Genomic DNA, 1,150,085 nt, shown 5'->3' with positions numbered 1-1,150,085 from the left:
GGTATGGTTAAGCACAAATTTAAATTATGGTGATCTGTGAATCAGATAAAGGGCATGATTTTTCTTTCAAACGAACTCTAGTGGCAATACCAGGCCAGCAGAATACCCTTACACAAAGGAATTTCCCAATAATGTGGCAGGTTCCCAAAGTGCAACTTCCAGCATACTGCATGGTAGGATATCCCCACGGCCTCCACAACTCTTTCTTTCACTATCTCCAATATATTTCTTTTTAAAAAAACATGTAAACATAACGCAATACGGTTAGAATGCTTATAACGCAAATTCAGTGAGAGCGAATTTTATTCCATTCCTTTCTATCCCGGGCAGTGAGTTGTAAATTCCGGAAAGGCGACTATCAGTTGCACAGAATGCGTGAAAGTGAGGATAACCTGTACACTATTTTTTTCTCCATAATTCTACATCGCTACGCTTACACTGCTATCATACAGCCTCTCGGTCGATGTCAGATAAAGCAAAGAGCTACAGAAGGAAGAAATCCGGATCCATGACCCAACCCTCATTAGGGGATCGGAGGAAGAGGGGGTCAATAACTTGGCGTCATCATATCGGAGAATCAGTTGTGGGGCCAGCATTTCACTGCCGTCACAAAGCAGGCACGGCAGCGTTCTACTTTATTTTAAGTTTGCGCAGATTTGGCATGCCTTCTAAAACTTCCACAAATATCTATGGAGGCAAGGTGGAGAGCATACTGAATGGTTGCATCACGGCCTGGTTTGGAAGCACCAACGGCCGAGAGCGGAAAAGCCTACAAAGTAGTGGATACAGTCCAGTCCATCACGGGAGAAGCTCTCCACACCATTGAGCACATCTATATGGATCACAGTCAAGGCAGCATCCATCATCAAAGACCCCCACCATCCAGGCCATGCTCTCCTCTCACTGCTGCCGTTGGGAGGGAGGCACTAGTGTCCCACACCACCAGGTCCAGGAACTCTTCAACCATCAGGCTCTTGAACCAGTGAGAGACTATCCTTACTTACCTCAGCACTGAACTAATTCCACAACCTATGCACTCACTTTCAAGGACACTACTATTGATGGTCTCAGTGTCATATGTTATGTTTTTATGTGTTTATTTATTTATTTATTTATTTAAAGTTTGTCTTTTGCACCTTGGTTACTTGTCAGTCTGTGGTTGTGTGCAGTTTATTTTCCTTTTGATTCTATTGCACTTCTTTGTTCTACTGTGAATGCCTGCAAAAAATAACATCTTCAATAATAAGTTTACTTTGAACCTAAGAGTCCCCACATCAGGCATTATTATCTGGTTTAGTGGTACAGTAAACTACAGCTGAAAAGTTGATTGGGTTGCTGTCTGCCATCACTGCAGGGCTTGTATGTGTCCAGGACAAAGAAGCGGGCAGGAAAAATCATTGCAAACACTGCCCACTCAGCAAACTGCCATTTCCAAAAGATCTCTTCCAGACAGCACTATGCGCTTATCAAAACAAAAACTTCACGTCATCTTAAAAGTTTTTTCCTGCCGGATATTAGTCTGATCAACTATCCTACTTAGCTCCATACCCCCCCCCCCATTTATTGCCTCTGTCACTGAACTGCACTATAAACACTTTAAACCACCTTTTATAATGGTGCAAACAACAGGAATTCTGCAGATGCTGGAAATTCAAGCAACACACATCAAAGTTGCTGGTGAACGCAGCAGGCCAGGCAGCATCTCTAGGAAGAGGTGCAGTCGACGTTTCAGGCCGAGACCCTTCGTCAGGGCCTGCTGCGTTCACCAGCAACTTTTATGTGTGTTGCTTTTATAATGGTGCTTACATTGCTGGTATCCATGTACACTTGATTCCACATCTGTACTTCTAACCTTTTAATAGAATTCTTTTTTCTGTATAATTGTTGAATATAATCATTTTTGATGCCCGTCTTACCAAGACACCAACAGTTATTTCCTAATATATACAGTGAATAAAGTTGATCTTTGAGTTGATCCTTGATTACTTCTAGCAGTATTCATCAGAATGATCCTAATTTATGAATAATTCTGGGCAATCCTGATCTCAGCAACGATAGGGAAAGGGGTATAAAGAAACTACCCCAGCAATGTCCAGATTTGTGAACCTTGGTACAGCACTGATCTTCCAGTTTCCACATAACCAAAGATAATATTTTTGACTCCCCTTCACCACCCTCTGACTGATAAGGGCAAAGCATATCAGTGGATAAACTGATGGCCCATTCAATCCAAAACATCTGTGGTCTATTGTTGCCAAGAGAATGGTGATTGTCCATTTAGTTTAAGTCGGAATGGTGTTGAGCAACAGAAATGGTTTTCGTGCCACACCATGTTCTTTTGTGTCTACAATCACAGCAGAACCTCTATTAGAAAAATAGAGGGCTATGTGCTAGGGAAATTCTAGGCAGTCTCCAGAGTAGGTTACATGGTTGGCACAACATTGTGGGCCGAAGGGCCTGTAATGTGCTGTAAATGTCTATTTTCTGTGTTCTAGAACCATGTGGCTGCATGGGCAGGGATAAAGTGAAGGTTTTGTATTGTCCAAAGAGGCAACATGAACAGCATTAACACTTTGTAAAATATTATATTGATTTAAAGAATGAATGCAGAAAAGGGTATACTGATTATATTTCCTGTATATATTGTGAATAAAGTATATTTTTGAAATAAAAATAGTCCAATTCTATTACATATGTCACCATTGCAGGTGCTATATCTGTCTGTCTGGTAATCTAAACTCTAAAAATAATTTGTATAATCATTGCTTCATAAGTTAAACAGGTAGAGTCACTATTCAGAAAGTCAATCAAGCATTCTAATCTACCAAGGTGACTCATGTTCACCCCCATCCCCCCCACACCCCCCATCTACAGATAGATGGTACAAAGCATCATGCGTACACTATGAACTTATCTTAGTGACACACTGATATCCCATTATGTTTAGATTTTAGATTAACAAGCAACCTCCTGGAAGAACTCAACAGGTCAAACTTGCTGTACCAAGGTTCACGAATCTGTTGGGGGTGGGGTGGAGGATGTTGAAGGCAAAAAGTTTCGTGCCCTGAAATTCTGAAGGGGCTCTCAACCTAAATTGCCACAATTCCTCTGCGTGCCCTATCCCATCCACGGATGTTGCTGAACTATGTTCCTCCAATAGATTATTTGTTACTGGAGATTCCAACATCTGCAATGTATCATCTCTCCAGCTTTAGATTTTATTCCACGTTATGAAAGCCATTCTAAAAGTTAATTAACGCAACATACATCAAAGTTGCTGGTGAACGCAGCAGGCCAGGCAGCATCTATAGGAAGAGGTGCAGTCGACGTTTCAGGCCGAGACCCTTCGTCAGGACTAACTGAAGGAAGAGTGAGTAAGGGATTACTTTATACAACCTTGAGATTCATCTCCTTACAGTCAGCCACCAATTCCTACACTGATTCCCTTTTTTAAAAAATTCACCCCACATTCTAATCAATTTACAACCTCCTCACGTTGCACACAATGGACAATATACCAACCAACCCGCACATCTGTGGGATATATGTTCTAAAATTGAAAATTGTTTTTACTGTAATTAAAGAAATTGTGTTTGTAGCTGTAAATAGATCTGAATATTTTTTGCAAATATTTGCCTCTGTTTTGCATTTGCAGGTCCTATTTTCTTTCACTGTGCATTGTAATCAGGGATGTGGTTTGGAAGCCGAGGGTGTGGTAACCCAATAAAAGTTTGGGAACCACTGGTGTAAGACATGAAAATCATGCAGGAGGTTCTTCTATGTAGGATCTTCAATTCATTACCTGTAAAGATGACAGAAGCAATTCAGTTGTCAGTGAAGTTGGATAAATATTTAAATATGGCATTGTTCTTCTGTTGGGGTGGAATAGCATGGCAGTGGGACTTGTTAGATTGTTATTACAGAGACCTGGCATGGCTTCAATCTGCCAAGAGCCTACTACTGTTGTTTTGCCCATAATACATGGGAGCAGATTTAGACCATTCAGACCATTGACTCTGCTTTGCCATTTGATTGTGGCAAATGTCATCCTTGCATGTATTGGCAGAAATCAAGGTAATTTCCCACATTGTCCATTGCCACGGCCTTTGGGTTAAGAATCCAGTGGAAAGTTTACAGCCACGATATAGCATTAATGCAGGTCTTGAGCTAGCCTAAGGAATGTACCAGTCTAATGTAGAATGCTGTCATGAACCTATTTGTTGTTGGGGAAAGATAATTGAGGGCTAATAATTAGTATATTGGGATGTGGATTGTACTAATTGTAACAGGGAAACCACAGACAAGGTCTAGAAGAGAGAGATGGAATGCACAGTGACGACATCAAGTTTCAGAACTTTCATTAATTATGTTATAACATGCAGCAATTGCTGTATTAGAAAATTGGCTTTGCCATTGGACCTGTGGATAATCATACTGCAATCAGGATGTAAGTGCAGTTACGAAGAAAGCACGGCAGGGCCTGTACTTTAGAAGTTAGCAAAGATTCGGCATGACAACCAAGGTTTTGACAAACTTCTGTAGATGTGTGGTGGAGAGTATACTGACAGGCTGCATTACAGCCTGGTATGGAAACACCACTGTCCTTGAACAGAAAATCCCACAAAAAGTAGTGGATATGGCCCCATCCATCATGGGTAGGACCCTCCCCACTATTGAGCACGGCCTCTCAGATCATTGTCTCAGGAAAGCAGCACCCATCAACAGGGACCTGCTCCACTCAGACTCTTCTCACTGCTGTCAATAGGAAGAAGGTACAGGAGCCTCAGAACTCACACCACCATCAGCTTCAGGAACAGCAATTACCCCTTAATCATCAGGCTCTTGAAGCAGAGAGGATCACCTCACTTGTCCAATCATTGAGATGTTCTCTCAACTGACAGTCTCACTTTCAAGGACTCTTCATCTCATGTTCTCATGAAGTAATAATAATTTTTTTTTGTTTTGTATTTACACAGTTTGTTGTGTTTTGCACGATGGTTGTCTGTCCTGTTGGGTATGGCCTTCCACTGATTCTGTTACGGATGTTGGATTTACTGAGTATGCCCACAAGGAAAACGAATCTCAGGGTTATATATGGTGGCATATGCACTTTTTAGTCCAAAGTAAATTTATTATTAGTCTGTTACTTAATTGAGTTTCTGTAGCCACCATTCTCTTTTCAAAATGTAGTTTTACTAGGAATCTCATTAACTGAGAATGTAAAAGCTGTATCAAATTCATGCTCGGGTAGATCAGCTTTGACTTGTCTCCTGTTTTTTTTTTAAATACATTGCCAATTATTTCAAGCACCAATTCTGTTTGGCCTTTTATTTTGCTCCTACAACTATAATGATCTATGGTTTGTGGATTGAAAGGGGCATCGGTGCTGCGCAGGATGATATCAGGAATATGGTCAGGAGGGACACGAAGTGTCATATGGAATTCAGATTGGAGCAATGGGAGGCAGTGTGCTTGGAAAGAGGATACCAACCAAAGGACTGGAGAATAGGAAAGAAAGTTACTCAAGTTGTGTTGAAATCGTTTTGCCACACAAGAACTACGTAAACCACAATGTGGATCAAAGCTGAAGTACAGTGTACAGAGCATCACTCCATGGGAAGAAAGCAGTACGGAGATTTGCAAAGTGGTTGCCAGAGCTATGAAGGTTTAAGAGGGGAGGTTGGCAAGGCTGTGCTTGTTTTATTAGAACTGGTGCAATTTGAGGGTATAGATATCAAGTCAGTATCAGGGAGGATGGGTTTGAGTGGAAATCAAATGATTCTATAGAATTGACATTATTTATTTAAAACAATGTTCTTTAGTGGCAGTTAGTTGACCAGATGTTATGTTGCAAGTTGAACTCTGTCCTTGGTTAGAAAAATGGCCTTTGGAGAACTGCTTGCAATACTTCAAATGGCATTGCTAAAGAACAAAGATGTTAATGCAAACAACAGGAATTCTGCAGATGCTGGAAATTCAAGCAACACACATCAAAGTTGCTGGTGAACGCAGCAGGCCAAGCAGCATCTATAGGAAGAGGCGCAGTCGACGTTTCAGGCCGAGACCCTTCGTCAGGACTAACTGAAGGGAGAGTGAGTAAGGGATTTGAAAGTTGGAGGGGGAGGGGGAGATGCAAAATGATAGGAGAAGACAGGAGGGGGAGGGATGGAGCCGAGAGCTGGACAGGTGATAGGCAAAAGGGGATACGAGAGGATCATGGGACAGGAGGCCTAGGGAGAAAGACGGGGGGGGGGTGACCCAGAGGATGGGCAAGAGGTATATTCAGAGGGACAGAGGGAGAAAAAGGAGAGTGAGAGAAAGAATGTGTGCATAAAAAGGAGTAACAGCTGGGGTACGAGGGGGAGGTGGGGCCTAGCAGAAGTTAGAGAAGTCAATGTTCATGCCATCAGGTTGGAGGCTACCCAGACGGAATATAAGGTGTTGTTCCTCCAACCTGAGTGTGGCTTCATCTTTACAGTAGAGGAGGCCGTGGACAGACATGTCAGAATGGGAATGGGACGCGGAATTAAAATGTGTGGCCACTGGGAGATCCTGCTTTCTCTGGCGGACAGAGCGTAGATGTTCAGCAAAGCGGTCTCCCAGTCTGCGTCGGGTCTCACCAATATATAAAAGGCCACATCGGGAGCACCGGACGCAGTATATCACCCCAGTTGACTCACAGGTGAAGTGATGCCTCACCTGGAAGGACTGTTTGGGGCCCTGAATGGTGGTAAGGGAGGAAGTGTAAGGGCATGTGTAGCACTTGTTCCGCTTACACGGATAAGTGCCGGGAGGGAGATCAGTGGGGAGGGATGGGGGGGACGAATGGACAAGAGAGTTGTGTAGGGAGCGATCTCTGCGGAATGCAGAGAGAGCGGGGGAGGGAAAGATGTGCTTAGTGGTGGGATCCCGTTGGAGGTGGCGGAAGTTACGGAGAAGAATATGTTGGACCCGGAGGCTGGTGGGGTGGTAGGTGAGGACCAGGGGAACCCTATTCCTAGTGGGGTGGTGGGAGGATGGAGTGAGAGCAGATGTACGTGAAATGGAGGAGATGCGTTTAAGAGCAGAGTTGATAGTGGAGGAAGGGAAGCCTTCTCTAACTTCCGCTAGGCCCCACCTCCCCCTCGTACCCCAGCTGTTACTCATTTTTATGCACACATTCTTTCTCTCACTCTCCTTTTTCTCCCTCTGTCCCTCTGAATATACCTCTTGCCCATCCTCTGGGTCACCCCCCTCCCCGTCTTTCTCCCTAGGCCTCCTGTCCCATGATCCTCTCGTATCCCCTTTTGCCTATCACCTGTCCAGCTCTCGGCTCTATCCCTCCCCCTCCTGTCTTCTCCTATCATTTTGCATCTCCCCCTCCCCCTCCAGCTTTCAAATCCCTTACTCACTCTTCCTTCAGTTAGTCCTGACGAAGGGTCTCGGCCTGAAACGTCGACTGCACCTCTTCCTACAGATGCTGCTTGGCCTGCTGCGTTCACCAGCAACTTTGATGTATGTTGCTAAAAGTTAATTGTTTTTTAAACAGAGTATTTCATGTTCCACCACTTCTGTTTGGGAAAGAAAATCTCCCAACTTTCGATACTGGGTGCTGATTTAAGGGGTTTTTTTCCGACCTCATTGAAAATCCCTGAAAATTATGAACTGTGGTTCATTTTCCTATTCCCTCCACACATCATAAAACATTTCCATCAGTGAAAGTGAAGTGGTTGCAACCAGTAAAAGTCTAAGAACTTACAACCCTCAGCAGCTAGCTGTGTTGGTTCTGATCTGAAAGGGGGATCAAGATAATTGAAACATGTTAAAATTTAGATTGAAATAGATCAGGGGTTCCCTACCTTTTTTATGCTTTGGACCAATGCCGTTAAGCAAAGGGTCCATTGACACCAGATTTAGGAACCCCGGAACTAGATAGATCCTTCATGGTTCACCCTATGACACTGCCCTGAGAAACTCTTGCTGAGAAAGATGTTTGGATGATCGATTTCCAATACCACAATCATCTTCTATCGTACAGGGTATAAATTCTAAACTTTGGAGAGTTAATCCCTAGGTACTGTACCCATCAATTTCAGTTCTACCATGGCAGAAGCATCTACAGCTATGGTCAGGAGGAATTGTCACTGCATAATCCTTCTCAGCTCCCTCTTGCGATCCCCCTCAGCAGTCGACAGGCATTTACTCCCATGTCATATTTACATCACTCCCACTGTAAACAGCAAATGCTATGGCGTCATACAATATCCAGCACTTCAGAACTGGTTACAACTTTGGTTGAGTGTTTTCAGTACAATCCCAACAATGGCATCTACCCAATCAAAAGCAAAATTGCCCAGATACATCCTTTACAGAGAAAGCAGGTCAATCCAATTAATCTATAGTTGGCCATAATTAAAACCGCCCACTGTTGGTCTGACCAATCGGCCTCCATGCTGCAGGACTGCTTCGATAAAGTCGACTGGAATGTCTTCCATGATGAGGATGTCTCCGAGTTCACTGATGGAGTCACGTGCTTCGTCCAGAAGTGCATCGACGATGTTGTCCCCCAGAAGTTGGTCATGGTCTTCCCGAACCAGAAACCCTGGATCAATAGTTCTGTGCGACCAGCACTTACAGCACGACATCGAACTTACATTGCTGGAGCTCAAAAAGAGCTCAAGGAAAGTAGCTATGATCTGCACAAAGCTATCAAGACTGCGAAACAACAATTTGGGGAGAAGATTGAGTCAAGATTCAGAAGGAATAGCACACGTGACTTGTGGCGAGGGCTGCATACCATCGCAGACTTCAAAGCCAAACGTTGTGGTGCTGCCAACATCATGGCCTCTCTCCCAGATGAGCTCAATTGCTTTTACGCTCGGTTCGATGTCGCTAACTCTCAGCCTCCGAGGAAAGCCATCACTACAACCTGCAACCTGGTCATCTCTGAGGCTGAGGTACGCAGATGTTTCCAACGAGTGGACAGTCACAAGGCTACGGGACCAGATGGCATCCCAGGGCAAGTACTCAGGATGTGCACAGCACAACTAGCAAATGTGCTTACAGACTTTTTTTAATCTCTCCTTCTCCCAGTGTAGAGTACCCTGCTGTTTCAAATTATCCACCATTGTCCCTGTACCAAAAAAGACCAAGGTAACGTGCCTGAACGACTGCCGTCCTGTCGCACTCACCTCAATAATAAGCAAATGCTTTGAGAGGCTGGTCAAGGATTACATCTGCAGCTTGTTACCACCCAGACTGGACCCCCTACCATTCGCCTACCAACATAACCAATCAACAGATGACGCAATAGCCACTGCTATACCTACCGTCCTCATACAACTGGAGAAGAAGGATGCTTATGTGAGAATGCTGTTCTTGGATTACAGGTCAGCATTCAACACCATAGTTTCATCTAGGCTCAACAGGAAGCTCAGAGACCCCGGCCCTGGCCCTGCCTTGTGCAGCTGGATCCTGGACTTCCTGTCAGATTGCCAGCAGGCTATAAGAGTGGGCTCCCTCACCTCCAACCCTCTGACTCTCAATACAAGAGCCCCTCAGGGCTGCGTACTGAGTCCCCTCCTTTAGAAACATAGAAAATAGGTGCAGGAGTAGGCCATTCGGCCCTTCGAGCCTGCACCACCATTTATTATGATCATGGCTGATCATCCAACTCAGAACCCTGCACCAGCCTTCCCTCCATACCCCCTGATCCCTGTAGCCACAAGGGCCATATCTAACTCCCTCTTAAATATAGCAAATGAACTGGCCTCAACTGTTTCCTGTGGCAGAGAATTCCATAGATTCACCACTCTCTGTGTGAAGAAGTTTTTCCTCATCTCGGTCCTAAAAGGCTTCCCCTTTATCCGTAAACTGTGAATCCCGTTCTGGACTTCCCCAACATCGGGAACAATCTTCCTGCGTCTAGCCTGTCCAATCCCTTTAGGATTTTATACGTTTCAATCAGATCCCCCCTCAATCTTCTAAATTCCGAGTACAAGCCTAGTTCATCCAGTCTTTCTTCATTTGAAAGTCCTGCCATCCCAGGAATCAATCTGGTGAACCTTCTTTGTACTCCCTCTATGGCAAGGATGTCTTTCCTCAGATTAGGGGACCAAAACTGCACACAATACTCCAGGTGTGGTCTCACCAAGGCCTTGTACAACTGCAGTAGTACCTCCCTGCTCCTGTACTCGAATCCTCTCACTATAAATGCCAGCATACCATTCGCCTTTTTCACTGCCTGCTGTACCTGCATGCCCACTTTCAATGACTGGTGTATAATGACACCCAGGTCTCGTTGCACCTCCCCTTTTCCTAATCAGCCACCATTCAGATAATAATCTGTTTTCCTATTTTTGCCACCAAAGTGGATAACTTCACATTTATCCACATTAAATTGCATCTGCCATGAATTTGCCCACTCACCCAACCTATCCAAGTCACCCTGCATCCTCTTAGCATCCTCCTCACAGCTAACACTGCCGCCCAGCTTCGTGTCATCCGCAAACTTGGAGATGCTGCATTTAATTCCCTCATCCAAGTCATTAATATATATTGTAAACAACTGGGGTCCCAGCACTGAGCCTTGTGGTACCCCACTAGTCACTGCCTGCCATTCTGAAAAGGTCCCGTTTATTCCCACTCTTTGCTTCCTGTCTGCCAACCAATTCTCTATCCACATCAATACCTTACCCCCAATACCGTGCGCTTTAAGTTTGCACACTAATCTCCTGTGTGGGACCTTGTCAAAAGCCTTTTGAAAATCCAAATATACCACATCCACTGGTTCTCCCCTATCCACTCTACTAGTTACATCCTCAAAAAATTCTATGAGAATTACTCCTTGTATACCCATGATCGTATCGCCACCCACAGCTCCAATCTGCTAATTAAATTTGCCGATGACACTACATCGATTGGTCTTATCTCAAACAATAATGAGGCAGCCTACAGGGAAGAAGTCATCTCTCGGACACAGTGGTGTCAAGAAAACAACCTCTCCCTCAATGTCACAAAAACAAAGGAGCTGGTTGTGGATTACAGTAGGAGTGGAGACGGGCTAACCCCTATTGACATCAATAGATCTAGGGTTGAGAGGGTAAACAGCTTCAAGTTCCTCGGCATGCACATCACCATGTTCTGTACACGCCAGCTATGTGATGAAAAAGGCACAACAGTGCCTCTTTACCCTCAGACAGCTGAGGAAGTTTGGTATGGGCCCCCAGATGCTAAGAACTTTCTATAGGGGCACAAATGAGAGCATCCTGACTGGCTGCATCATTGCCTGGTATGGGAACTGTACCTCCCATAATCACAGGACTCTGCAGAGAGTGGTACAGACAGCCCAGCGCATCTGCAGTTGTGAACTTCCCACGATTCAGGACATTTACAAGGACAGATGTGTAAAAAGGGCCCATAGGGTCATTGGGGACACAGGCCATCCCAACCACAATCTATTCCAGCTGCTACCATCCGGGAAGCGGTACCGCAGCATAAAAACCAGGACTAACAGGCTCTGGGACAGCTTCTTCCACCAGGCCATCAGACTGATGGATCACACTGATTTGAGTGTACTCTTCAATACATTGGCTGTTCTATTTATCATAAATTATTTTAAATTACTATGATTGCACATTGCACATTTAGATGGAGACGTAACGTAAAGATTTTTACCCCTCATGTATGTGAAGAATGTAAGAAATAAAGTCAATTCAATTCAACCTACACATAATCATCGACTGATGGAAGATGTTGCCAACAATGCCATTAGGCAGCTCTTACTCACCAGTGTCCAGATGGTGTTTTGCCAGGATGACTTGTCCCCAGACCTCATTGCAATCTAGGTCCAAACATGTCCTAATTCCAGAGGCAAGGTGAGAATGACATCAATACCAAATCTGACTGAACATGGCTTCCTGGGCATCCAGGGATAACATGCTAATTTTTTGCTTCACACAAAGAAATGTCAATCATCCTAGCCCTGAGATATTACTCCAGAGGTTCCTCAAGGCAGTAGTTCAATAATGTTTCTTCCTCCTTAACATGACAAATGGGAATGTCTGCTGATGATTCTGCCATCTTCAATTCTATGTGCATCTCTTTAACAAATAAACTAGATCTATGCTTTCTCATGGGCTGACAAATGGCATGTAACATTGACACTACCAAAATATCAGACAATAACCATTTCCAACAGGGGAGAGCACCAATCTGCTGGAGGAATTCTGCAGGTTGAACAGCATCTATAAAGTTCGGGGGTGTAAAAGAGTTAGGAATTGATCACATTTTTGATCAAAACCCTGTAATAGGATGAAGAAACTGAGAGAGATGGCGGGGGGGGGGCGTGGTTTAGAGATAGGCAGTATAAGGAGGAAAGAGGTAGCGGAATCCGAGGTGATTGATGGACTGAGGAGAGCTGACGTGTGAGAAGCCAGTCTCATCTACTGCCTTAAAATTTGTAGCAACTTTCTATCAAAGTCTACTCTTTAAAATGAAAGTAATCTTCATGTACATACCTGCACTGTATTTTCTCTGTAATTGTAACACCTCAGTGTATTAATATATGAAATGATGGCACGTAAATAAAAGCTTTTCACTGTTCACCCGTTCACGTGCCAATAATGTACAATTACCAATGATCTAACCATAGCTATTTGAATATAAACATCCTGATTCCGCACAATTAATTTTGCCAAGAGCGTTTTAATGACAGAAATATAATTAAGCTTCACTGTATTGAACAATAACTCGGTGGTATCAAAACTAGATCATTTAGATGTAATACAAGGTTCACTATAATTGATAAACAAAGCATTCACTGTACATATCATGGTGTATTTAATGCATCACTGACATCTGGTGGATTTGAAAGAAAATACTTCATCACAAAAGCAATGCATTATAAATACTCTTTTGTAGGTGAGCTTGAACTCAGTTCAAATAAATCTAATAGATTTTCTTTTCAGTAACCTGTAATTGATGTTTTCTTTTAGTTACCAATACAGAGGAATGGGATATCATTGCGATTTTCAGCAATTGGCTGCTGTTTGCCCCAATATATCTCATCCTGATAGCCCATTTCCAGTAAGATAGCAGCAAATTCAAATGCAGCTATTTCCTTGGGGTCGATCAAAGGTGTTATTGTCTTTTTTTTTAATGGACTTTTTACAATCGCAAGACCCTGCTGGACATTAAGAACTTGAAAGGTCTACCCATCAGGGAGTTGCTCGTTGGTGGAGAAACTTAAGAAGCTGGACTTGGTGCGGACCATGATGCCGCCTGTGACAAAAGCATCCGTACGCAAAGGAGGTGTGCAGTCCAACAGCGAGCGATCAGCTTGGTACCTTGTCTTGCAATCGCAGAACCCTGTTAGATATTGGTGGCGCGGAATGCAGCAAATCCAGTTCATTGGCTTATTGGCGAACGGCCAGGAGCAGAAGGCAGGGAGGCTGCATGGCTTCGGTCGCGGCAAGGTCTAGGCTTCAAGCCGCAGTGTCACCTGTTTGCAGCAGCCCAGGAGGAGGTGAAGGAGTCGGACGCTCCACCGTAATGCCAGAGACAGTGGGGCGCCGCGTCTATGCTAGAGTTGATGCTGCACCCACTCCCCCCCCCCCAAGTAGTCTCGCAGCAGAAGGTAAGATGCATTGCGTTCGACTGCAGACTACTGCAACATTCATGGAGTCAGGATCTTAGACAATACTTCTTTTGTGTTACTGACATCTTACTATTTGTGCCTTTCTCTGTGTATGACTGTTGGAACTATGTTTTACGCCTTGGCCAAGGAGTAATGCTGTTTCATTTGGCTATATTCATGGGCATTCATGCATGGTTGAATGACAATTAAACTTAACTTTAAACATCAAATGTTGCTAGCTCATTTCTCTGAACTATTGATAATACTTGAATGGATTTACACATTTAAAGCTATAATGAATTTTGATTAAAATGGCTGTTTTAAAAGCTGTTACTTCCCACAATGCCAATTGATAAATTAATTACACACAACGTAGAGCAGTACAGAACAGGCCCATTGGCTCAAGGTGTTGTGTCCATCCTTTAACCAAGATCAATCTAAACCCTTCCCTCTCATTTTAATTGTGCCCAACTAAAAGTCTCTTAAATATTCCTAATGTATCTGACTCTACCACTGCCCCCTGCAGTGTGCTCCATGCACCTACCACTCGCTGTGTGAAAAAAACGGTCTCTGCCATCCCCCCCTATACTTTCCTCTCAACACCTTAAAGTTATGCCCCCTTGGAATAGTCATTTCCACCTTGGGAAAAAGTCTAAAAGGCAGCAATGAGACAGTATTGGTATCTACAGTAGATGCAATCTGTCTGAGATTTTAGAAAAATATGGACTAAATGTTTGGGGGGAATTTTAACCTATCACTTCCGAAATCTATTTAATGTGTTGGAATACAAACATTCAACATGTTCAAGGAAAGATCATTTTTAGGAAAAGTAATTTTAGACATACCAGGCTGCCAGTTTTTGTTGGATATTTCCCCAAATTGAGTGAAGCAAGGGATCCTAAATGGTCCCTGCTTATCTAAACAGTCAGGCATCCGGATATTTTTGTAATAGGTAAAAGTGTCCCCATAATATCAAGCAATATTCATTTTAATATCCAGATATTTTTCCACAGGGTTACTCACACAAGAGTTCAGAAGATTATTTTTTTTAATGACTCTAGCATCACAGGCACAGAACATATAAGCAGCATTCACAAGAAAAACATAAAACATAAATCATGCACAATTTTTAAAGTAAGAACACGAAAAACGATCTAGTGCTTTCCCAGCATACATGATGAATAAACTCTTCTTGGGCTTCCAGCCGGGTATGAGTATCAATTATAACCAACGTTTCAATTACAAACTCTGCCAGCTCCATCAGGGATCATGCCTCGGCACGTCTAGTCTGGTGGTATTTATACTCCCTGTAGTCCGTCCCTCCTGATTGGTTAGTCCTCATTCAATCTGGTTTCCCCTCTTCCACTATGTTTACAATCAAATTCCAGTTCTTACTTAGAGTGAGACTTTTGCCTTTGTTAAATTTCTTTTCCTCTAGTCTTATTTCAATGGCAAAGTGCATTCATCCCACCATTGGGCACAGAAAGGATAGTCATCAACGAGTTGCATTGACAAGGCAACTAGATCAGACTTTGTCAAGGGGCTAAACTTTACTCTAGTCCCCAGAGCTATACCTTATCAGAATTACACTGGCAGAGTAGAGCAAGCAATCCGAAAACCACCACCAGATACCATGGAGGAGGTAACGACAGAGGTCTGCATGACCCTCAAAAGGGCTCTTTTGCCGAAACTGAACATTACCAAAGGAGAGTGACTGACCCTCCAGGCACTATGGCAAAACTCAGCCATCATGATTTTACCAGCAGACAAAGGAAATGCAGTGGTCCTGATGTCCTCTGAGGAAGATCACAGGAAAGTCCAACAGATCCTGGATAATCCCGCCCTCAGAATTCTACAGCACGATCCCACAGATTCAACTGTGAGGATGACCTCTGCTTTACTGAAAAAATCCAGGCTGCCAGCATACATCGGCAAGACACTTCTGCCTCAGGTGTCAGTACCACCAAGACCTTATCATCTTCTTAAGATACACAAGGAAGGTTCTCTCCCAAGGCCTATCATCAGTGGGATAGATTCTCTGATTTACTACCTTGCTGAGCACTTAACAACTATGCTGTCTCCCTTTGTTGGGTGCTGTGAGAATCACATTATGAATTCGACCGACTTCATTAAAAGAATAACCAACATCCAGGTGAACCCAGGGGACATAATGGTCCGTTTTGACGTGGTGTCCCTGCTCATGAGAGTTCCCATTAAGGACAGCTTGGTCCTCCTGCGGTCAAGGTTTGATAAGGGGTGACCTTTGTGAACCCACCCTTACATCGATGTACTTCCCTTATAAGGGGAACTACTATGAACAAACGGCAGCGTGGTCATGGATCACTCTTGTCACCGGCTATTGCTACTTTCTACATGGAGACTTTGAGGAGAGGGCTCTGAGTTCATCGTCCATATGCCCCAAATGCTTCTTCAGGTACGTCAATGACACCTTTGTAGTGTGGCCTCATGAACTCCAGGCACTCCAACAGTTCCACAACCATCTGAACAGTATACATCCAAACATTCAATTTATGGTGGAGATGGAGAAGAATGGTTGCATCCCATTCCTGGACATTCTAATATGATGGAAACTGGATGGTAGCCTCGGACATGGGGTCTATTAGAAATCCACTCACACGGGCTTATACCTCAACAATAACAGCCACCATCATGCCTCCCAATGTACAGTGATTCTTTTTACTTTGATTAACTGTGTGAAAACTATTTCGGGCCCAATGAATCCTCCTGATGAAATAAGATGATTATGCACAACATCCCCACAGAATGGTTACAAGGTGAAAGAAATCAATCCTTAAAAGGGCTGACGGAAAACCTAGGAAACCTAACAACAAGAAAGAACATGTCGTTACCACCTGTCTTCCCTATATTTCCAAACAGTTTCTTGAAGGATTGCCAAGATCCTGAAGAAATACCAGATTAATACCATCCACATACCCATTAGAGATTGATGGGTATCTAATTAGTCAGGGTATCAAGGGATATGGGGAAAAAGCTGGAAATTGGAACCAGATGGGTGAATAGTTTAGCTCATGGTGGAGTGGCGGAGCAGATTCGATGGGCCGAATGGCCTACTTCTGCTCCTTTGTCTTGTGATCTTGTGATAAGGAAGCTCAATTCACAGTCTATGCAGGTCAAAGATGATCTGGGACTCAGAACGCCTGGCGTTTTCAGGACTACCTGTGAATCCAGAGCAGCGTATATCGGCCAGACGGGGTGCACAATGGAAACCCACATCAAGGAGTACAGGAGGTGTATCCATTTGGGTTACACAGAGAAATCGGTAGTAGCAGAACACTGCATTCACAATGGCCACAGGATTGACTTTGACGGCACAAAACTACAGTGCCATGCCAGTGGCTTTTGGGATTGCCTGGTGAAGGAAGCTATTGAAATGAAACTAGAGGAAAAAAATGTTAACAAAGACAAATGTCTCACTCCGAGTAAAAACTAGAATTTGATTGTAAACAAGGTGGGAGAGCGGAAACCTGATTGGATGAGGACGAACCAATCAGGAGGGACAGACTATGGGGGATATAAATACCACTGGACTAGACATGCTCAGGCATCATCCCTAATGAAGATGGCAGTGTTTGTCATCGAAACGTCGGTTACAATCCATACTTGCACCAGCTGGAAGCCCGAGAAGAGTTTATTCCTAAGAAAGAACACAATTAGAAGGAAGTCTATCTTTGTACAAAGTGTTGCTACACTGCAGCGATTAGGGTTTTACCGAATGGTTAAAGGGAAGTAGCTGTTCTTAAGTGTGGTGATTTAAGACCTTAGGCTTCTGTATTTGCTACCCAATGGTAGTTGCAAGAAGACCACATGGCCCAAATAGTAGGGATCTCTGACAATGGATTTTGACTTCTTGAAGTAGTGCCTCCAGTAGATATTACCAAAGGTGGAGAGGGATGTACCAATGTTGTTTTGGACAGAGGCCACTACTCCTACAGCTTCTTGTAGTGTACTTGGTAGTGTGGAGGAGCAGAGGGATCTCGGGGTACATGTCCACAGATCCCTGAAAGTTGCCTCACAGGTGGATAGGGTAGTTAAGAAAGCTTATGGGGTGTTAGCTTTCATAAGTCGAGGGATAGAGTTTAAGAGTCGCGACGTAATGATGCAGCTCTATAAAACTCTGGTTAGGCCACACTTGGAGTACTGTGTCCAGTTCTGGTCACCTCACTATAGGAAGAATGTGGAAGCATCGGAAAGGGTACAGAGGAGATTTACCAGGATGCTGCCTGGTTTAGAAAGTATGCATTATGATCAGAGATTAAGGGAGCTACGGCTTTACTCTTTGGAGAGAAGGAGGATGAGAGGAGATGATAGAGGTGTACAAGATAATAAGAGGAATAGATAGAGTGGATAGCCAGCGCCTCTTCCCCAGGGCACCACTGCTCAATACAAGAGGACATGGCTTTAAGGTAAGGGGTGGGAAGTTCAAGGGGAATATTAGAGTAAGGTTTTTTACTCAGAGAGTGGTTGGTGCGTGGAATGCACTGCCTGAGTCAGTGGTGGAGGCAGATACACTAGTGAAGTTTAAGAGACTACTAGACAGGTATATGGAGGAATCTAAGGTGGGGGCTTATATGGGAGGCAGGGTTTAAGGGTCGGCACAACATTGTGGGCTGAAGAGCCTGTACTGTGCTGTACTATTCTATGTTGTATGTTTGTGCATTCGAAATGCTGTGGCTGTACCAGATCATGATGCAACCAGTCAGGATACTTCCAACCGTAGATCTGTACAAGTTTGCTAAAGTATTCAGTAACAAGCCAAACCTCTTTAACCTCCTTAACCTCCTAAGAAAGTAAAGCTGCTGACCCTGCTTTTCTGTATCTCTATCTATGGGACTGTATCTACGTGCTTTACCTAGGACAGGTCGTCCCAGATGCTGTCATAACACCTAGGACTGGGTTTTATGACTCAGGTAACCCACCCTGTCAATCATTGCTCTCCCAATGTAGATTGGCAAATGTTCACCCTCCTTCCCTTTCCTGAAGTCAACAATCAGTTCTTTGGCTTCGCTGACACTGAGCCGCTCAACCAGATGTCCTATCACTCCTGTACACTGACTCATCGGCACTTCTGATTTGTCCAACAACAGTATTGTAGCTAGTGAAATGGAACTCTGCATAGCTGCACAATCGTGTGTATATACTGTGGAGACTAGAATAAGTGGCTATGCACGCAGCCTTGAGGTGCACCTATTTGATGGTCAGTGAGGAAGAGATGTTGTTCCCAATCCTGACTGACTGAGGTCTGTCAATGAGGAAGTCGAGTATTCGGATGCAGAGAGAAGCACGGATGCCCAGATCTTAAAGCTTGATGAAGAAATTGAATGGGATAGGTGTGTTGTAGTTGATAAACAGTAGCCTGATGTACGAGTTCCTGCTGTCTAGAGCAGAGTGAAGAGCCAAAGAAATTACATCTGCTAGTGACCTGTTGCGGTAGTAGACAAATTCAAGTGGATCCAGGCCATCTCTGAGGCAGGAGTTAATCTGCATCATAACCAGCCCCTCACAGCACTTCATTACGGCTGATGTGAGTGCGACCAGACAGTAGTCATTACAAGTCACCGGAACAACTGATGGATTTTGAAGCAGGTAGGAACCTCAGACTGCAGAAGAAAGAGATTGAATATGTCTGTAAATACTCCAGATAGTTGGTCCACACAGGTCTTTCATTCTCAGCCGGTTAAGGCACCTTGACCAGATGCCTTTCATGGATTCATCCTCTTGAAGCATGTCCAGACATTGGCCTCAGAAACAGAAACTACAGGGTCAACTGGAGATATGAGAGCTCATGTGGGTGAATCATAGCTTTCCCTATCACAGTGTGCATGTAAGGCTTTGAGCTCATCATTAACCACATTGATGTTATTTAAAGGATTCTTTCAATAAACATTATGAACTTGTATTTACAGTGGGTCATATTTTGTGGACTTTTCCCATTTCGCTGACTTAACAACACAGGCACAATTGTGTATTCTTAACCAGACTTTCTTTACCCTACTTTCAACACAGAGACTTTACGAGCTCAGAATACACAAGCCAAATACTGAAGACTTCTGGGAAACACATTTTCATAGTTCCACAATAATCTTGCAAACTTGAAAGCAGCTAATGTCATTTTATTCCAAATTCTGGAAAGAGTGGTCAGTTTAAATGCAGAACAGATTTAAATTCAATTTCACTGTTAATTATCTTGGGTGACAGGTGAAGTTTAGTAATCCTATTTCAGTATCGTCGCAAGTATTTCTGGAACATTTGTAACTTTATAAATACACAGCAAATTTTGATATTTCCCAAATTACAACAAAGAGAACATGACACAAGGGAAAAGGAAATGCTGAAAGCACTCAGTAGATCATTAGCATTTGTGGAAAGAGAAACAGTTATACTCAGGTTGAAACTCTTCATCAGAACTGGAAAAGAGAGAAGAAAAAATTAGTTTCAAGTTGAAAAGAAGTTGTTGGGTGGGAAGGTGGGGGTTGGAAGAGATGGATAGGACATATTGCAAATTGCAGGTTACTGTGTGCTAATAGAGAGAGAAGAAAGTAAACTAATATCACAGACAAATAACTCACAGTAGAAATGTCAGGTTCTGAAATAGATTTTAAAAAATTATTGGAAGTTGTATAACTGAGTCCGAACATGCTACAACTTCCTCAAGCTTGTGTTGTCCCTCTCTACAGACAGAACATTTTGTTTATATAGAAATTAATAATAAAACCAAATATTGGTGGAAATACTCTAAGGGCTTTAGCTCTGAGAAGGAATAAATGAAATCAACATTTTAGTTTAGTAATCTTTTCATCATAATTGGAATTAATAAGACTTTATAAAGCACTGGTGAGGCCTCACTTGGAGTATTATGAACGGTTTTGGGCCCCTTATCTTAGAAATGATGTGCTGAAATTGGAGAGGGTTCAAAGGAGGTTCACAAAAATGACTCCAGGTCTGAATACCCTGTTATATGAAGAGCATTTGATGGCTCTGGACCTGATTCACTGAAATTCAGTAGAATGAGGGGTGACCTCATTGAAACCTATCAAATGCTGAAAGGCCTTGATAGAGTGGATGTGGAGAGGATGTTTCCTATGGTTGAGAGTCTAAGACCAGACGACACTATCTCAGAATAGAGGGGTGACCTTCTAGAATGGAGATGAGGAGGAATTTATTTAGCCAGAGAGTGGTGAACCTGTGGAATTCATTGCTCAGGCAGCAGTGGAAGCCAAGTCTTTCTGCATATTTAAGGCAGAGGTTGACAGATTCTTAATTGGTCAGGGCATGAAGGGATACAGGGAGAAGGCAGGAAATTGGGGCTGACAGGAAAAATGGATCAGTCATGATGAAATGATGGAGCAGACTCGATGGGCCAAGGATGTGATACTGACACTTTTTAAGGCACTGGTGAGGCTTCACCTTGAATATTATGAACAGTTTTGGGCCCCTCATCTTAGAAAAGATGTGCTGGCATTAGAGAGGATCCAGAGGATGATTCCAGGAATGAAAGGGTTGGTTATCATACAAGGAACGTTTGATGGCTCTGGGTCTGTACTCGCTGGAATTCAGAAGGATGATAAGGGATCTCACTGAAAACTTTCAAATTTTGAAGGCCTGGACAGAGTAGATGTGGAAAGGACGTTTCCCATGGTGGGAGAATCTAGGACAAGAGGGTACAGCCTCAGGATAGAGGGGCGCCTTTCAAAACAGAGATGCGGAGAAATTTCTTTAGCCAAAGGATGGTGAATTTGTGGAATTTGTTGCCACATGCAGCTGTGGAGGCCAGGTTGTTGGGTGTATTTAAGGCAGAGATTGATAGGTTATTGAATGGACATGGCATCAAAGGTTACGGGGAGAAGACCAGGAACAGGGATTGAAGAAGAGATAGAAAAAAGGATCAGCCATGATTGAATGGCGAAGCAGGATCAATGGACCTTTGGCCTAATTCTGCTGCTTTAGGAAAGGAGCCTAATTCTGCTCCTTTGTCTTATGGTCCTAATCAGTTACAGAGGTGGGAAGGGAGAAGAAAAATCCATGATGCAAAAGAAAACATGAGAAATAAAATGACAAAATTAACCTCAAAATGTACCAACTCCTTAGTAGGGTTAAATACAAGATACAGAAAGAACATTTCTCCTGACAGAGGAGTCCAAGACCTGGGATATAGTTTGTGTGTGTGGGGTGGTCCATTTACGATTGAGATGAGCATATTTTCTGCAGACAGGGTGCTGAATGTTTGGAATTTTTTAAATTCTTGGACAACTGTGGAAGCAGAATTGCGATATTCATTCAAAACAGGGATTAATGCATTTCTGGAATTAAAGGAATCAGGAATGGTGCTGGAAAAAGCCAGTGAGGTAGAAATCAGCCATTATCACAATGAATGGTGGAGCAGGCTCAAAGGATCATATGCCGAGAAGGCAGGTGTATGGAGTTGAGTGGGATCCGGAATCAGCCATGATGGATTGGCGGAGCAGACTCAATGGGCTGAATGGCCTAATTCTGCTCCTATGTCTTATGGTCACTCTTCAGCTCTTTTTTCAATGAGACATGATACAAAGGATAGCTGTACAGAAAATGTAAATTCATTACAAAAAGCCGTTCCTTGAAAGAATGAGAAAAGTCATTACTATTTGATATTGGACAACTAATTTTTAAGCAACACACATAAAAGTTGCTGGTGAATGCAGCAGGCCAGGCAGCATCTCTAGGAAGAGGTGCAGTCGACGTTTCAGGCCGAGACCCTTCGTCAGGACTAACTGAAGGAAGAGTGAGTAAGGGATTTGAAAGTTGGAGGGGGTGGGGGAGATCCAAAATGATAGGAGAAGACAGGAGGGGGAGGGATGGAGCCAAGAGCTGGACAGGTGATAGGCAAAAGGGGATACGAGAGGATCATGGGACAGGAGGTCCGGGAAGAAAGACGGGGGCGGGGGGGCCCAGAGGATGGGCAAGGGGTATATTCAGAGGGACAGAGGGAGAAAAAGGAGAGTGAGAGAAAGAATGTGTGTATAAAAATAAGTAACAGATGGGGTACAAGGGGGAGGTGGGGCCTGGCGGAAGTTAGAGAAGTCAATGTTCATGCCATCAGGTTGGAGGCTACCCAGACGGAATATAAGGTGTTGTGTGAGGAACAAGACCTTATATTCCGTCTGGGTAGTCTCCAACCTGATGGCATGAACACTGACTTCTCTAACTTCCGCTAATGCCCCACCTCCCCCTTGTACCCCATCTGTTACTTATCTGTTACTTATTTTTATACACACATTCTTTCTCTCACTCTCCTTTTTCTCCCTCTGTCCCTCTGAATATACCCCTTGCCCATCCTCTGGGTCCCCCCCCCCCATCTTTCTTCCCGGACCTCCTGTCCCATGATCCTCTCGTATCCCCTTCTGCCTATCACCTGTCCAGCTCTTGGCTCCATCCCTCCCCCTCCTGTCTTCTCCTATCATTTTGGATCTCCCCTCCCCCTCCAACTTTCAAATCCCTTACTCACTCTTCCTTCAGTTAGTCCTGACGAAGGGTCTCGGCCTGAAACGTCGACTGCACCTCTTCCTAGAGATGCTGCCTGGCCTGCTGCGTTCACCAGCAACTTTTATGTGTGTTGCTTGAATTTCCAGCATCTGCAGAATTCCTGTTGTTTGCGTTAACTAATTTTTAAGTTTGTAAGGTAATAATTTATTCAAAATATTAAGCGATGCTCTTGCTTGTTGAGGTTTAAAATAAAAGACTAACACATGTCGCAAAGGCAGTAAAATCATAGCTGAAATAGGCAACGAGGAGCGAAAAGCTACAGTGAAAAGACCAACCGATCTGCAAGTGGAAAGAACAGCATCTGCTGGAACAAACTGCTGCATACTCAGCATCTGAGGAGTAGAGAAATATCAAATCTTTGACCTTTCATCAGGTCTGGAAATGTGGGGGGAAAAAAAACACATTTTCTGTTGTTGGAAGGCTGTGGGAAAGAGAGAGAAAGTGAAGTTTTACTTATACTTCTGAAGATTAGCTGTTATTAACAAACATTTATCATACTCTTGTAAACAGCATCAACATATCAGCTGGACAATCAGTCTCCATGCTTTCCCTATTTCTTTCAACTCAAAACTTAGAACATAGAAGAGTACAGCACACAATGTTGTGCCATCCTTTTAACCTTCTCTTAAGATCAATGTAGCCCATCCTTCGAACATAACCCTCCATTTTCTGTTATCCACATGCCTATCCAAGAGTTTTGTTCAAATGCCGCTGATGTATCTTCCCCTACCATTGCCCCTGGCAGGGTGTCCCATGTACCCACCACTCTGTGTGTAAAGAACTTAGCTCTGACATCCCCCCAAACTTTCCACCAACCTCCTTAAAATTGTGCCCCTCATGAATTAGCTATTACTGCCCTGGGGAAAAGTCTCTGGCTAAGCATTCTATCTATGCTACTCATAATCTTGTGCACCTCTAACAAGTCACCCTCATCCTCCTTCATTCCAAAGAGAAAAGCCCTAGCTCACTCAAACTATCTTCACAAGACATGCCCTCTAGTCTGGGAATCTCCTCTGCACACTCTCTAAAGCTTCCACATCCTTCCTGTAAAGAGGCAACTAGAAGTGAACACAATAATCCAAGTGTGGTCTAACCCAATATTAACAGAGCTGCAACATACTCTCTTTTCCAGTTCTGATGAAAGGAACTTGGCCTGAAGCATTAACTGCTTCCTCTGTCCTGCTGAATAACTCAAACACTCTTCAATTGCTCTGCCTAATCCACAAAACACTATCTGTATTGTATGGGAAATTGCTAATTCCCAGTGGGGTGAGGCTGTTCGGAATCTCCAGATCCAAATTTTTTTTGTTACTTGGTCCATTATTATCCCTATCTGTGTTGCAACATTCCTGCTTCTTGTCATAGTTTGCCCTGCCTCACACCTTATCACTGCCTATGTATTCCTTCCACTGGCCATTTCGTTCTTTAAAATCTAGAGCACCTTTTAGCATTTTTCAGTTTTTAAGTTCTTGCTCCACAGGCACTCTCTGATTTGCTGTGCATTTTCAGCAGCTTATGTTTCCAACTTCAATTCCCAGAATAAAACATATATTAACCTGAAAGTGAAAAAAAACTGCAGATGCAGGAAATCTGGTGCTAAATGAGGCCAAAATCATAGACTTGACCGATTCCTGCAAAGACAGCACAAACTCCATATAGCATCAGACGTCAAGGTTGAATCCAGATCGCTGGGGCTGCAAGCATGCAGTGTAATAGAACATAGAATCATACAGCACATTACAGGCCCTTCGGCCCACAATGTTGTGTCGACCCTCAAACTCTGCCTCCCATATAAACCCCCACCTTAAATTCCTCCATATACCTGTCTAGTAGTCTCTTAAACTTCACCAGTGTATCTGCCTCCACCACTGACTCAGGCAGTGCATTCCACGCACCAACCACTCTCTGAGTAAAAAACCTTCCTCTAATAACCCCCTTGAACTTCCCACCCCTTACCTTAAAACCATGTCCTCTTGTATTGAGCAGTGGTGCCCTGGGGAAGAGGCGCTGGCTATCCACTCTATCTATTCCTCTTATTATCTTGTACACCTCTATCATGCCTCCTCTCATCCTCCTTCTCTCCAAAGAGTAAAGCCCTAGCTCCCTTAATCTCTGATCATAATACCTAAACATAGTTCATGGTTGTTTAATTGTTTAAAATACTTTATTCATACAAATGCACACAGCAAAAAAAATGTTTTTCTTTACATTCATTGTGACATTAAACTAAAGAAAGTAGTAATGCCACTTGCATTTTTCCTAAAGCAATACACTCACCAAGGGTTTGGAGAGGTTGCAATTAAGGAGCCAGCCCCTCGATGTGCAGTAACGTCGGACCATGGACCTTCCCAACAAAGTCGTTTCAGAGGATGCACCGAGATCCAGAGCACGGCTAGGTACATACTCCTGCGCCATGCAACATGCCGGTCACTTACGGACATCCCAAGACACTGTACGACCAGAAAGTTTCGGGCAAACCCAAGTACCTAGCTCATGTTTCATTGGAGTTAAACCATTGGACTACAACATAACCAAGGGAAAGGCTGCAGATACTGGAAATCCAAAGCAACAGGCACAAAATACCAGAAGAATTCAGCAGGTCAGGCAGCATCCAAGGAAATGAATAAACAGTAGACGTTTCGGCGGAGACCCTTCTTCGGGACAACAACATGGCCAAAATGATTCTGCTGCCAACAGGCATGGTAATCTTGGAACTCCCACTGAGTGTCAGTGATACCGGTCTTTCTTCAGTCCTCCCACCACCGGGGGCGGTGATGTCGGTCCTCCCAGCAGTAGGGGCGGTCGCGCGACCGGCGGTGAGCGTACGGGTGTCGGGGTCGCGCTGTGTCGGGTCTCGGGGTGCAGGCGGACGGGAGGCCGCCCCGGAGCGATGGCGCTACGCGAGTTCGAGCGACACCTAGACTCACTGAGCTCGGAGCTGGGCAGCGAGGCGGGTCGGGCGGCGGGACCGGCGGGCGGTTCGACTGGGGAGGCCGAGGAGCTGCATTACATCCCTGTGCGGGTACTGGGCCGCGGCGCCTTCGGCGAGGCCACGCTGTACCGGCGGACCGAGGTAGGCACGGCAGGATCCCAACCGGGGGCGCTCGCTCAGCTGTCAGGGCGCTCATCCCCGGGCCCTCCTTCACTGTCAAGGACGCTTCTTCAACTCTTGAGGAGCTCATCCCCTGGGGCGCTCCGTCACGTATGAGGAAGCTCATCCCTGCTGCGCTTAGCCCGTGTGCTCCCTCACCCGGGGGCTTCTTCCTCAGTAACGCCCCTCCCTCACTGCCAGCCCTGGACATGTTTGAGGACAAGAGCTGCGGATGGACGGAGGGTGGGGTGTGGTGTGGTTGGGGGGGGGGGTGTGTCCGCAGTGTCGAATAATGATCAGGAGCCTCTGCCTCCCCCTCCCACTGTGTAGGGGGTTTGGTTCTGTCCCATTCTACCCCGCCCCCCCCACTTACAGGGGGTCTGGGTTCTGTTGATTCCCCACTCCCCCTCACTGTATAGATGGGCCATTTCTATCCCAGTGGTTCAGTTTACCAATCCATCATCCCAGGAGCCCATGGTAAGCCCCAGAACCAGGTAACCTCATTACCCTGGGTGGCATGTGTGTTCACGGATGCCATCGTCCAAGCGTTCATGGGTTGTGGAACAGTTCACACAGACCGGGAGCAACAGGTCCTCCGGCTATGGAGCAGGCAGCTGCTGAAATCTGCATCAGAATCAGGTTTATTATCACGGACATATGTTGTGAAATTTGTTATTTTGTGGCAGCAGTACAATTCAATACATAAAGATATTATAAGTTCCAATAAGAAATATATTTTAAAAATAAAGTGCAAAAAGAGAGCAAAATAATGCAGTATTTATGTTTCATGGTCCATTCAGAAATCTGAGGTTGGAGGGGCAAGAAGCTGTTTCTGAAAGGTAGTGTGTGTCTTCACATTCCTGGATGTCCTCTCTGATGGTAGTACTGAGAAGAGGGCATTTCCTGGGTGATGGGGGTCCTTATTGATGGATGCTGCCTTCTTGAGGCATCACCTTTTGATGATGTCCTTGATGATGGGGAGGACAGCACCTATGATGGAGCCGGCTGATTCTAGAACCCCTTGCAGCATTTTCCAATCCTGTGCATTGACATTCCATACCAGGTGATGCAGCCAGTTCAAATGCTCTCCACAGTGTATAGGTAAAGATTTGCTAGAGTCTTTGGTGACGTGCCAGATCCCCTCAAACTCCTAATGAAACATAGCTGCTAGGATATCTTCAATGTAATTGCATCAATATGTTAGGCCCAGACTAGATCTTCAGAGATACTAACGCCCAGAAAGTTGCAGTTGCTGACTCCTCGATGAGGACCTGTGTGTGTTCCCTCAAATTCCCCTTCTTGAAGTCTGCAGTCGATTCTTTGGTATTACTGATGTTGAGTGTGAGATAGTTGTCACTCAACCAGCTGATCCATCTCAGTTCTGGATTCTTCCTTGTCACCATCTGAGATTCTGCCAACAACAGTGTGTCATTGATGAATTTATAGAAATCAAAATACTTATACTTCATTGTCGCCAAATAATTGATACTAGAATGTACAATCATCACAGCGATACTTGATTCTGCGCTTCGCACTCCCTGGAGTACAAATCGATAGTCAATAATAAAAATTTAAATTATAAATCATAAATAGAAAAGGGAAAGTAAGGTAGTGCAAAAAAAAACCCGAGAGGCAGGTCCAGATATTTGGAGGGTATGGTCCAGATCTGGGTCAGGATCCGTTCAGCAGTCTTATCACAGTTGGAAAGAAGCTGTTCCCAAATCTGGCCGTACGAGTCTTCAAGCTCCTGAGCCTTCTCCCGGAGGGAAGAGGGACGAAAAGTGTGTTGGCTGGGTGCGTCCTGTCCTTTATTATTCTGGCAGCACTGCTCCGACAGCGTGCGGTGTGAAGTGAATCCAAGGACAGAAGATTGGTTTGTGTGATGTGCTGGGCTCTGTTCACGATCTTCTGCAGCTTCTTCCGGTCTTGGACAGGACAACTTCCATACCAGGTTGTGATGCACCCTAGAAGAATGCTTTCTGTGGTGCTTCTATAAAAATTAGTGAGGGTTTTAGGGGACAGGCCAAATTTCCTTAGCTTTCTCAGGAAGTAAAGGCGCTGGTGGGCCTCCTTGGCAGAGGACTGTGCTTGGTTGGACCAAGTCAGGTCATTTGTGATATTGACCCCGAGGAACAGCTTTTGACCTGTTCCACTTGCGCATCACCGATGTAAGTTGGGTCGTGCGGTCCGCTACTCCTTCTGAAGTTATCAACCAATTCCTTCGTCTTGCTGACGTTGAGGGATAGGTTGTTGTCTTCGCACCATGCCACCAGGTTCTTAATTTCCTCTGTGTACTCAAACTCATCATTACCCTAGATATGGCCTACAATTGTGGTGTCATCAGCAAACTTATATATTGAGTTCGATGGAAACTTGGCTACATAATCATGGGTGTACAGTGAGTACAGCAGGGGACTGAGTACACAGCCTTGTGGGGCACCGGTGCTCAGAGCTCAAATTCATAATATCAGTGAATTTATAGACTGTTTTTGGAGCAGGCAGATGAAAGGGCTTTTAGAAAGTTGGCAGGACAAGGTCGGACATGGATACCCAAAAGGGAAATCATGTTGGACTAATGCATTGGGAAGTTTTTGGGGTTGTAACATGGAGAGTGGATCAGAGTGAACCAGTGTGTGATGGATTTGGACTTGCAGAGGCCTTCGATAGCTCCCACAAGTAAGACAGAATCATTGTTCACAATTAATTGTTGAAGCATGTAGAAAGTTTGTGACAGCACAATTCTGTTCGACATGTCCTTTGTAGGGCATGTTGGAGAGTTTTGTTCCTTCTAGAATGTAGAACAATACAGCACAGGGACAGGTTCTTCAACCCACAATGTTTTGCCAAACTAATTAAATGAGTAATTAAAACCCTACTAAACAACGCAAACATGAGGAAATCTGCAGATGCTGGAAATTCAAGCAACACACACAAAATGCTGGTGGAATGCAGCAGGCCAGGCTGCATCTATAGGAAGAGGTACAGTCGACGATTCGGGGGATGACAGAGGGTCTCGGCCCGAAACGTCGACTGTATCTCTTCCTATAGATGTTGCCTGGCCTGCTGCATTCCACCAGCATTTTGTGTGTGTTGTTCTATTAAACAAGTCCATTCTGCCAACTCAATGTCCATATCCCTCCAGATTTAAAACACAAGAAATTCTACAGAAGCTGGAATTTTTTTTATCAAGCCTGATGAAGGATATCGGCTTGTAACGTCCACTCTTTATTCCTCTCCGTAGAAACTGCCTGACCCTGCTGAGTCCCTCCACCAAATTACATGTGTTAGTCCATGCTCTATCATTCTCTGCACATTCATGTGACTATCTAACAGCGTCCTGAAGGCCGCTATTGTAACTGTTCTACTACTACCACCACCGGTCTGCACATTCCAGACACCCACCACTCTGTGTGGAAAAAACGATACTTGCCCCCGCCCCCACATCTCCTTTGAACTTATCCCATCTCACCTTAAATGCATGCCCTCGACATTTCAATCCTGGGAAAAAAGATACTGGCTGTCTATGCCTCTCATAACTTTATAAACCTCTTTCAGATCTCCCCTCGGCCACTGCCACTCCAGTTTAGAGTCATAGAGCACTACAGCACAAAAACGTTCTCCCCAGTCCCATCCACCTGCTTGTGGATTATATCCCTCCGTACCCCTCCCATCCATGTACTTGGAAACATAACATAGAAAGCCTACAGCACAATACGGGCCCTTCGGCCCACAATGCTGTGCTGAACATGTCCTTGCTTGAGAAATTACCTAGGGTTACTCATAGCCCTCTATTTTTCAGAGCTGCATATACCTGCCCAGGAGTCTCTTAAAAGACCGTATTGTATCCGCCTCCCACCATCGCCGGCAGCCCAATCCACACACTCACCACTCTCTGCATATAACACTTACCCCTGATATCTCCTCTGTACCTACTTCCAAGCAGCTTAAAACTATGCCCTCTCGTGCTAGCCATTTCAGCCCTGGGAAAAAGCCTCTGACTATCCACACAATCAATGCCTCTCATCATCTTATATACCTCCATCAGATCACCTCTCATCCTCCGTCACTCCAAGGAGAAAAGGCTGAGTTCACTCAACCTATTCTCATAAGGTATGCTCCTCAATCCAGGCAACATCCTTGTAAATCTCCTATGCACCCTTTCTATGGTTTCCACATCCTTCCTATAGTGAGGCTACCAGAACTGAGCAAAGTACTCCAAGTGGGGTCTGACCAGGGTCCTATATAGCTGCAACATTACCTCTCGGCTCTTGAACTCAATCCCACAATTGATCAAGGCCATTGCACAGTATGCCTTCTTAACCACAGTCAACCTGCGCAGCAGCCTTGAGTGTCCTATGGACTCGGATCCCAAGATCCCTCTGATCCTCCACACTGCCAAGAGTCTTACCATTAATACTATATTCTGCCATGGTGTTTGACCTACCAAAATGAACCACCTTACACTTACCTGGGTTGAACTCCATCTGCCACTTCTCAGCCCATTTTTGCTTCCGATCAATGACCCGCAGTAACCTCTGACAGCCCTCCACACCATCCACAACATCTCTAAACTTGTCATCAGCAAATTTACTAACCTGCCCCTCCACTTCTTCATCCAGGTCATTTATAAAAATCACAAAGAGTAGGGGTCCCAGAACAGATCCCTGAGGCACACCACTGGTGACCGACCTCCATACAGAATATGACCCATCTACAACCACTCTTTTGCCTTCTGTGGGCAAGACATTTCTGGATCTGCAAAGCAATGTCCCCTTGGATCCCATGCCTCCTTACTTTCTTAATAAGCCTTGCATGGAGTACCTTGTCAAATGCCTTGCTGAAATCCATATGCACTACATGTACTGCTCTACCATCATCAATGTGTTTAGTACTCCAAACTTCTCTTAAACGTTGAAATCAAACCAGAATTCACTACTACTGCTGACAGCTCGTTTTACACTCTTACAAACCCTCTGAGTGACGAGGTTCACCCTCAGGTTCCCCCTAAACATTTCACCTTTCATCCTTAACCTAACATCTCTAGTTCTAATATCATTGAAACTTAGTGGGGGAAAGCCTGTTATTATTTACCCTATCTATACCCCTTATAATTTTGTATACTTCTATCAAATCTCCCCTCATTCTCCTACGCTCCAGGGAATAAAATCCCTAGCTACTCAACCTATCCCTAAAACTCAGGGCCTCAAGACCTGGCAACATCTTGTATATTTTCTCTGTACTCTCAATCTCTTGTATAACTTCAACATAACATCCCAATTCCTGTCCTCAGTACTTTGATTTATGAAGGCCAATGTGCCAAAAGCTTTCTTTACGACCCTCTCTATCTGTGATGATGTGGTTTTTAGATTGACACCGTGGTCAGCAGAGACATGATGGGCTAAAGCCTGTCCTATTTTGTCTACTCTTCTATGTTCTGACCCATTGATGGTGGAGCCACCCTCAGTTCAGCCTCTGTGGGGGGGGGGGTGGAAACCAGAAGGAAATAGGCTGACTGTTAGGTTACTGAAAGGAGAGTGATGGAGAGGCTAGTGGAGAGTGGAGGAGGCAGAGGGAGGTGGAAGGACAGGGATGGGGTGCGGTAGGGGAGACAGGATGGGACAGGGTAATGAGGATGCAAGAGATGGAGAGAAGGGGCAGGAATCAGTGAGCAGAGTGCAAGCATTCAGATGGGACATGAGAACTGGAAAGAGGAGTCTGCCATCTGGCCCATCAAGCCTGCTCCACCGTTCAATAAGATCATGACTGATCTGACCATGGACTCAGTGCCACCTACCTGCCTTTTCCCCATAACCATTAATTACCCTGCTATGAAAAAATCTATACAACTGTCTCAAATGTATTTACTGAGGTAGCCTCTACTGTTTTCCTAGGCAAAGAAGCTTCTCCTCATTTCTGTCCGAAATCTATTCCCCCGAATCTGGAGCCTATGTCTCCTAGTTCTAGTCTCACCTACCAGTGGAAACAACTTTCCTGCCTCTATCTCATTTACCCTTACATAATTCTAAATTTCTATAGGAGGCTTCTGAATTCCAGCAACTATAGTCCCAGCTGACTCTATCTCCCCTTTTAAGATACTCCCTCATCTCCGGAATCAACCTGGTGAACCTTCTCCACATTAACTTCAAAGCCTGTATATCTTTCCTCAAGCGAGGAGACCAGAACTGCATGTAGTACTCAGGTGTGGCCTCAGCGGCACCCCGTACAGTTGAAATTTAACCTCCCTACTCTTGAATTTAATCCCTCTAGCAATGAAGGCTGACATTCCATTTGCCATCTTGATAACGGGTTGCATCTGCAAGCCAACTTTTCACAATTCATGCACAAGCACTCCCGAGACCTGCACAACACCATGCTGCAATCTTTCCACCATCAAAATAGCAATTGTATCTTCAACTTTTCTTTCCAAATTGGATGTTCTCACATTTAGCAACATTGTACTCTTATCTGCCAGACCCTTACTCACTCTCTTGACATATCTATAGCTCTCTGCAGACTCTCAGCATCCTCTTCACAACTTGCTTTCCTACTCAATTTAGGGTCACCAGCAAACTTAGATACACTACAGTCCGCTCTTCCAAAATTCCAAATTGTTAATGTATAACGTGAACAGTTGTGGGTCCAGCCCCGACCCCTGTGGCACTCCACACACCACTGACTACTAACCAGAGAAACACCCATTTATCCCAACTCTCTGCTTTCTGTTGGTTAACCAATCCTCTGTCCATGCATCCATTTTTTATGGCTAAGTGTTTTAATATGGCACCTTACTGAACATCTTCCAGAAATCCAAGTATACAATGTACTTCTATTTCCCTCTATCCACTGTGCTCATTATATCCTCAAAAGATCTCCAGTAATGTTGTCAAACAGGATTTGTTCTGAAGAGCTTCTTTACACGAAGAATGATGTGTGCCTGGAATGTACTGGCAGAGGCAAATGCAATGGACAAATTTAAGAGTTTGTTGGAAGGCACATAGATGTAAGAAAATTGGACTTCTATTGCCTGTGTAGGAGGAAAGGATTAGATTAATCATGGAGTAGGTTAATATAAATTGGCACAACATCGTTAGCGGAAGGCGGTACCGATATTATACTGTCTTCTATGTTTTATTAATCCATGCTGTGCCTGCCTGTTTGAACCACTTCTGTCTAGATGTCTCGCTATTTCTTTCATTTTCCTGACGACAGAAATTAAGTCAACAGGCCTATTTACCTACCTTATGCCTCCATCCTTTAATAAACAGTGATGTGACATTCGCTGTCATCCAGTCTGCCAGGACCTGCCCAAAGTCCAGAGAACTTTGCTCAGTTATCACAAACTCATGTACATGGTGTTTGTGGTGGGTGGATGCTGATGCAGCACCATTGCCCAGGCCCTCTCACTCTTCCGCCTCCCTCTCACCTCCCACCCCTTGCCCACCCCCCACACTCCCTTTTGCTGCGCCACCTGACAGTGTGCCCCCGCAGGATGACTCGCTGGTGGTGTGGAAGGAGATTGACCTGGCGAGGCTGTCGGAGCGAGAGCGGCAGGACACACAGAACGAGATCCTGATCCTGTCCGTGCTGCAGCACCATAACATCATCGCCTACTACAACCACTTCCTAGACAACAGCCGGCTGCTCATCGAGGTCGAGTACTGCAATGGTGAGGAGGGGTGGGGACGGGATGGGGCAGGGAGGCATGGAATGGATGGAAGGATAGGGGACGAGGAAAGGAGGGGTGAGGGCCATTGGAGGTTTGGATGAGAGGTGGGTGATGGGCTTTCTGTGAGGTGGGGGGGGAAGTGGTGATGGGAATAAAGAGTGGACTGCTGCTGTGCTTGTCATTAACAGGATGGTGTAGTGAGAAATGATGGATGGGGTGTGTGCAGGCGGGGGCGGGGGGGGAAACGAAGTGGGTCCGGGGTTGATGGGTTCAAGAGGTGGTGCCCCGGTTGGGCTGACAGGAGGGAGGAGGTGGTGGTAATGGGGCAGTGAGGGGCGATGGTTGGGGGGACGGTATGAGAGTAGGTGGTGTGCATGTCGAGGATAGGGATGATGGGAGTTGCCCTGGCTGGGGTGGCACTGTAACCTGCCATTGGAGAAGACGGAGACGGGGGTGGGGGGGTGGTTAAAGGTGGTTGGGGTTTAGAGGGGTGATGTGCAGCTGTGCTGACATTGTGTCTGCCATTGACAGGAGGGAACCTGTATGACAAAATCCTGCAGCAGGGAGACAAGCTCTTCCCCGAGGAGGTAGGTGGGCGGTGGTTGTTGTGGGGGAGGCTGTGGGCGAAGGTGTGTGAAGATGGAGACGAATGGATGAGGGAGGAGTTGAAGATTGGGGGAGAGGATAGGAGAAGGGGAATGGAATGTTGGTGTGGGAAGAGAGGTCGAAGGGTGGGGAGAGGTTGAGGGGAGAGGGGAGAGAGAGGGGGTGGGTGATGGGGTTGAGGGGAGGTGACAGTGCCAACCCTGTAACACTCACCCTGCCCTGTGTGACCTTGTACTATCACTCTCCCCACAGACAGTGGTGTGGTATCTATACCAGATCGTCTCTGCGGTCGCACACATCCACAGCTATGGCATCCTGCACCGGTCAGTCAGGGGTGGTGAAGAACATGTGGGGAGGGGGAGCATCGCAGACCAGGGGACCGAGCGGGGTTGAGGGGTGTGGGTGGTAGGGACCTTGTAATGGAGCGCCATGTTACACCCCTGTTGTCTCTCCCTTCATCTCTCCCACATTCTCAACCTCCTCTTCTTACCCACCACCCCAAACTCCTCCCTGACACCTCCGTCCATCACCCTCCCCCCCATCCTCCCTCCTCAACTTTCCCTCTCCCCTGTACTCCACTCCTCCTTTGATCTCCAGCCCTCTCTCATTCCCCCTCCATCACTGTCCACCCTCTGCCCCATGCCCCCAACCCTCTCCCCTACTGTCCTTCCCACCTCCCTCCTCCCCTTCTTCCCCCTCCCTCGCTGACATTTCTCTCTCCACAGAGACATTAAGACACTGAACATCTTCCTCACCAAGTCCGACCTGATCAAGCTTGGCGACTATGGACTGGCCAAGCGGCTCAACTCTCCTCACTCCATGGCTGAAACGGTACGTCCGGACTAACAGGTCTGTGGGGAGGTCACAGCACAGATACAGACCCTTTGGCCCATCTGTCTATGCTGACTGTGGCACCCACACAGCTAGTCTCAGTTTCTTGTATTTGGCTCATATCACTCCAAGCTCTACCCCTCCACATATTGTCTAAGTGCTTTTTAAATGATGCTGTTGTACCATTTATATGAAGTTGTACAACACATCGGTGAGGTCTAATTTGGAGTATTGTGTGCAATTCTAGCCACCTACCTACAGAAAAAATATTAATACGATTGAAAGAATACCGAGTAAGTTTACAAGGATATTGCCAGGATATTCCCAGGATCTAGGGTATAGGAAATGGTTGAATAGGTTAGAACTTTATTTCCTGGAGAATAGGAGAACGAGGAAAGATCTGATAGATGCATACAAAATTATGAGGGGTGTAGATACGGTAAATACAAGCAGGCTTTTTCCACTGAGGTTGGGTGAGAGTAGAACAAGAGGCCATGGGTTAAGGGTGAAATGTGAAATGTTTAAGGGGAGCATAAGGGGGAACTTCTTCACTGAGAGGGTGGTGAGAATGTGGAACAAGCTGCCACCAGAAGTGGTGCATGCGAGTTCAACTTCAACATTTCTGAAAAGTTTGGATAAGTACATAGCTTTGAGAGTTATAGTCCGGGTGCAGGTAGTTGGGACTAGAATAATAGATCAGCACGGACTAGATGGGCCAAAGAGCCTGTTTCTGTGCAGCAGAGTTCTATGACTACATGCTTCAAGTGACTGGACTTGCTGTGGAACAACTTAGGAGTATAGCTCGGCTACAGTGTGGACATTCTGGTGACACGGCATTGTGTCAGGGCGGTGAATATGCTGTGAAGCTGCTGTAACCCCACTAGTGAATGGAATCCCCTCTCATGTTACTCCCTGTAGTTCAGGAGGTCTTGGTGGGCTGAGAGGAGGGAAAGGAGGTGTGTCTCCTACTGCAGGGTATTAGACCTCCTGCAGCGCAGAAACAGGCTAGTTGGTCTACATGGACCATGCCAATCTGATCTTCTATTTGGTTCCATCTACCTGAACTAGACCTTAGACCTCCCTACCCCTCCCATCCATGTTCTTGTCTGAATTTCTCTTCAATGTTACAATTGAACCTGCATCCACCACTTCTGCTGGAACTCCATGAGAAACCTAACCTTCCCTCTCACCCAGCCCTCCATTTTTCTATCATCCACGTGCCTATCTTAAGTCTCTTAAATGCCCCTAATGTGTCTGTCTCTACCACCATCTCAGGCAGGGCGTTCCACAGGTAGAAATACCTATCTCTGACAACCCCCTATACTTTCCTCCAATCACCTTAAAATTATATCCCCTGGTATTAGCCTTTACCACCCTGGGGAAAGGTCTCTGGCTGTCCACTGTTATCTGTGCTTCTTGTGATCTTGTACACCTCTATCAAATCATCACTCGTCCTCCTTTTCTCCAAAGAGAAAAACCTTTCATCATAAGACATGCCCACTTGTCCATGCTGCATCTATGCACCTCTCTAAAGCTTCCACATTCCTCCTACAGTAAGACAACCAGACTGAGCACAATACTCCAACAATGGTCGAATAGAGGTTTTATGGAGGCTGAAGGGTGACCAGAAAGGTGTATAATATGGAGGGGCACAAGGTAGATGCTCAGATTTTTTTCCTCTGGATAAGAATGTAAAGCTAGAGATGATAGGTTTAAGCTGAGAGAGAGGGTGAACAGGTGAAAGGTAAGGGTGGTGTGTGTTCCCCAGTGCCGTTGGGCGTTGTGTTCCCTCGTGCCGGCAGACAGTGCTGGGGTGGGAGTAGTGATGTGTGTTCCCCAGTGCAGTCGGTGTGTGTTCCCTGGGACTGATGAGCGGTGTGTTCCCCGGGGCTAGTGAACTGTGCTGGTGACATGTTCCGTGTGTTCCCCACAGTGTGTCGGTACTCCCTACTACATGTCCCCAGAGCTGTGCCAGGGGGAGCGCTACAACTTCAAGTCGGACATCTGGGCAGTGGGCTGTGTGCTCTGCGAGCTGCTCACCCTCAAACGCACCTTCGATGCCACCGTAAGGAGTTGAGAGACTGTCCTCCCCTCTCCGACTGTCTCCCCACCACCCACCCCTCTGCTGTCCCCACCCCCTTCTCCCCACCTCCTCTCCTCTCAAACACACCTTCATTACCATGGTAAGGAGCTGAGAGATTACCCACCCACTCTCCTCTCCCCTCTTCCCACCACCATCCCCTCCCTACTCCCTAACACTATCCCTTCCTTATTTCCCACCACCATTTCTTTCCCTCTCCCACCCCACCCTCCTTCCCACAACCCACCTCCCCACCACCATTGCCTCCATTACCGCTCCTCCCTCCCCTCTTTACCTCCCCCTCTTCCCCCCTCTCTCCCCCTCCCCTGCTCCCACTGAGCTGGTGTCCCTGCCGCTCTCTGCAGAACCCACTGAACCTGTGTGTGAAGATTGTGAAGGGGACACGTACGATGGAGGTGGACGCCAGTGTGTACAGCGAGGATGCCCGTTCCATTGTACTGGAGTGTTTGGATACGGTGCGTGCTTTTACCCTCCGGCCGGTCATCTTTCCAGGCTAATGACGTTTACCCCAATCTCCAGCATCTTTCCGTCGAACATTTCAGGCTGTTCACATTATGCCTTCTTGTTCCCTCCCTACCTGCTTTGTAAATACTTAGATTGTACAGCGCACATCACAGAAATAAGCCCTTCAGCGTTACTGGTCCATACCGATGTTGGATCCATTCTCAGGTCGTCCCATTTGTCCACTTTTGGCTCAAATCCCGCTAAAGCTTTCCAATCCATGTACCTGTCCAAGTATCTCTTAAATGTCATTATTGTACCTGCCTCAAACACTTCCTCTGGCAACTCATTGCATATACTCACCACACTCAAGATGAAAGAGCTGCCCTTCCTGTCTCTGTTAAATCTTTCCCCTCTCACCCTAAACCTATGCCCTCTAGTTCTTGATTCCCCTTTCTTGGGGAGTTAGCAACACCCGAACTTCGAGCTGTTCAATTTCTCTAACCCAGAAATTTCTACCCCTTCTTTCTTTTTGCACTGCTCAATCTGGTTCTCTCCTCCTCTCCTCACCTGCCCATCACCTTCCTCTGAATCCTTTACTTCTTCCCTTTCTTCCACAACCCACTCTGCTCCTCTGTCAGATTTCTTCTTCTTCAGCCCTTTACCTCTTCTACCTATCATCTCCCAGCTTCTCATTTCATCCTCCTTTCTCCACCCACCCATGTTCCCCCTCACCTGGTCTCACTTATCACTTGCAGCTTGTACTCCTCCCCCTCCCCCCACTTCCTTGTGCTGGCTTCTCCCTCCTTCCTTTTCAGTCCCGATAAAGAGTCTCAGCCTGAAACATCAACTGTTTATTCCCCTCCATAGATGCTGCCTGACTGGCTGAGTTCCTCCAGGATTTTGTATGTGATGTTCTAGGATCTCAGGAATGCTGGAAAATGAAGATGAATACATCATCTATATCCAGGGTCCCCTCTAGAATCCCACTAGCAGGCCTTGGGATTTTTCAGTGTTTGATCCCTTCAATTTCCCTAACTCCATTTGTTCTGAGAACAAATTTCCTTTGTTTATTTATTTAAAAATTCAGCACAGTAACAGGCTCTTCTGGCTTGGACTAGCCCATGCTGCCCAGTTACATCCATGCAGACATCCCACCTCTCCTGGAAGTTCCGGGAGTCTCCCGCATATCGATAGTGGCTCCCTGATGCCCGCAAATTATATACAATGTCCCGGAAATTGATTTTTTTGAGAACGAGCGTGAGAGAACGCGGGAGAAAGAGCAAGAGAGCGAGCACAAGAGCAAGAAAGCAAGCGCGAGACAGTGAGCGCGCGAGAGAGAAAGCGAGAGCAAGAAAGCAAGCACGAGTGAGAGCGACCACGAAAGAGAGAGAGCGAGAGCAAGAAAGTAAGCAAGAGCGAGAAAGTAAGCGCGCGAGAGAGAGAGCGAGAGCAAGAGTGAGAAAGCAAGCGTGCGCGAGAGAGAGCAAGAGCGAGAAAGCAAGCGCAAGAGAGAGCAACCACGAGCGAGAGAGCAAGAGCGAGAGTGTTCCAAAAAAAGAAAATATGAAACGTACGTTACCCCAGACTACACTAAAGTGTACCCCTGCCTAATAGGGGTCAAAAATAATGACGGTGCTTGCTGCACTGTTTGCAACAGTGACTTTTCTATTGCTCATGGTGGGTTAAGACTATAATAGACATGTTGAGGTGAGTTTAACAGGTGTCATTCGTTCATTAGCATAGCTAACGTTATTTAAACTAGCTGGCTAGCTGCTAAGGAGCTACTGTATTGCAGACATCTCACCTCTCCTGGAAGTCTCCCACAAATTGATGGTGCTACCTCCCTGAAATGAGTTTTTTCAGGGTGGGATGTCTGTCCATGTGACCAACTAACGTACTAACCCCACACATCTTTTGGAATGTGGGAGGAAACCGGAGCACCCGGAAGAAACCTACACAGTTATAGGGAGAATGTACAAACTCCTTACAGACAGGAGCAGAAATTGAACCCGGGTCTCTGGCATAGTCATAGCATTATGCTAACCACTACAGTACTGTGCCCTACTGTTCTAGGGTTCCAGGAAAGATATTCTGAGTACATGTTTCCATTAGTTTTCCTCTCTCACTAAACCCTGTGTTCCTACTATTCCTGTGATGTTGCTTGTGTCCTGTGTGAGGGTCAAGCCTGAGTTTAATGTGTCTTCTGCTTTGTACTCATTAACTTCCCCATTCCTGACTTTGAGAGACCAGCACTGTCTTCACAAATCTGCTCAATCCCACCCCACCAGCCTCCGGGTCCAACATATTATTCTCTGTAACTTCCGCCACCTCCAACGGAATCCCACCACTAAGCACATCTTTCCCTCCCTCCCTCTCTGCTTTCCGCAGGGATCGCTCCCTACGCGACTCCCTTGTCCATTCGTTCCCCCCCCATCCCTCCCCACTAATCTCCCTCCTGGCACTTATCCGTGTAAGCGGAACAAGTGCTACACATGCCCTTACACTTCCTCCCTTACCACCATTCAGGGCCCCAGACAGTCCTTCCAGGTGAGGCGACATTTCACCTGTGAGTTGGCTGGGGTGATATACTGTGTCCGGTGCTCCCGATGTGGCCTTCTATATATTGGCGAGACCCAGTGAAGTCCTGACGAAGGGTCTCGGCCTGAAACGTCGACTGTACCTCTTCCTAGAGATGCTGCCTGGCCTGCTGCGTTCACCAGCAACTTTGATGTGTGTTTCTTAAATTTACAGGGTGGTTTAATGTTCTGTGCAAGTTTACTCACATGTCTTCCCCTTTCCTTTCCTAATCCATCCTTTGCTGAATTCTAAGTCGCTCCCAGTCCTTGCTTGTTTTACATTCCTCTGCCAGATGGAATTGATCTAATGAATTCCTGGTCTCTGCCTTTTAACCGATCTTCACCTGGTGTTGCTCCACCACCCCCCTGCCCCACCGACCCCAAAAACCACAGTTCTGATTTTACCCTAGAAGTGCACACAGACAGATAACCGCGTGGTTCCAAGCTGACCTGATATCCTGTTGCACTTGTTTATTAACCTGCCATTGCCTGTGCTAATGGCATGGTGACAGTAACCTGCCTGTTTTCCAGGACCCCGACAAGAGGCCAACGGCTGAGGAGATCCTGAGCCGACCTGTCATCAGCACCCGGAGAACGTGAGTTCCCCTCACCACTGCATGGACTCTTATACAATCGCAACCCCCCCCCCCCCGAACCTGTCATCAGCACCTGGAGAGCGTGAGTTCCCCTCACCACTGCATGGACTCTTACACAATCGCCCCCCCCCCAAACCTGTCGTCAGCACCTGGAGAGCGTGGGTTCCCCTCACCACTGCATGGACTCTTACACAATTGCGCCCCCCCCCCCGAACCTGTCATCAGCACCCGGAGAACGTGAGTTCCCCTGGACTCTTACACAATCGCCCCCCCCCGCCCGAACCCGTCATCAGCACCCGGAGAACGTGAGTTCCCCTCACCACTGCATGGACTCTTACACAATCGCCCCCCCCCCCGAACCTGTCATCAGCACCCGGAGAATGTGAGTTCTCCTGGACTCTTACATAATCGCCCCCCCCCCCGAACCTGTCATCAGCACCTGGAGAACGTGAGTTCCCCTGGACTCTTACACAATCGCCCCCCCCCCCCGCCCGAACCCGTCATCAGCACCCGGAGCACGTGAGTTCCCCTCACCACTGCATGGACTCTTACACAATCGCCCCCCCCCCCGAACCTGTCATCAGCACCCGGAGAACGTGAGTTCCCCTGGACTCTTACACAATCGCCCCCCCCCCCCCGAACCTATCAGCACCCGGAGAACGTGAGTTCCCCTCACAACTGCATGGACTCTTACACAATCGCCCCCCCCCCCCCCCCCGCCCGAACCCGTCATCAGCACCCGGAGAACGTGAGTTCCCCTCACCACTGCATGGACTCTTACACAATCGCCCCCCCCCCCCGAACCTGTCATCAGCATCCGGAGAACGTGAGTTCCCCTGGACTCTTACACAATCGCGCCCCCCCCCCCCGAACCTGTCATCAGCATCCGGAGAACGTGAGTTCCCCTGGACTCTTACACAATGCCCCCCCCCCCCGAACCTGTCATCAGCAACCAGAGAGCGTGAGTTCCCCTCACCACTGCATGGACTCTTACACAATCGCACCCCCCCCCCCCGAACCTGTCATCAGCACCCGGAGAACGTGAGTTCCCCTGGACTCTTACACAATCGCCCCCCCTCCCCCCGAACCTGTCATCAGCACCCGGAGAACGTGAGTTCCCCTGGACTCTTACACAATGGCCCCCCCCCTCCCCGAACCTGTCATCAGCACCTGGAGAATGTGAGTTCCCCTGGACTCTTACACAATCCCCCCCCCCCCCGAACCTATCAGCACCCGGAGAACGTGAGTTCCCCTGGACTCTGACACAATCGTCCCCCTGTTCCCCCTCCCCTCCCCGAACCTGTCATCAGCACCCGGAGAGCGTGAGTTCCCCTCACCATTGCACTGACTCCCCAATGCTCTGCACTATATTCCCCCTACACACTTACCCCCACGGGACCCCTTTCCCCTCTCCAACCTGTCATCAACACCCACAGAGCATGACTTCCCTCACCTCTGCACAGACGCTTCCCTCCCACCATCAGCACTCCCTCACACTTCCCCGCCCCGCCATTCTGCCCACCAGTAGTCCTCCTACACCACACACTCTTCACTCCATAATTCCCCCTGAAATTCCCCTCTCTTCTGTCCCCAACCCTCCCTTTTCCCCTTCTCCCTTCCCCTCACACTTGTTTCCTCCATTCTTCCCACTCCCTGCACCCTTCCTCCCTCCCTCCCTTAGTGCCTTTGGACTCCCTCTCCTCATCCTCTCCTTCCCTACTACCCCTCCTACAGAAACTGTGTGCTGACTCTGTGCCTACTCCCCACCTCTCATCATGCCTCTCCCACCTACCACCACAGCCCCACTCTTTAATCTTATCCCCTTCCTTTCTCTCACCCTCCTGCTTCATTTACCCTTTCTCTTTCTCCCCCCTCCCCTCACCTCCTCCCTTCCCTTCCCCTTTCCCTCACCCTGATCCAGCATTGCTACCATGAGACGGTTTATTATATCTGATTCTGTTCCAGGCTGATGGAGGACAGAGTCACTCAGCTCAATGCTCCTGCCCGGAAAACAAGGTGGGTCACATCTCACCCCCCCCCACCCAAGGGTGCTGACACTTCGGGGGAATGAGTCGGGAGTCAGGAAGGGGCTGGGTCATCAAGAGGTCAGTGTGGTTTGGGTTGGGGTTGTGGGTGATTGGGTCAGGGAAGGTTAGATGGTTTGAGTCAGTGATCAGAGAGGGATGGGATCAGGAGTGAGGGAGGAGCCAGCTGGTGGTTCAGGGATGGGTTAGATCAGGAATGGATAAGGTCAGGGAGGGTAGGTGATTGGAGGGGAGGCCATGTATATTGTTTTTCTTTGTTCCCATGCAGACTGAATGCCCCTGCCGACCCATCCATTGCTGTGGTGACCAGCCGGTTCAGTGACGTGTATTTCTGGGGAGGGGGCAAGGCCACCCCCCAGAAGCTAGACCTGTTCAAGAGTGGCCGCAGTGCCCAGCAAGTCTGTGCCAGCAACACCCACTTCGCCGTAGTGTCTGTCGAGAAGGAGCTGTACACCTGGGCGGTGAGTGGGGTGTGGTGTGGGGGGGGTGGGGAGCTGGCCGTGTGTTGTTGGTGTATTGCTGTGGAGTAGTGTCCATGTCTTGCTGCTACAATGTCATGTCTGTGGTGCAACAGCGCGTGGTTGCCCTTTGTACTTTCTCAGCATTGAGTTGTTGACCACGCTGTCCCTCAGAATGACCTCCAAGACCCATGTCTGCTCCTGAGTGGGTAGATTGGGAGAGAGGCCAGGGTGCAGGAGTGGTGCCTTGGCTGTGAGGGGGTCTTCAGTGAGCACTCCAGGACCTGGTCCACAAACAGCCAAAGCCTCAGACCACAGGTCCCTCACTCTGGATCAGCGCATTCCTATGTCCCAAGCATTGGTGCAAGTTTGCAACGCCTGCGAGGCTTTGGCTGAGATTTGCTTCTTGCTGTGCAGAGGTTAGATGTTGTGTGGTGAGTGTGATTGTGGGGTGGCAGGAGGCAGTAAGGGGCCCGAACAGGTGTGAGCCTCTCTCTGTCTTTGCAGAATGTGCAGGGGGGCAGGAAGATGGTGGGTCAGCTGGGCCATGGGGACCGAGCCTCCTACCGCCAGCCTAAGTGGGTGGAGAAGCTACAAGGAAAGGCCATCCACCAGGCAGCCTGTGGTGACGAATTCACTGTCTGTATCACCGGTGAGTCGGTGGGGGGGGGGGGTGGGGGGGAGAGGCTGGGACATAGACTGCAGTCACAGTCCACTTGATTCTACACAGTCACAGCCCACGGGATTATACACTGTCACAGCCTGTGGGGTTCCACACCCCCACAGCCTGCAGGATTCCACTCCATCACAACCTGCGGGATTGTACGCTGTCATACATAGTCACAGTACTGTACACAGTCACAGCCCAGGGCATCATGTACAGCACCATCATACACTTTCACCACTGCACTGTCAGGCAAAATCATAGACTGCAGTGCTGTATAGAGCACCATCACACACTGCAACTCATCATTCTGACCCCAGGACAGTGTGATGGGACAGTGCAAAGGGAGCTTCACTCTGTGTCTGACCCTGGGAGGGTGATGGGACTATATTGGAGGGAGCTTCACTCTGTGTGGGAGCCCGAGGGTGTAGGATGGGATGATGTGCAGAGAGAGGGTGTAGATGGTCAGTACTGTGGGGATGATGCTCCTTGTGCCCACCCCCTGAGCTCTAATCTGCCCTCTAATCTGTGATAGATGAGGGACACCTGTATGCCTTTGGTTCCGATTACTACGGCTGCATTGGGTGTGATGGTCAGTATGGTCAGGAGGTGCTGGAGCCAGTGCTGGTGGAGTTCTCCCTCGATCATGCCGTTCAGCAGGTATCCTGCGGCGATAATCACGTGGTGGCACTGACACGGAACAAAGAGGTCTTCGCCTGGGGCTGTGGTGAGCATGGTGAGTACCCCAGGGGTCAGGGTACAGAGAGCATGTTACTCTTCCCTGTTGCAGAAGGCAGGGTCAGGGTGCAGAGGGCAGCTCACTCTACCCTGGGTTAGAGGTCAAAGGGCATACCTAATTCTGGATCCATCAACTCAGACTTCTCTCTCAGCAGGTGGCCTTCAGATCACCCAGCAACGTGAACTCTTGACCCAACTCAGTCAACAAATCGAGTCGAAGCAACTCAAGATCATTATTCAACCCAGTATTACTGGGAACATCTGCACCCCTCCACAGATGGGAGGGTCAGTCCAGGGTGTCTGGCTAAGGCAACAGGCCACTCTGCCAGTGTGCCAAACACTTTCTTCACTACCCTACCATCTATACTGCCACATTCTGGGAACTATGTACCTGCACCCCTCGGTCTCTCTTTTCCACTACACTCCCATGGCTCTGTCATTCACTGCATACGTACTGCTCTGGTTTAGCAGCCCAAAGTATGGGGCGGGGGCATGATTTTAAGGTGGTTGGAGGAAGGTATAGAGGGGGGTGTCAGAGGTAAGTTTTTTTTAACATAGCGCATGGAACGAGCTGCCGGGGTAGTGGTCAAGGCCGATACATTAGACAGACATTTAAGAGGTGTGGATGAGAGAGAAATGGAGGGACATGTGGGAGGATAGGATCATCTTGATCTGAGAGTAGATTAAAAGGTTGGCACAACATTGTGGGCTGAAGAGCCTGTGCTGTATTGTTCTATGTTCTAAAATGCATCTCTTTGCATTTGAGTAGCAGATACAGAATGCTGGTGGAACTCGCAAGTCAGACTCTGTCCCATTCCTTTCCCGTTCTGATGAAGGGTCTTAGCCTGAAACATCAACTGTTCATTTCCCTCCATAGATGCTGCCTGACTTGCTGAGTTTCTCTAGCATTTTGTGTATGTTGCTTAATATTTCTAGCAGCTGCAGAGCCTCGTGTGTTTATCTTTTTTGCACTTGTGTGAATTAAGTTCCCTCGGCCATTCCTTGCCCGCTTCCTGAATTGATTTCAGTCCTGTTGTAACCTTGGGCAACCTTCTACAATCACCAAAGGGCCTGTTCCTGTGCTGTGTGACTTTATAACTCTATGATTTAATGCAGGCAAGTGGGATTAATTGGAATCAGATTTATCATCACTCTCTTAGGTGAAATTTGTTGTTTTGTGGCAGCAGTACAGTGCAAAGAAATAAATTACTATAAATTACAGTGGATCCTGGGACACATTAGGACCAGTACATTTTGGCCCAATTAGCCGAAGTTTCATGGAAATGTTAAAAAGGTATAAAAAAGATGAGCTACCATTTAACTGTATAACAAGTTATGTATTTAAATGAAATACAGAATGAATAGAACACTAACAATACTAGCACAGTACTATAAAACTATATTAGTTCCTAATAGTTAATGACAGAGAAATTCATCCAGTGTACATTGCTGTGTTCTTTTGATTTTCTAAATAGACAAAATCAGTGCAGATGATGGACTGCCTGCAATATACATAGGAACATAATTAGGCCATTCAGGACATTGTGTCTGTTCCACCATTGATCTCGCTGATTATTGTTCCCCCTCTCAATATTATTCTCATGCTTTTTCCTAAATCTATCCAAGTCCTTCTGCAGACTCTCTGCTTCCTCAACACTACTTGCCCCTCCTCCTATCTTTGTATTGTCTGCAATACAATACAATGCTTTTGACCATTGCATCTTCCAAATTTTCATTTTCGTTGTAACATTCAAGGTGATTGTCGATACTGTCAAATTCTCCATAGTTCCTAACTTGTTGAAGTCGTGAAATTATTTCATTTTCACTCATGGTTGTTTCTGGGCTTGAATGCTTGAAACTACAGTGAGCAAAACAGATTTGAATTGTCTTACTGTTTATTTCTCACCAACTATCCATGACGAAAACCACTGCTTTCTGAACACAAGCACATGCAACTACTGTCAAGATGAAGCCGCACTCAGGTTGAAGGAACAACAGCTTATATTCCGTCTGGGTAGCCTCCAACCTGATGGCATGAACATTGACTTCTCTAACTTCTGCTAATGCCCCACTCCCCCTCGTACCCCATCCGTTATTTATTTATATACGCACATTCTTTCTCTCTCTCTCTCTCCTTTTTCTCCCTCTGTCTATACCCCTCGCCCATCCGCTGGGGTTTTTCCCCCCACTCCCCCTTTTCCTTCTCCCTTGGCCTTCTGTCCCATGATCCTCTCATATCCCTTTTGCTAATCACCTGTCCGGCTCTTGGCTCCATCCCTCCCCCTCCTGTCTTCTCGAATCATTTTGGATCTCCCCCTCCCCCTCCCACTTTCAAATCTCTTACTAGCTCTTCTTTCAGTTAGTCCTGATGAAGGGTCTTGGCCCGAAACGTCGACTGTACCTCTTCCTAGAGATGCTGCCTGGCCTGCTGCATTCACCAGCAACTTTGATGTGTGTTGTTTGAATTTCCAGCATCTGCAGAATTCCTCGTGTTTGCACATGCAACTGATGCTATTTAAAAACTCTTTATTCTTAGCATGGTGTAGTATCTAACAGCCACACAAGTGCACTGACCGACGCTAGTTAGAAACTGTTTGGCAACAGTCTTCTATCCCAATTAAGCGGCATAGTGTCTGAGATAAATGAAGGGAGTCCCAGCTATTTTCTCAATTAGTTTTTGTTCTTTAAGGGCCACCCCGATTAACCAATTACCAATTAAACAGAATCTACTGTAAATAAATGGTTCAGGAGAAGGGAATAATGAGGGAATGTTTGTGGATTTATGATGGTTGGGATGGGCTGAAGAGCCTGTTTCTATGCTTCCCAACTCTGTGACTCTGGATCCAATGAGAAGGCAGGTAGCATATTGATTGTGCATTGTGAAGGGGTTGGGGTTTAAGGCCAGCAAGGTTGTGCAGGGTGTACAGGGACTCACCTGGAATAATGTGTGCGGTTCTGGCTCCCTTTACCTAACGCGGGATATGGTCCAAAGGGGAGTCACTAATTCCTGCATGAGAGGATTGTCCTATCAAGAGAGACAGGACAGTCTAGGACTGTATTCCCTGGAGATTAGAGGAATATGGGGTGACCTTATTCAGGTGTATGTGATCTTAAAGGAGCCTGATAGGGCCGATGTTGGGTTGTTTTCACTGTGAAGAGTCACCAACAAGGGGACAAAATAATGAGTGGGTCATTTAAACTGAGGTAGATTAAATTAGCTTTATTTGTTGCACGTACATTGAAACATACAATTGTTTATGCAAACAACCTACACAGTCCTAAAGATGTGCCAGGGGCAGCCCACAAGTGTCACCACTCTTCCGGCACCAACATAGCATGCCCACAACTTACTGGCTGTAACCTGTACGTCTTTGGAATGTGGGAGGAAACCGAGAACCTGCAGCCATGGGAAAAACGTACAGCCTCCTTACAGACAGTGGCGGAATTGAAGCCTGAGCACTGGTGTTGTAAAGCACTTGTGTATTTCTTCGTTATTCGTGAATCATAGAACACAACACTACAGACCCTATGGCACACAGTGTAGTGTCAACTTTGTAACCTACTTTAAGATCAGTCTAATTCTTCCCTTACACGTAGCCCTCCATTTTTCTTTCATCCATGTGCCTATCTTCAATTGACTTACTTAAATGTCCATAATATATCTGCCTCTACTACCACCCCGGCCTCGCTTTCCATGTACCCACTACTCTCTGTGTAAAAAAAAACAACTTTCATTTGACGGGACGTGATAGGGGACCTATATCTTTCTCCAATACCCCTTCGCATTAGCTATTTCCATCCTGGGAAAATGTTTCTGGCTATCCTTTTAATCTATACCTTTTACCATCTTGTCAAGTCACTTCTCATACTCCTTCACTACAAAGAGAAAAGCCCCAACTCGCTCAACCTATCCTCATATGACATGCTCTTCTAATCCAGGCAGCATCCTGGTAAGTCTCTGAATCCTGTCTAAGACTTCCACATCCTTCCTTTAATGATGCAACCAGAAGTGAACACAAAATTCGAAGTGTGGTCTAACCAGAAAATCTCTGGAATTCTCTGCCTCCTGAGGCCAGATCATTGAATATTTTTAAGATGGAGGTAGACAAGTATTTGAGTGGTGAAGAAATTGAGAGTTCTGGGGAATAGGCATAGAAGAGCCCAATATAGACCAGACCTGATCAGACTGAGTGGTGGGCTAGGTCTGAGGGGCCGAATAGTCTACTGTACTGCTATTCTCTGGTGTTGAGGGCTGGGAAAAGTTAAGACTGGGATTGGAAGGTTTCGGTTTGGAGGCTGGGGGGGGGCACTGAAAAGGTGGTGATTGAGAATTGTGGTGGATGCTGTGTCCTGTGGATTTTGCTGGGTGGCTGTGCCCCAATTTTGCTGGAACTCAGTGCCCGTTGTTGATTACAGGGCGCCTCGGGCTGGATTCAGAGGAGGATTACCCGTACCCAGAAAGGGTGAGTGCACTTAGACCCCATGTTCCCAGTTGTTTAAACATAAACTCTGTGTACTCTCTATACCGCACTGTACACATTCAAATGGCAAATTCCACCTCCGGAGGTGGGGGCAAATGTCGGAGGGGGTGTGGTAGGAATTTTGGGGAGGATTTGGGATGTGACTGGTTGATTGGGGAGGAATTGTGTGCGGTAAGTTGACGAGGATGTGGGAGGTTTGGGGAGATTTGTGAGGTTCAGGGAGCAGTGAGGGTGAGAGGATGAGGGAGGGTTTTGGGTGGAATTGATAGATGTGGGAGGAGCTGTATCGGGATGAAGATATGGGAGGGGTTGTATTGGGGGTGAAGATGTGGGAGGATTGGTATGGGAGTGGGGGAATATTTGTAGTAGGATTGGTTGATCTGGCGGGGGTGGGTCAGGGTGGAGGTTGATTGTGGAAGGTTTGGGAAGTTTTTTTTTTATTTACTGAGAGGCAGTGTGGAATAGGCCCTTCCAGTCCTTTGAGCCACACTGCCCAACAACCCGTGAATTGACCCTTGCTCAGTCACAGGAGAATTTATAGTAACCAACTAACCCATCAACTCACAGGAGGGTTGTGTGAGGGTGGTGGATGTGAGGATAAGGGAGGCTTAGGGAGATGTGGGAGAGGTGTGGGCCTGGGAGGCCTGGAGGTGAAATCTGTTGATCGGGGAGGGGCTGTGTGGGTCTGGGAGTCTGAGGGGGGGGTGAGATCCGTTGATTGGGGAGGGGCTGGGGGTCTGGGAGTGGGATCCGTTGCTCAGCGAGGGGGTGGGTGGGGGTGAGATCCGTTGATTTGGGAGGGACAGTGTGGGTGTGGGTGTGGGATCCATTAATTTGGGAGGGACTGCGTGGGAGTGGGATCAATTGATTTAGGTGGGACTGTGTGGGGGTGGAATCCATTGATTTGGGAGGGACTGTGTAGGGGTGGGTGGGGGTGGGATCAACTGATTTGGGTGGGACTATGTGATGGTGGGTAGGAGCTGGGATCCGTCAATTGGGAGGGACTGTGTGGGGGTGGGATCCATTGATCGGGGAGGGACTGGGGGTGAGATCCATTGATGGGGGCGGGACTGTGTGGGAGCGGAATCCATTGATTTGGGAGGGACAATGTGGGGGTGGGTAGGGGGCGGAATCCATTGATCGGGGTGGGGGTGGGATCAATTGATTTGGGTGGGACTGTGTGATGGTGGGTAGGAGCTGGGATCTGTCAAATTGGGAGGGACTGTGTGGGGATGGGTAGGGGTGGGATCCATTGATCAGGGAGGGGGTGGGATCCATTGATTTGGGAGGGACTATGTGGGGGTGGGTAGGGGGTGGGATCCATTGATTTGGGTGGGACTGTGTGATGGTGGGTAGAAGCTGGGATCCATCGATTTGGGAGGGACTGTGTGGGGCTGGGCAGGGGTTCCAAAGATGTGGGAGGGATGGGATAGATGTATGCAGTCTGGTTCTGGATCTAGGGTAAGGGAAGAGGTAACCGGGAGCCCCTGTAGCTGATGCTGTGCGGGGGTGAGGTGTGAGAGTTGGAGGAGAGGCGGTCTCTCTGATCTTTACGTGGGCTGTTGATATCCAGAAAGGTGAAGCAGACTAACAGAGATGTACAGTATCAGGATTCAATGTGTTCCAGTGATTCAGGGAGGGTTAGTGAATGAACAGGAGGAGCAGGTGTGAAAGGGCAGGATATTACCCCACCCCCACCCTACAGTACAGTCTCTGGGAGGAGACACCAGGGTCAGGGCAGGAGGCAGTGGCTATGATAGTGTAGGAGGAGGTCAGTAGTGAGAGGGAAACGGTCCAGAGACTGATGGGTTGGGGCCAAGAGCACCGGAAGGAGTGCAGGTAGGAGGGATGGGACTTAGGGGAAAGGGAGGGGGAGGGAGCACAGGGGTGTGAGTGAGAGGTGTGCTTTCCCTGCTGGGAGTTGTCTTGAATGTCTGGGGCCATACTGATGGGACGGGCACTGGTGACTCTGCTCTGTAAGAGAACCAGTCTCTGACCAAATGGCCAGCACTCCCGGCAGTGTCACTGGGTGTGTTGCACCCCTGTGTGCAGCTTGTCCCAGCACTCATTCACTGGTTAACACCTGGGCTCGTGGTTATCACTGTACATATGACTGATTAACAGGGGATGTGCGTATCAGTGTAATTGGTTAACAGAGACTGTGGTTACCACAGCCAGTGTAACTGGTTAATGAAACAACACACATCAAAGTTGCTGGTGAACGCAGCAGGCCAGGCAGCATCTCTAGGAAGAGGTACAGTCGACGTTTCAGGCCGAGACCCTTCGTCAGGACTAACTGAAGGAAGAGTTCGTAAGAGATTTGAAAGTGGGAGGGGGAGGGGGGGAACCAAAATGATAGGAGAAGACAGGCGGGGGAGGGATGGAGCCAAGAGCTGGACAGATGATTGGCAAAGGGGATATGAGAGGATCATGGGACAGTAGGCCCAGGGAGAAAGACAAGTGGGGGGGGGGAACCCAGAGGATGGGCAAGGGGTATAGTCAGAGGGACAGAGGGAGAAAAAGGAGAGTGAGAGAAAGAATGTATGTATAAAAATAAATAACGGATGGGGTATGAGGGGGAGGGGGGGCATTAGCGGAAGTTAGAGAAGTCAATGTTCATCAGGTTGGAGGCTACCCAGACGGAATATAAGGTGTTGTTCCTCCAACCTGAGTGTGGCTTCATCTTTACAGTAGAGGAGGCAGTGGATAGACATGTCAGAATGGGAATGGGATGTGGAATTAAAATGTGTGGTCACTGGGAGATCCTGCTTTCTCTGACAGAGCGTAGGTGTTCAGCAAAGCGGTCTCCCAATCTGCGTCGGGTCTCACCAATATATAGAAGGCCACATCGGGAGCACCGGACGCAGTATATCACCCCAGCCGACTCACAGGTGAAGTGTCGCCTCACCTGGAAGGACTGTCTGGGGCCCTGAATGGTGGTAAGGGAGGAAGTGTAAGGGCATGTGTAGCACTTGTTCCGCTTACAAGGATAAGTGTCAGGAGGGAGATCAGTGGGGAGGGATGGGGGGGAGACAAATGGACAAGGGAGTCGCGTAGGGAGCGATCCCTGCGGAAAGCGGGGGGGCGGGGAGGGAAAGATGTGCTTAGTGGTGGGATCCCGTTGGAGGTGGCGGAAGTTACGGAGAATAATATGTTGGACCCGGAGGCTGGTGGGGTGGTAGGTGAGGACCAGGGGAACCCTATTCCTAGTGGGGTGGCAGGAGGATGGAGTGAGAGCAAATGTGGTAATGGGGGAGATGCATTTGAGAGCAGAGTTGATGGTGGAAGAAGGGAAGCCCCTTTCTTTAAAAAAGGAGGACATCACCCTCGTCCTGGAATGAAAAGTCTCATCCTGAGAGCAGATGCGGCGGAGACGGAGGAATTACGAGAAGGGGATGGCATTTTTGCAGGAGACAGGGTGAGAAGTGGAATAGTCCAGAGAGCTGTGAGAGTCAGTAGTCTTATAGTAGACATCAGTGGATAAGCTGTCTCCAGAGACAGAGACAGAAAGATCTAGAAAGGGGAGGGAGGTGTCGGAAATGGACCAGGTAAATTTGAGGGCAGGGTGAAAGTTGGAGGCAAAGTTAATAAAGTCAACGAGCTCAGCATGCGTGCAGGAAGCAGCGCCAATGCAGTCGTCGATGTAGCAAAGGAAAAGTGGGGGACAGATACCACAATAGGTATGGAACATAGGTTGTTCCACAAAGCCAACAAAAAGGCAGGCATAGCTAGGACCCATACGGGTGCCCATAGCTACACCTTTAGTTTGGAGGAGGTGGGAGGAGCCAAAGGAGAAATTATTGAGAGTAAGGACTAATTCCGCTAGACGGAGCAGAGTGGTGGTAGAGGGGAACTGATTAGGTCTGGAATCCAAAAAGAAGCGGAGAGCTTTGAGACCTTCCTGATGGGGGATGGAAGTATATAGGGACTGGACATACATGGTGAAAATAAAGCAGTGGGGGCCAGGGAACTTAAAATCATTGAAAAGTTTAAGAGCGGGAGAAGTGTCACGGACATAGGTAGGAAGGGATTGAACAAGGGGGGATAGAACCGTTTCGAGGTATGCAGAAACGAGTTCAGTGGGGCAGGAGCAAACTGAGACAGTAGGTCTGCCAGGACAGGCAGGTTTGTGGATCTTGGGTAGGAGGTAGAAACGGGAAGTGCGAGGTGTGGGAACTATAAGGTTGGTAGCAGTGGATGGGAGATCCCCTGAGCGGATAAAGTCGGTGATGGTGTGGGAGACAATGGCCTGGTGCTCCTTAGTGGGGTCACGATCGAGGGATAAATAAGAGGAGGTATCCGCGAGTTGTCGCTGTGCCTTGGCAAGGTAGAGGTCAGTCTGCCAGACTACAACAGCACCCTCCCTTATCAGCGGGTTTAATAGTAAGGTTAGGATTAGTGCGGAGGGAGTGGAGAGCAGAGCATTCGGAAGGAGTGAGGTTGGAATGGGAACAAGATGCGGCAAAGTCGAGACGGTTGATGTCCCGTCGGCAGTTAGCGATAAAGAGATCCAGAGCAGGCAGAAGACCAGAGCGGGGTGTCCATGAAGAAGAGGAGGGTTGAAGACGGGAGAAGGGGTCATTGGTGGGGGTGGAAGAGTCCTTGCCGAAGAAGTAGGCTCGGAGACGGAGACGGCGGAAGAAGAGTTCCGCATCATGGCGAACACGGAACTCGCTGAGGTGTGGGCGAAGGGGGACAAAGGTGAGGCCTTTAATGATGTTCTGGTTAATGATGTTCTTCTGCCATAGGTGGACGTGCCAGTGAGCCTGAGTGTGGTGTCGGTGCAGTGTGGGTCTGATGGCACTTTCTTCGTCACCCAGAGTGGGAAGGTGCTGGCCTGTGGCAACAACGAGTACAACAAGCTCGGCCTCAACCACTACATGAGAGGTCTCAGGACCCAGCACAGCAAGGTGAGGGTGGGCTCAGCCCAGCCCATATCACCCCTCCGCTATAACCCCTCCCTGATACATGCACCTTCCCCTCCGTTTCCCTGATACCTCCTTCCACCCCGAAATACCACCTTCCCTGTCACCCTACCCTTGACGCATCACCCCTCCCCGACACGTGCTGACATTGTAATTTCGGCTGTTTACACTGCGGGGGGTGATATGGGTGATAATGAAGAGGAGGTCATGGTGGGAAACCTCCCTTTTCCCCTGTGCCTTCTAGTATAAGCCCACGGCAAGGGCTGGGTTTTCAAGTGACGGGTGGGATATCTCTGCCATGCGCTCTGCGTCCCGGAAGGTAGGGACAGCGAGCAGGTTGGAGGTGCAGTGGTGACCCCAGGGGAGGGGGTTAGTGAGCAGGTCAGAGCCAGCAGTGGTGACCCAACTACTCAGCTGCATTGTTCACTCTACAGCCTGACCAGGAGGTGCCCTACATGACAACACTGACCTTATCCAAGCAGCTGGCCATCTACAGGGTGAAGACCATCGCTGCAGGCAAGACCCACACCGCAGCCATTGACGGTGAGCAAGTGGGAGAACGATGGGTGAAATGATCAGATCACAAGGAGATCCATGTAAAACCACATGGAGGTCCGTGTATCCCTCAGTCCAATGGGAATAGTGACAAACAAGGGGAACGTGAGGGGAAACTTCTTCACTCAGAGAGTGCGAGTGTGGAAGTGATGGATGAGGATTCGATTGTAACATTTAAGAGTTACTTGGATAAGTACATGGATGAGAGATATGGAGGACTATGGTTTGGGTTTGGGTCAGTGGGACTAATCAGATTAGGCCAGCACAGACTAAATGGGTTGAAGGGTCTGTTTCTTTGTTGTAGTGCTCTATGACCCGAACAGCAGAAATAAAAACTGAATATGTTAGAAGCACTGAGTGGATCAGGCAACATCTGTTGATCCTGGAAATAAAATTCAGGAGGTCCTTGCAGCTGTATAAAGTTTTAGTACGACCATATTTGCAGTATTGTGTCCGGTTCCGGTCACCCCTCTATAAGAAGGATGTAAAGGCTTTGGAGAGGGTGCAGAAGAGCTTCACCAGGATGCTGCTTGGATTAGAGGGCATGAGCTTATCAGGAGAGGTTAGATGAACTTGGGTTGCTTTCTGTGGAGCAGCAGAGACTTGGGGGAGAACTAACTTGTATAAAATTATGAGAGGTACTGGTAGAGCAGACAGCTAGTCTTCTCCAGGGTGGAAATGTCAAACACTAGTGGACACAGCTTTAGGTGTGGGGGAGAGTTCAAATGGGGTTTATGAAGCAAGTATTTCACACAGAGAGTAATGGGTGGCTGGATTGTGCTGCTAAGGATAGTGGATGAGGCTGATAGGATAGAGAATTAAAAGGCTCTTAAGCACATGAACTAACCTGGGTGGGGGAATGTTATTTTAATTTGGCATCAAAGTCAGAACGGATCATTGCTTAGAATTGTGACGAAGGTTTCTTCCTCGCCCATCACCGTACCTCATTCTGTCTCCATAGACACTGCCTAACCGGACGGCTGTTTTCAGCACTACACCCACGCATGGCCTCCTACGCCAACCGACCCATGGAAGAAATCGTTAGGAAACTGGGGTGGGACAGGATCAACGTTACCCAGTGGTTCAGGGGTCAGTTGGGGCACACAGTTAACATCATCCTTGAATCAGGGCTGGGGAAGGGCACAGTCAACATTACCCCTGGGTCCAGGATCGGGGTGGGACAAGGGGTGATTTAATGTGTCTGTGTCTGTTACATAGAACGAGGGCGCCTGTTGACGTTCGGCTGTAACAAGTACGGGCAGCTGGGTGTAGGAGACTACAGGAAACGAGATGGCATCAACGTTCTGGTGGGGGCCCTTGGAGGGAAGCAGGTGACCAGAGTGTCGTGTGGAGACGGGTTCACCATCGCATCCACTGATGGTACGTTAGGGAAAGTCGGATTTAGCCTACTCCTACATATGCACGTGCACGCACACATCTCACACACCCACACACAGCATCACAAGTGTGTGCCTGCATACACAACATCATGCATGAGGTTTCTGTGCTCCAATCCATGATCCCGTCTGGCGTCTGTGCCCCGATCTTCGGGCTGCCTCCATCGCACTCCCCCCGCCCCCAGTGTTGTGTCAGTGCTGACGGCTCTGAATGTTTGGCAGATAACCAGATCTTCGCCTGGGGTAACGGAGGGAATGGTCGGCTTGGAATGACAGTCAACGAAAAAGGGTTCGGCTCAGAGATCTGCACCTCATGGCCGCGGCCCATCTTCGGTTCACTGCACAACGTATCAGACTTGTCCTGTAGGGGCTGGCATACCATCCTCATAGCTGGTGAGTGCCTGCAGCTGGCCGATACCGTCTCCCCCTGGTCGCCCCGCCCCCAACAGTCCAAGGCTCCTGCCCCTCCCACCATGTGATACTCCCTCAGTACTGCTCCCTACCGCAATGTGACCCTTCCTCAGTACCACCCCCCCCCCACAGTGGGATGCTCCCTCAGTACCACCCCCCAGGTAGTCTACATTCCCAGTGTAGGATGGAGTCTTTCCCTGCTGTCTGGTCTGGATTGGTGGCACTGACAGATGGGTGCCTGTATTCCTGCCAGTTAGTGCTCAGGATGTGCAGAGTATGGTTCACCTGTACCGCTAGCAGTCCCAGTGAGGTCTGCGGGTGTGGGTGAGATCCCGTCTCCCGTCTCAAGGGCACCCGGTACTCTGCAGGGTGGGCATGATGCATGGAACAGTCTCCAGAAACCCACTCCCTGGTCTTGCCATTCCAGAAATCGTGTTTGTGTCCAAAACCATTCGCTCCAACAGCAGTGGGCTCTCCATTGGAGCTGGTGAGTACCGCATGGCATCGCTGAACCCAGCAGGCACTGTCAGTGTTGGTGTGCGACTGACCTGTCATGTGGAACGAGTGTCGTACTGTGTGTGCTACAGTCAGTGTGCACCGTCACGTGATAGGGTGAATGTGTGTTAGTGGCACTTAACTTAAAATGTGTGATCACGGAGAAGAACAAGATATGTTGTGTATAACATTGTGTTTAATACTGTGTGTGTGTGAGATACTGGGTGTAATATATGTAGGGGAGTGAACTACAATCAGTGAATGGGTGTAATTGTCATGTGTGTACTGTGTGTGTATGTATTCACTGTCCAGGGTTTGGGGTGAGGGTGGTCAGTGTCCAGTGGCTCTTCCCTTAAGATCAGTGGATGGGGCTTTAGGAGGTTGTAACTGGTTTCCTGATCCTTCCCTTCACCCTGGATACCTCTCTCATCCCTCCCTCCCTTGCCCTGCCCCTGAGACCCTCCCTCACTCACCCTTCCCCTGAGACCCTCCCTCACTCACTCGCTTTCCCTTCCCTGGGCTGACCCTGTGGTGTGCCCAGTTACACAGGGCTCTCTGCCAGAGGATGACACCGTCTCTGAGTGTGAGCGGCAAAACCGGATGAAACGAACGGCTGAGGACAGACGAGGCGTCGGCCTCTTCAACCGGCTCACCACCTCCAGCCAGCTGACCGACACCTCCTGCCCCCAGTGGCTACTACAGGTAGGGTGGAGCCTGGGGGCGGGGGGGGGGGTCCACACATGCATGGGAGTGGGTGTGGGGTGGGGGTGGATAGCTCATCTGGAGAAGATTGACTCTCCGTTTCCCCCAGAATGACTGCCCCACACTCCCTCTCCACATAGACTGACCTTCCTCTCTGGGCATATGTGTCTGTGGTGTGCATGTCTGGGACATAGGTGTGTGGGTGCACACCTGGGTGTATTCGAGTTGAGAAGTTGGTTTAACGCCTGCGCCCTATCATTCTGCAGGAACTGGAGAATGCCGAGTTCATCCCAATTCCAGAGAGCCCAGCTGAAGCACCTAGGCAGCCATCCAGATCAGAGGCGGACACCCTTCCTTATGGGCAGCTGAGGGCGATGAAGGACAAGGAGGGTCAGCTGCTAGAGACAGATGTTTACTCTTCAACCCAGCATCTCTCGGTGTGTGTGTGTCCCTCTCCCCTCTCCTGTCTCCCCTCTCCCACTCCGGAGCACCTCTTGGTATGTGTCTCTCTCTCTTTGAACAATGTCTCTCAGTGTTCTGCATGTGTGTCCACTGTCTCTTGCTCTGTGTATCAGATCTCATGTTTCCCTCACTCTGTCCTGGTGAGTGTTGCTCAGTGTGTCCATGTGTGCCCGGTGTGTATGTCGAGGGACCAAAGGTGGGGTGGGTGTGTGTTTGTGTGTGTCCACGTATCCATGGGGTGTGTGCATGTATGTGTCCAGGTATCCATAGGGTGTGTTGTGTGTGTATCCGTCCACAGGTGTGTGCGTACACATCTGCGGCTGAGCCTGCCCAGTGTGCTTCCATGTGGTTGTCTACCTGTGTGTTCATGCTGTGCGTCAACCTGTACAAAACAGTTTCTGCACACCCCGCGTACACCTCGGTCATAGAATCACACAGCATAGAAAAAGGCCCTTCAGCCAACTCATCCAGGCCATTACCCATGTAAGTCAGTTCCATTTGCCGGCATTTGGACCAGATCCCTCTAACCTTTTGTGTCCATGTATGTGTCCAAGTGCCAAGTCCAAACTGTAGTTTCATCTCCCTCCATCACCCTCTGTGTGGAAAAACTTGACCCTTAGTTTCCCTTTAGATCTTTCCCCTTTCATCTTAAACCTGTGCCTCTTGGTTTAGAGCAAAACACACTAAGTGCTGGAGGAACTTAGCAGGTCAGGCAGCATCTGTGGAAAAGGAAAAATGTCGACCTTTCGGGCTGAGACCCTTCTTCAGGACTGGAAAGTAAGAGGGAAGAAGCCAGAATAAGACGGTTGGGGTGAGTGGAAGAAGGACAAGCTAGAAGGCGATAGGTGAAGCCAGCTGGGGCAGGGAGGGTGGATGAAGTAAGAAGCTGGGAGGTGATAGGTGAAAAAGGTAAAGAGCTGGAGAAGAAGGTATGTGAAAGGAGAGGAGAGGAGACTATGGGAGAAAGGGAAGGAAGAGGGACATCACTCTAGATTTAGACACTCTTTGCCTGACACCTCAGCTTCCTTCACCCCAGGGAAAACATTTCCAGTCTATTCAGGATGCTGCCTGGTTTACAGAGCACGTCTTATGAGGAGAGGTTGAGCAACCTGGGTCTTTTCTCTTTCGAGCAAAGGAGGATGAGAGGTGACTTGATAGAGGTGTATAAGATGCTAAGAGGCACAGATTGAGTGGATAGCCAGAGAATTTTTGCAAGGAAGGAGATGGCTAATACAAGAGGGCATAATTTTAAGGTGATTGGAGGAAAGTATAGGGGAGATGTCAGAGGTAAGTTCTTTACACAAAGCGGTGGATGCATGGACCACGCTGCCAGGGTGGTGGTAGTGGTAGTGGCAGATACATTAGGACATTTAAGAAACTCATAGATAAGCACATGGTTGATAGAAAACTGTAGGGCTATGTGGGAGGGAAGTGTTCGATTGATCTTAGAGTAGGTTAAAGGGTCAACACAACATTGTGCTGTAATGTTCTATGCTGGGCTCAGTGCCCTGACTGATAGAGGCAATTGGACTGACACCTCCTTTATCTCCCCCACCTCAACTGTCTCCCGTGTCCATGCAGACTGCATGTGTATCTGGGTATGTGTGTACATGTCACTCTGTGTTTCTGGGGCTCATGGGTTTTGCTGCATACTGTGTGCGAATTGAGAAACCAGTTTAACATCTGCGTCCTGTCACTCCGCAGGAACTGGAGAACACCGAGTTCATCGCAGTCCCAGAGAGCCCAGTGGAAGCAGCTAAGCCGCCATCTCGATCGAAAGCAGAAACCCTTCCCTATGGGCAGCCAAGGGCAATGGAGGAGAGGGGTCAGGCAGCGGGCTCGGCTGATGTGCCAGCAGTGGTAAGGAAAGATGCGCTGTGCTTGAGTCTGTCAATAGACAGGGGTTAGGGCTCAGGACTTTGTATGGAGAATGGGGGGGTGGGTTCCTCAGTTTGTGGGCCCATGTCACTATAGGTGGGGCGGCTGGGCAGGGCGCTGGGTTAGAGCAGCTACATTTTGTCCTCTGTACTGAGAGCTGCACAACCACCCTATGTCACAGGTCCAGGTCAGGAGCAGGGAGCACTCACTGCAGCAGAACCATGACAAGCAGGGAGAGATGGGAGCTGGGACCTGCGCCGTACATAGGGATCAGTTTTGGTACCTGATGAGCCCCTTATCTAAGAAAGGATGTGCTGACGTCAGAAAGGGTCCAGAGGAGGTTCACAGGTGACACAGTAGCCATTGGATGTGCTGATGATGAGAGACAGGATAGGCTGGGTCTGTTCTCCTGGTACTGAGGATGGGGGGGGGTTGGTATTACAAGAGGGTGAATGACTTGAGTGGTGAGATGTGTTTCTAGATGGCAGGGATATTTAATATCAGAGGAATGGACACAGATCTGGTATGAGGGAGGGCTGTTGTTATGAGGGAGTAGATCAGCTGGATGGTGAGAGATATTTCTACATGAAGAGCTGTCTGATGTCAGAGAGACATGGGTCTGATTTGTGAGGGAAGAGCCCGGAGGAGCTCTAGAGATTTTCAGCCGAAAGGTGGAGGGTGTCTGACTGTGCTCCCCGAGGTGGTGTGGAGGCAGAGACTCCCAACCAATATAGGGGAGGTAACAGGAGCAGTTATGTATTGAAACATCTAGTGGGACCACACCCAAGAACTGCCCTAAAAGGGTGGGGTGGGGGGGGTAGTGGACGCAGTTACTAATGGGGAGTGGAGAGGAGATGGTGGGGGTGATGGTGTAGCGTGAGGTGGTTGTCATCAGAGGGTGGAGGGGTTTTGAACCATGATCCACTAAGTTCCTCTGATGACAGCAATCCCACAGACCATTGAGGGGAAGGGAGGTTGGGTTACAGCAGGTGGCTAACACACTCACCAATAGGGATGGGCATACATCTGGTTAACGGGGTTTCCTGTGGGTAGGGGATCTGGTTACCTGGTCCCTGGTCACCGGTGATGGGGACGGGGAGAGGAGGGGTGAGATGACTGGAGCTGGGAGGGATGCCTGGTGCAATTGATTGAATGTGTTCCCCCCTGCACCCCCGGTGTCTCTCCCCACCACCCCCCCATGCAGGTGAATGGAGCAAACTCAGGGGACGGTTCCACATTTCCCGGGCAACGGTGTGTGTGTAGTGAAGTACAGGCAGAGCTTGGACAGCTGGAGCAACGACTGACAGAGTGCCTCAGGCGGCAGCAGGCATTGGAAGAGGAGAACCGGCACTCTGGGGCCGAGATCCACCGCCTGAGCGAGGTGCTGGAGTTACTTTCCCGGGTAAATGTGCGTTTGCTATCACCAACCCCCTTCCCTATACGAACCGCCCCACAGCCTCATCCCTAGCACAACAGGACTGAGAGAGAGATGCAGGGTCACTAGGCTCTCTCCAGCCTACGCTGCTACCTGCAACGCACGGAACTTCCACCCCACTCCCTGCACTCCATGCTGCCTCACTCCCTACACCCACATCCTGTTCCCTCCAGCCCACCCCATTCTGCCTCATTTCCTCCAGCCCGCCCCACGCCCTGCACCCCATTCTGCCTCACTCCCTACAGCTCCGTCCTGCTGCCTCCAGCCCACCCCACTCCCTGCACCCTATCCCATTCCCTACCCCTCAGCTCACTCTGATGTTCTCCACTGAAACCCCTTGTCTGTTCTGTTATGACAGATGGAACAGAGGCTGAAGGTTAATGAGGAGACGGTGAATCGTTTGGAACAGCAGGTCAGTGGACACCTCCCCCCACCACTAACCCCAGGGTGCGGGACCGTGTTCCCCAGGGCTTTTAATGGAGTCTCTTCCGTGCTTGGGTTCTGTCAGAATGCTGTGCCAGTGGCATGGGTTTGAGTCCCAGTTTGCATGTACAGTTCTGTATGTCCACTGTCCACCTGTACTCTGTGTTAAGTGATGGTGCTCCCTGTCTCCTGTTCTGTCTGTACTCGCATTGGGTGGTGATGCCCTCTGTCCTCTTGTCCCTCTGCATTCTGCAGTGGGTGCCCTTTGTCCACTTGTCCATCTGTACTCTGTACTGAGTGACGATGCTCCCTGCCTATTAGTCCACATACTCTTGCATTGGGTGACTGTGTTCACTGTCCGCCTGTACTTTGTGCTTGGTGACGATGCCATTTGCCTACTGGTCAGCCTGTACTTTGCACTGGGTGACTAGTTTGCCTGTATTCTGTGCTGGGTGACAATGTCCTTTACCCACTAATCTGCCTGTACTCCGCGCTGTGACGATGCCCTTTGTCTACAGGTGCAGAGTCAGGAGGAGGAGAATCGTCGGCTGTGGGCTGCTGTGCGTGCCCTGGGAGAGCAACGAACGGGTAGCAGTGGGGAGAGGGTGACAGAGGCTGAAGCAGGACCTTCCCAGCCCCCCAGTCCTGCCTCACCCCCAGGCTCCGGCTCCTTCTGCCACATCGAGTAGTGTGGGCTATCTGCCTGCCCTTACTTCCTCTGCCTCCATCCAAGCTGACACAGGACACTTCCCTGAGTGTGTCAGTGTCATGCAGCCTTCTGTGTGGCTCCCTCTCTCTCACACATACACACACACATACACACACTCACTCTCACGCACTCTCTCGCTCGCACACACACTCACTCACACTCTCCCGCTTGCACACACTCATTCGCTTGCACTCTCGCTCGCACACTCGCATACCCTTTCACTCACCCTCTCACTCTCACATTCTCTCTCTCTCTCTCTCACACACACACAGACACACACTCTCTCTCTCACATACACTCACACTCACACACACACTCTCTCTCGCTCTTTCTCACACACACACACACACACTCTCACATACACTCACACTCTCTCTCTCACACACACACAAACTCTCTCTCTCTCTCTCTCACACACACACACACATATACATCCACCCCGCAGGAAAGAGCCCGGGATTATGAGAAAACCCATACTACAGCAGGCTGCCACTGGCCATTGAAATGTTTAGCACCCAGGGGTGAGGCAGTGTGATGGTGTGTTATGTATGCGGGTGTCGACGCTGACTGGGAATGGTGTTGGAACATTTACCTGTTCACTCCTCACGCTGTACATGGTGAGTTTGCTTCAGTGTATATCTTTCCCAGAGGTGATCCAAGCCCACTATTTGTAGATTACGGCTTGGGTCACTTTTAAGTTCGGTGCCTTAAAGTAGTTCAGATCCACCCCGCGCTCAGCGCACTCCTGTGCCTTAGAACCGAACACCCTCAGTGAGTTTACAGTGTTGAGCAGCGCTTTGCACAGATGCCTGGGTTCGGCAGGAGAAGGGTTGGGGCTTCTCCCTGCTTCACCCCCTCTTCCCCAGCGCTGTGGGAAAAAGCAGCTAGTCGATGGAGCAGAGTGATGGAGCAAAGGTGCAAGGAAGCCACAAATCTTCAGGCACCTTGCTAGCTGTGTGTGGGATCTCATGAACTTATGCCATCTCCGCTGCCAGTGCACCTGGTGTTCCTGTGTCTGGCTCAGGGCCCCAGGGAGGGTCAGTGTGACCAGGAACAGCCCAGTGATCAGTATGAGGCATGCTGCTCCCTCCTGTTCCATCAATCCCTATGCTCTTTTTCCCACTTCACTGCGTGTCCTGGGAATATTCCCGGCTGCTGACTCATGGGGGCCAGGAATGTTTGGAGCTGCCTCCCTCCCCTCCGTTCCCGGGTTCACATACACTCCACAGCCCGGTGAGCTGAGACCTCAGACGCTAAAAGTTTGAACACTAATTTTTTTTTATGCTCATTGTTACTTTGAGAAAGGGTGTAATCAGAATTAAACAGTTTGAAATCTGCCATACTCCACCAAGCTTGTGTGACTCGGTGAATTAAAGGTGTCTTGAGTAGATGAAACTCAGTGAGGGCTGTTCGCAACAATGAAGACATTCAGCCCATTGAGAATCCTCCACCACTCCATCATAGCTGATTTATTATCCCTTTCAACCCTACCCTTCTGCCTTCTCCCCATAACCTTTGATACCCTTACTAATCAAGAACCTCTCAACCCCCACTTTAAATATACCCAATGACTTGGCCTCCACAGCTGTCCATGGCAATGAATTCCACACACTCTGCACCCTCCAGCTATAGAAATTCCTCCTCATCTCTGTTCTAAAGGGGTCTCCTTGTATTCTGAGGCTACCCTCTGGTTCTAGACTCTCCCAGCTTTGGAAACGTTCTGTCCACCAGATGAGGACTCGTTCCTACTGGGGCAGGTGAGGGAGTGTGTGCAGCATTGACGGACGGGGGGAGGGAGAGGGTGGGGAAGGGCGGCTGCACTCTGTGCCCTCACTCCTCGGAGCTGGATCCAGGGTGACGTGGCATTCTTACAGAACACTGCCAGGCTCAGCATACACCTAGGGGACAACAGGCACTGGCGTCAGGCAAGTAGGTTGAAGCCAGAGAATAGACTGTGAGGTAGAGGTGCAGAGGTTTCTCTGGGAGCAAGAAGGTTCCCTGTGTTCCGAAAGTACAAACAGTTCATGCAGGTAAGAACAGTTGTTGGCTTCACCGGTACTGGGACAGAGAGAAAACATTGGGGTTAAGTTTGAAAGTGAGTGCGAGAGAGATGGATAGGACAGAGTGAGTCTGTGATGGGGAAAGATGAGATTGCTCAGATAATCCCAGGGCTCTGGAGCAAGGTCCATGAGGGGCAGAGAAGTCTTTCATTGCCATAAGTGGGGTAATAGATAACTAGATAGCCAATAAAGGGCACCTGGGATACGGCAGGTAATTCCCGTCCTATGAATCCAAACTTAGTGGGAGCAGCTTGCTGGGCAACATGGTCAGCATAGATGAGTTGGGCCAAAGGGCTGTTTCCATGCTGTAGGACTCCAATAAAAAATGCTCTGAGGCAAACTATCTACTGGTAGGGGTTGATTGGGATAGTCAGCCTGGCTCTGCTGGTGCGTGGCTGTGTTAATTTGCTTAGAGATAGTGAAGATCCCCATCTACTGCCCTGCAGTCATCAATATACTAATAATTCCACACAAAAAAGTAGTCCAATTCATCACACCAGGTCGGCCCTTGACGCTATTCTGCTGTCAGTCTCTGATCATTCCCTATTGAAGCAGTGTTTAATACTACAGAATATATCCCAATAACTTCCCTATTCTGACATTAGGCTCAAAGCCTTGTAATTGTCGGGCTCTATAGTAGTGACAGTACTCTACTCTACTATAGTGTTCCTGACTGTGATGGATCTCTGAAGGACTGACACAGTTGAGACGCTGTTCCTTTACGGCTACTGCCATTTGATAATTCTATTTCTTTATTTAAATAAATGAAGTGATACAATTTGATAAATCTCTCCTTTTGCTGGGGCTGGTGTTTTCAGCCTGGGAACAGCTCCCTCCTCCCCGCTCCCTGCTTGGTCCACTGCCCAGGGCTGGGTGAGTGGTTGAGCTACCTCTTGGAAGGGCCAGGCCAGCTGCGCAGACTCATGCACTTGGAGATGTGTCCCTCAGCAATGCTGTGCTCAAAGCGGCGGCTGCAGGAAGGGCACTGCATGAAGTCCGGGCGGTTTGCGCCCGCTGGTGCTGTTTGAGCCGCCTTCCTGCGGCGGTACACCTCCAACTCGGCCTGCTGGGCAGCGTGCAGCATCCGGATAAAGGAATCGTGCTTCTTCTTCCAGTTGACTTTCTGTGCCAAGGATGAATGGGAAAAGATCTATTTCAGTACCCTCCACAGTGAGCCAAGACCACCCGTCCCCACACACACAGGCAGCAGTTTACAACATCATGTGTCTATCCTGTCAACCAAGACTGTCCTGAAGGACGGGTCTGGACAACACTCCAATACAGAGTGTAGAGAATACTGGGATCAGTACTGGTGGAGACGTGCCTGTCACTGTATAACACCAGGTTACAGTATCAGTGGGTCATGAACAGAAACAAATCTGCAGATACTGGTGGAGGTCTTGAGCAGCACACACAAAATGCTGGAGGAATTCAGCAGGTCAGGCAGCATCTATGGAGGGATATGAACAGTTGACATTTTGGGCCGAGACCCTTCACCTGGATTGGAAAGGAAGGGGGCAGAAGCCAGAATAAGAGGATTTTGATAGGAGAGAACAGTGGACCATGGGAGAAAGAGAACAGACACCAGAGGGGGGTGATGGACAGGTAACGAGAAGGGGTGAGAGGGTAACCAGAATGGAGAATGGGAAAAGAGAAGTGGGAGAGGAGAGGAAATCGATGTTCATGCCGTCAGTTAAGACAGAATATGAGGTGTAGCTCCTGAAACCTGAGAACGACCTCATTGTTGCATTAGAAGCCGTGGACAGACTTTGTCAGAATGGGAATATGAAGTGAGTTACCGTCGGAAAATTCTACCTTGTATAGCGGACAAAGTAAAGGTGCTTGACGAAGAGGTGCCAGAAACTACATCAGGTCGTAACGATGTAGAGGAGGCCACACTGGGAACAGCAGGTACAGTAGATAACCTCAATAAACTTGCAGGCGAAATGTTGCATCACCTGAAAAGATTATTCGGGACCCAGAATAGTAGCGAAGGAGGAGGTGAATAGAGGGCCGTTCTTCTGGTTGGCTGCTGGTGGCCAGTGGTGTTCTGCAGGAGTCTGTATTGGGACAGCTTCTCTTCGCAATATAGGTCAACGATTTGGAAGATGGAATTGATGGCTGTGTGGCCAAGTTTGCAGACGATACAAAGATGGGGCAGGTGGTGTTGAGCAAGCAGAAAGTCTACAGGAAGACTGATTATGAGAATGGGCAAAGAAGTGGCTGATGGAATATAGAGTAGGAAAGTGTATGGTCATGCTCTTGATAGAAGGAATAGAGGCATAGGCTCTTCTAAACGGGGCAAATTCAGAAATCGAGCGATCTCTGCGGAAAGTGAAATGCGTGTGCGGGGGAGTGGGGGTTGCTGTGGAAGATGAACTTGCTGGCAGGATCCCGTTGGAGATGGCGGAAGTTAGGGAGAATATTGTGCTACTCCGGCTTCTGCCCCCCCCCACCCCCTTTCTAGGCCTGATAAAGGGGCTCAGCCCTAAACGTCGACTATTCATTACTCTCTATAGATGCCACCTGACCTGCTGAGTTCTTCCAACATTTTGTGTGCGTTCCACGGTGTCGTTGGGACCGGGCCTATCTCTATAACACCAGGGCATAGTACCGGCGGGGATGGCTTGTCTCTATGACACCGGGGCATAGTACCGGTGGAGATGGCTTGTCTCTATGACACCGGGGCATAGTGCCGGTGGAGATGGCTTGTCTCTATGACACCGGGGCATAGTACCGGTGGAGATGGCTTGTCTCTATGACACCGGGGCATAGTACCGGTGGAGATGGCTTGTCTCTATGAAATCGGGTATAGTGCCGGTGGAGACGGCATGTCTCTATGACACCGGGTATAGTACCGGTGGAGACGGCATGTCTCTATGACACCAGGGCATAGTACCGGTGGAGATGGCTTGTCGCTATGACACCGGGGCATAGTACCGGTGGAGATGGCTTGTCTCTATGACACCGGGGCATAGTACCGGTGGAGATGGCTTGTCTCTATGAAATCGGGTATAGTGCCGGTGGAGACGGCATGTCTCTATGACACCGGGTATAGTACCGGTGGAGATGGCATGTCTCTATGACACCGGGGCATAGTGCCGGTGGAGACGGCATGTCTGTATGACACCAGGGCATAGTACCGGTGGAGACGGCATGTCTCTATGACATCGGGTATAGTACCGGTGGAGATGGCTTATCTCTATGACACCGGGTAAAGTACCGGTGGAGACGGCATGTCTCTATGACACCGGGTATAGTACCGGTGGAGACGGCATGTCTCTATGACACCGGGACATAGTGCCGGTGGAGATGGCATGTCTCTATGACACCGGGGCATAGTGCCGGTGGAGACGGCATGTCTCTATAACACCGGGGCATAGTGCCGGTGGAGATGGCATGTCTCTATGACACCGGGTATAGTACCGGTGGAGACGGCATGTCTCTATGACACCGGGTATAGTACCGGTGGAGACGGCATGTCTCTATGACACCGGGTATAGTGCCGGTGGAGACGGCATGTCTCTATGACACCAGGGCATAGTGCCGGTGGAGACGGCTTGTCTCTATGACACCGGGACATAGTGCCGGTGGAGACGGCATGTCTCTATGACACCGGGACATAGTACCGGTGGAGACGGCATGTCTCTATGACACCGGGTATAGTACCGGTGGAGACGGCATGTCTCTATGACACCGGGACATAGTGCCGGTGGAGACGGCATGTCTCTATGACACCGGGACATAGTACCGGTGGAGACGGCATGTCTCTATGACACCGGGACATAGTGCCGGTGGAAACGGCATGTCTCTATGACACCGGGACATAGTACCGGTGGAGAAGGCATGTCTCTATGACATCGGGTATAGTACCGGTGGAGATGGCTTATCTCTATGACATCGGGACATAGTGCCGGTGGAGACGGCATGTCTCTATGACATCAGGGCATAGTACCGGTGGAGATGGCTTGTCTCTATGACATCGGGTATAGTGCCGGTGAAGACGGCATGTCTCTATGACACCGGGTATAGTACCGGTGGAGACGGCATGTCTCTATGACATCGGGTATAGTACCGGTGGAGATGGCTTATCTCTATGACATCGGGACATAGTGCCGGTGGAGATGGCATGTCTCTATGATATCGGGTAAAGTACCGGTGGAGACGGCATGTCTCTATGACACCGGGTATAGTGCCGGTGGAGACGGCCTGCCACTGTATAACACTGGGGTACGGTACCCCAGTGCATTTTTTTAACCAGCCCTTTGAAACTTGATTCAAGAGCTTGTGAGAGTATTTCTGAGACCCGCTCCCAACACACTCCTGTGCCATCCTTTGGGTGGAAACTGGTTAGTTTGGCACAATGAGAGGGTGGAACAGCGTGTATCCTCTCTTACATTCACTTCTGCCCTCAGTTCTTGTTCTAAGCCTCTGCATTTCGGGTTTCTAACAACCCCAGAGTTCCATAATTTTTGCAATTCCCACAGAGAGATGAGAGACAGCCTGAGAACTGAAACACTCCATGCCAGACTCCTTTGTACCCTGTCCAGCCACTGGACAGAGATCTTCGCCTGTGGTCTAGCCAATGTTTACCAACATGTTTACTCGGACATTTTCTGCTCTGGCTCACACACAAAATGCTGGAGGAACTCAGCAGGTCAAACAGCAGCTATCGAAAGTTGACGTTACCGGCCGAGACTGATGAAGGTCTGACCGGCTGATTTTCTCCAGCTTTTTTTTTGTGTGTTTTACTCTGGATTTCCACCAACTGCAGAATCTCTTATGTTTATGACTCTGCTCTGACTCATTAAGCAAGTCTTCTTCACCTTTAGAGTACTCTCTGGGGCCCAACACCAGTGAGACTTTCCAAAGTGCAAAACCTCCCACAAGTTGAGGCCCTTCCGTCCCGTGCTGACCTGTTACCCTGCCTAGTCCCATCGATCCGTACTTGGACCATGCCCCTCCCATCCACGTACCTATCCAAACTTCTCATCAATGTTGAAACCGAACCCGCATTTACCACTTCCGCTGGCAGTCCTTCCACACTCTGACCACCTTCGGAGTAAAGATCCCCTTCATCTTCCCCTTAAATATTTAACCTTTCACTCTTAACCCCACTACCTCGAGTTCTAGTCTCACCCAAGCTCAGTGGGAAAAGCCTGCTTGCGTTTAACCTATCTATACCCCACCTAATTTTATATACCTCTATCAAATCTCCCTTCATTCTCCAACCCTCCAGAGAACAAAGTCTTAACCTATTCAACCTTTCCTTGTCATCTCGGGTCCTCAAGTCCTGGTAAAATCCTTGTAATTTTTCTCTATACTCTTTCAATCTTATTGACATCTTTCCTGTAAGTACGTGCCCAGAACTGCACACAATGTTTTCTTTCGCCAAATTTGGAGTATTGTGTGCAATAATATTCCACGCTGTATATACCCCACCTACATCCAAGTCGCTAATATGAATCACAAACCAGAAGGGCCCCAGCCGCGATCTGTGCGGTGTACCACTGGTCACAGACTTCCGGTCAGCGAGATGTCCATCCATCGCCACCACGCCGCCTCCGGTTACCGAGGCCGTGTTGTGTCCATTTAACCAGCATGCCCACCCACTACAGTATACGGCTTCAGCAGGTGGGGTAAACCAGGTGAGGGTAGCCGGCGGGCCCCATACCCCTGTGAGATGGGGACATTTTTGCCCTAGCATGTGATGTCAGCTCCGGCGCCGTGGACGAATGAGATCCACCGGCCAGGAAAGCGGTTCTGCAACGCTTCGTTGAAAGCGAAGCGCCTGACAAGGCACAGAAGTCATGATCTTCCACTGCAATCAAGGAAGCCCCCAATTGTGACTATTACTCGTACCACTGGACCCAGACCTCTGAGGTCGAGAGAGAATTGTCCTAATGCAATGGCGTTTCCATTTCAGAAGGACTCTCCCGCGCAGGTTTCAAAAACTGTCGGACAATCAATCACTCTTAGGCAATGGACTCCTGGACAGGTTTGTTGTGTCACATCCTCCCGTCCCCCTGTACCCCTTCTGGGGAAGCCCCTTTCCTCACCGGTATCGGAACAATCTTGTGGCTGCATTGATAGTTCTCCAGATCCGTCCCCTTGGCCCTCTTTTGCGCAGAGTCGTATATTTTCCGTTTCCGCTTGTACACCTTCTTACAGATCTCCATGTGTGTGTCGAGTCGATCCAGAACGAATCGGCGGCCGCAGTACGAGCAGTGAGACTTCTCCTCGGGGGAGTAGTGTCCGTCCCAGCCCACATCCCCGCTCTGCACGCCGTCTCCGCGCTCTGTCTCATCAACTTCCGTGTTCCGTGAGTTCTGCTTCACTTCGGCTGGACTCTCGGTGTAACCTGCAAATGGGTTTGAGTGGTCGCAGTCGTCTTCTGCGACCTGCGGGCTCTCGTCTCTGACTGCTGCCCCTCTGTCTCTCCCTCCTTCCCTCCTGTCACTCTCTCCTCCCGCCCAGTGGCCATTTGCACTCTCCCAGTTTCCGCCACCCACTCGACTGTCTCCCCTCACCCTCACTCTATCCCTCAGCCTCACTTCTCTATCTATTTCACCCAGCCTTTCTTTCTCCGACCTCTCCCACTTCTCCCTTTTGATCCTCTCCCTCGCCCTTCCTCTCTCTTCCCTCTCACTCCCTATTTCTCTTTTCGCTCGCTCGCCCTCCGACCAATGCCTCCCTGAGCTTTCCCCTTCTGATCTTTTTGACCTGTCCCCTGTTCTTCTTGACCTTTGCCTCTCTGATCGCCTTCTCTCTGACCTCTCCCTATCCCCTTCTGACCCCTCTCTCTCTGACCTCTCCCCCTCTGAACTTCCCCCTTCTGACCTCTCCCCCTCCGACCTGTGCTTCCCCAAACTGTCCCTCCTCTCCCTCTGCCACCCCCTCTCCCTCTCCCACTCCCTCTCCATCCTCATTATCTCGACGCCTTCTGCCCCCTCTTCGTCCTCCTCAGCCTCCCGCTGCCTCTGGATGCCCCTCAGCTCCGCCTCGATCCTCCTCAGCTGCTGCTCGATGACGTTCTCCCTGCTGCGTCCCTGGTCTGCCAGTGAGCAAGGCTGGGGCCGCTGCCCTGCCCGACCTCGGTGGCGAGGTCGCGGCGGCTCGAGCTCCGTCTCCCTGGCCCTGTCGCTGGGGGCTTTGTGCGGAGAGGGACGGTAGGTGACGCCAGGCCATGGCGGGGCTTCCTGTCGCAGGAGCCTCTGCCAGTCCGATCCAGGGCCCCCTGGGCTGACGTCGCTGCAGGGTCCGGCTGTTCTGTCGATGGGCTTCAGGGGCTGGGACCTGTCGATTCCCGGGCACCGCTTGGACCCAGGTAACCAACTGGGCTGTTGCTCTTCGGCGCGGTAAGGCTGTGGCGGGCGGGGAGCCTGGGGGAGGCAGGTGGCCCGTAGTCGGAGCAGAGCCTGGTGGTACTGCTGTCGGTATATGGCCGTCAGTTTCGCCTGTCTCTCCTTCTCCAGCCTCTGCTGCAGCCGCTCCCTCAGCACATCCAGTTTGGAAAAGCTGGGGGTTTCAGAGCTGATGGGGGGCAGCTTGCTGGAGCCCCTCCCCCTGCCGATGGGGGAGAGTGGGTCGATCTGTAGATAGGGGCCCATGGGCCAAACGGCCATTAACTGGCCCAGTGATCTGTGAGGGTAAGGAGAGCGAGATTATTGTTGGGTGGAGAGGGGATGGGAGGTGGAGGAGCCAGGGCAGAGGAAGTGGGACGGGGAGATAAGACAAGGGCGGGGGCTGCGAGGAAGGGGAGACCTGACAGAAGAACCTTCATTCACAACCCCCTGCCCAACGAGGTCAGCCATAGTGTCTGTGTGGAAACAATCTCCAGAAACCCTTGGGATCCATGGCACATTGGTATCTAAGAAGAGTCGCACTGTGGGAAAAGCAGCACTGCGGCTTACACTGAGGGAGGGGTGGTAATGAGGGAGCGTCGGTACAAATGGGGGATCACACTGCGGGAGAAGCAATGCTGAGGGAGCGCCGCACTCTAGAAGTAATCAGTACTTAGAGAGGACCACACTGTGGCTGGGACGGTAATGAGGTTGCGTCGTTTGTTCAGCGGGTCGGTAGTGAGGGAGTTTACGACAATGCCAGAGCACACGGGGGAAGTTAAGGTACTCAGGTAACCCACTGCCCTTCCACCTTGCTAACGTTGGCGACGTCTGTCCCTCCAATTCACTTTGACCATTGACTGTATAACCCGGCGCAGAGATCCGTTCTGCTTCTGTAGCCTCATTGGAAGATCCCTGCATTCCCCCTCCCCCCGTGAATCTCTATATTCAGAGCTGTGACTCCCGCTCCTGACTTAAATCCTCCACGTCACACCTGAAACTTGTACAGCTCGGAACTTTAAGCTCCCAACCCTCTAAAACACCATCGTAGGGATCAGCTGACGTCTCCGACAGCCTCCCTCATCACCCTGGTCCCGAACCGAACTCTCTGCCCTGCCCATTCGACCATTTGTCCTTTAGATCTGGCTCAGTCTCCCCACCTGCGGCCCAATGCTCCAGTCGCCATCGACTCCTGTATACTGTATATCCATTCCCCAAGTCTAACTGATATGCGGAGAAATTTCTTTAGCCAGAGGGTGGTGAATTTGTGGAATCTGTTACCACAGGCAGCTGTGGGGGCCAGGTCGTTTGGGTGTATTTAAGGCATCAAAGGTTACGGGGAGTGGGGCTGAGGAGAGGGAAAAAGGGAACAGCCATGATTGAAAGTCGGAGCAGAATCGATGGTCCAAATGGCCTATTTCTGCTCCTATGTCTTATGATATAACTGCTCACCAGTTACTTGGTGAATGCCGTCCTCAATTTGAAACCCCGGGCAAAGTCATTCCTTTCTGGCGGGGGGGGGGGGGGGGGAGGTGGCGGGGAGGTTGGAGTGAATGGAGAAGATCAACTGTTGTTAGTGCCCTGGGGGCATCTGGGCCCAGCGCGTTATCCACTTTTTCACGTGCTGAACTTCCGCATCTCCCGACCTCCTCCCAAAATAGACAACACCTCTTTAATATCCCCAATTGACTACTAATTTCACTTCCCTCACCCCCATCCCTTCTCTCCCCCATTCCACCCCTTCCCTCTCTCCATCGCACCCCCCATCCCTCTCTCCAACGCTCACTCCCCCAAGGAAATTTTTCTCGGAAAGTAGTTTTTACAGACCTGGGACCTGTTCCTTCTGCAGCTACATCGGGTCTGGATACCGATCCGGTTTCTCTCAGATTCCCCGTGTCTCTGATCTGGTTACACCCATATACTTTTTCCCTAACCCTGTTTCTCTCTCCGATCCGGTTTATGTGCTTCTGTTTCTGTGATCAGGTTACACTCCGATACTGTTTCCTTGACCCGGTTTCTCTTTCCGATCCGATTACACTCTGAATCGGTTACACTCCGATCCAGTTACACGCAGATACTCTTTCTCTGACCCTCCGATCTAGTTACTCGGGTCTCTGTCAGTTTCCTGTTGTTTACACCGGTTGCCGGGATACTGCATGATGTCACCTGACCTGTTGCTGCTTTCCGAAGCAACGGAAAGAAGCGGCAAAGATGCGTACCGAACGATACATCCCATAATGATTTTCAGAAGGCTGTTGACAAGGTGCAGCATATGAGGCTGCTAAATAAGACATTATATGGTAATACAGGAAAGATACTATCGTGAATTGAAGATTGGCAAAAGGGAAAGAGTGGGGAAAATGGAGCCTTTTCTAATTGGCTGCCGGTGACGAGTGGTGCTCCGTGGGGGGATCTGAGTTGGGACCGTTTCCTTTCACATTAAATGCCAATGATTTGGATGACGGAACTGATGCCTTTGTTGTCAAGTTTGCGGACGATACGTAGATAGGTGAAGGGGCAGGTAGGGTTGAGGAACTGGGGAGTGTGCGGAAGGACTTAGGTTAAGAGAATGGACCAAGAAGTGGCAGACGGAATACAGTGTAGATGAAGCACTTTGGTAGATTTTCTAAACGGGGAAAAATTTCAGAAATTAGAGGTGCAATATTCCCTAAGGGTTAACTGCAGTTGGAAGGTAAGTGCAATGTTTCCATTCATTTCGAGAAGACAAATATGAACGCAGGGATGTAATGCTGAACGATTGGTCATACCCCACGGAGTATTGTGAGCAGATTTGGGCTCCTCATTTAAGAAAAGATGATCTGCATTGGTCCAGAGGAGGTTCAGGAGAATAATCCCAAGAATGAAAAGGTTAACGTATGAGGCGCGATTAGTGGCCTGTACTCGTTGGAGTTTAGATCAATGAGCGAGGATCTCATTGAAGCCTATTGAATATTGAAAGTCATGGATACATGGTCGGAGAGAGGATGTTCCCTATACTCAGGGAGTCTAGAAGCAGAGGGCACAGTATGAAAGTCATCCCTTTAGAACAGAGATGAGGAAGTTCGTTTAGCCAGAGGGTGGTGAATCTGTGGAATTCATTGTCAATTTAAGCGGGTTTTAATTGGTTCTTTATTAGTCAGGGTGCCAAAGGTTACGGGGAGAAGACAGGAGAATGGAGTAGAGAAGGATACTAAAGCCATGATAGAATGGCGGAGCAGATTCGGTGGGCCAAATGGCCTAAATGGCTCCCGTATCTTATTGTCTTTTAATATCAGAGCGAGCCCTACACCAAACCCGGGGGCGTCCGCGCTTTGAGGCGTGGAGGGATTATTACCCCAGTGAGGGTCAGCACTCTGGGGCAGAGATGAACCCGTCCTTCAGTAAGGAACATCTCCCTGGGGTGGCGACAAGATCTTTGCGAAATGGGTTTAGTTTTGTTTACCCCATAATGACAGTTCCGGCCCACCCCGGACGTTCTCTCTTCTCCCATGGGGGCAGAAGATACAATCGTCTGAAAAGATGTACCACCAGACCCAAGGACAGCTTTCTACCCTGCTGTTGTCAGACTAGTAAACAGCTCCCTTGTACGATAAGTTTGACTCTTATCCCCATTATCTATCCCTTTGTGATCCTGCACGTTATAATTTACCTGCACTTTTTCTGATAGTTTTACACTATATTCTGCTTTGTTATTGTTTTCCCTCAGTGCCTTGTATGCCAAGACAAGCTTTTCACTGTATCTCGATAGATGCTACAATAATAAATCAATTCAAGTTCCTCTGAAATGTGGACTGAGTTGCAGGCGTGTTGCAATGGTGCTTAGCGGCCAGTAGTTTTGTGGATGAACCTAACACAGGCGGTATGGTGGGCGGTACAGACGGGTGTCTAAGATCACCGCAGCAGCCAGGTGAAGTGGGAGCCGGATGAGGAATAGCTGGTGGAGTGTGAGAGGCTGAGCGGCGAATGCACCGTCTCATTCTGACACTGATGCAGACCCTGTTCCTCCACCTGGAGCTGCATATCCGGTCTTTCTTCGGTCTCGAACCCCTTTCAACCATTGTCCACTGGTTTGTGTTTTTTTTTAAATTTTTTAAAATAAGTTTTGATCAAAAAGTCACACAACGTGGAAACGGGACCTTCGGCCCAACCCATCCATGCTAACCAAAATGTCTATCTGAGCTAGTATTATTTGCCCACATTGCTGCACACTGCGAACAAACCTGCCATTAGCCCAGTATTCTGCCTTCGAATTCGACCTTCCAACGTGAATCACTTCACGCTTTTCCGGGTTGAACTCCATCTGCCTCTTGTATGCCCAGCTCTGCATCCTGTCAATGTCCCGCTGTTCCCTACAACTTGAGGGCCCAAGTTATAGAGAAAGGACTTTATTCACTGGAGCGCAGGAGAATGAGAGGAGATTTGATAGGGGTATACAACATTATGATGAGGAGTGTGGATAAAGTAACCAGTCTTTTTCCACTGAGGTCGGGTAAGACGAGAATTAGAGATCATGGGTTAAGGATGAAAGGTTAAATGTTTAAGAGGGATCTCTTCACTCAGGGTGTGGAACAAGCTGCCACCGGAAGTGGTGGATACAGGTTCGATTTCAACATTGAAATATGAATAAATACAAAGATGGAAAGGGGTATGGAGGGAACTATGGTCTATGGGACTAGACTGAACAATTGTTCTGCGTGGACTAGATAGGCGGTATCTCCTACTTCTGCATTGTACTTCTCTACGACAATCCTCTGCACAACTCCACCAAGCTTCGTGTATCTGCAAACTTGTTGCCATGTTGATTCCCAAGAGGACCTACTCTCTCCCTAATTATTCTTTTGCTTTCGATATACCTGTGGAATTTCTTAGGGATTCTCTTCTTGTCTTCTTTTTGCCTTCCTGGTATTCCCCGTCGGTACCATTACAGTTATAATTCTACAGAGATCCACTTAATCCCAGCTGCCCGTAGAGTCAGAAAGCACACCTGATCTAGTCTGGGCCGAACTGTTATTTTGCCTGGTGCCAGCTCCTGGATTCGGTTCCCGTCAGGTGAAGGTTTGTCCAGATCAGACCCACTTGCAGCCGTTTCTCCCAACGCTCCATGCGATCCATGTCCCGTTGCATCTTTAACGTGCCTCCTTCAACTGCTGGGTCGGCTGCAGAATCGATGATCGCACCTGCCCACATTCCCAAACTCGTTCCCGACTCCGGAGTTGTTGGGACTCACGTTGTCGCTGTACAAGAGGTTGGTGACACGGACTTGGGGGTATTGTGTGTGGTTCTGGTCACAAAGATGTTACCCGGACTGCAGGGCTTGAGCTTTCAGTGGAGACTGGACAGACAGGCCGGGACTATTTTCCCACTGAGTGAAGGAGGCTGAGGGGTGACCTTATAGAGGTTTAAAAAATCATGAGGTGCGGAGGAAAGGACGGCCATTGTTTTCTGCGGGAGCGGGAATTTAAAACTAGAGGGCACAGAATTAAGATAAGAGGGGAAAGATTAAAGCAGAGATTGATAGATTCTTTAATAATAAGGGTTCAAAGGTTACAGGGAGAAGGCAGGAGAAAGGGGCTGAGAGGGGTAATAAATCAGCCATGGTGGAATGACGGAGCAGACTTGATGGGGCCGAATGGCCTAATTCTAGTCCTGTGTCTTATGGTCTTATTTAAAGGGGAACAGAAAAACATTTTTTTTTCCACGCAGAACGTGGCGGGTGTGTGGAACGAACTGCCGGAAAAGGCACAATTGCTACGATTAAAATACACTTGGACAGGTACATGAATTGGCAAGGGTTAGAGTGGATATGGGCAAATGTGGGAAATGGGGCAGAGAAAGAAAGAAATGAGCTTTATTTGTCCAATACTTCGAAACATCAAAACACACCGTGAAATGCGTAGTTTGCGGCAATGACCAACACAATCCGAGCATGTGCCGGGGGTAACCCACAAGTATCGCCATACTTCTGGCGCCAACATAGCAAGCCCAGAACCTAACCTGTAGGTCTTTGAAACGTGGGAGGGAACCCACTCGGTCACGGGGAGAACGTACGAACTCCTTACGGACAGCAGCAGGAATCGAACCCATACAGTATCTATAATCCGTGGTGCTGTCAAGCGATTACACAACCCTGCGCTATCACGCCTTCCCCGACAATAAGATTTCATTGTGGGCATCATTTCTGTGACATTATGTCAAGGAAATCGGGCAAAGGCAATACAGTTTGTGAAAGAAGGTGTTTGTTCAACTCATGCGGGGCGGTGGGGAGGGGGGGGGTGTTTCTGCTATGCTCCGGATAAGAGGACAGTGTTCTATACCAGAAGGCATATGATAAGGTACCACATCAAAGGCGATTGTAGAAAACGTACTCATGGTGTAGGAGGGAACAGGTAATACTATCTGGGTAACAGAGTAACACATAATATTTTGGAGGAATTGAGCAGGGGAGGGCTAACGGGAAACAGAGGGTGGCCATACGCAGGTTTGGAATAACTAGAACATGAGGAAAATGTGAAATTGTCAGTTTAGGGCGGAGAATTCGGGCTGGTGAAAGATGGTCAGACAGATATGGGTATCCTTGTGCGTGACCTACAGAGGTGAGTGTGCAAAGCAACTCACTGATCTAAATTCGATTCTGACCGAAGTCTGCAAGGAGTTTGTGCATTCTTCCCGTGACAGGGTGGGTTTCCTCCAGGTGCTCCAGTTTCTTCCCATATCCCAAAGATTTACGGGTCAGGATTAGTAAATTCTGGGCATGCTGTGCTTGCGCCGGAAGTATGGCGACACTTTCGGACCGCCCCCGGCGCATCCTCGGACTGTTGGCTGTTCACACGAGCGTTCCATTAAGAACGTTACCGGGACGTTCCGTTTACTGTAGGACTGTTGTACAGGGCCTTGGTGAGACCACCGGCGGAGTGTGGTTTATAGTATCGGCCTGTTCATTTATCTGAATGGTCATGGTGGGGAGAAGGGGGGCGGGGAGCTGGGCTTGGAGGAGAGAGAGAGAGAGAGAGAGAGGCGACAACTCAAACAACCCGAGGAACGTAAGTGCGGAGAGGGAGAAAGTGGAACCAGCTATCATAGAACATAGAAATCTACAGCAAATTACAGACCCTTCGGCCCACAATGTAACCTACTCTAGAAACTGCCTAAAATTTCCCTACCGCATACCCCTCTATTTTTCTAAGCTCCATGTACCTATCTAAAAGGCTCTTAAAAGACCCGATTGTATCCGCCTCTACCACTGTCGCTGGCAGTGCAGTCCACGCACCCACCACTCTCTGAGTGAAAAACTTACCCCTGACATCTCCCTTGTACCTAATTCCAAGCACCTTAAAACTATGCCCCCTCGTGTTAGCCATTTCAGCTCTGGGGAAAAAAAGCCTCTGCTAATCACACGATCAATGCCTCTCATCATCTTATACACCTCTGTCAGGTCATATCACCTCCTCCGTCGCTCCAAGGAGAAAAGGCCAAGTTCACTCAACCTATTCTCGTAAGGCGCGCTCTCCAATCCAGGCAACATCCTCGTAAATCTCCTCTACACTCTCTCTATAGTATCCACATCCTTCCTGTAGTGAGGTTACCAGAACTGAACACAGTACTCCAAGTGGGGTCTAACCCAGGTCTTATATAGCTGTAACATTATCTCAGGGCTCTTGAACTCAATCCCACGGTGGATGAAGGCCAACACACCATACGCATTCTTAACAACACTGTCGACCTGCGTAGCAGCTTTGAGTGTCCTGTGGACACGGACTGCAAGATCTCTCTGATCCTCCAAACTGCCAAGAGTGTTACCATTAATATTATATTCTGTCTTCAAATTTGACCTCCCAAAGTTAACTACTCCACACTTATCTGGGTTGAACTCCATCTGCCATTTCTCAGCCCAGTTTTGCATCCTATCTGTAATCTCTGACAATTCTCCAGACTATCCGCAACACCCCCAACGTTTGTGTCATCAGAAAACTTACTAACCCATCCCTCCACTTCCTCATCCAGGTCATTTATAAAAATCATAAAGACGAGGAGTACCACAACAGATCCCTGAGGCACACCACTGGTCACCGACCTCCATGCAGAATATGACCCATCTACAACTACTCTTTGCCTTCTGTGGGCAAGCCAGTTCTGGATCCATAAAGCAAGGTCTCCTTGAATCCCACACCTCCTTACTTTCTGAATGAGCCTTGCATGGGGAACATGATCAATTGCTTTACTGAAATCCATATACACTACATCCACTGTTCTACCTTCAATGTAATTTGTTATATCCTCAAATAATTCAATCAGGCTCGTAAGGCATGACCTGCCCTTGACAAAGCCATGCTGACTATCCCTAACCAGATTATGTCTTTCCAAATGCTCATAAATCCTGCCTTTCAGGATCTTCTCCAATAACTTGCCCACTACTGAAGTAAGACTCATTGGTCTATAATTTCCTGGGTTATCTCTACTCACTTTCTTGAACAGGGAACAACATTTGCAACCCTCCACTCCTCTAGTTCTTCTCCTGTCCCTATTGATGATGCAAAGATCATCGTCAGAGGCTCAGCAATCTCCCCCCTCGCTTACCACAGTAGTCTGGGATATATCTCGTCTGGACCCAGCAACTTATCTAAATGCTTTTCAAATTATCCAGCACACCCTCTGTCTTAATAAGCGTTTCAGTCCGCTGTAACTCTCCACAATTGCCAAAGTCCTTTTCATCGGTGAATACTGAAGCAAATTACCCATTGAGTACCTCCGCTACCTCCTCCGACTCCATGCACATGTTTCCACTATAGCACCTGATTGGTCCTATTCTCACATGGCTCATCCTGTTGCTCTTCACATACTTGTAGAATGCCTTGGGGTTTTCCTTAATCCTTCTCGCCAAGGCATTTTCATGGCCCCTTCTGACTCTCCCAATTTCATTCTTAAGCTCTTTCCTGGCAACTTTGTAATTTTCTAGAGCTCTAACAGTACCCAGTTTCTTAAACCTTTCTTAAGCTTTTCTTCTTAACTAGATTTTCTACATCCTTTGTGCACCATGGTTCTTTTACCCTGCCATCCTTTCCCTGCCTCAATGGAACATACCTATGCAGAATGCCATGCAAATATTCTCTGAATATTTGCCACATTTCTGCCGTGCATTTCCCTGAGAACATCTGCTCCCAATTTATGATCCCAAGTTTTTGCCTGAGAGCATCATATTTCCCCCTACCCCAATTAATTTTTTTCCCCAAATAGTTTGCTCCTATCCCTCTCCAGCGCTATGGTAAAGGAGACAGAGTTGTGATCACTGCCTCCAAAATGCCCTCCGTCTGAGAAATCTGACACCTGACCGGATTCATTTCCCAATACCAGATCAGTACAGCCTCTCCTCTAGTTGGTATGTGTGTGTGTGTGTATATATATATATATATATAGATTGATTGATTGATTGATTGATTGCGTCAGGAAACCTTCCTGAACATACCTAACAAACTTCACCCCATCTAAACCCCTTGCTCAAAGGAGGTGCCAGTCAATATTAGGAAAGTTAAAATCACCCATCAGAACAACCCTTTTATTATTGCATCCTTCCAGAATCTGCCTCCCTATCTGATTCTCGATGTCTCTATTACTATTAGGGGGTCTATAAAACATCCAGTAAAGTTATTGTGCTATCTTACCATGCCACGCCGCCACCTCTCACTCCACCGCCGCCCCCCACCCACCCGTCTTTTCTGAAACACCTAAAGCCTGACACAGTCAGCAGCCATTCCTGCCCCTGAGACATCCAAGTCTCGGTAATGGCCATATTGTCATAGTTCCACGTATTGATCCACACTCTAAATTCATCCGCCTTGTTCATGATACTCCTTGCATTAAAATAGACACATCTTAAACCATCTGGCTGAGTGCACCTTTGCTCTATCATCTGCTTGTCCATCCTCACAAACTCTCTACAAGCTGTCTCTACATGTGTGCGAACCGCCCCGTCCTCTGACTCTTCACTTCGGTTCCCAAACCCCTGAAAATCTAGTCTAAACCCGCCCCAATAGCAATAGCAAACCTCCCTCCCAGGAGATTGGTTTCCCTTGTACAGGTCACCCCCTTCCCCAGAAAAGGCTCCAAGGATCCAAGAACTTGAAACCTTGCCCTCTGCGCCATCTCCTCGGCCATTTATTCGTCTGCGCTATCTTCCTGCTTTGACCTTCCCTAGCTCATTGCACCGGGAGTATGCGGAGGTCCTTCTCTTCAGTCTCCTTCCTATCTCCCAAAACTGACTGCGTAGGACCTCTACCCCTCTCCTGCCTATGTCATTGGTACCACCATGTACCAAACCTCCGGCTGCTCACCGTCCCCTTCAAGAATATTCTGGACCTTAGCACCCGGGAGGCAACACACTATCCTGGCATCTCTACTGCAGAATCTCTTATCTGTTCCCCTAACCATCGAGCCCCCCATGACTATTGCTCCGCCTGACCTCTGAGACTCAGAGTCGACCAAAGTGCTATTGGTCTGGCTGCTGCTGCCTTGCCCAGATAGGTCATCCCTGATCAAAGACAAAGACTTTTTTTTTCTCTTGAGGGTTGTGAAGATTTAGAATTCGCTCTCTCAAAAGTTGGTGGGGACGGAGAGTGTGAGTTTATGTAGGACCATAGAGCGCTCACTACGGCACAAAAACAAGTCCTTCAACCCATCTAGTCCATACTGACCTGGTTAGGTAGCGGCAAGTAGGCCCTCAGTGAATGGAGGGTATTGGAACTCCCAGTGCTGTCTGTGCTACGGAGCTTCGAAGGGGAGAAATCCTTTCTCATCTCAGCCGGTGTCTCTGGTTCCGAAGCTTCCCGTGAACCGATTTATCCTGCCCACAAACACTCTCCGGATCATCTCTCCTTTTAAACAGTGAGAGAAGCGCAATGTTTTCAACTTCCCGCTCAGGACAACCCTTCTGCAATCATCCCGCTTAACTGTCTCCAGTGGAATCATATTCCTGATTCGAGCGGAGGGGAATGAGGGGCGATCTCATGGAAGTTTATAAAATCATGAAAGGTATAGATAAGGCGGACGGTCATAATATTCTCCTCAGGTTTAGGGAGTCCAAGATAAGAAGCTACAGATAGAAGATTAGAGTGGAGGGATTTATAAGAGTCCTGAGAGGTAACTTCTTTACACAGAAGGTAGTGAGTCCTGGAGTGAGGTGCCAGATGAAGTGGTTGAGGCACGTACCTGCAAAATTTAAGAGGCATTTGGATAGGTACACGGAGATTAGGGTTTGGGAGGTTATGGGCCGAACGCCGGCAACTAGGACTAGCAGGGAGGATGCTGTGGTCGGCATAGACCATTTGGGCCGAATGGCCTGTTTCAGTGTTGTATGACTATGACGACGGGCCTAACCCTGTTTGTGGTGGTCTCACTAGAGTCTGGACAGTCACCTTGACACCTCCCTCCCTGAAGGAAGGCGGACATCTCATGAACCTTCCCCTATTGTGTATCTGCTTCTCAGCAGGACCCCCACTCACTCTGTGCCGTGGCTTCCTGTAGCGATCTTCGTTTCAGTCACACATTGTTCTCTGTAACACTGTTCTGATGTAGGTTCTCTTCCGAAACATCAACTGTCTCTTCCAGCCACTGTTAGGAGACTTGGTATGTCATCAAAGACTTGCAGATTTCTACAGACGTACTGTGGAGAGCATTCTGACTGGTTGCATCGCCGCCTGGTGTGGAGGTTCCAAGGCACCGGGTCGGAAGTTGCAGAGCAATGAGACTCAGCCAGCTAAATCAGGATCAGAATCAGGTTTATCATCACCGGCATGTGACGTGAAATTTGTTAACTTAGCAGCAGCAGTTCAATGCAATATATAATGTAGCAGAAAAAATAAATAATATAATAATAATAAATAGACAAGTAAATCAATTACGTATAATGAATAGATTTTTAAAAACGTGCAAAAACAGAACTATTGTATATTTTTAAAAAGTGAGATAGTGACCAAAGATTCAAAGTCCATTTAGGAATCGGATGGCAGAGGGGAAGAAGATTTTCCTGAATCACTGAGTGTGTGCCTTCAGGCTTCTGTACCTCCTACCTGATGGTAACAGTGAGAAAAGGGCATGCCCTGGGTGATGGGGGTCCTTAATAATGGACACTGGCTTTCTGAGACACCGCTTCCTAAAGATGTCCTGGATACTTTGTAGGCTAGTGCACAAGATGGAGCTGACTAAATTTACAACCTTCTGCAGCTTCTTTCGGTCCTGTGCAGTAGCCCCTCCATACCAGACAGTGATGCAGCCTGTCAGAATGCTCTCCACGGTACAACTATAGAAGTTTTTGAGTGTATTTGTGGACATGCCAAATCTCTTCAAACTGCTAATAAAGTATAGCTGCTGTCTTGCCTTTTTATGACTACATCAATATGTTGGGACCAGGTTAGATCCTTAGAGATCTTGACACCCAGGAACTTGAAGCTGCTCCCTCTCTGCATTTCTGATCCCTCTATGAGGATTGGTATGTGTTCCTTCGTCTTACCCTTCCTGAAGTCCACAATCAGCTCTTTCGTCTTACTGTTGTTGAGTGCCAGGTTGTTGCTGCGACACCATTCCACTAGTTGGAATATCTCACTCCTGTATGCCCTCTCGTCACCACCTGAGATTCTGCCAACAATGGTTGTATCGTCAGCAAATTTATAGATGGTATTTGAGCTATGCCTAGCCACACAGTTAGTCCGTGAGCCAGTCGGGTTGGTCGGTACCATCTGAGGGGAATAACGCTCATAGTGATCTTTGGTAAGGTATACAGTACATCTCTAGAGTTAGAAAATATGTGACTGCATTGCACCAGTGGTAGCTTTAATACTTCAAATAAGTAATCACTTTTTGTATATATTCTATATTAACATTACAGCAGAAAATGTTACCCCCTCCCAAAAAAAGGTAAAAAAAAACTCTTTTGGAGAATCGTAGTGCAAGATTCTGTAAAGAATCCTTGCTTGTTGGGTCGTTATAAGAAAGGCAAATGCAATGTTGTCATTAATTTCAAGAGGACTAGGACACAAAAGCAAGGACGAAATGCTGAGGCGTTATAAGGCACTGGGCAACGGTCAGACCACACGGAGTATTGTGAGCAGTTTTGGCCACTTTTCTAGGAAAGGATGTGTTGGCATTGGAGAGAGTGTGAGGGAGGTTCACGAGAATGATCCGGGAATGAAAGTGATCGTTTGATGATTCTTGGCCTGTACTAACTGGAGTGATAAGAATGCGGGGGGGGGGGGGGGCGGGGATCTCCCGGGAACCTACCGAATATTGGAAGTCATACATAGAGTGGTTGTGCAGAGGATGTTTCCTGTAGTGTGGGAGTCTAGGACCAGAGAGCACAGCCTCGGAATAGAAACAGGTCTCCTCAAAATAGAGATCAGGAGGAATTTCTTTAGCCTGAGTGCGGCGAATCTGTGGACTTCATTGCCACAGACAACTGTGGAGGCCAAGTCACTGATTGTATTTAAAGCAGAGTTTGGTAGGAGAAGGCAGCAGAATTGGATTGATAGGGAAAATAAATCAACTATAATGGAATGGCGGAGCAGATTCGATGGGTTCAATGGTTCAATTCCACACCTACTACGTTAGGGACCTTTCAGAGACACTTAGATATGTACATGGATGATCGAAAATGGAGGTTTATATGGGAGGGAAATGTTAGATTCATCTTCGATTCGGCTAGAAGGTCAGCACAACATAGGTAGTTGCATTAACGAGCTAGTGTACTTAATAACGTGGCTACTCCTCCCACCCCGCCTCCTGTAAGGAAGTTAGTTCTTTTTTCTCCATTCTCACTACATCTGTTCTCAATGTGATGCTCACTCTCCGCAACGTACTGAAATGTCTCCGGGATTACCCCATCTTCCCGCAAGCCACTTCTGCTGTAGCCGATGGCTCGCCGACGCGGATTCCTTCTCTTCACCGGACACACGACAGTCCCCGTATCCTCACCTCCCATCCACCAACATTCACATCTGCAGAAAATCCACCAATTCGCAACCCAACCCCCTACCCTGCTCTTCGGGGGGAGGTCCGGAATCAGGCAATGACCGGTGTGGCCGGTGACAGATGTCCGGGTGAGGAGTGATCCCTCTGCACTGACCCCGGTTGGTCGGAACTGCTCGTCGGACCCGGACCCACAGAACGCTAGTTTTGTCGGCCTTCTCTACCGTTCCTCCCCTCACGGAAGTGGTTTAGTACGGGCTTTCCCTGCACACTCTCCACGTCCTCGACTGTGACGGTCCGGTCTTCCGTATGGCGGGGGGAGAGGGAGGTGGGGTTCTCGTCGACCGGGCCTTTCCCCTGACAGCGGTAGAAGCGCTGCACCTAGCGGTATGTGTAAATGCTTCCCGGACTCCCAGGTTCCTGACCACCTTGTGCGGAGGTGGGGGGTGGGAGGGGGGTGATGATTCGGTCCAGGGAACCTCCTCGTCGGTCTGTTTCCAAGGGGTGAAGGTGTGTGACCTCCATCTTGCCTCCTCCGGTAGTTACAGGGAGGACGATCCAGCGCTGGGAACGGCGGCGCTCGAAGCCCGGGGCTCCGATCCACATCCGAGCGTCGCCGGTACTTCTGTCGGTCTCCCCGTACACGATCCAGTCGCACTCCTGGGAGAAGGGAGAAGGGAAGGGGGAGATGGGGAGGAGGAGAGAAGAAGTGTGTAAGGCGGCAGAAGAGGAATGATGGGTGGAAAATGGTAGAAGAAATGTCGATTGAGGGGGAGGAGAGGAAGGGAGTAGGAGAGGGAGTGTATGGGAGAGAGGGTGGGGTAGGTGAGGGAGGGTGGGAAAGGAGAGGAAGGAAGGTCGATGAGGAGAGGTGAGAAAAGTAGGGAGGGGTAGGAGGTTCGTTGGAGCGGTTGACCATTGGGAGGGAAGGTAGAGGGAGGGCGGGAGAAGGTGGAAGGGCAGGAGATTGGGGAGATCATGAGGGAGGGCAGGAGAGTCAGTGGGAAGGGGAATGGGGAATGATCAGAGCATGGAGAAAGGAGGTGATGTGACGGAGTTACACAAAGAGAGGCGGGTGCAGAGATTGTGAGGGAGAGGGCAGGGAGTGAGAGGGCATGGAGAGAGGAAGGGGGTCGGGTGCAAGAGGCGTGAGAAGGGTTGGGGAGAGGATTAAGAGGGAGAGAGGGGTGAGTGGGAGAAAAGGATATAAGGGGAGAGAGGAGGGGGAAGGAGTTAATTTTGCTGTTCACTCCTCTATTTTGAAACAATAACAATCATTGGGCTTATATTCCAGTGACTCTGTCCTTCCTCCCCAGATACTTGCTCAGATTTGGGTTCACTCTGACCCAGGGAGTGTGTGGTGTAGAGGGAGCTTCACTCTGTGTTTGACCCTGGGAGTGAGTGATGGGACAGTGTGGAGGAAGCTTCACTCTGTGTTTGACTCTGGGAGTGAGTGATGGGACAGTGTGGAGGGAGCTTCACTCTGTGTCTGACCCTGGGAGTGAGTGATGGGACAGTGTGGAGGGAGTTTCACTCGGTATTTGACCTCAGGAATGTGTGATTAGGCAACATGGAGAGACAGTGTGGGAAGAGTGTGCTGAGAAGGTGTAGGGGGAATGTATCTTGGGATGGTGTGGGAGGAGTCTGTGGTGGATAGTGTGAGCAGTCTGTGGTGGGCTGAGTGTATGCTGGAATGGCATAGGGGAAAATGCGTGATGCGGCAGAGGTGGGGAATAGTGTGGGGTGAGTGTATGGTTGGACGGGTGTGTGGTCTCCCTGTCCATACCTTCTCTCAGCATTCCCACCTTCAGGCACTTCACAAATCGACAGGCCTGGCAGGACTTGTGCCGCGGTTTGGCGATGTCACACGTCTGGCTAGCGGGACAGCTGTACTCAATGTTGCCTGCACCAAAACACAACAGCTGTTACCATCACCAAGTCCAGGGGAAACGGAGTTTCAGTTGGATGGTCTGTGGAGATGTGGTGAAGCTCCCCCCACATGTTCCATCACACACCCCTGGGGTCACACAGAGTGAAGCTCCCTCCAACTTCACTGTCCCATCACACACCCTTGGTGTCACACAGAGTGAAGCTCCCTCCACACTGTTCCATCACACACCCCTGGGGTCACACAGAGTGAAGCTCCCTCCACACTGTTCCATCACACACCCCTGGGGTCACACAGAGTGAAGCTCCCTCCACATGTTCCATCACACACCTCTGGGGTCACACAGAGTGAAGCTCCCTCCACACTGTTCCATCACACACCCCTGGGGTCACACAGAGTGAAGCTCCCTCCACATGTTCCATCACACACCCCTGGGGTCACACAGAGTGAAGCTCCCTCCACATGTTCCATCACACACCCCTGGGGTCACACAGAGTGAAGCTCCCTCCACATGTTCCATCACACACCCCTGGGGTCACACAGAGTGAAGCTCCCTCCACACTGTTCCATCACACACGCCTGGGGTCGCACAGAGTGAAGCTCCCTCCACATGTTCCATCACACACCCCTGGGGTCACACAGAGTGAAGCTCCCTCCACACTGTTCCATCACACACCCCTGGGGTCGCACAGAGTGAAGCTCGCTCCACACTGTTCCATCACACACCCCTGGGGTCACACAGAGTGAAGCTCCCTCCACACTGTTCCATCACACACCCCTGGGGTCGCACAGAGTGAAGCTCGCTCCACACTGTTCCATCACACACCCCTGGGGTCACACAGAGTGAAGCTCCCTCCACATGTTCCATCACACACCCCTGGGGTCACACAGAGTGAAGCTCCCTCCACACTGTTCCATCACACACCCCTGGGGTCACACAGAGTGAAGCTCCCTCCACACTGTTCCATCACACACCCCTGGGGTCACACAGAGTGAAGCTCCCTCCACATGTTCCATCACACACCCCTGGGGTCACACAGAGTGAAGCTCCCTCCACACTGTTCCATCACACACCCCTGGGGTCGCACAGAGTGAAGCTCGCTCCACACTGTTCCATCACACACCCCTGGGGTCACACAGAGTGAAGCTCCCTCCACACTGTTCCATCACACACCCCTGGGGTCGCACAGAGTGAAGCTCGCTCCACACTGTTCCATCACACACCCCTGGGGTCGCACAGAGTGAAGCTCCCTCCACACTGTTCCATCACACACCCCTGGGGTCGCACAGAGTGAAGCTCGCTCCACACTGTTCCATCACACACCCCTGGGGTCACACAGAGTGAAGCTCCCTCCACACTGTTCCATCACACACCCCTGGGGTCGCACAGAGTGAAGCTCGCTCCACACTGTTCCATCACACACCCCTGGGGTCACACAGAGTGAAGCTCCCTCCACACTGTTCCATCACACACCCCTGGGGTCACACAGAGTGAAGCTCCCTCCACATGTTCCATCACACACCCCTGGGGTCACACAGAGTGAAGCTCCCTCCACATGTTCCATCACACACCCCTGGGGTCACACAGAGTGAAGCTCCCTCCACATGTTCCATCACACACCCCTGGGGTCGCACAGAGTGAAGCTCGCTCCACACTGTTCCATCACACACCCCTGGGGTCACACAGAGTGAAGCTCCCTCCACACTGTCCCGTCACACACCCCCAGGGTCTTTGCACCATCCTTATCCACAGACAAGATACCAGAAGGTGAAGGTGCTGATATTGTTTATATAAGAATATTAGAACACTATAGTACAGTACAGGCCCTTCAGCCTACAATATTGTGCCAACCTTTTAACCCACTCCATGATCAAACTCTTCCCGCTCACATACAATACTGAGCAAACATCTTCAGCACCTGGTGCCCAAGCTCTTGCAGAGTACTGTAGTCATTTTATGTATTGCACTGTAGTGCTGTGGCAAAAAGAAAACAAAACAAATGTCATGAGACAGTATGTGAGTGATGATAAACCTGATTCTGTTCTCTTTTGTGGGCTGAGATTGGAAATGGGGCAGGGAGAGTGGAATCATAGTTGGGAACAGGGGAGAAGGGAGGGAGTAGGTAACATGTTTCTAAACTAGAGAAGGGCCGATTTTGATGGTATCAGAAAAGATCGGGCAAGTGTGGATTGGAACAAGTTTTCTGGCAAATGTGTACTTGGTAAGTGGGAGGCCTTCTAAAGTAGAATTTTGAGAGTACAGAGTTTGTGTATTCATGTCAGAATAAAAGACAAGGCTAACAGGTTTAGAGAAACTTGTTTTGTGAGGGATATTAATGCTCTGGTTAAGACGGGGGGGGGCATAGCAGGTATGGGCAACAAGGAACAAAAGAGGTGCTTGAGGAATATATGAAATGTAAGAGAACACTAAAGGGGGCTAAAACAAAAGACATAAGGTTGCTCTAGCAGACAAGATGAAGGATAATCTCAAGAGCTTCTACAGAAATATTAACAACAAAAGAATAGCAAAGGATAAAGTTAGTTCACTTTAAGATCAGTGTGGTTATCTATACACGGAGGCGAAAGAGATGGGGAGATTACTTCCATCTGTATTTACTAGGGGGATGTACACAGAGTCTATAGAAGTGAGGCAGAACACTAGTCAGGTCATGGATCATACTTTATTGTCGCCAAATAATTAGTATTAGAACGTACAATCATCACAGCGATATTTGATTCTGCGCTTCACACTCCCTGGATTACAAATAATAAATATTAAAAATAGTTAAAATTAGTAAATATTAAAAATTTAAATTATAAATCATAAATAGAAAATACATTTGTAGAAAAATGGGAAGTAAGGTAGTGCAAAAAAACCGAGAGGCAGGTCCGGATATTTGGAGGGTACGGCCCAGATCCGGGTCAGGATCCGTTCAGCAGTCTTACACAGTTGGAAAGAAGCTGTTCCCAAATCTGGCTGTATGAGTCTTCAAGCTCCTGAACCTTTTCCTGGAGGGAAGAGGGACGAAAAGTCTGTTGGCTGGGTGGGTCGTGTCCTTGATTATCCTGGCAGCACTGCTCCGACAGCGTGTGGTGTAAAGTGAATCCATGGACGGAAGATTGGTTTGTGTGATGTGCTGCGCCGTGTTCACGATCTTCTGCAGCTTCTTTCGGTCTTGGACAGGACAACTTCCATACCAGGTTGTGATGCACCCAAGAAGAATGCTTTCTATGAAAATTAGGGTTTTAGGGGACAGGCCAAATTTCTTTAGTTTTCTCAGGAAGTAAAGGCACTGGTGGGCCTTCTTGGCAGTGAACTCTGCTTGGTTGGACCAAGTCAGGTCATTTGTGATATTGACCCCGAGGAACTTAAAGCTTTTGACCTGTTCCACTTGCGCACCACCGATGTAAATTGGGTTGTGCGGTTCGCTACTCCTTCTGAAGTCAACAACCAATTCCTTCGTCTTGCTGATGTTGAGGGATAGGTTATTGTCTTCGCACCATGCCTCCAGGTTCTTAATTTCCTCTCTGTACTCAAAATCATCATTACCCAAGATACGGCCTACGATTGTTGTGTCATCAGCAAACTTATATATTGAATTTGATGGAAACTTGGCTACACAATCATGGGTATACAGTGAGTACAGCAGGGGCCTGAGTACACAGCCTTGTGGGGCACCAGTGCTCAGAGTGTTTGTAGAGGAGAGCTTGTCCCCTATTTTTACAGCCTGGGTCCTGTCTGTGAGGAAGTTGAAGATGCAGATCTGAGTGCTAAGGTCCAGGTTCCGGAGCTTAGGAATCAGTTTATTTGGAATGATGGTATTAAAGGCAGAGCTGTAGTCAATAAAAAGGAGCCTTACGTATGCATCTTTATTCTCCAGGTGTTCTAAGGAGGAATGTAGGGCCAGAGAGATGGCATCTGCCAATGACCTGTTGCTCTGGTAGGCGAATTGCAAAGCGTCGAGGTTGACCAGTAGGCTGTGGTTGATGTGTGCCATAACCAATCTCTCGAAGCACTTCATATCAATTGATGTACGGATTACAGAGGAGGAGGAGTTTTCTGTCCTTGGGGGTCATGGTAGTGTAGCAGTTTAGGAGTTTAATTCCAGAGCCATTCTGTAAGGAGTCTCTGTACGTCCTCCCCTTGGACTGGGTGGGTTTTCTCCAGGTCCTCCGGTTTCCTCCCACAGTCGAGAGATGTACCGGGTAGATAAATTGGTAATTGTAAGTTGCCCGGTGATTAGGTAGGATTAATCGGGTTAGTCTGGGGTTGCTGGGGTGCCATGGAAGGGCCTAGTCCGCATTGTATTGCTAAATAAATGAATAAAGCAAATGAGGGTGGATAAGTCCCCAGTGCCTAATAAGGTGTTCCCTTGGAGCTTGTGGGAGGCAAAATCAGCAATTACAGGGGTCCTGGCAGAGGTAAAATGTCATTAGCAATGGATGAGGTGCTGGAGGATTGTCAGATAGTTAATGTTGTTCTGTTGTTTAAGAAAGACTCTTAGATCAAGCCAGGAAATTATATGACAGTGATCCTGACATCTGTTGTGGGTAAGTTATCGGAAGCTATCCTAAAGGACCTAACTCAATCTCCGTGCCAGTGTCCTGCGTTTGGTTTTGCCCCGTTCCCTGCAACACTTGGGGTGGTATGGCAGTGTAGTGGTTGGCACACTTTATAGTACCAGTGACCCGGGTTCAATTCCCATCGCTGTTTGTAATCATGTTCTCCCCGTAATTGCATGGGTTTCCTCTGAGTGCTCTGGTTTCCTCCCACAGTCCAAAGACGTACCAGGTGATAAGTTAATTGGTTGTTAAATTGCCCCATGATTAGGATAGGGTTAAATAGGGGTTTCTGGGTAGTGCGGCTAGAAGGGCCAAAAGGGCCTATTCTGCACTGTATCTCAATAAATAAATGAATGACACCCCCACATGCCAACACACACCCCACAAACTGACGATGACAACCCCCTGCACACAGCAACCCACCCACACCCCCACAAACCCACAACAACCCCCTATACAGTAACCCATCCACACCCCCACACATATACAACAGCCCTCCACCCACCCACATCCCACATAATTCCGCCCAACACACACACATCCCTCCCCAAACCCTTCACACAGCATACAAACAGGTCCTTCAGCAGTACACTCGCACACCCCCAAACCCTCCCAGTGATTCACTGGTTCCAATTGCCTGTACCTGACCTATGCCGACTCCTTTTTCCTGATCAGAGCCTCAATATCCCTCACCGTCCAGGGTTACCTAACCCCGCCAGCCTCCCCCTTCACCCTGGCAGCAACAGGCAGACTTTCAACTCTCTCTATCCACCCGATTCCCATGACCTGAAACAACTAACTCAACTTTTGCAAGTGACTGTCTAATACTCTGAAAATTTCCCTGACCGCAATTTGGACCAGATCTGTCCATTTCCATAACTAATTGAAAACTAATAGGACTCTTATTAGTGTGTGGTCTGCTCTGGTGTAACTGACCAAAATGCATCATTTTGCACTAGTCTGAATTATGTCCCATCAGCCATTCCCTGGCCTTGGGCCACTTTCCCAGTTGATATCGATTCTGTTGTGATTGCAGATATCCTTCTTCAACATCCACCACACGAGTAACTTTAGTGACATCTGCCAACTTAGTAACTACATCAGCTACATTCACATCCAGATTGTTATTATAGATGATAAACAGCAGTGGTCCCAGAACAGAAAATGCCTTGGGATTTTCCTTCCCATTGTCTGCCAGTGACATTTCGCGGCTCACTTTTTATCCTCATTTTGTTTGTATTATACTCTCAAAACATAGAACAGTACAGTACAGCACAGTACAGGCCCCGGGACCCTCAACATTGTGCTGACTCTTTGTCCTATTGTAAGATCGATCTAACCCTTCCCTCCCACACAGGATCTATTTTTCTATCTATGTGCCCAAGTGCCTCTTAACTGTCCCTAATGTGTTTATATCCATCACCACCCAGGCAACACATTCCATGCACTTACCTCTCTCCATGTAGAAACCTACCTTTGAAATCCCCCCCGTACTTTTCTCCAATCACCTCACATTTCCACCCATGGAAATAGTCTCTCGCTGTCCACTCTAACTATGCCTCTGATCTTGTACACATCCATCAAGCCTCCCCTCTTCCTCTTTCACTCCAAAGAGAAAAAGCCCCAGCTCACTCAAACTTCCCTCATAAGAAATGCTCTCTAAACCAGGCAGCCTCCTGGTAAATCTCCTCTGCATCCTCTCTAAAGCTTCCACACCCTTCCTGTGATGGGAGGAGGGAGGAGAGGGGAGAGGGGGTGGGGAAGGGAGGAGAAGGGAGGTGTTGGGGATTTTTCCACAGGACTCTCCAATGACAGGCTGATTTGGGGAAACAGAATTCCAGAAAACCTCTGTGCGAGGGGTGGGGTGGGTGGAGGAAGGCATGAAAGGGTTGGGTAGATGGGGAGAATAGGGACAGAGAGAGAGATGGCAAAGGGGAGCTAGGGCAACGAGATACAGATTGGCAGAGAGAAGGAGAGTGGAGAGTGAAAGTGGGGGAGCGACAGCTGGAGGTGTTGGAGTGACTGGGGAGAGGGGCATTGGCTGCAGAGAAGGAACGAGTGTCTGAGAGAAAGAGAGAGGGGCCAAGGGGGAGAGAGAGAGAGAGAGAGAGAGAGAGAGAGAGAGAGAGAGAGAGAGAGAGAGACCTAGGTAGAAAGGGAGGGGAGGGAGTGAAGTCGCAAGAGAGTAAGGGGGTGGGGGAGAGGAGTAAAAGGGAAGAGAAGGAAGGAAGGACAGGAATAGCGAGGGAGTGAAAGGTGACAGGGAGTGGGTCAAAACCCGGACGACCCGGAGCGGGAGAGGTAAATTCCCGACACCAGTACAAGGCCGGGGAAAATGCCCGGGGGGAGGATGTTGAAGCTGGAGGTGAGGGAGAGACGGGGGCGGTGTGGGGGTGAGAGCAAGAGGGAGGGAGAGCTGCGGTGGGCGATGGGATTTAGATCGTGATTGGAAGAGCAGCAGAAGCACGAGGACGGGAGCAACGGGGTTCCCACCGCTGAGCGTAGGACACGGGAGATAGTCGAACGGGACCGAGAGCGGCGGAGGTCCCCGACCATCAGTGTCCGCCCGGAGGCTGCATCGGAAACTCCTTAACCTTGTTCCTCAGAGTCCGAGAGAGGGAGGGGTAGAGAGGATGGAAGAAGGGAGAAGAGGCAGTGGGAGAGAGAGAGAGAAAGGGGGAGAATGGACGAAAGAGCGATAGACAGAAGGTGGAGAAGGAAATGAATCGAAGGAGGGAGGAAAGATGGAGAAGACAGGAGGATGGGTTTGAGAGGTCTCATAAATAAACCGTTTTGGGATGGCGGAGTAGACTCGATGGGTCACGGCCTAAGTGAGGGAGTGAGGGAAGGAAGGAGAAGGGTGTGAGGGAGGGAGGGAGGGAAACAGGGAGTGCAAGGAAGAGAGAGAGGGAGGGAGGAACGGAAGGAGGAAGATATGGGGAAAGAAGGAGGGAGAGAGAGGACGAGGGGGAGAGGAATGGACGGGAGGGTGGGAAACGGAGGGAGGGAGAAGGAAGGATGGATGGAGGTAGAGGGCGGAATGCAAGGCCGGTTTAGGGAAAGGAAGGAGGGATGACAGGAGGTGAGGGGGGGGGGGAAAGGGAGGGAGAGGGAGATCGACGAGACGGACGGACAAAGACCGGGAGCTCAGTGGCTTTGCGGCGCAAACCTACACCGTGATCGCACAGCTCCACGCCGATCCGACAGGCGATCAGAGGCTGCCCCCTTGCTCCTGTCCACGAGAGGGTCGGATTCACCCCACACACGGGGAGGAGGGAGAGCCACCCACAGATGGGGGGAGGACCGCCCCCTCTCCGGAGGTCTGCTCATCCCCTCCCTCACCCCCTACCCACTCACTCACCCGTGACAACCTTCTCCTTTACCGACGCACCATGCCCTCCCTCACAAACTCCTCACTTCCCCTGCCTATCTCACCCCCTTTCTCATAGCACCACCACTCCCACTTTCACTCCCACCCGCTTCCTCACGCCCCATTTCAGCCGCAACCCTCTCCAACCGCACACTCTCCCTCAACCCCTCATCCCCTCACCCTTTCCCCATTCGCATCCCCACTCTCCACCGCTCAGTTCTCTGCTTCCCTGGATGGTGACCAGTGAGAGTCTGGTGACCTACACACCCAGCCCGACCGGGGATAGTGGAGAACGTGGTGGGAGGTGGGGAGGGAGGCGCCTGGGTGAGGCGCTGGGCATCGATCATCGGTCTGAAACATCATTCCTCTCCATAAATGCTGCCTGACCTGCTGAGTTCCTCCAGCAGTTCATATGTGTTCTTCAAGATTTACAGCATTTGCAGAATCATTCGTGTATCCTGGTGAATCTCGTCTACAATATCTCCAGCACAACCACACTCTTCCTACAGAGTGATGATCACAAATGCACATAGTAGTCCAAGTACTTTTGAAAAGTTACAACATCTCATGTCAACATCACTGAAGATCTATCCTGCTCCCAATATATTGATGCAATTATGAAGAAGGCACACCAGTGCTATATTTCATTAGGAGTTTGAAGAGATTTGGTATGTCACCAAAGCTTATAGCAAATATCTACATACTGTGTATACCATGGAGAACATTCTAACTGGTTGTATCACTGTCTGACATGGAGTGGTCAATGTACAGGATTGGAAAAGCTGCAGAGGGATGTAAACTCTGCCATTTCCACACTAGCCTCACAGAGCAACATCCATCATGAAGGAACCTTGTTATAACCATCAGGGAGAAAGTACAGGAGCCTGAAGACCCACACTCCAAATTTTAGGATCAGCCATCAGAACTCCAAATGGTCCATGTACCCAAGAAGGTGGCATCATTATTTTTGCCCTCATATATATTTCTGATTGTAATTTATAGTATTTTATGTCTTGCACTGCACTGCTGTCACAAAACAACAAATTTCACAACATATGCCAGAGATAATAATTCTGATTCTGACATGATGTCCCAACTCACATCCTGTGCCCTGAGCTGTGGGGATATATACCTTCCCCACCCTTCTCTCTGTGTCACCACTTCCAGGAGCCTATGGATCTCTCCATCAACATTCCTCAGTGCCTTACTTTAAAATGTATCACCTTGTACCAGCCGCATCTCCACCTATGTACCTTTCCAGCTGGTCCATATACTGCTGTACCCATGGGCAACCTTCCTCACCATCCACACCACCAGCAAGTGCAGTGGGATGAAGCATCGCAATGTGGAAGGTCAAATGTAAGAGGAAACAAAAAATATCAGGTCACAAAGGAGCATTGATGTACAGAGGGATCTGAAGTGGCTGTGTAGATGAATAGGGTGGTAAAGAAAGGTATATGGGATGCTTTCCTTCATTGGTCAGGGCACTGAGAATCAGGAAGTATAAAATTTTGGTTAGACTATACTTGGAGTATTGTGAGAGTTTTGGTTACCCCAATACAGGAGGAATGTGGAGGTTTTAGAGAGGGTGCAGCAGGTTCGCCATGATGCTACCTGGATTAGCGAGCATGTGCTATAAGGAGAGGTTGGGCAGACTTGGGTTGTTTCTCTGCAGTGTTGAATGCTGAAGGGAGATCTAACAGAGGTTTATGAACTTATGAGATGTACAGTTAGACATAGAACATACAGATGAACAGAACAGCACAGGAACATGCCCTTCAGCTCACACTGTTGTGTCACAACAATTAAATTAGCAATCAAATGGCCAACTAAACTAATCCCTTCTGCCTACACAATGTTCATATGCTTCCATTTCCCTCACATTTATTTGTCTATCTGAATGTCTCTCAAAAATATCCAATACTGGAGTTCTCAACCACTTTGTATGCCGTGGAGACTTACCATTAACTGAGGGGTCAGTGTACCTCAGGCTGGGACCCCTGCAACGTATCTGCCTCTACCACCACCCGAAACAGCATATTCCAGGCACCCACCACTCTCTGTGCAAAAGTCTTGCCCCACATATCTCCTTTGAACTCCCTTCTTCTCACCTTACATGCATTAGACTGGTTTCAGACAATCCAACCCTGGAAAAAAGATGTCTACCCTATTGATGCCTTTCCTAATCTCCCCCACTCCGGAGAAAACAACCCATTTGTAGAACCTCTTGTTATAGCCCAGGACTGATTTATTATCCCTCTCAACTCCATTCCCCACCCTTCTCCTCAACCTCCGCCTTAAGTATACGCAGTGAGATGACCTGCACTGCTGACTGTGACAATGAATTTCACAGATTCACCACCCTCTGGCTAAAGAAATTTTTCCTCATCTCTTTTATAAGTAGATGTCCCTCTATTCTGAGGCTGTCCCTCTGGTCCTAGACTTACCCACAATCAAAAACATCCCCTTCACATACACTCTAGACCTTTCAATATACAATAGGTGTCAATGAGATCCCCCCCCCCATTCTTCTAAACTCCAGTGAGTACTGGTCTAGAACCATCAAACACTCCTCATATGTTAACCCTTTAGTTCCTGGAAACAATCTCATGAACCTCTTCTGGACCCTCTCCAATGCCAGTACATCTTTTCTTAGATAAGCAGTCTAAAACTGCTCACAATATTCCAAGTGCTGTCTGACCAATACCTTATAAAATCCCAAAATTACATCCTTGCTTTTGTATTCTAGTCCTCTCGAAATTATTGTAAACATTGCATTTGCCTTCCTTACCACCAACTCAACCTGCAAGTTAACCTTTAGGGAATCCTGCATGAGGACTCCGAAATCCTTTTGCACCTCGGAGTTTTTAATTTTCTCCCCATTTAGAAAATAGTCCATGCCTTTATTACTTTGCCAAAGTGCATGACCATGCACTTCTCTACACAAAATTCCATTTGCCACTTCTTTACCCATTCTCTGAATCTGTTTAAGCCCCTATGCAGATACCCCGCTTCCTCAACACTACCTGGCTCTCCACTTATCTTCGTATGTCCGCAAACTTGGCCACAAAGTAATCAATTTCTTCATCCAAATCATCAACATATTGTGTGAAAAGGAACAGTCCCAACACTGACCCCTGTGGAGCACCAATAGTCGCTGGCAACCAACTAGACAAGACTCCCTTTATTCTCACTTTTTGCTTCCTGCCAGTTATCCAGTCTTCTATCCATGCTAATATCTTCCTGTGATACCATGTGCTCTTATCTTGTTAAAGACCTTCTGAAAATTCAAATAAAGAACGTCCACTGACTATCCTGTCTATCCTGCCTGTTATTTTCTCAAATAATTCCAATAGGTTTGTTAGGCAAGATTTCCCCTTAAGTTCAAAGTTCATTTACTATAAAAGTATGTTTACATTATACAACCATGCTGACTTTGGCCTTTTTTGTCATGTGTTCTAAGTACCCTGAAACCTCATCCTTAATAATAGACTCCAACATCATTCCAATCAGTGAAGTCAGGTTACTATAATTTCCTTTCTTCAGCCTCCCTCCCTTCTTAAAGAGAGGAGTGACTTTTGCAAATTTTTAGTCCTCAGGAACCATTCTAAAATCTAGTGACTCTTGGAAGATCATTACTATTGCCTCCACAATCTCTTCAGATAGTCCTTTCAAAAACACAGGGGCATAGTCCATCTGGTCTTGGTGACTAATCTACTTAAGACTTTTTAGCTTCCAAGCACCTTCTCCTTAGTAATAGCAACAACACACACTTCTGTTCCCTGACACTGTTGCATTTCTGGCATTCTGCTAGTGATTTCCACTGTGAAGACTGGTGTAAAATACTTATTAAGTCTATCTGCAGTTTCTTTGGTGCCCTTCTCCAGCATAATTTTCCAAAGGTCCAATATCCACTTTCATCTCTCTTTTATTCTTTATACATCTGAGAAAACTTTTTGTGTACTCTTTTATATTATTGGCTTCTCCCAAGTTGCAGTTCTTTTGCAGATGCATCAGGTTTCCTCCAGGATTTCCCTGTACTTTGCTGCATTCGTTTTACCCTCTACCTTCATAAGCCTTCCAGGACCTGTTGAAGTGAAGCAATCCCACAGCATGATGCAGTCACCACCATGCTTCATGGTAGGGATGGTGCGTTTTTGACGTTGTGTGGTGTATAGCTTACACCAAACATAGCATTTAGTCTGATGGCCAAAAAAAGCTCAATTTTGCTTTCATCAGACCATAGAACCTTCTTCCAGCTGACTTCAGCATCTCCAACTTACCTTCAGGTAAACTGTAGATGAGCTTTCATGTGAGTTTATTTCAACAGTGGCTTTCTCTTTGCCACTGTCCCATAAAGCTGCAACTGGTGAAGTACCTGGGCAACAGCTGTTGTATGTGCAGTCTCTCCCATCTCAGCTTCTGAAGCTTGTATCTCCTCCAGAGTTGTCATAGGTCTCTTGGTGGTCTCACTCACTAGTCCCCTTCTTGCATGGTCACTCAGTTTTTTAGGATAGCCTGCTCTAGGCAGATTTACAGCTGTACAATATTCTTTCCATCTCTTGATTGACATAACTGTACTTCAAGGGATACTCAGTGACTTGGAGATTTCCTTGTATCCATCTCCTGACTTGTGCTTTTCAATAACCTTTTTGTGGAGTTGCTTGGAGTGTTCCTTTGTCTTCATGGTGTAGTTTTTGCCAGGATACTGACTCACCAGCAGTTGGACCTTCCAGATACAGGTGAAGCACCTTGAAACACCTTGACTGCACACAGGTGATCTCCATTTAACCAATTATGTCACTTCTAAAACCTTGAAACACCTTGACTGCACACGGGTCTCCGAAAATGGATCTCCATTTAACTAATTATGTGATTTCTAAAACTAACTGTCTGCGCCAGTGATGACTTGGTGTGTCATATTAAAGGAGGTGAATACTTATGCAATCAATTATCTTGTGTTTTATATTTGTAATTAATTTAGATCGCTTTGTAGAGATCTGTTTTCACTTTGACACGAAGGAGTCTTTTTCTGTTGATCAGTATCAAAAAAAAACCAAATTAAATCCACTGTGATTCAATGTTGTAAAACAATAAAACTCGAAAACTTCCAAGGGGGTGAATACTTTTTATAGGCACTGTATGCTCTATGTAATCACAGAGAATATCACTGGGCAAGTGGTTGCAGTGTCTGTGGAGCAGTGTTTTGGAGATAACCACAACTCTGTAGGCTGCAAGGAAGGTATGGAAAGGAATAAGGTTGGAAAATTAAGGCTGTGAATTGCAGGATGAAGAGAGATCACAATATCATTCAAGAGAACATGATAAAGGTAGTGTGGTAGGTAGTCTGACATTGGATAAGTGGGAAATTCAGGGCCAGTGTGCTCATACAGGGATGTCAGGGAAGGGACAGAAAGTGTGTGGCAGGTCCAAAGGCAACCCACTGAAGTCCCTCCATTAAAAAAGCAGTTTCAATATGCCAATCTTGACGCCATCAAACCTGTTAAGACAGCATTGCATTGAACCACTTTTGAGAATCTCAGTGTGTACTGCTGTGTTAGGAGTTTTTAAAATGTGGGTTTTATTATTTAAATTTGTTCCAAATATCAATTCTGTGTTTCCTGGGACTTGGTGAGAAGAGAATGGCAAAAATATGGCAAGAAAGGGTCAAATGAACTGAGTACAAATGTCCTGCCCATTTGTGTGAATATCATTTTAAACACTTTGAAGATTTGAATGTTTGATCAGCATTTTGAATCTCAAATCAATTAGATCAGAACAGATGCTGCTTCCATGTGTTGCTCTGGATCTGGAGATGAAGACCAAAGTGACCACCGACAGCAGCAGCGATTGGAGCAGCTGGAATACGGGAGGAAACTGGATCATCTGGGGGAAATCTACACAGTCATGGGGAAAACATTCATACTCCTTACAGAAAGCAGCAGGAATTGAACCCAATCACTGGCACTGTAAAACATTAAGCTGACTACCACACTACTGTACCATCCATTGTCCTGCCTCTCGGGTTTCTTCCAAAAACTTGCCGTTCACTGATGTTTGGATCGTGTCAAAGATAGGAGAGAGAAGTACAGAGGAAAGGGAGTCAGAACAGAGCAAAGGGGAGAAGAATGGCAGAGGGGGGAGGGGAAAGGGGAGTAATGCAGAAAGGGAGAGAGTGGGAAGGAGAGAGAGGGGAAAGAGGGAGAAAGGTGGGAGAGATTCAAAATTCAGGATTGTTTAATGTCATTTCGAGTACACATGTGTAAATGAGAACAAAATAATTTTTATTATGCATCCATTGCAGCCCAAAAAATACACCATAAAATAAAGAACACAATAATCACTTTAAAAACACAATCTAAATACATAATTTAGCTTATATACATAGATTGATTTTATGTTCATAAAGTGATGCTGTGTACAGGAGTGCCTGTACTCAGTTCATTTGGCCCCTTTTCACCATATTTTAGCCATTCTGACTGACAGGAAATGATAAAGTAGTGGTGACTGGGGTGTGGAAGGATTGGTTAGTGGTGGAGGTGTTGATCAGCCTTACTGCTTGGGGAAAGGAACTTCTTGATTCTGGTGATCTTGGTGCAGATATTATGTAATCTCTTTCCCAATGGGAGTGGGACAAACAGTCCATGAACAGGATGGGTTACTGCCCCTTTTCCAGCACCTTTCTGTACATATGTCCTTGACATATGAGGGGAGAGAGAAGGAGATGGGAGATGGGGAAAGAAGGAAGGGGAGGAGATAGAGAGAGAGGGGAGGGGTGGAAGAAAGGAGAAAGGCAGGAGAGGGTGGAGAGGGGAGTGGAGGGAAGTATAAAAGGTCATATGTTCTGCCCTGATTCATTGTTGGAAAATCTGTAATGTGGAGCATAAATTCTGGTCTGATCTAAGGTAATTTCGGTTATATGGACGAACAGTTTTCAATCAGAAAGATATTCAGAATGATATATTGCGAGATAATTGCGCCCAACCCATCCAGGTATTCAGAATGATATATTGCGAGATAATTGCGCCCAACCCATCCGGGTAAAGATGGTATCGTTGTATTAATCTAGGAGAAAGCCTGTCACTTGGTGATCAATCAGCATCAGGGTAAAAGATGAATCTTTGTAAATACCCGCGAGCCGGCGGCAGCTGCCCCAACCCTTGGGCTCAGCACAGGCAGTCAGGCGCTCATTAACACACCGAGACCAAACACTTTAATGACATTAGCCGGCCGATAGACCAATGATGCAAGCTTGTTGAATCCAGTTAGGAACTTAATGGGGACATGATTATATCGGAGACCAGAAAGTAGTAGTACTGATACCCCTGTTCACAATAGAGTAGTAACAGGGAAAACAGCAGGGGACGGATGGACGGACGGATGGACGGACGGACAGATCGATCGGATTGGGGAGCTGAGCACCAGGGCTCCGCTCCGGGTGCGCGCACCCTGCCCTCCCTGAGGACTGATTATGGCTGTATATGTGTTGGGGACCGGAGGTGTGGGTGTGGGAGGTGAGTAATAAGGATCCTGCGCCCGTGTCCTGTGAGTACACTGTTTTCTCGACACCTTCCATCGGCACCAGCTCCGCCCGGCGTCTCATCATCCATCACCGATGGTGGGGATGGTCCGTTCTGTCTGTTACTCTCAAGGATCTGTCGCTCCCTCCATCCACAGGAAAGTGCTCAGAGGCTGCAGCTTGCTGCAAACAGCATCTGTGCCCACCCTAGGGTGCCCTTGCCTCCCCCATCCCAACGCCCCAGGATGCTGAGCCTCACTGGTTCAGGTCCATCTTGGTGAGTGTTGTAGAACAGAGAGACCTTGGAGTACAAATACATAGTTCCCTAAAAGTGGAGCCAAAGGTGGACAGGGTGTTTGACACACTGAGTAGAACATAGAAAACTACAGCGCAGTATAGGCCCTACGGCCCGCGTTGTAGTGCCGATCTTTTAACCTAACCTAGTCTCCCCTCCCACATAACCTTTCATTTTTCTATCTATGTGTCTATCCAAGAGTTTCTTAAATGCTGGTAATGTATCTGTCCTGCCACCATCCCTGGCAGAGCGTTCCACACACACGCCACTGCGTTTAAAACCCTGCCTCGGACATCTCTATACTTTCCTCCAATTACCTTAAAATTCAGCCCCTCGAATGAGCCATTTCAGCCCTGGGAAAAAGTCTCTGGCTATTCAATCTGCCTCCTGTCATCTTGTACACCTCCGTCAAGTCACTTCGCTCCAAAGGGAAAAGCCCTAAAAGACACAGCCATCAGATTTCTGAACACTTCCTCACTATTTTTGAACTACGCATTTAATTTTAAAAGTTTATTATGTGTTTCTTATTGTAATATAGTAATTTTATACAGTCCACTGTCGCAAACAACTTTCACGACATGTCATTGATGCATGGTCTCCATCCAGACTGGATTCCGGAGTAACTCATTGAGGACCGTAGCGGTTGTACAGGACGCTAGGGAGGGGAGACATATGTACGTACAAAACTCACCGCAGTTACTTACCCAGGCTACTCCGTCAGCCCCTTCCACACCCCAACTCGCCCTCCCTGACGGACGTGGGCATTGGCGCAGGGAACACCACCACCTTCAGGTCACCCCTCTCCCCCCACCCCCACCACAATCTCACGCCATCCTGTCTTGGGGTACAAACCTGGGAAACTCCCTCCCCACCAGCGCCGTGGGCGTCTCTTCACCAGAAGGATTACGGTGCTCCAAGGGGAGCTCCAGCTTCTCAGAGGCAGTCAGGGATGGGTGATCAGGAGTGAAACTTGTGTCAGAGGGAACCCTCACCGTCCGGGTCTTCCAAAACCACCACACCAGCATCAGACGGAAGCTAATTCGGCAGAGGTGTGGGAACTGGGTGATCATGCTGAGGACAGAGCAGTTGGTTTACACAGAGAGGCAGTGCGTAGTGAGACTGCTAGCAAGGAGAGGCTGATGATAGGGCAAAATTGTAGTCAACGGGATGAGTTGCAATGTAAAGGGCGGACAAAATCGAAAGGGGTGATGAATACAGGACTGAAAGTGTAACGTTTGAATGCTCGCAGCATACGGAATAAGTTAGAGCACGGTTACGGATTGCCATGAATGATGTAGTGAGCGTCACTGAATCGTGGCTGAAAGATTATAGCTGGGAGCTTAACGTCCAAGGATACACATTGCATCGTAAGGACAGGGAGGTAGGCAGAGGTGGTGGGGTGGATCTGATGGTAAAAAAAAAATGAAATCAAATCATTAGAAAGAAGTGAAATAGGATCGGAAGGTGTAGAATCGTTGTGGGTAGAGCTAGGGAAATGCAAAGGTAAAAAGACCCTAATGGGAGTTATATACAGACCTCTGAGCAGTAGTACAGATATGGTCTACAAAGTACAGCGATATATAGAAAATTGATGTCAAAAGAGTAATGTTACAATAGACATAGGGAATTTCAATATTCAGGTATTGGGAAAATCAGGTTGCTACAGGATCTCAAGAGGGGGAATTTCTAGAATGCCTATGAAAAGGCTTTTTAGAGCAACTTGTGGTAGAGTCTAGGGGATTGGCCATTGTGGATTGGGTGTTGTGCAATAAACCAGAATTGATTAGAGACCTTACGGTAAACCCTTAGGGCCAGTGATCATAATATGATAGAATTTACCCTGCAGTTTGAGGAGAAGTTAATGTCAGATATATCAGTATTACAGTGAAGTAAAGTGAATTAGAGGCATGAGAGAGGAGCTGGCTGAAGTTGATTGGAAGGGAACTCAAGTGGGAATGACAGCAGAGCAACAATGGCCGGACTTTCTGGGAGCAATTCAGAAGGTGCAGGACGGCTACATCCAAAAGAAGTATTCTAAAGGCAGGATGATACAATTGTGGCTGACACGGGACATCAAAGCCAACATAAAAGCCAAGGATGGTTTGTTACCTCCCGGGTGCTAGGGTCAAGGATGTCTCTGATCGATTGCATGACATTCTGAAGTGGGAGGGTGATCAGCCAGATGTCGTGGTGCACATCGGTACCAATGACATAGCAAGGAAGAGTGAGGAGGTCCTGGAGAGTGAGTATAGAGAGCTTAGTAGAAAGTTGAAAAGCAGGACCTCGAGGGTGGTAACCTCAGGATTGCTACCTGTGCTACGTGCCAGTGAGGGTAGGAATAGGATGCTCTGGAGGATGAACAAGTGGCTGAGGAACTGGTGCAGGGGGCAGGGTTTCAGATTTCAGGATAATTGGGACCTCTTCTGGGGCAGGTGGGACCTGTACAAGAGAGACGGGTTACACTTGAACTACAGGGGAACCAATATCCTTTCAGGGAGGTTTGTTAATGCTATTGGGGGGGCTTTAAACTAGATTTGCAGGGGGATGGGAACCACAGTACCAGAGTGAAAGTGTGGCTGGGGTGAAAATAAATGATGTTAAAAGTTCAAGCAAATCCACTAATAGAAAGGTTGTGAGTGGTGGTAAAAATCTTCTGAGGTGTATATATTTCAATGCTAGGAGTATTGTGGGGAAGGCGAATGAGTTGAGGGCGTGGATTGACATGTGGCATTATGACATTATAGCAATTAGTGAAACTTGGCTACAGGAGTGGCAGGACTGGCAGCTTAATATTCCAGGGTTCCGATGTTTCAGATGTGATCGAGGCAGAGGAATGAAAGGTGGGGGAGTAGCATTGCTTGTTAGGGAAAATATTACAGCAGTGCTCAGGCAGGACAGATTAGAGGGCTTGTCTACTGAGGCCTTATGGGTGGAGCTGAGAAACAGGAAAGGTATGGCCACATTAGTGGGATTGTATTACAGACCACCCAATAGTCAACGAGAATTGGAAGAGCAAATCTGCGAGAGATAGCAGGCAACTGCAGGAAACATAAAGTTGTGGTGGTAGGGGATTTTAATTTTCCATACATTGATTGGGTCTCCCATACTGTTAGGGGTCTAGATGGTTTAGAGTTTGTAAAATATGTTCAGGAAAGTTTTCTAAATCAATATATAGAGGGACCAACTAGAGGGGATGCAATATTGGATCTCCTGTTAGGAAACGAGTTAGGACAAGTGACGGAAGTCTGTGTAGGGGAGCACTTTGGTTCCAGTGATCATAACACTATTAGTTTTAATTTGATCATGGACAAGGATAGATCTGGTCCTAGGGTTGAGGTTCTTAACTGGAAGAAGGCCAAATCTGAAGAAATGAGAAAGGATCTAAAAAGCGTGGATTGGGACAGGTTGTTCTCTGGCAAGGATGTGATCGGTAGGTGGGAAGCCTTCAAAGCAGAAATTTTGAGAGTGCAGAATTTGTATGTTCCTGTCAGGATTAAAGGCAAAGTGAATAGGAATAAGGAACCTTGGTTCTCAAGGGATATTGCAACTCTGATAAAGAGGAAGAGGGAGTTATATGACATGTGTAGGAAGCAGGGAGTAAATAAGGTGCTTGAGGAGTATAAGAAGTGCAAGAAAATACTTAAGAAAGAAATCAGGAGGGCTAAAAGAGGACATGAGGTTGCCTTGGCAGTCAAAGTGAAGGATAATCCAAAGAGCTTTTACAGGTATATTAAGAGCAAAAGGATTGTAAGGGATAAAATTGGTCCTCTTGAAGATCAGAGTGGTCGGCTATGTGCGGAACCAAAGGAAATGGGGGAGATCTTAAATAGGTTTTTTGCGTCTGTGTTTACTAAGGAAACTGGCATGAAGTCTATGGAATTAAGGGAAACAGGTAGTGAGATCATGGAAACTGTACAGATCGAAAAAGAGGAGGTCCTTGCTGTCTTGAGGAAAATTAAAGTGGATAAATCCCCGGGACCTGACAGGGTGTTCCCTCGGACCTTGAAGGAGACTAGTGTTGAAATTGCAGGGGCCCTGGCAGCAATATTTAAAATGTCGCTGTCTACAGGTGAGGTGCCGGAGGATTGGAGAGTGGTTCATGTTGTTCCGTTGTTTAAAAAAGGATCGAAAAGTAATCTGGACAATTATAGGCCAGTAAGTTTAACGTCGGTAGTAGGTAAGTTATTGGAGGGAGTACTAAGAGACAGAATCTACAAGCATTTGGATAGACAGGGACTTATTAGGGAGAGTCAACATGGCTTTGTGCGTGGTAGGTCATGTTTGACCAATCTATTGGAGTTTTTCGAGGAGGATACCAAGAAAGTGGATGAAGGGAAGGCAGTGAGTATTGTCTACATGGACTTCAGTAAGGCCTTTGACAAGGTCCCGCATGGGAGATTAGTTAGGAAAATTCATTCGCTAGGTATACATGGAGAGGTGGTAAATTGGATTAGACATTGGCTCAATGGAAGAAGCCAAAGAGTGGTAGTAGAGAATTGCTTCTCCAAGTGGAGGCCTGTGACTAGTGGTGTGCCACAGGGATCAGTGCTGGGTCCATTGTTATTTGTCATCTATATCAATGATCTGGATGATAATGTGGTAAATTGGATCAGCAAATTTGCTGATGATACAAAGATTGGAGGTGTAGTAGACAGTGAGGAAGGTTTTCACAGCCTGCAGAGGGACTTGGACCAGCTGGAAAAATGGGCTGAAAAATGGCAGATGGAGTTAAATACAGACAAGTGTGAGGTATTGCACGTTGGAAGGACAAACCAAGGTAGAACATACAGATTTAATGGTAAGGCACTGAGGAGTACAGTGGAACAGAGGGATCTGGGAAAACAGATACAAAATTCCCTAAAAGTAGCATCACAGGTAGATAGGGTTGTAAAGAGAGCTTTTGTTACATTGGCCTTTATTAATCGAAGTATTGAGTATAAGAGCTGGAAGGTTATGATAAGGTTGTATAAGGCATTGGTGAGGCCGAATCTGGAGTATTGTGTTCAGTTTTGGTCACCAAATTACAGGAAGGATATTAATAAGGTTGAAAGAGTGCAGAGAAGGTTTACAAGGATGTTGCTGGGACTTGAGAAACTCAGTTACAGAGAAAGGTTGAATAGGTTAGGACTTTATTCCCTGGAGCGTAGAAGAATGAGGGGAGATTTGATAGAGGTATATAAAATTATGATGGGTATAGATAGAGTGAATGCAAGCAGGCTTTTTCCACTGAGGCAAGGGGAGAAAAAAACCAGAGGACATGGGTTAAGGGTGAGGGGGGAAAAGTTTAAAGGGAACATTGGGGGGGGGCTTCTTCACACAGAGAGTGGTGGGAGTATGGAATGAGCTGCCAGACGAGGTGGTAAATGCGGGTTCTTTTTTAACATTTAAGAATAAATTGGACAGATACATGGATGGGAGGTGTATGGAGGGATATGGTCCGTGTGCAGGTCAGTGGGACTAGGCAGAAAATGGTTCGGCACAGCCAAGAAGGGCCAAAAGGCCTGTTTCTGTGCTGTAGTTTCTATGGTTTCTATGGAGAAGGCATAGAATAGAGCAAAAATTAGTGGGAAGTTAGAGGACTGGGAAGCTTCTAAAAACCAGCAGGAGGCAACTGAAAAGACATAAAGAAGAAAAAGATGGAATTCAAGGGTAAATTAGCTAAAAATATTAAAGAGGACACCAAAAGTTTCTTGAGATATGTAAAGTGTAAGAGTGGAGAGTAGATATTGGACCACTGGAAAATGGTGCTGGAGAGGTAGTAATGGGGAATGGCAATAGTAATAGTAAATGGCAGATGAAGTGAATCAGTATTTTGCATCAGTCTTTGCTGTGGAAGGCATTAGCAGTATGCCAGAAGTGGGTGAAGTTGTCATTACTAGGGAGAAGGTTCTTGGGAAACTGAAAACTGTGAAGGTAGACAAGTCACCTGGATAGATGGACTATACCACAGTGGTGACCATTCATCAACGAAACTCACTATACAATGTTTAATTAATCAAAGCTCGAACTTTATTGTCTCTGCACAAACAACATAACTATGTTGTCCCCAGGTCAACAACTTAAAACCTTAATTCTTCTGATTCCTCTGTACCAATACTCACTCAGACCATTTTCCTAATTTATAACACCAAAGTAGGGGAACTCCGCAGGCCAGACGATTGACCCTTTCTTCTCCCAGTTCCTGGCGTGGGGATCCTTCCTTGCAATGGTGGGTCTCTTGAGAGTTACTGCTGATAGCACACTTAAAGCATCTGCTTTTATCAAGTATCACCTTTCAGTGTCATTGGCACCTTAAACATATTTTTATTGGCTCTAATCCAAAAGTGACAACTGGTAATTTATGGCACTCTTTAGTAACCAGCTCCAATCACTCCAGTCAGGCACAGTCCCCAATATTCTGAAACTTGCAAGTTATATTATATCAAAGAACACCTCACAGATAGCTTATTTGGAATTTTTCTTTAGTCCAACAGATAACCTGAAGCATCATTGTGTCTACTTTAAAACACAGATAGCCAAGCAACTTCACCTCACAAAATGGCAGACGTAAAACAGTTTCACTGAATGGCTGCCTCCATCTCCAAACACATGGCAGAAACAAAGACAATTGATCTGTCTGCTTCCACTGTCCTTGACCCATTTGAGTTTGACATTATCTTCCATATTTTAAATACATCATGGCCAACAGCAGGGCACTGAAAGAAGTGGTTGAAGAGATTATGGAGGCATTAATAATGATCTTTTATTATTCCGATTCAATTCAGAATCAATTGTTCTGAAGTAGTGGAAAATTGCAAATGTCACTCCACTCTTCAAAAAGGGAGAGGCAGAAGAAAAGTAATTATAAGCCAGTTCGTCTGACCTCAGTGGTTGGGAAAATGCCGGAGTTAATTGTTAAAATGTGGTTTCAGGGTACTTGGAGGCACATAATAAAACAGGTCATAGTCAGCATGGTTATCTTAAAGGAAAATCTTGCCCGACAAATCTGTTGGAATTCTTTGAAGAAATAACAAGCAGGATAGACAAAAGAGAAATGGGTGGATATTGTGTACTTGGATTTTCAGAAGGTCTTTGACAAGGTGCCACCCAAGGCTGCTTAACAAGTTAAGAGCCCATGGTGTGACAGGAAAGATACTAGCATGGATAGGTCATTAGTTGATTGGCAGGAGGCAAAGAGTGGGAATAAAGGGAGGTTTTTCTAATTGGCAGCCGGTGACTAGTGATGTTCCACAGGGGTCTGTGCTGGAACCACTTTTTTTTAAAAAAAAATTATATCCCAGTGATTTGAATGACAGAATTGATTGTTTTGTGGTCAAGTTTGCAGACAATACGAAGACAGGTGGAGGGACAGGTAGTTTTGAGGAAGCAGATGCTAAATAAGGACTTAGATTAGGAGAATGGGCAAAGAAGTAGCAGATAGAATACAGTGTCAGGAAGTGTATGGTCATGCACTTCGGTAGAAGAAATAAAAGGGTAGACTATTTTCTAAATGGAGAGAAAATTCACGAATCTGAGGTGCAAAGAGACTTGGGAGTCCTCATGCAGGATTCCCTAAAGGTTCATTTGCAGGTTGAGTCGATGGTGCGGAAAGGCAAATGTGGTGTTAGTGTTCATTTTAGGGGACTAGAATATAAAAGAAAACATGTAATGTTGAGACTTTATAAGGCACTGGAGAGGTCTCACATGGAGTATTGTGAGCAGTTTTGGGATGTGCTGACATTGGAAAGAGTTCAAAGGAGGTTCACAAAAATGTTTCTGGGATTAAAAGGCTTGTCACATGAGGAGCATCTGATGGCTCTGGGCCTGTACTCACTGGAATGAGGGGTGACTTCACTGAAACCTATTGAATGTTGAAAGGCCTGGATAGAATGGATGTGGGGAGGATGTTTCCTATGATGGGGGAGCCCAAGACCAGAGGACACAGCCTCAGAATAAAGGGGTGCCCTTTTGGAACAGAGATGAGGAGGTGTTTCTTTAGACTGAGAATAGTGAATCTGTGGAATTCATTGCCAAAGGTGGCTGTGGAGGCCAAGTCATTGGGTATATTTAAGGGAGAGGTAGATAGGTTCTTGGTTAGTCAGGGCATGAAGGGATATGGAAAGAAGGCAAGAGATTGGGGCTGAGAGGGAAAATGGATCAGCCATGATGAAATGGTGGAGTAGACTCGATGGGCTAAATGGCCCAATTCTGCTCCTATACCTTATGCGCAGAGTCTTGTCATCTTCAGAAGTTTTCGGATGACTCTGCCATAGTTGAATGTATCAGCAAGGGAGATGAGGTTGAGTACAGGGCTACAGTAGGAAACTTTGTCACATGGTGTGAGCAGAATTATCTGCAGTTTAATGTGAAAAAGACTAAGGAACTGATGGTAGACCTGAGGAGAGCTAAGGTACCGGTGACCCTTGTTTCCATCCAGGGGGTCAATGTGGACATGGTGGAGGATTACAAATACCTGGGGATACATAGAAACATAGAAACATAGAAAATAGGTGCAGGAGTAGGCCATTCGGCCCTTCGAGCCTGCACCGCCATTTATTATGATCATGGCTGATCATCCAACTCAGAACCCAGCCTTCCCTCCATACCCCCTGACCCCTGTAGCCACAAGGGCCATATCTAACTTCCTTTTAAACATAGCTAATGAACTGGCCTCAACAGTTTGCTGTGGCAGAGAATTCCACAGATTCACCACTCTCTGTGTGAAGAAGTTTTTCCTAACCTCGGTCCTAAAAGGCTTCCCCTCTATCCTCAAACTGTGACCCCTCGTTCTAGACCTCCCCAACATCGGGAACAATCTTCCTGCATCTAGCCTGTCCAATCCCTTTAGGATCTTATACGTTTCAATCAGATCCCCCCTCAATCTTCTAAATTCCAACGAGTACAAGCCCAGTTCATCCAGTCTTTCTTCATATGAAAGACCTGCCATCCCAGGAATCAATCTGGTGAACCTTCTTTGTACTCCCTCTATGGCAAAGATGTCTTTCCTCAGATTAGGGGACCAAAACTGCACACAATACTCCAGGTGTGGTCTCACCAAGGCCTTGTACAACTGCAGTAGTACCTCCCTGCTCCTGTACTCGAATCCTCTCGCTATAAATGCCAGCATACCGTTCGCCTTTTTCACCGCCTGCTGTACCTGCATGCCCACTTTCAATGACTGGTGTATAATGACACCCAGGTCTCGTTGCACCTCCCCTTTTCCTAATCGGCCACCATTCAGATAATAATCTGTTTTCCTATTTTTGCCACCAAAGTGGATAACTTCACATTTATCCACATTAAATTGCATCTGCCATGAGTTTGCCCACTCACCCAACCTATCCAAGTCACCCTGCATCCTCTTAGCATCCTCCTCACTGCTAACACTGCCACCCAGCTTCGTGTCATCCGCAAACTTGGAGATGCTGCATTTAATTCCCTCATCCAAGTCATTAATATATATTGTAAACAACTGGGGTCCCAGCACTGAGCCTTGCGGTACCCCACTAGTCACCGCCTGCCATTCTGAAAAGGTCCCGTTTATTCCCACTCTTTGCTTCCTGTCTGCTAACCAATTCTCCACCCACACCAATACCTTACCCCCAATACCGTGTGCTTTAAGTTTGCACACTAATCTCCTATGTGGGACCTTGTCAAAAGCCTTTTGAAAATCCAAATATACCACATCCACTGGTTCTCCCCTATCCACTCTACTAGTTACATCCTCAAAAAATTCTATGAGATTCGTCAGACATGATTTTCCTTTCACAAATCCATGCTGACTTTGTCCGATCATTTCACCGCTTTCCAAATGTGCTGTTATCACATCCTTGATAACTGACTCCAGCAGTTTCCCCACCACCGACGTTAGGCTAACCGGCCTATAATTCCCCGGTTTCTCTCTCCCTCCTTTTTTAAAAAGTGGGGTTACATTAGCCACCCTCCAATCCTCAGGAACTAGTCCAGAATCTAACGAGTTTTGAAAAATTATCACTAATGCATCCACTATTTCTTGGGCCACTTCCTTAAGCACTCTGGGATGCAGACCATCTGGCCCTGGGGATTTATCTGCCTTCAATCCCTTCAATTTACCTAACACCACTTCCCTACTAACATGTATTTCGCTCAGTTCCTCCATCTCACTGGACCCTCTGTCCCTTACTATTTCTGGAAGATTATTTATGTCCTCCTTAGTGAAGACAGAACCAAAGTAATTATTCAATTGGTCTGCCATGTCCTTGCTCCCCATAATCAATTCACCTACGAATACGAATACGAATTGACAATAAACTGGACTGGTCAAAGAACACTTAGGCTGTCTACAAGAAGGGTCAGAGACGTCTCTACTTCCTGAGGAGACTGAGGTCCTTTAACATCTGCCGGACGATGCTGAGGATGTTCTACGAGTCTGTGGTGGCTAGTGCTATCATTTTTGCTGTTGTGTGCTGGGGCAGCAGGCTGAGGGTAGCAGACACCAACAGAATCAACAAACTCATTCGTAAGGCCAGTGATGTTGTGAGGATGGAACTGGACTCTCTCACGGTGGTGTCTGAAAAGAGGATGCTGTCCAAGTTGCATGCCATCTTGGTCAATGTCTCCCATCCACTACGTAATGTACTGGTTGGGCACAGGAGTACATTCAGCCAGAGACTCATCCCACCGAGATGCAGCACTGAGCGTCATAGGAAGTCATTCCCGCCTGTGGCCATCAAACTTTACAACTCCTCCTTTGGAGGGTCAGACACCCTGAGCCAATAGGCTGGTCCTGGACTTATTTCATAATTTATTGGCATAATTTACATATTACTATTTAACTATTTATGGTTCTATTACTATTTATTATTTATGGAGCAACTGTAATGAAAACCAATTTCCCCCGGGATTAATAAAGTATGACTATGACTATGGTCTTACGGAGCTGTAGCCAAGCCTGAGTTTACAAGGACAGAATGTGGTCAAAGTATGAAGGGCTGTCATAGATGGTGCAACTGTCCAAGGGGGTGTAGGACCACCAGTTCGAAGAAATGTCACACTGTGCAAGGCGCTAGCCTTCAGTGAGAGCCCAGCTCTTGTCACTGGGTGAAGAGATCCCACAGGCACTACAACTGGATACACTCACAGCTACAGGGATGTGTGTGGGGGGGGGAGCACCAGGAAGGTGGGAGTGGGGGGGGGGGACTCATTGAGCAGCAGAAATGTGCGAAGGAGGGAGCAGTAGGGGTGGGTGCTGATGGCGGAGCAGCCACCAGTTTATGGAATGATTGCTATCTGCCAAGAGGATGTTTTAATCCTATGAAAGGCAGGTATGGTGACCCAGTTGGACAGCATAAATCCAGGCCCTTTGGCTCACCCTGTCCATTCAGTAACCATCTATACTAATCCCATCGACCAGCACTTTCTTGCAGCCCTCCAAGCTTGGTCCAGATACTTCAATGTGACACACTCTGCTTGCAATACCCCCTCAGGGAGCAGGTCCCCCATGTCCAATGAAAACCCAACAACCCCTTGTAACTGGAGTTCAGCAACCTGGTGACCCCCAAACTTCCCCACCCTCGCCAGCACATTCGCATGCTGCCCATTGTGCGAAGACCACAACTGTGCACACTGCTCCAGCCAACATTGTACTACCTGTGCCCTGCTCTGATTTTCTGTATTCTGCCCAGTGAGGGGCACTTCACCACCTCACTAACACGTCTGCCCCCTCCAGGCAGCACGGTAGTGTCGGTTAGCATTAGCATGACACTGCTACAGCACCAGCAGCTCAGGCTCAATTCCACTGCTGTCCCCGTGACTGTGTGGGTTCATTCCGGTGCTCTGGTCTCCTCTGACATTGCAAGGACATACAGGTTAGAGTCAGTAAGTTGTGGGCATGCTATGTTGGCATCAAAAGGATGGCGACACTTGAGGGCTGCCTCCCCCACTAGCCCATCCACAGATGCAAATGATGTATTTCACTGTATTTCAATGTACCTGAGACAAATTAGGCTGATCTTTCTTTGGATGTGTCCACTAAGGTTCCTCTGTTCAATGCCCCCTGCAGACCGTTACTCATTGTGCGTCACACCTCAGTTAAACCCCCCAAAGGGCATCACCTCATACTGATGAGCTAAATTCTACTATTCTGCCTAACTTACATTTCTATTGCTGACCGTACCCTCGTCACCTTTCTCAGTCACATCTACCTGGTCTGCAAAACATTCAGTCAATGCCAGCTCCCAGCGTGCTAGCACTCCATAGGGATATTCAGGGACAAAAGAATGACCCCACGAGATGTGTCCTGGGATTAAGGGTATGTTCATACTCCCATTACAGCCAGCATTTGAGTGACACATCACACCATATCCACTTCCTTCCCAGTCCTGATGAATGGTCTCTGGCTGAAACATTGATTGTTTATTCCCCTCCACAGATGCTGCCTGGCTTGCTGAGTGTCTTCAGCGTTTTGTGAGAGTTGCTCAGGATTTCCAGTCTCTGCTCAATGAGACACACCAGGAGAAACACTTTGGAAACTACTCAAAGACACATTCCAAAGGAGTTGGGAAATATCAAAATATTTTAATTTAAAATTTTCTTTCTAAAACGTTACTCGGGACATTAGAAATTCCAGAGACTGTGGAACAAATGGCATCTCGACTGCCTTCCTGAAAGCACCAAGAAATTTTGGAGGGGCAGGTAATATTGCAAGTCAGAGGAATAGACCAAACAATAAAACACAGTACAAATAGCGTACAGATTTCACACTGGAACAGTGGGACGTAGAACATCTGAATTGAGATATTCACCACACACTTGCAACAGATTGAGTTGAGAACATCAGTACATTTATATTAATAATGGGTCTAACACCCTTGTGATGTATGAGACAATCATATGAGTGGGTGTAACTTCCTGTATGCACTGCAACACCCTCTGTGTATTGTATTTTATAATACAACCTAGGTTGCTGGTAGAACCCTCCAGTATGTTATATCACCAGTGCAGGGCTGGGTATAACGTGTGCTGTTTGTAGCACAACGTGTTATTAGGTATGATGGTCAGTGTCTCGCTGGAGTACACGATGTAACACTGAGGTAACTGAGCCTTCAAATGGGATCCTGACTGGGCCAGGGTGCCCACAGCTCAGCAAGATCCCACAGGATGGAGCAGGCATGTCTCTGTCCTTACGGAGTCTGAGTGTCTGACAGCCAGGCAGCAGTCGGTACATGGGGACCAGACAGGGCAATGCATGTCCTCACTGACGCTGCCAGAGGTCGCTCTGCTGGGGTCCGGCCGTCTCGTCACAGCTGGGCAGACACTACGGGGGGCAGAGACACCAGGGAATTCACACACTTGCCAGCGCCTGGGCTCTCTGCTCCCGGTCCAGCTCTGGTCTCGCCCTCAGCCCACTCCATGCAGGCAGACGCCTTGTTCCCAGCCCCCTCTGGGCTGCCCCCTTCACCCTCACCGTGGGGACACGAGGTGGCTGTGAAAGAGAGAGAAAGAGAGAGAGAGAGAGAGAGATGGGACTGAATAGAGCCATACTGCGTCCACAACAGTCTGGTACTCAATACACTGTACGCCCACAGAGTGCAGTTCACCACCCACCCACGGAACACTATTCTCCATGCTCTATACACCCACAGAACACCATACACTGTACAACCACAGTACACCACTCACCATACACTGTACAACCACAATACACTACTCACCAGAGTAGACACACCTTACACCATTCAATGTAAAAAGTACATCAACACATCATAAACTGTAAACAATACACTAAACTATTCATCTACAGTATACCTACTGTACTATGTACAGTACACCCAAAGAACACCATTCAATATACACTGTTCACTGCATGCTGCACATCCACTCTACACCTTAACTCACTCCACCCTGCCAGGCACCAGGACTAACTGCCATGCAGCACAAGATCCCACCTACAGGCTGCGAGTCCCTCCCACAGCCATTTTTCAATCCCAAACTAATCCCACTGCTCCGCTCTCTCCCCATAGCCCTGCATCAATCCCCAAAATGATCCCACAGACCCACTCTCCCCATAGCCCAGTGTCAGTCCCCAAACTGATCCCACAGACCCACTCTCCCCCACAGCCCTGCGTCAGTCCCACACTAATCCCACTGACCCTGTCTCTCCCTACAGCATTTTGTTAGTCCTCAAACTAATCCCACTAACCCTCTCTCTCCCCCCACCGTCCAGTGTCAGTCCCCACACTATTTCCATTGCCCCACTCTCTCCTCACAGCCCAGTATCGATGTACCACTGTCCCGTTCAGTGGGGGGCGGGGGGGAGGGGAGAACTATAGCTGTGATTTGTGGGGTGAGGGGCTATCTCTCAGCACAATACCTGCACTAGGACTGGATGTGGTTGCTGTTTTCCGTCTCCGCTTCACGTCACCGGTACACAGGGAGCCCAGGTGGACACTCGTCTGCCTGGGGAGAGGTAATAGGTACAGTCAGTGGCCACAGGAACACAGCAGCACGCTGGGCAGCGTCCACAGGGCAAAACGCAGCAGGACTTCACGGCAAAGGGAGCCTGACCGGGCACACTGCTCAGGTCAGGGTTCGGGAGCAGAGTCCCAAGCTGACCACACTCTGACCCAGGGGTCAGGAGCTGACCCTGATTTGGGGTAGTGAGGTGCAGGTGAGGGGAGAGTCTCAGGAAATGGTATAGACACTATCCAGGGGAGATCCGGTGCCAGGCAGTGGGGGGGAGGGGGGAGGGGAGAAGGGAGACCCAGGGCAGATCATGGTTTGGAGGGAAAGGTGAGAGGAGATCCTGTGCCAGTAGAGGGGTGGGGAACTCACCGTGCCTTGGTCTGCAGGTTGGAGCACTTCCTGTGGGAGCCATCAGTCAGCACCGCCAGTGGGCACAGGGGCATCAAAGGGTTAAACTGCAAATGCAGGAGTAGGAGTCAGTGAAGGAAGCGAGAAGGACAGGGGCGATCTCTGACCTAACCACAGCCCAATCTGTAAACCCCCCCCCACCCCTTAGCACTGCCTTCACTGCGCCACTCCACACCCCCTCCCCAGCCCAGCAGTGGCCAGTGAAGATCAGTGGGCGTTCGAACCACTGACCGCCTTCCTCCCCGTCACTTCAAAACACGTCTCTGACTGTAGTGTCCCAACATGCAACGCAGATCCTTCCACCCTCCCCACAGAGAGACACACACACCCCCCACTCCACACGCACAACCCCCAGCCACGTATCAGCGGGAGTTTACTTACCCCGAGGCGCAGGGGCTGTAGCATGCTCCACTCACGGTACTGACCCCTCACACACACGTCCCGACGTAGCCTGCAGTAAGAGCAGGTCACACACTGACCAGTAACCCCACCATCCTAGTCCCCCCTCTCCCCCCAGCCCAGTGTGACCAACCCTCCCTTCCCACTCCTCACTGACACCCTCCACCCTCACGCGACGTAACCTGCCGTAAGAGAGGGTCACACACCGACTGTACCCTCACCGTCCAAAAACCCCAACAACCCTCTCCCTCCCCGTCACTCCTGGCCCCCACTGTTACCCTTCCCCAACATCATGCTCCTCACAGCCCACCCCCACTCCTCAGTGCCACCCTCCCCCCTCACACGACATAACCTGCCGTAAGAGAGGGTCACACACCGACTGTACTCTCACCGTCCAACCACCCCCAACAATCCTCTCCCGCCCCATCACCCCCTACTCCCAATGTTACCCTTCCCCAACATCATGCTCCTCACAGCCCACCCCCACTGCTCGGGGTCACCTGCCCCCCCTCCCCACCCCTGGGTCACCCAGTGAAGAGGATCCCACTGACTCCCATACTCCACACGCCTTACCTTCCCTGACCCGAGGTCTCCAATCCCCATGCCACTACCAAATGCAACCCCCCCCGCCCCCCGAGGTTTATCCAGTGTTGTGTGTGAGTAGGGGGAGATTTCGCTGTTATCAGTACTTACTCCCTGCGGTAAGGGTCCTGCCCAAAGTGATTCACCCTCTCGCTGGGGACGACTCCCACCGGCCCCTCCTGTTGGCACACACAGACATGTTGGGGGGGGGGCCAGAGAGAAGAGGGGGTTACTACAGTATCATGGTGCCAAAGGCCACTCAGCCCATTGTCACATGCTGGTTCGGTGCCACATCACTCAGTCAGCCAGCTGCTCACCCAGTAAAATTTCCCCTACCACAGGCCATCCCACCCAGGGACGCCTCCTGAGTTGGAGACCTCAGGGGCTACCCCGGACAGTGACTCTCGGATTCCGTCCCTTCCCTCCCCCCACTGACCCATCCCTCCACCAAACCCCCCCTCCCCCTCCAACAACCCTCCCACCCATCATCCGCTGCTCTATCCATCCCCCACCCCAGCCAGATGTGTCACCCTGGGACAGCAGCTGTGGGCCTGAGATCAATGACCAGATTGGGGGGGGGGAGGGGGGAGGGGGCGATGACAAAGGGTGATGGGTCTGGAGCATGCGGCCACACAGGGTAGGGGACAGATATCCCCACACTCAAACCTGACAGGGTGTGAATGTGGAACGGTGATCCTGTGACGTGGTGTGGGTAAGGATTCAGCTGGGGGAAGGGGGGTCACACAAACTGGTAGGGCTAAATGGCCTTTGATGTGGTGAATTTCTTCACTGAGGACTATCCTGGGCCAGGGAGGGTTAAACCGGGGTGGGGGGGGGACACAGCAGTTACCGATCCCACTGCACTGCCAGGGTGGGTGTGATTGCACACCAAGCTGCTGACCCCTGGGACTGCACCCCGTCACCGGCAGCACAACCGGGGCAACCGTCATCACTGGGGATGTGCAGGGAGGGTCTCACCACAGGGTCAGGGCAGATGGAATGGCGTTGAGCCCAGAGGGAAGAGGCAGGGTCAGGTGCAGAGAGGGAGGGCTGAGGATGGGAGGGGGGAGGGAAGAGGAGGGGTGGACATAAGGCTAGGCGTGGGACATTGATCAGAGGAGTGGTGGGTACAGATCCCACACTCCAGCACAGCCCCTGACCCAGTTCTGGGACCTGTGTAAACCCACTGCCCTCCCTATACTGGACCATTTACCCATTCTCCCCACCCCCTTGACCTGTCCCCCACCCCAACCTATCACCCTCCTGACTGCTGACCTTTCCCACCAGCCTCCGACGACCTTTCCGGATGCAGCGCGCGGCGATTCCGGGAAAACGGTTGAGCCGGGCATGGTAGCCTGTGGGAGAGGGGAAGAGACGGACAGGTCAGGGGCAGCGCGATGACGTGTGGAGAACTCAGGGAAACGCATCGACAGTGCAGGACGTGCACACGGAGGGCATTGCATACACGCCAGATGGCACGGTGGCATAGCAGTCAGTGCAATGCCAGAGACCTGGGTTCAATCCCTGGCACTGTCTGTACGCTCTCCCCACGACCACGAGGGTTTCCTCCAGGTGCTCTGGTTCCACAGGGATGCACGGGTTACCAGGTTAATCGGTGATACAGACAGTGTGGTGTACACAGACCAGCCCCACTCTCACCTCTCTGTGCGGGCCGTGTCGGCAGGAGGAAGGCGGGAGAGGGGTATGTACCCACCCCCTGGTCCCCATCGGCCAGCGGAGCCTTCAGGCCGTCCCAGTGCGGCAGGAGCTTGGGCACGCGGAACCCCTGCTCGCAGTCTCCCTCGTAGAACCAGTCGCTCTGCTCGTCGTCACCTGGGGATGGAGGCAGCAGTCAGTGTCCACCCCGTCCATCGAACACCCACGTCACGCCAAACCCTCTGCCTCGCCCCGCCCCATCCACTCACCAACCCCGCCACCCCACACCTGGGCATGGAGGCAGCAGTCAGTGTCCATAGTACCATCAGCCCCAGCCCTACCCTGTCCACCTCAGCCCATTCACCCACTGACCCTACCCACCCTTCCACACCTGGGCACAGAGGCAGCAGCAAGTGTCCACAGTGGCACCACCCCTTGCCCCATCCCACCCGTCTCTCCCTCCGTATCCCCCTCCACCCGCCTCTCCCTCCGTATCCGCCTCCACCCGCCTCTCCCTCCGTATCCCCCTCCACCCGCCTCTCCCTCCGTATCCGCCTCCACCCGCCTCTCCCTCCGTATCCCCTCCACCCGTCTCTCCCTCCGTATCCCCCTCCACCCGCCTCTCCCTCCGTATCCGCCTCCACCCGCCTCTCCCTCCGTATCCCCTCCACCCGTCTCTCCCTCCGTATCCCCCTCCACCCGCCTCTCCCTCCGTATCCCCCTCCACCCATCTCTCCCTCCATATCCCCCCACCCACCTCTCCCTCCATATTCTCCCCCCACCCACCTCTCCCTCCATATCCTCCTCCCCCCCCACCCGCTTCTCTGAGATCCACACTGGGGAAGAGACAGTCAGCTGATTGGGACCAGTGAGACTGGATCCACCCTGGCCTCAGGGAAGGCACAGCCGTGTCTTCCGCCCACCCCCTACCCGGCTGCTGAGAACCAGGGAGGGAGTGGGAAGGAGGGAGTGCTGCAGTCTCACAGGTCAGAGACCTAGATAGATCCCGACCTGTGTCTGTGGAGTCTGCATGCTCCCCGTAACCTCGCGGGGCACCCTAGGGTGGGTTAGCTGGTTAAGGGGCCACTTGTAGAGGTATGGGAGTCGAAGGGGAGCAGGGGTGAGAGAATAAGCAGGGTAAGTGTAAGTGGGTGGTCTACCGCTGAGACACAATGGGCCGAGGATCTCCCATGTGACCCCAGGGCCAGAGCCACCAACTGAACTGAGGGTTTCAGACAACCCCAGCAATGCAGGGAACAAGGCTAGTTCCACACCTACACCACGGCCTGGGTGTCCGTGGAATGTCACAGGTGCTGCTTAAATCCAAGTCGATCCCCATTCCTGACCCTCACTCCCAACACAGCCCGTCACTCGTACCCTCATGGCGTCACTCACCCCTTCAGTCCCACCACCTGGCCTGCCACTCACCGCTCACACACAGTGTTCTGACAACTGTTCAATTGTTGCCTTTTGCTGAGCCAATGTGATGAGAAAACATTTTACTCCCGATCAACTCAAACTGGCCCGGTCACAGGAGACACGGCTCCACAACAGCTCAAACGTGCCCCGACACACCACACTGCCGGAGCTAGCCCAGGTCACAGGCACAGGGGCACACAGCCCCACCCTCCACAATCACAGCAGACTGAAGTGCACGTGGGGGACACCCCGGGGAACCAGCTGAAAGGAGAGTGACACACCGAGTGTTCCTTCTGCACTGCACCATCCCACACGCCATCCCGTCACGCGCTCCCACCCTCCCACACTGTACTGTCATGCGCTCTCGCACCCCCCCCATCACACACACACCATCCCGTCTCGTGTGATCCAGGACATTTCCAGCGACTGGGGCAGGGAGCCATGACTGCTTACACTTTCACGCCCTCCCATAACCCATGCATCCATACCTTGTCGTCCCTCGTCGTTGGTGAAGAGTCCATCACTGCTGCACACGCTGCTGGCGTCACTGGGAACAGAGCAGAGAGTCAATGAGCTCCACCCGTACAGCACCCCAAACCCACCCGAGCACGAGAGATCAACCCCACCCACTGAGCTCCGGGTCTACCCCAAGACCAGTCCATCACTGCTGCACACGCTGCTGGCGTCACTGGGAACAGAGCAGAGAGTCAATGAGCCCCGTCTGAACACCATCTACCCAACCCCAACCAGCCTGCACAATGAGTGACGCTCCCTCCACACCATCCCATCACACGCTGCAGGGTCAGGGGTTTGAGGGGGGTAGGGGATGGAATGGGATGAGGGGCGAGTCAGGGACCAGACTGAGGGTGTAGTGCTCTGGGAACCAACCTCACTCCCCCCACCCTGCTGCCCAGCAGTCACCTGTCGGTCATGTTTTCGTCTGATGCCTTGTGTTCCTGGCTGCAGTCCATGCCTTCACCGGGGGTGGCAGGGGGCCGGGAGCCGCGCTGGCTGCCCCCTCCCTCAGGCAGCCGCTGCTTCTTGTGTTGGCAAGGCCCGGAAGGGCTCCAGGGGCAGGGAGGGGCCGCCGGCTCAGACACCTTCAGTTTCTTCTGCAGGGAGGAGGTGACATCGGCGGGGGGCTTGGCCCGGCGCCTCCTGCGGCCCTGCCCTGGGCCCTGACCTCCCTCCGCCGGACCGTCGCCCTCACCCCAGGCTGACTGCCTGCCCTTCAGTGTCACATTGAGGGAGGAGAGGCGCTGAACGACCGCCCGATCGTCGTCCGAGTCACTGGGAGCTCCCGCCGCGGCGCCCCCTCCGGCCGCCGTCTCCTCCTGGCTGGAACCAGACGCCTCGCTAAAACAGCGGCCATAGTCGAGCGGCCGGTTCGAGATGGAGCGCCGTTTCCGGCCCCGGCGCTTGCGGGTCTGCCGTCGCTGGGGCTGGCGGGGGCTGGGGCACGGCCCCTCCCACCCCTCCTCGTCCAGACGGTTCTGCTCAGATGTCTCGTCCAGCGCAGACGCCAGGTCATGGGCCAGCTCATCCATCATCGGAGGGGTGGGTGGGGTGCGTACCTGGGAAACAGAAATGAAGGGTGGGCAGGAGTTAGACGGGCAGGAGACTGGAACTCCACAGACTCTGTCTGAGTTCCAACGAAAGCTCTCAGCCCAAACAGTGACTGTTTATTCCCCTCCACAGATGCTGCCTGACCTGCTGGTTTCCTCCAGCATTTTGTGCGTTGGTTCTTGCTGCCTCAGTAGAGGAGGCAAAAGAAATTCATGTCCTTGTTGACTCTTACCGATTTATAATAATGTGCTACAGAAAGCACCCTATCCGATGCATCATGGCTTGGCATGGTGACTGCTCTGCCTGTGACTGCAAGAAACTGCAGAGTTGTGGACACAGCTCAGCACATCACAGAAACCAGCCTCCCCTCCACTGACTGTCTAGATTTCTCACTGCCGCAGTTACGCAGTGCAATCAAAACCCCACCCCCCCAATCTCTCCCCCCACCCCCCACTTCCATCAGGCAGAAGATACAAAAGTCAGAAAGCACAAAACACCAGGCTCAAGGACAGCTTCTATCCTGCTGTTATAAGACTATTGAATGGTCCCTTACTACAATAAGGAGGATTCTTTGCTTCACAATCGACCTTGTTATTACCTTGCACCTTATTGTCGGCCGCCACTGCACTTTCTCTGTAGTTTTCTGCATTCTGTTACTGTTCTCCCTTGTACGGGCTCAATGCACCATGTAATGAAATGATCTGCATGAATTGTATGTAAGACAAGCTTTTCACTGTATCTCAGTACAGGTGACAATAATAAACCAGCCACACAAATCCCAAACCACAACTGAGGAACAGCATCCACCCCCACCCCCACCCAACCAGCCATTCACAGCCCCCCCGACTCACCCTCCTGAGATAACCAGCCCACCCAGCCCTGTGCTGGAGCAGCTGGTTCCGCTGATGGGGACTTATCCTGTCCCAGTCTCGGAGACAGACAAGGTCTCCGATGCTGGAGTCCTGGACCAAACACAGACTGCTTCAGGGACGAGCAGGTGGAAGATGAAGATCCTAACTGTGCCTTTCTCTGCACAGAGGCTGCCTGACCCACTGCGCTTCTCCAGCAGCTGATCTTCCTCCTGGAACATTAACCCTGTCTCTCATCCCACGGATGCTGCCCAGTGTGCTGGGTATTTCCAGCACTTTTTCACTTCAGACTTCCAGCAATTGCTCACTCTCCCCAGTACAGCCCCAGCTCCCACTCTCCCCTCATGTCATCCATTTTCTCTGGTGCTCCACTCTTTTAGCTCTGTGCAAATGATGGGTTTGGATTTCATCCTTGATCTGATGAAAGGCTCTCTGTTGCAGCCCCCACAGCTGCTGCCTGACCCTCAGCATTTGATGGGACAACTGGTTTACATTCCACTCCAGATTCGCAGCAGACAACCTTGACCCACTGCAATAGGTCTAAGGCAGACGCCAGTTTCGTCACCCAGCACTCATCTCTGGAACATCTAACCTGCGAGATTAACTAGCAGGTCGAGTTGATGGTCAGGAAGGAAAATGCAATATTAACACTCATTTCGAGAGGACTAAGATATATAAAGGCAAGGATGTAATGCTGCGGCTTTATAAGCCATTGGTCAGACTGCACTCGGAATATTGTGAGCAGTTTTGGGCGTCCGCACTTTACGTTAACGTGTCTTCAGGCCATGCCACGCAGGGTCTTGTGCTAATATTATTTTGAGACTGCATGTGCTGGACCATAACTACATGTGCTGTGTGTGACTATATGAACTGTGTTTTGCACCTTAGCCTCAGAGGAATGTTGTTTTGTTTAGCTGTATACAGGTTTCCCCCGCCATCCGAAGGTAGAGCGTTCCTATGAAACGGTTCGTAAGCCGAAATGCCGTACAGCAAAGAAGCAATTACCATTTATTTATATGGGAAAATTTTGTGAGCGTTCACAGACCCAAAAAATAACCTACCAAATCATGTCAAACAACACATAAAATCTAAAATAACAGTAACATATAGTAAAAGCAGGAATGATATGATAAATACACAGCCTATATAAAGTAGAAATACTTCTCTACAACGATTGCCTGCACAGATCTCCGTAGCGAAAATCTCACGCAAGCGCTCTTGGCAGAAAATCTCACGCAAGCGCTGTTGGCATAAACGCGCTCTCCAGTAACCTTTAAACTATGAAGCTGCCAAATCTACCAAATAACACGTAAAAATACACAGCCTATATAAAGTAGAAATAATGTATGTACAGTGTAGTATCACTTACCGGAATTGGGAAAACAGCGCCGAGCACACTGATGATGGTGTGTTAGACTGAGTCGTCACAGGCTGGGTGGTGCAGTGGCCTCCACCCTCCGGGCCGTCGACCCGATACATTGCTGCGCAGAACGCAGCAGTAGCCGGGAGGCACACAGCACATCATTAAGAAAAAAGCCGAAATAAACACGCTAATTAATTAGGTGCTGCCCAGCATGTAAATGTCGGCACAGATCAGAGCCGATTGCATCGCCTCTGATCTGGGCGGACAATTACATGTCGGCGGCACCTAATTAATTAGCATGTTCATTTAGGCTTTTTTCTTAAAGATGTGCTGTGTGCCTCCTGGCTACCGCTACGTTCTTCGCAAATCAGTACAGTATCTGTCCGGGGCCCGGGTGTTGGGGTGGTGGGACATGGGGGTGTCATCTCATCGTCGATCAGGGCAGGCAGCTCATCTTCTCCTATGACTGCCCGCCTCGATGTCGAAGGTCGAGGTTCGTCGTCGGCTGTGGCTGCTGTGGAAGGCTTGCTTGACTGCTGAGCTTCGCGCATTTTTCTGTCATACAGTTGTTTGTAAGCACTCAAACCATCCTGCAAATATCCCCCAAACCTACGTACCCTTTCAAAATTAAAGTCGTACTTTACCATTGCAGCGAAAATCTCACGCAGTTGCTTCACTTTCTGCATTCAGTTTCGATTGTTATCCTTTCCTCTTCCAATTGCATCAGCTCTTCATCTATCAATTCTTGGTCATGGGATGCCAAAACCTCTTCAACATCATCTTCATCAACTTCCACAAGCCAAACTCACTTTGTCCTTGCTTCGTTCACCACGATCGAAACGCTTAATTATGTCTAGTTTTACGCTAAGTTTAACACCCTTACTCTTTCAGGCTTTTCCGACACCTTAGAACTCATCTTGCTAACGGCTGCTCAATGCAACGTGTTTCAGCAATGCCGTTCCGAATTCGGGCTCGGGGCGCGCGCTGCCTTTTATCGCGCGCTGATTTTTTATCGCACGCTACCTTTCTTCGTAACAGTGAAAACACCTTCTGAAAGTGAAAACAGGGTACTAATGTAGGTCTTTCGTAACAGTGAGGTTTCGTAAAGCGAACGTTCGAAAAACGGGGGACACCTGTACATATGTATGGTTGAGTGATAATAAACTTGAATGTGAACTTATTTATGAAAGGATGTGCTGGCATTGGAGAGGATCCTGAGGAGGTTTAACATACGATGAGTGGCTGATGGTCCTGGGCCTGTACTTGCTGGAGCTTAGAAGAATGAGGGGTCATCTCACTGAAACCTAGCGAATACTGAAAAGCCAAGATAGAATGGAAATGGAGAGGATGTTTCCTACAGTGGGAACAGCCTCAGAATAGAAGGAGGTCACTTTAAAAAGAGAGATGGGGATTTTCTTTAGGCAGAGAGTGAAGAATCTGTGGAATTCATTACATTTAAAGCAGAGGTTGGTAAGTTCCTGATTAGTAATGACGTCAAGGATTACAGTGAGAAGGTAGAAGAATGGGGTTGAGAGGCGTAATAAATCAGGTATGATGGAATGGCACAACAGACTGGGTGGGCCAAATGGCTTAACACTGCTATGACTTATGAAATGTAGACACCAACATCTTTCTGGCTATTCTTACCTGCTCCTTTACTCCAGCTCAGTCCGACCCCGGGTTCAAGGCCCCTCACATTCACGCTGTTTCTATGCCTGCTGACGAGACCAATGTTGGAGTCACGGGTGGGCAGGAGGTGCCTGAAGGATGAGCAATTCAGTGGGAAGACAGAGAACTGAAGCCCCATTGTCACACAGCATGGAAACAGGCATTTCAACCCAACTCACCCTTGCCGGTCAAACAGTCTACCTGAGCTCGCTCTAAACCCTTCGCATGTATATATGTGTGTATCTGTCCAAGTGCATTGTCAGCGTTGTTGATGTACTCTCATCTACCACTTTCTCTGGTAGCTCATTCCCTATGTTCATATCAGAATCAGATTTATTGTTGCTGACATATAACATGAAATTTGTTCAGTAGCAGCAAAACCTTTGGTATCCTCTTTTATATTATTGGCTAGCTTATCTTCATATTTAATCCTTTCTCTCCTCATGGCTTTTTCAGTTCCCTACTGATGGCTTTTAAATACATCTCAATCCTCTATCTTCCCACTTTTTTTAATGTAATACTCCTTCTCTCGCTTTCATGCAGCCTTTGAGTTCCCTCGTCAGCCACTGGTGCATCATCCTCCCTTTAAAACACTTCTTCATCTTCGGGATGTATCTCTCCTGCGTCTTCCAAACTGCTCCCTGAAACTCCAGCTATTGTTGTTCTGCCGTCATCCCTGCTAGAGTCCCCTTTCAATCATCTTAGACCAGGTAATCTCTCATGCCTCTGTAATGTCCTTTACTCCACTGAAATGCTGATACGTTATCTACTCCTTTTTAAACCTCAGGGTGAATTCCATGCCTTTTCTATCTCCCTTTGTAATTTGTACCCCTCATTCTGGCTACTATTCAGAGGTTGTATACAATTCCCATCAGGGTCCTTTTACCCTTGCAGTGTCTTACCTCTATCCACAAGGATTCTACATCTTCCGACCCCATGTCACCTCTTTCTAAGGATTTGATTTCATTTTATCAAGAGTCACCCCACCCTCTCTGCCTACCCATCTGTCCTTTTGATACAAATGCGTTTCCTTGGATATTAAGCCTCCAGCTATGATCTTTCAGCCAAGATTCAGTGATGCCTAGAAGTTATACCTGCCAATCTCTAACTGCACTACAGATCACCTACCTTATTCCATATACGGCATGCATTCAAACGTAACACCTTCAGTCCTGTATTCATCAACCTTTACAATTTTGCTCCATGTTACACTTCAACTGATCCCACTGACTGCAATTTTGTGCTATCATCTGCCTGTCCTTCCTGCATCTATTTGTATACCAACTGTCCCATCCTCCACCCTATCACTCCAACGCCCTTCACCTCCTGCTAAATATGTTTGGCCCAGGATATATATATAGGCAAGACCATGGATTTGATTTGCACCTTGGAAGGTTTCCAGGGTCTCCCCTCTCCATGCCACCGATGTTGTCCAAGGGAAGGGCACTCGGACCGATACAGCTTGGCACCAGTGTCGTCACAGAGCAATGTGTGGTTAAGTGCCATGCTCAAGGACACAACACGCTGCCTCAGCTGAGGCTCGAACTAGCGGCCTTCAGATCACTAGACCAACACCTTAACCACTTGGCCCAGGACAGATCCTCTGAGATGTTGATGCCTAGGAACTTGAAGCTGCTTACTTTTTGCATTGCTGACCCCTCTTATATGGTCCTCTGGTCTCATTAAAACCTTTCCCCTCTCTCCTTAAACTTCTATACTCCCTCACCCTTGGAAAAAGACTGCGATGCCCGTCATGATTTTATCAACCTCTATCAGGTTACCTGTCAGCCCCCTTCACCTCACCCCCACAGACCCCTTGCCTTATGGTATTGGCCCATGGCATATAAAAGATTGGGAATCCCCACTTTAGAACACAGCACAGTGCAGGCCCTTCGGCCCACAAGGTTGTGCCAACCCTTTAACCCACCCCAAGATCAATCTCACCCTTTCCTCCTACATAGCCCTCTATTTTTCTTTCATCCATGTGCTTTCTAAAAGTCTCTTAAATCTCCCAAAGTACCTGCCTCTACCACCACCCCTGGCAGTGTGTTCCACACACTCTCCACTGTGTAAAAAAGACACTACACTGATATCTCCCCTATTTACCATCAATCACATAAGAATTATGCCCCTTTGTATTAGCCATTTCTGCCGAGATAAAGTCTCTGTCTATCCAATCGTTCTATGCTTATTATCTTGTATAGCTCTATCAAGTCCCCTTTCATCCTCCTTCACTCCAAGGGAAAAGCCCTAGCTCACTTAACCTATCCTCGTAAGAAATATCCTTTAATCCGGGCAACATCCTGGTAAATCTCCTCTGCACCCTCTCTTAAAGCCTACACATCCTACCTCTAACGAGGCGACTAAACCCGAACACAATATTCCAAGCATGGTCCAGCCAGGGCTTTATAGGGCTGTGGCGTTACCTTGTGGCTCTTTAACTCAATTCCCCCCTCTAATGAAGACCAACACACCATACGCCCTCTTAACCACCCTATCCATTTGCAGGGCAACTTGTGCAGAATAATCCCTTAAGGCTGTTCTATCACTGAAGAAGTTTGATCAAATCCTTTACAGTTCAGACGAATGAGGAGAGATCTGACTGAAACTTACAGGTGCTGAGGGAGCTTGACAGGGTAAATGTGAGGTGTTTCCAATAGACAGAGAGTCAGCCAGTGGGGAGGCACAGATACAAGATAAGGGGAGGTTATTTAAAACTGAGGTGTATAGAGATTTGTTCTCAGAGGCTGGAGAGTTTCTAAATTCTCTGCTGCAAGGGGAGAGTACGCTACAGCATTTATGATTACAGAAGTGAACAAGTATCAAAAGGCTGGACAAAGTGAGACTCAGGGATCCACAGGAGGAGCCAAGCCTGGCACAGATCTTTCACAGCTTCCTCGTATTATCTTGCATACTCCGGCATTTGTATTAGTCCGATATTGCTTGTCCCAACCCTGCTTTTTCCCCTCCACCCAACCAATCCTCAACATCAACCTCCCAATCCTATCATGCCCCAACTCCATCATACCCCCATCCCAACCTTCCCATCCTTCTAACTCTTCACCATCTCACATCCAAACCCTTCCACACTATCAACACCACCCCACCCAATGACTCCCCACAGACCTACTACAAACTCCCCTCCCAAATTGTCCCAAACATCCTCATCAGCAATATTCTCCTCAGTCTGAATCCTCACCACAACAATTCCAACCCACATGCCAGCCATTCCCCCTTCCTCCTAAACCTTCAACATCACCCACAAACCCACATCATCCACATCCCAACCCTCTCCTCTGCATATCTGACTCAACCTCCACAACCCACAAATTACAACCATCTTCTCCCATCCCAACCTTCAACAGACCCCAAACCCCACAACAGGTTACCCATCCACCAGCTTCTCATCTCCTCCACCTAACACACCTCTCTCCCTCAGCCCAAACCCAAACATTCCACACAAACTACCCCTCCCTCCCCTCAGCCCAAATATTCCACTCAATCTCCCCCTCCCCTTCACACTCACACCTCCCTCCCCTCAGCCAGACCCACACATCCCATCCCACCCCACCCAGTTCACCAACCTCTCCTCATCTCTCTCCCCTCAGCCCACAACCCACCAACACCCACCTCCTCCTCCATCAAATCCACCCGCTCGTCACCTTCCTCACCTCCCCCTCCTCTTTCCCCTCACGGATACTCCTCCCTCCCCTTCAGTCCCTAAACCCCACTCTACACTTCTCCCCGCCCTCCACTACCAACTCCCTCACTCACCCAGAGCTCCGGCCGCCCTGCAGCAGCGCAATGGCGTCACTTCCGACCCGCTGGGGACTCCACGGAGAACGCTTCCGCCCCACTCAATCGTCATTTCCGCTCTCCGCCGTGTCGCCAGAGCAGGAGTCTCCCGTTATAGATTCCGAGCCGCAGAAACCGGCCCTTCGGCCCCATGGACTATTACTCTCCCTAGTCCCGTCCAAATACGCATATATCCGGTCCCTTAGAATAACTGCCAATAACTTACCTACTAGTAATCACACAAAATGCTGGAGGAACTCGACAGGTCAGACAGTATCTATGGAAATGAATAAACAGTCGACGCTTTTGGGCCGAGACCCTTCTTCAGGACTGAAAAGGAAGAAGCCAGAATAAAAAAGATGGGGAAGTGGAAGGAGGATAGGCAGAAGGTGATAGGTGAACCCAAGTGGATAGGAAAGGTAAAGGGCTGGAGAAGAAGGAATCTGACAGGAGAGGAGAGTGGACCATTTGGAGAAAGGGAATGAGGAGGGGACCCAAGGGAAGTGATAGGCAGGTGAGAAAAGGTAAGGGGTCGGAGTGATGAATAGATGAAGGGGGAGGGGAGGGATTTTTTTTTTACCAGAAGAAGAAATTGATATTCATGCCATCAGGTTGGAGGCTACCCAGACAGAATATCAGATGTTGCTCCTCCCTTGGGGTGGCCCCATCATGAAGAGACCATGACCATATGTGGGGATGGCAATGACAATGGGGCCGGGAAGTTCTGCTTTTGGCAGATAGAGTGGAGGTGCTCGACGAAGCGGTCCCCCAATTTACAACGGGGTTTCACCAATGTAGAGGAGGCTGCATCGAGAGCACCGAACACGATAGAAGACCCCAGCAGACTCGCAGGGGAAATATTGGCTCACCTGGAAGAACTGTTTGGGGCCCTGAATGGAGATGAAGGAGGAGGTGTATGGGCAGATGTAGCACTTGGGCCGTTTGCAAGGATAATTGGCCGGTGGGGGGACATTAGTTGGGTGGGATGAATGGACAAGGGAATCACAGAGGAAGCGATCACTGCGGAAGGTGGAGAGGGGGAGAGGTAAAGATAAATTTGTGGTAGGATCCCTTTGGAGATGGCAGAAGTTGCGGGGAATGATGTGTAGGATGCGGAGGCTCGTGGGGTGGTAGTGAGGACAAGAGGAACTCTATCACTGTTAAGGTGGCGGGAAGATGGTGTGACCTGGCTGCTCGAGAAATGGAGGAGATGTAGGTGAGGGCAGCATCAATGGTGGAGGAAGGAAAACCCTGTTCTCTGAAGAAAGAGGATATCTCTGATGTCCTGGAAAAGAAGATGGGAACAGATGCGATGGAGACGAAGGAACTGAGAAAAGGGAATAGCACTTTAATAGGAGACAGGATAGGCAGAGGTATAGTCAAGATAACCATGGGATTCAGTAGGTCTGTCTCAACAGATGGAGACAGAGGGATCGAGAAAGGGGAGGGTGGTGTCAGAAATGGACCAAGTGAATTTAAGGGCAGGGTGGAAGTTGGAGGCAAAGTTAAGGAAGTTGACGAGCTCAGCATGGGTGTATGCAGCAGTACCAATGTAGTGTTGGAAGAGTTGGGGAGCATTACTGGGGAAGGCTTGGAACATGGACTGTCCTAGGTAGCCAACAAGTGACGTCAGGCTCACCAGCCTACAATTTCCCGGCTTATTCTTACAGCCTTTCTTAAACAAAGGAACATTAGCTATCCTCCGACACCTCACCTGGGGCTAAGGACATTTTAAATATATCTGCTATGGCCGCTGCAATTTTTGATCGCACCTCCCACAAGGTCCGAGGGAATATCTTGTCAGGCTCTAGGGACATACCCCCTAATTTACCTGAAGACAGCAAACACCTACACCTCTGTAATCTATACATGGTCCATTATCTCACTGCTGCTTTGCATCATTTACTTCAGTAAATACAGATGCAAAGAAGATCCATTTAAATCTCCCCTATCTTTTTTTGGCTCCATGCATAAACTCTGAAATTCCAGAAGACCAATTCTCTCTCTCACTACCCTTTTGCTCTGTATATATCTGTAGGAGCCCTTGAGATTCTCCTTCACTTGGTCTGCTAAAGCAACCTCATGCCTTCTTTTAGCCCTCCTGATTTCTTTCTTAAGTGCTTTCTTGCATTTCTTCTACTCCTCAAGTACCTCATTTGTTCCTACTTGCCTATCCCTGCTATGCACCTCCTATTTTTTCTTAACAAGGGCCTCAACATTTTACAACCTCCTACTTACCAAGTACACCTTTGACAGAAAACAGCCTGTCCCAATCCACACTTGCCAAATCTTTTGTGATACCATCAAAATTGGTCTTTCTCCAGTTTAGAATCTCAACCCAAAGACCAGAACTATACTTCTCCATAATTACATTGGAACTAATGGAATTATGATCACTAGATCCAAAGTGCTCCCCTACACAAACTTCTGTCACCTATCCTGGTGTGAGCAACATCTCACACTTGCCTGCATTAAATCCATCCACCATTTTAAGCCCATTTTTCCAGCTGGACAAGATCCTTCTGCAAGCTTTGATAACCTTCCTAGCTGGCCACTACACCCCCAAACTTGGTACCTTCTACAGTCTAGGTCCAGGTCTTCACACAATCCACACTCCAGGGCTCTTTTTGAGACCAGTGGGCAATGTTGGGGCCGATCTGCATCCAAGGTACGGAGAACGATATTTTAAATAACATTTTTTGTTGATGTTTCAATAAATTTCTTTTGAACCAAGAATCAATTAATTTATTTTGATTCATAAAACAAACAAGGAAACAGTAGTGGGTACGCTATCACTGTCTGGCATTTGATTGCTCTGCTGCCACAGTCCAGGTCAATTACAATATCCGATCCAGGTGCCCGGGCTTTCCACGGTGCCAGTCAGTCCTGAGCTGCCCGCTGATGATAAAGAAAGCGGTATCCGTCAAGGTCATGGCTCAGAGTTAGTTAATTTTAAGGTTTGTAGGGATGGTTTAGGGACAGGGATGTGGGAGATTTGAGGTCAGGCTGTAGCCTAAGCTTCCTTGATGTACGTGTGATAAATAAATCTGAATCTTGAATCTCGAAAGCTGAGAACTGCTGAAGCAAGTGTGAGCGCAGAAAGCCAGGGGAAGATTTGGATCATTAGTTACATACTTCCCCAGTGTCTTACAGAAGCATACAATATAACCTGTCCGATGGTGCTTTTATCAGAGTGAAATACCTCAAGGCACTTCACACAGTTCATACTCCAGTTTCCTCCAATATTGTAAAGGCGTACAGATTAGGGTTAGTAAACTGTGGGCATGCTATCTTGGTCCTGGGAGAATGGTGTTACTTGCGGGCTGCCCTCAGTGCATCCTCAGGCTGTGTTGGTTGTTGACATAAACGACGCATTTCACTGTATGTTTCAATGTACATATAACAAATAAAACTAGTCTAATCTACCCAGTGCTCTCTTTACTTTCACTCCACCCAGCTTCATACCTTCCGAGTACTTTGCACTGTGTGCACAAGATTCAGGTTGTCAATGCACGAACTTCCCAAGAGAGTTATAGAGCCATGGAATACAGTACTGCAGCAGAGAAACAGGCCCTTCAGCCCATCTAGTCAATGCCAAAGTATTAATCTGCCTACTCCCATCTACCTGTGCCCAGACCATAGCTCTCCATATCCCTCCCATCCACGTACCTGTTCAAGTGTCTCTTAAATGTTGAAATCAGACCAGAACCCACCACTTTGCTGGCAGTTCATTCCACACTCTCATCATCCTCTGTGAAGAAATACCACTCATGATCCCCTTAAACAGTTCACCTTACACCCTTAACCCATGACCTCGTTCTAGTATCACCCAACCTCAGTGGAAAAAGCCTGCTTGCATTTACCCTTTCTATACTCCTCAAAATTTTGTATACCTCTTTCAAATCCCCCCTCATTCTCCTAGACTCTAGGGAATAAAGTCATCACTTATTCAACCTTTCTGTATAACTCAGGTCCTGACAACAGTCTTGTAAATTTTCCCTGCACTCTTCCAATCTCATTGATATCTTTCCTTTAGGTATGTGCAGAAGAGCACACAATACTCCAAATTATGCCTCACCATCGTCTTAATACCAACTTTAATATAACATCCCAACTCCTGTACTCAATTATAGTTAATTTGATTTCTGAAGGTAAATGTGCCAAAAGCTTTCTTCATGACCTTATCTACTTGTGACACCACTTTCAAGGATTTATGAATTCCCAGACCCCACTCTTCTGCCACGCTCCTCAGCGCCTTATGCTTACTGATTAAGTTTTACCCTTGTTTGTCCTCCTAAAGTGTAACACTTCATTCTTGTCTGCACTAAATCCATCTGCCATTTTCAGCCCATTTTTCCATCTTGTCCAGATCCCACTAAGTTTTGATAGCTGTCCCAGCTGTCCACTACGCCCCGTCTTGGTGTCAGCTTCAAGTTTGCTGATCCAGATCATTGATGTAGATGGTCTGTTGCCTCCCCAGAGCCAAGGTCCGCGATATCTCGGATCGAGTTCTCAGTATTCTCAAGAGGGAGGGTGAGCAGCTAGATGTCGTGGTCCATGTAGGGACCAATGATGTGTGTAGGAAGAGTGAGGAGGTACTGAAAGGTGCGTTTAGGGAGTTAGGTGCCAAGTTAAAGGACAGGACCTCCAGGATAGCAATCTCAGGATTGCTACCAGTGCCACGTGCGGATGGGTTTAGAAATAGTAAGACAGCACAGATCAACACGTGGCTGAAGACATGGTGCAGGAGGGAGGGCTTCAGATTTATAGATAATTGGGCAGTTTTCCAGGGACCTGTTCTGGCAGGACGGTTTACATCTGAACTGGAGGGGGAAAAATATTTTTGCAGGTAGGTTTGCTAGAGAGGCTCCAGTGGATTTAAACTAGATACAAGGGGGGAGGGGAACCAGAGTGTAGGAACAGATGTAGGGGAGAAGGAAGAAAAAGAAAATAATAAAGTTGTTTGCACCATTAGTGATAAACAGAAAGTAAGAGGTGGAAAATTTCTTAAATGCATTTATTTTAATGCGAGGAGAATTATAAGAAAGGTGAATGAGCTTAGAGCATGGATTGATACCTGGAAGTACGATGTGGTAGCTATTCGTCAAACATGGTTGCAGGAGGGGTGTGATTGGCAACTAAATATTCCTGGATTTCATTGTTTCAGGTGTGACAGAATCGGAGGGACAAGAGGGGGATGTGTTGCATTGCTTGTCAGAGAAAATATTACAGCGGTGCTCTGGCAGGGTAGATTAGAGGGCTTGTCTAGGGAGGCTATTTGGGTGGAGTTGAGGAATGGGATAGGTGTAGTAACACTTATAGGGGTGTATAATAGACCACCTAATGGGGAGCGAGAAGTGGAGGAGCAAATTTGTAAGGAGGTAGCAGATATTTGTAGTAAGCACAAGGTTATGATTGTGGAAGATTTTAATTTTCCACACATAGACTGGGAAGCCCATACTGTAAAAGGGCTGGATGGTTTGGAGTTTGTAAAATGTGTGCAGGATAGTTTTTTTGCAGCAATACATAGAGGTACCAACTAGAGAAGGGGCAGTGTTGGATCTCCTGTTGGAGAATGAGATAGGTCAGGTGATGGAGGTTTGTGTTGGGGAGCACTTCAGGTCCAGTGATCACAATGCCATTAGTTTCAATATAATTATGGAGAAGGATAGGTCTGGACCCAGGGTTGAGATCTTTGATCGGAGAAAGGCTAACTTTGAGGAGATGCGTAAGGAGTTAGAAGGAGTGGATTGGGACAAATTGTTTTATGGGAAGGATGTAATAGAGAAATGGACGTCATTTAAAGGTGAAATTTTGAGGGTACAGAATCTTTATGTTCTTGTTAGGTTGAAGGGAAAGGTTAAAAGTTTGAGAGATCCATGGTTTTCAAGGGATATTAGAAACTTGGTTCGGAAAAAGAGAGATATCTACAATAAATATAGGCAGCATGGAGTAAATGAGGTGCTTTTAGCTCGAAGAATATAAAGAATGTAAAAGGAATCTTAAGAAAGAGATTAGAAAAGCTAAAAGAAGATATGAGTAAGGTGAAAATAAATCCAAAGGGTTTCTACAGTTATATTAATAGCAAAAAGATAGTGAGGGATAAAATTGGTCCCTTAGAGAATCAGAGTGGACAGTTATGTGTGGAACCAAAAGAGATGGAGGAGATTTTGAACAATTTCTTTTCTTTGGTATTCACTAAGGAGAAGAATATTGAATTGTGTAAGGTAAGGGAAATAGGTAGGGAAATTATGGAAACTGTGATGGTAAAGAAGAGGAAGTACTGGCGCTTTTAAGGAATATAAAAGTGGATAAGTCTCTGGGTCCTGACTGGATATTCCCTAGGACCTTGAGGAAAATTAGTGTGGAAATAGCAGGGGCTCTGACAGAAATATTTCAAATGTCGTTAGAAACGGGGATGGTGCCGGAGGATTGGCGTATTGCTCATGTGGTTCCATTGTTTAAAAAGGGTTCTAAGAGTAAACCTAGCAAGTATCCACCTGTGAGTCTGACGTCAGTGGTGGGTAAATTGATGGAAAGTATTCTCAGAGATGGCATATATAATCATCTGATTAGGAACAGTCAACATGGATTTGTGCGTAGAAGGTCACGTTTGACAAATCTTATTGAATTTTTTGAAGAGGTTACTAGGAAAGTTGACGAGGGTAAAGTGGTGGATGTTGTCTATATGGACTTCAGTAAGGCTTTTGACAAGGTTCCACATGGAAGGTTAGTTAGGAAGGTTCAATCGTTAGGTATTAATATTGAAGTAGTAAAATGGATTCAGCAGTGGCTGGATGGGAGATGCCAAAGAGTAGTGGTGGATAACTGTTTATCAGATTGGAGGCTGGTGTCTAGTGATGTGCATCAGGGATCTGTACTGGGTCCAATGTTGTTTGTCATATACATTAATGATCTGGATGATGGGGTGGTACATTGGATTAGTAAGTATGCAGGTGATACTAAGATAGGTGGAGTTCGGGATAATGAAGTAGGTTTTCAAACCTTGCAGGGAGATTTATGCCAGTTAGAAGAGTGGGCTGAAAGACGGCAGATGGAGTCTAATGCCGATAAATGTGATTTTGGTAGGACTAATCAAAATAGGACATACATGGTAAATGGTAGGGCATTGAAGAATGCAGTAGAACAGAGGGATCCAGGAATAATGGTGCATAGTTCCCTGAAGGTGGGATCTCATGTGGATAGGGTGGTGAAGAAAGCTTTTGGTATGCTGGCCTTTATAAATCAGAGCATTGACTATAGGAGTTGGGATGTAATGTTAAAATTGTACAAGGGATTGGTAAGGCCAAATTTGGAGTATTGTGTACAGTTCTGATCACCAAATTATAGGAAAGATGTCAACAAAATAGAGAGAGTACAGAGAAGATTTACTAGAATGTTACCTGGATTTCAGCACCTAAGTTACAGAGAAAGGTTGAACAAGTTGGGTCTTTATTCTTTGGAACGTAGAAAGTTGAGGGGGGACTGAATAGAGATATTTAAAATTATGAGGGGGATAGATAGAGTTGATGTGGATAGGCTTTTTCCATTGAGAGTAGTGGAGATTCAAACAAGAGGACATGAGTTGAGAGTTAGGGGGCAAAAGTTTAGGGGTAACACGAGGGGGAACTTCTTTACTCAGAGGGTGGTAGCTGTGTGGAACGAGCTCCCAGCAGAAGTGGTAGAGGCAGGTTCGATATTGTCATTTAAAGTAAAATTGGATAGCTATATGGACAAGAAAGGAATGGAGAGTTATGGGCTGAGTGCAGGTCGGTGGGACTAGGTGAGAGTAAGTGTTTGGCACGGACTAGAAGGGCTGAGATGGCCTGTTTCTGTGCTGTAATTGTTATATGGTTATATGGACAAACAAGACTGGACCCAGCAAAGATCTCTGTGACACACCACTAGTCACAGGCCTCCAGTTAGAGAGGCAACCATCTACTTCCACTCTCTGGCTTCTCCCTTGAAGCCAATGTCTAATCCAGATTATTACCTGATCTTGAATGGCAAGGCACTGAACTTTCTTGAGTAACCTCCCATGAAGGACCTTGTCAAAAGCCTTGCTAAAGTCCATGTAGACAACATCCACTGCCTTGCCCTCATCAACTTTCCTATAAGATTGATTAGACACGATCGACCACACACAAAGCCACATTGAATATCCCCAAGCAGTCCCTGTCTATCAAAATATTTATTTCTCCGCTCCCTTAGAATACCTTCCAATAACTTTCCCACAACTGATGTCAGAATTACTGGCCTATAATTTCTTGGCTTATTCTTAGAGCCTTTCTAAAGCACAGGACAACATTAACTATCTTCCAATCCTCCAGCACCTCATCTGTTGCTAAGGCATTTTAAATTTCTCTGCTGGGGCTACTGTAATTTCTGCCCTAGCCTCCCAAAAGGTCTGAGGGAACATCTTGTTAAGCCCTGGGGATTTATCCACCCTAATTTGCCTCAAGACAGCAAACACCTCCTCTGTAATACACATACAGTCTACAACCTCACTGCTGGTCTGCCCCACTTCTATAGTCCTGTGTCCAGCTCCTGAGTAAATACAGATGCAAAAAAATCAATTTAAGAAACCCCCATCTCTTTTGCCTCCATGCACTTCACTGTATGGGAGTCCCAGTCAATATGTGGAAAGTTAAAATCACCTACTATCATAAATTTATGTTCCTTGTAACAATCTGCAACTCCACAAATCTGCTTCTCTAAATCCCGCTGACAATTGGGTGGTCTATGATGTCATCCCATTAATGTGATCATCACTTTTCTTACTCCTCAGTTCTACCTGTACAACCTCAGTAAACGAGCTCACCAATCTGTCCTGTCTGAGTATTACCGTGACATTTTCCCTGACTAGTAATGCCATCTCTCCCCCTTTAACCACCCAACACCCTGCTCTAACATGTCTAAAGCAACAGAACCCTGACACACTGAGCTGACAGTCCTGCCCTTCCTTGCAACCAAGTCCAAACCTAATGGCTACAATGTCATAATTCCACGTGTTGGGCCATGGTCTAAGCTCATCCACCTTTCCTACGATACTCCTTGTATTACAGTATAGAACATAGAAAACCTACAGCACAATACAGGCCCTTTGGCCCACATTGCTGTGTCGAACATGTACTTACTTTAGAAATTACCTAAGGTTACCCATAGCCCTCTATTTTTCTGAGCTCTATGTACCTATCCAGGAGTCTCTTAAAAGACCCTATTGTATCTGCCTCCACCACCATCACTGGCAGACCATTCCACGCACTCACCACTCTCTGTGTAAAAAACTTACCCCTGACATCTCCTCTGTACCTACTTCCAAGCACCTTAAACCTGTGCCCTCTCGTGCTAGCCATTTCAGCCCTGGGGAAAAGCCTCTGACTATCCACACGATCAATGCCTCTCATCTGAGTAAACATAACTCAGAACATTATTCCCACCACGCTCAACCTTTCAATTCCTTTCTTTGTATGCAGTGAGACAACATCCTTTCCCACTATCAGTCCACTATCTGCTCTGACTTTCTGGTTTCCATCCCCCTGCAGCTCTAGTTTAAAGCTCCCCCCGTGCAGCACTAGAAAACCTTCCCGCAAGGATATTAGTCCCATTCCAGTTCAGGTGCAAACCGTGGTCCTACCTTCCTTGGAAGAGAGCCCAATAATCCAAAAATCTGAAACCCTTCGTCCTGCACCATTTTCTCAGCCATGTGTTGTCCATCTGCAGTCTGTGGTTCCACCCACAGACTGACTCCACGCACCGTGCACTGTTCCCCAGTACTGCCTCTCCCACAGTATGACCCGCCCGCAGTAAAGCCAAAGGCTTTAATGAAGTTACAGTCATAGAGCAATACAGCACAGAACGAGGTCCGAAGACCCATCTAATCCTTCTGAAACTGTTGCTCTACCTAATTCCATCGACCCACACCTGGACCATAACTCTATATACCCCTCCCGTCCATGTACCTATCCAAACTTCTCTTAGATGTTGCAATTGAACCTGCATCCACCACTTCTGCTGGGAACTTGTTCCACGCTCTGACCACTCTCCTAGTGAAGAAGTTCCCCCTCAGGTTCTCCTTAAATATTTGATGAATATGCTGATGAAGGGTTCCGGCCCGAAACGTTGACTGATCTTTTCCATGGATGCTGCCCGACCTGCTGAGTTCCTCCAGCTTGTTGTGAGTGTTGCTTTGACCCCAGCATCCGCAGAATATTTTGTGTCCCCTTAAATATTTCATCTTTCACCCTTAACCCATGACCTCGAGTTTTAGTCTCACCCAACCTCTGTGAAGGTAGCCTGCTTGCATTAACCCCTCGTCATTTTGTACACCTTTATCAAATCTCCCCCTATTCTCCTATGCTCCAGGGAGTAAAATGCTAAATCATTGCAACTTTTCCCTATAACTAAGGTTCTCAAGTCCTGACAATATCCTTGTCAATTTTCTCTGTACCCTTTCAATCTTATTGATATCTGTTCTGTAGGTAGGTGACCAGAACTGCACACTCACCATACTCCAAATTTGTCCTTCCTAACGTCTTATACAACTTCAACATAACATTCCAACTCCTGTACTTAATAGTCTGCTTTATGAAGGCCAATGTGGCAAGAGCTCTCTTTACAACCCTATATACCCGTGACACCACTTTCAAGGAATTATGGATCTGTACTCCCAGATCCCTCTATTCTACAGTATTTCTCAGTGTCCTGTTGTTCACTGTGAAAGTCCAACACTGGTTTTCCCTCCCAAAATGCAACACCTCACTCTTGTCTGCATTAAGTTCCATCCGCCACCTAGCAGCCCATTTTTCCAGCTGGTCCGGATCCTGCTGCAAACTTTGATAGCCTTCCTCACTTTTCAGCCAATCTTGCTGTCTTCCAAATACCTTCTCCCTCCTGCCTTGCCCCCCTCCCCACCCCTTCCTGCTGGGTCTGAGGGCAACAGGGCGGTGACAACTGACTTCCTCCCCACTGGGACTCTCTTCACTCCCCTCCATCTGTCCCTGTCTCATCAGAACAACTCGCTTCCACTCACTGCCTCCCCATTCCAGTGTTCTCCACCTACTTACAAACATCCCCACTGGAGTCATAGATACAGCAGCAAAACAGGCCATTCAGCCCATTAGGTCTGTGCTGAGCATCCACTTCCCATTTACACTCATCCCACTTTATTCTACCCACATTTCCATCCAGATTCTACCCCTCACTCATCTCTCCCTCCCTTCCTCTCCCTCTCTCCCTCCGTTCGTGTATCGCTATGCTGGGCTTTCCACGTCCCCGCTGATTGAATGGCTTCATCAGAGAGCAGTCATACAACTCACTTCCAATTTGCCTTGTGTCATCCCAGGGTCTTGGGCGAAATATTACAGCGCCCAACCTGGATAATAATTAACTCGCCCAACTTTCTCCCCAGCCGCCACCGAGAGGGTGGGATGTTGGTGAAGATGTTCCTGCTGACCCTGGACCCTGCCGCACCACCCCCCTACTCACACATACTGCACACCAATAAATCCACACCCCCCATGTACTCCTGCGTGGCAGCACGGGTCTGCTGAATGTTTGAGTGACTCCCACAACTCCCTCATTATTTTGCTCACTTTTTACACTATATAATTATAGGAATTATGCATGTATTTCCTATTGCAACTTACAGTAATTTTTATGTCTTGCTTTGTACTAGTGCCACAAAACAACAAATTTCAGGGTATATGTCAGTGTTAATACACCTGATTCTGACCCCAGAGCAGAGGAACAGACCCATTGTGTGTGCGTGTGTGTGTGTGTGTGTGTGTGTGTGTGCTGGAGGAGGGACAGAAAGAGAACTCACTCCTACCCACACAACTGCACAACAGGCCCTTCGACCCACAGCTCTGTGCTGACCATGATGCCAAATAAAACTATCGCTTCTGCCTGCACCTAGTCTATATCCCTCCCTGACCTGCTTGGTCATTGATATTATACCTGTTTCTATGACCTCCCCTGGCAGCACGTCCCACCACTCTCTGGGGATGAAACTTACTTCATACACCTTCTTTAAACCTTCCCCCTCTCACCTTAAATATATAGTATTTGATTGGTTCTCAAGGTCGTTATTGCCGGGGGTGGTAATGGGGACAAGGTCCCATTACCTAATAAAGCTGCCAATGGTGTGTACCTCAAATAGACCCTGACAACCAAGACCAGCTCCTGGCCTTCACGTGTGGCTTAAATACTAAGCCCGGTGGAACCGTTTCTACTGACCGGAGAAGGGGCAAAGGCGGGTTACTGGCGCCTTAAAACCTGTCGCTTCAGGCAGATAGGGCTCCTCAGCTGAGGTTGGCAGCTCTTCTAGGGGAAGGAAAACTCTGATCTCAAACCTCCGCTGCCTTGTGGCTATACCCGCTCATGGGGAAGGCTTTGGGAGTAAACCCTTAGAGAAAAATCCAGACCTGGAGTCTCTAAGGCAGTCTTACGTTGAGTTCAATGTAGACTGGCAACTCCTGCGACGCTGCCGGTGCCAAACTGTATCAGTCTCTGCCGTTCCTTTGGGTACATCAGATGCGTGGAGAGGGGGAGCTTGCTACATGGGCAGCAGCTTGCTCTCCATATCGTACTGCCCAGGCTTGTGTATCTAGACAGTTAGGATGCACCATTCATGGTAAACTCTGACCGATGGAGGCCTCAACCCCAGCATCAAGTATTTGATATCTCGGTCCTGGGGAAAAGACTCTATCTCATCATCATCACCATTTTATACTCTTCTATCAGGTCTCCCCTCAGCCACTGACACTCCAGAGAAAACAACCCAAGTCTGTCTGACCTCCCTTATAGCTCATACTCCTGAAATGAGGCAACATCTTAGTGTACCTCTTCTGCACCCCTTCTAAAGCCCCTACGTCCTTCCCGTGATGGAGGGACCAGAAATGAATGCAATATTTCATGTGTGATCTAACAAGAGTTTTACACAGATGCAGTATGACTTCCTGACTCTTATAATCAGCACCCTCATCAATAAAGACAAGCATGCCGCACAACTGTTTACCACCTTTCAACCGTTGTGCCACTTTCAGGGGGCTGTGGACCTGCACCCCAAGATCCCTCTGGTCAATGGTCTGAAGGGTCCTGACTGTCTACTCTTGTGGGGGTGAGGAGAGGGGGAGAGAAAGGGAGAGAGATGGGAAGAAGAGTAAAGAGAGGGAAGGGAGGTGTGGGGGAGGGGGAAAGGAGGAGAGAGATGAGAAGAGGCATCAAGAGGGGAGAGAAAGGGAGAGAGAGGAGGCGGGGAGGGGGAGGGGTTGGAGAAGGGGAGATGGAGGGAAGGAGATGGGGTAAGGGAGAGAGAGTCCACATCGGGAGCACCGGACGCAGTATATCACCCCAGCCGACTCACAGGTGAAGTGTCACCTCACCTGGAAGGACTGTCTGGGGCCCTGAATAGTGATGTGGCCTTCTATATATTGGCGAGACCCGACGCAGACTGGGAGATCATTTCACTGACCACCTACGCTCTGTCCGCCAGAGAAAGCAGCATCTCCCAGTGGCCACACATTTTAATTCCACATCCCATTCCCATTCTGATATGTCAGTCCATGGCCTCCTCTACTGTAAAGATGAAGCCACACTCAGGTTGGAAGAACAACACCTTATATTCTGTCTGATGGCATGAACATTGACTTCTCAAACTTCCACTAATGCCCCACCTCCCCCTCGTACCCCATCCGTTATTTATTTATATACACACACACATTCTTTTACTCTCTCTCTCCTTTTTCTCCCTCTGTCCCTCTGACTATACCCCTTGCCCATCCTCTGGGTTTTCCCCCCCCTCCCCCTTTTCTTTCTCCCTAGGCCTCCTGTCCCATAATCCTCTCGTATCCCTTTTGCCAATCAACAGTTCAGCTCTTGGCTCCATCCCTCCCCCTCCTGTCTTCTCCTATCATTTTGGATCTCCCCCTCCCCCTCCTACTTTCAAATCTCTTACTAGCTCTTCTTTCTGTTAGTCCTGACGAAGGGTCTCGGCCCGAAACGTCGACTGTACCTCTTCCTAGAGATGCTGCCTGGCCTGCTGCGTTCACCAGAAACTTTGATGTGTGTTTCAGGAGATCTACTCTGGCCCAACATAGTGATACAATCACAATCTGATGGCAGCTGAACTAAGTAAGTAGTTTGCGTCAATCTTCACTGTGGAAGACACTAGCATTGTGCCAGATGTTGAAGTGGGTGAGGGAAGAGAAGTGAGTACAGTTACTATAAAAAGGGAGAAAATGCTCAAAAATCTGAAAGACTTAAGGATACATAAGTCACCTGGGCTAGATGAACTGCAGCCTAGGGTTCTGAAAGAGTTAGCAGTAGAGATTGTGGCGGTATTAGTAATGATCTTTCAAAAATCATTGGACTCTGACATAGTGCCAGAGGATTGGAAAATTACAAATGTCACTCTTTAAGAAAGGAGGAAGGCAGCAGAAAGGAAATTATAGACCAGTTAGCCTGATCTCAGTGGTCGGGAAGATGTTGGAGTCAATTGTTAAGGATGAAGTTATGGAATACTTGATGACACAAGACAAGACAGGACAAAGTCAGCATGGTTTCCTTCAGGGAAAATCTTGCCTGATGAACCTGTTGGAATTCTTTGAGGAGATTACAAGCAGCATAGATAAAGGGGATGCAGTGGATGTTGTATATTTGGACTTTCAGAAGGCCTTTGACAAGGTGCCACACATGAGGCTGCTTACCAAGTTAAGAGCCCATGGTATTACAGGGAAGTTACTAGCAAGGTTAGAGCATTGGCTGATTGGTAGGGGACAGTGAGTGGGAATAAAAGGATCCTTTTCTGGTTGGCTGCCAGTGACTACTGGTGTCCGCAGGAGCCGGTGTTGGGACTGCTTCTATTTATGCTGTATTATGCTGCATATATATGCTGTAGATCAATGATTTAGATGATGGAATAGATGGCTTTGTTGCCAAGTTTGCAGATGATACAAAGATTGGTGGAAGGGGTAGTGTTGAGGAAACAGGTAGGCTGCAGAAGGACAGACATTTTAGGAGAATGGGAAAGAAAGTGGCAAATGAAATACAGTATTGGAAAATGCATGGTCATGCACTTTGGTAGAAGAAATAAATGTGCAGACTATTTTCTAAATCATGAGGAGAAAATCCAAAAATCTGACATGCAAAGTGTTTTGGGAGTCCTTGTGCAGAACACCCTAAAGGTTAACTTGCAGGTAGAGTTGGTGGTGAAGAAGCAAATGCAATGTTTGCATTCATTTCAAGAGGTCTAGAATACAAGGGCAGGGTGCTGAGGCTTTATGAGGCTCTGGTGAGGCCTCACTTAGAGTATTGTGAACAGTTTTGGGCTCTTCATCTAAAAAAAGATGTGCTGGCATTGGAGAGGGTTCAGAGGAGGTTCACAAGGATGGTTCTGGAAATGAAAGGGTTATCATATGAGAAACGTTTGATAGCTCTGGGCCTGTACTTGCTGGAATTTAGAAGGATGATAGGGGATCTCATTGAAACCTTCCAAACGTTGAAAGGCATGGTAGATGTGGAAAGGATGTTTCCCATGGTGGGGGAGTCTAGGACAAGAGGGCACAGCCTCTGGATAGAGGAACATCCATTTAAAACAGAGATGCCGAGAAATACCTTTGGCCGAAGGATGGTGAATTTGTGGAATTTATTGCCACAGGAAGTTGTGAGGTCAGGTCGTTAGGTGTATATAAGGCAGGGCTTGATAGGTTCTTGACTGGACATGGCATCAAGGGTTATGGAGAGAAGGCTGGGGAAAAAATGGACAACCATGATTGAAAGGCAGAGCAGACTTGATGGGCCAAATGGCCTAATTCTGCTCCTATGGTTTACAGTCTCTCAATCCCTCTCTTTCTGGGGGTGGGGTGGGGAGAGATCGGTACACTGACAGGTGTCTTTCAGTCCCTCTCTCTCAAGGGTAGTGATAGACCGGTGGGGGGAGCTCTTTACACTAAACAGGTGTATCTCAGCCCCACTCTTTCAAGAGGAGAACAGTGCACTGACTCTGTCCCTCCCTCCCTCTTGATCTGTACACTGACCAGTGTCTCGCAGTTCCACTCTCCAGGCGGAGTATCTGTTCTGTAACTTCATAAACACCAAACCAGAGGAAGTACAAATGTGAATCAATTGTGTAAATGATCTTATTTCATAATGTTAATTAGTATGATTTCCTAAATCATTAATGAATTGTTTGTGTTATAATCTCTATAATTCAATTGAAGAGACATTAATGAGATGCAATGCTCACATGAGCGGTTTACTAATTGAGTATTTGTAACAATTGCATGTTCTATGGACTATTAACAGAGCCCCTCTGCAGTGACCCATCACACACTTCCCCACACTGTCTCCAGTCAAACAGCCCCACATTGTCTCCTGTCAAACAGCCCCACACTGTCCCATGCCTAACACCTCCACACTGTCCCACGTCAAACACCCCCACACTGTCCCATGTCAAACATCCCCACACTGTCTCATGTCAAACACCCCCACACTGTCCCATGTCAAACACCCCCACACTGTCCCATGTCAGACACCCCCCACACTGTCTCCTGTCAAACACCCCCACACTGTCCCATGTCAGACACCCCCCACACTGTCTCCTGTCAAACACCCCCACACTGTCTCCTGTCAAACAGCCCCACACTGTCCCATGTCAAACAGCCCCACACTGTCTCCTGTCAAACACCCCCACACTGTCTCCTGTCAAACACCCCCCACACTGTCCCATGTCAAACACCCCCACACTGTCTCCTGTCAAACAGCCCCACACTGTCCCATGTCAAACACCCCCACACTGTCTCCTGTCAAACAGCCCCCACACTGTCCCATGTCAAACACCCCCACACTGTCCCATGTCAAACAGCCCCACACTGTCTCCTGTCAAACACGCCCCACACTGTCTCCTGTCAAACACCCCCCACACTGTCCCATGTCAAACACCCCCACACTGTCTCCTGTCAAACAGCCCCACACTGTCCCATGTCAAACACCCCCACACTGTCCCATGTCAAACAGCCCCACACTGTCTCCTGTCAAACACGCCCCACACTGTCTCCTGTCAAACACCCCCCACACTGTCCCATGTCAAACACCCCCACACTGTCTCCTGTCAAACACGCCCCACACTGTCTCCTGTCAAACACCCCCCACACTGTCCCATGTCAAACACCCCCACACTGTCTCCTGTAAAACAGCCCCACACTGTCCCATGTCAAACACCCCCACACTGTCTCCTGTCAAACACCCCCCACACTGTCCCATGTCAAACACCCCCACACTGTCTCCTGTCAAACACCCCCACACTGTCTCCTGTCAAACACCCCCACACTGTCCCATGTCTCCTTTTTCAACTTCAGATTGTCCTCAACCTGTTCAGCCAGTTAGGGATAGACTGTCATTTAAATGGCTTCCATTCCTCAATAGAACAGAACGGACCATCCTCCAGAAAAGAGAATGAACAGTCTCAGAAAGCACTGGGCTGCTCTCCACATTGCAGGGTGAGGTTTATATTGAAATGGTGAGGGAGCCATGAGAGAAAGTACGTGCATGTGTATGTTAAGACAATACGCACACACACACAATGTAACACTGTGTAGTGGCGCATTATGAGTGTGTCTCTGTCTGAGAGGGTAGATACACAGACTGGTTGTGTTAGCAACAATATGCACACACACACTCAGCATAACAGTGTATAGTGTTGTACAGTAGATATGAAAGCACAAGACCATATGATACAGGAGCAGAATTAGGCCATTTGACTCATTGTTTGCTCCACCATCCAATCATGTCTGATTTATTATCCCTCTCAACCCCATTCTGCTTCCTTCTCCCCATAATCTTTGATGCCCCTACTAATCAAGAACCTATTAACCCCTGCTTTAAATACATCCAATGACTTGGCCTCTACAGCTGTCTGAGGCAAAGAATTCCACAGATCCTCCACTCTCTGCCTAAAGAAATCCCTCCTCATTTCTGTTCTAAAGGGAAGTCCTTCTATTCTGAGGCTGTGCCCTCTGGTCTGAGATTCCTCCCACATCCACTCTAGGCCTTTCAATATTCAATAAGTTTCAATAAGATCCACAACCCCCCCCCCCCCGCTTACATTCTTACAAAATCCAATGAGATAAGGCCCAGAGCCATCAAATGCTTCTCATGCATTAAATTAACCTTTTCATTCCCAGGATCATTCCTATGAACCTCCTCTGGACCCTCTCCAATGCCAGCACATCTTTTCTTAGGTAAGGGGCCCAAAACTGCTCACAATACTCCAGGTGCAATCTGACCAATGCCTTATAAAACCTCAGCATGACATCCCTGCTTTTATATTCTAGTCTTCTTGAAGTGAATGCTAGCATTGCATTTGCCTTTCTTACCACCAATTCAAACTGCTAGTTAATCCTGCACGAGGACTCCCAAGTTCCTTTGCACATCTGATTTCTGAATGTTCTCCCCATTTAGAAAATAGTCTATTTCTTTATTCCTTCTACCAAAGTGCATGACCATACACTTCCCAACACTATATTTCACCTGCCACTTCTTTGCCCATTGTCCCAATCTGTCTAAGTCCTTCTGCAGACTCTCTGCTTCCTAAGCACCACCTGCCCCTTCACCTAGCTTTGTATCATCAGCAAACTTGGCCATAAAGACATCAATTCTTCATCCAAATCACTGACCTATAATGTGAAAAGTGGTCCCCACACCAACCCTTGTGGAACACCACTAGTCACTGGCAGCCAACTAGAAAGCCCCCTTTTGTTCCCACTCTCTGCCTCTTGCCAATCAGCCAGTCTTCTATCCATGGTAGCATCTTTTCTGCAATACCATGGGCCCTTATCTTGTTCAGCAGCCTAATGTATGGCACCTTGTTAAAGACCTTCTGAAAATCCAAGTAAACAATGTAAGGTTAGGGGCCAGGTCAGGGTCGGGAGCTGAGCGCTGGGGGTCAGGGACGGGGAGCAGGTTAGGGTGAAGTATGAGTCAGCATTTAGTGTTAGTGTGAGTTAGGTCAGCTGTGGGTCAGATGGTATTTAGAGTTAGGGATTAGGATAGTTTAACAAGTTACGGCTCTGATCAGAGAAAGGGTTCATGCTTGGGAATTGGGGTGATGGTTACAAGTTGTCATAGGTTAAGGGGGAGGGAGGGAATGTCGACTCAGGCATTTTCATGTCTTACAAGACGTAGATTGGAAGTCTGTGTGGGGCGCCACTCTTCGCACAGACACTAGAGCAATGTGTGGTTAAGTGCCTCGCTCAAGGACACAAACACGCTGCCACAGCTGAGGCTCGAACTAGCGACCTTCAGATCACTAGACGAATGCCTTAACCACGTGGCCACGTGCCCAACACCAACACAGATTAAGAACAAAGGTTTATGTGCCAGGAACACACATCAAAGTTGCTGGTGAACGCAGCAGGCCAGGCAGCATCTGTAGGAAGAGGTACAGTCGACGTTTCAGGCCGAGACCCTTCGTCAGGACCGACGAAGGGTCTCGGCCTGAAACGTCGATTGCACCCCTTCTTACAGATGCTGCCTGGCCTGCTGCGTTCACCAGCAACTTTGATGTGTGTTGCTTGAATTTCCAGCATCTGCAGAATTCCTGTTGTTTATGTGCCAGGAATTTGTTAATTATGACTTGAGATTTGGGTCAGAAAGAGTGGGTGCTGGATCTGTCCTTTTGCTTTTACCCTGCGGTATCAGATTGTCTGATCTTCAGTCTCATTCTTTGCAACTTCACTGTGTTGCAAATGTGTTCCTGTACTACATTTTGATCATTAAAGAAAATGCTTTTCTTTCTGCAAATCCCAAATTTGGAAGTGTTGCCTCAAAATTGCCCGTCTCTGAATTCTTCTCTTTCTCTGCCTGTCTCTCCCCCTCTCTATATTTCTCACATAAAAGTGTTTCGTTTCAGGTAGTTTGGTTCTGAGAGCATCTGACTTCTGTGTGCACAGCAAGTATTCAAACTGTTAATCATTCTCAATACAAAATAGTTAATTGAGAGCATTGCACTTGATTTACAGCTGTGATAACAGTATTTAACTATATGTGGTGCCAATTAATTAGGATTTTTTGCAACATGATGTCTGTAAATTACACAGTAAATGGCAAATATGGTAGGCACAACTTTTTTCAAGAAAGTAATGATCCCATGGTAGCATCCTGTCATTGATGGTGCCCCATCCATTGCCCAAGTATGTTGCTGAGTGGCATGTCCTTCTCCTTGAAAAGTTGCTCAACAACCCAAAGTATTGACTCCCCCTTTGTATGTTTCTAGTCCCCTTGCAAATAACAACTTTTGAACCACGCTTTCATCTCTTATGTGGTGAATGTAACCAAAAAGCAAAGATTCATCACCTGGCAAAACTGTCTCATCCAATTGCAGAGCAAATTCTGTTGGCCTAAGTATGTTGCACAATGTGTCTTTCACATTCTCAGGCATTTCATCTATTTGTCTTTGAACAGAGTTGTCACTGAGTGGAATTGCTTTAATTATTTGGTCTGGTGAGTTATGGAAAACTGTACCCAGAACTACCCTTACTGCTGCCAGAATCAGTTTTCCATCAATTTAATGGGGCTTTTCAGATTTAACAATGAGCAATGAAGTGTTGTATGAAGGACACAAACCATCCCTGTTCTGTTGTGCCAGTAAACATGTTTTGAAGTGTTTTCCCTTTCTGAAAGCTTTCATGAAGTGACTGAAAATAAGCCAAGTAGTTGTTTGCATTATCAGAGTGTATTCTCTTCAAATGTTCAAGGAGTCCGGATGGTTTCGTTGCCTCGGTTGAAAAATCTTTTTCACACAACAGACACATTGACTGCTGTTGTTTGCTTGGTGGTGGTATAAATCCATATTTCAGATACCCCACATTACACTGACTACACTTCTTTTTTCATTTGGTCTGCTTCTGCCATTTTCATTATGGATTGATGATCATGATAATTGCCTATTCTTTACTCCAACCTCAAGCGCTGCGATCAACAAGGGGGAAAGTTATGACGTCATCATAGCTCAGGCAAAACCCAACTAGGTGCCTGAAGGTATATAAAGTGGGGCAGCGGTATCTCAGTTGGACTGTGGGCGAGAGAAGTGTGGTCAAGACCTTTAAAAGGGCAGATTCTGATCTTTACCCCATCGAATTGCATCACTGCATGATTAGATTACAGGAAATGTACTAGCTAACACCGTACTAGAGTACTGAACGGGAAAAATGCACAGGCTGGGCCTGGAAATAGCATGATTTCTTCAGTTCAGATAACTGACAATATGCCAATACAGAAGTGTTACATTGCTTTTCAATAATGAGCTTTGAGCAAAGTCTAAGAGAACAGTGGGTTAGTAAGATTTGAGTTGATTACATGATCATTGTAATTATCAGGCATGGAGGATCAGATACTTATAATAAATAATTCATTTAAAAAATTAAGCCTATAATCCCCCAGTTGCCCCCCGGCTGCCCCCTTAGAAACTCCAACTGCCTCTATGGGGGGGGGGGGGAGTGATAGCACTTACTTTGGGAACCACTGGTCTGAGTCCTTTTGCAGACTCCCTGCTTCCTCAAAACTACCTGCCCCTCCACCTATCTTCATATTGTCCGCAGTCTTAATAACAAAGCCATCATTGATGTAGTGTGAAAACAAGTGATCCCAATACCATCCCTTGCAGAACACCACTAGTCACTGGCTACCAACTAGAAAAGGCCCCTTTTATTCCCACTCCGCTTCTTGATGGTCAGCCAATCTTCAATCCATGCTAGTATCTTTCCTGCAATACCATCTTGTTCAGCAACTGCATATGCGGCACCTTGTCAAAGGCCTTCTGAAAATCCAAGTAAAACAAGGTCAGTCAGGGTCAGGAGTTGAGTATTGGGTCATGACAGAGCTTGGGCTAGTGATGAAGGTTCATGTTATAAACTGAGGTAGGAGTCAGGATTTAGTGTTAGGGGTGAGTTAGTTGCACAGGTCAGATATGGGTCAGCAACAATGTTCCCTCTAAGGAGGGTGCGTGCACACATCTCTTGCTACTGGTGCACAAAGAAATTTAAACTGCACACAAAAGGTTGTCACCTTCTACCTTGTTGGAGTGTTAAGTATATTTCAGGATCATACACAAACACATTTCCTTTTCTGGTTTCTGAAATAGATGTTGTTGACGACATGGAGTTTGTGATGTAAAAGTTGCCGGAGAATTTGCAAGTGGAGTGATATTTGGAAACTTGACTTTTTAAAGTGTTATTTAGCAAACAAATCACATACGGCTGGAGTGAAAAAGCTCCAGCAAGAAAATCCTTCATTACCCACTACAGGCGTGCCACGTATGTTTTGTGAGAGTGCAGGTGGACGGGAGGAACAATGATCAAGCCCAGAGGACATCAAAGTTCTTATTGATAGTGTTTTGCCAACTGTTAAAGTGAATAACTCTATATATAAATTTCAGTGCGCCCATGTTGTTGTCACTGGACAAAATATTGTACAGCACAAGATTTTTGTGCAAACTGGTCACTACAAATTAGAGGGAGCATTGCTACCAAGGCAGGGAACATTGGCCAGCAATGCTATTTGGTGTGAGCGATTAGGGGTAATTTAACAAGTAACGGCTCTGACTAATTGAGACAGCTGCTTAATTGGGCCAAAATGTTATTGGACCCAATGTGTTCCAATTAAAAGGAATCCTCTGTATATTTATAGCAGCATGAGAAATTTATTCAACCAATGTATTACATTCCACTTAAACTGATAGATTACAAGCTACAAAAGCCCAAATCTTCTGAGGGTGAGATACAGGAAAGTCAGGACCAGCATGAGATTCAGGCAGAGGCTGTTGTTTCCAGGAATATGGTGCTTGGAGTTAGAAAGATGGAGTTTCCCAGCAAACAGGTTGAAAGTAATGTCTCGTTGCTAGCACTGCACTGGAGGACAACAGGGAGGATGGCAGCCCACTATTGGCCAAGTTGCCAGGACTTGCGCTAAGTGCTGCAGTGGAGATCCCAACTAGTCCTGGAAGAGCAGTGGTATGAGATAGGTATCAGATGCAGAAAGTGAGGATGTTTCCTCCATTGCTCCCTGCTAGGCTGACAAAACCTATCAAAGAGTAGCTAGTACCTTACACAGGAGACTTTTCAATTAAGTCCATCCCCCAAGACACTTTGCGATCAGTAAATTGAGGAAAGGGGCAGCATCCAAGATAGATCTTCTAGCTATCGTGGCTTTCTTTCAACGCACCTTATAGCGTTTTAAAACATGGAAGAAAGGCTTCCGAAAGCCACTGCAATGACAGCCAACAAAGGACCTTAAGCTTTCAGACTCTTCAAGCTGACTTACTGTAAATAATTATTAATGTATCACCATACTAAATAATTTCAATATTCTGGTGGTGTGCTTGGATACAATGCCCTCTATGGGTCCAAACAAAGGTGCAATTGTTTGCCCTTTATGTCTTTTTTACCATCAGAAGACAGTGCTGGATATTAACAACATTGAGTACAGCAGGCCTACCTCACTAGGGAATTTCTGGATAGTGGTGGAACTGGACCTGTTGTATATCCTGTTGCGCCCTGCTTTAGGTACCCAGGCAGCACACGGTCCAACAAATGGTGGAAATGATTGGGTTTGTCGTTTTCCCTGTGGTCGCAAGAAAGACCCTGTTGTACCTTGATAATGTAGAACGCTTGTGAACCTTATTCACTGGTTGGTGAAAGCGACAGCAAGGAAGCTGCGTTTCCTCAGTTGTTGCGCAGACAAGGCCTTGTGGCCTGGGGTTGCCAGCGAAGGAGATGCCGGAGCAAGTTTTGTGCTACTGGATTCTGTACTAGGCACCTCCTGATGGTGCTGCCCTCTAGTGTCTGCTCCTGGGAAGACAAGCATCAATCTACAGGCCACAACACTCAGGGAATTGGGCTATGTTGCTATTCTATTATATTTTTTGTAACTCTGTTTCTGCTATCATAATTATATGTGCTATATGCAATGTGTGTGACTGTTGGGACTGTGTTTTACACCTTGGTATCAGAGGACCGCTGCTTTGCTTGGCCTGTTCCTGTGCATGGTTGAATGGCAACTTGAATTTGAATATGAAACATATGTAAAGTAATTGCCCTTTTGTCGAAGGGATAAACTGATATACGTTTGTGAGTGTTGTTTTGTCATTGTCATGTGTACTGAGATACAATATAAAGCTTTTGTTTTTGATCAATCTGTGCATAAATAGATTAGATTCAACTTTTTTTGTCATTGTGCCGAGTACAAAGCCAATAAAATGCATTTAGCATCTGACCAGAAATGCAAAGAATCGTGATATTTACAAAATAACTGCGAATAAAAAGTAAGTGCTACAGCACACAAATATAAAAGTACTGAGACAGTACAATATGGGTGCAATACTGCTTAGCGCTGTGATGAGAGGTTCAGCAGTGTCACAGCCTCAGGGAAGAAGCTCTTCCTGTGCCTGCTGGTGCAGGAACGGAGGCTCCTGTAGTGCCTACCGGATGGGAGGAGAGTAAAAAGTCCATGGTTAGGGTGAGATGCATCCCTGATAATGCTTTTCGCCCTGCCCAGGCAGCGTTTATGGTAGATGTCCTCAATGGTGGGCAATTGGGTGCCAATAATCCGCTGGGCAGTTTTCACCACACGCTGGAGTGCTTTGCGGTCCAATACGGGACAATTGCCATACCACACTGAGATGCAGTTGGTGAGTATGCTCTCAATGGTACAGCGGTAAAAGTCTGTCAGTATCCATCAAGGCAGTAAAAAGAAAACAAAATGCAGAGAAATGCAGTACACTGCAGGTTGATAAACAAGGTGTAAGGGCCATAACAAGGTATATTGGGAGATCAAAATAAATCTTTTAATGTACGAAAGGTGCATTCAAGAGTTCGATAACAGTGAATTTGAAGCGGTCCTCAAGTCTGGTGATATGTGCTCTTAAGCTTTCATAAACTTCTGCCGGATGGGAGGGCGGGGAGAGAAGAAAGACTGATTAGGCTGGGAGTGGTCCTTGGCTGCTTCCCTGAGACACTAGGAAGTGCAGACAGAGACGGTGGAAGGGAAGCTGGACTGGGTTCTTAATTCTCTGCAACGCCTACAGGTTTGGTCATACCGAGCCATGATACATCTGCACAGGAAGCTTTCAATAGCGCATCTCTGAAAATTGGTTAGAGTAATCAGGGATACACTGAATGTCCTTGGCCTTCAGAGAAGTAGAAGCATACGTGCATCTTCTTGGCTGCGGCATCACATGGCTGGACCAGCAGAAAGTGTTGGTCATCTTACACCTAGGAACTTAAGGCCTCAGCTAGCTCTCACCTCTTTACAAAATATCAGGGGCATAGACAGGGTGCATAGCACAAAATTTTTCCCGGGAATGAGAAACATCTAAAATGTTTTAAGAGTGAAGCACCTTCAATGACTCCAAAAGACTGAGGTTTGGTAAAATACTGAAAGGCTTTTATTCGCTGTACAATACCACCTCCACAGTGAGTGTCTGCCCCCGGACTGAGGGGGAGGGGCAAGGCAAACACCTTTATACAGGACTCTGTGGGAGGAGCCACAGGGGCAGTCAGCAGAGGGGCGTGTCCAGACAGGTAACCGAGTTACAACATATATACATGGTTTACCACAAAGAGTTAGGTAGAATCTGAGGAAAAGAGTTTTCATGCAGAGGGTGGTTGTAGTCTGGAAGCTGTTGTCTGCGTCGGTGGTGGGGATAAGTACGTCATGTTTATAACCTAGTGGAGCTCTTGGATGGCCAAGTCACAGAAGGTTACACACCAAGTTTGGTAAATGGGATTAGTGGCAAGGGTTACTTGACTGTTCACATGGTCAAGGTTTGCAAAGTGCCTGTTTTTGTGCTGTTTGAGTGACTCTGAAATATGGGAAACAATATCCTTTTATGTCAGTTTATAATCATCTCATGTTCAAAGTTTAAATTGGGCCCTGTCCTTAAAGCAGCAAATACAGAACAAAAACAGAAAATGCTGAAAATACACTGTGATAAGACCATAAGACATAGGAGCAGAATTAGGTCATTCAGCCCATCGAGTCATGGCTGATCCCAGATCTCACTCAACCCTATACACCTGCCTTCTTGCCATACCCCTTGATGCCCTAACCGATCAGGAAACGATCACTTCCGCCTTAGATATACCCACGGACTTGGCCCCCACTGCAGTCTGTGGTAGAGCCTTCTACATATTCACTAATCTCTGGCTAAAAAAAATTCCTCCTTACCTCTGTTCTAAAAGGTCACCCCTCAATTTGGAGGCTGTGCCCTCTAGTTCTGGACACCCCCACCATAGGAAATATCTCCACATCCACCCTTTCTAGTCCTTTCAACATTCGGTAGGTTTCAATGAGATCCCCCCGCATTCTTCTGAACTCCAGTGAGTATAGGCCCAAAGCTGCAAAATGCTCCATGTTAACTCCTTCATTCCCAGAATCATCCTCGTGAACCTCCTCTGGATTCTCTTCAATAACAACATGACCTTTCCGAGATTTGGGGCCCAAAACCGTTGACAACACACCCATGTGCAGTCTGACTAGTGTCTTAAAAAGGTTCAGCATTATCTCCTTGCTTTTATATTCTACTCCTCTTGAAATAAATGCAAACATTGCATTTGTCTTCTTTACCACAGACTCAATGGGTAAATTAACCTTCTGGGAGCTCTGCATGAAGACTCCGCACCTCTGATGTTTGAACCTTCTCCCAATTTAGATAATAGTCCGCACTATTGTTCCTTTGATCAAAATACATTATCATACATTTCCTAACAGTGTATTCCATCTGCCATTTTTTTGTCCATTCTTCCAATTTGTTTAAATCCTGCTGTAATCGTATTGCTTCCTCAGCACTACCTACCCCTCCACCTATCTTCGTATCATCTGCAAACTTTGCCACAAAGCCATCAATTCCATTATCCAAATCATTGACAAACAATGGTAAAAGTGACCCCTGAGGAATGCCAGTCACTGGCAGCCAACCAGAAAAGGCCCCTTTTATTCCCACTCACTACCTCCTGCATGTCAGCCATTCTGCTATCCATGCCAGTATCTTTCGTGTAACATCATAGGATTTTATTGTTAAATAGCCTCATGTGTGGCACCTTATAAAACGCCTTCTGAAAATCCAAGTGACGTCCACTGTCAGTCCTTTGTCCACCCTATTTGTTACTTCCTGAAAGAATTCTAACAGATTTGTCAGGCAAGATTTCCCTTCACAGAAACCATGCTGACTTCAACTTATTTTATTATTAGTCTCCAAGTACCCCGAAACCTCATTCTTAATAATAGACTCCAGCACTTTCCCAACCACTGAGGTTAGGCTAACTGGCCTATAATTTCCTTTCTTTTACTTTCCTCCCTTTTTAAAGAGTGGAGTAACATTTGCAGATTTCCACTCCTCCAGGACCACGCCAGAATGAAGTGATTCTTGAAAGATCATGACCAATGCATCTGTTATCTCTTCAGCAATCTCTCTTAGGAATCTGGGATGTAGTCCATCTGGTCCAGGTGACTTATCAACCTTAAGACATTTGAGTTTGCCGAGCACTTTTTCCTTTGCAATAGCAATGGCACTCACTTCTGCTCACAGACCTCTGGCACACTAATAGTGTCTTCCACAGTGAAAATTGAAGCAAAGTACCCATTATGTTAATCTGCCATTTCTCATTTTAAATCTTTTTAATTATTATTAAAAATCAACAGAGAAAAATACATCAAAATAATCAAGACAACATATCCATATGTAGAATAAGAGTTAAACTATCAACCAAACTGAACAGTATATCAATAATAATAAAAAAAACCAAAATGTTAAAGCTTTTTTTTATGGAAAAAAAGGAAGAAAAAAGAACCCCTACTAACTAAAACAAAAAAAAACCCTACTAACAAAAAAACGGGAAAAAAACCCATTTGGAGCACAAACCTGGAGCTACATGCCATACAAACTTCCATAAAAAAAAGACATCATTCCGCCAACCAAATCCATATACCCAAGCATCAGAAAAGGACCATCTTTATTAACTCAAATCAAATGATAATAATGGGCAAAAAACCCCCACCTTTTCTCGAAGTCAAATCTAGGATCAAAAGTTCGACTTCTAATTTTTTCCAAACTAAGACATAACATCACCTGAGAGAACCATTGTATCAAAGTGGGAGCATCTTTCCATTTTAATAAAATAGCCATTCTAGCCAATAATTTGACAAATGCAAGATCTGCCATTTCTTTGTCCCCCATTACTACCTCACCAACATCATTTTCCAGTGGTCCAATATCAACTCTCACCTCCCTTTTACTCTTTATATAACTGAAAAAAATGTTGATGTCCTGCTTTATATTTTTGGCTAGTCTGCCCTCACGTTTCATGTTCTGGTCAACCCATTATAGGAAGGTTGTGAAGGTTTTGGAAGGGATACTGAAGAGATTCACCAATATGCTGCCTAGAGTAAAGAGTATTAAATATAAGGAGAGGCCAGACACAGTTGAATTACCTGAACTGTCACAGACTGAGGGGAGAACCGATTAGAGGTTTATAAAATTGTATGAGACATAGGTAGGGTTGATAGTCTCTTTCCCCTTAGATAGAAATGTCAAAACCACAGGTCTCTTCCTAAATTCCTGTGTCAGTCCTCAAATACTTCCCATTCCCACTCTCTCCCCACGGCCGTATCAGATGACAAACAGCCCCTTGCCCTGCGCTATTCCGGCAGTGGGATGAGTATGGAGACTGACACAGCTCTGGAGAGAGAGGAGAGTGGATGTACTTTGGGAACTGACACAGCTCTGGAGAGAGAGGAGAGTGGGTGTACTTTGAGGACTGACACAGCTCTGGAGAGAGAGGAGAGTGGGTGTACTTTGGGGACTGACACAGCTCTGGAGAGAGAGGAGAGTGGGTGTACTTTGGGAACTGACACAGCTCTGGAGAGAGAGGAGAGTGGGTGTACTTTGGGAACTGACACAGCTCTGGAGAGAGAGGAGAGTGGGTGTACTTTGGGGACTGACAGCTCTGGAGAGAGAGGAGAGTGGGTGTACTTTGGGGACTGACAGCTCTGGAGAGAGAGGTGGGTGTACTTTGGGGACTGACACAGCTCCGGAGAGAGAGGAGAGTGGGTGTACTTTGGGGACTGACACAGCTCTGGAGAGAGAGGAGAGTGGGTGTACTTTGGGGACTGACACAGCCCTGGAGAGAGAGTGGGTGTACTTTGGGGACTGACACAGCCCTGGAGAGAGAGTGGGTGTACTTTGGGGACTGACACAGCTCTGGGGCGAGAGAGGAGAGTGGGTGTACTTTGGGGACTGACAGCTCTGGAGAGAGAGGAGAGTGGGTGTACTTTGGCGACTGACACAGCTCCACAGCTCTGGAGAGAGAGGAGAGTGGGTGTAATTTGGGGACTGACACAGGGATGTGGGGAGAATGTGAGTGTTGGAATATTTTGGGGAGTAACACAATGGTGTGGGGTGAGAATGAGACACTGGAAATAGTTGGGTGGATTTGGAAAAATCATTGAAAATATGAACTTGGATTGTGTGGGATACTGTCAATATTTAGGGACCGAGACAGGGTTGCGTTGACAGAACTGGGCAGCAGGATTAGTTTGGTTTCGAACACAGGGCTCCAGAGAGAGTATGGGCAGTCAGATTAGCTTGGGGACAGACGGGTCTGTACGGACTTGGTGGGGCAAGTGGGTTAGTTTTGGGTCCAACACTAGGTTGTGGAGAGAGAATGGGGGTGTGGCATTAGTCTGAATACAACCACAGTGCTGTGGGAGGAGAGTGTAGGGTGGTAGGATTAGTTTGGGAACTGGAGTGGGGCACAGTCATTATTTAGACACCAACACAGTGCTGTGAGGAAAGAGCTGGGCTATGGCATGTGTCTGAGTTTTGAAAATGTGTTGCCTGGAGAGGGAAGGTCTTGTGGTATCAGTTTGGGGACTGACACAAGGCTATAGGTAGAGAGCAGGGCTGTGGGATTAGTTTGGGGACTGACACAGGGCTGTAGGATAGAAAGCATGTCAGTGGTATTAGATTGGGGACCAACAGGTGGCTGTAGGTCAACAGTGGGACAGAGAGATTAGTTTGGGGACTGACACGAGACTGTGGGTAGAGAGCTAGGCAGTGGGATTAGTTTGGGGATCAAAAGGGGGCTCTAGGTAGAGAGCGGAACAGGACTGTCATTTTGGAAAGGATTGTGCAAGGTGAAATTTCTCGCAGTGTGGAAGAGGGAACCATGAGATAAGTACATGCATGTGTGTGAGAGACAATAAACACAGAAACACTCAGTGTACCCGTGTGTAGCAGAGTAGATAAGGGAACATAAGCCCATAAGACACAAGAGCAAAATTAGGCCATTTGGCCCATCGAGTTTACTCTGCCATTCAATAAGTGATTTATTATCTCTCTCAACCGCATTATCCTGCCTTCTCCCATAATCTTTGGTGCCTTTACTAATCAATAACCTGTCAACCTCCATTTTAAATATATCCATTGACTTGGCCTCCACAACCGTCTGTGGTAATGAAATTCCACAAATACTCCACCCTCTGACTAAAGAAGTTCTTCATCTTGGTTCTAAAGGGACACCCCTTTATTCTGAGGTTGTGCACTCCGGTCCTAGTCTCCTTCACTATGGGAAACATCCTATCCCCACATCCACTCTATATAGGGCTTTGAATATTCAATATGTTTCAATGAGATCCCACTCATTCTTATAAAATCCAATGAGTATAGGCCCAGAACCATCAAATGCTACTCATATGTTAACCCTTTCAATTCTGGAAACACCTCTGGACCTTCTCCAATGCCAGCACATGCTTTCTTTGATAAGAGGCCCAAAATTGCTCACAATACTTACTGCAAATGCGGTCTGAACAATGCCTTATAAAACCTCAACACTACATCCCCATTTTTATATTCTAATCCTCTCAAAATGAATGCTAACATTGCATTTGCCTTCCTCACCACAGACTCAACCTGCAAGTTATTCTTTAACCTTCTGAATTTTCTGTCAGTTTAGAAAATAGTCTATGCTTTTATTGCTTTGACCAAAGTGCTTGACCATACATTTCCCTACACTATATTCCATTTAACCCCTATTTACCACTCTCCCAATCTAACTGCTTCAGTAGACTCCCTGCTTCCTCAACACTACCTGCTTCTCCACCTACCTTTGAATCATCCACAAATTTGGCCACAGAGCAATCAATTCTGTCATCCAAGTCACCGACAATGTGCAGCACTTTGTCAAGGCATTTTGAAAATCCAAGTCAACAACATCCACTGACTCCCCTTTATCTATCCTGACTGTTCTCTCCAAAAGAATTCCAATAGATCTGTCAGACAAGAATTTTTCTTTAGAAAATCATGTGACTTTTGGACCACTTTACCATGTGTCTCAAATACACTGAAAACTCCTCCTTTATAATCGACTCCAACATCTTCCCAACCACTTCAGTCAGGCTAACTGGCCTATAAATTGCTGTCTTTTGCTTCCCTCCCTTCTTAAAGAGTGGAGTGATATTTGCAATTTTCCAGAATGTAGTGATTCTTTAAAGATGATTACTGATGTCTCCACAATTTCTTCAACTGCCATTTTCAGAGCCCTGGGGTGTAGACCATCTGGTCCAGGTGACTTATCAACTGCATTTTGTATTTGCTATTACTCGTAAGAAGGTCCTTAGGAAGCTGAAAGTTCTGAAGCTAGATAAGTGTCCCCTGACACTTCTGAAATTCTGACATACTGCTAGTGTCTTCCACAGCAAAGACTGGTGCAAAATACTTAGAGTTTGTCCGCCATTTCTTTGTTCCCCCATGACCACGTCTCCAGCGTAATTTTCTAGTGGTCCAATATCCACTTTTGACACTTTTACTCTTTACATATCTGTAAAAAAACTTTTGGTATTCTCTTTTATACCACTGGAAGAAGAAGCACTTCATATTTAATCTTTTCTCTTTTTACTGCTTTTTTAGTTGCCATCTGTTGGTTTTCAAAAGCTTCCAAATCCTTTGGTTAATTTTTGCTATATCATTTGCCCTCTCTTTGGTTTTTATGCTGTCTTTGACTTGCATTGTTGGCTGTGGCTTTGTCATCCTCTCTTTACAATACTTCTTCATCTTTGGGATGTATCTATCCTGCTCCAAGAAACTCTAGCCATTATTGCTCTGCCATCACCCCTGCTAGTGTTGTCTTCCAATGAGCTTTGGCCAGGTCCTCTCTCATGCCGCAGTAATTCTCTTTACTCCACTGTAATACTGATACATCTGATTTTAGCCCTTTCCTTTCAAGCTAAAGGGTGAATTCTATCATATTATGATCACTGTCTTCTAAAGATCCCTTTACCTTAAGCTCCCAAATCAAATTTGGTTCATTACACAACATCCATCCTGAATTGCCTTTTCCCTGGTGGGTTTAACAACAAGATGCTCTAAAAAGTCATCTTGTAGGCATTCTACAAATTCCTTCTCTTGGGATCCAGCACCAACCTGATTTTCCCAATCTACCTGCATATCGAAGTTCCTCAAAGATATTGTAACTTTGCCCTTTTGAACATGCCTTTTCTATCTACTGTTGTAATTTGTACCCTACATTCTGGCTCCTGTTCGGAGGCCTGTAAATAGCTCCCATCAAGGTATGTTTACTCCTGCAGTTTCTTAACACACACATTCAGTGTAATTATGCTTAGTGGTGTCGATGAGAATGTGTCTGTGTGAGAGGCTGGTTACACAGTGCAATTAGTGAATACACTGTGATAGACACCAAGCCAGCCCTTCACTAACCACAACACAAGCAAAGAAGCAGATCGGTAGAAGAAGATAAGAGGTATAAAAGCAAATTCTTATTTTACAGCTTTAGAACATGAAGTCAGAGGCAAGCCCCAAACACAGAGGAAGCCACAGAAGACAGGCCTGCGTGATCTCCTGGTCAGGAGTGAGCTGTCAGCAGCCTCAGATCCTCCTCGTCCTGCCCACTGCGCTCTTCGCGTTCCGTCAGTAGTTCTGAGGATACTTCTGTAAAGAGTTGGTCCCAGCTCCAGCATTCATCCTCCTGGACAAGGGCACAACAGATTCAGATTTATCACATGTACATTGAAACATCCAGTGAAATGCATCATTAACATTAACAACCAACACACCCAAGGATGTGCTGGAAGCACCCAGCAAGTGTCACCACACATTTCATCTCCACTATAGTACGTACACAGTACTCAGCAGAACAAGACAGAACAGAACAGAATATAACAAAACAGAACAGATCAAACAACAAAGCAGCAACAGCTAAACACCCCCCAGTCCTCCCTCCCTCTTAAGTACTCATCCACACACAAACACAATCTTGTAATGACAAGACCAGCTATCTTTGGTATCCAGGGAACTGATGGACTCACAGCAAGATAACACACAGAGCGAAGAGTGATGCACACACAGAGGTATGGGACGGAAGACACACACATACACAGGGTGAGGGGTCCACACACACAGGGCGAAGGGTGATGCACACACAGAGGTATGGGACAGAAGACACACACATACACAGGGTGAGGGGTCCACACACACAGGGCGAAGGGTGATGCACACACAGAGGTATGGGACGGAAGACACACACGTACACAGGGTGAGGGGTCCACACACACAGGGCGAAGGGTGATGCACACACAGAGGTATGGGACGGAAGACACACACGTACACAGGGTGAGGGGTCCACACACACAGGGCGAAGGGTGATGCACACACAGAGGTATGGGACGGAAGACACACACGTACACAGGGTGAGGGGTCCACACACACAGGGCGAACTGTGACACACACAGAGGTATGGGATGGAAGACACCCACGTACACAGGGTGAGGGGTCCACACACACAGGGCGAAGAGTGACACACATAGAGCAAGGTATTACATACACAAAGAACAATGAGTGACACACACAGTGACAAAGGTCACACACTGCGACAGATAACACACACACAGACACGGAAGGCGCACACAGAGAGCAACGGGAGACAAACTCACAGAGCGACAGGTGACACGCACAAGGCGAGGGGCCCAAAGCAACGGGCACAAGGCAATGGATGACACGCACAGGGTGATAGGTAAAACACACAGAACAATGGGTGACACACACACACTAACTGGTATCAGGGCTGGAGATCGGAGACATGCAGGTGGTCCTGGAGAGTTTCAGGCCATTCAGTGGCCACATCACTGCCTCCTCTGTACTGCAGACCAAAACCAGGCCAGGTGAGACCTGTGGTCAGTACACGGCTTGGGGTCTGACCCCGAGCCCTGTGCAGACACTGTAATCCTCTGTCTGACTCCACAGACACAGCCATTCTTCATCTGTCCACACACCACAGGGCACCTCCCTCTCATTCTGATCTCGGCAATTTCCATCCATTTATCCCTGAACTGTGGTACACCCAGAACGTAAACTGTTCCTCTCTGCAGTCACTGCCAGAGCCTGTGGGCAATTCCACCTTTCTCTGGGCTTATTACCCCATCCTTGAGAAACTCATAGCTCCAATATCATTTCCCTTGTCTGTTCCTCACTCCCTCCACTTCCCTTCTTCTCCATCAGCACTCTGCTAACTAGCCTTCAACCTCTTCCACCACCACCACCCCCTCCCATTCACCTCCACCACCAACCACTAACCCCCTCCACCCTGACACCATGGTAGCATAGTGGTTAGAATGATGCTATTACAGCTAGAGGCATTCTGCAGTTCTATTTCAGCGCTATCCGTAAGGAGTTTGTATATTCTCCCTGTGAATTGTGTGGGTTTCCTCCAGTTTTCTCCCTCAGTTCAAAGACATACCAGATTGTAGGTTAATAGGTCACTGTAAATTGTCCTTTTGATTAGGCTGGTGTTAAATAGGCAGATTGCTGGGAGGCTGAGCACATTAGGCTGGAAGGGTCTGTTCTGTGCTGTATCCCAAAATAAAACCTCCACCACACCCTCCCAACCCCTTCTACCAATCCCCACTACCATCCCTTCACTACCCATCCACCAACCCCTCTCCCATCCACCCAGCCACATCTCTTCTCATCCCTTCTATCACCACTCTCGCCACACCCCTCTCTCCCACCCCCAAGTGAGGTGATCACAGCCAAGCGCTCAAGCTTTCTTTTCTCACTTTTTTTTCCTTCTCTCTCATTCTCCTCTCTCATCTTCTCTCTTTTGCTCTCTCTCATTCACTTTCATTTTCTCTCCCTCATACTCTCTCATTATATTTTTCCTCTCTCTCTTTTTGTCCCTTCATTCATGTTATCTGTATCCCTCTTATTCATTCTCTCTTTCTCATTTGTTTTCTCTCTCAGATGCTAAAAGCCTGGTCACACAGTTACCACCCCTGGCGGTTGCCAGGTGCTTAGGATCCCTCACCTCTCGGACATCCTGTTCCGCCGACAGCATCTGACTCAGCAGCTTCAGGTCAATGTCTCCATCCTGTAAAAGCAGCACATCATACTGCGCTTTAACACAGGCATTTGACAATAGTTCACCACCCAAAAACCCTTCCCAGACAAAACTGGACAGCTGGCCATGTGTGGGGCTGGATATTGGCCAAACACTTGGATAGATACGGTGAATATTGGAGAGTTACAATGCTTGATAACCTTAAGCCCACGGAGACTAGTGAGTACAGGGCGATGGACAGCCATAGCAGAAGTTTGGGTACAGCTGTTCCCTGTACACTGTGTCCAGAACTTGACCACTCCCACTGTTGGGACCAGTTTCCCCTGGGACCAACCATCCCCCAGTGTTGGGAATTGCCTCCCCTGGGACTAACCCACCCCCAGAGTTGGGAATTGTCTCCCCTGGGACTAACCAATTCCCAGTGTCAAGAACAGCCACTTCTGGGTATAACCCATTCCCAGTGTTGGGAATAGTCTCTCCCAGGAATAACTCACTTCCAATGTCAGGAACGGTCTCTCTCGGGACTAACCTACTCCTTGTGTCAGGAATAGTCTCTCCAGGAACTATCCCTTTTCCAGCGTCTGGAGCAGTCTCTCCTGGGACTAACTCATTCCTAGTGTCAGGAATGGTCTCTCCAGGGACTAACCCATTCCTGGTGTCAGGAATGGTCTCTCCCGGGACTAACCCACGCCTGGTGTCAGGAATGGTCTCTCGCGGGACTAGCCCACTCCTAATGTGAGGAACAGTCTTTCCCAAGAATAGCCCACTCCCTGTGTCAGGAACACTCTTTCCCAGGACTAATCCACTCCAATGCCAGGAACGGTCTCTCCTGGGACTAAACCACTCCTGGTGTCGGGAACGATCTCTCTGGACCAACCCACTCCCGGTGTCAGAACTGATATTTCCTGGATCTAATCCACTCCCAGTGTTGGAAATGGTCTCTCCTGGCACTAACCCACTCTGGTGTCAGGTATGGGCTCGCCCAGGAATAACGCACTCACCAGGGTCTGGAATGCTCCGTACTTTATTAAATCATTATCCAAGTCACGGTATGTCATCACCCGGTTCACCTGGACACTGAGAGAATCGGCAGGTTAATTTTGGTGTTCCTCGGCGAGCGGTATTGCCCACATCGATGTACCTGGGCTTGGGAACATTTGTCCTTGGTGAGCTGTGCACAGAGCACCTCCCTCCTCAGTGACCCGTGCACTGGGTACCTCCCTCTTTAGTGATCCTGTGTGCAGGGCACCTCCCTGCTCGGAAATTCATACACAGGGTACCTCCCTCCTTATTGACCCTGTGCACAGAGTATCTCCCTCCTCAGCGACTCATGCACTGGGTACCTCCCTCCTCAGTGACCCAGTACACTGGGTATTTCTCTCCTCAGTGACTCATGCACTGGATACCTCCCTCCTCAGTGACTCATGCACAGGTTATTTCCCTCCTCAGTCACTCAGGCACTGGGTACCTCCCTCCTCAGTGACCCTGTGTACTGGGTACCTTCCCTCCTCAGTGACCCATTCACTGGGTACTTTCCCTCCTCAGTGACCCTGTGCACAGAGTACTCCCTCCACAGTGAACCACGCACTGAGTACCTCTCTCCTCAGTGACCCATGCACTGAGTACCTCCCTCCACAGTGATCCTGTGCACGGGGTACCTCTCTCCACAGTGACCCGGCCGTTGGATACTTCCCACCGTGACAGCTTATCTAATATTAGTGCAGGTTTCCTAATAGCAGGAAGGGGTGGAGGGAGCTTTCCACTTTCCCTTCCTCATTATAATCCATGCGTTTCCCTGTCTCAGTCCCCACCCTCTACACACCAGCTGAATCCAGACATCCCACTCTGAATAATTAGGCCTGCAAATTCTACTGATTGAACTTCTCAAAGGTTCAATATGGGGGTATGAAATGTGAGATATCAGGAGAGACTGGACAGCCCTGAAGTGTAGGAATCTGAAGGACGACCTCAGAGAGGTTTATAATATCATAAGGTATAAGATGGATAGTCAATGTCTTTTTTCCAGGGTAGGGTAGTCTATTAGAGAACACAGGTTTAAACTGAAATTAGAGGTTTAAAAGGGGTGTAGGTTATAAGTGCAGGTTACAGTTGTGGGCTACAGGTGTAGGTAATAAGTGGCATGCAAAAGTTTGGGCACCCTGGTCAAACTTTCTGATTGTGAATAGCTAAGTGAGTAAATGATGAACTGATTTCCAAAAGGCATAAGGTTAAAGATGACAGATTTCTTTAATATTTTAAACAAGAAAACTTTTTTATTTCCATCTTTTACAGTTTCAAAATAACAAAAAAGGAAAAGGGCCCAAAGCAAAAGTCTGGGCACCCTACATGGTCAGTACTTAGAAACACCCCCTTTGGCAAGTATCACAGCTTGTAAACACTTTCTGTAGCCAGCTAAGAGTCTTTCAATTCTTGTTTGGGGGATTTTCACCCATTCTTCCTTGCAAAGGGCTTTAATTCTGTGAGATTCTTGGCCGTCTTGCATGCACTGCTCTTTTGAGGTCTATCTTAACTTCATCATTCCACAGGACCTGTTTCCAAAATGCATCAGGCTTGTTTCGATGTTCCTTTGAACCTTTTGAATAGAACTTTTTAGCTGCAATGAGCAAAGGTATATTTGGAGAAAAAAGGGTGCAGAATTTCATGAAAAGAATACTCCAACTGTTAAGCACGGGAATGGATCGATCATGCTTTGGGCTTGTGTTGCAGCCAGTGGCATGGGGAACATTTACTGGTAGAGGGAAGAATGAATTCAATTAAGTACCAGCAAATTCTGGAAGCAAATGTCACACCATCTGTAAAAAAAAGCCGAAGATGAAAAGAGGATGGCTTCTACAACAGGATAATGATTCTAAACACACCTCAAAATCCACAATGGACTACCTCAAGAGGTGCAAGCTGAAGGTTTTGCCATGGCCTTCACAGTCCCCTGATCTAAACATCATCGAGAATCTGTGGATAGACCTCAAAAGAGCATTTTATGCAAGGCAGCCCAAGAATCTTACAGAACTAGAAGGCTTTTGCAAGGAAGAATGGACAAAAATCTCCCAAACAAGAATTGAAAGACTCTTAGCTGGCTACAAGAAGCGTTTACAAGCTGTGATACTTGCCAAAGGGGGTGTTACTAAGTACTGCTATGCAGGGTGCCCAAACTTTTGCTTCAGGCATTTTTCCTTTTTTGTCATTTTGAAACTGTAAAAGATGGAAATAAAAAAGTTTTCTTGCTTAAAATATTAAAGAAATCTGTCATCTTTAACTTTATGCCTTTTGGAAATCAGTTCATCTTTTACTCAATTAGCTATTCACAGTACAGAAATTTTGACCAGGAGTGGCCAAACTTTTGCATGCCACTGTAAGTGTGGGTTATAGGGTATAAGTGCAGATTACAAGTGTGGACTACAGGTGTAGATTATGTGTAGGTTACAGGTGTAGGCTATATAAGTGCAAGTTACAGGGGTGGACTACAGGTGCCAGTTATCACCATGGGTTACAGGTGCGGGCTACAGGTTTGTGTTAGAGGCATAATCCTAGTTAATAAACAGAGGGTTCCAGGCGCAATCCAGGTCTGTGAACAATGTTACAGCTGTGGGTGAAACACAGGCTGCAGTGATAGACAGCTAGAGTGGGAAGGAGACATGAGGTCCGGTGCTGAGCCCAGGCTGCAGTCAGGTCATTCACTACGCAGCAGGAGGGTGGGGTAGGGAGCATGCGGGAAGACTGGTGTTCACTGCACCTACCTGGGAGGGGCAGCCACCTGCATGGCCAGGTCCTCCTCTTGTACCTCCTCCAGGTCCGGAATGACAGGGATGTCTGCAGAGGAGTACAGGTGCAGTCAGAGTCACAGGAAGAACACGGTACTGGGGCTGTGGTAGGAATCAGATTCCAGCTGTGGGGAATGATGTAAGAATTATCTGTCACCCACCCCACTCCTCTGAAGCCTGTCCATCAACACACTATGTGAATAGGAATTTGGCAAGTTTTGTTGGACCAAATGGCCTGTTCTTGTCAAAAAGTTTCTAATGTTCTTCCGGTCTCTTCCAACACTGAACCTGCCTCCTGAGGGTGACTGTTCACCATCATGTCACCTCCAGATCCTTGACACCGACAAGTCACCCCTGAATCGTCCTTGTTCCAGGAGATGACACTGAAAGGCAGTGATCCACTGGGGCCCAGATGAGGTGACAGGTACAGGGTACAAGGGAGTCACTCAGTACTGGGATCAACAGAGACACCTTCACTCACAGCATGGTGGAGCGGAGTAATTCGACAGCAGAGTTGGTGGAGGAGGTCTTTGGTGATACCTGAGGAGGCAGGGCGATTTCTTGACAGAAAGGCATCATCGTTCTGTTGGTGGGTATTCACATGGAGTAGAGCATTGACAAGAAGATGAGGGGAACTAGTGACCCATTCCTGCTCCTGGTACTAAAATTTCACTTAGAGGGACATTATGTCCCATCACCAACTTCAGGAATACTTATAGAACATACAACACTACAGCACAGTTTCAGCCCTTTGGCCCACGATGTTGTGCTGACATTTTAACCTACTCCAAAAGCAATCTAACTCTTCCCTTCCACATAGCCTCTTTTTCTTTCACCCACATGCCTATCTGAGTCTCTTAAATCTCACAAATGTATCTGCCTCCATCACCACCCCGACAGTGTGTTCTAAGCACCCACCACTCTGTGTAAAAAGAAACTTACTTTTAACGTCCACCACCCCCCACACATTCCTTCTGTTACTTTAAAATTATGCCGCCTCGTATCAGCCATTTCCGTCCTGGGAAAAGTTCTCTGACTGTCCACTCGATCTATGCCTCTTATCATGTTGTACATCAAGCTATGTCTCATCCTCCTTTGTTCCAAAGAGAAAAGCCCAAGCTTAATCCAGGCTGCATTCTGGTGAATCTTCTCTGCGCCCTCTCCAAAGCTTCCATATCCTTCCAAAATAAGGTGACCAGAACTGAACGCAATATTGCAAGTGTAGTCTCACCAGGATTTTATAGAGCTGCAGCATTATCTCACGGCTCTTGAACTCAATCCTCTGACTAACGAAGGGGCCAACACACCTCACACCTTCTTCACCACCCTATCAATTTCCTCAGCAACTTTGTGGGATTGATGGATGTGGACCCCAAGATCCCGCTTCTGTTCCTCCATGCTAAGAATCCTGTCACTAACTCTGTATTCTGCCTTCAAATTCAACTTTCAAAAATGAATAATTTCACACTTTTCTGGATTGAACTCCATCTGCCACATATTAGCCCAGGTCTGCATCCTGTCAATGCTCCACTGCAACCTCCATCAACCTTTTACCCGATCCACAACACCACCAACCATCACGTCAATTGCACACCTACGAACACACTCTTCCATTTCCTCATCCAAATTACAAAGAGCAGGAGCCCAGAACAGATACCTGCAGAACACCACCGGTCACTGACCTCCAGGCACATAATGCTCCATCAACAATCAAACCCCATTAGCAAGCCAATTCTGAATCCACACTGCCGTGTTTCCCTGAATCCCATGTCTCCAAACATTCTTAATAAGCATACCATGGGGAACGCTTATCAAATGCCTCCCTCCCTCACTCTGTCCACACATTCTTTCTCCCTCCCTCCCTCTGTTCACACCCTCTCTCTCTCCCCTACCTCCACTAACACTCTCTCACTCCCTCCCTCCACTCACCCTCTCCCTCCCTTTCTCAGCTCACTCTTTCCCTCTCTCTGCTTACCCTCTCTTCCTCCGCTCACCCTCTTTCCCACTCACTCACACTCTCACCCTCCCTCCATCCTTCTGCTCACTCTCTCCATCCCTCCGCTCACCCTCTCACTCCTCCCTCTGCTCACCCTCTCTCACTCCTCCCGCCGCTCACTCTCCCTCCATCCTTCTGCTCACTCTCCCTCCCTCTGCTCACACTCACTCATTCTCCCTCCTTCCACTCACTCTCCATCCCTCCATTCACCATCTCTCACTCCTTCCTCCGCTCACCCTCTCCATCCCTCCGCTCACCCTCTCACTCCTCCCTCTGCTCACCCTCTCTCAATCCTCCCGCCGCTCACTCTCTCTCCATCTCTCCGTTCACTCTCTCTCCGTCCCTCCGCTCACTCTCTCTCCATCTCTTCACTCACCCTCTCACTCCTCCCTCCGTTCACCCTCTCTCTCTCCATCTCTCCGCTCACCCTCTCCATCTCTTCACTCACCCTCACTCCTCCCTCCGTTCACCCTCTCTCTCCATCTCTTCACTCACTCTCTCTCCATCTCTCCGCTCACTCACTCTCCATCCCTCCGTTCTCTCACTCCATCCCTCCGCTCACACTCTCTCACTCCTCCGCTCACTCTCACTACTCCCTCCGTTCACCCTCTCTCTCCATCTCTCCGCTCACTCTCTCTCCATCCCTCCGCTCACTCTCTCTCCATCCCTCCGTTTTCTCTCTCTCCATCCTTCCCTCACTCTCTCTCCATCTCTCCGTTTTCTCTCTCTCCATCTCTTCACTCACTCTCTCTCCATCCCTCCATTTTCTCTCTCTCCACCTCTTCACTCACTCTCACTCCATCCCTCCGCTCTCTCTCCATCCCTCCGCTCACTCTCACTCTATCCCTCCGTTCTCTCTCTCCATCCCTCCGCTCACACTCTCTCACTCCTCCGCTCACTCTCTCTCCATCCCTCCACTCACTCTCTCTCCATCCCTCCGCTCACTCTCTCCATCCCTCCGCTCACACTCACTCCATCCCTCCGTTCTCTCTCTCCATCCCTCCACTCACTCTCTCTCCATCCCTCCACTCACTCTCACTCCATCTCTCCGCTCACTCTCACTCCATCTCTCCACTCACTCTCACTCCATCCCTCTGCTCACACTCTCTCAATCCTCCGCTCACTCTCACTCCATCCCTCCGCTCACACTCTCTCACTCCTCCGCTCACACTCTCTCACTCCTCCGCTCACTCTCTCTCCATCCCTCCGCTCACTCTCACTCCATCCCTCCGCTCACTCTCACTCCATCCCTCCGCTCACTCTCTCCAACCCTCCACTCACACTCTCTCCATCTCTCCACTCACTCTCACTCCATCCCTCCGCTCACTCTCTCAATCCTCGGCTCACACTCACTCACTCCTCCACTCACTCTCTCTCCATCCCTCCGCTCACTCTCTCTCCATCCCTCCGCTCACACTCTCTCACTCCTCCGCTCACTCTCTCCATCCCTCCACTCACTCTCACTCCATCCCTCCGCTCACTCTCACTCCATCCCTCCACTCACTCTCACTCCATCACTCCGTTCTCTCATTCCATCCCTCCGCTCTCTCTCTCTATCTCTCCGCTCACTCTCACTCCATCCCTCCGCTCTCTCACTCCATCCCTCCGCTCACACTCTCTCACTCCTCCGCTCACTCTCTCTCCATCCCTCCGCTCACTCTCACTCCATCCCTCCACTCACTCTCTCCATCTCTTCACTCACTCTCACTCCATCCCTCCGTTCTCTCACTCCATCCCTCCGCTCACACTCTCTCAATCCTCCGCTCATTCTCACTCCATCCCTCTGCTCACTCTCACTCCATCCCTCCGCTCACACTCTCTCACTCCTCCGCTCACTCTCTCCATCTCTTCACTCACTCTCACTCCATCCCTCCGTTCTCTCACTCCATCCTTCCGCTCACACTCTCTCAATCCTCCGCTCACTCTCACTCCATTCCTCCGCTCACTCTCTCAATCCTCTGCTCACACTCTCTCACTCCTCCACTCACACTCTCTCCATCCCTCCGCTCTCTCTCCATCCCTCCACTCACATTCTCTCCATCTCTCCACTCACTCTCACTCCATCCCTCCGCTCACTCTCTCAATCCTCGGCTCACACTCACTCACTCCTCCACTCACTCTCTCTCCATCCCTCCGCTCACTCTCTCTCCATCCCTCCGCTCACACTCTCTCACTCCGCTCACTCTCTCCATCCCTCCACTCACTCTCACTCCATCCCTCCACTCACTCTCACTCCATCACTCCGTTCTCTCATTCCATCCCTCCGCTCTCTCTCTCTATCTCTCCGCTCACTCTCACTCCATCCCTCCGCTCTCTCACTCCATCCCTCCGCTCACACTCTCTCACTCCTCCGCTCACTCTCTCGCCATCCCTCCGCTCACTCTCACTCCATCCCTCCGCTCACTCTCACTCCATCCCTCCACTCACTCTCTCCATCTCTTCACTCACTCTCACTCCATCCCTCCGTTCTCTCACTCCATCCCTCCGCTCACACTCTCTCAATCCTCCGCTCATTCTCACTCCATCCCTCTGCTCACTCTCACTCCATCCCTCCGCTCACACTCTATCACTCCTCCGCTCACTCTCTCCATCTCTTCACTCACTCTCACTCCATCCCTCCGTTCTCTCACTCCATCCTTCCGCTCACACTCTCTCAATCCTCCGCTCACTCTCACTCCATTCCTCCGCTCACTCTCACTCCATTCCTCCGCTCACTCTCACTCCATTCCTCCGCTCACTCTCTCAATCCTCTGCTCACACTCTCTCACTCCTCCACTCACTCTCTCTCCATCCCTCCACACTCTCTCTCCATCCCTCCGTTCTCTCACTCCATCCCTCCGCTCACTCTCACTCCATCCCTCCGTTCACTCTCTCCATCCCTCCGCTCACTCTCACTCCATCCCTCCGTTCACTCTCTCCGTCCCTCCGCTCACTCTCTCTCCATCTCTTCACTCACCCTCTCACTCCTCCGCTCACTCTCACTCCATCCCTCCACTCACTCTCTCCATCCCTCCGTTCTCTCTCTCCATCCCTCCACTCACTCTCTCTCCATCCCTCCGTTCTCTCACTCCATCCCTCTGCTCACTCTCACTCCTTCGCTCACCCTCTCCATCCCTCCGCTCACCCTCTCACTCCTCCCTCTGCTCACCCTCTCTCAATCCTCCGGCCGCTCACTCTGTCTCCATCCCTCCGTTCACTCTCTCTCCGTCCCTCCGCTCACTCGCTCTCCATCTCTTCACTCACCCTCTCACTCCTCCCTCCGTTCACCCTCTCTCTCTCCATCTCTTCACTCACTCTCACTCCATCCCTCCGCTCACTCTCTCTCCATCCCTCCACTCACTCTCTCTCCATCCCTCCACTCACTCTCTCTCCATCCCTCCGCTCACTCTCACTCCATCCCTCCGTTCTCTCTCTCCATCCCTCCGTTCTCTCACTCCATCCCTCCGCTCACACTCACTCCATCCCTCCGTTCCCTCACTCCATCCCTCCGCTCACACTCTCTCACTCCTCCGCTCACTCTCACTCCATCCCTCCGCTCACTCTCACTCCATCCCTCCGCTCACTCTCACTCCATCCCTCCACTCACTCACTCTCCATCCCTCCGCTCACTCTCACTCCTCCGCTCACTCTCACTCCATCACTCCGCTCACACTCTCTCCATCCCTCCGTTCTCTCACTCCATCCCTCCACTCACACTCTCTCTCCTCCGCTCACTCTCACTCCATCCCTCCGCTCACTCTCTCTCCATCCCTCCGCTCACTCTCACTCCATCTCTCCGCTCACTCTCACTCCATCTCTCCGCTCACACTCTCTCACTCCTCTGCTCACTCTCACTCCATCCCTCCGCTCATTCTCACTCCATCCCTCCACTCACTCTCACTCCATCCCTCCGCTCACACTCTCTCACTCCTCCGCTCACTCTCTCTCCATCCCTCCGCTCACTCTCACTCCATCCCTCCGCTCACTCTCTCAATCCTCTGCTCACACTCTCTCACTCCTCCACTCACACTCTCTCCATCCCTCCGCTCTCTCTCCATCCCTCCACTCACTCTCTCCATCCCTCCACTCACACTCTCTCCATCTCTCCACTCACTCTCACTCCATCCCTCCGCTCACTCTCTATCCATCCCTCCGTTCTCTCTCTCCATCCCTCCGCTCACTCTCTCTCCATCCCTCCGCTCACTCTCTCTCCATCCCTCCACTCTCTCTCTCCATCCTCCACTCACTCTCTCTCCATCCCTCCGCTCACTCTCTCTCCATCCCTCCACTCACACTCTCTCACTCCTCCGCTCACTCTCACTCCATCCCTCCGCTCACTCTCACTCGATCCCACCACTCACTCACTCTCCATCCCTCCGCTCACTCTCTCTCACTCCTCCGCTCACTCTCACTCCATCCCTCCGCTCACACTCTCTCCGTCCCTCCGTTCTCTCACTCCATCCCTCCGCTCACACTCTCTCTCCTCCGCTCACTCTCACTCCATCCCTCCGCTCACTCTCTCTCCATCCCTCCGCTCACACTCACTCACTCCTCCGCTCACTCTCACTCCATCCCTCCGCTCACTCTCTCTCCATCCCTCCGTTCACTCTCACTCCATCTCTCTGCTCACTCTCACTCCATCTCTCCGCTCACACTCTCTCACTCCTCTGCTCACTCTCACTCCATCCCTCCGCTCATTCTCACTCCATCCCTCTGCTCACTCTCACTCCATCCCTCCGCTCACTCTCTCAATCCTCTGCTCACACTCTCTCACTCCTCCACTCACACTCTCTCCATCCCTCCGCTCTCTCTCCATCCCTCCACTCACACTCTCCATCCCTCCACTCACATTCTCTCCATCTCTCCACTCACTCTCACTCCATCCCTCCGCTCACTCTCTCTCCATCCCTCCGTTCTCTCTCTCCATCCCTCCGCTCACTCTCTCTCCATCCCTCCACTCACTCTCACTCCATCCCTCCACTCACTCTCTCTCCATCCCTCCACTCACTCTCTCTCCATCCCTCCACTCACTCTCTCAACATCCCTCCACTCAGACTCACTCACTCCTCCGCTCACTCTCACTCCATCCCTCCACTCACTCTCTCTCCATCCCTCCGCTCACTCTCACTCCATCCCTCCGCTCACACTCTCTCACTCCTCCGCTCACTCTCACTCCATCCCTCCACTCACTCTCTCCATCCCTCCGTTCTCTCTCTCCATCCCTCCACTCACTCTCTCTCCATCCCTCCACTCACTCTCTCTCCATCCCTCCGTTCTCTCACTCCATCCCTCCGCTCACTCTCACTCCATCCCTCCGCTCACTCTCTCCATCCCTCCGCTCACTCTCACTCCATCCCTCCGTTCACTCTCTCCGTCCCTCCGCTCACTCTCTCTCCATCTCTGCACTCACCCTCTCACTCCTCCGCTCACTCTCACTCCATCCCTCCACTCACTCTCTCCATCCCTCCGTTCTCTCTCTCCATCCCTCCACTCACTCTCTCTCCATCCCTCCGTTCTCTCACTCCATCCCTCCGCTCACTCTCACTCCTTCCTCCGCTCACCCTCTCCATCCCTCCGCTCACTCTCACTCCTCCCTCTGCTCACCCTCTCTCAATCCTCCCGCCGCTCACTCTCTCTCCATCCCTCCGTTCACTCTCTCTTCGTCCCTCCGCTCACTCGCTCTCCATCTCTTCACTCACCCTCTCACTCCTCCCTCCGTTCACCCTCTCTCTCTCCATCTCTTCACTCACTCTCTCTCCATCTCTCCGCTCACTCTCTCTCCATCCCTCCGTTCTCTCACTCCATCCCTCCGCTCACACTCTCTCACTCCTCCGCTCACTCTCACTCCTCCCTCCGTTCACCCTCTCTCTCTCCATCTCTCCGCTCTCTCTCTCTCCATCTCTCCGCTGACTCTCTCTCCATCCCTCCACTCACTCTCTCTCCATCCCTCCGCTCTCTCTCCATCCCTCCGCTCACTCTCACTCCATCTCTCCGCTCACACTCTCACTCCTCCGCTCACTCTCACTCCATCCCTCCGCTCATTCTCACTCCATCCCTCCGCTCACTCTCACTCCATCCCTCCGCTCACACTCTCACTCCTCCGCTCACTCTCACTCCATCCTTCCACTCACTCTCTCCATCCCTCCGCTCACTCTCACTCCATCCCTCCGCTCACTCTCTCTCCATCTTTTCACTCACTCTCACTCCATCCCTCCGTTCTCTCACTCCATCCCTCCGCTCACACTCTCTCAATCTTCCGCTCACTCTCACTCCATCCCTCCGTTCACACTCTCTCACTCCTCCGCTCACTCTCACTCCATCCCTCCGCTCACACTCTCTCACTCCTCCGCTCACTCTCTCTCCATCCCTCCGCTCACTCTCACTCCATCCCTCCACTCACTCTCTCAATCCTCTGCTCACACTCACTCCTCCACTCACACTCTCTCCATCCCTCCGCTCACTCTCTCCATCCCTCCACTCACACTCTCTTCATCTCTCCACTCACACTCTCTCCATCTCTCCACTCACTCTCACTCCATCCCTCCGCTCACTCTCTCAATCCGCAGCTCACACTCACTCACTCCTCCACTCACTCTCTCTCCATCCCTCCGCTCACTTGCTCTCCATCTCTTCACTCACCCTCTCACTCCTCCCTCCGTTCACCCTCTCTCTCTCCATCTCTTCACTCACTCTCTCCATCTCTCCGCTCACTCTCTCTCCATCCCTCCGTTCTCTCACTCCATCCCTCCGCTCACACTCTCTCACTCCTCCGCTCACTCTCACTCCTCCCTCCGTTCACCCTCTCTCTCTCCATCTCTCTGCTCTCTCTCTCCATCTCTCCGCTCACTCTCTCTCCATCCCTCCACTCACTCTCTCTCCATCCCTCCGCTCTCTCTCTCCATCCCTCCGCTCACTCTCACTCCATCTCTCCGCTCACACTCACTCCTCCGCTCACTCTCACTCCATCCCTCCGCTCATTTTCACTCCATCCCTCCGCTCACTCTCTCAATCCTCTGCTCACACTCACTCCTCCACTCACACTCTCTCCATCCCTCCGCTCACTCTCTCCATCCCTCCACTCACACTCTCTTCATCTCTCCACTCACACTCTCTCCATCTCTCCACTCACTCTCACTCCATCCCTCCGCTCACTCTCTCAATCCGCAGCTCACTCACTCACTCCTCCACTCACTCTCTCTCCATCCCTCCGCTCACTTGCTCTCCATCTCTTCACTCACCCTCTCACTCCTCCCTCCGTTCACCCTCTCTCTCTCCATCTCTTCACTCACTCTCTCCATCTCTCCGCTCACTCTCTCTCCATCCCTCCGTTCTCTCACTCCATCCCTCCGCTCACACTCTCTCACTCCTCCGCTCACTCTCACTCCTCCCTCCGTTCACCCTCTCTCTCTCCATCTCTCTGCTCTCTCTCTCCATCTCTCCGCTCACTCTCTCTCCATCCCTCCACTCACTCTCTCTCCATCCCTCCGCTCTCTCTCTCCATCCCTCCGCTCACTCTCACTCCATCTCTCCGCTCACACTCACTCCTCCGCTCACTCTCACTCCATCCCTCCGCTCATTTTCACTCCATCCCTCCGCTCACTCTCTCTCCATCTTTTCACTCACTCTCACTCCATCCCTCCGTTCTCTCACTCCATCCCTCCGCTCACACTCTCTCAATCTTCCGCTCACTCTCACTCCATCCCTCCGTTCACACTCTCTCACTCCTCCGCTCACTCTCACTCCATCCCTCCGCTCACACTCTCTCACTCCTCCGCTCACTCTCTCTCCATCCCTCCGCTCACTCTCACTCCATCCCTCCACTCACTCTCTCAATCCTCTGCTCACACTCACTCCTCCACTCACACTCTCTCCATCCCTCCGCTCACTCTCTCCATCCCTCCACTCACACTCTCTTCATCTCTCCACTCACACTCTCTCCATCTCTCCACTCACTCTCACTCCATCCCTCCGCTCACTCTCTCAATCCGCAGCTCACACTCACTCACTCCTCCACTCACTCTCTCTCCATCCCTCCGCTCACTTGCTCTCCATCTCTTCACTCACCCTCTCACTCCTCCCTCCGTTCACCCTCTCTCTCTCCATCTCTTCACTCACTCTCTCCATCTCTCCGCTCACTCTCTCTCCATCCCTCCGTTCTCTCACTCCATCCCTCCGCTCACACTCTCTCACTCCTCCGCTCACTCTCACTCCTCCCTCCGTTCACCCTCTCTCTCTCCATCTCTCTGCTCTCTCTCTCCATCTCTCCGCTCACTCTCTCTCCATCCCTCCACTCACTCTCTCTCCATCCCTCCGCTCTCTCTCTCCATCCCTCCGCTCACTCTCACTCCATCTCTCCGCTCACACTCACTCCTCCGCTCACTCTCACTCCATCCCTCCGCTCATTTTCACTCCATCCCTCCGCTCACTCTCTCAATCCTCTGCTCACACTCACTCCTCCACTCACACTCTCTCCATCCCTCCGCTCACTCTCTCCATCCCTCCACTCACACTCTCTTCATCTCTCCACTCACACTCTCTCCATCTCTCCACTCACTCTCACTCCATCCCTCCGCTCACTCTCTCAATCCGCAGCTCACTCACTCACTCCTCCACTCACTCTCTCTCCATCCCTCCGCTCACTTGCTCTCCATCTCTTCACTCACCCTCTCACTCCTCCCTCCGTTCACCCTCTCTCTCTCCATCTCTTCACTCACTCTCTCCATCTCTCCGCTCACTCTCTCTCCATCCCTCCGTTCTCTCACTCCATCCCTCCGCTCACACTCTCTCACTCCTCCGCTCACTCTCACTCCTCCCTCCGTTCACCCTCTCTCTCTCCATCTCTCTGCTCTCTCTCTCCATCTCTCCGCTCACTCTCTCTCCATCCCTCCACTCACTCTCTCTCCATCCCTCCGCTCTCTCTCTCCATCCCTCCGCTCACTCTCACTCCATCTCTCCGCTCACACTCACTCCTCCGCTCACTCTCACTCCATCCCTCCGCTCATTTTCACTCCATCCCTCCGCTCACTCTCTCTCCATCTTTTCACTCACTCTCACTCCATCCCTCCGTTCTCTCACTCCATCCCTCCGCTCACACTCTCTCAATCTTCCGCTCACTCTCACTCCATCCCTCCGTTCACACTCTCTCACTCCTCCGCTCACTCTCACTCCATCCCTCCGCTCACACTCTCTCACTCCTCCGCTCACTCTCTCTCCATCCCTCCGCTCACTCTCACTCCATCCCTCCACTCACTCTCTCAATCCTCTGCTCACACTCACTCCTCCACTCACACTCTCTCCATCCCTCCGCTCACTCTCTCAATCCCTCCACTCACACTCTCTTCATCTCTCCACTCACACTCTCTCCATCTCTCCACTCACTCTCACTCCATCCCTCCGCTCACTCTCTCAATCCGCAGCTCACACTCACTCACTCCTCCACTCACTCTCCATCCCTCCGCTCACTTGCTCTCCATCTCTTCACTCACCCTCTCACTCCTCCCTCTGTTCACCCTCTCTCTCTCCATCTCTTCACTCACTCTCTCTCCATCTCTCCGCTCACTCTCTCTCCATCCCTCCGTTCTCTCACTCCATCCCTCCGCTCACACTCTCTCACTCCTCCGCTCACTCTCACTCCTCCCTCCGTTCACCCTCTCTCTCTCCATCTCTCTGCTCTCTCTCTCCATCTCTCCGCTCACTCTCTCTCCATCCCTCCACTCACTCTCTCTCCATCCCTCCGCTCTCTCTCTCCATCCCTCCGCTCACTCTCACTCCATCTCTCCGCTCACACTCACTCCTCCGCTCACTCTCACTCCATCCCTCCGCTCATTCTCACTCCATCCCTCTGCTCACTCACTCCATCCCTCCGCTCACACTCACTCCATCCCTCCGCTCACTCTCACTCCATCCCTCCACTCACTCTCTCTCCATCTCTCTGCTCACTCTCTCTCCATCTTTTCACTCACTCTCTCTCCATCCCTCCACTCACTCTCTCTCCATCCCTCCGCTCTCTCTCTCCATCCCTCCGCTCTCTCTCTCCATCCCTCCGCTCACTCTCACTCCATCCCTCCGCTCACACTCTCTCACTCCTCCGCTCACTCTCACTCCATCCTTCCACTCACTCTCTCCATCCCTCCGCTCACTCTCACTCCATCCCTCTGCTCACTCTCACTCCATCTCTCCGCTCACTCTCTCTCCATCTTTTCACTCACTCTCACTCCATCCCTCCGTTCTCTCACTCCATCCCTCCGCTCACACTCTCTCAATCTTCCGCTCACTCTCACTCCATCCCTCCGTTCACACTCTCTCACTCCTCCGTTCACTCTCACTCCATCCCTCCGCTCACACTCTCTCACTCCTCCGCTCACTCTCTCTCCATCCCTCCGCTCACTCTCACTCCATCCCTCCACTCACTCTCTCAATCCTCTGCTCACACTCTCTCACTCCTCCACTCACACTCTCTCCATCCCTCCGCTCACACTCTCTCCATCTCTCCACTCACACTCTCTCCATCTCTCCACTCACTCTCACTCCATCCCTCCGTTCACTCTCTCAATCCTCAGCTCACACTCACTCACTCCTCCACTCACTCTCTCTCCATCCCTCCGCTCACTTGCTCTCCATCTCTTCACTCACCCTCTCACTCCTCCCTCCGTTCACCCTCTCTCTCTCCATCTCTTCACTCACTCTCTCTCCATCTCTCCACTCACTCTCTCTCCATCCCTCCGTTCTCTCACTCCATCCCTCCGCTCACACTCTCTCACTCCTCCGCTCACTCTCACTCCTCCCTCCGTTCACCCTCTCTCTCTCCATCTCTCTGCTCTCTCTCTCTCCATCTCTCCACTCACTCTCTCTCCATCCCTCCACTCTCTCTCTCCATCCCTCCGCTCACTCTCACTCCATCTCTCCGCTCACACTCATTCCTCGCTCACTCTCACTCCATCCCTCCGCTCATTCTCACTCCATCCCTCCGCTCACTCTCACTCCATCCCTCCGCTCACACTCTCTCACTCCTCCGCTCAGTCTCACTCCATCCTTCCACTCACTCTCTCCATCCCTCCGCTCACTCTCACTCCATCCCTCCGCTCACTCTCACTCCATCCCTCCGCTCACTCTCTCTCCATCTCTCTGCTCACTCTCTCTCCATCTTTTCACTCACTCTCACTCCATCCCTCCGCTCACACTCTCTCAATCTTCCGCTCACTCTCACTCCATCCCTCCGCTCACACTCTCTCACTCCTCCGCTCACTCTCACTCCATCCCTCCGCTCACACTCTCTCACTCCGCTCACTCTCTCTCCATCCCTCCGCTCACTCTCACTCCATCCCTCCACTCACTCTCTCAATCATCTGCTCACACTCTCTCACTCCTCCACTCACACTCTCTCCATCCCTCCGCTCACTCTCTCCATCCCTCTACTCACACTCTCTCCATCTCTCCACTCACACTCTCTCCATCTCTCCACTCACTCTCACTCCATCCCTCCGCTCACTCTCTCAATCAGCTCACACTCACTCACTCCTCCACTCACTCTCTCTCCATCCCTCCGCTCACTCTCTCTCCATCCCTCCGTTCTCTCTCTCCATCCCTCCGCTCACTCTCGCTCCATCCCTCTGCTCACTCTCTCTCCATCCCTCCACTCACTCTCTCTCCATCCCTCCGTTCTCTCACTCCATCCCTCCGCTCACTCTCACTCCATCCCTCCGCTCACACTCTCTCACTTCTCTGCTCACTCTCTCTCCATCCCTCCGCTCACACTCTCTCACTCCTCTGCTGACTCTCACTCCATCCCTCCGCTCACACTCTCTCTCCATCCCTCCGCTCACTCTCTCTCCCTACCTCCCTTGCTCAGGTGATCAGCAGAGACAGCCGAGGTGATGGGTTCTTTGCCGAGACGGGAGTCTGGAAACCGGTTGGAGAGCTGGGCACAGTGGGCATTGGTCGGCGAGTTAATGTGTGCAGGGATATGTGGTGACAAGTGTGAGAGGGTAGGCAAGGGCCTGACCAGTGTACAGCACACTCAGTAATGGAAAACGCATTCTAGAAAATGGAAAAAATCAACTGCTCATCTGCGGTAAATGCTGTCATTTATACCATGATATCTGCAAGAGAATCAGTTGATACTGAGACACAAAACAGTCTGACAGATTTGACCAGTAAATAATCCTCCACACCGTTAGGTCACACACTCCCGGGATCAAATACAGAGTGAAGCTCCCACCACACTGTCCCATCACACACTCCCAGGTTCGTAGAGTTATAGAAAACTACAGCACAGAACCAGGCCCTTTGGCCCATCTAATCTATGCTGAACCATTTAAAATGCTTACTCCCATCGACCTGCACCCGGGCCACAGCCCTCCATACCCCTACCATCCACGTCCGTATCCAAACTTCCCTTAAACGTCGAAATTGAGCACGCATGCAAAAATTGCTGGCAGTTCGTTCCACAAGTTCATACGCAGACTGAAGCTCCCTCTACACAATCCTATCAAACACTCCTGGGGTCCGACAGAGTGAAGCCCCCTCCACACTCCCAGGGTTAGACACAGAGTCAAGCTCCCTCAACACCATCACAACAGACACTGTCAGGGTGGAAGGAGTCAGACAGAATAAAGCTTCTTCCACATCATCTCAGCCTACACTCCTGAGTCAGATACAGAGGGAAATTCCCTTGACACTGTCCCAGCACGCATTCCCAGGGACAGGCACAGAGAGAAGCTCCCGTCACACCATCCCATCAGACCCTCCCAGGTCAGCCACAGAGTGAAGCTCCCTCTACACTCGCCCATCACACACTCCCGGGGTCAGTCAAAGAGTGAAGCCTCCCCCACACTGTCCCATCACACACTCCTGGGGTCAGACAAGGAGTGAAGCCTCCTCCACACTGTCCCATCACACAGTCCCAGGATCGGACATAGAGTCAAGGCCCCTCTACACCATCCCATACACACTCACAGGGCCAAAGACAGAGTGAAGCTCCCTCGACATTGCCTCATCACACACTCCTGGGATAGGACACACGGTCAAGGTCCCTCTACACCATGCCATCCACACTCTCAGAGTCAGATACAGAGTGAAGCTCCCTCTATACCATCTCATCTGACATTTCCAGGATAGGGGTCAAAGGTTGAAACTCCTTCTGCACTGTCTCATCACACACTCCTGGGATTAGACACAGAGCAAAACTCCCTCAACACTCCCCAGTACACACTCCTGCTGTCAGACACAGAGTCAAGCTCCCTCTACACACTGTCCCTTTTAACCTTTCCCTGCTTCGATCTGTGGCTCCCAGCTGGTTCAGAATACCACTATCATCCTGGTGCCAATGAAAATTGTTAATATATCTCAACACCTACTTGCCAGTGGCTCTGACATTTATCATTGTGAAGTGCTTCAAGAGACTGGTCATGGCATGATCGACTCCAGCTTTCTAGATAATCTTGACCCACTGCAATTCTACTGCTGAAACAGATCTAAGCAGACATCCTCTCACTGGTCCTGCACTCATCCTGTAAAGACAGTTATGTTAGACAATTGTTTGTTAACTACATCTCCATCTTTACTACTCTAATTTCAAGCAAACGTCACCAACTCCAGACCCTGGGAGTCTCCCTTGACTTCCTGAACAACAGACTGCAATCAGCAAGTAATTGCCACAATTATTCTAAACTCTGGTGCTCCACAAGGTTGCGCCCTAAGCCCTCTACTCCTTGTACATTCATGACCACATGGCCAGGTTCTGCTTAACAGCACCTACGTTTGCAGATGATACCATGTAGTGGGCCGCATTGCAAATAAGAAAACAGAACCATGATGTTGTGCCAAACTTTTAACCCTACCCCATGATCAATCTAACCTTTCCACCCTACAGTTCCCATAACCCTCCATTTTACTTTCATCCATGTGCCTATCCAATACATAACAATGAGTTGGAGTACAAGAACAAGATAGAGAGCCTAGTGACATGGTGTCATGACAACAATCTTTCCCTCAGCATCAGCAAAATAGGAGAGCCACTCTTTGACTTCAGAAAGGGGTGGTGCACATGCCCGTCTACAGCAATGGTGTTGAGGCTGAGAAGATTGAGAGCTTCAAGTTCCTAGGAGTGAATATAACCAGTAGTCGGTCCTGGTCCAATCATATAGATACCATGGCCAAGAAATCTCATTAACACCTCTACTTCCTTAGGCGGCAAAACGAATTTGGCTTGTACCCACTGGCCCTTACAACTTTTATCAATGTACCATAGAAAGCATTCCATCCAGATGCATGACAGCTTGGTACGGCAACTGCTCTGCACATGACCACAAGAAACTGCAGTGAGCTGTGGACACGGTTCAGCACATCTGTGAAACCCTCTAAGACTGGTTGTACATCTCACTACCTCAGTAAAGCAGACAGCATAATCCTAGACCTGGACTGTTCTTCCTCCTCCTCCCCTCAGGCCTAAAAGCATGTACCACCAGCCTCAAGGACTGCTGCGTTCACCAGCAACTTTTATGTGTGTTGCTCAAGGACAGCGTCTGGTTCTCTAGTACAATAAGATAGATTCTGGACCTCATTATCTAAATTATGATTTTGCAACTTGTTGTCTACCTGCACTACATCTTCTCTATCGCTATTATACTTTATTCTGCATTCCATTATTGTTTTACCTTGTACAACCTCAATGCATTGTGTAATGATTTGTATGAACAGTATGAAATCCAAGCAACACACGCAAAGTGCTGAGGAACTCAGATGGAAAAGAGTACAGTCAACGTTTCAGGCCAAGACCCTTCGTCAGGTCTCGGATCCTGATTTCCAGCATCTGCAGATTTTCTATTGTTTGAGTATGAAAGGCAATCTTTTCACTGTACCTTACGACATATGATAATGAACTAATTCCAATTCTCTTCACACTTTTCCAGGGTCAGACACAGACTGAAGGTTTCTGCACTGTCTCATCACACACTCCAGTGGTCAGACACAGACCACTGTCTCATTACACACTTCTGAGAACAGACACAGAATGAAGCTCCCTCTACACTGTCCCATTGCACTCCTGGGGATAGGCATAGAGCGAAGCTCCTTCTACACCATCTATCACACACTCTCAGGGTAAGACACAGAGTGAAACTCCCTCCACGCTGTCTCATCGTACACTCCCAGGCTCAGACATAGACTGAAGGTTCCCACACTGTCTTATCATATACTCCTGGGATCACACAGAGTGAAACTCCCTCCACACTATCCCATCACACACTCCCGGGGTCAGACACAAAGTGAAGTTCCGTCTACACTGTCCCATCATACACTCCCAGGGTCAAGCACAGAGTGAAGTTCCGTCTACACTGTCCCATCATACACTCCCAGGGTCAAGCACAAAGTGAAGTTCCGTCTACACTGTCCCATCACACACTCCCGGGGTTTGACACAGAGTGAGGGTTTCCACACTGTGTCAGCTGCTGGGCTGCTAGCATTCTCTGATGAACGGACCTTTCTCACACCCGGCAGCAACAGGTTGCAGCTGCATCCTGGCCGGTATCGAGTGCCTGATCTCATCAAACCCCTTCATCACGGAAACTAAGTACTTCAGTACCACCCTCAACACAGAAGACAGATGGCTTGCATTAGGCGCCAGCTATTTTACATTAGGTTGCAAATTCTAATCTCATTTCGAGCCACTTTATGAAAAGCTCTTTTTTATTCGACACATGATTGTGCAATATATTCACAGTCACAGTCCCAGCCTCAGCCTAACAGCTAAGAATGAGAGAGCAAGCACAGCGGCTTAAACAAAGGCAAAAATTCCATTTCACAACCAATTGATGATATACAGCAGAACCTCATCAGTAAACAGGCGGCAGAGTGAAGTGTGCTCTTGATCCTAATGTGTTACTTAGAGGATACATTCAGCTCTTATAACTTATTTTGCCCTTTGGATTCAGACAGAAAATTGAACAACTACCATGGTGGGGGAGGTATGTGGCTGTACAGTTTATTCTGTGGTTGTTGATGAGGATATCCTAGTTCAGTGTTGACCCAGCACCACCCCACACCCCCCCCCCGATCCACAGCACCTCCACACTCACCTCCATCATCATCTGAGTCCTCAGGGCTCTGGGGCCTCAATCGGTTGCTGGAGAGGACAAACTAGGATTAGGATCATACATACAGTCCGGAATGGTGCCCGGGCACAGTTTGAATGAACCCTTTCACGGAAAAGTTAATTAAAGCCGTGTGCAGCAAGCAACCACCAAACCAACACCCCCTCCCTTCTCGACAAACCTTCTCCACCCAGTGCACATCACTAGTGTACAAAACAGTACAGGTTCACATTCACAGTGTACACATCTCACCTGTCACAGCATTACACACAAACACCTGGCATCTCGCTCTCACACACAACATTAAGAACATCATCACAGCACGGTATTTGATGTTGTGCCAACATTATAACCTATTTTAAGATCAATCTAACCCTTCCCTCCTACATAGCCCTCCATTTTTCTATCAACCGTGTGTCTATTGAAGAGTTTCTTAAATGTCCCTAATACATCTACCTCTACCACCACCCCTGGCAGCAAGTTTCACGTACCCACCACTCTCTTTGGGAAGGACTACCCCAAACATCCTCTTTATACTTCCCTCCAGTCTTCCTAAAATCATGACCCCTCGTATTAGTCATTTCAGTGCTGGGAAAAAGTATCTGGCGATTCACTTGATCAATGCCTCTTTATCATCTTATGCACTTCTATTAAGTCATCTCTCAACTTCCTTCGCTCCAAAGAGAAAAGCCCTAGTTCATTAACCTATCTTGATAAGACATGCCCTCCAGTCCAGGCAGCATCCTGGTAAATCCCCGTAACACCCTCTCTAAAGCTTTCACACTCACACCTGGCATCTCACACCCACCCCCCCCATCACACACACACACACAAATCCCCTCACTTGGCAGGAGGATTGGCAGCTGGAGGAGGAGGGGACAGAGGGTGGTGAGGAGAAGGTTGGGGGAAAGACAGAGGGGAAAGCAGGTGGTTGAGGGTGATGGAGATATGGGGGAGTGGGGGAAGGGGATAATAGCACAGGGTGAGAAGGGGTGGTGAACGAGGAGGGTGGTGGGAATAGGGAATGATGGTATTCAGATACTCAAGGTGAGGGCTGGGGGGTGTCATGGACAGCCACAGTCAATCGGAAGTAACACCCATCCTGACTTCCACTTGCCGCCTTCTGGAAGATTAGACAAAGGGGGCCCCACAGCGTGGTTGGGCAGGGTTTCATAAGGTACTTACTCCTCGAGTTCATCCGACACCTTTCGACCAGATCTGAAAATAAAAGAGTGAGCGCAGTCACATCAGCACTCAATAACATTGAGATTTTACTCAGTCAAGTTGTTACAACCCAAAGAAACTCATGGCATCACTGTCACAGCTGTTTGTGAAGGAATGGTGTGGAGGGAACCTCATTGTGTCTATCCCAGACAGTGTGATGGTACGGTGCGGAGGGAGTGCGTGATGGGACAGGGGGAGAGAGGGTCAGGGCGAGGTGGGGGAAAGAGGGAGAGGGGAAGGGGCAGGGAGGGTGAGGGGGGAGAGGGAGGGGAAGGTGAGAGGTGGAGGGTAGAGGGGGAGGGAAAGGAGAGTGAGTTGGAGAGAGAGGGGGGTGGGGGGGAGGGGAGGGGGAGGGGGAGAGGGAAGGGGAGGGGAAGGGGAGGAGGGAGGGGGAAGGGGAGGAGGGAGGGGGAAGGGGAGGAGGGAGGGGGAAGGAATGGGGGATGGGGAAGGGATGGGGATGGGGATGGGGAAGGGATGGGGATGGGGATGGGGAAGGGATGGGGGATGGGGATGGGGAAGGGATGGGGGATGGGGATGGGGAAGGGATGCGGGATGGGGAGGGGATAAGGGGGAGGCGAAGGGGAGGGGTGAGGAGAGAGGGAGGGGAAGGAGGGGGAATGGGGCAAGGTGGGGAGGAGGTGAGGAAGGGGGAGGGAGGTGAGGAAGGGAAGAAATGGGGAGGGCGAGGGGAAGGGGAAGGGATGGGGTATGGGGAGGGGATAAGGGGAGGGGGAGGGGATAAGGGGGAGGAGGGGAGGGGATAAGGGGAGGAGGAGGGGAGGGGTGAGAGGAGAGGGAGGGCGAAGGAGGGAGGGGGGATGGGGGAAGGTGGGGAGGAAGGAGGGGAGGAGGTGAGGAAGGCGGAGGGAGGGGAGGAAGGGGGAAGGAGGGGAGGAAGGGGGAGGGGAGAGGGAGGAGCGAGGGATGGTGTGGAGGGGGACTGTGAGGAGGGTGGGAGCGAGTAGTAGTGAGGTGGTGAGGGAGAGTTAGTAGATAGGGAAGAGTTAGCTCGATTGAAGGTGAGACTGGATCAGGATCTCTACCCCACCTCAGTGTGTTGCTGACAAACATCTTGTCTATTCAACCACAGGCTGGTGCTGAGGCAATGCCGCCCTCTGCTGTTAATGTCAGCGCTGGCAACTCTCCACAGTCTCACCCCACTCTTCACTGCTGCTGACTACTCTTCACAGCTGTTCCCTGCTCCCCAGTTGCTGGCAATGTGCTGGGGAGGCCAGCAGAGGGGCCCGACACATCAGATCCCTCTGGGACCAGAGGGCACAGCCTCAGAAAAACATAGAAACATAGAAAATAGGTGCAGGAGTAGGCCATTCGGCCCTTCGAGCCTGCATCGCCATTCAGTATGATCATGGCTGATCATCCAACTCAGAACCCTGTACCTGCCTTCCCTCCATAGCCCGGATCCCTTTAGCCACAAGGGCCATATCTAACTCCCTCTTAAATATAGCAAATGAACTGGCCTCAACTGTTTCCTGTGGCAGAGAATTCCACAGATTCACCACTCTCTGTGTGAAGAAGTTTTTCCTCATCTCGGTCCTAAAAGGCTTCCCCTTTATCCGTAAACTGTGAACCCCGTCCTGGACTTCCCCAACATCGGGAACAATCTTCCTGCATCTAGCCTGTCCAATTCCTTTAGGATTTTATACGTTTCAATAAGATCCCTTCTCAATCTTCTAAATTCCAGCGAGTATAAGCCTAGTCGATCCAGTCTTTCATCATATGAAAGTCCTGCCATCCCAGGAATTAATCTGGTGAACCTTCTTTGTACTCCCTCTATGGCAAGAATGTCTTTCCTCAGATTAGGGGACCAAAACTGCACACAATACTCCAGGTGTGGTCTCACCAAGGCCTTGTACAACTGCAGTAGTACCTCCCTGCTCCTGTACTCGAATCCTCTTGCTATGAATGCCAGCATACCATTCGCCTTTTTCACCACCTGCTGTACCTGCATGCCCACTTTCAATGACTGGTGTATAATGACACCCAGGTCTCGTTGCACCTCCCCTTTTCCTAATCGGCCACCATTCAGACAATAATCTGTTTTTCTGTGTTTGCCACCAAAGTGGATAACCTCACATTTATCCACATTAAATTGCATCTGCCATGAATTTGCCCACTCACCTAACCTATCCAAGTCACCCTGCATCCTCTTAGCATCCTCCTCACAGCTAACACTGCCGCCCAGCTTCGTGTCATCCACAAACTTGGAGATGCTGCATTTAATTCCCTCATCCAAGTCATTAATACATATTGTAAACAACTGGCAACAAAAGAGCAACGTCACTTTAGAACAGGATGAGGAGGAATTTCTTTAACGAGAGAGCAGTAAATCTGTGGAATTTATTGCCACAGGAGGCCAAGGAGTTCAAGTCAATGGGCGTATTTAAGGTGGAAGTTAATAGGTCGTTGATTAGTCAGGGCATAAAAGGTTACAGGGAGATAGGGTTGAGAGGGAAATGGATCAGCCATGGTGAAATGGTGCAGCAGACTTGATGGCTGAATGGCCTAACTCAGTTCCTATATCTTATGGTCCACACACCCAATAACCACGCCCAATTGCACCTGAAACTCCTGGGGCACTGAAGGAAGAGACGAGCAGCTCAGTGACAGGGATCTACATAGTCCATTATAGGACAGTACAGGCGCTTTGGCCCCCAGTATTGGGCTGACCTTTAAACCTACTCTAAGATTGAGCTAAACCTTCCCTCCTACATTGCCCTCCATTTTACTTTCATCCAGCAGTCCAAATATGTACTGGCGGCAGTTCGCAACGTTGTCATGCTTCTGGTGCCAACATGGCATGCCTACAACTTACTCATCCTAACCTGCATGTCTTTGAGATACAAGAAGAAACCAGAGCACCCAGAGGAAGCCTGAGTAGTCATGGGGAGAGCATACAAAATCTTATAGAGAGCAGTGGGAATTGAATCCCGATTGCTCATCACAGGTGCTGCAACAGAGTTACACTAACTGCGTCACTACTGTGCCATCACTTCCTCTGCTGAGGGAAGTGGTTTCCTGCAATCTCCCCTATCTACAGCGCTCAATCTGATACACCTCACTCACGATCCCTTTCACCTCCTCCACCCCAGGGAGACACAGGGTGAAGGCATCTCAGCTGACTGCTGCAGACGGTCAGGCTGAATTGGGCGAGGTTGGCAGTGATCGCAAGCGTTCGGCACTCACTTGGAGAGGCGGGGGGTGTCATCTGCCCATCCTCCCTGTCGACGGGTGGGTTTGCTTGGGGGGCCCTGAAACAAAGGCAAATAGGTTAGATCATGCAAGTGCACGGCAACAAAAGCCAGTGGCACGGAGAGTGGAACCTGTAGAGAGGTAGCAGATATGTACGATCAACTTCCCACAAAGAACAGCTAGACCCATTGTGCCATAACTTGCATGCCAGTGTCAGGAACATGGTGAGTACAGGAGTTGGGATGTTATGTTGAGGTTGTATAAGACATTGGTGAAGTCTAACCTGGAGTATTGTGTGCAATTCAGGTCACCTACCTACAGGAACAATATCAATATGACTGAAGGAGTATAGGGAAAATTTACAAGGATGTTGCTGGGACTTGAGGACCCGAGTTATAGGAAAAGGTTGAACAGGTTAGGATTTTATTCCCTGGAGCGTAGGAGAAGGAGGAGCGATTTGACAGAGGTTTACAAAATTATGAAGATTATAGATAGGGTAAACGCAGACAGACTTTTTCCACTGAGGTTAGGTAAGACTAGAACTAGACGTAATAGAAAAGGTGAGATAAAATATTTAAGGGGAACATGAGGAAGAATCACTCAAAGGGTGGTACGAGTGTGAAATCAGAAGTTTTCGGATGACTCTGCCATAGTTGGATGCATCAGCAAGGGAGATGAGGTTGAGTACAGGGCTACTGTAGGAAACTTTGTCACATGGTGTGAGCAGAATTATCTGCAGCTTAATGTGAAAAAGACTAAGGAGCTGGTGGTAGACCTGAGGAGAGCTAAGGTACCGGTGACCCCTGTTTCCATCCAGGGGGTCAGTGTGGACATGGTGGAGGATTACAAATACCTGGGGATACAAATTGACAAAAAACTGGACTGGTCTATGACAATAAACTGGACTGGTCTAAGAACACTGAGGCTGTCTACAAGAAGGGTCAGAGCCGTCTCTATTTCCTGAGGAGACTGAGGTCCTTTAACATCTGCCGGAAGATGCTGAGGATGTTCTACGAGTCTGTGGTGGCCAGTGCTATCATGTTTGCTGTTGTGTGCTGGGGCAGCAGGCTGAGGGTAGCAGACACCAACAGAATCAACAAACTCATTCGTAAGGCCAGTGATGTTGTGGGGATGGAACTGGAATCTCTCACGGTGGTGTCTGAAAAGAGGATGCTGTCTAAGTTGCATGCCATCTTGGTCAATGTCTCCCATCCACTACATAATGTACTGGGTGGGCACAGGAATACATTCAGCCAGAGACTCATTCCTCCGAGATGCAGCACAGAGCGTCATAGGAAGTCATTCCTGCCTGTGGCCATCAAACTTTACAACTCCTCCATTGGAGGGTCAGACACCCTGAGCCGATAGGCTGGTCCTGGACTTATTTCATAATTTACTGGCATAATTTACATGTTACTATTTAACTATTTATGGTGCTATTACTATTTATTATTTATGGTGCAACTGTAACGAAAACCAGTTTCCCAGTTTCCTCCGGGATCAATAAGGTATGACTATGACTATGACTAAATAAGCTTCAAGCAGAAGTGGTGGGTGCGGATTTGATTGCAACATTTAAGAGAAGTTTGGATAATTTCTTGGATAGGAGAGGTATGGAGGGCTAGGGTCAGGTGTGGGGTCATGGGACTAGGTAGAGTTACAGTTCAGGACAGACTAGATAGGCCAAAGGGCCTGTTTCTGAGCAGTGGTGCTCTTTGGTCCAAGTGTGAGAAACAGTGAGGCAGCGAAGATATGGGGCTGCTTTGTGTTCAAAATACACAGAATTAAATGAACAAATAAGATTAATTAAATTAAATCAAAGACAAAGTCAAAGTTAAGTTTATAATCATGGGCACAAGTACACATGTGCACAGATATTGGTTTATTAATGTCACATGTATGAAGATTCAGTGAAAAGCTTGTCTTGAATACTGTTCATAAAGATCAAATCATTGTACAGCAATGAAAAACTCACTTGCATCAGCATTGCAGGTACATACCAGCAGAAACGCAGCATTCACAAAAAACGAATTTAGCAATTTTTACAAGGAAGAATGTAATTAGAACAGAAAAAACAAAGTTCATTTTAATGGTCATTGTGTTGCTAAACAATAGTGATTAGGGTTATGTGAATTGATTTAAGATCCAAATGTTGAAGTAGCTGTTGGTGAACCTGGTGGTGTGGGACTTCAGCCTTCTTACCTCCTGCCCGATGGTGGCTGTGAAAAGATAGCATGGCCTGGGTTGTGGAGATCTTTGAGGAAAGATGTTTCCTCCTTGAGGCAGCGCTTCCTGTAGATGCTACCGATGGTGGGGAGGGATGTGTCCATGATATACTGGGTTGGGTCAACTCTACAATTTCTTATATTCCTGTGTATTTGAATTGTACCAGACCATGATGCAACCGGTCAGCATACTTTCAACAGTACATCTGTAGAAGCTTGTCCGAGCGTTCAGTGACAAGCATACTTCCAAGAAAGTAAAAAAAAACTGGCACGCTTTCCTCATGTGCTGGGCCCAGGACAGGTCATCCGATATGCCAATGCTCAGGAATTTAAAGTTACTGACTCACTCCATCACCGATTCCCCAGTGTAGACGGGTGCATGGAAGGGGAGAGAAGAGAGAATGGTACCTTTTGAGTAAGATGGTTGCTTTACCGAAGCAGTGGGAAATGTAGACTTGGAGGAGAGGCTGCGACAACAACTCTCTGCAGTCTTTTGTGATCTCAGACAGAGTAGTTGCCATACTAAGCCATGATGCATTTGGATAGGATGCTTTCTTCAGTGCATCAATAAAAATTGGAGAGGTTCAAAGGGGACATGTTGAATTTCTTTAACAAAGAGGAGCATTTGTGAGCTTTTTTGGTGGCTGTGGTGTCAATGTCTTTGGACCAGAACTGGCTGTTGGTAAAATCTCAGATGGCAATGAGGAGGCATACAGCAGTGAGATAGAGCAGCTGGCTGAGTGGTGTCACAACTTCACACTCAACAACAGTAAGACCAAAGAATTGATTGTGGACTTCAGGGAAAGTCAGGAGAACGCACACCAGTCCTTATCGAGGGGTCAGTGATGGAAGGAGTGAGCAGCTTCAAAATCCTAGGTGTCAACACCTCACAGAGGATCAATCCCAGACCCAACACATTGATGCTGTCATGAAGAAGGCATGTCAGTGGCTTCATTACTTCATTAGGAGTCTGAGGAGATTTAGTATGTCACCAGAACCCTTGCACATTTCTGTAAAGGTACAGTGACTGTATATAGTTACAGTTGGTGTACAACTGTTCCCCCCCATTACAAGCGGTGTGGGACAGTCCCACAAGTAGTCAGTGGGCGGCCATCCTACAATTACAGTCAGAGTGACACAGTCACCCATGCTGGTGTCAGTGTGGTGCTGGCCTACAATTACAGACAGAGTGGGACTGTTCCCCATTATAGTCAACATGGGGCTGTCCTACAGTTCATCGGTCTGGGGCCATCACTCCCAGTTGCAGGCAACCTGAGGCTGTTACCCTAGTTATAAGTGGTGTGGGACTGCCCCACAGCTACAGATGTGCTGCTGTCCTTCCCCCCCACCCCCGAGTTGTAGCCAGTATAGGGCTGTTCCCCCCTCACTACAGTTGGCAAATTTTATCCTACTTTTACAGTGTGCATGAAATCCTTACTCCATGGGTCATTGCTTTCAGTTGACACAGGAGTAAATAAACGAAGAAAGGATTGAATACTTTGTATTCGCAGAAGGACTCTCTCAATTCAATAAACTCTTTGATATTCTTCTTAATTTTCAAAAATAAACTGCTTAGGAATGCTGAGAAGTCATGTTGCCTAAAATAAGAGATGACTAATGAAGTGTGGGAAAAAGGCTGAAGGGAGGACGAGGACATATTCTCTTCCCGGGAATCTGGGACCTGGCACAGATACAGCTACAGCTCTCCCATCCTGTCCAAGTCCGCCGTAGACTCCCTGCCTCCACTACACTAATTGCCCTCCTACTGTCTTGGTATCATCAGCAAACTTGGCCACAATGCCCCAGTTCCTTCATTCAGATCATTAATGTATAAAGTGAAAAATTGCAGTCCCATCACTGACCCCTAAGGAACATCACTCGTCACTGGCAACAATTTGAAAAGGACTCCTTTATTGTCAGTCTCTGACCTTTGTCAGCCAGCCAATCATGTATCTATGCTGGTATCCTCCTTCCTACACCATGGGCTCTTAACTTGTTTAGCAGCCTTGTTTGCACCACCTTGGCAAAGGTCTTCTGAAAATCCACTACTGTACTCTCGTTCGTTACGACCTTGCACCTTGTCGTCTACCTGCACTGCATTTTCTCTGGAACTGTTATACTTTATTCTACATTCTGTTATTGCTTTACCTGGTTCTACCTCAGTGCACTGTGTAATGATCTGATCTATATGAATAGATTGCAAGACAGGCTTTTCACTTAACCTTGGTACATGTGAGATTAATAAACCAATTCCAATGACAAGAACGTTATCAGGACTGGAGGCTCGAGTTACAAGTCGAGACTGGATAGGCTGGGGCTGCTTCCCATGGAGCACAGGAGGCTGAGGGGGATGACCTTATCAAGGTTTATAAAATCATGAGTGACATGGCTAAGGTCACAGACGAAATTTTCCCCAGGGTTGGAGAGTCTGAACCTAGACATACAGCTTTAAGATGAGAGGAAAGATTTACAGAGGTTGGTGGGTGTGGGGAATGAGCTGCCTGATGAAGTGGTTGAAGCAGGTACAATTACAATGTACCATGGACAGGTATATGGATGAGAAAGTTTTAGAAGGATATGGGTCAGATGTAGGCAAATGGGACAAGCACAGATCAGCAACCTGGTCTGTAGAGATACATTGGGCCGAAGGGCCTGTTTTTGTGCTGTATATTTTCTATAACTCCCTTTCAATGACAGATGTAAAAGATAGCACAGCAGTATTTCTGAGTGCAGCCCTCTGATTGCGACCAACTCTAATCCCTCAGATGTCATCAGTACAGGCAGAATCTGGTCACTTCTCTCACTGCTCCTTTGGGTAGTTTTCTGCACCCCAACTGGCTGTGTCACTGTGACACACACTGCAGAGTGTGGCCACAACTTGAAGAGCTGAGTGGTATTGGAACTCCGAGGGTTAAATTGCAAGAAGATTACACAAACCAGCATCGTAATCCTTGGAATCCGAAAGCTGATGTGATTTATACATTCAAGATATTATGAGGAGCTAATAGGGTGGTTATTTCTGCTAGCTGAGAATCCAGGGCAAGGGGGCGGTCCGAGCTTTCATGACAAGACAGGAAACTGTGAGCAAACACACATGAGGAGCAGAGACTGAGTGTTTCAGCACTGACTGTGGTGTGTGTAACAGGGACTGTGACCCACTACTAACTTGGGGGGGGGGTGTGAGTGGGAGAGAGAAACAGAGACCATACATGTGTAACATGGACTGCATGTGTGCAACAGGGACCACGTGCATGTAACATAGATCACATCCAAGCATTCACCACTTATGTAACAGGGACTGGGTCCCAGCACTGACCGTGTTTCTAAGAGACCAGGTGTGTAACAGGAACTGTGTGCGCAACAGGGATTATGTCTCAGCACTGACTGTGTGCATAACACGGATTGTGTGAGCAACAGACACTATGTCCCACCACTAGAACTTCAAGCAACCCTTTTACAACCACAGGAGGTGCCACCTTACTGGAGGACTGGAAAGTTGTTAGGGTCCAAAGGAGAGCAGGTGTTTAAATGAAGGAATGGCAAACAATGGCAGCAGCAAACCCATCACAACATAAACCAACTTCCCGTTAGCGCAGGGTCCTTTCAACACCAACACTAACCAATCACTTTCCAGTTAACAAACAGTATATCCCCATGCTATGATTTTAGAAAACTGCCTGCATCGTGATATCCTGTAATATGAATCTTTCACAAAAATTGACAGAACTTGCTTCAATGGCATATTATGTTTAATTGTTTTTTCTCTTCACATAAACTCTGTAAAAATCAATTCTTAATCCATACCTCAAGCTTTTCTGGTAGCAATTTGGAATTCAACAGGATGAATATCAGTTAGCCAAAATGTTGTAATGTCCTGAGTTTCTCCATTACATGTCTAGAGGAGGTTCAGGAGAATGACCCAGGGAATGAAAGGGTTAATGAATGAGGAGCATTTGATGGCTGTGGGCCTATACTCGCTGGATTGGGTGTTGTGCAATAAGTCTGATTTGATTTGGGAGCCTAAGGTAAAGGAACGCTTAGGTGATAGTGATCATAATATGATCACTGGCATTATACAGACAGTTCAATGATCAGATGTGATCATAATATACCATATCTGGCATACATGTGGAGAGAATAAACTGTGATTAATGTAGGTTGGCTGATGTCCATCATGGTCTCGATGGCTGGAGGGCCTCTTGCCCTGCTGTATCTCCCTGAGACACAGTGTCCTCCAAGAGCAGGAGGTTTTTAATAAAACATGGAAGTAATCTCAAAGGCATACAATCCATGAAATAGTTGGAATTACATCCTCCCACCACTGTGGAGAATTCCTTGCATGCATTGTCCAGGCTAAATGTTATTCAATCTCCCCAAGCCACTTCATAACAACGAGGCACGTTTTCACACAGCTCCATACTTGGAATCAGTGAAAAATAGTTGGGATGCCAAATCCTATTCCTATCTTCCTTTTCCATGAGTTTCTCTGGACTATCCTGCTCCTTCTGACTGTACAGAAACACTAAACCTCAGAGGCAGATGAGTTAAACATCAGAGGAATTCCATGAGCTCATTCCCAAGTCCAGTTTCCAAGTGAAGGTTAAGGTCCTCATAATTATTGCATGACACTTGTTGAATGCCACTAACTTCTGAGTTCATGCTCTGTGCAGTGGATGCTATAAAAACCATTCCCACTGTGGCTTTCTGCCATCCAATGTTCCGGAGCGTCACCTGTAGTTAATCTCTGTCCTAATACTCTGACCCATTGTCCTTCTCCTTTACGGCTGCAAACCACCTCAGGATGACCGGGGCCTTTTTGCTCACCTTTACTGTGACTCATATCCCCTGGGAAAGGGCAGTTCTTAGCCTGGGTTGCATTCCATCTCTACCAGATCAAATCCATTTATCTCTATTTACACTATTAATTCATCTGTCTTGTTCTGAACACTTTGTGCTTCAGATGGTGCACCTCCAGTTTTAACTCATTACTTACTTTCCCTGATGGCAGTCTAGTTCTGGTTTAAGTCTCTGTCTTTTCCTTGCCATTCTGGCTGTTTCCCTCCACAGATGCTGCCTGACCCACTGATTTCCCCCAGTGCTCTGTGTGTTGGTTTGAACTGGCTGAAGCTTTGATGAGCTGGTGGGGTGCAAAGTTCACACCTCCAGCTGATCTCCACACTAGGACAATGGAAGATTATGGTCATTATTGTTTTCACTCTTACTTTCCTCAGTGACTTCACACACAGCTGATCCAGGTCTAGTGATTTTTATACTTCACAGTTGAGTGTTCTGATTATGAATTTTCTTTTTCTTCATTTTTCAGGATCAAATCAGAATCAGGTTTATTATCACTGGCATGTGACGTGAAATGTGTCAACTTAGCAGCAGCAGTTCAATGCAATACATAATCTAGCAGAGAGAATGAAAAAAATAATAAATAAAACATAATAATAATAAACAAGTAAATCAATTACATTATGTTGAATAGTTTTTTAAAATGTGCAAGAACAGAAATACTGTACATAAAAAAAAGAGAAGTAGTGTCCAAAGCTTCAATGTCCATTCAGGAATCAGATGGCAGAGGGGAAGAAGTTGTTCCTGAATCGCTGAGTGTGTGCCTTCAGGCTTCTGTACCTCCTGCCTGAAAAAAGGGCATGCCCTGGGTGCTGGAGGTCCTTAATAATGGACGCTGCCTTTCTGAGATACTGCTCCCTGAAGATGTCCTGGGTACTTCGTGTGTTAGTGCCCAAGATGGAGCTGACTAGATTTACAACCTTCTTTCAGTCCTGTGCAGTAGCATCTCCATACCAGACAGTGATGCAGTCAGTCAGAATGCTCTCCACAGGACAACTATAGAAGTTTTTGAGTGTATTTGTTGACATGCCAAATCTCTTCAAACTCCGAGTAAAGTATAGCCGCTGTCTTGACTTCTTTATAACTACATTGATAAGTTGGGACCAGGTTAGATCCTCAGAGATCTTGACACCCAGGAACTTGAAGCTGCTCACTCTCTCTACTTCTGAACCCTCCATGAGGATTGGTATGTGTTCCTTCATCTTACCCTTCCTGAAGTTCACAATCAGCTTTTTCATCTTACTGACGTTGAGTGCCAAGCTGTTACTGCGGTACCATTCCTCTAGTTGGCATATCTCACTCCTGCACGCCCTCTTGTCACCACTTGAGATTCTACCAACAATGGTTGTATTGTCAGCAAATTTATAGATGGTATTTGAGCTATGCCTAGCCACATCAAGGTATCTGTGGTATGGCCCACCCCTCAGTGCCCTCGAGGAGGTGGTGGTAAGCCATACCTGCTGAATCTCTCCTGCTCCCTTGTACATTGCTCCTAATTGTGTCAACATTGTTGATCAGCCGTCATGATTTTTTTCCCTTCAGACACCAACTTACCCTCCACCCCAAACTAATGTTCTGGAGCCCTATATCCCAACCTAAATCCGTATCAGTCCCAACTCACTGTGGAATATGTACCTAAGTAGTAAAGGAGGAACTTGCATCTCATATTAATCAATAAAAAGATTTTTCTCTTTGGCTCACTATGGACAATGTTGGCAAGGCTATAGAACATAAAACAATATAGCACAATACAGGCCCTTTAGTTTACCATGATGTAGTTATCTTTTAACCTACTCAAAGATCACTTTAACCCTTTCCTCCCTCATAGCCCTCCAGTTTTCTTTCATCCATGTGCCTATCTACATTTCTTAAATGTCCCCAATGTATCTACCTCTACCACTAACACAGGCAGTACCCACTGCACTCTGTATAAAAGAACCTACCTTGGACTTCCTGCTATACTTTCCTCCAATCACCTTAGAGTTATGTCCCCTCATATTCGCCATCTCCATCCTGGGAAAAAGTCTCTGGCTGTCCACTCGATCTGTGCCTCTTATCATTGTATATCAGTTGGAGATACAGGCAGAGAAATGGCCTGTGGAATTTAATCTGAACTAGATGGTGGTCTTGCTTTTTTGGGAAGTCAAATGCAAGGGGAAAATATACACTACATGGCAGGACCCTCAGGAGAACTGGTGTACAGTGGATCTTGGGGTGCAAGTCCACTGACCTCTGAAGGTAGCATCACAAAAAGATAGGATGGTAAAGAAAGTGTTTGACATTCTTGCTTTCATCGGACAGGGTGTTCAGTATAAAAGTCGGGAAGTCATGTTGCAGCTGTATAAAACTTTGGAGAGGCCACGTTTGTAACATTGCATTCAGTTCTGCTCATCACACTACAGGCTTGAGAGAGGGTGCAGAAGAGGGTCAACAGGATGCTGCCACGATTAGAAAGCATGAGCTATCAGGGAAGGTTGGATGAACTTTGATAGTTTTCTCTGGAGTATCAGAGGCTGAGAGTATAAAATGATGAGAGGCATAGATCGGGGAGATAATCATTTTTGCGGGGTAGAAATACAAGATAATAAAATAAGAGTGCACCTAGCTCTAAGGTGAGGGGGGAAGTTTTTTTTTAAAGAAATTTATTTATACACAGCGATATCTGGGTGTTTGGAACATGCTGCTAGGAGAGGAGGTGGAAGCAGATTTGATAGCAATGTTTAAGAACCATTCAGACAAACATATAAAAAGCAGGGAAAGGAGGGATATATGCCATCCAACCCCATTTAAACCTGATGGGATAAGTTTAAATTGCATCACAGTCTTAGCAGGCACTGAGGCCGAAGGGCCTGTTCCTGTGTTGTACTGTTCTATGTTCTAAGGTCTGATCAATTCCCATAACAGCCTGCTTTTGTGTTCAGTGTCCCGACTAATGACAGCCAGTGTCCCATTGGCTCTTAACAAAATTATCTATCTGTGCTGCCTTTTGATGTCTCTGTTCATCCAATCTCTATGAATTCAAACTCCAAAACATACTGCCTGTCCGAATTTACAGCATCTCATGTACCCATCATCTCTCAATTTATAAGCCCAGCTATCTAACACTTTGATTAGACCATTTTAAAACACTCATCCATATTTTAAAATCTCCCCATGTCTGACTACTCCTAACCTCTGTAATTAATTCCAGAACAGCAAACTCCAAGATTTCTGCACTCAGCAGGGTCCTGCTTTCTGTGAACAAAGCCCCAAGTCACAGAACCTCCTCTTGCCTTGAAGGATCCTCTTGGAGCCCATTGCTTTAAGGCAACTTTTGACCAGCTCCTCATGTGGCTCAGAGCTCCCTTTGTCGATATGAATTAAACTGTTGTCATTTTAACAGCTTGCCAACATTCACCTCACCTTCAATCAGAAGCTGTGACTGGATCTGCCCTATTACTCAGTAAATCCCTCTCCGATAACAACCCCCTGCATTGTCTCCAATGTTGTGCCATCCTCTCTGAACCCGGGGTGGAACGTGCCCTTTAACAGCCCACTTAATTTTATCTGTAAACTTCAAAGGTGGAGCTCCTGGTTGTCAGGAATTTTAATTCCCTTTTCCATTCCCATACATTGGCCTCCTTCACTGTCAGGGTGAAATGAAACACAAACTAGAGCAGGCTTTCCCAACCTGGGGTCTAAGGACCCCTTGCTTAATGGCATAAAAAAGGTTGGGAACCCCTGAACTAGAGGAACAGAGGCCTGCAGGCAGCCTGTCCTGGGGTTGGAGGCCAGCCTGTGTGTCGGAAAGGGGCTTATTTTGCTGCTGCTAAATGTGGTGGGCATGTTCCGTTGGCACCAGAATGTGTGGCGACACTTGCGGGCTGCATTAAGCACATTCTCTGGTGTGTTGGTTGTTTACACAAATGATACCTTTCACTACATGTTTCATCGTGTGTGTTAAATAAACTTATATCTGAATGTTCCCACTGGGTGGTCTACAACGGAACAGCATGAACATTGAATTCTCTAATTTCAAGTAATCTACTCCCCTTTTCTCTGTCCTCCTGATCTACCCAGTTTTTCTCACTCACACACTCTTCTTCCTAACCTATCGCTCAGTTCCCCACCCCAATTTGCTCCATCTGCCTTTCAAACACACACACACCCCTTCCTCTTCTTACTGCCCTTTTCACCTCCCACCTCTGGTCCCATTTTCCACCTTTCACTCCCACCATCTGCAGCCCTTTGTCACGGCCATTCATCACCTCCCAGCCTCTGTCGCTACCTCCACCTCCATCTGCTAATCAACCCCTCCTCACCAGGCTCAATCTATCACCTGCCAGCTCCTGCCCCACCACTCCCCTCTCTATTCTCAGTCCCAATGAAGGATCTCAGCCCAAACCAGCGACTGTCCATTTCCCTCCACAGATGCTGCCTGGCCTGCTTTTTGCACCAGAATGTACAGTCTCTTGTGTCTGCTGTACACACATCTCAGTCCATTTTATCCCTATACCCTGCAGACACCAGCCTCTCTGGCCCTTTGTCCCTGGCAACCTGGCAGTTCTTTGACAGTCTGACCAATTTCTCAGTGTTTTGCATGTTTCAACTGCTCTAGAACCGCACGCTGGGTTTTGTAAAGCTGATTTAATAAGACCCACCTCCCCTCTGGGAACACCAAGGCTTATTGCAGTCAATCCTGACTTTTCCAGCAGACTGCAAGGTCTGTCCATAGTTAGCCTGAGAGAGATGATTTGTGTCCTCAACAACACACTGACACCGTTACAGAACAATTCAACAATGCCTCCCTAATGATGGAAATATGTTTTATTTGGAGGTAGGGTCAATGGGGCCTTGAGATTCCCTGCCTTTAGCCGGACACTTGGCCTAATTTGGCATCGTGAGCCCTGCAACATATCTGACATTCTTCTGGAGCCATTGAATGCAGTCAACTCACCAGAGACCAGCTCTTCAGCAAGTTACACTTATTTGGTTATTTAAAGCAACAACATATCCATTTTTACCCTGTACATGTTGCAAGACAGAGAAATAAGAACATGACTGTTCCTGATAAGGTGTCTGATCGATTCGTCAGTATACAGATCAGTCTCTCCGGAGGGTGTGACAGGAATATGCACACTGGGGTGAGGAGGCGTTAGGGATAAGTCCATACTGTGGAGCGAGGAGGGAACAGAAGAGAGTTCACAAACTAGGAACCTGGAGGTGGAACCAGAGTCTGAAAGACAGTCTGTACATTGTGGGGAGAGGGACCTGCCCCCTAGTGAGGGCAACACCCTGAAGGGGAGGGACCCATCTCCCACTGCATTCTGTAGTATTGTTGACCATCACCCTGTTGACTGTTTATGGAAAGGCAGGGGTGATGGGGAAGTACCTGCACATCCACACACTCACCTCCGCGCCTACGGTGTCCTGGGACTGCCGCGCTCGACGGCCAGTCTTTGCAACCTACAGGGAGAGAAAGATGGGTTAGTCCAAGTTCTGCAATAAATGCGCACGAGTCCCACATCAGACACCTCGCACACTCATCTCTCGGCAGCTGCAACACAGTTTTCCTAATGCCTCTTCTTCTCTGCAACACTTCCAACGTAAATGACACTTGTTACAGCACCACCACCTGCCCAGGACCCAACCATTGCCTTCCCTCTCCACCCCCACAAATAGCAAAGAAGAGAACGTGTCACTTGATGATGCATGGGATACAGGGGTAAAATGTAAGTTTAAATTCAGATCTGAATTACTCGTGCAGGACAGACAGTAGTGGTAGCTGGAGGTCCATGACTAGCGATGTTCTGCAGAGACTGGTGGATTAACAGAAGAGATTCTGCAGGTGCTGGACATCTTCAGCAACACATACAAAGTGCTCGAGGAGCTCAGCAGGTCAGACAGTATCTACAGAGGGGAATAAACTGCTGACATTTCGGGATAAGTTACTTCATCAGGACTGAAAAGGAAGGGGGCAAAAGCCAAAATAAGGTGGATGGAAGGGGAGGAGTACAAGCTGGCAGGTGATAGACGAGACCAGGTGAGGGGGGAGGGAGGTGGGAGGTAAAGCAAGAAGTTGGGAGATAATAGGTGTAAGATATAAAGGGCTGAAGAAAAAGAAATCTGACATTAGAGGGCAGTGGACCTTGGAAGAAAGGGCAAGAAGCGGGGAACTAGAGGGAGATATTGGGCAAGGGAGGAGAGAAGGGGTGAGAGGGGAGCCAGAATGGGAATGGAAAAAGAGAGGAGGGGGATGAGGGGGGGGAAATTACCATAAACTGGAGAAATTGATGTTCATGCCATCAGGTTGGAAGCTACACAGACAGAATATGAGTTGTTGCTACTCAAACCTGAAAGTGGCCTCCTCATGGCAATGGAGCAGGCCATGGCCAGGCATGGCAGAATGTGTACGGGAAGTCAAATTGAAATAGGTGGATTAGCTAGTTTGTGGATAAAACCAATATTGGTGGAGTTGTGACCAGTGTAAAGGACTATCAAAGAATACAACAGGGTAGAGATCAGTTACAGATATATACATTTAGATTTATTAATCATATGTGCATTGAAACATACAGTGAATTGCAAATTAGACTGACAGAGCATGAATTGATACCTTGCAGCCCAACCAGTCCATGCTGACCACGGTGCTCACCCAACTAGTTGCAATTTCCTGTGTTTGGCCCATATCACCCCCCTCCCCACAAAATTCTCCCCTCCATATACCTGTTCAAGTGCTTCTTAAATGAAACTATTGTACCTGCCTCCATGAGCTTCCTCATTCCATATACACCACCCTCGGTGTAATAACGTTATCCCTGAGTTCCATTCTAAGTCTTCACCCTCTTACTCTAAACCTATGCCCCCAAGTTAAGAACCCTCTACCCCAGGAAAAAGACTTGCTGTTCACCTTATCTATGCCTCTCATAATTTTAAACATTTCTATCAGGTTGCCCAGTATTCTCCTACTTTCTGAGGAATAGGACTTACCTTGGCTAGCCTCTTCTTCTATCTCAGGCCTTCTAGTCCTGACAACATTCTTGTAAAACTTTTCAGCACTCTTTCCTGTTTAACAATGTTTTTCCGACAACATGGTGACCAAAGCTATACACAGTACTCCAAGTGCAGTCTCACCAATGACTTGTACAACTAAAACATAATGTCCCAATTCCTATATTCAATGCTCTAACTGCTGAAAGCCTTTTTTCACCACCTGTTCTTTGTTCTATCTGTGAAGAACAGAGAATGAGAAAAAAAAATTCTTCGCCCAGAGGCTGAATCTTCAGAATTCTCTACAGGCAAGGCTAGGGAAGCCAATGATGAAAATATTTAAGACAGACCGCCAGAAGAAGCAGGATCTCCCAGTGGCCACCCATTTTAATTCCACTTCCCATTCCCATTCCAATGTCTACCGTCTCCTCCTCTACTGTCACGATGAAGCCATACTCAGGTTGGAGGAACAAGACCTTATATTCTGTCTGGGTAGCCTCCAACCTGATGGCATGAACATCGATTTCCCAAACTTCCCGTAACGCCCACCCCCCCCTCACCATACCCCATCCCCTTTTCCCTCTGTCACCTTGCCTCATTGCCTGTCCATCTTCTCCCTCTGATGCTCCTCCCCCCTTTTATTTCTTCTATGGCCTTTTGTCCTCTCTGATTAGACTCCCCCTTCTCCAGCCCTGTACCCCTCTCAGCAATCAATTTCCCAGGTCTTTACTTCATCCCTCCCTCATCACCTCGTGTTTGTCTCTCCCCTCTCCCCACCTTTTAAATCTACTCCTCAGCTTTTTTCTTTCCTCCAGTTCTGCTGAAGGGTCTCAGCCCGAAACGTCAACTGTACTTTTTTCCATAGATGCTGCCTGACCTGCTGAGTTCCTCGAGCATTTTGTGTGTGTTGCCAAGACAGACATTGATAGATGGACATTACAGGAATTGGGATTAGAGTTAGTGTAGTAAAGTGGTACAAAGGTAGATCAGACAACTTTAGGATGGCACATTGGCAGAGTGGGTAGAGCTGCTGCCTCACTCACAGCCTCACGGACTGGGGGTTCAATCCCAACCACTGGCACTACCTGCATGGTGCCTGAACCAAGAGTATTTCCCCTGGGTGTTCTGGTTCCCTCCACATCCCAACAATGTGCATGGTCAGGGGATTGACTGGACACTGTGAAATGTCCCCAGTGTGTGGGGGATGGGAGGAAATGGTACTGATGTTATTTCTCTGAGAGCTGGCATAGTTCAGATAGGGTTCTCCATCTGTAGTGAGAAACTGCACCACCCCGTAATCTCACCTCAGCATTCAGCCACACCTCAAACCCCTCAACAATCCTCCCACACCCCTCCAATACCCCTTCGCCCCCCCGTTCCAATGCCCCTCCTCAATCCCTCCTTCCAACGCCCCACTCTCCTCGCCCCAAATCACCCCTTGCCCCTCCGCTCCAGCGCCCTCCCCTCATCCCCTCCGCTCCAGCGGCCTCCCCTTGTCCCCTCCGCTCCAGCGCCCTCCCCACGTCCCCTCCGCTCCAGAGCCCTCCCCACGCCCCCTCCGCTCCAGCGGCCTCCCCTCGTCCCCTCCGCCCCAGCGCCCTCCCCACGCCCCCTCCACCCCAGCGCCCTCCCCACGCCCCCTCCGCCCCAGCGCCCTCCACACACCCCTGCACTCCAGCACCCTCCCCACGCCCCTGCACTCCAGCACCCTCCCCACGCTCCTGCACTCCAGAGCTCTCCCCTCGCCCCCTCCGCTCCAGCGACCTCCCCACGCCCCTCCGCTCCAGCGACCTCCCCACGCCCCTCCGCTCCAGAGCCCTCCCCTCATCCCCTCCCTCCAGAGCCCTCCCCTCGTGCCCTCCGCTCCAGAGCCCTCCCCAAGCCCCCTCCGCTCCAGCGACCTCCCCACGCCCCCTCCGCCCCAGCGGCCTACCCACGCCCCTCCGCCCCAGCGGCCTCCCCACGCCCCCTCTGCCCCAGCGGCCTCCCCACGCCCCCTCCGCCCCAGCGCCCTACCCTTGTCCCCTCCGCTCCAGAGCCCTCCCCTCGTCCCCTCCGTTCCAGCGCCCTCCCCACACCCCTGCACTCCAGCACCCTCCCCACGCCCCTGCACTCCAGAGCTCTCCCCTCGCCCCCTCCACTCCAGCGACCTCCTCACGCCCCTCCGCTCCAGAGCCCTCCCCACGCCCCACCCGCACCAGCGCCCTCCCCACGCCCCCTCTGCCCCAGCGGCCTCCCCACGCCCCCTCCGCCCCAGCGACCTCCCCACGCCCCCTCCACCCCAGCGCCCTCCCCATGCCCCCTCCGCTCCAGCGCCCTCCCCACACCCTTGCACTCCAGCACCCTCCCCACGCCCCTGCACTCCAGCACCCGCCCCACGCCCCTGCACTCGAGCTCTCCCCTCGCCCACTCCGCTCCAGCGACCTCCCCACGCCCCTCCGCTCCAGAGCCCTCCCCTCATCCCCTCCCTCCAGAGCCCTCCCCTCGTGCCCTCCGCTCCAGAGCCCTCCCCAAGCCCCCTCCGCTCCAGCGACCTCCCCACGCCCCCTCCGCCCCAGCGGCCTCCCCACGCCCCTCCGCCCCAGCGGCCTCCCCACGCCCCCTCCGCCCCAGCGCCCTACCCTCGTCCCCTCCGCTCCAGAGCCCTCCCCTCGTCCCCTCCGTTCCAGCGCCCTCCCCACACCCTTGCACTCCAGCACCCTCCCCACGCCCCTGCACTCCAGAGCTCTCCCCTCGCCCCCTCCGCTCCAGCGACCTCCTCACGCCCCTCCGCTCCAGAGTCCTCCTCTCATCCCCTCCCTCCAGAGCCCTCCCCTCGTGCCCTCTGCTCCAGAGCCCTCCCCAAGCCCCCTCTGCTCCAGAGCCCTCCCCACGCCCCACCCGCACCAGCGCCCTCCCCACGCCCCCTCCGCTCCAGCTCCCTCCCCTCGTCCCTTCCGCTCCAGAGCTCTCCCCACGCCCCTGCGCTCCAGAGCCCTCCCCACGCCCCTGCGTTCCAGAGCCCTCCCCTCACCCCCTCCGCTCCAGCGCCCTCCCCACGCTCCTCCGCTCCAGCGCCCTCTCTCGTCCCCTCCGCTCCAGAGCCCTCCCTTCGTCCCCTCCGCTCCAGCGCCCTCTCCTCGTCCCCTCCGCTCCAGCGCCCTCCCCTCGTCCCCTCCGCTCCAGCGCCTTCCCCACGTCCCGCCGCCCCAGAGCCCTCCCCACGCCCCTCCGCCCCAGAGCCCTCCCCTCATCCCCTCCGCCCGAGCCCTCCCCTTGTCCGCTCCGCTCCAGAGCCCTCCGCTCGTCCCCTCCGCTCCAGCGCCCTCCCTCGTCCCCTCCGCTCCAGAGCCCTCCCCACGTCCCAGCCCTCCTCTCGTCCCCTCCGCTCCAGAGCCCTTCCCTCGTCCCCTCCGCTCCAGAGCCCTCCCCACGCCGCTCCACTCCAGAGCCCTCCCCACGCCCCCTCCGCTGCAGAGCCCTCCTCTCGTCCCCTCCGCTGCAGAGTCCTCCCCACGCCGCTCCGCTCCAGAGCCCTCCCCTCGTCCCCTCCGCTCCAGAGCCCTCCCCTCGTCCCCTCCGCTCCAGAGCCCTCCCCTCGTCCCAGCCCTCCTCTCGTCCCCTCTGCTCCAGAGCCCTCCCCTCGTCCCCTCCGCTCCAGAGCCCTCCCCTCGTCCCCTCCGCTCCAGCGCCCTCCCCTCGTCCCAGCCCTCCTCTCGTCCCCTCCGCCCGAGCCCTCCCCTCATCCCCTCCGCTCCAGAGCCCTCCCCTCGTCCCCTCCGCTCCAGCGCCCTCCCTCGTCCCCTCCGCTCCAGAGCCCTCCCCACGTCCCGCCGCCCCAGAGCCCTCCCCACGCCGCTCCGCCCCAGAGCCCTCCTCTCATCCCCTCCGCTCCAGAGCCCTCCCCTCATCCCCTCCGCTCCAGAGCCCTCCTCTCGTCCCCTCCGCTGCAGAGCCCTCCCCACGCCGCTCCGCTCCAGAGCCCTCCCCTCGTCCCAGCCCTCCTCTCGTCCCCTCCGCTCCAGAGCCCTCCCCTCGTCCCCTCCGCTCCAGAGCACTCCCCACGTCGCTCCACCCCAGAGCCCTCCTCTCGTCTCCTCCGCTCCAGCGCCCTCCCCTCATCCCCTCCGCTCCAGAGCCCTCCTCTCGTTCCCTCCGCTGCAGAGCCCTCCCCACGCCGCTCCGCTCCAGAGCCCTCCCCTCGTCCCCTCCGCTCCAGCGCCCTCCCCTCGTCCCAGCCCTCCTCTCGTCCCCTCCGCTCCAGAGCCCTCCCCTCGTCCCCTCCGCTCCAGAGCACTCCCCACGTCGCTCCACCCCAGAGCCCTCCTCTCGTCTCCTCCGCTCCAGCGCCCTCCCCTCGTCCCCTCCGCTTCAGAGCTCTCCCCACGCCCCCTCCGCTCCAGAGCCCTCCCCACGCTGCCTCGGCCTCCCCCCACCGCTCTCCAACCCACATCCACCCCTCTACCCCAACCACCTTTTCCTCAACACCCTCACCCCTCCCTGGACACTCACTCCCGGACCCTGCCTGGGACTCTCCATCCTTCCTCACTCCCCCCGAGAAATCCATCCTCGATCCCTCTCCCACCTACACACTCACCCTCACCCAACCCTGGTCCCTCCGTGTCTGGGATTCGCGCCCCCCTCCCCACCCGTCCTCAAGCCTGCAACAACCCACACTCCCACCCAGCCACCAGAGTGAAGGCTGCAGTCGGGGTCGGGTCTCCGTTGAGGCGCCAGCCTCGGGTAGTTCCTCACCCGTTGGGTCTCCGTATCCAACGCATCCTCCATCGCAGGCCCGGTCCCGCCGCGCACGCGCAGTAGTCTCCAGGCAACAGCGTCCTAGGCAACCGCTTCCGGTGTGAGCGCTTGCCCTTCTATCGCTCCATTCCTCCTTCTCTCCCCATGCCTCCTCCTTTCACTCCAACATCTACTCCTCACCCTCAGTCATCCTCACAAAAGCCATCCCCTACGCTCCCGGCCCGGATCTCCCTCACTCCTCCGACATCACCCTGCAGTGGTACAGGAAGCTCAGCAATATATGCAAGGCAGGTATTATGGCTTCTTACATATCTACAAAGTTTCAGGTGACTATTAAGAAGAGATTATCAGACAAGGTTATCAGTATTCACGTCTGAGATGGTTGCTATTATCAACGGGTCGAAGAAGTACGGACTGATTATTACCTCGATGCTCTGATTCGTTCTCAGTTTTGACATCTATTAAAACAGGTATTTCAAATTGTAGACCAAATATTCTTCTTGAGGTTGGACAACATCTGCTGAGGCTGCAGGGTGTCGGCCTGTGTATATATTTCTTCCCTGCCATTGGGGCTGAAGGAAAAGAGGTGGCAGACATTCTTGTCAAGCAATCACTTAAAATTAAGGACGTAAATGTAGTGGTGCCTTTGCATAAAGGGGAGGTGAAAGCCATAATTAAAAAGTCTATGCAATCACTGTGACAACAATGTTGAGATAATGAAAAGAAAGGATGGTATTTATATAAAATTCAGAAGATGGTGGGAACTCAACTGAGAGATGCGTATAAAAGGAGGGAAGAAATTATACTTACCATATAACATATAACAATTACAGCACGGAAACCGGCCATCTCCGCCCTTCTAGTCCGTGCCAAACTCTTACTCTCACCTAGTCCCACCCACCTGCACTCAGCCCATAACCCTCCATTCCTTTCCTGTCCATATACCTATCCAACTTAACTTTAAACGACATCATCGAACCTGCCTCAACCACTTCTTCTGGAAGCTCGTTCCACACAGCTACCACTCTCTGAGTAAAGAAGTTCCCCCTCATGTTACCCCTAAACTTTTGCCCTTTAACTCTCAACTCATGTCCTCTTGTTTGAATCCCCCCCACTCTCAATGGAAAAAGCCTATCCACATCAACTCTGTCTATCCCCCTCATAATTTTAAATACCTCTATCAAGTCCCCCCTCAACCTTCTACGCTCCAAAGAATAAAGACCTAACTTGTTCAACCTTTCTCTGTAACTTAGGAGATGAAACCCAGGCAACATTCTAGTAAACCTCCTCTGTAAGCTCTCAATTTTATTGACATCTTTCCTATAATTCAGTGACCAGAACTGTGCACAATTCTCCAAATTTGGCCTTACCAATGCCTTATACAATTTCAACATTACATCCCAACTGCTATACTCAATGCTCCGATTTATAACGGCCAGCGTACCAAAAGCTTTCTTCAACACCCTATCCACATGAAATTCCACCTTCAGGGAACTATGCACCATTATTCCTAGATCCCTCTGTTCTACAGAATTCTTCAATGCCCTACCATTTACCATGTATGTCCTATTTTGATTAGTCCTACCAAAATGTAGCACCTCACATTTATCAGCATTAAACTCCATCTGCCATCTTTCAGCCCACTCTTCTAACTGGCATAAATCTCTCTACAAGCTTTGAAAACCTACTTCATCATCCACAACACCACCTATCTTAGTATCACCTGCATACTTACTAATCCAATTTACCACCCATCATCCAGATCATTAATATATATGACAAACAACATTGGACCCAGTACAGATCCCTGAGGCACACCGCTACACACCATCCTCCAATCTGACACACAGTTATCCACCACTACTCTCTGGCATCTCCCATCTAGCCACTGCTGAATCCATTTTACTACTTCAATATTAATGCCTAACGATTGAACCTTCCTAACTAACCTTCCATGTGGAACCTTGTCAAAGGCCTTACTGAAGTCCATATAGACAACATCCACCGCTTTACCCTTGTCAACTTTCTTGGTAACCTCATCAACAAATTCAATAAGATTTGTCAAACATGACCTTCCACGCACAAATCCATGTTGACTGTTCCTAATCAGACCCTGTCTATCCAGATAATTATATATACCATGTCAAAGAATACTTTCCATCAATTTACCCACCACTGATGTCAAACTCACAGGCCGATAATTGCCAGGTTTACTCTTTTTAAACAATGGAACCACATGAGCAATACGCCAATCCTCCGGCACCATCCCCGTTTCTAATGACATTTGAAATATTTCTCTCAGAGCCCCTGCTATTTCCACACTAACTTCCCTCAAGGTCCTAGGGAATACCTTGTCTGGACCCGGAGATTGATCCACTTTTATATTCCTTAAAAGTGCCAGTACTTCCTCTTCTTTAATTGTCATACTTTCCATAACTACCCTTCTTGTTTCCTTTACCTTACACAATTCAATATCCTTCTCCTTAGTGAATACTGAAGAAAAGAAATTGGTCAAAATCTCCCCCATCTCTTTTGGCTCTGCACATACATATTTATGTATTGGACATCACAAACAAGAGAAAATCTGCAGATGCTGGAACTCAAAGTAATACATACAAAATGCTGGAGGAGCACATGGTTGAAGAATCAGAGGGCAGCAGTGAGAGAGGATTTCACTGAACTACTGTCGAAGGGAAGATTTGAACTTCTTCAGGGTAGGCATCGCTGGAAGAGACTTTGCAGTGTAGTAGTCAAATCACGAACAAGAGAAAAATTTGACCTTGTGTGCCCTCTGACTCTTCGACCATGTGCCCATTCAGACCCATTAACCTGGTAGTTGTTCCCCCGCCCCAACCTTCTCCTTCACCATTCCCCATTCCCATTTCCCTCTCTTTCCTTATCTTCCTACCTGCCAAATCTTGCTCTGGAGCTCCTCCCTCTTCTCTTTCTTCCATGGTCTTCTGTCCTCTCCACTTCTCCAGCCCTGTATCAACTTCCCAGCTCTTTACTTCATCCCTCCCCTGTCCTGATTTCACCTATCACCCTCTACCTTGTACTTCTCTCTCTCCTCCCCGCACCTTCTTACTCTGAGTTCCAATGTCTCTTTTTCCAGTCCTGATGACGGGTCTCTGCTCAAATCATCGACTGTTTACTCTTTTCCATAGACCTGCTGAGTTCCCTTAACATTTTGTGAGACTTACATATTGGACATACAAGGTTGAATAATTCCTTGTTCAGAATTAATAAGCTTGATATGGGCATTTGTAACGAGTGCACTTATAAAGAAATGGTTCAGCATATATTGTTTGAATGCATTTCGTATGAGGTGCAAAGGAATCATTTAATTGCTAAACTGAAGTCTTCAGGACACACACAGTTTAACATGGAAAGTTTATTCGGATTTTACTGCCATTGCAATGACTGGAGGTATGTATCTTAAACATGTGAAACCCGCAATAAAGATCTGGCTGGAGGGTGCTGACTCTGCTCTTCAGCACCAATTCCAGCACACAGACTGGAGCGCGTTTGCTGCCCATGCCACCACAGACTCTCAGATTAACATTGACTTATATACCAACTCTGTCCTTGAGTACATCAACAAGTGTGTAGATAGAGTGACATCACTAAAACAAATAAAAGTTTTCCCCAATCAGAAACCATGGATGAACAGAGAAGTTCGCCTCCTGCTCAAAGCCAAAGATTCAGCCTTCAGATCTGGAGACCGGGAGGCTTACAGCTCTGCCAGGGCCAACCTGAGGAGGGGAATCTCTCAGGCTAAACACATATGCAAACAGAGAATCAAGGAGCATTTCAATTCCTCGGATCCCCAGCACATGTGGCATGGCATACAGGTCATTACTGACTTCAAACCACCTAGTACTGTGCCCCCTTCCAGCTCTGCTTCCCTCCCTGATGAGCTCAATTAGTTCTACGCTCACTTTGGCCGAGAGAACAAGGAAGCCACCCTCAAAGCGGATCTCCCACCTGCTGAACTGCCTCTCTCACTTTCCACCTCCGATGTTTGCGCCACCCTGAGCAGGGTGAATGTACGGAAGGCAGCTGGTCCTGATGGAATACCTGGCCGTGTGCTCAGAGTCTGTGCAGGGCAGTTGGCCAGGGTCTTCACGGACATTTTCAATCTGTCCCTGGCCCAGGCAATTGTCCCCACAAGATTCAAGATCGCCACCATCGTGCCAGTGCCAAAGCATTCCACTGCCACGGGCCTGAGTGACTTCCGTCCAGTTGCACTCACCCCCATCATTGCAAAGTGCTTTGACAGACTGGTCCTATCACATCTGAAATCCTGTCTGCCCACTACCCTGGACCCCCATCAATTTGCCCATTGCACCAACAGGTCAACAGAGGACGCCATCTCCACAGCACTTCACTCTGCCTTGACCCACCTGGACAGCCCCAACTCTTACATCAGAATGCGGTTCATTGACTTTATTTCCGCATTCAATACTGTGATCCCCTACAAGCTGATCGCCAAACTTCGCCAGCTTGGTATCAGCTCATCCCTCTGCAATTGGACCTTGGACTTTCTGACTAACAGACCCCAATCAGTTAAGTTAGACAACCTCTCCTCCTTCACTCTCACCCTGCACACCGGCGTGCCTCAAGGCTGTGTGCTGAGCCCTCTTCTGTACTCCCTTTTCACCTATGACTGCGTTCCTGTTCATGGTTCTAACTCCATAATCAAGTTCGCAGACGACACCATGGTGGTTGGCCTGATCAGAGGGGATGACGAGACGGCCTATAGGGACGAGGTCCAGCACCTGGCCGTGTGGTGTGCCGACAACAACCTGGCCCTTAACACCCAGAAGACCAAGGAGATCATTGTGGACTTTAGGCATGCTGGGAGCCACACTCATGTCCTCATCTACATCAACGGAGCTGTAGTGGAGCGTGTATCAAGCCTCACATTCCTTGGTGTCCACATTTCCGAGGATCTCACCAGGTCCCTGAACTCCTCCATCCTGATCAAAAAGGCACAACAGCACCTTTATTTCCTGCAGAGCATCAAGAAAGCTCACCTCTGTCCCAGGATACTGACGGACTTTTACCACTGTATCATTGAGAACATACTCACCAACTGCATCTCAGTGTGGTATAGTGATTGTCCTGTATCGGACCGCAAAGCACTCCAGCGGTTGGTGAAAACTGCCCAGCGGATTATCAGCACCCAGTTCCCACCATTGAGAACATCTACCATAAATGCTGCCTGGGCAGGGCGAAAAGCATTATCAAGAATGCTTCTCACCCTAACCATGGACTTTTTACTCTCCTCCCATCCGGTAGGTGCTACAGGAGCCTCCGTTCCCGCACCAGCAGGCACAGGAAGAACTTCTTCCCTTAGGCTGTGACCCTGTTGAACCTCTCATCACAGGGCTAAGCAATATTGCACCCATATTGGACTGTCTCAGTATTTTTATATTTGTGTGCTGTAGTACTTACTTTTTATTGCAGTTATTTTTTAAATAATACTGTTCTTTGCATTCCTGGTCAGATGCTAACTGCATTTCATTGGCTTTGTATCTGTACTCGGCACAATGACAATAAAAGTTTAATCTAATCTAATCTAATCTGACCTGAAAAGCATGAGACTTTTAGATATTGTTTCAGATTTGTTTCGGGGGAATTTAGTGGGTATACTTCCTGTCTCTTTGCTCCACACTCCAGCTCAGTAAGTGTCAGTAATGCACCTTATGTTGGTCTGACAGTCGCCATTAAATTTACAAGAAAAAGAAGAAAACATCACTTTCCTCTACCACTCCTCCGAGGTAGCTTCCTCTCACTACCACCCATACTTCCTCCAACATCCCTCCCTCCCATAACTCACTCACCACTTCTCCACCCCTTCACCCACCCGCAACACCTCTCTTGTCCCATATCTCCCTCACCACTCCTGCAACAGCTCCTCTGAATCACCCCTCCAACACCCTCCCTCACCCTTCCCCAGTACACTTCTGATCTTCCTCTTCTTCACACTTTCCCTTTACCCCTCCCTCACCTACACAACTCTCTCACCACCCACCCTCCATCCTCACTTCCCTCCTCCCTCACCCTTAACACAGTTCAAACCTCCCCTTACTTCTTCCCTCTTACCTCATCCTCTGTCCTTTGTTTTTATCCATCCCTCAAGTTCTTCACCCAACACCTCCCTCACTAACCTACTCATCCTCCAACACACTTTTGTCCTTCCTCAACACACTCTTAACCTCAATTAGCCTCCCTCACCCCATTGCCTCTCACTCACCGAGAGGGCCTGTGAGCTCCTAGTTCATTCTCAGTACAACCACACACCTTGGAGTGGTGAACTCTGTTGGGGTAAGAATCACGGCTCCCAGTAAGTGTGCAGCAAGATTCCACAGAAAGAGGCAGCAGTTTCGAGGGTCACACTGAGTGAGGGGCAGTTCTGAGCGAGGCTCACACTGTGGGAGGGGCAGCACCAAGTGAGGGTCATAATGGGGGTGCAGTACTGAGGGAGGGTCACACTGGGAGGGCGGTTTTGAGGGAGCAGTGTATGTCTTTCTCTGTTTCAGAATCAGAATTAGATTTATTATCTGACATGTTGTAAGATGTGTTGTTTTGCTGCAGCAGTACAGTGCAATATATAAAAATTATTATAAGTTATAATAAGAAATATACCAAAAAATTTAGTGCAAAATAAGAGAGATCAAAAAGCGACATAATGTTCACCAGAAATCTGATGGCAGGGGAGAAGAAGCTGGTCCTAAAACATTGGGAGTAGGTTTTCAGGCTCCTGTACCTCCTCCCTGATGGTAGTAATGAGAAGAGGACATGTCTTGGATGGCAAGGGTCCTTAATGATGGATGCTGCTTTCTTGAGACAACCACATATTGAAGATTGCCTCAGTAGTGGGAGGCTAGTGCCCATGATGGAGCTGGTTGAATCTACAACCCTCTGCATTGTTAAGCTCTGGTGTCTCCATACCGGACCCTGATGCAACCAGTCAGAATGATCTCCACAGTATATCTAGAGAAATTTGCTTAAGTCTTTGGTGACCTACTCAAACTCCTAATGAAGTATAGTCGCTGGTGTGCCTTCTTTGTAATTGCATTAGTATCAGACCAGGATAGATATTCAGAGATGTTGGCACCCAGGAACTTGTAGATGCTCACTCTTTCCACTGCTGACCCCTCAATGAGGATAGTGTGTGTTCCCTCAACTTCCCCTTCCTGAAGTTCACAATCAATTCTTTGGTCTTACTGATGTTGAGAGTGAGGCTTTTGCAACACCACTCAACCAGCTGCTCTATCTCACTTCTTTACACCTTCTCGTCACGATTGTGAGGAGATCCTGGAGTACTCCTATTAACTGTGCTTTTGAAGAGAGAGAGAGAAAGAGTTATTTACTACCGATATGTTGCTTTTGAAGAGAGAGAGAGAGACGAAGATTAATAGATGGACTGTCACTTTAAGGCATTGGAAGTAACTTTGGATTTTTACTGAGTTTGGAGTTGGAGACAGCACCACGCAGCTCGAAAGTTGCTATGGTGACCAAAGGCAGGTTGTTGATATTATTTTCAAGGACAGTTCGCTTGCTTGTGCATTTCTTCACAGACAAAGGAAGGAGAGACTCTTTGAATGACAGGTGATGCTCAGCACAGAGAAATAAATAGGAGGTCAGATGATACAGACCTCAAACACACGAACTGGACACTGAATGAGCATTGTTGTGCCCGCAGAGAAAGTAGGTTTTGGAGGATTGATCAGGCGGATCGATCTAAATTGCTATTCCAACGGTGAAGAAGGGGTTGACTGGTGGGGAGTTATCTATGTGTCCACCTTTGCTGGGGTGATAGCTCCACCACAGGAAAACTGGTCCCCCGGTTAAAGTCACAGTCGGTGACTTGTAAAGGATTTCGGAGGATGATGAGAAGATCGACAGCATCAGCTCACCTGAAGACTCGACTCACTCTCTCTCTCTCTCCCTCTCCATCACTACTCAACTAATTACCACAAACTGAACTGAACTGAACTTTACTCAACATTGTAAGACTGTATCTTTTTACCCCTAGACTTAAAGAAGCTTGGTTTTCATACATATATTTCCACACTTACTGATTTACGTACTTATATATATAATCATTGCTAACCTGTGTGATTTATTTACTTTTATATTACTGTATTGCATAGTTACTAATAAATATTATTAGTTTATAGTAGTACTGGACTCCAAAGTGTTTTCTATTTCTGCTGGTTCTTTATTCCCGTCACGGGGTATGTGACACAATCTGCAATTCAACAACAATTGTGTTATTGGCAAACTTTCTGAAGACATAGCTTAACCATTATTGGTCAACTGGTTAGCTGTTGGTTGACTAGTTAGCCATTCATCGACTGGTGAACCATTGAATGATAGGTTAGCCATTGGTTGACTAGTTTGGAATTGAATGATAGGTTAGCCATTAGGATAATTATGGTGGTTGAGCAGCTAGTTAGCCATTAGTCATTGGTTATCCATTCCAACTGGAGCACGCTGAAGTAAAGTGGGAATAGTAAGAAGTTATGTGAATATCGGGATTGGTGATGATAAATTCCCGGGATCTGATGCTTCCTTGTCTCTTATGGTAATGGCTGTCTCCATCCCTTTCCTCTTGACCATCACTGGGGAGTTTCTGATGTCTTCTGCCATGCTATACAACATTTCTTCCTGGTTTTCAGTCCCTATTCTCACCCACGAAGACAGCAACATTTCATTCATGGAATTAGTGAACATAAATCCATTAGTTTTAAGATACATCAGTCTACAGGATAGGATTCTAAAACGGAGCAGGGTTAATTTTGTCACAATTAGACAGGATCTAGCAGAGGTCGATGGGGTGATCTTATATGAAGGGAAAGGAGTGAATGGGTAGTGGAAGCTATCACAGATATGATATCAAGAGTCCTGGAGTAGCATGTTTCTGTAAGGGTGAAGGGTAAATCTGGCAAGTTTAGGGAACCCCAGCTGATGTGAGATATTGGGTTTCTGCTCAGGTAAAAGAAGTCAGGATGGAGTAAATCCTTTGATGATCATAAAGGGATTTAAAATATACTTAAGATGGTAATCAGTTGGGCAAAACGAAGGTATGAGATGGATGTAGCTGGTTAAGGAAAACCCCAAGAGGTTCCATAGCTGTATAAAGAGTAAAATGGTGGCGAAGGAGGGAATAACTTGCTTTGAGATTGGCAGGGCTATCCGCATCTTGAGCGACAGGAGATAGGTGGAATTTTTAATGACTATTTCTCCTCTGTGACTACTGAGAAGAAAATCGTGTTTGCACAAGAGATGAAGGAAACAAGCTGAGATCATTTGGAGGACATCCATATTATCAGGGAGGAAGTATTTGCATCCTTACAGCACATGAAGGCAGACAAGTCCCCATGCCCTCATAAAGTACATCCTCAGACTTTGTGGGAGGCTAGAGAGGAAAAGATAGCCAAAATGGTAGATGAAGGCAGGGTAGTGGATATTGTCCGTCTGGACTTTAGCAAGGTTGTACATGGTTGACAGGTCTGGAATTCAGGGAGAGTTCCTTGGGTGTATTCAAAATTAATTCAGAAATAGGAAGCAGAGAGTGGTGATTGAAGGTTATTTCTCAGAATGGAGGTTGGTGACTTGTGATGTGCCACAGAGGTCGGTGTTGGGACTGTATATATAATCATTATTGCTTATTTAGATAAGTGGGATTTGGATGTGGATGCACAAGGCTTGATTGGTAAATTTGAAGATGACATAAAATAAGGAGGTGTTGTTGATAGTGAAAGAGGTTATGAGGATTACAAGGGAATCTTGATCAGTTAGTGAAATGGGCTGAGGAATGGCAAATGGATTTCAGTACAGATAAGTTTGAGTGTTTGGGGCTTATACCATGAATGGTAGAGAACTAGGGAGTATAATGGAACGGAGAGATCTAGGACCACAAATGCGTAGTTCAGTAAAAGCAACACCACAGGCAGACAGGGTGGAGAAGAAGGCACAACTGGCCTTCATCAGTCAGGGCACTGAGTATAGAAGTCGGGACCTTATGTTGCAGTTGTACAAGCTCTGGTCCAGGTGGGGAGGGATTTCCCATGGCAAGGTCAAGTGTGTGTCGCCGTGATTTGTGTATCTGTAATGTGTGTGTCACTGTGATGTTTTCCTGTTGTGAGTGTGTGTGTGCGTGTCTGTGTAGATGTGATGTATCCCAGTAGTGTATATGTGTGTATGCCACTGTGATGCCTCCTATATGTGTATGTGTAAGTGTGTCTTGTGTACGTGTAGCATCTGTGTAGTGTATTTGTGTGTGGCTGCGCTGTATCCCTGTATTGTGTGTGTGTGCGCATTTGTGTTGCCTAGATGTGTGTATTTGTGTTTTTTGCTGTGTTTTCCCTGTAGTGTGTGCGGCTGTGATGCGTGTATCTGTGTAGAATGTGCATTCGTGCGTATTCTGTAACGTGTATTAATGTCTGTCAGTGTATATAAACTTCTGCGGGCGTCTCTGCCTGCTTGGGCCTCTGCTGCCGGAACGGCTGCTGTTGTTCCCCAGCTCCTGGCTGCCCTGTTGCTGATGACGCCGTGCCCACGGCCGGGCTCGATGATCCGGCCCTTCCGGAACGTCACCGCGGCGAGTATAAAAGGCTGGAAGTGGGAGGCATCGAGCTAGACTGCGGAGGGCGAGAGACAGCGAGTGGGATCGACCCTTTGTGCGGCGCTGGGTGTCGGAGGAGCTTGGTCCTGGGACAAGCGCAGACGGGAGCCAGCCGACCGTCATCGCTGGCCAGAGCTCGCACCACATCTGGGACGTGGGCGAAATTTGCGAAGTTGCTGGAAAGTCTGCGAAATTGCTGGAAAGTTTGTGAAGTTGCTGGAAAGTTTGCGAAAGTAGTGTAAGGTTGTTGGAAAGTTCGCGGAGTTGTGGAAACTCTGTGCGCGGGTGCGCGCCGCGCTCCCGGGACGATCATGTGTGTGCGGAGGCTGCTGCTGCTGTTGACCGCTTTGGACCTGGTGGCCGTGAGCCGACCGCTCTCCACCTGCTCCACGGTGGACACTGAACACGTGAAGAAGAAGCGTGTGGAGGCCATCCGCGGGCAGATCCTGAGCAAGCTGCGGTTCACCAGCCCCCCCGAGGAGCCGGGGCCCGCCGAGGTGCCGCCACAGGTCCTGGCCATGTATAACAGCACCCGGGAGCTGCTGCAAGAGCTGGGCAGGGACCGCGAACAGAGCTGTTTGACTCATAACACCGATTTCGAGTACTACGCCAAGGAGGTGTACAAGTTTGACATGATTCCCGGCCCAACCGTCGACAGTAAGTGAGGGTGGCAAATGCGAGTTCTAAACCCACCACCCCCTCCTCTCCACCTCTGGGTGGGCCGAGGGGGGCGTTCCGACGCCTGGCACCTGGCTGGGCTCTCAGTGCACACCCTCCCACACCTGATCACACAGCAGTGATCTGGGTAGGGAGGGTTTGAGACCGAGGCAGGGAACCCCAGCTGGTCACCTCCCACCTCCCTCCCCTCCCCTCTGCCTCTGGGACCGGCCGAAAGGGCGTCACCACACCTGGCTCACGTTGGTACACACCCTGTCACACAACGGTGTCGGGGTAGGGAGGGTTTGAGACTGAGGCTGGGACTCCCAACTGGTCACCTACCCCCCCCTCCCCTCCTTCCCCCCTCCCCCCTCCCCATTGCCCGCTGTCAGAGCTGCCAGTGTCTGGTCTGCTGCCAGCAGCAGGTGGGGCGCAAATGGAGGCAGGACAGTCCCAGCATTCCCAGGGATAGTGAAAGGCCTCTATCAAGAGCATAGGCCAGGGCTAGGCAGGGGAAGTGGGGACGGGCGCAAGTGTGCCCGGAGGTCAGTATCACCTCTGGTGTTGGGTCTATTGTCGGGATAGAGAGGAGCTTGGTATAGACTACACACCGAGTGACGCACCTGTCAGGCACTGAAGTGGATCTGTCCTGATGAGCAGATGTGCAGATCTGTAGCAAGCGGCATATGCTAATATTTGGCAACATCTGGTATAAGTGTACAAAATGTCTACGAATTCACTCCAGGGGTAAAACGCGGTGTGAAGTTCTCTCTACAGTGCCCATCCACGCACTCAGACACAGAATGATATTTCCTCCGCGCCGTTCCAATACACACTCAAAGTAAAGTTCCCTCTGCACCGTCCCATCACACACTCCCAGGGGTCAGACACAGGGTGAAGCTTCCTTTGCATCATCTTATTACACACCCTGGGTATAATATACAGTACACTGACTGCACACTTTCCCAGGATAGAGTGAAGACAAAGATTGAACGGTGGCTCTGTCCCTTTTCTCAGTGTGTTGGGCCGTATGATCTGTATCCCACACTCTGCCTGGGTGAATTAAAGTTTGCTTCACTGTGTGTGGCAGCTGTAGCAGTACTGGAGTTGTGTGTTGTTGGTAACAATCTGTGCAGTCTGTAGTACGAAAAGTTCACAGCTAGTTCCCTGGACAGATTTGACGTAGAACTCGGTACGTGAACAGCCGTTGCATAACCGCGGGCTGGCGGCGACCCCCTCCCGGAGCTGGGCTCTCGCCCCTCAGGCTGGCGGCGACCCCCTCCCGGAGCTGGGCTCTCGCCCCGCAGGCTGGTGGCCAGCAGAGGGAGCAGGCTGCTATCCGGAAGGAGGGCAGTATGTCAGCCAGGGATTCTTGTAGCCTCGGGTACGCGGCGGAGGGGCGTGTGCGCCCTAAACCCAGGCAGGGGACATTGGCACTTTGAGCGGACAGTGAGGGGGGCAGCGAGCGGACTCGGGTGAGAGCGAGGTCTCGCAGTGTCGTGATCTCTCTGACCTAATGGTAATTGACCAGGATGAATTGACAGTGTCGTCTACGAGGCAGCCGACTTCGCTGCGGTTCTCGGTACCGAGGTGCGTACCCACTGGTTATGGGGTTACACGGGAGCCCGCCGCATGCGTGATCCCACCCATGTGTGTATCTACACACCGGTGCAACCCTGCAGGTACCAGGACACATCTGAAAATCGCTGGCGGCTGTGCGCACCGCACATAATGTTGGAAGAGCACCGGGTCAGCCTCCCCTAGGGTTGGACTCACCGATCCAAATACCAGCAGCTGCTGCAGAGGGGTTGCGATTCACTTCCCTCCGAGATCCGCTGGCATGTTCACTACAGCCGTGTCGGCACCTCCCGAAGACAACGTGCCGCACTTACTTTTGAATCTATTGAAGTTTTCCAACTTATAGTAACTGTATCTGATCAGCGCAGATAGCAGTCCTACAATCGTACCGCGTGGGAGCAGACTCTTCAGGCCAACCGTTTGTCCAGGGAGCTGGATCCATCTGCCCGCGTTTGGCCCGTAGCCCTTTAATCTCTCATGTCCGTCTATTTACCTAAATAGCTTTTAAACATTGCTAGAGTTATGTGACTTTGGAACAGAGATGAGGAGGAATTTCTTTAGCCAGAGAGTGCTGAATCTGTGGAATTCATTGGCACAGATGACTTTAGAGGTCAAGTCACTGGGTGTATTTTAGCGGCGATTGATAGGTTCAGGGCATCAGGGTTATAGGAAAAAGGCAGGAGAATAGGATCAAGGGGGATAGTATATCACCCATGATGGAATGGTAGAGCAGACTTGATGGACCGAGTTCTGCTCCAATGTCTTATGGTCTAATGTGTCCACATCAACCAATATTTCAAATACACTCCACCCTTTGTGTGAAAAGCTGCCTCTGATGTCCCTTTTAAAATTCTTACCTCTGATTCTTAAAAACCTACACCTTATTGTTTTATCACCCCCTCACTGGGGGGAAAAGACTGTGTTTTCAAACTGTCTATGCTCCTTATGATCTTGTATACCTCTATCAGATCACCCCTTAATCTGTCACATTCCAGGGAATAAAGTTCTAGTCTACTCAACCATTCCTTGTAACTCAAGTCCCCAAGTCCTGGCAGCATCCTGGTAAAACAAGATACTCTGCAGATGCTGGAAATCTAGAGTAACACACAAGATGCTGGAGCCACTTAGCAGGTCAGGCAGCATCAATGGAAAGGAATAAGGAGTCAACGATTTGGGGCAAGACCCTTTATTAGAAATGTCAACTCATTAGTCCTTTCCAAAGATGCTGCCTGATCTGCTGAGTTCCTCCAGCATTTTGTGTGTGTAACATCCTGGTAACTTTTTTTCTGGTAACCCTTTCTAGTTTCATAGCATCTTTCCTGTAACAGGGTGACCAAAACTGTACACAGTAGTACAAATGCCGCCTCACCAATGTCTTTTATAACTACAAGATACTAAATGCCCTGACTGATGAAGACCAGTGTGCCAAATACCTTTTTTTTAAACCACCTGACCTATTTGTGACACCACATTCAGTGAACTATGCATTGCATACATAGGTCACTCCCCAGGGCCCTACCATTCACTGTATAAGGCCTATCCTGGTTTGATCTCTCAAATGCAATCCCTCATAGAACAGTACAGCACAGTACAGGCCCTTCAGCCCACAATATTGGGCCAAACTTTTAACATACTCCAAGATCAATCTAACCTTTCCATTCTTTATATAGCCCACCATTTGTCTTTCATCCATGTGGCTATCTAAGTCTTAAATGTCCCTGAAGTATCTGCCTCTACCACCACCTCCAGCAGTGCATTCCAGGCACCCAATACTCATTTTGTATAGGAAAAAAACTACTTGTAACATCTCTGCTAAACTTTCCTCGACTCACCTTAACCAAATATCCTCTGGTTTTAGCCATTTTCAATCTCTAGCTACCCACTCAATCTAGGCCTCTTAACAATCTTTTACTCTTCCATCAAGTCACCTCTCTGGCAAGTTCCCTCTGCACCTCCTCGAAAGCTTCTTCATCCTTCCTATAACGAGGCAATCAGAACTAAACACAATATTCCAAGAGTGGTCTAATCAGAGTTTTATAGAGCTGTAGTTCACATTTATGTGGATTGAAAGCCATTTGCCAATCCTCTGCCACATACCTATTCATCATGTCTCCTTGTGATTTTTCAAATCTAATGTGTTCTTGGTAATACGAGGGGCTATAATTTTAATGTGATTGGAGGAAAGTATGGGGGGGATGTCAGAGGTAGTTTTTTTACAGAGTGGTGGGTGCATGGAATGCACTGCCAGTGTTGGCAGATGCATTAGGGACTTTTAAGAGACACTCAGATAGGTACTTAGATCAGAATCAGGTTTAATATCACTGGTATATGTTGTAAGATTTTTGTGGCAGCAGTGTAGTGCAGTGCATGATAAAACAAACTACAAATTACAATAAGAAAAAAGATATATAAATTAAATAAGTAGTGCAAAAGAAAGCAAAAAAAAAGTGAGTGGAAAAATCTGTTCCTAAAACATCGAAGGTACATCTTCAGGTTCTTGTACCTCATCCCTGATGAGAGATTGGGGTCCTTATGATGGATGTAACCTTTTGAAGATGTCCTCAATGTTGAGGAGGCTAGTGCCCATGATGGAACTGGCTCTGCAACTTTTTCCAGTCCTGTGCATTGGAGCCTCCATACCAGGTGTTGATGCAATGAGTCAGAATGCTCTCCACAGTACATCTGTAGAAATTTACTGGGGTTTTTGGTGACATATGAATCTCTGAAAACTCCTAATAAATATAGCTGCTAATGTGCCTACTTTATAATTGCATTAATATGTTGGGCCCAGAATAGATCTTCAGAGATGTTGACTCCCAGGAACTTGAAGCTGCTGATCCCTCAATAAGGACTGGCAGGTGTTCTCCCAACTTGCCCTTTCTGAAGTCCACAGTCAATTCCTTGGACTTACTGATGTTGAGCGCAAGGTTGTTGTTGTGACACCACTCAACCAGCTGATCTGTATGCCTCATCTTCATGGTTGCAATCAACAGTTGTGTCAAATAATAAATTTATAGATAGGGTTTGAGCTGTGCCTAGTGATACAGTGATAAGTGTAGAGAGAGTGGAACAATGGACTAAGCACACATCCTTGAGGTGCACCTGTGCTGATTGTCAGTGAGGGGGAGAAGTTATTTCTGATCAGCACTGACCATCTTCTAATTTGGAAGTCAAGGGTCCAATTGGAGAGGGAGCAACAGAGGCCCAAGTTTTGAAGCATATTGATTAGTACTGAGGGGTTGCTGGTCTTGAATGCTGAGCTGTAATCAATGAACAGCAGCCTGACGTAGGCATTGCTATTGTCCAGGTGGTCCAAGGCCCAGTGGAGAGCCAGTGAGATTGCATTTGCTGTAGGCCTGTTGTGGCCGTAGGCACATTGCAGCAGTTCCAGATCAATGGGAGCTGGGCAGAGACGACTTCAGGCAAGCCTGGTTGAGGTGCCCAGCGATGATGAAGAAGCTGTTGGGGTGTGCTGTTTCATGGCTGTGGTTATGGCACCCAGTTCCTCAAGTGGCAGCTTGATGTGTACATGAGATGAGCTGGAGACTGCGGTCAGGAAGGTAGTGGAGCATCCTGTGAAGGGTAGAGCAGTCTGTACGGCATTGCTGGCGGTTCCAGGTTGGGGTGGCGGGGAGAGGTCGTGCAGGAATGAGACAGGACTTCCACATTTGTCCAAAATGACCTTGCCATAAAGCTGCTGTTGCTGCCTTTTCCCTTATCCAAGTACTGCCATCTGGATAACACAGGAAGACAATCCCTTGGGAAGAGTCCACAGCAGTCCCACAACTCTCTCTGATAAAGCAACTAAACCATGAAGCCTGCTGTCTGCTTTTCCAGTAATTGTACCTAGCCCAGGAGAATTTGAGGGAGTGCGGTTCATTCTCCCAGCACTTCAGTCTTTACTGGTCTTCCCGGCAACTACTATTTTTGTCACAGTAGAGCCCGCCCAACCCTTCCAGGTGCTGTACTTGTGTTTGGGATCAGGTCCATCGACTTTGTTGACTGTAGGATCACTCATGCTTTTCAACAGCCCGTTCTATTTCTGTTGTACTTCTGGCTGTGGGCTTAAAGATCAAAACATGAACTTATAAGCATTCTCCTGTATGCTGTCTGCAAAGTCTCACCTTTGTCTGGCAGTGTTCTTAGAAGTTCTATAATAACAACAGTATAGGAGGCACGATAGTGTAGTGCTTTACACCGCCAATGATCAGCAATAGGGGTTCAATTCCTGCTGCTGTTTGTAAGTAGCTTGTATGTGACTGCATGGGTTTTCTTCATTTGCTCTGGTTTCCTCTCACATTCCAAAGAGTTACAGTTATGGTTAGTGAGTTGTGGACGTGCTATGTTGGTGAGTTGTGGACGTGCTATGTTGGTGAGTTGTGGACGCGCTATGTTGGTGCCAGAAGTGTGGCGACACTTGCCTCAACCAATCCTTGCTGATTTGATTTGACAGAAATGAAGCATTTCATTATATGTAAACTGGATCAGCAAATTTTCAAATGACTTCAAGATCGGAAGTATAGTGGACTGCAAGGAATGCTGTCAAAATTTGCAGTAGTTTCTGGACCAGCAGGAAGAATGGCAGATGGAATTTGATGCAGACCAGTGTGAAGTGTGGAACTTTGGTAGGACAAACCATGGTAAGATTTAGACAGTGAATGGTAGGGCATTGAGGAATGTAGTAGAACAGAGGGATTTAGCACTACAGATCCATAATTCCTTGAAAGTGGCATCACAGCTAGATAGGGTCATAAAGAGAACTTTTGGCTAATTTGCCTTCATAAATCAAAGTGTTGGGTTCAGGAGTTGGGGGGTGTTATATTGAAATTGAATAAGATGTTGCTGAGGCCAAATTTGGAGTATTGTTTGCAGTACCGGTCACCAACCTGCATGAAAGATATTAATAAATTTGAAAGAGTAGAGAAAATTTACAAGAATTTTGCTGAGTCTGTTAGACCTGAGTTATAGGGAAAGGCTAGTATTTTATTCTCTGGAGTGTAGGAGAATGAGAGGAAATTTGATAGAGGTATACAAAATTACAAGGGATATTGATAGGGTAAATGCAAGCAGGCTTTCTCCATTGAAGTTGGGTGAGACTAGAACTAGAGGTCATGGGTTAAGGGATAAAGGTGAAACATTTAAGAGGGAATCTGAGAGGGAACTTCTTCACTCAGGGTTGTGTGAGTGTGGAATGAGCAGCTAGTGCAAATGCTGGATACAACCTTGACTGCAACATTTAAGACAAGGTTAGATAAGCACATGGATGGCAGGGTTATGGAGGGCTATGGTGCATGGGACTAGGCAGAATAATCGTTTGGCACAGACTAGATGGGCTGAAGGGCCTGTTTCTGTGCTGTGGTGCACTGACACCGTCTCTATATTTCAATGTACACGTGATAAATAATCTTGAATCTTAAGTGTGGGTTGTCGTGTTTGGCAGATATGGGGAGGAGAGGCTTTCCTGCTCTGTTTTATGTTCTATGTAAAATGAGAGTGGCTTCATTACTGTGACACTTCAAAGGGAAGTCACTGCATCTTCACTCACAACTTTGAACATTTTCCTTTCACCTATTTCACTTAACACCTGCTGGTTTGTACTCTGTTCCTCTCCCCCACATTCTTATTCTGGCTTCTGCCCCCTTCCTTTCTAGTCCTGATGAACAGTCTTGGCCTCAAATATCAACTCCTTACTCCCCTCTATAGATGCTGCCTGACTTGCTGAGATCCTACAGAATTTTATATGGTATTCTGGGTTTCCAGCATCTGCAAAATCTTTTGTGTTTAACACTTTCCCTCTGTCAAGGGGTTTGGCTGGGCTCTGAATCATTTCCCGTTCTCCTTTCCCTCAAAGTCAGAATATTTATGACTCTCCAATCCTGTGAACTTTCCTTATGCAGTGAATTTTGGAAAAATAAAATCCAAGGCATTAACCATGGCATTGGGCTCATCACTTAAACTCCTTGGATGAAGTTGTTGTGGAGCCAGACACCTGTCAGTTCACAGTTCACTCAGTCCCATAGCCCTGGTGATGTCCCCTACTTCCCACTGCCAGACTAACCATAGTATCGGGGATGCTACTGTGGCCTCTGTAGTGAAGTCTGCTACTGAATCTTTGTTTAATCCATTGGCTCTCTACTTGGTTTTCATTATTAATCCATCACATTCATTGTATTGAGCACAGAAACAGGCCATTCAGTCCAACAGGTCTGTGCTGACCACCTTGACTATTTATACTAATCCCACTTAGAACAGTACAGCATAGAAACAGGCCATTCATCTCAACAGGTCCGTGCCAACCAAGGTGCCCCATTCAAGCTAGTCTCATTTGCCAGCGTTAGGTCCATAACCTTCTAAACCTTTCCCAATCCATTTACTTGTCCAACTGTCTTTTTCATGTTGTTAATCTACCTGCTCCAACGTTTCCTCCGGCAGCTCATTCAATAAAACCTATTAGTTGATTTATTATTATTATTGTCACATGTACTAAGATACAGTGAAAAGCTTGTCTTGCACACTGTTTATTACACAGTGCATTGAAATAGTACAAGGTAAAACAGTAACAGAATGCAGAATAAAGTGTAACAACTACAGAGAAAGTACAGGTGAATGTGAACAATAAGATGCAAGATCATAACAGGGTGGATTGTGAGGTCAAGAGTTGATCTTACTGTACAAGGGACTTATTCAATAACTGTGGCAAAAGCTGTCTTTGAGCTTGTTGGTACATGTTTTCAGACTTTTGTATCTTCTGCTCAATGGGAAAGGAGAGAAGAGAGGATGCCCAGGATGGGTGGGGACTTTGACTATGTTGGCTGCTTTACTGAAGTTTAAACTATCCATGGAGGGGAGGCTGGTTTCCATGATGTGTTGAGCTGTGTCCAAAATTCTCGCCACTTTCTTGTGATTACGGACAGAGCAGTTGTGTTCCAAACTGTGATGCATCAGATCTTTCTTTAAAAATCGGTGAGAGTTGCTGGGGCTATGCTGAATTTCTTCAGCCTCTTGAGGGGGAGTAGAGGTTGTTGGTGAGCCTTTTCGGCCATGGCATCTATGTGGTTGGACCAGGACAAGATATCAGTGATGTTCACTCCTAGGAACTTGAAGCTCTCGACCTTTTTGACCTCAGGATCATTGATGAGCATGTGAACCGCCCACTTTTTTGTTTTGCTGATGTTGAGGGAAAGGTTGCTGTTATGACACGATATCACTAGGGTCTCTATCTCCTCCCTGTACTCAAGCCTCATCGTTATCTGAAATACAGCCCACTGTATTTCAGTGGTATTATCTGCAAACATGTAGCTGGAGTTAGCGCAGAATTTGGCTATGCAGTCATGAGTGTACAGGGAATAGAGAAGAGGGCCGAAGTTGCAGCCTTGTGGAGCACCTGTGTTGCGAATAATTGTGGTTTGTTGGTCAGGAGGTTGAGGATCCAGTTTCAGAGGGAACTCTGTGGTTCATGTTACGTGTGTTTCTGCTTTTTCTTTTCTTTTAAATTGTTATTTTGTGCGATTTTGATCAGGGTGCTTCGCCCTGGACTGTCTCTGCAGCCTGCAGTCAATAACCAACACAGTGCTAAGTTGAACTGAAACTGAACATTCCTAGACTATTTCAAAGCCTCTCTGGTTTGATGTTTAATATTCTGAGTGTTATTCACTTGTTTTTTTGCCTTTTGCTCGATTTGTTCTTTTTTCCATGCGTTGGATGTTTTATGTTTTCTTTGAACGGTGGTTTATTTATTTTGTGGCAGCTTGCAGGAGGACAAACTCAGAGTGGTATACTGCAAACATGCTTTGATAATAAAAGTACCTTGAATCTTTGGACTCCCAGATCTCACAGTTTGATGACAAGTTTATTTGGAATTATAATATTGAAAGCCAAGCTGTAGTCAGTATAGTCTAATGTAGGTATATATCTGAACTTCTAGGTCCCTCTGTTCCACATCACTCCCAAGGGCACTACTATTTACTATAAAACTATTTCTCAGCCCACTTACCTAGCTGATCAAGATTCCTCTGGTGTCTGTCCAGAAGGTTCCTGTCACCACCATCTCCTCTGGCAGCTCATTCCAAATACCAACTACTCAGTGTGAAAATGTTATCCCTTGGATCCCCTTTGAACCTCCTCACTCACGCCTCAAACCTATGCACTCTTACTTTAGACGCCCTATCCTGTATCATTATATTACAGGATTTCGTAAGGTCACTCCTTAACCTCTGAGTCTGCAAGGAAGACAGTCACAACCTGCCCAGTCTTCCCTTGTAACAGGAGCCCTCTAGTCCCAGTAACACCCTTGTGATTCTTTCCTGTGGCTAATCACCCCATTCCTACTGTGTGACAACAAAGCAGCACACAAGTGCAGCCTAACCAAGGCGTCATTCAGCTACAATGTGAGATCCCAATTCTTGTACACAGTACCTCAGGCAACAGTGTTATATTCCTTCCTCAGCCAACCTTCTACATCAACCCCCCGAGCTCCTGGATTAGAACCCAGCCTGTAACCCACTCCTGGGGATCTGTTACTGGGCATATAAAACCCCAACTCAAACCCTGGGTTTGATCCCAGCCATTATTGTGGACTGGGTATCTATTACTCTATAGATTCCCACTCCTGTAACCTATTGTTCTGACCCTGAGCTGTACTGTAACATGGACCCAATGTGTTTTCCAGATGATGTCAGTTCGTGTCGTGGCATTACTTCCAAAGTTTTCCGTTTCAATGTGTCTTCCATGGAGAAGAATGTTTCCAATCTCTTCCGGGCAGAATTCCGTGCGCTGCGTGTGCCAAACATCAGTGCCAAACGGAGCGAGCAGAGGATTGAAGTCTATCAGGTACAGACTGTGTTGGTTGGAGCCACACACCCTGTCTCCCCTCACCCTCTGTCACCTCCCCCCCCCATCTGCACCTTCTCCCTTCTCGTCTCTCCCTCCATCTGTACCTGCTTCTTCTTACTCCCTCAATGTACATCTTCCCTCTCTCCTTCTGTCTCTCTCCACCTCCAAATTCCTCCTCCCTTCATCTGTACCTTCTCCACTACACCCCCCACCTTCACCTAAACCTGACCCCTCTCCCCTCTCTCCCCAGAGTGGGAGGATCCCGCTGCTTGCTGCCTGTCCCATTCCATGCCTGGGGAGGGGTCTGGGACTGGTGCTGGGCAGAGGGATGGATTAACTCTGGTTATGGAACTGGGTTATAGGGGTAAGGTGATCTGACATGGGGTGCGCAGTATGGGTCAGATGGAGAGTCCTGTGTGGGGTGTATGAACTGTGCACAGGGTATGAACCATGTGTGAGGCGTAGGGACTGTGTGTGGGGCATACGTACGAACAGGTCAGTTACACTTGTTCCCCGTCAGATCCTCAAGCCAGACGACCACATCACCAAGCAGCGGTACATCGCAGGGAAGGTGGTCCTTACCAAGGGCTTTAGCGAATGGGTCTCCTTTGATGTCACCGAGAGCGTGAAGGAATGGCTTATCAACAGAGGTGAGGATCACATCGGAGCTACACCTGTCAAACTTCGGGACGGGGCCGAGCACAGTGACCAGTGGAGAGGGAAGGGGTGTAGGGAGAGAGATGTGGGTGGGGTGTGGGAGAGGGGCTGAGGGGGGAGGCATGCGGGGGAGAGGGGATGAGAAGTGTTGAGAGTTGGGGATGGGGAAAAGGGGCTGAGGGGGTGGGAGATGTTGAAAATTTGTTAGGGGATGGGAGTGGTGTCAGGGAGAGAGGTTGGGGTGTGTGGAGAGGGGGAGTGGGGAGAAGGTGAGGCAGATAGAGTAAGGGGTATGTGTGGGGTGAGGGGTAAAGGTAGGCTAGGTTGGGGAGGAGGATGTGGGGGACAGTTGTGGGGAGAGAGTGTGGGAAACAGATGATGTGACCCATTACTATTTGGGGAAATGGTGAGCACTGAAAGCTGAACCCATCAGATGGTCAGCAAGGAGAGCAGGGAGCTGCAGGCAATGGTCAGTGTGGGGATGATGTTGCTGCTCACAGCAGCTTGGGGTCACCTGGTGCTCTGAGCACAGGGACCTGCAGCGCAATTGGCCATTGTCCAGTTTGTCTGTTATGGGGACCACCTTGTGAACCAAGGTTTGGAATCAATGACACTGATGATTTGTGTGTTATCTTTGCATTATCCTTGGTCTGTGTTTGTTGGCTGTGGTTCAGTGGCCTTAGTTTGAGGTTTACGTTGTATTGTGTTGCATTTCCGCAATGTGGAAAGGTGAAGTTGGATGATGGTGGGTTCTCCTGGACCCACATTGTATGGGAGATGTGTTGAGTTTGAATTGCGAGTGGAACTTGATGGAAGCCAATGGTTTCTATTGTGGTCTCTCAGTGTCCATGTGTAATGCGAAGCCTTCAACTGTGTTCAATGATGCTGCATCCATGTGACTTCTGTTTGGACAATGTTAGATATCAGTTGGCTTGATGGGATTGCACTGTGAATTTGTCAGATTATTTGAATTTGTCATGGATTGTGGAAAATTTTTGTGTTCAACTGTATACGAAGTCATAGCACAGAAACAGGCCACTTGATTCAAGTGGCCCATTTCAACCACACCATCCTCCCTGCTAGTCCCACTTGCCCACATTTGGCCCACAACCCTCCAAATCCCTCTCCTCCATATACCCATCCAAATGCCTCTTAAATGTTGCGATTGTATCTGCCTCAACTACTTTCTCTGGAAGCTCATTCCAGGTACTCTCCTGTGTAAGGAAGTTACCTCTCAGGTCGCTTTCCTCTTACCCTGTATATGTGCCCTATAGTTTTGGACTCCCCAATCCTGGAGAAAACATACTCCTCACAATTTTATAAACTTCTATGTTACCCTTCATTCTTCTGCACTACAGGGAATGAATATCCATCGTGGCCAATCTCTCCCTGTAGCTCACACCCTCTAGTCCAGGCAGCATCCTCGTAAGTCTCTCCTGCACCCTCTCCAGTTTGATATCTTGTCTATACAGGGTGACAAAATCAGTACAAAATACTTCAAATGCAGGCTTATCAGCAGCTTGTATAACCGCAACATAATGTCCCTACTCCTAAGCTTGAGGCCCTGACCGATGAAGGCCAGCATGCTAAAAGCCTTCTTCACCTTTCTGTCTACTTGCATGGCTGCTTTCAGTGAATTGTGTGCTTGAACTTCCCATTCCCCATTCCACAGTGCTTGTCAATGCCATGCCATGATTGTATACTCTACTTTGAACATCCAAAATGCATCACCTCATATTTACCCAAGTTGAAATCCATTTGCTATTCCTCAGTCCATTTCACTAACTGATCAACATCTCTTTGTAATACATTGTAACCTGCTTCACTATCAACAAGACCCCCTAATTTAGAATCATCAGCAAACTTGTGCATTCACGTCCAAGTTATTTATATAAATAATGAATAGCAGACACCCCACAAGTCACAGGCCTCCAGTCGGAGAATTGAGCTTCAACTATCACCCTCCGCTTCCTACTGTCCAGCCAATTCTGAATCCACCTTGCTAGCTCCCCCAGATCCCGTATGACCTAACCTTCCAGATCAGCCTGTCACGTTGTTCCATGGCCTCCTCTTACTGCCACAATAAGGCCACTCTCAGGCTGGGGGAGCAACACCTCATATGTCGTCTAGATAGCCTCCATTCTGATGGAATAATTCATTTATTCCAACTTCTGGATTTTTTCCCACCTTCCCCCTTTCCTCTTCTTCAATTTCCCACTCTGGTTCCCCTCTTACCTCTTCTCTTCTCCTCACCTCACCTGTCTATCACCTCTGCCTAGTGCCCTTTCTCCCATTGTCCACTCTCCTGCTCCCAGCAGTTTCCTTCTTTTTCAGCCCTTTACCTTTTCCACCTAGCACCTCCCAGCTTCTCACTTCATTTACCTGCCAGCTTCTTCCCTTCCCCACACCTTCTTATTCTGGCTTCTTCCCCCTTCCTTTCCAGTCCTGATGAAGGGTCTTGGCCTGAAACGTTGACTGTTTATTCGTTTCCATAGATGCTGCCTGACCTGCTGAGTTCCTCTGGCATTTTGTGCGTGTTCCGCCAGCACTTACAGCATCTGTGGAATCTCTTGTGTTTATGATTTGCTATCCCCTTAGTTACCTCTTTGGAAATACTCTAAAATATATTCATCAGGCATGACCTCCCACACACAAAACCATGCTGACTATTCCTGATCAGGCCTTGACTATCCAAGTGATGGTAGATTTTGTCCCTCAGAATTCCCTCCAGTAACTTCCTTAGAACTGAAGTCAGGTAACAATGGAACATTAGCCACCCTCCTCCAGTCTTCTGCAACTTCAGCAGTGAGTAATGACAAAACAAATAACTCTACAAGGGTCTCCGCGATTTCGTCTTTGGCCTCTCATAAGGTCCAGGGTTACACTTTGTCAGGCTCTGATTTGCCCAGCTTAATGCACTACAAGACTGCAAAAACCTCCTTCCTTGTAATAGGCATATGATCCAAAAACTGACCACTCGTTACCCTCATTTCTTTGGCATCTGTGATATTCTACTTAGTAAACACTAAGGAGAAAAGTACATTAAAAATCACAGCCCTCTCCTGCAACTTTACACATAAATGGCCCTGATGGTCTTTAAGAAAACTTCGTGTCTCCCTAGTTACCCTTTTACTGTTAATATAACTGAAGGATCTCTTGGGATTATTTTTAATCTTGCTTGTCAAATCCATCTCGTTCTCTCTTTTTGCCTTCCTGACTTCCCTCTGAAGCCTGTTTATAATATTTTTATTTTCGTTGAAGGATTCATTTGTACCCAGCTGCCTAAAAGTGATGATCTAAAAAAGGTATTAAGGCTTGTCTTTTTCTGACTAGAGCCTTGATATCTCTTTATCAGCCAGCGTTCCCTGAAATTCATATGTCTACCCTTCACCTTAACAGGAATATGCTGCCCTAGATGCTTGATCTGACTCTTTTAAAAATTGTCAGCTGTTCCTTTGCCTTTATAAAGAGTCACCCAGTCAACAACCTAATGCCCTCAAAGTTGGCTCTGATCCAGTTCAATTCTTTGCCCTCTGGACCTGTTCTGTCTTGTTTCCTTAGCTATTTAAAAACTAATAGAACTATGGTCACTGGACCCAAATTTCACTAACTGCCCCTTGAGCTACTAGTCTATATTTGATGTTGTTCAGGCAGCGTTGGGTTTGTGTTGCTGCTTTGTTAGCCTATGGAGTTTGGTTGGATAATGTAGATACGAGAGACTACAGATGCTGGAATCCGGAACAACAGATGCAGAGTCTGGATGCAGGGGCTCAACCCGAAATGTGGACAATTCCTTTCCTCCCACAGAAGCAGCTCTGCCCACTGAGATCGACCAGCAGATTGTATGCTGGCTGAATTATGTTGCATGTGTTAGCTTTAGTTGGATCTGCGGAACATTTTGTTAGGGGGCATTTTGTGTTTGTGGTGGGCTGTGTTGGAGGGTGTTGGTTTCATTGTGTAGTAATGGGCTATTATTCAATGTATCCATGGGACATGGTGAGATCGTGTGTTACCTGTGTTGGACTGGACTGGGTCAGTTGTTGGTGATTTTCTGTCTTCGTTGGGATCTAACTAGCTTGTGTTTTGCAGACACGAATCTTGGTCTGGAAATTAGCGTTCATTGTCCTTGCCATACATTCCATGCCAATGGTGTCATCTCTGCAGAAGGGGAAGTTCTGGATGTGAAATTTAAGGGTAGGAACTGAATAATGTTTTTCTCTTGGACTGGTTTCCTCCCTCCCCAACCTCGCAACCCGACTGCTTTCCCTCAAAGTCTCACTCTCTCCCCTGTTCCCTCCTATCCTTTGGTCCCACTCCCAACATCCCCCTTCCCTTCTTCCACCCTCTGATTAGGTGTAAACTCATGAACTGCCTATGTTGGTGGTGCTGTTTGGGGGTTATTGTTGGGATAAGACAATGTCACACTAATGGAACTGGTGAAGCTGCCCCTGGGGGCTGTGTAGGACTTGGATGTGGAGGCACGGGCATGCATAAGTGATCAACTTCAGTAAACTGCGGATGCTGGAAACCGGAGATAAACATAGGACAGTACAGACCTTTGACCCAGAACGTTGTTCTGACCTTTTAACATACTTCAAGATCAATCCAACCCTTCCATCCCCACTACTCTGTTTTTAAAAAAAATCTTCCTTTCACATCCCAAATATACTTTCCTGCAATCACCTTAAAATTATGTCCCCCTAGTATTAGCTCTTTCTGCCCAGGAAAGAAGCCTCTGGCTATCCACTGTATCTGTGCCTCTTATAATCTCATACAACCTCTCAACCTCCTTCACTCCAAAGAGAAAAACAGTAGCTCACTCAACTTTTTCTCATAAGACATGCCCTCTAATCCAGGCACCATCCTGGTAAATCTTCTTTGCAAATTCTCTAAAGTCTCCACATCCTTCCTATAATAAGGTGACCAGAATTGAAAACAATACTGCAAGTAAGGCCTAACTAGAGTTTAATAGAGCAGCAACCTGTTCAAGTTTAATTGCCATTCATCCATACATGAATATAGCCAAATAAAACAGTGATACTCCAGGGCCAACATTCAAAACACAGTATCAACAGTCACACACAACTTATAAAGATATAACATCTATATAGTCCAAGACCCTGAGTCCATGAATATTGCAGCAGTCTGCAGCTGAACAAAATACAGCTTGTCTTCTGCCAAGTGAGCACCTGGGGGCAGTACTGACCCCAGCTTGGATGCTGCGCCATACCACCTCCGGTGGAGCGCCCCAGTACTGACACCTCTCTCCTCGGCAGCTTGAGGCCTAGTCCTCACTATGATTGAGGCCATGAAGCTCCCCTGGCATGGGCCAATAAATCAGTGAATCAGACTTGCAGAACTCCACATCAACAATGTCCAGCAGGCTCTCGTGATCACAAGAAAAGTGACTAAGACAACCACTTGCTGTTAGACTGCACACTGCCTTTGCGTACCGATCCCTCCACCTCACTGATGCAGGTAGTAGCACAATCCACATCAAGTCCAGCTCCTTCAGTTTCTCCACCAATGTGCAACTCACTGATGGGGTAGACTTGCAGTACTTCCTTAATGTCCAGCAGGGTCTTGCAATAGTAAAAAAAAACATTTATAAAAGACATAACACCTCTGGATGACCCCATAGAAGCTGCAGCAATTGAACGCACCGCCATCTTGAAAGATATAATCCAAATGGGGCCATAAAAACAGAAAAACTCAGCAGACTGAGCAGCATCCGTGGGAAGAGAAAATGAATATATGTTTTGGATCAGATAACTGGGAATGGGATAACAAAAGGTCGTTAAGCCCACGTGACGGATGTCTCTGCTGGGATTTTTCCCTTGTCCTTTACTCTCTGGAAGTGGACATTGTACCCAGCCTGACTTACAGGCCATGTCCTCCTACTGTGCATTTCACAACTCCTACATCCTTTAGTCCACATTCTCCCTCTTCCACTCAATGACCAAAGAAACTTTGTTTACGGCTGATGCCATGGTCATCCTGAGACATTTCCCCATCCACACCCTCTCTGTTCACAGACCTGTACCTCACTGGGGAGTGAAGGTCCCCAAGAAGGGTGATGAGCAGAGGACTGGAATGGATGCGAGGACAGAGGACGGCAGTGTCTACCCACAGAGATTTCCTAGGATGCATTGTCTGAAGGTGCAGTAGATGTGATGGGAGGTTCTGAGAGGCATGGGATGTAGAGGAGGAGGTGAGGGTGAGGGTGCACTGTGGAGAGTGGAGGGGGTAGATGGATGGGCTGGTGCAGTGCATTGAGGGTCAGTGACAGAGTGCAGTTCTCTCCTCTCGGCCACAGGAATCGATGACTACGAATACACAGAGCGGGGGGACCAGGGCCGTCTCCAGAAACGCAAGGAACAGAAGCTACTGAGCCGGGGTCCCACCAACCCCCACCTCATTCTCATGGTGCTACCTCCCCACCGGCTGGACAATCAGCAGCAGCGACAGAGGAAAAAACGAGCACTGGACACAACGTACTGCTTCAGGTATGGCCCCCAGTCCATGCCTCCCATTCACCCCCTCACTCTCTTTCATCTTAAACCTGTAAACCTCACTCCTCCTCCCTCCCCACTCCCAAATCTGTGACCCCCATTCCACCCTAATGCCCCTCACTTGAATCTGTAACCCCAACTGTTCACCTCTACTCCCAAATCATTAAACTGCACTCCCTACTCACACTCCTCCATTTCTGAATCCCTGACCTCCACTGTTGATCTCACCCCACTCCGAAATTTATAACCTCACTCGCCCCTCCACTTACCCATCTGAACCCATTCACTCCAGACATCTCCCAGGCTGATTTGAGTCTGTATTGACTGCTTACACCAATTCAACACTAATCCCACATTATTCTCCTCACATTCTACCCCTCACCTACACAATGGGGGTATTTACATTGGCCAATTATCTCCAGGCCTTGGAAGGGGATTGGAGAGCTCAGGTGCAGGCTCTCTCCTGAGGATGTGGTTATGGCTGGGGCAGCTGTGGTCACAGGGTGGATGGGGTTGACTGGGGAGATGGGAGGATAGTGGAGATTTGAAAACATTGGTGAGAACTTTAAAGTTCATTGTTCAATAGAAGAAAATCAGGGCAGGCAAAGGCCACTAGGCTGCTTGAGCCAGCCCCACCTTTCGGTGCCTTCACAGGTTCCTCATTGTCCTCGATTCCTGACCCTTCACTCCTGTGGTCTATTGCCTGCTACCCCTCCTCATTCTTCCATTCTCTCCCACCGTAGAATCATCTTCAGGTTTCTCCACCGCAGCCCCCTCATGATAGTCTGTGGTCTCGTGTGTTGACCTCATAGACTGTAGAGTGGAAGTGAAGGCAGAGTCTGGCGGATTCGCTCAATGTGCTAACATTTCTTTGCAGGCATTATGAGGATAACTGCTGCGTGCGCTCCCTGTACATCGACTTTCGACAGGATCTTGGCTGGAAGTGGATCCACGAGCCCAAGGGGTACTATGCAAACTTCTGCGCTGGGCCATGCCCCTACCTGCGTAGCACCGATACGCAACACAGCACGGTGAGCCCTACAGCATGGAAACAGGTCCTTCAGCTCAGCTAGGCTATGCCGACCAATATACCTTGCCTGTGATTGATCCATCTCCCTCTAAATCTTTCTACCGATGTAGCTGTCCAAATACCTCTTAGATGTTATTCATGTACCTGCCTCAATTGTTTCTTCTGGCAGCTCATTCAATATACTGATTACTCTCTGGATGAAAAAGATTTACTTATTTATTTTACTTCTTTAGAGGTACCTCATGTAACAGGCCCTTCAGCCCAATGAATCTGTGCTGCCCAATTACATCCATGTGGCCAATGAGCTGACTAACCCATACATCTTTGGAATGAGGGGAAAAACGGAACACGCAGAGGAAGCCATGTGGTCATGGGGAGAACGTACAAACTCCTTACTGACAACAGTGGGAAATGAGTCTCTTCCTTCTCTTTCAAACCTTTGCCTTCTAGTTCTTTATTCCCCAACCATGGGGAAAAGATTGAGTGTATTTATCCTATCTATGCCCCTCGTTATTTAACACATCTCTATAAGATCATCCGTCAGTTTCCTATAATTGTCCAACTTCTCCCAACAATTCCGTCTCTTGAATCCTGGCAATACCCCTGTAAATCTCCATAAGACCTATAGGAGCAGAATTAGGCCATTCAGTCCATAAAGTCTGCTCGCCATGGCTGTTCTATTTTCCTTCTCAATCCTATTCTCCTGCCTTTTCCACATAATTTTTCACACCCTGACTAATCAAGAACCTATCAATCTCTGCCTTAAATACTCCCAGCGTCTTGCCCTCGACAACTACCTGTAGCAACAAGTTCTATAGATTCACTGCCCTCTGGTTAAAGAAATTCCTCCTCATCTCCGTTCTAAATTGATGTCCCTCTATTCTGAGGCTGTGCCCTCTGGTCCTACACTCCTCCACTTGGAAACATCCTCTCCACATCCACTCTATCTACACATTTCAAAATTTGATAGGTTTCAATGAGATTCTGCCCCTCCTCATTCTTCTAAATTCCAGCAAGTACATGCCCAAGTCCATCACACACTCCTCATATGATTTCATCCGTGGATTGATTCTCATAAACGTTCACTGAACCCTCTCCACTTCTCCACTGTCAGCACATCATTTCTTAGATAAGGGGCCCATAACTGCTCACCATTCTCCAAGTGAAACCTCACCAGTGCCTGATAAAGCCTCAACATTACATCCTTTTATATTTCAATCTTCTCAAAATGGATCCTAACATTGCATGCCCTTTCCTCACCAGCGATTCAACCTGCAAGTTAACCATTAGGGAATCCTGCATGAGGACTCCCAAGTAATATTGTACCTTGGATTTTTGAATTTTCTGCCTGTTTAGAAAATGGTCTATGCTTTTATTCCTTCTACCAAAGTGCATGACCATGCACTTCCTGACACTGTATTCTATCTACCACTTCTTTGTCCGTTCGCCCAATCTGTCTAAGTCCTTCCGCAGCTTAACTGATTTCTTAACACTATCTGCCCCTCCACCTGTCTTTGTATCGTCTGAAAACTTGGCTACAAAGCCATCAATTCCATGATCCTAATCATTGACATATAATGTAAAAAGAAGCGGTCCCAACACAGACCCTTGTGGAACACCACTAGTCACTGGCAGCCAATCAGAAAAGGCTGCCTGTATTCTCACTCTTTGCATCCTGCCAATCAGCCAATAGTCTATCCATGCTCATATCTTTCCTTTATTAACATGGGCTCTTAACTTGTTAAGCAGCCTCACATGCGGCACCTTGTCAAAGGCCTTCTGAAAATCCAAAACACAGCATCCACCGATTCTCCCTTGTCTATCCTACTTGTTATTTCCTTAAATAATTCCAACAGATTTGTCAGGCAAGATTTTCTCTTAAGGAAGCCAGCTGACTATTTTATCATGTGCCTCCCAACTACCCTTAGATCTCATCCTTAAAAACAGACTCCAGCCTCTTCCCAACCACCGAAGTCAGGTTTACTGGCCTATAATTCCCTTTCTTCTGCCTCCCTCCTTTCTAGAAGAGTGGCGTGACATTTGCAATTTTCCTGTCCTCTGAAATCATGCCAGAATCTAGAGATTTTTGAAAGGTTATATTTAATGCCTCCACAATCCCTTCAGCTACCTCTTTCAGACCCCTGGGTCTAGCCTGTCTAGTCCAGGTGATTTATCTGCCTTCAGACCTTTCAGATTCCCAAGCACCTTCTCCCTAGTAATGGCAATTGCACTTACTTCTGCCTCTTAACACTCTTGAAATTCCAGCATACAGCTAATGTCTTCCACAGTGAAGACTGATGCAAAATCCTTATTTAGTTCTATTACTACGTCTCCAGCATTATTTTCCAGTGGTCTGTTATGTATTCTAACCTCTCTTACTCTTTATATATCTGGAAAAAAAGCTTTTGGCATCCTTTTTTATATTATTGGCTAACTTATCTCCATATTTCATCTTTTTCCTCCTTATGGCTTTTTTAGTTGTCTTCTGTTGGTTTTAAAAAGCTTTCCAATCCTCTAACTTCCCACTAATCTTTGCTTTGTTATATGCCCTCTCTTTTGCTTTCATGTTGTTTTCGACTTCCTTTGTTAGCCATGATTGCATCATCCTGCTTTTAGAATACTACTTCATCTTTGGGATGTATCTATCCTGCACCTTCGGAATTGTTCCCAGAAACTCCAATCCCCTATCAATCAACTTTGGCTAGCTCCTCTTTCATGCTGCTGTGATTCCCTTTACTCCACTGTAATGCTATCCACCCGACTTTAGCTTCTTCCTCTCAAAATGCATGGTTGAATACTATCATATTATGATCACTGCCTCCTAAGGGTTCACTTACCCTAAGCTCACTAATCAAATCCGAATCATTACACAACATCCAATCCAGAATAGCCTTTCCCTTTCCCCTCATGGGCTTAACCACAAGCTGCTCTTAAAAAGCCATCTTGTAGGCCTCCTACAAATTCTCTGTTGGGATCCAGCACCAACCTGATTTTTCTGACCTACCAGCATATTAAAATCTCCCATAACTATTTGTAACTATATGTAACATTACCCTTTTGACGTGTTTTTTTTCTCTCTCTCCTGTTGTAATTTGCAGCCACAACCTGTCTACTATTCGGAGGCCTGTATATAACTCCCATCAGGGTGTTTTACCCTTGCAGTTTCTTAACTCTACCCATAAGGATTCTACATCTTCTGATCCTATGTCACTTCTTCCTAAGGATTTGATTTCATTTTTTGCCAAGAGAGCCACCCACCCCCTCTGCCTACCTGCCTGTCCTTTCGATACAAGGTGTATTCTTGGATGTTAAGCTCACAACTGTGATCTTCTTTCAGCCGCGACTCAGTGATGCCCACAAATTCATACCTACCAAACTCTAACTGTGCTACAAGATTACCTACCTTATTCCATATACTATGTGCATTCAAATATAACACCTTCAATCCAGTATTTGCCACCCTTTTTGATTTTGTCATCATACTACACTGCATTTCATTCCACTGATGGAAATTTTGTCTCGTCCTTCTGACAGTCTCACTGCACACTGCATCTAATCGGATGCAAACTTTCCCATCCTCAGCCCTATTACTCTGGTTCCCATTCCCTTGCCAGATTAGTTTAAACCCTCCCAACAGCTCTAGTAAACATGCCCACAAGAATATTGGTCCCCTTGGGTTCAGGTATAACTGTCCCTTTTGTACAAGTCATACCTTCCCCAGAAGAGATCCCAGTGATTCAGAAATCTGAAGCCCTGCTTCCTGCACCAGTTCCTCAACCAGATCATCCTATTCTTGTCCATAGTGGTGCGTGGCACAGGCAGCAATCCTGGAGCTCCTGCTTTTCAGCTTACCACCTAACTACATTTTCCTACCGATGTCATTGGTGCCAATATGTACCAAGACACTCTTCACCCTCCTCCTTTAGAATGCCTTGGACCCAATCCAAGACATCCCTGATCCTGGCACCTGGAAGGCAATGTACTATCCGGGTGTCTCTTTCACATCGATCGAATCTTGTGTCTACTCCTCTAACTATGGAATTGCCTTTCACTACAGCCTTCCTCTTTTCCCCCATTCCCTTCCGAGCCACTGTGCTAGACTCAGTGCCAGAGATCCAGTTGCCACAGCTCCACCCTGATAGGTCATTCCCCCAATAGTATCCAAAGTGGTATTCTTATTACTGAGGGAAACAGCCACTCTGCTCTGTCTGCCCATTTCCATTCCCTCTCTGCTATCTATCATCTCCTCCTCTGTTTCCCATATGAGCCGAGGGTCATCGAGTTGTAGCTCCATTTCCTTGACACGTTCTCTGAGGAGCTGCAACTCGGTGCACCTAGTGCAGGTGTGGTTATCCGGGAGGCTGGAGGTCTCCCAGAGTTCCTACATCTTACACAAAGAACACAACACATCCCCGGAGCATTCTCATTGCACTAACTAAGGAAGAATGAAGAAGAAACTTACCAGAAACGTACCTTGTCTGTTGTTGCCGAAGCCTGCTGAGGCAAAAATTCCCCACTCTAAAAGTGGTCCACTTGCACAACGGTCGCTCCGCTTATCCCTGCCTTATTATTTGCCCTTGGTAATGAATCGTGTTTTGACTGAGCTGATGGAAAAAGCCAAAAGCCCATTGAATAGGGTCTTGAGGAAGTTCTTGAATATAATCCTGGGAATGAAAGGGTTAATGTATGAGGAGCGTTTGATGACCCTGTGCTTGCTGGAATTTAGAAGAATGAAGAAGGATCTCAGAGAAACCCATTGAATATTGAGAGGATAATCCTATAGTGTGGGAGTTTAGGACTGGGGGCACAGCCTCCAAATAGGATGTCCCTTTAGAACTGAGATGAGGAATTTCTTAAGCCGGAGGGTGGTGGACGCCAGGTTGTTGGGTATATTTAAAGCAGTGGTTGATAAATTCTTAATTAGGTGTCAAAGGTTATGGGGAGAAGGCAGGAGAATGGTGTTGAGAGGGATGGGGTTGATCAGCCATGATGGAATTGCAGAGCAGATTCAAATGGGGCACTCAGCCCTCTCAGTGAGTTTAGGTTTTAGCTGCTGGGTGAGGTGGTGTGTGGGGTGTTATTGTGGAGAGATAAATGATCTAGTGAGCTGTTCTCCCTTTGTTGACAGGTGCTGGGACTGTACAACACGCTGAATCCAGAGGCCTCAGCATCACCTTGCTGTGCCCCCCAGGATCTGGAGCCCCTCACCATCCTGTACTATGTGGGGCGAACCCCCAAGGTGGAACAGCTATCTAATATGATCGTCAAGTCCTGTAAATGTAGCTGAGGTTCCCCAGATTGCCCGTGTTTGTATGCATGCGTGTGGGGTCTGTATGTACATATGTGAGGTCTGTGTGTTGGAGTGCACATATCTGTATAGGAGGTATATGTTGGAGTACATGTGCATGGGTGCTGTTGGAGTACACGTGTGTGGGTGGCTGCGTGCTGGCGTGCATTTGTGGGTTCATGTTGGGGTACATGTATGTATGGGTGTGTCTTAAGAGTATATGTGTGGGTGTGTGTTGGAGTACATGTGTCCAAGTATGTGAGAGGGACAGGCTTCAAGACCCAAGCGGCAGACACCAGGAGGCTAACGAAGGGCCTGGTGCGTTTGCTCATTGCTGCCTGATGGAAGAAGCTGGCAAGACAGGAGTCACAAAGATTCACAAGTCCAAACTCTGCACCAGAAGTAAAGGATCGGTGAAGTTGTGATGTAGCGAGTGTGGTGGCGACAAGACATGGGAGATGATGCTGAATATCTCTGCACTGTAGCCAGAGGAAGGCAGAGAGCGACATCAGGTTTTAACATGAGTAACATTGACCAGTGGGCCATTGGCTCCTCAAACGGCCCCATGTACCAGACATACAGAGAACAGGGGTTCAAAGGACTGCAGCTGACCCCCTGCTCCAGCCTCAAGAACTCTTTGTATGTGAGCAGACCAGAGTGAGGAGCTTCCGGCCGGAGAATGTGCAGCGATGCATGAAATATGTCCTATAGGACGAGCGTGATCCTGGCCTTTACTGAGCACCAATGTTGGCTGGTGGCTGCCAAGTAAGAGCTCCACCCCCAACCCCCCAATCATCCCGCTGTGTGTTGTTCACAGACTGTGACATGTGAAGCCGAAGAGGAGTGTCTAGCATGGCAGAATTCCCACAGCAGACGCTCCGGTCAAAACCTGAATGATATACTGACCCAGAGAGATGCCCTCGCCCGTCAGTGTCACCCAGAGAAACCCCCTGTCACCCCCACCCAGACAGTTACATTTACTATTGGTCAATTTCTCAGTGAGGGTCTCCACGGGTCAGTCTTGGTGATATTCTCTGTGGGTCATTAACTCGGTGATGGTCACCATCAGTCTTTCGGTGACAGTCAGTGTGGCTCAGTCTCACAGTGACAGTCTCCGTTGGCTGGTCTCTTGGTGACAGTCAGTGGGGCATTCATTGTGTGTGCTGTCTGCGTTGCCCCTCTGCAGAGGTGTCTGGGTGGGATGAGCTCCCCAGTGACCTGTAGGGAGGTGTGGACACACAGGGAGACTGCTTCTCTCCGATTTACATTGACATTTGCACTGCGGTATGTTTTCATTATATTTAATTTATAATTCCCATTTTTTAATTTATTGACTGATCTATGGAGATGTCTCTGCATACCCTGAGCCCCTTCCTCCTGTCTTCCCCACAGCCAGTCCCTCTGGGATCCCCTTCCCAACCCCCACCACGCATCCTTGCTTCCTACCTCAGCTCCAGAGCCAGCGTCTTTGCGGTTGTCTCGCTGTGGACTCCGCGGCACACTGCAACTTGGGAGGAACAGTTCCCTCCATCCTCTACTGGCCATGGTGTTGTGCCAGGGTCTGAGCCAGCAAGGCGTAACAAGAGTTGCCATGAGTCTCACAGAGGAAGTAAGCAGGATGGGGGCCAAACCTTTGTCAAGGATCCACTGTTTGAGTAGGAAGGCTTTGAAGGAAATCCAACCTTGCTTTTCTCTTGGCATATCATAGTAGGCTTTGATCAGGGGTCTATACCTCCCAGAGTGCGAGGCTGGCTTCTGTTCAGAGTGGGTTATGTCTCGGTATCTGTGATACCCATTGCTGGGGCAGGGATTCCATTGTTTGCTAACCTGGTGCACACAGACCCAGACCAGACTAGACAGCAGGAGTGCTGGTATGCTTCCTGATCTGTGTAAAAATCCTCTTGGACAGGAGGCGAGTTTGGAAAGGTCCTGAAATCCAGCAGATGCCCCAGTTGGGACAGAGTATGATTTCCAATAGAAAAAACTGAGGGAACCAGGCCTCTAGTAACTTCCATTGTGCCACCCCCCCAACCCGACGCCTGCTCATTAGGAACACATTTGGTGTGTTCTCAGAAGATAGACAGCGAAGCAGGCAGTTAGTGGACGCAAGCTCTCAGAACTGCCAATAGGACAAGTGCGTGGGGAGGTTGATGAGGAATAATTCCTAGTCAGTACGGCCATTCATCCTCTCTCCTCTCTCACAGTGGGAGTGTGGGACCTTCCACTAATGTACAAAGGGACCAGTGAGGGCTTGGTTCCCTAATGTCACCATCTCCAATAATCCACTTCGATACATGAATTAATGTTTCACAAGCCATGAAGGAAACCCATCTGAGGGACGGCTTTGAAAGTTAGTAACCAGACCGAGTGAAATACTCAACTATCTCCTTACATATAAAAGTAGATGAAAACTACACTGCGGCTTGATAGGTTGTCCATACTAGGACATGGTTTTTCATACAGTGGAAGGTGTCGCATCACACTGTTAGAACACAACAGTGTGTCTCACATCAACAAATCAGTTGGAAGTGGAATCACTATTGTTCACTGAGCAATTGGATTTGTTTTGGTTGAAGGGAAGGAGCTTTAACTTTGAAGATTCTGAAGGATTCTCCAACTTATGAGGGAATTCATCACCTTGGCTGTGGCTGCCGTTTCCAGGTTGGATACTAGAATGGGGTCAGGTCCCGGGTTGGGGCAGAGGGCTACTAACCCAGCTAGAACAGGAGAGAAATGCATCCAATGGTAGAAGTGAAAACATTAGGAGGGGTTAAAGTCGGGGATTTTATTGGCAAATAAACAGCCCATAAATTCACAGTACATGGATCATAGGAAATTGGCTGTTCGAGAACAAATGGTTCTTGAGAACAGAGATGAAGAGGAATTTCTTTAGCCAGAGGGTGGAGAATCTGTGGAAGTTATTGGGTATATTGGTACATTTATGATTAGAAACATTGTCAGAGGATCTCAGGGGTGAAGGCTAGAAAATGGGGCTGAGACGGAAAATATATCAGCCATGATGGAATGGCAGAGCAGACTCTAGGCTGAATAGCCTAATTCTGTTTCTATATCTTATGGTCTTGATTCAGTAACTGGTGACGGGCATCTTTCACCTTTGTGCCCTTGACAAAGTCTTTCTGAGCCCTTGCGGTGCTCCTGCTATGCTGCTGGAGGAAGCTCCAGAATGATGCAGGATGGTGTGAGCCTCAGGGGGGGTCTCCAGTACCTGCTGGTGTTTCCTCCTCATTGACTGGCTTGTTGATGGTGAGGCTTTGGGAGGGAGAATGGGAGTGTGGTGCAGCTCTGTGAATGAGTAACTGTATTCTGTAAACATGTCTGTACAGTGGTAATAAATCTGCAGGGTTTACTCGTACTGACAACAGGTAGACCAGGACTCCAGTGCCACCCCTACTTGTGACGGCAACGGGAAGTCCCGCATGGCCATCTCAAGCCGGTCACACAGGGGCAACAGTTCTGTGGAAAGTTGCACATCCCACCTGCTAATTTATTTTGTAGTACGTTTTCCCATTAATGAATAAACCTTTTTTTAAAGAAAAGCGAATAAGGTTGTTGAATGCAACTTAGTTGAGATTAAAGTGTAGCTTGGATGAATTTTCTTTGCCTCTGTTGATTGGGGAGATCCTGCCATTTACACCAAGATGTTGTTCAAGGGCAAAGGAATAGGGTGAGGGTAAAGAGCCTGGACAGTGGTCAGCTGGAGAGAATGATACCAAGCACATACCATGGAACCAGGCCCAAACACAGGACCTGAGCTCGACCCCTTTCCACATTGTCACCTTCCCTCAGCACTGCCTTGGAATGGATGCTTTATATTTTTGGCTGAAGTCTCCAGACTGGAATTTGAACCCCAGCCTGCTGCGATGGGTAGAGAAGATTCCTCTCCTGTGTGCTGAGGACCCTGCCTCACTTCTGTGTCCAGATCTCTGAATCCCGTGTTGAGTGGATGGGACTTGGAATGATCTATGGAAGTTCTCACCTGATCTTCTGGTTACACTGATTCATGGTGCTGACTCTGGTTAAAGCATGGTTGCTGAGAGTAAGAGAATGGGAGCTGGATTAGGAGACCACATGACTTCTGAATACCCACCTTGGAGGCACTAGTGGTCATATATAGCGTTAAACACTCAGGGTACTGCGTCACCATGTACCACCCTGCCCCTGGTGGGGCAGGATGAGCTATGTGGGGTCTGGCAGTGCAAAGTGTGGGGACACCAGGGTAATGTATGGACAGGAAGAGTGTGTGTAGAGGGTCAAGGAGGGAAGATGTGTGGAGGAACTAAGCAAATAATAGAGGGGGGAAGGATTGGGGATCTGATTGATGAGCTGGGGTTGATCGGTAACACTAGCTGGTGGAAACAGGAGTGGAGGTAGTGGGATGCATGACAGAAAGGTTTAGCTGTCTAAGGGAGCACTGCTCACAGAGCGGCTGATGGGCTGTTTGTCCACAGCCTAGTGACACTGCATGTGCCAAGCAGCCTCCAGCACATGTCCATGTTCCATCAATTAACACAATTAAAGTGGGTGCAGGTCATGGTGGTGCTAATGTTTTTGCTTGGGACAAAAGTGAAGCACAATCATGTCCTCTCTGTCCTGGCAGAGGGACTCTACAACATACCCTCTGCAGCTACCCAAAAGCTCTGGGAGAAGGCTGCTACTGCCGGCACCATGATCAGGTATGGAAGGCAGTGGTAGAAGGAATCTTCTCGGCCGTTAATAATTGTAGGCACCTCCGCCAACTCAGAAAGCCCATAGCCTTTGTCAAAGCTAGAGACCAACCACAGCCTCAGCCCAGATCACCAGCAGGCTTGCTCGCCACAGCATCCGACTTGCAACTGAAAGTTGATCTTGGTAAGCAATTGAAGTTCCCTGACTTCATTTTTTCATCATTCCTGATGCCTGACATGGTCCTTCTGTCAGAAACCACAATTCAGGTGGTCATGGTAGAACTGACAGTTCCTTGGGAAGACTGGATTGAGGAGGTGTTTGAGCGTAAGAAAGCCAAATACCAGGAGCTGGTAGAGCAGTGCCAGAGATGGGTGGAGGGCATGATGCAAGCCTATAGAAGCAGGGTGTAGAAGTTTTGCTGGGCTGCTTGCCGTGCAGAACCTGCTCTCTCCTTGGCATTATGAGGATTGCAAAGAAAAGTCATCAGGACCATCATAGAGGCTGCTGAGTGAGCTCCAGATGGCTATGGATCAAGAGATGTGACCCGTAGATCAATGCTGCTGGGACACAAACCTGGGTCTGATCAACCGTGGCTGGGTTGACTAGGCAAGAGTATCTAACGTTGAAAGACCCGAAACACACGATGACCTCAGTTTACATCACAGATGATGTGTCCCAGCATATCCTAGGATGTATCTCAATATCATTATATCTCTATAAAACCATGGTTAGACCACTCGGAGTACTGTGTTTAGTTTTGGTCACCTCATTAGGGTACAGAGGAGACTCACCAGGATACTGCCTGGACTAGAGAGCATGTCTTATGAGGATAGGATGAGCAAGCTGGAGCTTTTCTCTTTGGAGTGAAGGAGGATGAGAGGTGACTTAATACAGCATTCAAGATGATAAGAAGCACAGATTGAGTGGACAGCCAGAGACTTTTTTCCAGGGCAGAGATGGCTAATTTTAAGAGGCATAATCTTCTCCCAGAGCTTTTGGACAGCTGCTGAGGGTACTGTATGCTCCAGTGTCCCTCTGCTAAAGCAGAGGACATGATCATGCCCCACTTTTACTCCAATGGAAGGGAGGGATGGCAGAGGTAACTTTTTTATACACTACAGTGGGTGTGTGGAACATGCTACCAGGGGTTACGACAGAGGCAGATACATTAAGGACATGTAAGAAACTCTTAGATAAGCACATGAATATTAGAAAAATGAAGGGCTGTGTGGGAGGAAGGGTTATATTGATCTTAGAGTAGGTTAAAAGGTTGGCACAACATTGTGGGCCAAAAGGCCTGTATTGTGCTGTAATGTTCTATATTCTACCTTCATCCACTCAGCAGCCTCCAGCACATCCCCAAACTCTATCAATGATAAACACAATTCAAACAGGGGTGCAGTTCCAAATGGTGCCTAATGAGTAAATGGTGAGTATGACACTGCCCTTGGACAAGTGAACGATGCCTATACCCTCACTCCTACTCCAACAATACCTTCCCCCAGGGTCAGCCAGCAGCTGCAGTACGGGCCCCCCATGGGCATCCTGTTGACCCTGGCCAGCCTGAGCCAAAACCCTAGTTTGGGTACAATCTCCCAGAATCTGCCTGACCCTAGATGAGGGTAGTGCAGTGGATGTGATCTATATGGATTTTAGTAAGGCATTTGACAAGGTTCCACACGGTAGGCTTATTCAGAAAGTTAGAAGGCATGGGATCCAGGGAAGTTTGGCCAGGTGGATTCAGAATTGGCTTGCCTGCAGAAGGCAGAGGGTGGTGGTGGAGGGAGTACATTCAGATTGGAGGGTTGTGACTAGTGGTGTCCCACAAGGATCTGTTCTGGGACCTCTACTTTTCGTGATTTTTAATAATGACCTGGATGTGGAGGTAGAAGGGTGGGTTGGCAAGTTTGCAGACGACACAAAGGTTGGTGGTGTTGTAGATAGTGTAGAGGATTGTCAAAGATTTCAGAGAGACATTGATAGGATGCAGGAGTGGGCTGAGAAGTGGCAGATGGAGTTCAACCCGGAGAAGTGTGAGGTGGTACACTTTGGAAGGACAAACTCGAAGGCAGAGTACAAAGTAAATGGCAGGATACTTGGTAGTGTGGAGGAGCAGAGGGATCTGGGGGTACGTCCACAGATCCCTGAAAGTTGCCTCACAGGTGGATAGGGTAGTTAAGAAAGCTTATGGGGTGTTAGCTTTCACAAGTCGAGGGATAGAGTTTAAGAGTTGCGATGTAATGATGTAGCTCTATAAAACTCTGGTTAGGCCACACTTGGAGTACTGTGTCCAGTTCTGGTCACTTCACTATAGGAAGGATGTGGAAGCATTGGAAAGGGTACAGAGGAGATTTACCAGGATGCTGCCTGGTTTAGAAAGTATGCATTATGATCAGAGATTAAGGGAGCTAGGGCTTTACTCTTTGGAGAGAAGGAGGATGAGAGGAGACATGATAGAGGTGTGCAAGATAATAAGAGGAATAGATAGAGTGGATAGCCAGCGACTCTTCCCCGGGACACCGCTGCTCAATACAAGAGGACATGGCTTTAAGGTAAGGGGTGGGAAGTTCAAGGGGGAATATTAGAGGAAGGTTTTTTACTCAGAGAGTGGTTGGTGCGTGGAATGCATGGCCTGAGTCAGTGGTGGCGGCAGATACATTAGTGAAGTTTAAGAGACTACTGGACAGGTATATGGAGGAATTTAAGGTGGGGGCTTATATGGGAGGCAGGGTTTGAGGGTTGGCACAACATTGTGGGCCGAAGGGCCTGTACTGTGCTGTACTATTCTATGTTCTATTTCCCTCTTGGGAGGACATGCAATGTAATTTGTCCACCCATTTCCCCCCTTATTAACATAGGTCTCTGCAGTGCACCTTCAGACAAAGACTACTTGATACAAGCCTTACATCTCAAAATATTAATAAATGTTTTATAATTTTAGCTGTAAATGTCTCCCTGAAACAGAACAATCAGTTGCTGCTATAGTCCTTCCCACATCATTCTAGAATAAAACATACAATTCTCCAAGCAGCCCACCCCACTCTATGTACAGAGTGAAATAATTTGCCAGTAGTATGCAAAATGCATCCCAACGGTCCGCATCCCCAAGCAGCTGTTACCTCTCACCCCAACCACCTCTCCTGATGTTACTCAGCCAGCACTGGAATATCTCTCCACAGCTTAGTGAGAACCCTAGGCAGCCTCATCACACTGGGGTTCACCCATCCCATCCTGTACCCATTCTTGCATCCCTCCAGGTGAGGTATCTCACCTCCCCTGGTTGGGGAGTGTTAAGGAGGGTGGGCAATGAGGATAGGGACTCATTCATTTGGAAGGCCCTGAAGGTGGTCAGGGCAGGACAGGGAGAGAGGAGGTGTGTGAGGGAGGCTGGGAAGTGTTCTGAGGATGGGGGAGAGTCCTCGGTCACCTTCTACAGCCTCAGGGCCCCAGCGGTGATTTCCCTTTGGTCCCTTTGCATCGATTCCCAGCAGAACAGTGGCTACAGGAGAAGGGATCCCAACTTCCGACACATGCCATCCTGACCTGGAAATCAATCCTTGGCCTGTCACTCCCTCTGGGTCCAAATCACAGCACTCCCTCCCTTCTCTCCAACAGCAGTCACTGGGTGGGTGGTGGGTGAGGGAGGATCAGACACACTCCCCCAGGACAACAAGTGGACAGGACTGAGGGCACCAGCACACATCTGACTGTGACTGAAGACATTGATGTCTGCATTCCAGGCCCCAGGCTGGGCCGTCCCAAGCACTGTGTAGTCCAGAGTGGCATTCTAGCACTGAAGACCCTGTGCTTCTGCCATTGGCTTGAGGGAGTCAGTGCTGCCTGTCCTGAGTCCTGGAACTGACCGCAGGCCATCCTGAGTCCTGGAGCTGACCATTGGCAGTCTGGCAAACTGGAGCTGACCGTGGGCTGTGTCAGGTCCATGTGGTGAAGGTTTCCAGCGAAGTCCCATTATCAGATGGAGCGATATTTGTCGTGGTTCTGGTTAAACCCCATCGGCACTGAGTCCACAGCACAACTCCATGTAACACCACAGCAATGGGATGTGTGAAATGATTCCCACAGATTCAGGTCCACACTCCTCTGATAGTCCAATCCGTGGCGGTTTAAGGAGTTTGACCTGTCCGTAGAGATCAGTGCAATCTGTCCATAGGGGTCAGTGGGTCTGTCTGGTAGGGTTTCTAGGACAGGTGAGTGAAATGGATCAGTGAGATTGGTCAAAGGGATCGGTCAGTGGGAAGGGTCAGAGGAATCGGTCAGTGAGACTGGTCAGTGGGAGGGTCAGTAGGACCGGTCAGAGGAATTGGTCAGTGGGATGAGTCAGAGGCATTAGTTGTCCACTCACGCAGATTTCCCTGCTGGGTTTGCTGAGGTCTCTGCTGTAATAGATAAACAGAAAACATCCTTAGGGAGGTGAAGCTGCATGCCAGAGGAGAGTGTCAGGAGTCTGTGCCCTGCTGTGGGAACTTGATTAAAGTGGGAGCCAAACTATAGTCCACCAGGCCCACCCTCCTCAGGAGGTGTTGCTGTGCCCCAGATCGGAGGTTAATCATGCTGAGATAGTGGCACCTGGCCAGCTCCCACAGGTGGATGGTGTCCAGGACAGACTTTATTATAAAGACAACGATTAATTTTATTTGTAACATGTATATCAAAACACTGAAACATCCAATGAAATGCATTATTTCTGTCAACGACCAGCGTAGTCCAAGGTTATGCTGGGAGCAACCCACAAGCGGTGGCACTATGCTTCTGGTGCCAACATAACATGTCCACAACTTACTAACCTGGAAATGTATGCGGTGACAGGAAGAACACTCAAACTCTTTACAGGCAGTGGCAGAAATTGAATTAATTTTATTTCTTACATCCTTCACGTACATGAGGAGTAAAACTCTTTACATTACGTCTCCGTCTAAATGTGCAATGTGCAATTTATAGTAATTTGTAATAAATAGTATGTACAACAGGTCAGTCAATATAGCATAGAAATACAATGTGAATTAATCAGTCTGATGGCTTGGTGGAAGAAGCTGTCCCAGGGTCTGTTGGTCCCTGATCACTGGCATTGTGAAGAGTTACGTTAACTACTACGCTGCCATACTGTTCAGAAGCAGTTTGCTACTTCTTTACTTTCTAGCCAATGTTGACCCTTTTGCAAAGCTGACCTGGTGTGGGATCTTACTGTGCTGACAGGGACCATCGCTCGTCACTGAATGGCTGTCAGAAATGATGATGTAAATCCCTCTGACCTCACGTGTGGCTGCTAAACCCACAATGGCGATTTCAGCCAAGATGTGGCCACAAGGTACGTGAGATCCTAGTGCCATAGACCTCTGTTCCTGTGGGACCATTCCAGCTATGGCCACACAGCAGCCAACCACCTCCCCATCATCAAGGACGTCTTCAAAAGGCAATACCTCAGGTATCCATCATGGTGGATCCCCACCATTTGGGACATGCCCTCTTCTCATTCCTGCCATCAGGGAGGAGGTCACAGGAGGCTGAAGACACACATTCAACATTTTGGGAACACCTTCCTCCTCTCCCATCAGATTTCTGAAGTCTGGAACACTCCCACAAGGTTTTGCTCTCATTTGCATGGTGCTGTTGCCACAAAACAACAAATTTCATGACACAAGTCGGTGATAATAAACCTGATTTTGATTCTGATCCTGATGATTCAGAAACCTGCGAGATGTTCCATACATGGTACCAAGTCACCACAGGCAGGAGCAGAAGTTGGCACTCAGTTCTTTCGCTGCTCACTTTGAATTGTTGCCTCAGTTTCCCAGGCCAGGAGTTGTAGCTACAGGTTGAAGAGTTTGTCTAGGAAAAAGTTCCATAGCTCCTCTCCCTTGGTGTGTTGGTTCCTACCGATCTTGCCCATTGACGGACAGGTTCCCATTTTACAAATTCTTGTTAGGGACTCACATCTCAGAACATTCACCCCAACAAATTCCCTCATTGTCTCAAACTCCTCCACTGCATCAATGTTTAATCCCGTTCACACAGGAAGAGCAATAACTTTCACACACCGTCCTTTCTGCAGCACAACAAGCTGATCAGTGCCCAGACTCAACAGTTGTTCTGGTTGCGGCTAACAAAGGCCTCGGTATCTGGCAGCAGCATGGTAGAATAGCAGTTAGCGTAATGCTATTACAGCAAACATATGCTCCCAAACCTGACCCTGTCCCTTCCAGAATTACCAGGCATGACTTTAACATCCTTTAAACAAACTGATATTTAGGGGTGGGAAAGTAACGTAGCAGTTAGTGTAATATTTTTCAGCATCAGTGACCCAGGTTCAATTCCAAAATTGTTTGTAAGGAGCTCTCTCTGTGACTGCGTGGGTTTCCTCTGAGTGCTCCAGTTTCCTCCCACATTCCAAAGATATATGGGTTAATTAGTCTGATGGGTGTAATTGGATGGAGCGGACCCACTGGACCGGAAGGCCTGTTACCACGCTGTACCCCTTAGTAAATAATTGAAAGATACCTATTACAGCTCCTGCACTGGGTCATGTGGGCTTCAGAGTTCAAGTAAATCCGTTGTTAAAGTACGTTATGTCACCATAGACAACCCTGAGATTAATTTTTTTGCGGGCATATTCAATAAGTCCAGAATACAATAATAATAACAGAATCAATAAAAGACCAACTTGGGTGTTCAACCAGTATGCAAAAGCTAACCAGCTCTGCAAATACAAAAGAAAGAAATAATAATAATATAAAATAAATAAGCAATAAACATCGAGAACACGAGATGAAGAGTCTTCGAAAGTGGATCCTTTGGTTGTGGAAACATTTCAATAATGGGGCAGGTAAAGTTGAGCGAAGTTATCCCCTCTGGTCCAAGAGCCCGATGGTTGAGGGGTAATAACCGTTCCTGAACCTGGTGGTGTGAGTCTTGAGGCTCCCATACCTTCATTCTGATGACAGCAGCGCGAAGAAAGCATGTCCTGGGTAGCGGAGGTCCTCGATGATAGATGTCGTGTTCCTGGGACAGTGTTTTGTGTAGATGGTGTCAATGGTGGGGAGGGCTTTACCCGTGATGGACTGGGCCGTATCCACTGCTTTTTGTAGGATTTTCCATTCAAAGGAATTGGCATTTCCAAATCAGGCTGTGATGCAGCCAGTCAATATACTCTCCACCACACACCTATAGAAGTTTGTCAAAGTTTTAGATGTCAGATCAAATCTTCGCAAACTTCTAAGAAAGTTGAGGCACTGCTGTGCTTTTTTCTGAAATGATAACCATAGAGGAATTTAAAGTTTCCGACCCTCTCCACCTTCTGCTCCCCTGATGAGAACTGGCTCTGGCTTCCTCTTCCTGAAGTCAATAATAGCAACTTGGTCTTGCTGATATTGAGTAAGAGGTTGTTGTTGTGACATCACTCAGCCAGATTTTCAATCTCCCTCCTATTTGTCACCACCTTTGTTACCATTTGTCACCACCTTTGATTCAGCCTACAACAGTGGTGTTGTCAGCAAACTTAAATCTGGCATTGCAGCGTAGCCACAGAGTCGTATGTGTAAAGTGAGTAGAGCAGGGGGCTAAGCACACAGCCTTGTGGTGCACCTGCACTAATGGAGATTGTGGCGGAGATGTTGTTGCCAATTGAACTGAGTGGTGTCTACAAGTGAGGAAATTGAGGATCCAATTGCACAAGGAGGTATTGAGGCTAAGGTCTAGAAGCTTATTGATTAATAATAGTCTGAGGAGATGGTAGTATTGAATGTAGTCGATAAGGAACATCCTGATATATGCACCTTTAATGTCCAGATGACTGGCTTAGTTTCATGTGCTAAAACTGAAGCTGGTGTTTGGTGACACAAAATGCCCTGTAGTCACTTGCCCAGATTAGACCTAGAGCATGTTGCAAGACCGCCAACCTTACCGCAGACAACAAGGACACCAGGTTCTCCTCTCCAGGTTGCACACTGTTCCTCTTTCTCAACAGTGTGATGAGCTGGGAGCTCTTTCCAACAACACCTTCACCTGAAGGACTGCAATGGTTCTGGAACAGCTTACTACCTCCTTGTCGAGGGCAGTAAACACGAGTTTGCAAGTTAGGTGGTAAGGGGTTGGAGTTCTGTCTGTGTGTGTGATGAGGCTGCATGACTGGGAAAAGAATTTGCTTGATGTTGTTGTCTTGTTCTATTGTTGTTACTGCTGTTTGTGTTCTGCTGAACATTGTTGGCAGAATCAGAACAAGATTTAATATCACCAGCATTGGTCATGAAATTGTTTTTTTATGGCAGCAGTACATTGCCACACATAGTAATAAAAATGATATATTACAATAACTATATCAAAAAAATAATTTAAGTAAGTAGTGCTAAAAGAAAGAGAATAACATAATGAGGAAGTGTTCATGGGTTCATTGTCCATTCAGAAATCTAATGTTGGAGGGGAAGAAGTAGTTCCTGAAACTTTGAGTGTGTGTCTTCAGGTTCCTGTACCTCCTCCTTGATGGTAGCAATGAGAAGAGGGCGTGTCCTGGGTGAAGGGGGCCCTTAATCATGGATGATACCTTTTTGAGGCATTGCCTTTGAAGGAGTCCTGGATACTGAAGAGGCTAGTGCCCATGACGCAGCCGGTTGAGCTTACAGCTTTTTCCTATCCTGTGCAGTGGCCCCTCCATACCAGATGATGATGCAACCAGTTACAATGCTCTCAATGGTACATTCGTAGAAATTTGTCAGTGTCTTCGCTGACATACCGATTCGTCTCAAACTCATAATGAAATATAGCTACTGTCAAGCCTTCTTTGTAATTGCACCAATATGTTAGGCCCAGGATAGATGCTCAGGGATGTTGACATGCAGGAACTTAAAACTGCTCACACTTTCCACTTCTAATGCCTCAATGAGGACTGGTGTGTGTTCCCTCAACTTACCCTTCCTAAAGTCCACAATCAATTCTTTCGTTGTACTGATATTTGAGTGTGAGGTTGTTGTTGTGACACCACTCAACCAGCTGATCTATCTTGTTCCTATATGCCTCCTTGTCACTATCTGAAATTCTGCCAACAACAGTTGTGTTATTGATAAATTTATAGATAGCATTTGAGTTGTGCCTACCCACACAGTCATGAGTGTAGAGAGAGTAGAACAGCGGGCTAAGAATACATCATTGAGGTGCGCCAGTGATGATTGCAACCACTGTAGAGTTATTGTGGCGATAGGCAAATTGCAGCAGGTCCAGGTCCTTGCTTAGGCAGGAATTGACTCTAGCCATGATCAACCTCTCAAAGCACTTCATCACTGTGGATGTGAATGCCACTGGGTGGTAGTCACTGAGGCAGCTCACCCTGCTCTTCTTGGGCATTGTGGCCCTTTTGAAGCAGGTGGGAACTTCTGACTGCAGCAGTGAGAGATTGAAGATGTCCTTGAACATTCCCATTGGTTGGCACAGGTTTTCAGTGCCCTACCAGGTACACCATTAGGGCCTAATGCCTTGCGAGAGTTCACCCTCTTGAAAGATGTGCTGATGTTGGCTTCCAAATCAGAGCTGACAGGGTCATTGGATGCTATAGGGACTCACATAGCTATAGTTTTATTCTCTTTTTCAAAGTATGCATAAGAGGCATTGAGCTCGTCTGGGAGGGAAGCATGACTTCCAATCATGCTGTTAGGTTTCACTTTGTAGGAAGTAATGGCCTGCAAACCCTACCAGAGCTTAAGATAGCCTTCTTTAAGTCATACCTGGACTTCTTGTACAATTCTAGATCACTGGTCTTGAATGCCACAGATCTATCCCTCAGCAGACTACCCATCTCCTGGTTCATTCATGGCTTTTGATTTAGATATGTTCAGTATGTTTTCAAAGGCACTGACTCATCCACACAGATTTTGATTAAGTCAGTGACAACTGTGGTGTTTTCATTCAGACTCGAAGATTAATCCCTGAATCACTGTGTATTTTGATGTAAATACATCTGAATCTGGTGACCTTGCCTGCTCTGACCAAAGAGGCGATGATGGAGAGTGGGCAGATGATGAAGCCTCTCCCTCCTGTACACAGGGGCATTTTCTCTAATCATTGCTGACTCTATTCCTGAATGTGTCACTCTGCTTGGAGGACTTAACGGGGATCTGTGTCTTTGTGGAATTCATCGAATGCTCCCTGCTCACTGAGACGTTACCAGCTGTTGGATGAGATCTCAGTGCAGTTCTGCTCTACTTCCACTCACTGAGTGTAGAAACATACCCTGTGGCAGCAAGTTTAGCAGCCTTGCTCCAAGCGGCATTTACAATCAGACACCTGATCTCAACGGTTCCTTTAGCAGCTGCTCCCCAGCCATTTGATACCCAGCTCCCTTGTCTGGGCACAGAGCCAGTGACCCCTTCAATATCTGCGAAATTCCTGACACACTCAACACAGAGACGGATAGAACGGGAGATAGATTGTTTTTGCTGTAACACTGGTCTATGCTCCTCCCACCCCTGCTGAATGGAGGGAAGAGAGAGCAGAGACCGCAGCAGGGAAAGGGCCTTCACTGTCTGAACCTCTCCCCAACTCCGTCCTACCCTCACAAAATGCTGGAGGAACTCAGCAGGCTAGGCTGCATCTGTGGAGGGGAATAAACAGTTAACATCTCGGACAAAGACTTTTCATTGTCTCAATGACTTGGCCTCTGTAGCTGTATGTGGCAATGAATTCAACAGATTCACCACCCTCTGGCTAAAGAAATTTCTTCTCATCTCAGGTCTAAAGGAACGTACCTCTATTCTGAGGCCATGCTCTCTAGTCCTAGGCTCCCCCAATTTCTCAGTGGAGCCCCACAATTTCTAGGTCAAGTTGGGGGCAGTGCTTGCCTCTCTTGTCCCTCTGGATGGGAGAGTCTGTATGTTTGGCAGCTGCCGTTGGTGTACCCTGTGGTAATAGTGGCAGTGTTACATTCCCCTGACCTTTGCACCAGGGATTTCCCCTCTACCCGAGGCATTCGGCAGTCTTAAACCACCTGTCGGTGTAACAGTGTCACCCAGTGCTTCAAGTACACATGGCAGCGCAGCACGGCTTATATCGACTGATGATTTTTCCATAACCCTGGAACACTGCGGGAATTAAGCACATGGAGAGAAGTGGTCCAGAGCAGAAGGAAACACCAAAGACCCATCACTACCCCGCAGCTCTCGAAAGCAATTGAACTAAAGGGTCAGGATATCAAATGAGCAACATGTCAGAATCACAAGAGATTCTGCAGATGCTGGAAATCTTGAACAACACACACAAAACGTTGGAGGGACTCAGCAGGTCAGGCAGCGTCGATGGAAGGGAACAAACAGTCAACGTTTCAGACCGAGACCCTTCATCAGGACTGGAAAGGAAGAGAGAAGAAGCCAGATTAAGAAGGTGGGGGAAAGGTAAGTGGGTGGGTGAGAGGAAATGAAGTGATCAGCTGGGAGGTGATAGGGGGAGAAGCTGAAGCATAAGGAATCTGCTAGGAGAGGAGAGTGGAGTATAGGAGAAAGGGGAGGAGGAGGGGAACCAGAGAGAGGTAATGGACATCTGAGGAGAAGATGTGAACGGGTAACCAGAATGGGGAATGGAAATAGGGAAATTGGGAGGAGGGAAAAATTACAGTAAATTAGAGAAATCAGTTTTCACGCTATCGGGTTAGAGGCTACCCATGCAGAATATGAGGTGGAATACTCTCCCCTAACCCAAGACAGGCCTCACCATGATAGTCAACGATGCCATGGACAGACATGTCTGAATGGAAATACAAAATTGAACTGAAATGGTTGCACCACCTATGACACACAGTGAAGCCCTTCATTATCAGAGCATGAACTTACAACACCCTTGTTAATCCAATCATGTTTCCACTGTGTAATAAAGAGTTATTCACACAGGGCCTCCTTCAACTGCCTATCCATCTCACGGCAAACACTGGGCTGCTAAACCTACAGAGCGCTGAAGATTAATCTACAGGCCCTCAGTTGATATAAGCCCTGGTCACCCATAGGCACGTGAACACTGAGATTGTTTGGGATGCTGGGGGATCGACAGTGGACAAAAGCAGGTTTCCTTTTGCTGCGGGACTGAAAATATTCACACCCAATACATAGTGGCAGTGGCAGCCTGACCATTTACCCCCTCACCCTCTTCAGTGCCTGACATGGTGCATCAGACACTCTCAAACCCCCACTCATGTCCCAAGGGATAGTCCCTCACCAGCTCCCTTCCCACTAATATCCCATTAGGCCCCTCATTGAATGCTGTTCTCATCCACTGATGTCCCATTGAATGTAGAACATTGAACAGTACATTACAGTACAGGCCTTTTGGCCCATTATGTTGTGCCAACCTTTTAAGCTACTCTAAGATCAATCTAACTTTTCCCTCACACATAGCCCTCCACTTTTCTTTCTAATAGTCTCTTAAGTATCCCTAATGTACTTGCCTCTACCACCACCAACAACAGGGTGTTTCATGTACCCGCCTCTCTCTAACATCCCCCCTTATGCTTTCCTCTAATCACCTTAAAACTATGCCCTCTCATTTAAGCTATTTCTCTTAGCTAAAAAGTCTCTGACTATCCACTCTATCTGTGCCTCTTACATCTTGTACATCTCTATCAAGTCACCTTTCATCCTCCTTCACTCCAAATGCAAAAGCCCTAGCTTGCTTAACCTTTTTTCTGAAGGCATGCCTTCTGGTCCAAGCAGCATCCTGGTAAATCTTCTCTGTACCCTCTCTAAACTTTCCATATCCCTCCTATAATAAGGCAATCAGAACTGAACATAATACTCTAGGTGTGATCTATCCACTGTTTAGAGAGATGCAACATTACCTTGGGGCTCTTGAACTTAATCCCCTGACAAATGATGGCCAACACACCATACACATTCTTAACCACTCTATCAACTTGCAAGGCAACCTTGAGGGATCTATAGATGTGGACTCCTCTGTTCCTCCACATTACCAAGAATCCTACCATTAACTTTGTATTCTGCCTTCAAATTTGGCATTCCAAAGTGAATCACTTCACACTTTTCCAGATTGAACACCATCTCAGCACAGCTCTACATCCTGTCAATGTCCTGTTGTAATCCATGACAACCAGAACTATCCACAACTCCACCAACCTTTGTGCCATCTATATACTTACTAACCCATCCTTCCATTTCCTCAGCCAAGTGATTTATAAGAATCATGAAGAGCAGGAGTCCCATATAGAATATGCTCCATCTGCGACAACTCTTCGCCTATTCCTCTGATGTTTGCCCAGCAGTTCTGGGGCAGACCATCCTGGTAAAGTCAAAACCCACTGGCATCACTGCCTGTCACTAACTGCCCACACACGCACTCCCACGGCTGAGTGGAATGGATGGCTCCCAACCTCAGGGACAGACTTTAGACCTTGTCTCCATCCCATTGGTCAGAACAGTCATCTCACTGGCTATTTCTACAGCTCTCAGCCCAGCCCCATGTGCCCGGGGCTGGGGTCCGACCGTAGGGCACAGTCAGAGCTGGCACAGGTGAAAGTGCACAGCCTCCCTCTTGCACTGTCCCATACATGGTTCAATGATTCTCACTTCTGAACATTTTCTTTTAGTGGTTGTAGATAGAAAAAAACCTGCTCCCATTTCATCCAATCAGCTGCTCAGTGGGGCAGTTGTTGAGGTGGGCATGCTGGAATCTCGTGAATATACTATCCAGTAGCACAAGCTAACACTCTTCTCTGTAGCTTGCATCATCCTCCTTTTCTACCTTTGCTTCACTGCTCCCAATTGCAGGGCCACTGTACAGATGCACAGCTGTTCCCTTCATTCAGTTCTTGAACCTGGCCAATGTCACCCATCTTACTCTAAACTCCTCATGATAAAGAGTTTCTATACTTTCCTGATGAGTGGTAAGTTGTATTCTCTAAAGTGAATGGTAAACTGTAAGAACATGGTCAAACCAAACCAACTTCGGGAAGGAAGCCCATAGTTTTCCCCTGTCTCACCTCTCCTCTGTCTCATCCTCCCTCCCTCAAACCCTCACTTTCTCTCTGCATCTCACTACACTTCCCTCCATGCCACCTCCCTATCCTTCTGGAATCCCCCTCTCTCTCTTGTTACAACCATTTTACCCTGTCAATTACTCTCTCCTCGCCCTTTGCTCTTCCTGACTGTCAATCTCCCCTCTAATGCCAAAGGGTGAGATGGTAGCATGGCAGCCAGCACAACACTCTACAGCACGGGCATTCAGGGCTCAGTTCCTGCTGCTGTCTGTAAGGAGTTTTCATGTTCTTCCTGTGATCACATGGTTTTCCTCTGGGTGCTTCCGCATGGGCTTGTTCTCACATTCCAAAGACGTTCTGTACAGGTTAGGGTTACTAAGTTGTCGTCATACCATGTTAATGCCGGAAGCATGGCAACACTTGCGGGCTGCCCCCAGCACATCCTTGGACCATGTTGGTTGTTGATGCAAATAACACATTTCACAATATCTTTTGATTTTCGATGTACACATGACAAATAAAGATAATCTTTAATCTTTAATGTGACATTAATAATGCTGTTCCTTTGGCTCTGGTGCTCCAACTGAGGACACAGCTGAATCTCCAGACCTGAAGCATTAACTATGTATCTGCCCATGGACGCTGTCTGACCTGCTGAGTGTTTTCAGATTCTCAGTGTTTGCAGTATTTGGGGTTCTCACTTACAACAAGTGTCTCACCTGTATTGCTGGGGAGGGTCAACTCGGCTGAGTACATCCGTGGAGCCCCTGACTGACGGCCATCAAAGGCAGTCACCCTGAAAGAAAAGAACAAGCAGCTTCACTTCATGCCCACCTCCACATACATAAAAGGTAGGCACAACATCATGAGCTGAAGGGCCAGTACCGTACAGCAATATTCTATGTTACATAGAACACATGGAACATAGAACATTACAGCACAATACAGGCCCTTCAGCCCACGATGTAGTGCCAACCTTGTAACCTACTCTAAGATCAAACTAACCCTTCCCTCCCACATAGCCCTCTATTTTTCTATCATCCAAGAAACTTCTACCACTCATGGTAGTGTATTCTATGCACTTACCGCTCTGTGTGTAAAAAAAAACTTACTTCTGACACCCCCCCCCGCCCATACTTTCCTCCAATCATCTTAAATGTATGACCCCTTGTACTGGCCATTACTGACCTAGTTAAAAGTCTCTAGCTGTCCACATGTTCCATGCCTCTTATCATCTTGTATACCTCTATCAATTCACCTCTCATCCTCCTTTGCTACAAACAGAAAAATCCTAGCTTGCTCAACTATCCTGTTTGATGAAGATTCTTGGCTTGAAGCATCAACTGTTTATTCCCATCCATAGATGCTGCCTGACCTGCTGAGTTCCTCCAGCATTTTGTATATGTTACACGCTCTCTAATCCAGGCAGCATCCTGGTAAATCTTCTCTGCACCCTGCCTAAAGCTTCCACACCCTTCTTGTTATGTATGCGCAGAGCTACAGTGACCTCTCCGAAACAAAGACATGTGCACTTGAAAGCCAGCACCCAAAAGTGAGAGACTCCCGCACATGGGAAGCCCAATCGATTTACTGTATCATCAAATGGTCACGTGCACAACTGCCACATCCCCGCAATCGATCTGATATACACTTCTTATAATGAGGTGACCAGAACTGAGCACAATATTTGTTTTAAGTGTGAACACAAAAACAAGCAGGCATGTGAAGGAAGATGTGAGAGAAAGCCCACTATCGCAGCCTGTGTGACAGGGCCCAGCAAGCAGCTGGATGTTAAATATATTTTACAGGGAGGGTGCAGTAATTCCAGTTCAGGAGTGCAATCTGGAGAAGGAGATGGTTCCCCTGGGCTTTGCTCTACTATTTTCAGGCTTAGTAATGTGAATTAATGTGTTACTTGAAGACTTATTCTGAACTTTGCGCTGGTCTGTGCCCATCCAATGTGCAGCTCCTGTCACAGTCAGTCTCTGCATTCTCTCTCACCTTCCCACTGAAACAGACAAGGGAAGCCTTTCTTCTGCTGGTCTGGGACCAGAAACACCAGTCCCATTTATGTTTCATTCAGCTCAGAAGCAACATGAAAGGAGAGACTGGGACTTAGAAATACTCTCTCATCACACGTTTTGTTGGATTCAGGTGTAGAATTGTCAATTTCCTTGTAGTTTTACTTTCATATGCTTGCTTATATGTTTATATAATCACCTATATATGTTCGGCAAATTTTCTAGTAATTGTGGTATAGCTGCTTCTGTATTTTTCTAGAAGCTTCTTAGATGTTATTTCTTCAGCAGGTATCATACTACTTGAAGCTGTCTATTCTAGATTAATTGTTATCACTGGAATGTTAACATTTCAGTCACAGCTGGTTTTCCAGAGCACGACCATGAATTCTTTGTCCTCAACTCTTTCTGTTTGTTCTTTATATTAGATTGTTCTTGGAGTAGGTTAAAGGGACGGCACAACATTGTGGGCCAAAGGCCTGTGCTGTGTTGTTCTATGTTCTTGCATCACTTAATGAGACAGCCATAAGCAACAAGTTTTATGCCTTATTCTTGACTTCCAAACCTCTGCATCGCAAAACCATTAAAAGATATACCTCTGGAAAGGAGTAAAAGAGGAAGCCCATTTTATGCTGCCTGATCCCACCAACAGAAGGAACTTGCCTGCCAATGCAGGGTTTTATGGTGCTGCTGGCTGAGCAACAAATAACGGCCCAGGATTGCGTAGGCACTCCAAAGCTCTGTGGGGTCTTTAACGGTAACCTGGATAGGCAGGCGGACCTCGCCATGTACCCGGGGAACTACACACCAGACAGTGCAACAATAATGACAGGGAAAATGACGGAATCCCAAGGGAAGAAGAGCATCCGGAAATGGACATTATACCCATAAACAGCCAGAATGTAATTTGAAAGGAAAACCTTGTTTGAGCAACCTTACTCGTGGTGTTATAGGTATGGTCTTTAAACTCATTATCTTTCCTCTCCAAGCTCCCAGTTCTTCCAGCTCTGTCAAAAAGCCTCAGATTGAAGCAATGTGGGTGTCCTTCTACACGAACCATTGGAGCTTATAATGCTGATTCAGGAAGGCAAACCTATTGGACATTATTACAAGGTGATCTAAGTAGAAGATCAGACACATCGTGTTATAAATCAATAGAACTTTGGAAACATATTTGGAATTCTGGGTATAATCTTGATTCCCTGTATAAGGAAAGATATACTTGACAAAAGTACAGTGAAACTTTCCCCGTCTGACTCCTGGAATGGTAACTTTGTCCTCTGAGGACAGATTAAGCTGATTGGAGAACATACCAGAAGTGGAGGCTCTGGCTGCCTGAGGGAACGGCTGAGGAAGGTGCAATAGGTATATTTAAGAACAGTGTGGATAGGTGTGTGGATGACAAGAGTTTAGAGGGATATGGGCCGAGTGTTGGGAAATGGGATTAGCTTCAATATACACCTTGGTCAGCACGGACACAAATGGGCCTTTTTCTGAGTTGTACAACTCTAACTCAGAGGGTCTGGGAGATCTGTGGACAGAGAAGTATTTGTTGTTTGTTGTTGTTCAGTCGAGTCCGATCCTTCATGACCTCATGGACCATAGAGTCTATAGGGTTTTCATGGCAAGATAAGGAAGTAGACTACCGAGCCTATTCCGCACAGATACTGCTGCTGCCCAGGTTGGGACCTGGCTGGGTTTGTAGTCAGGATCATCTACTTGAAATCCAGTGCTGATGCCACTACACCTCCAGCCGACAGAGAAGTATAGCTGATATTTAAGATCAAGACCCTTCATCAGGACTGATCCAGTCACCCACACAGTCACTGAAAGCTAAGCCACTGCTCAATAGAGGACTCGGGTAACTTTGTCACACCTCAGTACAAGTCATTCTCACCCCTCGATGCAGTCGTAACCCCGTTTCTCCCCATTCTCTTAAATAATGTCACTCTCACCTCAGGATCAGAGATACCAGCCCCCATCCTCCACACCTTCTATACATGACACTCTCGCCCCAGGATTCAGCAACATCACCGTCACCTTCTGAGACGTCCTTCATTCCCACACCCTCACTGCATGTCACTGTCACCCCAAGATCTAGGGACAACATGGTCACTCTCTGGGACTTTTCCCATTCTTATACCGCTGTAAACATCATTCTCACCCCAAGATCCAGGGATATCATCCCATCCCCCCATCCTCCCACATCCTCAATACACATCACTCTCACACCAGGACCCCAGGGACGCAGGCAATCATCATAAAGCCTTCAAGACCCCCAACATCTTCAGTGGGCATCAGTGAGTGGCAGGAACCTGAGGGGGGTCTGAGCAGTCTGTGGAACATTTCCCTAAATTCCTGCAACACACATACACACACACAATGCTGGAGGAACTCAGCAGGTCAGGCAGTATCTATTGAGGGGAATAAACAGTCAACGTTTTGGGCCAAGATCCTTCATCAGGAATTCCTCCAGCATTTTCTGTGTGTTGCTCAAGATTTCCAGCATCTGCAGGATTTCTTGTGTTTGTAATTTGCTGCCTTGTTCCCCCATGCTGAATCCAAGGGTGGCTGGCCGGTCTGCATCCCTCCATCAACTCTGAAACAAGCAGATGTAAGAACTTTCCTAGATTTTGGTTGGAAAACCACAGTCCACCAGTATATTTACTAAACTCTTTTACGTAAAAAAAAACAAATAACAGTGGTATGTTATCCTATTAAATCCAGTGCTGAGTTAAACACACACTCAATTCCCTGGGAAGTCTGGATAAGTACATGAGTCAACACAGTCTGAGGATGTGCTGGGGGCAGCCCGTAACTGTTGCCAGACTTTTGGCACCAACATAACATGCCCACAACTTACTACCCTAACATGTATGTCTTTGGAATGTGGGAGGAAACCAGAGTACCTGAAAGAAACTCACATGGTCACAGGGGGAACGTACAAACTCCTGACAGATAGTGGAGGGATTTGCTGGCACTGTAAAGTGTTATGCTACTGTGCAGTCCTATGAATATAGAGGGGTTGATGTAGAGAATATAGCTGTATCGGAGGGATAAAGCGCAGGAGCGTTGATATATGAGGTAAATCTAACAGAGGGTTAATGTGCGGGTCGATTAGTGCATGTTAATGTTTAGGGAGTTAACTGTCAGGACCGCTGCTCGCTAGCTGGCCCTGGCACACTGAGTGTTTATTCAGTAGAACTGGAATCAAATTTCTATTGAGTGCTTAAACTTCTCCGCATTTTTGTGGTTTTGTCAGTGTGGCTGGGCCCGAGTGTGGGAAAAAGAGAAACATCAGCAGAAAACCTGGAGCAAAACAAAGTGAAACAGGAGGGGGAGATTCCTTGGGAGCCTTAGACAAACGGTGCCGGCAGTTATGGGTGTGGGTGCCCCTGTGTCAGGCTCTGTAGGAGGGAGGGGAAGGTGGGTCTACCAGCTCAGGGAATGGATGTTCAGGATCCACAGGCGGAAGTACTGTTTGCCCTCTGTGGATTGGTTCACAGGGCCCGAGAGACAAAGGAGTACAAAAGACCTAAGGCTAAATTGGACAGTATAACCACCCACGAACCCCTGCTTTCCTCCGCCAAATCTCAGCAGCTGAGGCAGAGATCCCCTCCCCTTGAAATAGACGCCAATAAACAGCAATAAACAAGCTCGAGCACCACACAGTTAGATGGCTCAGATACCAAACACTCTGGAGGGACCCAGCTGTGATGGCCTACAAGTTACATCCTCTTCCTTTGGTACTAACCTCCTCCTCAGTCTAACTCCCTCCAAAAAATGTAACATTTTATCTTTAAGGATCAGTTCCCTGGAGATCTGCCAATCTTCCACTGTGATTGACCACTGTTCCAGGGTCCCCATTTCATCACCTTTACCCTGAGGGAAGGAAGCACCCTTGCTGTATGCTGCAGTGTTATAAACTATCAGTACAGTACAAGAGATTCTGCAGATGCTGGAAATCCAGAGCAACACACTCACAACACCTGAGGAATTCAGCAGGTCAGGCAACATCTATGGAGGGGAATGAACAGTCAAGGTTTTGGGTTGAGAGCCTCCCTCAGGACTGAAAGAAAGGGGGCAAAAATCAGACTAGGAAGGTGGGGGAGATGCAAGGAGTAGGAGGGAAGGAGGAGAAATTATTAGAGGTTAGAGAAATCTATGTTCGTGCTAGAAGGTTGGAGGCTATCCAGATGGAATATGAGGTGCTGCTCCTTCAGCCTGAGAGTGGCCTTATTGTGACAGTAGATGATGCACTGGACCGACATGTTGGAATGGGAATGGGAAGTTGAATTGAAATGGGCAGTGGCCACTGGGAAAAACTTCCTCTTTTGGTGGACAGAGCGAAGGCACTTGACAAAGTGATCTCCCAATCTACATTAGATCTCACCAATATAAATGATTACTAAGTTTTTGTTCTCCCTCACCCCCAAACAGAGTTCTGTCCAAAGCTGTAGAGGAGACCACACACCAGCCCCCACAGGCTCGCAGTTGAAGTATCAGCTCACCTGGAAGGACTGTTCAGGGCCCTGAATGGTAGTGATGCAGGAGGTGAGAAAGCAGGGAGGATAGACAAAGGGGAGTCAGTGGATGTTGTTTAATTTGGATTTTCAGGAGGCCTTTGACAAGGTGATGCACATGAGTCTGTTAAACAAGATAAGAGCCCATGGTATTACAGGAAAGATACGAGCATGGATAGAGCATTTGGCAGGAGGCAAAGAGTGGGAATAGGGTGGGCTTTTCCGCTTGGCTGCGGGTGAAGAGTGGTGATCCACAGGGGTTGGTGTTGGGACTACTTTTTCACGTAATATGTCAATGATTTGGGTGAAGGAATTGATGACTTTACGGCCAAGTTTGCGTACGATACAAAGACAGGTGGAGGAGCAGGTAGTGTTGAGGAAGCAGACTGTCTGCAGAAGAACTTAGACAAATTGGGCAAAGAAATGCCAGATGGAACATCGTGCAAAGAAGTGCATGGTCTTGCACTTTGGTAGAAGGAATAACTGTGTGGACTATTTTCTAAATGGGGAGAAAATTCAAAATTCAGTGTTGCAAAGGGACATGGGAGTCCTCGTGCAGGATTCCCTAAAGGTTAACATGCAGTTTGAGTCAGTAGTAAGGAAGGCAAATACAATGTTAGAATTCATTTTGTGATGACTAGAATACAAAGGCAAGGCTGAAGCTTTATAAGGCATGGGCCAGACAGCACCTTAGGGTTTAGAACACAGAGCTTAGAAGAATGAGGATAGATTTCTTTGAAACCTATTGAAAATTGGGAAGGCCTACACAGAGTGCATATGGAGAGGATGTTTCCTATAGTGCAGGAGCTTAGGAACAGAGGGCGCAGCCTCAGAATTGAGGGAAGTCCATTTAGAACAGAGATGAGGAAAAATTTCTTTAGCTAGAGGGTGGTGAATCTGTGGAATTCATTGCCGCAGATGGCTGTGCAGTCATTGGGTATATTTAAGGCAAAGATCGATAGGTTCTTGATTAATCAGGCCGTCAAAGGTTACGGGGAGAAGGCAGGAGAATGGAGTTGAGTGGGTTAATAAATCAGCCATCATGGAATGGTGAAGCAGACTCAATGGGCCGATTGGCCTAATTCTGCTCCTATGTCTTATGGTGTAGGGGCAGGTGTAGCACTTGTCCTGCTTGCAGGAGTAACTTACAGAGTGCTCTGTTTACTATTGGTGAAATGGCATCCACCTATCCATCACAGTTGGCCTGTTTACACCTCGGTACGCACATGCTCTCTGGGTGAAGGACTCCCATGGGTGTTTTGTTATGAGAACCGCACAGCTATGCAGTCACTTTTACCAATGTGCAGTAAGCACACAGTCATTTGGCTGCCTTATGAGAAATATAAATTGGTAAATTAGTTTATCATCACATGTACTGAGGTACTGTGAAAACTTGTCTTGCACATTGTTCATGTAGATCAATTCATTACAACAGTGCATTGAGGGTAAGCAATAACAGAATGCAGAATAAAATGAAGCAGCTATAGAGAAAGTGCATTGCAGGTAGACAATAAAGTGCAAGGTCAACCCCATTCTCCTCCTCCTCACTATAATCTTAAGGCACCTTTACTGATCAAGAACCTATCAACCTCTGCTTTAAATATACCCAATGACTTGTCCTCCACAACTGACTACGGCAATGTATTCCATAGATTCACTGCCCTCTAGCTAATGAAATTTCTCCTTATCCCTGTCTAAACTCTAAAGGGACACCCTTGTATTCTGAGCGTGTGCCTTCTGGTCCAACACTGTCCCACTATTGGAAACATCCTTTCCATATGCCTTCATGTACAACTAGGTGTCAGTAAAGATACCACAAATGATGCCTCTATTTCACAGCACTGGCACCTGGTGTGTATTGTATCAAGGGTATTGGGCCATGTCATAGCGCAGAAACAGGCTCTTTGGCTCACCTAGTCTGTGCTGAACCATTTAAGCTGTCTACTCCCATCAACCTGTACCATGGTATTAGCCCTCCATACCCCTATGATCCATGTACCTTTCCAAACTTCTCTGAAACATTGAAATTGAAATCATATCCTACACTTGCGCAGATAGCTCATTCCACCCTCACCATCCTCTGAAGTTTCCGCTCATTTTTCGCTTAAACATTTAACCTTTCACTCTTAACCTACGATCTGTAGTTGTAGTCCTATCCAGTCTCATTGGGAAAAAGCCTGCTTGCATTTACCCTATCTATAACTGCTCAAAATGTTGTATACCTCTATCAATTCAGATCGTCCAGTCCAAGCAATGTCCTTATAAATTTTCTCTATACCATTTCAACCTTACTTACATCTTTTCTTTAGGTAGGTGACCAAAACTGCACCCAATTAGGCCTCACCAGTGTCTTAGACAACTGCAACATAATATTCAATCCCCATGTACTCAATACTTTGATTAATAAAGACCAATGTGGCAAAAGCTTTCTTTACGACCCTATCTACCTGTGACACCACTTCAATGAATTATAGACCTGTATTCCCAGATCCCTTTGTTCTACCACACTCCTCAGTGCTCTACCATTAACTGTGTGAGACTAATTCTGGCTGGTCCTACTGAAGTGCAACACCTTGCACTTCTTTGCATTAAATTCCATCTGCCATTTTTCAGCTGGTCTAGATGCGGTGCAAGCTCTGATAGTCTTCCTTGCTGTCCATTGCACTCCCAATCATGGTGTCCTCTACAAATTTGCTGATCCAGTTAACCAGATTATCATCCAGATTGTTGATATAAATGACAAACAGACCTGGCACCAATCCCTGCAGCACTCCACTGGTCATATGCCTCCTGTCAGAGAGGCAACCATTTACTTTTCTCACAAAGCCAATGTCTAATCCAATTTACTACCTCATCTGAAATACCAACTGACTGAACCTTCTTGACCAACATCCCATGCAGGACCTTGTCAAATGCCTTGCTGAAGTCCATATATACAATATCAACTGCCTTGCCTTCATCAACTTTCCTGGTAACTTCCTCGAAAAACTCTTTAAGATTGGTTAGACACAACCTACTATGCCAGAATGTAGTGATCCTTAAAAGTTCTTACCAATACCTCCTCAATCTCTTCGATTACCTCTTTTAGAACCCTGCAGTGTAGTCCGTCTGGTCCTGGTGATGTATGTATCTTCAAGCCTTTCAGTTTCCCAAGTACCTTCTCCTTAGTAATAGCAACTGCACTCACTTCTGCTCCCGACACTCTCGAACTTCCAGCATATTGTTAGTCTTCCACAGTGAAGATAGATGCAACACACTTATTCGATACAACACACTTATTCAATGCATTCGCTGTTTCCTTGTCCCCTGTTACTACCTCTCCAGTTTCATTTCCCAGTGGTCTAATATCTACTTTTGCCTATCTTTTATTCTTTTTTTTTGTAATTTATTTTTTATTGAAGTTCATCATCAAACAAACATTTCCATAAGATGTATTTCAGATACTGTACATATATATCTTATAATCATATTTGTCACAAATCTCCACATAATATTTATCTGAGGTATACACTTATAGAAAGGAGAGGAAAGCAAGAACAATCAAAAGAAGAAAACTATGTACAAAGTAGGGAGTGATTTTTTTTATAACATATGCATTGACTTGTGAGAATAAAAATCAGGCCTATGAGGTGTTATGTAGTTAAATCATTTTTCCCAGTATGAATCAAATTGTTCCAACTTATGATTAACAGATGCTGTTATCTTCTCCATTTTGTAAATGTCCATTACAATTTCCATCCATACATTTAAAGTTGGGCTCTCCTGTGATAACCATTTCCTGGTGAGGGTCTTTTTACCAGCCACTAGCAGTATATTCATTAAATATTTATCTCTTTTCAACTATTCTTAAGGTATATACCCAAAATATATGGTCTTACTCTCTACGGGTATTACACATTTAAAGATGTCTTGTAGGGTATTATGTATCCCCCTCCAATAGTCTTTGATAACAGGGCATTTGCATTTTGATTTCCACAATTTCTCCAGCAAACAGGGAGGTTACTGTCATAATGGGATTTCTGAGAGGGTGTAATAAAATATCTTACCAAGTTTTTCCATCCGAACTCCCTCCATTTCTGTGAACTGGTACACTTCCATCGATACCTCCATGTTATTGTCCATTCTTCCTCAGATATTATTATCCCTCCTTCCTTCTCCCATTTTGTTTTAATGTATGAAGTCGAATGTGTTTTAAGATTTGACAAACCCTTATACAAGCTTGAAATGATTCTACTACCGTTGTCTGAAATCTTTTATTCTTTATATATCAGAAAAAAAGATTGGTGTCCTTTTTTGATATTATTGGCTAGCTTACCTTCATATTTCATCTTTTCCTTCTTAAGATATTTTTATTTATCATCTGCTGATTTTTAAAAATATCCCAATCCTTTAACTTCCCACTACTTTTTGCTCTATTATATGCCCTTTCTTTTGCTTTTATGTTGTCTTTGACTTCCCTTGTCAGCCACAGTTGCGTCATGCTGCCTTTAGAATACTTCTTCTTTGGATGTACCTATACTGCGCCTTCCGAGTTGCTCCCAACAACTCCAGCCATTGGTGTTCTGCCCCCTTCTAATCAACTTTGGCTAGCTCCTCTCTCATACCTCTGTAATTCCTTTTACTCCACTGTAATGCTGATACATCTGACTTCAGCTTCTCCCTCTCAAATTGAGGATGATTTCTATATATTATGATCATTGTCTCCAATGGATTCCTTTACCTTAAGCTCCCTAATCATATCCAGCTTATTTCACAACGCCCAATCCAAAACAACTGATCCCCTCGTGGGCTCAATCACAAGCTGTTCTAAAAAGCCATCACGTAGGCATTCTACAAGTTCTCTCTCTTGGGATCCAGCACCAACCTGATTTTCCCATACAGGCTGAGGGGTGTGTGAGGTTAGCCTGAGTCTCAGTCTGAGATTGAATAGACAAGGCAGTGTAAACATGGATCCCAGACGGAGCAATGGGTGTGTGCTGAGCGTCTTACCTGGGCACTCTCTGGATGCCTGTTTTTCTGGTCGTCCCCTGTTTGCTTGTCGGCGGTGGTCTTGGGAGAAGCAGAGGGCTGCCCTGAGATGCTTCCGGCTTCTGCTGCCGTGCTGGTCGCTGGGTGCTGTTCAGTGATGTTGGGCTGCAGGGAGCGAGCAGAGCTGGCCACTGGCTGCTGGCATCCATGTTTTGAAGGTGGTTCTCCGCAAATATGGCCTGTCACAACAAAATTAACCTTTCACTTAATGTCAACAAATCAAAGAGTTGATTATTGACTGTAGGAAGAAGCCAGAGGTCCATGAGCCAGTCCTCTTAGGGGATCGGAGGTGAAGAGGGTCAGTAGTTTAAATTTCTTGGTATTAATATATCAAAGGATCTATTCTGGGATCAGCATGTAAATTCCATTACAAAGAAGATTCGACAGCACCACTACTTTCTTAGAAGTTTGTGTAGATTTGGGACGTCACCAAAGCATTAACAAACCTCTAAAGATGGACAGTGGAGATTATCCTAATTGGTTGCATCATGGCCTGCTATGGAAACATCAATGCCCAGGAACGGAAAAGTCTACAGAAGGTGGTTGATATAGTACAGTCCATCAAAGACAAAGCTCTCCCGACCATCTATGATATTTACATGGAACTTTGCCACAAGAAAGCAGCATCTATCATCAAGGTTATTTTCTCTTCTCGGTACTTCCATCAGACAAGAAATAACAGTCAGCATAGACAACGGAGCCAGCTGATGTTGTTTATTTGGATTTTCATAAGGCCTTTCACAAGGTGACACACATGAGGCTGCTAAACAAGATAAGAGCCCATGGTGTTACAGGAAAGATACTGGCATGGATAGAAGATTGGCTGACTGGTAGGAGTCAAGAAGTGGAAATAAAGGGACCTTTTCTAGATGGCTGCTGGTGATTAGTGGTGATCCTCAGAGGTCGGAATTTGGACCACTTTTTTCATGTAATATGTTAGTGATGGATGATGGAATTTATGGCTTTGTGGTCAAGTTTGCAGACAATATGAAGATAGGTGGAGGGGCAGGTAGTGTTGAAGAAACAGTCTTCAGAAAGGTTTTTTTAAACGCAAACAACAGGAATTCTGCAGATGCTGGAAATTCAAGCAACACACATCAAAGTTGCTGGTGAATGCAGCAGGCCAGGCAGCATCTGTAGGAAGAGGTGCAGTCGACGTTTCAGGCCAAGACCCTTCGTCAGGACTAACGAGTTAGTCCTGATGAAGGGTCTCGGCCTGAAACGTCGACTGCACCTCTTCCTACAGATGCTGCCTGGCCTGCTGCATTCACCAGCAACTTTGATGTGTGTTGTTTCAGAAAGGTTTAGACAGTTTAGGAAAATAGGCAAAGAAGTGATAGATGGAATATAGTGTATGGAAGTGTATGGTCATGCATTTTGTAGAAGGAATAAAAGCATAGACCATTTTCTAAATGGGGAAAAAAATTCAAAAATCCTCGGTGTAAAGGGACTTAGGAGTGGGCTTGGCATTGGAAAGAGTTCCAAGGAGGTTCACTGGAATGATTCTGAGAATGAAAGGGTTAACCTATGAACAGCGTTTGATGGCTTGGGGCTGTATTTGCTGGAGTTCAGCAGAATGGCGGGGAGGGGGTGTGGATCTCATTGAAACCTATTGAATATTGGAGGGGATGTGGAGAGGTAGTTTCCTATAGTAGGGGAGTCTGGAACCAGAAGACAAGCCTCAGAATAGTCCTTTAGAACAGAGGTGGGGAAGAATTTCTTCAGCCAGAAGATGGTGAATATGTGGACTTTATTGCCACAGATTGCTGTGGAGGCCAAGTCATTAGGTATATTTAAACTGAAGGTTGACTTGTTCTTGGGTAGTAAGGACGTCAAAGTTTATGGGGAGAAGACAAGAGAAAGGGGTTGAGAGGGATGGTGGATCAGCCGTTATGGAATGGTGGAGCAAACTTGATGGGTTGAATGGCCCACTTCTGTTCCTGTGTCTTATGGTCTAAAGCTCCAATGTCCATGACTCCAATGCCCAGGAATGGAAAAGTCTACAAAAATTGGTGTATACAACCTTTTCATCACAGGAAAAACCCTCCCCACCATTGAGTACATTTACAAAGAAAACTGTCACAAGAAAGCAGGATCCATCATAAGGACCCCCACCATATAAGTAATGCTCTTTATTGCCATTGGGAAGGAGGTTCAGAAGCCTTAGGTTACACACCACCAAGTTCAAGAACAGCTATTACCCTTCATCATCAGGCTCCTGAACCGGCGTGTATAACTTCACTCACCACAACTCTGAACTTATTCTACAACCTACAGACTCAGGTTATTAGTATTATTTTTTATTTGCATAATTTTTCTTGTTTTGCACATCGGTTGTTTGTCAGTTGTTATTTATGTCTAGTTTTTGTAAATTCTTTTGTATTTCTTTATTTTCCTGAAAATGCCTGCAAGAAAGTGAATCTCACGGTAGTGTATGGTAACATATATGTATTTTGATAGTAAATTTCCTTTGAACCTTGGATAGTGAATTGATATACCAGTTATTATGACATAGAAGGAGGCATTCAGCCCATCATCTCTAAGCCCCATTTTCATCAGGGTCATCTCTACTTCCTTATTTCCCTCTTGTAGGGTCTTAGAAACGTTGACTGTTTATTCATTTCCATGGATGCTGCTTGACCTGCTGGGTTCCTCCAGCTTTTTGAATATGTTGCTTTGGATTTCCAGTATCTGCAGAATTTCTTGTGTTTATACTCCTTATTTGCTCATCAAGCACTCTTTGGTTTCTTGGTTATTTACCAACATTACAGTGGTCAGTTCACTGACCCGCTGTCATTGGGACGTGAGAGGGAACTGCAGCACCCCGACGAACCACACTGTCAGAGTGAGAACATACAAACTCCACACGGAAAGCTTGAAGTTAGAATTGAAGCCGGCTACCTGAAATGGTGTTATTCCGACTGGAGGTCTATGACCAGCACTGGGACCTATTGTTTGTAACATACACTCAGTGGCCACTTTATTAGGTACACCAGTACATCTGCTCGTTAATGCAAATATCTAATCAGCCAATCATGAAGCAGCAACTCAATGCATAAAGCACGCAGAATAGTTAAGAGGTTCAGTTGTTTTTCAGACCAAACATTAGAGTGGGGAAGAAATGGAGGGCAGAGCAAAGTCAAGATGGCGCTAAATGGCCACTCCTTTGCTTGCATCTTTGGAAACTGCTCTAATTTTATCTTTGATGTCTCTATTTTTCATTTTCAAGGTTCCTTAAAAGACCCTGACCTGGAGTTACACTCTGACTTTGGTTCTTTACGGGAATGGGACCCGCTATCAGGGTCTCACATCCAGCCGCTTTTTGGTATCCCAAGGATGCGGCCCGGAAGACTAGCATGCCTTCAGGGTGCCGGATTTTCATGGCTCTGGAGATGTGCTGGTTCAAGGCCAGTGCCCCTGACTGAGGCATCGCAGAGGAACACAGAACATTGGGAGCAGCAGGTTAGCTGTTGGCTGTATGTCCAGAGACCTGAGCTCTCTGAGCGCAGAGCTCGGAAAAAGCAACGCAACATACATTAAACATCATAAATCAGTGAGTTGTTTGATATGCTTTGAAACAGGGACACCTCTTTTTACCTTATTAGGGAGAGAGTGATATGTCAAATTACTGAGTGAACAAGCAGTCTTTGGGGAACTGCAAGTCTGTGTCTTTATTGATGCTTTGCTGCACGCTTGAGTGCTCGGTGGAGGGTGCCAATGCATTTTTGCTGGTGGAGGTGGGGGCCATTGCCTTGCTGCTGCTTGTGTGTGTGTGAGGGGGAGCTGGGAGGGAGGCTTTGGGGTTCTAACCTTTTAACTGTCATTCATTCTTTGGGGCACTCCTTTGTTTTCATGGATGTTTGCAAAGAAAAAGAATTTCAGGATGTATATTGTATACATTTCTCTGACATTAAAAGTACCTATTGAACCTATTGAAATGTGATCTAAGTGATTATGACTGGAATAATTGTTGGTGCCAGATGGAATAGTTTGAGTATCTCAGAAACTGCTGAACTCCTGGGATTTTCAGGCACAACAGTCTCTAGAATCTACAGTCTCTAGAGTTCAGTGAGAAAAATAAACTCAGTGGGCGACAGTTCTGTGAGTGAAAATGCCTTGTTAATGAGAAAGGTCAGAGGAGAATGGACAGATTGGTTCAAGCTGGCAGTAACTTAACCACGCATTACAACTGTGCAGTAGAGTTTTTGTGAATGCACATGTTGAACTTTGGATTGGATGTGCTACAGCAGCTGAAGACCACAAATATACACTCAGTGTGCACTTTATTAGGTACAGAAGGTACCCAATAAAGTGGCACTGAATGCATATAAATGACTTGGACAGCAATCTAGTTGGGTGAATTAGTAAATTATGGATAGGGAAGAAGGTTGTCAAAAAATTCAGCAGAATATAGAAGAGTTGGAAATTTGAGCAGGGGAGTGCATATGGAGTTTAAAGCTTTTCCAGATAAGTGTGAGGTATTGCACTTTGGAAGGTCAAATGTAAAAGGGAAGTACACAGTATACAGCAGGACCCACAGGAGCAGTGACGTACAGAGGGATCTTAGGCTTCAAGTTCATAGCTCCCTGAAAGTGGCAACAGGATGGTAAAGGTGCTTGACTTCATCAGTCATGATATTGAGTATAAAAGTTGAGAAGTCATGTTGCAGCTGTATAAAACTTTGATTAGGCTACGTTTGGAGTATAGTGTGCAGTTCTGGTCATTCCATTACAGAAAGGATGAGGAGGCTTTGGAGAGGGTGCTAAAGAGTTTTACCAGGATACTGCCTTGATTAGAGGGCATGTGGTGATAAGCAGAAGCTGAATAAACTGGGGCTGTTTTCTCTGGAGTGTCGGAGGCTTCCAGTGGCATCATAGCATGCTCACAACTCGCTTAACCTAACCAGTACGGCTTTGGAATGTGGGAGGAAATCCACATAGTCACAGGGAGAATGTACAAATTCCTTAAAGACAGTGATGTGAATCAACCTCAATCTTACAGCTGGCACAGTAAAGCTATGTGCTATCCATGGGGGAGAAACACCCAGTGGTCATGATCCATGTTGGTACCAAGAGCACCTGAAGATCAATGAAAGAAGTTTTGTTGCAGGAGTGTGAGCAGCCAGAGTCCCAGTTATAAAGTCGAACCACTGAGCTAATGATCTGCAGATCACAACCTGAGCCAATTTAAACTGGCATTAGGTCAAGAAGGTGCAGCTCAAAGATTAGTGTAGGAGAAGTGGATGTGAATTCTTGGGACACTGCCATCAGGGAGAGGAGAAACTGTTCTGTTGAGCTGAGCTCTGGCAAGCCTGGTAAATGCAATAATTAGAGCTACAGAAAGGACTTCAAACAAAATAATGTTGGGGCAAGGTTCAGGGAGAGCGGAAATATAAAAAGTTGAAGAGAAAGGTCAAGGTGCAGGTGTTGCTCAGAATGGAGGCTAGTGACTAGTGGTGTGCTGCAGGGCTCATTGTTGTGACCCTTGCTTTTTGTTATTTATAGTAATGATTTGGATGCAAGTACACAAGCATTGATCAGTAAGTTTGTAAATAACAAAATTAGAAGGTGTTGCTGGTAGTGAAGAAGATTACAGGGGGACCTTGATTAGTTAGGGAAGTGGGCTGAGGAGTGGCAAATGAATTTCAATACAGATATATACGAGGGGTGATTGATCATGGCCTAAGGAGTCAATTTTAGAAAACCTAGCACATTTATTTCCCCCCCCCTTGTCTTTCTTCCCGGACCTCCTGTCCCATGATCCTCTCGTATCCCCTTTTGCCTATCACCTGTCCAGCTCTTGGCTCTATCCCTCCCCCTCCTGTCTTGTCCTATCATTTTGGATCTCCCCCTCCCCCTCCAACTTTCAAATCCCTTACTCACTCTTCCTTCAGTTAGTCCTGACGAAGGGTCTCGTCCTGAAACGTCGACTGCACCTCTTCCTACAGATGCTGCCTGGCCTGCTGCGTTCACCAGCAACTTTGATGTGTGTTGCTTGAATTTCCAGCATCTGCAGAATTCCTGTTGTTTACATTTATTTTTCAACAGTTTAACTGCAGTTCAACTCTTTGAGTGATTATGCAGAAAGTTTGAAGTTAATAACTTACCTCCTTCTACCTTAGGCCACAAACTTATCAATCACCCCGATGAGTTATTAACCTCAAACTTTCTGCATAATCACTCAAAGTTGAACTGCATGTGCATGTAACGAGAGCTGTATAACTCATCTTCTTCTGCCTTAGGCCACAAACTTATCAATCACCCCTGCTGTGGGCACTTCCTGGAGGTCCAAGATCCGTATGCTCCATGACCGCTGGACTAAGTGTGTAAATGTAGGAGGGGATTATGTTGAAAAATAAATGTGCTAGGTTTTTTAAAATTGACTCCTTCTCCCTCAGGCCACAAACTTATCAATCACCCCTCATATCTAAGGTGACGCATATTGGAAAGTCAAATCAGTATAGGACTTGTATTATAAATGGGAGAGCACCAGGGAATATAATGGAACAGAGGAAGCTATGATACAAGTGCATAGTTTGTTGAAAGTGGCATCACAGACAATGCTGTGGAAAAGGTATTTAGCACACTTGCCTTGGTCAGTCAGGGCATTCCAGAGAAGATCTAGCAGTTTTTTCCCAATATGACAAGATTGAGACCATAAGACCATAAGATAAAGGAGCAGAAGTCGGCTATTCGGCCCATCGAGTCTGCTCCGCCATTTTATCATGAGCTGATCCATTCTCCCATTTAGTCCCACTCCCCTGCCATAACCTTTGATGCCCTGGCTACTCAGATACCTATCAATCTCTGCCTTAAATACACCGAATGACTTGGCTTCCACTGCTGCCTGTGGCAACAAATTCCATAGATTCACCACCCTCTGACTAAAAAAATTTCTTCGCATATCTGTTCTGAATGGGCACCCTTCAATCCTTAAGTCATGCCCTCTCGTACTAGACTCCTCCACCATGGGAAACAATTTTGCCACATCCACTCTGTCCATGCCTTTCAACATTCGAAATGTTTCTGAGGTCTCCCCTCATTCTTCTAAACTCCAAGGAATACAGTCCAAGAGCAGACAAACTTTCCTCATATATTAACCCTCTCAGTCCCGGAATCATTCCAGTGAATCTTCTCTGTACCCTCTCCAACGTCAGCACATCCTTTCTTAAATAAGGAGACCAAAACTGCCCCCAGTACTCCAAGTGGGGTCTCACCAGCGCCTTATAGAGTCTCAACGTCACATCCCTGCTCCTATACTCTATTCCTCTAGAAATGAATGCCAACATTGCATTCGCCTTCTTCACCACCGACTCAGCCTGGAGGTTAACCTTAAGGGTATCCTGTACGAGGACTCCCAATTCCCGTTGCGTCTCAGAACTTTGAATTTTTTCCCCATTTAAATAATAGTCTGCCCGTTTATTTCTTCTGCCAAAGTGCATAACCATACACTTTCCAAAATTGAGGGCCAATGTTCCCTCTAATTTTTTTTTACAGCTGCACAAAACAACCATTGCTTTGAGCAGCATACATCAAAGTTGCTGGTGAACGCAGCAGGCCAAGCAGCATCTATAGGAAGAGGCGCAGTCGACGTTTCAGGCCGAGACCCTTCGTCAGGACTAACTGAAGGAAGAGTGAGTAAGGGATTTGAAAGCTGGAGGGGGAGGGGGAGATGCAAAATGATAGGAGAAGACAGGAGGGGGAGGGATAGAGCCGAGAGCTGGACAGGTGATAGGCAAAAGGGGATACGAGAGGATCATGGGACAGGAGGCCTAGGGAGAAAGACAGGGGGGGGGGTGACCCAGAGGATGGGCAAGAGGTATATTCAGAGGGACAGAGGGAGAAAAAGGAGAGTGAGAGAAAGAATGTGTGCATAAAAATGAGTAACAGCTGGGGTACGAGGGGGAGGTGGGGCCTAGCGGAAGTTAGAGAAGTCAATGTTCATGCCATCAGGTTGGAGGCTACCCAGACGGAATATAAGGTGTTGTTCCTCCAACCTGAGTGTGGCTTCATCTTTACAGTAGAGGAGGCCGTGGATAGACATGTCAGAATGGGAATGGGATGTGGAATTAAAATGTGTGGCCACTGGGAGATCCTGCTTTCTCTGGCGGACAGAGCGTAGATGTTCAGCAAAGCGGTCTCCCAGTCTGCGTTGGGTCTCACCAATATATAAAAGGCCACATCGGGAGCACCGGACGCAGTATATCACCCCAGTCGACTCACAGGTGAAGTGATGCCTCACCTGGAAGGACTGTTTGGGGCCCTGAATGGTGGTAAGGGAGGAAGTGTAAGGGCATGTGTAGCACTTGTTCCGCTTACATATATATGATATACTGCGTCCAGTGCTCCCGATGTGGCCTTTTATATATTGGTGAGACCCGACGCAGACTGGGAGACCGCTTTGCTGAACATCTACGCTCTGTCCGCCAGAGAAAGCAGGATCTCCCAGTGGCCACACATTTTAATTCCACATCCCATTCCCATTCTGACATGTCTATCCACGGCCTCCTCTACTGTAAAGATGAAGCCACACTCAGGTTGGAGGAACAACACCTTATATTCCGTCTGGGTAGCCTCCAACCTGATGGCATGAACATTGACTTCTCTAACTTCCGCTAGGCCCCACCTCCCCCTCGTACCCCAGCTGTTACTCATTTTTATGCACACATTCTTTCTCTCACTCTCCTTTTTCTCCCTCTGTCCCTCTGAATATACCTCTTGCCCATCCTCTGGGTCACCCCCCCCCCTGTCTTCCTCCCTAGGCCTCCTGTCCCATGATCCTCTCGTATCCCCTTTTGCCTATCACCTGTCCAGCTCTCGGCTCTATCCCTCCCCCTCCTGTCTTCTCCTATCATTTTGCATCTCCCCCTCCCCCTCCAGCTTTCAAATCCCTTACTCACTCTTCCTTCAGTTAGTCCTGACGAAGGGTCTCGGCCTGAAACGTCGACTGCGCCTCTTCCTATAGATGCTGCTTGGCCTGCTGCGTTCACCAGCAACTTTGATGTATGTTGCTTGAATTTCCAGCATCTGCAGAATTCCTGTTGATTGCTTTGAGCAGGGTATTTTTACACGGCCTGAAAATTGTATGGCACTTTAAATGTTTTCTTTCGTAATATGCATACGCTGAATGTTTAGATTAAATACCTGTGCAGCAACAAAGGCTATGTGTGCTGGAGCATTTTAGTTACTGTGCGGATATGCATCCACGCAGCTCAGAGGGAACAGTATTGAGGATGGAGTTTTACAGTGTGGAAAAAGCCCTTCGGCCCATACATGGCCATGCTGATCAAGGTGCACGTTCAAGCTAATCCCATTTCCCGGCACTTGGCCTATATCCCTTAGGTGATCCATATACCTATCCACATACTTCTTCAGTGTATCTAATGCACCTACCTCAGAGACTGGGCCAACGTTTGTTGCAGTTTAGAGGAATAAGACATATTTCCATGAAAATGTACAGGACTGTGAGGTTAGATGCTGAGATGGCTCCCCTTGAGGGGGAAGCCTAGACCTTGGACACAGTGTTAGAATGAAGATCTATCCACTTAGGAACAACTACTCTCATAGGGCTATCAATGTTTGGAATTTTCTGCACCAGAGGCCAAGTTTCAGGTGTACAAGATAAGAGGCATATTGCAGATACGTTAGGGACATTTAAAAGATTTTTAGATAGGCACATGGATGATAGAACAGTGGAGGGCTATGTGGGAGGGATGTGCTAGACTGAGCTTGGATGGAGTAGGTTATGTCAGCACAACATCGTGGTACGAAGGGCTTGTACTGTGTTGTAATGTTCTATGTTCTATGTTAAGTCATTGAATACATTTCCAGTGAAAAGATTGCTGGTCTACTCTAACGTAGGAAGGTAGTTGAGGTTAAAATGGGATCAATTCTGATCTTACTGAATGGCGGAACAAGTCTTCAAGGATTGCATGGTTAGACTGGGTGGGACACTAAATGTCACTGAGAGAGGGGTACTAAAGAACCCCCAAGACTAGGCTGGGTACAGTAAAGGGTCGAAAGTCTAACTCCTTGCTGGAACATTTCACAATTCTGAACTGCTGTAAGGTAACCAGAGCACATTTTGTAAAGATACAAAGCTGCCACAATAGATTATGACAAAGAATTCGAGCTTGTGGAAGACTGGTTAATCAAGCTCAGTACTGTACGAGAGCAAAATCAGAATCAAAATCAAGTTTATAATCACGGACATATGTCATGAAATTTGTTGCTTTGTGGCAGAAATACAGAATAGAACATAACATATACCATAAATCGGAGGCATAGAAAGTGAGCAAAAATAGTGAGATAATTTTCATGGACTGTTCAGAAATCTGATTGTGGAAGGGTAGAAGCTGTTCCTATAACATTGAGTGTGGGTCTTTGGGCTCCTGTACCTCCTCCAGGCAGGCTAAGTGCAGATATCTGGTCCAGGAGAGCTGCCGGCAGTGGGCCTTCCCAACGTGACAGTAGTAAGGAGCAGACAATCAGGCTCAGAAGTGGAGTGGAGCAGGCAAGGTAAGTGCACAGATATCTGTTGCACGGACTCTGCCAACAGTTATTGGCTGTGCTGCATCTGCCAGTCTGGCTTTGTTTTAGACTGCAGATGTTTGGGCACACACTGACCACAGCATCTGGAGCCTGATACAAAGCACATTCTGTGAAGGCATGGTAGTGAGCACTGAACGAAAAACAGATCCCGCTACTGTAAAAACAAAGGTGAAGCCAGCCTACAGTCAAAGCCCATGGACATTCTCACTGCTTTTCCTTCAAGATGTGCGAGTGTCAGAGTTTCAAAGTATGTTTATTATCAAATTACACATGTTACCATTATCTACTTTGTGATTCATTTTCTTGCCTGCATTTAAAGGAAAATAAAGCAATACAACAGAATTTATGAAGAACACTACACATAAACAAAGACTGACAAATAAAAGTAATTCCAGTAAGATGGCAGTATGCTCGGATGAAGTGGCCTCTCTGCAGTCAACCAAAGGTTTTATCCCCCCTTGTTCAATCCCTTCCTACCTATGTTCGTGACACTTCTCACACTCTGAATTTTTTCGATGATTTTTTCCATGGCCCCCACTGCTTTATTTTCACCATGGATGTCCAGTCCCTATATACTTTCATCCCCCATCAGGAAGGTCTCAAAGCTCTCCGCTTCTTTTTGGATTCCAGACCTAACCAGTGCCCCTCTACCACCACTGTCCTCCGTCTAGCGGAATTGGTCCTTACTGTTAATAATTTTTCCTTTGGCTCCTCCCACTTCCTCCAAACTAAAGGTGTAGCTATGGGCACCTTGTATGGGTCCTAGCTATGCCTGCCTTTTTGTTGGCTTTGTGGAACAATCCATGTTCCAAGCCTATACTGGTATCTGTCCCCCACTTTTCCTTCGCTACATCGATGACTGCATTGGCGCTGCTTCCTGCACACATACTGAGCTCGTTGACTTCATTAACTTTGCCTCCAACTTTCACCCTGCCCTCAAGTTTACCTGGTCCATTTCCGACACCTCCCTCCCCTTTCTTGATCTTTCTGTCTCTGTCTCTGGAGACAGCTTATCCACTGATGTCTACTATAAGCCTACGGACTCTCACAGCTACCTGGACTATTCCTCTTCTCACCCTGTCTCTTGCAAAAATGCCATCCCCTTCTCGCAATTCCTCCGTCTCTGCCGTATCTGCTCTCAGGATGAGGCTTTTCATTTCAGGACGAAGGAGATGTCCTCCTTTTTTAAAGAAAGGGGCTTCCCTTCCTCCACCATCAACTCTGCTCTCAAACGCATCTCTCCCATTTCACGCACATCTGCTCTCACCTCATCCTCCCGCCACCCCACTAGGAATAGAGTTCCCCTTGTCCTCACCTACCACCCCACCAGCCTCCGGGTCCAACATATAATCCTCCGTAACTTCCGCCACCTCCAACGGGATCCCACCACTAAGCACATCTTTCCCTCCCCCCCCACCCTGATTTCCGCAGGGATCGCTCCCTACGCGACTCCCTTGCCCATTCATCCTCCCCCCCCATCCCTTCCCACCGATCTCCCTCCCGGCACTTATCTTTGTAAGCGGAACAAGTGCTACACATGCCCTTACACTTCCTCCCTCACCACCATTCAGGGCCTCAAACAGTCCTTCTAGGTGAGGCGACACTTCACCTGTGAGTCGGCTGGGGTGATATAATGCATCCAGTGCTCCCGATGTGGCCTTCTATATATTGGCAAGACTGGACACAGGCTGGGAGACCGTTTTGCTGAACACCTATGCTCTGTCCGCCAGAGAAAGCAGGATCTCCCAGTGGCCACACATTTTAATTCCACGTCCCATTCTCATTCTGAAGTGTCTATCCACGGCCTCCTCTACTGTCAAGATGAAGCCACACTCAGGTTGGATGAACAACACCTTATATTCCGTCTGGGTAGCCTCCAACCTGATGGCATGAACATTGACTTCTCCAACTTCCGCTAATGCCCCACCTCCCCTTTGTACCCCATCCGTTATTCATTTATTTATTTATTATTAATTTTTTTTCCTCTCTCTCCTTTTTCTCCCTCTGTCCCTCTCACTATACTCCTTGTCCATCCTCGGGGCTTCCTCCCCCCGCTTTCTTTCTCCCTAGGCCTCCCATCCCATGATTCTCTCATATCCCTTTTGCCAATCAACTGTCCAGCTCTTGGCTCCATCCCTCCCCCTCCTGTCTTCTTCTATCATTTTGGATCTCCCCCTCCCCCTTTCAAATCTCTTACTAGCTCTTCTTTCAGTTAGTCCTGACGAAGGGTCTCGGCCGGAAACGTCGACTGTACCTCTTCCTAGAGATGCTGCCTGGCCTGCCGCGTTCACCAGCAATGTTTATGTGTGTTGCTTGTAACCAAAGATGTTATTGTCTTTTTTTAAATCACAAGGCATGGCTAGACATTAAAAACTTCAGGTACTGTAGGTATACACAGTCAGTGAGTTGCTTAAATGCAGAGAAGCTGTCTGTTACAGAAAGGTGTTGGAATCAGTGCACAAAGGCAGCGTGTAGTCTAACAGTGAACGAATGTCTTGGACGTTTTTCTTGTGATCACAAGACTCAAATTGATATAGAATACTGCAAGTCCGGTTCACTGATTTTATTGGTGAGATTGACGGCGAGGGAACTTTGTGGCCTCATTTGTAGCACGGATAGGGCCTCCCGTCACAGGCTTGCCTGTTACACCCTCCCAGGAGAGGAGATACCAGAGGCGCTATGGCACAGTGTCCATGCTGGATTGGGGAGGGGAGGCCCCTCTCGATAATGTTGCCCTCCGGGTTTCACTCGATGGAAGACAAGGTGGATTGCATGCATGTGTGCATGCGAACGTTCGTCTGCGGTTGCAAAGGGCTAGTTCTTGCTGACAAACATACATGCATCATCAATCTGCAGGACTTATCACTCAGGGACTGGGGCTATATTATATATTTTTTGTGTGACTCTATGCTTGCTGGTTTCTTATATGTGGTATATATGCCTTGCGCTGTGTATGACTACTGGTACTATGTTTTGCACATTGGTCCCAAAGTAATGCTGTTTCATTTAGCTGTTTTCATGGGTATTCAAACAGAATATGGTTGAATAATAATTAAAGTTGAACTTGAAAAGTATACACTCACAAAAGCCCAGTACACAACTCCTGATGCATTTGTTCAGACTTCTAAACCTTACATTTCAGTGGTCAGAACAGATCTGTGTCCATGACTTTATGATTCTATTTATCTTTGGGAATGGTTACACTATAGAAGTGTGGTACTGAGGGAGGGTCACACCTTGGGAAGGGCAGGGAAGTACTGTACTAAAGAACATAAGTATTAGGAGGAGGAGTTGACCTGTTGGGTTTGCTCTGCTATTCAATAAGAAAATGGCTGACTTGGCTGCAGACTCAGATCCACCTTTTCCCCATCACCCTTAATTCCCCTGCTATGCATAAATCTATTTAACTGTGTCTTAAATATACTTAATGAGGTATCCTCTACTGCTCTCCTGGGTAAGAAATTTCAGATTCACTACTCTCTGGAGAAAGCATTTTTTCCTAATCTCTGTCCTAAATCTATTCCCCTGAATCTTGGGACCATTTCCTCCGGTTCTAGTCTCACTTACCAATGGCAATAACTTTCCTGCCTCTGTCTTACCTATCCCTTTCATAATTTGATATGTTTCTGTAGGATCCCGTCTCATCCTTCTAAATTTCAGAGTGTATAGTTCCAGGCAACTCTAAATCTCCTGATAGGCTAACCCCCCATCAACTCCAGAATCAACCTGATGAACCTCCTCTGCACCACCTCCAAAGCCAGTATATTTTGGCTTAAGTGAGCAAACCAGAACTGCCCACAGTACTCCAGGTGTGGCTTCATCAGTACCCTGTGCAGTCGCAGCATTACCTCCCTTTGCCTTCTTGATAATCAGTTGTACCTACAAACCAACCTTTTCTGATTCATGCACAAGCAATCCCAAGTACCTCTGCACAATTGCATGCTGAATTCTTTCACTATTTAGATAACAATATGATCTTCTATTTTCCTTTCCAAAGTGGATGACCTTGCATTTACCAGTTTTATACTCCATCTGCCAGACCATTGCCCACTCGCTTAACCTATCTATATCTCTCTAGAGAGTCTCTGCATCCTAGGGACACTGGGAGTCTTAGAGCACTACATCACAGAATCAGGCCCATCAGCCCATATAGTCTGTGCTGGCCTTAGCTTCTGCCTAGTTCCATCTCTCTGCACCCAGGCAATAGCCCTTCATTCCTCCTTCATTCATGTATCTATTCAATCTTCTCTTAAATGTTACAATTGAATCCATATCCACCAATTCTGCTAGCAGGTCATTCCACATTCATACCCTCTGAGTGAAGAAATGCCCCCGCAGATTCCCCTTAAATATTTTACCCTTCAGCCTTAACCTATGACATCTAGTTTTAGTCTCATCCAACATCAGTGGAAAAAGCCAGATTGCATTGCCATTTTGAGATTAGTGGACACTGATGCAGCTGAGCTGCATCCAAGACAAGAAGAATGATATTTTAAATAATGTTATTTTGTTGATGTTTTACTAAATTTATTTTGATTCAAAAATCAAACAAGAAGACAGTTGTGAGCGCACTATCAACGTCTGGCACTTGATTGCTCTGCTGCCATAGTCCAGATCAATTATATTGTCAGATCCAGGTACTTGCAAGTTCCAAGGTGCTAGTCCTTGGGTTGTTTACTAGTGATAAGGAAAGGATAGGAAAGTGGTATCCATTGAAGTCAAGGCTCAGATTTAGTTTTTTTTTAGGTTCGTAGTGATGGTTTTGGGGACAGAGAGAGTAGGTAGGGGTCAGATTCGGGTTTAGGGATAGGGATGTGGGGAATTTGAGGTCAGGCCGGAATCTAAGCCGCTTTGATATACAACTGATAAATAAATCTGAATCTTAAATCTTGAAATATGTGAACTGCTCAAGCAAGTGTGAGCACTGAAAGCCAGGGGAAGATTTGGCAAAGACTGCATAAACTGAATGGGATGAAGAATTTACAGCATCCAGTTACATACCTCCCACAGAGGCTGAGCAGACAAGGATCCCCAGTGTTTAACAGAGCTATACAATATAACCTGTCCTATGGTGCTTTTATCCTAGTGAAATACTTCAAGGCACTTCACACGAGTCCATACACAACACCATGTACGTAACACTTTTAAAAGCCGTCCTATCTCATTCTGACACAATCAGAAATGTATGCATGTACACCGACAGCACTTTTACTTTCCTGCACTTCAAAAATTCTACAACTTAAACTATCTTTTTCAATTGTTCTAATAGAGCAATGCATTTTGAGAAGTCAATTAGTTAGACATATACAGTAAATGACAGGGCACTGATGAATGCTAGAACAGAGAGACTTGGGATCTAAGGGTATAGTTTCCAGAACACAGATGGTTAGGGCAGTGAAGTAAGTACATGGCTTGCTTACCTTTATAGGTCAGGGCACAGAACATCACAGGCAAAACTCTCCCCATCAATGAGCACTTTGACAGGGAGTGCTTGCACAAGAAAGCAGCATCCATCATCAACGACCCACATCATTCAGGCCACGCTCTCTTCTCGCTACAAGCATCATGCTAGCCTTTGGTCCCACACCACCAGCTTTAGGAACAGTTACTACCCTAAAATCATCAGGCTCCTGAACCAGCGTGGATAATTTCACTCACCTAAACTCCCAACTGATTCTGCGAGCAACAGACTCACTCTCAAGGACTCTTTATAACTAATATTGTCAGCATTTTAAAAAGTTTGCACAATTTGTGCACTTGCACATTTGTTTGTTGTCAGTCTTTGTTTATGGGTCATTTTTCATACATTCTATTCTATTGTTTTGTTTTTCCTAAAAAAACAAATTTCAAGGCAGTATATAGTTACATATATGTACTTTAATAATAAATTTTACTTCGAAACTTTGAACTTGAATATAGGAGCAACTAACAATTTGCTGGAGGAACTCAGTAGGTTGGGCAGCATCTGTGGGGGTGGGTGCAGGAAAGGAGTTGTGAACATTTTGAGTCGAAACCTTGCATCAGAACTGGACTGAGCAGATATTGAGTTCATCCAGCAGATTGTTTGTTGTTTAACAAGAGCCAGAGATGATCAGAATACTTTGTCCCATGGTAGGGTATAAAAAACAAGGGCATAGGTTTAAGGTAAAAGAAAGGAGGTTTCAAGGGGATTTGAGGGGAAAGTTTTTACACAGAGTGTGGTTGATATCTGGATTATGCTGCCAGAAGAGGTAGTGGAGTCAGATAAAATTATTCTTAAGAGACATTTAGAGAGGTACTAAAGCAGACAAGGCACAGAAGGAATCAGTTTTAATACACGCTACCAGGATTAGTGTAGATGGACAAAAATGCTGGCATGGATCTGGCTAGCTGAAGTGCCAACTGCACAGACTACCAGCACAAGAGTACTACTTGACATTTCTCAGCATTAGAATTGATCTGCCTAGCTCTCTAGTTCTGTGCGATACAATAGTGTAGTAGTCAGTGCAGGGTTTCTCAGCCAGGGTTCCGCGAGAGATCATGATTAAAAAGAAATATACTTTGTCTTCTGAACTTGGTGCAATGCACGATGCGAGCACTTGCAGTGGTGAGCAGTGACTGAGCAGCCCCGTTAGCAATCTCATTACAGGTCTCTCAGCTCAGTGTGGCAGTGCACAGCAGGACCATGTTTATTTGGGATTGAGACCACTCTCAGTTTTTGATGCGAGGTAGGGGAGGCCATTGATAATTGGTGAGCGCTGTATTGCACAGAAGGGAGGACGGTAGGCTGATAATTCGTGAGGCTGTATTGCAAGGAAGGGAGGACGGTAGGCTGATAATTAGTGAGTGCTGTATTGCACAGAGGGGAGGACGGTAGGCTGATAATTGGTGAGCACTGTATTGCACAGAGAGAAGGATGGTAGGATGATGATTAGTGAGTGCTGTATTGTATGGAGGGGAGGACGGTAGGCTGATAATTCGTGAGTGCTGTATTGTATGGAGGGGAGGACGGTAGGCTGATAGTTCGTGAGGCTGTATTGCATAGAGGGAGAACGATAGGCTGATAATTAGTGAGCACTGTATTGCACAGAGGCAGGACAATAGGCTGATAATTGGTAAGCATTGTATTGCATAGAGGGAGAATGACAGGCTGATAATTGGTGAGCACTGTATTGCATAGAGGGAGGACGACAGGCTGATAATTGGTGAGTGCTGTATTGCATAGATGGAGGATGGTAAACTGATAATTAGTGAGTGCTGTATTGCATGGAGGGGAGGACAGTAGGCTGATGAGGAGCGTGAAGTGCGTTTTCCGGGAATCGAATGGACTTGCCCAATTTGGGTTGTGACGTCAGCTTCTCCCTCCTGAATTACCTCCCCAAACTTCCCCTTATGCGCTACCAACTGACTTATGGGAGTGAACAAACTCTACTGGTGTAGTAGAAAATTGGTAGGAAATTTTCATTCTCAGGAAGGAATTTTTACGCACTGTGACTCAGCTGCTGGACTGCCGCTTTGCTGTTGTTGTAAATGTTATAAAAAGGTGGATCGTGTAGGTCAGAAGTGAATTGTGTTGTGAAGTTTTCATATTTTTTTCCCATTTTCTTGCTTAGTTATTTATTATGCTGTTCTTTTTTATGTTTTATTAACCCTGTGTTAAGACAAGATGCAGTATGAGAAATTGAAATAGTTTCACTCTCAAACAGTATGAAAAGTCGACACATTGATGACATGTCACATGATGCTGAAGAGGTTTTGTGTGATAAACTGAAAAACAACAACTTCTCTATCCAGGTTGTTGAGTCAACAGATTTCACCAATAAATGTCAAGTTGTATCCTTTGTAAAATTTGTAAATGATGGTGAAATTCAAGAAAACCTTTTCTGTAGCAAAGAGCTGCCAGAAACAAGCAAGGGCCAAGATTTATTTAGTTTTGTCTTCATATCTGGAAACAAAAGGTCGGTCTTGGAGGAACTGTGTTGGCATCTGTACTGATAGTGCCCCATCAATGGTTAGCTCTATGAAAGGTTTCGTTTATCTTATAAAAAAAAGAAAATCCTGACATTGTCACAACACTCTGCTTTCTGCACAGAGAAGTGTAGAAATGAGATGAAATGAAAAAAGTTCTGGATGAAGCTACAAAAATGGTTAACTTTATTAAACAAAGACCAGTTCACTCGAGGTTGTTTAAAAAACTGTGAACACCTGGACAAAGAGCACACCAATCTCCTGCTACATACAGAAATCTGGTGGCTTAGCAGAGGAAGAATTTCAAAATAGTGTTTGAGATGAAAGGTGAATTGCAGGAGTACTTTCAGGAAAATAGTAGGTCAGATTTTGCTGAGTGCTTTGACGATGAAGAATGGCTGCAGAAACTAGCCTACTTAGCACACATTTTTCATCATATGAACCATTTGAACAAGTCTCTGCAAGGCCCTGGAGAAAATGTTTTGACTTCAAGTGACAAGATTCTTGGATTTAAAAGGAAACTGAATATTTGGAAAAATCATGTTGCAAAAGGAAATCTTGAAATGTTTCCACTGCTGGTTGGGCTTGAGAGTGAGGAAGGGTATCAGAAAGTCTTAAGTCTTATTGAAAACAGAAATTTATTGTTTGCCTTATGAGTTTTTAAAATTTATGACAGGGAAAGAAAGAGATTAATTTCAAGAAAGGTAAGCTAATCTTAACTACCTGTTTTTTTACAAGAAAGGTTGGCTAAAAATTCATTCTCTACTCAAAAAAGCATTGACAATTATTTTTGGATTATTGTATCTACAATTGACTGATCATGCTAACATACCGTGAGCTGTAGATCTAATAATTGTTATGCAGGGTTCCCTGAGACCTGAAAATAATTTCAAGGGTTCTTCCAGGACAAAAAAGGTTGAGAAAGGCTGAGCTAGCGTAATGTTTTGCAGCGCCAGTGATCGGGATTCAATTCCGACACCATCTGTAAGGAATTTGTACATTCTCTGTGTGATCCCGCGGGTCTCCTCTGGGTGTTCCAGTCTCCTCCTACTTTCCAAAGATGTACGTTAGTAAGTTGTGGGTATGCTATGCTGGTACCAAACGTGTGGCATCACTGCCCCCAGCAGTTCCTCGGGACTGTGCTTGTCATTGATGCAAATGACACATTTCATTGTATGTTTGGATGTACACGTGACAAATAAAGATAATCAAATCTAACCTGTGTCCTCTCTACCATCACTCCTCCCCACATTCCCATTGTTGTATCTTCTGTGCACTTTGCAATGTGTGCAAAAGATTCAGGTTGTCAATGCATGTTAAAATCAAAGTCAAAGCAAGTTTATTATCAAAGTACATATATGACACCATATACTACCTTGAGGTTCATTTTCTTGAAGGCATTCACAGTAAATACAAAGAAACACAAAAGGATCAATGGAAAATCACACACAAAGATCAACAAATAACCAATGTGCAACAGACAACAAACTTCAATACAAAAAAAGAAAAAAAAACAAAATAATAGTAATAAATAAATAGGCAATAAATATTGAGAACATAAAAGTTGTAGAGTTTTTGAAAGTGACTCCATAGGTTGTGGGAACAGTTCAGTATTGTGGTGAGGGAAGTTATCCCTTTTGCTTCAAAAGCCTGATGACTGAGGGGTAATAACTGTTCCTGAACCTGGTGGTGTGGGACCTAAGGCTTCTGTACCTCCTGCCCAATGATAGCAGCAAGAGAGCATGTATGCCTGGATGGTGGTGGTTCTTGATGATGGATGCCGCTTTCCTGTAGATATGCTTAATGGTGGAGAGGGCTTTACCCGTGATGCACTGGGCTGCATCCACTACTCCTTGTAGGCTTTTCCATTCAAGGGCATTGGTGTTTCCATACCAGGCTGTGATGCAACCAGTCAGTATACGCACACTGTGCATCTACAGACATCTGTCAAAATTTTAGTTGGCATGCCTTATCTCTGCAAGCTTCTAAGGAAGTGAGAAGCTGGTGTGCTTTCTTTGTAATGCCAGCTACATGTGGACTCAGGACAGATCCTCTGAAATGATAACACCAAGAAATTTAAAGAATTTAAAATTGCTGACCATCTCTGCCTTTGATTTCCTGATGGGGACTGGCTCATGGACCTCCAATTTCCTCCTCCTGTAGTTGAGAAACAGCTCGTTGGTTTTGCTGATATTGAGTGAGATGTTCACACCATTCAGACAGATTTTCTATCTTCCTCCTACATGCTGATTTGTCACCACCTTTGATTCAGCCCTCAACAGTCACCAGTAAATTTGAATATGGCTTTGGAAATGTGCTTAGCCTCACAGTCATTAGCATAAAGCGAGTGGAGCAGGGGGCTAAGCACATAGCCTTGTGGTGCACCTGTGCTGATGGTCATAGTGCATGTTCACAAAGTGCAGACCTGCCAATTTCTACCTTGGTGAACACAGCTGTGAACTTCCCAGTGTTCACCATTACTCTCTGCCTTGGCCAATTTAAAGATGAAGATTAGCTTTATTTGTCACATGTACATCAGAACACACAGTGAAATGAATTGTTTACATCAATGACCAACATAGTCCAAGGATATGCAGGGGGCAGCCTGCAAGTGTCGCCATACTTCCGGCGCCAACACTGCATGCCCTCAGTTTACTAACCCTGATCTGTATGTCTTTGGAATGTGGGAGTAAACCAGAGCACCTGGAGGAAACTCACACAATAACAGAGAGAATGTACAAACTCCTTATAGACAGCAATAGGAATTGTACCCTGATCTTACAGTGATGCACTGTAATGTACTGTGCTAACTGCTACACTTACACGTGGGTATGAACGTTAACAAAGACATGTATAAGTAATGTTATTGAAACTGCCTTCCAATAGTTCATCTGCCCCACATTAACTTTCATACTGTCATCAAGGCTCTGAGATCTGACTGAACTATTTAAATAAGTTTGCCAGACACGGTTTGCATCAAGCCTCTGCCGCTATCATCTGAAGGAAAATTACCAACAATGGCAAATTATTACCAGATGCACACAGATAAAAGGGATCCCTTTAAAGAGAGTAATCAGATAATTGTGTTGGAGGATTCAGCCACTCTTTGAAAGTACGGAGAGATAGTGGTTGATCCCCGTATCAAGGTATTGCTCAACCACCAGGAAACTGACTTAAGTCAAGGAAACCTTTCTGGTCAGGTTGGCTTCAACTTTCACCATGCTGTCTGGATGCTGGGTCTGTGTGGGGCCTGGACCGCAGCAACTGTGCCTAACAAGAGTTGAGGACGATGACCAGTGATCCCCATGTTCAATGACCGAGGTTGACAGGCCCCATGGATGAGGGCAGGTGAACCCTCAGTTTGGCGAGTCCCCCCAAGCCGGTGGGTCCTCCAGGTTGCAGGCAGGAGGCACGAAGGCTCGTGACCCCCTCAGGTTGGCATGTCCTGCGGTTGATACCAAAGGTCAAAGCCCAAAGATCAACGGCAAGTCTGGAAGTTGAGGCCCATTGGTCAAAGCCCTTGGGTCAGTGTGTCCAGATGTCAGAGGTCTGATACCTACGTGTCAGGGCCAGAGACTTTGATTCTCACGGACACTCCAGGTCACCCATGTATTGAAACCTCTACATCATGGAGGCACTGAAGCAACCAGCTATCAGATCAAGCAGAGACTATCTGAGATATTAAATGTGGGGAAGTGGGAGCAGTGAGCAAATGGGTGTGGAATTAGAATGGCTCAGTTCTATAACTGTTCAGAGCAAGAGGAGGCAGTGGAATTAACCAGGCAGGCACTCAAAGTGTGTAGGGAGAGAAGGAAGAAGGTGATCAGACTGGGTGTGACATTAAACCGTATGGAATATGAAATGATTGGGGTTTAAGACCATGAGATATAGGAGTAGAATAAGGCCGTTCAGCTCAATCAGTCATTTGCCATTCCATCATGGTGACTTATTATCTATCTCAACCCCATTCTCCTGCCTTCTTCCCATAATCTTTGGCACCCTTACTACTCAAAATCCTATCAACCTCCACTTTAAATATACCCAATGACTTGCAATGAATTCCACAGATTCACCACCCTCCAGCTAAAGAAATTCCTTCTTATTTCTGTTCTAAAAGGACATCTTTCTATTCTGAGGCTGTGTCTTCTGGTCCTAGACTCTCCCACTATTGGAATTATCCACTTTACATCCACTATATCTGGCTTTTCAATATGCGGTAGGTTTCAATAGGATTTCCACCTTATTCTCTTAAACTCCAGCAAGTACAGACTCAGAGCCATCAAATGCTTCACATATGTTAACCTTTTAATTCCCAGGATCACTCTCGTGAACCTCCTCCAGACCCTCTCCAATGCCAACACATTCTTTGTTGGATTTGGGATTTGAGGGGAGAGTGGGATACTATAGGGATCTGAAAGTAAGGGAAACAGAGGAGAATGTGGCTTTTCATGTTGTGGGGTATACTGGTAAATAGCGAATTTTTGTTTAATTTCATGTATCAAGTTACAAACTGCTTCAGTGAGAACAGCAAGAGCTCCCACCATGAAGCAGCACTGCTCGAACTGAATGATTAACAATTTTGACCTTCCTGCTGCCCTCTTCCTCCAACCGTGAACTAGCAAAATAACAATACTGTGTCCATGCTCGAAGTTGGGGCAGACCATAAAGTTGTTCGATTTTCACCTCCAAGCAAAACATTTTGATACATACAATCCACTTCAAAAAGATCTTCTACAATAAAATACATTCTCCCTCTGAGTGCATACATACGTGTGCCAGATGGACTAGAGCCATGTGTTGAAAGATGATCAGCGCACACTCCAAGATGAAAGAACAATGGGAAATCTGGCACACCATGATGACAGGGCAAGCTCCACAATGCACTCAATTTTTTCCATTGCAAGATTTTCCCTGTTTCCACTCTGTCCCCATCGGTAATGCTGTCCAATACCTGGGGCTAGACTTATTGGAAGGTGCACTCCAGTTCTGTACCAGAGAGTGAGAGAGGCAGCAGGGAAGGTCGAGAAGGCCACTGCTTTCTAAAGAGATTATCTTTATTTGTCACATGTACATCAAAGCATCAAAACATACAGTGAAATGTGTCATTTGATCAATGATGAACCCGTATGTCTTTGTAAATCATGCGTGCTATAGGCAGCCCATGCTTCCGGCACCAACATAGTGTACCTACAACTGAATAACCCTAACCCGTTTGTCTTTGGAATGTAGGAGGAAACCAGAGCACCTAGAGAAAATCCCTATGTTCATAGGGAGATTCTATGCTCTCCTTACAGATAGTGGTGGGAATTGGTCCCAGGCTGGTGCTGTAAAGCTTTATGCTAATTGTTACACTACTGTGTGGGAGCCAGGGTTCTAACCTGGAACAGAGACTTGGTTTTCTAAAGGGGCAAGTAGTCAGTCTAGCGGTGGCTGCCACACATTCAGCCCTGGAGCTCCTCATGCCAACAGCATGAGCTACTCAAACTGCAGTTTGAGGGCAGTATGGTAGTGTAACAGTTACCGTAATCCCTTTACAGCATCAGCAATCAGCAACAGAGGCTTGATTCTCACTGTTGTCTGTAAGGAGTTTGTATGTTCTTACCATGACTGCGTGGGTTTCTTCTGGCTGCTCCAGTTAGGGTTAGTCAGTTGTGGGCATGCTATGTTGGCACCGAAAGTGGGGCAACACTTGTGGCTAACCCCAGAACATCCTTGGACTACGTTAGTCATTGATGCAAGCATCACATTTCACTATATGTTTTTGATACTTCAATGTATGTGACAAATAAAGCTGATCTAATTAATCTTTTAATCAGCGGAGTAATCAGCAGATTCCTCTGATCCCTCATCCTCCCCAACCCCCCTCCCTCCTGATACCTCTCACTCTTTACCCTCCTCTGACCCAGCCATCGCCGTGTCTTCACCATCCCCTCTGACCTTCCCCTCTCTGAGGCAGAACGTTCTGTCCTGAGCAAGGGCCTCACTTTTGTCCCCCTCCGTCCACACCTCAGAGAGTTCCGTGCCCGCCACGACGCTGAACTCTTCTTCCGTCGCCTACGTCTCCGAGCCTACTTCTTAGGCAAGGATTCCCCTCTCCCTACTGATGACCCCTTCTCCCGTCTCTAACCCTCCTCCTCCTCCTGGACATCCCGCCCAGGCCTTCTACCTGCACTTGATCTTTTCATCTTTTCATCTCCAACTTCACCACTCCTCTCTCCTGTTCCAACTTCACTCCCTCTGAACGCACTGCCCTCCACTCTCTCCACACTAATTCCAACCTCACCATCAAACCCGCAGACAAAGGTGGTGCTGTAGTAGTCTGGCGGACGGACCTCTACCTCACTGAGGCCAAACGGCAGCTCTCTGACACCGCCTCTTACTTACCCCTGGAACAGGATCCCTCCAAAAAATATCAAACCGTTGTCTCCCATACCATCACCATCCTTATCAACACCAGAGACCTTCCATCCTCAGCCATAAAACTCATAATTCCCACACTCCGCACTGCTCGGTTTTACCTTCTCCCCAAGATCCACAAGCCTGATTGTCCCAATAGACCCATAGTTTCTGCCTGCTCCTGCCCCCCTGAACTTGTATCTGCCTACCTGGACTCCATTTTGTCACCCATAGTTCAGTCCCTCCCCATCTACATCCGGGATACATCCCATGCCCTCCACCTCTTCAATAACTTCCAGTTCCCTGGTCCCGACTGCTTCATTTTCACTATGGATGTCCAATCCTTATACAATACACCTCCATTCCCCATCAAGAAAGCCTCAAAGCCCTCCGCTACTTTCTGGATGATAGACCTCACCAGTTCCCCACCACCACCACCCTCCTCCAGTTGGTGGAACTGGCACTCACACTTATTAACTTCTCTTTTGGCTCTTCCCACTTTCTTCAGACCAAGCGTGTAGCTATGGGAACTCGCATGGGACCCAGCTATGCCTGCCTCTTTGTTGGTTGTGTGGAATAATCTATGCTCCAAACCATGCTGAGCTCCTCAATTTCATCGACTTTGCTTCTAACTTCCACCCAGCCCTCAAATTCGCTTGGTCCATCTTGGACATTTCTCTCCCCTTTCTCGATCTCTCGGTCTCCATCTCTGGAGACAGACTGTCTACTGACATCTTCTATAAGCCCACTAACTCTCATAACTGCCTCGACTATACCTCTTCCCGCCCTGCCACATGCAAAAATGCTATTCCCTATTCCCAGTTCCTCTGTCCCCGCTGCATCTGCTCCCAGGATGAGGCTTTCCATTCCAGGACATCTCAAATGTCCTCTTTCTTTAAGGATCATGGTTTCCCTTCTGTCATCATCAATGATGCCCTCACCCACATCTCCTCCATTTCCCACACTTCGGCCCTCATCCCATCCTCCCGTCACCACAACAGGGACAGAGTTCACCTTGTCCTCACCTACCACCCCACCAGCTTCCGGATCCAGCACATTATCCTCCGCAACTTCTGCCACCTTCAACAGGACCCCACCACTAAGCACATCTTTCCCTCTCTACCTCTCTCTGCTTTCCACAGGGATCGGTCCCTCCACGTCCACACATCCCTCCCCACGGATCTCCCACCCGGCACTTATCCCTGCAAGGGTAAGTGCTACACCTGTCCCTACACCTCCTCTCTCACCACCATTCAGGGCCCCAAACAGTCCTTCCAGGTGTGGCAACAATTCACTTGTGAGTCCGTTGGGATCACCTATTGCATCCGGTGCTCCTGGTGCGGCCTCCTCTATGTCGGTGAGACCTGATGCAGTTTGGGGGGGCCACTTCATCGAGCACCTCTGCTCTGTCTGCCACAATAGACAGGATCTCCCGGTTGCCACCCACTTCAACTCTCTTTCACATTCCCATTCGGATATGTCCATACATGGCCTCCTTTACTGCCATGATGAGGCCAAACACCTCATATACCATCTGGGTATTCTCCAGCCCCTGGGCATGAGCATCAAATTCTCCAACTTCCGGTAATTCCTTCCCCCTCCCTTCCTCCATCCCAGTTTCACTCTGCCCCCTCCTCCAGCTGCCTATCACCTCCCTCTTGGTTCCGCCTCCTTCTACTACCCATTCTGTTTTCCCCTATTCCTTCTTCACCTTTCCTGCCTATCCCCTCCCTGCTTTCCCTCCCCCACCCCTTTATCTTTCCCCTTACTGGTTTTTCACCTGGAACCTACCAGCCTTCTCCTTCCCACCCTCCCCCCACCTTCTTTATAGGGCCTCTGCCCCCTCCCTCTTCAGTCCTGATGAAGGGTTCCGGCCCAAAACGCTGACTGTTCGTTTCCATGGACGCTGCCCGACCTGCTGAGTTCCTGTAGTGTGTTGTGCAGGTAATCTGTTAATCAGTCATCTGAGTGGGGCTGGTGGTCCACCTGTCCTATCCCACAGGGCAATGAGCTGAGAAAGGGACCGTTGCCTCTCTTCTGTTTCTGTTCCCTCGACAGCGAGGAGGCAGGGCTGACCTTACAGGCACCGAGCAAGTGAAAGGGCTCTGTTAAATCTAGATCCACAACCCAGCACTCCATGAGGAGGTGTGTCCCCCAGCAAACACCAGATCACTGCCTTCAAATGGAAAATTATGAGAGCATTGGGCCAAGAAGAACCCAGAGTGCTTACTGTTCTGAACAGGAATGCCTCTGTAGTCATGTAGATTCTGATCCCTGGGGGACCAGGAAAGAATGTATTTTTATTGAATCATATAATTGAATAAAAGCATGGCAAGTCAATCATAGACTGCTAATGCTTAGAAATCCAAGCACAATTCCAAATGAACAAAATGATGTCTTAGGACATAGGACATAGGACATAGAACAGTGCAGCATAGTACAGGCCATTCAGCCCACATTGTTGTGCCAACCCTTTAACTTAATCTAAGATCAGTCTAGCCCTTCCGTCCTAGATAGCCTTCCAGTTTTCTTTTATCCATGCTCCTATTAGAAGTCTCCTAAACATCTTAAAGTATCTAATGTACCGTGGGGAGCATTATAACTGGTTGCACCATCTGGTAGGGAGGAGTCACTGCACAGGATTGGGAAACGCTGCAGGGGTTTGTAAACTCAGCCAGCTCCATCATGGGCACTAGCCTCCCCACCATTAACCAACTTCAAAGATGATGCTTCAAGGAATGGCATCCATCATTAAGGATCCCCATCCCTTAGGACATGGCCTCTTGTAATTTAAAGTATTTTTATGTATTGCACTGTACTATAGCCACAAAACAAGAAGTTTCATGACATATGTTAGTGATAATAGACCTAACTCTGATTCTGATTCTGCCTCCACTACCACCCCTGGCAGAGCATTCTACACACCCACCACCCTCTGTGCAAAAAACATACAGTACCTCTGGCATTCCCCTTATACTTTCTTCCAATCACCTCAAAATTATGCCCCCTTGAATTAGCCATTTCCTCCTTGGGAAAAAGTCTCTGGCTGTCCACCTTATATATGTCTCTTAACATCTTGTACACCTCTGTTAAGTTACCTCTTATCCTCTTTCACTCCAAAGAGAAAAGCCCTAGTTTGCTCAACCTGTCCTCATAATCCAGGCAGCATCCTGGTAAATCTCCTCTGCACCCTTTCTAAAACTTCCACATCTCTCCTATAATGAGGCGTGCAGAACTGAACACAATACTCCATGTGTGGATGAACCCGAATTTTATAGAGCTGCAAAATTGCCTCACAGCTCTTGAACTCAATCCCCTGACAAAACAGGCCAACACAGCATACACTATCTTAACCACCCTAACAACCTGCACAGTAGCTTTATCTTCTTCCTTGTTCCTTTGCTCAGTAAATATTTCATTCCAACTGTGCATTCACATACTTGTGAACCTGACAATACACTTGATCTTGACTTCTTTTCTTTGTCCTATTGTTTGTTAACATGAGGTGTGAGGTGGAGGTGTCCTCTGGGCTCTTCCAATACATAAAGGTGGTCATGGCCAAAGCACTTGGTGCCATTTCGTTGTGATCAGTGAAATGTGTTGCTCATCTCCTCCTGAACATAAGGCTATCTGCCCAGTGGACAGAGAGTGTGAGCACTTGTCTAGGGTCCTGGCTGGGCTCCAGGGCATGTGAGGTTATGCTGTTGCTGTCATTAACCATGAACATGTACACTACTCCCTGGCCCTGCGGCAGCCACACATGGTTTCTGTAATCCTCAAATTAAAACAAAAGCTTGCATTGAGTGATGCGTCTCTACAGCTGCCGCTAAGTGCCTTCACCAACACATGTCCCAGTTGTTTGAAATAAGGGGCATGGATCATTAACTGATACCATCAAACCCAGCTGGGATGCCTCTGAAGGAAAGCAGATTACAAACAGAAAGTCACGCTGAGCATTACTTAACACAAACTGCTGATCCTTTAGACAAATCAAAATCAGAATCGGGTTTATTATCACTGACATATGTTGTGAAATTTGCTGTTTTGTGGCAGCAGTGCAGTACAAGTCATAAAAATCACTATAAGTTACAGAAATAAATAAATAGTGCAAAAGATGAATAACAAGGTAGCGTTCATGGACCATTCAGAAATGTGATGGCAGAAAGAAAGAAGCTGTTCATGGATCATTGATTCTGGTGCTTCAGGCCTCCTCCCTGATGGTAGTAATGAGAAGAGGGCATGTCCTGGACAGTGAGGGAGTTTAATTATGGATGCCAGCTTCTGAGTTACCGCTTCTTGAAGATGTCCTTTGGTAGGGAGCATTCTGCCCATAAAGGAACTGGCTTAAAGTTTGTCTTAAATATTTTTCTTCTGAATGAAAGACTCTGGCCATTGGTAATATAAAATACTGTAAGTCCAGTTCATTGATTCATTGGCAGCACCAACAGCGTGGAAGCTGTGTGGCCTCGGGTTGTTACACGGACCAGGCCCTCATGCCGTGGCATCATCATCATTACAGTCAACTGAGGGAGGAAGTGCTGAAGGTGGTGTGGGAGAGAGTAGAGACGCGGCAGTCATGCTGGGTTGGAGGCTGGCCCCTGCAGACTGGCTCTCCTGTCGGCACAGCTCTCCAGTGTTTTCTCCCTAGAAGACAAGCTGGATTGATTATCTTCATAAGCAAGAGAAAAAATGCAGATGCTGGAAATCCAAGCAACACAAACAAAATGATGGAGGAGCTCAGCAAGCCAGGAGGGCCTAAGCCTGAAACATCGACCATACTATTTTCCATAGATGCTGCCTAGTCTGCTGAGTTCCTCCAGCATTTTGTGTCTGTTGCTTGATTACCTTCATTTTCAGCTGACCTAACATGAGATGAGAAACTGCTGCGTGCTTGTTCTTGAAAAAATGTGGCTCCAGACAACATCCCATGCACCATCAACCTTCATGTCATGCCACTCATGGACTTGTACTAATATTATTTTGTGCTTTCGTAACTATACGTGCTCTGTGCTGTATGTACTTTGATTTATACTTGGTCCCAGAGGAATGATGTTTCGTTTAGCTGTATACATGTGTATGGTTGAATAACAATTGAACTTAATCTACAATCCTCTGCAACCACATGATCCTCTGGAAGGGAGCCTCAATTCTAGATAGTGCTGCAACCAGTCACAATGCTCTCCAATGTACATCTATAGAAATTTGTTAGAATCTTTAGTAACATATCAAATATCCTCAAACTCCTAAGGAAGTAGAGCTGCTGGTGTGCCTTCTTCATGATTGCATCAATGTGTTGGATCCAAGATAGATCCCTTAAGATATTGATGCCCAGGAACTTGTAGCTGCTCACCCCTTCCACTGCTGATCTCTCAATGCGGACTGATGTGTGTTCTGCCAAAGAGTCTTGGCCCAAAACGCTGACTGTACTATTTTCCACAGATGCTACCTGGGCCACTGAGTTCCTCCAGCATTTTGTGTCTGTTGTTTGGATTTCCAGCATCTGAAGATTTTCTCTTGTTTCAGATGTGTGTTCTCCTGACTTCCCCTTCCTGAAGTCCATAATCAATTCTTTAGTCTTGTCAACAGTGAATGTGAGTTTGTTGTTGCGACACCACTCAACCAGTTGATCTAACTCACTTCTGTAGGCCTCCTTTTTGTCATCTGAAATTCTGCCAACAATAGCTAATTTATAGATGGTGTTTGTCCTGAGCCCAGCTACACAGTCAAAGCTACACAAAAACTTGCCATGATGGACAGAAAGATACTTCAGGCGAGTACATCAACAGCACTTATAGTCACAAGAGTAAAACTACACAGAAAAATGTCCTTTGGTCCAAATGGTCCAAGCTGACCACAGCATCCACCCTGCTAATCCCAGTTGCCTTCATCAGGTCATAACCCTACAAACCATTGCCCTCCATGTACCTATCCAAATGCCTCTTAAATGTTGGAATTGCCTTTAAAAGACATTGTTCAGGACATGGATTATAAAGGTTTAGACGGATAGGGGCGAAAGATGGGAAATTGGGACCAGCTGAGATGAGAATTTTGGTTGGCATGGACCAGTAGGGCCAAAGGGCCTCTTTCACAATGTTGATTTCAAAATCAGACCGGTCGCAGTCTTGAGATCATCACTATTGTAGGAAGAGGAAAACTACAGAGGAGGTCATGACTTGGACTCAGATCCATTCTCTCCCCATAGATTGACTCACGTTCAATCTAACTACCTCCTGCCTCTCACCTAAATATTTATGCTGACTGCTCCTTTTGCTCCTTCAAACCCTAATCCATGTGAACTGGGTGACTCTGAATTCTGAAAGTACATACCCTAGATCTAGGTGCCCCTCTCAACATCTTCTTCCAATACCTCACCTCAGAGACCAATACACCTCAATAAGTCACTAAGTCATGGTCCAAGCTGCTAAATCACTTATCATGCAGGACCTCTGTAATCTAGCTAAACATCCCCGGGCACATCCCCATGGGGCTGCCAGTGACTTCCTGTCCATATACTTGTTTCAATACAAAGTGGCAACTGGCCAGTCGCAGACCAGAAGAATTAATCTTTTTCAGGAAACAGGAGTATGAATCTAAAATGCCAAAGAAGGAAGTACTGGCAAGTAATATCACAACAAGCAGTGAGACTATGGATATATAAAGAGGAAATGGGCAGCTGGGATAAGGGTGGAACAGCTGGAGAACAGGACCAGTGAATTAATGATCTTTGCTTTAAATACACTTTAACAACACTGTGATCACTACACTTTGGACATCTTATTGTTCTAATTGTGTTCTTTCTTGTTAAAATTGTGTATAATTTAGGTTAAATGTATATTTTTTTCTTTTGAAGCTATTTATTTGATGCTATGTGCTTGTGACGCTGCAACAATTACACCCATTGGCCACTTTATTAGGTACACCTGTACACCTGCTCATTAATGCACATATCTAATCAACCAATCATGTGGCAACAACTCAGTGAATAAAAGCATGCAGGCATGGTCAAGAGGTTCAGTTGTTGCTCACATCAGAATGGGGAAGAAATGTGATCTAATTGACTTTGACCGTGGAATAATTATTGGTACCTAATGGGGTGGTTTGATTATCTTAGAAACTACTGATCTCCTGAGATTTTCATGCACACCAGTGTCTAGAGTTTACAGAGAATGGTGCGAAAATCAAAACAACAAAAAACATCCAGTGAGTGGCAGTTCTGTTGTCAATAAGAGATCAGAGAAAAATGGCCAGATTGTCCAGATTGATTCATGTTGGCAGGAAGGCAACAGTAGTTCAAATAACCATGCGTTACAACAGTGCAGAGAGCATCTCTGAACGCACAACACATTGAACCTTGATGTGGATGGGCTACAGCAGGAGAAAACTTACATGCAGTGGCCACTTTATTAGATACAGGAGGTTAGTGTTAATGTTCAGAGAGGGGAACTCTGCAAATATCCCAAAGGTGGAAATGTTTCCCAAGAGCATGAAGAACTTGCAACAATTTCCATCATGAGGGAGAGGGTATTAGGAACATTAGTGGGACTAAAGATGAGTAAGTCACCACGACCAGATGTACTTCACACACAGATATTTATTTATTTATTTAGCAAACAATGCGTAGTAGTCCCTTCTGGCCCTTCAAGCCACGCCACCCCAGCAACCCGACAACCCCGCAAGGGTCTGTCTGTCCATCTATCTATCTATCTATTGAGATACTGCACCAAATAGGTCCTTCCAGTCCTTCGAGCTGCGCCACCCAGAAACCCCTGACTTAACCCTAGCCGAATCATGGGACAACTTACAATGACCTATTGACTGACCAACCAGCACTCCTTTGCACTGTGGGAGGAAACCAGAGTACCTAGGGAAAACCCATTTAATCCAGGGAAAACGGTATTGGCTATCCACTCTATTGATGCCTCTTATCATCTTATGTATCTCTATCAAGTCAGCTGTCATCCTCCTTCACTCCAAAGCCCTAGCTCGCTCAGTCTACCCTCATAAGGCATGCTCTCTAATCCAGGTAGCGTTGTGGTAAATCTCCTCTGTCCCCTCTCTAGAGCTACCACATCCTTCTGATAATGAGGTGACCAGATCTAAACACAATACCCCAAATGTGATTTAACCAGGGTTTTATAGAGCTGTAGCATTACCTCATCGCTCTTGAACTCAATCCCCCAGTGAATGCCAACACACATACAACTTCTTAACCACCCACTAATTTTTTTGAGGATGTAGATAATGTATTTGGATTTGCAAAAGGCTCTTACAAGGCTGGGCACAAGATAAGAGTTTATAGCATTTAGGAAAATGCGTTAACATGGTTTAAAAATTGATTATCATATTGAAGATAGTGTTGGAATAATTGGTCTTTTTTAGGGTGAAAGTTTATAATTAGGGTTCGGGGTTTAAGGTATAACAATTATGGAGGACATGTTGCGATGGAGGCCTATGACTAGTGGTGTGTCTCAGGGGTTAGTGTCAAGATGCCTAGTTCATTACTTATGTAAACAATTTGAATGTGAATGTACAAAGTGTGATTAGCAAATTTGCTGATGATATAAAATCAGGGGGCCTTGTTGATAGTGAGGCGGGTTAGAATGAATTACAAAGTTAGGAAGATGGGCTAAGGAATGGCAAATGGATTTCAGTTTAGATGCGTGTGAGGTTAGGAGTTGGTTAGATCATCCTCATGCAGAACCATGAACTATTTCTGAAGATTTACTATTTTATAAGATTTCCTTAAGATTTGCCACGGGTTATTGAATCATAGAGCATTACAGCACAGAAAGAGACCACTTGGCCCATCTAGTCCATGCTGGACTGTTATTCTGTCTAGTCCTATAGGCACTCGGACCATAGCCCTGCATACCTCCAATATATGTACTTATCCAAACTTCTCCTAAATGCTGATATCAAACCTGCATTCACCACTCCCGCTGGCAACCTCATTCTCACACTCGCTCAACTCTCATCACCCTCCAAGTGAAGAAGTTCCCCCTCGGATTCCCCTTAAATATTTCACCTTTCACCCTTAAGCTATAACCTGTAGTTCTGGTCTCACCCAACCACAGTGGAAAACACCTGCTTGCATTTACCCTATCTATATCCCTCATATTTTTGTATGCATCTATCAAATCTCCCCTCATTTTTCTGTGCTTCAGGGAAGAAAGTGCTAATCTATGCTACATGTGCGCAAAGGCCTCTTTATGACCTGATCTACCTTTGATGCCACTTTCAAGGAATTATGGGGCGAGATTCCCAGATCCCTCTGTTCTAAGGCACTTCTCAGTGTCCAACCGTGGTTTTTCCTGCTGAAGTGCAACACCATTTAACACCATTTAATCTACCATTTTTCAGTTCATTTATCTACTGCCTCATGTTTTACTATATATTCTCAGTTCAGCTCTGTTAACTCTGCCTTTGTAGCTTTGTAATTGCTTTTATTTAAGCCTAAAAAAGTGTGTTCTGACCCAGTTTCCCACAACCAAACAGAACAAGGAATTGTGTTTGGCAGCTCTATGGCGTCAGTACAAAGTGGCTGCACCCTGTGCCACCTTGAACCGCTGGGCAGCCACGCTTCCTAGTAATCTCTGCCACAGAGGAGGACCAGGAAAAAAAATCTCCTGGAAGCATCACTACCTTCAAGTTCCCTCCCAAGCCACATGTTGTCCTGACTTCAATAATCATTTGACTCTCCTTTATACTTGTGTACTGAAGAATTGTCATTGTTCAGTACCTAAGTGCAAAGGAGAGCAAAATGATTTTACTCCGGATCTGATGCAGTATAAAAAAACACAATAAGCATAAAAAACACAGTAAAAACACAATAAATATAAATACATAAGATTAGCTTATATACATAGACTGATTGTGCATAAAGTGACGCTAGGAAAATCATTTATCATTCCTGGGACCAAGTTCAGAAACATGTTGTAGCACAGGACCTTTCAAAGCGCAAACTCCATAGTTCAACATTTCCTTCTCCAGGAGAAACTAGGACTCAGATTCAGATTCAGTTAATCATTTTATGTACAGTATGATACCAACATTGAAATATACAGTTAAATGCATCATTTGCTGAAACAACCAACACATCCAAGGATGTGCTGGGGGCAGCCCACAAGTGTCATCACACATTCCAGCACAAACATGACATACCCACAATCTTTAACAAAACAACACAAGCAGCCTCTTGGGCATCAAGACCCACATCCTACAGAATGTTAAATTTGATACACACATTCTACCCCGTACAGTGATTGGACAAGTGGAGTTACTTGATGCTGAAGCGAACCTGACTCTTTGCAAGAGGCAGTCGATAGGAAACAGGCTTCCTCCCGCCCCTCCCCCACTAATTTCCAGTGGAGTTTCCAGGAATGCCTCCACACACACTCTCCTGGCCTGTACCCAACGTAATATTGGTGTAATACTTTAACTCAGTTAAGGAAAAGCAATCCTGTGGGTTATTTAATAATAAAACTGTGCAGGCCAAAGGGGAACACTGTTGTATAAACGCAGTTAATGAATTCCAACTGGCATCGCACCTGCAACCACTAACCCAAGCCAGATCACCCGTATGCGATGTCTGCTGCTGGCAATAACGCAGCATCGCAGATATACGGAGAGCTCTTGCAGTGAGAGTGGCTGAGAGTTTCCATTGCCACTGCCCAGAGGTACTGAGGTCAAACACGTTAACCCCAACACTGTATAGGCTATTGCACCTGGGAAGAGCTTGGATTTTCCCTGGGCAATCTCTTGGATTCGAGAATACAGAGGAGCATACAGAAATACATTGCAGTTGTATAGGGGTGTATAAAATTGTGAGGGGAATAGGAAGGGTGAATGAACTCAGTCTTTTTCTTAAAGTTGGGAAATCAAGCACTACAGGGCACAGGTTTAAGGTGAGGGGAGAAGGACTTAATAGGAACCTGAGGGGCAAATTTTACATGCGGAGGTAGGTGGGTATATGTAACGAACTGCCATAGGAAGTAGTTGAGGCAGGCACATAACAACATTTAAGACACTTGAATAGGTACATGGATAGGAATGGTTTAGAGGGCTATGAACCAAACACCGGCAAATGGGACTTGGTCATAGATGGGAATCTTGGTCAGTATGGATCAGTTGGGCTGATGGGCCTACTTCCATGCTGCATGACTCCATGACTCAAAGGATGGCTTGTTTCCACTGCAGGTTTGTGAAGTGAGTAATGAGAGTTGTTGGGGATCTGTAAGCTCTGCTACAGTAGGGCAGCTGTCACTGGATAGATCTCACACACCGACATATGCAGGGGCATAGCTTGGAGGGATATGGGCTGAATGCAGGAAATTGGGACTAACTGGGTGGGCGCCGCAGGTGGGCCAAAGGGGCTGTACTATGCTGTATTGTCTATGACTCTATGACAACATCTGCTCGTGATGTTTGCCAACTCCTGTGCTTCATCTCCTTGCCACAGAGCCAAAAAGGTGGGGGGGTCTAGGTGCACACATTCCCACTGAAAATCAATTGAATAGGTAACAAGTTTATTTATTTATTTAGTTTTATTTTCTATTTAGAGATAGATTGTTGATAGGCCCTTCCTGCCCTTTGAGCTACAGCACCCAGCAACTCCTGATTTAACCTCAGACTCAACATGGGACAATTTACAATGACCGATTAACCTACTAACCAGTACGTCTTTGGAACGTGGGAGGAAACCAGATGACCACAGAAAACCCATGCATTCCATGGGGTGGATGTACAGGTTCCTGACAGATGACGCCGGAATTGACTCCGCATTCGGATGGCCTGAGCTGCAATAGTGTTGTGCTAATCACCATGCTACTGTGGTGCCCCCATTGTAATTGTGTAATCTTCCATTGCTGTTTTACAGAGAACATAGAACACTATAGCACAGTACAAACCCTTCGCCAACGATGCTGTGCTGACCTTTTAACCTACTCCAAGATCAATCTAATCCTTCCTTTTCACATAGCTTTCCATTTTCCTATCATCCATGTGCCTATTTAAGAGTTTCTTAAATGTCTCTAACGTATCTCCATTGTGTTCCATGCACCCACAACACTCGGTGTAAAATTTTTACCTCTGACATCCCCCTTTATACTTACCTCCAATCACCTTAATATTATGTCCTCTGGTATTAGTCATTTCTGGCCTGGGGAAAAGTCTCTGGCTGACCACTTGATTTAAAGTCATAAAGTCATAGAAAACTACAGCACAGAAATAGACTCTTTGGCCCAACTAGTCCATGCTGAACCATTTAAACTGCTTAATCCCATCGACCTGCGCCTGGACCATAGCCCTCCATAATCCTCCCATCCATATACCCATCCAAACTGTTCTTAAACTTTGAAATTGAAATTGCATCCAACACTTGCACTGGAAGCTCATTCCACACTCTCTCCACCCTTTGAGTGAAGAAGTTTCCCCTCATGTTCCCTCTTAAACATTTCACCTTTCACACTTAACCCATGATGTTGTAGTCTCACCCAACCTCAGTAGAAAAAGCCTGCTTGCATTTACTCTATCTATACTCCTCATAATTTTGTATACCTCCATCAAATCTCCTCTCAACCTTCTATGTTCTAGGGAATGAAGTTCTGACCTCTTCAACCTTTCCTTATAACTCAGGTCCTCCAGTCCTGGCAACATCCTTGTAAATTTTCTCTGTACTCTTTCAACCTTATTTACATCTTCTCTGTAGGGAGGTGACTAAAATTGCACGCAATACTCCAAATTAGGCCTCACTAATGTCTTACTCAACTCAGAATCAGAATCAGAATCAGGTTTATCACCAGCATGTGATGTGAAATTTGTTAACTTAGCAGCAGCAGTTTAGTGCAATACATAATCTAGCAGAGAAAGAAAACAATAATAAAATAAAAAAAAATAATAATCAATAAACAAGTAAATCAATTACATATATTGAATAGATGAAAAAACATGCAAAAACAGAAATACTGTATTTTAAAAAATGAGTTAGTGTCCATAGGTTCAATGTCCATTTAGGAATTGGATGGCAGAGGGGAAGAAACTATTCCTGAATCGCTGAGTGTGTGCCTTCAGGCTTCTGTACCTCCTACCTGATGGTAACAGTGAGAAAAGGGCATGCCCTGGGTGCTGGAGGTCCTTAATAATGGACACTGCCTTTCTGAGCATACCGCTCCCTAAAGATGTCCTGGGTACTTTGTAGGCTAGTGCCCAAGATGGAGCTGACTAGATTTACAACCTTCTACAGCTTCTTTCGGTCCTGTGCAGTAGCCCTTCCATACCAGACAGTGATACAGCCTGTCAGAATGCTCTCCATGGTACAACTGTAGACACTTTTGAGTGTATTTGTTGACATGCCAAATCTCTTCAAACTCCTTATTAAGTATAGCCACTGCCTTGCCTTCTTTATAACTACATTGATATGTTGGGACCAGGTTAGATCCTCAGAGATCTTGACACCCAGGAACTTGAAGCTGCTCACTCTTTCCACTTCTGATCCCTCTATGAGGATTGGTATGTGTTCCTTTGTCTTACCCTTCCTGAAGTCCACAATCAGCTCTTTTGTCTTACTGTTGTTGAGTGCCAGGTTGTTGCTGCGGCACCATTCCACTAGTTGGCATATCTCACTCCTGTATGCCCTCTCGTCACCACCTGAGACTCTACCAACAATGGTTGTATCGTCAGTATACTTATAGATGGTATTTGAGCTACGCCTAGCCACACAGTCATGTGTATATAGAGAGTAGAGCGGTGGGCTAAGCACACACCCCTGAGATGCACCAGTGTTGATAGTCACCGAGGAGGAGATATTATCACCAATCCGCACAGATTGTGGTCTTCCTGGTTAGGAAGTCGAGGATCCAATTGCAGAGGGAGGTACAGAGGCCCAGGTTTTGCAACTTCTCAATCAGGATTGTGGGAATGATGGTATTTAATGCTGAGCTATAGTCGATGAACAGCATCCTGACGTAGGTGTTTGTGTTGTCCAGGTTGTCTAAAACCGTGTGAAGAGCCATTGAGATTGTGTCTGTTGTTGACCTATGGTGGCGATAGACAAATTGCAATGGGTCCAGGTCCTTGCTGAGGCACAAGTTCAGTCTAGTCATGACCAACCTCTCAAAACATTTGTCAATGTGAGTGCTACCGGGCGATAGTCATTAAGGCAGCCCACATTATTCTTCTTAGACACTGATATAACTGTTGCCTTTTTGAAGCAAGTGGAAACTTCCACCCATAGCACTGAGAGGTTGAAGATGTCCTTGAATACTCCCACTAGTTGGTTGGCACAGGTTTTCAGAGCCCTACCTTACGCCTTTAACATAATATCCCACCTCCTATACTCTGTACTTTGATTTATGGCGTTCAATGTGCCAAAAGCTTTCTTGATGACATTTTATACCTGTGCCACCCCTTCCAATGAAGTTTTCCCAGATCCCTTTGTTTTCCCACAATCCTCAGTGCCCTAATGTTTACTGTGTACGACTTACCCTGGCGGGTCCTACCAAAGTGAAATACCTTGCACTTCTGTCCATCAAATTCCATCAGTACTTTTTCAGCTGGTCCAGTTAATCACATTATCATCCAGAACATTGATACAGATGACAAACAGCAACATATCCAGCACCAATCCCTACAGAACTCCACTAGTCACATGCCTCCATTTAGAGACCCAACCATCTACGACCAATCCCTGGCTTTTCTCACAACGTCAATGTCAAATCCAATTTCATGCCAAGTGTCCAAACCTTGTTGAACAACCTCCTATGTGGGACCATGTCAAATGCCTTGCTAAAGTCTATGTAGACAACATCTACCGCCTTGCCTTCATCAACTTTCTTCGTAACTTCCTCTAAAATTCTATAAGATTGGTTAGACACAACCTACCATGCACAAAGCCATGCTGACTAACCCTAATCAGTCCATGTCAATCCAGTCTGGGTCAGGTCACAGATCTCTCAGTGGGTGAGCATCTGGGGGACAGTGACCACCACTTCCTGACCTTCAGCATTATCATGGAAAAGGATAGATTCAGAGAGGACAGGAACATTTTTAATTGGGGAAGGGCCAATTATGAGGCTATAAGGCTAGAACTTGCGGGTGTGAATTGACCTAATGTTTTTGCAGGGAAATGTACTATGGACATGTGGTCAATGTTTAGAGATCTCTTGCAGGATGGTAGGGATAAACTTGTCCCAGTAAGGAAGATAAAGACTGGTAGGGTGAAGGAACCATGGGTGACTAGTGAGGTGGAAAATCTAGTCAGGTGGAAGAAGGCAGCATACATGAGGTTTAGGAAGCAAGGATCAGATGGGTCTATTGAGGAATATAGGGTAGCAAGAAAGTAGTATAAGAAAGGGCTGAGAAGAGCAAGAAGGGGGCATGAGAAGGCCTTGGTGAATAGGGTAAAGGAAAACCCCAAGGCATTCTTCAATTATGTGAAGAACGAAAGGATGACAGGAGTGAAGGTAGGACTGATTAGCGATAAGGGTGGGAAGATGAGTCTGGAGGCTGTGGAAGTGAGCGAGGTCCTCAATGAATACTTCTCTTTGGTATTCACCAATGAGAGGGAACTTGATGACGATGAGGACAATATGAGTGAGGTTGATGTTCTGGAGCATGTTGATATTAAGGCAGAGGAGGTGTTGGAGTTATTAAAATACATTAGGACGGATAAGTCCCTGGGGCCTGACGGAATATTCCCCAGGCTGCTCCACGAGGCAAGAGAAGAGATTGCTGAGCCTCTGGCTAGGATCTTTATGTCCTCGTTGTCCACGGGAATGGTACCAAAGGATTGGAGGGAGGCGAATGTTGTCCCCTTGTTCAAAAAAGGTAGTAAGGGTAATCCGGGTAATTATAGACCAGTGAGCCTTACGTCTGTGGTGGGAAAGCTGTTGGAAAAGATTCTTAGAGATAGGATCTATGGGCATTTAGAGAATCATGGTATGATCAGGTATAGTCAGCATGGCTTTGTGAAGGGCAGATCGTGTCTACAAGCCTGATAGAGTTCCTTGAGGAGGTGACCAGGCATATAGATAAGGGTAGAGCAGTGGATGTGATCGATATGGATTCTAATAAGGCATTTGACAAGGTTCCACACCGTAGGCTTATTCAGAAAGTTAGAAGGCATGGGATCCAGGGAAGTTTGGCCAGGTGGATTCAGAATTGGCTTGCCTACAGAAGGCACTGGGTCATGGTGGAGGGAGTACATTCAGATTGGAGGGTTGTGACTAGTGGTGTCCCACAAGGATCGGTTCTGGGACCTCTACTTTTCGTGATTTTTATTAGCGACCTGGATGTGGGGGTAGAAGGGTGGGTTGGAAAGTTTGCAGACGACACAAAGGTTGGTGGTGTTGTAGATAGTGCAGAGGATTGTCAAAGATTGCAGTGAGACATTGATGGGTTGCAGAAGTGGGCTGAGAAATGGCAGATGGAGTTCAACCCGGAGACGTGTGAGGTGGTACACTTTGGAAGGACAAACTCCAAGGCAGAGTACAAAGTAAATGGCAGGATACTTGGTAGTGTGGAGGAGCAGAGGGATCTGGGGGTACATGTCCACAGATCCCCGAAAGTTGCCTCACAGGTAGATAGGGTAGTTAAGAAAGCTTATGGGGCGTTAGCTTTCATAAGTCGAGGGATAGAGTTTAAGAGTCGCAAGGTAATGATGCAGCTCTATGACACAACTCCCTTGTCCATTCATCCCCCCCATCCCTCCCCACTGATCTCCCTCCTGGCACTTATCCGTGTAAGCTGAACAAGTGCTACACATGCCCTTACACTTCTTCCCTTACCACCATTCAGGGCCCCAAACAGTCCTTCCAGGTGAGTCAACACTTCACCTGTGAGTCGACTGGGGTGATATACTGTGTCCGGTGCTCCTGATGTGGCCTTTTATATATTGGCGAGACCCGATGCAGACTGGGAGACCGCTGTGCTGAACATCTACGCTCTGTCCACCAGAGAAAGCAGGATCTCCCAGTAGCCACACATTTTAATTCCACATCCCATTCCCATTCTGACATGTCTATCCACGGCCTCCTCTACTGTAAAGATGAAGCTACACTCAGGTTGGAGGAACAACACCTTGTATTCCGTCTGGGTAGCCTCCAACCTGATGGCATGAACATCGACTTCTCTAACTTCCGCTAGGCCCCATCTCCCCCTCGTACCCCATCTGTTACTTATTTTTATGCACACATTCTTTCTCTCACTCTCCTTTTTCTCCCTCTGTCCCTCTGAATATACCTCTTGCCCATCCTCTGGGTCCCCACCTGCCTTGTCTTTCTTCCCGGACCTCCTGTCCCATGATCCTCTTGTATCCCCTTTTGCCTATCACCTGTCCAGCTCTTGGCTCTATCCCACCCCCTTCTGTCTTCTCCTATCATTTTGGATCTCCCCCTCCCCCTCCAACTTTCAAATCCCTTACTCACTCTTCCTTCAGTTAGTCCTGACGAAGGGTCTCGGCCTGAAACGTCGACTGCACCTCTTCCTACAGATGCTGCCTGGCCTGCTGCGTTCACCAGCAACTTTGATGTGTGCAGCTCTATAAAATTCTGGTTAGGCCACACTTGGAGTACTGTGTCCAGTTCTGGTCGCCTCACTATAGGAAGGATGTGGAAGCATTGGAAAGGGTACAGAGGAGATTTACCAGGATGCTGCCTGGTTTAGAGAGTATGCATTATGATCAGAGATTAAGGGAGCGAGGGCTTTACTCTTTGGAGAGAAGGAGGATGAGAGGAGACATAATAGAGGTATACAAGATATTAAGAGGAACAGATAGAGTGGATAGCCAGCGCCTCTTCCCCAGGGCACACTGCTCAATACAAGAGGACATGGCTTTAAGGTAAGGGGTGGGAAGTTCAAGGGGGATATTAGAGGAAGGCTTTTTTACTCAGAGAGTGGTTGATGTGTGGAATATACTGCCTGAGTCAGTGGTGGAGGCAGATACACTTGTGAAATTTAAGAGACTACTAGACAGGTATATGGAGGAATTTAAGGTGGGTGGTTATAAGGCAGGCAGGGTTAGAAGGTTGGCACAACAATGTGGGCCGAAGGGCCTGTACTGTGCTGTACTATTCTATGTTCTATGTTCTATGTTCAAATACTCATATATCCAGTTCCTTAGAATACCTTAGAATATCTTCCAATAACTTTCCCACTAATGATCTAATGATCTCAGGATCACAGGATCACAGACCTATAATTTTCTGGTTTATTCTTCAAGACCTTCTTAAACAGCAGAACAATATTAGCTATCCTCCATTCTGCCAGTACCTCAACTGTCACTAACAATGATTTAAATATCTCTGCTAGGGCCCCTGCACTTTCTGCACTTGCTTCCCACAGTGTCCATCTTGTCAGGCCCTGATTTGCCTCAAGACAACAAACATCTCCTCTTTTGTAATCCGTATAGAGTCCATGACTTCACTGCTGTTTTGCCTCACTTCTATAGACTCTGTCTCCGTCTCCTGGGTAAATACAAATGCAAAAAAAAATCCATTTAAGATCTCCCCAATCATTTTTGGCTCCATGCATAGATTACCATTCTGATCTTCCAGAGGACTAATTTTGTCCCTGTTGCTCTTAACATATCTGTAGAAGCTCCTTCACCTTGTCCACTTGAGCAACCTCATGTCTTCTTTAGCCCCCTGATTTCTTTGTTAAGTGTTCTCTTGCATTTCTGATACTCCTAAAGTACCTCATTTGTTCCTATGTGATTATATTTACCATGCACTCCTTTTTTTCTTAACTAGGTCCTCAATATGTCTTGAAAATCATGGCTTCCTAAACCCGTTATTCTTGCCTTTTATTCTGAAAGCTCATACAAGCTTTGTACTATCAACATTTCATTTTTGAATGCTCCCACTTACCAAGTACACCTTGGCCAGGAAACAGCCTGTCGCAGCCTGCACTTGCGAGATCCTTTCTGATACCATCAAAATTGGCCTTTCTCCAATTTAGAATCTCTACCCAAGGACTAGACCTATCCTTTTCCATAATTACCTTGAAACTAATGGCATTATGATCACTAGATGCAAAGTGTTCCCTTACACAAATGTCTGTCAACTGCCCTGTCTCATTTTCCAATAGGAAATCAAATATTACACACTCTGTCACTGGGACTTCTATGTACTGATTAAGGGAAGTTTTTTGAACATACCTGACAAACTCTATCCCATTTACTCCTTTTACAGTATGGGATTCCCAGTCAATATGTGGAAAGTTAAAATCACCTACTATAACAACCTCATGTTTCTTGCAACAGTATGTAATCTCTCTACAGATTAGTTCCTCTAAATCCCACGCACTGTTGGGTGGTCTATAATATAGCCATATAACATGCAGTATAATATAACATGGTCATACCTTTCTTATTCCACAGTTCCACCTGTAAACCCTCACTAGGTGGGTTCTCCAGTCTGTCCTGACTGACAACTCCCGTGACATTTTCCCTAACTAGTAAGGCTACCCGCCCCCCCAACCCTGTTAATGCCTTCTGCTCTATCTTGTCTAAATCAACTGAACCCCAGAATACTGAGCTGCCAGTCCTGCTCTTGCTGCAACCAAGTCTCACTAATTGCTGCAATATCATAATTCCATTTGCTGATCCATGCCCTGAGCTCATCTGCCTTTCCCACAATATTTCTTGCATTGAGATACATGCAACTCAGTACATTAATTCCACCACGCTCAACATTTTGATTCCTGACTTTGTCTGAGGTCTTACCAACATTTTTCCCCACAACCACTACACTACCTGTTCTGTCACTCTGGTTCCCTTTACCCTGCAACTCTTGTTTAAATGCCCCCATGTAGTACCAGCAAACCTTCCCATGAGGATATTTCTCCCGCTCCAGCTTAGGAGCAAACCATTTTTTCTGTACACACACACACAAAATAGAACATAGAACATAGAATAGTACAGCACAGTACAGGCCCTTCAGCCCACAATGTTGTGCTGACCCTCAACCCTGCCTCCCATATAAGCCCCCACCTTAAAATCCTCCATATACCTGTCTAGTAGTCTCTTAAGCTTCACTAGTGTATCTGCCTCCACCACTGACTCAGGCAGTGCATTCCACACACCAACCACTCTCTGAGTAAGAAACCTTCCTCTAATATCCCCCTTGAACTTCCCACCCCTTACCTTAAAGCCATGTCCTCTTGTACTGAGCAGTGGTGCCCTAGGGAAGAGTCACTGGCTATCCACTCTATCTATTCCTCTTATTATCTTGTACACCTCTATCATGTCTCCTCTCATCCTCCTTCTCTCCAAAGAGTAAAGCCCTAGCTCCCTTAATCTCTGATCATAATGCATACTTTCTAAACCAGGCAGCATCCTGGTAAATCTCCTCTGTACCCTTTCCAATGCTTCCACATCCTTCCTATAGTGAGGTGACCAGAACTGGACACAGTACTCCAAGTGTGCCCTAACCAGAGCTTTATAGAGCTGCATCATTACATCACGACTCTTAAACTCTATCCCTCGACTTATGAAAGCTAACACCCTATAAGCTTTCTTAACTACCCTATCCACCTGTGAGGCAACTTTCAGGGATCTGTGGACATATACCCCGAGATCCCTCTGCTCCTCCACACTACCAAGTATCCTGCCATCTACTTTCTACTCTGCCTTGGAGTTTGTCCTTCCAAAATGTACCACCTCACACATCTCTGGGTTGAACTCCATCTGCCACTTCTCAGCCCACTTCTGCATCCTATCAATGTCTCTCTGCAATCTTTGACAATCCTCTACACTATCTACAACACCTCCAACCTTTGTGTCGTCTGCAAACTTGCCAACCCACCCTTCTACTAGTCACAATCCTCCAATCCTCCAATCTGAATGTACTCCCTCCACCACCACCTGCAGGCAAGCCAATTCTGAATCCACCTGGCCAAACTTCCCTGGATCCCATGCCTTCTAACTTTCTGAATAAGCCTACGGTGTGGAACCTTGTCAAATGCCTTATTAGAATCCATATCGATCACATCCACTGCTCTACCCTTATCTATATGCCTGGTCACCTCCTCAAAGAACTCTATCAGGCTTGTAGACACGATCTGCCCTTCACAAAGCCATGCTGACTGTCCCTGATCAGATCATGATTCTGTAAATGCCCATAGATCCTATCTCTAAGAATCGTTTCCAACAGCTTTCCCACCACAGACGTAAGGCTCACTGGTCTGTAATTACCTGGACTGTCCCTACTACCTTTTTTGAACAAGGGGACAACATTCGCCTCCCTCCAATCCTCCGGTACCATTCCTATGGACAATGAGGACATAAAGATCCTAGCCAGAGGATCAGCAATCTCTTCCCTCGCCTCGTGGAGCAGCCTGGGGAATATTTCGTCAGGCCCCATGGACTTATCTGTCCTAATGTATTTTAACAACTCCAACACCTCCTCTCCCTTAATATCAACATGCTCCAGAACATCAACCTCACTCATATTGTCCTCACCATCATCAAGTTCCCTCTCATTGGTGAATACCGAAGAGAAGTATTCATTGAGGACCTCGCTCACTTCCATAGCCTCCAGGCACATCTTCCCATCTTTATCTCTAATTGGTCCTACCTTCACTCCTGTCATCCTTTTTTTTCTTCACATAATTGAAGAATGCCTTGGGGTTTTCCTTTACCCTACTCGCCAAGGCCTTCTCATGCCCCCTTCTTGCTCTTCTCAGCCCCTTCTTAAGCTCCTTTCTTGCTTCCCTATATTCCTCAATAGACCCATCTGATCCTTGCTTCCTAAACCTCATGTATGCTGCCTTCTTCCACCTGTCTAGATTTTCCACCTCACTTGTCACCCATGGTTCCTTCACCCTACCATTCTTTATCTTCCTCACCGGGACAAATTTATCCCTAACATCCCGCAAGAGATCTCTAAACATTGACCACATGTCCATAGTACATTTCCCTGCAGAAACATCATCCCAATTCACACCCGCAAGTTCTAGCCTTATAGCCTCATAATTTGCCTTTCCCCAATTAAAAATTTTCCTGTCCTCTCTGATTCTCTCCTCTTCCATGATAATGCTAAAAGCCAGGGAGCAGTGGTCACTGTCTCCCAGGTACTCACCCATTGAGAGATCTGTGACCTGACCTGGTTCGTTACCTAATACTAGATCTAGTATGGCATTCCCCCTAGTCGGTCTGTCCACATACTGTGACAGGAATCCGTCCTGGACACACTTAACAAACTTTGCCCCATCTAAGCCCTTGGAACTAATCAGGTGCCAATCAATATTAGGGAAGTTAAAGTCACCCATGATAACAACCCTGTTATTTTTGCACCTTTCCAAAATCTGCCTCCCAATCTGCTCCTCTGTATCTCTGCTGCTACCAGGGGGCCTATAGAATATCCCCAATAGAGTAACTGCTCCCTTCCTGTTCCTGACTTCCACCCATATTGATTCAAAAGAGGATCCTGCTACATTACCCACCCTTTCTATAGCTGTAATAGTATCCCTGACCAGTAATGCCACCCCTCCTCCCCCTTTCCCCCCCTCTATCCCTTTTAAAGCACTGAAATCCAGGAATATTGAGAATCCATTCCTGCCCTGGTGCCAGCCAAGTCTCTGTAATGGCCACTACATCATAATTCCATGTATGTATCCAAGCTCTCAGTTCATCACCTTTGTTCCTGATGCTTCTTGCATTGAAGTACACACATTTCAGCCCTTCTACCTTACTGTCTTTACACCGTTTATTCTGCTTCTCTTTCCTCAAAGCCTCTCTGTATGTTAGATCTGGCTTTAGTCCATGCACTTCTCTCACTGCTCTATTGCTCTGGGTCCCATCCCCCTCGCAAATTAGTTTAAACCCTCCCGGACCATGCTAGCAAACCTACCTGCAAGGATATTGCTCCCCCCTCGAGTTCAGGTGCAACCCATCCAATCTGTACAGGTCCCACCTTCCCCAGAAGAGATCCCAATGATCTAAAAATCTAAAACCCTGCTCCCTGCACCAACTCCCCAGCAACGCATTTAACTGCCTCCAATTCTTACCATCACTGTCACGTAGCACTGGCAGCAATCCTGAGAACGGCACCTTTGAGGTCCTGTTCTTCAGCCTTCTGCCTAATTCCCAAAACTCACACTTCAGGATCTCATCCCTCTTCCTGCCTATGTCGTTGGTCCCAACATGTATCATGACTTCTGGTTGCTTTCCCTCTCGTACCAGGATGTCGTGCACCCTGTCAGAGACATCCCGGACTCTGGCACCCGGGAGGCAACAAACCATGCGGGTGTCCTTCTCACATCCACAAAATCTCCTGTCTGCTCCCCTGACTATAGAGTCTCCAATGACGACAGCTCTCCTCTTCTCCGTCCCACCCTTCTGCACCACCGGGTCAGACTCAGTGCCGGAGGCCCTGCCACCGTGGCTCACACCTGGTCGGTTGTCCCCGCCAACAGTATCCAGGACGGTAAACTTATTATTCAGGGGAATGGCTACAGGGGTGCTCTGCACTACCTGTCTACTCACCTTCACTTCCCCCCTCTGACTGTCACCCAACGACCTGCTTCCGACAGCCTGGTGTGACTACCTCCCTGCAGCTCTCATCTATGACTGCCTCATTCTCCCTTACGAGTCGAAGGTCATCCAGTTGCTGCTCCAGATTCCTTACACGGTCTTCCAGATCGCCCAGCCGTATGTACTTCTGGCAGATGTGACTCTGTGGGAGAGGGGAGTTCCCCCAAGACTGCCACATCTCACATGAGAGGCACATCACCGTCTCAGGAGACATTGTAAAAACTAACTGCGAGCTAGCTTGTCGTCCGCCTCTTCTCGTCGAAGCCGCTCGAGTCCAAGCCTCAAAGCTCCACTCCTTCACTGGCCCACTCACGCACAATATTTTGGAATAGCTTTTTTCCCTCTGCCATCAGATGTCTAAACAAACACTACCTCACTCTTTTTGCTCTCTTTTTGCACTATTTATTTATTATTCTGTATATTCTTATTGTAACTTACAGTAATTTTTATGTATTGCACTTTCTGCTGCTAAAAACATCAAGCTTCATGAGATCTGTCAGTTTTACATAGAAACATAGAAAACCTTCAGCACAATACAAGTCCTTCAGCCCACAAAGCTGTGCTGAACATGTCTTTACCTTAGAACTACCTAGGCTTACCAATAGTACTCTATTTTTCTAAGCTCCATGTATCCATTCAGGGATCTCCTAAAAGACCCTATTGTTTCCGCCTCTACCACCTCTCATCCTCCGCTGCTCCAAGGAGAAAAGGCAGAGTTCACTCAACCTATTCTCAAAGGCATGCTCCCCAATCCAGGCAATATCCTTGTAAATCTCCTCTGCACCCTTTCTGTGGTTTTCATGTCCTTCCTGTAGTGAGGCAACCAAAACTAAGCACAGTACTCCAAGCGGGGTCTGACCAGGGTCCTATATAGCTGGAACATTACCTCTTAGCTCTTAAACTCAATGCCATGATTGATGAAGGCCAATGCACCATATGCACCAGTCAACCTGTGTAGCAGCTTTGAGTGTCCTATGGACTTGGACCCCAAGATCCCTCTGATCCTCCACGCTGCCAAGACTCTTGCCATTAATACTATATTCTACCATCATATTTGACCTACCAAAATGAACCACCTCAAACTTATCTGGGTTGAACTCCACCTGCATTTTAATAAACCTTATTTTGATCAAACATAGCAAGATGGTTCACCAACACCCAGACCTCGTCACATAAGAAGATATTATGGGAGGTGATCAAAGGTTTGTGTGAAGAGGTAGGTTTTACAGTGGATCTTAAAAAAAACAGGAAGGGAGGGAATTCCAGAATTTAGGAACCAGGCAGCTGAAGATGCAGGTGATGGGTCTTGACTCAAAACATCAACTGTCCATATGCCTCCACAGATGCTGCCTGACACACTGAGTTCATGCAGTATCTTGTCTTTTGCTAGCTGATGGCAGGGCCAATATCAGAATCAGAGGAGCCTAAATGAGAATATAAATTAAGCCTATTGTTGGGAGAGGTGCCTTGGTAGGTCAGTATTCACAGAGGTGGTTGGTTAGGATACATGACAGCATGGCCACAGGGAGTGAAGCAACGGAAGCAACAATAACCAAATCTTCAGGTTAACAGAGGCAGTTTAATAATGTCAGCTGCAGGCGAGCTGACGCAGAGAACACTAAGGTAATGAATCTTCTAAGTTTCTGTGGATGAATTGTGGAGAGCATTCTGACTGGTTACATCACAGCCCGATATACAGGCTCCAATGCACAGGATTACAAGAGGTTACAGAGCGTTGTAGATTTAGCCAGCTCCATCATAGGCAAACCCCTCCTCACCATCAAAGATATCTTCAAGAGGAGGTGTCTCAAGAAAGCAGCATCCATCATGGTGCCCTCACCACCCAGGACATACCTTCTTCTCATTACTACCATCAGGGAGGAGATACAGGAGCCTGAAGACCCAAACTCAACAATTCAAGAAATGCTTCTTCCCCTCTGCCATCAGATTTTTGAATGGCCCACGTATTTCTCATTATTCCTTTATTTTGCACTATTTACTTATTTTGCGAGTTATGACATCTTTGCACAGTACACCTGTTGCAAAATAACAAATTTTACATCATATAAGACAGTAAATTTGATTCTGATTCTGAATAAATTGGCTTGGTCTCATACAGGCACCATGGACAGTCACTGACTGAGAGACAGTGCACGTGGCAACATCAGTAACAACCAGTGTGGAATGCAGTACATACTCTGTGTGGATTAGACAACCTCTTGCTGTAGTTCACTGGGTCTGGTTCTGTGTCAGAATTTTTAGGTCCCCGATTCAGCATCAGTGCTCATCATGCAGGGATGAAAACTTTAAAGCCTACCAAGTTCTTGCTGATCTGTAGTCATAGCTATAAAATGGATGAAAAAGACCCACTGAGCTAAACTGGCCCTGGCATGAGGAAATCTGCAGATGCTGGAAATTCAAGCAACACACATCAAAGTTGCTGGTGAACGCAGCAGGCCAGGCAGCATCTCTAGGAAGAGGTACAGTCGACGTTTCGGGCCGAAACCCTTCGTCAGGACTAACTGAAAGAAGAGCTAGTAAGAGATTTGAAAGTGGGAGGGGGAGATCCGATATGATAGGAGAAGACAGGAGGGGGAGGGATGGAGCCAAGAGCTGGACAGTTGATTGGCAAAAGGGATATGAGAGGATCATGGGACAGGAGGCCCAGGGAGAAAGAAAAGGGGGAGGTCTGTCCGCCAGAGAAAGCAGGATCTCCTAGTGGCCACACATTTTAATTCCACGTCCCATTCTCATTCTGACATGTCTATCCATGGCCTCCTCTACTGTAAAGATGAAGCCACACTCAGGTTGGAGGAACAATACCTTATATTCCGTCTGGGTAGCCTCCAACCTGATGGCATGAACATTGACTTCTCTAACTTCCGCTAATGCCCCACATCCCCCTCGTACCCCATCCGTTATTTATTTATATATACACATTCTTTTTCTCTCTCTCCTTTTTCTCCCTCTGTCCCTCTGACTATGCCCCTTGCCCATCCTCTGGGGTTTCCCCCCTCCCCCTTTTCTTTCTCCCTAGGCCTCCTGTCCCATGATCCTCTCATATCCCCTTTGCCAATCACCTATCCAGCTCTTGGCTCCATCCCTCCCCCTCCTGTCTTCTCCTATCATTTCAGATCTCCTCCTCCCCCTTTCAAATCTCTTACTAGCTCTTCCTTCAGTTAGTCCTGACGAAGGGTCTCGGCCCAAAACGTTGACTGTACCTCTTCCTAGAGATGCTGCCTGGCCTGCTGCATTAAACTGGCCCTGGTGCATTTCTGTAGTGTTGTGGATGCCAGCAGATGACAGGGTCACTGCAGTCGCTTGCACTAACCCATCAGAGGGAGAACAGCCAGGCCTGAGTTCCTAGGGGGTGCCAATGGCTGGGGAACACAGAACATAGAACAGTGCAGGCCCTTCCGCTCACTCTTCCTATAATGAAGCAATCAGAACTGAACACTGTACTATATGTGTAGTTTAATCAGTTTTATAGAGCTGCAACATTACCTTATGCCTCTTGAGTTCAATCCAACTAATTAAGGTCAATACACTATATGCTTTCTTAATCACCCTATCAACTTGCGCAGCAGCTTTGAGGGATCTATGGGCCTTAGACTCAAAGATCCCTCTGTTCCTCCCAATTGTTAAGCCTCCTGTATAGAGTCATTAAGCCATAGAAAAGTACAACACAGAAACAAGCCCTTTGGTCCACCTAAGCTGCCATTTAAACTGCCTATTCTCATTGACCTGCACAGGGACCATAGCCCTCCATACTGCTACCATCTATGTACCTATTCAAACTTCTCTTAAATGTTGAAATCGAGCTCACATTCACGACTTGCGCTGGCTGCTCATTCCACACTGTCATCATCCTCTGAGTGAAGAAGATCTTCTTAAAGTTTTCACCTTCCACCCTTAACACATGACCTCTTGTTGTAGTCCCGCCAACCTCAGTGGAAAAAGCCAGCTTGCATTTACCAATCTATAACGCTCATAATTTTGTATTCCTCTATCGAATCTCCCCTCATACTTCTACATTCCAAGGAATAAAGTCCTAACCTATTCAATCTTCCCTTATAACTCAGGTTCTCCAGTCCCGGCAAAATCCTTGTAAATTTACTCTGTACTAACATTCTTATTTACATCTTTCCTGAAGGTAGGTGACCAAAATGCACACAAAACTCCAAATTAGGCCTCACCAACATCTTATACAACTTTAACATAACATCCCATCTCATGTACTCAATACTTGATTTATGAAAGCCAATGTGTCAAAAGCTTTCCTTATGACCCTATCTACCTGTGACATCACTTTCAGTGAATTATGGACTGATATTCCCAGATCCGTTTGTTCTTCACACTCCTCAGTGCTCTATGCTCGCTTTAACCATCAAGACATGGAGGAACCATCATGAACTCCCACAGCTCCCAATGATCCTGTGATAATCGGACTCTCAGGCTGTCATGCAAGCAGCCTTCAGGAGTGTGAATCATAAAACGCATCTGGCCCAGAAGGGATACCTGGCTAAATACCTGTGCTGATCAGCTGGCTGGAGCGTTCACTGAAATCTTTAATCTTTTGCTTTGGTAGTCAATTATATTGATGCCTAAGAAGAACGTGGTAACTTGCCACAATGACTATCATCCAGTAGCACTTACATCCACAGTGATAAAGTGTTTTGAGAGGTTGGTAATAAAACATATCAGCTCCTGCCTGAGTAGTGACTTGGATCTGCTCCAGTTGGCTTACCAGAGCAACAGGTCCATAGCAGATACCATCTCACTGGCTCTTCACTCAACCCTGGAACATCCGGACAGCAAAGAAGTATACATGCTCTTTATTGACTACAACTCAGTATTCAATACTATCATCCCCTCAAAACTAATCAGGACCTCAATGCCTCCTTGTGCAATAGGATCCTTACTTACAGACATAGGTCAGTTTGGATTAGCAACAAAATTTCCTTCAAGATCTCCATCAGCACAAGTGCACAACAAGGCTGTGTGTGTGTGCTTAGCCCTCTGCTCTACTCTCTTCGCACTTATGACTGTGTGAATAAGCACAGCCCCAATGCCATATTCAGATTTGCTGATGACACCACTGTCGTAGGCCAGATCAAAGGCGGTGATAAATCAGCATTTGGGAGGGAGATTGAAAATCTCACCGCATGGTGCCATAACAATAACCTTTTGCTCAATGTCAGCGAGAGCAAGGAGCTGATTATTGACTTCAGGAGGAGGAAACCAGAGGTACATGAGCCAGCCCTCATTGGAGGATCAGAGGTGGAGAGGGTTAGCAACTTTAAATTCCTCTATGCTATCATTTTGATGGACCCAGCACGCAAGTACAATTACAAAGAAAGCACGACAGTGCCTCTACTTCAGAGTCAGAGTAGATCTGGCATGACATCTAAAACTTTGACAAACTTTGGAAGATGTGTAGTGGAGAGTATATTGCCCGGTTTCATCACAGTCTGGTATGGAAAGCCTAGTGCCCTTGAATAGAAAATCCTACCAAAAGTAGTGGATACAGCATGGTCCATTACAGGTAAAGCCCTCCCCACTATTGAGCACACCTACATGAAGCACTGTCCCAAGAAAGGAGCATCGATCATCAGGGACTCCCACCAGCCAGGACATGCTCTCTTCTTGCTACTGCCATCCGGAAGAAGGTACAGCAGCCTTAGGACTTACACAGCCAGGTTTGGGAACAGTTATTATTCCTCAGCTATCAGTCTTTTGAACCAAGGGGGATAATTTCACACAACTTCACTTGCCCCATCATTGAGATGTTCCCACAAGCTATAGACTCACTTTCAGGGATTCTTCTTCTCATGTTCTTGATATTTATTTATTATTATTCTTTCTTTCTTTTTTGTATTTGTAGCGTTTGTGTCTTTTGCAGATTGGTTGAATGCCCAAGTTGGTGCAGTCTTTCATTATTTCTATTATGGTTATTATTGTATTATGGATTTATTGAGTACACCCGCAAGAAAATGAATCTCAGGGTTGTATATGGTGACATATATATATACACTTTAATAATAAATTTACTTTGAACTTTTGAGCTTTTGCACTAAGGAGGTGCCAATCAATACCAGGGAAGTTGAAATCACCCGATTATTTTTGTACCTTTCCAAAATCTGCTTCCCGAACTGTTCCTCGGTATCTTTGCGCTATTGGCAGGGAGGGGTGGTGTCTATAAAATACTCCATTAGAATGAACGCTCCATTCCTGTTTATGACTTCCACCTACATTGACTCAATTGATGAAACCTCCCTTCATGCAGCTGTTCCTCCTTCCTTGTCCCAGTTGTACATCTAAACCCCAGAACATCCAACAGCCATTCATGCTCTTGTAGCATTTAAGTCTTGTAATGGCCACAACTTACACAGAAAGAGCCAGCAACTTCAATGAGATTAATCAAAAACATTCAGATATTGAATTTAATTAGGACAGATTTCTGGTAACCTTCTGTAATGCCCTGGTTCATATTTTTACTGCTATACTGTATGTAAGGTGCTAAAATCACTGTATGTACTGCTACCTTATAGTGCTCTTGAGTATTGGGAAAAGTTTTCATGTCTGAACAGTTAAGTAAGTCAATAGATTAATTAATTGCATGAAACACTTGCAGATGACTCAGTGAGGTAGTGCTGCACACATACAACAGTCCCATTTGGTTGCTGACTACAGTCTGAGAGATGTTAAAGCACCTGTCTATACATCATTTCAGGAGTTCAGACAGGGATGGTGGGACAGGTTTTCTGTCCTTTTAAGACAGGTCATGCCAAAGCAACCTCACCCCTCCCGCCATCCCAATCATTCAGTTTACAATGGACCCAGTGTGCATTTTCCACAGCTACTGGTAACCACTCCCAGTATTGGTGGTTGTTAGACTGTGTTGAGCCGATGATGCCCTGTGTGGACAGTGGTTTGTTGTCAAGTGTGAACATTGGTGTAGCATCCAGTGTGGGCATTGATGCAGTATCCAATGTGGGCATTAGTGCGGTGTTCCAAGTGGCCAGTATGGGCATTGGTGTGTATCTAGTGTTTCGTTCCCTGATCAGGTGATAGCTCCACCTCCCTCTACCCGGGCACACACTGGACTCACTGGTCTTTACCTGGTGCCGTGCTTGGCTGGCATCCAGCAGCTGGCGGCTGTGCTGATGTTGCTGCTGCAGCTGTTGCAGTGTGCACTGGAATGGCATCTCACTGGCACCGAACTGGTGTCTGTGCTCTGGGTACCTGACGTCCATTGGATCACTGCAGGAAGGGACAGATAGAGGCGGTTCAGAGGCAGACAGGACTGAAAGGACAAAACACATCTCACCAACTGGTCCCTTCACTTCCTGGCATGCATACGAGACACGTCACCATGATCAGCATCAAATACCAAAAGTCCCACACACTTTGTGGAACTCATCTCATTGGGTGAGAAGCTGGGGTTGACAGAATGACATAGAACCCCCTCCTGCCATGTTGCCTAGAGAAGAGACCAAGAGAAGTAATCCAGAAGCAACATGAAAATGATGCCAAACCACTGAACAAAGTGTGCGAGCTACACTTAGCACTCATAGCCACACTCTTCTGCAGCCAATGAAACAGGTCAGCCTCACAAACCTGCCGTGTCGCGTTATAAATAGTGGTGAACGAGAAGAGAAGACAACCTTCCACCCTCAATGAAGGCAGAAGCCAGCTTATGGATTTATTGAGCATGCCTGCAAGAAAATGAACTCTGAGTTTTATATGGTGACACATATATACTTCAATAATAAATTTACTTTGAACTTTGTATATGGTGACATATATATACTTTGATAATAAATTTATTTTGAACTGAAGTCATTGTCAGCCAGAAACTCTGCACAGTGAACTATCTCTCAACTTCCCACCATCATATAAACCAGTCAATTCACTTCATAATATGTGATTTCAAGAAATGGTTGAGACCACTAGAGACAGAAGCCATGAGCCTCATTCTGCTCTAGCTCCATCTAAAATTATTACCACTGAGGTTAGCCGTATCCCAAATAACAATGAGTCATGAGTAAATGACAAAAACAGAAGAACTGGTCATTGACTTCAGGAAGGGGATACTGCACATGCTCCTATTTATATCAATGGTGCTGAGGTTCAGAGGGTTCAGAGGCTCAAGTTCCTAGGAGTGAACATTCTGGGTCAACAACATAGACACGATGGCCAAAAAAATTCCACCAGCATCGCTATTTCTCAGGAGGCTAAAGAAATTTGGTATGCCCCCGTCAACTTTTACCAATTTTATTGAAGTATCCTAACAGTGTTGATGTGCAGAGGGATCTTGGAGTCTAAGTCCACGGCTTCTTTAAAGTGGCTATATGGGTTGATATTGCGGTAAAGAAGATGTACCTTTATTACCCAAGAAACTGAGTTCAAGAGTCCAAGAAGTAATGTTACAGCTTTATAAAACTCAAGTGAAGCCACATCTGGAGTGCTGCATTCAGTTCGAGTCACCCATTTAGATTCAGATTGAGATTATAGGAAGGATGCAGAGGCTATGGAAAGGGTGCAGAAGAGGTTCACCAGGATGCTGCCTAGATTAGAGGATATTGTTATAAGCAGAGGTTGGACAAACTTGGGTTGTTTTCTTTGGAATTGTGAAGACTGATGGGAGAACTGATGGAGGTTTATAAGATGTGAGAGGCATAGATTGAGTAGACAGCTAGTAGCTTTTTTTTCCCCAGAGTTGCTATGTCTAGTAACAGAGGGCATGCAGTTAAAGTGAAAGGGGGTAAGTTCAAAGGAGGTGTGCAGGACAGGATTTTTACACAGAAAGTGGTAGGTGCCTGAAATGTGTGTCCTAGGGGGGTGGTGGAAGGGTGTTCACAAGGCTCTTAAATAGGCACATGAATGTGCACAAAATGGAAGAATCTGGACATTGCGTAGGCAGAAGGGATTAGTTTAGAAGGGTCTGTTCCTGTGCTTTAAGCAAAGGGAAAGAAAAGGCATTATATATTTTAACAGAGCGCATGCTTAGACTGGGAAAAATATTCTGAGGGGATGAACCTATGTTTCTAATGCCAAACATACTGAAATGGTTTACAGGCTGGCATATAGACCATGGGATGTTCCCTTCAAAGTTTCAAAGAATACGGGTGTTGTTTGAAGTTGCTGGACTCTCTGGCAGGTATGCTGTGTCAGCAACCATGAATAAAACTTCTGCGCCTTCCTGTTCACTTGTTGGGACTCTACAGTTGGGAGGAGAGAGGAGGAGGGAGGCAGGGGAAAGCAGTGCAAGCAGGAAAGCAAGAGGTTAGAGGAAGGGAGGGGACAGTGAGGAATAAAATGCAGGGAGGGAGAGGAGGAGGGATGAGAAGGGTGGGGGTTGGGGAGGAGTGGGGAGAAGGGAAGGGGTTAAGAAAGGAGATTGGAGATGGGAGGAGGTGTATGATTGGATTGGAGGGGGATTGAAAGAGCTGGCGCGTGATCAGGTTGAGTGGAATATAAGCTGACTGCATGAAGGAGCTTGGCAGAGGGCCAGAGCTGCTGTCAGTTAGTGAAAGGGATGGAATGCAGTAAGGGTTTTTTATACTCTTTCTGTTTTTATAACAAATGGGCGTTTGAGGCCAAAGTTAACACAGAGAAGAGCGACAGCAGCCAAAGCCCAGAACAAACTAATTATGAGGTGATTCATTCTTTATGACTTTAACAGACCCCCTGTTTCCTTTCTCTATTTCAAAAAAAGCTGCTAATTCTGTGTGTAAACTCTTTAGTGGAGTAGCACACAGAGAAAGGGACAGATATTCTTCCCCCTTTGCTGTATCCTCAGTGGCTGACCGTACCGTCTGTTCATCCAGTCCCGTCCGAGCCACCCTGAAGACTATCTGTGTTTATTTTGGGTGTGGAGACCCTGGATTGGCTGGCTAAGCAAGAGGCTCCATGCAAAAGGACAGATGGGACTTTTTTTCTTTAATTGTTTAATGTCTTTCCTTTTCAAAAAAAAAATCCTAAATGAAAACCTGATGTGGGATTCTTGGGTCAATAACTTCGTCTGTTTGAAAAGAAAGAGAAAAGTTGCAACAGATAATGGAAAGTTGTCAGTAATGTAATATTAAATTGCCTTAGATATAAACTGCTCTGTTTCCAATTACCTCCCTCGTTGATAATTACTGTTTTCTGGTAAATTAGACAGGCCTAAATAAGTCCTAGTCGTGTGCGGAAATGTTCAGCATAATCACAATGTGATGACTTCTGTGATGTGCTGGAAATCTAATCAACCATTACCATCAACGTTCAGATTCATAGAACATAGAACACAGTACAACACAGCACAGCAAAGCACAATGTCGTGTCAAACCAATTAAATTAGAAATCAAATGGCCAACTAAACTTACCATTTCCCTCACATTTATGTGCCTATCTAAATGCCTCTTAAAAGTATCTAATGTACAGATCTGCCTCTACCCCCACCCCAGGCAGCACATTCCAGGCACCCACCACTCTCTGTGTAAAAAAATTGCCTCATATGTCTCCTTTGAAATGATCCCTTCTCACCTTAAATGCATGCTCTCTGATAGTAGACATTTCAGCCCTACGAAATAGATACTGTCTGTCTACTCCATTTATGTCTCTCGTAATCTTATAGACCTTTATCAGGTCTCCCGTCAGCCTCCGCCGCTCCAGATAAAACAACCCAAGTTTGTCCATCCCTTCGCTATAGCACATGCCTTCTAATCCAAGCAGCATCCCAGTAAACCTCTTCTGCACCCTTTCCAAAGCCTCGGCATTCTTCCTATCAGGGGGAGACCAAAACTGTATGTGATACTCCAGCTGCAACATAACTTCTTGACTTTTGAACTGAATGTCTAATAATAAAGGCAAGCATGCCATATGATCTGTTAGCCACCCATCAACCTGTGTAGCCATTTTCAAGGAGCTATGAACTTGGTCCCCAAGATCTCTCTGCTCATCAACATTGCCAAGGTTTTGCTCTTAACGGTGTACAGTCTCTTAACAGCTCACCTTCATAGAGTCATATAGCACAGGAACAGACCATTCAACCCACCGTGTCCATGTTGACCTTATTGGACATCAACACTAATCCCATTTGTAAATATTGGGTCCATATCCTTCTCTGACTTGCCTTTTTAATTGTCTGTCTAAATCTCCTCTAATGATAGAGAATAGTGGTGGAAGAGTATTAATCTGACCGGAGGTCTGTGACCAGAGGGTTCTGCAGGGATCATTGCTGGGACCTCTGCTGTTAGTGATATACATGATCTGGACAAAAATGTAATCCTACCACCCCATCGGCCTCTGTATCCAACACATCAGCCTCTGCAACTTCTGCCATCTCCAAAGGGATCCTACCATTAAGCATTTATTTACCTCTTCCAATTCCACAAGGATCGCTCCCTTCGTGATTCCCTTGACCATTTGTTCCTCCTCACTAATCTCCCTTCTGGCAAGTGGTCTAACAGCAACACCTGCCCATATACTCTGTTCAGGGCCCCAAACAGTCCTTCCAGGTGAAGCAACACTTCGCCTGCCAATCTGCTGGGGTTGGCTATTGTGTCTGGTGCTTCCTCTACACTCTACATGTTGCCTCCTCTACACTGGTGAGACCTGCATTAACTGGGGAATGGCTTTGTTAAGCACCTCTGCTCCAGCTGCCACAAGTGGAACTTCCCGGTGGCCAAACATTTTAATTCAGACCGCCATTCCCATTCTAACATATCACTCCCTGGCCTCTTGTGGCAAGATGAGGCCACCCTCAGGATGAAGGAGCAACACCTTATATCCCATCTGGTTGCCTCCAACCTGATGGCATGAATATTGATTTCTTCTTCTAGTAAAAAACACACCCTCCCTGCTCCCGTCTTCCTCTATTCCCACTCTGGCCTCTTACCTGTTCTCACCTGTCCATTACTTCCCCCTGGGTCCCCTCCTCCTTCCCTTTATACCATGGTCTACTCTTCTTTCCTGTCAGATTCCTTCTTCTTCTCCAGCTCTTGAGCTTTCCCACACATCTGGCTGCACCTATCACCTTCTAGTCAGACTCTTTCCCCTCCCCTACCTTTTGATTCTAGCATCTTCCCCTTTCTTTTCTAGTCCTGTAGAAGGGTCTTGACCCAAAATGTCGACATTTCCATAGATGCTGCCTGATCTGCTGAGCTCCTCCAGTATTTTGTGTGTGTTGCAGTAGGCTCATTAGTAAGCTTGCAGGTGACATAAAAATTGGCAGAGTTGTGGATATTGAGTGAGGTTACCAAAGGATTCAGCTGGAGATGCATCATTTGGGAATGTGGGCAGAGAAAAGGCAGATGGAGTTCAAATAGGACACCTAGGTGGCATGGAAGCATAACAGCTAGCATAACACTTTGCAGCTGGAATGATTGGGGTTTGATTCCCACCATGTCTATAAACAGTTTGCATGTTCTCACTGTGACCGAGTGGGTTTCCTCCGGGTGCCCTGATTTCCTCCCACGTTCCAAAGATGTACGGTTTGGATTAGTAAGTTGTGGGTATACTATGTTGACACTAGAAGCATGACAATATTTGTGGACTACGCCCAGCACATCCTTGGTCTGTGCTAGTCATTGACACAAACAATGCACTTCACTGTATGTTTCAATGTTTTGGTGTACATGTGACAAATAAAGCTAATTTTTATCTTTAAGTATAAGGTGTTAAACTTTGGAAGGTCAAATAGAACATTATGCAATGGCAGAGTAGACTCAATGGGCTGAATGGCCTAAGTCTGCTGCTATGTCTTATGGAACATAGAACACAGAAAAATATCTACATGTACAAGAACAACAAGAATTCTGCAGATGCTGGAAATTCAAGCAACACACATCAAAGTTGCTGGTGAATGCAGCAGGCCAGGCAGCATCTCTAGGAAGAGGTACAGTCGACGTTTCAGGCCGAGACCCCTCGTCAGGACTGACTGAAGGAAGAGTTAGTAAGAGATTTGAAAGTGGGAGGGGGAGGGGAGATCCAAAATGATAGGAGAAGACAGGAGGGGGAGGGATGGAACCAAGAGCTGGACAGGTGATTGGCAAAAGGGATACGAGAGGATCATGGGACAGGAACAAGTGCTACACATGCCCTTACACTTCCTCCCTTACCACCATTCAGGGCCCCAAACAGTCCTTCCAGGTGAGGCGACACTTCACCTGTGAGTCGGCTGGGGTGATATACTGCGTCCGGTACTCCTGATGTGGCCTTCTATATATTGGCGAGACCCGACGCAGACTGGGAGACCGCTTTGCTGAACACCTACGCTCTGTCCGCCAGAGAAAGCAGGATCTCCCAGTGGCCACACATTTTAATTCCACATCCCATTCCCATTCTGACATGTAATCCACTGCCTCCTCTACTGTAAAGATGAAGCCACACTCAGGTTGGAGGAACAACACCTTATATTCCGTCTGGGTAGCCTCCAACCTGATGGCATGAACATCGACTTCTCTAACTTCCGCTAATGCCCCACCTCCCCCGCGTACCTCATCTGTTATTTATTTTTATACACATAATCTTTCTCTCACTCTCCTTTTTCTCCCTCTGTCCCTCTGACTATACCCCTTGCCCATCCTCTAGGTCCCCCCCCCCTGTCTTTCTTCCCGGACCTCCTGTCCCATGATCCTCTCATATCCCCTTTTGCCTATCACCTGTCCAGCTCTCGGCTCCATCCCTCCCCCTCCTGTCTTCTCCTATCATTTTGGATCTCCCCCTCCCCCTCACACTTTCAAATCTCTACTAACTCTTCCTTCAGTTAGTCCTGACGAGGGCTCTCGGCCTGAAACGTCGACTGTACCTCTTCCTAGAGATGCTGCCGGCCTGCTGCGTTCACCAGCAACTTTGATGTGTGTTGCATGTACAAGATCCATATCCTTCCATTTCCTGCCTGTTCGTGTGTCTAACAGCTTTTTAAATGCCACTATCAGTACCCCTGGCAGCCAGCTCCACACCCCCACCACTCTGTGTAAAAGACACACCCTGCAGGTAGGAGGAAGGCACACAGTAAGTGGTAGCACTCCTAAGAGCACTGAAGTACAGAGGGATCTTGGTGTTCAAGTCCACTACTCCCTGAAAGTGGCAACATAGATAGATGAGATGGTGAAGTAGGAATATGACATGGCCTGCTTTCATTGGGGTAGTGGCGTTGAATGTAAAAATAGTGAAGTCATGTTGCAGCTGTATAAAAGGCACAAACTTGGGAGTTTTGAGTGAAGTTCTGGTCACCCCATTACAGGAAGGATGTGGAGGCTTTAGAGAGAGTGCAGAGAGGTTTACTAGGATGTTGCCTGGACTAAAGAGCATGTGTGATCAGGAGAGGCTGGCTAAACTTGGACTGTGTTCACTGGACTGTCAAAGGCTGGGGGGGAGACCTGGCCAAAATATATGAAATTCTGAGAGGCACAGATAGACTATAACTGTCTACCCATTCTCTCAGGGTTGAAATATCAAATATTATAGGTCAAACTTTAAGGTGAGAAGGGAAAGTTTAAAACAGATTCACAAGGCAAAATTTTTTTAGAGAGTGGTAGGTGCCTGAAACGCGCTTAGAAGTGATTGAGCTAATGCTTTGAAAGTGTCGTTGGCACAGATATTGTGGGCTGAAGGGACTGCTCTGGTGTTGTCCTGTTCCATGTTCTATGTAGTGATTGTACAGCATCTGACTTGAGCATCTCCTCTGGCAGTGAGTTCTAGATATCAACCATTCCCTGTGTGTATAAAAAACATTCCCCTTACTTCAACGAGGAATAGTGAGCTAGTGTTCATGATTTCTGAACGGTCCATGAACTCATGAACACTACCTCACTATTCCTATTTTCCTTTATTTATTTTAGTTTTTATTGTAACTTACAGCAATTATTTCTATGTATTACACTGCACGGCTGCCACACAACATGTCTCATGACACATGTCAGTAATCTGATTCTGATTTTGCTTCTGAAAAACAAGAGGGCATAGGTTTTAAAGTGAGAGGAAGGCGTTTTAAAGGGAATTTTGTACAGCGCCAGGAAGACTTAATAAACTCAGTGCCAACCAGGACTAAATAATCTGCCTGTCAACAACCGAGCCACAGCTCTAAAAGCTCATTTCCTACCACTATGGCTGCTGGATATCATTCACAAAGTATGATGCAGCAGCTGACTAAGACTTCTTTATTGCCATCCTTCAAATCCATCATCTGCCATCCCAACAGCTTTGTGGGATAACAGTTCAGAAAGATGATGCAAGACCATCAGCCCAAGCATTAGGGATGGAGAATCGGTGCTGCCCATGTCATAAACAATTCTGGTCTAAGACAGCGCTGGTGAATCTCAGTGACTTCTGGCTGGTGGCCAATAAAACAAAGACAACAACTAAATAATTTGTTAGTCACTCTTTCTGGTAAGCGATCTTCGCAAACAGTAGCCTGTAACCTCCCTTTGGACTTGGAGGTAATTCTTTTTGGGAGAACCGAGGTGAGGCGAGGCAGTGAGCCTGTTGCCAAGAGTGAAAAAGACCTGAGGTTTGATCGATTTAAGCACCAGGCCAAATTGGAAAGATTGGGTACAGGGCGAATTGAGGCAGTGGGATCCAAGCCCTAGAGGTGTATCGAAGCGACTGAATCTGATGTTTGGATGATGTTTTAAGCACTAGGTCAGATTGAAAAGGACTTAGGCATCAGGGCCTGAGGCACAGGACAGGCCAGTTCAGCTTACTGCTCGGCTTGCACTGAACTAAGGGTCTGTAGATGACTCTCTTTGTGGACTTCAGTTCAGAAAGCTATTTGCTCGTGTCTATTGTTTGCATGATTTGTACTTTTTTCTCTCTGCATATTGGGTATTTGACTGCCTTCTTATTTTTAATAGGTTCTTTTGGGTTTTTTTGTTTTGTGGTTGCCTGTTGGGAGACAAATCACAAGGTTGAATAATGTATACATACTTAGATAATCAATGCACTTTGAAACTTGTACTATGAAACAATCTCAGAATTAAGATCAAACTGTATCCTGCTTGTCTTTACTCTTAAGGATTCAATGAACCTTTTCTGTCCTTTCTCCCTGGATCCCAGCTATCTCCCCAGGTAACTTGGGGACCTAACCTATGTTGTGAAAACAAGCTGGATATTTGTGCAAGAGACAGGAGTTTACAGAAAAGTCATATTGTAGTTGGAAGATCTCCGGAAGCGATGAGGTCTATGGAGACTGTGGCAGGGTTCTGGTCCAGGGTTTGGTGTGAGGAGGTGTCTAAAGTTGCCATCTGCCCTTTACATGGAGGAGGTTAGACTGCCAGACCCCAACAGGCCAACCGTGCTATGGGTTTGATGGTGAGGTTGCGATTAATGCCGAGAAAGTGGAGAGCAGTGCATTCTCTGCACATTGAGTGAGGGGAGTGAAGAAATCAAGATAACTATGAGTTAGTGGCCTTCTGTGTGTGTGTGTGTATGTATATGTGTACCTATACCTATGTATGTGGGATTGTCCCTGCAGCACAATCTGTATCCGGCTCTGTCCTGTGCCAGCGCAAGAGCTGCCCAGCATTGGACCTAGTGGCAGAAGCTCGGAGCTTTACACCAGCTGAACTTTCAACCTTGTGCTGCTTCTGTGAGCCAGATTTTTTCCCAGCTTTCAGCCATGTTCCCAAAAAACCAATTCGTGGAAACATAATGCTTTTGTTTTCTGGAATTTCCTGACAGCCTTTCCAAAAACTGCTCTCCATTTGCTCTCTGGAAACTCTGCAATTGAAGCAATTTTCCTGAACGTCTTTTCCTTGCAGACTTTAGCAAACAGAGACTGCGACTCGCACCCCCGCTTTGACATAGCCTGTCAGACTGTAACAGCCTCGAGCTTATTTTCCTGGACCTCACCTTCCTTCTGCTCTCCTCTCTTCACGAGCACCCTTGCCTCGCTCTGTGTGAGGCTGGCCAGTGAATGGGATTGGGCTGCAGATGAAACTTCTGTGAACTCTGTGCTTGAGTGCTGCTTGTTTCTACATAGTGGCTCCACTGACCCCATGCTCTTGGTCAACAACACTTTGAAACTCCTTGAAGTTCTTGCTGCTGCTTTCTCAACCTCAGAACCCCGGGATGACCTAAACTCCCCACCTTCAGCAGCATGCAGCTGGATTGAGAAAATCCACCATTGTGGGCTATGCTCACATTGTATATCACCACCACAGCAGGCAGTACAGGGCTCTGAGCAAACAACACCCTTCAGCGCAAATACAGGGAACAACATGTCCCGTTATATCAGCATCACTCAATTCATACCACCACGCAAAATTCCATCCAGTGACCACTAACTGACTCACAACCCTTGTTCCATACAGAGTGACCACAATCCCTGCTCACTACAGAGTGACCACAACTAGTGCACTACAGACATGGTCAGTGTGGCACCTGTGCATGTGGCAGAGCCTAAGATGGTCAGTGTTGGACCCATTATTTTTATTGATGGAACATCTAGAGTTCAGCCCATTCTTGGGACCAGGGTCTCTCCACCCCACTACAGCGAAAGAACATCAATGGTCCAATAAATGGATGCAAACGCACATGCCAGCATAGGTGTTTAAAGTTGCAGCAGGAACTATGTGAACACACTGAAAATTACCAGCCCTCAGTTCTGCTAACAGACAGCATAGAAATGTCAACAAGATCATGGCTGATGTGCCTCATACAACTTCTGTGCACGAACAATGTACTCTTTGATCCATGATATATAAAAACAATCGAGCTCTGTTCTGACTTTATCCATTGAGTGAACATCACAGCCTTGGGTAGAGAATTTCACAGATTCACTGGGCTAAAGGTATTTCTTTCATCTCCATATAGAATGGTCAGGCCTTATGCTAGGGCTGTCACTCCTGATTGTAGACAATTTGGCCAGTTGGAACACTTTGTGCAGTGAGCTTGCTAAGAACTGTGTACATTTCAGTGAGGTCACCACTCATGCTGATACACACCTGAGATACAGACTTCATCTGCCGAATGTTTCCTTGCCCTCCGAGCAGTCTCAGCATGAGAAGCTGCAACACACAAACTGCCGAAGGAACTTAGCAGGTCGATCACATCTTAATACAGCATCACAACCTGACCCGTTGACTGCCCTTCTCCCTCCGTGAATGTGGCCTCACCCCTGAGTTCCTCCAGCAATTTCTTATTTCAGGAACTAGTCCTGTGTCCATCCATCACAAGTATATCGTTCCTTAGGTAGGGAGACTGGATCTCTACACAGTATTCCAAATACAGTCTCGCCAGAGCTTGGAGCACTTCTGTAATTATATCATAGAGCTATACAGCATGGAAACAAGCATTTCTGTCCACCTCCTTCATGCTGACAAAGTGCCTACCTGGAAACTGAAAACCGCCAGTTCACCTTTTCACGAGGCAATCTGCAGATGCTGGAAATTCAAGCAACACAAGCTAAATGCTGGTGGAACGCAGCAGGCCAGACAGCATCCATAGGAAGAAGCACAGTTGACGTTTCAGGCCCAGACCCTTCGAAGGGTCTCGGCCTGAAACATCAACTGTGCTTCTTCCTATGGATGCTGTCCGGCCTGCTGCGTTCATCTTTTCCCTGTGTTCTGCCTACCTTTGATCCATGCCAGGATAGATTGAGTAAGCTTCCACCTCCTATCCTAACTGTGTTCCAGACACCCAGCAATTGCTGTGCAAAAATAAACTTCATTAAAAAAGAACTTTCACATCTCACCTTAGAGCCAGGCTCTCTAGCATTTTATTATCTTGTATTTCCACCCTGCAAAAATGATTGTCTACCCGATCTACGCCTCTCATAATTTTATACTCTTCTATCAGGTCTCCCCCGAGCCTCTGATACTCCAGAGAAAACAATCTAAGTTCATCCAAGCTTCCCTGATAGCTCATGCTTTCTAATCGTGGCAGCATCCTGGTGACCCTCTTCTGCACCCTCTCTCAAGCCTGTAGTGCGATGAGCAGAACTGAATGCAATTTACAAACGTGGCCTCTCCAAAGTTTTATACAGCTGCAACATGACTTCCCGACTTTTATACTCAACACCCTGTCCAATGAAGGCAAGTACGTCATACCATTAGCCATTTCTCTGCCTGTACAGTATCTTCAACTGATGTTATATGCGATTTAAGAGGCATCAATCGACTGGATAGCCAGAGACTTTTTCCCAGGGTGGAAATGGCTAATACAAGGGGGTATAACTTTAAGGCAATTTGAGGACAGTACAGAGGGGATGTCAGAGGTTTTTTCACACAGAGAGTGGCACATGCATGGAATGCCCTGCCAGGAGTGGCAGTAGAGGCAGATACATTAGGGGCATTTAAGAAACTCTTAGATGGGCACATGGCTGACAGAAAAACGGAAAGTTATACAGGAGGAAAGGGTTAGATTGATTGTTGACTAAGTTAAAAGATTGGGACAGCACCATTGGCTGGCCTGCCTACACTGTACTGTAGTGTTCTAAGAGTTACAATATACACGTGGACTAAGATGTTAACTGTCCTGTGCTATCACCAGTGGGATCATCAGTTGATCTGCCACCTGTCTTCAGGAGTTTCGGCCCGCTTATGATCAAGACTTCCTCGAGGTGGTGGGCCAGCAGTGCTAAAGCACCACCTCCCACTGGTGAGCTTAAAAACTTGGCATCTGCCTCTATCAGAGTTGTTGGTCGCTTCCATCCAACAGATAGTCTACTCTTCAGGTGTCTATGCAACTACTGAAGGGTTTGCAAGATATGTATACACTGTCTGACTATCTGCCCCTCAGGACATACTTGGTCCACACCCATGCTGATCCTTTCTCTGCTGCCTCAGCTACAGCCCTGCTGGTTGACTTGATCCCTCTTCTAGTGAAGCCAAGGTCACGCAGCCACTTCTGGAGAGTGAACGCAATAAACCCACGGCAGCCTACTTCAAATGGATAGCATGAGACCTTCCACCCTCTGTCTCTGCACTCTGATCTTAACTCTGCATACTTGGTTAACTTGCGTTCATGGGCTTCATCGATGTTGTCTTCCCAGAGGACTGTGAGTTCACCACTGGTGTCTCTACTGGTGTCAGACCATACGATTACATCTGGTATTTTCCAACATCATAAATCATATCGCCCATCACTTCCAACTTTCTCTTTGATGTTCCCCTGAGAGTGTTCTCCAACATCATACTGATATCCTCATCAAATACACGCCAAGCCTTCTCATCTGCCATTGCTGGCCACTTGACCTTCCTCTTCTTCTCTACCTCCTCACCACCGCCATCATGCGAAGAATCTACCTGGGTACTGTGGTCTGAAACCTGACCTGGGTTATCTCTCGTCTGACCTGGAGTACGATGACGCTCTCCAGAGCGAATCTATAATGTATGTTAAAAGCCCAGGGTTCTGGTCCTCAGATCCTGAAGATTTATCACTTTACAGTCTTATTAAATTGGTAAATGGGTTTTGTTTTGTCATGTGTCCTGAGGCATGGTTGAAAACTTGTCTTGCATACCCTCCATACTGATCAATGCATTACACAATGCACTGAGGAGTACAAGGTAAAACAACAAAAGAGTGCAGAATATGTGTAACAGTTACAGGAAAAGTGCAGTGTAGGAAGACAATAAGGAGCAAAGTCATAAAGTCAAGACCATAGTTATTTCAGTACTAGTTCTCTATTGATGCCAATTTTTGAGTTCCTTATTCATTGCAGACTTGTTGATCTCCACTCTTTCCCAGAGGCTTTCTGCAAATTCTCCCATGAAGATGAAAATGAATATTGGATCTTTATTGCTTTGTGTAGTTTCTCTTATACCTCATTGTAACGGATCCATGTTAACTTTTGCTAATCTTTACTATTTACATACCTAACAAAACTCTTATGGTTTGTTTTTTATGTTTCTCATGACCCTTCTCTTACATTTTACTTTTTCCCTTCCTTATCAGTGTTGTGGCCCTCCTCTGCTGAATTGTGAAACATTTCCAACCCTAAGCTTACTGCTTTTTTTGGCAGCGTATAAGCCTACTATGAACATTGACTTCTCTTGATGGCCAAGGATGAACCATGTTTCCTGTTGGGTTGTTTTTTTGGCCTCAAAGAGATATTTAATCGAATGCTTACTGACCTTACATTAAAAGGGCCAGGGGACAGTTGCACCAGTGATTTAAACAAACACAAATTCTACTTCAATAACTAAAAAACAAGATGCTGCAGGAACTCAGGAGGTCAGGCAGTACAAGACCATAAGAAACAGGAGCAGAATTAGGCCATTTGGTCCATCAAGTCTGCTCTGCCATTCCATCATGGCTGATTTATTATCTCTCAATCCCACTTTCCCGTCTTCTTCCGGCAACCTTTGATGTTCTTACTAATCAAGAACCCATCAAACTCCTCTTTAAATATACCCAATGACTTTGTCCCCACAGCCATTCGTGCCAATCAATTCCACAGATTCACCACCCTCTGGCTAAAGAAACTCCTCCTCATCTCTATTCTAAAGGAACATCCTTCTATTCTGAGGCTGTGGCCTCTGGTCCTAGTCTCCTCCATTTTAAGAAACATCCTTTCCACATCTACTCTATCGAGGCTTTTGAATATTCGATAGATTTCAATGAGATCCCCACTCATTCTTCTAAACTCCAGTGAGTACAGGCCCAGGGCCATCAAACATTTACCATAAGTTAATCCCTTCATTTCCATTATCTGTTGGAGGGAAATGCTGAGTTAATATTTGATAAAAAAAAAACTGGAGAGCTATGTAAGAGGGACAAGTTAGATTATTCCTGGAGTAGGTTGTAAGGCTGGAATAACATTGTGGACCAAAGGGCAATAAAGTTCTATGATCTATTTCGGTCAAGACCCTTTATCAGGACAACAACAGCTGAAGGTGGGCAGCCAGTATAAAGAGGTGAGGGAATGGGATGGAGAAAGAGCTGGCAAGTGAACATAGAACATAGAATAGTACAGCAATACAGGCCCTTCGGCCCACAATGTTGTGCCGACCCTCAAACCCTGCCTCCCATATAACCCCCCACCTTAAAATCCTCCACATACCTGTCTCTTTAAGTCTCTTAAACTTCACTAGTGTATCTGCCTTCACCACTGACTCAGGCAGTGCATTCCACACACCAACCACTCTCTGAGTAAAAAACCTTCCTCTAATATCCCCCTTGAACTTCCCACCCCTTACCTTAAAGCCATGTCCTCTTGTATTGAGCAGTGGTGCCCTGGGGAAGAGGCGCTGGCTATCCACTCTATCTATTCCTCTTATTATCTTGTACACCTCTATCATGTCTCCTCTCATCCTCCTTCTCTCCAAAGAGTAAAGCCCTAGCTCCCTTAATCTCTGATCATAATGCATACTCTCTAAACCAGGCAGCATCCTGGTAAATCTCCTCTGTACCCTTTCCAATGCTTCCACATCCTTCCTATAGTGAGGTGATCAGAACTGGACACAGTACTCCAAGTGTGGCCTAACCAGAGTTTTATAGAGCTGCATCATTACATCGCGGCTCTTAAACTCTATCCCTTGACTTATGAAAGCTAACATCCCATAAGCTTTCTTAACTACCCTATCTACCTGTGAGACAACTTTCAGGGATCTGTGGACATGTACCCCCAGATCCCTCTGCTCCTCCACACTACCAAGTATCCTGCCATTTATTTTGTACTCTGCCTTGGAGTTTGTCCTTCCAAAACGTACCACCTCACACTTCTCCGGGTTGAACTCCATCTGCCACTTCTCAGCCCACTTCTGCATCCTATCAATGTCTCTCTGCAATCTTCGACAATCCTCTACACTATCCACAACACCACCAACCATTGTGTCGTCTGCAAACTTGCCAACCCACCCTTCTACCCCACATCCAGGTCATTAATAAAAATCACGAAAAGTAGAGGTCTCAGAACCAATCCTTGTGGGACTCCACTAGTCACCCTCCAATCTGAATGTACTCCCTCCACCACAACCCTCTGCCTTCTGCAGGTAAGCCAATTCTGAATCCACCTGGCCAAACTTCCCTGGATCCCATGCTTTCTGACTTTCTCAATAAGCCTACCGTGTGGAACCTTGTCAAATGCCTTACTAAAATCCATGCAGATCACATCCACTGCACTACCCTCATCTATATGCCTGGTCACCTCCTCAAAGAACTCTATCAGGCTTTTAGACACGATCTGCCCTTCACAAAGCCATGCTGACTGTCCCTGATCAGACCATGATTCTCTAAATGCCCATAGATCCTATCTCTAAGAATCTTTTCCAACAGCTTTCCCACCACAGACGTAAGGCTCACTGGTCTATAATTACCCGGACTATCCCTACTACCTTTTTTGAACAAGGCGACAACACTCGCCTCCCTCTAATCCTCCGGTACCATTCCCGTGGACAATGGGGACATAAAGATCCTAGCCAGAGGCTCAGCAATCTCTTCCCTCGCCTTGTGGAGCAGCCTGGGGAATATTCCGTCAGGCCCCCGGGATTTATCCATCCTAATGTATTTTAACAACTCCAACACCTCCTCTCACTTAATATCAACATGCTCCAGAACATCAACCTCATTCATACTGTCCTCACTGTCATCAAGTTCCCTCTCATTGGTGAATATCGAAGAGAAGTATTCATTGAGGACCACGTTCACTTCCACAGCCTCCAGGCACATCTTCCCACCTTTATCTCTATTCGGTCCTACCTTCACTCCTGCCATCCTTTTGTTCTTCACATAATTGAAGAATGCCTTGGGTTTTCCTTTACCCTACTCGTGAAGAGTGAATCCATGTCAGGAGGGGCGAAAAGGCAGATAGAGAATAAAAAATCTAAATCTATAATACTAAAAACTCAAGTTCTCAGTATAATTTTTAAAAATTAGCTGCATGATGTCTCTTCTTTTACACACTAATTGTTTGTCAATCTTTGTTTCTGTAAAGTTTTCACAAATTGTATTGTATTTCTTCATTTTCCTGTTAACGCTCGCAAGAAAATGAATTTCAAGGAAGTATATAGTGACATACTGTATATATTATTTAAGAACTGATGTTGACTTTGAAATTCTACTTCCATTTGTTACATGTAGCTCAGTCTGTAGATGTTTTAACAGGCTTATGTGTATGTCAAGCACTGTGATGAATCAGGACAGCCTCCAGGTTGGATACAGGAATGAAGATAATGTGAATGAAGAGGAAGTAACCAGCTGCCAGCAAGCTCGAGAGTGTTGAGGTGAGAGAGAAATGGGAGGAGTAATGGGAATCTGTGACTAAAAAGTGAATTAAAATTGCAGTCTGCGAGATTGCAGGGGAGTATTTATGAGCATATTGCCAGGACTAGAAGGCCTGAGTTATAGGGACCTATCAGACTAGATCCTTCTTCTTTGAAATTTAGGAGAATGAGGAACAACATTACAGATGTTTAAAAGTATGAGAGAATAGATTAGGAAGATGGTAACAGTTCTTCCCCAGGATAAGGGAGTCCAAAAGTAGGAGGCATAGATTTAGGGTTGAAGAGAAAGATTTAAAAGGGACCTGAGGGACATTTTTTTCCACGCAGAGGGTGGTGAATATACAGACTGAGCTGCCAGAAGAAGTAGTTGAGGCTGGTACAATAGTATGATTTAAAAATGCCTTGATTGATATATGGAGGAGCGGGGCTTAGATGGATATGGGTTGAATGCAAGAAATTGGGACTAGCTGAGTGGGCACCATGTTTGGCATGGACTGGGTTGGGCCAAAGCCCCTGTGTCCTGCTGCATTGCGGACTCAACGTGCTGAGTCTTGATTCAAACATATTGCCAGTAATGAGATGACCCGATTAAAAGCCAAATGTACTTAATGATAATGATTATTATTATCATTATATATTATATGATAATGATTTTATTAGATGAGTTAATTGAATGAAGCACACTTTACTTGTTCTAAATCAGCTGGTATTCCTGGCAGAAAAGGAGACATCACAGACTGGCTACTCAATAAACTCCTTACTGCCCAGCTAAGGGCTGACTGACTGAAATGGGTTGAATGAGGAACTACAGTTACTTGGAAAGTGCTAAAACACCTTTCCTGCACATCTTGACAACGTGCAATGTTTAGAAAAAGACGCCTACAGTATCACTCACCTAATCTCAGTGAATGCTGCTTTTGGAGATATAGTTAGGGAGGTAGAACAGGAATGCCACACATTCTCTGACAGTTCCATACATGGGAAGGGCTGCTTGTCAAAACACAGATCCTGAGACTGTGCCAATCTTTTGAGGGCTGTCTATCAAGTTCCCACAATGCTCAGTTTCTCTTCTCCATACAACATCTTTAATTCGCAATGTTTACAGCAATATCTGTATACTGTTTTGTAGTGAGTGAAAGAGGAATGGAGAGGGAGCTCAGAGAGAGTGATAGGCAGCATAGAGTCCATAAAACCATAAGACTTAGGAGCAGAATTAGGCTATTTGGTCCATCATGTCTGCTCTGCAATTCCACCAGGGCTGCTTTATTATCCCTCTCAACATTTTTCTGTTTTCTCCCCAGAACCTTTGACAAGCATACTAATCAAGATCTATCAACCTCTGCTTTAAATATAACCAATGATTTGGCTTCCATAACCATCTGATGTAATGAATTCCACAGATTCATCACTCTCTGGTTAAAGAAATTCCTCTTCATCTCTGTTCTAAGGGGAAGTCCCTCTATTCTGTGACTGTACTCTCTGGTCCTAGACTCCCCAACCATAGATTTTATATATATATATACACACACAGTATGACCTTCTTTGGTGTATCATGGCTGGGTATGTCTGCACCAGCATCAAACAACCCCCCCCCCCCCACCGACCTGCCCCTGGCACTCCTTCTCTGCCATCTATCCCAACCCCTCCCACGGTATTCTATACTCACCATTCCCAACAGCCGTTGCTCCTACCAGATTTACAAACTCACTCTCTGCTCCAAGTTGACAAATACAGTACTGTGCAAAAGTCTTAGACACCCTAGCTATATATGTGCTTAAGACCTCTGCACAAAACTGTGTATATATACTGTGTTCACCTAATGTGAACGGCACAGTAGCATAGCGGTGAGAGTAACGCTTTACAGTGCTAGCAATGAGCAATCAGGATTCAATTGCTCCTACTGTCTGTAAGGAGTGTATCCATTCTCCCCGTGACCATGTGAGTTTCCTCCAAGTGCTCCAGTTTTCTCCTACATTTCAAGGACATACAGGTTAGGGTTAATGAGCGGTGGCCATGCTATGTTCGTGCTGAAAGCATGTGACACTTCTGGGCTGCTCTCAGTGGATCCTTGGACAAAAATGCACTTCACTGTATGTTTCCATGTTTTGATATACATGTGCCAAATAAGGCTAATGAATCAATCAATGCACTGTCTGTGTTGTTCACACTGTATGTTTGCACAGTGCAGTCTGCAGGTGGCACAGGGATACAGCTGCTGCCTCACAGCTCCTGTCATCATGGCTCATTCACGACTTTGAGTCGCACTGGTATGGAGTTGACACATCTTCCTGGGTTTCCCCCGGTTTCCTCGCACATCCCGAAGATGTGCAGTCTGGTAGGTTAATTGAATGATGTACCCTGCCCCTACTGTATTGTGGGAGATAGAATTGATGTGATTATGTGGCAAATAGATTACAGATAAAATTAGTGGAGGTATGGCTGTAAGCCAGTTTAGTTTCATTGGGCCTGAATGGCCTCCTTCTTCTACAGGCCCTTTAGCCCACGATGTTGTGCCAACCTTTTAACCTACTGTTAAGATTAATCTAACGCTTCCACATAGTTCTCCATTTTTATCACCTATGTGCCTATCTCAGGGTCTCTTAAATGCCCTTAATACATCTGCCTCTACCAAAACCCTTGGCAGGGTGTTCTATGCACTTGCCACTCTCTGTGTAAGATACCCACCTCTGTCTTTCATTCAAACACCTCAAAATTATTCCCCCTTTTCTTAGCCATTTCTGCCCTGGGGAAAAGATCTCTGGCTAGCCACTCGATCTATGCCTCTTATCATCCTGTACACCTCTATCAAGTCTCCTCTCATCCCCCTTCGCTTCAAAAAACCCTAGCTCACTCAACCTATCTTTATAAGATATGCCTTTTAAGGTCTGGCAGCATCGTGGTAAATCTCCTTTGCACCCTTTCTAAAGCTTCCACATCTTTCCTATAATCAAGCAATCAGAGTTTTAAAGAGCAGCAACATTACCCAGTGGCTCTTGGACTCAATCCAACAACAAGTGAAACCAACACACCATATACCCTCTTAACAATTCTATCAACTTGAGTGGCAACTTTGAAAAATCTTTGGTCATGGACTCTAAGATCCCTCTGTTCCTCCACACTGCTAAGAATCTGCTATTCGCCATGTATTATTCTGCCTTCAAATTCACCTTCCAAATTGAATCCACACTTCTCTGGATTGAACGCCATCTGCCATTTCTTAGCCCAACTCTGCATCTTCTCAATGTCCCATTGTCATCTACAACAACCTTCTACACTATCGACAACTCCACCAACTTTGTGTCATCTGTAAATTAACTAACCTACCCATCCACTTCCTCATCCAAATCATTTATAGAAATCACAAAGAGCAGGGCTTGCAGTACACCACTGGTCACCGACTTCCACGCAGAATATGCTCCATCTACAACCATACTCTGGCCTTCTAAGGGCAAGTCAATTCTGTATTAACACAGTCAGGTTTCCCTGTATCCCATGCCTCCTAGCTTTCTGAATGAGCCTGCCATGGGAAACTCTATCAAGTGCCTTACCATAATCCAAATACACCACATTCACTGCTCTACCTTCATCAATGTGCTCTGTTACATTCTCAGAGAATTTTAATCAGGATCGTGAGGCATGATCTGCCTCTCACAGAACCATGCTGACTGTCCCTAATCAAAGTATGCCTCTGCAAATGCTCTAAGAATCATCCCTAATAATTTGTCACCACTGAAGTAAGACTCCCACATAGTATATTGTAGTCTGTTATAATGCATGTCTAGAAGCAATTGGTGACATAGTGAGCAGTCTGCGTGTGTTTTACTGGACACACACGGTATGTGCGTGTACAGTTGCACAATTGACATGCTGCATGTGCACCAACATGTATTGTAGTCTTGCCTGTGTGTCTATGTGTATTTGCATAGGTATCTGGGTGTGTGATAGTAGTACTAAAGCCAAGGTCTGTGTTTCGCCACACTGACAGACCTTGGCTTTAGCAACTATCCTCCAATTATTATTTCAGTAACGACTTTTCCAAAGTTAAAAGTCAAGTTGCTGTTTATGCCTGTGGTTTTTCCTGCACTGTTATAAGATAATAAACTTTGTTCACAGAAAAATAAATGTCAAGGCATATCAGATCGAAGTAAACCTGTGACCAACGCTGCAGGAATTTGCCTTCCTGAGCTCCCTGCTTCCATTAAAGATTGAAAGCACACCACAAAAATTTCAATTGCTCTACATCTGGAATGCAGAATGCCCGGTAGCCTCTGCTTCAAGGCTCCATGTATACACTGGCTACAGACCGGTAGCCCATTCTGGCGGAGGTGGAAACTGCCCAATGTTACTGATTAGTTTTAACAAAAGGTTGACAGTAGGAGTGAAAGGTTAGTAAAAGAAACAGTTGCTGGTTCAAAGCTAATTGTAGGAAGGCTGCTGGAATCTCTCATCAGGGACACAGTGATTGAGGTCTGGAACACAGTTAACCAGGCAGCACACAAGTGTTTGCTGATGGGTGGTCGCTTAGGTGCTTGAGCTGATTTATTTTTAAGCAGAATGCTAATGTGGCAGGAGCAGGAGTCTCAATTGAAGATGTCTATATGGACTTCCAGAGCTACTCACTCTAGTTCCACACAAAGGGGTATTAGCAACAATGGCAACAACAAAACAATTACACCATCTTAAATTCCCACCCTCAGGCAGCTAATCTGATTGACTGTTCTAGTTAGTCCTCCCCAACCACCTCTGTCTATTATCTCCAATACTGCACTGAAAACATATTAAACCACACTGTAAATACATGATGGTATTTTTGTATTATGCACATTTTATTCCATAGCTGCACTTTAATCTCTAAATCTTTATTCTTTACAATTGTTGAATACTGTTGTTTTTGTCTGCATGTCACACTCTGACCAACATACCAAGCTAATTCCTAATTAATGTACATGTATATGGTGAAAAACTATGATCGTTGATCCTCAATGGGAAAACAGGGAGTTTTGGGAGGTCTTACTGTCTGGCCTGATAATTGTTAGAGTCAGGGGACACTGCAGATTCACTAGAATAACTGAGGAATTTTACAATTAAGTTATAAAGGCAGATTATACAACAATAGTTTACACTTCTTTGAAATGATCTAATTAAGATTTTTAAAACAATATAAAGATTTGAAAGGCATGTTGAAAGGTACAGAGAGAGAAACATTATCAACTGACAGGAAAAAAGGCCAATGGTGACATGTTGTCAGTAGAAATCTGAATCCAAGGACTGAAGAGATGGAAAGAAAGTGTGTTTGATTCCTCAGTCCTTCTCTGCCATCCAGTGCCATTCTACTTTCCTGACGAGTCTCCTGTTCCCCTTACACCATAAGACATTGGAGCAGAATTATGCCATTTGGCCCATTGAGTCAGCTCCGGCATTTGATCATGGCCGAACCATTTTCCTCTCAACCCCATTCTCCTGCCTTCTCCCCATAACCTTTCACACCCTGAAATTAAAAATCTATCAACTTCCACTTTAAATACATTCAATGACCTGGCCTCCACAGCTGCCAGTGGCAACAAATTCCACAGATTCACCACTCTGGCTAAAGAAATTCCTCCTCATCTCTGTTCTAAATGTATGTCCCTCTATTCTGAGATTCTACCCTCTGGCCCTAGACTCCTTCACGAAAGGAAACATCCTCTCCACATCCACTTTATCTGGGCCTTTCAACATTCGATAGGTTTCAATGAGATTCCATCTCATTCTTCTAAATTCCAATGAATACAGGTCCAGTGCCATCAAATTCTTCTCATATGATAAGCCTTTCATGAACCTCCTTTGAATCCTCTCTAATGTCAGCACATACTTTCATAGATAAAGGGTGCAAAACTGCTCACAATATTCCAAATGAAGCCTCCCCAATGTCTTATAAAGCCTCAGCATTACAGCTTTGTTTTGTATTCTTGTCCTCTTGAAATGAATGCTAAGAGTACATTTGCTTTCCTCACCATTGGCTCAACCTGGAATCTAGCATCAGGAATCCCAAACCCTTTAGCATCTTAGATTTTTGAATTTTCTCCTTGTTTAGAAAAGAGTCCAAGCTTTTATTCCTTCTAAACTGAAAAACTTTTGGTATCCTCTTTGATAGTCTTGGCTAACTTACCTTCGCATTTCATCTTTTTCCTCCTTATGGCTTTTTACTTGTTTTCTGTTGGTTTTTAAAACGTTCCCAATCCTCTAACTTCCCACTAATTTTTGCTCTATTAAATGCCCTCTCTTTGGCTTTTATGTTGGCTTTGATTTCCCTTGTCAGCCATTCTTCCTTAAGGATACCTCTTCTTCTTTGGGATGTATCTATCCTGTGCCTTCTAAATTGCTCCCAGAAACTCCAATCATTGCTGCTCTGCTGTCATTCCTGATAGTGTCCCCTTCCAATCAACTTTGGCCAGCTTCTGTAATTCCCTTTACTCCACTGTAATATTGATACATCTGACTTTAGCTTCTCCTTCTCAGAGTGCATAGTGAATTCTATCATATTATGATCACTGGGCCCTAAGAGATCCTTTACCTTAAGCTCCCTAATCAAATCTAGTTCATTACACAACAACCAATCCAGAATAGCTGATCCTGTCATGGGCTCAACCACAAGCTGCTCTAAAAAACCATCTCATAGGCATTCTACAAACTCCCTCTCTTGGAATCCAGAATCAGCACCGGCCTGAATTTCCCAATCTACCTGCATAGTGAAATCCCCCAAGATTGTCAGAACATTGCCCTTTTCACATTTTCTGTCTCCCATTATAATTTGTAGCCCACATCCTGGCTACTGTTTGGTGCTGTCTCTATATAACTCCCATCAGGGTCTTTGTACCCTTACAGTTCCTTAACTCTACCCACAAGGATTCTACAGCTTCTGATCCCATGTCACCTCTTTCTAAGGATTTGATTTCATTTATTACCAACAGAGCAATGCCACCCCCTTCTATCCTTCTGATACAATGTACATCCTTGGATGTTAAGCTCCCAACTATAATCTTTTTTAGCCATGACTCAGTGATGCCCACAACGTCATACCTGTCAATCTCTAACTGTGCTATAAGATCATCTACCTTCTGTTCCAAAATCTATCATACAGTCTTGAGTTTGCTCAGTAATGGAACACCGATGGCCCTGAATCCCAAACATTCACAATCTTCATGCAAAGCAGAGTCATAGAGTTGTACAAGCTCTTTGTCCCACATCATCCATGCTTACATTACAGTGACACACATTATTGGTGTCTATCAACACCAATCCCATCTGCCCTTGTCCTTCTACTCTTTTTCTATCCAAGTACCGACCAAATGATTGTAAAACATAGTAATTGCATATGCCACCACCATCAGTTCATTTCTTTTCCCAATGTACATCACCAATAGTAAGGATGTGCAAACAGGCCTTTTGGAAAATCATAATGGGATTACACAATCTCTCCAAGGTTTCATTAGAGGAAAATCTAATCATGTTTGTTGAGGATTGAACTAGCAGGGGAGAACTACTGGACGCCATTCACCTCGTCTTAACAGAGGCATTTGATAAGTAGCACTCAAAAGGTTGTTAGAATAAAATAGATGATTGGGTTGATGTAAAAAATTAGAATAATGTCTGTTTCAAGAAGGAGGAAATGCAGGAAACATTAGAGCACACTAGGTTCACTAGAAAGATCCTGGGAATGAAAGAGTCAAGGAATGAGGAGCATCTGAGCCTGCATTCACTGGTTTAGATGAATGAGGGAGAATCTCATTGAAACCTATCAAACACTGAAAGGCCTAGAAAGATTGGATGCGGAGAGGACCAGAAGGCACAGCCTCAGAATACAAGGACATCCCTTTAGAACAGAGATGAGAAGGAATTTCTTTAGCCAAAGGGCGGCAAATTTATGGAATTCATTGTCACAAACAGCTGTGCAGCTGTGGAGGCCAAGCAGAGGTTAATAGGTTTTTGATTAGTAAGGATATCAAAGTTTATGTGTAGAAGGCAGGAGAATGGGGATGAGAGGGATGATAAAACAGCTGTGGCAGAACAGACTCAAAGGGCTGAATGGCCAAATTCTCCTCCATATGTCACACTAGGGTGGAAAATTCCGTAGGATCTGACAGCATCTATCCCAGGACACTAATGGAATAAATTGCTGGGACAATGACACAGATTTTTGCATCATTAGCCACAGGGAGAAGGACCAGTGGACTAGAGGATAACTCATGTGGACAATAGGGATAAACTTAGAAAGTACAGGATATTTATGCTATAATCAAGCTGGAAATAATGACTTCGTTTCCTTCTTCTTATGTTGCCTGATATAAAGTCAGAGACAGAAGGTACCATTGTGCAGAAACAGGCCCTTCGGCCTATCTAGTCTATGCTGAACAGTTATACAGCCTGCTGAAAATTGGCAGCAAGTTTTTGTTTTATCTTATCCTTTCTCCTCTTTGTCTCTAAGCAGAGCTACATTTCAGTCTTTTGCACTGCTTCTCTTTTATACAGTTGTAGAAACTCTTGCAATTTTTAAAATTACCTTGTAATTTATCTCACAGTCTATGTCTTTGTTCTATCAATCTTTCAGAAATCAATCACTCTGTGTTAAACCCCTCCTTCAGGCACACTATTCTTAGCAACATTCTTTTGCTCCAATAATAACTCTAATTTCCATAGTTAGACCCGGATGGATCACTTTTCCCTAAGAGATTTTATTTCTCAATGGAATGTCCATTCATTGACACTGAGGAAAATTACTTTGAACGTCTGCCGCTGTTTATCTACTGGCAAGTTTTTCAATCCAATTTCTCAATGTACCTTAGCCAACACACCCTTTTGCCACTGGCTTTAAGTTCTAAAACTCAAATTCACAAGAAATTCAATGATAGTCACTTTTATTAAGAAGATCCCTCGTACAAGTTTACGAATGAACCCCGTCTCATTATTGTAGTCATGCTCTAACTGGCCTCTGTCCCTGTTGATATCAGCATTGCTGCAGGAATCGATCCTGAGAGCACGTCCAGAACTCATTCTCTGAGATACTTCCACTGGGGGATTTATCTGGCCTAAGACAACAGAGTACGGTGCTGGTGCGGCGATTAAATTCCCAGATTTGTAACCTAGAGACTCGGCTAACCATTCAGAGACAGAAGCTTGCAATGTGCCATGCCAGCTGTGAAATTTAAAGCAAGTTAATAATGTGGAATTTGTACAGCTGGTTTTAGTAAAGATGACTATAATAGCCACAAGATAGCTTTGATTAATTATTGTATCTAAAGCACAGGAATGGGCCCATTCACCCCACCTCGTTCATGCTGACCGCCATGCCTGTCTATGCTAATTCTCTTTGCCCCCTTCCTAATTAAGCACTTGTCCAAATGCCTTTTACACATTTTAGCTGTATCTGCCTCTGCAGTGATTAGCAGTTCATTGCAGATGCCTACCACCCTCTCTATGAAAAACTCTGATAGAATCATAGAGCACTACAGCACAGATAAAGGCCCTTCAGTCCATCTAGTCTGTGCTAGCCTGGTCTTTTGCCTAGTTTCATCTACCTGCACCTTGTCTATAACTCTCCATAACCCTCCCTTCCATATACCTATCCATCACAAATACCATCTACAAATTTGCTGACGATACAACCATCGTTGGTTAGAATCTCAGGTGGTGATGAGAGGGCATACAGGAGTGAGATATGCCAACTAGTGGAGTGGTGCCGCAGCAACAACCTGGCACTCAACAACAGTAAGACAAAAGAGCTGATTGTGGACTTCAGGAAGGGTAAGACAAAGGAACACGTACCAATCCTCATAGAGGGCTCAGAAGTGGAAAGAGTGAGCAACCTCAAGTTCCTTGGTGTCAATGTCTCTGAGGATCAAACCTGGTTCCAACATATCGATGTAGTTATAAAGAAGGCAAGACAGCAGCTGTACTTTATTCGGAGATTGAAGAGATTTGGCATGTCAACAAATACACTCAAAAACTTCTATAGTTATACCGTGGAGAGCATTCTGACAGGCTGTATCACTGTCTGGTATGGAAGGGCTGCTGCACATGACCAAAAGAAGCTGTAGAAGGTTGTAAATCTAGTCAGCTCCATCTTGGGCACTAGCCTACAAAGTACCCAGGACATCTTTAGGGAGTGATGTCTCAGAAAGGCAGCGTCCATTATTAAGGGCCTCCAGCACCCAGGGCATGCCCTTTTCTCACTGTTACCATCAAGTAGGAGATACAGAAGCCTGAAGGCACACACTCAACGATTCAGGAACAGCTTCTTCCCCTCTGCCATCGAATTCCTAAATGGACATTGAAGCTTTGGACACCACCTCACTTTTTTTAATATACAGTATTTCTGTTTTTGCACATATTTTTAAAAATCTATTCAATATACATAATTGATTTACTTGTTTATTTATTATTATGTTTTATTTTATTTTTTTCTCTCTGCTAGATTATGTATTGCATTGAACTGCTGCTGCTAAGTTAACAAAATTCACGTCATATGCCGGTGATAATAAACCTGATACTGATTCTGATTTCTCTTAAATGTTGCAAACAATCACATATCCATCACTTCTGCTGGCAGCTCATTCCACAGTCTCACTACCCTCTGTGAAGAAGCTCCCCCTCAGATTCCCCTTAAATATTCCACCTTTCACCCTTAACCTTTGACTTCTAGTTCTAATTTCATCCTACTTCAGTGGATGCAGCTTAATGTGAAAAAGACTAAGGAGCTGGTGGTAGACCTGAGGAGAGCTAAGGTACCGGTGACCCCTGTTTCCATCCAGGGAGTCAGTGTGGACATGGTGGAGGATTACAAATACCTGGGGATACAAAAATTGACAATAAACTGGACTGGTCAAAGAACACTGAGGCTGTCTACAAGAAGGGTCAGATCCGTGTCTATTTCCTGAGGAGACTGAGGTCCTTTAACATCTGTCGGACGATACTGAGGATGTTCTACGAGTCTGTGGTGGCTAGTGCTATCATGTTTGCTGTTGTATGCTGGGGCAGCAGGTTGAGGGTAGCAGACACCAACAGAATCAACAAACTCATTCGTAAGGCCAGTGATGTTGTGGAGATGGAACTGGACTCTCTCACTGTGGTGTCTGAAAAGAGGATGCTGTCCAAGTTGCATGCCATCTTGGACAATGTCTCCCATCCACTACATAATGTACTGGTTGGGCACAGGAGTACATTCAGCCAGAGACTCATTCCACCGAGATGCAACACTGAGTGTCATAGGAAGTCATTCCTGCCTGTGGCCATCAAACTTTACAACTCCTCCCTTGGAGGGTCAAACACCCCGAGCCAATAGGCTGGTCCTGGACTTATTTCCATCTGGCATAAATTACATATTATTATTTAATTATTTATGGTTTTATATTGCTATATTTATACTCTATTCTTGGTTGGTGCAACTGTAACAAAACCCAACTTCCCTCGGGATCAATAAAGTATGACTATGACTATGGATAAAGCCTGCTTTACCCTATCTATAACAGCTATTTTGAATTTCGAACAAATATTCATTCTCAGCTCCCTGAATCAGGAAAGTCCTCAACACACTGCACCAGAAATGAGTTGGGGATTGTTGGAAGGAAAACCTCTGCTTACAGCTGCCCGCAAGACTCACAAGACTAATTAACACCAGCTTTGCTGTTACCAAGAAACACGTTCTTCACCATAATCATTTCTCTGCTCACTACCAAGTTTATAGCTCCCAAGACTAAAGAGCTGGACACAACTCACATAGCGTCAGAACTGAGTGAGCTGTCAAAGGTTCTATTTGTAATCTCCTTCCCCCCTTCCCAAAAGGCACTGACTTCTGATTTCATATCAGCACTAACTCCCCCAACATCCACCTCTGTAGTCACCCCATGGTGCTGAAAACCATGCAAGAGGGCTGAGGGAGCTTGCAGAGACAAACAGGTGATGAGAGGGTCAAGGAGTATAATGTGGAAAATTGTGAGGTTATTCACTTTGGAAAAACAGAATGAAAGTATGAATTATTACCAAAATTGAACAAGGCTGCAAAATATTCTTGTACAAAGTCTCGAAGCAACTTTACATGACACTGCCCATGATCGTAAGGAACTGCAGAGAGTAGTGGATACACCTCCGCACATCATGGAAACTACTTTCCCCTCCAGGGACTCTGTCTAAACTTCTTGCTGCCTCAGTAAAGCAGTTAGCATAATCATAAACCCCACCCACACCACACATTCTCTTTTCGCAAACAACAGGAATTCTGCAGATGCTGGAAATTCAAGCAACATACATCAAAGTTGCTGGTGAACGCAGCAGGCCAAGCAGCATCTGTAGGAAGAGGTGCAGTCGACGTTTCAGGCCGAGACCCTTCGTCAGGACTAACTGAAGGAAGAGTGAGTAAGGAATTTGAAAGTTGGAGGGGGAGGGGGAGATCCAAAATGATAGGAGAAGACAGGAGGGGGAGGGATAAAGCCGAGAGCTGGACAGGTGATAGGCAAAAGGGGATACGAGAGGATCATGGGACAGGAGGTCTGGGAAGAAAGACAAGGAGGGGACGGGGTGACCCAGAGGATGGGCAAGAGGTATATTCAGAGGGACAGAGGGAGACTTTTCTCTCCTTTCCCCTCTCCCATTGCACTGAAAATACAAAAGCCTGAAAACTCGTACTACCAGGTTCAAGTACAGCTTCTATCCTGCTGTTATGAAACTATTGAACGATCACTTCATATAAGAGTCCTTGAAAGTGAGTCTGTAGGAGTCGTATAATCAGTTCAGAGTACTGGTGATTAAAGTTATCCACACTGGTTCAGGATTCACTGTATCAATGCCCTTCATGATTTTATGAAGACTGAGTACCAAATGCTAAAGTTCTTTCTTGTACTGGCTTCTTAAGCGTGCATACTCTGCTCAGGTAGTGTAGCACATGTGCTGTCAGCACATGGAGGATGGCTGCATCCCAAAAGACATCCTCTACGATGAGCTGGCTTCAGGGAAGAGTACCACTGGCTGCCTGCAACTGCGCTACAAGGATGTCTGCAAGCGGGACATGAGGCGCTGGACATCAACATTGAGTCCTGGGAGGAACCTGCACCGGATGGAGAAGCACCCTGAAACAATACCTTAAGTCAGTTGAGGAAAACGTCCTGAGAGTGGCAGAAGACAAACAGGCCCATAGAAAGGGATGCTACAGCTCCAGAAGAGCTGAGACCACTTATAAATGCGACCTCTACAACAGAGACTGGCACTCTGGTTTCGTCAGCCACATAGAACAAAGATAGCTTGGGCGCAACATCCATAGTCGGCCTCGACCAGTGGAGGGTGACAACACCACAGAATGGCTAAAGAAATTCCTCCTCCAAGTAAACAACCTTCACTGACCCACGTCTGTCTATCCTGCCTGTTATTTCCTCAAAGAATTTCAACAGATTTGTCAGGCAGGCAAGGTTTCCCCTTAAGGAATTTTGGCCGATTGCTGATTTTGGCCGATGTTTTCAAGTGCCTCCAAGTACCCTGAAACTCCATCCTTAACAATGTATTCCAACATCTTCCCAACCACTGAACTCAGGCTAACCAGCCTAAAATTTCCTTTCTTTTGACCCCCTTCCTTCTTAAAGAGTGGAGACACATTTTTAATTTCCCAGTCCTCCATAACTATTCCAGAATCTAATGATTCTTGAATGATCGCTACTAATGCTTCCACAATCTCTTCAATTACCTCTTTCTGAATCCGGAGATGCAGTCCATCTGGTCTAGGTACTTAATTACCTTCAGACCTTTGAACTTCCCAAACATCTTCTCCATAGTAATAGCAACTATACTCACGTCTGTGCCCTGATACTCTTGATTCTCTCACTATAACTCAGTCTCTTAAGTCTGGCAAACTAAACTAGATTCAAAGTGCATTTATTATCAAAGAATGTATAAGTTATACAACCTGAAATTCAGAGTCCTGCCGAAGGGTCTTGGCCCAAAACGTCGACTGTACTCTTTTCCATAGATACTCCCTGGCCTGCGGAGTTCCTCCAGCATTTTGTGTGTGGAACTTGAAACTTGTTTGCTTCCAGGCAGTAGCAGAGCAAGGAACCCGAAAAAACCCATTTAAAATATAAAAAGACCAAGCCCCTGTGCCCACAGAGAAAGAGAAAAAAATTACAAAACAAATCATGCAAACAATAGAAGTGAGAACAAGAAGAGCATTCCAAACCACATTGATCCAGATCCCTGGAGCAGCCCAAAGCCTCGGTATTCAGTTCATCATGTTAGCGGGGCAAATTGCCGCAGTGTTCGCAGACATGAAGCACAGCAGCCAGGGCAGTCTCACAGCCTTAGCATCATGGAGAGAGGAGCCCCCAGGCTATCTGGACCAGTGTTTAAATTGACCAAACCTCACACTAGGACCCAGTCCTGCTGCGGCGAATCAGTCTGGGCCTAGATTTCGCTGCCGGAGAAGCTGTTCTCGACCTGTCCAAATCGACTTGGTGCTCAGAGCAACCCAACCTCACCCAGCACCCTGCATTCCAGTCTATCTGGGCCAGCACTTAGATTGTTCAAACAGCGTATTGTACCTCGCAACACACATAAAAGTTGCTGGGGAACGCAGCAGGCCAGGCAGCATCTCTAGGAAGAGGTACAGTCAACGTTTCGGGCTGAGACCCTTTGTCAGGACTAACTGAAAGAAAAGCTAGTAAGAGATTTGAAAGTAGGAGGGGGAGAGGGAGATCCAAAATGATAGGAGAAGACAGGAGGGGGAGGGATGCAGCCAAGAGCTGGACAGTTGATTGGCAAAAGGGACACGAACGGATCATGGGACGGAAGGCCTGGGGAGAAAGAAAGGAGGAGGGGGGAAGCCCAGAGGCAAGGAGTATAGTGAGAGGGTGAGAGGGAGAGAGAGAGAAAAAGAATACACACACACACACACACACACACACACATATATATATATAAAATAACGGATGGGGTACGAGGGGGAGATGGGGCATTAACGGAAGTTAGAGAAGTCAATGTTCATGCCATCAGGTTGGAGGCTACCCGGACAGAATATAAGGTGTTGTTCCTCCAACTTGAGTGTGGCTTCATCTTTACAGTAGAGGAGGCCGTGGATAAACATATCAGAATGGGAATGGGACGTCCTCGCGTTTGGACCCAGGCATCACCGTGGTGGACTAGTAATCAAATGTCCACTAAACTAATCCCTGTCTATATCCTTCCATTTCCTGCACACTCACGTTTATTTGCCAATCTTTGTTTATGTACAGTTTTTCATAAAATCTATTGTACTTCTTTATCTTCCCATAAATGTCTGCAAGAAAATGAACCTCAAGGTTGTATATGGCAACATATACATACTTTGATATTAAATTGACTTTGAACTTAGAGAAGAAGGCTGATGGAAAGCAGAGGTACTAAGCCTTACACCATCTCATCTGTAGTTCGCGGAGATGACCATACCCATGTGGGGCTCCTGAGCCAAACCTAACATCCTCCAGCATGGAACTGACTACCAGTGTGCAAACCATCACCTTGTGAGATGGATGACTGCCAATTTTGGCTTTAGAATATATAAAGACGTTCTGAGTCCATGAAAGGTGTTCTGAAAATCAAGTTTTTCTTTCACCTGAATGTTATTCTTTTATCAGTATTGGAGCACAAATCAATATATGACAAAAGCAATCTCTTATGAGAAAAAATTTGGACAGCTTAGACTTATACCTTTTGGCTTTTGGAAGAATGAGAGGACTGACAGAGAGAATACACATAAGAGATTCTGCAAGTGTTGGAAATCCAGAGGAACACACACAAAATGCTGGAGGAACTCAGTAGGTCAGGCAGCATCTATGAAAATCAATGAACAGTTAGAACATAGAAGATAGAACATAGAAACTTACAGCACATTGCAGGCCCTTCAGCCCACATGTTGTGCCGACTATGTAGCCTACTCTAGAGACTGCCTAGAGTTTCCCTAGCGCATAGCCCTTGATTTTTCTAAGCTCCACGTACCTATAAGATGCTCCTAAAAGACCCTGTTGTATTTGCTTCCACCAACGTCGCCAGCAGTGCATTCCATGCACCCACCACTCTCTGTGTGAAAAACTTACCCCTGATATCCTCTCGATACCTACTTCCAAGCACCTTAAAACTATGCCCCCTCGTGTTAGGCATTTCAGCCCTGGAAAAAAACCTCTGGCTATCCACACAATCAATGCCCCTCATCATCTTATACACTCTATCAGGTCACCTTAAATCCTCTGTCGCTCCAAGGAGAAAAGGCCAAGTACACTCAACCTATTTTCATAAGGTATGCCCTCCAATCTAGGCAACATCCTTGTAAATCTCCTCTGCACTCTCTCTATAGTATCTACATCCTTCCTGTAGTGAGGTGATCAGAACTGTTGACATTTCAGGCCAAGACCCTTCATCCAGTATAGAAAGGAAAGGGGAAAGAAGCCACAATAAGAAGGTGGGGAGAGGGTAAGTAGTACTTTATGACTCCCGTTTTACCACTTTTCTTCACCTGCCTATGACCTTCCTCTGGTGCTCCTCCTCCTCTTTCTTCCATGGTCTACTGTCATTTCCTATCAGATTTTTCTTCTTCAGCCCTTTACCTTTCTCACCTATCTCATTCCAGCTTCTTTTTTCACCACCTCCCCCACCTACACACCTTCCCCCTCATCTTCCAATTTGTATCCTCCTCCCCCTCCCACCTTCTTATTCTGGACAGTCCTGGTGAAAGGTCTCAGCCCAAAATGTCACCTATTTTTTTCCCCTGCTGAGTTTCTCCAGCATTTTGTGTGTTGATGGGGTGATACCTATTGTGGAAAAATCTAGAATTTGGGGTCATGGATGTTGTGGACTCTGGGTGGTGGCTGAGGGGAGTGGACAGGAGTGTTCATAGAGATGAGGTGACATGTTGGCTGGGACATAGAGAGATAGGGATATGCTTGTGTGATTTGTGAAGGGTTGTAAATCTTTGGAACTCCACCCCTCCCCTTAGGGTAGAGGAAACAGAGTCTCTGAATATTTCTGAGACCACTGTAGATGAGTTTGTAATACACTAACAAAGAGTTGAGATTCTGATCAGATCAACCTTGATCTTGTTGAATGGCAGAGTGGAGTTGAGGGAGGTGTGCTGACTTCTGCGTCTACATCGTATCTTCCAACATAACAATGCATGTCAAATAGGATGACTGTAAGGCAAAAGAAGGTGGACAGGCTTTTCTCTGTATCTTGGTACACGTGACAATAATAAACAAATTCCAATACGAGAGAAGTGAGAGAACAAAAGGTGGGTTCAGAGATAGTGACGCTGCTAACATGAGATTTATTGCCAGCAGCTGGTGTCTAACAAAAACTGGGAAAATCGTTATGATGTGTAATTGTTGAACTTGTTGACTCTAGAAGACTTATATTGAGCTGGAAGAATTGTCCCCCACCTTCTAACTAGGCAATTTACCACTTCGTCACTAGGCCTGGGAGGGCAACTGCTTTGTCTGTGACCACTAGAAATTGTAGAGAGTTATGGAGAGTTATGTTATGTGCTCAGCACATCACATAAATTACCTCCCCTCCATGAATTCTGCCGATACTGCTCACTGCCTCAGTAAAGAAGCCAACATAATCAAAGACCCCTCCCACCAAACAGGCAGAAGGCACAAAAGTCTGAAAGCACGTACCACCAGGCTCAAGGACAGTTTCTACCCTGCAGTTATCAGTCTCTTCAACAGGCATCAACACAATAAGATGGACTCTTGACCTCACAATCTAGCCAGTTAAGATCTTGCATTTTATTATTTACCTGTGCTGCACTTTTTCAGTAGCTTTTAAATTTTATTCTGCATTGTTGTTATACCTCATTCTATCACAATGTGGGTGTAATGATTTGATCTGTATGAACAGTACGCAAGACAAGCCTTTCACTGTATCTTCATACATATGACAATAATAAACCAATACCAATACCTTTAAATCTTTCCTCTCTCACCTTAAACCTCTCTTATACTGGAAAAAACTCTCTTATAAGAGAGTTTAAGACTCTCTTATATTGGAAAAATACTGTAATTTTTTACCCTATCTATGAACTCCAAACTTTATAAGCCTCTGTAAGTACATCCCTTGGTCTCCTCTGCTCCAGAGAAAACAGTCCCAGCTTATTCAGTCTCTCTTTATAACTAAAGCCCTCCAGACGAGACAATAATTCTATGAATGATTTCCCCATCCTCTCCAGGTTAATGCCATCCTTCCTGTAGCTGTGCAACCAGAACTGCACACACCACACCAAGTGCAATCACACCAATGATTTCCACATGATGCCCCAACTCCTACACTTAATGCCTTAGCTGATGAAGCCAAGGATGATGTGGCCTTCCTCAACATCTCGTCTCCCTGTGTTACCACTTTCAAGGAACAATGTACCTGTACCCCAAGTCCCGGATCAATAACAATTATCACAGCCTTGCCATTCACTGTATATGACCTGGTCAGTCTCAACTTCCCAAAGTGAATTGCTCTGCACTTGTTGAAGATAAATTTCATCTCTTATTACCTTCTCCACTTTCCAAGTTGATCCTTCTTAGACAACCTTCTTTCCTGTCCACTATACCAACAATTTTGGTTTTAGACTCATAGAATCACACAGCACATAAAAAGGCCTTTCAGCCCAATTCATCCATGCTGTGGGCAACTGTGTTGCCCAGCGAGCTAGTCCTATCCGTCCATGTTGGACCCCTAGCTACCTCAACCTCTCTTATCCATGTACTTCTCTAGGTGGTTTTTAAATGTGGCTAATGTGCCCACCTCAACCACAATTCTGGGCAACTCATTCCAAATATGCACCACCTGTTAAATCAAAATCAGAATCAGGTTTAATATCTCTGACATATGTTGTGATCTTTGTTTTTTAATTTTGCAGCTGCAGTAGAGTGCAATACATTAAGAAACTAAATTACAAGAGAGAGAAGGGGGAGAGAGAGGGGAGAGAGAGGGGGAGAGAGGGGGAGAGAGGGGGAAAGGGGGAGAGAGAGAGAGGAAGAGAAAGGAGAGCGCGAGAGAGAAGGGGGGGAGGGAAAGGGGGAGGGGAAGGGGAGAGGGAGAGAGAAAAAAATAAAATATTTGAGAATGCCACCTTCTTAAGGAAAATACCCCTGAACAGTCCTGCCAGCAGTTGGCACAGGTTTTCAATGCCCTATCAAGTACACCACCAGGGCCTGATGACCTGTGAGGGTTCACTCTCTTGAAAAGTGTTTTGAGGTCAGCGTCTAAATCAGTGAAGACAGGGTCACCAGATGCTGCAAGGATTTGCAAAGGTGCAGCTTTATTCTCCCTTTCAAAGTGTACATAAAAGACATCGAGCTCATCTGGAAGTGAAGTTTTACAACCATTCATGATAAAGAATCTAGTGCTTTCCTGGCGTATATGACAAATAAACTCTTCTCGGGCTTCCAAACATGTAAACTTCCAAACATCCAACTTGTAAGCAAGGTGGGAAAGCAGAAACCTGATTGGGCAAGGACTAACCAATCGGGAGGGACGGTCTACAGGGGTTTCAATACCACTGGACTAGACCTGCCCAGGCATCATCCCTGATAAAGATGGCAGAGTTTGTCATTGAAATGTCAGTTATAATTGATACCTGTACCCAGCTGGAAACCTGAGAAGAGTTTATTAACAATTTATGATGTTAGGTTTCACCTGCAGACCTTGCCTGAGCTGATATGCATCCAATTACATCTATAAATTCAATTGGAATTATAACTTCAACTGTGGCATATTCATTCAGATCTGAAGAAGAATCCTTGAATATTGTCCAGTCCACTGATTCAAAGCAGCCTTGTAAGTGTTCCTTCACCTCAATTGACCATGGTATTCACCGCTGGTGCTGTAGACTACAGTCTCCACCTGTTCGCCCAGAGTAGAAGTATAGCCATGCGATTGGTCTTGCCAAAGTACAGGTGTGGGATAGCATAGTAAGCATTTTTGATGGCGGTCTAACAGTGGTCAAATACGTTGGCTCCTCCAATTTCACAGGTAATATGTTGATGGTAGTTGGTCAGAGACTTCTTCAAGCTGCCCTGGTTGAAATCCCCTGAAATGATTGGGAAAGCATCAGGGTATGCTGTTTGTGGTTAGTGATCATGGTGCTCAGATCCTCTAGTGCCTGCCTAACATTGGCCAGCTGCGGAAAGTACACCACTACCAGGATGATGGCGGTAAACTCATTCGGCAGATAAAATGGTCATCACTTTGCTGCTAGATGATCCAGCTCAGGTCAGCAGGACTGAGACAGAACTGCTTGTCTGTGCACCAAGTTAAGTTAATCATGAAGCAAATGCTGCTGGCTCTACCTTTAAGAGACTCTGCTGTCTTGTCCAATATATATCTAGAAGGCTGGAGGTGAGCCATGTTAATGTAAAGAAGCTGTCCCCAATGCCCCTTTTAAATCTGATCTTAATCATTTGCCCTCTTGTTTTTAGCACTGTCTATGCCTCACATGGTGTTATATATCTTCATCAGGTTATCCATTAATCTCCTACATTCCAAGGAATAAAGTCCTAATCTATGCAACCTCTCCTAATTCAGACTCTCAAGTCCAGGCATCACCCTAGTAAATCTTCTCCACACTCTTTCTAGTTTAATAACAGCTCTACAAAAACAGGGTGATCAAACTGTAGTACACAATTCTCCATGTGTGGTCTCACCAACATCTGCTGGAACTGCAGTATAACAACCCAACTCCTATACTCAATGCTCTGACTGATGAAGGCCAGCGTGTCAAACACTATTTCACCATCCTGTCAACCTGTGATGCCACTTTAAGTGAACACAGTACTTGTAGTCCAAGGCCTTTCTGTCCCATAACTCTCCCCAGGACCCTACCATTCACAGTATAAATTCGATCTTGGTTTGATCTCCTAGAACACAATAATCATCACATCATGGTGCACAGGCAGATTTGATTTTTATGATTCCTCAGTCAAAAAGACCATAAGACATTGAAGCAGAATTAGGCTATTTGGCCTATTAAGCCTGCTTTGCCATTCCATCATGGCTGATTTATTTTTCCTCTCAACTCCATACTCCTGCCTTCTCCTCGTAACCTTTGACACTCTTACTAATCAAGAAAATATCAACCTCCACTTTAAATATACCCAATGACTTGGCCCTCACAGCCTTCTGTGACAATAAATTCTACAGATTCACCATTCTCTAGCTAAAGAAATTCCTCCTCATCTCTGTTGTAAATGGTCGTCCTACTACTCAGAGGCTGTGCCCTTTGATTCTAGGTTTTCCCACTATAGGAAACACCCTCACCATATCCACTCTATCCAGGCCTTTCAATATTCAATAGATTTCAGTGAGATTCCCCTTATTCTAAACTCCAGCCCAGAACCATCAAATGCTCCTCACTTATTAACCTTTTCATTCCTGGGTAATTCTTGTCGACCTCCACTGGACCCTGTCCAATGCCAGCATATCCTTTCTTAGAGAAGGGGGACGAAAATGCTCTCAATACTCCAAGTGCTGTCTCACAAATGCCTTATGAAGCCTCAGCATTACACCTTGGTTTTCACTTTCTTGTCCCCAATCTACTTCAGAAACATTTTCCTTCTATGTAGTGAATCTCAGTCAGTTATATAATGTGTGTGTGAACCCTCCAAAGGCAGTGGTACTGAGGAAGCTGTGACTCAGGTGCCTTGTTGGCGAATTGTTACTCGCTCTCACAACAACACAGCAGAAAATTATTGGCAAATTACCCTTGGACAGCTACCATTCTCTTTCTAGATACATGTATTAACTATTTGACTGGATTCATGCAACAGGTCTTGGTACACCTTCCAGCAGTCCTTTCCACTGAAATGCATCTTTGCAACCTGTGCACATTCTTCTATGGCCAAATCTCTATCTCTGTGATCTCTTCCAGTTCTAGCCTCCTTTGAGATCTCTGACTTCCTCTGATTTTGGCTTCCTGCCCATCACTGATTTTGATCATTTCACTACTGGCAGCTGTACCTCTGATTTCCACAGAGCTGAGCTCAGGCATTCCCTCCTGTACCTCACAGCCTCTCTTGCCTCCTTTTAGATTCTCTGTAAAAACTGTCTCCACCCCCTACCTTCTTATTCTGCCTTCTTTTCCCTTCCTTTCCAGTCCTGATGAGGGGCCTCAGCCTGAAATATTGACCCCTTATTCCTCTCTATAGATGCTGTCTGACCTGCTGAGTTCCTCCAGCATTTTGTGTGTGCTGTTCTGTAAAACCTCTTTAGGCTTTGGTGACCTATATCTTTTGCTGAGTTTTGCTATCATGTTTCATTTGACAACATTCCCGTAAGGCACTTTGGAATAGTTTACTGTTATAAATATGCTGGAAAAATGCAAGCTGCTGTTGTATGTGGTCATTCTGAAGGACGTGCCCAGGTTAGTGCAGGAACAGGACCAGGACCAGTACAGCACAGGAATAGGCCCTTTGGCCTAGCATGTTATGCCAAACCAATTCAAAGTTATTATCAAAAAACCATACCCATTACCAAATGCTACTTTGTAGGCATTTACACGGAAAAATACAATAGAATTTTATGAAAAATTATACATATAGAGACTGACAAACACTAATGTGCAAAATAAGACTGTGCAAACAAAAATAATACTGAGAATATAAGTCGTAAAGAGTTCTTGAAATTGAGTTTGTAGATCATAGAATTAATTAAACTAATACTGAACACAGAAACCTACTCTCATCCAGACAGGGGAACAAAGATTTCATGTCATTAATATAAAGATTAGGAAGGAGCTGAGGAATGAATCTTCATCTACAGAGTGGTGGAGGTGGAAAGCCTCACTGTACTTATGAAGTATGAGCAAGTGATACATCCAACAAGACTCCAGATCATGAGGAACCTGGGCTCAGGTTAAACAATTATCTTTTGTTCTTCAACACTGAGAAGTTCTGTGATTCTGTCTCTACACTCCACACTTGTGTCAATGCAGCTGCAGATAAATTAGGTAGAGACTAGCTGTTGATAAATTAGTGGGGAGGAACAAAAGGAGCAGCATAACAGATGGTCCCAGGAGAAACTCTCCACAGACCCTGGGTTGAAGCAGGCCAGTGAACCAGCAGAGACAGTCGTCAGTCAGCAAAGGAATGCATGAACCAGAGAGAGAACCATTTAGTTCTTTGGACTTCTGCCATTCGATGATCCACAGCTGTCCCCTGCCTTTTCCCACATCCCCACAGAACAAAGGTTACCCATCCCAAACTTAAAATCAACAATTGACACTGGATTTATTGCTATTAATCCCAAACTGCAGCAATCTTTATGCATACAGTGCCTTGTAAAAGTATTCAGCCCCTAACCCAGGGATTTTGATCAATTTGTGAATCTCATTTTCTTTTTCCACAGTAGAGCCCAAAAAACAAGGAAAACTGAAAAGTGTGAAAAACTAAAAATTCAAAAATTGAAATGTCAGCAGTTCAAAAGTATTCATCCTCTTTTGTTCAGTACTTCGTTGAACTACTTTTTACAGCTAGTCATCTTTTTGGATAAGTCTCTCTTAGCTTTGCACAATGTAATGGAGCAAGCTTTTCCCATTCCTCCTTGCAAAATTGCTCAAGCTGTGCCAGGTTACTTGCAGTGTGGTGGTGGACAGCAACCTTGAGTTCTTGCCAGAGATGTTCGGATGGGTTCAGGTCAGGCCTCTTACTGGGCTACTTTAGCAAGAAAGAGCATGGCCTGGATAGTAGGGCATTCCTTTTTTTCTCTGTTTCTGTCTCTCTTCCACTTACATTTCCATTCTGTTTGTTTTGAGTTTGCAGTAATCTGATGTTCAGGGAGCAACACCATCAATGCTTTACAGTAGCAGCAACTCAGGTTCATTTCCCGCCGTTGCCTGTACCGAGCTTATATGTTCTCACTGTGATCATGTGGGCTTCCTCCAGATGCTCTGGTTTCCTTCCACAGTCCAAAGATGTACAAGTTGGTAGGTAAATTATTTCGTGACTAGGATTAAATCGAGGGATTGCTGGGCGGTGCACCTCAAAGGGCCAGAGGGGCTTATTTCATACTGTATCTCAATAAATAAATTACAGAAAAGATTTTTGGATGGGTGGTGTAATGTGAGAGTGAGGGCAGGTCATGAAAGTGTCTGAAAGATTTAGCAGTTAACTGGCACTTTGAATTGCAAATAATAAAAAGCACTCAAGCTGCACAAATATGCTCAGTGGAACATGGGGTGACCCTCAGGTGGGAAGTGGCCTTGTACTCGGTCTCACAAACTGACAAAACCCTCCATTCAAATAATGAAGTTGATAGGGAGAAATTTTGTCCAAGGTCATTGCTCCCTGCTTAAAGCAGCTTGGCACTCTGGTTTGAAAAAACAGAACAGAGAAACCTGCATTGGAGGGAACCTGAAACTATACATGGTGGAACTGCCTGTGCACATAGAGCAAGTTAGAGCTTACACTGAATAACAAAAGCTTTGATAGGATTGACACAGACATCATCTACCCAGTCAGCAAAACACCATCCATCACTCAAACATTCATTTCTTTGTCTAATTTCTCTGACGATATATTATCACTCACTGTGGAAAACTAATTGACAGTGCTGATGGGCTGCTGCTCCTCAGGCAGCATGTAGCGTAGCAGTTAGCACATAACACTTTACGCTGCCAGAGATCGGGGTCCGCCAACGTCTGTAAATAGCTTGCACCTTCTTCTGTGATCACGTGGGTTTCCTCTGGGTGCACTGATTTCCTCCCGGATTCCAAAGATGTACAGGTTAGGATTAGTAAACTGTGGGCATGTTATGCTGGCATTGGAAATGTGGCAACATTTTCAGGCTGCTCCTGAGCACATAAGCTGACTGTGTTGGTCGTTGATGCAAATGATGCTTTCTACTGTACGTTTCGATGTATGTGTGACAAATAGAGCTAATACTTAATTCTTAGTCCTCCTCCTTGTATAAAGTTAGAGGGTAGGTAATGTGGCCATATATTTAGTGGGGGGGGGGGGGATTGTAAACTGGAGCTTAGACCAAAGCTTCTTGCATCCATGAAGAATCAATCAACAAAGTAGAAGTAAGGCCAGTTACACAGCTGAATCAACAGTGACCAGGCCAAGGCTGAGCTGTACTTTGAAATGCACAACCCATCCCTAATATACCACACTCACAACACGCTGGAGGAACTCAGCAGGTCGGGCAGCACCAGTGGAAAAGATCAGGACTGACGAAGGGTTCTGGCCCGAAACGTCGATCAATCTTTTCCACTGATGCTGCCCGACCTGCTGAGCTCCTCCAGCGTGTTGTGAGTGTTGCTTTGACCCCAGCATCTGAAGATTATTTTGTGTTCCTAATATACCACCTCAAGTCTGGTAGAAGAGACAATAGTCAGGTCCAATCAGAAAGCAGCTCAGGATTGAAGCAATTAGGAGGCAGAAATATAATTGACAGGCCAGGGAGTTTATATATAGAATGCGGGGCCAGGAATGTGTCACAGATTATCATGCAGAACATACAAATTGAGTATAAGATATTGCTGGAAATCTACAGCAATATACACAAAATGCTGGAGGAGCTCAGCAGGTCAGGCAGCATCTATGGATGGGAATAAACAGCTGACGTTTTGGGCTGAGACTCTTCCTCAGAATTAAGGGTCTTTGCCCAAAACATCTACTGTTTATTCCCATCCACAGACGCTGCCTGACCTGCTGAGCTCCTCTAGCGCATTGTGTACAGTATATTACATTGGAAATTCGTAGTTGCAACAATGGATATCCAAAGTTCAAAGTAAATATCTTATTGAAGTACATACAGTGTATGTCACCATATACCATTCAGAGATTCATTTTCTTGCAGATATTCTCAGTAGAATAAATTCAATAGAATCATTGAAAAACTACACACAAAGAGCGACAACCAGTGTGCAAAAGACAAACTGTGCAGACACAAGAAAATATTAATGAATAATAAATAAATAAATACTGAGACTATGAGTTGTAGATTACTTGAAAGTGAGTTCATGGGTTGTGGAATCAGTTCAGAGATGATGTGAGTGAAGTTATCCACACTGGTTCATGAGCTTGATGATTGAAGGGTAATAACCATTCCTGAATCTGGTGGTGTCGGATCGACAGCTCATGTAGCTCCTTCCTGGTGGCAGCAATGAAAAGAAAGCATGGCTTGGATGTTGGGGTCCTTGATACTCCTGGAATGAGCTACAGGCTGCAGTGTAATCATAATGTTAAAGTAACTGGAGAGTAAGATCATTACCAATCTATGACTGAAGGAACGTTCCAATATAGCCACATGGAGCTATGCAAATGCACACTCCAATCACCCTCTCCACAACCACAACAATCTGCGTGGCTTATGGCTGCCTCCAGCACTCACTTGTTATTCCATTTTTAAATAACTTCACTTGCAGACAGTTTAATCACCCAGTAAATCTCTCCTCTCTGGAAATAAGTGAACTCTGCTTACATGCATCGACTACAGACAGTGAAGGGCAAAATCTTTAGATCTAGAAAAACAACTGATTCAACTACCCATGTAAACATAGAAACATAGAAAACCTGCAGCACAATACAGGCCCTTCGGCCCACAAAGCTGTGCCGAACATGTCCCTACCTTAGAACTACCTAGGCTTTATCCATAGCCCTCTATTTTTCTAAGCTCCATGTAGCCATCCAGGAGTCCCTTAAAAGACACCATCGCTTCCACCTCTGCCGCCGGCAGCCCATTCTACATACTCACCACTCTCTGTGTAATAAACTTACCCCTGGCGTCTCCTCTGTACCTGCTTCCAAGCACCTTAAAACTATGCCTCCTCGTGCTAGCCACTTTAGCCCTGGGGAAAAGCCTCTGACTATCCACACGATCAATGCCTCTCATTATCTTGTACACCTCTATCAGGTCACCTCTCATCCTCCGTCGCTCCAAGGAGAAAAGGCCGAGTTCACTCTACCTATTCTCATAAGGCATACTTCCCAATCCAGGCAACATCCTTGTAAATCTCCTCTGCACCCTTTCTATGGTTTCCACGTCCTTCCTGTAGTGAGGCAAACAGAACTGAGCACAGTAATCCAAGTGGGGTCTCACCATGGTCCTATATAGCTGCAACATTACCTCTCAGCTCTTAAACTCAGTGCCATGATTGATGAAGGCCAATGCACCGTATGTCTTCTTAACCACAGAGTCAACCTGTGTAGCAGCTTTGAGTGTTCTGTGGACTCAAACCCCAAGATCCCTCTGATCCTCCACATTGCCAAGAGTCTTACCATTAATGCTATATTCTGCCATCATATTTGACCTACCAAAATGAACCACCACACACATCTGGGTTGAACTCCATCTGCCACGTCTCAGTCCAATCTTGCATCCTATCAATGTCCCGCTGTAACCTCTGACAGCCCTCCACACTATCCACAACACCCCCAACCTTTGTGTCATCAGCACATTTACTAACCCATCCCTCCACTTCCTCATCCAGGTCATAGACATATAAAAATCACAAAGAGTAGGGGTCCCAGAACAGATCCCTGAGGCACACCATTGGTCACTGGCCTCCATGCAGAATATGACCTGTCTACAACCACTCTTTGCCTTCTGTGGGCAAGCCAGTTCTGGATCCACAATGCAATGTCCCCTTGGATCTCATGCCTCCTTACTTTCTCAATAAGCCTTGCATGGGGTACCATATCAAATGCCTTGCTGAAATCCATATACGCTACATCTACGGCTCTACCTTCATCAATGTGTTTGGTCACATCTTCAAAAAATTCAATCAGTCTTGTAAGGCACGACCTGCCTTTGACAAAGCCATGCTGACTATTCCTAATCATATTATGCCTCTCCAAAAGTTCATAATTCTTGCCTCTCAGGATCTTCTCCATCAACTTACCAACCACTGAAGTAAGACTCACTGACATATAATTTCCTGGGCTGTACCTACTCCCTTTCTTGAATAAGGGAACAACATCTGCAACAGAACCTCTCCCGTTCTCATTGATGATGCAAAGATCATTGCCAGAGGCTCAGCAATCTCCTCCCTTGCTTCCCACAGTAGCCTGGGGTACATCCCGTTCGATCCCAGCGACTTATCCAACTTGATGCTTTCAAAAAGCTCCAGCACACCCTCTTCCTTAATATCTACATGCTCAAGCTTTTCAGTCATCCCTACAATCGCCAAAATCCTTTTCCATAGTGAATACTGAAGCAAAGTATTCATTAAGTTCCTCTGCTATTTCCTCCGGTTCCACACACACTATTCTACTGTCACACTTGATTTGTCCAATTCTCTCACATCTTATCCTCTTGCTCTTCACATACTTGTAGAATGCCTTGGGGTTTTCCTTAATCCTGTCCGCCAAGGCCTTCTCATGGCCCCTTCTGGCTCTCGTAATTTCATTCTTAAGCTCCTTCCTGCTAGACTTATAATCTTCTAGATCTCTATCATTACCTAGTTTTTTGAACTTTTCATAAGCTCTTCTTTTCTTCTTGATTAGATTTACAACAGCCTTTGTACACCATGGATCTTGAACCCTACCATTCTTTCCATGTCTCACTGGAACGTACCTACTCAGAAACCACGCAAATATCCCCTGAACATTTGCCACATTTCTTCCGTACGTTTCCCTGAGAATATGTTTCCAATCTATGCTTCCAAGTTCCTGCCTGATAGCCTCACATTTCCCCTTACTCCATTTAAATGTTTCCCTAACTTGTCTGTTCCTATCCCTCTCCAATGCTATGATAAAGGAAATAGAATTGTGATCACTATCTCCAAAATGTTCTCCCACTGAAAGACCTGACACCTGACCAGGTTCATTTCCCAATACTAGATCAAGTACAGCCTCTCCTCGTGTAGGCTCATCTACATACTGTGTCAAGAACACACCTAACAAACTCCACCCCATCTAAACCCCTTTGTCCAGGGAGATGCCAATCAGGGTTGTTGTGGTGGGAAATAAAAATCTCCCAACACAACAACCCTGTTATTATTATACCTTTGCACAATCTGTCTTCCTATCTGCTCCCCAATGTCCCTATTACTATTGGGTGGTCTATAAAGATCATCCAGTAGAGATATTGACCCCTTCCTATTCCTAACTTCCACCCACAGAGACTCCATAGACAACCCCTTCATGCCTTCCTCCTTTTCTGCAGCCGTGACATTATCTTTGATCAACAGTGCCACACCCCCACCTCTTTTGCCTCCCTCCCTATCCTTTCTGGAACATCTAAAGCCTGGCACTCGAAGTAACCATTCCTGCCCCTGCACCATCTAAGTCTCTGTAATGGCCACAATATGATAGATCCAAGTGCTGATCCACGCTCTAAGCTCATCCACTTTATTCATAATACTCCTCGCATTAAAATAGGTACATCTCAAACCATCGGTCTGAGTGCGTCCTTTCTCTGTCACCTGTCTATCCTACCTTTCGCACTGTCTCCAAGCTTTCTCTATTTGTGAGCCAACCTCCCTTTCCTCCGTCACTTCAGTTCCATTCCCACCCCCCAGCAATTCTAGTTTAAAATCTCCCCAATAGCCTTAGCAAACTTTCCCGCCAGGATATTGGTGCCCCTCAGATTCAAGTGCAACCCGTCCACTTTGTACAGGTCACACCTGCCCCAGAAGATGTCCCAATGATCCAGAAATCTGAATCCCTGCCCCCTGCTCCAATCCCTCAGCCATGCATTTATCCTCCGCCTCATTCTATTCCTATACTCACTGTTACGTGGCATAGGCAGTAATCCTGAGATTACTACCTTTGAGGTCCTGCTTCTCAGCTTCTTTCCTAACTCCCTGTAGTCTGTTTTCAGGACCTCCTCCCTTTTCCTACCTATGGCATTGGTACCAATATGTACCACGATCTCTGGCTGTTCTCCTTCCCACATCAAGGTATCGTGGACGCAATCAGAAACATCCTGGACCCTGGCACCTGGGAGGCAAACTACCATCCGCGTTTCTTTCTTGCATCCACAGAATTGCCTATCTGACCCCCTAACTTATAGAGTCCCCTATCACTGCTGCCATCCTCTTCCTTTTCCTACCCTTCTGAGCCACAGGGCCAGACCCTGTGCCAGAGACATGACTACTATTGCTTCCCCCAGGTAAGCCGTCCCAACAGTACTCAAGCAGGAGCTCTTATTGTTAAGGGGGACAGCCACAGGGGTACTCTCCAGCATCTGACTCCTGCCCTTCCCTCTCCTGACTGTTACCCACTTATCTGTCTCCTGTGGTCCCGGGGTGACTACCTGCCTATAGCTCCTCTCTATCACCTCTTCACTCTCCCTGGCCAGACGAAGGTCATCGAGCTGCAGCTCCAGTTCTAACGCGGTCTCTCAGGAGTGATCACATGGGCAGAGCAAATAAGCAACAGCATCTACACTCATCTAAAAGGTAGGAAGCAGGGGCTGGTAACTAGTGATGTGCCGCAGGACCTTTACTATTCATTATTTATATAAATGGGATTTTGCAAATGCACAAGACTTGATCAGTAAGTTTGCAGATGCCACAAAATTAGAAGGTGTTGCTGATAGTAAAGAAGGTTATTGTAGATTACAGGGGTATCCTGATTAGTTAGAGAAGTGGACTGAGGAGTGGCAAATGGATTTCAATACAGTTAAATTTGAGGTGGTACATTTTGGTGGTGCATTTCCTAACCAGAAGACCACAATCTGTGCGGATTGGTGATAACATATCCTCCTTACTGACAATCAACACCTCAGGGATGTGTGCTTAGCCCACTGCTTTACTCTTTATATACAGATGACTGTGTGGCTAGGCATGGCTCAAATACCATCTATAAATTTGTTGACGATACAACCATTGTTGGTAGAATCTCAGGTGGTGACGAGGGGGCATACAGGAGTGAGATATGCCAGCAACACACACAAAATGCTGGTGGAAAGCAGCAGGCCAGGCAGCATCTGTAGGAAGAAGTACAGTCAATGTTTCGGGCCAAGACCCTTCGTCAGGACTAACTGAAAGAAGAGATAGTATAAGATTTTAAAGTGGGAGGGGAGGGGGAGATCCGAAATGACAGGAGGGGGAGGGAAGAAGCTAAGAGCTGGAAAGTTGATTGGTAAAAGGGATACAGAATTGGAGAAGGGGGAGGATCATGGGACAGGTGGCCTACGGAGAAAGAAAGGGGGAGGGGAGCCTAGAGGAAGATGGAGAGCAGGAAGGAGTAACTGTGAGAGGGACAGAGAGAGAAGGAAAATAAAAGGGGGGGAAATAAAAATAAATAAGGAATGGGGTGAGAAGGGGAGGAGGGGCATTAACGGAAGTTAGAGAAATCAATGTTCATGCCATCAGGTTGAAGGCTACCCAGATGGAATATAAGGTGTTGTTCCTCCAACCTGAGTGTGGCTTCATCTTGACAGTAGAGGAGGCCGTGGACTGACATATCAGAATGGGAATGGGACGTGGAATTAAAATGTGTGGCCACTGGGAGATCCTGCTTTCTCTGGTGGATAGAGAGCAGGTGTTCAGCAAAACGCTCTCCCAGTCTGTGTCGAGTCTCACCAATATATAGAAGGCCACACCGGGCGCACTGGACACAGTATATCACACCAGCTGACTCACAGGTGAAGTGTCGCTCACCTGGAAGGACTGTTTGGGGCCCTGAATGGTGATGAGGGAGGAAGTGTAAGGGCAGGAGTAGCACTTGTTCCACTTAACAGGTTAAGTGCTGGGAGGGAGATTGGTGGGAAGGGATGGCGGGGGGGAATGAATGGACAAGGGAGTCGTGTAGGGAGCAATCCCTGCGGAAAGCAGAAAGGGGGGGAGGGAAAGATGTGCTTGGTGGTGGGATCCCGTTGGAGGGTGGAAGTTACGGAGAACTATATGTTGGACCTGGAGGCTGGTGGGGTGGTCGGTAAGGACAAGGGGAACCCTATCCCAAGTGGGGTGGTGGGAGGATGGGGTGAAAGCAGATGTGCGTGAAATGGGAGAGGTGCGTTTGAGAGCAGAGTTGATTGTGGAGGAAGGGAAGCCCCTTTCTTTAAAAAAGGAGGACATCTCCCTCGCCCTGGAATGAAAAGCCTCATCCTGAGAGCAGATGCAGCAGAGATGGAGGAATTGCGAAAAGGGGATGGCATTTTTGCAAGAGACAGGGTGAGAAGAGGAATAGTCCAGGTAGCTGTGAGAGTCAGGAGGCTTATAGTAGACATCAGTAGATAAGCTGTCTCCAGAAATAGAGACAGAAAAATCAAGAAAGGGGAGGGAGGTGTCGGAAATGGACCAGGTAAACTTGAGGGCAGGGTGAAAGTTGGAGGCAAAGTTAATGATGTCAACGAGCTCAACATGCGTGCAGGAAGCAGCACCAATGCAATCGTCGATGTAGCGAAGGAAAAGTGGGGGACAGATACCAGAATAGGTTTGGAACATAGATTGTTCCACAAACCCAACAAAAAGGCAGGCATAGCTAGGACCCATACAAGGTGCCCATAGCTACACCTTTAGTTTGGAGGAAGTGGGAGGAGCCAAAGGAAAAATTATTAAGAGTAAGGACCAATTCCGCTAGATGGAGGACAGTGGTGGTAGAGGGGAACTGGTTAGGTCTGGAATCCAAAAAGCGGAGAGCTTTGAGATCTTCCTGGTGGGGGATGGAGGTATATAGGGACTGGACATCCATGGTGAAAATAAGGCGGTGGGAGCCAGGGACCTTAAAATCATCGAAAAAATTCAGAGTGTGAGAAGTGTCACGAACATAGGTGGGAAGGAATTGAACAAGGGGGGATAAAACAGTGTTGAGGTATGCAGAAATGAGTTCGGTGGGGCAGGAGCAAGCTGAGACAACGTGTCTACCTGGACAGGCAGGTTTGTGGATCGTGGGTAGGAGGTAGAAACGGGAAGTGTGAGGTGTGGGAACTATGAGGTTGGTGGCAGTGGATGGGAGATCCCCAGAGCTGATAAGGTTGGTGATGGTGTGGGAGACAATAGCCTGGTGCTTCTTAGTGGGGTCATGATTGAATGGTAAATAAGAGGAGGTACCAGCAAGCTGTCACTGTGCCTCGGCAAGGTAGAGGTCAGTACGCCAGACAACAACAGCACCCCCCTTATCAGCAGGTTTTATAGTAAGGTTAGGATTGGTGCAGAGGGAGTAGAGAGCAGAGCGTTCGGAAGGAGTGAGGTTGGAATTGCAACAAGGTGTGGTGAAGTCACACATCTGCTCTCATCCCATTCTCCCGCCACCCCACTTGGGATAGGGTTCTCCATGTCCTCACCTACCACCCCATCAGCCTCCGAGTCCAACATATAATTCTCCGTAACTTCCACCACCTCCAACGGGATCCCACCACCAAGCACATCTTTCCTCCCCCACTCTTTCTGCTTTCTGCAGGGATCGCTCCCTATCCGACTTCCTTGTTCATTCGTCCCCCCGATCCCTCCCCACTGATCTCCCTCCTGGCACTTATCCTTGTAAGCAGAACAAGTGCTACACATGCCCTTACACTTCCTCCCTCACCACCATTCAGGGCCCCAGACAGTCCTTCCAGGTGAGGCAACACTTCACCTGTGAGTCGGCTGGTGTGATATACTGCGTCCAATGTGGGTTTCTATATATTGGTGAGACCCGACGCAGACTGGGAGACAGTTTCGCTGAACACCTACGCTCTGTCCGCCAGAGAAAGCAGAATCTCCCAGTGGCCACACATTTTAATTCCATGTCCCATTCCCATTCTGATATGTCAGTCCATGGCCTCCTCTACTGTCAAGATGAAGCCACACTCAGGTTGGAGGAACAACACCTTATATTCCATCTGGGTAGCCTCCAACCTGATGGTGTGAACATTGATTTCTCTAACTTCCGTTAATGCCCCTCCTCCCCTTCTTACCCCATCCCTTATTGATTTTTATTCCCCCCCTTTTTTTCCTCTCTCTGTCCCTCTCACAATCACTCCCTGCCTACTCTCCATCTTCCTCTGGGCTCCCCTCTCCCTTTCTTTCTCCTTAGGCCACCTGTCCCATGATCCTCCCCCTTCTCCAACTCTGTATCTCTTTTGCCAATCAACTTTCCAGCTCTGACCTTCTTCCCTCCCTCTCCTGTCTTCTCCTATCATTTCGGATCTCCCCCTCCCCTCCCACTTTCAAATCTCTTACTATCTCTTCTTTCAGTTAGTCCTGACGAAAGGTGTCGGCCCGAAACTTTGACTGTACTTCTTCCTATAGATGCTGCCTTGCCTGCAGCGTTCCACCAGCATTTTGTGTGTGTTGCTTGAATTTCCAGCATCTGCAGATTTTCTCGTGTTTGAGTGAGATATGCCAACTAGTGGAATGGTGCCGCAGCAACAACCTGGCACTCAACGTCAGTAAGACCAATGAGCTGATTGTGGACTTCAGGAAGGGTAAGACGAAGGAACACATACCAATCCTCATAGAGGGTTCAGAAGTGGAGAGCGTGAGCAGTTTCAAGTTCCTGGGTGTCAAGATCTCTGAGGATCTAACCTGGTCCCAACATATCGATGTAGTTATAACGAAGGCAAAACAATGGCTATACTTTATTAGGAATTTGAAGAGATTTGGCATGCCAACAAATACACTCATGAACTTCTACAGTTGTACCATGGGCAGCATTCTGACAGGCTGCATCACTGTCTGGTATGGAGGGGCTACTGCACAAGTCTGAAAGTAGCTGCAAAAGGTTGTAGATCTAGTCAGCTCCATTTTGGGCACTAGCCTACAAAGTATTCAGGACATCCTCAGGGAGTGATGTCTTAGCAAGGCAGCGTCCATTATTAAGGATGTCCAGCACCCAGGGCATGCCCTTTTCTCACTGTTACCGTCAGGTAGGAGGTACAGAAGCCTGAAGGCACACACTCAGCGATTCAGGAACAGCTTCTTCCCCTCTGCCACCTAATTCCTGAATAGACATCGAATTTTTGGACACTACCTCACTTTTTTTAATATACAGTATTTTTGATTTTGCATGTTTTTTAATCTATTCAATATGTGTACTGTATACTGTAATTGAATTACTTGTTTATTTATTATTGTTATTTTTTTTTTCTCTGCTAGACTATATATTGCACTGAACTGCTGCTACTAAGTTAACAAATTTCACTTCACATGCCGGTGATAATAAACCTGATTCTGATTCTGAAAGTCCATCCAGCGCAGCACTTGTATTATGAATGGTACAGTACTTAGTGAGCTGTAATGGAACAGTGGGTCCTAGGAGTACAAATGCATATTTCATTTAAGAGTGGCTTTGCAGGTAGGCAGGGTGGTGAAAAAAACATTTTGCACACTGGCCTTCATTAGTCAGGGCACAGAGTATAAGAGTTGGGTTATTATGTTGGATACAGTTGTGTACGTTATTGGTGGGACTGCACATGGAGTATTGTGAACAGCTTTGGTCATTCTGTTACAGGAAAAATGTTTTTTAAACTGGAAAGAGTGCAGAAAAGTTATACGAGAATGTTGCCAGGATTAGAGGGCCTCAGATATAGGGAGAGGTTGGCTAGCCCAGGTCTTTATTCCTTGGAACATAAGAGGAAGAGGGGTGACCTTATAAAAATGATTAAATTAATGAGAAAAATACATAGATTGATGTTAACAGTCTTTTCCCCAAGGTACGGGAGTCCAAAATTACGGGGCAAAAGTTTAAGCTGAGAGCAGAAAGATTTAAAAGGGTCCTGAAGGGTAACTTTTTCTGTCATGAGCTCTTAGTCGTGTGCACCCGTAGTTGTTAGTCGTTGTCTTATCTAGAGTTGTTAAGCCATAGTGCTTTCTGTTTAATCTTCTCAAGTTTATTTGGACTGGCACAGGTCTTCTGCATATTGTGATTATTTAAAGTGGACCCCCGATTAACACTTATCATGGGGTCCTTGTGTTTTGAGAATGATTCGTCTTACGGTGTTGCTCAGCCGAACCACCGAGGTTCTATTGGAATTCCCATGAATGAACTTCTTTCTGTCTCTACATGGGAGTCTGTCATTCCTTCGTACCCACGTTCAGTTGTCTGTCAGTGCACACCTTGACATTTACATGCAGAGGGTGGTGAGTATATGGAATGGGCTGCCAGAGAAACAGATTGAGGCAGCTACGATAGTATCATTTAGGAAGCACTTGGACAGCTTCATGGAGGGGTGAGGCCTAATGCAGGAAATTGGAACTTAGTGGGTGGGCTTCATGATTGGCATAGACTTGAAAGGCCTGTATTCATACTGTATTGCTCTGACTCTAATGGTACCAGCCTACAAAATTCACTACGTGACTGCTCTAAACACTCAAATAATAATAAAATGGCACCATCATCCTGAGGTTGAGAGGAGAGATTCCCGATCACTAGCTTTAATATTACTTGCTAATATCTCACTCTCCTCAATAGTGGAAGCTGACATGATAGCAAAATTTACGAGGCCTTTGGGTGTAATCAGAAACAGGCAGGGAATGGAAGGATAAGGATCATATGCAGGCAGATAAGACCATAAGACGTAAGAGCAAAATTAGGTCATTTGGTCAATTGAGCATGCTGTGCTATTCGATCATGACTGATTTATTATTCCTCTCAAACCCATTCTTCTGCCTTCTCATCATAGCCTTTAACCCCCCCCCCACTAATCAACAACATATCACCCTCCACTTTAAATACACTGCCTACAAAAAGCATTCACCCCACCCCCTTTGAAGTTTTCATGATTTTTTGTTCTGCAACATTGGATCACAGTGTATTTAATTTGACTTTTTTGACATTGATCAACAGAAAAAGACTTCTGTCAAAGTGAAAACAGATCTCTACAAAGTGCTCTAAGTGAATTACAAATATAGAACACAAAATAATTGATTGCATTAGTACTGTATTTACCCCTTTCAAGTCAGTATTTAATAGATGCACTTTTGGCAGCAGTTATAGCCTTGAGTCTGTGTGGATAGGTCTCTATCAGCTTTGCACATCTGGACACTGCAATTTTTCCCCATTCTTCTTTACAAAACTGCTCAAGCTCTGTCAGATTGCATGGTGATCATGAGTGAACAGCCCTTTTCAAATCCAGCCACAAATTCTCAATTGGATTGAAGTCTGGACTCTGATTTGGCCTCTCCAGGACGTTAATTTGGTTATTTTAAAGTCATTCCCATGTAGCTTTGGCTTTATGCTTGGGGTCATTGTCTTGCTGGAAACAAATCTCCCAAGTTGCAATTCTCTTGCAGACTGCATCAGGTTTTCCTCCAGAATTCGTCTGTATTTTGTTGCATTCATTTTACCCTCTACCTTCACAAGCCTTCCAGGGCCTTCAGCAGTGAAGCATCCCCAGAGCATGATGCAGCCACCACCATGCTTCACGGTAGGGATGGTGTGTTTTTGATGATGCGTGGTGTTTGGCTTCTGCCAAACATAGCATTAGTCTGATGGCCAAAAAGCTCAATTTTGGTTTCATCAGACAATAGAACATTCTTCCAACTGACTTCAGAGCCTCCCACATGCTTCTGACAAACTCTAGCCAAAATTCATGTGTTTTTTTCAACAGTGGCTTTCTCTTTGCCATTCTCCCATAGAGTTGCAACTGGTGAAGCACCCGGACAACAACAGCTGTTGTACACACAGCTTTGCTCATCTCAGCCATTGAAGCTTGTAACTCCTCCAGAGTTGTCATAGGTCTCTTGGTGGCTTCACTCATCAGTCTTCTTCTTGCACGGTCACTCAGTTTTTGAGGACAGTCTGCTCTAGGCAGATTTACAGCTGTGCTATGCTCTTTCCATTTCTTGATGATTGACAACTGTATTCCAAGAGATATTCACTGACTTGGAAATTTTCTTGCATCCATCTCCTGATATGTGCTTTTCTATAGTCTTTTTGCGGAGTTGCTTGGAGTGTTATTTTGTCTTCATGATGTAGTTTTTGCCAGGATACTGAATCATCAGCAGTTGGATCTTGCAGATACCCATGTATTTTTACTACAATCAATTGAAAACCCTTAACTACACACAGGTCTCCAAAAACAGATCTCCACTTAAGTAATTATGTGACTTCTAAAACCCATTGGCTGCACCATCCATTCTGATATGTCCATCCACGGCTTCCTCTACTGTCAAAATGAAGCCACACTCAGGTTGGAGGAACAACACCTTATATTCCGTCTCGGTAGCCTCCACCCTGATGGCATGAATATTGACTTTTCTAACTTCCGTTAATGCCCCTTCTTCCCTTCACACCCCATCCCTTATTTATTTAATATATTTTTAATATATTTTTTATTTCCCCCTTTTTCTCTCTCTCTTTTTTCTCCCTCTGTCCCTCTCACTATAACTTCTTGTCTGCTCTCCACCCTCCGGGCTCCCCTCCCCCCTTCTCTTTCTCCCCAGGCTTCCCGTCCCATGATGCTCTCCCTTCTCCAGCTCTTAGATCCACCCCCCCCTCCTGTCATCTCCTATCATTTCAGATCTCCCCCTCCCCCTCCCACTTTTAAATCTCTTACTATCTCTTCTTTCAATTAGTCCTGACAAAGGGTCCCGGCCCGAAATGTCGACTGTACCTCTTCCTATAGATGCTGCCTGGCCTGCTGCGTTCACCAGCATTTTTTGTGTATGTTGTTTGAATTTCCAGCATCTGCAGATTTCCTCGTGGCTGCACCAGTGAGTATTATTAAAGGGTGGTGAATACTTATGCAATCAATTATCTTGTGTTTTAAATGCAAACAACAGGAATTCTGCAGATGCTGGAAATTCAAGCAACACACATCAAAGTTGCTGGTGAACGCGGCAGGCCAGGCAGCATCTCCAGGAAGAGGTGCAGTCGACGTTTCAGGCCGAGACCCTTCGTCAGGACTAGTCATTTTGACACAAGAGAGGCTTTTTTTTGTTGATCAGCGTCAAAAAAGTCAAATTAAATCCACTGTGATTCAATGTTGTAAAATAATAAATCATGAAAACTTCCAAGGGGGTGAATAGTTTTTATAGGCACTGTATACCCAATGACTTGGCTTCCACAGCTGTCTGTGGCAATGAATTAAAGAGATTCATCACTCCGGCTACAGAAATTCCTCCTGATTTCTGTTCTAAAGGGACATCCTTCTTTTCTGAGGCTGTGCCTTCTGATCCTAGACTCCCTCACTATTGGTAACATCTTCTCCATCCCCAAATTAGTTTAGATTGACATCACGGTTGGCACAGACATAATGGGACACTGTAACTATGCTGTATTGTTCTCTGTTGTGTTGCTTCAGAAAGACTAGTGATATTGTCAAGGCACTTGCTGCCCTGGCCATTTCCTTAACTCTCCTCTAACCTCTGGGGGAAGACATAGGAGGCTTGAAAGCCCAGATGACCAAACTCAAGAACAGCTTCTCCCCCACCGGCTGCAGACTTCTGAACCAGTCACTTCTTTCAATGGTGCTGCCTCATTCTCATACTCTGAATTCTCCCTCCCTTGGTTACTCTGCTATTGTCACTTTGGAATTGTTTTGTTGTTCTACTGCAGATTGAATTACAATTTTTGCACCAATCTGCTGTTTTCTTAAGTTTTCGCTGCATTTATTATTACCAGATGCACTGTTTACTCTGTGAGCTTTATGAGAACAGGAAATTTCATTGCACCCTAGTGTAACTGATGATAAACTAATCTTATGCTCGAATGATTTGGAAAATAAAGAAGTCTCCTGCTATACAGACCACATGTACAACGCCTTGAACAAATGACTGCCTCATAGGGCAATGTGAACAACTTTAATCACCCCCCACACCAACACCCCCCCCCCCACCACCACCACCAAGCTAAAAAGAGGCAATTGGCCACAGTCCTAGTACTATCATCATCCTGACCATTGAGGACATCTTCAACAGGCATGCCTCAAGAAGGCAGCATCCATCATGAAGGACGCTCACCAACTAGGACATGTCCTCTTCTCCCTGCAACCATAAGGGAGGTTGTACAGGGGTCTGAAGACACACAGTTAACGTTTTAGAATCAGCTTTTCCCCCTCCACCATCAGCTTTCTGAATAGACCATGAACCAATCTCAGTTTTTGCACTACATATTTATTCTTTTATATTTCTTATACTAATCTATAGCATTGTTTAATATATTCCACTGCACTCCTGCTGCAAAACAAGACATTTTATGATAGATTTGGGGAAGAATAAACCTGATTCTGCTTCTGATCCACAAGGAAGTGTGGGCTCAACCAGCATAGGCAGCACTGGCTTCAGCAACTAGTCCTCTACAGTCAACAGCCTGCCAGCAAAGACATGAGGGGTGGACCAACCCTACAGAGCTATCAGAATCTATCTCCTTTACACAATTGATAGGTGTGTTAGTGGTGGTAACAGAGTAGGTCTATGGGAGCTGAGGAGTATTAATGTAGTGGACGTTGTTGAACTTGGAAGGAACAAACATTCTTTCCGGATGTTGGCAATAACCTGAGTCCAGACTTATAACCAGACTACCCCCTCCCCTTTTAACATCTATTTATATCCAAGGGAGCCTCTGAGCTGTTAGGATCTAGTATTTTTGTATACGACCCTTGCAGCACCCCATCTGTCTCTCACTAATTTCTTGCCTGACTTCATAGCAAGGCAGAAGTCACTGAGATTAGGGGAAGCTTTTGATCTGGTGGTATTTTTGCACAGTAACTTAACTCCTGCTGCTATTTGCCATAGAGCCGAGACACATTGGTAGGCAGTGCACGATTGATCAGTCAGCCCAGATGGCAGTCTATGCTCTAACACAAAAAACCCAGTATCAGGATCCAAGGGACCCTCTTTCCTTCTTTATTCAAAAAAATAGGATAAGATACAAAAGGTCATGAGTTAAGACCAAAAGACATAGGAGCTGAATTAGGCCATTTGGCCCCATCGAGTCTACCCCACCATTTGATCATAGCTTATCCATTTTCCTCAACCCCATTCTTCTGCCTTCTCGCGATAACCTTTCACACCCTGACTTATCAAGAATCTATCAATCTCCGCTTTGAATACACCCAATCACTTGGCCTCCACAGCCACCTGTGGCAATGAATTCCACAGATTCCCCATGCTCTGGCTAAAGAAATTCCACCTCATCTCCGTTCTAAATGGATGGCCCGCCTGTTCTGAGTTTGTGCCCTCTGGTCCTAGACTCCTTCACTATGGGAAATATCCTCTCCACATCCACTGTATCTAGGCCTTTCGCCATTCAGTAGGTTTGAATGAGATCTCCCTTCGTTCTTCTATATTCTAAAGGCCCAAACCCATCAAACGTTTCTCATTTGATAAGCCTTTCATTCCGGGAATCAGTTTCATGAAACTCCTTTGAACCCCCTCCAACATTAGCACATCCTTTCTTAGATAAAGGGCTCAATACTCCAAGTGAGACCTCACCAGTGCTTTATAAAACCTCAGCATCCATCCTTGCTTTTATATTCTAGTCCTCTTGAAATGAATGCTAACATTACATTTTCCTTCCTCACCACTGACTCAACCTGCAAGTTACCCTTTAGAGAATTCTTCATGAGAACTCCTAACTTCCTTTGCACATCAGATTTTTGAATTTTTTCCCCATTTAGAAAATTGTCTTTGCTTTTATTCTTTCTTCCAAAGTGCATGACCAGACGCTCTTGACACCGTATTGCATCTGCCACTTCTTTGTCCATTCTCCTAATCTATCTAAGTCTGAGGGTTAAGGGTCAGAGGGTTAAGGGTCAAAGGTTTAAGGGGAACATAAGGGGGAACTTCTTCACTTTGAGGATGGTGAAACTGTAGAATGAGCTGCCAGTGGAAGTGGTGGATGAGGGTTTGATTTCAACATTTAAGAGAAATGTGGATAGGTACATGGATGGGAGGAGCATGGAGGACTATAGTCCTGATACAGATCAATTAGATTTATTAGCGTAATAGTTCAGCATGTACTAGATGGGCCAAACGGCCTGTTTCTGTGCTTTAGTATTCTATGAATCTATTACTCTTTATGAATTACAGAACCTCCTACCCAAGGGCACCTCTTAGCTTCTGTGTCAATGGATGACAGTGAAGTTCGGTGTTAATGTTGATGAAGTGTCACTGACTGGTAACATTAATTCAGGTTCTCTCCACATACTGCTTTTACTTCAGACTGTAACATCCTTAAATAACATTGCTCTTTCATGGGAATTTACACCTGGTTTGGAGACCATCAATCCTCGAGGTCGGGAGGCCCTGTGGATGAGGACTGATGACCACCCCTTCTAGGTTGGTGAGTCCTGAGGTCGAGGCCTGTGTGAGTTCAGAGGATGAGGCCTAGAGGTCAAAGTCCCATGGTCAGCAAGTCCCAAGGTCAATACTTAGAGTTGGGCAGGCAAAGTTCACAATTTCTTCAGTCGCAGTACTGAATATATGCAGTGAAAGAGGATCCACAACCCTCCAGGTGAGAAAATTCCAACATTTCATAATTGAATCTCAGACTGAGCCTTAGCCTCTGGATCAAAGGGTCAGCATCCTAGCAGTGAGTCTTGAGTTTTATACACCTTGTATTTTAAAGTAATTGAGGTAGAGTACTGTAGTTAGCACAACATACAACCTTCTTGGCCTACCAGATTCCAGGCTGTTCACCAGGCAAGGACAACTTCTATCTCACTGAAACACACACAATTGCTGGAAGAACTCAGTAGGTCAGGCAGCATCTATGTGGATGAATAACCATTCAACATTTAGGGTCAAGATCTTTCATCAGGACTGGAAAGGAAGGGAGGGGGCAGAAGTCAGAAGCAAAAATTGGTAAGAGGGGAAGAAGTTCAAAAATTGGGAAGAGGGGCAGGTGAGACCAGGTGAGGGGGAAGGTGGGTGGGTGTGAGAGGGAGGACGAAGTGAGAAGCTGGGAAGTAATATGTAGAAAAGGTAAAGGGCTGAAGAAGTAGGAAAGGAGATTCTACCAAGGGAAGGAGGAGCATGCCAGAGAGAGGTGATGGACGCATGAGGAGAAGGGGTGAGAGGAGAATCAGAATGGAGAATGGAAAAAGAGAGAAGGTGGAGGAGGGACCAGTTAACCAGAAGTTTGAGAAATTAATGTTCATGCCCTTAGGTTGGAGGCTACTCAGACAAAATATAAGGTGTTACTCCTCCAACCTGACAGTGACCTCATCATGGCAATAGTGGAGTCCATGGACTGACATGTTGAAATGGGAATTGGAATTAGAATTAAAATTAGTGGCCACTGGAAAAATCTGCCTTCTGTGACGTACAGTTCTATCTCACTGTTAAGACTCTTCAATAGACCCCCAATATAACAAAATGGACTCTTGACCTCACAATCTTGCACTTTATGGTTTTCCTGCACTGCACTTTCTCTGCAGCTTTACACTTTTATTCTGCATTGTTCAGGCTGATTTATACTTGTGTGTCAAATCCGTGAATCCTACGCTGTACTTTACGCAAACCCTACGCCGTAGCCTAACGCGCACCTCTCCCAAAATGTAACTACGCGTTGCGGCAACGCAGACCGAAACAACTGCAATTGGTCCGCTTGGTAGCAACTCTGGCTGCAATGCTTTCCATAAAGCTTCACAGACCTCCGCAATTATGGAGGACACATTTCGCTTTTATGAAAGACCCACATTAGTATCTGTTTTCATTAACCGAAAGAGGATTTTCACTTTTACGGAAAAAGACGGTTGCTTTAAACTTGTTTACCCTGAGAAAGACTACCATGACCATGAAGCCTTGCACGGGTAGGTGTGAGTGCATGTGTGTACGTGACGATATTTTTCGACAAATCGATTTTGGCTCAAAATTCTCGATTCTGTTAAGTGACACTACACTGTACATACAGAAAATTCACCCTCCTTCAGTTTCAGTCGCTATTGTTTGAAATTTCTTCAACACAAAGAAACTCAACACAGTGGCATAGAAACCCCACCGCCAACTAGCGTTTTGGCGGTGAATTGCAGAGCGACGCAGACACACCAACGCACAAGTATAAATGCTCACAACAGCGTAGCCCACTTGCGTAGGCTACGGCGTAAGCTGGTACGCACAAGTATAAATCAGCCTTTACTGTTTTACCTTGTTCTACCTCAGTTCACTGTGTAATGATTTGATCTGTATGAACACCATGCAAAGACAAGCTTTACACTGTATCTAGGTACAGTACATGTGACAATAATAAACCAATATCAGTGCAATGAAGGAACTCAGCATGCCGAGCAGCATCTATTGCTTGTGGGGGGATGGTGAAGGAATTGTTGATATTTTGACATTGTTGAATGTTGATATCCTGTCCCCGCACCAGTTCCTCAGCCACTCATTCACTTACTCAGCCTCAGGTGGAACTCTCCAAGGCTGCCTACCTGTGCCTATGAATAGCCCAGGAGCAGACAGATGAGGAGGTCCCCAGAATGACTTACACCTCATACCCCTCCCCAATACCCATAACTTCACTCTGAATCTCTTTCAAAAATCAAGCACATGGGGCTGAAGTGTAATCTAGACTTGAGGAACTTCAGATACACAAGAGAGGCTGCAACATCTCACTCTCTGTACGTATATGAAACACAGTCCTGAGGGTGGAGAAGGGACAACTGCTGGGGAATTCATGAACCTCTTATACCTCAATTGCTCTGTACAGTGTTCTGCACCCTGGGTTTTCCTCATGCCTGGAAGGCAAAATCTATGCTCTTATTTGTCCTGGAAGTGTTAGAGGGGATTGGGGATGTACTCCAACACATGCATTCCCAGCCTTGGTAGCAATGTAACCTCTAACTTGTAATGACCAGTATGCACAAAAATCTTGTGCTGTGCAATTTTTTGCCTAGTGACAACAACATGGGTGCACTGAATTTTATATATAGAGGTATTCATTTTAACATCAGCAAAACACTATCAATAAGAACTTTGATCTCCTCTGGGTTTGAATGTTTCTGCTCTTGTTCATCTGCACTCTCACAAAACATAAGAGGCACACTTGTAATGGGTAATGAAGGATTTTTTTGCGGAGCTTTTGCAACTGTCCATATGTAATTTGCTTGCTAAATGATGCTTTAAAAAGTCAAGTTTCCAATTATCACTCCACTTCTTGCCACTTGCAAATTCTCCGGCAACTTTTGCATCGCGACAATACACGCAAGTAACACCAATTTCTGTATTGTACATAAATATTTCTCGTAGCTGCATGTTCCTGACCTCATGAGCTTTCAGTGCAACAGTTTCTACCGTTTCATTAAGCCATTCTGCTTTAAATGAACTAGCAGTTCTTTTGTGCTTCACACCCTTTGCTTCTTTGGAATTTGACATAGTTAATCAATACTTCCTACAATAAAACAGTATAAATAAGCTATTTCTAAAACTTGCAGACAAATCATCGCAAACTCCCCCTTGTCAACACAATCTGCATCAGAAACTGGAAAAAGAAATGTGATTGTGTACGATCGTGAAATATACTTAACATGCTAACGAGGTAGAAGATGACAACCTTTTGTGCGCAGTTTAAATTCCTTTGTCCACTAGTAGCAAAAGATGTGTGTGTGTGTGTACCTTAGAGAGAACATTGCTTGGTAGTGTGGGAAGATACACTGTTGAACTTTTACTCAATATCTAACCTATACTGTCTCAGCTCTAGAAGAGTTTGAGGTACAGTATTCAGGATTTACTCAGTATCTGATCCATACTGTCCTTGTCCATGGAGTGTGTGAAAGTACACTGTTGGACATTTACTCAATACCTAACTTATACTGTCCCTGCCCTGATAGTGTAGGTAGGTACAAACTAACATTTAATTCTGTATCTAACCCATGCTGCCCCTGTCCTGGGAGTGTGTGAAGGTAGTGTTGGACACTTGCTCAGTATCTAACCCATACTGTCTTTGCCATGGGAGTGTGGGTAAGTATAGTATTTAATATTTACTTGGTATCTAACGCATACCGTCCCTGCTTTAGGTATGTGTGAAGGTACAGTGTTAACATTTACTCCGTATCTTTCCCATACTATCCCTACTCTGAGAATGTCTGAAGGTACAATATTGGACATTTAATTGATATCTAATCCATACTGTCCCTGCATTGGGAGTTTCAGAATAAAACCACTTTTCTGTGCCATACTCTGAAGAAAGTTGATGATCCAACACTTTTACATTTTAGACCATCCCCCACCACAAAATCCTGCCTTTCCCTGTGCTAGAGGAGGACTGTTCCATTACGATGAGTGTTGGTGATAACTCTGCTGTTTAATTTAAAATAACACATCCTTATGTTTCCACAAAAATACCACACATAGCAGGTCCATGAAATCTTGGGGAAACCTGATAGACATTTCCTGCCAAATATCCTTCTCAATCCACAGGGAGTTCATGTATGCTGTTTCATACCTCTCGGCCAAGCTGAGACAAACCTGCCGCCAAACAATGTGTCTCACTATTTCCACACAAGCAGCAGAGTGAGGCAGGCACAACATGGAACTGCACACTTTTCAAAGCTACGCAAAGATATTAATTGACATTCAGATCTTTTTAGAACTCAACTTATAAGTCAGTCTAAAAAGGACACAATCTGTCTGACCCCTCGTATCGTCATAGCCGTGAGTAGATGGTGGGGTGATACAGTCATGAAACATAGCAGTCTGCATGGTGAAGGTACTGTGGAGCAGGGGCTCCAGGTTTGGAACTAAGTGACAGAGAAGGATATCTCCATGTTAGCCTCAACTGTTTCCTGGAATTACCTGTGGGTCCTGACCTTGTCCTAATTGAAAAAGTTACAGGTTTATGAAATATTGCACAGGAATTTGATGCAAAAATGAGGTTAATCTATGCATGAGGATTGGGAAACACACCAACCTGACCATTCTGAGTAATGTTTATTGAGAACCCCAAATAGAAGGCATGGTGAGAAACTTAGGTTAGATTAGCTTTATTTGTTACATGAACATAGAAATATCCAAACATACAGTGAAATGTGCCATTTGTGTCAATAATCAACACAATCCAAGAATGTGTTGGGGCAGCCTGCGTATGTTGCCATGCTTCTGATGCCAACATAACATGCCCACAATTTACTAACCGTACATCATTGAAATGTCGAGGAAACCCTCATGGTCATGGGGAGAACATACGCATTACCTCCTTACACACAGTGTGGCGATTGAACCCCAACTGCTGCTTGTCCCTACACCACCGTGCTGCCCATCATTCAGCTTCTGCTGAGCAGACTATAGGAATTGCTCTATTACACATCACTGCTACCTGAGCTGCTGAGTTCTTCCGCTATTTAGTGTGAAGACCTAGTTTGTGTTGTAGTACTGTCCTCAGATTGTTTGCCCACTTGAGGGATTAATCAAGAGCCTGGTTTAACAGCCCCATACTAAAGACAAAGCCTTCAACATACAGAACCCCAAAGTGTGGCATTGCCTGTAGGATGCTCTCTGCAGTGCAGCATTGTTGATGCAATACCAGTCTGACAGGGTGATGCTCTCCCAGAACCATCCCTCTAACAGTAAGATGCTTGGTCAAGTACTAGCCCTCCTGACAATGTCATACACCTGAGTATTGCTTCTCCAACAGGATAATGTGCCCCAGAATGGGTGCACACTCAGCAGTTGTCAGCACCTAGGAGGAAGTTGAAACTTTGACATTTTAACTTGAAGTCTTCAGACAAAAGCCACTCCAAGTCGTGGAGGGTGCCTCCCATTCCTATACACTAAAACACAGTACAGTACAGGAACAGGCCCTTCGGCCCACAATGTCTTTGCCAAGCGTGATGCCAAACTAAAACTCATCCCTTCCATGGACTAGAAGGTCTGAGCATAGACAGTACAGGCCCTTTGGCTTATGATGTTGTGCCGACCTTTTCACCTCCTCTATGATTAATCTTACCCTTCCCTCCCACAGAGCCCTCCATTTATCAATCATCCATATGCCTAGCTAAGAGTTCTAAAAATGCCCCTAATGCATTTGCCTCAATCATCACCTCGGCAGGACATTCCAAGATCCCTCGATTCTGCCACACTTCTAAGAACCCTGCCATTACCCCCATTCTCTGTCTTCCAGAATGAATCACTTTGCAATTTTGCAGGTTGATCTCCATCTGCCATTTCCCAGCCCAGCTCTGCATCCTTTCAGTGTCCCCACTTCAAGCAAAAAAGAGGTTAAAGGGCCTGCTTCTGTGCTGTAGTGCTCTATATTTCTATGCCTGTATGAGTCCAAGACTGGCCACACTGGCTGGGCTCCAATGCGCGTCTGTTGCTCTAAGGCTCCCACTGTGTACACGTTTGATTTACAGGTTGGGTTCCTGCATGAGATCAGCTCACTATCAGGTTTCACAGAACTGGAGAATGGCAGCCAGAGAAGCACCGACCCTTGTGGGCTGTTGGGGAAGGTGGGGGGGGGCAGTGTACTGGGGCCATAAGCACCATCTGCATCAAAACTACAGCCCAGGACACAATCTGCACCAGAAATGCCCAGGGTCATGATGCATTTGAAAGGCGTGCCTTCCCCACTGGCACACAATGTGCATTCCACTGGCGTCAATGACCATGGCCTGCTCCAGCCCCATTATCTAATAACTGCTCTACATTGCTCACATTCCATCAAACCCCGTCAAAGGAGGATCAGTGTTTGCTTTGGCAGCCAGTGCTGGAGTCAAACACGGCAGCGGCAGATCACAGTCTGCAGACACTTCCCTCACTAATGCCTCACCAAGATGGCTTCTTAACCCAGCTGGATAGGAGCTGGGGGCGAAGGTACTGCAGAGTGACATCTAATAGGTCACATATCTTCAGCTCATTGAGATTAAAGATTTACAGAACTGTCTGGGCAATTGGACTGTCACTCAGCAACAATCTCACTATTTGCCCCATCCTGCTCCATAAGGTTTCACTCCTGAGAGCGGTGAATACAAGCGCTGCTCTGGGACAGACATGCAGGAGAAAAAGACCCTGAAAATATTCAGTACACAGCAAGGAGAGGGGAAGACCTGGGGCAGAGCAGAAAGAGGAGGCAGAGAGGGGTCGGGGGCCGAGAGGGTGGTGGGAAGAAACAAAAGAGGCAGGGTGGAATGTGAAAGGAGGAAAGTAGGGATGGGGTGAGGTAGGTATCATGGGATACAGACAGGAATAAGGTGTGGGAGTAAGGAGCACCGATACACTGCAGGATGATGCCAAATTAAAACTGATCCATTCCCTGGACTAGAAGGGCTGATCATAGAAGAATACAATATAGTACAGGCCATTCGACCTACAAGGGATGATCACATGGGGGGGGGGACGGGAGGGAGGCAACGAGGAAGGGAAGGAGGAGGCAAAGAGGGATAGGGCAAGGAGTGGACAAGGAGCAGAAGGGAGGGGAGTAGGGAGGGAAGGGCTGGAACTGAGGAGTGGTCAGGAGGGAGTGGGTGAGGAGGGAAGTGAAGGAGGGGGTGAGGTGGGGAAGGCAGAGTGGAAGAAGAGGTGAGGAGGGGAGGGAATGGGGAGAAGGTAAGGGGAGGGAGGAGCAGGGAAAGGCAATGAACAGAGAATGTGAGGGGGGGAGTGGGGAGAAGGTAATGCTACAAGAGGGCATGGTGGGGAAGGAGGTGAAAGGAGGGAGGAGGCAAGTATCACAGTTAAACCACAGATCCACAGCCTTGTGGGCAAGGCAATAAATCATGAATTCCAGCAGTAAGACCTCACCCCACCCCCCCCCCCACCAGTGCATGCCGTGGGCTGAGGTACTGCAGCAAGGCGCCAATAAATACCGCCTGCCAATGGATTTGAGTGTGATTAGCACTGTAACTACAATCAGCTCCCACACATAGCGTTTGGCATGTATGTGCCAGGCAAATTGACAGCTACTTTTCATCCTGCTACCAAAGTCATAGAGTAAAAGAGGGAGATCGAGCAACAGTTTCTTAGTCGGAGTCTGTGCTAACCATAAACACTTAATGACACTTATACTATGCTAATCCCATTTCATTCTCCCCACATTTACATCACCTTCCCCCAGATTCGATCAGCGCATTCACATACACGAGAAGCAATATATACTGGACAATTGACATAACAACGCACATATCTGTGGAATGTGGAGAGAAGCCACACAATCACAAAAGGAGAGCATACAAACAGCACCGTGGCAGGGTCTCTGGAGCTATGAGGCAGCAGCTGAGCTCACTGTGCCACTGTGCGAGGTGATCCTGCTGTTCATTCTGCATCCTCTGAAGAGGAGTGTGAATGTAACTGGGGCTGCAGTCTCCTAGACCACTACCTCCAGCAGAGCACACAGCACATGCTGACGTAGGAGACTTCTGGCACTGGAATCTGGAAGAAGACACTATCTGCTGAAGGAACTCGTCGAGTCGAAATGCATCTGTGGGGCAAAGGAATTGTCAAACAATTGTCAATCCCCAAGCACTTCACCTAAAAGTATGTTGGGGTCATCTACTGTATCTGATGCTCCTGGTGCAGTCTCTTCTACATCAGTGAGACCCAACACAGACTTCATTGAGCACCTTTGCTCCACCCGCCATTACAGGAAGGGTTTCCCGGTGGCCACACCCTTCTTAATTGTGCTTTCCATTCTCATTCTGACGAGTTGGTCCATGGCCTCCTCTCCTGCCATGATGAGGCCTCTCACAGGTTGGAGGAGCAACACTTCATAGTCTGTCTGGGTAGCTTTCAACATCAGTTTCTCTAACTTCTGAACATTTCTCCACCTCCCTCTTTTCCATTCCCCATTTTGCTTCCCCTCTTACCCCTTCTCTTCTCCTCACCTGCCCACCTCTTCCCTCTAGTTCCCCACCTCCTTCTGTTTCTCCCAGTCCATTTTCCAATCCTTAGATTCCTTCTTCTTCAGTTGTTTACCTCTTCTACCTATCACCTTCCAGCTTCTTACTTCACTCCCTCTCTCCCACCCACCCACTTTCCTGCTCACCTTGTCTCACCTATAACCTAACAGCTTGTATTCCTTATTCCTTCCCCCACCCCCCCAACAACCTTTCTGCCCCTTTCCTTTCCAGTCCCAATGAAATATCTTAGCCCAAAATCCTGTTTATTCCCCTCCATTGAAGCTGTCTGACCTGCTGAGTTCCTCCAGCATTTGTGTTGCCAAGGAATTGTTGGTGTTAGGGGCTGAGACCCTGTACCAGGACTGAAAGTGCTGGTTGAATCTGTCCTTGTACAGTCTGGTTTATTGCAAGGGGCTCTTGCAGGCCCACCTGTCAAGTCAAAGACCTACCAGGCAAGTTGCCGCAAGTTCTAGTTCATATGATAGGCAGCACAGCAGCAGTGGGCCTAGCCTGTGTTTGGCCCACGTCCTTCTAAACCACGTATGTTGCTGTCCAAGTGCCTTTTAAATGTTGTTAATGGCATCACCACTTAATCTAGCACCTCAGTCCCTCTCAGATTCTCAAGATTCAAGATTCAAGTACATTTATTATCAAAGAGTGTATAAATTGTGCAACCCTGATATTTGTTCGTTCAGAGGTAGCCACAAAGCAAGAAACCTGAAAGAACCCAATTAAACATAACAGTGGTTGGCTTTATCAAGAACGATGATGAGACAGAGTACAGAGAGGAAGTGAAGCGGCAGGTGGATTGGTGTTAGAAGAACCACCTAAGCCTGAATGTGGAGAAGACAAAGGAAATTATTGTGGACTTCAGGAAGGTGCAGACAATCCATCCCCTTCTGCAAATATATGGCTCCTCTGTTGACAGAGTTAAGTGCACCAAGCTCCTGGGAGTTCACATCACAGGTGATCTTACCTGGTCCCTTAATATCACCTCCTTGAACGAGAAGGCACAGCAGTGCCTCTTCTTCCTAAGAAGACAGAGGCAAGCAAGGCTCCCACCTCCCATCTTAACTGTGTTTTACAGGAGCACCACTGAGAGCATCCTGACAAGTTGCATTTCCATCTAGAATGGGAGCAGTTGAGCATCGGACTATTGCACCAAAGGGCTGTGAGAACAGCTGAGAGGATCATAGGGATCTCCCTACCATCCATCATGGTATTTATCAGGAGCGCTGCATTTGCAGGGCCCATAGTATTATTAAGGATCCCACCTATCCATCAAGCATCCTCTTTGACTATCTACCATCAGGCTGGAGACGACGATGCATAAAAACAAGAATAATCAGGATGAGAAACATTTATTACCCCAGGCCATTAGGCTTCTGAACTCCCAGCCACATCGTATTTGAAGTGCCACTGGTTAATCTGTTCCATACCTTACAATATTTAATATTAATGCACTTTAGTTTGTTATTTATATGTGATTCAACTGTAGATTTTATCCTTAACTTCATAAGTTATTGTGTGTTATGTGTTTTATACTCTGGCTGAAAGAAACGTCTTGTTTCTATATACATTATATACATGTATGTAGTTAAATGACAATAAACTTCACTTGACTTAAAGAAAAAAGAGAATAAAATTGAAAATAAAAGACCAACAGTCAATGCACAAGAGAATGAAGAAAAAAAAATCATGCAAACAATTGAAACAAACAACAGCACTCCGAACCAAAACTCCGAGTCCTCTGATCTGCACCCCAAAGCAGTCCTGAGTAGGCCCAAAACCTAGCTCATCAGTTCATCATATTAGTGGGCATAGAGCACAACAGTTGGGGCAGCCTTCAGCATCTCAGCACCATGGAGAGAGGAGTGACCATCGTGGAGAACAAGCAAAGTCGGCTCTTGCCTCGGATCCTGACACCCTGTCTTTTCAGTCTATCTGGGCTGGTGTTTAAATTGACTAAACAACCAACAGCAAAAGACTCTGGCGCCCTGGAGAGAGGAGTGACCATCGTGGAGAGCAAGTGAAATTTGGCTCTCACCTCTAACCAGTGCCAATGTTTAAATGCTTTAAACAGCGAATCATACCTTGCAGTAGGACTTGGGCATTGCTGCTGTGAAAGGCTCCGGGCTGCCCAACAATATTCTCTGGGTCCAGATTTCGTTGCTCAGCCCGAAGCCATTCTCAAGCTCTTCAAATCAGCTTAGCGCCCAGAGCGACCCAACCTCGCACCCGGGCCATTTGTACATGCACCAAATCTCCTCTGCTTAATCCTGATTAAATCTCTCCCCTTTCACTTTAAACCTAGCCCTCAATCCTAAATTCTCCAGTCCAGAGAAAAAGACTTCGGTGCATTCACACTATCATTGCACCTAATGATTTTATACACCTCTGTAAGTTCACCTCTCAGGCTCCTAAAATCTAATAAACATAGTCCCAATTTCAAGGACAGCTTCAGCTTCTACTCCACTGTTATCAGACTCTTAAATAGACCTTCTGTACAATAAGATAGAGTCTTGGATTCACAATCTATCTTGTTGTGATCTTGTGCTTTATGCACTGCACTTATTGCACTTTATCCTGCATTACAATCGTTCTACCTTATTCTACCTCAATGCACTGTGTAATGATTTGATCAGTACAAAAACAATGCAAGACAAGCTTTTCACTGTATCTTGTGGCATGTGACAGCAATAGATAGATTTCAAAGGTCAAAAGTTTAAAGTTCAAAGTAAATTTATTATCAAAGTATATATACTGCATGTCACCATATACAAACATAAGATTCATTTTCTTTGGGGCATAAAAAGTAAATGCAAGAAATACAAAAGACAGCACCGACAGGGCAGACAACAAGTGTGCAAAAAACAACTGTGCAAACACAAGAGAAAGAAAAAAAGTAATAATAATAATAAAATAAGCAATAAATATCGAGAAAATGAGATGAAGAGTCCTCGGAAGTCCATAGGTTGTGGGAATAGTTCATGATGGGGCAAGTGATGATGAGTGAAGTTATCCCCACTGGTTCAAAAGCCTGATGGCTGAGGAGCAATTACTGTTCTTGAAAGGGCTGCTGTGCGTCCTGAGGCTTCTATACCTTCTTTCTGATGGCAGCAGCAATAACAGAGCATGACCTGGAGGGCTGCAGCCCCTGATGATGGATTCTACTTTCCTGTGGCAGCACTCTGTGTACATATGCTCAATGGTAGGGAAGGCTTTACCCGTGATAGACCGGCCTGTATCCACTCCTTTCTGTAGGATTTTTCATTAAAGAGCATTGGTGTTTCCATACCAGGCATCCAGTCAATATATTCTCCACCACACACTTATAGAAGTTTGTCAAAGTTTTAGATGTCATAACGAGTCTTCACAAACTTCTAAGGAAGTAGATGCTACCATGCTTTCTTCATAATGCTGGACCCAGGACAAATCCACTGAAATGATAAAACCGAGAATTTAAAGTTGCTGACCCTTTGATTCCCCCGATGAGGACTGGCCCATGGATCTTCGGTTTCCTCCTCCTGAACTCAATAATCAGTTTTTTGGTCTTGCTGACATTTATTGTTGTGGCACCACTCAGCCAGATTTTCAATCTCAACCCTTGTATGCTGATTCATCACCACCTTTGATTCGGCCAACGACAGTGGTATTGTCATAGAAACATAGAAAACCAACAGCACAATACAGGCCCTTAGGCCACAATGATGTGCCCAACATGTACTTACTTTAGAAATTACCTAGGGTTACAAATAGCCCTCTATTTTTCTGAGGTCCATGTACCTATCCAGGAATCTCTTATAAGAGATGGGCTCTTATAAGAGCCCATTACGTGCACTCACCACTCCCGGCATATAAAACTTACCCCTGACATCTCCTCTACCTACTTCCAAACACCTTAAAACTGTGCCCTCTCATGTTAGCCATTTCAGCCCTGGGGAAAAAGCCTCTGACTATTCACACGATCAATACCTCTCTTCACCTTATACACCTCTATCAGGTCACCTCTCATCCTCCATTGCTCCAAGGAGAAAAGGCCGAGTTCACTAAACCTATTCTCATAAGGCATGCTCTCCAATCCAGACAACATCCTTGTAAATCACCTCTGCACCCTTTCTATAGTTTCCACATCTTTCTTGTAGTGAGGTGACCTGAACTGATCAGTACTCCAAGTGGGATCTGACCTATATAGCTGCAACATTACCTCTTGGCTCTTAAACTCAATCCCACAATTGATGAAGGCCAATACATCGTATGCCTTCTTAATCACACAGTCAACCTGTGCAGCAGCCTTGAGTGTCCTATGGACTCGGACCCCAAGATCCCTCTGATTCTCCACAAGGCCAAGATTCTTACCATTAATACTATATTCTGCCATCATATTTGACCTAGCAAAATGAACCATCTAACACTTATCTGGGTTGAACTCCATCTGCCACTTCTCAGCCCAGTTTTGCATCCTATCAATGTCCCGTTGTAACCTCTGACATCATTCCACACTATCCATAACGCCCCCAACCTTTGTGTCATCAGCAAATTTACTAACCCATCCCTCCACTTCCTCATCCAGGTCATTTATAAAAATCACAAAGAGTAGGGGTCCCAGAACAGATCCCTGAGACACACCACTGGTCACCAACCTCCATGCAGAATATGACCTGTCTACAACCACTCTTTGCTTTCTGTGAGCAAGCCAATTCTGGATCCACAAAGCAAGGTCTCCTTGGATTCCATGCCTCCTTACTTTCTCAATAAGCCTTGCATGGGGTACCTTACTCAAGTGCCTTGCTGAAATCCACATACACTACATCTATTGCTCTACCTTCATCAATGTGTTTAGTCACATCCTCAAAAAATTCAATCAGGCTCGTCAGGCACGACCTGCCTTTGACAAAGCCATGCTGGCTATTCCTAATCATATTATGCCTCTCCAAATGTTCATAAATCTGCCTCTCAGGATCTTCTCCATCAACTTACCAACCACTGAAGTAAGACGCACTGATCTATAATTTCCTGGGCTATCTCTACTCCCTTTCTTGAATAAGGGAACAACATCCACAACACTCCAATCCTCCAGAACCTCTCCCGTCCCCACTGATGATGCAAAGATCATTATCAGAGGCTCAGAAATCTCGTCCCTCATCTCCCACCATAGCCCGGGGTATATCTTGTCCGGTCCTGGTGAATTATCCAACTTGATGCTTTCCAAAAGCTCCAGCGCATCCTTTCTTAATGTCTACATGGTCAAGCTTTTCAGATCGCTGCAAGTCATCCCTACAATCGCCAAGGTCATTTTCCATAGTGAATACTAAAGCAAAGTATTGATTAAGAACCGTCAGCTGTTCTAAGCCTCACAGTCATAAGTATAAAGTGAGTAGAGCAAAGGACCAAGCACACAATCTTGTGGTCCACCTAAGCTGATGGAGTTGGTAGATGAGATGCTGTTGCCAATCCGAACTGACTGAAGTTTGCACAAGAGAAAATCGAGGATCCAATTGCACAAAGAGGTATTGAGGCTAAGGTCCTGAAGCTTATTGATTAGTTTTGAGGAGATTATAGTATTGGATGCCAAGCTATAGTCGATGAAGAGCATCCTGATGTATGTATCTTTGCTCGCAAACATGAGGAAATCTACAGATGCTGGAATTTCAAGCAACACACATAAAAGTTGCTGGTGAACACAGCAGGCCAGATGCTGCCTAGCCTGCTGCGTTCACCAGCAACTTTTATGTGTGTTGCTATGTATCTTTGCTGTCCAGATTTTCCAGGGTTAAATGAAATGGCATCTGCTGTGAACCTGTTGTGGCAGTTGGCAAATTAGAGTGGACCCAAGTCGCTTCTCAGGCAGGAGTTGATATGTTTCAGCAAACTCTCAAGGCACTTCATCACAGTGGATGTAAGTGCTCTTATACTTGTATATTCTTCTTAGGCACCGATACAATTGAAGCCTGCTTGAAGCAGGTAGGTACCTCAGACTGCTGAAGCAAGTGGTTAAAGATAGCAGTGAACACTCAAGCCAGTTGATCAGCAAAGGTCTTTAGTACTCCGCTAGGTATCCCATCTGGGCTGAATGCTTTCCATGAGATCACCCTCCTGAAAGATGTTTTCATGTCGGCCTCAGAGACTGAAATCGTAGGGCCATTGGGGACTGTGGGAGTTTGTGAAGGTTCCTCTATGTTTCAGTTACACATACATGCAGCTCTACACACACAAACACACATACTACAGGGCAACTACAAAATTAAGTTCAATTGAATAAATAATCTGGACTCTTTTTTTTAAGAGATAGAGACTTTTAACAGATTAGCTGTCCTTGTCACATGTACATTGAAACATTGAAGCATACAGTGAAATGTTTCGATTGCATCAAATCATATCAGTGAGGTTTATGCTGGGCAGACCGCAAGTGTCACACACTTCCTGCATCAACATAGCATGCCCACAATTTACTAACTTTCACCATATGGCTTTAAAATGTGGCAGAAAACTGGAGCACCCGGAGGAAATCCACATACAAACTTCTTACAGACAGCAGCATGAATTGATCCTCGACTGCTATGCTACTATGTCAGACTTTATTTAATATACAAAAGCTGTTTTCAGTATTGAAAACAATCAGAATTGCCAAAACTCATCTTACCTACTCGAGCCTGATATGACTCCAAACCCTGAAATACCGCAGCTTGTCATTTGGCCCATCACAACTAAAAGTGTTAAAACAAGCTATCCAGCATCAACCCAGGCACTGAAAACAACCATCCCTCTCCCAGCCTCCTCCATTGCAAGGAAAACAAATGCAGCCTATTCATTCTCTCCTCATGACTGAGACAACATCAGACTCAGATTCAGATTCAAGTTTACTCATCACATGTACATCAGGACATACAGTGAAATGTGCCGCTTGTGTTAACAACCAATAAACCTAAGGATGTGCTGGGGGCAGCTCAAAATTGTCGCCACACATTCTAGTGCCAACTCAGCATGCCCACAATGCTTAGCAGAACAAAACAGAACATACCAAGCAACAAAGCAGCAACAGCAAAACAAGCCCCATTCTTCCCACCCAGCCACGCACAGTCCTCTAACAACAGGGCGTCTTCAGCATCCTGCCTCTAGCAAACTTGCGGATTTGTAGACATTGGGGCGTTGACTTCCCCAACAGATTCACAGACTTGGGGCTCCAGCCATCTGGCCTTGACTGGACTTCTGATCGATTCTGATCCTGGAAAATCCCCTCTGCACCCTCTGTAGAGCAATAACATCCTTCCTATAGTGTGGCGACTAAAACTGGATACAATATTCCAGATGTGGCCTCGCCTGTTTTAGCTAGTGGGACCCTAAATCACTCTGAGCCACCACATATTTTGAATGCACTGTGATAAAATTAATAATTTTCCTTATCATTTTCAGAATTTGAATAAGGTTTATTATAACTAAAATATGTCATGAAATTTGTGGTTTTGTGGTAGTAGTATAGTGCAAAAAAAGAACAAAAAAGTTTCATGAGCTGTTCAGAAATCAGAGGAAGATGCTGTTCCTAAAACTTTCAAGTGTCTTCAGGCGCCTGCACTTTCTCCCTGATGGTAGTAATGAGAAGAGGGCGTGTTCTAAGTGATACGAGTCCTTAATGATGGATGCTGCCTTTTGAAGATGTTCTCAATACTGGGGAGGCTACTGTTCATGATGGAGCTGCCTGGGTCTACAACCCACTGGAGGTTTTCCCGTTCCTGTACATTGGCCCCTCCATACCAGACAGTGATGCAGCCAGCTAGAATGCTCTCCATGATGCATTGTAGAAATTTACTGAAGCCTTTGATGACACACCAAATCTCCTCAAACTCCGAATGAAATATAACTGCTGGCATGCTCTTCTTCATGACTGCATCAATATGTTGAGCCCAGGACAGATCTTCAGAGACGCTCAGGAACTTGAAGCTGCTTTTTCCTACTGAAGTGGATGACCTCGCATTTTCCTACATTACAGTCTATCAACCACACTTCATTCCTCTGTGTCCCCCTCACAACTTGCTACCTTTTTTATTTTTATACCCGAGTAAGTCTGACTACCATGTACTCAGTCCCTTCATCCATCAGTAGTCAAGGCCCCTGCACTGCCATTATCTGTGCCATGAGTATGATGGAAGTGAGGACAGCTTTTCCAAAGTTGAATAGGTAACAGAAGGATGCAGAATGACTGAAAAGATTGATCTACAATGGGCTGTGCAGCCTCCTTCTGTGCATAATTATACTATCCTTGCACACTCACAAAGCCACTGGTAAAAGTGTGGGTAACCAGACTCACAGTAATAAGACCCACACACATGCAGATGGATGAGATCACTATAAGCAGGGTAACAGCAATGCAATGTAGAGCTGAGAGCTGAGAGCTCAGCTGGGATATCTTATTTCTTTCCGAATGTGAAACTTTTAAACAAACCAGACACGAGTGCTTCAGACGATGAATTCTCGCCAAAAATGAACAACTTTTTCAAAATCACAAGAATTTAACCAGGTTCATTCCTTTTAAATTGTTCAGCATGTTGAAACTATGTCCTATTGTACACATCGGCAGAATGAAAGGGAGGGGGTGTGGGGTAGATGTATAATGAACTGCCAACACTGCATGGCAAAGTGTGTGGCTCTGGGGAGGTTTGCCGGCCGTTTGACACAGGGTTTCGGACTGGAAGAGGACCTGGGGGCCACGGCAAGATCAGTGTGAATGGAAAAGTGGCAGAGAATAAGCCATAACTGTGTGACCGTGCCCTCAGCTCTGAGCCAGAAACTGCGGATACAAACAGAAAAGGCTTGGAAGCCTACCGAATAGTTAAGTGCCTAGATAGAGTGGACGTGGAGAGGATGTTTCCAATAGTGGAGGAGTCTGGGAGCAGAGGGCATAGCCTCAGAATAGAAGAACATCTCATTAGAACAGAGATGAGGAGGATTTTTTTTGGCCAGCGAGGGAGGTAAATTTGTGCACTTCATTGCCACAGATGGTGGTGGAGGCCAAGTCATTGGGTACATTTAAAGTGGAGTTTGACAGGTTCTTGAATAATAACGGCATCCAAGATTACGGGGAGAAGGTAGAGGAATGGGGTTGACAGCCATAATAGAATGGTGGAATGAACCTGATGGGCCAATGTCTTGTAGTTTTATGATCTAGATCATTTTGTCACTGCCCCTCCTTAGTGTTACACTATTATGCTGATTCATAAAAGCATCAAATGTTATGGGGAGAAGGCAGGAAAATGGGGTTGAAAAACAAAATAAATCAGCCATGATCGAACAGTGAAGCAGACTCAATGGGCTAAATGGCCCAATTCTGCTCTTATGTCTTATGATCTCATGAACCAGCAGTGAATTTGGGCTATGGGGGAAGAGAGGAAATGAATGGGACATTTCTTGCTGACGCACTTATTAGGGAGCCAGTGACAATGAATCACATGATGAGGAACTTATGTTCCAAACAACATGAGAATATTATCACCTATCAATTATTTGAATAAAAAATTGTATGGCCACATTACAGTAAATACTGTAAAAGCTGAAGCAAAGTCCTGAAATCTCAGCTGAACCACCGGATACCAATGGTTGAAATGAAAGGGCTGGTACTTCTGTACATGGTCTGGACTGGATCTTTGCCCTGGCTTTCTGATAGGATAGCCTGCTTTGTAGCAGTTCAAATGGAACTTGAAACCACAAGGGCCACAAAATCAGTGCAACCCACAAAGGAGCTGGAGGAACTCAGCACATCAAGTAGCATCTGTGGAGGGGAATGGACAATCAAAAATGTGGGCAACACACACAAGATGCTGGAGGAACTCAGCAGGCCAGGCAGCATCTATGGAAAAGAGTGCAGTCGATGTTTCGGGCCGAAACCCTTCGGCAGGACTGGAAAAAAAAAGCCGAGGAGTAGATTTAAAAGGTGGAAGGTGGGGAGAGAGAAACACAAAGTGATAGGTGAAATTAGAAGGGGGCGGGATTAAGTAAAGAGCTGGGAAGTTGATTGGTGAAAGAGACAAAAGGCCATGGAAGAAAGAACAGGGGGAAGGAGCACCAGAAGCAGGAGATGGGTAGGCAACGAGATAAAGTGAGAGAGGGAAAAGGCGATGGGAAATGGTGAAGAAGAGAGGGGTGGGGGGCATCACTGAAGTTTGAGAAATTGATGCTCATGCCATCAGGCTTGAGGCTACCAAAACGGAATATAAGGTGTTGCTCCTCCAACCTAAGTGTGGTCTCATCATGACAGTAGCGAGGGAGGAGGTGTAGGGGGCAGGCGTAACACTTAGTACCATTCAGGGCCCTAAACAGTCCTTCCAGGTGAGACTGTGAGACTGTTGAGATCATATACTGTGTCCGGTGCTCCTGATGTGGCTTCCTGTTTATCAGTGAAACTCGACGTAGTTTGGGGGACCACTTCGCTAAGCACCTACGCTCCACCAGAAAAAGCAGGATCTCCAAATGGCCATCCATTTTAATTCTACTTCCCATTCTCATTCCGATACTGTCGTGATGAGGCCACACTTAGGTTGGAGGAGCAACACCTTATATTCTGCTTTGGGAGCCTCAAGCCTGATGGCTTGGACATTAATTTCTCAAACTTCCGGTGATGCCCCCCACCCCTCCTCTCCTTCACAATTTCCCATCCCGTTTTCCCTCTCTCACCTTATCTCCTTGCCCACCCATCGCCTCCCTCTAGAGCTCCACCCCTTTTCTTACTTCCATTGCCTTCTGTCTCTTTCACTAATCAACGTCCCAGCTCTTTACTTCATCCTTCCCCCTTCAGGTTCCACCTATCAACTTGTGTTCCTCTCTCTCCTCCCCCACCTTTTAAATCTACACCTCAGATTTTTTTTCTCCAGTTCTGCTGGAGGGTTTCGGCCTGAAACGTCAACTGTACTCTTTTCCATAGATGCCGCCTGGCCTGCTGAGTTCCTCCAGCATTTTGTGTGTTTTGCTCGGATTTCCAGCATCTGCAGATTTTCTCTCATTTGGAATCAATATTTTGCGCTGAGACCCTTCATCTGTCCGTTTCCCTGTTTGACACATTGAGCTCCTCCAGTTCCTTTGTGTATTGCTCCAGACTTTCAGCATCTGCACACTCTCTTGTCTATATGAAAGCAACAGCTGTTTCAGAATGAATTCAGATTTATTTATCACATGTACATTCAAACAAATATGCCGTTTGCTTTAACAATCAACGTACCTAAGGGGGTAGCCTTACAAGTACCGCCACACATTTCAGTGCCAAAACATCAAGAGCGAAACAAGCCAATTTCCTCCCTCCGACCCACACACAGACAGTTCTCCAACCTCAGGACACATTTCTGGGCCTCCAGTCTCCAATTTCCAGGCTTCAGCCATTGTGTTTAGACTTCGAGACATACAATTGACCTTCGCGTTTTGACCTTCAGTTCTTACAGGGTTCTGATAAGCCCAGGTAAGTCCTGTCCTTGTGGAACATCCCGGTCAGAGCAGAATGCTGGCTATGTTAAAGATCAGCTGCTGCTTTCCTTAATATGTAACTACTCAAGAGGAGTCAGGGCAGGAGGCAAGCAGCAGAAGTACTGACCTTCCATGCATGGTATCATAGGGTGGCATGGTAGCACAGCGCTTAGTGTAACATTTCACAGCACTAGTTGTAAAATCGGGATTTAATTCCCAACGCAATCAGTAAGGAGTTTGTATGTTTTCCCTACACATTCCAAAGATGCATGGGTTAAGATTAATAAATTGTGAGCATGCTATGTTGGCACCAGAAGTATGGAGACACCTGCGCACTTCCCCCAGCACATCCTTGGACTGTGTTGGTCGTTGACAGAACAATGCATTTCACTGTATGTTTTGATGTACATGTGACAAATAAAAAAAATCTTAAAAGACATGCTCAATCTCTCACTGCTGCAGGCAGAGGTTCCCACGTTTCAAAAGGGCAACAATCATTCCAGTGCTTAATAAGAGAGGGGTGAGTTACCTCATCAACTATTGCCTAGTAGCACTCACATGGACTGTGATGAAATGCTTTGAGTGGTTGGTCAGGACTAGAATCAATTCCTGCCTAAGCAAGGACCTGGATTCACTGCAATATGTCTACATGAGATGCAATGTCACTGGCTCTCTACTTGGCCTTGGATCATCTGGACAATAGCAATACCTACATCAGGCTGCTGCTTATTGACTACAGCTTAGCGTTGCACACAATCATACCCTCAGTTCCAATCAACAAGCTCCAACATCTGGGCTTCTGTACCTCCCTCTGCAACTGGATCCTTGACTTCCTCACCAGGAAACCACAGTCTGAGTGAATTGGAAATAACACCTCCTCGCTGACAATCAACACTGTCGTACCTCAAGGATGCATGCTTAACCCACTGCTCTACTTTTTCTATACCCACAATTGTGTGCTTAGGCACAACTCAAATTCCATCTATCTATCTGCTGATGACCCAACTATTGCTGGCAGAATTTCAGACGGTGATGAGGACGTGTACAGGAGTGAGATAGATCAGCTGGTTGAGTGGTATCGCAGCAACAACCTTGCACTCAACATCAGTAATACCAAGGAATTGATTGAGGACTTCAGGAAGGGGAAATTGGGGGAATACACACACCAGTCCTCAGCGAGGGATCATAAGTGGAAAAGGTGAGCAAGTTCCTGGAAATCTATCCTGGGCCCAACATATTGATGCAATCATGAAGAATACATGACAGCAGCTATATTTCATTAGGAGTTTGAAGAGAAATGGTATGTCATCAAAGACATTCGCAAATGTCTCTAGACGTACTGTGGAGAGCATTCTAACAGGTTGCATCACCATCTGGTATGAAGGGCCACTGCACCTGATTGGAAAAAGCTGCGGAAAGCTGTAAACACTTTCAGCTCCACTATGGGCACTAGTCTTAGTGCGCATGCGCCGGTCATGCATGCAGCCTGGTACAGTCATTCCAATCTATTCTTTTACTTTCTTCTTACTTTTTAATTTACGTTATTTTTGTTTTTTTTTTCTCACGGTAACACGTCGAAGCTGCACCCTCTCTAACATGCTGGTAGAGAGAGTTTTATTTGGATTTTCTTTAGCGCTGGAAATGGTTACATCCCGACACGCAGGACAGAAGCAAGGTCACATTGTGTATTCCATGGACCAGCAAATTCCGGTCGGCTTAGCGAACAGAACGGCAGACACCCCTGCTGAAATCCGGAGGAATACACACAGAGGGGGATCACAAAGCCGAGGAAAGAGGACCGGGTTGAGACAACAGAGACTTTTGGAGAAGAGGAGTTCGGTGGGTAATACCGTTCCGGCTGACCGGAAGTGCACCGAGAGCGGTAAGCATGAAGGAGTTGGGTGCTTACTGATCTGGCTAACAACGGATGGTGCAATCTGGGGTATATTACGATCAAGGAACGTGTTTGCAGACTGGATATTGAACTTTTTACTGTTGGACTTCGGCCACATTCCACCGTGATACAACACTTGGCGGCACAGGAGGTCGTTCCTGCCTGTGGCCATCAAACTTGCAGCTCCTCCCGTGGAGGGTCAGACACCCTGAGCCAATAGACTGGTCCTGGACTTATTTTCCATCTGGCATAGTTTGCATTTTGTTGTTCGATTGTTGGGGTTTTTTGTATTGCTATATTTACACTCTATTCTTGGTTGGTGCGGCTGTAACGAAACCAAATTTCCCTCAGGATTAATAAAGTATATCTATCTATCTATCTATCTTCTCCAGCATCCAGGAGACCTTCAAAAGGCAGCATCCATCATTAAGGACCCCCATCACGCAGGACGTGCCCTCTTCTCATGGCTACCATCAAGGAGGAAGTACAGAAGCCTGAAGACACATGCTCAATATTTCAGGTTCAGTTTCTTCCCCTCCAACATCAGATTTCTGAATGGACAATGACCCTATGAACACTACCTCAGTATTTATTCTCCTCTTTTTGCACTGCTTATTTAATTTATTTTTTATATCTACTTACTGTAATTTATAGCTTTTATTATTATGACTTACAATGTCCTGCTGCTACAAACCAACAAAATTTCATGACATATGCCCGTGATATTAAAACTGATTCTGAAATCTTAAATGCCATGCATTTGTTTGGTCATCAGTTAAACTAGGTGCTCACTGTGCTATTAAGCAGCCTCACTAGTGAGATATGTGGAGTTAAGAAATATACACTTACACTAATAAACTATGAGAGAGGGGATCACATTCCCCAAAGGGCCACCTGCTTTCACCATTAGCCTCTTGTGTGGTCAGATTATGATGTAACACTGCTGCATTTGAGGCATTGTTCGCTTGTCAATTGTCATTTCTTGTGGAAGACAGCAGCAAAATTTAACTCTCAAGCTGTATTACTGAACCAGAGATGATCAAACTCCCTGAAACAAGCAGCCATCTAGCTTGGATCAAGAGGTTGACAAGGGGTACATTGCTGGTCCTCAGAGACACAAGAGATGACAAGTACAGCAGTTTGCTTTTCACATCTGAGTCCTGGCCTTCCTTCTTCTACTTGCATATCCTATTCAAGCCTCACAGCCCATTGTGGAATAGAAGCAATCCTTGAGCCTGGTGGTATGTGCTTCCAGGTTTTGTATCTTCTGCCTCATGGAAATGAATCTCAAGGTAGTATACAGCGACATACACAGAGTATTTTGTTAATAAATTTACTTTGAATTTCTAAAAACTGAAGAGGGGAGAAGAGAGAATGACTAGGGTGGGTGGGGTCTTTGATAATACTGGCTGTTTTACTGAGGCAGTGAGAAGTGCAGACATAGTGGAGGGGAGGCTGATTTTTGTGATGTGCTGAACTGCGTCCAGAACTCTCTGCAGTAGTATAGCTGTGGGGATGACTGACTTCTGTCAGAAAAAGGAAGAGCTAGGATTGTTTTCCTTGGACCATAGATGGGTTAGTTGAAATCTAGAGTATCTGGACAGAAATAAAATCAGAAAAAAGGTGGGAATAGTTGTGGAGGAAGAAACCGTGTTTTGCAGATGTTCTCCCCAGGGGTGCCGTCTGACCTGTTGAGAATCATTTCAGGCATTATTAGTTTATAGTTCCGATTTCCAGCACAGACAGTTATTGGTTTTTATGACCCAGCTAAATTGGGAAAAATCAAAGACCGGAGGACACAGCTATCAAGTGAAGGTGAAAGGAACAAGGGACAAAAAGGGAAAAATATTTTCACACAGCTGATAACTATGATCTGAAATTTGCAACATGCTGCAAGTGTAAAGATGAGCCTTATTTGTCACATGTATAATGAAACATACAATTAAATGGTTTTGCGTCATCAACCAACACAGTCTGAGAATGTGCTGGGGGCAGCCAGTAAGTGTCACCATGCTTCTGGTGCCGACATAGCAGGCTAACAGCTTACTAATCCTAACCGTACATCTATGGAATGTAGGAGGATGATCATGGGGAAAACATACAAACTCCTTTCAGACAGCATTGGGAATTGAACCCTGATCATTGGCGTTGTAAAGCTGTTACACTAGCTACTACGTTATGGTGCTGTCCCATGTCAGCAGATTCATTAACACCTTTAAAGGGCAATTGGATGGTAATTGAGCGAGAAAAGAGCCTGGAAAGCTAGGGGAAAGAGCAAGGAATAGTAGTGACATAATGAGCCAGGCAACAGCACTGACATGATGATCTTTAAGGGAACTAATGGCCGGATGTCTGCACTACTCCACTTTGGTTTTAAGCCACTGTAATATGCAGAAGGATGATGTAGAAGTGTTATTATTATTTTTAATAAAGACTACCAATCAATCTGATGGTTTGAGATGTGTCTATTTTAATGCAAGAAGTACTATGAACAAAGTGGATGAGCTTAGAGCGTGGATCAGTACTTGGAGCTATGATGTTATGGCCATTACAGAGACTTGGATGGCTCAGGGACAGGAATGTTTACTTCGAGTGCCAGGCTTTAGATGTTTCAGAAAGGACAGGGAGGGAAGCAAAAGAGGTGGGGGCGTGGCACTGCTGATCAGAGATAGTGTCACGGCTGCAGAAAAGGAGGAAGGCATGAAGGGATTGTCAACGGAGTCTGTGGGTGGAAGTTAGGAAGAGGAAAGAGTCAATAACTCTACTGGGTGTTTTTTATAGACCACCCAGTAGCAACAGGGACATCGAGGAGCAGATAGGGAGACAGATTCTGGAAAGGTGTAATAATAACAGGGTTGTTGTGGTGGGAGATTTTAATTTCTCAAATATCAATCGGCACGTCCTACAGTGAGGGGTTTAGATGGGGTGGAGTTTGTTAGGTATGTTCAGGAAGGTTTCTTGACACAATATGTAGATAAGCCTACAACAGCAGAGGCAGTACTTTATCTGGTATTGGGAAATGAACCTGGTCAGGTGTCAGGTCTCTCAGTGGGAGAGCATTTTGGAGATAGTGATCACAATTCTACCTCCTTTACTATGGCTTTGGAGAGAGACAGGAACAGACAAGTTAGGAAAACGTTTAATTGGAGTAAGGGGAATTATGAGGCTATCAAGCAGGAACTTGGAAGCACTGGAAACAGATGTTCTCAGGGAAACGTACGGAAGAATTGTGGCAAATGTTCAGGGGATATTTATGTGGAATTCTGCATAGGTACGTTCCAATGAGACAGGGAAGGATGGTAGGATACAGGAACAGTGGTGTACAAAGCTGTTGTAAATCTAGTCAAGAAGAAAAGAAGAGCTTATGAAAGGTTCAAAAAACTAGGTAATGACAGAGATCTAGAAGATTATAACGCTAGTAGGACGGAGCTTAAGAATGAAATTAGGAGAACCAGAAGGGCCATGAGAAGGTCTTGGCAGACAGGATTAAGGAAAACCCAAAGGCATTCTATAAGTATGTGAAGAGCAAGAGGATAAGACGTGAGAGAATAGGACCAATCAAGTGTGACAGTGGAAAAGTGTGTATGGAACCAGAGGAGACAGCAAAGGTACTTAATGAATACTTTGCTTCAGTATTCACTAAGGAAAAGGACCTTGGCGATTGCAGGAATGACTTACAGCGGACTGAAAAGCTGGAGCACGTAGATATTAAGGAAGAGGATGTGCTGGAGCTTTTGGAAAGCATCAAGTTGGATAAGTCACCGGGACCAGACAAGATGTACCCCAGGCTACTGTGGGAGGCGAGGGAGGAGATTGCTGAGCCTCTGGTGATGATTTTTGCATCATCAATGGGGATGGGAGAGGTTCTGGAGGATTGGAGGGTTGCGGATATTGTTCCCTTATTCGAGAAAGGGAGTTGAGATAGTCCAGTGCATCTTACTTCAGTGATCGGTAAGTTGATGGAGAAGATCCTGAGAGGCAGGATTTATGAACATTTGGAGAGGCATAATATGATTAGGAATAGTCAGCATGGCTTTGTCAAAGGCAGGTCATGCTTTATGAACTGATTGAATTTTTTAAGGATGTGACGAAACACATTGATGAAGGTAGAGCAAAAGATGTAGTATATATGGGTTTCACCAAGGCATTTGATTCTGTTCCCCATGCAAGGCTTATTGAGAAAGTAAGGAGGCATAGGATTCCAAGGGGATATTGCTTTGTTGATCCAGAACTGGCTTGCCCACATAAGGTAAAGAGTGGTTGTAGATGGGTCATATTCTGCATGAAGGTTGGTGACCAGTGGTGTGCCTCAGGCATCTGTTCTGGGACCCCTACTCTTTGTGATTTTTATAAATGGCCTGGATGAGGAAGTGGAGGGATGGGTTAATAAATGTGCTGATGACACAAAGGTTGGGGGTATTGTGGATAGTGTGGAGAGCTGTCAGAGGTTATAGCGGGACATTGATAGGATGCAAAACTGGGCTGAGAAGTGGCAGATGAAGTTCAACCCAGATAAGTTTGAGGTGGTTCATTTTGGTAGGTCAAATATGATGACAGAATATAGTATTAATGGTAAGACTCTTGGCAGTGTGGAGGGTCAGAGGGATCTTGGGACACTCAAAGCTGCTGCGCAGGTTGGCTGTGTGGTTAAGGCGGCATATGGTGCATTGGCCTTTATCAATTGTGGAATTGAGTTTAGGAGCCGAGAGGTAATGTTGCAGCTCTATAGGACCCTGGTCAGACCCCACTTGGAGTACTGTGCTCAGTTCTGATCGTCTCACTACAGGAAGGATGTGGAAACCATAGAAAGGGTGCAGAGGAGATTTACAAGGATGTTGCCTGGATTGGGGAGCATGCCTTATGAGAATAGGTTGAGTGACCTTGGCCTTTTCTTCTTGGAGTGACAGAGGATGTGAGGTGACCTGATAGAGGTGTATAAGATGATGAGAGGCATTGATCATGTGGATAGTCAGAGGATTTTTCCCAGGGCTGAAGTGGCTAGCACTAGATGGCAGTTTTAAGGTGGTTGGAAGTAGGTACAGAGGAGATGTCAGGGGTAAGTTTTTTTACGCAGAGAATGGTGAGTGCATGGAATGGGCTGCCGGTGACGGTGGTGGAGGCAGATAAAATAGGGTCTTTTGAGAGACACCTGGATAGGTACATGGAGCTTAGAAAAATAGAGGGCTATAGTTAACCCTAGGTAATTTCTAAGGTAAGGACATGTGCAGCACAGCTTTGTGGGCTGAAGGGCCTGTATTGTGCTGTAGGTTTTGTATGTTTCTATGTATCCAAGAACTTCATCATGTATTGTAACATTCCCTCATTCAAATTAGTAACTCCAAGGCATAGCTTTAAGGTGAGGGGGGAAAGTTTAAAGGAGATTTATGAAGCAAGTTTTTTTCTTTACACAGGGTGTTAGGTGCCTGGAACAGTCTTCTAGAGGGGCTAGTGGATACACATATGATAGTAACATTTTTAAAATGTATTTAGACAGCACATGGGAGTGAGGGAGTAGAGGGATCAGGGTCACATGCAGGCAGTTAGAGTTAATTTATGACTGGCACCCACATCATGTACCAAAGAACCTGTAGTTGTTTCTGTACCATTTTCTGTTCTACAGCATGGTTTCACATTCTGTTGGACAGCATGGAAAAGCACAACACAGAAAAGGGCCATTCTCCCCGTTGTTTAGATTTTGCTTGATAATGATCCCGTGAAACACCTTGAGCTGGCAGGAGGCTCTGCTGTCTTACTCAATCTTTGCCCTACCCCTCCGTATGGCTTTTATAAGCTGAATTCCAGGAATGATGGGCCCCGGCTGCAGGGAGTGCTCAGGAATTCCCATTGCTCATTCCCCTCGGTGGAAGTTGGAGACAGGAGCAGGATTCAATCAACTGTTGAGGGGAGCGCAGGGCAGGGCAGGGGAGGGAAAGATTGTTGTGTGGTCCAGATGAAACCACACTATTCCTTTCAAGAAACTCATGTCAAATCCAAAGTGAAGAGAAAGCAGAAACTTCCTCTCACATGAAAACTCACTGACCAGGCTGAGCACTAGATCAACGGGGGCATTGACGTTTCATAGAATATAGAACAATACAGCTTCGTACAGGCACTTCTGTCCACAATGTTGTGCTGACCTTTTAACCTACTCTACACTCAAGTTAACACTTCCCTCCCAGATAGCCTTCCATTGTCTATCATCCATAAGCCTAAGAGTTTCTTAAATGCCCCAAATATATCAGCCTCGATGACCTCCCCTGCAGGGCGTTTCACCCTCCCCTATGCTTTCCTCTAATCACCTTAAAATTATGCTCCTTATATTAGCCATTCCCACCCTGGGAAAAGTCCCTGTCCAACCACTCGATATATGTATCTTAACATCTGGTAGGACTCTATCAATACACCTCTCATCCTCTTCTTCTCCAAAGAGTAAAGCCCTAACTCACTCAACCTATCATCATAAGACATGCCCTCTAGCCCAGACAGCATTCTGATAAATTTCCTCCTCACCCTCTCTAAAGCTTCTACATCCTTCCTATAATGAGGCAACCAGAAATGAACACAATACTCCAAGTGCAGTCTAATCAGTGTTTTATAGAGCTGCAACATTATCTTATAGCTCTTGGTCTCAATACCTCATCTAATGAAGGCCAAAACATAGTACACCTTCTTAACATCCTTTTCATCTTTAAGAGATCTATGGACGTGGACTCCAAGCTCCCTTTGTTCCTCAACGCTGCTAAGAATCCTGCCATTAACCCTGCATTCTGTCTTCAATTTTGACCTTCCAAAATAAATCACTTCACACTTCTCTGGGTTGAACTCCATCTGCCACTTCTCAGCCAGCTTTGCATCCCATCAATGTCCCATTGCAACCTACAACAACCCTCACACTATCCACACCTCCACTAACCTCTACTCAGTCTTCATCCTAATACTAATCTATGACAGGAGAAGACCTCTGATAATCCAGTCAATAGCTAGAATCCTGCTTACATTGAATAATGGATATCCACCAATCACACTTAATGGGGCAATGTCAAGTGTTTACTTCTATTGATATCTAAAAATAATTCTGGAAATTCAAAGGTCTAGAGCTGGTCTGTGGTTTTCCCAGCCTGTAAGATAACAACAGCAATCAAAATGAAGCATCCAAAAATTATGAAACTTGCTTGCAAAGAAAAATGAACAGCTGAAGTCTCTTCCAGGGATGTCTACCCTGAAGAGGTTCAAATCTTCCTTTCGACGAGAGTTCAGTGAAACCCTCTCTCACTGCTCTCCCTCTGTGATCTCTGCTGCCCTCCAACTCTTCGACCATGTGCTCACCCAGACCTGGTACCAGAGCCACGTATCCTTCCTGGGATGTTGTCTGCGCCGCCATTTTGTGCAACATGGCTTCCAGATCAGTTTTTAAACTTCTCAATTCGGACCCTCTGAAGACCCCGGGCACTTGCATTCAATCGATTACTTCTCCTGCTGCGTTCTATACACCATGCTTTTCGCCAATAGGAGATACCTGGGGACGCTATCCCAGTTGCTTTCACAACTCTGGGATTTTCTATCCACCGCCTGCAATGAACCTGTCTGATACTTTATCGTCTGTTGGATCCACGCTTTCAATTGCCGGTTCTTTGCCGTTCTACATCCAGCAAGGATCAGAAGATCGCCCATCTACAGACCACAGAACCTGCCATCTCCAACGGCAGTAACCACGGATGTTCCCAGACCACAATCCCTGCTGCTGACCTCAACGGTTCGAACAATCTGAGCAGATTCAGGACCCAAACTCCACTGGCTCTCTGTGTGGGTTCCAATAACCCAGACCCCTTCAAAGTGTCTACTGCATGCTTTCCATCCGTGCTGGGTTGAGTGTCGAGCTAACAACTCTGTCTTGTAAAAAACAGTCAAGTGCTAAGGAAATAGCAAAAATGCTGCCCGATGCACCTCACAGTGCAAAAAGAAGATCATCAATAACAAAACCCGTCCCTGAACACCCCAACCCTCCCCTCTCCTCTGACATTACTAACCCTCTTCCCCGCTCTGATCCCAACTCTCATCTGTGCCAGCTCTTCAGAATTCCCTCTGACCTTCCCCTCTCTGGGGCAGAACATTCTGTCCCCAGTAAGGGCCTCACCTTCATCCCCCTGTGTCCACACCTCAGTGTGTTCTGCACCACCATGATGCTGAGCTCTTCTTCCCCCACCTCTGTTTCCATGCCTATTTCTTTGGCAAGGACACTCCAGCCTGCACCGATGACCCCTTCTCCCATTTCCAACCCTCCTCTTCTTCCTGGACACACCACTCTGGTCTTCTGCCTGTTCTGGATCTTTTCATTGCTAACTGCTCATGAGACATCAACTGTCACAACCATGGATTCAGCAGCACAGCAGATACGGCAATTGCACTCGTGAATATGCATATATCAGCTAATTATTATTTCATTGTGATCGTACTTAACTCCACTCATTCCGTCGTAGTATTTGTCAAAACTCAGACACAGCAACGCTTCGATGTCTGTTTTGCATTCTGTCTTGCCTGAGAAATTGGACTGTTGAGTCAACTGACTCTGAAGATTAGTGGCATTCGCTTTATTCTTAGTTGTTCTTTTCAACAGCAGTGTAGGCTTCGTTTTCCATTTGAGAGTTTTAGTTAACAGCCCTGTTTGGCCTAGTGTTTATTGTTTTCTTTTCCCTTTAACACTGTTCGCATTAAAGTATCAACCTGCTTCTGTGTCTCTCACTCCGCACTTGGGCCATGTCTGCACCGGGTGACATCAACCACTGACTTTACTACTCCTCTCTCCAGTTCTAACCTCACTCCTTCCGAACACACTGCTCTCCACTCTCTCCTCACTAACCCTAACCTCACTATCAAACCCATAGATGGGGGGTGGGGGAACACACATAAAAAGTTGCTGGTGAACGTAGCAGGTCAGGCAGCATCTCTAGGAAGAGGTACAGTTGACGTTTTGGGCCAAGACCCTTCGTCAGGACTAACTGAAGGAAGAGTTAGTAAGAGATTTGAATCACTTTCAAATCTCTTACTAACTCTTCCTTCAGTTAGTCCTGATGAAGGGTCTCGGCCTGAAACGTTGACTGTACCTCTTCCTAGAGATGCTGCCTGGCCTGCTGCGTTCACCAGCAACTTTGATGTGTGTTGCTTGAATTTCCAACATCTGCAGTATTCCTGTTGTTTTGTCCAGGTGGACCTTTTGATTCTGCTTGCTACTGACCCACTGAACTTATACCTGCATACCTTGACTCTGTTATACATCCCCGCCCCCCCAACGGTTCAGTCCCTTCCCACCTACATCCATGACACTTCCACACACTCTTGTTCTTTTCAGTGACTTCAAGTTCCCTGGACTTGTCATTTCATTTTCACTTGAGATGTCCAGTCCCTATACACCTGCACCCCCCATTAGGAAGGTCTCAAAGGCCTCTATTTCTTTCTGGCCATCAGACCCAACCAGCTCCCCGCCACCACCACTCTCTTCTGTTTGGTAGAACCGGTCCTCACTCTCAATAATTTCTCCTTTGGTTCCTTCCACTTCCTTCAAACAAAAGATGTAGCCAGGGGAACTCACATTGACCCCAGCTATGCCTGCCTACGCTACAGTCTATGTTCCAAGCCTACACCGGCATCACTCACCAACTTTTCCTATGCTACATTAATAACTGCATTGGTACTGCTTCCTGCACTCATGCTCCCGGTGTGACCTCTTGTATAGCTGTGAGAACCAACATAGATTGGGAGACCGCTTTGCCAACCACCTATGCTCTGTCTGCCAGAAAGAGCGGGATCTCCTGGTGACCACACATTTCAATTCTACTTCTCATTCCCATTCTGACATGTCAGTCCATGGCCTCCTCCACTGCTGTGATGAGGCCATACTCAGTATGGAGGAACAACATCTTATATTCCATCTGGGTAGCCCCCAATCTGATGGAATGAACATCAATTCTCGAACTTCTGGTAACTGCCTCCCCCTTCTCCTTCACCATTCCCCATTCCCACTTCTCTCTCTCACCTTATATCCTGACCTGTCCATCACCTCCCTCTGGTGCTCCTCCCCCTTCCCTTTCTACCATGGCCTTCTGCCCTCTGCTACCAGATTCCCCTTCTCCAACCCTAAATTTCTTTCATCAACTTCCCAGCTCTTTACTTCACTGCCCGCCCTCTCCTGGGTTTACCTATCACCTACTCCTTTGTACTTCCTCCTCTCCTCCTCCCAACTTCTTACTATGAATTCTAATCTCTTTTTTTCAGTCCTGATGAAGGGTCTCAGCCTGAAACATTGACTGTTTACTCTTTTCCATACATGCTACCTCGTCTGCTGAGTTCCTCCAGCATTTTGTGTGCATTCTTTTGAATTCCAGCATCTGCAGGTTTTCTCTGGCTGGAGGAACTCAACAGGTCAGGCAGCATCTGTGGAGGGAAATGGACAACTGATGTTTCGGTTCAAGATGCTGCCTCAGGATTGAGAATTTAAAGGGAAGATAGCTATCCCTCCATCTTACCCTACAGTCTGATATGAGGGGCCCCTGCAAAGAATTGTAAAAAGCTTCAGAGGGTTGAAGATTCAGCTAGCTCCATCATGGGTACTAGCCTTCCCACCAGAGGACATCTTCACAAGTGAATTCTCTGCTCCTATGTTTTATGATCTTCAGAAGGCAGCATCCATCATAGAGGACACTCACCATACAGAACATCTTCTCAATAATACCATCAAGGAGGAAGTACAGGAGCCTGAAGACACACACTCAATGTTTTAGGAACAGCTTCATCCCCTCTGCCATCAGATTTCTGAAAGGCCCATGAACCCATCGATGCTTTGTTCTCTTTCTGTACTATTTAAATTTTATTGTAATTTTTATGTCTTGCACTATAAAGCCATGGCATGGATTTAAAACACACTTTCACAATAAACACAAGGCTGCTCACTTGAACAAACCAGCCATCCTTAACATCTGTAATGCCCCAGTAGGAACAATGAGCCCAGTGGCAGTAAGGAGCATTTTGATGGTGAGACACACCCTACGCTGGACTCTGACAGCAGTATTGACACTACTGACGGATATTCAAAAATCTTCCCGCAGCAACACAGGTTTTTCGCCATTATGCAGACAGACTCTAAGCCAGAGTCTGACAAAGCAGCCAAAACAAACCTTATACACTGAGAATAAGAACCAAACAAAGCACAGAGGTCCCACAGGCCTATCCTAGCATTCATTCACTGCAATCTTCTGTTCCCTCTGAAGCATTTTGTGATCTCCAATTCCCTCTCACATTCACCATGATCTCCTGCTCCCACATGCCCGCTGTGATCTCCCGCTCCCTCACACACCGTGATCTCCCTCTCACATTCACCATGACCTCCTGCTCCCACACACACTGTGATCTCCCGCTCCCACACACCCGCTGTGATCTCCCACTCCCACACACCCGCTGTGATCTCACACACACACACACCGTGATCTCCCGCTCACAAACACCCGCTGTGATCTCCTGCTCACACACACACCGTGATCTCCCACTCACTCATGATCTTCCACACACACACCGTGATCTCCCGCACATACACACACACATACTGTGATCTCCCGCACACACACACACACACACTGTGATCTCCCGCTCACGCACACACTGTGATCTCCCACACACACCGTGATCTCCCGCCCACACACACACACACAGAGTCATCTCCCGCTAACACACACACCATGATCTCCCACTCACACACACACCGTAATCTCCCGCTCACACATACACCATGATCTCCCGCTCCCAGACACACACCATGATCTTCCGCTCACACACATACCGTGATCTCCCACTAACACACAAGCAGTGATCTCCCGCTCACACACACACACCATGATCTCCTGCTCCCACACACCCGCTGTGATCTCCCGATCATACACCGTGATCTCCTGCACACACACACCGTGATCTCCTGCTCCCTCACAAACCGTGATCTCCTGCACACACACACTGTGATTTCCTGCTCCCACACACACACTGTGATCTCCTGCTCCCACGCACCGTGATCTCCTGCTCCCACGCACCGTGATCTCCCGCTCACATACACACTGTGATCTCCTGCTCCCACACACACCGTGATCTCCCGCTCACACACTGTGATCTCCTGCATACACACCATGATCTCCTGCTCCCACACACCCGCTGTGATCTCCCGCTCACACACTGTGATCTCCTGCACACACACACCGTGATCTCCTGCACACACACACCGTGATCTCCCGTTCCCACATACACCGTGATCTCCCGCTCACACACACGCCGTGATCTCCCACTCACACACACTGTGATCTCCCGCACACACACACACACTGTCATCTCCCGCTAACACATACACACACCGTGATCTGCTGCTCTCACACACACACCATGATCTCCCACTCACACACACACCATGATCTCCCACTCACACACACACCGTGATCTCCCGCTCACAGACACACACCGTGATCTCCCGCTAACACACACACTGTGATCTTCCGCTCACACACACACTGTGATCTTCCGCTCACACACACAGTGATCTTCCGCTCACACACACACACTGTGATCTCCCGCTCACAGACACACTGTGATCTTCCGCTCACACACACACACACACACACACACACACCGTGATCTCCTGCTCTCACACACACTGTGATCTCCCGCTCACAGAGACACACTGTGATCTCCCGCTAACACACACACCGTGATCTCCCGCTCACAAACACCCACTGTGATCTCCTCCTCACACACACACCGTGATCTCCCGCTCACTCATGATCTTCCACACACACACTGTGATCTCCCGCACACACACACACACTGTGATCTCCCGCTCACGCACACACCGTGATCTCCCGCACACACCGTGATCTCCCGCACATACACACACACATACTGTGATCTCCCGCTCACGCACACACCGTGATCTCCCGCCCACACACACACACACACACACAGAGTCATCTCCCGCTAACACACACACCATGATCTCCCACTAACACACACACCGTGATCTCCTGCTCACACATACACCATGATCTCCCGCTCCCACACACCATGATCTTCCGTTCACGCACATACCGTGATCTCCCACTAACACACATGCCGTGATCTCCCGCTCACACACACACACCATGATCTCCCACACACACACATGCCGTGATCTCCTGCTCACACACACACACACACCCGCTGTGATCTCCCGATCATACACCGTGATCTCCTGCACACACACACCGTGATCTCCCGCTCACACACACACACACCGTGATCTCCTGCTCCCTCACAAACCGTGATCTCCCGCACACACACACTGTGATCTCCTGCTCCCACACACACACTGTGATCTCCTGCTCCCATGCACCGTGATCTCCTGCTCCCACGCACCGTGATCTCCCGCTCACACACTGTGATCTCCTGCACACACACCATGATCTCCTGCTCCCACACACCCGCTGTGATCTCCCGCTCCCAGACACCCGCTGTGATCTCCCGCTCACACACTGTGATCTCCTGCACACACACACCGTGATCTCCCGTTCCCACATACACCGTGATCTCCCGCTCACACACACACCGTGATCTCCCACTCACACACACTGTGATCTCCCGCACACACACACACACTGTCATCTCCCGCTAACACACACACACACCGTGATCTGCTGCTCTCACACACACACCATGATCTCCCACTCACACACACACTGTGATCTCCCACTCACAGACACACACTGTGATCTCCCGCTAACACACACACTGTGATCTTCCGCTCACACACACACACACACTGTGATCTCCCACTCACACACACACACACACACACACACACACACACCGTGATCTCCTGCTTTCACACACACTGTGATCTCCCGCTCACAGACACACACTGTGATCTCCCGCTAACACACACACTGTGATCTTCCGCTCACACACACACACTGTGATCTCCCACTCACACACACACACACCGTGATCTCCTGCTCTCACACACACTGTGATCTCCTGCTCTCACACACACACCGTGATCTCCTGCTCCCACACACACTGTGATCTCCCACACACACACACACTGTGATCTCCCGCTGCCACACACACTGTGATCTCCTGCACACTCACACCGTGATCTCCTGCTCACACACCCACTGTGATCTCCCGCTCACACACACACACTGTGATCTCCCACTCACACACACACCGTGATCTCCTGCTCCCACACACACCATGATCTCCTGCTCCCACACACACTGTGATCTCCCACACACACACACACCGTGATCTCCCGCTGCCACACACACTGTGATCTCCCGCTGCCACACACACTGTGATCTCCTGCACACTCACACCGTGATCTCCTGCTCCCACACACACTGTGATCTCATACTTCCACACACCTGCTGTGATCTCCCGCTCACACACACACTGTGATCTCCCACACACACACTGTGATCTCCTGCTCCCCCACACACACTGTGATCTCCTGCACACTCACACCGTGATCTCCTGCTCACACACACACCATGATCTCCTGCTCCCACACACACTGTGATCTCATACTTCCACACACCTGCTGTGATCTCCCGCTCACACACACACTGTGATCTCCCACACACACACTGTGATCTCCTGCTCCCCCACACACACTGTGATCTTCCACACACACACACGCTGTAATCTCCTGCTTCCAAACATACTGTGATCTCATACTAACACACACACACACACACACTGATCTCCTACGCCCATGTACACATGCTACGGTCTCCTGTTTCCCCACACACACACCATGATCTTCTGCTCCCACATACACATGTCATGATTCCCTGCCCCTACACATGCCACAATCCACGTCTCTGCACTCCACCCTGTCCTGTCCCATTTGGAAATTGTGCCTCATACGCCAGAATGCTGTTTATTGACTTCAGCTATGTGTTTAATATGATGATCCCATATGGCAAATGAGGGATTTACCGGTGGTGAACTGTCCACATTGGGTCATAACACCTCTTTCTGTAACTGGATCTTCGACCTGTTGACAGAAAGGCCACAGTCAATCTGTGTTGGCAGCAGCTTCTCTAGCTCCATCATGCTGAGCACTGGTACCTCCATTGCTGTGTGCTCAGCCTGATGGTGTTCACACTGCTGACACATGACTGGACTGCTAGATCCAGTTCAAATTGGATCACCAAGTTCGCTGATGACACAACAATTGTAATTGCCTCATCAACAATTACAATGAAACAGTGTACAGAGAGGAGGAAGAGAGGCTGGTAGAACGGGATGAGCACAACAACTTGAGTCTCAACATTGACAAGACTAAAGAAATGATTGTGGACTTTGGAAATATGCGAGGTAATCACTTCTCACTGCACATAATGAACAATGTCACCTGGTCCCTCAACACCACCTCTTTAGTCAACAAAGCACAGCCGCGTCACCACTTCTTGAGGAGTTTGAGGTGAGTGAGTTTCTCCCACAGCATCCCCCCCACCACCCAGGATTGTGAGAGCTACTGATGGGATCATCGGGGTCTCTCTTCCACCCATATGAAATATTTACCATAATCACTGCTTACGCAGTGCCCCCAGAATTATTAATGATCTCTTCCATCCATTCAACAATCCCTTTGACGCCTACCATCATGTAGGAGGTGCTGTAGCATTAAGACACGGACTGTTACGATGGAAAACAGTTTCTCCCCCAGGCCTTGAGACTACTGAACTCCCTGCCACCACCCAAGTTTCATCATGAACAAAGTGCCAGTAACCTTACACTGTTTACTTTTTAACTTGTCTTGTAAATGCACCTTATTATTTGTTAAATATATGTGGTAATTTTACTTTATGTGATGTGAGAGTAATACAGTATGTACTGTGTTGTGTACCTTGGTATGGACGAACACTTGTTCATTTGGCAGTATCCCTGTATATGACTGAATAAAAATAAACTCGAGCAACACACATAAAAGTTGCTGGTGAACGCAGCAGGCCAGGCAGCATCTCTAGGAAGAGGTACAGTCGACGTTTCAGGCCGAGACCCTTAGTCAGGACTTGTGGATTTGATGATTCCCCGCTCCCACACACGCCATGATCTCCCACACCCACATACATACGCTGTGATTCCCTGCAGCCACGTACACCATGATCTCATGCATACATCCACAGCTTGATTCCTTGCTCCCATGCACCTGTGATCTCCAGTTCCCACACACGCACACGCCATGACTTCCCGCTCCCACGTAAACCGTGATTTCCCACACATACACACCCACACACTTTCTGTCACCTGCTGAGAGGATCCCTGGACGGGCCCCAAGAACATGGGTTGAATTGCAGAGTTGAAATCTTTGCTTTGCTTGCATCTCTCTATAAACACAAATTGAAAACAGGACCCCCCCCTGCTCCTACACACTACTGCCGTGATCTCCTGCATGCACACATGCCATGACATCCTACACCCACACACACTGTAATCTTCTGCTCCCATGCTCGCCGTGATCTCCTGCTCCCGCACACACACACGATCCTCTGCTCCCATGCATGCTGTGATCCCTTACACACACACACACACACCATGATCTCCTGCACCCACACCCACAAACTTTCTGTAACCTGCTGACAATCTGTAAGGTCAAAAACATGGGCTGAATTGCCGAGTTGAAATCTCTGCCCCCACTTGTATCTCTCCATGAACACAAATTGAAAACAGGAGGCTCATTTGGCATCATTACTTACTGCTGTAAGTAGTTATAGATTTTGTACAATTTACTACTGGCGGTGAGTTGAGTTAAATGTATTCCCCCACCCCCTCACCTCCCCACCAGTTGATACTTCCTCTTCCTACGCAGTTTGGCAAGCCTCCCTCATTTGACAGCATGCTTCCGAAAGAATGGGGACGATTTAATGTGGGTCAGTGTCCAGGGCTCACAATACAGATGTCAGTTTGGTGTGTTCTGATGCAGCTGTGTGTGTGCACGCTTCAGTGATTGGAATTGTTAGGGTATGTACAAGACAAGCTGCAATCAAATCCAGAGAGAGAGAGCACGATTCACCGTTTCCCTCAGCCTCTGCTGTGGACACCACAGTCACCAGTTTTGGAGCAGATTAGAATTAGGTTAATTATTAGTGATGACTCTGAAAGGAAAAAAGGAAAGAGCAGGAGAAGGAAAGTGTCAGAATTAGTATCATGGACAGAAAAAGAGTGCAATGGAGACTGAATGAGGCAGAGAAGTGTAGGATAAGGGAGATTATTGGAAAACCCACATTAAAGTATATCACACACAGGGTGGGAAACTCTTGACCTCTGCAATGGGTTTCAACATTAAGGGACTCTGGATAATTTTTAACAGAGGAACTTGGAAGCACCGATAACTATGGTCCAATTGGCTGCTCTTTGACCGTACTGTAAGTCACCTGGCACAAAGGACCCAGCATTGATCCCTGCGGCACACCTCTAGTCACAGGCCAACAGTCAAAGAGGCAACTATCTACTGCCACACTCTGGCTTCTCCTGTGAAGCCAATGTCTAAACCAGTTTACTACCTTGAATACCAAGCAACTGAACTATCTTGACCAACCTCCCAAGCAGGACCTTGTCAAAGGCCTTGATAAAGTACATGTAGATAACATCTACTATCTTGCCTTCATCAACTTTGCTGATAACTTCTTTGAAAAACTCTATAAAATTGGTTAGACATGATCTAGCATGCACAAAGCCATGTTGACTACCCCTAATTAGTTATGTCTATCCAGATACTTATATATCTGGTCCTTTAGAATACATTCCAATAACTTACCTACTATTGATGTCAGACTCACCGGCTTTCAATTTCCTGGTTTATTCTTAGAGCCTTTCTTGAACAGCAAAACAACATTAGCTATCCTCCAATTCTCCCAGCATCTCATTCATTGCAAAAGATGTTTTAAATATCTCTGCTAGGGTCTACAAGAATTTCTGCACTAGCCTCTCACAAGGTTTGTCAGGCCCTGAGTATTTATCCACGCTAATTTTCCTCAAGACGGCAAAAAAATCCTTCTCCATAATCTGTATAGGGTCCATGACTTCATTGCTGCTTTGCCTCACATAAGAAAATTTTAGGTAAATAATCCGGAGTAAATAAAATAACATCGGTAATAGTGCCCATTACCCTACTGGTCACCGATGTCTTCATGAAGGAGGACATCTACTGCCATAACGCGATCTGGCTGGGTGGTGATTCCAGACCTAGACCAGCATGTCTGGCTCCACATTGAAATGACTTAGTAATGCCACTGACCTCATTAACGGTCAGACAGCATTACAGACGCACCAGCTCAAGGGGAGGTAAAGGCTAGCAGCAAAGTCCCAGAAAGACACAGAAACACACAAGGATCATATTAATATCTTCTACAACCCCACCTTTTGTGTGGCTTTTGAGCACAACTTAACTGGGTGACCAATAAGTCATAAACACAAGAGATTCCGAAGGTGCTAGAAATCTGGCAGCATCTATGGAGGGGAGTAAACAGGCAACATTTTGGGCTCAGACCCTTCATCAGGACCGGAAAGGAAGGGAACAGAAGCCAGAATAAAAAGGTGGGGAGAGGGGGAGGAGTACAAGCTGGCAGGTTATAAGTGAAGCCAGGTGAGGGGGAAGGTGGGTGGGTGGCGAGAGGGAGATGAAGCAAGAAGCTGGGAGGTGATAGGTGGAAAACATATAGGGCTGAGAAGAGGAATCTGATAGGGGTGGAGAGTGGACCACGGGAGAAAGGGAAGGAGGATGGAACCAGAAGGAGGTGGCGGGAAAGAAATAAGTTGATGAAAGCACAATGATATAATTAGTTTAAATGGGATTAACTTATAAAATGGACCCTTGACCTCACAATTTACCACATTATGATCTTGCACTTTATTGTCTACCTACACTGCACTTTCTCTATGGCTGTTACACTTTACTTGGCATCGTTATTGATTTTCCTTGTACTACCTCAATGCACTGGGTAATGCTTTAATCGATATGAACAGTATGCAGCACACAAAATGCTGGAGGACCTCAGCAGTTCAGACAGCATCTATGGAGGGGAATAAACAGTCGACATTTCAGGCAAAGACCCTCATCATTTTGTGTGTTGCTCTAGATTTCCAGGATTTGCAGAACCTCCTTTGTTTATATGAACAGTATGCAAGACAAACTCTTCATAGTACTTCTGCACATATGACAATAATAGACCAATTCTAATGGAGTCACACTGCAGCTCCACAGGGAGAACACACCATAACACATTGCAGCTGGCTAATGACCAACCCCTTTTGGATGGCTTGGCAATCAGGCTAACAGTCTCTCCTGGCATTGAACAACAACTCCATAAGTGACAAGTAGGCTCTTTTGAATGAGCTTACCAGGAGGCTTCGGAAGCAGCTCTGCTGGCACATCCAGAGTCAGAGTGGGAAGTCCGTGCTGGGCCCAGGGTAGTGACTGATGAATGGACAGCGGGAGTCATGAATCCATTTCCCCTGTTCAGTGTTCCACTTTCAAGGTTCATGTTGGATAACTGAGAGAAATGAAAAGGAGGAATCATAGAGAGATCGTGGCTATGGCATTGACGTCATCACTTGATGCTCACACACACACACACACACACACACACACACACTGGAGCATAGAGCAGTACAGCACAGTAAAGGCCTTTTAGCCCATAATGTTGTGCCAATCTTTTAACATACCCGAAGATCAATCTAACCCTTCCCTCTATATAGCCATCCATTTGCCTATGATACACAGTATACGCTATGATACAATATTAGAATATTGCAAACAATTGAAAAACATTCATGATGAATGCTTTCATGAAGATAAATGGTTGTTAAAGAAAGAACTTGAACAGAGATACAGGAGACTCAGATGCTGGAATCTGGAGCAAAGAACATCACCTGGGGAAACTTGATGGATCAAGCAATGTTTGTGAAGGCAAAGGAACTTGCTGTTTCGAGTTAAGACCTGAAGCCAATCTAGATGTACTAAAGGGCCTGTTCTGTGCTGTAGTGCTCTTTGACCCTGTATCAGCATTAAGAGTGGAGAGAGCTGGTATAAAGAGATGAGAGGAAGGAAGGAGGAAGGGGCTGGGAGGTGATAGGTGGAATCAGGGGAGGTGAACAGCAGTTGCTACCAACCCAAGATTTTTAGAATCAGTCTCTCAAGTGGGACTTTGTAAACCCATAAAATCCATGTAAATCTGCACTGCTCTCATTAATACACTTTATGTTTTAAGAATTCAGATTGGTCAGACAGGATCTGCCCTTGACAGAGTCATGTTGGCTGTTTCTGAAGTGTCCCTGCTTTTCCAGGTAATCAATATGTCTTTCAAATGTTTTCCAGTATCTCTCCCACCCCTGGAGGTTGGGCTCCCAGGTCTGTAGGGACCAGGCTTTTCCCTGCTGCCCTGCTTGAGAGGACCACGTTTGCTATCTTCCAGTCATCTGGGACCTCACTTGTGTCCAATGGAAATGTGAAAATCTCAGCCAGAGCTCCAGCAATCTTTTCCCTTCGTTCAGCAGCAGCCTGGGATAAATTCCATCGAGTCTTTCAGATTCAGATTCATTTATTGATCACATATATATTGAAATATACAGTGAAATGTGTTGTTTGTGATAACAACCAGCACAACCTAAGAATGTGCTGAGAGTAGCTCAGAAATGCCGCCATACATTCGGGCGCCAACATGTCCTCAACGTTCACCTTTAAGATCACTAAGGCATCAAGTACCTCCTCTTTATTTATGGAGACCTACACTAGATTTCCACCTTTTCCTTCACTAAATTCTTCAACGACAAAGTCAAGATGCAAACTTCAAGATTCAAGATTGTTTAATGTCATTTCCAGCAAACAAAGAATGAATTAATTGTTACTCCAGATCCAATGCATCACAAAAAAAATTACAAAAGATAAAGAACCCAATAATAATAATAATTTTAAAAAACACAATAAATATAAATATTGTGCATAAAATAGATTGATTGTATGTCCATAAAATGATGCTAGGTTCAGAAAAGGTGACTGACAGAAAAAGATAAAATAGTGATGGTTGGGGGTTTGGAGGGATGGTTTACAAACACAAGAAAGTCTGCAGATGCTGGAAATCCAAGGCAACACAAGAGATTCCGAGGGTGCTAGAAATCTGGCAGCATCTATGGAGGGGAATAAACAGTCAACATTTTGGGCTCAGACCCTTCATCAGGACTGGAAAGGAAGGGAGCAGAAGCCAGAATAAAAAGGTGGGGAGAGAGGATGGAGTACAAAATGCTGAGGAACTCAGCAGGTCAGGCAACATCTACCAAAAGGAATAAACAGTTGACGTTTCAAGCCGAGACCATTATTCCAGAGTCCTGATGTGGGGTCTCAGCCCGAAATGTCAATGTTTATTCTCTTCCATTGATGCTGTCCGACTTGGAGGGATGGATTAATGGGTGGAGATGTTAGTCAGCCTTATTGCTTGAGGAAAATAAATGTTTTGCGTCTAGTGGTCCTGGCGAGGAATCTATGTAGCTTCCTCTCTGATGGGAGTGGGACAATCAATCCATAAGCAGGGTTGGTGGGATCCTTCATAATGCTACTGGCCCTTTTCTGGCACCTTTCTGTATAAATATCCTTGCTGGTGGGTAGGCTGGTGCCAGTGATGCATTGGGTAGTATTGACTAGCCATTATACAGCTTTCCTTTCCGCTGTAGTGCAGTTTTCATACCAAGCAGTGATACAGCATGTTAGGATGCTCTCTGCTGCACATCTGTAGAATGACGTGAATATAGATGTGTACAGTCCAGCTCCCCTCAGACTTCTCAGAAAGTAGAGGTATTGGTGAGCTTTCCTGATGTGTTCTGGAACAATGAGAGGTTGTTTAAGGTGTGCACTTCCAGGAGTTTGAAACTGCTTCCAGTTTCCATTGCTGTGCCACTGATGTAAAGAGGGATGTGAGTTCTCCTGAAGTTGATAGCCATCTTCTTTGTCTTGATGATATTGAGGAAGAGGTTATTTGCCTGGAAACAGGCCTCAAGCTCTTCCACCTTCTCTGTATAGGTCATCTCATCGTTGTTAGTAATGAGCCCCACCACTGTTGTGTCACTGGTGATATGACAGTATGATTACTCGGATGTTTGGCTGTGCAGTCACGAGACGGCATAGTGTACAGCAATGAGCTCAGGAGACATCCATGTTGAGGATGATGGGGAGGGAGGAGCAGTAGTGCATCCTGACTATTTGAGGTCTGTTGGAAGTTCAACATCCAGTCGCACAGTGGTGTATTTAGACTGAGGAATAGAAGTTTGTTTGCCAAGATCTGTGGGACAATAGTGTTAAATGCAGAAATTAATTCCAGAAGCAACATTTTGACATGAGTCCTTGTTTTCTAGGGTGTGAAAGGGCCAGGTGCATGACAGATGCTATGGCATTTGCTGTAGAGCTGTTCTATCCGTGAGCGTATTGTTGAGTGTCTAATGTGGTAGGGAAGGAGTTTTTGATATGTGCCATTACCAACCATTCAAAGCACTTCACAATGACTGGCATCAGTGCCACAAGGCAGGGGTCATTTAGTTCTAAAGGTGTAGAGTTCTTTGGTACAGGAATGATGGTGACTGATTTGAAGCATGTGGAGTCGGCAACCTGGATGAATGAAGTGTTGAAGATGTTCATGAAGATGTCAGTGAGCTGATGTGCACACTCCCCGAGTACTCAGCCTGGGATTTTGTCCAGCCCGGCTGCCTTTGCGAATACCAATGTAAAGTATTCACTTCCTTCGCTGATTTTCAGTTTCTCTCTCACCAAGGTATATGCCTCATTAAAGTTGACACTTTCATGTTAACAAGAAGTCAGCCCTGCAGTCCAAGTGCAAAAATGTTTGTAAGATAATACAAGTCAATATTAGGAGCCAGCAAGCTCTAAGATGGTCTGCACTTACAACCCTGCATAAAAATATGTCCAGCTATATTACAGATCAACCAGAACTTCATCTCAGTGAATGCTAACAATAACCAAGAGGTTGATAAACTCCTGTTCTTACCCGAGTCAGGGGTGAAGACCCATTGTGGCACCACTTGCAGTAGCTTGGGTAACAGTTTCCCTTCTCATTCCACACTTTCTCAAGTTCAGGGGCTAACCATTCTTGACCAAACCGCAAAGGTTGATTACATTACAGCAAATTGTTGGTATGTTTTAAAGACAAAGTCCCCTCCCCCCCACATCCCCATCAGCACCAGTAGATTGGTGGGAGGATACATTCATGAAATCCCGACACTCACACACATGATCTTGAATAACACCATAACAATGCAGACATAGTTGACACCTTCAAGTTTCAACCTCACCTAGTCCCTTTACACACTGATATAGTGATCAAAAAAGCACATCAGTGTACAGATTTTCTCAAGTGTTGGACAAGATTCAACTTTCTCGATGACACCTGGAGTTTGGTGTCCTGTCTTCGGTGAGTCCAGAGTTCAAGGCCTGGAGTTTAGGTTCCCAACATCAGCAATACTGAAGATTGAAGCCCAAAGGTTGATCATAAATTCAAAAGTCGAGGCCTAATGGCTGAAACTCTGGGTTTATGATTCCACTGGGGAAGCAAAGGCCCAATGTGTGAAAATGTGCACTGGAGACCTGGAGGCGGCCTGTCCTGGAATTGGAGGACTGTCTATTGTGTGAGTAGTGGGATGGAGGGAGGAAAAGAGCTTCTTTTGTTACTGTTGTGCATTGTCATTGCTTTGTTGTTCAAAGGTTTATTTATAATCAAAGTATACAACTCTGAAATTCTTCTCCAGATAGCCACAAAATAAAGAAAGAAAAGAATGGCAGCATGATCATCAATGCTCAAATTCCTTTCCCTGCAGAAAAAATGAACAAAAACAGAATAGAAAGATCCCCCTCCCATGCACACAAAAAATACGAGAAAGATCAGGCAAAAAACACAGAATATAAAATAAACTGTAGGACTGAAAAAAGTCTAGATTCCCACACACACAAAAAACACAGAATATAAAAAACTATAACAGTGGAAAAAAAGACCATAGTCCAAGACCATATCCAAAACACAGAAAACCTGGGTAGCATTCTCCGGGCCCAGCAACTGGCCTTTCTGTCTCCATAGCAGAGCGATCCCACCAGTGATCAAAAGGCAGTCTCCTCTCTCCATAGCAGAGCGATCCCACCAGTGATCAAAAGGCAGTCTCCTCTCTCCATAGCAGAGCGATCCCACCAGCGATCAAAAGGCAGTCTTCCCTCTCCATAGCAAAGCGATACCAACCACCAGCAGTCAAAAAGCAGGCAGCTAGTGCTCACCTTCTGCATTCACCTCGATGTTTCAATCTTCCTTGTCACTTAAATTGGTTTTAATCAGTGAAACAGTGTCGAACATTGGCTCACACCCCACAGCCTTCTCGACATGAGACTTGCTAACACTGCCTCTGCCTCCCGGAATTCTCTCAGAGACCGCGGAGTGCTGAAACACCCAAACGATCTCCAAACTGCAAATCACAGGCTCCAGCAGCTCCAGAATCACGTTCAAGATGAAAAACAAATGTAAAAGACATAAAAGAAGTGAAATATATAGTTTCATGATCTATCCAGAAGATGTTGACCGAAGGAGCATCATACACAGGTACCACCTTGACTGGAAGTTGCTGTGTTAAACTCTGTGAGCAAGTTATGTTGGCGTTGGAATGTGTGTCGACACTCGCGGGCTGTCCACTAGCACATGCTTGGTTTGTGTTGGCTGTTAATGCAAACAACACATTTCACTGTTTCCTTTAATGTACGTGATAAATAAATTAATCTGATTCTCTCGAACTTCTCCAGATATGTTATATACAATATCCTGGTACAGTATGTGTTGCATTATAGCCAGGTCAACAGAACGTAAACACCAGTCCATCATAGACATCACTGCCCCCCATCCAGTTCATCTTCATGGTTGGGATTTCAAAATCCTTGGGAGACACAAGAACTATAATTGTAGCTCTTGCATCTCCACCTTCATGGTGTGTTGCTTCAGGAGGGCCAACAGTCTCATCCAGGATGCCTGGCACCCTGGCACTGTTTGCTCTCTTCCGCCTTCTGGAGGAAAATATGAGAGCTCAAAAGCTCAGAGAACCTGACTCAGAACAGCTTAATTCCCACTGCTATCAGATTTATCCCTTCCAGGTGGTGATGTACATTCTCAGATGCATAATTCTACCTCTTTAGTATTTCGTTTGCACTACTACCTTTGTATCATTCTGTTGTTTTCTGCTCATTGCTGTATTCATTGCATTATAAGCTAAAGCAATGGAGAGGGTCCAGAGAAGGTTTATAAGAATGAGCCTGGGAGTGAAATGGTTAATGTATGAAGAGTGTTTGATGGCTTTTGGCCTGTACTCATTGGAGGTTAGAAGACTGAGGAGGCATCTCATTGAAACCTATTGAATATTCAAAGGTCAAGATAAAGTGGATGTGGAGAGGATGTTTGCAATAGTGGAAGTCTAGGACCGGGGGTACAGTCTCAGAATAGAAGGACATCCTATCAGAACAGAGATGAGGAGCAATTTCTTTCATCAGATGGTGGTGAATCTGCAGAATTCATTGCCACAGACATCTGTGAAGGCCAAGTCATTACATATATTTAAAGCAGAGGTTGATAGGTTCTTGATTAGGTTGGGTAACAGAGATTGCAGAGAGAAGGCAGGAGAATGGGGTTGAGAGGGAAAATTTAAATCATTCATGATCAAGTAGTGGAGCAGACTCAATGGGGCAAATAGCCTATTTTACTCCCATCTCTTATTATAATCTTATTGTTGTATTTATTATTACCATGTACACTGTTTAATCTGTGAGCTTCACAGGAGCAAGGAATTTCATTACACCCTGGTGTATACAACAGCAAACTAATCTGAATCTGACATCCTTCCTGTAATGGAGCGACCAGAACTGCACACAATACTTCAAATGTGACCTAACCAAAGTTATACACATTTGCAATATGACTTTCCAACTTTTATACTCAATGCCCCAACAAACTGAAGGCAAGCAGACCATACACTTTTCTTGCCATTCTATCTACTTGTGTTGACACCTTCAGGGAGCCAAGAGGCCCCTGTACGTCAAAGCGTCTCAGATTCCTGTCCTTCACTGTGCTAGAAGGTGAATCAGTCAGTTGACAAGATACAAAGCAAAGATGAGAAGGTGGAGCTGAGAGCTATAGAAGATGATAAGTTGCTGGTATTGAGGAATAAGAGAAGAGAGTGGAAGGTGGAGTTAATTCATCATTCGTCATCATCTGCGAGTCCTGGGTTGATACTGAAGATTGAAGCCCAAAGGTCGATTTGGAGGTCAGGATTGAAGTTTAACAGCTGATTGGAAGTCCAGATCGAACATTGAGAGTCGATCAGGAGTCCAAAAGTTGAAGCCCGATGGCCAGAACCCCAAATCTACCCGTCTCTGCAAGTCTGCTGGAGAAGTCAGGGACTAGTTTCTGCAAATCCGCAAGTCCACTGGAGGCTGAAGGCTGAAGATGTTCTGCTGTTGGGTTAGAGGAATGTGCATGTGCAGAGGTGGGAAGGAGGAAGGGACAGGGCATGTTGGATTGTTGTTTTTGTTTTATTGTGTTCTGTGTTGTTCTGCTGAGTATTGTGGGCATGCTATGTTGGTGCTGGAGTATGCAATAAACACTTGCGGTGTGTTGGTTGTTAACACAAATGACGCTTTTTATTGTATGAGCAGCTGAATTAGCAGAGTTTATTATCCAAAAAGAATGTATGTAACTGGATCTGTTTGCTAAAATATTGAAGTTCTGTGATTTCAAAAGGCTTTAGCCCTTGTCATGTCTGGAGTGCAGCTCCTTTGGGTTCTCTTAATTCCTCAGCCTTTAGTAGTACCTAACTGATGTCTATTAAGACTATTGAGAAGTATTAAGGATCCTGATTCAAACAACTTGGTATAAGAGCGAGAAAAAAGCCACACTCTCATCAAAGGTGCTGTTTTAATGATTTATCTGAGGACACCAGCCCACCCAGGCACTTTGTATCCATTGTGAATGAATCACATTCATCATCTCTCGTAGCTCCCCTTTTTCAACACGCATTCCTTTTGTCAGGGGTCATTTGATCATGAGTTAACCACTTCATTTTGCAGTCATTTCCAGATTGGATTGTTAGGATGTGGGTTTGTGCCACAGCTATCTGGCCAGTGAACTCCCAATATTAAACATGTGGCTGTGTGGTTGTGCCAAGTGCAGGTTAGGCAATACCTCACAAGGAGCTGGGGAACCTGAGGAAAACCAGGAAACCAAAACCCACCACCACATGACACTAGGTTTACTGACCCCTCTGAATTAGGGCGAGAGAGACTAAACATTATTACCAATGGAATCAGAATCAGATTAATTATCATAGACATATGTTGTGAATTTTATTGCTTTGCGGCAGCAGTACAATGCAATACATTAAAAAAATTACCGTAAGTTATAGTAAGTACGGTATATAGGAAATAAATAAGAAAGCAAAATAGTGAAGCAGTGTTCATGGACCATTCAGAAATCTGATGGTGGAGGGGAGGAAGCTGATCCTAAAACACTGGATGTGTGTCTTCAGCTTCCGGTACCTCCTCCCTGACAATAGCAATGAGATATTGATACTGAGCCCAGATGAAAACAGGAATGTTTAAATAATCACTCACAGAATGTATCAAATATGTGGAATTACAAATGGGCAGAGACTGATATTACAGGGCAACAACAGTAATTGTTTTAACCACAGCAAGGTATGATTCCACAAGAATAGTTGGTCTGTTTTTGGCAGCAGGATTGAAGCAATGATCCATGCTGAAACAGTGGCATTGCTTTCCTGCAGCTGAGGGAGAAGACAAAGTGCTGGTTTGCCTCCAGCTGTGTAACACCCTCTAGCACTGCACTGGGAATGCCTGAACCACGGGCTCGGGCTCTGGACCATTTTCTGTATCAATGACCTTTTGACCACGAGGTGGGAATGAGGCGTTTTAGGCTACAGCCGACTCAAGTGCAGCAGCAGCCTTTATAAAAGTCAAATGCATTCACTGCTCTTATTACACACATCAAAGTTGCTGGTGAATGCAGCAGGCCAGGCAGCATCTGTAGGAAGAGGTACAGTCGACGTTTCGGGCCGGGACCTTTCGTCAGGACTAACTGAAGGAAGAGTTAGTAAGAGATTTGAAAGTGGGAGGGGGAGAGGGAGATCCAAAATGATAGGAGAAGACAGGAGGGGGAGGGATGGAGCCAAGAGCTGGACAGGTGATTGGCAAAAGGGATATGAGAGGATCATGGGACAGGAGGTCCAGGAAGAAGAAAAAGGGGAGGGGGGAAGACCCAGAGGATGGGCAAGGGGTATAGTCAGAGGGACAGAGGGAGAAAAAGGAGAGTGAGAGAAAGAATGTGTGTATATAAATAAATAACGGATGGGGTACGAGGGGGAGGTGGGGCATTAGCAGAAGTTAGAGAAGTCGATGTTCATGCCATCAGGTTGGAGGCTACCCAGACAGAATATAAGGTGTTGTTCCTCCAACCTGAGTGTGGCTTCATCTTTACAGTAGAGGAGGCCGTGAACTGACATATCAGAATGGGAATGGGATGTGGAATTAAAATGTGTGGCCACTGGGAGATCCTGCTTTCTCTGGCGGACAGAGCGTAGGTGTTCAGCAAAGCGGTCTCCCAGTCTGTGTCGGGTCTCGCCAATATACAGAAGGCCACATCGGGAGCACCGGACGCAGTATATCACCCCAGCCGACTCACAGGTGAGGTGTCGCCTCACCTGGAAGGACTGTCTGGGGCCCTGAATGGCAGTAAGGGAGGAAGTTTAAGGGCATGTGTAGCACTTGTTCCGCTTACAAGGATAAGTGCCAGGAGGAGATCAGTAGGGAGGGATGGGGGAGACGAATGGACAAGGGAGTCGCGTAGGGAGTGACCCCTGTGGAAAGCGGGGGGGGGGAGGGAAAGATGTGCTTAGTGGTGGGATCCCATTGGAAGTGGCCGAAGTTATGGAGAATAATATGTTGGACTCAGAGGCTAGTGGGGTGGTAGGTGAGGACCAGGGGAACCCTATTCCTAGTGGGGTGGCGGGAGGATAGAATGACAGCAGATGTGTGTGAAATGGGGGAGATGCGTTTGAGAGCCGAGTTGATGGTGGAGGAAGGGAAGCCCCTTTCTTTAAAAAAGAAGGACATCTCCCTCGTCCTGGAATTTAAAGCCTCATCCTGAGAGCAGATGCGGCGGAGACGGAGGAATTGCGAGAAGGGGATGGCATTTTTGCAAGAGACAGGGTGGGAAGAGGAACAGTCCAGATAGCTGTGAGAGTCAGGAGACTTATAGTAGACATCAGTAGATAAGCTGTCTCCAGAGACAGAGACAGAAAGATCTAGAAAGGGGAGGGAGGTGTCGAAATGGACCAGGTATACTTGAGGGCAGGGTGAAATTTGGAGGCAAAGTTAATGAAGTCAACGAGCTCAGCATATGCGCAGGAAGCAGCGCCAATGCAGTCGTCGATGTAGCGAAGGAGAAATGGGGGACAGATACCAGAATAGGTTTGGAACATAGATTGTTCCACAAAGCCAACAAAAAGGCAGGCATAGCTAGGACCCATATGGGTGCCCATAGCTACACCTTCAGTTTGGAGGAAGTGGGAGGAGCCAAAGGAAAAATTATTAAGAGTAAGGACCAATTCCGCTAGACAGAGGAGAGTGGTGGTAGAGGGAAACTGATTAGGTCTGGAATCCAAAGAGAAGCGGAGAGCTTTGAGACCTTCCTGATGGGGGATGGAACTACAAACCCCATTTCCAGAAAAGTTGGGATATTTTCCAAAATGCGATAAAAACAAAAATCTGTGATACGTTATTTCATGTGAACCTTTCTTTAACTGACAGAAGTACAAAGAAAAGATTTTCAATAGTTTTACTGACCAACTTAATTGTATTTTGTAAATATACACAAATATAGAATTTGATGGCTGCAACACACTCGACAAAAGTTGGGACAGAGTTAAAATAAGATTGAAAAGTGCACAGAAAAGTCATGATACTGTGACAATTATAGCCACCTGGGCTCGGGAGTACTTCAGAAAACCACTGCCACTCAACACAGTCCATCGCTGCATCCAGAAATGCAACTTGAAACAGTATTCTGCAAGGAGGAAGCCATACATCAACTCTATGCAGAAACGCCGGCGAGTTCTCTGGGCCCGAGCTCATCTCAGATGGACCGAAAGACTGTGGAACCGTGTGCTGTGGTCAGATGAGTCCACATTTCAGCTAGTTTTTGGAAAAAACGGGCGTTGAGTTCTCCGTGCCAAAGATGAAAACAACCGTCCAGATTGTTATCAGTGAAAGGTGCAAAAGCCAGGATCTGTGATGGTATGGGGGTGCATCAGTGCCCACGGCATGGGTCAGTTGCATGTATGTGAAGGTACCATTGACTCTGAGGCGTATATTAGGATTTTAGAGAGACATATGTTGCCATGAAGGCAACGTCTCTTCCTGGGACATCCATGCTTATTTCAGCAGGACAATGCCAGACCACATTCTACATGGGCTACAACAGCGTGGCTTTGTAGACACAGAGTGTGTGTGCTTGACTGGCCTGCTGCCAGTCCAGATCTATCTCCTATTGAAAATGTATGGCGCATCATGAAGAGGAGAATCAGACAACGGAGACCACGGACTGTTGAGCAGCTGAAGTCTTATATCAAGCAAGAATGGACAAAATTTCCAATTGCAAATCTACTACAATTAGTATCCTCAGTTCCAAAACGATTATAAAGTGTTATTAAAAGGAAAGGTGATGTAACACAATGGTAAACATGCCTCTGTCCCAACTTTTGTTGAGTGTGTTGCAGCCATCAAATTCTAAATTTGTGTATGTTTACAAAATACAATTAAGTTGGTCAGTAAGACTATTGAAAATCTTTTCTTTGTACTTTTGTCAGTTAAATAAAGGTTCAAGTGAATTAACATATCACAGATTTTTGTTTTTATTGCATTTTGGAAAATATCCCAACTTTTCTGGAAATGGGGTTTGTATATAGGGACTGGACACCCATGGTGAAAATAAAGCAATAGGGGCCAGGGAACTTAAAATCATCGAAAAGTTTAAGAGCGTGAGAAGTGTCACGAACATAGGTAGGAAGGGATTGAACAAGAGGGGATAAAACCGTGTCGAGGTATGCAGAAAAGAGTTCGGTGGGGCAGGAGCAAGCTGAGACAATAGGTTTGCCAGGACAGGCAGGTTTGTGGATCTTGGGTAGGAGGTAGAAACGGGAAGTGCGAGGTGTGGGAACTATAAGGCTGATAGCAGTGGATGGGAGATCCCCTGAGCGAATAAGGTCAGTGATGGTGTGGGAGACAATGGCCTGGTGCTCCTTAGTGGGGTCATGATCAAGGGGTAAATAAGAGGAGGTATCCGCGAGTTGTCGCTGTGCCTCGGCAAGGTAGAGGTCAGTACGCCAGACAACAACAGCACCCCCCTTATCGGTGGGTTTAATAGTAAGGTTAGGATTAGTGCGGAGGAAGTGGAGAGCAGAGCGTTTGGAAGGAGTAAGGCTGGAATGGGAACAAGGTGCAGTGAAGTCGAGACGGTAGATGTCCCGTCGGCAGTTAGCAATAAAGAGATCCAGAGCAGGTAGAAGACCAGAGCAGGGTGTCCATGAAGAGGAGGAGGGTTGAAGACGGGAGAAGGGGTCATCGGTGGGGGTGGAAGAGTCCTTGCCGAAGAATTAGGCTCGGAGACAGCGGAAGAAGAGTTCTGCGTCATGGTGAACATGGAACTCGCTGAGATGTGGGTGAAGGGGGACAAAGGTGAGGCCCTTACTGAGGACAGAGTGTTCTACCTCAGACAGTTGAAGGTCGGAGGGGATGGTAAAAACCCGGCACGGATGAGAGCTGGGATCAGAGGGGGGAGGGGCAAGGCTGGGGGTGTCAGTGGAGAGGGGAGGGTTGGGGTGAGAGGAAGATGGAGCCTCTGAGGGCCCAGGAGCTGACGGTGGGATCTGGGGGAGACGGGGTTGCAGAGTGGTGGTGGGGGAAGGGGAGACAGGAGTCACAATAACAGTACATAAAGACCCGGCCTGGTTCAAGGCTGGAGTTGCAGTCGGTGGTTGCGCAATCACTTTGAAGGTGTCCATGGTCGTTGCTGGAATCCGGGTTTTGAATATGTCCTGAGGTGTTGGAGCCGGCGAGATCAATGGCAGGGGCCACAATCTGAAGTTCATGCCTGCCAGCATCAGGGTCAGCAGGCTCTGGTGTCTGCAGCTGTAAGCTCTTGCGATCTTTGCCTAACATGACAAAGTCAAAAGAAAAACGGCGATTGCAGGGATGGATCCGACGGAGGATGAAATCACGGGCAGGGCCATTACAGATGGTGAAGAAAGTGTCCCGAAGGTGTGGAAGGGCCTGGGATAGGGACACCAAATACCTCCTCAGAACCTCCAACCTGATGGCATGAACATTGACTTCTCTAATTTCCGCTAATGCCCCACCTCCCCCTCGTACGCCAACCGTTATTTATTTATATACACACATTCTTTCTCTCTCTCTCTCTCCTTTTTCTCCCTCTGTCCCTCTGACTATACCCCTTGCCCATCCTCTGTTTTTTCCCCCCCTCCCCCTTTTCCTTCTTCCTGGGCCTCCTGTCCCATGACCCTCTCATACTCCTTTTGCCAATCAACTGTCCAGCTCTTGGCTCCATCTCTCCCCCTCCTGTCTTCTCCTTTCATTTTGGATCTCCCCCTCCCCCTCCCACTTTCAAGTCTCTTACTAGCTCTTCCTTCAGTTAGTCCTGACGAAGGGTCTCGGCCTGATACGTCGACTGGACCTCTTCCTAGAGATGCTGCCTGGCCTGCTGCGTTCAGCAGCAACTTTGATGAGCATTGCTTAAATTTCCAGCATCTGCAGAATTCCTCGTGTTTGCATTGCTCTTATTATCCTGCTTCCTTCTGCTCTCAAAGTAACCACTGATTGTTAACGGGTTTATAATAGCGTTCTGAATAGGAAGTGCTCTGCAAGAATATGACTGTCCAGACTGAAGAAGCTCCCTCATGTACAACATAGAACATTCGGTCCAGAATGTTGTGCCAACCCCTTAACTTACTCTAGGATCAATCTAACCCTCTGTCTTACATAGTCTCCATTTTTTCTCTCATCTATGTGCCTATATAAGTTTCTTAAATTTCCCAAATGAATCTGCCTCTACCAACATCCTTGGCACCCACCACCCATGCGCCCACCACTCCCTGTGTGAAAAGACCTACCTCTGATATCCCCCTCCACATCTTATAATTAGCATTTCTGCCCTGGGAAAAAGTCATTGGTTGTCCAATCAAACATGCCTCTTACCATCTCGTACACCTTTTTCAAGTCATTCCTCATCCTCCTTTGTTCCAATGAGAAAAGCCCTAGCTCACTCAACCTATCCTCATAAGAGGAAAGTACAGTGACTTGCTTGTGTTGTTTAGTGCTGAGACAAGGGAAACTGAATTAGATGTTTCTGGTTGTGGGGAAGTCTTCTTAAAACTTATTTTTTAAGGAAACAGCTAGGGATGTTTTGCTATGTTAAAAACACCAGATAAACACTACTACACTAGGCACATTGACAAGATTAAATGAAAGGGCCATGTTGATAAATGAATATCTCATGGTGAATTGGCTGTTGCCCGAGGCTGCAGTGTTATCTCAAGTTGCAGTCTGGTCCACTTAAGAGCGTTAAACAGGAAATCAAGCCCAACAAAAGAAGACAGTGCAGTACTGGTAGAATGCTGATCGATAGGTGGATCAGCAGATCCCATGGCACCATCAGAACAGGGTATGCGTTCTCTGTTCTGGAGTCATTAATCCCTCAACCAACATCACTCAATACAGTTTCACTGCTCCATTCCCTTCTGGAGCTTGTTTATTGTTTACTGACACAGCTCAACCTTCAATACTATAGTTCCTAATAATCTCATCACCAAGCTCTGGACCTGGTAATCAACACCACCCTCTGCCCTGGATCCTTGACTTCTTGACCAACAGAGCGCAATCAGTAAGGATAGAAAGCAACACCTTCGGCACAATTAATCTAAACACTGGTGCTCCACGAGGTTGCATGCTCAGCCCCCTTCTCCTCTCCTATTGTGATGATAAATCAACTTATAGGAGCACTCAGTGCACACCCCTCCAAATCTGCTGGGGTCATCGATTGAGTCTGGTGCTCCCGATGCGGCCTCCTCTACATTGGTAAGACCCGTCGTAAATTCTGGGACCACTTTGTTGAGCATCTCTGTACCATCTGCCACAAGCAGAACATCCCGGTGACCAAACATTTTAATTCCGATTACCATTCCCAGTCATTTCTGGACACCTCACAACAGGAAGGATGTGGATATTATTGAAAGAGTGCAGAGGAGATTAACAGGATGTTTCCTGGATTGAAGAGCATGCCTTATGAAAATAGGTTGAGTGAACTTGGCCTTTTCTCCTTGGAGTGATGGAGGATGAGGGGTGATCTGGTAGAGGTGTAAAAGATGATGAGAGGCATTGGTCATTTGGATAGCCAGATGCTTTTTTCCAGGGCTGAAATGGCTAACACAAGGGGGCACAGTTTTAAGGTGCTTGGAAGTAGGTATAGAGGAGGTGTCAGAGGTAAGTTTTTCACACAGAGAGTGGTGGATGCATGGAATGTACTGCCGGTGATGGTGGTGGAGGTGGATGCAATAGGGTTTTTTAAGAGACTCTTAAATATATACATAGAGTTAAGAAAAATACAGGGCTATGAACTAGGGAAATTCTAGGTGGTTTCTAGAGTAGGTTACATTGTCAGCACAACACTGTGGGTCAAAAGGCCTGTAACGTGCTGTAGATTTCTAATCCTATTCACTGTACACTCATGACTGAGCAGCCAGATTCTGTTCTAATTCCATCTACAAGTTTGCAGATGATACCAGCATTGTTGGCCGTATCTCAAATAATGATGTGTTGCAGTACAGGAAGGAGATAGAGAGCCTAGTGACAACGGTGTCATTACAGCAAACTTTCCATCAAAATCAGCAAAACAAAACAGCTGTCATTGACTTCAGGAAGGTAGTTGTTCACATGCTCATCAGTGCTGCTGAGGTTGAGAGAGTTGAGAGGATCTACTTCCTAGGAGTGAACATCACCAATACACTGCCCTGGTCCAACCACATTGACGCCATAGCTAAGAAAGCTCTCTAAAACCTCTATTTCTTCAGGAGGTTAAAGGAATTCAGCACGACCTTATCAGTCCTTTACCAATCTAAAATAATAAACCATAGAAAGTATCCTATGCAGATGCATCACGGCTTGATATGACAACTGCTCTGCACATAACCAAGAGAAACTACAGAGAGTTGTAGACAGAGCTCAGCACATTACAGATACCAGCCTTCCCTCCAGGGACTCTATCTACACCTCTAACTGCCTCAGTAAAGCAGCCAGCATAATTAAAGTTCCCTCCAACCCCAGACATTCTTCCTTCTCCTCTTTTCCATCAGGCAGAAGATACAATAGCCTGAAAGCGCACACAACCAAACTCAAAGACAGTTTCACCCTGCTGTTATAAGACTTCTGAATAGTTCCTTAGTATGATATGATAGATTCTTGACCTCACAGTGTACCTCATTATGATCTTGCATGTCTGCCGGCACTGCACTTTCTCTGTAACTGTTACACTTTATTCTGCATTCAGTTATTGCTTTACCTTGTTCTACCTCAATGGACTGGGTAATGATTTCATCTGTATGAACAATATACAGGACAAGATTTTCAATGTTCCTTTATGCATGTAACAATAATAAACCAATTCTAATTACTCCAACAATAACACCATGACTAAACTTCAAAAACGGGATAGATTTGGTATGTTGTGAGGATGTGAAAGGTGCTAAACAAAAGCTGTTTGTTTTCTTTTTCAGAAACATAAAAGATTCTGCAGATGCTGAAACATCCAGCGTAACACATACAAAACATTGGAGGAACTTAGCAGGTCAGGCAGCATCTATGGAGGGGAATAAACAGTCGACGCTTCATCATTTTTTAATTCAGTGTTTGTAGGAGCCCATGCACTCTCAAAAGATCATTATGCTTGGGGTCCACATGGGCCAAGAGGCTCATATACAGCAGGATATCAAGAGAACAAATCTGCACATCAGCCACCCTTATAATTGACACAACAGCAGAAATAAATGGCACTTCACACAGAGGAAATTGGCTAACCTGACACAGCTAATGAATTAAAGCTTCCTCAGTACTTTGGCTCATTCTCATTAACAACTGTTTTACTTCCCTCAGTAACCATCAAATTAAATTCAATAGGTTTCAATAGTCACAGTTAATGTCAGAGAAATGTATACAATGTAACATCCTGAAATTAAAGTAGATAATCCACGCAACTGAGTAAAACACCATCGTAACCATTAGCAACCAAAATATAATTCAAGACCACCAACCAGGTGTCAGTTCACCAACAGACATTCCACTTCACTATTTACCAGGCAACAGTCCATTTAAAATGACAAGTTTACAGAAACCGGGGATAAAGAGCCTTAATGGGTGCCAGCAAGTAGGTGATGGAGAATAGCAAACAAAGAGAGTAAAGAGATAGGCTGAAAGGAGAACCATTATATGTGAGAGAGACAGGTGGAACAATGAAACAGCTGGGAGTTACTGCTGAAACACAGGGAATAAGGCAAAGCTACACACTAAATACTGGCAAATTCACTACTTATGGAAGGTGAGAAATCATCAGAAAACAGTAGCTACAGATTACACAAGGACACAACTACAGATTATGATGGAGGTGGAGAAGATACCTTCTGCCAATACTCACCCTGCCCCTTCATCAGTATTCATAATTTGAACTGATCCATACTGATGGAGTTTGAAGTGAAACTAGGCAGAGCAATAGGATAGAAACTTTACCCATTTACCAATCGATTTCTTAGTAGGTGCAAACCTAGCGAGTACCACTGCTCACACTTCACCTACCATGCAGCACTGGAATTATATTTACAGTGTGAAATGGAAATCTCAGGGACACGTAACTGATGCAATCTTCTCTGGCCACCACTAAATATTTACTGATTTGTTATTACACGACACCTTGTATCTGCAAAGCCATGCCATCAGTCTCATTTCCCCTCTACAGCTGCACCTTATTCTTTCCCTCTCTCTTTCTCTCTCTCTCTCTCTCTCACACACGCAATGCAAGTTCAAGTTGAAGTTTAATTGTCAGTCAACCATACATGAATACCCATGAATACAGCCAAATGAAACAATGTTATTTCGGGGCCAAGGTGCAAAACACAGTAGCAACAATCACACACATCACAAGGCACACATAGCACATATAAGGTAAGACAGCAGTAAATTACAGTCACACCAAACAATATAGTCCAAGTCCCTGAGTCCACGAATGTTGCTGCAGTCTGCTCTGCAGTCGATCACAATACATCTTGTCTTCTGACGAGCAAACACCGGAAAGCAGCGCCGACTCCAACATGTATGCTGCGCCACACTGCCTCCGGCACTCTGGTGGAATACACTGAATCCGACGCTCTCCCCCGGGCAGCCGCAAACAGGCGGCATGTGGCTTGAGGCCTAGTCCTTGCCAAAACCAAAACCATGCAGTTCCCTCAACGTCTGCCACAAATCAGTAAATTGGGCTTACAGCATTCCACATTAACAATGTCCAACAGGGTCTTATGATTGCAAGTGACCAAGATGATCACTCATTGTTAGACTGCACACCACCTTTGAGCACCAACTCCGACGCTTTGACGCAGACAGCAACACAATCCTCACCAATTCTAGCTCCTTCAGTTTCTCAGCCAACAAACAACTCGATGATGGGGTAGACCTGCAGTACTTTAAGTTTTTAATGTCCAGCAGGGTCTTTCAATCACAAAAAAAAGTTTAAAGAAGACAATAATATCTTTGGTTGGCCTTATAGAAGTTATTGAGCCCAAATGTGCTGCTATCTTATTGAGTGTGCTGCCATCTTGTCCATTAACTTCCTGAAACCTCTGCATTAATTTACACTGAGAGCCAATTAACACCTGAGGACTAGAACACATCCTGAACATGTTCATCTTCAAAGGGAGCACAGAGAGCACACAAGGTCACCAGTGAGGCCAGGTCGCTGGAACTGAGACAGTATTGGAAAATGTAAACGCATACATTGTATTTTCTATGTATTACAGTATTTACTCAACAGTATTTCAGTATACAGTATTTACTCAACAGTATTTCAGTATTTACTCAAATGCACACATTGTATTTTCTATATTTACTATGTAACCACTGCTAGCTGAATAGAGGGTATTCACTATGTAGCCATGACTTTTGACCTAATCACTATTAATTCATGAAGAGAACTAGAATGAAACCAAGGAGAAAGATAACGGTGGTGAGTAAGGTAATGAAATATGTGGCAGTATGTCAAAACAAGACTAATTAAGAAATAACTGTGGTTAGGGACGAGAGGACACCTGGTCTAAAATGTAAACTAGGACATAATTAAGTTGGGGAATAAAACAATAGTGGAAAGTCGAGAGCGGATATATTGATATGTAATCACAGGCCGATTGGATATGATAATGTAGCTAAGATAGGAAATTGCTATAAAAAATGTTGTATACAAGCCTCGATGGGCAGTCAGCTACTAGCTTTCTGATTGTCTCAGCTTTGATTTGCAAATTAAAGTTTAAAACGTCTTGGCGAGTTTTCTGCGTCTCCTTGTCGTTTGTGAGAAACGAGAAACCACGACAAAATTGGCGTCACGAACAGGATCGGATAGAGACCCGCGAGGAAGGGAACGGCAGATTGGGACGCTTCCCGGTCCCTCGGGGACCCCCACGGGGCTAACAGAATTAAGGGTGCACCCAAAGTAAAAAGGTGAGTGCTTTTTGCGATAATTCGGACTAAGAATTCTGTTGGTTTTGGGGGGTCTCGGGGACTCAGAAGTGTGAAGCAACTGCCGAAGGGTCTCTCCGATCCAAAGAATCTGACAGAATTGGGGATAAAAGGAGGCTCAGAGGATTAATCAAGAACACTGCAGTGGGGGTAAGTACGAATAAAGTAATAATAAGTTAAGTAAGAAAATTCCACGTGGTGTTGGTAAGTCCCTGTGGATACCGCTTCGCACGAAACGAAGGGCTGAACAGGCAGGGAAGGAGAATTAAAAATCCTCGTGAATACCGCCTTAAGAAGTATAAGGGGCTGCATAGGCGAGGTGTAAAAGGAAAAGGTTCTGTGGATACCGCCCTAAGTAGGGGTCTGCACGGGCAGAACGTAATAAGAGATAAAGATAGTTTAATAGATAATTCAGACGCTGGTGAGATAAACCATAAGGCTAGGCATAGAAATAGAGTTAGAAAAATAATATTATTAAATAGGCAAGTCGTGAGATTCTAAAAATACCATAATAGAAAAAGGAAAAAGAGAACAACATGACAGAGAAAGGAACAGCAGTAGAAATATTGAGCAGAAAATTCCCGGTGTGTCAAGGTAAGATCGCGGAAATTTCAGAAAAATGGGAAAAAAAGAACTAAAGAACTGGTTAAGAAATGGCCAAGAGAAGGAACATTCGATGTAAGCTTATGTGAGGAAATGAAAGCGCTAATTAAAAATCACAAACCCAAAGATAAATCTAAGAAAAGAGAGGGGAAAAGGGAACAAGAAATAGAAGTGTTAAAACTTTTTAGGATGGAGGGAGAAAAGTTAAGAAAGACGGGAAGTATCTTAATAGTAAGTTAAAAAAGACACTGAGAAATGAAACGAGCAGTCTGATAAAGAAAAGGAAAAGCATAACAGGGAGTCGGCTTCGGCTCTATACCCAGACCTGAAAGACGTAGAAAAACCTCCTCCCTATTATGAGAAAGAAACCCTTAAGCAGTGTCCGATGATAACAGGAAGAGTGGATCTAAATGGAGAAATTAAAGTCTGGGATACCGAGGAGGAAAGAAAGAATCACGAAAGAGAGCAGGAGGAACTACGGAAGGTAATAGAAGAAGACAGGGCAAAGATAGAGCAGGAGAGAAGGGAAATAGTAGAAGAGATCAAAGGGTTACAGGAATTAAAAGCGAAAAGGGATGAAGAGAAATCTTTGTTATATGGGCACGGAACTGAACAGGCCAGAGCAGAAGGAAACTTGTCGGGAGAGCAAGAGTTAAGTAGCGAAGGAGAGGGTACGAGAGAATGTAGGCAGAGGATAGAAGACAGGAGCCTTGAAGGGGAAAAAGAGAGAGTGAAAAGGCAGATATTAGAAACAGAGGGAGAGATTACAGAATTACAGCGGAGACTGAATTTCCAACGAGGTTTGAGGATTTCGCATGGGCCAAAGCAAATGCTAGCTCAAGGCAGAAAGAAGAACTCCACGAGGAGACCAAGGGAGAAAGGAAACCCCGGAAAGAATCATGTGGCAGCCAGTGAAAACGTGCTCAGAAACAGATGGGGAGTCAGGCGAGGTGGAGAGTCAGGAGATGTGGGAAAGCAAAGGGAGAATGATGCCGTTGTTAGTAAAAGGATTGGGACAAGTACAGTATATTCCTTGGGGATCCCAGGACCTGGAAGGGCTGAAAAACACCCTGCCCAGCCTACATGAGGGTGCAGGGAAGTGGATTAGGGCCTTTGAGGAAGAAACCACGGGACGAATGTTGGCTATGGGAGATTTAAAGGCACTGCTGATAAGGCTGATGGGAACCTCCAAACTACAAGAATTGATGGAAGCGGCTGGCATAAGAATGCGGACAGCACACTGATTGACGGGGCCAGATTTGACACAGTGAGGCAGAGGGTATGGGGGGCCCTCAGGGAGCTCTATCCACCCAAAATGGACCCCAAAGCCATGAAAGGGGATCCACTGGGAGACACTGAAAATCCAGCAGCCTATATAGAAAATCAGTTGAAAAGGTGGAGACTGGAAACTGAACAAGAGGTGGAAGGCAACCCATTTATGACCTGGATGTTCCGAAATGCTGTTTTGGATGCGATGCCTTCCCAAGTTAAGTCTAAACTTGAGGAAGTGGTCGGACTGATGTCAATGACCCCACAGGAATTCAGGGACCACATTGTCCATGCGGTCGAAAAATATCGAAAAGACAAACGAAAGTTGACTGAGCAGCAAGAAGAAGTGCAGAGAAAGCTGATACAAATGCAGCTTGAAGAACTTAAAAAGAAGGAAAAAGAAAAAGGCAAGAAGATGCTGCCAGCAATGATCGACTTAAGCACAGCCGTTGAAATGAATGAAATTCCATTATATGGAGGGACCGGTCGTGCCGTAAGACAGAGCCCAGAAAACCCCATGCCAATAATAAATGTCTTTGGGGGTGCTTTTCCACAAATACCCTACCAGGGACAGGATAAATTTAAACAGCAGCCCAGACAGGACTGGAAATCCTAAGGAGGGGGGCAGAGAGGTTATGGGCAGGAAGGACCAGTAAGCAAACAGGGGAGAAGAAAGATACAGAGACTGTGCTGGGGATGTAACCAGCCAGGACACATGAGAAGGGACTGCCCACTTAAGCCATGGGCCGTCACATTCCAGCGGGAACCAATGAGATGGGAACCACAGTCTAGCCAAGGACCAGACCCCGCAGGGCCGAATGGACCCGTGAACCCCTATGCAAGACATTAGGGGTGCCCAGAGAACCCAGGTGGGATGGGACACTACCCAGTGATAACAAGGGAGGCAGAGGAGGAACCCATTGTTCAGGTTGTGTTAGAAGGGCAGCTGACACCAATGATGATAGATACTGGAGCCACGTATACTTGCGTACAGCCGCAGTATGCCCTTCACCTTCCCATGTTAGGAAAATTTATTAAGACTGTAGGGTTCTCGGGAAAAACACAGTTGACACAATGTACAGCTCCAGTGAGATTAGGGATAGGCAGCAAAGGAATAGTTTTGCCGATATTAGTGTCCAAAGGAAACGATGCAGTAACAAAGGGAAATCAAGCTGCAGATGAAGCAGCCAGGAAAGCGTATGGGTGTACATCCGCTGTTATTGCACCCCAGGTAAGTCTAGAGCTGGAACCTATGGTAGAGGACCTAATTGAAATACAGGGAAAGGCAACTGTGGCAGAACAAACACTGTGGAGACAAAGGGGGGCCAAGCAGAACCCAGAAGGCCTATGGACCACGGAAGATGGCCTACTGGTAGCTCCCACCCCTTTACTGACTATCCTGATCTCAGAAGCACATGGGATGGATCATTGTGCAAGGCGGGGGAAGTAATAAGGAAAATAAAAAAGGATGGATTTTGGTCACCTTATTTACAGGCTTCAGTAGGCCATGTGTTGTCACAGTGCGAGATATGCACGCAGGATAATGTTCGGAAAGGAATTACAACCCCAATAGGTCATATACCTGTATCTGAAGGGCCATTTAAACACCCAGTGATTGACTATGTAGACATGATAAAAACAGTAAGAGGGAAAAGATACATGTTGGTGGTAATCGACAGATTCAGCAGATGGGTAGAGGCAGTACCCTCGAAGGATCAAGGGGCAGGAACAATGGTGAAATTCCTGACAAACGAAGTGATCCCAAGGTTTGGGATACCGACAGAAATTAGCTCAGACAATGGTTCAGCTTTCATCCAGAAAGTGGTCAAGTTAATACTGCAAGCACTGAGAATAAAGCAAAGATTTGGATGTGTGTATCACCCTCAGTCGCAGGGTATGGTGGAAAGAATTAACGGGACCTTAAAAGCCAAACTAAACAAAAATCTGTGCAGATACTAAACTCAACTGGGTCGATGCACTACCGTTAGCACTAATGAGTTACCGCATGCAGACTAATCAGATGACTTGTCTAACACCGCATGAAATGCTAACCGGAAGGCCATGCCAGTGCCCCAGTGGAGAGGACCATATAAAAGGCCTAGTTTGGAACAATTGGAATTGGAATTAAAACAATACATGCGACAATTAACTATGATACATAAGTCTATTTATGCACAGGAAAAACAGAAAGAGCCAGAGATTGATCAAGGGGAATGACCAATCAAACCAGGCGATCAAGTCTACGTGCAAGCGTTTCGAAGAAAGTGGAATGAACCCAGAAGGGAAGGGCCCTTTACAGTAACCAAAGCATCACCCACCACAGTACAAGTGGAAGGACGCTCCACCTGGTATCATCTCAATCACTACACTAGAGCAATCCCGCAGGTACAGTCAGGTGGGCCACCCGAGGTAAGTAGAGAAGAGGAACAAACAGACAGGTACTAGACTGGCTATTGGCAGAGAAAGGAGGAGTTTGTGTAATGTTTGGGGAACAGTGCTGTACTTCTATACCGAATAACACTAGTCCGGAGGGATCGTTTACCAGAGCAATGAATAAACTGAAAAATCTAAGAAAGGAAGTCAAACAAAATGCAGGGTTCGGACACCAGTTCTTTGACTGGTTAAACAGTAAACTAGGAGGATGGGGCGCATGGCTGACCAAGATTGCAGTAACCATTGGTATTGTATTGCTAAGCTGTGTGGTCATTATGTGCTGTTTTCTTCCATGCCTCAAGTCACTTGTAGTGCGTGCTGCAATGAAACGGTTTCCGATGCTCCTGGAAATTGTTGGGTCGAGCCCTATGGAAAAGGAGGCACCGATGATGTATTCGTACAGTCTACGAGACATGCAAGACGAACAGGAGAGAGATGAAATATGTGGGGATTAGGCTGTGAAGGCTCCTGAGTCTTTTTCCCTGTCTCAGATACGAAGGGACGGGTTCTTGGCTCAGCGGCCTAGGGAGGTAGGGAGAGAACACTTTGAGTCTTAAGCGCAGGAAACTATAGTTTAACCCAAATTTGGGAGTAAATGCGTGGCTTTATTTGAGCTTTTGTGCATAGACTCTCAGTCCTCTCTCTCTCTGTATGAGACCCTGTGGGTCTCAAAGGGAGGATTATATTGGAAAATGTAAATGCATACATTGTATTTTCTATGTATTACAGTATTTACTCAACAGTATTTCAGTATACAGTATTTCAGTATTTACTCAAATGCACACATTGTATTTTCTATATTTACGATGTAACCACTGCTAGCTGAATAGAGGGTATTCACTATGTAGCCATGACTTTTGACCTAATCACTATTAATTCATGAAGAGAACTAGAATGAAACCAAGGAGAAAGATAATGGTGGCGAGTAAGGTAGTGAAATATGTGGCAGTATGTCAAAACAAGACTAATTAAGAAGTAACTGTGGTTAGGGACGAGAGGACACCTGGTCTAAAATGTAAACTAGGACATAATTAAGTTGGGGAATAAAACAATAGTGGAAAGTCGAGAGCGGATATATTGATGATATGTAATCACAGGCCGATTGGATATGATAATGTAGCTAAGATAGGAAATTGCTATAAAAAATGTTGTATTCAAGCCTCGATGGGCAGTCAGCTAGAAGCTTTCTGATTGTCTCAGCTTTGATTTGCAAATTAAAGTTTAAAACATCTTGGCGAGTTTTCTGCGTCTCCTTGTCGTTTGTGAGAAACGAGAAACCACTAAAAGCTGCATACAACATAAAGCACTACAGCACAACCCTTTGGCCCATGAAGTTGTGCCAATCTTTTAACCTACTTTAAACTTAATCTGACCCTTCCCTCCTACTTAGCCCCAATTTTTCCCTTCATACATGTGCCAATCTAAGAGTCTCTTAAATGTTGCTAATATATCTGCCTCTACCAGCACAACCTTTCAGGAAATTCCAGACATCAACCACTCTGTGTAAAAAAATCTATGTGAAATCCCCACTATACTTCCCTCCAATCACCTTAAAATTATGCCCCGTTGTATTAGTTTTTGCCACCCTGGGAAAACTTATCTGGCTGTCCACTCTGTCTGTCTCTTTTCATCTTGTACACCTCTTTCAGTCACCTCTCATTCCCCATCACTCCAAATGAATAGGAGCGTTCAATGGAATAGTGTGGAGGGTGTTTTACTCTGTATCTAAACTGTGTTATCCTCTGCGTTTAACCCTGCTGTCCCTGCCTCGGGAGTGTCTGCCCTTCCACCTGTGTAGTACTCTCTCAGTCTGACTACTCTGACAATGTAGTCATCGCCCCTCTGCATGTCTGGAGATGGATTTGAACCCATAACCTTCTGGTCTCAGGGGCAAGACTGCTCTCCACTGAGCCATTGGCTGGCAACAGGAAGATTAAGCTGCAGGTACAACCTCAAAAGGGAAGAAAAGCAAAACATCAATGAAAAAAAATTATCATACTGCTCTAGCCCTTCTGTTCAAAGTCAAATGGAATCTCTATTACCGTATGAAGTAGACTCAGTAACCTGATATACATGTTTTTTTTACACACTGTAGGTATTCATCTGATTCTCTGTGTGGTCTATTTTCATCTCTTCATTTGATCCCTTGGCGGAGAAGCTTCAGCAAGAGCCGAGAATAACAAGGTGGGTCAGTACTGGGAGGGCACACGCCTCATACCTCAGCTCATTCACTGCATACTTCTAGACAAGTATTGTGGAAATGCAGAGTGCCATAGCCAAGCCCAGATTAAACACATCAGTAAAGGACCACACATGTGCAGAATATGCTAGCTGACTGTAACGTGCGCTCCACAGATCACTCCAAAACCGAGCTTATGATTTATCATTTTGTAATAAATCCACTCACTAGTAAATTATTTTTTTCAATTGCAAGACAAGACAGCTTTCTTTTTCTTTTGAAATGATCTTCCCACCCCAACTGCTGAGTTGCACTTCACAGGCCAGCAGTAAATGTTGACCAGAGGAAGGCACTGGAGCCTAGGCAGGGGTACAGAAGCTTGAAGTCCCACGCCACCAGGCTCAAGAACAATGACTTCCCTTCAACCAATCGCTTCTTGAACCAACCAGTAAAACCCTAATCACTGCAGTTTAGCAACACTATTCTTCTTCATAGATGCTGTCTGAGCTGCTGAGTTCCTCCACCTTTTGTGGGTTAACAGCAGTATGAACACTTTATACTGATGGGAGTATGAACACTCCCATCAATTTGCCTATCGCACCAACAGGTCAACAGAAGATGCCATCTCTACAGCACTTCACTCTGCCCTGACCCACCTGGACAGCCCCAACTCCTATGTCAGAATGCTGTTCATTGACTTTAGTTCCGCATTCAATACTGTGATCCCCTCCAAGCTGATCACCAAACTTCGCCAGCTTGGTATCAGCGTATCCCTCTGCAATTGGACCTTGGACTTTCTGACTAACAGACCCCAATCAGTTAAGTTAGACAACCTCTCCTCCTCCACTCTCACCCTGAACACCGGCGTGCCTCAAGGTTGTGTGCTGAGCCCTCTTCTGTACTCCCTTTTCACCTATGACTGCATTCCTGTTCATGGTTCTAACTCCATAATCAAGTTCGCAGACAACACCATGGTGGTTGGTCTGATCAGAGGGAATGACGAGACGGCCTACACGGACGAGGTCCAGCACAACAATCTGGCCCTTAACACCCAGAAGACCAAGGAGATCATTGTGGACTTCAGGCATGCCAGGAGTCACACTCATGTCCCCATCTACATCAACGGAATCGTAGTGGAGCGTATATCAAGCTTCAAATTCCTTGGTGTCCACATTTCCGAGGATCTTACTTGGTCCCTGAACTCCTCCATCCTGATCAAAAAGGCGTAACAGTGCCTTTATTTCCAGCGGAGCATCAAGAAAGCTCACCTCTGTCCCAGGATACTGACAGACTTTTACCGCTGTACCATTGAGAGCATACTCACCAACTACATCTCAGTGTGGTATGGCAATTGTCCCGTATCGGACCGCAAAGCCCTCCAGCGTGTGGTGAAAACTGACCAGCGGATTATTGGTACCCAATTGCCCACCATTGAGAACATCTACCATAAACGCTGCCTGGGCAGGGCGAAAAGCATTATCAAGGATGCATCTCACCCTAACCATGGACTTCATACTCTCCTCCCATCCGGTAGGTGCTACAGGAGCCTCTGATCCCGCACCAGCAGGCTCAGGAAGAGCTTCTTCCCTGAGGCTGTGACACTGCTGAACCTCACATCACAGCGCTAAGCAGTATTGCATCCGTATTGTACTGCCTCAGTACTTTTACATTTGTATGCTGTAGCACTTTTTTTATTCACAGTTATTTTGTAAATAACACTATTCTTTGCATTTCTGGTCAGATGCTAAATGCATTTCGCAAACACGAGGAAATCTGCAGATGCTAGAATTTCAAGCAACACACATAAAAGTTGCTGGTGAACGCAGCAGGCCAGGCAGCATCTCTAGGAAGAGGTACAGTCGACGTTTCGGGCCCAAACCCTTCATCAGGACTAACTGAAAGAAGAGCTAGTAAGAGATTTGAAAGTGGGAGGGGGAGGGGGAGATCCGAAATGATAGGAGAAGACAGGAGAGCGAGGGATGGAGCCAAGAGCTGGACAGGTGATTGTCAAAAGGGATATGAGAGGATCATGGGACAGGAGGCTGAGGGAGAAAGAAAGGGGGATGGGCAGAGGATGGGCAAGGGGTATAGTGAGAAGGACAGAGGGAGAAAAAGGAGAGAAAAAGAATCTGTGTATATAAATAAATAAATAAAAACGGATGAGGTACGAGGGGGAGGTGGGGCATTAGTGGAAGTTTGAGAAGTCAAAGTTCATGCCTTCAGGTTGGAGGCTACCCAGACGGAATATAAGGTGTTGTTCCTCCAACCTGAGTGTGGCTTTATCTTTACAGTAGAGGAGGCCGTGGATAGACATATCAGAATGGGAATGGGACGTGGAATTAAAATATGTGGCCACTGGGAGATCCGGCTTTCTCTGGTGGACAGAGCATAGGTGTTCAGCGAAATGATCTCCAAGTCTGCGTCGGGTCTCGCCAATATATAGAAGGCCGCATCGGGAGCACTGGATGCAGTATATGCCGAAGGAGATTTCCTCCCTTTTTTAAAGAAAGGGGCTTCCCTTCCTCCACCATGAACTCTGCTCTCAAACGCATCTCCCCCATTTCACGCACATCTGCTCTCACTCCATCCTCCCACCACCCCATTAGGAATAGGGTTCCCCTTGTCCTCACCTACCACCCCACCAGCTTCCGGGTCCGCCAACTCCAACGGGATCCCACCATTAAGCACATCTTTCCCTCCCCCCCCCTCTGCTTTCCGCAGGGATCGCTCCCTACGTGACTCCCTTGTCCATTTGCTCCCCCCCATCCCTCCCAACCGATCTCCCTCCCGGCACTTATCCTTGTAAGCGGAACAAGTGCTAGACATGGCCTTACACTTCCTCCCTCACTACCATTCAGGGCCCCAGACAGTCCTTCCAGGTGAGGCGACACTTCACCTGTGAGTCGGCTGGGGTGATATACTGTGTACGGTGCTCCCGATGCAGCCTTCTATATATCGGCGAGACCCGACGCAGATTGGGAGATCGTTTCACTGAACACCTACATTCTGTCCCCCAGAGAAAGCAGGATCTCCCAGTGGCCACACGTTTTAATTCCACGTCCCATTCCCATTCTGATATGTCTATCCACAGCCTCCTCTACTGTAAAGATGAAGCCACACTCAGGTTGGAGGAACAACACCTTATATTCCGTCTGGGTAGATTCCAACCTGATGGCATGAACATTGACTTCTCAAACTTCCAGTAATGCCCTACTTCCCCCTCGTACCCCATTTGTTATTTATTTATTTATATACACACATTCTTTTTCTCTCTCTCCTTTTTCTCCCTCTGTCCTTCTCACTATAACTCTTGCCCATCCTCTGCCCATACCCCTTTCTTTCTCCCTAGGCCTCCTGTCCCATGATCCTCTCATATCCCTTTTGCCAATCACCTGTCCAGCTCTTGGCTCCATCCCTCCCCCTCCTGTCTTCTCCTACCATTTTGGATCTCCCCCTCCCCTTCCCACTTTCAAATCTCTTACTAGCTCTTCCTTCAGTTAGTCCTGATGAAGGGTCTCGGCCTAAAACATCGACTGTACCTCTTCCTAGAGATGCTGCCTGGCCTGCTGCGTTCACCAGCAACTAAATGCATTTCATTGGCCTTGTAACTGTACTCGGCACAATGACAATAAAGTTGAATCTAATCTAACCTTATACTAAAATGGATTTTGCTTTTCTTGTTCTAATTTCTTCTTTGTAAAACAAAAGTCTGCAGAATTCATGTTTGTTTTTCTTGTGACTGCTGCTTACATGATGCAATGTGCTTGTGATACTGCTGCAGGTAAGCTTTTCATTGCACTTGTGCATACATCTACTTGTGGATATGATAATAAACTAGACTTTGATAAACTTTGACCCCTACTGGTCATGATAGCGGAAGTCACTGGTTAGTGACTGAGAGTCACGAAGCATGCAAAACACATCCTTCGATCCAAAACATTCATGTTGTCCAAATTACAGAAACATTAGGGGCATTTAGAAAGCTTTTAGATAGGCAGGAGGAGGACAGAAAAATAGAGGGTTAGGCAGGAAGGGAGGGTTAGGTAGGAAGGAATGGTTAGATTAATCTTTGAATAGCTTAAAAGCTCGGCACAACATTGTGGGCCGAAGAGCCTGTAATGTTTTATGTTCTAAGTTATCTAAATGATAGCATTTGGTGCCCATATATGTGCAGTATAATATCTGTCCAAATGTCGTTTGTAAGTCTCTTGCAGGGAGCAACAGCAGGTGAATCCACCTCAAAACAAGGGCGTTGTTGACTGGTTGAACATTGTACATGTCAGGTTCAGCCAGCAAGCAGAGAGCTAGCATTTCCCCTGGCATGTGTGACACAGTCTCAAGCAAGTGGGCCACAAAACTAGTAAAGAACTACCACTCAGACCCGCAGAAGCAGTGAGTATTTTGTTGAATGGCTGCTGTGAATCAGCCTCACTCCACAACCCCAGCTCAGCTTCATCACCAATGTCATGAACTGGTGAGCTAAAGCAGAATGGCTTGGCCTCAAGCATTGTCCAGTGCCAGAGGTTTGAAACCACGTGGGATGGGACATAAGAAGCTCCAGCTTGCACTGGCTGGGAGAGGGGAAGAGTGCCAGTCCCACTGGGATGTGGTCTGCACCACTGGCTGCCGTCCAGCTTCAATTCAAAACTTCCCAAAGAAAACTGGGTCACAACTGTTGTTTTAAATTATTGCATAAGCAAACGAGATACTCAAAAAGCCGAAAGAATCTTTTTCATAAAAATAAAATGTTGAGTAACTCAGAAAGATTCCAGCTTCTCTCTGAGTGGTGGAAGGAAAACAGGAAATCTTGGAAACATCTGGCGGTCTGCCAGTGAGTGAGCACAGATTCATAGAGATAAAAAGCAGAGAATGGAACTATTCTGGCCTGTCATGTCCATACTAGCCCAAGAATTGGTTACTTGATTTCTCATTTCTGGATCTGTAGCCCTGTAGGCTTGGGCTCTTCATGGGCACATCAGGTAAATTTTCCCCAACTGCTTTTTGAGCAGATGTTTCCAGGTTCCCAATATCTCTGGGAAAAAGAAAATCTTTCACTCCTCTCTAATTCTTCGCTCAATTACATTAAAATCCATTTTCTCAGTTATTGAGCTCTGTCAAGGGAAATGAATCCTCTCTGTTTATCCAATCAATAATTCACATGTTTTACCTTTCGGTATTGGTGCTGGTTTGTTAATTGTCGTATGTACCAAGATACAGTGAGAAGTTCATATTGCACATTATCTACAGAGTTAAGATCCATACACAGTGCACTGGGGTATTAAAAGGCAAAACAGTAATAGAGTGCAGAACGAAGTGTAAAAGCTACAGAGAAAGTGCCATGCAGACAAACAATAAAGTGCATAATTATAATGAGTTAGATTGTCAGGTTAAGAGTCTATTTTATCTTATGAGGTTTGTCTAAGAGTGTGATAACAGTGGGATAAAAACTGTCTTTGAGTATGGTGGCTATTCAAGTAAATCTCCCTTCAGTCCTTTTTCATCCACAGAGAACAACCTGTCCCCACCGGTACCATATCCTGGTGTTATATGCAGTGACAGACACGTCCCCACTGGTACTGTAACCCAGTATTATACAGTGACAGACCCATCCCCATCAGTACTGTACTCCAGTGTTATACAGTGGCAGACATATCCCCACTGGTACTGTAGCCCAGTGTTATACAGTGACAGACCCATCCCCACTGGCACTGTTCTCTGATGTTATATGGTGAGTGACCAGTCCCCACTGGTACTATACCCCGCTGTTATACACTGACAGACCTGTCTCCACTGGTACCGTTCTCCATTGGAGAAGCAGACTCTGGAATGGTAAAGCTTGTCACTTGCAGTTGAATTTGTGTGTTTGGCTGGGACTTGACCCTTTGTCAGACTTGCCGAGGATCAGGTTTAGCAACAACATTGAGCTTCAGGCTGGCCATTACTCACATGCTGCGTCAGGAGGCTGAGGTGCGAGTATGATGAGTACGGCTGAGGGTTCTGTTTGGCTGTCAGGCGCTGTAGCACAGTGGAGATGGCATCATTGTTCAAACTTTCAAAGAGAGAATGTCGCTTATCCCCTTCCCTCACACCAGCTGTGAGTGGTCTCTGTCGCAGAGTACATCGGGTTCCCAAGCCTGAAAAGAGAGACAAGGCCACAGAATGAGTCTGGGCTAGTGCATTCTACACTGCAGCTAATGGAGCAACTCCCACCCTGCACTTCCCAGTCAATATTAACCAATGAAACACTCATGCGACAGACCGCTGGTGACAGTCCACATCAACAGCATCGAGCTCACGTCTGGGCAGCCTCCAGACTGATGGCATGAACATTGATTTCCTTAATGTCATGAATTACTCTCCCCTCCCTCCTTCTCTCTTTTTCCATTGCTGTTCCCCTCTTATGCCTTCTCTTCTCCTCACCTCCCTCTGAGCCCCCTCCACCTTCACTTTCTCCGATGGTCCACTCTCCTCTCCTATCAGATGCTTTCTTCTTCATCTCAATACCTTTTCCAACTGTCACCTCCTACCTTCTTACTTCATCCCCTCTCCTCCACCCACCTTCCTCCTCACTTGGTCTCATAGAAACATAGAAAACCTGCAGCACAACACAAGCCCTTCGGCCCACAATGCTGCGCCGAACACGTACTTTAGAAATTACTAGACTTACCCATAGCCCTCTATTTTTCTAAGCTCCATGTACCTATCCAGGAGTCTCTTAAAAGACCCTATCGTATCCGCCTCCACCACCATCACCGGCAGCCCATTCCACGCACTCACCACTCTCTGCGTAAAAAAACTTATCCCCAACATCTCCTCTGTATCTACTTCCAAGCACCTTAAAACTGTGCCCTCTCGTGCTAGCCATCTCAGCCCTGGGAAAAAGCCTCTGACTATCCACACGATCAATGCCTCTCATCATCTTATACACCTCTATCAGGTCACCTCTCATCCTCCGCCGCTCCAAGCAGAAAAGGCCAAATTCACTCAACCTATTCTCATAAGGTATGCTCACCTATCACTTGCCAGCTTGTACTCATTCCCCTGCCCCCACCTTATTATTCTGGCTTCTGCACCCATCCTTTCCATTCCCGATGAAGGGTCTTGCCCAGAAATGTTGACTGCTGATTTCCTTCCACAGATGCTGCCCGCCTTGCTGAGTTCCTCCAGATTTTTTGTGTGCTGCTCTGGATTTCCAGCATCTGCAGAATCTTTTGTGTTTATGGTTATGTCAATAGCCTGCAGAGTGGAGATAATTTTACACAGCCGGCTGTAGAGGGACAAGACACACAGAACAAATGCCCAGATCTGTTGCACAGAGATACCTCTCTAAGCTGTATGCTTTCCTGATATGGATCACAGCGCTAGAATCCCACCTCCATGTTGGGACTTCCAAAATCACAGGAATGGCAGGATTCCAGGCAGAAGTTCATCCCATCTTTAACTCCCAGCTACTGGAAGAAAATGAGGAGCAATGGGGCAGGCTGTGTCAACAGCATTTTAGCTGCACATTATTATGCCTGAGGTTGGCATGTCTGGGCCACAATCCATTAATGGATGCTGTATTAGGGTCTCAGAGATTAACTACAGAGCAGAAAAAAAGAGCCATGTAGTGCCACATCTCTACCTGTTTTCATAACCATCATCACTAAGGGGTGAGAAAATTGTGGTGGGTGGTTGGGGGGCCTAGCACAGGTGGAAACTTTTATACAACAAGTCAACATCGCACAGCAATTGCCATGTAAACTTCTTTCACCCTAGTTTCCCAAGTCCAAGTCATTTCTGTAAGTTGAGGATGATATTAAGCAACATAGAGGCCTGGAGGTTGAAAATGTGAGTCCAGACCAGGGACTGGAGGTTGAAGACCTAATGTCAGCCAGTCGGAGAGTTCAGAGCTAAGAACTGGAGGTCTAGGGGCAGCCTGCCCTGGGGTTGGAGGCCTGTCTGTGTTTGTGATGGGGTGGGTGAGAAAGGGGCTTGCTTTGCTGTCATCTTGTTTTGTTCTTTGTCGTTGCAGTTGTTAACGTATGTGTTGTTCTGCTGAGCAATGTGGGCAAGCTATATTAGCACTGTGTCACCATTTACACCTCAGACTTCAACTACTGCACGGAGTCTTGTCATCTTCAGAAGTTTTCTGATGACTCTGCCATAGTTGGATGCATCAGCAAGGGAGATGAGGCTGAGTACAGGGCTACGGTAGGAAACTTCGTCACATGGTGTGAGCAGAATTATCTGCAGCTTAATGTGAAAAAGACTAAGGAGCTGGTGGTAGACCTGAGGAGAGCTAAGGTACCGGCGACCCCTGTTTCCATCCAGGGGGTCAGTGTGGACATGGTGGAGGATTACAAATACCCGGGGATACGAATTGACAATAAACTGGACTGGTCAAAGAACACTGAGGCTGTCTACAAGAAGAGTCAGAGCCGTCTCTATTTCCTGAGGAGACTGAGGTCCTTCAACATCTGCCGGACGATGCTGAGGATGTTCTACGAGTCTGTGGTGGCCAGTGCTATCATGTTTGCTGTTGTGTGCTGGGGCAGCAGGCTGAGGGTAGCGGACACCAACAGAATCAACAAATTCATTCGTAAGGCCAGTGATGTTGTGGGGATGGAACTGGACTCTCTGACGGTGGTGTCTGAAAAGAGGATGCTGTCCAAGTTGCATGCCATTTTGGACAATGTCTCCCATCCACTACATAATGTACTGGGTGGGCACAGGAATACATTCAGCCAGAGACTCATTCCACCGAGATGCAACACAGAGCGTCATAGGAAGCCATTCCTGCCTGTGGCCATCAAACTTTACAACTCCTCCCTTGGAGGGTCAGACACCCTGAGCCAATAGGCTGGTCCTGGACTTATTTCCTGGCATAATTTACATATTACTATTTAACTATTTATGGTTTTATTACTATTTAATTATTTATGGTGCAACTGTAACGAAAACCAATTTCCCCCAGGATCAATAAAGTATGACTACGACTATGAATGTGTGGCTACACTTGCAGGCTGCCCTATCACAACCTTGGGTTAAAGCAAACAAAACACTTTACTGTAGGTTTCCATGTACATGTAATAAATAAATCTGAATCTGAAGTTAAGGGCCAAATAATCAGCAGTCAACTCAGATGCCTGAGCTTGTGGACAGTAAGTAATCACTTTATTAATCCTGTCTATATCCTGCAAACAAATTAAGTTTCAAGAAAGGGCAATTTGAGGTCATTTTCTGAGCTTCTCCGAAGTGAATCTAGATCATGAGTTGTGTGAATCTTTGGTCAATCTACGGTCAATGTTTGGACATCTACGAGATTCTCCTCAATTGAAATTCATATCTGAAATACTTAAATAAAAAAGGGCCAGGAAGAGTGTGCAAGTCCCCAGCTAGACACACAAGTCATCCAACATTGCCACTCAGAGGCAAAATTCAGTGAGTATTTAATGCAGCACATAATGGAAATCTTGTGCACAGTAATGCAAGAAGCTGTGTAGAGTATTGGACTCAGCCCAATCTATCATGGTCACATCCCTCCCCACCATCGATGGTACCTTCGTCTTGCTGCGTCAAGAAGGCACATCCATCAGCAAAGATCCCCATCAGCTACCATCAGGCAGGAGATACAGAAGCCTGAAGTTCCACATCACCAGAAACAGCTACTTCCCTTCAAGGTGGCATCCAATACTAAGACACTCACTATCCAGGACAAGTTCTTGTCTCGTTACAACCATCAGGGAGGTGGTACAGGAGCATGAAGGCTCAAACTCAACTCAGAAACAGCATTTCCCTTCTGCCATTAGATTTCTGAATGACCCATAAATCCATAAACACTCTCATTATTCCTTTTTTTTGCACTATTTATTTTGCATTTCATAGCGATTTAATGCCCTCGCATTGTACTGCTGCGACCAAAAAAAGAATTCCATGTCATATAAGACATTGCTAATAAGCCTGATTCTGATCATTCAGTTCTCGAGCCAACTGACAAAACCCTAAACACAAGATTTTAGCAACACTCTGACCACTGACCCCCTTGCACTAAAGTGGATTATTTCTTTTATTCTAGTTGTCATTATTGTAAAAATTGTGTATAATTTATGATTTGCATGTCAATGCTGTTTACATGATGCTATGGGAGCGTGATGCTGCTGCAATAAGTTTTTATTTGCACCTGAGCACACGTGTACTTGGGCATATGACCATAAACTCAACTTTAACTTTGAACAGGTTTGGCAGGACAGGCCACATACAGGCTGACTACTGTTCTACTGGCTGGTTCTTCGTTAGTGTTTAGCAGTGTTAGAGTGGGGATTTTGAGGCCTTAGCTCCTCGAGGCTTCAGTGAGAGAAGGCAAAAAGCTGTAGATAGATTTATCTCTTTCAGTTTATTTGTTTCCTTCTTTATAATTAAAACAGTTAGAGCAGTAGGGATGCCATGCAGGATAGTTGAATGCTCCTCTTGCAGGATGTGGGAAGGCAGGGGGACCTCCAGCTTCTCAGACAACTTCACCTGCAAGAAGTGTGCCCAGCTGCAGCTTCTAACACTCCACATTAAGGAGTTGGAGCTGAAACTGGATGAACTCTGGATCATGTGGGAGGCTGAGGGGGTGATAGATAGGACATATGGAGAGGTATTTACACCCAAAGTGAAGGACTTGGAAAATTAGGTGACTGTCAGGAAGGTGAAAGGAATTAAACAGCCAGTGCAGAGTACCCCGGTGGACATCCCCCTCAACAAAAGGTACACCATTTTAGGTATTGTTGGGGGTATGACCTAGCAGAGGAAAGTCACAACTGTCAGGTCTCTGGCACTGAGTCTGGCTGTGTGGCCCAGAGGGAAGGGTAGAGATGAGTGGAATTGATAGCAAATTTGTTAGTTAGGAGAACAGAAAGGAGTTCTGTGGGTGCAAATGGTATGTTCCCAGCTGGTATGTTGCCTCAGCAATCTTAAGTGGGAGGGTGAACAGCCAGAGGTCGTGATCCACATCAGTACCAATGCATAGGTAGGAAGAGGAACAGAGTTCTGCAAAGTGAGTTCAGGGCATTAGCTGCTAAATTAATGGACAGGACCTCCAGGGTTGTGATCTCAGGATTGCTACCCGTGCCACATGCTATTGAGGTCAGAAACAGGAAGATCATACAGCTTAACACGTGGCTAAGGAGTTGGTATAGCAGGGAGGGCTTCAGAATTTTGGATCATTGGGTTCTCTTCCTGGGTAGGTGGGACCTGTTTAGAAGAGACAATATGCACCTAAACTGGAGGGGAACTAATATACCAATAGGAAGGTTTGCTAGTACTGCATGGGGGTGGAGGGGGTGGGGGATAGATTTAAACTAGTGTTCTGGGGGATGGGAACCAGAGTGCCAGAACAGATAGTAGAGTGTTGTGGAGACAAATGTTGGTAAGACCTCTGACAAAGTCAGGAAGCAAAAGATTGAGCACGGTGCGACTAATGTCCTGAGTTGCGTATATTTCAGTGCAAGAAGTATTGCAGGAAAGGCAGATGAGCTCAGGGCATGGATCAAAAGATGGAACTATGATACTGTAGCCATTAGTGAAACTTGGTTGTGGGAGAGGCAGGACTAGCAGCTCAATATCCCAGGGTTCCGTTGATTAAGATGTGATAGAGCAGGAGGAAATACAGGGAGAGGGGTGGCATTACTAGTCAGGGAAAAAGTCATGGCAGTGCTCGGTCAGGACAGACTGCGGAATTCATCCAGTAAGGTTTTATGCATGTAACAGAAAAATAAGAAAGGTATGACCACATTAATGGGGCTATATTATGGACCACCCAACAGTCGGCAGAATTTAGAGGAACAAATTTGTAGAGTGATTGCAGACTGTTTCAAGAAACATAAGGTTGTAATAGTAGGTGACTTTAACTTTCCACATATTGACTGGGACTCCCATTCTGTAAAAGGACGAGATGAGGTAGAGTTTGTCAAATATATTCAGTGAAGTTTCCATAATCAGTACATAGAAGTCCCAACAAAAGAGTGTGCAATACTGTACTTGATTTTCTATCAGAAAATGAGACGACAGGTGACAGAAGTTTGTGTAGGGAAACACTTTGCATCTAGTGATCATAATGCCATTAGTTTCAAGGTGATTATGGAAAAGGATAAGTCTGGTCCTCAGATTGAGATTCTAAATTGGAGAAAGGCCAATTTTGTTGGTATCAAAAGGATCTGGCAGGTGTAGATTGGGACAGGCTGCTTCCTAGCAAAGGAGTGCTTGGTAAGTGGGAGGCCTTCAAAAGTGAAATTTTGAGAGTACAAAGCTTGCAAGTGCCTATCAGAATAAGAGGCAAGCATAACAGGTTTAGGGAACCTAGGCTTTCGAGTGATATTGAGGCACCGGTTAAGGGAAAAAAAAGAAGGTACTTTGCAGGTATAGGCAGATAGGAACAAATGAAGTACTTGAGGAGTATAAGAAATGCAAGAGAACATTTAAGAAAGGAATCAAGAGGGCTAAAAGAAAACATGAGGTTGCTGCAACGGACAAACTGAAGGAGAATCCTAAGGGCTTCTACAGATATCTTACCAGCAAAAGGATTGCAAGGGACAAATTGGTCCTCTGGAAGATCAGAATGGTAATCTATGCATGGAACTAAAAGAGATGGGGGAGATCTTAAAAGTTGTATTTACTCAGGAGACAGACACAGGGTCTATAGAAGTGAGTCATGAACCCTATAGATTACAGAGGAGGAGGTGTTTGCTGACTGTAGGCAAATTACGGTAGACAAATCCCCAGAGACTGGCAAAGTGTTCCCTCAGAACTTGTGGGAGGCTAGTGCAGAAATTACAGGAGTCCTAGCAGAGATATTTAAATCATCCTCCGTGACAAGTGAGATAGCAGATGATTGGAGGATAGCTAATGCTGTCCCACTGTTTAAGGTCTGAAAATAAACGAGGACATTATAAGCTGGCGAACCTGACATGAAGAGCGTGAAAGTAATTGGAAGGTATTCCAAGAGTATTTGGATAGACAAGGATTGATTAGAGATAGTCAGCATGACTTTGTGCGTGGTAGATCATGTCGAACCAATCTTATACCGTTTTTTGAGGAAGTTACCAGGAACATTGATGATGGCAAGGCAATGCATGCTATCTACGTGAACTTCAGCAAGGCATGGCATGGTCCTGCATGGGACGTTGGCCAACAAGGTTCAGTTGCTTGGCCTTTAAGATGAGGTAGTAAATTGGAATAGACATTGGCTCTGCGGGAGAAGTAGTAGATGGTTGCCTCTCTGAGTGGAGACCTGTGATTAGTGGAGTACTGCTGGGTTCAGTGCTGGGTCCATTGTTGTTTGTCAACCATATCAACGATCTGGATGATAGTGTAGTTAACTGGATCAGAAAATTTGAGGATGACGCCAAGGTTGGGTGTATAATGGACAGCAGAGAAGGCTATCAAAAAATTGCAGCAGGATCTCATCAGCTGGAAAAATGGGCTGAAAATGGCAGATGGAATTTAATGTAGACAAGTGTGAGGTGTTGCACTTTCGTTGGTCATAACCAGGGTAGGTCTTACAGTGAGCGATAGGCACTGAGGAATGTGGCAGAACAAAGAGATCTGGGAATACAGGGCCATTATTCATTGAAAGTGGCAATACAGGTAGATGGGGTCATTAAGAAACCTGTTGACACATTGGCCTTCTTAGATCAAAGTACTGAGTACAGGAGTTGAGATGTTATGTTGAAGTTGTATAAGAAGTTGGTAAGGCCTAATTTGGAGTACTGTGTGCAGTTTTGGTCACCTACCTACAGGAAAAATATAAATAAGACTGAAAGAGTACAGAGAAAATTTACAAGGATATTGCTGAGTCTGGAGGACCTGAGTCATAAGGAAAGATTGAATAGGTTGGAACTTTAATCGCTAGAACGTTGAGGGGAGATTTGGTAGAGGTATACAAAATAATGTGGGGTATAGATTGGGTAAATGCAAGCAGGCTTTTTCCACTGAGGTTGTGTGAGACTACAACTAGAAGTCATGGATTAAGGGTGAAATGTTAAATGTTTAAAGGAAACATGAGAGGAAACTTCTTCATTCAAGAAGGTGGTGAGAGTGTGGAATGAGCTGCTAGTGCAAGTGATGGATTTAGATCAAAAGTAATTTAGATTTCAATGTTCAAGAGAAGCATGGATAGGTACATGGATAGAGCGCTATGGTACGGGTGCAAATTTATGGGACTAGGTTTAAATGGTTTGGCATGGACTGGATGGGCCAAAGGGCCTGTTTCCAAGCTGTAGTCTTCTATGACCCTGTAACTCATGGATTAGGTGGCACTATATAAGAGGCCTTATGCTCCCAGAATATTTTCCATATTTGCAGTTTGTACTCTTTTGCACGTTGGTCTTTGTTTACGTGTAGTTTTATGTCAATTATAACGCATTTTTAAAACTTTTTCCTGTATATACCTGCAAAAAAGAATCACAAGTTAGTATATGGTAACAAAGCTGTATACATACTTGGATAATAAATTTACTTTGAACTTTGAGGCCCGTCAAAGAAACTTCCCCTTATAAAAGTCACCATCAATGGATGGTCAGAGAATGGTTGCCACATTTAGATAGGACATTGCCTTGTGCTCATTAGTAAACATTTACACAGACTGAAAGAGATCCAAGAGAAGAAATCCATGGGAGAGAGCTTTCTTTTGCCAGTTCTGCAGACACTTACCTGCTGTTGCTGAGTTTGGCCGTGAGAGTTTCTGGCTGTAGATCTGAGCCGCGGCCTGCAAGGACGATGGGGGCACAAGAGAGAGGCTGTCGGAGGCAGATCGCTGGACCTTTCCCAGAGGCTGTAGAGGACGAGATGCTAAGGTTGCAGAGCCCACCCTGCGAATTGCTGAGCAAGCCCTGCTTCCTGCCTCGGCCTCAAGGAAGATCGGATCCTGAGGTGAAATTGTGCAGGAGGCCAGCGGCAGGCTGCCTGCTGACTGTAAGGTGGCGCGTGGAGGATAAAGGTGATGAGTGGAAGAGCTTTGCACTAAGAGGCCATTGTCACCTGAACTGTCAGAGCCACCAGAATCTCCCTCCTTGGGCACAGCCAGTCCTGTGGATTAGGAGCTAGAATCAGATAACATGAAGCAAAGATAGCTATCTGTCTATAACCTCGAACCACATCCTGCCCAGCCAACTGTAATCTTTCAGTCCCTGCATTAAAGATCAATTAATTTAGAGTCATAAAGTCATAGAGCACTACAACAGAGAAACAGGCCCTTCGGCCCATCTGCTATTCTGCTTTGTCCCATCAAACTATACATGGATCATTGCCCTCCATTCCCCTCCCCATTTTGCTTTAAAATATTCAAATAGACAGTGGTCCAAAGCCCCTAAGTAAAAGATATGCCTCATCTCTCTCCTAAACTGGGGCAGCAGTGTAACAAAGAAATAAGCATAATGCTATTACAGTGCCAGCAACCCGGGGTTAATTGCCACCCCTGGCTGTAAGGAGTTTGTATATTCTCTCTGTGACCATGTGGGTTTCAACTGGGTGCTCCAGTTTCCTCCTACATTCCAAAGGTTAGCAGATTAATTGGTCATCTGCGTGTCATTGTATGGTGCAGCTTGTTGGGCTAGTAAGGCTTGCTAATCATGCTGTCATCTCAGAATATTATTATATTATAAACAGGCATATCTTTGTTTTCAAACAATCCTCTGTGTATTGCCCCTCCCCCCTTCTGTGAACCATGCACTCAGACACCCAGATAATAGTAAAGCTCAGTTTTAAAGAGCTCCACAATCTCTCACTATTTTGATTAAGACTTTATTCAGTATCCAATCCTCTATTCATACCAATGTCTGATCTTCTACACAGTCAGTTCATAATTTCCATAATAACCTTATCAAATCTAAATCTTCTGGAAATCTAAGTTCCAGAACATAGTCATTCCCTCTCCTTTCCCCTTCCTCGGGGCAGAAAATATAAAAGCTTAAGAAAACCCACCACTATGGACAATCTCCACCCTATTATCATAAGACTCTTGAATGAATGTCTTGTATGATATAGATGGACTCTTGCCCGCTCAATATACCTCACTGTGGCCCTTCCACTTTAATTGTTTGTCTGTACTGCTCTTTCTTTGTAACTGTAACACTTCACAGCTCAATGGTGAATACAATTTTCCTCAAGTTCCCCCTTCCCTTCTGTTACATTTAATGTTAATGACAAAGGGGGCAATCGTGCAAAGTAGAAGGGCCTAGTTCCAGAACCATTATCTGAGGTTGGTCAACTCAGTGTGTTATTACCTCTGATCGAAAGATGAGGTGTACCCCCAGTGGTTACGCTGGCTTTCACTGGAACGCTGCTGTAGGCTGAAGACAGAAAGATCAGAGAAGGATTCATTTGACAGTTTATCTCTGGGCTAAGCCAAATAATCATCCAATCTACAGTTGTCCTCCCAGTGTAGTGGAAACCATATTGTCAGCAGTAAGCAGTACATAATAAATAGAAGCAAGTGCAAGTAGATCATAATGTAATCTGGAAAGCAAGCTGATCTGGGGTGATGAGTAAGGAGAAGGAAGGTACTGCATCAATCTTGCCCTCAAGGAACAGTGCTGTAGGAAGGGCTGGGATGTTGATGGTTACTGAGTAGTAAGCAGAAATGAGGCTGTGGAAATAATCCCTTTGGACTAATGAAAGCAGGGATGAGGGGGAATACCTGTTGGATGATGGCAAAGAGTTACTGTGAAAGTTGGTTGGGATGGAAGGGGAACTCCACTGTTGTTCAAGGACAGGGTTAATGATGTTAATGGGGTTGACTTGGTAGTGTAGCGGTTAGTGCAACCGCTTTACAGCACCAGTGATCACCATCTAGGAATCGATTCCCACCTTTATCTAAAAGGTGTTTATACATTCTCTCTGTGACTGCATGGGTTTCTTCCAGGTGCTCTGGTTTCCTCCCACATTCCAAAGGGTTGGGGTTAGTGAGTTGTGACCATGCTATATTGGCGCTAGAATAATGGCAACACCTGTAGACTGTCCTAAGCACAATCCTCGCTGATTTGATTTGGGACAAACAATGCATTTCACTGTATGGTTCAACGTACATGTGACAAATAAAGCTAGTCTTTATCTTAATCTTAAATTTAATCATAATCTTAAACTGGGATATCACACAACTACAGTTTCTGAGTGTCAGAACAGATCCTTTGACACATTGTGGGAACACAATGACACAGATTGACATAAAAAGAAGGCTCCAGAGAGAAAATGCTCCTTTTTACAGGACATAAAACTCAGACCCCTCGTCTTAAATGGCCTTATTCTGCTCCTATGTCTTATGGTCTATGGTCTTATGACTAACACGAGGGGGTATAGTTTTAGGGTGCTTGCAAGTATGTGCAGAGAGGATATCAGGTGTACGTTTTTCATACTGAGAGTGGTGTGTAGAATGCACTGCCAGCGACGGTGGTGGAGGCAGATACAATAGGGTCTTTTAAGAGACTCTTAGATAGGTACATAGATGTAAGGCCAAATTTGGAGTATTGTGTACAGTTCTGGTCACCGAATTATAGGAGAGATGTCAATAAAATTGAGAGAGTACAGAGAAGGTTTACTAAAATGTTGCCTGGGTTTCATCTCCTAAGTTACAGAGAAAGGTTGAACAAGTTAGGTCTCTATTCTTTGGAGCGTAGAAGGTTGAGAGGAGACTTGATAGAGGTGTTTAAAATTATGAGGGGGACTGATAGAGTTGACATGGATAGGCCTTTTCCATTGAGAGTGGGGGAGATTCAAACAAGAGGACATGAGTTGAGAGTTAAAGGGCAAAAGTTTAGGGGTAACATTGGGGGGAACTTCTTTACTCAGAGAGTGGTGGCTGTGTGGAACGAGCTTCCAGCAGAAGTGGTTGAGGCAGGTTCAATGTTGTCATTTAAAGTTAAATTGGATAGATATATGGACAGGAAAGGGATGGAAGGTTATGGATCAAGTGCAGGTTGGTGGGACTAGGTGAGAGTAGGAGTTCGGCATGGACTAGAAGGGCCGAGATGGCCTGTTTCCATGCTGTAATTGTTATATGGTTATACATATGGTTAAAAACAAAGGAACTGGTTGTGGACTACAGGAGGAATGGAGACAGGCTAACCCCTATTGACATCAATGGAGCTGGGGTTGATAGGGTGAAAAGCTTTAAGTTCCTCAGCATACACATCACTGAGGATCTCACGTGGTCTGTACATACCGGCTGTGTGGTGAAAAAGGCACAACAGCACCTCTTTCACCTCAAACAGTTGAAGAAGTTTGGTATGGGACCCTAAATCCTAAGAACTTTCTACAGGGGCACAATTGAGAACATTATGAAGATTTTTACTCCTCGTGTACATGAAGGACCTAAGTAATAAAGTCAATTCAATTTAATAGAGCTTAGAAAATTAGAGGGCTATGTGGTAGGGTAATTTTAGGCAGTTTCTAGAGTAGGTTACATGGTCAGCACAACATTGTGGGCCGAAGGGCCTGTAATGTGCTATAGATTTCCATTTTCTATGTTCTAATAACTACTTGATACTGAGATAAAATAATCAAATTGTGTTTCTGAGTAACATTCTTCAACAATGTTGTAACATAACGTGTATATTATTCTGCATACATTTCACTAATGATCAAACAACTGTATGCAATGTCTGTCCAAAACTCTCACTTTTATGTTAGTGCAGTATTCGATCCCATTTGTGTCAATATTTAATATTGAAACTGATTTCCAATGGAAATTTCCAAGGTAAACACTTGACTGAAACTGCTGGTTGGTGCCAGCATGGCAACACTCAATACTTAAGGTGAGTTTGAGTAATGAAATTACAAAAGAATTCAAGGACAATTCAATTAATGATGCTGCAATATAACAGGTATTTGGGGGTGCATTACCTTGTTTAACTGTTACTCAGAAAATTAGCAACTTCAGTTACTGAAGAAGCAAAACGATGAAACAAGAATTGGGTAGGAAGCTGCCTGGTGACCAAGTAGTGGAAGTGATGCAAGAGAACTTCACAGTCCAGCGAGCTAATTATATGCCCAACAGCAAGCAACAGAGAAAAATCAGTGATCCTACAACCAACGTACAATATTGCTGGGCCTTCATTCTTCCGAATATAGGAGAATGAAGGGTGATATTATAGAAGTGCTTAAAATTATAAGAGGCATAGATAAGGTGGTTGGTAATAGCTTTTCCCCCAGGGTAGGAGAGTCAAAACTAGAGGGCATAGATTTAGGGTGAGAGGGGAAATATTTAAAAAGTAACTTTTTCATCGCTAGTGAGTATATGGAATGACCTGATGGAGAAGTGTTTGAGGCAGGTACAACAGTACCACTTAAGAAGCACTTAGACAGCCAAGTGGAGGGCAGGGCTTGGAGGGATACAAACCGAATGCAGAACTCGGACTAGTTGGGTGGGCACCCTTGGTCAGCATGAACTGTTTGGGTTGAAGGGCCTGTATCCATGCCTAACTATGACTTTGATAAAAGCTCTGCAGAGTGCCACATGATGTTGTGAATAGTGGTGAAATGGAGAGGGCTCCTAGAACAATCCTACCCAGACAAGGCAGGCCCAGCATGCAAGTGTGAAGGACATAGCTGAACAGCTGAAGCTCTTGGAACAATATTCAGAATCAGAATCATGTTTAATATCACTGGCATATGTTGTGAAATTTCAGTGACAAATGTTGAGTGGGTGTTTCCTCTCAACTCCCTTCTGAGATCCCAACCAGTACGGAAGCCAATCTTCAACCAACTCCATTTAATCCATTTACAACGGAGAAGTGCTGAGAGCACCCTTGGCGGCCCAGAATGACCCTCCTTTATTGGATAATGATAGTCATACAGCACTACAGCACAGAAACAAGCCCTTTGGCCCATCAGGTCCATGTCGAATTGTTATTCTGCCTAGTTCCATCGAGCTGCACCTAGACCATAGCTCTACATACCCCCCCCCATTCATACTTGCTAATATTTGACAGTAATAAACCAATTACAATAATTCCAATTGAAGAGTCAGGAGTTGCTTTGCATGCTGTTATTCCCATGTGATCTATTTACACAAGCAATTCCCGTTAATAAAGGGAGTTAATGGAACTTATAATTGAAGAAATTGGTACAGAAATTAATATGGAATAAGCTACTGCAGAAGCAGCACCTAAGCCGTGAGGTAGTGTTGCAGCTCTGTAAAACTCTGGTTAGACCACATTTGGAACATTGTGCTCAGTTCTGGTCACCTCCTTATAGGAAGGATGTGGAAGCTTTAGAAAGGGTGCAGAGAAGACTTACCAGGATGCTGTCTGGATTAGAGAGCATGACTTATGAGAATAGGTTGAGAGAGCTGGGGCTTTTCTCTTTTGGAGCCAAGGAGAATGAAAGTTAACTTGATAGAGGTTTACAAGATGATAAGAGGCACAGATTGAGTGGACAGCCAGAGACTTATTCTCAGGGCATATATGGCGAAGGGGGCATAACTTTAGAGTGATTGGAGGAAATTATAGGGGGAATATCAGAGGCAAGTTTATTTTATATACAGAGAGAGATATACAAGGAATGTTCTGCTCGGGGATGGTGGAAAAGGCAGATACATTAGGGTCATTTCAGAGATTCTTAGATAGGCACATGGATGAGCAGAAAATGGAGGGCTATGTGGGAGGGAGAGAAAGATTGATCTCGGACTTGATTAAAAGATCGGCACAGCATCGTGAGCTGAGGGGCTGGTACTGTGCTGTATTGTTCTATGTGAAGTTTTCCTCACTTCCGCACTGCAGCTGCGTACCTCTGGTGGGTTTGCCATTAGGTTCCTCTGTATTAGTACTCTGGTTCCTGCTTCTGGTTTTAGTCCCAAGGAAGACACTGGCTGATCTGTTCTTGTGTGTGTAGATCGTCAGTAGTTTCTCCAACTCAATCTCACTGAAAAGGAATTTCAAATAAAAAAGACATTGTGACAGTGACATTAACTTACAGCTGAGGCAATAATAACAGTGAGATCTGAAACAAAAACACACATAGCTGCAAATCCCCAGAGACCAGTTGTTACCCTGGGCCGCCCCCATTCCTCCTCTGCATACATTTCCTCAACAGTTGTTAACATCTCAGAGGATCTCTCCTGGGCCCAAGATATTGATTCAATCATGAAGAAAGCACGCCAGTGGCTCTACTTCATTAGAAGTTCGAGGATATTTGGTATGTCACCAAACCCGATAAATTGCTGTAGATGTAAGATGAAGATAATACTGACTAGTTGCATCGTAGCTTGGTATGGAGGGTCCAATGCACAGGATCATAAGAGGACACAGAAAGTTATGTATTCAGCCAGCTCCATCACAGGCATAACACTCCCCACCATTGAGGACATCGTCAAGATGCTGTGCCTCAAGAAGGCAGCATCCATCATTTAGTACCCTCACCATCTGGGACATGCCCTCTTTTCATTACTACCATGAAGGGGAAGGTATAAAAGTCTGAAGCCCCGTACCCATTGATTTAGGAAAAGCTTCTTCCCAACCACCATCATCAGATTTCTGAGTGGTCCATGAGTGCACACACTATTTCATAATTCTGTATTTTGGCACAATTTCTTGATTTTGGTAATTTATAGTGATTTTATGTTGTTGCACTGCACTGCTGCTGCAAGAAAACAAATTTCATGTCATTGATAATAAACCTGATAAAGTTTACTATGCCACATCAGGCTATCCTGACTCAATCTGTCAGAGAAGTTCCTCTTGTTCTATTTATCTCCCTCCCTCACCTTCTCTGCTACTCATACTACTTTTTTTCTCTCTTTCTCAGTTCCAATGAAGAGTTCACAATCAGAAACACTATTTCTCTCTTCACAGATGCTGTGTAACCTGCCAAATGTTTTCAACACTGTTTTTATTTTTCAGATTTTCAGCATCATCAGTTTTGGCTGATTTTTACCTTGCAGTATCTCTCTTCCTCAACCCCCATGATTTGCTATGTAGCCAACTGCCTTCCCTTCTTGGAGCCACCAGAGGCTGCAGACACTGGTAATTGGAGCAACAACCTGTTTGAGAAACTCAGGAAGTTGAGCAGCATCCACAGAAGGAAAGAACATCTAGATTTCCTTTCCCACAGAAGCTGCTTGAACTGCTGATTCCTCCACCAGACTGTTTTGTTGTTCCACCTTTCCTCTTGCCTCTGTGACTCAAATGTATCATGTACCACTCCTTCTGCCCAAGCACCATTAGCACACCCCTTGAGATCAGATGTCCCTTTGGCCCCACTGAGATTCCATGTGAACTGCAGCCTTATCCTGGCCCCCTGTGACATCCATCTCCCTTTCTCCTTGACAGTACTGCTGGTATGGAGTCAGGCATCAATCATATCTAACTGTAGTTCTATTTCTACCCAGGACCCACTGTCATCAGGCTGGGGAAGGATAGCTGAACTGAGCACATCAGCCTGTGTATTCTCATCTTTTTTCTTTTTTCCTCTCTCTATGCCTGCTTGTTTGTTGCTGGGTATTTTAATATTCTGATTGGAGTGGAGTGATGGACCATCCTTGGCCTTTTTCCTGAGACTGGCTTGAAACATTCAAAATCAGATCCTCAGGACAGAGATCTTTACTTATCAGTGTTATTAACACACTCCATTCCCCAAACTCTTCCAAAAGGAAACAAAGGAAGCTTCTTGGAGCTGAACCTCAGCCTGATTAGGATGAATGGCACATTCTCTCATCATGCAGAGGTTGCAAACTGAATAGTGTCTAAACCAGGAGACTGCATTTCCAATTCTCCATTACTCACAGTGCTGTCATGCATTTTCCAGCCCTCTCACCTGGCTTTACTGACAAATGCTTGGAATTCTTCCTGCTGAATGTAAGTCTCCAGATTCAATTCCATCTGGTTCTTCTTATTGATTTGATCTGTTTCCTGAGTTGAAAATACAAAGATGGGTAAGAGCCAAGTACCCCAATTTTGTTGTGCAACTTGCTTTAGTGGATAATCCAAAGTCCCTGCTCTTTTCTTATCTTACCCACAGCTTCATTTACAAGTGTCTATGAGTTCAAATCCCACTCGATGACTTGGGCATTCAATCCAGGCTGACTCTTTCAGTGTAGCATTGAGTGAGTGCAACACTGACAAGGTTGCCTGCTACTATATGGGACCCTAACACTAGAATCAGGGTTAGGATGTGCTTGAATGCTTCTGAAAAATCCCTTTAACCAAAAACCAGGTGTTGACTGGTATGTCTCCTTCAGAAAAGGGTTTAATGTTCATTCTGTGGTTTTCCCTGTGTTTCAGCAGAAAGGGATTGATCACGAACCATCTTCCCCTCTATGGACTCTGTCTGCACATCACTGCCTCAGTAAAGCAACCAGCATAATCAAAGACCCCACCCATCGCAGACTTTCTCTCTTCTACATCTCTCCCATTGGATGGAAGATACAAAAGCCTGAAAGCATGTACCCCCAGGATCGGAGACAGCTTCTATCCTGCTGTTATCAGACTCTTGAATGGACCTCTTGCTTCCCAATCTACCTCTCTATGATCTTGCACTGTTATTGATACACATTGCACCTTTCGGATAGCTATTACATTTTATTCTGCATTGTTATTGTCTTACCTTACTCAAGTTCAGTATACTGTGTAATAATTTGATCTCTGTGTAAAAATTCCTACCTCCTATACTTTCCTCCAATCACCTTAAAATCATGCCTCCTTGTATTAGCCATTTCCACTATGAGAAAAAGTCTCTGGCTGTCTACTCAATCTATGCCTCTTACCATTTTTACATCTCTATCAAGTCACCTCCCATCCTTCTTCACTCCAAAGAGAAAAGCCCAAGCTCACTCAAACTTCCTCATAAGATATGCTCTCTAATTGGGGTAGCAGCCTGGTAAATCTCCTCAGCAAAGGAATCGATTATAGCTGATTTGCATCATAAATTAAATGAGTTCCATTCCCCCAAAACCTTTTCAACATGTTGCATTGTCCCTCAGTTTGATTCACCCCTAGTAACCTTTTGGGGGGGCCTTCAGAGTTTCATCTACTTTGTGAAGGGAAAAAGTGGTTGTCAATTCCATTCCACAGCAACCTGTTTTAATTTTAAAATCACTCAGCCTTCACTAAGGGAATTCCTACGTCTCTGCTCTTTGTGATTTTTATACATGATTTGGATGAGGAAGTGAAAGGATGGGTTAGGAAGTTGGAATTGTGAATAGTGTGGAAGGTTGTTGCAGACTACAACAAGACATTGACAGGATGTAAAGCTGGGCTGAGAAATAGCAGATGGAGTTCAACCTGAAAAAGTGTGAAGTGATTCAATTTGGAAAGTTGAATACGAAGGCAGAGTACAGAGTTATTGGAATGATTTTTAGCAGTGTGATGAACAGCAGGATCTTGATATTCTATCCATAGATCCCTCAAAATTGCCATGCAAGTTGATAGGGTGGTTGAGAAGGTACATGCTGTGTTGGCTTTGATTAGTTAGGGACTGAGTTCAAGAGCTACAGTGTAATGTTGTAGCTCTATAAATCCATGATTAGCCCACAAATGGAGTATTGTATTCAGTTCTGGTCGCCTCATGTGGAGGGTACAGAGGAGATTTACCAGGATGCTGCCTGGATTAGAGAACATGTCTGATGAGGATAGGTTGAGCAAGCTACAGCTTTTCTCTTTGAAGCAAAGGAGAACGAGAGGTGATTTGACAGATGTGTCAAGATAATAAGAGGTATAGATCAAGATGATAGCCAGAGACTTCTTCCCAGGGTAGAAGTGGCTAATATGAAGGGCATAATTTGAAGGTGATTGGAGGAAAGTATATTGGAGGATTTCAGAGGTAAGTTTTTTTTATACAGAGAATGGTGAGTTCGTGGAACACCCTGCTAGCATGGTGATAGAGGTAGATACCTTAGGGGCAATTAGGGGACTCTTAGATAGGTACATGGATGAGAAAAAAATGGAGGGCTATGTTGGAAGGAGGGATTAGATTGGTCTTACAGTAGAGTAAAAGGTTTGCACAACGTCGTGGAGCCAGGGGCCTGTACTGTGCTTAGTCTCCTATGTGCCATGTACAGTGGATTCCAGTTAATTGGGCCATCAATTAATCAGGGCAGCCACTTATTTGGGACAACTCTTTAAAAATAACTAATCAAGAAAATAGCCAGGACTTCTGCTGTTCATTTAGGACACTATATCGCTTAATTGGGACTGGAGACCGTTGCTGAACGGTTTCTAACTAGCATTAGTCACGTGTACTTGCACGGCCATTAGATACTACATTGTGAGTGATACTACATTAAAGTGAACAGTTTTTAAAACACGCCAGTTACGTGTGTTTCTGTTCAAAAAGCGGTAATTTTTGTCACATAGTTGCCAAGAAATAAGCAGTAAGGCAATTTGGAACTGTTTTGCTCATTGAAGTTTTAAGTACCGAGACTTAGAGATGCCAGTAATGGCTAGGAGTGAAAATGAAACAATTTTACAACTTCAGCAAATTAGGAACTATGATTAGGAACTATGAAGAATTTGAAGGTAACGACAATCATCTTGAATGTTACAATGAAAATGAGAATTTGGAGGCTGTAATCTTCAAAGCATTGTATGAAGGCACTCTTATCTGGACTAGGTTCTTATGCTGATTTTTTCATTTACAGTCAATCAAAAAAACACAGTAGAATACACTGGACAAATTCCTCCAACAATAAATATTATGAACTAATACACAGATTTAAAGTATTTAGTAATAATGGTGGCGTTCAAATTAGTTTTTAACTTCATTTAAATGCAGAACTTTTTACTCAAATTAAAAGATAGTTTGTATTTTTATACCCTTTTAAATATTTTAACTTTGATAATAAATGTACTTTGAACTATATTTCTAAAAAACTTTGGCTAATTGGGGCAGCAGCTTACTTGGGCCAAAATGTACTGGTCTCAATGTGTCACAAGTAATAGGAATCCACTGCATTCTATCCAATCTTGGAACAGTTTTCAGAACAATCATTAAATTTGCCTTCAACCCTTCACCGTAATGCAGCCTGATGTTGTGGCTGTAATTGCAAGGCTCTGGCCATATACCCCTCACCTTACTATAGCAATGGATAAAGAGCCCTAACTGCTGAGCCAGAATGCATCTCCGTTCAGAAACTGGGAGTTGGCTGCTGGGTAGGGCCATCGGCACAGTTTGCTGAAAGTTGCTGGCTGCTCGCTTCAGGAATCTGATCACCAGCTCCTGTAAGGGAAACAGACAAGGGGCTGTCACTTGCAGTCAGGGTTCAATGATAACATTCCAGACACCCCTTTCTGCCCACCGCCCTGGGGAATACTCGCCATCTTATCTTACTGTCAATATCAATTCTCCAAACACTGCTTCAGTTCTACCACTGCATCACTAACCTAAGGCTAACGAGAATCAGTAGAGAATATTGCTTGCATATTTTGTCACAGAATACCCTCAGCAACAGAGGAGATTGTTGAACAGACAGCAGTTACAGGGAATAAAGCAGAAATAGCACAGAAAGTGTCAGCAATAATTTGAAGATCCATTTCCACTACAGACAATACTTGCTATCACATTACCTAATCTAGCACTGCACCCTAGAGATCAGGTTCAACAATCCAGTCCTGTGTGTAGCGTTTAATTTGTTCAGGCCACATCTACATCTTGAGCAAGATTAGCATTTAGTGCCCATCTCTAATTACTCCCAAAATGGGAAGTCATTTGACAGAACAGTTATGAGGAATCACAAATAGGACAGACAAACTAAAGTTGGCAGATTTCCTGTCCTATGAACCAGTCATGTTTATATGACAATTAGGGTTCAATTCCTGCCACTGTCCGTAAGGAGTATGTACGTTCTTCCCTTGCCCACATGGGTTTCCTCCAGGTGCTGTGGTTTCCTCCCACATTCCAAAGACATATTGGTTAGTGAGTTGCGGACATGCTACGTTGGCGCCGGAACATGTGGTGACACTTGCGGGCTGCCCCCAGCACATCCTTGGACTGTGTTGGTCATTGACACAAATGACGCATTTCAATATTTCGATGCACACATGACAAATAAAGCTAACCTTAAATCTTTTTTCCTTTAAAAATATCTAATAGTTTTATGGTCACAAAATATTTATGGTCTTTTTAATTCCACATTTTGTTCTTGAACATACATTCTCTAGCTGCTGTGGTGGGATTTTAACTCATGTATTTGGATCAACAGTAGAAGTCTCTAGACAATCAGCCCACATTTAATCACGGTGTTGTAAGGATGAAGGAGTTCCACCACACACAGGAAATGTTTCCTATGGCTCAGGGTATGAAGTAAGGAAGTGTTCCCCAGTTTCTTTGGTGGATTCCTGCTCATTAACCACAGTCTCTGTCCACTACCAGTATACTGCTCATTTACCATCTGCTCTTCATCCTGGTCTGTATGCATGGTGATTTTATTTTGGCCACAGCACTCCCTCAGCAGGCGAAGCTGTACCCGGTGCAGGTAGGCAGCAAAGGCTAAGCGAGCCTGCACCTTGCTGTGGAAACAGATGACAGAACAGCATATCAGTAGTTTCAAATGCACCACCAGGTGTTCATATCTTGTTGTTGGACTGTTTTTAGGATAAATAAATTCACACATTAGAAGTACCAACCTTAGATTGCCCCCTTGCTGTAGAATCTCGAGAAGGTTGACCCTGGCTTTATCCTTGCTTTGGTCCTCTTTGGTCTGTGTCCATGCCTGGCCACTGCTAAGTAATCGGTCGGTAACTACCTCCTGCCTCGGAGCTCTCTGCTGCTTTTCATCATTGATTTTTTGTGACATCGGTGCCTTCTCCAAACCTTTTGGATTGCGAACAAGTGAAGAAACTGCTGCTTCACATTCTTCCTCCTCAATCACAGCTTCCTCCTCCTCCTCATCCTCATCCTCCTCCCCAGCATCACACTCTGAGCCACATGATGAAGCAACTGGAACCGCGTGTGAAGATCCTTGGATTGCAGAAAGTAATGGTGATTGGTTTATTACAGTCACATGTACCGAGATTCAGCGAAAACTTGTTTGTGTGCCATCCAGACAGATCATGCCGTACATAAGGTTCATCAGAGTTTGAGGAAATTTAGTCGGTCACCAAAGGCTCTAGCAAATTACTACAAATATACCATAGAGAGTACTCTGACTAGTTACATCACCATCTAGTATGGAGATGCCAATGTACAGGATCAGAAAAAGCTGCAGAAGATTGTAGGCTCAACTAGCTCCATTATGGGGCACTAGCCTCCCCGCCACTCCACCACCACCACTACCACCGAAGATATCTTCAAAAAGTGATGCCTCAAGAAAGCGGTATCCATCATGAAGGGCTGTCACCATCTCAGACATGCCCCCTTCTGATTACTAAGGAGGTGCAGAAGCTTAAGACTCAACACTCAACCTTTTAGGAACGGTTTCTTCCCTTCTACCACCTGATTTCTGAATGGTCCATGAACTCATGAACACTACCTCAATATTTTGCTCTCTTTTAGCACTATTTATTTATTTTCATATATATCCCTATTATAATCTATAGTGATTTTTATGTATGCACTGTACTGCTGCCACAAAACAACAAATTTCACGACATCTGCTGCGGTGTGCTGGGGCAATAGCATTAAAATGGGTGATCCCAACAGGCTCAACAAACTGATTAGAAAGGCTGGCTCTGTAATAGGAGTCAAACTAGACACACTGGAGGCTGTGGAAGAACAAAGGACCCTACAGAAAATCTTGGCAAATCTGGACAATGTTTCTCACCCTCTGCATGCCACCTTGGCTGAACAGAGGAGCACTTTTAGTATAGACTAAGACAACTGCGCTGCTCGAAAATGCCATATGTGTCACAAAGGGGCGTGGGGAGCGGACCCAAGTGCAGGACACAGACACGGGGGTAACATTAACAGAAGTGTATTTTAGTAATAGTTGCCAGGAAGGCCAGAGAGCGAGGATTAGACGCTTACATGGACGTAAACATTGGACAACAAACCAGAGGAACCTGGACTTGGACTTGGTCACGGAGCCTGAACTCAGACGCGGAACCTGGACTTGGACTCGGATGCGGACGCAGAACCTGGACTAGGACTTGGATACGGAGCCTGGACTCGGACTTGATTTGGACACGGAGCCTGGACTCGGACTTGACCTGGACACGGAGCCTGGACTCAGACCTGACCTGGACACAGAGCCTGGACTTGGACTTGACTTGGACACAGGGGCTGGACTCAGACTTGACTTGGACATGGAGCCTGGACTTGGACGCAGGACAACAAAACCAAACAAAGACAGACAATTCGTATCTTGGCTCAGAGCAGCGGCAAATGGCCTGCAGAACTCTGCTGGACACGAGACAACAAAACCCAACAACAACAGCCAATTTGTATCTTGGCTTGGAGGAGGGGAAAATCCTCAGCTGGACATGAGACGACAAAACCCAACAACGACAGTCAATTCGTATCTTGGCTCGGAGTAGCGGCAAACGGCCTGCAATCCTCAGCTGGACTCGAGACGACAAAACCCAATGACGACAGACAACTCATATCTTGGCTCCGAGGAGCAGCAAATGGCCAGCAATCCTCAGCTGGACACGAGACGACAAAACCAAACAAGGACAGACAATTCGTATCCTGACATGAGGTAGCACATGAAGCGGCAAACGGCCAGCAATCACTTGGTTGAACATGAAGAAACAGAATTCCCGAAGCAGCCCCAGGCACCGAAGCCACTTAGAATCCACCATTCTCGGCGGCCCGGAACATGCATTGCCTCACTGGCTGCGGTGTGACAGTCCAGCACTGAGTAGATCTAAACCAGCCTTTTTATGCTGCCGGTTCGGATGAGGATCAGGTGCCCTAATCAAGGAGCCCGGTAGAACACGGGGAAAAGGAAATTAACTGAAATGAGGAGTCAACAGACTGGACCGTGACAATATGAGGTCCTTCTTACTCTCGGTCATTAGACCCCATCCTGTTAGACTGTTTGAGGCAACTTATTTTTTTTTCTTCTTACTTCTCTTCTAATATTTTTGTATCTGTGCACTTGTAATGCTACTGTGACACTGTAATTTCCTGTGGAATCAATAAAGTATCTACCTATCTATTAAACCTGATTCTGATTCTAAAAAGGAAAAAGCAATTACAGAATGCAGAGGATTAGAAAAAATACAAAAATTACATTCCTGTTTATGAAAAGAGAGAGAGAGAGAGAGAGAGACAAAAGACAGAGGCTGGTTAGTCTGACCTCAATGGTCAGTAAGATTTTAGAGTTCATTATTATGGATGACATTTTGGAATATCTGGGAGAGTGAGGTCAGCATGATTTCATTAAGGGGAGAAATTACCTCACTAATCTGTTGGAATTCTTTAGTCCAAGCACTATAAAGTATGTAAAGGCTTGGGCTTCTGTCTCATCACAACCACCTGCAGCCAGACCATTGCCTTCCATATCCTGCTCATCTAGGTACCTATCCAAGTTTCTCTTAAATGTTATATAATTCAACCCACATCCACCCTCTTCGCTGACAACTCATTCCACACCCTCACCACCCTCTGAGTGAAGTACCCTCTTAGGTTCCCCTTAAACATTTCACCTTTTACCCTTATCCTGCAACTTTTAATTCTAGCTTCACACAACTTCAGTGGAAAAAAAGCCTGCATGCATAAGTCTGTAAACCTCTATAAGATCTTCCCTCATCCTCCTACGTTCCAGTGAATAAAGTCAAACCTATTCAACCTTTCCTTATAATTTGGGTTCTCAATTCCCAGCAACATCACTGTAAATTTTCTCTTTTAGGAGGTAGCAAGCAGGTAGACAAAGGCGGGTCAGTGGATGTTGTTTACTTGGATTTCAGAAGGCCTTTGATAAGGGGTACCAGATGAGGCTACTAAACAAGGTTGGAGCATAGTACTGGAGGCAAGGTGCTTGCATGGATGGAAAATTGGCTGAATGAAAAAAATCAGAGTGGGGTTGATGCTGGTGACTAGTAGAGTTCCACAGGTGTCAGTGTTGAGACTGCAACTTTTCCCTGTAGACGTTAATGATCTGGGTGGAGGAACAAATGGCTTCAGAAAGCTGGAGGAATAAGTAGTTTGGAAGAGGCAGGTAGTCTGCAGAGGACTTGGCTAGGCTGGGAGAGTGGACAAAGATGTGATAGATGGAATACAATATCAGTAAGTGCCTGGTTATGCACTTTGGAAGGAGGAATAAAGGTGTAAGCTTTTGTTACAAGCCCTTTCCCTCAATAGTAATGATCAGCTCGGCACAGAGAGAATCCGTAACTTCTGACAAGTACGTTTGCTGGCTCAGTTCACAAACACGTGAATTTACACAACTAAATACTTGCATGCACATCAACTATGTTTCCTTGAAACTCCTTGAACAGTCAAAGAAGAGAAAAGGAAATACTGGGGAAAAGGAGTCTATATTGGTCAGGTGTTCCTCTTGATACTGAAGTAGTCTCCAAGTTTCTGACATGGGGTCATCCACTTCTGCGACTGTAAATGCTCCTGAAATCCTCCATTCTTATTTATTTATTTATTTTTTCCTATGATGTTTCAATTTTGTTGGCTCAAGATCATGACTGATCTGTGCCAGCTTCTGATTAGAAGTGGCCCAAGGCTACAAGCAATATTGCTTTATGGCTTTCTCTACAGTCTTGTGTTTTAGGTAATTCCTTTTGTTCTTCCCAACGCAGGCTGGTTCAAACCAGTTCACGTAGGTCACCCTAACACTGACCCCAGCCGACCAGATAACAGCTTGTTCCTTTGGCAAGCCTGCATTTTGCATAATAAAGAGCTTTTTAATCGGAAATCAGGTTTATCAGATCATCAACAGAAAACATTGTGTTCATGTTCAGTTGCTCTGATAGGTTATCCCTGAACCTGTTCACCAAACAGCTCACAAAATGGCAGCTGCAAGGACAGTTTCACAAAATGGCTACCTCCATTCCTACAACCACATTGCAAGAACAAAGACTTTGTTCTTGCAATGTTTCCACTGTCCTTGCCTCATTTTTGTTCACTGATCTGTAGATTTTAGTTCTATCTGGCCAACACTATTTTCTTTTGGGGACTGTTTTCTAAATATTCAGAAATCAGAAGTACAAAGGGACTCAGGGGTTCTAGTGCAGGATTCCCTAAAGATCAGCTTCCAGGTTGAGTCAATTAGCATGTAAGCATTCATTTCAAGAGGGCTAAAATATAAAAAGCAAGGATGTAATGCTGAGGTATTGGTCAGACGGCATGTGACCAATTTTGGGCAATCTAAAGAAAGATGTGCTGACCCTGGAGAATGACCAAAGGAGGTTCACAAGTCACTTCTCGTCCTTCTTTGTTCCAAAGAGAAAAACCCTAGTTTGCTCTCAAATCCAGCCAGCATTCTCGTAAATCTCTTCTGCACCCTCTTTAAAGTTTCCACATCCTTCCTGTAATGAGACAAACAAAACTGAACAAAATAGTCCAAGAATGGACTAACCAGGGTCTTATAGAGCTACAACATTACCTGGCGGCTTTTGAACTCAATTCCCCAACAAATGAAGAGGAGCATACCATACGCCTTCTTAACCACCCTAACAAATTGTGCAGCAACATTGTAAGATCTGTGGATGTGAACCACAAACTGCCCCGGCTCTCCACATAGCAATGAATTTTGCCACTAACCTTGTACTCTGCTGTCAAGTTCAAAGCCTGTTTTCCTTATTCAAATGGACACCAATGAGACCCCAGACATTATAACAATGTGTCTTGTGCCATTCTTTCTGTTCTGAGATGACAGAAGGTTTCTCCATTTGAGTATTCTAGTTTTTCAGAACATCTGACCTCAGAGGCTACAAATGTCCACTGACAACAATGTATTCAAGACCAGGATGAACCGATTTATGGACACCAAAGAAATCAAAGGCTAAGAGGATAAGGCAGGAAGATGGAGAAGAAACAAGACTACGGTAGCCTCATGGCAAGCGTAATGCTTTACAGTGCCAGCTGTAAGACTGGGGTTCAATTCCAGCTATAAGGGGTTTGTATATTCTCCTTGTGACTGCATATGTTATATCCAGATGCTCTGGCTTCCTCACACATTCCAAAGACACACAGGTTAAGATTAGCTATTTGTGGGCATGCTTTATTGGCATGTAAGCATGGGAACACTTGCAGGCTGCCCCCAACACATCCTCGCTGATTTGTTTTGATGAATTGAAACAAATTGAATTGACTTTATTACTTACATGCTTCATATACACAAGGAGTAAAAACCTTTACGTTACATCTCTATCTAAATGTGCAATGTACAATTTATAGTAATTTATAATAAATATTATGTTCAGCAGGACAGTCAATATAACACAGAAATACAGTTGCATCAGCATAAACTAAGCAAGCTGATGGCCTGGTGGAAGAAGCTGTCCCGGAGCCTGTTGGTCCCGGCTTTTATGCTGTGGTACCGTTTACTGGATGGTAGCAGCTGGAACAGTTTGTGTTGGGGTCACTTGGGTCCCCAATGATCCTTCGGGCCCTTTTTACACAACTGTCCTTGTAAATGCCCTGAATAGTGGGAAGTTCACATCGACAGATGTGCTGGGCTCTCTGCAGAGTTCTGTGTTTGAGGGAAGTGCAGTTCCCATACCAGGCAGTGATGCAGCCAGTTGGGATGCTCTCAGTTGTGCCCCTAAAGAAAGTTCTTAGGATTTGGAGGCCCATACCAAACTTCTTCAACCGTCTGAGATGAAAGAGGCACTGTTGTGCTTTTTTCACCACACAGTTGGTATGTAGAGACCACACGAGATACTCTGTGATGTGGATGCTGAGGAACTTAAAGTTGTTCACCTTCTCAACCCCAAATCCATTGATGTCAATATGCTAGCCTGTCTCCATTCCTCCTGTAGTCCACAACGAGCTCCTTTGTTTTTGCAACATTGAGGGAGAGGCTGTTTTCTTCTCTGTAGGCTGCCTCATTATTATTTGAAATTAGGCCAATCAGCGTAGTGTCATCAGAAAATTTGATTAGCAGATTGGAGCTGTGGGTGTCAACACAGTCATGGGTATACAGAAAGTAAAGAAGGGGGTTTAGTACACAGCCCTGAGGGGCACCTGTGTTGAGGGTCAGAGGGAGAGAGGTGAGGGAGCCCACTCTTACCACCTGCCAGTGATCTGACAGAAAGTCCAGGATCCAGCTACACAAGGCAGGGTGAAGGCCAAGGTCTCTGAACTTTTTGTCGAGCCTGGAGGGAATTATGGTGTTGAATGCTGAACTGTAGTCCAAGAACAGCATTCTCACATAAGCATCCCTCTGTCGATCGGTTGTGTCAGTAGGCGAATTGTAGGGGGTCCAGTTTGGGTGGTAGTATGCTGCAGATGTAGTCCTTGACCAGCCTCTCAAAGCATTTGCTTATTATTGAGGTGAGTGTGACAGGACAGCAGTCATTCAGACATGGTCTTTATAGGTACCGGAACACTGGTGGATGTTTCACTGTATGTTTTGATGTTTAGATGCACACATGACAAATAAAGTTTTTTTTTCTTTAAGACCCATCTTGATCATGGTGAATAGCAATATTGAATGTTGGGGCTAAAGGCCAACTCTTGCTCCTGAATTTTGGTATTCTTGTTATTGTACTACTTTGTGCAATACCATGAATGTTTTCCGTTGTGTATTTGTGCAAAAGCAAAATCAGTGCAGAAAAGTATTGTATAATTTAATGTATAGTTAATGTATTGTATAAATTTGTATTCTGTTTGTTGTCTATACCTTGAGTGCCTGTGATGCTGCTATTTTCATTATACCTGTACCTCACCATACTTGTGCACATAACAATAAACTCGATCAGACTAGAATGTTTAAGAGGCAGTACATTGCAGCATTTTGCTTGTTGGAGCTTATAGGAAGACAAATTGAGATTCATTGGAATTTTTTGTTGGAAGACTGACCTGAGTCTTTATCCTTGGACATTTGCAAAGTCACTCGGTACTGCTTCCGTCTCCTTGCTTCCAGGGACAGAAGTTTCCTCTCATATTGCTGCAGATGCTTCTGACACTCCATTTGGAGAACCTCCCGTCTACGGTGGCTGTGGCTGCTTTGTGTCACACCATTGCTGGAAAAGAAAGGTGAAAGGGAACAACATTCATAGTTCGAAGAAACTCTAAACACAAAATAATCTGCAGATGCTGGGGTCAAAGCAACACTTACAACACGCTGGAGGAACTCAGCAGGCCGAGCAGCATCCATGGAAAAGATCGGTCGACGTTTCGGGTCCTGACAAAGGGTTCCGGCCTGAAACATCAACCGATCTTTTCCACGGATGCTGCCCGGCCTGCTGAGTTCCTCCAGCGTGTTGTGAGTGTTGCCTTGAAGAGATTCTAGTCATCTCATTATAGGAAGGATGTGGAAGCTTTAGAAAGGGTGCAGAGAAGATGGCCAGGATGTTGCCTGGATTAGAGAGCATGTTTTATGAGGATGTCAAAACTGGGGCTTTTCTCATTTTAGCAAAGGAGGAAGAGAGGTGATATCCTCTACATCTTATGACAGAGGTGTATAAAGTGATAAGAGGAATAGATAGAGGCTTACCCCCAGGGTGACAATAGTTAATATGAGATGGGCATAACTTTAAGGTGAGTGAAGAAAAGTATGGGGGGGGGGGTACCTAATAAAGAGGCACTGAATATATTCAGAAAATGCACAATTTTACATCGGGGGGGGGCAGATTCTTTACTAACTTCCCCAGAGGTGTTGACCATTGAACTTCAGGCAAGCTGACATTTCATTGTGCTACGTTCCTCTTCTGGGATTCACTCACAACAACTGAGGACTGGATTTGGCCCTTTGAGCTCATACGCCATTCAGTAGAAAATCACAGCTAATCCTCTATCCCAATACCAGATTGCCATGCTCTTCCCAAGTCCTCAATGCTTTGTGTGTCTGGAAATTTATTTTCTACCTACATATCCTCACCTCTGCCTTATACCATATCCTGAGACTGTGACTCCTCAGTCTATGGTTCAAGGAGATCCCCTCTCATTCTTTTGAACTCTAATGAAACCAGACTAATTTGACACAACTGGTGAGTCTTCCTTGTAGTATCTCCATGAGAGATAAGCAAGGAGACTAAAAAACTCACCTAATACTCAAGGCAATTTCTAATTGCTCCTCCACTCAAAACCTTGTTCAATGAAGGCCAAAGTACCATCTGCCTTCTTAATTGCTTGCTGCACCTGAATGCTTGTTTATGAACAGATGTAGAATGTCGGCCCGTTTTTTTAAATCATCACAATTTAAGTAACAAGGTTAGCTTTATTCGTCACATTTACATCAAAATGTTTAAAGAGAGAGTGGTGGGTGCATGAAATGCATTGCCAGCGAAGGTGGTAAAAGCAGATACAATATGATCTTTTAAGAGACTCTCAGGTACATGGAGCTTTGAAAAATTGAGGGCTATGCGGCAGGTAAATTCTAGGCAGCTTCTAGAGTAGGTTACATGGGTGGCATGACATTGTGGGCCAAAGCGCCTGTAATGTGCTGTAGATTTTCTACGTTCTATGATCTATACAGTGAAATGTGCCAATTTATTTCAAACACCAAAACAATTCATACGATGATTTTACTGGGCACCCCACACGTATCGCCATGATTCCAGTAACAACATGTCATGCCCACAATTCACTAAGCTTAATGCTAACCTGTTATGTCTTTAGAAAATAGGAAGAAACTAGAGCATCCGAAGGAAACACATGCAGTCACGGGGACATCACACAAACTCCTTACAGACAGAGTGGGATTCGAACTCTGATAGGTGGTCGCTGGCGCTGTAAAGCAATGGCACCAACTGTGACACTGCCATGCTGCCCTCTTAAATAATAGTTTCTTACCATTTAAATAATATCATTCTCTGTTTTCCCTACCAAAGTGAATAACTTCCAAATTAAGAATGTTATACTGCAACTTTGGCCACTCCCTCACTTGGTGCATATTGCCTTGTATACATAGGCATCCGTTAGTCTCATGAGACCATGGATTTGCATTGAAAGTTTCCAGGGCGCAGGCCTGGGCAAGGTTGTATGGAAGACCAGCAGTTGCCCATGCTGCAAGTCTCCCCTCTCCACGCCACCGATGTTGTCCAAGGGCCTATTAGGACCCATACAGCTTGGCACCAGTGTCGTCACAGAGCAATGTGTGGTTAAGTGCCTTGCTCAAGGACAAGCACGTAGCCTCAGCCAAGACTCGAACTAGCAACCTTCAAATCACTAGACGAACGCCTTAACCACTTGGCCATGCGCCAACACATTGCCTTGTATTCTCAGCAGAACTCACAGTCTCTTTTGCAGGCTTTCCTTGTGTTATGAATACCCAACTTATGGATACCCATACATACCAATGAGCTTCCATAATATGACTGAACTCTAAAATCTGATGTATGTATGTACATACATTCTTTCCTAGAAACACCATAACTATTTTCATCCCACCATCCACTTTCAGTTCCTGATTTTACACACAAGTCTGCGTGCTTTTGATGCAATTCATTACAATGATCATGAGGGATAGGAGCAGAATGAGGCTATTCAGCCCACTGAGTCTGCTCTGCCATCTCACCAAAGATTCAAAGATTCAAAGTACATTTATTATCAAAATATGTATGCAGTATACAACCCTGAGATTCGTCTTCCCCACAGACAGCCACAAAACAACAAAAACCATCGACCCTGTTCAAAGAAAAACATCAACACCCCCAGTCCAAAAAAAACAAATTGCAGAAACAGCAACAAAAAACTAGCAAGAAACACAGAATGTAAGACACAAAATTGGAAGAGTCCAAGCATATTCAGTTCAGTTCAATTTAGTGCTGTGTTGTTCATTATCTGCAAGCTGCCCCAATCCAAATCACCCAAACTAGCAACAGAAAAAAAGGAGCGACCAGAAACCAGAAAGACATCATAACATGATCTACAGAGTCTCATCAACAAACCATGTCGATTAAACCTTGGCCAGGACCCAGAATTCCGGCACCATCCTCCGACATCATCGGGGGAGAGAGACTATTCAAATGCTGGGACCTTCCTTGGGAGCAGTGAGCAAGACAGAGAGACAGGGAGATCGACACACGCAGACACCTTTCTCTAGAGGCAGCGAGCGAGAGGTTGGTGAACAGCACTGAACACCCACTCGCGTTCTGCACATGCCTTAATGATTTCAATTTTCCTTCGTGCTTTAATTGGTGAGATCGGTAAGAAATTGAATCAGTCATGGCCTTGCACCCCATCTCCAGGCATCTTGGCCTCGAGGCCACACACTTTGGTTGAAGATACAACGGTACACCTTCAGAGACAGCAAAGCACCAGATCAGTCAGTTGGCCGGAAAACACACCACCAAAATGTAGATCACAGACTCCAACAGTAGCAGGCCCACATTTGAAAGAAATAGAAGATGTAAAAGACGTGAAAAAAGTGGTTTCGTGAACTGTCTGGAGGATGTCGCCCATGGTTGCATTGTTCACTGGCACTACCTTCTTCCAGCTAGTTAGAAACTGTTTGGCAACAATTTCCTATCCAATTTTAAGTAGCACAGTGTCTCAAATAAGCAAAGGAATCCTGGCTATTTTTTTCCAATTCATTTTTGTTCTTTAAGAGTTGTCCCAAATATGCAGCTGCCCTAATTAACCCATAGCTCAGTTCGTCAGAATCCACTGTATATTCAATGAATTATAAGACCATAAGACATAGGAGCAGAATTAGGCCACTCAGCCCATTCAGTCTGCTCTGCCATTCCATCATGGCTGATCTCAAGTCCACTCAACTCCAAATACCTGCATTCTCGACATATCCTTTGATGCCCTGACCAATTAGTAAACATCACAGTCTGTGGCAGAGCATTCCACAGATTTACTACTCTCTGGCTAAAAAAATTCCTCTTTACCTCTGTTCTAAAGGGTCACCCCTCAATTTTGAGGCTGTGCCCTCTAGTTCTGGATACCCCCACCATACGAAACATCCTCTCCACATCCACCCTATCTAGACCTTTCAACATTTGGTAGGTTTCAATGAAAGCACTGCCGCATCCTTCTAAATTCCAGTGAGTAAAGGCCTCCACAGCTGCATGTGGCAATGAATTCCACAGATTCACCACTCTCTGGCTAAATACATTCCTCCTAATGTCTCTGTTGTAAATGGATGTCACTCTATGCTGAGCTCTGCCCTCCCATATCCACTCTACCCAGGTCTTTCAATATTCAATAGGTTTCAATAAGGTTCCTCTCATTCTAAACTCCAGTGAGTGCAGGACCAGAGCCATCAAATGCTCTTCCAATGTTAATCCTTTCCTTTCCGGAACCAGACTCGTGAACATCCTCTGGATCCTCTCCAATACCAGCACATCTTTTCTTAGATAAGAGATCCAAGAGTGCTCACAATGCTTCGTGTGGTCTGAACAATGCCTTATGAAGTCTGATCATGACAATGTTATTTCTATATTCTAGTTGTCTTGAAATGAATGCTAAATTTCCATTTGCCTTCTTTACAAACACTCAACCTGCAAGTTAACTTTTAGGAAATCCTGCACAAAGAGTCCCAAATCCCTTTACACCTCTGATTTCTGAATTTTCTCCTCATTTAGAAAATATTCTACGCCTTTATTCCTTTAACCAAAGTGCAAGACCATATATATCCCTGCAATATATTCCATCTGCTAGTTCTTTGTCCATTCTCCCAATCTAAGTCCATCTGCAGATTCCGTTTCCTCAACACTACCTGCCCCTCCACCTATCTTCGCATTGTCCGCAAAACCATCAATTCTGATATCCAAATCATTGACATATAAGAAGAAAGGAAGCAGTCCTAACACTGACCCTTGTGGAACACCACTAGTCACCAGCAGCCAACCAGAAAAGGCCCCCTTTATTCACACTGTTTGCCTCCTGCCAGTCAGCCAATCTTCTACCCAATGCTAGTATCTTTCCTGTAATCTTGTTTAGCTTCCTCACATGCAGCATGTTGTCAAAGACCTTCTGAAAATCCAAGTAAACAAAATTCACTGACACTCCTTTGTCTATCCTGCTTGTTATTTCCTCAAAGAATTCCAACAGATTTGTCTAGCAAGATTTCCCCTTACGGAAACCACGTTGACTCTAGCCTATTTTATCAAATTCCTTAAAGCACTCCAAAACCTGATCCTTAATAATGTATTTCAGCATATTCCCAGCCACTGAAGTCAGGCTAACTGGCCTATAAATTTCCCATCTTCTGCCTCCCTCTCTTCTTAAAGAGTGGAGTAACATTCCAGAATCTAGTGATTCTTGAAAGATCACTACTAATGTCTCCACAATCTCTTCTGCTATCTCTTTCAGAATTGTAGAGTATAGTCCATCTGATCCATACGACTTAGCTGTTAGACCTTTCAGCTTCCCAACCACCTTCTCCTTAGTAATAGCAAATATACTCACTTCTGCCCCGTCACTTGAATTTCTGGTTACTGCTTATGTCTTCTTAAATTCATCTGCCATTTCTTTGTTCCCCATTAGTACTCTCCGGCATCATTTCCCAGTGCTCCAATATTCACTTTCACTTCTCTTTTACTCTTTATAAATTGTATCTGAAAAGAAGACTTCTGGTATCCTCTTTTATATTATTAGCTAGCTTACCTTTATATTTCATCTTTTCTCTCCCTATTATTTTTTTAGTTGCCTCCTGTTGGTTTTTGAAAGCTTTACATAGAAATATAGAAAATAGGTGCAGGAGTAGGCCATTCGGCCCTTCGAGCCTGCACCGCCATTCGGTATGATCATGGCTGATCATCCAACTCAGAACCCTGTACCTGCCTTCCCTCCATACCCCCGATCCCTTTAACCACAAGGGTCATATCTAACTCCCTCTTAAATATAGCCAATGAACTGGCCTCAACTGTTTCCTGTGGCAGAGAATTCCACAGATTCACCACTCTCAGTGTGAAGAAGTTTTTCCTAATCTCAGTCCTAAAAGGCTTCCCCTTTATCCGTAAACTGTGACCCCTCGTTCTGGACTTCCCCAACATCGGGAACAATCTTCTTGCATCTAGCCTGTCTAATCCCTTTAGGATTTTATACGTTTCAATAAGATCCCCCCTCAATCTTCTAAATTCCAACGAGTATAAGCCTAGTCAGTCCAGTCTTTCATCATATGAAAGAACTGCCATCCCAGGAATCAATCTGGTGAACCTTCTTTGTACTCACTCTATGGCAAGAATGTCTTTCCCCAGATTAGGGGACCAAAGCTGCACACAATACTCCAGGTGTGGTCTCACCAAGGCCTTGTACAACTGCAGTAGTACCTCCCTGCTCCTGTACTCGAATCCTCTTGCTATGAATGCCAGCATACCATTCGCCTTTTTCACTGCCTGCTGTACCTGCATGCCCACTTTCAATGACTGGTGTACAATGACACCCAGGTCTCGTTGCACCTCCCCTTTTCCTAATAGGCCACCATTCAGATAATAATCTGTTTTCCTATTTTTGCCACCAAAGTGGATAACTTCACATTTATCCACATTAAATTGCATCTGCCATGAATTTGCCCACTCACCCAACCTATCCAAGTCACCCTGCACCTCTTAGCATCCTCCTCACAGCTAACACTGCCGCCCAGCTTCATGTCATCCGCAAACTTGGAGATGCTGCATTTAATTCCCTCATCTAAGTCATTAATATATATTGTAAACAACTGGGGTCCCAGCACTGAGACTTGCAGTACCCCACTAGTCACTGCCTGCCATTCTGAAAAGGTCCCGTTTATTCCCACTCTTTGTTTCCTGTCTGCCAACCGATTCTCTATCCACATCAATACCTTACCCCCAATACCGTGTGCTTTAAGTTTGCACACTAATCTCCTGTCCTGTTACAATCATCTAATTTCCCACTACTTTTTACTGTATTATATACTTTCTCTTTTGCTTTTATGTTGTCTTTAACTTCCCTTGTCAGGCATGGTTGCATCATCCTCTCTTTAGATTTTGACCAATCTTCTGTCTGTCCTTCCTCACAGTCTCACTACTCACTCCATCTACTTGTATACCAACTGCCCATTCTCAGCTGTCACTCTGCTTCACATCCCCTATCAAATTAGTTTAATCCCTCCTCTAGCAAACCTGCCCACAAATATATTTGTCCCCTTCAGGTTCAGGTGTATCCCATCCATTTTGTACAGGTCATACCTTCCCCAGAAGAAATCCCAATGATCCAGATATCTGAACCCCTGCCCCCTGCACAAATCTCTCAGCCACACATTCATCTGCCACATCATCCTATTCTTAACCTCACTGCTGCGTGGGACAGGCAGCAATCCAGAGATTACTACCTTGGAGGCCTTGCTTTTTAGGTTTCTATTTAACTCCCTTTATTCTCTCCTCAGGACCTCCTCCCTTTTCTTACCTCTGTCATTGGTACCAATATCTACCAGAACTCCAGCTATTCATCCTCCCCCTCTTGCATGCAGTGAACCTGATCTGAGACTTCCTTAACCCTGACAAATGGGTGGCAATATACCATCCACAGAATCTCCTATCTGCTCCTCTAACTATGGAATCCACTATCTTTACTCCTCTCCCCTTCTGAACCACAGAGCCAGACTCAGTGGTAGCCGGACCCGGTTGCTGCTTCTCCCAGAAGAACATCCCCACCCCCAACAGTATCCAAAGCGATATATTTAATATTAAGGGGAATGGCCACAGGGCTACTCTGCACTAGCTGAATATTCCCTTTCCCTCTCCTGACAGTCATCTAGGTACCTGCCTCTTTCAACTTAGGGGTGACCACCTCTCTATAACTCCTATCTAAGACCTCCTCTTCAATGCACCTCATGCAAATACAGTTATCAGGAAGACTGGAGGTCTCCCAGAGTTCCCACATTTCACTCAAAGAACATACTACTAACCCTGGATCAGTTCTTAGCACACTAACTACAGTATGTACTAACAGACAAAGAAAGAAAAAACCTTACTAGAAACTTGCCTATTCTCGCCCAAACCTTTTGAGCCAAAGCCTGATTATTATAACACCGTCCACTCCAACAATGGCCACTCTGTTTACACCTTGTTCCTTTTTATTGGCCTCTGCTGACTGCTTAAGAAATCATTATAATTGCAGTCCACCAAAAGTCCCAAAAGCCCCTGAGCTCTTATTAAACCTCAGGCCGCCTCAGCAAAACAAGCAACTGCCTGCAATGATTGCAGCATGACAAAATGTCCTAAAGGATCCCAAACTCTTTTTAAACCCTGCACCACTCAGGCAAACATGCGACTGCTCACGATGATTGCAGCCCATGGAAAAGTTCCAAAAGGCCCCGAGCTCTTTTTAAACGTCGTGCCCCTCAGCCAATCTAGCAACTGCTAGCGATGATCGCAGCCCACCAAATGTTACAGTTGTACAAATCATTGGTGAGACCAGAGTTCTGGGCGCAATGCAGGCAAGCATGATGAGTTCAAATAGACATCTTGGTTGGCATGGAGAGACTGAGCTGAAAGCCCTGTTTCAGTGCTGTATGTCTCTGATTCTATGTACTGTATTTTCATCAAAATTGTTAATGCAAGTGACAAACAACAAATTGACCTATCACCGTGGCATACCATTGGTCAGTTCTGATTCACAATTTGATCCCTCATCCAAACCATTAACATTGTTGAATTACTGAAGCCCAAACACTGAACTATGTATTACCTCACTAGCTTTCTCTTGCAATCCTGAAACAATCCCATTTATTCCCACTGTTATAGAGATGACAGGGTTATAGAAGGTGAAAATAGGCGCTGTGGCAGCTATGCCTACCTTGCAAACAGGCCTTGTGACCCACTGATTCGATGCTATCAAGCATCTATTTTCACCATTCACAGTTTATTTCCCCCACATTCTCACAAACACTCATCAGATTCTATCACTCACCTACAGTAACCAATTAAACTGCCGACCTGGATGAATCAGGGCTTGGTATGGCAAATACACTGCCACGACTGCAAGGTAGTTGTGGACCCAGTTCAGCACATCACAGGAACCAGCCTCCCCTCCACGGACTCTGTCTGACTTCTTGCTGCTGCAGAAAAGCTTGATCAAAGATCCCATATATCCCGTATATTCTCTCTACTCCCCCCTCTGATTAGGCAGTAGATACAAAAGCCTGAAAGCACGTACCACCAGGCTCAAGGACAGCTTATATTCCACTGTTATCAGGCGCTTGAACAGTTCCCTAGTACGATATGATGGACTCTTAGCCTCACAATCTACTTCATTATGATCTTGCCCTTTATTGTTTACCTGTACTGCACTTTTTTGATAGCTTTTACACTTTATTCTGTATTGTAATTGTTTTACCTTGTTCTAGCACAGTGCTATGTGTAATGATTTGATATGTATAAACAGTGTGCAAGACAAGCACCATGGTACATGTACTTTGGTACATGTGACGGCAATAAACCATTTCCAAAACCAAACCTGAAAGCCTATGTGTTGTGGGAGGAAACCTATGCCAGTACTTTACCTACAATCCCTGCTTTAATTCTGCACACTCTCTTTATCAAGAGCCTTCTGAAAATCCAAATCCACCAAGTGAGATGCTTTTCCCCATCATTACATCCTCAAAAATCTCCTGGAGGTTTATCAAACAGAATCTCCTTCTTACAAATCGTATTGATAATGTCTAATCTCATTGGCACTCTCCGTTATCACATTCTTTAAAATAAGACTCCGGTATTGCTTTTACAACGTATATTCTAGCTTTGGTTCCCTCTTCTCACTCCTTCCTCTTATTTTTAACTTGTAGGTTTATACACATCACCCTCAATCTGCAGGAACTGCTCTATTGAACAGAGAACAGTACAGCATAGATCAGCCCATGGTGTTGTATTGACCCTTTAAGCTACTCTAAGATCAATTTAACCCTTCTCTTCCAAATCACTCGCCATTTTTCAATCATTCATGAGTTTATTTAAGAGTGTCTTAAATAACTCTAATGTATCTTCCTCTACCACCACCCGGCAGCATGTTCCACACACCTACTGCTCTATATGTACAAAAAAAACCTACTTCTGACATTCCCCTGTACTTTTCCCTATTATCTCTGGAACTTTTAGATTGTGACAACCAATACATCGACTCTTTCCATGGCTATCCCTCCCATAGATGTTGGCTGTCAGACATCAAGCTTTTATCAGCTTCTAGTCCCATGAATTTCTCTGGCACTATTTTCAGTTAACTAACACTAACTGTTGTTAATACTTCTTTTTGATTAAATGTATATTCCCTAGCATTTCTGGGGATTACATCAAGAGTATTGCAAAGATGAAAATAGCATTACAGGAGTACTGACCTAAATACCTCAATGCTATTAGGCAGGCACTCTTATCCCCATATTTATATCTACCTGGTAGTATTACAATTTTAATTCCAGTTCATATTCAGGCACTGCATTAGTCCCAGATTATTCAAATACTATCAATCCAAAATTATAACAGTGAATGTCATATCAATGCAGCACCTTTAACCCTACATTTTTTAAAATACCTTTAGCATGCTAAGAATATAATGCTATAAACACCACATGACAATGTGGTAAGCCTGGCATTAATACAGTGTTATTAACCACATCATTACAGCACCAATTCAAAACCAATACAGCATTTCCATTTGTTTCAAGATAGTTATGTAGAAGGATAGAATGGGTTAAGATTCTAAACTGGAGAAACTCCGATTTTGATAGCATCAGAAGGGACTTTGCAGGTATGGATTGGGATAGACTGTTTTCCAGAAAAGAGATGCTTGGCAAATGGGAGGTTTTCAAAAGTGGAATATTGAAAATCTATATGTTCCTGTTAGAATAAAAAGCAAGGCTAACAGGTTTAGAGAACCTTAGTTATCAAGGGAGATTGAGGCCCTGGTAAAGAAGGTGCATATCAGGTATAGGCAGTTAGGATCAAATGAGATACTTCAGGAGTATAAGAAATCCAAGAGAACACTTGAGAGAGAAATCAGAAAGACTGAAAGGGGGTATGAGGTCGCTCTAGTAGACAAGGTGAAACAGAATCCGAAGGGCTTCTATAGCTATATTAACAGCAAAAGGATAGCAAGGGACAAAATTTGTCCTCTTAAAGTTCAGCGTGGTCATATATGCATGGAGCTGAAAGGGATGGGGAGATCTTAAATGAATACTTAAGAAACAGAGTCAATAGAACTGAGAAAAAAATAATGCGGTCATAGACCATATACAGATCAAGAGGAGGTGGTACTTGCTGTCTTGGGCTGAATTACAGTGGATAAATCCCCACCAGACATCGAGCAAGGCTAGTGAGTAAATTGCAGGGAGAGATATGCAAATTCTTCTTACCACAGGTGACATGCCGGAGGATTGGAAGATAGCTAATGTTACTCCATTGTTTAAGAAAGGCTGTAAAAATAAGTCAGGAAATTATAGGCCGGTGAGCTTGAGGTCAGTCGACGGGAAATTATTGGAAGCTATTCTAAGGGACTGGATATATAAGTATTTGGATAGACAGAATGTGATTAAGAATAGTCAACATGGCTTTGTGCGTGGTAGGTCATGTCAAACCAATCTTATAGAATTTTTCAAGGAGGTTTCCAGAAAGGTTGATCTACGTAACGTTGTCCATGTAGATTTTATCAAGGCCTTTAAGAAAGTCCTGTATTGAAGGCTGTTCCAAAAGGTTAAGGCACTTGGCTTTCAGCATGCAATAATCAATTAGATTCAATGATAGCTCAGTGGGAGAAGCCAGAAGGTGGTAATAGATGGTTGTCTCGTTGATTGGAGGTATGTGACAAGTGGTGTGCTACAGGGATCTGTGCTGGGTCCATTGTTGCCTATCATGTACACTAATGATCAGAATCAGTTTAAATATCACTGGCATATAGAATGTCATAAAATTGCTTGTTTTGCAGCAGTAGTACAGATCAATACATAATTTAAAAAACTATAATTACAATAAAAAGTATATATACATAAAAATAAGTAATTAGTGCAAAAGCAGAGCAAAAAAAAACCGAGGTGGTGTTTATTGGATCACTGTCCATTCAGAAATCTGATGGTGGAGTGGAAAAAGCTGTTCCTGAAACTTTGAATGTGCCTTCAGGCTCCTGCTTGATGGTAGCTTTGAGAAGTGGGAATGCCCTGAGTGATGGGGTCATTAATGACAGATGCCGTCTTTTCAAGGCATTGTCTTTTGAAGGTGTCCTCACAGATGGGGAAGCGAGTGCCTAAGATGGAGCTGAACCCTCGCAAGTGTTCAGACCCTGATGGAGTACCTGAAAGGGCACTGAAAACCTGTGCCAACTAACTGGAGAGTGTGTTCAAGAGCATCATCAATCTCTCACTGCTGCTGTCAGAGGATCCCACCTGCTTGAAAAGGGTGACAATCATACCAATGCCCAAGAACAGCAAGGTGAACTGCCTCAACGACTGTCACCGAGTTGCACTCACATCTACTATGATGAAGTTATTTGAGAGGTTGGTCATTGCCAGAATCAACTGCTGCCTAATCAAGGACCTGAACCCACTGCAAATTGCCTATTGCCACAATAGATCCACAGCGGATGCAATCTCACTGCTTCTCCACTTGGCCTTGGATTCTAGCATGTTAGGCTGCTGATAACTGATTACTACTCAGCATTCAACACAATCACACCTTCAGTTCCAATCAACAAGCTTCAAAGCCTGGGCCCCTGTATCTCCCTCTGCAACTGGATCCTGGCCTTCTTCACCCGGATACCACAGTCACAAGTAATATCTTCTCCAGTCAACACTGGCACACCAAAAGGATGCGTACTTAGCCCACTGCTCTACCCTCTCTACACCCACGACAGTGTGGCTAGGCACAGCTCAAAACTTCATCGATAAATTTGCCGATGACACAACTACTGTTGGGAGAAATTCAAAATAGATTTATTATCACAGTACACCTTCTACAACCCTAAGGTTCATTCTCTTGCAGGTATACACAGTAAATCCAAGAAACGTAATAGAATCAATGAAAGACTGCACTAAACAGGGCAGACAAACAATCAATGTCAGCAAAATGTGCAAATACAAAAGAAAAAAAATAAGCACTAATTGTTGAGAACATAAGATGGAGAGTTCTTGAAAGTGAGTCCACAGGTTGTGGGAACAGTTCAGTGATGGGGTGAAGTGAAGCTGAGTGAAGTTATCCCAAATGGTTTAAGAGTCTGATGGTTGAAGGGTTATAACTGTTCCTGAACCTGGTGGTTTGGGTACCTTCTTCCTGATGGCAGCAGCAATAAGAGAGCATGGCCTGGGTAGTGAGGGTTCTTCATGATGGATGCTGCTTTCTTGCAACAGTGCTTCATGGAAGTGCTCAATGGTGAGGAAGGCATTACCCATGATGGACTGGGCTATATCCACTCCTTTTTGTAGGATGTTCTGTGGTGACCCACTTTCCAGCACACTCGAACCGGCTCACAAAACGGTGTGTGCCGGCAGAGAGGTCGGCCCCAAAAAGGGCGCCAGACCGTCTTCACCAGCAGGGGGAAAAACCCGCGCGCGGGAAGGGTCTGCGAATATGCATTCCCCACAGCAGTCCTGCCCGGGGAGGGCGGGAACAGGAAGGATTTAAAGGAGGTCGCGAAGTTTGAATAAACCTCTTTTTCCGCAACTACAACTCACCAACTACGTGTCGTTATTCTAGCGCTGTGTGTAGCACACCGCTACATTTGGTGACTCCGACGGCCCAAACGATATTTGGACCAGGGATGACCGACGCTGCATCTATTCATGCAGTTTCATTAAAAATGCCAAGCTTCTGGATGCTGCGACCTCGCCTATGGTTCAAACAAGAAGAAGCCCAATTCCACATTCGGCAGATAACCTCGGATTCCCCTCGTTACTACTACATGGTGAGCTCCCTCGACCAGGAGACAGCTGCACAAGTTGAGGAGTTTATACAGTCGCCTCCGGAGGACGGCAAATACACAGCATTCAAAGCCCTGCTCATAAGGACTTTTGGACTCTCACGGTGCGAGCGAGTTGCTCGCTTACTGCACCTGGATGGTTCGGGAGACAGGCCGCCGTTGGCATTAATGAATGAAATGCTGGCCCTGGCTGAAGGACACAAACCCTGCCTCATGTTTGAGCAGGCGTTCCTAGAGCAACTGCCCGAGGACATATGCCTGCTGCTGTCCAACGCAGATTTCAGCGACCCCGGGAAGTTGGCGGCCCAGGCAGATGTGCTGTGGAATGCCAAGAAGGAGAGAGGGGCGTCCGTCACACAGATCACCAAGTCCCGTGCCCAACAGCAGACCAGACCAGGCCCGGCAGCAGAGCCTACAAAACCCGGTGACGGGAGTGAGGAGCCCAATGAACAATGGTGCTTCTACCACCAGCGGTGGGGCACAGAGGCCCGCCGCTTTAGACTGCCATGCAAATTCCCGGGAAACACCAGGCCGCTGATGGCTACGGCGGCTGGCCATCAAGACAGCCTCCTGTATGTCTGGGACAAGCAGTCGGGACGCCGCTTTTTGGTCGACACCGGAACACAGATCAGCATTTTACCTCCAACGAGTTACGACACCCGCAACAGAGAACCGGGACCCACCCTGAGGGCCGCAAATGGCAGCACAATATGGACCTACGGCACCCGCACGGTACAGCTACAGTTCAGCTCCAGCCAGTTCACGTATGACTTCACACTGGCTGCCGTGGCCCAACCACTCCTGGGGGCGGATTTTCTGCGAGCTCGACTTGCAAGGGAAGCTACTAGTCCACGCCAAGACTTATCAAACGCTCTCCCTGGGTGAAGCCAAGTTGCCAGCCCCACACCTGGACTCCATCACGCTGTCCGACGACGAATTCACCAGACGATGAGCTCCCTAATTACAGAACTGCGGTCTCCGGTTTGCAGCTCCAAGACCTCCCCGTAAGCCCAGGTGAGAGGACGGGAAGGATTTAAAGGAGGCTGCGAAGTTTGCATAAACCCCTTTTTCCGCAACTACAACTCACCGACTATGTGTCGTTAGTCTAGCACTGTGTGTAGTACACTGCTACAGTTCCTTTAAGGGGTATTGGTATTTCCATACCAGGCTGTGATGCAACCAGTCAATATACTCTGCAGCACACATCTACAGAACGCAAACACAAGGAATTCTGCAGATGCTGGAATTTCAAGCAACATACAGAAAAGTTGCTGGTGAACGCAGCAGGCCAGGCAGCATCTCTAGGAAGAGGTACAGTCAACGTTTCGGGCCGAGACCCTTCGACAGGACTAACTGAAAGAAGAGCTAGTAATTAGAGATGCTGCCTGGCCTGCTGCGTTCACCAGCAACTTTTATGTGTGTTGCACATCTACGACATGCCGAATCTCCACAAAATTCAAAGGAAGTGAGGCGTTGTTACGTTTTCTTCGTAATTGCACTTATGTGCTGGGCCCAGGACAGATCCTCTGAAATGATAACACCGAGGAACTTAAAGTTGTTGACCTTCTCCACCTCTGGTCCCCCAATGAGAACTGACTCATAGACCTCTGGTTTTCTCCTCCTGAGATTAATAATCAGTTCCTTGCTCTTGCTAACATTGAGTAAGAGGTTGTTGTTGTGGCACCACTCAGCCAGATTTTCAATCTCCCTCCTAAGTGCTGATTCGTCACCCTCCTTGATTTAGCCTACGACAGTGGTGTCGTCAGCAAACTTAAATACTTAAATGTGGCACTGGAGCTGTGCTTAGCCTCACAGTCATAAGTATAAAATGAGGGGAGCAGAGGACTAAGCACACAGCCTTGTGGTACAGCTGTGCTGATGGAGATTGTGGTGGAGATGCTGTTGCCAATCTGAACTGACTGAGGTCTATGAATGAGGAAATCAAGAATCCAAATGCACAAAAAGTAATCAAAACAGGGTCTTAATCATAAGATATAGGAGCAGAATTAGGCCATTTGGTTCAACATATCTGCGCCACCATTTCATCATGGCTGATCTATTTTTCCCCTCAGCTCCAGTCTTTCGGCTTCTCCTTGAATCCTTTCATGCCCTGAATAATCAAGAATCGATCAATCTCTGCCTTAAATATACCCAATGACTTGGCCTCCATTGCTGTCTGTGGCAATGAATTCCAGATCCACCACTCCCTGGCTAAAAAAATTCCTCCTCATCTCCATTCTAAAAGGACACCCCACTATTCTGAAGATGTGTCCTCTGGTCTTAGACTCCCTACCATAGGAAACGTCCTCTCCACATCCATTCTACTGAGACCTTTCAAGGTATGATAGGTTACAATGAGGACACCCCTCAATCTTCCGAATTCCAGTGAGTAGCGGTCCAGAGCCATCAAATGTTCCTCATATGACAAGCCTTTCAATCCCAGAATCATTTTCGTAAATCTCCTTTGAACCGTCTCCAATGTCAGCACATCCTTTCTTAAATAAGGAACCCAAAACTGCTCACAATACTTCAAGAGAGGCCTCACAGGTGCTTTATAAAACCTCAACATTACATCCTTGGTTTTATATTCTAGTCCTCTCGAAATGAATACTAACAGAGAGTTAGCATTCATTTCTGACCCTATTCATATATGGTCAGAGAATATCGAATCTTTGTGGGTGGAGTTAAGAAACTGCAAGGGTCAAAAAAAATTATGCGAATCATATATAGGCCTCCAAATAGTAGCCAAGATATGGGGTTGAGATTGCAAATAGATCAGCCATGGAAAGGGCATGTAATAAGCGTAATGTCACAATTGTAATGTGGGACTTCAATATCCAAGAGGATTGGGAAAACCAGGTTGGTGTTGAATCGCAACAGAGGGAATTTGTTGAATGCCTACAAGATTTACAGCAGCTTGTGCTCGAGCCTACGAGGGGAAAGGCTGTCTTAGATTGGGTGTTGTGCAATAACCCTGATTTTATTAGTCAGTTTAACGTCAAGGAACCCTTAGGAGGCAGTGATCATGATATGATTGAATTCATACAGCAATTTGAGAGGGAGTAGCATAAGTCACATGCATCAGTATCGCAATGGAGTAAAGGGAATTACAGAAACAGGTGAGAGGAGCTTGCCCAGGTGGATTGGAAGGGCATACTTGCGGAGATGATGGCGGAACAGAGGTGGTTGGAGTTTCTGGCAAGAGTTCACATGGCATAAGATAGATATGTCCCACAGAAGAAGTTGTTCTTAAATAGCAGGGCGAAGGTTCAAACATCAGAGGTGCAGAGAGACTTAGGAGTCCTTGTGCAAGACTCACAGAAGGTTAATTCACAGGTTGAGTCTGTGGTAAAGAAAGCAAATGTTGGCATTTATTTGAAAGGGAATAGATTATAAAAACAAGGAGATAATGCTGAACCTTTATAAGACACTAGTCAAGCCACACTTACATAGAACATAGAATAGTACAGCACAGTACAGGCCCTTCGGCCCACAATGTTGTGCCGACCCTCAAACCCTGCCTCCCATATAAGCCCCCACCTTATATTCCTCCATATACCTGTCTAGTAGTCTCTTAAACTTCACTAGTGCATCTGCCTCCACCACTGACTCAGGCAGTGCATTCCACGCACCAACCACTCTCTGAGTAAAAAACCTTCCTCTAAATATCCCCCTTGAACTTCCCACCCCTTACCTTAAAGCCATATCCTCTTGTATTGAGCAGTGGTGCCCTGGGGAAGAGGCGCTGGCTATCCACTCTATCTATTCCTCTTATTATCTTGTACACCTCTATCATGTCTCCTCTCATCCTCCTTCTCTCCAAAGAGTAAAGCCCTAGCTCCCTTAATCTCTGATCATAATGCATACTCTCCAAACCAGGCAGCATCCTGGTAAATCTCCTCTGTACCCTTTCCAATGCTTCCACATCCATCCTATAGTGAGGTGACCAGAACTGGACACAGTACTCCAAGTGTGGCCTAACCAGAGTTTTATAGAGCTGCATCATTACATCGCGACTCTTAAACTCTATCCCTCGACTTATGAAAGCTAACATCCCATAAGCTTTCTTAACTACCCTAACCACCTGTGAGGCAACTTTCAGGGATCTGTGGACATGTACCCCCAGATCCCTCTGCTCCTCCACACTACCAAGTATCTTGCCATTTGCTTTGTACTCTGCCTTGGAGTTTGTCTTTCCGAAGTGTACCACCTCACACTTCTCCGGGTTGAACTCCATCTGCCACTTCTCAGCCCACTTCTGCATCCTATCAATGTCTCTCTGCAATCTTTGACAATCCTCTACACTATCTACAACACCACCAACCTTTGTGTCGTCTGCAAACTTGCCAACCCACCCTTCTACCCCCACATCCAGATCGTTAATAAAAATCACGAAAAGTAGAGGTCCCAGAACAGATCCTTGTGGGACACCACTAGTCACAACCCTCCAATCTGAATGTACTCCCTCCACCATGACCCAGTGCCTTCTGTAGGCAAGCCAATTCTGAATCCACCTGGCCAAACTTCCCTGGATCCCATGCCTTCTAACTTTCTGAATAAGCCTACGGTGTGGAACCTTGTCAAATGCCTTACTAAAATCCATATAGATCACATCCACTGCACTACCCTTATCTATATGCCTGGTCACCTTCTCAAAGAACTCTATCAGGCTTGTTAGACGCGATCTGCCCTTCACAAAGCCATGCTGACTGTCCCTGATCAGACCATGATTCTCTAAATGCCTATAGATCCTATCTCTAAGAATCTTTTCCAACAGCTTTCCCACCACAGACGTAAGGCTCACTGGCCTATAATTACCCGGACTATCCCTACTACCTTTTTTGAACAAGGGAACAACATTCGCCTCCCTCCAATCCTCCGGTACCATTCCCGTGGACAACGAGGACATAAAGATCCTAGCCAGAGGCTCAGCAATCTCTTCTCTCGCCTCGTGGAGCAGCCTGGGGAATATTCCGTCAGGCCCCAGGGACTTATCTGTCCTAATGTATTTTAACAACTCCAACACCTCCTCTCCCTTAATATCAACATGCTCCAGAACATCAACCTCATTCATATTGTCCTCACCATCATCAAGTTCCCTCGCATTGGTGAATACTAAAGAGAAGTATTCACTGAGGACCTTGCTCACTTCCACAGCCTCCAGGCACATCTTCCCATCTTTATCTCTAATCGGTTCTACCTTCACTCCTGTCATCCTTTTTTTCTTCACATAATTGAAGAATGCCTTGGGGTTTTCCTTTACCCTACTCGCCAAGGCCTTCTCATGCCCCCTTCTTGCTCTTCTCAGCCCCTTCTTAAGCTCCTTTCTTGCTTTCCTATATTCCTCAATAGACCCATCTGATCCTTGCTTCCTAAACCTCATGTATGCTGCCTTCTTCCACTTGACTAGATTTTCCACCTCACTTGTCACTCATGGTTCCTTCACCCTACCATTCTTTAGCTTCTTCACCGGGACAAATTTATCCCTTACATCCCGCAAGAGATCTCTAAAAATCGACCACATGTCCATAGTACATTTCCCTGCAAAAACATCATCCCAATTCACACCCGCAAGTTCTAGCCTTATAGCCTCATAATCTGCCTTTCCCCAATTAAAAATTTTCCTGTCCTCTTTGATTCTATCCTTTTCCATGATAATTATAAAGGCCAGGGAGCGGTGGTCACTGTCCCCCAGATGCTCACCTACTGAGAGATCTGTGACCTGACCCGGTTCATTACCTAGCACTAGATCTAGTATGGCATTCCCCCTGGTCGGCCTGTCCACATACTGTGACAGGAATCCATCCTGGACACACTTAACAAATTCTGCCCCATCTAAACCCTTGGAACTAATCAGGTGCCAATCAATATTAGGGAAGTTAAAGTCACCCATGATAACAACCCTGTTATTTTTGCACCTTTCCAAATTCTGCCTCCCAATCTGCTCCTCTGTATCTCTGCTGCTACCAGGGGGTCTATAGAATACCCCCAGTAGAGTAACTGCTCCCTTCCTGTTCCTGACTTCCACCCATATTGACTCAAAAGAGGATCCTGCTACATTATCCACCCTTTCTGTAGCTGTAATAGTATCCCTGACCAGTAATGCCACCCCTCCTCCCATTTTTCCGCCCTCTCTATCCCTTTTAAAGCACTGAAATCCAGGAATATTGAGAATCCATTCCTGCCCTGGTGCCAGCCAAGTCTCTGTAATGGCCACTACATCATAATTCCATGTATGTATCCAAGCTCTCAGTTCATCACCTTTGTTCCTGATGCTTCTTGCATTGAGGTACACACATTTCAGCCCTTCTATCTTACTGTCTTTATACCATTTATTCTGCTTCTCTTTCCTCAAAGCCTCTCTGTATGTTAGATCTGGCTTTACTCCATGCACTTCTTTCACTGCTCTATCGCTCTGGGTCCCATCCCCCTCACAAATTAGTTTAAACCCTCCCGAATCATGCTAGCAAACCTATCTGCAAGGATATTGCTCCCCCTCGAGTTCAGGTGCAAACCATTCTATCTGTTCAGGTCCCACCTTCCCCAGAAGAGATCCCAATAATCTAAAAATCTAAAACCCTGCTCCCTGCACCAAATCCTCAGCCACACATTCAACTGCCATCTCCTCCAATTCTTACCATCTCTGTCACGTAGCACTGGCAGCAATCCTGAGAACGTCACCCTTGAGGTCCTGTTCTTCAGCCTTCTGCCTAATTCCCGAAACTCACACTTCAGGATCTCATCCTTCTTCCTGCCTATGTCGTTGGTCCCAACATGTATCACGATTTCTGGTTGCTTTCCCTCTCGTACCAGGATGTCGTGCACCCGGTCAGAGACATCCCGGACCCTGGCACCCGGAAGGCAACAAACCATACGGGTGTCCTTCTCACGTCCACAAAATCTCCTGTCTGCTCCCCTGACTATAGAGTCTCCAATGACGACAGCTCTCCTCTTCTCCGTCCCACCCTTCTGAACCACAGGGTCAGACTCAGTGCCGGAGGCCCTGCCACCGTGGCTCACACCTGGTAGGTCGCCCCGCCAACAGTATCCAGGATGGTAAACTTATTATTCAGGGGAATGGCTACAGGGGTGCTCTGCACTACCTGTCTGTTCACCTTTGCTTTCCCCCCTCTGACTGTCACTCAACGACCTGCTTCCGACAGCCTAGGTGTGACTACCTCCCTGTAGCTCTCATCTATGACTGCCTCATTCTCCCTTATGAGTCGAAGGTCATCCAGCTGCTGCTCCAGATTCCTTACACAGTCTTCCATATCGCCCAGCCGTATGCACTTCTGGCAGATGTGACTCTGCGGGAGAGGGGCGTTCCCCCAAGACTGCCACATCTCACATGAGAGGCACATCAACATCTCAGGAGACAGTGTAAAAACTAACTGCGAGCTAGCTTGTCCTCCGCCTCTTCTCGTCGAAGCCTCTTGAGTCAAAGCCTCAAAGCTCCACTCCTTCACTGGCCCACTCACGCACTTGGAGTACTGTCAACAGTTTTGGCACCTAATCTCAGAAAGGATGTACTGTCGTTGAAGACAGTCCAAGGCAGGTTCATGGGGATGATTCTGGGAATGAAGTTGTTAACATCTGAGAGACATTTGGCAGCTTTGGGACTCTACTCACTGAAATTTTGAAGAATACTTGGGGATCTCATTGAAACCTACCGAATGTTGAAAGGACTAGATAACGTGGATGTGGAGAGGATGTTTCCTCTGGTGGCAGTATTCAGGACTAGAGGGCACAGCCTCAAAATTGAGGGGCCACCTTTTAGAACAGAAGTAAAGAGGAATTTTTTTGGCCAAAGAATGGTGAATCTGTGGAATGTTCTGCCATAGACTATGGTGGAGGCCAAGTCCGTGGGAATATTAAAAGTGGAAGTTGATAGACTTCTGTTGGGATATGGTGAGAAGGCAGGTGTATGGGGTTGAATGGAATCCGGGATCAGCCAAAATGAAATGGCAGAGCGGATTCGATGAGCTGAATGGCCTAAATCTGCTCCTATGTTTTACGGTCTTATGGTCTAACATCACATTTGCTTTCCTCACCACTGACTCAACCTGCAAATAAACCTTTAGGCTTCCTAAGTCCCTTTGCACCTTTTTTTTAAATTAACACTCCACTTAGAAAATAGTCTACCCTTTTGTTTCTTCTACTGTGTATGACCATCTGTATTCTATCTGCCTCTTCTTTGCCTATTCTCCGAATCTGTCTAAGTCCCTCTGTAGCCTCTCTACTTCCTCAAAACTACCTACCCCTCCACCTATTTTTGTATTTTGCAAATTTGGCCACAAACCCCTCAATTCTGTCATCCAAGTCGTTGACAGATAACTTAAAAAGCAGTCCCAACAGACCCCTGTGGGACACCACTAGTCACCAGCAGCCATCCAGTAAAGGCTACCTTTATGCCTATTCCTTGCCTCCTATCAATCAGCCAATGCTTTATCCATGCTAGTATCTTTCCTGTAATACCATGGGCTCTTAGCTTGTTAAGCAGCCTTTTATGATAACTTGTCAAAGGCCTTTTGAAAATCCAAGTACACAACATCCACCGATTCTTCTTTGACAATCCTGCTGTTATTTGTTCAAAAAATTCCAAAAGATTTGTAAGGCAAGATTTTCCCTTGAGGAAACCATGCTGACTACAGCCTATTTTATCATGTGCCTCCAACTACTCCAAAACCATATCCTTTGCAATTGACTCTAACATCTTCCTAATCAACATCTTCCCAACCACTGAGGTGAGACCAACTGGCCTATAATTTTTTTCCTTCTGCCTCTCTCCCTTTTTGAAGAATGGAGTGACATTTGCAATTTTCCATTATTCCAGAACCATGCCGGAGTCAATTGATTCTTGAAAGGTCATTACTAATGCTTCCACAATCTATTCAGCCACCTCTTTCAGAACCCTGGGGTGGACACCAGCTAGTTCAGGATACCTTCAGACCTTTCAATTTCCCAAGAACCTCTCCCTAGTAACGGCAACATCACACTCTTCTGCCCACTGTCACTCTCGAACTTCCGGCATACTGCTAGTATCTTCTACAGTGAAGACAGATGCAAAACACTTATTTAGTTCATCCACCATTTCCTTGTCCCCATTACTATCTCTCCAGCATAATTTTCCAGTAGTCTAATATCTACCCTCATCTCTCTTTTACACTTTATGGCCTGAAAAAACTTCTGGTATTTTCTTTCATATTATTGGCCAGTTTACCTTTTCCTTTGTGACTTTTTTCGTTTCCTCTTACTGGTTTTTAAAAGCTTCCCAATGATGAAATTTCCAACCAATTTTTGTTCTATTACATCCCCTCTCTTTGGCTTTCGACTTCTCTTGTCAGCCATGGTTATGTTACCCTGCCTTTAGAATACTTCTTCCTCTTTGGGATGTATATATCTTCCACCTTCTGAATTGCTCACAGAAATTCCAGTCATTGCTGCTTTGCCATCATCCCTGCCAGTGTTCTTTTCCAATCAATTTTGCCTGCTCCTCTCTCATGCCTTTACCCCACTGTAATACTGATGCATCTGACTTTAGCTTCTCCTTCTCAAAATGAAGGGTGATTTCTATCACATTATGCTCACTGGTCCCTAGGGGTTTCTTCACCGTAAGATCTCTAAGAAATTGCACAACATCCAATCCAAAATAGCTGATCCCCTAGTTGAATCAACAACAAGCTGCTCTAAAAAGCCATCTCGTAGGCATTCTACGAACTTCCACTCTTGGGATCCAGCACCAACCTGATTTTTCTAATCTATCTGCATATTGAAATCTCCCATGACCGTCATAATATTGCCCCTCTGACATGCATTTTGTATCTCCCATTGTAATTTGTAGACCATATCTTTACTAATATTCAGAGGTCTGTATATAACTCCCATCAAGGTCCTTTAACCCTTGCAGTTTCTTAGCTCTCCCCACAATGATTCAACACCTTTCAACAGTATGTCACCTCTTTCTCATGATTTGATTTCATTTTTACCAACACATTTTTACCCTTTCTGCCTACCAGTCCTTTCAATACAATGTGTATCCTTGAACATTAAGCTCCCAGCTATAATCTTCTTTCAGTCACGATTCTGTGATGCCTACAACGTTATACATGCCAATCTGTAACTGTGCTACAAGTTCATCTCCCTTATTCTGTATACTGCACACATTCAAACATAACACCTTCAGTCCTGTATTCACCCTTTTCGATGATGTCCGCCTTTTGCATTGCAGCTCATCCTGTTGACTGCAATATTGCCCTATCATCAGCCTCGCCTTGTTAGGAGTCTCACTTCACACTGCTTGTAATCCAACTTCCTCATCCTCAGCACTATTAATCTTGTTACCACCCCCCGCCGAATTAGTTGAAACCCTCACAAACAGCTCGAGCATACCTGCCCGCAAATATATTGGTTCCCCTCAGGTTCAGGTGTAATCCATCCCATTTCTACAGGTCGTACCTTCCCCAGAAGAGCTCCAAATGATCCATAAATCAGAACTCCTGTCCCCTGAACCATTTCCTCAGCCACGCATTTATCTGCCATATCATCTGGAGGTTCACAAATTGGAGTGGACCAAAATCACTTCTTAGGCAGGAGTTGATATGTTTCATCATTAACCTTTCAAAATGCTTCATCATAGTGGATGTAAGTGCTACTGAATGATAGTTATTGAGGTGGGTTACCACATTCTTCTTACGTACTGGTATAAATGAAGCCTGCTTGAAGCAGGTGGGTACCTCAGACTGCCGATGCGAGAGGTTAAAGATCTCAGTGAACACTCCATCCAGTTAATCAGCACAGGTCTTTAGTTCCTGGCCAGGGACACCATCAGGGCCAGAGGGTGGGTTCACCCTCCAGAAGGATGCTTTCACATTGGTCTCAGAGATTGAAACCACAGGCTCGTAGGGGGCTGAGGGTGTTCGTGATGGTTCTCCATGTTTTGATGGTCAAAGCAAACATAAAAGGCATTAAACTCATCTGGAAGCAAACAGTTGTTGTCACCTATGTCAGGTGATTTTACTTTGTAAGAGGTGATGCCATTCAAGCCCAGTCACACCAGTTGAGCATCCTTCATTGATTCAAATTTAGTCTGGAATTGCCACTTTGCCTGTGAGATGGCTTTCTGGAGATCGTAATGATCTGGAGGTTATTCATGATGCCAGTCAAATCCCATCTCCCTGTACCAGGTCTATATCCCTCCATTCCCTTTCAGTCTTTGTGCCTGACTAAATGTCATTTAAAGTTTACTATCATATCAACTTTCAACACCTCTCCTGATACCGTTTTCTAGACACTTGTACTCTTTACTAAAAAAATGTCTCGCACATCTACTTTAAACTTTCTCCTTCTCACCTTAAAGCTATGCATCTAGTACAGTGGATTCCAGTTACTTGGGGCAGCTGCTTATTTGAGACAACTCTTAAAGAATAAAAACTAATTGAGAAAATATGCAAACATGAGGAAATCTGCAGATGCTGCTAATTCAAGCAACACACACAAGATGCTGGTGGAACGCAGCAGGCCAGACAGTATCCATAGGAAGAAACACAGTCGACGTTTCGGGCCGAGACCCTTCGTCAGGACGGAGGGTCTCGGCCCGAAACGTCGACTGTGCTTCTTCCTATGGATGCTGTCTGGCCTGCTACGTTCCATCAGCATTTAATTGTGAAAATAGCTGGGATTCCCTTTGTTAATTTGGGACAATACGATACTTTCTTGGGACAGGAGATATGCCGAACAGTTTCTATCTAAATAGTCAGTCGCATGCACTTGTGTGGCCATGAGACACTACTCTGTGTTTAGAGTGACAGTTTTTAAATATCATCAGTTGTGTGTGGTTCTGTTGAAAAAGCAGTGAATTTTGTTACTGATAAGTGGTGAGAAATAAGCAGTAAGACAATTCATAACTGCGTTGCTCACTGCAGTTTCAAAAATTCAGACTTAGAGATGCTAGAAATAGCTGTGTGAGAATGAAATTATTTCATTACTTCAACAAGTTAAAGGCTATGAAGAATTTGAAGATATTGACAATCATCTTGAATGTTACAATGAAAATGAAGATTTGGAGGATGCAATAGTCAAAAGCATTGTATGAAAGCAATTCATTATTTACATGAGGTGTCTGTGCTGATTTTGTTCATTTACAGTCCATGAAAATAACACAGCAGTGTACACTGAATGAACTCCTCCACAGGCAAGTAATCAGAACTAATATAGTTTTATAGTATTGTAGAAGTATTGGTAGTATTCTAATTTGTTCTGCAATTCATTTAAATACATACTTTGTTACTCAGTTAACGGATAGTTTGTTTTTTTTATATACCTTTTAAACTATTTCCATGAAACTTTGGCTAATTGGGCCGAAATGCACTGGTCCCGATGTGTCCCAATTAAGTGTATCATGTATATTTGATACTTCCACACGAGGGAAAAGGTTCTAACTATCCTGAGAAGAGGATTTAAAAACAAAAAAAAGTGAGAGGATGTTGCACTCCTCTGCAAGTTTTGCAATAATGAACTGCTCCATTTTTAAGATCATAACAATTTCTACCAAAGTCTCACACAGTCTAGTACATACTTACCGAGCTCTTGCCAATGCAGCAGGCCTTCTTGCTGCTCTGAAAACAGAAGTGACATGAAATCAACTTGTTGCTGCACTCAACTAAAACAGCAAAACACCCTTCACCAAAATAGTGAACCAACACCTCCCCAGAGAGAGCATAAACATGGCTGGAAAAGACACATGCAGAATCATGAGGAGTAAGGAGACTCAGTGTCCCTGGAAATAACATATAGGTGGTAGAGAAATGACTGCACGAGAGGCTGAATTGTCAGTGGGGGAGCACTTTGGGTCCAGTGATCATAATTCTATTAGTTACGGTAAAAGATGGGCCTGGTCCACAAGCTAAAATCCTAAATTGGGACAAGCTAATTTTGATGGCATTTATTTATGGCACAGAACAGGCCCTTCCAACCCAACAAGTCGCACCACCCAGCAATCCACCCATTTAATGCTAACCTAATTACAGGACAATTCACAATGACCAATTAACCTACTAACTGATACATCTTTGGACTGTGGGAGGAAAACGAAGTACCCAGGGGAAACACACAAGTTCATGAGGAGGACGTACAAACTCCTTACAGACGGCGCTGGAACTAAATGACACTCCAGGCTATAATTATGTCATACTAACCACTATCGTGGCACCTCATTATAGAAAGGTTGACTGGGAGAGGCTTTTAAAATTGAGATAAGCTGATTCAGGCCCAACACGTTTCTGTTAGAGTGAAGGCAAAAGTAGGAAACTCTGGAAGTCACAGAACATCGAGGTACTGATCAGCATACGGGACAAGGAATTTGTCAGTTATAGACAGCCAGTAACAAACATCTGCTGATGAAGGTAAGAGATGTAGGGATACACTTATAAGTTAGGATGGCACAAAGGGGACATGAGACAACTTTGGCAGATAAGGTAAAGAGGAATCTACAATTACAGTATATTAAGAACTAAAGACTAACTAAAGAGAGAATGGGCCTCTTCAAAGATCAATCAATTTATATGTGGAGGTACAGGAGATGGGTAAGATGTTAAATCATCTTTCTCATCTTTATTATCTATAGACAGAAAGTTGATAGTGCAGTTAAGAAAGTGTATGGTGTACTGGTCTTCATTAGTTGGAGAACTGAGTTCAAGAACCCTGAGGTAATGTTGCAGTTCTATGAAACTCAGATTAGACTACACTTGGAGTATTGTGTTGAGTTTTGGTTGCCTCATTATAGAAAGAATGTGGAAACTTTAGAGAAGGTGCAGAGGAGATTTACCAGGAAATTGCCTGGATTGGCGAGCATGCCTTTTGAAGATAAATTGAGCGAGCTAAGGCTTTCCTCTCTGAAGCAAAGGAGGATGAAAGGTGATGATAGATGTGTACAAGATGATAAGAAGCTTTGAGTGTATAGCCAGAGGCTTTTTCCAAGGGTGGAAATGGCTAATACAAGCAGCATAAGTTCGAGGTGATTGGAGGAAAGTATAGGGGAATGTCAGAAGCATTTTTTTTACAGAGAGTGGTGAGTGCACCTACCAGGGGTGGCACAGACACAGGTATATTAGGGGCATTTAACCCTATTGACAAACTTCCAACTCATTCAGAGCACTGCTATGGGACCAGAGCACATCATAGAACCTTTAGCATTTTATAATCCTGCTTGAGCTCTCAGGTCTTCTCCCGCTGATCTCTTAAATTTAAACAATCTCTCTCAAAAGATAATTGGCAGGTCAGTTTTTTTGAACTATGCTCCTAAACTGTGTAATTCAATACCTAAAACCGTAAGGGATGCAGATTCTGTTGACACTTTTAAACACCAACTCAAAACCTATTCATTTAACCTTGCTTTTAACTGACATCTTTTTGTCTTTTATTTTCACATTTATTTTTATTTTTTATTTTATTTTCATGTTTGTGCTTTTATCCCACCGTAAAGTACTTTGAACTACATCATCTGAATGAAAAGTGTGCTATAAATACAGTTACTATTTAAGAAACTCTTAGATAGGCTCACGGATGATAGAAAAATAGAGTGCTATGTAGGAGGGAAGGGTTAGATTGATCTGAGAGTAGGTTGAAAGGTTGGCACAACATTGTGGGCCGAAGGGCCTGTACTATACTGTGCTATGTTCTATGTTTTATTATTTTGGAAAGATTTACGGAGGCTTAAAGAATTAAAGGAAGAGAATAGTGATATACGGAAAGATAACAATATTATGAAAGAGGAGGTGCTGGCAGTCTTGAGGTGCATAAAAGTGAATAAATCCCTGGGGCCTGACTTAGTATATCCCAGGAAGAAAATGCAGGGGCCCTTACAGAGAATTTTGTATCTTCCTTAGCTGTCAGTGAGATTCTAGAAGATTGGACGGTGGCTAATGTTGTTCCTTTACTTAAGGAAGGCTGTAAGGACAAGTGAGGGAACCACAGATTGATTAGCCTAACATCAGAGATGAGAAAGTTACTGGAGCAGGACTCTTAGAGATGGGACCTTGCAACATTTGAAAAGGCTAGGGGCTGACTGGGGATAGTTGGTATGGCTCTATGCATAAAGAATCTCATCTCACAAATTCAAGTAAGTCTTTCTTAAAGAGGTGACCAAGAGGGTGTCAGTGGACATTATCTACATGGATTTTAGCAAGGCTTTTGACATGTTCCTCATAATAAGCTGGTCCAGAAGTTGGCATAGGGTCCAGGGTGAGCTAGTAGACTGGATACAAAATTGGCTTAGCAGGAGGATGAAACTTTGACATGGAGTTAGGAAGCAGGGAAAAAAGCCCCTAGCCGGTTCCTCCTTCCAACTAAGAATACAGTCAAAGCTAGTTCATTTACCCATGTTTGGCTCATATCCCTCCAAACCGTTTTTATGTTGTGTCCCCTACCATTAACCATGGACCCCAGGTTGGGAACCCCTGCTCTAAAGCTTTGCTATCCATGTACATGTCCAAAAGTCTTTTAAGTATAAGAATTCTCTGATCTCCTTTAAAATTTTCCACTATTACCGTAAAACTATGCTCCTCTAGAGTCATAGAACACTATAGCACAGAAAAAGGCCCTTCGGGGTAACTGAACTATTCCATGCCTAACCAATAATCTGCCTTGCCCCATCAAGCTGCGCCCAACTATAGCTCTCCAAACCCTCCCATCCTTGTACATATCCAAATTTCTCTGAAATGTTGAAATCAACCTCGCATCCACTACTTCCTCTGACACACTCTGAACATCCTCTAAGTGAAGAAATTTCCTCCTTTTGTTGTTCCTATTAAACATTTCACCTAGTTCTAGTCTCACCCAACCTCAATGAAAAAAGCCTGCTTGTATTTATAACCCTCATAATTTTGTATACTTCTATCAAATCTTCCCACGTTCTCCTACACTCTAGGGAATGCAGTCCTAACCTATAACTCAGGTTCTCAAGTTCCAACAAAATCCTTGTAAATTTTCCCTGCACTCTTTTAATCGTAAAAACATCTTTCCTGTAGACAGGTGACTAGAATTGCACAGAATATAAATAAAGCCTCACCAATGCCTAATTCAACTTCAACATTACATCCCAACTGCTGTGCTCAATACTTTGATATATGAAGGCCAATGTGCCAAAGGCTCTTTTTGCAACACTCCTCTACCTGTGATGCCACTTTCAAGGAATTATGGATCTGTATTCCCAAGTCTCTTTGCTCTACCGCGCTCCTCAATGCTGTACCACTCACCGTGCAAGATCTATCCTGGTTGGTCCTCCCAAAGTGCAACACCTCATACTGATCTACATCATATTCCATCTACCATTTTCAGCCTAATTTTCCAGTTGATCCAGATCCTGCTGCAAGCTTTGATCACCTTCGTTGCAGTTCACTACACCTCCAATCTTGGTGTCAAGCACAAATTTGCTAAGTCAGTTTACCACATTATCTAGATCATTGATATAGATGGCAAACAACAACACACCCAGCACCGATCCCTGTGGCACACCACTAGCCACAGGTCTCCAGTCAGAGAGGCAACCATGTACTACCACTCTCTGGATCCTTCCATGAGGCCAATGTCCAACCCAATTTACTACCTCAACTTAAATGCCAAGCAACCAAACCTTCTTGACTAACTTCCAATGTAGGATCTAGGTCTTGCTGAAGTCCACATAGACAATATTGACTATCTTGCCTTCATCACCTAATTTTATAAAATTAGAGAAAATCTTGTAGAAAAATTCTATAAGATTGCCAAGACACAACCTACTGCATACAAAGCTATGCACAAAGGGAGTCTAGTTTAAGACTCCCCTCCCTTGCAAAAAGCACTGTAATAATCTAAAACATCTATGTCCCTCATGATTTTATAAACCTCCATGAGGGTACCCCTCAACCTTTTATGCTCCAGGGAAAATAGTCCCAACCTCCCTAGTGTTTCCTTATGACTCAATCCTGGTGAGGCTGAACCTCCAGAAGAAGGAAACCTGTGCCCATTGAGGACAGTAAACAAATGAGGTCAGTAGGAAGCCTGTAAACATTCACTTTCTCCCCCAAACATACCCTTGCTTGTCTGCAAATAGACACTCTGCCAACATGTAGTTCAGGGTAGTTTTATGCTCCAGAAATTGCCTGTGGATCAGTAAGAGACAATGTTAAGACAAGAACAGGACAGAAAGCAATAATTCTCATGTCTAATCATGGGTCTCCTGGCGGGGCTCACTACTGGCACTCCATTTTTAATCCTTCTTCATACGTGTCTTGATGGACTTTACTGCCCCTCTTTGAGGACATAGTGCTGGATATCCCCTCTATCTGGATCAGATAGTTTCCTCACTCACTTCCGATTCATTCCGGGTGCAATCCAGGTCATATTACGATCGAGGAACGTGCTTGTAGACCGGATATTGAACTTTTTGCTGTTGGACTCTGGCCATATTCCACTGAGATACAACACTGGGCGTCATGGGAGGTTGTTCCTGCCTATGGCCATCGAACTCTGCAGCTGCTCCCGTGGAGGGTCAGACACCCTGAGCCAATAGGCTGGTCCTGAACTTATTTCCATCTGGCATAGTTTGCATTTTGTTGTTTGATTGTTCGTGGTTTTTGTATTGATATATTTATGCTCTATTCTTGGTTGGTGCGGCTGCAACGAAACCCAATTTCCCTCGGGATCAATAAAGTATATCTATTCAATAGTTAACCCAATCAGTATGGTATGGGGTCTTACGTAGTCCTATTGGGAATGGTGGACTCACTACCAAGGACATCAAGGTCTACTGAGGTCATGTTGACATTGCTAGGATTCTTCCTGTGAGAGCAGAGCACTAGCCATGTACTGTAGCTCCAGCTTAAGCAATCAGCATGACAAACCCAACCTAACAGATTCCTCCAAGATGGGAAATAAGCTAATGCTTGGGTAGATCGAGGTCCATTTGAACCACAATAATGCATCCACTGATCCATGTGAGCTTGCCCCATTTCATCTCTGACCTTAGAATACCAAACCTGTCATTACACATGGAAAGAAATGGGTAAACAAAGGTTTTCACAACTACACATTTCCTCTGCAGAAAACATCTGAGCATCTTTGCTGGCCTCACCCATAAGATTCCCAGTTGTCAACCGTTGGAAAGATTCGTATGAAACCCCCTTTTCTCTCATTTTCTTCCATTGTACGACGCACAACTTTTATCTGTGGAGAGAATGAGGTATCAGAATGACAGAAAGTAGAGGTGCAGTGCAGGAGGACAGCACACAGGAGACTGGGGGGTTGCAGCACCAGAGGCTGTGCACAGAACGCTAGTACACGGAATTTTTATTGGGAGGTACCTGATGGTCAGTGTGGGCCGAAATCCGGGGATTAACCAGCCTTATTTATGCCGAAAGGGTTCAAGTACCAAGATTCAGGAGAGAGAAAGGAGATTGTTTATTTTTATTTAACGATACAATCCAACTTGGTAATGGCCCTTCTGGCCCAACGAGCCTGCATCACCCAATTACACCCATGTGACCAATTAAGCAACTAATCCATATGTCTTTCAAATATGGGAGGAAACTGGAGCGCCCGGAGAAAACCCATGCAGTCACAGGGAGAACGTACAAACTCCTTACAGTCAGAGGCAGGAACTGAACCTGGATCACTGGTGCTTTAAAGCATTACACGAACTGCTATGCTACTGTGCTGCTACCATGTTGCTGGGTTAATGAGAAAAGGTAGGGCCAACAGGTATGGCATGAGGCCTTGTCTATTATGGAACTTAAAGGAATATGATATGAACAAGATAAAATGATATGAATTCTTTTATCACTTCCACCCATCTTCCCCCACATCCCTCAATTGATTTTCACATTTGGAGCAGATAGATTTGTCCCAGCAGTAGTTACCTGCACTGAAAGCTTATTGAGCATATTTGTTTCCTATTTCTATAGAAAGGTACACGCAGCAGGACTCTGTAAGTAGCACCAAGGCAAATAGCATGGCTTTAGTGGTGGCGGCTAGGAGTGGAATGGGCAAGGTTACTAGAAGAAACTGTCTACACGGCTTAAAGAGATGTGTAGAGATCTTCTACAGCCAACTGAACTTCCAGGCAAGGCCATGGTGTGATTCCTAAATGACAACATATCCAACAGAACGGCACTCCTTTAGCACTGACCCCCAGATAGACCAAATGTCTACTGGATATACAAATTCACAACTTTGCAAAATTCATCTACTCTCTAATTTGAATCAAAGTTCCCTCTGCTATTTAGCATGCCCAGGCTGGGTTATACCATGGTTTGCATTGCAACCAATAATCACTGGCATGCACTTAAAATCAACTTCTTCATATACAGTACCTTCAGTTTGGTTCCTTACAGCACAGACCTCTGAATGCTGTGCACTTTTCTCAGTTACTCACCTCCTCCATGGTTAGTCTAAAAGTGTTTAATCTTTGTCCTTCGCTTGGTCTTTCCTTGCCAGAGGATGTCCTGCTTTTAACCTCGGTGTTGTTATCTGACACAGGCCGTAGCTGCCGCTGTAAGTTTTAAAAAAATATCAAACATTTAATGTATTGTGGTGAAGGGTGCCAACAAGAGTTGGTTGATCTGAAACATCAGCTCCATTTCTTTTTCCACAGACACTGCCTGACCGGTTGAGCATTTTCAGAATCTGCAATTGTTTTTAATATAATGTGATGATAAGTTCTTAAGTCCACATAACATCAGTTTCTAATTGTTGAGACTCAGTTCCTAAGAACTATTTAAACAAATCATGGAAGTATAGTGCATTTATAGCCTGATCCCCAATCAAAGTTTATCCTGACAAGCTGAGGCTCCTTCATCACAGAGGACGGAGAAGGGAAACATTGAAATTCAGAAAATAAGAGCAAGACTGCAATTCTGCATTTCAAGTTTTATCAAAGTCAAAATCAAGTTTGATGTCATGTGCACAAGACCATGCATGCATAAATGCACTGAATAAACCTACTTGCAGCAGCATCACAGGCACATAGCATCAGACAAGCAGTATTCACAAGAAAACACATTAAACTTAAATTATACACAATTTTTGTTTACAAGACAGAACACAATTAGAACAAAAAATGTCTATTGTTGTGCAAGGTGGTTGTACTGTTGCTATACTGAGGAAATGATTTGTGATATACAGATTGATTCGAGAACAGGATTGGAAAAAGCTGCAGAGGGTTGTAAACTCATCCAGCTTCATCATGGAAATGACCTTCTCCACGATCACGGACATCTTTATAAGGTGGTGTGTCAAGATGGAGGCATCCATCGTTAGGGACATCACCATTCAGCATGTGCCTTCTTCTCATTACTACCATCAGGGAGGAGGTATAGGAGCCTGAAGACACACACTGAACACTTTAGGAACAATTGCTTCCCGTCTGATTTTTGAACAGTCCAGAACCCATGAGCACTACCTCAGTATTTTGTTCTCTTTTTCCACTACTTATTTATGATTTACATTTCTCATTGTAACTTAATGTAATAATGTTTATTCCCCTTAATGGATGCTTCCTGACTTGTTGAGCTCCTCCAGCATTCTGTGAGTACTGCTGAAGATTTCTAGCATTTGCAGAATTGCTTGAATTTATGTCAGAATTTCATTCACTTTCTGAAAATAAAACCTATGCTACAGAGAACTCCACAAGAATGTACATTGAAGGCTCCAGGTAGCTTGTGCTGGGGCTAATATTCCACATCAGTCTTCCCTCCTTCTATCTGCTTCTCTCACTTATCCTTCCTCTTTCCAGCAATGAAAAGGTTACTGTACGAGGAACGTCTGGCAGCTCTTGGGCCTGGAGTTCAGGAGAATGAGGGGGGATCTCACAGAAACATTCAGAATGTTAAAAGACCTGAACAGATTAGATATGGCAAAGTTATTTCCCAGAGTAGAGGATTCTTGGACAAGAGGGTACAACTTCAGGATTGAAGGACGTCCTTTTAGAACTGAGATGCGGAGAAATTACTTTAGTCAGAGGGTGGTAAATCTGTGGAATTTGTTGCCACGAGCGTCTGTGGAGGCCAAGTCATTTGGTGCATTTAAGGCAAAGATACATAGGTTCTTGATTAGCCAGGGTGTCATAGAGTATGGGGTGAAAGCAGGGGAGTGGGGATGACGGGAAGAATTGGATCAGCCCATGATTGAATGGCGGAGCAGACTCGAAAGGCCAAATGGCCTACTTATGCTCCTATATCTTATGGTCTTATGGGCTCTCTGTAAAACACAGGAACAGGCCCTTCAGTCCAAAATGCAACATGCTCATACTGTACATCAAGGATCAGAATGCAATCTAGTTATTAAAATAGTTGTCCTTGTTTCTCTGATTCTTTTACTTACACCACCAATGAATAAATGTCACAGAGTTGTGCGTAATACAACATATGTACAATGCTTTAACTGCAAACCAGAATTCGAGGCCTATTTTTTGGTGACCAGCATGTCATGGGATTGATGCAAGCTGGAGCTTTCTTTTGGGGCAATGGAAGATGAGAGGTGACTTGACAGAGGTGTACCAGATTATAAGAGGCACACGGGAAGCAGACAGCAGGCACTTTTTTACCAAGGTGGCAATGGAGGGAAGTTATTTAGGGAGATGTCAGAGGGAGGTTTTTTTCACACAGAGAGTGATGGGTGCAAAGAAAATGCTGCAGGGGGAGTAGTGCAGGCAGATCCATTAGGGGCATTGAGAAAACTCTTAGATAGGCACATGGATGAAAGTAAAATGGAGGGTTATTGGCTAGATTGACCGTTGAGGAGGTTAAAGATTGCCATAAAATCCTGGATCACAGGACCTGTGCTGTGCTGCATCATTCTATGTTCCAGCTATAACTAAATCTCACATATAAAACTGTGATATTGAACAGACCTTTTGTTTTCACTATAGTGATATATCAGACAAGATATAACCATATAACTATATAACAATTACAGCATGGAAACAGGCCATCTCGGCCCTTCTAGTCAGTGCCGAATGCTTACTCTCACCTAGTCCCATCTACCTGCATTCAGCCCATAAACCTCCATTCCTTTCCTGTCCATATACCTATCCAATTTTTTTTTAATGACAAAATCGAACCTGCCTCCACCACTTCTACTGGAAGCTCGTTCCACACAGCTACTGAGTAAAGAAATTCCCCCTCGTGTTACCCCTAAACTTTTGCCCCTTAACTCTCAACTCATGTCCTCTTGTTTGAAACTCCCCTACTCCCAATGGAAAAAGCCTATCCACGTCAACTCTATCTATCCCCCTCATAATTTTAAATACCTCTATCAAGTCCCCTCTCAACCTTCTACGCTCCAAAGAATAAAGTCCCAACTTGTTCAACCTTTCTCTGTAACTTGGTGCTGAAACCCAGGTAATATCCTAGTAAATTTCCTCTGTACGGTCTCTATTTTGTTGACATCTTTCCTATAATTCGGTGACCAGAACTGTACACAATACTCCAAATTTGGCCTTACCAATGCCTTGTACAATTTTAACATGACATCCCAACTCCTATACTCAATGCTCTGATTTATAAAGGCCAGCATACCAAAAGCTTTCTTCACCACCCTATCCACATGAGATTCCACCTTCAGGGAACTATGCACCATTATTCCCAGATCCCTCCATTCTACTGCATTCCTCAATGCCCTACCATTTACCATGTATGTCCTATTTTGATTAGTCGTACCAAAATGTAGAACCTCACACTTATTAGTATTAAACTCCATCTGCCATCTTTCAGCCCACTCTTCTAACTGGCCCAAATCTCTCTGCAAGCTTTGAAAACCTACTTCATTATCCACAACGCCACCTATCTTAGTATCATCTGAATACTTACTCATCCAATTTACCACCCCATCATCCAGATTATTAATGAAAATGACAAACAACAATGGATCCAGTACAGATCCCTGAGGCACACCACTAGTCACCGGCCTCCAACCTGACAAACCGTTATCCACCACTACTCTCTCCCATCCAGCCACTGTTGAGTCCATTTTACTACTTCAATATTAATACCTAACGATTGAACCTTCCTAACTAACCTTCCGTGTGGAACCTTGTCAAAGGCCTTACTGAAGTCCAAATAGACATCCGCTGCTTTACCCTCGTCAATTTTCCTAGTAACTTCTTCAAAAAATTCAATAAGATTTGTCAAACATGACCTTCCACGTACAAATCCATGTTGACTGTTCCTAATCAGACCCTGTCTATCCAAATAATTATATATACCATCTCTAAGAATATTTTCCATTAATTTACCCACCACTGACGTCCAACTTACAGGTCGATAATTGCTAGGTTTACTCTTAGAACCCTTTTTAAACAATGAAACCACTTGAACAATACGCCAATCCTCCGGCACCATCCAGTTTCAAATGACATTTGAAATATTTCTGTCAAAGCCCCTGCTATTTCTACACTAATTTCCCTCAAGGTCCGAGGGAATATCCTGTCAGGACCCAGAGACTTATCCACTTTTATATTCCTTAAAAGCGCCAGTACTTCCTCTTCTTTAATCATCATAGTTTCCATAACTACCCTACTTGTTTCCCTCAGCTTATACAATTCAATATCCTTCTCCTTAGTGAATACCGAAGAAAGGAAATTGTTCAAAATCTCCCCCATCTCTTTTGGCTCCGCACATAGCTGTCCACTCTGATTCTCTAAGGGACCAATTTTTTCCCTCACTATCCTTTTGTTATTAATATAACTGTAGAAACCCTTTGGATTTATTTTCACCTTACTTGCCAAAGCAAACTGATATCTTCTTTTAGCTTTTCTAATCTCTTTCTTACGATTCTTTTTACATTCTTTATATTCCTCGGTCAACTCATTTACTCCATGCTTCCTATATTTATTGCAGATCTCTCTCTTTTTCCGAACCAAGTTTCCAATATCCCTTGAAAACCATGGCTCTCTCAAACTTTTAACCTTTCCTTTCAACTCAAAGGAACATAAAGATTCTGTACCCTCAAAATTTCACCTTTAAATGATCTCCATTTCTCTATTACATCCTTCCCATAAAACAAATTGTCCCAATCCACTCCTTCTAAATCCTTTTGCATCTCCTCAAAGTTAGCCTTTCTCCAATCAAAAATCTCAACCCTGGGTCCAGTCCTATCCTTCTCCATAATTATATTGAAACAAATGGCATTGTGATCACTGGACCCGAAGTGCTCCCCAACACATACCTCCATCACCTGACCTATCTCATTCCCTAACAGAAGATCTAACGCTGCCCTTTCTCTAGTTGGTACCTCTATGTATTGCTGCAAAAAACTATCCTGCACACATTTTACAAACTCCAAACCATCCAGACCTTTTACAGAATGGGCCACAACCTTGTGCTTACTACAAATATCTGCTATCTCCTTACAAATTTGCTCCTCCAAATCTCGCTCCCCATTAGGTGGTCTATAATACACCCCTATAAGTGTTACTACACCTTTCCCATTCCTCAATTCCACCCAAATAGCTTCTCTAAATGAGCCCTCTAATCTACCCTGCCAAAGCACCACTGTAATATTTTCTCTGACAAGCAATGCAACACATCCCCCTCTCGCCCCTCCGATTCTATCACACCTGAAGCAACGAAATCCAGGAATATTTAGTTGCCAATCACACCCCTCCTGCAACCATGTTTCATTAATAGCTACAACATAATATTTCCAGGTATCAATCTATGCTCTAAGCTCATCCACCTTTCTTACAATGCTCCTAGCATTAAAATAGATGCATTTAAGAAACTCTCCACCTCTTACTCTCTGTTTATCCCTAATGGTGCAAACGACTTTATTATCTTTTTCTTCCTTCTCCCCTACATCTTCGGAATGAACGCTCCCCTTCTCTGTCACCTGCCTATGCTCCCTCACACACTGTCTACTAGCTTTCTCTATTTGTGAACTAACCTCCTCTCTCCTAGGCTCTTCAATTTGATTCCCACCCCCCAACCATTCTAGTTTAAAGTCTTCCCAGTAGCCTTCGCAAATCTCCCTGCCAGGATATTGGTCCCCCTAGGATTCAAGTGCAACCTGTCCTTTTTGTACAAGTCATACCTGCCCCAAAAGAGGTCCCAATGATCCAGAATCTTGAATCCCTGCCCCCTGCTCCAATCCTTCAGCCACACATTTATCCTCCACCTCATTCCATTCCTACTCTCATTGCCGCGTGGCACAAGCAGTAATCCCGAGATTACTACCTTTGCGGTCGTTCCTCTCAACTCCCTTCCTAACTCCCTATATTCTCCTTTCAGGACCTCTTCCCCTTTCCTACCTATGTCATTGGTACCTATATGTACCACGACTAGCTCCTCACCCTCCCACTTTAGGATATCTTGGACGCAATCAGAAACATCCCGGACCCTGGCACCAGGGAGGCAAACTACCATCCGGGTCTCCTGACTACGTCCACAGAATTGCCTATCTGACCCCCTAACTATTGAGTCCCCTATTACTACTGCTCTCCTCTTCCTTTCCCTACCCTTCTGAGCTACAGGGCCGGACTCTGTGCTGGAGGCATGGCCACTGTTGCTTCCCCCAGGTAAGCTGTCCCCCCCAACAGTACTCAAACAGGAGTACTTATTGTCAAGGGGTACAGCCACTGGGGTACTCTCTAATACCTGACTCTTCCCCTTCCCTCTCCTAACCACGACCCACTTGTCTCCCGTGGGTCCGGTGTGACCACCTGCCTATAACTCTTCTCTATAAACTCCTCACTCTCCCTGACCAGACGAAGGTCATTGAGCTGCAGCCGCAGTTCCCTAACACGGTCCCTTAGGAGCTGCAGCTCGGCGGCACCTGGCACAGATGCGAACGACCGGGAGGCTAGGAGACTCCAGGACCTCCCACATCCGACACCGAGAACAGTAAGCTGCCCTCACACTCATACTTCCCCCTTTCCTCAAATAACAGGAAAAATTGAAAACCAAACCTACTTTGCCTCGCCTGATATGAGGGTAGCTCTTCTCTTTTAGATTGAAATGAGAGTCAGATTTATTATCATTGACTTATATGACATGACATTTATGGATTGTAAATAAATTTGTGGAAGTAGGTGTGAACTTCTGAGTTAAAGCCTGTGGAATGGGTCTCATCAGACATCTCCTCACTCACAGGCAGACGTCTGACCCACTGAGACACGAATACACAAAGTACTGAACAGTCACATCTTACAAGGCAGGAACACAGCAGGAACTAAACAAACTTGCACCAAATCTCTTCTTATGGGCAAATGTTTTACACATTGATTGTACTCTTTAACATAGCTAGCATTCAAGAAGCTTTCTCATTTGAGTGCATGGAAAACAGGGAATGCAGCTGAGGAACGAGGCAAGGGACATAGTTTGCATCACCCTGACAAATGAAATGGCACCTGCTCTAGCTCATTCCTCCCCGATCTAATGGCAGTCCTTGTTGCAAAGAGGAGCGGCAGAAAGACAGGCGCACACGTGGGCAACTTGCCAGAGACATTCGATATTGCCACAGAGACCGTGCATTTCTGCTGAGTGAGGCCTCCGATGGAATATTTCATCACGCGTAATTGGGCCAAGTTCACACATTTTCCAAGCAGCAGTAACTCACAATCTCAAATGATTATCGGTGTCATTTTGCAAAATATTCCAACCTTGAAACACGTTTCAATTTCAGCAATCAGCTAGAAATGGCAACAGACTGGCTCTTTGAAGTGGGATCAAGTTCTGATGGAGAGCGTTTTAAATGGTCTGCACAATAGTTTCATCCAATAAATAGTTCAGACATTTGGTGAGCAGAGAAGTTGCCTCTTAAATGCCCTCAGAAAAGGCAATCAATCAATTATATCAAAGCACCATGTCAAAATACAATACAAATAAAAAAAGAGACAATCCTTCAGCACTGACCTCAGCAATGGGTTTGGACTCAGCAAGGGAACTCCCAGCCCATAGGGGGGGATAATGTTTCCCCTGGCCAGAACCAGGGATCACAGTCTCAAGGTCAGTGGTCAGCCATTCAGGAATGAGGTGGAGGAGAAATTTCTTCAGCAAGAGGGTAGAGGGTTGTAATTCCCTTCTCAGGAGGATTAAGGAATCTCAGTAATGGAGTATATTCAAGGGACTGAATGGTGTGTAATACTAAGGGATGGTGCATAGTGCAGAAAAATACAACATAGAACATTATAGCACAGTACCAGCCCTTTGACCCATGATGTTGTGCTGAGCCTTTAACCAAGATCAATATAACTTCCCCATACCTATCCTTTTTTTCTTTTATCCAAAGTTCAAAGTACATTTATTATCAAAGTATGTATGAATTACACAACCTTGAGATTTTTCTGCTTACAGGCAGCCACAAAGCAAGAAGCCCAAAAAACACAATTACCAAAATGACCAACACCCAATACACAGAGAAGAGGAATGAAAACACAAATCATCCAAACAACAAAAGTAAGCAACCTGAACCAAACTGAGTCCATAGTCTCGAATCCCAGAGACGTCGGAATAGGCCCATAGGCTTTGTCTCAGCTCATCATATAGTGGAGCATATCGCCACGAAGCACGTAGCAGCCAGAGCAGTCTCACAGCCTCAGCCTCAGCTCCGAGGAGAGGAGAGGGAAGTAAAATGAAGTGGACCAGAACTGACTCGACTCTCGCCTCCAGTCCCAACACCCTGTGTTTTCAGTCAATCTGGCCTGGTGTTTTAATTGTCCAAGCACCGGTTCACCACCCACACTCAGACCCAGGCCCCGCCACAGAGATATGCTCTGGGCCGCTTCTAACACGTACTCGACCTTTCCAAATCAGCACGCCTAAATGGATCAAACCTCGCTCTTGGTTTAGATGGGCTCCAAAATAACTCTGCTCCAACTTTTCTCCATTCCCTTCTCTCCAACTCCACCTCACACCCGCACACCTTAACCCTTGGATCAGCCTTACCTTCGTTCACCTCTTCATTGTTTGTGATGATCACTTAACACAATTTTCCATATAAAAAGTGTTATTAATAGAGTATTTAGCTGAATCTCTTTCTTTGAAAATCACCAGTAAGCTATCACCCACATTCAGTCGTGCCATCATCTGATGATCTCTTTTTGCTGTTGCCAGCAGGAAGGTGGTACAGGACCCTCAAGACCCACACTACCGGGTTCAGAGACCGTCCTTCAACCAGAGGGGATAACTTCACTCAACCCATCACTGAACTGTTCCCACAACCTATGAACTCACTTTCAACGACTAGGACTCTTTGTCTAATGTTTTTCATACTGTTTATTTTTTTTCTTTTGTATTTGCACAGTTCGTTGCCTTTCGCACATTGGTTGTTTATCTGTCCTATTGGCTGCAGTCTTTTATTGTGTTTCTTGGATTCACTGCACAAAAATAAATCTCAGTGTTGTATTCAATGACATATATGTACTTCGAAAATAAACTTACTTTGAACTTTATATATTAAAATAAACTACATCTGACATCCCCCCCCCCCGGCATACATTACTCCAATCACCTTAAAGTTAAGCTCCTTGTATTAGCCAATTCCACCTGGGGAAAAAGTCTCTGGCTGTCCACTCAATCTATGCCTATAAAAATAGTGCTGAGGTTAATAGTCAGTCATGACCTTATTGAATGGTAGTCCAATTGAAGGGCTCTTGTATATTTTTATGTTCTGAGGGGCCATGGCAATCCCATTACATAAATATCTGGAGACTGCATTCAGCATTGAGAGACAGTGTCGCTGACTAGTCAAGGAACAGTTACGTACACTGAGCTATACCGTTCAGTCAAAATCACTGAGTCATCCATCACCATTGGTGAGTCTTGAGGACAAACCAACCAGAGGTGGTATATTGTAGAACATAGAACATAGAATAGTACAGCACAGTACAGGCCCTTCGGTCCACATTGTTGTGCTAACCCTCAAACCCTGCCTCCCATATAACCCCCCACCTTAAATTCCTCCATATACCTGTCTAGTACTCTCTTAAACTTCACTAGTGTATCTGCCTTCACCACTGACTCAGGCAGTGCATTCCACACACCAACCACTCTCTGAGTAAAAAATCTTCCTCTAATATCCCCCTTGAACTTCCCACCCCTTACCTTAAAGCCATGTCCTCTTGTATTGAGCAGTGGTGCCCTGGGGAAGAGGCGCTGGGTATCCACTCCATCTATTCCTCCTAATATTTTGTATACCTCTATCATGAATCCTCTCATCCTCCTTCTCTCCAAAGAGTAAAGCCCTAGCTCCCTTAATCTCTGATCATAATCCATACTCTCTAAACCAGGCAGCATCCTGGTAAATACCCTCTGTACCCATTCCAATGCTTCCACATTGGGATAGGGGAGCCAATCCAGATACTTCTCAACACTGATTCAGACCACAGGCAAGAAGACTTCCAGATGATTACCATATACAAAGCCAAACAAAACACCAACATACTGAACATCTGTGGAAAAAGCTTCAAGTGGCAGCAAAGGTACAGAGTGCGTGCAAATGGGAGACCTTCGGCATCATTCGCATAGTGTTATACAAGAGCACCATCACACCAGGCTAAATGAACTCACACACCAGACAAGATGATGAGAGAACCTACACTACTTGCACACACTCTCACTCAAATAACAGCAAACATATACTCATTCCTCCATAGTTGCTGGGTCAAAATCCTAAACTAAATAAATGTTCAACAGCAAACCGGAAGAAGTTTTAGCACACAGTGTGTAGCAGATCACCATCACCTCAAAAACAATTAAGAATGAGCAATAATGAATGAAAAGACAGATAGCTAACCAAGTAGCTAAATAAATAAATAAAATATGAAGTCGGTATTTAAAATTCAAGAAATTCAAAATACATTTATTATCAAAGAATGTATAAATTATACACCTTGAGATTTGTCTGCGTACAGGCAGTCACAAAGCAAGAAACCCAAAGAACGTATTTTAAAAAAAGAAAGATAAAAACCACTGCACAAAGAGAAAGAAATAAAACACAATCTAGCAACCTATAGAAGCAAGCGACTGTGTTCTCAACCAGAATAAGTCCTTACATCTGCTCCCAGAGCAGTTGGAGTAGGCCTAAGACTTGGTGCCAGTGTCACAGAAGCCAGAGCAGTGCACCGCCAGGAGATGAATGAACAATATGGGTGAGCGAGTGAAATCAGTCCGACCCTTGCCTCTGGTCCTGACGTTCAGGCTTTCCAGTTTATCTGAATCGGCATTTAAATTATTCAAACACCAGATAGTGCCTCACTCTCGGACCCAGATCCCAGTGCGGTGATACGCTTGGGCCCCCCAGCCCAAAGCCATTCTCAATCTCAATCTTGGACAATGTCTCCCATCCACTACATAATGTACTGGGTGGGCACAGGAGTACATTCAGCCAGAGACTCATTCCACCGAGATGCAACACAGAGCGTCATAGGAAGTCATTCCTGCCTGTGGCCATCAAACTTTACAACTCCTCCCTTGGAGGGTCAGACACCTTGAGCCAATAGGCTGGTCCTGGACTTATTTCATAATTTACTGGCATAATTTACATATTACTATTTAACTATTTATGGTTTTATTACTATTTATTATTTATGGAGCAACTGTAACGAAAACCAATTTCCCCCGGGATCATAAAGTATGACTATGACTATGACTATCACTAATCTCACCAAATTGACTCAGCACTTGGAGCGATCCAACCTCGCACCCAGGTACGGTAGATGGACATTGAAACTCTTCCGCATCGCCTCTCCAAATTGCTCACTCCAACTCCAACAGCAATACCAACTCCAGCTGTGACCCTGTCTTGAACACAAAGGTGCTTCAACTTTACGATGCACCCACATGGCGCATCCTTCAAATCAGATTCACCTCCACTTGCTCCTTCATTGTTTGCGGTGATAGATTTAACACAATTTTACTCAGAAAACAAACCAGGTGAAAGATTTATCATCAAATCTTCTGGTTTAAGATTTGTTTTCTTTAGACCATATTAGCAGTATAAGGAATAATCTTAAATCATTGGTGTTATTATACCACATGCAAGGCAGGCATTTATTACCAATCTGTGGTGTGCTCTACTTGAGTAGTGAATGATTTTTGTAATTATAATGGTTTATAAGATATATAGGCATAGACTTAAGCCATTTGGCCCATTGAGTCTGCTCTACCATTTCATCATGGCTGATCCATTTTCTTTCTCAGCCCCAATATCCTGCCTCTTCCCCTATCCCTTTATGCCCTGACGAATCCAGAATCTGTGAACCTCTGCCTTAAATATATCCAATGACTTGGCCTCCAAAGGCGCCTCTGGCAATGAATTCCACAGATTCACCACTTTCTGGCTCAAGAAGTTCCTGCTCATTTTCGTTCTAAAATGATGCCCCTCTATTCTGAGGCTGTCCCCTCTGGTCTTAGATTCCCCCACCATTGGAAACATCCTCTCCACATCCACTCTTTTGAGGCCTTTCAACATTCGATTGGTTTCAATGAGGTTACCCCTCATCCTTCTGAATTACAGTGAGTAGGGGTGCAGAGCCATCAAATGTTCCTCATATGACAAGCCTCTCAATCCCAGCATCATTTTCATGAACCATACCTGAACCTTCTCCAATGTCAGCACATCCTTTCTTAGATAAGGGTCCCAAAACTGCTCACCAAGTGAGGTCCCACCAGTGCTTTATTAAGCCTCAACATTACACCCTTGCTTTTGTATTTTGGTCTTCTCGAAATGAATGCTGACATCGCATTTGCCTTCCTCACCACTGACTCAACCTGCAAATTAGCCTCTAGGGAATCCTGCACAAGGATTCCCAAGTCCCTTTGCACCTCAGATTTTTGAATTTTCTCTCTATTTACAGAAGAGATTTATACAAGAGGAGGTGACTAAGAAGATTGATGAAGTTAAGGCTAGTAGGAGGTGTCTATGTGGACTTTAATAAGTCAGTTAACAAGGTGCTACATGGGGATACTGGTCCAGAAGATCCATGGAGAGCTGGCGAACTGAATCCTTGGTGATAGGGGGCACAGGGTGGTGGTAGAAGTTATGCTCCATCTGTGACCAGTGATGTATAGCAGGGATCACAGCTGAACCAGCCAGCGCAACCCTAATCACTTCAGTGTGGCAACACTATGATCACTGGGATTACTTTGCACTTAAATGGATATTTGTGGTTATTTTTTGTTCTATCCTTGTAAAAATTGCATATAATTTATGTTTATGTTTTTCTTGTGAATGCTGCTTATGTGATGTTATGTGCCTGTGATGCTGCTGCAGTAAGTTTTTCATTGCACCTGTGCACACATGGACTTCTGCATGAGAATAAACTCAACTTTGATGTCTTTGTGCATGTTATCTACGAACAACTTCGATGTGAATATAGGTGGCATGATTAGTAAGTTTGGGGATATCATGAAAATTAGTGATGGTGTGGACAGCAGGGAAGAATAGTCAAGGCTATGCAGGCTGTAAGTCACAATGTGTGTGGGAGCAGGGAGGAAGGGGCTTTGGGGTTCTAACGTTTTTACTGTTACTCATTCTTTGAGGTACCTTTCTGTGGATGTCTGCAAAGAGCAAGAATTTCAGGGTTGTATAATGTATACATTCTCTGATATTAAATGGAACCATTTGATTTGATTTGAACATGGACATGCTGTTATGCAGGAGAGAAAGAGGGAGAAGAGAAATGCGGTAGTCGTGGGGGATTCCATAGTCAGGCGAACAGACAGGAGATTCTGTGAGCCTGACAGAGATACCTGCATGGTGTGTTGCCTCCCAGGTGCTAGGGTACGGGATGTCTCGGATCGGGTCCTGAATATCCTAAAGGGGGAGGGTGAGCAGCCAGTTGTCTTGGTACATGTTGGTACCAATAACATAGATAGGACAAAGGAGGAGGTCCTGAAGAGAGATTTCTAGGAGTTAGGAAGGAAGCTGAGAAGCAGGACCTCCAGGGTAGTAATCTCGGGATTGCTACCTGTGCCACGTGCTAGCGAGGGCAAGAGTCGTCGGATCAGGCAGATGAATGCCTGGCTGAGAGACTGGTGTAGGGAGCAGAGCTTCAGATTCTTGGATAATTGGGATCTCTTCTGGGGAAAGTATGACCTGTTCAAAAAGGACAGGTTACACCTGAACCCGAAGGGGACCAATATCCTGGCGGAAAAGTTTAATAGAGCTGTTAGGGAGGGTTTAAACTAATTTGGCAGGGGGATGGGAACCGGAATGATAGAGCAGAGGAAGGGGATAACAGAAATAAATCTAAGATAGTGAGCAGTAAAGATGTCAGGAAAGACAGGCAGGTGATGGGGCAAATGTGTAGCCATTGGGATGAGTTGAAGTGCAATAAAGTTGCAGTGAAATCAAAGCAAAAAGTATCTAATACTGGTCTTAAGGTGCTGTACTTAAATGCACGCAGCATAAGGAATAAGGTGGATGATCTTGTTGTACAGCTACAGATTGGCAGGTATGATATTGTGGCCATCACTGAGACCTGGCTAAAGGATGCATGTCTCTGGGAGCTGAACGTCCAAGGATACACGGTGTATCAGAAAGATAGGAAGGTAGGCAGAGGGGGAGGCGTGGCTTTATTGGTAAGAAATGATATTAAATCGTTAGAAAGAGGTGATATAGGATCGGAAGGTGCAGAATCTTTATGGGTTGAGCTAAGGAATAGCAGGGGTAAAAAGACCCTGATGGCAGTTATTTATAGGCCTCCAAACAGCTGCAGGGATGTGGACTACAAATTACAACTGGAAATAGAAAAGGCTTGTCAGAAGAGCAGTGTTATGATAATTGTGGGGGATTTTAACATGCGAATAGATTGGAAAAATCAGGTCGGCACTGGATCTCAAGAGAGAGAATTTGTAGAATGTCTGCGAGATGGCTTTTTAGAACAGCTTGTTGTTGAGCCCACTAGGGGATCGGCTGTACTGGATTTGGTATTGTGTAATGAACCGGAGGTGATTGGAGAGATTGAGGTGAAGGAACCCTTAGGAGGCAGTGATCATAACATGATTGAGTTCACTGTGAAATTAGAAAAAGAGAAGCCAAAATCTGATGTGTCGGTGTTTCAGTGGAGTAAAGGAAATTACAGTGGCATGAGAGAGGAACTGGCCAAAGTTGACTGGAAAGAGACACTGGCGGGAAAGACGGCAGAGCAGCAGTGGCTGGAGTTTATGCGAGAAATGAGGAATGTGCAAGACAGGTATATTCCAAAAAAGAAGAAATTTTCGAGTGGAAAAAGGATGCAACCATGGTTGACAAGAGAAGTCAAAGCCAAATTTAAAGCAAAGGAGAGGGCATACAAGGAAGCAAAAATTAGTGGGAAGACAGGGGATTGGGAAGTTTTTAAAACCTTACAAAAGGAAACCAAGAAGGTCATTAAGAGAGAAAAGATTAACTATGAAAGGAAACTAGCAAATAATATCAAAGAGGATACTAAAAGCTTTTTCAAGTATATAAAGAGTAAAAGACAGGTGAGAGTAGATATAGGACTGATAGAAAATGATACTGGAGAAATTGTAATGGGAGATGAGGAGATGGCAGAGGAACTGAACAAGTATTTTGCATCAGTCTTCACTGAGGAAGACAGCAGGATACCGGACACTCAAGGGTGGCAGGGAAGAGAAGTGTGCGCAGTCACAATTACATCAGAGAAAGTACTCAGGAAGCTGAATAGGCTAAAGGTCGATAAATCTCCTGGACCAGATGGAATGCACCCTCGTGTTCTGAAGGAAGTAGCTGTGGAGATTGCGGAGGCATTAGCGATGATCTTTCAAAAGTCGATAGATTCTGGCATGGTTCCGGAAGACTGGAAGATTGCAAATGTCACTCCGCTATTTAAGAAGGTGGCAAGGAAGCAAAAAGGAAATTATAGACCTGTTAGCTTGACGTCGGTGGTTGGGAAGTTGTTGGAGTCGATTGTCAAGGATGAGGTTACAGAGTACCTGGAGGCATATGACAAGATAGGCAGAACTCAGCATGGATTCCTTAAAGGAAAATCCTGCCTGACAAACCTATTACAATTTTTTGAGGAAATTACCAGTAGGCTAAACAAGGGAGCTGCAGTGGATGTTGTATATTTGGATTTTCAGAAGGCGTTTGACAAGGTGCCACACATGAGGCTACTTAACAAGATAAGAGCCCATGGAATTACGGGAAAGTTACATACGTGGATAGAGCGTTGGCTGATTGGCAGGAAACAGAGAGTGGGAATAAAGGGATCCTATTCTGGTTGGCTGCCGGTTACCAGTGGTGTTCCACAGGGATCAGTGTTGGGGCTGCTTCTTTTTACATTGTACATCAACGATCTGGATTATGGAATAGATGGCTTTGTGGCTAAGTTTGCTGACGATACGAAGATAGGTGGAGGGGCCGGTAGTGCTGAGGAAATGGAGAGTCTGCAGAGAGACTTGGATAGATTGGAAGAATGGGAAGAGAAGTGGCAAATGAAGTACAATGTTGGAAAGTGTATGGTTATGCACTTTGGCAGAAAAAATAAACGGGCAGACTATTATTTAAATGGGGAAAGAATTCAAAGTTCTGAGATGCAACGGGACTTGGGAGTCCTCGTACAGGATTCCCTTAAAGTTAACCTCCAGGTTGAGTCAGTAGTGAAGAAGGCAAATGCAATGTTGGCATTCATTTCTAGAGGAATAGAGTATAGGAGCAGGGATGTGATGTTGAGGCTCTATAAGGGGCTGGTGAGACCTCACTTGGAGTACTGTGGGCAGTTTTGGTCTCCTTATTTAAGAAAGGATGTGCTGACGTTGGAGAGGGTACAGAGAAGATTCACAAGAATGATTCCGGGAATGAGAGGGTTAACATATGAGGAACGTTTGTCTGCTCTTGGACTGTATTCCTTGGAGTTTAGAAGAATGAGGGGAGACCTCATAGAAACATTTCGAATGTTAAAAGGCATGGACAGAGTGGATGTGGCAAAGTTGTTTCCCATGATGGGGGAGTCTAGTACGAGAGGGCATGACTTCAGGATTGAAGGGCGCCCTTTCAGAACAGAAATGTGAAGAAATTTTTTTAGTCAGAGGGTAGTGAATCTATGGAATTTGTTGCCATGGGCAGCAGTGGAGGCCAAGTCATTGGGCGTATTTAAGGCAGAGATTGATAGGTATCTGAGTAGCCAGGGCATCAAAGGTTATGGTGAGAAGGCGGGGCAGTGGGACTAAATAGGATAAAATGGATCAGCTCATGATAAAATGGCGGAGCAGACTCGATGGGCCGAATGGCCTACTTCTGCTCCTTTGTCTTATGGTCTTATGGAAAGCTGGGTACAATGTTGGAAGATGGGAGTTAATTTTGACAAGGTGAGGAGATGTACTTTGGCAAGTCAAATAGAGGTAAGACATATAGAACTATTAGTAAGGTACTAAGGAATGTTGATGAACAGCAGGACCTTGGGGGCTCAAGTGTACAGTTCCCTGAAAATGGCAACACAAGTAGATAGAGTAGAGAAAGAAGCATGTGGTATGCTTGCCTTTGTAGGTGGTGCATAAAATATAACATTTGGTATGCTATACTACAACTTTGTACACCCTTCCTACAATGTGGCACCTACAGCTGCACACAATATTCCAAGTAGTCTGACTCAGAGGAGATTCACCAGGATGTTGCCTGGACTGAAAGGCTTTAGTTATGGGGAGAGATTGGATAGACAGGGGTTGTTTCCCCCAGAATGAAGGAGGCCAAGGGTGATCTGACAGAAGTTTACACAATTATAAGAGGTGTGGATGAGGTAGGTGGTCAAATCCTCTGGCAGGGGTACCAAAGTGAGCATAGACTTAAAATGAGAGAAAGGAACTTGAAAGGGGATCTGAGGGGAAAGATTTTTTGGAACACAGAGAATGGCTGATATCTGGAAATCAGAGGAGATGGTAGAATCAGATACAATTACCATGATTAAGAGACAGGAACTTGAATAGGCAAAGCATACAATGATACAAACCTAATGGAAACAATGAAATTAGCTTAGATGGGCAAAATGATCAGTATCACGCTGTGGCCAAAGACTCATTTCTTTGCTCTGCCACTCCATGATTCCATGTAAAAGTGTTTGGTCAGACAATATCGCAAGGCAGTAATGTCCAGAAAGTCGAGGAAACACACACCAGTCCTCATTACAGGATCAGCAGTGGAAAGGGTGAGCAGCTTTAAGTTGCTGGGTGTCAATATCTCTGAAGATCTACCTTGGGCAATTGATGCAATTACAAAGGAGGCACATTGGTAGTTATATTTTATTAAGAGTTTGAGGGGAATTGGTATGTCACCAAGGATTCTAACAAGTTTCTGCAGATGTACTGTGGAGAGCATTCTAGCTGGATGCATCACTGTCTGGTATTGAGAGGCCACTGCACAGGATTGGAAAATTCTGTAGAAAATTGCAAACTCAGCCACTTCATCATGGGCACTAGCCTCCCCAGTATGAAGGACATCTTTAAAAGGCGATGCCTCAAAAAGGTGGCATCTATCATTACGGACCCCAATCACTCAGGATATGCCCTCTTCTCATTGCTAGCATCACAGAGGAGGCACAGGAGCCTGAAGACACACACTCAGTGTTTTAGGAACAGCTTCTTCCCCTTCGCTATCAGATTTCCGAAAGGACAATGAATCCATGTACACTACCTCACTTTATCTTTTGCTCTCTTTTTACACTAATTACTTCAGTTAATTTATATATTTTTTGTATTGTAATTCATAGGTTTTTTTTAATTGTGTATTGCACTGTACTGCTGCCACAAAAGAACAAAGTTCATGAGATATGCCAGTGATATTAAACCTGATTCTGAAATTTCCTTTGGCGCTTCACAAGGTACCATCATTATACAACAGGAAATATTTGGACGCAGGAACAAAAACTGCTGAAGAAGAAAACTGAAAGGCATAAGTTTAAGGAGCAAAGGTACAGACATAAATGCAAGAGAGAGCGAGAGCTCAAGAGATTTAGTTAAGAGGCAGGGGTGCCACTTTTTCAACCAACGGTTACACCTAAAATAGCCTCTGACCCCATATACCTAATCAGAGTGATATGGTTTGAAAGGTAATACTTTACCGGTTTATGATACTGAGGCCGAGCTGCGGGATCACAACCAGTCTTCCCCTGTCTGCCTGGTCGTACTATTGGGTTGTGACAGATGAATCCTATCGATAGAAAAGAAATCAGCTGTTATCTTTCAATAAAAGTCATCCATCTTCAATGTGGATAGCAAATCCTCTCCCCACCCTCACACATTCTTAAATATACTTGCTGAGATACTTATCAACTTCAGTATCAGTTTCCATGTGTTGGCTGCTGACAACCAGTCCCACTTCACTATTACCCCTTTTGTCAACTCCCACTCTCACCACTATCTATAATTTGGATGATTACCTCATTCAATGCTGAATGAGCAGAACGCCCATCAAACTGAACTACGGGAAAACCAAAGCCACTGTCTACAACCCTCTGAGGTCTCCATGCTCACAGCTGGAAACCATTCCTCTGCCAGCTTTTCTGCTTCAGCTACGGCTCCAAGCTCTGGTATTCCACCCTTAGAATTCTATCTCTCTCCTTCATTTTTTTGAGTTTGGTTTTATTTGTCACATATATATAGAAACAATGAAACATAGAGTGAAACATGTAGTTTGCATCAACTATCAACACAGTCCGAGGATGTGCTGGTGGCAGCCCACGAGTGTCGCCATGCTTCCAGCACCAACATCGCATGCCCACAACTTATTAACCTTAAATCGTACATCTTTGGAACGTGTGAGGAAACTGAAGAACCTGGAGAAAACCAGTGTGGTCATGGGGAGAACATACAAACTTCTTACAGCGGGAATTGAACTCCGATCACTGGTGCTATAAAGTGTTACACTAGCTGTTAATATTACGGTTGCACCTTAATATCTGAAGTCTTATAACAATTATGTGGATTGGGCAAGTTTTGGTTTGATGATGCATTGTGGTGCTGCTTTACGATGTTAATGGTAAATAAGAGTAGAAGTCATGGTTGAGGAGGAAGCATGAATTATATAAAACAGACCAGAACGGGTCTCAAACTTCAACACTTTAGTCATCAACTTCCAACTTTCTGGGTTCTGCAATCTACTTTGCTATCTCTTCCACCTTTGTATCGCAGCTGAGATTCTGAAACAATCATCCTCAATGGAGTACTGGGACTTGATCAGTCAAGGCATTGGTGTTCTTTAAGGTAGTTGACATACAGACTGCCCATCCAATGTAATATCACAACAGCTCAAGGGCAAAATGCTTCCAGCTAGATACTATTGTACTCAGCTGCCATCATAACCTGCCCCCACTCCAATGCTCTGCCCCAGCTTGAAGCTGTTTGCCCCCTTTAAGTTACTTCGTTATCCATGACAAGCCCACTTGTGTCCTTATATGCAACAGTACATGTCAAATCCAAATATCACTGAAGAACTACCCATCCTTTTGTCACATCCTATTTTGATACTTCACCAGTCTGCAAGGTTCAATCAAAGTAAACCTCAGCGTGATCCATCTTCACTCATGCCCATCAGTGTGTGCCCGCCAACCTCGTCACACAGACCCCTGCCATCTCCATCCATTATTCTGCATCACTTTGCAGCTCCTGAAACCAGCTTATGAATGACACCACCACCTCTGTAGGACTCTCTATTACCAGCACAGCCCTTCTGGGTATTTCTGTGTACTAACTCTTTAGCTACAGTATCTATGCTATAGCTTGTTTCTCTGTTACTTGATATTCTTCTCTGGCTGGCTATTTTGTTCCATTAAGAAATCTTTTCTTTTGTGCATATTTTGTTATAGGAGTAGGAAAAAGCCACTCAGGGCCATAAGCAAATTCCTCATGTTGGCTGACCTGTATTTTAACTCAATTGCAGCAAATCCCATGATAGTTTGTCCAATGAAAATCTATCAAAATTAGTTTTGGCTTCAATCATTTTCACCTTTTCATTTGAGGTGGGGGGTGGTGAGGGAGGAGTTTAAACTAAGGATTGAAATCCAACTCTTCACTACTCAAGAAGTGTTTCCCAGAGTCACAAAGCACTACAGCACAGAAACAGGCCCTTCGGCCCATCATGCCAAACTGTTATTCTGCCTAATCCTGTTGATCTGCATTTGGACCATAGCCCTTCATATCCCTTCCATCCATGGAATGATCCAAACTCCTTTTAAATGTTGCAATCGAACCCACATCCACCACTTCCGCTGGCAGCTCCTTCTACACGTGCATCACCCTCTGAGTGGAGATCCCCATTAGGTTTCGTCTTAAATACTCACCTTTCACCGTTAACTCATGACCTAGTGCTAGTCTTACCCAACCTCAGTGGAAAAAAGTTTGCTTGCATTTACTCTATCTATACCACTCATAATTTTGTATACCTCAGTCAAGTCTCCCCTCATTATCCTATGCTCCAGTGAATAAAGTCCTAACCTATTCAACCTTTCCCTACAACTCAAGACCCGGCAACATTCTTGATTTCATTCTCAAAAGAGCTGTCTCTTTGTGGCTTCCAGCCCTTATTCTCACAGCTACTGAACCCCGTTCTGTATGAGGCAGCTCAAGCAGTTCAGTTATTCTTTCATCATAGCGTACCTCCTCACAAACACCCCCATGCACTATCAACCATTACATTACTTGCTTTTTTACAAATCCATATGTTGATTGAGACAATGAACTCCAGTGCCGCAGGCGTCGATACCCTTAAGCTTTTACATCAGGGTCTGATTTGTTTGTGTGTAAAAAAACACTCATTTACATTGCTACAATACACTGAGCTCATAAAGGACATTTTCCGTGGTAGATAAACATTCAGATGGTTTTGTTTATTTCAGTCACACTAACAAATCACAGTCAAATTGCATTTAACCCTGTGCAGTGCCAAGTCATGCCATTTATTCAGTCTTTATATATAGTTTTTCGTAAATTCTATGTATTTCCTTATTTTATGTAAATATCTGCAAGAACATTACTCTCAAGGTAGTATATGGTGACATGCTGTATAAATACTTTGATAATAAACTTGTTTTGAATTTGACTTTTGATATATTCATCCTTCAGTCCACCTGGTTCACTGCCTGTTCTGTAAACCACCCCCCCCCCCTCAACTCAGTACTTTCCCCAGAGGTATCCTGAGCCTGGTAAAGCACAGTGTTGGTTGCTCTTCCCTGCCATTCACTGTTTAAATACATTACGCACTCATACTTACTGAACTAAGAGAAAATAAAGCATCTGACATCAACTGGGAAACAAGAGATACAGACCAAGCTTGAATTACCCCTCCCCTCTATCTGCAAACTGTCTGAGGTCCATGCGAGTCTGGAAGTTGAGGCCCGAAGATCAAACCCTTCATTGGCGTCTTGGGGTGAAGTCTGAAGTTGGAGACCCAGCATCTGGGAGGGTGAGAATATGGGGGCAAAGGGCTGGAGGTACGGAGGTGGCCTATCCTTGGGTTGGAGGCCTGTTTGGGTGTGTGGGTGATTGGGAGGGATGGGAAAGGGGCTTATTTTTGTGTTGTTGCTTTGCTTTGTTGTGTTATTGCTGCTACTTGAGTTGTTCTGAGGAACATGCTATGTCAGTACTGAAACGTGTGGCAACACTTGCAGAGTGTCCCCAGATCATCCTTGGGGGTGTTGGTTGTTAACACAAATGACGCATTTCATTGTATGTTTCGATGTACATATGATAAATAAATTTGAATCTGAAATTGAAGTAATGTTATTCTATGACGACCACAAAATAATATGAACACTATTATGGGAGATATGTGCAAATTAAGTGATATAAAATTGTAAGGTGCCATTAGAAGACAGAATTTTATTTTCTACAGACTTCCATAGGCAGTGGTGTTCCAATGTACACCCTTGCTTTAACATAAAAGTATGGGTTGGTATTTACACAACTCTAACGCCACAAACTGAAATCAGACCTAGACAGAAAGCAACCAAGGTCTCTAAAGTCATAATATTCCAACAGGGTCTTTCTCTCAGGTATCATGCATTTTCAATGCAGGGAATCTGTTCCTCCCAAAAAACATGCACTCACCCACTAATGTAAACATATCCGTCAGTAAGCTTGCTTTAATCTTCAGATCCAAAGGTGCATCACTATTGAGATACAAAGGCAAATTCATTGAAGTGGGTTTAAAGAGCAGTTCCCATGAATACAACTAAATCCAGAAATATCAAAGAGTAGATGGAAGAGGTGGGCTGAAACAACCCGTTTCTGTGCTGTACATTTCTGACTCCATGAATCCATAGTTTGTCATTACTTTAAAATCTAACCTACAGTAACTTAAGGTAGATAGATAGATACTTTATTGATCCCAAAGGAAATTACAGTGTCACAGTAGCATAATTAGTGCACAGATATAAATATTAGAGGAGAAGTAGAAAGAATGAAAAAATAAGTTTCCACAAACAGCCTGGGGGGTGGGCGGGCGGTCATCACTACCCTGGCCATAGGTTGACTCATTATAGAGCCTAATGGTTGAGTGTAAGAATGACCTCATATGGTGCTCTTTGGAGCAGTACAGTTGCCTTAGTCAATAGGCACAGAAGCCCAATCCATACTTCCACCTATCCCCAACATTTAAAAAGACCCTTGTTCCACACCAGTTTCCTACCCTATCACAATATCCCTTGAATCAACACAAATGCTGGAGGAACTCAGCATATTGGGCAGAATTTAATGACAGGAATAAAGAGCTGATGTTTCGGCTAAGACCCTTCCTCAGGACTAAAGAAAGAGAATGGGCTAGTAATAGTAGTAGTAGTAGCAGTCATACTTTATTGATCCCGGGGGAAATTGGTTTTCGTTAAAGTTGCACCATAAATAATAAATAGTAATAAAACCATAAATAGTTAAATAGTAATAGGTAAATTATGCCAGTAAATTATGAAGTAAGTCCAGGGCCAGCCTATTGGCTCAGGGTGTCTGACCCTCCAAGGGAGGAGTTATAAAGTTTGATGGCCACAGGCAGGAATGACTTCCTATGACACTCAGTGTTGCATCTCGGTGGAATGAGTGTCTGGCTGAATGTACTCCTGTGCCACCCAGTACATTATGTAGTGGATGGGAGACATTGACCAAGATGGCATGCAACTTGGACAGCATCCTCTTTTCAGACACCACTGTGAGAGAGTCCAGTTCCATCCCCACAACATCACTGGCCTTATGAACAAGTTTGTTGATTCTGTTGGTGTCTGTTACCCTCAGCCTGCTGCCCCAGCACACAACAGCAAACATGATCGCACTGGCCACCACAGATGGGCTGAATGGACTAATTCTGCCCCTCTTATGGCCTTAACGGTCCCAATGAAAAGTCCTGATGAAGGGTCTTGGCCCAAAATGTTGGCTCTTTATTCTTCTCCATAGATGTTGCCTGACCTGCTGAGTACCTCCAGCATTTTGAGTGTGATACTCTGGATTTACTGCAACTGCAGAATCTCTTGGTTTTTATCCCTTGAATCCATCTAGGCAAAAAGATAGCTGGAAAAAGATTAGGCCAACAGACCCCTCACACCTGTCCTCTCTTTCAATCTGATCCTGACTAATCGGCCCTAGGGCTCAAGTCACAGTACTCCAAGTGTGTTCTCACAAAGACCCTTTCTTAAAATGTGAAGTCAAGTTTGAATCCTAGAGTCGTGGTATCATATACAACAGAATAAGTCCTTTGGTTCAGCATGATCTAACAGATCATTAACTTTACACTAATCTTATATATCAGCACTTAGTCAACAGCCTTCTTTTTGCTTCCCTCCAATCTGCAGGAACCATTCTAAAATCTGAGATTGGAGGAATATGTACATTGCATAGGCAGAAGGGATTAGTTCTGTTAAGCATTTAATCACATAATTAGTTCAGCATAACATTGTGGTCTGAAGGGCCTGTTCCTGTGATGTACAGTTCTATGTTCTAATCAGTATAATTTTGGAAGATTTAAATTCCAGATTGATTTAATTATTTTGATTGAAACTCCCAAATGCAGTGGGATTCAAATTCATATCTCTGGTTGAATAGCTCAATACTTTGACTGCTAACCACCTTGCTACCATGTGTGCCATTAACAAAGCCTTGAAGCAGCAGGCCCAAGATGCAATCATCTTCATCTGACACTCTGAACTTCCTCAGTTGCTGATAAATATGGGAGAATTCCAAATTTCAGTTTAAGGGAAAGTAGTCACTAGTAATCAGCTGAGATTTCTGTGCTATGGCTGATCACACAAGAGGCTATGGGGTTTAATGTCAATTTCTTGGCTACCCATACATTATAGAACAGTACAGTACAGGCCCTTCAGCCCACAATGTTGTGCTTTTCTTAACCTACTCTAAGATCAATCTAACCTTTCCCTCCCACATAGCCCTCCATTTTTTCTATAACCCATATGCCTATCTCATAGTCTCTTAAATGTCCCCAATGTATCTGCCTCTACCACCACCATGGCAGGGTGGTCCACACACCCACCACACTCTGTGTTAAAAAAAAACACTTCTCTGACATCTCCCCTATACTTTCCTCCAATCACCTTAAAATTATCCCCCACATACTCACTTCTGGGAACACTGCACTACCATCTTTTGAAAGCATGTCAGTAGGAGCAGATATCATTAGAATTGTTCGTGACATTAGCATTCAGGGTTTTCAAGAGGGAACTGGATTGACATGAGGATAAAGCTGCGGTGCTATGGCGGCTGGGGGGGGGTGACAGCAGATAATTAGGGCTGATGCAGTTTAGAAAGCAGCAAAGACTAGATTGGCAAATTCCATTTCACCAGTACTGAATAAATTTGTTATGCTATGCATAGGATGCAGGCCTTTGTTAACCATTCTGCACACCCCACGTAAACTCCATTTGCCACTCCTCAGTCCACTTACCCAGCTGACAAAGATCCCTCTATAAATCCTAAATAACTTCAGCACTGCATCACTATGCCCATGCAGGACTTCTTTTTGTTTGTGTTCACAGGAGTGTTGTGAATGCAGCCCTGACCATAATGCAAGCAAGCCTCTCTCCATTAACTCTGTACAATCTTCATGCTGCCTCATGAAAACAGCAAACTGAGATAGTGAAAAGCTCTTGTTTCCGTGCCATGCAAGCAGATCAATCCACATGCAGAAGTAGTAACAAAAATTCTGAATGCAAAATATAATGTTATGGGTACCGAGTAAGTGCACTGCAGGTAAACAATATAAAGTGCAAAGGCCACAATAAGGTAGGTTGGGATATCATTTCAAATTTAGTGCATGAAAGGTTCGTACAAGACTCTTGATAATGCCAGGATGGAAGTTGTCCTTGAGACTGTTGCCATGTGTTTTCAAGCTTTTGTATCTTCTGATTAAGTACATGTGACATTAATAAATTAATATACACAAAATGCTGGAGGAACTCAGCAGGTCAGGCAGCATGTATGGAGAGGGATAAACAGATAAAGTTTCAGGCGAGACCTTTCATCAGGACTAAGGGTTTCTCTGGATTTCCAGCATCTGCAGAATCTCTTGTGTAAATAATATTTAATACCATTCCTGCCAAGAAGGCATCTATTGTGCTACTCCAAACATCCATAGAACCATGTGGCCTTTTATATTTCAGGGGATAGTTTGGAGTCAGCAACACTAGTCAGTCAGAGCTAAATATAGAAACCAGCAAATTTCTTTTCAGAAAACTAGATGGATTTTATTACAATCCTGCAGTTTTTATGGTTTCTATTAATAATACCATTTATTGTTTGAATTTCTGAATTCTCTAGCATAATTTCCCCAGGATACTGTTGAGATTTGAACTCATGTTCCTGAAGTAATTAAGCCAGGTCTCTACTGGTCCAGTAAAATTACCCCTATGCTACTTTGCCCTGGTTATATTGTTTCTACTTGCAACTTTATACTGACAGTGGATTGGAAGGGTGAAAAATAAGACTACTTTGAAAAGAATTTAATGATGCTCTATTAACGTGATTTGCCAAAAATGTAATTAAGAGGCAATGAGGCTATAGGGAATGAAATGGTCAGCTGATAAGGAAACAAAGAGTAGGGATAAAGAATTAAAGAGGTGCAGTAGGAACAGTTCTGCAAGGAACTCTTAAAGGGCCGTTAAAATAAGTGATTTGGACTTTGGAGTATAAGAAACTATGGCCCAAATCTAGCCAGTACAGCAGATTGACCTTATTTTATATTATTTTTATTTACTTAGTGAAATAGCTCAGAAAAGGCCCTTACAGCCCCTCGTGCCACACTGTCCAGCAATCCTGGACAAACCTAATTAATCCTAACTTAATCACGGGAAAGTTTATAATGACCAATTAACTTACCCAGTACATCTTCGGACTGTGAGAGGAAACCAGAGGGCCCGCAGAATATCCATGGGGAATATGTACATACAGTACATAGACTCCTTACAGAATGGTGGAGGAATTGAACTCCAAACTCTGGAATGCTCCAAGCTGTAACAGGTTCTTGTTAACCATGATGATACCATTGATCTCAAGTAGTGATGATAGAGGAAGACTTGAATAGGTTGGCAAGATGGGCAAATGCAGGTCAATGTAAAAGAAGGGAAGTTGTTTTTGAAAGCATCTTTTTGTTACTTTTGCTTTTCCTAAACACCTCACTGAAATGTCTCAGCAGCTTTCTCTGAAACAGCTTTCGAAATTCAGGCTGTCTTTTTGTGCCTTATGACACAAGTCTGCATGCCTTGGGATAACTCCTCTATATTCTATTTTAAGTTTGCTCCCCTGGGAAGTGAATCTACGAATGTAAAATGCCAAATTGGTCACCGCCTTCTCAGTCTCAAATTTACTGCACCTATTTTTCCTCATTTTATTTTAACAAATTCTTCAATAACTGGTTTTCAAATTAGTAGCTCAATTTCCTTAGCTATGTCAAAAGTCTTCAAATAATTGCACGGTAATTTTCAAACATTTGCATTCGGGTTGTCTGTGCACAGGAAGAACTAGGGAAAATCCACTTCATCATTTTTGGTTCTCTTTCTCCATCACTCCATTTTGTAGTAAATTTTAACAATAAGAAGCACTAATCTGGAGCCAACCATTGTGGGTACTCTGCGATGAAAGTAAAATTTGGACTGTAGACTTTCTTTTGTCTTATAGTTTTTTATATTCTGTGTTTTTTGCCCGATCTTTCTTGTTTTTTTGTGAGGGAGGAGGGATTTGGGGAATGATGTGCCTGTTTAATTTTTGTTCAATTTTTGTGTGGGGAGGGGGGATTTGTGGCCTTTCTTTTCTTTCCTGGTTTCATGGCTACCCAGAAGAATTTCAAGTTGTATACTTCGATAATAAATGAACCTTTGAAATAAAACACAATGCTGGAAATCTGAATTAACAACAGAAAATGCTGCAATTATTCAGCAGTTCAAGCCACAACAATGGGAGGAGTTACAGAGTTAACACTTTAGGTCAGAACTGGAAAGCAGACAAAAGAAGCTTGTTAACCTGTGGGATGGGCACAGGAAGATGGATGTCTCTGTTAGGTAACACTAGGGTGAACATGGGGATAACTTGTAAACAGGTTGTCTGGTCATTGAGTTAATCTAAGAACATAGCCAGATTTTCAACGTTATGCATTTTGTACTCCTGCATTCTTTTGTCTGAGTAGTGTCACAATAACAATTTATTACTGACGGCATGAACATCAATTTCTTGAACTTCATGTAATGCTCCCAACCTTCATCATTCCCCATCCCCTTTCTCTCTTTCAACTTATCACTTTGCCTGCTCATCACCTCCCTCTGGTGCTCCTCCCCCCTTTTCTTTCTTCCATGGCCTTCTGTTCTCTCCTACCAGACTCCCCCTTCTCCAGCCCTGTATCCCTTTCACCAAATAATTTCCCAACTCTTTATTTCATCTCTCTCCCTCCTGGTTTCACCTATCACCTTGCGTTTCTCCCTCCCCTCCCTCCCACCTTTTAAAACTACTCCTCATCTTTTTTCCCTCCAGTCCTGCCAAAGGGTCTTGGCCCGAAACATCAACTGTACTTTTTTCCATAGATGCTGTCTGGCCTGCTGAGTTCCTCCAACATTTTGCGTGTGTAACCTATCATTCAATGTCAGTAAGACCAAGAAGTTGATTATTGACTTCAGGAGGAGGAAACTGAAGGTCCATAAGCCAGTCATCATTAGAAGATCAGAGGTGGAGAGGGTCAGCAGCTTTAAATTCCTCAATGTTATCATTTCAGAGGATCCAATACATAAGTGTCACTGTGAAGACAGCATAGCAGTGCCTCTAGTTAAAACTAGAAGTTTGAGAAGATCTGTCATGGGTTCCAAAACTTTGACAACACCTATAGATGTGCAGTGGAGAGTATATTACTGGTTGCATCACAGCCTGGTAATGGAGACATTAATGCTCTTGAACGGAATTGCCTACAAAATGTAGTAAATACAGCCCAATCCATCATGGCTGAAGCCCTCCCAACCATGTCACAGGAAAGCAGCATTCATCATCAAGGACCCTCATCATCCAGCCCATGCTCTCTTCTCCTGCTGCTATCAGGAAGGAGTTACAGGAGCCTCTAGACCCACACCACCAGGTTCAGGAACAGTTATTACCTCTCAACCATCAGGCTTTTGAACCAGAGGGCATAATTTCACTTACCCCATCACTGAAATGTTCCTACAACCTATGGACTCTCAAGGACTCTTCATCTCATGTTCTTGATACTTATCCCGTATTTATTATTGTTATTATTATTATTATTATTTCTTCTTTCTCTTTCGCTTTGTATTTGTCTTTTGCACATTGGGTTTTTATCTGTCCTGTTGGTTTTAGTGTTTCATTGATTCTACTGTGTTTCTAGTATCTATTGTGAATGCTGCAAGAAAATGAATCTCAAGGTTGTATATGGTGATATATAGGTACTTTGATAATAAATTACTTTGAAGTTTAAACTTTGGAGGACACAGCCTTCTCTGTGTTGTAACAACTAACATAAACAACATCATCAGTTAATTCCATGAATTCCTCAGTCTCATTCTTATCCATTGGCTAATTCCTTCAAATCCTCAAAGTATCAGAAACAACTTGCAACTTCAACAAACCCTTTCATGCCAAAAAACTATTGCCACAATCCTCATCAATCTCACTTTCCATAATCTAGGCAAGGCTCATGGTCTGTAATTACATGGCTCTGATGATACAGACAGGATGCAGAGAATTAGCAGGTGAAGTTCAATCCAGAAAAATGGAAAGTTTTAAACTTTGGAAGATTGAATCTGAAGGTGGAGCATGTTAATAGCATGGTTCTTAGAAGTGTAGAGGACAGAGAGTTCTTGGGTCCACTTATATTGATCCCTCAAAGTTGATAGGGTGGTTAAGAAGCTGTATGCTGTGCTGGCCTTTAGTTGGAGGATTGAGTTCAAAAGCTGTGTAGTAATGTTGCAACTCTATAAAACTCTGGTTAGGCTACATTTTTAGTATTGTGTTCAGTGCTGGTACCTCATTATAGGAAGAATGTGGAAGCTTTAGAGAGGGTGCAGAAGAGATTTACTGCTTGAATTAGAGAGCATGTCCTACAAGTAAACGTTCAGCAAGCTAGCGCTTTTCTCTTTGTAGCAAAGAAAGATGAGAAATGACTTGTTCAAGGTGTATAAGATTATGAGAGGTATAGATAGAATGGACAGCCAGCACCTTTTTCTCCCAGGGCTGCAGAAAGTAATACCAGGTGGGTGTCTGGAATGCATTGTCAGTGATGGTGGCTGAGGCAGATTCATTAGGGCCATTTCAAATACTCTTAGATATGCACGTGGATGAAAGAAAAATGGAGGGTCTGAGCTATGTGGTGGGGGGGGGGTTAGGAGAGGGTTAGATTGTAGTTTCACATAAGGTTGGCATAACTTTGTGGGCCAAAATCCCTGTACTGTGTTGTACTGTTCGAGCAAGACCCCAGAAAAGGGTCACTGTCTTAACTCCTGAATCACCAGTGTTTCCCAGCAGAAACATTAATGAACAAAGGCAGAACTCATTGCTTACTTACCAGGCCAGTGAAGGAGAAAGATTGACTTCCAGCAGCCAGGGTTTGAGGTTGGAGTCAATTAAGACATCAAAACCATACAGCTCTGTGAAAACACAAAGCACAATTATGTAAGGATACTGAGCAATGCCAGGGATTCAGAATCACATGACACTGGAGCTCGAACTGGACACTACCACTGCCCGATGTGTAACAGGAGTTCACTCCTATTCGAGACTGCTCCCACAAAACCACCATCCATCATTCACCTTAACAAAATCCAGTATCACCTACATAGTATAAGATTTCTAATCCAGCTTGACCAGTAAAATGTGAACACACAGCCTTTATTACTTTTTTTTTTGAAAACCGTATTACAAACTAACTTCCCTAAATTAATTGTGCCAACATTCAGAATAGGACTCAGTGGGCTGGATTATGAAGTGCATATTCAGGAATAGGAACAAGACCTTGAGCTTGTTCCAAGATTAAAGTAAATTTTGACTGCTTTATCACTCATCTCAATTTTCCTTTGGTTAATAACAAGACTCTACACAGAATAAATTTATCAGTAGTTGCATGACAGGCACTGCCCACTGAAACTAATGGAACCAAGTATCAGAAGGGGAATTCAATGGACAGCCAATACAATTGTTCCTACTCTGTGTCAGCAACTGTACAGCAACTTTCATCCCAAAGGCTCAGTTTTAATATTTTAATCAAGCCCCAACATCCTCAGCATTTTGGGGAAAGAGGGATTTTTTGGAACAGCTTCAAATTCTGACTGAACTCTGTGTGGTAAGAGTCCTTCCAGATTTCTCTTTTTATCTGCATATTTTTAATATTGAGATTGTGACTGCTTGTTCTGTTTTCACACACCAACAGAAAGAGTTTCTCTGTAAATCACTTAAGCATTTTAATCACTCTAATCAGATTATGACTTAATCTTCAAAATTTGAAAGAATTTATATCAGTGATTCAAACGAAAAGATGCATTTTGGGAAATTAAGACAAGGCACAGGACATACATAATGGCAAGATACTGGGAAGTGTTGTTAAACAGAGCCTGCTTACCTTCATTAGCTGAGGTACTGAATACAACAGTTGAGATGTCATTCTACAGCTGTACAAATCATTGGCTCCACTGCACTTGGAATATTGTACACAATTCTGGTTATCACACTATAGTAAGGATGTGATTAAGGTAGAGTGGGTACAGGCACAATTCACAAGAATACTGTCTAGAATGGAGGGCTTGATTTATCAGGAAAGAATGGATAGACTAGGTACTTTTCCTGAAGGATGGTTGCAGCTGGGAGCTGAACGTCCAAAGTTACACATTGTATCAGAGGGATAGGACGGTAGGCAGAAGGGGTGGCGTGGCTCTGCTGGTAAAGAATGGCATCAAATCAGTAGAAAGATGTGACACAGGATTGGAAGATGTTGAATAATTGTGGGTTGAATAGGACCCTGACGGCAGTTATATACAGGCCTCCCAAAAGATTTCAACAGGAAATAGAAAAGGCGTGTCAAAAGCGCAATGTTATGATAATCATGGAAGATTTCAACATGCAGGTTGATTGGGAAAATCAGGTTGGCAATGAATCTCAAGAGAGAGAGTTTGTTGAATGCTTATGAGGTGGCTTATTAGAGCAGTTTGTCATTGAGCCTACTAGAGGATCAGCTACACTGAAATGGGTGTTAAGTAATGACCAGAGGTGATTAGGGAGGTAAGAGAACATTTAGGAGGCAGTGACCACAATATAAGACCATGAGACATAGGAGCAGAATTAGGCCATCTGGCCCATTGAGTCTGCTTCGCCATTCAATCATGGCTCATCCTTTTTTCCTATCTCCTCCACAACCCCAGTTCCCGGCCTTCTCCCCATAACTTTCCAATCAAGAACCTATCAATCTCTGCCTTAAGTGCACCCAATGACCTGGCCTCCACTGCTTCATGTGGCATCAAATTCCACAAATTCACCACCCTTTGGCTAAAGAAATTTCTTCTCATCTCTGTTTTGAAAGGGCGTCCCTCTATCCTGAGGCTATGTCCTCCTGTCCTAGACTCTCCCACCATGGAAGACATCCTTTCCACATCTACTGTGTCTAAGCCTTTCAACATTCAAAAGGTTTCAATGAGAACACCCCCCCCCCCGCCATCCTTCTAAATTCCAGTGAGTTCAGACTCACAGCCATCCGACGTTCCTCTATGATAACCCTGGCATTCCTGGAATCATCCTTGTGAGCCACCTCTGGACCCTCCCCAACGCCAGCACATCTTTTCTAAGATGATGGGCCCAAAACTGTTTACAATACTCAAGGTGAGGCCTCACCAGTGTCTTATAAAGCCTCAGCGTCACATCCTTGCTCTTATATTCAAGACCTCTTGAAATGAATGCTAACATGGCATTTGCCTTCCTCACCACCGACCCAACCTTCAAATTAACCTTCAGGGTGTTCTGCACAAGGACTCCCAAGTCCCCCTGCATCTCAGATACCTATATTTTCGCACATTTATTTCCACTACCAAAGTGCATAACCATGCATTTTCCACCATTGTATTTCATTTGCCACTTTCTTGCCCATTCTCCTAATCTGTCTAAGTCCTTCTGCATCCTACCTGTTTCCTATACACTACCTGCCCCTCCATCAATCTTCGTATCATCTGCAAATCTGGAAACAAAGCCATCTGTTCCATCATCTAAATCATTTATATACAGCATAAAAAGAAGTGGTCCCAACACCATCCCCTGCGGAACACGACTAGTCACTGGCAGCCGACCAGAAAAGGATTCATTTATTCCCACTCGCTGCCTCCTACCAATCAGCTGTTGCTCTAACCACGTTAGTAATTTTCCTGTAATACCCTGGGGTCTTAACTTGATAAGCAGCCTCTTGTTTGGCACCTTATCAAAGGCCTTCTGGAAGTCCAAATATACAACATCCACTACATGCCCTTTATCTATCCTACTTGTAATCTCCTCAAAGAATTTCACCAGGTTCATCTGGCAGGATTTTCCCTGAAGGAAACCATGCTGACTTTGTACTATCTTGTCCTGTGTCATCAAGTACTCCATCACCTCACCCTTAACAATTGACTCTAACATCTTCCCAACCACTGAGGTCCGGCTAACTGGTCTATAATTTAATTTCTGCTGCCTTCCTTCTTTCTTAAAGTGGAGTAACATTTTCAATTTTCAGTCATCTGGCACCATGCCAGAGTCTAATGATTTTTGAAAGATTGAGTTGAACTTGAAATTTGATAGGGAGAAAGAAAAGTCTGACGTAGCAGTATCTCAATAGAGTAAAGGAAATTACTGTGGTATCAGAGAGGAGTTGGTCGAAGTAAATTGGAAGGAGATGCTGGCACGGATTACTGCAGAGTAGCAGTGGCATGTGCTTCTGGGAAAAATGAGGAAGTAACAAGATAGGTGTATTCCAAAAATGAAGAAATACTCAAAGGGCAAAATAGTCCAACCCTGGCTGACAAGGGTTGTCAAAGCTAATGTAAAAATAAAAGAGTGGGTATAAAACAAAACAAAAATTAGTGGAAAGATGGAGGATTGGGAAACTTTTAAAAATCTAGAGAGAGCAACTAAAAGAATCATTAGAAGGGAAGAAATGAAACATGAAAGCAAGCTAGCAAACAATATCAAAGTGGGTAGAAAAATCTTTTTCAAGTATGTAAAAAAATGAAAGAGAGATGAGAGTGGATATAGGACCGCTAGAAAATGAGGCTGGGAGAAATAATAACAGGGGACAAGTAGATGGCAGATGAACTAAGTGAGTATTTTGCATCAGGCTTCACTGTGGAAGACATTAGCAGTGTGCCAGATGCTGAAGAGTGTGAGGGGAGAGAAGTGCATGCAATTACAATAACAAGGGAGAAGGTGCTCAAAAAGCTGTAAGACCTAGGGGTACATAAATTACCCGGACCAGAAGTGCACCCTAGGGTTCTGAAGGAGGTAGTGGTAGAAACTGTGGAGAACTAGAAATGATCTTTCAAAAATCATTGGCATGGTGCCAGCGGACTGGAAAGTTGCAAATGTCACTCCACTCTTTAAGAAAGGAAGGAGGCAGCAGAAAGGAAATTATAGACCAATTAGCCTGACTTCAGTGGTTGGGAAGATGTTGGAGTCAACTGTTAGGGATGAGGCTATGGAGTACTTGGTGACACAGGACAAGAAAGGACAAAGTCAGCATGATTTTCTTAAGGGAAACTCTTGCCTTACAAACCTGTTGGAATTCTCTGAGGAGATTACAAGTAGGATAGATAAAGGGCATGTAGTGGATGTTGTATATTTGGACTTTCAGAAGGCCTTTGATAAAGTGCTTTGATAAGGCTGCTTATCAAGTTAAGAGCCCATGGTATTATAGGAAAGTTACTGGCATAGTTAGAGCATTTGCTGATTAGTAGGAGAGGGTGAGCAGGAAAAAAAGGATCCTTTTCTGGTTGGCTGCCAGTGACTACACAGGAGTTGGTGTTGGGACCGCTGCTTTTTATGCTGTATATCAATGATTTAGATGATGGAACAGATGGCTTTGTTGTCAAGTTTGCAGATGATACAAAGATTGGTGGAGGGACAGGGGGCAGATAATGTTGAGGAAACAGGTAGGCTGAAAAAGGACTTAGATCAGGTGACAGAGTGAGAAAGCAGCAAATGAAATACGATGTTGGAAAATACATGGTCACACATTTTGGTAGTAGAAATAAATGTGCAGTCTTTTTTAAATGGGGAGAAAATACAACATTCTGTGAAGCAAAGGGACTTGTGAGTCCTTGTGCAGAACAATCTAAAGGTTAATTTGCAGGTTGTGAGGAAGGCAAATGCAATGTCAGCATTTATTTCAAGAGGTCTAGAATACAAGAACAGGGATGTGATGCTGAGGCTTTAAACGGCACTGGTGAGACATCTCCTTGAGTACTGTGAACAGTTTTGGCTCCTCATCTTAGAAAAGGTGTGCTGAAGAGGGGAAAAAAGGATCAGCCATATTGAACGGCAGTGCACACTCGATGGGCCAAATGCCCTATTCCCATTCCTACATTTTACAGACTTATGGTCTTTTTTCCCAAATTGGCTGACAGTTGACGTGAAAGGCAGATAACCAATTTTGTTTTCCCAAGGTATATTTGCCTAAATCAGAGGGCATAGGTTTATGGTGAGAGGGAGAAAGTTCAAAAGGGATATAAGGGGCAACTTCTTCACACTAAGTGTTGGTCCCTAGAATGAGCTGCCAGAGGCAGGCAGGCACAGTAACAACAATAAAGTAGTAGATGGGCATGAGGGTTGGCATTGATATGGTGGGCCAAAACACTTGTTTCTATGCTTCATGACTTTATATATTCAAATCAACTCAGTATGGAAAAGAGATAAGAGAGTTTGGAAATGAATGTAGAGTAGTTAATCAAGTAGTCAGCAAGGCTGCTGTCTTGTTTTGTTTTGTTGTTTGTGTTGTTCTGCTGAATATGATGGGCATGCTATGTTGGTGCTGGAATATGTGTCAACAGTTGCAGGCTGCCCCACATATCCTTAGGTTGCATTGCTTGTTAAATTAAATGATGTATTTCAATGTACACTCAGTGGCTACCTCTTATACCTAATAAAGTGACCATACCGAGTATGTTCATGGTCTTCTGCTGCTGCAGCCCAATCACCTCACCACACGGCTTAAGACCATCTGGACTACACAAACACTTATGTCAGGATGCTGTTCATTGACTACAGTTCAGCATTTAATACCATCATTCCCACAATCCTGATTGAGAAATCGCAGAACCTGGGCCTCTGTACCTCCCTCTGCAATTGGATCCTTGACTCCCTAAGCGGAAGACCACAATCTGTGCAGATTGGTGATAACATCTCCTCCTCGCTGATGATCAACACTGGCGCACCTCAGGAGTGTGTGCTTAGCCCATTGCTCTACTCTCTATACACACATGACCATGTGGCTAGGCATAGCTGAAGTGCCATCTATAAATTTGCTGATGACATTACCATTGTTGGTAGAATCTCAGGTGGTGACGAGAGGGTATACAGGAGTGAGATATGCCAACTAGTGGAGTGGTGCCACAGCAACAACCTGGCACTCAACGTCAGTAAGACGAAAGAGCTGATTGTGGACTTCAGGAAAGGTAAGATGAAGGAACACATACCAATCCTCATAGAGGGATCAGAAATGGAGAGAGTGAGCAGCTTCAAGTTCCTGGGTGTCAAGATCTCTGAGGATCTAACCTGGTCTCAACATAACTATGTAGTTATAAAGAGGGCAAGACAGCAGCTTTACTTTATTAGAATAGAGTTTGAAGAGATTTGGCATGTCAACAAATACACTTAAAAACTTCAATAGTTGTCCCGTGGAGAGCATTCTGACAGGCTGCATCACTGTCTGGTATGGAGGGGCTACTTCACAGGACCGAAAGAAGCTGCTGAAGGTTGTAAATCTAGTCAGCTCCATCTTGGGTAATACAAAGTACCCAGGACATCTTCAGGGAGCAGTGTCTCAGAAAAGCAGCGTCCATTATTAAGGACCTCCAGCACCCAGGGCATGCCCTTTTCTCACTGTTACCATCAGGTAGGAGGTACAGAAGCCTGAAGGCACACACTCAGCGATTCAGGAACAGCTTCTTTCCCTCTGCCAATCGTTTCCTAAATGGACATTGAATCTTTGGACACTACCTCACTTTTTAAAAAATATACAGTATTTCTGTTTCTGCACGTCTTTTTTTAATCTATTCAATGTACGTAATTGACTTATTTATTTATTATTATTATTATTTTTTTCTCTGCTAAATAATATATTGCATTGAATTGTTGCTGCTAAGTTAACAAATTTCATGTCACATGCTGGTGATAATAAACCTGATTCTGATGATCATTGGACTGTACTTTACATTGGTCTCCATCAGTTTTTCAGTGTTTTCTTTCCTGTGGCCAATTGGTCAGTGGGCAATACTTTTGTTTTTGTGAGAGGGACAGGTTGGGGATTTGGGGTCTTTTCTTCTTGGTGTTTTTCTGGGTGAGCAATCTGTTAGCTTTTATGTGGGGAAGGATGGGGATTTGATGCTATTGTCGCTGTTCTTTTCTGCGAGTGGGGGCGTTGGGGATTTGATGCTATTGTTGCTGTTCTTTTCTGCAAGTGGGGGGCATTGGGGATTTGATGCTATTGTTACTGTTCTTTTCTGCAAGTGGGGGGCGTTGGGGATTTGATGCTATTGTTGCTGTTCTTTTCTGCGAGTGGGGGGCATTGGGGATTTGATGCTATTGTTACTGTTCTTTTCTGCAAGTGGGGGGCGTTGGGGATTTGATGCTATTGTTGCTGTTCTTTTCTGCGAGTGGGGGGCATTGGGGATTTGATGCTATTGTTGCTGTTCTTTTCTGCGAGTGGGGGGTGTTGGGGATTTGATGCTATTGTTGCTGTTTTTTTTCTTTGAGGGAGTGGAAGGGCATTTTGGGGTTTGTGAGTTTTGCCTCTATTTCTTTTTTGTGCTGGGGGGGAGGGAGTTGATGTCTTTTCTTTCAACAGCTCCAAGCTATCTGGAGAAGGTGAATACCAAAATTGTATTGTGCATGCATACTTTGACAATAAAATGAACCTTTGAAACATTGTTCGACATGTTGTGCATTTAGAAATGCTCTTCTGCACATCACTGTTGTTACACATGGTTTTCTCAATTACAGTCGCCTTCCTGTCAGCTTGAACCAGTCTGGCCATTCTCCTCCGACAGCGATTTCACCCACAGTACTGCCGTTCACTGGATGTTTTTTTTAAACACTATTCTCTGTAATCTAGAGATTGCTGTACATGAAAATACTAAGAGATCAGCAGTTTCTGAGATACTGAAACCACCCTGACTGGACCTAACATTTAAGACCATAAGACATAGGCGCAGAATTAGGCCATTTGGCCCATCAACTCTGCTTTGCCATGATCCTTTTCTCCCCTCCTCAGCAGCACTCTTCAGCCTTCTCCCACTAAACTTTGTTGCCATGTCCAATCAAAAACCTATCAAGCTCTGCCTTAAATGCACCCAACGACCTGGCCTCCACAGCTGCCTGTGATAATAAATTCCATGAATTTACCACCCTCTGGCTAAAGAAACTTCTCTGCATCTGTTTTAAATGGACTCCCCTCTATCCTGAGGCTCTGCTCTTTTGTCCTAGACGCCACCACCAAGGGGAAACATCCTATCCACATCTACTCTGTCTAGGCCTTTCAACCTTTGAAAGGTTTAAATGAGATCCCCTATCCTTCTAAATTCCAGCAGGTACAGACCCAGAACCATCAAACGTTCCTTGTATGATAACCCTTTCAATCCAGGAATCATCCTTATGAACCTCCTCTGAACCCTCTCCAATGCCAGACATCTTTTCTTAGATGAGGACCCCAAAACTGTTCACAGTACTAAAGGTGAGGCTTCACCAGTGCCTTATAAAGCCTCAGCATCACATTTTTGCTCTTGTATTCTCTTGAAATGAATGCCAACACTGCATTTGCTTTCCTCACCACTGACACTACCTGTAAGTTAACCTTTAGGGTGTTTTGCACAAGGAATCCCAAGTCCCTTTGCATCTCACGTTTTTCGATTTTCTCCCCATTTAGAAAATAGACTGCACATTTATTTCTACAACCAAAGTGCATGACTGTGCATTTTCCAACATTGTATTTCATTTCCCACTTTCTTCCTCTGTCTCCTGATCCAAGTCCTTCCGCAACCTACCTGTTTCCTACCTGCTCCACCACCAATCTTTGTATCATCTACAAACTTGGCAACAAAGCCACCCGTTCCATCATCTAAATCATTGATATACAGCATAAAAAGAAGCAGTCCCAACACTGACCCCTGCAGAACACCATTAGTCAATGGCAGCCAACCAGAAAAGGATCCTTTTATACCCACTTACTCGCCTGCTATCAATCAGCAAGTGCTCTAACCATGTCACTAAGTATCCTGTAATACTATGGGGTCTTAACTTGATAAACAGCCTCATGTTTGGCACTTTATTAAAGGCCTTCTGAAAGTCCAAATATACAATATCCACTGCATCCCCTTTATCTGTCCTACATATAACTTCCTGAAAGAATTCCAACAGGTTTGTAAGGCAAGATTTTCCCTTAAGGAAACCATGCTGACTTTGTCTTATCTTGCCCTGTGTCACCAAGTACTCCATCACCTCATCCTTAACAACTGACTTTTACATCTTCCCAACCACTGAGGTCAGGCTAACTAGCCTATAATTTCCTTTCTGCTGCCTTCCTCCTTTCTTAAAGAGTAGAGTAACATTTGCAATTTTCCAGTCCTCTGGCACCATGCCAGGGTCCAATGATTTTTGAAAGATCATTACTAATGCCTCCACAATATCTACTGCTACCTCTTTCAGAACCCTAGGGTGCAGTTCATCTGGTCTGGGTGACTTAGGTACCCTTAGGTCTTTCAGTTTTTTGAGATTCTTCTCCCTGGTTATAGTAACTGCACTCACTTGTCTTCACTTACATCCTTCAACACCTGGCACACTGCGAGTGTCTTCCACAGTGAAGCCTGATACAAAATACTCATTTAGTTCATCTGCCATCTACTTGTCCCCTGTTATTATTTCTCAGGGTCATTTTCTAGTGGTCCTTTATCAACTCTCTTTTCTCTTTTATTTTTTGCATACTTGAAAAAGCTTTTACTATCCACTTTGATAGTTTGCTAGCTTGATTACATATTTCATCTTTTCCCTCCTAATGATTCTTTCAGTTGCTCTCTGTAGGTTTTTAAAAGCTTCCCAATCCTCTGTCTTCCCACTAACTTTTGCTTTGAAGTATGTCCTCTCTTTTGCTTTTGCATTAGTTTGACTCCCCTTGTCAGCCATCGTTATACTATTCTGCCATTTAAGTATTTCTTTATTTTTTTGATACACTTACCCTGCACTTCCCTCATTTTCCCTAGAAACTCACGCCACTGCTGCTCTGCTGACATCCCTGTCAGCTTCTCCTTCCAATTTTCTTTGGCTAACTACTTTCTCATACCACTGTAGTTTCCTTTACTCCACTGAAATACTGCTATGTCAGACTTTACTTTCTCTCTATCAAATTTCAAGTTGAGCTCAATCATATTGTGTTCACTCTCTCCTCAGGGTTCTTTTACCTTAAGCTCCTTAATCACTTCCAGTTCATTACATAACACCCAATTCAGTATAGCTGATCCCCAAGTAGGCTCAATGACAAACTGCTCCAAGAGCCATCTCGTAGGCATTCAATAAACTCACCGTCAACCTGATTTTCCCAATCAACCTGCATGTTGAAATCTCCCATGACTATCACAACATTGCCCTTTTGACACACCTTTTTCATTTCCTGTTGTAATCTGTGGTCCACATCCCAGCTACTGTTGGGAGGCCTGTATATATAACTGCCATCAGGGTCCTTTTTACCTTGCAGTTTCTTAGCTCAACCCACAAGGATTCAACATCTTCTGATCCTATGTCACCTTTTCCTACCGATTTGATGCCATTCTTTACCAGCAGAGCCACGCCACCCCCTCTGCCAACCTTCCTATCCCTCCGATACAATGTGTAACCTTGGACATTCAGCTCCCAACTACAACTTCCTTCAGTCACAATTCAGTGATGATTACCACATCATACCTGACAATCTGTAATAGTGCAACAAGGTCATCCACGTTATTTTTTATACTCTGTTCATTGAGATAACACTTTGAGTGCCACATTTGCTACCCTTTTCGATTCTGCATTGCTAATGCACTGATACTCACCTGGCTAGCTGCAATTGTGTCCTATCATCTGCCTGCCCCTCCTGACACTCTAACTGCATGCTAGCTTTGCTTTTTCACTATCTGTCCTATCCTGAGTCGCTTCACTCTGTTTCCTATCCCCCTACCAAATTAGTTTAAATCCTCCCCAAAAGCTCTAACAAACCAGCTCGTGAGAACATTGGTTCCTCTTGGGTTCAGGTGCAACCCATCACTTTTGAACAGGAAAAAAACAGGAATTCTGCAGATGCTGGAAATTCAAGCAACATACATCAAAGTTGCTGGTGAACGCAGCAGGCCAAGCAGCATCTATAGGAAGAGGTGCAGTCGACGTTTCAGGCCGAGACCCTTCGTCAGGACTAACTGAAGGAAGAGTGAGTAAGGGATTTGAAAGCTGGAGGGGGAGGGGGAGATGCAAAATGATAGGAGAAGACAGGAGGGGGAGGGATAGAGCCAAGAGCTGGACAGGTGATAGGCAAAAGGGGATACAAGAGGATCATGGGACAGGAGGTCCGGGAAGAAAGACAAGGGGGGGGAGTGACCCAGAGGATGGGCAAGAGGTATATTCAGAGGGACAGAGGGAGAAAAAGGAGAGTGAGAGAAAGAATGTATGCATAAAAATGAGTAACAGATGGGGTACGAGGGGGAGGTGGGGCATTAGCGGAAGTTAGAGAAGTCAATGTTCATGCCATCAGGTTGGAGGCTACCCAGACGGAATATAAGGTGTTGTTCCTCCAACCTGAGTGTGGCTTCATCTTTACAGTAGAGGAGGCCGTGGATAGACATGTCAGAATGGGAATGGGATGTGGAATTAAAATGTGTGGCTACTGGGAGATCCTGCTTTCTCTGGCAGACAGAGCGTAGATGTTCAGCAAAGCGGTCTCCCAGTCTGCGTCGGGTCTCACCAATATATAAAAGGCCACATCGGGAGCACCAGACGCAGTATATCACCCCAGTCGACTCACAGGTGAAGTGATGCCTCACCTGGAAGGACTGTTTGGGGCCCTGAATGGTGGTAAGGGAGGAAGTGTAAGGGCATGTGTAGCACTTGTTCCGCTTACACAGATAAGTGCCAGGAGGGAGATCAGTGGGGAGGGATGGGGGGGACGAATAGACAAGGGAGTTGTGTAGGGAGCGATCCCTGCGGAATGCAGAGAGAGCGGGGGAGGGAAAGATGTGCTTAGTGGTGGGATCCCGTTGGAGGTGGCGGAAGTTACGGAGAATAATATGTTGGACCCGGAGGCTGGTGAGGTGGTAGGTGAGGACCAGGGGAACCCTATTCCTAGTGGGGTGGTGGGAGGATGGAGTGAGAGCAGATGTACGTGAAATGGGGGAGATGCGTTTAAGAGCAGAGTTGATAGTGGAGGAAGGGAAGCCCCTTTCTTTAAAAAATGAAGACATCTCCCTCGTCCTAGAATGAAAAGCCTCATCCTGAGAGCAGATGCGGCGGAGACGGAGGAATTGCGAGAAGGGGATGGCGTTTTTGCAAGAGACAGGGTGAGAAGAGGAATAGTCCAGATAGTTGTGAGAGTCAGTAGGCTTATAGTAGACATCAGTGGATAAGCTGTCTCCAGAGACAGAGACAGAAAGATCTAGAAAGGGGAGGGAGGTGTCGGAAATGGACCAGGTAAACTTGAGGGCAGGGTGAAAGTTGGAGGCAAAGTTAATAAAGTCAACGAGTTCTGCATGTGTGCAGGAAGCAGCGCCAATGCAGTCGTCGATGTAGCGAAGGAAAAGTGGGGGACAGATACCAGAATAGGCACGGAACATAGATTGTTCCACAAACCCAACAAAAAGGCAGGCATAGCTAGGACCCATACGGGTGCCCATAGCTACACCTTTAGTTTGGAGGAAATGGGAGGAGCAAAAGGAGAAATTATTAAGAGTAAGGACTAATTCCGCTAGACGGAGCAGAGTGGTGGTAGAGGAGAACTGATTAGGTCTGGAATCCAAAAAGAAGCGTAGAGCTTTGAGACCTTCCTGTTGGGGGATGGAAGTATATAAGGACTGGACATCCATGGTGAAAATAAAGCGGTGGGGGCCAGGGAACTTAAAATCATCGAAAAGTTTAAGAGCGTGAGAAGTGTCACGAACATAGGTCGGAAGGGATTGAACAAGGGGTGATAAAACAGTGTCGAGGTATGCAGAAACGAGTTCGGTGGGGCAGGAGCAAGCTGAGACAATAGGTCGGCCAGGACAGGCAGGTTTGTGGATCTTGGGTAGGAGGTAGAAACGGGAAGTGCGGGGTGTGGGAACTATAAGGTTGGTAGCAGTGGATGGGAGATCCCCTGAGCGGATAAAGTCGGTGATAGTGTGGGAGACAATGGCCTGGTGCTCCTTAGTGGGGTCACGATCGAGGGGTAAATAAGAGGACGTATCCGCGAGTTGTCGCTGTGCCTCGGCAAGGTAGAAGTCAGTACGCCAGACTACAACAGCACCCCCCTTATCAGCGGGTTTAATAATAAGGTTAGGATTAGTGCGGAGGGAGTGGAGAGCAGAGCGTTCCGAAGGAGTGAGGTTGGAATGGGGACAAGGTGTGGTGAAGTCGAGACGGTTGATGTCCCATCGGCAGTTGGCAATAAAGAGATCCACAGCAGGCAGAAGACCAGAGCGGGGTGTCCATGAAGAAGAGGAGGGTTGAAGACGGGAGAAGGGGTCATCGGTGGGGGTGGAAGAGTCCTTGCCGAAGAAGTAGGCTCGGAGACGGAGACGGCGGAAGAAAAGTTCCGCATCATGGCGAACACGGAACTCACTGAGGTGTGGGCGAAGGGGGACAAAGGTGAGGCCCTTACTGAGAACAGAGCGTTCTGCCTCCGACAGTTGAAGGTCGGAGGGGATGGTAAAGACCCGGCACGTATGAGAGCTGGGATCAGAGGTGGGAGGGGGGAGGCTGGGGGTGTCAATGGAGAGGGGAGGGTTGGGGTGAGAGGAAGATGGAGCCTCTGAGGGCCCAGGAGCTGACGGTGGGATCTAAGGGAGATGGGATTGCAGAGTATTGGTGGGGGAAGGGGAGACGGGAGTCACAACAGCAGCACATAAAGACCCGGCCTGGAGTTCAAGGCTGGAGTTGCAGTTGGTGGTTGCGCAATCGCTGTGAAGGTGTCCATGGTCGTTGCTGGAGTCCGTGTTTTGAATATGTCCTGAGGTGTTGGAGCCGCCGAGATCAATGGCAGAGGCCGCAATTGAAAGTTCATGCCTGCTAGCGTCGGGGCCGGCAGGCTCTGGAGTCCGTAGATGTAAGATCTTGCGATCTTTGCCTAACATGACAAAGTCAAAAAAACGGCGATTGCAGGCGTGAATCCGACGGAGGATGAAATAATGGGTAGGACCATTACAGACGGCGAAGAAAGTGTCCCGAAGGTGTGGAAGGGTCTGGGATAGGGACACCAAGTACCTCCTCATGGTGGAGAGCGTCGCCTTCAGAGCTTGACGGGAGAAGCGGCGAGAGGCAGAGTCAATAAAATGTGAGTACCTGGGATCCTCAGAAGGTCCAAATTGAAAGGCTTGGAAACGAATCCTAAAGCCAACTGGAGTAAGTTGGCGACGGAGGCACGTTCCAAGAAAGGATATATGGCTGTGATAGCGAGTTTGAGTCAAAGTGTGGTCGAAAAGTTGAAGAGCCGAAGAAATTACAGATGGGGAGCAGTGAGAGATGGTTTCACTGAACTCCCGTCGAAGAGAGGATCTAAACTTCTTCGGTGTAGGCATCACCGGAAGAGGCTTCGCAGTAGTGAATTTAAACGCAAACAACAGGAATTCTGAACAGGTCACATCTTCCCCAGAAAAAATCCCAGTGATCCAAGAACTGAAGCCCTGCCCCCTGCACCAGCTACTGAGCCACGCATTAATTTGCTAAATCATCCTGTTTCTACCCTCACCAGCGCCTGGCACAGGCATCAATCCAGAAATTACTACCCAGGAGATCCTACTTCTCAGCTTTCTGCCTAGCTCTCTAAATTCTCTCTTCAGGATCTCTTTGCTTTTCCTTCCTGTCTCATTGGTACCAATATGTACCAAGACATCTGGATGATCTGCCTCTCTCTTTCTCTCCAAGATGTTGTGGACATGATCCAAGACATCCCTGACCTTGGTACCTGGGAGGCAACATACTACTGGGGTGTCCCGGTCACATCCACAGAATCTCCTGTCTGTTCCCCTGACTACTGAGTCCCCTTATCACTACCTCTCCCCTCTTCTCTCTCTTTCCCTTCTGCACCACTGACCTAAGCTCTGTGCCATTTCATGGTCAAAGTCATTTGGATCATACTTCTTCCCAATTCTGATGTTTGATATAAAAAACAGAACCTCTTGACCATGTCTGCATGGTTTTATGTATTGAGTTGTGCAGCATGATTGACTGATTAGATTTTGGCATTAAGAAGCAGGTGTATAGGTGAACTGAATAAATCCAGTATACACATGATAAATAAATCAATCTGAATCAGAGAAACCTATGAATTGGTGAGGATGTTCATAATTTCATGAAGGCTTTGGTAATACTCTTATTTTCTCCGGTAATCAATGGCTGTGATGGAATTTGGAACTGGATGCCTATTTTGATGGAGCCTACCTATGGCATACATCTGAGTGTGATTCAAGCTTCTATGCAGGGGATATTAGCCTGGAAGGGAATGATCCAACCTGGTCAGGCTCAGTAACTCAGCTTAATCAAGCTCAATTATATTCTCAAACTTGCCAGCAGATATACCTTTCAACAATGCACAGAGAGCCACAACGCAATGGGAACACCTGCTAATCATTTCTCAGATTTCAGCCCAGCTGGGACCAATTGCATCAACCTCACCATTGTCTCCAGAATGAGATCATCCGGCTCAGAACTCTGGTGGAAGCTGCCAGCTCCTGCACTTAAACTACAAGGGAGAGATGAGCTGTGTTATGGCTGAGGACGCTTGTTGAAAAAGAGTTCACGTTACTGCAGTTCTTTCCATGACCTTAAAGCTCTTTACAGAAAATGAAATATTTTTGAACTGCAGTCACTGTTGTAAAGTAGTGACCCTGTAAAATGAGTAGAGCTGGATTTTTTTTTTGTATTTCTTTACACTTTTGGTTCAGTTCCAGGGTGATTTTTGAGTTATTATCTTTGTCTAGCAAAATATGTGTATTTATGGTTATTAAGCAAGCTTTAGGCAAACCATCAACTTTTGTTTTCCGTAATAAATTACGGCTAAATTGGTAATGACAATAAATAATACCTACAGTTCAAAGTCATCCATTGCCACCTAAGTTTTACTAATCAGAGATATTTCTCCCCTAAGTTATCTGGTCTTATCACTGGCTTGTGTAATCTATTACAGTACATGTCCACAAACAGGTCATTGATTAGGAACCTACACATGATATCCTTTTCAAAAAGATACATTCTTGAAGGAAAACAAATAGTTCTCATAAAATATATAAGATAAAAACATTTTAACTAGGTCTTTAGGGATGTTGCTTCAGGTATTATTGTAAAATCTTAAAATTTTAATCCTTTAATAAGTCAGTTTCAATATGGCTTCGCAGACTAATGCAACTAAGAGGATTTTTAGATTTTATTTCCTCTATATTTTCCTGATTTTTCACCTTGGGGACTACATGACACTGAGTAGTTGGGAACTGTTTATACTACGATGCACAAGACAACAGACAAGCTGGCTGGACAGAACAGGATCAGGACCTTCAGCCCACAATGTTGTGCTGAACCAAATAAAATCAAACACCAAACTAAACAAATCCTTTCTGCCCACGCAATGCCCATATCCTTCCATTTTCTGCATCTTCATATGCCTACCTAACAGCCTCTTGAGCATGCATAACATATTTGCCTCCTCCACCCAGGCAGCACATTCCAAGCATCCACTGAGCTTTTTAACTTGCTTTTCTCTTCAGTGAAGGAGGATAAAAGGTGATTTGATTAAAGTGTACAAAATGATAAGAGGGATACAGTGCCTATAAAAAGTATTCAGCCCCACCCTTTATGTTTTACAACATTGAATCGGTGGATTTAATTTGGCTTTTTTGACACAGATCAACAGGAAAAGTCTCTGATCTGTCAAAGTGAATACAAATCTCTACAAACTGATCTAAATTAATTACAAATATAAACACAAAATTATTGATTGCATAAGTATTCACCCACTTCAAGTTAGTACTTACTAGATATACCTTTAGTAGCAATTACAGCCTTGAGTCTGTATGGATATGCCTCCATCAGCTTTGCACATCCGGACACTGCAATTTTTCCCTATTCTTCTTTACAAAACAGCTCAAGCTCTGTCAGATTGCATGGGGATCCTGAGTGAACAGCCCCTTTCAAGTCCAGCCACAAATTCTCAATTGGATTGAGGTCTGAACTCTGACTTGGCCACTCCAGGACATTAACTTTGTTGTTTTTAAGCCATCCCTGTACATTTGGCTTTAACCTTAGAGTCATTATCCTTATGGAAAACAAATCTCCAAAATCTCTTGCGGACTGCATCAGGTTTTCCTCCAGGATTTTTCTGTATTTTGCTGCATTCACTTTACCCTCTACCTTCACAAGCCTTCCAGGGCCAACTGCAGTGAAGCATCCCCACAAAATGATACAGCCACTACCATGCTTCATGGTAGGGAAGGTACGTTTGAGATTATGTGAACTGTTTGTCTTATGCCAAATATAGTATTTAGTCTGATGGCCAAAAAGCTCAATTTTGGTTTCATCAGACTATGGAACCTTCTTCCAGCTGACTTCAGAGTCTCCCACATGCCTTCTAGCAAACTCTAGCTGAGATTTCATTTTCAACAGTGGCTTTCTCTTTGCTAGTCTCCCATAAAGTTACGACTGGTGAAGCACCTAGTCAATCGTTGCTGTATGCGCAGTCTCTCTCATCTCAGCCACTGAAGCTTGCAACTCTTCCAGAGTTGTCATAGGTCTTTCGGTGGCCTCCCTCACTAGTCACCTTCTTACACAGTCATTCAGTTTTTGAGGACGGCCTGCACTAGGCAGATTTACAGCTGTACCATATTCTCTCCATTTCTTAATGATTGACTTAACTGTTCTCCAAGGGATATTCAGTGACTTGCAAATTTCCTTGTATCCATCTCCTGACGTGCTTTTCAACAAACTTTTTGCGGAGTTGCTTGGAGTCTTTTTTTGTCTTCATGGTGTAGTTTTTGCCAGGATACTGACTCACCAGCAGTTGGACCTTCCAGATACAGGTGTATTTTTACTACAATCATTTGAAGCACCTTAACTGCACACGGGTCTCCAAAAATAGATCTCCAGTTAACTAATTATGTGACTTCTAAAACCAATTGGCTGTACCAGTGATGACTTGGTGTGTCATATTAAAGGGGGGGGGGGGTGAATACTTAAGTAATCGATTACTTTTTGTTTTATATTTGTCATTAATTTAGATAACTTTATAGAGATCTGTTTTCACTTTGACACAAAAGTCTTTTTCTGTTGAACAATCAAAAAAGCCAAATTAAATCCACTGTTATTCAATATTGTAAAACAATAAAACATGAAAACTTCCAAAGGGGTGAATATTTTTCATAGGCTCTATAGACTGAGTAGAGGCAGAGACTTTTTTCCAAGAGTGGAAATGGCTAATAGCAGCGGGCATAATTTTAAAGTGATTGGAGAATATTATAGGACGGACGTCAGAGGTAGGTTTTGTTTTACACAGAGAGTGCTAGGTGCATAGAATATGCTGCCAGAGGGTGCAAACCTACATAAATCTTTGAAGCTGTCGAATGTTGAGGGAACATGGTCAATAAAACATTTAGGATCTTGGGCTTCATAGCTACTTCATAAAATACGAATCTTCTAATGCCAGCCATCTACGTACACGATCGAGTCACAGAGAATGGAAACAGGTCTTTCAACCCACCATCCAACAGCTACTTATATTAATCCCATTTACCAGCACTTCGCCTGCTGCCTTCTCTGCCTTGTCATTTCACATGCTCACCTAGATACTTCTTAGATTCCAGCTACTTTCTGGGAGAAAGAATACTTCTGCACCTCATTTCTAAACCACCTAATCCTTGCCCTATCATTATGTCTGCTAGCTTTAGATACCTATGACATGATTTTTATGACCTCCACTACGGCAGAAAGTTTCCGAAATCTCCATCAGGTCCACCCTCAGCCTCCTCTACTCCAAGGAAAACAAATCCAGTTAATCCGGTTTCTCCTTATAACAGAGAAGTTTCATGCGGAGCAGCTTGTTGATTAATCACCTCTGCACCCTCTCCACTTTGTCACCTCACTGAAATATTCAATCAATTTGCTCAAAAAGGATTTCCCTTCAACAACGCCACTCTAACCATCTGATTAATCCTTACTTTTCCATTAAGATTAATCTTCTTCCTCAGAATTTCTTCCCTACCACTGACATTGGATACACAGGCTTGGAATTACTTGGCTTATCCCCACTGCCAACAATCCCATAGATAATGCTTAGATAAATGAGCAATGATCTGCTTTGGTCAAAGGATAAACAACAGCAAATCCCAGATACTTGAGTGATGCCTTTAACAGTCACCTGATCTTTGACACCTTTGTCAACACAGGATGACACTCAACACTGCACCACAGTATCTGGATTGTGTGGTGAAGTGTCTTGAACCCGCACTCAACACACACAAAGTGCTGGAGGAACTCAGGCAGCATCTATGGAAAAGAGTACAATCAATGTTTTGGGCCAAAACCCTTCAGCAGGACTCTTGAACCTGCATTCTTATCCCAAAGCAACATACTAAAAATGCTGGAAGAACTCAGGAGGTTAGGTAGCATCGACAGATCGAAGAAGTCAAAATTTTGAGCTGGGATCCTTCATCAGGACTAGCAGGGAAGGGGGTAGATGCCAGATCAAGAAGGTAGAGGGATGAGAAGGAATACAAGCTGGCATTGGGCAGATGAGACCAGGTGAAGGACCTGGTACGTGGAAGAGGTCAAGGGCTGAAGAAGGAAGAATCTGATCGGAGAGGACAATGGACCATGGAAGAAAGGGAGGGAGAATGGGAACTAAAAGAGGTGATGAGCTGGTGAGAAGAGAAGGGGTAAAAGGGGACCCAGAATAGGGAATGGGAAAAGAGAGAAGGAGATGGCGGGGGGGGGGGGGGAGAAATTATGGAAGTTGGTAGTCAATGTTCATGCCGTCAGGATGGAACCTACCCAGTCAGAATATGAGATGTTGCTCCTCCAGTCTGAGAGTGGCCTCGTTACAGCAGCAGAGGAGGCCATGGACCAACATGTTGGAATGGGATTTAAAAGTTGAATAAAATGGGTGGCCACCAGGAAATCTTCACTCCACCTCCTTTCCCAGCAGTGGCAATACTCCCATTGAGGAATAGACAGTGCAGGGAATGCTTCAAGGTTGGTTGTGTGTTTGATAGATTTGGTAGAAGAGTGCCTTTGATATTGTAGTTGTAAACAAGGGAATCTGAGTTCAGATCCAACCATATGAATTCAGATTTTATAACATGTTTGGAAACAAACAGCATCAGTAAAAGTTTAGTTATTGAACTGTAAAAACCCATCAAGTGTGCTTATATTCAAAGTTCTACAGTTGGTTAGGGTTACTGTTTGTGGGGTATGTTATGTTGGTGCCAGAAGCAAGGTGATACCTACGGACTGCCCTCAGCACATCCTCACCGATCTTATTTGATGCTAACAACACATTTCACTAGATGTTTTGATGTACGTAAGATAAAGTTTAGCCTTCTTTATCACATTGCCTTCCCTGGTCTGGGCCAGTGTGATATGTCTCACACTCAAGGCCGACCCGTAATTACCCTCTGACATGGCCCAGCAAAGCCTTTTGGTTATATCAAAGCCACAAGAGATTATTGCCAGTGATGCCCACAGCTAAAGAGTGAACATAAAAAGGAGCTTCACTAGATTTGGTGTGAAGGGGTTAATGTGCATCTGTAAAGGTTTGCATGTGGTGGCACTGGTACACTTAAGGCCAGTAGTTAAGTAGCAGAGGAGGGTGAGCTGTTTAATGATGAGGAAAGAGAGAGAAAGCGTGATTGTGTTTGTTTTTAGGAAATGGGTCAGGATAAGAGGGTTATTGTTCCGCCTCTTCCCAAGCCTGGATCCAGCTCAGTGTGGTCTGGGCCTCTCTGGCGCCAAACTCAAGTTGAAGAAGGAAGCTTTCCAAAAAAAAGGCTTTCAGCTGGCTGAGCTGGCAGTGAGAAGGGAGCTGTTTGCTGTAAGAGGCGGCTTCAGGGAGCCTGGCTAAAGACACTGTAAAAGGTCGTGCTGAGAAGCAATGCAGGGGCGAACAAAGCACTGTTGCCTGCTCCCTTAGGAGCCAGGCAGGCAACCACTCTACATAGACAGTGTCAGCAGATAAAACATTCTAGCCTGGTGAGGTACCTGTGGGCCTTTTTCTTCAGGCTGGGGGTCTCTACATAGTTTGTTCATTAAAGTCAGATTGTAATAATTTGCACTTCATGAATAAACTAAATTAGCAGTAACCTAAAGCCGTGAATTTGAATGCCCTGATTCTCCCTTCCATTTCCCCAAAGGCTTACTGCTTACAATTAACTTATTAAAGAAGCATTGGTGTTCCACTGGGGTCTTTCATAATGCCCTTGTAAAACAACTGCACCATGTTAGTTCACACTGAGCAGAGTGTGGGTGGAATACTGGGAGAAATGGCATACTGGACAAAGTAATGCAGTGCTATGACGACAGCAGGGTTGGGGTGCACATTTCACTATGGAGAACAAGCAGACCAGCTAGAAGCCACACTATAGTACCACAGTAACAATGATGCTCTGAGACTATGGTGTAACCCTGCCTTAGCTCCCGTACCGTGCCCAACTACAGAGCCCAGAGAAGAAAACTGTGATGGCACAGTGGTTAATCCTGTTGCTTCTCCCTTGAACCTCACCTCAGGTGTTGTCTGTGGGGAGTTTGAATGCTTTGGGTTGAGAATCTATAGTTCCCTGAAAGTAGCAATACAAGCAGATAAATGCATTGGTCGGGATGTTGAGAATTAAAGTCAGGAAGTCATATAGATTTATAAAACGACAAGCAGGCCTCACTTGCAGTATTGTGTGCAGTTCTGGTCAGCTGATTACATGACGGATGTGGAGACTTTGGAGAAGGTGCAGAAAAAGATCACCTGAATGTTGTCTGGATTAGAGGGTTATTAGCTGTAAGGAGAGTTAATCTGGAACACTGGAAGCTGAGGGGTGATCTGATAGAAGTTAATAGATTAAATTACGAGGGACATAAATCAAATAGATAAGGGTGTTTTCCCCAGGCTGGAAATGTCAAAAACTAGACAGCACAGCTTTAAGATGAGTAGGGAAATGTTTAGGGAGATTTACAAAGCAAGGTTTAAAAAAAACAGTGGTAGGTGCCTACAACGAACTGCCAGAGGAAGTGGTGTCTGTCGGTCCACAAAGTCGTGGTTGGCCAAAGGGCCTATTTCTCTGCTGTACGATTTTGTGACTATTGTGATAAATGGGAAAAGACCCCAATGGAGTACCCGGTAGAGCTCTGCAAACCTGTACCAACCAACTGGTGGGTGTGTTCAAAAACATTTTCAATCTGTCATTGCTACTGTCGAAAGTTCCCACCTGCTTCAAGAGGGCAACAATCATATCAGTGCCCAAGAAGAGCAGGGTGAGCTGCCTAATGACTATCGTCCAGTAGCACTCATCACCTACAGTTATGAAGTGCTTTGAGAGATTGGTTATGGCTAGAATCAACTCCTGTCTCAGCAGGGACTAGCGCCACAATAGAACTACAGCGAATGTAATCTCATAGATAGATAGATAGATATACCTTATTGATCCCGAGGGAAATTGGGTTTCATTACAGCCGCACCACCAAGAATAGAGCATAAATATAGCAATACAAAAACCACAAACAATCAAACAACAAAATGCAAACTATGTCAGATGGAAAATACGTCCAGGACTAGCCTATTGGCTCAGGGTGTCTGACCCTCCACAGGAGGAGCTGCAAGTTCGATGGCCACAGGCAGGAACAACCTCCCGTGCCGCCCAGTGTTGTATCTCGGTGGAACATGGCCGAAGTCCAACAGTAAAAAGTTCATTGGCTTTTCAGCGACCTTGGACCACCTGGGCAATATCTATGTCAGGATGCTAAGCGTTTACAACAAGCATTCCTACAGTTCTGATCAAAAAGCTCCAAAACCAGGGTCACTGTACCTCCCTCTACACCTGGATCCTCGACTTCCTAACTAGAAGACCACAAACTGTATGGATTGGAAACAACATCTCCGCCTCACTCGCAATGAATACCGGTGCACTTCAGGGATATGTGCTTAGCCCACTGCTCTCCCCTCTCTGTACTCATGACTGTGAGACTAGGCACAGCTCAAATGCCATCTATAAATTTGCTGATGACACAATTATCATTGGCAGAATTTCAGATGGTGGCAGGAGAGCATATAGGAGCAAGATATATCAGCTATTTGAGTGGTGTCACAGCAACAACTTTGTACTCAATGTCAGCAAGACCAAAGAACTGATTGTGGACTTCAGAAAGGGTAAGTTGAGGGAGCACACACCAGTCCTCAAAGAGGGATTAGAAGTGGAAACAGTGAGCAATTTCAAGTTCCTGGGTGTCAACATCTCTGAGGATCAATTCTGGGCCAAACATATCAATGCAGCTTCAAAGAAGGCTGTATAGGAATTTGAGAAGATATAGTATATCACCAAAGACGCTTACAATTTTCTACAGATGTACCACAGAGAGCATTTTAACACACTACAACACCGTCTGGTATGGGGTGGTGGAGGCACTGCACAGGATGAAAACAAGCTGCAGAGAGTTGTAAACTTAGTCGGCTCCATCATGGGCACTAGCCTCCGTAGTACCCAGGACATCTTCAAAGAATGATGCCTCAAAAAGGAGGCGTCCATCATTAAGGACCCCCATCATCCAGGTCATGCCCTGTTTTCATTCCTACCACTAGGAAGGAGGTATAGGAGCCATATACTCAATGATCCAGGATCAGCTTCTTCCACTCTGCCATCTGATTTCCGAATGAACCCAAGAACCCTACCTTACTACTTTTAATTTTTTTTATTTTGTACTACTTTTTAATTTAACTATTTAATATATATATATATATATATATATATATATATATATATATACACACACATACAGTCATTCACAGTTTCTTTCGCTATTATGTATTGAATTGTACCGCTGCCTTGAAGACAACAAATTTCACGACATATGTCAGTGATATTAAACCTGATTCTGAACCAAGTGAGGATATTATCAGCCACATTCCAATATTAAGGTCACCCAAAAAGCAATGTGGGAACATCTTCACCAGAGGGATTGTTGTGATGACAGTGAACCAGCACTGTGTTTTTAAGGGCTGTAAGGCATGTACAAGAAATGGTAGCTTTGCCAGTAATCCCCAGATCCTGAAAATTAATTAAAACAAATACCTTGCACAATTTTCAAAAATGACATATCTAAAGTCAAAAATACAAGACACAAAGAGACAGAAAAAATTTCAAGTGCTAGGTTGGACGGAGGAAGGAAGAGAAGAATTGTGCCGTGCCGCCACCACCCCATACCAGATGGTGTTGCAGTGTGTTAGAATGCTCTCCATGGTACAAGGCATCAGTTATGCCACACTTAAAATATCCTTTACAGTTCTAGTCACCACACTATGCGAAAGCTATAGTACCACTAGAAAGTGCAACACAGATTCAGCAGGATGTTGGAGGCACCAGAGATTGCAGCTGCTGGAATCTGGAGTAACAATCTGCTGGAGGCACACGGTGGGTCAAGCAGAGTCTGAGGGACAGGAATTACCAATATATGTACTACATCTGTCCTGCTTGAGTGAAGGTGGCTGAGGGGTGACCTCACTGAAGTTTTTCATGCTGTGAGGGCATAGATAGTGCAGATGGTCAGTCTACACTACTTATGTCCACTATAGTCAGAAGGGTTTTGGGCTACATAGGAGGGAAAGATTAGATTGATCGTGGAGTAGGTTAATAGATTGGCATGACAACTTGGCTAAAGGTCCTGTACTGTGTTGTACTTCCTGTGTTTTATGTTTTTCCAAGGGTGGGGTCTAAGACTAGAAGATACAGGGGAAAGATTTAATTTGGAAGCTTGTTCCATATATCCTTCATCTGTGTGTGGAAAAAGTTGCCCCTCAGGTCTATTTTAAATCTATGCCTCACTTTAACTCTAGGCCCTTTTGTTTTAGATTCTCCCTCCCCTGGTGAAAAACTGTGACCATCCATCTTAACTAAGACCTTCATGATTTTATAAACCTCTATAAAGTCCTCCTCAGCCTCTTGTGCTCCTAGGAGGAAAGTCCCAGCCTATTCAGTCTCTCTTTCTAACTCAAGCCCTCCAGTCCTGGGAACATCCTTGTGAATCTTTTCTGCATTCTTTCCAGTTTAATGACATCCCTCCTACAGCTATGCAACCAGTGGCATACATAATACTCAGCATGGTCTCCCCAATTGCAACATGATTCCCTAACTCCTGTACTGAATGCCCTGACTGATAAAGGCAACCCGTTACTACTCTGCCTGTGTCAGGAAATTACATACTTGGGTGGTATGTCTCTGTGGTGGGTACATGGAATGAGAAGCTAAAGGCAGGTACAATTACAATGTTTAAAAAGCATTTAGACAGGTACAATGGGCAGGAAAGAAACAGAAGGACAAGAGCCAAGTACAGGTAAATGAGATTTAGTGTAGGCATGCACCTCAGTCAACACATATGAGTCAGGCCAAAGGGCCTGCTTCCATACTGTTTAACTCTGTAACTCCATTGCTAAAGATTACTAGAAGAGAGAATATAAACAACAGGAATTCTGCAGATGCTGGAAATTCAAGCAACATACATCAAAGTTGCTGGTGAACGCAGCAGGCCAGGCAGCATCTATAGGAAGAGGTGCAGTCGACGTTTCAGGCCGAGACCCTTCGTCAGGACTAACTGAAGGAAGAGTGAGTAAGGGATTTGAAAGCTGGAGGGGGAGGGGGAGATGCAAAATGATAGGAGAAGACAGGAGGGGGAGGGATGGAGCCGAGAGCTGGACAGGTGATAGGCAGAAGGGGATACGAGAGGATCATGGGACAGGAGGTCCGGGAAGAAAGACGGGGGGGGGTGACCCAGAGGATGGGCAAGAGGTATATTCAGAGGGACAGAGGGAGAAAAAGGAGAGTGAGAGAAAGAATGTGTGCATTAAAAAGAGTAACAGATGGGGTACGAGGGGGAGGTGGGGCCTAGCGGAAGTTAGAGAAGTCAATGTTCATGCCATCAGGTTGGAGGCTACCCAGACGGAATATAAGGTGTTGTTCCTCCAACCTGAGTGTGGCTTCATCTTTACAGTAGAGGAGGCCGTGGATAGAAATGTCAGAATGGGAATGGGATGTGGAATTAAAATGTGTGGCCACTGGGAGATCCTGCTTTCTCTGGCGGACAGAGCGTAGATGTTCAGCAAAGCGGTCTCCCAGTCTGCGTCGGGTCTCACCAATATATAAAAGGCCACATCGGGAGCACCGGACGCAGTATATCACCCCAGTCGACTCACAGGTGAAGTGATGCCTCACCTGGAAGGACTGTTTGGGGCCCTGAATGGTGGTAAGGGAGGAAGTGTAAGGGCATGTGTAGCACTTGTTCCGCTTACACGGATAAGTGCCAGGAGGGAGATCAGTGGGGAGGGATGGGGGGGACGAATGGACAAGGGAGTTGTGTAGGGAGCGATCCCTGCGGAATGCAGAGAGAGGCGGGGAGGGAAAGATATGCTTAGTGGTGGGATCCCATTGGAGGTGGCGGAAGTTACGGAGAATAATATGTTGGACCCGGAGGCTGGTGGGGTAGTAGGTGAGGACCAGGGGAACCCTATTCCTAGTGGGGTGGTGGGAGGATGGAGTGAGAGCAGATGTACGTGAAATGGGGGAGATGCGTTTAAGAGCAGAGTTGATAGTGGAGGAAGGGAAGCCCCTTTCTTTAAAAAATGAAGACATCTCCCTCGTCCTAGAATGAAAAGCCTCATCCTGAGAGCAGATGCAGCGGAGACGGAGGAATTGCGAGAAGGGGATGGCGTTTTTGCAAGAGACAGGGTGAGAAGAGGAATAGTCCAGATAGTTGTGAGAGTCAGTAGGCTTATAGTAGACATCAGTGGATAAGCTGTCTCCAGAGACAGAGACAGAAAGATCTAGAAAGGGGAGGGAGGTGTCAGAAATGGACCAGGTAAACTTGAGGGCAGGGTGAAAGTTGGAGGCAAAGTTAATAAAGTCAATGAGTTCTGCATGCGTGCAGGAAGCAGCGCCAATGCAGTCGTCGATGTAGCGAAGGAAAAGTGGGGGACAGATACCAGAATAGGCACGGAACATAGATTGTTCCACAAACCCAACAAAAAGGCAGGCATAGCTAGGACCCATACGGGTGCCCATAGCTACACCTTTAGTTTGGAGGAAATGGGAGGAGCAAAAGCAGAAATTATTAAGAGTAAGGACTAATTCTGCTAGACGGAGCAGAGTGGTGGTAGAGGGGAACTGATTAGGTCTGGAATCCAAAAAGAAGCGTAGAGCTTTGAGACCTTCCTGATGGGGGATGGAAGTATATAGGGACTGGACATCCAAGGTGAAAATAAAGCGGTGGGGGCCAGGGAACTTAAAATCATCGAAAAGTTTAAGAGCGTGAGAAGTGTCACAAACATAGGTCGGAAGGGATTGAACAAGGGGTGATAAAACAGTGTCGAGGTATGCAGAAACGAGTTCGGTGGGGCAGGAGCAAGCTGAGACAATAGGTCGGCCAGGACAGGCAGGTTTGTGGATCTTGGGTAGGAGGTAGAAACGGGAAGTGCGGGGTGTGGGAACTAGAAGGTTGGTAGCAGTGGATGGGAGATCCCCTGAGCGGATAAAGTCGTTGATAGTGTGGGAGACAATGGCCTGGTGCTCCTTAGTGGGGTCACGATCGAGGGGTAAATAAGAGGAGGTATCCGCGAGTTGTCGCTGTGCCTCGGCAAGGTAGAGGTCAGTACGCCAGACTACAACAGCACCCCCTTTATCAGCGGGTTTAATAATAATGTTAGGATTAGTGCGGAGGGAGTGGAGAGCAGAGCGTTCCGAAGGAGTGAGGTTGGAATGGGGACAAGGTGCGGTGAAGTCGAGACGGTTGATGTCCCGTCGGCAGTTGGCAATAAAGAGATCCAGAGCAGGCAGAAGACCAGAGCGGGGTGTCCATGAAGAAGAGGAGGGATGAAGACGGGAGAAGGGGTCATCGGTGGGGGTGGAAGAGTCCTTGCCGAAGAAGTAGGCTCGGAGACGGAGACGGCGGAAGAAAAGTTCCGCATCATGGCGAACACGGAACTCGCTGAGGTGTGGGCGAAGGGGGACAAAGGTGAGGCCCTTACTGAGAACAGAGCGCTCTGCCTCCGACAGTTGAAGGTCGGAGGGGATGGTAAAGACCCGGCACGGATAAGAGCTGGGATCAGAGGGGGGAGGGGGGAGGCTGGGGGTGTCAATGGAGAGGGGAGGGTTGGGGTGAGAGGAAGATGGAGCCTCTGAGGGCCCAGGAGTTGACGGTGGGATCTGAGGAAGACGGGGCTGCGGAGTGGTGGTGGGGGAAGGGGAGACGGGAGTCACAACAGCAGCACATAAAGACCCGGCCTGGAGTTCAAGGCTGGAGTCGCAGTTGGTGGTTGCGCGATCGCTGTGAATGTGTCCATGGTCGTTGCTGGAAAGAGAGAATATAACATTTGATTTTAACTCTCAAAGAAAATGAAAATAGTGAGGGCTTAGACAAGCTGCAAATGGTCCTGAGAGTCAGCGTGAGGGAGTTGAACTCACATCAGTAAAGATATTGTCAATAACACAGGATGAAGGTTACTTCATAACAGAATATCAATAGTGATATGGTAACTCAGGATGGAGGGGAAAGAAAATTACTTAGTAGCAGTGTGCAAAGGAGCTGGAGTTACAACAGAGTCAATCTCGATGAAGACTAGCATCAAACAAAATTGTGCCTTTGCCTCGATGATTTTTCCCCAATGCTGCACATCACCTGAAATAATCTTCATGTGGGATTACAGTTAAACTTCAGGACTATTGGGAAACTCATGGCAATGACATTCCAGAACCAAGATTACCAGGACCTCAGTAATCGAGTTTAGCAACCCCAGTCTACATTCCCTTTGACCTGTTTTATCCCCAGAGCAGAGAGGCTAAGATGGTGGAGGATCTGTATGGAGTAGGTAGCTGAAAACTGTTCACACTTGTGGGAGCTGCAAGGAAAAGAGGACCAAATATTCATATGAGAAAAGGACCAAACCCAAAATAGGCAGAAACAGCTTTTGCTTATTCAATGTGGTAAGTACCTGGATATCTGGAAGGCAAGTTCTGTTATGGGTACAGGGTAAGACCAGAATAGTGGGACCAGTGCACTGCATATGAAGAGAGGTAGTGCAGAGGTGGGTGGGAGTACAAATACTCCCCCTTTAATGGCATTAATAGTATATAACTGTATCACCCAACAGCATGAACTGATATGAAGTGGTAGTGTTTAAAATTCAAAGCAAATTTTCAACACAACCACAGGTGTGGCTTGCCAACTGTTCTCCATAATCACAAGGATGAAGAAGACAGATCCTTTGGTCCACGATCTTGTACTGATCTTTTAACCTACTCCGTGATCAATCAACCCTTCCCTCCTAAACACCCCATAACCCTCCATATTTTGTTTTATCCATGTGCTTATTTATCAGCCTCGAATGCCCCTAATGTGTCAGTGTCTACCAACACCTTGGGCAGTGCATTCCAGGCACACCACTCTCTGTAAAAGATCATGGCTGATCCTTCTTTCCCATCCTCAATCCCACTCCCCAGCTTTCTCCCCATAACCTTTGATGCTGTGTTCAAATGAACTCTGTCTTAGATACACCTAATGACCTGTCCTCCACAGCTGCATGCGATAACAAATTCCACAAATTCACCACCCTCTGACTAAAGAAATTTCTCTGCATCTGTTTAAAATGGATGCCCCTCTATCCAGAGGCTGTGCCCTCTTGTCCTAGACTCCCCAACCATAGGAAACATCCTTTCCACATCTACTCTGTCTAGGCCTTTCAACGTTCAAAAAGTTTCAATGAGATCCCCTCTCATCCTTCTAAATTCCAGCGAGTACAGACCCACAGCCATCAAACATTACTTGTATGATAACCCTTTCATTCCCAGAAACATCCTTGTGAACCGGCTCTGGACCCTCTCCAATGTCAGCATATCTTGTCTTAGGTGAGGAACCCAATACTACTCACAATACTCAAGGTGAGGCCTCACCAGTGGCTTTTAAAGCCTCAGCATCACATCCCTGCTCTTGTTTTCAAGACTCCTCGAAATGAATGCAAACATTGCATTTGCTTTCCTCACCACTGACACAACCTACAAGTTAACCTTTAGGATGCTCTGCACAAGGACTCGCAAATCCATTTGCATCTCAGATTTTTGGATGTTCTCCCCATTCAGAAAATAATCTCTACATTTATTTCTACCACCAAAATGCAAAACCATGTATTTTCCAACATTGTATTTCATTTGCCACTTTCTTGCCCATTCTCCTAATCTGTCGTAAGTCCTTCTGCAATTTGTTTACTCAACACTACCTGCCCCCATCTTTGTACCATCTGCAAACTTGGCAACAAAGCCATCTATTCCATCATCTAAATCATTAACATAAAACATAGAAAGAAGTGGTCTCAACACCAACCCTGCGGAACCACCACACCAGACAAGGATCCTTTTATTCCCACTTGCTGCCTCTTACTAATGAGCAAATGCTTTAACCATGTTAGTAATTTGCCTGTAATACCATGGGCTCTTAACTTGGTAAGCAACATTATGTGTGGCACCTTCTCAAAGGCCTTCTGAAAGTCCAAATATACACTGCTTTCCCTTTATCTATCCTACTTGTAATCTCCTCAATGAATTCCAACAGGTTTGTCAGGCAAGATTTTCCCTTTAGGAAACCATGCTGACTGTCCTATCCTATCCTGCGTCATCAAGTATTCCATAACCTCATCCTTGACAATTGACTCCAACATCTTCCCAACCACTGAGGTCAGGCTAACTTGTCTATAATTTCCTTACTACTGCATTCCTCCTTTCTTAAAGAGTGACATGACATTTGCAATTTTCCAGTCCTCTGTCACCAAGCCGCAGTCCAATGATTTTTGAAAGATCATTACCAACGCCTCCACAATCTCTAACGCTACCTCCTTCAAAACCCTAGGGTGCAGTTCATCTGATCCGGGTGACTAATGTACCCTCAGGTATTTCAGCTTTTTGAGCACCTTCTTCCTTGTAATAGTAACTGCACTCACTTCTCTTCCTTCACACACAACAACATCTGGTACACTGCTAGTGTCTTCCACAGTGAAGATTGATGCAAAATACTAATTTAGTTCATCATCCACCTCCTTGTCCCCCGTTATTATTTATCTGGCCTCATTTTCTAGCAGTCCTATATCCACTCTCATTTCTTTTTTTTTACATTCTTGAAAAAGCTTTTACTATCCACTTTGATATTGTTTGCCAGCTTGCTTTCATATTTCATCTTTTCCCTCCTAATGATTCTTTTAGTTGCTTTCTGTAGGTTTTAAAAGCTTGCCAGTCCTCTACCTTCCTGCTAATTTCTGCTTTGTTGTATGCGTCTCTTTTGTTTTTACATTAGATTTGACTTCCCTTGTCAGTCATGGTTGTACTATTTTGCCATGAGTATTTCTCCTTTTTTGGAATACATATTTGTCCTGCACCTTCATCATTTTTCCTAGAAACTCACACCATTGCTGCTCTGTTGTCATCCCAGCCAGCAGCTCTTTCCAATTTATTTCGGCCAACTGTTCTCTCATACCACTGTAATTTCCTTTACTCCATTGAAATACTGCTACGTCAGACTTTACTTTCTCTCTATCAAATTTAAAGTTGAACTCAATCACATTGTAATCACTGGCTCCGAAGGGTTCTTTTACCTTAAGCTCCCTAATCACATCTGGTTCATTACATAACACCCAATCCAATATAGCTGATCCCCTACAAGACTCAATGGTAAACTGCTCTAAAAAGCCACCTCGTAGATATCCAACAAATTCACTCTGTTGAGATCCATTTCCAACCTGATTTTCCCCAATCAACTTGCATGTTAAAATCTGCCATGACTATCATAACATTACCTTTTTGACAAGCTTTTTCTATTTTCTTTTGCAATCTGTGATCCACATCTCAGCTACTGTTGGGAGGCCGGTATATAACTGCCATCAGGGTCCTTCTATCCTTGCAGTTTCTTAACTCAAACCACAAGAGAAACATGGTTGAAGTCCCACGATACTGCAATAAACACATTGGGCTGTTGAGTCTGGAGTCTCAGGGTGGTAGTGTGTATGATGTCACAGGCAACATCGTGACTGTGTTGGGAAGGTGGAATGTAAACAATGATCAATAAGGCGTGGCTGAACTCACACGACAGACAATATGGATGCAAGCTTACAGCATGCAGTTCGATGTCCGAACTGCAGATTCGTTCTTTCACAGAAATGTGACTGGGATTACATCATCTGTTGTTCACAAGCACAGCAAGCCCACCTCCCTTCCTCTTACTGCACTGTATATTAACTCTGTCTGCTCGTAGTATTGGAAATCCATTCAGTAGCTTTGGAATCCGGGGATTTGCTCGTGTAGCCATGTCTTTGTGAAACACATTACAATGCATTTCCGGTATTCATTCAGTGTTCGCGCAAGTATTGGTAGTTCCTCTATTTTACTTGCCAGTGATAATGATAGATGGAAGATAGGATTTATTTCTTCATTTCTTGTTGCACCACTTTTTACCCGATCTGCAAACTCAATGTCTCCGTCTCAATTTATCTGGCATTTCAAGGTTCTGCTGAGCAAACAAAGGCTGCTTCCTGGCTGCTAGTAGCTGTACCCTTGTATATACAATATTGCCTCCACTACAGTAGTTATGCCAATGGAATAAAGTAGCCTGAGAGCCAGAAGGATGATGAAAATATCCTCAAATAGATTAATGTCCTTTGTTATTTCACAGTATTGCTAGCCAGTACAAAGACAAACAAAAGAAACATGCTAAATAATGTTAAGACAAACACTTGGAGCTACTGTTACATGCTGCTGCCTCGCATGGCGCACACACTCCTGAAAGGTGACCAAAAGCTGTGGGGGACATATTGATCTGGACACGGAGAGAACTTACATCTCTTTATGAAAAACTTACTGTAATATTACAGAAAGAAAAGTTATTTGGCCCTTCAAATCTATGGTGATGCTGTACAAATGCTATCTGGCTACTGTCATCCCCCTGCCTACTCCCTAGTACCCCGCAGTTTTAATTTCTTTTCAAGTATTTATCCACTTCTTTCCACATATCATGAATGAATGAGTCTTCGTCTAATACTACCCCGGCAGTGAGATTCAGAACCTGATCACTTACTGCATAAAATAATTTTTCCTCATGTCACCTTTGGTGATTCTGGATTTTACGAGCAACATACCTGTACATTGTGGATGTAGGAGGAATGACCAGCAGGTTCACAAATGACACAACGATTGGTGGAAGTTGTTGACAGTGTGTGGGTAGTTTAGGATACAGGGTGATATCAATATGTTGGTGAAGTAGGCTGAGAAATCACCGATGGTGTGCAATCCTGATAAAGGCGAGGTAATGCATTTTAGGACACCAGGACATACACCATGAATGGTAATGCTCTCAAGGAGTTTGAGGAGCAGAAGCACAAGTCCTTAGATGGTTGTTCGTCACTCATTGTTTCGGTGTAGTTTTTTATTGATCCTATTGTATTTCTTTGTTCTACTAAGAATGCCTGCAAGTAAACAAATCTCAAGGATGTATATGGTAACATAAATGTACTTTGATAATAACTTACTCTGAACCCTGAAGGTGGCAGTTGATGCAGATAATGTAGGCACATAGGACATTAGCTTTCATTGGTTGGGGCATTGAATACAAGATGGGGAGGTCATTTCCTGACCCTGCTGGTCAAATTTCAGCTGGAGCAAAATATACAGTTCTGATCACCATGCTGGATCCATTTGCTGCATAAAATATTGTTTCGTCATTTCACCTTTGGCAGAGGAGATCCACCAAAATGTTTCTTGGGATCGAACAATTCAGTTACCATAAGAGACTGAGTCTGTCCTCCCTGTAACAGAGGTGGTTAACAGGAGACACGATTGACATATATAAAATTATGATGGGTATAGATAGAGCATATTGCAAGAAACTTTCCCACGTATCAGAGGTAGATAAAACAAGATGACATAAATTTAGGCTAAGTGGCAAAATACTTAAAAAGGATCTGAGGACTTTTTTTTTACCCAGAGTGGTGGGTACCTAGAACTCTCGGCTTGAGAGAGTGGTGGAAACAGGCACTAACAGTACTTAAGTATCTAAATGAGCATTGGATTGGCTTGGCATTGAAAGCTACAGAGTCAAGTGGTGGGAGATGGGATTTATATGGATAATTTGGATGTGGCGGGTTGAATGCATATTTTCACGCTATACAACTTCAGATCCTCCCGTTCTTAATACTCGCTCCAAAGGGAACAGTTTCTTTCCACCTGCTCTATATGAAATCTTTTTTATTTTATCTCATTTGGAGCTAAAGCACAGTGACAGACACTTCCAGCCCAATGAGCCCATGCTACCCATTTACACCCATGTGACCAATTAATCTACTAACCTGTACATCTTTGCAATATGGGAGGAAACCAGAGCACCTGGAAGAAACACACACAGTCACAGGGAAAATGCACAAACTCATTACAGACAGCGGCGGACATGGGCCTGGGTCGGTGGCTCTGTAAAGGCATTACGCAACAGTGTTGCCCATACCTAAGAACATCTTCTTCATTTTAAATACCTCTAGTATGGCCCTTCTAGCTTCCTGGGGTCATACAGTCACAATCTTACAATGTGGAAACAGGCCCTTAAGTCCATCTTGTCCATGTCAGCCACCTATATAGTAATCCTATTTTACAGACTTGGCCCATTGCCTTTCACACAACGGCATTCCAGGAGACCATTTAAATACCTGCCTGCACTCATCTTGTGATCTGGAGCAGGTTTGACGGGAACCAAATGACCCCTTCCTGTACCAAATTCTCATGTGCTTTGTGTTCAATATTGTATTCAAACTTGAATGGATTCTACATTCAAGGGTCTGGTGAGCTACATGTTACCCACAAAACATAGAATTACAGTCTGGCATTGAGGTAGGTTTTTCAGGCCAAGAACACTGATTATGCATCATACAAATTCAGTGCACTAAATAAAATGAACAAATAAAAAGCCAAAACATCCTCACAGACAGGACCAGAAGCACAGTTGGAAAACAACACAACCAGCAATTGTTTATGGGGATAAATGGAAATGTTTTCTACATGACACTACAGATTGAATTTAACTGGTCAAAGACTACCAAAAAAGAAACAAAAGATATTAATTACTTAAATCGAGAAGGGAGCAATTCTAAACCTGACATAGCAGGACGCTAGAGTGTCGCTGCTGATAATGATCAACCAGAGTTACTTTAATAGACAACGCTCAGAAGAGTTTCACAACCACAAGCCAGTACACCAGCAGATAGAAAATTATAATAACACAAGGGTCCAATTAAAGATTTATAGACAGTAACTACCACACTGCATTTTCAAATGCCACAGTAGAACTAGAGTATGTGTAGATTCAGTACATCTTACAAGTGAACCAAATCCCAGAACAAGTACTATTCAAAACAAGCACATAGAATACTATAGCACAGTACAGATCCTTCAGTCCACAATGAGATGCTGACCTTATAACCTACTCTAAGAACAATCTAACCCTCCCTTCCTACATAGCTCTCCATTTTTCTATTATCCATGTGCCTATCTGAGTATCTAAGGTGTCCCAAATGTATTTGTCTCTACCACCAACCCTGGCAACATATTCCACATATCCACTATTTTCTGTGTAAAAAACCTACCTCTGACATTGCCTCCCCCCATACTTTCCTTCAATCACATGAAAATTATGCCTCTTCGTATTAGCCATTTCCTCCCTGGAAAAAAGGCACTGGCTATTCACTTGATCTATGCCTCAAATAATTTAGTGATATGGAGGGATAAAAAAGAAATTATTTTAGTACATTTAAAACAATATGACAAAGGAGCAGATTAGGTCATTTGGTCCATCGAATCTGCTCTGCAATTCCATCATGGCTGATTTATTCTTCCTCTCAACCCATTCTCATGCCTTCTTCCCATAAGCTTTGATGCCCTTTCTAATCAAGAACCTATCAACCTCTGATTTAAATATCCACAATGGCTTGGCCTGCCTTAGCCACCTGTGCAATGAATCTCACAGATTCACCACACTCTGGCTAAAGAAATTCCTCTTCATCTCTGTTCTAAAGGGACATCCCCTTATTTTGAGGCTGTGCCCTCTGTTCCTAAACACCCCTCAATAGGAACACCAAACCAACTCTATCTAGGCCTTTCAATATTTGATAGATTACAATGAGATCCTCCCTCTTTCCTCTGATGCTACTATCTTTCCTGTAGTACAATGGGCTCTTATCTTTCTTAGCATCCTCATGTACGGCACCTTGTCAAAGGCGTACTGAAAAAACACTATTAAATAAGTGCTGAGATTATCACAGAGGATTCCAATTCTCAGCATTTTAACAAAGTGACCTGCACCAAATCGATCAGCTCTGATATCTCCCAACAGAAGCTCCCTGAATTTGAGTCCACAAGCACGCACCATCCTTAGCTGCAGTATAACTCAGTTAATCGAGCACATTTGGAACTTTGCTACTGGATGAGCATCTGGTGTATTGGATATCATTCCATTAATTTACTTTTTTTTTTGAAGGGTTATTACACAGTAGAATAACAAATTTCTAGCTAACGCAGTGAGTTCAAAGGGAATGTGGGATCTGGGTAATTAGTGAGTGGAAGGGAGCCCTGTCGATCCAAATATATAGTTATACAGCATAGAAACAGGCCCTTCAGCCCGAATCATCCATGCCCATCCAAGTTAGTCCCATTGCTCGTGTTTGGCCTACAGACCATCATAGACAAAGCTCTCCCCACCGCTGAGCCCACTTACATAAAGTGCATTCAAAAGAAAACAGTATCCATCATCAAAGATCTCCACATCCAGGCTGTGCTCTTGTCTTGCTATCCTAACGGACAAAGGTACAGAAGCCTTAGGTCCCACAAAACCAGAGTTAAGCATAGTTATTGCCCTACAACCATTAGGTTCCTGAATGGGTATGGATACCTCAACTTTGAACTGATTACATGACCTCACACTCACTTTCAAAGACTCTTTACAACTCATGTTCTCAGTATTTGCACAATTTGTCTTCTTTTGCACCTTGATTGTTTGTTAGTCTTTGTTTCTGTCTAGTTTTTCATAAATTCACGTGTATTTCTTTATTTTCTAGTAAATGCCTGTAAGAAAATGAATCTCAAGGATATGGTAACATACATTTACTTTGATAATAAATGTATTTTGACCTTTCCTAACCTTTCCAGGTTTCTAAACCTGGTGAACCATCAGGATTTTCACATAGTTGGAGAGTAGATAACTGGAATTATTTTACATACATGGCTACTTACTTACTGCCATTACACTGCTGGCATTTAGGGCCACAATGAAGTTCCCCCATCTCTGGAGGTGCTCAGGGCTTCCTTCATCAGGTCAGTACCTCGGTTTTCACTACAAGTCCTGGGTGGAGACTCAGGAATATTGTCACACTCAGATGTAGGATTCTTCATTGCTGTTTCCATAACAATTTTGTTTTACCAGTCAGGGTTGTTAATCCTGAGCTGAACCACCCCCACCCAACCTGGAGGCCCAGTAAACCACTCTTAGTCTGGCCTCTACCCTTTGACCTGTTTGGCATGCGTGACCCTACCAAGAGCCAAAACATAAGGCCCTAACTCCAGCCAGCGTAGCTCTCTGGATCATTGAGGCACACAAGCCTCCAAATAACCACAAGCTTGTTATCATCTTGGAGGATACTTGGGCTACAATAACAGCTCATCACCTTCGACAGAGGCTTGCTCTCTCCAGCTGCCATCCAAAACCAGCTCCAATGGAGCACACTGGGTGGAACCTCAGCAAAAATTTAATAAGTGTGTGGTTTTTAGGTGGAGTTAAAACTTATTAAAATTCCATTACAATTTTCCATTTAGAACTTTAATTAACTATAACAGTAGTCTGTCAAATCTTTTATGATGTTTAATGATAGCAAGCATAGTGTCTGGCAGCAGCAGGTTCAAGGTTAAGGTGGTGATCTACCCTAAACCTGTTTAATGTTCGAAGCAAATTTATTATCAAAGTATATACACAACCTTAAGATTTGTTTTCTTGTTGGAATACTCAGTAAATTCAAGAAACATAATAGAATCAGTGAAAAGCTGCACCCAACATGATGGACAAGCAACCAATGTGCAAAAGACAATTGTCTGTGTAAATACAAAATAAATAAATAAATGAATAAATAAGCAATAAACATCGAGAACATGAGATGAAGAGTCCTTGAAAATGAGTCCCAAGGTTGTGGCAACAGTTCAGTGAAGATAAGTGAAGTTATCCCCACTGGTTCAACAGCCTGATAGTTAAGGGATAATAACTGTTCCAGAACCTGATGGTGTGGGTCCTGAGGCTCCTGTGCCTTCTTCCCGATGGCAGCAGTGAGAAGAGAGCAAGGCCTGAGTGGCAGGGTTCCCTGATGATGGATACTGATTTTGCTGCAACAGTGCTCTGTGTAGTTGTGCTCAATGGTGGGAAAGGCATTACCCTCGATGGACTGGGCCATATCTACTATTTTTTATAGGATTTTCTGTTCAAGGGCATTGGTGTTTCCATATCTGGCCATGATGCAACCAGTCAATATACTCTCCACCATACATCTGATCTGATAATTACTGTCAACTAAGGCTGACTCACAACTTGGGAATTTGGGAGTAATAAATACATATTATTTTGGCTAACAGAGCAAAAGGGTGGAACTTGTAAATGCAGGAGCTGGAATTTAAGCTTGATGATATGTGGTGGTGGGGGAGAGATAAAAGACAAGTTACTTTTGTATGATTAAAAAAAGGCTCCATTAAATAAATAATTGCCAGATTGTCGCAGAGGATTCTAAAGTCAAAATGCTTCTGTCAAAGCAAGTCTTGAACATTGAACAACCTTTCAGGTACAGAGGAGCATGGGAAAGATAAGGGAATGAGGGTAAAAGCTCCCTGAATGGGAGAGGAGGTAAGGAAGAAAAAAGCAATGTTTTAGACATGCTGCATGAACAAGTTGTCAGAATCAAGCTGAATATTATATTCTAGGAGGAAAGGAGAAGGCAAATAGAATGTGATGTGAATGTGAATAAGGAATGAATGTGATAACACAATAGTAGAATTCAAGAATCTTCTGTAGCCAAGTAAACAAGAGAATAAGTGGGTTCAATTAAAAATAAAGGTGATCAACACATAAGTCAGAAGGCATAACTCAGCATTTTGTGAAGGTCTTCGCAGGACCCTGTGAAAGTTAAAAGGGACATAATAGGCAGTGTGAACATAAATTTGCGGAATAATAGTTCAGCGCGGACTTGATGGGCCAAAGGGCCTGTTTCTGTACTATGATTCTAAATAAGGAGGAGTTACTAAGAAGGTTGGCTATGCTTAAACAAATAACCTTGGATGGAATGTATCTTGGTTTGTTGAGGGGAGCTGGGATGGAGTTTGTTGAAGGGGTGGTACTGCATTTTTCTGGAGAAGTCCTTATCTGTCTATACCTGAAGCATTAAAAGTCACTCACCCATCCATTACCTGACATTAATTAACTACACATCCTCATGGATAGATCACTTCCCATAGACTGAAGTTGGCCTTTGCTAATTTATAGAATCATGTGGAAGTTCAACTTTAGATGTACCACTCTGTTCAAAACGGGTGCATGCACATACCAGGAACTACAGGTCAATGAGGTCAACGAATAACGTGGGCAAGCTTCAGAAGAGAGAAGCTTGGTAAAGGGTATGCTAAAGGTATCTTCCACATGAGTTTGAAGTCCACCACGAAAGGCTGTTCAGCAAAACTGAGGCTCAAGAAAATAAAGGGGCAGAAGCAGTAAGCCAAAAAGGTAGAAAGCAGAGAAGGTTTCTTTTCAGAAATGGCTGCTTTTGAGAAAGACTATGGTGGATAGTGATGTTCCTCACAATCATATCTTTACTTGGACATGAGTGTACAGGGCTAATTTTCCAAATTTGCAGATAACACAAAGCCCAGGATGTCAGGGGAAACTGGCTAAATGAGCAGACCAGTTGCAGATGAAATTTCATACAGTAAAATGAGCAGTGATAAGCTGTGGCAGAAAGTGGAGACAATATAGACTAAATGGAGATTATAAAAGTATACGAAAACATAAGATTCATAAAGGGGCATAAAATACAAAATCAGACATGTCATGCTGCTACATAAAACAATGGCCACTACCCAGGTCTCATCACATAAGAAGCACCAGTAGTGTCATCAACGACTGCATTGGTGCTGCTTTTTGCACCCGTGCTGAACTCGTCGACTTCACCCACTTTGTCTCCAACTTCCACCCTGCCCTCAAATTCACCTGGTCCATTTCCAACACCTCCCTTCCCTTTCTCGATCATACCGTCTCTATCTCCAGACACAGCTTATCCACTGATATCTATTACAAACCCATGGACTCTCACAGATACCTAGACTATACTTTGTCCCACCCTACTACTTGTAAAAACACCACCCCCTTTCTCAATTCCTCCATCTCTGCTGCATCTGCTCTTAGGATGAGACCTCCCATTCTAGAACAATGGAGATGCCTCCGTTTTTTAAAGAAAGGGACTTCCCTTTTTCCATCATCAAATCTGCATCTCTTCCATTTCATGCACGTCTGCTCTCACCCCATCCTCCCGCCACCCTACCAGGGATAGGATTCCTCTTGTCCTCACCTACCACCCCACCAGCCTCCGCGCCCAGCACATAATTCTCCGCAACTTCTGCCATCTCCAGCAGGATCCCACTAGCAAGCTCATCTTTCCCTCCACCCGCTTTCTGCTTTCTGCAGGGATTGCTTCCTACCCAACTCCCTTGTCCATTCGTCCCTCCCCAATGATCTCCCTCCTGGCACTTATCTTTGCAAGCAGAACAAGTGCTACACCTGCTCCTAGACCTCCTCCCTCACTACCATCCAGGGCCCTAAACAGTCCTTCCAGGTGAGGCAACACTTCACCTGTGAGCCTGTTAGGTCATTTACTGTATTTGGTGCTCCCGGTGAGGCCTCCTGTATATCAGCAAGACCCGACGTAGATTGGGAGACTGCTTCGTCAAGCATCTATGCTCCATCCGCCAGAACAAGCGGGATCTCCCAGTGACCACCCATTTTAATTCCTCTTCCCATTCCCATGCCGATATGTCCATCCACGGCCTCCTCCAATGTCATGATGAGGCCACACTTAGGTTGGAGTAACACCACATTATATTCCGTTTGGGTAGCCTCTAACCTGATGGCATGAACATTGATTTCTCAAACTTCCAGTAATGCCACTTCCCCCTCCTTCTCCATTTCCCATCCCCTTTTCCCTCTCTTACCTCATCTTACCAATCAACATCCCAGATCTTTACTTCATCCCTCCCCTCCAGGTTCTCCCTCTCCTCCCCCAACCTTTTAAATCTACTCCTCAGCTTTTTTTCTCCAGTCCTGCCAAAGGGTTTTGGCCCAAAGTATCGACTGTACCTCCAGCATTTTGTGTGTGTTGCTCAGATTTCCAGAATCTGCAGATTTTCTCTTGTTTGTGTTATACTGTTTACTTTTTAAACTTGTATTATATATGCACTTTATTATTTGTAAATTTATTTGCAGTAATACTACTTAATGCGTTATATGTGTGAGTTATACGTACTGAGTTGTGCACCTTGGCCCAGAGGAACATTGTCTCATTTGGTGGTACACATGTGTACGGCTGAATGATAATAAACTTGAACTTGAATACGCTTCACTGTCTGTAAGGAGTTTGTATGTTCTCTCTGTAGCTCTGTGGATTTCCTCTGAGTGCTCTGGTTTCCTCCCACATTCCAAAGACATATAGGTTAGGGCGAGTAAGTTGTGGGCATATTATGTTGGCACTGGAAGCATGGCTACACTTGTACTCTGTCTCCACCACACATCCTTGGATTGTGTTGTTTACTGACACATCAGTGTTTCAATTTACTGTACATTTAACAAATAAAGCTAATCATATCTTATCCTCTCAGCAGTTTATGCAGATGGAAGCAGGAATCTTATCAAAACACAGATTGGCCAAAGGGCCAAATGGTGACAGATGGAGTTCTGCAAAAGGAAGTGTGAGGTTATCTACTTTGAAGCTACGTAAGTACTGGTGAGAAGCTGTGAACTCTTGAGGAAAAAGGTGATATTTGTCCCCGTACACAACATTCCACAGCACAAAAAGCAATCAAAAGGCACACTACATGTGGCTCTTATCTCAGGGAGGGTTGAACTCCTGTGAGGATGAAGTCATGCTTCAGTCACGCAGAGTCTTGGCCAGACAACATAAAGAGCTCTGTATTCAATATTATGCACTACACCTCCCTCTGGATGGTTTGAACTTGCAGGGGACCTGCACACTTTCACCAATTTGCTATCAGGAAGAAGGCACAGGAGCCTCAGGACCCACACCACCAGATTCAGGGACAGTTACTACCTCTCAAAGATCAGGCTCTTGAACCAGAGGGGATAACTTCACTCACCCCATCACTGAACTGTTCCCACAACCTATGGACTCAATTTCAAGAACTCGTCAACTTACATTCTTGACATTCATTGTTTTTTTTTGTCTTTCATATTTGCACAGTTTGTTGCCCTTTGCCCATTAGTTATTTGTCTGCCCTGTTAGGTGCAGTCTTTAATTGATTCTATTGCATTTCTTAGATTTCCTGTGTATGCCCGCAAGTAAAAGAATCTCAGGGCTGAACATATGTGTATTTAAATAATAAATTTACTTTGAACTTTGAGTTTCTTACATAAAAGTCCACAAACACACCCAGCTCTCAAGTTCCAGTACCTTTCCTGGGCCTCCTCCCCATTCACGTTTCTCGGACCACACATCCACTTCCAGCACAAATCCCTTGCTAACCTTTCACCATTTCTGACTGTGCTCAGTAGAAGCTTCAGCTGTGTACCACTACACCTGCAGCTTAATGAGGACCTGGCCTGAAACGATGTTGAACTCTTCTTTTGCCTCTGCCCCCATGGCCATTTTTTGTGGCCAGGAATTCTCATTTCCAAACTGATTACTCTTTCTCCCAATCCACTTGGGCATCCCTCTTTGGTGTTGTACTCTCCCTTCATCTATTCATCACAAATTGCCAGTGTTACATTACTGTTTTCCCTTCAATCAACAGACACAAAATGCTGGAGGAACTCAGCAGGCCAGGCTATGGAAAAGAGTACACAGTCAACATTTCAGACTAAGACTCTTCATTTGGACTGTAAGACCATAAGAAATATTTACCATCTCTCTTCACCCACTGTCCACTGCACCCCCAATATTGGTGTCATCCACAAATTTGCTGATCCAGTTAACCACATTATCATCCAGATCATTGATACAGATGACAAACAACAAAGGACCCAACACTGATCCACACAGCACACCACTAACACACAGGCCTCCAGTCAGAGAGGCAACCATCTACTACCACTCTCTGGCTTCTCCCACAAGGCCAATGTCTAATCCAATTTATTACCTCATCCTGAATGCCAAGCAACTGAACCTTCTTGACCAGCCTCCCACACAGGGCCTGGTCAAATGTCTTGCTAAAGTCCATGTAGATAATGTCTACTGCCTTGCTATCATTAACTTTCCTGGTAACTTCCTCAAAAAACTCTCTAAGATTGGTTAGACATGACGTGCTCCACACAAAGCCATGCTGAGGATCCCTAATGAATTACATGTCCACTCAAATACATATATATCTGGTCCCTTACAATATCTTCCAATAACTTTCTTACAACTGATGTCAGACTCACCATCCTGGTTTCTGTTTAGGGCTTTTTTAAAACAGCGAAACAACATTGGCTATCCTCCAATTCTCTGGTACCTCTCCTGTTACTAAGGATGTTTTTAATATCTCTCTAGAGCCCCAGCAATTTCTGCACTTGCCTCCCATCGGGTCTGAGGGAATACCTTGTCAGGCCCTGTGGATTTATCCACCCTGATTTGCTTCAGGGTAGCAAACACCTCCTTCTCTGCAAACCGTACAGGGTCCATAAAGTTAATGCTGCTTTGCTTCACTTCTATAGACTCTGTATCTGTCTTGCAAGTAAATACAGGTGCAAATAATGCATTTAAGGTCTCTTCTATGTGCTTTGGCTTCACACATAGATTACCATTCTGGTCTTCCAGAAGACCAATTTTGTCCCTTGCAATCCCTTTGCATATATCTTATGGTTTTTAATGTCAGATTTTCTGCATCTGCAGGTTTTTTTTTATTATCGCCAATTAATTCTTGTCTAGCAAGGATACCACAATTGAGAGTCACAGACCAAAAGGCACAGTCTCAGAAAAGAAGGATGTCCCTTTAGAACAGAGATCGAGGAATTTCTTTAACCAGAGGGTGATGAATCTGTGGAATTCATTGCCTCAGATGGCGTATGTTTAAAGCACATGTTGATAGGTTCTTGACTAGTAAGGATGTCAAAGGTTACGTGGAGAAGGCAGGAATACAGGGTTGAGAGGGATAATAAATTAGCTATGGCAAAGCAGACTCAATGGGCCGAATGGCCTAATTCTGCTCCTATGTCCATAAGACAAACGGCCATAAGATATAGGAGCAGAATTTGTTTAGAGGAGCAAATCTTTTGAATCTTGTGTTCAAAAGATAAGGAGCTTAGATAAATTTTGCAGATTATTCTTAAAATTAAATTTCTGAGCAGACATGAAAGCAAAACAGCCAGCTCTGGTGCTGAAAACACATAATAACCTGTGCTTTCTACAGCAAGGCATGCAGTTCCCTTATAACTTTTGTTCTTGCTGGCACAGCTCAGCTTCTCTGCTGCAGTGGAATGGGGAACACAATAACTGGAGTAGCCCTGATAGCCTTTGTACTGGGAAAGTAGGTATGATCTCACAACTTACTGAGATCACAAGCTGAAAACAGCTCGAGCTGGCTACATTCTCCTGGTAGTATAAATCACATAGAATTGGCTCCTGTGCTGCAATGCTTTCATGAAAAATATGGTTTGGATTGTTCAGCACAAATACGCAGGCATGCATGTACATGCCATCACTCGGTCACCTTCAGGTATTTCTATACTGCCTGGTTTCCCTCCACTTCAAGATAAGAATAAGGATTGTATCTGATACAATCTCTGATAGATCCACCCATCCCTTGTCGACCAGAACGTTTTGCCTTAGTCATAATCACCCTTTGCTGAGCAGTGGGTTTATTGGCTTTGGGAGGATGCCTGTTGTAGTTCTGTTTAACACTCGTTAAACAGCATGCAATTCCACTTACAGCTTAGACCTAGCCCTTCTCTTTCATTACTCCCCAAAGCATCTCTTTAATTTGTTCTCAGGGCGTGGATGTCTATGGCAAGACCACATCGCAAAGGCCTTCTTTGTCAGAGACTATCAAAGTATGCTACACAGTATGGGACTAGACTCACTTGAAGACCAGGCCAGATGAGAATGATAGGCTGCCTTCCCAGAAGGACAGACAACCCCTTTGACCTTTTATTACAATCTGGCAGTTTTCACCATTACTTCTGGTGCCAGCTATAAATCAGCAGATGCAATAAATTCACTTTCACAGCCTGCCATAGTGGGTTTGTGAGTCAGCTTGGGCTTAGTGACAGCTTGCTCAACTCCAGTTCAGGTGATTTTCCTCTTGAGATATAAATTGTTTCTGTACCATGGTATTTTTTGAACTCCCACTTATCTTCTTTCACTTTTCCCATTAAACAATCTATCAAGTTTAGTGTGCAAGATCTCTGTCATCAACTAAAATTCAGCATAACAAGATTATGAACCTGAGTAAATGTTTCACATCTCCTCTTTTCAAACACCACAGTGAGGTCAATCACACCGTGACTGCTCTTAGATAAACTTCAAGGATGGCAGAGCTATTAAACAAATCTGTCTTGTTACTTATTACTAAATCTAGTATGACCTGATGATTATTGGCTCCACGATATATCAATACAAAAAATTGTCCTGAACACACTTCAAAAATTCAACATCTTTCAAGGATTAATTACATGATTATCTTACATACCAGATGTTCTAACAATTTAATATAGTATATTTTTAAAAGGAAAGGACATTTGACCCATTGAGTCTTTCAAAATATTCACAGAACAGTACAGCTCAAGAACAGATTCTATGGTCCATGTCTCTGCCAACCATGATGTCAATCTAAACTAATCCCATCTGCCTGTGTATGGTTTACTGTATGTCCCTCCATTCCCTGTCCATTCTTGCGCCTGTTTAAATGCTTCATAAAAATTGCTAGCATACCTGCCATCACCTAGCAGGTTACCATAGTTCCATGCCCTATTTATTCCTCCGTAGTTAATTCTCTTGTCCATGTATATTAATGTTTTCAACTGTCTTTCCACCCATCTACACCAGGGCTTATTTACTTGTAGCCACTTAACAAACCAATACAAATCGGTTTCCTCTTACAAATTGTCTCATAACCCTTGACGCTTGTTGTGCCTAGAAATTTATCCATCTCCTTAAATTCATTCAGTAACTTGTGATAGAGAATTCCACAGTTTCACCATCTGCTGAGTGAGGACATCTCATCTCATCTCAGTCTTTTCATGTAGAAGTTAAAATCCCCTGTTGAAACTACCCTGCTTTTGCTGGTCTTATCTCTTCAGCTGTGTCTTCTGTCCATTCACAGATATTACCAGGAGGCAAATACTGAACTTCCACCCATCTTAGATACTTTTCTATTGCTTAATTCTACTCCCAGGTCTCTATTGGGGTTTCCCCTCATTTTATCCTCTCTCTTTAATACTGCAGTCTCAGCATCAATCATCTTCTCTACCACTTCCCCCATCTTTCTTCATACATTTAAGTCCTCAACCTAGGCTGTCCTTGAAGCAGAACCAATAGGAAAATAAAAGTGCATTTGGCCAATCGTGTCTACTTGCACATTTAATGTGGTCATGGCTCATGCTCTATCTCAATACGTCTCACTCCCTCCCCACTATGTTTTTGGATCTAACAATCTGCCAAATGTATCCAGTGAATTGGCCTTCATAGCCCTCCAAGGTTCACCATCTTGAGTAAAGTTTTATTTCTATCATATATTTACTCCACAACAGCAGTCATGGAATAATACAGTACTGATTTTTACATCTCACCCAATTCCGCAACAAACTTTATACCCCTCCACACTAATTCCATTTAATTGCATAATCCGTATCTGTTCTTGTCTTGCCTATTCTAAGTATTGGTAACATGTTCTAGATATCAACCACTCTCTGTGTAAAGATAAACTTACCCTCAGATTGCTTTTAAAACTCCTTCCTTTCACCTTAAACTTTGGCCCTCATGGTTTTGATATTCATACCATGGAAAAAGAAATTCTGACTATCCACCTTATCTATGTTTCTTCAGGGTCCTGCCATTTACCCTCTGCCTTCCTCTTACATTTGACCTTCCAAAGTGCAACACCTCACACTTGTCCAGATTAAATTCCATCTGTTATTTTTCTGCCCACATTTCCAACTGGTCTATACCCTACTTTGATAACCTCCCTCACTATCCATAACTCTGCCAAATTTTGTGTCATAGTCATAGAGCCACTATCACAACCTTATATTTCTTGCAACTGCTTGCAATCTCCTTACAAATTTGTTTCTCTAAATCCCGCAGACTGTTCGGTAGTCTATAATATAATCCTATTTAGTGGTCATCCTTTTCTTATTCTGCAGCTCCACCCATATAGCCTCAGTGGACAAACTCTCCAACCTTTCTTGTCTGAGCACTGCTGTGACATTTTCCCTGACTAATGACATCACCCCTCCCCCTTTAATTCCTTTTACTCTATCACATCTAAAACAACTGAAGCCCGGAACATTCAGCTGCCAGTCTTGCCCACACGCAACCATCTCATTAATGGCTTCAATGTCCTAATTCCACGTGCTGATCCATGTTCTAATCTCAACCGCCCTTCTTATTAATTTCCTCGCATTGAAATAGGTGCACCTTAGAATATTAATCACACCAAGCTCAACCTCTAGACTCCTGTCTTTGTATGCAGGCTTAACCACATCTTTTCCCAATACCACTCCACTATCTGCTCTACGCTCTGCTTTCATCCCCCTGCAATTCCAGTTTAATCCACCCCTCACCCCTATGCAGCACCAGCAAATATTCCTAACAGTGATATTAGTCCCCCTCCAGTTCAGGTGAAAGCCATCCCACCTGTATAGGTCCCACCTTCCCTGGAGGAAAGCCCAAGGATCCAAAAATCTGAAGACCTCCTTCCTGCACCATTGCCTTAGACACATGTTAAACAGTATTATCTTCCTATTTCTGGCCTTACTAGCACATAGTATGGCTAGTAATCCCAAGATCCCAACTCTGGAGATCCTGTCCTTTAACTTTGCACTCAACTTGCTGAACTTTGTAGGACCTTGTGATCCTTTCTACCCATATCATTGGTAACGAGGTGGACTACAACCTCTTGCTGCTCATCTTTCCACTTAAGAATGCTATGGACTCAATCCAAGACATCCCTGATCCTGGCACCAGGAAGGTAACACACCATCTGGGAATCTCATCTCATTCACAGAACCTCCTGTCTGTTCCCCTAACCACTGAGTCCCCATCACTACAGCTCGCCTCACGTACTGCTTATCCTTCTGAGCCAGAACCAGACAGTGCTAAGACCTGACTACTGTGGCTTTTCACTGCTAAGATACCTCCCCTCCCAACAGCATCCAAAGCAGTAATTGAGGGGATCCTGCACAGGCTGCCCATGCCCTTTCCTCTTCCTGATTGTCTCCCAGTAATCAGTGTCCCCTGTATTGCTTGATATTCAACCACTCAGACTCCTGAATGATCCAGAGTCCATCCAGTTCCAGCTCCAATTCCTTAACAGATTGTAAGAAGCTGCAGTTGGATACACTTCATGCAGATGTCGTCATCGGGGACACTGGGTCTCCCTGTCTTCCCACCTCCCACAACAGGAGCATCCCACTATCCTGCCTGGATCTCTACTGTTCTAGCTGACCAAATATAAAGAAGAAAGAACAATAAACTGGGGTGGGGGGGGAGAGAGGGTAACTATACCTACAGTTTTTTGCCTTCTCTAACTGAAGCATCAAAAAACTAAAGCCCAAATATCCCCACTAACTCTGTCCACTCTAATAACAGCCACTTTGACAATGGCTGCTCTGTTTTCACCTGCCTTACTTTAATGTGTTCATGCCAATTAATTCTGAATGCTGATTGGCCACTGCTCAAAGCTCCAAACAGCTATGAATCGCTGACTTTTCTACTCAGTCGGCAAACCTGAGTGAACTACATCTCCTCTGGTTTCCAATACCTCTGACTGGGTATTGCTTGAAGCTCCAAACTGCTGTGAGTTACTGAGCTATAACTATACTCAAAATTTAATAATGATACAGCATAGCTTGGATACCTTGGAAAATGTCTCCAGGGCAGAAATGGCTAACAGAAGGGTCATAACTTTAAGGTGATTAGAGGAAAGTAAGGGAATGTCTGTGGTGGATTTTTTTTTTCTTTACACAGAGTGGTGGGTGCGTGGAATGTACTGCCATGGTGGAAGTAGGGGCAGATACATGAGGGACATTTAAGAGATTCTTACATAAGTAAATTGCCCAAAATCTATCTACATAAGGGGTTCCCAACCTTTTTTTAGCCATGCAGCCTTACCATTAACCAAGGGTTCCATCGACCTAGGTTGGGAACTCCAAATCTACAGTCTTTGCCCCTTCTCACCTAGGCCTCATATCTGACTCTACTCAGGCCCCTTAAACAAAGGCCGCTCCCACAATAGTTGCTCTGCTTAAGTTGAACCTCTTTTTCATTGCCCCTTGCTAAGTGGCTAATTACCCCACAACCTGTGGTACTCAGTATGTTCTCACTGCCCCTACTCACTTCTTTTGAGACTCTCAGCCTCACAATCTACCTTGTTATGCTTGTGAAATTTATTGCTTACCTGCACTGTACTCTTTTGGTAGCTTTTACACTTTATTCTGCATGTTATTGTTTTATCTTATTCCAGGTCAATGCACGGTGTAATGATTTGATCTGTAGGAACAGTATGCAAGACAAGCTTTTCATTGCATCTTGAAATATGTTGTGATGGATATTCACTGCCAGGACCAAGGGATCTTTTTGCTAAGCTCAGCTTTCTAACATAACAGCTGATACTTCTAAAGATTAAAGAGTTGTTTTTGAGCAAGTTAAACTTCCAACCAATATTCTTTGTTCAGCTTCTTGTTGCAAACGGCAGATAGTCTTCAGTTATTAATTTAACTGGCAAGCAAAAAAGTCTTAAGTTATAAGGACAGCTTTGCAAACAAACAGCACAGTCTATAGAGCACAGATTGCTGGCCCATAGCACGGAGCTGGTTGCTCAAGAAATGCAATGTAAGACAATGGGTTATGTTATTTGGTCTGTATCAACCCAGACAACACTGGTTAAGTTACTTAGTTCAAGGAATCTTGCAGACCAGATTGATACTATCACTTAGCACATCAAATAGCTAATCTATCAATAGTTGGAAGATTTGTGTACTCAAAGAGTCAGCATTCACAGCATGAATTTTTGATGTTTGAGAACTCTGCACTCAGAAACGTTTCGACCATCTGTGTGAAAAGGTATCTGAAAAAATATCATGTGTGTGAAGTTACCCAAGTGGCAGAAAAACAGTATAAAAGTAAGAGAGCAGTTGGGTTTGTTACGAATGATCAAGGAACATTAAGAAGAATGACAGAAAGATGGGGTTAATTCCTCTGCCTTCAATTTCTGCGATGGACGACTTGATTGTCTACAACTCATTGGTATGTCTTTTTAGCTTATAGGAATTGTACCTGTGTTTTCAAAATCCTTCGTGTTTTAGAAATCATTTTGGAATTTGGAAGCCTTTTATGAGATAGAAAACCTTTGAGCTTTAAATGTGTTTTAAGATTTTATCTAAATTTAAAGATGTATCACTAAAAATAAATGAACTATGTTTAAACTAATTCCCTTGCTGAAAATATCTCCTCTTGGTAGGGAGGGGGCACTCACCATTCAAGTCATGGGCATTGGCAGCTAAACTTGCTCCAGAGGATAAATAGGGAAGTAATCTATTCCCTCTGTCACTTGGTCTAGATACAGAAACTCCCTACCTGAAACAGTACTATATGCTCATCATCAGCACAAGGACTACTGAACCACAGCAAAGTGGGTCAACGTTACCTTCTCAAATTCAGATTAAGGGCGGGCAACAAACACATCACAATCTGAAAATAAATCATACAAAAATTAGAAAGTACATGAAAGAGAAAATGAATGAGAAAAGGGTTGACCAGGGATGTCCCTTTGTCAGAGGGCAGAACTGAGGGAGTGCTGCCCAGCCAAAGGATGTATTATGAGGAAAAGGTGTATTGAATCAATGCTGCCCTGTAGTAAGGCAGGTTGAGGGAAGAAATTGGGAATACCTGGGTAGACAATGTGGTCAGCATTGACTGGTTAGGCTGAAGGATCTGTAACTGTGCTGCATTGCCCTTTGACTCTCTATGGCTTTATTCATTAGCACAGACTGACTACTCTGCATTTTGCAACATATTGCTTCTTTGTGGTATCACTTTTAACTGACAACATGATCCATTGGCTGGAGGAAATTTACAACTTATCCCACAGCAACTTAGACCTCATCCTGTCACGAATGTTCCCTTAGCCCTATCCACCCCTTTCACTATCTTCTCTGCAATTTCCAACCTGCATTTCTGCTCTTTCCAGTTCTGATGCAGTATCTTCAATCTGAGACATGGACACTATTTCTTTCTCCACTTCTCTTTCCATAGACGCTGCCTGACTTGCTGAGTGTTTACTGCATTTTCTGTTTAAATTTTATTGAAGCAGATACATTAAAATAATTTTAAGACATTTGGATAGGAACATGGAAAGGAAAGACTTAGACAAGACTTAGATATAGGTCAGACAGACAAATGGGACAATGGGCAGCTTGGTTGGCATGGGCCAGTTGGGTCAAAGAGTCTGCTTCTGTACTTTGTAACTCTGAATCCCTTCCTTCTCACCTTATCTCATCTACCACCTGCCAGCTTGTAACTTCACCTCCACCACCTTCTGTTTCTGGTTTCTGCTCCTTTCTTTTCCAGTCCTGATGAAGAGTCTGGCTTGAAATGTCGACTGTTTATTTTCCTCTATAGATGCTACCTGACTTGCTGAGTTCCTCCAACATTTTATGTAGGTTGCTCTGGATTTCCAGCATCTGCAGAATCTCTGTGTAACTGTGAATCAGCATACTTTTAATATTTGGTGCTAGCTATCTAGCAATTGATGAGGCCAATCCATTCGATTTTAGGGTTAACAATACTTCTGATAAGAGCCAAAACGAGAAATGAATGGCTAAACAACTTACAGCTACAATGGAGCAAGGGAGTGAGAAAAGCAATGCCACAAGCAACAGAAAAGATCGAATGCTCTGTTTCATAATGACAGTGGATGGCGCAAAGGTTGGTGGCAGCAGTGGGAGGTAAAAGGGTACAGCCTGTACTTGGACTGCAATAGACAAAAACAAATTATATACAAAATATAAAAAATAAAATAAAGACATACTTAAAAATAAAATACAGACATACTTAAAAATGAAATCCACAAATAATTTATAAAATGAAGCAACAGCTTAAAGAAAATGGAGAGAAATCCCTGGGCCAGGTTTAGTTTTCACTGAGGGAGCGGGGGGCGGGGGTGGTGGTGAAGGCGGACACAGGGAGTCTCGAATCAGCAAAGCAAGCAAGCTTCACAGTGAGCTGAGAAATGCCTCCTGCCAGAGGTTGTTAGTTAAGTCTTTAATAAGTGGGTCAGCTTGTCTCCATGTGAGGCAAGTTAATTTGAAGCCTCGCATTCAAAGCAAACCATCTGATGCTTGGCTCCCAACCAGCACATGACAGAGGTTTTTATTCCTCGTGTTTATTTATTTTTACTTTTATTAGATTTTTCCTTTGCAAAATGCTGTGCAGTGTGTTCTTGAAGAAAACAGAATTCTGTCCCATGCCACTAAACTTGGCTTCATCTTTCCACGGTCCTTGCGATTACTCTAGTTCCTCTAAAGATGGCATGCACACACTCGTAGGGAAATGCTAATGCATGTTCAATCACACTCTTAAGAAAACAAGAAATAGAAGCTGGAGCAGGCCATTCAGCCCTTTGCACATTTTCTCCCACACAACCGGGTCAACAGTTAATCTTTAATCTCAGTGCCACTTTTTCTGCACTGAGGGGACATCATTTTAAGATAACTGGCAGAAACTACAGGGGGGATGTCAGAGGTAAGTTCTTTTTAGACAGAGAATGGTGAGTGAGTGGAACACCCTACCATGGATGTTGGCAGAGGCTGATACATTAGCAACAATTAAGAAACTCTTAGATAGGCACATGGATGAAAGAAAAATCAAGAACTATATAGGAGGGAAGGGTTAGATTGATCTTACAGTAGGTTAAAAGGTTGTCACAACATCATGGGCTGAAAAGCATGTACTGTACTGTAATGTTGTACACTATATTTTAATCCCATATGCCTCAATTCCCTGGAGTGAGATAGAACATAAATGAATGCACTACACCACACAGGTACTGACAGGACCTTGCTCCCCAACCCAGCTGCCAGTGTTTAACCCTGTGACTGGGGTGAAATTGTAAAGGATTTCTTGGCCTCTGCAGTGCACAGGCCCTACCTCATTGAGCAATCAGTACCCTCTTTGCACTACACTAGTCAGACCACCATACCACAGACACATGTTGCCTGTAAACAGTCATTCTTTTAACTAGAGAAGACATGATGAGATAACTGGCATGATCATCCACCCTTCCCAGAAGTGCAGTTGAGTTGAGAGTGTCGGGGCAACCAAGTGCTGGAATCTATTCCGAATTCTGCCACAAGACAAGAACCACAATTTCTGCATAGACTCAACTTAATGCCGTATATCCTCAACCACCCCAAACCCAAACCACCCTCCATTTCCACTCAGGGCATTTAACTATGCATGACTCTCTGCATTTAAAAATACTGTCCATCATAACTAATTTTCCAATAAATCAAACAGTGGAAAAGAGGTGGGGGGGGGTGTAGAGATCCAGAGGGTGGATGGGTGGTGAGGTCAAGAATCACCAGCTAAGCTGCAACTTGAAAAGAATGACCAGCAAACACACAAGGACTGTTATCTAGAGTCAAGCTCATATGAAAAGAATCACACAGGCAAGGACAGCAAGTTCCCTTCCCTTTACAACATTAGAGAATGAGGTCCTCAGTAGAGAACTTTTCAACTAAGAGGGATCAGAGAGAGAAAATCTGCAGGAATCTGGAGACAAAGCATGAAACATAAACAGGTGGGATATAGACCATGTGCAGGCAGCAGAAATTAGTTCAGATTGACAGTCTCCCCTCCAAAGAACCTGCGTATACTTCTCACTGCCTCACCAAAGCAGCCACAATAATCAAAGACCCCATCCACCTCAGACATCCTCTCTTCTCCCCTCTCGCAAAAGGTACAAAAGCCTGCAAGCGCATACCACCAGCTCAAGGACAGTTTCTACCCTATTGTTATAGGACTCTAGTATAATAAGATGAATTCTTGACCTCACAATCTACCTCATTATAAACTTCCAACGTATTGTCTACCTGGAGTGCACCTTCTCTGTAGTTTTTATATTGTTACGATTTTACCTTGTTCTTTCTCAATGTACTATGTAATAATTTGATCATGCAAGACAAGCTTTTTTACTGTACTTCATTACGTGACAATAATAAATCAATTCCCAGACAAGTTTTTCCACTGTACCTCGGTACACGTGACCACAATAAACTAACTTACCAATTTAAAATGTATCATGGTTGGCACAGAAGGGCTTGTTCCTGTGCAGTACACTTCTATGTTATATGTAAGTGGGATTAATTGGATGGCTCATCCAAACTGAATAAGCAAATATGCCTCCAATTAATCATGTTTTTCTTATTCTTACAAGTTACAACATGGACAAATTTGAAGGCAGAATACAGGGTTAATGGCAGGATTCTTAGCAGTGTGGAGGAACAGAGGGATCTTGGGGTCCACAACCTCAGCCAGCTCCATCATGGGTACAAGGCTCCCCAGAATCAAGGACATCTTCAAGGAACATGCCTCAAAAAGGCAGCATGCATCATTAAGAATCCCCATCTCCCATGACATGCCTTTTTCTCACTGCAACCATCAAGGAGGTGGTACTGGATCCTGAAGACACACACTCAACGTTTTAGGAACAATTTCTTACCCTCTGCCATCAGATTTCTGAATAAACAATGAACCAACCAATTAATACTACATCAATTTTTTTTTCCTTTTTTTGTTCCCATTTTGAACTACAAACGTACTTATTTAATTTAACTTTTTAAAATATATTTCAAAATATGTTTCTTATCGCAATTTAAAATGTTTTATTATGTATTGTAATGTACTGATGCCACAAAACAACGAATTTCACAACATATGCCCGTATATTAAATGTGATTCTGCTTTTATTTCTAAATTTTGCTGTGAAAGTTGATAAGGTAGTTAAGAAAACATATGGTCTGTTGGTCTTAACTAGTTGCAGTGGGGGGGTGGAAATTGAGTTCAAGAGCCGCAAGATAGACCACACTTGGAGTATTAAGTTCAGTTCTGGTCACCTCATTATAGGAAGAATGTGGAAGCTTTAGAGAGGGTGCAGAGGAGAGTTACCAGGGTGCTACCTGGACTAGTGGGCATGTGTTATGAGGCAAAGTTGAGCAAACTAGGAATTTTCTCTTTACAATGAAGGAGGATGAGAGGTGATGAGAGATAAAAGTGTACAAGATGATACAGTGGACAGTAAGAGACTTTATCCCAGGACAGAAATAGCTGATACAAATGGGCAACATTTGGGCAACATTTTAAGATGACTGGAGGAAAGTAGAGGTGAGAAATCAGTGGAAAGTATTTTTTTTTACACAAAGAGCAGTGGGTGCGTGCAACATGCTGCCAGGAAGGTTAGGGGTATTTAAGAAACTTAGATAGGCACATGGATAATAACAAAATGGAGGGCTACTATGTGCAAGGGATGGGTTACATTAATCTTAGAGTAGGTTACAAGGTTAGTACAATATTGTGAACTGAAAGGCCTGTCATCATCATCAACATCAGGTGCCATGCCCAGTTTGAGCTTTGACTGCCATGGCCAACACACTCCTGTTTCGGGTCAAGTGGATCAATTCATTGGTATTCATTTCCAATTCTCTGGCTGCTGTCTCCATCATCATTTGTCTTTGTCTTCCTCTTGCTTTCTTCCCTTCAATCTTTCCCATAATTACCGTGCATTCTAACTCCTCTTTCCTAATCACATGTCCAATGAAGTTATGTTGCCTTTTTATGATCTCATACAGTATTTCTCCTTTCGTATTTGCTCTGTTCATGACACCTTCATTAGATATTCCTTTTGTCCATGATATTCTTTGCATCCTCCTCAAAAACCACATCTCTGCTGCTACAATTCGTTTCCTCATGTAACTGGATATCATCCAACATTCTGGGCCATATAACGTAACTGGATAAACATAATATTTCAGTAATATTTCTCCGAGGCAAGTTGTCATGCCTAGTTTAGTATTAGTCAGTATACTCTTCATTCTCGTAAAGGTGTCTTTTGCCATCCCTACTCTTCTTTTGATGTCCAAGTCACACCTGCCATCTTATGGCATCCAGCTTCCAAAGTAGCAAAAGTTCTTTACTTGTTTTATGTCTTCCCCAAGGATTCTCCTTCTTTTTGGATATCACCATACATTCTGTCTTTTTGCAATTGATAGATAGACCTATTTTTGCACTCTCTTCAACAATTATATCAATTAAGTTTTGTAGTTCTTCCTCCGTACTTGCAATTAATACAGTATCATCTACATATCTGAAATTATTGATGTTTTCACCACCAACTTTGATTCCCAAGATGTCTCTTATTTTTTGTAATATTGTTTCACTGTACATATAAAATAAATCAGGGGAGAAAACTCACCCTTGTCCAACGCCTCTCTTGATTTTCGTAAACTGACTCACTTCTCCACCTATTCTTACAGCGGCAGTTTGTTCCCAGTACAGATTTCTGATTAGGCAGAAGTCTTTCGAATCTAGATCTGGAGTTTTCTGTAATATTTCAAATAACCTATTGTGCTTCACTTTATCAAATGCTTTTGTGTAGTCGATAAAACAAACAAATAAATCTTTTTGCACTTGAATAGCTCATTCTGATAGTATCCTTAACGCCAATATTGCGTTTCTTTTACCTTTGTCTTTCACAAAACCACATTGTTCTTTGCCTTTTTCAGCTTGTATCTTACTTTTAGCTCTTGTCATCAAAATTCTTAGAAGTATCTTGGTGATATGACTCATTAAACTTACGGTCCTATGTAATTCACATTCTATTGCTCCAGCTTTCTTAGGAAGAGTGATAAATACTGAATTTTTTCATCTCTTCTGGTATTATTCCAGTCTCATAAATGTTATTGATTAAATCAGTAAGTTTTTCAATTCCATAATCTTCAAGGGCAATAATTTGTTCTGTTACTAATTCATCAGGACCTGCTGCCTTTGCTTTCTTCATCTTATTTATTGCATTACGAACTTCAGATTTTAAAATACTTGGACCTTTAATGTTTCTCTTAATTTCTGATTTTTTACCTCGATCGTCTTCAAACAATTCCTGAATATACTCAGTCCATCTGTTCATAATCTCATCTTTTTCCACAATAATGGCACCGTCCTTTGCTTTCAAACATCCACCTGAAGAACAGAGGGGCCTTTTACCAGTGATATTCTTGATTTGTTGATGTAACCTTTTTGGTTCAGTAATAGGGATTCTTCCTATTTGCTCACATTCCTGGTTTAACCATTCTTCTTTGGCTTTTTGACATAAGCTTTTAACTTTTTTTATCTAAGGACTTATATTCTATAGGATTTGCTTTCTTCCGTCTCCTTCCTTCCATTAGATTTTTGATTTCATCTCTCATCCATTTATTCTTTGTGCTTTTTTCTTCTTTAGGAATCACTGACTTTGCTGATTCTACCAAGGCATCCTTTAGAGAGTTAAATTTCATTTCTACATGATTGCTATCATCTTCAACAGATCCTATTTCTAGACTTTGAAGTCTATTCCTTACTTCAATTGTAAATTGTTGTCTTAAGTTTTCTTCTTTAATTAATTGCAAGTAGTCAAGGGATTGTTCAGGTATTTGCTTCTTTAGTTTTTTAAGTTTTACTTTTACATGACATACTACTGGGTTATGGTCACTATTACACTCTGCACCTGGATATATTTTGCATTGAGTCACTGAGTTTATAGTTTTGGTTTATAGTAATAAACTATAGACATTTATCATATTGTCCAAACTTCCTGCTTGATATAGGGTTCTTACATTCCAAGTGGCAATAATTTCCTTTCATGTTACTTTAAATTTATGACTAGTAGCTTGATGACGGTCGGGGATCCCCTGCTGGCCAGAATCAACCCTACCGAGCGAAACATCTTCAGAGTTGTCTTGAAGATCCTCTTGACGCTGTTGTTATGTTATACACTTTGTGAGTTTGACCATGGCTTTCTTAGCAAATTGCAACGGTGTTTTGCTATTGCCTACTGTTGAGCGAACTAAAGAAATCGTCATTTCTCTTCCCAAATGTTCACCCGCCTATACTATAGCTGTTGACATTTGAGGTCGTAGCTCATACACCTTCTCTGTCATAAGTTCAGATACTGAACCTGCCGGATCTGCCGTTGGCCTTCGCTCATATCCTGAGCAGGAACCCTTGCAGGTGCTACCGTTCCGGGTCAGAGCCGCCCTGGGAGCAATGAATGACTAAGGGATAACTCCACTTTCCCCAAAGCTCTGAAAGTCCCCAATCAGAGCCTCAACACTGGTTGCAGTTTAGAGTCATACCCAGGACTGGAAAGGCCTGTACTGTAGTGTAATGTTCCATGTTAAAGTCATAGAACACTGCAGCACAGAAACAGACCACGTCAAACTATTAATCTGCCTAGTGCTACTGACTTGCATCCAGACCACAGCCCACCATACCCCTCTCATCCATGTACCTATCCAAATTTCACTTCAATGTTGAAATCGAACCTGCATCCACCACTTCTGCCGGTAGCTCGTTCCACACTCTTACCACCCTCCGAGTGAAGGAGCTCCCCCTCATGTTCCCCTTAAACATTTCACATTTTACCCTTAACCCATGACCTCTAGTTCTAGTCTCACCCAAACTCAGTAGGAAAAGACTGCTTGCATTTACCCTATCTTTACCCTTCATAATTTTGCATACCTCTATCAAATCTCCCCTCATTCTTCTAAGTTCTAGGGGAAAAAATCCTAACCTATTCAACCTTTCTCTATACAATGCCTAAAAAAAAATTCACAACCCCCTTCACTTGTAAGTTTTCATGTTTCATTGTTTTACAACACTGAATCACAGGGGATTTAATTTGGCTTTTTCTGATACTGATCAACAGAAAAACTCTTTCGTCTCTAAGTGAAAACAAAATTCTACAAAGTGATCTAAATTAATTACAAATATAAAACACAAAAATAATTGATTGCATAAGTATTCACCCCCTTTAATATGACACACCAAATCATCACTGGTGCAACCAACAGGTTTTAGAAGTTGCATAATTAGTAACTTCTTGGGGTGTATGGGGTGTCAGGGAGGGGTAGTACCTCTGGTGGGGGAACATGTCGCATCCTTTTCAGGGCGGTTAGTCCACCTTTGGTCCCCACCTGGCACTCAGCTCTCACCTGTGGCTCCCCGTAGCTGTTTGCATGCGACAGCGGCCACACCCCGGGCAACGGCTTCGACAAGCCAGCTAAACCAGGTGAGAGTGGCCGACGGGTCTCAAACCCTCGGTGTGATAGGGAGTTGTCTATCCCAGCATGTGAAGGCAGACTCTGGCGGATTGAGCGGACGAGACCTATGGAAGGTCCAACGGTCAAGAAGGCGGTCTCTGCAAGCGTCGTGGAACGTGTAGAGCAGGACAAGACACAGAAGACGTCCTGGTCATCCACTGCACCTAGTCCCAACTCCAGCCATCTAGACTCTGTCTTGCCACTGGATCCAGATGGAAATTGGGAAGAGAGAGTGAGGCTGACACTGCGCAACTCTCCCTCACTTAAATCCAAATCACGCGCTAGTCTCAACACCATCATAATGGTGTCGAGGTCCTCATCGACGTCAACGATAGACGAACAACCAACCAATTAGTTAAATGGAAATCATCTGTGTGCAGTCAAGGTGTTTCAATTGATTGTAGTAAAAATATGCCTGTATCTGGAAGATTCAACTGCTGTTGAGTCAGTATCCTAGCAAAAACTACACCATGAAGACAAAAGAACACTCCAAGCAATTCCACAAAAATATTATTGAAAAGCACAAGTCAGGAGATGGGTATAAGAAAATTTCCAAGTCACTGAATATCCCTTGGAGTAGTTAAATCAATCATCAAGAAATGGAGAGACTATGGCACAGTTGCAAATCTACCTACAGCATGCCGTCCTCAAAAACTGAGTGACCGGAGCTATGATGTTGTGGCCTTTACAGAGACTTGGATGGCTCAGGGGCAGGAATGGTTACTTCAAGTGCCAGGCTTTAGATGTTTCAGAAAGGACAGGGATTGGTGATTCCCTTCGTGGAGAAGCTGCATAGAGAAAACCTTGATATACCGGACACAAAAGACCTACAGATAGAAAGGGCCCACCGTGCGTTGGCACCACAGCCCCCAGCAGGCGCCCATCCCAGACCAATTCTAATCAGATTTCTCAGTTACAGAACGAAGGAAATCGTTAAACGGGCATGGCAAAAGAAAAGTTTCATGTGGAGCAACTGTAAAATCAGCTTTGACCATGATTACGCACTGGGGACCCTTGCCAGACGGAAGGAATACGCGGAGGCACGGAGGGTCCTGAAGGTAAACAACATCAGATTCCAGACCCCGTATCCAGCTCGGCTAAGAGACTTTTATGACAAAGGGACAAAAACCTACGCTACAGTGATTTTATGGGATACATTGAAAGCTGTACTGAGAGGAAAAATTATTTCCATTACCACTCACATGAAAAAAATCAATGCACAAAAATTAGCAGACCTTCAAGGAAAATTAAAACAACTTCAAGTTGTAGATAGCAACAAAATTAACTCTAATTTAAAATAGGAAATTAAGAAATTGCAAAGTGAAATTGATGATATTTATACATTGGAAACTCAAAGAAATTTTCTTTACCTGCAACAGAAGAATTATGGAGTAGGAGGTAAATCAGCTAGATTATTAGCATATAAATTACGTAAGCAACAAGCAAACAATACAATTCATAAAATAAAGAATCCAAAAACAAAGCTTGTGGAGAGTACAATAGGGAAAATTCAAGAGAGTTTTGAAACATATTATCGAGAGCTGTACTCTCAACCCCGGGCTTCCAATGAGCCCTATATAGACACTTTCCTGAATTCTTTAGATCTACCCAAGCTCACAGATTTACAAAATGAATGCCTATTAGAACCGGTAACTGCCAAAGAACCGAACGCAGCGATCTCTAGATTAAAGGCCGGAAAATCTTCAGGTTCTGATGGGTTTACCTCAGAATGGTACAAATCGCTGAAGTCACAGTTAGCCCCATTATTACTTAACATCTTTAATTGGATCTTACAGAGAGGAGAAATTCCACCTTCCTGGAGATAAGCAATTATTTCAGTTATTCCTAAAGAGGGTAAAGATAAACTAGAATGTGGTAATTACCTGCCAGTCAGCGTTCTTAATTTGGATTACAAATTATTTACATCTATATTAGCGCGCAGACTGGAAAAGCTTCTACCTGGCCTCATTCACTTAGACAAGACTGGATTTATTCTACAAAGACAAACTCAGGACAACATAAGGAGAACTTTACACATACTAGAACAGGTTACTAAGAACGGGACAGAGACAATGGTAGTGGGATTAGACGTTGAGAAAGCTTCTAATTCAGTTAGTTGGCTATTCCTATACAGAGTGTTAGGAAAATTCGGCTTTCAAGAGAAGTTTACTAAGGTAATCCAGACTTTATATGACAGCCCTACAGCTTGAATTAAGATAAATGGGGACCTCTCTGACTCCTTTATTTTAGAGAGGAACTAGACAGGGATGCCCAATTCCTCCTGTCCTTTTGCACTATACATTGATCCTCTTTCTCAAATAATAAGACAGTGAAATTGTAAATGGTATCAAGGTGGCAGGGATTGAACAGAAAGTGGCGTTATTCACAGATGACATTTTAGTCTATCTGAGCGAACCAGAGAAATCATTTATAGGATTTTTTACACAGTTGGATGAGTTTGGGAAAATATCAGGTTATAAAATTAATGTAAGGAAAACGCAGGTTATGTTCCTAAATTATACAACATCCAAAAAACTGCAGGATACATATGATCTTAAGTGAGAAGCTAAATCATTAAAATATTTAGGAATAACCCTGCCAAAAGATCTTTCAACCTTGTCACAGGTAAATTATGGGCCATTAATTTCAGAGATAAAAGCAGATATGCATAGATGGAATCTTATCGCCTTTTTAAGTTTAAATTGAAGGATAAATACCATAAAAATGAATATTCTCCCTTGGTTATTGTATCTTTTCCAGACTTTACCTGTGGAGGTGGACAATAATCAATTCAGGGAATGGGACAAATGGATTTCCCGCTTTATCTGGCAAGGAAAGAAACCTAGAATCCGATTTAACACCTTACACTTAGGGAAGGAAGGAGGAGGTATGGCACTTCCTTGCTTGAGAAATTATTTTTATGCTTCACAGATAACCCCTCTGTTATATTGGTGTAATAGGGAATATAAGGCTCCATGGAAGGAAGTAGAATTTGGATTGATTGACAGTTTTCCTCTACAGGCCTCAATAGCGGACAAAGGATTGATGGCCCAATTGGAAAAGTTTAAAAATAGCGGGATAAATCTCACATTAAAAGTATGGTAGAAGGTGGCTAACTCATGTGGAATCAATAACATGTTAAACTTTTCAGATGGTGTGCATATGATACTGAGTTCCTCCCCAGCAGAGGAGATAAAAGATTTGAACTATGGATCAAGAAAAGTCTTACAACCTACCTCTCATTCACACATAAAAGATTATTACAAAGTTTTCAATCCCTGCAGGACAAACATGGCCTAGAACACAATGACTTCTTTAGGTACCTTCAAGTACGACACTATGTTAACCAGAGTGGTAGATATACAGATTTATCAACAGTAGAATTAGAATTTTTCAAGATTCTGAATTCGGCTTACAGTTCAATACCACGTAAATCAATTTCTTGATTATATAATGCTCTCTCTCATGCCAAAAATGAAAACACATTGTATATTAAAGAGAAGTGGGAGAAAGAAGCGGGGTTGGTACTTCCAGAGGCGGCTTGGGGGAAAATATGCAGCTTTCAGTGGTCTTCGACTAACTCTTTGGTTTGGAGAGAACATTGTTGGGAAAATATTATAAGATACTTCAAGACCCCAGAGAAGGTAAAGAAGGTGTGGCTAAAAGGAGGCAAATCACTTCCATATTTTTTGGGATTGCCCTAAATTAAGTTTATATTGGAAAGGTATTCACAGAACATTAGTTAAGGTATTTATGACCCAGATATCTCTGAACTTTGAGACTCTCTATTTGGGGCATGTATTAATTTTGGAACAGAAGAAAGATATAAAGCTGCTGCAGGCCCTTTTAGCAGCAAGTAAAAAATCTATCACCAGAAAGTGGCTAAGTCCAGTATCACCTACATTAGAAGATTCGCATGAAATTATTTTGGAAATATTTAAAATGGAAAAGATGACTTACTCCCTGAGAATTCAAAAAGAAAAATTTTATCAGATTTGGAATAAATGGATTGAATTCATAACCCCAAAGTGAGCAGACTTTAGATGACTCTCCTAATGGTTTATACAGCTTTCCTCATCAACATAGTAATAGTGTTAAAGTAAGCACCCTTGGTTCGAATGTTTACTGTTCTTTTTTTTGGAAAACGGGGAATTAACACAATTAAAGGAAAAGATTTGGGAAAGGAAAAAAAAATGATAAAATGAAGTAAATAAGTACATAGGGATTGGATGAGTATGTTGGTGGGTAGGAGCAAACATGAACGAGTTAAGATATAAACACCTACGATGGAAGTTACATAGGGTTCCATACAATATATTGGACCAGAAAGAAACGGTCCAGAAGAGAAACATGGAAATTATTATTAATCCACTATTATTACTATTTTTTCACAACCATTATCAATACTTAGACTAATAGAGTGGAATTACAACTGCACATAATTATCTATTTAAGTGCTTAATTACTTTTTATATCATCTCAATGTGTAATTGTGAATGTATAAATAATTATAGATCTATACATACATAAAAAAATGGAAAAGGTTATACATGTAAAAAAAGGTTTGTATAATACATGCAAATACATTATCCAAATAAAAATTTTAAAAAAGCTTCAAAGAATGCAATGTGTAGAACAGGGCATGGTACCTAATCAGCCTGCTGCACGGTTCCAAAAACAGTTCCTCTCAGCTCTGATGCTCCCTCTCAGGAATTTGTATATTCTCCCTGTGACCAGGCAGATTTACCAAGGATGCTATCTCCACCCATATAAAACTGAGCAGCTAGATTAATTGATCAGGCTCCTCATTTGGATGCATCAGGAGAATCAGAAGGGAGTGGGTATGTGAAAGGGAATGAAACTTATGGGTCTGCTGAGTGCTGGCATATATTCACTGGGATGAAACACCCCTTTAGCTATCATGAGCAAATGTGTAAAAGTAATCAATTAAACATGATACATACCAAAGCAGTTGGCTTTGTGGGGCACAAACATTTTGGTGGCAGAGGCGATGTGGAACTCAGCTGAGATGAGTGCCTTGATGATGAGGTCCTCAATTTGAGCCATCAAAGCTGCAGAGGGAAGAGAGACAACAATGGGACTGAATACTATCCACAGTCATACACCAGCTCTAGGCCACCAAACCCCATTACTGGGAAAACCCATAACATTGTGCACCCACCCACCTCTCCACTCAGGCACCGCTTCTCACTGCCCATCACCTGAGGGCGGATTCCTGCTATGGTGCAACAGCACGGGCCTGCACACCCTCAGTATAGGGCCAGCCAATGCGCAGGGAAGTACTCTCATTGATTTCCATTCCTGGATGCAGCTCTGAAGCTTTCACTGAATGGTTTGATGTCCTAGTGGGACAAGGATTTCAGAGTGACTAAGTAAGTGATAAATTTTAGGCGGCTAGCTATTATAGTACCAATGACAGGGTTCAATTCCTGGCGCTATCTGTAAGGAGTTTGTACAGTATATTCTCTCCACAACCGATGGGTTTCCTCCCACATTCCAAAGATGTACGGGTTAGTAGGTTAATGGGTCACATGGGTGTAAATGGGCAGCATGGGCTTATTGTGCACGAAAGGCCTGTTACCCTGATGTCTATCTAAATAAAATAAATAAGAAACTGGGCTACAAGCCACAAAGCAAGATGTCACTCACTGGCTGTGTCCACTCCTTCTTGCTTCAGGTACCGCAGCATGGCACTCATACTCCACTTGTTCCCATAATCCTCCACTTCCGGGTCATCACAGCTAAAAAAGATCAAAGAGGAATGGAAAGATTAGTGCAGTGCTCTGTCCTAGGGAAGGCAAGTCCAATTTTAACTGCTATTTCAGTCAGGAGGGACTGCAAAAGAACTTGTATTTATGAAACCTCTCTGGTTTCCTTTGCTGTGTAAGTCTAGGGAATACACATTCTCATCCTGCCAAACTCGTGCGACTGAGACGGCTTTCCCACCCCAAACCCCGGTTTATGTGGATGCTATGTAATTTGCTACCCTGTTACAATTCAGTGCCAAGAAATAACAGACAACACACTGCATACGATCAAAGGAATTATGTTTACAAATCTTAGCTAAAGGGTTAGTAAAGAAAAGAAAGGGAGGAAAAAAAACAAAAAGGGCCCATTATAATTAAACAGTCAAATCTAAATGAGTTGGAGCTCAACATTTCCCAAAGTAATATTCACCTATCCTCAGTAAACTTCGGCACTTTGCTCCATTGCAACACAGTCTCCCACCAGGTCGAATCCTACAATCTGTTCTTTCCAGCATTTTCTCTCCATTTCCCACCGGACTCCAGCTCACACCAGTGTCAGGCACACAACACAAATACCCGCTCCCCTAAATGGACGGCTCACATTCCAAAGCACCCATTATTAACTATAACCCGAACACTACTTCTACAGAAAGACCATCACATTAACAGTGAAACCTTTCCCAGGGTGTTACAGTTATATACAACAAACAAAACTCAGCAGGTTAAGCTGCACCTGTGGAGGAAAATGGGCAGTTGAACAGAATTTTTTATCATTTCAGTTCTAGTAGCTCCAGTCTCTTGCGTCTCCAGTTTGTACTGAAATAGTATCTACTACAAAGGTAACCTTTGATGCTTTTACTGATCAAAAATCTATTAACCTCCACTTTAAATATACTCAATGACCTGGCCTCCACTGCCACCTGTGGTAATGAATTAATGAATTCCACAATTTCACACTCTCTGGCTAAAGAAATTCTTACTCATTTCTGTTCTACAGGGACATCCTTGTATTCTGAGACTATTCCCTCTGGTCCTAGACTCCAACCACCCCACCACTGGAAACATGCCCCGCACGTCCATTCTTTATAGGTACTTCAATATTTAACAAGTTTCAATGAGATCCCTCCTCATTCTTCTAAACACGGGTGAGTACAGGCCCAGAGCCATCAAATACTCTTCATACATAAACCCTTTCACTCCCAGGATCCCAAGCAATATGATAATGATCAGATAATTTATTGTGAGTTGTTTAGTACAATGACCAGGGCACCAGAAGTTCCAAACTTTTATCCAAATTTTCCCATGGAATATTCAAGAAAGTAGATGGGACCACACTCATTGGGGAAAAATCCATCAGCCTGGATTTCATATTTGACATCATGAATATAATTTTTTTGATTTACAAGTGAGTGTCCTACCCACTGAATCACTGCTGACAACTTGCACTCTATTTAACCACAGTTTCTCCATGCAGAGAACCGAGGACTGCATGCTGTGGGATAACTGAGCACAGCTTTGGTGTATACCATCATAATTTATCCAAGGAACTTTTTTTGTCTGTCTGTGGAAAAAGAAGCCAAAGAGAGTGGAAGATCATGGAGTAACACAGCACGGAAACAGGTCCTTTGCTGCAGCCAGTCCATGCTGTCCAAAGTGCCTACCACATTCCTGTCACCCACTCCCAGGGCAGTCATTCATCACCTGACATAGTCACGACTTTTCTTGTTGATACTGTAGTTGGTCAAATGCATATACTGATTCTTGATGTTCCTTGTACCACGATCATACTTCACAGTGGCAAACCTTTAAATAGAGAGTAGATACTGCAGTTATATTCCCAAACTTTGGATCATTGGAAACAGCTTCCCTCATTCAGTTCTACCGTAAATATAAGAAAAATACAATGCAATGAAAAGGTGGCGTAAAAACATGGGAAGCAAAAAGCAACTACCAAATTAAATTACAAAGAATCCTAAAACAAATAAAATACCTTATGAACATCGAATAAAATCAGGAAGAGAGGAGCAGACCAGGAAATCTTAAAGAGAGCAGTTCATCTGGACTGATGAAGGGTCGTGGTCCAAAACTTTGACTGCTTATTCTCGTCCATTGATGCTGCCTCACTTGTTGGGCCTTATTTCTGCTCTGCCTCAGGTGGTGGGGATGAGGGTAGTGGTGGGATTAGAGCAGTGTGCAGAAAATTAAGGGCATACATGTGAGGGTTACATCAACTACAACTAGCATAGGAAGGGTGCAATCACTTGGATAGGACTGAACTATAGAACTGCCCCCCCCCCTCCAATTCTCATTCAATAGCCATCAGGACATTGAGGAACAGATACGCAGGCAGATAAAGGTACAAAAACAATAAGGTTGTTGTCATGGGGATTTCAACTTCCCTAATATAAACTGGGACCTTCTTAGTGCAAATGGTTTAGATGATTTGACACGTGTGTCCAAGATAATTTCTTAAGTCAATATGTAGGTAGTCCAACAGGAAGGGCTGTACTGCCTCTGGTGTTGGGTAATGAGCCTGGCCAGGTGACCAACCTATCAGTGGGTGAGCAGTTAGGGGAAAGAGACCACAATTCCTAAGTTTTAAGCAGCAGTAGATAAGGATCTAACAAGAGCATTAGGTAGGAACTAGAGAGAGTTAAACAGGAACAGCTGTTTTTGGGCAAATCCTCTGACATGGAGGAGGTTAAAGACCAACTACACAGAGTACAGAACTGGTGTTCCCGTCAGAAGGATGGCAAGGTAGAGAACCTTAGATATCAAGGGAGGTGATGAATTTAGTCAAGAAGGAAAAGGAAAGTATATCGGGAACAGATGTTCTAAGGGAAATGTACGGAAGAAATGTGGCAAATGTTCAGGGGATCTCTGCGTGCAGTTCTGCATAAGTACGTTCCAATAAGATAGGGAAAGGATAGGAGGGTACAGGAACCATAGTGTACAAAGGCTGTTGTAAATCTAGTCAAGAAGAAAAGAAAAGCTTACAAAAGGTTAAAAAAAAACTAGGTAATGATAGAGATCTGGAAGATTATAAGGCTGGCAGGAAGGAGCTTAAGAAAGAAATTAGGAGAGCCAGAAGAGGCCATGAGAAGGCCTTGGCGGACAGGATTAAGGAAAACCACAAGGCATTCTATAAGTATGTGAAGAGCAAGAGGATAAGACGTGAGAGAATAGAACCAATCAAGTGTGACAGTGGAAAAGTGTGTATGTAACCGGAGGAGATAGCAGAGGTACTTAATGAATACTTTGCTTCAGTATTCATTACGGAAAAGGCTCTTGGCGATTGTAGGGATGACTTACAGCGGACTGAAAAGCTTGAACATGTAGATTATTAAGAAAGAGGATGTGCTGGAGCTTTTGGAAAGCATCAAGTTGGATAAGTCACCGGGATCAGATGAGATGTACCCCAGGCTACTGAGGGAGGCAAGGGAGGAGCATGCTGTGTCACTGGCGATGATCTTTGCATCATGAATGGAAATGGGAGAGGTTCTGGAGGATTGGAGGGTTGCAGATGTTGTTCCCTTATTCAAGAAAGGGAGTAAAGGTAGTCCAGGAAATCATAGACTAGTGAGTCTTACTTCAGTGGTTGGTATGTTGATGGAGAAGATCCTGAGAGGCAGGATTTATGAACATTTGGAGAGGTATAATATGATTAGGAATAGTCAGCATAGCTTTGTCAAAGGCAGGTCGTGCCTTACGAGCCTGATTGAATTTTTTGAGGATGTGACTAAACACATTTTGATGAAGGAAGAGCAGTAGATATAGTGTATATGGATTTCAGCGAGGCATTTGCTAAGGTACCCCTTGCCAGGCTTATTGAGAAAGGAAGGAGGCATGGGATCCAAGGGGACATTGCTTTGTGGATCCAGAATTGGCTTGCCCACAGAAGGCAAAAAGTGGTTGTAAACGGGTCATATTCTGCATGGAGGACAGTCACCAGTGGTGTGCCTCAGGGATTTGTTCTGGGACCCCTACTCTTCGTGATTTTTATAAAAGACCTGGATGAAGTAGTAGAGGGATGAGCTAGTAAATTTGCTCATGATACAAAGGTTGGAGGTGTTGTGGATAGTGTGGAGGGCTGTCAGAGGTTACAGCGGGACATTGACAGGATGCAAAACTGGGTTGAGAAGTGGCAGATGGAGTTCAACCCAGATAAGTGTGAGGTGGTTCATTTTGGTAGGTCAAATATGATGGCAGAATATAGTATTGATGATAAGACTCTTGGTAGTGTGGAGGATCAGAGAGATCTTGGGGTCCAAGTCCCTAGGATACTCAAAGCAGCTGCGCAGGTTGACTCTGTGGTTAAGAAGGCATATGGTGTATTGGCCTTCATCAATCATGGAATTGAGTTTAGGAGCCGAGAGGTAATGTTGCAGCGATATAGAACCCTGGTTAGAAACCACTTGGAGTACTGTGCTCAGTTCTGGTCACCTCACTATAGGAAGGATGTGGACACCATTAAAAAGGATGCAGAGGAGATTTACAAGGATGTTGCCTGGATTGGGGAGTGTGCCTTATGAGAATAGGTTGAGTGAACTTGGCCTTTTTTCCTTGGAGCGATGGAGGATGAGAGGTGACCTGATAGAGGTGTACAAGATAATGAGAGGCATTGATTGTGTGGATAGTCAGAGGCTAGCATGAGAGAGTACAGTTTTAAGGTGCTTGGAAGTAGGTACAGAGGAGATGTCAGGGGTAAGTTTTTTTTTTACGCAGAGAGTGGTGAGTGCATGGAATGGGCTGCTGGCAACAGTGTGGAAGTGGGTACAATAGGGTCTTTTAAAAGACTCCTGGACAGGTACATGGATCTCAGAAAAATAGAGGGTTATGGGTAACCTTATGTAATTTCTAAAGTAAGGAGATGTTCAGCACAGCTTTGTGGGCCAAAGGGCCTATATTGTGCTGAAGGTTTTCTATGTTTCTATACAAAGCTCAGGAGGCTAGAATCAAACAGTACCCTGGAGGTTTATAAAGAAGCCAGAAAAGTACTCAAGCAGAGAATTAGGAAAGCTAGGAGGGGCCATGAAAAGTCCTTGGCAAGTAGGATTAAAGAGAATTCCAAGGGATTCTGTACATACATACATAAGGAGCAACAGCAGAACTAGGGAGGGGGGTGGGACCACTCAATGAGCATTTGCTTGGATGCAAAGCAAAAGATGCGTGTAAGATTCTTAATGGGGACTTTACATCAGCGTTACCAAGGAGAAGGATGTGGAGATTAGGGAGATCATTGCCAAGAGTATTAATATGCTCCGGCATTTTGAAGTAAAGAAGAGGGTAGTATTGAGTCCATTTTAAAAAAACATTAATTTCTACATTGAGATACAGTGCAGAATAGGTTCATCCAGCCCTTCAAGCAGCACAACCCAACAACCTCCAATTTAACCCAAGCTAATCATGGGTCAATTTACAATGACCAATTAACCCTACTAACCACCATGCCTTTAGACTGTGGGAGGAAACTGGAGCACCCGGAGATATCTCACACATTACGGGGAGGACGTACAGACTCCTTACCATCAAACCATGAGAACATAAGACAAAGGAGGAGAATTCGGCCTTCAGCCCATCAAGATTGCTCCACCATTTCACCACGGCTGATCCATTTTCCCTCTCGTACCCATTCTCCTGCCTTCTCCTTGTAACCTTTCTAACCTTTCTTGATTAACCTTGCTAATCAAGAACCTATCAACCTTCACCTTAAACACACCTAATAATCTGGCCTCCATAGCTGTCTATAGCAATGAATTCCACATATTTACCACCCTCTGGCTAAAGAATTTCCTCCTCGTCTCCGTTCTAAATGGACGTCCTTTTATTCTGAGGATGTGCCCTCTGGTCCTAGACTCCCCCACTATAGTAAATATCTTCTCTATATGCAGTCTATTTAGGCCTTTCAATTTTTGATAGGTTTCAATGAGATTCTCACCCCCTCCCGGCCAATTCTTCCAAATTCCAGCGAGCACAGGCCCAGAGTAATCAAAAGCTCCTCATACAATAATCCTTTCATTCGCAGAATCAATCTCCTCTGAACCTTCTCCAATGTCAGCATGTCTTTTCTGAGATGCTCACAATTCTCCAAGTAAAGCCATACCAGGCCTTATAAAGCCTCAGCATTACATTCTTGCTTTTATATTCTCGGCCTCTCAAAATAAATGCTAACATTACATTTGCCTTCCTCACCACTGATTCAAACTGCAAGTTAACCTTTAATGAGTTCTGCATGAGGACTCCCAAATACCTTTGCACCTTGGATTTCTGAATTTTCTCTCCATTTCAAAAATAATCTAGGCTTTTATTCCTTCTACCAAAGTACATGACCATACACTTCCAGAAACAGTATTCCATGCCACTTATTTGCCCATTCCCTCAATCTGTCTTTCTGCAGATACCCTTATTATTGAGGGGAACGGCTATAAGGGTACTCTGCACAGACTGCCCATTTCCTTTTCCTCGCCTGACAGTCATCCAGGTACGTGCCTCCTGCAACTTTGGGATGACTACCTTCCTGCAACTCCTGTCTATCATCTCATTTTCCCATATGAGCCAAATGTAATCAAGCTGCAGCTCCAGTTCCTTAACGCATTCTCTGAGGAGCTGCAGTTTCATGCACTTCATGTAGATGTAGTTATCCTGGAGGATAGAGGTCTCCCAGAATTCCAACATCACAGACAAAGAACACAACATGGCCCTGAGAGCCATTCTCACTGCATCAACTATGCAGTAACAGACAAAGAACGAAAAAGAAACTTGCCTCACCTAAGCCACAATAATGGAGTCCACTCCAGTAATGGCTGCTCCACTTGTCCCCACCTTATATTTATTTGCCCTCGCTAATGAACCACGTTTGATTAGGCTACTGGAAAATAGATGAACTCCAATGCACTAAGCAATAATAGTGTCGCGCTAACCACGGCGCTATTGTGGCATCTAAAGGTAGATAAGTCCCCAGGACCTGGTGGGATATACTGTACCCCAGATTATTGAGAGAGACAAGAGATTACTGAGAACTTGACCAATATCTAGTGCCTTCTCTAGTCACAGGTGAGATCTCAGAAAACTGGCAAGTAGCTAATTTTGTTCCATTGTTCAAGAAGGGAACCAGGGATAATCTTTGAAAGTATAGACTGGTGAATCTCACATCAATGGTGGGGACATTCCTGAGAGAATTTTTTAGGAATAGGATTTTTGAGTATTAGAAAACCGTAGCCTAATTAGAGAGAGCCAGCATGGCTTGTTGCAGGACAAGCCATGTCTAAGTAGCTTGATTGAGTTTATTGACGAGGTGATGAGGGTGACTGATGAAGGTAGAGTTGTGGATGTTGTCTACATGGATTTTAACAAGGCATTTGACTGGGACATCAGTAGAAGGCTCATCCAGAAGATCCGGTAAAATGGTGCACGCAGTTCGCAGTGACCACTCCAGGTTCAACCACAGGTGTAAATGTTTGTCCTTTACATTTTTTTTATTATCGCAAGACACTGCTAGTTATCAAGAACATCAAGTACGGCAGATCTACCCCACTAGTGAGTTGCTCAATAGTGGAGCAGCTGCAATTGCTACAAGAAGGCGTCAGAGTTGGTGTGCAGAGGCGGCATGTAAAAAAGTGATTGTCTTGGAATTTTTTCTTGTGATTGCGAGACCCTGTTGGATATTGGTAATGCAGAATACTTCAAGTGCGGTTTACTGGTTCAATGGCAAGACCGATGGCAGAGACTGCAGTGCAGATGAAGTCCTCATGCTGCAGCTTTCATGGAGAGAGATGCCTGGGGCAGTGTGGGAGAAAGCAGAGGCGCAGCAGGCATGCTGGATTCCATGCTGGGTGGGCGGCTGGCCCTTCCAGTCAGTGCTGCTCTCCAGTGTACACTCAGTTGAGGACGAGCTGGATTGCGTTTGTCTGCAGCTACATGAGGGCATGATGATCGGGCTGCTGTGGGCTTGTTCCTGCTGATAATATCCACACACCATCACTGTATGGGACATGACACTCAGGGACTTGGGTTATATTATATTTTGTGTGACTATATTTACTGCTATCCTATATATGCTTTACTGCTATCTTATATATATGCTATATATGCCTTGTGCTGTGTACGACTGTAGGCATCTTCGTCCTGGACGAATGCTGTTTTGTTTGGCTGTACTCATTTGGGTATTCATGTATGATTCAATGACAATTAAACTTGAACTTAAAATGCGTGTGATCAAAGGTGAATGGATGGTTTGCATTTAAAACTGGCATAGAAGACGGAGGGTGGTGGTCAAAAGGACTTATTCTAGCTGGAGGCCTGTAATTGGAGGTATTCCACAAGAATCTGAACTGAGACCTCTGCTGTTTGTGATGTATATAAATGATCTGAATGAAAATGTAGATGGGCAAGTATGCAGATGATACAAAGATCAGTGTTATGGATATTGTAGATGACTGGCAAAAAATGCAGTGAGATAAAGAACAGGAAAAATGGCAGATGGAATTTAACCCACCAATTGTAAAGTGCTGTACCTTAGTAGGTCAAATGTAAAGAAATGGCAAGACTCTTAAAACTGTTGAGGAGCAGAGGACTCTTGACGTCCAAGTTCATAGCTCCCTGCAAGTGGATACACAAGTTGATAGAATGGTTGCAATGGCATGCTTCCCTTTATCAGTCAAGGCATTCAATTCGAAGGTCAGGAAGTTACATTGCAGCTTTATAAAACCCTAGTAAGGCCACTTCTGGAGTATTGTATACAGGAAGGATGTTGAGGCTATGGAGAGGGTGCAGAAGAGGTTTCAGTATTCTACCTGAATTAGAAGCCATGTATTATAATGACAAACTTGGGTTTTCTTCTCTGGAGTAGCAGGAGCTGAGGGGAGATCTGACAGAGATTTAAAAGATTATGGGAGGCATAGATAGAGTAGACAGACATAATATTTTCATAGAGTTGAAATGTCCAATAGCAGGGGGCATGCATTTAAGGTGAGAAGAGGTAATTTTAAAGGAGATGTAAGGGGCAAGTTTGTTTGTTTGTTTTACACAGAGGGTGGTGGGTTCTTGAAGTGCACTGCCTGAGATGGTGGTAGAGGCTGACACACAGGACAGGGTTTCTCAACCGGGGTTCCGCGAGAGATCTTGATTTTAAAGCAATACACATCAATTTTTTGAACTTTGTGCAATGTGTGATGCCAGCAATCTCATTAGAGGTTTCTCAGCCCTGTATGGCAGTGCACAGTAAGACTACGTTTATTTGGTTGATCCATTCTCAGTTTTTGACACAAGACAGAGGCAGTTGATAATTGGTGAATGCAGAGGGGAAGACGATAGGCTGATGAGGAGCGTGAAGTGGATTTTCCGAGCGTTGAATGAACTTGCCCAACTTGGGCTGTAACCTCAGCCTCCCACTCCCGAATTACCTTCCCCAGCCTTTCCTTGCGCTCTGCAAACTGGCTTACCAGTGTAGTAGAAAATTGTAGGGAAATTTTTATTCTAAACAAGGAATTTGTAAGTACCGTGACTCAGCTGCCGGCCTGCCACTTTGTTGTTGTTGTAAACTTTGCAAAAGGTGGATTGTGTAGGTTGGAAGTGAATTGTATTGTGAAGTTTTCGTATTTTTTGTGGTTTTCTTGTTCAGTTATTTATTATGCTGTTGTTATCATGCCATTCTTCTCATACAATCCGTCTTTAGAATGAAAGCTACTTATCAATGAGTAGTACATGGACTGGTAATCCAAGCTGGCCTATTCCATTGTGCCCAATCTGTGGCAAACATCTTACAAATGTAGTGATGGCTCTAGCAAAATTGAAAAAGTACTACAAGTCACAGTCATATGACACATGAAAGTGATGATTTTTTTTTGAAATGGCTACTGGAGTCTCAAAACAAACAGCAAAGCTTTTGTTAATAAAGTACGGTCAGTAAAAAGTCACAGGAGGCTAATTATTTAGTAGCAGAACTTATTACCCAGAAAAGGGAAAGTCACATAGTTGGTGAGAACCTAATAATGGTAGCATGTAAAATAACAGTGAGTGAAATGCTAGGATAAGATGCAGTACCATAAATTGAAAAGGTTTCACTTTCAAACAGCACGATAAGTCAACATATTGGTGACATGTCACATGATACTGAACAGGTTTTGTGTGATACACTGAAAAACAACAGCTTCTCTATCTGGGTTCATGAGTCAACAGATTTCAGGAATAAATGTTATGTTGTAGCACTTGAAAGATTTGAAAGTGATAGTGAAAGTCAAGAAAATTTTTTCTGTTGCAAGGAGCTGCCCAAACCAAGCAAAGGCCAAGATATATTTAACGCTTTGACTTCATATCTGGAACCAAAAGGTCTGTCTTGCAGGAACTATGTTGGCATCTGTACTGATGGTGTCCCATCAATGGTTGGCTCTATGAGAGGTTTGTTTCTCTTGTTAAAAAATCATGCCAGGAGAAGAGGGATGCTTATGTGAGAATGCTGCTCTTGTACTACAGTTCAGCATTCAACACCATAATTCCTTCCAGGCTTGACAAGAAGCTCAGAGACCTCAGCTTTCACCCTGCCTTATGTAGCTGGATCCTGGACTTCCTGTCAGATCACTGGCAGGTGGTAAGAGTGGGCTCCTTCACCTCTGCTCCTCTGACCCTCAACACAGGTGCCCCTCAGGGCTGTGTCCTAAGCCCCCCTCCTTTACCCTCTGAATACCCATGTGTGTCATCACCCACAGATCTAATCTGTTAATTAAATTTGCTGACCACACTGCATTATGCCAACATTGGCCTAATCTCAAATAATAATGAGATTGCCTACAGAGAAGAAGCCATCACACTGATACAATGGTGTCAAGAAAACAACCTCTCCCTCAATGTCACAAAAACAAAGGAGTTGGTTGTGGGCGACAGGAGGAATGGAGACAGGCTAACCTCTGTTGACATCAATGAATCTGGGGTTGAGAGGGTGAACAGCTTTAAGTTCCTCGGCATACACATCACCGAGGATCTCATGTGGTCTGTACATACTTGCTGTGTGGTGAAAAGAGCACGGTAGCACCTCTTTTACCTCAGACGGTTGAAGAAGTATCGTCACTGGGGACTTTAATCATTGTAACCTACGTACCGTGCTTCCAAGGTTTTACCAAAATATATCATGCACCACAAGGGGAAATAAAACCTTAGATTATGTCTACACAAATGTAGCTGATGCTTACAAAGCCACTACCCTCCCCCACCTGGGACAGTCTGACCATCTTTCATTGTTTCCGCTTCCCAAATATAGCCCGGTCATTAAAAGTGTGAAACTCACAATGAAGACTATTAAGTTCTGGCTGGAGGGTGCTGACTCTGCTCTTCAGCACCAATTCCAGCACACAGACTGGAGTGCGTTTGCTGCCCATGCCACCACAGACTCTCAGATTAACATTGACTTATATACCAACTCTGTCCTTGAGTACATCAATTAAGTGTGTAGATAGAGTGACATCACTAAAACAAATAAAAGTTTTCCCCAATCAGAAACCATGGATGAACAGAGAAGTTTGCCTCCTGCTCAAAGCCAGAGATTCAGCCTTCAGGTCTGGAGACTGGGAAGCTTACAGCTCAGCCAGGGCCAACCTGAGGAGGGGAATCTCTCAGGCTAAACACATATACAAACAGAGAATCGAGGAGCATTTCAATTCCTCAGACCCCCAGCGCATGTGGCATGGCACATAGGTCATTACAGACTTCAAACCACTTAGTACTGTTACATGCTCAAGGAGATCTGTGTTTTTTTTGTGTGAGAATGACGTAATGGTCTTTTGGAGGTCACCTGATGTGATTTTCCCGCCGATGTGAGGTCACGTGATGACATGTGCACCATGGCTATATAAGGGTCGTTTGTAGATTTCCAGGTAGAACGTACTGTGTCTCCATTTCTGTTGCATGTTTGTTTCTGTGACACAGTTTCATTTTTAAAACGGAGTATGCATTCTGTTGCAAAATGCAATATTATTGGACTGGAAATTTTTGCTAGATGTGTTGATTTACTCAATTCCAACAGTAGAGGGGAGAGTGAAGACTTCATCGAAGTACAGGACCGAAGGATCGAGAGGAGTCGGTATCGTTTGGCAGTTTAATAAAGGATCGACCTTATTGAGTCTTCGTTGGCGGAGTAGCGACCTGCATCGAGGATAACTCTTGCCAAAAAGAGCAAGTAGTTCATGCAAAGGTTTGCTCTCACTCTAAAATAATTTAAGGTCAGTTGTTTTAAACTGTTTATTTTCGGCATCGTGAATCCTGTGGACAGAACCAGCAGGAAAGCGGCGTCTGTGAAGAAATCCTTCTCCAGAGAAGTCTCTCCCAATTGAACATATAAATCTGTTGGACTTTCAAATTTTTTGCTTTAAGAACTATATTTGACTTTATCGCTTTAAGAACTGTGTTCGCATTTAACACTTTAAGAACCAGTGCTGAGTGTCAATTTGTTGAACGGCTGCATATCGGTTAACTTCCGGTTAAAGTTTTCGTTTGTTTTTTTTTTACCTTATCATTTATCCGTGTTTAATAAATGTTTGGTTGTTTTTATATAACCTGTCTCGGTTGATATTCATTGTTGCCGGTTACGTAACAGTACTGTGCCCCCTTCCAGCTCTGCTTCCCTCCCTGATGAGCTCAATTACTTCTACGCTCGCTTTGACCGAGAGAACAAGGAGGTCACCCTCAAAGTGGATCTCCCACCTGGTGAACTGCCTCTCTCACTTTCCACTTCCGATGTTTGCGCCACCCTGAGCAGGGTGAATGTACGGAAGGCAGCTGGTCCGGATGGAATACCTGGCCGTGTGCTCAGAGTCTGTGCAGAGCAGTTGGCCGGGGTCTTCACAGACATTTTTAGTCTGTCCCTGGCCCAGGCAGTTGTCCCCACAAGCTTCAAGATTGCCACCATCGTGCCAGTGCCGAAGCATTCCACTGCCACGGGCCTGAATGCCTTCCGCCCAGTTGCACTCACCCCCATCATTGCAAAGTGCTTTGAGAGACTGGTTCTCTCACATCTGAAATCCTGTCTGCCCACTACCCTGGACCTCCATCAATTTGCCTATCGCACCAACAGGTCAACAGAGGACGCCATCTCCACGGCACTTCACTCTGCCTTGACCCACCTGGACAGCCCCAACTCTTACATCAGAATGCAGTTCATTGACTTTAGTTCAGCATTCAATACTGTGATCCCCTCCAAGCTGATCGCTAAACTTCGCCAGCTTGGTATCAGCTCATCCCTCTGCAATTGGACCTTGGACTTTCTGACTAACAGACCCCAATCAGTTAAGATAAACAACCTCTCCTCCTCCACTCTCACCCTGAACACCGGCGTGCCTCAAGGCTGTGTGTTGAGCCCTGTTCTGTACTCCCTTTTCACCTATGACTGCGTTCCTGTACATGGTTCTAACTCCATAATCAAGTTCACAGACGACACCATGGTGGTTGGCCTGATCAGAAGGGACGACCAGATGGCCTGCAGGGACGAGATCCAGCACCTGGCCGCATGGTGTGCCGACAACAACCTGGCCCTTAACACCCAGAAGACCAAGGTCGTCATGGTGGACTTCAGGCATGCCAGGAGTCACACTCATGTCCCCAGCTACATCAACGGAACCGTAGTGGAGCGTGTATCAAGCTTCAAATCCCTTGGTGTCCACATTTCCGAGGATCTCACCTGGTCCCTGAACTCCTCCATCCTGGTCAAAAAGGCGTAACAGTGCCTTTATTTCCAGCGGAGCATCAAGAAAGCTCACCTCTGTCCCAGGATACTGATGGACTTTTACCGCTGTACCATTGAGAGCATACTCACCAACTGCATCCCAGTGTGGTATGGCAATTGTCCCATATCGGACCGCAAAGCACTCCAGTGGGTGGTGAAAACTGCCCAGCGGATTATCGGCACCCAATTGCCCACCATTGAGAACATCTACCATAAACGCTGCCTGGGCAGGGCGAAAAGCATTATCAAGGATGCATCTCACCCTAACCATGGACTTCTTACTCTCCTCCCATCTGGTAGGTGCTACAGGAGCCTCTGATCCCGCACCAGCAGGCACAGAAAGAGCTTCTTCCCCGAGGTTGTGACTCTGCTGAACCTCACATCACAGCGCTAAGCAGTATTGCATCCGTATTGTACTGCCTCAGTACTTTTATATTTGTGTGCTGAAGCATTAACTTTTTATTCACAGTTATTTTGTAAATAACATTATTCTTTGCATTTCTGGTCAGATGCTAAATGCATTTCATTGGCTTTGTATCTATACTCGGCACAATGACAATAAAGTTGAATCTAATCTAACCTAATCTAATGAGTCCCCAAACCCTAAAGACTTCCTACAGGGGCATAATTGAGAGCATCCTGACTGGCTGCATCACTGCCTGGTAGGGGAACTGTAATTCCCTCAATCGCAGGACTTTGCAAAGAGTGGTGCAGACAGCCCAGCACATCTGCAGATGTGAACTTCCCACTATTCCGGACATTTATAGCAACAGGTGCGTAAAAAGGGCCCAAAGGATTATTGGGGACCCGAGTCACCCCAACCACAAACTGTTCCAGCTGCTACCACCCAGGAAATGGTTCTACAGCATAAAAGTCAAGACTAAAAGGCTCCAGGACAACTTCTTTTACCAGGACATCAGACTGATTAATTCATGCTGATACAATTGTATGTCTATGTTATATTAACTGTCCTGTTGTACATACTATTTATTAAAAATTACTATAAATTGCACACTGCACATTTAGATGAAGACATAATGTAAAGATTTTTACTCATGTATATGAAGGATGCAAGAAATAAAGTCAATTCAATTTTTAAAAGTTCTGATGTTGTCATAACACACTGCTTCAACATCGCAAATAAATGTTCATGTTGTAAAAAGCATCAATTAAAATCAATTTACAACCTTTATTTAAGTTAAATCTATTGAGCCTACCTTTAGAAAAATTAAATTCCATTTTAGCTTAAGCCAGTTCTTTAACAGAAATTTATTATGTTTACCTCTTGAGTTTTTAAAAGTTATGAAAGGGAGAGTATTTTCAAGAAAGGTAAGCTAAGTTTAATTACCTGTTTATTTTAAAGAAATGTTGGCTAAAAATTCATTCTCTACACAAAAGAGCATTGACAATTATTTTTGAATTATTATATCTACAGCTCCCCGATCATGTACCATGAGCTGTAGATATAATACTTTTTTTTTATGCAGTGGTTCCCTGAGACCTGAAAATTATTTCAAGAGTTGCTCCAGGGCAAAAAAGTTGAGAAAGGCTACATTAGGAATTTTTAAGAATTTGTTTACTTGGCCATTTGATTACTTGTTTTGGTTCGGTTTAGTATTTTGGGCTGAAGGGCCTGTTCCTGTGCTGTTCTATATTCTATGTTCTAACTGAGAGGAGGCCTGTTTCCAGTGGAGGAGGACATTTCAGAAGCCTTAAAGCATCCGGCCTTGGCTTGAGAACAGAGATACTGAGAAAAAGGAATCACATTCTTCCAGCAGGAAGGATGGGAGGAGAGGTTTTTGTCCAGAGAAAGCCATCAGGAGATGTCAAAAAGCTGGCAACAGGCCCCCACAAGAAAAAGGTCAGGGCACCAGTCTCCATGCATCTGCAGGTTTGATGATCAGGTTAGAATTGTCAAGAAAAAAGAAAGTTTGGAATGGGAATGGGGTCACTCAGAGACATGGGATAATACCACAGGTAATAATAGGCAGATGGAAGAAATTTTGAACAATTCTTTCGTTCAATATTTACCAGGGAAATAGATCAGGTGGACATGACACTAGGTGATGAGATTGAAATTAGGGGTTTTAAAAGCGAAAACAGATATTAACAGGGAAATAAGATCATCAAAAGTTACAGGGAGAAGGTAGCAGAATCGGATTGAGAGGGATAATTGATGGAATGGCCCAATTTTGTTCTGATGTCTTATGGTTTTATGATAAATTAAATTTACAGAATAAAGTTCTCTGTTGAGATGGGTTTAATCCAGTATCTTCAAAGAATCTTGGGAAAGGACAGCCGATCTTTTGCTATATACCATCTTTAGAAAAATATGTAGTGCCCAAGCATTGGTGATTAGTTAATACCTATATTTGAAATTGAATAACACATGGACATAGAAACATAGAAACATAGAAAATAGGTGCAGGAGTAGGCCATTCGGCCCTTCGAGCCTGCACCGCTATTCAGTATGATCATGGCTGATCATCCAACTCAGAACCCTGTACCAGCCTAACCTCCATACCCGCTGATCCCTTTAGCCACAAGGGCCATATCCAACTCCCTCTTAAATATAGCCAATGAACTGGCCTCAACTGTTTCCTGTGGCAGAGAATTTCACAGATTCACCACTCTCTGTGTGTAGCCTGTCCAATCACTTTAGGATTTTATACGTTTCAATCAGATCCCCCCTCAATCTTCTAAATTCCAATGAGTATAAGCCTAGTTCATCCAGTCTTTCATCATATGAAAGTCCTGTCATCCCAGGAATCAATCTGGTGAACCTTCTTTGTATCCCTCTATGGCAAGGATGTCTTTCCTCAGATTAGGGGACCAAAACTGCACACAATACTCCAGGTGTGGTCTCACCAAGGCCTTGTACAACTGCAGTAGTACCTCCCCGCTCCTGTACTCGAATCCTCTTGCTATAAATGCCAGCATACCATTCGCCTTTTTCACCGCCTGCTGTACCTGCATGCCCACTTTCAATGACTGGTGTATAAAGACACCCAGGTCTCGTTGCACCTCCCCTTTTCCTAATCAGCTACCATTCAGATAATAATCTGCTTTCCTGTTTTTGCCACCAAAGTGGATAACTTCACATTTATCCACATTAAATTGCATCTGCCATGAATTTGCCCACTCACCTAACCTATCCAAGTCACCCTGCATCCTCTTAGCATCCTCCTCACAGCTAACACTGCCACCCAGCTTTGTGTCATCCGCAAACTTGGAGATGCTGCATTTAATTCCCTCATCCAAGTCATTAATATATATTGTAAACAACTGGGGTCCCAGCACTGAGCCTTGCGGTACCCCACCAGTCACTGCCTGCCATTCTGAAAAGGTCCCGTTTATTCCCACTCTTTGCTTCCTGTCTGCCAACCAATTCTCTATCTACATCAATACCTTACCCCCAATACCGTGTGCTTTGAGTTTGCACACTAATCTCCTGTGTGGGACCTTGTCAAAAGCCTTTTCAAAATCCAAATATACCACGTTTCACTGGTTCTCCCCTATCCACTCTACCAGTTACATCCTCAAAAAATTCTATGAGATTCGTCAGACATGACTTTCCTTTCACAAATCCATGCTGACTTTGTCCGATGATTTCACCGCTTTCCAAACGTGCTGTTATCACATCTTTGATAACTGACTCTAGCAGTTTCCCCACCACCGATGTTAGGCTAACCGGTCTATAATTCCCTGGTTTCTCTCTCCCTCCTTTTTTAAAAAGTGGGGTTACATTAGCCACCCTCCAATCCTCAGGAACTAGTCCAGAATCTAAAGAGTTTTGAAAAATTATCACTAATGCATCCACTATTTCTTGGGCTACTTCCTTAAGCACTCTGGGATGCAGACCATCTGGCCCTGGGGATTTATCTGCCTTTAATCCCTTCAATTTACCTAACACCACTTCCCTACTAATATGTATTTCCCTCAGTTCCTCCATCTCACTGGACCCTCTGTCCCCTACTATTTCCGGAAGATTATTTATGTCCTTCTTAGTGAAGACAGAACCAAAGTAATTATTCAATTGGTCTGCCATGTCCTTGCTCCCCATAATCAATTCACCTGTTTCTGTCTGTAGGGGACCTACATTTGTCTTAACCAATCTTTTTCTTTTCACATATCTATAAAAGCTTTTACAGTCAGTTTTTATGTTCCCTGCCAGTTTTCTCTCATAATCTTTTTTCCCCTTCCTGATTAAGCCCTTTGTCCTCCTCTGCTGAACTCTGAATTTCTCCCAGTCCTCAGGTGAGTCACTTTTTCTGGCTAATTTGTACGCTTCTTCTTTGGAATTGATACTATCCCTAATTTCCCTCGTCAGCCACGGGTGCACTACCTTCCTTGATTTATTCTTTTGCCAAACTGGGATGAACAATTGTTGTAGTTCATCCATGTGATAGAAACCATAGAAACCATAGAAACTACAGCACAGAAACAGGCCTTTTGGCCCTTCTTGGCTGTGCCGCATCATTTTCTGCCTCGTCCCACTGACCTGCACACGGACCATATCCCTCCATACACCTCCCATCCATGTATCTGTCCAATTTATTCTTAAATGTTAAAAAAGAACCTACATTTACCACCTCGTCTGGCAGCTCATTCCATACTCCCACCACTCTCTGTGTGAAGAAGCCCCCCCTAATGTTCCCTTTAAACTTTTCCCCCCTCACCCTAAACCCATGTCCTCTGGTTTTTTTCTCCCCTTGCCTCAGTGGAAAAAGCCTGCTTGCATTCACTCTATCTATACCCATCATAATTTTATATACCTCTATCAAATCTCCCCTCATTCTTCTACGATCCAGGGAATAAAGTCCCAACCTATTCAACCTTACTCTGTAACTGAGTTTCTCAAGTCCCGGCAACATCCTTGTAAACCTTCTCTGCACTCTTTCAACCTTATTTATATCCTTCCTGTAATTTGGTGACCAAAGCTGAACACAATACTCCAGATTCGGCCTCATCAATGCCTTATACAACCTCATCATAACATTCCAGCTCTTATACTCAATACTTTGATTAATAAAGGCCAATGTACCAAAAGCTCTCTTTACGACCCTATCTATCTGTGACGCCACTTTTAGGGAATTTTGTATCTGTATTCCCAGATCCCTCTGTTCTACTGCACTCCTCAGTGCCTTATCATTAACCCTGTATGTTCTACGTTGGTTTGTCCTTCCAACGTGCAATACCTCACACTTGTCAGTATTAAACTCCATCTGCCATTTTTTAGCCCATTTTTCCGGCTGGTCCAAGTCCCTCTGCAGGCTCTGAAAACCTTCCTTGCTGTCTACTACACCTCCAATCTTTGTATCATCAGCAAACTTGCTGAACCAATTTACCACATTATCATCCAGATCATTGATATAGATGACAAATAACAATGGACCCGGCACTGATTCCTGTGGCACACCACTAGTCACAGGCCTCCACTCAGAGAAGCAATTCTCTACCACCACTCTCTGGCTTCTTCCATCGAGCCAATGTCTAATCCAATTTACCACCTCTCCATGTATACCTAGTGACTGAATTTTCCTAACTAACCTCCCATGTGGGACCTTTGTCAAAGGCTTTACTGAAGTCCGTGTAGACAATATCCACTGCCTTCCCTTCATCCACTTTCCTGGTAACCTCCTTGAAAAACTCCAATAGATTGGTCAAACATGACCTACCACGCACAAAGCCGTGTTGACTCTCCCTAACAAGTCCCAGTCTATCCAAATGCTTGTAGATTCTGTCTCTTAGTACTCCCTCCAATAACTTACCTACTACCGACGTTAAACTTACTGGCCTATAATTTCCCGAATTACTTTTCGATCCTTTTTTAAACAACGGAACAACAGGAGCCACTCTCCAATCCTCCGGCACCTCACCTGTAGACAGCGACATTTTAAATATTTCAGCCAGGGCCCCTGCAATTTCAACACTAGTCTCCTTCAAGGTCCGAGGGAACAGCCTGTCAGGTCCCGGGGATTTATCCACTTTAATTTTCCTCAAGACAGCAAGGACCTCCTCCTTTTTGATCTGTACAGTTTCCATGATCTCACTACTTGTTTCCCTTAACTCCACAGACATCATGCCAGTTTCCTTAGTAAACACAGACGTAAAAAACCTATTTAAGATCTCCCCCATTTCCTTTGGTTCCGCACATAGCCGACCACTCTGATCTTCAAGAGGACCAATGTTATCCCTTACAATCCTTTTGCTCTTAATATACCTGTAAAAGCTCTTTGGATTATCCTTCACTTTGACTGCCAAGGCAACCTCATGTCTTCTTTTAGCCCTCCTGATTTGTTTCTTTATTTTCTTGCACTTCTTATACTCCTCAAGCACCTTATTTACTCCCTGCTTCCTATACACATCATACAACTCCCTCTTCTTCTTTATCAGAGTTGCAATATCCCTTGAAAACCAAGGTTCCTTATTCCTATTCACCTTGCCTTTAATCCTGACAGGAACATACAAATTCTGCACTCTCAAAATTTCTGCTTTGAAGGCTTCCCACCTACCGATCACATCCATGCCAGAGAACAACCTGTCCCAATCCACGCTTTTTAGACCCTTTCTCATTTCTTCAAATTTGGCCTTCTTCCAGTTAAGAACCTCAACCCTAGGACCAGATCTATCTTCATCCATGATCAAGTTGAAACTAATGGTGTTATGATCACTGGAACCAAAGTGCTCCCCTACACAGACTTCTGTCACTTGTCCTAACTCGTTTCCTAACGGGAGATCCAATATTGCATCCCCTCTAGTTGGTCCCTCTATATATTGATTTAGAAAACTTTCCTGAACACATTTTACAAACTCTAAACCATCTAGACCCCTAACAGTATGGGAGACCCAATCAATATATGGAAAATTAAAATCCCCTACCACCACAACTTTATGTTTCCTGCAGTTGCCTGCTATCTCTCTGCAGATTTACACTTCCAATTCTCTTTGACTATTGGGTGGTCTGTAATACAATCCCACTAATGTGGCCATACCTTTCCTGTTTCTCAGCTCCACCCATAAGGACTCAGTAGACAAGCCCTCTAATCTGTCCTGCCTGAGCACTGCTGTAATATTTTCCCTAACAAGCAATGCCACTCCCCCACCTTTCATTCCTCTGCCTCGATCACATCTGAAACATCGGAACCCTGGAATATTAAGCTGCCAGTCCTGCCCCTCCTGTAGCCAAGTTTCACTGATTGTTACAACGTCATAATTCCACGTGTCAATCCACGCCCTCAACTCATCCGCCTTCCCCACAATACTCCTAGCATTGAAATATATACACCTCAGAAGATTTTTACCACCACTCACAACCTTTCTATTAGTGGATTTGCTTGAACTTTTAACATCATTTATTTTCACCCCAGCCACACTTTCACTCTGGTACTGTGGTTCCCATCCCCCTGCAAATCTAGTTTAAAGCCCCCCCAATAGCATTAACAAACCTCCCTGAAAGGATATTGGTTCCCCTGTAGTTCAAGTGTAACCCGTCTCTCTTGTACAGGTCCCACCTGCCCCAGAAGAGGTCCCAATTATCCTGAAATCTGAAACCCTGCCCCCTACACCAGTTCCTTAGCCACTTGTTCATCCTCCAGAGCATCCTATTCCTACCCTCACTGGCATATAGCACAGGTAGCAATCCTGAGGTTACCACCCTCGAGGTCCTGCTTTTCAACTTCCTACCAAGCTCTCTATACTCACTCTCCAGGACCTCCTCACTCTTCCTTGCTATGTCATTGGTACCGATGTGCACCACGACATCTGGCTGATCACCCTCCCACTTCAGAATGTCATGCAATTGATCAGAGACATCCTTGACCCTGGCACCTGGGAGGCAACAAACCATCCTGGATTCTCTGTCACGACCACAGAACCTCCTATCTGCACCTCTAACTATCAAGTCCCCTATCACTACCGCTCTCCTCTTTGTCCCCCTTCCCTTCTGCACTGCAGAGCCAGACCCAGTGCCAGAGATCCGGCTACTGCAGCTAGTCCCAGGTAAGCCATCCCCTCCAACAGTATCCAATGCGGTATACTTGTTGTTGAGGGGAATCTTTAAATGCTTGCCATTGCATATCCAATTACAAATCTATTGGTTCATCCCTGGCGGTAGGAGAAGTATTCAAGTTGCAACTGAAGGACAGAACAACACTAGGAAACAAAAAGGAAAATAAATGAAGGGAATCAGGAGATGAAGTTGGTGTAGAAAAATGGTGATAGAGCCCTGCTGGCAGCTGATGGAGTAACATTGCCTTAGATTGCTCCTACCCTATTTACTTTATTGTCTCCTACCAGTTTTTTTTTTGAAATCTTATTATAATACTGTAATACTGCTCTACTATGGCTGGGAAAAGAACAAAAGCTTCTGCAAAAGAAAGGGAAACAGAAGATGAATCCCCAGTCACTTTGGATTCAATCAGTGACTTCCTTATACGGCAAAGTTTGGAATTTTCTGAGGAGTTTCTACGACTTAATGGCAAATTGGATACAATCCAACAAACTTTAACTGAGCATGAGGACCAAATTCAGGAAAATACTGCAAAGCTGGTGACACTTGAAGAGGATGTTGAAGATACAATTAAACTCTGCAAAGAGTTATCCTTATCCAATGAAAAAAATGATGAAAAGGATTATCAATCTAGAAAATAGAAACAGGAGAAATAATTTGCGAATTCTGGGTCTTGAAGAATGAGTTGAAGGCGCTGACCCTCTGAAGTTCTTTGCAAACTTTCTGAAACAGCTATTCCATTTTATTCACTTCTGAGCCGAAGCTCGATCGAGCATATCGCTTACCGACTTCGAAGCCATTGTCATCGGCAGCGAGACCCAGGTCGGTCATTCTAAATTTTCATGAATTTTGTATTAAGGACCTTTTAATTCGCCATACCCGTCAACAAGGAATGATCGATTTCCATGGTTACAAGGTCAGATTTGTGGAAGATTATTCGCCTGAAGTTATGGCTGATTGTATGAAATATAAAGTTATGTCAGAACTTTACAATAAAGGATTTAAACCATCCCTTCGATTTCCCACCCATCTGAGTATTATCTTGAAGAATGGATTGCAAAAAAAAAAGTTGGTTGAAAACGCAGAAGAGTTTCTGAAGGCTGAAGTCTAAAACTGTTATGTTTCTTATTTGATCAATTTTTTCTTCTGTTAATATGAATTTGAAATAAGGTTTCAATAAGCTTACATTTTGGCTGTTCATATATTGTTTTTTTTTGATACTTTTTTATTACATCCCTTATTGAGGCTTTATTTTAATATAGCTTTCTTTGAATTTGTTTAAATTGATCCTTTTATATTTTCGAATATTGAGTTATTTTTCTTTTTATGTTGTGTCTTGGTAGGGACATAACTGACCTTGAAGGACCAGAGTTTCTGTCAACAGGATTTTTTGGGGAAAAAACTTTTTAGTTATTAGCTCCCTGACTGTCTATTGGTCAGCCTTCTAGCTTTGGGTGGGGAAGGCACAGGGCCTATTTCTCTCTGGGAGCTGTGATGGGTTGATTATATGATTGCCTGTTTGACTACCTTACCTTACGGTTTGCTTTCTAGTTTTAACAACTTATGGCCAGAGCTTTTAATTACATGATGATTTGTATTTAAAATGGTTCAAAATATTAACTTATTTAGTTTGAATGTGAAAGGGCTGAATCACCCCATTAGCTGAATCACCCCATTAACGGAACAAGGTGTTTGCTTATATTAAAAAATTAAAAGCACCCATTATTTTCTTACAAGAAACGCACATACGCAGCTGTGATAGCTTACTATTTTTACTCGGTGGAAGGATATGCAATTTCATTCTTCGTTTAATGCAAAATCATGTGGAGTTTCGATTTTTGTAGATAATAGTTTCCTTTGTTCAGCACAAAGTTGTATCGGATCCTAATGGTCGATTTGTTATTGTATCAGGGAGTTTAGACAGTAAATTGATAGTTTTTGCTAATGTATATGCCCCCCAACGTAGACGATCCAGGATTTTTTGAACATCTATTTTCGTTTTTGCCAGATTTGTGTACTTACTCTCTCGTGATGGGAGGAGATTTTAACTGCTGGTTAGATCCAGTATTAGATCACATGTCTGTCAAACCAGCCACACTTAATAAATCAGCTTTGTTTATCCAATCCTTTCTAACTAAATGTGGAATAGTTGCTGTTTGGCATTTTCTTCATCCAACGGACAGGGAGTATTCTTTTTTCTCTCATATCCATCATTCTTATACCAAGATTGATTTTTTTTTATTGACAGTCAAATGATTCCATTGATTCTATCGATCGAATATAAAGAGATTGCTATTTCTGACCACTCTCCTGTACTTCTTTAAATCTTCCTGGTCCTATCCCTATGAGTAGATTTTGGCGATTTAATTTAACTCTGTTATCCGATGAGGACTTTTTAAAATTTATGGAGAATCAAATTACTCTTTTTTTTTGAAGAAAACACGTTGAAAGAGACGTCTAGTCTTATTATATGGGATATTTTTAAAGCATATATCCAGGGTCAAATTATTTCTTATACTGCAAACATTATTAAAAAAGCTAACAAAGAGAGAAACGAACTAGCCAATCAATTAAAACAACTGGACCATAAATACGCTTCGATACCCGATCCTGAAATATATAAGAGCTGTATTGAAACCAAAACTGAATATGATCTTCTTTTAACGTATCCAATTGAAACCCAGCTTTTAAAAGATAGAAGTCAATTTTATATTCATGGAGATAAAACTGGTAAGCTACTGGCTAATCAATTGGAGCCATTTATAGCCAAGCGGCAAATTAAAGTAAAATTAATGGGTACATGACAACTGACCACTTTGAAATTAATAACACTTCTGGGGAATTTTATTCCAAATTGTATAGGTCTGACTCTGTTAGTGATAATATTGTAATGAATAATTTTTAGATCAATTAACTATTCCTAATCTTACGATAGATGATCGTAGACAATTGGATCAACCTAATTCTCAGGAGGAAATTGCTCAGGCTATACGAGAATTACATTCTGGGAAATCCCCAGGATGCAATGGATTCTCTGGAGAGATTTATAAGGCTTTTTTCTCCTTGCTTATACCACATTTATGTTCTACCCTTACAGATTCCTTTAAGGTAGGAAGATTACCACAGTCTTTTTACGAAGCTTCCATTTCGCTCATTCTCAAAAAGAATAAGAATCCTACTGAATGTTCTTCATATAGACTCATCTCTTTACTCAGTTTTGATACCAAAATTTCATCTAAAGTGTTGGCTCGCAGACCTGAAAATATATCTTCTATAGTTTCGGATGATCAGACAGGATTTATTAAAAATCAATATTCCCATTTTAATATACGGCGTTTGTTAAATGTTATGCATTCTCCATCTAAGGAAATATCGGAATGTGTGACATCTTTGGATGCGGAGATGGCTTTTGACAGAGTTGAATGGAATTATCTTTTTACATCCTTAGAAAAATGTAATTTTGGACCTAATTTTATTCATTGGATTAAATTACTTTAATTATTTCCCTCTGCTCGGGTTCTTACTAATCTTCAGAATCCTAAACCCTTTAAACTCCAATGTGGGACTAGACAAGGTTGTCCTTTGAGCCCTCTGCTTTTTGATTTGGTATTAGAACCCTTAGCAATTGCTTTTCGAGAGTCTAAAGAGATTACTGGTATTTTAAGGAGAGGTACTATTCATAAAGTGTTGCTCTATGCTGATGACTTATTGCTTTTTATATCTAATGTTACAACCTCTTTACCATTTGTGTTCCGTTTAATGACTAATCTTAATCAGTTCTCAGGATATATATTAAATTTACATAAGAGTGAACTGTTTCCTTTAAACAATTTACGTATTTAGGACTAACAATTACTAACAATTATAAAGGTCCATTTAAGGAAAATTTTTTAACTTTAATGAAGTATGTTTAAAAAAAAACTTTCTAATTGGTCGTCTCTCTCTTTATCACTGATTGGCCAAATTAATTCTATTAAAACGAATATTTTACCTAAATTTATAAACTCTGCTGGCTCGCCCACGCGGCAAGCGAACCAGCTCCAGCAGTCACGGGCGAGTCTGCAGCCGGTGGCAACCGAGGGGGCTCCGAGTGCGGGGCAGACCTCGGCCTGGAAGCCGACGTCACTTCCGCCCCGCAAAGAGTAGGGGATGTGGGATCTTCTTGCAGCAAATGCCAGGAGACATCTGCCTCCTGCTAGCAGATGAAGACTTCAGAGACCCGCGCAGGGTAGCTGCCCGCGCGGACATGCTTTGGCGCGCCAAACAAAATGGCAGAACCACCACCGAAATTAGTGCTGCAGCATGGCCGAAAGTCCAGCCCTCCCACACCCCAGCAGCGGAGCACGTAACACCCACACCAAGGGATGGCACCACCTCTGAGCCTTGGTGTTTTTATCATCAAAGGTGGGGTTCCAGGGCCCGCTGCTGCCGACTGCCATGCTCGTTTCCAGGGAAACGCCAGGACCAGCCGTCACTGATGGCTACGGCAGCTGGTCACCGTGATAGCCTCCTCTACGTTTGGGACAAGCTCTCCGGGCGTAGATTCCTGGTGGACACAGGGGTGGAAATCAGTGTCCTACCCCCCTTGAGCCACGATACCTGAACTAGCAGGACAGGACCAGAACTTACGGCAGCCAACAGCAGCACCATCCACACCTACAGCACAAGAACCATCCCCTTACAGTTCGGTTCCAGCGGCTTTACATGGACATTTACAATGGCTGCAGTATCACAGATATTGCTGGGTGCAGACCTCCTCCGCGCGCACTGCCTGCTCATGGATTTGAAGGGACGATGATTGGTCGATGCGAAGATGTTCCAGACTTTCTCCCTCGGTGAGGCCAAGTTACCGGCCCCATACTTGGACTCCGTCACTTATTCCGACAACGAGTTCGCCAGTGTTATCGGAGCTCCCATCTATCATCACACCACAGTTTTCCTCAACAGACCCCCAAGCACAGCGTGATGCACCACATCCCCACACAGGGACCTCCCCTTCATGCCCGGGCCGGCAGGCTACTGCCCGACAAGCTCCGCCTCGAAAAAGAGGAATTCAAGAAGATGGAGGAGATGGGGATTGTGCGGCGTTCCAACAGTCCATGGGCCTCCCCACTCCATACGGTGCCCAAGTCCACAGGAGGGTGGAGACCATGTGGCGACAATAGGAGGCTGAACGACACCACCACGTCCTATTGCTATCTGGTACCACACATCCAGGACTTTACAGCCGACCACACGGGGCGCGCATCTTTTGGAAGATTGACCTGGTCCGAGGGTATCATCAGATCCCAGTCCACCCGGATGATGTACCCAAGACGGCCCTCATTACCTCCTTTGGCCTGTTCGAGTTACTCAGGATGCTGTTCAGACTCAAAAACGCAGCACAGACGTTCCAGCTCCTGATGGACACAGTAGGGCAAGTTCTGAACTTTCTGTTCATCTACCTAGATAACATACTTATCGCCAGCGGCTCCCGCCAGGAAAATCTAGCATATTTACGCCCATTCTGCCACTGCCTAAGCGACTACGGCCTGGCTATCAACCCCGCCAAGTGCCAGTTCAGCCTACCCGCTATCGACTTCTTGGGACACCGGATCGACCACCATGGAGCTGTGCCCCTGCCAGCAAAAGTTGAAGCCATATGCCAATTTGCCAGACCCAGCACTGTTAAAGGCCTGCAGGAATTTGTTGGGATAGTTAACTTTTACCACCATTTCCTGCCCTCAGCGTCCCGGATCATGCGGCCCCTTTTCGGCTTGATGTTCGGCAAGGTCAAAGAAGTCACCTGGACAGAGGAGGCGAAGGCCGCTTTCGAACAAGCCAAGAACGCGCTAGCAAACGCCACGCTCTTAGTCCACCCCCGGGTCGACGTCCCCACTGCCCTCACTGTGAATGCCTCCGACGCGGCAGTTAGCGGCGTGCTCGAGCAGCTCATCGAAGGCCAGTGGAAGACACTCGCTTTTTTCAGCCGGCACCTATGACCCCCGGAACTTAAGTACAGCGCTTTCAACAGGGAGCTGCTGGCCCTGTACCTTGCCATCTGGCACTTCAGGTATTTCCTGGAAGGGAGGGAGTTCACGATCTTCACAGACCACAAGCCCCCCACTCACACGTTTGCCAAAGCGTCGGACCCGTGGTTGGGCCGTCAGCAACGCCACCTGTCGTACATCTTGGAGTTTACCACCACGATCAAGCACATCTCCGGGAAGAACAATGTGCTGTCACACACCTCCGTCCAATCAGCACACTCTCTGTCTCCAGGGGTGGATTATGCGGCATTAGCTAAGGCACAACAACTGGACAGCAAGATGCCAGCATACAGAACCGCAGTCTCAGGACTCCGCCTCGAAGACATACCCATTGGGCCTGAAGGTAATGAGCTTCTTTGCGATGTGTCCACCAGGCAACCTCGGCCCACTGTCCCAACCACTTGGAGGTGCTGCGTTTTCGACGCCTTGCACGGTTTAGCCCACCCTTCCATCCGGGTGACCATCCGGCTGATCGCAGACAGGTTTGTGTGGCACGGCCTATGCAAGCAGGAAGGGCAATGGGCCCGGACATGCACACACTCCAAAATCCAGAGGCACGTGAGGGCCCCACTGCAACCTTTCCAACCGACACATAGGGGGTTTGAACATGTCCACGTGGATATCGTCGGCCCACTGCCAGTTTCAAGAGGAGCGAGATACCTGTTCACCATGGTGGACAGGTTCACAAGGTGGCCGGAAGCTATCCCACTCGCTGACACAGCCACGGAGACATGCGCCAGAGCCCTGATTACCACCTGGGTGACACGGTTCGGACTCCCAGCCCACGTCACTTCAGACAGGGGCGTGCAGTTCACATTGGCTTTGTGGTCTGCACTGACACAACGCCTCGGAACCCAGCTCCACCGAACGACTGCTTACCACCTGCGGTCTAACGGCCTGGTGAAACGTTTCCACAGGCACTTGAAGTCAGCCCTGATGGCACGCCTCCGAGGACCAGACTGGGTTGACAAACTCCCCTGGGTGCTGCTTGGCATCCGCACGGCACCCAAGGAGGGCCTGGCCATGGCATCGGCTGAAGTTGTTTACGGTGCCCCGCTCACAGTTCCCAGTGAGTTTGTGCCAGCACCCCATGGCCAGGAGGACACACCTACGGCGGTCCTAACTAAACTCCGGGAGCGGCTTGGAACACTTGCCCCAGTCCCAACGTCCCATCACGGAACAACACCCTCTTTCGTGCCCAAGGACCTACAACAGAGCAAGTATGTTTTCGCTCGCCGAGGTGAGCACAGAGCACCCCTGCAGGGACCATACGACGGACCCTACAAGGTGGTGCGCCATAATGGGACGACCTGCGTTCTCAACATCGGCGGTCATGAAGAGACTTTTACCATTAACCGTCTCAAACCAGCGCATCCAGACCTTGAACGCCCAGTTGCAGTGCCACCCCCACGACGACGAGGCCGGCCACCCAAAAGAACTGACAGTGTGCAGGCTGTGGACTCTGCACCTCCTAGCGCCGGTTCCGGGGGGGGGGGGGGGGGTCATGTGGCGGCTCGCTCACATGGCAAGCGAATCGGCTCCAGCAGTTGCGGGTGAGTCCGCACCCAGCGGCAACGAAGGGGCTCTGAGTGCGGGGCAAACCTCGGCCTGGAAGCCAATATCACTTCCGTCCCGCAAACAGCGGGGGATGCTGGGAGCGGGCACTTAAGCGCGCGCAGGTTTAAATCAGTAAACAGTTCAAATAGACCCTGCTTGACTCAGTGTGTTGCTTTCACTCGTTGCGTATCAGCGCGACTACAATGCCTTTTTCAGGCTGTGCCTGTTTTTATTCTTAAATCTTTTTTTTGACTCTTTGGATTCAATTCTTTCCTCCTGTATATGGAAGAATAAAAAACCTCGAATAAATAAAGCTCACCTTCAAAAAACCAAACAGAATGGAGGCTTTGCCTTATCCAATTTTAGGTTATGTTATTGGGCAGTTAATATATGAAATATTACGTTCTGGATATATTACATTAACCATGAGAATTGCCCTGTATGGGTTTCTTCGTAAGTCAACTCTGTTATGAATTTTTCCATTATTTCTTTACTTGGATCCTCGCTTCCTTTCTCTTTAAATAAACTTCCAATGTGGTGGTCAAACATACTTCAAGGATTTGGTTACAGTTTAGAAAACATTTTGGTTTATTGAGATTCTCCCTCTCAAGTCCCATCTTTTCTAATTTTTTTTAAACCATCTTTAATAGATTTATCTTTTAAAGAATGGGATAAATTGGGTATTAAACGATTTCAGGATTTGTTTGATGGAGGGAATCTCTCTTCTTTTGTGAAACTTTCAATGAAATTTAACCTCTCCAATACCCACTTTTTTTGATACTTACAAATTAGAGATTTTTTAAGATTTCAATTACATACATTTCCTACAAGTCCAGATAAGAATAGATACACTTTTTAATCTGAAACCCTTTGACAACGGTTCAATATCTTACATTTACGGTCTGCTGTTGGGAAAAGGTTTCTTTAGATAAAATTAAAGGAGACTAGGGAAAGGATTTACAGATTTTCATTTCTGAAGAAAGCTGGAAGATTATTTTAAAATTGATTAATTCTTCATCATTATGTGCTCGTCATTCTTTATTACAATTCGAAGTGGTACATAGAGTTCATATGTCTAAAGACAAGCTCTCCCGTTTCCATGAAGATATTTCCCCTTACTGTGATAGATGTACTAATGGAGTGGCCACACTAATTCATATGTTTTGGACATGTCCGAGCCTTGAAAAATTTTGGAAAGATGTATTTCAAACTTTTTCTGTACTTATCGATGTTAGTTTTAAGCCCAATCCCTTGACTGCTATGTTTGGTATTGTTACAAAACTGAAGCCAAATAATTTGCGGGTATTGGCCTTTATGTCTCTTAAGGCCAGGAGGGTGATCTTGCTCAAGTGGAAGGAGGCTGCCCCGCCCACTCATGTTCAATGACTATCTGATGTTATGTTATGCCTTGATCTAGAGAAGGTTCGTTGTTCAATTTCTGATTCTAAACATGATTTTATAATGTTATGGGGACCCTTTCTGAGTTATTTTCATAATCTTTGAACTGTTATTAAAGTACGGATCTGAGCTATTATTATAATAATATTCTATGGTAAGGTATTTCTTTTCTTCTTTTTTTTTTAACCAACCAGCTCATTTTGGTAGTGGGGGGTAGACTTTTTAATAAAATATAATTATTTTATTTTATTTCATTTCATAATTCAATTTTTTTCTACATGATTGATTTGGAATATGGGATACTGTGATCATATTATTGTGATTTAAATGTAATGAAAAATGGTGATTGCCTCAAGGATCAGCTGTAGATTATTAAAAGTACAAAACAGAAATAGGCCCTTCAGCCCATGTCTACACCAACCATGATGCCACATTAAACTAGTTCCATTTGCTTGCACATGGTCCATTTCCCTCTATTTCCTACTTCTTCTTGATGATCTAAATGCCTCTTAAGCATTGCTATCGTATCTGCTTGCGTCTACCTCTCAGTAAAATAACCTTGGCTTGCACGTCTCCTTTAATCTGTACCCCCTCTCACCTAAAACTTGTACCCTCTAGCGTTTCAGTGTGGGAAATACTGCAAATACCAACTGTCCACCCTAACTAGCTGCAATCTTTTATTGGCAGAGCAGGCACAAGACACTAAATAGCCCTCTCCTACTGTGTGCTCGCATAAATATTCAGTTTGCATTTCATAAAGAGATGCATTGCTAAACCAATCTAATTGAAATTTCAAAGTAGCAGCAATAGAATAGTAACAACAGTGTAAATGCAATAAATGCAATTTCTCCAATTTTAAAAACACTTTGTCCACAACAGATAAATGAATAAGGTTGAAGTATTCTGAGTTTTTCCTCTGTTAATTTTTGAGAATTCATTTTCAGTATCACTAGTGAGAACAGCTTTCTCCAAGAGTGCAGTAAGCCACTGCAGTGATTATTTTACACTCCTCACTTTATACACAGATACATGTTTATCTACACACATGTATACACATGCTTACATATATGAGTGTATATGCACATATGTACACGTACATGTTACACACAGATGCACCACAAAGAACATTCTTACCAGTTGCATAACCATCTGGAATGGAGGGGCCACTGCACGGGATAGGAAAGAGGTGCAAAAAGCTCGATTATAGGCGCTAGCCTCCCCAGCATCGAGCCAATGCCTCAAAAAGGCAGCATCCATCATTAAGGGCTCCCATCGCTCAGGACATGCCCCTTTCTCATTGCTACCATCAAGCAGAAGATAGAGGAGCCTGAAGACACACACTCAATGTTTCAGGAGCAGCTTCTTCCCCTCTGCCATCAGATTTCTGAATGAACAATGAACCCATTAACACTTCCAAGTATCCTTCCCTCTCTATTTGCACTACTTACTTAATTTATTTTCTATATATACTTATAGTAATTTGCAGTTTTCATTATAATGTATTGCAATGTACTGTGGCTGCAAAGCAACAAATTTCACGACATATGCAAGTGCTAATAAACCTAGTTCTGATTAAGTGCTTTTGATTAAGGTACTTCCACCAATGGTGTTTGATGAGGGATGGAGACTCAGACCAAGCACGAACGAAGGAACCAAGTCAGGAAGGTGTGCAACATAGAGCAGAACTTGCAAGCATAGTCAGGGGCCAAATAGCACAGTGAATTATAGCCAGCTTCAAAAAGAAGAGAATAAGAATAATGAACACACAATGGAAAAATGTGTGTTTCGTGAGGATCTGTTGTACCCAAATTACATTAATGACTTATAGTCGCAGGAATCAAAAAATAATTTCTCAGCTTGTAAGCATTACTAAATTCAAGGAGATTTCAAAACTGAGCAGGACACAACAACTTAAAGGAGGACATTCATTAATTCACTGACTGGGCAAATAATTGAAAGATAATTGTTAACACAAGTAAATGAGTCAGCACATTTTGTGAGGAAGAGCTCACTTATTACATAAAAGGTGCAAGTTTAAGAAAGACAGAAGAACGAAGGGATCCTGGGATTCACCAGAAGTTACACCATAGATAAGCCTAGAGAAGTTATACTAAACCTGCATCAATCCTTGGTTTAGTCCACATTTCAGTTCTGCACACATATAAAAAGGATATGTTAGCAATAAAGAATGTGCAGAGAAGATTTTAAGGATAATACCAGAAGTGAAAGGCTATAATACCACGAAAGCTGAACAAAATGGGTCTCTATTTAAAAGGTTTCAAAGGTACATTTAATGTCAGAGAAATGTGTACAATATACACACCAAAATAGCTTTTCTTCGCAACCATCCACAAAAACAGAGGAGTGCCCCAAAGAATGAATGACAGTTAAATGTTAGAACCCCAAAGTCCCCCCCAGCTCCCCTCACTCCCACACAGAAGCGGCAGCAAGCAATGATCCCCCCTCCCCCCACCGGCAAAAAAAAGCATCAGCACCCACCACCAAGCACTCAAGCATGCAGCAAAAGCGACAGCAAAGACACAGACTTGCAGTACTCCAAAGACTACGCATTCACCCAGTATTCGACATATCACAGGTTCTCTCTCTCACCAACAAGGGAAAAAGAGGTGTCTCCATTTCATAGCAAGAGGGGAGACATAACAAACAACTCGCTGGTTTAAGATGTTAAAATTCCATTGCGTCACTTTTTTCGAGCTCTGTGCCCAAAGATCTCAGGTCCCTGGGCACATAGCAAAAGATCTCTTTAATTGATTTAATCTCTTTAACTTCTATTCTCTTTAATCAAAGTGTTTCAGGATTAAACAAAGCAAGATTTTGACAGGGTGGACAAAGGGGGAATGTTTCCACTGTAGGGAAGGTTAGAATCAGAGGCTGTCATCAGTGCAAGAGAGTGGCAAGAAATCTAAGAGGATATAGAAGAAATGTGTTTACGCAAAGAAAGGTAAAAATACAGAGCTTACTTCCATGGAGAATGGTCAAAGCAAGCAGTCCCGATGCACCCAAGGGAAAGTCAGAAAAAAAGTGTGACACTGATAGGTTTAGGATAATTGAGAGACAGAAGGAAGCTCAAGTATAAATGTCAAAATGGACTTGTCAAGCCAAATAGCCTCTCTCTGTCCCACGTGCGTGCAGTCTTAAAATCTTCAGGATACTGCAGTTAACTTTCTCCAATGCACTAGAAACATAGAAAACCTACAGCACTATACAGGCCCTTTGGCCCACAAAGTTGTGCTGAACATGTCCCTACCTTAGAGATTACTAGACTTCTCCATAGCCCTCTATTTTTCTAAGCTCCAGATACCTATCCAAAAGTCTCTTAAAAGACCCTATCGTAGCAGCCTCCACCACCGTTGCCAGCAGCCCATTCCATGCTCTCACCACTCTCTGAGTAGAAAACGTACTCCTGACATCTCCTCTGTACCTACTCCCCAGCACCTTAAACCTGTGTCCTCTTGTGGCAACCATTTCAGCCCTGGGAAAAAGCCTCTGACTATCCACATGATCAATGCCTCTCATCACCTTATACACCTCTATCAGGTCACCTCTCATCCTCCGTTGCTCCAAGGAGAAAAGGCCAAGTTCACTTGAACTGTTTTCATAAGGCATGCTTCCCAATCCAGGCAACATCCTTCAAAATCTCCTCTGCACCCTTTCTATGGCTTCCACATCCTTCCTGTAGTGAGGCGACCAGAACTGAGAACAGTACTCAAGTGGGTTCTGACGAGGGTCCTATATAGCTGCAACATTACCTCTCGGCTCCTAAATTCAATTCCACAATTAATGAAGGCCAATACACCATGTGCCTTCTTAAACACAGAGTCAACCTGCGCAGCTGCTTCGAGCGTCCTATGGACTCGGACCCCAAGATCTCTCTGATCCTCCACATTGCCAAGAATCTTACCATTAATGCTATATTCTGCCATCATATTTGACCTACCAAAATGAACCACCACACACATCTGGGTTGAAATCCATCTGCCTCTTCTCAGCCCAGTTTTGCATCCTATCAATGTCCCACTGTAACCTCTGACAGCCACACTATCCACAACACCTCCAACCTTTGTGTCATCAGCAAACTTACAAACCCATCCCTACACTTCCTCATCCAGGTCATTTATAAAAATCACGAAGAGTAAGGGTCCCAGAACAGATCCCTGAGGCACACTACTGGTCACCGACCTCCATGCAGAATATGACCCATTTAGAACCACTCTTTGTCTTCGGTGGGCAAGCCAGTTCCAGATCCACAAAGCAATGTCCCCTTGGATCTCATGCCTCCTTACTTTCTCAATAAGCCTTGCATGGGGTACCTTATCAAATGCCTTGGTGAAATCCATATACACTATATCTACTGCTCTTCCTTCATCAATGTGTTTAGTCACTTCCTCAAAAATTCAATCAGGCTCGTAAGGCACGACCTGCCCTTGACAAAACCATGCTGACTATTCCTAATCATATTATACCTCTCCAAATGTTCATAAATCCTGCCTCTCAGGATCTTCTCCATCAACTTACCAACCACTGAAGTAACACTCACTGGTCTGTAATTTCCTGGGCTATCTCTACTCCCTTTCTTGAATAAAGGAACAACATCCGCAACCCTCCAATCCTCCAGAACCTCTCCTGTCCCCATTGATGATTCAAAGATAATCGCCAGAGGCTCAGCAATCTCCTCCCTCGCCTCCCACAGTAGCCAGGGTTACATCTTGTCTAGTCCCGGCGACTTATCCAACTTGATGCTTTCCAAAAGCTCCAGCACATCCTCTTTCATAATATCTACATGCTCAAGCTTTTCAGTCTGCTGTAAGTCAGAACTACAATCACCAAGATCCTTTTCCATAGTGAATACTGAAGTAAAGTATTCATTAGGTACCTCTGCTATTTCCTCCAGTTCCATACACACTTTCCCGCGGTCACATTTGATAGGTCCTATTCTTTCACTTCTTATCTTCTTGCTCTTCACATACTTGTAGAATGCCTTGGGATTTTCCTTAATCCTGCCCGCCAAGGCCTTCTCATGGCCCCTTCTGGCTCTCCTAATTTCCTTTTTAAGCTCCTTCTTGTTAGCCTTATAATCTTCTAGATCACTAACATTATCTAGCTCTCTGAACCTTTTCTAAGCTTTTCTTTTCTTCTTGGCTAGATTTGTTACAGCCTTTGTACAACACGGTTCCTGAACCCTACCATAACTTCCCTGTCTCATTGGAACATACCTATGCAGAACTCCACACAAATATCCCCTGAACATTTGCCACATTTCTTCCGTACTTTTCCCTGAGAACATCTGTTCCCAATTTAAGCTTCCAAGTTCCTGCCTGATATTCTCATAATTCCCCTTACTCCAATTAAACACTTTTCTAACTTGTCTGTTCCTATCTCTCTCCAATGCTATTGTGAAAGAGATAGAATTATGATCACTATTTCCAAAATGCTCTCCCACTGAGAGATCTGTCACCTGACCAGGTTCATTTCCCAATACCAAATCAAGTACAGTTTCTCCTCTTGTAGGCTTATCTACAAATTGTGTCAAGAAACCTTCCTGAACACACCTAACAAACTCCACCCCATCTAAAACCCTTGCTCTTGGGAGATGCCAATCGATATTTGGGAAATTTAAATCTCCCATCACGACAATTCTGTTATTATTACACCTTTCCAGGATCCGTTTCCCTAACTGCTCCTCGATATCCCTGTTACTTTTGGGCGGCCTATAAAAAACACCCAGTAAAGTTATTGACCCCTTCCTGCTCCTAACCTCCACACACAGAGACTCCGTAGACAATCCCTCCATGACGTCCACCTTTACTGCAGCCGTGACACTACCTCTGATCAACACTGCCATGCCCCCACCTCTTTTGCCTCCCGCACTGTCCTTTCTGAAACATCTAAAACCCGGTACTTGAAGTAACCATTCCTGTCTCTGAGCCATCCAAGTCTCTGTAATGGCTACCACATCCTAGTTCCAAGTACTGATCCATGCTCTAAGCTCATCCGCTTTGTTCACAATACTCCTTGCGTTAAAATAGACACATCTCAAACCATCCGTCTGAGCGCGTCCCTTCGTCTATAACCTGCCTATCCTCCCTCACACACTATCTCGAAGCTTTCTCTATTTGTGAGACAACTGCCTCTTCCCCAGTCTCTTCAGTTCAGTTCCCACCCCCCAACAATTCTAGTTTAAACTCTCCCCAGTAGCGTTAGCAAACCTCCCTGCCAGGATATTGGTTCCCCGGGATTCAAGTGCAACCCGCTCTTTTTGTACAGGTCACACCTGTCCCAAAAGAGGTCCCAATGATCCAAAAATATGAATCTCTGTCCCCTACTCCAATCCCTCAGCCACGCATTTATCCTCCACCTCATTCTATTCCTATACTCAGTAACACACTAAACTGGTATTCCAGGGCACATGGACCTTGCCCATTGAACTGGCTGTTGGCAGCGCCTGAATGGTGCTGCCACCTTGTGTTAAACAAGCAATAATCAGCGGCTCTGCAATTCAGAATGCCAGGACCTGCACCAGGCATTGTTTCTGATTACAAGTTTTAGTTCAAGTACTTTTATTGTCATTCAACCATATATACATGCATACTGCCAAACAAAATAATATTCCTCCAGACCAAAGTGCACAACATAGTACCTTTAACTCATACACAACATATAAAGTAATATTATCACAAATAAATTAACAAATAATATATTCCAGATATTCGACATCAGAATCAGATTTAATATCACCAGCATATGTTATGTAATCTGTTGTCTTTGACAGCAGTAGAATGCAATATATAATAGTGAAAAACATGAATTACAGTAAGTATATAAATATTAAAGTTAAATTAAACAAGTTGTACAAAAATAGATATAATAAAAATGTAGTGAGGCAGCGTACACAGGTTCAATGTCCATTTAGAAATTGGATGGCAGAGGGGAAGAAGCGGTGCCTGAATCATTGAGCGTGTGCCTTCAGGTTCCTGTACCTCCACCCTGATGGTAGCAATGAGATCAAAGTATGACCTGGGTGATCAGGGTCCTTAATGATGGATGCCATCTTTTTGAAACTCCTTGAGGATGCCCTGAATACTGAATACTGGTGCCCAATGCCTAAGTGTACAACTCTCTAGCTTATTTTGATTCTGTGCAGTAGCCTTCCCCCGCACCACCCCCCCCACACACACAAGATGGTGATGCAGCCAGTTAGAATGCTTTCCACAGTATATCTGTAGAAATTTGCGAGTGCCTTTGGTGGCAAACCAAATGTCCTCAGACTCCAAATGAGATATAGCCACTGCTGTGCCTTCTTTGTAGTGTTATGTACCCCGTAACTGGGTTGCCAAACCAGCAGAAATGGACCACTTAGTTGGAGTCTGGATTACTGGAACTAAGAAAGTTTTATTAAAGAAATAAGCAACACAGTGCTCTAATAGTAAGGATATAAATGCAATAGGTTAGCAATGAATAAACACACATGTACACGGAACTACAATAATAGGATCAATCAAGCTCTATCGCAGTCTAGGGGTAAATGATCAGTTTCAAGTGAGGCAAAGTTCAGTTCAATTTAGTTCAGTTCGCAGTAATCGCTGTTGTGCCGTTGGGGCGGGGAGAAGAGAGAGAGCAAAAGCGAATGAATATTCAAAACGGATTCCAAACAGACCTTCGATATTCCTCGCAGTTAGCTTTCGGGCGAGCCCTTTGTAATGTCTTCTGAGGTCACCGACTGTGACCCCTCCGTTTCAGATACGATCGTTCTTCTGCGGTGAACCCGGCACCCAGGCAAGGGCGGACACACACACCAGGTTCCCGCCCAACCGTATCTTTCCACCCTGTGCGTCTATGGCTGGTCCCGCGACCAGACCTCCAAAACTCGCACCAACTTGTGGGGGCACACCGCTTCCAGAGTCTCGTTACCTCGTGGTGTTGTGGGTCCGTTGCCTTAGCGAACCTGTCCCTTTTTATCCCCCTGTTGGGGTATCGCCTGCCCATCAAACTTCAAACAGTTCAGGGCTCAAAGCCACCGGTCTCTGACAATACTCGGAACTGTGTCTCCTTTTCGTTAATCCCTCTCGTCTCTCATTAACATTTCTGAATGTTCCCCCATTGTCCTCTTATCGGCATCAATCTTCTGATAATTTGGTCTGTCGTCACAGTAGCTACATCAATATGTTGGGTCCAGGACAAATCCTCAGAGATATTGACACCTAGGAACTTGAAGTTGCTCACTCCTTCTAATCCCTCAATGAGGACTGATGTGTGCTCCCTCATCTTACCCTTTCTGAGGTCCATAATCAGTTCTTTGGACATTTAGCATAAGGTGCATTTACAGCACAAATTAAAAAGTAAACAATATTAATGCTATTTTGCAGCATATAACAATGCTGCAAAGAATCAGATGTTCCGCAAATATACCACTATCATTGTGTTCCCAGTGAGAACTGTAAAACTTAATACTCTGGACTGAACCGCCAGGGTAGTATGAGGCATTGTACATAGTGTCCTGGACAGCCAGAGCACTGTGAGGGGTTATACAGTGTCCTGGACAGCCAGAGCTATACAGCAGGTCAGTGCAATGCTCCAAGTTTTCCGAATATCTACTCTTACATCCACTTCAGTGAATTCTTTAATTGAGATATAGCATGGTATTTAATGAAATATCACACATACGTAAAGAGTAGTCCGAGTGTGGAACATATTGTCAGGAGCGACAGATTACTCACATTTAAGAGACTCATAGATAGGCACATGGAGGATAGAAAAATGGACAGCTACGTAGAAGGGTAGGGTTACAAAGACCTTAGATTACGTTAAAAGATTAGCACAACTTTGTGGGCCAAAGGGACTGCATTGTGCTGCAATGTACTATGCTTTATGTTCTAAATTCTTACAGACAGCAGTGGAATTGAGCACAAGTCACTGGTGCTATAAAAGGTTTCCAACAGATAGACTGGGGGTGAGACGGTTGGTGGCTGACAATGAAGTGAGAGGCCAGTTACACAATATAATACCTCACGTACATGTACGCGCATATAAACACACACACACCTTCAATTCTTCAAGTTTTGCAGTTGGTGGATATCAAAAATGGTAGATTCAATTGCCATCATGTGGCCCAAATGGGAATAGCATTATTCACAAGTTCAAGTTTAAGCTTAATTGTCATTCAACTATACATGAATACTATGAATACTGCCAAACAAAACAACATTACTCTGGGACCAAGATGCAACACACAGTACCAGAAACCATACACAGCACAAGGCACACACAGCACATACAAGATAGCAGTAAAATAAAGTAACAAAACAAAAAGAAAAGGAATATTAGTGCAAGTGTCCCTGAGTCCATGTATGGTGCAGCAATCTGCAGTCAAGCACAATAAACCTTGTCTTCTGCCAGGCAAACACTGCAGGGCAGCACCAATTCCAGCCTATATGCTGCGCCACCCCACCTCTGGCACACTGGTAGAGCACACCGATTCCTGCGCCACTCTCCTGGGCAGCTGCAAACAGGCAACACTGCAGCTTGAGGCCTAGTTTTCATTACAACCAAGGCCATGCAGCTCCCCTGCTGTCCACCCTGCCATTCACCCATAAACCAGTGAATTGAACGTGCAGCGTTGCACATTAATCAACAGAGTCTTGCAATCTCAAGAAAAGCAACTGAGACGATTAAGATGAAGCCAACTAAGATGAACAGTGGTTTTCCAGCTCAAGGGCAAATGCAGAGTAAGCACCAAACAGTAGAAAACTAGGCTACCTCAACAGAGAAACCATTGTGTAAGTTTTAGATACTGGGATATCTGGTGTCTTAAAGGTGAAGCAGGAGATGGAAGCTAACCATTGGCCTGACATGGCTCATAATAGTGTCTATTTCTGTAATTGGAACTGGTTTGTTATTGTCACATGTACCAAGATACAGTGAAAGGCTTGTCTTAAATATTGTTCACACAGATTAAATCATTGCAGAGTTCAGTGACCAAGATAACTGGGACACATCGGGATCAGTACATTTTGGCCCAATTAAGCAACTTCCCCGATTAGTCAAAATTTCAGGAAAATAGTTAAAAAGTATTAAAAAATACAAACTACCATTTAACTGAGTAACAATTTATGTATTTAAATGAAATACAGAACAAATAAGAACACTACCAATATTACTACAGTACTACTAAAACTATGTATTAGCTGCTAATAGTCACCAATGGAGGAATTCAGCCAGTATCTGCAATGACCAAATCAGTGCACAGACGCAGTGCAGATAATGGACTGCTCTCATACAATGCTGTCTTTGTTTGCATCCTCCAAATCTTCATTTTCACTAGCATTCAAGATGATTGTCAATATCTTCAAATTCTTCACAGTTCCTAACTTGTTGCAGTAGTGAAATTGTTTAATTTTCACTCCCTGGCCGTTTCCAGCATCTCTAAGCCCGAATGCTTGAAACCACAGTGAGCAAAACAGTTCCAAATTGTCTTATTGCTTATTTCTTGCCAATGATCAGTGTCAAAAATAACTGCTTTTTAAACGCAAACACGCACAACTGACACTACTTTAAAACTGTTTGCTCTAAGCATCTAATTGCCACACAAGTGTGCATGGCTGATAGCTAGAACTTGTTCGGCAACAGACTCCTGCTCCAATTAAGCGGAACAGTGTCAAATTAAAATACATGAAGGGAATCCCAACAAATTTCTTGATTGATTTTTTTTTCTTTGAGTTGTCCCAAATAAGCAGTTACATCGATTAACCTATGGTGCAATTAACTGGAATCCACTACATATTGATGAAGAACAGGATGTAGAATAAATTGTTACAGGTACAGAAAAATTGCGGTTTAGGTAAACAATAAAGTGCAAGGCCATAACTAGGTAGATTGTGAGGTCAAGAGCCCATCTTATCTGCAGGCTGCAATCATCGCAAGCAATTGTTTGTTTGGTTGGGGCAGTGCAAGGTTTAAAAAGAGCTCAGGGCCATTTGGGACTTTTCAGCACATTGCAATCACTGTGAGCAGTCACCTGTTTGGCTGAGATGGCATGAGGTTTAAAAAGAGCTCAGCCTTTCAGGACAATTTGGCAGGCTATAATTATCGCAAGCAGTAGCTTGTTTGGCTGAGGTGGCACGAGGTTTAAACAAAAGCTTGGGGCATTTCGGGACTTTCAGCGGCTTGTAATCATAACGATCTATTGGGCACTAGACAAAGGCCAATAAGAAGAAGCGAGGTGTAAGTGGAGCAGCCTTTGCATGATAAGCTGTTGTTGAAGTGGACATTGTCATAGTCAAGTTTTGGCTCAACAGGCTTGGGCAAAAAAAGACAAGAGGCTCGAAGTAAATTCCTAGTAAGTTTATTTTCCCTTTCTTTCCTCATCAGTACATAGCAAGTGTGGTGAGAATGGATCCAGGGTTAGTAGTATGTTCTATGTGTGAGATGTGGGAACCCTAGGAGACATCCAGTCTCTCCGATAATAACATCTGCATGAAGTGCATCAAACTGCAGCTCCTTAGAGACCATGTTAAGGAACTAGAGCTGCAGCTGGATGATCTTCAGGTTATACGGTTGAATGAGGAAGTGATAGATAGGAGCTACATGGAGGTAGTTGCCTCAAAGTTGCATAAAGAAGGTACCTGGGTGTCTGTCAGAAGGAGGAATAGGAAAAGAAAGCCATTGCAGAGTACCCCTGTGACGATTCCTTTCAATAATAGGTATACTGCTTTGGATACTGTCGGTGGGGAGAAACGATCTACCAGGTGGAAGACACATCGACGATCTCTCTGGTACTGAGTCTGGCCTGTGGCTCAGAAGCGAAAAAGGGGTAAGAGGAGTGCAGTACTGATAGGGGATTCCATAGACAGAGGAGCAAAAAGGATATTCTGTGGACATGAAAGAGAAACCCAGATGGTCTGCTGCCTCCTGGGTGCCAGGGTTCAGGGATGTTCCCACACCTCCTCCCTCATTACCATTCAGGGCTCCAAACATTCTTTCCAGGTAAAGCGACACTTCACCTGCAAGTCTGTTGGGGTCATCTATTGTATCCAGTGCTCCCAGTGTGGCCTCTTGTATATCGGTGAGACTTGACGTAGATTGGAAGACTGCTTGGCCAAGCACCAATGCTCTGTCTGCCAGAAAAAGCGGGATCTCCCAGTGGCCCCCATTTTAATTCCACTTCCCAGTCCCATTCCAACATGTCCATCCATGGCCTCCTTTACTGTTGTGATGAGGCTACTCACATTGGAGGAGCAAGATCTTATACTCTATCTGGATAGCCTCCAACCAGCTGGCATGAACATTGATTTCTCGAACTTAATGCCCCCTCCTCCTTCTCCATTCCCCATCCCCCTTCCCTCTGTCACCTTATCACCTTGCCTGCCCAACACCTCCCTCTGGCACTCCTCCCCCTTTTTCTTTCTTCCATGGCCTTCTGTCCTCTCCTATTAGATTCCCCCTCCTCCAGCGCTGTATCTCTTTCACCAATCAACTTCCCAGCTCTTTACTTCACCTCTCCCCACTCACCTATCACCTTGAGTTTCTTCCTACCCTCCCTTTTAACTCTGACTCCTCATCTTTTTCTCTCCAGTCCTGCTGAAGGGTCTTGGCCCAAAAAGTCAACTACTCTTTTTCATAGATGTTGTCTGGCCTGCCAAGTTCCTCCACCATTTTGTGTGTGTTGCTTGGATTTCCAGCATCTGCAGATTTTCTCTTGTTCGTGCAGGAATAGGATGATTTGGCAAATGAATCTGTGACTGAGGAATTGGTGCAGGCGACAGGGTTTCAGGTTTCTAGATCATTGGGATCTCTTCTAGGAAGGTATGACCTTTTCCAGAAGGATGTGTTACACCTGCCTGAACCCAAGGGACCAATATCCTTGCAGGCATATTTGCTACAGCTGTCGGTTTAAAATAATTTGGCAGGGGGATGAGAACTGAAGTGATAGGCCAGAGGATGAAGTAGTTGGTATGCAAGTAGATGAAGTCCGTGGTGAGTCTGTGAAGAAGGATAAGCTGATGATAGGGGAAAATTGCAGTCAGTGGGATGATAGAAAGTGTAACATGGGAGCAACATTGAAAAGAGTGATGAAATCAGGACTGGAGATGTTATATTTGAATGTACACAGTATACAGAATGAGGTAGATGATCTTGTAGCACAGTTAAGAGATTGGTCGGTATGATGTGGGCATCACTGAGTGTGGCAGAAAGAAGATCATAGGTGGGAGCTTAACATCCAAGGATCCACAATACATCGAAAGGACAGACAGGTAGACAGACAGGTGGCTCTGTTGGTAAAAAATGAAAATCCAATCCTTAGAAAAAGGTAACACAGGATTGGAAGATGTAGAGTCCTTGTGGGTAGAATTAAGAAACTGCAAGGGTTAAAAGACCCTATTGGAAGATACATACAGGCCTCTGAACAGTATCCAAGATGTGGGATACAAATTACAATGAGAGATAGAAAGGCATGTGAAAAGGGCAATGTTTAGATAGTCATGGGGATTTCAATATGCAGGTAGACTGGGAAAACCAGGTTGATGCTGGATCTTAAGAGATTGAATTTGTAGAGTGCCTATGAGATGGCTTTTTAGAGCAGCTTGTGGTTGAGGCCACTAGCGGAGAGGCATTTCTGGATTGGGTGTTGTGTGATGAACCAGATTTGCTTAGAGAGCTTAAGTAAAGGAATCCTCAACAGGAAATGATGCCAATGTGATAGAATTTACCCTCCAATTTGAGAGGGAGAAGCTAAAGTCAGATGTATCAGTATTAAGGTGGAGTAAAGGGAAATACAGAAGCATGAGAGAAGTGTTGGCCAGAATTGCTTGAAAGGGGACACAAGCAGTGATGATGGCAGAAAAACAACAGCTAGAGATTCTGGTAGCAATTTGGAAGACACAGGATAGATACATCCCAAAGATGAAGAAGTTTTCTAAAAGGAGGATGAGGCAACTGTGGCTGACAAGAAAGTCAAAGACAGCATAAAAGCAAATGAGAGGGCATGAAATATAACAAAAGTTAGAGGATTGGGAAGTTTTTAAAAACTAACAGAAGGCAACTAAAAATCTGTAAGGACAGAAAAGATGAGCTAGGAAGATAAGCTAGCCAATTAGGCACTATGGTCACGTAGCAGTTATCACAATGCTATTACACCTCAGGGCATTCAGAGCTCAATTTTCTAAAGAGTCTGTGTATATACTCTCGCAAACACGAGGAATTCTGCAGATGCTGGAAATTCAAACAACACACATCAGTCTCCGTGGAACACACATCAAAATTGCTGGTGAACGCAGCAGGCCAGGCAGCATCTCTAGGAAGAGGTACGGTCGATGTTTCAGGCCGAGACCTTTCGTCAGGACTAACGGAAGGAAGAGTGAGTAAGAGATTTGAAAGTTGGAGGGGGAGGGGGAGATCCAAAATGATAGGAGAAGGCAGGAGGGGTAGGGATGGAGCCAAGAGCTGAACAGGTGATTGGCAAAAGGGATACGAGAGGATCCTGGGACAGGAGGTCCGGGAAGAAAGACGGGTGGGGGGGAAACCCAGAGGATGGGCAAGGGGTATATTCAGAGGGACAGAGGGAGAAAAAGGAGAGGGAGAGAAAGAATGTGTGTATAAAAAATAAATAACAGATGGGGTACGAGGGGGAGGTGGGGCATTAGCGGAAGTTAGAGAAGTTGATGTTCATGCCATCAGGTTGGAGGCTACCCAGACGGAATATAAGGTGTTGTTCCTCCAACCTGAGTGTGGCTTCATCTTTACAGTAGAGGAGGCCGTGGATAGACATGTCAGAATGGGAATGGGATATGGAATTAAAATGTGTGGCCACTGGGAGATCCTGCTTTCTCTGGCGGACAGAGAGGGAGGACCTTACCACCATTCAGGGCCCCAGACAGTCCTTCCAGGTGAGGCGACATTTCACCTGTGAGTCGGCTGGGGTGATATACTGCGTCCGGTGCTCCTGATGTGGCCCTTTATATATTGCCGAGACCCAACGCAGACTGGGAGACCGCTTTGCTGAACACCTACGCTCTGTCTGCCAGAGAAAGCAGGATCTCCCAGTGGCCACACATTTTAATTCCACATCCCATTCCCATTCTGACATGTCTATCCACGGCCTCCTCTACTGTAAAGATGAAGCCACACTCAGGTTGGAGGAACAACACCTTATATTCCGTCTGGGTAGCCTCCAACCTGATGGCATGAACATCGACTTCTCTAACTTCCGCTAATGCCCCACCTCCCCCTCGTACCCCATCTGTTATTTATTTTTTATACACACATTCTTTCTCTCCCTCTCCTTTTTCTCCCTCTGTCCCTCTGAATATACCCCTTGCCCATCCTCTGGGTTCCCCCCCCCCCCGCCCGTCTTTCTTCCCGGACCTCCTGTCCCATGATCCTCTCGTATCCCTTTTGCCAATCACCTGTCCAGCTCTTGGCTCCATTCCTACCCCTCCTGCCTTCTCCTATCATTTTGGATCTCCCCCTCCCCCTCCAACTTTCAAATCTCTTACTCACTCTTCCTTCCGTTAGTCCTGACGAAAGGTCTCGGCCTGAAACATCGACCGTACCTCTTCCTAGAGATGCTGCCTGGCCTGCTGCGTTCACCAGCAACTTTGATGTGTGTTGCTTGAACTTCCTGCATCTGCAGAATTCCTGTTGTTCACTCTCCGTGGACTGCTTTGGTTTTCTTTGGGTACTCTGGTCTTTTCCCATGGTCCAAAGACATACTGGGTAGGTTAACTAGTCATTGTAGATTGTCTCGCGATTAGGTTAGGGTTAATTGGGTTTGTCAAGGGTTGCTAGGTCGATATGGCTCAAAGGGCTAGAAGGGCCTACTCCGCACTGTATTGCTGAATAAATAAATAAAATAATGTAAATTAGGATAACAGAAGTTTTTCTGATATATAGAAAATAAAAGAGAGGCAACAGTGGATATCGGACCACTGGAAAATGACGCTGGAGAGATAGCAATGGGGGACAAAGAAATGGCAGACAAATTTAATTAGCATTTTGCATCAGTCTTCACTGCGCAAGACACAAGTAGTATGTAGAAATTAAAGAGTGTCAGTGGGCAGGAGTGAGTGTACTTGCTATTACTAAGTAGAAGGTACTTGACAAAATGAAAAGTCTGGAGGCACTATAGATAAATCACCTGGACCAGATGGACTACACCCCAGGGTTCAGAAAGAGGTAACTAAAGAGATTGTAGAGACAAAAGTAACTATCTTTCAAGAATCATTAGATTCTGGCATGGTTCCGGATGACCAGAAAAGTGTAACTGTCACTCCAGTCTTTAAGGGAGGGAGGCAAAAGAAAGGAAATTATAGGCCAATTAGTCTGACTTCAGTGGTTGGGAAGACATTGGAATCCGTCATTAAGGATGAGGTTAGGGGGTACCTGGAGGTACAAGATAAAACAGGCCAAAGTCAGCATGGTTTCCTTAAAAGGAACTTTTGCCTAACAAATCTGTTGGAATTCTTTGAGGGAATAACAAATACGATAGATGGGGGGGGGGCGGGGGGGATCGTCAGTGGATGTTGTTTACTTAGATTTTCAGAAGGCTTTTGACAAGGTGCCATATGTGAAGCTACTTAACAAAATAAGACAATTAAGACCATAAGATATAGGAACTGAATTAGGCCATTCAGCCCATCGAGTCTGCTCTGCCATTCCATCATGGCTGATCCCGGATCCCACTCACCCCCATACACCTGCCTTCTCACCATATCCTTCGATGCCCTGACCGATCAGGAAACAATCAATTTTCTTCTTAAATGTATGCATGGACTTGGCCTCCACAGATTTACTACACGCCAGCTAAAAATATTCCTCCTTACCTGTTCTAAGGGATAGCCCCTCAATTTTGAGGTTGTGCCCTTTAGTTCTGGCTACCCCCATCATAGGAAACATCTTCTCCACATCCACTCTAATCCTTTCAACACCCGGTAGGTTTCAATGAGATCTTCCCACATTCTTCTAAATTCCAATGAGTACAGGTCCAAAGCTGCCAAATGCTCCTCATATGTTAACCACTTCATTCCCAGAATCATTCTTGTGAACCTCCTCTGGACTGTCTCCAATGACAACATGTTCTTTCTGAGTAATGGTGCCCAAAACTCTAAGTGTGGCCAAAACCTATGTCTTATAAAGACTTAGCATTATTTACTTGCTTTTATATTCTATTTCCCTTGAAATAAATGCCAACATTGTATTTGCCTTCTTTACCACAGACTCAACCTGTAAATTAACCTTCTGCGAGTCTTGAACGAGGACTCCTAAGGCCCTCTGCACCTCTGATGTTTGAAACTTCACCCCATTTAGATAATAGTCCACACTATTGTTCCTTTCATCAAAAAGCATTATCACACATTTCCCAACACTGTATCCATCTGCCACCATTTTTGCCCATTCTTCCAATTTGTCTAAGATTTGCTGCAATCGCATTGCTTCCTCAGCACTAACTTCCCACTAACTCCCCCTCCACCTATCTTCGTATCATCCACAAACATTGCCACAAAGCTATCAATTGTATTACCTAAGTCATTGACAAGCAATGTGAAAAGCAACAATTCCAATACTGACCCCTGAGGAACACCACTACTTACCAGCAGCCAACCAGAAAAGTGTCCTTTTATTCCCACTCGCTGCCTTCTGCCTGTCAGCCATTCCGCTATCAATGCCAGTATCTTATCAAACCTTATCAAGGTGTGTGGCACCTTACCAATGGCCTTCTGAAAATCCGAGTAAATGACATCCACTGCTTCTCCTTTATCCAACCTGCTTGTTACTTCCTCGAAGAACTCTAAAAGATTTGTCAGGCAAGGTTTCCCTTTACAGCTGACTTTGACTTATTTTATCATTAGTTTTCAAGTACCTCGAAACCTCATCCTTAATAATAGACTCCAACACTTTCCCAATCACTGAGCTCAGGCTAACTGGCCTATAATTTCCTTTCTTTTATCTTCCTCTCTTCTTAAAGAGTAGAGTGACATTTGCAATCTTCCAGTCCTCCAGGACCATGCTAGAATCGAGTGCTTCTTGAAAGATCATGACCAATAGATCCATCATCTCTTCAGCAAACTCTCAGTACTCTGGAGTGTAGTCCATCTGGTCCAGGTGACTTATCCACCTTAAGACCTTTGAGTTTGCCCAGTACTTTTTCCTTTGTAATAGCAATGGCACTCACTCCTACTCCCTGACACTCACAGACCACTGGCACACTGCTAGTGTCTTCCACAGTGAAGACAGTTGAAAAGTGCCCATTGAGTTCATCTGCCATTTCTTTGTCCCCCATTACTACCTCACCAGCATCATTTTCCAGTGGTCCAATATCAACTCTCACCTCTCTTTTACTCTTTAATTAACTGAAAAAAAACTTTTGATATCTGCTAGTCTGCCCTCATATTTCTTCTTTTTCCTTATAGCTTTTTTAGTTGCCTTTTGTTGGATTTTAAAAGCTTCCCAGTCATCCAGCTTCCTACTCACTTTTGCAACCTTATATGCCCTTTCCTTGGCTTTTATGTAGTCCTTAACTTCCCAAGTCAGCCATGGTTGCCTAGCCCTGCCATTTGAGAACTCCTTCGTCTGTGGGACACATCTGTCCTATGCCTTATGAACTGTTCCCAGAAACTTCAGCTGTCTTTGCTCTGCCACATTCCCGCCAGCATCCCTCCTCCAACCCCCCTTGGCAAGCTCTTCTCCCATGCCTCTGTAACTCCTTTTAGTGCATTGTGATACTGATACATGTGAGTCATGTTTCTCCCTCTCAAATTGCAGTATAAATTCAATCATATTATGATCACTGTCTCCTCAGGCTTCCTTTACATTGAGCTCCCCAGGAAGATCTGGGTTGTTACACAACACCCAATCTAAGATAGTCTTTCCCCAAGTAGGCTCAAGTACAAGTTGCTCTAAAAAGCCATCTCGTAGGCATTCAACAAATTCCCTCTTGCAATCCAACTCCAACTTGATTTTCCCAAACCCCTTGCATATTAAAGCCCCCTATTACCATTGTCTCATTACCCTTATTACATACCTTTTCCAGCTCCCTTTGCAATCTCAACTCCACATCTTGGCTACTATTTGGAGGCCTATATATGATTCCCATTATGATGTTTTTGCCCTTGCAATTTCTTAACTCCACCCACAAAGATTCAGCATTCTCTGAGACCATGTCACCTCTTTCTGAAGATGTAATTCCTTCTCTTACCAACAGAGCCATACCACTGCTTATGCCTTCCTGCCTGTCCTTTTGATAGAAAACATATCCTTTGAGGTTAAGCTCCCAACTGTGGCCTTCTTTCAGCCATAACTCTGTGATGCCCACAATGTCATACCCACCAATCTCTAATTACACCAGAGTTCATCCACTTTATTCCGAAATCTACACGTATTTAAATACATCACCTTCACTCCCGCATTCTTCGCTCTTTTGAATTTTGCCTCAGTGGTACAATTTAACTCTTTGCTCTGTATGCATTTGTATCCAATCATTTGGCTTGTTCTTCCTTACATTCAAGTTACACCCAACACCTACTTGTAAGCTTACTGGCTCATCCTCAGCTCTATCATCCTGGTTCCCATCCTACTGCCATGTTAGTTTAAACCACTCCAACAGCTCCAGTAAACCTACCTGCAAGAATATTGGACCCCTCGGATTCAAGTGCAACCCATCCCTTTCGTACAGATCCCACCTGCCCCAGAAGAGGTCCCAAAGATCCCCGAATCTGAATCTGTGGCCCCTGCTCCAATTCTTTCGCCTCACATTTTTCTCATTCTATTCCTATCCTCACTGTCACGTGGTACAGGCGGCAATCCTGTGATTACTACCCTTGAGGTCTTGCTTCTCATCTTCCTTCCTAACTCCCTATATTTTTCAGGACCTCCTCCCCTTTTTCTTCTTATGTCATTGATACCAATATGTACCATAACTTCTGGCAGCTCACCCTCCTTTTTCAGGATATTGTGGACGCGTCCAGAAACATTTCAGACCCTGGCACCTGGGATGCAAACTACCACCTGTGTTTCCTTTTCTCCTCCACAGAATCGCCAATCTGTCCCCGACAACAGAGTCCCCTATAACTGCTGCCATCCTTTTCAGTTCCCTACCCTTCTGAGCCCCAGGGCCAGACTCAATCCCAGAGGCACGACCACTGTTCCTTCCCACAGGTAGGTTCTCCTCCACCCCCCCAAACAGTACTCAAAATGGAGTACTTATTATTGAGGGAGACAGCCACAGGGATGCTCTCCACTATCTGATGTTCCCCTTTCCCTCTCCTGACAGTCACCCATTTATCTGTCTCCTGTAGCCTTGGGGTGACCACCTCCCTGCATCTCCTGTCTGTCACTGCCTTACTTTCCCTAACAAGCTGAGGGTCATCGAGCTGCAATTCCAGTTCCCTAACATGGTGTCTAAGGAGCTGCACTTCCATGCACCTGGCGCAGATGTGGCCATCGGGGAGGCAGGGAGTCTCCTGGAACCCCCACATCTGACACCCAGAACAGAACACTGGCTCTGTAGACATAACTCCTATTCTCTCAAGATTTAAATAAGAAATAAGGAATAAATTTAGCTAGACTCTGCCTGTTAGCTAGACTCGCCGAAGCCCTGTTTGAGCCTAAGCCTTCCTGCTCTGCCTCAGACTACTTTGACACCAACCGCTCCCACGATGACCGCTCTGCTAGGTGGTACCTCTCTTTTATAGAGACTCGGTTTTCCATCAAAAATATTTATTTGACCTGTGTGGGAATGCTCCTGTTGCGTCTGTGCAGTACTCCAATCAATGACTCCCATCAAAAAACTTGCTGCTTTTTCAAGCTCTTTGTCGGACCTGCACAGGAACGTTCCTGTTGAGTCTGCGCAATACTCCAATGAAAAAGCCCATGGTATTATAGGAAAAATACTAACATGGATGGAAGATTGGCTAAGTGGCAGGAGGCAAAAAGTGAGAGTACCAGTGAGTACCAGTGTTCCACTGGGGCTGGTGTTGGGACCGCTTCTTTTCACGTTACATGTCAATGATTTGGATGACGGAATTGATGGCTTTGTGGACAAATCTACGGACAATACAAAGATTGGTGGAGCAGCTGGTAGTGTTGATGAAGGATGTAGACTGGGAAAATGGGCAAAGAAGTGGCAGATGGAATATAGTGTAGGGAAATGTATGGTCATATACTTTGGCAGAAAGAATAAACCCAAAGACTATTTTCTAAACAGGGAGATATCAGAGATGCAAAGGGACTTGGGAATCCTTGTGCAGGATTCATTAAAAGTTAACTTGCAGGTTCAGTCAGTGGTAAGGAAGGCAAATGCAATGTTAGCATTCATTTTGAGAGGATTAGACTTTCAAGGCAAGAATGTAATGCTGATGCTTTATAAGGCATTATATTAATCAGACCACAGTATTGTAAGTACTTTTGGGCCCCTTATCTAAGAAAAGATGTGTTGGCATTGGAGAGGGTCCAGAGGAGAATCACAAGAATGGTTCCAGGAATTAAAGGATTAACATATGAGGAGTTTTCGATGGCTCTGGGCCTGTACTTGGGGGAGTTAAGAAGAATGAGGGAGGATCTCATTGAAACCTATGAAATATTTAAAGGTCTAGATAGAGTGGACGTGGAGAAAGATGTTTCCTAAAGTATGTGGGTGAGGGGGTGGTGGTAAGGACCAGAAGACACAGCCTCAAAATAGAGGGACGTCCATTTAGAACAGAGATGAGAAGGAACTTCTTTAGCCAGAGGATCGTAAATCTATGGAATTCATTACCACAGATAAGTTCTGGATTAGTCAGGGCATCAAAGGTTATGGAGAGAAAGAAGAAGTATGGGTTTGAGAGGGATAATAATTCAGCCATAATGATATGGCAGAGCAGGTCTGATGGGCGAAGTGGCCTAATTCTGCTCCTATGTTTTATTGTCTTGTGGTCTTATCGTATAAGAGAATCATTTAATTGTCTTATAATGGCAGGGTAAAAGCTGTCCTTGAGCCTGGTGGTACGTACTTTCAGGCTTTTGTATTTTCTGCCCAATGTCTGGGTGGGTGGGATCTTTGATTGTACTGGCTGCTTTACTGAGGCAGCAAGAAGTGTGGACAGAGTCCATAAAGTGGAGCCCTCTGGTGTTGGGCAAATAATACAGCCTGTTTAATGTGGTTGACTGTACGTAACAAGAGCCTTGATGTGGGGATGTCAGCAGAGGGTAGTAAACTAATGAAATTTGCAAAAAATTAATCCTATTTCAAACACCTCTAAACCAAGGCCACACCAACCTCAGTTGCTGAGCGACAAGGTGTAATCAATGCCTGTGTTTGCATGCACTCCACGTTTGAGTGGAGGCCAAGCTCCACGGCATCGCCGACTCATTCACTGAAGTGTACCACACTGCACTCAGAAGCCAAGCTCCAAGGCATTACTAACTCGTTCACTGAAACACATCAGAGGATGAACCATACACTAAAACTCCACAAGACCAATAATCCCTGCCAGTCTGCCCCTGGCTGTATCACATTGCACTCAGTCAATAAAGGTTCACGCAAGGTCCTGGAAACCATGGACCTGTTCCCACACATCCAGAGCCACCTCTTGGTGGAAGCAAACATTGATGGACACAGTGCTAGTGTACACAGCCTGTAGTCAATTAAAGATTAAAGATACAAATTAGCTTTGTCACATGTACATCAAAACATAGTGGTTTGTGTAAAATCAAATCAGCAAGGATTGTACTGGAGGCAGCCTGTAAGCGATGCCATGCTTCTGGCGCCAACGTAGCAAGCTCACAACTCACTAACCCTAACTGGTGTATCTTTGGAATGTAGGAGGAAGCCGAAACACCCAGAAGATATCTGGGTGAGAGTAAGAGTTCGGCACGGACTAGAAGGGTCGAGATGGCCTGTTTCCGTGCTGTAATTGTTATCTGCTTATATGGTTATATCCAAGCGGTTATGGAGAGAATGAGCAAAGTTCTTTACAGTCAGTGGCTGGAATTGAAACCTGATCACTGGTGCTGTAAAGCATTACGATATCCGCAATGCTGGTGCTAGAAATGTGGTGACACTTATGGGCTGCCCCAGCACATCCTTGGAGTGTTGACACAGATGATACATTTCACTGTATGTTTCAATGTACTTGACAAAAAAGCTAATCTTTAAGATTTTTAAGAGCCTCTTAAGTGCCTCTACCTACCATCATCTTGATCAGCAAACACTAACTACCCAACACTGTGTAAAAAAAAATCCTACACATCTCCTTTGAATGTACCCCCTCACCTCAAATGCATACCTTCTCCTATTAGATATTTCCACCCTGGAAAAAGGTACCAGCTTTCTATCTGTGTATCTCAATTTTATTTAGCTCTATCAAGTTTTCCCTCAGTCACTGCCATCCTTGAGAAAACAACCTAAGTCTATCCAACTCTCTTCTAATTCAAGGAGCATCCTGATAAACTTCTCATGCAGCCTCTCCAAAGCCTGCACATCCTTCCTGTAATGGGAAGACTAAATTTGAATGCAATGCTCCAGATGTGGCACAATCAAAGTTTTATAACTTCCTGACTCTTGAACTCGGTGCCTTGACTAATAATGGCATGCTTGCCAGATGCCTTTTTTATCAGCCTAATGATTTTTGCAGCCACTTTCAGGAAGCTCTGAGCTTAGACCCCAAGATCCCTCTGTACATCTCAGCTGCCTCTAACACCCTCACCACAACTGAAGGCAGTGTTCAGAAGCCCCTTCACCACCTGAAACCTCCCTTACATGCCTCTGCCCCTCCATCCTCCTTTCAAATGGTGCCCTCCCACGCAGCACAACTATACCTGTTGGATTGTTACCTTTTAACATTATTTTGCTTTTATCGTCAGAAAACAACTGGGTTGAAGTGCTGCATAAACATGCACTGACTGCATGGCCCTTACATAAAATAAAAGATCCCTACCTTGTCAGTCCTTCTTCGTAGAGATACACCACCAGAGGGTCGAAGGAGGTTACCAGAACATATAACCGCACATCAAACTTGAAGTCTGTTGGTAAGTAGGAAATAATTAGCTCCACAATTGAACACACAGTGATTAGACACGGAACTGAACATCTAAATGCATGAAATGGCAACTTGGTTCAGCCTCAGTATTAGAAGATTCAAACACATGAGAAGCCTTGGCTGTAGCACTGAGAGTTTCGAGGCTGTATTTAGATGAGATTAAATTTTTAAAGATTAGCTTTACTTGTCAAATGCACATCAAAACAGAGTGAAATGAGATGTTTGTGTCAAATCAAATCAGCGAGTATTGTGCAGGGCAGCCCCCAAAGTGTTGCCATGCTTCCGATGTCAACACAGTATACCCGCAGCTCATTAACCGTAAATTTTTGTCTTTGGAACATGGGAGAAAACCGGAGCACTCGGGAGGAAACACACATGGGAGAACATACAAACTCCTTCAAGACAGCAGCGTACTGAACCTCAATTGCTGGTGCTGTGAAGTGATATTCTAACCACTATGCTACCTTGCCGCCCATTGAACACTGATGATCAAAGTACCAAGTAAATTTATTATCAAAGTAATTATATGCAACATATACAACCCAGAGATTCATTTTCTTGTGGGCATTCACAGTAAATACAAGAAACACAATAGAATTAATGGAAGACTGCCTCCAAACAACCAATGTGCAAAGGACAACAAACTGCAAATACAAAAAGAAACAAAAGAGGAGGAGAACGAGGAGAAGGAGGATGACGAGGAGGAGGATGGAGGAGGAGGATGACGGAGGAGGATGAAGAGGAAGAGGAAAAAGAAATGTCCTTCCTGATGTGGTTTGTTATTTTATTTCTAATTACTAGATCTCACTGCTTACTTGTAATTTCACAGCTGTTGTTGACTGCTTATTATCCTGTTGCTAAGCAATTAGTTTTTGTCGTCAGGTTGGCCATTTTATATTGTTTGCACATTTCATTTAGTCGCTATCAGTTAGAAGCACTTTGTTAGAAGTTGAGGGAGGTTTGATCAGTGTTTGAATCTACCTTTCGCGAGAATGCCAAGAAGTACTGTCTTTTTACTTGTCTCCATTCGTACTGCAACGTGTGGGTGAATAGCAAAACTGATTACAACTACGCTTGGACTGGCGTTTACCTACCTGTCTAGCTTAAGAAAACTGGGAAATGGAATCACAGTTGAGAGTGTCTTTTTACTATTCTGCCTTCGCTCAAAAGTTTCCCAATTTCCTTAAGCTAAACAGATAAGTAAACTCCAGTCCCAGCACAGCCATGGTTTAAAGGTGATTTTATTATTCACCAACATGTTACAGTAAACAAGCAGCCAAGTGGAAAGATACTCTCAATGGTGATTCCATATAAGATAATGATTCTGCAAGTTCCCGCATTACAGTAAGTTAAAATGTCAGCATTGGAGAAGAGGAGACTTGAAACCAGGTCAGTGTGTTTGTTGCGTTCGTCTAGATTATCGAGACAGACTAGCAGATCAGCAGCCAGCATAGTGGTGATGGAAACCCATGCAAGGGCCAAAGCAGCGCTAGCCAGGGCATCATTTGCACAAATAGAAATTGTTGTTAAAGTGAGACAGACTGAATTCAATATAGAGAAATCCCGCATGGAAGCCACATTAGAGGCACTGCAACATGAAAAAGAGGCAGAGGCAACTTTAGCCAAGGCCAAGGTTTTTGAGATAGTCTTGGAGCAGGCAGCTGATAATGATGATGCTAGATCAAACTCACCATGCCATTCAGCCAAGAGGACTACGAAGTATTTTCAAGACCAGTCTGCTTATGCTAATATCCACCCACCAGCAGACACTGAAGACTTAGTCTAGCCAATAAAGACTGCAAGGTTTGGGGGGAGGCTTCTCTTCCTCAGGATAACACAACTCGACACCTATTACCCAAACAGGACAGAACAAAGACTGACTTCTTCAAATGCTCGTACTTACATTGAACAGGCAGATACCTCATAACATTCATTGATCGGCCACTCTCTCGCCCATAGGTATGAAGGAGACATGCAGCCATGTAATAGTAGATTCCAAGGCTCCTATGTACCATAGCATAACAAAGGTGATGACGCTGCTCAACTTCCTGGTAAAATGCTCAACAGCCCCAATGAACCCCAGCTAAATGACAATATGTCAGATCTTGCAAGATTCATAGCCCATTATGACCTGCTGACAGCTGGACTCACAAAATTCGATGATAAGCCAGAATATTACTGGGTTTGGAAGTTCATGTTGTCCAATGCCACTGAAGACCTCAGCCTCAAGCCTAGTGAAGAACGCGTCCTACTGACTGACTAAAGGCTACTATTCTACAATTTGATCTGATTGACCCAGAATCTGATGCTGAGATCTGTCCACAGGTCACATGCCATGCTACTAACATCTCCAGCAGCTGGTTAGACCCTAAACGCTTTGAGGAGTTCTCAAGTTGGCAATTGCCGTCACATGCTACAGCAAGACTCATGCATATGACTAAATCATTTGCAAGAAAGAGTGACTGCAAGGGATGGCATATCTGCAACAGTCCCAGGATAACTTAGGTCAAGCAAGACCATTATTATCTGCAGTCTGCAACATGATGCCTTTAGCAAGAAAACAAACAGAATAACTGGAAAAATAGACTGTCAGAAAATGATTGAAACGTGAACTCTGATTACAAATCTATAAAAACCGAAACAATATTTTAAGTTTGTACAGATTTGTTTTGCATTCAACGTTGTATATCTGATATGATTTAACTGGCTTATATCGAAGTTTGGGTAGTGATCCCTCTTGAGGACAAAATTTTACTCCTGTATTTCGAATCCAGTTGATGGTCTTATTACTCTTAAATATTTGACTACGCAATTGATCAGGAGCATTGACTCTAATATGTTTAATGTTTTTTCTGTGAAAGCCATGAGTTCAGTTGGTGGCATCTTTTACAGATACCAGGGCGGGGAGTGTTATGTACTTCCTAATGTAATTTATTATTTTATTTCTAATTACTAGACCTCACTGCTTACTCGCAATTTCACAGCTGTGGTTGATTACTTATTATCGCATTGTTAAGCAATTAGCTTTTGTTGTCGGGTCAGCCATTTTATATTGTTTGTATATTTCATTTTGGCACTGTCAGTTAGAAGCACTTTGTTGGAAGTTGAGGGAGTTTTGATCAGTGTTTCAATCTATCTTTCATGAAAATGCCAAGTAGTACTGTCTTTTTACTTGACTCCTTGCATACTGTAACTAAAACCACCTTCAAACTACAACCATGCCAGGACTGGAGCTTACCTATTTGTCTAGCTTAAGAAAACGAGGAAACTCCTGAGGGATAATAAATAAACAATAAATATCACGAACATGAAATGTAGAGTCCTTGAAAGTGAGTTCATAGGTTGTGGGAACTGTTCAATAATGAGGCGTGAAGTTGTCTCCTCTGGTTCAAGAGGCTAATGATTGCGGGGTAATAACTGTTCCAGAACTAGGAAGTGTGGGTCCTGAGGCTCCTGTAGCGACTTTCTGATGGCAGAAGAGAGCATGGCTTGGATGGTGGGGGTCCTTTGATGATGGATGTTCCACTCTGTGTAGAATTGCTCAATGGTGGGGAAGGCTTTACCTATGATGAACTGGGCTGTATCCACTACTTTTTTAAAGATCTTCCATTTAAGAGCATTGGTGTTTCCATACAAGGCTGTGATGCACTAGTCAATATACTCTGTACCACACATCCATAGAAGTTTGTCAGAGTTTTAGATGTCATACCGAATCTTTGCAAAATTCTAAGCAGAGATGCTGCCATGCTCTCTTCATAATGGCACTTATGTGCTGGACCCAGTACAGATCCTCCAAAATGATAATACTAAGGAACTTAAAAGTTGCTGACCCTCCCCACCTCTGATCCCCTGATGAAAACTGGCTCATGGGCCTCTGGTTTCCTCCTCCTGAAGTCAATAACCAGCTCCTTGGTCTTGCTGACATCAAGTGAGGAGTTGTTGTGGCACCCTCAGCAAGATTTTCAATCTCCCTCCTATATGCTGATTTGTCACGACCTTTGATTCAGCTAACAACTGTGGTGTTGTCAGCAAATTTAAATATGGTATTGGAGCTGTGTTTACCACACAGTCAGAAATATAAAGCGAACAGATCAGGGATCTATGCACACAGCCTTGAGGAGTACTTGTGCTGATGAAGATTGCGGAGGAGATGTTGTTGCCAATCTGAACTGACTGGAATGTGCAAGTGAGGAAATCGAGCATTCAACTGCAAAAGGAGCTATTGAGGTCAAGGTCTTGAAGCTCATTCAAGCAACACATACACAATTCTGAAGAAACTCAGCAGGCCAGGCAGCACCTATGGAAAAAAGTACAGTCGATGTTTCATTCTCATTGATCAGTTTTGAGAGAATGATATTACTGAATGTTGAGCTGTAGTCAATGAAGTATAATACATCTTTGTTATCCAGATGTTCCAGAGTTGAGTTAAGAGCCAATGGAATGGCATCTGCTGTCGACCTGTTGTGATGTTAGACAAAATGGAGTGAAGTGGATCCTAGTTGCTTCTCAGGCAGGAGTTGATATGTTTCATCAGCAACCTCACAAAGCAGTACATCACAGTGGATGTGAGTACCATTGGATGATAGGCATTGAGGCACATCACCACCATTGGGAGGACAACAAGGGGAGTTCTCCATCAAGTTATTTTTTCAATGTTCAGCAGAAAGCCAACATCACCTGAAATATTTAATGTCATTACTGAGCAGCAGACATTGTCGATACACCTCCAATGTAATTCCCTATCTTGGAGGCCTGTGAGTTAAGAATTTTCTGGTGCACACATATCAATCAGCATCATAAAACTACTTGTAGCTTTATTATACAGTACATTTCACATCCCCTTGCAAATACTCTTCAGCAGTAAAGAATTGGAAAATAAGTCTATATTTCACAAGCAGTTAAATTAATTCCTTACGTGATCTTATACAAGCACATCTCCACATCCCAATCACTCAGCACTGATGTGCCACAGGGGTGTGTTCTCTCCTTTCTCCTATTTTCTCTCTACATCAATGACTGGATCTCCAGTCATCCATCAATTAAACTGATAAAGTTTGCAGCTGACACCACTGTCATTGGACTAACCACCAGAAGTGGCGAATTAAAGTTCCACTACAAAGTAAACAAGTTAGTGTTCTAGTGCAATCACAACGAATTGAAGCTGAATGCCCTCAAAAACATGGAGATGAATATTGATTTCAGGAGAATTGTGTCGCTTTTCCACCCACTCATCATCAACAACTCCATAGTCAGTACCGTTTCAGCATTCGGGTTCCTGGGCATCATTACTCTGCAGGACCTCATGTGGGAGAACCATATCCCCTTCATTAACAAAGGGCTTTGCCGAGAATATACTACTTGCAGCAGTTGGTAAAATTCCAGCTTCCTCAGAACTTACTGGTACAATCACTGCAGGACTTGTACATGTCCAGGACGAAGAAGAGACCAAGAAAAATCATTGCAGACACTACCCACCCTACAAAGTTCCTTTTCCAAAAGTTCCCTTCTGGAAAGCTCTACAGTGCTATTAAAACAGAAACTTCATACTATTTTAGAAGTTTCTTCCCCCAGGCGGTTAATCTGATCAACCATTCTTGTTAGTCGTCACTGCACTGTAGACACTTCAAACCACCTTATACAATGCTGCTTACATTGCAAGACCATGCAGGAATTTATGTATTTATGCACATTTCATTCCATATCCATCCTTTAACCTCCAACTTTCTTTTTATATAATTCTTTATGTGTTGAATGTTGCTTTTTGTTTCATATTGTGCTCTTACCAATACACAAAAGCAAATTCCTAATACATGTGAATGTATATGGTGAATAAAGTTGATCTCTGATCTTACTTAACATGGTGGAAAGGTGGGTACATCCCAACACAAACTCTTCCTTATACCCTGAGGCAGTTAGTGAAGGTCATGCACTTTGGTAGAAGAAATAAAGGGATAGACTATTTTCAAATAAAGGGAGAAAATTTAGACGCTACAAAGGGACCTAGGAGTCCTGATGCAGGATTCCCTAAAGGTTAACTTGCAGGTTAAGTCAGTGGTAAAGAAGACAAATGCAATGTTAGGATTTATTTTTTAGAGGACTAGAATATACTCGTAAATGCCAGGATGCAATAATGAGGCTTTATAAGGCAATAGTCAGACTGCAGTTAGAGTATTATAAACAGTTTTGGGCCCCTTATCTAAGAAAGGATGTGCTGGCATTGGAGGGGATTCAGAAGAGATTCGCGATAATGATCCTGACAATGATATAATGAGTGTTTGATGGCTTAAGGCTGTACTTGCTGGAGTTTAGAAAAATGAGGGCGGGGGTCTCATTGAAACCTATCAGATATCGAAAGGCCACAAGAGTGGATGCGCAGAAGGTGTTTCCTATAGCGGGAAAGTCTAGAACTAGAGGCATAGCCTCAGAATAGAAGGATGTCCCTTTAGAATAAAGATGAGGAAGAATTTCTTTAGCCAGAGGGTACTGAATCTGTGGAATTTATTGCCACAGACAGTTGTGGAAGCCAAATCATTGGGTCTATTTAAAGCTGAGGTTGATAGATTCTTGATTAGTAAGGGCATCAAAAGTTACGAGAGGCTAGGAAAATGGGGTTGAGAAGATTAATAAATTAGTCATGATGGCAGAGCAGACTTGATGGGCTGAATGCCCCAATTCTGCTCCTATGCCTTTTTGGTATTATGAATGCTAATCATATGTGCTGATGTCCTGGATAGCTTTTTGAGAGCTCTTTTGGTGGGACTATGAGACAAGATGTCAGACAAAGCTGTATATGTGAGTACAATTACAATATTTAAAGGGTTTTAGACAGGTACATGGATAGGAAGGGTTCAGAGGGATACAGACCAAACACAGGCAAATGGGACTAGCTCATGGGTAGGCAACTTGGTCAGCATGATGAGTTGAGCCCAATGTGGGAGGAGAAGATGGCGGCGCGCCGCGCGTGCGCAGCCCTCCAGTGAAAAATGATATTGTATCTGTTAAATAGGGGCCGTGGACAATTCTGATTGATGGAGAATGTACGTGAAAGCACAGAGGAACATCTGGAGAAATTTCTGAAACGCCCGTTCGCTGCTATCATTACTGTGTGGTCGGGAATCTTTTGGAGGGTAGGCCTCAAAGTCCCCGGCCTTGCCTGCTTTTGGCAACCGAGAGGAAGGTTGAATCTTTCCGACAGAGATGGCGCTCAGTACACGGTGTCGGAGAGCTGATCAGAGCTCGAAGTTTTCGGATGACTCAGAGTCGGATTGTGGTCGGCATGGCAGGGAGAGTTATTTTTCCTTCTCCCGTCTGCGTGAGATGTGGGACATTTGAGAAACTTTGGACTTTACTGTGCTCATGGACATCTTCATCAAGTTATGGTATTGTGCACTGTTGTAACTATATGTTATAATTATGTGGTTTTGTCAGTTTTTTCAGTCTTGGTCTGTCCTGTGTTTTGTGATATCACACCAGAGGAAATAATGTATAATTTCTTACTGCATGCATTACTAAATTACAATAAAAGAGGACTATGTGTCTTCATAATCATAAATGGCCTGTTTCCATGCCATAACTATTACTATATTACTTGATTTCTGTTCCCACGATGGACCATTCAAGTCAAATGCCATGAGCAGTTACAGAGGCAAAGAAGTGTGCTTGATTTCACACTTGCAGTTTAAATGGTTAAATACATTTCAGGAAAAGAAATGGGTATATTGCAGAGAAAGAAAAAACTTACCATCTATCAGCAGTGGGGAGCGGATGTAACGTGAAACTAGGATATTCTCATCTGTTGTAATTTGATTGGGCTGAAACATTGCAAGTAGCAAAACATTATTATAGTCACATGGACAAATGTACAGCAAAAAACTTTGTTTTGCATTCTATCTATATGGATAATTTCATCACATCAGAGGATCGAAGCAGTACAAAAGGAAAATTAATAGATAGCAGAATAGAACATGAGAACAGTACAGCACAGTACAGGCCCTTCAGCCCACAATGTTATGCCAACCTTTTGAACCTACTCTGAGGTCAATCTAACCTTTCCCTCCCACATAGCCTTCCATTTTTCTTTCATCCATATGCCTTAAACCTTCATGTATTCTCCTCTACCGCTACCCCTGGCAATGCGTTCTGACATATCTCTGACATCCCACCCTATACATTCCTCCAATAACATAAAATTTTGCCCTCTCGTATCAGTCACTTCCACCCTGGGAAAACTGTTCTGGCAGTCTACTCTATCTATGCCTCTTATCATCTTATACATCTCTATCAAGTCACTTCTCATCCTCCTTCAAATAAGGAGATGTTACAGACATGCTACAGTGAACATAAATAACATAGTTTGAATGAATAAAACAAATAGATGTTGAGAGCCACGTTGAGGCACCAATTAAAATTGAATATTTACTGATTAATCCCACCTCTTGGAGAAGCACAGAAATACGTATACTTGATGAAGATTATATACATCCAGAGCAACTTAGTACCTTTTCTGTGAGGCACTCATGTCAACTGAAGCAAATAGCCCACAGAGAAGGTACAAATTTGATCCCCAGTGTCAAAGTCTGGGGTGTGGAAATCATGCAATTTTACTTTGAAAGGACAGGATTGAGAACCAAACTCATGTGAGTGTTTCAAAGATTCATGATACGCCTAGTGGTTGTTTCTCTGTAGGCAGCACGGCAGCACTTTCATGTCTGAGTCAAAAGCTCCCACTCCCAGACCACCCCCAGTCCATAAACCAGCTCTGCCATTATTGAGAGTATGTTGTGCTGTTGGGGTGCTTCTTCCTGATGAGACAGAGAAACTGTCTCTCATCTTCCACCCTGTCTCCACCTTCACTGAACTCTCCCCCACCTGGTTCTATCCCTCCCACCCCCGCAACATCTGCTTTCACCTATCTCCAACTTGCCTCTGTATTCTACATCCACCCCTTCCCCTCCTGGCACCTCCTGCCCATCACCCTTTCTCAGTCACCTATCTCCCACTTGTGCCCATCTCCCTCTCACCACTTTATACCGGATATTTCCCCTCTCCTCTCTCTCCCCTGATGGGGGGCCTCAACCTAAAACATTAACAATTCTTCCCTCTCCACATAAAAACAGCATGCCTGCAGTGCTTGGCCCCCACAATGCCTCCAGCAGTTTTTATTGGAGTCCCCCTAACCAGTCCATGCCTTTCCAGGTAAACACAAATCCTTTCCTTTAGAATTTTTCTAGTAATTTTCCTAGCAGTGATACAAGGCATGCTGGCCTGAAGTTTTTAGGCTTATTTCTATTGCTTTGTCAGAATAAGAGGATATCATTGGCTAACCTTCTGTCTTCTGATACCTCACCTATACTGTAGAAATCACTATCAGCCCCAGTATCTCCTCCCTCGTTTCCCATAGCATTCTGGATTGGTTGCATCAGGCCCTGGGGATTTATCCACCTTGTGTGAAATAATATTTCTAAACTTTCCTCCTTCCCGTCACAGACAATTTCCACAAGATCAGCTCATCCCTCCTCTAAATTCTCCACGCTTCACATCCTTCTCCCTGGTGATTTTTTTTTAGAATTCCATCATAACCCCTGGCTCCACATGCAGATTTCCCTACTATACTCTTGCTTCTAATGCAATTATAGAGGGTTTTGAGATTTTCCTAAATGTCGCTTGCCAAAGCCATTTCATGTCCTCATTTTGCCCTCTTAATTTCCTTCTTAAGTAAAAGAGTAACAGAGCAATACAGAACATATACAGACTCCTCAACCCTAGCAGTCCATGCCGACCAGGGCACCCACCCAACTAGTCCCAATTTTCTACATTCGGCCCATTTTCCTCCAAGCACCTATCCAAGCACTTCTTAAATGTTACTATTGTACCTGTCTCAACCACCTCCTCAACATAAAGAGAAATACATTGTTTGTGTTAGCAACCAACACACTCAAGGATGTGTCTACAAGTGTTGTCTGAATTTCTAAAACAGCATGCCTGCAATGCTTGGCAGAACAACACAGAATGCAACAAAACAGAACACAACACAATGAAACAACAATAGTAAAACAAGCCCCCATTTCCTCCTACACACCCACACACATACATAAATTCTCTAACACTGAAGATAGTCCATATTCTTTGGCTTCCAGTCTCTAGTGGACTCAGATTCAGACACGGATGCACTGACATTGGGTCTTCAAAAAAGTCTAGCTGATTCAGAGCATATATTCACCACCCTCTGCATGAAGTAGTTGCCCCTCAGTTTTCCCTCTCACCCTAAATCTATTCCTCCAAGTTTTAGACTCCTTTACCTTGGGGAAAAGACTCTTACTATCCACCTTGCCTCTCATAATATTAAACATTTCTATATGGTTTGCCCTTATTGAAATCTGGCCTGTGATAGTTCAAAATGGAGGCAACACATATGGAATAGCACTCAGATCCATATGTCATAAGCACACAAAAACCCAGAAAATACGTACAGCCACCTGTCTGGCCTATTAGGCACCTCTTGAATATCCACGGAAAAGTCTGTGGTTCTGACAGTGCCCTCTCATGAGTTACCACAAGCAAGTCATCCTCGATCCTGAGTGAATTGTCTATAAGAACAGAAGATCACAGTTTTGTGCTACCTTAAGCGTGTAACTATCCTATTGTGAGTACCCAGTGAGTGCTATTGTGCTGCTGAAGCTCATGGAAAAGTCACTGCTAATCCCCACCTGATTTGGTATCCATTCAGGAAGGTTTTCCAGCATGGATCGGAGACAGGAATCACAACATGCAGCTCACAGCTAGACCACAGAAACCCACCAACTCCACTGCACTGTCATTAGAACATTGAGACTTGTTATTGCACTCACGCTTCTCCAGCAGACAACCATCCTCTTCCCTAGTACTTACGCTGCTGACAAGATAGACACCACGACCCCTGGAAGATGCCACGGGCTTGACAATCCATGGTCCTTTATCCTTTGAATGTGCATCTTGTGAAAAAAAATAAAAACTGGTTTTTGAGAAAAACTGTTCCCAAAGTCTGGGGACAGGGTCGAAGTCAAGTCCTCACAATGGATCCAGAGTGAAGTGTACCAAGAACTGAGGCCCAGAGACCACCCAATCCCAAGGAACTAGAATAGCTACAGCACTCTGTCCCCTGATGCACAGGATTAGGTTTGGCTAATGTATGGCATTGAGTATGGCTGAGGAACTAGAACAGCTCCAGGACCCCATCCCAAGGGATGAGATTAGGGTCACAGTCCTGCCACATAACCAGTGCCATCTATCCAAATGTCCGGAATTAGCTTCACTTTGGGCATTATTTGAGGGCATTTTATTTGTTCAGAGTCTGTAAGATCACTTTATCAGTTAGTTAAATGGATCAGGACAATTTTATAATCCAAGGTTAATAAAACTGATGAACATGAAGAGTGCATTCCATCAGATGCTTAAAAGGAATCAAAGGACAATTAGATGGCTCTCTGGAGAAAAGTTTAAAAAAACATAACAACAGGATATCATTACATAAGAGATTCAGCAAATACTGGAAATCTTGGGCAACACACAAAATGCTGGAGGGACTTAGCGGGTCAGGAGTATCTTTGGGGGTGGGGGAATGGACAGTCAACATTTTGAGCGGAGACCCTCCATCAGGACTCAGCAGGATGTTTTGAGGAAGCAGACTAATAGTCATTTGCTGATAATGACACATATTACAGTACTACCATTCTAGCCACTGTCACCAAGAGCATGGAACCACCACAGTGTAACCTCAGCAATTGTTGCCAACAACTGTGGAATCTGCGTAGGCAGTCAAAAGGTAATTCAGAGTAATCTCCAGATCAGCCTCCCCTCCCCCCCTTTTAAATCTACTCCTCAGCTTTTTTTCTCCAGTCCTGCCGAAGGTTTTCGGTCAGAAACGTTGACTGTACTTTTTCCCCATACATGTTGTGTGTTGCTCAGCCCCAAGCAGGTGTCCTTTGTGAAGAACATTAGTAAATCAATTCAGTTTTCAATAACAAAGGCAAAATACTACAGATGTTGGCGATCTGAAAAAAGTCAGAAAATGCTGAAAATACTCAAGAGATTGGGCAGTGTCTATGAAGAGAGAAACAGAATTAACTTTTCAGTTAGATGGTTTTTCTTTTGCTTTTGCGAGTTAAGAGATAAACGAGTCAATGCCTCCCTCAAGCATACATTATATACTAGCCTTTAGCACCTAGCCAACAGTGCCAGTATTTATATCATTCTGCCTCTCAACTTCAAGCCTGCATGCTTAACCCCCTACTCTACTCCCTGTACACATGATTATGTGGCTGTAAACAGCTCCAATGCCATATACAAATTCACTAATAACACTATTGTTGTTGGACGATTCACAGGTGATGAGTCAGCATATAGGAATGAGATAGACACCTGTTTGTGTAGTGCCAATCTCTCACTAAATATCAGTAAAACTAAAGAGCTAATTTTATCGTTATGAGGGAGAAGGAGGGTGAACATGCTCAAGTCTGCGTTGGCAGATCAACAGTAGAGAATGACAGCAGTTTTAAATTCCTGGGCATTAGCGTATCAGATGATCTGTCCTGAGCCCAGCTCATAGATGGAGTTACAAGGAGGGCACGACAGTGCCTTCACTTTATTAGGTTAAGGACATTCAGCATGTCACTGAACACTCTAACAAGCTTCCACAGATGGACTGTTGAAAATATCTTGCCTGGTTGCATCGTGGTCTGGTACAGCAATTCCAAGACATGAGAACACAGAAGCTACAAAGAGTACTGGACTCTGCCCAATACATCACTGGCACAAACCTCCCCACCACCAGGAGTACCCACAGGAGGCACTGCCTCAAAAAGGTAATATCTATCATCAAAGATCCCCACCATGCCATGCCATTTTCTTGCAGCTACCATTGGGCAGCAGTCATAGAAGTCCTGCATAATCATGTTCAAGAATAACTACTTCCCTTAAACCATCTGGCTCTTGAACCAACCTACACAATCCTAATCTCTACCTCAATATAGTAATATTATGACCACATTATATTAAAACAAACATATGGTTGAAGTACTAAATATTTTTAAAAATTCTAATTGTGTTCTTTCATGTAAATTTTTTTTTGATTTATCATTCCTCTCTGCACATTGTGTATCTGACACTATATGACTGTGATGCTGCTGCAAGTAAGTTTTTTTTATTGCATTTGTGCAAACATGTATTTGTACATGACAATAGACTTAACCTTGACATTTTTTTACTCCAGGTTTCCACATTATTACAAACGGGTGTTCCCCTTCTCCCTCCTCTTCCACTTAAAACATATTTTACTTCAAACTTTTTCCAGTTCTGATTAAAGTTCAGCTGCTGGAAATGTTGATTATGATTCTCTCTCCACAAATACTATTGGAGCTGCTGGCCATTTCCAGTATATTCTGATGACTAGCCTATCACTGTCAAATGTTACTTTGTGGGCACTTTTACTGAAACCAAATTGTGCAAATGGAATTCAAATCCTCAGTTTGTTAAGGTGGGAATGAAATAAAAATAATCACCATTCACTCAACCTAGTCTCACTTGGACTAAACTGAAGCGTGACAGTATAAAATGCCCTTACTCGATAATTCCTGATACTCAGAAGGGAGGATAAAGGCCTGAGGTATAATGTTGAAGTGTTTGAAACCATGGGTCTGTTGCATGCGTTGAATATTTTTATACAGCCGATCCTTCCTGGTCAACTCATAGGATCTGGAATGAGAAAATAATCATCAGAGTTTCAGCACACTTTTAAGCACATTTATCAAAGTATAAAATTAAAAGTAAGATTACCACTGATAGAACTTAGCTGAGCAAAGCAGCACAATCCCCACAATAGCTAGTGCTTTCTCACAGCTACAGTAACAGAAGGTTTGATGTTGACCTGACCTCAAGTGCTCTCTGTGGAGTTTGCATGTACTATTCCCTGTGGCTGCACAAGTTTTCTCCAAGTACTTCAGTTTCTTCCCACATCCCAAAGACGAGAGCTAGTAGGTTAGTTGGCCACTGTAAGGATACCTTGGTGTAGGTTTGTGGCAGGAGGATTAAGAGGAATTTGGAAAGGTGGAATCTCTAGGGATGCAAGAAGAAAATGGGATTATTGCAGATGGGTGTTTCAGGTCAGGACAAATGCAATGGGCCAAAGGGGTTGTATATGTGCTCTACGATTCTATCTCTGACTATGGTTGAAGTGCTGGAATTCTAATGGTATTAGACCATGACAAGAGCATATTAGGTCACTCGGCCCAATGAGTCTGCTCTGTCATTATTATTGCTAATAAACTTTTCCATAATGAAACTAAAATGTGATATGCTACTCTTCAATGGAAATGGCATGTTGGACTAGATCTCAAAGAGAGACAGTGAAGCTTTGGTAACCCCCGCCAGATTTCAGCCAATCACACCACTTTTTTAAAGAAAAAACTGTAACTAGATGCAAATTCAATATACAGAATAAATACAGAAGAACAAATATATCATCAGTGTTGCATTTCTATTTAAAGCCTTCTCCAAATCCAATTATATGCTGGTTTGAGATTTCTGTGCAAATATCCCAAAAAAACTATGGTTTAATAACCACAGAAAAATGACAGCCGCATTTTATTTCTGAGAGGTCTAATTTCAGCCAAGATTTCAAAGTAATTGGCTCAATACTAATGAAACACAATCTTGGGCTGTATGAATTGTCTATCTGATTCTGATGAGTTGCCTCCAGCATACCCACAGAATGTGGTGGTTGTTGACTTATGTTTCGATGTACATGTAATTAAGCTAATCTTTAACCTTTAATGTCTGAGTTGAATATACATTCCCAAATCCATATAAACCTGGTTACTAATTGTTACCCTTTGCAGCCTCAGCACTTTCACAAATCAGAACAACACACATCAAAGTTGCTGGTGAACGCAGCAGGCCAGGCAGCATCTCTAGGAAGAGGTGCAGTCAACGTTTCAGGCCGAGATCCTTCGTCAGGACTAACTGAAGGAAGAGTGAGTAAGGGATTTGAAAGTTGGAGGGGGAGGCGGAGATCCAAAATGATAGGAGAAGACAGGAGGGGGAGGGATGGAGCCAAGAGCTGGACAGGTGATTGGCAAAAGGGATATGAGAGGATCATGGGACAGGAGGTCTGGGAAGAAAGACAAGGGGGGGGGGACCCAGAGAATGGGCAAGAGGTATATTCAGAGGGACAGAGGGAGAAAAAGGAGAGTGAGAGAAAGAATGTGTGCATAAAAATGAGTAACAGATGGGGTACGAGGGGGAGGTGGGGCATTAGCGGAAGTTAGAGAAGTCAGTGTTCATGCCATCAGGTTGGAGGCTACCCAGACGGAATATAAGGTGTTGTTCCTCCAACCTGAGTGTGGCTTCATCTTTACAGTAGAGGAGGCCGTGGATAGACATGTCAGAATGGGAATGGGATGTGGAATTAAAATGTGTGGCCACTGGGAGATCCTGCTTTCTCTGGCGGACAGAGCGTAGATGTTCAGCAAAGCGGTCTCCCACTCTGCGTCGGGTCTCGCCAATATATAAAAGGCCACATCGGGAGCACCGGACGCAGTATATCACCCCAGTCGACTCACAGGTGAAGTGTCGCCTCACCTGGAAGGACTGTTTGGGGCCCTGAATGGTGGTAAGGGAGGAAGTGTAAGGGCATGTGTAGCACTTGTTCCGCTTACACGGATAAGTGCCAGGAAGGAGATCAGTGGGGAGGGATGAGGGGGACGAATGGACAAGGGAGTTGCGTAGGGAGCGATCCCTGTGGAATGCAGAGAGGGGGGGGAGGGAAAGATGTGCTTAGTGGTGGGATCCCGTTGGAGGTGGTGGAAGTTACGGAGAATAATATGTTGGACCCCGAGGCTGGTGGGGTGGTAGGTGAGGAATACATATACATATACACATATCTGGTGTCTCAGATAACTCCCATCAGTAGGTGTCAACTCATGGGATAATTCTCATCAAGGTACGGAATCCTTTATAGGTGTCAGCTTATGTGTTGCTGGCCTTAGCACCTGCACTTGCAGGTCCTTCCTTGAATATTGTACTATCCCACTATCTAAGAAATATGCAAACTCCTCATTCCAAACAAAACGTACCATCATACACTTAGCTACATTGCATTTATTTATCAAGTCTATTCAAAAGCCTGTTCAGATTTTGTTGCCTGTAGCAGCTGTTCTCCACATTGTTATCCCTCCCTACTTACCATGATGTGATCAGATCTACAGATATGACATGACACTGTCCCTCTAATATACAGCCAACGTCATTAGTGATAGATAAACAATGTCTCCTCATCATCCCAGCAAGATAACCTTTGCTTGAATCTCAGGAATGAATCAGAGTGGTTCATGAAGCAGAAATATGATGGTTTAGATACGTACCTGGGAAAGTGGTTGACTTTTTGAAAATCCAGCAGTGAGCGGAATAGATAGGGTTTCAAATGGGAACCGGACCACATCAAATTGAAATCATTACTGTTGGGATGGACCTGTAAGGTTACACAAACATGCCAGGGTTAGAACCACCTCTCACTTCTGGGAAGGGATGCAGGTAACTCTCAGGACAGAATAGTATGTTGAAATACAGAGTAAACTTTTTCCACTATAAGCCACCTGGAAAGACAGCAAAAGTCTACTGAATTATGGCAAGTTCACCAAGATGCTTGGTACAACCTATCAGCAGATTTTCTTATAAAACTGCACAACAATGTACCTAAGAGAAATGATGCCATTTAAAAGGCAAAGGGTGGTCACACCAAACGTTGATTTGATTTAGTGTTTTACTGTTTACTGCTCTTTCTTGTAATATTTTGATGTTTAGAAACTCATCAATTCATTATTTTTGAAAGCATATTCGTTTTACAGAATTTGTTTACATGTACCTAAGCCTTCTGCACAGTACTGCAGATACATAAGGCAGAAGAAACAGGAGTAGATCACACAGCTCCTTAAGCCTTCTCCATCACTTAGTAAGATTATACTTGGTCATGGACATCAATTCCCTTTTCTTCCCCAATCCCATATCCTAATTCTATCAGTTACAAGAATCCAACAATTTCACCCTCGTAGTTAACAACTAAATAGAGGTTGTTGACTTGACAGAGGTGTACAAAATGATAAGAGCCACAGATCGAGTGGATATTTTTGCCTAGGGTGGAAATAGCTAACATAAGGGGGAAAATTTTATGATTGGAGAAAAGTATAGGGGCATATCAGAGGTTGGCTTTTATTACACAGAGAATGGTGGGTGTGTGGAATGTGCTGCCAGAGGTGGTAGAGGCAGACGCGTTAGGGGCAATGAAGAACCTCTTAGATAGGGACATGGATGATAAAAAAAATGGAGGGCTATGTGGGAGAAAAGGGTTAGATTAATCTCAAAGTTAAAAGGGCGGCACAATATTGTGCTCTGAATTGTGCTGTAATGTTTTATGTTCTAAAACATTCACAGTATTTCATGATTCCAGATTCACACAGTCCTGCTCCTCAACTCAGATGTAAGCAAACAATCCCTTACCCAAAGATGTATTGAGTTCTAAATGCTTCAGCCACAGCTAACAACCTTACAAATCTATGACACTTCACATGCTCTTGATCTTTTCAATAATTTTAGTCCCTGACCCTGATCATCTTATTTTCACTATGGATGTCCCAGTATGCTTCCATTCCCCATCAGGAAGGCCTCAAAGCTCTCAGTTTCTTTCTGGACACCAAACCCAACCAGTTCCCCTTCTCCACCACTCTCCTCTGTTTGGTGAAACTGGTCCTCACTCTCAATAAATTTCTCCTTCTGTTCCTCCCACTTCCTTCAAATGAAAGGTGTAGCCATGGGCACTCGCATGGGTCCCAGCTATGCCTGCCTTTTTGTCAGCCAATTGGAACAGTCTATGTTCCAAGCCTATACTGGTATCACTCCCTTAACTTTTTCTACGCTATATCAACGACTGCATTGGTGCTGCTTCCTGCACTCATGTGGAACTCATCGACTCCATCAACTTTGCCTCCAACTTTCACCCTGCCCTCATATTTGCCTGGTCTATTTCTGACACCTCCCTCCATTTTCTCAATCTCTCTGTCTCTATCTCTGGAGAGAGCTTATCTACTGATATTTTTTATAAACCCACTGATTCCCACAATATCTGGCCTATACTTCTTTCCACCCTGTTACTTGTAAAAAAAAAAAAATGCCATCCCTTTCTATCAATTACTCCATCTCTGCCACATCTGCTCTCAGGGGAAGGCTTTTCATTCCAGAACTAAGGAGATATCCCCCTTCTTCAAAGAAAGAGATTTCCTTTCCTCCACCATTAATGCTGCCCTCAGCTGCATCTCTTACATTTTGTGCACGTCTGCCCTCACTGCATCCTCCTGGCACCCCACCAAGGATAGGGTTCCTCTTGTCCTCACCTACCACCCCACCAGCCTCCATGTCCGGCACAGAATTCTCCGTAACTTTTCCCACCAGCAAGCACCTTTCCCTCTCGCCCACTTTCTGCCTTCTGCAGGGATCACCCCCTATGTGACTCCCTTGCCCATTCATCCCTCTCCACTGATCTCCCTCCTGGCACTTATCCTTACAAGCAGAAGTACTACGCCTCCTCCCTTGCTACCATTCAGGGCCCCAAATAGTCCTTCCAGGTGAGGCGACACTTTACCTGTGAGTTTGTTGGGGTCACCTACTGCATGCGATACAACCAGTGTTGCCTCCTGTATATGGGTGAGACCTAATGTAGATTGGGAGACCGCTTCGCCAAGCACCTAAACTCCATCCGCCAGAAAAAGTGGTAATCCTGGTGGCCACCCATTTCAATTCTACTCCCCATTCCGACTGCGACATGTCAGTCCATGGCCTCCTCTACTGCCTCGATGAGGCCACACTTGGGTTGAAGGAGCAACACCATTACATAACATCTGGGTAGCCTCCAATCTGATGGCATGAACATCAATTTCTCAAACTTCCAGTAATGCCCCCACCACCCCTTCACCATTCCCATTTCCCTCTCTCACCTCATCTTCTTACCTGCCAATCATCTCCTTCATGTTCTTCCCAGTTGCGTTTCTTCCATGGCTTGCTGTCCTCTTCTACCAGATTTCCCCTTCTCCAACCCTTTATCTCTTTTACCAATTGACTTCCCGGCTCTTTACTTCACCCCTCCCTCTCTCCCAATTTCATCTATCACCTACTACCTTGTAATTCTTCTCAACTCCTCCCACCTTCTTACACTGATTTCTCATCTTTTTTTCTCTAGTCCTGATGAAGGGTCTCGGCCCAAAACATTTGACTGTTTACTCTTTTTCCATAGATGCTCCCTGGCCTGCTGAGTTCCTCCAGCATTTTGTGTGTGTTGCTTACAAATCTGATTGAGTTTTTATTGAAGAGGTAACAAAGATGACTGATGAGGGTATGGCAGTGGATGTTACATACATCAATTTTAGTAAAATCTTCAACACGATCCCTCTTGGTAAGCTGACCTAAAAGATTGTGGCACACAGGATTTGTGGAGACTTAGCAGACTGAATTCAAAATTGGCTTGGTCGTAGAAGACAGAAGTTAGTGGTCGAGGGATATTATTCTAGCTGGAGGCCTGTAACCAGTGGTGTTCCACAAACAATCAGTTTGTGGCACTCAGATGTTTGTAATTCGGAAATAAGCATAGCTGAGCTGATTACTAAGTTTACAAAATGAGATAAAAATTGGCAGAGTTGGGGAAGGCTATTAAAGATGCAACAGGATATTAAACTGCTGGAAACGTAGGCAGAGAAATGTCAGATGGATTTAATCTGGACAAGTATGAGATGGTGAACTTTTGGAGGTCAAATAAATACAACATGGAACAAAACAGCATGCCCACAGCAAACATGACAAATTAAACTAAACCACTTCTGCCTGTACATAATCCATATCCTTCTGTTGCCTGAGGTGATGGATTTTGGGAGGTTAAGTACAAGAGGAAAGTATGCAGGACACGGCAGATCCACTGAGAGCTCTGATATAGAGAGATTTTGGGATAGAAGATCATAGCTCTCTGAATGTGGCACCATAAGTAGATAGGATAGTGTAAAGGTGGCTTACGGCATGCATGCCTTTCTCATGTGCTGTATAAATTGGCCTCATTGACTGAAAGGCCTATTCCTGCACTGCACTACCCTATGTCACATTTCGTTAGAAACACAAAGTCGTTCTGGTAACAGTTAGGAAATTAAATCTACACTCAGTGGTCATTCTATTAGGTACCTCCATTGAGTGTATGTTCATGGTCTTCTGCTGCTGTAGCCCATCCACTTCAAGATTCGTCATTTTGTGTATTCAGAGCTGCTCTTCTGCACACCACTGTTGGTAATTTGAATTAGCTTGAACTAGTTTGGCCATTCTCTTCTGATCTCTCTCATTTAACGAGGCTTCCCCCCCCCCCCCACAGGACTACCGTTAATTGGATGTCTGTTTTTCACACTATTCTCAATAAACTCTAGAGACCTGTAAACTCTAGAGGCTATTGTACATGAAAATCCCAGGAGATCAGCAGTTTCTAAGATACTCAAACCACGTTGTCTGGCATCAATAATCATTCCATGGTCAAGATCACTTAGGTCACTTTTCTTCACCATTCTAATATCTGGTCTGAACAACAACTGAACCTCTTGACCATGTCTGCATTCTTTTATGTATTGAATTGCCGTCACATGATTAACTAATTAGATATTTGCATTAATAAGGTGTACAGATTTAGCTAATAAATTGGCCACTGAATACATGCCATTTTTAGGATTCTAAGAAGAATATGGCCATCCTACTCAAACTCTTTACACACTATGACCATTTTACCCCAGGAATCAGTCTAATCAATCTACGTTGCACCAAATCTAAGGCAAGACTTCCTTTAGAAGTCCAAAACTGTATACCAGATGAATTGATGAATCGGTGGAATTGCCGACAGTAAATAAGGTTGCTCAGGATATAGTGAGACATACATCCGCTGGAAAATGGAGCAGGGTGGTGCCAGTTCAAATTTCATCTGGACAAGTGTGAGGTAATTAACTTTGAGAAGCCAAATTTTGGTAGGACAAAGAGAGTAAATGGCAGGGACCTTAGAAGATCTGAGGTGCAATGGGACCTTAGAGTGCAAAGTGCATTGTTCACTGAAAGCAGAGACATGGGAGAATAGCGAAGTAAAAGCGACACTAAGAATGCTAGACTTCGTAGGCTGAGACATTGAATACAAGAGAAGGGCAATTGATACTTTAGATACATCCTCCCTAACCCACCATCCCTGCCTCTTAACCAGTTTCTTTTGACTTCTTCCCAGTTCTGGCAAAGAGCCTTTGGCCAAGAACTTTAGCTCTATTTCTCTTCCCACAGATACAGCCTGACCTGCTGAGTGCTTCCAGTGTTTTGTTTTTATTGACCTTTCTGGGGAATTTCCTCTGCACCCTCTCACCACTATCATGTACAGTATTTCCTGTAGTATGGTGACCAAAACTTTGTACAGTATTGTGCCCTTAATATATCACAAAGTTATTCAATATTCTCTTATATTCTATGCTGTGGCTAATGATGATGTAACTCAAAAGCCTTCCTGACCACCTCATCCACCTGTGCTGTCATTTTTCCAGGATTTTTGAATTTACATTTCTAGGTCCCTCTGTTCCTCAATATTCCCTCAGTATGCCATATTCCATGTCCTACCTTCATTAGTACCCCTGTCAAAATGTATCACCTCGTACTTTCCAGGATTAAATTCCATTACCAAATGATCAGTATTGACCTGTATCACCAACAATTTTCCATTAAATGCCAACTTACTACGCATACCTCATTCAAATCATTAATATCAACTTGAAACGTTGACTAGCCTTTCCCTCCAGACACTACCTGACCTGCTGAGTTCCTCCAACAATTTGGTTTTTGTTATATCCCAACATCTGCAGTCTCTCATGTTTCATTATAGGAAGAACATGTCAGTGCTGGAGAACATGCAAAGAAACTTCACTATGCTGCTGCTGCTGCCCGTGATGGAGCAGGGGAGGTGAAGAGGGGGAAAGAGGGGACATGACTGTGGTACATAAAATTATGTGGGGTATAGACAGGATAGATTGCAGGAAACTTTTCCACAATATCAGAGGTGAATAAAAACAAAACATATAAATTTAGGGGAAGAGGGAATAAATTTAGATGGGAACACACATCAAAGTTGCTGGTGAACGCAGCAGGCCAGGCAGCATCTGTAGGAAGAGGTGCAGTCGACGTTTCAGGCCGAGACCCTTCGTCAGGACTAACTGAAGGAAGAGTGAGTAAGGGATTTGAAAGTTGGAGGGGGAGGGGGAGATCCAAAATGATAGCAGAAGACAGGAGGGGGAGGGATGGAGCCAAGAGCTGGACAGGTGATAGGCAAAAGGGGATACAAGAGGATCATGGGACAGGAGGTCTGGGAAGAAAGACAAGGGGTGGGGGGGACCCAGAGGATGGGCAAGAGGTATATTCAGAGGGACAGAGGGAGAAAAAGGAGAGTTAGCCACACTCAGGTTGGAGGAACAACAACTTATATTCCGTCTGGGTAGCCTCCAACCTGATGGCATGAACATCGACTTCTCTAACTTCCACTAAGGCCCCACCTCCCCCTCGTACCCCATCTGTTACTTATTTTTATGCACACATTCTTTCTCTCACTCTCCTTTTTCTCCCTCTGTCCCTCTGAATATACCTCTTGCCCATCCTCTGTTCCCCCCCCCCGCCTTGTCTTTCTGTGCAAGTTTCCTCTGGGTACTCCAGTTTTCTCCCACATTCCAATGCCTGCAGATTAGCAGGTTAATTCATCATTTATGTGTAACTGAGGCGGCGTGGGCTTGTTGGGTCTAAAGGGTCTGTTACTGTGCTATATCTCTACATAAATTTCTAGAAATTGATTTCCGAATGCCCAGGAGATGGTTTTTTTGAGCAACTCATGGTTGAGCTCACTAGGGGATCAGCAACTCTGGATTAGGTATTGTGCAATGAATGGATTTAATTAAAAAGCTTAAGGTAAAAGAACCCTTGGGGCAAGTGATCATAATATGACGGAATTCTCAAGAAACTGTAGATACTGGGAACTAGAGTAACGCAGAAAAATTGCTGAAGAAACTCAACAGGTCATCTGTGGACGCAAAGGCATAGATAAAATTGCAAACTGAAACTTTTGACTTTTCCAAGCAACACCCTTTGGCCCGAAACGTCAACTGTACTTTTTTTTTTCCATAGATGCTACCTGGCCTGCTGAGTTCCTCCAGCATTCTTTGTGTGTTGCTCAGATTTCCAGCATTTGCAGATTTTCTCTTGTTTGTTTTTTGACTATACCTGTACAGATGCTGTCTGACCCACTGAATTCCTATTGGTATGTTAAGTGCTCATCATATGACTGTAAGAAACTGCAGAGAGATTTGGATACAGCTGAGCACATCACAAGAGCCTGCATCCCTTTCATGACTCTATCCATACGACCATAGGAGTAGAATTAGGCCATTTGGCCTATCCAGTCTCTTCTGCCATCTAGAAATGGCTGATCCTCTTTTTTTTGCCCCTCCTCAGCCCAGCTCCCCGGCCTTCTCCCCATAACCTTTGATGCTGTGTCCAATCAAGAACTACTCTCTGGCTAAAGAAATTTATCTGCATCTCTGTTTTAAATGGATGGCCCTTTACCTTGAGGCTGTTCCCTCTTGTCTTAGACTCCCCTACAATGGGGAACATCCTTTCCACATCTACTCTGTCTAGGCCTTTCAACATCTGAAAGGCTGCAATGAAATCCCCCCTCATCCTTCTGTATTCCAGTGAGTACAGACCCAGAGCTATCAAACGTTACTCGTATGATAACCCTTTCATTCCCAGAATCATCCTTGTGAACCTCCACTGAGCCTACTCCAATGCCAGCTTTTTACTGAAATGAGCCCAGAACTGTTTACAATACTCAAGGTGAGCTCTCACCAGCGTCTTATAGAGCCTTAGCATCACATCCCTGCTCTTGTATTCTAGATCCCTTGAAATGAATGCTAACATTGCATTTGCCTTCCTTACCACGACTCTACATGCAAGTTAATCTTTAAGGTGCTCTGCACAAGGACTCCTAGGTCCTGTTGCATCTCAGATTTTTGGATTTTCTTCCCATTTAGAAACTAGTCTGCACATTTATTTCATTTACCAAAGTGCACAACCATGCATTTTCCAACATTGTATTTCATTTGCCACTTTTTTGCCCATTCTCCTAATCTGTACAAGTCCTTCTGCAGCTTACCTGTTTCCTCAACACTACCTGCTCCTCCAACAATCTTCGTATCATCTGCAAACTTGGCAACTAAGCCATCTACTCCATCATCTAACTCATTGATATACAGCATAAAAAGAAGCGGTTCCAATACCGACCCCTGCGGAACTAGTCAATGGCAGTCAACCAGACAAGGTCCGTTTTATTCCCACTCACTGTCTCCCACCAATTAGCTGATACTCGAACCATGTTAGTAACTTTCCTGTAATACTATGGGCTCTTCACTTGGTAAGCAGCCTCATGTGTGGCACCTTGTCAAAGGCCTTCTAAAAGTCCAAATATACAACATCCACTGCATCCCCTATATCTATCCTACCTGTAATCTCCTCAAAAAATTCCAATAGGTTTGTCAAGCAAGATTTTCCCATAAGAAAACTATGCTGACTTTGTCCTATCTTGTCCTGTGTCACCAAGAACTACATAACCTCTTCCTTGACAACCGCTGAGGTCAGGCTAACTGGACTACAATTTCCTTTCTGTTGCCTTCCTCCTTTCTTAAAGAGTGGAGTAACACTTGCAATTTTCCACTCCTCTGGCATGGTGCAATAAGCTGGCATAGACACAATAGATTAACTAGCCCTTTATGCCTTCATATTTTCATGATCTTTAAATTTATGAAACGAGAACTTGGGAGCTTGAAGCACATCCTCAAAACTCCATGATGCACACCTGGAGCACACAAGGACAATCACATGAAACATGGTAACGCAGGACATGCCATTCAACTTTAGCTTGGCATATGTGAACTCAAGCTGGGGCCTGTACGTTGTTCAATCTTTATCGTGTTGTCTCAGGTTCCGGTGCCAAATGAACAATTTCAAATAGGGCTGTTAAGAAACATCCGAGTGCTGAGGGGAGCAGGCAACTGAACATACACTGTTCTTCCAACCCAGAACTTACCTCATGGAAGCCATGGGCTGTCAAAATGCTGCGCACCAGTCTACTCTCAGTGCGCACAATCTTATATGCCAAGTGATAGCGCTCTACATTAAGGAAGGGAAAAAAAAGACATGATATAGACTGTACTGGTATAATTGCAATTATAATATCCATAAATCAATCTCCCTCATTACCCACTCTACGTATTATATGGATTTATATTTTACAACAGGAACTAGATCATCTGGGTGAGTGGCATTGGAATAGCAGATGGAATTTAATTCAGACAAGTGTAAAATTATGCATTTTGAGAAGTTAAATCAGGGCAGAACTGACACCGTGAATGGCAGGGTCCTGGGGGGAGGGGTGGGTGAAGGTGTGGGGTTTTGGTACTATTGATCAGTGTGACCTTGCGATACAGGTACACATTTCCCTGAAAGTGGTAACACAGGGAAACAGGGCAGTGAAGGCAGCCAAAGGCACATTTGCCTTCATCAGCAATGACACTGAGAGCGAAATTTAGCGCATCATGTTACAATTGTATAGAACATCGGTTAAAGCACACAGAGCACTCTGTGTATTTATGGTCACCCAGCTACAGGATGGCTATGATTAAGCTAGAGAGGGTGCAAAAAAAAGTCTCACAAGGATGTTGCCAAGATTAGAGAACTTTAGTTACAAGGAGAGAATGTATTGGCTGGGTCTGTTTTCACTGGTGTAGGAAGCTGAGGAGTAGCCTTATAGAGATTTATAACATCATGAGGGAGATATATAGGGTAGACAGTCACAGTTTTATATCTTCCACAGAGATGGAAGCCTAAACCAGAGGCAGGGTGAGGGGAAGTAGCAGAGTCAGACAGAATTACAATGTTTAAAGAACATTTGGACGGGTGCATGAATAGGAATGTTTTAGAGGGATAGGTTCAAAGATTTACTGTCTGTGATAATAAACCTGATTCTGAATAACCAGAGGTCTATTGGTTATTCTGAAATAATCAATTTCACATGACACATGACACATTTCACTCTATATTTTGATATTTCGATGCACATATGACAAATAACGCTAATCTTTAATCTTTATCTTTAACGTCCCCAGAAGGAAGATGAGTGCTTTCCCTTGTGCTTATGTTGAACTTGGTTGGCCAGGTATAGAAAGTTGTGGACACTCATGGAAGAGTGGGAGTGGTATGGAAATTTAAATTATGGACAAATGGAAGCTCAGGAGCATCCTAGTGGACTAAATGAAATAGTTGGGATTGCTTCATACAACAGCCCACCCCGGTATATAGATAAATTTCTGTTCTGAGATAAATTTAGAAAAAGGAATCATTTTCAAAGTAAATGCACCATTTAACTCTAAAATTTATAATCAATAGGAAGATGTCTCTATGAAATAATAAGACTCACAACCTGTAACATTGTTTAATTGGTTTGACTGATTAAAAAACAGTCTACACTCACATTGTCAATAAAACATAGCAAAAAGTGAATGCACAACTCTAGAGCTTCCTCTGAAGAATGTTTATAAGACAGGTGGAACGGGATGAAAGCAGCCTCTCACACTATTCCGCACTGAAAAATGGTCCTCACGGAAAGGTTTACATACCTCCAATTAAGCGCAAGCTGCTATCTTCGGTCACAATACCATCTGCATAGAAAACCAAGGTAGGTACCGTTCCATTGGCGCCTGCCCACCGAAGACACGGGTGTTCCCTGCAACATGAATGTCGCTTTAGAAATGTATCATGGAACAGCTTCAATTCCACTCCTTAGAAACAATACAGGAGGCCCTCAACACATAATGGATTTTTATTTTTAATATTATCTGTCCTTTTTCCATGATCTTTAAACTTCTTTGATGGATATTCACTGTCCTGGGGGCCTTTCTTTTTTGCCAAGTTCAGCTTTCTAAACACATCAGCTGACTCTACTAAAGGTCAAGGTGTTGTTTTCAAATAAGTTGAATTTCCAACTAATATTCTTTCTTTAACTTCTTGTCATAAACGGGAGCCAGTCTTCAGTTCATGATAAAAATGGAAAGCAGTGAACAGTTTGAAGTTAAAGACAGCATTGCAAACAAATGCTATCTACAGAACAGACTCACCAGTGCCACAGCTTCTGAGCTTATTGCTCAACAGTTGTAGTGGAATATTTTAATTTGGTTTGTTTCAAACTAGAACATGCTTGTTAAGTCATTTAGTTAAATTAAACTTGCAGAAAAGAATATTATCATTCAGCATATCAAACTGCTAATCTGTTAATAGTTGGAAGGTCAAAAGAGTCAGCTTCACAGCATTAATTGTCAATACTTGGGACCTCTGTCTCCAGAAGCATTGAGACCGCTTGTATTAAAAGGTATCTGAAAAAATATTAGATCGGCAGAGAAACAGTTTAAATGTACAGAGCAGTTCAGGTTTTTTAGGAATGATCCTTGAACATCAAAAAGAATGACAGAAACATAAGGTAAACTAGAATCTATCCCTCTGCCTTCGATTTCTGCAACAGATGATTGGTTTGTCTCTGGTTTGTGGGTATGTCTTTTCAGCTCATAGGAACTGTACCTCTGTTTTGAAAATCCTTTAAGTTTTAAAAACGATTCGTAATTTGGAAGTCTTTTGTAAGATACAAATCTGATGTGAGTTTTAAATGTGTCTTAAAAATGTTTCGATTTTAATGTGCATCACTAAAAGTAAATGAACTGTGTTTAAACTACATTGTTAGCTGGAAGTATCTCCATGGAAGTAAGCTCAAATAGTTGGTATTGGCAGCTAAACTCACTGTGGAGGACAAAGAGGGAAGTAAACTCCTTTTCGTAGATTGGGTAGTTACAGTATAATTTCCCCTTAGTGAGGGCACCCATAGCTATCTATACCAAATAGGGCTTAAGATCTTCATACAAGTTTAGAACTTTGCAATCAGCAAACCCAATACAATCACACTTTAGCAGACCAGAGCTATATCAATGGAAACAGCAATTTATCGTTCAGACTCCTCTAGCTAGCATAATTTAAATGCAAGGAAAGAGTTAAATTTCATTCATCCTTGGTATATGCCAACATGTATAACACAACATGGAAGTTTGTAAAACCAAATGGCATCACCTTGTTAGCCTGCATAGATGCACATCCTTGAGATTAGCTATTAGTGAAGAATGCTTTCCTCCTTATAGACATGTTGTCTCTGTTTCTAAATTATGTACCTAGGCCATACTTTGCAAGATATTAGAAGGTACAGGCTGGTACCACCAGGGGATGGAAAACTACTACGGTAAAGGTTATGCAACACACATAAAAGTTGCTGGTGAACGCAGCAGGCCAGGCAACATCTCTAAAAAGAGGAACAGTCGATGTTTCAGGCCGAGACTCTTTGTCAGAACTAACTGAAAGAAGAGCTAGTAAGAGATTTGAAAGTTGGGGGGTGCGGGGGAGATCCGAAATGATAGGACAAGACAGGAGGAGGAGGGATGCAGCCAAGAGCTGGACAGTTGATTGGCAAAAGGGATATGAGAGGGACAGGAGGCCCAGGGAGAAAGAAAAGGGGGGGGAGAGCCCAGAGGATGGGCAAGGGGTATAGTGAGAGGGACAAAGGGAGAAAAAGGAGAGAGAGAAAAAGAATGTGTGTATATAAATAAATAAATAACAGATGGTGTACGAGGGGGAGGTGGGGCATTAGCAGAAATTTGAGAAGTCAATGTTCATGCCATCAGATTGGAGGCTACCCAGACGGAATATAAGGTGTTGTTCCTCCAACCCGAGTGTGGCTTCATCCTTACAGTAGAGGAGGCCATGGATAGACATATCAGAATGGGAATGGGACGTAGAATTAAAATGTGTGGCCACTGGGAGATCCTGCTTTCTCTGGCGGACAGAGCATAGGTGTTCAGCGAAACAATCTCCCAATCTGCGTCGAGTCTCACCAATATATAGAAGGCCGCATCGGGAGCACCGGACGCAGTATATCACCCCAGCCGACTCACAGGTGAAGTGTCACCTCACCTGGAAGGACTGTCTGGGGCCCTGAATGGTAGTGAGGGAGGAAGTGTAAGGCCATGTGTAGCACTTGTTCCGCTTACAAGGATAAGTGCCAGTGCGGAGGGATGGGGGGGACAAATGGACAAGGGAGTCGCATCGGGAGCGATCCCTGCGGAAAGTAGAGAGGGAGGGGAGGGAAAGATGTGCTTAGTGGTGGGATCCTGTTGGAGGTGAGGGAAAGATGTGCTTAGTGGTGGGATCCTGTTGGAGGTGGCGGAAGTTACGGAGAACTATATGTTGGACCCGGAGGCTGGTGGGGTGGTAGGTGAGGACAAGGGGAACCCAATTCCTAGTGGGGTGGTGGGAGGATGGAGTGAGAGCAGATGTGCGTGAAATGGGGGAGATGCGTTTGAGAGCAGAGTTGATGGTGGAGGAAAGGAAGCCCCTTTCTTTAAAAAAGGAAGACATCTCCCTCGTCCTGGAATGAAAAGCCTCATCCTGAGAGCAGGTGGGGCAGAGACGGAGAAATTGCGAGAAGGGGATGGCAGTTTTGCAAGAGAAGGTGAGAAGAGGAATAGTCCAGATAGCTGTGAGAGTCAGTAGGCTTATAGTAGACATCAGTAAATAAGCTGTCTCCAGAGATAGAGACAGAAAGATCTAGAAAGGGGAGGGAGGTGTCGGAAATGGACCAGGTAAACTTCAGGGCAGGGTGAAAGTTGGAGGCAAAGTTACTGAAGTCAATGAGCTCAGCATGCATGCAGGAAGCAGCGCCAATGCAGTTGTCGATGTAGCGAAGGAAAAGTGAGGGACAAATACCAGAATAGGTACAGAACATAGATTGTTCCACAAAGCCAACAAAAAGGCAGGCATAGCTGGGACCCATACGGGTGCCCATGGCTCCACCTTTAGTTTGGAGGAAGTGGGAGGAGCCAAAGGAGAAATTATTAAGAGTAAGGACTAATTCCACTAGACGGAGCAGAGTGGTGGTAGAGGGGAACTGGTTAGGTCTGGTCCCACTGGTTAGGTCCCTCTCACTTTACCCCTTGCCCATCCTCTGGGCTTTCCCCCCTCCCCCTTTTCTTTCTCCCTAAGCCTCCTGTCCCATGATCCTCTCATATCCCTTTTGCCAATCAACTGTCCAGCTCTTGGCTCCATCCCTCCCCCTCCCGTCTTCTCCTATCAATTCGGATCTCCCCCTCCCCCCCCCACTTTCAAATCTCTTACTAGCTCTTCTTTCAGTAGTCCTGACGAAGGGTCTCAGCCCGAAACGTCGACTGTACCTCTTTCTAAAGATGCTGCCTGGCCTGCTGCGTTCACCAGCAACTTTTATGTGCGTTGCTTGACATTCCAGCATTTGCAGATTTCCTCGCGTTTGCGGGGTAAAGGTTATGTTAGATTTTTGAAGGAATCTTGAAACTTATTAACTTCCTCAATAGTTGTTAAAATTAAGTAAACTTAGAAAAAAAATTAAGGCTGTTTCAATGTTCTTTCTGTGACTTATTTCACATCGTACTGAGGTGAACATCGTAAAAAAAATCTTACATATTACTGCATTTTTCTAATACCCAAGTTAGTGCAATCACTTTACTGCACCACCAAATCAATGGGGGTTCGATTCCTGCCATTGCCTGTAAGGAGTTTGTACGGTTTCCCCATAACCACATGGTTTTCCTCCAGGTGCTCTAGCTTCCTCCCGCAACCCAGAGAGATACAGGTTAGGGTTGGTGTGTTGCAGGCATGCTAGGTTGGTGCCCGAAGTATGGTGACACTTGCGGCCAGCACCCAGCACAATCCTTAGACTGTGTTGGTCATTGATGCAAAATGATGCATTTCACTGTATGCACGGGGTTTCTTTGTTGCACACTGTGCACAATGTTTTACAATGAACCAGAATTGATTAGAGAGCATAAGGTAAAAGAACTCTAAAAGACAAGTGATTGTACCATGAATGAAATCAGCCTGAATTTTGAGAAGGAGAATCTAAAGTCAGATGTATCAGTATTACAGAGGAGTAAAGGGAATTCCGGAGGCATGAGAGAGGAGTTGGCCAAAATTGACTGGAACACAACACTGGCAGGGATAACAGCAGAACAGCAACGGCTGGAATTTCTGGAAGTAATTCAGAAGGCACAGGATATATACATCCCAAAGAGGAAGATATATCCTAAAGGCAAGATGACACAACCGTGGCTAAAAAGGAAAATCAAAGCCAACATAAAAGCCAAAGTGAGGACATTTAATAGAGTAAAAATTAGTGGGAAGTTAAAGGATTAGTAAATTTTTCAGTACCAACAGAAAGCAACAAAAAAGTCATTACGAAGGCCTTGGTAGAGTAGACGTGGAGAGGATGTTTCCTATGGTAGGAGCGTCTAAGACCAAAGGACACAGCCTCAGAATAGAGCGGTGTCCTTTTAGAACAGAGATCAGTAGGAATTTCTTTAGCCAGAGAGTGGTGAATCTGTGGAATTCGTTGCCACAGGCTGCTGTGGAGGCCAAGTCTTAAATATATATTTAAGGCGGAAGTTAATAGATTCTTGATTGGTCAGGACATGAAAGGATATGGGGAGAAGGCAGCAGATTGGAGCTCAGAGGAAAAATGGATCAGCCATAAAGAAATGGCAAAGCAGACTCAATGGGCCAAATGGTCTAATTCTGCTCCTACATCTTTTGGTCTTATGTGACAAATAAACTCCTCCACAACTGCATTGTTAAGATAGTCCTCTTAAAATGGTGCACTGATGGGTGAGACATAAAAATGTCTATTATGCACGGTAGATTACAAGGGCGGATTAAATTGTCTCACAGACTTCCCTTATACTGTGATTTATGCCAAAGATTCATCCAAGTTACACGAACTGGAAAATAACAGAACAACATTTGTTCATAGAGTCATAGAAAACTACAGCACAGAAATAGGCCCTTTGGCCTACCTAGTCTGTGTCAAACCATTTAAACTGGCTAGTCCCATTGACCTGCACCCAGACCATAACCCTCCATACCCCTCCCAGCTATGTGGCTTTCCAAACTTTTCTTAAATGTTCGAATCAAAATCATTTCCACCACTTGCACTGGCAGCCTGTTCCACACTCTCACCACCCTCAGTGAAGTAGTTTCCCTTCATGTTCCCCTTGAACATTTCACCTTTAACCCATGACCTCTAGTTGTAGTCTCACCCAACCCCAGTGGATAAAGCCTACTTGCATTTACCCTAGCTATACTCCTCATAATGTTGTATACCTCCATCAAATTTCCCCTCAATCTTCTACGTTCTAGGGAATAAAGTTATAACCTATTCAATCCCCCCTTATAATTTAGGTCCTCCAGTCCCGACTCCTACACTCAATATTTTAATCTATGAAGGACAATGTGCCAGAAGTTTTCTTTACAACTGAATCTAAGTGTGACACCACTTTCAATGAATTATGGACCTGTATTCCCAGATCCTTTCGTTCTATCACACTCTTTAGTGCCCAACCACTCATTATGTAAGACCTACCCTGGTCGGTCCTCCCAAAAGTGCAACATCTCACAATTGTCGGCGTTAAATTCCATCTACCACATCTCAGCCCATTTCTCCAACTGGTCCAGATCCCACTGCAAGCTTTGTTAGTCTTTCTCACTGTTCACTATACCCCCAATCTTGGTGTCAACCGCAAATTTGCTGATTTAGTTAACTACATTATCACCTAGGTCATTGATATAGATGACAAACAACACCACCAATCCCTGCAACATTCCACTAGTCACAGGCCTCCAGTCAGAGAAGCAACCTTCTACTACCACCCTCTGGCTTCACCCACGAAGCTAATGTTTAATCCAGTTTACTACCTCATCTTAAATGCCATGCAACTGAACCTTTTTGACCAACCTCCAATGCAGACACTTGTCAAATGCCTTGCTGAAGTCCACGTAGACAACATCAATTTGGTCACGGTGTACATTCCACCTCAGGCCCATGTCAAATAGGCTCTGACAAAATGAGTGACATGATTAACAGGCATGAAACAGCATACTCTGGTGCCTTCCCCATCTTCTGGGGGATTTTAACCAGCCAGGTTAAAAAAGTCCCTAAATAATTATCACCAACATATCACGTGTGGAGCCAGAGGAGCCAACACACAAGACCACTATTATACTACCATTAAGAGTGCTTATCAAGCTTACTTTGATTGGAAAACCAAAGGTATAATATCTGTTCGCGATTTATTTTTGGATAATTGTTTTATGTCTTTTGATCAACTCTCTAATAAATATAATTTACCCAGATCTCACTTTTTTAGATATTTACAGATTAGAAACTTTTTAATTACTGTTTCCCCTAATTTTCCACACCCATATCCAATGGACATTTTGGAAAAAATCTTAGATTTAAATCTCTCTCAGAAAAGTGTAGTAGCAATTATATATAATATAATTATGAATTTATGTCCTGATGCTTCTAATAAAATTAAAGCTGACTGGGAAAGAGAACTTGAGATTAATATACCGACTGAAAAATGGGAAAAAATTCTTCAGTTGGTGAATTCATCCTCTGTATGCGCTAAGCACAGGTTGATACAGTTTAAAGTAGTGCATAGGGCTCATATGTCCAAAGATAAACTATCTCGTTATTACTCTTATATTAATCCAATATGGGACAAATGTCATTCCGAGATAGCTTCTTTAACCCACATGTTTTGGTCATGTCCCTTGTTGGAGAAATATTGGAAAGATATTTTTGGTATTATTTCAACGGTCCTAAACATAGACTTACAACCTTATCCAATTACTGCTATCTTTGGACTACCAATGATAGACTTAAATAATTTAACCTCTTCATCAAGAAGGATAATTGCATTTCTTACTTTAATGGCTAGAAGGTCCATTTTGTTGAATTGGAAAGATTAACCCTCCTAAGGTATTTCATTGGTTTTCACAAACTATGGTGTGTTTGAATTTGGAGAAAATTAGAAGTGCAGTTTATGACCCTTCCATTAAGTTTGAAAAAACTTGGAGGCCATTCATTCAGCATTTTCATTTGATGTAATTTGATCATTTCCAAACTTGTTTTATCTCTCTGTACTGTTGTTGGAGGGGAATGGAGTCGTCGACACTAAGGTTTTCTTCTTTTCCATTTTTAAGTTGTTAGTTTTGCCCAAGTCTTTTAGTTTAGTTGAATAATTTTGTTTTTCTTTGGGGATGGGGTTTGTTTTTTTTTTTGGCTTTGTTTTTTTTTTCTTTTTCATGATTTTTTTTCTTTTTTTTTGATTTGTATTATCCGTTGTCAGTTCTACATGATTGGGAGTTTTGTTAACTTACACTATTTGATTTTATAATTACTTTTCCTAAGTGTAACAATATATCTCCTACTACTTGTATTGTTGCTATGTTTTGTTTCTATACTTCAAAATTAATAAAAAGATTGAAAAAGAAAAGAAAGAGTGCTTACTGTGCCACCCCATAACAACACTTTGGAAAGTCTGATCACCTGGCTGTACTTCTACTCCCTGAATATAGGCAGCAACTGAAGACCACATCATAAGTTGTGAGGACCAAAACGGTATGGACAACGGAGGTGCAGGAGTGCTTACAGGACTGCTTTAAGTCAACGGACTGGACTGAATTCAGGGATTTATATTCGAGTCTGAATGAATACGCCACAGTTATCACTGACTTCATTAAAACCTGTGTGGATAAGTGTGTGCCTTCGAAAACATACCGTATATATCTGAATCAAAATCCATGGAGAACCAGAAGATTCACTGTCTGCTAAAGGCTAGATCTGTGGCATTCAAGTCTGGTGAACCAGGACTATACAAGAAAGTCAAGTATGACTGACAGAGGACCATCTCAAGAGAAAAAAAAAACAGTTCTGATTGAAATCAGAGGTGGAATTGGATACACATCAACTGGGGCAGTGTTTGTAGGCCATTACTTCCGACGAAGTGAAACCTAATGTCATGTCAGGCTGTGATGCTTCACTTCCAGATAAGCTCAAAGCCTTTTATGCCCACTTTGAAAGGAAGAATAAAACTACAGCCGAAGCATCTGGTGACTGTGATCTCTGTCTCGGAGGCCAATGTCAAAACGTCTTTCAAGAGGGTGAACCCTTGCAAGGCAACAGGACGCGATGGTATACTGTACCTGGCAGGGCTCTGAAAACCTGTGCCAACCAACCGGTGTTGATATGTGTGTGTGTGTGTGTGTGTGTGTGTGTGTGTTCAAAGACATTTCAATCTCTCATTTCTACAGTCCGAAGTTCCCACCTGCTTCAAAAGGGCAACAATCATACCAGTACCCAAGAAGAGAAGGATGAAGTGCCTTAACAACTAGCATCCAGTAGCACTCACATCTATGGTGATGAAACAATTTGAGAGTTTGGTTATGCTACAATCAACTCCTGTCTGAGCAAGGACCTGGACCCACTGCAATTTGCTTATCACCACAATCGGTCTACAGCAGATGAGATCACTGGATAATACTAATACTTCAGGCTGCTGTTTATTAACTACAGCTCAGTGTTTAACATAATCATTCCTACAGTTCCTGATCAAAAAGCTCCAAAACCTGGGCATCTGTACCTCCTCTGCAACAGGATCCTTGATTTCCTCACTGTAAGATGACAGTCTGTGCAGATCAGAAATAACATTTGCAACTTGCTAATAATCAACACTGGTGCACCTCAAGAATGTGCGCTTAGCCCACTACTCTACTCTCTCTATACTCATGAGTGTGTGGCTAAGCACAGCTCAAATGCCATCTTCAAATTTTCAGATGACAACTACTGCAAAGAATCGAAATAAGCTGCCAAAAGTTGTAAACTCAGTCAGCTCCATCATGAGCACCAGCCTTCTCAGCATCCAGGACATCCTCAAGGAATGATGCCGTTAAAAAGATAGCATCCATCATTAAGGACCCCCATCACCCAGGACACACCCTCTTCTCCTTTCTACCATCACGGAGAAGATACAGGAGCTAAAAGCACACACTCAACGATTCAGGATTAGCTTCTTCCCCTTTGCCATCAGATTTCTGAATGACATTGAAACCATTAACACCAACTCACTAGTTATTTTTTCTCTTTTTGCACTACTTAACTTTTTAAACACACATACTTACTGTAAGTTACAGTTTTTATTATGTATTGCAATCTACTGATGCCAAATAACAACAAATTTCACGACATATGCCAGTGATATTAAACCTGATTCTGATTCTACTGCCTTGCCTATCAACTTCATAGTACTCCTCAAAAAAAATCCGAGATTGTTAGACACAACCTACAAAACCATGCTGACTATCCCTAATCAGTCTTTGTCTATCCAAATACTCATATATCCAGTCCTTTACAATACCTTTGAATAACTTTCCCACTACTGATCTCAGGCTCACCGGCCTGTCATTTCCTGGTTTATTCTTAGAGCCTTTCTTAAACAAAAGAACAACATTACCTATCCTCCAATCCTCTGGTACCTCACCTGTCGCTAAGGATGATTTAAATATCTTCTCCTCGAAGGTGAGTGGAAGAAGGAGAAGATGGCGGTGCAACGCAGCTTGCAGCAGCCTCTCCGGTGAATGATATCTGTTATTTGTCAAGTAAGATGTCGTGCACAATCATGATTTGATGGAGACAGACGTGAGAGTATGGCGGAACATCTGGTGAAACTTCTGAAATGCCTGTTTCGCCACCACTGCTACTGTGTGATCCAGAATCTCCGGAGGGGAAGGCCCCAAGTCCTCAGCTTTGCTTGTTGCTCGGCAGCCAGGACGGGGTTGAAGCACTCGGCAGAGATGGTGCTTGGTGCTCGGTGTCGGAGGGCTGGTCGGAGGCTCGAAGTTTTCAGACGGACTCAGAGTCTGCTGCGGTCGGGTGCTCCAATGCATCGGCAAGTTTGCGGCGCTTCCGTCTGCGTGAGATGATGGGGCTATCGGGACTTGAAACTTTTTTTGCCGTGCCCATGGTCTGCTCTTTATCAAATTACAGTATTGCTTTGCACTGTTGTAACTATATGTTATAATTATGTGGTTTTGTCAGTTAGTCTTGGTTTGTCCTGTGTTTCTGTGATATCTTTCTGGAGGAATATTGTATCATTTTTTAATGCATGCATTTCTAAATGACAATAAACGAGGACTGAGTGATCTAATCTAAAAAAAAATACTTATCACCACTATGGCCCCTGCAATTTCTGAACTTGCCTCCCACAAGGTCTAAAGGAACACTTCGTCAGGCCTTGGGGATTTGTCCACCCTGATTTGCCTCATCTGTATAATCTGTATAGGGTCCATGACCTCACAGCTGCTTTGCTTCACTTTCATAGACACTGTATCTGTAATCTATTCCTTTTGACCCCATGCATAAATCACCATTCTGACCTCCCAGAGGGCCATTTTTGTCTTTGTAATCATTTTGCTTTTCACATATCTGAGAATCTTTGGATTCTCCTTCACCTTGTCTGCTAAACCAATCCCATGCCTTCTTTTAACCTTCCTGATTTTTTTTCTCAAGCATTCTTTTGCATTTCTTTTTCACCTCAAGTACTCCATTTGTTCTCACTTGTTTATACCTGCAATACACCTCCCTTTTTTTTTCTTAACCACGGCTTCAATATCTCTTGAAAATGAAGTTACCCTAAACCTGTTATGCTTGCCTTATATTCTGACAGGCACGTATAAGCATTACACGCTCAAAATTTCATTTTTGAAGGCCTCACGTTTACTAAGTACACCTTTGCCAGAAAAGAGCCCATCCCAATTCACACTTGCCAGATCCTTTCTGATACCATCAAAATTGGCCTATCTCCAATTGAGAATCTTAGACCAAGGAGCAGACCTATCCTTTTCCATAATTACCTTGAAACTAATTGTATTATGATCACTAAATGCAAAGTGCTCCCCTACACAAACATCTGTCATTTGCCCTGTCTCAGTCCCCAATAGGAGATCTGGTATCACACACTCTCTTGTTGGAACTTCTATGTACTGATGATGGAAAACTTTCCTGAAAACATTTGACAAAACTATCCCATCTAGTCCTTTATTAGTATGGGAGTCCCAGTCAATATGTGGAAAGTTAAAATCATCTACCATTCCTCTGAATCCCACGGACTGTTGGGTGGTCTATAATATAGCTTCATTAATGTGGTCATATTCCTCAGTTCCACCCATGAAGCCCCACTAGACAAGTTCTCCAGTCTGTCCAGACTGAGCACTTCTGTGACATTGTCCCTGTCTAGTAACACCACCATTCTCCCTTTAATCCCTCTCACTCTATTACATATAAAATGACGGGATCTCAGAATATTGAACCGTCAGCCCTGATCCTCCAGCAACCACGTCTCAATAATTGCTACAAAATCATAAATCCAGGTGTTGATCCATGCCCTGAGCTCATCTGCCTTTCCTATAACACTTCTTGTACTGAAGAATGCACAACCATTCTCAACCTTTAGCTTCCTGACTTTTCCTGAGCTCTTAACAACATCTATCTCCACAACCTACTATCTGTTCTGACACTCTGGTTCCCATCGCCCTGCAACTCTAGTTTAAACCCTGCACCCCCACCCCATGTAGTACGAGCAAACTTTCCTGCTAGAATACTAGTCCCCCCTCCAGTATAGGTGTAAACCATCTCTTCTGTATAAGTCCCAGCTTCCCTGGAAGAAAGCCCAATGACCCAAAAATCTGAAGCTCTATCTCCTGCACCATCTCCTTAGCTATGTGTTAAACTTCTTATTTCTGGCCTCACTAGCATGTGGCACAGGTAGCAATCTGGAGAACACAACCCTGGAGGTCCTGCCCTTAAATTTGGCACCTAACTCCCTGAACTCAATTTGCAGAACTTCGTCCCTCTTCCTACCTATGTCATTGGCACCACCCAACAGTCCAAGAGATTAGGGGAACAAATTTGAAGAGATTGCAGACTATTGCAAGAAACACTAGTTGTTATAGTAGGTGATTTTAACTTTCCACATTTTGATTGGGATTCCCATACTATAAAAGGAGTGATAGGATAGAGTTTGTCAAGTGTGTTCAGGAAAGTTTCCTTTATCAGTACGTAGAAGTCCCAACAAGAGAGTGTGGGATACTTGAACTACTATTAGGGAATAAGACAGGTAGGTGACAGAAGTTTGTGTAGAGCAGCAATTTGCATCTAGTGATCAGAATGCCATTAGTTCCAAACTAAATATGCAAAAAGACCTGCGGTTTGAGATTCTAAATTGGTGAAAGGCTAGTTTTCATGGTATCAAAAGGGATCCGGCAAATGTAGATTGGAACAGGCTGTTTTCAGGAAAAGGTATATTTGGTAAAAGGAGGCCTCCAAAAGTGAATTTTTTGAGAGTACAAAGATTTTATGTGCCTGTCAGAATAAACAGTAAAGATAACACATGTAGGGAACCTTGGTTTTCAAGCGATATTGAGGCCCTGGTTAAGAAAAAAGAAAAGAAGTTCTTGGCAGGTATTGGCAGGTAAGAACAAATGAAGTGCTTATGGAGTAGAAGAAATGCAAGAAAACACTCAAAAAGAAATCAGGAGGGCTAAAAGAAGGCATGAAGCTGCTCTCGCAGACAAGGGGAAGGAGAAGGGGTTCTACTGATATGTTAAGAGCAAAAGGATTACACGGGACAAAATTGGAAGATCAGAATGGTCAACCATGTTTGGAGCCAAAAGAGATAGTGGAAATCTTCAATGAATTTTTTGTATCAGTATTTACTCAGGAGATGGACACAAAGTCTATAGAAATAAGGTAAAGTGCATCAACTTCATGGGCCCGACACAGATTACAGAGGAGGAGATGTTTGCTTCCTGAGGCAAATTAGGGTGGATAATTCACAGGAGCCTGACAAGGCGCTCCCTCAGACCCTGCGGGAGGCAAGTGCAGAGATTACAGGGGCCCTATCAGAGATAAGCAAATAATCCTTGGCGACAGCTGAGCTACCAGGGGATTGGAGTGTAGCCAATGTTGTTCCAACGTTAAAGAAAGGCTCTAAAGATAAACAGGAAATTATAAGCCTCTGAGTCCAACATTAGTCGTGGGAAAGTTATTGGAAGGTATTCTAATAGACCAGATACATAAGTATTTGGATAGACACGGACTGATTAAGGGTAGTTAACATGGCTTCTTGTGTGGTCTGTCTTGCCTAACCAAATAGAGTTTGTTGAAAAAGTTACCAGGAAAGTGAATGAAGGCAAGGTAGTGGATGTTGTCTACACGGACTTCAGCAAGGCATTTGACAAGGTCCCACATGGGAGGTTGGTCAAAAATGTTCAGTAGCTCGTCATTCAAGATTATTCAACATTGGATTATACCATGGCTTTGTGGGAGAAACCAGAGAGTGGTAGTAGATGGCTGCATCTCTGACTGAAGGCCTGTGACTAGTGGAATGTCGCAGGGACTGGTGCTGGGTCTGTTGTTGTTTGTCATCTATACCAATGATCTAGATGATAATGTGTTTAACTGGATCAGCAAATTTGCAAATTAGGGTGTAGTGGACAGCGAAGGAGGCTATCATAGCTATCAAGGATCTGGACCAGCTGAAAAAATGGGCTAAAAATGGCAGATGGAATTTAAAGCAGACAAATGCGAGGTGTTGCACTTTGGTAAGACCAACCAGGGTAGGTCTTACAAAGTGAACAGTAGGGCATTGAGGAGGGTGGCAGAACAAAGGGAAAGGGGAATACAGATCAAAAATTTATTGAAAGTGGCGTCACAGGTAGTAAAGAAAGCTTTTGGCACATCGACATTCATAAATCAAAGTACTGAGTATAGGAAATGGGATGTTACAGTGAAGTTGTGAGGCCTAATTTGGAGTATTGCGTGCAGTTCTGGTCACCTACCTACAGAAAAGATATGAAAAAATCTAGTCAGATGGAACAAGGCAGCATACATGAGCTTTAGGAAGCAAGGATCAGAAAGGTTTTTTGAGGAATATAGGGTAGCAAGAAAGGAGCTTAAGAAGGGGCTGAGGAGAGCAAGCACGGGGCATGAGACGGCCTTGGTGAGTAGGGTAAAGGAAAACCCCAAGGCATTCTTCAATTATGTGAAGAACAAAAGGATGACAGGAGTGAAGGTAGGACCGATTAGAGATACAGGTGGGAAGATGTGCCTGGAGGCTGTGGAAGTGAGCGAGATCCTCAATGAATACTTCTCTTCGGTATTCACCAATGAGAGGGAACTTGATGACGGTGAGGACAATATGAGTGAGGTTGATGTTCTGCAGTATGTTGATATTAAGGGAGAGGAGGTGTTGGAGTTGTTAAAATACATTAGGACGGATAAGACCCCGGGGCCTGACGGAATATTCCCCAGGCTGCTCCACGAGGTGAGAGAAGAGATTGCTGAGCCTCTGGCTAGGATCTTTATGTCCTCATTGTCTACGGGAATGGTACCAGAGGATTGAAGGGAGGTGAACGTTGTGCACCTTGATCAAAAAAGATAGTAGGGATAGTCCGGGTAATTATAGACCCGTGAGCCTTACGTCTGTGGTGGGAAAGCTGTTGGAAAAGATTCTCAGAGATAGGATCTCTGGGCATTTAGAGAATCATGGTCTGATCAGGGACAGTCAGCATGGCTTTGTGAAGGGCAGATCGTGTCTAACAAGACTGATGAAGTTCCTTGAGGAGGTGACCAGGCATATAGATGAGGGTAGTGCAATAGATGTGATCTATATGGATTTTAGTAAGGCATTTGACAAGGTTCCACATGGTAGGCCTATTCAGAAAGTCAGAAGGTATGGGATCCAGGGAAGTTTGGCCAGGTGGGTTGCAGGAGTGGGCTGAGAAGTGGCAAATGGAGTTCAACCCGGACAAATGTGAGGTGGTATACTTTGGAAGGACAAACTCCAAGGCAGAGTACAAAGTAAGTGGCAGGATACTTGGTAGTTTGGAGGAGCAGAGGGATCTGGGGGTACATGTCCACAGATCCCTGAAAGTTGCCTCACAGATAGATAGGGTAGTTAAGAAAGCTTATGGGGTGTTAGCTTTCATAAGTCGAGGGACAGAGTTTAAGAGACGCAAGGTAATGATGCAGCTCTCTAAAACTCTGGTTAGGCCACACTTGGAGTACTGTGTCCAGTTCTGGTCACCTCACTCAGGAAGGATGTGGAAGCATTGGAAAGGGTACAGAGGAGATTTACCAGGATGCTGCCTGGTTTAGAGAGTATGCATTATGATCAGAGATTAAGGGAGCTAGGGCTTTACTCTTTGGAGAGAAGGAGGGTGAGAGGAGACATGATAGAGGTATACAAGATATTAAGAGGAATAGATAGAGTGGATAGCCAGTGCCTCTTCCCCGGGGCACCACTGGTCAATACAAAGTGACATGGCTTTAAGGTAAGGGGTGGGAAATTCAAGGGGGATATTAGAGGAAGGTTTTTTACTCAGGGAGTGGTTGGTGCGTGGAATACACTGCCTGAGTCAGTGGTGGAGGCAGATACACCAGTGAAATTTAAGAGGCTACTAGACAGGTATATGGAGGAATTTAAGCTGGGGGGGGCGGTTATATGGGAGGCAGGATTTGAGGGTCGGCACAACACTGGGGGGGCGAAGGGCCTGTACTGTGCTGTACTATTCTATGTTCTATGTTAAAAAGGTTGAAAGAGCACAGATAAAATATCCAAAGATGTTGCTGGGACTGGAGGACTCAAATCATAAGGAAAGATTGAGTAGTTAAGGACTTTATTCCTTAGAACGTAGAAAATTGAGAGGAGATTTGATAGAGGTACACAAAATTATGAGGGGTATAGATATGGAAAATGCAAGCAGGTTTCTTTCCACTGAGATTGGGTGAGAGTACAACCAGAGGTCATGAACTAAGGGTGAAAGGTGAAAAGCTTAAGGGGAACACAAGGGGAAACTTCTTCACTCAGAGGATCCTGAGGGTGCAGAATGAACTACCAGCACAAGTGGTGAAAACAAGTTCGATTTCAATGTTTAGGAGAAGTGTGGATAGATACATGAATGGTAGGGGTATGGAGGGCTATAATCCGTGCAGGTTGATTAGAGTAGGCAGTTTAAATAGTTTGGACAGATTAGATGGGCTGAGGGGCCTGTTTCTGTGCCATACTTTTCTATGACTATATGGATCACCACCTCTGACTGCTCACCCTCCCACTTAAGAATGCTGAGGACTCAATCCGAGATGTCCTGGACCTGTATATTTCAGGAGTTTTCAGATCACGGCAGAAAGGGAGAGCCAAGCTAACACAATGCAGTGTCCTTTCAAAAGCCAAAAGATGGAACAAAACTGCAGGAAACAAGAAGTGTTGGGACTGAATCCACCAGCAAAACAAAGGGAAGAGTGACTGCAAATGCCTTGAATCTGAGAAGTTTGAGAGCAGCAGAATGTTATACAGACATAGAGAAATAAGATCATGAAGGGATTTAACCTGACTTACTCATGCTCCTCCCCGTCGGAGGAAGAAGGAGAATCCTCTGGAACGTGACTTACAGCAGGCATTTCTCCTTAGCTTGGCTCCAGACCAATCAGCAACATACAATGCACAAGCGCAAGTGAAGACGTCACCTTCTTCGCCAGATGAACATGTCCATCCTGCACCACTTCAGACCACTCATCTCCAGGAACTCCATTGGACCATCTTCACTGGAAAAACATTGAATTCAGATGAAGAATGAACACAGGGACAATGGTTTGGTTCTTATCGCACTTGCAGACCCATTCTCTACAAATTCCTCTGGACCAACTGAAGTTCTCTTCACCAGTACTTTACTATCAAATTCTGACTGGCCTCCTGTACATTTTTAAGAATCCAACTTTTGTGGATTTCTTTTTAGATTCGATTGCATATTCTCTTCTGGCCACCCCTTTATAGGAAGGATGTCAAGACTTTGGACGTGGTACAAAAGAGGTTTCTTAAAATGCTGCTGGATTAGAAGGGATAGGCTATAAGGAGAGGTTGAACAAACTTGGGTTGTTTTCTCTGGAGTGGTGACAGCTGAGGAGAGAGAGAGGTTTATAAGATTATGAGTAGACAGTTGGTTACCTTTATCATTGAGGTCAAAATGTCTAATACTAGAGGGCATACATTTATGGTGAGAGGAGAAAGTTCAAAGCAGAAATGCAGGGCAGACTTTGTTTCCTCTGCACGGAGAGTGATGGGTGCCTGGAATCAATGTTCCCTCTAATTTTTAATGACCAGTGCATGCAAAAATCTTGTACTGTACAATTTTTTGCCCAGTGATAACAATATGTGCGCTCTGAATTTTTAAATGGAAGTAAACCTGAAGCTATTTGAAGGGTAATATGCCATTCCACTTTAAATTAACTAGCAGTCCTCATGTGCTTCACGCCCTTGCTTCTTTGGAATTTGACATGGTGAATCAATAATTTCTTCATTAAAAACAGAATAAATAAGCCAGTTCTAAAATCTGCAGACAAATCATCGTAAACTCCACCTTGTCAACACCTTTCGCATCAGAAACAGGAAAAGGAAATGTGATTGTGTACGATCGTGAAATATACTTAACATGCCGACAAGGTAGAGGGTGATAACCTTTTGTGCACAGTTTAAATTCCTTTGTGCGCAAGTGGCAAAAGATGTGTGTGTGCATACATGTGCACACCTTAGAGGAAGCATTGCCTAGAATGTGCTGTCAAGGGTGGGATTGGAGAGAAATTCAATACAGACATCTAAAAGGCTCTTTGTTAGGCACATAAACATGCAGTGAATGGCGGGATATGGACATTGTGTAAGCAGAAGAGATTTGCTTAGTTAGCTATGTAACTACCTTTTAATTAGTTCCGCACATCATGCACCGAAAAGCCTGTTCCTGTAAAGTACTGTTCTGTGTTCGGTAAACAAGATAACTAATCAGTCCCTTAAAGTTGTCATAGCTGGGGTTTAGTTGAGTGGGGGGGGGGGGGGCTAGAGAGGATAAGCTCTCACTATCTCTTAAAAGCTCACAATGGTGTGCGTCTCAAGTACCCTCTGACAAACAAGTCCAGCTCCTGGCCTTCACATGCGGCTAGCATCTAAGCCTGGTGAAACTGTTTCTACTGATAAGAGAAGGAACAAAGATGGGTTACTGGTACCTTAAGTCCAGTTACTTCAGGCAGATGGGGCTCATCAGCTATGGTTGGCAGCCCAACCAGAAGAAGGAAAACTCTGATCTCAAACCTCTGCTACCTTTTGGCTATACCCACTCATGGGAAAAGCTTTGGAAATAAACCCCGAGTAAAATTCAGAGCTTAAGTTCAAAAGTTCAATGCTAACTGGCACCTCCTGTGACACTGTTGGTACCAAACTGTATTGGTCCCTGCCATTCCTTTGGATACATCAGCTGCATGGGCAGCAGCTTACTCTCCATATCATACTGTCCTAGCTTATGTAGTGGCTTGTGTATCGACATAGTAAGCTAGAGTACAACATCGGCAGTCAATCCTGACCAATGGAGGGCCTCAATGATAACTAACAGAGTCATAGAACCTGACAGCACAGACACAGGCCCTTCAGCTCCCTAATCAGTGCTGAATCATTCATCTTCCATCAACTACTTTTCCTTTCAGGGTTCTTCTGAAGATCCTGACCCGGAGTTACATGCTGACTTCTGTGCTTAGCGGGAATGGGACCCGCTCTCGGGGTCTCGCAACTGGCTGCTATTCGACATACCAAGGATGCAGCCCAGAACACTAGCACATCTTCAGTGTTCCGGGATTTTGTGGCTCTGGAGGCGGGTGGACTCGAGGTCAGTGCCTCTGCAGGAATCAGGTGTGTCGTGGGAGTACACGGAAGATTGAAAGCAGCAAGCTGGCTTTGTGCCCAGAGACCCGAGTTCTTTGGGCACAGAGCTTGGAAAAAGTGACGTAACAGACTTTTAACATCATAAATCAGTGAGTTGTTTTGTTATGTCTCCCCTCTCGCTGTGAAACGGGGATACCCCTTTTTCCCTTATTAGGGAGTGAGAGAGCCTGGGGTATGTTGAATTACCGGGTAAACAAGTAGTCTTTGGGGTATTGCATCTGTATTGATGCTTTGCTGCACACTTGAGTGCTTTGTGCGATGTGCTGATGTTTTTTGCTGGTGGAGGAGAAGGGGATCGTCGCTTTGTAGCTGCTTGTGTGTGGGGGAGAGCTGGGGGGGGATTTTGGGGTTCTAACACTTAACTGTCATTCATTCTTTGGAACACTCCTCTGTTTTTGTGGATGGTTGTGAAGAAAAAGAATTACAGGATGTATGTTCTATACATTTCTCTGACATTAAATGTACCTTTGAAACTGATACCCAGACCATAGCACACCATCCCCCTCCCATCCATATACTATCCAAATTTCTCTTAAATGATGAAATGAAACCTGCATCCACCACTTCCGCTTGCAGTTTGTTCCATACCCTCACCACCTTCTGAGTGAAAATGTTCCCCTTAAACATTTCACCTTTCACCCTTAACCCATGACCTCTAATTGTAGTCTCACCCAACCTCAGTGGAAAAACCTGCTTGCATTTACCCTATCTATACCTCTCATAATTATGTATACCTCTATCAAATTTCCCCTCTGTCTTCTATATCCTGGGAAATAAAATCCTAACTTATTCAACCTTTCCCTATCACTCAGGTCCTTAAGTCCTAGCAACATCCTTATAAATTTCCTCAGCGCTCTTTCAATCTTCTACAAAGTTGCACACAATTGGAACCTGTGATTTACAGTACATTTTGATGGTGTGTTTTTGGGCTAATTGAGCAATCCAGCACTTTGCTGTGTCTGAGGAAGTTCAGGGAGTTTGGGAGCAGAGTGTGCAGCCCAGTGACCTGGAAGCCTGGATGTAAGGCGTGAGGCAATGACTGACTCTATTGCTTCTCTCTAATTGTGCAAGGTTAAAGTCACAAAGACGAGAGCAGAGTACAGGTGGGTATTTGATGTTGCCTGCCTATGTTCAACCAGTCTCATCAAGTTCGCCGATGACACAACCGTGGTGAGTCTCATCAGCAAGAATGATGAGTCATCATACAGAGAGGAGGTGCAGCGGCTAATGGACTGGTGCAGAGCTAACAACCTGTCTCTGAATGTGAACAAAACAAAAGAGATGGTTGTTGACTTCAGGAGGACATGGAGCGACCACTATCCGCTGAACATCGATGACTCCTCCGTAGAGATCGTTAACAGCAACGAACTTCTTGGTGTTCACCTGGCGGAGAATCTCACCTGGTCCCTCAACACCAGCTCCATAGCAAAGAAAGCCCAGCTGTATCACGGCCTGGTTCAGAAATTGCACCATCTCAGATCGTAAGACCCTGCAGCGGATAGTGAGGTCAGCTGAGAATATCATCGGGGTCTCTCTTCCCGCTATTACAGACACTTACACCACACGCTGCACCCGCAAAGCTAACAGTATTGTGAAGGACCCCACGCACCCCTCATATAAACTCTTCTCCCTCCTGCCATCTGGAAAAAGGCACCGAAGCATTCGAGCTCTCACGACCAGACTATGTAACAGTTTCTTCCCCCAAGCTATCAGACTCCTCAATACCCAGAGCCTGGCTTGACACCAACTTACTATACCCTCTACTGTGCCTACTGTCTTGTTTATTATTTATTATTATTTATTGTAGTGCCTGCACTGTTTTGTGCACTTTATGCAGTCCTGGATAGGACTGTAGTTTAGTGTAGTTTTTGTGTTTTTTCTTATGTAGTTCAGTATAGTTTTTGTATTGTTTCATGTAGCACCATGGTCCTGGAAAACGTTGTCTCATTTTTACTATGTTCTGTATCAACAGTTATGGTTGAAATGACAATAAAAAGTGACTTGACTTGACTTGACTTGACTTGACTTGACTTGACTCTTGCTGCTCTGACAGAGGAAAGTGCAGGAGTCTTGTGTTCCACGTTGCAAGCATTAATCAGCAAAGCTCGTGGCTGTAGACTTGTTTTGGGGACTTTGAAGTTCATGTTTCATGTATTTCTGGATTCTGGTTACTCTTTTTTGCTGTTTTTGAGTAGTTTGATTGGAGCAATTGGGGTGGACTGGGGCACCTTGGTGAAAACTGGCTCTGTGGTTCAGTGTTTTCTATTCGCTTTATGCCGTTTGTACAATTTGTCCATTTTTTGTGCTTTGGATGTTTGATGTTTTCTTTGAACAGGTTCCATGGTGTTTCTATTTCATGGCTGCCTGTGGGAGGACAAATCTCTGAGTTGTATGCTATATACATACAGTACTTCAAAACTAAATGTACTTCAAATCTTCAATGACATCTTTCCCATAGGTAGGTGACCAAAACTGCACACAATACTCCAAATTAAGCCTCACCAATGTCTTATACAATTTCAACATAACATCCCAACACCTGGATTTAGTACATTGACTAATGAAAGCCAATGGGCCAAAAACTTTCTTCATGACCCTATCTACCTGTGAGGACACTTTCAAGGAACTACGGATCTGTATTTCCAGATCTCCTGTTCTACCACACTCCTCAATGTCCTACCACTCACCGTGTAAGACTTATCTTACTCTTGCAATATCTCACTCTTGTCTGCAATAAATTCCATCTGCCATTTTTCAGCCCATTTTTCTGCTGCACTTTGATAGTCTTCCTCATTTTTCACAACATCCCCAATCTTAGTGTCATCTGCAAATTTACTGATCCAGTTTACCATATTAGTATCCAAATCAATGATACAGATGACAAACAACAATGGACCAAGCACCACTCCCTGCAGCATACCACTAGCCATGGGCCATTAAACTACCTTCAAATAACTTTCCCACAGTACCTGAGTGAACACCTTGTCAGGTCATGGATAGTTATCCACCCTATTTTGTCACAAGACAGTAATCACCTCCTCCTCTGTAATCTGTATAGGGTCCATGACATCCTGCAGCTTTGCCTCAATTCTTTAGACAACGTGTCTGTCCCTGAGTAAGTACAGATGCAAAAAATTCGTTTAAGATATCCCCCATTTCTATCGACTCCGGGCATAGATTACCACTCTGATCTTCCAGAGGAGTAATTTTATCCCTTGCTATCTTTTTGCTCTTAATCTGTATGAGCCATTAGGATTCTCCTTCACTAGAGCAACCTCATGCCTTCTTTTAATTCTCCTGATTTCTTTTTTAAGTATTCTCTTGCATTTCTTATACTTCAAGTACCTCGTTTGTTGCTACCTGCTATGTACCTCCTTCTTTTTCTTAACCAGGGACTCAACATCCCTCGAAAAGCAAGGTTCCATAAGCATGTTGTCCTTGCCTTTTATTCTGACAGGCACATGTAAACTCAGTACTCACTAAATTTCACTTTTGAAGGCCACCCACTTACCAAGTACATCTTTGCTAGAAAGCAGGCTGTTCCAATCCACACTTGCCAGATCCTTTCTGATACCATCAAAATTGGCCTTTCTCCAAATAGGAATCTCAAACCATGGACCAGACCTATCCTTTTCTCTAATTACCTTGAAACTAATGGCATTACGATCACTAAATGCAAAGTGTTCCTCAACAGAAACTTCTGTCACCTGCCCTGCCCCATTCCCTAATATGAGATCTAGTATCACGCTCTCTCAAGTTGCGACTTCTGCATACTGATCAAGGAAATTTTCCTGAATACATTTGACAAACTCTATCCCATCTAGTTCTTCTATAGTATGGGAGTCCCAGTCAATATGTGGAGAATTAAAATCACCTACTATAACAACCTCATGTTTCTTGCAACAGTCTGTAATCTCTCTACAAATTTGTTCCTCTAAATCCCTCAGACCGTGTAAGGTGGTCTATAATAAGCCCCATTAACACGGCCATATCTTTCTTATTCCTTAGTTCTACCCATAAAGCCTCACTAGACAACCTCTTCTATGCAGATCACAATTTAGGTGCAAGGTGGGGAAATTAATAATATTTTGTAGGCCATTATTTGGATAACAATGGCTGACATCAATCTCAAAGAAGCATATGAGCACTCATTGTGCAGTAACAATGCAAGTAGTAGGTGCAGAAGACTATAGAGCCCATTATCTTTGTTCCGTCATTCAATAAAATCATAGCTGATCTTCCTCAACACCAATTTCCTACAATATCTCTGTATTCCTTGCTTCTTCTAAAACCCAGAAATACATCAAGCACCACTTAACACAATCAATTACCAAATTGCTGCACATATCAGAAGGTATTTAATTCAGACAATAAGGCAATGCATTTTGGGTTGTCTAATACAAACATGTGATGTCCAATCCTGAGTAGGACATACATGGTAAACATCAGAAACCTTAGACACAGATCAATTGACTGAAAAATAGAGAAATATGGGCCAAATGCAGGGAAATAAAATTAACATAGGTATCACGATTGTCAGGGATTGAATGGGCAGTGTTGTATAACTCTGACTCTATAACACCAGCATAAGACATTCCAAGGTGATCTACAGGGAAGAAGTTATCTCTCTGACACAGTGGTGTCAAGAAAACAAGCTCTCCCTCAATGGCGCAAAAAAACAAAGGAGCTGGTTCTGGATTACAGGGGAAATGGAGACATGCTAAACCCTATTGACATCAATGGATCTGGGGTTGAGAGGGTAAACAGCATTAAATTCCTCGGCATCCTTATCACCAAGGACCTTATGTGGTCTGTACACACCAGCTGTGTGGTGAAAAAGGCACAACAGCACCTCTTTCACCTTAGACGGTTGAGAAGGTTTGGCATCGGCTTCCAAATCCTAAGAATTTTCTACAGGAGTTCAATTGAGAGCATCCTGACTGGCTGCATCACTGCCTGGTATGGGAACTGTACCTCCCTTAATCGCAGAATTCTGCAGAGTGGTGCAGACAACCCAGCACATCTGTAGTTGTGAACTTCCCATGATTCACAAGATTTACAAAGACAGGTGTGAAAAATGGGCCCAAAGGATCATTGGGCCTGAAATGGGCCCAGTCACAATCTATTCCAGCTGCTACCATCCAGGAAACGGTACCGCAGCATAAAAGCCAGAACCAACAGGCTCCTGGACAGCTTCTTCCACAAGGCCAACAGACTGATTAACTCACGCTGATTTGAGTATACTTCTATGTTACATTGACTGTTCTATTTATCATAAATGATTATAAATTACTATGATTGCACATTGCACATTTAGGCGGAGACATAACGTAAAGATTTTTACTCCTCATGTATGTGAAAGATGTAAAAACTAAAGTCAATTCAATTCTCCTCTCATCAATGCTAAATGGCCTATCCTTTATTTTAAGACTGTAGCCATTGGTTCCTGACTCCGCTGCAAGGGAAACGCCTTCCCTTCATCTATCCTAATAGCCCTCTAACAACTTTGTTTTGTGACATCAGCTCTCTTTTGCTTCTTCTAAATTCTAATGATAGAATGTACATAGATTTAAGGCAGTTGGTTGAAGGAGTAGGAGAGTTTAGAAAGAGGGGGTCTGTATTGTCTGTTTGAAATAGTGATGAAGGCAGAAATCCCCATCACACTTACAAAGAATCTCAGTGCCAAAACCTTCAAGGCTACACACCATGTACTGGGTTGTAGGAATAGCTTTTTTTGGCTGGCATTACTGTGATAAGCTGAAGGTCATCTGTACTGGTCATTTAAAAGTTGCATTAGTAACTGAAGAGAATTCTCCTTTAAGGTATGTTGCTCTCTGTCCATATACAGTGGCATGCAAAAGTTTGGGCACCCCGGTCAAAATTTCTGTTATTGTGAATAGCTAAGCAAGTAAAAGATGAAAGCAACACTTCAGTACCCTGGATGAACTCAGCAGGTCGGGCAGCATCAGTTAGAAACAATGAGTCGACTTTTCGGGTCGGAACCCTTCATTGGGACTGAAGAATGAAAGATGGGGAAGGATTTGAAGAATGCTTGTAGCTTCAGTTGAAAGACAAGTACTTTGAAAGACAAAGGGGTGGGGGAGGGGAAGCATTGCTCCCGGTGCGGCCTCCTCCACTGCGGGTGAAACCTGACGTAGACTGGGGGACCGCTTCATCGAGCACCTCCACTCCGTCCGCCACAACAGACAGGATCTCCCAGTAGCCACCCACTTCAACTCTGCTTCCCATTCCCATTCAGATATGTCCATACATGGCCTCCTGTACTGCCATGATGAAGCTAAACTCAGGTTGGAGGAGCAACACCTCATATACCGTCTAGGTAGTCTCCAGCCCCTTGGTATGAACATAGAATTCTCCAACTTCCGGTAATTCCCTCCCCCTCCCTTCCTCTATCCCTATTTCACTCTGCCCCCTCCCCCAGCTCCCTCATGGTTCTGCCTCCTCCTTCTACTACCCATTGTTTTCAGGGCTATGATGTCAATGCTTCCCATCCCCCACCTCTTTGTCTTTCAAATTACTGGTCTTTCAAATGAAGCTACAAGCATTCTTCAAATCCTTCCCCATCTTTCATTCTTCAGTCCTGACAAAGGGTTCCGGCCCGAAACGTCAACTCATCGTTTCTAACTGATGCTGCCCGACCTGCTGAGTTCATCCAGTGTACTGAAAGTGTTGCTTTGATCACAGCATCTGCAGATTATTTTGTGTTTAAGTAAAAGATGAACTGATTTCCAAAAGGCATAAAGTTAAAGATGACACATTTCTTTAATAATTTAAGCAAGAAAACTTTTTTATTTCCATCTTTTACAGTTACAAAATAACAAAAAAGGAAAATGGCCCGAAGCAAAAGTTTGGGCACCCTGCATGGCAGTACTTAGTAACACCCCCTTCGGCAAGTATCACAGCTTGTAAATGCTTTTTGTAGCCAGCTGAGAGTCTTTCAATTCTTGTTTGTGGGATTTTCACCCATTCTTCCTTGCAAAAGGCTTCTAGTTCTGTGAGATTCTTGGGTCGTCTTGCATGCACTGCTCTTTTGAGGTCTATTCACAGATTCTCGATGATGTTTAGGTCAGGGGACTGTGAAGGCCATGGCAAAACCTTCAGCTTGCGCCCCTTGAGGTAATCCATTGTGGAATTTGAGGTGTGTTTAGGATCATTATCCTGTTGTAGAAGCCATCCTCTTCTCATCTTCGGCTTTTTTTTTTACAGAGGGTGTGATGTTTGCTTCCAGAATTTGCTGGTATTTAATTGAACTCATTCTTCCCTCTACCAGTAAATGTTCCCTGTGCCACTGGTTGCAACACAAGCCCATAGCATGATCAATCCACCCCCGTGCTTAACAGTTGTAGAGGTGTTCTTGTCATGAAATTCTGCACCCTTCTTTCTCCAAACATACCTTTGCTAATTGCAGCCAAAAAGTTCTATTTTAACTTCATCAGTCCACAGGACTTGTTTCCAAAATGTATCAGGCTTCTTTAGATGTTCCTTTGAACCTTTTGAATAGAACTTATTGAACTTTTAGCAGGCGGGGAAAGGTTTTCAAAGATTGACTTGTCACAAGCCTATCTGCAAATGGAGATTGAGGAGACAAGCAGGAAGTTCCTCACAATCAACACTCACAAGGGACTGTTCCAGTATAATCATCTCATCTTTGGTGTCACATCAGCTCCAGCAATTTGGCAAAAAGCAATGGACCAAGTGCTCCAAGATATCCCAGGAACACAATGTTACCTTGGTGACATCATTGTGACTCGCAAAAAAATGAAGAGCATCTCCAGTACCTTGGTAAACTGCTTAAAAGGCTGAGTGAGTATGGTCTGTGCACAAAGAGAGAGAACTGAGATTTTCAAGAATGAAATCTCATATTGTGGACATGTCATTGACAAGCATGGCTTACATAAGTCACAAGAAATAAAAACAAAGCAGTGCTACAGGCACCTGTTACGTACCCCATAACTGGGTTACCAAACCAGCAGAAATGGAACACGTGTTGGAGTCTGTGATTACTAGGAACTAATAAAGTTTTATTAAAGAAATAAGTAATACAGTACACTAATCGCAAGGATATAAATGTAACAGGTTAGCAATGATAGTATACACATATACACAGAAATAGGGTAATAGGAATCAACCAAGCTCTATTGCAGTCTAGGGGTAAAATGATCAGTCTTAAGTGAAGCAGAGTTCAGTTCAGTCTAGTGCAGTTCGAAGTAATCGCTGTTGTTGTACCGCTGGGGGGGGGGAGGAGAGAGAGAGAGGGAGAGAGAGGGAGAGAGAGGGAGAGAGAGGGAGAGAGAGGGAGAGAGAGGGAGAGAGAGGGAGAGAGAGGGAGAGAGAGGGAGAGAGAGGGAGAGAGAGGGAGAGAGATGCAGTTGGCTTCAGGCAAACCTTTTCGATGCCTTCTGATCCAGCTGCGGTGACCAACTGTGACCCCTCCATTCCGGATGCGATCGTTCTTCCATGGTGAACCCGGCACCAGGCAAGGGCGGACACACACCAGGTTCCCACCGATCGTACCTTTACACCCTGTGAGCCTCTGACCGATTCCCACGAACTGGTCCTCCAAACTCCCACCACCTTGTGGGGCACACTGCTCTTTCCAGGGTCTCAAGGCGTATGTCCCATGCCTTAGCAAACCTGCTATTTTTATCCCCCTGCTGGGGTATCACCTGTCCATAAAACTTCAAACAGTTCAGGTTCAAAGCAAATGGCCTGTCGCAGACGCCAACATCGGAATTGTCTTTCTTTCTCGTTAATCTCTCTCTTCTCTCTTATTAGCATTTTGAATGTTTTCCATTGTCTTCCGTTATCTCTCTCATTAGCATCATCCGTCCTGCAGCTCTGCTTGGCGTCAAACATGACACACCCAAACCAGAAAATCAGTCACAGCTCAGGTCATTCTTGGGCCTTGTAAACTTTCAGTTTCTCCTAAACATTGCTACAGCGCTGCATCCATTGAATGCACTGTTACAGACAGGAGCAAAGTGGGAATAGTTAGAAAGATGTGGGAATTCAAGGAAACAAAGAAACTAATAATATCTGATGAACTGCTCACTCATTATGACCCATCCCTGCCCATCAGACTGGCGTGCGATGCATCCCCTTATGGCATTGGAGCCATTTTGTCACACACTATGAAACATGGATCTGAATGCCCGATTACGTTTGCTTCAAGATCTCTGATCAGTGCCGAACGCAACTCGCTCAGGTCGACCGAGAAGCCCTTAATCTAGTATGGGGAATAAAGTAGATCCACCACTACCTCTACGAACAAGATTTTGAACTAGTGACAGATCACCAGCCCCTTGTGTCCATTTTCAATTCCAGAAAGGGAATTCCAGTGATTACTGCTGCCCAGTTACGACATTAGGCACTATCCTCGGAGCCTATTCTTATGACATAGAGTTCAAGGGTACCAGACAACACAACAACGTTGATAGCTTGTCAAATCTTACACTACTGCCAACTGAAGAAAAGAACTTCATACTGACACCCAGCAGAGGTGTTCCACACCGTATTGTTGGACCAGTTGCCAGTAACAAACTCCGAAATACAATGAGAAACAAGTAATGACCTGAGGTTCAAAAGTCTATGAAATCGCCCTGCAAGGATGGCAAGCTCATGGTCACCCTATGTTTCCAGAGTTCTCAGACCAACTGTCAGTATGTCAAAGAACGCTGATGTGTGGATCTCATGTTGTGGTTCCCTCGAAACTGCACACCAGTGTTAGAACATCTGCACGAAGGATACGGTGTAAAAAATCTGCCTATGTATCATGTTTACCTTTCAGCTGTTGCTGCTTTGTTTTTAATCTCACTTTGAATTGGATGGTGTTTCATCACACCTTGGGTAGTTCAATGCTAAGTTTACCTGCCACCATGATCACAAACAAAATCTTGCAGCTGATTAAACTGGACACTTTATTAAGAACAGAAATAAGATGCATGGAAGTATTGCAATCAGAAATTCTAAATGCAAGGGTAATCGATGGTTAAGTACCGTGGCTCCATCATCATCTGGAAGCTGGCCATCATGGGGCCTGGGGATGAGACTGTAAGCCCAAAGCCAACCCGTAACACACTATTCAGTACTGGATCACTATACAAATGTGCAGTGCCCCAGGATTACTTCAACACAAACCAGTCTGCTGCAGTTGCAGCAAGGTCACAGCTGCATCGTTAATGAAATATTATAAGTAAACACCAAATTTTATCCTGCAAAACACATTTATTTACCCATTAGTACAGGCTTTCAATATCCAAAATGACTTCTACATTTGAAAGCCTAGGCACTTGTGAAAACTTAATGATACAACCAATTAGGTTTAAATGGAACATGCAATAAAAACCTCCTGTATTTGGAGAGCCTATTTAACATAGTAATGCAAAACTAATTAGTCCATTTTAAAAATAAAGAGGTTAGAGGTGACTACAATAATTGTCCAAAGAAAACAATCAACATGATAAAATTCTTCAGCATCAGAATAAGGTCCTGAACCACAGCAAGGCTAATCTGGGAAGCATTAGGCAGGATCTTACAGTGGTCAAATGGGTGATAGCAAAGAGGCAACTGGCAAGTGGGAAGCTTTTAAAGATATGATATCAGGAGTCCAGGGACAGCATTTTCCTCTAAGGTGAAGGGCAAGACCGGTAAGTTTAGTGAACCCTGGCTAACAAGAGACATTGTGGCTCGGGTCAGAAAAAAAATGGGAAGCATACATTGCATTTAGGTATTTGGGATCAACTAAATCCCTTGAAGCAATAAGTGCAGGAGTATGCTTTAGAGGGAAATAAAGGGGGCAAAACAAGGGGATGAGCCAGGGTTAGGGAAAATCCAAAGAGATCCTACAGTATATTGAAAGTGTAGCTTGGGAAAGAATAAGTCCCCTTAAGGTTCAACATAGCCATCCATGTGTGGAGTTACAGATGACGGGCAAGAATTTCAATGAATAGTTCTCTTCAGTTTTTCTTATGGAGAAAATAATGGATGCCGAAGAAAAGAGGGAAATGAGTGATAGTGTTTCAGACCACATTTGAAATACTAGGGATGAGGTACTGGTGAACTTATAGCCCATTACAAAGGATAGATCCTCAGGGCCTGATCGACTGCATCCTTGGACCGTGGAAGCCAGGGAAGAATTTGAGAAGGCCTTTGCAGAGTTATTTGCTTCGTTTTTAGCCATAAGGAAAGTACCAGGAAAATAGAACTTTAGTTGTGGCTAATGTTCTACCATTATTAAAGAAGGGGCAGAAAAGATATGCCGGGGAACTATGAGTTAACAAATCTGACATCAGTGGTGGGTAAATTACTGAAGGGGAGTCTAAGGACAGGATCCACACGGAAGGTTAGTTAGGAAGGTTCAATCGTTAGGTATTAATATTGAACGAGTAAAATGGATTCAACAATGGCTGGATGGGAGATGCTAGAGAGTAGTGGTGGATAACTGTTTGCCAGGTTGGAAGCCGGTGACTAGTGGATCTGTACTGGGTCCAATGTTGTTTGCCATATAATGATCTGGATGATGGGGTGGTAAATTGGATTAGTAAGTATGCAGATGATACTAAGATAGGTGGTGTTGTGGATAATGAAGCAGGTTTTCAAAGCTTGCAGAGAGATTTAGGCCAGTTCGAAGAGGGGGCTGAAAGATGGCAGATGGAGTTTAATGCTGATAAGTGTGAGGTGCTACATTTTGGTAGGACTAATCAAAATAGGACATGCATGGAAAATGGTAGGGCATTGAAGAATTCAGTAGAACAGAGTGATCTAGGAATAATGGTGCATAGTTCCCTGAAGGTGGAATCTCATGTAGATAGGGTGGTGAAAAAAGCTTTTGGTATGCTGGCCTTTATAAATCAGAGCATTGAGTATAGGAGTTGGGATGTAATGTTAAAATTGTACAAGGTATTAGTAAGGCCAAATTTGGAGTACTGTGTACAGTCACCGAATTATTGGAAAGATGTCAACAAAATAGAGAGAGTACAGAGAAGATTTACTAGAATGTTATTTGGGTTTCAGCACCTGAGTTACAGAGAAAGGTTGAACAAGTTAGATCTTTATTCTTTGGAACATAGAAGGTTGAGGGGAGACTTGATAGAGGTATTTAAAATTATGAGGGGGATAGATAGCGTTGACGTGGATAGGCTTTTTCCATTGAGAGTAGGGGGGTTTCAAACAAGAGGACATGAGTTGAGAGTTAGGGGGCAAAAGTTTAGGGGTAACACGAGGGGGAACTTCTTTACTCAGAGAGTGGTGGCTGCGTGGAATGAGCTTCCAGTAGAAGTGATAGAGGCAGGAAAGGAATGGAGGGTTATGGGCTGAGTGCAGGTCGGTGGGACTAGGTGAGAGTAAGCGTTTGGCACGGACTAGAAGGGCCAAGATGGCCTGTTTCCGTGCTGTAATTGTTACATGGTTATATGATCTACCAATATTTGGATAAATAAGGTCTAATTAGGGATAGTCAGCACCACTTCGTAGATGGGAACTTGTGTCTGACAAATCTCAGAATTTTTGATTTGAAGAGGTTACCAAAGGCAGGATGTTGACCAAACGGACTTTAACGAGGCCTTTAACAATATACCTCATGACAGGCTAATCCGGAAGGTTAGACCCCAAGGCATGCAAGGAAAAAAAAAGCTAAGCCGATTCATAATTCCACGGTAGCGCAGTGGTTAGCACGAAGCTGTTACAGGCTGAAGCTTTCCGGAATTCGGAGTTCAATTCCAGCGCTGTTCTGTAAGTCCTCCTCATGGAACATGTGTTTTTTCCAGGTGCTCCAGTTTCCTCCCACAATGCAAAGACGTACCAGATAGGCTAATTGGTCATTATAAATTGTCCCATGATTGGGTTACAGTTAATCAGGGTTGCGGGGTCGCTGGGGCGGCATGGCTCAAAAGGCCAGATGGGCCAACTCTATGCAGTATCACTAAATAAATATAAATAAGTAAACAACCAAATGGCTCAAAGGTAGAAAGCAGAGAGTGATGGTTGAAGGTTCTTTCTTAGACTAGTGGTGTGCTGGGACCTTTGTCGTTCGTTATTAATAGAAACAATGTGGATGCAAATGCACAAGACACCATTAGGTAGCATTTTACATTAGTTATGAAAAATCATAGGGAGATCTTGATCAGCTTTGCATGTGGGCTGAGGGTTGGCAAATAGCTTTCAAGTTGGACAAGTACCAAGTGCTGCTATTTTGGAAATCAAACCAAGTTAGTGCTGGGGACTGTTGGAGAACAAAGGGACCATGGAGTACAAGTGCATAGTTCACTGAAAGCAATGTCACAGGTAGATAGGGTGGTAAAGAGGGCAGCTGCATGCTAGCCTTCAGCAGTCAGGGCAATGAGTATGGCGTTTGCATGTTATGCTGCAGTTGTATAAGTGCAGTTGCACTTGGAACATTATGTACAGTTTTAGTCATCCAATTAAACTGGAAAGAATGTAGAGAAGATCTGGGACTCAAAGGTTTCAGTTAGAGGGAGAAGATGAACAGGCTAGAACTTTATTCATTGGAATAAAGGAGACTGAGACGTGATCTTATAGAGGTATATAAAATCATGAGATATAGATAGGGTGAAAGCACACAGTCTTTTTCACAGGGAAGGGGTACTGCAAACTGGAGGTCATCAGTTTAAGGTGAGAGGAAAATAATTAAAAGGGGCCCAAAGGATGACTTTGTCATGCAGAATATGTATGGAATGAGCTGCCAGAAGAAATAATTGAAATAGGTACATTAACAACATTTAAAAGATAATAGAATAAGTTCTTGGATAGGAGGGGTTTAAAGGGAAATGGGCCAAATGTGGGCAAATGTGAGTAGCTTGGTGGTCAACATAGATAAATTGACCAAAACAACACGTTTCCGTGTTGAAATAGTCTCTGACTCTGTCATCTTTCCTCATAACTGAAAAAGCTCTATTTATTTATTTATTCAGAGATACAGCACCTGGCCCAACAACCTGCACTGCCTAATTTAACCTTAGTCTCTTCACGGGACAGTTTACAATGGCCAATTAACCTACTAACTGGTACATTTTTGGAATGTGGGAGGAAACTGGTCCACCCAGAGGAAACCCACATGCACATGGGAAGACTACAAACTTCCTTACACAGGACACCGGAATTGAACTACAAACTCCACATCCCAAGCTGTAATAGCATCATGCTAACCACTACACTATAATGGCGCCCCTTAACACTAACATGGTGCTGCAAGGCAACATCCTAGGGAATCTCCCATGCAGCCTCTTCAGCACTGCAGCATTTTACTTTCAGTAAGCTGATCAGAACTACATACAATATTCAAGCTGAAACCCAAACAATGGTTTACGAAGGTGGAGCATAACCAGCCTGCACTTGTTTACAGTACCCTGACGGTTGAAAGCGAGTATCCCAAGTGCTGTCTTGCCCTATCTACCTGCACTAGCACCTTCAAGGATCTTTAGACTTGTACAAAGTCCCTAGTTCCTCAGTACCCCTTAGGACCCTGCCAATCATATTTTGCCCTAGACTCATTTGTACCCCCAAAATGCACACCTCACCTCATCAGGCTTAAGTTCCATCTACCATTTCACCAACATCACCTTGTAACCCACGGCTACCCTCCACCCTGTTAATAACTCGAGTCTTCATGTTATCTGGGAATATATTGCTCATGCCTCCTGCATCCACCTTTAAAAACATCACTCTCAAATTCCTGTTGCCAAGCCAATAGGATCCAATTTCCAACTTGCTTTGAATCCCATGTGCCCTAACCTTGGGACCAACTTCCCACATGAGACATTGTCAAAAGCCTGAAAGAAGTCCATGTAAGCCACATCGACAGCATGATCCTCATCAATACTTTAGAAGAGTTTAAAAAGAAGACAGATTTAAACAGCGGGTGCAGGAGTAGAGGGAGACAGAGTAGGAAGGCTTTGGCTCAACGAGGCTTTGGCGATAACAGGTCGAGGCGAGGTAGGTTATCTGTGTAGAATACAGACAGAAAGTATGTGTGTGAGACTGGTTTTCTGTGCTCAGTGTCGGATGTGGGAGGTCCAGGAGACTCCCAGCCTCACAGACGGCCACATCTGCACCAGGTGCATTGAGCTGCTGTTAGGGAACTGGAGATGCAGCTCGATGACCTTCGTCTGGTCAGGGAGAGTGAGGAGGTGATAGAGAGCAGCTATAGGCAGGTAGTCACACCGGGGCCTGGGGAGACAGAAAAGTGGGTAACAGTCAGGAGAGGGAAGGGCAGGAGTCAGAGGCTGGAGAGCATCCCTGTGACTGTCCCCCTTAACAATAAGTACTTCTGCTTGAGTACTGTTGGGGTAGACGGCCTACCTGGGGGAACAACAGTGGTCCCACCTCTGGCAGAGTCTGGCCCTGTGGCTCAGAAGGGTAGGGAAAGGAAAAGGATGGCAGCAGTGATAGGGGACTCTACATTTAGAGGGTCAGACAGGCGATTCTGTGGACGCAGGAAAGAAACGTGGATGGTAGTTTGCCTCCCAGGTGCCAGGGTCCTGGATGTTTCTGATCACATCCACGGTATCTTGAAGTGGAAAAGAGAACAGCTAGAGGTCGTGATACATATTGGTAGCAATGACATAGGAAGGAAAAGGGAGGAGGTCCTGAAAACAGACTACAGGGAGTTAGGAAGGAAGTTGAGAAGCAGGACCACAAAGGCAGTCATCTCAGGATTACTGCCTGTGCCACGTGACAGTGAGTATAGGAATAGAATGAGGCGGAGGATAAATGCATGGCTGAGGGACTGGAGCAGGGGGCAGGGATTCAGATTTCTGGATCATTGGGACCTCTTTTGGGGCAGGTGTGACCTGTACAAAAAGGATGGGTTGCACTTGAATCCCAGGGGTCCAATATCCTGGTGAGGAGGTTTGCTAAGGCTATTGGGGGGAGTTTAAAGTAGAATTGCTGGGGGGTGGGAACCGAACTGATGTGACAGAGGAAAGGGAGGTTGGCTCACAAATCAAGAAAGCTTGGAGAGTGTGAAAGGGAGGATAGGCAGGTGATAGAGAAGGGACGCGTTCAGACCGATGGTTTGAGATATGTTTATTTTAATGCGAGGAGTACTATGAATAAAGCAGATGAGCTTAGAGCGTGGATCAGCACTTGGAGCTACGATGTTGTGGCCATTACAGAAACTTGGATTGTGCAGGAACAGGAATGGCTACTTCAAGTGCCAGGCTTTAGATGTTTCTGAAAAGACAGGGAAAGAGGCAGAAGAGGTGGGGACATGGCACTGTTGTTCAGGGATAGTGTCATGGCTACAGAAAAGGAGGAAGTCATGTAGGGGTTGTCTACGGAGTCTCTGTGGCTGGAAGTTAGGAATAGGAAGGGTTGTCTTTTTATAGACAACCCAATAGTAACAGGGGCATCGAGGAGCAGATAGGGAGACAGATTCTGCAAAAGTGTAATAATAACTGGGTTATTGTGATGGAAGATTTTAATTTCCCAAATATTGATTGGCATCTCTATAGTGAGGGGTTTAGATGGGGTGGAGTTTTTTTTAGGTGTGTTCAGGAAGGTTTCTTGACACAATATGTAGATAAGCCTACAAGAGGAGAGGCTGTACTTGATGTGGTATTGGGAAATGAACCTGGTCAGGTGTCAGGTCTCTCACTGGGAGAGCATTTTGGAGATAGTTATCACAATTCTATCTCCTTTACCAGAGCATTGGAGAGGGAGAGGAACAGACAAGTTAGGGAAGCGTTTAATTGGAGTAAGGGGAAATATGAGGCTATCAAGCAGGAACTTGGAAGCATAAATTGGAAACAGATGTTCTCAGGGAAACGTACAGAAGCTATTGTAAATCTAGTCAAGAAGAAAAGAAGAGCTTATGAAAGGTTCAAAAAACTAGGTAATGATAGATAGCTATAAGATTATAAGGTTAGTAGGAAGGAGTTTAAGAATGAAATTGGGAGAGCCAGAAGGGGCCATGAGATGGCCTTGGAAGACAGGATTAAGGAAAACCCCAAGACATTCTACAAGTATGTGAAGAGCAAAAGGTGTGCCTCAGGGATCTGTTCTGGGACTCCTACTCTTCGTGATTTTTATAAATGACCTGGATGAGGAAGTGGAGGGATGGGTTAGTAAACTTGCTGATGATACAAAGGTTGGGGGTGTTGTGGATAGTGTGGAGGGCTGTCAGAGATTACAGCGGGACATTGATAGGATGCAACACTGGACTGAGAAGTGGCAGATGGAGTTCAACCCAGATAAGTGTGAGGAGGTTCATTTTGGTAGGTCAAATATGATGGCAAAATGTAGCATTAATGGCAAGACTCTTGGCAGTGTGGAGGATCAGAGGGATCTTGGGGTCCAAGTCTATAGGACACGCTAAACTGCTATGCAGGTTAACTCTGTGGTTAAGAAGGCATACAATGCATTGGCCTTCATCAACTGTGGGACTGAGTTTAAGAGCCGAGAGGTAATGTTGCAACTATATAGAACCCTGGTCAGATCCCACTTGGAGTACTGTGCTCAATTCTGGTCACCTCACTACAGGAAGGATGTGGAAACCATAGAAAGGATGCAGAGAGATTTACAAGGATCAGAATCAGAATCCTTTATTATTGCCAAGTATGTGGACACATACAGGGAATTTGATGCCAGTTTCCCTGAGCTCTCGTTCTACAGAATCAAAAAAAACAAACAATAGTGCAAATAATCGTGAACTATATACAATGAGGTATACCTGTGTATGGACAGGTGGATTTGGTTTATAATGGACTAAAATTCAAGTGTTCATAAGACTGATGGCATACGGAAAGAAGTTGTTCTTGCACCTATTTGTCCTGGCATACAGTGATCTAAAGCGCCTACCAGAAGGAAGGAGTTGGAACAGGTGATGTCCAGGGTGTGATGGGTCGACAATGATGCTGCTTGCTTGCTTCCTGACTCTAGATGTATACCTGGATCGAGGGCAGCTTCACACCAATAATCCTTTCCGCAGCCCTGACGGTTCTTTGGAGTCTATTCTTGTCTTGTTGCCTGGATTGGGGAGCATGCCTTGAGAATAGGTTGAGTGAACTCGGTGTTTTCTCCTTGGAGCGACGGAGGGTGAGAGGTGACCTGATAGAGGTGTACAAGATAATGAGAGGCATTTATCGTGTGTATAGACAGAGGCTTTTTCCCAGGGTTGAAATGGCAAGAGGGCATAGTTTTAAAGTGCTTGGAAGCAGGTACAGAGGAGATGTCAGGGGCATGTTTTTTTCTGCAGAGAGTGGTGAGTGTGTGGAATGGGCTGCCTGTGGCGGTGGTGGAAATGATAGGGTCTTTTAAGAGGCTCCTGGATAGGTACATGGAGCTTAGAAAAATAGAGGGCTATGGGTAAGCCTAGGTAGTTCTAAGGTACAGACATGTTCGGCACAACTTTGTGGGCCGAAGGGCTTGTACTGTGCTGTAGGTTTACTATGTTCTAATACACTTTATTACCTTCTTGAAAAAAACAGGTCAATCAGATGAGTCATTCTGGATCAGTCCTTAACAAAGTTATCAGACTCTGATCAGTCCAATGCCTCATCTCATTGGGAACTTTAAAATCATCAGTGAGATTCTTGAGAGATCACCTAATGATCTACACAGGCTAAACGGGTTTTGCTGTCTGGGACATGTTGTGCACAGCTACAAGATAATCGGTAATAAGCTGAAAGGAAAGAGTGAAATGTGATTTCTCCTTGATAATATGCTAAAATAAAATGGAAGTCTGTAGGCAAAATGGTATTAACTTGGAGTGGGATTGTTTTGAGAAAGTACAAGATAAGCAATGTTTTGACAAAGTTAAGAGAGTACAAGTCTACAGCCATAATAGTGGATAATCGTGAAAAACATGTTTGTCTGGGAAAGGTGAGGTCATTGTGCAGGTGCGCGTACCAAATGCAAGGGCATTTCAAGAGAAAGTGCTCATGTAAGGGGTTTTGAAGGGCATAAAAATGGCAATTCCTTTGTGCAAGGGAGAGAGAGGAGGGTGAGAGAGCGGGAGGAAAAGGGGAATCCTCTCTTAGTACAGTGCTAGTGATAGAGTTGGAGAAAATAGGGACAAGTATGTCTTGAGGGCAAGAATATGTCAAAGGAGAAAGAAAGAGAAAAATGGTTGCAATGACTGTAGATCAGCTCATTTCGTAGGAGATAAGTATTAAGCACCTCTGCTCCATCACCAAAAACATCATTTTATAAAGGCAAACCATATTAATTCCTATCCCCATTCCTGTTTTGACAGTGGCCCATAGCCTCTTCTAAAATGATAAACCACTTTCAGGATGGAGGAGCAACATCTCATGTTTTATCTAAGTAGCCTTCAACATGATGGCATAAACAATTATTTCTCCTCCAGTATTTTTTTTCTTCACCCCCACCTTCCCTCTTCTTCTATTCCCCACTCTGGCTTCTTACCTCTTCCCTTAAGCTACCTATCACCTCCCCCTTCTTCCCTTTCACCCGTGGTTCACTCTCCTCTCTTTATCAGATTCCTTCTCCTCCAGCCTTTTATCTTTCCCAACTACCTGGTTTCACCTATTACATTTTAGACAGTATTCCTTACCCAAAGCTTTTGGTATGCTAGACTTTATAAATCAGAGCATTGAGTATAGGAGTTGGGATGTAATGTTGAAATTGTACAGGCATTGGTAAGGCCAAATTTGGAGTATTGTGTACAGTTCTGGTCACCGAATTATAGGAAAGATGTCAATAAAATTGAGAGAGTACGGAGGAGGTTTACTAAAATGTTGCCTGGGTTTCATCTCCTAAATTACAGAGAAAGGTTGAACAAGTTAGGTCTTTATTCTTTGGAGCGTAGAAGGTTGAGGGGGGACTTGATAGAGGTGTTTAAAATTATGAGGGGGATTGATAGAGTTGACGAGGATAGGCTTTTTCCATTGAGAATGGGGGAGATTCAAACAAGAGGACATGAGTTGAGAATTAAAGGGCAAAAGTTTAGGGGTAACATGAGGGGGAACTTCTTTACTCAGAGAATGGTGGCTGTGTGGAATGGGCTTCCAGCAGAAGTGGTTGAGGCAGGTTCGATGTTATCGTTGAAAGTTAAATTGGATAGATAGATGGACAGGAAAGGAATAGAGGGTTATGGGCTGAGTGAAGGTCGGTCGGACTAGGTGAGAGTAAGAGTTCGGCACCGACTAGAAGGGCCGAGATGGCCTGTTTCCCTGCTGTAATTGTTATATGGTTATATGGTTATAAAACCCACCTTTTTAATTCTGGTATCTACCACCTTCCTTTCCAGTCCTGATGAAGGGTCTCAACTCAAAACACCAACTGATTATTAATTTTCATAGATGCTGCCTGATCTGCTGAGTTCTTCCAGCATCTTGTGTGTAATATCCTGGATTTCCAGCATCTGCAGAATTTCTTGTGTTTATGGTAAGCGTCAATTTGTTTTTTCTGTACAGCAACTTTATTAACCATTTGTTTTCTTTTCTTCATTCCATGTTTTATATAACTCTAATAAACTGCTTTCTTGTGGTTTAATACTTAGAACATAGAACAGCACATAGAATAGCACAGGAATAGGCCATTCGATCCACAGTGTATTGCCAAATCAACTAAAAAGCAAATTACTAATCCCTCCGTCTTCTTTACATACATGCATCTCTTAAAAGCCCCTAACATATTTGCCTCTACCACCATACCACCAAAGGGACTTGGGAAACCTTGTGTGGAATTCCCTAAAAGTTGATTTACAGGTTGAGTATGTGGTGAGGAAGGCAAGTGCAATGTTAGCATTCATTTCAAGAGGACTAGAGTATAAAAGCAGAGGTGTAATGTTGAGACTTTATAAGGCACTGGTGAGGCCTCACTTGGAGTCTTGTGAGCAGTTTTGGGCCCCTTATCTTTGAAAGGATGTGTTGAAACTGGAGAGGGTTCAAACGAGAGTCATGAAAATGATTCCAGGATTGAATTTCTTGTCATATGAAGAGCATATGATAGCTCTGGGCTTGTATTCACTGGAATTCAGAAGAATTAGGGGTGACCTCGTTGAAACCTGTTGAATGGTGAAAGGCCTTGATAGAATGGATGTGGAGAGGATGTTTCCTATGGTGGGAGAGTCTAACACCAGAGGACAGCCTCAGAATAGAGGGTCGTCCTTTTAGAACAGAGATGAAGAGGAATTTCTTTTGCCAGAGAGTGGTGAATTGGTGGAATTCTTTGCCACAGGCAGCTGTGGAGACCAAGTCTTTATGTATATTTAAGGCTGAGGTTCATTAGTCAGGACATGAAGGGATATGGGGGGAATGGTAGATTGGGGCTGACAGCAAAATTGGATTAGCCGTGATGAAATGGCGGAGCAGACTCAATGGGCCAAATGGCCGAATTCTGCTCTTATATCCTATGCTCATACTGGGCAGCATGTTCCAGGCGTCAGTGACTGTGAGTAAAAAAAAAACCTCACATCCCCTTTGAACCTACCCCTTCTGGTACGAGACATTTCAACTCTGAGGAAAAGATACTCTCTGTCCACTTCATCTTTGCCTCTCATAATCTTGGAAACCTCCTTCAGATCTCCCCTCAGCCTCTGGTGCTCTAGAGAAAACAACCTAAGTTTATTCAGCTGCTCGCAATAGCATATGCCCTCTAAACCAGTCAGCATCCTGATAAACCTTTTCTGCACCCTCTCATCCTTCCTATAGTGAAGCAACCAGAGCTGTACACAATACTTGATCTGTGGCCTAACCAGAATTTTATAAAATTGCAACATAACATTCTGACTTTTGAACTCAATGCCTTACTAATAAAAGCAAGTATTCCATAAGCCTTCTTAACGACCTTATCACCTTGTGTAGCCACTTTAAAGGAGCTATGAACTTGGATCCCAAGTTCTCTGCTCAGCTACACTGTTAAGGATCTTGCCCTTAATAGTGTACTGTCTGTGAATTGAATGATTGAATTGACTTTATTTCTTACATCCATGAGGAGTAAAAAATCTTTACGTTACGTCTGTCTAAATGTACGATTTATAGTAATTTGCAATAAATAGTACGTACAACTGTCAATATAGCATAGAAATTCAATTGTATCAGCATGAATTAATCAGTCTGATTGCCTGGTGCAAGAAGCTGTCCTGGAGCCTGTGGGTCCTAGTTTTTATGCTGCGGTACCATTTCCTGGTTGGTAGCAGCTGGAACAGTTTGTGGTTGGGGTGACATGGGTCCCCAATGATGCTTCAGGCCCTTTTTACACACCTGTCTCTGTAAATGTCCTAAATCATGGGAAGTTGACATCTACTGATGCGCTGGGCTGTCCACACCACTCTCTGCAGAGTCATATGATTGAGGGAAGTACAGTTCCCATACTAGGCAGTGACGCAGCCAGTCAGGATGCTCTCAATTGTCTCCCTGTAAAAAGTCCTTAGATTTGGGGACTCATACCAAACTTCTTCAACAGTTTGAGGTGAAAGAGGTGCTGTTGTGCTTTTTCCAGCACACAACCGGTATGTACAGACCACGTGAGATCCTCAGTGATGTGTATGCCAAGAAACTTAAAGCTGTACACCCTCTCAACTCCAGATCCATTGATATCAAGAGGGGTTAGCCTGTCTCCATTCCTCCGGTACTCCACAACCAACTCCTTTGTTTTTGCGACATTGTTTTCTTGACACCGCTGTGTCAGGGTGATGGCTTCTTCTTTGTAGGCTGCCTCGTTATTATTTGAGATAAGGCCAATCAATGTAGTATCATCAGCAAATTTAATTAGCAGATATTGGAACTGTGGATGGCAACACAGTCATAGGTCACAAACACGAGGAAATTTGCAGATGCTGGAATTTCAAGCAACACACATAAAAGTTGCTGGTGAACGCAGCAGGCCAGGCAGCATCTCTAGGAAGAGGTACATTCGACGTTTCAGGCCGAGACCCTTCGTCAGGACTAACTGAAAGAAGAGCTAGTAAGAGATTTGAAAGTGGGAGAGGGAGGGGGAGATCCGAAATGATAGGAGAAGACAGGAGGGGGAGGGATGGAGCCAAGAGCTAGACAGTTGATAGGCAAAAGGGAACTGGACATAGGTCCTTGTATTTGCCCTATTGAGGTGAAACACCTCACATTTATCTGGGTTAAACTCCATCTGCTATTTCTCAGCCCATATCTGCAATTATCTATATCGTGCTGTATTCCTTGTCAGTTTTCTACACTATCCACAACTCCACCAAACTTGGCATCATCCACAAATTTATTCACCCATACATCTACATTTTCATCCAGGTCATTTACATACATCACAAATAGCAAAGGCCCCAGCACAGATCCCTGCGGATCTCCACTAATTATACACCTTCAGTTTAAATAAGTCCCTTCAACCACCACCCTGTCTTCTATGTGCAAGCCAGTTCTGAATCAAAACAGACAATTTGCTCCAGACCCCATGCATCCTAATCTTCTGGATTAGCCCCCCATGAGAGATTTTGTCAAACGCCTTACCGTAATCCATGTACACAACAATTCACTGTCCTACCCTCATCAATCTCTCTCATTACCTTGTCAAAAAACTCAATCAAGTTGCTAAGGCATGACTTGACATACACAAAGCCATGCTGGCTCTCCCTCATTAGGCCATGGGTTTCCAAATGCTCATATATCCCATCCCTAAGAATTTCCCTACAACTGATGTGAGACTCACCAGTCTTTCGTTCCCAAGTTTTTCCCCTTCTTAAATAGAGGTACAACATTACGCACTCCCCAGTCCTCTAGGACCTCATCTGTGGCTAGAATGGATACAAAGGTACTGGCCAAGGGCCCAGCAATCTCATTTCTTGCCTCCTTCAATAACATGGGGTAAATCCAATGAGGCTCTGGGGACCTATCCACCTTAGTACTCACTAGGAAGCCCAAAACTTCCTCCTCCTTGACTTCTAAACACCCTAATGTAGTTATACTCTCAGCACTCCTCTCCTGGTCCTCCAAATCCTCTTCCTTGATAAATACTGAAGCAAAGTATTCATTGTACCTCATTCACATTCTCTGCAACCAAGCAAACGTTCCCCTCTTTATCCTTGATGCATGAGTAGAATGCCTTGGGATTCACCTCGATCCTACTTGCCAAGCACTTTTCATGGCCTCTCTTGGCTTTCCTAATTCCCTCTGAGTCCTTTTCTGACTTCTTTACTCTCCTCGTGTGCTTCGTTTGATCCCAACTCCTGAAGCTTTATATATTTTTCCTTTTCTCTTTTAAACAGTATCTCCTTTATTTGCAAATACATACACGAATGCCTATTGCTGAATCAGGACAGAACAAATTTTAAAATATTTTTCGATACAGAAGCTGTGCCTTTAGCCAACTGTCATACCATCCACAGCTCAACAAGGGAAAGAGCATCACTACAGAAAAGAGGTGGAGCAACATTAGAAGGCATTCAGCATGCCTACAGATGATCGGGGAACCTTGCAGCCTCACAAAGCCCCCAGACTGGCACAAAAAGGCAGACCAGAACCATAACAGTGAAAACCTGAAATGCTGGAAATACACGTCATGTCAGCTAACACGAGGTAGTCAGTTTGATGACTAGGTGCAATGTGAATGAAGGACTGTGCAACTGAAGGGGGTGAGATTAGAATAGGTGAATGGATTGGAGAAGTTGAGGCAGTTGATGTAATTCGTGATTCAGGGTTCTGACCCAAAATGTTGACAACTCCTTTCAGAATCATGGTTATTATCAATGACATAAATCATAAAATTTTGGCTGAGCAGGATGGGGCTGACTGTCAATACCACCCAGACAGAAATGGTATGCCAATGGAGTACCAGTGTCCCACCCACTCTACCTGCCTTCACTGTTGGTGATGAAAAGCTGTTAGTAGTGCCGTCTTTCAAATATCTGGGGAGCATTCTCTCTGAGGATAGCGGCATTGACAATGATATCCAGAGTCGCGTTAAACAGGCATCAGCTGCCTTTGGGAGACTTCGCCGTAGAGTCTTTCAGAACAGGAGCCTTCGTCCCTCCACAAAGGTCGCTGGATACCAAGCGGTCTGTGTCACCACCCTCCTTTATAGCTGTGAAGCTTAGGTAACCTACAGCCGTCACATCACTTCCACATAAGCTGCCTCCAGCACATCCTGGGAATTACCCGGCATGAGCGGGTGCCTCACACTGAAATACTTGTAAAGACCAACTGCAGAAGTATTGAGGCCATGATCACCCAGCGTCAGCTGCAGTGGCTGGGGCACATGATAAGGATGCCCCCATGTTGGCTACCCCGCAGAGTGTTATACGGCCAGCTACATGATGGTCGACGCTCAGCTGGAAGGCCGAAGAAGCGCTATAAGGATCAGATGAAGAATGCTTTAATGAAGTGCAAGATCAGACCCGAGGACCTGGAGGAGGTTGCTGCTGACCGTACCACTTGGTGACAGCTGTGTAGTGACGGGGTTCGTATTCTAGAGATGGAAAGAACAACCAGAAGATAGCAAAAGAGAGCCAGGAGAAATGCAGCCATGGTTGCCACCACCACTACTACATATACATGTCCCACCTGCAATAGAGCTTGTGGGTCCAGGATAGGACTGTATAGTCATCAAAGATCTCACCGTTAAAGGAGTAGACGTCGTCATCGGATTTCGATGGACAATCGAAGAAGAGAAATCATCAAATATATTTGGCGGCAGCAGTACAGTGCAATGCATTTTTAAAAATTACTATAAGTTACAAGTTGCAATAAAAAGTAGATAAAAAAATAAATAAGTAGTATAAAAAAAATCAAAATAGTGAAGTAGTGTTCATGAACCGTTCAGACATCCAATGGCAGAAGGGAAGAGACTATTCCTAAAATAACTTTAAAACTTTTGTTCATGTTTCCTCCACAGTTGCTGTTCGACCTGCTGAGTTTCTCCAATAGCTTGTTTGTTGCTATAAATTGAAGGAGGCTGAACAAGAGGCAAAAAAATACAGTAAACAACCAGGGAGGGTAGCATAGAATAATAACAGGCTGAGACAGGTGTGGAATTCCTAGTGCATGGAATACAAGGATTGGATGTGAAACATAGAAACATAGAAAACCTACAGCACAATACAGGCCCTTCGGCCCACAAAGCTGTGCCAAACATGTCCTTACCTCAGAAATTACCTATGGTTACCCATAGCCCTCTATTTTTCTAAGCTCCATGTACCTATCCAAAAGTCTCTTAAAAGACTCTATCGTATCCTCCTCCACCACTGTCGCTGGCAGCCCATTCCACGCACTCACCACTCTCTGTGTAAAAAACTTACTCCTGACATCTCCTCTGTACCACTTCTAAGCACCTTAAAACTGTGCCCTCTTGTGTTAGCCATTTCAGCCCTGGGAAAAAGCTTCTGACTATCTACACGATCAATACCTCTCATCTTATACACCTCGATCAGCTCACCTCTCATCCTCCACTGCTCCAAGGAGAAAAGCTCCAAGAGTTCATTCAACCTATTCTCATAAGGCATGCTCCCCAATCCAGGCAACATCCTTGTAAATGTCCTCTGCACTCTCTCTATAGTACCACATCCTTCCTGCAGTAAGGTGACAAGAACTGAATTTTATGTCAAGATACAGCATGGAACAGGCCCTCCCAGCCCAATGAGCTGCACCGCACAGCACAGCAATCCACTTCATCTAACCCAAGCCTAATCACAGGACAATTTACAATGACCAATTAACCTACAAACCAGTATGTCTTTGGGCTGAGAGGGGAAACCAGGGCACCTGGAGGAAACCCACACGGTCACAGGGAAAACACACAAACTCCTTACAATTGGCACTGGAATTGAAGTCAAACCGCAAGCTTTTAGTAAAGTTGTGCTACTCTGGCATTACTTATATCACAGTAATGATTTTGATCAACAGTGAACAGCACAGACTACGAAATGCAGAAGATAAATATGAAACTATGACTTTTGACTTGAAGTTAAATATTCAATGGGATAATCTTAAAACAATCATCCCTTTATGGGTCAAATGATCACACCCTCCAGACTGTACTATATTTACCAAGGATAACAGTATCCAATATGTAGTGAAAAGAAATTGGTGTAGAAGCACAAATATCTGTGCAAGAGAATGAAGTATGATAAACACACTGTCTCAAAAATAACACCAGGGACTTAAAATTCCTGTACACAAACGAGAGGGAAGAAAAAAAATAATTTGATGGTAATTATGGCAGGAGGAAGAAGATGTCCAAGACACCAAATACAGACCCAATTTGGTGAGAGTTAAACATTTTTTTTTCACTGAATACCGAGATGATAAAGGAGAAACTGAAAAGAGAAAGAACAGAAAATTGCAGGAATTGTAGAGTGAATAAATGCTCCTTTGTTAAAACAAATGGCAAAACAAAGTTTGCTAACGAATCACAGTAAAAAGCTTCAGACACAAGGATAATAACTTCAGTGCAAGAACAGCAAGGCAACAGACCCCGATGGAGTACCTAAGACAACTCTGAAAATCTGTGCCAACCAATTGGGGTGAGTGCTCGAAGATATTTTCAATCTCTCATTGCTATAATCGGAAGTTCCCATTTGCTTCAAAAGGGCAACAATTAAACTAGTGCCCAAGAGCAGGGTGAGCTACCTTAATGACTATTGTCCGGTTGTACTCACATCTATTGTGATGAAGTGCTTTGAGAGGTTGGTTACGGTAAGAATCAACTCCTGCCTCAGCAAGGTTCTGGATCCACCGCAATTTGTCTATCACTCCAGAGCTCCAAAACCTGGTCCTCTGTATCTCCCTCTGCAACAGGATCCTCGACTTCCTCCCCATAAGACCACTGTCTGTGCAGATCAGAAGTAGCATCTCCTTCTCGCTGATAATCAACATTGGCACACTTCAAGGATATGTGCTTAGTCCTGCTCTCTCAACACCCATGAGTGTGTGGCAAGGCACAGCTCAAATGCCATCTATAAATTCACTGATGGCACAACAATTATTGGCAGAATCACAAACAAGGGAAAATCTGCAGATGCTGGAAACCCAAGCAACACACATAAAATGCTGGAGGAACAAGCAGCATCGATGGAAAAGAATAAACTGTCGACATTTTGGGCTGAAACCCTTTATCAGGACTCAGCCCGAAACGTGGACTGTTTACTCTTTTCCATAGATATCCCCTGGCCTTCTGAATTCCTCTAGCGGTTGTGTGTTGCTATTATTGGTAGAACTTCAGATGGCAATGAGAAGGTGTAGCGGAGTGAGACTGATCAGCTAGTTGAGTGGTGTCATAACAGCAACCTTGCACTCAACGTTAGTAAGATCAAAGAACTGATTGTGGCCTGCAGAAAAGGTGGACTAGAGAACACACACCAATCCTCAGAGGGATCAGAAGTGCAAAGGGTGAGCAATTTCAAGTTCCTGGCTGTCAATATCGAAGGATCTATCCTGGGCCCAACATATTGATGTAGTTGTAAAGGCAGCACAACAGCAGCTATATTTCTTAAGGAGTTTGAGGAGACTTGGTACATCACCAAAGACCCTTACAAATTCATACAGATGTACCGTGGACAACATTCTAACTGACGATCCCTCAAAAACATGGCATCCATCACTAAGGATCCCCATCACCCAGGATGATAAAGTTTAAGGGAATGGGGGATTCTCAGATTCCTGTAAACAATGGATTCAGTACTGACTATGTCTGTGACTGCAGTGTGTTTGAATAATGTCTCACAGCTGCTTTCTTTGGACCAAGACAAGGATTAAAGTTCGCCTAGATCCACATAAGATGTCTGGGCTTTTCACACCTTTTGATTTTGACAAAAAGCAGTACCTAATGGAAATTAGACAGAACAGTCCTTTCTTAATTAAAGCATAAATTTGATGGATGTTCTTATCTTTGTAATTAAGTTGTGGCTCCACCAAACCAGGTAGGACATTTCTTTCTTTAATTAAGGTGGCTGGAGTGTCTAACAAATTGATTGTAATTTTGTATCAATAGTCCATTGACTTCGCTGGAATAGTTATCAAACTGATTGTTCTTTGTATCGATAGTCTATTGACTTGGCTGGAATGCTTATCAAATTGATTGTTCTTTTGTATCGGTGGCCTTATAACTTCTGACAATTCTGACATCAGGCAGTGAACTTGTTGAACCGCTGGGGAGATGGGAAGGATTCACTCCCTGATGTCAGGTCCAAGTTCACTCGCCAGCTGAGCTCAAAGAAATAAACGGGTGGAAAGATAAGTAACGATCTTTTTGTACTGTCATTATTTGATCCAGCATACTTACGTTTACAAGGACATGCCCTCTTCTGATTGTTGCCATCAGGGAGGAGGTACAAAAAGATAAAGGGACACACAATGATGCCAGGAAAAGATTCTTTCCCTCTGCCATCAGACATCTGAATGAACAATGAACCCATGAACACAACTTCACTGCTTTTCCCCCCACTGTTTAGTTTTTATTATGTACTGCAATGTACTACCGCCACATAACAACAGATTTCATGACAGATGCCAGTGATATTAAACCAGATTCTGAGTTTGTTAGTTTTACAACCTGAATCACAACCTCAGTATAAAATGGACACACAAGCCCAGCCTTGCCCAAATCGCTGACTGTAACTCCACTTTAGGACAAGAGTACAAGCAGAAATCACTGAAGCATAGGATCACTGTAATAAGAAGATAAGAAATAGGAGCAGGAGTAGGCCATCCAGCCCATCGAGCCTGCCCGCCATTCAATAAGATCATGGCTGATCTGTCCATAAACTCAGCTCCAACTACCTGCCTTTTCCCCATAACCCTTGATTTCCTTACTATGTAAAAATCTGTCTAACTGTATCTTAAATATATTTAGTGAGGAAGCCCCAACTGCTTCCCCGGGCAGAGAATTCCACAGATTCACCACTCTCTGGGAAAAACAGTTTCTCCTCATCTCCATCCTAAATCTTCTCCCCTGAATCTTGAGGCAGTGTCCCCTAGTTCTAGTCTCACCTACCAATGGAAACAACTTTCCTACTTCTATCTTATCTACACCTTTCAAAATTTTCTATGTTTCTATAAGATCCCCTCTCATTCTTCTGAATTCCAGAGAGTATAGTCCCAGGCGACTCAGTCTCTCCTCACCTTCATCTCTGGAATCAACCTGGTGAACCTCCTCTGCACTGCCTCCCAAGCCAGTATATCCTTCCTCAAGTATGGAGACCAGAACTGCACACAGTGCTCCAGGTGCGGCCTTACCAGTACCCTGTATAGTTGCAGCATGATCTCCCTGCTCTTGAATTCAATCCCTCGAGCAATGAAGGCCAACATTCCATTTGCCTTCTTAATAAGCTGTTGTACCTGCAAGCCAACTTTTTGCAATTCATGAACAAGCACTCCCAAGTCCCTCTGCACAACAGCATGCTGCAATCTTTCACCATTTAAATAATAATCTGCTCTTCTAATATTCCTTCCAAAGTGGATGATCTCGCATTTACCAACATTGTATTCCATCTGTCAGATCTTGGCCCTGTTACTTAACCTATCTATATCCCTCTGTGGACTCTCCACATCCTCTGTACAATTTGCTTTTCCACTCAGTTTAGTGTCATCATCAAATTTTGCTACGCTACACTCAGTCCCCTCTTCCAAATCATCAATGTAAATAGTAAACAGCTGCAGGCCCAGCACAGACCCCTGCGGCACCCCACTTACCACTGACTGCCAACCAGAGAAACACTCATTTATACTAACTCTCTGCCTTCTATTGGTTAACCAATCCACTATCCATGCCAATACACTTCCTCCGACTCCATGCATCACTATCTTATTTAAGTCTCTTGTGCGGCACCTTACAGATAGATAGATAGATAGATAGATATACTTTATTGATCCCGAGGGCAAATTTCGTTTCGTTACAGCCGCACCAACTAAGAATAGAGCGTAAATATAACAATACAAAAAACTCCATCGAACACCTTCTAGAAATCCAAGTATACAACATCCACCTGTTCCCCTCTATCCACTGCACCCATTATGTCCTCAAAGAACTCCAGTAAGTTTGTCAAACAGGACCTGCCCTTTCTGAATCTGTGCTGTGTCTGTCTAATGGAACCACTCCTTTCTAAATGTTTCGCTATTTCTTCCTTAATGACAGCTTCAAGCATTTTCCTGACATGGCGTGACATTTGCTCTCTTCCAATCCGCTGAGATCTGCCCAGAGTCTAGATAAATGATTACAAAATTGTCTACTATAACCTCCACCAATTCCCTCAGCACCCTGGGATGCATCCCATCAGGACCAGGGGACTTATCTACCTTCAGGCTCTCTAGTTTGCTCATCACTATCTCTTTAGTGACAGTGATTTTAATCGAGGTCCTCACTTCCCATTTCATCCATAACATCCTTTTTTGGCATATTAAACGTGTCCTCCACTGTGAAGACCGACACAAAATAGTTGTTCAATGCCTCAGCCATTTCCTTATCACCCAATATCAATCTCCCCTTCTCGTCTTCCAGGGGACCTACGTTGACTTTAGCCACCCTCTTCCGCTTTATATATTTATAAAAACTTTTGCTTTATCTGTTTTTATATTTTGTGCTAATTTACTTTCATATTCTATCTTCCCTTTCCTTATTTCTTGTTTAGTTGTTCATTGTTGCTTTTTAAAGTTTTCTCAATCCTCCAGTCTCCCACTGCTCTTTACGACTTTGTACACATCTCCAAGTTGCAATATTTCTAACCGGGTCACAAACCAACATTCATCCCAACTGGCACCATTTGACAATTCTGTCAAACGATCCTCCTTGTGCTGCTGTGCAGACCCCACTGGCTGCCCAGGGAGTTCACAGCGGTGTACATTCTGCCACAGGCTGACACTGACCTGGCTCTCAAGGAACTGTACGAGTCCATCAACACACTGGAGACTGCACACCCAGAGGCTACCTTCATTGTCACTGGTGAATTTAATCGAGCGTTGCTGATGAAGGACTCTCTGAAGTTTTGTCACACATCCAGGTGGGCACTAGTGGAGATAACACACTTGACAGCTGCTACACTCCCTTCCACAACGCTTACAAAGCTCTCCTTCGCCCAGCTTCTGGAAAATCGAATCACTCTTCGATCCTGCTTTTGCCAATGTACAGGCAGAAGCTGAAACAATTGGCGGCCATAGTTAAAACCGTCCACTGTTGGTCTGACCAATCGGCCTCCATGCTGCAGGACTGCTTCAATGATGTCGACTGGAATGTCTTCCATGATGAGGATGTCTCCAAGTTCACTGATGGAGTCACATGCTTCATCCAGAAGTGCTTCAACGCTGTTGTCCCCCAGAAGGCGGTCAGGAACTTCCCGAACTGGAACCCTGGATCAATAGTTCCATACGAGCTGCACTTACAGCGTGACATTGAGCTTACATCGCTGCCGATCAGCTAGAGCTCAAGAAAAGCAGCTATGATCACAAAGCTATTAAGGCTGTGAAACAACAATATAGGGACAAGATTAAGTCAAGATTCACAACGAATAGCACACGTGACTTGTGGCGAGGGCTGCGTACCATCGCAGACTTCAAAGTCAAACGTTGTGGTGCCGCCAACATCGCGGCCTCTCTCCCAGATGAGCTCAATCACTTGTATGTTGCTAACTCTGAGCCTCCAAGGAAAGCCACAGCTACAACCTGCAACCTGGTCATCGCTGAGGCACACAGATGTTTCCAACGAGTGGACAGTCACAAGGCTGTGGGACCGGACAGCATCCCATAGCGAGTTCTCAGGATGTGCGGAGCACAACTGGCAGGTGTGTTTACTGACAATTTTAATCTTTCTCCCTCTCCTCCCACCCCAATGTAGAGTGTCCCCCTGCTTCAAATTATCCACCATTGTCCCTGTACCCAAAAAAGACCAAAGTAACATGCCTGAATGACTGACATTCTGTCGCACTCACCTCAATAATAAACAAGTGCTTTGAGAGGCTGGTCAAGGATTATATCTGCAGCTTGCTACCACCCAAACTGGACCCCCTACAATTCGCCTACCGACACAACCGATCGACAGATGATGCAATAGCCACTGCTCTATATACCGTCCTTATACATCTGGAGAAGGATGCTTATGTGAGAATGCTGTTCTTGGACTACCGTTCAGCATTCAACAACATAGTTCCATCCAGGCTCAACAAGAAGCTCAGAGACGTTGGCCTTGACCCTGTCTTGCGGACATCGAGCCTCGGGACCAGCCTCCAACCTGTCAGATCGCCAGTAGGTTGTAAGAGTGGGCTCCCTCACCTCCAACCCTCTGACTCTCAATACAGGAGTCCCTCAGGGCTGCATACCGAGTCCCCTCCTTTACTCACTGTATACCCATGACTGTATTGCCACCCATAGCTCTAATCTGCTGATTAAATTTGCTGACAACACTACATTCATTGGCATAATCTCAAACAATAATGAGGAGGCCTACAGGGAAGAAGTCATCTCTCTGACATAGGTTATTAAGAAAACAACCTCGCCCCCTGTCGCGAAAACAAAGGAGCTGGTTGTGGATTACAGGAGGAATGGAGACGGGCTATACTCTATTGCCATCAATGGATCTGGGGTGAGAGGGTAAACAGCTTTAAGTTCCTCGGCATCCACATCACTGAGGACCTCACATGGTCTGTACACGCCAGCTGTGTGGTGAAAAAGGCACAACAGTGCCTCTTTCACCTCAGGCGGTTGAGGAAGTTTGGTATGGTCTCCCAAATCCTAAGAACTTTCTATAGGGGCACAATTGAGAGCATCCTGACTGGCTGTATCACTGCCTGATATGGGAACTGTACCTCCCTTAATCGCAGGACTCTGTAGAGAGTGGTGCGGACAGCCCAGCACATCTATAGTTGTGAACTTCCCATGATTCAGGTCATTTACAAGGACAGATGTGAAAAAAGGGCCTGTAGGATCATTGGGGACCCGAGTCACCCCAACCACAATCTATTCCAGCTGCTACCATCCGGGAAATGATACTGCAGCATAAAAGCCAGGACCAACAGGCTCTGGGACAGCTTCTTCCACCAGGCCATCAGACTGATGAACTCACACTGATTTGAGTGTACTCTATATTACACTGACTGTCCTATTTATCATAAATTATAAATTACTATAATTGTACATTGCACATTTAGACAGATGTAACGTGAAGATTTTTTTTACACCTCATATGTGAAGGATGTAAGAAATAAAGTCAATTCAATTCATATTCATTGATCCTTTATCTGCTTTGACTTTTGGTACTTGACGAACTTGGCAAACAATTCTGAACCTCATTTGGTTACACCCAAGGATCCGGTTCCAGGACCATCCACAACCATGTCATACAGAAGTACAGCACAGAAACAGGCTCTTTGGTGCATCAAGTCCACGCTGAAACCATTTAAGCTGCCTACTCCCAATGACCCGAACCATAGCCTCCATATCCTCACTATCCATGTACCTATCCAAACTTCTCTTAAACGTTGAAATCAAGTTCGCATGCCCCACTTGAGCTGGCAGCTCATTCCACACTGTCATGACCCTCTGAGTGAAGAGGTTCCCCTCATGTTCCCCTTAAACTTTTCATCTTTCATCCAAAACCTCCAGTTAGTGTTCCACCGAATCTCAGTGGAAAAAGCATTTACCCCCATCTATACCCTTCACAATTTTGTATACCACTATCAAATCTCCTCTCAATCTTCTTCATTCTACCGAATACAGTTCTAACCTATAAAATCTTTCCTTATAACCCAGGTCTTCCAGACCCAGCAACAACCTTGTCAATTTTCTCTGCACCCTCTTAACCTTGTTTACATCTTTACTGTAGGCTGGTGACCAAAACTGCACACAATACTCCAAATTAAGCCTCACCAGCATCTTATACAACTTCAACATAACATCTGTAATTAACACAGGCCAATGTGCCAAAAGCTTTCTTTATGATCCTATCTACCTGTGACGCCACTTTCAATGAAATGTACAAATGTACTTGTATTCTCAGAACCCTCTGTTCGACCACATGCCTTTCTGCCCTATCATTCACTGATTGGTCCTACCAAAGTGCAAAACCTCACACTTGTTTACATTAAATTCCATCTGCCATTTTCAGCCCATTTTTCCAGCTGATGCAGATCCTTCTGCAAGCCATGATAGCCTTCCTCACTGTCTACCACATCCTCAATCTTGGTGTCATCCGTATATTTGCTGATCCAGTTAACCACATTATCATCCAGATCATTGATATAAATGACAAATAACAAAGAACAGAGCTACAAACCCTGAAGCACGGCACTAGTCACAGGCCTCCAGTCAGAAAGGCAACCCCCCACTACCACTGTCTGGCCTCTTCCACAGAGCCAATGACAAATCCAATTTAAATGCTGAGCGACTGAACCTTCTTGACCAGCCTCCCATGCGGCAATTGTCAAAGGCCTTGCTGAAGTCCATTTAGACACCATCTAATGCCTTGCCTTCACCAAATTTCCAGGTAACTTCCTTGAAAAACTATAAAACTAGTTAAACATGACCTACTACACATGAAGCCATGCTGACTATCCTTAATCGGTCAATGTCTAAATAAATTCTCATATAACCGGTCCCTTCGAATACCTTCCAATGACTTTCCCACAACTGATGATGCAGGTGGATGCTTTCCTGGTATCATGGATTCTTGATTACCTGACTGGCAGACCACAGTACGTGTGCTTGCAACACTGTGTGTCCAACAGAGTGATCAGCAGCACTGGGGCTCCACAGGGGACTGTCTTATCTCCCTTTCTCTTCACCATTTACACCTCGGACTTCAACTACTGCACAGAGTCTTGTCATCTTCAGAAATTTTCGGATGACGCTGCCATAGTTGGATGCATCAGCAAGGGAGATGAGGCTGAGTACAGGGCTACGGTAGGAAACTTTGTCACATGGTGTGAGCAGAATTATCTCCAGCTTAATGTGAAAAAGACTAAGGAGCTGGTGATAGACCTGAGGAGAGCTAAGGTACCGGTGACCCCTGTTTCCATCCAGGGGGTCAGTGTGGACATGGTGGAGGATTACAAATACCTGGGGATACGAATTGACAATAAACTGGACTGGTCAAAGAACACTGAGACTGTCTACAAGAAGGGTCAGAGCCGTCTCTATTTCCTGAGGAGACTGAGGTCTTTTAACATCTGCTGGACAATGCCGAGGATGTTCTACGAGTCTGTGGTGGCCAGTGCTATCATGTTTGCTGTTGTGTGCTGGGGCAGCAGGCTGAGGGTGGCAGACACCAACAGAATCAACAAACTCATTTGTAAGGCCAGTGATGTTGTGGGGATGGAACTGGACTCTCTCACAGTGGTGAATGAAAAGAGGATGTTGTCTAAGTTGCATGCCATCTTGGTCAATGTCTCCCATCCACTACATAATGGACTGGTTGGGCACAGGAGTACATTCAGCCAGAGACTCATTCCATCGAGATGCAGCACTGAGCGTGATAGGAAGTCATTCCTGCCTGTGGCCATCAAACTTTACAACTCCTCCCTTGGAGGGTCAGACATCCTGAGCCAATAGGCTGGTCCTGGACTTGTTTCATAATTTACTGGCATAATTTACATATTACTATTTAACTATTTATGTTCTATTACTATTTATTATTTATGGAGCAACTGTAACAAAAACCAATTTCCCCCAGGATTGATAAAGTATGACTATGACTATGACTATGTCAGACTCATTGGCCAAAAAATTTCCTAGTTTACATTTACAGCCTTTTTGGACAAAATTGGTTATCCTCCAATTCTTTGGTACCTCTCCTGTCGCCAAGGATGATTTAAATTTCTCTGCTTGGGCCCTGGCAATTTCTACACTTGCCTCCCATAAGGTCAGGGGGAACACCTTATCAGGCTCTGGGAATTTATCCACTCTGATTTACCTCCGGGTAGCAAACACCTCCTCCTCTGTAATCTGTACAGGCTCCATGAAGTTGATGCTACTTTGCCTCACTTCTATAGACTCTGTATCCATCTCCCGAGTAAATACAGGTGCAAAGAATTCATTTAAGATCTCTCCCATCTGTTTTGGCTCCATACATACATTACCATTCTGATCTTCTGGAGGACCAATTTTCTGCCTTGTAATCCTTTTGCTCTCAACATACCTGTAGAATCCCTTTGGATTCTCCTTCACCTTGTCTGCTAGGCAACTTCATGCCTTCTTTTAGCCCTCCTGGTTTCTTTCTTAAGTGTTCTCTTGCATTTCTTGTACTCCATAAGCACCTCATTTCTTCCTACCTGCCTATACCTGCTCTGCCCCTCCTTTTTCCTCTAAACCAGGCCTCAATATCTCTTGAAAACCAAGGTCCCCTACACCTGTTATCTTTACCTTTTATTCTGACAAGTTTTGTACTCTCAAAATTTCATCTTTGAAGGCCTCCCATTTTCCAAGTACGTCTTTGCCAGAAAACAGCCTGTCCCAATCCACACTTGCCAGATCATTTCTGATACCATCAAAATTAGCCTTTCTCCAATTAAGAATCTCAACCTGTGGACCAGACCGCTCTTTCCATATTTACTTTGAAACTAATGGTCACTGGATGCGAAGTGTTTCCCGACACAAACTTCTGTTACCTGCCTTGTCTCATTCCCGAATAGCAGATCCAGTAGTGAACACAGCAAGTTTGTAAGAAAGATAATGGAATACTGATCTTTATTACAAGAAGTGTTGAAATAGAAAGTTTTGATCTGCATATTTAAGGAAGGTTAAGCTTGCTTTGGAGGAAAGGCAGAGAAAGTTCATTAGGTTGCTTCCTGGTGTAAATTCGTATGAGTCTGCTAGGGAAGTCAAAGCCCAATGTCTCCAGGTCCGAATCCAACTCTGCTGAATGCGTACAAGCACAGGTGGGAGAGAGGAATAAGGCTTGTTTTGCTTTTGTCGTATTGTTCTGCCAAGCATGCTGGGGATGCTATGCTGACACCAGAATGGGTGGCAACACTTTCAGGCTGCTCCCAGCACAACCTTGAGTGTGTTGGCTGTTAATGCTATCCATACAGTTCACCGTATGTTTCAATGTAGGCATGATAAATAAACTTGGAGCTTGGGATGAAGTGGTTGACATATGAAGAGAGATTGACCAGATTGGGCTTACATCATCATATGCCAGCACTGAAGCACGGTCTCAAACCAGAAGTTGAACTGTCCCTTTCCCCTCTATAGATGCTGCATGGCCTGCAGTTTCCTTCGGCATTTTGATTTTTGCTCCAAATTTCAGCCTCTGCAGTCGCTAAGAAGTCCCAAAGGCTAACTGACTGTTCTGTTTCCTCATGCAGTAAACGTCCCAAACAGTTTTGCAGACACAATTGTCAAACAAAATTTAACGATGTGTCACGGCAGGTGACAAGCTGAATATTGCCCTGCATTCGGCGTCCCAGATTAAATTTGCCCCTGTTTATCATGGGGAAAGATAATATGCATGGTTGGTTTAATGTGACCTACTTACATATTTAAAGCTGTAATTGACGTCCCTTGCCAGGGCATTCTTCATTGCGCAATACTCCGGTGGCAGCGGGCGAGATCCCCCGTCCTCTTGGATCTTGGGCACTGCGTGGAAGCAGGATGGAGTCGGAGCAAGGGGTGGGTAGCGGAGAGTCGTCTCACACACATTCCTCACCCCTTACCCTCTGCAGAGTCCCCCCTCCCCCGCCCGCTACCGAGGCCTAAAGGACTCCTCACCTGCCTGCCGAAACTTCAGCAGGAGCTCAGAGGCAGCTTCAAATACCAGCCGCAGTAGGCGGAGTGGGAGTATGCTGCCGTCCACCCTTACCTGCACAGACACCCTTCCTTGTTGTCGCCACCACTATCTGAAAGGGTGATCCATCGGGAGCCTCTCTCCCCTCCAGAGCTTCGTCCGTCTCCCTTGGTAACTGCAACAGCCTCAGCCCGCCCGCCAATCGCAGCGCGCTTGCGCCGCGGCTCGAACGCCCCGCCCCGCCCCACACCGCGTCTGCGCTGAAGCTGCTCCGCGGTTCAGGAAAGCTTTCTGATACGCATGCGCCGAGCAGACCTTCCCGAGCGCTGCCGATGCGCACGTCAAACTCCTGGGCACGCCAGATATTTATTGTGTGCTCAAAAATTTGTGTCAGTGAAGTTATAAGCTGGGAATGAGACGCGCTTTATTCTCCAAAGCCTTTAGTCTGAATACATTTCCCATCGTGCATTGGAACTGATGATGCATGTTGAAGACTTGTGTAAAACTTGGAGCGTCGCAGATGTTGACAGTCCGCAAATTCCCCCCCCCCCCAAAGTGGGAGTGCGCCTGCACAAGCGGACCCTTCCGCGGGACAGGTTCCGTTGTTTGTTGAATAAATGCCCAAAAATCAGCAGTTGGGGGTGGGGAAGGTCCCGGCATCTCAGGCTCCCGTCGTTCAGGGTGAACTGGGACAGAGGGAGGGTGAGCCAGAGGGCAGGTACGGGCGTCATCGTCCGTGGAGATTAGCGGCGCCACAGACTGCGCATGCGTCGCGGAGGCACCGCCTCCTGCCTTCGCTAGTCCAATGAGAAGGGAAAGAGGAGAAACCCTGGAGTGGGCGGGGCCAGGGCCCGGGCGCGGTTGCCGGGTGGATACAATGGGCCAGTAGTGATAGGCATGGAGGGGCTTTGCATCTTTCGCTGACCCGCTCCCTCAGATTTGTAATTGAACCACTAGCTTCTGTAGCATTTTATAAAAATTGCTTGTCCTAGTCGAGTGACCTTTTAATTGTTTTCAGCTATTTTGTAAGGAATATTTCAATGTCAGTATTTTTAAAACTCTTTTCTGGGCAACTTCTTTTTTGGTTTACTTATTTTTATACAGTTTCGTACCGTTGCACTGAACCATGATAGTCTTCTGTTTTAAGGCTATTATTTAAATAAGTGAAGGTTAGGCAGCATTTTTCTTAAGCTTGAATGTTAACCATGCCAGGGGGAAACGGAGATGGTTCCTTTGTTAGGCGGAGGTCAGCCAGTGTGGGTCCTGTCAGCGTGGAAAGACATCCAGTGAGAGAAGTGGATCAGGATGAAGACTGTGACGAGGAATTCCACGACGGAGTCCCTTTCTATATAAACCGAGGGGGGCTCCCTGTCAATGAGGCCACCTGGGACAGGATGTGGAAGCACGTCGCTAAGATCCACCCCGAAGGAGAGAAGATGGTGCAAAGAATTCGAGGCATGCCTTACCTACCCAAGGTGACTCCATCGTCCCACCTTTACAATCATATGCCGTTGCTAAATAGCTTAAACCGCCAGTACATTTGTAAATTGGTTTGGTCAGTGGAGCTATCTACGTAGTCAATGAAACACTGCACATTATTTCCGTAGGATGGATGTTTTGAATGCCAAACATGAGAGTTCAATGTCTCCTCTTACTAGGTTTAAGCTGTTTGGGGCTGAAACCAAGCTTTCTCGTTGGTTTTAAATATTATCTGATCCTTTGCAGTTCGGTTGGTTCATGTTGCTGTTCGAAAATTTATCAATGAAGCATGTCTTAAAATAACAAGCAGTAAATCAGAGGCAACGTAACGCTCCTGTGTTGTAAGTCTGTTTGGAGTGCAGCCTATTTGATGCCTGGTGTATTTTTCTCTTCATTGAGTCTTATCCATTTTGTATTTCTTGTGGTATAGCAATGCAGTAAACTGTTCCCAGCTGCCTTGATGATCTGAAAGTAGCTTCTACCGGGAGAAGCCTAATTAGTCTCAATCTATTTTTGCTGTTTTCTTGACTTTGCAAAGTGCATCACTTTTGACTGTTACCGCGCCCGCACCGAACTAAAGGTCGATAGTATGCAGAATGGCCGAAATAAATCTGTACCTCACTCTTTTCGTGTCCTCTGTTAACTTTTGGATTGATGCAGTAGTCCTACAAAACTAAAGATTGAGTTCTTGGAATGTTAGATAATTGAGTTCATGGAATGTTAGATTATTTTTGTTAATGTTCAGTGTAGATTGAATTCTCGCGCAGGGCTGCGCGTGTAAACACACTCGATGTGTTTAAAAAAAATGGTAAACTTTTTATTTTACTCCGGGCTTAATGTTGCTTTCAATGGTACTCAATGTAGATGGTGAAATGTTTAATTCTGCAACTTAAGTCGTTTTAGAATGGTATTTGCTCTGTATCTATTTGCAATAAATCTGTCAAAAGAGCACTTCAGATTCTTAGAGCTGCTTGTGTAGTTGCAGTTCCTTTCTGAATATTGAGACTGATTTTTCTTTTAGTATAATAATGAGAGAGTCCTATTTTACCTCGCCCTTTTGCTTTTAATCCTTTTCACAGGCGTGGTTTCCATAGTGAAGGAGCCCAGTATCAGAATACAAGGATGTGCCTTCAGAACAGATAAGGGGGTAATTATTTAGCTAGAGAGTGGTGAATTTGTAGAAATTATTGTCACAGGTGGCTGTGGAGGCCGTCTTTGGGTATATTTAAAGTAGAGGTTGATAGAGACGGTTACAACCTAATTTGAATGGGTTGTAATTTCTAAAATTCTGGTAAAACACTCGAATATTGTGTTCAGTTCTGGTTGCCTCATTTTAGGAAAGATGTGGAAGCTTTAGAGGAGATTTACCAGGATGCTGTCTGGATGAGAGAGCATGCCTTATGCAAACAGGCAACCTTTAAGGTCTCTTACATTCCAATGAGGAGGAAAGGAAAGAAAATACTGAGGTGAAAACAAAGTGTTGGATCTACTCATCAGGTCGAGTAGAGTCTGTGGAAGGAGATACTGAACAGTTCAGCTCCAGGACACCTTCAGGTTTTCAGTGCTTTTAAGTATTTGTTTCTTCTGGCAGCAGCATGTTGTGATTGTAGTATGTATCCTCCACAAAGTACAGGGCAGTCACCACTAATAGCACCTTCCAAACCCCACAACCTCTACCATCAGGGAACATAGCAGCATTAGTCATACTGGAATGGCTTGTTGGCAAGTTGCCCTCTGTCACACGTTTAATCACTGCTCTTTCCTTGCCCCTGATTTACCCTCCCCAGCAGCACCTTCACCATGAAGACTGCAGAGCCCCAGTGGCTCAACCCTCACTCTTTTCCAGGGAAGTCTTTACCAGCCTTTCCAGTGCACTCGGATCCCAGGAAACGTAACCACAATCAGGTGTATTATCATTGGCAAATGGCATGTAATTTGCAACAGCAGTACAGTGAAAGACAGAAAAAATTACTATATGTTACTATAAGAAATATATTAAAAATATAATTGGTGCACAAAGAGAGCAAAATAACAAGGTAGCATTCATAGATCATTAATCTTTCAGCAGTGGGAAGAAGCTATTTCAAAAACATCGTGTGTCTTCAGACTCCTGTACCACCTCCCTGGTGTTAGCAGTGAGAAGCTGTCATGTCCTGGATGATAAAATAGTTAATGTGCAGTATGGGAAAACTTGCATTTTAATTTTTTTTAAAAGCTTAGAATGGTGATAGAGTACAATAAAGCATTGGTGAATATTACAGTGAGCTTATAATAGCTCAGGAGGAAATTGGGAAAAAACTGGAAAACTAGTGGTTGTAGAAACTGAACTTAAACTGAGGTGATTGCCAGGTTAAAAGTGGACAGGAAGGGCCTGTTTAAGTTACAAAGGTATATCGTGCAGAAGAGGAATAGTGGGATGGTGTTGGTAGACTGTTCAGGAATCTGATGACAGAGGGGAAGAAGTTGTTCCCAAAAATGTTGACTGGGTCTTCAGGCTCACATACCACTTCCCTGAGGGTAGCGAAGAGACAGATGGTAGTAATGATTCAAGTTTATTTGTTACATGTCTGCTGCTGTAGACCATCCACTTTGAGGATTGATGTGTTATGCATTCAGACTGAGAGTGTAGAGGGAAGATGGCTGGTACAGAGAGGGAAGGATGGTGGGCAGCTGGGGGTCGGGGAGGGAAGGAATGGGTAGAACAAGCCCAGGTAGATGGATACACGAGTGGGCAGGTGGGGAGGGAGGAGAGGGAACTGGTACAGGTAGGAGGATGTATAAATAATTGTAAATGAGACTGGGTTAGGGAGAAAATAGCACAGGTCAAGGTAGATGAGAATCAGGGTGATGGGTGTGGGTAACAACATGGATGGGGAAGGGGAGTATGTTCGAGGAAGACAGCTGAAGTTGGAAAACTATGTTCATACAATTGGATTCTAGACTATGAGATACTGTAGTTTGTGTTTGGCCTCTATGGCTGTGCTGAAGGCTGACGAGAGACAGGTTGGTAAGGGAATAATGAGTGTTGGAATGGTATGCATCAGAGTGCCTGAGTTGGTGGCTGTGGACAGAGAAGAGGGCAGGTGCCCTGCACTTGGTCTCACTGATGTACATTGTTACTTCAACTCTCCTTTGCTGTCTCATGTGTCCTCTCCGTTCTGAACCTTCTTCACTGCCATGGTGCTGGGGGACAGTGTCACAGTGACACTTAGAAAGTAGGGTTTGTCCTATCGAGGATCGACTTTATTTGCCATAAATGTTCTCATGTAGTAGAAATGTGGTATGTTGATGTGACATGCAACAATAAACAACATTCAACTAAGTACTAATGTGGAACAAAATGTGCATAAATACCAATATGTATTTACAATATTAAAAAGTGGTCTAAAGTTTTTGCAGTGTGGTCACAGGGGTAATGGGGGTGGTGGAGATAACTAGAATGGTTGATCAGGTTAACTGCCTGGGGGAAGAAACTTTTAAGATGGCATGAAGTTTTTATTTTAATAGCCTTATTCTAGAAGGGAACATTTGGAAAAGGCAGTTTGCAGGGTGGGTAGTGTCTGCAATGATTTGCCCTGCCCACCAAAGTGGACACATACATGTCCTGCAGTGATGGTAGACTGCAGCCAATGACCTTTCCTGCTGACCTGGCAGTTGGCTGTAGTTTTTCTATGTTCAAACACAGCTCAGAGTATGAAAAGTGCAATCACTGTGCTGAGGTTATTGTACAGGCCTCCCAATAGCCAGCAGGAGACAGGTGCAGATACATAGACTGTGGAAAGATGTAACAATATCAGAGTAGTTGTGGTGGGTGACTTTATTTTCCCCAATATTGACTGAGACTTTGGAGAATTTGTTTGGTGCATTTTTCTTTGGAAAAGGCAGCTGAAGAGATTAGTTGTGATCTTTAGAGTCATTAGTTTCTGGAATGGTTCCAGAGGACTGGAAAATCACAAATGTCATTCCACTCTTTCGGCAGGGACAGAGGCAAAAGACAGAGATTATACATCAGTTAGCCTGATTTGGGTGGCAAGCAAGATGTTAGTCCATTATTAAGGATGAGGTTTCAGAGTACTTGGAAGTGCATGAGGTGGCATGCGTACTGTAATGGTTAACGCAATGCTTTACAATGTGACGGCTATAAGATCTGGGGTTAATTCCCACTGCAGTCTGTAAGGAGTTTGTACCTTCTCCCAGTGACGGCATGGATTTACTCTTCGTGCTCCAGGTTCCTCCCGCATTCCAAAGACTTGTGGATTAAGGTTAGTAAATTGTTGGCATGCTATGTTAGCGCCAGAAGCCCGGCGGCAATTTGTGAGGACAGTGTTGGTTGTTGATGCAAATGACACATTTCACTATATGTTTTGATGTACACATGACAAAGTTAATCTTTAAGATCTTTATCTTTACAGTAAAGTACATTGTTCCTTTAAGGGAAAATCTTGGAATTAGAGGAAATAACAGGCAGGATAGACAAAGGAGAGTCTGTGGATGTTGCTTACTTGGATGTTCAGAAAGTGCTGCATATGAGGTTGCTAAATAAGAGCCCCATGGTATTACAGGAAAGATACTTCAACAGAAATGAGAAAATCTGCTGATGCTGGTAATCCGAGCAACGCACACAAAATACTGGAGGAACTTGGCAGGTCAGGCAGCATCTATGGAAAAGAGTAAACAGTCGACATTTTGGGCCAAACCCTTCATCAGGATTGGAGGAAAAAATGAGAAATCAGTGTAAGAAGGTTGTGCGGGGCGGGGGGCAGTTGAGGAAGAATTACAAGGTAGTAGGCGACCAGGGCGGGGGTGGGTGAAGTAAAGAGCTAGGAAGTCTATTGGTGAAAAAGATAAAGGAACTGGAGAAGAGGGCATCTGATAGGAGAGGACAGAAAGCCATAGAAGAAAGGGAAGGGGAGGAGCACCAGAGGGAGATGATGAACAGGTAAGGAGATCAGGTGAGAGGAAAATGGGAATGGTGAAGGGGGGTGCATTACGGGAAGCTCAAGAAATCGATTTATGCCATCAGGTTGGAGGCTACCCAGTTGGAATATAAGGTGTTACTCCTTCAATCTGAGTGTGGCCTCATTGAGGCAGTAGAGGAGGCCATGGACTGACATGTCGCAATGGGAAGAGTCTCGGCCCAAAACATCGACTGTTTACTCTTTTCCATAAATGCTACCTGACCTGCTGAGTTCCTCCAGCATTTTGTGTGTGTAGCATCAACAGAAGATTGGCTGACTGACAGGAGGCAAAAAGTTGGAGTCGAGAGGGCCTTCTGAGGATGGTTACTGGCTGACTAATGGTGTTCTGCAGGGGTTGATGTTGGGACTGCTACTTTCCAAGTTGTATCTGGATGATAGAATTGATGGCTTTGTGACCAAGTTTGCAAATGATTCAGATAGGTGGAAGAGCCGGGAGATTGCAACATAATTTGTATAGATTAGGATAATGAGCAAAGAAGTGGCAATTAGAATATAGTATGGCCATGCGCTTTGGTAGGAATAAAGCACAGACTCGGTGGGCTGAAGGGCCTGTTGCCTGCTGTGTGACTCTGCAATAAGGATAGGGCAGGACACGAGCAGTGGTGCGCAAACTGAAATAAGTTGGGACTTGTAAGCTGATGTCAGCTCTACGGTTAAGCCCCAGGTATCAAAGGGGGCTAGCTTGAGCAAGGAGGTAGGCTAAAACACCAAAATAAAGTTGCTGCTGATCTCTTGCTCAATGTGACATTAGGCTACAATGAAAATATTTTTAAATTAATTCTTTGTTCTTTTCTGAATCATTAGGGGTATTGGCAAACTAAGGTGACTCCACTAGATGTGTTAAAAGTTGTAAGAAATTACTTTATTAGTTATTTAAATAATACAGAATGAAAGAAAAATGGTAAATAAAGTAGTAGACAAAATAATACTTATCAACCAATCACTGAGCCATTCCACGCAAACTGCAGGTACCTGACAGCTGTTCCAGTCAGTCTCCCTCTCCCTAAATGTTTCTGTCTCTATCTCCAGCTCTTAGCACTAGTTGTAATCCAGCCTAAGAGAAGATTCCCCCCCCCACACACAAAGAAATTGCTCCTTATACCCTTCAAGAATCTAACAACTTTTATCTCAGTAATTTTCTATCTCCTCGTGATGCCAGCCTCAACCTTATCTCTTGCGACCTTCAGCCTCGACACTCAAATTAGAAACCAAGACCTCAGATCTGTAATGAGGAAAACGTCCTTCACCAGTATCTAATCTCGGGTATGTGTCCGTGCACAGCTGCAGGCCATTACCACGTTCCAAGCTGACACCATTTTGTTCTACAAAAGTACATTTTGTGTTGCACATTTTAGCATATATCAAGGAAGAATCAATTTTAACTCTTTCCTTGCAACAGCAGAAAAAAGTGAGATTCATATCATCGAGAAAATCAAGAAATGGGTTGTTGATGTTGAGTGCTGATTTGAACTGACTGCACTATGTGCACCACAGTTTGGTAGAAGAAATAAAATAGTCGGCTATTTTCTAAATGGGGAGCAAATTCTGAAATTGGAAGTGCAAAGAGACTTGGGAGTCCTTGTGTAGGATTCCTTAAAGGTTAACCTGCGGGTTGAGTCAGTGGTGAGGAAGTAAAATGCAATGTAGGCACTTAATTTCAAGAGAACTTGAATATAAAAGTAAGGATGTAATACTGAGTCTTTATAAAACATTGGTCAGACCACACTTAGAATATTGTGACCTGTTTAGGCCCCCTTATGCATGAAAGAATATACTGGCATTGGACAGGGTCAAAATGAGGGTCGTGAGAATCATCTCTGTAATGAAAGGGTTAATGTAGGAAGGGCATTTGATGGTTCTGGCCCTTGCTGGAGTTTAGAAGAATGAGGGAGGAATCCTCATTGAAACCTATCGGATATGGAAAGGTCTCGATAGAGTGGACAGGGGGAAGATTGGTTCCCATAGTGGGAGAATCTAGGCCCAGAGGACACGGCCTCTGAATACAATGGCGTCCTTTTAGAACAGAGGAGGAACTTCTTCAGCCCGAGCATGGTGAATGTGGAATCCATTGTCACAGACAGCTGTGGAGGCCAAGTCATTGGGTATATTTAAAACATAAGTTGATATGCTGAACTCAGACCAGGCAGCATCTATGGGGAAAAAAGTACAGTCAACGTTTCAGGCAAAGACTCTTCGATAAGATTAGAGAAAAAAAGATAAGTAGGTATAAAAGGTGGGGGAGGGAGAGACAAACAAAGTGATGGGTGAAACCAGGAGGGCAAAGGATGAAGTAAAGAGCTGGGAAGTTGATTGCTAAGAGGGATACAGAGCTGGAGAAAGGGGAGTCTGATGGAGAACAGAAGGCCATGGAAGAAAGAAAGGGGGAGGACCACCAGAGGGAGGTGATGGGCAGGCAGGGAGGTAAAGTGAAAGAGGGAAAAGGGAATGGGGAATGGTGAGGGGAGGAGGGGGAGGCTATTACCAGAAGTTGCAATGAGATCATTCCTGTCCCAATATGTCAATCCATGGCAGCATCCACTGACAGTGAGATCTATTCATCTTTTTTTCTCCAATCCTGCTAAAGGGTCTAGGCCTGAAACATCCACTGCACTATTTTCCTTGCGCGCTGCCTGGCCTGATAAATTCCTCCCAACATTTTGTGTGTTGCTTGGATTTCCAGCATCTGCAGGTGTTCTTATTTATAAGTTGATATGCTTTTGATTTGTAAGGGCGTCAAAGGTTACAGGGAGAAGGAAGGAGAATGGGGTTGAGAGGGATAATAAATCAGCCATGATGGAATGGTGAAGCAGACTCAATGGGTCAAATGGCCTAATTCTGCTTCCATATCATAGCCACTCTGAGATTTCCCTGGTGAGCTGAATGTCACTGGCATATGTGTCGAAAGTGATTCAAACTTGTATATTGTGCTGAGGATGTAATGGGCAGGTGGTGCCAGTATAAGGGCAAGAGGGTGTTGCAGTGCTATCTCTGGAGAAGGATGACTGGATCCACACAAAGGGATGTGGATCCATAGGGAGCTGATTGTGGACTTCAGGAAGGGAGACACACACCAGTCCTCATTGAGGGTTCAGTGGTGCAAAGGGTGAGCAGCTTCAAGTTCCTGAGAATCAACATCTGCTAGAACCTATCCTGCGCCCAACACGTTGATGGTGTTCGTCCATTGTTGTCAATGAGGACCTCGACACCATTATGATGGTGTCGAGACTAGCGCGTGATTTGGATTTAAGTGAGGGAGAGTTGCGCAGCATCTGCCTCACTCTTTCTTCCCAATTCCCATCTGGATCCAGTGGCAGAGTTGAGACAGTTGGAGATGGGACTAGGCGCAGTGGATGACCAGGACGTCTTCTGTGTCTTGTCCTGCTCTACACATTCCACGACGCTTGCAGAGACTACCTTCTTGACCGTTGGACCTCCCATTGGTCTCGTCCGCTCAATCCACCGGAGTCTGTCTTCACATGCTGGGATAGACGATCATGAAGAAGGCACACCAGCTACTATGCTTCATTAGGAGTTTGAGGAGATGTCACCAAAGATTCTTGAAAATTTCTTCAGATGTAGAGAGCATTCTGACTGGTGCATCACAGTTTGGTATGGAGGCTCCGATGCAGGGGATCACAAGAGGCTGCAGAGTGTTGTGCATCAGCCATGTGCGCAATCCTCCCCACCATTTAGGATATCTTCAAGATGTCGTGCCTCAAGAAGGCATTAACAGAGGGCTCTCGCTATTCGGGCATTTCCTCTTCCCATTACTCCCATTGGGGAACAGGTACAGGGGTCCTGAAGACCCACACTCAATCATTCAGGAACAGTTTCTCCCCCTCCACCATCACATTTCTGAATGGCACATGAGCATTGCCTCATTATTCCTTTTTTGCATGGTTCATTTATTGTGCAGCTTGTAGTTTTTTGTCTTGCACTGTACTACAAAAAGACATCAGTGATAATAAATATGATTCTGATATTTGAACAGAGATCTGGGAGAGGTCATGGAAATTTATGGCACGGTCCAGCATATCATCTACTGAGCAGCAGGTGCAACTGTGAGTTGAACAAAGGAGGTTTAGTGCCTCCAAAGAGTTTTAGAAAGGTAAGGAATGATGGGATTAAAAGAGGAAGAATTATCTGTGTGGGTGTAATGTCATTGTGCAAAGGTAAGTGAGCATTAACCTGCCAGGGGATTAGTTTGTTGCTGTATGGCACAGGTAGAATGAAGGATTTGTATCGTAGTCAGAAAGAATGTTGGTGAGGATTGGTATTTAGAGTTCTGTTATTGTACGAACAGCTTGGGTTTCTGGCACAGTGATCCAGAAATGAGTTCTAATGCCACCACAGCTGTTGGGAAACAAATTCAGCTAAATTAAACCTGAGTAATGGTAAATGTAAAACTAGCAGGTTATCGAGAGCACCCATCTGATTTGCTGATGTCCATCAGAGAGCAAAGTCTGCTGTCCTTTTCTGACGCAAACATGAGGAAATCTGCAGATGCTGGAAATTCAAGCAACACACACAAAATGCTGGTGGAACGCAGCAGGCCAGGCTGCATCCATAGGAAGAAGCACAGTCGACGTTTCAGGCCGAGACCCTTCGGTAGGACTAACTGAAAGAAGAGATAGTAAGAGATTTGGGAGGGGGAGATCTGAAATGATAGGAGAAGACAGGAAGGGGGAAGGATGGAGCTGAGAGCTGGAAAGTTGATTGGCAAAAAAGGGATACAAGGCTGGAGAAGGGAGAGGATCGTGGGACGGGAGGCCTAGGGAAAAAGAAAGGGGGAGGGGAGTACCAGAGGAAGATGGAGAGCAGGCAAAGAGTAATTGTGAAAGGGACAGAGAAAAAAAACGGAAAAAATAATAAATGAATAAGGGATGGGGTGAGAACGGGAGGAGGGGCATTAATGGAAGTTAGAGAAGTCAATGTTCATGCCATCAGGTTGGAGGCTACCCAGACGGAATATAAGGTGTTGTTCCTCCAACCTGAGTGTGGCTTCATCATGACAGTAGAGGAGGCCATGGATAGACATCAGAATGGAAATAGGATGTGGAATTAAAATGTGTGGCCACTGGGAGATCCACGCAACTTCAGTTAATGCCCCTCCCATTCTCACCCCATTCCTTATTTATTTATTTTTAACTTTTCCCCTCTCTCTCTCTCTCTCTCTCTGTCCCTCTCACAATTACTCCTTGCCTGCTCTCCATCTAACCTCTGGGCTCCCCTTCCCTTTCTTTCTCCCTAGGCCCCCTGTCCCATGATCCTCTCCCTTCTCCAGCCTTGTATCCCTTTTGCCAATCAACTTTCCAGCTCTGAGCTCCATCCCAGGGGTCCCCAACCTTTTTTGCACCACGGACCGGTTTAATATTGACAATATTCTTATGGACCGGCCGACCCGGGGGTGGGGGGGGGGTGTTCAAGTAGGGTTAAACTCACCTCAACATGTCTTTTACGGTTAGGATTGCCAACTTTCTCACTCCCAAATAGGGGACGAAAGTAGCAGTCAAATCCCGAGACACTTTACCCCGAGTAAGACTACCATGACCATGAAGCCTTGCGCGGGCACCCGTGTGCGTATGCGTGACTTGCGTATGTGCCGTTTTTCCCCCCCCCCCCCCCACAGATGGCTTTTGGCTTAATCTTCCCGACTACACTGTACGCACTGTATATAGGCTGTGTATTTATCATATCATTCCTGCTTTTACTATATGTTAGTGTTACTTTAGGTTTTATGTCTTATTTGGTAGGTTATTTTTTGGGTCTGGGAATGCTCAAAAATTTTTCCCATATAAATTAATGGTAATTGCTTTGCTTTACGCCATTTCGGCACGAAAGGTTTCACAGGAATGCCCTACCTTAGCAGGGGAAATACGGGACAAGGGCGGTCCCGTATGGGACAAAACCCATTTAGTCCAATATACGGGATGTCCCAGCAAATACGGGACAGTTGGCAAACCTATCTTCAAGTTCAACTGTACATGACAGGGAATGAGGAAAGGTGCAGCTGACTCGTATCGTTTCCTTGCAGCCCGGTAGCACATGCTTTGCGACCCGGTACCGGTCCGCGGCCTGGTGGTTGGGAACCGCTGCTCTATCCCTCCCCCTCCTGTCTTCTATCATTCCAGATCTCCCCCTCCCCCTTTCAAATCTCTTACTATCTCTTCTTTCAGTTAGTCCTGACGAAGGGTCTCGGCCTGAAACGTCGACTGCTTCCTATGGATGCAGTCTGGCCTGCTGCAGTCCACCAGCATTTTGTGTGTGTTGCTTGTCCTTTTCTGATCTGGGTTGTATGTGACTCCTGTCCCAGTAGAGTGATTAACTTTTCACTGGTTAGGGATGGGCAGGAATTGCTGGCATCCACATCCCATGATAGACAAGCCACGGTGCCAAGGGAGAGGGATGAATGAGGAAGGTGAATAAAGAGCATGGGGTAGAAACCAGTCAGTAAGGTGATGCAAGTAGAAAACTGCTGGGAACAACAAATTAAACAGGAGATGTTAGGTCTCAAGTGGGGTAAAAGATGACTAAATCTTTTCAGTGGTCTTAGTCATCTCGAGCCCTCCTTGTTGGAGAGGCAATGTGGGATTTTAAAAGAGCCTGGAGTGTTTTGGGAACTTTTGGTGGCCTTCAGTCATCATGGTCTATTAGGCACATGTCAAAGGCCAATAAAAAGTTAGGCCAATAGTGTGAGTGGTGTGGCTTTGGCTTGAGACTTTGAGAAAAGGCAAAGGTTTTAAGTTTCCTCCAAGTTTCTTGGTATTCAGTGCAGTGAGAATGGGTGCAGTGTCAGTGGTGTGTTCTTCGTATGAGATGTGGGAACTCAGGGTGACCTCTAGTCTCACTGATAACTACATCTGGACAAGGCACATCGAGCTGCAGCTCCTTACAGTGTTAGGGAACTAGAGCTGCAAGTAGATGACCTTTGGCTCCTTTGGAAAAATCAGGGTGATAGGTAAACGCCATGGTAGTGTAGCAGTAAGCGTGACGTTATTACGGCTTGGGGTGCTTCAGAGCCCAGAGTTCAATTCCAGCACTATTGCCTAAGGAGTTTCTGCACACCCTCCCCGTGGAATGAGTGGGTTTTCTCTGGGTCTTCCAGTTCCCTCCCACAGTCGAGAGATGTGCTGGGTACATTAATTGGTCATTGTAAATTATCCCATGATTAGGTTAGGGTTAATTGGGTTTGTGTGTGTGTGTTTGGGGGGGGGGTTGCGGTTTGCTGGGGTGGCGTGGCTGGAAGGGCCAACTCAACACTATACTGCTAGCTAAAAATAAATAGGAGCTATAGGGAGATAGTCACCTGAGTTGCAAGAGGCAGGTAGCCTGAAGGTCAGGAGAGGGAGAGGGAAAGGGAATAGGCAGCCAGTGCAGAGTACTCCTCTGGCCATTCCCCTCAATAATAAGTTTATCAATTTGGATAGTCTTGGAGAGGTGGGAGGGGGAGGACCTCCCACGGGAAACTGACAGCTACCGGGTCTCTGGCACCGAGTCTAGCTCTGTGGTGTAGAAAAGAAGGGGGGAGGGGGAGAGGAATGAGGTAGTGATGGGCGATTCTATAGTTAGAGGAACAGACAGGAGGCTCTGTGGATGTGAAAGAGACACCCAAAAGTTTTGTTTCCCAGGTGTCAGCATCGGGATATTTCAAGTCATATCCATAACATTCTAAAGAGGGAGGGTGAGCAGCTAGAAGTTGTACAATATATTGATACCAAGGACATGACTGGGAAAAGGGAGGAGGTCCTGAATAGAGAATATAGGGAATTAAGTAGAAAGCTGAAAAGCAGGAGCTCCAGGGGAGTAATCTTTGGATTGCTGCCTGTGCCACATGCCATTGAGGGTAAGAATAGGATAATCTGTTAAGATCAGGAGTTCCCAACCTGGGGCCCTCAGATCCCTTGCTTAATGGTATTGATCAATGGCATAAAAAAAGGTTGGGAACCCCTGTGTTAGATGAATATGTGGCTGAGGAATGGTGTGGGGGCTTGGTTTCAGATTTCTGGATCATTGAATCGCTTCTCTGGAAGATGTTCTTGCCCATTACACAACTGGAGTTTGGGGCAGCAATGAAGGTCCTCCTCCTCTGGTAGTGTTCAGGACTTCCTTCATCATGTCAGCCGTTTCCTCTGTTTTCACTGCTGTCAGTTACGCGAGTCGCGGGTGAAAGACTCAGGAATACCATCGCAATCAGATGTAGAAGGATTCTTCATCGCTGTTTCTGTAACAGTTTTGTTTTACTGGTCAGGGTCGTTATCCCTGAGCTGAACCCCCAGACCTGGAGGACCCATGGACCACTCTTGGTCTGGCCTCTGCTGTTTGGCGTAGGTGACTACCAAGAGCCAAAGCATAAAGCCCTGACCCCAGCCAACATAGCTCTCCAGGTCATCGAGGCATGCAAGCCTCCCAACCTCAACAAAGTTGTGGTCCTCTTGGAGATGGGGAAGGTATGACCTGTACAAAAAGGACTGGTTACAAAAGAGTTCAAGGACCAATATCTTTGCAGGCAGGTTTCGTAGAGTTGCTGGGGAAAGTTTAAAGTGATCTGGCAGGAAGGGCTGAGGCTGGGGCAGCTGATATACAACTAGATGCAGTGTGTAGTGAGACTGTGAGGAAGAACAGACAGATGATAGGACAAAATTGCAGTCGGTAGGATGAATTAAAGTGTAACAAACACGAGGCAACATCAAAAAGTGTGGTGAATACAGGTCTGAAGGTGTTATATTTGAATGCACGTAGTATACAGCATAAGGTAGATGATCCTGTAGTGCAGTTGGAGATTGCTAGGTATGACATCGTGGACATCACTGAGTCATAGCTGAAAGAAGATCATAGCTGAGAGCTTAACGTCCAAAGATTCATGTTGTATCAAAAGGACAGGCAGGTAGGCAGAGAGGGTGGGTGACTGTTGTCTTTATTTTAAAAAAAAAAAAAAAAAAAAATCAAATCCTTCGAGGCGATGTAGGATTGAAAGATGTAGAATCCTTGTGTGTAAAGTTAGGAAACTGCAAGACTAAAAAGACCCTGATGGGAGTTGTGTAGGCCTCTAAACAGTAGCCAGGATATGGAATTCTAATTACACCAGAAGAGCAACTATAAAACATAGGAATATCATTGGACCATTCGGCCCATTGATTTTGCTCTGCTATTCTATCAATACAGATTTATTATCCACTTCAACCCCATTTTCCTGCTTTCTCCCTGTAATCTTTGATACTTTTACTAATCAAGAAACTATCAATCTTCGCTTTAAATACACCCAATGACTTGGCCTCCACAGCTGCCTATGGCATGTGAATTCTATAGATTCACCACCCTTTGGCTAAAGAAATTCCTCCTCACCTCTGTTCTAATGGGACATCTCTAGATTCTGAGGCTGTGCCTTCTGGTCCTGGACTCCCTCACTTTTGTAAACATCCTCTCCACATCCAGTCTATCTAGGTATTTCAATATTGGATAGATTTCAATGAAATTTCCTTTATCTTTCTCTTCCCGCACCCCCCCCCCAAATTCTTCTAAACTCCAATGAGAGTAGGCCCAGAGCCATCAAATGTTCCTCATATGTAAACCCTTTCATTCCTGGAGTCATTCTTGTGAACCTTCTCTGGACCCTCTCCAAAGTCAGCATGTCTTTTCTCAGGTAAGAGGCCCAAAGTTGGTCACGATACTCCAGGAGCAGTCTGACCAATGCTTTATAAAGCCTCAGCATTACATCCTTTGTTTGTATATTCTAGTCCTCTCGAAACGAATGCTAACATTGCATTTGCCTTCCTTACCACTGACTCAACCTGCAATTTAATCTTTCAGCAATCCTGCCCAAGTTGTTTTTCACCTCTGATTTCTGATGTTTTCTCCCAGTTTAGAAAAGTCTACACCTTTATCATTTCTACCAAATTGCATGACCATGCACCTCCCTATGTTGCATTCCATCAGCCACTTCTGCCCATTCTCCTAATCTGTTTAAGTTCTTCTGCAGATTCCCTGCTTCAATACTACCTGTCCCTTCACCTATCTTCATATTGTCTGCAAACCTGGCCACAAAGCCATCAGTTTTCTCATCCAAATCATTGACATGTAATGTGAAAAGAAGCAGTCCCAACACAGACCCCTGTGGAACACCACTAGTCACCAGCAGCCAAGCAGAAAAGACCCCAGAATTTACCAGGGTGCTGCCTGGATTAGAGAGAATTTCTTATGAGGAAGGATTACATGAACTTGGGTGAAGGAAGATGAGAGATGATTTGATAGAGACATAGATTGAGTGGATAGCTACTGTTCTTTTTCCCAGGGTGGAAATAGCTTATACCAGGGTGTAATTTTGATGTCATTGGAGGAAGGCATGGGGGGATGTGAGAGGTTTTATTTTTACAGGTATGTGGATGGTGGTAGAGGCAAGTACATTAGGGATATTTAAGAAACTCTTGATTAGCCTTCTATTTTTTTTTTCTGTCATCCATGTGCCTATTAGGAGGGAAGTGATCTTCAAGCAAGTTAAAAGATTGGCACATCATTTTGGGCTGAGGGGCTTGTATTGTGCTATAACATTCTATGAACCTTGACTGCTATGGGAGATGAGGGAGAAGATTGCTGGGAAAATATAAAAATCTTCTCTGGCCACATGACAAGAAAAGAAAAATGAATTTGCACTCCTAATGGCAGGAGTTAAGCATCAGTAACTGGCGTGGCATCGTTAAGAGGAAGTCAACTCTGTTCAATTAGATCAACTCTTCAAGGAGATGAAGAAGTGAGCACTGCATCATTGACATAGTCCACATGCACTTCAGTAAGACCTTCAATAAGATGTCAGATTGAAACTGGTTCAGACAGATCCACAATCAGCTTAATGCAGGTGGAGAAAGGTGGTGGAGTGTCGTATTTGTGCTGGGAAGCTTGTGACCAGAGGTATTGTGCAGGGATCGGTGCTGAGTCCCCTGCTGTTTGTTTTTCCACGTTAACAGGATACGAACATAGGAAGTGTGATGAGTATGTTCGCAGGTGTCACAAGCCTTATTAAAAGTCATAAAGTTCGCCTGAGTTGGAGAATGATACTGATCAGATGGAAGACTTGGAGGGCAAGGGCAGATGGAATTTAATTTTTTTATTTAGAGATGCAGCATGCTAACAGGTTCATTCGCCCAACAAGCCTACTGTGTCTCGACACACTCATGTGACCTATTAACCCAGTAACCCATGCACTTTTGGACTGTGGGAGGAAACCGGAGCACCCACAAATCCCACTATGTTATGGGGAAAATGTACAAACTCAGAGATGGCACCGGGAATTGAACACAGGTCACTGGTACCATGGTAGCATTAGGCTAACTGCTACGCTGCCGTGCTGGAAAGAGAATTCCAAAGCATTGCAGACATGGATCAGGAAGAGAGCTAGGGAGTGCGTAGAACCACGCAAGGATAATGGTCCTTACGGGATGGGGGGGTGGGGTCACAGGTCATGTGGGCTTGGCATCAGGATGCATCAGGTCAGGTCCCAGGGTTTGACTATAAGATGTAGATATAAGGAGGATAAGCAGGGATGTGACATGTACAACGAGCAATGGAGCTCAGGGAGCATTGAGGACCAGAGGGACCTCAGTGGACACGTGCAGAGATCTGAAGGTGTCAACACAAGAAGGTCAAGTATTTAAGAAGGCGTGTCATATACTTCATTTACCCAGGCGTGTATATAAAGAGCACAGAAATTATGATACAACTTTGCTGCGACCACAGCCAGAGTACTGGGTACAGTTCTGGTCACCACATAATTGAAGGGACATGTTTGAACTGGAGGGGGTTCTGAGGCTTTTCAGTTAAAAGGAGACTGGAGAGGTTGAGTTTGTTTTCCATGGTGCAGAGGAGGCTGAGGGGGTCATAACAGAGGGGCACAAAAGGGATAAGTCATGGGAACCATTCCCTGAAAGCTGGGGGAACAGGTTTCAATTTCCTGGTAGGAGGTGGGAGGGGATCTGATGAGATTAATGTTTGTGAAAGACTGGGCCGTCAGTATAACCATTTGCCTGATGCAAAGAACACAACAACTAGGAGCAGGAGTCTTTCGTTTGGCTCGTCGAGACTGCTCTGCTGTTGAATAAGATCATGGCTGGTCTGGCTGTGGACTTAACTCCACCCACCTGACTTTTCCCCATTACCCTTAATTTCCCTGCTGTGCAAAAATCGTTGTAACCATGTCATAAATATATTTAATGAAATAGCCTGTACTGCTTCCCTGGGCAGAGAATTCCACAGATTTACCACTCTCTGGGAAAAGCAATTTCTCCTCATCTCTGTCCTCAATTTTTTTCCCTTGAGTCTTGAGGTTATGTCCCCTAGTTCTAGTCTCCCTTATCAGTAGAAACAACTTCCTTGCCTTTTCCTTTCATAATTTTGTTTCCATAAGGTCTTCTCCTTCTGAATTCCATTGACTGTAGTCCCCCTGGTGATTCAGTCTCTCCTCGTTGGCTAACCATTCATCTCCAGAGTCAACCCGGTGAATCTCCTCTGCGCAGCCTCCAAAGTAGTTATATCTTTCCTGAAGGAAGGGGATCAGACCTGCATACAGTATGCGAGATCCAACCTCACCCGTACCCTGTACATGAAGCATTATCTCCCTGTACTTCAAATTTAATCCCTCTAGCAATGAAGGTCGTTGTTCCATTTGCCTTGATAACCAGTTGCATCTGCAAGCCAACCTTTTGCAATTCATACATGAGTGTTCCCAAGACTTCTAGTCAGAGTAGTACCCCTTGGCCACTATGCTTGGGAGACATTTAGACAAGCAATTAAATAGTCAAGTCACAAAAGAATAAGGAGCTAATATGCTGGAATGGGATTGGTGTTGATGGGCAGTAACATGAGCAAAAGCATGGTGGATTGACTGGCCTGCTCCTGTGCCGTACAACTCTGACAACAGCAAGTGGAACATCTGCAAGGAGGCTGAGAGGGACAGGATGGCAGTGGAGATTTCTGCTGTTCCAGTTTATAAACGAAGGGGTACTTCTCAGTTTACCGTGCAGGAGAAAATCTGATGGTTGTAGTGAGGATGAAAGTTGTGTTGGTGAGGTTATTAAAGGAATCATGGTCCTGCAGCCTGTTATACATTCCCAAAATTAAGCTCATTGTTTCTGTCTTCATATCCTTTTATTTTTGCCCCCAAGGCTAAACAGCCCCATTTAATGAGTGTACCAGCTCATCCACTTCCCCACTGCAGACTCTTTGGATGGTTGTGTATAACTGAACTTAATTTTGTACATTTCCTGTGCTTTCAGATTCCGATACCATGTGTGCCTACATTTCAGCTGTCCACGCTTGTCCCTGACCGCCTGGAAGCCATACAGAGATACACCAGGGAATTGCAGTATCCTTTGAGCCCCAGGGATGGGAGTGATGCAGAAGCACAGAACAATACAGCAGAGCACCACGGATGCTAGAAATCTGAGTGAAGTTCTGGCAATGCAGGGCTCGATGTATCTCATCAAAATGACGAAGAATAAATTCAGGTCTGTTGCAGATCTGTGTTGAGCCATGTAGAACGTAGAACACTACACAGTATAGACTCTTCAGCCCACAATATTGTGCTGACTCTTTAACCGACTCCGAGATCAATCTCACTCCTCCCTCCCTTATAAACCTCCATTTTTCTTTCCATGTGCCTACCTCAGGCTCTTAAATGTCACTAATGTACTTGCCTGGGTGCTGAGCCCTGGCAGCACATTCCATGTACCAACCACTGTTTTGTTCTTTAAAAACTAATTCCCTGTACTCTTCCCCCAAACATCGTAAAGGTATGCCCTCTCGTATTTCACATTTCCACCCTGGGGAAAAAGTATCTGACTATCCACTTGATCTGTGCTGCCTCATCTTGTATGTCTATCAAGACATCTCTCAACCTCCTTTGCTCCAAAGAGAAAAGCCCTAGCTCGCTTAACCTTTCCTCACAAGACATGCTCTCTAGTCGAGGCAGCAGCCTGGTAAATTTCCTCTGCACCCTTTCTGAAGCTTCTTTCCTATAATGAGGCGAGCAGAACTAAGCACAGTATTCCAAGAGTGGCCAGGCAAGGGTTTTATTAAGCTGTGATATAACATTGCAACTCCAGAGCTCAATCCCTTGACTGATGCAGGCCACCACACTCTACGCCTTCTTACAACCTTATAAGATGCTGAGGGTTTCCTTCGGATAGAGTAGGATAATTGGTCGTTGTAAATTCTAGGGTTAAATAGGTGAGTTGTTGGGCTGAAAGGGCTTGTGTCCGCACTGTAAAACTAAACTTTGAGGGATCTATGAACATGGACTCTTAAGATCTCTGTTCTTCAACAGTGCTAGGAATCCCGCCATTAATCCTGTATTCTGCCTTCGAATTCTACCTTCCAAAGTGAAACTCTTCACATTTTTCCAGATTTAACTCTATCTGCCGCTTCTCAGCCCAAGTGTGCATCCTGTCAGTGTCCTGTTGTAACCTACGATAACAACACCACCACCAACCTCCTAACACAGAGGAATTAGCGCTGAACCTGAGTGGTCTAATTTTACTAGGGTTGACTCTCATGTCTTCATAATGTGACCCAGACCAGGTCACACAAATGTACCAAAGAGAAGCCACTGAGGGGCTCCTGAACTCCCTCCGGGTACTTCTTGCAAGCGGAACAAGTGCCTCACCTGCCCTACACCACCCCCCTCACTACCATTCAGGGCCCCAAACAGTCCTCTCAGGTGAGGCAACTCTTCACCTGTGAGTCTGTTGGCGTCATCTACTATATGTGGTGCTCCCGGTGTGGCCTCCTGTATATCGATGAGACCCGGCGTAGGCTGGGAGATTGCTTCGCCGAACACCTGCACTCCGTCCACCAGAAAAAAAAAATGGGATCTCCTGGAGACCGTTCATTTCAATCCTACTTCCCATTCCCATTCCGACATGTCAGTCTAAGCCCTCCTACTGCCACGTTGAGGCCACACTCAGGTTGGAGAAGCAACACCTTGTATTCCATCTGGGTAGCCTCCAATGTGATGGCATAAACATAGACTTTTCAAACTTCCAGTAATTGACCCCTTCACCATTCCCCATTCCCATTTCTCCCTCTCACTTTATCTCCTTACCTACCCATTACCTCCCTCTGGTGCTCCTTCCCCCTTCCCTTCTTTCCATGGTGTTCTACCCTCTCAGATTTCCCCTTCTCCAGCCCTTTATCTCTTTCACCATTTAATTCCCAGTTCTTTACTCTCCCTCTCCTGGTTTCACCTAGCACCTACCAACTTGTACTAAATCCTCCCCACACCTTCTTACTCTAACTCTCACATTTTTTTTTACCAGTTCTGATGAATAGTCTCAGCCCAAAACATTGACTGTTTACTCTTTTCCATAGATGCTGCCTGACCTAAGTTCCTCCAGCATTGAGTGTATGTTGCTTGGATTTGCAGCCTCTGCAGTCTTTCTCGTGTTTGAGCCACTGTGAGGCATGTCCATACCATCATGGCTGATACGAGAGTAACCTCAACTCACCGCTCCCATCTGCCAATGGAAATCTTGTGCTTTCTTGCTTCTCAACAATCCCTCCGGCTTTAAGACAAATTCAGAGCCTCTCTTTCTGCTCTGAGAAGCAAATTTGTTTAAAAATTAGCTTTATTTGTCACACGCACGTTGAAATGTACAGTGAAAATTTGTATCAAAGACCAACACAGTCCGAGGATGTGCTGGGGTCAGCCTGCAAGTCTCACTTCTGGTGCCAACATGCCCACAGCTTACTGACCCTGACCCACGTGCCTTTGCAAAGTGGGAGGAAACCAGAGCGCCCGAAGGAAATCCACGTGGTCACAACCACGTGGTCACAAGGAGAATGTAAAAACTACTTACAGACAGTGGCTGGAATTGAACCCCAAATTGCTGGTGCTGTAAATGTTGCTACGCTACCTTGCTGCGCTGAGAGTTATTTGCACAGCATGGCGGAAAAAGGGCCCTTCACCCCAACTTGTCCATCTGAGCCTGTCTGTTTGCATGCATTTGGCCCACATCTGTCTAAAACTATCCTATCCAAGGGTCTTTTAAAAGAAGTCTTTAATATACCGGCCTCAGTCACTTCTCTGGCAGCTCATTCCACAGACTGACCACACCCTGGGTGAAAAGCTTGCCCCTTGGGTTCCTCCTCTCATCCTAATCCTGTGTCTTGTCTCTTTGCAAAGACTCACCACCCTTGCAGAAAAACAATCCTCCCACAGGTGACCATTTTTAGACAGCGACCTTGGTCCTTTATTTTTCCAGTGCAGGAAACTCACTCTGCACTTTACCATCGTGAGTCCTTGCACCATTGCAATTGTACCTACTTCTGCATCTTCCGCTAGCGGCTTATTCCACATATCCAACACCCTCCATGTGGGGGCGTGGAAACACTCCTAAAGTTCCCTTTAAAGCTTTCCCCTCTTAACCTGAGATGTTTTGATGTATGTACATGCGACAGATAAATCAGAATCTGCCCTAGCTTTATCTTCCGCTAAGTTGGGGGAAACAGTTACCATTCATATTATCAATACTGTATTCCGAATGATTTGGTATACTTCCTGCTCATCAACACTCCTTGGAGCCTCATCATTTACTGCATATGTTCTTCTCTTATTTGACTTACTAAATGCAATGCCTGAATAACAAATGTAATCTCTCTACTTTTGTATTCAATTCCCTGAGCAATGTACAATAATGTTCTAAAGACAGGATATTCTGCAGATGATTGAAATCCAGAGTGCTGGAAGAACATGGCATCAAGCAGCAATAATGTTCCGTTAACTCTCCTATTAATAGAAAAAACTAACTGATTCTTAAACCTCCATTAATTTCGAGGTAAAGCTTTGGGGACTGCATTGCTTTTCTTGGTTTGTCAGCTGTTTTTTTTCTGCATTTGGCAAAATGCACTGAACTCTTGTGTGAGCATAGTCAGTGTTAGTTCTATTCATATGCAAAGATGGAAATTAGTGTGCCTTGACTTGCACAAGTCTTGCTTCTCCCTGATTCCCAGAGATGAAAAGATTTTGTTTAAATTGAAGGGCAAACAGAGAGGAAATGAAGGCATCTCCATCTCTTTCCCACAACCCTGCTCCACTCCCAAACATTGTCCCTGATGTGATGTCACCAGGCTGCAGTTCAGTCTTTCCTGATGGACGAGGGAATTGGAGTTATCCTTTGTACTACCTGTAGACACAGGCACACTCAGTTCCATGAACACTCTAATGGAATATCAAGTGGGACTTGTGCGGTTTCCCTTTGTAGTTAGTTGAAAGGCCATTCACCTGCAGGCTCCAATTCCACCAAAAGCGGCCTGTTAAGTGGTTAGAACACCTCAACGTCTTACTCGACATTGTGTGACAATACATTGAAAATGGAGCAGCACAACACAGGTGCTTTGGCCATGGTGTTTTGCTGACCTTTAAACATAATCTAATACTTTCCTCAACATAGTCCAATATTTTTTCTTTCATCCATGTGCTAACTAAGAGTCCCTTAAATGCCCTCAATGTATCTGCCTCCACCACCACCCTGTAGTGTGTTCCACACATCCACGACTCTGGTGTGCGGGGGGAATATACAGCTGACTGACATACCCCCATACTTTCCTCCAATCACCTTAAAGTTATGCCCCCTTGTATTACCCAAGTGCAACTGCAGTTAAAGCAAGACTTATGCTGTGGATTGCATCAGCTTCTTTGCAAACAGGTACCTCATGTCAGGGCTCAGTATAAACTTCGTGGCTTAGATTGGGACAGGTGTCTTTGGGGTTAAATGAGGTTTCAGGTCCCGAGTCTGTACATCTAGTACTACTGAGTTATTGAAGAATATTCATATGCACATCTTTCCCAAAGTTGGGAGCAGTTGGACCAAGTACGCTGCAGTGTCTCTACACTAAAGTGATTCTGCCTCAGGCACGTTGAAGTACATTGCTTAACTGTGCACTCCAGGTACAATCACACTGGGACCCAGTTCTTTGAGATTAAGAAGAATCGACCTCTAACTGGGTAAGTAGCACTGATCTGTTCATGTTCATCAATGCACACCCACTTGGGCAATATTGTGTTGATTCAAAGAACCAGTTTCTGCCACCTTTGTTATTAACCCATATGAGCCAGTCGTGTGGTCCTTTTCCTTTGCCATGCACAGTTTGGCCTCCTTCATATGGCAAGCATTTCCCACAAGGGCCTGTGCTGTGCTGTAATGTTCTGTTTGTTCTAAATGGAGAACTATAAAGCTAGTATAAGTATACTATTTTATATTTTGTGTCACTGCATCTCAAACTCAAAATCCTCAGCTGCAGCTATTTTTCCAGCCGCGTTTGGGTCTTCCAAACACTGCTCAAGGAAAGACGCACCTCAATTAAAATAAACCCGTTGTTAAATAGACAATAATATAAACTCTCAAAAGAATCACAATTAGGGTGACTGGTATCAAAGTCAAAGTCTGTCCCAAGATCTGGGTAATTGTTGCCTTTTATTCTGCTTAACACAAAGGGGGCAAAAACTGATTTCAGGAATGATGTCCTGTCTTGCGTTAACATAACTGTGAGCTGATGACACAACCTCGTGTCCCAAGCTAGTCAAACTTGCGAGAGAAGCATCCCAGGTTACTTCCAAGTGAGAATTCCTTTCTACCATAGATGACTGCGCCAGAAATTTAGATGCCCATATATTGCTAGGGATGCTCTAGTCCAACAGATTCGTCATGGGCAGTTGCTATGAAAGTGTTTGAGTAAAGTGAAAGGGCATAGGAAGAACATCTCAGAGCCTCTGGTTTGGGAGTTAAGGCTATGATGGGACACGGAAATTATTCCTGCTGTAGTGTCAAAGGCAGAATGTGTTTGGACTCAACGGTCCACCTTACAGAATTGGGATATTATGTTGCAGTTGTACAAGTCATTGAGGTTGTGCTTGGAGTCCTATGTACAGTTCTGGTCACCCTGTTACAGGAAAGATGTTAAACTGGAAACATGCAGAAAACATTTTAGGATGCTGCCAGGAATAGAGGGTCTGAGTTTCAGGGAGAGGTTGGCCAGGCGAGGCCTCTATTCCTTGTAGGAAGCAAGTGCAGAAATTGCAGGGGCCTGAGCAGAGATATTGAAATCATCCTTAATGACAGGTGAGATACCAGAGGATTGAAGGATAGCTGAAGTTCTGTGTAAGAAAGGCTTTTAAAAATAAACCAGGAAACTATCGGCTGGTGAGCCTGACATGTGGATTAGGAGAGTCATTGGAAGGTATTCTAAGGGACCAGATATGTATAGTTGGATAGACATGGACTGATTTGATATATTCAGCATGGCTTTGTGCGTGGTAGGTTGTGTCTAAGCAATCTTAGTTTTTCGAGGGAGTTACCAGGAAAGTTGATGAAGGCAAGGCGATGGATGTTGTCTACATGGACTTCAAGACATTTGACAAGGTCCTACATGGGAGGTTGGTCAAAAAAGGTTCAGTCGCTTGGCTTTCAAAATGAGATAATAAATTGGATTGGATGTTGGCTTTGTGGGAGAAGCCAGAGAGTGGTAGTAGGTGGTTGCCTCTCTGGAGGCCCATGATTAATAAAGTGCTGCAGGGATGGGTGTTGGGTCCACTTATAATGTATATCAACAATCTGGATGTTAATGTAGTTAACTGGATCAGCAAATTTAGATTAGATTAGATTATGAGGGCACACAGTCCTCTTTTATTGTCATTTAGTAATACATGCATTAAGAAATGATACAATGTTCCTCCAGAATGATATCACAAAAACACGAGACAAACCAAGACTAAAAAAAAACTGACAAAACCACATAATTATAACATATAGTCACAACAGTGCAAAGCAATACCGTAATTTGATGAAGAGCAGACCATGGGCACGGTAAAAAAAAAATCTCAAAGTCTCTTGAAAGTCCTATCATCTCACACAGACGGCAGAAGGGAGAAACTCTCCCTGCCATGAGCTTCCAGCGCTGCAAACTTCCCAATGCAGCACTCTGGAGGCACCGGACCACAGCCGACTCTTGAGTCCGTCCGAAAACTTCGAGCCTCCAACCGACCCTCCGACACCGAGCACTGAGCACCATCTCTGCTGAGCGCTTCAACCCCGGCCCCAGCAATAGGCGAAGCCGAGGATTTGGGGCCTTCCCCGCCGGAGATTCTCGATTGCACAGTAGCAGCGGCAGCGAAGCGGGCATTTCAGAAGTTTCTCCAGGTGTTCCTCTGTGCTTCTCATGTCAGTCTTCATCAAATCAGGATTGTGCACGGCCCCTAGTTAACAAACACGATATCATTTCAGAGCGCTGCGTCGCGCCACCATCTTCTCCTCCCCTCCCCTTGTAAATTGTAAATTTGAGGATGGTACTGAGGTTGGGGGTAGTGGACAGTGAGGAAGACTATCAGAGCTTGCAGTGGGATCTGGACCAGCTGGAAAAATGAGCTGAAAAATGGCAGACGGAATTTAATGCAGACATATGCAAGGTATTGCACTTCAGTAGGACCAACCAGGGTAGGTCTTAAACAATGAACGGTGGGGCACTGAGGAGTGTGGTAGAACAAAGGGATCTAGGAATACAGATCCATACTTCATTGTAAGTGTCGGCACAGGTAGGTATTGTTGTAAAGAGAGTTTTTGGTACATTGGCCTTTATAAATCAAAGTATTGAGTATAGGAGATGGAATGTTATATTGAAGTTGTACAGGATATTAGTGGTGCCTAATTTGGAGTATCATGTGCAGTTTTGGTCACCTACCTAAAGGGAAGAGGGCAATAAGGTTGAAAGAGTACAGATAAAATTTACAAGTATGTCACAAGACTGGAGGACCTAAGTTATAAAGAACAATAGAATAGGTTAGGACTTTATTCCTTGGAACGTAGAAAATTGAGGGGAGATTGAGGAATAGAGGTATAGATAGGGTAAATGCAAACAGTCTTTTTCCACTGATTGAGTGGGACTACAAGTAGAATTATGAGTTAAGAGTGAAAGGTGAAATGTTTAAGGGGAAGATTAGGGGAAAGTTTTTTGCTCAGTGGGTCGTTAGTGTGGAATGAGCACAATCCAGGTGCAGGTCAATGGAAGTAGGCAATTTAAATGGTTTGGCACAGACTAGATGGGCCAAAGAACTTATTTCTGTGCTGTACTTTGATTCTATAAGAGAATGAGGGGGTGGCCTTGCAAAAATGTTTAAATTTCTGAGGAGCACAGATATGGTGGAGGTAACGGTCTTTTCCCCAGGGTAGGGGAATCCAAAACTAGGGGGCAGAGATTTAGGGTGGGAAGGGAAGGATTTCAAAGGGATTGAGAGTCAGTTTTTCTTTCCCCACACAGAGTGGTGAGTACATGGAACAAGCTGCCAGAGGAAGTGGTTGAGACAGGTACAATAACATCATTTCAGAAAGTCTTGGATGGGTACATGGAGGGATATGGGCTGAATGCAGGGAATTGGGATTAGCTGGATGGGTACCATTGCTGGCATGGGCCAGTTGGACTGAAGGGCCTGTATCCGTGATGTTTTACTCGATGACTTAATTGAATTTAAGGGATCTTGAATCAGACTGGGCTTGGAGTATTGTGTGCATTTCTGATCACTCCTTCACTAGAAGGATGTGAAGAGGGTTCAGAAGAGGTTCACCATGATGTTGCCTGAACTAGTGGATACGTGTTACAAGGCAAGGTTGGACAAACTTGAGTTCTCCTTAGTGTGTTGCAGGTTAAGAGGAGAGCTGACAGAAGTTTGTAAAGTTAGGAGGCTTAGATAGACAATCTTTTCCCCAGAGTAGAAATGTCAGACACCAGAAGACATGCTTTTAAGGTTAGAAGGGGAAGCTTGAGGGGCAAGTTTTTTTTTTATGCAAAGAGTGATAGGTGCCTGGAATACATTGTGGAAGCAGACAGTTTGGTGGAGTTTAGAAGGCTTTTAGACAGACTCATGAATATAAGGGAATGGGTGATGCACAGGAGGAGGACAGTTAGTATTACTAGATTAGATTATGAGGACACGCAGTCCTCTTTATCACAGAAACACAGGACAGACCAAGACTGAAAAACTAACAAAAACCACATAATTATAACATATAGTTACAACAGTGCAACAATACCATAACTTGATGAAGAACAGGCCATGGGCACAGTAAAAAAAAAAAGTTCAAAGTCTCTCGAAAGTCTCACATCTCACGCAGACGGGAGAAGGAAGAAAACTCTCCCTGCCATGCCCGACCACAGGCCAACTCTGAGTCGTCCGAAAACTTCGAGCTCCGATCAGCCCTCCGACATCAAGTAGCAAGCATCATCTCTGCCGAACGCTTCGACCCCAGCCTCGGTCGCCAGCAACAGGCAAAGCTGGGGATTTTGGGGCCTTCTCTCCGGAGATTCTCGTTCGCACAGTAGCAGCGGCAGCGAACTGGGTATTTCAGAAATTTCTCCAGATGTTCCTCTGTGCCTTCTCACGTCTGTCTCCATCACATTAGCATCACGATTAGCACAACATTGAGCCAAATGGCCTGTTCATTGCTGTACTGTTTGATATTCTGTATTTACTAAACCTGTAAGTAAAGTTATTATAATAGAGTTGAAGTCAGGAAGACAGAGTCCATGCAGTTGATAAAGGAATTCCTGTATGTTGGATTTCTGCAAACATCACATGTGATTTCCATCAGATGCTTTGGGATTTGAATTAAGAGAAAAGTTCTTTGCAGAGTGGTCCAGTCTGGAAGGTGCTTCCTGTAAGAACATTGGAAACTGCCATCAGGGCCTTTGAATAGGGACTGGACGCGCATGAGGAAAATTTATTTGTGTGGGCACAGGGAATGTGCAGCATGGTGGGACTGAACAGTTTGCTTTACCAGCAAAGTAGGCATGTACTCCGTCACCTGTTGGCTTCCTGCTGCCATAACGAATAACCCGGTCTCCTAAACCAATTCCCTGGTTGGGGGAGGGAGAATGGTGTGGCAGTCATCTGCTCTCACAAGGTAGCATAAAGATCGAAGTGTCACAGCCAAGGTGACAGAAGGGGTCATCCTATAACAGACCCAAACAAAAGTTCAAAAGAAATTTATTATCAAAGAATGTGTATGTCTCCATATGCTATCTTGAGATTCATTTTCTTGTGGGCATTTAAAGAAACAAAAATGCAATAGAATTTATGAAAAACTATAAATAATACTGATAACGACTTGTGGAGTCGTTGAATGTGAGTCGATGGGTTGTGGTGTCAGTTCAGTGTTGAGATGAGTAAAATTATGTTGGTTCAGGAGCCTGATGGTTAGAGATAGTAAAGTCATAGTCATAGAATACTACAGCACAGAAATAGGCCCTTTGGCCCATTAATACCATGCTAAACTATTATTCTGCCCAGTCTCTTAGCCCTCCATTCTCCTCAGTACATTCTAAAGCTTTTGTGTCTTAGTTGTTTCTTGTCTTGCAGCCTAATGGATCTTGCACGGGAAATGATTCGAGAATCTCTGCCAATAAAGTGCTTGGAAGCTGTGATACTCGGGATGTATCCTTTTCCTTCTATGGAGAAAGTTGGGAACAGGCTGGTGAACACCGGACCTCGCTATCCACACCCTCTTCTTCACCCCCCACCGGCAGAAGGATCCCGTGTTTGTGTTTTCAATGGGGTGCAGGGAAAGGACATTCTGCTCTCCAGCCCACTCCTCCATTCAGTAGATTAGAGGAACAACATTTGGTATGTGATAGTCTCCAACCTGTGAACTTCAATTTCTCCAACTTCTGGTACTCGTTGTTTCCTCCCCCCCCCCCCCCACCACCACCACCTTTTTTCCTTATCCCTCTGACCCCATAACTCCTTCTCTTCCACTCTCCCACCATTTCCATCTGCCCCATCTCCCCCACATTCCTCCCTCCAGTTCCCCTTTATTCTATGGTCCACTGTCTGCTCCTATCAGATTCCATCTTCTTCAGCCCTTTGTCACTTCAACCTATCACCTCCCAGCTTCTGACATTATTCTCACTTTACCCCTCCCTGCTCACCTGTATCTACCCATCAGCTCTTGCTCCATCCCCTCCTCCCACCATAGCATGCCAACTGTCTCTCCTTTTGCCAATCCTGATGACGGGTCTCAACCCAAAATGGTGACTGTTCATTCCCTTTCATAGATGCTTCCTGATCTGCTGAGATCCTTCAGCACTTTGAGTGTTTCTCCTCAGTTCAGTAACTGACTAAGTCTGGAGTTGACCACACACTGCGGGAGGAACTCAGCAGGTCAGGCGGAGCCTGTGGAGAGAGGTGGGCAGTCCATTTTGGGTCAGGCCCCTCCATCTAGGTCACTTGGCTATCCGCTTCCCTCCACAGATGCTGCCTGGCCCATTCAGTTCCAACAGCCTTGTCTTTTATTTCCTTTATTTGTCCCACGTACATCGAAACATACAGTGAAATGCATCATTTGCGTCAATGACCAACGCTGTCCGAGGATGTGCGGAGGGCAGCCAACAAGTGTCACCACGCTTCTGGCTCCAACATATACCATGCCCACAACTTGCTAATTCTAACCCTGGCCTGCTGAGTTTTTCCAGCATTTTGTGTGTGTTGCTAATTATAACACACATGTCTTTGGAATATGGGAAGAAATTAACAAACTCCTTTCAGCAGCAGCACTGGTGCTATACTAGTATTACAAGGGGACATCATTTTAAGCTGATTGGAGGAAAATACTGTATAGGGAGGAAGTCAAAGGTAGAGTTTTTTTTTAAACACTAAATGGTGCATGCGTGGAACGCACTACCGGGGTGGTGGTAGAGGAAGGTATATTAGGGACATTTAAGAGACTCTTAGACATGGATGAAAGAAAAATAGGGAGAAAAATTTGATTGATCTTGCAGTAGGCTTTAAAAAGTCTGCACAACTTCGTAGGCAGGAAGGCTTTTGCTGTGCTACCCTATTTTCTATGTTGTGTTAACTGCTAAGCTACTGTGCCCCAGAATTTGGCAGATTCAAACTTGTGTGCCTCCAGTTATCTCTGTAAACAGCATGTGTTTTTTTCCTTCATAACTGCAATCAGTTACCTCACCAACAGTATGCCGGACGTAGAGAGGTTCCCCATCAGTTTCAAAACGCAGTTCTCAGGGAATTACTTCCGTCACATAGTGCTGGGGATCCACTATGCCGGCCGCTTCGGCACGCTGGGCATGAGCCGGCGTGAGGAGCTCATGTTCAAGCCTCCTGTGAGCCGGACCTTGCTCGACCTGGTGCTGGAGTTCGAGGAGTCCTACAGAAGGTGCTGGCACACGCTGAAGAAAGTGAAGATTGGGCAGTACGTGTCCCACGACCCACACAGCGTGGAGCAGATAGAGTGGCAGCACTCCGTGATCGATGTGGAGAAACTGAGCCGTGAGCAGCTACGCAGGGAGCTGGAGCGTCACACCCGCGACATGCGGCTGAAGGCAAGGCTGGGGCGGGCCCCTCCCCTCCCCGTCGACCTAGAGCATCACACCCACGACATGCGGCTGAAGGCAAGGCTGGGGCGGGCCCCTCCCCACCCCATCGATCTAGAGCGTCACACCCACGACATGCGGCTGAAGGCAAGGCTGGGGCGGGCCCCTCCCCTCCCCGTCGACCTAGAGCATCACACCCACCGTGTGTTGCACCAGCAAGGCCAGAACAAGCCTCTATGCTCCCTCCACCACTCTGCACCAGAGACCACAGTGAGCTGTGGTCACATCTCAGCCTATCACCAAAAACAGTCTCACCACCGTGGACTCTGTCTAAACTTTTCACTGGCTCAGTAGAGCAACCAGCACAGTCAAAGACCCCACCCTCCCAGGATGTTTCCCCGCTCCCATTGACCAAAACCCTGAAAGCACGTACCAGCAGGCTCAAGGACTGCTTCTGTCCCACTGTTATGTCTATTGGATGGTTCCGCAATACAATGATATTAAAGATGAGCCTTACTTGTCACATGTACATTGAAACATACCGTAAAATGTGTCAACATTGACCATAGTCCGAGGATATGAGTGACGGAGGATGAGAGGTGTACAAGATAATGAGAGGTGACCTGATGGAGGTGTACAAGATAATGAGAGGCATTGATGGTGTGGATAGTCAGAGGCTTTTCCCCAGGGCTGAAATGGCTAGCACAAGAGGGCATAGTTTTAAGGTGCTTGGAAGTAGGTACAGAGATGTCAGGGGTAATTTTTTTGTGCAGAGGGTGGTGAGTGTGTGGAATGGGCTGCCGGCGGCAGTGGTGGAGGCGGAAACAATGGGGTCTTTTAAGAGACTCCTGGATGGATGCATGGAGCTTAGCAAAATAGAGGGCTATGGGTAAAGCCCTAGGTAGTTCTAAGTTAAGGACATGTTCGGCACAGCTTTGTGGGCCGAAGGGCCTGTATTGTGCTGTAGGTTTTCTATGTGCTGGGGGCAGCCTGCAAGGTTACCATGTTTCATACCCACCACTTGCTAATCCTAACCTGTAAATCTTCAGAGCATGGTAGGGACCTGGAGCAGAACCCACACGGTCACGGGGAGAATGTGCAAACTCCTTGCAGGCAGCAGCGGGAATTGAACCAAACCCAGGTTGCTGGCGTTATAAAGCGTTATATTGACTGCTGTGCCACTGTGCCACTCTGAGCTTGACTTTCCAACTGCCTCCATGATCTTGGACTTTGTTTCCCTGCGCTGCATCTTCTCTGCAGCTGCTGCACTGTATTCTGTGTTCTGTTCCTTGTCCCTTGTTCTGCCTCAATTAAGTGATCTGTGTGTACAGCATGTAAGGCCAGCTTTTCACTGCGTGTGACAATAATAAACCCATTCCAGTTCGCTGGTGCTGCGGCCACAGTTTATCGGCCAACCCTTGTTACCCAGAGAAGCAAAGTTACTCTGGTTCCAGGGTCAAGGGCTAAGGAGCCACATGCTGTTTAACAGCTAATTATTGGTAATTGGTTTGTGGTTGTCACACATCTGCAGATACAGGCCCCACCTGGAGTACCGTGTGCAGTTCTGATCTCCTCACTTGAAGGATATACAGGCTTCGGAGTCGGGGCAGAGGAGGATCACCAGATAGATTCCGGAGATGAGGGAGCTAGCCTAAGAGAAGAGATTGAGTCACCTGGGACTATACTCGCTGGAGATCAGAAGAATGTGAGGGGATTTTACAAAAACGTACAGAATTATGAAAGGAATAGATAACATAGAGACAGGAAAGTTGTTTCCACTGGTGAGTAAGATGAGAACAAGGGGACATAGCCTCAAGATTCAAGAGGAATAGACTTGGGATAGAGATGAGAAATTGCTTTCCTCAGAGTAAGGAATCTGTGGAATTCTCTGCCCAGGGAAGCAGTAGAGACAACCTCGTGAAATATATTTAATACGTAGATTTTTGCACAGCAGAGGAATTCAGAGTTATGAGGAAAAAGCGGGTAAGTGGAGCTGAGTCCACAACTAGATCAGCCATGATATGATTGAATGATAGAGCAGTCTCAAGGGATCAGATGGCCAACTCCTGTTCTTGTGTTCTTGAGCACAGTGCAGGGCTTTTGTTTGCCTGCCTTCCACATGGATCGTTCCATATCAAGATATCGATATCCTACCTACAGGAAAGATGAATTTACAATGTTGTTGGAATTTGACTATTATAGGAAAGGTTAGGATTTATTAAAGGGCCTGCGACGAAGGTACTCTCAAGACCATAGAGAATGATACCGTTAAGAAAGTCTTTGACCACAAGTACCTTGGGTCAAAAATGATGAGTTCAGAGAAGGACATAAAGATACGGAAGGCGCTGGCGTGGAGGGCTATGAATGACATGAAGGAAATCTGGAAGTCGAACCTGACCAGAGGGCTTGAAAAGAGGACTTTCATAGCAGTCATAGAGTCCATTCTCAAGTACGGATGCGAGACGTGGATACTCACCAAGACGATGCCAAAGTCTCTAGATGGTTGCTATACACAAATGCTCTGGATGGTTCTTGACGTGAATTGGCAACAGCACGTGACGAACGTCGAGCTCTATAACAACCTTCTGATGCTCACCACTAAAATTGAGGCGAGAAGACTGCAACTAGTGGGGCACTGCCTACGCCACCCCGAGCTACCTGCCAACCTAGTCATCATATGGGAGCCCAAGCACGGGAGGATGAACCCTGGGCGCCCTCCCAAGACTATGGTCAACACGCTCCTAGAAGACAGCGGCGTGGCTAATGTAGATGATCTGAACACACTGATGAGGGAGAGGGAGAAGTGGAGAGTCCGTCATCGTGCCCGACACCGGCCCCCTAGGCCTGAGTCGACAAAGTAGTGTTCTTGAGCTTTTCTGCTCTGTGGCTCTACACAAAACAATTGCTGAATGAAGTGTTACAGTAATAGAGAAACTACAGGCAGACAAGGTGTAGGGGGCATGGGGGCCATGGTGAGGTAGAATGTGATGATCAAGAGTTCCTATTTATTGTAGGAGAGAGTCTGATAACAGTGGGATAGAAGCTGACCTTGAACCTGGTAGTGCATGGTCCCAGGCTTTTTGTAACTTTCCCCTATGTTTAAAGCACTTCCTTCTGCGTGGTGTGTTCAGTGCTGAGGGAAGGAGGCACAAGAGGTGAGGTTGTCCCTTTCCCTTGGCACGTTCCCTGGGGAGCCATCAGTGCAATCAGATTCAGATTGATTTATCGTGTGCACTGAAACAGTGAAATGGCTCATTTATGCTGGGGGAGGGAGGGTGCAGCCCACAAATGCCACCAAATTGTGGAACCAACATAACATGCTCTACAGAACAACACAGAACTCAACAAAACAGAACATACCAAGCAGCAACAACAAACCAAGCCCTGTTCTTCCCTCCCTCCTTTCTGGATTCCAGTCCAGGCCTGCGGGAGGCCCTTGGGCTCCAATCTGGACTCCGTGTTTCGTTCTAGGCAAGTGACGACGAAGCTGCTGGCAGGGTGGGTTCGGGATGGATACCAGGTTAGTTCCCAATACTATATATGCGGGAAATGAACTAGTTTTCTCCATGCAAATATGACCCACTCTCCTTCCCCTGACCCACTGCAGGTTGTGAAGGGGGCAACTGTGCCCTCGTCTCCAACCCGTGAGAGGAAGAAGGACACCTCATCGCCCCAGCGCAGCCAGTCAAGCCCTCATCGCAGGAATGGCCGCAGCGAGAGACGGTAGGTTACTGCGACACGGGAAACTACCTGGGATGTCTTAGCCCCACCCCCCCCCTTCCCATTCCTGGATTAACTACGCTCTTAAATACTCCACCAAGCAGTGTCATCAACTGTGTAAAAACTTGGAGTTTTATGTGCAGTTCTGGTCGTCGCAGAGTATGGGGGGAGGGGGGCCTGTGGACAGGTGCCAGGGAGCTGGCTGGATCAAAGTTTCAGCTATAAAGCAAGGACAAACTTGGGTTGCTTCCTCTGCGGTGTCGGAAGGTGAGAGGAGACATGATAGAAGTTTACAAATTTGAGAGGTGTAAATAGAATCATTTTAGTCCTAGAGCACTACAACACAGAAACAAGCCCTTCAGCCCATCTCGTCCCTTCTCCCTTGTCCCACCAATCTGCACCTGTACCATACCCCTCTTCTCCATGTACTTATCCAAACTCCTGTCTGCCACTTCAACTGGCTGCCCATTCCATACTCTCACCACCCATTTCCCTGGGTGGTAATGTCAGATACTAGGGGGCATAGGTTTCAGGTGAGGGGGGGTGGAATTTAAAGGAGACATATGGGGCAACTTTTGTTTTTTTTTCGCACGCAGTAGGAGCAGCCTGGAGCGCACTACCAGGGAAAGTGTTGGATTCAGAAACAACAGTAATTTTTAAGAAGCGTTAAGACGGATACATGAACAGCACAAAATGGAGGGATATATGCAGAAGGGATTTAGTTTAATTGAGCATCATAGACAGCACAGACATGGTAGGCCAAAGGGACAGTTCCTGTGCTGTGCTGTTCAGTGTTCTATTAAAAGCCACGTCCCCAGACCCGCCATCAGACACAGGCTGTGCCCTGGTCTCCAGCTACAGTACTTTGTGAAGAGTATTTTGTTTCCCTGACAGGCGTTCTATTGATCGCTGCAAATGTGCTGACTGCTTTCAAAACGGTGGCTCTTAGTGTGGAGAATTCGTTACTCAGAGATATCCAATCCTGAAGGTCAATCAGACACTGTCTCGCATTCTTTCAAACTAATTTGTTGCTTAATGCTCAAACGAGTCAGTTGTTTAAACATAGAATATTACAGCACAGTGCAGGCTCTTCAGCCCACAATGTTGTGCCAGCCCTTTAACTTTCTACAATATCAATCTAACCTTTCCTCCCATAAAGCCCTCCATTTTTGTTTCATCCATGTGCCCATCTAAGAGTTTATGTCCCTAATATATCTACCTCGAACACCAGCCTGGCAGGACATTCCACGCACCTACCACTGCGTTTATATAAAAAAAAACTATACTTTCCTCCAATCACCTTAAAATTATGCCCCCTCATATTAGTTATTTCCACTCGGGGCCGGGGAAGGGGATGTCTCTGGCTATAGGCCTTTCCTCATCTTGAATTCTTCTATCAAATTACCTCTCTTTCTCCTCTACTTCAAAGAGAGAAGCTGTCATTCGTTCAACTTTGGCTGTCTAATCCAGGCAGTACTGTATCCTGGTAAATCTCCTCTTCACTCTTCTACATCCTTACTATAAGGAGGCAACCAGAATTCTAAGGTTTTATAGAGCTAGGGTTTTATAGTTTTGGGCCTGTTTTGGGCCTCTTGAATTCAATCTCCTGGCTCTGAAGGCCAACACACCAAATGCCTCAACAACCCAACCCTAGGAGCTTGTGCAGCAACTTTGAGGGAGTATAGATGTGAACCCCAAGATCTCTGTTCCTCCGAACTGCCAAAAATTCTGCCATTAACCTTATATTCTGCCTTCAAATTTGACCTTCCAAAATGAATCACTGTGTACTTTTCTGGAATGAACTCCCATCTGTCACTTCTCAGCCCAGCTCTACGATCTGTTAATGTCCTGTTGTAACCGACGACAACCTATTACTCTTTACATAACTCTGACTTGTGTATCATCTGCAAAATTTGTTACACCCCACTTAATCATTAGTTCCCTGAAAGTGACGTAGTTAGGGGAGTGGAGACAACAGTTTAGAGCACTGGCCCTTATCAGGCGGGACACTGAGTTCAAAAGTTGGGGCGTCATGTTCCAGCTGTAGAAGTCATTGGTAAGACGGTACTTGGAGTACTGTCTACAGTTCTAGTCATCCAGCTATAGGAAGGATGTCATTAAGCTGGAGAGGGCGCAGAAAAGATTGAGGATGTTGCCAGGAGCAGATGGCTTGAATTACAAGGAGAGACTGGACAATTTTCTGGGGAGCGAAGAAGCTGAAGGGTTTGTAAAATGAGGTACATGGATAAAGTGGACGGTCATATTCTCTTCCCCACAACCCCCCCCCCCCCACCCCAGGGAGGGGAGTCTAAAACTAGAGGGTATAAGTTTAAAGTGCGAAGGGAAAGATTTAAAGGGGCCTTGAGGGGCAACTTTCGTCTACAGAGGGTGGTGGATATATGGAACAAGCTGCCAGAGGTGGGGTACAATTACAACTTTTAAAAGGCATTTGCTTGGACAGGTACACGTATAGGAAAGGTTTAGATACGGGCTCAGTGCGAGAATGCGGTGTTAGCTCAGTTTAGGCAGCTTGGTTGAAGTGCCTGTTCCCTTGCTGTGACAGAATCGGGTTTATTATCACTGACGTGTGTCGTGAAATTTGTTGTTCTGCGGCAGCAGCACAGTGCGATAGATCAGAAATTACAATGAATTACAAGAAGAAATGTAAAATCCTAAATTAGTAGTGCAAAAAGAGAACAGTGAATAGAAGTGGCTATAAAAAGGGGCGTGATTGAAGATGATCAGAGGAATAAGTGGGGAGGGCGATGTCAGAGGTAAGTTGCTTAGAGTTGCGGATTCATGGAACACCCTGCCAGGGGTGGTGGTAGAGGCAGATGCACTCGGGTCATTTAAGTAACTTAGATGAACTCGTGGATCACAGAAAAATAGATGGCTATGTAGGAGGGAAGGGTTAGATTGATTCTAGGGTAGGTTAAAAAGTGGGCACATCGTGGGCTGAAAGGCCTGTACTGTGCTGTAACGTCCTTGTTCTATCTGTTGTATTTAGTCTGTTTGGTTCTTACAGAAACATCTGCATGATGCTAAGCTGGGGCACATCATCAGTGATGTTACCTGGAGTCGTCGGGCAGCATCTGTGGTGGTAGAAATGGCTCTCCTCCTCCTCTCTCCCATGATTCCAAGTGCAGTGTATACTTTGCAGAGCGACTGGCCTGCAAAGCCTCGACACCCGACCTCCACGGGCCAACACTTTGCTCTCCACCCTCTTTGGCAGTTGTTCTTCAGGTCTTCGTACTTGGCTTTTTTCCGCTCGTAGGCCTCCTCCATGCGTTCTTCCCACAGCACGGTAAGCTCAAACGTAAGAGCGTGCTTCAGTGAGTCAGACCACAACACAATGTCAGGCTGCAATGTAGTGTCTGTGATGTGGGGAGGAAACTGCAGCTGTTCTCCCAGGTCTGCTTTGGGAAAACGTTTTGTGAATTATGGACAAGTTTTTTTTTTCTCTCTGTTTATAGGTCTTCAGGAGAGAAAAAGTCCACAGAACAGAAGAACCTCAATGATGTGGGTTATCAGATTCGTGTGTGAGCGCCCTGCTGTGGGAAACCGGTGTGGCCGGACTCTGCAGTGATTTCCACCATCTCGTGGAAGGCACCTTGTGTGCACGGAACTTCAGTGGACATGAGCAAAGGATGCCGTACAGTATTTCATATTAGCATTTAACAGTATTGCATCAATTGTAACTTTTTTAGATTTTTATTTTATTTTCTAACTTTCAGAGAAATGCTGTACAGTCAAAGGACAGTCAGTGTGATGGAAACTCTTCAGTAAGGGTGTGAGTCATGGGATGACAATTTTTGTTGGAAGTCATCCCATTTCTGTGAGAGCATTTGAGATCCTCACTTGGCCAGTGCTGATATTGTAGCCTCTCCAGCAGGTCCAGGGAATGCTGAGTCTTACACAGGCTAGGAAGGTCCCGAACTCGTACACTGCTTTAGCTGATTGGAATTGGGGCATTGTCGGTATGCTATGATTACAATTAAGGTTTGATTTCAGTGATCACTGTCCAGTGAAGGTTTGGTTGAAGTCAATATCCAGCTGTAATGTTCAGTGGAAAATCCATTAGAGAATCAATGCAGGAAGCTTACATAAAACACTGCAGCACAGTACAGGGCCTTTGGCCCACAGTGTTGTGCTGACCTTTTAATGTAAAGACCCTTTAATGACCTTACCCTTTAAGGTTGACCTTGCCCTCTACTACCACACGGCCCTCCATTTATCTATGATCCATGTGCCTATCTAAGAGTTTCTTAAATGTCCCTAATGTATCTGCCTCTACCACAACCCACGGGAGTGGGTTCCATGCACCCATCACTCCCTCTTTTTTTAAAAAGAAACACCTACCTCTGACATTTTCCACCTATACATGCTCCAATCACTTCAAAGTTATGTCCCCTGGTTTGCAGGGGGACGTTTGAACTATAGCCACTGGTGGGTGCCCACACAAACTATGTTTGTGTACAACACATTATTCCTGTGTTTAAATCAGCATTGAAACAAGACGGATGCCTGAAATTCGCATTGCCCCGCCGAGCCTGTCATGGGTGGACAGGTACCAGTACTTGCACAATGAGGTGACCTCACTGCCTGCAATCTTACTCCCATGACTGTCCATATTACAGGCAATATTTCAGAAGACATCTTTATTCCCAATCCCAATTTAACTTGAGAAACTGCGCTGCATTTCTTTTGAGAAATTTATATTTAATTTGGGTATATTTAAAGCAGATGTTGATAGTTCGCTGATTTAGTGAGAGCATCAAAGGTTACAGGGAGAATGGGGTTGGGAGGGAAAATAAATCATCCTTGATGAAATGGTGGAGCAGACTCTGGGCGTAATTCTGCTCTTGTGTCTTATGGTCTAAATTAGTTTGTTTCTTGTTGTCATGCACTAAGTAAGGCAACCAGGGAATCTGGAAGGATTAAGTTTCCCAATATGTCAGAGGATCTGTGTAAAGATTTGTCCTTGTCTCCAGGGATGAGTACAGTTTAAAGGGAAATAGAGCCCCCTTTCATTCGATATTCTGTAATTAGTCATAGAGCTCTGCAGCACAGAAACAGGCCCTTCGGCCCATCTTGTCCATGTTCAACTATTAATCTGTTTGGTCCCATCGACCTGCATGCAGACCATAGCCCTTCATACCCGAAACATCCAAACTTCCCTTAAACGTTGACATCAAACCTGCATCCACGACTTCTGTTGGCAGCTTGTTCCACACTGTTACTGCCCATTAAAGTGAAGATGTTCCTCCTCGTGTTCCCCTACTGCAGCTCCCTTCCCAAGTGTGGCTAAAGGTTGGTCAGCTTACTGACGTGCAAGAGATTTGCTGGTAATGCTCACCGTTCCTTTTGTCCCATTACCTTTCCTCTTTGGGGCGGGGGGGGGAATCGTAGAGTTGTACAACGTGTACACAGGCCCTTTGGCCCATCTGGTTCATGCTGACCACAATATCCTCCCTGCCAGTCCCAGCTGCTTGCATTTGGCAACTGCAAGCCCCTTCCCTGCATGTACCTATCCACCTCTTAAATGCAGTGCTTGTATCCACCTGGGCCACTTCCTGTGACAGCTCATTCTCGGTACTCTCTACCCACTGTGTACAGAAGTTACCTCTCAGGGTAACACACAAAATGCTGGAAGATCTCTTCAGGTCAAGCAGCATCTATAGAGAGGAATAATAAGCCACTTCATCAGAATCACGGTTATGAGCTTGGGCATGGGTCATGAAATTTGTTTGTTTTGCCGCAGTAATACAGTGCAATACTTAATTTAAAAAATACTAAATTACAATAAAAAATGTGAGTATAAAAGAATGAAATTAAATCAGTAGTTCAAAAAGAGAAAAATGGTGAGGTAACACACACGAGATGCTGGAGGAACTCAACGGCTGAGGCAGCATCCGTGGAAATGAATAAACAGTCGACGTTTCGTGCCGAGACCATTCTTCAGGACCAAAAAGAAAGGAGGAAAACACCGAATAAAAAGGTGGGGAGAGGGGTAGGAGGATAGACAGAATGCGATGGGTGAAGCCAGGTTGGATGGAAAGATAAAGGGCTGGAGAAGGAATCTGATGGGAGAGGAGAGTGGACCAAAGGAGAGAGGGAAGGAGGAGGGGATGCAGGGAAGATGATAGGCAGGTGAGGAAGAGGGGTTAGAGGTCAGAGTGGAGAATGAGAGAGGGAGATGTGTTTTTTTTTACTGGAAGGAGAAATCGATATTTGTATTATCAGATTCGAGCTACCCAGAGAGAGTATAAGATGTTGCTACTCCACCCTGGGGGTGGCCTCATCTTGGCACAAGAGGAGGCCATCAACCGACCTGTCGGAATGGGAATTCTATTAAACGGTTTGTCTGCTGGGAAGTTCCACTTTTGGCAGATGGAGCAGAGGCGTTCAATGGAGCGGTCTCTCAATTTAGAACAGGTCTCATCAATGACCTCAGCATATTCACAGATGAAGTGTGGCCTCACTTGGAAGGAATGTTCGGGGCCCTGAATGGAGGTAAGTGAGCAGGTGTGACATTTAGGCCACTTGCAGGGATAAGTACCAGGAGGGGCAAATGGACAAGGGAATCAAGGAGGGAGCCTGCAGAAATCATAACTAAGGAGATAAAGTTGTTTAGTGGTTGGATCCCTTTGGAGGTGGCAACAGTTGCAGTGGATGATATGTTGGATGTGGAAGCTGATGGTTAAGGACCACCAGGCAGGATGGGTAGGTAAGGAGAAGAGAAACTCTGTCACTGTTACGGCAGCAAGAAGATGAGGTGTGCGCGGGCATACAGGAAATGGAGAAGATGCAGGTGAAAGCAGCATCGATATTGGAGGAAGAGAAACCCTATTCCTCAAAGAAAGAGGACATCTTTGATGTCCTGGAAAGGAAAGCTGTATCCAAGGAACAGATGCAGCAGAGCCGAAGGGTCTGAGAAAAGGGGATTTTTACAGGAGATTGGGTGGTATGAAGTATAGTCAAGATAGCCATGGGAATCAGTAGGTTTATAAAGATGTCAGCTGATAGTTTGTCTCCAGAGATGAAAACGAGGAGGGAGGTGCCAGAAATGGCCAAAGTAAATTTAAGGGCAGGGTGCAAGTTAGAAGCAAAATTGATGAAATTGACAAGCTCAGCATGGGTGCACGAAGCAGTGCAGCGGAGGAAGAACTGGGGAGCATTACTGGGGAAGACTTGGAACATGGACTGTTCTACGTAGCCATCAAAGAGGCAGACATAACTGGGGACCATTCTGGTGCCCAAGGCAACCCCTCAAGACTGGAGAAAGTAGAAGGTGCTGAGGGAAAAATTATTGATGGTGAAGACCAGGTCTGCCAGATGGCGGAGGGTGGTGGTGGAGGGGAACTGGTTGTTTTTTTTTATTTGGGGGTGGGAGAGTGACAAGGTTTGAGGCCTTGATGGGGGACAGAAGTGTACAGTCAAATCAAGTCAAGCTTATTGTCATTTAACTATACAGATGTATACCGCCAAAGGAGACGATGTTTCTCTGGACCAAGGTGTAAAGCACAGTAGTAGACATAACACACCATAACTTAGGAAAGGAAAACTAAATTTACAAATTAATTATGCATAGATAAACAGTGAATAAATTAAATGTTGTAGGGTACAGTACAAATTATCTAGTGGCACTTTGAATGCGATGTGGCAAGAAGTTTAGAAGCCTAATGGCTTGAGGGAAGAAGTTGTTTCCCATCCTGACCGTTCCTGTCTTTATGCATTGGAGTCTCCTGCCTGGTGGTAGAATTTCGGAGGATGCTGGATGGATGGGTGGGATCCTTCAAGGCCCTGTGTATGCAGCGCTCATAGATGTCCCTGATGTATGGTAGGGAGACTCCTGTGATCCTCTCAGACATTCTCATAGTCCTTTGTAGGGACTTCTGGTCTGATGCTCGACTACTGTCCCACCAGATGGAGATGCAGCTCGTCTGGATGCTCTCAGTGGTGCTCTCAGTTCAGCTAAGATGGGGTGAGTGTGGGGGAAGTCTTGCTTGCCTCAGTCTCCTGCACCGCCTTATTCAGGAAGGTGAAATTAACCATGGTGTGACCTCCCAGGAACTTGGTGTACTTAACTCTCTCTATGGAGACACCATGTATACATGGGGGATGGTTCATCTGCACCTTCCGAAAGTCCACAGTCATTTTCTTGGTCGTCTCCACGTACAGCCTTGGGTTGTCGTTCTCACACCAGCTACTCCACTTCCTCTCTGTACTCCGCCTCACCATTGTTGATGAGACCGATCACTTGCGTCATTCGCAAACTTGATGGCACAGTTTCAGCTGAATCATGTGACGCAGCCATGTGTAAGCAGCAGCGGACTGAGCACACAGCCCTGGAGAGCACCGGTGCCTCGACGTAATGGGACGAGAGACGTTGCTGCCCACACAGACTGACTGTGGACTTTCTGTTAAGAAACACAGGATCCAATTACAGGGGGAGGAGTTGAGACTCAGCAAAGACTGTTTCCCCACCAGTTTCTGGGGTATGATGAAGTCTATAAACAGCAACCTGGCACGTGAGACCCATTTTCCAGGTGGGTCAAAACAGAGTGGAAGGCAGAGTTTATGGTATTGTCAGTGGATCAATTTAAGTGACAAGCAAACTGGAAAAGGTCCAATGTAGCAGGGAGAAAGGCTTTAATGTGCTCCATGACTCAAAGCATTTCATAATGGTTGATGTTAATGGCGCAGGACCAATGGTCATTTAGGCAGGAGGTGCCACCTTTGGCACTAGGATGATGGTTGCTGCCTTGAAAACCAAGAGGACAATGGATTGTTCTAGAGAGATGTTGAATATATCTGTCAGCTCCTCAGCTGGGCTACACGGTTTGTCAGAACCCGACCTGGAAATTATCAGGCCCCACAGCTTTGTGTGGGTTGACCCTGGCCAGGATCGTCTTGACATCAGCTTCAGCCAGACAAAGTGTCTGCTCCCCTGTGGGGAGGGATGCCATCCTCACCAGCATCAAAATGGGCGTAAAAGCCATTCAGCCTGTCGGGGAATGAGATGTCATGGTTCCCTGCCACATGCACCTCGTGTCTCTGGTATAACTTACTGCCCGTTAGTCACTAGCATTTAGGGCAGCAGTGAAAGTTTTCCATCTCAGATGCAAACAGTTTGTGAACCCTTCGCAGTTACCTCGTTTTCTGCATTAATTACTCATAAAATGTGGTCTGATCTTCATCTAAGTCACAATGATAGACAAACACAATCTGCCTAAACTACTGGTGGCATCCGTTAGTCTCACAAGACCATGAATCTGCGCCTGGAAAGTCTTGCTTCAGTCTGTGCTAGAGCAGCATCTGTTGTGGCTGTAGAGGCCCACATGGGAGTGACAGTCTCGGCTGCAGCGACTGCACTTGAAGGCGCTGTCCTCCAGTGTTGTCTTGGTGCTGTTTTCTCAGCGAGTGTGCTTTTCTTCAGCAGCAAGCTTCAGCCCAGTCCTGACAAAGGGTCTCGGCCTGAAACGTCGACTGCGCCTCTTCCTATAGATGCTGCTTGGCCTGCTGCGTTCACCAGCAACTTTGATGTATGAAGCTTCAGCTTCTCTTCTCTTTTTAGACCTCTGTGTAGTTCTAGCCTCCAGCGAGAGCGATTGCTTGGGATGTCCTCCCACCTCTCAACGTTCATATTAAGTGACTTCATGTCTCTCTTGCTGGAGGCCAGTTCCCTGTACAGAAGGTCTTTCGGGATCCTCCTGTCTGACATGCGGTGTGCGTGGCCCGGCCAGCGGAGACAGCATTGTTGCAGCAGGGTGAAGAAGCTGGGTATCTGAGTGTGGGCCAGGACCTCACTGTTGGTGACTTGCAAACAAACGCAAACAATTGTACTTCTCATGTCTTTATTGAACACATTGTTTAATCATTCAGTCCAGGCTGGAAAACATAGGTGAAACCTTGTATTTAATAACTGATTGAACTTCCTTTAGCAGCAGTAACCTCCCCCAAACGTTTCCTATATCTGCTGATCAGACTTGCAGAACAGCAAAGGGAAATTTCAGACCATTCCTCCATACAAGGCTATTACAGTGCATCAATATTTCTGGGATGCTTTGCATGAACAGACCTCTTCAGGTCATGCCACAGCCTCTCAATTGGATTAAGGTTTGGACTCTGACTTGGCCATTCCAAAACATGAGTTTTCTTCTGTGAACAGTCCATATTTCACAGCCATAAAGGAGACAGCTAACAATGACAATGGTGTACATTTTCACTTTTGTGGATAGTGGAGTGTTTTATGCTGGTTCAACATGCGTGACTGGCTTTCCAAATCCTGGCATTGATTTCCCTGTCCAGGGAGCTATCACCAGAGACATTGCTGCTGGGGTCCTTGAACTCGTTTACCATATTCAATAGTTCCATTTAATATCAGAGATATCCTGAATTCTTGTTCTTCACAGCCACGAAACAGAAGGCTGTCCCAAAGAATGAGCGACAGTAAAAATATTAGTCCCAAACCTCCCTACTCCCCCTCCCATGCACAAGCAGCAAAGCAACGACCCTCTCCCACCCCCACCCACAAATAAACCATTAGCACCCTCCACCCACCAAGCAATAGCAAAGCCCCCAAGAATGACCATAATCTGTGGTACAACAAAAACTAATCATTCATCCGACAATTCAACATGCCGCAGGCTTGCTCTTCCTGATAAAGGGAAATGGGTTCAGAGTGAGAGGGGAGACATAACAAAACAACTAGCTGGTGTGTGGTGATAAATTCTGTTGCATCGCTTTTCTCCCCCAAGTTCTCCAACTCGAATCGGCAATAAGTTCCTCCACACAGAGAGAGAAGAGCACAAGCGATTCGCCAAGTAGAGCCTCCGACAGCTGATCTGCTGCACCTGCGGTTCCAGTTTCTCCCTCAACGTTTCAGTTGGCAGTACCGGCATGGAATCAGCTTGTCTAGAGTCGTGAGGCCTTGGTACCCGAAGGCACATTCATCTTTGAGGCCACGTCCTTGGGATTTTGAAAAGCAGCTGGGGTGAGTCCCCGTGAGGGGGTTCCACCAACACAAAGAACCGAAGTCCGAGTGTAACTCCATGTCAGGGTTTTCAACAGAGCCGTACCTACCCTGAAAAGGAAAAAGAGACATCAAAGGTAAAGATTAAACTGTTTCCACAGATGAGCTCGAAGAAGTCGCTGTTAAACGCCGTTGTAGCTCTGACCACCCACATCAATTTTGTTCACTCAGTGGTGGTGGAAGGACAGGCAACAGCAGATCAAGGAGCAGAGTGAAATAGGACTTCTGTCATTACTAGGATGATGCTAAGGCCAAAGAGATGAGGGGCTTCTGCAAAGTTATTAACAATAAATTGGAGATCAGACTCTGTGGGTGGGGGGGGGGAGAGTGCCATTAGGGCACAGTCATCAGTATAAAGCTCTGAGGACAAGCTCGATTGTCTTTGACTTGGCATTCAGACGATGCAGGTCAGAGTGATCCATACTTCAGATACACTCCCTGGTTAGTGTTTCTGACGGCACGGTTCAGCACACGCATAGGTTAAAACGTACAGCGGTTATCAGACACCCCTGTTTCACATTGTTTGAAAATGTTGACTGGCTCTGATGCTTCTGTTTGAAAGGACGAGGCCAGTCACGTTATGAAAGTGATGAATGAGATTGATAAATCTGGGGCCGTCCCAGCTCTGATAATATAGACCACAGAATTTCTCTGTTGACTGTATCGAATGCTTTGGTTAGATCTATGAAAATAACATACAGGTTCAAATTTTGTTTTGTGCACTTTCCCTAAACCTGGCGAACAGTGTCCCAAGTGAAAACCACAGTGTCTCAGGAGGTTCTCTTCTGATATGTTAGTGATTAGACAGATGAGAAATATGGACCTGAACCTCTGGCAATGGTCAAGAAGGAGTTTCCTTGGTAGTTACCGGAGTCAGCTTTTGCTTCCTTCATTTTTGAAGAGCAGGATGATTGTGGCATCCTGGAAGTCTTTAGGCATGACTGCTACTTCCCAGATGCATGCAAGAGCTGTGGAAAGTTTAATTTGCAACTGGACTTGCTGACTTGAAGATCTCAGTGGGGATTCTGCCCTGCCCAGGGGATTTTTGAGCAATGGCTTTCTTGACTTCTTCCAACAGAGAAGTTCAAGGGTATTTTCTGCAGTATCTAGCCTACAGTAGATGGCTTGTTGAGCAAGCTGATGAAGTGTTCCCTCTTCCTGGTGTTGATGCTCCTCTTCTCCATGAGCAAGGTTGTGCAGTCTGATGACAGGAGAGGCATGACTCTTGGTGTATGTGGTCTGCAGATTGCCTTAATACACTAAAGAACAATTGGTGTCAGCATAGTGCTGGACCTCTTGCTGCCTTCACTCATTCTGTAAGAGTCAGTAGACTGATGAAAGATATCAGTGGACAGTCTCCCTGCAGAGATGGACGGAGAAATTGAGAAAGGAGAGAGAGGTGTCAGAAATGGACCGAATGAATTTAAAGGTAGGGTGGAGTTGCAGGCAAAGATGATGAAATTGACCAGCTCAGCATAGGTATATGAAGCAGCACTAATGCAGTAATCAATGTAGCGCGGAAAGGATTGGGGAGCGTTACCTGGGAATGCTTTGAACATGGACTGTTCCACATAGCCAGTGAAAAGGCAGGCATAACCAAAGCCTATGCAGATACCCATGACTACAACTTGAGTTTGGAGAAAGTGGGAGGAGTCGAAAGAGAAACTAAGGGTGAGGGGACTAATTCTTCAGACTGAGGAGAGTAGTGGGGGTGGGGAAAAGTGGTAGAGTTTATTTTCCAAAAAAAAACAGAACTTTTAAGGCCACCTTTGATGGGGGATTGGACATTCATGGTGAAAGTAGGCTGATCAGAGCCAGGAAATTGCAAGTTGTTGAGGAAATTGAGAGCATGTGTAGTGTCACAGATGTAGGTGGGAAGGGACTGATGAAGGGGGATAAAATTGAGTCGTTGTATGCAGACACAATGTGGGGCAGGTGCTGGCAGAAACAGTGAATGCACCCAAACAGCCAGGTTTGTGGATCTTAGGTAGGAGGTAGAAATGAGCAGTGCAGGGTAAGAGAACTTAGGAGGCAAGGAGCTCTCCAGAGCTGATGAGGTTGGTGATGGTGCGGGAGACAATGGTCCTGAGTGGGGTCCTTTACAAGGGGTAAGTAAGAGGCAGTGTCTGAGAATTGCCGCCCAGCCTTACCGAGGTAGGGGGTCAGTCCACCACACTACAACAGCACCCCCTTTTGAGTGCAAGTGCACCCCATTCTAAATGGAAATAAGATGGCTCATGTAGGTCTCTCCCTGCCGCTGCAGGAGCCAAGTGGACTCCTCTCCCAGGATGATAGGGGTTTCCTGCTAAAAACTTGCCACATATCTCCCATTCCTAAGGACTGATAAATCATTAAAGCTGCGGAGAGAACCCCTGCTGGCATGCATGTTAAGGCTGGAAGGAAGTTTGGTTGATGGCCGGATTGGGCAAAATGCTTGCAGATGTTCCAAATGAGAAGCCATCATCATTGCGCAGTTGAGGGTGTTGTCTCCTCAGAATGCTGGCTTACATACTTCTCCAGGGTCCGAATGGATATTGATTCATGATCTGGTTGACTGGTACAAAACAGTGAACATTTTAGCAGTAGAAGATTGGCTAGTTTTCAAGTGTTTGCTTTGCTGTCCAGATCCTGAAATTGCTTGTGATACGTTGATTATTGACGTTGCTGTTTCTCTCGTTGATGGATCCTTCTGTAAAAAACCATGCTTTGAGAAGTTCTTGTTCTTGCTTGAGTTGAGAAGCTGGCTGTTGTCCAGTTGAAATTCATATTAAGGCTTGCAGTGGTAAACTTCATGTCAGGAGCGCACTCTGCCTCTGAACCAGTACCTTCCCAGTGAGAGCAGAGCTGCTCTTACCCCTACAGTCCCCCCCAAAAAAAAGTGAGAATGCTCTTTTCCCTCTTGGTTCAAGTGGCACCAGAGCCACCTTGTGTCCCACTGTCCCCTGATGTACTCACCAAGTCATCCACAAAAGCTTTAAGCTGTCGCCTATCATTCCCAGACACAACCTTCTCCTTCTACTTCCATCTGAGGATGGCATAAAGATCTCAACAGCCTTGGCGTACTTGGAGGCCAGTTTCAGACTCTGTTTCACACTGTCAGAGATGAGAATAAAGTACTGTGCAAATGTCATACACATAAAAAAAATTCTGTAAAGCAAAGATGTTTTCCAAAATGAAATGTAAAGTTTCTAAATCTCAAAAAATTACTATAAAGAGCAGTAGTTGTAGAATGCACCTTCTGGTGCTACTTGGACATGTCTTCAGTGATGAACCCGGGGTCTTAAGGTGTTTTGGGTCTTTAATCAGCAGACACCCTCACCTGTTCGACCCATCTGGGGGTGATCAGCCCCCGACTTGTGTCCAAGCGGCACACTAATCCATGGATCCCCCCTCCGGATCCACAGCCACCGCGAGGCCTTTTCAGCAGCCTCCAGAATGTTCCTAGTGGCTCTTCTGCACTGCAATCCTTTAACTCCAAGGAGTTTTAGAGTCCGCTGTAATGAATGGCCAGCAACACCCCAGCACCCAACTTCGAGTGGCTCACAGCGAGCTCTCCAGCCATTGTTCCAGCATTCTGTAACAAGATCTGTGTATCTAGCCCTCTTGTGCTTGTTGGCCTCTTCAGTCCGGTCTTCCCAGGGGACAGTTAAGTTCCAGCAGGACCACTTGCTTTGTAGACTCTGATATTAACACCATGTCCGGGCAGAGCGGAGTGGCTGCGATGTTCTCTGGGAACTTGCGCTGCCTCCCTATGTCAACGGTGATCAACCCGATGTAATGAAACAAGTACCACAGCTGATTTTTTTCCACCTTTATTCGTAGCAAGCTACGAGAGAGAACCCACCTTCTGCACTCTCACAGGGTCAGCCACAGAGTTCTCTCTGCTGAAGCACAGAGAGAGTTTTTATTACCATCTTTGTCATGTATGCAGAAAACAATTCTTTAGCTACCGCTCACAGTCACATGCCCAGCACCAGTGATAGTCCGAGACAAAGGCCTCTGGATCACCTCAAACAGAAGTATAAAGTTCAGACACCTGGAACAATGTGCGCGATTAGATAGTTGAGAACAAAGTGTAATTAAATTACTATGTCCTGCAAGTGAGACAAGGAAACCAGTAGCTTAATGGCTAATTTCTTACAGGTCAGCAGGACAAAATTAACTCTTTATCATCTCACCTAGGTCGACTCGGAGCTGCCAGTCTCGTGCAGTGGCAAGAAGCCCTCCTGAGGAGCTAGGACTATGTTGAGCCTTCTGCCCCGCTCTAATAAAAGTGATTAGACCTTAGGACTTGGTCATGGCGCCAGCGGTATCACCCTTCCCCCAATGCCTTCTGGCAGCAACTTAGGATATGCTCCAAGGTGCCTCTCTTCTGGCACAGTAGGCATGCTGGAGTGTTTGCCATGCCCCACCTGTGTAGGTTGGCCAGGCTTAGGAGAACGTCATAGACTGATTGGATGAGAAACTTGATGTGCAATGGTTCAGCTCTCCAGCGCTCTGTCCAGGTGAACTTGCGAGGTTCCGCATGCTCCCATCTAGTTCATGCACCTTGTTTGTACATGTCAGCCATCTTGCTGTATCGTTCTTCCTCTATTTCTGCTCGTATCTTGTCCTGAATCAGTTGACGCTTCTCCTTCCCATGGGTTTTGTCGTAGCATGGTTTGGGAAAACAGCCCAGTCCTGCCCACCACAGTGCCCACCAAAATGTTGTGCCACAGCCGTGCCTCCGCTCTGTCGACAGCTTCCTGTGCCTGCCACTTCCGGTCTTTACACGGATTCCTGCGGCAGCGACTTTAACATCAGAGGAGTCTCGGTACATCATCACCTCCCTGGTTCGAGTGACTTTGAATTCCTCTGACGGGCCGCTGATGGGGAGCTGCAGCTTGGTGGAATGCCCATACAGGGCAATGCTGCTTAAGGTCCGGGGGAACCCCAGCCACCTCCGGAGAAACTGACTGATTGTCTTCTCTGGAGCCTCCACTGTTGACATTGGCACCTCGTCGACCAGAAGGGGCCAGAGTATCCTTGTTAGTACATCCAGGATTTGAATTTTCCTGGAAGCCCCAATTTGTCAACCACGGTGAGCCAGGTTATCAAGTCACTCCTGGTTTGTTGAAGTGTGGCTGTGTCCTTCAGGGAACTGTCAAGATCCAGCCTAGACACTTGACTGGTTTTTCTGTCACCGTTGGAATCTGGATCCCTTCCAGGGTAAAGCAGAACCGGTCGGCCACTCTCCCCTTCTTCAGGACCAGAGACCTGGACTTGGCTGGTTTAAAGCTCATCCTTGCTCATGAGATGAGCTGTTCCAGCCCTTAAAGGAGGCATCTGCACCCAGGGATGGATGTTGCCGTCACCGTAAAGTTACTAAATATCAAAAAATTACTATAAAGAGCAGTCAACAGTTTTAAAAAAAAAAGCAACTAAGCAAGCAAGTTTATTTGTTTTCAAATAAGGCAGTTCAAAGTGCTTTACATAGAAAAAGATAAATATCAAATTTCAGACAATATACAAGAGAAAAATCACACAACAGATGGACGTGATAAATAGAAGTTACAGTGCAGGAGATTCTAATTCAAAGCTACAGCAAAGAAACAGATTAATCCTCAATTGAAAAGCTTATGTACGGGGCCTCTTTTTTTTGTATGTTCAATTTAAAATGGCTTCTTTGTTATGTTAAATGCTGAGAAAGTCTTTAGCTAGACATTTGCTTGGGTTAATACAGACAGCAGGTGCTATTAGCCAATGGGTGTTCATGTATCGTTCTTCGGGTGATAATGCTGTCTCATATGACTGCGGACGGGGAGTTGGAGGAGAGACGGGGAGGACAGCGGACAGGGTTTTTGACGGGGAGTCAGAGGAGAGACGGGGAGGACGGTGGACGGGGTTTTTGGGGGGAGTTGGAGGAGAGACGGGGAGGACGGCGGACGTGCCGGGGTTTTTGGCGGGGAGTTGGAGGAGAGACAGGGAGGACGGTGGACGTGCGGGAAGGCTCCGGTCAATCACTTCGGGTGGTCCCGAGCCGTGAGTCGACAGGATCCGGGTGGTCATCAGGAATCAATTGAGCTCCAACGGTTGTGCACGAAGAACTTAGACTTTGATAAGTCTGGCGCTTTTTTTCCCATTACTTCCTTTTCTGTATTGAATTTATATTAATGTCATAGACTTAGTAATACAATATCTATAAAGTGTACTTGGTAAAACATACTGTGTGTGCTGGCTGATGATTGATGTTTGGGATTAATTCGGATGGTAGTGGTACAGCCACCGACCCAGCGGGAAGCATTCAGGCCGGTGCCGGGTGGGATTTCCCCTAGACGTATACAAGCCAATATAGCTGAGTGTTACACTTAAAGTTGGGGCAGACTTCAGGTCCTCTGGAAGGTTATTCCAGATGTGTGAAGCATGGTATGTAAAAGCTGCTTCACCATGTTTAGTTTTGACCCTGGGGACAGCAGACAGACAACTGAGAGCTCGAGAAGGTTCATGATGCAGCAAGAGATCAGAGTTGTATTTTGGCCCTAGAGCGTTCAGTGCTTTATAAACCAGTAGTAATATTTCAAAGTCAATCCTCTGATGGACAGCAAACCAATGTAGCAATCTGAGAACTGGAGTAATATGCTCTACTTTCTTGGTCTTAGTGAGGACTCTAGCAGCAGCGTTCTGAATGAGCTGCAGCTGTCTGAGGATTTTCTTTTCTGTGAAAACACCGTTATAGTAGTCAAGCCTACAAAAAATAAATGCATGGATGAGTTGTTTTAGATTTTGCACTAAATCAAATCAATATTTGGTGTGGCCATCATTTGCCTTTAAAACTGTTGTGCAGTTTTAAGAAAATCGGCTGGTAGGTTGTTCCAAGAACCTTAGAGAACTCGCCACAATTTTTTTTTTGCAGACTTTTGCTGTCTCTCTTGCTTCTTTCTCTCCAGGTAATCCCAGATGGCCTCGATGTTGACATCAGGGCTCTGGGAGGCCATACCATCTGGTGCGGAACTCCTTGTTCTTTGTTTCGCTGAAGATAGTTCTTTTAAGACCTTGGCCACGTGTATGGGGCAGAATGAAGTTGGGACAGATCAGACACCTCCCTGACAGTTTGCATTATGGATGAGAATCTGCTTGTACTTCTCACACTGAGGATTCCATTAATTCTGACCAGACCAACTCCATTTGCAGAAATGCAGCCCCAACCCTGCAGGGAACCTCCAACGTGTTTCACTGTTGGCTGCAGACACTCATCCATGTCATGTTTTGCAACTCTTCTACAGATAAAACTGCGTTCTGTTTGAGCCAAAAATTTCAAATTTTGACTTGTCCATCCAGAGTACTTGCTGCCATTGTTCAGCACCCTCGTCCTTGTGTTTTTTATGCATATGTGAGTCACCTGGCTTTGTTTCCACTTTGGAGGAATGGCTTTTTGGCACCAATTCTCCCATGAAGACCACGTCTGCCAAGACTACTCCAACTGTAGAGGCGTGCACTTGCATTCCAGTGGTTTCTGAGAGTTCAGAGCTGATGCAGTGCTGGACTTCTGATTTAGAAGGGATGTCTGTTTGATGTATCTCTCACCTGCTGCACTCAGTTTCCATGGGTCAACCACTGCATTTCTGGTCCTCACCCTTGCCTGTTTCTCTGTGCTGCTTCAGAATCTCTTGGACAGTACTTCTTGAAATTCCTGTCTACTGTGAAATTTCTGCTTGGGAGAGACTCTGCTGATGCAGGATGACCACCTTGTGTCTTGCTATGTTCACGCTTGCCATGGTGTTAGAATTGATTATTTAAAGGTTAAATTGTCACATTTGCTACACCCTCATCTTTTAGTTTGGTTGTCCTTCACCCAGTTTGATTGCTTCTACTTTTGTGCTAATTGTGGCTTGCAGCTATCAGGGAAGTGCATTATCACCACCTACTGTTATGGAGTATGACAGGGATCAGATCCTGCCACCTGAACTTGTTTTAATTTTAAAAAGTTCACCAGAACCCTACGTGACAGCTATCCTTGCTTCAAGTGCCAGAATATCCTGCAACCTGGGCACCCCAGATCTACCCAATAATGGCCTGAACAGCTTCCAATGTTCTAATGAATATCTGTGGCACACCATAATCACACGTTCCACTGTCTTTGGTCGCACCACTCATTGCCATGTTTACCAACCAGTGCCAAAGTGGAGTATAAATCCCCTGATGTCCAAACCTCAGTCTTGCCAACCACACATCTTCCTGCCTATCCCTTCCCTAAAGGAATAATGCAAACATATTGTAATACCACCTCCCTGTACCACTCCTATCCCAGAATTTCTGCCATGTCCTGATCTCAGCCAACCTAATACAAGATTTGGCTTCATACTTTCCCATATAAACTATAATATCCACCTTGGACTTGGTAAGTGCCTAATTTACTATAAACATCTGCCCTTTCATTAACAGATGCACCCAAATGTGCTGGTACCCAACAAAACTGCACAACTATTCCCACACTCTCCAGAACATATAGATTATAATACTTCCATCAACAGATCAGGTCTCCCTGAATGCTTCGATTCCAAACTCTGCTGTACCAATGCAGAGTCTGGGCAGATGGCTACCCTGTGTGACTTACCTTGATAGACCCATTGCAGACTAATGATGATGGCCGTAAATTCTGCTGTATGGACAGACAGTCCATCTCTCAGCCTTTTCCCCACCTCAACAATAACCAGAAGATAAATCTCCCAGAATCCACCCGATTACTAACGGGGTCTTTAAAACCATTCATAAAGATAGGCAAAAAGGAAAAGTACTCTGCTGTAGATGACCAGACACCCTCTCACCACCCACAAGGCTCTGTCTATCCTCCAGTAATGTCAAATCTATTCCTACATCTGGAAATATCGACGGTGAAACTCCTGGCTAGGCCACCTTTGGGCCAATCCACAAATTCCCAAGACCATACTCCCGCACATATTCCCTAATTTTCTGCCCAAAACATTTACCAATGTATATTCCCAACAATCTGTTAAAACAGAATACTTCAAATGGGATACACCCCTGCCCCTTCACTAAGGAAGTTCAGTTTTTCTTGCCACCGATCAAAGCATCTCACCTCGTTCAACCCCAATGCATCCCTCGGTGTAGTTAGGAATACTGCATTTCAGATTCTGTTCCGCCGTGTAGAGCGTCCAACCAGTGTAAAACTGAACGAACAGCCTCCCCATAAATCATACAACCATAATCCAGACAGGGTGTACCAAAGCATGATAAATTGTCAATAGAAGCACCTTGGTCATACCCAGCCACACAGCACATAATTAATGACCGGCTCACATTCATCCTCCAAAAACAGTGTTTTGTTCTCCAAGTAAGTCTCACATCCCCAAATATTTAATCCCAGAGAGTGAACACCCATACAGAGTAAGGTGAATATAATTCACACTGTTTCTGAGGCCTCCTCTGTGTTGGTTTACAGGAAGGGGTTCAGGTAGCAGTAGCCAACTTTCTTTAACAGTTGACTCTTCTCTCCTCAACTGATCGATGTGTTGTCTCCTTTATCAGATATCAGATGCGATCTCCGGTGTGTAGGAGAATGGTTTAGTTCTGTCCTTAATCTTGCCCAGTGCCCACTTTTGATCACCTCCATAGCCCCTCACCAGGACTGCTTGTCCAGGAATGAAACATCAAACCTTCTTGTTTGAGGAGCCTTTAATTTGTCTCAGCTGTTTGTCCTGCATCCTCCTGAGAAGATCCAAGCGTGAACACAAGGGACGACCCAGGAACAGCGTGGCTGGTGAGTTGTTGGTTGTCGAGTGTGTTGTATTATGATATGCAAGGAGGAAATTGGCAAGCTTCTGATTCAGTGTCGTGTATTCTGCTGATGTTGCTTACAGTGTGTTCTTTAGACTCTGGACAAACTTTTCCGCCAAATCATTTGTAGCTAGGCTGATGATATCACAGATGGTATAGGGAATCTGGATGTGGCATTTTCATTTAACACTTTTTCTCTCGATATTTTTGTTTTCCCGATGCCATCCTTGAGCCTTGCTGTGGTGTCATCCTGTATCTTAATTCGCTGCATATGGCTTCATTGCAGGGGATGTGGCATGCAAATTGTGGATGGATCTCCAATCAAATTGTAGTAGTCTCAGCCAATCATGCCCTCACATGCTGGTCCTTCTGTTTTTACCACACGCAAGCTCAATGTGCCTTGTTGGTTGTTGTATTTCACTGTTATGAATGTCATCCCCACAGGAGTTATCTTTTCTCCAATACAGGTTCTTAGCTGAATATCTGCAGGCTTCAGTTTGGTATCTTTGAAATGCCATTCAAACTCATTTTGTGGAACGACTGAAATAGCTGAACCAGTGTCCAATTCAATTTTAATCAATTTGCTGTTCACTTCTGGTGTAAGCTGTGTTGCTTGTCTAGTGTTAGTTTTCACTTTTTCAAATCTCAAGGCTACACAGTCCTGTGTCACTCTCATCATAGTTTTCATCAACAGCATGTAGATTAGTGCTCTTTTTGAAACTGCAGCTTGACTTTTTGTCTTCCCTTTGCAGTCGGTTTACTTTGCCTGCCCAACATACTCTCTGTATGTTTCCTTCTTTGTTACATTTTCTGCAAGTTTTGCCTTCAAGTCTTTACTTGTTTGGTCTATGTGAGTCCGGCCACAACAGTGACACAGTTTGTTCATCCGGGCTGATTGCTGTTTAGACGCTACAACTTTGTTCACACTTTCATTCCTGTCTGCAATTCAATTGTATCTGTCTGTGACTTCCATTGAAACAGCAATTTCAACTGTTCTTTTCAATGTAAGTTGTGCTTCAATCAGGAGTCATTTTTGAATGCTTTGTCAGATTCCACAAAGTATATGATCTCTTATTGCATCGGTAAGACTATTGTTGAACTGACAATGCTCAGGCAACTTCAATTCAGTCACATGTACTGAAATGGACTAACTTTATTTTTGATCCTGCTTGTGAAACCTAAAGCATTCTGCAGTCAACAATGGTTTATGTTCTGAATGTTCCTGCAGTACTTTCACATCATCAACAAAGCTTGTTTCAATAGGTTTTACAAAGTAATAGGTATATTTAATGTCAGAGAAATGTATACAATATACACCCTGAAATTCTTTTTCTTCACAACCATCCACGAAAATAGAGGAGTGCCCCAAAGAATAAATGACAGTTAAAATGCTAGAACCCCAAAGTCCCCCCATGCAAAAGCAGCAGCAAGGCAACGACCCAACCCCACCAGCAAAAAAAGCATCAGCACCCTCCACCAACCACTCAAGCGTGCAGCAAAGCATCAGTAAAGACACAGACTTGCAGTACCCCATAAACTACTAATTCACCCGGTAATTTGACATACCACAGGCTCTCTCCCTCCCTAATAAGGGAGAAAGAGCTGTCTCTGTTTCACAGTGAGAGGAGAGACATAACAGACAACTGGCCGATTTACGATGCTAAAAGTCTGTTGCGTTGCTTTTTCTGAGCTCTGTGCCTAGAGAGTCGGCATCAGAAAGACTCAAGCTGTCCAGGAACACAACCCCAGCAGCTAACCCACTGCTCCTGATGTTCTGTGTTCTCCTGTGATGCTTCAGTCAGGGGCACCGGCCGAGAATCAGCACGTCTCCAGAGCCATTAAATTCTGGAACCCTGAAGGCATGATCATCATCCAGGCCGTGTCCTTGGGATATCAAACAACGGCCAGTCGTGAGGCCCTGAGAACAGATCCCATTCCCGCAAAAGAAAAAGTCAGTATAACTCCAGGTCAGGGTCTTCAAAAGAACCTTGAAAAGGAAAAAAAAGACATCAAATTGTAGTAGTCTCAGCCAATCACACCCTCACAATGGGGATTGTGCGGCATTCCAACAGCCCGTGGGCCTCCCCACTCCATATGGTGCCCAAGTCCGCGGGAGGGTGGAGACCGTACGGTGACTATCGGAGGCTGAACAACGCCACCACGTCCAATCGCTATCCGGTACCGCACATCCAGGACCTGGTCCGAGGGTATCATCAGATCCCAGTCCACCCGGATGACGGCCCTCATTACCCCCTTTGGCCTGTTTGAGTTCCTCAGGATGCCGTTCGGGCTCAAAAACGCGGCGCAGACTTTCCAGCACTTGATGAATGCAATAGGGCAAGGTCTGGTCTTTCTGCTCATCTACCTGGATGACATACTTATCGCCAGCCACTCCCGCCAGGAACATCTAGCACATCTACACCTGCTCTGCCGCCGTCTAAGTGAATACGGCCTGGCTATCAACCCCGCCAAGTGCCAGTTCGGCCTATCCTCCATCGACTTCTTGGGACACCGGATCAAATCCATGAGCAGGCAGTGCGTGTGGAGGAAGTCCGCACCCAGCAATGGCTGTGACACAGCGGTCAGCGTAAATGTCCATGTAAAGCGGCTGGAACTGAACTGCAAGGGGATGGGTCTTGTGCCGTAGGTGCGGGTGGTGCTGCTGTTGGCTGCCGTAAGTTCCGGTCCTGCTCTTCTAGTTCAGGTATCGTGGCTCGAGGGGGGTAGGACACTGATTTCCGCCCCCATGTCCACCAGAAATCTTCGCCCGGAGAGCTTGTCCCAAACATAGAGGAGGCTATCACGGTGACCAGCCGCCGTAGCCATCGGTGACGGCTGGTCCTGGCGTTTCCCTGGAAACGAGCATGGCGGTCGGCAGCGGCGGGCCCTGGAACCCCACCTTTGATGATAAAAACACCAAGGCTCAGAGGTGGTGCCGTCCCTTGGTGTGGGTGTTACGTGCTCCGCTGCTGGGGTGTGGGAGGGCTGGACTTTCGGCCATGCCGCAGCACTAATTCCGATGGTGGTTCCGCCCATTTGTTTGGCATGCCAAAGCACGTCCGCGCAAGCAGCTTCCCCACACGGGTCTCTGAAGTCTTCATCTGCTAGCAGGAGGCGGATATCTTCTGGCATTTGCTCCAAGAAGATCTGTTCAAACAGCAGGCAAGGCTTATGGCCGTCTACCAGTGCTAGCATGTCGCTCATCAGGACTGATGGTGCGCAGTCACCCAGGCCGTCCATATGCAGTAACCACACGGCCCGTTCACAACAGGAGAGGCGAAATGTGCGGATTAACAGGGTCTTGAGTGCCTTGTACCTGTCTGCTGCCGGGGGCTGATACAGAAAGTCGATAACGCGACTCGCTGTCTCCTGGTCAAGGGCGCCCACCATGTAGTAATACTTGGTGGCGTCTGAGACAATTTGCCTGACCTGGAACTGGGCCTCCACTTGCTCAAACCAGACCAGGGGTTGAGTGGTCCAGAAGGTTGACATGTTTAAGGGAAACTGCATTCTGCAGAACCGAATTGTTTATGTTGGCTCCAAATGCCGTTGAACCGTCGGGGTCACCAATGTCCTCACTGTGGATGCCTCCAACATGGCAACTGGCGGCGTGCTCAAGCAGCTCATCGAAGGCCTGTATCTTTCACTCATAGCGTATCAGTGCGACTACAATGTGCAGAATAATTTTACCAGAATAAGTGCCCACTATTGTCCCTAATCCTTCTACAGTCACTTCCTGGCCTGGATTATAAAAGTTCATAATTATGATTCCAACCTGTGGATGTAGTAATTTAATAACTACGCATTCTGTGTTCCCTGGAGAAGGCAGAATTCTGTACAATAAGCCCTCCTTCACAAAGGTGGCACAGTCTCCCCCCACAGCTATATGTCTATCATAGCTCACAGCCTCATAACCTGGAATCTTAAACAATAAATATGATCACAACTAAGTTTCTTGTACACAAATAACATTCAAGGGAACACCAAAAACCTAAAGCATGTACTTTAAATTCTTGTCCTTTGGCAAAGCCTTCTCACATTCCAATGAAGAACAGATAGTTGATCGAAGAAGGTCAATGTGTAGCACCCTGTGTACAATCGCCCTCCACCACCAGCCCATTCCTTCAACCATCATTCCCCAAATGTCTCTGAAGTACGTCATGTACCTGTTCTGCAGTAATTCCCACTGAACCCAAATACCTTGATGCTGCATCCACCACTGTTCTGAATCCATCATATTTCTTTCCCACCTGTATTGTTCCATTAACCATTGCACGTAGAAATGCAATATCTAATTTTTAAGAGTCAATGTCTCACTAGATGCTCACCTCCCACACTCTACGTGTGCAGCCTTCCTCCATCTCTAGTCCTGTGTCTGTTTTAAGCTGATACCCATCAGATGTCGAGGAATCAAATCTTGCAGCTTCAGCATACGAAATAGGTGCTATCATCACCTTCTGAATTTCCTAAGCCTTTTGTAATACAAGCCTACCTAAAGTTGCACTGAGCACCCACAGTTGCGGCATCTTGCCTCTGCACCAACTTCACAAATCCCATACTCGTGTTCACTTCCGCATTTTGCACACTGTAGTCCCACCCCCCCCCCAATAAGAAGCAGTAACATGTCCCACTCGTTTGCACTTAAAACGGTCACATTATAGGTGGTGCAAACCACCAAAACTTCCACCCCTCCTTGTTGCCCTCGTGGATTTGCCTTGTACTCACAGACCCTTTAACTTTGCACCATGGGTCCAACTCAGAATCCTTGATGGAGGAAGTCTTTCCATCTTTCCCAGATTTGATTCCTTCTACACCCATTTCTGCTTCAGTTAATCAATTTAGTTCATTTAACTCTATGCCATTGATTATTAGTATCCTGTTATTTATCATTTTTAATAATGCATTGAGCATGTTTCTTGAGTATACTCTGATGCTGATCCATATACCATGCTCCCATAGTCCAGTATTAATCTTATTTAACATATTTTAAATAATTAAGCATAGTATGCCCAATTCCAAGTTGTGTCAAAATAGTTCCTTCCCTTGTTTAACCCCTTCTCTCATAAACGAAACAGTTTTATGTATTCTCTATAGGTATCTCTTACTCTCCCACAAGTTTTGCCATTAGCCCCCAATTCTTAACCCTACCAACCCCATAGCTTCTGATTGGCTAAGTGAAAGGTCTATATCCACTGTTGAACCTTTAAGTTTTCTTAGCTAAACAGTCAACCTCCCTATTCCTATTGGCACCTCTATGTGCTGGGACTCATAAAAAGCAAACATATAAACCAGTACTTTGAGTACAAAATAATGTTTGAGCTTCCAACAGTAAGATCTACCCATACTATCCTTTAACAGTCACATACTTAAAGATACTGGTTGCAACATTTCAACAGAAGACTCACCGTCTTCCTTAGGCACAAGTTAGTCAAATGACAAGTCCCCCTAGAGAGGCCTCCTTATATATCCTCATGAGTGAGCAGAAAAATGAGTGGGGCTTAATGCTTGATCCTGACTGGCTGGATCTGACTCACCTATTGGTTACTCCGAATTGGCCTTGTTCTGATTTGTCTTTTTTGTTTTTGCTTTTTAGGCCAAAACCCTCTTTAGGAATATGTGGTCCCAGACTGGAGGTATCGCGACACTCTTAGAACCTACATTTAGGTCCCCCACATGCTCCATCTCTAGTGATTCCCTAATCTTACTCTTGTAGGCATTCTCTTCCTTGCCAAGGATGTTGGCCTCATCAAACCTTGGTCTACATGAGCATGATAGGCAGTGACTCCTCTTCGGTCTGCTCTCGAGGTTATTAAGGCACTCTTATGTTCTGCTATCCTGGTCTTTACTGGCCTTTCAGGCTCACCAATATATACTTTTTGGCACGGTGATAGAGGTATGGCGTACACACCTTCCTTGCACAGTTCTTTAGGTCTTCTAGGTGCCACTTTGCCTTGCTTTTTTTCTAATTGTGTCTGTACTTTTTGTTATTAACTGGACACCATATTTTTGGAAAATTCATCTTAGCTTTTCAGTTCGGCTGCTACTGCTTGGCACAATAATGGTTCTATCTGGAGGTTGCCTTTGTTGTGTTTTACTCTATTCCTTTCTCAATTATGTGCATAATGTAGCCATTTTTCTTGAATGCTTCCAACACTAACCTACTGCTAGAGTAGCCTGTTTTAAGACTCATCAAAACTAAAAAGAAATCTGAACAAATTATAATTTTATGTAGATGGATTTCCTCTACCTACCGTAAGCCTAAAATGATGGCGACCAATCTTGCTGTATATAATTGGATAAATGGCTAGTAAGTCATTTCTTTATCGGTACCTGTAATTCAGACACAAAAACAGCCACACTAACATTTCCAGTTAAATGATCTTTTGATCCATCTGTAAGAATAGTTAACATGCCATTATAATTTTCCTTTATATATTGATGAACCAACACACACACACACAGGCACACACACACAGGCACACACACACAGGCACACATGCACACACACGCACACACACACAGGCACACACGCACACACACGCACACACACACACACACACACAGGCATAACAGAATCCTTAGACTTTATTAAATTGTGTAACCTAAGATCAACTAAAGTCATTGGGGGGGAAAAAACCAAAGTGGTGTTACCGAGACGACTACAGTAAGACATATTGCATAAGCCAACAAACCCATATTCCTAGCAAGGTAAGAACCCAGCCACCCAAAATTATAAACACTTTTCTTGTAATCTTCCCAACAGTCCTCCAACGCACCCCTAATAGGATGCTTATTTCGTTGGCCCCTCAACTTAATCCAATATGTTGACATCATCTTCAGTCTCCGCAATTGTAAGGGTAATTGTCCCATTTCAACCGGTAAAGCCAAAACAGAGGGCAACCTTATTGCACCACAACACAATTTTAAGGACTGTGCTTGTATCACTTGCAAACACTACAAAGTTGATGAAGCTGACCAATAAGCCACACAGCCATAATCAAGAACAGATCTAATTAAACAAACGTAAATGGTGGACAAAGATTTTTTTTGTAGCACCCCAGAATACCCACGTAGACACCTGAGAATATTTAATGGTCCTTTATATTTATCAATTGTTTTACTGATATTGTGCTTCCATGTCAGCTAGTTGTCCATCCATCTCGTCTCGTCTGAACCCTTCGTGCCTAGGTGGCACTTGGGGCCTCCACAAGGGTCTTCCATTTCTGCCAGTCGTTTGCTCTGCTGCTCGCCGTTATCCAGTTAGTGCCTACTTCTTTCAGTTCTGCTTCCACAGATCTTCTCCACATTATTTTGGGCCTGCCCCTACTTCGCTTTCTCTGTGGGGTCCACCTTAGTGCTACTTTTGCTAGTTGATCGTTTAGCATTCTCATTACATGGCCCAGCCGTCTCCATCATCTTTTCACACAAGCTGAGATTGATTCCATATTGCAAGATGTAAGCAAATCTTGGTTTCTGATTTTCTTAGGCCAGAAGATTATCTTGACAAGTCATAGACATTTTGTCTGGAACGTGTCGAGTTTCTTGCAGATGTCTTTTGTCATCTTCCAACATTCTCTTCCATAAAGTAGCACGCTTCGGACATTGCTTTTAAAAATTCTGATTTTGGTGTTAAGTTTGAGTTGTGTGGATTTCCAAACTGCATTGAGGCTGCCAAAAGCTTGATTTGCTTTAGATAGTCTTGCTAATACATCCTTACCACTATCTTTATCAGTGCTGACTTTACTCCCAAGGTATGTGAACTCATCTACCTCTTCCACTTGCTGATTATTGATGATTACTGGTTGGAGGTTGGAAGTGTTCAACCTCCAACCAGTAATCATCAATAATCAGCAAGTGGAAGAGGTAGATGAGTTGTCCATCTATATGCCTGCGAATCTTATCACCAACCTCTCTTTAGGAGTTTGACTATATAATTTCAAATCAAGAGTAAGACTTTTAATCCTCTTTGTAAGACACATACTTGTATTTTAGCTGCTGAAAGCTTAAGTCCCCACCTATTTGCCCACTGTGCTGTTTGACCTTTCAGAGGGAGAGGGTATTTATTCTTATGAAGTTTTTGAAAACAATTTTCTGCATCTACAAATTGGATGAGTTGGTAAGGTAATATATTGCACCTATGGAAAATTAGCATAGTAATTACAAAGGGGATGAATACTCTTTCAGCCTCTCTGTTTTAGTTTTTAATTTGTAGCAAATTATTCAGATTTTGGAATTTTTCTTTTGACATGATGCACAATGTTTTGTAGATAGCTCAAAATTCTACTTCAATGTCTGTCTGTATGAGTGATCGAACTGTTTGGGCTCTTCTGAGAACTTCTTCATTTGATGTGTGTGTGGTCCATGATATTTTTGACATTCTCCTGTAGAACCATAATTCAGCTGCTTCTAGTCTCTTTTCCATTGCTGGGGAAATGGTCCAGCATTCACTTCCATAAGTCAGGATAGAACAAATGTAGCACTGCAGTATTCTGTTTTTAGCGTACGTGCTCATCTTTTTGTCTGTTATGGTCTTCATTTTTTTGGAAAGTTTCTTTCACCATTGCTATTCTGTATTTGACATCTGTGTCGCACCTGCCATCACTTGTTACTAGGCTGCCAAGATATTTGAATTTGCTGACTCATTTGATGTTTGCATTTCCGATCTTGATCACACATTGTGGGATGTTTGTCTTTTTGGAGATGACCATGCCTTCTGTCGTCTGGGTGTTGATTGAGAGGCCTCTGCAATTACTTTCTGCTGCCACTATAGTGAGTAGTTCTTGAAGTTTTGTTTCTGAGTCAGCTATTAGTACGATGTCATCAGCATATCTGATGTTACTTATATTATGGTCTCCAATTGTGAATCCTTTGATGTCTTAGATACTTAAAATATTTTCACTATACAGGTTGAGTAAGTCTGGCGAAAAGACACAACCTTGCCTGACTCCTCTCATGATATTCACATACTCATTCACTTGTTGCAATGAGCGAATGAGGCAAACCCAAGTGCAGGACACAGGCACGGAGATTGTGTTAGGAAGCTTTTGCGGACGTGAACGTTGAACAGCAAACAGGAGGGATCTTGACATGGAGCCTTGACACAGACGGAGTTTCATAGGTAAACCTTGAAACTGGAGCAAAACTTAGAACACACGGTCCTTTCTTTCTTTTCCAGTCTCTTTTATTGAGTTTCAAATTGATAAACAAAACAATGATAATAATACAAAGAGACCGGGATTACATTAATAACGGTTATTGTTTACAGACACAGACTCCAAGTAACATATTTAATTTAAACCTCCCAATCTCTTAATAACTGAGCATGGAAAAATATTCAAAAAACAGTTTTTACCCCCTGCACTAAAAAAAAGACAAAACAGAGACTGGGCTGCCATATTTCATCGGTTAAGATCATTATTTGTCATTACCACCGCTCCTCTATACACAAACAAAAAGTAATTAAAAAGGATTGGGAAAAGGTCAGCTTACATCATATGAAAATGTTGAATAAATGTCCTCCACGTTTCTTCAAATTTAACCGAAGGGTCAGTGGTACCACTCCTAATTTTTTTTCCAAGTCTAAACATGTTAAAGTTTGGGAAAACCATTGAAATGTAGCAAGGGGATTAGAATCTTTCCATTTAAGTAAAATGGATCTTCTGGCTATTAATGTTACAAATGCAATCAAACGACCAGCTGAAAGGGATAAATGACTAAAGTCTATCATTGGTAGTCCTAAAAATTGCAGTAATAGGATGAGGTTGTAAATCAATATGCAAATCTACTGAAATAATATCAAAAATGTCCTTCCAATATTTTTCCAAAAGAGGGTAAGACCAGAACATACGTGTCAAGGAAGCTACCTCAGAATTACATCTGTTACAGACAGGATTTGTATGACCATAAAAACGAGCTAACTTATCCTTAGACATATGGGCCCGATGAACCACCTTAAACTGTATCAAAGCGTGTCGTCTAGCACACATTGAAGAAGTGTTAGCTAGTTGGAGAATTTTCTCCCATTTCTCTATGGGTAAAGATACCTGTGCTCTTTCCCATTCATTAATTTTATCAGACATACCTAAACGTATTTTTGTAATTAAATCATAAACAATTGCTATTAAACTCTTCTGATAGGGGTTTAAACCTAAAATATTTTCTGTAATTTCAGTTTGATGTGATATCAGAAAAGTAGGTAAAATAACCTTCAAAAAGTTTCTAATCTGTAAATTTCTGAAAAAATGTGATCCAGGCAAATTATATTTATTAGACAACTGTTCAAAGGACACGAGACAGTTATCCATGAATAAATCACGAAAACCTATTATTCCCTTCGTTTTCCATAAAAAGAAAAGCTTGATCAGTTCTGGATGGTTGGAAGCAAAATTTGGATATAATAGGACTTGATAGGATAAATTTATTCAGTCCAAAAAATTAAACGAAATTGAAACCATATTTGTATTGTATGTTTAGTTATTGGATTAACCGTTTGTTTATTCAGTTTAGTAAGTGCAAAGGGAAGCAGAGCCCCTAAAATAGAAGCCAATGAGAACCCCTGTACAGGCTCGCTCTCGAGGTTCACCCATCGTGGACATTGAATTTCATCCAAATCTTGTGTCCAGAACGTTAGGGTATCGAATATTAATTGCCCAATAATAGAATCTAAAGTTCGGCAATGCCAAACCGCCATCCTTTTTTGATTTCTGTAAATATTTCTTACTTAATCTAGGATTTTTATTCTGCCATATAGATGAAGAAATTTTAGAATCAATAATATCAAAAAAGGATTTAGAGATGAAGATTGGTGTCGCTTGAAATAGATACAGAAATTTAGGTAAAATAATCATCTTAATAGCATTGACTCGACCAATCAATGATAGGAACAATGGGGACCATTTAGTAAGCAGTTGTTTAACATGATCAGTGAAGGGTAAAAAGTTAAAATTACTAAGAAGCATAAGGATCTATTTAAAGTTAACACCCAAATAAGTAAAATAATCAGTAACCAGTCTAAATGGTGATTGTCTATCGATTGGAACTTGCATATTTAATGGAAAAAGCTCGCTCTTAAGATTCAATTTATAACCAGAAAAACTACTAAACTGAGCAAGTAGTAATATTACTGCAGGGATGGATTTCTCTGGATTAGAGAAGTATAGTAACAGGTCATCTGCATATAATGATACCTTATGTGTCTCATTCCCACAAATAATGCCAAATATATCGGGTGAATCATGAAGAGCGATTGCCAAGGGCTCCGAGGCAATATCAAAATAGTAAAGGGCTTAAAGGACAGCCCTGTCTAGTACCTCGAAAAAACCTAAAAAAGGGGGATCTCTGATTATTAGTAAGTACAGAAGCCAAAGGTGTATGATATATCAATTTAATCCAGGATATGAATTTTGGGCTAAAATTGAATTTCTCAAGGATGTTAAATAAATATTTCCATTCAACTCGATCAAACGCCTTCTTGGCATCAAGCGAAATAACACATTCTGGAGTTTTAGATGAAGGAGTATATACAATGTTCATCAACCTCCTAACATTAAAATACGAATAACAATTTTTAATAAATCCTGTCGGGTCATCAGAGCCAATTTGTGGCAATTTTCCAATCTAATTGCTAATATTTTTGAAAAAATTTTGGAGTCCACATTTAACAAAGTCTATATGATGCACATTCAATGGGGTCTTTACCTTTTTTAGGAATTAAAAGAAATAGATGCTTCATAGAAAGATTGTGGTAATTTACCTACAAATAAGGCATCCTTAAAAATTGTACATAACCAAGGAGAAAGTAGACTTGAAAAAGATTTAAACAATTTTTTTTATTATATTTTATTTAAATTTTTTGAAGAAGAAATATAAGGACTCAATTAATACAATTAATACATATTGAAAAAAAATTAATTTCAAATACATTAATAAGTCCAAGAGAAAAAAGAACACCTATCCCAACACCATCTCCCCGCATTTAGAAAAAAGGAGGGAGGGAAGAAAAACATAAAAGACAGAGGAAAGAAAGGAGAGAAGAAAAAAGAAAAGAAAAAAGAGTAGGCATCCAGCTCTGAGTCAGTTTAAAATACAAATTAAAGAAACTAGCTTATAATAAGGAATTTATTAATTTTTTAAAGATTAAAGTAAATAAATGAAACAATCTGGGCACTTAAGTAATCTGAATATGGTTGCCAAATCTCAATGAACATAGTGTATCCATTCCTAAGGGTGTAAGTAATCTTCTCAAGGGGTATACAACTTTGCATTTCTTTATTCCAACGTTCAATATGTACAAGGGAATCGGATTTCCATGTTACCGCTATGCATTTCCTGGCCACTGACAACGCAATTTTAATAAATTTGCACTTATTCCTGGGGAGGTTAACTTTCAAAACTGCCAAGTTCCCCAGAAGAAATGATTCTAGGTCTAGAGGGAAATCCATCCCCAGAATCTTTCCCAGTACCTCCCCCAGGTCTATCCAAAAAGATCTCATTTTCGTGCATAGCCAGGTGGAATGCAGAAAGGTACCAACATCTATGCCACACCTGAAACACTTGTCAGAAATTTCTGGTTTATTTTTATGTATTTTTTCAGGTGTGAGATACAACTGATGTAAAAAAAAAAATTAAAATGTTTCATTCTCTATCTAGAGTTGATAACAGTGGTAACACTATCCAAATATAGATGTGACCAACATTGATGATCAATTACAATGCCCAAATCTGACTCCCATCTCTCCCTCGATTTGTACATACCAAGCTTTGGGCATTGGTCCTGGAATAAAGAATACATATTAGAAATAAATTTAGTTGTACTTCCCTTTCGAATTAGAATCTCCATGTCTGAGCACCTCGGTAGGGCCTCAAAAAAGATCGTAAGATAGCAGAAGAACATGTTATTAAATAAATTATATTTATTTTTAAGTCCCTCAAAAGACATAAATTGCTTCTGCTGATTATAACAATCTTCAATGCGCCTGATACTAGGTGACTAGAAATTTATTACTCGAAGTCATGGGTATTAATCTGTTCTGAGATAGAGGCGTCTTTGAGGACATTCCTTTTTTAGACCCATAAATTGTTTAATTTTTTCCCCAGATATAAATTGCATGTCTCAATAAAGGATTGTTTGTTTTCTTTTTAATTAATTTGGAGTACCATTTATATATAAATTCTTCTGCCATCTCTTCTCCTACCATATGTAAGCCAATTGTTGCCCAAGAAGGAATATGTCTCATCAAAAAAAAAGCAATAAAATGTGTTTGTGCAGCTAAATAATATTTTTTAAAATCTGGCCATTTTAACCCTCCCAATTTATAGTCCCAGGTCAATTTTTCAATTGAGATTCTAGAAATTTTACCCAACCATAAAAATAGATGAATATATCCATTGAGAATCTTTTAAAATTTATTGGATAATGGGGTAGGTAAAGACTGAAAAAAAAAATACTGAAGTCTTGGCATTATCTTCATTTTTATACAGTTTACCCTGCCCATCAGTGTGATGGGAAGGTTTATCCACCTACATAGGTCCTCCTCGACATTCCGCAGCAAGGGGAGATAATTAAGTTTATAAAGGTCATCCAACTTACAATTAAACTTAATCCCCAGATATTTCATGTTGAATTTAACCAATCTAAACTGAGTGCCATATTGATATTGGGCATAGTCTCCTCTACCTAAAGGTAAAATTTCACTTTTATTCCAATTTATTTTATATCCTGAGACTATACCATAATTGTCCAGCAAGGCCCTAGGTCTTACCGAAGAGCTGGCCGGGTCAGCCAAATATACTAAAATGTCATCAGCAAATAAATTAATTCTATATTCTTCCTGGGCCAAAAAAAAAGTAAAAGATTTTTTAAAATTCTTCTGTTTACCCATCCTGGCTGGGTGCTTTACCAGAATTCGAGGAAATTGCTTTCTTTATTTCTCCTTCTGTAATGGGTGCATCTAATGTTAAACATTCATTAAGTGGTAATTTCAGAATATTCAATTTTCTTAAAAATTCATGCATTATGGTAGAATCGTCAGGAAATTCTGATTGGTATAAAGAGGTATAGAATTCTTGAAAAGATTTATTAATTTCATCGTGGTCAACCGCCAAAGTACCATCCCATTTACGAACTTTAATAATCTGATGTTTAGCCGAAGCAGCTTTCTTTTTTTACTAATTTTTTTATGTGTTTCTACAGAAAACTACAGAAAAAACCCAACAACAAAATGGAGATTTATACAGTGTGAAACAAACAAATCTAGTATATAATTCATAACTATAAAAAAAGCACCCAAGATAGAATTATGTAAAATTAATATCCACCCCAACCTCCCACTGGAAAAAAAACCCAGGCCAACCATTTCTGCGTGTAAAAGAAAAAAAAATTAATCGGAGCATACAACCCCAGAGAACTGTAAATATATATAGGAAAAAAGAAGGTATAATGCCAACTACCAGAAGTATAATGTAATTCGCAACAAAAAAACCGTACAACTTACAAAAAGAAAGCTGAAAGTAAGGGATTGTAGCATACAAAAAAAGGATAAACTTAACCTAAAGAAGAGTTATGAAAATATTCAAGAAAAGGTCCCCACACCTTATGAAACTTTGTCCGAATTAAGAAGTGAATAATCTTTTCAAGGTCTAAACAGGACATATCACTAAACCATTGAGCATGAGTGGGTGGGGCAGCATCTTTCCACCTAAGAAGAACCAACCATCTAGCCAAGCGAGAGGCAAAAGATAATGTTCAACATTTAGTCGGAGTCAAGTGCATATCTACTTCACCCGAGGTGCCAAAAAGAGCAACCAGAGGGTTAGGTTCTAAATGGCAATTAAGAATATGAGATAGGGTTGAAAAAACTTCTCTCCAGAATTTCTCTAGACTAGGATAGGTCCAGTACGTACGAATAAGGGAAGCCTCGGCCCCTTTACGCTTATCACAGACAGGACTAATGTCAGGGTAAAACCGTGATAACTTAGTTTTAGATATATGAGTCCTGTGTACAACCTTAAACTGCGAAAGGCAGTGGCGAGCACATAGAGAGGTTGAGTTGACTGACTTAAGAATTGTTCCTTTTCAATCTTTTTATTGATTTCATAGAATGAAAACATAAAGCAAAAATACAAGTAGTAGGGGATACATTGTTACACTTAAAATGAGTAATTGTAAAACCAAATAGTATAAGTTGACGAAGCTCCCAATCGTGTGGAGTAACAATGAATAATACAAAGCAAAAAAAAACAGGAAAAATCATGAAAAAGAAAAAAAAAAGAAGAAAAAACAAACCCCATCCCAAAAAAAAACTAAACTAAACGGAATTAGTCAACTAAACTAAAAGACTTGGGCAATACTAACAACTTGAAAATGGGAAAGAAGAAAACCTTAGTGTCGACGACTCCATTCCTCTCAACCAACAGAACAGAGAAATAAAACAAGTTTGGAAATGGTCAAATTACATCAAATGAAAATGCTGAATGAATGGCCTCCAAGTTTTTTTCAAATGTAATGGAAGGGTCATAAACCGCACTTCTAATTTTTTCCAAATTCAAACATACCATAGTTTGTGAAAACCAATGAAATACAGTAGGAGGGTTAATCTCTTTCCAATTCAGCAAAATGGATCTTCTAGCCATTAGAGTAAGAAATGCAATCATCCTACGTGCTGAAGAGGTTAAATAATTTGAATCTATCATTGGTAACCCAAAGATAGCAGTAATTGGATGAAGTTGTAAGTCTATATTCAAAACTGGTGAAATAATGTCAAAAATATCTTTCCAATATTTTTCCTTTCTTTTCTTTTTAAATCTTTTTATTGAATAAGTATACAAAAAGGTAAACCATATAAACATTAATACAATGTTAAAATATAATAGAATTCCAGAAGGTATCAATACCAAAAAAAATACTACAAACAATGTAATTTAAACATAAAAAACCAAGATAACATAATAGTATACTAAATTTTATATATATATCAATGGAAAAAAAAACCCCAAAAAAAAACCCACTGTGCAACTAACTAAAAGCAAAGCAAAGCAATGGGCTAACTTGAAACCAAACAGAGTTAAACTTAAAATCACGTCCTCAATCCCGACCTCCTTTAAAAACAGTGAAAAAAAACAAGAAGGGTATGTATTACATTAAATGAAAGTATCGAATAAAAGGTCCCCAAATCTGTTCAAATTTAAATGAAGAATCATAAAGGTTGCTTCTAATTTTCTCCAGATTCAAACATAAAATCGTCTGAGAGAACCAAAAAAAAGGTAGTTGGAGCATTAAGCTCTTTCCAATGTTGTAAAATACACCTTTTCGCCATTAAAGTAAGAAATGCGATCATTCTACGGGCTGAAGGGGAAAGATTACTAGAAATTTTAGGAAGTCCAAAGATAGCAGTAATAGGGTGAGGAGAGATATCTATATTTAATACCTTAGAAATAATATTAAAAATATCTCTCCAAAAAGTTTCCAAAGTAGGACAAGACCAAAACATATGAGTTAAAGAGGCTATCTGCCCCGAACATCTATCACAAAAAGGATTAATATGCGAGTAAAAACGCGCTAACTTATCTTTGGACATATGTGCTCTATGAACCACTTTAAATTGAATTAGGGAATGTTTAGCACAAATAGAGGAAGTATTAACTAATTGTAAAATCTGCCCCCAATCATCCACAGAAATGGTGAGCCCCAATTCCTGTTCCCAATCTACCCTAATCTTATCAAATGGAGCTTTCCTAAGTTTCATAATAATATTATAAATCATAGCCGATGCACCTTTCTGACATGGATTGAGGTTAATTATCGAATCTAAAATATATGTAGGAGGAAGCATTGGAAAGGAAGAAAGTATAGTACTTAGGAAATTTCTAACTTGTAAATATCTAAAAAAATGTATTCTTGATAAATTATATTTATTAGATAATTGTTCAAAAGACATAAGGGAACCATCTAAAAATAAATCCAAAAACCGTAAAATACCCTTAGTCTTCCAGGTTTGAAAAGCGCGATCCGTAAAAGAGGGAGGAAAAAATATGTTACCTAAAATAGGAATCGCTAACCCGAATTGATTAAGATCAAAAAATTTTCTGAATTGAAACCAAATGCGCAAAGCATATTTAACTATCGGGTTAGAGACCTGCTTAAGGCGTTTCGAATCAAAAGGGAGAGAGGAGCCTAAAATAGAGCCAAGTGTATAACCCTGAACAGATTGTAGTTCCAATGCTACCCATTTAGGAATAGATAGTATATCCTGATCAAGTAACCAAAATTTCATATGTCGAATATTAATAGCCCAATAATAGAATCTAAAGTTAGGTAATGCTAAACCTCCATCTCTCTTAGCTTTCTGTAAATGTATTTTACCCAGTCTCAGATTCTTATTCTGCCAAATAAATGAAGAAATTTTAGAGTCAACTTTATCAAAGAAAGATTTTGGAACAAAAATTGGTAATGCCTGAAACACATATAAAAATTTTGGCAAAAAAAACATCTTAACTGCATTAATACGACCAATCAAAGTTAAATATAAGGGAAACCATTTAGATGAAAGTTGAGTAATATGGTCTATTAATGGTAAAAAGTTAATCTTAAATAAATCTTTATATTTACAAGTAATTTTAATCCCAAGATAAGAAAAATAATTATCAATTAATTTAAATGGAAATTTATAATATAAGGGAAGATGTTTATTAATCGGAAAGAGTTCACTCTTACTAAGATTTAATTTATAACCTGAAAAAAACCAAATTGTGCTAATAACTCTAAAACAGCAGGAATGGATTTCTCAGGATTAGAAATATATAACAGTAAATCATCAGCATAGAGTGATAATTTATGGGACTTTAATCCCCGAGTTATCCCAGTAATATTTGAAGATTCTCGAATAGCAATTGCAAGAGGTTCTAATGCAATATCAAATAATAGGGGACTAAGAGGACAGCCTTGTCGAGTACCTCGAAAGAGAGGAAAAAAAGGTGAGTTTAAAGAGTTAGTACGGACCGAGGCCCAATATTGTTCCAACAAAGGACATGACCAAAACATGTGAGTTAAAGAAGCTATCTCGCAATGACATCTGTCACTTATTGGATTAGTATAAGAATAATAACGAGATAGTTTATCTTTGGACATATGAGCCCTGTGTAGTACTTTAAACTGTATCAACACATGTTTAGCACATATAGAGGATAAATTAACCAATTGAAGAATTTTTTCTCATTTTTCAATCGGTATAATAATCTTAAATTCTCTTTCCCATTCAGCTTTAATTTTATTGGAAACATCAGGGCATAAATTCATAATTATATTATATATAATTGCTACAACACTTTTCTGAGAGAGATTTAAATCTAAAATTTTTTCTAAAGTGTCCATTGGATATGGGTGTGGAAAATTAGGAGAAACAGTAATTAAAAAGTTTCTAATCTGTAGATATCTAAAGAAGTGAGATCTGGGTAGGTTATATTTATTAGAGAGTTGATCAAAAGACATGAAACAATTATCCAGAAATAAATCACGAAAACGTATTATACCTTTGGTTTACCAATCAAAGTAAGCTTGATCCATAGTGGAAGGTTGAAAAAGGAAATTAAATATAATAGGACTTGCTAAAATAAATTGATTAAATCCAAAAAACTTCAAAATTGAAACCATATACATAAAGTATGCTTAACTATTGGATTATTCATTTGTTTATATAATTTGGAAGAAGTAAAAGGAAGCGAAGTTCCTAAAACCGAACCTAAGGAAAACCCTTGTAATGAATTACATTCAAGATTTACCCAATGTGGATTTAAAGATACATCCAAATCTCGTAACCAAAATTTTAAATATCAAATATTAATTGCCCAATAATAGAATCTAAGATTTGGGAGGGCAAGCCCCCCCCTTTTTTAGGTTTCTGTAAATACCTTTTACCTAACCTAGGAGTTTTGTTCTACCATATATATATGAGGAAATTTTTGAGTCTACGTTATCGAAAAAAGATTTTGGGATAAAAATTGGAACCGATTGAAATACATATAAAAATTTGGGCCAAATGATCATCTTAATAGCATTAATCCGACCAATCAAAGACAAAGAGATTGGTGACCATTTAGTAAACAAAAGTTTAATCTGATCAATTAAAGGTAAAAAATTAGCTTTAAATAAATCTTTATACTTTTTCGTAATTGTTATCCCTAAATATATAAATGAATCAGTAACCAATTTAAATGGTAAACGTCCATAAATAGGTACCTGCTTATTTAGGGGGAATAATTCACTCTTATTAAGGTTCAATTTGTAACCAGAAAAATTACTAAATTGAGCCAACAAACCTAGAGTAACAGGAATTGACTTCTCCGGATTGGAGATGTATAACAACAAATCATCTGTTTCATTTCCGCGGGTAATACCAAAAATATTGGGCGAGTCACGGATAGCAATTGCTAAAGGTTCAAGGGCAATATTGAAAAGTAAAGGACTAAGAGGACATTCTTGCCTAGTACCATGAAAAAGACGAAAAAAAGGAGATCTGTGATTATTAGTACAAACCGAGGCTACCGGGGAGTAATATAACAATTTAATCCAAGACACTTGTCAGACTAAAATTAAATTTCTCAAGGACATTAAATAAATAAGGCCATTCGACTCTTGTCAAAGGCTTTCTCAGCATCTAATGAGATAATACATTCCGGGGTAGTAAGTGAGGGGGTATAAACAATATTCATTAACCTCCTAATATTAAAAGATGAATAATGATTTTTAATAAATCCGGTTTGATCCATAGATATAATTTGAGGTAATACCTTCTCTAACCTCGTTGCTAGAATTTTTGAAAAAATTTTTGAATCAACATTCAAAAGAGATATCGGTCTGTATGATGCACAATCAGTAGGATCTTTATTCTTTTTAAGAATTAAAGAGATAGAGGCTTCATAAAACGATTGTGGTAATTTACCTAAACTGATTGCTTTTTTGAATATTCTAGACAACCTCGGAGAGAGAATGGGGGGGGGAAATTTTTTTAAATTCCACCGTAAACCCGCCCGGACCGGGTGCTTTACCAGAATTCAATGATGAGATTGCAGTTATTATTTCTTCCTCTGTAATGGGAGTTTCTAATGATAAGCAATCTTCGGGAGATAATTTCAGAAAATTCAGCTTATATAAAAAATCATGCATGAAATTGGAATCATGAGGAAAATCAGAGTGATATAGAGAGGTATAAAATTCTTGAAAGGTTTTGTTTATCCCAACATGATCAACTGTCAAAGTATCATCGTGTTTACGAATCTTAGTAATTTGACGTTTAACCAAATCGAATTTCAATTGATTAGCCAATAATTTACCCGATTTATCACTATGAATATAAAAATCACTTCTAGTTCTCATTAATTGATTTTCAATTGAGGATGTTAATAATAAGCTATGTTCCAATTGAAGTTCAACTCTATGTTTGTATAGCTCCTTACTGGGAGAAATAGCATATTTTTTATTGGTTTCTTTAATTTTATCAACCAACAAGAGTATTTCATTCTTAGCATGTCTTTTCAAACCAGCCGAATAGGAAATAATCTGACCACGGATATAAGCTTTAAAAGCGTTCCAAACAGTTCCATTGGAAACTTCTTCGGTAATATTAGTTGAAAAGAAGAAATCAATCTGATCCTTTATAAACTTGACAAAGTCCGAGTCTTGAAGCAAAATAGGGTTAAATCGCCCTTGTCTATTAGTAGAAGAAGTATCCATTAACTTGATAGAAAGTTTCATGGGAGCAAGATCTGAAATGGTGATAATGTCGTAATTACAATCAACTACAGATGGGATTAATCGAGAGTCAATAAAAAAAATAGTCAATTCGGGAATAAGAACGATGAACGTGAAAAAAAAGAGAATTCTTTGTCGTTTGGATGTAGAAATCTCCAAATTTCTGAAATCCCAGAATCAAACATAAAAGAGTTAATAAGAGTAGCCGACTTATTCTGTAAAGCCGGACTACCTATGGATCTGTCCAACATGGGATTCAAACATAAGTTAAAGTCACCGCCCATTATCAACATATCTCGTTTAAGTTAGGAAAGGAAGTGAATAGATGTTTAAAAAAATTCAGGATAATCCACATTCGGAGCGTAAACATTAACCATAGCAACCTTTTTATTAAAAAGTACCCCAGTGATTAACAAAAATCTGCCATTAGGATCTGAGATAATGTCTTGATGAATAAATGTAATTGAGGGATCTATAAAAATTGAAACGCCTTTAATTTTGGCTTGAGCGTTTGAGTGGTATTGTTGTTCTTTCCAAAACTTAAAGAAGCATTGATTATCCTTGTTCCTTACATGAGTTTCTTGTGCAAAAATAATATGAGCATTCAGTCTTTGGAATACTTTGAAAATCTTTTTCCGTTTTATTGGGTGGTTTAAACCATTTGTATTCCAAGAGACAAAATTAATATTGTGAGCCATAATTTAAGATTAACCCTTTGGTAAGTAAAGGGTTAACCATAATGTAAACTCATGAAATCGGAAGAGGAATACATGATCAGAGAGGAACTGGAAATCTCGACACTGCGGACTTCTTTGTAGTTCTAAATCAGCCCAATAGAAAAAATTAAAAAAGAAAATGACTACCCCACCCACCAACCCCAAGAACCCCGAACTAAGCCAAGGAAGGCTGAAGAAAGCACTAACTAATACTAACTCTAACCCCTTTTCTGCAGGAGCAACTCAACTCCAAAGATATATGTTATATAGATGACCCCCCGGAAACTGATGTATATAAAAAATAAACACTATAGTAAAATAATCTACATAGTATAATTACTAAAATATATAAATTTAAAAAATTAGTATCAATATGTATGATTAGTTAATTATAAATGAGTAAGTAAAATGTCGCTTCCAGAAAAGAAAAGGGATTATGGGAAGAAGAAACAGGAACATGGCGTCCCAAAAAGAACAAAGGAGATTATGTAAAAAGAAAGACAAATCGCCATTTTAATTATACGGAAACCAAAAATAAAAAACATATAACTAAAAATGATCGTCAGATCAAATCATTAGTAATAATAATGAAAAACAGAAAGTTAAAGAAAAAATTAACTAAAAGAAAATGATGTTATTCACAAGAAATAAGTATTCTATATAGGTTATAGAATAATAACTATAGTAGTAAGCACAAAACACAAATCTTGAGCTTATAAAAAACCTTCATCGTACGGTGGTAGAAGGTTTGTTTTTAAGAAAAACACCAGAGAAAAAAGCTGGTGCAGATAGCACCGGGCATTAAAGAAGGGTATCTGTGTCAGATGGGTAGTTATCATCCAAAAAACTTCGAGTGGTGGTTATGGGATGGAAGACACGATGAGATCCATCAGAAAGAGAGATTCTGAGACGTGCAGGATACAAGAGTGCCAGTTTGAGATTTTTTTGATAACATTCTGACATCAGAGGTTTAAAAGTCAGTCGCTCCATCACTTCAGGACTATAATCTTGAACTATCCTGAAGGAATGCTGGCGATACTTGATCATCCCTTGTCGACGAGCAGCCTGGAGAAGCTGTTCTTTAACATTAACATAATGGAAACGAAGAATAACTGGTCTGGGTTTGGATACAGCCGCTGCCGACTTTATCCACGGTATACGATGGGCACGATCGAGTAATGGAGGGTCGTTGGGAAAGACTGAACTGAACATATCCTTTAAAAGTTGAGCAAAGAATATTGCAGGGTCTCCAGCCTCAACATCCTCGGGTAAGCCAATTAAGCATAAGTTTTTTCTTCTCGATCGATTTTCAAGATCGATAACTTTGGATTTAAGGTGTTGCAGTTGTTTAGTAGTCGAAGCTAAATTCTTCTCTAAGTTCCCAACTTTTGAACCCGTCTTCTGAGACTTAATATCCAGTTCAGAAATTTTACCTCCATGTTTTTGAACTTCGCATTCCAGAGATTTCAAAGATTCCGTGATTGATTTTAAATCTTCATTAAGGCTTTGGCGATGTTGTTCAAGTTGAGCAGATAAACTTTAGGATAATTTTTGCCGATGTTCCTCGAGCTTTTCCTCCAGACACTTCATTATAACCTCATAAGTTGATTCCGTTTGTTTGGAATCACCTTTCTTTTTTCTTCCGTTCCAGTCAGAGTCTTTCCCATCTTTGGCTTTGGATCTCGGACTCATTTCTTTAAACTCCAGAGTTGCAATTTACAAAGAAATCAGTAAAATCAATGAATCAGTATGATAGAATAAATCTTCTGGTGTGGATAAAATTAATTAGATCAAGGAGATCATAGGTTAAAAAAGATTACGGGAATGGAACAAACCCAGAGATGACCTCACTCCATGACCTCTCCCTGCAGAATCAGCGACTGACTTAAGAATTGAATCCCAAATGGCATCAGGTAAGGAGATACTTAAATCATGTTCCCAGGCAGTTCTAATTTTATCGAAGGGGGCACGCCTCAAAGTCACTAACTTATCCCGAATAGCAGATATGAAACCTTTACCCAATGGATTGATGCAAAGAAACAAGTCCAGAATATTTTTCTCAGGCATCTCAGGAAAGTTTGGTATCAAAGGGTTACTGAAATGTCTAATTTGAAGATATCTAAAGAAATGAGCATTAGGTAGATTAAACTTTACAGACAGTTGTTGAAAAGTTGCAAAACGATTACCTATGAAAAGATCTTCAAAGCGCCTAATACCCTTTCTATACCAATGGTGAAATGTCGAATCCCGCATAGAAGGTAGGAAAAGATGATTGTGTAAAATAGGGCTAGAGAGAGAAAAACCATGAAGACCATTAAATTTTCTGAACTGAGCCCATATTTTTAAAGTATGTCTGATAACAGGATTAACAATTAATCTAGGCAAATGACAAGGAAGTGTGGAACCGAGAAGTGCAGAAATAGAAAGATCCTTAATAGAGTTCAACTCCATTGCCACCCATTTTGGGCAGTCAGACTTGTGGGAGGAAGACAAAAAAAAAAGACAATGAATATTGACTGCCCAATAATATAAACGAAAATTAGGCAAGGCCATACCACCTTCCTTTTTAGATTTTTGAAGGTGAGCTTTATTAAGTCTAGGGCGTTTACCCTTCCATAGATAAGACGAAATAATAGAATCTTACCCACCAAAAAAAGCTTTAGAAATAAAAACTGGTAAAGACTGAAATAGATACAAAAATTTAGGAAGGATATACATTTTAATAACATTAATATGACCTACAAGAGACATAGACAAGGGTGTCCACGGTGTCAAACTCTGTTTTGTAGAGTTTAGAAGATTGGTAAAATTTTCTCAAAAAAGATTCTTAAAGTTCCTTGTTACTGTAATGCCAAGATAAGTGAATTGATTGTTACTTACTTTAAAAGGGAGGTCATAGAATACTAAAGCTTGTGTTTCTCTATTAATTGGAAGGAGTTCACTCTTACGTAAATTAAGTTTATAACCAGAAAGCTGACTAAATTTATTAAGAAGTGAAAACATTAAGGGTAAGGAGGTAGTTGGGTTTGATATAAAAAGTAAAAGATCATCAGCATAAAGGGAAACTTAATGCTCAACACTTCCCCTCCAAATCCCCATCAATTCAGCACAGCGACGAAACCCAATGGCAAGTGGTTCTATAGCCAAATCGAAGAGTAAAGGACTTAAAAGGGCAACCTTGACGAGTGCCCCGTTTAAGGCTGAAAGGCTGGGATTGCCAAGAGTTGGTCAAAATAGAAGCAGTGGGACATGTATATAGCAATTTAATCTATGTAGTGAAACTTTGTCCAAAATCAAATTTTTCTAAAACTGCGAAAAGGTAATTCCACTCGACACAATCGAACGCTTTCTCCACATCAAGAGAAATAACACATTCAGGAGTCCCAGTTGAAGGTGAATATAAAATATTAAATAAGCGTGGTATATTTTAAAAAAAAAAGGAAGACAATTTTTTGATAAAACCAGTTTGATCTTCAGAAATAGAGGGTATAATGTTCTTTAATCTATGAGCCAAAACTTCAGCCAAAATTTTAACATCGACATTTAATAAAGAAATCAGCTTATACAAAGAACACTCTGTTGGACCCTTACCTTTTTTGGCTAAAAGAATGATACATGCCTCATTAAATAATGCAGGCAAATTACCATGCTTAAACGAATCAGATAGAACTAAAAATAATTGAGACGAAAGCAGTCGAAAAAAATGATTTATAAAATTCTGCAGAAAAACCATCAGATCCAGGAGGTTTACCTGACTATAATACATGGCAGATGATATTTCCTCTAATGATAATGGTTCATTGAGTTTTACTTTAAAGTCAGGGGAGCGCAAAGGAATATTTAAACTATCTTAAAAATGCTCAACCGAGATATTCTCATTTAAAGATTCAGAGGTATAAAGTCAAGAATAATAGTTCTTAGATATGTCGTTAATATCAAAATGATTCGAAGTAATGTTCCCATTTCCCATTCAAAATTTTGTAATTTGTTTAGCTTTAGAGCGTCTTAGTTGGTTAACTAAAAACTTATCGGACTTATCCCCATGAATGTAAAATCGGTTCTTACTTTCAAGAAGTTGGCGTTCAACCGGCTGAGTGGAGATGAGGTCAAACTTAGTTTGAAGTTCTACTCTCTTCTTGTACAAGTCAGGATTTTTGGTCTGGGCATATAATTGGTCTGTTGCTTTAATTTGACTAATCAAGGCTAAATGCTCTAAATAGGTCTTTCTTTTCGGATTCACAGTATATGAAATTACTTGACCCCTCAAATATGCTTTCATTGCATCCCAGACAACCTGGGATGAGATTTCAAATGACATATTAGTACTGTTTAAAAAAAAAAGTTATCTGGTCCTTCATAAATTTTACAAAATCATTATCTGACAGCAAGGGCGGATTAAAACGCCAATGTTTGTTCATTTGAGGAAAACAAGGGAAATTTATGGACAGGGTAACTGGGGCATGATCCAAAATCACTATACTCTGATAATCGCAAGAATGAACAGATGGAATCAGCTGATTATCCATTAAGAAATAATCAATTCTAGTAAAAGTATGATGAACATGTGAAAAAAAGGAATAGTCTCTCTCAGTAGGATGGAAAAAATGCCACACATCAGAACTACCACAATTAGAAAGGAAAGAGTGAATAAATAAAGCAGATTTACTCGGGAGTCCAGGAACAGAGGAGGTTCGATCCAATACTGGATCTAACCAACAATTAAAATCACCATCCAATATGAGGGAATATAAACTCAAGTCAGGCAATAAAGAAAAAAAAGATCAAAAAAGCCCAAATCATCTGAATTGGGAGCATAGAGGTTAGCCAAGACTATCCTATTATTATACAATTTCCCAGAGACAATAATAAAACAACCATTTGTATCCAAAACTTTGTTGTGAAGCTCAAAGGGAGCATTCTGATTAATAAGGATTGAAACCCCCGGCTTTAGCCAGAAAAGCAGAATGAAAGTGCTGTCCCTCCCACCAAGACATAAGGCAAGAGTTATCAAAACTACGAATATGTGTTTCTTGCAAAAAAGCAATGTCAGCTTTGAGCTGCTTGAGATGTGAAAACACCTTCCTTCTTTAAACAGGATGGTTCAATCCCTTAACATTCCAACTTATAAGATTCAATGGGCTAACCATTGTCATATAAAAAAGCATATAGGGTAGTAACCATAAATATGAACAAACATTCTAATAACAGCTCTGGGGCAAAAATATAAAACAAGAAAATCAGGACAAAAAAAAGTCCTGAGTAACTAAGGGTTGTTTATGTAGTGTTGGCACCAGGAAACCCTCCCCCCGCCCCCAGATCCCACAGCAAGAAAGCTACCAAAAACAGCAGCAAGCTCTTCAGAAAAAAACTACCCCTAAACCCAACTTCCAGTTTCTGAATGTCTGCATGAGCTCCATTTAATTAACAGTTCATAAAAAAACAGACAGCTTATGCACTTCAAATTAAAATTGTACATAAAGAAAAAAAAGAAAACTACTATCAAAAAGTATTAGACTTAACTTGAAATAATAATCCAGAGTACCATACCCACAGGAAAAGAAATTAAAAAGAATTCAGTGATTAAAAATTAAATTTAAAAAGAAAACAGGGAAAAAAACAAAGAAAAAAGTACCAAATGGCCATTTTAAGTAATCAAATTGAGTCTGAAGGAGACTCCATAGCAAGGAGACTTTCGATAAATTTCTGAACTTCTTACAGCAGAGTTAAACCATTTTCAGTAATTAAAAAAATTAATTTAGAAGGAGTCGCCATAGCAAGGAAACTTCCAATAAATTTCTGAACTTCCAGCAGAGATAAACCATTTTCAGTAATTAAAAAATTTAATTTAAAAGGAAAACAAAAAATAAGAAAAACCGAAGAGGGAAAAAAATAGTAATCAGCCATTTTAAATAATCAAATCAAGTCTGAAGAAGTCGCAGTGGCAGGGAGACTTTCGATGAATTCCTGAGCTTCTGTAACAAAGTTGAACCATTTTTTGTCCCCAGTACTAAGAGTTATTCGGAGATGGGCAGGGTAATGTAGTGAGGGCCTGAATCCACGATTGTAAAACTCTTTCATAACACCTTTGTATTCGGCACACAGCCTCAAAACTTGAGCATAATCTTCAACAATACGAATGGGATGGCCCTTGTAATGCAATTTTCCTCTCCAACGTGCTTCCATAATCAAAAGGTTTTTCACCTGATTGCAATGAAAACAGAGTATAACTGGGCACGGCCAGAAGCCCAATTCAGGCTTAAACCAAAATATACAGTGGGCTCTGTCTAACTCGGGTAAATCGGAAGAGTATCTTTCCCAAAAATCTCACAAAGTAAAGAGGAAAAAAATTCAACAGGAGCTCTGCTTTTGATAGCCTGTGGCAGGCCGAGGATTCGTAGATTATGCCTTCTGCTCCGACCTTCGAGATCAGCTATTTTCAATGATAACTTGGTGTTGTTCTCACTCAAATTAGAGCAAATGGCTTCCAGCTGCTGAACGTGACATTTTAAATCTTCAGTTTCTAAGTCAAGATGAGAGAGACAAACGGCATGATCCTCCACTTTGGAATTGATTTGATCCAATTTTGACTCCAACGAACTGAAGGAAAACTTGTATTCGGACTTAAGTTCAGATATAATCTCTTGTCGGTGCTGGTCCAGAATGGCGATAATGTCAGCAGAGGAGGTGGAGGCAGTCGCAGAGATGTTTTTTTTTCCCAGCTTTAGAGGGCTTGAAGTCCATTGTAGGACAGATGTATTCGCAGGCAGGTAGGAGAACAAAAAATGTTAGTCTGGGGTAGAAAAAGGAAGATAAGAAGTGCGGAGGTAAGAAATGAAACGAAACGACAATTTTAAGCAATTAAACTATCACCATCTTACCAGAAGTCCCGCCAAGGCAGCTTTCAATTGGTTGGCCAGTAATTTATCCGACTTATCACCATGTACATAAAATTGATTCTTAGTTTTAAGTAATTGATTTTCAATTGGGGATGTTAATAACAAACTGTGTTGCATCTGAAGTTCAACTCTCTTTTTGTAAAGCTCCAAATTAGGAGCAGCAGAATATTTTTTATCAATTTCTTTAATCTTATCAATCAATGTACGTATTTCATTATTAATTCATTTTTCTCAGTCCAGCATAATGAAGTAATTTGCCCACGGATATATACTTTAAAAGTGTCCCATAATATCCCACTGGAAATTTCTTCCATAAAATTAGTTGAGAAGGAAAAAGGCAATCTGTTCTTTAATAAAGTTAACAAACTTTAAGTCCTGAAGCAGAGTAGAATTGAACAGCGATTGTCTAGCACTGAAAGTTACATCAGTTAATTTGATAGTTTCAGGGGCGGATGATCAGAGACGGCAATTGCATCGAACTCACAGGCAGTAACAGATGAAACTAATCGAGAGTCAATGAAAAAAAGTAATCAATTCCAGAGTAATTATGATATACATGAGAAAAGAATGAGAACTCTTTATCATTAGGATGTAAAAACCTCCAAACTTCTAAAATTCCGGAATCAACTAAAAAGGAATTAATAAAAATAGTGAATTTGTTTGAAAGTACCTGACTAGGTGCAGATCTATGCATCGAGGGATTCAGGCAACAGTTAAAATCTCCACTCATTATCAACCTGTATTCATTTAAATTAGGTAGAGATGCAAATAAATGCTTAAAGAATTCAGGATAATTGGTATTTGGTGCATAGACATTAACCATAACAACTTTTTGGTTATAAAGTAAACCAGTAATTAACAGAAATCTACCATTCGGGTCGAAATTGTTTCATATTGAACAAATGAAATCGAGGAATCTATAAAAATAGAGACTCCTTTCACCGTATCCTGTGAATTGGAAATACACCACTAATTATCTTCCTTCCTTACATGAGTTTCCTGGGCAAAGATAATCTATGATTTCAATCTATGAAAAACTTAAAATCTTCTTCCATTTAATCTGATGATTCAAACCATTCGTATTCCATGAAACATAGTTAATAATATTATCCATTTGTACTTGAATAAACCATATGCTGTGTAAAGGGTTAACCTTACTGCATAGGAAACCCATGAATCAGGAAGAGGGAAAAAAGTTTAAAGAGGAACCGGAAGTCACAACAATTCAGACATATTTGTAGTTTCAGATCAGCTCAGATGGAAAAAACTAAACTAAAAATAGCCCCTTCTGTAAAAGCCTGAAAACTGGCTAATAGACAGCCAGAAAGCTATCTACCCCCATCTATACCCCCTACCCTACCATCCCTACCCCCATCTCTCTTGTGGCAAGTCTCCAAAATTGAAAAGAATTCAAAACATTGAGAAGAGAATGCCATAAAAAAACAACAATTTTTTTTTTAAAAAAACAGCTGTTTGCAAAACATTTTGAAAGGCAAGATCTTGGAAAGTGAAGCAGAATACAATCTTCTTAATATTTTAAGAAAAAATATCAATCACCAAATCAGATTCTTAATTATTTAGATTGAGGATATGCAGTCCTGTTTTATTGTAATTTAGTAATACATGATATCACTGAAACACAAGACAGACAAAAACTGACCAAAACCACATAATTATAACATATAGTTACAACGGTGCAAGCAATACCTTCTGCCCAAGCCAATAATTTGGTGCAGGAATTTGATGGCGATCAGCAATCCTTTGGTTGTGGTCGGCTGAGTGGAGCAGGGCTGTGCGAGCGTCCTTCCAGATCTTGCAGCACCAGCGGAGATGGGCCTGAAGTGAAGGCACAGCAATGTCGTCTTCATGTGCGGTAAACAGGGGGTTGGTAACTGAGGGAGCATTCGAAGGGAGACATTCTGGTGGCGGTCCTGACCAGGAAGTTGTGAGCGTACTCGACCCAAACGTGATGGGTGCTCCAGGATGACGGGTTGTTGGTGGTTATGCAGCACAGTGCTGCTTCCAAATCCTGGTTTGCTCGTTCTATTTGACCATTTGTCTGTGGATGGAAGCCGGAAGACAGGCTTACTGAGGCTCCAAGGGCTTGACAAAAGGATCTCCGGACTTGAGAGATGAATTGGGGACCCCGGTCAGAAATAATATCAGAGGGAATTCCATAAAGACGGAAGACGTGATGAACAAGGAGGTCGGCTGTAGGGAGTTTGGGAAGAGCTACGAAATGCACACTTTGCGGTCCACCACGGTGAGTATGGCAGTGTTCCCATGTGAAGGGGGTAGTCCAGTGTCAAAATCCAGCACAATGTGAGACCAAGGGTGACTCGGGACAGGTAGGGGACGAAGCAACCCAGCAGGTGGTCGATGGGAGGCTTTTCTGCGGGCACAAACAGAACAGGCAGAGATGAAGGAATGAGTGTCAGCGTGTATGGAGGGCCACCAGAAATGTCTCTTCAGAAGGGACAGAGTCCGATCAATTCCAGGTTGGCAGGCAAAACGAGAAGTTTGCCCCCACTGGAGAACCTGAGACCAAACAGAGTCAGGCATGAAGAGGCAATTTGGGGGGTCCATTGCCTGGGTCGGGTTGAGTCCGATGGGCCTCTTTGACTATGGATTCGATCTCCCAGGTGAGGGCAGCCACTGCACAGGATGGTCTCGGGGTTGGGAAAGCCTTCCTTGAAGACGTATTGATGGGAGAGAGCATCGGGCTTCCCGTTCTTGGACCCCGGACGATAGGTGAGTGTGAATCAAAAACAACCAAAAAATAATGCCCAACAGGCTTGGTGGGAATTAAGGCATTTGGCGGTTTTGATGTATGCAAGATTCTTGTGATCTGTCCAGACGATGAATGGATATTCCACTCCCTCCAGCTTGTGCCTCCACTCTTCCAAAGCAAGTTTGACAGCCAGTAACTCCTGGTTCCCTACGTCGTAGTTCCGTTCGGCAGGGGATAGCCAGTGAGAAAAGAAGGCGCAGGGATGGAGTTTTTGGTCTGGGCCAGAGCATTGGGAGAGGACCGCTCCCACCCCAAAGTCAGAGGCGTCAACTTCCACAATGAATTGGCGAGAGGGGTCTGATTCGACCAGGATGGGAGCGGAGGTGAGTGTCCTCTTCAGCTGTGAGAAGGTCAAGTCCGCTTTGAGGTCCCAGTGAAAAGGGGGCGTAGGAGAGGTGAGTCGAGTAAGGGGCGCTGCCACCCGGCTGTAATCCCTGATGAAACGATGATAAAAGTTTGCGAACCCCAGAAATCGCTGGAGTTGCTTGAGTGTCATGGGTTTTGGCCACTCCACCACCACCCGGACCTTTTCAGGATCCACCCTCATTTGCCCACTCTCAATGATCTACCCTAAGAAACTGACAGAAGGGACATGAAACTCGTACTTCTCTGCCTTCACGAATCGTTTGTTCTCCCAAAGCCTCTGCAGAACCTGACGGACCTGGTGGATGTGTTCCTGAAGACTGCGGGAGAAGATTAAGATGTCGTCCAAATAAACAAAAATGAAATGATTAATAAAGTCCCTAAGGACATCGTTTATCAGAGCTTGGAAGACGGCGGGAGCATTGGTGAGACCGAATGGCATGACCAGGTATTCGAAGTGACCAAGAGGGGTATTAAAAGCTGTTTTCCACTCATCTCCCTCCCTTATCCTGACCAGGTGGTAGGTACTTCGTAGGCCCAACTTAGAGAAGATGGTGGCTCCATGAAGGGGTTGGAAAGCAGAGTTGATAAGGGGCAGTGGATCCTTATTCTTTATGGTGATGCTGTTCAGGCCACGGTAGTCAATGCAGGGGCGCAGTGAGCCGTCTCTCTTCCCCACAAAGAAGAAACCTGCGCCTACAGGGGAAGATGATCAAATAATGCCCGCTGCATGAGAGTCATTTAGATAAGCCTCCCTTTATTGCTTCCCTTTATGGCCGGGACAGGTTATACAGCCGACTGGTGGGTAGAGGGGCTCCGGGGCGAAGGTCAATTGTGCAGTCGTAAGGGTGGTGTGGAGGTAGGGAAAGAGCCTGTTGTTTGCTAAACACTTTTCCCAGATCGTGATACTATGCTGGAACCTTGGATAAGTCGGGGGTTTCAGCGGCAGATGAGGTCGCAGTGACTTTCACAGGGGAAAGGGCCAATTGTAGACAAGTGGAGTGACAGAACAGACTCCAGCTGACTATCTTCCCGGTGGACCAGTCAATGTGGGGATTATGGCGGTTTAACCAGGGGTACCCAAGAACTATAGGAGCTTGAAGAGAGGAAATTAGGTTAAATCGTACCGTTTCCCAGAGAGAATAAGAGACAGGGTGGTGTGCAGTGTGTGACTCGGGCCAGAAGTCTACTGTCCATTGCCCGGGCTTCCAGAGGGGTACTCAACGGCTCCTGAGGAATTCTGGCCTGGGAAGCTATGTTTCCATCCAAAAGATTTCCCTCAGTGCCGGAGTCCACTAGAGCTGACAGAGGCAGGGACTGTAGGTTGAAACATAAAGCCGCTTGGATCTGCATCTGGGTTCGGGGGACGGAAGGGAATGTTGTCTGGCTCACCAGGGTCCCCCTTTCTACTGGTGAGCCCTCCCTTTTGGCCGAAGGGAACAGGTAGCACGAAAATGACCGGACTGACCGCAATAGAGACAATTCCCTGCTCTGAATCTCCGGAGTCGCTCTGTAGGAGAAAGACAGCTCCTTCCCAGCTGTATGGGTTCCTCTCCCGGGGCGGTGGAAAGGGCAGTGCTGGGAGCTATTCCAGGAGCAGGGGGAGAAGAGAGGCTTGTGCTGGTGGGAGACAGTAAAGAGTGCTGTGGAGTGGCCAAAGATGGTGGACGACCAGTTCTTTCCCTATGGCATTCTCAAAGACGATTGTCCAACCTGGTGGCTAGGGAGATCAAAGAATCCAGGCTGTCGGTGTCAGCTTTTGCCACCAACTCGTCTTTCACCATGTCGCTGAGACCATTCTGAAATACCCGTTAGAGTGCCTCATCGTTCCACCCCGAGTCAGCTGCTAACATCCAGAACTCCACAGAATATTCGGCAACACTGCGTGAGCCCTGACGGACAGTGAGTAGATGCTTAGCGGCATCTTTACCACGGACAGGGTGTCAGAGATCTTACTTCCGCGATAAAGGTGGGGAAAGAAGAGCAGATATCCGGTTGATTATCCCAGACAATTGTAGCCCACGCTAAGGCACTTCCCTGCAACAACCCCATGATATAAGCTATCTTTGATCTGTCCGTGGTGTACGTGGATGACTGCTGTTCAAACACCAAGGAGCATCGCAGAAGCAAGGCCCAGCACTTCCCCAAATCCCCAGCGTAGTGTTCTGGTTCAGGTATGTGTGGCTGTCTTGGCGGGGGTGTTGCTGACACATAGGGGGTTGCCACTGCAGACTGTCTGGGATGGTTAGACAGAATTCCAGGAGTGGATGGGGTAAAATGAGTGGATATATGGTCCACTTGGTCACCGATCTTCCTTACATTAGCAGACGGGGAATGGAGGTTCTCCATGGTATCCCGGAGAAGCTGATCGTGCAGACCCACTAGGGAGCCCTGGCTGGCGAGGGCTTGTTGCAGGGTACTCGTGTCCGCTGGGTCCATTGTGGCCAGATCATTCTGTTGCAATGAGCGAAGGAAGCGAACCCAAGTGCAGAACATAGGCATGGAGATTGAGTTAGGACGTGAACGTTGAACAGCAAACAAGAGGGATCTTGACACAGAGAGACAGAGTTTCATAGGTAAACCTTGAAACTGGAGCAAAACTTAGAACACACGGTCCTAAGTTGCCGGGAAACATTAATTACCACACAGGCAAAACCAACGATCTGGCGACTAGTGGTTGTAATGCCGGGGTTCTTATGCTGCAGGTCTTGATGGAAACCAGGTGTGTTGTCATCAAAAAGAATTAGAAGCAAATGGGAAATTAACAGTCAGAACCGTGGCATGATCAAAAGAAATTAGGAGAAAGATGGGGAATTAATGATCGGGACTGTGACATTTATCCTTCTATTCTGATGGATGCTGTCTGGTCCCAGTATCAGTTTCTTAAGAAATGTATATTTTTCCCATCTATGTCAAGATCTTGAAGCATTTCCAGATGATCTTGGTGTCTGACAGTGTCAAAAGCTTTCGTATAGTCGATGAAACATAGGTAGATGTCTTTTTGTACCTAGATGGCTCGTTCACAGTTCATCTGTAGCATGAAAATTGCATTTCTGGTTTTAGTGTTTCCACAAGGCCGCATTGTTCTTGACTGATTTCTGGTTTTATATAGTGTCTTGCTCTCATCATGATACTCTGAGAATAATTTTTGCCTCGTGGCTCATCCAGACCAGCTGCCTTCCGTACATTCACCCTACTCAGGGTGGTGCACATCGGAGGTGGAAAGTGAGAGAGGCAGTTCACCAGGTGGGAGATCCGCTTTGAGGGTGACCTCCTTGTTCTCTCAGTCAAAGCAAGCGTAGAAGTAATTGAGCTGATCAGGGAGGGAAGCAGAGCTGGAAGGGGGCACAGTACTAGGTGGTTTGAAGTCTGTAATGACCTATGTGCCATGCCACATGCGCTGGGGGTCTGAGGAATTGAAATGCTCCTCGATTCTCTGTTGTATATGTGTTTAGCCTGAGAGATTCCCCTCCTCAGGTTGGCCCTGGCTGAGCTGTAAGCCTCCCGGTCTCCAGACCTGAAGGCTGAATCTCTGGCTTTGAGCAGGAGGCGAACTTCTCTGTTCATCCATGGTTTCTGATTGGGGAAAACTTTTATTTGTTTTTGTGATGTCACTCTATCTACACACTTGTTGATGTGCTCAAGGACGGAGTTGGTATATAAATCAATGTTAATCTGAGAGTCTGTGGTGGCATGGGCAGCAAACGCACTCCAGTCTGTGTGCTGGAATTGGTGCTGAAGAGCAGAGTCAGCACCCTCCAGCCAGAACTTAATAGTCTTCATTGTGGGTTTCACACGTTTAATGACCGGGCTATACTTGGGAAGCAGAAACAATGAAAGATGGTCGGACTGTCCCAGGTGGGGGAGGGTAGTGGCTTTGTAAGCGTCAGCCACATTTGTGTAGACATGATCTAAGGTTTTATACCCTTTTGGTGCATGATATATTTTGGTAAAATCTTGGAAGCACGGTACGTAGGTTACAATGATTAAAGTCCCCAGCGGCAATAAGCAACAGCGCCTTTATTTCCTGAGGAGCATCAAGGATGCATCTCACCCTAACCATAGACTTTTTACTCTCCTTCCATCCGGTAGACGCTACAAGACCCTCCGGTCCCGCACCAGCAGGCTCAGGAAGAGCTTCTTCCCTGGGGCTATGACACTGCTGAACCTCACATCACAGCGCTTAGCAGTATTGCATCCATATTGTACGGTCTCAGTACTTTTATATTTGTGTGCTGTAGCACTTACTTCTTATTCACAGTTATTTTGTAAATAATACTATTGTTTTGCACTTCTGGTTAGAAGCTAATTGCATTTCATTGACTTTGTATCTGTACTCGGCACAATGACAAAGTTGAATCTAATCTAATCCAATCTAATCAAGTTTATTGTGCAACGTAACTCACGCTCTGTTGCTCCCTTTTCTTTGGAAGTGTGATGAACACTGATTTACTTAAATCATCAGGTGTCTCCCCATGATCATAGATTTCATTTGCTATTTCTGTTATTTTCTCTATTCCAATATCTTCTGAGGTCATTATCATTTCAACAGCAATGTTGTCTGGACCAGTTGCTCTATTATGTTTTGTACTTCAATACATTTTAAATTTAGAGACAGTAAAAAGTGAAAATAGTTGTGCGGGCTGAATACTTTTCAAAGCACTGTATTACCACAAATTAGGGTGAATTTATGACTTTAAAAGTAAACAGTATAATGCAACTGGCTTTTCATGTGTAACGAGGCCCTGGTGGTGGCAAGGAGTTCAGTAGTCTTATGGCCTGGAGTTAGAAGCTGTTTTCTATCCTAACAGTTCTTGTCCTAATGCTGCGATACCTCCTGTCTGATGGTAGGGGGTCAAAGAGATTGTTTGAAGAATGGGAGGGATCCCTGACAATACTAAAGATCCTGCGTATGCAGCACTCCTGATTAACATCTGGGTAGAAGAAAGACCCCGATGATCTTCTCAGCAGTCCTTGGAATCCTTTGTGGGGACGTGAGGTAGGATGCCTTGCATTTCCCGTACCAGACGGTGAGGCAGCTGGTCAGGACAGCTCCTGTAAAATTAGTTAGAGGGGGTGCACCTCACTTGCTTCAATCTCCTCAGGAAATGGAGATGCCACTTTGCTTTCTTGACCAAAGAAGTGGTGTTGAGAGACCAGCTGAGACTGTAATGTGGATTCCTAGAAACTCCCAACTCTCCATGGAGGAGCCATTTATGTGCAGCGAGGAGTGATCAACCTGCACCTTCCTAAAATCTACAATCATCTCTTTGATCATGTCCATTTTGAGACTCGAGTTGTTGTGCTTGCACCATTCTACCAGCCACTCTCCCTCCTGTCCGTATGCGTTTCGACATCGTTCTTGGTGGGGCCAGCCACAGTTGTGTCAGCAGCAGACTTGATGATCCAGTTTGAACTGGATCTGGCAGTCCAGTCGCACGTCAGCAGCGGGCCGAGCACGCAGCTCTGGGAAGGTCCAGTGCTCAGCGTGATGGAGCTAGACATGTTTCTGCCAACACAGACTGACTGTGGCCTTTCTGTCAAGAAGTCCAGGATCCAGTTACAGAGAGAGGTGTTGAAACCCAATGAGGACAGTTTGCCCACCAGTTTCTGAGGAATGATCGTATTAAATCCCAAGCTGAAGTCAATAAACAGCTTCTTGGCTTAGGAGGCAGCATTTTTCAGGTGGGACAGGATGGAGAAGAGTGAAGATGCTATGGGATCATCATGACCTGGACATGGAATGGAAGGCATTCCCTTATCTTAATATAATAATGGTCTAGTGTGTTGGGACCTCTGGTGCTACAGATTACAGGCTGATGGTAATTGGGCAGGGTTTTCTTCAAACAAGCCTGGTTGAAGTCCCGAACTATGACTTGAAATGCATTGGGATGAACTGTTCCTTGTTTGGAGATGGCATCATGCAGTACCTCAAGTGCTTGATTATAGTTGGCCACTGTCAGTATGTAAACTGCGGTGGGGATTAAGGAGGAGAACTCCCTGGGTAAATAGAACAGACAGCATGAGTTTGACATAATCGCCACATTGGAGCACCACCAAGAGTTATTATGAAATGCCTTTTTGCCTTTTCCGAGTCAGTAGTTCGGTCCATTCTGTGACTTCAGGTCCGATCACTGTATCTGGCGTGCTAGGAGTAAGCCATGTCTCATTCAAACATGGAACACAACAATCTCTCATTTCGCTCTGATACAGCAATTCCCTCAGGTCCTCAATTTTGTTCTCAGAACAACTGCACATTTACTGACAAGAGGGGATCTCATCCCTCTTCATTTCAGCCTGGCTTGGAGTTCCTCTTTCCCCACTTCTGGCCATGGCAATGAACCTTCGTCCACTTAAAGGTGCTCTACCTGCCTGGTCCACTGAGTCCTTCATAAGATTGTAAAATCTGTAGATAATTAAGTTGATTTTAAGGCAAGTTTATTTGTAGAGCACTTTTCAAACACTAGGTGGTTCAAAGTGCTTTACATAGAACAAAATAAAAAAAATCAACATCAAATTTCAGACAGTATAAAAGAGAATAAAAAGAGATGATAAATAGATTAAGAAAAGGAATAAAAGTTACAGTGCAGGAAATTGTAATTATAAGCTACAGCAAAAAGAAAAGTTTTAAGACTCGACTTTTAAAAAGTTTGAAGTTGGGGCAGACTTCAGATCCTCTGGAAGGTTATTACAGATATGTGGAGCATGGCAACTAAAAGCTGTTTCACCATGTTTAGTTTTGACCCTGGGGACGGTAGGCAGATCCGCCCCAGACGACCTGAGAGCTCAGGAAGGTTCGTAATGCAGCAAGGTATCGGAGATGTATTTTGGCCCTCGATCATTATAAACCAGTAGTAAGATTTTAAAGTCAGTCCTTTGATGGACAACAAGCCAGTGTAGTGATCTGAGAACTGGGGTGATATGCTCTACTTTCTTGGTCTTAGTGAGGATTCCAGCAGCAGCGTTCTGTATGAGCTGCAGCTGTCTGTGGGATTTTTTTTTTTACAGAGACCTGTGAAAATGCTATTACAGCAGTCAAGCCTACTAAAAATAAATGCAGGGACAAGCTTTTCTAGATCTTGCTGAGAAATAAGCCCTTTAACTCTCGCTATATTTCTAAGATGGTAGTAGGCTGACTTTGTACCTAATTGTCTTACGGTGGCAATTAAAATTTAATTCGGAGTCCATCACAACACCAAGGTTTTTGGCTTGGTTTTGGTCTGTAACAACAGAGATTCTAAGTAAACACTGACTTGTAACTGTTCCTTTCAGGCACCAAAAACAATTATTTCAGTTTTCTCTTAGTTTAACTTTAGGAAATTTTGCCTCATCCAATCAGTGATTTGTTCAATTCGGTTTTCCAGTGATTGTATGAGACCACAGTCACTTGATGATGCTGTTGCATAAATCTGAGTGTCATCAGCATAATTACAGTAAGATATTTTGATGCTTACCATGATTTGAGCTAGAGGGAGCATGTAGGTTAAACAGAAAAGGCCCTGGTATGTCACTTTTGTTCCGTCAGATATGTAGCTACCAATTGATACAAAATAGTCTCTGTCCTGTGAATACAATTTAAACCACTTTAATACTATACTGGAAAGGCCCACCCAGGTTTGCAGTCTATGCAGTAATATGCCATAGTCAACTGTGTCAAAAGCAGCACTAAGATTCAGTAAAACCAGAACTGAAATTTTACCGTCATCATGGCTTAAACGGATGTCATTTAAAACCTTGATCGGAACAGGCTCAGTGCTATGGTGTTGTCAAAATCCAGACTGGAGAACACCCATACAGTTGCTTGGTGCCAAAAAGCTATTGAGCTTAAAAGTGCATTGCCTAAAGGAGATTTACATGCTGCAGGTTGCAGTGAGAGTATTTCGGAAGAGATGTAGTTAGAAGTGTTGTACATATCCTGCAAAACGCTTGCTACATGGGAAACAGCTTGCACTCTATATTGCACTGCACTGGCTTGCGTTTCACGTTGAAAGCTGGGATGCAACATCCGTGGTTTATGCTGACCAGTGGAGATACATGCACCTCCTCTGCGGGTATTACCATGGATCCTGGGAATTCTGTTGGCCCGAAACGAGATGAGACCCTGTAGCTGGTTGACCACGTTACCTTCGGGAGAAGCATGCAGCCGTTCTTCACCTCAAGCTGATTCAGTCTCAGAAGCAGGTCGTCTTGTTTACTTTCTAGCGATCAGATGTTCGAAAGCAGACTGGACGCGAGAGCCAACCCGCAGGGTTTCACCTTTCAGTCTCGCATGAATACCAGCGTGCTTTCCACGCTTCTGTTTGCTGGGGCACCGCCTCTGACAGCTTCTCCCCTGGGTGGCTGTAGCAGTTGACCACACAGTATGCAATGAATCCATGCAGGAGGGTTGATCTGATGCCCACAACTCACTAGTGAGCTAGACCTGCAGAACTTGGTGTTCTTAGTATCCAGCAGTGTCTTGCGATCATAAGAAAGATGTAAAGAATGACAATTACACATTAGTTGGAGCCAGAGTGGTCGCCCATGACCGGACATGCCACCATTTTGAAGCCGTCCCTTGTCACATTGTCAAATGAGTCCTCCTCACTGTGCATCAGGTACATCGCTCACACCTGCCTACTGCTCCTCTGCCTCGGCCATATCCCCAGGAACAAAAAAAGCGGAGGGGGATTTCCCCCAGGAATATCTTGGGAACCAGGAGTTGATATAATCAGCATGGTGAGTGTATCTCTCACCTCAGGAGTCAGTCCTGAGGAGAACCCTGACATCTGGTTCAAGGAGTCTGCCCAGAGCCAGGTCCCAAGGATGAAAGGGGCCGGTCACCATTTCACCACCCTTTCCAAATGCACCCACCCGCAAGGAGGAGCTAACCATTAAGCCCTGGGTGGAGGGCTCCAGCACCATCTCAGTTGCCAGACCAAGAATAACACCACCTTTGGTAACATCTTCCCATATATACTCACTGGGTCCATTACTACCCACCACAGGGCTTGTGATTGGGACTGACCCCCACTGGGATTCCTACCCCCTCTGACTCCTGCATATCCATGTTCGCTCTCCTATTAGTGAAAGGGCTCCTTCTCTTCAGGCCAGAGAAGTACACGGGTACCCTCTGCTTCTATTACCCCATCAACCCGCACACTTCCCTCGGTCCCCCAGTGATCTTCAGGGCAAGCATGTTTCCCAGTATGAGGTGCAGGAGCAGGGGTGAGCTCTGCATTGTCGGAGGACTTCGCCCCAAGGTGCTTAGTCTTCTTCCTCACCTCCTTGCACCACAGTGTATCCTCCCAGTCCCCAGGTATCCCCAGCCTGACCCTTGGGCAGGGTTATTGGTGATAGAGGTGAAATCCTTGGGCCGGGAGTTGGACATACTATCCGAAAATGCCCCACCACATTGCATGTACAGCACTGGGGGCACTCAGAGCTCCAATACACCTGGTGGTTTGCCCCTTTGTACCGGACAGTACACCAGCCCTCATCTTCCTCCTCATCTGGCAGCTGCACAAACTGCTGGCTGGCACTGGGAAGAGATTACGCTGTGCAGGGTGCATGTCATGAAATTATGCCTGATGGTGGTTTTTATGGTTTGTAACTCCGTAGAAACACAAGATCCAAAATACTTGTCTACCTGGTTTTTCTTCCCTTTTTTGTTAGTGAGGTGCTCACATGTGACGTGGCATAATGAACAGCCTTTTTCAAGTCCTGCCACAAATTCTCTTTCTTTTTAAATCTTTTTATTAATTTTCCAAAATTATAAACAGAATAACAGTATTGATACAGAGATTGGAATAATCTTATTACTGATAAACATGTACAAAAAAGACTTCAAATAATACAGATGTAATAGACTTCCAAACTCTTAATATAGTTAATCATAGAGAAAAGGGAAATAAAAAGAAAAAAAATGCAAAGAAAACCTCCCCAAAAAAAAACAAAATAAAACTAAATACTAAACCCAAAAAGAAAGCAAACAGAACAAAACAAGGCTAGACCAATATCTTAAATCAAATACATTCAATAATGTCATCAATTCCGCTCCTCAATTCATATATTTTAAGTTAATAAGAAGGATTCGGAAAAGGTCAAATTACATCATATGAAAATGTTGAATAAATGGTTTCCAAATCTCTTCAAGTTTAACCGAAGAACAAAAATGCCACTTCTAATTTTTTCTAAATTTAAACATGGTATAGTTTGGGATCTGCCACAAATTCTCAATTGGGGTTGAGGTCTGAGCTCTGACCTGGCCATTCCAGGGCATTAACTTTGTTTTTAAGCCATTCCTGTGTAGCTTTGGCTTATGCTTGGGGTCATTGTCTTGCTGGAAAACAAATCTCCCAAGCTGCAGTTCTCTTGCAGACTGCATCAGGCTTTCCTCCAGAATTTCCCTGTATTTTGCTGCATTCATTTTACCCCCTGCCTTCACAAGCCTTCCAGGGCCTGTTGCTGTGAGCAGCCACCACCATGCTTCACGGCAGGGATGGTGTGCAGTGTTTGGGCTTACGCCAAACATAACACTTAGTCTGATGGCCAAAAAGCTCAATTTTGGTTTCATCAGAACATAGAATTTTCTTCAACTTTTCTGGCAAACTCCAGCCAAGATTTCATGAGGTGGTAATTTTTTCCAACAATAGGTTTCTCTTTGCCACTCTCCCGTAAAGCTGCAACTGGTAAAACACCCAGGCAACAGTTGTGTGCACAGTCTCTCCCATCTCGGCCACTAAAGATTGTAACTCCTCCAGAGTTGTCATAGGTCTCTTGGTGGCCTCCCTCACTAGTCCCCTTGCACGATCATTCAGTTTTTGAGGATGGCCTGCTCAAGGCAGATTTTCAGCTGTGCCATATTCTTTCCATTTCTTGACGATTGACTTAACTGTACTCCAAGGGATATTCAGTGACTTGGAAATTTTCTTGGATCCCTCTCCTGGTCTGTTCTTTTCAATAACCTTTCCATGGAGTTGTTTGGAGTGTTCTTTTGTCTTGATGGTGTAGTTTTTGCCAGGATACTGACTCACCGGCAGTTGGACCTTCCAGATACAGGTGTATTTTTACTACAATCTATTGAAACGCCTTGACTGCACAAGGTGATCTCCATTTAACTAATTATGTGACTTCTAAAACCAATTCGCAGCACCAGTGATGAGTTGGTGTGTCATATTAAGGGTGAATACTTATGCAATCATTTCTTTTGTGTTTTATATTTGTAATTCATTTAGATCACTTTGCAGAGATCTGATTTCACTTTGACATGAAGGAGACTCTTTTCTGCTGCTCAGTGTCAAAAAAGCCAAATTAAATCCCCTGTGATTCAATGTTGTAAAACAATAAAGCATAAAAATTCCAAGGAGCTGAAAACTTGTTATAGGCACTGTGTACACAGTATATGATGTATTACAGCTACTACATAGACATCCACAGCATAGAAACATAGAAAATAGGTGCAGGAGTAGGCCATTCGGCCCTTCGAGCCTGCACTGCCATTCAGTATGATCATGATTTACTATAATAGTAAATTTGAAATTGTCTTAAGGTCTAAAGATTTAATTGCTATGGAGAATTTGATCTTTTCTCCAGTACGAGTTCTTAGTTTTATATCTGTAAGCTTCAGTTCAGTATTATTGAAATGTCGTTCAAACTCCTTTTGTGGAATAACTCTTAATAGCTGAGCCAATATCCAATTCACTTTTAATTTGCTATTCACTTCCAGTCCTATGTCACTCCCATCATTATCAGTTTGATTGACAGGACTGGATGTTAGAATCCCTAAAGTTTCTGCACTGCAACTGACTTGAGTGGAAGTAGTTCTTAGAGATGCCCGGTAGATGATGTTACTACCATTACGACACATCTTCAGTTGTGTACCTCGTCATCACTGAGTGTTTCGGCCTTTTATCACAAGACACCCTTAGCCGAGGTAGGCCCGCCACAGGCTGATCAGACCTGGGTGTGTGTCACATGGTTAGTCTCTAGATGGTCACTTGGCAGCCCAGACAGCACCCCTTCTTTTCAGTCACAGCCAGTGACTGCTCATTTCGGCGGCATTAGCAAGTGCTTTGATTGCCTTCCTATGTGCCTGCCCTCTGACCCCTACTTCCCTCAGCAGCCTTACAGTGGGACTGGCTACAAAACCCCTGCACCCCACCTCAACTGGGCGCACTTCTACATCCCAGCCTCGCTCCTCTGCTTCAACTGCAAGGTTGGCATATCGCGGCCTTTTTCGTTCGTAAGCCTCATCCACAGCATCCTCCCAGGGGACCGTCAGCTCAATGGTAAAGACAGGAGCTGGACGAAAGGACCAGGTCAGGCCACAGGTTGGTCATTGCAATTTCAGATGTGAAAGTAGGTTGGTCGTTGCAATTTCAGATGGGAAGGTAAGTTTCTGGCCTAAATCAACACGCATTTCCCAGTCCCTGGCTGCACTCAGTGGGCATGAGTCGTGAGGCAAGGGGTTAGCCCCCGGTTTCTCTCCTTCCCGGATGAAGGATGGTAGTTGTGGGACCGTTGTCTGGGCATTGAGAGGCCTGGTGTTGGTGGTTACTCTCTTACACTCAAGTTCAGCTGCCAAACACCTCAGCACTTGGTTGTGTCACCAGGTGTATCTGCCTTGTATTAGGCTGGTCTTGCAACTAACCAAGATGTGCTTGAGGGATGCCGGAACTGCTCACAGAGGACAGGCTGGATCCTCTCCCAGCCAAAGATTTAGGTTTGTAGGAGAGGGCAGGACATCATATGTTGCTCTGATGATGAAGCTCAGTCTGTTTGGCTCTATGCTCCACAGCTCACTCCATGTGATTTTCCTCCTCTCAACACCCTCCCACCTCATTCAGCAGCCTTGCTTGGCTTGGGATATTGCTTTGGCACATCTGGCTGCTTCTTGGTGGCGCACTTCCTCCACCACCAGATGCTGGCGATCAGTTGTAGTAGCCCTTTGCCAGGTAGGTTTCATCACTCCAAGGCCAAAGCCTCCTCTGCCCTGTTGGACATAGCCCACTATGCATCGCAATGTTTTCGAGCTTGCTCCCCACTTTGTGTTAGTGAGCTTATTCAGGATGTTGTTTCGTGCACTCACTTTTGCCTTTGTCTTACTGATGTGGTTCTTGAAAGTGAGGCATCTGTCGAGGGTGACTCCAAAGTAGATGCCTCAGTGTCACTGTCTATGAACCCATGGCTGTACTTGTTGCTTATTGATATCATCCATTTTCTGCCTTTTTTTTTATATTGAACGTCTCTTCTCCCCCCCCCCACCCCCGAAGGTAGGAAGTCATCTGGGGTTTGTTTTAAAACTCCCTTGTCACACTTAGATAGAAACATAGAAAATAGGTGCAGGAGTAGGACATTCGGCCCTTCGAGCCGCACCGCCATTCAGTATGATCATGGCTGAGCATCCAACTCAGAACCCTGTACCTGCCTTCTCTCCGTACCCCTGATCCCTTTAGCCACAAGGGCCATATCTAACTCCCTCTTAAATATAGCCAATGAACTGGCCTCAACTGTTTCCTGTGGCAGAGAATTCCACAGATTCACCACTCTCTGTGTGAAGAAGTTTTTCCTCATCTCGGTCCTAAAAGGCTTCCCCTTTATCCTTAAACTGTGACCCCTCGTTCTGGACTTCCCCAACATCGGGAACAATCTTCTTGCATCTAGCCTGTCCGATCCCTTTAGAATTTTACGTGTTTCAATAAGATCCCCCCTCAATCTCCTAAATTCCAGTGAGTATAGGCCTCGTCGATCCAGACTTCCTTCATATGAAAGTCCTGCCATCCCAAGAATCAATCTGGTGAACCTTCTTTGTACTCCCTCTATGGCAAGAATGTCTTTCCTCAGATTAGGGGACCAAAACTGCACACAGTACTCCAGTTGTGGTCTCACCAACGCCTTGTACAACTGCAGTAGAACCTCCCTGCTCCTGTACTCGAATCCTCCTGCTATGAATGCCAGCATACCATTCGCCTTTTTCACGGCCTGCTATACCTGCATGCCCACTTTCAGTGACTGGTGTACAATGACACCCAGGTCTCATTGCACCTCCCCTTAATCGGCCACCATTCAGATAATAATCTGTTTTCCTGTTCTTGCCACCAAAGTGGATAACCTCACATTTATCCACATTAAATTGCATCTGCCATGAATTTGCCCACTCACCTAACCTATCCAAGTCACCCTGCATCCTCTTCGCATCCTCCTCACAGCTAACACTGCCACCCAGCTTCGTGTCATCCGCAGACTTGGAGATGCTGCATTTAATTCCCTCGTCCAAGTCATTAATATATATTGTAAACAACTGGGGTCCCAGCACTGAGCCTTGCGGTACCCCACTAATCACTGCCTGCCATTCTGAAAAGGTCCCGTTTATTCCCACTCTTTGCTTCCTGTCGCCAACCAATTCTCTATCCATATCCGTACCATACCCCCAATACCATGTGCTTTAAGTTTGCACACTAATCTCCTGTGTGGGACCTTATCAAAAGCCCTTTCAAAATCCAAATATACCACATCCACTGGTGCTCTCCTATCCACTCTACTAGTTACATCCTCAAAAAATTCTATAAGACTCGTCAGACATGATTTTCCTTTCACAAATCCATGCTGACTTTGTCCGGTGATTTCACCGCTTTCCAAATGTACTGTTATCACATCTTTGATAACTGACTCTAGCATTTTCCCTAGATGTTAGCATGTTAGGCTAACCAGTCTATAATTCCCTGGTTTCTCTCTCAGTCCTTTTTTTAAAAAGCGGGGTTACATTAGCCACCCTCCAATCCTCAGGATCTAATCCAGAATCTGAAGAGTTTTGAAAAATTATCACTAATGCATCCACTATTTCTTGAGCTACTTCCTTAAGCACTCTGGGATGCAGACCATCTGGCCCTGGGGATTTATCTGCCTTTAATCCCTTCAATTTACCTAACACCACTTCCCTACTAACATGTATTTCCCACAGTTCCTCCATCTCACTAGACCCTCGCTCCCCTACTATTTCTGGAAGATTATTTATGTCCTCCTTAGTAAAGACAGAACCAAAGTAGTTATTCAATTGGTCAGCCATGTCCTTGTTCCCCATGATCAATTCACCTGTTTCTGACTGTGAGGGACCTACATTTGTCTTAACCAATCTTTTTCTTTACTTATATCTATAAAAGCTTTTACAGTCAGTTTTGATGTTCCCTGCCAGCTTTCTCTCATAATCTTTTTTCCCTTTCCTAATTAAGTCCTTTGTCCTCCTCTGCTGGACTCTGAATTTCTCCCAGTGTTCAGGTGTGCTGCTTTTTCTGGCTAATTTGTATGTTTCTTCTTTGGAATTGATACTATCCCTAATTTCCCTCGTCAGCCACGGGTGCATTACCTTCCCTGGTTTATTCTTTTGCCAAACTGGGATGAACAATTGTTGTAGTTCATCCATGCGATCTTTAAATGCTTGCCATTGCATATCCACTGTCAACCCTTAAAGTATCATTTGCCAGTCTATCTTAGCTAATTCACGTCTCATACCTTCAGAGTTACCCTTTAAGTTCAGAACCTTTGTTTCTGAATTAACTATGTCACTCTCCATCTTAATGAAGAATTCCACCATATTATAGTCACTCTTACCCAAGAGGCCTCGCACGACAAGATTGCTAACTAACCATTCCTCATTGCTCAATACCCAGTCTAGGATGGCCTGCTCTCTAGTTGGTTCCTCGACATGTTGGTTCAGATAACCATCCCACATACATTCCAAGAAATCCTCTTCCTCAGCACCCTTACCAATTTGGTTCACCCAATCTATATGTAGATTGAAGTCACCCATTATAACTGCTGTTCCTTTATTGCATGCATTTCTAATTTCCTGTTTAATGCCATCCCCAACCTCACTACTACTGTTTGGTGGCCTGTACACAACTCCCACCAGCGTTTTCTGCCCCTTAGTGTTATGCAGCTCTACCCGTATCGATTCCACATCCTCCCGGCTAATATCCTTCCTTTCTATTGCATTAATCTCCTCTCTAACCAGCAACACTACCCCACCTCCTTTTCTTTCATGTCTATCCCTCCTGAATATTGGATATCCCTGAATGTTGAGCTCCCATCCTTGGTCACCCTGGAGCCATGTCTCTGTGATCCCAACTATATCATATTCATTAATAACTATCTGCACATTCAGTTCATCCACCTTGTTACGAATGCTCCTTGCATTGACACACAAAGCCTTCAGGCTTGCTTTTACAACACTCTTAGCCCTTGTACAATTATGTTGAAAAGCGGCCCTTTTTGATTTTTGCCCTGGATTTGCCTGCCTGCCACTTTTACTTTTCACCTTACTACTTTTTGCTTCTACCCTCATTTTACACCCCTCTGTCTCTCTGCACTTGTTCCCATCCCCCTGCCACATTATTTTAAATCCTCCTGAACAACAGTAGCAAACGCTCCCCCTAGGACATTGGTTCCAGCCCAGCCCAGGTGCAGACCATCCTGTTTGTACCGGTCCCACCTGCTCCAGAACTAGTTCCAATGGCTCAGAAATTTGAATCCCTCCCCCTTGCACCATTTTTCAAGCCATGTATTCGTCTAATATATCCTCCTATTTCTACTCTGACTAGCACGTGGTACTGCTAGTAATCCAGAGATTATTACCTTTGTGGTCCTACTTTTTAGTTTATCTCCTAACACCCTAAATTCACCTTGTAGGACCTCATCCCGTTTTTTACCTATATCATTGGTACTTATGTGCACCACGACCACTGGCTGTTCACCCTCCCACTCCAGAATGTCCTGCAGCCGCTCAGAGACATCCTTGACCCTTGCACCAGGGAGGCAACATACCCTCCTGGAGTCTCGTTTGCGGCCGCAGAAACGCCTATCTATTTCCCTTACAATCAAATCCCTTATCACTATAGCTCTCCCATTCCTTTTCCTTCCCTCCTGTGCCGCAGAGCCACCCATGGTGCCATGAACTGGGCTGCTGCTGCCTTCCCCTGATGAGACATCTCCCCCAACAGTATCCAAAATAGTATATCTGTTTAGGAGGGAGATGACCTCAGGGGACTCCTGCACTACCTGCCTACTGCTACGCTGTTTAGTGGCTACCCATTCCCTTTCTGCCTGTATAGCCTTTACCTGCAGTGTGGCCAACTCACTGAACGTGCTGTTCATGACTTTCTCAGCTTCGCGGATGCTCCAGTATGAATCCAATCGCAGCTCCAGCCACTCAATGCGGTCTGCCAGAAGCTGCAGCTGGACACATTTCCTGCACACATAGTCGTCAGGGACACTGGAAGTATCTCTGATTTCTCTCATGCTGCAGGATGAACAAACCACGGGGCCGATCTCAGCTGTCATGACCTACCCAATACGTTGCCTCAACCTTTGAAATGTGTTTTGTTAGGTTTTGTAACTCCAGTAACTAAGTGAAAGAAAACCAGAGGAGCCAGGACACTTGACTTAGTTTTTCTTTTGTTTTTTATTAATGAGGCGCTCACATATCACTTGGTAGCATAATGACTGCTGTGTGTCGTTCACTTACTACTCCAATGTAACCCATAATGAATTATGGAAAGAAAGAATGCTTATATTTATAATATTACTACAGCAGTGATCTCCAACTTCACTTGTCCAAGAGGGCAAGGTAGGGAAGTTGGGTAGAACTTTATTGTCGTTGCTGTGGACAATGAGGTTACAGTACTACTCCATTTAATGCAAAACAGCTTACTGGCAATTCAATTACTGTAAACAATGACTAAATTTTAAAATAACGTCTTGAGTTATTGAGAAATACATATGTTGCAATTGAATTGAAAACAAACAACTAAAATTAAACAACAGTGGCTGCCCTGTTCAAGTGTTGCCCATGTTATAAAATAGAGTGATTAAATATAAAATGGCATCAAAACTTATGTCAATGTATCGCGCTTAGAGGTTGTCCATTGTGCCTGTGGACTGGGGAATGGGGGTTGATGTTCTGGGTCAGGGAGCTTGATGTCTACTTGCCTAGTATCACTGTGGGTGTAATTGGTAAGAAAGTCCAAAATCCAGTTGCAAATAGATGTATTGAGTCTCGTTTAGTTCAATGGTCAACTTGTAAGGGATTATGGTGTTGTAGACAGACTGTAGTTGATAAAAAGCATTCTGGCGTAGGTGTCCTTGTGCTCCTGTTGTTCCAGTACAATGTAGAGATTGATGGAGATGGTGCCCTCTGGCAGCAGAGGTGATTCCTGCCCTGAGGCAGCCATGTTCCAGACTCTTAGTAGGTCCTGATAGAAGCCGGGCAGTATGGCTGATGCCTGCCAGTGGTAGCTGCATCTGTTAGTGAAGACAGCAGCCCCTCCAGAGAAAGTATGTCGTCAAATTGTGCCACCTGGGAGGATGATCGGCATATAGAAAGCTCTACAGGGTGCTGAGGCAGAGAGCTGCCAACCACGTATGGATGCACACCAGCGACTGTCCGACCTCTCCCACTGGGAGAGTCAGGACTGCTGCAGAGACCCAGTGTTTCTTGTTGCCCCAGAAGAAATCCACTAACTTGCTGTCTATCTTTGCAACAAAGGGGCCAATGTGACGATCGGTGTGATGATGGAGGCCACCAGCTAGTTTATGACCACCATCCTGCCTCAATAGGAAATCTTCCTAAGGGGGCCTGATTCGTCTCCAGGTCCTGCCAGTTCGCCAGCCAGGTCACCCTAGAAGGACTCGGGTAGACTCCAATATCGAGGAGATACTTGGTGTTCCACTCAAAAGGTCTCATCTCCTCTGGCAGGGAGTCCACCTGCCACTGACCCACTGAGAGTCCAGGACATTCTGTCCAATTGATCCTAGCGGAGGACACTGCGAGAAAAATTACTGGCACTCGCACATCCTCATCAGGTCACTGGGATCTGTCAGCATAGGCTGAGAGGACAACCTCCATATCCAGTTAATGCAGAACCAGACCCGTCTGCCTCCACCAACAAAGGCATAGGAGTGGCTCTACACAGATGGTATATAACTGGCTGGACATAGGACACCCCTGACGTGCTCCACTTCGCAAAGGAATGGGCACTGTCAATGATCCATTGACCTTGATAAGGCACTCTGTGGCAGTGTATAAGAGCCAGCTACTACTACATCGACTCAGGCCCAGGGGGCCGGCATTGGGCACGATGACGGACTCTCCACTTCTCCCTCTCCCTCATCAGTGTGTTCAGTTCATCTACTTTAGCCGCGCCGCTGCCTTCTCGGAGCGTGTTGACCATCGTCTTGGGAGGGCACCCAGGGTTCATCCTCCCATGCTTGGGCTCCCATATGATGACTGGGCTGGCAGGTAGCTCGGGGTGGCGTAGACAGTGCCCTGCTAGTTGCAGTCTTCTCGCCTGGATTTTAGTGGTGAGCATCTGTAGGTCATTATAGAGTTTGACGTTTGTAATGTGCTGTTGCCAACTCACATCAAGAGCCATCCAGAGCATTCATGTATAGCAACCATCTAGAGACTTTCGCATAGTCTTGGTGAGAGTCCACGTCTTGCATCCGTACGTGAGAATAGACTTCACGACTGCTATGAAAATCCTCTTTTTAAGCCCTCTGGTCAGGTTGAACTTCCAGATTTCCTTCATGTCGTTCATAGCCCTCCACGCCAGTGCCTTCCATATCTTTATGTCCTTCTCCAAACTCATCATTCTTGACCCGAGGTACTTGTAGTCAAAGACTTTCTTAATGGTATCATTCTTTACTGTCTTGAGAGTACCTTCATCGCAGTTAAACGCAATGTACTCTGTCTTTTTAGTGTTTAGGTGAAGTCTAACTTTATTGCACTCAATTTCCACTTTTGTCAGCAGCTGCTGTGCTTCCTCCATCTGGTCAGAGAGCAGGACTATGTCATCTGCAAAAATCAAGATCTGTGAGCGTAACTGGTCTGACCCTTTTGGTTCATCCTGGTTTTATGGTAAAACCAAGCTTGTCATGATCTTTAAACATGAGGAATTCTACAGATGCTGGAAATTCAAGCAACACAGTCCTGACGAAGGGTCTCGGCCCGAAACGTCGACTGTACCTTTTCCTAGAGATGCTGCCTGGCCTGCTGCGTTCACCAGCAACTTTGATGTGTGTTGCTTGTCATGATCTTTGGTAGCTTGACGCAGAGCATAATCAAGGACGATTATAAAGATGTAGGGTGCCAGAGTGTCTCCTTGCAGCACACCAGCTAGGAGCTCGAACACTGCGGTTTCTCCATCTGGTGATACAACTGTCGCCAAACCTGGGTACAAAGTGTGGTCCGAGTCCACATGCCTGCAGAGTGCCCACCTAGTAAAATGCCTTCTGGTCAAGACGGTTGGCCATTGCCTGGGCAAAGATCTTGTAGTCCCCATGCAAAAGAGAGATTGGATGCTAGTTCTTTACCAGGTGGAGGTCTCCCTTCTTGGGCAACAGGACCACACAGCTCCCTGCCATGAATGGGGCACTTCCCTGGTGGCTAGGCTAGGACAAAGCTATAGTCATCCACCGGAAGATCCCAGAAAGCCTGAAGGAACTCGATGGTCAAGCCATCTGGACTAGGCGACTTGCCCCTCTGGAGTTGAAGAGCTGTGGACAGCTGAGCCTGAATCAGGGGAGCATCCAGCCATTCTACATGCTCTCGGTTGACTGTCAGGAAATCTTTCCAGACCTCGCTGACTCAACAGGTCTGGCAGCAACAAGGACCTGTATAAGGGGATTATTTCTGCGTAGATTTCATCAGGATCTGTGATGGAGGAGCCATCAGCAACTAGTAACTCCACTGCCTGCTTTTAGAGTCCCCGCAACTTCACCAATGAGTAGAAAAATGGTAAGCCACGGTCCAAATCCTGCAGCATTTGGATCCGTGACCTCATGTAAGCACCTTGGGACTGCTGGAGCTGCAGATCCCTCAGTGCATGCTCCTCCTCCTCCTGGTGTCCCTACTATAACTGTTGGTCCCTAGCAGTCTGACCAAGATGGAACTCTAAATCAAGCAACCTTCTCTCAAACCCCACCTCTTTGTCGACCCCCTAATGTACTCCCAACAAAGAAACCGGATGTGGACTTTGTCGATTACCCACCTTAGCCGTAGGGATCAGAAATCCTACCATGTAGCTCATCCTCCAGGTGACGCAATCATCTGGAATTGGCTGTCTTCCAGCAGCTGGTTATTGGTGCCAGTGCCTGGATCCCAGCAGAGGGTGCAGAGAAACATACTCTATCCACACAAGGTGATGGTCTAAGCATGACACCAGCCGCATGGAGGATGTCGCCATGCGGGAGATGTACGCCCAAGAGATGTGGAGGTGGTCTGTGTGAGAACTTCCCCCTCTAGAGCTTCTCAAAGAGACTTCACTAGAGTCAGGATGAAGATTCCACTAAGTCAAAGGAGCCCACTAGCTCCCTTAACTTCTTTGCCGACGCTGGGTCACACTGGAGACCAGAGCGGTCCTCTACCTCGAGGATACAGTCGAAACCTCCCCCAAGGATGACACAAGTCCCTGGGGTCGTTGGAGCTCAGCAGAGTGGACACCTGATGGAATAGGCTCGTCTACGACACCCGCGCCATGGGGTGTACACATTGATGAAGTGCAGTGGTACACGGTCAGGTGGAGTCAGCAGCTGGAACGATATCCTGGACTCTTATGACTTCCAGCTGGAAGGTTGGGGCCAACAGGATTGCCACCTCGCTGGAGTGGAAGTAGCTCATGTAGACCCCTCCCTGCCACTCCTGGAGCCAAGTGGACTCATTTTCCTGGGATGGTATGGGTTTCCTACAGGAAACTCACCGCACATCTCCCATCTCTCAGGACTGAGAGATGGTGAAACCTGTGGAGAGAATCCATGCTACCATTCACATTGAGAGTAGCTATGGTGAGCTTCATATCGGGAGTACACTAGTCCTCTGCACCAGCACCCTTCCCGGAGAGAGCAGAGCTGCCCTTTACCCTACTCTCCCCAAAAAGATCAAGATTGCTCTTTGCTTTCCGGACTCAAGTGGTACAAGTGCCACCTTGTGACTTGCCATCCCCCAAAGGAATAAGGCTGCTCCCTACCCTGATGTCTCTCACCAGGTCATCCAGGAAGGATTTAAACTGTTGCCTGTCATTCCCAGATACAGCATTCCTCTTCCCCTTCTGTCTGAGGATGACACACAAGGACTTAACCAGCTTCAGCATACTGGAACAGTTTGGGAAAGCTTGTTTTAACCAATCTGTCACACCTCTTTGATCTCCTCAACGGGGACTTCTCAGGAGGGGTAAGGATGTTTATTGTCTAACTATCAAATGAGTCTCCCTCTACCCCCTCACTACACATGGAGCCCCCACCTTTCTCCCCATGTGTACTAGCGGACTAGCACTTCTAACTCTTACCTGCAGACTCCACCTTTACCTCAGCCCTACCCTAAGGAACAACAATGAAGGGATCATCCCCAGGTGAACCAAGGGTTGATAGGGTTAGCATGAAGAGTACTTCCCTCACCTCAGGAGCCAGGCCCAATTCTAGTTCCAGGGGTCCACCGGGAGCCTGATCTGTTGCTTTGCTATCATTACCCAGTGTGCTTGCCTTTAGGGAGGCACTAACTGATATGTCCTAGGTGGAGGGCTCCAGGGCCGTCTCAGTTGCCAGATCAGGGGCAACAACACCTTCCTGCACACACATTCCACCCACCACCTCTAAGGATTTGGGTTTGGGGCCGACCTCCACCTCCATTCCCACCCCCCCCCCACCACATCTACACTTTCTGCCTTCGTGGGAGGAGAGCCCGTCTTCAGGCTGGAGGAGCACACAGGTACATGGGTCAGTGGCACTCTCTTCTTCTATCACCCAGTCCACTTCCCTGAACTCCAGGGCAAGTGAGTTCCTTGGTACAGGACACAGGAGCGGGCGTGATCTCTGCATTCACAGGGGCCTGCTTCCTGGGCTGTTTGGACGACTTCTTCACCTTCCAGCCTCCCGGAGTCTCCTCCCCATCCCCTGCTGCACCCTCTGCATGTCATCAGCGATCACTCGTAGTCGAGTATGATTCTTCTCCTGGTGCTTAATCTGGTCATTTGTGGGTCTTGAGATGACTGAAGAGGCCAATCCATGATCCACAAGTCCTATTGCAGCGATGGCAGATGTAGGTTATTGAAGTGGTGGTGGATGTAGCTGGTTGGGCCTTTCCCAGTCTCTCCTTACATTGAAGCCATTTAGTCTCAGTGACACGGTGGAGGGTATTCTTCGAGCTGTGCAGACCCCTTCTCCAGCTTTCCCCATCTTATGTTAAGTTCTCCCATCCATTCAGGTTGAAGTGGCACTTCCTCAGGTGGGTCTTGATATTGTCCTTGAACTGTTTTTTTTTTCTGCCCTCCAGGAATGTGCTTTGCATCCTTGAGTTGGCCAAACAGGAGTTGTTTAGGGAGGTGGGAGACGGGCAGACAGATGATGTGGCCGACCCATCACATTCGGTGTTGAATCGCGATTGTGGCTGTGGAGTTCATGTTAGCTTCCTCCAGGATGCTGGAGTTAGTATGCCTGTTCTTTCAGCTAACACTCAATCTTTTGGAGGCATCTTTGATGGTAAGTTTCTAGGGATTTTACCTGTCTGTGTATGTTGTCCATGACTCCAGTCCATATAGCAAGGAGGGAGGACTATACTGTGGCATACAAAAGTTTGGGCACCCCGTCAAAAGTTCTGTTACTGTTAATAGCTAAGCGAGTAAAAGATGACCTGATTTCCAAAAGCCATAAAGTTAAAGATGACATATTTCTTTAATATTTTAAGCAAGATTACTTTTTTTTTATTTCCATCTTTTATAGTTTCAAAATAACAAAAAATGGAAAAGGGCCCGAAGCAAAAGTTTGAGCACCCTGCATGGTCAGTACTTAGTAACATCCCCTTTGTCAAGTATCACAGCTTGTAAATGCTTTCTGTAGCCAGCTAAGAGTCTTTCAGTTCTTGTTTGGAGGATTTTCGCCCATTCTTCCTTGTTCTGTGAGATTCTTGGGCTGTCTTGCATGCACTGCTCTTTTGAGGTCTATCCACAGATTTTCGATGATGTTTGGGTCAGGGGACTGTGAGGGCCATGGCAAAACCTTCAGCTTGCACCTCTTCAGGTAGACCATTGTGGATTTTGAGGTGTGTTTAGGATCATTATCCTGTTGTAGAAGCCATCCTCTTTTCATCTTCAGCTTTTTTACAGACGGTTTGCTTCCAGAATTTGCTGGTGAATTTGCTGGAGGAATTGAATTCATTCTTCCCTCTACCAGTGAAATATTCCCCATGCCACTGACTGCAACACAAGCCCAAAGCATGATTGATCCACCCCTGTGCTTAACAGTTGTAGAGGTGTTCTTGTCATGAAATTCTGCACCCTTTTTTCTCCAAACATACCTTTGCTCATTGCGGCCAAAAAGTTCTATTTTAATTTCATCAGTCCACAGGACTTGGTTCCAAAATGCATCAGGCTTCTTTAGATGTTCCTTTGCAAACTTCTGACGCTGAATTCTGAGATGAGGATGCAGGAAAAGTTTTCTTCTGATGACTCTTCCATGGAGGTCATATTTGTGCAGAATTGGGGTGGGAGCAAAAATCCCTGGCATACCTGGCAGTCCTTTTGGCAAAACACCAGTGAATTCCCACTCCAGGAAATGCTTTGTCAGTCTTGAAAAAATTCCCCAGTTCTCAAAGGATCGAGACGTCTTGGAATCACTCTTCCATTCACACCGACTGAGATTCACGACGAGGTGGAGGGAAGGGGTTTATTCCAATGTTAGTTGGAAAACAATCGATGTGTTTTTCCCTCTCTTAGGTGTAATACAGCTTCTGGAAATTTGCCAGCCGCTGTGGCAAGAAATTGCGCAGTTAGCAGCCACCAGCAAGTGCCATGCTAACAGGAAAAACTTCAGAAGAAGCTCCCAGAGTGGAACAGTTGCTCACTAAGATATCCAGGAGTTCCACCACATCTTCTCCAATGCCTCAGGATAACTTTATCCAACAGTTTTTCCTTCTGTTTCTCCTAGCTCAATCAGAACAGCTCCACAATGTGTCTGACCCTGGGAGTGTGAGATGGGATGGTGTAGAGGGAGCTTAACTCTGTATCTGACTACAGCAGTGTGTGATGGGCCAGTGTAGTGGGAGATTCACTCTTTGTCTGACTCTGTGTATTTGTGTGGTAGGGCAGTGCAGAAGGATCTTCACCATGTGTGTGGTGGGGTGGCATGGAGGGAGCTTCACTCTGACTGACTGTTCCTGGGACTGTGTGATGTAGTGGGAGCTTCACCTTGTCTCTGACCCATGCTGTCTTTTTTGCTTTCAATTAATTTTCCTTCCCCTCCATTTAACTTCTACACTGACCTGTGAAGAGTTGTGCTGGAAACTTCTGTTTGGTGATGTATACAACAGCTGGGTACAAACATTTGCCAGCCTGCCACTTTTACTTTTCACCGTACTACTTTTTGCTTCTACCCTCATTTTACACCCCTCTGCCTCTCTGCACTTGTTCCCATCCCCCTGTTGTGAACTAACCTCCTCTCTCATAGTCTCTTTAATTTGATTCCCACCTCCCAACCATTCTAGTTTAAAGTCACCTCAGTAGCCCTCGCAAATCTCCCCACTAGGATATTGGTCCCCCCAGGATTCAAGTGTAACCTGTCCTTTTTGTACAGGTCACACCTGTGCCCAAAGAGGTCCCAATGATCCAAAAACTTAATCCCTGCCCCCTGCTCCAATCCCTCAGCCATGCATTTATCCTCCACCTCATCGCATTCCTACTCTCACTGTCCCGAGATTACTACCTTTGCGGTCCTTTTTCTCAACTCCCTTCCTAACTCCGTATATTCTCCTTTCAGGACCTCTTCCCTTTTCCTACCTATGTCATTGGTACCTATATGTACCACGACCTCTGGCTCCTCACCCTCCCACTTCATGATATCTTGGACGCGATCAGAAATATCCCGGACCCTGGCACCAGAGAGGCAAACTACCATCCGGGTCTCTGGACTGCGTCCACAGAATCGCCTATCTGACCCCCTTACTATCGAGTCCCCTATTACTACTGCCCTCCTCTTCCTTTCCCTACCCTTCTGAGCTACAGGGCCGGACTCTGTGCCAGAGGCACGGCCACTGTCGCTTCCCCCAGGTAAGCTGTCCCCCCACAACAGTACTCAAACAGGAGAACCTATTGTTAAGGGGCACAGCCACTGGGGTACTCTCTATTACCTGACTCTTCCTCTTCCCCCTCCTAGCCGTGACCCACTTGTCTGCCTCCTGTGGCCCCGGTGTGACCACCTGCCTGTAACTCCTCTCTATCAACTCCTCACTCTCCCTGACCAGACAAAGGTCATCGAGCTGCAGCTCCAGTTCCCTAACGCGGTCCCTTAGGAGCTGCATCTCGATGCACCTGGCGCAGATGTGGTCGTCCGGGAGGCTTGGAGACTCCAGGACCTCCCACATCCGGCACCGAGAACAACAAACTGCCCTCACACTCATACTGCCCTTCTCAAATAACAACAAAAAATGTTATTCCTCGCCTTGCCCGTTTCCACCTAAGCCAGTTGAGCCGAAGCCCTTAAGCCTTCACTCTGCTCCCGGCTCACTCCACTGCCCACAAACTACACTGCCTGCTGTATGAGGCGCTGTTCCTTTTAAATCTTCTGCGCTTCACTGCCCGATGTCACACGCCTGTGCGGTCCCGCCTCTCTGAACGCAGATGGGAAAAAAACCGAAAAATTCAAAAATGGCTTCCTCTGCACTCCCGCTCCGATTCTCAGACTTCCTTCTCCGAAGTGTGAGAGGAAAGAAAATGAAATGCTGTGGGAGCAGGGGTGGGCATATTTGATACACACGTCTGTTTCAGGTTCAGGTTCAGTGTGAGTGTGGCAAGGAAGAAGAGTGCAAGAGTGCCAAAAGGTGAGTATGGAAGTAGAGAGATGGCAAGGTTAGTGTCTGTGTCTGTGAACGTCAGTGAACGTGGTGCTGTACTTGGCATGGGATAGGAGAAGAACCCATGCTGATCACACCCGGTGTTTGAAACGGGCAGCAAAGCTGCAAGGTTAACCCTCAGCTGAGTGGCAGGAGTCTGTCAAAGTGCTGAAGAAACTTGGTAAACCTGTTGCTCGTGATTCCCAGCACTTGCAGAATCTCTTGCGTTTATGAATCAGAATCATTTAGCTGCCAGTATGTGAAACATACCAAAATTGATTGTGGTTCAGTGCCAAGCATAAAACACGGGACAATACCGTAACAGAAAACACAATAGCAACCAGCAATTTACAGGACAATAGTGCAAACAGCCATGAGCAATCAACAATTAGCAGAACAGTCATGTGTGCAAACGTAAGTAAATGTGAACACATGAACAGACTAAATAAGGAGAGCAGGAGACACAATTTAACGGATGTTGTGTAGAAAGAGTTAGGGTATTACACCAGAGTGAGTTGTGTTGCGAAGCTGGATAGCTACAGGAAAGGAGCTTCAGAGATGACGTGTAGTCTGGTAGTGATGGAGCTGTAGTGTTTCCCTGGTGGCAATTCGGTGGATAGGTGACCACAGGATGGGGGGAGTCAGAAGTAATTTTTTAGCTCTCCTCTTCACTCTGGCGATGATCAGATCTTTAATGTCAGAAGCTGACGGCCAAAGATTCTCTTCACTGAGTGGACCACTCACTGCAACCTGGACTTGGAGAAGGAGGCGGCGGCGGGAAGCCAAACGGTAATTGAGGTGGTCACAACACAGTCAATGATGGCTGAGTAAAACAATTATCGGAATAGGTCCTGAGATGTTGAGTTTCCTAAGCTGTCATAGGAAGAACAATCCGCTAGTTTTTCTAGTGGTGAGAGTCATGTGCTTGTCCCACTTCAGTATTTTGGTACCGGTTGTCCCCAGGAATTTGAATGGCTGAACCACAAGACACAGCCTGAACATTAATTTCCAAGGGAGCGGGCAGGTTGGGGGTTGTCAGCGGAAGTCAGTCCTCATTTCCACTGTCTTGATAGCATTGAGCTCTGAGTTGTTATGTACGTGCTGCAAGACAGTCTACCTCTCTTAGATAGTAGGTCACATCATTATTAGAGATGAGACAGTCGTGTCATCTGTGAATTTTAGGATTTAAATGTATTTTATCTGCAGAGGTACAGTCATTTGTATCAAGTGAGAACAGGAGGGGTGAAAGAACACACCCCTGGGGAGAGACTGTGCTTATAGACATTGGATCGGACAAATAGAAGTCCTGCTTTATATACTGCTTCCTTCCTGTCAGGGAGCTTGTAATCCACTGACAGATGCTGTAGTGCTTACGAACTTGTAGTACTGTACGGATGTGTGTAGTTGGGGAGAGGACTAACCATGATGGTGATGTGAATTGGAGAGACAGTGATTGAGGTTACAGCAGCCAGCCTTCCTCTGTGGAGATAGAGCCTTTGGCATCTCCCACACCCGGACTGTGATAACGGCCAGAGTCAGGGACTCGACCAGTTTTGTTATGGCTTTCTTTCCCCTTTTAACGTGGCCCAGTTAAGTGCTTATAACTGCAAACACAGCACCCTCAGTCGATTGGAGGACTGGGTTCATTTCCCACCACTGTCAGTGAGGAGTTTGTACGTTCTCCCCGTGACTGCATGGGTTTCCTCCTGCGTTCCAAAGATGTACAGGTCAGGGTTAGTGAGTTGTGGACACACTGTGTTGGTGCCGGACGCATGGTGACACGTGCAGGCTGCCTCTAGCACATCCTTGGCCTGTGTTGGTTGTTGACGCAAATGATGCATTTCACTGTAGCAATACTGATGAAGGGTTTTAGCTCAACATGTCGACTGTTAACTCCCTTCATAGACACTGCCTGACCTGCTGAGTTCCTCCAGTATTTTGTGTATGTTTTTGTCTAGGATTTCCAGCATCTGAAGATTTTTTTGTGTTTATGATTCATTGTATGTTTCAATGTAAATGTGACAAGAAATGCTAATCTGACAAGCTGAGATGTTCGCCCTCCCACCCCGGGTAGAAGGTAGGGTAAGAGGCTGCCCTGTCAAACTCTGGACCATAAAACTTTAAGTTAAATTTATAATATTTAGTTTTTTAAAAAAATGAAAGAAAATTTGAAGTACCAGTTTGAGAAATGCAAAGTACCCATCTTTTTAACTGGACATTCACAGGTTGGGAGCTTAACCATACATCAGAACATATAGTGAGGGCAACTGAGTCAGCCCCATTGTCGTCCCAATCAACTTTTCAGTTACTGAGTCAAGAACATGTTTTTGGAAGAGATTTCATGAGGAAAAGAATTTTGATCTGATTAAGCGTAAGATTTGGCAGTTCGATATAAATGGAGTGAAAGTGCTTTTAGACATACTGGTCGGACAATGCGAGGAGTGGGTATGTACTACTGGGGAAATGAGGGTGAAGGTGGAGGTTGGGATAGAAGAATCATGGGTTACACGTTATTTTGAGTAGCCAATTAGTATTTGCTAAACACAATAGTGACTGTCAGGATGCAGGGAGAGGTGTGTGTGTGTGTGTGTCTGTCTGTCTGTCTAATCAGCCCTAATCCAAATTCTCAGAGGCAGTATGGGTTTCTGAAACAGGCAGAGGCTAATGTGGAGAAAATTGCTCACTGGGGGTTCTGTGAAAAATAGCACCTATGAATAATTCACCAGCTGTTGGCCTGAAGAAAGTGAAACTTTGCAACACAGCTGCTGGAACAAGTCGAGGGCAGGGGACACATCGACAACACAAGTCTTCATTCCTACCAGCTGGTGGAAGAAGTGGGGGCCGTTGTTATTGTGACCAACGTTTTGAGAACTGGTTTCCCAAATTAACTCTGACAAAAGTGGACATAACAGAGGCTCTACTGACCGTCTACTCAACCAGTGTTTATTTCTAGATCAAAAGTTATTTTTGGGAGGTTCTTTCATATGGTAGATGAATCAACACAGGTTTATAAGAGGAGTCTGTGAACCAGAATATCCTGAGCCCAGTGTCTGGCTGTAACTGGTGTTAATAGGACAGTAAAGTTGTGAGACATCTGAATTAATCAGGATTTGTGCAATTACCTACCCTAAAATAGATACTGTGGTAAGGGTTAAGAAAGGTAACCTGGTGTAAAAGTGTCTACTTTCTTTTGAATTCTCCAGGGATCCACCTGATTCTACACAAATTTCTTGGCAAACCAGGCATTGATTTCTGAATCAGCGTTGTGGCAGAGTGAGTCTGCTAAAGCAAGGCTTTTAACCCTCCTGGTATATCCTGGCCTCTGGCAAAAGCCCAAGACAGGCCTTTCAGTCTGGACTACAGACATTCCTATCCTCGCTGAGGTCAAACCCACGGTACTGATAAGCAACAGATGTGAGTGAGGATGGTCCCACTTAACTCCTCATCCATACCCACCCCCTTCGCCTTGACTCCTGCTATAATGGAATTTTAATTTGACAATGAATGAGGACATCGATTCCACGCCAGCTCTCAGTGCTGACCCTTCTGTTTTGTTCCCCACTTGCCTGTCTGCAGTCCGTTCTCCATCACATACCCGTTAACTTGTCCCTGATTCTCCTGTGCCCACCTACACTCAGGGACGACTAACCCTGCACGCCTCTGGAATGTAGGAGGAATCCAGAACACCTGGGAGTCCACCAAGTTGCAGAGCTAGATCAGCCGTTACCTTGTTGAACTGCAGAGCAAACTTGATGGGCCAGATGGCCGATTCCTTCATCCTGTTCCCTTTGTGCTAATGTTTCCCCTGGGCCCTTTGTCAGTCGACCCCTGCAGGTCTCCTCAACCGCAAGGAAACCCAACGCAGATCAGGTGACTCTTCAATTCCCTCTAATTTGTAATGACCAGTGCGCACGTAAATCTTGTAACACATAAAAGTTACTGGTGAACGCAGCAGGCCAGGCAGCATCTCTAGGAGGAGGTACAGTTGATGTTTCGGGCCGAGACCCTTCGTCAAGAATCTTGTGCTGTGCAATTGTTTGCCCAGTGACAACAACATGTGCGCACTGAATTTTTCAGTGGAAGTAAACCTGAAGCTATTCTAAGGATAAAAATCTATCCCGATTTAAATGAACTAGCAGTTCTTTTGTGCTTCATGCTCTTTGCATCTTTGGAATTCTTCAGTAAAAACAGTATAAATAAGCCAGTTCTAAAATCTACAGATAAATCCTCACAAACTCCACCCCGTCAACACCGTCTGCATCAGAACCTGGAAAAGGAAATGAGATTGTGAAATACTTAACGTGCCAATGAGGTGGAGGGTGACAACCTTCTGTGCGCAGTTTAAATTCCTTTGTGCATTAGCAGCAAGATGTGTGTGCGCGCATACCTTAGAGGGAACATTGGCTCTAAGTTGTAGTCGGCTGTCATTTGACTCTGTCCAGTTCACACTCTGATCTTTCTCTGGCCTCCTAAACTATTCTACGCAGCTGAACATGGGCTCAAGAAACATCACCCACACTTCTGATGGAGTATGTTACTGCTTGCGGAGTCTCACCTTCAAATCAACTCTTTCAGATAACCAGCCACTCCAGTTTGTTACCTCACATATTCAAATGTTTAATTTTTTTTTCCAGATTCCATTCCGAGCTTGCCTTCTTCCAGTAATGTCCTTCCCACCCTCCAATATGTGTGGGTCCACAACCTATCCCTCTGTTCTAACTAGCCTCCCTTTGTTTCTCTCCTTGTTTTCACACTCATCAGCTCCGAAATGTTGACTTCTTTACATTACTGTTGGCCGACCCACTGAATAGATCCGGTGTTTCCACGTTCACTTTTGGATTGAGCAAAATCTCCTCAATTGTCCTTTCAGAAATAAACTCCTGTTGTAGTTTGGTTAACCCGTGCCAATGGTCTTATGTAGTGTGCTCAGTAGATCAGTAATGTTCCTGAGGGTTTGGAAGCCTGGACCAATGACCCATTGGCAAGTAGTGGTGAGACACTGGTAAATCGGTTTTAATAGTTCAGCTTGGACTAAATTGGCTGAAGGGCCTGATTCTGTGCTGTAGTGCTCTAAGACTCTGACTATGACTCTATAGTTTATTGTCCAAATAAACATGTATTGATGTACCGTGAAAATTTGTCTTGCATTCTGTTCATTCTAACAAAAATACTGAAACAGAATGCAGAATAAAGAGTGACAGTTTCAGAGAGAGTGGAGTGCAGACAGACAATGAGGTGCAAGGCCATGACAAAGTAGATTGTGAGGTCAAGAAACTATCTTATCGTTTCAGCGGTTCGTTCAAGAATCTGATAACTGGGATCAAAGCTGTCCATGAGCCTGGTGGTACGTGCTGTCAGGCTTTTGTATATTCTGCCTGATTGGAGGGGAGAGAAGAGAGGATGTCTGGGGTGGACGGGGTCTTCAATTATGTCGGCTGAGGCATTTCAAAAGTATAGACAGTCCATGGAGGAGAGGCTGGTTTTGGTGATGTGCTGAGCTTTGTCCACAACTTCCTGCAGTTTCTTACGGTCATACCAGCTGTGATGCATCTGGATAGCATCGTGGTCCTGCCTATGGTGCATTGTTAAATATTGGGGAGGGTCAAATGCACATGCTAACTTTGCTGAGGATGCAGAGGTACTCTGAGTCTGGGCTGGAGTGGAATGTATCAGCTCCGGGTCTGAACCTCATTGCCTCGATGGTTGTGTGTGTGTGTACCACACATCAGCATGTCTTCTGAGCTTAGCACAAGCATGGTTGTCAGTCTCCCAGGAGAACCTATTTAAAAGGAAACAGTGTCTATGTTAGAAGCCAAGAGTTCTATACTCGAACAACAGGAATTCTGCAGATGTTGGAAATTCAAGCAACACACATCAAAGTTGCTGGTGAACGCAGCAGGCCAGGCAGCATCTCTAGGAAGAGGTACAGTCGACGTTTCAGGCCGAGACCCTTCGTCAGAACTAACTAGATTGCCTCTGCCATTGATCTCGCCGGCTCCAACACCTCAGGGCATATTCAAAACCCGGACTCCAGCAATGACCATGGACACCTTCAAAGTGATTGCGCAACCACCAACTGCGACTCCAGCCTTGAACTCCAGGCCGGGTCTTTATGTGCTGCTATTGTGACTCCCGCCTCCCCTTCCCCCACCAATACTCTGCAATCCCGTCTCCCTCAGATCCCATCGTCAGCTCCTGGGTACTCAGAGGCTCCATCTTCCTCTCACCCCAACCCTCCACTCTCCACTGACACCCCCAGCCCCCCCCTCCCCCCTCTGATCCCAGCTTTCATCCGTGCCGGGTCTTTACCATCCCCTCCGATGTTCAACTGTCAGAGGCAGAACGCTCTGTCCTCAGTAAGGGCCTCACCTTTGTCCCCCTTCGCCCACACCTCAGCGAGTTCCGTGTTCACCATGATGCGGAACTCTTCTTCCCCCGTCTCCGTCTCTGAGCCTACTTCTTCAGCAAGGACTCTTCACCGATGACCCCTTCTCCCGTCTTCAACCCTCCTCTTCTTCATGGACACCCCACTCTGGTCTTCTGCCTGCTCTGGATCTCTTTATTGCGAGTTAGTCCTGACGAAGGGTCTCGGCCTGAAACGTCGACTGTACCTCTTCCTAGAGATGCTGCCTGGCCTGCTGCGTTCACCAGCAACTTTGATGTGTGTTGCAGTTCTATACTCGAGCTGCTTTGTATGCAAGTAGTCTGGTCTTGGAGTTCCTCCAGCATTTTGTGTGTGTTCAGCATCTGCAGAATCTCTTGTGATTATAATTTATTGCCCCTTATTATTTCTAAGTTTACCCATATCATCTCACCCCTGAGATATCCTCTGTGACCTGCTGTGATGTTCTTCCTCATCAATAGTGCATTTGGAAATTCTGGAAAGTTTCTGTTATGGCTAAGCCCTCGCACAAACTGTGTTCAACTGCCTGGTACCGTCGTCAAAGCATTCTGACATCCTCATCCTTTGCAGTTCAGGGACTGAAATCCCCATAAAACAAACGCCAGTACATCCTGGAAATGCCCTCCATGCATGAAGGAAAATCAGAACCCCACCAGATCCACTGGATTAACCCCAGGATCTAGGTAGATCTCTCTCATCTTTATAAATGCTAAAACCCAACGCAAAGCACTGTGATCACCCCCGTTTTGTGATTTCTTGCAGTGTACAAAATAGATGCCCTTTTCCTTGTGTGTAGCTCAGCTCGACACTGTGGGAATACTCTAACTATGAGGAGGAATTTTATTTTATTATAGAACAGTACAGCCCAGCACAGGAGCAGGCCCTTTGGCCCATCTAGTCCATGCTGAACTGTTCTGCTTACTTCCATCAACCCAACATACCCCTCACATCCAAACTTGTCTTAAATGTTGCAATGAACACTCCCCCTCAGAGCAGTGAGTGAGAACTTGGCTTGGTGTATCAGACCAGTCTAACTCCTCTGCTGACTGACACAGTGCAGAAGGGTCTGGTGGGCAATGTGCTCTGTTACAATTCTACTGAATGGTCGGAGAGTAATGCACAGGAGAAGAGGCCCTTGTGTCTGTTCTGTGCTCAGTCCACACAATGCTTTGTAATGTCTCCAACAGGCAGTGTATGGAGTGCCCTTAGCAGAGGTTTTTAACCGGAACTGGCACCTGTTTTGTCAGTGCAGCAGAAGCCTCACCCAATGAGTGAGGCAAGTCCTGAGTTGACAGGTTTGGGACAGTATCGGGTCAATGCAGAGGGACGCCCCTGGGTTTACCAGCAATCTCCTCATGGGGGCTTGGAGTGCGAGATCTAAGTATCGGCTGAAACCCTGCAGACAGGGAAACTGCTCCAGCAGCCAAGGAGGAACAGGGTAATGGATCACAGATCGTCCTCTGGTTTGCTAATGTTTCTGATCTTTGCTCCTGTGGTGAGTCTGCACGTGTGGAGGGTGAGGAGGTTTTTGTAGGAGCAGGATGTATTGACTGCATCTGTTATGTACAAACCCTGAGATCTCCAAAGTCCAGCATGGGCTGAGTTTTTTTTTTGATGAATAGTTTGTATTTCCATTTTGTATGATTTAATTGTACAAATAAATACCTGAATGGTGTCTGACTCTTCTATCAGCTTCCAATCTTCCTTGGAGTCTCGCAGAGCCTTGTCTTTCCATGGAGTGATGGAGCTGTGGGTAGATCACAAGGAACTTCCCTCCAACCCCACCCCTCACTGCAGGGGAAGGAGAAGTTTACCCCTTGGTGCTCAGTATACAAGCAGTCTCATACTAAGTGGGCGAGGAACAGGTGTGTGTCTACAGTTGCCCAGAAACCAGCGCCTTCCAAAGTCAAAGTTGGGTTTATTAAATGCACAAGATGTGTAAAACTTATCTGCAGCAGTACTGTGGCATCGAATCTTAGGGATGCTATGTTCACAAGAGAAACATAAAATAAACGTAAATTATACAAAATTCTACAAGACAGAAGGGAAGGAGGGGAAAGAGGAGAGCAGTAGTGATAGGGGATTCAATAGAGGGACAGATAAGAGGTTCTGTGGAAGAGATGGAGAATTCCGGATGGTCTGTTGCCTCCCTGGTGCCAGGGTCCACGATATCTCAGATCGAGTTCTCAGTATTCTCAAGAGGGAGGGTGAGCAGCCAGCTGTCATGGGCCATGTAGGGACCAATGATGTGGATAGGAAGAAGGAAGAGGTCCTGCAAAGAGAATTTAGGGAGTTGAGTGCAAAGTTGAAGGACAGGACCTCCAGGGTTGCAATCTCAGGATTGCTACCTGTGCCATGTGCTAGTGAGGCTAGAAATTAAGAAGATAATGCAGCTAAATACGTGGCTAAGGAGTTGGTGCAGGAAGGAGGGCTTCATGTTTCTGGACAATTGGGCCTTGTTCCAGGGAAGGTGGGACCTGTTCCGATGGGACGGGTTGCACCTGAACTGGAGGGGGACTAACATCCTTGCGGGAAGGTTTGCTAGTGTTGCTCTGGGAGGTTTAAATTAGATTTGCAGGGAGAGGGGAACCAGAGTGTTAGAGCAGATAGTGAGGAGGAGGAGGATAAAGGTCACGCAAAAACTGAAAGTATAGTACATGGAGTAAAGCCAGATCTAACATATAAAGAGGCTTTGAGGAAAGAGAAGCAGAATAAAGGGTGTAAAGGTAGTAAGGTAGAAGGGCTAAAGTGAATGTACTTCAATGCAAGAAGCATCAGGAACAAAGGTGATGAACTGAGAGCTTGGATACATACATGGAATTATGATGTAGTTTGTTAAGTGTGTCCAGGATGGATTCCTGTCACAGTATGTGGACAGGCCGACTGGGGGAATGCCATACTAGATCTAGTACTATTAAACGAACCAGGTCAGGTCACAGATCCCTCAGTGGGTGAGCATCTGAGGGACAGTGATCACCGCTCCCTGGCCTTTACCATCATCATGGAAAAGGATAGAATCAGAGAGGGCAGGAAAAATTTTAATTGGGGAAGGGCAAATTATGAGGCTGTAAGGCTAGAACTTGTGGGTGTGAATTGGGATGATGTTTTAGCAGGGAAATGTACTATGGACATGTGGTCGATGTTTAGGGATCTCTTGCAGGATGTTAAGGATAAATTTGTCCCGGTGAGGAAGATAAAGAATGGTAGGGTGAAGGAACCATGGATGACAAGTGAGGTGGAAAATCTAGTCAGGTGGAAGAAGGCAGCATACATGAGGTTTAGGAAGCAAGGATCAGATGGGTCTATTGAGGAATATAGGGAAGCAAGAAAGGAGCTTAAGAAGGGGCTGAGAAGAGCAAGAAGGGGGCATGAGAAGGCCTTGGCGAGTAGGGTAAAGGAAAACCCCAAGGCATTCTTCAATTATGTGAAGAACAAAAGGATGACAGGAGTGAAGGTAGGACCCATTAGAGATAAAGATGGGAAGATGTGCCTGGAGGCTGTGGAAGTGAGCGAGGTCCTCAACGAATACTTCTCTTTGGTATTCACCAATGAGAGGGAACTTGATGACGGTGAGGACAATATGAGTGAGGTTGATGTTCTGGAGCATGTTGATATTAAGGGAGAGGTGTTGGAGTTGTTAAAATACATTCGGATGGATAAGTCCCCGGGGCCTGACGGAATATTCCCCAGGCTGCTCCACGAGGCGAGGGAAGAGATTGCTGAGCCTCTGGCAAGGATCTTTATGTCCTCATTGTCCACAGAAATGCTACCGGAGGATTGGAGGGAGGCGAACGTTGTCCCCTTGTTCAAAAAAAAGGTAGTAGGGATAGTCCGGGTAATTATAGACCAGTGAGCCTTACGTCTGTTGTGCGAAAGCTGTTGGAAAAGATTCTTAGAGATAGGATCTATAAGCATTTGGAGAATCATGATCTGATCAGGGACAGTCAGCATAGCTTTGTGAAGGGCAGATCATGTCCAACAAGCCTGATAGAGTTCTTTGAGGAGGTGACCAGGCATATAGATGAGGGTAGTGCAGTGGATGTGATCTACATGGATCTTGGTAAGGCATTTGACAAGGTTCCACACGGTAGGCTTATTCAGAAAGTCAGAAGGCATAGGATCCAGGGAAGTTTGGCCGGGTGGATTCAGAATTGGCTTGCCTGCAGAAAGCAGAGGGTCGTAGTGGAGGGAGTACATTCGGATTGGAGGATTGTGACTAGTGGTGTCCCACAAAGATCTGTTCTGGGACCTCTACTTTTCGTGATTTTTATTAACGACCTGGATGTGGGGGTAGAAGGGTGAGTTGGCAAGTTTGCAGACGACACAAAGGTTTGTGGTGTTGTGGATAGTGTAGAGGATTGTCGAAGATTGCAGAGAGACATTGATAGGATGCAGAAGTGGGCTGAGAAGTGGCAGATGGAGTTCAACCTGGTGAAGTGTGAGGTGTTACACTTTGGAAGGACAAACTCCAAGGCAGAGTACAAAGTAAATGGCAGGATACTTGGTAGTGTGGAGGAGCAGAGGGATCTGGGGGTACATGTCCACGGATCCCTGAAAGTTGCCTCACAGGTAGATAGGGTAGTTAAGAAAGCTTATGGGGTGTTAGCTTTCATAAGTCGGGGGACAGAGTTTAAGAGTCGCGATGTAATGATGCAGCTCTATAAAACTCTGGTTAGGCCACACTTGGAGTACTGTGTCCATTTCTGGTTGCCTCACTATAGGAAGGATGTGGAAGCACTGGAAAGGGTACAGAGGAGATTTACCAGGATGCTGCCTGGTTTAGAGAGTATGCATTATGATCAGAGTTTAAGGGAGCTAGAGCTTTACTCTCTGGAGAGAAGGAAGATGAGAGGAGACATGATAGAGGTATCCAAGATAATAAGAGGAATAGATAGAGTGGACAGCCAGTGCCTCTTCCCCAGGGCACCACTGCTCAATACAAGAGGACATGGCTTTAAGGTAAGGGGTGGTAAGTTCAAGAGGGATATTAGAGGAAGGTTTTTTACGCAGAGAGTGGTTTGTGCATGGAATGCACTACCTAAGTCAGTGGTGGAGGCAGATACACTAGTGAAATTTAAGAAACTACTAGACAGGTATATGGAGGAATTTAAGGTGGGGGGGGTTAAGGGTCAGCACAATATTGTGTGCCAAAGGGCCTGTACTGTGCTGTATTATTCTATGTTCTATGCAAAACACAATTGAAACAAAATAAAGTCCATTATATTGCAAAGCGGTTGTAGTGATTAGAGTTATGCCAGTTGACTTGAGCTGACTGGTTGAAGAGAAGTTGCTGTTTCTGAACCTGGTGGTGTGGGATTTCAGGCTTTGGTACCTCCTGATTCATGGTAGTGTTGAGAAGATGGCAGGGGCCGAATGGTGGGCATCTTTGGTGAACATTACCTTCTCTCAGCGATGTGTGTTTGATTTGCTGGACAAGACCATGATGGAGATATTACCTGACATGGTGACTGCAACACACCCTCTCATAGACAGGTGGGGCCAGACACACAGACAACTCCATGCCATGTGTGGTTAGTGGGGCAGGAAGTGTGGGAGGGATGGAGGAGTTGTGGAGAGCAGTGGGATGGGACAGAGGGAGTGAGACAGCAGTTACGGATATCTCCTCCACCTTGCATCCCTACAGATGTTCCACCAGCTGAGCCACAACCCCAGAAATCTCAAAGATCTCTGCCACCCACCATCCTCTGAACCCAGTCTCCCAGAGTGGTGGAGATGTGTCCAACTGCAGCAGTGGGAGGCTTACGTGTGGATACCAGCCCCAGGGCCTCTGACCCCAAACTCCAGGATCTCTGACCTCTCAGTGGCCCCAACCCCACAACGCTATACACCAAACGCACAAGACCTGTGACCCAACCCAGTGAGGACAGTTATCATCGCATAAAACTACACACTTCCTAGTTTTCCTCTTGCTCCCGACATGGTGTAGAGACTATCCTGGGATTTGTTAATCCTGTTTTCAAAGCATTTCTCATGGCCCCTCTTGGCTCTCCTAAGTCTCCTCTCTTCCAGCTTCATTATAGTTGTGAAGGGCTCCTTTTGATTTCTGTTTCCTCTCACTTAATTCACCATCTCCCCAATCATCCAAGAATTTCCTCACCTTGTCAACCTTGTCCCATCTCTACAAACCCCTGCAAATCCACTGGAAGGAAGGTGTCCCATCCTGGGCTGACCTCCCCAGCCTCAGGACCCAAGCTCCTGCACCTCACTGATCAAGCCACAGCTCGCATCCCAGCAGCAGACTCACAAAGCCGAACATCTATTTGCAAACCCCAGTACAGGCAGAGATTTCCAGAGGGTCAAAACCAAAGATTCAAGGATATGGTCAAAGCTGCCTTGAAGGAACTAAACTTTCCCTCCGACTCCTGGGGAATCTCTGTCGCCCCACCTCTCTCAATTGTGGAGGAGCGTTCGGGATAGGGCTGGGTCCAAGTATCAAGAGCTCATAGAGAGCCTGCGAGAGTGGTGGACACCCACCCGTCGCAACAGCACCCGTCCTACCTCTTCACTGGAGTCTGCACATCCCGGTTAGCAGGAAAAAGCACAAAATAATATTAATGAGAATTTTGCCAGGGCTCTCAAGACTCTTGAGTTGTAGGGAGATGTTGAGCAGACTTTATTCTTGGGAGTCTTGGAGATTGAGGAGGGATCTTATCGATGCACCATTGAAAGCAGCCTATCTGGATTATCCCGGCTCGACACGGCAAGCACTCTGTCCGTGGCCGCAAGAAACTGCAGAGAGCTGTGAGCACAGTTCAGGCCATGACAGAAACCAGCCCCCACCCCCCTCCGTGTTGAGCAGGAGAGGGTGAAGAAGAGATGAGAGTAGTGATTAGCACAGTGCTTTACAGCACCAGTGACCCACCTCTGCCTGTGAGGAGTTTGTAAATTCTCCTTGCGACCGTGTAAGTTTCCTTCGGGTGGTCCGATTTCCTCCCTCTGATTATCCGATCTACCAGTCAGGGTAATTGGTCATTGTAAGCTGTCCTGTGATTAGGCTGGGGTTAAATTGGTGGGTTGCTGGGTGGTGCGGTTCAGAGCTGGAAGAGCCTGTTCCAGGTTGTATCTCCAGAAATAAACCCGAGATGCTGCCTGGACTAGTGGGCTTGGGACAGTTTGGCCATGCTGGATATTTAAACCTGGGGTGCTGCTTGGACTCAGGGCTTGGGTTACAGGGACAGTTTGGCCACGCTGGATTACTCCTTGGAGTTCAGAAGAATAAGATAAGTACAGAGAAGTTTCTAAAACCATGCGGGTATGGATAAGGTGGACAGTCATAGTCTTTTCCTCTGGATTGGTGAGTCCAAACCAGAGGGCACAGGTACAAGACAGGAGGGGAGAGATTTAAAAGAGACATGAGAGATAACATCTTAACACGGAGGATAATGAGTACTGGGATGAGCTGCCCGAGGACGCGGTGGAGGTGGACACAATTGCAACATCTATGAGGCATTTGGAGACGTACATGGAGGGCTTGGGGGTCAGGTCTGGGCCAAACACAGGCAACTGGCACTAATAGGGAGGATGAATGGGTTGGTATGAACCAGTTGGGCCGAATGCCTTGTTTCCATGTTGTGTTGCTCTATGACCTGCAGAGTTCCTCCAGCATTTAATTTCCCACTTAAAACATAGTCATAGAAAACTCCAGCACACAAACAGGCCCTTTGGCCCATCTAGTCCCTGCTGAACTGTTTAAACTGCCTAGTTCCTCTCTGCACCCTTCCCATCCATGTACCTATCCAAGCCTCTCTCGAATGCCGTAATTGAAATTACAGCACTTGTTTCACACTCACACCACCCTCTGAGTGAAGAACTTTCCCCTCATGTTTCCCTTAAACATTTCACCTTTCACCCTCAACCCATGACCTCTAGTTGTAGTCTCACCTCAGTGGAGAAAGGCTGCTTGCATTTCTCCTATCGATACCCCTCATAATTTTGTAAATCTCTATCAAATCTCCTCTCAGTCTTCTGCGTTCTAGGGAACAAGGTGTGAACGAATTCAATCTTCTCTTATAACTGATCCTATAGACCAGGCAACATCAATGTAAATTTTCTCTGTACTCTTGCAATCTTATTTACATCTTTCTTTTAGGTCAGTGACTAAAGCTGCACACAATACTCCAAATAAGACCTCGCCAACATCTTGTACAACTTCAACATAACATCCCAACTCCTGTACTCAATACTTGGATCTATGAATGCCAATGTGCCAAAAGCTTTCTTTATGACCCTATCTCCCTGTGACACCACTTTCAACAAATTATGGACCTGTATTCCCAGATCTCTATGCTTTACCACACTCCTCAGTGCCCTACCGTTCACTGTGTAAGACCTACCCTGGGCGGTCCTCCCAAAGTGCAATACCTCACACTTGTCTGCATTAAATTCCATCTGCCATTTTCAGCCCATTTTTCCAGCTGGTCCAGAGCCCGCTGCAAAAATTGATTGTCTTTCTCGCTGTCTACTACACCCCCAGTCTTGGTGTCATCTGCAAATTTGCTGATCCAGTTAACCATATTATCCAGATTATTGATATAAATGTGTGGGCGCGTGGCCAAGTGGTTAAGGCATTTGACTAGCGATCTGAAGGTCGTGAGCCCCAGCCAAGGCAGCGTGTTGTGACCTTGAGCAAGGCACTTAATCACACAGTGCTCTGCGACGACACTGGTGCCAAGCTGTATCGGCCCTTGCCCTCCCCTTGGACAGCATTGGCGTCATGGAGAAGGGAGACTTGCAGCATGGGCAACTGCCGGTCTTCCATACAACCTTGCCCAGGCCTGCGCCCTGGAGAAGTGAAGACTTTCTAGGTGCAGATCCATGGTCTCGCAAGACTAACGGATGCCTTTATTTTGATATAAATGACTAACAGCATGAGACACACCACTAGTCACAGGCCTCTACTACCACTCTCTGGCTTCTCCACAAAGCCAATATCTAATCCAATTTACCACCTCATCTTGAAGGAGTGGCTGATGAATTCTTGACCAACCTCCCATGCAGGACCTTGTCATATGCCTTGCTATCCAAACTTCTGAGAATCTAACCTGGTCCCAGCATATTGATGTAGTTATAAAGAAGGCAAGACAGCAGCTATACTTTATTAAGAGTTTGAAGCGATTTGGTATGTCAAAAAAAATACGCTCAAAAATTCTATACTTGCACCGTGGAGAGCATTCTGACAGACTGCATCACTGTCTGGTATGGAGGGGCTACTGCACAGAAAGAAGCTGCAGAAGGTTGTAAATCTAGTCAGCTCCATCTTGGGCACTAGCCTACAAAGTACCCAGGACATCTTCAGGGAGCGGCATCTCAGAAAGGCAGCGTCCATTATTAAGGACCTCCAGCACCCAGGGCATGTCCTTTTCTCACTGTTACCATCAGGTAGGAGATACAGAAGCCTGAAGGCACACACTCAGTGATTCAGGAACAGCTTCTTCCCCTCTGCCATCCGATTCCTAAATAGACTTTGAAGCTTTGGACACTACCTCACTTTCTTTAATATACTGTACAGTTTTTCTGTTTTTGCACATTTTTTATAATCTATTCCATATATGTAATTGATTTGTTTATTTATCATGTTTTATTTTATTTATTATTATTATTATTACTTTTTTTTCTCTCTGCTAGATTATGTATTGCATTGAACTGCTGCTGCTAAGTTAACAAATTTCACGTCACACGCCGGTGATAATAAACCTGATTCGGATTCTGAATTTTTTGCATCTGTGTTTTCTCAGGAGATGAACACTATTTCTTTAAAAGTGGGCAAAGTGGCATCTACTTCATGGATCCTATTCAGATTACGGAGGAGGAGGTATTTGCTGTGTTGAGGCAAATTAGGGTGGATAAATCCCCAGGGCCTGACAAGCTGTTCCCTCAGACCCTGCGGGAGGCAAGTGCAGAAATCGCTGAGGCCACAGCAGAAATATTTAAATTATCCTTCGTGACAGGTGAGTGACCAGAGGATTGGAGATAGCCAATGTAGTTCTGCTGTTAAAGAAAGACTCTAAGGATAAACCAGGAAATTATAGGCTGGTGAGTCTGACATCAGTTGTGGGAAAGTTATTGGACGGTATTCTAAGGGACTGGATATATGAGTGTTTGAATAGACAGGGACTGATTGGGGTAGTCAGCATGGCTTTGTGCGTGGTAGGTTGTGTTTAGCCAATCTTGTAGTTTTTTGAGGAAGTTAGCAGAAAAGTTGATGAAGGCAAGGCAGTGGACGTTGTCTACGTGGACTTTAGCAAGGCACTTGACAAGGTCCTGCATGGGAGGTTGGTCAAGAATGTTCAGTCATATGGCATTCAAGATGAGGTAGGAAATTGGATTAGACATTGGCTTTGTGGGAAAAGCCATAGAGTGATAGTAGATGGTTCCCTCCATGACTGAAGACCTGTGACTAGTGGTGTGCCGCAGGGATCAGTGCACAGTCTGTTGTTGTTTGTCATCTATACCGACGATCCTGATGATAATGTGGTTAAATGGATTAGCAAATGTGCAGATGACACCAAGATTGGGGGTTAGTGGAAAGCAAGGAAGGCTTTCGTGGTTTACAGTGGGATCTGGACCACTGGTGAAATGGGCTGAAAAGTGGCAGAGGTAATTCAGTGCGAGGTTTTGCACTTCATTGGGACCAACCAGGGTAGGTCTTACACCGTGAGTGATAGGGCACCGAGGAGTGCGGCAGAACAAAGGGATCTGGGAATACAGATCCATGATTCATTGAAAGTCATGTCACAGGTAGGTAGGGTCATAATGAAAGGTTTTGGCACATTGGCCTTCATAAATTAAAGTATTGAGTACAGGAGATGGGATGTTATGTGGAAGTTGTATAAGACATTGGGAATGCCTAATATGGAGTATTGCCTGCAGTTTTGGGCACCTTTCTAAGGAAAGATATAAATAAGATTCAAAGCGTACAGAGAAAATTTACAAAGATGTTGCCGGGTCTGGAGGACCTGGGTTATAAGGAAAAATTGAATAGGTTAGGACTTTATTTCTTGAAACATAGAAGACTGAAAAGAGATTTGACAGAGGTGTACAACATTATGAGGGGTGTGCATAGAGTAAATGCAAGCGGGCTTTATCCACTGAGGTTAAGTGGGACTGCAACCAGAAGTTATGGTTTAAGGAGAGAAGTTTCTCCTCATCTTCCCCTTAAATGAATAGTTTAAGGAGAAGATGAGGAGAAACTTCTTCACTCAGAGGGCCGTGAGAGTGTGGAATGAGCTGCCAGCAAAAATGGTGCATACAAGCTTGATTTCAACAATGAAGAGAAGTTTGGATAGGTGCATGGATGGGAGGTGTATCGAGGACTACGTTCTTGGTGCCGGTCAGTGAGAGTAGGCACTTTAAATGGTTTGGTATGGATGGGCTGAAGGCCTGTTTTTGTGCTGTACATTTCTATGGCTATCTATAAGGAGCGCTGTTGCAGGAATGCAGCATCCATCATCAGGGACCCCCACCATCCAGGTTAGGTTCTCTTCTTGCTGCTGCCATCGGGAAGGAGGTAGAGGTGTCTCAAGACCCACACCACCAGGTTCAGGAACAGTTATTGCCCCTCAATCGTCAGGCTCTGAATCAAAGTGGATGACTTCACTCAACTCTGAACTGATTCCACAATCTATGTACTCACTTTCAACGTCCCAACAACTTATATTTGTTATTTATTATTATCAACTTTTATATTTTGTATTAACACAATTTGTTGTCTTTTACACATTGATTGTCCGCAGTTTTTCATTGAGTCTGTGTGTTTCTTTGTATTTACTATTAAAGCCCACAAGAAACTGAATTAGTATATGGTCACATATATGGACTCTGATAATAAACTTCCCTTGCTCTGTTGAACTTTGAAGGTAAGTGGGGCTTCTGTACCTCCTGCCCCATGCTAGCTGTGAGAAGGAGTGGTTGATGTGGGAGTGCAAAGATGGAGAGGTCAGTAGTCACTGGCGGAGGGGGAGTGGGAGACTTGGGGGAAGTTCTGTGATGTGGGTGTGTGGAATGTCCAGACATATGCCCGGTAGAGGAGTTACGTGGGGCAAGGGGGTGGGGGAACAGTCAGAGTCAAAGAATGGAAGAGAGGCATACCCAAAGGGCTATTGGAGTGAGGGTGATGGCTGGGGATGGTCCGGGTCGCGACCAGCGAAACCAATCTCCCCACAAGGAGAATAAAATGTTGCCCCCGCTCGGGGTAAAAGGTAGGAGGCCCCAGCGAGGATCGAACTCGCGACCCCTGGTTTACAAGACCAGTGCTCTAACCACTGAGCTATGGAGCCACAGCCACGGAGGAAGTCTCCGCCCGCCTTCCTAATTCCGCCAACCGTGAGCTTGACTCGCCGGGGTCGATCCCCAGTACACTCTGTTGTCTGTGCCCTTCCAGCCCGATCTCTCCCAACCCCTGTCCGTGGTCCATAGGCCCCGGCCCCGCGCCGACACTACCGACCACCGCCGGTTCCGCATCCATTCAACAAAGGAAGCAGCATCGCCTGTCGCCGCCCGCAGAGGGCGCGCCCGAGCCGCACTCAACCCTCAAAGTCAAAGTCAAATTAAATATCAAAGTTCCTACACTGTATATTACTATAGATTTCCTTGCAGGCATTTATCGGAACGATAAAGAAATACGATAGACTTTATGAAAAATATAGATAAACAAAGACTGAATGACAACAAATGTGAAAAGAAGACAAACTGCGAAATAAAAATAATACCGTGAACGAGTTGAGGATCTGTCCTCGCTGGAATTTAGAAGGATAAAAGGGGAAGATCTAATTGAAACATACCGAATATTGAAAGGCTGAGTCAGAGTAGTTGTGTGACCAGGGAGGTGTCTCGCCGGAGAGGTCAAGAGTGCCTGGGGGAACAGTGTGGGAGTGTCCGGGGAAGTAATGTGAAGGGTTGGGGGAGGTTCCAGGGGGTGTGCCCAATAGAAAAGTTACGGGGGTGGGGGCTAGCATGCTTCTTGTAGTGGGAAAGTCTCGGGTCAAAGAGGACAGCCTCGGAATAGAAGGACGCCCCTTTAGAACGAATTCATACGAAGGAATTTCTTTAGCCAGAGGGAGGTGAATCTGTGGAATTCATTGCAACAGATGGCGGTGGAGGCCAAGTCATTGGGTATATTTAAAGTGAAAATTGATAGGTTCTTAATTAATAAGGTCGTCAAAGATTACGGGGAGAAGGCTGGGGAATGGTATTGAGAAAGTATATCAGACAAGATGAAATGGCAGAGCAGACTAGTTGGGGGGAATGAGCTAATTCTGTTCCTACATTTTATGGTCTTATTGTAAAGAAGCCTTGAAAATGAGCCTGTGAGTTGTAGTGAGTGAAGTTATCCATGTTCCTGACCTGGTGGTATGGGACGTAAGGCTCCTGTACCTCCTGCCTGATACCAACATCAACCTACTGCCCTCTACTGTGCCTATTGTTTTGTTTATTATTTATTGTAGTGCCTGCACTGTTTTGTGCACTTTATGCAGTCCTGGGTAGGTCTGTAGTCTGGTAAGGCACATAAAAAATGTTGGTGAACGCAGCAGGCCAGGCAGCATCTGTAGGAAGAGGTACAGTCGCTGCCTATAGATGCTGCCTGGCCTGCTGCGTTCACCAGCATTTTTTATGTGTGTTGCTTGAATTTCCAGCATCTGCAGATTTCCTCATGTTTCTGTAGTCTAGTGTAGTTTTTGTGTTGTTTTTATGTAGTTCAGTGTAGTTTTTGTATTGTTTCATGTAGCACCATGGTCCTGAAAAAGTTGTCTCATTTTTACTGTGTACTGTACCAGCAGTTATGGTTGAAATGACAATAATAAGTGACTTGACTTGACTTGATGGTCATAGCCAGAAGACAGCATGGCCTGGATGGTGTCTTTGATGACCACTGTCCTCTGTTTAACCACAGAAGCAACTGGATCAGGTTTATATGACAAATGTTGCTTTGTGGCAGCAGTTCAGTGCAAGACATTGAGATCACCCTAAACTGCAAAATAAATAGCGTAAAAGAGGAAAAACAAGTTGGTGTTCATAAGTTCATTGTCCATTCAGAAATCTGATAGAGGGGGGTGGGAAGAAGCTGTTCCTGAATCATTGAGTTTGGGTCTTCAAGCACGTGTACCCCTCTCCTGGTCACGTTGACAGCATGTCCTGGATGGTGAGGGTCATTACTGATGGCTGCTGCCTGCCATCTTGAGGCACTGGCTCTTGAAGATGTCCTTGAGGGTTGTGTCCAGGGTGGAGTTGGCTGAGTCTTAATGGAAATGTTTTCTTTCTAGTTCTGATGAAGGGTCTCAGCTAGAAATTATTCCCCCTCCCCAGACGCTGCCTGGCCTGCTGCGTTCCTCCAGCATTTTGTGTAGGTTCTTCTAGATCCTGAGTGTCTGGAGAATCTCATCTACCTCCCATTCACCAAAGGACCACTCTGTCTGTGACTCCTTGGTCCTTCTGTGTCCGGGGGCACTTTCCCTTGCAACCTTAGGAGGTGCAACACTCGCAATGTGGCCTCCTTTGCATCCAGAACAAATGCAGATTGTGTGACTGGTTACTGCAGGGGCTCCCAACATTTTTATGCCATGGACCCCTACCATTATCCGGGGGTCTGTGGATCCCAGGTGGGGATCCCATGCTTTATCTGTATCAGCTATCTGAAGTTTCCAGCTGCACATCGTTTCAACTCATTATTGCAAACCAACCTGTCTGCACTGGCCTCTCCTCTGCCACAGTGAGGCCTAGCATGCTGCCTCATATTTGGCCTTTGTGAGATGATAACCGTTTCATCTGCGATCCAAATCACTGGGTAGATGGGATTTATGTTTCATGATTCTCTGGTAGTATACTGATTCCTTTTACTTCCTCATCTGCACTGGAAGCATCTTGAAAGTTTCTTTCTGCCTCTGTATATCTATATGTGTAATATGTGTGTGGTGTCCTACATGTGTAACATCAAGTTCCTTGGGGTGCGGATCTCGGACAATCTCACCTGGTCCAGGAACACCACTGGGATTGTGAAATGGGCCCAGCAGAGATTGCACTTTCTAAGGAAGCTTAAACAAGCATCACTCCCCACTAACAGCTTAACTACATTCTACAGAGGCGTGGTTGAGAGTGTGCTGACCTTTTACATCACAACCTGGTACTCCAGCTGCAGTGCTGTCGACAAAAAAGCCTTGCAGAGGGTGGTTAGGGGAGAAGAGAAGGTTATTGGGGTCTCCCTACCTTCTGTCCAAGACCTCTTTCAGAGTCGATGCCTCCAGAAGACACGGTACATCATTAAAGACCCCTCACACCCTCTCCATGAACTGTTTGTTCTTCTGCCATCGGGCAAACGTTAGAGGAGCATCAAAGCTAAAACCACAAGGCTACTAAACAGCTTCCTCCCACAGGCTGTCAGACTGCTAAATAGCTGCTCTAGCTGACTCTGCTTTGGACACTTTTAACTTGCACTGGACACTTATAACTGAATTAACTGACATGGAACTGGCTGTTGCGTTTTACTATTTATTGTTATGTTTATTATTTAGTGTTGCGTTTGTTATGTTATGATTGCACTGCTCCTGGGAAACGCTGTCTCATTCTGCCCTGCAGAGCTGATGTATGGTTAGAATGACAATAAAGTTTTTTGAATCTTGAATCTCTGTTACTATAAATTCTCCCATCTCCTAATTGTAAGGCAGCTATATTTTGTCCTCACTAAACCAGATGGGGGCTACGTTCTCATCCCTTTTCCTCTCCTTACCTGACCATCACCTCCTTCTAGTGCCCCTCCTCCTTCCCTTTCTCCCATGCTCTACTCTCCTATTCTATCGGATAATTCTTTCTTCAGTCCTTTATCTTTTCCACCTATTACCTCCCAGGTTCTGACTTCATCCCTCCTCCCCCACCCACCACCTTTTTCCTCACCAAGTCTCAACTATCACCTGCTTGCTTCCTCTTATTCTGGCTTCTGCCCTCTTCCTTTCAAGTCCTAAAGAAGGGTTTCAGCCCGAAACATCAACTCTTTATTCCCCTCTGTAGAAACTGCCTGACCTGCTGAGTTCCTCCAGCATTTTGTGTGTGGTGTCCAAGATTTCCAGCTTCTGCAGAATCTCTTTGTATTTATTTCATATTCTACCTTCCTTTCCACATACAGTATTGACTGGATGGATAGAGTTTGTCAAGTGTGTTCAGGAAAGTTTCCTTTATCAGCACGTAGAGGTCCCAACGAGAGAGCGTGCGTGATACTGGATTTGCTATGAGGCAATCAGAAGTTTGTATAGGGGAACACTTTACATCCAGTGACCATAAGTTTCAAAGTAAATATACAAAGGGATAGGTCTGATCTGCAGGTTGAGATTCTAAACTGGAGAAAGGCCAATTTTGATGGTATCAGAAATGATCTGGCAAGTGAGGATTGGGACAGGCTGTTTTCTGGCAAGGGTGTACTTGGTAAGTGGGAGGCCTTCAAAACTGAAATTTTGAGAGTACAAAGCTTGTATGTGCCAGTCAGAATAAAAGGTAAAGACAACAAGTGTAGGGAGCTTTGGTTTTCAAGAGATATTGAGGCCCTGGTTAAGAGAGAAAAGGAGGTGCAGAGCAGGTCTTGGCATGAAGGCTCTTGCCCTGAAACAGTGCCTATAAAAACACAAGAAATGCAAGAGAACACTTAAGGAAGACATCAGGAAGGGTTAAAGAAGGCATGAGGTTGCCCTAGCTGACAAGGTGAAGGAGAATCCTAAGGGATTCTGCAGATACGTTAGGAGCAAAATAATTGTAAAGGACAAAATTGGTCCTCTGGAAGACCAGAATGGTAAACCTTGCATGGAGCCAAAGGAGAGGGGGGGGGGATCTTAAATGTATACTTTGCATCTGTATTTACTCGGGGGGGCGGATATAGAGTCTATAGAAATGAGGCAAAGAGGCATCAACTTCATGGACCCTGTACAGATTACAGAGGAGGTGTTTGCTACCCTGAGGCAAATTAGGTTCGATAAGTCCCCAGGGCCTGATAAGGTGTCCCCTCATATCCTATGAGAGGCAAGTGCAGAAATTGCTGGGGCCCTCAAAGAGATACTTAAAACGGCCTTAGTGACAGGAGAGGTACCAGAGGATTGGAGGAAAGCCAGTGTTATTCTGCTGTTTAAAAAAGGCTCTAAACAGGAACTAGAAAGTTACAGGCCAGTGAGCCTGACATCAGTTGTGAGAAAATTATTGGAAGGTACGCTAAGGGACTAGATATGTAAGTATTTGTATAGACATTGATTAAGGATAGTCAGAATGGCTTTGTGCATGGTAGGCTATGTCTAACCAACCTGATAGAGTTTCTGGAGGAAGTTATAAGGAAAGTGAATGAAGGCAAGGTAGTAGAGGCTGTCTGCATGGACTTTAGTAAGGTATTTGACAAGGTCCTGCACAGGAGGCTGGTCAAGAAGGTTCAGTCACTCGGCATTCAGAATGAGGTAGTAAGTTGGATTAGACATTGGCTTTGTGGGAGAAACCAGAGAGTGGTAGTAGAGGGTTGCCTCTCTGACTGGCGGACTGTGACTAGTGGTGTGCCGCAGGGAAATATGCCGTGACCTTTGTTTGTCACCTATATCAATGATCTGAATGATGATGTGGTTAACTGGATCAGTAAATTTGCAGGTGAGACCAAGATTGGGGGTGTAGTGGACAGTGAGGAAGGCTCTCATGGCTTGCAGAGGGATCGGCAACAACAGGAAAAATGGGCTGAAAAATGGCAAATGGAATTTGGTGCAGACAAGTTCAAGGTTATGCATTTCGGTAGGGCCAACCAGGTCTTACACATTGAACGGTAGGGCATTTGAGGAATGTGGTAGAACAAAGGGATCTGGGAATACAGGTTCATAATTCATTGAAAGTGGCAGCACTGGTGAATGGGGTCATAAAGAAAGCTTTTGGAACATTGGCCTTCATAAACCAAAGTCTGAGTACAGAAGATGGGATTTTATGCTGAAGTTGTAGAAGACATTGGTGAGGCCTAACTTGGAGTATTGTGTGAAGTTTTGGTCACCTACCTACAGTAAAAATGTAAATAAAATTGAAAGAGTAGAGAGAAAATTTACAAGAATGTTGCAGGGACCGAAGGACCCAAGTTATAGGAAAGATTTAATTGGTTAGACTGCATTTTTTGGAATGTAGAAGATTTCGAGGAGATTTGATAGAGCTATACAAAATTATGAGGGATATAGGTAGGGTAAATACAAGTAGGTTCATTCCAGTGAGGTTTGGTGAGACTACAACCAAAGGTCATGGGTTAAGGGTGAAAGGTGAAAAGTTTAAGGGGATCATGAGGGGAAACTTCTTCACTCAGAGGGTTGTGAGAGTGTGGAATGAGCTGCCAGCACAAGTGGTCCATGCGAGCTCAATTTCAACACTTCCAAGAGAAGTTTGGATAGGTACATGGATAGTAACGATATGGAGGGCTATGGTCCCGGTGCAGGTCAATGGGAGTAGGCAGTTTAAATGGTTTTGGAATGGACTAGATGGGTCAAAGGGCCTGTTTCTGTGCTGTATTTCTCGATGACTCTATTCCTTTTTCTTGATCAACATTTGGTCCTTATTTGCTCAGTTTTGCTTCCCCTGAAACTTTAAAAAACCTTTTCTTGGACATTGCTATTTTTAATTTCACTAGTAAAGCAGGATTGGAAGTTTGAACCACAATCCCAGCTGCATCCTGGTAATGATGAGGCCTGCCCTCTGCTGGTGCTGATGAGTATTGCAATATTGTGAAGGTTGCTGGAATAGCGGTGTTCGAGCATTGGATTGATAATGAGGCGGGGTTGGAGTTGGGGGGGTGCAGCTGTGGAGCATGGAGAGCATAGATGGCTAGAATATGGAGATGCAGGGAAGATGTAGGACAGGAATTGGTGGTGATGGGCAGAATCGGGTGAGGGGGAAGAGAGGAAGTCGAAGACTGAAGACAGTAAGTCTGGAAGTCAGAGTCTTGATGCCTGCAAGGCTGGTCCAGGGATTGGAGGCTGAAAGCCTGTGCATACCAGGGAGTCCAGAGAGAGTGGTCCCTGCAGAAGGCAGGAAGGGGAGAGGAGGTCATGTGACTGGTGGTGGGAGCACTAAGCAGCTGGCAGAGATGACTAACAATGATGTCCTGGATGTGCATTATGGAAGATCACTTTATACTTTATTGTCGCCAAACTATTGATACTACAGCGTACAAACATCACAGCGATATTTGATTCTGCGCTTCCCGCTCCCTGGATTACAAATCAATAGTAAACATTAAAAATTTAAATTATAAATCATAAATAGAAAAATAGAAAAGGGAAAGTAAGGTAGTGCAAAAAAAAACGAGATGCAGGTCCGGATATTTGGAGGATACGGCCCAGATCCGGGTCAGGATCCGTTCAGCAGTCTTATCACAGTTCAAGCTCCTGAGCCTTCTCCTGGAGGGAAGACGGATGAAAAGTGTGTTGGCTGGGTGGGTCGTGTCCTTGATTATCCTGGCAGCACTGCTCCAACAGCGTGCAGTGTAAAGTGAGTCCAAGGATGGAAGATTGGTTTGTGTGATGTGCTGCACCGTGTTCACAGTCTTCTGCAGCTTCTTCCCGTCTTGGAAAGGACAACTTCCATACCAGGTTGTGATGCACCCTAGAAGAATGCTTTCTACGGTGCATCTATAAAAATTAGTGAGGGTTTTAGGGGACAGGCCAAATTTCTTTAGTTTTCTCAGGAAGTAAAGGCGCTGGTGGGCCTTCTTGGCAGTGAACTCTGATCAGGGCAAAGGGAACTCTGTTCCTATCCTATAAAGGAGGTTAATGAGTAAAGAACTGTGGATGTTGCCAGGACTTAAGGACCTGAATTACAGGGAAAGATTGAATAGGTTAAGATTTTATTAGCATAGAAGATTGCGGGGAGATTTGATAGAGTTATACAGAATTAAGAGAGGGATAGAGTAAATGCAAGCATGTTTTTTCCACTAAGGTCGGGTGAGACTGAAGTAGAAGTCATAGGTTAAGGATGAAAGGTGGAAATATTTAAAGGGAACTCGAGGGGGATCTTCTTCAGAGGGTGCTGAGAGTGACGAACGAGCTGCCAGTGAAAATGATGGATGTTGATTTGATTTCAACATTTAAGAGAAATTTGAATAGGTACATGGATGGGAGGGCTATGGTCCCGGTGCAGGTTGATGGAGTTTAATTCGACCAAGTGTAAGATGTTGCACCTTGGGAGATCAAATGTAAAGAGACAGTACACAATTAATTGCAAGACCCCTAATAGTGTTGATGTGGAGAAGGATCTTAGGGCCCAAGAGCATAACACGTTTAAAGTGGCTGCATGAATTGATAGAGTAGGGTGGTAGAGAAAGTGTACAGTATGCTTGTCTTTATTAATTGAGGAACTGAGTTCAAGAATTGGGAAGTTATGCTGCAGCTTTATAAAATTTTATAGGCCACATTTGGATTATTGCATTAGTTCTAAATGCTCCATCATAGGAAGGGTGTGGAGATTTTGGAAATTTATCGGGATGCTGCTGTGTGGATTAGAGAGCATAAGACCATAAGACATAGAAGCAGGATTAGACCATCTGGCCCATCTAAATGGACACACTTCTGTTCTGAAACTGTGCACTCTGCTCCTAGACTCCCCACTATAGGAAATATCCTCTCCACATCCACTCTATTTAGGTCTTCCAATATTCAATAGCTTTCAATGAGACCCCCTTTTATTTTTTCTAAATTCCAGCAAGTACAGGCCCAAAGCCATCAAACACTCCTCATAACTCAACCCTTTCATTCCTAAAATCATTCTACTGAACCTCTACTGGACTCTCTTCAATGTCAGCACATCTTTTCTTAGATAAGGGGCCCAAAACTGCTTACCATACTCTGAATGCATACTGACCAGTACCTTATAAAGCTTCAGAATTACATTCTTGCTCTTATAGAAACATAGAAAATAGGTGCAGGAGTGGGCCATTCGGCCCTTCGAGCCTGCACCGCCATTCAGTATGATCATGGCTGATCATCCAACTCAGAACCCCGTACCAGCCTCCTCTCTATACCCCCGATCCCTTTAGCCACAAGGGCCATATCTAACTCCCTCTTAAATATAGCCAATGAACTGGTGTCAACTGTTTCCTGTGGCAGAGAATTCCACAGATTCACCACTCTCTGTGTGAAGAAGTTTTTCCTCATCTCGTTCCTAAAAAGCTTCCCCTTTATCCTCAAACTGTGACCCCTCGTTCTGGACTTCCCCAACATCGGGAACAATTTTCCTGCATCTGGCCTGTCCAATCCCTTTAGAATTTTATATGTTTCAATCAGATCCCCCCTCAATCTTCTAAATTACAGAGAGTACAAGCCCAGTTCATCCAGTCTTTCATCATATGAAAGTCCTGCCATCGCAGGAATCAATCTGGTGAACCTTCTTTGTACTCCCTCTATGGCAAGAATGTCTTTCCTCAGATTAGGGGACCAAAACTGCACACAATACTCCAGGTGTGGTCTCACCAAGGCCTTGTACAACTGCAGTAGTACCTCCCTGCTCCTGTACTCGAATCCTCTTGCTATGAATGCCAGCATACCATTCGCCTTTTTCACCGCCTGCTGTACCTGCATGCCCACTTTCAATGACTGGTGTACAATGACACCCAGGTCTCGTTGCACCTCCCCTTTTCCTAATCGGCCACCATTCAGATAATAATCTGTTTTCCTGTTCTTGCCACCAAAGTGGATAACTTCACATTTATCCACATTAAATTGCATCTGCCATGAATTTGCCCACTCACCCAACCTATCCAAGTCACCCTGCATCCTCTTAGCATCCTCCTCATAGCTAACACTGCCGCCCAACTTCGTGTCATCCGCAAACTTGGAGATGCTGCATTTAATTCCCTCGTCCAAGTCATTAATATACATTGTAAACAACTGGGGTCCCAGCACTGAGCCTTGCGGTACCCCACTAGTCACTGCCTGCCATTCTGAAAAGGTCCCGTTTATTCCCACTCTTTGCTTCCTGTCTGCCAACCAATTCTCTCTCCACATCAATACCATACCCCCAATACCGTGTGCTTTAAGTTTGCACACTAACCTCCTGTGTGGGACCTTGTCAAAAGCCTTTTGAAAATCCAAATATACCACATCCACTGGTTCTCCCCTATCCACTCTACTAGTTACATCCTCAAAAAATTCTATGAGATTCGTCAGGCATGATTTTCCTTTCACAAATCCATGCTGACTTTGTCCAATGATTTCACCGCTTTCCAAATGTGCTGTTATCACATCTTTGATAACTGACTCTAGCATTTTCCCCACCACCGACGTTAGGCTAACTGGTCTATAATTCCTTGGTTTCTCTCTCCCTCCTTTTTTAAAAAGCTGGGTTACATTAACCACCCTCCAATCCTCAGGATCTAATCCAGAATCTGAAGAGTTTTGAAAAATTATCACTAATGCATCCACTATTTCTTGAGCTACTTCCTTAAGCACTCTGGGATGCAGACCATCTGGCCCTGGGGATTTATCTGCCTTTAATCCCTTCAATTTACCTAACACCACTTCCCTACTAACATGTATCTCCCACAGTTCCTCCATCTCACTAGACCCTCGGTCCCCTACTATTTCTGGAAGATTATTTATGTCCTCCTTAGTAAAGACAGAACCAAAGTAGTTATTCAATTGGTCAGCCATGTCCTTGTTCCCCATGATCAATTCACCTGTTTCTGACTGTGAGGGACCTACATTTGTCTTAACCAATCTTTTTCTTTACTTATATCTATAAAAGCTTTTACAGTCAGTTTTGATGTTCCCTGCCAGCTTTCTCTCATAATCTTTTTTCCCTTTCCTAATTAAGCCCTTTGTCCTCCTCTGCTGGACTCTGAATTTCTCCCAGTCCTCAGGTGACCCGCTTTTTCTGGCTAATTTGTATGTTTCTTCTTTGGAATTGATACTATCCCTAATTTCCCTTGTCAGCCACGGGTGCACGACCTTCCCTGGTTTATTCTTTTGCCAAACTGGGATGAACAATTGTTGTAGTTCATCCATGTGATCTTTAAATGCTTGCCATTGCATTTCCACCGTCAACCCTTTAAGTATTATTTGCCAGTCTACCTTAGCTAATTCATGTCTCATACCTTCAAAGTTACCCTTCTTTAAGTTCAGAACCTTTGTTACTGAATTAACTATATCACTCTCCATCTTAATGAAGAATTCCACCATATTATGGTCAATCTTACACAAGGGGCCTCTCACAACAAGGTTGCTAATTAACCCTTCCTCATTGCTCAGTACCCAGTCTAGAATTGCCTGCTCTATAGTTGGTTCCTCGACATGTTGGTTCAGAAAACCATCCCACATACATTCCAAGAAATCCTCTTCCTCAGCACCCTTTACAATTTGGTTCACACAATCTATATGTAGATTGAAGTCACCCATTATAATTGCTGTTTCCTTATTGCATGCATTTCTAATTTCCTGTTTAATGCCATCCCCAACCTCACTACTACTGTTAGGTGGCCTGTACACAACTCCCACCAGCATTTTCTGCTCCTTAGTGTTATGCAGCTCTACCCATACCAATTCCACATCCTCCCAGCTAATGTCCTTCCTTTCTATTGCATTAATCTCCTCTCTAACCAGCAACACTACCCCACCTCCTTTTCTTTCATGTCTATCCCTCCTGAATATTGAATATCCCTGAATGTTGAGCTCCCATCCTTGGTCACCCTGGAGCCATGTCTCTGTGATCCCAACTATATCATATTCATTAATAACTATCTGCACGTTCAATTCATCCACCTTGTTACGAATGCTCCTTGCATTGACACACAAAGCCTTCAGGCTTGCTTTTACAACCTTCTTAGCCCTTATACAATTATGTTGGAAAGTGGCCCTTTTTGATTTTTGCCCTGGATTTGCCAGCCTGCCACTTTTAATTTTCACCTTACTAATTTTTGTTTCTACCCTCATTTTACACCCCTTTGTCTCTCTGCACTTGTTCCCACCCCCCCCGCCACATTAGTTTAAATCCTCCTGAACAACAGTAGCAAACGCTCCCCCTAGGACATTGGTTCCAGCCCAACCCAGGTGCAGACCGTCCTGTTTGTACTGGTCCCACCTCCTCCAGAACTGGTTCCAATGCCCCAGAAATTTGAATCCCTCCCCCATGCACCATTTTTCAAGCCATGTATTCATCTGAAATATCCTCCTATTTCTACTCTGACTAACACATGGCACTGGTAGACTGCCTTCTTCCTCAACATTACCTGTCGGTCCACCTGTATCGTCCGCAAGCATGCTCACAAAGCCATCAACCCCAAAATTCAAATCATTGACGTATAACGTGAAAAGAAGCGATTCCAACCCCTGCAGACTACCACTAGTCACTGGCAGCCAACCAGAAAAGGCCCCTTTTATTCCCAGTCTTTGTCTCCTGCCTGACAGCCAATCTTCTACCCATGTCAGTTTATTTCCCGAAATACCATGGGCTCTTATGTTGTTAAAGCAACTTCATGTGCAGCACCTTGTCACAGGCCTTCTGAAAATCCAAGTATACAGTGGTAGGCAAACGTTTGGGCACCCCTGGTCAAAATTTCTGTTACTGTGAATAGCTAAGCGAGTAAAAGATGACCTGATTTCCAAAAGGCATAAAGTTAAAGATGACAAATTTCTTCAATATTTTAAGCAAGATTACTTTTTTTATTTCCGTCTTTTACAGTTTCAAAATAACAAAAAAGGGAAGAGGGTGCAAAGCAAAACTTTAGGCACCCCACATGGTCAGTACTTAGTAACACCCCCTTTTGGCAAGTATCACAGCTTGTAAACGCTTTCTGTAGCCAGCTGAGTCTTTCAATTCTTGTTTGGGGGATTTTTGCCCATTCTTCCTTGCAAAAGGCTTCTAGTTCTGTCAGATTCTTAGGCTGTCTTGCATGCACTGCTCTTTTGAGGTCTATCCACAGATTTTTGATGATGGTTAGGTTGGGGGACTGCGAAGGCCATGGCAAAACCTTCAGCTTGCACCTCTTGAGGTAGTCCATTGTGGATTTTGAGGTATGTTTAGGATTATTACCCTGTTGTAGAAGCCATCCTCTTTTCATCTTCAGCTTTTTTACAGACGGTGTGATATTTGCTTCCAGAATTTGCTGGTATTTAATTGAATTCATTCTTCCCTCTACCAGTAAAATGTTCCCCATGCCACTGGCTGCAACACAAGCCCAAAGCATGATCGATCCACCCCTGTGCTTAACAGTTGGAGAGGTGTTCTTTTCATGAAACTCTGCACCCTTTTTCCTCCAAACATACCTTTGCTCATTGCGGCCAAGAAGTTCTTTTAACTTCATCATTCCACAGGACTTGTTTCCAAAATGCATCAGGCTTCTTTAGATGTTCCTTTGCAAACTTTTGATGCTGAATTTTGTGGTGAGAAAGCAGGAAAGGTTTTCTTCTGATGACTCTTCCATGAAGGTCATATTTGTGCAGGTGTTACTGCACAGTAGAACAGTGTACCACCACTCCAGAGTCTGCTAACTCTTCTTGAAGGTCTTTTGCAAACAGTGGTTTTGATTTGCCTTTCTAGCAATCCTACGAGCAGTTCTCTTGGAAAGTTTTCTTGGGTCTTCCAGACCTCAACTTAACCTCCACTGTTCCTGTTAACTGCCTTTTTTTAATTAGATTATGAACTGAGGAAATGGCTACCTGAAACCACTTTGCTATCTCCTTATAGCTGCCTTCTGCTTTGTGGGCATTATTTATTTTAATTTTTAGAATGCTAGGCAGCTGCTTAGAGGAGCCCATGGCTGCTGATTGTTGGGACAAGGTTTGAGGAATCAGGGTATTTATAAAGCTTTGAAATTTGCATCACCTGATCAAGGGAATGGCGGCATAAGGAAAAGGTCTCTCGACAAAAAAGAAGGTAAACTGCCCCAAAATCGAATTTAGACAAATACTTAATATTGCATAACTATATTAATAAAAGGGGCAAGGATGATGGCTAAGAACAAGAATAAAAAGTCCGCTTCGAAGGCTGATAAACATAAAGAGATGCAGCAAGGCGATGGGCCTAGCTCCCCCACGGCAAGCCAGGACGGAGATAATGAGGGGGAATCGGTGACTCTGTCTTTGATTCTCGGAGAGATTCGCGAGTTCCGACAAGATAACAGCAAACAGCTGGAAGATATTAAAGGAGAAATAGTAAAAACTAACTCGCGGATAGATGAAGCCGAAGCGAGGATTGTTGGAATTGAAGAGAAGCTACAAAACGCCGAGGAAGTGATAGCAGAAATGCTGAAGCTACAAGACCAACTCCAGTGGAAACTAATAGATCAAGAAGGCCGCTCGAGAAGGGAAAATGTGAGGATCTACGGAGTTCCCGAAGGAACCGAAGGTAAACCCGGATTGATGATTCCCTTCGTGGAGAAGCTGCTTAGAGAGAACCTTGATATACCGGCCGCAAAAGACCTACAGATAGAAAGGGCTCACCGCGCGTTGGCACCACAGCCCCCGGCAGGTGCCCAGCCCAGATCGATTCTGGCCAGATTTCTCAGTTACAGAACGAAGGAAGAGGTGCTTAAAAGAGCATGGCAAAAGAAAGGTTTCATGTGGAACAACTGCAAAATCAGTTTAGACCACGACTACGCACCGGGGATTCTTGCCAGACGGAAGGAATATACGGAAACACGGAGAGTCCTGAAGGAAAACAACATCAGATTCCAGACCCTGTATCCAGCTCGGCTGAGAGTCTTTTACGACGAAGGGACAAAAACTTACGCTACGGTGGAGGAGGCAACGTTGGACCTGGCGGACCGGGGACTACCTATTAAAGTTATCACCCAACCGGAGTCGCTACTGGAGAGGATTCGGCAGAAGTCGTGGCAGTTAGTGGGGCGAGGATGCTCCACTCGAACCAGAGTGTCAAACTACAAGGAAAAGCTGCAAATATTCAGACGCGAATGTACAGAGAATACAGATTAATTAAGAGAAATGACGGAAAAGAGTAAATCGGACTTAAAAGTGAAATGAAAACTGGTAACTGAAAATAAACTAGGCGGAATAACTTGAATGATAGCAATATGGTCGAGACATAAATAGGAGAAAATTCTCTATGATTATTCAAACTGCTGAGGGCCCTCTAACACAGGGTGAAGATAGAGGTTATCCCTCTGAACTGAGGCGGGTCGGTGCTCAGGCCTCACTGTGGGAAGTCGGGAAAAATTTTCAAATGTTATACGTTCAGAAATGTCTAGGGTGTGGTTATATGTCTTGGTTCACTGTTGAGAAGGGATTGCTTACTGTTTGGTTAGAAAAGGAGAGTGCTTTTTTTCTACTAGAGAAAAATGCAAACTGAATTGGTAAAAATAATTTCCTATAATGTTAATGGGGTTTTGAATCCAATTAAAAGAAATAAGATTATGTCTAAATTGAAAAAAGAGAGGGCACAAATAGCTTTCCTCCAGGAAACACATATGAGCCAATCTGAACATGGAAAATTAAAAAGAATGGGCTTTAAGCATGTATTTTATTCATCATGTAAATTGAGTCACAAAAGAGGGGTAGCTACTTTAATATCAAGTACTCTTAATTATGAACATATTTCAGAGACTAGAGACAAAGAAGGACGGTTTGTAAAAATCACAGGAAGAATAGAAGGTACAGAAATAACATTGCTGAATGTTTATGCTCCTCCAGGTAGTGAATGGTCATTTTATAGACACATTTTTGACCTAATGGTCAGTTCTCGAGGGGTAGTAATTTGTGGAGGGGATTTTAATATTAGATTAAATCCTATATTAGATTCTTCAAGAATAGTTACTCAAAATAAACCTCTGACTCGGAAAGTGAATTCATTGATGGAGGAGTTGGGAATTATAGATGTCTGGAGGGAATTACACCCTACTAGTAAAGATTATACATATTACTCTTTCCCTCATTCAGCCTATTCAAGGATAGACTATTTCTTTATCTTTAATACAGATAGACTCAGGATAAAAAACTGTAATATTGCAACAATTGATCTGTCGGATCATAGCCCAGTCTCTATGTCTCTAATCCTGGAAAGGAAAATGAGGAAAACACTATGGAGGCTAAACTCACATATACTCAATAACCCGAAAGTAATGGAGAGATTAAGGGGAGAAATCAAAGAATATCTAGACCTTAATGACACGGGAGAAACATCACCAGTGATTTTATGGGATACATTGAAAGCTGTACTGAGAGGGAAAATTATTTCCATTACTACTCACATGAAAAAAATCAATGCACAAAAATTAGCAGACCTTCAAGGAAAATTAAAACAACTTCAAGTTGGATATAGCAACAAAAGTAATTCAAATCGAAAACAGGAAATTAGGAAATTGCAAAGTGAAATTGATGATATTTATACGTTGGAAACTCAAAGAAGTTTTCTTTACCTGAGACAAAAGAATTATGAAGTAGGAGGTAAATCAGCTAGATTATTAGCATATAAATTACGAAAACAACAAGCAGACAATACAATTCATAAAATAAAGAATCCAAAGACAAAGCTTGTGGAGAGTACAATAGGGAAAATTCAAGAGAGTTTTGAAACATATTATCGAGAGCTGTACTCCCAACCCCGGGCCCCCAATGAGCCCTATATAGACAGTGTATTGAATTTTTTAGATCTACCTAAACTTACAGATTTACAAAATGAAAGTTTATTAGAACCAGTAACTGTCAAAGAACTGAACGTGGCCATCTCTAGGTTAAAGGCTGGAAAGTCCCCGGGTTCTGATGGGTTTACCTCAGAGTGGTACAAGTCCCTGAAGACACAGTTAGCCCCATTACTACTTAACACCTTTAATTGGATCTTGCAGAGAGGAGAAACTCCACCTTCCTGGAGAGAAGCGATTATTTCAGTTATTCCTAAAGAGGGTAAAGATAATCTAGAATGTGGCAATTATCGGCCAATTAGTGTTCTTAATTTAGATTACAAACTATTTACATCTATATTAGCGCGCAGATTGGAAAAGCTTTTACCTGGCCTAATCCATTTAGACCAGACTGGATTTATTCAACAAAGACAAACACAGGACAACATAAGGAGAACTCTGCACATATTAGAACAGGTTAATAAGAACGAGACAGAGACAATGGTAGTAGGATTGGACGCTGAGAAAGCTTTTGATTCGGTTAGTTGGGCATTCCTATACAGAGTGTTAGGAAGATTCGGCTTTCAAGAAAGGTTTATTAAAGTAATTCAGACTCTATATGACAGCCCTACAGCCCGAATTAAGATAAATGGGGACCTCTCTGACTCCTTCATTTTAGAGAGAGGCACTAGACAGGGATGCCCAATTTCTCCTCTCCTTTTTGCGCTATATATTGAACCACTTGCCCAACTAATAAGACAGAGCAAAATCGTAAAAGGTATCAAGGTGGCAGGGATTGAACAGAAAGTGGCGTTATTCGCAGATGATGTTTTGGTCTATCTGAGTGAACCAGAAAAATCATTTATAGGATTGTTTACACTGTTGGATGACTTTGGGAAAATATCAGGTTATAAGATAAATGTAAAGAAAACGCAGGTTATGTCCCTAAATTATACACCATCCAAAAAATTGCAGGATACATACGATCTTAAGTGGGAAGCTAAATCATTAAAATATTTAGGAATAACCCTGCCGAAGGATCTTTCAACACTGTCACAGGTAAATTATGGGCCATTAATCTCAGAGATAAAAGCAGATATGCATAGATGGAATCTTATCCCCTTTTTAAGTTTAAATTCAAGGATAAATACTATAAAAATGAATATTCTTCCTCGGTTACTATATCTTTTCCGTACTTTACCAGTGGAGGTGGATGATAATCAATTCAGGGAATGGGACAAATGGATTTCCCGCTTCATTTGGCAAGGAAGGAAACCTAGAATTCGATATAACACCTTACAGTTAGGGAAGGAAGGAGGAGGTATGGTTCTTCCTTGCCTGAGAAATTATTTTTATGCCTCACAGATAACCCCTCTGTTATATTGGTGTAATAGGGAATATAAGACTAGATGGAAGGAAATAGAATTTGGATTAGTTGACAGTTTTCCTCTTCAGGCCTCAATAGCTGACAAAGGATTGATGGCCCAGTTGGAAAAATTTAATAATGCTTGGATAAATCTTACATTAAAAGTATGGCAGTAGGTGGTTAATTCATGTGGAATTAATAACATGTTAAAACTCTTTAGATGGTGTGCATATGATACCGAATTCCTTCCCAACAGAGGAGATAAAAGATTTGAGCTATGGATAAAGAAAGGTCTTACAACCTACCTCTCATTTATAGATAAAAGAGTATTACAAAGTTTCCAAATCCTGCAGGACAAACATGGCCTAGAACATAATGACTTTTTTAGGTACCTTCAAATACGAAACTATGTTAACCAGAGTTGTAGATATACAGACCTATCAACAGTAGAATTAGAATTTTTCAAGATTCTGAATTCGGCTTGCAGTTCAATACCTAGTAAATCAGTTTCTCGCCTATATAATGCACTCTCCCATGCTAAAAATGTAAATACACTGTATATTAAAGAGAAGTGGGAGAAAGAAGCGGGGTTGGTACTTTCAGAGGAGGCTTGGGGGAAAATCTGCAGCTTTCAATGGTCCTCGACTAATTCTTTGACTTGGAGAGAACATTGTTGGAAAAACATTATAAGATACTTCAAGACCCCATATCAGGAAAAATATAAAGATACAAATGTGATGTGTTGGAGAAGGTGCGGCTCCAAGGAGGCAAATCATTTTCATATTTTCTGGGATTGCCCTAAATTAAGTCTATTTTGGGAAGGTATTCATAGAACATTAGTTAAGGTACTTAGGTCCCAGATACCTCTGAACTTTGAGACGCTCTATTTGGGGCATGTATTGTTCCTTGAACAGAAGGAAGATATAAAGTTGCTGCAGGCCCTCTTAGCGGCAAGTAAGAAATCAATCACTAGAAAATGGCTAAATCCAATACCACCTACATTAGAAGATTGGTACGAAATTATCTTGGAAATATTTAAAATGGAAACGTTGACTTACTCCCTGAGAACTCAAAAAGAAACATTTTATCAAATCTGGAATAAATGGATTGAATATATAACCCCAATGCGAGCAGACTTTAGATGACTTTCCTAATGATTTATATTGCTCTTCTCATCAACACAGTAATATTGCTAACGTAAGCACCCCTAGTCTAAATGTTTGTTTTTTTTTTTGGAAAATAGAGAATTAACACAAGTAAAGGGAAAGATTTGGGAAAGGGATAAAAAAAAAGAAAAAATTAAGTAAATAAGTACATAGGGATTGGATAATTATGTCTGCGGGCAGGAACAAGCACGAACAAATTGGGATATAAACACCTACAATGGTTTGTATATAGGCTTGTATGCAACATTTTGGACCAGTGGAAATGGTCCAGAAGGGTTGTATGGAAACTATTATTACCATTTTTCTTAACAACTAATTTCATTACTTAGCCTAATAGGTTAGATTTACCACAGTACATAATTATCTATTTAAATGTTTATTTTCCTTTTATATCATCTCAATGTGTACTTAAGAATGTATAAATAATTGTAGTTTTATACATATAAAAAAATGGAAAAGGTTATATGTATGAAAAAAGTACATGATAATTGTGAATTCCTTATCCAAATAAAAATTTAAAAAAATTTTAAAAAAAGAAATTTGCATCACCTGGCCTTTCCTAACGATGACTGTGAACAAGCCATAGCCCTAACAATCTAATTAAGGTCTGAGACCTTGGTAAAAGTTATCTGAGAGCTCAGATCTCTTGGGGTGCCCAACTCTTGCATGGTGCTCCTTTCCTTTTTTTCACTCTGGGATTGTACAAAACAAAAATAATACACTAATCTTGCTTAAAATGTTGAAAGAATGTTTCATCTTTAACTTTATGACTTTCGGAGATCAGTTCATCTTCTACTCACTTAACTATTCACAGTAACAGAAATTTTGACCGGGGTATCCAAACTTTTGTATGCTACTGTACATCATCCACCGACTTTGTGCTGCTTGTTATTTTCTCAGAGAATTCCAAAAGATTTGTCAGATAAGATTACCATCAAGGAAACCACGCTGACTTTGCCCCATTTTATCACCTACCTTCAAGTACCCCAAAACCTCATCCTTCACCATGGATTCCAACATCTTCCCAACCACTGAAGTCAGGCTAACTGGCCTATCATTTTCTTTCTTCTGCCTTCCTCCCTTCTTAGAGTGGAATGAAATATGCAATTTTCCAGTCTTCCTGAACCATTTCACAATCTAGTGATTCTTGAAAGATCATTACTAGTGCTTCCACAATCTCTTAAGTTACCCCTTTCAGAACTGTGCAGTCCATCTGGTCCAAGTGACTTATCTACCTTCAGATCTTTCAGCATCTCAAGCACCTTCCCCTTAGTCATAGCAACTATACTTGTTTCTGCCCCACACACTCAAATTTCTAGCATACTCCTGGTGTTTTCCAGTGAAGCCTGACGCAAGAAACTTATTTAGTTCGTCTTCCATTACTACCTCTATAGCATCATTTTCCAGTGGCCTAATATCGCCTTATTTTTATTCTTTATATGGCAGAAGAAACTTTTGGTATCCTCTTTTATGTTATTGACTAATCTTCATAATTCATCTTTTCTCTCCTTACGGCTTTTTAGTTACCTTCTTATGGTCTTTGAAAGCTTCCCAATCCTTGAACTTCCCACTAACTCTTGCTATACATGTCCTCTCTTTTACTTTTATGCTTTCTTTGACTTCCCTTGTCAGCCACGGTTGCCTCAATCTCTGTTTGGAATACTTCATCTTTGGTATATATCTCTCCTGCACCTTCTGAATTGCCTCCAGAAACTCCAGCCATTTCTGCTCTGCCGTCATCCCTGCTAGTGTCCCCTTCCAATCAACTTTGACCAGTTTCCCTCTAATGCCTCTGTAAATTCCCTTTACTCCACTGTAATACTGATACATCTGACTTTATTTTCTCCCTCTCAAATGCAGGGTGAATTCTATTTTAACATTAACTTTAAGCTCCCTAATCAAATCTGATTCATTACAAAACACCTAATCCAGAATTACCTTTCCCCTAGTGGGCTCAACCAGAAGCTGTCCTAAAAAGCCATAAGCATTCTACAAGTTCCCTCTCTTGGGAATCCAGCACCAACCTGATTTTCCCAACCTACTTGCATATTGAAATCCCCATGACTATCATAACATTCCCCGTTTTACAAGCCTTTTCTATCTCCCATTGTAATTTATCACACACCTTGGTGTTCGAAGACCTATATATACTTCCCATCAGAGTCCTTTTATCTTCGTAATTTTTTAACTCTAACCACAAGGATTCTACACCTTTTGATCCGATGTCACTTCTTTTTCATGTTTTGATTTCAGCTAAATGATTCCAAATGATTGATCATCGTTAGCCTGTCCATTGAGCCAATGCCTGACCCACTCCAACAAAGGCCACTCTTTCTTACATCTCCCTTCTTTTTATTGGCTCATATAACACTCACTCCCAACTGGACTTGCTGTTTTCAAATGGCTTCAGCCCTGTAAGATGTCACTCTCTCACTCACTACTTCTAACAATGTCTGGATATTAATTGAATCAGGAAGAAAACTATGCTAAAAGGGATCAATGATGAGCTTGTTGGCCTAGTCTTGCTTCTGAGTCACACAAAACTTCCTGTTCTTTAAATAATAGCATAGCAGTTAGAGAGCCAGCCACTTAGAGTTTAAATCCTGTTACTGTCTGTAAGTTTGCACACTCTCCCTGTTATGACATGGGTTTCCTTCCACATTCCAAAGACTCTAGTTAGGGTTAGTAGGTTGTAGGCATGGCCTAAAGCTGCATGTCTTCTGCCCCTAGGCTGAGTGGCCCAATAAAGGCTGCCCCAGCACATCTTCAGACTATGTTGGTTATTGACCCAAACACATTTCACTGTATGTTTCAATGTACATGTGACAAATAAAGCTAATCTTTGTTTTTAATCTTGCAGTTGACTGTGTGACAGGTTACTGTTAGCTGCCTGCACTTCCATTTGTGACTACTGTAAGCTTCACTTGTGTTCAAGGCCAGTGTCTCTGGGAGGCAGTTGCCTCAGACTTCCCAGGGTGTAGAGAAGTCAGAATCTTCAAACACCCACATCATTGGTAATTTCTGAGTAATGATGGAATAATTGTCAATTGACATTTTCCAAAGACCCAGGCTCAGTTACTTTCCTTGTTTGGTGGTGAATGGAGTGAACCCAAGAACATTAATCTAAAGGTAATTCACTATTGGTTCATGTCGGTTCAGCACAGAAACAGCAAGGCCGTGGCCAAAATATTTTATTTTATTTTATTTTGTGCACATTAACAATTGAAGTTGGATTTTTTCATCAACTTGGAATCTGCGATAAACAATCACAGGATTTACTTCAAGTTCAGAAATTAAAGCATGTTAACAACTCAAAAGACTACATGAAAATTTAAACTACATTTTAATAACAAATTTGGGAGATGAGAAAGGCTATCAAATGCTTGGTGATGTAACTAAATACTGGTCATTGGTTTCTGCTCAACTTTGAAACTCCCCACTGCTCTTTTCTCTTTAATCATTGCTTGCATAGCAATCACAAAGAACAACCCATTCTTAAAGGATCTGTTCCATTTTCCAGCTCTGATTCAACAAGAGCACTTACAAAGGCTGTAAGTAACTAACGGTAACACTGCATGAGCACAGAAGAGAACAAACCACTTGTAAACTTTCTGCAGAGTGCATGCAGCCTTTGGTCATGAAGTTTGTGTACCTAAAGAAATCACAGTGAGAAACGGATAGTCAAAACAAGCTGTACACAGGGTTGCTTACTCCTGTGCATTTTTTAATGCTTCTAGTCTCTGGAGAAGTGCATTCCCAAAGGCATCACGATACGCAGGGCTGAGCGACTCTAAGAGGGAGTATATTGTTTCATGATACTGCATCGACAATGACTCATCAACCTGGTCAAAACCATGAGCTACCACCTGGAAAACAAAAAGCAGGTCAGTACACCACCATTCACCCAGCAGTTCTGAAGGATGTTGCAAATGTAAAAAGTTACACACATTCTTCCAATGAAAAACCAAACCTCCCAGGAAAAGACAACACGCTTCTCAGCATCACCATAGATTATAATCTTACATTTAGCTGTAAAGCGAAATAGTTCAATCTGAATTTAAATTTAAATGAATGAAACTAGATATGAGGGCCAAGGTGGCCATGGTTAACTTTGAAAATGCATTAAGTATATTAGAAAGCAGGCAATGAGTAACAATAAATAACACACAATTTGCAATAATAAAAAAAGCCAACTTGAGATTTTAGGATACAGAATCTTTGGTTGGGATAGGGGATACAAGAGATGGTTTTGTAATATTAATTAAAGAATCTATAACTGCATAGGATATTCTGGAAAGTTCTCAGAATGAGAGCACAAAGGTGGAATACTGAAACAAAAAGAGTACAATCACTTGGAGATGCAAGACACTGCAGATGCTGGAATCTGGAGCAGAACAAAAACAAACTGCTGGAGGAACTCACTGGGTCAAGCAGCAATTGTGATGGGAAAGGAATGGCTGAGCTTTCAGGCCAAGACAAAGGAGAGGGAAGATAACTGGATAAGGAAGGGAAGGGGTGAGATAGAAGCTAGTAGTAGGTGATAATGTACCAAGGAGGGGTGGAGAATGATGGAAGGAAGTAGCAAGGTGGGCGAAGTGGTGGAGTTAGAAGACAGAGGCAGATGGGTGATAGATGGAATCATACAGGTAAAAAAAAAAGGAAGGTGGAGTCACTTGGAGGGAGTGGATGGCAAAGGTGGAGATAAAGGCTGGAGGGTGATAAGTAGGCACACATGCTGCAGGTATTGGAATCTGTTCAGGACCGAGATAATGGAAACCAATGGAGCAGATAAAGGGCAAATGGAACCAGGAGCGAAGGGGATTCTTTGGGTGGAGGATGGATGGAACCAGGGTGGGGAAGAGGAACAAAAACAGGAGGATCACTGATGCATCAGAAGGAAAGAGGGGAGCACAGGAAGCAAGGACTAAATGAATTGGAAAATTCAATGTTCATGCTTTTGGGCTGTAGACCACCCATGAGAAATATGAGGTATTGTTCTTCTTTCATTTGGGCCTCATTCTGGCAGTGGAGAAAGCCAAGGCCAGACAGGTCAGTGTGGAAAATGGTATGCTGCTGGGTTGACCATTACAGAACTGATTTATTGGCAGAATGCAGGGATGTAAAATACTAGGGTAACAATAGGGATTCCAACTTCCCATATATAAACAGGCTTTAAGTGGGCAGAATTTTTTAGTTTGCCCACAATACCATTTTGATAAAGTGTATGAATAGTCCTGCAAGTCCTTTCCAGCTTACAAGTGCCCAAAGAACAGCCCATATATACAGACGAGCATGTGGAAGACTGGCAGTGTGCATTTGTCAGCTGACACGAGGCTACAGTTTTAGGCATCTTATGCCACCTGGGAACTTAGTTTGTGGTCGTAGCTCCAACATGAACTGTTTGGGTACCGACTTGTGAACTGGACTGGGAGCAGCTACTTTCAAGTTAAGTCTGCAGGCAATCAGTGGGAGGCATTTAAGAAAATGGTGGAACTGTGGAGATTGAAGGATACAGCAAGATACCAATCACCTGGAAAAACAGCAGATGGTGTTTGTTCTAGACAAGTGAGAGGTATAGCACTTTGAGGTCAAATGCAAGGGAAAATTACACAATAAGTGGCAGGACCGTTAGGGTGGGGCATTAACGTACAGAAATCTTATGGTGTATGACTATTGCACTTTAAGGAACAAGACAAGGCACGTGACAGGAGTATGCGTAGAGGAACACCTTGGATCCAGTGATCGTAATTCCAGTAGATTCAAGATAATTATGAAAAAGGATAGGGTTGGTCCTCCGGCTGAGATTCTAAGTTGAACAAAGGCCAATTTTGATTGCATCATTAAAAAAAAAATAATCGGGCAGGGGTGGATAGGATAGGTTGTTTCTGGGAAAGTGATGCTTGGTAAGTGGTATATCTTCAAAAGTGAAATATTGAGATTACAGTTTGTTTACTTGTATCAGAATAAAAGCCAAGGCTAACAGGTTTAGGGATATTGAGGCCCAAGTAAAGAAACAAGGAGGTGCATATTAAGGTAGTAGAGATTAATTGAGGCACTTGAATATAAAAAAATGCAAGAGAACACAAGAGGGAAATCAGGAGGGCTAAAAGAGGACACAAGATTGCTTTGGCAGACAAGGTGAGAGAGAATTCCAAGGGCTTCTACAGACAGATTAAAAGCAAAAGGATAGCTAGGGACAAAATTGGTCCTCTTGAAGATCAGCGTGGTAATCTATACATATAGCCAAAAGTGATGTGGGAGATCTTGAATGGATTTTTTGCATCTGTACTTACTTGGGACACAGACACAGACTATATAGAACTAAGGCAGAAGAATCAGAGGGTCATGGACTGTCTCCAGATTACAGACAAGGAAATGTTTGCTTTCATGGGTGAATAGGGACAAATAAGTCTCTGGGGCCTGATGAGATGTCCTCTCAAACCTTGTGGGATGCCCATGCAGAAATTGCAGAAGCCCTGGCAGAGGCATTCAAAGTGTCCTTCGCCACGGTGACGTGTCAGAGAATTGGAGGATAGCTAATATTGTTCCACCGTTTAAGAAAAGCTCCAAGAGTAAGCCAGGAAATTATAGGCCAGTGAGCCAGATGCCAGTAGTGAGTAAACTATTGGAAAGGATTCTAAGGAAGCGGATATATAAGTATTTGCGCAGACTGGGCCTAATTAGGGATAGTTAACATGGCTTTGTCCATGGCAGATCATGTCGAACCAATCTTATAACTTTGAGGTCATCAAGGTGGACATTGTCTATATGGACTTTAGCAAGATCTTTGACAAAGATCTTGGAAGGCTGGTCCTGTGGCTTGGTATTTAAGATAGTCAATTAAATTCAATGTTGGCTTAGTTGGAGAAGGCAGAATGGTAATGGATGGCTGTCTCTCTGACTAGAGGCTTGTGATTAGTGGTGTGCTGCAGGGATCAGTGTTAGGTCCATAATTATTTATCATCTTTATTAATGACTTAGATGATAATCTGGTAAACTAGATCAGCAAATTTGCAGAGGCAGCAACGAAGGCTATCAAAGCTTGCATGGGCTTCTAGACCAACTGGAAAAAAGGGCAGAAAAATGACAGATGGAATTTAACGCAGCAGAGTGTGAAGTAATGCACCTCAAGAGGACAAACCAGTGTAGAACTTACACGGCGAGTGGTAGGACACAGAGGGATCTGGGAATACAGATCCATATTTCCTTGAAAGTGTCATCGTAGGTAGATATGGTCATAAAGGAAGCTTTTGGCCTTCATAAATCAAAGCATTGTGTACAGTAATTGTGATATAATGTTGAAGCTGTACAAGATATTGGCACGGTCGAATTTAGTGTATTGTGTACCTGTCTGGTCACCTACATACAGGAAAGATAAACATAAGACTGAAAGAATTCAGAGAAATTTTACAAGTATATGGACAGGATGTTTCTTATAGTGGGAGTCTCAGATCAGAGGGCACAGCCTCAAAATACAAGGACATCCCTTTAGAACAGAGATAAGGAAAAAATTTATTTAGCCAGAGGATGGCAAATCTGTAGAAATCATTGCCACAGACATCTATGGAGACCAAGTCACTGGGTATATTTAAAACAGAGGTTGATAGGTTTTTGATTAATAAGGGTGTCAAAGGTTACTGGGAGAAGGCAGGAGACTGGGGTTGAGGGAATAATAAAACAGCCAGGATAGAATCACAGTGCAGACTCGATGAGCCGAATAACCTAATTCTGCTTCTATGTCTTATGGTATTCACCATAATCATGTCATTACCCAATGTTTTCTCCACAACCAGCTAGCCACTCACATTTCCTTTACCTTTCTTGAGCTACAATGTGTTTAGCAATCATGATACACTCTCACACTTGTTTGCAAAGCGCTCCGACATTTTTCTCAATAAATAAATGGTTTGTAGCAGAGAAATACAATTACATAGCTCACTCTAGCTATTAACTTCAACACTACAATCCAAGTGCCAGTTACATTTTCTACCTCCAGTTTTTAACTTATGGCCAAGAGCCGGGGAAAGAGATTAACACTTCAGTAATCCAACATCACAGATTCAGTCTCAGAAGCCAAGACAACAAGAGCCACCAGCACTTCAGGATCTTTTAGCATAGGAGTCCGTCAGTTTTGTGTTGACTCTTTGAAAATTGCTGCTCAATTAGTCCCACTGCCTCAACCTTCATTTCACATTCTTTGCGTTACCCCTTCCAATGCACGAACTTGCTAGAATTATTAAACAGACTCTTTCAACTTGAAGGATATAAAACATAGGGGAGTACAACACAGAAAGCAGCCCTTGAGCTCATGAAGTTATGCCAAACTAATTAAGATAATGATGCTCAATTACACTAATCCCATCTGCCTGCACATGGTCCATCATCCCTCCATATTCAAGTGCCTATCCAAGAGCCTCATAAGTGCCTCTATTGTATCTGACTCTGGCAACATGCTCCAGGCAGCCATCACTGTGTCTTTTTTAAAAAATTGTCCCATACATTACCTTTGAACTTTCCTCCCTCACCTTAAAAACGTGCCCTCTGGTATTAGACATTTCAACCCAGTGAAAAGATAACAGTTGTCTATTCTATACCCCTCATAATCTTATGAACCTCTATCAGGTCTCCCTTCAGCCTTGGATGCTCCAGAGAAAATAACTTTAGTTTGTCCAACCTCCCCTCTAATTCACTGTATCCTGGTAAACCTCTTCTGCATCCTCTCCAAAACCTCCATTGCACTAAAATTAAGTGACCAGAATTGAGTGCATTACTCCAGATGCGGCCTAACCAGAGCTTAAAAAGCTGCAACACCAACTTTTGTACTCATTTCCTAGATCTAATACTTTTTCATGAATATATTCTGAAGTACAATAATTCTCTCCCCATTTTAGTATTTATTCAAGTCTTTGCTATTAGATCTGATTTTACTGCCTTTCTGGTGATGTATAAAGTATTGGTTTGATCACTCCAGAGTACTGTGTGCTTTTTTGACTGCCATGCTATAAAGATGTGATGAAGCTAGTAAGGGTGCAAAAAACCTTCATAAGGATATTGCCTGGTCTAGAGGGCTCAAGATTGGATAGGCTCAGATAGGGTGAAGAAGGTCAAGTGGTCACCTTGTAGACGTTTATAAAAATACAGAGCCATAGATAGGCTAGATAGTCAAAGTCTTTTTCTCAGACTAGGGTTCAAAATTAGAGAGCAATGTTGAAAGATTTAAAAGGGGTCTGAGGGACAAGATTTTCCACACAGATTAGTGGGTGCATGTTCTACAATATCTTGAAATCACTTGTAATGTGCCCAGAAATTAGCCAAAACATACAACCTGGAGCCCAAATTGTAAAACTCTACCTCACTAGACTAATAATGCAGAGTCATTACTTACAATACAGAGACAAGAGTTCAAATCCCTCCAGAACTGTGGAATTTAAATTCATTTAATAATCTGGAACTAATGATTAGATGATTTTTTAAAAAATTAGTCATTAGCAACAATGACCAGAAAATCACCTGATGATCAAAGGTAATAAGCCTTTAATCTCAAAATAAAATAAATGTTACTCTTACTCCCACTTTATACCCCTAAACTGATCTATTGTGATTCCCCCAGCTTAACTCCCTATTTTTATTGACTCTGAAGAATCTAACCAAACCAGTAATATGGTATATAAACTTAACAACTGATCTCCCCTCAAAGATTCCAGCCAGAAAGCAGTTGACATTAATTATGCAGTAATTTTCTGCAAAAGAATTTTCCTGGGCCGCAGGGAACATCTTTAACATAAATGAAGCATGTTAAGAAAAGTAATCCACCTGAGGAGTTGTTAGAGCAAATGGCCAAAACCTTGACTGAGATAGATTTTAATAAGCGTGCTTACTTTATTAAGAGCTTTGAAGAGGGAAACTTGGGAGGTTAGATCCTTAAAAACTGAATAATTGGCATGATTGCTGATGATTGAGTCCAAATAAGGTGTGTTTAGGCCAGACTGGAAGTGTGCATTGACTTCAGAGGGTTATATTACTGGAGAGAGCCAGCTTCGGGGAGGGGCAACACAGACAGAATTGAAAATAACAATGAAAATCTAGTTATCATAGCAATACAAGATTGGAAGCCAATGCAGTTCAACAAGCACAGTCGGTGAAGGGTGAACTGGACCTGGACTGATTTAAGATAACAACAACATGGTTTTGCTCTTCAAGTAAACTGGGGAGAGTTTTTGAGTCAGGGAACATTGACAACTCTTCACAGCTCATTCTGAGAGACTGTGGAGGAAGACGTAGTTTGTTTAACAAAAATACAGATAAAATTTACCCACGCCAATCTCAACAGTAATGGGAAGATCCCTTATGTGCTTTTTGCCAATAAGTCAAAATAGAGAAAGCCATTGTTAAAGGTATGGGGGGGGGGTAGTCAAAATGTATATAACAGGAAAGAATCTTTGCTCAGGTGAAGACTGTTTTATCATGATCTGGAATTAGTAGCTGCTCTCACCCGAAGTCCTGCTTCTGTCAGCTCAAGGCAGTATCGGTTTCTTTCTTTTGTTTCTACGTTAATGAAGGCAACATCTTCTCTTATTGGGAGCATTTTTGAGACAGCCATGTGGTTAACAGCAAAGTTGACATCATTGACCACTGCCTCAGCTTCCACTCTCATATCCTTCACGTCTGCCCCCTCCAAGTCTCTCTCTTCCCAATCTTCAAACTTGCTGAAATCATTAAACATTGACCCGTTCAACACCTGGGGATCACAGTCCATTTCCTGGTTGTAATACTTTGTTCCTCGTGATGAGACTGTAAATCAAATACAAGTGCAATGCACAATCATTTCAAAGGTAAGCTAACCAGTTAATATTGCCTCCTGACATGGAAAGCAGCCCACTAACCCCACAAAACCACCTTGTTCCCCCATAATAAACTCTGGATCACTCTGTAAGACTGTTTCACTATTAATGCAAATCAGTTGGTGCATCAAGGGTAACTATTGGGGGGGGTAACAGGGGGGAAAACAACTCCCAGATATTCTGAGGAAATTTAATGATACATTTGTCCAATAGGATAGAAATACTGCTAATCTGCAGAATTAATTCATGGATTCAAATAAAAGATGTCATTACCAAAACCTAGCTTTGCATAGTAGCTGTTCAGTCCTAGCTGTGCTTCATTAAGTAATAATCGAAGACTAGCAATGTAGAATCCATCTAGAATAACGGAGTCCGAGAATGGCAGCCTAGTGACAAACAAATCTACTGTTCAGTTTATGCCAATTAACCTATCAAACTCCCATGTCAGATTTTGAAATAAACTCTGAATTTGTGTGCAGCATACATTCAGTGGCAAGTGTTTTCCAGAGATGCTGTGGAAGAAGCTTCAGATACCAGTTGCTGAGAAATCAGATACATTGGTAGTTGATATTCTAAAATTTGCTTCATTCTAGAATAATTCCAGAGGACAGAAAGGGAGCAAATACAGCAACACTATTTAAGAATGGGCTGATGGAAAAGACAAAAATTCAGGAGCTTTAAAGGATTTCAACTAACACACACAAAATACTGGAGGAAAACAGCAGATCAAACAGCAACTATGGAGGAAAATAACAGTATGATAGTTGACATTTTGGACCAAAACCCTTCATCAGGACTGGAAAGAGACAGGGCAGAAGCTAGAGTGGCGTGAGGGTGAGGCGTATGACCTGGTGGGCAATGGTGAATCCAGGTGAGAGGGGGAAGGTAGGTAGGTGATGGTGGGGGGGCGGGGGGGTTGGGGATGGAGGGTAGGTAGGTGAGGGGATGAGGAAATGAGGGAATGATATGAAAAGCTGAAGGTAATAGGTGGAAGAGATGGATGAAGATGGAGTCTGACAATAGAGAGGAATTAAGGTAAGGAGGTGCCTGCTAACTCATGCACCTCCTCCTCCTTCCACCATCTTTTTTTTATTCTGTCTTCTGCTCTTTTACTTTTCAGTCCCAACATAAGGTTTTGGACTGAAATATCAAGTGATCATTTTCCTCCATAAAGTCGCCTGACCTTCTGAGTTCCTCCAGCATTTGTGTGTTGTTCCAGATTTCCAACATCTGCAGTATTTCTTATACAACCATTTAACCTAAAATCATTTTTTAAAAACAAAATTCAGAATGGGATTAAATAGATAGGTTCTTGACAGCTGACACACCCACACAGTACTCATTTGCATTATGACTCCTCTCTCTCAATTCCTTTAGTACTCAGAAATTTGCTTTGAAAAGCAAAATACCACTGTTGGAGGAACTTGGGCATAATCTGTGAAGGGAAATGGATATTTGAAAATCTGAAACATTTCAGATCCAGATGCCAGAGCCTCAATTATCCACTTCCTTCCACAGATGCTGCCTGACCCACTGAAGGGGAGGCACGGTAGGGGAGTGGCTAGCTTAACACTTTGCAGCACCAGCAATCGGGGTTCAATTCCTGTCACTGAATATAAGGAGTTTGTACATTCTCCCCGTAACCACATGGGTTTCCACCGAGTGCTCTGGTTTCCTCCCACACCAAAGAATTTTAGGTCAGGGTTAGTAAGTTGTGGACGTGCGGTGTTGGCACTGGAAGCACGACGACACTTGCAGGCTGCTCCCAGCACATCCTAGGACTATGTTGGTCGCAGACACAAACAATACACTTCTCTGCAGTGAAATTAATCTTAGACTCTTCAGCAGTTCCTTTTAAATTGCAACAGGTCTCAGCATCTGCAGAATCAAGTGCCTCCAGTAATTTTGAATGAACTCAGTACTTGAGCCCCACTCAGTCTCCGGGGCAGAGAACGGCCCAGATTCACTACCCTCTAACTGAAGCCATTGCCCCTTATCTCAGTCCCTGAGTGGAGTGACAGCGGCCCCAGAGCCTGGCCTACCAAGGCGGGGGACACATCTTCCGCCCCCCCCCCACCGCGCAGACCCCGTGTTTCAATGAGACCGTCATCGGTACCGGGAAGTAGGAAAGGTGGGGCCGAAACGCCTACTATTGCTATCCATTTATGAGTCAATAGAGTCCAGGGCGGGCGATCCGCATCCCCTCTCCCTCAACCCCGAGCCCGTCAGTCTGCCCGGTCAGGACACGGTTTTATCCCCCATCTTCACGGAACATTACAGGGTTCTTACTGTGTCCCGACTGGATGCGACCATCACCGACTGAGACCATCACGGCAGTACATGTCCGAGCAGGTCACCGGACACTTCCCACCCGACACCCTCGGTGCCACCCCACCGGATCCTACCGGCTAGTTCACCGGACATCTCCCCGTCCCTACCCGGAACCTGCAGTCCGATGCCGGGCCGGGTGCTGGGTATAACCCAACCTAGGGCTCTCCTACCAAAGCGGCACATTGCTTTATCTGTTACATTGATTACCTCAGGGTGCCTCCGACACGGTTAGCGGATGGCCGCCATGACGGAAAACAAGGACCCCGCGCCCTCCCGATTCAAACCTAAACGGTTAATGTTCAGGTCGTGCTGCCGACGCAGCGCGTCACCACCGCGAGACAAACGCGCCCACCATCTTTGTGACGGGCTGGCGGGCAGGGGTTTGCGTCCGTCTGAAAGATGGCGGTGTGTTGTCAGCGTGACGGTGCGCAGGCGACGTTAACGCCTGAGTCAGGCCTGGGCAGTGGAAGCGCGGTGTAAACACAGATAGCTGTCTGTCCGCCGGTTCCGCTTCTCGCTTCCACTCCTGGTATAAACGGTCCGCTGACCGAGGCCTGTCGCCTGCACTTTCTGTCGCCGTTCCGCGAGGGATGACAGTAACTGAGGGGTGCTGGACAGCGGCAGACCAATAGCTGGGAATGTAAAATCGGGGTAATTACTGTGAAGGGGTGAATATTTCAGGGTAGCGTAAGTATTAAGAGAAGAGGGGGACTGAATAGAAGGGTGAGAAAAGTAATGAGGTCAGTGTGGAGGGGTCGTGGATAAGGCGGATGAATTTTGAGGGAAAAAACATCGATAAAGGTAAATCCTTTACGTGAAGACAAAAGGGTGATGATTCGGGAATAACAACTTGACATAAAGGGGAATACTACTTATACTAAAATACTAAGGGAACAGGCTGTTGACATGTTCAAGAAAAATTACAAAGTAGGTGAATGTTAACACAACTAAAAAGGGTAAACATTGTAGATAGGGGTGAGCGGGTGTATGACAGGGATGAGCCATTGTGGATTGGAGAATAAGTGTTAAAGGGAACCAGGATAAAACAGGGAAAATTATATTCCTGGGGAAAACGCAAGTGGCGAAACCAAGGGGATTTGATTGCATGTGAAAAAAATGGATATATTTTAAAAATACGATTTGGGCAAAGTGGAGGACGAAAGGGAGAGGATGCAAAATTTTTGTTAGGTTTTTTTTATTACTGGGTCTGAGTTAATTCAACCAGGGTTCCTAGCATTGTTTATGGGTTGAAGTCAAGATGCCTTGGCCATTCTCTGAGTCGATTAAGAAGCGGGCTTGCAGGTACCTGCTGCACCGATACCTGGACCACTTCCTGGAGGAGAAGTTGAGCCTGGAGCAGCTGAGTGTGGATCTTTACCAAGGAACAGGCTCTCTCTCACAGGTTCCATTGGACAAATCGGTAAGGGTTTGAGGCACTCTCTACACAAGTAATTGCAATAAAGAGGCAGCAAATGTTGCCCAGTACAAATACAAATTAATTTGGGAGGGGGGGTGCGGTGAGGAAGCTGTAGCAGGCTGTAGACTGTTGGCAGGACCAGCTTGTAGAGATGAGTAAGCAACTTGTAACAAGATGCTGCGTATATTAATGAAATGCAGCATTGATCAGGTAAGAAATTGTAATTCTGAAGCAGCACCTTTGCAGGCTTCGGAATCAGCTTTATTGTCACTGACATGTTGTGAAATTTATTTGTGACTGCAGTACAGTGCAGGCATAGCACATTGCTATAAGTTACAATAATAAAAAAAGTTAAAAATTCATACAAAAGAGAGCCGTTCAGAAATCTGATGGTGGAGGGGAAGAAGCTGCTCCTAAAACGTTGAGTTTGGGTCTTCAGGTTCCTGGTACTTCTTCCCAGGTGGTAGTAATGAGAAGAAGGCACGTCCTGCAACGGTGAGAGTCTTAATGATGGATGCTGCTTTCTTCAGTCATTGCCTTTTGAAGATGTCCTTGATGGTAAGGAGGCTCGTGTTCATAATGGACCCAGCAGAGCTTGTAACCCTTTGCAGCTTTTTCCGATCCTGTGCATTGGCATCTCCGTGATGCAGCCAGTTAGAATGCTCTCCATGGTACATATGTAGTATAGTGACCTGCTTTCTCATCAAAGAGATAATTTTGTAAAAGTTATAGTTGTAAGATTTGTGGCCTCCCAGAGGAGGTGGTGAAGGCAACAACAGTGACAGGATTATTAGGCATCTGGACAGGTATTTGAATGAGCAGGACATTGAGGAATATGGAATTAATGCAGGCAAGTTGGACTTGTATAAATAGGCATGATCAAATTCAAGTTCAAACTTATTACTCATCCATGTCCATAGACAGAACATTCCTCCGAGCCAAGGTGCACAACACAGTACATGCAACTCACACACAACAGAAAAAGTAATATTACCAAAATGATTAAGTTAAAAAGTAAGCAGTATAACACTACTGGCGCTTCATACGTGATGAAACCTGTGTGGTGGCAGGGTGTTCAGCAGTCTCATGGCTTGGGGAGAAAAGCTGTTTCCCATCCTAACACTTCTTCTTGTAATGCTACAGTACCTCCTGCCTGATGTTAGGGGTTCAGAGATCGTTGGATGGCTGGGAGGAATCATTGACAAAATACTAAGGGCCCTGCGTATGCAGCAGTCCTGGTAAATGTCACTGAGGGGCAGAAGAGAGACCCCACTGATCCTCATAGCAGTCCTCGGAATTCTTTGCAGGGACCTGTGGCCAGAGGCCTTGCGATTCCTGTGCAAGACGGCAATGCAGCACTCAATGGTCAGCATAGACACAGTGGGCTGAAAGGCCTGTTTCTGTGCTGTACGACTCCATGATTTTATTACAGCCAGTTGGTGCACAGCAAAGTTTCACAAAAGGCAATGAAATTAATCTAATAACTGTTGGCTAGACCAACCGGAGAGCACTCTAAAAGTGTGTAGTAAGTTTTCTTCCATTAATCAGAACTGATTTATTATTATTGCATGTACTGGGGTACAGTGAAAACTTTGTCTTGCATACTGTTCATACGGATCAAATAAGGTGCACGGTCATTACGAGGTAGATTGTGAGGTTAAAAGTCTATCTTGCTGTGCTAAGGAACTGTTCGGTCATCTTTTAACAGTCTACTAGAAGCTGTCCTTGAGCCTGGTGGTATGTGCTTTCAGGCTTTTATATCTTCTGCTTGATGGGAAGGTGGAGAAGAGAGAATGTCAATGTTCTGAGAGTGCAGAACCTTCTTTTAACACAGCTCTGACAATGTACTAATCCCTCAGTACAGTCCTACAATTGTGTACATTCCTTCGTGCTGCCCTGCTTATGGGGTAGAGTACCTATAGTGCTGACCCCTGACTGCTGGGGTCTCTTGCTGTTACTGTAGCTCTGTCAAGACCACACCTCCCCATGTTATAAATGAAGTATCAGTCTAAATTTTGTTTTATGTCCACTAATACACATTTTAATCTAAGAATTTGAATTGTCGACAACACTTATTTACTGTTAAGGTGTGAAAATTCTGTTGAAGAAGGTGTGTTGAACAGTGAATAGGATAACATTTGATGTTCTTAACAGTTACACACACAAGACGTTGGAGGAATTCAGCAGCTCAGGCAGTGTCTGTGGAGAGAAATAAGCAGTCAGGGGTTGCTTATGTTTCTGGCAGAGATCGTTTAACAGGACCGATCAATGCTGCTTAACCTGCTGAGTTTCTCCAGCATTTTGTTTGTATTATTGTGTCTTGCAAAATCAGTCCTTTTCTCATCAGCATTTATCATTAGGTCAGTTGTGAAATAAGCCCTGATCCTTATCCTGGTTTCTGTTTTCATTGTCATTTGCTCCTAGATCACCTGGGAGTTTTTGCTAATCAAACCTACAGACTCACCTACTTACCACTGTGTCTAAGTGATTTATTAACTCTTGGCTACCCCACTGAGGCCTTTTTAATTAATTTGCTGCATCCTTCAGATATATTCTTCCAAAATTACTTTGGCCGGAAAGTATTTCTCCTCCTAATTTCATAAATAGCATTTGGATACTTTATAAGCGTGAAATTTTGCAGATGCTGGAAATCCAGAGCAACACAGACAAAATGGTGGAAGAACTCAGCAGGTCAAGCAGCATTTATGGAGAGTAATAAATAGTCAATGTTCCTATTGGAAATATATCACTTTTATTCTGGAAAAATATTCCAAGGTTCATTGGAACACTATGTGACAGAATGTAATAGGGTAGCACAGTGACAAAGCTAACTTGCTGTTTCAGTCAGCTGTGGTGACCAGGGATCAATCCCAACCTCTGGTGCTGTCTTTGTAGAGTTAACATATGCTCCCTGTGATCATGTGGGTATCCCCAGGTACTCCAGTTTCCTTCCATTTCTCAGAGATACATGGGTTGTTAGGTTAATTGGGTGCTATCTACTGTCCCTGTCATGTAGGTGAGTGGTAGGCACAAGGGAATACAGATGTGGAAATATGGAGCAAAACAGAAACTGCCGCAATAATTCAGCAGGTTGGGTAGAATCTATGGGAGTAGTAAAATGGAGACACAAAGTGATAAGTTTGAGGGGTAGATTCTGGTCACAGTTGATGGGGAATGTGAGAATAATAAAAATGGGTTAGTGTAAAGGAGTGTTTGATGGCCAAGTCTGATGGACTGAAGTGCTTGTTTCTATGTTGTTTAACTCCAACCGTGAGAATTAATTTTGAACCGGTAACAGCATTACAATAGGTGACTCAAATCTTAGTCAAAAAGGCAAGATTTAAAGCATCTTAAATTGGAGGAAGGAGAAACAGTTGTAGGGTGATTAAATTTGAGTGTGAATCAAGGGGCCAGAATTGGAAGAACTTGGAACTATCATATTTACCCAGCCAGAAGAGATGAAGAATGCCAAGGAAGAATATTTTAATAAGGTGTTGGTGAACTAGGATGCAGGTTGACTTGGAATGAGGATGCTGTAGGGTTTTGGCAGTCCTTAAGATTAGAGAAATAAGAATTAGGGGGACTAGCCAGACATGAAGTGTAATTATCAAATCCAGGGGAGAGAAGGCTCTGAAGGAAGGTTTCAACAGTTGAAGCAGAGACAGAATCGAGCAGTGTTTCCATTGTGAAAATGGGTGCTCTTCATGATGGAATAAATACCTGTATGTTAGAGGAATGGTGGAAGGGAATGGGGACCAGCGTGTGTGATGGAGACTGAAGACTGTCCCGGTAGTATTCCTGACTTAAAAACCCACAGCTTTTTCCATCAGGAAGAACAAGGGCAGCAGATGCATGAGATCCACCACATGCAGTTCTGTTTTAAGTTGCACACCATCCTGACTTGGAAAACTATCACAGTTCCTCCAGTTTCACTGAGTGTGCATCCTGCAGCATTTCGGTCAGGACGGGCATAGGTCTTGTCAGTGACATCTGCACTCTGAAAAATCAGTTTTAAAAACATGTTGGAGACAAGTCCGATACTTGTGTGTGTATGTATTCATTGCATTGAAATTATTTGGCTAAAACTATGGCTCTATCAAGGAGAGGACAGCTGGCCAGTGTGCTTACAGCCTGAAGTGTAGGTTAGTCTTAAAGCCGGGGTTTCTTTTCTCTCAGTCAAAAAATTATCTTGGAAGTATGTTTGTCCAGTTTCAGTTTTTTTGATGAGAACTAAAACCAAAATGAGAGGACATGCATTTAAAGTGAGAGGGAGTAAGTTCAAGGGAGATGTACAGTGCAAGTTTCCTACACAGAGAGTAATGAGTGCTTGGAATGTGTTGCCAGAGGTACAGGACCCTGAAAGAGTATTCAGCCCCCAACCCATTGTTCACATAAATGAGTATTACAACCAGGGATTAATGAATTTAACTGAGAATTTTTATTTGTGTATCCCATTCTCCTTTTTTCACAGTGGAGCCCCCAAAAAAGGGGAAATTGTAAAGCATAAAAACTACAAATTCAAAAGCTGAACTATCAGCATTTCAAAAGTATTCATCCCCTTTGTTCAATACTTAGCTGAACCACCTCTCACAGCTATTACAACCAGTACTCTTTTTGGATAAGTCTGTATTAGCTTTGCACAATGTGATGGGGCAAGATTCGCCCTTTCCTCCTTGCAAAATTGCTCAAGCTGTACCAGGTTTGTTCGAGAGCAGCAGCGGACATTATATTGAGGTCTTGCCAGAGATGTTCGATCAGGTTAAGGTCAGGACTCTGTCTGGGCTACTCAAAGACAACAATTTTCTTCATTTGAAGCCATTCCATGGTTGCTCTGGCAGTGTGCTTTGAGTCATTGTCCTGCTGAAAGATGAATTTCCTCCCCAGTTTAAGATTTCTGGCAGAGGCTAGCAGGTTTTTATCAAGGATCTCTCTGTATTTAGCAGCATTTATCTTCCCATCAGTCCTGACCAGATTTCTAGTCCCTGCTGCTGAAAAGCATTCCCATAGCATAATGCTACCTCCACTATACTTTACAGTAGGGATGGTGTTACCTAGCTGACTCACCAAAGATGGCACCATGTACAGCAACCGTGTTGCGAGCTCTGTACCAACTTTACAGTGTATTGCTAATTTCTGCAATTTCCTTTGCATTTCTTGTCAAGAAGCTGATAGTCACATCAGGTATGATCGACTGACTCTTCTGAACATTGGGAAGAGGACATTTACCCACAGCGTGCCGCCTTTTCTACACTGGAAACCCCAGCTTACCTGATCCATGGGAGGCTCATCTATCTCAGAAGTGGCACCGGAGGCGAGGGAGAAGGACCGGCATGTAAACCTTTCTGGCTGCCTAGAGAGTTTGCGGCTGTTATTATCACAGGCTGATACTGACCTGCCTCTCAGGGAACTGTAAGAGACCATCAGCACCCTGGAGACTGTACACCCGGAGGCTGCTATCATTGTCGCCGGCGGGTACTCAGAGGGTGCGTGGCACAACTAGCCGGTGTGTTTGCAGACATTTTTAATCTCCCCTTCTCCCAGTGCAGAGTGTCTTCCTGCTTCGAAACATCCACCATTGTCCCTGTACCCAAAAAAAACAACCAAGGTAACATGTTTGAACAACTGGCGTCCTCTCGCACTCTCGCCTTAGTAATAAGCAAGTGCTTTGAGAGGCTGGTCAAGGACTACATCTGTAGCATGTTACCGCTCACACTGGACTCCCGACAATTCACCGACCGACACAACCGATCGACGGATGACGCAACAGCCACAGCTCTACACACCTGGAGAGCAGGGATGCTTATGTGAGAATGCTGTTCTTGGACTGCAGTTCAGCCCAGACAGAGTTCTGACCAAAACCCGACTGGAGATCTCGGGCAGTACCTCAAGATTGCTATCCACTGCTGCTCTCCAACCAACCTGGCACAGCAGGAGCAATTTTGCAAGGACAAACCTTGTTCCAACATGTTGTGCAAAGCCAATAAAGATTTATCTAAAAAGATTTCTGGCTGTAATAGCTGTAAGAGGTGGTTCAGCTAAGCACCGAGCAAAGGGGGATGAAAACTTTCGAAGTGCAGACCTTTCAGTTTTTGCATTTTAAAATTTTCATGCTTTACAATTTTCCCTATTTTTTGGGCTCTACTGTTGACGGGGGGGGGGAAGGAACATTGACTCACAAATAAAAATTCTCAGTTAAATTGATCAAAATCACTCATTTATGTGAACAAAGGTTGGGGGCTGAATACTTTATCCAGGTCCTGCATGATGGAGGCACTTAGGTAGGCACATCAGTGTGCAGAGAATGAAGTTAGGTAATTAATTACTAGTTTAATCAGTTTTGCACAACATTGTAAGCCAAAGGGCTTGTTCCCTTGCTGTACTGTTGTGTGTTAATTAGAAACATAGAAAACCTACAGCACAATACATGCCCTTCAGCCCACAGAGCTGTACCGAACATGTCCTTACTTTAGAACTACCTAGGCTTACCCATAGCCCTTTATTTTTCTAAGCTCTGTGTACCTATCCAGGAGCCTCTTAAAAGACCCTATCGTTTCCGCCTCCACCACCGCTGCCGGCAGCCCATTCCACGCACTTACCATTCTCTGCATAAAAAAACTTACTCCTGACATCTCCTCTGTACCTGCTTCCAAGCACCTTAAAACTATGGCATCTCGTGCTAGCCATTTCAGCCCTGGGAAAAAGCCGCTGACCATCCACACGATCAATGCCTCTCATTATCTTGTACACCTCTATCAGGTCATCTCTCATCCTCCATCGTTCCAAGGAGAAAAGGCTGAGTTCACTCAACCTATTCTCATAAGGCATGCTCCCCAATCCAGGCAACATCCTTGTAAATCTCCTCTGCACCCTTTCTATGGTTTCCACGTCCTTCCTGTAGTGAGGTGACCAGAACTGAGCACGGTACTCCAAGTGGGGTCTGACCAGGGTCCTATACAGTTGCAACATTACCTCTCGGCTCTTGAACTCAATCCCACGGTTGCTGAAGGCCAATGCACCGTATGCCTTCTTAACCACAGAGTCAACCTGCATAGCAGCTTTGATTGTCCTATAGACTCGGACCCCAAGATCCCTCTGCCAAGAGTCTTACCATTAATACTATATTCTGCCATCATATTTGACCTACCAAACTGAACCACCTCAAACTTATCTGGGTTGAACTTCATCTGCCACTTCTCAGCCCAGTTTTGCATCCTATCAATGTCCTGCCGTAACCTCTGACAGCCCTCCCCACTATCTACAACACCCTCAACCTTTGTGTCATTAGCAAATTTACTAACCCATCCCTCCACTTCCTCACTCCAGGTCATTTATAAAAATCACAAAGAGTTGGGGTCCCGGAACAGATCCCTGAGATACACCACTGGTCACCGACCTCCATACAGAATATGACCCATCTACAACCACTCTTTGCTTTCTGTGAGCAAGCCAGTTCTGGATCCACAAAGCAATGTCCCCTTGGATCCCATGCCTCCTTACTTTCTCAATAAGCCTTGCATGGGATACCTTATCAAATGCCTTGCTGAAATCCATATACTCTACATCTACGGCTGTACCTTTATCAATATGCTTCGTCACATCCTCAAAAAATTCAATCAGACTCATAAGGCATGATCTGCCTTTGACAAAGCCAGGCTGACTATTCCTAATCATATTATGCCTCTCTAAGTGTTCATAAATCGTGCCTGTCAGGATCTTCTCCATCAACATAGCAACCACTGGAGTAAGACTCACTGGCCTATAATTTTCTGGGCTATCTCTACTCCCCTTCTTGAATAAGGGAACAACATCCGCAACCCTCCAATCCTCTGGAACCTCTCCTGTCCTCGGTGATGATGCAAAGATCATCACCAGAGGCTCAGCAATCTCCTCCCTCGCTTCGGACAGTAGCCTGGGGTACATTCTGTCCAGTCCCGGTGACTTATCCAACTTGATGCTTTCCAAAAGCTCTAGCACATCCTCTTTCTTAATGTCTATATGCTCAAGCTTTTCAGTCCGCTGCAAGTCATCCCTACAATTGCTAAGATCCTTTTCCATAGTGTATACTGAAGCAAAGTATTCATCAAGTACCTCTGCTATTTCCTCCAGTTCCATACACAGTTTTCCGCTGTCACACTTGATTGGTCATATTCTCTCGCGTCTTATCTTCTTGCTCTTCATATACTTGTAGAATGCCTTGGGGTTTTCCTTAATCCTTTCCGCCAAGACCTTCTCATGGCCCCTTCTGGCTCTCCTAATTTCATTCTTAAGCTTCTTCCTGCTAGACTTATAACCTTCTAGATCTCTATCATTACCTAGTTTTTTTTTTGAACCTTTCGTAAGCACTTTTGTCTTGACTAGATTTACAATAGCCTTTGTACACCACAGTTCCTGTATCCTACCATCCTTTCCCTGTTTCATTGGAACGTACCTATGCAGAACCCCACACAAATATCCCCAGAACATTTGCCACATTTCTTCCGTAAGTTTCCCTGAGAACAGCTGTTTCCAATTTATGCTTCCAAGTTCCTGCCTGAAAGCTTCATATTTCCCCTTACTCCAATTAAACATTTCCCTAACTTGTCTGTTCCTCTCCCTCTCCAATGCTATGGTAAAGGAGGTAGAATTGTGATCACTATCTCCAAAATGCTCTCCCACTAAGAGTCCTGACACCTGACCAGGTTCATTTCCCAATACCACATCAAGTACAGCCTCTCATCTTGTAGGCTTGTCTACATATTGTGTCAAGAAGCCTTCCTCAACACACCTAACAAACTCCACCCTGTCTAAACCCCTCACTCTAGGGAGATGCCAATCAATATTTGGGAAATTAAAATCTCCCATCCTAACAACCCTGTTATTATTACACCTTTGCAGAATCTGTCTCCCTATCTGCTCCTCGATGTCCCTGTTACTATTCAGTGGTCTATAAAAAACACCTAGTAGAGTTATTGACCCCGTCCTATTCCTAACTTTCACCCACAGAGACTCCATAGACAACCCCTCCATGAATTCTTCCTTTTCTGCAGCCGTGACAATATCCTTGATCAACAGTGCCACGCCCTCACCTCTTTTGCCTCCCTCCCTGTCCTTTCTGAGACATCTAAAAACCGGCACATGAAGTAGCCATTCCTGCCCCTGCACCATCCAAGTCTAATGGCCACAACATCATAGCTCCAAGTACTGATCCACACTCTAAGCTCATCCACTTACTTCATAATTGACACTGGTATTAAAGTCTTGATTCTTAATGTAAATACAAGAGATTCTGCAGATGTTGGAAATCCAGAGTAATACACACAAAATGCTAGAGGAACTCCCCAGATCTGACAGCATCTGTGGAAAGGAATAAAGAGTTGACGTTTCGTGTCGAGAGCAAAATAGTGAAGTAAATCCTCAGGGTCTCGGCCCAAAACATTGACTGTTTAATCCTAACCAAAGCTGCTGCCTGACCTGCTGAGTTCCCCCAGCATTTTGTGTGTATTACTATGGATTCAATATAATACTTTCTACAGCTAATTGCTAAATATTAGCAACACACATCAAAGTTGCTGGTGAACGCAGCAGGCCAAGCAGCATCTATAGGAAGAGGCGCAGTCGACGTTTCAGGCCGAGACCCTTCGTCAGGACTAACTGAAGGAAGAGTGAGTAAGGGATTTGAAAGCTGGAGGGGGAGGGGGAGATGCAAAATGATAGGAGAAGACAGGAGGGGGAGGGATAGAGCCGAGAGCTGGACAGGTGATAGGCAAAAGGGGATACGAGAGGATCATGGGACAGGAGGTCCGGGAAGAAAGACGGGGGGGGGTGACCCAGAGGATGGGCAAGAGGTATATTCAGAGGGACAGAGGGAGAAAAAGGAGACTGAGAGAAAGAATGTGTGCATAAAAATGAGTAACAGATGGGGTACGAGGGGGAGGTGGGGCCTTAGCGGAATTTGGAGAAGTCGATGTTCATGCCATCAGGTTGGAGGCTACCCAGACGGAATATAAGGTGTTGTTCCTCCAACCTGAGTGTGGCTTCATCTTTACAGTAGAGGAGGCCGTGGATAGACATGTCAGAATGGGAATGGGATGTGGAATTAAAATGTGTGGCCACTGGGAGATCCTGCTTTCTCTGGCGGACAGAGCGTAGATGTTCAGCAAAGCGGTCTCCCAGTCTGCGTCGGGTCTCACCAATATATAAAAGGCCACATCGGGAGCACCGGATGCAGTATATCACCCCAGTCGACTCACAGGTGAAGTGATGCCTCACCTGGAAGGACTGTTTGGGGCCCTGAATGGTGGTAAGGGAGGAAGTGTAAGGGCATGTGTAGCACTTGTTCCGCTTACACGGATAAGTGCCAGGAGGGAGATCAGTGGGGAGGGATGGGGGGGACGAATGGACAAGGGAGTTGTGTAGGGAGCGATCCCTGCGGAATGCAGAGAGGGGGGGGAGGGAAATATTATGTGTGTTATAAGCTCATAAATCTCTACTTATAAGTCCTATATTTAATGCTGGTAAATACATTCTGATTAATGTTTCTTATTATAATTGGATTAATTAATTTGCCATCTAAATGCTTAGCATATTAAAATTGATTAACGCAGCCTAAGTTGCTGGCAGATGAAATCTTATCTTAAAATGCTAACACCACCAGGAAAGGAGCAGAAGCACAGGTTGGGGGGGAGATGGGAGAGAAGGCAAATGGAAATCGTATAGATAGGAATCATGTTCAGCATGGATGAATTGGACCAAGCCTTCAATCTGTTTATCTATTCCCAGCTGCCACACGTAGCTCCAGACAAGACTGTTCATCTTGACTGCATGTCCTTCATGCAGATTTTCTAACACTCTGGTGCACAGCCTAGAGGGAACCACAATATGAGATTCACACATCAGCATTCTTTGACAGTTGGTCTCGTCTCGCTGAGAACTCTGGGAAAAGTACGGTTACCATGAGCTGGCCATCCTTGCGTGGTGATTTCATAGACTTTTGACAATGTTGGATCATTCTTTGTTTCCCGTTGTATTTTGGAATTTGTTTCTGGCAACTGGTCCACCGATGCTGTGTGGTACACGTCTGCTGGGTCACAGTATGAAAACTTTTCTTCTTCAGTTGCCAATAGTGAAAGATGTGGTAAGCCATCTGCATTGCTGTGTTGTTTGATACCCTTAAACTCCTTGTCATAAGACTGGGCTCCTAGGAACAATGCCCAACATTATAACCGGGTAACAGTCATCACTGGAATTCCCTTCCTGGGATTGAAAATGGAGACAAGGGGCTGGTGATCCATCACTAGCATAAACTTTTGTCCGTAGAGGTAGTGTGGAGCTACTTTATTCCCCACACTAGACAAAGGGCCCCTCAGTCGATGTGTGCATAGTTGTCTTTTGCGCTCTTCAGTGATCTTGAAGCAAACGCAATCAGGCGTTCAGATCCATTTTTCATAACGTGTGATAAAACAGCTCCAATGCCATAACGGGTCACATTGCACACCAGTCTGATGGATAGGGATGGGTCATAATGGGTGAGCAGTTCATCGGATGTTATTAGTTTTTTTGTTTCCTTGACTGCTTTTTCACATCTTTCTGACCATTCCCACTTTGCTCCTGTCTGTAACTGTGCGTTCAATGGATGCAGCACCGTAGCAATGTTTGGGAGAAACTGGTGGTAGTAGCTTACAAGGCCCAAGTATGACCTGAGTTGTGATGTTTTCCAGTTTAGTCATAGTCATAGTCATACTTTATCGATCCTGAGGGAAATTAGTTTTTGTTACAGTTGCACCATAAATAATTAAATAGTAATAAAACCATAAATAATTAAATAGTAATATGTAAATTATGCCAGGAAATAAGTCCAGGACCAGCCTATTGGCTCAGGGTGTCTGACCCTCCAAGGGAGGAGTTGTAAAGTTTGATGGCCACAGGCAGGAATGACTTCCTATGACGCTCTGTGTTGCATCTCGGTGGAATGAGTCTCTGGCTGAATGCACTCCTGTGCCCAACCAGTCCATTATGTAGTGGATGGGAGACATTGTCCAAGATGGCATGCAACTTGGACAGCATCCTCTTTTCAGACACCACCGTCAGAGAGTCCAGTTCCATCCCCACATCACTGGCCTTCTGAATGAGTTTGTTGATTCTCTTGGTGTCTGCTACCCTCAGCCTGCTGCCCCAGCACACAACAGCAAGCATGATCGCACTGGCCACCACAGACTCGTAGAACATCCTCAGCATCGTCGGACAGATGTTAAAGGACCTCAGTCTCCTCAGGATATAGAGACGGCACTGACCCTTCTTGTAGACAGCCTCAGTGTTCTTTGACTAGTTCAGTTTATTGTCAGTTCGTATCCCCAGGTATTTGTAATCCTCCACCACGTCCACACTGACCCCCTGGATGGAAACAGGGGTCACCAGTACCTTAGCTCTCCTCAGGTCTACCACCAGCTCCTTAGTCTTTTTCACATTAAGCTGCAGATAATTCTGCTCACACCACGTGACAAAGTTGCCTACCATAGCCCTGTACTCAGCCTCATTTTCCTTGCTGATGCATCCAACTATGGCAGAGTCATCCGAAAACTTCTGAAGATGACAAGACTCTGTGCAGTAGTTGAAGTCCGAGGTGTAAATGGTGAAGAGAAGGGGAGACAAGACAGTCCCCTGTGGAGCCCCAGTGCTGCTGATCACTCTGTCGGACACACAGTGTTGCAAGCACACGTACTGTGGTCTGCCAGTCAGGTAATCAAGAATCCATGACACCAGGAAAGCATCCACCTGCATCGCTGTCAGCTTCTCCCCCAGCACAGCAGGGCGGATGGTGTTGAACACACTGGAGAAGTCAAAAAACATGACCCTCACAGTGCTCGCTGGCTTGTCCAGGTGGGCGTAGACACGGTTCAGCAGGTAGACGATGGCATCCGCAACTCTTAGTCGGGGCTGGTAGGCGAACTGGAGGGGATCTAAGTGTGGCCTAACCATAGGCCAGAGCAGCTCCAGAACAAGTCTCTCCAGGGTCTTCATGATGTGGGAGGTCAATGCCACCGGTCTGTAGTCATTGAGGCTGCTGGGGCGCGGCGTCATCGGCACAGGGATGAGGCAGGACATCTTCCACAGCACGGGAACCCTCTGGAGATTCAGGCTCAGGTTGAAGACATGGCGAAGTACTCCACATAGCTGAGGGGTACAGGCTTTGAGCACCCTGGTACTGACACCATCCGGGCCTGCAGCCTTGCTTGGGTTGAGACGTTTCAACTGTCTTCTCACCTGTTCAGCTGTGAAGCCCACCGTGGTGGTTTCATGTGGGGTTTCCTGTAGCACTGCTTCAGTCTTCACTTGTGACTTGTGTAAGCCATGCCTGTTAATGACATATCCACAATATGGGATTTCATTCTTGAAAAGGTCACATTTCTCTCTCTTTGGATCTTTGTATGCAGACCATACTCACTCAGCTTGGTAAGCACTTTATCAAGATTCTGGAGATGTTCTTCATCATTTTTCCCAGTCACGATGATGTCATCGAGTTAACATTGTGTACCTGGGTATTTTGGAGCACTTGGTCCATTGCTCTTCGCCAAATTGCTGGAGCTGATGTGACACCAAAGATGAGACAATTACACTGAAACAGTCTTTTGTGAGCGTTGATTGTGAGGAACTTCCTGCTTGACTCCTCAATCTCTATTCACAGATAGGCTTGTGACAAGTCAATTTTTGAAAACCTCTCCCTGCCAGAAAAGATGCAAAAATGTCTTCTATTCGTGGCAGGGGATACTGCACAGTATGCAACACTGGGTTGATACCTTGAAATCCCCCATATGCAATGGGAAAATGGGCATGGCACAATTACTCCACTTGACCGGAGAGAATTCGGACTCCTACAAGCTCTACTGTTCACCATCCATTCTGGGACGTAGTGTGTAAGGCACTGGATGCGCTTTTATGGAATCTCGGTGTTGCTGTTTCATCCAGTTGAATTCCGGCCTTCATGCCTTTGAGTTTACAAATCCCCTTCTCAAACACCTTCCCATTAGCATTAAAACAGCTGCGCCAGTCTCTGGTTAGTGCTACCGTTTGGGCTGCTGTTGCCTGTTGCTGTCACACACAGTTTTGAGTGCCAGTTTAGTTAGACTTTTCTCAACCATTCACGTCAGAAAATTGCTGGTCCTCTACTTTTCAATGCATAAAGCTCTAGCTGTGTTTGGCCTCCATATGCCACATTTACTTTCAGTTTGTTTTTGGGGGACACTTTTTCACCTGTGTAAGTCTTCAGCATCACTGAAGTCTTCTCTACTGGTATCTTAGAAAACAGTCTGTTGTAGTCAGCCTCTGGAATTATGGACAAAGCTGACCCTATATATAGCTCCATTTTCAGTTTTACACCGGACACATTTATTGTGATCCATATTATATTGTGATCTGCTTCAGTAATACTATGTAGTTCTAGGCATGACAGTTCACCTTTGTCAGACTCTATTTGTCTGATTCTGTTCTACATTTGGTAACTTTATGCATTTGCTTGGATTTGTGTTTGAGACTTCTCACTTGGTTGTGCTTTTTGTCTGCTTTGCACACACTCTATACGACCTTGTCTGCGACACTTTTTGCAGACTTTTTCTTTGAACCAACAGTCATGGCAGGATTTGCCACATCGACACATCTTAGGTTTTTTGCACCATTTAGAGACATTTCACACTCTAACCTCCTTTTCTGTAGTTCTGCATCCTTTGCTGCAGTCTCTAATGATATTGCAATGGTCAATGCCCTTTCTAAGGTTACATCTCTTACAAGTTTGTGCTCATCGCCAATTTGTTGCATCTTTGCACAACTACATATCAATTAAATAAAAGCATGCACATGGGAGATGGCTTTAACTGGTGTATTCACTTTGCAGAGAGGGAAAGATGAACAATGTGCACGCGCAGACAACAGAACAATACATAGTGGTGGGAGGGGTCATTGCTCTAAAGGAAACAGATCCATACATTACACTTATCTTCAGAACTGAGCACAACCTTCATAAAATGGACGTAAAAGGTATTTCACAATCTTTGGTGAAACAGACCTCTGCTTCAATCATTATGGTATTGGAGGGGAGTTGATTTGCATAATTTTTGTGAAATGGAAATAAAGATTTACCATACACCTAAAGGAAAATTATTTAACTGTGTTCTCAGAACTGGTGTTGAAACTATTTTTTTTATATTTCCAGTCCCTAAATGAAATCCTAGATTCACTTGATGCACCTTTGGAAATAACTGAAGGATTTATCCAAAACATTTCAGTTTCCATCCCTTGGTCTTCACTCTTACAAGAGAACTGTGCAGTGGAGGTGCAAGGACTGGAGATGGTCTTTCGACCGAGGCCTCGTGTGGGTGAGTGTTCACCTTTTTCACAACATGAATTGGTTATTTAGTTTGTTATTGTCACATGTACCAAGGTATGGTGAAAAACTTTGTTTTGTATGCCATTCATATAGATCATTTCATCACATCAGTGCATTGAGGAGAAACACAATAACAGAATGGCAGAATAAAATGTTACATAGAAACTGAAGTGCAAGCCATGATGGGGTTGATTATGAGATCAAGAGTCCATCTTATCCTACTATCCTATTCAATAATTATAACAGTGGGTTAGAGGCTATCCTTGACCAAGTCTGGTCACTCGTCTGAGTGCTACTAGTACCATGTAACCCAGCACTACCTGTCGCATGGTTGGGAGTTCGGTGACTAAACCGGCTCCCCCACCAGGGCTTGCCTGGTGAGGAGGGTGGCTAGACACCCTGCAGGACGAAAAACAAGACCTGTCAAAGGGTGGATGAACCCTCTCGTAGGGTCAACGGCCATCTGGCAAACACGTGCCGTGAAGCGCGGAAAGGGCATCCCTTGCATTGAAGCTTGGTCTGGCCGTTCATTGCAACAGAACCTCCCCCAGCCGTCTTGGACCCCACCATGCCACTGGATCCAGGAGGGGATGTTGACAGGGTGGGTCTGGACCTGTACAACCCCCTACTCACCTAAAATCCATTCACGCACACGCTGATCCTTTCTGAGGAGTGGGGTATAAACCCCACTAATTGACTGAAAGGAACCATCATCATCCTATGGGATGGATAGCCAGAGAGAGAGAGAGATCCTTGAACCTGGTGGTATATGCTTTCTTCTGCTCATTGTAGAGGGTGGCGGAGTTAGTAGGAAGAGAGGACGTCCAGGGTGAGGGGTGGGCGGAGTCCGATGGCTGCTTAGTTGAGGCAGCAAGAAGTGTACGTAGAGTCTCTGGAGATGTGCAAGCTGTATCCACCACTATCCTCAGGACCTTGCAGTCTTGGGCAGAGCAGTTACCATACCAAGGTATTTGCTCATCAGCATACAAATGGTTTAAGGCCATTCCGCCCCTCAAAGGTGTTTTGGCATTCAAGCTCTTGTAGCTGAACTAAAATCTGGAGTTTACAGTTTTCGATTGTCTGTTGTCTTGCAACTACAGCAACTGCCTTAACTTGTGTTTATATTCCGCTTAAATATTCCATGACATTTTATAGAAGTATTATCAAATAAAACTTAACAGGAAAATATCACATGAACAGGTATTAGGACAGCTAAAATAGTTTTTAGTGTCTTTAAAAAGAATAGATAGAGAAGAAGATGCTTGAGTAGGGAACTTGAGGTTTGGTTAAGAAATAAATTTTAGCCTGGTCATCAAATTATTGGCCAGTTAGCCTGACCTCTGGTTGGGAAGATGTTGGAGTCCATTATTTAGGATGAAGTTTCGGGGTACTTGGAGGTACTTGATAAAATAGGCCAAAGACAGCATGGTTTTCTGAAGGGGAAATCTTGTCTGACAAATGTGTTGGAATTCTTTGAGGAAATAACAGGGAAGATAGACAAAAGGAGAGTTAGTGGATGTTGTTTACTTGGATTTTCAGAAGGCCTTTGACAAGGTGTCGCACCTGAGGCTACTAAACAACACAAGAGCCCCTGGTATTACAGGAAAGATACTAGCATGGATAGAATATCATCTGACTAGCTGGAGGCAAAGAGTGTGAATAAAGGGGTCTTTTTCCAATTGGCTGCTGGTGACTGCAGGGGTCAGTGCTGGGAGGACTTCTTTTCAAGTTGTATGTCAATAATTTGGGTGATGGAATTGATGGCTTTGTGGCTAAATTTGGAGACGATACAAAGTTAAGTTGAGGTGTTGAGGAAGCAGGGAGTCCAGAAGAACTTAAACAGATGAGGAGAATGGTCAGAAATGTAGCAAATGAAATATAGTGTAGGGAAGTGTGTGATCGTGCACTTTGGTAGAAGGAATAAAAGCATAGGTTAATTTCTAAGTGGGAGAAACTTCCACTTAGAAATGGCAGTCCTCCTGCAAGGTTCCCTAAAGGTGAGCTTGCATGTTGAGTCGATAGTGAGGAAGGCAAATGCCATGCTAGCGTTCATTTTGTGTGGACTAGAATGTAAAAGCAAGGATAAAATACTGAGGCTTCATGAGGTATTGGTTAGACCACACTTAGAATAATGTGAGCAGTTTTGAGCAGTTAATGTTTGGAGAGACTCCAGAGGAGGTTCATGAGAATAATCCTGGAAATAAAAGGTTAACATATGAAAAGTGTTTGATGGATTTGGGCCTGTACTTGCTGGAGTTTGGAAGAATGGGGGGGGGGGTGGAAATCACATTGAAACGTCAAATATTGAAAGGTCTAGATAGAGTGGATCTTGAGAAGATGTTTCCTATAGTGGGGGAATCTAGGACCAGAGGGCACAACCTCAAAATAGAGCAGGAGTTCCTCGCCTTTTTTATACCATGGATTAATAGCATTAAGCAAGGGGTCCGTGGACCCTGAGTTGGGAACCCATGGAGTAGAGGGATGCCCTTTCAGAACAGAGATGAGGTTCATTGCCAGAAATGGCTGTGGAGGCCAAGTCACTGGATATATTTGAAGTCGAAGTTGATAAGTTTCTTGATTAGTAAGGATGTCAAAGGTTACAGAAAGAAGGCTGGAGAATGGTGTTGAGAGAGATAATATATCAGCCATAATGGAATGCTGAAGCAGATTCGATGGGCCAACTGGTTATATTCTCTTATGGTCATATGATGAGCTTGAAAGAGATTTTCAAGATGATATTTGAGAAGTTTTTGGAGCGATGGAGAGTGAGCGGTGACTGGATGAGATGTGCAAGATAAGAGGCATAGATCGAGTAGATAGCCAGAGACTTTTTCCCCAGGACAGAAATGGCTAATACAAGGGGGCCGAATTTTAAGGTTGTTGGAGGAACGAATAAGGGAGGGATGTCAAAAGTAAGTTTTTTTTTACACAGAGAGTGGTGGGTGTGTTGAATGCACTGCCAAGAGTGGTGGTAGAGACAGATAAATTAGGGACATTGAAGAAACTCATAGATGAGCACATGGGTTATAGAAAAATGGAGGGCTATATGGGAGGGAAAGGTGAGAGTGATCTTAGAGTAGGTTAAAAGGCTAGAGTAGGTCATTGGCCGAAGGACCTGTACTGTGCTGTAATGTTCTATTTTCTATGTAAGATGAGAAGCATTAATAGAATAGATGAAGAAGTCTACTCACTCTGTGACTGTCAGTATAAAAAGTTAGATAATCAGTTGTAAAAGATCCTGTAGGGAGTAGAAAGCTGTTGGGACATTGAAGTCTGAATGTCACTGTGACTCATTGTGCTGGTGTTGTACTGTTCTGATGATCTGACATGTGGCTGTTCTCTGGCAGTGTCGGGCTCGGAACCCATGTACTGGTCCAGCTTTATGACGGACAGTATGCAGCTGGCCAAGGAATGCCTAAGCCAGAGACTGACGGATGATCAGGCCGAAGGGCCACAGCCACTCGAGGGGCTCGAGAAGTTTGCAGAGACCATTGAAACAGGTCAGTAATGGGTTGACATGTTTAATTGGGAGTGTTATCCTAAAGGCAACTCTTATAGTGTCATAGAACTACACCACAGAAACGGGCCCTTCGAGCCCATGTCAAACAGTTACTCTGTCTTGTCCCATCAACCCGCACCTGGATCGTAGCCCTCTGTATCCCTCCCATCCATGTACTTATCCAAACCTCTCTTAAAGTTGCAATTGAACCTGCATCCACCACTTCCGCTGCTTGTTCCACATCCTTATCACTGAAGTTCCCCTTCAGGTTCCCCTTAAATATTTCACTTTTTGCCATTAACCTATGAACTCCAGTTCTAGTCTCACCCAACCTCAGTGGAAAAAGCCTGCTTGCATTTACCCTTCTATACCCTATCTATAACCTTCATAATTTTATATACCTCTATCAAATCTCCCCTCAATCTCCTACGCTTCGGTATTCACTAAGGAGAAGGATATTGAATTGTGTAAGGTAAAGGGAATAAGAAGGGTAGTTATGGAAAGTATGATGATTAAAGTAGTGGAAGTACTGGCACTCTTAAGGAATATAAAAGTGGATCAGTCTCCGGATCTGGACAGGATATTCCCTAGGACCTTGAGGGAAGTTAGTGTGGAAATAGCAAGGGCTCTGACAGAAATATTTCAAATGTCATCAGAAACGGAGATGGTGCCGGAGGATTGGCGTATTGCTCATGTTATTCCATTGTTTAAAAAGGGTTCCAAGAGTAAACCTAGCAATTATCAGCCTGTGAGTTTGACATCAGTGGTGGGTAAATTGATGGAAAGTATTCTTAGAGATGGTATATATAATTATCTGGATAGACAGGGTCTGATTAGGAACAGTCAACATGGATTTGTGTGTGGAAGGTCATGTTTGACAAATCTTATTGAATTTTTTGATGAGGCTACTAGGAAAGTTGATGAGGGTAAAGCGGTGGATGTTGTCTATATGGACTTCAGAAAGGCCTTTGACAAGATTCCATATGGAAGGTTAGTTAGGAAGGTGTAATCGTTAGGCATTAATATAGAAGTAGTAAAATGGATTCAGCAGTGGCTGGATGGGAGACGCCAGAGAGTAGTGGTGGATAACTGTGTGTCACATTGGAGGACGGTGTTTAGTGGTGTGCCTCAGGGATCTGTACTGGGCCCAATGTTGTTTGTCATATATATTAATGATCTGGATGATGGGGTGGTAAATTGGATTAGTAAGTATGCAGATGATACTAAGATAGGTGGAGTTGTGGATAATAAAGTAGGTTTTCAAAGCTTGCAGAGAGATTTATGCCAGTTAGAAGAGTGGGCTGAAAGATGGCAGATGGAGTTTAATGCTGATAAATCTGAGGTGCTACATTTTGGTAGGACTAATCAAAATAGGACATACATGGTAAATGGTAGGACATTGAAGAATGCGTAGAACAGAGTGACCTAGGAATAATGGTGCATAGTTCCCTGAAGGTGGAATCTCATGTGAATAGGTTGTTGAAGAAAGCTTTTGGTATGCTGGCCTTTATAAATCAGAGCATTGAGTATAGGAGTTGATATGTAATGTTGAAATTGTACAAGGCATTGGTGAGGCCAAATTTGGAGTATTGTGTACAGTTCTGGTCACCGAATTATAGGAAAGATGTCAATAAAATTGAGAGAGTACAGAGGAGATTTACTAAAATGTTGCCTGGGTTCCAGCACCTAAGTTACAGAGAAAGGTTGAACAAGTTAGGTCTTTATTCTTTGGAGCGTAGAAGGTTGACGGGGGACTTGATAGAGGTATTTAAAATTATGAGGGGGATAGACAGAGTTGATGTGGATAGGATTTTTCCATTGAGAGTGGGGGGGGGATTCAAACAAGAGGACATGAGTTGAGAGTTAAAGGGCAAAAGTTTAGGGGTAACATGAGGGGGAACTACTTTACTCAGAGAGTGGTAGCTGTGTGGAATGAGCTTCCAGCAGAAGTGGTTGAGGCAGGTTCGATGTTGTCATTTAAAGTTAAATTGGATAGATATATGGACAGGAAAGGAATGGAAGGTTATGGGCTGAGTGCAGGTCAGTGGGACTAGGTGAGAGTAAGAGTTCGGCACGGACTAGAAGGGCTGAGATGGCCTGTTTCCGTGCTGTAATTGTTATATGGTTATATAATGAAGTCCTAACAGAGCCTTACCCTATATTCAGGTCCTTTTCACAGCAATCCTTGTAAACTTTCATGTAGTTCTTCAATCTTATTGATATCTTTCCTATAGGTATAGTAGGTGACCAGACCTGCACACAATACTCCAAATTAGCCCTCACCAATGCCTTGTACAACTTCAACATAACATCCCAATTCCTGTACAGAATCCTGATTAAGAGTCTTGCTCCAAAATATCCACTTTAATTCCTTTCTTTTCAAAGAATGCTGCTTGACCTGCTAAGTTGCTCTAGCATTGTGTGTGTGTGTGTGTTATCTTGTATTAAGACCATAAGATATAGGAGCAGAATTAGGCCATCTGGCCCATGGAGTCTTCTCCACCATTTCATCATTGCTGATCCAATTTACCAATTTACCTCTCAGACCCAATCTCCTGCCTTCTTTGCCATGTCCCTTCATGCCCTGACCAATCAAGAATCTATAAACCTCTGCCTTAAATATACATAAAAATGCCTGTTGCAAAGAATTCCACCAAATCACCACTCTCTGGCCAAAGAAATCCCTCTTCACCTCCATTCTAAAAGGACACCCCTCTCTTTTGAGGCTGTGTCTAAGCAAATCTTTTTGTGGTTCTGCTGCCCCAGGGTGCAATGAGGTGGACGATGTTGCCTTCCTGCTGTGATGGAAGCAAAAATAATTACTTTAAATTCCCTCTGGAGTGAAACCAGTCAGGGCTAACACCTCTTGATCAAGCTTGTGACATTGGCTTCAGAGTGCATATCTTTGGGCAGGAGATGGCTTCACTGTGCCTATCCAGAAATTTAAAATCTTTCATCACTAAAATGTAAAGTATAGCTGAAAACTGGATATTTTTCATGAAGCTGTATTTTTGTACCTAAAAGTCTTGGCAAAGAAATGAGTGTTAATCTAATTGTAAACATGAGATGCTGCAGATTCTGGAAATCCAAAGCGCAGACACAAAGTGCTGGAGGAACTCAGGAGGTCAGGCAGCACCTATAGAAAGGAATAAACAGTCGCTATTTCAAGCCAAAACCCTTCATCAGGACAGGCAGAAGCCAGACTAAGAAGATGGGGGGAGGGGAAAGAGTACAAGTAGGCAGGTAATAGGGGAGACCAGGTGAGGGGGAAGTTGGGTGGGTAGGAGAAGTAAGATGCTGGGTGGGTAAGGTGCAAGAGATAAAGGAACTGAAGAACACGAATTCGATAAGGGTGCAGAGTAGACCATGGGAGAAAAGGAAGGAATAAGGTAACCAGAGGAAGTTGCTGGGCAAGTATGGAGAAGAGAATGAGTGAGAGGGGAACTAGAATGGTGAATGGATAAATGGGGAGGGGGGAGAAATTATCAGAAATTATAGAAATCAGTGTTTATGCCATCAGGTTGGAGGCTACCCAGATGGAATATGGGGTATTGCTTCTCCAACTTGAGTGTGGCAGTATAAGAGGCCATGGACCAACATGTCAGAATGGAAATAAAATTGCAACGAATGGCCATCAGTAAATTGTTTCTTTTGCGGTGGACTGAACAAAGGTGCTCATCAAAACGGTCCCCTAATCTATAGTGGATCTCACTGATGTAAAGGAGGCCACCCTAAGAGCACTGGATACTGTAAATGTCTGCATCAAACTTTCAGCTGAAGTGTTGCCTCACCTGGAAGGACTATTTGGGTTCCTGAATGAATTGTAATTGTGTCATATTGGTGGTGACATTAGTGAAGAAAGGGGTAGCAGATTGAGCTTGACTTTGCTCATCCCAATGGAGATGTTATGATAAATGTTGTAACTCTATCTTTATTAACGGTCACTCATTACCCACTTCACTTCTCAACTAGTGCTCCATTTGTGGTTGGGACAGTGCGTGGATTGCCTTTACTTGCTGACTATATTGGGTAGCTTCCAAGCTGCCCTTTGGTTAGAGAGGAAATCCTTTAGTTAGGAATCCTTAATCTTCTGAAGCTAACATAAAATATTCCTTTTTTGTTGTTCAGTTCTAAGAAGAGTCAAGCTTACATTTCTAGAGAGCGTTCTCAGGATTGAGCATGTTCCAGAGAATTCGAAAACTGGGGTCGCACTGGAGATTCATATCCAGAGGTAAATCATGTGGCTTCTTTCTCCCACCACCCCTGCCCCTGCAAATACCCCGCCCACTTCTTTTTGTCTGTAACACTTTTGGCTGTTAGCGACTGAGGTTTCCAGCAGTTATCGCTTGTCACCAGTATGTCCCAGACTTTTCTCATTGGTTTACAGGGCACTGCATTTGGTAGATCAGAGCCCAGATCTCTAATTTAAAACAACAGCTAACAGATTTACCTGGTTCCTCATTTGCAGTGTGAATACCACAAATCAGGAGGTATGCCAACACCTGTCTTAGGACAGATGGACTGGAGAGACATAATTATAACAAGATGGGTTAGAAAGACCAATATTTGCTGCTTCTCTACTTTTCAAATCACTTTATGTTTGTAGATAAAAGCTATCTCTTCATACCAGTGTAATTTCTCAGTGCCACTGTCCTTACAGAATCGAATATTGTGATGAGTCTGCCGCTGAGTGTCCAGACATCAGCATTCATCATCCCACAGCTTTTGCCCACAAGAACTTGCAGCTAAGTGGGATCTCGTTATTCTGGTTTGAGTTCTCTGAAAGTGCAAAAACTTCACCTAGGATTTCTCCGATGCAGGTGAGAACCTTATGGGATGATTTTCAAAGTGGCACATGGATGACAGTAACTCAGATTCAGTCAGTACCTTACTGTAGAAATGTAGTAGACTACATTGACCTCACCTCTTTAAACAGTCATGCACAGGAATTCTCCATTAAGGGAATCCACCCTAACTTGCCAGTAATGTGTATCCCAGATTGGCCTCTACAGCCACCTGAGGACCCACCAATAGACAACCCTTTTGGAGAACATCATACTCTATTCGAGTAATCGCACTACTGCTACTATTAGACTACACTTTATAAAAGTGTTATAGAACAACCCAGCTAAAGAAAATATTTAAAGAAAGACGACAGTGCAGCGGTTAGCAGTGTAACAGTGCCCTTGACCTGGGTTCAGTTCCTACCATTGTCTGTAAGGAGTTTGTACATTCTTCCCATGATCATGTGGGTTTCCTCTGGGTGCTCCGGTTTCCATCCAAATTCCAAAGGTATGCAGGTCAGTAGGTTAATTGTTCACATGCGTCTAATTGAGGGGCACGGGCTCATAGGGCCAGAAAGGCCTGTTATTACCTTACTGTATTTCTAAAAATAAATTTGAGATGAGCAGTTTGGTTAAAGATAGGAGGAATTCCAGACTTCAGCTCTAGGGAACTGACTGATTGTGTCTGTATTTCTTGGAGTTTGCTTTTTTGATTCTTTCTTCAGCTCACTGTTATCGCCTGCATATGGAATCCTTCTCAATTTCCACATAAACTTGCTCCCTCACCTAAAATACAGCCCCTTTATCAAACATTTTTTAATCACTGTTTCAATTACTTCCATTGTTTCTGACTGCATTTCTTTGAAGCACTGTGTAGCTCTTTGACTTTATGTTAATAGAACTTTTGAAATACAGTATTTCAGCACTGCCATCTCGCAGGCACAGTGTCTCAGTGCTTAAGCCCTTTTATTATAAGAGCATGATAGTTATTTTTGTTAAGTGTTCCTTGTTATTGGATTTTTGATTTGGACAATATCTGCACTGCTGCGAAGTGCCAATTCCGGACCAAACTGAATCACTGAAGGATGCTCAACAACTGTGGCATTTACCTCATACTAAGTGAAACAAAGTGAAGTGGGCAACAACAAGGCTTCACTCCCAGATGAGCTCAATGCCTTCTGTGCTCGCTTTGACCATCAAAATGTGGAGGAGCCTTCACAAACTCCAACAGCCCCGATGGCCCCAGAGACTGAAGTCACAGAGTCAATGTGAAAACATCCTCCAGGAGGGTGAACCCATGGAAAACATTTGGCACAAATGGGTACCTGGCTAAGTACTAAAGACTTAGTACTTGCCTTTGACAAGGTGCCACACATGAGGCTACCTAACAAGATAAGAGCCCATGGAATTACGGGAAAGTTACATACGTGGATAGGGCGTTGGCTGATTGGTGGGAAACAAAGAGTGGGAATAAAGGGATCCTGTTCTGGTTGGCTGCTGGTTACCAGTGGTGTTCCACAGGGGTCCATGTTGGGGCCACTTCTTTTTACATTGTACATCAACGATTTGGATTATGGAATAGATGGCTTTGTGGCTAAGTTTGCTGATGATACGAAGATGGGTGGAGGGGTCAGTAGTGCTGAGGAAACAGAGAGTCTGCAGAGAGACTTGGATAGATTGGAAGAATGGGCAGAGAAGTGGCAAATGAAGTACAATGTTGGAAAGTGTATGGTTATGCACTTTGGCAGAAGAAATAAACGGGCAGACTATTATTTAAATGGGGAGAGAATTCAAAGTTCTGAGATGCAGCAGGACTTGGGAGTCCTCGTGCAGGATACCCTTAAGGTTAACCTCCAGGTTAACCATATGAGGAACGTTTGTCCACTCTTGGACTGTATTCCTTGGAGTTTAGAAGAATGAGGGGGGACCTCATAGAAACATTTCAAATGTTGAAAGGCATGGACAGAGTGGATGTGGCAAAGTTGTTTCCCATGATGGGGGAGTCTAGTACAAGAGGGCAGGACCTAAGGATTGAAGGGCGCCCATTCAGAACAGAGATGTGAAGAATTTTTTTTAGCCAGAGGGTGGGGAATCTATGGAATTTGTTACCATGGGCGGCAGTGGAGGCCAAGTCATTGGGTGTACCTAAGGCAGAGATTGATAGGTATCTGAGTAGCCAGGGCATCAAAGGTTATGGTGAGAAGGCAGAGGAGTGGGACTAAATGGGAGAATGGATCAGCTCATGATAAAGTGGCGGAGCAGACTCGATGGGCCGAACGGCTGACTTCTGCTCCTTTGTCTTATGGTCTTATGGTAAAAACCTGTGCTGATCTACTGGCTGAAGTGTTCACCAATATCTTTAACCTCTCACTTGGGCAGACTGAGGTACCCACCTGCTTCAAGCAGGTTTCAATTACACTGGTATTTAAGAAGAACATGGTATCCTGCCTCAATGTCTATCATTCAGTAACACTTGCATCCACTGTAGTGAAGTGCTTTGAGAGGTTGGTGATGAAACATACCAACTCCTGCCTAAGAAGTGACTTGGATCTGCTCCAATTTGCTGACTGTCAGAACAGGTCCGCAGCAGATGCTATTTCATTGGCTCTTCACTCAACTCTGGAACATCTGGACAGCAATGATGCATGCATCAGGATGCTCTTTATTGACTATAGTTCACCATTCACTCAAAACCAATCAATAACATGTGAGACCTTGGTCTGATTATTCCTTGTGCAATTGGATCCTCGGTTTCCTCGTTTGCAGAACCCAGTCAGTTCGGATTGGCAGCACGATGATCTCTACAATTTCCCATCAGCACAGGTACACCACAAGGCTGTGTGCTTGGCTTCCAACTCAGCTTTACCCACTTTATACTTGTGACTGTGAAGCTAAGTACAGCTCCAGTGCCATGTTTAAGTTTGCTGAGGACACCACTGCCATTAGCTGAGTGAAAGGTGATAAAAATTAGCATCTAGGAGGGAGATTGAAAATCTGGCTGAGTGGTGCCACAACAACAACCTCTCACTCGATGTCAGCAAGAGCAAGAAGCTGATTATTGACTTCAGGAGGAGGAAACCAGACGTCCATGAGCCAGTCCTCATTGAAGGATAAGAGGTGGAGAGATTCCTTAAATTCCTTGGTATTATCATTTCAGAAGATCTGCCCTGGGCCCAGCACGTTAGAGCCATTACAAAGAAAGCAGACAGTGCCTCTACTTCCTTAGAATTTTGCAAAGATTCTGCATGACATCTAAAATTTTAAAACTTCTATAGATGTGTACTTACTAGTTGGGCCTTTGGCTCCTAAGTGAAGCATAGGTCATTGCTTCTCCATTGTCCTCAGAAGTCATTGGTGTGGTTGGAGTTCATCAGTGCTTCTGCAATCCATTACCTCCACTGTACAGGGGATTGGCCTATACAGCTTCACCATAGCCCTGTTGACCAGCCTGGCCCATTTCCACCTCTCATGATGAGGACGTCGGGTTGGACTTTGAGAGGCCTATTAATGTGTGGTAGAGAGTATATTGACTGGTTGTATTACGGCCTGTTATGGAATCACCAATGCCCTTGAACAGAAAATCCTACAAAAAGTAGTGGTCATGGCCCAGCCCTCCCCACCATTGAGCATATCTACGTCTGTACATGGAGCACTGTCCAGAAAGGCAGCATCCATTATCAAGGACCCCCACCACCCAAGCCATACGCTCTTCTTGCTTCTGCCATCAGGAAGAAGGTACAGGAGCCTCGGCCCACATCAGGTTCTGGAGCAGTTATTACCCTCAACCATCAGGCTCTTGAGCCAGAGGGATAACTTCATTTGCCCCATCAGTGAGCTTCCACCACATGCTGATCCCACTACAAACAATGGACTGGCTATCAAGAACTCTTCTTTTCATGTTTTCTATATTGCTAATGTATTATTGTTATTTTCCCTTGTATTTGCACAGTCTGTTGTCTTTTGTACATTAACAATTTGTTCATCCTGTTTGGTGTGGTCTTTCATTGATTCTATTGTGTTTCTTGGAGTTACTGAGTATGCCCATAAGAAAACTAATCTCACGGTTGTGCACAGTGACATGAATGTAATTTTATAATAAATTTACTTTGAACTTTAGTCTTTACTGATTCATCCTTCCTTGATAGCTGTTTCCTTAGTTATCCTGCTTGCATTATATGTGGGTGCTGAAAACCCCTACTGTATAGAGGAAAAGATAATGATCAGCTTTATTTGTCACGAGTACATCAGAACATACAGTGAAATGCATCATTTGTATCAATGACTAACATAGTCTGAGGATGTGCTGGGAGCAGTTCTGGAGTGTTGCCAACATAGCATGCCCACAACTTACTAACTTGAGTGCGTATGCCTTTTAGGAATGTGGGAGGATACCAGAGCACCCGGAGGAATCCCACACAATCAGGGGGAGATTGTACAAGCTCCTTACAGACAACAACATAAATTGAACCCCGATCAATTCAACTGACGCTGTAAAGCATTACACAAAATGTTGTGCTACTGCGTTGAACTCTAGGAAATCCAAGTAAACGCTATAAGCAATCCATTGTTGGTTGCAGAGCTCTGAATGATTGATTGCTTTCTTCCCACTGTTCAGTTTTATTCCTGGTTGAAGATACACTGAAAGTCCAGCTCAGTTGCTTCTGACTGCAGGGCGGCCACAGTGGCATAACGGTTAGTGTAACTTGTTGCAGCGCCAGTGATCAGTGATTTTCCCACTGCTGTCTGTAAGGAGATTGTATGTTCTCCCAGTGACTGCATGGGTTTCCTCCAGGTGCTCCTGTTTCCTCCCACATTTCAAAAATGTACAAGTTCGGGTTAGTAAACTGTGGGCATGCTACATCAGTACCGGAAACCTGGCGACACTTGTGGGCTGCCCCTAGCACATCCTTGGACTGTGTAGTCGTTGATGCAAACAACACGTTTTACTGTATTGATGATTCAATGTACATGTGAGAAATAAAGCGAGTTTAATCTAATCTTAATCTGATCTACTTTCAATATTAGCAATTAATCTGTAGACTCTGTGTTGGTGGTCTGTATTCACAGAGATAGTAACAATATGAGCAACAGTCTGATAACATGTATCCTAACTACACAGAGAATTTATAAATGCAAACAAGAGGAATTCTGCAGATGCTGGAAATTCAAGCAACACAGATTAAAGTTGCTGGTGAACACAGCAGGCCAGGCAGCATCTCTAGGAAGAGGTACAGTCGACGTTTCAGGCCGAGACCCTTCATCAGGACTAACTGAAGGAAGACATAGACATGTCAGAATGGGAATGGAATGTGGAATTAAAATGTGTGGCCACTGAGAGATCCTGCTTTCTCTGGCGGACAGAGTGTAGGTGTTCAGAAAATGGTCTCCCAGTCTGTGTCGCGTCTCGCCAATATATAGAAGGCCACATCGGGAGCACTGGACGCAGTATATCACCCCAGCCGACTCACAGGTGAAGTCAGTTAGTCCTGACGAAGGGTCTCGGCCTGAAACGTCGACTGTACCTCTTCCTAGAGATGCTGCCTGGCCTACTACGTTCACCAGCAACTTTGATGTGTGTTACAGAGAATTTATGTTGCCTTTTTGCTATATTACTGATGGGAGGCCAGTGGATTCAGATGATTTACCAGAATAGGTGGTCAGTGGTTCTGTGATAATGGTCCACATGCCTTGCATTCAAATGGTGAGGACAAAGCCCACAGTAGCTGCTGAATTGTCATTGTGGCAGCGCAGCAATGGCAGGAATTGCTGGAACAATTTGGAAGGCACAGGATATGTACATCCCAAAGAGGAAAAAGTATTCTAAATGAAAGATGATGCAACTTAGGCTATCAAGAGAAGTCAAAGCCAACATAAAAGCCAAAGAGAGGGCATATAATAGAGTAAAAATTAATGGGAAGCTGGAGGATTTGGAAGCTTTTGAATACCAACAGAAGGCCACTAAAAAGTCATTAAGAAAAAGTCATTAAGGGCCTGACGGAATATTCCCCAGGCTGCTCCACGAGGCAAGGGAAGAGATTGCTGAGCCCCTGGCTAGGATCTTTATGTCCTCGTTGTCCACGGGAATGGTACCGGAGGATTGGAGGGAGGCGAATGTTGTCCCCTTGTTCAAAAAAGGTAGTAGGGACAGTCCAGGTAATTATAGACCAGTGAGCCTTACGTCTGTGGTGGGAAAGCTGTTGGAAAAGATTCTTAGAGATAGGATCGCTGGGCATTTAGAGAATCATGGTCTGATCAGAGACAGTCAGCATGGCTTTGTGAAGGGCAGATCGTGTCTAACAAGCCTGATAGAGTTCTTTGAGGAGGTGACCAGGCATATAGATGAGGGTAGTGCAGTGGATGTGATCTATATGGATTTTAGTAAGGCACTTCACAAGGTTCCACATGGTAGGCTTATTCAGAAAGTCAGAAGGCATGGGACCCAGGGAAGTTTGGCCAGGTGGATTCAGAATTGGCTTGCCTGCAGAAGGCAGAGGGTGGTGGTGGAGGGAGTACATTCAGATTGGAGGATTGTGACTAGTGGTGTCCCACAAGGAACTGTTCTGGGACCTCTACTTTTCGTGATATTTATTAACGACCTGGATGTGGGGGTAGAAGGTTGGGTTGGCAAGTTTGCAGACGACACAGAGGTTGGTGGTGTTGTAGATAGTGTAGAGGATTGTCAAAGATTGCAGAGAGACATTGATAGGATGCAGAAGTGGGCTGAGAAGTGGCAGATGGAGTTCAACCCGGAGAAGTGTGAGGTGGTACACTTTGGAAGGACAAACTCCAAGGCAGAGTACAAAGTAAATGGCAGGATACTTGGTAGTGTGGAGGAGCAGAGGGATCAGGGGGTACATGTCCACAGATCCCTGAAAGTTGCCTCACAGGTGGATAGGGTAGTTAAGAAAGCTTATGGGGTGTTAGCTTTTCATAAGTCGTGGGATAGAGTTTAAGAATCGCGATGTAATGATGCAGCTCTATATAACTCTGGTTAGGCCACACTTGGAGTATTGTGTCCAGTTCTGGTCGCCTCACTGTAGGAAGGATGTGGAAGCATTGGAAAGGGTACAGAGGAGATTTACCAGGATGCTGCCTGGTTTAGAGAATATGCATTATGATCAGAGATTAAGGGAGCTAGGACTTTACTCTTTGGAGAGAAGGAGGATGAGAGGAGACATGATAGAGGTGTACAAGATAATAAGAGGAATAGATAGAGTGGATAGCCAGCGCCTCTTCCCTAGGGCACCACTGCTCAATACAAGAAGACATGGCTTTAAGGTAAGGGGTGGGAAGTTCAAGGGGGATATTAGAGGAAGGTTTTTTACTCAGAGAGTGGTTGGTGCGTGGAATGCACTGCCTGAGTCAGTGGTGGAGGCAGATACACTAGTGAAGTTTAAGAGACTACTAGACAGGTATCTGGAGGAATTCAAGGTGGGGGCTTATATGGGAGGCAGGGTTTGAGGGTTGGCACAACACTGTGGGCCAAAGGAGCTGTACTGTGTTGTACTATGTTCTATGTAAAGATGGAATATGAAAGTAAGCTAGCCAATAATATTAAAGAAGATACCAGAAGTTTCTTCAAATATATAAAGTGCAAAAAAGAGGCAAGAGTGGTTGTTGGACCACTGGAAAATGATGCTGGAGAAGTCGTACTGGGGGACAATGAAATAGTGAACAGACTGAATAAGTAGTTGCATCAGTCTTCACTGTGGAAGACTAGCAATTTGGTGGAAGTTTGAGGTGTTAGGAGTCATGAAGTGTGTGAAGACAGACACTGGACATTTCATAAGGCAAGTCTGAAAGATTACCATGATCTTAGAAGGGTCACAGAAACTGGCCTTCTGGCTCACTATGTCCATGCTGACTGTCAAGGGTAGAAAGTACTTATCTTCCCCAGGCTAGAAATGTCAAATACTTTAGGACTTAGATTTATGGTGAGAGGGTACAAGTTCAGAGATGATTTGCATGGCAAAGAGAGTGGTGGTTGCCTGATAAAGTCGTGGAAGCAGATACAATAGCAACATTTAGGGAAATTTTGACACACATGAAAGTTAAAGTCAAAGTGAATTTATTATCAAAGTATGTATATGTCACCATATATGAGATTCATTTTCTTGAAAGCCCTTACAGGAAAAAATACAATAGAATTTATGGAAAATTATGCATAAATAAAGATTGACAAACAACCAGTGTGCAAAAGCATGGAATTTGTTAGAATTGGCATTGTGGTCTGTGAGGGTCTATTTCTTTGCTGTACAGTTTTAAGTAGCTACTGTATCTACATCCATCCCATTAACAGCACTTGATTTCTGGTCTTTCAACTGTTAGCAATTCAAGTGCTCAAAATGCCTTTGATCTGAGATGTTACCTCTTCTTCTGATTCTACAGATGTTGTCTAATATCCCGAATATTTTACAGCACTCCCTGCTTTTATTTCTGAATTCCACCAACTGCAGTTCTTGTTTTGGGTTTCATTAGCCAATACTCAGTGGTTAAGGAAAATGAGAGGTGATTACATTGAAGCATGTAGATAGATACAGTGGCATGCAAAAGTTTGGGTACCCCTGGTTAAAATTTCTGTTACTGTGAATAGTTAAGTGAGTAGAAGATGAACTGATCTCCAAAAGTCATAAAGTTAGAGATGAAACATTCTCTTCAACATTTTAAGTAAGATCAGTGTATTATTTTCATTTTGTACAATTTTAGAGTGAAAAAAAGGAAAGGAGCACCATGGAAAAGTTTGGGCACCCCAAGAGATTTGAGCTCTCAGATAACTTTTACCAAGGTCTCAGACCTTAGTTAGCTTGTTAGGGCTATGGCTTGTTCACAGTCATCGTTAGGAAAGGCCAAGTGATGCAAATTTCAAAGCTTTATAAATACCCAGACTCCTCAAACCTTGTCCCAACAATCAGCAGCCATGGGCTCCACTAAGCAGCTGTCTAGCACTCTGAAAATTAAAATAAGTGATGCCCACAAAGCAGGAGAAGGCTATAAGAAGATAGCAAAGCATTTTCAGGTAGCCATTTCCTCAGTTCGTAATGTAATTAAGAAATGGCAGTTAGCAGGAACGGTGGAGGTCAAGTTGAGGTCTGGAAGACCAAGAAAACTTTCCAAGAGAACTGCTCGTAGGATTGCTAGAAAGGCAAATCAAAACCCCTGTTTGACTGCAAAAGACCTTCAGGAAGATTTAGCAGACTCTGGAGTGGTGCTGCATTGTTCTACTGTGCAGCGACACCTGCACAAATATGACCTTCATGGAAGAGTCATCGGAAGAAAACCTTTCTTGCATCCTCACCACAAAATTCAGCGTCAGAAGTTTGCAAAGGAACATCTAAACAAGCCTGATGCATTTTGGAAACAAGTCCTGTGGACTGATGAAGTTAAAGTAGAACTTTTTGGCCACAATGAGCAAAGGTATGTTTGGAGAAAAAAGGGTGCAGAATTTCATGAAAAGAACACCTCTCCAACTGTTAAGCATGAGGGTGGATTGATCATGCTTTGGGCTTGTGTTGCAGCCAGTGGCATGGGGAACATTTCACTGGTAGAGGGAAGAATGAATTCAATTAAACACCAGCAAATTCTGGAAGCAAACATCACCCCGTCTGTAAAAAAGCTGAAGGTGAAAAGAGAATGGCTTCTACAACAGGATAATGATCCTAAGCACACCTCAAAATCCACAATGGACTACCTCAAGAGGCGCAAGCTGAAGGTTTTCCCATGGCCCTCACAGTCCCCTGACCTAAACATCATCGAGAATCTGTGGATAGACCTCAAAAGAGCAGTGCATGCAAGACGGCCCAAGAATCTGACAGAACTAGAAGCTTTTTGCAAGGAAGAATGGGCGAAAATCCCCCAAGCAAGAATTGAAAGACTCTTAGCTGGCTACAGAAAGCGTTTACAAGCTGTGATACTTGCCAAAGGGGGTGTTACTAAGTACTGACCATGTAGGGTGTCCAAACTTTTGCTTCGGGCCCTTTTCCTTTTTTGTTATTTTGAAACTGTAAAAGATGGAAATAAAAAAAGTAATCTTAAAATATTAAAGAAATGTGTCATCTTTAACTTTGTGTTTTTGGAAATCAGGTCATCTTTTACTCGCTTAGCTATTCACAGTAACAGAAATTTTGACTGGGGTGCCCAAACTTTTGCATGCCACTGTAGGTACTTTATTGATCCCAAAGGAAATTACAGTGCAACAGTCACATTACAAGTGCACAGATATACAAATATTAGAAGAGTAGAAAGAATAAAAAATAAGTTACTGCAAACAATCTAACAGGAAGGAGTTGTCACTTCCCCAGCTGTAGGTTGACTCATTATAGAACCTAATGGCGGAGAGTAAGAATGTCCTCATATAGCGCTCTTTGGAGCAGCGCAGTTGTCTTAGTCTATTACTAAAAGCACTACTGTTCAGCCAAGGTGGCATGCAGAGGGTGAGAAACGTTGTCCAGATTTGCCAAGATTTTCCGTAGGGTCCTTTATTCTACCACAGCCTACAATGTGTCCAGTTTGATTACTATAACAGACAACCTTTCTACTCAATTTATTGAACCTGTTGGCATCACCCTTGTTGATGCTATTGTCCCAACACACCACCACATAGAAGGTTGTACTGGCGACTAAAGACTGATAAAACATGTGAAGGAGAAGTCTGCATACTCCAAAGGATCTCAGTCTCCTCAGGAATTAGAGGTGACTTTAGCCCTTCTTGTACACAGCATTTGAGTTGGTGCTTCACTCAAGCCTGTCACCCAGGTGCACCCCCAGATAGTTGTAGGTCCTCACCATATCCATGTCCTCACCATCAATAGTAATGGGAAACAGTGTAGGCTTAGTCTTCCTAAAGTCCATCAGCATCTCCTTTGTCATACTGATGTTGAGCTGCAAATGATTCAGCTTGCACTATTTGACAAAGTCCTCCACCAGGGCTATGTATTCATCCTCCTGTCCTCCCCTTTTACATCCAACTATTGTTGAGTGAGCACGTGGCCAAGTGGTTAAGGCATTGGACTAGCGACCTGAAGGTCATGAGTTCGAGCCCCAGCTGAGGGAACGTGTTGTGTCCTTGAGCAAGGCACTTAATCACACATTGCTCTGCGACGACACTGGTGCCAAGCTGTATGGGTCCTAATGCCCTTCCCTTGGACAACATTGGTGTCGTGGAGAGGGGAGACTTGCAGCATGGGCAACTGCTGGTCTTCCATACAACCTTGCCCAGGCCTGCACCCTGGAGAGTGAAGACTTTCCAGGCGCAGATCCATGGTCTCGCAAGACTAACGGACGCCTTTAAGTTATTGAGTCATCAGAGAATTTCTGCAGATGTCATGACTCAGATACTTTGTATCTAAAGTTTGAGGTATACAGGGTAAACAGGAAGGGAGCCAATGCAGTCTCCTTTGAGGCCTCAGTGCTGCTTATAGCCATATCCGATACACAGCTCTGAAACCACACAAACTGTGGTCTGCCAGTCAGGTCGTCCATTATCCAGAAAACAATAGAGGTGCCAACCTGCATTGAACGGAGCTTCTCCCCCAGCAATGAGGGCTGTATAGTACTGAAGGCACTTGAGAAATCAAAAAACATGATCCTCACAATGCTGCCCTGCTTATCCAAATGGGAGTAGGCTCTGTTCAGCAGGTAGATGACAGCATCATTGACTCCAATGTGCTCTCGAGGGCAAACTACAGGGGATCAAGGGCTGATCTGACCAGGGGTCAGTGGTGAACCAGGCCCAGTCTCTCTTGAGTCTTCATGATGTGTGAGGTCAGGGCCAGGGAAAGGAAATGATGGGGTAAATTTTGAGAATTATTTCAAGTTTTAGAGGCTGTAATTAGGGTACATAGTCTCAGGATAAGGGATAGACCATTTAGACCTGAGACTAAAGAAAATAATTTTCTCAAGAAGTTTGTATATATAGGAGTTTCTACTTTCAGGATGTTTAGTCATTAAGTATATTCAAAACAGAAATTGATAAATTTTTGGACACTTCCAAGTGAACAGGATCAAATGCAATTTTATTAAATGAGATACAAGGGAGCCAGATGATCTACTGCTGATTCAGTCTCTGAAGTTCTTATGCAATCATCTTGGTAGTTAGGTTTTCTCAAAATATCTCAAAAAAAAGTTTGTTTAATTTTTGAAGAACCCATTCAAAGGCATTATTAGGACAGTTGGCTACCCTTGAATTGTTTTTTTTCTCTGAGTTAAAAAGATAAAGATTAGATTTATTTGTCATGCGTACATTGAAGCAGCGAAAAGTACAGTGAAATGCATCATCTGCATCAACGACCACCACAGTCCAAGATGTGTGGGTGAGGGCAGCCACAAGTGTGGCCATGCTTCTGATCTCATGCCCACAATTTACTAACCTTTACTATGCCATACGTCTTTGAAATGAAGGAGGAAACACATGCAGTCACGGGGAGAATGTACAAACTCCCTGTAGACAACTTCAATCACTAGTACTGTAAAATGTTATGCTAACCGTGATGCTACCATGCTACCCTTAGACTGTATTAATCCCTACTTCAAATTTATTTACTTACTTGATCTGTTTTCTTTGTCTGACAGAAATCTATTAATCGCAGTCTGGGGAATTATTTGACCCCCCCTGTATCCACAGATTTTTTTTTTGACAGTTGTTGATTTTCACAGAATCAGAATCAGGTTTAATATCACTGGCATATGTTGTGAAATTTGTTGTTTTGTGGAAGCAGTACATTGCAATACATAATTAATACTATGAATTGCAATAATAAATATATATACAAAAAATAATAAGTAGTACAGGAAGAGATTTTAAAAAATAAAGTAAGGTAGTGTACAGGCAGTTCATTGTCCATTCAGAAATCTGATGGCAAACGGAAGTGGGAAGAAGCTGTTCATAAAACATTGGGTGTATGTCTTCAGGTACCTGAACAATCTCCTTTGAGGGCAGCAGTGTGAAGTGGGTATGTCCTGGGTGATGGGGGTCTTTAATTTCAGATGATGCCTTTTTGAAGTATCACCTTTTGAAGATGTTCTTGAACCTGGGGAGGCTAGTACCCATGATGGTGCTGGCTGAGTTTTCAACTTTGTGCAGCTTTTACTGATTCTATGCAGTGGTCTCTTCATACCAGACAGTGATGCAACCAATTAGAATGCTTTCCACAATATATCTGTAGAACTTTGAGTCTTTGGTGACAAACAAGGTCTCCTTAAGCTCTTAATGAAATATAGCCATTGTGGTGCCTTCTTTGCAATTGCATCAGTATGTTGGGCCCAGGATAGATCATCAGAGATGTTGATACCCAGGAACTTGAAACTGCTCATCCTTTCCACTGCAGATTCCTCGATAATGACTGGTGTGCGTTCCCTTGACTTCCCCTTCCTGAAGCCCACAATCAATTCCTTGGTCTTACTGACATTGAGTGCAAGGTTGTTGTTGCACCATCACTCAATCAGCTGATCTATCTCGTTCTTGTATGCCTCCTCATTACCGTTTGAAATTCTGCCAACAATTGTTGTGTCATCTGCAGATTTATAGATGGCACTTAAGCTGGTGTGGGTGTAGAGAGTTCTCTGTGTCCAAGAATTTAAGTGGGATGAGGTCATTTGGTTTCTTGTGCTTGTTCCAATGTTAGGATCAAGCTTTTAACTCAATGCCACTTACTGGTATTAACTCCATATCCTTTGATTCTCTTATCATATTTTTGTGTGAAAATGTCCTTTCTGAACAGCCTGACTCTAATTTTTGGGTTATATTTCTGTTAAAACAAAAATGAGTTTTCTTTATTAAAGTTAGGAAGTGTGTAATTATATTGACCTCAATGAGATAACTTTTCAGGTTTCCATACTCAGAATCACAGAATGGTTGCAGTGTGGAAAAAGGCCATTCTGTTCACAACCCTCTAAAGATTATCATCTTCCTCACAGTTTATTGCACCCCCCACCCACCCCAAGTATTGTGTTATCTAAAAGTTTTAAAATTAATTACTAAGAAAAACAATGGTCTGGCACTGACACTATTCACTAGCAAAGCAACTATTCAGCACAGAAAATGCCATTCTTGGCCTTGCACCTCTTTTCTCGCCATGCAGGGACCCTAGCAGTCCTAAGAGAAGCGGTGATTCACCTGTACTACATCCAACTGGTTTTGGTGTTTGCGATGTGGGTGGCATGGTAGCATAGTGATTAGTGTCAGCTGAAAATTGGGGTTCAATTCCTGCTGCTGACTGTAAGGAGTTTGTACCTTCTCCGTGTCACCACTCTCCGGGTGCTCCAGTTCCCTCCCACATTCCAAAGACATACAGGTTAGGGTTAGTAAGTTGTGGGCATGCTACGTTGGCGCTAGAAGCATGGTGACACTTGTGGACTGGCCAGCACAATCCTTACTGATTTGATTTGACGCAAAAGCCATTTTTCAATAAATGTTTCAATGTAAATGTGACAAATAAAGCTGATCTCATCTCATCTTATCTCTCTGCAGGAGAAACCAAAGACAAATTGATAATATTTTTAGGATCACCTGTGTTCAGCTGCAGAGGCACTTCGAAGCTCCTGCCACTTTAATTCTCCGTCCCACTGCCAATCTGACCTTTCTGTCTGTGGCAGTCGTAGCTGCAGGAGTCTCTTCCCATGTCTCCCAATGAAGCCTGGGAGAAACTTTGTCTCGTCTCGGGTTACTTAGTTCAAAGTAAAATTTATTATCCAAGAACATATGTTAACATTCATGACCTTGAGATTCATTTTCTTGCAGGCATTTGCATGAGGATTAAAAGAAGTACAGTAAAATTCATGAAAAGCTATATATAAACGAAGACTGATAAATACCTTTATCCACCTTAATCCTGCTAACTATTAAAGAGGATCAAGGATCAACTTTATTTGCCATAAACATTTACATGTATTAGGAATTTGATGTGGTGTGTTGGTGCAACTTCAACAAAGCTAACATTGAACAATGTCAAAAATTGATATAAAAATAAGCTAGAGGTTAAAGTATGAATATAGAATAAATTGTGTATAAATACATAAATATCAGCATATATTTACAATGGCATTGAGTACAGTTTCTATTTATAAAAACTTGCACTTGAATTTCATCTTTGCCTCCCCTGAGTTCTCCAACAACAAAGAATGTTTCCTTTGTGGATACCAACAAAAAGTATTCATTTAGAACCTTGGCCAATACCTTCTGGCTCCATGCACATATTGCTGCTTTTGTCCCTAACATGTCTTGCTGTTGGCTGGGTTATTTGTTTGTCTTCCATATATTTGCAATTTTTGCAGTTTGCAGTTTTCAGTCTTCCAGTAGCATGAATGTATGGACCACCCTGGATTTCTGTCAATTTTCTCCCTTTATTCCCTCATTTATTTAGGGTGCATGCCATCGGGGTCAGCTGATTTATTCACTGCAAGTGCAGCTAGGCTTTCTGGAATCAACTATTGATGAATTTTTAACCCATCTAAAACCCAGCCACAATTTGCTTTACTGAGCCTCCAGCAGCATCACTCTTCTCAGTGAATACAGATGTAAATTACTCATTATTGCAGCCTTGTCTTTTGCCTCTGTGAGTAATATTCCCTTATGGTCTGCTCATCCCCACTTCTACTCTTACAGTTCCTTCCTGTTCCCATTTATTAAATATTTTTGGATTCCTGTTGCAGGTCTCTGCTGTCTCTTCACTTCTCTTATAACCTTTCTCACTTCCTCTCTGAACTTCATGCAGTGAGCTTCGATTTTATTTGTGTTAACAGTCTGGAGCCTATTGAACTGTTTCGCCCAAACCTACAATTTCCTTTCAAGTTTGCTCCTTAATATCCTTTCTGTTGGTTGGAATAGTTCTGGTAGTATATTCACAACTATTTTTTCATAACTTTACACAAATAATGGCCCTCCTCGTGCAGGTCATTAGTATCTATAAAGTTCATCCAGTCCACAGGTTTACTCCTAACAGCATCCCCAATGGACAAAACCTCACCATCGTTAGGAGTCAGGCAGGTCAGGAGTGGGGTGGGATTACTCCGTGACCTGGGAGGGGTATCCTGCGGGTGATGGTGTACTTTTGCCCTTCTGGGTGGAAAAAGTGGTGGGTGGAAAAAGTGGTGGGTTGGAAGGTTCTGTTGGAGTTTACAAGGATGCTACCAGTAATTGATTGACTGAGAGGCTGGACAAGCTAGGACTTTATTCCTTGGAGTGTAGGAGATGGAGAGGTGACCTTACAGAGTGTATGAAATCATTAAGGTCTTAGATTATTGTTTTTTACTTTTTGGTCTTTTCCCAGGGTTGGGGGATCAAGCAGAGAGGGGAAGGATTTAGCAGAAACTTAAAGGGCAACTTCTTTTTGCACAAGAGTGGTATATATGTGGAATGAGTTGTCAATGGTTGGAGCAGCTACAATATCAGCATTGAAACATTTACATGGACAGGAAAGGTTTAGAGCGGGGGGTTCCCAACGTTTGTTATGCCATGGACCAGTGCCATTAAGCAAGGGGTCTGTGGACCCCAGGTTGGGAACCCTTGGCTTGGAGGGACGTGGTCCAAATGTGGACAAATGGGAACAACAAACAACAGGAATTCTGCAGATGCTAGAAATTCAAGCAACACACATCAAGGTTGCTGGTGAACGCAGCAGGCCAGGCAGCATCTCTAAGAAGAGGTACAGTCGACGTTTCAGGCCGAGACCCTTCGTCAGGACTAACGAAGGGTCTCGGCCTGAAACGTCGACTGTACCTCTTCCTAGAGATGCTGCCTGGCCTGCTGCATTCACCAGCAACTTTGATGTGTGTTGCGTGGACAAATGGGACTAGATTAGATGGGCATCTTGGTTGGCATGGACCAATTGGGCTGACTGGCCTGTTTTGATGCTGTATGCCTCTATGACATTCTCTTTCCCCTGTGCAGCAATATTCTCATTAGTCAATGCTGCCATTTCTCATCGTTTCTTCCCACCCGAGGCCTTAACAATGCCTTAACAATGCCTTGTACAGATAGACTATGTGCACCCTCATCTGTGTCATGTGCAAGCAAAACTAATATAATGAAATATCATAACTGAACCTGTAGAATCCTGGTAGAATCTATAATATCCGAAAAATTGACAGAGAATAAATCTTACCTGAAATATAACTCATCTATAGATGGCGCAGTTGTGTAGGGGTTAGGGGTTAGTGCAGTGCTTTACAGCACCGGTGATTGGGGTTCAATTCCTGCCACTGTCTGTAAGGAGTTTATATGTTCACTCTGTGACTGGGTAGGTTTCTTCCAGGTGCTCTGATTCCCTCCCACATTTAAAATAAAAAGACATATAGTTAAGACTAGTAAGTGTGGGCAATGCTATGTTGGTGTCCAAAGTACTGTGACATTTGTGGGCTGTCTCCAGCAAATCCTAAAACTGTATTGGTCATTTGCAGAAATAATGCATTTCACTGTATCTTTTGATATTTTGAAGTACAGTACATGTGACAAATAAAGCAAAAGTTGTCTAATCCAGTCTGTGCAAGTAACACATTTGTACTATAGATTGGAACACAGAACATCTGTCGGCCAACTCACATTTGAAGCCATTACTAAGCAAGCTAAGGCTAACTAACATGGGGGCAGCACAGTAGTGTAGCAGATAGTGCACACTTTATGGCGTTACCTGTAAAATCGGTTCCAATTCCTGCTGCTGTCGGTAAGGAGGTTGTATGTCCTCATCTTGACACATGGCTTTTCTCCTTCATTCCAAAGGCGTATGGGTTAGAGTTAATAAATTGTGGCCATGCTGTTGGTGCCGAAAAACTTGTGGGCTGCACAGCACAATCCTGTGTTTGCTGTTGACACCCAATGACCCATGTTACTGCATGTTTCAATGTACTTACATGGGACAATTCTTATCTTGTGATTCTTTTACAATAGCTCATTCTGCTAATGATGTCTTTTTTCACAGGAAATGGAGCCAAAACTTTCTCCAAGCTGGAACCCAAAGATAGTTTCTGAACCTCACCCCCAGTTCACAAGGAAAACATCTGATGCCATTCACTTTGATCCAGTCCAGATTGGAAGCTGTGAAGGGAAGATGGAGCTGGAATTCACCTTAAAGCAGAATGAAGCACTTCCAGTTGCCAAGGTCAGAAGCTGCCAAGTACCCCTATCCTTCTTGAACAAATAGGCTGGATACAGAAAATTTGAATGCCTAATTGCCACCAATAGCATAAGCATTCCTCAAAGATCAGAACTTGAGCAACTAGAATCAGTAACCCCATATAAAATAATGTCTACAAACATCAGTTCCAGTATTATAGTTAAGGATTATAATAGAAGTTTTGACAAAAAAATAACCTTTCAGTGGGATATATTACATTTTATCACTTAGGCTCTGTTAGAAACTACCCATCCCCAATGGGATTCTATTACTAACCACATCTTTATGTTCCCCCCTCAACAACACCTCCCCCTCCACTCCCTGCTTTCCTTAGGAATTGCTATCTATGTGACTCCCTGGTCCATCCATCTCTCCCCAATGATCTCCCTCTTGGCACTTATCCCTGCAAGCAGGACAAGTGTTACACTTGCCCCAGAGCCTCCTTCCTCTCCCTTATTCAGGGCCCCAAACAGTCCTTCCAAGTGAGGTAACATTTTACCTACAAGTCCGTCAGGGTCATCTAATGTTTCTGGTGCTCCCAGTATGGCCTCGTCCACTGCCACGTTTGGCCATACACAGGTTGGAGGAGCAACACCTCATATTCCATCTGGGCAGCCTCCAACCTGATGGCATGAACATTGATTTCTCTAACTTCCAGTAATTTTTTGCCCCTGTATTCATTCTCCATTCTGGTTCCCCTCCTTCTTCCCTTTCTCCTCTCCTGTTCGATTTCTTCTTCTTTACCTCTTCCATCTATCCCTTCCCAGCTTTTTACTTAAAACCCTTTTTACTTAAACTGTAGGATTGAGGCAGGCACTTGCCCTGCCAATGACAGTGTAGACATCCAAGTCTGCTAAGTCATGGCCAAAAAAAAATTGCTTGACTCATCAAAGCCAATAACTGCATATAGATCCTGTATAAATTATTCTGCCATGGCCTCTAGCCATTTAGAGATAAATAACCTTAATTTAAATGACTTGGATTGCAAATATTTGGGAGTAATTCCCAAAAATTACTCAATGTACATTCCAGGATAATTCAGCGGGCAGTGAAAGAAAGTTTTGATTTTATATCATAATGAATATAATCTCCAACTTCAATAAGGCGGGTGCAGAAGGTTAATCGGGGCACTTTTCATTTGTAAATGTAGAACAGAGGGGTTGCTTTAGAGGGCTTATTAATTTGGTGGGGGGGGGCACAGAGCATAATGCAATTAAACCGCCAGTGACCTGGGTTCAATTCTGCTGTTGACTGTAAGGTGTTTGTACATTCTACCTGTGACTGTGTGGGTTTCCTCTGGGTGCTCCAGTTTCCTCCCACATTTCAGGTTACTAGTTTAATTGGTCACATGAGTGTAATTGGGTGATGCGGGCTCATTGGGCCAGAAGCGCTTGTTACTATGCTGTATCTCTTAATAAATTACAATAAATAAAAACATAAGGTTATTTTCGCTAGTTAAAGCGGGTGTTTCCAACCTTTTTTTATGCCATGGACCAATATCATTAAGCTAGAGGTCTCTCAATCCCAGGTTGGGAACCCCTGAGTTGGAATGTTAGTTACTCGATAGTGTAAGTTTCAAGTAAATGGTCTGTGGAACAACAGATGTGTTTGCAGGTGTATTTTTATCCAGATAATTATGAGTCCATTGAATCCTCACCAGCAATCCATGGAACCAAAATCATGTCCACCTTAATTTTGGAAGATAGTTAAGTATCTGGAAAAGCAAATCTTTAACGAGTTAGGAAAAGTTAAGCAGATTGGGATACTGCTCCATAAATGTTGTAATTAAATTTCCTTGTGAGATCCAGTGGGTGAAGGCTTTGCATGCGTGTGCCTACCCAGAAGGTTAGAGATCTGCTCTTGACCATATCTCATTAGCTGGGGTTAGTTGAGGTACCTCTATTGCCTTCACATTGCCTTGATCTAGGGGGATGAGAATAATTCTTTACACGGGCTTGCTAATCAATTCTGGTATCTGTAGATGTTCCAGAGGGACAGGAATGGTACTGATAATTGAATCTTCTGCCTACATTTGCTTATCGTTACTGGTGAAAGGTAATTGATAACACTAAGTGAAACACAAAGGACCATGTATCCTGGTTCCCACCATTGCAGACCCCCACACCCAGAAAGAACCAACTCAGGAAAATCAAAACAGAACCCTGCAGATACTGGAAGTCTAAAACAAAAACAAAATGCTAGAAGCAGTCAGCAGGAAAGTTGGAAGTGAAATAGATAATGTTTCAGTTTGGAGACCCTTTGTCAGACCTGAAGAAGAGACAAAAGAATCTTGTAAACCTGCTATGCTACCATTAGAGAGGGAGCGCCGAGACAAAACCTGACCTTAGCCTAAGGTTAATAGCAGTGTGGAGGAACAAGAAATCTTGGGGTTCACATCCATTGATCCTTCAAAGTAGCAATGCAAGTGGATAGAGTGATTAAGAAGTGTATGTTTGGACTTCATTATTTTGGGGATTGAGTTCAAGAGCCAATTAGTGATGTTGAATCTATAAAATTCTGTTTAGACTACTCTTAGAGTGTTGTGTTTAGTTCTAGTTTCCTCATTATAGGAAGGATGTGAAAGCTTTAGGTAGGATGCAGAGAAGATTTACCAGGATGCTGCCTGGATTATGTGGAATAGAGCATGAGAGCATGTCTTATGTGGAGTAGAGCATGAGAGCAAGTCTTATGTGGAAAGGTTGAGTGAGCTAGGCCTTCTGTCTTTGGCGAGAAGGTGGATGACAGGTGATGTAATCGAGGTTTTTCTTTCATCCATGTGCCTATCTTTTAAATGTTCCTAATGCTTCTGCCACCACTCCGGAAGTTCGTTCCACGCACCCACCAATCTGTGTGTAAAAATAGAAAACTACTTCTGCCATTCCCCCTATACTTGCCTTCTTATTATTATGCACCCTTGATCTTCAAGTTGATCTTCACTAATCCGACTACCTGTAATCTGGTTCCTTTGGTAATCTAGCACTGATTTCAAATTTTCCGCACAACTGTAATTTCCCGGGCCTCCATACCAATCTACTGCGCATTGTTTTGGTTGCACTAGATCTGTTCACGTGTTGGCGTGCTCTTGTAAGCACAGACATGCGTTTCCTGCTTGTTTTCCTGCATTTATTAATATCATTTGTGTGAGGCGCGGCTGCCCGGCACCTGCCCGTCTCACCCGCCAGCGGCGAAGGAACTGGCACGCCCTGGGCTGACCTGCTTCTCGCATGCCTGCTGGCAGTCATGCACTGCCCTTCAGCATTGCCTGGCCGGCGCTCCATTCTCTTCTGCCTACAACCTCAGATCAGACATGGCGACCCAATGAATTTAAGCATATTACTAAGTGGAGGAAAAGAAACTAACAAGGATTCCCTCAGTAACTGCGAGTGAAGAGGGAAGTTAATTCCTGTACATTTACCTGTACCCTTTATTTTATCTGTGCCTGTACAGTGTATTTCTTTATTAAAATTTCACTTGCTACTCATTTAATACTTCTGTTTCATTATTATCTAACTTGTACTGATTTACATGATATTTTAAAGGTATGATGAGGCGGTTAGGTATTGCTTAATGTGATCCTTCTGTAATTGGGCATTTTCACTAATCTGGCACTCCTCAGGTCCCAGTGGTGCCGGATTATAGAAGGTCGACCTGTATTAGTGATGTCCACCTTGGGAAAAAGTCTCTGGCTGGCCACTCGATCTAAACTTATTATCTTTTACATCTTTAAAATGAGAAGAAGGATCTTTTATCTAAGGAGCGGTGAATTTTGGAAGTCTTTATACTGAAAAGTTGTAGAGTCTTAGTCACTGACTATGTTCAAGACAGAGATTGTTGTTTTAAATTAAATTTAGTGATACAAAAATAAGGAAGTAACACTGAGGTAAAAGATTATCCGTGACTTTATTGAATGGCATTGCAGGTTCAAGAGGCTGAATGGCTTCCTCTTGCTTCTAATATTCTAGTGTTTCAGAGGATGTGACTAAACGGTTTTTATCTTCTACAGCTGGATGTGGAGGGGCAGATAGAATGCATCAAATTCTTCCTGTCTCCACGACAGGTCCACCTGCTCCTGGATATGTTTGGAACCATCCTACTGCCAGGTCAGTCCTTGAGGAATTTTTTTGTTCTTGGAATGTATGAATTTCTCTTCCTGATTTTCATCTTTCCTTTATGTGTTAAACATTGCATTATTCTCAGGCTGTCTGCTGTGTGACTACTTGCCTGGTGATTAGTCTGTAGTTACCAAAAGGGTGACTTACCCACATTCCATCCCACTCTTGTTTACTCTCCTCACACCCACCACTTAGTAAGTTGTGAGCTTGCTCTGCTGGCACCTGAAGCATGGCGACACTTGCAGGCACCTCCTGGCACATCCTCGGACTGTGTTGATTGTTGACACAGAATGTACATGTGACAAATAAAGCTAATTTTTAATCTGATATATTTTTCCCACAAAGTTGATTCAAATTATTTAACAGGCCAGGACGAGATTTTATTTTCTCTTATCTGCAAGATATAAGATTAGTAAACTAATAAAATACTCAATTTCATTCTGTAGCATCTTGTATTTTATGTTTTATAAAATACTTTATTCCAATATGGAGATTTACTGCCTTAATTCAAGTCAGGCAGATGAGAGCAGATCAGTCAAGGAAAGCAGCATATGCTTTGCCTTCCAGAGACCCAGTGCTGTCACTTGAGTTGTTATCTTCCTGAACTTGTGTGTTGCTGCTTTCTCATTTCCAGTGTTAGTCAGCTTCTGATGATGGTGAAAGAACTGAAAAATACAACATAGTAAATGCTGGAAGCTGATAGCTGATGGGTTGCAGACTGATTTTGATGAGCTGGGCTCATCAATGAAACCTACCAAATATTGAAAGATCTCGATAAGATTGGATGTAGTAAGGATGTTTCTGTGGGGGGGGGGGGTAAGTCTAGGACCAGAGGATGTAGCCTCCAAATAAAAGGAGATCCCTTCAGAACAGAGATGAGGAGGAGTTTCTTTAGCCAGAGGGGGTCAATTTGTGGAATTCATTGCCAATGACAACTGTGGAGACAAAATCATGGGATATATTTATAGTGGAGGTTGCTAGGTCCTTAATTAGTAAGAACATAAAAGATTACATGGAGAATGGGGTTGAGAGGGAAAATAAATCAGCCACGGTCAAATGTGGAACAGACTCAATGGATCAAATGGCCTAATTCTATTCCCATATCTTATGGAAACAATGGCAGATAGAACTAAATTCCAGTGTATGCAAGATGAAATGTACTCTCATAACATTTTAAAAATATCCAGATGAGATCTTGAATCATTTTGACCAAATGCTCAAGTCAATTCAAGTTTATTATCAAATGCACAAGTAATCTAGCTTGCAGTAGCATCATAGGTAAATGGATTCCTACAATGTAAATTATTCAAGACAGTGGGGACAAAAGACTGCAGATTGTTTTATTTTGCACCAAAACTCCCCCACAGTCACAGACAGATCCATGGCAATCGTAGGACTTCAGACTTCTATACGTCCTGCTCAGCAGTAACAGTGAGAAAATCTGAATATGCTGGTAAATGGAATTATTATAGATGAGTAATGGACAATTCAAGTGGACCGAAGGCTCTGTTTATATGTTGTATAACTCTATGACTATAATATTTCAAATGGGTAGGTAGCAAGGCAGGGAGGGTATCACAATGCTTTTGTAGAATTTCAGTGTAATCGCATCTGCTAAAATGATCTATCATCATGCAAGCTTCAATGGTCCTGTGCATTGTTACCTCTTGACTAATGCTTGAAGAGTCATGGGTCCTCTTGATCCATTCAGCTGAACATCAAAGATTACACGGCAATCTCAAGATAGGCACAACATTTTCCTGAAGTCCTCTAACATTTTTGACTTAAACTTTTTGCAGTTATGCACCAAAGTAAAATAATTGTCTTCTGGAAATTTGAAGTATAAAAACAAAATACTGGAGATACTCAGGAACATTCCGAAGAAAGATCTTTGTCCTGTCATATTTCTCTCTCCACAGATGCTGCTTGATCTGTTGGAGTATTTCTAACATCTTCTGATGTTATTGCATTTTCAGAGTGACCTTAATGTGGCAATATCCCAAGGAGGTTATCAGATGCTTAATTATAGAATTTGACATCCAAGCCATGCAGGAAGATGGTAGAAGTGATATGATTATTTCAAAAGGCAGGTTTTCTGAAGGAGTGAAAAAGAAGAGAGGATTGTTGAAATGTGGAGGTTTGGGATGGTGTTCAGGAGCTGTTGGCACAGCCAGCAACAGTAAGCAATGAAGGGCAGGGATGGAGTAGAGTCAGAAATGGAGGAGTGCAGAGATCTAAAATTGAGCTGCCCAACAGTACCTAAGGCACTCAAACTGATCATTCAGGATAAGGTGCTGTATATATGTAGGTGATTTTTGTCTTTAGTTGGTTGAAATGAATAGTCTGTTGAAGATGGATCAATTATATAGCTGTCTGTGGCTTGTTCAGGATGTACAGAGGCAACAGCTCTCCAGTTGAAAAGCCGGAAGAATCGTCCGATGCAGCAGGAGGACCAATATCTCATTCAGATGGAACTCAATCGATACCTGCAGAAGGAGACGGTTTCCACTGGTATCACAGCAGAACAGAGCTATTACGAGACTGAAACAGTCCGAACAACTTCAAGTCGTGGTATGGAACACACTCTGAGATGCAGCTTCAAAGCAAAAGCTGATCCATTTTCAAATGCACAGCTTGTTTCGAGTTCTGGTCCTTGCAACCTTTTCACACTGGGTTTTCATACATGTATAACTGCCATCTTTTAAAGAGAGAGCAGTGAGATCTCATACCCTGTTGATCAGTGGCTTGAGTTTCAGATTCATTTATCTATCCCATGTACATTGCAACATACAGTGAAATGTGTCGTTTGCGCTAACACCTAGGGATGTGCTGCGGGCAGCTCGCAAGTGTCACCACACATTCTGGCGCAAACATACCACACTCAAAATGCTCACAAAATAACACGGAACACTACAAACCAGGACACAACAAACAACAAAATATCAGCAAAGCTAACCCCTTTTCTCCCTCCAACCCACACACCTACCCATCTACATGTGAGGACAGTCATCTAACTCAATGATAGGCCTCCAGTCTCAACTCCAGACTTTGACTTCTGGACTACCAATTGATCTTCTGGCTCCTATCTTCAGTGTTGACCCCTGGATTAGCCAAATATGGATCGATAGTTTGAATCCCACTTTGGCAATTGAGGATTTTGAATAATTAAAATGAAAGTAATTAATTAAATTTGGATTTTTTTTAAGTAAGTTGCTCATCATAATGGTGCCATGTAACTATTGCACGGTCAGAAGCCCACCTGGTTCACTAATTCTGTCCAGTCTATATGTACTCCAGACTACAACAATGTGGTGGAATTTTAATAGCCTTCTGAAATGGCTTGTTGAGCCACCCAGTGTGGGGGCAAATAGGAATGGACCTGCCTAAACCAGCAACATCCCAGTCACATGGATGAATTAAACATGGAAGACAAATCACACTGATCCCTCAAATTCACTCGCAGCCACACTCAAACAAAACACCACACTGAAGCAACCATCTCAGCTGTTATTCATCCTGGCCTGTTACGAATCTGAGTAAGTAGATGGGTTCTCAGTTACATTTCTGCTGTTTGATTAAACAGGCTGTGCTATTGTGGCTTTGGTTGATGAAGCCAGTCTCAAGTGATCAGAAAAAAGCTGAACCATTATCCATTCACAAACACAAGAGACTCTGCAGATGCTGGAAATCTAGGGCAGCATGCACACATTACTTTCAATCAGTAGTTTCATTTAATTTCAAAGAAATGTATACAATATACAGCCTGAAACTCTTGTCCTTCGCAGACATCCATGAAGAGTGCCCCAAACAATGAGTGACTGTAAAAGCATTAGAACCCCAAAGATCCCTGCTCTCACAAACAAGCAGCAGAAAGCAGTGACCCTCCCCCTCCCCCACTTAATATAACCATATAACAATTAGAGCACGGAAACAGGCCATCTCAACCCTTCTAGTCTGTGCCGATCTCTTACTCTCACCTAGTCCCACCGACTTGCACTCAGCCCATAACCCTACATTCCTTTCCTGTCCATATAGCTGTCCAGTTTAACTTTAAACGACAACATCGAAACTGCCTCAACCACTTCTGCTGGAAGCTCGTTCCACACAGCTACCACTCTGAGTAGAGAAGTTCCCCCTCATGTGACCCCTAAACTTTTGCCCTTTAACTCTCAACTCATGTCCTCTTGTTTGAATCTCCCCCACTCTCAATGGAAAAAGCCTATCCACGTCAACTCTATCTATCCCCCTCATAATTTTAAACACCTCTATCAAGTCCCCCCTCAACCTTCTATGCTCCGAAGAATAAAGACCCAACTTGTTCAACCTTTCTCTGTAACTTAGGTGATGAAACCCAGGTAACATTCTAGTAAATCTTCTCTGTACTCTCTCTATTTTGTTGACATCTTTCCTATAATTTGGTGACCAAAACTGTACACAGTACTCCAAATTTGGCCTCACCAATTCCTTGTACAATTTCAACATTACATCCCAACTCCTATACTCAATGCTCTGATTTATAAAGGCCAGCATACCAAACGCTTTCTTCACCACCCTATCCACATGAGATTCCACCTTCAGGGAACTACGCACCATTATTCCTAGATCCCTCTGTTCTACTGCATTCTTCAATGCCCTACCATTTACCATGTATGTCCTATAGTCCTACCAAAATGTAGCACTTCACATTTATCAGCATTAAACTCCATCTGCCATCTTTCAGCCCACTCTTCTAACTGGCCTAAATCTCTCTGCAAGCTTTGAAAACCTACTTCATTATCCACATCTCCACCTATCTTAGTATCATCTGCATACTTACTAATCCAATTTACCACCCCATCATCCAGATCATTAATGTATATGACAAATAACATTGGACCCAGTACCGATCCCTGAGGCACGCCACTAGTCACCGGCCTCCAATCTGACAAACAGTTTTCCATCACCACTCTCTGGTGTCTCCCATCCAGCCACTGCTGAATCCATTTTACTACTTCAATATTAATACCTAATGATTGAACCTTCCTAACCAACCTTCCGTGTGGGACCTTGTCAAAGGCCTTACTGAAGTCCATATAGACAACATCCACCGTTTTACCCTCGTCAACATTCCTAGTAACCGCTTCAAAAAATTCAATAAGATTTGTCAAACATGACCTTCCATGCACAAATCCATGTTGACTGTTCCTAATCAGACCCTGTCTATCCAGATAATTATATATACCAACTCTAAGAATACTTTTCATCAATTTACCCACCACTGAGGTCAAACTCACAGGCCGATAATTGCTAGGTTTACTGTTAGAACCCTTTTTAAACAGTGGAACAACATGAGCAATATGCCAATCCTCCGGCACCATCCCCGTTTCTAATGACATTTGAAATATTTCTGTCATTTCAAACACTAACTTCCCTCAATGTCCTAGGGAATATCCTGTAAGGACCCGGAGACTTATCCACTTTTATATTCCTTAAAAGCTCCAGTACTACTACTTCTTTAATCATCATAGTTTCCATAACTTCCCTACCCATTTCCCTTATCTTACACAATTCAATATCCTTCTCCTTAGTGAATACCGAAGAAAAGAAATTGTAAAGAATCTCCCCATCTCTTTTGGCTTCACACATAGCCATCCACTCTGATTCTCTAAGGGACTGATTTTATCCCTCACTATCCTTTTGCTATTTATATAACGGTAGAAACCCTTTGGATTTATTTTCACCTTACTTGCCAAAGCAACCTCATATCTTCTTTCAGCTTTTCTAATTTCTTTCTTAAAGATTCTTTTTACATTCTTTAATGTGGGCACGTGGCTAAGTGGTTAAGGCATTGGACTAGCGACCTGAAGGTCATGAGTTCGAGCCCCAGTCGAGGAAACGTGTTGTGTCCTTGAGCAAGGCACTTAATCACACATTGCTCTGCGATGACACTGGTGCCAAGCTGTATGGGTCCTAATGCCCTTCCCTTGGACAACATTGGTGTTGTGGAGAGGGGAGACTTGCAGCATGGGCAACTGCTGGTCTTCCATACAACCTTGCCCAGGCCTGCGCCCTGGAGAGTGAAGACTTTCCAGGCGCAGATCCATGGTCTTGCAAGACTAACGGATGCCTTTACATTCTTTATATTCCTTGAGCACCTCATTTACTCCATGCTGTCTATATTTATTGTAGATCTCTCTTTTTTTTCCGAACTAAGTTTCCAATATCCCTTGAAAACCATGGCTCTCTCAAACTTTTAACCTTTCCTTTTAACCTAACAGGACCATAAAGATTCTGTACTCTCAAAATTTCACCTTTGAATGACCTCCATTTCTCTATTACATCCTTCCCATAAAACAAGTTGTCCCAATCTACTCCTTCTAAATCCTTTTACATCTCCTCAAAATTTGCCTTTCTCCAATCAAAAATCTCAACCCTGGGTCCAGTCCTATCCTTCTCCATATTTATATTGAAACTAATAGCATTGTGATCACTGGACCCCAAGTGCTCCCCAACACAAACCTCCTTCACCTGACCTATCTCATTCCCTAACAGGAGATCCAACACTGCCCCTTCTCTAGTTGGTGGCTCTATGTATTGCTGCAAAAAACTATCTTGCATACATTTTACAAACTCCAAACCATCCAGCCCTTTTACAGTATGGGCTTCCCAGTCTATGTGTGGAAAATTAAAATCTCCCACAATCACAACCTTGTGCCTACTACTAATATCTGCTATCTCCTTACAAATTTGCTCCTCCAATTCTCGCTGCCCATTTGGTGGTCTATAATACACCCCCATAAGAGTTACTGCACCTTTCCCATTCCTCAATTCCACCCAAATACTTTATACTTTATTGTCGCCAAACAATTGATACTAGAACGTGCAATCATCACAGCGATGTTTGATTCTGCACTTCCCACCTCCTGGATTACAGATCAATAGTAAATATTAAAATTTTATATTATAAACCATAAATAGAAAATAGAAAAATAGAAAGTAAGCTAGTGCAAAAAAACTGAGAGGCAGGTCTGGATATTTGGAAGGTACGGCCCAGATCCAGGTCAGGATCCGTTCAGCAGTCTTATCACAGTTGGAAAGAAGCTGTTCCCAAATCTGGCCCTACGAGTCTTCAAGCTCCTGAGCCTTCTCCCAGAGGGAAGATGGACGAAAAGTGTGTTAACATAGAATAGTACAGCACGTTACAGGCCCTTCAGCCCACAATGTTGTGCTGACCCTTAAACCCTGCCTCCCATATAATCCCCCACATTAAATTTCTCCATATACCTGTCTAGTAGTCTCTTAAACTTCACTAGTGTATCTGCCTCCACCACTGACTCAGGCAGTGCATACCATGCACCAACCACTCTCTGAGTAAAAAACCTTCCTCTAATATCCCCCTTGAACTTCCCACCCCTTACCTTAAACCCATGTCCTCTTCTATTGAGCAGTGGTGCCCTGGGGAAGAGGCGCTGGCTATCCTCTCTGTCTATTCCTCTTAATATCTTGTACACCTCTATCATGTCTCCTCTCATCCTCCTTCTCTCCAAAGAGTAAAGCCCTAGCTCCCTTAATCTCTGATCATAATGCATACACTCTAAACCAGGCAGCATCCTGGTACTCTCCTCTTTACCCTTTCCAATGCTTCCACATCCTTCCTGTAGTGAGGCGACCAGAACTGGACACAGTACTCCAAGTGTGGCCTAACCAGAGTTTTATAGAGCTGCATCATTACATCGCGACTCTTCAACTCTGTCCCTCGACTTATGAAAGCCAACAGCTCATAAGCTTTCTTAGCTACTCTTATCTACTTGTGAGGCAACTTTCAGGAATCCGTGGACATGTACCCCCAGTTCCCTCTGATCCTCCAAACTACCAAGTATCCTGCCATTTACTTTGTACTCTGCCTTGGAGTTTGTCCTGCCAAAGTGTACCACCTCGCACTTCTCCAGGTTAAACTCCATCTGCCACTTCTCAGCCCACTTCTGCAACCTATCAATGTCTCTCTGCAACCTTCAACAATCCTCTACACTATCTACAACACCACCAACCTTTGTGTCATCTGCAAACTTGCCAACCCACCCTTCTACCCCCACATCCAGGTTGTTAATAAATATCACGAAAAGTAGAGGTCCCAGAACAGATCCTTGTGGGACACCACTAGTCACAAACCTCCAATCTGAATGTACTCCCTCCACCACGACCCTCTGCCTTCTGCAGGCAAGCCAATTTTGAATCCACCTGGCCAAACTTCCCTGGATCCCATGCCTTCTGACTTTCTGAATAAGCCTACTGTGTGGAACCTTGTCAAATGCCTTACTAAAATCCATATAGATCACATCCACTGCACTACCCTCATCTATATGCCTGGTCACCTCCTCAAAGAACTCTATCAGGCTTGTTAGACACGATCTGCCCTTCACAAAGCCATGCTGACTGTCCCTATCAGACCATGATTCTCTAAATGTCCAGAAATTCTATCTCTAAGAATCTTTTCCAACAGCTTTCCCACCACAGACGTAAGGCTCACTGGTCTATAATTTTACCCAGACTATCCCTACTACCTTTTTTTGAACAAGGGGACAACATTCGCCTCCCTCTAATCCTCCGGTACCATTCCCATGGACAACAAGGACATAAAGATCCTAGCTGGAGGCTCAGCAATCTCTTCCCTCACCTCGTGGAGCAGCCTGGGGAATATTCCATCATGCCCCGGGGACTTGGCCGTCCTAATGTATTTTAACAACTCCAACACCTCCTCTCCCTTAATATCAACATGCTCCAGAACATCAACCTCACTCATATTGTCCTCACCATTATCAAGTTCCCTCTCATTGGTGAATACCAAAGAGAAGTATTCATTGAGGACCTCACTCACTTCCACAGCCTCCAGGCACATCTTCCCACCTTTATCTCTAATTGATCCTACCTTCACTCCCATCATCCTTTTGTTCTTCACATAATTGAAGAATGCCGTGGGGTTTTCCTTTACCCTACTTGCCAAGGCCTTCTCATGCCCCCTTCTTGCTCTTCTCAGCCCTTTCTTAAGCTCCTTTCTTGCTTCCCTATATTCCTCAATAGACCCATCTGATCCTTGCTTCTTAAACCTCATGTATGCTGCCTTCTTCCACCTGACTAGATTTTCCACCTCACTTGATTTTCCACCTCACTTGTCATCCATGGTTCCTTCACCCTACCATTCTTTATCTTCCTCACTGGGACAAATTTATCCCTAACATCCTGCAAGAGATCTCTAAACATCGACCACATGTCCATAGTACATTTCCCTGCAAAAACATCATCCCAATTCACACCTGCAAGTTCTAGCCTTATAGCCTCATAATGTGCCCTTCCCCAATTAAAAATTTTCCTGTCCTCTCTGATTCTATCCTTTTCCATGATAATGGTAAAGGCCAGGGAGCGGTGGTCACTGTCCCCCAGATGCTCACCCACTGAGAGATCTGTGACCTGACCTGGTTCGTTACCTAATACTAGATCTAGTATGGCATTCCCCCTAGTCGGCCTGTGCACATACTGTGACAGGAATCCGTCCTGGACACACTTAACAAACTCTGCCCCATCTAAACCCTTGGAACTAATCAGGTGCCAATCAATATTAGGGAAGTTAAAGTCACCCATGATAACAACCCTGTTATTTTTGCACCTTTCCAAAATTTGCTTCCCAATCTGCTCCTCTGTATCTCTGCTGCTACCAGGGGGCCTATAGAATACCCCCAGTAGAGTAACTGCTCCCTTCCTGTTCCTGACTTCCACCCATACTGACTCAAAAGAGGATCCTGCTACATTACCCACCCTTTCTGTAGCTGTAATAGTATCCCTGACCAGTAATGCCACCCCTCCTCCCCTTTTTCCGCCCTCTCTATCCCTTTTAAAGCACTGAAATCCAGGAATATTGAGAATCCATTCCTGCCCTGGTGCCAGCCAAGTCTCTGTAATGGCCACTACATCGTAATTCCATGTATGTAAGCTCTCAGTTCATCACCTTTGTTCCTGATGCTTCTTGCATTGAGGTACACATACTTCAGCCCTTCTACCTTACTATCTTTACACCCTTTATTCTGCTTCTCTTTCCTCAAGGCCTCCCTATATGTCAGATCTGGCTTTACTCTATGCACTCCTTTCACTGGTCTATCGCTCCGGGTCCCATCCCCCTTGCAAATTAGTTTAAACCCTCCCAAACCATGCTAGCAAACCTACCTGCAAGGCTATTGCTCCCCCTCGAGTTCAGGTGCAACCCATCCAGTCTGTACAGGTCCCACCTTCCCCAGAAGAGATCCTTCAGAGAGAGCCTCAAAGCTCCACTCCTTCACTGGCCCACTCACTCACAGGCCGCTCCACTTGAGCCAACCCTCTATTTATCTGTTTGAGCTTTTCAAAATGCTTGGTCACCTGACCTCGATTGCCCAATCAGCTGCTTTCTGCTGAGTCTGAGCTACTCAAATCTTGATTGTCTAATCAACGGGTTTCTGCTGATCTATTCAAATCTTGATTGACTTGATTGCACGGACCAACTGCGAAAACTGCCAGAATCTCTCGAGTCAAAGCCTCAAAGCTCCACACCTTCACTGGCCCACTCACTCACTGGCTGCCTTCCACAGGCTGGGTGGTAGCCTCCCTCGACGAGCCCTCTAATCTATCCTGCCAGAGCACCGCTGTAATATTTTCTCTGACAAGCAATGCAACACCTCCCCCTCTTGTCCCTCCGATTCTATCACACCTGAAGCAATTAAATCCAGGAATATTTAGTTGCCAATCACACCCCTCCTGTAACCATGTTTCACTAATAGCTACCACATCATACTTCCAAGTATCAATCCATGCTTTAAGCTCATCCACCTTTCTTACAATGCTCCTAGCATTAAAATAAATGCATTTAAGAAATTTTCCACCTTACTCTCTGTTTATCACTAACTGTGCAAATAATTTTACTATTTTCTTTTTCTTCCTTCTTCCCTACTTCTGTTCCTACACTCTGGTTCCCCTCCCCCCTCATATCTAGTTTAAATCCACGGGAGCCTCTCCAGCAAACCTACCCACAAGAATATTTGTCCCCCTCCAGTTCAGATGTAGACCGTCCTGTCGGAACAGGTCCCACCTTCCCTGGAAAATTGCCAAGTTATCTATAAATCTGAAGCGCTCCCTCCTGCCCCATGCCTTCAGCCATGTGTTGATCTGCACTATCTTACTATTTTTAAACCCGCCTGCACGTGGCACTGGTAGCAATCCTAAGATTGCTATCCTGGAGGTCCTGTCCTTTAACTTGGTGCCTAACTCCCTAAACGCACCTTTCAGGACCTCCTCACTCTTCCTACCCACGTCATTGGTCCCTACATGGACCACGACATCTGGCTGCTCACCCTCCCTCTTGAGAATACTGAGAACTCAATCCGAGATATCGCGGACCTTGGCACTAGGGAGGCAACAGACTATCCGAGATTCTCCATCTCTTCCACAGAACCTCTTATCTGTCCCCCTAACTATCGAATCCTCTATCACTACTGCTCTCCTCTTTTCCCTTCTTCCCTTCTGAGCTGAGGGTCCCGACTCGGTGCCAGAGATGCAACCACTGCAACTTGTCCCTGGTAGGTCGTCCCCATCAACAGTATCCAAAATGATGTATTTATTATTGGTGGGAACGCCACAGGGGTGCTCTGCTCATTCTGTCTCTTCCCCTTCCCTCTCCTGACAGTCACCCAGCTACCCGTCTCCTGACTCTTAGGGGTGACTATCTCCCTGTAACTCCTGTTTATTTCTGCCTCTGCCTCCCGAATGATCCAAAGTTCATCCAGCTCCAGCTCCAGTTCCCTAACTTGGTTTGTGAGGAGCTGCAGCTGGATGCACCTTTCGCAGGTGTAGTCATCAGGGACAATTGTGCTCGCCCTAACTTCCCACATCCTGCAAACGGAGCACTCAACTGCCCTCACTGCCTCCATTACCTGCTCCTAAGGTACTTAGATTTATTAAAGGAACTTACCCAACTTTACCTCACTTGGAGTGAAGCTCTTCCTCAGCCTCTGGTCGCCAAAGCCTCAGGAGCCAAAGCCTTCCTACTCTGTCCCCATCTACTCCGTCGCCCACTCCGTTAATCTGCTCTCTTTTTAATACTCCCGCTGCCACACGGTCGGACTTACAAGCGTTTGCGCAGTCGTGCCCCGTTCAACTGCCGAAGAAAATGACCGGCAGTTACTTCAGCAAAAAAAAAGCATCAGCACCTCCACCCACCAAGCATGTAAAGGCAAAGCCCCCAATAAAGACCACAATCTGCAGAACAACAAAAACTAATTGTTCACATACCAGAGGCTCTCTTGCTCCCAATAAAGGAAAAAAGAAGTGTCCCCTTCCACAGTGAGAGGGGAGACATAACAAAATAACTCACTGATTTACGATGATAAAGTCTGTCATGCCACTTTTTTCCCTCATATTCTCCGACCGGAGAATCAGCAAGAAACGAGAGAGCATGGAGAGCAGGAGAGGGGAAGGGAGAGAGACCCTGCAGGGCCGCGGAACCTCAGAACCTCGAAGGCAATACTGGAGGAATTCAGCAGGTCAGGCAGAATCTAGGGAGGGAAATAAACAGCTGATGTTTCTGGTCAAGGCCCTTCATCAGGACTTAATCAACTGTTTATTCCTCTCCATAGATGCTGCTTGACCTGCTGAGTTCCTTCACCAATTTGTGAGTGTTCCATTGTTATCACTGAACTCACATATTGAGGCAAGTCCCTCAGGATGTGATTGGAGAATGGCTGATGGATAGCTGACATTAGCATCTCACTCTGATGCCTAACACATTCTGCTCTCTTGATTAGTTGAGCAAGTAGGTCTGATGATTTGAATCTGAAAAGCTTAGGGAAACTCCACCTCACCGAAAGTTTACTTTCTGGCTACACGGCCAGTTTTATGCCCTAAACAGTGTCAGAGACACATTGGGAAGTGGGGGAAGTAAATATTTGACAAATATATTTACAATATATTTGTCAAATATATAGGGAAAGACAGAAGAGTAGAAGTATGTGGGTGACGCTTCCAATTTCTTGCCTTGATGGCAGGTTACCTCCTGATGTGGTGTTTGGACATTGCTGGATTTCCAAATTTGATATAACAGTAAAATTTCCAAGTTTGATATGACAGTCAGTGAAAAGTCACATTTCTGTGATTGTGGTTTTGCAATGGTATATGAAGAGAATGAATTGGGGGAGATAAAGCAAAACTGTTAGAGGAACTCAGTGGGTTGGGCAGCATCTGTGGAGGAAATGAACAGTTAACCTTTGGGTTGAAGCATTTCACCTCTACTGGATAGGTTGAATGATTGCCTGAAAACTTGGCAAATGAGAGATTGATTGATAGGCAAATTAAGACAGACATATTGGGCAAACAATAGATTGAGTGATTGGTTGAAGTCTTGGCAAAATGTGTTGTAATGTAAGGGTGTGTAAGGTCATGCACTTTAGAGAGAGGAATCAAAAGTCAGATTATTATCTAAAAGGAGAGACACTGCAAGTGAGTGAAGATCAGGATCTTTGTGCTGCTGTTGATGAATCACAAGAAGTTAGCTGGCAGGTCTAACAGGTTGTTACTAAGGCAAACAACATGTTGGCCTTTATTGTGAAGGGGTTGGAGTTTAAGAATAGGGAAGTTTTGTTACAATTGTACAGGGTGTTGGTGAGGCCGCACCTGAATATGTGAACAGTTTTGGTCTCCTTCTTCATAAAGAAGATAATGACATTGGAGACAGTTCAATAGAGATTCACCAGGTTAATTCCTGGAATATGTGGGTTGTCATTCCAAGAGGGGATGACCACTTTGATTTTGTATTCCTTGTAGTTCCAAGGAATGGATGATGACCTTGTCCAAGATCCAAAAGGAGCTTAAAAGGGAGAGATGTTGTGATATTTCCACTGGTGAAAGAGACATGAACAGGATAAGGGGACATATACATTTAAAACTTGTTGTGTAATTTTTTTAAGACCATAAGACCATTAGACAAAGGAGCAGGTCGGCCATTCAGCCCATCAAGTTTGCTCCGCCATTTTATCATGAGCTGATCCATTCTCCCATTTAGTCCCACTCCCCCGCCTTCTCACCATAACCTTTGATGCCCTGGCTACTCAGATACCTATCAATCTCTGCCTTAGATACACCCAATGACTTGGCCCCCACTGCTGCCCGTGGCAACAAATTCCATAGATTCACCACCCTCTGACTAAAAAAATTTCTTCGCATTTCTGTTCTGAATGGGCGCCCTTCAATCCTTAAAGTCATGCCCTCTCGTACTAGACTCCCCCATCATGGGAAACAATTTTGCCACATCCACTCTGTCCATGCCTTTCAACATTCGTAATGTTTCTATGAGGTCTCCCCTCATTCTTCTAAACTCCAAACAATACAGTCCAAGAGTAGACAAACGTTCCTCATATGTTAACCCTCTCATTCCCGGAATCATTCTAGTGAATCTTCTCTGTACCCTCTCCAACGTCAGCACATCCTTTCTTAAATAAGGAGACCAAAACTGCCCACAGTACTCCAAGTGAGGTCTCACCAGTGCCTTATAGAGCCTCAACATCACATCCCTGCTCTATACTCTATTCCTGTAGAGATGAATGCCAACATGGCATTCGCCTTCTTCACTACTGACTCAACCTGGAGGTTAACTTTAAGGATATCCTGTACGAGGACTCCCAAGTCCCATTGCATCTCAGAACTTTGAATTCTTTCTCCATTTAAATAATAGTCTACCCGTTTATTTTTTCTGCCAAAGTGCATAACCATACACTTTCCAACATTGTACTTCATTTGCCACTTCTCTGCCCATTCTTCCAATCTATCCAAGTCTCTCTGCAGACTCTCTGTTTCCTCAGCACTACCGGCCCCTCCACCTATCTTCGTACCGTCAGCAAACTTAGCCACAAAGCCATCTATTCCATAATCCAAATTGTTGATGTACAATGTAAAAAGAAGCGGCCCCAACACGGACCCCTGTGGAACACCACTGGTAACCGGCAGCCAATCAGAACAGGATCCCTTTATTCCCACTCTCTGTTTCCTGCCAATCAGCCAACGCTCTATCCACGTATGTAACTTTCCCGTAATTCCATGGGCTTTTATCTTGTTAAGTAGCCTCATGTGTGGCACCTTGTCAAAGGCCTTCTGAAAATCCAAATATACAACATCCGCTGCATCTCCCTTGTCTAGCCTACTGGTAATTTCCTCAAAAAATTGTAATAGGTTTGTCAGGCAGGATTTTCCTTTAAGGAATCCATGCTGAGTTCTGCCTATCTGGTCATATGCCTCCAGGTACTCTGTAACCTCATCCTTGACAATCGATTCCAACAACTTCCCAACCACCGATGTCAAACTAACAGGTCTATGATTTCCTTTTAGCTTCCTTGCTCCCTTCTTAAATAGCGGAGTGACATTTGCAATCTTCCAGTCCTCCGGAACCACGCCAGAATCTATCGACTTTTGAAAGATGATCGCCAATGCCTCCGCAATCTCCACAGCTACTTCCTTCAGAACACGTGGGTGCATTCCATCTGGTCCGGGTGATTTATCTACCTTTAGACTATTCAGCTTCCTGAGTACTTTCTCTGTCGTAATTGTGACTTCTCTTCCCTGCCACCCTTGAGTGTCCGGTATACTGCTGATGTCTTCCTCAGTGAAGACTGATGCAAAATACCCGTTCAGTTCCTCTGCCATCTCCTTATCTCCCATTATAATTTCTCCAACATCATTTTCTATCGGTCCTATATCTACTCTCACCTGTCTTTTACTCTTTATATACTTGAAAAAGCTTTTAGTATCCTCTTTGATATTATTTGCTAGCTTCCTTTCATAGTTAATCTTTTCCCTCTTAATGACCTTCTTGGTTTCCTTTTGTAAGGTTTTAAAAACTTCCCAATCCTCTGTCTTCCCACTAGTTTTTGCTTCCTTGTATGCCCTCTCCTTTGCTTTAACTTTGGCTTTGACTTCTCTTGTCAACCATGGTTGCATCCTTTTTCCACTCAAAAATTTCTTCTTTTTTGGAATATACCTGTCTTGCACCTTCCTCATTTCTCGCATAAACTCCAGCCACTGCTGCTCTGCTGTCTTTCCCGCCAGTGTCCCTTTCCAGTCAACTTTGGCCAGTTCCTCTCTCACGCCACTGTAATTTCCTTTTTTCCACTGAAATACTGACACATCAGATTTCGGCTTCTCTTTTTCAAATTTCACAGTGAACTCAATCATATTATGATCACTGTCTCCTAAGGGTTCCTTCACCTCAGTCTCTCTAATCACCTACGGTTCATTACACAATACCCAATCCAGTACAGCCGATCCCCTAGTGGGCTCAACAACAAGCTGTTCTAAAAAGCCATCTCGCAGACATTCTACAAATTCTCTCTCTTGAGATCCAGTGCCGACCTGATTTTCCCAATCCACTCGCATGTTAAAATCCCCCACAATTATCATAACACTGCCCTTCTGTCAAACCTTTTCTATTTCCAGTTGTAATTTGTAGTCCACATCCCTGCAGCTGTTTGGAGGCCTATAAATAACTGCCATCAGGGTCCTTTTACCCCGCTATTTCTTAGCTCAACCCATAAAGATTCTGCACTTTTCAATCCTATATCACCTCTTTCTAATGATTTAATATCATTCCTTACCAATAAAGCCACGCGCCCCCCCCCCACCTACCTTCCTATCCTTCCGATACACCATGTATCCTTGGGCGTTCTGCTCCCAGAGACATGCATCCTTTAGCCAGGTCTCAGTGATAGCCACAATATCATACCTGCCAATCTATAGCTGTACGACAAGATCATCCACCTTATTCCTTATGCTGCATGCATTTAAGTACAACACCTTAAGACCAGTATTTGATACTTTTCACTTTGATTTCACTGCAACTTTATTGCACTGCAACTCATCCCAATGGCTACAAATTTGCCCCATCACCTGCCTGTCTTTCCTGACATCTTTACTACTCACTATCTTAGATATATTTCTGTTTTCCCCTTCCTCCGCTCTGTCATTCCGGTTCCCATCCCCCTGCCAAATTAGTTTAAACCCTCCCTAACAGCTCTATTAAACTTTCCCGCCAGGATATTGGTCCCCTTCGGGTTCAGGTGTAACCTGTCCTTTTTGAACAGGCCATACTTCCCCCAGAGGAGATCCCAATTATCCAAGAATCTGAAGCCCTGCCCCCTACACCAGTCTCTCAGCCACGCATTCATCTGCCTGATCTGACTATTCTTGCCCTCGCTAGCACGTGGCACAGGTAGCAATCCCGAGATTACTACCCTGGAGGTCCTGCTTCTCAGCTCCCTTCCTAACTCCTGGAAATCTCTCTTCAGGACCTCCTCCTTTGTCCTATCTATGTCATTGGTACCAACATGTACCAAGACAACTGGCTGATCACCCTCCCCCTTTAGAATATTCAGGACCCGATCCGAGACATCCCGTACCCTGGCACCTGGGAGGCAACACACCATGCGGGTATCTCTATCAGGCTCACAGAATCTCCTTTCCGTTCCCCTGACTATGGAATCCCCTACGACTACCGCATTTCTCTTCTCCCTCCTTCTCCCCTGCACAACAGCGCCAGGCTCAGTGCCAGAGACCTGGTCACTGTGGGCGTCCCCTGTCAGGTCATCCCTCTCACCAGCATCCAGAACAAGATATTTGTTGCTGAGGGGGACAGCCACAGGTGTGCTCTCCACTATCTGGGCATTTCCCTTCCCTCTCTTGACAGTGACCCAGTTTTCCGACCCCTGTAGCCTAGGGATGACTACCTCCCTGTAGCTCCTGTCTATCACCTCTTCACTTACCCTAATAAGCAGTAGGTCATCAAGCTGCAGCTCCAGATCCCTAACACGGTCTCTGAGGAGCTGCATCTCATGCACCTGGCGCAGATGTAGCCATCAGGGAGGCTGAAGGTCTCCCAGGATTCTCACATCTGACACCCTGAACAAAGCACTAATCCTGCAGGAATGAAACAGGAAAAATAAGTCTACTCACCCACTTACCTCGCCAAACAGACGAACTTTTTAAACCGTTAGCTTGTACCGTTAGCTGTGAGAGCCCTGCTGTTCCTGTCTGTCCGGGCCGATTCGCGAAAGAGTGGGGAGAAAAAAAAAAGAGTTGGCGCTTTGCTCTCGCCTCTTCTCGTTTACCGCCGAAGCCCGTTGAAGCCAAAGCCCTATACTCTGCTCCCACTCACTCCGCTGCCTGCTCCGACAGCATGAAATTCTCCACTCCTAAGGGGTGGTGGAGGACAGGTCATTATATTTTAGCTGAAGATAGATAATTATTTTAGAGATCGAGGAATTGAAAGTTATGGGGAACTGGAACATTAGATGTAGCCAGGTTAGATCATCCATTATCATGTTGAATAGTGGGGTAAGCTTGTGGAACCTAATAGCCTAATTTTTATTTGCATTTTAAGGATCAGACCCTTTAAAATAGGATGTGTAGTCCTGTTCTTGGTAAGACCAAAATGTGTAGTGATTAAATGGACAATGAGGAAAACAATTAATATATGGGTAATACTTTATTCCCATCCCTTGTACCTCTTCACCACCACATTCCAACCTTCACAAGTTCTCATTCTACCCTTCATATTCCAACTGAGATTGAATTAATGCTGCTGCTGTTCATCCATGGCCTTTAGACTGTGAGAACTGACCATATGTAACAAGATAGCTTCAGCATAACTGAACCCAAACTGAACTGTACTATATTTAGCAGCAATACTTGCTGGATATTGTCCATCCCAGTGTGGCAGCACTCACCCCAATTGCTTTTTTCACCCAGACTGAGAGTGTGGGGGTGGGTGTTACTGTTCATCCTCATCTAAATATCCCTTGACAATTTCAGCAATGTGCTAGGTACTGTGCATAGTTTGTTATTTAGCTTTTCATTTCTCTCAGCAGAAGATGACGTCTTTTTCTCAATGGCAGACATGGAAATGTCAAACAGTGTGGCATCCCTTCCACCTCTGGGAGAACCAACTGTAGATATGGAATTATCACTGAGCAGTACACATATCAACTCAACAGACAGCTCACCGCAGAGCGCCACAGGGGTAAGCAGAGTGCGTATGATAATCCAGGAATGTTCATACTGGGAATGAAAGGGTTAATGTATATGGAGCATTTGATGGTTCTAGACCTGTACTTGCTGGAGTTTAGAAGAATGACAGGGAGGATCTAATTGGAAACTATTGAATATTGAAAGACCTAGATAGAGTGAACGTGGAGAGTCTAAAACTAGAGTCACAGTCACAGAACAGAAGGATGTCGTTTTAGAGCAGAGGTGAGGAGGAATTTCTTAAGCAGGAGGGTGATGAATTTGTGGAATTCATTGCCGCAGATGTCTGTGGAGGCCAAGTCGTAGGGTGTATTTAAAACTGAGATTGATAGGTTCTTAATCAGTAAGGGCATCAGGGGTATGGGGAGAAAGCAGGAGAATTAAGTTGAGAAAGATAATCAACCATGATGCAATGGCAGAGGAGAATTGATGGGCTGAATGGCCTAATTCTGCTTCTATGTCTTATGCTTTTATGCTTTTGGCCATCATTTCATCCACAGCTATGTTGAAAAATATGTAGTACAAGGTTATAATGCAGTATATTACATGTCACATTCCTAATCATGCTGACAAAATAGTGTAATTACTTATTTTCTTTTATCCTCACCTGCTTCTGATACCCTTCCTCCTTTCTTCCATGGTTCACTGTCCCCTCCTATCAGATACCTTCTTCAGCCTTTTACTTCTTCCATATATCACCTCTTAGCACCATGCATCATATCCCCTCTCCCAAACACCTACTTTTCCCCCGTACCTGGTTTCACTTTTCGCTTGGTAGTTTGTACTCCTTCTCCTCCCCCCATCTTCTCCTTCTGATTTTTGCCCCCTTCCCATTCAGTCCTGCTGAAGGGTCTTGGCCTGAGATGTTGACTGCTTATTCCCTTTTACAGATGCTGCCTGATGGTCTGAGCTCCCCCAGCATTTTATATGTGTTGCTCTGGATTTCCAGCATCTGCAGACTCCCTTGTGTTTATAATTATACCGTTATAAGTCAGCAGCACTTTGTTCATAACCCCAGGCTCGGAATAGTGTTGTATGTGTTGTAATGTAATGTTAAGAACTAGAACTCTAATGTCAGAAGTTCAACTCCACAATGGCAAAGCTATAAAATGAACCAGTAAATTTGCCTACTCATTGCTGGTATCAGAAAGATTGATGGTCTGTCATGTACTTCCACCTTGTTATTAATGTGCATCCTGTTCTCCTCTGAGCGATAAGTCATTCAAGTCTCACACTTAAAGATTTTTTCTATTGACTACAGACAGGTGAGTTTTGGAGTGGGAAAAGAACAGTAATAAAGGAGGCCTTTTCTGGTTAGCTGCCAGTGACTAGTGGTGTTCTGTGCAGTTCAGGTGATATGCTAATGATCTGGACAATGGAATTGATGGCTTTTTGGCCAAGTTTGCAGATGAAATAATAGGTGGAGAGGCAGGTAGGGTGAAGGAAGCAAGGAGTCTGCAGAAGGACTAGGGCAGATTAGGAGAATGGGGAAAGAAGTGGAAGTTGGAATACAGTATTGGGAAGTGCTCGGTCATGAACTTTGGTAGAAGGAGTAAAGGTATAGATTATTTTCCTAACCCAAAGAAAATACAGAAATCGAAGGTGCAGAGGGACTTCGGAGTCCTCGTGATTCCCTCAAGGTTACCTTGCAGGTTGAGTCGATTGTAAAGAAGGCAAATACAATGTTAGCATTCATTTTCAAAGGACTAGAATATAAATGCAAGGATGTAATGCTGAGCTCGTTGTCTACGGGAATGGTACCGGAGGATTGGAGGGAGGCGAAAGTTGTCGCCTTGTTCAAAAAAGGTAGTAGGGATAGTCCAGGTAATTATAGGCCAGTGAGCCTTACGTCTGTGGTGGGAAAGCTGTTGGAAAAGATTCTTAGAGATAGAATTTCTGGACATTTAGAGAATCATGGTCTGATAGGGACAGTCAGCATGGCTTTGTGAAGGGCAGATCGTGTCTAACAAGCCTGATAGAGTTCTTTGAGGAGGTGACCAGGCATATAGATGAGGGTAGTGCAGTGGATGTGATCTATATGGATTTTAGTAAGGCATTTGACAAGGTTCCACACAGTAGGCTTATTCAGAAAGTCAGAAGGCATGGGATCCAGGGAAGTTTGGCCAGGTGGATTCAAAATTGGCTTGCCTGCAGAAGGCAGAGGGTCGTGGTGGAGGGAGTACATTCAGATTGGAGGTTTGTGACTAGTGGTGTCCCACAAGGATCTGTTCTGGGACCTCTACTTTTCGTGATTTTTATTAACAACCTGGATGTGGGGGTAGAAAGGTGGGTTGGCAAGTTTGCAGATGACACAAGGGTTGGTGGTGTTGTAGATAGTGTAGAGGATTGTCGAAAATTTCAGAGAGACATTGACAGGATTCAGAAGTGGGCTGAGAAGTGGCAGATGGAGCTCAACCCGGAGAAGTGTGAGGTGGTACACTTTGGAAGGACAAACCCCAAGGCAGAGTACCAAGTAAATGGCAGGATACTTGGTAGTGTGGAGGAGCAGAGGGATCAGGGGGTACATGTCCACAGATCCCTGAAAGTTGCCTCACAGGTGGATAGGGTAGTTAAGAAAGCTTATGGGGTGTTAGCTTTCATAAGTCGAGGGATAGAGTTTAAGAGTTGCGATGTAATGATGCAGCTCTACAAAACTCTGGTTAGGCCACACTTGGAGTACTGTGTCCAGTTCTGGTCACCTCACTATAGGAAGGATGTGGAAGCATTGGAATGGGTACAGAAGAGATTTACTAGGATGCTGCCTGGTTTAGAGTGTATGCATTATGATCAGAGGTTAAGGGAGCTAGGGCTTTACTCTTTGGAGAGAAGGAGGATGAGAGGAGACATGATAGAGGTGTACAAGATAATAAGAGGAATAGATAGAGTGGATAGCCAGCGCCTCTTCCCCAGGGCACCACTGCTCAATACAAGAGGACATGGCTTTAAGGTAAGGGGTGGGAAGTTCAAGGGGGATATTAGAGGAAGGTTTTTTACGCAGAGAGTGGTTGGTGCGTGGAATGCACTGCCTGAGTCAGTGGTGGAGGCAGATACACTAGTGAAATTTAAGAGACTACTAGACAGGTATATGGAGGAATTTAAGGTGGGGGGTTATATGGGAGGCAGGGTTTGAGGGTCGACACAACATTGTGAGCTGAAGGGCCTGTACTGTGCTGTACTGTTCTATGTTCTATGTTCTATAAGGCATTTATCATATTGCATTTGGAGTATTGTGAGCCGCATTTTGTCCCATATCTAAGAAAGGATGTGCTTAAATTAAAGAGGACCCAGAGGAATATTACAAGAATGAACCCGGGAATTAAAAGGTTAAAATATGAGGAGCATTTGATTGCTCCGGGTTTGTACTCACTGGAGTTTACAAGAATGAGGTCTCATTGAAACCTACCAAATTATTAAAGACCTAAACAACAGGAATTCTGCAGGTGCTGGAAATCCAAGCAACACACATCAAAGTTGCTGGTGAACGCAGCAGGCCAGGCAGCATCTCTAGGAAGAGGTACAGTCGACGTTTCAGGCCGAGACCCTTCATCAGGACTAACTAAGGGTCTTGGCCTGAAACGTCGACTGTCCCTCTTCCTAGAGATGCTGCGTGGCCTGCTGCGTTCACCAGCAACTTTGATGTGTGTTTATTAAAGACCTAGATAGCGTGGATGTGAAGTGGATATTTCTAATGGTGAGTAAGTCAGGACCAGAGGGCACAGCTTCCAAATGCAAGGATGTCCCTTAAGAACAGAGCTGAGGAGGAATTTCTTTAGCAAGAAGGTAGTGAATCTGTGGAATTCATTTGTGGGAGAAGACTGGAGAATGGGGTTGAGAGGGATAATAAATCAGCCATGATTGACTGGTGGAGCAGACTCAATGGGCCAGATGGCCTAAGTCTGCTCCTATGTTTTATGGTCTTATGATGGACAAAAGGGTCAATATGGATGTGGTAGGCTGAAGGACCTGTTTCTGTGCTGCACAACTCTATTTGACTTCAGACCAGAGATGATTCCGGAAGTGAAGCAACTTCTTCACAAGTTGATTAATGAAGTCCACAATGTTCAAGTTCTCTATCATGCTTTGTTGTTTTGGAGAATGCAGTGCTGTCTTGTTCAGTCTTTCCAGATAGGTATAATATCTCATTGGTAGCATCAGTCTTTTTTTTTCTACTTCTCCATTGCTTATGCTTTTTATAACTTAGAGCCACAACTGTTCACTCTTTCCAAGATTTTTTGCAGGTTTTACAAAACCTTGTCACCTTTCATTTGTAGCTCTCAAGAAGCCAACCCTAGTGTTGGTTGTTTCTTGATGTAATTACGTGTAACCTTGTCAATGTCCCTTGTGTTCTGATATCAAGCAAAAGGCCCTTTTAACTTTGAGCATGATACAGAAAAAATATATAAAATTAATCTTTCTATATTTCAGTTTTCAACGCCATGGGATGATTACGTGGATCGTTCTGGACCAGGAGGCCAAACAACACGGGGGTCACCACTTAACTCCAAAGAGTTACCAATAATGCAGAGGCCACTCCGACCAAGCAGTAGGTTGAACAGTGAACTGTCAAATCGGACTGTGCCTGCATTCATTTTAATGGAAATTGAGTCACACTTAAACTATTGCGAAAATTTTAACAGACTTTTGCAGACAGCAATCAGAATCAGATTTATTGTCAGACAAATATTGTGAAATTTGTTGTTTTGCGGTGCAGTACAGTTAAATAAATAATAAATTCCATAAGTTATGATGGAACATATAAGATGTAGTGCAAAAAGAGAGCAGAGTAGTGAGATAATTTTCATGGGTTCATGGACTGTTCAGAAATCTGATAGTGGAGGGGAAGAAGCTGTTCCTAAACATTTAGTGTGTGTTGTTAGGCTCCTGTACCTCCCTCCTGATGGTAGTAATGAGAAGTGGACGTGTCCAAGGTGGTGGGGGTCCCTGACTACAGATGCTGTCTTCTTGAAGCATCACACATAAAATGGTGAAGGAACTCAGCAGGTCAGACAGCATCTATGGAAATGAATAAACAGTCGACATTTTGGGTTGAGATTGAAAATGCAGGGAAAAGTTGCCAGAATAAGGAGGTTTGGGGAGGAGGCAGAGGACAGGCTAGAAGATGATAGGTGAAGCCAGGTGGGTGGAGGAGGGGGGGTGAAGTAAGAAGCTGAGAGGTGATAAGCAGAAAAGACAAGGGGTGAAGAAAAAGGAATCTAATATGAGAGGAGAAAGGGAAAGAGGAGGGGCACCAGGGAGAGGCGATAGGCAAGAGAAGAGAAAAAGTATGAAGCCAGAGTAGGGAAATGAAGCGGGGAGGGGAGGGGAAAATATTACTGAAGTTGGAGGCTACCAGAAGAAATATGAGGTGTTGTTCCTTGAACCTGAGAGTGGCCTCATCATGACAGAAGAGGAGGCCGTGGACCAACATGTCAGAGGAATAGGAATTGAAATGGTTGGCCACCATGAAATTCAGCTTTTTGCAGACTGAGCTGAAGTGCTCGACAAAGTGGACCCCACCTTCTTATTCTGGCATCTTCTCCCTTCCTAACTAGTTCTGATAAGGGTCTTGATCCAAAACATCAACTGTTTATTCATTTCCATAGATGGTGACTGAACTGATGTGCTCCTCCAGCATTTTGTGTGTGTTGCTCTGGATTTCCAGCACATGCAGGATCTTTTGTGTTCTTGACGTATCACCTTTTGAAGGTATCCTCGAAAGTGGGGAGGCCAGTGCCCATGGTGGAGCTGGCTGAGCTTACAACTCTTTGCAGTTTTTTTTACAATGCTTTGCAGTGACCCATTCATACCAAACACTGATGTAACCAGTCAGATTGCTCTCCATGCTACACCTGTAGAAATTTGCAAGAATCTGTAGTGACATACTAAATCTCAAATGCCTAATGAAATATAGCCATTGGCATGCCTTCTTCATAATGGCATCAATATGTTGGGTCCAGGATAGATCTTCTGAGAACAAAATAATTGTGAGTGCCACCATCAATGATAAATACTTAATGGATAGGCCATACTTGGAATATTTCATACAGTGCTGTCTAATCAGCCTTACAATTTTTCATGGAAGTTAATAGGAAAGTTGATAAAGGCAAGGCAGTGGATTTTTTCTACATGGACTTTAGCAAGGCAGTTAACACCCCACATGGGAGGTTAGTCAAGAAGGTTCAATCGCTTGGCATTCAGGATGAGGTATAAATTGGATTGGACATTGGCATTGCAGGAGAAGCCATAGAGTGGTAGTAGATGGTTGCCTCTTTGACTAGAGGCCTGTGACTAGTGGTATGATGCAGGGATTGGTGCTGCATCTGTTGTTGTTTGCCATCTATATCAACCATCTGGATGATAATGTAATAAACTTGATCAGCAAATTTTGTGGATGACACCAAGGTTGGGGATGCAGTGGACAGTGAAGAAGGCTATCAAAGTTTGCAATGAGATCTGCAAGTGCTGGAGAAATGTTCTGAAAAATGGCAGATGGAATTTAATGCAGACAAGTGAGGTGTTGCACTTTGGGAAGACAAACCAGAATAGGACTTGAGGCACTGAGGAGTGCAGTAGATCAGAGGGATCTGGGAATACAGCTCTATAATTCCTTGAAAATGCCATGGGTTGAGGGTGAAAAGTGAACTATTTAAGGGGAACTTGAAAGGGACTTTCTTCATCCAGAGGGTGATAAGAGTATGGAATGAGCTACCAGCAGAAGTGATGGATGTCAGTTTGATTTCAAAATTTAAGAGAAATTGGATAACTACATGGATGGGATAGGATGGGAATGGATGGGTTGATGGGACTAGGTAGACTAATAGTTCAGCACAGTCTAGATGGGGCGATGGACCTGTTTCTGTTCTGTAGTACTTTCTGAGACTATGACACTCCAGGATGTGCGTGGTTGTGCTGCAGAGATTGCAGAGAAGATTCACCGGGATGCTGCCTGACCTGGAATATTTTGGTTATGGGGGGAAATTAGATAGGCTTGGTTTGCTTTTCCCTTGGGTGAAGGAGGTTGAAGGGTGACCTGAGAGGGGTATTTTAGATTTTGGGAAACATAGAGTAGATAATTTTTTTTCTCATTTTAAGATTATCCGGAACAAGAGGGCATTGATTTAAGGTGAGAGGAAGGAGTTTTAAAGTGGAACTGAAGGGTAATATTTTTTTTTTTTTTTTTACACACACCGAGTGTTTGATATCTGGAACTTACTGCCAGAGGAGCTAGTAGAATCAGATGTAATCATTATGTTTAAGAGACACTTAAGACAGGCTGCATCTGCCATATCTTTTCGCACTCACACAGTTTATCCAAATCACCATGAAGCCTGTTTGCATCCTACAGCTCTCTATCCCACCCAGTATAATGTTATCAACAAGCTTAGAAATGTTTTTCCAAATCATTGATATGGAATGTAAATAGTTTAGGCCCAATCACTGATCCCAGACCATACCTGTTCCCACCTCAAGAAGGGAATCGCTTATTCCATTTGTTTCCTGTCCTCTAACCAATTCTCATCCTGAATATTGCAACCTCCCCATCCCATTGTATTAATTTAATGGGGTCCTAAAGCAATACACCACAGAAACAGGCCAATTGGCCCGTCTAGCTTATGCTGTAATATTCTGCCTAATCTCTTCAACCAACACCTGGACCATAGCCCTCCATCACCCTGCCATTCATATACTTATCCAAATTTCTCTTAAATGTTGAAATCACACCTGCATCCACCACATCTGCTGGCAGTTCCTTTCACACTCACACCACCCTCTGAATGAAAAAGTTGTCCTTCATGTTTCCCTTAACTACTTCACCTTTCACCTTTAACCTTGAATTCAGGTCTTGCCAAATCTCAGTGTAAAAAGCCTGCTTGCATTAACCTTGTATATACCCCTCATAATGTTGTATACCTCATGCCAAATTTTGTACAATAAGTTAGATCATAAGACAGGATAAGAATTAAGACAATTGACCCAGCGAATCTGTTCTCCCACTCCATCGTGGCTGATTTATTATTCCTCTCAATCTCATTGTCCTGCCTTCTCCCCATAACCTTTGACACCCTTACTAATCAAGAAACTATCAACTTTAAATATACTCAATGACTTGGCCTCCACAGCTGTCTGTGGCAATGAATTTCACAGATTCAACACCCTCTGGCAAAATAAACTCCTCCTCATCTCTACTCTAAAGGGATGTCCTTCTGTTCTGAGGCTGTGCCCTCTGGTTCTAGAATCCCCCCACGATAGGAAACATCCTCTCCATGTCCACTCTGTGTAAGTCTTTCAATATGCCATAGATTTCAATGAGATAACACCCACTTCCATTCTTTTAAACTCAAGTGAGTACAGCCCAAAACCATCAAACATTCCTCATGCGTTAACCCTTTCATTCCAAGGGTCATTCTCATGAATCCTCATTGACCTTCTCCAATGCCAGTATATCCTTCTTAGATAAGGGTCACAATACTGCAAGTGCGGTCTGACCAATCCCTTACAAAGCCACAGCATTACATGTTTTTTTAATATTCTAGTCCTCTTGATGTGAATGCTAAAGTTCTTGCATGGGATTTTATGAAATGCCTTCTGAAAATCCAAGTGCACCACATCCACAGGTTCTCCCTTGTCCGTTCTTACAGTAACATTCTCAAAGAAATTAACAGTCCGTAGCCAGAAGTGAGGAAATAGTGCAAAAAATAAGTTTTAGTTTGGAAATAACACAGGCCATAAGAGAGCTCATCTGCATCTCCCCATTAACTCTGTCACACTAGGAGAGGCATAGCGCTTGGTCAGATTAATGAGGTGTGAGGAATGCTATGGTTAAGAGATCCTGGGAAGCTCACCAGGTATACTGAACGTGATGAGCCTTGGTTTCAGCAGAGGGGATACCAGGGAGGATTAAGTCTGGGAGTAATAATAAGAAAGACTAATAGTGGGATGTAGTTTTGATAAACAAGAATCTGGGGTAATTTGGAAGAGTGTGATTACCTTAGGGTGTTTTGTTGCTTTCTCTGTCCAATATTAAGGTTCAGAAATTACTGGCAAAATTTTCCCTCCTTGTTTTTCAGGTCTCCCTTCCAAACCGCACTCTATTGATGAATCTCGACCTGAGGTTGTTCTACGGCTGGCAATTGGCAGTCTCTCTGTATCAGTGCTGCACATCGATCCACTGCCGCCACCTGAAAGCCCGTTGCACCTTGAACCCCTGACAAGGATGGCGTCCCATTTCTTTGAACATTTGAAGACCATCAATCTCTCTCAGTTCCCAGTGAGAGATTTCCACATTCTCCGAACCAAGTTGGCCACGGCCTGTCCCCATGACCATCTACGGTTTGTACAGCATTTCATGTTAATCTACATTACTCTCTTCAGATAACTGCTTCACTTTAAAGTCAAGGTTAAGTTTATTGTAGGTACAGGTGCAATGGAAAAATTCACTTACAGCAGCATGACAGGCACATACATCTGATAAACAGCATTTACAAGAAAAAAAACAATTTTTACAAGAAGACGCAATCGGAACAAAGAAAGCAAAATCGATTTTAATGCAGACTAAGTCTTTGAGCAATATTTAGTTCACCTCTACTTGCAATTTGATCAGTCATAGAGAAGTACACCAGAGAAACAGCCTCTTTGGCCCATCTAGTCCATGCCAAATCCATTTAAACTGCCCATTCTCATTGACCAGCACGAGAACAATAGCCCTCCATACCCCTACCATCCATGTACGTATCCAAACTTCTCTTAAACATTGAAATTGAGCTCACATGCATTACTTGTGCTGGCAGCTCATTCTACACTCATGACCCTCTGAGTGAAGAAGTTTCCCCTCATGTTTCCCTTAAACTTCTCACCTTTCACCCTTAACCCATGACCTCTGGTTGTAATTCCACCTAATCTCAGTGGGGAAAAACATGCTTGCATTAACCCTGTCTATACCTTTCATAATTTTATATACCTCTATGAAATCTCCTCTCAATCTTCTACATTCTAAGGAATACAGTCCTAACCTATTCAATCTTTCCTTATGACTCAGGTCCTTCAGACCCAGTAATATGCTTGTAAATTTTCTCTGTACTTTTTTCAACCTTGTTTACATCTTTCCTGTAGGTAGGTGACCAAAACTGCACACAGTACTCCAAATTAGGCCTCACCAATATCTTCTACAACTTCAACATAACATCCCATCTCCTGAACTCAGTACATTGATTTATCAAGGCCAATGTGCCAAAAGCTTTCTTTACGACCCTGTTTTCCTGTGATGCAACTTTCAATGAATTATGGACCTATATTCCCAGCTCCTTTTGTTCTGTCACACTCCTCAGTGTCCTACTGTTCACTGTACAAGACCTACCCTGGTTGGTCCTCGCAAAGTGAAAACCTTGCACTTAGGTACATTAAATTCTATCTGCCATTTTTCCAGCTGATGCCGATCCTTTTGCAAGCCATGATAGCCTTCCTCGCTCTCCACTACATCCCCGATCTTGGTGTCATCTGCAAGTTTGCTGATCCAGTTGATCACTTTATCAACCAGATCATTGATATAGATGACAAACGACAAAGGACCCAACACTGATCCCTGCAGCACACCGCTAGTCACAGACCTCAAGTCCGAGAGGAAACTATCAACTATCATTTTGTGTCTTCTCCCAAAAAGACAATGTCTAATCTAATTTATTACCTCGTCTAGAATGCTGGGCGACTGAACCTTCTTGACCAACCTCCCATGCAGGCCTTTGTGAAGTGCCTTGCTAAAGTCCATGTAGGTGACATCCACTGCCTTGTCTTCATCCACTTTCCTGGTAGCTTACTCAAAAATGTCTATAAGATTGGTTATACATGACCTACCATGCATGAAGCCGTGCTAACAATCCTTAATCAGTGCATGTCTATTCAAATAGTTGTATATCCGCTCCCTTAGAATACCTTCCAATAACTTTCCAAAAGCTGATGTCAGACTCATCAGCAATAATTTCCTGGTTTATGCTTGCAGCCATTTTTAAATTGCAGAACCACATTGGCTATCCTCCAATCCTCTGGTATCTCTCCTGTCGCTGAGGATAATCTAAATATCTCTGCTAGGGCCCTGGCATTTTCTGCACTTGTCTCCCATAGGATCTGAGAGTACACTTTGTCGGCCCCTGGTGACTTATCCAACCTGATTTGCCTCAGGATAGCAAATACCTCCTCCTCTGTAATCTGTACAGGGTGCATGAAGTTAATGGCACTTTGCATCACATCTTTAGGCTCTGTGTACATCTCCTGAGTAACTACAGATGCAAAAAAAAAATTAAGACTCCCCCCCCCCCCCCATCTGTTTTGGCTCCACACATGGATTACCATTCTGGTCTTTCAGAGGACCATTTTGTCCACAGCAATCCTTTTGCTCTTAACATCTCTGTAGAATCCCTCAAGATTCTCTTTCATGTTGTCTGCTACATCAACTTCATGCCTTCTTTTAGCCCTCCTGATCTCTTTTTTAAGTGTTCCCTTGCATTTCTTATACCCCAGAAGCACCTCATTTGTTCCTACTTGCCTATACTTGCTATGTACCTCCTTTTTTCTCTTCTTTCTTTATTAATCTTTTTATTGATTAAAAAAAACATAAATATAATCAAGAGGAGAATTAGTTCAAATATATATATCAGTAACCAAGATTAAAATAGACATTGTCAAAATCATAGATATTGTTAATCTAGTATAAAATATATAATAAAAAAAAGAAAATAACAATTCTCCTCTTAACCAGTTTAAAAAGAGAAAGGACCTTTTTTCTCTTAACCAGGGCCTTAATATCTCTTGAAAACTAAGATTCCCTAAACTTGTTATCTTTACCTTTTATTCTGAAAGGCACATACAAGCTTTGTACTCTCAAAATTTCACTTTTGAAGACCTCCCACTTGCCAAGTACACCTTTGCCTGAAAACAGCCCATCCCAATTCACATTTGCCAGGTCATTGCTGATCTTACTCCAATTTAGAATTTCCTCCCACGGACCAGGTATAACTTTTTGCACATTTACTTTGAAACTAATGGCATTATGGCCACTAGATGCAAAGTGTTCCCCAACACACACTTCTGTCACCTGCCCTATCTCATTCCCTAATAGCAACTCCCTAATGTTAATTTTTATCTAATGACTCTTCTGTGAAGTGGTGTGGGACATTTTTACTGCATAAAGGTGCAAAAAGAGGGAGATTGCAAACCTGACTGAGTGGTGCAGTAACAGCAGCCGCTTACTCAATGTCAGCAAGACCAAGGAGGTGATTATCAACTTCAAAAGAAACAAACCAGAGGTTCATGCACCAGTTCTCATTGGAGGATCAGAGATGGAGAAGGTCAGCAAATTTAAGTTCCTCTGTGTTATTTTTCAGAGGACCTGTTCCTGGGCCCAGCACAGTAGTGCAATTACAAAGAAAGCACACAGTGCCTCTACTTCCTTAGGAAGCATCAGCATGACATCTGAACCCTTGACAAACTTCAATATATGTCTGGTGGAGAATATATTGACTGGTTACATCACGGCCCTTGAACAGAAAATACTACAAAAAGGAGTGGATATAGCCCAGTCCATCACGGCTAAAGCCCTCTCCACCATCTACAGGAAAGCAACAACCATCATCAGGGGCCCCCACCACCCAAGACATGCTCTCTTCTCACTGCTGCCATCAGGATGAAGGTACACGAGCCTCAGGATTCACACCGCCAGATTCAAGAACAGTTATTACCCCTCAACCATCGGGCTCTTGAACCAAAGGGGAAAACTTCATGCCCTATCATTGAAATGTTCACACAACCAATGGCCTTCAAGGACTCTTCATCTCATGTTGTCAATATTTATTGCTTACTTAAATGTTATTATTCTTTCTTTCTTTTTGTACTTGCACAGTGTTTTGTCTTCTATAACCTGGTTGAACACCCAAGTAGCTGCAGTCTTTCATTGATTCTGTAATGGTTATTATTTTACAGATTTATTGAGTATTTCCGCAAGAAAATTAATCTCGGGAATGTATATGGTAACATATATGTACTTCGATAATAAATTTTCTTTGAACTTTCAGTGTAAATACAACTTACTCCCCACATTCTGGATTTTGAACCTCGGGTTAACTGCCCCATTACTCTTTCCTAGACTGTTTGCAACCGATGTGAAGCTGAACTGTGAACAGCGACGGAGCACCAGCTCACGGAGCCTGAATACTGATGTCTGCATTAACTGGATGGAACTACTGGAATGTCTGTTCCCTATGGATTCACCAACTGTCATACCCCAGTATACAGAGGTATGAGTTGCACAGATACATGGTTGTTGGCATAGGCAGGAGGTAACGTCTTAACACTCTCAAGGCACTGCTTAATACACATGACCATTTACTTCCCTCTCTGTATTCATCTTTGTCCCTTAAATTGGTTCATAGGGTAGAAAGCATTTCATTCAATGCTTTCTCCTATCACGTGATACTTAAAGGGAAGGGTGGGGTTAGTTGTGATTCCCCATCCTCCAGGTGTATGGCTGACTAAAGATATGTCTTGGCCAGTGTTGAAGGGTAGTGTTTTGGTGATCTCTGCTGGGGAACAGAGTGGCTCATTTTGGGTATTATGAGTAAACAGGTTTTGATCATATGTGAGTGGCAGTGTAAGAGAAGTTTCCCTCTACCCCCTCCTCCAGCTCTGAGCTCTGCCCCTCCCCGCTCCAGCTCTGTCTCTGCATTCCCCCCGCTCCACTCTGAGCCTCTGCACCCCTCCACTCCAGCTCTGAGCCTCTGCACCCCTCCACTCCATCTCTGAGCCTCTGCACCCCCCCCCAACTCCACTCTGGGCCTCTGCACCCCCCGCCCCCGCTCCACTCTGAGCCTCTGCACCACCCGCCCCCAGCTCCACTCTGATCCTCTGCACAGAATCCCACAGAAATTGCCTAAACTTACTGAGTCATAGAGTCTTGCAACATGGAAATAGGCCCTTTGGCCCAACTAGTCCATGCCTATCAAAATTCCCATGTATGCTAGTCCCATTTGCCTCTAAACCTTTCCTGTCCATGTACATCTCCAATTACTTTTTAAACGTTGTTAATGGACGACTTCCTCTGACGGGTCTGTCCATATAATGACCACTCTCTGATTGAAGAAGTTGTCCCTAATAAATTTCTCCCTTCTCACCTTGTACCAATGTGCTCCAGTTTAATTCCCTAACCCTGGGAAAAGACTGTGTGCTTTGACCCTGTCTATGCCTCTCGTAATTTTATACCAGTCTGTTAGATCACCCTCATTCTTCTATGCTCCAATGAGAAAGGTTCCAACCTAAGACCATCAGACATAGGAGCAGAATTAAGACATTTGGCCCATTGAGTTTGTTCCGCCATTCCATCATGGCTGATATATTGTCCCTTTCAACCCCATTCTCCTACCTTCTCCCTGTAACCTGCTCAACCTCTTTCTATAACTCAGTCTCTCATCTCCTGGCAACATCCTCATAAATTCCCTCTGCACTCTTTACAGTTTAATGACATCTTTCCTATAGCAGGGTGTCCAGAACTGAAGCCAAATGCTGTCTCACCAATGTCTTGTCCAACTGTAACGTAGCATCTCAACTTATATACTCAGTGATCTCACCAAAAACTCATGTGTACAGGAGACATTTGATACATCAGTATTGACTAGCTTTCAACTTGTATTTCCTCTTGACAAGAATGCATCTTCTAAAACTCATTTTATGGTGATGATGCTACCAGCATTAAGGGAGGAAAAGTTAGTCCTTGGATTGGCACAACTAATTATATAATGTAATGTCATCATGCTCATGAAATTGGGGTCCAGTACCTTCAGGATAACTAGTTTCAGTAGATGATGTCTTGTGAAATGTTTGTGGCAGGAGTGATCCAAGGAGAACATCGCTTTGGGATGTTTCGTTTATTTATTTTTATTTATTTAGAAATATTGTGCGGAACGGACCCTCCAGTCCAGTGAGCCACACCACCCAGCAATCCACCTGCTTAACCCTAGGCTAATCACAGGACAATTTACAGTGACTATTTAACTTACTAACTGGTATGCTTTTGGAATGTGGGAGGAAATCGGAGCACCAGGAGGAAACCCGCACGCTCCCAGGAAGTATGTACAAACTTCTTATAGATGGTATTGGAATTGATCTCCAAACTCCAACGCCCTGAGCTATAAAGGCCTTGCGCTAACTGCTGCACTATCGCCGTACCCAAATTTTATCTGATATTCTCAATAGTTCACGGCGGCTACTTTCCGTCTACCATCAGATTTCTGAACAGTTCACGAACCCACAAAAAATACTTTGTTATTCCTTTCCTGAGCACTATATATTTTTGTAATTTTTGGTTTTTTATGTCTTCTGCTGCCACAAAACAACAAATGTGATGCCGTGTGTCAGTGATAATAAACCCGATTCTGATTTGCTGCTTTTTGTTTTTGCAGCTGATTACATTTCAATCTAGGTGTGAGACAGAAGCTCATCCTGTACCTTCTGTGCAGATTCATTACAAGCACATTGACCGAAGAGGAGTCCAGGTATGAAAAGGAGGAAAGATTTCTACTGCACTTGACACAGCCTTGTGCTGCTGAAACACCTTACAGCCAGTGAAGTGTAAAGCAAAGAAAGCCTCATCTAACTTATCTACAACAAACTCAAATGAACAGCAGTCCGATAATTACCAGAATCTAATTCATTGTTGCTAATTGAGGAATTACAAAGTGGACCCAAGACAGTGGAAGCCTTCTCTAGTTCTTTTTAGCACGTCCATAGATCCCTCAAAGTTGCTGTGCACGTTGATAGTGTTGTTAAGAAGGTGTGTTGGCCTTCATTAGTCATGGGTTTGAATTCAAGAGCTGTGAGTGATGTTGCAGCTCTTTTAAACCCTGGTTTGACTAAGTTTGGAGTATTGTGTTCAGTTAGGAAGGTTGTGGATGCTTCAGGGAGTGTGCAGAGGAGAGTTACCAGGATGCTGTCTGATTTAGAGAGCATATCTTATGAGGAAAGGTTGAGTGAGCTGGGGCTTTTCTCCTTGGAGTGAAGAAAGATAAGGGGTTACTTGATAGAGATGTTGTAGATGATGGAATGGACAAAGTTTTTTAATCCAGGGCAGAAATGGCTAATACAAGGGAGCCTAATTTAAAAGTGACAGAGTGGTGGGTACGTGAAACAGACTACCAAGGGTGATGGTAGAAGCAGATACATTAGGGGCATTTAAGCAGCTAAGAGTTAACCTGTTCTTAGATAGGTGAATGGAATAAAGAATGGAGGGCAATGTGGAGGAAAAGGTTAAAGTAGGTTAAAAGGTCAACACAACATCATGGCTGAAAGGTCTGTACTGTACTGTTCTATGTTCTACACCCAGGGCGTCTTTTGATTCCCTCTGGGAGAGTGAACGAGGTTCATATTATTGTCTGACTTGAAAGCTGACATGTTCAACATGGCAGCAGACTGGCTCAGTTAGTCGAGCAGCTGCCTCACAGCTTCAGTGACCTAGGTTCAGTCTTCCCCTTGTGTGCTATCATTGTGGAGTTTGCAAATTCTCCCTGGGACTGTTTTCTCCAGGTCTTCTGGATTCTTCTCACATCCCAAAGGTGTTGTGAGCATGCTGTATTGGTGATGGAATGTGTGGTGACACTTGCGGGCTGTCCCCAGCACACCCTTGGGTGTGTTGGTTATTAACACAAGTAGGCATTTCAATGTATTTTCGCCCTACATGTGATAAATAAATAAATCCGAATCTAATTCTGATTGGTCAGTATAAGTTGGTCCTAATGTGTGGCAGAATCAGGAGGGAAACTAAAACAGGATTAGAGTAAATGGGTGCTAATATCTGCATGGATTTGCTGGGCTTGAAGGACCTATTTCTGTGCAGTGTGACGTCTAACACTGTGGCATCCTGTCAGTGGTGCACTTGATGTTGCCCTTGATTGTTGTACCTGAATCTCTAGTGTGAGATACCAACCAATGTCCATGTTCTTTCCCTTGTTCTGAGGCCAATGTTCCACTGTCTTAAGTTTGCTCCTATCCTCTGGCAGGAAGCTGAAAATCTACCTCAATGTCTCTAAAGTGTAAACCTGTCATTGGAAAATAAATGAAAATGAGAATTGGACAAATTTTGAGTGCTGTTTTCCAATTCAAGATTTTCACCTACACATCAAATTGAACATGTACTAAGAGTATGGAAATTTCTGTTACCATAAGGCTATAAAATGTAGGAGTAGAATTAGGCCATTTGGCCCATCAAGCCTTCTTTGCCATTTCATCATGGCTGATCAAATTTTCCTCTCAGTCCCAATCTCCTGCTTTCTCTCCTTATCCCTTCATGCCCTGACCAATCAAGAATCTGTCAACCTCTCCCTTAAATATATGAAAAGACTTGGTCTCCATAGCTCCCTGTGGCAAGGAATTCCACAGATTCGCCGCTCTGTGGCTAAAGAAATTTCCCCTCATATCCATTTTGAAAGGAAGCCCCTCTATTCTGAGGCTGTGTCCTCTGGTCTTAGACTCCCCCACCATAGGAAACATCTCCTTCACAGTCACTCTATCAAGGCCTTTCACCATTCGACAGATTTCAATTAGCTCACCCCTCATTCTTCTGAATCCTATTGAAGGTAGCAAATAAGGACATGGGTTTTGCCAATAGAAAGACAAACAAGCCAAGCCATGTTAAAATTAGGTGGACTTGACTGGAGGATATTTTTCCTAAGCTCAGTTTGGGGTCACCGCTATTGCAAGGAATGAGGATAAGAAAGGTTTGTCTGTTCTGCACAAATTCCAGTTTATTGGTAAGAGGAGAATGAGGCCCCCAGAGCTTTGTTATCTAGGTAGATTTGGTGTTAGATGGCTACGCCACAGCTCAGAGGACAGATGTGCTCAAATATGTGAAAACTGAGCAAACTTTCATAAATTCTGTTGTATTTCTTTATTTACCCTTAAATGCCTACAGGAAAATGAATCTCATTGTAATATATGGTAATATATGGTACGTACTTTGATGATAAATTTACTATGAACTTTGAGCATTATTGTGTTCAGGTCACAGTAAAGTATTTTAACTGAGTAAACCACTGAAAAGGCTTTTAAATAAATTTTGGAATGACGGTTAACGTGTTGTCTGTTTTCAGGGCAGTCAAGGGAGATTAGCATCAGTACCACAGAAGGCGGAGCTACAGATTGAGCTTGGCCCCATCCAGTCGGAATTAGACATCAGTATTGTGGACAGACTTAACTCATTGCTGCAGCCGCAGAAGCTCGGAACAACAGAAATGATGGCATCACACATGTACACATCTTTTAACAAGCACATCAGTCTGGTGAGTTTGTGAGAACAATTACATTTCAGCACATAAGATCAATGTCCTGGTGATATTGCTGTTGGTTTATAATTATCTCTACCGAGATACAGTGAAAGGCTTTTATTTGCCTGCCACAGACACAGATCATTCCATATATTCTATGCTCGATTTGATCACCAGAACAGGGAGGAACCATTGCGCACCCCCATATCTCCCAATGACCCTTTGGTCTCAGTATCTGAAGCTGACATACGGTCTGCCTTCAAGAAAGTGACTCCAAGGAAAGCATCTGGTCCAGACCTAGCATCTGGTCCAGACAGAGTACCTGGCCTAGTACTGAACACCTGTGCTGACCAACTGGCTGGTGTATTCATGGGTATCTCCAACCTCTCGCTTCTACAGTGTGTGTCAGCCACCTGCTTCAAGCCGTCTTCAATCATACTGGTATCCAAGAGGAGCATGGTAACCTGCCTCAACGACTATCACCCAGTGGCACTTGCATCCACAGTAATGAAATGTTTTGAGAATCTGGTGTTGAAGCATATCAGCTGCTGTCTGAGTGGTGACTTGGATCCGCTCCAATTTGCCTACTGAAGCAACAGGTCTGCAGTAGGTGCTGTGTTGTTGGCTCTTCACACAACCCTGGAACATCTGGACAGCAAAGATGCATGCATCAGGATACTCATTATCAATTACAACTTGGCATTTAACACCAACATCCTCTCAAAACTGATCAGTAAACTCCAAGACCTGAGCCTCAATACCCCCTTGTGCAATTGGATCCTGGATTTCCTCGCTTGTTTACTCCAGTCAGTTCGGATTAGCAAAAATGTCTCCTCCGCAATCTCCATCAGCATTGGAGCACCACAGGCATGTGTACTTAGTTCCCTGCTCTACTTGCTTTACACCTATGACTGTGTGGGTAAGGACAACTCCAACACCATTTACAAGTTTGCTGATGACACCACTGTTGTGGGCTGTATCAATGATGGCAATGAATTAAAGAGCAAATGGGAGGTTAAAAATTTGGCTGAGTGGTGTAATAACAACAACCTCTCACTCAATGTCAGTAAGTCTAAGGAACTGATAGTAGACTTCAGGAGAGGGAAACCAGAGGTGTATGAGCCAGTAATCCTCGGAGGATCAGAAGTAGAGAGTGTCAGTAACTTTAAATTCCTGTGTGTCGGTATCTCAAAGGACCTGTCCTGGACCCATCATATAAATATAATTGCGAAGAAAACAGGACAATGCTTCTACTTCCTTAGGAATCTGTGAAAATTCGGCATGTCATCAAAAACCTTGGCAAACTTCTATCGATGTGTGGTGAAAAGTGTGCTGACGGGCTGCATTACACTGTGGTATGGGAACACCAATGCCTTTGAGTGGAAAATCCTACAAAAAGTAGTGGATTCAGCCCAGTATATCACGTGTAAAACTCTCCCAACCACTGAGCACGTCTACATGAAATGTAGCCATAGAAAATCAGCATCAGCGTCTATCATCAAAGATCCTCATCACTTAGGCCATGCTCTTCTCTCGCTGCTTCCATCGGGTAGGAAGTACAAATGCCTCAGGACTAGTGCCACCAGGTTCAAGAACAGTTACTACCCCTCAACCATCAGCCCCTTGAATAAAAGGCATAATTGCATTCATTCTTCTTTATCCTGTTATTTAATGCTCATTATTTATTGCTATTTATTTATTATCTGCATTGCAGTTTGTTTAGTTTACAGTTCCTGATGTTTACAGAGCCTGTGTACAGTTGCTGTTCTATAGATTGGCTAAGAATACCCGCAGAAAAAGAATCTCAGGGTTATATGTGGTGACATGTATGTACTCTGATAATAAATTTTACTTTGAACTTTGAATACATAAGTAGATTAAGGGAGTAAAAAGGTAAAGCATAATGTAGTATATACTGTAACAATTACAGAGCAAGTGCAGTGCATGGAGACAAAGTGCAAAGGTCAAGACAAGGTACATTGGGAGACTGGGTTTCATATTTGAATTTGTGAATTTAGGAGTCAAAGTTCAAAGTACATTTAATATCAAGTTATGTATACTATACACAACTTTGAGATTTGTCTCCTTACAGGCAGCCACAAAACAAGCAAACCCAAAAGAACCCATTAAAAAAGACTGTCAAACACACAATGCACAGAAAGAAAAGCAAAATCGTGCAACTCATAAGAGTAAGCAATGGCGTTCAGAACTGAAGTTCACAAAACCAGTCATCACTGCAGCTGATCCTGGAGTTTGTTAGTTGCATGCCACAGCCTCAGTTCAGTGCAGAGATGAGTAAACGTCGCAGAGCAGCGAGCTGAGCACCAGTCTGACCCTCTCCTCCAGCCCTGGCGCATATTGGCCAAACCTTGGGTCATTCTTCGCTCTTGGACCCAAGCCCTGCCGTTCCAATATGCACTTGGGCTCGGACTCCATAGCCTCAATTCAGTCGTGCTTGACATTTTCAATCTGGCCTGATGCTGAAATCAGCCAAACAGTGGGTCATTCTTCGCTCTTGCTGCTTCAGCATTCACAGGTATCTGATAACAGTGGAATAGAAGTTGTCATTGAGCCTGGTGGTACAGAAGCCTTGGGTGCCACGCCACCAGATTCAGGAACAGTTATTACCCTACAGCTATCAGACTCCTGAACCAGCATGAATAACATTACTCACCGTAACAGTGAACTGATTCTATGACATGCACAACTCCCTAAAACTTTCCCCCCTCGCTTTAAAGGAATTTCCTATTTATTTGACATCCACTCTACCTAGGCCTTTCGATATTTGATAGATTTCAATGACATCCCCCCCCTCATTCTTCTAAACTCTAGCGAGTACAGGCCCAGAGCCATCAAATACTCCTATACATTAACCCTTTCATTCTCAGGATAATTCTAGTGAGATTTCTACCCTGGGGAAAGAAAAGACTATCTGACCTATCAATGCCACTCGTAATTTTATATACTTCTGTCAGATCATGCCTCAGCCTCTGACGTTTAAGAGAAAACATTTGGAACATAAAACATTACAGCACAGTACAGGCCCTTTGGCCCATGGTGTGTGTCAACCTTTTAACCTACTTCAAGATCAATCTAACCCTTCTTTCCTACATAGCCCTCCACTTAGCTGTCATCCATGTGCCTAAGTGTTTCTTAAATGCTCCTAACATATGCGTCTCTACCATCACCTCTGGCAAAAAAAAATACTTCTGACATTCCCAATATTTTCTTCCAATCAACTTCAATTATGCCTCCTCATATTAGTCATAATTGTTCAACTTCCCCTCATAGCTCATGCTCTCCAATCCATGCAGTATCTCGGTGAACAACTTCTGCACCCTTTCCAAAGCCTTCAGATTCATTCTATAATGGGGTTACCAGCACCTTATTTAATATGTTGAAATGTCGCAAAGCATTTCACAGAGAATCATTTAGCAAGTTTGAAAGCAGGGAAGCAGGTGCTGTCCAAATGCAAAACACTGAAAGTTTGAAATAAAACAATGTTAGAAGTGCTTGGGCAGATTGGAGGGGACCAAAGATTTGTGTGCACCATCTCTAGAGGAGCACTGTTCATACTGTCAGCACTGCTTTTTAACCCCATATGATGACATTGTTTTTGCTTCCCTTTGCAGCAGAGAGCTTTTACTGAAGTTTTCCGGGACGATTCTGGCTCACCTGCCAACTACCGAACATCCGTGCAGCTCACCACACCCATTTTCAAGATGGCCATCCGCTTCCCAATCCCAGACCTTCGATCTGACCAGGAAAGAGGGCCCTGGTTCAAGAAGTCACTTCAGAAGGAAATTTTACACCTGGAATTCAGCGAGATGGAATTTAAGACTGAGTTCTGCGGGAGTTTATCCCACGAGCAGCTCAAACTTGAGCTAACTTTTAAGGAGCTCCTTGGTGAGCTAAGTGGCTTTTATTGCACTTTTTTTCTGGCAAGTCCACATCAAACATGTGGAGGGGATTTAATGATCAATTACAGAGTACAGGGAAGGTATGTTCCTGTTAGAAGGAAGGACAGGGATAGAAAGATAAGAGAGCCTTGGATGTCTAAAGAGATGATGAATTTAGACAAGAAGAAAAAAACGAAAATCATGTAAACCTTCGGAAGTCAGTATCAAATGGAGTATAAAGAAGCCAGAAAATAATTAAAGGAGGAGTCATGAAAAATCCTTGACAAATAGGATTAAGGTGAATCCCAAGGCATTCTATACATACATGAAGAGTAAAAGAATAACTAGGTAGAGGGTAGGACCACTGGAGGATAAAGGGGGGAAACATCTGCTTGGATGCAGAGAATGTGAGTGAGGTACTTAATGAGTACTTTGCTTCAATGTTTACCAAGGGAAAGGATATGGAGGACCAGGAGATCAGTGCTGACTATATAAATACATTAGGGTGTTTAGAGGTCAAGGAAGAGGAAGTGTTGGGCCTCCTAGTGAGTATTAAGGTGGATAGGTCTCCAGAACCTCATGGGAGTTACCCCATGTTATTGAAGGAGGCAAGAGACAAGATTGCTGGGCCCTTAACCAGTATCTTTGTCCTGTCTAGCCACAGGCAAGGTTCCGGATGACTGGCAAGTGTCTAATGTTGTACCTCTATTTAAGAAGGGAACAAGGGAAATTCCTGGGAACTATAGACTAGTGAGTTTCACATCAGTTGTAGAGAAATCCCTCATGGAAAGCTAATCCAGAAGATTAAGATGCATGGGCTCCGCGGCAAATGGCTGTTTGAATTCAGAATTCACTTGTGCATAGAGGACAGAGGGTAGTGGTTGAAGGGACTTATTCAAGCTGGAGGTCTGTGATTAGTGGAGTTCCACAGGGATCTGTGCTGGGACATCTGTTTGCAATGTACAGTTGCAAGAAAAGGTTTGTGAACCCTTTGCAATTACCTGGTTTTCTGCATTAATCGTCTAAGTCACAATAATCGAATAACACAATCTGCCTAATCTAATAAAACATAAACAATTGTACTTTTCCTGTCTTTATTGAACGCATTGTTTAATCATTCACAGTCCAGGCTGGAAATAAGTATGTGAACTTTAGTATTTAATAACTGGTAGAACCTCTTTTAGCAGCAATAACCTTTACCAAACATTTCCTGTAGCTGCTGATCAGACTTGCATAACGGTGAAGAAGAATTTTAGACCATTCCTCCATACAAAGCTGTTTCTGTTCATCAATATTTCTGGGATATCTTGCATGAACAGTCCCCTTCAGGCCATGCCACAGCCTCTCAATTGGATTAAGATCTGGACTCAAAACATGAATTTTTAAAACCATTATTTGTTGATTTACTCTTGTGTTTCAGATCATTGTCTTGTTGCATCATCCATCATAAAACTTCAGGTGACGGACTGCTACCCTGACGTTCTTCTGTAAAATATCTTGATACAATTTTGAATTCATTATTCCCTCAACGATTGAATGCTGTCCATACCTTGAGGCCGCAAAGCGGCCCCAAACCATGATGCTCCTTCCACCATGCTTCACAATTGGGATGAGGTTTTGGTGTTGGTGTGCAGTGTCCCTTATCTCCAAACATAGCAGTGCGCATTTCTACCAAAAAGTTCAACTTTTGTCTCAAGTGTCCACAGAACATTGTCCCAGAAGCTTTGTGGAATATCCAGGTGGTCTTTTGTAAACTTGAGAAGTGCAGCAATATTTGTTTAGAGAGCAGTGCTTTCCTCCAAGGTGTCCTTCCATGAACACCATTCTTGTTCAGTGTTTTTCTTATAGTGAAAAGAGAGTTTAGCAAGTTCTAGAGATTTCTGTAGGTTTTTGCTGTTATCCCTGGGTTCTTTTCACCTCCTTCAACATTGCACATTGTGCTCTTGGTGTGATCTTCGCAGGACCTCACTCCTAGGGAGAGTAGCAACAGTACTGAATTTCCTCCATGTGTAGACAGTTTCTCTTACTGTAGACTGATGAACACTCAGGTCTTCAGAAATGCTTTTCTAGCCTTTTCCAGCTTCATGCATCTCTACAATTCTTCTTCTAAGGTGCTCAGAAAGTTTTAATCGAGGCATGATGCACATAAACAGATCTTTCTTGAGAAGAGCAGGCTCTGTCAGAAACCTGACTTTGTGTGTCTTTTTTACAGGGCAGGGCACCAATCTCATCTCATCGAATGGAACACTTGACTCTTAAGTAGCTGTTGTAGAAGGCATTACCTCAGAGGCTCACATACTTTTTTTGAACCTAGACTGTGATTGTTTAAGTAGTGTACTCAGTGTTGCCAAGAAAAAGCATTTCAGGATGTATATTTTTTACATTTCTCTGACATTAAATGTACCTTTGAAACCTTGAAGAAATACAAATATGTTATTAGTTTAGGCAGATTGTGTCTGTCTATTATTGTGACTTCTTATGGTGACTATTATTGTGACTTATTATATTATTGTGATTATCAGACCACATTTTATGAGTAATTAATGCAGAAAGCGAGGTAACTGCAAAGGGTTCACAAACTTTTTCTTGCAACTGTATATCAATGACCTGGATGAAAATATAGATGGGTGAGTTTGCGGATGATACCAAAATTTTTAGAGTTGTCGACCGTGCAGAAGACCAGCAAAGAATACAGCAGGATGTAGATCAGTTGCGGATATGGGCTGAGATATGGCAGGTGGATTTTAATCCAGATTAATGTGAGGTGTTACACCTCGAAAGGGCAAATGCAAGGAGACAGTACACTTTTAAGGACAAGTTCCCTAACAGTGTTGCTGAGCAGAGAGATCTTGGGATCCAAGTTCATAGCTCTTTGAAAGTGGTTACACAAGTAGATATGGTGGTCAAGGAGGCTTATGGAATGCTTGCTTTTATTAGTTGAGGCATTGAGTTCAAAAGTCAAGAGGTTATGTTGCAATTTTATAAAACTGGTTAAACCACACCTGGAGTGTTGTATATAGTTCTGGCTGCCCCACTATAGGAAAGATGTTGAGGTTTTGGAGTGGCTGCAGAAGAGGTTGACCAGGATACTGCCTGGTTTAGAGGACATGTGCTATTATGAGAGGCAGAATAAACTTGGGTTGTTTTTTCTTGAGTATGGAGGCTGAGGGGAGATCTGATAGAGGTTTACAAGATTATGAGAAGCATGGATAAGAGTAGACAGAGCATCTTTTTGAAATGTCTAATACCAGAGGACATGCACTGAAATTGGGATGGGGTAGGTTAAAGGGGAATGTGAGGAGTAAGTTTTTTTACTCAGAGAGTTGAGGATGCCTGGAATACACTGTTTGGTATGGAGGCTTTTAAGAGACATTTAGATAGACATGTGGTATGAGGAAGGTGGAGGGATTAGTGTTTGGGTGTTTTTGATTTACTTAGCTGATTCAGCACAACGTTATGACACGACTGGCCTGTTCCTGTGTTGTACTGCTCTATGTTCTAGTTCTATCTGTATTACTGTAGAGTAATGATTGTCTTTGGGTATGATGGGACAGTACTGAGATTATTGGACTCATCACCCAGTGAGTTTAAATCTGACTGTGGTGAGCTGGTAGTTTGTCAAATTTTCTGGTGTTTGCAGCTTCTCCGTAAACTCTGTCCACTACTTATAGAGTCATAGAGCACGACAGCATAGGAACAGGCCCTTCGGCCCATCTAGTCTATGCCGTGCTGTTATCCTGTCTAGTACCATCCACCCGCCCCTGGACTATAGCCTCCATACCCTTCCTATTGATGTACTTATCCAAACTTCTCTGAAATGTCGCAATTGAACCTGCACCCAGCACTTCTACTGGCAGCTCGTTCCACAGTTGAACCATCCTCTGAGTGAAGAGGCTGCCTGTCATGTTCCCCTTAATTATTTCACTTTTCACCCTTAACATAATACTCTTACTTTAGTCTCATCCAACTTTAGTGGAAAAAGCTGGTTTGCATTTTGTACCCCTCATGATAATAATTTTATATACGTCAATCAAATCTCCCCTCACTCTCCTGTGCTCCAGGGAGCCACAGTGTGGTGGACCAGCTGAGTCATATTTTCACTGGTGTTTGCTTTACATTAGGTAAATTTCAGGAAGATCTGGGGACTCCATCATTCACCTTTCTTAAAGTTTCACATGGTGCTGATGGAGACATGTCTACCTCTGACAGTGGGAAGTTTGATTGGCCAAGGTACGTGTAAATATATTTGGGTATATTACAAAAATGCTTTTTTTTTCAAGCATTCTCATTGGGATGAAAGGTATTTTGGAATATACCGAGTTTGTGAACAGTGTGGTATTTTAAAGAACAGATTAAAGATAAGTTTTATTTGTCACGTACATCAAAATATACAGTGACATGCATGCTTGCGTTAATGACCAAAAAGGTCTGAAGATGTGCTGGAGGCAGCCCGGTGCCAGCATTGCATGCCCACGACTCAGTAAGCCTAACCCGTACATCTTTGGAATGAGAGAGGAAACCGGAGTACCTTGAGGAAACCCAGTGAGAACGAACAATCTCCACGCAGACAGTGCCAGGAATTGAATCCCAATTGCTTGTGCTGTAAAGTAATACACTAACCCCTACACTACCATACCGGCCTAGTTCCTGATGATGTGGTGTGCGAATCTTGAACACCCAGTCTGAATTGTAGTACATAGGAAGGTTCAAGTGTACAGTTTTGAATTACAAACTTAAACTTAGTGTAACCTGTGTTTTTGCAGCGATACAAAAAACACCAGGAAGTAAAAAGCTGTGATTTGGTTTTAGATCGCAGTCAATTGTGGAATGTGTACAAGCTGTAAGTGTTTAGAGCCTGGGGGAAATTAAATGTTTGGAAGTGTGCAAACATTGCAGAGTTCAGCTGTGTTCAACCAAACAATATTGTGAAGTAACCTATGGAGATGCTGGTTATCAAATTTACATATCATACGGTCCTCTTGTTATATCCTACTGTTTATATTTCACACTTATTTTCCCCAAGGCTACTTCATCTCACTTTTCTATCTAGAAAGATTATATTTTGATTTTTATCTTCTATCATGAAAAGGCTTATTGTTTCAGAGGCAGTATCTTGCATTTGATTTGTATCTTTTAATATAGTCAAACATCCTCCATCTCTTCACAGGATCATAATTGGGCAAAGTTTGACTCTCAGCCTTGTAAGGTATAAGGACAAGAAACCAAATGACTGAGCAAGGAAGTAGGTTTTAATATGCTTCTTATGAAGAAGGCAAGACAGAGATTGAGAGAGGGCAATTCCAGAATTTGTTTAGGTTGTTGAACTCCAAGCTCTCTGTGCCAACTAGGCTCCAGAGTGTAGAGATATCTTCCCACCTCTGTCTGCTCCAGGAAATATCCTGTCCATGTCCACTCTAGATCTTTCAAATTTTGATAGGTTTCAATGAGTTTCCACCTAATTCTTCTCAACACCATGAGTAAAGGTCCAGAGCCATCAAATGCTCTGCATACGTTAACCCTTCCATTCCTGAGATCGTTCCAGTGAAACTCCTCTGGACCTTCTCCGATGCTGGCGCATCCTTTCTTACATGCTTAGCTGGTATTGTGATTATGTTCCCTTTGTACTGATTACAAGGAGGTTTTGTCCCACTAGGGTTGTGCTAAAGGTGAATCCAACAGCCGTGCATTCCATCTTAGAACGGGTAACGAGTGAAGATGAGGAGCCTGGAAGTCACTTACTGGAGGATGAAGAAGGTGGAGGCCATTCACTAAAAGATGTCTGTGATTTGGGAAAGCATGAACCCTCACCTTTCTCCTCTCGCCGAGTCATGTATGAAAACGAGGAGGTAAAATCAATTCTTTTACACATTAAAGAAATTGCTAAGATTTCATTTTTGAATTGCCAGAGTCATAGGAAAGAAACAGTTTATATATCATTATTGCCATGTTATTATTCTGCATGATAAATCATAATGGATGACGCTGTTGGTTCTCATTTCTTTATTTATCAAGGCAAAGGAGATTTTTTATTTCAGGTATCCAAGTTGATATTCATTGTTTCCAGGGTAAAGCTGTCTCAGATTCAGATTTATTTATTTATTTATTTATCAAAACATAGAGTGAAATGAGAAATTTGCACTAACAACTAACACAACCTAAGGGTGTGCTGGAGGCCATTCTGGTGCCACATAGCATGTCACAACAACAGCAAAACAACCCACTTTCCTCCCTCCCTCCCACCCATGCAGACAGTCCTCCAGCCCCAGTACAGGCTACTGGGTCTCCAGTCTCATGGCTTCGGACATCAGGCTTTGATTTCTGTGTTTCCATTCGACCTTCAGGCTTTGATTGTTGCTATCGATGCCTGGACTTGCCAATAATGGGACCCCAAACTTCAGGCTCGCCGACTCACCGGCCCTTGTTCCTTCTATTTGCACAGTCTTCAGACTTTATCAGGGCAGGTATAGCAGGACAGATTTAATATAAAGAAAGTACAGAAGGGCTCAGTAGTTCTGAAGTTCTTTGTTTTCCCACTGTCAAGTCGGATTTCTTTTGTTCTTTGAACATGTGCAGCTTCCCCACTTGAAAGGGATTGAATGCGTCTACCTGAGGGATTTTTAACTGGATTCCACTCAATGACCAAACAACTTTTTCTTTTTCCTCCTTTTATTTTTCGCAAGTGCGGCAGTTTGATAGTTCCATTAGTTCCATCAACCATTAGCCATTAGACAATAGTCACTAGTCTTTAGTCATTAGACACTAGTCATAAGACACTGGTCATTAGTCATAAGACACTAGTCATTAGACAAGTCATTAGTTATTAGACAAGTCATTAGGTGAAAAACTGGCTACCTCTGCAGACTTTGTAGATGGATTCCGACCTGCACCTTTCCGCTCCCTCATAGAAACGTTGTTTTCAAACCGAGCGACCCCTCCCAAAGATTCCCAAGCTCTTCTTAAATCTCGCGCCATTTCCCAGAAGCGCCTGCACGTGATGATACCCGTGCCGTGAAGCTAGTGCTAACCCAACACGCAGTGACAGCAGTGCTCTTTTCCATGAAACAGTCTCTCAAGTTATTTAAAGTGCAGCATCTTACCACAGATTTCAACGCTGTTCCCGGACTGCCGCTTTGATGCTGCTGGGTCCTCCTGATGTTCCAGGCAGAAGCAGCGCACAGGCAGTGGGTTCCATCCGGTCTATCAGTGGATTCTCGCTATTACTTTTAAATTTTATTTTCTTTTGCCTCTGGGTCCCAATACTTTCTAGAGATTCTAGTTTGACTTGACACCCACATTTACCTGCATGTATACTTTCTACATGAACGAATTAGGTGTTGACTTTCATCGGAGTAGGTACATTAGAAAAAGATATAGAAAAAAGATTAGCTTTACTTTTCACAGCTACATCAAAACATACCATTGGAATGCGTATTTTGCATCAAATCAGATCAGTGAGGATTGTGCTAGGCAGCCTGCAAGTGTCGCCACACATCTGGCGCCAACATGGCATGCCCACAGCTCACTAGCACTAACCTGTATATGTTTGGAATGTGGGAGGAAACCAGACCATCCAGAGGAAACTCATCCAGTCACGGGAGAATGTACAAACTTCTTACAGACAGTGGCAATAGACAAAAACGAAACTGAATCACAGTAATACACACAAAATGCTGGAGGAACTCAGCAACTCTGGCAGCATCTATGGAAAGGAATAAAGAGTTGACGCTTTGGTCTAAGACCCTTCATTAGGATTGGAAAGGAAGGGGAAACAAGCCAGAATAAGAAGGCAGAGTTAGGGAATGGAGTACAAGTTAGAAGGTGCAGAAGGTGATAGTGAGACCAGGTGAACTGAACCCCAATCAGTGATCTCTGGCACGGTAAAGTATTATGTTGACCTCTACACTACCTTGCCGCCCTTAGAGCTGCGATTGTGCATAAGGTCACAGGTGTCTGTAAGATTTTTAATTGTGTGGCAAATTTATTTGTTATGCACAGAAATTGTGGCATCAACTCAATACTTGTAAACTTGTAACATGTGAAAATAGGCAAAACTTTTGCCATCATCTTGCTCAAGGCAGCTATCATCTGTAACTTGAAAACTGGTATAGTTCCCTGTTGCCATGATGCTGTGTGACTTACTTGATCTCTGTGCTCTCTACAGATGGTGATGCCAGGGGATCAGCTGGAAATGGGTCAGTTCCAGGATAAAACCATAAGCACCTCCCATTATGTACTGGAGCTTACATTACCAAATCTCAACCTTGCATTGCCAAACAAGGCATTCTATGAGAAAGTGTATAACAGGTAAGTCTTAAGTCATTACTGCTATAAGCATAGCATAACTTCTGGTTATTTCTCCCTCCCCTCTTTTTTTTCCATTCCCCATTCAGGCTCCCTACTTTCCCTTTCTCTCCTTACCTGCCTGTCACCTCCTCCTGGTACCCCTCTGCCTTCCCTTTCTCCCACAGGTCCACTTCCCTCTCCTATCAGATTGCTTCTTCTTCAGCCCTTTGCTTCTTCCACCTTCTAGCATCTCAATTCATCTCCCCCCCCCCACCCATCTACCTTCCCATTCACCTGGTCTCACTGTGAATCATGTGCAAACAACATTCCCTGAGGCTTCCTTTTCCAATAATTCGTATAGTTGGATATTTACAATAATCCAACTGTGCCATATTTACCTTTAATATATTTTATTCCTTATTTTTAAAATGAAGTCTAACAATGCCTCTTCTTGCATCCTACTCTTCAAGTTCAAGTTCGTTGTCATTCAACCATATACATGTAAAGATAGATATATAGACACTTTATTGATCCCAAAGTAAATTATAGTGTCACAGTAGCGTTTCAAGTGCACAGATATAAAAATATTAGAAGAGAAGAAAAAAGAATAAAGATAAGTTACTACAAACTGTCTAACGGGGGTGGGGTCGTCACTTCTCCGACTATAGATTGACTCATTATAGAGTCTAATAGCCAAGGGTAAGAATGACCTTATATAGTGCTCTTTGGAGCAGCGCAGTTGTCTCAGTCTGTTACTTAAAGTGCTCCTCTGTTCAGCCAAGGTGACATGCGAGGGTGAGAAACATTGTCCAGAATTGCCAGGATTTTCCGTAGGGTCCTTTGTTCTACCACAGCATCCAGTGTGTCCAGTTTGACTCCTATAACAGAGCCAGCCTTTCTAATCAGTTTAATGAACCTATGTTGATGCCAATTGCCCCAGCACACCACTGCGTAGAAGATTGTACTGATGCCAACAGACTGGTAGAACATGTGAAGGAGGAGACCTCCAGACCGAGGTGCACAGCCCAGTACCTATGACTCACATACAACACATAAGTTAATATTACCACAAATAAGTTCACAAATAATAAAACATATCCCAGAAGATTGACATTTAGCATATGACACATGTTAAAAAGTAAACAGTATAACGTTCCTGGAACTTCATAGCAATGAGACTTGGTGGTGTCAGAGAGTTCATTTGTCTTGCGGCCTGGGGGAAGAAGCTATTTCCCATCCTAACAGTCCTTGTCCTAATGCTATTATACCTCCTGTCTGATGATAGGGGTTCAAAGAGACTGTGTGACAGATGGGGGGATCCTTGACAATACTAAGGGCCCCGTATACACAGCGGTTCTGATAAATATCTTGGATCGGTGGAAGAAGGTCTCCAATGATCCTTTCAGCAGGCTTCACAATCCTTTGTAGGGTTTTGCAGTCAGATGCCTTGCAATTCCCATGCTAGACAGTGATGCAGCAAGTCAGGACATTCTTGACGGTGCTCCTGTAAAAGTTGGTTAGAATGGGGGGGGGGGTTGTTGAGGAGGAAGCTCGTGCCCATCTCCTCAAGAAGTGGAGATGCTGCTGTACTTTCTTGACTAAGGAGGTGGTGTTGGTCATCTGTTATGTACTGTCCTAGAAACCTGGTGCATCTCTTTCCATGAAGGAGCTGTTTACGTGCAGTGAGGTGGTCAGCCTGCACTTTCCTAAGGTCCACAATCATCTCTTTAGTTTTGTCCACATTAAGACTCGAGTTGTTATGCTACAAGCTGCTCTACCTCTCGTTGACATTGTTGATGAGGCTAACCTCTGTTGTGTCATCAGTGAACTTGATTCAGTTTGAGCTGGATCCAGCAGTCCAGTCATGCGTCAGCAAAGTGAACAGCCCAGCACTGGGGGGTGCCAATGCTCAGCATGATGGAGCTAGAGATGTTGCTGCCAACACGGACTGACTATCTTTCCGTCAAGAAGTCCTAGGTCCAGTTGTAGAGAGGTTTCGAGACTCGACGATGACAGTTTACCCATCAGTTTCTGAGGGATGATCATATTAAATGCCGAGTTGAAGTTAATAAACTGCATCCTGACATATGAGGTGCCGTTTTCCAGGTGGGACAGGACAGCACATGCTATAGCATTGTCAGCGGTCCGATTTGAGCAGTAAACCAACTGGAAAGGTTCCAATTTAGCAAGAAGATGGTATTTAATGCGGTCCATACCAGCCACTCAAAACATTTCATTACTGTTGAGGTTAGTGCCTCTGGGCAGTAGCTGTTAAAGTAGGTTACTGTTGCCCTCTTGGGCACCGAGATAATGGTGGCTGCCTTGAAATTTGTGGGAACAGTGGACTGCTCCAGAGAGATGTTGAAGACGTCTATTAGAACCTCTGTTAACTGGGCGGCACAATCCCTTAGCACCCAACCAGTTACATTATCAGGCCCCATAGCTTTATGTGAGTTGACTTTGGCTAGGGTCTTCCTCACATTTGCTGTGTCCGGACAGAATGCAAGCTCCCCAGTGGGAAGGGGGTACTTTCTTGCAGGCATATTGTTCTGTGCATCAAACCATGTGTAAAAGACATTTAGCCTATCAAGAAGAGAGGCATCACTGTTGTTGACGCACAGTGTGTGGGGCTTGGAGCTCATGCAGTGCTTCCCTAACATTAGCTTTGGTGGGGTGTGGGGTGGGTGGTGTATACAGCCACGATCACAATGGCAGTAAACTCCTTCAGTAAGTAGAAGAGCCTGCACTTCACTGTTTTAAAAACTCCCAACAGTGAGTTGTCTCTGCTGAAGTGTTCACACCTCACCAGAGACTACGAGATTTTTATCTGCCCAAAAAGAGATAAAGCACTTTAGCTGGATGACAGCTTCAGGAGTGGTATCCTGGAGCCATATTTCCATCATGATGAGTCGCAGCAGTCCTTCATCTCACGCTGATTCAGTTGTGAATATAATCACCAATAAATGGTTTATTTTCTTGCAATTGAATGTTTGAAAGGTGAATCAACGAGAGAGCCAGCCCGCAGGATTTCACCTTTAGCCTCACACAAATGCCAGATCACTCACTGTGCTTCTGTTTCCTCACGCACCACTTCCAACCCTTTCTTCCCTGAGTGGCTGTAGCAGGCAATGACACTGTATGCAATAAACCTATGCTGTGCAGCTCCTCTGCTATCCAGCAACTTGCCAGTGAGGTAGACTTGCAGTAGTTGGTGTTCTTAATATCCAGCAGTATCTTGTGATCATAGGACCATAAGAAATAGCAACAGAATTAGGCCCACCGAGTCTGCTCCGCCATTTAATCATGGCTGGTCCACTTTCCCTCTCAACCCCTTTCTCTTGCCATCTCCCCACAACCTTTCAAGTCCTGACTAATCAAGAACCTATCATCCTCTGCCTTAAATACACCCAATGACCTGGCCTGTGGCAATTATAAGAAGGACATAAAGGACGAATAATTACACCATTAGTTGAAGCCAGATTGACTGCTGTGACTGGCTGTGCCACTATCTTTGGAATTTGTCTGTTATCTTGAGAATTTGAGAATACTGTTTAATTAACTGTTATGCTACCATTCCACCTTACGGAAATATTGAAGCTGTTACAGGTTAGCTAAGTACACTTTCTTTGGCTACAAAGTCCTACGTGTCAGGTGGCTAAGGTAAGGGATTTTATTAATTCAAGTATGCTTTTTCCTATTAAGTAATTGTTAACGTGTGGTTCTTTACTCTTACTACAGAATAAACAATGACCTATTGCTGTGGGAGCCCACTGCACCATCTCCCGTTGAGACAGTAGAAAACATTACCTACGGAGTCGGGTTGTCTGTGGCCAGCCAAATGATCAATGCGTTCAGCAAAGAAAATCTCACTCCATTCAAGTCTGCCCTCCTCCAGGATGGTATAGTATCATTTTGATATTTTGTCTTTGTCAGTGAACCTGTTTAACTCCCAGCTTGTTCTAGGTTTGAAGTCTGAGAGTTGAACAGCTGAGTGCTTAATATATTGAATGTTTCCTACCACCTCACCACCATCCCCTCTCCGCCCAACCAAGTGCAGCAGAGGCTGACTGTTGTCTCTGCTTCCCAATCCTGCACATTGAATATAAGTGGATAATATACTGCTGTATGGTCATAGTCATAAATCATACAACACAGAAACAAGCCCTTCACTAAATTGTTCATATTGACCAAGATTCCCATCTAAGCTAGTCCCATTTGACCCATGTTCCTCCAAACCTTTCCTATTTATGTACCTTTCCAGGTGCCTTTTAAAATGTTATTAATGTACTTATCTCAGCCACTTTCTCTGGCAACTCATTCCATATATGCACCATCCTCTGGATGAAAAAGTTGCCCTTCAGGTTCCTCTCCGCTTTCTCTTTAAACCTGTACTCTCTAGTTCTTGGTTCCCCAACCCTGAGGAAGTAAGATTGTACACATTAACCATATCTATAACCCTTGTGATTTTGTGCACTTCTTTAAGATCATCCCGTATTCTCCTACATTTCAATGATAGAAGCCCCAACCTGCTCAGTTGCTCAATAACTTAGTTCAAGTCCCACCAATAACCTCATGAATCTCCTCTGCGCTCTTTCCAACAATGGCATCTGTCCTATAACAGGGTGACCAAGCTTGAACCCAATATTCCAAATGCGGCCTCATCAGCATATTTTATAACTGTGATATTATATCTCAACTACTGTATTCAGGAGGCAGGCTTGATGAATACAGCACGCAAAAAGCCTTCCTTGCCAGCCAGTCTACCTGCGATATCACTTCCAGTGAATCATGTACTTCTACTCTTAGGTCGATCTGTTCTACAAGACATTCCAGGGCCCTACCATTCACTGTGAAGTCTTGTTCTCATTTGTCTTCCCAAAATGCAACACCAAATATTTAACAGAATTAAACTCCCATTTGCCATTCCTTAGTCCAGCAGTCCCCAACCACCGGGCCGCGAGGAAACGATATGATTTGGCGATTTGAGTCAGCTGCACCTTTCCTCGTTCCCTGTCACGCCCACTGTTGAGCTTGAACGCACACGAGGTCATTACGCATGCGAGGTCATTACCCGCGCGTCATCCATGTCAGCGCGGGAAGGAGATCAACTCCTTGAGCTTGCAAATGATGGCGGGCTGAAAAGTACGTTTGACATAACATCTCTGCTGGCATTCCGGATCAAAGTCAAGGCTAAATATACTGAGACAGCCATGAAAGCACTGAAAATGGTGCTTCCATTTCCAACATATCACTGCAATGAATGCAACGAAAACTAAATTGTGGAATAGACTGGACACAAGGAACCCCCTTCAAGTATTGCTGTCTCCCATCACCCTTCAATGGCACCGTTTTGTTGCAGGGAAACAAACCCGGGACTCCCACTGATCCAGCGATATTGGTGTGTTGCAATGATTTTATATGTTCATACAGGGAAAATATGTGCTGTGTGTTTAATATCCAAATGTTACTTAAAATGTTATGATGCTATTGACTTATAAGTGACTTATATAACCATATAACAATTACAGCACGGAAACAGACCATCTCTGCCTTTCTAGTCCGTGCCGAACGCTAGTCTCACCTAGTCCCACCGACCTGCACTCAGCCCATAACCCTCCATTCCTTTCCTATCCATATACCTATCCAATTTTTTTCTTTAAATGACAATATCGAACCTGCCTCTACCACTTCTACTGGAAGTTCGTTCAACACTTACTTCAAGCTCCCCTGTCCTCCCCTGATAATTGACTTATCACTATATTCATGGGAAGAAAATAATGTGCTGTGTGTTTAATATTAAATTCATTTGACAAACCCTTTTAGAAACAAAATTGAGTGTATTAGCCACTTATCACCTATATTCCGGTCATGATTAACACCCCCTCCCCCAACAGAATCGCCAAAAACGATCTGTAGAAAAAAATTGGCACATACGCGCATGCGTACAGGTGCCTGCGCAAGACTTCATGGTCATGGTAATCTTTCTTGGGGTAAACACAACGTATTTGACTGCTACTCTTGTCCGTTGGCAACCGTACCCCCCCCACTCCCGGGTCGGCCGGTCCGCAAGAATATTGTCAATAATAAACCAGTCCGCGGTGCAAAACGGGTTGGGGACCCAGCTGATCAAAATGCCTTGGTATATCCTGATTACCATCTGCACTGGTCATGATAAAATACCAGCCTACCCGCCAGTAATATCATGAAGGATCCCACCCCACCCTGCTCATGGACTGTTTGTCCCACTCCCATCAGGAAGGAGGCTATGTGGCATCTATGCCAGGACTACCAGACTCACAAATAATTACTTTTCCTAAGCAGTAGAGCTGATCAACACTTCCACCCACTAATCCACCCCTCGACACCCCCAACCACCATTACTTTATCTTTTCCTGTCAGTCACCTTACTCCTATCACTCCTCTGCCTAGCGTCACTTTATGACATACAATCAATCTATGTATATAAGCTATTTTATGTATTTATATTTATGGAGTTTTTTAACATTATTGTATTCCTTATGTTTTATTTTTTTTTCTGTAGAAACCATAGAAAAACTACAGCACAGAAACAGGCCTTTTGGCCCTTCTTGGCTGTACCGAACCATTTTCTGCCTAGTCCCACTGACCTGCACATGGACCATATCCCTCCATACACTTCCCATCCATGTATTCTCTAATTTATTCTTAAATGTTAAAAAAGAACCCGCATTTACCACCTCGTCTGGCAGCTCATTCCACACTTCCACCACTCCCTGTGTGAAAAAGCCCCCCCTAATGTTCCCTTTAAACTTTTCCTCCTTCACCCTTAACCCATGTCCTCTGGTTTTTTTTCTCCCCTTGCCTCAGTAGAAAAAGCCTGCTTGCATTCACTCTATCTATACCCATCATAATTTTATATACCTCTATCAAATCTCCCCTCATTCTTCTACGATCCAGGGAATAAAGTCCTAACCTATTCAACCTTTCTCTGTAACTGAGTTTCTCAAGTCCCAGCAACATCCTTGTAAACCTTCTCTGCACTCTTTCAACCTTATTAATATCCTTCCTGTAATTTGGTGACCGAAACTGAACACAATACTCCAGATTCGGCCTCACCAATGCCTTATACAACCTCATCATAACATTCCAGCTCTTACACACAATACTTTGATTAATAAAGGCCAATGTACCAAATGCTCTCCTTACGACCCTGTCTACCTGTGACACCACTTTTAGGGAATTTTGTATCTGTATTCCCAGATCCCTCTGTTCTACTGCACTCCTCAGTGCCTTACCATTTACCTTGTATGTTCTACTTTGGTTTGTCCTTCCAAAGTGCAATACCTCATACTTGTCTGTATTAAACTCCATCTGTCATTTTTCAGCCCATTTTTCCAGCTGGTCCAAATCCCTCTGCAAGCTTTGAAAACCTTCCTCCCTGTCCACTACACCTCCAATCTTTGTATCATCAGCAAATTTGCTGATCCAATTTACCACATTATCATCCAGATCATGATATAGATGACAAATAACAATGGACCCAGCACTGATCCCTGTGGCACACCACTAGTCACAGGCCTCCACTCTGAGAAGCAATCCTCTACTACCACTCTTTGGCTTCTTCCATTGAGCCAATGTCTAATCCAATTTACCACCCCTCCATGTATACCTAGCGACTGAATTTTCCTAACTAACCTCCCATGCGGGACCTTGTCAAAGGCCTTACTGAAGTCCATGTAGACAACATCCACTGCCTTCCCTTCATCCACTTTCCTGGTAACCTCCTCGAAAAACTCCAATAGATTGGTCAAACATGACCTACCACGCACAAAGCCAAGTTGACTCTCCCTAATAAGTCCCTGTCTATCCAAATGCTTGTAGATTCTGTCTCTTAGTACTCCCTCTACCCACTACCGACGTCAAATTTACCGGCCTAGAATTTCCCGGATTACTTTTCGATCCTTTTTTAAACAACGGAACAACATGAGCCATTCTCCAATCCTCCGGCGCCTCACCCGTAGACACCAACATTTTAAATATATCTGCTAGGGCCCCTGCAATTTCACCACTAGTCTCCTTCAAGGTCCGAGGGAATACCCTGTCAGGTCCTGGGGATTTATCCTCTTTAATTTGCCTCAAGATAGCAAGCACCTCCTCCTTTTCAATCTGTACAGTTTCCGTGATCTCAACACTTGTTTCCCTTAATTCCATAGACTTCATGCCAGTTTCCTTAGTAAATACAGAGGCAAAAAACCCATTTAAGATCTCCCCCATTTCTTTTGGTTCCGCACATAGCCGACCACTCTGATCTTCAGGAGGACCAATTTTATCCCTTACAATCCTTTCACTCTTAATATACCTGTAAACGCTCTTTGGATTATCCTTCACTTTGACTGCTAAGGCAACCTCATGTCTTCTTTTAGCCCTCCTGATTTCCTTCTTAAGTATTTTCTTGCACTTTATATACTCCTCAAGCACCTTATTTACTCCCTGTTTCCTATACATGTCATACAACTCTCTCTTCTTCTTGATCAGAGTTGCAATATCCCTTGAGAACCAAGGTTCCTTATTCCTATTCACTTTGCCTTTAATCCTGACAGGAACATACAAGCTCTGCACTCTCAAAATTTCTCCTTTGAAGGCTTCCCACTTACCAACACATCCTTGACAGAGAACAACCTGTCCCAATCCATGCTTTTTAGATCCTTTCTCATTTCTTCAAATTTGGCCTTCTTCCAGTTTAGAATCTCAACCCTAGGACCAGATCTATCTTTATCCATGATCAAGTTGAAACTAATGGTGTTAGGATCACTGGAACCAAAGTGCTCCCTTACACATACTTCTGTCACTTGTCCTAACTCGTTTCCTAACAGGATACCCAATATTGCATCCCCTCTAGTTGGTACCTCTATATTTTGATTTAGAAAACTTTCCTGAACACATTTTACAAACTCTAACCCATCTAGACCCCTAACAGTATGGCTGTCCTAATCAATATGTGGAAAATTAAAATCCCCTACCACCACAACTTTATGTTTCCTGTGCTATTTTTTTTTGGGCTGCATCAGATCTAGAGCAACAATTATTTCATTCTTCTTTACATTTGTGTACTGGAAATGACATTAAACAGTCTGGAATTCTAGGGTTAGTTCCTTTAGAACAGTGGTTCCCAAACAGTTTTGGATTACCACACCCTTGGTTCCCAGACAACATTCCTAGGACCCCCTCTTCATTTCCAGCCATTACATAAAAACTATAAAGAATTTTGATTTATTATGCATAGTGAAGGATAATAGGAATGACAAATTCAAAGCAACAACAAATAATTGCAAAATTTATTCAAATCTATTTAAAGCTACAAATAAAATTATTTAATTACAGTAAAAACAAATTTCATCAACAATTTTAGAGCATATATTAGTAGTCCAACTACTTCATTGCTTTTTCACCTTTCAATGAAATGGATCAGCTTGGTGCAGTGATATCAGCTTCTCAGTGTCAGGCTGAATGTCACTGAGAAGGAGTCTCAGATCCCCATGTTCAGTAATTTGCAGACTATTGTGTTGCTTTGAATAAAATTGGGTGACTGCACTAAAACCACGCTCCACTAAATATGGTGTTGGTAAGGTAATAAAGAACATCTTGTCTTTTTCCACAGTTCAGGATAGTGTTCAGTGATTTCTTTCTGTATTCTGTATTTCTATATTGCACAATGTGTCTTCCACGTGCTGACATATTTCATCTATTTGTCTTTGAACAGAATTGTCCGCTGAACAGAATTGCTTTAATTATTTGGTCTTGTGACTTATGCAAACCCATACTCAGGTTCTCCCTTATTGCTGGCAGAATCACTTCTTCTCCAGTTGTACAGGGCTTTCCAGATTTAGTTACGAGCAATGAAATATATGAAACTTTCAAGCCTTCACTGTTTTCTTATGAAGTGCTGCCAAAAATGTTTTGGCGTGTTTTCCTTCTATGAAAGTTTAACTGAAAGGACAGAAAATAAACCAAGTGCTTGTTTGCTTTGTCAGAGTGTATTCTTTTCGAATGTTCAAGGAGCCTAGACAGTTTCATTCTCTCATTTGTCAAAGTCATAGTCATACTTTATTGACCCGGGGGAAATTGGTTTTTGTTACAGTTGCACCATAAAAAATAAATAGTAATAGAACTATAAATAGTTAAATAGTAATATGTAAATTATGCCAGTAAATTATGAAATATGTCCAGGACCAGCCTATCGACTCAGGGTGTCTGACCCTCCAAGGGAGGAGTTGTAAAGTTTGATGGCCACAGATAGGAATGACTTCCTATGACGCTTTGTGCTGCATCTCGGAGGAATGAGTCTCTGGCTGAATGTACATTATGTAGTGGATGGGAGACATTGACCAAGATGGCATGCAACTTAGACAGCATCCTCTTTTCAGACACCACAGTGAGAGAGTCCAGTTCCATCCCCACAACATCACTGGCCTTACGAATGAGTTCGTTGATTCTGTTAGTGTCTGCTACCCTCAGCCTGCTGCCCCAGCACACAATAGCAAACATGATCACACTGGCCACCACAGACTCATAGAACATCCTCAGCATCGTCTGGCAGATGTTAAAGGACCTCAGTCTCCTCAGGAAATAGAGACGGCTCTGACCCTTCTTGTAGACAGCCTCAGTGTTCTTTGACCAGTCCAGTTTATTGTCAATTCATATCCCCAGGTATTTGTAATCCTCCATCATGTCCACACTGAGCCCCTGGATGGAAATAAGGGTCACCGGTACCTTAGCTCTCCTCAGGTCTACCACCAGCTCCTTAGTCTTTTTCACATTAAGCTGCAGATAATTCTGCTTCACACCATGTGACAAAGTTTCCTACCGTAGCCCTGTACTCAACCTCATCTCCCTTGCTGATGCATCCAACTATGGCAGAGTCATTAGAAAACTTCTGAAGATGACAAGACTCTGTGCAGTAGTTGAAGTCCGAGGTGTAAATGGTGAAGAGAAAGGGAGACAAGACAGTCCCCTGTGGAGCCCCAGTGCTGCTGATCACTCTGTCGGACACACAGTGTTGCAAGCACACGTACTGTGGTCTGCCAGTCAGGTAATCAAGAATCCATGATACCAGGGAAGCATCCACCTGCATCACTGTCAGCTTCTCCCCCAGCAGAGCAGGGCGGATGGTGTTGAATGCACTGGAGATGTCAAAAAACACAACCCTCACAGTGCTCGCTGGCTTGTCCAGGTGGGCGTAGACACGGTTCAGCAGGTAGACGATGGCATCCTCAACTCCTAGTCGGGGCTGGTAGGTGAACTGGAGGGGATCTAAGTGTGGCCTAACCATAGGCCAGAGCAGCTCCAGAACAAGTCTCTCCAGGGTCTTCATGATGTGGGAGGTCAATGCCACCGGTCTGTAGTCATTGAGGCCGCTGGGGCGCGGCGTCTTCGGCACAGGGACAAGGCAGGACGTCTTCCACAGTACAGGAACTCTCCGGAGCCTCAGGCTCAGGTTGAATACATGGCGAAGTACTCCACATAGCTGAGGGTCACAGGCTTTGAGCACCCTGGTACTGACACCATCCGGTCCTGCAGCCTTGCTTGGGTTTCAGCTGTCTTCTCACCTGTCAGCCGTGAAGCCCACCGTGATCAACAAAGGGGAAAGTTATGACATCATCATACTCCAGGCAAAACCTAACCCAGTTCTCTGCCTGAAGGTACATAAAGTGGGGCAGCAATGTCTCAGTTGGGCCAAAGAGAAATTCAGTCAACGCCATTCAATGGAGCAAATTCTGAACTTAATCCCATTGAATGCCGTGACCTAATTCACAGGAAATGCGCCACTGCATGATTACAGTATGGTGAGCCTGTGTAATTTCTTACTATAGATAGCTGTGGAGGTCAAGTCATTGTCATAGAGTGCAACAGCACAGAAACAGGCCCTTTGGTCCATCTAGTCTGTGCCGAACTATAATTCTGCTGAGTTTCATTAACCTGCACCTGGACCGTAGCCCTCTATACCCCTCTCATCTATGTTCTTATCAAAACCTCTAAAATGTTGAAATTAAATCCACACCTTCCACTTCCACTTGCAGCTCATTCCACACTTGTACCACCCTCTGAGTGTGTATTTAAGGCTGAGTTTGATAGGTTCTTGATTGGTAAGGGAGTTAAGGGTAACACATGAATATGAGAGAATGGTGTTGAAAATCAGCCGTGATTGAAGGGCAGAGCAGACCAAATAGGCTGTATCACTTAATTCTGCTCCTTTATCTCATGGTCTTACGGTCTGTGTGGTCAATGAGTTAGTTAATTTTGTGATGTAGGAAATACATTAGTCAAAATGCAAAAGCAAGTGTGCTCAAATTGAAAAGTGATAATGACTAGGCAATCTGTTTTGGACATTAAGAATGCCCAAGACACCAAGAAATCTCTCCAGCTCATCGAATCTTTTGGTGAAGATGGCTCCGTCGGTCAACATCTTCTGGATCTACCAGGAAACTGTTTATTTCACTTCTTTTAGGACTGTTTTTCATCTTAAGTGTGTTTCTGGAACTGTTAGAGCCTGTGATTTACAGTTTGGAGACCGACTGAGTGATCCAGTGCTTTGCTGTCTCTGAGAAGACTCCGGGAAACGAGTGCAAGCCTTGAGATGAAGAAACTGCAAGATGGGTCATGAGCCGGTGTTGACTCATTTTCACCAATTAAGGTTTCCATTACTCACCAATTAAAACGACAAGGAAGATTGAAGCATCAAGGTGAATGTGGAGGGTGAGTGAGGGTTCAACGTCGACTACCAGTCTTTTGAACACTGATGGGATCCCTCTGCACCTGTTAGAAGGAGCCTGTGTGGCCTAGCACTGTGCCCAGAGGGTAGGCTTCTGCGTTCAAGTAGTGTCTCCCTCTCTCTTTCGATGATATTGGAAGTTGATACTGAGGTTCTGTGATTATGGATTTGGACTGTGGACTTTTTCAATCATGATTTTTATATTCTGTGTTGTGGCCTGTTCTTTCTTGTTGTGTGGAAAAGGGGGCATTTGGGGGCCGGTGTTCTTGTTGCATTTCATGTGGGGGAGGGGGATTTGGGGACTGGTATTCTTGTTGTGTTTCATGGGAGGGAGGAGGGGTTGTGGGGGTTGATGATCATGTTGCTGTTCTTTTTTTGTGTGGGGGGGCATTTGCTGTTTCTCTTTAAACTGACTTGCATGGTTTTTTTTGTTTCGTGGCTATCTGGAGAAGAAGAATCTCAGAGTTGTGTCCTGCATACATACTTCAATAATAAATGAACCTTTGAAAAGAGCTGCAAAGACCTTAGTCTGGCAGTGCATCTAAAAGCCTGTTGATGTGGAGGTATAATGAGGGGTACAGATCGGGAAAATGAAATCAAACTTTTTCGACTGAGATTGGGTGAGGTTAAAACTAGAGGTCATAGGTTAAGGGTGAAAGGTGAACTGTTTCAGAGGAACCTGGGGGCAGGGGGTCTACTTCATTCAGCAGGTGGTGAGAGTGTGGAACAAGCTACCAGCAAAAATGGTGGATGCAGGGTTGATTTCAACATGTTAGGAAATTTGGATAGGTACATGGATGGGAGGGATATGGAGGGCTATGGTCCAAGGTGTGGGTTGATGGGACTAGGCAGAATAATAGTTTGGCATGGACTAGAGGGGCCAAAGGGCCTGTTTCCATATGTAGTGCTCTATGAGTATATAATAGTCATTACATGTTATGAGATATCCTGACAGAGAGGAGAAACAGTTTCTAATGCCGGATGTAATGGTAACCAGAATGAGAAGTTTAACAGTGCGTGAGTTATCATTGGGTTTATGTACTCTGAAAGCTGGTGAAAACAGATTGAATAACAATAGACACCACAGGGACCGATTTGTAAGGCTAAAGGAAGAGAGCAGGGGGTTGGGAACAACTGGAATTGTTCTTTTAATGGTAAAATGGGCTGCAGGCCATATTTCATGCTGTAAAGATTTTTTTTGTAGCTGGCAGTGTGGTAAACAAACAAGAATGAAATAACTGTGAGTAATGAGATGAGAAATAAAGTAGTGGCGATGATGAATAACTGTCAACCTGTCAGTGTTTTAGTCTCTACCTCTACCCAGTGCATAATTCTTTGTTGTCTTTCACCTTCTGTTTAAGTGCTGTGCACCTGGGCTTTCTACCCATCCTGCGGACAGCCAGGCTTTCTACCCATCCTGCGGACAGCCAGGGTGTTTGGATGAGTGCCTTTGCAACTGTCAGCCATGATCCCTTTCCTGTGTTTCTACAGATGACGAGAGTGGATCTGACGAAGAGTCTCTGCAGTTCCAATCCACCACTGATCCGGCACACAGGTCACGACGCAAAAAGAAAGTTGAACAGTTAAGCAAGACTTGTCAAAGTTTCCTATCGATCCTCCTCAATGTGTCTCATGGGTTGGTGACAGTACATACAGATACCAAGGTGAGTTGATTAGGAATACTGTTGGTTCACGTGTGTGTCCAATGGGTGTGGGTGCCAGAGTGGATGGCATCTCAAATAACGATGAGTTGGAATACAGAAAGGAGATAGAGAGCCTAGTGACATGATGTCATGACTACAACAAAACAGAAGAGCTGGTCATTGACTTCAGGAAGGTGGGGGGGGGGTGCACATGCTCCTGTCTACGTCAGTGGTGTTGAGATTGAGAGCTCCATTTCCAATGTGAGCATTACCAGTAACCTGTCTTGGTCTAATCACATGATGAAGGATATAGACAATGTTTAGGCAGAAGGGATTAATTTAATTGGTTCAGCACAATACTGTGGGCCAAAGGGCCTGTTCCTGTGCTCTACTGTCCTATGTTCTATGTCCATAAGACAGAGAAACAGAATTAGGTCATTTGACCCTCGAGTCTGCTCCACCTTTCCATCATGTCTGATTTATTAACCTCATTCTCCTGCCTTCTCCCAATAATCTTTGACACCCTGTCTAATCAAGGACGTTTCAATCACTGCTTTAAATATACCCAGTCACTTGTCCTCCACAGCCTTCTGTGGCAATGAATTCCACAGATTCACCACCCTCACCTCTGTTCTAAAGAAACATCCCTCTATTCTGAGTCTGTGCCCTCTAGTTCTAGACCCTCACACTATAGGAAACATATTGTCCACATCAACTCTATCTAGACCTTTAATTATTTGATAGGTTTCAATGAGAACTTCCCCCCCCCCAATCATTCTTTTAATCTTGAGTGAGTATAGGCCTAGAGCCATCAAAACGCTCCTCAAGCATTAACACTTTCATTCCTGGAATTATTCTCATGAATCTCCTTTAGACCCTCTCCAATGCCTACACATCTTTTCTTAGATAAGGAGACCAAAATTAATCACATTACTCTGAGTGCGGCCTGACCAGTGCCTTACATGGCTCAGCATTACATCCTTGCTTTTATATTCTAGTCCTCTGGAAATGAATGCTAACATTGCTTTGCCTTCCTTACCACTGACTGAACCTGCAAGTTAACCTTTAGGGAGTCCTGCATGAGGAGTCCCAAGTCCCTCTGCACCTCTAATTACAGAATTTTCACCCAGTTTGGAAAACAGTCCAAGCCTTTACTCCTTCAAGTAAAGTGCATGACCATACACTTTCCTACATTATATTCCACGTGCCACTTCTTTGCACATCCTTCTCATCTACCTACGTCCTTCTGTAGCCTCTCTGCTTCCTCAGTACTACCTGCCTCTCCACCTATCTTTGTATTGGCCACAAAACTATCAATTCTGTCTTCAAATCATTGACATAAAGCATGTAAAAGAAGCGTACAGAAGCAAGATATGCCAGCTAGTTGAGTGGTGTCACAGAAAACCTTTGCACTCAATGTCATTAAGATGAAAGAGTTGATTCTGGACTTCAGGAAGGGTAAGATGTGGGAACACAAACCAATCCTTACAGAGGGATCAGAAGTGGAGAGAGTGAGCTATTTCAAGTTCCTGGGTGTCAGTATCTCTGAGGATCTAATCTGGTCCCAACATATCGATGCAGCTATCAAGAAGACAAGACAGCGGCTATATTCCTTTCGGAGTTTGAAGAGATTTGGTTTGTCACCTAAAACTTTTATAGATGTACTGTGAAGAGCATTCTGACAGGCTGCATCACTGTCTGGTATGGAGTGGAGCTACTGCACAGGACTAAAAGAAGCTACAGAAAGTTGTAAAATTAGTCGCCTCCATCTTGGGTATTAGCCTCCATAGTATCCAAGACATCTTCAAGTAGCGGTGCCTCAGAAAAGTGACATCCATTATTAAGGACTCCCATCACCCAGGGCATGCCCTCTTCTCATTGTTACCATCAGGAAGAAAGCACAGAAGCCTGAAGGCACACACTCAGCGATTCAGGAACAGCTTCTTCCCCTATGCCATACAATCCCTAAATGGTCTTTGAACTCATGAACACTATCTCACTTTTTAAAATATATATTACTTATGTTTTTGCGCTATTTTGATCTATTTAATATATGTATATATACTCACCGTAATTGATTTACTTTTTTTTCCCCATCTTGTATTATCATGTGTTGCATTGTACTGCTGGTGCTAAGTTAACAAATTTCACAACACATGCCAGTGATAATAAATCTGATTCTGCTTCTGATTCAACACCGAGCCCTGTGGAATGCTGCGGGTCACCAGCAACTAACAAAAAAAAGGCCCCCTTTATTCCCACTCTTTGCCTCCTGCCAGTCAGCCAATCTTCTATCCATGCTAGTATTTTTCCTGTAATATCATGGCTCTTAGCTTGTTTAGCAGCACCTTGTCAATCTGAAATCCAAGTACACAACATTCACTGACTCTACTTTGCTTATATTATTTACTATTGCCTCGTAGAATTCCAACAGATTTGTCAGGTAAGATTTCCCCTTAAGGAAACCATGCTGACTGTGACCTATTTTACCATGTGCCTCCAAGTACCTTAAACCTCATCCTTAATAATTTGCAAATTTCCAGTCCTCTGGAACCATTTCAGAATCCTGTGATTTTTGAAAAATCACTACTAGTGTCTGTACGATCTCTTCAGGTACCTCTTTCAGAATTCTGCCATGTAGTCCATCTGGTCCAAGTGACTTATCTACCTTTGGACCTTTCAGCTTCTCAAGCACCTTTTCCTTACTAATAGCAACTACACTCACTTCTGCCCTCTGGCACTCTCAAAATTCTGGCACACTACTGTTGGCTTAGACAGTGAAGACTGATGCAAAATACTTATTTAGTTCGTTTGCCGTTTCTTTGTCCCCCATTACTATCTCTCCAGCGTAATTTTCCAGCAGTCCAGTATTCAGTCTCACCTTTGTTTTACTCTTTATATATTTGAAAAATCTTTTGTTATCCTCTATTATATTATCAGCCTTCATGTTTCATCATTTCCCTCATTAATTCTTTTTTAGTTGCCTTCTGTTGGTTTTTAAAAACTTCAGAATTAGAATCAGTTTTATTATCACCAGCATGTAACGTGAAATTTGTTAACTTAGCAGCAGCAGTTCAATGCAATACATAATCTAGCAGAGAGAGAGAGAGAGAGAGAATAAATAAATAAATAAACAAACAATAACAAATAAACAAGTAAATCAATTACGTATATTGAATAGATTATTAAAAAATGTGCAAAAACTGAAATACTGTATATTTAAAAAAGTGATGTGGTGTCCAAGGCTTCAAAGTCCATTTGAATCGGATGGCAGAGGGGAAGAAGCTGTTCCTGAATCGCTGAGTTTGTGCCTTCAGGCTTCTGTATCTCCTACCTGATGGTAACAGTGAGAAAAGTGCATGCCCTGGGTGCTGGAGGTCTTTAATAATGGACACTGCCTTTCTGAGACACTGCTTCCCACTCATTTTTGCACTATTATATGCCCTGTCTTTTGCTTTTATGTTGTCTTTGACTTCCTTTCTCAGCCTCGGTTGCCTCATCCTCACTTTAGAATACTTCTTCTTTGGGATGTGCCTTCCGAATTGCTCCCAGAAACCCCAGCCATTGCTGTTCTGCTGCCATCCTTGCTATTGTCCCTTTCCAATCAACTCAGGCCAGCACCGCTCTCATGTCTTTGTATTTCCCATTACCCCACTGCATTAGTGATATATCTTGATTTTAGCTTCTCCCTCTCAACTGCAGGGTGAATTTTTTCATATTATGATCATTGCTTCCTAAGGGTTCCTTTACCTCGATCTCTGTAGTCAAATCTGGTTCATTACTTGATACCCAATCCAGAATTGCCTTTTCTCTAGTGGGTCAATCACAAGCTGCTTTAAAGAGCCATATTATAGGTATTCTATTCCCTCTCTTGGGAATCTAATTTTCCCAATCTACCTGCATATTGAAATCCCCAAGACTATTGTAACATTGCCCTCTTTATGTGCCTTTTCTATCTCCTGTTGTAATTTGTAGTCCACATCCTGGCTACTGGCCTGTGTATAACTCCCATTCAGATCTATTAACTGTTGCAGTTTCTTAACTCCACTCGCAAGGATCTTCCAGTCCTATGTTACCTCTTTCTAATGGTAAAAAATTTGATTTCATTTTTTACCAACAGAGCCACCCCACCCCCACTCCTTTCAATACAATGTGTAACCTTGGATGTTAAGGTTCCAACTATGATTTTCTTCCAGCTGCAACTTAAGTGATGCCCACAATGTGATGCCTGCCAATCTCTAACTGTGATACAAGTTCATTCACTTTATCTCTTATTCTATGTGCATTCAAATATAACACCTTCAGTCCTGTATTCATTACCTTTTTTGATTTTGGCCTCTTGTTACACTTTAACTCATCTCTCTGACTGCAATTTTGCCCTATTATCTGCCTGTCTTTCCTCACTACACATTGCATCTACTTATATACCAACTGCCCCATCTTCAGCTATATTACTCCAGTTCTCAACCCTCTGTTAAATTACTTTAAACCCTTTCCAACAGCTCTAACAAACTTGCGTGCAAGTACATTGTTCCTTCTCAAGTTCAGGTGAGACTCGTCCTTTTTGTACAGGTCATACAAAAAACAGAAGAGATCCCAATGATCCATAAATCTGAAGCCCTGTCCCCTGCGCCAACTCCTCAGCCGTACATCCATCTGCTAAATCAACCCATTCTTACCCTCACTGGCACATGGCACAGGCTGCAATCCAGAAATTACTACCCTTGAGATCCTGCTTTTAAGCTTTCTACCTAACTCCCTGCAGTATATTCTCTCTTCAGAATGTCTTTTTTCCCCACTGATGTCGTTGGTACCGATATGTACCACAACTTCCAGCTGTTCATCCTCTCTCCCTTTAGAATGCGGTGGACCTGATCTGAGACGTCCCTGAGTCTGACACCTGGGTGTCAATGTACCACCTGTGTGTCTCTTTCACATCCATAGTGTCTTAATCTGCTCCTCTGACTGTGCAATCCCATATCCCTACTGCACTGCTCTTCTCTCCAATTCCTTTCTGAGCCACAGATCCAGTCTCTGTGCCAGACACCTGGTCGCTGCAGCTCCCCCTGGTAGGTCATTCCTTTCCTACCCCACCCCGCCCCCTCAACAGTACCCAAATTGGTATACTTATTGAGAGGAACGGCCACAGGGATACTCTGCACTGCACTGGTTGGCTATTCCCTTTCCCTCTCCTGGCTGTCACCTAGCTACCTGCCTCCTGCAGTTTTGTGATGATTGCCTCCCTATGTCATGGCTAAGAAAGTTCACCATCTCCTCGACTTCCTTAGGATCCAAAGAAATTTGGCAAGTCTCCATTGACCCTTACCAATTTGAATTGATGCATACTGTTTGGATAAATAACAGCATGGTATGGCATCTGCTCTGCACGTGACCACAGGAGAATTGTGGACACAGTTCAGAGCCTCCCCTCCATGAATTCTGTCTGGACTTCCTGCTTCCTCGGGAAAGCAGCCAGCGTAATTAAAGATTCTACCCATTCCAGACATTCTCTCTTCTCCCCTTTCTCATTGGGTAGAAGATACAAAAGTACTGAAAATATGTACCACCAGGTTTGAGAATGTCTTCTATCCCACTGTTAACAGTCTATTGAACAGTCCTCTTGTGCACTAAGATGAACTTTTGGCTTCGCAATCTGTCTTGTTATGATGTTCTTTATCATTTACCAGCACTGCACTTTTTTGGGTAGTTTTTACACCTTTTATTGTGCATTGTTATTGCTTTACCTTACTGTAGCACAATGCACTGTGTAGTGATTTGATCTGTATGAACAAAATACTTTACTCTGTATCTTTTCACTGTATCTGGGTACATATAACAATAATAAACCAATACCAGTACATGCGTTGCAGCCTCAGGAAGGCAATATGCCTCATCAAAGATCCCCACCATCTGGGCCATGCCATCTTCTTGCAGCTACCATAGGACAGGAAGTACAGAAGCCTGAAGCCCACACCAACATTCAGGAATAGCTACTTCCTTTCAACCATTCGTTTCTTGAACCATCAAACACAACCTTAACCAACCAACCTCAGCAAAGGGACAATATGCGTCCCTCTCACACTACCATGGATGTTTTTGATTGTGTTGTGTTTTTTTTGTGTACTGATGTTTTGTCAAAACAAAGGGGCGCAGTAATTTTTTTCTTTCTCTGGTATAAGTGGTGCATAATTTGTGTTCAGTGAGTTGTTTGAACCTATGTTCCTGTAATGTTGCTGCAAGTTTTACATTGTATCTGTACCTCACCTTAATGGTACACCTGACAATAGACTTGCTAGATTAAAATTGAGTTCAAATCCTATATTTAAAGAATTTTAATTCAGATATACATGAAACTGAGACATTAAGAACTAGCTTTACAAGTTATCATAAAGCTTTTGGATTCCTGTAAAACCAGTTGGTTAATGTCCTTTAGTGGAGGAAGTTTGTCTTCTCTGCCCAGTCTGAGTCTATCTATGACACTGGCCTCACACCAACTCTTAACTATGCTCAAGTGCCAAGCAGACCACTCAATTGCATTATAAAGCAACATGCACAACACACTGGAGGAATTCAGCAGGTCGGGCAACATCTGTGGAAACGGTCCTGATCTCGGCCCGAAACATTGACTGTTCGTTTCCACGGATGCTGCCCGACCTGCTGAGTTCCTCCAGCGTGTTGTGCAAGTTGCTTTGACCCCAGCATCTGCAGAGTATTTTGTGTTTACAATTGCATTATAAAATCACTATCAACAATTCATTAAGGTGTCTTTCCTGCATGTGTAATTGAATCTGCACCCGTTGTTCTCTTGTAGAGTGAAGACGGCACATCGTTAGTGGGAAAGCACGGTGAATTCTGGTTGGAGGTTGAAAATGGAAACTTATTCACCGTGGGGAGGTATCAAGGCTGTGATGACCAGCATTATTTTTGTCTCCAGGCCAACAAGGTTTTCCTTTGTCACCAAGGTACAGATGGATTCCAGTTATAAATTTGTTGAACAGTTATAATTTTCACACATTCCTGCAAGGAAGGGGAAGTGACCCTCTGTGACTCTGAAATGATTCCACATGCCTGCTGCGGTTAGTTTTTTTGACCATTATAATTCATTCATAAATCTCCTCCTGCGACTAGTAGACAATGAAGTTTTTATCCATCAGGTTGCCTTTGTACCTCTATATACAGGGCCATTTATGCCCAATACAATTTGTATTCAGAGTTCAAACTAGGTTTATTATCAAAGTATGTTTATGTCACCATTTATTTTCCTGTCAGTGTAGTAATGCAAGCAGCAGAATGAAGAAATACAATAGAATCACTGAAAAGGTACACATAAACAAAGACTGACGAAAAGAAGTACAGAAGAGGACAATCTGTGCAAATACAAATTATTAAATAAATATAGATAAATAATACTGAGAGCTGAGTAGCAGAGTCCTTGAAAGTGAGTCCATAGATTGAGGAATCAATTCAGAGTCACAGAGTGTGTCTTCCCCTCATTAGAGTGCTGCATCTCACTGATGTACAGGTTTTCTTCTCTTCCCTGGGTGCCAAATCTCACTGGAGTATGACCCCCCCCTCTCCCACCGCCCCCCAGGATGCTCACCCTCTCTGAGATGCATATCGTTTTCTCTCTCCGCACAGTGCTGACTCTGAGAAGGATCTGTGGATGGGTAGGTTAACTGACCAATGTAAATTGCCTGTTGTATGTAGGTGAGTGGTAGAATCTGGAGAGGAAGCTGATGCAAATATGGATGAATTTGTTTGTAAAGAGTTTGTACATTCTTTCCTTGATCACATGGGTTTCCTCTGGGTGCTTAGATTTCCTTCCACATTCCTAAGATGTGTGGGCAAGTAGGTTAGTTGGTCACATGGGTGTAATTAGACAGCGTGGGCTCATTGGGCAAGACAGCCTGTTACTGTGCTGTATCTTCAAATAAAAAATAAAAATGAAAAATAAAGAAAAGAAATGGGGTTTGTGCAGAGTTAGCATAAATGGCTGCATGAACACAGTGGGCAAAAGTTCATGTTTCCTTGCTGTATGACTCTCATTCCATTACCCTCCACTGGGTCAATAATGCAGCGGTAGGGATCATATTTGTGTCCTGTGGTGCCAATGCTTTAGCATCTCCGATAGTGGTCTATGCAGCAATGCAGCCAAAATGTTTGGAAAACCCTATGGTGCTGTTCAAGGAAGAGCAGGGAGCAGTCCGCCTTAAAGCGGACCAACTAATCATTAAGTTGTGTGGTGGACACTTCCAACAGAGAATGACAGCGAATCAGTTCACTGCAGAAATGCTTTGTCATCTTCTGACATGACTTTACAATAAGCCTTTATTCCTTTGATGGGAGCTAGTAAACAAAAGTACAGCACACAAAATGCTGGAGGAATTCAGCAAGTCAGACAGCACCGATGGAGAGAAATAAACAGTCAACATTTCAGGCCAAGACCCTTCATCAGGCCTGAAACATTGACTGCGTATTCCACTCCATAGATGCTGCCTGAGCTGCTGAGTTCATCCAACATTTTATGCGTGTTTATCTATTTCAATACCTGCAGAATCTTTTGTGTTTAACAAAAGGAAAAGTTTTCCTGATTACTTCATAACTAGCAGAGCACAAGGCCTCCTCTGTTTCTCTCAAGCCTTTCCCTCTGGACTTCTTCAGGTATGGTGGAGGATGTGTGCGCCCCAGGTGATGTGAAGCTCCCCAGCAAGTCTCGGCCCCTATGGCTTGAACCCACAATCTACCAATCTGAGGAGGGTGTATGGATCAAGCAGGGTGCTACTTCATTGGGAAGTGGTGCAGAGAGTTCAAACATGTTGTCTGTTGCAGTTAAAGTTCATCACAACAAGAGCGAGAGCAACATGAAGGTAACTGCCAACTAAATCTCTGTCATGTGTGTATCTTTTCAATTTGTTCTAGTGCAGAGGTTCCCACCTGGGGTCCACAGACCCCTCAGTTAATGGTGAGGGGGTCTATGGCTTAAAAAAGGTAGGAACCCCTCTTCCAGAGCTTTGTTAGGTAGTCACAAGCCTTGATATCTCAACATTACTTTCTCAGTTGGAGGTCCCAATCCTTGTACATTGGAATTGCATTTATGAAATTGAGTTGATTATGGATATGCTGCAGTATTTTGGCTTTGGAAGCATTGTTCTTTGCGTAAAATTGGATAAAAAGTACATTTTCTGCGATGGCATCATGCAGGTACAAAATTTGCTAAATAACCACAGTTTGACAAATAAAAACCCTACAAGGTTCCAGGGCACCTTTAATTTTGGACTCTTGTGTTTCCCAATCACTTTGCCATGACATTGGTTACCATGTCATCAGCTCCCAAGAACTTAGAACAATGGACAGCACACACTCAAGGAGCTGGAGGAACTTGGCAAGTCAGACAGCATCTGTGGAGAGAAATAAACAGTCAATGGTTATTTCTCCACCTCAGTCTGTCTCCTCTCCTTTAAAATTATGTGAAACATCTCACATTAAACAAAGGCTTTGATCATCTTTTTTAATGCATTAGTGCAGCTCATTGACTGCTGTGTCTTGTTCAGACACATGAGGTGTTTAATCTATTAAAATGGTTCAATATCTTGTTGAAAAAGCATCAGCTCACTATTTAAGTGGGTAATTTTCTGTAAATGTTGATGACTTCCCCTCATTGTTCCAGGAGATTCTCATGGCTATCGGTCTGCGTGGAGCTACTCTTCAGCACCGTAATGTATTGCCAGGGCAAAGCTGGCATGAGCAGGTAGGTTGCTTGTCAATCACCAGTTGGTAGAATATATAAGAACATAATGAACGAGTAAAAGTTGGCTCGCAAGCCTGTTCCACCATTTAATAAGGTCCTGACTGATCCAGTCTTGGGATCAGTACCACTCTCCCACTCCCCAAACTCTTTGACTCATTTCCAGTTTAACTATCTTTTAACTTTTGCCTTGAATTTTTGTACTCTTCCTTCCAAATCAGATAATATATCGAACATCTCCTGTAGAACAGTGCAACACAGTGCAAGCCCTTCTGCCACAGTGATGTGCTGACTCTTAGTCTTCTCCAAGATCAATCTAACCTTCCCTCCCAGATACCCCTCTATTTTTCTATCATCCAACATCCATGTGCCTTTCTGAGAGTCTCTTAAATGTCCCTGATGTATCTGTCTCCACCACTTCTCTCTCTGTAAAAAAAAAACTTACCTCTAACATCCCCCGGATACTTCCCTCAAACACCTTAAAATTATGCCCCATCATATTAACCATTTCCACCCTGGGAAAAAGTCTTTGGCTGTCTACTTGATCTATGTCTTATCATCTTGTACACCTCTATTAAGCCAATACTCATCCCCCTTCACTCCAAAGAGAAGAGTCCTAGCTTGCCGAGCCTATCGTCATAAGACCTGCTCTCTAATCCATGCAGCATTCTGGTAAATCTCCTCTGCAACTTCTCTGTAACTTCCCTCCCACATAGCCCTCCATTTTTTATTCATCGTGTGTCACACATAACCTCACATTTTCCCACACTGTATTCTGCCTGCCAACTTCCTGCCCATTTACTTAGCCTGTCTGTATTCCTTCACAAGGTTTCGTGTAGGTTCCTGATCAATGCTGAGTACCAGTTTACATTTAAGGTGTACTGCTCAGAAAGATAGAACCAGTTGTATTGGGGTTCGTACACCGTGGCTGTTGTTCTGAGTGGATTAGACAGCTATTTCTTGTGTACCTATGCAGGGATTGTTTCTGAAAATGACACAGCTGCTGCTATTGCCCGCTATGTGTATCAGCTCTCAAGTTTCCTAAGGCTTAGGTAGAAGTTGAACGCAGGTTGTTATTTCCTATAATGTTCTGGGAGTATTTTGCTCATACAAGCTTTGTACAAATGTATATCATTATTGAACGCAACATGATCTCAGGGCGGGAATTCATTTAGTCTGAACTTGAAACCCCAAATTGTTCATTGTAATACTTGATTTCATTTCTATAGTTTCAGTTCTTGTACAGTTCTGAAAAAGATTGAGCTTCCTAAAATTTTCTCCTCATTGTTGAAAGCTCACAAGCAAGCAAGAATAGCCAGCTGTTAAGCGTCTGCATTGCAGCTTGGAGCAGTTAACTGAGAACAGAAGGAAAGGTTGAGAATTAAATTGCTACTTAATATTCTCTCCATTAAACTTGTCTGCCACCATGCATTTCTCCAGAGGGGTAAACTGCAGGGGAGTCTAAAATTGCAATAAGCCTCTCTCTCTGATGCTGTTTCTTGGTACTTCAAACATTAGGGAGATTTCTGCCTCCTGGACATATTGATTCAGATATCTGCAGTTTGTTTATTGTAAATCCAGGTAGGGGGTTCACAAACAACTTTTGTAAGAATAAAAAAATTGGTATTGTTCGATGATATTAACTTCTATTCACAAGAGATTCTGCAAATGCTGGAATTCTTAAATAGTACACACAAAATGCTGGAGGAACTCAGCAGCCGACTTTTCAGGTTGAGACCATTCATCAGGACTGGAAGGAAGGAGGAAGAAGCCAGAATAAGACAGTGGGGGGAAAAGAAGGAGTACAAACTGGCAGGTGACAGGTGAAACCAAGTGAGGGTGGGGGTGGGGGGAATAATGAGAAGCTGGGGGGTGGTAGGTAGATAAGGTGAAGGACTGAAGAAGGAATCTGATAGGAGAGGAGAGTGGACCAAAGAAAAACAGGGAGAAGGAAGGGACTAGAGGGAGGTGATGGGCAGGTGAGAAGAGTTCAAAGTAGTGAGAGGGGAACTGGAATGGGGAATAGAAAAAAAGGGGGAGGAAAGAGAAATTACTGGCAAAATGCCACCAGGTTGGAGGGTACCCAGATGAAATGTGAAGTGTTCATCCTAGAGTTTGGCCGCAATAGAGGAGGCCGTGGACAAACATGTTGGTATAGGAATGGGAAGTTGAATTGAAATAGGTGGCCATTGAGATATCCTGCCTTTTGTGGAGGATGGAGCGTAGGTGCTGAATGAAGCAGCCCTCTATCTACATCGAGTCTCACTGATGTAGAGGAGGCCGCACCAAGATCACCAGATACAAAGCTTGCTACTGATTTCCATTAATTGTTTGATATTTGTGCAGATCCTGGATTTCATGAATATTACGGAGGAACCTGTGTTGGGCTATGCTCGTCCAGCAAATGCAACCACATTCCACCTACACCTCTGGAGCTGTGCCCTGGACTACAGGTGAGTAGCACCTCAACAGAACACTTCTCCCCACTTGTTTCATTCTGCATGATCATTCAGTGATGTGGATTCAAGTTTATTTATCACGTGTACATCAAAACGTACAATTGTGTTAGCAAGCAACACATCCAGGGATGTGCTGGGGATAGCCAGCAAATGTCACCTCACATTCCAGCACCAACCTAGCATGCTCATAATGCTCGACAGAACAACACAGCTCAACGCAGAACTGCACAAGCAAGCTCCTTTCCCGCCTCTCACCCTCTCACACATACTGTCCTCCTGCCCCAGTTCAGGCCCCTTCCGGGCCTCCAGTCCTTGACCCCAGACTCCCAGATTTGCAGAAACTGGGCCTCTAAGCTCCAGTCTCATGCAGATTCAATCTTCCAGCCTCTACCACCAAACTCACTGACTTAGGTCTTCAACCTTTTGGATTTCTACCTCCTGACTTTGACCTTTGGCTTTGTCCTCTGGACTTAGATGACCTCTGGGTATCGACCGGGGGATTTGCAGTCAATGTGTGATGTATGGCACATTTAAAGGGAATACAGACTTCTGCATCGCCCAGGGAAGGGATAACACAAGTTAGAGTAAAGCTCCCTCTCACTTTAAACACCCAAGACAGCTGTAGTATTGGCTAGATACAATAAAATGTTTCCTCTATGCTGATACACTATTTCAAATAAACCTGTGCGACATATATATGACATCCTCCTGGGTAGGGACGGCACAGGTTAGATGCAGTATAATTTCCTGTCCGGTTTCCTTTCGAGCAATTTGATTCTATCAATGTAAGCTGAACCTGTTCCCACATCCTGATGTTTGTTCATATTTACTTGTTTAAAAGTTTGTCCAAAGTGAAGACTGATTTATTCAGCAGTTCCTCAGGTCAAAAGATAAAGATTGTCTTTTATTTGTCATCTGTACGTTCAAACATCAAAACATACAGTGTCGTTCTGCATCAACGTTGAACACAGCCCAAAGATACGGTGGGGGCAACCACATGTGTTGCCTTGCTTCTAGTGCCAACATAGCATGCCTGAATTGAACTCCAACTGGTGATTACTGGTGCGGTAAAGCACTGCACTAACAGCTATGCTACCGTGCTACCCTGGCTATCCAAAGTCTTTGTCCTATTCCTTTGTTCAGACAAGTACAAGCAACTAAAGTGATGTCAAGGACAGTTTTAGTAGAATATCAAGAAATTGCTTGAAGTTTATAACAACATGACTGAGATGAAAGGGTTGGCTGAGAATGTAGGGGTAGATGTTAGGCATAGTCTTATCAGTTTGTTGGAGGTAGAAGAGAAGATGTACAGATTAAAGTTGTGGGAAATGATTTGAACTGGGAAATGCTCATGAACTGTTTTACATCGATTGTTTCTCAATTCTAGGCCACTGTATTTACCTGTTCGAGCAGTGGTGACTGTTGAAACCTTCACCATATCCAGTAACATTGTCCTGGACAAGTACTGCTCTACACTCAGGTACTGACTGAGACCCTTTCAGTTATAGTGTCTGTTTGTTCTGTGTTTCCAGCAACTAACTGCTGTAATAATCAATCTCCTTTGTCTTCCAGAATAATTATTGATGACGCTGCATTGTACTTGTCTGAGAAATGTCATAATGCACTGGTAAATTTAAAGAAAGGTGAGATTTTTCATTGTGTTTCAAAGGTACATTTAATGTCAGAGAAATGTATACAATACACATCTTGAAAAGGTTTTTCTTCGCAACCATCCACGAAAACAGAGGAATGCCCCCAAAGAATGAATGACAGTTAAATGTTAGAACCCCAAAGCCCCCCGAGCTCCCCCTCCCACACATAAGCAGCAACAAAGCAACAATCCCCCTTCCCCCACCAGCAAAAAAAAAGCATCGGTACTCTGCACCAAGCACTCAAGTGTGCAGCAAAGAATCAGCAAAGACACAGACTTGCAGTACCCCAAAGACTACTCGTTGACCAGGTATTCGACATACCACAGGCTCTTTCTCTCCCTTTAATAAAGGAAAAAGAGGTGCCCCCGTTTCACAGTGAGAGGGGAGACATAATGAACAGCTCGCTGATTCACGATGTTAAAAGTCTGTTGCATCGCTTTTTCCAAGCTCTCTTTCCAAAGAACTCAGGTCTCTGGGCACACAGCCAGCAGCCAGCTTGCTGCTTTCGATATTCCGTCTCCCACAACACACCAAATTCCTGCAGAGGCACCGATCTTCGGTCTGCCCATCTCCAGGGCCACGAGTTCCCGTAACTCCGATTGTGAGCTAATCTCGTAGGCCGCATCCTTGACATATTGAACAATGGCCGGTCGTGAAACCCCGAGAGCGGGTCCCATTCTCACAAAGAGCCGAAGTCAGCATGTAACTCCAGATCAGGGTCTTCAAAAGAACCCTGATAGGGAAAATTAGAGATATTAAAGGTAGAAATAGAGCTGTTTCCGAAGATGCAAGCAAAGGAGTTGCTGTTAGGCGCCATTGTCTCTCCTGAGCTCCTTCTCCTAATTGGTTAAGGAGTGGCTGATTAGTGTCTCCAAAGGTTGGGTCACTGGAATTTGGGTGCTCCCAGGGTTACAGAATATAGAAGAGTGTTTCACAGCACAATGTTGCTGACTCTAACATCAATGTAACCTTCTCTTCCACATGGCCCTCCATTTATCTGTCATCTATGTGTCTATCTAAGTATCTCTTAAATATCCCTAATTTATCAGCCTTTGTCACAACTTCTGACACCGCAATCCACACACTCATTACTCTCTGTGTTAAGAAAAAAACTTGCCTGATGTCCCCTTATACTTGTGTTCAAACACCTTAAAGTTATGCCCCCTTGTATTAGCCATTACAGCCCTGGGAAAGAGCATTTGGCTATCCTCTCGAGCTATACTGCTTACCTTATTGTACACCTCTATCAAGTCCTCCTTTGTACCCAAGAGACAAGCCCTGGCCAAAAGGATGGGTCATACAAAAAGGTCACCTACATTCTTATGAATACCAACATAGAACAGTACAGCACAATCCGGGCCCTTTGGCCCACAACATTGTGCTGACCTTTTAACCTACTTTTAATATCAGTCTAGTCCTTCCCTCCCTCATAGCACTATATTTTTCCATCATCTATGTGCATATCCAAGAGACTCTTAAATGTCCCTAATGTATCTGCCTCTACCACACACTCTCAAATCTGTATGTTTACAAAAAAACAAACTCTGACAACTCCTTTATGCTTTCCTCCAATCTCCTTAAAATTATGCTCTCTCATATTAATAATTTACGTCCGGGGAAGAAAAGTCGCTAGCTGTCCACTCTATCCATGCCTCTTATCATCCTGTACATCACTATCAAGTCACCTTTCATCCTCCTTTGCTCCGAAGACCCAGAGGTCAGTACCTGGCTGCATTACCCATCAAACATCAGGACATAGAACAATGCAACATGGTACTTGTCCTTCGCACCACGATGTTGTACGAACCTACTCCAAGATCAACCTAACCCTTCCATCCCATGTAGCCATATTGTCAGGAAGGAGGGACTCCACATTGCATTGAGATTTAGAAACTTGGGGAGAGAAGGGGAACCTTAATCCTTAAAGTGGTACTTTATAGAGTCATAGAACACTGCAGCACAGAGGCAGGCCCTTCTGTTCATCAGTTTGTGCCAAACTATTATTCTGCCTAGTACCATGGAGCCGTACCTGGACCATAGCCCTGCATATCTGTCCTATCCATGTACTCACCCAAATTTCTCCTAAATGTTGAAATCAACTCCGCATCCAGCACTTCCACTGGCAGCTCATTCCATACTCTCATCACGTTCTGAGTGAAGAAGTTCCCCCTCGTGTTTCCCTTAAACATTTCACTTTTCAGTCTTAACGCACTACCTCCAGTTATAGTTTAACCCAACTTCAGTGGAAAAAGCCTGCTTGCATTTATCCTATCTATACTCATAATTCTGTATATATCTATAAGACCTCCCCTCATTCTTCTGTGCTCCAGGGTATAAAGTCCTAGCCTGTTCAACCTTTCCCATAGCTCAAGGCCTCAAGATCCAGCAACATCCTCGTAAATTTTCCGTAATAAAATAGCTTTCCTCTATAGAGGGATTTGGGGGTGTGTAGGTGGATTCTGATATGGAATGAAAAGAAGCTATGTGACAGATTAATGTCCATGCCAGCAAAATGGACTTCAAGTTAATGACCCTTGCTATTTCCCTGGTATTAACTATTTATTCTAGATTACGTACGAGTTCTGGACATGGGGCTGCTGGAGTTCCGCATCACTGCGTCAAAGCAGACGTCAGAGGGAGAGCGGGTGAGAGACTGTTTACACATGTGAACCTTGCCATTTTACATACAGCTCAGATGGTTGCACTCAACTTTACTTCTCTCTCCAGCCTCGGTTTGAGCTCTGCTGTTCCAGTGATGTCATCCACGTCCGCACGTGTTCTGATTCTTGTGCTGCCCTCATGAACCTTATCCAGTATGTGGCAAGTTATGGAGACCTGCATCCGCCCTCTAAATTCCAAGGAACCCCTGGAGCCGCGGCACAGAGGAGCCGGGTAATGAAAGAAACTCATGGAGATTGAGATTACTCCTGGGTTGGGGGCAATGCTGGTATTTTCAGGCTTGGTAGTAAACCTCCTTAACTGTGACTAATATATTGGTATTATTCACTATGTCTGTGGTACTCGTGAATATTTAGCACTGGAATTATGCCTGATTATTCTCACTTCACCTAGTGTTTGCTGTTGACTTCCCTGCCTGACATTGACTAAGCCCTTCATTATGGCATTTCCTCAGCTGAGACACTCCATAAAACCCATTTTCTCAATAACCTTGTGTAGTGCATCTTGACACATTGAAAAGATACCCTTGTAACATCAACTTTTACAGTACATAGAATCAACAGCACAGAAACAAGGCATTTGGCCCAACTATTTTGTGCTGGAGCCTCCTCTCACCCTACTTAGAGCATAGAAGCCAAAGTGATTTTTTAAAAACTGTATTAATAAGTCTACAGGTGACACAAAGAGAGGGAACTCTCAGCTTTGGAAACCTTTAGTCTGAAGTTACATGATGGACTGGTTATAACTCTATTCCCAGGCTGGATCCGGTGACAGCACTCCCAGCAGAACGTCAGGTCTTGCTGAGGCTGAGCAGAAGATGCTGCGGGACCTCATGATCGATGCAATGGAGGAGATGGATGTCCTACCGTCATCACCTCCTTCCCCTCCTGTCGCGCCACAATCAAATGGTTAGTGAACAGAGTCAGGAAATCAGAGGATAAGCTCAGAGCGTTAGAAAACCTGAAGGATTAGGGGAAGAAAAAAATTTATTAAACTAGTTTGGAGAGACAGATTAGTCAGTCTGGATGAGTTGGGCTGGAGGGTTTTGTTTCCATGCTGTATTACACTATGATTATGCCAAGCCACTACTGTAGAGACTTGCTGTGATCTGACTAACTTGTGAATAGCCTCCAGTGTATTATTCCAGTTACCCAGCGCACACATCTGGCAAACTCTTGGTGCTCTGCAGTTTATGTTGTCAGCCGGTGGATGCTGAAATTACCCATGGTTGCTGCAGGAACTTTGGACACGGCCAGCCTGTGTGACTGTGACAGTGGGAGGGTACTCCAGATGTCATGTTCCTGCCCCAGGGATGTGAAGTCACACCAGAGCACAGTTTGTATTGGTGAGGAAGGCAGGAAGGAGCTTAAAATCCATATGCTACAGTGGTCTTTCCTTGCCCAACCTTTATCATCTTACCCCCTCCAGGCGCCCCATGTTATTACAGGGTTCTACCTGCTGTACTCTCCATTTAATATGGGCTGAGTGATGTTTGTGTTTTCTGTTTTACTTCAGAAGAAGGCACTTGACCTCTGGTTGAGAAGAGAAATTAATTTATGTGTCCTGCACACAAAATGCTAGAAGAATTCAGCAGGTTAGGCAGTGTCTATGGAGAGGAATAAACAGTCAATGCTTTGTGCCAGGTCCCAACATCAGAACTGGAAAGGAAGGGGGAAGAAGCCAGAATAATAAGGTTGGGCGAAGGGGAAGGAGTACAAGCTGGCAGGTGATAGGTGAGAACAGATGAAGGGTCTCAGCCCAAATGTCTTGGGGTCATTTGTTGCTGGTTATGTCAGTCATCTTTTACCATCTTCAGGGCTTCACAGAAACCTCATCCGGGAGCGAGAGCCTGCACAGTCTGATCTTTTCCTCTTCCCCGATGAAAGTGGAGGCTCTTCCCAGGAGCAGAGCCCAAGTTCCACCATGGTTCTTCCAGAGCATCATGCAGCCTACACCCCATTACCCAGTGAGCAGCCTGAGAGTGATGATTTCTGCATCCTAGATGCACCAAAGCTTTCAGTCACGGTGAGTTGTAAAGGTATGGTGCTACTGGAATCTGAAGCAAATGAAAGGCTTTGTTCAGGTTTTACAGTCAGCTGACAAAACGCTCCTATGGGTTAACTAACCAGGAATTAAACTATTTTCTAAGTGAGGAGCCAATTCAGAGATCAGAAGTGCAAATGTACTTGTGAATCCTAGTTTTGGTTTATTATTGTCACATGTACCAAAATACAGTGAAAAGCTTGACTTGCATACTGTTTGTACAGGGTAGCATGGTAGTACAACGGTTAAGCATAACACTTTACTGTGCCAGCGATAAGATCGATGTTCAATTCCAGCCACTGTATGTTCTCCCATGACTACATGGGTTTCCTCCAGGTACTCCAGTTTCCTCCCACATTCCAAAGATGTACGTTTAGGGTTAGGGTGATTGGTGAGTATGCTTTGTTAACACTGGAAGCAAGGTGACACTTCTGGGCTGCCTAGCACAATCCTCACTGATTTGATTTAATTTAATGCAAACAACGTATTTCACTGTATGTTTTGATGCTCATGTGACAAATAAAGCTAATCTTTATACAAATGAAGTTACTACTCAGTGCATAGAGCTATAATAAGGTAAAAGAATAACAAAGCAGAATAAAGTGCAAAAGCTACTGGAAAAAGTGCAGTGCGGGTAAACGATAAAGTACAAGGGAGATCAGGATTCTCTGAAGGGTAACTTGCAAGTTGAGTCGGTGGTAAGGAAGGCAAATGCAATGTTAGCATTCATTTCAAGAGGACAAGAATATAAAAGTAAGGATGTACTGTTAAGCCTTTTTAAAGCATTTATTGATCACATCACATAGAGTATTGTGTGCAGTTTTGGGCCTCTTATTTAAGGATGGGCTGGCCCTGGAGAGGGTCCAGAGTAGATTCACAAGAATGATCCCAGGGGTGAAGGGTTTCATGTCTCTGGCCCTGTTGTTGATGTTCAGAAGGACAGGGATGGGGGTTGGTGTTGGGGTCTCATTAAGCATACCGATAGATTAAACCACTGTATTGGCAACATTCTACAGACAACCCCAAATAGCAGCAGGTTGGGAGGCAGGTTTTGGAATGGTGTAAAAATAACGGGTTGTTGTCATGGGTGTCTTCGATGTCCCTAATATTGGCACATCCTTGGATGGAGCGGAATTTGTTAGCTGTGTCCAGAAAGGATTCCTGACACAATAGGTGGAGTATTCCGAATCAGGGTGGCAGTAGTTAATATGAGAGGATGCACTTTTAAGGTGACTTGAGGGAAGGAATGGGGGTGAGGACCAGTAGGATTTTTTTCAGAGAATGGTGTGTGCATGGAACATACTGCCAGGGGTTGTGGTAGAGGCATTAGGGATATGTAAGAGTTAGAGGTGACATGCTATGCAATTTCTTTATCAATTTATTATTTATTTTTAATATTTTGTTATTGGGATGTAGAAGCTCCTAATAAAGTTCATATCCATCTCCATTCCCCCTAGACAAATGATGGTGGACTATCTTCTTGAATTGCTATAGTGCATGTGCTGAATATATTCCTACAAACTAATTCCAGAAAGAATCTCATATACAGAGCTAGTAATATTTCCATGTCAAGATAATGTGTGGAGAGGTACTTGCAGGTGGTGATGCTCCCATGTGCAAGTTGCCCTTGTCCTGCCTGGTGATGCTATCTGAAGATATTGTTACGTATCTTATTCAGCAGAGAGAGTCTGAACCCGTAGTGAAGATACTGACCCCTGGACCCATTCTCATCAAAGACGAGCATTTCACGTTGCCAGTCAAGAAAGTGGACAAAAGCAAGGCACCCGTGCACCTGCCGATCCCAGAGGTCCGCTATGTGGTGAAGGAGATCTCAGTTGTGTGGCATCTGTATGGAGGAAGGGACTTCGGAACAGCCGTCACCAGACGTTCCCCTGTTAAAAGCATACCGTGAGTTTCCTACCACTACTGTCAACACTAAGCTTGTTTACATTGTTAATCAATTCTGAGACCATTGTGCAAACAACAGGAATTCTGCAGATGCTGGAAATTCAAGCAACACACATCAAAGTTGCTGGTGAACGCAGCAGGCCAGGCAGCATCTGTAGGAAGAGGTGCAGTCGACGTTTCAGGCTGAGACCCTTCGTCAGGACTAACTGAAGGAAGAGTGAGTAAGGGATTTGAAAGTTGGAGGGGGAGGGGGAGATCCAAAATTATTTCAAATCCCTTACTCACTCTTCCTTCAGTTAGTCCTGACGAAGGGTCTCGGCCTGAAACGTCGACTGCACCTCTTCCTACAGATGCTGCCTGACCTGCTGCGTTCACCAGCAACTTTGATGTGTGTTGCTGAGACCACTGTGGTTGAGTTCAGAATCTGAAACAGAGTCAGCTTTGTTATCATTGTCTTATATGACATGAGAGTTGTTATTTTGTGGCAGCAGTACAGTGCAAAGATATAAAATTACCATAACTTACAAAATAGTGCAAAAAGTGAAATTAATGAGGTTGAGATCAAGGGTCATGGACTGTCAGAAATATGATAATGGAGAGGAAGAAGCTAATTTTGTGCTCTCTTGTTATTAATAGTCTCTTTGTGAGTCTTTGTTTATGTATAGTTTTTTTTGTAAATTTGATTGCATTTCTTTATTTTCGTGTAAGTGCCTTGAAGAAAATGAATATATATGTAGTGTACATTGATAAATTTTCCTTTGACTTTGACCCACTATAACTGGAAACATGGATGGTAGTTTGCCTCCCAGGTGCCAGGGTCCGTGATGTTTCTGATCGCGTCCACAATATCCTGAAGTGGGAAGGTGAACAGCCAGAGGTCATGGTACATATTGGTATCAACGACATAGGTAGGAAAAGGGAGGAGGTCCTGAAAACAGACTACAGGGAGTTAGGAAGGTAGTTGAGAAGCAGGACCTCAAAGATAGTAATCTCAGGATTATTGCCTGTGACATGCAACAGTGAGTATAGGGATAGAGTGAGATGGAGGATAAATGCGTGGCTGAGGGATTGGAGCGGGAGCAGGGATTCAGATTTCTGGATCATTGGAACTCTTTTGGGGCAGGTGTGACCTGTACAAAAAGGGCAGATTGCACTTGAATCCGAGGGGGACCAATATCCTGGCAGGGAGGTTTGCTAAGTCTACTAGGGAGAGTTTAATCTAGAATTGCTGGGGGACTGAATCGAACTGAAGAGACAGAGGAAGGGGCAGTTGGCTCACATATAGAGAAAGCTTGGAGACAGTGCGAGGTGGAGGATAGGCAGGTGATAGAGAAGGGATACGCTCAGACCGATGGTTTGAGTTGTGTCTATTTTAATGCAAGAAAGATCATAAACAAAGCGGATCAGCTTAGAGTGTGGATCAGTACTTGGAGCTATTTTGTGGCCATTACTGAGACGTGGATGGCTCAGGGGCAGGGATGGTTACATTGAGTGCCAGGCTTTAGATGTTTCAGAAACGACAGGGAAGGAGGCAAAAGAGGTGGGGGTGTGGTACTGCTGATCAGAGATAATGTCACAGCTGCAGAAAAGGAGGAAGTCATGGAGGGATTGTCTACTGAGTCTCTATGGGTAGAAGTTAGGAATAGGAAGGGGTCAATAACTCTACTGGGTGTTTTTTATAGATCACCCAATAGTAACAGGGACATCGAGGAGCAGATAGGGAGACAGATTCTGGAAAGGTGTGATAATAACAGGGTTGTCATGGTAGGAGATTTCAATTTCCCAAATAGTGATTGGCATCTCCGTAGAGCAAGGGGTTTAGGCTGGGTGAAGTTTGTTAGGTGTGTTCAAGAAGGTTTCCTGACACAATATGTAAATAAGCCTACAAGAGGAAGAGGCTGTACTTGATCTGGTATTGGGAAATGAACCTGGCCAGGTGTCATGTCTTTCAGTGGGAGAGCATTTTGGAGATAGTGATCACAATTCTATCTCCTTTGCCATAGCATTGGAGAGGGTTAGGAACAGACAAGTTGGGAAAGCGTTTAATTGGAGTAAGGGGAAATATGAAGCTATCAGGCAGGAATTAGGAAGCATAAATTGAGAACAGATGTTCTCAGGGAAATGTACGGCAGAAATGTGGCAAACGTTCAGGGATATATGTGTGGCATTCTGCATAGGTAAGTTTCAATGAGACGGGGAAAGGATGGTAGGGTACAGAAACTGTGGTGTACAAAGGCTATTGTAAATCTAGTCAAGAAGAAAAGCTTACGAAAGGTTCAAAAAATGAGGTAATGATAGAGATCTAGAAGATTATAAGGCTAACAGGAAGGAGCTTGAGAATGAAATTAGGAGAGCCAGAAGGGGCCATGAGAAGACCTTGGCAAGCAGGATTAAAGAGAACCCCAAGGCATTCTACAAGTATGTGAAGAGCAAGAGGAGGATAAGACGTGAGAGAATAGGACTAATCAAGTGTGACAGTGGAAAAGTGTGTATGGAACTGGAGGAGATAGCTGAGGTCCTTAATGAATACTTTGCTTTGGTATTCACTACAGAAAAGGATCTTGGCGATTGTAGGGATGACTTGCAGTGGATTGAAAAGCTTGAGCATACAGACGTTAAGAAAGAGGATGTGCTGGAGCTTTTGGAAAGCACCAAGTTGGATTAATCTCCAGGACCGGATGAGATGTACCCCAGGCTACTGTGGGAGGTGAGGGAGGAGATTGCTGAGCTTCTGGCAATGATCTTTGCATCATCAATGGGGACAGGAGATCATTTTAATTTGGCTGGGGATAAACATTCTGCTGTTTCTTCAATTAAAATACTCATTAAGGCAGAATATCAAAGTTCAAAGTAAATTTATTAATTGTTGAATATAATTTATTATTAAAGTACGTATATGTCACCATATACTACCCTGAGATTTGTTTTCTTGTGGGCATTCACGGTAGGTAGAAGTGCAATGAAATCATTGAAGAACTAAACACAAAGACTGACAAGCAACCTATGTGCAAAAAAAGACAAATTGTGTAAATACAAAAAAAACAAATAAATAATATTGGAAAATATTAGTTATAGAATCCTTGAAAGTGAGTCTATAGGTTGTGGAATCAGTTCATAGATGAGGTGAGTGAAGTTATCCATGCTAGTTCATGGCCTTGATTGTTGAAGGGTAATAACTGTTCCTGAACCTGGTGATGTGGCAATGCATTGCTGCTAATTTTTATGCTCCTGTCTTTGTAGCATGAGAACTGGCTCCAGCTCTTCCCAAAGCTCCCCATCTCAGTCTTCTGCGCGACACGGCCGTTCGACCAGGCGCATTCAGGGTGGACCCGGAAGGAACCACGATATCCTGATGGAGATTCAATTCAGTAAGGTGAGAAGCTGAAGCATCCTCGATCTGTCCTCCTGTGAGCATCTTCCTACCCTTCTTTGTACATTCTCCCCATGATCACATGGGTTTTGTCCCTCATTCCAAAGATGTTAGGGTTAGTGAGTCGTGGGCATACTTTATCGATGCTGGACGCATGGCGACATTTGCAGGCTGCCCCAGAACTGTGTTGGTCGTTGACGCAACACGGCACACTTCACTATATGTTCCAATATGCGTGACAAATAAAGTGAATCTTTAACTCTTTCTACAACACTCTTTTCCATCTTTTTCTGCCTTCCTATTGTAGAATCATGAGACATTCAGCAAAGAAACAGGGCCTTTGGCCCATAGCTCGCTAAATGTCTCCCTTCCATGTGCCTATGTAGATGGCTTTTAAATGGTGCTAATGTCCTCACGTCAGCTATATCGTATCTTTAAGGCATTGCTTCACTATCTTGTGACTGTCTTGAGTTGGGAAAGTATGATGTGCCTTCATAGGGGGGTTGTTTGCACAGTACATCAGACAAACATAAACATAGCACGTGAGTTTCTCACTGGATATTGGATATTTCAGGATATCAATGGGTCAGACAACCAGTAAGTTCACCCAGGAATGGGGAGATGAATGGATTCAGCAAACAGGATACTTTTAGCACATCACATTGGACTTTATTTGAACTTGGATGCCAAAGGTGAAACACAGAATGGTAGTGTAACTCCATTCGACCAACAATCCTGAAATTGCCCATCAGAATGGAGATTGAACATCCATTTCTATTGCGTGTTTCACGTCAACAAGGGTTGGAAAGTGTTTGATGGACAGCAGTATTTTAAAACGTGTTCAGCTTTATAAGTCATATAGCAAAGAACCACAAAACTGGTATTCTCTGTTGAGTAATAAATTTAAAACACACCTGAGAAAAGATATGTGGCCTTGATTTAAAGTCTGACCTGAAAGTCTAGCCTTCACTCAGTATTGAGCTGATTCTTATGTTTAAATCTTTGGTGTTGAATTTGAAGCCACAATACACCACCCACAGATTCAGTAAAGAGTGCACTGTACTGAGATGATTAACTCTGCCTTACTGTTTCCTATCAGTTATCTGTGAGTCTGCTCCATTTATGGAGGAAAAATAATCAATGAGATTTATTATCACTGATTTATGAAATGAAGTTTGTTGTTTTGTTGCAGCAGTACACTGCAAAGACACAAAATTTACTATAAGTTACAAAAATAAGTACTACAAAAGAAAATAAATGATGAGGTAGTGTTCATGGGTTCATGGACAATTCAAAAATGTAATGGAAAGGGGAAAAAGCTGCTCCTATATCAAGTATGGGCCTTCAGATGACTGCTTCTCCTCCCTGAAGGCAGTACAAGGATATAGAACAGTACAGTGCAATACAGGCCATTCATCCCACAATGTGCTGACCTTTTAACCAACTCCAAGATCAATCTAACCCTTTCCTCCCACATAGTCCTCTATTTTTCTTTAATCCATGTGCCTTTCCAAGAGTTCCTTAAATGCCTTGAATGTATCTGCTGCTTCCACTACCTCTAGCGGCCCATTTCACTCATCCACCACTCTCTGTATAAAGAAAAAACGTACCTCTGATATCCCTCCCTCTACTTTCCTCCCTAGAAAAAGGGCACTAGCTGTCCTTAAACTTATGCTCCCTTGTATTAGCCATTTCCCACCCTAGAAAAAGGGCACTAGCTGTGTTTATATTAAAAAAAAACACACTTTACCTCTAATATCCCCTGTTCTTTCCTTCATTCAGCTTAAAATTTTGCCCTCTTGTTAAAGCCATCATAAACAGAAGGCTTTTCCCAGATGTTGCAGGTCCTCAGTTAAAGCTACTGCCTTCTTGAGGAACCACGTCTTGGGTGGTAGGGAGGGTTGTCCCTGTGATTGAATCTGAGTTTTGAACCATCTTCAGCATCTTGTGATCCTATGCATTGGAGGCTCCATACCAGCCTGTGATGCAACCAGTAATGCTGTCCACCATACGTCAGTAGAAATTTGTAAATCTTCATGATTGCATCAATGTGTTTGGCCTATTTTAGGTGCTCTGAGATATTGAACCTTATCCACTAGCGACGACATCTTCAAGAAGCGATGAACAGAGGTGGAGAGCTGCTTCTTCCCCTCCACCATCACATTTCTGAATGGTCCATGAACGACGAGCACTGCCTCATTATTTGTAACACATGCAAAGTACTGGAGGAACTCAGCAGGTCAGGCAGTATCTATGAAAGAGAATAAAGAGTCAACGTTTTGGCCTGAGACTCTTCATCAAGGTTCTTTATTCCTCTATTGATGCTGCGTGACCTGCTGAATTCCTCTAGCATTTTGTACGTGTTACTTTGGATTTCCAACATCTGCAGAATTTCTTGTGTTTATGATCTCATTTGTCTTCTGCACTATTTATTTGTTAAAACAACAGATTTCACAGCATGTATTGATAATCATAAACCTGATTCTTTATTTTTATTCTGTTCTGCACTTTCTCTGTAACTGTAACACGTTATTCTGTTATGCTTTACCATGTATTATCACTATGCATTGTAATGAATTGATCAAGAACATATCAACGTCTGCTTTAAATATGCTCCATGACTTTAGCTTCCACAACTGTCCGTGACAATGAATTCCACAGATTCTCCACCCTCTGGATAAAGAAATTCCTCCTCATCTCTGTTCTAAATGGACGTTTCTCTATTCTGAGGCTGTACCCTCTGGTCCTACACTCAACCACTATAGGAAACATCCTCTCCACATCCACTCTATCTAGGTTTGTCAATATTCAATAGATTTAAATGAGTTTCCCCCTCATTCTTCTAACCTCCAGCAAGAACAAGCCCAGAGCCATTAAACGCTCCTCATTCGTTAACCTTTAAATTCCACAATCATTCTCGTAAACCTCTAGACCCTATTCAAGGCCAATAGATCTTTTCTTAGATAAGAAGCCCAAAGCTACTCACAATACTCTGTGCGATCTGTCTAATGCCTTATGAAGCCCCAGCATCACATTCTTGCCCTTGTATTCTAGTCCTCTCGAAATGAATGCTAACATTGCATTAGCCTTCCTTATCATTGTCTTAACCTGCAAGTTAACCTGTAGGAAATCTTGCATAAAGACTCAAGTCCCTCTGCACCTCTGACTTTTTTGAATTTTCTCCCCGGTTAGAAAATAGTCCATGCTTTTATTTGTTTCTGCCAAAGTGTATGATCATGCACTTCCCTACACTATATTACATCTGCCACATCTTTCCCAATTCTCCCAATCTGTCTAAGTTCTTCTGCAGACTCCATGCTTCCTCAACATTACCTGTCACTCCACTAATCTTTGTATTGTCTGCAAACTTGGCCACAAAGCCATCTATTCCATCAACCAAATCATTGACATATAATGTGAAAAGAAGCAATTCCAGTACTGACCCCTGCAGATCACCATTGGTCACCAGCAGCCAACCAGAAGAGGCCCCCGTTATTCCCACTCTTTGCCTCCTGCCAGTCAGCCAATCTTCTATACATGCTAGTATCTTTCCTATAATACTCTGGGCTCTAGTTATTCAGCCTCAAGTGCAGCACCTTGTCAAACGGCTTCTGAAAATCCAAGTAAACAACATCCACTGACTGTCCTTTGTTAATCCTGCCTGTTATTTCCTAAAATAATTCCAACAGCTTTGTCAGCCAAGATTTCCCCTTAAGGAAACCATGTGGACTTTGGCCTATTTCATTATGTGCCTCCAAATACCCCAAAGTTTCATCCTTAAAGGACATAACATCTTCCCAACCACTGAAGTAAGGCTAACTGAGCTATTATTTTCTTTCTTCTGTCTCCCTTCCCCCCCCCCAAAGAGCGGAGTGACATTTTTGCAATTTTCCAGTCCTTTGGTGATTCTTGAAAGATCATTACTAAAGCCTCCACAATCTCTTCAGCTACCTCTTTCAGAACCCTGAGGTGTACACCATCTGGTCCAGGTGACTTTACCTATCTTCAGACCCTTCAGCTTCCCAAGTACCTCCTCCTTGGTAATAACAGCTAGATTTACTTATGCACTCTGACACTCTCAAATTTCTGGCATACTGCTATTGTGAAGACTGACACAAAATACTTCTTAAGTTTGCCTGCCTCTATTTTGTCCTCCATTATTACCTCTCCAGCACCATTTTCCAATGGTCTAATATCCTCTCTCGCCTCTCTTTTACTCATTCTATATCTGAAAAAACATTTGGTATTCCCTTTTATATTATTGGCTAGCTTACCTTCATATTTCATCTTTTTTCACCCTGTGGCTTTTTTAGTTGCCTTATTTTGATCCCAGTCTTCTAACTTCCAATCATTTTTGCTATATTACATGCCCTCTCCTTTGCATTTATGCTGACTTTGACTTCACTTATCAGTTACAGTTGCCTCATCCTCCTTTAGAATACTGCATCTTTCTGTCCTGCACCTTCCGATTTGCCCCAGGAAACTCCAGCCATTGCTGTTCTGCTGTTATTCCTGATGGTGCCCCCTTCCAATTAGCTTTGGCTATCTTCCAACTCATACCTCTATAATTTCCTTTACTCCACTGTAATACTGATCCATCTGACTGTATCTTCTCTCCTCCCCCCCCCCCACTATGATCTTCTTTCAGCCACGACTTGGTGATGCCCACAATGCCAATCTCTAACTGCACTACAAGATCTGCCTTATTTCATATACTGTGTGCATTCAAATATAACACCTTCGGGCTTGTATTCATCACCATTTTCAATTTTCCCTATATGTTACACTTCAGCTCATCCCACTAACTGCAATTTTCCCTACCATCCTCAGTGCATCAACTTGCATACCAACTGCTCCATCCTCAGCCCTATCACTCCATTCCCATCTCCTTGTCAAATTAGTTTAGTTCTTGTGACAATAATAAACCAGTTCACCATTTACCAAGTTTGTTTCTTTTTATTCCCAAAGGTGAAATTTCAGCATGAAGTTTATCCTCAGACAGGCCACCCTGTGGATCCAGGTTCGACAGAGAGTCCTATCTCACGACAAGTCTTCATAGTCCAGGACCTTGAGATCCGAGACCGCCTTGCAACTTCTCAGATGAACAAGTTCCTATACTTGTACTCCAGCAAAGAGCTACCAAGAAAAGCTCATTCCAACATGGTGAGGCTGAGTCCCAGGCCAGGTTGTTGACCTAATCCTTTGGTTGCGGACAGGGAGGGATCAACAGCAAGGAACTCTATGGCTGCTTCCAGTAATGTTGGACAAAGTAATATTTCATTATTAGTTTAATTAGTTTGGCACGTCATATTTCACCCAGTCCTGATGAAAGGTCTCAGCCCAAAACATTGACTGTCCATTGGCTCCATAGGTGCTACCTGACCCACTGAGTTTCTCAAGAGTTTTGTGTGTGTTACTGTACTGCACCGCACCTGCTTTTGCTCCCTTGTTCTGGATTCCCAATCAGAGAAAATATCAATACCACTGAAATTCTACCAACTGTTCAATTACCAGGACCAGATCGTCCTTACATCTTTTAAAATTGGGAATATGGTTCATTTCACCACACATAGGCCCCCTTATAATCAAACCTGAATAGGTTTTGGTGACCTCTGGTAATTTCTCTTTCAGCTGACCATTAAGGCACTGCATGTGAGTCCCGATTCCACTCGGATGCCTCAGGAATGTTGTCTCCGCATTACGCTGATGCCCCTTCGACTAAATATTGATCAGGTCAGTAAAACGCAAGACTGAAAGTGACCCCCAACCCAAACTCAAACCTTGCTCTTCCCAGCACATTACAGATAACTTTGACAAAAGCTCCCTGCAGTTTAACTTGGATTGAGTAGAACTTTCTATTCCTGCTGCAACCATACACCTGAAAGGGCAAGTGCCTACAGAATCCATGGCCCAGCAAAACTCAGTTGTATCAGAATCCTTAAAGATTAAAGATTAGCTTTAATTGTCAATGTACATCAAAACATAGAGTGAAGTGCATCATTTACGTCAATGACTAACACCCGAATATGTGCTGGGGAAGCCTGCGATTGTCGCCATGCTTATGGAGCCAAAAGAGCATACTACAACTTTCTAACTAACCCTTGCTAACCCATCTGTTTTTGAAATGTGATTGTGGGAGGAAATCAGAGCACCTGGAGGAAACCCACCCGATTGTGAGGAGAATATAGAAATTCCCTACAGACAGTGACGGGAATTGAACCCAGTAACAACCAATGCAACCTAAGCACATGCTGGGGATAGCCCTCAAGTATCACCACACACTGTGGCATCAACATAGCATGCCCACAACCCTTGGCAGAGCAACACGGAGCACAACAAGCCCCTTTTCTCCCTTCACAAGAAAATGGATTTAGGCTAAAGCCTGGTTTATACTTCTGCATCAACGCGTCGCCGTAAAGCTGCCACGGAACCCTACGCGAGAACTTGCATTGCTGCGACGCGCACCTCTCCCAAAATGTAACTGCGCGTCGCAGCAACGCAGAACGCAACAACTGTGATTGGTCCACTTGGTAGCATCGCATGTCATCCTACACTGCAATAGCTTCCCATTGGGTGACTGAAGGACAGGGAAGGAACTCTGGCTGCAATGCTTTCCATAACGCTTTACAGACCTCCGAAATTATGGAGAACACATTTTGCACGAAAAGAGAGGCTCGCGTCTTTTTTACCCCGAGACTACCATGACCATGAAGCCTTGCGCGGGCGGATGAATGCGCATGCGTGACGTGCGCAAATTGCCAAGCGACGCAGACACACCAACGCACAAGTATAAATGCTCACAACACGCATAGGCCACTTGCGTAAGTTACGGCGTCCAGTTAACGCAGAAGTATAAATCAGGCTTAACAAAGGAAGTAAAAGATGGTGCAAAATATGAGGAAGAAACTTAATGACTGACCAGGAATACCAGTGGACTGGGAATATTTTAGAACTCAGCAAAAAAAAGACCAAGAATCTGATGAAGAAACCCAAGGTACACTGTGACTGGAGAGAAACATAAAAATGGACTGCGTATGTTTTTTATAAGTTTATAAAGGCATAAATAGACGAATAATTTAGTTTTCAAACAGTAAACAGAGTGGGAGTAACCTAAGCTACTTCAGGTTGGCAGGCAGTGGTTAGTGGGAAATTACAGAAATCAGTGCTTGCACCCTCACAATTCACAATCTATAGCCATGATTAGGCTGCAGGGAGCTGATGGTATATTTCCAAGTTTGCAGATGCAACTCATCTTGGTGGGATGGTGAGTACGGAGAAGTGTGTAACTGAGTTTCAGGAGGATACTGACAAGCTGAGTAGGTATCCGAGTGCATGGTAGGTGGAACACCATAGAAAACGAGGTCACTAACATTGCATGTAACAGAAAAAAAACAAAGTAATTTTTTAAATGGTGAGAGATTGAGAAATCATAGGGTTTGTTGGATTAAAGTGGAAGATTTTTTTTTCTTGTAGTTTGTGCTTGTTCGTATGTTTACTGTATATGTCAGTGAATTCTTCAGTAATTGTATAGCTGAATCTATTTTTCTAGAAGTTTCTGTGTAGCAGGTGTCATGCTACTGAATCTGGCTATTTCATAGGTTATTCTTATTTCTGCAATGTCTTGCTTTTGTCAACTCTGAGCTAGTTTTTAATATAAGATGATTGTGTCTTTATTTGTTCATTCTTCATTCAGGTAACACTTAAATGGCCATAACCAACAAGTGTTAATGCCTCATTTCTTGACTTCCAAAGAACCTTTGGATCGCAAAATCAGCCGGGTACAACAGGTCATATATCATGGAAGCAAGTCCTTCATCCCACCACTTCCATGCTGACCATTGGCACTCATCTATATTTAACCCATTTTAACTTTCATATCCTCATTAACACTTCCCCCTCCCCTGCATTTTACCACGATTCTGCTGGCACTCAGGGTCAAGTTGCAGCAACTAATGAAGCTACCATTTAACATCTCTGCAGTGTGGGAAGAAACTGGAGCACCAGGGGTAACTACACGACTACAGGGAGAAGCTGCAAACTGCAGGCAAAAACTGCCTAACTCTAGGTGTCTGAGGTTGTGAGGCAGCAGCATTAAACACTTAACCACTGGACATCCCGTCCAAAGAGAAGGGGTCTATCAGAAGTCACAGTGGTCTCATCTCTGGCACTAAGCCTGCCTCTATGATTCAGAAGGAAAAGTGGGAGAAGAGGTAAACTGTGGTGATAGGGGATCCGTTATTTAAGGAAATGGACAGGAGGTTCTGTGGGCAAGAAAGAGATTCCCGGCTGGTATGTTACCTCCCGGGTGCCAGGGTCCGGGATATTTGGATCGAGTTCTCAGCATTCTTAAGTGGGAGGGTGAACAGCCAGAAGTCGTGGTCCATGTAGAATCAATGACATGGGTAGGAGGAGTGACAAAGTTCTGCATAGAGAGTCCAGGGAGTTAGGTGCTAAGTTAAAGGGCAAGAGCTTCAGGATTGCTACCCAACCCACATGCTAGTGAAGCCAGACTAGGAAGATTATACAGTTTAATATGTGGCTAAGGAGTTGGTGTAGGAGGGAGGGCATGAGAGTTTTGGATCATTGGACTGTCTCCCAGGGAAGGTGGGACCTGTGTAGAAGGGATGGTTTGTACCTGAACTGGAGGGGGACTAATATTCTAGCAGGAAGGTTTGTTAATGCTGCACGGTGGGGTTTAGCTAGAGTTTCAGGGGTATAGGAACCAGATTGCCAGAACAGTTAGTGAAGATGTTGTGGAGGCAGATGTTGGTAAGACCTCAGACAAAGTTAAGAATCAAAAAGTTGAGCATGGTGCAACTAGTATCCTAAGCTGCATATATTTCAATGGAAGAAGTATCATAGGAAAGGCAGATGATAGTGCTGAAGATGAGGTGGCTGGTTTACAATGTGTAATGAGGAGAGGCTGTTGATAGGGCAGAATTGCAATCAACAGGATGATTTGCAACATAAAAGGCGGATAAAATTGAAAAGGGTGAATACAGGACTGAAGGTGTTCTATTTGAAGGCCTGTACCAGAAAACCAGCTATGATCTGCGGAGCGCTATTTCATGTGCGAAGAGACAATTTTGAACAAGGTTGGAGGTGACATCGGATGCACAACAACTCTGGCAGGGCTTGCAAGAAATTACTTCTTACAAAGTGAAACCCAATAGCATGAATGGCAGTAATGCTTCACTACCAGATGAACTCAACACCTTCTATGCCCGCTTTGAAAGGGAGAATACAACTACAGCTGCGAAGATCCCTGCTGCACCTGATGACCCTGTGATCTCTGTCTCAGAGGTCGATGTTAGGCTGTCTTTAAAAAGATTGAACCCTTGCAAGGCGGAAGGTCCCAATGGAGTACCTGGTAAGGCTTTGAAAACCTGTGCCAACCAACTGGTGGGAGTATTCAAGGACGTTTTCAACCTTTCACTGCTAAGGGTGGAAGTTCCCATTTGCTTCAAAAAGGCAACAATTATACTAGTGCCTAAGAAGAATAACATGAGCTGCCTCAATGACTATTGCCCAATAGCACTCACATCTAGTGATGAAATGCATTGAGAGGTTGGTCATGACTAGACTGAACTCCTGCCTCAGCAAGGACCTGGACCTGTTGCAATTTGCCTATTACCACAAAAGAACAATGGCAGATGCAATCTCAATGGCTGTCCATGTGGCTTTAGACCACCTGGACAACACAAACACCTATATCAGGATACTGTTTATCAACTGTAGCTCAGCATTTAATACCATCATTTCCACAATCCTGATTGAGAAGTTGCAAAACCTGGGCCTCTGTACCTCCCCCTGCAATTGGATTCTCAACTTCGCAACTAGAAGACCACAATCTGTGCAGATTGGTGATAATATCTCCTCCTCGGTGACTAGCCCACTGCTCTACTCTCTATATACACATGACTGTGTGGCTAGGCATAGCTCAAATACCATCTATAAATTTGCTGACGACATTACCATTGTTGGTAGAATCTCAGATGGTGACGAGAGGGTGTACAGGAGTGAGATATGCCAACTAGTGGAGTGGTGCCGTAGCAACAACCTGGCACTCAACAACAGTAAGATGAAAGAGCTGATGGTGGACTTCAGGAAGGGTAAGACGAAGGAACACATATCAATCCTCATAGAGGGATCAGAAGTGGAAAGAGTGAGCAGTTTCAAGTTCCTGGGTGTCAAGATCTCTGAGGATATAACCTGGTCCCAACATATTGATGCAATTATAAAGACAAGACAGCGGCTATACTTTATTAGGAGTTTGAAGAGCTTTGGTATGTCAACAAATACACTCAAAAACTTCTATAGCTATACTGTGGAGAGCATTCTGACAGGCTGCATCACTGTTACAATCAGGTAGGAGATCCAGAAGCCTGAAGGCACACACTCAGCAATTCAGGAACAGCTTCTTCCCCTCTGCCATCGGATTCCTGAATGGACTTTGGAGCTTTGGACACTACTTCACTTTTTTAATATACAGTATTTCTGTTTTTGCATGATTTTTAATCTATTCAATATATGTATACTGTATAAAGTATACTGAATAAGATTTACTTATTTATTATTTTTTTCTTCTATATTATGTATTGCATTGAACTGCTGCTACTAAGTTAACAAATTTTACATCACATGCTGGTGATAATAAATCTGATTCTGATTCTGAATGTGCACAGTGTACGGAGTAAGGTAGATGAACTTGTAGCACAATTGCAGATTGGCAGGTATGATGTCGTAGGCATCACTGAATCATGACTGAAAGAAGATTAAAGCTGGAAACTTAATGTCCAAGGATACACGTTGTATCAAAAGGACAGGCAGGAAGGCAGAGAGGGCAGTGATGCTCTATTGGTAAAAATTGAAATCAAATCATTAGAAAGAGGTGACATGGTCAGAAGATGTTGAATTATTGTGGATAGAGCTAAGGAACTGCAAGGGTAAATAGACCCTGATGGGAGTTGTATACAGACCCAAAAACAGTGGTAAGGATATGGTCTACAAATTACAGCAGGAAATAGAAAATGCATTCCAAAAGGGCAATGTTACAATAGTCATGGGTGATTTCAATATGCAGGTAGATTGAGAAAATCAGTTTAGTGCTGGATTATAGGAGGGGGGAATTTCTAGAGTGCCTACAAGATGGCTTTTTAGAGCAGCTCGTGGTTGAGCCCACTAGAAGATCAGCTATTCCGGATTCAGTGTTATGCAATGAACCAGAATTGACTGGAGACCTTAAGGTAAAAGAACCCTTAGGGTCAAATGATCATAATATAACTGAATTCACCTTGAAATATGAGAAGGAGAAACTAAAGTCAGATGTATCACTATTACAGTGGAGTAAAAGGAATTCCAGAGGCATGAGACAGGAATTGGCCAGAATTGATTGGAAAAGAACACTGACAGGGACAACAGCAGAGCAGCAATGGCTGGAATATCTGGAAGCAATTCAGAAGGCATAGGATATAAACATCCCAAAGAGGAAAAAGTATTCTAAAGGAAAGATGACACAACTGTGGCTAACAAAAGAAGTCAAAGCCACCATAAAAGCCAAAGAGAGGGCATATAATAGAGCAAAAATTTGTGGGAAATTAGTTGATTGAGAAGTTTTTAAAAACTAACAGAAGGCAACTAAAGACACCATTAAGAAGGTAAAGATGGAATACAAAAATATGCTAGCCAATAATACTGAAGAGGGTACCAAAAATTTATTCAGATATGTAAAGTGTAAAAGAGAGGCAAGATTTGATCTCAGACTTCTGGAAAATTATGCTGGAGAGGTAGTAATGTGAGACAAGGAAATACTGGACGAACTAAATAAGTACTTTGCTTCAATCATCACTGTGGAAAACACTAGCAGTATGGTGGAAATTCCAGGTGTCAGCGGTCATGAAGGTTGTTGGGAAACTGGAAGGTCTAAAGGTGGATAAGCCACGTGAACCAGATGGTGTACACACCAGAGTTCTGAAAGAGGTGGCTGAAGATTATGAGTAATGATCTTTCAAGAATCACTAGATTCTGGAATGGTTCGCGAACACTGGGAAATTGCAAATGTCACTCCAAGAAGGTAGAGAGGCAGAAGAAAGGAAATTATAGGTCAGTTAGTAAGATGTTGGAGTCGATTATCAAGGATGAGGTCTCAGCGTACTTGGAAGCACATGATGAAATAGGCTGTAATCAGTATGGTTTCCTTACAGGAACATCTTCCCTGACAAATCTGTTGGAATTCTTTGAAGAAACAACAAGCAGGATAGGCAAAGGAGAATCAATTGCTGTTGTGTACCTGGATTTTCAGAAGGCCTTTGACAAGGTGTCACACATGAGGCTGCTTACCAAGCTACAAAGCCCATGGTATTACAGGAAAGATTCTAGCATGAATAAAGCAGTGGTTTATTGGCAGGAGGCAAAGAGTGGGAATAAAACAAGCCTTTTCTGGTTGGCTGCATGTGATTAGTGGTGTTCCACAGGGGTCTGTGTTGGAACTGATTCTTTTTATGTTATATGTCAATGATTTTGATGATAGAATGGATGGCTTTGTTTCAAAGTTTGCAGAGGATATGAAAATAGGTGGAGGGGAACGTAGTTTTGCGGAAGTAGAGAGGCTTAGACAAATCATGAGAATTGGCAAAAATAGCCAGATGGAGTATCAGGAAGTGTATGGTCATGCACTTTAGAAGAAGAAATGAAAGGGTTGACCACTTTCTAAATGGAGAGAAAATACAAAATGAGATGCAAAGAGACTTGGGAGTCCTTGTGCAGGGTTCTCTAAAGGTTAATATGCAGGTTAAGTCTGTGGTAAGGAAGGCATATGTGACGTTAGCATTTATTTCAAGAAGACTAGAATATAAAAACAAGGATATAATGTTGAGACTTTATAAAGCACTGATGAGGCCTCTCTTGGATTATTGTGAGCAGTTTTGGGCCCCTTATCTTTGAAAGGATGTGCGGAAACTGGAGAGGGTTCAAAGGAGATTCATGAAAATGATTCCAGGATTGAACAGCTTGTCATATGGAGAACATTTGATGGCTCTGGGCTTGTATTCACTAGAATTCAGAAGAATGAGGGATGACCTCATTAAAACCTTTCGAATGGTGAAAGGTCTTGATAGAGTGGATGTGGAGAGGATGTTTCCTTTGGTGGGAGAGTCCAAGACCAGAGGACACAGCTTCAAAATAGAAGAGAGTACTTTTAGAAAGGAGATGAGGAGGAATTTTCTTTAGCCAGAGAGTGGTGAATCTGGAATTCTTTGCCATAAGCAGTGATGAAGGCCAAGTTTTTATGTACAGTATATTTAAGACAGAGATTGATAGATGTTTGATTAGTCAGGGCATGAAGGGATACAGGGAGAAGGCAGGAGGTTGGGGCTAAGAGGAAAATTAGATCAGCCATGTTGAAGTGGCAGAGCAGACTTGATGGGCCAAATGGCCTAAATCTGCTCCTGTATCTTATGGTTCTGATGAGGGTCTGGGTCTGAAAGCACTATAGTGAGATCAAGTTTAATGACCTGGTATAAAGGATCTTGATGCCTTTTGGAGCTTTGATCTGCACTCAGTGCCACTTGTGACGAAATCCTAAGGATAATTCATTATGGACTGTGCCTTTAAAAAGAGAGAGTGTGCCACAGATTCAGAGAGAGAGAGGCGCTGAGCAGCTCGTAAGTTGCTATGGTGATAGAAGGATGGAGCTATATAATGGACAGCTGGTGTTCAGCATGTTTGGGTATATACACAAGGTCAGCTGGCTTTCTGGTAGACACACAGAGACGCAGAAGAAACGGATGCTGGGTGAGCTTTGAGTACCCACAAAAGGGTGGGTTTTGAGGAGAGAATCGATCAGTGGCTCTTGCAGTGTGGAAAAGGGGTGAACTGTGGAAAATAATCAGTGTGTTTAACCCTTGCCTGGGTTGATAGCTTTACCACGTGAAGACGGTACCCTTAGTGTGGTCACATTCGGTGACCTTAAAGGATTTCAGAGGACAACGGGAAGGATCGACAGCATCGGCTTACTTGGATAACAAATCACCTCTCTCTCTCCTAAATTCTATTCAACTCCATATCACGAACTGAGCTGACTTCATTTACATACCATCGTAAGACTGTATCACTTACCACCTAAGCTTGAAGAAGTTTGGGTTTTATATTTACACACCTATATATGCATAAGCTCTGCTAACATGTTTTATTTATCTGGTTTTATGTTACTATATTATGTAGTTACTAATAAAATAGTGTTGGTTAACAGCAAAATCGGACTCCAGGGGTGTTCCATTTCTGCTGGTTCTTTTAACCCGTTACGGCGTATGTAACACACTTTATTAGGTACCCTCTGTACCTAATGATGTGGCCACTGAGCGTATGTTTGTGGTCTTCTGATGCTGTAGCCCATTCACTTCAAGGTTCAATGTGTTGTGCATTTAGAGATGCTGTTCTGCATGCCTCTGTTGTAACACATGTTTATTTAAGTTACTGTCATTTTTCTGTCAGCTTGAACCAACCTGCCCATTCTCCTCTGACCTTTCTCATTAACAAGGCATTTTTGCCCACAGAACTGTTGCTCACTGGATGTTATTTTTTTTGTCACATCATTCTCTTTAAACTCTAGAGACCTTTGTGTGTGAAAATCCCAGGAGATCGACAGCTTCTAAGATACTCAAACCACCCCATCTAGCACCAACAATTATTCCAAAGGCAAAGTTACTTGGATCACATTTCTTCCCATTCTGATGTGAACCTCTTGAACCCTGTCTGCATGCTTTTATTCATTGAGTTGCTGCCACATGATTGGCTGATTAGATTTTAATCTAACAAGGAATTAAAGTGGCCACTGAGTGTGTAAGATCATGAGACACAAGCAGGAGTAGGCCGATTGGCTTCTCAGCTCTGCTGCACCAATCACTGATCCAATCTTGGCCTCAGCACCATTTTCCCACACTCTAAGTTCAAAGTGAAATTTATTATCAGAGTACATACATGTCACCACATATAACCCTGAGATTCTTATTCAGTGGGCATGCTTAGCAAATCTATAGAACAGTAACTGTAAACAGGATCAGTGGACAGCAAACTGTGCAAATACAGATATAAATAAATAACGAGCATGAAATAACAATAAAACAGAGTCATTAAATGAGTCCTTAAATTCGTCTAACTATCCCCTTTTGTTCAAGAGCATGATGGCTGAGGGGTAGTAACTATTCTTGAACCTGTTGGTGCGAGTCCTGAGGGACCTGTACCTTCTACCTGATGGCAGCAGTGAGAAAAGAGCAAGGCCTGGGAGTGAGGATCCTGCTTTTCTACACCAATGTTTAATTAGGAAGGGTTAATGGTTGGAAGGGTTTTACCTGTGATATACTGGGCCGAATCCACTACCTTCTGTAGGATTTTCCATTCAAAGGCGTTGCTGTTCCCATACCAGGCCATAATGCAGCCAGTCAGCATACTTTCCACCATACACTTATAGAAGTTTGCAAGGTTTTCAATGTCATGCGAACTTCCACAGACTCCTGAGGAAGCAGAGGCGCTGTCGTGCTTTCTTTGCAATAATATTCATTGATGGGTCCTCTGAGATAGTGACCCATCATGAATTTAAAGTTACTGACTCTCTCCTCCTCTGATCTTCCAATGATTACTGGCTCATGGACTTCTGGTTTCCCTCTTCTGGAGTCTACTATCGGTTCCTTAGTCTTACTGACATTGAATGAGAGGCTGTTATTACACCACTTAGCCAAGTTTGCAGTCTCCCTCCTGTATGCTGATTCATCACCCCCTTTGATACAGCTCACAACAGTGATGTCATCAGCAAACTTGCATATGATGTTAGAGCTGTACTTGGTCACACAGTCATAGTTGTAAAGTGAATAGAGCAGAGGGCTAAGTACACATCCCTGCAGTGCTCCTGTGCTGATGAAGATTATGGAGATGTTTTTGCCAATTCGCCCTGACTGAGGTCTGCAAGAGAGGAAATCCAGGATCCAATTGCATATGGGGGCATTGAGGCCCAGATCTTGGAGCTTACTAATTAGTTTTAAGTCTCTCCATACTCCTGACACCCTGTGTCCTTGGAATTGGGGAGGAATGTTCCCGTTCTAAATTGAAATCTGACAGCTCTCTAAAATATTCAGTTTGAAATTTGTCCTTTACTATCTGTTAATGGAGTGGTTCTTTGGAAAATTCCTGATCAGTGTGTCTCACTTTTACTCCTGTTTTTAGGATGCCCTGTTTTTCTTAAAGGACTTTTTCAGCAGCCTAGCTGCAGAGGTTGAGATGTTAATTCCTCCAGATCCTGTGCAGGAGGGTGAGTAGTAGCTCACTATTGTTGTGTCCTAGGCAAACATCAATGTGATTTTACAACTATGATCACTTTAGAATTCCAGTCACTACTGTATTGTAAGAATATTGAAAAGCTTTGATAGAGTGGTTGTGGAGAGGATGTTTCCAATAGTGGGAGAATCTAGGACCAAAGGGCACAGCCTCAGAATAGAAGGACGTCCCTGTAGAACAGAAATGAGGAGGGATTTCTTTAGCTACACGGTGGTGAATCTGTGGAATTCCTTGCCACAGATGGCTGTGGAGGCTAAGTAATTGGGTATATTTAAAGAGAGGTTGATAGATTCTTGATTAGTAAGGAAGTCAAATGTTACAGGAAGAAGGAAGAAGAATGGGGTTGAGAGAGATAATAAATCAGCCATGGTGTTGTGAAAGTTGCAGAAAGGCAAGGGTTAACACAATATCCAGGCAAGGATAGACTACTGATTGAGTGCAGACAGCACAGACAAGAAAGGTCTTTGAAGAGCATAGTTTCCCTTTGCACACTAGGAGTCTGGAGACAAGTAATCCAAGGTGTGCACACCAAGTAAGGGACCAACCAGGTTTTACTAATTTCAAAGTAACCTTGGTTGTCAGTTTGTAGTTTTTGTTAACTCTTAACACTTGTATTATGAATGGTGATTGTTCTTGCAGGTAAGGAATTAAAGCATACATTGATTAGCAAGTGGTCAATATCCATAACTGCTGGCTAGTTCTGTATAAATATGGCATTTCTCTGTTCAGAATTCAGAGCAGCATAGTGACAGGGACCATGTGCACAAGTAAAATATAGTTGAGCAGTAAATTAATTTGTGTTCTGATTCCAGTTATTGGTGATGACAGTGGAATGGCAGAGCAGACTTAGTGTGTTGAATGGCCTAATTCTGCTCTGATGTCTTTAGGTCTTACGGTTTAACCTCCTTCTGCTACAGTTCTGTGCGATTATGTTGTGACAATGTAACAGAATTCACTAATGAAATAAAATGATCGACAAAACCCACACATTTTACCCAGCAGATGCAGGAATCATGTGTTGGTTTCAAGAGTTTGGTGAGGAGTGTACAGACTGTGTGGCTTGCCCTGTGCAGAGCCAACCGTATATGATTAGGGCTTCAGTGCTAGGAACGTTGGCCTAGATGAAAATACTGATTTTGGTATGCTTATCCTGCTAGAAGATTTGGAGGATCTTGGAGGGACACCATTAACATTACTTGTTTGAAATGCCTGTACTTCCAAGGTTCATATCTCAAAAGCTTGCAGGAGACCAGAATCACAAATGTTCTCAAGGCCATGAGCACTGGGCTGGAGAGAGATCTTGATCTTCAAATCTCATTTTTCTCAAATGAGTGCATTTGTTAAGCTTTAGCTTAAGGGGATTTGATATGTTAAATCTGAAGTTGTGCCATTCAACCAGAAAATACAAAGACAGCCTCTGGGTCAGAGGAATTACATGGGGAGAACTAGTCTAGTTGGGTTCCATTTTCCAACTACAAGAACATGATAAAATGATAAACTAGTATGCAAAGAATTTATTGAGACACTCTGTGTTGATTGTGGTGATAATTTACCTAGTATTCATAAAGTTCAAGAGATTTATTTAAGTTGTTACACAAAAATGAAATAAAGTTGAGCAGCAAGATGTTGTCCTGTGCTAATTTATACACTCTCTGCATGTCTTCCCACAGTGAGAAAACCTCCTGGGTCAGATGCCGCCAGCAGCCTTTCCAAAAATGGAACCACTGCTGCAGATCATGGCCCCATAATTACCCTTCCAGGTCAGAGCAAACACCAACCAGGACCTTCGACTACTGCGGCTACGGTCCCGATCAGCGAGCCAGAGGGAACTGCAGCAGCAGCCTTTGCAGACCAGCCGGTCTTCTTCAGGTGAGCTTCAGATGTGGGAAAGTGACAGTCATGGTAGCAGGCCTTTCCTTTTCTACCTCGTGGACCTTTACAGTAATGTAGCAGTTAGGGGTAACACTTTACACTACCAGCAATCAGGGTTCAATTCCTGCCACTGCCTGTAATGAATTCGTACATTCTCTGCATGACCATGTAGATGCTGCAGTTTCCTCTCACACTCCAAAGATGTACAGGTTTGGGTTAGTAATTGTGGGCTTGCTATGATGGTGCTGGAAGCATGGCCATACTTGTGGGCTGCCCCAGCACATTCTCCGACGGTGATGGTCATTGACACAAATGAAGTATTTCACTGTAAATTTTGATGTACATGTGACAAACAAAAAAGCTAATTTTTAGAAGGTATGAACAGTATTAGGATTATCTGTAGAGGATTGATCAGTTAATATAACTGTATTAAATTTTGCTTAACCACGTGGAGATATTGTAAATGTGGTCTGGTTTCTATTTTGCTACAGAAGATTCAGATCTTGGGATTTTCAGAAAAGGTATTGGGGTCCGTATCCATAGATCGCAGAAAGTGACTATGCAAGTGGATACGATGGTAAAGAGGGTGTATGACAAGCTTGCTTCATTGGCAGGGGTGTTGAATATAAGAGTAAGGAAGTCATGCTGCAGCTGTATAAAAGTTTAGTCAGACGGCACTTAGAGTATAGTGTGCAGTTCTGGTTGCCCCATTACAGAAAGATATGGAGACTGTTCATGAGCTGTAAGGAGATGTAGGATAAACTTGGGTTGTTTTCTCTGGACCGGCAGAGACTGAGGGCAGACCTGAGGTCTTTGTAAATTATGAGGGGCATAGATAGGGTAGACATTCAGACTTTTCCCCAGGTAGAAATGCCCAACGCCAGAAGACATGCTTTTAAAATTGGGGAGGTTTTGGAATTTAAAGGTGATGTGAGGGGCAAGTTTTTACCGAAAAGCAGTATGTGCCTCGAATGGGTTACCAGGAGTAGTGGTGGAAACAGTCAGTTTGGTGAAATTTAAGAGGCTTTTAGATAGATACATGAATACAAAGAGAAATAAAGGATATGTATGACATACAGGAGGAGGACATTTTGTATAAATTGGCATCAAGGGCAGCACAGCACTGCGAGTGGCCTGTCCAGTGATGCTCTGTTCTGTGAGAGAACATGAGAGGTATGACAATGAATGAGTAACAGAGTCTCTATTTACTGGACATTGAAATCAACAACAGTAAGTGCAAGGAATTTGAAATAAAAGCAAAATTGTTTGAAATGCATTGAGATGTTGCTGGGACTTGAGGACCTGAGTTATAGGGAAAATTTGAATAGGTTAGGAATTTATTCCCTGAAGCACAGGAGAATGAGGGGAGATTTTCTAGAGGTATACAGAATTATGACAGATATAGATATGTAAACTGCAAGCAAGCTTTTTCCCCTTAAGCTGTGAAACTAGAATTAGAGGTCATAGTTTTAGGATGAAGAGTGAAATATTTAAGGAGAACTTGAAGGGAAACCTCTTCACTTAGAGGGTGGTGCTTATGTGGAACAAGCTGCTAGCAGAAGTAGTGGTACATGGATGAGAGGGGTATGGAAGGCAATGATCTGGGTGCAGTAGATAGCACTTGGCAGAAAAACAGTTCTGCGTGGACTAGATGGGCTGAAGGGCCTGTTTCTGAACGGTATTGCTCCATGACTCAATCTCCAGCTCTCGCTTTCCTTGGATGTCCCTTAAGTTGTTTGCATGCTTCCAGAATGTAAAGCCAAAAAAGAAAAGGAAACCTCACACAAGTTCATCCACTTGAGTATTTCTAGATCTTAAATCTCTGATCTTAAATCAGGTTAAATTAAGGACCCTCAGCAGAAAATGCTGGAAATCCTTAGAGGTCATTGATCTGGTTTCTATTGCCACACGTGCTACTTGACCAACTGAACATTACCCTAGCTTTACAAATAAAATCTGCAAACAGTGCAAGAGACTCCCTCAAAATCAGGCTGGCACGTGTTTATGTTTAGAGTAGCCTCATTGATGCAGTGGATATTGTTTCAGTGGTCTGGTTAGAGCTGTCCACACTGACTCTATCACACAAATGTATTGTTTCCAAACCTGTAAGATGTTTGAACAGTAATTGAGTTGTAGAGTATTTATTGCACTACAGCACAGAAACAGGCCCTTCGGCTTTTCAGATTTAGTAATTTGTGTTTGCATATTGAGTTTGTTCTTCGCCTGTACACCTAGGGTTGTATTCTGTATTATTGCAAGCAGTGCTACTGTGTTCCAGAGTAAAAACCATTCTTCCCTCCACCTTCATTCTGCCCAGTTGTGAAGCCCAATCTCTAACTGTAGAGATTTCACTGCAGTTCCTTCTACAGTGAAGTTTAACAGATTTTGCCATATGTAATACGTACAACTTCCCAAACATGTTATTGAGTGCAGTCAGGTCATCATCATGTATAGATAGTGTAGTTGTCCATAGGGTTTTCGTGGCAAGGTACGGAAGTAGATGGCCAGGCCTCTCTTCCACACAGAACCCGAATGGATTCGAACTCAGGACCACCTGCCCAGTGCTGATGCCACTACACCACCAGCCAGCCCTCCTAAACATGAAGCATCGCTATATCTGCTCTTTAATAGTTTTTGATTAGATTTGTGCTTATCCGTGTCAGGCTGCTATTTATTGACTACAGCTCAGCATTCAACTTAAACATACCCTCAATTCTAATCAACAAGCTCCAAAACTTGGGCCTCTGTACCTCTCTCTGTAGCTGAATCCTTGATTTCCTCACCATAAGACCACAGTCTGTGCAGACCAGAAATAACATCTCCTTGCTGACAATCAACACTGGCACAGCTAAAGGATGCGTGCTTAGCCCACTGCTGTACTCTCTTTACACAAACGAATGTGTGGCTCGGCACACCTCAAACACCATCTATAAATTTGCCGACAACACAACTATCGTTGGCAGAATTTCAGGTGGTGATGAGGAGACATACAGAAGCGATAGGTCAGTTGCTTGAGTGGCATCGCTAAAACAACATTTCACTCAACGTCAGTAAGCCCAAGGCTTTGATTGTGGGCTCAGGGAAGAGGAAGTCGAGATAACACACGCAGTCCTTTTTGAGGGATCAGAAGTGGAAAGGGTTGAACAGTTTCAAGTTCCCGAGGATCTATCCTGGGCCCAACATATTTGTGCAATTACAAAGGAGGCAAAACAATGGCTATATTTTATTAGGTTAAGGGGTATGTCACCAAAGATGCTCTCAATTTTCTATATGTACTGTGGAGAGCATTCTAACTGGTTGCATCACCATTTGGTATGGAGGGGCCGCTGCACAGAATCAGAAAAAGCTACAGAAAATTGTAAACTCCGCCAGCTCTATCATGGGCACTAGCCTCCCCAACATTCAGGACACTTTCAAAAGACAATGCCTCAGAAAGACATATCCTGGGCCCATTACCCAGGATGTGCCCTCTTGTCATTGCGATCATCAAGAAAGAGGTACAAGAGCTTGAAAACATATACTCAATGTTTCAGGAACAGCTTCTTCCCCATCGACATCAGATTTCCAAATGGACAATGAACCCATGAACACTACCTTAGTATTTTTTTTTCCTATTTTTGCACTCCTTATTTTATTTTATTTTATTTTATTTTTTAATATGTATACTTATTATAATTTATAGGATTTATTATTATGTATTACAATGTACTGCTGTTGCAAAACAACAGATTTCATGATACATCCCAGTGATATTAAATCTGATACTAATTATGAAATCCATTTTTATATCAATGGAAATACTTACTTAGAGATTCAGCATGGTTACAGGCCCATCGTGCCAATGGCGCCATCTAATTACACCCATGTGACCAATTAACCTACTAACCCATATGTCTTTGGAAAGTGGGAAGAAACTGCAACACCCAGAGGGAGTTCACGTGGTCATGGGGAGAAGGTACAGTACAAACTCCTTACAGACAGTGGTGGGAATTGAAACCAGATCATCAGCACTGACATTAGCATTGAAACCAGCTCGTTACACTAACTGCTACGCTAAAGTGCTGCCCCTAAAAAAATAATTAATCTTGGATATTCAGATTTACTTTCCAGGTTATGTTGGCTTGAAATATGCCAAAGCACAATGGAAATTTTTTTTAACCCAAAGCTTTTGTCATTCCAGGGAGTTTCGTTTCACATCTGAGGTCCCCATTCGATTGGATTACCATGGCAAGCACATGTCTATGGATCAAGTAAGTTGTGGAGGGAATGGGGTACTACCAGCTGAGTGCTGTTTGTGCAATTCGATTCAATCAGTGAATAGATCTCGAACAAAAGCAACTTGCTCTCTCCATTGCACCAGGTTATATTCTGTTTCTAGCTAATGGAGAAACATCCACAGAGGTTCTTATCTGGTTCCTTTACGAATGAAGCAACTGAATTTGTCTCTATCAAGGATCAGCTTTATTCACCATAAACATTTACGTGTGTTTGGAATTTGCATGGTACTTTGGTCAGGGTGCAATGTGCAATGAAAAATGACATTCAACGATTAATAAAGAATAAAAAATTATGTAAATTATAAAGTTAGAGGTTAAAGTACAGATATAGTAAAAGGGCAAAGAGACATTAAGTATTTGCATATACTTACACTGTAACCAGCATTACTCCCAAAGTGCCACGGTAGCAAAGCGGTTAGTACAACACTATTACAGCTTGGGGCATAGGAGTTCACGGTTCCATTTCATACCGTCTGTAAGAGGAGTGTATCTCCTTCCCATGAGCACGTGGGTTTCCTCCAACAATCTAAAGATGTACTGGTTAGAAGGCGAAATTGTCCTATGATTAGGCTACTGTTAAATAGGTGTGTTGCTAGGCAGTCTGTCTCGTTGGGCCAGAAGGGTGTATTCTGCGCTGTATCTCTAAATAAATAAATATAAAAAGTGGTATAAAGTGTTTTGCAGTGCAATACAGGGGTAATAGATGTAGAGGATGTAGTAGCTAACTATAATAGTTAATCAGATTTACTACTTGGAGAATGAAACATTTAACGGCATGGTTTTGTTTTAACAGAAGAGAGGTTTTAGAAAAGGCAGTTTGCAGGGTGGGTAGTGTCCACTATTACTTTTTCCTTCATACAAGTGCACACAATATTCAAAATGAGGTTTATGCCAATGTCTTGTACAGCTGTAACATGACATCCCAGTTCCTGACCAATGAAGACCAGTGTACCAAGCACCTTCATCATCCTGTCTACCTGTATTGCCACTTGCAATGAACTACGTACCTGCACCCATCTGAGCTACAGCACTCTCCAGGGCCAGGGAGTGATCCTCTTTTATAGAATGCCTGGTCTCTTAGGCTGAAGTGTGTGAACTTGTGGTTACTGGAATAAGCTCATTTCCGCATGGAAGCAGCACAGCAGACTGATCACAAGGTCTCCACAGCATCTTTCTTATTGCAGGGCACCTTGGCAGGAATACTGATTGGACTGGCTCAGCTGAACTGTTCTGAGTTGAAGTTGAAAAGATTGTGCTACAGACATGGGTAAGCACAGTCAATCTGAATAATGGCTCTTCTAATGCTGTCCTTGTTGACCTGAGTACATAAGACCTAGGAGAATTCAGCCATTCACCACATCAAATTTGCTTCACCATTCAATCATAGCTGATTTATTTTCCCTCAAACCTACTTTCTTGCCTCTTCCCCATAACCTTCGATACCCTTAATAATCTAGAACCTACAGTATCAACCTGCACTTTAATACTACACCCAGTAACTTGGCCTCCACAGCTGGCTGTAGCAATGATTTACACAGCTTCACCACCATCTGGCTATAGAAATTCCTCCTTATCTCTGTTCTAAAAGGATGTTCTTCTATTTTGAAGCCATGCCCTCTGGTCCTAGACTCCCCCACTATTGGAAATATCCTCTCTATATCCACATTATCAAATCAATATTCAGTAGTTTTCAGTGACAGCCCTCCTCCTCATTCTTCTAAACTCCAGCGAGTACAGGCCCAGAGCCATCAAATACTCCTCGTACGTTAACCCTTAGCTCTGACAAGAATTTGGCACAGAGCGTAATAGGCCTGATGATTGTTGGAATTACCCTTTGGGTGAGGAAGTGGGCTTTGAGACAGAGCCTGCCCAATGTAAGGCTGTGGATCTCAGAAAACTCTCACTCAGAGGATGGTCCCATTGTGCATAATCTCTAAGCAGCAGTGAAGTATTCAAGAGAACACACATCAAAGTTGCTGGTGAACGCAGCAGGCCAAGCAGCATCTGTAGGAAGAGGTGCAGTCGACTTCGTTAGTCCTGACGAAGGGTCTCAGCCTGAAACGTCGACTGCACCTCTTCCTACAGATGCTGCTTGGCCTGCTGCGTTCACCAGCAACTTTGATGTGTGTTGCTTGAATTCCCAGCATCTGCAGAATTCCTGTTGTTTGTATTCAAGAGAACACAAGGTTTGTTCGGATTATGGCCAAAGTGACTCTGATAACCACAAGCAGAATGCTGGAGGAGTTCAGTGGGATAGCAGCATATGTAGAGAGAAATGGACAAATAGGTTAAGATCCTTCATTTAAATCTAGATGAAAATTCTTGACCAAAATATTGACTTCCATTTCTTTCCACAGATGCTGCCTGACCCATTGAGTTCTAACCAGCATCTTGTTGGTTGCTTCAAGTTCCAACATCTGTGTTCTCTTTTGACTCTAGCTCTGATAGCTTTTCATTCTGCTCCCAGGAGTCCTTTTTTATCAGAGTCATAGAGCAGTACAGCACAGAAACAAGCCCTTCAGCCCATCTAATCCATGGCAAACTGTTGGTCTGCATAGTCCCATTGACCTACACCTGACCATATCCATCCCATCCATGTACTTATCCAAACTTCCCTTGAATGTTAAGATCAAACCCAGATCCACCACTTCCACTGTCAGCTATTTCCACACTCTCAGCACCCTCTTGAGTGAAGAAGTTCCCCTTCAGATTCCCCTTAAATATTTGACTTTTCACCTTTAACCTATGACCTCTAGTTCTAGTCTCACCCAGCCTCAGTGGAAGAAGCTTGCTTGCATTTGCCCTTATCTATATTCCTTATAATTTTGTATACTTCTTTCAAATTTGCTTTCACTCTTCTATCCTCCAAGGAATAAAGTCTGGAGAACCTATAGAACCTTTCCCTTTTATCATCAAAACTAATGAGTGCATTTTTGGCGTTGTCTGTGTATCTCTGTTCTCAACTCCTCTTTCAGCAGCGAGCTGGCTTCCATCTGATACTGAACTTTACTGGTTATTCTGCAGGTTGTTGGGAGTGGACAAGCTCGTGTCATACGCACTTAATGAATGGCTAACTGACATCAGAAAGAATCAACTACCTGGTATCCTTGGTGGCGTTGGACCCATGCACTCTCTTGTCCAGTTGGGTGAGTATTCACAGTGTGGTGTGTGGGATTTCAAACGTGCATTGTCATCGGCAAGAAAAGCATTTTCTTCCAATTCCCTAAATACCTCAGAGAAAATTGCTATGAACTACTTACTTCATCAGCTACAGTGCATGTAGCGAATTCCACAGAACTGTTGGGGGAAGGAGTCTGTGAAGGAAAATTATTTTAAAATTTGTTATGTGTTCTTTTCTAATTCAGCTCTGGGTTTTCGCATGCAATATGTATCTGCACACCAAGGAGCTGATATGCGTGTTCAAGGCCACAAGAAAACACTTTATTAGAACTCTCACAAATCCAATACAGAAAGAAAAAAAATCTCTTTAGCAATAGCAATACAGCTATCTAAATAATACTATCATTCATTAAGCAAGCCCATCTGGAGTGAGCCACAGATCCGACAATCTTACATGCAGCCTGTTTTCTCTCTTTCTCTCTCTTTCGGTCTAACTCTGACTCTCTTGATGTACTTATTGTTTCCTATCTCAGCATCAGCTGTGATTCAACCCAAGACAAAACTCCCTTCCCTGCTGCACCAAGAAAGTACCCCTTTTTAAACCCTTCAAAACCCCTGACACTGGTACTTTTCCATACAATTGGTATCTGCACCTGCACAATAACCTCACCTTTCCCAGAAAAATGTTTTTCACTATTTTCCACTGTTATGGCTGTAGACTTGTATTCCCTTAACTTTATCAAGACATCCCTGTAGACTTGTTGTCTTGTACTTTCCTAAACAATCACTCTCCAAGCTAACAGCACTTTGTCTTATAGACTTCCATTTCATTTTAGCATACACCAAGGAGGAACCACATTTAACTTGTTCCTTACCGAGTCTCAGGATTTAGACCCAGTGATGATGAAGGAACAATGATAAGGATCTTGGCCTGAAACATTGACCATTTTTTCCCCTCCATAGATCCTGCCTGACTCGCTGACTTCCTCCAACATTTTGTATGTGTTGTTCAAGATTTCTAAATCTTGTCTTTGGGATATACAGTGAATTCATGTTAATTGGGCCTTCAGTTAATTGGGGCAGCCACTTATTTGGGACAACTCTTAAAGAATAAGAACTAATCAAGAAATTAGCCAAGAATCACTTTGTTTATTTGGGGCATTATGCTGCTTAAATGGAACAGGAAACTATTGCAGAAGTTTCTAACTAGAGTTAGTCGTGTGCACTTTTGTGGCAATTAAACACCTTGACACAGTGATATCAAGAAAATAACCTCTCCCTCAATGTAGCAAAAACAAAGGAGCTGGTTGTGGACTACAGGAGGAATGGAGGCAGGCTAGCCCCTACTGAAATCCCTGGATTTGGGGTTGAGAGGGAAATCAGCTTTAAGTTCCTTGGCATAAACATCACCTGATCTCTCGTGGTCTGTACATACCAGCTATGTGGTGAAAAAGGCACAACAGTGCCTCTTTCACCTCAGACGGTTGAAGAAGTTTGATGTGGGCCCCCCAAATCCTAAGGATTTTCTACAGGGGCACAATTAAGGGCATCCTGACTGGCTGCATCACTGCCTGGTATGGGAACTGTACCTCCCTCAATTGCAGGACACTGCAGAGAGCGGTGTGGACAGCCCAGCGCATCTGTAAATATAAGCTTCCCACTATTTAGGACAATTACAAGGACAGGTGTGTAAAAAGGGCCTGAAGGATCTTTGGGAACCAGAGTCACCCCAACCACAAACTGTTCCAGCTGCTACCATCCGGAAGATAGTACCGCAGCATAAAAGCCAGGACCAACAGACCCTGGGACAGCTTCTTCCACCAGGCCGTCAGCTGATTAATTCATGCTGACACAACTGTATTTCTATATTATACTGGCTATCCTGTTATACATACTGTTTATTATAAGCTACTATAAATTGCACATTTAGACGGAGACATAACATAGAGATTTTTACTCCTTGTGTATATGAAGGATGCAAGTAATAAAGTCAATTCAATTCAATTCACTACATTGTGCTTAAAGCAAACAGTTTTTAAATAGCGTCTGTTGAGTGTTGTGTTCAAAAAGCAGTAATCATTTGTCACTGATAGTTGATGATAACTAAGCAGTATGTCAATTCTGAATTGTTTTGCTTACTGCGATTTCAAGCATTCGGGCTAGGAGATGCCAGAAATGGCTACTTCACTACTTCAAGTTGGAAACCACAAATAATTTGAAGTTATCCACAATCATCTTGAATATTACAATGAAAATGAAGGTTTGGAGGATGAAATTGTATGGAGGCAATCCGTTATTCTCACCAGGCATCTACGCAATTTTGTTTATTTACAGTTGATCAAAAAAACAGTGTACAGTGAATTCATCCGTCAATAACTATCAGGAACTAAAGTTTTATAGTACTGTAGTAGCATTGTTAGTGTTCTGATTTGTTCTGTATTTCATTTAAATGCATAATTTGCTGCAGTTTATCTTTTTTTATACTATTTCCATGAAACTTAGGCTAATTGGGACAGCTGCTTAATTGGGCCAAAATGTACTGGTCCTGATGTCTCCCAGTTAACCAGAATCCACTGTATTTCCAGTCAGGATACTGTGAGACTTGGAGAGGATCCTGGAGCTGGTGGTGTTCTCTGCCTGCTGCCACAGTGGAGGTTACAGGTTGAGGAGGTGCTCTAGAGTGGCCTAGCTGAGTGGCTACAGTAGATTTCATGGATGGTAAAGGGAATGACATTGGTAAATTAGTTTATTATTGTCACATGTACTGAGGTGCAGATGAAAAACTTTGTTTTAAATGCCAGTCATTTCATTACACAGTGCATTGAGATAGTACAAGAGAAACACAATAACAGAACACAGTAAAGTGTTACAGTTACATAGAAAGTGCATTGCAGGCTGACAATGAGGTTGCAAGGCCATGATGAGGTAGGTTATGAGGTCAAGAGTTCATCTTATACTAGGGAATCATTCAGTAGTCTTCATTCATGTTCGTCCATCGTTGTCAATGAAGACCTCGACACCAATTGATGGTGTCGAGACTAGCGCATGATTTGGATTTAAGTGAGGGAGAGTTGCGCAGCGTCAGCCTCACTCTCTCTTCCCAATTCTCATCTGGATCCAGTGGTAAAACAAGAGTCGAGATGGCTGGAGATGGGACTAGGCGCAGTGGATGACCAGACATCTTCTGTGTCTAGTCATGCCCTATGCATTCCACGACGCTTGCAGAGACTGCCTTGACCGTTGGACCTTCCATTGGTCTCGTCCACTCAATCCGCTGGAGACTGTCTTCACATGCTGGGATAGACAACTCCCTTCTCACCGAGGGTTTGAGACCCGTCAGCTACCCTCACCTGGTTTAGCCAGCTTGTCAAAGCCATTGCCCAGGGTGTGGCCGCTGTCACATGCAAACAGCTACAGGGAGCCACAGGTGAGTGCTGAGTGCCAGGTGGGGACCAAAGGTGGACTAACCACCTTGAAAAGGACGCGACATTTTCCCCCACTGTGTAATGTCTTATTACAGTGGGAAATCAGGGCTCATCTGGGGTTTGAACCTAGGACTTCTTGCATCCTAAGTGAGAATTGGGGTTCTTGTTAAACAAGCTGCTTAAGACTCTGTGGAGATTTTTTAGAGCTATGTTCCTGCAGGCTAATGGACAGTGTTCTTCACTCCTGGAAGGCAGATGCAGCAATGTTAGCATTCATTTCCAGAGGACTAGAATATGAAAACAAGGATGTATTGCTGAGGCTTTATAAGGCATTGTTCAGACCATATTTGGATTATTGGCCCCCATGTCCAAAAGAGGAAAGAAAAGATTGGAGAGGGTCCAGAGAATATTTACAAGAATTATCCCAGGAATGAGGAACATGCTCTCCGAGATCTGTACTCACTGGAGTTCAGAAGAATGAGGGGGGATCTCATTGAAACCTATCAAATATTGAAATGCCTAGATAAAGTGGATGTGCAGAGGATCTTTCCAATAGTAAGGGAGTCCAGGACCAGAGGACGCAGCCTTAGAATAATGGACATCCCTTGCAGCAGAGATGAGGAGGAATTTCTTTGACCAGAGAGTGGTGAATTGTGGAATTCACTGCCATGGGTGGTGGCAGTGGAGGCTATGTTATTTGGTATATTTAAAGCAAAGGTTGATAGGTTCTTGATTAGTGAGGGCATCAAATGTTACAGGGAGAAGGCAGAAGAATGTGGTTGAAAGGGGAAATAAATCAGTCATGAGCAAATGGCAGAACAAACTCATGACTGATTTATTGTGTGTTCGTCTTCATCAACGATGACGATGGACAAACATATAATAAATCAAGTCATGATCAAATGGCAGAACAAACTCAATGGGCCAAATGGCCTAATATCTTATACTCTTATGGTCTTGTGGTTGATACAAACTTATTGATTCATGGCACAGAAACCAGTCCTTCTACCCACCCTATCCATGCTGATTAACTAGCCATATGTTTTTAAAATCATTTCCCAGCCCTTGGTAAATCAAGTGCTCATCTATCTACAGTTGCAAGAAAAAGTTTGTGAACCCTTTGCAATTACCTCGTTAAAATGTGGTCTGATCTCCATCTAAGTCACAATAATATGCAAACATAATCTACCTAAACTGAGAAAACACAAACAATTGTACATTTTCTTATCAATACTGAGTACACCAATTACAGTCTAGATTCAGAAAAGTATGTGAACCTCTGGGGTAATGCTTTCTACAGAAACTATTTGGAGCCAGGTGTTCCGATGAATGAAATGAGATTGGAGGTATGGGTTGTAGAGGTGCCCTGCCCCTTGAAAGACACTCAAAGTCAAGTTACTGACAGAGCCTGTTCTTAAGAAAGATCTATTTATGTACACCATGCCTCAATCAAAGCAACTTTCAGAGGGCCTTAGAAGAAAAATTTTAGAGATGCATGAAGCTAAGTATTCATCAGTCCACACTGAGAGAAATTGTCTACAAATGGAGGAAATTTGGTACTGTTAATGCTCTCACAAACAAGAGAAAATCTGCAAATGCTGGAAATCCAAGCAACAAAACAAAATGCTGGAGGAACTCAGCAGGCCAGGTAGCATCTATGGAAAAAATGTATAGCCGATGTTTTGGGCCGAGACCCTTCATCGGGACTGATGAATTGCCTTGGCCCGAAATGTCGACCATACTCTTTTCCATAGATCCTGCCTGGCCTGCTGAGTTCCTCCAGCATTTTGTGTGTGTTGCTGTTGATCCTCTCTCTAGGACTGGGCGTCCTGAAAAGATCACACCAAGAGCACAATGTGCAATGCTGAAGGAGGTGAAAAAGGACCCAAGGGTAACAGCAAAAGACCTGCAGAAATCTCGAGAACTTGCTAAAATCTCTGTTCACATGGCCACTATAAGAATAACACTGAACAAGAATGGAGTTCATGGAAGGACACCACAGAGGAAAGCACTGCCCTCCAAAAAATTTATTGCTGCATGTCTCAAATTTGCGAAAAACCACCTAGATGTTCCACAACACTTCTGGGACAATGTTCTATGGATAGATGAGACAGAAGTTGAACTATTTAGCAGGAATGCACACCACTGTGTTTGTGGGGGAGGAAGGCCACTGCACACCAACACCAAAACCCCTTCTCATCTGTGAAGCACGCTGGAAGGGTCATCATGGTTTGGGCTGCTTTGCTACCTCAGGGCTTGGGCAGCTTGCAATCAATGAATTCAAAATTGTATCAAGATAATTTGCGGGAGAGTGTCAGGGTAGTGGTCTGTCACCTGAAGCTGAATAAAAGTTGGATGATGCAACAAGGCAATGATCTGAAACACAAGAGTAAATCAACAACGTAATGGTTTAAAAAGAAGAAAATTTGTGTTTTGGAATGGCCAAGTCAGAATCCAGACCTTAACCCAATTGAGAATTTGTGGCATGACTGAAGAGGGCTGTTCATGCAAGATATCCCAGAAATATTGATGAACTGCAACAGTTTTGTATGGAAGCATGGTCTAAAATTCCTCCTCAATATTGTGCAAGTCTGATCAGCACAATGGTGGAGGTTATTGCTGCTAAAGGAGGTTCTACTAGTTATTAAGTAATGTGTTCAATAAGGATATGAAAAGTACAATTGTTTGTGTGTTATTAGGTTAGGGAGATTGTGTTTGTCTATTATTGTGACCTAGATGAAGATTACACCACATTTTATAAGTAATGCAGAAAAACAAGTAAGTACAAAGGGTTCACAAAATTTTTCTTGCAACTGTATTTAAAATTTGTCAGTACCTGTCTCTGCCATCCTCAGACTTTTGCAGGATTTAAGGTTGGGAGGTGTGCCACTCTTTGCCAGGACCACTGCCTTGCAGAGGTCTCCTGCTACTGCAGCTATAGAATTCATGTGTGCAGTTCAAGTTTTGATCAATCGGGACCCACCAAAATAACTGAAAGAGTTTGGTAATAGATGGTTAGGTATTCCCTTCTGTCGAAGATGGCCATTATGATGTAACCTAGCCAGTAGAACTGAAGAGTTTTAATAAAGTTATTTGTCATTAAAGCTGTATTTTAAGAGTTCAACATACGTCGGGAAATTTGTCGATTTGCAATACATAATGTAAAATAAATAAGTAGTGCAAAGAAAGAGTGAAAAATAATGAAGTAGTGTGTTCAGGGACTGTTCAGAAATCTGATGGCAAGGGGGAAGAAGCTGTTCCTAAAACATTTGAGTGTGTGTCTTCAGACTCCTGTACCTCCTCCCTGATGGCAGTAATGAGAATAGGGCATGTCCTGAATGGTGGTGGTCCTTAATGATGGATGCTGCCTTTCTGAAGCACTGCTCTTTGAAGATATCCTTGATGGTGGAGAGGCTGGTGACCGTGATGGAGCTGGCAGAGTTTACAATCTCTGCAGCTTTTTCTGATCCTGTGCAGTGGCCACTCCATACCAGATGGTGACGTAGCCCATTAGAATGCTCTCCATGGTATATTTGTAAAAATTTGCTCATCTTTGGTACATACCAAATTTCCTCAAACATCTAATGCAGTAGAGCCGCTGGTGTGCCTTTTTCATTATTGCAACAATATGCTGGGCCCAAGATAGATCTTCAGAGATGTTGACACCCAGGAACTTGAAACTCTTCACCATTTCCCTGTAGGACAGGCAGTTCTCCGAACCTGCACGAGGAACTGTTCTGCACTGTCGTATATTGACACACCATCATATCCTTTAGGGCAAGGGCCAGAGTAATGCCAAGCAGTCACAGAAAATCAGTCATCAGGTGAAATGGTATAAAGTTTCAGTGGGAACCAGATAATCTGCTTTTTTTCTGGAAACTGTGGAACTGGAGGTAGCCCCCAGGTTACGATGGTGTTCCCGTTCCTGACAACTGTAGGTCAGAAATAAAGAAATGCATTGTGTGGGAGAGGGTCACAGAAATGGCTGTGACGGGAGAGTGAAGATGTGGGAATAGCAGCCAACCGGCCTCACTGTGAGTCAGGTCATCGTTCCCAGCTCTGGGGGGAGAGGTCCCATAGAACAAAGTGTTGTGACTCAGTGTGGGGGGGGGGTGTTGCTGGTGGAGAGAAGGCACCCAGAAATGTCCCATTCTCACCCGGCACAAGTTAGCTGCAGCAGCTGGCAATTCTATCCTCATCCATCCTGTGGTTCGTTCATGATTATAGTTGGCTATTTGTATCCCAGGGAGGAGCTGTGTGTAAGGTACAGATAGTTGCTTAATATTTCTATAAAACGAAGCAGTCAAATGGACATTCCATGTTTTTGAGGATTATGGAATAATTTTAACCGTTGACATTCAGAGTATTAGCCGGGTTAGGAAGTTGCAGGCATGCTATATAGGTGCCGAAAACTTGGTGACACTTGCGGGGTGCCCCCACCAATCCTTGGACTGTGTTGGGCACTGATGTAAATTGTACATTTTTGATGCACATGTGACAAATAAAGCCAATTATTATCTTTAAATCTGGTGTGTTATTGACTAATGCTGTTGTTGATCAGTTCAAGGATTGAAGGATCTGGTCTGGCTGCCTATTGAGCAGTATCGCAGGGATGGACGTATTGTGAGAGGGCTGCAACGAGGAGCAGCCTCTTTTGGAACCTCCACTGCCATGGCTGCCCTCGAACTGACGAATCGACTGGTGCAAACTATACAGGTAAAGGAGACCATCTCTCATGAACATAAAAGCATCCTCACTACAATTACACAGGAACTCGAGATAGAGTCATAGTCACAGCAGGGAAACATGCCCTTCAACCCAACTCATCACTGTGTTGCCGAGTAAGCAAGTTCTATCTGCCTGCATTTTGGCCCATGGCTCTGTGTGAGAATAGCTTGAGCAAGCTAGGGCCTTTCTCTTTCGAGCGAAGGAGGATAAGAGGTGACTTGACAGGGGCATAGATTGAGTGGACAGCAAGAGACTTTTTCCCAGGGCAGAAATAGCTAATCCAAGGGAGCATGATAGAATTCATCCTACAATATGAGAAGGAAAAGCTGAAATCAGTGGAGTAAAGGGAAATACAGAGGCATGAAGAGGAGCTGGCCAAAATTGATTGGAACGGAACACTAGCAAGGATGACAGCAGAACAGCAACGGCTAGAATTTCTGGAAGTGCAGACTATATACATTCCAGTGAAGAAGTAGTATTATAAAGGCAGAATGACGCAACCGTGGCTGACGAGACGTCAAAGTCAACATTAAAGCCAAAGAAAGGGCATACAATAGAGCAAAAATGAGTGGAAACTTAGAGGTTTGGGAAGCTTTTAAAAACCAACAAAAGGCAACTAAAAAAAGTCATAAAGAAGGAAAAGATGGAATACAAAAATAAGCTAGCCACTACTATTAAAAAGGATACCAAAAGCTTCTTCAGATATATAAAATGTAAAAGAGGCGAGAGAAGATGTTGGACCACTGGACAATATGCTGGGGAGGTAGTAATGGGGACAAGGAAATGGTGGATGAACTGAATAAGTATTTGCATCGTTCTTCACTGTAGAAGGCACTAGCAGTATGGTGGAAGTTTGAGAGTGTCATGGGGCAGAAGTGAGTGAAGTTGCCATTACTCAGAAGAAAGTTCTTTGGAAACAGAAAGGTCTGAAGGTAGATAACTCACCTTGATCAGATGTTTACACCCCAGGATTCTGAAAAAGGTGGCTGAAGAGATTGTGGAGGCTTTAGTAATGATCTTTCAAGAACCAGTTGATTTTGGGATGGTTCCGGAAGACTGGAAAATTGCAAATGTCACTCCTCTCTAAGAAGGGAGAGAGGCAGAAGAAAGGAAATTTTAGGCCTGTTAGTCTGACCTCAGTGGTTGGGAAGATGTTGGAATCAATTGTTAAGGCTGTGGTTTTGGGGTACCTTGGGGCACATGATAAAATAGATCATAGTTGGCATGGTTTCCTTCAGGGAAAATCTTGCCTGACAAATCGTTGGAACTCATTGAAGAAATAACAAGCAGGATAGACAAAGGAGAATCGGTTGATGTTGTGTACTTAGATCTTCAGAAGGCCTTTGACAAGATACCACACATGAGGCTGCTTAACAAGTTAAGAGCCCATGGTATTACAGAAGAGATACTAGCATGGATAGAGCATTGGCTGATTGGCAGGATGCAAAGAGTGGGAATAAAGGGAGTCTTTTCTGGTTGGCTGATGGTGACTAGTGGTGTTCCACAGGGGTCTGTGTTGGAACCACTTCTTATGTTAGATGTCAGTGATTTGAATGATAGAATTGATGGCTTTGTGGCCAAGCTTGCAGACAATACGAAGGTAGGTGGAGAAGCAGGTAGTTTTGAGGAAGTAGAGCATCTGCAGAATGACAGATAAATTAGGAGAATGGGCAAAGAAATGGCAGGTGGAATACAGTGTTGGGAAGTATATGGTCATGCACTTTGGTAGAAGAAATAAAAGTGTAGACTACTTTCTGAATGGAGAGAAAATTCAAATATCTGAGGTGCAAAGAGACTTGGGAGTCCTTGTGCAGGATTCCCTGAAAGTTAATTTGTAGATTGAGTGAGGAAGGCACATGCGATGTTAGTATTCATTTTGAAAGGACTGAGATATAAAAGCAAGAATGTAACATTGAGACTTTATGAAGCACTGGTGAGGCCTCACTTAGGGTAGTGTGAGCAGTTTTGGGCTCCTTATTTTAAGAAAGGATGTGCTGACATTGGGGATGGTTCAAAGGGGGTTCATGAAAATGATTCCAGGATTGAAAGGCTTACCATATGAGGAGTGTTTGATGGATCTAGGCCTCTACTCAGTGGAATTCAGAAAAATGAGGGGTGACCTAATTGAAACCTATTAAACGTTGAAAGGCCTTGACAGAATGAATGTGGAGAGGATGTTTCTTATGATGGGAGAGTCTAAGACCAGAGGACAGTCTCAGAATAGAGGGTGTCCTTTTAGAATGGAGATGTGGAGGAATCTCTTTAGGCAGAGAATGGTGAGTCTGGAATTCTTTGCCACGGGCAGCTGTGGAGGCCAAGTCATTGGGAATACTTAAGGCAAAGGTTTATAGATTCTTGATTAGTCAGGGCATGAAGGCAGGAGATTGGAGCTGAGAGGGTAAAATGAATCAGTCATGATGAAATGGTGGAGCAGACTCGATGGGCCAAATGGCCTATTTTGCTCCTAAATTTTATGGTCTTATGATCTTATAACTTATAAGTATTTGAGAGAAAGTATAGAGAGAATATCAGAGGTAAGTTTATTTATACAGAGAGTGGTGATGTGTGGTACACACTGCCAATGGTGATGATAGAGGCAGATACATTAGGGACATTTAAGAAAATCCTTAAGCACATGGATGATAGAAAAATAGAGGGTTATAGAAACATAGAAAACCTTCAGTACAGTACAGGCCCTTCGGCCCATAAAGCTGTGCTGAACATGTCCTTACCTTAGAAATTACCTAGGGTTACCCATAGCCCTCTGTTTTTCTAAGTTCCATGTACCTATCCAGGAGACTCTTGAAAGACCTTATCGTAACCGTCTTCACCACCGTCGCTAGCCACCCATTCCATGCACTCACCACTCTCTGCGTAAAAAAACTTACCCGACATCTCCTCTGTACCTACTTCCAAGCGCCTTAAAACTGTGCCCTCTCATGCTAGCTACCTCAGCCCTGGGAAAAAGCCTCTGACTATCTACACAATCAATGCTTCTCATCGTCTTATTCACCTCTGTCAGGTCACCTCTCACCCTCCGTCGCTCCAAGAAGAAAAGGCTAAGTTCACTCAACCTGTTCTCATAAAGCATGCTCCCCAATCCAGGCAACATCCTTGCAAATCTCCTCTCTGCACCCTTTCTATGGTTTCCACATCTTTCCTGTAGTGAGGCAACCAGAACTGAGCACAGTACTCCAAGTGGGGTCTGACCAGGGTCCTATACAGCTGCAACACTACCTCTCGGCTCTTAAACTCAGTCCCACGATTGATGAAGGCCAATGCACTGTATGCCTTCTTAACCACAGAGTCAAGTTGCGCAGCAGCTTTGAGTGTCCTATGGCCTCGGACCCCTAGATCCCTCTGATCCTCCGCACTGCCAAGAGTCTTACCATTAATACTATATTCTGCCATCATATTTGACCTACCAAAATGAACCACCTCACCCTTATCTGGGTTGAACTCCATCTGCTATTTCTTAGCCTAGTTCTGCATCTTATCAATGTCCCGCTGTAACCTCTGACAGCCCTCCTCACTATCCACAACACCCCCAACCTTTGTGTCATCAGCAAATTTACTAACCCGTCCCTCCACTTCTTCATCCTCAGGGTTATGTTGAGAGGGTGGGGTAGCTTGATCTTAGATTAACATTGTGGGCTGATGGGCCTGTACTGTGTTCTAAATATCTTGTCTCTGATCTATGTTTTAAATCTCTCATGTCTGATCTTAAACCTATGCCCTCTTTTTTAATATTTTGCACCCCTTCTTGGGAAAAGACTCGTAGGTCTCTTTGTTTCCCTTCCCAAAGTACATCACCACTCAGTGTTGGAATTAAATTTTATTGTACACCGCTCTTTCAAACTTTCCATCTGAGCAATATACTACTTTTTGTGCTATCCACAACTGCAGGTTTCTCATCTCTTGCATACAGGAGTTGACAAGACCACAAGCTCCCATAACAATCATCAAAATAAATCTAGATTCTAAACCTGTAACTGCAGAATTGCATCATATGTGAACAATTTTATTTCCTTCAGGCAGCAGCTGAGACCGCCTACGATATGGTTTCTCCGGGCAGCAATTCGCATGGTTTGATGAAGACAAAACGGATTTCTCAGCATCGGCTGGCTCATCAGCCAGTCGATCTCCGTGAGGGAGTAGCTAAGGCGTACGACCTGGTGAAAGAGGTACGAGTTTGTGGCATGGAAAAGGGTGGTGGATGTGCAGTGTATTTTTACGAAGAGAGGATTTGCTAACCAACAGAAAACATGGGACATTAGTTTGGAGTAAGAATCAGCCTTTGGGAAGATAGAGTTTATTCTGAGTAATTTATTCAGCAATAGAACATATTGTTTTGAGGAAGTAAGCATGAGGATTGATGAAGGTAGGGCAGTTGACGTTGTCTGCATGGACTTTATAGCCAGATCTTTTACGTTCCCACTGTCAAATATTTGTCCATTCCTTTGGCATATCGATATCCCTCGGTACGTTTTCACATTAGCAAGTTATAGGTAATGGGCCACAGATTTAGGGCCATTATTTTTGGAAGATTTGTTAAATCATAAATAATATAGCTTAATTGTGGCAGCATGATTCAGTAATGGCTGGCATAATGCTTTATAACGGCAATGATTGTGATTCGATTCATGCTGCTGTCTGTAAAGAGTTTGTACATACTCCCCAGGACCTTGTGGGTTTCCAGTGGGTGCTCCAGTTTCCTCCCACATACTGTATATTCTAAAGACCTGGGTGGTAAGTTATGGGCATACTATGTTGGCACTTGTGAGGTGTCCGCAGCACAACCTTGGACTGTGCTGGTCATTGATACAAACAACACATTTTACTTCAGTACACCTGTACACCTGCTCATTAATGCAAATATCTAATCAGCCAACCATGTAGCAGCAACCAAATGCAAAAAAGCATGCAGACATAGTCAAGAGGTTTAGTTGTTATTCAGACTAAATATCAGAACAAGGAAGAAATGTGATGTAAGTGACTGTGACTGTGGAATGATTGTTGGTGCCAGATGGGGTGGTTTGAGTACCTCAGAAACTGCTGATCTCTTGGGATTTTCACATACAACAGTCTCTCGAGTTTACAGAGAATGGTGCGAAAACAAAAAAAAAGTCTTGTGAGCGGCAGTTCTGTGAACTAAAATGCCTTATTAATGAGGGAGGTCAGAGTAGAATGGTCAGACTGGTGGAAGGTGACAGAAACTCAAATAACCACACTTTACAACAGTGATGTGCAGAAGTGCATGTCTGAATGCACAACATGTCAAACTTTAAAGAAGATGGGCTGCAGTAGCAGATGACCAGGAACATACGGAAATACACTCAGTGGTCACTTAGGTACCTCCTGTACTAATACAGTGGCCACTGTGTGTATTTCATGTGTTATTTGTCCTGTTCATTCGCATGTCCTGTTCCCTATTTTGCAGGGTGTTATTTCTTATTATCCTTGTTTGCTTTCTTGCACTCACATTGTTTCAGTAATGTGGCTGTTTGGATGACTCGGCATCTGCTTTGTCTTTATCTTTTTCTCAGTGTTCTATCCCCACTTGTTTCAAGTGCCATACTTTGGTGAGTAGGTGCTTCAGTCTTCCAGCTCAGCCTTTTCCCCCTCCTGACTCCTGTCCATCTTCCTTCATCATCCTTTGGTCCACAATTCACATACTGGGCCCTGTCTCACTACCTTTCTACATTTCCTCCCACAAACATTGTTTGACCCGCTGAGTCCCTCTAACAGATTGAGTTTGCTCCCGTTTCCAGCATCTGCAGCCTCTTGTTTGTCTAAATTAGTGCTCCAGCTTTCACATGCAGCGAGTTTTTAAAAACATGATTATGTTTGCAGTTAGCATGACAGAATTGTGACTCTAAAACGCCATTGTGCTTTGCCTTGTGACCTCGCACTACTTCACTACATATTTAACACTTTAACAGCAACAATATTAAATACCATAACACATCAATCTTTAACATATTTTACACTTTGGTTACTTTTTTCCTCTGATTACGATCTATATGAATGAATAGATCACATGTACTGTAACCAGACTTGCTGCTTACATGGGTGAAAAGTAAGTTGTGAGGATAGATCAAGGGATATGGATATGCCAAATGAATGGAAACATTTGACAGTATAAAAAGCCTTTGTACGAATAAATTGAAAGGCCACATGGAGCTGGTGTTCAAAATAATGAGTGAGTTATTAAAAACTGGTGCGCACCAGGAGACCAGCCAAAGCTCATCTATCTGAGCATGAATTTGGTACAACTTTTACATTCTCAGTTGTCAAGATTACCAGTAAAACTATATTTTGATAACAGGATGGTGACTACAGGAAGACTTAATTAAGTGGCAGACCAGGTCCTGATTACAGAATAAAGTTATTATCTGTAGGTCTAACAATAAATCCGATTTCAATTACAACAATGTGTGCATGCTATAACATAATTAGTGAGGTTCCTGAAACTTAGGTATTGTCACTGCTGCATTCCATGCCTCTACTTTTGTCTGTGGTTCCCTGTTACCAGATTAGCACAATCCACATCCCTATTTACCAGTTATTAGCTCTCAGTATTCTTTACCCTACAGTCGCATTGAAAGTCCATGTAGACAACACCTACCACCCTGACCTTGTCAATCTTTGTCCTATTGCGGAATAAATTATCAGCACTATACTTGATCATCTCAAAGACTGCCTCTCACTCCCCACTCGGATCACCTTTGTCCTTTTATTACTCTTCCAAGCATGTTCCCAGTTTCCTTGCCCAGGGAATGTTCTCTTCAGTCCTTGTGGGTAATAGCTAGATCATGAATGTGTTGAGGATCAGCAAATAGAACTTAGAACAGTACAGCATATTACAGCCCCTTCAGCTCACAATGTTGTGCTGACCATTTAACCTACTCCAAGGCCAATGTAACCCTTCCCTCCTACATAGCCCTCCATTTTTTTTATCATCTATCTGCCTAGCTAAGAGTTTCTTAAATGTGTCTAATATATCTGCATCTACCACCACCCCTGGCAGCACATTCCATGCACCCACTGCTCTGTGTTTTTTTAAAAAAAATCCTAACTCTGATATCCCCCCCGCCATACATTCATCCAATCATCTTAAAATTATGCCCACTCGTATTAGCCATTTCCAGTCTTGGAGAAAGTCTACGGTTATCCACTCGATCTTCCGAAAATCATTCCTAAATATACCTCTATCATATCCTCCTGTGCTCCAGGAGAAAAGCCGAGCTCACTCATCCTTTCTTCATGAGACATGCTGTCTAATGCGGGCAGCATTCTGGTAGATTTCCTTTGCGCTGTCTCTAAATGAAAACTATTCCAGTGACTCATCCTTCCCCGGTGCTTCAGCTGCACCTTCATCCCATCTTTCCGAACTCTGAGGAAGTTGCAGGCTGGGGAAGAGCGAGGCTGCTGCTGCTGAATTTAACATTTTCTACAATTTGCCCTCCTGTGCAGGGATTCACGGACACGGCACACATGATTTACCAGACAGCGACGCGGGAACACGAGCAGCGGGGGATGACCGGAGCAGTGGGAGGAGTGCTGCGGCAGATCCCTCCGGCCGTGGTGAAGCCATTGATTGTGGCAACCGAGGCCACCTCCAATGTCCTTGGCGGGATGCGAAACCAGATCCAACCGGACGCGCGGCAAGAAGAGTCTCAGAAGTGGCGGCTTGCTAATCAATAGTGCTTCGGGATTGTTCCCTGAAACTTTCAGCATATGGGAGAGAGAAGCCAGTGTACCTCAAGGTCCCATGTTGGGAACCAACTGAGTGTCACTACGCATTACACTTTGCTGCCTGTTTATTTTGGTCTCATCCAGATCCCCAAAAAACAAAAACTTTGTGTCAATAGGAGAGTTTATAGTACATAATTAACTTGATTGATCTGGTGACTTCATAGAAGAAACTCTCGGGTTCATTTACAAGTGGCCTTGGAGAATGATTGTTTTAAAAAGCAGGGTGGTGACTGGAATCCATCTTCTTGCTGTGATCTGTGGGGTCAGCATCGTTTGCAGTTTGATAACAAATATGGATTATAAACCCTCCATCTGCAAGGGATGCATTATGTCTCCTGGAAGCAAAGATTTTAATTATTCTTCCTTGTCTTAGTCAGGATATTCTTCATGGTCACACTCCCTGAGCCTGCGGCCTGCTTCAACGGTTATAGCTACAATCATCAACAACTGACTCAGCAGACTCCCTGAGGAATTCATTGGCCAGACCCTGGCTGCAATAGGTTTAGATTAAATTGAAGGTGCCTGCAAGTTCTTGGTTTCTGTTTCTTCTCTTAAATGTTTTCACATTCAGGTTGGGTTGAGTGTCCAAGATGTCCAGTGCAGAGACACTGCAGCGCATTGAAAACGTCATGGAGCACAATGTGCTGAACTTGAGCGGTCGTGGTATTCGTTGAAGTGTCAGAATAAGTGACTCAGGATGAGCGTAACAAAAATGGAAAATGACATGCTTATTTTCGGGATATAACAAGGGGACAGGTGGCTGTGCAGTATCTGCCAATTCCAAAACATCCTGGTTCTGTCTGTGAAAAGCCAGTTTTATGATCCTACTACAGGAGTTCCCAAACTTTTTTATGCCATGGACCCCTACCATTAATCAAGGGTCCGTGGACCCCAGTTTGGGAACTCCTGCCCAACAACAAGAATTTTTCCATTACCAACCTCAGTTTTCCAACATACTCTTCCTGCCCTCTCCACAGCACAACACTGTACCAGTCCGACACTTCACTCCTTTCTGCACTGTGCTTTGTTTCTTACTTGCTCAATTCTGATCAAAGGCTCAGTGTTCTAGTATTCTACATTTTATAGCTTTTCCTAAAGATACAACACAAGAACCGATCCTTCAGCTCACCAAATCTGTGCCAACCCTTGAACACCAATATACACTTTACCCATTTAATTGTCCCCACATTCCCCTACTACCTTTCAGATTCTACCCCACATACTGCTGCAGTTAACCCATTGACCTGAGGAAAAGAAGCCAGAGCACCTTGGGGAATCCCATGCAGTTACAGGGAGAAAGTGCAAACTCCACACAGCACCAGATGTTAGGATTGAACTGGTATCATTGGTGCTGCAAAGCAGCAGTTCTGCTCGCTGTGCCATCAATGCCCAGTTTAAAACTCATTGCCTCAGAACATTAAATTAGAATCAGTTTTCTTTTATCTCTGACATGTGACATTTATTGTTTTAGAGAAACAGGCCCTTTGGCCCATGTATTTCATGCAAACTGTTATTCTGTCTAGTCCCATCGACCTGCACTTGGACCATACCCTTCCCATCCATCTAATTTCTGCAATCGAGCCTGCATCCACCACTTCCACTGGCAACTTGCTTCACACTCTCAACACCGTCTGAGTGAAGAAGTTCCCCCTTAGGTTCTCCTTAATATTTCACCTTTAACCCTTAACCTCTGACCTCACACCCAACCTCAGTAGGAAAAAGCCTGCTAGCGTTAACTCTATCTATACTGCTCATTCTCTCTCACATGATTAAAAACAAAGTTCTAAGGTACCCAGTGGGTTAAATAGCATCTTTAGAGAGAGGAAAGCTAACAAATCAGGTTTGTTTTGCGTCCCCCTCTCCCTCACTCTCTCCCGCTCCATGACTGATTATTCGTGTTCTCCATGCTTTTAAGTATGTCGTATAACTGCAGGTAGAAAGCAGATGGCTCGCAGCTCCCCCCACCACCTTTTTCTGGCTTCTTCACCCTTCCTTTCCAGTCCTGATGAAGGGTCTCAGCCTGAAACATGGACTGTTTATTCACCCCTTCCCCCATAGATACTGCCTGACTTGCTGAGTTCCTCCATTGTTATGTGTGTGTGTGTGTGTGTGTGCACGCTGTGTGTATGGAGTTTGTAATTTCTGTCTATGATCACATGTGTTTCCCCTGGGTATTCCAGTTTATTCCCACATCATGAAGATGAAGAATAACAGTTTGGCACAGACCAGACTGGCTGAAGGGCCAATTTCTGTGCTGTAGTGCTCAATAATTGACCTTCTAAATTACTGTTTGGTGGCTGAAACGATTATCTGAGGGATATTAATGGAATTTAGAATGGATAAGTGAAAGAAGTGGGAGAAGGCTATTGATGGAATTGATCTGAGAACCAGCATACACATCATGGGCTAAATGGCTTCCTTTGGCACAGGAAAATGGGAGAATTCCTTCTGTTCATTTCTGTTCCTCTCACCACCTTTTTCCTTTCTCTCGGTCTTCCTCCCTTAAACTCTTGTGTCCCCTCCCCTTTCTCTTCCTGTATCTGTGAGCAGACACCTGGCATGTAAGAGTATCTTCACTGATATCTAGCATCCTTACACCTGAGATTGGAGCTGTGTTGGCAGGGCAGGATCAAATCCCTGATTTCCCCTGCACCAGAAAATACATCTTAAAATCTATAAAGTGACAATCAAATTCTCAACTAAATTCCCTGAATTTGGCTCTGTAAGCTTCCACATAAAATTGTTTCTCCTCAACATCACTGAATCAGATCATTACTTTTTTAAAAACATTGCCTTGTATAAAGTTTTAATTTTTTTTTTGTACAGCAGTTTTAAAGCCTAATTTTTGTGAATTGATTAATATTTTTTTGGTTGCTCTCGGTGTACATATTTCTAAGTAATGTTGTTGATGTGTCACAGAGAGGGTTGTGAATGGATCTACCATAGACAGTGAACTTCAGAAAGGGAAGAAATAAAGAATACACATCTTGTGTGTACATTATCCTGCTTTATAAAGTGAAAGCTTGCTTCTAATGGATGAGAGTTACAAGACACTGTATGACATCTTCTCTTCCTTCAGGCCTTGGATTTCAACACGCAGAGCCAAAGTCTCATAGGCACAGAAATGGGTAATTTATCCATAAATCCACTATAACAGTATTATCAAAGTTGAGTTTATAGTCAGGTGCACAAGCCAGTGTATGCATAGGTGCAAAGAAAAACTTACCTGCAGCAGCTTCACAAGCACAGAGCATCAGATAAGCAGCATTCACAAGAAAAACGTGTACACAATTTTTATAAGAAAGAGCAATTAGAAAAGGTTTTTTTTACTGTACCTAGGTATTTCAAAGTTCAAAGTAAATTTACTGTCAAAGTGTGTGTGTGTGTATATATATATATATATATATATATAAAATATGTCATATCCTGTACAACTGAGATTCAATTTTTGCAGGCATTCACAGTAAATACAAGAGACACAGTAGAATTCACAAAGACCACACCCATCAAGGACAACCAATGTACAAATGTCAACAGACTTCAAATTCAAAAGAAATAATAAATAATTAAGCAATAAAAATAAAGAACGTGAAATGAAAATTAGACATCGGATCAGACGTTGGCTTTGTGGGAGAAGCCAGAGAGTGGTAGTAGATGGTTACCTCTCTGGAGGCTTGTGACAAGTGGTGCCGATATTGGTGCTGGATCCTTCATTGTTTATCATCTATATCAATGATCTGGATGAAAATGTGGTTAACTGGATCAGCAAACTTGCAAATGACACCAAGATTGTGGGTGCAGTGCATAGAGAGAAAGACTAACATGACTTGCAGAGAGATCTGCATCAGCTGGAAAAATGGCAGACAGAATTTGATGCAGACAAGTATGAGGTTTTGCATTTTGGGAGGACCAACTAGGGTAATTATTTTTTTTTCCTTTTCAAATCTTTTTATTGTTATACAGGAAAAATAACATGAGTACATTGAAGTAACAACACTTACAATGCCTCAATAAAAACATTATCTTAAAGATTGAAAAAAAATATTGTGATAACAAAAAACACCTACTAAGCAGAAAAGTGAGAGAAAAAAAAGAACCTATTAGGTGTACAACCCTGGAGTCATGCGTCATACAAAAAGCTTCTAAAAATAAACATCAAACCGCCAGCAAGAAAAGAAAATATACTAAAAAAATGTACAATTAGATCGTGAAAAAATTATATCAATTAACTCAAGTGATAATAACAAGCAAATGAGCCCCATCTTTTCTCAAAATCAAATAAAGGTTCAAAGGTTCAACTTCTAATTTTCTCCAAACTAAGACATAGCATCACTTGAGAGAACCATTGTGACAAAGTGGGAGCTGATGTATCCTTCCACTTCAACAAAATGGCCCTCCTAGCTATCAATGTAACAAATGCAATAACACATTGGTGGGACACAGAAATACCATGAATATTTTGAGGAATTATTCCAAAAAACAGTTAATTTATTTGGTTGTAAATTAATTTTAAGTGCTTTAGAAATTGTTGAAAAAACCAACTTCCAATATAGAACAAGACCAAAACATATGTGTCACTGTAGCTATCTCAGTTTTGCATCTATCACAATGACTATCAACATTAGAAAAGATTTTAGAAAGTCTCTCCTTTGTCAAATGATAACGATGTACAATTTTAAATTGAATCAATGAATGCTAGCACAAATTGAAGAAGAGTTAACCAACTTCAATATCCGCATCCAATCCTCCGTCATAAAAGTCAAATTAAGTTCCTTTTCCCAATCCTGTTTAATCTTAGATAAAGGACGCTTATCCCATTGTAATAATGTTATAAATTCTTCCAATAGAACCCTTAATCAAAGGATTCATACTCATAATAGTATTTAACAGGTCAGCCTCCAATATGTAAGGAAAATTACTTTAATATTTTTGTAAAAAATGTCTAACTTGAAGGTATTGCAGCAAGTGTGAGTATGAAAGGGAATATTTATCAATTAATTCTTCAAAAGACATCAATCTATCTTCTTTAAATAAATCCAAAAAAGAATCAATACCTTTATTTTTCCAAAGTTAAAAAATTGGATCACTCAAAGAAGGCTTAAAAAAGTAATTTCGGTAAATTAAACTACAAAGTTTAAATTTTTTAAGATTAAAAAAAATTGTGGAATTGGAGCCAAATTTGTAAAGAATACTTAATCACAGGGAACATACATCAAAGTTGCTGGTGAACGCAGCAGGCCAAGCAGCATCTATAGGAAGAGGTGCAGTCGACGTTTCAGGCCGAGACCCTTCGTCAGAACTAACTGAAGGAAGAGTGAGTAAGGGATTTGAAAGCTGGAGGGGGAGGGGGAGATCCAAAATGATAGGAGAAGACAGGAGGGGGAGGGATGGAGCCAAGAGCTGGACAGGTGATAGGCAAAAGGGGATACGAGAGGATCATGGGACAGGAGGTCCGGGAAGAAAGACAAGGGGGGGGGTGACCCAGAGGATGGGCAAGAGGTATATTCAGAGGGACAGAGGGAGAAAAATCACAGGGTATAGGTTTAAATTAACAACTTTAACTAATTGCATAGGTACAGGAGCTCCCAATAATGAGGTTAAATAAAACTGTTTTACAACTTTCAGTTCCAGGTCTACCCAAATTGGCTGATCACTCTTATCAACCCAGTATAACCAAAAAGACATGTATCGCACATTAACAGCCCAATAATACATTCTTGGATTAGGCAAAGCAAGACCTCCATCCTTTTTCAATTTTTGTAAATGACATTTACTAATTCTTGGTCTTTTATTATTCCAAATAAAAGATAAAATAATAGAATCAATCCGATCAAAAAACTTCCTAGTCAAAAAACAGGAATATTCTGAAATAAATATAAACATTTCGGTAAAATCATCATTTTAACTATATGAATATGACCAACAAGTGAAAATGTAAGTGGACTCCATCTACTAAATAAATACTTCATAGAGTCTACTAAGGGAACAAAATTGGCTTTATAAAGATCCTTATATTTTTAAGTAATCATAATACCTAGATATCTAAAAGAGTCTGCAACTTTAAAAGGAGTATTATCATACTGTGTTTTCTTTCCCTCCCCCCAGTTAGTAAAAAAGTAGAGTAACCTTGTGAAAAAAAGTCTCAGCAAAAAAAGGTATTTACATTCCATCGACTAATAAACAAGAAAGAACCAAAATAATATTATCTCTTAGAGAGAAAAACCAGCACCATCTTCAAGTTTAATATTAATTCCTTAAAAAAGCTTTAAATTCAATTATAGAATGTTATAATAAAACAGGAAAAATATATCAAAAACCCTATTAGTAGGAAAAAACTACCAATTAGCTAATTAAAAAAAAGAAACAAACCAAGTATTAAATTAAAGGAACAAATCCCCTTATCTTTTTCTCTCAGTCGTAGAATTTCAGAGATCATTTAGACAGAGATACTTAAGCCATAAGTCTTTCCAAAGGAAAACCAACAATATGCAATGATGAATAACTCTCCTTGTCTTCTTTAATTAGTCTCTCAATGAAATATACAAATGATCTTCATAAATCTTCTTTCCAAAATGCAAATAATATACAGATAGCCAAACAGACTTTCAGATAGATCATTCAACAGCGGCGGGTATAGTCTGAACAAAGTCCAGTGCAGCTTTTGGATCAAAAAAAGTATGAGGAGGAGAATTAGCAGGAAAAATTTTAATTCTTGTCAGGTACCTCAAATACGGAAGAAGTTTTTTTTATCATATGCTTGTTTCATTACCAGGGCAAATTTTGCTCTTTGTTCCATTATCTCTCTTGGATAATCTTCGTAAAAGCGGAGCTCAGATTCTATAAATCTAAAAACTTTCTGTTTTCTTGCCTGTCGTATTATTTGATCTTTAATTTTAAAGTGATGAAAGCAAACCAGAACAGATCTTGGTTTACTAGAATCCTTCAATTTCAAGATAAACGCCCTGTGTGCCCTTTCTATAGCAGGCAACTATAGAAATAAAGTGTAGAAAAGCTTACCAAAGTAAGCCGTTAGATCTCCATCTTCAGCTCCTTCTTGCGACCCAACAATTCGTATATTCCTTCGTCGAGACTTAGTTTCCAGGTCTATAATCTCATTTTGATATCTTTCCAAACGAGTTGTAACTTCAGACAACTTTTGCTTAGTTATCTTCAATTCCTCTTTGTGTGAAATAACTTGAGTTTCCAGGTCTTTAAGTTTTCCCAGAAATGACTTCATTTCATTACTATTCTTTTCCAGTTGGTCTTTAATTGATCCATTCTGATCCTTAATTCGATTCAGTGATTCGAACGATATCTTCAGCCCACGATGGCATTTCATCAGATCTTTCCTTTTGCACCTTTCCTTTCCCATTACCTTTATCACTAGGTTCAGGTAAATTCTTCCCATTTCTTGTAGACATAGACATATTGATCCCATCAAGAATCAGCAAGTAAAAATTTTAAATTCAAAGCTTAAACTGGGGGTAGAGAAAGGAAACTAAGAGCAGCACAAAAATACTGCTACTCCATTTGCAGACAGGGCGGTCCTCCAACTAGGGTAATGGTAGGAAGAACAAAGGGATCTGGGAATACAGGCCCATAATTCTTTGCAAGTGGAATCACAGTTAGATAGGGTTGTCAAGAAAGCATTTGGCACATTGTCCTTTATAACTCGATGTATTGAGTACTGAAGATTGGATGTGATGGTGAGGCCTAATCTGGAGTATTGTGTGCAGTTTTGGTCACCTACCTACAGGAAGGATGTAAATAAGGTTGAAAGAATACAGAGAAAATTCACAAGGATGTCAGCGGGTCTGGAGGACCTGAGTTAGAAGGAAAGATTCAATTGGTTTGGACTGTATACTTTAGAACATAGAAGATTGAGGGGAGATTTGAAAGACGTATACAAAATTGAGGAGTATAGATAGGGTAAATGCAAGCGGGCTTTTTCCACTGAGGTTGGGTGGGTCTACAACCTAAGGTTATGGGTTAAGGATAAAAGGTGAGAAGCTTAAGGGGAACATGAGAGGAAACTTCTTCACTGAGGGTCATGTGAGTGTGGAATAAGCTGCCAACACAAGTGGTGCATGTGAGCTGAATATCACCATTTAAGCGAAGTTTGGATCTGGATAGTAATGATATGAGTAATGAGTCCTTAGGTTGTGGCAACAGTTCAGTGATGGTTGAGTGAAGTTATCCCCTGTGGGATAGAAATAGCAATAAATAATGAGCAAGAAATAACAATATGGAGTCCTTAAAGAGAGACCATTGGCTGTGGGAACACCAGAAGCAGAACGAGTGTAGATGACTGAGGAGTAAATACTGTCCCTGAACCTGGTGGTGTGGGTCCTAAGGCTTCTGTAGCACCTTCCTGATGGCAGCAACAAGAAGGAGCATAGCTTGGATGGTAGGAGTCTTAAATGATGAATGCTGATTTCTTGCAACAATGCTTCATGTAGATGTGCTCAATGTTGGGAGCGCTTTGGCCACGATGGATCGGGTCATATCCACTACTTTTTGTAGGCTTTTCTGTTCAAAAGTATTTGTGTTTCCATACCAGGCCATGATACAACCAGTCAATATACTTTCTACCACACATCTATAGAAGTTTGTCAAAGTTTTAGATGGTGCTGAATCTTTGCAAACTTCTAAGAAAGTAGAGGAGCTACTTTACTTTGTTAGGTGCTGGACCCAGGATAGATCCTCTGAAATGGAGGCTGGACTTCAATATCTGCTGACCTTCTCCACCTCTGATCGCATGATGAGGACTGGCTCATGGACCTCTGCTTTCCTCCTCCTGAAGTCAGTAATAAGCTCCTTGGTCTTGCTGACATTGAGTGAGAGGTTGTTGTTATAGCACCACTCAGCCAGATTTTCAGTCTCCCTTCCATATACTGATTCATCACCACTTATGAGACAATAGTTAACCAATTTACAAGGGTGTTACTAGGACTGGAGAGCTTCAGTTATAAGAAGAGGTTGGATAGGCTGGTGCTCTTTTCTCTAGAGCATAGGAGGCCGAAGGCTGATTTTATATAAGTTTATAAAATCTTGACAGGCAGAGATAAGCTGCATGGTCATGGTCTTTTCCTCGAGGTAGAAGAGTCTAAAACTGGAGAGCACAGGTTTAAGGTGAGAGGGGAAGAAATTTAAGTAGGACCTTAGATGGTGATGGGTATAATAAAGCCAGTTCCCAGAGGCTGTTGTGGAGGTGTGTATAATTACAAAGTTTAAAAGATGCATGGATAGAGAAGGTTTACAGAAATCTATGCCAAATTGAGGCAAATGAGTCCAACACATAAAAGGTTGAAGGAACGTAATAAACTTTTCCCCCATAGCCGCTGAGTCCCTCCAGCAGATTTCGTGATGATCCAGATTGCAGTGGCTGTCGTCTCCTATGTCTCCCTCATCATTGAGCCTGTCTCCATATGGTCCTCTGTCTGAACCCTCACTTAACCCCTCTCCTCCATTTCAGGTTTTAAGCTGTAACCGCTCCAGCCTCCCCTTCAGTCCTGGAGAAGAGTCCTAACCAAATATTGACGGGCTTTCTCCTTCCGCGAAGGAGGCTTGATCGAGTTCTTCCAGCCTTTCTGTTTAGTGTCATCACTGCAGCAGCTGCAGGGTTATTCGCTTGACCGTCTCCCGTCAGTTGCTATGGTGACGGAGCAGCCAAGGCTCTTCTGGTGACGGAACGGTCGTTGCCTGGCGACGGAGTCGTGGAGGAGAAGCGGCCGCGATCAACCGTTGTTATGGTGACGGAGTAGCCGCGGCTCGGCCGTCGCCGCTCTCGGAACCAAGGCCCGGTCACTCATGGCGGGCTCCGGACACCTGGATTTGCTGCATGGCCTCCCGTCGCTTCGCTTCGAGGCGCCGCTGAGCGAAGGAGAGAAAAAATTCAGTAAAATGGTCAGGGTCCGCGCCTGGGCTCACACCGCATGCAGTTGTGCTCACGCCGCTTTCTACTGCAGTCTTCTGACAGCCGTCAGGTAACTGGTTAATGCGCAAACCCCGCGGGGAACCGCTAGTGAATGAGTGACCAAAAGTAAACCTTCACTTAACACCGTGGGGTACTGCCAGTCAATGAGCAGCCAACAATAAACCTTCACTTAAACACCTCTGGATAGTGCTAGTCAATGAGTAACAATTAACTATCACTCAGACAACCGGGGAACTGCCTGTCAATGTGAGTAACCAACAATTAACCTTCACTCAAAACCTGCCAGTCTATGCCAGTAACGTTAAACCTTCACTCATCAATAATCATTCACTACAAACACATCAGTGTGCCCTAGTCAACAAGTAACAATCAAACAACAGGAATTCTGCAGATGCTGGAAATTCAAGCAACACACATAAAAGTTGCTGGTGAACGCAGCAGGCCAGGCAGCATCTCTAGGAAGAGGTGCAGTCGACGTTTCAGGCCGAGACCCTTCGTCAGGACAGTAACAATCAAACTTCATTCACATACTAAGGGTACTGTTAGTTAATGTAATAATGAACCTTCACTTATCAGTAAACCATTACTAATCATTCACTCCAAATCACAGTAACAAACAATAATTTTTCACTCCAAACTCAGTAATCACTACAAACATCACATCAAGCATTTCTCAAATTTCTGTTAACTTTCTGATCAATAGTTTTTCGCTAATCAACTTTATCAAATAGTTCAAAGATGAAAAAATCTGCAGATACTGGAAATCCAAGCAACACACACAAAATGCTGGAGGAACTCAGCAGGCCAGGCAGCATCTACGGAAAAGAGTACAGTCGACGTTTCAGGCTGAGATCCTTCATCAGGACTGGAGAAAAAAGATGAGAAATTAGAGCAAGAAGGTGGGGGGAGGGGGGAAGAAATACTAGGTGATAGGTAAAACTGGGAGGGGGAGGGGTGAAGTAAAGGGCAGGGAAGCTGATAGGTGAAAGAGATACAGGACTGGAGAAGAAAGAATCTGATAGGAGAGGGTTGTAAGGGAAGGGAGAGGAGCACCAGAGGGAGGTGATGGGCAGGTAAGGAGATAAGGGAAACGGGAATGGTGAAGGTGGGGGGGCAATTACCAGAAGTTTTAAGAAATTGATGTTTATGTTATCATGTTGGAGGCTACCTAGACGGAATATACAGTATTAAACATTAAAGCATCAATTTTTAAACCATAACCTAATTAATAACCACTGTGCAATAACCTGTAAAAATCGGCAACCAACAATTTGGTAACGTGGCCCAAAGGTACAAAATTAGTTGCCACTGTAAAATGATTTTCTGGCCCCTCCCTGCCCATCTGATTCCGCCTCTGGACTAAGGTTGTGACCAGGTCTGGAGCCTGTTGTCCTGGAGAGACCCGCGTTGGATGTCAATGAGCCGGTTGTGGTCAGGATGTGCTGCTTGCTAGTATTGTGACAATACATTCCATCGTACACTCTGCGGCTGGTTAACAGTGAACTCTTTCGTCAGTACAGTAAAGCTCTAATAAACCAGCACTTGTAACTCAACAGAATAACAGTTCAGCATGGACTAGGTGGGCCAAAAAGCCTGTTTCTGTGCTGTAGTGATCTATGATTCTAACCTTGGGAATTTGACGATGTTAGACTAATGGATTTTCAAGATTATTGTTTGTTTAGATTTCAGATTCAGAATTAATTTTGGGCACAGTTTGCGCACTACAGTCCCCAAGGGGACATCGGATTGCATGGAAGGAAAGAGTTTAAAAGAAGCGAGCGGGGCTATCGCTTCTTTTTGTGCGCCACATTTCCAGAGGAGACATCAGATTGTGTAGAGGAAGAAAGTTTAAAAGAAGCAAGTGGGGACAGTTGGTACATTTTGCGTGCCACAGTTCCCGAGGAGACATCGGACTGTGCAGAGGGAAAATTTAAAAGAAGAGTGGGGCTGTCAGTACTTCTTGTGCACCACGGTTCCCGAAGAGACATTGGACTGTGCATAATTAGGCACTTGGCAAGATCCAATCCAGAGAATCCAGGTTTAAGCAAAGCGGTCATTGTGTGATTGGGCCAGTGTTAGAGTGGGGATTTAAGACTTTGGCTCATTGGGACTTCAGTGAGAAGAGGCATAGGCTGTAGGTAGATTTTTTTCGTTATTTATTCTTTCTTTTTGTTGCACATTTAGAGCAATGGGGATATCAGGCAGGATAGTATAATACTCATTTTGTGAGATGCAGGATTTGGGAATCCAGTGTCCCTGATGACTACATCTGCAAGACCTGCATCCAGCTGCAGCTTCTTACAGACCGTGTTAAGGAGATGGAGCTGGTACTGGATGAATTCCGGATCATTCAGGAGGCTGAGAGATTGATAGACAGGATATACAGCAAGCTAGTTACTCTCAAAGTGCAGGACACGGGTAATTGGATAACTGTCAGGAAGGGGAAAGAGGATAGGTCCTCCAAGTAACCCTGTGACCATTCCCCAATACTGTACCACTGATAGGGGTTGGAGGTGTGGCATGGCTTAACAGAGGAAAGTCACAGCAGTGAGGTCTCTGGCACTGAGCATTGCTCTGTGTCTCAGAAAGAAAGTGGGAAGAAGAAGCAAGCTGTAGTGATGGGGGATTAGTTGGTTCAAGGAATGGAAAGAAGGTTTTGTGGATGAGAACATGATTCCTCCATGGTACTGTTATGCTCTGCTTCACATTTTTACTGTTATACTGTATGTATTTCATTTAGCAGTTCTGTAAGAGCAGTCTGTTTTTTCAGCTTGTTTGGATTACTGTTGAAGATAAGGGATGAGAAGAAATGTGTGCCATCCGATTAGGATGGTAGAACTGAGGGGAGGTTTCTCTGATGAGGGACACTAAAGTTAGGTTTGGGGGTTTTGTTCAGTGGGAGATGAGGAGAGAAGATGCTGGGGAGAACCGGTCGTAAGATACGACCCAGTGGGAGACCCATTTGTTGGAAATGGATTGCGATGACGTTCAGGAGGTGGCATGCACTTTCACACTGACCGAGGGCCCAGCACGTGCGTAACAGAGAAGTTCAAGATGAGCTCCAACTTGTGTATATTGACTGTTAATTAAAACGGGCCCTTTTCTTTTTGTTTTCCTTTACTAACCCTTTAGTTAAGTTAAGATTCATAAATATAATTCCTTTAGTCATATGCAGTACACTATCTGTTATTTCATAGTGCTAATTTGTAACAGGGTAGCAAATTACACAGCATCCACACAAACTGGGATTTGGAGTGGGAGAGCCATCTCAATCTCACGAGTTTGACGGGACCAGAGAGGATCTTCCCTATACTTACGCAGCCAAGGAAATGGGGTTTCATTATGGGGGCTTGTCTGGGATCAATTTCATTGGACACCGTATGATTGCCTTGAGCATTGATCTAGTGGGTTGTGTGTTTAAACCTGTTTTAAACCATTGTCCAGTAAAGTAATTAAGATACGTGGTTATGGACGCTGCAGGGGTTGAGCCGTGGTGCGAATCCATGCAGTTACTAGTGATGAATGCATGTGTATTAAGTGGGGTAGATATTTGTATTCCTGATGGATTGTTAATTCAAACTTTAAGTACTGTTAAAGCAGCCGGAGTAGTTATGATTGTGGAGCGGAGGTTTGATAAAATGGCAGGCAAAGACTTTGTTTTAGTTCAGACTAGCACTGACATAATGGCAGTGGAACTGCCTGGTACTATTGGGGCCCTAGGGGTGGAGGGGCATGGGCTGTCCATACTTTCTGGAAGGAGGGGAGTGTAGGCGAGCAGGCAGAATCAGAGATCAGTTTCTAGCTGGGGGCGGAGTCTCCAAAGATAGGTTGCTCTCGTTTCTGGGAGCAAAGGGAAGGAGTGGTCTGATTTGATATGTCTAATGAGTCCCCCAGTGAGGAGTGAGAATTCCGAGTTAGTATCAGCCCTTACCTCTCTGGTGAATAAATGGCCGAGTACACAGTTGGAGGGTCCTAGCTATCAAAAGCTGAGAATGTTCTCCGGAGTGAAGCCCACCCCTGAGAGGGAGAAAGAGTATGAGACTTGGGTGGAGCAGACCTTTCAGATACTGGAGTGCTCTGATGACATAAAAAGACAGCGAATGATTGAAAGTTTGACGTAGTGAGATTTGTAAAGACACAGAACCCCTTTGCCACCTCTGTGGGCTACGTGCAAGCACTAGAAAATGGGTTTGGCGTGACAATGGAGCTTATGACAGGGTTTCAGAACATGTTCCAGGAGAAGGGGGAGAAACTTTACACCTTTTTTCGGCTAGAGAGGCAGCTGAGTTGCTTGCAGTGTGTGTGTTGGGGGGGGGTCATTGAAACCACTGAGGTGAATCAGTTAAGAATGGACCAAGTGATGAAAGGGGCACCTGTCACCGGTTCTGATCGCTTGGGGTCTCCAAATGTCTTATAAGATTGTTGGTGGGGGAGGGAGGATCATTGCTTTGCTGCCGCTTACGTGTGGCAGGGGGGAGCTGGTGGGGGGCTTTGGGGTCCTAACATTTAACTATCATTCATTCTTTGGGGCACTCCTCTGTTTGCGTGGATGTTTGTGAAGAAAAAGCATTTCAGGGTGTATATTGTATACATTTCTCTGACATTAAATGTACCTTTGAAACTTCCTCATTTGTCGAGCTGATCCAAAAAGTAAGAGAGGAGGAGAATGCGATGGAGACACAGGAGGCCTCTGTCTTCAGGGTACAGTCCCCTTGGCTGAAGTAGCCACTGATAACCCACCCCAGGGAGTGGTAAAGGAGCCTGTGGCAGAGTTTAGGGCTGAGATGTCCCAGTAGTCATCAGCGTGTGCAGCCACCCCACACCATAAAGCCAACAGGGAGTCAGATACCCCCTTAGGGGATGGACTAAGCAAAGGGCTGCAAGTGAACGGGGTCCCACGAGAAGTGGAGGACGACCGGTATTGTCTGTTATAACTGTGGTGAAGAAGGACACATCAGACGGGAGTGTAAAGGACAGGAAAACCCTCAGAGAGTGAGCCCCTGGGTACCTAAGTGGAGACACCCAGTGAGGGAACGGCCTAGTCTCTCGGGGTAACACATTCCCAGCAATATGTCAAGGAACACCCTAAAGCAAAAAACCCTATTCCTGATGAATACTCCTATTCTGAGGAGGCTAGTGGGAGCCTGCAAGGAGGAAGTTGGAGAGAGCTTTCTGAAAACATTGTCCGTTCACCCTGCTTCCGAGCTGCTTTTGAGGAAGTGCGTGGCTGCACTGGCTAGATGATGAGCATAATCGAGGGACTGTGTGGTTCACCCAGTCCAGGCCTGGGGAAGCAGCTAGAGTGACAGGAAATCCCAAATTTCCTAGAATGCCTGATGCCAAGGCCCTCCTGGAGAATGCTCCGGAAGACCATGAACAGGAGTCCTGCTTACCTGTGGGGTACTGGTGAAGCCCAAACTGCAGAAGTCCTCAGTTGTACAGGTGAACAGGATGACAGTGAGTGTCAGGAACACTTCAGAGTGGGAGGTCACCCTCAGGCAGGGGATGCCAACGGCGCACCTCTTTCTGGTGACGCCTCTCTCCAGAGCCACAAGATCTCGGTCCTCCAAAGGCAAGCGAAGCTCTTAGGCCGCATCCTTGGCATATTGAATATTGGGCAGTCGTGAAACCCCGAGAGCGGGTCCCATTCCCACAAAGAACCAAAGTCAGCATGTAACTCCAGGTCAGGGTCTTCAATAGAACCCTGAAAGGGAAAATTAGAGATATTAAAGATGGAAATAGAGCTATTTCCAAAGATTCAAGCAAAGGAGTCGCTGTTAGGCGCCATTTCTCCTCCTAAGCTCCTGAGGTATTAGAGTATCTGAATGATCTCATAGTGTTTGGGTCCACCTTGGAGGATCATGAAGCAAGACTACTGAAGGTGCTGGGCCACCTGAAAGCTGACAAATGCCAGTTCTGCAAGATGTCTGTCAGCTATGTTGGGCACATAGTCTCACGGAATGGAGTAGTTACAGATCCATCTAAGATCAAAGCGGTGACCACATGGCCGAGGCCCTAGACAGTGAGCACCTTGTGCTCATTCCTTGGATTCTGTGGGTACTATCAGAGGTGTGTGAAGGTACTCTAAAGTGAGTCACACTTTAAATCAGCTTCCGTGCGGTTACCCTCCCTTGGGGAAGAAAGGGAAGACAAAAGGAGAGGATGGTAAAAGTGATCTTAGCCCTTCAGAACCTTTTAGAGCGAGATGGGATGCGAAATATGAAGAGGCCTTTCAGTCGCTGAAGAAGCTGTTGACAAAAGCTCCTGTGCTGGCTTTTACAGGCCCCAGATTGTTGTATGTACTGCATACAGATGCCAGCAGAGAGGGCTTAGGGGATGTCCTGTATCAGGATCAGTGCACAGGGTTGAGACCTGTTGCATTTATCAACCAGAGTCTGTCACCTTCTGAGGAAAAACTATCCCACACAAAGGTTGGAGTTCCTGGCATTGAAATGGCTGTGGTGGATAAGTTAAGTGACTACCTCTATGGTGCCAAGTTTGGAGTTAGGATGGACAACAATCGCCTAACTTATTCCCTGACCTCGGTGAAATTGGATGCCACAGGCCCTTAGTGGATGGTGGCGTTGTCTGCCTATGATTTCAGCCTGAAGTACTGGCCAGGAAGTAAAACATTGATGCCGATGCATAGTCCCAACGTGCACATGACGGGCTGGAGAGGGATGGAGAGTGGACGGGTGTTCCTGGCCCTGGAGTGAAAGCCTTATACCAGTTTTCTGTCACAGGGAAGCAGAGGAAAGGCAAGGGCAGGATCAGGTGGTGGATCAGTTGGGAGCTTCTGATGGTGCCATCCCACAAGCTTACTGTAACCTGACTGCTCTGAGGACAAACCAGTTGCCGGATTGAATCCTGGGGAAGTGGCAGCTGCTCAGCGAGATGACCCAGGTGTTGGTACCATTTGGTCAGCGGTTGGGAGACATAGACCAAGCGGACAGGACAAAATACGCCACGGTGTCCTAATTACTGAGAGAATAGCCCAGATTGGAATTAAGGAACCAGATCCTATAGTGGGTCACATCATCTCCAGACTGGCCTCAGCATTCGCAGCTAGTTCTGCCTGAGAAGTATCGGAGGATTGTGTTGAAATTGCTTCATGATGATTCTGGGCATTTGGGGGTTGACAAGACCCATGGATTGCTCAGAGACCGGTTCTACAAGCCCCAGATGAAGCTGGAGGTTGAAGAGTACTGCAAGTCATGCATTCAATGTATATGGAGGAAGACGCTACCTATGAGGGCTGCTCCGTTGTCCCACTTGCAGAGAGTGGGGCCACTTGACCTGGTGTGTATGGATTTCTGATGAACAGCCCAAAACATCGACTGTTTACTTTTTTCCATAAATTCTTCCTGGCCTGCTGAGTTCCTCCAGCATTTTGTGTGTGTTGTTAGGGTTGTGATCCAGTTGTGGCCCAGACCAGCCCAAGTAAACATTTATACATTTATCTGAGATTTCTTTTACCTGTTATGCTGCACTATAATGAATTTTCCAGTGAACTATGTGAGTGTAAGTGGAACATAAAATAAACGGCCACATCACTGACCCCAGCATTCTGGACCCCAAGCATGCTTCAAGCCACACTCCCAGTCATGTTCCAGTTATACTCTGGACCCTCCCCTCCCTCTGACCACACACACCATTTGCATTGTGAATCCCCGGCTCAGACTCTACTAATGAATGAGTCAGCTGGCAGACCATCGTGACAGAGTAGTATAGTGGTTAGCTTAATACTTTGGAACGCCAGTGATCGGGGTTCATTTGCCAGTGTGGTCTGTAGCGAGTTTGTACATTCTCCCCTTGACTACATGAGTTTCCTCTGAATGCACTGGTTTCCTCCACATTCTAAACACATATGGGTTAGGGTTAGTGAGTTGTAGGCATGCTATGTTGGCGCCGGAAGCTGGCAACACTTGTGAGCTGCCCCCAACACATTCTTGAACTGCGTTCATTGATGCAAGAAACACACATTTCAGAATAAGATTTATTATCCCTGGCATGTGTCATGAAATTTGTTAACTTAGCGGAAGCAGTACAATGCAATACATGATAATGCAGAAAGAAAAAAAAGTGTGTGTGTGTATATATATGTATGTATGTGTGTATATATATATATATATATATATATATATATATATATATGTGTGTGTGTGTGTATATTGAATAGATTAAAATAGTGCAAAAATAGAAGTAATATTTATTTTTTAAAAAGTGAGGTAGTGTTCATGGGTTCAATGTACATTTAGGAATCATATGGCAGAGGGAAAGTAGCTGTTCCTGAGTCGCTGAGTGTGTGCCTTCAGGCTTCTGTACCTCCTACCTGATGGTAACAATGAGAAAAAGGCATGCCCTGGGTGATGGGGGTCTTGGATACTATAGAGGCTAGTACCCAAGATAGAGCTGACAAATTTTACAACTTTCTGTAGCTTCTTTCAGCCCAGTGCAGTAGCCCCCACCCCATCACCCCATACCAGGTAGCGATGCAGCCTGTCAGAATGCTCTCCATGATACACTGGTGCACCTCAGGGGTGTGTGCTTAGCCCACTACTCTACGCTCTATATTCACATTACTGTGTGGCTAGGCATAGCTCAAATACCATCTATAAATTTGCTGACAATACAACCATTGTTGGTAGAATCTCAGGTGGTGACGAGAGGGTATACAGGAGTGAGATATGCCAAACTAGTGGAGTGGTGCCACAGCAACAACCTGGCACTCAACGTCAGTAAGGTGAAAGAGCTGACTGTGAACTTCCGGAAGGGTAAGATGAAGGGACACATACCAGTCCTCATAGAGGGATCAGAAGTGGAGAGAGTGAACAGCTTCAAGTTCCTGGGTGTCAAGATCTCTGAGGATCTAACCTGGTCCCAACATATGGGTGTAGTTATAAAGAAGGCAAGATAGCAGCTATACCTCATTAGGAGTTTGAAGAGATTTGGCATGTCAACAAATACACTCAAAAACTTCTATAGATGTACCATGGAGAGCATTCTGACAGGCTGCATCACTGTCTGGTATGGAGGGGCTACTGCACAGGACCAAAAAAGTTGCAGGAGGAAGTAAATCAAGTCAGCTGTATCTTGGGTACTAGCCTACAAAATACCCAGGACATCTTCAAGGAACGGTGTCTCAGAAAGGCAAGCCTCATTATAAAGGATCTCCAGCACCCAGGGCATGCCCTTTTCTCACTGTTACCATCAGATAGGAGATACAGAAACCTGAAGGCACACACACAGCGATTCAGGAACAGCTCCTTCCCCTCTGCCATCCGATTCCTAAAAGGACATTGAACCCTTGGACACTACCTCACCTTTTTAATATACAGAATTTATGTTTTTGCATGTTTTAATCTATTCAATATACATATACCGTGATCCATTTATTTATTTATTTATTTATTTGTTTGTTTGTTTGTTTGTTTGTTTGTTTATCTTCTATATTATGTATTGCATTGAACTGCTGCTGCTGCTGAATTAACAAATTTCATGTCACATGCCGGTAATAATAAACCTGATTCTGATTTTAATACATTTATGGAAGTTTTCAAGTGTTTTAGGTGACAAATCAAATCTATTCAAATTCCAAATGAAATATAGACATTTTATGTTTCAATGTACATGTGACAAATGAAGCTAATCTTTATCTTTAAATCTATAAATCGTTATGATTTCCAAACACTGAGATGCCAGATTATTTATTAATGAACAACATGGATTGGTCTTGCTTTTTGCAGGCAGATACACTTGGGCAATATTTGTCGTTGTCAGCTAGATGCAGATGGTGTTACAACACCTCTGCGGTGAAATTACAATTCTGTGTGATTCACTGCTTAAAGTAAGCTAACTATACTGTGCAATTCCTGCAGATGCCATGTGCTGGAAAACACCTGTTTTCCCCATTCCTGGATGGCGAAGTTCCAGATACTCCAATCCAACAGCGGTTGTCTGCGCATTGGAATCCTGGGTGAGGGCCACCTTGTGAAGCAGCTGGTGTTAGTTTTGACTCAGCATGGAAACGTGGCTCCAATGCACATCACCATCTCCACCAAGAGACCAGAGACACTCGGTACGCTTATTTGTTAATGTGTAAAACAGTGATTATTCTTTACATTAAGCACAGAGAAAGAGAACCCACAATCTAGCCTGAAAGGAGAGTAAAGAAGGATTTCTGAATAACTTTACAGAATTGACTTCTGTATCTCAGGAACATAACCGTGCTGACTCTCCCAGTACATTATTGATGCAGTACTTAATTTGGAGTTAGAATTTGTTTATTATTGTCACATTTATCAAGATACAGTGAAAAGCTTGTCTTGCATACTGTTTATACAGATCAATTCATTACACAGTGCATTGAGGTAGAACCTTGGGTTCTGATTCCTTGGTCCCAGTGACAATAGCTTTCTGCCTGCACTATCACTCTTCCTATCTTGCATTAGCAGTGACTCATATAAGACATCTCAGATTCAGGTCCAAATTCAATTATTGATCATATGTACATGAATAATGTTAGCAGACAATGCAGAGATAGTGTTGAGGAAGCAGGGAGTCCGCAGTAGAACCTAAACTAAGACAGATTAGGAAAATGGGTAAACAAGGAGCAGATAGAATACAGTGTAGGGAAGTGTATGGTCATGCATTTTGGAAGAAGGAATAAAGGTGCAGACAATTTTCTAAATGGGGAGAAAATTCAGGAATCAGGGATGCAAAGATGCTTGGGAGCCTCAGTGCAGGATTCCTTAAAGGTTATGTTGCAGAATGAGTCGGTGGTAAGGAAGGCAAATGCAATATAATGTTAGCATTTCTTGAGAGAACTAGAATGTAAAAGCAAGGATGTAATGCTGAGGCTTTATAAGACATTGATTAGACTGTACTTGGAGTATTGTGAGCAGTTTTGGGCTGCTTAGCTAAGAAAGCATTTGATGGCATTGGAGAGAGTCTAGAGAAGGTTCACAAGAATGATTCCAGGAATGAAAGAGTTAACATTATGAGGAGCATTGCATGGTTTTGGGTTGTACTCACTGTAATTTAGAAGAATGAATGAGGATCTCATTGAAACCTATCGAATATTGAAAAACCTAGATGGAGTGGATATTGGAGAGGGTGTTTTCTGTAGTGGGAGAGTCTAGGACCAGAGGGCATAGCCTCAAAGTATAAGGATATCCCTTTAGAAGAGAGATGAGCAGGAATTTATTTATCTAGAGGGTGCTGAATCTGTGGAATTCATTGCCACAAACGGCTGTGGAGGCCAAGTCATTGGGTATATTTAAAGCAGAGGTTGATAGGATCTTGATTAGTAAGAGTGTCAAAGCTCATGAAGAGAAGACAGGAGAATGGGGTTGAGAGGGATAATAAATCAACCATGATCAAATGGCAGAGGAGACTCAATGGTCCAAATGGTTTAATTCTGCTCCTATGTCTTATGGTCTTATGGAAACATACAGTGAAAGGCATTGGTTGTGTCAACGACCAACACAATCCAAGGATTGTGCTGGGGGCATCTCACAGGTGCCACCATACTTCTGGTGGCAACATAGAATGCCCAGTCTTACTAACACCACCCTGTATGTCTTTGGAATGTGGGAGGAAACCAGAGTACCCGAATGAAATACACGCAGTCACTGGGAGAATATACATATTCCTTACAGACAGAGGTGGGAACTGAAACCCAATTGCTGGCACTGTAAAGCATTGCATTAACTGCTACATGCTACTGTGCCACTACATGAAGCCAAGTAAAAGCAGGAAATGCTGGAAACCTCTAGCTTCTTCCCCTCTGCCATAAGATTTCTGAACAGTCCATGGACGCTATCTCACTATTTTGGACTAATTTATTTTTTATACTCATTGTAATTTATGATTATATTTATATATTGCACTGTACTGCTGTGCAAAACAACTAATTTCATGGCATGTTATTGATAATAAACCTGATTCTGATTCTGATTTTGATGGTCAGAAATTCTTCCCTTAGCCCTGAGAACCTTGTCCTGGGATAAGGGATTGGCCATTTAGGATTAAGATGATTGTGAGGATATACAAGGCTGTGGTCTGTTATCATATACAGTGCCGATTAAAAAGTATTCACCCTTGGAAGTTTTCATGTTCTATTGTTTTACAATGTTGAATCACAGTGGATTTAATTTGACTTTTTTTGACACTGATCAACAGAAAAAGACTCTTTCGTGTCAAAGTGAAAATATATCTCTACAAAGTGATCTAAATTAATTACAAATATAAAACAAAATAATTGATTGCATAAGTATTCATTCCCTTTAGTATGCCATCCCAAATCATCACTGGTGCAGCCAATTGGTTTTAGAAGTCACATACTCAGTTAAATGGTGATCATCTGTCAGTCAAGGTGTTTCAATTGATTGTGGTAAAAATACACGTGTATCTGGAAGGTCCAACTGATGGTGAGTCAGTACATAGTAAAAACTACACCATGAAGACAAAAGAACACTCCAAGCAACTCCGTGAAAAGGTTGTTGAAAAGCACAAGTCAGAAGATAGATACAAGAAAATTCCCAAGTCACTAAGTATCCCTCGGAGCACAGTTAGGTCAGTCATCAAAAAATGGAAAGAACGTAGTGCAGCTGTAAATCTGCCTAGAGTAGGCTGTCCTCAAAAACTGAATGACTGTGCAAGAAGGGACTAAGGAGGGAGGCCATCAAGAGACCCATGACAGCTCTGGAGGAGCTATGAGCTTCAGTAGCTGAGATGGGAGAGACTGTGCATTCAAACACTGTTGTCCGGGTGCTTCACTAGTCACAGCTTTATAGGAGAGAGGCAAAGAGAAAGCCACTGTTGAAAATAATTCACATGAAATCTTGGCTAGAGTTTGCCAGAAGTCTCTGAGGTCTCTGAAGTCAGCTGTGCAAATAAAAGAAATATAATACTGAGAACATAAGTTATAAAACAGCCCAAATTGGTCTAAACTTATTATAATTATTAAACACTAACGGTGCTATGGTTTGATGAAACCAAAATTCAGCTTTTTGGCGATCAGACTAAACGCTATGTTTGGCGTAAGCCAAACACCACATACACATCATCAAAAACACACAAGAACTGCGAATTGAGAGAAGATTTGTTTTCCAGCAACACAATGAACCCAAACATAAAACCAAAGCTACATAGGAATGACTTAAAGAGAACAAAGTTAATGTCATGGAGTGACCAAGTCAGAATCCAGCCCTCAGCCCAATTGAGAATTTGTGGCTGGACTTGAAAACGGCTGTTTACTCATGATCTCCATGCAATCTGACAGAGCTTGAGCACCTTTGTAAAGAAGAAAGGGGAAAAATTGCAGTGTTCAGATGTGCAATGCTGATAGAGACCTATCCACACAGTCTCAAGGCTGTAATTACAACCCAAGGTGCATTTACTGACTTGAAGGGGGTGAGTAATTATGCATTCAATTATTTTGTGTTAATAATTGTAATAAATTTAGACCATTTTGGATTATTTTATAACTGATTCTCAGTGTTATATTTCTTTTATTTGCAGTTTATTTTCTTTTACACATTGATTAAGCCTTTGCTTAAGTATGGTTTTTCATAGATTCTATTTTATTTCTTTATTTTCCTGTAAATGTCTGCAAGTAAATGGATCTCGAGGTAGTATATGGTAACATATACGTACTTGGATAATAAATATAGAACATAGACGTTGCAGCACAATACAGGCCCTTCAGCCCACGATATTTTGCCAACCTTTCAAACTACTCTAAAGTCAATCTAACCTTTCCATCCTATATAGCCCTCCATTTTTGTATCATCTATGTATCTAGTGAGTTTTTTAGAGATAGAAAAATTATAGATTTACTTTGAAACTTGAAGATCAATGAGCTAAAAGCATTCGTCCTCTTAGCCCATTATGTAACAACCTCATCTCTTTTTCTGTTTCAGAGGAGCTAATGGATCTGGGAGTCCACTGCATCTATGACAACCAACAGCTGGCTGCTTCTGTAGACGTGTTATTTCTCTGCTGTCAGCTATTTCAACTGACACTGGTTTCCTCTCAGATACGGGGCCACATCTCCAAGACCTGCATTGTGTACAGCCTGGTGACTGCGGTACCTGCGAAGAGGTCAGTCAAATCCAGGTCCTCCTATTCCATTTCTCACACACCCAGATCATCACCTGCGGAGGTCAGTCTCACACCAGGTCTGACAAATGATCAGATCACCTCAAGCTAAGATCTGTCTATGTCCTGATCACATCAAGCCCATGTCTGTCCATAGCCAGTTCATCTTAAACTCAGATCTGACCATGGCCAGATCAAAGTTTCAAAGTTCAAAGTAAAATTTATTATCAGAGTAAGTACATGTCACTACATACAACCCTGAGATTATTTTTCAGTGGGCATGCTTAGCAAATCTATAGAACGGTAACTGTAAACAGGATCAATTGACAGCAAACTGTGCAAATACAGATATAAATAAATAGGAATAAATAACGAGCATGAAATAACAAGATAAAGAGTCGTTAACGTGAGACCATTGGTTTTGTGAACACCAGAAGTAGAATGAGTGTAGTTATTCCCTTTTGTTTTAGAATCTGATGGTTGAGGTATAGCAATTGTTCTTGAACCTGATGGTGCAAATCCTGAGGCACCTGTACTGTGAGGGGATCCAGGAGTGCCCCTATTAACTGTTTGACGAGAGAGACAGAGAGAGACATTTATCATTGATGGTTTGTTTGGAAAGGAGAGAGTGACAGAGTTATTTACCACCGATGTGTTGCTTTTGAAAAGAGAGAGAGAGATGAAGATTAACAGTTGGACTGTCACTTTAAGGCATTGGAAGTAACTTTGGATTTCTACTGAGTTTGGAGTTGGAGACAGCACCACGCAGCTCGAAAGTTGCTATGGTGACCAAAGGCAGATTGTTGATATTTCTTCAAGGACTTGTTGCCTGCTTGTGCACTCCTTTACAGACAAAGGAAGGAGGGACTCTTTGAGTGACAGGTGATGCTCAGCCTGGTGAAATAAATGAGAGGTCAGATGATACAGACCTCAGACACATGATCTGGACACTGAATGAGCATTGTTGTGCCCGCAGAGAAAGTGGGTTTTGGAGGATCGATCAGGCGGATCGATCCAAATTGCTATTCCACCTGTGAAGAAGGGGTTGACTGGTGGGGAGTTGTCTATGTGTCCATCCTTGCCGGGGTGATAGCTCCACCACAGGAAAACCGGTCCCCCTGGTTAAAGTCACAGTCGGTGACTTGTAAAGGATTTCGGAGGACAACGAGAAGATCGACGGCATCAGCTCACCTGAAGACTCAACTCACTCTCTCTCTCTCTCTCTCTCTCTCTCTCTCTCTCTCTCTCTCTCTCTATCCATCACTACTCAACTAAATACCACAAACTGAACTGAACTGAACTTTACTCAACACCGTAAGACTGTATCTTTTTACCCCTAGATTTAAAGAAGCTTGGTTATCATACATATATATTCCACACTTACTTTTATATATAATCATTTGCTAATCTGTGTGATTTATCTACATTTATATTACTGTATTGCGTAGTTACTAATAAATATTAGTAGTTTATAGCAATACGAGACTCCAAAGTGGTTTCTATTTCTGCTGGTTCTTTATCCCCGTCACGGGGTACGTGACAGTACCTTCTACCTGATGGCAGCAGCGAGAAAAGAGTATTGCTTGGATGGTGAGGTTCATTAATGATAGATGCTGCTTTTCTACACTAACGTTTCATGTCCCTGACACAGTGGTGTCAAGAAAACAACCTCTCCCTCAATGTCACAACAACAAAGGAGCTGGCTTTGGACTACAGGAGGAACAGAGACAAGCTCACCCCTATTGACATCAATGGATCTGGGATGAGAGGGTGAACAGCTTTAAGTTCTTTGGTATACACATCACCGAGGATCTCATGTGATCTGTACATATCAGCTGTGTGGTGAAAAAAGCACAACAGTGCCTCTTTCACCTCAGACAGAAGTTTGGCATGAGTACCCAAATTTTAAGGACTTTCTACGGGGGCACAGTTAAGAGCATCCTGACTGGCTGTATCACTGCCTGGTATGGGAACTATACTTCCCTTATGTGGTAAACCATATATATATATATGTTGTAACTGGGTTAACTGTCTGGAAGGTGCTTGAAGGTGCTTCACCTTAATCGCAGGACTCTGCAGTAAGTGGTGCGGACAGCCGAGCGCATCTGTGGATGTGAACTTCCCATTATTCAGGACATTTACAGCAACAGGTGCGTAAAAAGGGCCCAAAGGATTACTGGGGACCTGAGTCACCCCAACCACAAACTGTTTCAGCTGCTACCATCCAGGAAACAGTACCACAGCATAAAAGCCAGGACCAACAGGCTCCAGGACAGCTTCTTCCACCAGGCCATCAGACCGATTAATTCACGCTGACACAATTGTATTTCTAAGCTATATTGACTGTTCTGTTGTACATACAATTTATTACAAATTACTATAACTTGGACATTGCTCATTCAGACGGAGACCTAACGTAAAGATTTTTACTCCGCATGTATATGAAGGATGTAAGAAATCAAGTCATTTCAATTCAATAGATGTGCTCGATGGTTGGGAGGGCTTTACCCGTGATGTATTGGGCTGAATCCACTACCTTTTGTCGGATTTTCCACTCAAAGACATTGTTGTTCCTATACCAGGCCATAATGCAGCCAGTCAGCACACTTTCCACCACACATACGACCATAAGATACGGGAGCAGAATTAGGCCATTTGGCCCATTGTCTGCCCCACCATTTCATCATGGCTGATCTATCTGTAGAAGTTTGCCAAGATTTTTGATGTTGTGCTGAGGAAGTAGAGGCACTGTCACGCTTACTTTGCAATTATGTATATTTATATGATGGATCCAGGTCAAGTCCTCTGAGATGGTGACACCCAGGAATTTAAAGTTACTGACCCTCTCCACCTCTGATCCTCCAATGAGGACTGGCTCATGGACCTCTGGTTTCCCTCTCCTGAAGTCCACAATCAGTTCCTTGGTCTTATTGATATTGAGTGAGAGATTGTTGTTATTACTCCACTCAGTCAAATTTACAGTCTCCCTCCTATATGCTGATTCATCACCACCTTTGATACAGCCCACAACAGTGGTTTCATCAACAAACTTGTATATAGTGTTGGAGCTGTATTTAGCCACACAGTCAGAGGTGAGTAGAGCAGGGGGCTACACATTCATCCCCATAGTGCTCCTTTGTGATTGTGGAGGAGATGTTTTTGCCAGTCCAAACTGAATGGGGTCTACAGTGAGGAGATCCAGGATCCAATTGTACAAGAGGTATTGAGGCCCATTTCTTGGAGTTTGCTGATTAGTTTTAAGGGGATGATGGTACTAAATGCTGCGCTGTAATCGATAAAGTGCATCCTGATCTCTTTGCTCTCTTATGCATCTTTGCTGTCCAGATGTTCCAGGGTTGTGTGAAGAGCCAATGAGATGGCATCTGCTGTAGACCTGTTGCTTCAGCAGATGAATTGGAGCGGATCCAAGTCACCTCTCAGACAGGAGCTGATATGCTTCAGCACCAGCCTCTCAAAACACTTCATCACTGTAGATATAAGTGCCACTGGGCGATAGTCATTGAGACAGGTTACCTTACTCTTCTTGGGTACCGGTACGATTGAAGCCTGCTTGAAGCAGGTGGGTACCACACACTGCCAGAGTGAGAAGTTGAAGATACCTGTGAATACACCAGCCAGTTGGTCAGCAGAGGGCTTCGATACTCAGCCAGGTACTCTGTCCGAACCGGGAGCTTTCTTTGGATTCACTCTCTTGAAAGCAGCCCGCACATCATCTTCAGATACTGAGACCAAAGGATCATCAGGATACATGAGGTTTGCAGGATGGTTCCTCCCTGTTCTGGTGGTCAAAGCATGCACAGAAGGCATTGAACTTATCCGAATGTGAAGCCCTCCTGTCCCCTATGTTGCAAGATTTAGCTTTGTAGGAGGTTATGGCATTCAAACCCTGCCTCAGTTGTTGAGCATCCCTCACTGATTCCAGTCTAGTCCAGAATCTCCACTTCACCTGTGAGATAGCTTTCTGGAGAATGGCTGAAGATATTATGGAGGCACCAGTCATGATCTTTCAAGAATCACTAGTTCCTAGAACGGTGCCAGAGGACTGAAAAATCACAAATGACACTCCACTCTTTAAGAAGTCAGGGAAGCAAAAGACAGGAAATTAAAGGCTAATATTGGAAATGAGACTGCTGATGAGGGTCTCAGCCTAAAACATCAACTGTTGACTCTTTTCCATAGATGCCGCCTGGCCTGCTGAGTTCTTCCAGCATTTTCTTCCAGTTCTTCCAGTGTGTTCCTTGGATCTCCACCATCTGCAGATTTTCTCGTGTTTGTTTTTCCACTGAGGTTTGGTGACACTAGAACCAGAGGTCAGAGATTAAGGATGAAAGGAGAAATGTTTAAGGGGAACTTGAAGGTGTACTTCTTCACTGACAGGATGTGAGTGTGGAACGAGCTTCCAGCAGAAGTAGTGGTTGTGGGTTCAGTATTTGAGAGGTTTGGGTAAGGATATGGAGGCTTATGGTCCTGGCGCGGGTCAATGGGACTAAGCAGAATAATAGTTTGATGTGAACTAGATGGGCCGAAGGGCCTATTTCTATGCTGTAGAGCTTTATGATTCTATAACTGCAAGTTATCACTTAGTGTAAGTTAGTGGCAGAAAAGAATCAAAGAGAATTGACGAGCATGTGTGCATCAGAGGATAAGGTAGGGGGAATTAAAGAGATTCAGACTGATGGTATTTCAGACCTTTGCGCCTGCATGGATTGGTAGCCTTCTTCTATGCCATTACAAGTTTTTGTCTATCTCCACTAAATTCATCCTCATAGATTACTTCCCTCACTCCTGGAAACAGTTGGATTCGGTGCTTACTACGTGGGAATTGTTATTGTTCTCTCTCTTTTCACAGGCTCCAGAATCTCCTAGGACACAGCAACATAGTGAGGCCACAGTATATTATTCAAAAAGATCCCTGGCTTTATCTGTGGGAGAAGTATAGAACTGTTGTTGAAGGTCTGCTTGTTCAGGAAGTGGTCGAAGAAACAAGCCCATTTAAATGGAAAAGTAAGCAGTTTGAAAACCAGCTGATTTTTCTGCTTCTTTCAAAACACTGTGGTGGGTAGGGCAGCATTTATTGTCTGCCCCAAAGTGCCTTTCAGCTAAATGGTTTCATGACAGTCTGGTGTAGAGTCATATTGATTCGACATTAGTGATCCCAATGGGTTTAAGAACCTGGAGTAAAAGGAATTTACTTTAAGCTGTCTCCTGTGTTGTCTTCACATGTCATTTCAACCAACAGTCTGGAGGAACTCAGCTGGTCAAGTGACATCTGTGGGAGGGAAGGAATTGTCAGCGGTTTTTCAAAACCCTGCATCTGGACTGTTTGCACTATTTATTTTGTAACTTATAGTAATTTTTTTTGTCTTTGCACTGTACTGCTGCCTCAAAACAACAACTTTAATTTCATACAAGTCAGTGATAATGAAGCTGAGTCTGATTCTGACTCTGAAAGTGTTAACAATTCCTTCCCCACCACAGATGCTGTACGAACGCTGGTGAGACTGCTCTTGGAATAGTGTATGCAATTCTGGTTACCTAGCTATGGGAAAGATATCATTAATCTGGAAACTGTGCAGTAAAGATTCACTAGGATCAGTGGACTGGAGAGCTTGGGTTATAAGGAGAGACTGGACAAGCTGGGACTGTTTTCCCTGAGTGAAGAAAGCTGAGGGGTCATTTATAAAAGTATATAGACCATGAGGGCCAAAGCTAAGGTAAATGATCAGGACCTTTTACCCAGGGTTGGCACCGGAATGTGTGGTGACACTTGCAGGCTACCCCCAGCACACCCCCAGATTGGTTGTTAATGCAAATGACACATTTCACTATGTTTCAGAATTAGAATCAGAATCAGGTTTATTATCACCGGCATGTGACGTGAAATTTGTTAACTTAGCAGCAGCAGTTCAATGCAATACATAATCTAGCAGAGAGAGAAAAAAAGTAATAATAATAAATAAAATAAAACATAATAATAAATAAACAAGTAAATCAATTACGTATATTGAATAGATTATTTAAAAATGTGCAAAAACAGAAATACTGTATATTAAAAAAGTGAGGTAGTGTCCAAAGCTTCAAAGTCCATTCAGGAATCGGAAGGCAGAAGGGAAGAAGCTGTTCCTGAGTTATTGAGTGTGTGCCTTCATGCTTCTGTATCTCCTACCTGATGGTAACAGTGAGAAAAGGGCATGCCCTGGGTGCTGGAGGCCCTTAATAATGGACGTTGCCTTTCTGGGACACCGCTCCCTGAAGATGTCCTGGGTACTTTGTAGGCTAGTGCCCAAGATGGAGCTGACTAGATTTACAACCTTCTACAGCTTCTTTTGGTCATGTGCAGCAGCCCTTCCATACCAGACAGTGATACAGCCTGTCAGAATGCTCTCCACGGTACAACTATAGAAATTTTTGAGTGTATTTGTTGACATGCCAAATCGCTTCAAACTCTGAATAAAGTTTCGCCACTGTCTTGCCTTCTTTATGACTACAGGTATATCAATGTGTTGGGACCAGGTTAGATTCTCAGAGATCTCGACACCCAGGAACTTGAAGCTGCTCGCTCTCTCCACTTCTGATCCCTCTATCAATGTACACATTGATAAATAAATTTGAATTATGAATCTTGAGAGTCTAAAACTAGAGGGCACAGGTTTAAGGCAAAGGAGGAAAGATCAAAGTGGACCTCAGAGGCAGTCGGACACAAAAGGCGGTGGTATATGGAATGAGCTTCCAGCGGAAGTGATAGAGACAGGTATAAGTCAACAATTAAAAGACATTTTTAAAGTGTATCGGAAAGGTTTAGACTCCCATCTTGGGGTCCATAGACCTGTTGCTTAATGGTATTGGTCCATGGCATAGAAAAACATTGGGAACCCCTGGTTTACAGGGATGTTGGCCAAAAACATGCAAGTGGTCCTGACTCAGGTAGACACCTTTGTTGGTATGGATGAGTTATGGTGAAGAGATTGTTTCCATGCTGTATAACGATATGACTCCATGCTGAAAGATTAAAGAGGAATATTTTAAAGAGTGCATCATGGGAGATTTAGGGAAATATCTATTACAGTTTAGGGCCCAGGCAGTTGGAGGGTTGCCCACAGCCAAGCAGTAATACTTCTATCTTCATGAGAGATCAGTATTGCAAGAGTACCTTATGTGTGTAGCTGTAGGGGAAGGGAAGATTTTCAATGCATTTGAAAGCAAGAATGTGAATTTAATTAAAACACAATGCTCAGGGAAAAATTGAAAAGTAGAACCAAAAAGGGTGATTATCTCCAGATTATTACCTGAGACAGACACATGAACAGGCTGGGAATCAAGGGATACAGTCCACATGCAGGCGGGGGGGTGGGTGTCTTAAATTGATAAATTGGTTTGTCATTGTCACAGGTACCAAGGTACAGTGAAAAACTTGACTTGCATATTGTCCATACAGATCAATTCATTACAATGGTGCTTTGAGGTAGTAAAAGGTCAAATACGTTTGTAATAACTCAATGCAGAATGAAGTGTTACTTAGAGAGAAAGTGCAATGCAGGCAAACAATAAGGTGCAAGGTCATAACAAGATATACTGAGAAGTCAAGAGTACATCTTTTTGTGCTAGGGGACTGTCACATAGTCTTATAACAGTAAGATGCTTAGTATGTTGTTTCCGGCTTTTGTATCTCCTACCCAATGGGAAAGAGGAGAAGAGCAAATATTCATCATAGGTGTGGTCTGTGATTATGCCGGCTGTTTTACTAAGGCACAGGGATCCATGGAGGGGAGCCTGGTTTCCATGATGTGCTGAGCTGTATTCAAAACTCTCTGCAGTTTCTTCCGGTCACAGGTAATGCAGTTGCTGCATCAAGCCATGATGTATCCAGGCAGAATGCTTTCTATGGGGCATCAATAAAAATTGGTGAGGGTCAAAGGGGACATGGCAAATTTCTTTAGCCTCCTGAGAAAATTGAGATGCTGGTGAGTTTTCTTGTCCATGACATATACATGGTCGGACCAGGACCAGCTATTGATGCTGCTCACTCCTAGGAACCTGAAGCTCAAGTCTAAACTCAAGACCATTGATGTAAACCAGAGCATCAACCCTTCCCCTCATCTTCTGTGATCAAAGATCAGCTCTTTTGTTTTCCTGACATTGAGGGATATGTCATGACACCATGTCACTAGCCCCTCTACTGTGGTTGGCGCCAACTTGATGGGCTGAAGAGCATATTCCAGTGTGGTTAAAGATGTGGTGACCACAATATGATAGAATTCCAAATGGAGTTTACACGTGAACATTACCAAACTAAAACCAGTGTCTTCATTATAAGAATATACAGTAGAACGTAGAAACATAGAACACTACAGCACAGAACAGGCCCTATGGCCCATGATGTGCTGATATTTTAACCTACTTTAATGATCAATCTAACTTCTCTCCTAAACAGCTCCTTATTTTTCTATCATCATATACCTATTTAAGATTCTCTTAAATGTCACTAATGTATCTTCCTCTATCACCATCCCTGACAGGGTGTTCCATGCACCAGAACTATCTGTGTGAAGAAAGTAAATAATAATAATAATAATTTCTTCTGACTTTCCCCAACACTTTCCTCCAAACATCTTAAAATGATGGCACGTCATATTAGCTATTTCCAACCTGAGAAAAGGTCCATAAGACATAGGAGCAGAATTAGGCCATTCAGCCCATCAAGTCTCTTCAGCCATTCCATCATGGCTGATCCCAGATTCCACTCAATCCCATAAACCTGCCTTCTCGCCATATACTTTGATGCTTTGACCGATCAGGAAACAAACAACTTTAGCCTTAAATTATCACATGGACTTTGCCTCCACTGCAATCTGTGGCAGAGCATTCCATAGATTTACTACTCTGCGGCTAAAAAAAATTCCTCCTTACTTCTATTCTAAAGAGTCACCCCTCAATTTTGAGGCTGTGCCCTCTAGTTCTGGATGCCCCCACCATAAGAAACATCCTCTCCACATCCACCCTAACTAGTCCTTCCAATATTCTGTAGGTTTCGATGAGATTCCCCCGGCATTCTTCTAAATTCTAGTGAGTACTGGCCCAAAACTGCCAAATGCTCCTCATTCAATATTCTCTGACCCTATGTCACCTCTTTCTAAAGATGTAATTCCATCTCTTACCAACAAAGCCACACCACCACCTATACCTTCATGCCTGTCCTTTCGATACAAAGTGTATCCTTTGATGTTAAGCTCCCAACTATGGCCTTTCTTTCTGCCACGACTCAGTGATGCCCACAATGTCATACTGACCAGCCTCTAATATGCTACGAGTTTGTCCACCTTATTCCAAATGCTACGCACATTTACTTACAGCACCTTCAGTCCTGCATTCTTAGCCCTTTTAAATTTTGCCTCTGTGGTACAATTTAACTCTTTGCTCTGTCTGCATTTGTACTCAATCATTGGATTGACAATCTTCCTTACATTCATGTTACACCGATCATCTGCTTGTAAACTTGCTGGCTCGTCCTCAGCTCTATTATCCTGGCTCACATCCCCCTGCCATATTAGTTCAAGTCGCTCCTGACAGCTCTAGTAAATCTAGTGTGTATGGTCTCTATCGGTCGTGGTCGACCATGGGTGCTGGGCCTCTGGGAGTCACTGGTTTGTCGAGCAGCGTCGACTATGGCTATTGAGGCCAATCCTGGAACGGCAGGCTCTGCCACAGTTGCTGCATGTGTAGACTATCATGGAATTGTTGTCCGCTGTCGGCTGTGCTCTCCGTTTAGCTCTCCGTTCCTCAAACTGACTCAGGATCACTCTTTCGCCTTGCTCTAGGTGTTGCCGAAGAGTACCTCGCCATTTGTTGCGTTCATCTGCTGTATCCTCCCAGCACTCTGTGTTGATTTTTAAGGCTTTCATTTCACACTTGCAGAGGTCCTTGAAGCGAAGCTGGGGTCTACCAACGTTCCTCTTGCCTTTTGCTAGTTCTCCGTAGAGGATGTCCTTTGGCAGTCTACCATCCTTCCTACGACAGACGTGGCCCAGCCAGCGCAGTCTGCGTTGTCTTAAAAGCGTGAACATTGTGGGAGGTCCAGCATGGGAGAGCACCTCAGAGTTTGGGACTTTGTCTCTTCAGGTGATGCCAAGGGGGCAGGAACCGAACTGAAGAGACTGGAGAAGAGGCGGTTGGCTCACAAATAGAGAAAGCTTGGAGACAGTGTGTGAGGGAGGATAGGCAGGTGATATAGAAGGGATGCGCTCAGACCGACGGTTTGAGATGTGTCTATCTTAACACAAGGAGTATTGTGAACAAAGCAGATGAGCTTAGAGCATGGATCAGTACCTGGAGCTATGATGTGGTGGCCATTACAGAGACTTGGATGGCTCAGGGACAGGAATGGTTACTTCAAGTGCTGGGTTTTAGATGCTTCAGAAAGGACAGGGAAGGAGGCAAAAGAGGTCGGGGCGTGGCACTGTTGATCAGAGATAGTGTCACGGCTGTAGAAAACGTGGACGTCATGGAGGGATTGTCTACGGAGTCTCTGTGGGTGGAGGTTAGGAACAGGAAGGGATCAATAACTTTACTGGGTGTTTTTTATAGGCCATCCAATAGTAACAGGGATATCAAGGAGCAAATAGGGAAACAGATCCTGGAAAGGTGTAATAATAACAGAGTTGTCATGATGGGAGATTTTAATTTCCCAAATATTGATTGGCATCTCCCTAGAGCGAGGGGTTTTGATGGGGTGGAGTTTGTTAGATGTGTTCAGGAAGGTTTCTTGACACAATATGTAGATAAGCCTACAAGAGGAGAGACTGTACTTGATTTGGTATTGGGAAATGAACCAGGTCAGGTGTCAGATCTCTCAGTGGGAGAGCATTTTGGAGATAGTGATCATAACTCTATCTCTTTTACAATAGCATTGGAGAGAGATAGGAACGGACAAGTTAGAAAAGTGTTTAATTGGAGTAAGGGGAATTATGAGGCTATCAGGCAGGAAATTGGAAGCTTAAATTGGGAACAGATGTTTTCAGAGAAGAGTACGGAAGGGATGTGGCAAATGTTCAGGGGATATTTGTGTGGAGTTCTGCATAGGTACGTTCCAATGAGACAGGGAAGTTATGGTAGGGTACAGGAACCGTGGTGTACAAAGGCTGTAATAAATCTAGTCAAGAAGAAAAGAAAAGCTTACAAAAGGTTCAGAAAGCTAGGTAATGTTAGAGATCTAGAAGATTATAAGGCTAACAGGAAGGAGCTTAAAAAGGAAATTAGGAGAGCCAGAAAGGGCCATGAGAAGGCCTTGGCGGGCAGGATTAAGGAAAACCCCAAGGCATTCTACAAGTATGTGAAGAGCAAGAGGATAAGACGTGAAAGAATAGGACCTATTAAGTGTGACAGTGGGAATGTGTGAATGGAACTGGAGGAAATAGCAGAGGTACTTAATGTATACTTTACTTCAGTGTTCACTATGGAAAAGGATCTTGGCGATTGTAGGGATGACTTACAGGAGACTGAAAAGCTTGAGCATGTAGAGATTAAGAAAGAGGGTGTGCTGGAGCTTTTGGAAAGCATCAAGTTGGATAAGTCACCGGGACTGGATGAGATGTACCCCAGGCTACTGTGGGGGGGGGGGGGTGGGAGGGAGGAGATTGCTTAGCCTCTGGCGACGATCTTTGAATCATCAATGGGGACGAGAGAGGTTCCAGAGGATTGGAGGGTTGTGGATATTGTTCCTTTATTCAAGAAAGGGGGTAGAGATAGCCCAGGAAATTATAGACCAGTGGGTCTTACTTCAGTGGTTGGTAAGTTCATGGAGAAGATCTTGAGAGGCAGGATTTATGAACATTTGGAGAGGTATAATATGATTAGGAATAGTCAGTATGGCTTTGTCAAGGGCAGGTCATGCCTTACGAGCCTGATTGATTTTTTTGAGGATGTGACTAAACACATCAATTGGCAGTGTGGAGGATCAGAGGGATCTTGGGGTCCGGGTCCAAGTCCATAGGATGCTCAAAGCAGCTGCGCAGGTTGACTCTGTGGTTAAGAAGGCATACGGTGTATTGGCCTTCATTAATTGTGGAATTGATTATAGGAACCGAGAGGTAATGTTGCAGCTATATAGGACCCTGGTCAGACCCCACTTGGAGTGCTGTGCTCAGTTCTGGTAGCCTCACTACAGGAAGGATGTGGAAGCCATCGAAAGGGTGCAGAGGAGATTTACAAGGATGTTGCCTGGATTAGGGAGCACGCCTTATGAAAACAGGTTGAGTGAACTCGGCCTTTTCTCCTTGGAGCGATGGAGGATGAGAGGTGACCTGATAGAGGTGTATAAAATGATGAGAGGCATTGATCGTGTAAATAGTCAGAGGCTTTTTCCCAGGGCTGAAATGGTTGCCACAAGAGGACACAAGATTAAGGTGCTGGGGAGTAGGTACAGAGGAGATGTCAGGGGTAGGTTTTTACTCAGAGAGCGGTGAGTGCATGGAATGGGCTGCCGGCAACGGTGGTGGAGGCAGATACGATAGGGTCTTTTAAGAGACTTTTGGATAGGTACATGGAGTTTAGAAAAGTAGAGGGCTATGGGTAAGCCTAGTAATTTCTAAGGTAGGGACATGTTCGGCACAGCTTTGTGGGCCGAAGGGCCTGTATTGTGCTATAGGTTTTCTATGCTTCTATGATGCGGTGAAGGCTGCGCAGGTGAAAACTGTTGAGTTTCCTCTCCTGCTTGGAGTAGATGGTCCAAGTCTCACTACCATACAGGAGGATGCTGATAACGCATGCATTGGACACAGCAGTCTTGGTCTTTGTAGTGAGTTTTGGATTCTCCCAGACCCGCAAGGAGAGTCGAGCAAGGATCGATGCTGCTTTGCCGATAAGCCTGTTGATTTCAGCATTGAGGGACAGAGTGTCGCTGATGGTCGACCCCAAGTATGTGAACTCATGGACCACTTCTAGATCGTAATTGTCGATGGTAATGACTGGTGTCTCCACTACATTCTGGGCAAGGACATTTGTTTTCTTTAGGCTGATGGTAAGCCCGAAGTCCTTGCATGCCTTAGAGAAGCAGTCCATGAGAGTTTGTAGTTGCTGTTTGGTGTGCGAGGTTATAGCAGCGTCATTGGCAAAGAGCATGTCATGTATTAAGATCTTTCGCACCTTTGTTCTTGCTGTCAGGCACGCAGGGTTGAACAGCCGCCCATCAGACCTGGTGTGCATGTAGATGCCTCTTGTCAACGTCCCAAACACGTGCTTCAATAGCAGAGAGAAGAAGATGCCGAATAATGTTGGGGCCAACATGCATCCTTGTTTGACTCCACTGCAAATAGCGAAGGGTTTTGATGAGCTGCCATCATACTGAATAGTAGCCCTCATGTCGTCATGGAATGACTTGATGATACTTTAGAGTTTTGGAGGACAGGCAATCTTGAGGAGAATCTGAAAGAGCCCATCCCTGCTGACAAGGTCGAATACCTTAGTTAAGTCGATGAAAGCGAAATGGGGGGGTTTCTGTTATTCCCTGCACTTCTCCTGGAGAGAAAAATCATGTCGACAGTTGACCTCCTTGCGCGAAAACCACATTGGGACTCAGGGTAGACCCGTTCTGCCAGAGTTACACGAGCAAAGACTTTGCCAACAATACTGAGGAGGGAGATACCCCTGTAGTTGTTGCAGTGGCTGCTATCACCCTTGTTCTTTTTCAGAGTGACGATATTTGGAATCGTGCATAACCTGTGGTACAGCTCCTTCCTTCCAGCACTGACGGAGGACCTCGTGTAAAGGTTGGAGCAGTGTTTGATCAGGTCTGGAGGATTCCCATCATTGCCAGGAGCTTTCCCTGGGGTCAGACTGTCAATTGCCTTGCTGAGGTCCTCAGTGGTTGGTTGGTTCAGAGTCAAGTTCATCCATGACTGGTAGACAATCGATAGCATCAATGGCTGAACTAAGAACTATATTTTCCCTCGAGTAGAGCTCAGAGTAGTGTTCTACCCAGCATTCCATCTGCTTGCTTTTATCGGTGATTATTTCAGTAAGCCTCTGGCTATCCATTAGATCTATGCCTCTTATCATCTTGTACGCCTCTATCAAGTTGGCTCTCATCCTCCTTCACTCTAAAGAGAAAAGCCCTGGCTTACTCAACCTATCCTCATAATACATGCTCTCCAATCCAGGCAGAATCCTTGTAATTCTCCTCTGCAATGTCTCTAAGGCTCCACATCCTTCCTATAATGAGGCAACCAGAACTGAAAACAATATTCCAAGTGTGATGTAACCAGGGTTTTATAGAGCTGCATCATTACCTCGTGGCTCTTGAATTCAATTCCCCTGACTAATGAAGGTCAACACACCATACATCTTCGTAACAATCCTGTATCAGCTAGTGCAGCAACATTACGGGTGTCAACCCCTAGATCCCTCTGTTCCTCCACACTGCTAAAAATTCCACCATTAACCCTGTTTTAAGTCTTCAAATTTGACCTTCCAAAAGGAATTATTTCACACTTTTCTGGGTTGAACTCCATCTGTAACTTCTCAGCCAAACTCTGCATCCTGTCACTATCCCATTGTAACCTATGACAACTTTCTATCCTATCTGCAGCTCCATCAATCTTCATGAAATCTGTAAACTTTCTAATCCACTCTTCCACTTCCTCATTCAAGTCATTTATAAAATTCACAAAAAGTCCCAGGCAGATCCCTGCGGAACAGCACTGGTCACTGACCTCCAGGCAAAATACTCTATCTGAATGACTTTCTGCCTTCTATATGCAAACTATACATTAGAACTTAGCTATTCAAGACCGTAAGGCATCAGAACATAATTAGGTCATTCAGCCCATCAAGTCTGCTCCGCCATTCCATCATGGTTGATTTATGATCCCTCTCAACCACATTCTCCTGCCTTCCGTTGTAAACTTTGATACCCTTACAAATCAAGAACCTACTTTAAATATGACCAATGACTTGCCCTTCACAGCTGTGTGTGGCAATGAATTCCACAGATCCACCACCCCCTGTTTAAAGAAATTTCTCCTCAACTCTGTTCTAAAGGAACATCCCTCTATTCTGAGGTTGTCCCATCAGGTCCTAGAATCCCCCACTATTGCAAACATCCTTCCCATGTCCATTCTATTTAGGCCTTTCAATATATAAATGAGATCCCTCCTTGCTAAGAGATTGTTCTGAATTTGCTTCTAATCCTTACAGGTCAGAAATGTGTGAAAGCAAAGTGGTTTGAGGAAGTTTTGTACTCGGTCCTGAATGTATGCAACTTTCTGAAAGTGCCTCACCTGAGCACATTGAGGATTCTCAACAATCTGCTGTTTGGTGTCACACAAAGTCTGGAAGCTTTGCATGATCCAGATTTATTCGTGTGTGAAAGCTTCATTACTGAATCTTGTGCAGAATCACTGTCACATAACAGGTATGTCATAGCACCTCAGTTACTAGTTGCCAATTTGGAGTGTCATAGAATTGGACTGCATAGGGACAGTCCATTCGGCCCATCATCTGCTAGTTGGTCCATAAACCTCTGCCTAAGCAATGCAAGTGTTTACCCAGACACCCCTTAAATGTTGTCAGCAACCCAGCTTTTCAAACATTCTCTCCAGCAGTGCATTCAGATACTTGCCACTCTCTGGGTGAAAAAGATCACTCTGAATCTCTTTCCTCTTACCCTAAACTTACATCCTGTAGTTCCATCTAACTCTGATATGGGGAAATGTTTTCTGCAGACTAGCCATTCTATGCCCCTTGTACTTTCAAAGATAAATACCTATCCAAACTTCTCTTAAACATTGAAATTGTGCTGGCAGTTCATTCCACACTCTCACAACCCTCGCAGTGAAGAAGTTTTCCCTCATGTTCCCCTTAAACTTTTCACCTTTTACCCTTAACCCATGACCTCTAGTTGTAGTCCCACACAACCTCAGTGGAAGAAGCCTGTTTGTATTTACCCTATCTATACCCCTCATAATTTTGTATACCTCTATCAAATCTCTTCTCAATCTTCTACATTCTAAGGAATAAAGTCCTAACCTATTCAATTTTTCCTTATAACTCAAGTCTTCCAGTCCCAGCAACATCCTTGTAAATTTTCTCTGTACTCTTCCAACTTTATTTACATCTTTTCTGTAGGTGGGTGACCAAAACTGCACACAATACTCCAAATTAGGTCTCACCAACATCTTATACAACTCCAACATTCTATCCCAACTCCTGTACATAATACTTTGATTTATGAAGGCCAATTTTCCAAAAGCTTTCTTTTTGACCCGATCTACCTGTGACTCCACTTTCAATACACCCCCAATCTTAATGTTATTCGCAAACTTGCTGATCCTGTTAACCACATTATCATCCAGGTCATTGATATAGATGACAAACAACAATGAACCCAGCACGGACCCTGTGGTGCTCCACTAGTCACAGGCCTCCAGTCAGAGAGGCAACCATCTACTACTTCTCTGGCTTCTCCCACAAAGTTAATGACCAATCCATTTTACTACCTTATCCTGAATGCCAAGTGACTAAACCTTCTTGACCAGCCTCCTATGTGGGACTTTGTCAAATGCCTTGCTGAAATCTATATAGACAACATCCACTGCCTTCATCAACTTTCCTGGTACATTCCTCAAAAAACTTTGTAAGATTGGTTAGCCATGACCTACCAAGCACAAAGGCATGCTGACTATCCCTCATCTGTCCATGTCTATCTAAATACTCGTATATTTGGTACCTTAGAATAACTTCCAATAACTTTCCCACTACTGATGTCATGCTCAATGGCCTTTAATTTCTGAGTTTATTTTTAGAGCCTTTCTTAAACAGCAGAACATTAGCTATCATCCAATCCTCTGGTAGCTCACTTGTCGCTAAGGATGATTTAAATATCTCTATTAGTGACCCTACGATTTCTGCACTTGCCTCTCACAGCGTCTAAAGGAACACCTTGTCAGTCCCTGGGGATTTATCCACCCTAATTTGCCTCAACACAGCAAACGCCTCCTCCTCTCTAATTTGTATACGGGCCATGACCTTGCTGCTGCTTTACCACACTTCAGTAGACTGTGTCCATCTGAGTAAATACAGATCCAAAAGATCCATTTAAAATCTCCCCTATATCTTATGGCTCCACGCATAGATTACCATTCTGATCTTCCAGAGGACCAGTTTTGTCCCTTACAATTCTTTTGCTCTTAACATATCTATAGACTCCCTTAGAATTCTCCTTAATCTTGTCTGCTGGAGTAACCTAAAGCCTTCATTTAGCCCTCCTGATTTCTTTCTAATGTGTTCTCTTGCATTTTTTTATACTGCTCAAGTACCTCATTTGTTTCTTCCTGGCTATACCTGCTATGTACCTCCTTTTTTTTTATTTAACCAGGCTCTTAATACCTCTTGAAAATAAGGTTTCTGAACCTGTTATCTTTACCTTTTATTTTTGACAGGCACATATAAGCTTTCTACTCTCAAACTTTCACTTTTGAAGGCCTCCCACTTACCAAGTACACCTTTGCCAGAAAACAACCTGTCCCAATCCACATTTGCCTTATCCTGATAAACTCTGTATCGGATGGTGATGCATCTGTTAGAATGCTGGCCATGGTACATTTGCAGAGTCTTTGGTGACATAACGAATCTCCCTAAACTCCTTCTTTGTAACTGCATCAATAGGTGGGGCCCAGGATAGACCTTCACAAATGTTAACACCCAACATCTGAAACTGTTCACCCTTTCCACTGCTGATCCTTTAATGAGGACTAGTGTCTATTCCCACAGTTTACCCTTCCTGAAGTCCACAATCAATTCCTTGGTCTTACTGACATTGAGTGCAAAGCTGTTGTTGCACCACCACTCAACCAACTGATCTATCTCACTCCTGTATGTCTCCTTGTCACCATCTGAGATTCTGCCAGCAATAATTGCGTCATCAACAGACATTAATGTGGATGGTGCTCGAGCTGTGCCTAGCCATACAATCATGGGTGTAGAGAGAGTAGACCAGTGGCTAAGCAAGCATCCTCGAGGAGTGCCAGTATTAAATGTCAGTGAGAAGGAGATGTTATTTCCATTCCGCACTGACTGTAGTTTATTCCTGCTATCTTCGCAGTTCATTATAGAACAGAGAACAGTACAGCACAGCACAGGAACAGGCCTTTCAGCCCACAATGTTGCTCCGACCTTTTAAATAACTCAATCTAACACTTCTCTCCCGCATAGACTTCCATTTTACTTTCATCCATGTGCATATCTAAGAGTCTCTTAAATGTCCCTAATGTATATGCTTCTACCACCACCCTTGCAACCAGTGCTTCTGTGTAAAAAAAAAACTACTTCTGACCTATCTCCTATATTTTCCTCCCAACACCTTAAACTTATGCCCCTCATTTTAGCCATTTCCCACCCTGGCAAAAAAGGCATTAGCTGTCCACTCTCTCACAAACAAGAGAAAATCTGCAGATGTTGGAAATCCAAGCAACACACACACAAAGTGCTGGAGGAACTCAGTCCTGCTGGAGTGTTTCGGCCCGGAGTGTCGACTGTACTCTTTTCCATACAGCTGCCTGGGCTGCTAAGTTCTCCCAGCATTTTGTGTGTCTTGTCCATCCTCTCTATGCTTCTGAACATCCTAGACATTTTGACCCTGGGGAAAAGATACCAGTAGCTGTCTACTCTTTCAATGCCTCTTATAATTTTATAAACTGACTCTACTCTAAGTTTTTTGGAACTTTGTAAATTGTGCAGTGTACACTCACATGAAAATCAGTATATTGAAAGAGGCAGTGCTTCTAGTATAATCTGTTGGTGTTTACAACAATTTCTGACTGTTCCTGCAGAAGTCACATACATTTTTAACTACTTGCAGCCCTTTCCCCTGGATCGACTTGCCTTCAGTGTCTACGCAGCCCACTCCCCTTACGAAATTCTTCAGCATACACCCACGGCTACAGGGGCATTTCAGCTTTGTGTACCGCATGAAGATGTTAAAGAAGACAAACAAACTTGATGACGATGGATGCTGTAGACTCCGAACCTCTGAAGAAAGATGGACGATGGATTGGAATTGATCTATTGAATCCATCATTGCTGCATGCTTTCAACATGAAGGCATACAACTTTAAAGAAATTATAGAATGACTACTCTAAAGTACAACAATGTCATACTGTGCTTCTCTAACCCTCATTTTTAACCACCAGCATTGTTCCATCTCCTCCTTCAAACAGTTACCACTGTTCACCTCTTTGTGCCATCTGGCCTTCTCCATAGCTGCATCATTCACCTTTGTAGGAAAAGGATGTGAGTGTTTAGGACTGCACATTTTTCCATTCTGATGAAATACTTCCCAGGTTGGGATAATATGGGTTATATACAGAGTAAAGTTCTCCCATCACTGTCCCTTCAAAGAAAAGAGATATTAGCTTTATTTGTCACATGTACATTTGAAAATATATAGTGAAATGCTTTGCTTACATCGATCAAATCAGCGAAGGTTGTGCTGGGGGAAGCCCGCAAGTTCAGGCTCCAACATAGTATGCCCACGACTTACCATCCCTAACCAATACATTTTTGGGATGTGGAAGGAAACTGGAGCACCTGGAGAAAATCCACGTAATCACAGGGAGAACATACAAACTCCTTACAGATAGCAGCAGGAATCAAAACCCGATCTTTGAGCTGGTACTATAAAGTGTTGCAGTAACCACTATGCTACTCTACTGCCCCAACGTTTCTAAACCAGAAACTGCACAGGTGAGATTCAGGGAAGGCCACTCACATAGTTCTTTTACTATTCAAACCTATCATGACTTTGAAAACCTCTGTAAAATCATCCCTTAACTTGCTCTACTCTAAGGAGCACTCATCTGGCTTCTGTAGTCTCTTCATAGAACCAAAGACTCATCCCTAGAACCATCCAGGAGAATATCCTCTGTCGTCCCTCTCAGCCCCATTAGTTGGTCAGTTAATTCAAAGTTGAAAATAAATTTATTATCAAAGTACATATATCTCATTATGTATAACGCTGACATTCGTTTTAGACTATAAGACATAGGAGCAGAATTAGGCCATTTGGCCCATCGAGTGTGCTCCACCATTCAATCATGGCTGATCCTTTTTTTTTCTATCTCCTCCTCAACCCCAGTTCCCGGCCTTCCCCCCGTAATGATGCCATGTCCAATCAAGAACCTATCAGTCTCTGCCTTAAATACACCCAATGATCTGCCCTCCACAGCTGCATGTGGCAACAAATTCCACAAATTCACCACCCTTTAGCTAAAGAAATTTCTCCACATCTCTGTTCTGAAAGGGCGCCCCTCTATCCTGAGGCTGTGCCCTCTTGTCCTAGACTCTCCCACCATGGGAAACATCCTTTCCACATCTACTCTGTCTAGGCCTTTCAACATTCAAAAGGTTTCAATGAGATCCCCCTCATCCTTCTGAATTCCAGCATGTACAGACCCAGAGCTATCAAACTTTCCTCATATGATAACCCTTTCATTCCTAGAATCATCCTTGTGAACCTCC

At 44.5% G+C, this 1,150,085-nt stretch overlaps 10 protein-coding genes, 1 long non-coding RNA gene and 1 other non-coding gene across 36 annotated transcripts; 6 read left to right on the top strand and 6 right to left on the bottom strand.

The window, feature by feature from the left end:
* Positions 1–25,971: 25,971 nt before the first annotated feature.
* LOC134345432 (serine/threonine-protein kinase Nek9) lies at positions 25,972–64,227 on the top strand. Of its 3 annotated transcripts, none has more exons than XM_063046097.1 (24): positions 25,972–26,246; positions 33,753–33,930; positions 34,462–34,517; positions 34,789–34,859; positions 35,262–35,367; positions 37,301–37,432; positions 37,813–37,923; positions 41,020–41,084; positions 43,050–43,100; positions 43,398–43,590; positions 44,095–44,239; positions 44,787–44,987; positions 49,406–49,452; positions 54,219–54,380; positions 54,830–54,938; positions 56,169–56,330; positions 56,570–56,740; positions 57,186–57,245; positions 57,795–57,955; positions 58,222–58,392; positions 60,122–60,277; positions 61,500–61,676; positions 62,089–62,142; positions 62,672–64,227. In XM_063046097.1, the coding sequence occupies exons 1-24, from the start codon at positions 26,064–26,066 to the stop codon at positions 62,840–62,842; spliced, it is 3,093 nt and encodes a 1,030-aa protein (XP_062902167.1). In that variant the 5' UTR covers positions 25,972–26,063; the 3' UTR covers positions 62,843–64,227. The 3 variants fall into 3 exon arrangements, with proteins under 3 accessions (XP_062902167.1, XP_062902148.1, XP_062902157.1); XM_063046078.1 differs by having other exon boundaries at positions 61,500–61,703; XM_063046087.1 differs by having other exon boundaries at positions 61,500–61,697; positions 62,672–64,226.
* Positions 64,228–65,728: 1,501 nt separating this feature from the next.
* zc2hc1c (zinc finger, C2HC-type containing 1C) lies at positions 65,729–72,481 on the bottom strand (the record flags this gene model as incomplete). The annotated part of the gene is made up of 2 exons (XM_063044301.1): positions 65,729–66,045; positions 70,982–72,481. Coding segments are annotated over 2 exons (1,737 nt in total), but the record flags the coding sequence as incomplete, so codon positions are not given.
* Positions 72,482–116,370: 43,889 nt separating this feature from the next.
* LOC134352817 (G patch domain-containing protein 2-like) lies at positions 116,371–132,026 on the bottom strand. 6 transcript variants are annotated; one of them, XM_063060337.1, is made up of 12 exons: positions 131,976–131,991; positions 128,181–128,293; positions 124,900–125,002; positions 123,657–124,309; positions 123,224–123,282; positions 121,320–121,493; positions 120,936–121,015; positions 119,772–119,839; positions 119,061–119,130; positions 118,641–118,726; positions 118,180–118,265; positions 116,371–117,291 (listed from the first exon to the last, which is right to left on the bottom strand). In XM_063060337.1, exons 3-12 carry the CDS (start codon positions 124,948–124,950, stop codon positions 117,107–117,109), a joined length of 1,512 nt encoding a protein of 503 aa, XP_062916407.1. In that variant the 5' UTR covers positions 124,951–125,002; positions 128,181–128,293; positions 131,976–131,991; the 3' UTR covers positions 116,371–117,106. The 6 variants fall into 6 exon arrangements, with proteins under 6 accessions (XP_062916407.1, XP_062916498.1, XP_062916758.1 ...); XM_063060428.1 differs by lacking the exon at positions 131,976–131,991 and adding an exon at positions 129,588–129,967; XM_063060688.1 differs by lacking the exon at positions 124,900–125,002 and having other exon boundaries at positions 128,181–128,248; positions 131,976–132,026.
* Positions 132,027–159,623: 27,597 nt separating this feature from the next.
* On the bottom strand, positions 159,624–212,932 carry LOC134345416 (intraflagellar transport protein 43 homolog A). 2 transcript variants are annotated; one of them, XM_063046058.1, is made up of 9 exons: positions 212,885–212,932; positions 206,145–206,198; positions 193,669–193,733; positions 190,423–190,455; positions 189,223–189,269; positions 171,151–171,223; positions 168,397–168,472; positions 167,363–167,425; positions 159,624–165,028 (listed from the first exon to the last, which is right to left on the bottom strand). In XM_063046058.1, the coding sequence occupies exons 1-9, from the start codon at positions 212,915–212,917 to the stop codon at positions 164,906–164,908; spliced, it is 567 nt and encodes a 188-aa protein (XP_062902128.1). In that variant the 5' UTR covers positions 212,918–212,932; the 3' UTR covers positions 159,624–164,905. The 2 variants fall into 2 exon arrangements, with proteins under 2 accessions (XP_062902128.1, XP_062902119.1); XM_063046049.1 differs by lacking the exon at positions 212,885–212,932 and adding an exon at positions 212,457–212,617.
* A 10,172-nt stretch (positions 212,933–223,104) lies between these two features.
* On the top strand, positions 223,105–251,233 carry tgfb3 (transforming growth factor, beta 3). Of its 2 annotated transcripts, XM_063046031.1 has the most exons (7): positions 223,106–223,755; positions 234,002–234,162; positions 234,686–234,815; positions 238,912–239,016; positions 241,139–241,328; positions 242,212–242,365; positions 247,493–251,231. In XM_063046031.1, exons 1-7 carry the CDS (start codon positions 223,410–223,412, stop codon positions 247,649–247,651), a joined length of 1,245 nt encoding a protein of 414 aa, XP_062902101.1. In that variant the 5' UTR covers positions 223,106–223,409; the 3' UTR covers positions 247,652–251,231. The 2 variants fall into 2 exon arrangements, with proteins under 2 accessions (XP_062902111.1, XP_062902101.1); XM_063046041.1 differs by lacking the exon at positions 238,912–239,016 and having other exon boundaries at positions 223,105–223,755; positions 247,493–251,233.
* Positions 251,234–255,272: 4,039 nt separating this feature from the next.
* Positions 255,273–763,782, bottom strand: ttll5 (tubulin tyrosine ligase-like family, member 5). 9 transcript variants are annotated; one of them, XM_063045983.1, is made up of 33 exons: positions 763,656–763,782; positions 722,592–722,797; positions 705,855–705,961; positions 704,267–704,349; positions 695,463–695,569; positions 692,666–692,796; positions 689,956–690,038; positions 686,810–686,879; positions 678,967–679,051; positions 626,041–626,142; positions 624,242–624,333; positions 623,536–623,643; positions 558,615–558,696; positions 550,673–550,734; positions 546,691–546,779; positions 528,073–528,189; positions 526,774–526,865; positions 525,734–525,802; positions 521,246–521,281; positions 494,715–494,878; positions 487,421–487,754; positions 487,183–487,303; positions 485,868–486,014; positions 482,616–482,710; positions 480,592–480,725; positions 476,093–476,158; positions 474,522–474,896; positions 465,795–465,982; positions 433,825–433,976; positions 333,426–333,567; positions 277,846–278,063; positions 267,035–267,111; positions 255,273–256,731 (listed from the first exon to the last, which is right to left on the bottom strand). In XM_063045983.1, exons 2-33 carry the CDS (start codon positions 722,651–722,653, stop codon positions 256,697–256,699), a joined length of 3,825 nt encoding a protein of 1,274 aa, XP_062902053.1. In that variant the 5' UTR covers positions 722,654–722,797; positions 763,656–763,782; the 3' UTR covers positions 255,273–256,696. The 9 variants fall into 9 exon arrangements, with proteins under 9 accessions (XP_062902053.1, XP_062902046.1, XP_062902023.1 ...); XM_063045976.1 differs by having other exon boundaries at positions 255,274–256,734; XM_063045953.1 differs by lacking the exon at positions 255,273–256,731 and adding an exon at positions 257,202–263,418.
* On the top strand, positions 559,133–613,932 carry LOC134345429 (uncharacterized). Its single transcript, XR_010017697.1, has 3 exons — positions 559,133–559,388; positions 600,673–600,784; positions 613,657–613,932. It is a non-coding gene; the product is annotated as an uncharacterized LOC134345429 (long non-coding RNA).
* Positions 763,783–764,474: 692 nt separating the features above from the next.
* On the top strand, positions 764,475–827,690 carry vash1 (vasohibin 1). 3 transcript variants are annotated; one of them, XM_063045921.1, is made up of 7 exons: positions 764,475–765,055; positions 783,301–783,389; positions 787,971–788,027; positions 793,428–793,502; positions 795,025–795,406; positions 799,005–799,120; positions 802,591–827,690. In XM_063045921.1, the coding sequence occupies exons 1-7, from the start codon at positions 764,777–764,779 to the stop codon at positions 802,658–802,660; spliced, it is 1,068 nt and encodes a 355-aa protein (XP_062901991.1). In that variant the 5' UTR covers positions 764,475–764,776; the 3' UTR covers positions 802,661–827,690. The 3 variants fall into 3 exon arrangements, with proteins under 3 accessions (XP_062901991.1, XP_062902001.1, XP_062902009.1); XM_063045931.1 differs by lacking the exon at positions 764,475–765,055 and adding an exon at positions 774,520–774,646; XM_063045939.1 differs by lacking the exon at positions 764,475–765,055 and adding an exon at positions 776,214–776,456.
* A 69,219-nt stretch (positions 827,691–896,909) lies between these two features.
* Positions 896,910–896,982, bottom strand: trnat-ugu (transfer RNA threonine (anticodon UGU)). Its single transcript has one exon. It is a non-coding gene; the product is annotated as a tRNA-Thr (tRNA).
* Positions 896,983–918,927: 21,945 nt separating this feature from the next.
* gskip (gsk3b interacting protein) lies at positions 918,928–929,314 on the bottom strand. Of its 2 annotated transcripts, none has more exons than XM_063045905.1 (3): positions 928,913–929,030; positions 926,275–926,573; positions 918,928–919,648 (listed from the first exon to the last, which is right to left on the bottom strand). In XM_063045905.1, exons 1-3 carry the CDS (start codon positions 928,950–928,952, stop codon positions 919,490–919,492), a joined length of 498 nt encoding a protein of 165 aa, XP_062901975.1. In that variant the 5' UTR covers positions 928,953–929,030; the 3' UTR covers positions 918,928–919,489. The 2 variants fall into 2 exon arrangements, with proteins under 2 accessions (XP_062901975.1, XP_062901981.1); XM_063045911.1 differs by lacking the exon at positions 928,913–929,030 and adding an exon at positions 929,162–929,314 and having other exon boundaries at positions 918,929–919,648.
* Positions 929,315–929,515: 201 nt separating this feature from the next.
* Positions 929,516–1,109,121, top strand: LOC134345344 (autophagy-related protein 2 homolog B-like). Of its 5 annotated transcripts, none has more exons than XM_063045873.1 (42): positions 929,516–930,374; positions 945,553–945,715; positions 949,074–949,226; positions 953,354–953,456; positions 953,886–954,045; positions 971,919–972,098; positions 976,117–976,213; positions 978,614–978,796; positions 995,128–995,282; positions 999,713–999,830; positions 1,004,356–1,004,617; positions 1,008,420–1,008,570; positions 1,010,728–1,010,820; positions 1,013,410–1,013,598; positions 1,017,216–1,017,489; positions 1,021,604–1,021,712; positions 1,023,136–1,023,328; positions 1,025,644–1,025,786; positions 1,029,504–1,029,664; positions 1,040,005–1,040,177; positions 1,046,968–1,047,118; positions 1,048,818–1,049,023; positions 1,049,824–1,049,904; positions 1,052,248–1,052,354; positions 1,053,748–1,053,840; positions 1,053,933–1,054,003; positions 1,056,581–1,056,657; positions 1,056,740–1,056,904; positions 1,057,449–1,057,599; positions 1,058,508–1,058,716; positions 1,060,416–1,060,642; positions 1,063,883–1,064,015; positions 1,068,981–1,069,175; positions 1,069,644–1,069,745; positions 1,080,228–1,080,312; positions 1,082,009–1,082,207; positions 1,086,391–1,086,460; positions 1,087,672–1,087,754; positions 1,089,512–1,089,633; positions 1,097,594–1,097,748; positions 1,101,795–1,101,944; positions 1,105,237–1,109,121. In XM_063045873.1, exons 1-42 carry the CDS (start codon positions 930,213–930,215, stop codon positions 1,105,465–1,105,467), a joined length of 6,285 nt encoding a protein of 2,094 aa, XP_062901943.1. In that variant the 5' UTR covers positions 929,516–930,212; the 3' UTR covers positions 1,105,468–1,109,121. The 5 variants fall into 5 exon arrangements, with proteins under 5 accessions (XP_062901943.1, XP_062901952.1, XP_062901934.1 ...); XM_063045882.1 differs by having other exon boundaries at positions 995,158–995,282; positions 1,060,413–1,060,642; positions 1,105,237–1,109,120; XM_063045864.1 differs by having other exon boundaries at positions 995,131–995,282; positions 1,060,413–1,060,642; positions 1,105,237–1,109,120.
* Positions 1,109,122–1,110,801: 1,680 nt separating this feature from the next.
* Positions 1,110,802–1,148,644, top strand: noxred1 (NADP-dependent oxidoreductase domain containing 1). The gene is made up of 6 exons (XM_063060224.1): positions 1,110,802–1,115,504; positions 1,125,334–1,125,533; positions 1,129,381–1,129,561; positions 1,134,429–1,134,583; positions 1,144,766–1,144,982; positions 1,148,427–1,148,644. The coding sequence occupies exons 1-6, from the start codon at positions 1,115,329–1,115,331 to the stop codon at positions 1,148,626–1,148,628; spliced, it is 1,131 nt and encodes a 376-aa protein (XP_062916294.1). The 5' UTR covers positions 1,110,802–1,115,328; the 3' UTR covers positions 1,148,629–1,148,644.
* The last annotated feature ends 1,441 nt before the right edge of the window (positions 1,148,645–1,150,085 follow it).

The sequence above is a fragment of the Mobula hypostoma genome, chromosome 1 (assembly GCF_963921235.1).
Source record: "Mobula hypostoma chromosome 1, sMobHyp1.1, whole genome shotgun sequence".
NCBI classification, from domain to species: Eukaryota; Metazoa; Chordata; class Chondrichthyes; order Myliobatiformes; family Myliobatidae; genus Mobula; species Mobula hypostoma.
Note: the sequence above shows the minus strand (reverse complement) of the source record. Positions and strands in the feature narration are given on the sequence as shown.

Excerpts from the sequence above, each read along its gene's own strand:
- LOC134345432 (XM_063046078.1), top strand. The coding sequence starts at position 26,064 with ATGGCGCTACGCGAGTTCGAGCGACACCTAGACTCACTGAGCTCGGAG. Across the intron at positions 34,860-35,261 it reads AGCTATGGCATCCTGCACCG|AGACATTAAGACACTGAACA; the intron begins GTCAGTCAGGGG and ends CTCTCTCCACAG. Across the intron at positions 44,988-49,405 it reads CTGGGGCTGTGGTGAGCATG|GGCGCCTCGGGCTGGATTCA; the intron begins GTGAGTACCCCA and ends TGTTGATTACAG.
- LOC134352817 (XM_063060337.1), bottom strand. The coding sequence starts at position 124,950 with ATGCAGAAAACTACAGAGAAAGTGCAGTGGCGGCCGACAATAAGGTGC. Across the intron at positions 118,727-119,060 it reads TACAGCCCCTGCGCCTCGGG|TTTAACCCTTTGATGCCCCT; the intron begins GTAAGTAAACTC and ends CTGCATTTGCAG. Across the intron at positions 118,266-118,640 it reads AACCTGCAGACCAAGGCACG|GCAGACGAGTGTCCACCTGG; the intron begins GTGAGTTCCCCA and ends ACCTCTCCCCAG.
- LOC134345416 (XM_063046058.1), bottom strand. The coding sequence starts at position 212,917 with ATGTCAAAACTGAGAACGAATCAGAGCATCGAG. Across the intron at positions 193,734-206,144 it reads AGGACACCGTAGGCGCGGAG|GGCCCCCCAAGCAAACCCAC; the intron begins GTGAGTGTGTGG and ends CCTTTGTTTCAG. Across the intron at positions 171,224-189,222 it reads GGACTCAGATGATGATGGAG|ACATCCCTGTCATTCCGGAC; the intron begins GTGAGTGTGGAG and ends ACTCCTCTGCAG.
- tgfb3 (XM_063046031.1), top strand. The coding sequence starts at position 223,410 with ATGTGTGTGCGGAGGCTGCTGCTGCTGTTGACCGCTTTGGACCTGGTG. Across the intron at positions 239,017-241,138 it reads TCTGGATGTGAAATTTAAGG|GAATCGATGACTACGAATAC; the intron begins GTAGGAACTGAA and ends TCTCGGCCACAG. Across the intron at positions 241,329-242,211 it reads GACACAACGTACTGCTTCAG|GCATTATGAGGATAACTGCT; the intron begins GTATGGCCCCCA and ends ATTTCTTTGCAG.
- ttll5 (XM_063045953.1), bottom strand. The coding sequence starts at position 722,653 with ATGCCTGCTGTAAGTCACGTTCCAGAGGATTCTCCTTCTTCCTCCGAC. Across the intron at positions 546,780-550,672 it reads GGATATGTTTACATTAGTGG|GATTCATCTGTCACAACCCA; the intron begins GTGAGTGCATGT and ends TTCTATCGATAG. Across the intron at positions 487,304-487,420 it reads CAGCAAGGGGGCAATCTAAG|CAAGGTGCAGGCTCGCTTAG; the intron begins GTTGGTACTTCT and ends CTGTTTCCACAG.
- vash1 (XM_063045921.1), top strand. The coding sequence starts at position 764,777 with ATGTTAACCATGCCAGGGGGAAACGGAGATGGTTCCTTTGTTAGGCGG. Across the intron at positions 793,503-795,024 it reads GAAGCTGTGATACTCGGGAT|TTACCTCACCAACAGTATGC; the intron begins GTATCCTTTTCC and ends AACTGCAATCAG. Across the intron at positions 799,121-802,590 it reads AATGGCCGCAGCGAGAGACG|GTCTTCAGGAGAGAAAAAGT; the intron begins GTAGGTTACTGC and ends CTCTGTTTATAG.
- gskip (XM_063045905.1), bottom strand. The coding sequence starts at position 928,952 with ATGGTCTCAGTCGGTGATGGTCGCATCCAGTCGGGACACA. Across the intron at positions 926,574-928,912 it reads TCGCATCCAGTCGGGACACA|TCTCATCACGAGGAACAAAG; the intron begins GTAAGAACCCTG and ends TTTGATTTACAG. Across the intron at positions 919,649-926,274 it reads TGACAGAAGCAGGACTTCGG|GTGGTAGCTCATGGTTTTGA; the intron begins GTGAGAGCAGCT and ends TTTGTTTTCCAG.
- LOC134345344 (XM_063045855.1), top strand. The coding sequence starts at position 930,213 with ATGCCTTGGCCATTCTCTGAGTCGATTAAGAAGCGGGCTTGCAGGTAC. Across the intron at positions 1,013,599-1,017,215 it reads TTAACAAGCACATCAGTCTG|CAGAGAGCTTTTACTGAAGT; the intron begins GTGAGTTTGTGA and ends TTCCCTTTGCAG. Across the intron at positions 1,087,755-1,089,511 it reads AGATTGTGCTACAGACATGG|GTTGTTGGGAGTGGACAAGC; the intron begins GTAAGCACAGTC and ends GTTATTCTGCAG.
- noxred1 (XM_063060224.1), top strand. The coding sequence starts at position 1,115,329 with ATGGCGGGCTCCGGACACCTGGATTTGCTGCATGGCCTCCCGTCGCTT. Across the intron at positions 1,129,562-1,134,428 it reads ACTGCGGTACCTGCGAAGAG|GCTCCAGAATCTCCTAGGAC; the intron begins GTCAGTCAAATC and ends CTCTTTTCACAG. Across the intron at positions 1,134,584-1,144,765 it reads AAGCCCATTTAAATGGAAAA|GTCAGAAATGTGTGAAAGCA; the intron begins GTAAGCAGTTTG and ends TAATCCTTACAG.